The sequence below is a fragment of the Elgaria multicarinata genome, chromosome 8, assembly GCF_023053635.1.
Source record: "Elgaria multicarinata webbii isolate HBS135686 ecotype San Diego chromosome 8, rElgMul1.1.pri, whole genome shotgun sequence".
NCBI classification, from domain to species: Eukaryota; Metazoa; Chordata; class Lepidosauria; order Squamata; family Anguidae; genus Elgaria; species Elgaria multicarinata.
The window spans coordinates 109,557,313-110,710,745 of NC_086178.1; the positions used below are offsets into that span (position 1 = coordinate 109,557,313).

Below are 1,153,433 nucleotides of genomic sequence, written 5' to 3' on the forward strand. Positions count from 1 at the left end.
AAGGACAAGCAAGTCCTAGGTTGCAAACTGAGACTACAACTCTCAAATGCAAGAACAAGATGCATTTCTGCCTCTAGGGGGCACTGCCATGGAAGCAGAGACTGAAACTAGTAGCGATAGCTATAGGTCAGAAAGTGAGTCTGATTAAATTTCATGCCTATTCATTGACTCTTGGTGTGTCCCCCCCCCCCATTTTTCTCAGTTCTTTTTATGGGAATGGGGGCTTTATGTTTTGACACTGGAGGACAAGCGGAGACATAAATAATTTTCTTTGTTACTAATGTTGGTGGTTTCTTCAGTTGTTGTTGTTTTAAATTGGTTTTTTTGCCTGCTCCTCATAAACTGGCAGAACCAAAGAGGTTCTTTACAGTTCAGGAGCTTGTAGCTCAATTTGTTACCAAAAAAGAGTTTAAAAAGTAAACTAAATTTGTAATAATTATTTGAATACACTACTTTTAATATCAGAAATGTCATAGTTTTATGCCAAACGAACTTGGACATAATTACATTTTATGTTCCTAAAGTAACAAAGTGACTTTCAATCTGTAAAAAGTGCTAATATAGAATTATTTCAATTTTTCTGAAAATTTCTGTTTTCCCCCGAAAAAAGCAGGAAAAAAACTGTTTTTTTTCCATGGCTTCAAAATTTCCGGAAATTTGACATCTCTACTTCTAGCCCTTGTGGTTGTGAAGGTATGCTTGGGAAATGTGTAATGAACTCTCAGAAGCTAAGGAAGTTGCTATGTGAGATTAATTTTCTTTCTTTCCCCCCCTTTTATTTAAAATATTTTATTAAACTTGCAAACAAAAACAAAACAAAAAATGAAAGGAAGACAGAAATACATATGCCAAAATACATGCATTACAAATATAAAGTGACAATATAATCTGAATTAATAAGGATACATGCCTAATATCTAATGTACTAGTATATTAAGAAAAAGCACACATACAAAAACAATTTCTGGAAATATATTCTCAGAAAGCAAACAACTCAATGAAACTACACCAAATGGCTGAGTGCTTGTCACTCACGGATGGCAAAGGGAAGGGCTATAGCTCTGTGGTAGAGCCCCTGCCTTGAATGCAGAAAGGTCCCTGGTTCGATTCTTGCCTGAAACCCTGCAGAGCCATTGCTGCCAGTGAGAAATTCCTGGAGCTAAGAAGCCACCACACATTTCAGCACCTTGCCCAGGAATGGAATAGTGGAGACCAGTCAGAAATTATCCAATACAGGGGGTCCAGGCTGGATTTTGGGTTTTGCTTTACCATCACCTCTTTTAGGCAAGACAAAATCACACCTTGCTATAAACAGCCATTTGCCACTACTGTTAACCATTCAGCCAGTCCTTCCGTGACTGTTTGTTTTTAAGGGACCCCAGAACTGTTGTTGTTTAAATGGATACTGTTGTTTTTATATTTTTGATAGTTTTATATTTTGTATACTTTTTAAATGTTCACTGTTTTTAACTTTTGTAAACTGCCCAGAGAGCTTCAGCTATGGGGTGGTATATAAATTTAATAAATAAATAAATAAATATTTTATATGCCAAGAAGGGCAACAGTGCAACACACAAGTAGTAGGCCTCATCTATCCAAGGATCCTATCCACATCCTTAGGCTGTACAAATTGAAAAGTATCAATTATAACCATACAAGCAGGTCCAACTTTACATCCCTCTGCACAATATCACCCAAATGGGTCACAACAGGCTATTGAGTGGTCACCTCTTCCCATTTCTCTATTCCGGAGGTCAACACAGGGCTCCTCTTCATAAGCAGCAGAAACACAATAACTTATTCAAGACGACAGAAGCCATTCAAGTTTGCTTAATTTAATCAACTCATAACAGACACAGAATTCAGATTCTTTGAGGGGTGTGTGTGTACATATTTGTCATTATTCTTTATTTTTGTGCAGACAACACATCTCTGATTTAAGGTGAATCATTATGTACAAAACATTGAATGCTGCACCCAATCTAGGATAAGAAAAACCTCCTGAGAATATCAGTGTAAATCCTCTCCCCGCCCCATTGAAGGGATCCTCTCCAACAGATATTAGAACTGGCTTGTGTTGATATCATATTGAGGGTATGATTTCAGTACTGCCAGAATAATTTACAAAATGCATATAAGCCTGTGATTTTTAACAGCAACAAAATGCCAGTGTCTTGAAGCTGAGTTCTATAGATACAGTGTTATTATGCCTGTAAGCCATACATACTGCACAATAGTTCAACCAGTGACCTTTGTTTTTGTTGTGGAAGATCACCATGTTTTCAGAAATCTAGTTGCATTCCCCTCAAAAAAAGTGTTTGACATAAGAATGACCCCTTTTCTGTGCAGATTTGTTATATCTGTGCTCTTTATTGTTCAGTCTTTATAAACTTTCTGCAGTTCAAGCACACGCTGGATTGGCAATGATAAATCAAGATTGAGACAGTAATAACCAAAAGTTCTGTAGTTAAAACTTTCATGCATCAAGACATGGATGAGTTCTTCAGAGGGCAAGTTCGACGGTCATCACAAAATTGTCATCCATAACGTCTCGTAAACCCATATCTGCGCTATACCAGTTCAGACTGCAGGTCTGGGCCCACATGATAGAATGGTCCCCCCCCCCACAGGTGGTGGTGGTGGAATCCCTACACATAGAAAATTAGAGTGTCCCAAAGAAAACAGGGATAAAACGCATAAAGGCTCAAATTGGGGACAGGGGGGTTGCCCCACAAGTCCCAGTGTATGTCAGCCCTGCCCTGTCAGATCCTGACCTGCCATGTAGAGCCAAGGGAGTTCTATTATTATTATTATTATTATTATTATTATTATTATTATTATTATTATTATTTATTTATTTATATAGCACCATCAATGTACATGGTGCTGTACAGAGTAAAACAGTAAATAGCAAGACTCTGCCGCATAGGCTTACATTCTAATAAAATCATAATGAAACAATAAGGAGGGGAAGAGAATGCCAACAGGCACAGGGTAGGGTAAGCAGGCACAGGGTAGGGTAAAACTAACAGTATAAAGTCTGCACAACATCAAGTTTTAAAAGCTTTAGGAAAAAGAAAAGTTTTTAGTTGAGCTTTAAAAGCTGCGATTGAACTTGTAGTTCTCAAATGTTCTGGAAGAGCGTTCCAGGCGTAAGGGGCAGCAGAAGAAAATGGACGGAGCCGAGCAAGGGAGTTACTTGCCTTCAAGTCAACAGGAGTAGAATATGCCTTCAGACCTCCCTGTTCAACCCACGGCAGTTAGGGACTGAGGGGTCAGCCAGCAACTAATGCACACGTGGACACTGGGGGGGGGGGCAGTCAGTGTGTGCTGCCCATACCTGCCCACATAGGCTCATTTCATTCCATTTATTTCATTTCACATGTTGTGGAGAACGGGTGAAGAGAGTCATGGCTTGCCGGTTTTCTACATGCAGATTTTTTTTTGTAGGGAGCCCCCCATTGGAGCCTGTCCATAGGCAGCAATATGTCTCAGGCTAGTTTTGTTGAGAGCTTTTACTATTCACTCTGCCCAACTGCACTCATTCCATGACAGGCCAGACAGTGTACTCTGTCCCTACCAGGCATAACTAGTTTCCCCTCAACAACAACAACAACAACAACAACAATAATAATAATTTTATTTGTTACCTGACTCTCCCTCTGGATCGAGGCGGGTTACTACACAAATGCAAACAACATAAAATAGATATAACTAATTCAAACATTTAAAACTAATACATTATTAAAAGCAGCACATTATTAAAAAGGCATCTTAAAATTCAACTGGGGCCGTAGCTAGACCTAAGGTTTATCCCAGGATCATCCCAGGTTCATCCCTGCCTGAGCGCTGGATGCCCTGTGTGGCACTTAAATGAACAGGTTTGACCCCAGGACAATCCTGGGATAAACCTTAGGTCTAGCTACGGCCTGAGTAGGCCTGCCGGAAGAGATCAATCTTTATGGCTTTCTTAAATTCCAAAAGACTGTTAAGTTGACGAATCTCTTCCAGCAAGCCATTCCACAAATCGGGAGCAGCAGAAGAAAAGGTCCTCTGGGTAATAGTTGTCAGCCTTGTTCTGTTGACTGGAGTGAATTCTTCCCAGAGGACCTGAGTGTGCAGGGCGGATTGTATGGGAGAAGGCAATCCCGCAGGTAGCCTGGACCCAAACCATGTAGGGCTTAAAGGTGATATAACCAACACTTTATACTTCGCCTGGAAACTAATTGGCAGCCAGTGAAGAGATTTTAAAACTGGTGTAATGTGGTCAACCCTAGGTGTACCGGTGATCAGCTTGGCTGCCATATTTTGAACTAGTTGAAGTTTTCAGACTAGGCACAAAGGTAGCCCTATGTAGAGCGCATTGCAGAAGTCGAGCCTCGAAGTTACCAGCGCATGCACTTCCGTCTTTAGGTCTTCTGACTCCCTTTAGGTCTTCTGACTTATTACACCAAGATTTATTCCTGATCTGCCAGATAGCTCTTCTAAGCTCCCATGCTCTGATTTCCCCCTCCCGTCCCAATCTCAGGGTTTGGTCTTCAAGTGACTAGGCAACCAGAGTACTGGCTAGGTAGATCAATGGGCTAACTCTGCATAAGGCAGCTTTGTAAGGTCATATGCATCTTATGTTGTCCATCTTGAGCACCAATTTCTCATTGGAGAGACAAGGTACAAATACAATAACTGCTGTTCAACATGCATTTTGATAATTTTACAACATCCACAGCCATCAGGGGCAGGAGGGGCCTAAGTCTGAAATATCTGAAACACAGCAAGGACCATTTTCTTTCTTTCTCTACATCTCTAGCCAAATGAAAATCTGCTGTAACAATATGTGACCATTTACTTCAGAATTTATTACAGAATGCTTCTTTTCCTTAACCACCGGAGGCTCTTCTGGCAAATTAAAAATCTTGTAGCAGATTTTTTATTGCCCTCTCTTGGGATAGCAAAATTGTCATTTCCACCCTCTACTAAGTATGTGCAATATACTGCTATCACAATTTGTGCCTGTGTGGGGTTCGTGGGAGGGGTGGTGGTTTGAGAGATGCCATCCTCCTTGTGTGTAAAGACACAAAGGCCTTGACTGGAGTAGTCAATGCTCCAAACCACTGGTATTGTTGTTAGCTCATATACTGCTTTGCTTCTCTGGTTTCTCTGGTTCTCATAATGCTAAATATTGTATCTTCGGAAAAGTATGGTATCAGTTGCCAATGGGCCTGTTCAGACAACACGCTAAGCGATGGTTAGGCTACTAACCCTTTTGCAGCAAATTGTTACTGAGCGTCTTTAAACTGTGGTTATGTAGCCACCATGGTTAGGAATGCTTCATACACCACACTAAGCCAGAAATGGATAGTAGGGCAGGGACATCGGCAGGAGAACGTCTCCCTGTCCCAACTCCCTATCCATTTCTGATATCGAGACCGTGTGGTCTCGATATCAGACCGTGTGGAGGAAAATGCTCGCTGTCTTCCTCTGCCACGCCACGTTATTCATTTCTGGGTATCAGCCAGGGCTGTGGAGTCGGCACATAAAACCTCCGACTCTCTCCTTTATTCATGGCACCTCCAACTCCGACTCCGACTCCTTTAATTATATATTGATATAGGAAATAAATTTCCTATATATTTCCTACATCGACTGAAAGCACGCAACTTTTTAGAACCCTAACCTGTTAAAGCCCGGGTCTAAAGGCCATAGCTAAGACGTTCTGGTTTTTTAATTTTATTTATTAAAGAAGCCCAAAAATGAAAACAATGAGGTTATATTTTGATTGATTGATTTAATTGCATTTATGTCGCCCCATAGCCGAAGTTCTCTGGGCAGTTTATCAAAAGACTATAGAGTATAAAGTAATAGGATATGGAACTATAAAAGAAAATCAGGAACAACTTTCTCTACTAGTTCAAAAATCTAAAGTATATACTTTGATGTCAAAGTCAAAACTACAAAAAAGTAAAAAACAATTGAACACCTAAAACAACTTAACAAATGACTATTTTAAAAGAAATGAACTCAGTTAGGTACATAAGTAACATAAACCTTTTTCGAGATTAAAGTATCATTTGAATATAAAATTCAAGTGAATATACATATCACAACTCTATATACATTTATATAAATTTATTAGGAGTCGGAGTTGGTACATTTTTATCGACTCCGACTCCAGTAACCCAAGAATTGCTTCCGACTCCATGACTCTGACTCCACAGCCCTGATCAGAACAGTGTGGAGGAAGACAATGAGCTTCTTCCTCTGTGCCGTCCCAATATCCAGAAATGGATAGCAGGACATAACAGAAGAAGACACTTGCCTGCCACAGAGGTTTCAGCTGCTCTTGACTATTTCATATGCCTACAGAGTCACGAGGCAACAGAGCCTGCCACATGACACAATAATCAATGATGATGCCGATAGTCAAGTCTCCACACCCATTGACTATTTGCATTGGTTAGTTCTGGGAAATAAATAACCGTTTTGTGGAAAATGCTCAGCAGAAGAGACAATAGTCAATAATGGACTATTTAATCAACCGTGGACTAGCTGAACCCTGTCACAGTCTTCCTCGGTGGTCTAGTATAAGGACATGGTCTAGTGTGAAAGACCATATTCTCTAGGGATGTGCTCCGCTCCGATTAGGAGCGTAGAAGCAGTAGCGGATTGGCCTGCTCCGCCTTACCCAGAGGCGGAGTAGGAGCGGACCGCGGACCCCCTAGAAGCAAGGCGAAGAGAAGCGCCCATTTTTCGGAGCTCCGAGTTCAGGCGGAGCGCTCCGGTCGCCATCTTGAAAACATTTCGCCATAGGATTGCATTGCGGCAAATAATCGCGCATAACTACGTTGTTTTTGAAGCTATCGTTCTGGAAATTCTTGTGCACAGAGAGTCGTGGATGGGGGTCATTTTGAGACCACTCTCAACTTTCTGCGTTGTCTGGGTCGCGGGCTATATTTTTGTGAAAATCGGGTCAACCGCGCGGCTCAAACTGCGTTTTCGGCTTTTCGCCCATAGGATTGCATTGAGGGAAAGAATCGGGGATAACTGGGGGGGGGGGGGTTAAGCTATCGTTCTGGAAATTCTTGTGCACAGAGAGTCGTGGATGGGGGTCATTTTGAGACCACTCTCAACTTTCTGCATCGTACGGGTCGCGGGCTATATTTTTGTGAAAATCGGGTCAACCGCGCGGCTCAAACTGCGTTTTCGGCTTTTCGCCCATAGGATTGCATTGAGGGAAAGAATCGGGGATAACTGGGGGGGGGGTTAAGCTATCGTTCTGAAAATTCTTGTGCACAGAGAGTCGTGGATGGGGGTCATTTTGAGACCACTCTCAACTTTCTGCATCGTACGGGTCGCGGGCTAGACGTTTTTAAAAAATCGGTGGGAAAAATACCTTTTTCAAAGGGCTGAGGGGCAGAGTCAGCTACCGGTCATGATGATCCCAAAGTTGGAGGAGGGCATAGGCAAAACAGGTAACTTGGGATTCTGGGAAACTTCTCTTTCTTCATCTGAACGGGCTTTTCCCCGTGTTTTTTAACACAGTAGCCCCACCAAATGCACAAACACAACCTGAAATCATATACTAAGCCAAGAATAAGAGATAGAAACACAGCACTGCTCCCCACCCTAACCTTGGGGAACAACTGAATCGATGTGGTGCAAGGGGATGAGCTCCCCTAGGGCATCTCATCGTGGACGTGCCCCCACTCTCTCCTGCACTGGAAGGCCATTAGAGCCTTCCAAAGAGAGTAAAACGGTGGAGCAATGCCTATCATGAGTTGAAGTGAATGGTCACTTTTCAGTGGTGGAGCAATGCCTGTTCTGAGTCGAAGTGAGCGTTTTACTTCTTCTCAGAGCTGTGGCTGTCAGTGTCTTGAACTGGCAGCTACTTCCCCCTCCCCCGGGCACGTCCCCCTATTGCTGGTAAAAGACAGATATAGCCTTTTTAAAAAAGTTCTTCTTGTTGTTTATTGAGCAACACTGCTGCTTTTAATTCCACCCCTCCTTTGTTTATTGATTGATTTATTCCATTTTATATGCATTACTGGCTTATCCTTGGCTCACTTCCTTATGCCCCCAGAAATGCCAGCTGCATGCCTGCCTGCCTTCCCTCCCTCCTCCCCTGCCCACCTCGCAGGGATGGTGTGTGTGGGGTGCCCGATTTTCAAAAATTCGCCAAAAATCAGGGGATGATGGGATTGCTTTGAAACTTGGCATGCGTGTGTATATCCCCATGAGGTGTCATGGTGCCAAACATGAGGTTTCTAACTTGAACAGAAAAAAAGTTGTATAATTTTTTAGCTTTCAATGCAAGCCTATGGGGGGGGGGAAACGGAGCTCCGGATCCGGATCCGGAGCTCCGGGCGGAGCGGAGCGGAAGTGGGCGGAGCGGGGGCGGGGCGGAGCGGCCCGATCCGGAAAATGGCGGATCTGCAAGTGAAGCGGAGCGGGGGGTCTGTGCACACCCCTAATATTCTCCCTTATGAGCCTGCCTGTGCTTTGAGATCTTCTGGAGAAGCCCTTCTTTCAGTCCTGCCATCTTCACAGGCAAACTTGGTGGGAACATGGGAGAGGGCCTTCTCGGTGGCTGCTCCAGTGCTCTGGAACTCTCTTCCGGGGGAAGCTAGGCTGGCTCCCTCCTTGATGGGCTTTAGGAAGCAGGTTAAAACATTTTTGTTCCAGCAGGCCTTTGGAGAATAATCTGTCCCTCCATCTATGTTAATGTCTTATAATTTTGTTGTGTATTTTAAACTATGTTCCCCACCGCCCCGACAATGTATGTTTTAAACTTTGTAAGGCCACCTTGAGGCCCATCATTGGGCAAAAGGCGGGATACAAATAAATATAATAATAATATAATAATAGTGTATAAAAGGTATGCCCCAAAGTAAACAAACATATGTATAGAGCATATTCTGCGCAATTACCAGTTATAGCACACTGCAGTATTTAGACCGATTTATAAATCTTGCCAAACCTTCTTGTAGTACACGTACCAGGAAAGGAGTGTACATGTTATGATAATGAATGAACTGTAAGGGGTCAAAGGCTCCACTATAAACAACTATTTTTTGAGGATGGCAAGGAATTGCTGTGGTCAAACAAACAGTAGACCAATAGGATAACAATATAGCTCTGAACATGGCCCAAACAGGAGCCTTCAAGCGATCTCTTCCTGTTTGGGAATCATTACCACCAGTTAGCAGCAGCCTTCCTCAACCTGGGGTGCTCCAGATGTGTTGGACTGCATCTCCCAGAAGTAGTCCAACACATCTGGAGCGCCCCAGGTTGAGGAAGGCTGGGTTAGCCTATCTGAGTTGTTTTGTTGCTGTATTCCTAAGGGTTGGGGGATATTTCATGTTTTGATTTGGTCTCCAGCTGCTTTGGCCTACAACTTCCCTCTTCATTGACTAGGCTGGCTATGGCTGATGGGAGCTGTAGGCCAAAACATCTGGAGGGCCACCAGTTGCCCACCTTTTCTTAGCCAATCAAATCAGGCCTAAAACCTAGACATGCCTGCCAGGACCACAAATTCCTTTACTTTCTTTAAAAAACAACCCAAACTGTTTGATTTGTGTTGATGGGGCTGCCTTGTTCAATTATTTTACACACACACACACACACACACATTGCAAAAAAGGCAGAAAGGACCCAGCCTTCCTCACCTTAATTAGGAATTACCTCTGCCATGTAACCTTCAGCCATTGGCTGGAAAAGTTGTCTATTATGTGTCCCTTGACAAAGATTTTTCTTTAATGGCTGCAATTACAGGTTAAGCTAGTAAAAATTGTTCTCACTTGATAAGCCCTTAAAATATTTATACACCATTTATCTGAACAGCGATGGTACTTCATATTCTCCCTTACAGACACAGCAGCAATGTTCTGCAGTTCAAAAATGTTCTGAGGGTTAGTCTTGTGTTTTTGCATGCACTGTATTCGCATGCAGCATCCTTCTGCTTTGGGTTTAGGGAATTCTGTTAGAATCCTAATCCAGTGCATTCAGAGGAGGGCAACGAGGATGATCAGGGGTCTGGAAACAAAGCCCTATGAGGAGAGACTGAAAGAACTGGGCATGTTTAGCCTGGAGAAGAGAAGAGTGAGGGGAGACATGATAGCACTCTTCAAATACTTGAAAGGTCGTCACACAGAGGAGGGCCAGGATCTCTTCTCGATCCTCCCAGAGTGCAGGACACGGAATAACGGGCTCAAGTTACAAGAAGTCAAATTCTGGCTGGACATCAGAAAAAACTTCCTGACTGTTAAAGCAGTACGACAATGGAACCAGTTACCTAGGGAGGTTGTGGGCTCTCCCACACTGGAGGCCTTCAAGAGGCAGCTGGACAACCATCTGTCAGTTATGCTTTAGGGTGGATTCCTGCATTGAGCAGGGGGTTGGACTTGATGGCCTTATACCCTCCTTCCAACTCTGCTATTCTATGATTCTATGATTCAGTTCCCCTTCTTGATCTGCTCTCAGTTTCCCACAGAGATCCCCCAGTTGTGTCCCCTCCATATGTTAGCCCTAGTGAATATGGATTAGGTTCCTTCTTGTGCCTGGCCAATCTCTTGGAGAAGGAAGGGGAATTCCACAGTCCTCTGCAGGTAAAAAAGTTAATTCCTTTCTCAGAGGTTTTGTCTACTTAAACAGGGTGAACACACACCCTGTTTTAAATGAGGAAAACAAAGGATAAATGCAAAAAACACCAATGCAAAATACTACTTGAGACAAATGATGAAGAGTCCACTCCATTAAAACAGATGAATGGTGTGTGTGTGTGCACGCACATAGGCTTATTCAAGGTTAAGTTGGCTGGGTTCAGTGTGGGTTGTTGTTGTACCGTGGGTTATCGTGTTGTCTGAACTCAGAAAGGGTGGCTTGTTAACCTTGCAGTGTGGCTTATTCTTCTCTGACAAGCCTCGAGAACTCATGGAACCAGTTACCTAGGGAGGTTGTGGGCTCTCCCACACTAGAGGCCTTCAAGAAGCAGCTGGACAACCATCTGTCAGGGATGCTTTAGGGTGGATTCCTGCACTGAGCCGGGGGTTGGACTCGATGGCCTTGCAGGCCCTTCCAACTCTACCATTCTATGATTCTAAGATGGAGTGGCATGGCCACATTCCATTAGTTTTGGAATGATGAGCAAGTCCTCCTCGGATGATCTTAAGAGGCGATGATGAGTTAAATGCTTCACTGACAAACATGTAAGAAAAAGTGTTGTGTTGAAAACTAATACCGTGTTCCAGCAAAGCAAACAAATACCACAGCCAACAAGAAGTGAGAATCCAGAAGCTGATTGTACCGGTGAAGTCTCTGCACAGGAGGTACTTTGAAAGGGAATGGATTCTCCCAGTAAGAACACCAGTGAAATTGGAATAGAGCAAATTCACAGAAAGAAACCTTCCTGAGGCACGTCTCATTCCGCTACAAATGGCAGCACTCCTTGGGCCGTGATGCACTGAGTGATTAAACCATTATTAGACACACAAGAAGTTATGAAAAACAAAGATGTTTACGCGCACGTCGGGAGGGGGACACCCCAAGGTTTACAAAGCAACCTCCAGTTGAAAGGAAGTGGCAGTGGCTGCCGTATGTTGTGGTGCAGTAAGCTTTTCTAATGATAGCAATTAGGTACAGAGGCTGTGAAGCATTGGTAAATGCATTCAGGAAGTGAACACATCACATTTGGGTGGAAAATTAATGAGCTGTGATTCATGTGCAAGGGGAAAGGCATTAGGGAGCTGAATTAAAAGATAAAGCTGCGAGCAGCTTCAGCTGGGTTCTGGTTGTGCTCACATCTCCTTTAATTAGAAGCAGGCAGCCATACAAGAAATGCAGCAGCACCTTATAAGACTGAACTATAATAACTGGAGTGTAGCTGAAAAGACGTCGAATGGGATGTGGTTGCAGGCAGCCAGGCTCCAAATTACAGCCACTTACCATTTCATAGCCTTCGGATATCACCACGTTCTGCTTCAGCATTATGGATATCCTTGCAGCGAAGCTCGTAATGATTTCAAAAAAAATTAATAAGAACTTTTAAAAAGTATAACAATTTGGTCATGACGTTTGAGAGGGGCACGAAGGGCCACAACATGGAAGAAGTGGAATAAACAGGATACCAGCATCAAGTTGGCTTCCTTATATGTAGAGAGTGGGCCCTGTGGTTGCTGAAACCTCATCTTCCCCTATTGAACAGCACTGGCAGTTACCACCCTCAGGGGTTGGGAGGCCCCAAGCTGAAATTGAATGAAGCTCCGTCAACTTAGGGCTGGGGGGATCCAATATGGTGCCATGGCCCCTGCAGACGCCTCTCTTGGTGCCCAGAAGGCATCCTGCCCCTCCTCGAAGCTATTTTAATCCTCAGGCATTTTTATAAAACTGTGATGACCTGCTGCAAAGCGAAGTGCTGTCCTCCTCAGTACCATCTTTATTTGGGTTCAAAAGACTGGTGTTGCGTTTCGGAGCTCAGAAAACACCCCCCCCCCCACCTCTGATTTGTTCTTAGGTTCTGGGGCAGGTTCCTTTTCTTAGCAGTTTGACTTCTGAGAAATGAGTGTTTTGTGACTGGCCATGCCTATAACTGCAGCCACTCACAGCAGCCATTTTGTGATAGTGCCCATGACACTCAAAATTCCAAATGTGCCCACCAACCCAAATTGTCTTAGGGTTTTCGAAGTCCAATAGTGCTGCAATGTGGAAAGGAGATCAGCAGAAATCATTGCTCCTCCCCATTTAGTTCTGTGGAGTGTTGGTTGAAAGCAGCCACAGCAGGATTGAGCCAGGGATAAATATGGTGCTAAACAAAGTGCTCAACCCATCTGTTTCTGCTTATTTAATTACTTCACATGTAATTACTTGACAAGCCTAGCTAGCTATTGTGGCTATTTTCAAATCTCCTGGGAAATCTAGAAGGTCTGTGCAACACCAGCAGTCTGAGCTCTTTCTGGAGCAGGAAGGTACCATAACTCAATCGTCCGGCACATCTGCAGGGACGGGAGGCCACCACCACCTCCAATTCAACATTACCCACCATCAAGCTAAACAGCAAGAGAATTTGCACTTACATGAATTCCCTCTTCCCACTTCTGTAACTATTTAACAGCTGCCCTGTCTTGCGTTACATCTCACAATTGTTTTGGAGGAGAAACAAACTATTGTGTGGAATATAAAAAGCTTTTAATGGAGAATTATAATTTGTAAAAATGATAGATAAATGGAACCTCCATGTTCAGGCCTCTGAATAACAGCTACTAGAGACAAAGAACTGGGGAGGAAGTTGTTGCCTTCATGCCCTGTTAGTGAACTTTCTGGTTGGCCAGTTGGAAACAAAATGATGGATTAGAATTCAGCCATCAGATGGATGTGTCATCCAGTTGGGTTCATCTTGTGTCATTTATCCTTCACCACCCCATTTTCTGCTCCCTCTTGGCCAGCCAGGAGTAGTATGGAATTGGAACCCACAAGCTCCATGAAAGATACCTAGCACAAATACCAGGCTTAAATAATTGAGCCAAGCTGCTGCTACCTGGTTCTTTGTACTGGTATTAATTTCCCATAAATTAATAGCTGGGGAAATAAAATACATGGACAGGATTTGCTGTTGTCCAAAATTCAGGCAACAGCAGGCTAGTCCTCATAACACTAACAGACCTCCATGATAGAACTCTTCCCTGGTGCATTTGTGATGGAAAACAAATCTCATTGGACTCACAGGAGAGTAGACTTTGTCATCAAATTCTTTCCTTTTACAGTCATACCTTTATGAGGATAAAGTTGATACCCAGCCAGCTTGTGTTGCAATCTTATGAACTTTCTCCGTACTTTAATAATGGCATATGTTGACTTCGCTGATCTCTGCTGCGGCCTTTTTCCATATAAGGATTTACATATCTTAGCTCTCGCCTTCTCTCTCTCTTTTTCCTCTTTAGCATCCTCAGCTTCAAAACAGCCCATATCTGGCCTTGTGCTGACCTGCGGCACTTGAAATAATGGACATTCACATAAACAGTGCACTGGGGTTTATGTGCGCATCAACAGCTTGTTTGAATTTTCTTCAACCTCAAACTTTTAACCTCACTCCTATTTTATTTTAATTATTTTTAAACAGGGAATTCAACAATCCCCAGTCCCTCCCACTTGGACATTTGGTTCTCTAATCTTCTCAGCCGGAATTTTACTAGGAGGGCAATTATCTGAGATTTGTTTGCTGACAATTCCGCCTCAGGTTCCCAGCTCCTGACCTTAAAGGGACATTTGTGCACCATCATCAACAACTGTGTGGCAAATGCAGTTTTTCTTGGGGAGGAGAGAGAGAGTTGCTTTCGCTGAAGAAGAAACCATCCCTGATGAACGTTCAAACTGGAGTTGGCTTAGTTTTAAGAAGGGGGCTGGAAAGTACCCAGCTTACAAATCTAATTATGATTAAGCAGCCAATGCTCAGCTGCGTACTTGCGTTTACTGCAAGTGTGAAGATACATATCCACAATGAGCAGCAGCAGAATATTTCAGGATGAGGGACAAAAAGGGGGTAGCAGTTTGTGAACGAGCATAGATCAGGATTTATAGTTATATTTTACGTTCTATAAAAATATACAATATTTTCAGTTGTCCTGTATATTTATATTTACACATTGTGGTTTTAAACTTGCATACTGCATGGTTATGCTTTTCATGTCAAATGGTAGGAAAATATTCTAAAAATAAAATACAAATAAATATATATCGTTTTGCTGTATCTTCACATCCCATCAATTATATTAAAAGCATGACATCAGTCTCTGAGCTGAAGAAACAGTAAGTAAGCATAACTTGCTAAATACAGCGGTTTTGGGCATGTTCTAAGTAAAAACAATAGTATTTGTCATCCAGCATTTGTTTACGGAAGGATTCCTTCCGCTCTCAAGTCAAAGTTGTGAATTTCCAGGGCAGGATCTACACTACTGCTTTAAAACAGTTTATAACAGTAGGGACAACTGTTGGCATCCAGGACACATTCCACATACAGTCTTCAAATTGTTTTCAAAGTGTCATATCATGCTTCGTATAGACCTGGCCTAGCTCTTGTGAAAAAAGATTGTTACCTGACTACTCTGTTTCCCTAAACTTGAGAAGGAAGAGCCTGCTAAAGGATGTTGTAAGGTTACCTCACTTTTAGGCATCCAAACACTGGTATAGAGCCATGCTTTGTACATTAAGTAATGATTTGTATTCTGCTTTGAGGGAGTTTGGTGTCAGCTACTCTTGAATCTGACTGAGTCTGCGAATAGGATTTCCAGTTTGGACGAAAATGCACATGTAATTCGTAATATGCAACTTAAGTGCTGACTCCTGTATTCCAAACCACAACGTACATTCATGCCAGAAAGAGGTGAAAGTGTGCAATGTCTTTCCCTGCAATGTAACCCCTTGAATAAAGCTGGCTATGCTTTATAACAGGGGTACCCAACATTTTGGGGTTGTTGAGCACATTTGGAATTTTGAGACACTGTCATGGGTGTCCTCACAAAATGGTTGCCATGAGAGGGGGGGCAGGTGGCCCATTTATAGAGTAGCTACCACAGTGGGTACAGATGATCGCAAACAATGAATTCTCAGAAGTCAAACTGCTAAGACTAAAAGAAAAGTAACCTGCCCAAGAACCTACGTACAAGGCTGAGGTTGAGACTGAACTCCAAAACACAAAATCACTCTTTTGAACCCAAATAAAGATGGCGCTGGACAGTAGTGCTTTGTTTTACAGCATACATGCCACCCAGTTTTCTCTCTCTCTCTCTCACACACACACACACAGAGTTGTTGTTGTTTTAAAGGAGGGTCAAGGAGCTTCACAGATGCTGAGAGGTGTCTGTGGCTCCCATTAGCACTAGGCATGTGCTCTGCTCCGATTAGGAGCGGAGAAGCAGTAGCGGATGGGCCTGCTCCGAATTACCCAGAGGCGGAGTAGAAGCGGACCGCGGACCCCTGGAAGCAAGGCGAAGAGAAGCGTCAATTTTTCGGAGCTCCTAGTTCAGGCGGAGCACTCTGATCGCCATCTTGAAACATTTCGCCCATAGGATTGCATTGCGGAAAACAATCAGGGATAACTGGGTTGATTTTTAAGCTATCGTTCTGAAAATTCTTGTGCACAGAGAGTCGTGGATGGGGGTCATTTTGAGACTACTCTCACCTCTCTGTGTCGTGCGGGTCGCGTGCTATAATTTTTTAAAAATCGGGTAAACAAACGGACAGCGCACGGTTTTCGCCCATAGGATTGCATTGAGGAAAAGAATTGGGCATAACTGGGTTGATTTTTAAGCTATCGTTCTGAAAATTCTTGTGCACAGAGAGTCGTGGATGGGGGTCATTTTGAGACTACTCTCACCTCTCTGTCGTGCGGGTCGCATGCTATAATTTTTTAAAAATCGGGTAAACAAACGGACAGCGCGCGGTTTTCGCCCATAGGATTGCATTGAGGAAAAGAATTGGGGATAACTGGGTTGATTTTTAAGTTATCATTCTGAAAATTATTGTGCACAGAGAGTCGGGGATGGGGGTCATTTTGAGACTACTCTCACCTCTCTGCGTGGTGCGGGTCGCGCGCTAGAATTTTTTAAAAAATCGGCGGGAAAAATACCTTTTTCAAAGGGCTGAGGGGCAGAGTCAGCTCCCGGTCATGATCACATGATCCCAAAGTTAGAGGAGGGCATAGGCAAAACGGGTAACTTGGGATTCTGGGGAACTTCTCTTTCTTAATCTGAATGGACTTTTCCCGGTGTTTTTTAACACAGTAGCCCCACCAAATGCACAAACACAACCTGAAATCATATACTAAGCCAATAATAAGAGCTAGAAACACAGCACTGCTACCCACCCTAACTTTGGGGAACAACTGAAAAGATGTGGTGCAACGGGATGAGCTCCCCTAGGGCATCTCATTGTGGACGTGCCCCCACTCTCTCCTGTACTTGGAAGGCCATCAGAGCCTTCCAAAGAGAGTAACCCGATGGAGCAATGCCTATCATGAGTTGAAGTGAGCGGTCTACTTCTCTTAGTGGTGCATCATGGTGCCAAACGTGAGGTTTCTAACTTGAACAGAAAAAAAGTTGTATACTTTTTTAGCTTTCAATGCAACCCTATGGGGGGGAAAAAACGGAGCTCCGATCCCGAGCCGGAGCTCCGAGCGGAGCGGAGCGGAAGTGGGCGGAGCGGGGGGTCCGTGCACACCCCTAATTAGCACTACGTTGGAGACTTCAGATCTACAGTATAGATTCTATACCAACAGAAGTCAGCTGTAGGCCTGTCTGTGTATCTGCCTTCCAGAGGATGGAATCTTCTGCTGTTAGTTGAGTAGCCTATACCGTAAGTCGTAAGAGAAGTGTCCCCCTCTATTTCTGATAGTTTGCACCTCCTCCTCCCTCCTGCCAGAAATGATTGCACACATCTTCAAGACTAGGCTCTTTTCAAGTTCCAAAAAATAATAATAATGTGCATCCAAGGTCATTACACCCTTTTGTAAATCCCAAGTTCTTCTCAAAGTATTTAGTTAATTTAGATTGGAACTAAAAGGAGAAGCTGACACATGAGAAATGTTAGATAAACAAAATGCAGCCTCGGAAGAGTCCCGATTGCAACGTTTTGCTATTTTTAAACTTCAGAAAGTGCAACTTAATTTATATATGCAATCTTTCCTTATTTCCAGGGGGCAGGGGGGGAGGGGAGTTCTGCTAGATCTATTACAAATGTCACAGCACAGTCAGCCAAGGTTGTCTTTTCGAAATTCCGCCATTATGGTATTTTTAGCAGTGGTTACATTAAGCAGCTCACCTTGCAGCTTCTCATGTTGCATATAATTATCACTGCAGTTATTAAGAGTGTGTGTTGTGTGGAAGAAACTAGAAACTTCTATTTTGAGAAGGGTTTTTAATCCTATGGATACTTCTGAGGGACTCCTTATAACTTCCCCAGCAATCACGTTTTCTTCTCAGGCAGAGGAGGACTTTCTTGTGTCCCTGCTACCTGACTTCCTTTCAACTGGAGACACCAGCAATTGATGTATTTTACCACTGAACTGGGGCCTCTCCAATATAGCATTAGGCATCCATTCAGCGTTTTGAGCGTGAAGATTTTCATCCACAGCTTGGGGCCAGTCTAGATGTAATACTTATTGTGTGAATTCTATTAGGAACATATGAAGAGCCATGCTGAACCAGACCAAGGGTCCATCTAGCACAACATTCTGTTCACACACTGGCCAACCAGCTGCCTGTGGGAAGCCCACAAGTAGAACACAAGTATTCTCTAGCAACTGTTGTACATATGCATGGAATTTTGCAGGAAGTCCAGACAAAGTCACTCTGTAGACCTCCTATGTTTTCCCATCACTTCTTCCAGCTTTTCTCTAACAGAAAAGAATACTTTAAAGAAGAGACAGAATAGCTGCACAATGCCTCTTGATCTTTAGCACTAGGGACCCTCTATCCGGAAGCATGCTTTCATGCCCTTTGCCTGAGAAATTCACCTTAAAAACTTGAATTCCAGGATGACAACTGAGTTTTTGTATTGCTACTACTGCTAGTTAATGGCTTTGCCCCTGGTTAATGTTGGTATCTGACATATTAGTGACTTCAAGCATAGTACTTAAAAAAAGTTAATAATCCCTACCCCCACCTTGCCTATGCTTCATGGAAGTGAAAAAGAATTCCAAATACATTTTGCAAACAAGGAGACCAAAGTTTTCGATGACTGAACTACAGAAAATTGACTAATTAAATAAACCTAATGTGTTTAGTGAGAATTTTCTAGCACTCAAAACAATTACTTAACCATCTCTCTCTCTCTCTCTCTCTCTCTACTTGTAAAAAGATTTTTTTTTTGATGGCATAAAAAATGCTGATACATTTCCCCTCCCTTCTAATCAAATAAATAGCTATTTCTTGCCAGGAAAAATGGTTAATTAGGAATAAAAGACTAATGCAGCCCACCTTATGCTGCAATCACTTCAGATTCAATAAATTAAGCACCACTTGGACAGATTAATATTTGCATGTGAGCCTCTGCAGAAGAGGCTGCACTAAGCTTTTTAATCAGAATGTGATCCTCCTTTCAAGAGAGGATTGGTGTCTTGAGTGGCAGCCCTGTGTTTAGAGGGTGAAGGGGTTCACCTCTTGGCAGCATTGGGACTTTTTGAGTGTCGGGAAACCATGTAGGTGCATGCAGATCTGTACGCACCAGCCAGGGTGCCTGCATTTGGCTGAAAAAGCAAACAAAGTTGATTTTTCTCCCTGAAGTTCAGAGGTAATGTATCACTGGAATTCTCAAGAGCAAAGACAGGTGTGCTATGAAAAGAGAGCTTGCAGCAGGCCCTTCAACTGGGTGAGGCTGGTTTTACAACCAAAATGACAGACACGCACATCAGTGAATTGATTTCCGGTGCAGGTGTCAGCCTTGCCCTTCTCCCATGTTCCAGGTGAACTGCCTGCTTTTAAAAAACAAACCAACTATCTTTTTATGTAATCTAGAAATGTAAAAAAACCACCCTGCTTTGATACCTGCTCATTGCTTTAATAATACAAAATGCTGTTCAAAAGTGCAAAATTCTTTGAGGAATGGAGGTGGAAGTTCCTCAATGACTTTGGGCTTTGCTAGACCTACCGGGTGTTCCGTCGTTGAGGAGCAGTGAAAGCGGATTTCCCCGTTCAGCCGTGACGCCTCATGATCCACACCTTCCTTCAATTTGTGGCGGAAGTTTGCTCCGGTTGTGCTGCTGCCACCTCGAGCACGGTTGCGCAGCCACACCGGCCTGATTTCCGCGGTGTGTTTTTTTTGCTCGCCGCACGGTTTGCGCAAGTCCGAAAGATCGCAAACAGCGCAGATCGCTTGCGCAGCCGTCAGCGATGCCGCCGCGGCACCGGTGGCGGCACCGGCAGTGGCAGTGCCAGCTGAAGTGCTGCTGCTGCTGCTGCTGCTGCTGCTGCGTACCAGCCCCCTCAGGCACCAGCGAGTGCCGGTGTTGAGGGTCAACATTGATGTGGTCACTTCCTGTTGGGGGTCGTGGCAGGTGTAATATGACCCGAGGTCAGTTGTCTGCATGGGCAATCTGTGCCTACATCTCCCATCATGCCTCTGAATTGTCGGTGGCGATGACCGCCTCTGTGCCCTCCCCCCATCCCATGGACCCAACCCACATCTGGGCGTAGGCATGGCAGCAGCCCAGAAACAGCTATGCCCTCTTCCAGCCGCGTACCCACACCAACAGGCACACAGCCCTCCATGCCTGGACCGTCCCCCTCAGTCCCCGCTAGCCTTTACATCTTCAGCGCAGCGTACAGCACCACCATTATGCGGCCGCTGTGGCTGCCCACCACGAGGAGTCACCAACTTCCCATTACTGTGGGATGCCCGCCTTTCCGAAAAGTGACCCACGCAGAGGTTGAACTAGAAAAAACAGGCGCACATCCCCCACCCATCCCCAGCAGCACACCAGCCACTTTTCTGGTCCTCCGGTCCTGCACAAACTGTCACTGTGGGAATAATAAAAAAAGGCACTCAGCTGTGCTGCCCCAGCTGCGGGCTGGGCGCAAATGGCAGAGGCGGCTTGACCAAAGCCGCTGGCCACTCCCCTTAGCACGCCTTTTCCTGACCAGTGCAGACCGCAGTGACCTCACATCCTCCCACACCTACTCCAAATTAGCACGGGCCGGCAGGAAAAGGTGCACCAGAACTCACTTTTTTAAAGACGGGATAAAGAGGCTTCACCGCAGGATAACGACGGATCCTGGTGAACGTCATCTGGAAGCCTCGACACGACTGCGGAAGGTAACGCGCGCTACAGCCTCGTCTAGTAACGCCCTTTGTGAATGCTAGTCAATCAATGCTATGCCCAACTAGCTTCTATTGCAAACATGCAGGACTTTGCAAAGAAAAGGGGAATTTGGACTGAAAACATCTCTCTTTAACCCAACTTTACTTTAGCAGCAAAAGTTCTGTTCTGTGATGCCGAGAGATCTTGGCATAAGTGAGGATCACCCTGTATGAACCTTGAAAATAGCTGGCACTGTCACCTTTAACAATGTAGGGAAGGCAAAGGAAGGAAGAAGGGTATGGATTCATTCCCACCACCACCTAACAGCTACTTGGTGCCAGAAGTGACTGTGCCAAGCACCTGTTAGGAGGTATGTGCACGGATCCACTCCTATCAAGCTTTACTCTACACACAACTGAAGGCCTTACTGGGTTAGCAAGGGTGTTGGCCTGGCAGAAGAGAAGCCAATGCCCCTGAAAACCTGTGTGAACTATCATGCAGTTCATATCAAAATGGCACAGGTAATGAGGTACTGTGGGTCAATGTATGGCAACTAAGAGGTGCTGCCCTGCTTCGGATTGGATGCCAACCGACTGAAATTAGCTTGGACTTAAAGGGCCATGAAAGGATCTGTAAGAAAAGAAAGTGTGCATTTATTTATATTTATTTATTTATTTATTTATTTATTACATTTATATACCATCCCACAGCCGAAGCTCTCTGGGCGGTTTACAACAGTTAAAAATGGTAAACATTAAATAGTATACAAAATTTAAAAACCATCAAAAACATAAAAACAACAGTATAAAAACAACAATGCATGTGGGAGTGGTCTGAAGGGGGAATGCAGGGAACAGTTGCCCGAGTTGGCTTGGGATTCCACTAAACTAGTAGTTTTACAATAAACAGTAATCAAAATTAATACAAGGAGCTTTGTTCCATATTATAGGGTGGGCTCCACTTTTCACAGTGACACTGACAAAGACACTTGTGTATGTCTCTACTGTACCATGTAACTCATCCAGTATATGCGCAACATGTAGCACAAAGTTGTAATGATGTCATTAGTTGTTTTCATTCCTCCCCACCCCGGTTGTTTTGTAACAGAAGGAGAACAACATAGTTCCACAAAGAATGGGGGAGGGGGGTGTAAAAGCCAGAAGAGCCAAAGGGGAAGTTAAACAAGAACAATTACAATAAGTTCCAGTTGTGTTGATTTAAGGTCAGATATCCCTCAGCTTCAAAACGTATTGGTCAGTGGCTTCCAGGATCAATCATATTCCATCATTGCAAGCTTGCCCCTGTCTGACCAGAGAAGACCTGGGTCTCACTTTCACTTGAAGATTGGGGTGGGGAATTGGCCATTCCCTTTATTGAAGGTGTGAATTAGATTGCCATTCAGCACTTGCAGTTCAGTAATTATCCCCTGTTGTGGGTTGAAATAAGATGGAGTGATTGTATTAAGTTGTGTCTTTCCCCTTCTGTGGCCTGGATTCCGTTCCCAAGTGCACAGTTCAGTTAACCCTTACACCGACATGTGTCAGTGCTTATGCAACCCTCGTCACCGGAAGTGAGATCTTGCTTTGTGACACACCTACTTGCATGCATGCCTTGCAACCAGCAGACGACTCCTGTCCTGCAATACACCACAACCCTTCCTGGACTGGAGGAACAACCTGCTTCCCCTCAGCTCAATGTGGGTAACAGGACTTTAAAAATGAATGCATATAGCTGTATCTACAATAGAAAACTTATTAAAATTTTGGGTCAGGTGTGGTTATGCCCTCACCCCCAAATCCAGACTGAATAATAAAAAAAGATGTGTTGGGACACAGCCAGATTTCTTAATTCATACATCTCTCCTATTCCCAAGAGTTGGCATGGAGTTTTGGCATGGAGTTTGGGTGAGGATAATTTTAACATCAACTGTGGCATGTGGTTGAAGGCACTTGAACCCTCCCCCCTTCCTTGCCTTACCTTCCTGCATTCCACCACTACAGCTAATTTTCTCTCAGCCTGGTCCTATAAGTGGGCATCTCTTCTGATGTAAGCATTGGATGCACACACACATTACTATGAGCTTCATCCCACGTACCTGTTTCCCTTGAATTATCCCCTACAGTGCTAAGCTGTTGCCATTGTTGTTGTTGTTAGCCGGGCGGCAGCGCTCCTAAGATCCTTTGCATACCAGGAAATGGGTTTAAGGGGCGAAATGTAAAAAAAATCATTAAAAAATCAACAGATGACCCAGGCAGGATCTACACTACTGCTTATAATGGTTAATAATGGTTATGACAACTGTTCAGGCCCAGGACACATTACATATACCATTTTCATAACATTTTAAAAGTGTTATATCCTGCTTGGTGTAGATTGGCCCCCAATCCGATTCAAATTTGGTATGCTTAAAGCTCTCCTTAATATCTATTACTGTGCCAATTTTGATGTCTTTATCTTTAAAGCTTACGCAGATGTAAGCATTTGTTTAATTTTTCTTTAAACCTATCAAATCCTGCTCCTGCACCCCCAGTGGCCGCTCAGAAAACAACAAATGATTCGCTAGAAAAGTAGTATCAAAATAGGTTGGGTCTTTTGCCTTTGAAGTGCAATTAAAGCAGGATGCATGGGAGTACTTCACAGTCAAAGCAAATTATAAACTGGAAAACTTCAGAATACTTCACAATAAGAGCAGATTATAAGCTGAAAAACTTCGGAGCCCTTTGCACGCAATTTGCAGTGATTGCACAGTATAACGCTGGTGTGATAAAGCTTTATATGTGAACAGGACAGACCAGTGGTGGCTGGTGGCCATTGTGGCTCGCAGGGCCAAAGGGTATGAGAGGCGGAGCCAAGGGATTACAAGTGGCAAAGGACAGGGTGGTGTCTCTGACCCAGGGCTGTGGAGTAGGAAGCAATTCTTAGGTTACTGGAGTCGGAGTTGGAGTCGGTAAAATGTACCGTCTCCGACTCCTAATAAATTTAAATTGTATATAGAGTTGCGATATGTCTCTGAAAACCAAGATTGTCCTGGATTCCAGCCAATTCCAAAATATTCTGGCTGGTTGGACAAAAAGTATGACCGCTCATCAAAACTGACTATAGAAGAAGCCATCCTAGTTTATCCAGCGGTTATTAGTGATGCAGCTAGAACCGTAACAGCAATGCCACCCACCCAAGTCAGTGTTGAAAGACTGTTTTCGGCACTGAAAATAGTCAAGTGAGATTTAAGGGCTTCTATGAGGGAGGATTGGCAGAAGCATTTCTGTTTCTAAGAGCAATATGTTAGTCTTCAATCTTCTACAATATAATGTTTATTTCATTAAATGTATATTTATTTATTTATTTATTTATTACATTTTTATACCGCCCAATAGCCGAAGCTCTCTGGGCGGTTCACAAAAATTAAAACCATCATAAAACAACCAACAAGTTAAAAAACACAAATACAAAATACAATATAAAAAGCACAACCAGGATAAAACCACGCAGCAAAAATGATATAAGGTTAAAATACAGAGTTAAAACAGTATAATTTAAGTTAAAAATTAAGTGTTAAAATAGTGAATAAAAAGGTCTTCAGCTGGCGACAGACGAAAGGAGTACAGTGTAGGCGCCAGGCGGACCTCTCTGGGGAGCTCATTCCACAACCGGGGTGCCACAGCAGAGAAAGCCCTCCTCCTAGTAGCCACCTTGATATTCACTTGAATTTTATATTCAAACGATACTGTAATCTTGAAAAAATTGTCACTTATGTACCTGAGTTTATTTCTTTTAAAATGGTCATTTGTTAAGTTATTTTAGGTGTTCAATTGTTTTTTTTTTACTTTTTTGTAGTTTTTTTTATTAAATTTTTATTATTAAACAATATACAACAAACACAAAAACAACAAATAAAATCACTTAATACATAAACATAAAATTGCCTTAATATCGAATATTCAAATTTAACCTATTAAACATATTCGTACTCAACATAACAGTGCTCCCCCCACCTCGGGATCTCATTCCTGTTTCCAAAAACTCATAGTTTCTGTTGGTGGTTTCCCACTTCCTTTAAAGAACACAAACTCTAGGAACTTTTTCCATATACCCTCAAAATGGTTCGTTTTTACTATGCCTCTTTTCATTTTAATATTACATGTCAATTTATCATTTATAGCAATGTCCCACACTTCTTTATACCATTCTTCAATACAATAGTCTCCTTGAATCTTCCAGTTCCTAGCTACAATCAACCTCGCAGCCGTCAGCAGGTTAGTTATCAGTTCTTTCGCTTCTTTATTACATTTAAGTTCTTCTTGCAGTGAGAGTAATGCAATCCTTGGTGTAACCTCTACTTTAAATCCCACAATCTGCTCAATCTCAAAGAACACCATCTTCCACAACTTTTGCACATGTTTACAATCCCACCACATATGTAAATACGTTCCTTTTTCACCACAACCCCTCCAACAGTCTGCTGAAAGCTGCTTATTAATCTTATTTAATCTGACCGGAGTTAAGTACCACCTCCATACAAGTTTATAGTAATTCTCCTTTATTCTTACTGACATATTTCTCAACACTCTCTGTCTCCATAGTCCTTCCCATCTCTGCTGTCCTATTTGTATCTTCAAATCTGTCTCCCAAACCACTTTCCCGACACTATCCAACACTCCTTTCTCAGTTAATATATTGTATAGTTGACTCATTAACCCTTTTGTCCCTATATTTTGTCCCTTGTCCATCTCTATTTTTTCGATTAATTCCTCAAATTTCATCCTCTCTCCACACTCTCCATTTTCTCTTACCCAATTTTTAGTCCATTGTTCCAATTGCCCATAGTTTAACCACGTTAGTTTCAAATCTTTTAAAACTTCTTCCAACCTCTCTCTTGTATTCATCCCCCTTAACCATTCTCTTAATTTCATTTTATTTTTTTATTTTAAAACTTTACTTAGTCTATTCTTTAAATTTTCAGGAAAATTCTTTAGCATTATCACCGGTGTTAAGGAGGAATTACTTGAAAGCAGTTCCTTTTTATATTTATTCCAAAGTTCCCAATGGAACTTCAAAAAGTGATTATCTAAATCATTAAGCCATTTACCCTTCCCTTTTTCCTTAAAAAATACATTCTGCAATTTTAACTCAATATTACCTAATGTATTTTCCTCCATCCATTCTAAGTCCCCTACCCCTAAAATTGCTTCGACAATATGTCTTAACCTGTTTGCTATATAATAGTACTCAAGGTTTGGGAGACCCAATCCACCCTTCTTTTGGGTTAAATACCATTTACTTTTATTAATCCTTGATTTCTTCTCAGCATTACAGTAATTATTTATAAGATTCTGCCAACTTTTTAACTCTAAATCTGAAAATCTTATTGGTAACATCCTAAAGAAAAAAATAATCTTAGGTAAAATTTTCATCTTTATTAAAGCTATTCTTCCAAACCAAGAAAGATTCAGTTTCTTATACTTCTTTAACTTTTCTACTATCTCTTTTTTCAATCCAATTAAATTCTCACTTTCCAAATCTTCTAAATTTTTAGTAACCTTAATACCCAAATATTTAATTTTTTCTTTACTTCAGAACTGAAGCCTTCCCTTCCCATTCCTTTTCTTCCTTTTTGGTATAATTAAATAACATCAATTCCGATTTTGCCCAATTTATTCTTAACCCCATAACTTCTTCAAATTCTTTCAACTGCTGTTTAATTCTTTCCATTTTACCTATAGGATCTCTAATAGTCATCAATGTGTCATCTGCAAACATATTTAACTTTATTTTATTACTGCTACCTATCCCCTCTATCTCCCCATCTTCTCTTATTGCATTTGCCAACAATTCCATCACCAATACAAACAGGACTGGCGAGAGTGGGCATCCTTGTCTTGTCCCTCTGGCTAGTCGTATCTTATCCATTATTCCATCGTTTACTACCACTACGGCTGTGTTTTTGGAATATAACTGCTCTATTATTGCTCTAAATTTAATACCAAATCCCATTTTATTTAACACCAACTTTAAAGTTTGCCAACTCACACAATCAAAAGCCTTAAAAATATCTAACGCTAAAATACCCGCCTTCTTCTTTGACTTTTTTATCCCCTGTATTACATTCAAAACTCTACCTATTAATGTCTACCTGCTATGAAACCACATTGGTCTTCCCCTACATATTTAGCTATAAATTTATTTAACCTTTTAGCCAAAATAGTTGAGAACATTTTAGGATCTTGATTTATTAACGAAATTGGTCTATATGAATCAGGGAGAGTCAAGTCCTTATCCGGTTTCGGAATTAAAATTATTATAGAATGCTCCCATGACTCTGGAATCTTCTCCCCTTCCATTATTGCGTTATATAATTTCAACAACTTTGGCACTATTAATATTTTAATTTTTTTATAAAACTCTGGTCCTAGACCATCTACCCCCGGTGATTTCCCTGCTTTAAGCCGGTCTATGACCTCCTCTATTTCACTTTGCAGTATCTTATTGTCCATTATTTCCTTATGCTCTTTTTCTAATCCTTTCTTCAAAAATTTACCCACATACTCTTCCATCTTCTTCGTTTGAGTATCTCTTCCCTTATATAAATCTTCAAAAAATTCCTGAATTTTTTTTATTTTATCCTTCATCATGTGACAATAATTACCCTGCTTATTTTTTACTAGCCCTATCCCATTTTTAGCTTTTTCCTTTTGTGTGAGCTTGGCAAGCATCTTCGAATTCCTGTTACTATTTTGAAAGAATTCCCTTTTCATATAAATTAAATTCCTCTGGACCTCTTCTAAATTAATATTTTCTAATTCCCTTTTTTTTGCCTGTAATTCTATTAATTTATATTTTTTCTTAGTTTGCCAATATTCTTTTTCCAACTTTATTATCTCTTTCTCTAAAGTAACCTGCCTTGCCTCCTGTTGTCTTTTTAGATTACACATTTCCCTAATACAATTCCCCCTAAACACAGCCTTCATGGTATCCCAGACCACTGCAATTCTTGTTCGCCCCTTTTCATTTATTTCCCATGTTTCTGACAATTCCTTCTGCATTTTCTCAATAACTTTATCGTGTTTAAATATCTTAGTATTCAATCTCCACCTTAATGCATCTTTGTAATCCTTACTAACTGCAAAATCCAAACTTACCAATGCATGATCCGTTACCTTGATTACCCCTAGTTCCATTCTGCATGTCTTAGTTACAAAATCTCTAGACACAAAAATATGATAAATCCTAGAATATGTATGATGGACTGGAGAGTAAAACGTAAATCCTGGATCTGCCCCTCTAAGAATTCTCCAACAATCAACAAAATCCTTTTCTTTAATTAATTTAATTAAAATAGTAATGTTATTTCTCTTTTCTACCTCAGAGGGATTTGACCTGTCTACTCTATTATCCATAACCATATTAAAGTCTCCAGCCAAAATGACATACCCCTCCTTGAATTCTTCTATCTCTCTTAATACCTCTTCATAAAAAAATTTTTGTTTGTTATTTGGTGCATACATATTGATCAGAGTATACGTTTTCCCTTCCATTTGACCCTTAATCATGAGATATCTCCCATTCTCATCTTTTTTAATATTCTCCAACATAAACCCACTTCTTTTTGAAATCAAAATGGCCACTCCATTTTTTTTGACGTCCCCAAGGACACTTCATAATAAACTGGCCATCTCAAGCGAATAACATTGTTCTTTTCATTAAATTGATGAGTTTCTTGCAGAAATATTATGTCAAAACCATCCCTATTTAACAATTGTTCGATCCTTCTCCTTTTCACGACTGCCCCCAGACCTTTAACATTGAGCGTTGAGAGTCTTATCTTCTTATCCATATCCAGTTCTTTAATCTTCTTTTCGATCCCGTACGTGTTGAAAACCTAACTTACATACATAAAAATATAACAACCCAAACATACCCTTCCCTCCCACCCCACTTCCCCTTTCCCTCCCAAATCTTTTCCCCCCATTATATCCCCGGGAGTCTAACACTCCAGCCATTAATTTAACCCTTGGGGGGGAAAGGCAGCCAGGAACCCAGAGCCAGCAGGATCCAATATGATTATACTTCTTATCATCATTATATTATCCACTTTACACCCCTCCCCCTGCTGCACCTCTTTCTTCTTCTTCATCACTCTTTGCGTCACCACCAGCTTCTCCTTGTGGACCCAAACCTATGCTCTCAAGAAGCTCCATGCCTTGCTGAAAGGAGAAAAACTTATGATTTTCCTCCTTATATGAGAAACGCAGAAAAATCGGGTATCCCCAAGAATAGGGGATTCTCCTCTTCTTCAATTCCCCTGTTATAGGCTTGACACTGCGTCTCCATTCCAAAGTTTGTTGGCACAGATCATTAACGACCTGCACTGTTGCTCCTTGGAACTTCAACTCCCCCAATGCTCTTAACTCCCTCATCAATTGCTCTTTCTTGTAATAGCTTGAAAATTTCACCAAAACATCTCTGGGAGTTGAGCCGCTTCTGAAGCCACCAACCCTGTGAACGCGCTCCACATCTTCTTCACTTAGTTGCAGGGTTGGGACTAATTCTTTAAACCAGCTTAGGATGTTCTTCCTGAGGACCTCCCCTTTCTTTTCCGCCATATTACGAACATGAAGGTTTGCTCTTATCAAATTATCTTCCAAGGAGATCAGCCTCTTATCATGATCATTAAATTTCACCTCTTGCTCATTTTGGGTCTTTTTAATTTCTTTAACTTGATTTTTCATCTGGTCAACCTCTGTCTTCAAAAAGCCTAATTGCTTGTCTCTTATAGCCATTTCTGCAGACAAGTCATCAATTCTCTTATTAATTTTGCCAACTTCCATTTCAATTTTCATAAATATCTCATCTTTGAGTCCCTTCAACAGGGCTGAAATTTGTTCCATCATTTGCCCTGCTGGCTCTGGGCCAACTTTGGCAGCCATCTTAAGCTCTTCCGTTGCTTTTGCAGAATCCTCTTGTTTTTCTTTTTGATTGTCCTCTCCTTCTAAGTCTGCTTCGGCTACTCTTTGTAATCTCCTGATCGTATTATTTGAAGCGTGTGAGACCCACCTCGGTTTCACCGGAGGCTGCTTCTTGGGTGGCATATAGTCTCACAAATACGGCTGGTGCAAGTTAGTTTCGCTTTTAACTCAGACCGTCAGTGAGCTCCGTAGGGGTTTATTGCCGTGTTTAACAATATTTACTGCTTGGTAAAGAAGGGGCTATCAATCAGTCTCTCCCGACGCTGGCTTTCAATTAAAGTTCCCTTTGAGATAAGCACTCCGTCGTGGAGATTTCTTATGAAACCACTCTTTGAAGTTCTTAGAGGAACTTCCTCCGCTTGCCCCCTTACTTTGCCTTTGAAAAAACGTTCATTACACAGCAAAATGCTTTATTCTTTAAATCCCCATCTGCAGCTCAAAGCTTCCTACACATTCTTCACCATTTCCAGTCCAGATACTTTAGATGATAAGGTTGTTTTAAAACCTACCGACGGCAGGAAGAATTCCTCCTACTGCTCCATTGGCACGCTGGCTCCGCCCCCCCTTTTTTGTAGTTTTGACTTTGATATCAAAGTATATACTTTAGATTTTTGAACCAGTAGAGAAAGTTGTTCCTCATTTTCTTTTATAGTTTCATATCTTATTACTTTATACTCCATAGTCTTTTGATAAACCGCCCAGAGAACTTCAGCTATGGGGCAACATAAATGCAATTAAATAAATAAATCAAAATATAACCTCATTGTTTTCATTTTTGGGCTTCTTTAATAAATAAAATAAAAAAAAACCAGAATGTCTTAGCTATAGCCTTTAGACCCGGGCTTTAACAGGTTAGGGTTCTAAGAAGTTGCGTGCTTGCAGTCGATGTAGGAAATATATAGGAAATTTATTTCCTATATCGATATATAATTAAAGGAGTTGGAGGTGCCATGAATAAAGGAGTTGGAGTCAGAGGTTTTATGTGCTGACTCCACAGCCCTGCTCTGACCCATAGAACTCCACCAAAAAACATTCTCTAGACCCTATATTCTCCAGCAAAGGAGATCGTTACCTTGTCGTGGTGCTGGAGCTTCAGCACCTCAAGGATGCCATGAGCTAAACCGTGAAGGGACACCCAAGACGGGAAGGTCATGGCAGAGAGGTCAGACTAAATACGATCCCTGGGGAAGGTAATGGCAACCCACCCCAGTACTCTTGCCATGAAAACTAAATGGATCAGTACAACCAGAGATATGTCGGGATACCATCGGAAGATAGGACCCCCAGGTCGGAAGATGGTCAAAATGCTACTGGGGAGGAACAGAGGATAAGTTCAACTAGCCCCAGACGTGATGACGCAGCTAGCTCAAAGCCAAAAGGACGGCTAGCGGCCGACGGTGCTGGTGGTGAACGACGAATCCGATGTTCTAAAGGTCAACACACCACAGGAACCTGGAATGTAAGATCTATGAGCCAGGGCAAATTGGACGTGGTTATTGGCGAGATGTCAAGATTAAATATAGATATATTGGGTGTCAGTGAACTGAAATGGACTGGAATGGGCCACTTCACATCAGATCAGCACCAGATCTACTACTGTGGACAAGAGGATCACAGAAGAAACGGAGTAGCCTTCATAATTAATAATAAATTGGCTAAAGCAGTGCTTGGATACAATCAAAAAACCGATAGAATGATTTCAATTCGAATTCAGGGTAAGCCATTTAACATCACAGTGATCCAAATATATGCCCCAACCACAGATGCTGAAGAAGCAGAAGTAGATCAGTTCTATAAGGATCTGCAGCACCTACTGGATAATACACCAAAAAGAGATGTTATTTTCGTTACAGGAGACTGGAACGCTAAGGTGGGTGGTCAAATGACATCTGGAATTACAGGTAAGCATGGTCTAGGCGAACAAAATGAAGCGGGACATAGGCTGATAGAATTCTGCCAGGACAACTCACTGTGCATAACAAACACTCTCTTCCAACAACCTAAAAGACAGCTTTATACATGGACTTCACCAGATGGCCGACACCGAAATCAGATTGACTACATCCTTTGCAGCCAAAGGTGGCGGACATCTATACAGACGGTAAAAACAAGACCTAGAGCTGACTATAGTTCAGATCATGAACTTCTTATTGCACAATTTAGAATCAAACTAAAGAGAATAGGGAAGACCCACAGATCAGTTAGATATGAGCTCACTAATATCCCTAATGAATATGCAGTGGAAGTGAAAAATAGATTTAAGGGACTAGATTTAGTAGATAGGGTCCCGGAAGAACTATGGACAGAAGTTTGCAACATTGTCCAAGAGGTGGCAACAAAAAACATCCTAAAGAAAAAGAAAACCAAGAAGGCAAGATGGCTGTCTGCTGAGACACTGGAAGTAGCCCAAGAAAGAAGGAAAGCAAAAGGAAAATGATAGGGGGAGATATGCTCAATTAAATGCAAAATTCCAGAGGTTAGCCAGAAGAGATAAGGAATTATTTTTAAACAAACAATGTGCGGAAGTGGAAGAAGACAATAGAATAGGAAGGACAAGAGACCTCTTCCAGAAAATTAGAAACATCGGAGGTAAATTCCAGGCAAAAATGGGTATGATCAAAAACAAAGATGGCAAGGACCTAACAGAAACAGAAGAGATCAAGAAAAGGTGGCAAGAATATACGGAAGATCTGTATAGGAAGGATAATAATATCGGGGATAGCTCAGACGGTGTGGTCAGTGAGTTAGAGCCAGACATCCTGAAGAGTGAGGTCGAATGGGTCTTAAGAAGCATTGCTAATAACAAGGCAGCAGGAGACGACGGTATCTCAGCTGAACTGTTTAAAATATTGCAAGATGATGCTGTCAAGGTGATGCATGCCATATGCCAGCAAATCTGGAAAACACAAGAATGGCCATCAGACTGGAAAAAATCAACTTATATCCCCATACCAAAAAAGGGAAACACTAAAGAATGTTCCAACTATCGTACAGTGGCACTTATTTCACATGCCAGCAAGGTAATGCTCAAGATCCTGCAAGGTAGACTCCAGCAATTCATGGAGCGAGAATTGCCAGATGTACAAGCTGGGTTTAGAAAAGGCAGAGGAACTAGAGACCAAATTGCCAATATCCGCTGGATAATGAAGAAAGCCAGGGAGTTCCAGAAAAACATCTATTTCTGTTTTATTGACTATTCTAAAGCCTTTGACTGTGTGGATCATAACAAACTGTGGCAAGTTCTTGGTGGTATGGGGATACCAAGTCATCTTGTCTGCCTCCTGAGGAATCTGTATAACGAACAAGTAGCAACGGTAAGAACAGACCACGGAACAACGGACTGGTTTTAGATTGGGAAAGGAGTACGGCAGGGATGTATACTCTCACCTTACCTATTCAACTTGTATGCAGAACACATCATGCGACGTGCTGGGCTTGACGAATCCAAGGCTGGAGTTAAAATTGCAGGAAGAAACATTAACAACCTCAGATATGCAGATGACACCACTTTGATGGCTGAAAGCGAGGAGGAGCTGAGGAGCCTTATGACAAAGGTGAAAGAAGAAAGTGCAAAAGCTGGGTTGCAGTTAAACCTCAAAAAAACCAAGATTATGGCAATCAGCTTGATTGGTAACTGGCAAATAGAGGGAGAAAACGTGGAGGCAGTGACAGACTTTGTATTTCTGGGCGCAAAGATTACTGCAGTTGCTGACTGCAGCCAGGAAATCAGAAGACGTTTACTTCTTGGGAGGAGAGCAATGACAAATCTTGATAAAATCGTTAAGAGCAGAGACACCACACTGACAACAAAGGTCCGCATAGTTAAAGCAATGGTATTCCCCGTAGTAACCTATGGCTGCGAGAGCTGAACCATAAGGAAAGCTGAGTGAAGGAAAATAGATGCTTTTGAACTGGGGTGTTGGAGGAAAATTCTGAAAGTGCCTTGGACTGCAAGAAGATCAAACCAGTCCATACTCCAGGAAATAAAGCCAGACTGCTCACTTGAGGGAATGGTATTAAAGGCAAAACTGAAGTACTTTGGCCACATAATGAGAAGACAGGATACCCTGGAGAAGAGGCTGATGCTAGGGAAAGTGGAAGGCAAAAGAAAGAGGGGCCGACCAAGGGCAAGATGGATGGATGATATTCTGGAGGTGACAGACTTGACCTTGGGGAAGCTGGGGGTGGCGACAGCCGACAGAAAGCTCTGGCGTGGGCTGGTCCATGAAGTTACGAAGAGTCGGAAATGACTGAATGAATAAACAACAACAAGACCCTATATTATTGTGCTCCTCCAGCAGCCAGGTATGGCACAGCACCCAAAATCCACCTCATACGAGCTCATGCCCACTACTTTAAAGAACATGAATGCAAAGAGGGGTGGGATTCACACAGCCACACAAAAGCACTTATTTGGATCTACATTCTCCTGGCTCAGCAACAACACCCATGTCACAGAAAATCAAGTGCCTTTTAGATCATGAGTGCAAAGCAGTGTGGGAGATTTACACAGCCACACAAGCTGATGATGATGGTGATGTCATCAGAGCCACATGGAAAAGCACACTTTGGAAGCCAGGAGCAACCAATGGCAAAACGGAACACATTATATTATTAATTATTATTATGATAGAATGCAACAACATTATTATTATTATAATTCCAGAGCATGCAGAGAAGCATGTAAAATGCTGGTAAGCATAGCAAGCAGGTTAGGAGCATCCAAGCATACATCTCATGCACTCCCTAAAGCAGGGTGACCCTATGAAAAGGAGGACAGGGCTCCTGTATCTTTAACAGTTGTATTAAAATGGGAATTTCAGCAGGTGTCATTTATATATATGGGGAACCTGGTGAAATTCACTCTTCATCACAACAGTTAAAGCTGCAGGTGCCCTGCCCTCTTTTGAATCTGGTCACTCTAGTATAGCTCCTGCACCTTTTTAACTGTTGTGATGAAGAGGGAATTTCACCAGGCTCTCCACATATACAAATGACACCTGCTGAAATTCCCTTTTCTATGCAACTGTTAAAGATACAGGAGCCTTGTCCTCCTTTTCATATGGTCACCCTACCTAAAGCAACAGCAGAAAGCCACACACACAGTATATCTATCTTCTATATAAATAAAAATGTCAATGTTTGTTTGTTCCTAATCTAAAATCTCCGAAAGTTCTTCACCAATTGCTTTGAAATTTTGACACAACGTTGCATTCGAATACGCACGTGTTTTTATGTAACTATATTATAGATGGGGACAAAAGTGTGTCTTAGAATCGAAGAAATAGGGTATATAAAAGCCCAGAGGCCTCCTCCAAGCCACTTATGCAAATAGGAGAGAAGTCATTGTGACATCACCAACCAGTAGGCCAATCTGCTGCCTCTGTCTTCTCTCCTATTTCCATGTTCTCTCCTATTTGGCGCCATCTAGCGATGTTTCTCAGAACTGCGGCCTTCTATGGAAGTTCCAAGTTCTGAAGAAAGGTAACTGCCAGGAGAGGGGCCAAAACCCACTAACCTCCTCACCACACCTGTGACAGGTAAAAACATTCTTTTTAATCTAAAATCTCCGAAAGTTCTTCACCGATTGCTTTGAAATTTTGACACAACGTTGCATTCGAATACGTGGACGAAATAAATGCTTCCCTGAAATACTCTACTTTGTGGCGACACGTAAAGACGTTAAAATTAACTACAAATATGCGTGTCCAGCTGCAAAACGATCGATCAGTTGAGATATTCTCACGTCAATTGCTGGAAATTGGGAACGGAAAGGTGCCGGTTGATCTGACCTCAGGACGAATTTCATTGCCTCATAACTTCTGCAATTTAGTGACATCAAAAGAAGAATTGGTTCAAAAACTATTTCCCAATATTCAAACCAATTATAAGAATCACAATTGGCTGAGTGAACGAGCTATTCTTGCGGCCAACAACAAAAACGTCTACGAACTTAACAATATTATTCAGTCTAACATTCAAAGCGAGGCAGTCACATACAAGTCCGTCGACACTGTTGTGGAAGCATATGAAGCGGTTAATTATCCAACAGAATTTTTGAATTCACTCGATCTGCCAGGGATGCCTCCGCACGTACTGCAATTGAAAATCGGCGTGCCAATTATCATGTTGCGAAATATCAACCAGCCAAAGCTTTGCAACGGCACGAGGCTTGCAGTAAAAAAATTACTAAGCAACGTCGTAGAAGCAACAATCTTGACAGGACCTTTCAAAGGTGAAGATGTCCTCATTCCTCGCATTCCTATGATTCCAACGGATATGCCATTTCAATTTAAGAGATTGCAATTCCCAATTCAATTGGCGTTTGCAATCACCATCAACAAAGCTCAGGGCCAATCTTTAGAATTGTGCGGTTTAGATCTAGACACGGATTGGTTCTCACATGAACAATTATATGTTGCGTTACCTAGATTCGGCAAACCAGACAATCTCTATATCTGCACAGACAATGGAACAACAAAAATTTTTGTATACCCACAAGCATTGTGAAATTAAACATATTAGAAACGTGCGCTTTCTCTTTTTTTTCTTTTCCATTTAACCAGACTGAGCCACAGCAATGCACAGTGCTTCACTCCACAGTGAAGTAGGAGGAAAGAAATGAAAAGAAAAAGAGTACAAAGGGCTGGATTACTCAGAAGCAAGCAACACCAGCAAGCTCTAAGCATCTGAAACAGGCCAGGGAGATTTGCCCCAAGCCCTGTTCTCCCTATATTGAATCATGGACACAGATGGATTAAAAGGAAATTAATTTCCCACCACCACCACCAATTGTTTTCTTAAAAAAAAACAGTTTTAAAAAAGTAAGCAAAGCCACAGCAATCATCTGCTGGAGAAAAATCCATCTTTACAAAAATAGCAAGTGCATCACAATAAAACCCACTCAGCCTTTCAAGCAAGCAAATGTGTGTGTTTTTTTAAATAATAATAATATAAGGCGGCAATCTTATACACACTTACCTGGGAGTAAAACCCATTGCACATAATGAATTTTACTTCTGAGTAGGCATGCAGAGAATTGCACTGTAAGTCAAGCAGCAGCAATAAACAGAGAAATAATGTTTTTAATTTCAAAATCCATATTTAAATAAATAGTAAGAGAGCCACATGGATCTCCTCCGCTATCCCTGCAAAGCAACAAAGACCTGTGGTAGAAGCCTGCAAGGACTCAAGTGGGCTGTGCGGGTCTGGGTTACACCAGGCTCCAATTGCCCCAGCTCACGCTGGGAAGTAGGAGGGGGAATGTATGATCCTCCATTTTTTTAAAATGGATTCAATGCTCCCACCCACAAGATATGGGTTAAAAAAAATAGCAATTCCACCAGCCTCAGGAAATTAGTTATTTTTAATGCCCCCAGCTCCAGGATATTAGCAATTCCCCAGGACCAGGTTTTTTGTGTGTGTGTTTTCTTAAATGCCCCTACCCAAGCTCCAGAAGTGGGCTTTGGGTGATAATTGCTTTTTAAAAGAGGAAATACGGGCACTAACAGCCATCCACCCCGAATAAAAACGTGGAGGAAAAAGGTTGCATCCAGTTTATCGCTTAGCCTCTGGCTTCTCAGGGAAAGGTTGGACAGGAACTTCACCTTGAAGAAATGTATTCACACATGCATGCGCCCCTCCTTCACTCCCCGCTTTGATTTTCCAATCTAAAAATTAATTTTAAATATCTATTTTTTGTCTCTCTCCACTGCTCAAGCAGTCTCATTTGTGCTCTGCTCTTGGGAGTCAGCCAAGGAGGCCTACAAAATGGCGGCGTCACTTAGGTTTTTTGGGGGGTGACCCTATGAAAAGGAGGACAGGGTCCTGTATCTTTAACAGTTGCATTGAAAAGGAAATCTCAGCAGGTGTCATTTGTATATATGGGAAACCTGTTGAAATTTCCTCTTCATCTCAACAGTTAAAGCTGCAGGTACCCTGCCCTTTAAAATCTGGTCACAGTTTAGCTGCAGTATAGCTCCTGGAGCTTTAACTGTGGTGATGAAGAGGGAATTTCCCCAGATTCCCCATATATACAAATGACACCTGCAGAAATTTCCTTTTCAATACAACTGTTAAAGATACAGGAGCCCTGTCCTCCTTTTCATAGGGTCACCCTAAGTTTGGTCCAACGTAATGCTCACATGGGTGAATATCCAAGGTAAGTGAACAAAGATCTGACTATCCCTAGTCAGACTATGGCCTAATCTATACCAAGTTGGATACTGCACTATGAAAGCGGTATATAAAAGGCAGGAGCCACACGAGGCAGGATATAGTGGTATGAAAGCAGTACGTGTCAATGGGCCCCAACAGTTGCCAGTGCACTTCAATACTACTATAAAGCAGTAGTGTGGCTCCTGCCTTTTACATACCGCTTTCATACCACTTTTATAGCGCAATATCCTGCTTGGTGTAGATGAGGCCTGTAGCAGAGAAACAGAGCACTATCTCAGGACTGATCCACATATGCATGTTTTTCAGTGGATAACTCAACATTATTGTAGCATTGTTGTGGCATAATGGCAATGCACTATCAATAAAAAGCACATGGTGTAGCTATTCTATCTTTCCACCCTTAAGGGATTAACTACAGTAAGGAAAATGACAGAAGAATCACAAAGGAAACGTGTGTGTGTGTGTGTGTGTGTGTGTGTGTGTGTGTGTTTACAAATGGCAAAAGACGGCTGGACCTCTGTAAAATTCCATGATTGAGGCAGGACAATTGCACAACGGAATCGCCCATTGTCCATATCATAATGCTTGGATGTGTAATGAATTACTCATAAAAGTTCTTCTCTAATTCGGAAGATTCTGCAGGTCTGTGGTCTAGGTTCAGGCTGACCATGCAGTTCTGTAGGCACGGGTGCAAAAGTTCTTTCACATATTAGCTGGACCAGGCAAGGCTGCAAACCTCTGAAAATCAAACTCCCCCTTCCATCAAAACAAACCTAACCTGTTATTTGGGGGGGGGGAGAGTTACTCTGAAACTCTCACTGACCATTGTTGGCTCCACAACAAGAATGCCCTTAGGGTGACCATATGACCGGGTTTTTGATGGCAAATCCGGGAGGGGGGAAATCCAGATTTTTTCCCCAAAGAGCAGCTCTAATGGGAATTAACAAAAATGCTTATAACTCCGTCATTTTTTAAGATAAAGACATGAAACTTGGCACAATGGTAGCTCTTAGGAAGGGCTTTAGTCATACTAAATTTGAAATAGATCCGTTCATCCATTGATTTTTTAGGAATTTTTTAAAAATTGAGGTTTTAAAATTATTATTTTTAAAAATAGTCATTTTTAAAGTTAAAGAGATGAAACTTTGTACCATGATAGGATTTAGGTAGAGCTTTAGCCACACCAAATTTGAAACAGATCCGTTAATCCATTGATTTTTTAGGATTTTTTTTAAAAATGAGGTTTTAAAATTATTTTTTAAACTGTCGTTTTTAAAGATAAAGAGCTGAAAGTTGGTACCATGATAGCTTTTAGGTAGAACTTTAGCCATACCAAATTTGAAACAGATCTGGGGCCAGTAGCAAACCCTGTTAACAACAACAGCAGCTTGCAATGAGTGAAGATACAGTCAGAAAAGATATTTGAGGGAAGGGGAGAATGTAACACAGAGAGTATAGCAAAAGCTTCAAAGTACAGCAAAACCTACAAAAGCAGGAGTGAGTGAAGTTAATTTCAGATACATTGAATCTCTCACTTGTTCTTTATTTCAGTGATTTTAACATTAAGATGTTATGTAGAACAGATTTGTCTTAAATGTGTGCTGTAAAATCAGACATGTGACCAAGGCCATGTTCGGGTGGGCACGCCCCCTTGGTACTGGACACGCCCCCTTGGGGGCGACCATGTTGTCCTCCTTTTTGGTTTCCAAAATATGGTCACCCTACCCAACCAAGCAGCCTTGTTTGCTGAGTAGTTCCTTTATTTGGGTCAATTTTCTCAGTTGTTTCTTGCAAAGTGTGTGTGTGTGTGTGTGTGTGTGTGGTTGTGGTTGCTCCCCCCCCCCTCATAACAGGTTATGTTTGTTTTGATGGAAGGGGGGAGTTTGATTTTCAGAGGTTTGCAGCCTTGCCTGGTGCATGGATCTCCAATTCCCAGGGTACAATATGATGAGGATTATGCATGCAGCATCAATGCACGTGCATCAGTGTTATGAGCTGAGAGAAAACTTTCAGAAGCAGATTGAACTTTTTTTTCAAATGCTTGCTGAGAAACCTCGCAAATACCGAGCCAATTTTGAACGGAGCCAAAAAGAGGATCATCCATCACTAGTTTTAAATTGTGTCACCAGACTTCAGCTATAGTTTCGTTGATTTGTGTTGGGTTGTCTAAACATAAAATGATTGTGTACAGCTTCCCTTGCCTCTGCACTCTGTCCCTGCCACAACACCCTGTCCAGCTAATAAATATCGCTGAATGTGTTTGAGATGTAGCTGTTCTATGCTAAGTTATATTGTGGATTTAAACATTCTGTTAAACATTCTTAACTTTTGTTTTAAGAAAACTGTTCTTTCTTAACACACCATCTTTTACTATAATGAGTGTAAGGCAGACTACTTCAGAGTAAATGAATACAGTATTTGTCAGGTGAAGAAAAACATTAAGCAAAGTGCAATAGTGGCGGAAGGCAGGCGCTGAAAATGGAGTCGTCATAACGTAAGAATGCCCCTATTTTCACCTGCAAAATGTTCAAGGGAATGATGGCTACATTTTAGTGGATCCTCATGTGAGGGTTATTCCTGGTAATGCTGCATCCCCCCCATCTCCAAATATGTGCATCTTCAAGCCAAAACAAGTTCACTAGTGTTAACCCACCACAGTTCTAGTCAAGAGTGTTGGTATACTAAGGAAAATAATATCTTACACACCAATCCAGCTTTTTTGCAAGTGAAAACAGGCTTTCCGTGCATATATTCACAATATATCCGTGCATATATTCACAGTTCTAGTCAAGAGTGTTGGTATACTAAGGAAAATAATATCTTGCACACTAATCCAGCTTTTTTGCAAGTGAAAACAGGCTTTCCGTGCATATATTCACAATATTTTTGTAATTGTGGACCTGTTTGTTCAAAAAGACCAGATATCATTTTTTTTAAAGAAATAAATAAATTATGTTAACTGATTGGAGGAGCTGAGCTTGTATCCAATGATGTCATTCTGCTAGTGCAGGGGTCCACAGTCCATTCCCCTATGGGCCACACGTGACTCCCAAGACTTGTGCTAGTGCAGGGGAGTGTACAATCCCTGCTAATTGTGTCAGGGAAGCAGCACTCCTAAATGGTGTCACTGGAGGGAGAGTAGGCCTTAACCTCTCCCTCTGCCTCACTGATCTTGATACAGCCTAGGGAGGTTGTGGGCTCTCCCACACTAGAGGCCTTCAAGAGGCAGCTGGACAACCATCTGTCAGGGATGCTTTAGGCTGGATTCCTGCATTGAGCAGGGGGGTGGACTCGATGGCCTTGTAGGCCCCTTCCAACTCCACTATTCTAGGATTCTACCCTGAAGCTATCTTGCGTAGGATTGTAGGAATGGGGCAGGGGTTAAAGCCTCCCCCTTCCCTATGTGTGTGTGTGTGTGCTTCTTGATCACTAGATGCAGCCCCTCAGTGCTGAAACATCTGTGCACTCCCAGCGCAAAACTTTGGCCACTTGCAGGAACCCTGTTTTCATCCTTGTGCAAATGTCAAATCCAGTATTTTGATTCCGCTTCTGCAAGCCATTGCACAAGCCCTTACACTAGCGGTCGCACAGTATGTTGCTGCATTATATACATTTTGCTTCTTATTTCTTTGGTTGCCATGGTGCCTTTTTGTATGCATTGTGTAAGAAACCTAAACTTTCTGCTAACAGAACCTGTGGAGCTGGCTAAGGAAGAAGCATATCTATGTACCTTGCAGCTATTTTATCAATGGATGTCCTGCGGCTGAGCTCCACAATTGTAGTGCACGTGCATGGGTTATGCTGTTCAAGCATGCACACTAAATGTGAATGATGGTGCCTGTTTCTGCTCAAAAATGCTAACATTTAGCCTCAAATGTTCTATTAATAATTCTGGCTATCAGACAGCCGGCGACAAAAGAAGAAAGCAACAAATGGCCGGACATCGTTTGGCAATGCTATCTGCCTCCTTAAACGATGCTTTTGCCCCCCTCTTTGGTTAAATGTTTTCAAATCAGTGTGCTACAGTACCACTCTTAGGAAATAAAGATGTAAAGAAGAGCTGGTTTGGTCCATCATTTGACAGATTACGCAAGTGAAAGGGATTTTTTATTTAGACAGCAACAATAGAATGCAAACGCCTCCCAGAGGTGAATTTGAATTTCATTAGTGATCATTATGTATGCTTATGAGACCTCTTGAAATAAGTATCTGCGCAATTAATAGGGGGAAATGGCTCTTAGAGCAATATATTAAAACTTGATAACCCGGTGCTTTGAAGCAAATTCAGTATTATCTCTGTGGATCATACCAATGTAATGTGATTAAGGTGACATTTGGAGTTTCACTATTAATTCTGCTTTGAGTTATTCTCTTTTCCTTAGGTATGAGGAGCAGTTAAATGAAAGGACATTTTAAATTCAATTTTCCCTCTCAGGAGAAAAGCACAGCCAGAAAGATAAGATTTAAAATAACACTACCTAGCATTTAGATCAGAGTGGGCAACTTGCGGCCCACCAGATGTTTGAATTACAAAACCCAACAGTCCTAGCCAACGCAGCAAATGGTGAGGGATGCTCAGAGATGTGGGCCAAGATATCTGGAAGGCCACAAGTTGGCCACTCCTGGTTTAGATTGTGCTTTCTAAGAGTGTTCAAAGTGCTTCACATATATCATCTTTATGTGTACTTTTTTTTTTACAATTTCATTATTTTCTACAGAAAGCAAAGCACAAAGGGAAAAGGAGAAAAAAAATTACAAAACATCACATACTTAACTAATAATATAATACACTACATCTAATAAAAACACATATATGAAACATATAAGGCCATATTCCATTTGAGGCAATTACTACCCTTTAGCCAGCCCAGTGTTATGTAAAAAACACAGATTATATATAAAATCCACAAACAAATAGACCATTCTTTTGCAACTCTTGTATATACTCTATCAGAGGTTTCCAGTCCAGTACAAATGAGGTTGTTGATTTTTCTCTTACTAATGCCGTAAGTTTCGCCATCTCCGCCAACTCCAAAAACTTGAGCAGCCATTCCTCCGTTGATGGTACTTGAGTTTTTTCCAGTATTGCACATATAGTAGTCTGGCAGCTGTTGTCATATACAGAAATAACGTTCCTCCTTTTTCTTTAAGTTGATCGTCTATAAGTCCCAGCAAAAATGCTTCTGGTTTCATTTGTATATTTATCTTTTTAAAAAATTGCATTAATAAGTGAATCCTACTCCAGAAAGATTTTCCTTTTTTACATGACCACCACATGTGGTAAAAGGTTCCTTCTTGTTCTTCATAGAATCATATAATAGCAGAGTTGGAAGGGGCCTGCAAGGCCATCGAGTCCAACCCCCTGCTCAATGCAGGAATCCACCCTAAAGCATCCCTGACAGATGGTTGTCCAGCTGCCTCTTGAAGGCCTCTAGTGTGGGAGAGCCCACAACCTGACTAGATTCCATTGTCGTACTGCTCTAACAGGAATCTGGCTTCCTGTAACTTCAGCCCGTTATTCCGTGTCCTGCACTCTGGGAGGATCGAGAAGAGATCCTGGCCCTCCTCTGTGTGACAACCTGTCAAGTATTTGAAGAGTGCTATCATGTCTCCCCTCAATCTTCTCTTCTCCAGGCTAAACATGCCCAATTCTTTCAGACTCATTTCACATTTCCAACAGTCTCCCAAACAACCCCTGTACATTTTTGCTAATTTTGAGGGAGACATATACTATCTATACATCATCTTATAAAAATTCTCCTTAAGTCTGGTACTTAACGTATATTTTAAACCTTTTACCCACATATTTTTCCATAATTCCATTGGTACCTTATACCCAAAGTTTTGGTCCCATTTTATCATACAATCCTTTGTTTGTTCATTCTCTGACTCAAGCTTTAACAATAGCTTATATACCTTAGAGATAACATGTCCGTCATTAGTACATAGTGCTTCTTCAAACATTGACTTTGTTTCCTCAAATCCACATACTTTTTAAAATTATATTGTAAGAGGAGGGATGAGAAAATAATGACTTGCCTGAGGCCACTCACCTGAGTAGTGAGTTCATGGCACGCTAGGAACATCCTCATTTATAGCTCAGAGCTCCATCCTATGTCATGGGAGCAGATGTCCGCTTATGCAACTTCCTCACTCAAACCACATTTTTGGTCTCCACCTTAAACTCTCTGTGCCCCCCTTCCAACCTATTACCAATCTTCTCTACTCCAATCCTAAATGAGGGGGCAGAGGGTGGATATTAGGAATGTTGTAAATTTTTAAAGCCTTTTCTCCTATGCAGTGCACATTACAGCAATTTTGTAGTCTTCTGACTCTTTCTCAGCTTTTGTAACTGTAAGGTATACTTGTAGTGGCTGTTCTTATTTCCTCCAATTTCCTCTTAAGTTTTTAATAAAGCTTAGCTCAGAAGAAGGTTTAAAATGCTCCATTTTTTCTTCTAATATGGCGGTGGGCATTAAAAAACCCTCTTCAAGTGGTTTTCTGAAGGGGAAACCACCTGCTGACACCATGTAGCATGTCTCAAGCATAGGGGCCATAGGGGTGAGCTTACCTGCTCAGCCTGATGCTTGCCCCTAGACTACCAAGCAATAACTTCCGAGAGGGGATTTGTATGTGGAAGGAGACTGCAGTCAAAGAGAGACAATCCTGCCAGTGGTGTCCTTTGTGCAGGTGGACAGAAATCATTGGACAAAATGCTTTGGGTGCAATGCTATGCACATTTAGGGCCTACATCTCCCAGCATGCCCCCACCAGCAACATGGGACCTTGGTAGACCTACCTGATAATCCGGTGGGGAGTTGGGGTGAGGCCGCGCTACAGCTAGCGTGGGCCGTCGCCCTTTTCTACACGTAACACACGATGGGGAAAGGGAAAGCCCCGTCACATCCTCCTTTTTTTTAATTAAAGGGCCATGTGCACAGGAACACACCAACGGAAAGATAAGGGTTTTTTATAAAAAAATAAAGGGTTCCCCACTCCCCCTGCCCCTGATTTTACCCCCACAATGTCTGATGCCCCGCCCGCCCGCTCGCTTGCCCGTCCTCCCCCGCTCACCCATCCCCGCTCGCTTGCCCATCCCCGCTCGCTCGCCAGTCCCTGCTCGCCATGTCCGCTCCCCGCTCACTAGCCCGTCCCCGGTCTCCTTGCCCTGGCCCCATTCTTCCCCCCACCATCCGCCATGTCTGATGACCCCCCTGCCCGCTCGCCAGCCCACTTGCCGTGCCCACCTGATCACCCTCCTGCCATGTCCGATGCCCCCTCCGCGCCTCCCCGTCCGTGATATCCCCACCCTGGCTCCGCTCTTCCCCCCCATCTCTCCTGCCGGGTCCGCTCTTTCCCCCGGCCTCCATCTCCCCCTCCATGATTCCCCCCCCCCGCCCGATGGACACAGCGCTCCTATGAAGTGCTGTGCCCAGTGTGCGGCTTCTCCCGGCTGCTCGTGTGTAAGCAAGCAGCCGGGAAAAGCTACGGAAATAGCTAGACCTTCCGCAGCCCCGGGCTCAGCCTGGGGCTGCGGAAAAGCCGGGCCATAAGTGGATCCGGTTATCCCGGGTCAAGGGAGGATTTAGCCCGGCCTGACCCCGGGATCCCCTGTGCATCATCTGCATGCACAGGAGGGAGCCCGGGCCTCACACCGGGCTAAGTTCTCGTCTAGCAACAGCCATAGATTATCATAAAATAGTAGAGTTGGAAGGGGCCTATAAGGCCATCAAGTCCAGGAGACAATCACAGGAGACAACCTTTTTGCTAGAAGAAATTTTGCAGGCACTTCCTTCTAACAACCCCCCGAGGAAGGCCTTAGAATAAAGGACAGGCCAAAACACATCAGGCTTCCCAAAAATAAAAAGTATCCTGAGAATGTTTCTCTTCTTTCTGACCTGCATTAGATGCTTACCTCCTGCTGTTTTTGGTTTTTCGTATTTGAAAACATAACATTTTCTATTCGCAATGGCAAATATAGATGATGTTGGAAAAGGTTATATGCATTTCTTGTTTTTGCACAAGAGGGAAGAAAAAGACATAGAGGGTGCAATCCTATGCATATTTAGGTAACAAAAAAAGGGCCCTTTTCTATCTAAACATGGATAGGATTGTGTCTTGAGAGATGGTGCCATGGGAAGAAAGGCAGGCTCAAATGAGCATCTAGTCCCTGCGCCTTATAAACTACCTGCCAGGGCAAATTGGAAGTGGTTATTGGCGAGATGTCAAGATTAAATATAGATATATTGGGTGTCAGTGAACTGAAATGGACTGGAATGGGCCACTTCACATCAGATCAGCACCAGATCTACTACTGTGGACAAGAGGATCACAGAAGAAATGGAGTAGCCTTCATAATTAATAATAAAGTGGCTAAAGCAGTGCTTGGATACAATAAAAAAAAACGATAGAATGATCTCAATTTGAATTCAGGGTAAGCCATTTAACATCACAGTGATCCAAATATATGCCCCAACCACAGATGCTGAAGAAGCAGAAGTAGGTCAGTTCTATAAGGATCTGCAGCACCTACTGGATAATACACCAAAAAGAGATGTTATTTTTGTTACAGGAGACTGGAAGGCTAAGGTGGGCAGTCAAATGACATCTGGAATTACAGGTAAGCATGATCTAGGAGAACAAAATGAAGCGGGACATAGGCTGATAGAATTCTGCCAGGACAACTCACTGTGCATAACAAACACTCTCTTCCAACAACCAAAAAGACGGCTTTAGACATGGACTTCACCAGATGGCCGACACCGAAATCAGATTGACTACATCCTTTGCAGCCAAAGGTGGCGGACATCTATACAGACGGTAAAAACAAGACCTGGAGCTGACTGTAGTTCAGATCACGAACTTCTTATTGCACAATTTAGAATCAAACTAAAGAGAATAGGGAAGACCCACAGATCAGTTAGATATGAGCTCACTAATATTCCTAATGAATATGCAGTGGTAGTGAAGAACAGATTTAAGGGACTAGATTTAGTAGATAGGGTCCCGGAAGAACTATGGACAGAAGTTCGCAACATTATCCAAGAGGTGGCAACAAAAAACATCCTAAAGAAAAAGAAAACCAAGAAGGCAAGATGGCTGTCTGCTGAGACACTGGAAGTAGCCCAAGAAAGAAGGAAAGCAAAAGGCAACAGTGATAGGGGGAGATATGCTCAATTAAATGCAAAATTCCAGAGGTTAGCCAGAAGAGATAAGGAATTATTTTTAAACAAGCAATGTGCGGAAGTGGAAGAAGACAATAGAATAGGAAGGACAAGAGACCTCTTCCAGAAAATTAAAAACATCGGAGGTAAATTCCAGGCAAAAATGGGTATGATCAAAAACAAAGATGGCAAGGACCTAACAGAAACAGAAGAGATCAAGAAAAAGTGGCAAGAATATACGGAAGATCTGTATAGGAAGGATAATAATATCGGGGATAGCTCAGACGGTGTGGTCAGTGAGTTAGAGCCAGACATCCTGAAGAGTGAGGTTGAATGGGCCTTAAGAAGCATTGCTAATAACAAGGCAGCAGGAGACGACGGTATCCCAGCTGAACTGTTTAAAATATTGCAAGATGATGCTGTCAAGGTGATGCACGCCATATGCCAGCAAATTTGGAAAACACAAGAATGGCCATCAGACTGGAAAAAATCAACTTATATCCCCATACCAAAAAAAGGAAACACTAAAGAATGTTCCAACTATCGTACAGTGGCACTTATTTCACATGCCAGCAAGGTAATGCTCAAGATCCTGCAAGGTAGACTCCAGCAATTCATGGAGCGAGAATTGCCAGATGTACAAGCTGGGTTTAGAAAAGGCAGAGGAACTAGAGACCAAATTGCCAATATCCGCTGGATAATGGAGAAAGCCAGGGAGTTCCAGAAAAACATCTATTTCTGTTTTATTGACTATTCTAAAGCCTTTGACTGTGTGGACCATAACAAACTGTGTCATGTTCTTGGTGGTATGGGGATACCAAGTCATCCTGTCTGCCTCCTGAGGAATCTGTATAACGAACAAGTAGCAACGGTAAGAACAGACCACGGAACAACGGACTGGTTTAAGATTGGGAAAGGAGTACGGCAGGGCTGTATACTCTCACCTTACCTATTCAACTTGTATGCAGAACACATCATGCGACGTGCTGGGCTTGACGAATCCAAGGCTGGAGTTAAAATCGCAGGAAGAAACATTAACAATCTCAGATATGCAGATGACACCACTTTGATGGCTGAAAGCGAGGAGGAGCTGAGGAGCCTTATGACAAAGGTGAAAGAAGAAAGTACAAAAGCTGGGTTGCAGTTAAACCTCAAAAAAACCAAGATTATGGCAACTAGCTTGATTGATAACTGGCAAATAGAGGGAGAAAACGTGGAGGCAGTGACAGACTTTGTATTTCTGGGTGCAAAGATTACTGCAGACGCTGACTGCAGCCAGGAAATCAGAAGACGTTTACTTCTTGGGAGGAGAGCAATGACAAATCTTGATAAAATCGTTAAGAGCAGAGACACCACACTGACAACAAAGGTCCGCATAGTTAAAGCAATGGTATTCCCCGTAGTAACCTATGGCTGCGAGAGCTGGACCATAAGGAAAGCTGAGCGAAGGAAGATAGATGCTTTTGAACTGTGGTGTTGGAGGAAAATTCTGAGAGTGCCTTGGACTGCAAGAAGATCAAACCAGTCCATACTCCAGGAAATCAAGCCAGACTGCTCACTTGAGGGAATGGTATTAAAGGCAAAACTGAAGTACTTTGGCCACATAATGAGAAGACAGGATACCCTGGAGAAGAGGCTGCTGCTAGGGAAAGTGGAAGGCAAAAGGAAGAGGGGCCGACCAAGGGCAAGATGGATGGATGATATTCTGGAGGTGACAGACTTGACCTTGGGGGAGCTGGGGGTGGTGACAGCTGACAGAAAGCTCTGGCGTGGGCTGGTCCATGAAGTCATGAAGAGTCGGAAACGACTGAACGAATAAACAACAAAAAAACATGCACGCACAAAGAGGGAGAGATGTATTCCTAAATGCTGCAGACATTCTAGATCTTTCCACGTTTACTGTCTTGATGCTCTAAGGTAGAAATGAGATGCTGGTTCAGTGCCAAGAGCCACATCAAAAATATATTGTGAAATAACTAATAAGCATATTAGTCCAGAATATAAATATTGTTGAATGAAGGCAAAATGACTACTAACTGTAGCTGTAATTAATTAAGATTTGCATGTTTTCATTAACCTGGCAGGTGCCAAACTACAGCTGATAGGCATTTTGCCTTCATTCTCCAACAATATCTTTATTCTGTTTGCATTAAATGGACTTTATAATGAGAGTTGATCACAAGGAATTTTGATTCCTTTAACTGCAACAGCTGGTGTACCATTTTCTTCATTAGGCAGATTTCGGGCCTAATGTGGTTGATGTGTCCTCAGTGGTAGGGTGACCATATGAAAAGGAGGACAGGGCTCCTGTATCTTTAACAGTAAAGTGGAAAAGGGAATTTTAGCAGGTGTCAATTGAAGAGGTTGAAATTCCTTCTTCATCACAACAGTTAAAGCTACACTAGCTATAGTAGAGTGGCCAGATACAAAAGAGGGCAGGGCTTCTGCAGCTTTAACTGTTGTGATGAAGAGGGAATTTCACCCTCTTCAATTGACACCTGCTGAAATTCCCTTTTCTACATTACAGTTAAAGATACAAGAGCCCTGTCCTCTTTTTCATATGGTCACCCTACTCAGTGGCCTGGTTCAAACAACACGCTAAACCATGCTGCTTAACCACAAAATGGTTAACAGAATGCATTAAGGATAATAATAATAATAATAATAATAATAATAATAATAATAATAATAATAATAATAATATTTGTTACCCGCCTCTCCCTCTGGATCGAGGCGGGGTACAACACAAATAAAAACATCATAAAGTACATAAAACTAATTCAAACATTTAAAACCAGTGCATCATTAAAAGCAGCACACCATGTATTCCCTTAACCATTTTGTGGTTAAGCAGCATAGTTTAGCATGTTGTCTGAACCAGGCCAGTGGGAGCTAAAGAAAAGTAAATGGATGGGAATTTCTCCATTACTAGGTTCAGATGACATGTTAACTCACAATGGGTTAAATAAACATGATGGTTTATTTAAGCTATGATGGCTTAGTGTGTCATCGGTGAGTTCTTTTCCACCCATGGTAGCTTATTTCCTCAAAATAAGCCACCCTGATAACCCACAGTCTGTAGTAAGAGTTATTTAACCCATCATGGATTAGGATGTTATCTGTCATGCAGAGTCACCTGGCAAGAGGTCAAAAACACTGCTGCCTCTCTGCTCCTTTTGGGCAATCTGTTTCTGAGATCCGCCCAGCAACAGAATGCACGGCATAGCCATGCCGGGTTTTCACTGTGCATTAGGTGTCTCCATGATGGGAACCTGCGTATGAAATTTCCTACCAATCCTTCAAAGGTTCAAGCTGTTGTACTGGCATCATTTTCAGATTGATCTCTTCAGATAAGAGGACTAGAAACATTTTAAAAAGCAAAAACTAGGACTCTTAGGACAGTCACAGGAACTTATGAGATGCACAGAAATGCAAACTAAGGGATGTCTGTTCCACAAACTAATAAGCAGATCAATGAAAAATTGACATTCTCGCCTCCTCCCGTAATCATTCCTGTAAAGCTTGTCAGGTTCCCCACCCCCTACCCAGGGCCGGTGCTACCACAGAGTCCACTCAGGCAACTGCCTAGAGCACCAAGGTAAGGAGGGCGCCGAACACCGCACCCGGAAGCTGCTCTCCCACAGCGGCTCTGAGAGGGTGGCTTCCGGGCACGCCATTCTGAAGCCGCCCGCCCACCCACCCCAACGTCCTGGCTTCCCTTTGGCTGGGTGCCCACCCAGCTGAAGTGAAGCCACGCCTGCCCCCCCCCCCAGCATCCTGGCTTTGCTTCCCAGCCAAAGTGAAGCCAGAACGCTGGGGTGGGGGGACGGGCGGGTGGCTTTGGAATGGTGCGCCTGGAAGTTGCTCTCCCAGAGTGGCTTCCGACTGGGCGCGCCATTCCAAAGCCGCCCACCCCCACCCCAGTGCCCTGGCTTCGCTTCGGCTGGGTGGGCGAGATGGTGCCCCGCGCCCAGGTACGCTGGGGTGGGTGTGGGTGGGTGAAAGCAGCTCACCTGCCTAGGGCGCAAAATAGTCTGACACCGGCCTTGCCCCCACCCCCACTGTAATCATTGCCATCAAAATAGAATATTCTGTCCCTCCTTATTTACAGGGAAATAGATAGGAAGTCTAAAGTTATGCTGGTTTTGCTACAGCCACCAGTAGCTTGGACACCGGAACCATTTTCATTAGCAGTTCAAGGTTTCCACCTCGCTTCCTCATCATCCAGGTTTGCCTACCTGGCAACAGTTTCCTTTTCCCCTTCTTTAAATGCGAAGTTTTAAAAACAAATATCCCCTGCCTGAGCTCTAAATTACAGCTCCAACACAGCCCTTGTTGCTAAGGCAACTTGGCCAATGCTCCCTCTCAGAACCATATCCACCAAAAGCATAAACAGCTTTCCCCGAATATTGAATTCCTTCACACTTTCCCATATGTTGTCCGTTCAGTTGATTAGGAAGAATTACTTCCCTGGCCCAAATCCCTGCAGCTCCGTAACGGCCCCCCTTTTGCTCTGATCTTCATTGTTATTTGCATAATACCTGAGGGAAGACTGAGAATAGCAAAGCACCATGTATTTTTGCAAATTGACTGTGTATGAAGTTCACTCATCTCATCAGAGGCTCGGAGCAATGTGAGAAGTATTCTGAGGAAGGGGTAGGTAGAAGGCAGAGCTCCAGATATTTTGGACTTCAACTCCCAGAAGGCCCTACCAGTATGGCCAATAATAGGAATGCAGGGAAATGAAACCCCAAACATCCAGATATAGACTTTCTGCCCACCCTTGTTCTAAGGTCCATCCTCTGTTCAAGCATGGCCCAATACATCTGATGTAGCCCTGCATCAGATGTATTGGGTTGCAACTCTCATCATTCCAGGATTGACATGCTGGCTGGAATGATGGGAATTTATTTATTTACCACTTTTTTACACCGCCCAATAGCCGAAGCTCTCTGGGTGGTTCACAAAAATTAAAACCATGAAGAGCATAAAACCATCCAACAAATTTGAAACACAAATACAAAATACAATATAAAAAGCACAACCAGAATAAAAACACACAGCAAAAATTAATATAGGTTAAAATATTAGATTAAAACAGCAAAGTTTAAATTTGTTAAATTAGGTGTTAAAATACTGAGAAAATAAAAAGGTCTTCAGCTGGCGACAGAAAGAAAACTATGTAAGTGCCAAGCGAACCTCTCTGGGGAGCTCGTTCCACAATCGGGGTGCCACAGCAGAGAAGGCCCTCCTCCTAGTAGCCACCTGCCTCACTTCCTCACTTCCGGCCAGCTTCTTCCGCCGAGCTCTCCGACCCGGGTGGGCCCGGGTGGCTCTTTCGCCGGCAAAAGGAGGCCGGCGGGTAGGTGGGTGGCAGCTGATTCCCCGGCGAAGCCGCCGGGTGCGGCAACTCTTCATCCCATCCCCGTGAGGGGCGATGCGGGGCCACCTCCTCCTCCTCCTCCTCCGCCTCTTCTTGGAATGATTAAGGTAGGGTCTACATCATCGATTTCGGGGCACCCTAAAGCGCCTTCAGCGCGTCCCGAAGCCTGTGTGTGGATCTGGCCATGCAGTGGTTTGCTGATGGACTACCAGGTTGAACTGCTGGGCAAGGGTCTGTACTCTAGAGAATCAGTAGGCGACCACGGAAACACCAAGGCTATTTAGCAACAAGCAAGTGCAAGACTGCTGAGTAGATAGGAATGCCTGGTGCAAGTCTATTGCCGCTTCCTCACTTCCCCCTAGTCAGTATGCAAGACACCCCTCTCTGATTCAGTAGAGCTCAGTGGCAGAAGGAAGTAATCCAACATTGAACAGCTGCACAACATGCCAGTAGCTGCACGTCCACATGAAAGAGAATAATGCAGTGATCACTAAGCTTTTTCTGGGGATGTTTGGATACCGTTTCTGATCTTCTCACTGACAATCCTCTGATGTCCCCCCAAATCCTTGCAGTAAAGCTATCAGAGGGATGACTCAGTGGGTATCATAGAATCATAGAAGCACACACACATAGGGAAGGGGGAGGCTTTAACCCCTGCCCCATTCCTACAATCCTATGCAAGATAGCTTCAGGGTAGAATCCTAGAATAGCAGAGTTGGAAGGGGCCTACAAGGCCATCGAGTCCAACCCCTGCTCAACGCAGGAATCCACCCTAAAGCATCCCTGACAGATGGTTGTCCAGCTGCCTCTTGAAGGCCTCTAGTGTGGGAGAGCCCACGACCTCCCTAGGTCATTGGTTCCATTGTCGTACTGCTCTAACTGGAAGTCATGCATTGCGTAATTCACATAGCCTGTGGAAAGGTGTATTCATGTTGGCCTTGACTGCCAATTCTCACAGCATAGTGAAAATGTGGGTTGTGCATACTTGAAAAGTGGGGTCCCTTGTTTGAGGGGAGGAGTTGCTTTGTTCTCATAAATCCAAGTATTGACACAGATTTTGTTTTCTTTATCTAATTTTCCAACCATTTATTTATTTAGTACCTTCACATTCCACCCCCAACTTTCTTCCCTCATGGACCTCAAGGCAGGGCACTGGGCATGGGGATCCTGACGCTCTCCCATTGAGGCACTGAGTAGACCCAGACCCAAGGGGGTCTATCATGTGCACCCAGAACATGCCCGGGGTCACTGTTTCTCAGCTGAATCCACTCATTGCCCTAGCCAATTGTGTACAGGCAGGGGAACCAAACACATTTTGATAACCACTATTTGGATGAGCTGGGAAGCATAAAAGGATTCCTGAAATGATAAATAACTGATGGTTGTGCTTTCCATGGTCTCCCATGAACACAGCTGAATGCTAATCACAGATGGCACTGACATTTTTATTCACAGAGAGCAAGCTCCATTTAAGAAAGATAATACAATGCTCTTGGCAACAGAGAGCTCTCGAGTGTTTCAAGAATATGCTGCTTTTTGTGGAGTCCCGTCACGCTGTTCACATTCCTTCCCAGAATAAAGTCTTCAGAATTAGCACCTAGTATTTATAACTCATTCCCAGAGATAGCGGGCCCTACTCTGTAGCATACAGCTCTACACAATATTTGATGTGTGACCTTCTTAAGCCTTTCTCCTAGGTGGGAGAACTAATGGTACACATTGGCACAGTTCTCCAAAGTGCTGCATCAGTGAGATGTAAGGAGGGGAGGGGCCTTGACAGCGATTGACCTGAGAGTCTGCCATTAACTCCTCTTGTATGGCTGATAATGTATGGTGGAAAGTGTTCCAACGGAAACTTTTTGGCTAATATATTTTGCCACATATCTTTTCCAATCTTTAGAAATGTGTTGTTTCATGAAATTAATGAACACAAGTCAGATTGGACCATTGGAATGTATATTAGTCAAGTTAAAATCAAAGTGGCAATTAACTTTTTTTCAGTTGACTATCCCTAGGAAGACTATATATGTATCTGCACAACTCTTTCTTTTCCAGTTCATTTTTTTAATTATTTCATGAGCGTACATAAAAGCATTACATACATTACATACATTATTTTAAAAAGCAAAGAAGAGAAAGAGAAAGAGAGAGAGAGAGAGAGAGAGAGAGAGAGAGAGAGAGAGAGAGAGAGATCAAAAAAAGAAGATGAGGGAAGAAAGTTGAAGAACAAAGAAAAGAAAGAAAAAGAAAAAATGCACACATCAAGGTTAAAGTATATTTTCGGTTCTCTACACATCAAAAATGTGAATTATGTTCTCTCCTTGTTTAATACATTTAACACAATCTTTCTTCTGGGGCCATAGCTAGACCTAAGGTTTATCCCTGGATCATCCAGGAGTCAAACCTGTTTATCTAGGTGACACACAGGGGATCCAGTGCTCAGGCAGGGGCGAACCCTGGATGATCCCAGGATAAACCTTAGGTCTAGCTGTGGCCTAAGTTAACTATATCTCATATATTGAATCCACAGACAAATCCATCATTTTTCTCTGTTTTCCTGCAAAAATTCTATTAGAGGTTTCCATTCAGATGTAAATATGGCTATTGATTTATCTCTCCTTATGGCTGTAAGTTTTGCCATTTCTGCCAACTCCAATATCTTAAATATGTATTCTTGCATTGTTGGCATTGTTTCATCTTTCCACTTCTGTCCATACAATAATCTTGCTGCCATTGTCATGTACAAAAACAAAGTTCCCCCCCTTCTCTTTCAATTGATTGTCCATAAACCCCAAGAGAAAGGCTTCTGGTTTGATTTGTATATTAGTCTTTAATATTTTCTGAATCATAGAGTGTATTTGCTTATCTGCACAACTCTTTTGAGGCATGCTAACATGATGTTAACAGCTTCCGCGCATTCATTTTCTCCATTAAAATCTAAATAGTGTAAGGGAAGTGTATGTTCTTGAGTTACCATGTCTTGAAATATTTACAAGTATTCCAGTAAAAATAATTCCCAAATAAAGCTTTTAATTTGTTTGAATACAACTACACTAAGTGCATTTTATTCAGTTTCTTCCATATTCATCCTCACCCACCCCAATCAAATATTTTAGTTCAGCTTTTTTTTTGCTATTGGAAAAACTTTTCAGATATTTAGCAAGTAAAATTAATGACATAGATTTTGTTGTTGTTGTTGTTGTTTTAAAAAAGTTTAATAAATGGAAGACAAGTAAATATGCCAAATCAAATCTTCAGCGATTTAGGGTAGCAGGAAATTTTCTGCTTCCATTTTTTTCCAGAATGGACTGCAAAACCTACCTTTTTCATTTGATTTTGAAGGCTATTTGGTGGTGATAGCAGTGGTATTCCCTGACTTATGTATTCTCTGCTGAATGTGCTGCCTTTGCTGTTTTGCTGTAGTATTTTTTAATGCTGGAGAACCTGTTTCATTCTGGAATCCCGCATGCCAACAGTGGACAGGTCCAAAGCCATATACATAGTTTTCACACATATCCACCACATACTCCCCCAGTTCATTCACACATGCACACACACATCCCCCGCCACATGCAGCAATTAGGCTTGGGGGTAAAACCACCTCCCATTGGAACAAGGCTGAAATGTTCTCCCTGTCAATGACACTTTGTCATTGCAGAGCAAAGAAACATCAAAGGGAGATTAGAGTGAGAGACGGCTGAGTTAAAATTCATCAACAGGTTTAATTCTATTGCCAGGGGCTTGAATCAGGATAAAGGGTTTTTATCACACTACATGTGTTAATTGGCTTATCTAGTCCCAGGATGTTTGTATTATCAGTAGCTACTTCACTGTGAATGACCACTTGCTCTTTCTTTATTGACAGGGTGCTCTTCTTCTTCCACGCATAACCACAATTTTGCCAATATAATTCCCTCTATCTCTGTCTTGCAAATAGTGTGGAATATTCTAGTCTGTCTACATAATTTTTTATCTCAACGTCCACATAAAACATTAACAATATGACATAATTCAGAACTCAGAAATGCTGCTCACACATTTTTGTAGAATACATGGCAGATAGTCAGGGTTTCAATTTGGTGAGCAAGAAAAGTTGTTGTCTCCCTCCTGACTTTTTTTTTAAACCTACAATAAATATATGAACTGCCTGATACCACCCAGGGACAATGCAACTAAACATGTCTTAGTTTCTAAATTTGGTCCTGTTGCTCTCAGTGCATCTGAACTGGCCCTCATATTAGAATCATAGAATAGCAGAGTTGCAAGGGGCCTACAAGGCCATCGAGTCCAACCCCCTGCTCAATGCAGGAATCCACCCTAAAGCATCCTTGACAGATGGTTGTCCAGCTGCCTCTTGAAGGCCTCTAGTGTGGGAGAGCCCACAACCTCCCTAGGTAACTGATTCCATTGTCATACTGCTCTAACAGTCAGGAAGTTTTCCTGATATCCAGCTGGAATCTGGCTTCCTTTAACTTGAGCCCATTATTCTGTGTCCTGCACTCTGGGAGGATCGAGGAGATCCTGGCCCTCCTCTGTGTGACAACCTTTTAAGTATTTGAAGAGTGCTATCATGTCTCCCCTCAATCTTCTCTTCTCCAGGCTAAACATGCCCAGTTCTTTCAGTAGATTCAGAAGATCTACTTTTGTTTACCCAAGCCAATTATTTTTTTTCTTGGCAGGTCTAGAACAAAATTTGATATAACACCTGTGTGTGCAGAATGAAACAAGGAACTGGAGGATCAGATCGTCTGACCCCAATGGGAAGCTTTGTTCTCTTCAATTAAAACCTCGGGGTTAGATTTGAGACTGTACCTCATATAGCAGTAATAGTTATATCTGACATATTGGTCCCCTTTATGATTGTTTAAAGAAAAATATGCTACCCTTCTCCAATTGCTGGTGGTGCAAGGATAACAAAACTCCTTAACATACATGACATGGTACTACCCTGTTTCTGAATTCTGGGCAGAATTATCCCATTGTTTCTCAATTCTGGGTAGAAGTTGCCCATATCAGCTTGGTTCTGGAAACAATTCTAGAATTCACAGCCAAAATAGCATTGATAGGATACCTCCCAATTGTATGGAACCTTAGCTCAGGAGAGAAGAAACAGAGTAATCTGTTGGTCACCAAACACATCATTTATAGGATTGGGAAATGTAAACACAGGCCACCATTCCATCAATGAACAGATGACCCATCCTTGGTTGTCATGCTTGAACTAGCTACATATAATAGATTACAGAAAGTAGATGCTTATGAAGCTATATGGCAAGCTATACAATGCTTATTAAGCTATACTAGACTCTGTGCCTAGCTGGATGTAAAAGTATTTGGTTTATACCCTGGGGAATGAGCACCCATTCCCCTCCCTCCTACTTCCTCCACCAGCCGTTTTGTTCTACCTTAGTTTGTGCCTTTCTTAAGGCTGTGTTTCTTGTGTTGCTATAAATTTAAAACAAAACTCAATAAAGTTATTTTTTAAAAGAGATGAAGATACTTTTAGCCTAACCCTCCACCTGTTTTAAAGTCTTTCTGTTTCAAACGATCAGTTGTGTAGTTCATTACAATCGTTGGTTGTGATGGAGAATATGGCAAAGGAGATTTAAATCAAAATGTATGCCTTCCTTTTCAACTGTCCAGAGAGCTCCGGCTATTGGGCGGTATAGAAATGCAATAAATAAATAAATAATAAGAAAATAGTTTTAAAATTTTATAAAGACTATTTACAGTGCAATCCTATGCATGTCTACTCCAAAGCCCCATTGAGTTCAATGGGTCTGAATCCCAGGTAAGTGGGTATAGGGTTGCAGCTTAGACTGCAATCCTATACCCACTTTCCTGGGAGGAAATCTCATTGAACCCAATGAGGCTTACTTCTGAATAGATGTCTATAGGTTTTCACTGTTAGATAATATAAAATACAGTGTTTTATATATTTTAATGTATTGTTTATAATGAAAAAGAGAATAATTACTCGGTTTCAATTATTTTTGTACTGTACCCTTGAAAAAAAAAGTGGGTGCTATATGTTTTTGGCAATTTCCTAAAATTAAATTAATCCTCCATGGCAACTTTGGATATTCTTCTCTTGTTTCTCATTTCTGGCAACGTTCTTCAGTATTCCTTTTTTAAAGGCAGTTTTCCCTTTCTGCTGGGTGCTTTAATTTATAGCTAATTACAAGAAAGTAAAAGCCAGAGGCTGTAGCATTGGCACTCAGAACACCATCTACATTAAATCATAAAACTGATAATGCAAGTATTCGATTTGGACGTTATTAAAATTTTGCAGTTGGGACTAATGAAAAATGTACACCTGAAAGCGCTTCTTTTCATATAGCAGTGTACACAGGCTAATTCTCGGATTTCTGTTTCTGTAAAAATACTACAGTAGAATTTTGGAGTGGAAAATTTCCACTGTATTTCTAGCAAGTATTCATATTCATTGCAATCTAGCACATGTCTACTCAGAAGTAGTTCCCACTGAAATCTATGGGGCTTACATCTAGGTAATTGAGTATAGTATTGCAATCATGGTGACCTTAAAGTTTCTGATGTTGTAGTCAGCATCATTATCATCATGGACTTTATTGTACAATATTGTATGGAATATTGTTGTATATTCGTTCAGTCATTTCCGACTCTTCGTGACTTCATGGACCAGCCCACGCCAGAGCTTTCTGTCGGCTGCTGCCACCCCCAGCTTCCCCAAGGTCAAGTCTGTCACCTTCAGAATATCATCCATCCATCTTGCCCTTGGTCGGCCCCTCTTCCTTTTGCCTTCCACTTTCCCTAGCATCAGCCTCTTCTCCAGGGTATCCTGTCTTCTCATTATGTGGCCAAAGTACTTCAGTTTTGCCTTTAATACCATTCCCTCAAGTGAGCAGTCTGGCTTTATTTCCTGGAGTATGGACTGATTTGATCTTCTTGCAGTCCACGGCACTCTCAGAATTTTCTTCCAACACCACAGTTCAAAAGCATCTATCTTTCTTCGCTCAGCCTTCCTTATGGTCCAGCTCTCACAGCCATAGGTTACTACGGGGAATACCATTGCTTTATCACTGTGATGTTAAATGGCTTACCCTGAATTCGAATTGAGATCATTCTATCGTTTTTTGGATTGTATCCAAGCACTGCTTTAGCCACTTTATTATTAATTATGAAGGCTACTCCGTTTCTTCTGTGATCCTCTTGTCCACAGTAGTAGATCTGGTGCTGATCTGATGTGATGTGGCCCATTCCGGTCCATTTCAGTTCACTGACACCCAATACATCTATATTTAATCTTGACATCTCGCCAATAACCACGTCCAATTTGCCCTGGCTCATAGATCTTACATTCCAGGTTCCTATGGTGTGTTGACCTTTAGAACATCGGATTCGTCGTTCACCACCAGCACCGTCGGCCGCTAGCCATCCTTTCGGCTTTGAGCTATCTGCGTCATCACGTCTGGGGCTAGTTGAACTTATCCTCTGTTCCTCCCCAGTAGCATTTTGACCATCTTCCGACCTGGGGGTCCTATCTTCCGATGGTATCCTGACATATCTCTGGTTGTACTGATCTATTTAGTTTTCATGGCAAGAGTACTGGGGTGGATTGCCATTACCTTCCCCAGGGATCGTATTTAGTCTGACCTCTCTGCCATGACCTTCCCGTCTTGGGTGTCCCTTCATGGTTTAGCTCATGGCATCCTTGAAGTGCTCAAGCTCCAGCACCACGACAAGGTAACGATCTCCTTTGCTGGAGATGGAATATTGTACGGATATGGAAATATGCTTTTCTTTCTTTTTAGTTATGGAGCAGCCAACTGGCAAATAGAGGGAGAAAACGTGGAGGCAGTGACAGACTTTGTATTTCTGGGCGCAAAGATTACTGCAGACGCTGACTGCAGCCAGGAAATATGAAGACGTTTACTTCTTGGGAGGAGAGCAATGAAAAATCTCGATAAAATAGTTAAGAGCAGAGACACCACACTGACAACAAAGGTCCGCATAGTTAAAGCAATGGTATTCCCCGTAGTAACCTATGGCTGCGAGAGCTGGACCATAAGGAAAGCTGAGCGAAGGAAGATAGATGCTTTTGAACTGGGGTGTTGGAGGAAAATTCTGAGAGTGCCTTGGATTGCAAGAAGATCAAACCAGTCCATACTCCAGGAAATAAAGCCAGACTGCTCACTTGAGGGAATGGTATTAAAGGCAAAACTGAAGTACTTTGGCCACATAATGACAAGACAGGATACCCTGGAGAAGATGCTGCTGCTAGGGAAAGTGGAAGGCAAAAGGAAGAGGGGCCGACCAAGGGCAAGATGGAGGGATGATATTCTGGAGGTGACAGACTTGACCTTGGGGGAGCTGGGGGTGGCGACAGCCGACAGAAAGCTCTGGCGTGGGCTGGTCCATGAAGTCACGAAGAGTCGGAAACGACTGAACGAATAAACAACAACAAAAAAGTACCAAAAAAAAAAGGTAAAGCAGAACATAGAATCATAGAATAGTAGAGTTGGAAGGGGTCTACAAGGCCATCGAGGCCAAACCTCCGTTCAATGTAGGAATCCACCCTAAAGCATCCCTGACAGATGGTTGTCCAGCTGCCTCTTGAAGGCCTCTAGTGTGGGAGAGCCACCCACAACCTCCCTAGGTAACTGGTTCCATTGCCATATTGCTCTAACAGTCAGGAATTTCTTCCTGATGTCCAGCCAGAATCTGGCCTCCTGCAACTTGAGCCCATTATTCCATGTCCTGCACTCTGGGAGGATAGAGAAGAGATCCTGGCCCTCCTCTGTGTGACAACTTCGGCTATTGGGCGGTATAAAAATGTAATAAATAAATAAATAAATAAATAAATCCTTTCAAGTATTTGAAGAGTGCTATCATGTCTCCCCTCAATCTTTTCTTCTCCAGGCTAAACATGCCCAGTTCTTTCAGTCTCTCCTCATAGGGCTTTGTTTCCAGACATCTGATCTGGAAACAAAGTAATTGGTTGTTTTTATCATGAATGATGCTACAGTTTATTTATCGTTATATTTATTCATGCTAAGACAAATGCCTCCAAACATGCAAAGCAGGCAGAACCTAGCAGGTCTTGGGAGTGACCTCAGACTTTAACAATAAAGAATTCTTCAAAGCAGGGAGCCAGCTAGGGATGCAATTGGACCATTGGATGGCAATGGTGTTAAAGGAGGACAAGGAGATTGCAAAGAACTGAATGAATTCTTATCAGTCTTCACTGCAGAAGATATAGGACAGATAACTCTGCCTGAACTGGTGTTTTCAGCTAGGGAGTCTGAGGCCACAGCTAGACCTAAGGTTTATCCTGGGATCATCCGGGGTTCACCCCTGCTTGAGCACTGGATCCCCTGTGTGTCACCTAGATGAACAGGTTTGACCCCTGGACGATCCAGGGATAAACCTTAGGTCTAGCTATGGCCCCAAGCACTGAGGCAAATAGTGGTGAAAACATATCAAGTTCTCAACCTTATTGACAAATTAAAAGTAAATAAATCACTGGGCCCAGACTGTATCCATCGTAGAGTTATTTTTTTAAAAAAAAAACCCTCAAATATTAAGTATTTGAGCTAGCAGTGCCTGACCATGAACGAGATCTTGGGGTTGTAGTGGACAGCTCAATGAAAATGTCAATCCAATGTACAGCTGCTGTAAAAAAAAGAAAGAAGCCAACTCTGTGTTAGGCATAATTAGGAAGAGGATTGAGAATAAAACTGCCCTCATATAAATCTATGGTGCAACCACACTTAGAATACCCACACCTAAAAAAAAAAGAGCTGTAAAAGTGTAGAAAAGGGGCAACTAAATGATCAAGGGACTGGAGCAACTCCCCTACAAGGGAAGGTTACATCAACTGGGATTGTTTAGCTTGGGAAAAAGAATGCTAAGGGGAGGCATGTTAGAGGTGTACAAAAGAATGCATCATGTGGAAAATGTGGACAGGGAGACATTTTTCTCCCTCTCTCATAATACTAGAACCTGGAGTCATCCCATGAAGCTGATTGGTGGGACGTTCAGGACAGATAAAAGGAAGGATTTCTGCACACAGCGCATACATAGTTCAGCTATGGAATTCACTACCACAAGATGTTGTGGTGGCCACCAATTTGGATGGTTTTTAAAAGGGGATTAGACAAATTCAAGGAGAATAAGGCTTTCGATGGCTACTAGTCCTGATGGCTATCTGCTACCTCTAGTATCATAGGCAGTTGCTGGGGAACATAGGTGGGAGGGTGCTATTGCATTTGTGTCCTGCTTGTGGGTTCCTAGTTGACAACTGTGTGAACAAAATTCTGGAGTAGATGGACCCTTGGTCTGATCCAGCAGGACTCTTCTTATATTTTTATGTTCTTACTTCCTGTTGGGCTCCTGGCTCTGTTAGGCGGCAGTGATGCCACTAGCCGAGACTTTTCTGTCATAAAAGCAATGCTTCATTTGTTTTGTTTAGCAAAAAAAAAAAAAAATGTTGGGGTTCCAGTCTTCTGGAAGTCAATTCATCCAATCCCTGATATATAGGATCTCTGTCATTACTCAACAGTGAGGAAAATGTACCCTGCATATGCTCAGGGACACTTTGATGCATTCTTACTATGTATGACCCAGGATTGAGTCCTAGCACTGAAAACAATGCCAGGACTTAGCTTTGGTGATGGCTTTGGCATGAATTAAGCCATGGCCAGAGGTCCTGGAGCATGTGCTGAGAGCCCTAGCTATCTCTGTATACAGGCTTGTTGAGATTCATTCCAAATTCCACAATCACCCTTGGAGCTGAAGGACTTCACTCCTAGATTCCAGCTAGACATCAGGAAAAGCTTCCTGACTGTTAGAGCAGTACGACAATGGAACCAGTTACCTAGGGAGGTTGTGGGCTCTCCCACACTAGAGGCCTTCAAGAGGCAGCTGGACAACCCTCTGTCAGGAATGCTTTAGGGTGGATTCCTGCATTGAGCAGGGGGTTGGACTCGATGGCCTTGTAGGCCCCTTCCAACTCTGCTATTCTATGATTCTATGATCTCCCTGAACTTTCTATGGAGGAGGCAAGGGGGTCAATTCATCCCTACATATAAGCTAAATACAAATTATTACTTTATTACTAAGTGAATATTTCAGCTGGGTGGATTGGAACAAAATAGCCTGCTTATTCTTTGGTGAATGCTGCACTTGTCAGCTCATGCTTGTGACTTGCTTACAAGAAAATGAGCTAATAGCTTAGTAGATATGACCAGCAAACTAATGGGCTGGATATTTTATTAGTTTTTGCCATTGATTGGTCTCCTGTGTGATAACTGAAATTGGTAATGGATATTAGTAATGGGTAACGAAAAATACATTGGGTAATAAGTTGAATTTATAGGCGTGAACAAATGAAGTCAGGGCCATAAGAGAAAATGGCCATGAGGGAAGAGGCACATTATAATGGCCAAACTTATTACCAATTTGACAGTCTTTACTTGACAGTTTTTTTAAAAAATAATTTAACGCAGCTGCAGGGCCCCCAAAATTTTATTGCTCTCCCCAAGCTACTTTTTGCCACTGCAGGGGGAGAAGATACGTGATCTTGGCAACTCCAAATGCTGACCTTCAAAACAAGACAAGCATTATGGCTCCCAAATTCTTCTATGGCTCAGTTTTTAATCCAGCTCAGAGAAGAACGCCTTGAACCCACCACCCACCCACTTACCTGGCAGCAGCAGGAAAAGAGGCTTCTCTCTCTCTCTTTCTCTCTCTCTCTCTCTCTCTCTCCCACTCCCCCAGGACATGTTACATGTCAGGGTAGCTGATGCTTGTATGGACATCAGGAGAAACATACATTTACCATGATCCCCGGAACCTGAGATATTACCAGTGGAGGCTGGAGGCTCCGATTTCAGTGCGACTGCATGAATCCATTCTGGGTTTCAATCAGAACTAGCCAGAACTCCAAAGGAGCTGTCCAAGGTGCTGAACCCACTTTTGGGACTATGGTTCAGCAGCTTGGATAGCTCCTTTGGAGTTCTGGTTAGTTCTGACTGAAACCCAGAATGGATTCACACAGCCCCACCAAATTCGGAGCCACCAGCCTCCACCGGATGCTGCTATAGGAGCAATAGTTTGGGAGGAAAGAATAGGGTTAGAGATAGGCAGGCCTCCTTCCCTCCCATCCGCCTGCCATTGCCACAGCTGCTGCCCAGTAGGACAGAGACCTCATGGGTGCATGGCTCTTAGAAGCAAAATTAGAACTCGCCAGGGGGCGGGGTGTTCTCTAGCTTCTTCCAATGTCTTTCCTTCAAGTGAGAGATTTAAGCTACGCCATGCTGGATATATAGATAGAGAGAGATATTTGGCCTACCCTAGGGTGACCGTATTTTGGAAACCAAAAAGGAGGACAACATGGTCGCCCCCAAGGGGGCGTGTCCAGTACCAAGGGGGCGTGCCCCCCCGAACATAGCCTTGGTCACATGTCAAAATCACTGAAATAAAGAACAAGTGAGAGATTCAATGTATCCGATATTAACTTCACTCACTCCTACTTTTGTAGGTTTTGCTGTACTTTGAAGCTTTTGCTATACTCTGTGTGTTACATTCTCCCCTTCCCTCAAATATCTTTTCTGACTGTATCTTCACTCATTGCAAGCTGCTGTTGTTGTTAACAGGGTTTGCTACTGGCTGGCCGGATGGCTGGCTTTTTTTAATTTCAGTTTTTTAAAAAAGCTTGTGTATAATTGTCACAAGTTTCTCTACTCTAACATTAGGGTGGGTGTTGTGGCGGTGAACACTACTTTGCCCATTCACACTTCTCACTTATAGACATGAGCTTCTCAAGGCTTGTGTGTTGGCACCACTTCGCACATCCAAACTTTGAACTCCTGTCTACTTCCGGCACAAACACGTGACTCTGAGACCCCCTTCCTAATGCCCTGCGTTTCATGCCAGCACCACGGGGCTAAGTTCCAATAGATGTCTCTGGGTTGTCTTTGAAGCCTCTGTTGTCTCTCACTCTGTCATTGCAGACAAACCAAAGCCTCCAGCCTCAAACAATCTCTCTCTCTCTCTCTCTCTCCCCTAATGTCTCCCAATGGTCCAGCTAGGCTGCACACTTGTGGCTTGGGATATTGCTTATTGCAGGTTATTGCTTGGTCATGTCTGGTGACTCTTTTATTATTATTATTATTATTATTATTATTATTATTATTATTATTTCCCGCCTTTTGCCCAATACTTTAAAAACCTCTGCCACCAGCCACCTCCACCTCCTCTCTTCCTGGACAACTTTGATGCACTCTTAAAACACTCTGCGTGGCAAGCCAGCCTCAGGGCCAAGCTACAGGTGCATCTGGGTTGCCTTCAGCCTCTCTCTGCCTTATGCCAGCCTGCCAACATTTCCAGCCTCAAATAATCCCCCACCCCCTCTCTCTCTGCCAAAATCTCCCAATGGTCCAGCCAGGCTGTGCACTTGTACCCTGTGGCTGGGGGTAGGGCAACAGCTTATAGCTTGGTTGCATCCGGTGACTCTTGTTTTTTTAAAAAACTCCACTGCCAGCCGCCTCTGCCTGCACCAAAACTGGACTCTGAGACACTATTAAAAAGGCTCTGTGTGGTACAGCACCCTCTCAGGGCTCAGCTACAGCCATCTCTGAGTTGTGTGTTCAGTCTAACCCTGTCTCTAAGAGATATACCAGCCAGCTAAAGCCACAAATCTATCTATTTTTCTCTGATATGCATTTCAAATGTTCTGCATTGCATCCCAGCAGTGCAGTCAGAGCCTAGCTCACAAGTGTACAAAGTGAAGTGGAAGGGAAGTGGTAGCGAAGCAAAGCAATGATATGCCAGGTTCCAACATTCGCAGCAACAGGGCATCTGCAAAGAAGAGAGCCTTTCTCTCGACTGGCACCTTACTGTTGGTCGTGAGAGTTTTTCTCTAAAGATGACCCTTCATTACCCATGATGTGGAAATTTGAGAAAAAGTTCTCTGGCCCATTCTGTTTTGCCCTGTGGGCAGCTTTGACTGATCTCTCCTTTCCCACATTTTGCTTTGTGGATGCCTTGCCTCTGCTGAGCTCCAGGTACCTGACTGCACACCAAATCTGCAACGGGAAAGGTGCCCTGCTTGCCCAGGACTTCTTACCTAAAGATTGGAGATCCCCTTAATGCCAAGGGCTGAAACTGATCAATATGCAACACCCCAAAGAGGAGGTTTGACAACCTGAGTTTGAAGGATATGGCTCCAGCACTTTTAAAACACAATAATTTTAAAACTTTGAACTTTTAAAAAAGTCCTAATATATATATATATATATATATATATGGATGAATAGATCTGATTCAAACTTGGCATGGCTAAATTTCTCCTTAAGAGATATCATGGTGCCAACTTTCAGCCCTTTATCTTTAAAATGTCATTTTTAAAAAATAATTTTAAAACCTCAAACTTTTTAAAAAATCCTAAAACTCAATGGATGAACAGATCTGTTTCAAACTTGGCATAGCTAAAGTCCTTGTTAAGAGCAATCATGGTGCCAAGTTTCATCTCTTTATCTTTAAAAATGACAGTTTAAAAAATAATAATTTTAAAACCTCATTTTTAAAAAAATTCTAAAAAATCAATGGATGAACAGATCTGTTTCAAATTTGGTGTGGCTAAAGTTCTACCTAAATCCTTTTATGGTGCCAAGTTTCATCTCTTTATCTTTAAAAATGACAGTTTAAAAATTAATAATTTTAAAACCTCATTTTTAAAAAAATTCTAAAAAATCAATGGATGAACAGATCTGTTTCAAATTTGGTGTGGCTAAAGTTCTACCTAAATCCTTTTATGGTGCAAAGTTTCATCTCTTTATCTTTAAAAATGATGATTTAAAAAATAATAATTTTAAAACCTCAATTTTTAAAAAAATCATAAAAAATCAATGGATGAACGGATCTGTTTCAAAATGCACTCTGGCTAAACCCAACACTTTGGTTTAATCATTATCGAGAGGTCAATACGGTGACTTACCTCCCCCATTTTCCACCTGCAAAAGAACAGGCATGGGTCCCAGGGAGGAAAAACAGCTTGGAGAGGGGCAGACAAATAGCTGGCCAGGAAAGGCTTAAGCAGCTCAGACCTCCATCTGCCCTCGATTAACCCTGAAGCCAGTTCATGGCTGCTTTGTTTTCCCCAACAGGTGTTTTTTTTGTGGGTGTTGTGCATTTAATGCAATCACAGGACTACATGCAACATGCAGTTTTGGAGCAAATCTCAACAGATTCTGCTTGTGCAGCCTTTGGTAATGATATGCAAAACAAAAGGTCGCAGTCATTCAGTGTCGAATATCAGATTGCAAGTGACTTCTGAAAATCATTGCCCTGTTCATGGAAAGCAGTAAAGGTCTTGTTCAGCTACATCCAGCAATAGCAGTTCTGCAATAACTCACAGCATGCGCTGGCTTCCTGTGTTAAGGCTTCCAAATAATAACGGTGAGCTGAGATAACTAACAGCAAGCCATATGTTAAGCTTTGAGGAAAGCAGACTTTTTGATTTACTACTGCCTTGTGGGGATCTATAGCCTGGCAAGCCTGAATTCCTGCCCTTCTGCAGGGCAGAAGTCATAATTCATTTATTGGCAAAGTTGCTGAGGATGTGAATTACAATAACACAGATTCTTAATCTTGCAACTCCAGGCAAAGGAATTAATCCTTATTCTCGAGAGGCAGGGAGACCCATTAGGATGTTCCGGCACCCTTACAAGCGTGTTACTGTAAAAATAGTTTATCCCTATTGGATAAACCCGGAAGATCTAACAAGACTGAGAGATAACAAAGGGAGAGAAAATTAGCCTATAGCTAACCCTATAATGACTTTGCACAACACTGTCCTTAAAACAGCAGCAGGGGTAGAAATAAGCAATGGCTTTATCCACATAAAGTCTCCGCTGTTTACAAGTCAAGGAAAGATTTCTTTATCAGTCCCTGCAGGCTTAGCCACAGGTTGCCGTGACAAAGAGGCCAGGGAACCTGCTAGAAGTGGCAAACAGCAAGGGCTGGGCTAAATGCATGTATCTTTCCAATGCAAATTGGTGCAGTGTGTACACATAGGGTGCCCATATCACAGCAATTCAGAAAAGAAAACATAACAAGGTCTTACTCTGGATTAATTAATCTAAAATAAATACACCATTGTCCTGGTGTTTCCTTCATTGAAACCCAGCCTTTTAAAGCAACAGTTCCTATGCTGCCAATATTGGGGTGTGTGTGTGTGTGTGTGTGTGTGTGTGTGTGTGTGTGTGTGTGTCCCAAAGTTAGCCAACCCAGTGCAATTTAGGGATGGGAGAATCTGTCAATTTCGGTTTCACTCAGTTCCTCATTTCCCCAACTGTATGTCCATTTTGGCCAATGACCACATCAGTTTTTGAACTCAGTAAGAAAAAACCCTCAGTGTGAACATTTGTGTACCTTTTCTTGCACATTTCATTTATACACACTTTTCCTCGTGTGCACACTTTCTACAAGCAACTTCTCCCTAATAAAATGCACCTTTGTGCATACCTTTCCCCAGTATGTACATTTTTGTGCACATTTTTCCTTAATATACACATTTTGTATGCAATTTTTCAGTTACAAACCTCATAGCAAAATTCTGTAACATGTGAATTTCAGCACATAAATGCAGTCCAGCTTACGTATGAGTTTAGGAGGTATGAATTGGGTACATTTGTATAAAAATCTAGGCAAAGCATACTTCTCCATTCTTAGTGCAGTTGCACTGCAAAGGACACCAAAGCAAACAATTCCTTTTGAATTTTGCCATGTGGCCAAGGTAAGTATACAGTATATTCCAGTTGTGGCCTTATTTCACATAAGGGGGTCACAGGGACCCAGAGGTGCTATGAGCAAACTAGAGGAGATAACCAATGCCTTCTTAAATCTCTTTTGAGCTTCCAGACGTATGACAGTAGCCATTGTTGGAGACAGAACACTAAACAAGATGGTCCCTTGGTTGACTCCAAGAAGGCAACTCTTATTCTCCCTTGTGCCATAGTTTTAAGATGGTGGAATTGCATTGGTTATAAGCTGTTGGTGCTACATTAACACTGTTTTTTGACTCAGCATATCTGAACTGCTGGCTACTTCACTTCCATGTCATCCAGTGCTGGCTTCAATTGTTTAGAGTCCATTTGCATCTGGTTGCCTGCTCTTTCCAGTGCTTCCTTATTAGAAGCCTGCTCACTCCATATATCTCCAAGATCAATGACCTTGGCATAGGAGCACTGGCAGATTTATGGGATTTAAGTAAGAAATATATTGCCAGATTTAATTTTCTTAAAGTTCTGCCTATGGGGGTGAGTGATTCATACTTTCAGAATTTTTCAGGGAACTTTTGTAGGGTTCTCCATCTGAGAATAGTCTGAAATTTGAACTAAAATATCATATCCTGCCAGGCAACTCATTCTTGACAATATATCCACAGGCACTTTTGAGCTTTGCCTGCTGAAGAAATGGAGCAGAACAGATGACATGGAGGATGTAGGCTTGGTCTAAGCATTTTGGTCCATGGTAACCTCATTCTAGGTCCTGATAGGTCATCCGGAGCTTTGGAGTGTGCTGTCATCAGTATGCTGATGACACACAGCTCTATTTCTCCTTTTCATCTTCAGCAGGAGAGGCTGTGGATATGTTGAACCGGTGCCTGGCTGCGACAATGGACTGGATGAGGGCTAATAAACTGAGACTCAATCCAGACAAGACTGAGATGCTGTTAGTAGGTGATTCCGCTGACAGGATGGGGGGTGTTCTACCGGTTCTGGATGGGATTGCACTCACCCTGAAGTAGCAGGTTTGTAGCTTGGGGGTTCTTTTAGACCCATCATTATCACTTGAGGCTCAGGTGACCTCAGTGGCATGGAGTGCCTTCTACAAACTCTGGTTGGTGGCTCAGCTATGTCCCTATCTAGACAGGGATAACCTGGCTTCAGTTGTCTATGCTCTGGTAACCTCCAAGTTAGATTACTGCAATGCGCTCTACGTAGAGCTGCCTTTGAAGACGGTTCGGAAGCTGCAGCTCGTGCAAAATGCAGTGGCCAGATTGATTTCGGGAACCAGAAGGTTTGACCATATAACACCTGCTCTGGTCCGCTTGCATTGGCTGCCTGTATGTTTCCGAGCCCAATTCAAGGTGCTGGTTTTGACCTATAAAGCCTTACACGGCTTGGGACCACAATACCTGACGGAACGCCTCTCCCGACGTGAATATACCCGGTCACTATGTTCAACATCTAAGGTCATCCTCTGGGTGCCTATTCCGAGAGAGGCTCGGAGTGTGGCAATGAGGGATAGGGCCTTTTCGGTGGTGGCCCCCAGACTATGGAATGGTCTCCCTGACGAGGCTCGCCTGGCACCAACGCTGCTATCTTTCTGGCGCCAGGTTAAGACTTTCCTCTTTGCCCAGGCAGATGGCGGCACATCTTAATCACCCACATGTTTAGTTTTTTAATGGTTTTTAATGCTTTATGTGTGTATGTTCTGTGTTTTAGAGTTTTACATTTTGTATACTTGTTTTTATCTCAATTTTAGAATTTCTGTAAACCGCCCAGAGAGCCCTAGCTATGGGAGTGAAATAAATAAATAAATAGCTGTTCCTCTAACAACAATATGATCGTATTCAGCTCCTTGCAATGAAAAGCTTCAGCAGCTCTTCCCTGGCTATTTAAACATGCAGAATCAGGCCCTGTTCAAGATGCAGAATTGGACCAAGCCAGGATATATGTGTTTTCCTGATCTGTTAGCATCCCAACATCCTTTATTTGCTGCTGAGACACATACAGTAATTTCATAGCTATTGCTCTTTTGGATAACTGTTGTTCTAAGAGTCAAACAAAGAGAAATTCGTGATATATATTTCCATCTAAACCAGCCAGATCTTTGAGTTTTGCTTTGAAGGCCCTGCTCTGGTTGCCCCTGCCTTCAGAGGCTAGACAGGTGGTGATTGGGGCTAGGGCTGTTCCCTCCCCAGAAGCATAAAATTAGTATCTAGTCTTTTAGGGGTTGTGAAGGCATTTTGTATTCTCCTAGGCATTTTGATGGATGATCTGGGTTTCTGTTTTTGTTTTACTTTTTCTCTCTGTTTTTAAGCTGTTTAATATTAGATGTTACTTTTTTGGGAGCTGCCTATTAGGCTTTGGAACAGCAAGGTAGACATGTCTAAATTACATAAAAATATAAATTAAGAGGCATACACACATTTTTATTGGCAGGACTGTCTCACAACTAGGGCTGTGCACGGACAACCCGTTTCATTTGGAGCCCATTTCGGACCTTCCGAAACAGGCCCGTTTCGTTTCGGGACCCCCTGTTTCATTTCGGATCTGAATCCGAAGAAAAATTCAGACCTCCGAAACGCTATTCAGACACCATTTTTTCCATTGACATGCATTGTCTGAAAGAAATGCCTGTAACTACTTCATTTTTAGTGATAGAACAATAACATTTGGTGAGCTTACAGATACCTTGGAGATGCTTATGTGTGTCCAATTTTAGACAGATCTTTCCATCGGTTTTCTTGCAATGGTTTAAAAAAAATGTGAATTCCAGTCATTTCAAAGTGCTATAACTTCCTCATTTTTCCAGAAACACACATGTAGCTTTGCATCATCATAGAATGTAAGCAGGGCTTGATGCATGGCAATTTTGAAGCACATCTGCACATCCACTGATTTTTAGGATTATTTTAAAGATTTTACCCTCAAACCATCCCCCCATTTACAAAAATGCATTTATCTCCGTCACAAGCCCAAGTCTCCTGGAGCAGAACAATATCAAAGGATTGGATGTAATTAATAAATGATCTGTCCCTAATCTTCCCCTTCTGGCCTGCTATGTTCCAAGAAAGACATTTGAGCGTGTGTGGAAGGTAAACGTTATAGGCGTTTCTTCAGGCCAATGCAATCCTATGGCAAAACAAAATGGAGTTTGAACTAAAATGGCGTCCCAAGCTCCGAATACTTCCAAAACGTTTCGGATCGGTCCAAACAATTTTGGATCGTTTTGGACCTCAGCTGAACCATTTCGGATCTGTTTCGGAGTGATCCAAAACATTCCAAAACATTCTTTTCAGATTCAGGGTTCAGATCCGAAATGGTGCACAGCCCTACTCACAACAGTATTATACAGGAATGACATGGGGAACTCCCCGAGCCAAAATTGCTCCTGGCAGGAGGCAGACACTGGCACTATGATTATATCCATCATCTGTACTCTGGGTCAATTGTGCATTAAAATGTGTTCTACTGGCCCTGCAGATATGGGCATGGAGTGAATGGCTCCCCTTTAAAAATATTTGCGAATGGAAATAGTGTAACTCGCAAAGAAGCGTAGCTCAAGGCAAAGCCACGATGGGTTGTGTGAACTTCATCTTCTAAAAAATTCTGCACCAAGGAAAGCTAAACTCTGCAACCATCTAAATCATGCACATTGGATGTAGCTAACATAATTTATCTTAGTTTGCATAATTCTGCATTCCATCATGTTGCACTATGTATTCTGATTTGGCTAGTCAGGGAGAGGAGCAAGGAGGACACAGAAACCCCACCTCAAGCCACTGTCATAGTCATAATACTTTGATTGTCCTCTGAAGGAATATTCAGAGTTAAGGAACAAATTTAGATTCCATTTCCTAGCCACCAGCGCAAATGAGGAGACATGCTAATTTGATCATTTTCAATAACAAAACATATACATCCTCTAGGTGTAACAAAATTCTTCCAAAGCCTAAACTCAATTATATATTTTCACATCAATACTGGGTAACATAATGAACAATATCCTTTGAGAGAGTTTGAGAAACATACAAGAACACTGTTCCAATGGTAATTTCGTATAATGGCCTTTGAAGAAAGCAGGGGGCATCACATTAAATCCTAATTCTGTAAAAGCATTCCTTTGCAGAGCTAATGTAATAAGATCCGAATAGCTGGCTTTCTGATTATCCAACCTGATACATGGGATACAATCTAGAAAAATCCATATCAGTCAGAAAGTCTTTTCCAAAATATGAAAAACTGTAACTGAGATTTGGACATTGATTGGGTCTTAGCTGACAATCAGGCTCTCTAGCAAGTGTCTGTATGTAATGCAATGATTTGAGGATTTATGGGGTGGGACATAAACTTTACAGGAAAAAATGGCAAAATTAAGATTCTATTATGAAAATGTAGAAACCGGACTTGTATTCTGGCTCTAACAGAAAGCCAACCCACATCTGCATGGAAATGAGTGGAAGAAGTGACATCAAACCCCAGGAATTAGGCTCAACAGGATACACAATTCGAAGCATTTCTTTGCTTCTATAAGGGCTAGAAACTTGCTTTCAAAAAATGAAAGCTCAGATTCTCAGGAAGCTGCATTCTGTGCCCCAGTATCAGTTTCTATACTTTTCCCCGTGCTTCTGCAGAATCGTAACATAAACACAGCCCATGGTCAAGGGCAATAAACCAGTACAAGAGTCTGTAGCTATTTGCCTGAAGGAAGCATTGCAAGAGGTTTCAGAAATACCCCTCTTGCTCTACAGAGAAGACCAGAACAGTATCACAGGTGCTTGGGGAAAACAGAAGCAACCATCACTGTGCACTCTCCTGCCCGCTTCCAACCATACATCCAGCATTCCCTCTGCACCCCAGGAGGGATGTAAAGAACAAACCCTAGTGTCTGTGGAGCTTTTCGACAATTCTGAAGAAATTTCAGCATGCGACCCATACTGAAAGTAAGAGAGATTTCTTCCTCTGATTAATTTCTTTAAAATCCCTGAGTGGTGCTGGAGGAGGCACAGCTGGGAAAATGGCAGCAGTAAACTGTGGCACAATTTCACCTCTGAGGGTATCACAGCATTTGACACAGCAGGAGAGAGCTCAGCAGAGTCTTGAAGGTGATTTGCAGAGTGTTCCAATATTAATTATTGCACATCTATTCCTTGCGTGCGGTTAGAAACTCAACAGCAGTGACAATTTGTTTTCTGAAGTTAATACATCTAAATAAACCTTCCCCTCTTTTCGGAGTTAAAACAAACATTCATTTATTAAGCCAATCAAACAATGACAAACAACCATTATTACCTGCTAGCTTTTAGTTCTGCTGCAGTAGACATGTTGGCGAATTGTTTCCTTCTCTCTAATCGCTTTTTAATTCCTTCAAAAGAGAATGAGGATTTGATAGCGTATACATCCTCTCAGTGTTGTCTTTTGGGGGCTAGCTGAAAAATACCCAGTGCACCAGAGTAGAGTGGAGAAAAAGTGGTAGGCCATGCAAATTCTTTAGCGTACCTGATAGAATATTCTAAATTAATTGGAAACCAAGGCCGTTAAGAACAGCTCAAGAACATGCATCTAACCAATGGAGATCTTGAACCAGTTCACACACTTCAATCAGACAGTGATATAATTCATGTGGGGGACAATTAAGTGTGAGATTGCTTCCCCTCCCCTCCACCTAACGTAGCACAGAATAGCAGACTAGAATTTTAGAGTTTGAAGGGACTCTGTAGCTTCTATTTCAGCCCACTCTCTATGCAAAATCTACAATGCAGGCTGCAACTATTGCATTTTTTTGCTTAAAGACTTCCAGCAATGGAGATCCCACCACTTCCTGAGGTGGTCTTTTCCACTGTCAAACAGCTTTTTCCATTAGGACATTTCTCCTAAGGGTTGGCCAAATTCTGCTTCCTTGCAATGCCTGCCCAGTGACTTTCAGTCTGCCCTCTGAAGCAACAGAGAACAACTTGGCTCCATCTTCTCTGTAATGCAGGCATTTAACAAGGTGGCCTGTATGTAACATGGCCTAATTCAAACTATGTTTTGCCCTGAAAAGGAGGCATCATGTATATAGGACACTGGCTATGCCTCTGCATCACACTTACTATTGGATGTCTGGCACAAGGTGGTTATCTAGAGCTGCTCATCCATCCATGAGAGTTGTATCATTTGGGGTTTTCTCATCCTTCAGTTTATTAATTTGATCCCCCTTTTATTTCTAGCACTCTGTTGCCAAAATAAGTTTACAAACCCATTGGGCAAGGCCAAATCAGATGAATTGCCCATCTAGCCCAATATTGTCAATTCTGATTGGCAGAAGCTTTCCAGTGTTTCCAGCAGAGGAAGGTCTCCCATTAACTGCTACCTGGTCCTTTTTAACCTGAGGTGAAAGGGGATGAAATCTGTGGCCTTCTGCATGCAAAGCATAGGTCTGCTGCTGAATGATGCCTCCTTCCACTACAGACCCAAACTTTTTAGGTGTGTTCATCCTTATCCAATTAGAGAGTTGTATCATTTTGGGGTTACATATAGTCAAAAAAGAAGACAGAAGAGGAGACAGATTTGCATATGCTACTGTAGATGTACAGAGGCAAATCTGGAAATAATAACTATTATATAAATAGAAATACATTTTACTACAGTAGGAAAGAAGACTGTGAATAGGTGATCTGTGAGCCTGTTTATACTACAGTCTAGGTGCTGTTGACAGGCAACTTCAAGGCCCCTCCCAGCTCTTCCTTATCCTTAAACCGGGCTTTGACTAATAAGCTCTTCAAACAGAGGACATCTTCAAACAGAGGACTGTCCTTTGATAGCCCTTCAAATAGAGGACTGTTCTCTATAAAGTAGGACACATGGCCACCCTATTTACCGTCATTAGTGCTTTAACACATCATCCTATGTCAAGGAATATTTATTTTTGGATACAGGAAGACATCTCTCTTTTTTTAGGAATCTATAAAATAACTACACAATTTTCAAATTCTGCATGATACAGTAAGAACCAAATAAATCCTGCATGATACAGTAAGAACCAAATTAACTTTTTCATTGCAATTCCATCTTTGCAGTTTTAATAGAAAGGGTGATACTAAACAACATGTCTAAGTTTTATACTTGTGGTAGTACTGATATTATTACTGTTCCTTTGGCCTTTATGATGGGAGATAATAGAAGAAAGATATATTATTGTGAAATGTTTGGGGACAACCAAGGCTTTTAAAGCTCTCCCTGCAGGCTGGGATGCTTTCATTGCATATTTTTGGTTTATTTGATGTAGTCTTTTTCTGGCAGGTATTCCAAGGCTGAGATTTCACTTTTTAAGGCTTTGTGAGCAGTGTCTGGAGAATCAAAATTACTTTGGCTCCTTCCACTGAAAGGAAACCTACAGAGGCAATGGCTCTTTTGAAGGCTCACAGTGTACTAGGAGAGAGGTTAGAGCCTAAAGGACAGGAGATACAAACCTAAGATCTCCCTAGATTTAGGTATGCAACTTTCACAGAATGCTTCACCAGGCAGAATAGAAAGGGCATGGAATCAGATATATGGCTGAGATCCAACAACCTACTTCAGTTGAGCATTGTAAGATTCAGTTATTTTAAATGTTAAAATAAATTTGGATGATAAACCCCTAGAAATGTTGCCATTCAGTTTGAACAATGCACTTTCCTGTTCTATGAGTAACAACAATCCTAAAAATGCATAGGGAAGATGCTCCAGTGAGTGGCTGCAGAAGATTCTGCAGTGTAGAACTCCAGACACTCGTGGATGACTGCAATTACCTGGATTCATTTCAATTTGGTTTCCAGCCTGTTTAGGCACCAGAGTAGCTTTGATGCAGCTGCTAGAAGATCTATGTGGAGAGAAGGACAAGGGGAATGCAACCATGCTAATTCTCCTGAACCTCTCCCTGGCTTTCGAAACCATCAACCTGGAGCAGCTCTCTGAGGTGGAGATTGGGGGCACAGTGCTTCAGTGGTTCCGTTCCTACATGGGTGGCTGTTTCCACAAGGTAGTGTTGTGGGTCTATTTTGCCCCATTGGAGTTGTGCTATGATGCACCGTAGGGCTCTATCTTGTCCCCCATGCTGTTAAACACCTGCCTGAAACTGCTGAGTGAAATCGCATGCTGTGGACACCCATCTGTATTTCTCCTTTCTGTTGAATTCAGATGCAGTGCTAAACTGCTGTCTGAGATAGAGAATGCACTAGACAAGAGCCAGTATGCTGAAACTCCATCCTAATAAGAGGAAGATGCTGTTGGTAGGTTGTTCGGCTGCTTGAAGGATCAGGTTCATAATCTAGGGATGCTATAGCCCAGTCTTCAGAGGAAATTTCACCAGGTTCCCCATATATACAAATGACACCTGCTGAAATTTCCTTTTCAATACAACTGTTAAAGATACAGGAGCCCTGTCCTCCTTTTCATAGGGTCACCCTACCAAAGGGAGATAGAAGAGAGGGCTCCTGCCAAAGTGTGAGCAGGCAAGGACCCAGTACAAGCCAAATATGTAACACCAGTCAAGATCATTTTGAAACCTGGAGCTTCAGTTATCCAAGTAAAACAATATCCTCTTTCTTGAGCCACGAGGAAGGGACTGAAGCCATTAATAGAAAAATTCAAGAAATATGGGTGGCTGGTAGAGGGAACCTCACCATATAACACCCAATTATTGGAGTTAAAAAGTCTACCCCAGAGGGGGAGGCACCTCAATTTCACATAGTCCAAGACTTGATGGCCATCAGTGGCATAATTCTGGCGGGGGTGGGGCGAAGGGAGAGATTGTAAACAGTGAGATTAGAGAGGAAATGAAATACACATAGTTCAGACTATGAGAATTACGTAAGGCTTAAATGTATATAAAATCATTCTCATGACCACTCACAAAGGAGTGTCGATGATAAGCCGAACATTCTGGCATCGGTAATGCCCCTGGGCGGTCAACTTCACAGATGCCTGGAATCCTGGCTGCTTCTAGCAAGGCTTTGCTCCCCTGAAATTTCACAGAAATCCTTTCTGCAAATTTAAGAATAGGGTGTAGATTGCAAGCAATTTTAGGGGCAGTTTTGGTTATCCTTAGAGAGAAGGCTTAGAATGTATGGGAAAGCACAAGGATGTGGATAATAAGTTTTATTTTCAGGAAGGCATCTTCTGGGAGCCATGAAGAACAGTCAATAGCTATGTTAATTGGCAGTCCCATCCTTGCGTATGTGGAAGGTTTTCTTTTCTTTTCTTTGCAATACTCTTTTAGGGATGTCTCCACACCCATGAGAGCTAGAAAGTTTAAAAATGAAAGCTGAGATTTTCCAGATTGTTTACACTACACAATATTGTATGTACTGCACCATCATGATAGTTATGTAGATTTTCACAGTTCCCATATAGAAGTAGCCTGTACATCAGGGGAACCAATTCCATTTATAGCAGTCTTCCCCAATCTGGTGCCCTTGAGATGTTTTGGACTACAACTCCTATCAGCTCCAATCAGCATGGCCAATGGTCAGTAATGATGGGAGTTATAGTCTAAACATCTCAGGGCACCAGATGATTGGACCCAAACCACGTCCAATCACAATCAACTACTTATAGTCCTAAATGAAGACGTGCAGATCGATCTGACCAGTTAAATGAAGCTGGAATGTTTATTTTGTATTTGTGTTTTTAAATTGTTGGCTGTTTTTATGCTCTTCATGGTTTTAATTTTTGTGAACCGCCCAGAGAGCTTTGGCTATTGGGTGGTAAAAATGTAATAAATAAATAAATAAATAAATAAATTATTATTATTATTATTATTAATAAATTTATTTATTACCAGCATCTACATTTTGATGTGGGTGCAGATACACATCCAGGTGTTCATCCATAGCAGCAGTAGCCTGCTTTATGCATGTGGCTCTTGATGGATTTTTTTAGCAAATAAGGCAATATAAAATATTAGTAATAAATAAATAAATCTGGAATGGATTGGGTGTTTGTTTTCAGTATCCCTCTCTCTCTTTCCTTTTCAAAATGCTTCCTCTTTTCAAAGCAAGACAATCCTCCCTATTTTCTCTGCTTGGCAATGCAAGTCCCGCACCATCAGCCCTGTGGCTTCGACCCAGATATTGACTTTTTCGCCTTCAAGATATGACAGTCTCAGAAAATTTATGTACCAGTTTTAGTCTTGGTTTCCAACACACACCATAAATTATAGCAACTGCAGGATAACGTGTGCCTCAAGTTGGTGACAAGAGACACCAGCCACTCCAAAAGTTTGGAGCAAAGATACCCTCTTACTTGCTAGTTCTGACATTTTATTGAAGTCACTGACAAAGAAGAACAGTCTCTCTTAAAGAAGCTATGTAAAAGTGTTTCCTCAGTATTTTAAGGCTGAAATCCTAAAAACAAACTTGCTAGGGAGTAAGGCCGGGTGAGCACCATGGGATTTCATTTTGAATAAACATGCATAGGATTACATTGCATAGGAATATATGAACGAATGCATTTTTAAAAACTATATTTCTCCTGTAATCAAAACCAGGAGAAACTTCATTTCTCCTGTAATCATGTCAGCAAGGTGAAGAAAACACAGAATCAACATACAAGATGCAGTAAGTGGTTAGGCAGGAAAGAGAAAGGTGTCATTTTTACAAAGTACCATTTTGAGGAATGTTATTTTCTTTGGGGCTTTTGTAAGAGTCTGCAATGTGGAAGAGGTGACTTTATTCTTGACATGTCTTTTTTCCAGTAGCCTAGGCCAGCCTTCGCCAACCTGTATTGAACTTCAATCCCCATCATCCCAAGCCAGTATGGGCATTGGTAAAGCTAATTGGGGATTATAGGATGGGCATTGGTAAAGCTAATTGGGGATTATAGGAGTTGTAGTCCAATACGCCTGGAGAGTGCCAGGTTGGGGAAACCAGGCATGTGATTAATTTATGGAGCTGCCCTGCTGGAAAAGCTGATTCCCTCAAATATTTTTGGTACCACCAAACTGAATGTCTAGAAAACACACACATGGAATACAAGATATCCCTGTCTATTATATTCCTTTAGACCTAACGGTAACAGTTTTAGGAAACATAAAAGACTGAATTGAACTAATGAATCTGGAATATATGCATGCTGACACTCAACTATGTATTGTTTCTCTCTGTGCTTAATGTCTTTGACAGGTTTTCAAGAATTTTAGATATATAACAGCAATCATGACACCTACCACATATGTAAGGATGCAGGAAAGGAAAAACAACAACAACCCAGAAAACATTTGTAGAGAAATAGGATTTGTTTTTAGTCTATCGGAATGAACAGCACAGCAGATCCAAATTCTTTTTTAAAAAGAATTGTTTTGAGTGTGTGTAATTCTTTTACAATATTTATAAAAATTAAGGTCAGGAACAAAATTCCTGCTGTTATGACAGATGGATGCATGCGGAGGGACGGTCTTTATCAGGGGGTGTAGAAGCTCTTTCAGCCTGAGGGCCAAGTTTGGAAATGCTCTTGGGGGCCCAGATTCCAGTGATGGGCAGGGCTAAAGGCAAAAGGGGTGAGCCCCAAATACTAGCATATAATGGGCCTGTTCAGATGACATTCAAGAAAGCTATCAAGACTGATCTCTTCCTGCAGGCCTGTCCAGGCAGATTTTAGGATGTTTTTAGAATGTATATTATGTTCTTAATTCAGTTTTATGTATTTTATATTTGCTGTTGTTCCCTGCCTCGATCAAAATGGAATTAAGCTAGGGAATGTTTGAGGGCTGGATTTTGCCCACGGCCCTCAGGTTCAACACCCCTGGTCTATATATACTCTCTCCCCATGAGATCTCTATTAATAACATTTGGCACTTATGTATTACTTCACAGTGGTCAATATACTTTTCATCTATTATCCTTTTATCCTTATAAAGCTGTGCAAGGTAGGTCAGATGGGAAGGTTGAGGCCTGAGAAAAGAGTAGTTTGCTAAAAGCCACCTAAGATGGGCCATCTCCTGTTGGCCCATTAATTAATACTCCTTTCCCCAACCTGGTACCCTCCCCCAATGTGTTGGAGTACATCTCCCATGATCTCCAGCCACATGGTATGCCTTCTCCCATCTGGACCTTTCCTGATAATAACATAAGCTAATGAGTCCTTGGTCTATATGTCCTCTCTTTTTCTGTTGTGAGATCTTTGGGTAGGGAGGCAGAAGAGCAAGGCCTTTTCTGTAGGGGTGAAAACACTGTCTCAATTTCTTTGTAGATATCTCTTGTAAAAGAGGTGTGTGTGTGTGTGTGTGAGAGAGAGAGAGAGAGAGAGAGAGAGAGAGAGAGAGAGAGAGATTTAGAATTTCTCCAAGTCCCTTGTCTTCCATGATTATCCAGCCCTTTAGGAAACGTTTGCTTTGATTCTAGATGTTTTAAATCTTCCATTTCTCCTTGCCTTCTCTTACTGCTCACGACCTTCTCCCTTGTCTACAGCTACATTGTGAGCTTTTCTGTGGGCATGGGTACAGTTTACTTAGGCTTTAAGAGGAAATGGCCACCGGTTCACTCATGAGCTGGAATGGGTGGGAGGAATGGTGACTCCTGACAGCATGGTACATTTGAGCGTGGCTTACCACGGTTCTTGGAAGAGACAGGAAGCTCCTCCATCTCAAACATTTGGCTTGGTTCATTTTCCCCAAGAGGAGATGGCAGCAGTGAAGGGTGTAGGTGAAAAAGAGCAAGACTGACAGCTCAACTTGAACCAGTGCTCACTTTGATGGGAAGCCTATCTGTCAGCTCAGCTGTGAAAATGGACAGGGTATCTGAAGAATGCACTTTTGAGCTTCCTTTTCATATTACAACTGCCTGTGCCTCACGCTCCAGTGCACAGGCTGTGCTACTGGGTACCCTTGACCTCGAAATTGTGGTCTAGTTGAAGAACTTGGACATCATCCACAGGAACTCTCTCTCCCTCTCTCTGTCACTGGGAAGCAATGCAAGAGTTCTCTGGCATTTCAGAAAGGGAACAGTTGCACATATCACAGTCAATGTTGGTCCCGCAGTTTTGCCACCCACTTTAGTCATCTGGGAGAGTTAACAGCTGTTTCTTGGGTGGCATGGAAAAGGATTGGGAGGGAAAACCTTTAGTATCCCGAATTCTCCTATAAGGGGAAAAAATGTTGCTCTTGAGGCAATTAACAGCTCATATGTTCTGAGTAAGGCAAACCAGGAATTTCACAGCTTTGTGGGGAAGCCAACGAAGCTTTAACAGAGGGAGCTGACTTGTTCGAGCACTCTCCAGAAGCAAAACCCCAATCACTTGTACCGCAAGTTGGGGAAAGTGCAGAATTGACTGGCAGGAAGGTATTAAATTGGGGTGGGTGGATGGGGAGACCAGGGATAATACAAGGCAACTAGGCTAGTGATTTACACATCGCCACAAAAGAGGACACAGATTTGCATATAGTTTGCATACGTCAATGTAGATGTATAGATACAAATTTGGAAATAATTGCTGTACTTTAAATAGAAATACCACACTTCTTTACACACTAAGGAAAATTGACCAGGTGGTCTGCGAACCTGATCATTCAGCGGTTCAGATACTGCTGAATGGCAGCTTCAAGGTCCCTACCTGCCCTCTCTTACAGTTTTGATCATAAAACCCTTCAAACAGAGCAGCCTTCAAATAGAGGGCTATCCTCTGTCACCCCTTCAAATGGAGGACTGACCTCTGTAAAACAGGGGACATGGCCACCCTTAAGGCAATGCTGTAATTCAATACAGTGTTGGTTTGTGTATGTGGGAACCTCCCCACCCAGTGGGGGCTGGTGGCTCCTATTTCAGTGGGGCAATGGAACCGCTCTGGGTTTCAGTCAGAACACTGGAGCTATCCAAGTTGCTAAACCCTGTCGCCAAAATGGGTTCAGCCACTTGGATAGCTTCTTTAGAGTTCTTACTGGTTCTGACTGAAACCCAGAGCAGATTCACTGCCCCAGTGAAATAGGAGCCACCAGCTTCCACACAGTAAGTAATGTTAACTAATTCCAGAGGCTGCCGCTACAGAGTGTTTCCTTATGAAGGGAGAGAATTAGATCCCTGCAGCATTTTTTGTGAAAACTGTTTATCTACAACTGTATAAACTGAGCACAGGGGAGCAGGGAGGCACCAAGCCAAGAGTGATAGGGAAGCATGTTCAGTTCCACCAAAAGCAAAGAGCAGTCCCTTGACATTCAAGCATTTATGTAACCAGGCGTTTAAAGTGTTGCTGCTGATGTTTTGTCGGCTGTTTTAACGTGTTGTTTATTGCTTATTGTTTTTATGTCATTGTAAACGGCCCTGGAATCTAGGACAATGAAGGGTGGCATATAAATATTTAAAATAAATAAATGGCGCAGCTCCTTCTCTCTGCCAGCTTGCAAATTTCTCTCTCCTTACCTGGCTGCATTTTTCACCTTCCATCTGCTTCTCCACACACCACCCCCTGCAAGCATATGGGGCATTCTAGCCACCAGCCCTCAATGCTCATTGAAGAACACTCTCCTATACACCTGAAGCCATTAAGCAAGCCTAGGATGACCATATATAGGGTGACTATATGAAAAAGAGGACAGGGCTCTTGTATCTTTAACTGTAATGTAGAAAAGGGAATTTCAGTAGGTGTCAATTGAAGAGGGTGAAATTCAATCTTCATCACAACAGTTAAAGCTGCAGAAGCCCTGCCCTCTTTTGTATCTGGCCACTCTACTATAGCTAGTGTAGCTTTAACTGTTGCGATGAAGAAGGAATTTCAACCTTGACACCTGCTGAAATTCCCTTTTCCACTTTACTGTTAAAGATACAGGAGCCCTGTCCTCCTTCTCATATGGTCACCCTACCATATAGAAAGGAGGACCGGGCTCCTGTATCTTTAACAGTTGCATAGAAAAGGGAATTTCAGCAGGTGTCATTTGTATATATGGAGAACCTGGTGAAATTCCCCCTTCATCACTATACTGTTAGCTTCACCCTACCCGGTGCCTGTTTACACTTCCCTGTGCCTGTTTGCATTCTCCTTCCCTCTTTATTGTTTACTACAACTTATTAGATTGTAAGCCTATGCGGCAGGGTCTTGCTATTTACTGTGTTATCTGTACAGCACCATGTACACTGATGGTGCTATATAAATAAATAATAATAATAATAATAATAATAATAATAATAATAATAATAATAATAATACAATTAAAGCTGCAGGAGCTATACTAGAGTGACCAGCTTTAAAAGAGGGCAGGGCACCTGCAGCGTTAACTGTTGTGATGAAGAGGAAATTTCAACAGGTTTCCCATATATACAAATGACACCTGCTGAAATTCCCTTTTCAGTACAACTGTTAAAGATACAGGAGCCCTGTCCTCCTTTCCACATGGACACCCTAAGCAAGCCTCTTCAGTCAGTTCTAGAGACATCAAATGACCATGAATGTTCATTAGTAAGCACTGAGGTTTAAGCAAAAAGATAGCAACTACAACACAAATGCTGTTGTTTACTCTGTTTCTTGCTCTGTGTTGCAGCTCCCCAAATCAGAATAACCTTTGCAAGAACCTCAAGGGTCATGAAATTTTAAACATAACCTCTACACACAAGCAGAGGTAGTAAGAGTGCCTTGGCTTAAATTGCCCTCATACTTCTTAAGCATAAGTAGGGTGACCATATGGAAAGGAGGACAGGGCTCCTGTATCTTTAACAGTTGTATAGAATTTCAGCAGGTGTCATTTGTATGCATGCAGCACCTGGTGAAATTCCCTCTTCATCACAACTGTTGTGATGAAGAGGGAATTTCACCAGGTGCTGCATGCATACAAATGACACCTGCTGAAATTCTATACAACTGTTAAAGATACAGGAGCCCTGTCCTCCTTTCCATATGGTCACCCTAAGTTTAAGGGGCTTGTTCCAGCATGTGCCTATAGCAGGAGGAGGCAATCTGGTGCTCAGTCTCCACATGTTTTGGACTACATCTCCCATAGCCCTTAACCTTTGGCCAAGTTAGTTGAGACTTACAGCAATTGTAGTCAAAAACATCTATTGAGTACCAGGTTGCCTACACTAGCTGTATAGTACAGGTTGTAAAAATGAATGTGTTCACTTCTAGTGACCATTTTGGTCCCTAGGTATAGTAACAAATGTTCAGTGTTGGTCATTATCAATGTTTGAGAAAAGTGGCCTCAGTTGTAGTGATCTAACAACTATCTTATGTGAAAAAAATAATGATTAAGAGAGTAAACTTCAAAGGTGCACAAGAAAGAGGTTTTATTTAGTCCAGTGCTAAATAAACTCTTTTTCAGGGAAAGTCTTAAAGAATGCTTTGCTTAACTGGTGACCACAACATTGCGTCATTGGCTCTGGGCCAAGTAAGATTCTGAATTTACACACACCCCTCCCACCTCCCTTAACTTTCAGCATTGCGCTCTTCCTTCTACTGTGTGTTGCTGCCCTCACAGTTGGCCAGGGCTTCTGCTGTTCTAGAAAAGGAAGGGACATGTTCTAGTTGCTTAGCAACTGCTAACACTCCTACAATGTCTGCTTGATTCTAGAAGTCTGTTGCATGTGCTATGTTAGGAGGGGGAGGGAAAAGATCTTTCTGCATGTGCCCTGTTCCCTCATCTACTCATCGTGGGATTGGTCCATACAGAGATTTGCTGTGGGTTCAATGGCTGCTAGCTTGGGCTTGGCAGGGTTTCACCTTCAGCTGGAGGCCACTGACTCCAAATTCCAGACGACACTTCCAGAGTATAAATTCTACAGAAGCAGGCTCAAGCTACCAGAGAAGGCAGATGTTGCTGTAATAAAGTCCAGGAGGATTTATCTGAGCCCTTTTATTCCCAAGAAGGGCCTGAGGACTGTCCCTCTAGGAACATTACAGGGAATTTAAAGGGCTGATGTCTCCCAACTGAAGTGGCACTCTTGAATGGTCTCAAGTTGTGCTCCTCTACATTCTTGGCTTGGGGAGCCTGAAAGAGGCAAGTGGCTTGGCTGGTGGGTGGTCCAATTCAGAAACCATGAAGTCCAACATACCATTCCTGGTAACTCATCCTCCACTTCTGGGAATTCCACTTTAGATTCCTGGTCCCAAAGATTTGGGGCTATGAGACCTATCGGGCAGATGGTCCTAGCTTAAAGCTCCATCCAACGAGCATTTTACTGCACGCTCGTTACAGATTGCTCACATGACGTTGTCTGCCTCTCGCGCGTCTTCCGCCCCTTCTGGCCTTTGTTGTGCCACAACCCACCCACCCACCCCAGAAAAAGTCTGGCTGCTGCTCTCTCCTACCGGACTGAATGGGCCTAATTACTTCCTGTTTTCAGGAAGCGATGTCAGAGCGATGACAGAGAAGCGACGGGAGCTGCGCATTTCGACCGAGATGTGATGGGGCTCCCAGTCTGATGAAGTGCTATCAGGGTCAAAATGTTTTCAGCATTCTAAACCTATTGAGTAGATTCTCTTTGTTTTCAAAAAGAATAATTTTAATATGGTGTTCTACTCTTTTTTATCTTTTTATTATTTTGTCTGTTATTGTACACCTCTAGAAAATCTGTTGGGATGTGAAGCGGTATCTAAATGTTATAAATAAATTAAAAAAAACACATTTTCTTGCAGCAGATTTGAAATCTGTTGATTTTTCTTTCTTAATTATATTTATATTTTATAGTCATTTATCTATACATTATTTATTGTATAAATTATTATTATTATTATTATTATTTATACAATAAATAAATAATGTATAATGTATAGATAAATGACTATAACATATAAATGTAATAATAATAATAATAAATGTTATTTTGTTGTGTTGGCAATAATTGTAATTCATGTTTCCACTAGGTGGTGCATGATGTGTTCTCTATGAAGCTTACATGATGCAGAACGTTGGGTTTGTGAACCGCCCAGAGAGCTCCAGCTATTGGACAGTATAGAAATGTAATAAATAAATAAACCAGTGAAGGATTCTTGGCATGCTTATTGTCATCTGGTAGCAGAAGGCTGAGCTGTCCCTGGGAAGGACGCAGCTAGGGAGCTGGGGTCAAAGCTCTCCACTTGGATTCACCTTTTCTGTTTTCAGGTTGTAGGGCTTGAAAAGAAAGGGTTGGAGCCAGAAGACGTCTGCAACCACTGGGCCAAAGACCAGATCCATCTATCTAAGTATAGAAAACAAAATAAAGTAAATGGCAGAGTCTAGAGACTGTCAAATCTATTGCTGCTGCCTGCTGGCTTTTTGGGCCAGTTCTTTGTTTAAAAACATTCTCTGCACTGGTGTCTGTGTATGCACACAGTATATCTTGATATAATCTGTCCAATGATAAGGACTATAAACTTCTAATGAAGTCAGCTTTAGTCTAGTTTATGCCACGAAGAATCTGTTCAGCTTTAAGGTGCCACAAGACTGTTGTCTGAGCTCAAAGATTTGTTGCTGAGAAGCTCTGTGGAATTTCCCAGTACTGATCAATTTATTCGGTTGGGTGCTTGGAAGAAGTTGCCCTATTTGCTCACGATTATTTTTATGCAGGGCTTAATTAAATCCTGAAGCAAGGGAGAGCAAAATAAACATTATCCCTATTCACAGTACAGGGCGTTGCCTCTTGTTTTGGCAATGTCAGTTGCTGTCACATAAGCAGATAATCCCGTTATCCACTTGACTGCCCATAGCATGGCGATGCCAATACGAGTATAGGTTGGCTTCTGATGGTTTTGATGTTTGGGCTAGATCACATTTTGGCCTCTCTGATTCCACCCCTTTCAGGAATGTGACCTACCTGTATTAATTCAAGCCTGTTGAATATGTGTTATGCTAGCAGCTGCTTTCCCTTATCAGATTCAAGTAAAATTGGTTGCAATATTGTTTTCCAGCCATATTATGGAATCACAAGTAATGTCAAGAGCAGCAGTGGCAAGAAAGCTGAGTTTCTACACCAAGGGGTGGCAACCATTTTGGGCCACGGGCACAACTGGCAATTTGAGAAACTGTCCTGAGCACCACTACAAAATGGCAGGCATAGGAGGCATGGCAAATGACAAGTAACCTGCCCAAAGGGTTGAGAACAAAGCAGAGGTGGAGCTGAGCCCCAACACACTTAAAATTTTCAGCACCAACAGCAATACCAGCTGCCAGTAAGAAAAGGTTTTGTTTTAAGCAGGAATGGTAGAGCACTTTGACATGTGCCAAGAAAGATATCTGTGGATGCTCTGATGCTCTCAGGCACCACGGTACCTACCCCTATTTTACACAGCCTGTGTATGCTTGTCAAGTACGTTCTGCACGAAAGAACAATATTGCAACCTTACTCTAGGTATGCAATGGAAAATAAACTCAGACTTTGTTGTTGAACATTGAAATATAGATCTGAATCTATGATTGATTGATTGATTGATTGATTGATTGAGTGAAACCTTTATTAACTACACTTTAGCATTGGCTCTCAAAGCATAAGACAAAATATAATACATCATTGGAGGCTGAACACGTGTTGTTGTTTTTAACAAAACAGTTATCAGACTGCTGACGAGGTCCAGTTGGCAACATTTAATAGTTGTGGTGGCTGCATGCAGGGCTGACCCAATATGTCGCCCCCTCCCACTCCATGTACAAAAGCCAACTTGACTGACAGCTGAGTCAACACTGGAACAGCATCCTCCACTGCAAATAAGGCAGCAAGCTAGCTTAGGGGCACAAGGCAGCACACTGCTCCAATACCTTGCAAAACCTCCCAGCATCTGCTGCCTAAGGTAACTGCTTCACTTTGCCTAGTGGTAGGGCCAGCCCTGGCTGCATGTAACCCAAAAGACCCAAATGCTAGGCATAACTGCAGAGTGAAAGAACAATAACAAGTCAAACAACATGCATTTCTTCATATCCACCCCTGAATTCAATTCCTGTTGCTTATCTTCTTTTTGATTTTAATATTATTTACAATTCATCCCCCAGCTAGTTTACTACTAATTATTAGCAGTAGTGGGGTGAAACCAGCCTTTAACATGGGGGCCAAGAACCCTTACAGGGAAAGCTCTCCCTGAAAGTTGGCTTCATAGTTAACAAGTGATGAATAAATGAAGCCAAATCATATTTGACACAACACCATCTTTTGAGGCTAGCAGTTGAGGAACATGATTTAGCTCACACTTTTCTCTCTCTCCCATTTTCAGTTAATTTATGTCTGAAGTAGAACAAGTAGTTCAAAGATTAGATGCTGTTCTTGGGTATTTTTTTCCCCTTTAGACAGATTTACTGGAGTATGTGCTGAAAAACTTGTTTTCCAACCATTTCCTGCTAACTTAAAAATCCTATAGATTAAGATACTGTCAGACAGGAAGAGAAAAACCATCCAAATATATTTAAATCTATACAGAAAGAAGCACCATTGGATTTCAACAACATAAGCTGTATTATATTTCTCACTGTGCTGTAAATATCCTATGCACCTTTGGGGCAAACTTTTTAACGTTTGACACGCTATAGCAAAAAAGGTAAACATTTCACAAAGATCAGAGTATTATTATTATTATTATTACCAAGTAGATCCCCAACATGCAAATCAGCAATTGATCCTTTTGATTTGGAAAGCCAAAAGTTATTGGCTTTGATAGATTTGTAGTTGCAGTCACCCCAAATAGTAGAAAATTTTGAAAACAGAACATTTATACATCTCTCCTTCAAAATGTGGGACTGAATATATAACCCCAAATGGTTAAGCTACCCCCTTACTATTCAGGATGATGAAATTTGCTACTATACATGCCCCAGACTCCCCAATTATGACAAAAGTCTGAAATTGAGGCCATAGCTAGACCAGGCCTATATCCTGGGATCGTCCTGGGATCATCCCTGTGCATCCAAATGACACACAGGGGATCCTGGTAGCAGGCAGGGATGACCCCTCCATTTGCCTGGGATAATCCTTAGGTCTAGCTAGGCCCCAGTCTCTCCTTGAGGTGAAGGACAATGTGTACCCCAAATGGATTAACGAACATCCAAGCTTTCTAGAAATTTGAAATTTGGCACACATACAAACCAAGACCCAAATCACTAGGAAACCCTGAACAACGGACATTTTAACACCAAAAGGTGAACATTTGGGCCATGATATTTGTCTTTCAATGAACACCAGTGTTTCAGTATAGAGTGAAACAAAATGCATGTGGGAAAGAGAGTGGAAGTGCAAGTGCCTCTTCAGACTTGGATTTAAGTGAGTGATCGGTTTCTAGTGGCTGCCAGAAATTTACATCTTTGCTTGCACAAGGGAAGCTACATTTATGAGCAAAGTATACAAATACACTTTAATGTACAATTTGATTATTCTATTAAAACCCTGATTTTATTCCATCATGGATCTCAAGGTTTGCTGAGTTTGGCCTGATCCTGGATTATAATCCTGGTTTGTTAATTGGTATTAAATCAGAGTTTTCTAATTTGAATGTAGTGAGAAACGCTGTGGGTGGTTTACTTCATTCTCCAAGTTCCCCGGGGCGGCAGGGCAACCAGAAGGTAAGATAGGTGTTAAATATCTATCTCTCCTTCCCCTGTTAATGGCACTTCACCCTGCCATCACTATATTTTTATATTTATTTATTTATTTATTTATTTATTTATTACATTTATATACCGCCCCTAAACCGAAGCTCTCTGGGCGGTTTACAAAAGTTAAAAACAGTGAACATTAAAAAATATACAAAAATTCAAAACCATCAAAAGCAGAAAACCAATAATATCCATTTAAAACAACTATTCTGGGGTCAGATACCCTTCAGATATCTCCCTCTGCCCTGCACAATGCTTTTCCTTTATACATTATGCTCTACAATACCCCAACAAAAGTAATATCCACAATAGCAAATTAATAAAATAAAAGAATACACAATTAACAGTGAAATGTAACAATTAATTAGCTCAATTTGACATTCACCAAACAGTGAAGATTTTTGGTTCCCAATTTGTACATACCCCAGCTAGCATGGCCAATGGTAGGGGATGCTGGGTGTTTTAGTTCAAAACATCTGGAAGGCACCAGGATGGGGAGGCTGAGGATGAAAAAGTGATGCCACTGTGTCTCTCCAGAAGAGGAAATAAGAGAAAAGAGCTGACGTTGGTGAATATAGTTATCTCCAAAGGTGCAGAAAATCACACTTCAGAGGTGATTTTATATGTGACCCAGGGATTGGCTGTTTCTGATGAGGCTGGTTTTAGTGATCTCTGAATGTCTCGTGAGCTGCATTAGCGTGAAGAAAATCACCTCCGACCTGTTCCTGTGAATTCATTGGGGGATAGTTAGCAGCCCACACTTCCAAATAGTTTGAAGAATTAAAGCCCTCTCTCTTGCCTGGTTGTGTATTCTTTGCTGCATATTTCTTAGCCTAGGAGCTGACATGTTGTATTTCATTGTGTGCCATAAAATATAAGCCCTGTTGCAATCGAGGCCAATTAATCATCATTTCAGAAATCCCAATTCTATACAAAGGTATAACTGGAATGGTACCTACCTAGGCTGCTTACAGAGACTGAAAAAGGGACACTCTTTTCCAACAGGTTTATGACCCAAGGTTCAAGACATAACAGAGATTCAAAGTATAGTTGAAGTGATGAATACCCTTTGGCTGCCCTGGAAAAAAAATCATGGAATGCAGCAAATGGAAAGTTGGATTTAATGTGAAGTTCCATTCTAGTATATAGGCAGGAAAGGATAAACTTATCCTCCAGTTGAAGGCAGGCCGAAGTTTGAAATCCCTCCCATATTAAGGACGTGACTTCAGCCATACAAAAAAAGAAAGAAAGAGCAAAAAGAACTCATAGGTCATCTTAGAGCATAACATGCAACAGTTTGGTCATTGACCAAAAAGGACTAGACAAAGAAGAGAAATTATGGACAGAGAAGGCTTCCTAAGGAGTCCCTAACCACCCAGCACCAGGGGAGAACCATGCAAAATACACTTTTTGCCCCCAACCTGAATTCCATCACAGAATAGAAGAGTTTTAAGGTGCCTATAAGGCCATCAAGTCCAACCCCCTGCTCAATGCAGAAATCTACCTTAAAGCATTCCTGACAGATGGCTGCCCAGCTGCCTCTTGAATGCCTCTAGTGTGGGAAAGCCCATGACCTCCCTAGGTAATTAGTTCCATTGTTGTACTGCACTAACAGGAAGGTTTTCCTGATGTCCAGTCAGAATCTTGCTTCCTGTAACTTGAACCATTACTCCGTGTCCTGCACTCTGGGATTATTGCGAAAAGATCCTAAACTTCCTGGTCATCCCAAAATTGCCATTGAGTTTAGACCTATTAAAATGGTCCACCCATGGAAATATGGAAATAAGCATGACCAAGGACACCACCTCCAACTAAACGCTAAAGGAGGATGATTCAGAAGAAAGGCCCACGAGAACTTTCAGGATGAAGTGTGGTACCTGTGGACAGGCAGAGGACAGGTATGCTGCTTAAATCTCGTTGAAGTTTGCCATGCACAGGACTGTAGCCATAGCGTAAAGAACACACTGATTAAGTTTTTCCAGATAAGTAAATATTTGATTCCTTTAATAAATATTCAGATTTTAATCATTATGTTCGTATTCATCAGATAGTACAGGTTTATTTAATTGGTTCATTTTTATTTGAACTAATAAAAGAAACATTTTGACCAGTCAACTTAATTTAGATTGCAATAGATGATTTGTGAACAGCTGGTGAAATCCTACAGTGACTGTATGTGTATTGTTAAAACCAAATCTCACTTTTAAGTTGGATGTATAATTTATAGAAAACCAAAACCAGTTTGGCATGTGCAGCCTGTCAGAAACATTGCAGTCCTAAGCACAATTATCTTGAAGTTCCCATAACATCAACTATATTTGCTTACAAGTCAACTGACGAATGACAGGGGCGTTAGAGTGCCGTTGTTACAGAAGTACTCCCCTATATTGGCACTCTGGTACATGCAGTGTACATTATGGTTCTAACTGGCATTACCCTGACACCTTGGCTCAGGAATCCATTTTGTTCTGGAAGGCATAGTTGCCAGGAGTTACAATATTAAGATCACAGAATAAAAGGAGCCCCGGAATATACAGTAGATGCTTCCTCCTTGACTAAATGAAAGAATGGTTGTTCCCTACACCCAGGAAAGAGATGCAAATGTTCCCTATGCCAGGCAAAGACATGCAAATGATTGCCATGCCACCATCCAGACGACTATACCAGGAGGTACCTTTAAACTAGCCAATCAAACGCTAGGTTATGAAAAATGGTCCAGTCCTGAAGTATCCCCACCTCCCATCCAGGTCAGCCAAGTCAAGTGCTACCTGAGTAGCATTACCTTAATGACAAAATGGGTTAACTCTAGACTTAGTCCTACTTAGGCCCTTTCTACACCTAAGGATTATCCCAGGAAAATGGAGGGATCGGCCCTGCCTGCTCCCGGGATCCCCTGTGTGTCATTTGCATGCACAGGGATGACCCCGGGATGACCCCAGGATAAATGGCTGGTGTAGACATGCCCGTAAAACAGACCCATTGAAAACAATGGGACTTATGCTAGTCATTACACACAGCAATGGTTGTGTGTCCTTTTACTTTCTCCTGTGGCTTGCAATTATACCTATGAGAAAACGTGAAGCAAAACACTTGGAGACAAACTGGGGTCACAACTACAACGACAGCTGAGCTTGCCTTTCACTCCTATCAGGGATCTGAGAGGGGCTGCATGGAGTCTGTGTGGAGAGCATATAAATATGCACTGTGTTGCCCCACAGGGGTCTTTGCTTTATACAAGCTTTCTGTCCACCACACACACACACCCTTACCCCATGATGTCAGGTGTTTTACCAGTAGATAATAAGGTTGATAGATGAGAAGAATCAAGAACAGGATGACTCACAGGTCGTGTTCCTTGATGTTTCTGTGCCCTTTAGAGGTTGTTTTGCAGTGTTTTTGTTTTCCAGTAATATCATGGATTTGAAAATCACTAGTTCCATCGTAAAAAGAAGCGGGTTCGATAAGACTTCTAGTGGGAGATGTTAAACGAAATAACCAGGTCAGGAAAATGGTTCAGAACACTTTGTACAAACACGCACACACACACACACACACACAGAGAGGGAGAGAGAGAGAGAGAGCCAATGTCACCAAGACCTTGAGTGCATCTGTCAGTCAAGTGACTGGGAGACCTGTTAGGCTTCTCCGGAAAGTTCTCTAAACGTTTGCCTTTGTGAGTTGCCCTTGGTTGTTGCTGTTTTTTATTATTATTATTATCTATGCACAGGCAAGACTTTCTGAAATCATGATTGCTAACTTTGTGTTATAAAAATATTGCCTGTACCCCCAACAGATAGGGCCAATGAGCAGGCAGAGCTTGGATGAGTCAGATTAGATGTGGAACCTGAAGAATCTGGTGGATCAGAGGTGGAGCCAAAGAGCACTACATGCCTACATCACACAGCTGACAGTGGGGTGGGCCTGGTTGGTGCATGCATCAAGGAACTGGCAGGTATGACCCTGCTCCCCCCTCAACACCAGAGTGGTGTTTCTTTGAACACCCCAAGTAGGAGATCTTCTGATGAATCCATGGGGAGAATCTAAAGTTGTGTTTACTTCAAAGCCCTCTGTATTTGGTTTATTATCTATAAACCAATCTATGTGAACAAACAATTGGGACTGCTGGACAAGCCATTAACACATCTGCATGGGTTTTTAATGGATTTGTCCCCCAGGGATTGTTTGTGAAATGTAGTTGGGGTTTTATTCTCACATTTTAATTTAACCAATGTTTATGACTGTGTGGTTATATTGAACTTTAAGGGCTTATCTGCAATTCTAATATTCCTTTAAGGTGAAGGTAGAAGAGCTTGTTTACAGAATAACATAAAATTGGGATATTTGGAAGGAAATAAATTGAGGAGATAAATAAAGGTAGGGACTGGAACACTACTACAATTCAGGGCCCAATGGAACACCTGTTTGTCTTTCATTGGGTTCTACTTAAAAACCTAGAATTAGGGCATTTTCCCCTTCCCCATATTACGGAAATTGTCTTAAGTGAGAGCTCAACACCAAGAAGGTTGTCACAGAATGACAACCTCCTGGAAGCAGTTTTGGAAAGAAAATGACTGCAAGAATCACTGGCCATGTCTTCACCGGGGGGGGGGGAGGGAGGATGGAGTCAGGAGCCAAATGGACTCCTACCCAGACTTGCTCCCAGCTTTCCTGGATGCCGGCTGTGTGGCCGGCACCCAGGAACCCACAAGGCTGAGTCACCTCGGGGGTTCTGAATCTTGTGCTTTGGTGCTGAGGCAAACCCCTGAAGCACCCCATGGTGAATCGGGGGCTCCGAAACAGCCTCCGAAGTGAATCGGGGGGCCACGTACAGCCCTATTTTCAAGTATTTGAAAAGTACTAACCCATCTCCTCTCAGCCTTCTCTTCTCAAGACTAAACATGCCCAGTTCTTTCAGTGTCTCCTTATAAGGCTTTGTTTCCAGACCCCTGGTCATCCTGGTTGCCCTCCTCTGAACTCACTCCAGATTGTCTGCATCCTTCTTGAAGCATGGTGCCCAGAACTGGACACAATACTCAAGACGATGCCTAACCAGTGCCGAATAGAGGGGAACTAGTACCTGATGTGATTTGGAAGCTATACTTCTATTAATGCAGCCCAAAATCGCATTTGCTTTTTTTGCAGTCACATCACACTTTTGGCTCATATTCAGGTTTCAAAAGCAGTTCACAACAATTAAAATCCAATAGGTTGGATCCAGGATCTGCCTTCCAGACAGAAAAGAAGTAATATGCCTCTGTCCAACTTGGGGGTCTCCTCCCTCCCCCATGCACCACAGTCTTGCTAACTATATCCCCTTTCTATCACATCTTAAAATGAAACCAATAAATTTATTCCTCCACTTCATCACCTCCCTAGACAGTGACACTTTTTTTTCAACCTTTGGAAAGATTTGCACAATTGTAATGTTGTTGTTTTAACGTCAGGGAGACTTGCACAAATTAAAAAAACCCCACCTTCAGGGACATTTGAGCATAGTTAACTCTTTCTTCCCACCTTCAGGGAAATTTGCACAAACTTAGCTCTATTTATTTTAACTTTTGGGGTCATGTGTACACATGCACTACAGCCCAGTAACTACTCCCCAAAGGTAACCACTTGGAAGTCCTTCTAGGCCCAGGACAGTTTTCAGTCAAGCATTCCCCCCTACCCCATCCCTACCATCTAATCACACCCAAAGTCTAGCTATAGGATTTGTCTGAAGGATACTCTAGAGGCTAACTACTCACCTGACTATGGCAGAAGGAAACTGAGGCCTTAGCTAGACCTAAGGTTTATCCCAGGGTCATCCCTGCCTGCTCCTGGGATATTGTGTGCGTCATTTACATGAACAGGGATGACCTCGAGACGATCCTGGGATAAACCTTAGGTCTAGGTAAGGCCTGACTGTGCCCCAGGGACACCTTCCCTTTCAGAAAAGTGAAATCTGCCAGGATTCCTCTTCAGACTTCAAAAGGCCTCTAGAGATCGAGTTCAAATGTACACCTCCTTCCTGCAACTAACTGAAAAAGCATCTGCCACATCCTAATATATTCATAGAATCATAGAAAAGCAGAGTTGGAAGGGGCCTACAAGGCCATAGAGTCCAACCCCCTGCTCAATGCAGGAATCCACCCTAAAGCATCCCTGACAGATGGTTGTCCAGTTGCCTCTTGAATGCCTCTAATGTGGGAGAGCCCACAACCTCCCTAGGTAACTGATTCCATTGTCGTACTGCTCTAACAGTCAGGAAGTTTTTCCTGATGTCCAGCTGGAATCTGGCTTCCTTTAACTTGAGCCCGTTATTCCGTGTCCTGCACTCTGGGAGGATCGAGAAGAGATCCTGGCCCTCCTCCGTGTGACAACCTTTTAAGTATTTTAAGAGTGCTATCCTGTCTCCCCTCAATTTTCTCTTCTCCAGGCTAAACATGCCCAGTTCTTTCAGTCTCTCTTCATAGGGCTTTGTTTCCAGACCCCTGATCATCCTGGTTGCCCTCCTCTGAACATGCTCCAGCTTGTCTGCATCCTTCCTGAAGTGTGGTGCCCAGAACTGGATGCAATACTCTAGATGAGCCTAACCAGGGCCGAATAGAGAGGAACCAGTACCTCCTGTGATTGCATGTGTGTACTGTAATGTGTATGTTTATTTTCCTTATTAAATAAATCTACCTTAACTTCATAGTATAGAAAGAGCTCTTTTGTTCACAAAAGGCAAAATCTGGATCCAAGCCGTTGTTGATATTGTGGATGTGGTTGTTGTTGTTTTTAAGGTATCAATTGCAAGCATCGATAGGAAAGCTTCTATTTGAAAGGTGATATATAAATCCTTAAATGTTAAATTTAGAACAAGATATTAACATAGATTAATGGGTCATTGATGCTTCCTATGCACTCAATTAGTTTGAAAGTCTTAATGACAAACCTTCTCCAATCTGGTACCTCCCAGTTTTGTTGGAGTACAATTCCTATCACCCCCAGCCAACATGCCCATTTATTTATTTATTTATTTATTTATAACATTTTTATACCGCCCAATAGCTGAAGCTCTCTGGGTGGGTCACAAAAATTAAAACCATAATAAAACAACCAACAGGTTGAAAACACAAATACAAAATACAGTATAAAAAGCACAACCAGGATAAAACCTCACAGCAAAATTGATATAAGATTAAAATACAGAGAGTAAAATAAAATTTAAATTTAAGTTAAAATTAAGTGTTAAAATATTGAGAGAATAAAAAGGTCTTCAGCTGGTGACAAAAAGAATACAGTGTAGGCGCCAGGCAGACCTCTCTGGGGAGCTCATTCCACAACCGGGGTGCCACAGCAGAGAAAGCTGGGGGTGATGGCAGTTGTAAAGCAGGTTGTGGAAGGGCGCTTCAGTCTATAAAAAATTGTACCATAAAATAGAGTAATTTCCCACTCAAACCACATTTTTGTTCAAAACTGAAGCTAGCTCTTCTTCCTTCCCTCTTCTTTGTGATTCTGTCCCCTAAGACTCGTATTTCGATTGGCATTCCTGTCTGTTATCTGTCAGTTAAAAACTTTATCTTCTCTTGTAAATGTTTCTCTTCTTGCTTGTTTCAACCTTAACACCTCATTGAACAATCTCACTTCTTGATACCGATTTTATGTAAATGCCCATTAGAGCCTCCAGGTTCTTAACCTGTGTATTAGGATCTTGAAGATAAAAGGCAAACTGCAAAAATAGATAGCACTCTTTAGAAGTGTCTGTGAGTTTCTACTAACGTTTGGCACACAAAAATCATGCCATACTCCTAAATAATTCTGAGCTGGTGGTGCTTTCCTTGACCATCCCAGACAAATGGAAATTGAAATTCTATACGCGCTTACTTAGAATAGGCTCCACTGAACACAATGATACTTACTTCTAAACATCCATAGAATTGGTCTGCCAATAAATATTTGTGTTTCCACAACTGTATATAAGGGCATATTTACACTATAAAAACATTTCCAATTTTGTACCATTTTAACTGTCATGGTTCCCCCCACCCCACTCTGCCCTTTGGCCAAATTCTCACCTTGGTGAGGATGCTAAGATTACTGTGTTAGAGAGATCCCTAGCTCTCCTCACAAAGCTACAGTTCCCAGATTTCCCTGTGGGGAGGGAATTACCATGAAACCAGTTTGGGCCTGTGGCATAGATGTGCCCTAATTGTAACCAATACTACCAATCTTGGGAAAGTCTATAGCAAGGGTCCCCTGTGTGGCACCCACAAAATTTTATTTTTCATTTCCCTCCATTTTTTAAATATACATACATGGATTTCTATATCTCCATAGCAATTAATACATATCAAATGCATTCAACTTTCTAGGAATTGTATATAGGCTTCAACAAAAGCAGACCAATAACTAAATATGTATCGATTTGAAGGCAAGGCCTCTATGCCACCTGTTCAAACATTAAAAGTGTTGTAAGTTTCTCAATTCATTGCATTATAGAAGGTGAGTGTTTATCTTTCCAATGTCGTAATATCAATATGTTATTTGTCCAAAAGGTGCAGAGAATCCATTTACACTGGCCATTTGTTAATTTCCATGAAGCAAGTAAACAATTTAAGAGTGGTCGAATCTACATTACTATAGCCGTAACATTATAGATAGCTCTGGATGACATCAGTGATCACGTGATGTGTTCCTTATAACGTTATACAGAAAGGTTTTGTACCATTTTACCTTTCGTTGTAACACTTCTGCGTCATTAGACTTCTTTCAATGTGCTCCGTTGTTACGATGTCTTCTGTGATGCATTGCGAAACTAATGTCATATGATCCCTCACCGGGCTTCCTATCTGATGTAACTTCCTCTACGCGCCTTCAGTAACCATTTCTTTGTTAGAACTATACTATGCGCATATGCGCATATGTGCATCAATTTAATTTTTTTAAAAAATAAATTAAATTAGAAATTGGCTACACGCATATGCGCATCCTTTAATAATATTTTTTTTTTAAAAAAACATTTTTTAACTGAGGTAGGTTGCATGTAATGCCACGGAAATAATTTTAAAAAATGAGAAAGATTTAACACATTCCATTCACCAGGCATCCCTACACTTTCCTCAAGAGACAGACAACTCCAACAATCAACAAACCACTCTCTCTGAAGAACTCCCGCCACAAAGATTTGAAATTAAGAGCATGCGCATAAAGGAATGTTAGCTGGAGAGGCACGGAAAATACAAAAACAAGGAAGTGGGAGGTGCAGAGAAAGGACAGTCTGGGAATTGCAAGGATCAGAGAAATGAGAAGAAGAAACAACACAGCCAATGGGGCAACAAACAGTGTGCTCCGCAACAACATTACAAGAAAAGGTAAGTAAGGCTACTGAGAAATGGTATACAAGGTAGCGATACAAGTTGTAAAGGAAGCACGCCCCAGCAAAGCTGGCCTTTCCACTGGATTTTGCACAGATCCCCAGAACAAACGCACACAGCTCCCAGTTTGGAGGGCTAAGCCCAATTTTATTCAGGATAAGGGTAGGATATACAGGATTAGCATTTCAAAACTGATAAAACATGCAGATATATATAAGAATCCAGACCAAGCAAACTAAAAACTAAGTTGCAAATCGTACATCACCCAGCCATGATGTCAGCCAGCTCAGGACAAACCCCCCTTTTTAAAGCATACTCTTTATATATACTTTTCTCGCTCCTTCCCCCCTCCCTTCGAAGATCTTTCACACCTTCCCCAGAGATGTTAATTTTCACTCAAGGCTGGTCGGCCTTGCCCCAAGCGGTTCCAGGATGTACCAGAACGCCCCCATGCAGCTGGCCGCTTATCTGTTCCACTCCTAAAACCATAACAATAAAATAATTTAACATAGTAAAAAACAGCCATTCCCAGTATGATTTTACCCTTTTCTTACACAAGTTACATTACAAAGGCTCAAAAAATCGATATAAGTGTAGAAGTGTAGATCCACACAGTGTATACATCAGTGAATACTACAGACTATTCCAGTACAAAATTTATCTGTACAATAGCTTCTTCCCCAAAAGAAGCAACTACTGGACATTGCCAAAACATATGGTTAAAAGAAGTATTAGCTGCATTGTACTGCCAGCAATTAGCTGAATTAGACAATCCTTTATTAAAGAGACATTGTGGTGTCCAATAGGTACAAAACAAAATTTATTTTCTGAATAAGACACAACCTACAATACAATAGCATTCCACTGATTTGGCATCATGTGATGGTGCCTGCAGCAGTTTCTCAAATTCCCAAATGTGCCCATGGGTCCAAAACGCTTAGGGACCCCTGGTCTAAAAATTGGGTACAGAATCCATCTTGCACAAGTCTTCCTGAAACAAAGAGGACCTGAGCAAGAGAACTACCAATCTCCTGTGTGGCCCATTTATTTCAGTGGGGCTCACCCAGGAAAACTTCCTGCTGTCCCCTTGCTATATTTTCCCCTCCATTGTGGTGTATTGAGTTCATATGTAAACCTCTGTGGCTTTTATGAACTTTTCCGCCTTCTTCTAAAGAAGTCGTTAAGTTACATCACAAGTTGAAGGATTCTCTCTTAATATGGGACACTGCAACTCTGGCTGATTGTCTCTTTCCATTATCAAAGTGGAAAATCTTCAAGAGTTATTTTCCATGGGATCAACTCTATCGGCTGTTTGTAGCTTATTAAAATGCAATCCAATCTCTTGATGAATGTCACTTAGCTTATGGTTTCAGTGTAACATAATATAGTTGCTTCTACCATTTCTTAATCTTATGTTGGTATTCAGGCTATACTGGAAAGGTGACCTAATATCAGCCTTGCAAACATTTAGATGCTCCAGGAGCAAAAGGACTCTCACTGAAGCAGCTGTTTTAGCTTGAGTGATGGGAGAATTTCAGTGTTCCACAAATGGATTTGATGTTTGTATTTGGTGGGTGACAGCACGGTTTTGAAACAAACATAGCATATGCAACTGCTGGCTTTTTACACACACCACCTGTATCACCATGGCCACTAAATGCCAAATCTTCCAATCATCCCTGGTCAGCACACCCTGATTAAGTGAGCAGATTGTGTGTGTGTGTGTGTGTGTGTGTGTGTGTGTGTGTGTGTGTGTTTGTGTAGCACTAATATACGTATTGCAAGTGCTAATAAAAATAGCAGCTCGCAAGTACCATCTTAAAAAGGCATCCCTCTTTTCTCTCATGTAAGGGATGCTTTTATAAGACGATGCCTGCTATGACACACACATGTACATAATCTAAAAACAAAGGATGCGTTTTGCTTCAAAACTGTTTTACTATATGCTCGTATATGTGAATCCAGTTGATTAATTAATTTACTTACAGAGCAATCCTGTGACACCTAGACCAGTGGTTCCCAATTAGATAAGTACTGAGGACCCCTTGTTTTTCAAACGCCAAGCCATGGACCCCCTCTTTTTGAAAAATATTTATCTCTATAGTAGTTACCTGTGCAAAGAATTTTTTTGGAGAAAATAAGGGGTAGCCCCTAATAAGCAAAGGATTTTAGGTATACTAAAAAAAACAGACCATAAAATTTGTGATATTTGTGATATTACCATGCAAAAATGACAATGATTTAGTTAGGAATATAAAGAAAAAATTAATTTTACTGATGTCTAGTTTACAATTTAAAAAATTATGACATGTCTAGCAGCTACTAAACCTAAATATGATGGGAGAAATCATGCCTCTTTTTGTCCCGAACAATCCCTTCCACATCCGGTTCAAGATTTCCTACTTTTAATCTCAAATCTGGATCAACATAGAGCTGATTTCTATGCTTGTTCTTCATATAACAAAATGTCGAAAATGTTTGTTCACAAAGATATGTGGAACAAAAGGGAACTAGATGTTTCAAAGCTTTTTCACCTCAATTCTTATAATCAGGAAAAACCGTCACTGAATTGGTCCAGTCTATATTCTTTGAAAAATGATTTCAGTGAACCATCACAAGTCACGTCAACAAGTGCATCTTGCTCTTCCGCAGATAGAGTTGTTAGTTGTACATCACCACATTCAAAAGGATTCCTTCTCCATGAGTTTTCAGGATTGGGTGCAGGGAAGTAATCTCTGAAGCTAGTCGCTAAATCACGCAGGTGCTCAGTGATGTTATATTTTACTTCTGGTAGGAATTCATCTTCAGTGGACTCCAGAAATGAATGGTGAATATGTGAATGGTGCCACAGACCCCCTGGGTGGGTTACGTGAACCCCCTGTGGTCCACAGACCCCCAATTGGGAACCACTGACCTAACAGCTTCTGAAGTACCACAGGGTGTTGCAGTTTTCCTCCAATGTAACTGTAGACAGAGCTATGAGCACAAAGGACAAGATCCAGGGCCATGAAGCAGGGTGAGGTGCCTGCATCAGATGGCAGAGTGGGAGGAGTGGCGAATGGTGCCACTCCCCCGCCAGGAGGGCCAGCCACCCCTTCCTCCTGTCTCTAGCAGATGCTCTGGAGAGCCTCACCAGCCACTCTCCAGCCATGGCATTTGCTGCCACTGTCACCCTCTCCCTCAAAACTGATTTTGGGTGCCAAGCAGCAGTGAATACTTAAAAAAACACCACCTAGATGGATGCATCTAATGCTTCTTTAACTCATATGTTTTGGCAATGCCCCATAGTTGCCACTTTTGGGGAGGAGGTAATAATAAGGATGAACTTTGTACTGAAACAATCTATAATATGGAATAATGTGCATCTCCTCCGAAATTACCTACCGGCTTCTTGGAAGTTAACACACGGTCAGTGCAGATGGATCTTCAGAGCCCTTATGACAGCCAAAAGACTTATGCTATCACATTGGAAGGACAAATTCACACCTCCCATAATGCAATGGATCAAGGACCTAATAACATTATCAACTTTTGAACAGGTGTTATATAGACACAACTAGCAAGTGGATGCAGGGAATGCTTATCAAATTTGCAGATGACACCAAATTGGGTGGGATAGCTAATACCCTGGAAGACAGAAACAAACTTCAAAGTGATCTTGATAGGCTGGAGTGCTGGGCTGAAAACAACAGGGTGAAATTTAATAGGGATAAATGCCAAGTTCTACATTTAGGAAATAGAAACCAAATGCACAGTTACAAGATGGGGGACACTTGGCTCAGCAATATTACAAACGAGAAAGATCTTGGAATTGTTGTAGATCGCAAGCTGAATATGAGCCAACAGTGCGATATGGCTGCAAGAAAGGCAAATGCTATTTTGGGCTGCATTAATAGAAGTATAGCTTCCAAATCGCGTGAGGTACTGGTTCCTCTCTATGGCCCTGGTTAGGCCTCACCTTGAGTATTGCGTCCACTTCTGGGCTCCACAATTCAAGAAGGACGCAGACAAGCTGGAGCATGTTCAGAGGAGGGAAACCAGGATAATCAGGGGTCTGGAAACAAAGCCCTATGAAGAGAGACTGAAACAATTGGGCATGTTTAGCCTGGAGAAGAGAAGATTGAGGGGAGACATGATAGCACTCTTCAAATACTTGCAAGGTTGTCACACAGAGCAGGGTCAGGATCTCTTCTCGATCCTCTCAGAGTGCAGGACACGGAATAACGGTCTCAAATTAAAGGAAGCCAGATTCCAGCTGGACATCAGGAAAAACTTCCTGACTGTTAGAGCAGTACGACAATGGAATCAGTTACCTAGGGAGGTTGTGGGCTCTCCCACACTAGAGGCCTTCAAGAGGCAGCTGGACAACCATTTGTCAGGGATACTTTAGGGTGGATTCCTGCATTGAGCAGAGGGTTGGACTCAATGGCCTTGTAGGACCCTTCCAACTCTGCTATTCTATGAAATATATGGATATCTGGTCCATTTTTCTTGAAACCTTTGTATAACTCTTTTTTTTTAACGGTACATATGATAGAAAATGATAATTTTATATACATAATGTATGGGTCCCCCCCACATTTTCACGATGTTTTTGTTCGTTTGTTAATATTCACAATTAAAAAAATATTTTTTTTTAAAAACCCTCTCTTGTGGAGCATATTATTACATTAAGCCCGTTCTTTGATATAGCTTTATATAGATAATGAAGTGCCACAAGGGTGAGAGTCTATGTAATTACACTCTGCCCCTTTGTAGAAGCACCATTTATAAGCACCATTTTATGGGTGGTTTGGCAGAACAGAGAGTTCGTGATGGCAAGCTCTCATGGTACCTGGCTGCCTGAGCTCTCGTGAGAGCCTCGCACCCAGGGCCAGCGCTACCATAGAAGCCACTCAGACAGCTGCCTAGAGCGCCAAGCTAAGAGGGGCGCTGGGCGCTGCACAGCGCAGCACCCATGCGCGTTGTTGGCTGTGAGCTGGGCCTGGGTGGGCGAGATGGCGCCCTGCGCCCACCCAGCTGAAGCAAAGACAGGGACGCTGGGGTGGGAGGGCGGCTCCACGTTCGGACTTCCACCCGGAAGCCGCCCTCCCAGAGCATGTGGCAAGCTCGACCCTGGCCCAAGGCAGCCTCTCCCTTACTCCCGAGGAAAAGGCATTGGATTGCCTCGCCTCTCTCCTCAAACAGGCCGCAATGTCCAGTCAGGCGGGCAAGCAGGACTCCCTCTCCCTTCCCCCAGGAAAGCTAGGGACTTGTGGACTCCTTGCAAGGCAAACTCTCCTGCTTCCCAATCCTGCGTGTGTGGATCAATGGGACTTGCATCCGAGAAAGCGTTGCACCAGGAGGCACCAGTGCGGCCCAATCCGCCTATGCCTCCTTACTCGGAAGCCTTATTCTCCTGAGTAAACATAGACTTCCCCAAGGGAGGTCTAGCAAAGGCCCAAGTTCAGAAGTGTAATGACCACCCAAGTTAGAAATGGCCCAGTGAAGTTTTCAGAGTTCAGTTAGAAGGGGATCCTCTGACAATGGAGCAGAACGCATAGCACAAAGGCTGTGTCTTTCCATGCATAAAGTCCTAGGCTCATTTCCCAGCATCTCCAGTTAAAGGACCTCAGGATGCAGACCTGAGGTGTTGTCTTTATTTAAGGAGCAAGGGAGCAAGCACGCTTCGGGATATGTACTTGTGACCTTGGTGAGCTACCGCCAATCAGGCCAAACAATATACTGGGTTGTTAAACAGACCAATGGTTGGAGAGTTCCAGCTATAGAAATATAATAAATAAATATGTTCACAGTTAACTCAATTGCAGTGGAGTCCTATAAATGTCTGCTCAGAAGTAAGCCCCCTTGAGTTTAATGGGGTTTACGCGTAGGCACGTTGGTGAAGGATTGCAGCCCTGATCAGAAAGTCAAAATCGGAATACTTCCCCAGAAGTCAATAAATAGGCACAATTAAAATACACCAAACATAAACATATTATGCCAAACTAAAGTGAACAATTCAGGGATTATAATATACCATCAAAAGGGGAGCTCAAATCAGCCCAGTTTAATCAGAAATCAACTTGAGCATTCAAACTATTTGAGGTGGAACAAACCCTTGGGATAAAATTTAATCTTGCTGCCACCCCCGCACCCTCTCCCTCAAAACTGATTTTTGGTGCCAAGCAGCCATGAATACTTCAAAAACACCTAGATGGAGAAATTAATCTCTCTTGCAGAGCATATTATTACATTAAGCCCATTCTTTGATATAGCTTTATATAGATAATGAAGCGCCGTAAGGTTAAGATTCTATATAATTACGCTCTGCCCTTTTGTTGAAGCGTTCCAGTGCCATGGTTTATAAGCACTGTTTTATGGATGGTTTGGCAGAACAGAGAGTTCGCGATATACATTTTTCACTTTTCATCCTGCAACCAACATGACTCTTAGAAGTAGAGCTGTACTGGAAAAGATCAGAAGGCAGCTCATCAGAAAAGCTTAAAGAAATAGCAACTTCGATATCTTGCATTTTGCTTAGAGCAAGGATAAGCAACTTTTAGGGCCTGTGGGCACATTTGGAAATTTGCAAAACTGTCCTGGGTACAACCATAACATGGCTGCCATAGGTGGGCATGGCTAGTCACAAAGGACAAATAAGAGGCGTTCATGGGAAATAAAGGCCTTAGCTAGACCTAAGGTTTATCCCGGGGTCGTCCCGGGGTCGTCCCTGCCTGCTCCCGGGATCCCCTGCGTGTCATTTACATGAACAGGGACGATCCCGGGTGGTGGTGGGGGATATAGTGGGAGAGATAAGGTAACAGCGAATACACTAGAATTTTCATGACACACCCCTATGCAAATGAGAATGCTTGGTTTGCTCTGGGAAGCATATCTTTCTTTTGTAATGCAGATTAATCTGATTTCTTGCCATGATTCTGGACTATAAAATACAACCACAAGATATCTGCATCGAGTCTAAAATATTCTAAAGTACTAGTAATACATCATAATAATACACCATGGAGAAGCATTAACATTAGAGAATCCAGTGCTACTTTCAGAACCAATAATATTAATATTAATAATAATAATAATACAGACTTTCATAAGCAAAAAAGGGCAGGTACCAACCCAAGACAATTGTGTCTTGGGTTAATACCTGCCCTTTACTGTTGTTTTTATATTTTTGATGATTTTAAATTTTACATACTTTTTAATGTTCACTGTTTTTAACTTTTGTAAAATGCCCAGAGAGCTTCGGCTATGGGGCGGTATATAAATTTAATAAATAAGTATTTGTTTCAATGCTTCCACCTTCTTGCATGCTGATACTATAGAATTAGGGTGACCAGATGACCCGGAAAACCCCGGAGACCTCTGGAAAAACGGGGATCTCCGGGGGAACCGGGACTGGCACCCAATTTACCGGGGAAAAGCCTGTCCTGCAGCCCTGCCCATTGCTTCGAGTCACTGCTGACTCGGCACTTCTGGTTTCAGGTCTTCCTAGTCCTGCCCATTGGTACATCCGGGCTATTACTGGGTCGTTACCATGACCCAGAAGTAGCCCGGATATAGCCTGGGCAAGGCTTTGAAGGCCCGAAACTGGAAGTGACGAATCGGGCCTTCACAGCCTCTCCCAGGGTCCACCTTGGCTTCTGCTGGCTTGCTGCCATAGCATTGACCCAACAGAAGCCCAGGTCGCTGCCCGGGAGAGGCTGTGAGGGCCCCTTCCCAGTTCCTCCCATCCCAGCCTTCTGTTGGAGTACAAGCCTCTCCTGGCTGGAAGACAAGCGCTCTGCTCTCACTGGCAATGTGCTGGAAGACACTGAAGGTAGGATACTTAAAAGATTTTATTACTATTATTGGTAAAAGCTGTTGTTAATATATATATGTACTGGGGGGGAGAGGGGATGGAGAGACAGTCAGATACAGCACCATGTCCTTGCCATTTATTTATTTCAGTAGGGCTTCTCTTATCCAGATAGCAGTTTCCACCCAAATTGTGTATTCATACCCCACAAACCACATTTTTTTTGTAATTTGCTCCTAATAAATAACACTTATGTATTCTCTTACCATGAATTCCCAGAGGGAAGATAAGGCCATAGAAGTAAATTTAGTTACTCTAATTTGAACCTACCCTGTCTCTTCTTTCATCCCCCCCCCCCCCCAAGGATGGAAAAGACACTAGTTTTTTTCTTGTTTTCTTTTTTGCAGATCAGGCCAAAGTCAGACTGGTTTGTTAAGTGTGGTCTGAAGTTTCATGTTTCCACTTTAGATGGTGTATTTCACAAGGATTTTGTTTGATTCTAAATATCTTGATCTTCTTAGACCTTTGGGAGGAACCATCATTTCTAATGAAACACGCTTCAGTAAAAAAAAAAAAATCTGTCACAACTATTGTACATATAGAGGGTTTTTTGTGTTTTCTGCTCCTTCGCTTCCATGACTGTTTGGAATTCTAAAATAAAGAACTAGTTTAGAAGTTAATATTGCAAAATAAGAAACTCCTAAAAAAGCTTAATATTTGGATATGTTGAGGTACTGATGTGCTTCTAAAGTATTGAAGTCAGCACATTGATAATGGTTTCTTTTTTTTTTTTTTTTACCAAAAATCTAATAGCCATCTAGAAAATTGTAGAAATAAACTGGTGTCTTAGCTGCTATGAAGACTATTTCCAAGATGAATGTAAAAATCTCCATCATTTGTCTAGAGAAATGGAGAGGGGGCGGGGGAGACAGCAGAAGCAAGCATAGGAGCATCCCTGGGTAGGAGAGGTGTGTGTGATGGGTGAATAGGGGGCATGGTTGTCTATGAATGGATGTGTGTGTGTGTGTTTTGGGGTGGATGATCTTGAGAGAGTGTGTGTGTGTTTGAGTGTATGGATGTGATGGGTGAATGGGGTGCATGTGAATGTGCTTAAAAACATGGCTGATACATACACAGACTCTTGTGTTGGTTTTAAAAAGCAATGAGACAAATTCAAGGAGAAATCTTATCATGATGGCTTAATAGTACCTCCATGCTCAACTGCAGTCTACCTCTGAGTTTCATTTACTGGGAAGCAAAACAAACAAAACAAAACAAGCAGGGAACGGTTAATAGGAGAATCCTATCAATGGCTACTAGCCCTGATAGTTATGTGCTACCTCCAGTATCCGAGGCAGTAAGCCTGTGTGCACCAGTTGCTGGGGAACATGGGTGTGAGGGTATTGTTGCACCACATACTATTTTGTCCCAGGTGAACAGCTGGTTGGCCACTGTGTGAACGGAGTGCTGGACTAGATGGACGCTCAGTTTGATGCAGCGTCAGAGCACTTCTTATGTTCTTATGCTTAATTCTATTTGGGCCATTTCTCCCCCACCCTATCCTAGGTGCGCATGAAATTAATTGCTCAAGAATTCCAAAGTGTTCTTTACTTAAAAGCAGCCTAAAAATAATTTAAAATAAAAATAAATTTTAAAAAGGAGAGGAAGGGCAGATGGATGTGGGGGAGCCTAGCACTAAATTAACTTGTCAGGGATGGAAAACCTACAGAAGGATGCCAGTAACTCTGGAATCCTCTTTTGGGGGTCTGAGAGTGCACCCATTGAGCTCACCATAGTGCCTTGGGGCCTTGAAGCTATTGTGCTTACCAGTCCACATAATTGGGGCTGCTTGGAGAAGCTCACAGCCTTTGCCACCTGTAATTATGTGCCAGGCATGGGACATGGGGAGGTTGCCAGCTGCCTGGTGATCAAAAGAGTTTAATGGGGTGAGGGATCAATCTCCTGTTTTAGCCCTTTTTTCTTTGTTACTTTGCATGGTAAATTGATACAGTGCATGCATAGCTACTAAGGCCAGAATTACACCAAGCAGGATATAGCACTATGAAAGCAGTATATGGTATGTGTCGATGGGCTCCAACAGTTGTCAGTGCACTTCAATAGCACGATAAAACAGTAGCGTGGCTCCTGCCTCTTCTATGCTGCTTTCATAATGCTATATCCTGCTTGGTGTAAATCTGGCCTATGGCTAAATTCCTATATACACATTCCTGGGAGTATGTCTCACTGAATTCACTGGGTTTTACTTGAAAGTAGACATGTATAGGATTGTAAGTTGCTATAAAGCTCTCTCCCTCACTATATGATTGTGCTTTTAACCTGTTGGTTGTTTTATTGTGGTTTTAATTTTTGTGAACCGCCCAGAGAGCTTCGGCTATTGGGCGGTATAAAAATGTAATAAATAAAGAAATAAATAATAAATATGGCTGCCTCCATATGTACATGGGAGGGGAGATGGCTTATCCCTCCACAATACAAACCTAAAAAACAACAATGCATTATGATATCCTACAGTTGCTGCCTCTTTCTGGGAATGAGAATTATCTTGTACAGCAGGTCCCACACTTTCTAGTTTCTGCAACTATGAATGCTTCGAATTCTCCTAAAGTTTTCCAGTGATTTCACTGATCTTTTGGATCTAACTATTAGCTCTTGCGCCGATGGGCATAGTGTGGGGGTGGAGAAGGGTTTTTCACTTCTCCTGTAATTGCTAGTTGAGAACTGGGCAAGTTGGTGGACACACCCCGTGGGGGCTGGACAAGTTGGTGGGTACAACCCCTTGGGGGCTGGTCATGTTGGTGGACATGCCCCCTTGGGGCGGCCATTTTGTCCTCCTTTTTGGTTTCCAAAATATGGTCACCCTAATAGAATGTCAGACCCAGTATTTCATTTATCAGACTTCCCCCACCTTTATTTTGCATTTTAGTGCCTAGCGTAGCAGTGCAATCTTATGCCTGTCTACTTAGAAATAAGTCCCACTGAGTTCAGTTGTACTTACTCCCAGGTAACTGTTTATAGGATTGCAGCCTTCGATTTCAATACTATACCCATTACCTGGATGTAGGCCCAATTGAACCCAGTGAGACTTACTTCTAAGTATACATCCATAAGATTGCACTGTTTGGTGACCTTCATAGGATATTGGTAATATTTCTCTCTTAGGTCATAGCTAGACCTAAGGTTTATCCCTGGATCATCCAGAGGTCAAACCTGTCCATCTAGGTGACACATAGGGGATCCAGTGCTCAGGCAGGGGCGAACCCTGGATGATCCCAGGATAAACCTTAGGTCTAGCTGTGGCCTTAGTGTCTTGGTGTGCTCAAAATTGCTCCTGGTGTCAGTACTGAAAGTTCATGGCTGCAATTTCAGAAGATATTTAGGCTTTAAACCACAGCTACTTTGGGTTTTCTGATCATCACTAACTGCTGTTTCTTTCAGGTTCTCAATGATTTATCTTTTTCTGTCTGCTTTTATCTGCTACACTTTTGTTAGCTAATGGAAATGCCTGGACAATTAAATCTGCATAAGCTTTTGTTTCCGTTTCTAAGGCCTTTTCTGATTTCAAATGGCAAATTAGCACTCTAGACTATGGTAATGCCATTGCGGTATACATACATTTACTTAGTGTATGTTACAACCAAATCCTACATTTGCAGAATTTATATCTACATCTACCGTATTTCTTCGATTCTAAGACGCACTTTCCCCCTAAATTAACAGCTCTAACAATGGACTGCGTCTTAGAATCGATGGTGTCTTAGAATCGAAGAAATACGGTATAAGTTGCAGTTAATCATTGTCTAGATAAACAATGGTTTGTGGTCTCTTTCCACAACTACCATGTATCTTTATAGATGAAATACAGAATATATATTTACAATTACTATGTTACGGCACTAGTCTTCATTGCAGTGACATATGCATTACAACTTTTATGGTCCCACTGGAGGCATAAAATTTTTATGCTGACTCCTACATTACTTGCCATTTTTGGTGCATTCCTGACTCCTTGAGCTCTGTGTTCAAGTTCCATTCATTTTCTTTTTCATGAGGTTTCCTGAGCAGTACTATCTTATCATTCATATAATTCAAAGTTGGGAGTTAGTTGGTCATTCCTTTGTGACCTTATCTCATGAAACATACTTCATAGGAAAGCTCTTGCCATGCAGATTCCATGAATAACTACGGTTTTCACTATAATTTAGAGTTGGGAGTTTATTTATGTCCATAAAGCTTTTTCTTTCTTTCTTTTTTTAAGAATTAAGCTGTCTTCTATAACAACATACTATAACGTTTTATTTTTAATATAAAATGTAAAGTATAATTAAAAAAGCATAATTAATTGCAAAATGAAGCAAAATGAAATATGAACACAAAAAAGTCTCTGTGCATGTTTATAATCACAGGTGCAAGCCAAAGTACAATGATATGCCAATAACATACAGCCTGTAAATAAATCATGAAGGAATTAAGAGACACCTACAGTTAAAAGTAACTCAGTCAAAATTTAGTTTTTGCTCAGAAAGGGCGTTTCTATCTGTTAATCTTATAAAATATCATTGAAAAGTCTCTGTACACCTTTATAAAGACAGGTGCAGCCAAATTACGAATGGGCATGTTTAGTCTGGAGAAGAGAAGATTGAGGGGAGACATGATAGCACACTTCAAATACTTATTTATTTATTACATTTTTATACCGCCCAATAGCCGAAGCTCTCTGGGCTTAGTCATGCTTAGAGTTAAACCATTGAAATCAATCATCATCATCATCAATTTATTTCTCCCTCTGGATTGAGGTGGGGAACAGCATTAAATACAAAAATACCATAAAATGTATAAAACTGATTAAAAACCAAATATAAAGCTGATACAATATTAAAATAACATCTGTGTAGGCCTGCTGGAAGAGATCAGTCTTTATGGCTTTCTTAAACTCGAAAAGACTGTTAAATTGGCTAATCTTTCCCGGCAGGCCATTACACAGTCTGGGAGAGGCAGAAGTGAAGGTCCTCTGGGTAATGGTTGTCAGCCTAGTTTTGGCTGACTGGAGTAAATTCAGTCAGTAATTGGCAGCCAGTGAAGTGATTTTAAAGTTGGTGTAATATGGTCACCGCTAGGTGTGTCGGTGACCAACCTGGCTGCCATATTTTGAACTATTTGAAGTTTCTGGGCTAGGTACAAAGGTAGCCCTATGTACAGTGCATTGCAGAAATTGAGCGTCAAAGTTACCAGTGCATGCACTACGGTCTTTAGGTCTTCTAACTCTAGAAAGGGGCATCAACCGAAGCAGAGCAACAGATCCAGAAGCACCCCCAACCTGCGAATGCAGTCTTTCAGGGGTAGTACAACCCCATCCAGAACTGGCTGTGGTGAGTTAATCATGACTAACTTAAATTCCAGTGATTTCAATGGGTCTGCTCTAAGCATGACTAAATCTGCATCCAACACTATGCCTATTTTTATTTTTTTTAAAATTGATGGGAGAATGCATTTTGAAACAAACATTCATAGTTGAATGGGCTGGGCTGGCTTGTTACTCCCCCGGCCCACCTGCTCAATCTTTCTTATTCCAAGTAGCAGTCTTAGCATCTTTAAGCTTGACTAGGGTGACCCTATAAAAAGGAGGACAGGGCTCCTGTATCTTTAGCTGTTGCATAGGAAAGGGAATTTCAGCAGGTGTCGTTTGTATATATGGAGAACCTGGTGAAATTCCCTCTTCATCACAACAGTTAAAGGTTCAGGAGCTATACTAGAGTAACCAGATTTAAAAGAGGGCAGGGCTCCTGCAGCTTTAACTGGTGTGATGAAGAGGGAATTTCACTAGATTCCCCATATATACAAATGACACCGGCTGAAATCCCCCTTTTCCATACAACTGTTAAAGATACAGGAGCCCTGTCCTCCTTCCCATATGGTCACCCTAGCTTGCCAGCATATAAGACTATGTTTTGAGGAATATTTTTAAATCCACTGTGGTACTTTCCTGTACACAGAATAACCACAAGAGGGAACCCTAAAGATGACTTCTTTGCTTACCCTTAAAATGCTGCTTATCAACATGTTTACCAACATGACTACAGATCTGGCAGAATAAAAATGCAAAACGCATTACAATTTTGTAACCACAAAGAGAAACAATATATATGAAACCATCCAGATCGTTCCTACCCTAACATTAAATGAGAGAACTAAGGCACATACATTTCCAAAGACCTAAGACACCAATTTACTTGCTCTTATTACAGAAAATTAAGATTGTAGGCAGTATTGCTCAGTATTTGGCAGGGTTTTCCTCCTCATTGGGTTGGTCAGGATTACAACACACTGAATTGCCTTGCCCCCAGGCACATCAGTGCTGCTCTGCTACCTTGTGAAAAAAGGAGCAGCCCTAAATAGCTGAGTTTTTGAAGGAGGTGAGAGAACGGCATGAAGAAAGCCAGAACAACAACAACACATGCCTCACATTAGGAAACTCCAGGCTAATTACACCAGCCTTCCACAACCTGGTGCCCTCCAGATATGTGGGTCCACAACTCTTCCCAGGCAACACATCTGTAGGGCACCAGGGGTAGTATCCAATGTCAGTCCTACTTAGACTAGACCCATTGAAATAAAATGGACTTCTCATGACTAACTTAAGTCCCATTAATTTCAATGGTTCTATTCTAAGTAGGGCTGACATTGGATACTACCCCAAGTTGGGGAAGGCTGAATTATACCACAGCAGAACCCCTACCAATTTGACATATTGCACTTAGCACAAGGGATCTGTTTCCCACCCCACCCCATCTGGCCAAATTCTTCAATGAAGGTGTTGCCACTTAAGAGCAAGGGCTTCACAGTTGCAGATCAACCAGGTTGGGACTTTGCATACGAAATCCAAAAAGAGCTGTAGGGTTGGATCAAGGATCTCTCTTCTACAAAAGGAAAGGAGCTGCTTGTGGAAGGTCCTAATTTTGGGGGAACCCCTCCCCCTCACCACACACCATTCAGGAAGGTCTCCTGACTCACTATGCAGCATTTTCAGGGAGCTGGAGGGGATGCCGTGGAAAGGAGAGGAAAGTCCACTTCTACCAGTGCAATTGTCCCAACATAAATCTGGATCCAATCCATGATATTTAAGTATGGGATCTCTTTCTCTGTTTCACAATATTTGAATGGAATGCCCTTTTCTTCCCAGTGAAGCTGTAGGCAAACTTTCTATCACATCTTGACTAAAATTTGGCAGGAATGCCAGGAGCCAGATAACATAGCTTTGGGAGCGGGAGCTGGTGTGTGGACTGCAAGTTGGTCACTCCTGATTTTGTAGAATGTATGATTCAGCCACCGAATAAACATTCTGCTGGATCAGACCAAAGGTCCACTTTGTCTAATCTTCTGTTCCCAACATTGGCCAACCAAATGTCCCTGGGAAGCCTACAAGCAAAGTGTGATGGTTGTGGCCCTTCTGGTATTCAGAGGGACTCAGCCTCAGATCATGGTGTTCCATTTAGTTATCTTGATAATAGCCAGTGATCACCGTTCAAAGCCATCTAAGTCACATATTGTGATAGGGAATTAAATTAATTAATTAGGCAGTATGTGAAGAAGTACTTCACATACTGATGACCACTCAGTCTCATTGGGACTAAATACTTGGATCACTCGATGTGCCTGTCACAGCATCCCTGCGACATTTCCATAACATCATGAGTTATGAGTTACCACAGGCATTGCAGTCTGGATACTGTACCGAAATTCATTTAATTGCCAGAACAGCAATTATTCAATTACATTCAGAGCTTATTCTAAGTGGAAACTTAGCGGTTTCCAGTAGTTTTATAGGTTCCTCAGTCTACTTTATTTGACTGCTTTTGCACCTAGTTAACATTACTACTACACAAAAAACAGCCATGTACCATATTTTTTGAACACCTTTAAATAGGCAATTTGAATATAATCACATTGGGGTATAAAGTGATATGTTTTTTTTTTCTATACTAGCTGTACCCGGCCACGCGTTGCTGTGGCTCAGTCTGGTTAAATTGAAAAGAAAGAAAAGAGAAAGCGCACGTTTCTAATATGTTTAATTTCACAATGCTTGTGGGTATACAAAATTTTTGTTGTTCCATTGTCTGTGCAGATATAGAGATTGTCTGGTTTGCCGACTCTAGAACAAGCAACATATAATTGTCCATGTGAGAACCAATCCGTGTCTAGATCTAAACCGCACAATTCCAAAGATTGGCCCTGAGCTTTATTGATGGTGAATGCAAACGCCAATCGGATTGGAAATTGCAATCTCTTAAATTGAAATGGCATATCCGTTGGAATCATAGGAATGCGAGGAATGAGGACATCTTCACCTTTGAAAGGTCCTGTCAAGATTGTTGCTTCTATGACGTTGCTCAGTAATTTTTTTACTGCAAGCTGCGTGCTGTTGCAAAACTTTGGCTGGTTGATATTTTGCAACATGATAATTGGCACGCCGATTTTCAATTGCAGTACGTGTGGTGGCATCCCTGGCAGATTGAGTGAATTCAAAAATTCTGTTGGATAATTAACCGCTTCTGCTTCCACAACAGTGTCGATGGACTTGTATGTGACTGCCTCGCTTTGAATGTAAGATTGAATAATATTGTTAAGTTCGTAGACGTTTTTGTTCTTGGCCGCAAGAATAGCTCGTTCACTCAGCCAATCGTGATTCTTATAATTGGTTTGAATATTGGGAAATACTTTTTGAACCAATTCTTCTTTTGACGTCACTAAATTGCAGAAGTTATGAGGCAATGAAATTCGTCCTGAGGTCAGATCAACCAGCACCTTTCCGTTCCCAATTTCCAGCAATTGACGTGAGAATATCTCAGCTGATCGATCGTTTTGCAGCTGGACACACATATTTGTAGTTAATTTTAACGTCTTTACGTGTCGCCACAAAGTAGAGTATATTAGGCAAGCATTTATTTCGTCCGCTGGTGTCGATTGAGGAATTACAGGTAATGTTTGCCTGAAATCTCCTGCAAGCAATATTATTGCGTTCCCAAATGGTCTGATGTTTCCACGCAAATCTTGCAATCGATCAAGAGCCTCGAGGGATTTTTTGTGTGCCATTGTGCATTCATCCCAAACAATAAGTTTGCATTTTTGCAATACTTTCCCCATGCCGGATGCTTTGGAAATGTTGCACGTGGGAGTTTCAATGAATTGCATATTCAATGGCAATTTCAAAGCGGAATGAGCAGTTCTTCTACCTTGTAGCAATGTCGCAGCTATTCCGGACGATGCAAGAGCTAAGGCTATGTCATTTTGGGATCGAATTGCTGCCAGAATCAATCTAATTAGGAATGTTTTACCAGTTCCTCCTGGCACATCTAAGAAGAAGATTTTTCCAACCCCGTTATTTACAGTTTGCATTATTTGATCGTAAATGTGATTTTGCTCAAGCGTTAGCTTAGGAATATTTGATTGCACATACGACAAAAGATCACCCGTGTTGTAATTTTGTTCACGACGCAATTCCACATCGAACAAAGCAGGAGCAGATCGATTCGGTGATGGCATTCCCAATTGATTGAGAACTTTGTTCGCGATTTCTAAGCACAAATCTTCAATCATTATCAACGCTTCGTTGTAGATTTCTGCTGTGAAATCCATGTTCATATTTGAATTTTCGTTGCGTATTCGATGGAAAATATCTTCAGCCATGTCCGATTTATATTTCTCCCATAACTCTGTTGGAGATGAAGGAGAGCAGGCGGTCAATATGATTGCAAACAATGCACAAATTTGATTTGGATGTGACGTGTTGCACCCGTCATTAATGCATACATCTCAGTGTCGGTCATTCTCCAATAAATTCAGAGCTTGACATGCACTGCGGAAAGTGGCTTGTGTAACGCCGTTGACAATTCTCAATTGCTGGAAAGACATTGGACCGGCCACATTTACCAACAGCATGTGAAGAAAGAAGCATTCATCTTGATTGGGATGCACGGTGTACAGTCTTCCTATCGTAGTTTCTTTGAATATGCCAGGTTGTCTGTCGACTCATTCTCCTCGTTTGCGTCGTTCAAATGTTTTTCTACTTGCATTCCATGTGTAATACATAGGCACTTCCGAATACAGCAGTGTTTTTGCAAACACGTTATTTTGACATAAGGTGAAGAAAGCAGTTAATGTTGTAGCCAGTGGATTCAGGGCTATTTGTTGCACATTTGCAGCTGTGAAATAAACGCGTTGTCTATTTTCTAGATGTCCTGCTAAGTGAATAACAGCTAGACTTCGTTCATGTATGGGAAATGAAAGAATTCGCCACACAGCTTCATTGCTGCTTATGTATCTTCCAGCCTGATACTGTGTGATTTCATCGATATGTATGAAATCGATGATAGTACATTCCTATCACTTCTTTCTGGTTGCACGCCCAAAACTGCCATGTCGCTGCCTTTATTCAAGTACTTACAAATGTATTTGATCAATTTAACGTAGTTACAGTATTCCACGTTTATGTGCGCTTTGTATGTTTTTGATAGCAAAGGCGAATATGGAACAACCCACCGGTTATCTACTTCGATGTAACCGTTTCGCATTTGTATGGTTGCTAATTTACCACCATCTTCTGCTGATCTTCTTCTGTATAAAGGATATCCATCGTTTCCTGTAACTGTGTTGGATACTAATGCTCGAGGATATCGCTTAGAGCATTTTCCGTCTATCATGCATGGTGAATGTGGATTCAGTGTACCGCAAGGTCCATGTATCATATTTTTCGTTACAACTTCATGCAAATCCTTATCGACGTCGGCATCGGGTATTTCAGCGCATATTACATTGTCGATTTCGTTTGAAGTGATTTTGTTATACAGCCAGATTAGTATATGTGCGTGTGGCAATCCTCTCTTTTGCCATTCCACTGAGTACATCCAGCAGCACACAGACCCAAACACTTCATGTTTTACCATGAAATGCATTAGCGATTTCAGCTTCTGTCTAAAAACACGTGCTGTGATGTCATGCGTATCCACCGGCGATTGGCCAGGAAGTAAGAGCTGTTGTATATCGTCCCAAGCTGGATTGCATGTGAATGTAATGAATAGGTCTGGACGCCCGTAGTGTCGAACATACGCAATTGCATCTTGAGCGTACTCATGCATATGACGTGGACTGCCTGTATATGAAGATGGAAAAATCGTTAGTCTTCCAACGTTAGTTGTATTACCGTCATTTACAACTGCATCTCGCAAATGAACGTATTCTTCAGAGCGAAGCTTGGTCTGATTCAAACGGATGAATATCAAACGTTCTGTTTAGATTTTTGCATACATATGTACGATGTATTGGTGAAACAATTGACGGCATTTCAAAATGTGATTGTTTTCATTCTCTCGAATCATTAATTGGTATGAATAATAGTTCATTGTGCTGCATTTCATATTTGTTTCTTCGCCACTGACTGGATTTATCATCTTAACTTTGAAGTGAAATCCATCGGCACCATCCCAAAAAATGATTGGATATTGCAGGGCATCGTAGCATCGATGAGTTTCTGCAACTTTTGTCAATTGATCGTTTCTCCGATGAAGAACAATATCTCTAGGTTGGAATTGATCTCCGACTATAACAACTGCCACTTCGTCTATAGTTGGAGCATTGAATCTTCGCACATTTTCTCCAGCAGGCGTTTTGTCAGCATGAATAACAATCTTGTGTGTATCAGATGGCATCATGACAATTGCTGTTTTGAACAAACGTACTAAATTGTTTTTTTCGTGAAGTAGCTGTTGCTTTTCTTCAGAACTTGGAACTTCCATAGAAGGCCGCAGTTCCGAGAAACATCGCTAGATGGTGCCAAATAGGAGAGAACATGGAAATAGGAGAGAAGGCAGAGGCAGTGGATTGGCCTACTGGTTGGTGATGTCACAATGACTTCTCTCCTATTTGCATAAGTGGCTTGGAGGAGGCCTCTGGGCTTTTATATACCCTATTTCTTTGATTCTAAGACACACTTTTGTCCCCATCTATAATATAGTTACATAAAAACACTTGTATTCGAATGCAACGTTGTGTCAAAATTTCAAAGCAATCGGTGAAGAACTTTTGGAGATTTTAGATTAAAAAGAATGTTTTTACCTGTCACAGGTGTGGTGAGGAGGTTAGTGGGTTTTGGCCCTTCTGCTAGGCCAGAATCTCCTGGCAGTTACCTTTCTTCAGAACTTGGAACTTCCATAGAAGGCCGCAGTTCCGAGAAACATCGCTAGATGGTGCCAAATAGGAGAGAACATGGAAATAGGAGAGAAGGCAGAGGCAGTGGATTGGCCTACTGGTTGGTGATGTCACAATGACTTCGCTCCTATTTGTATAAGTGGCTTGGAGGAGGCCTCTGGGCTTTTATATACCCTATTTCTTCGATTCTAAGACACACTTTTGTCCCCATCTATAATATAGTTACATAAAAACACACGCGTATTCGAATGCAACATTGTGTCAAAATTTCAAAGCAATCGGTGAACGTTCGGAGATTTTAGATTAGGAACAAACGAACATTTACAATTTTATTTATATAGATTAATTAATTAATTAATTAATGCTGAGGCTCACACGAGAATAGTTATATTCTTCGATGGCTGGGAGAAAGGTGTGAAACATTTAGGCAAATCTCCATGGGAATGTGAAAGAATGATTGAAAAATAGTTTTACACTGTTCATTGGGCTCTCAGCTGAGCCAGTTCTCAGTACTTCATGGTTTGAGATTTTACGTTTGTGGAAACTTCATGTGGGAAAACTGTTTTACCAGTTATCAACAATATATGCCTCTTGTGCATTTTCATGACAGATTTAATAGGATCTTTCATCTATAATATCTGAAGCACTCAGATGGTACTTTAATTATCCATGAATAATTGCTTGGGTAGGATGCAATCCTGCCAAATTTAAGCACAATCTTATGCACTCTTTCCTGGGAGTAAACCCCCACTGGTCATTGGAGGATGTACTTCTGAGTGAACAACATGTGCCATTGATTTTGATAGGAGAGATTTAAGTGCGTGCTAACCTCTCCCACTGAAATTAAAAAGTCATAGGCCTCAGCTAGACCTACTGGTCCAGCGTGATGGAGGGGTAAAGATCTCGCGATATTTTTATTGCGAGATCCCCCCCTCTGTTTACATGCGGCGCGCAATGACCTCAGAGAAAGAGGATGTCTCGGCCGCCATTTTGTTTTTTAAAGAGGAAGGAGCGCACAAGTGCTCGTGCGCAAAAGGTAAGTACATGGTGCTGTACAGAGTAAAACAATAAATAGCAAGACCCTGCCACATAGGCTTACATTCTAATAAAATCATAATAAAACAATAAGGAGGGGAAGAGAATGCACCAAACAGGCAGTATAAAAGTCAGAACAAAATCAAGTTTTAAAAGCTTTAGGAAAAAGAAAAGTTTTTAGCTGAGCTTTAAAAGCTGCGATTGAACTTCTCAAATGTTCTCAAATGTTCTGGAAGAGCGTTCCAGGCATAAGGGGCAGCCGAAGAAAATGGACGAAGCCGAGCAAGGGAAGGGGAGACCCTTGGGCAGGTGAGAAACATGGCATCAGAGGAGCGAAGAGCACAAGCGGGGGAATAGTGTGAGATGAGAGAGGAAAGATAGGAAGGAGCTAGACTGTGAAAAGCTTTGTAGGTCAACAGGAGGAGTTTATATTGGATTCTGTGGTGAATTGGAAGCCAATGAAGAGATTTCAGAAGTGGAGTAACATGGTCAGAGCGGCGAGCCAAGAAGATGATCTTAGCAGCAGAGTGGTGAACAGAAACCCATGGACTGATGTGAGAAGAAGGAAGGCCAGTGAGAAGAAGGTTGCAGTAGTCCAACCGAGAAATAACCAATGCATGAACAAGAGTCTTGGCAGAAGAGACAGACAAAAATGATCGAATCCTGGCAATATTATACAGGAAAAAACGACAGGATTTAGCTACTGCCTCAATATGAGGAATAAAGGAGAGCGAGGAATCAAATCTCATTGCTTCTTCTGGAGGTGTTTTCCCTCTCCCCTTTAATAGTACGAATTCTAAAAACAGTTTCCATATTCCTTCAAAATCATTCATTTTTATCATTCCTCTTCTAACTTTTATATTACATGTTAATTTATCATTAATAGCGATGTCCCATATTTCTTTATACCAGACCACCAAGGGTGAGGTATTCCAACTGCTCCCCTCACCTGGAGAATTTAAAAGCAAGGCTGGAGCTTAAGTTTGGGAGGTGCTGCTTCAGTGGGAAAAACATTCCAACCAAGTTATTTTTTTCCTTATCTGCTCTGTTTTGCTGTAAACTATTTAGTATAATTTTGAATATTATTGTGATATTGTTGAATAGTATGGCTGAGATGTTCCGTAGGCACCTGGCGAGAGCTTGATGGCGTCGTGTTAAGACGTGCAGTTGTGAGCTCCGTGGAACAGCCTTCTATTTTTCCCTTTGTGGTCCGGTACTATCTCTGCAGCTATTATTATTATTATTTTAAGTCTGTACGGGTAATGAGCAAGTGGGAGCCTTACAAGTTCTTCAGGATAAAGCAGGCGAGCTGGAAAAACGCCAACAAACTGAGGCTGAGCAGAGCCCGACGCGAAGCAGTTTCTACAGCTTCAACTCATTAGCTGCAACAATCAGTTTTATTACCACACTCCCCACGAATTGTTGACCGACGGACAGGTGTTAAACAATTAAACAATAAAACAATACACCATATAGCTGCGAAATAGAGGCCCAACTAGGAAACAGACAAGATCAACAAGATCAACTAAGAAACAACAAGTATAAAATTGTCGGAAGATCGGAGATTAAAGGGAAGAAGGTGAGCAACGGGAAGGGAGCAAGGGACAGTAGTCCAGTCAATTCTAGTCCACTCCAGCAGCCTGAGGAGGGCAGTATTGTCACCAGGGCTGAGTCTGCTCTACTGTCAATCACAACACACAACCCTCTTGGCCTATTCTCCTTGCTTTATACCACCACCTTATACCACCTTATACCTTCACTCCCAAGTGGGCTCTTATTATAATTAACTACCCTTGCTGCCCTGTTCTCTAAGGCAGGGTGCTTGATGAGCTGCCAAAAGGGGTTGCTTTTCTCTGACTGTTGTAACAACCCTAGATTCACCTTGCTGGTGAAACATTAAAATCTTAGTTGACTGGTGAAACATTGCGGTGCGCAATGGTTCTTACTAGGAAATGCTATAAGCAACAGGGCCTAGTGCTTGCAACCGAGGGCGTGTTGCCCCTGTCAATCATAGCGAAAAATCTGAACCAATGTAACAGTAAGATTGAATGTCACATACCCGCAAATGTGTGGGAAACCTATTTATATTCCGTTTTTCAAGACTGTTCTAGACCAGATCTCATTCCCTCTCTTCCTTCAGACACTCCGGTTTGGCCAGATGTAGATGTCAATACAATAGCAGACCTAATCCTTCAATTAAAACCGGGCAAGGCTCCTGGCCCAGACGCCATTCCCCCAGAGATGCTAAAAAATAACATAAGATGGTGGACCTCAATCCTTACCCCTCTCTTTTCTCTAATCAATAAGTCCGGCCGGATCCCAGAGGCATGGCTGAGAGCGTTTGTCATCCCAATCCATAAGAAGGGCCCGAGAGATGACCCTTCTAATTATCGACTTATCAGCCTACTATCCATAGTTGGGAAGCTCTATGCGAGTTTCCTAAATGGTAGGCTGAAGGACTGGATAGAGACTAATGATATTCTTGGGAGAGAACAGATAGGATTCAAGCCCGGATGCTCCACCTTGGACTAGTGCTGCTACATCTGGTCCACAAATACATGACACCAAGGGGAGGCAAACTCTTCACTGCATTTATTGATCTAAGATCTGCCTTTGACTCAATCTCCCGTGATCTTCTTTGGAACAAACTGAGGTCATTTGAGATTGAGCTGAGACTCCTTTTCCTGATTCAATCACTCTATTCTAGAACAACAGCCCAGGTCCGCTATAGCAATCTTGGCCATTTTACTAAAGAGATTGGCTCCTTGTGTGGGGTCAGACAGGGATGCGTACTAGGTCCCACTCTTTTTAATTTATATTTAGCCGATCTTCCATCTTCTCTTGTACCAATACAATCCCATCCACCAAAGATAGGCTTAACAAAGGTTTCAATTCTACTCTACGCAGACGATGCGGTACTTATATCGCAAACCCGCCTGGGTTTAAAGCGTCTAATGAACAGCTTTGCGGCCTTTTGCCAAAACAACAGCCTTTCAATTAATTACCAGAAGTCTAATGTTCTGGTTTTTTCTAGGAGGAGGGTTACCTTTCCCTGGTCAATGGGGGGGGGGGTAAAAATCAACCAGGCCAACTCATACAAATATCTAGGCCTATGGTTCAATGAAACACTAAAATGGAACACTCATAATAAATATGCTAAAGCTAGGGCAGAGAACTTAATCGGGGCACTTTCTCATTTTTTTTTTCTCCAGGGGTGGGCAATACATTCCAGCCGCCACTCAGGTCTATAAAGCAAAAGTGGTGTCCCAATTTCTATTTGGTGCCCTGATATGGCTTCCTCTTTATAAGTACTCACTGGAAGGAGTCCAATCTTCCTTTCTAAGGCTAATATTTGGAGTCCCAAGATGTGTTGCTAGTGCAGTCTTAAATCTGGAAGTTGGGTTGAGTACCCTAAAATGTATAGGGTGGATACATACACTCTATTTCTGGCTGCGTTGCAATTTAAGCCCTGTCCCTAATTCGCTCACCTCCATGGTCTGGACGGACTCTTATAAATCTCCATGGGTGAAAGCAGTTCAGTTAAAACTCACCACCATAGGGCTCTCCCAAGACCATCTGTTATCCCTGGACCTGGATACGGGATCACGACCAAAATAGTGTACCTCTGTATTTAAGCTGGTTATCTATACCCAAATATAGAAGGGCATTTTCCCTAGCAAGGCTTAATGCTATGCCTTCTAGGGTAATGGAGGGCAGATTTGGGAAAGTCCCACTATCAGATAGATGCTGCCCCTGTAACAACGAGGAGGTGGAATCTATCTCCCACGTATTATTCAACTGCAGCTTCTATCAGGAGGCAAGAAAAGCCCTTATCCACCCTTTCACGCAACGATTACCTGGACGATCGTCCGTGACCCTTATGTCGGTCCTTTTACAGGGTCAAGATAAGCATACCACCGAACAAGTTGCTAAATTTCTTAATCATGCAATCCTTACTAGACCTGTTATGGTGGCAGGACTTTCCTTTGCTTCTAGCACAGAACTTTAAGGAGGCTCATGTAATCATACTTTGTTTTAATTTCATGTATTTAAAATATTTATTATGTATTTTATATGTTTTATTGGTCTGTTGACTGTAATAAAAGGAATTGAATTATTACATGTTAATTTATCATTAATAGCAATGTCCCATATTTCTTTATACCAGTCTTCTATATGATAATCCCCTTGAACCTTCCAGTTCCTAGATATCATTAATCTTGCTGCTGTTAACAAATTCGTTATCAATTCTTTTTTCACTTTATTACAATTCAATTCTCCATATAGTGATAACAATGCCACTATAGGTGTCTCTTCAATCTCCATTCCTAAATTTTTTTTTATCTCTTTAAACACCATTTTCTATAAGGGTGTGTTTAAAGAGATAAAAGAAATTTAAGAATGGAGATTGAAGAGACACCTATAGTGGCATTGTTATCACTATATGGAGAATTGAATTGTGATAAAGAGACAAAAGAATTGATAATGAATTTGAACGAATTGATAACGAATCTCCAATTTAGGAATGGAGATTCCTCAGGAGCTCTGCACCCCTTCTGTGGGTCCCAGCTCCTCACGAGTAACCCCGAGGAGCTGGGACAAACCGTGACGGTGGGCCACACTTTCTGTGGTCTCGGGATCATCCCGAGACCGTGGAAAAAGCAGGCCTAAACTGTAGGGTCATATCACGGGGCATGGGAGGGATCATCCCTCCCTGATCCCAGGATCCCCTATGCATCATGTGAATGCACAGGGATGATCCCGGGGATTGTCCCTGGGAAAAAGCCCCATCTAGCTATGGCCTTAGACAGCAACACTGGAGATAAACTCCATTAGAGGGACTTACTAATGGGTAGAAGTGTGTAGGATTGTGCTGTGAAAATGGATCATGCCAATGATTTGTTTTACATGTTGATTATTACAAAATGCTTAAAATATTAACAAGCATTATGAGTTCTGAAGTTGCCTTTGCCTGGAAATAAAATATCACATTAATTATGTTGAAATATGCCTGTGGGATTCCTTTTATCATATTTTGTATAACACTGTTGGTTGAAGGGACTCGAGAGGGGTTATATGTAGGGGAAATAATCTAACCCAACAACAGTCAGAATTGTTATAAAGCCATTTCCTAGGTTTTTCCTACATGTAGGACTTAAAATATCCATAGACACACCCTATTGGTTCTGTGCTCTACCATTGGAATAATTCCCCCCAATAAAAGCAAACAACTCCCAATCAAAGGTCAAGTGAGTTAGAGCCAGTTTTTTATTAGTTTTCCCAGTTATGGAATTATACCTTTAAGGAAGTTGGGGGGCTAGATCCCTGGGAATATGTGATGCGTGCATCCTAGATGTGTAATAGACCCAACTGATTCTTTTGAGCCAAACAAGTTCTTATTTTATTAATGATTACAAATAAATTCACACACACAAAACACCCAGCTACAGTTCATGCATTTTGGGTGCTTCCCAGGCAGTTAAGAAAGAACCTGGAAGTATTGGTGGGAAGAGACAGGGTTGGGTGGGGCTTACAAGTGACAGATGCCATAGTCTATACTCTAGGATGACCATATGAAAAGGAGGAGAGGGCTCCTGTATCTTTAACAGTTGCATAGAAGAGGGAATTTCAGCAGGTGTCATTTGTATATATGGAGAACCTGGTGAAATTCCCTCTTCATCACAACAGTTAAAGCTGCAGGAGCTATGCTACAGTGACCAGATACAAGAGTGAGCAGGGCTCCTACAGCTTCAATTGTTATGATGAAGAGGGAATGTCACCAGGTGCTGCATGCCTACAAATGAGACCTGCTGAAATTCCCTTTTCTATGCAACTGTTAAATATACAGGAGCCCTGTCCTCCTTTCCATGTGGTCACCCTACCTCTAAGGAGAAGTGTTCGGAATGAAAGAAGGATCCTATTTTAGAATGGAACCGTTTTCCAGAGAAGCAAGCAATCCTCCCCCCCTCTTCTCCTCAAGTCATGAATCGTGAGCAGTTCCTTTTGACTCCCTGAGAAGCATTTACCATAACAACATGAAACTCTGCCCATTCTTCTACTGGAAATAAGCTCTTAGAACCTTCCTTAATTTAGAAAAGTTTGAGGTGTGACTTCCTTCCATATAGCTTCTCAACCTCATCTGCCGGGCAGCTGTTTTAAATACTACCTCCTTCACTTTGATCTTTGAATAACCTCGTTGAAGTCCCTGCTCCAAGCTAAGCCACTGGACCAGAAGAATCCAGCCCTTCCTTCTTATTCATACCCCATCCACATTTCCCAATCCTTTAAAACTCTCTCCTAAGCATGGGCTCACCAAGTAGGTCTTCTTTATCAGTGGCTGTTGTTGCTGCACCTTTCTTTTGAGTTTTGTGTTTAGTTATCCAAGATGGACCCTGATTTTCTCTAGGCCTACAACCCTTTCACTGTCAGAGGGCTCAGCAGTGCCACTTAACTCTGGCACTTTCCTTTCCAAAGATTCCAAAATAATCACACAAATGCAAGCATGCTCTGCTCTGGAGCTGACACAGCCATCTCTCTAATTCCATACAGAGATTCCCCATCCACTGGTGTGTGTCATTCCCCGTGGTCACTGTTTATGACCTGAAGAACTCAAATCCAGCATACCTTGGCAGGGCTCTCTAACTGCCCGCTTGAGCCCTTTCAGAGAGGCTGCTTAGGTTCCCTTTGCATTGGCGCTTAGCAACATTCAACTCTCCTCTGCCCAACAAAAAATGTAACAGACCAGACCTGATCACTCCTTCAGAATACCTTTCTTCTATTGATGCAGAGAGAGAAATTTACAACAAAAACCGTCCAGCCATTTCCAACTTGTCATGTTACAGCTCTGCCCCGACCGATGTGCAAAAATCACTTCCCTATCAATCCAGGAGATCTCAGAAGTTGAATCATAAAACATTCACACGCTTCAAACCTGAATAATTCAGTTTAACAAGACTTCAGCTGATTCTAATCAAATCTAATAAAATTGACCCAAATGGAGGTGCTCCCACACTGGGGCCAGATCTACACCATGCAGGATATAACACTTTGGAAGTGGTTTGAAAATGGTACATGGAATGTGTCATGTGCTCCAATAGTGGTCAGTGCACTTCAATGCCATTATAAAGCAGTAGTGCAGATTCTGCCTAGTTCTTTTTTTCTGGTATTGACACCAATTGCACACTGTTTAGAATCTAGATTATGTTCATCCAAAATGATTGCATTCCCATTTTGTTCTTCTTTTCAAGTGTTCATTTATTGTTATTAAAACACACACACCTTCCACTGCAATTGCAGCAGAATCCTTTCAGATGTGAACTGCCTGTAGTACTATTGTCTCAACTGAGAAAGACAGACGGTAATATACTTGGTGACTGGGCCTATTTGCACATCACACTAAGTTACAGTGACCTGATTTTTTTAAAAATTATTATTATTATTATTATTATTATTATTATTATTAGGGTGGATTACATAATATTAAGACACTTAAAAACAATATACAAAAATTAAAAACCTCCGAAATATACAATATACACATACATTTAAAACCACAATAACAGCTATAACAATTTTAAAAACTATGAGCCTGAAAAAGCAGACCCAGGCTCATTTCATATTGCTAAATGCCTGGGAGAAGAGAAAAGTCTTGACCTGGCACCTAAAAGATAATGTCAGTGCCAGGCTACGAACCTGCTCCTTCAGGGGGAGTGCAACCCAATCCAGAACAGGTTGAACACTCTCCATCCAGTCAGCAGAACCACCCACTGACAGCATCTCAGTCTTGTCTGGTTTGAGTTAACCCCCGGGACTTAGTAGCGCATACAGTTCACCATTTTGCATGTTGGAACTATGACTCCAGAGTTAACAAACCACCCACAACCCTAAAACAGTCCATGGTTTGTTAACCATGCCAATAACCCACCCTCACTGGGTTCACACAACACAAGAAGCCACAGTTGCAACTTGAATATGAAAAAAATCACCTGGCACCCACCAGCACATGCCACAGCTCACCGTGGCTTAAATAATAAGTGGCTTAAATAAGTCAAGGGGGGCTGTGATGATCATATGAACCAGGTCTGTGCGTACTCCCATGAAATGAGCTCCAGCCATGCCAACCTGTTATCTGCTAAAAAGGATTTGTGAAACTGACAGTCTCCCCAACCTCAGCAACCTGAGCTTTTCTCTGAAATCAATGCAGAGGTGGGCTTGTCAATTTCACCACATGTATCATCACAAGGTTGGTTGGTTATTTATTAAGAGTACAAAAGCCTCAACAATATTGCCAAATCTTTCCTCTCACCTCTGCAGCCAGCTTACAGAAGCCTAATGAAAATGACCAAAGTTACCTGGTTTACCAGTATTTTGAGACCAGCTGTTGAAGTGTTTATTGCCATTTTCACAGATGCTTCCAGCCCTTTTAAATAATGGTGGCCGAAGCTGAAAAAGGCTGCCTTTCTCTTTGCATGGAGTCAAGATAATGCATATTTGCATGAGGACTAGATAGTGTGCAGTCAAAATATAATTGGAGTGGCGGTGGGGAAATAAGCTATAAAATCATGTTCTCTAGTTCAGTTACTAATATGCCTCTAAATTAGAGCTGAAGTAGCAGAAGTACGGGGACCTAGTTTCACCAATGAGTTATTAATTCAGAGTTTATTTCCTTGCATTCCTCTCTTATTGATTCTCAATTGTAATCTGGCACAAAGAATGGAGAACACCCCACAAGTCTTATACAGTTTGGCTGACTTTCTAGTTAAAATTTGAGTATTACTGGGATTTGGGTGTTTTAAAAATCTTTACACACTTATAACTTCATTTTCAATCTTGGACTGCAATCATATATACACTTACCTGGGAGTAAGCCTGATTAAAAACCATAGAAATTACTTCTAAGTATACTGCCTTCTGTATGTTTACTCAAAAGTAAGTTGTACTGCGTTTAATCAGGCTTACTTCCAGGTAGGTGTGTAGGATTGTAGCCTTAGAGTTTAAAAATGATGTAACACGGAGCAGCTAACTTACTGTGCCCCAGATGTTTTAGACTACAATGCCCATTATCCCTTTCCATTGGCCATGCTGACTGCAGCTTGTGGGAAATGTAGTCCAAAACATCTGGAGGGCATGAGGTTGCCTACCTCCAGGAGGACATTAACATCTAATTTTTATTTATTTATTTATTTATTCATTACATTTCTAAACTGCCCAATAGCCGGAGCTCTCTGGGCGGTTCACAAAAATTAAAAACATTCAAAGTATAAAACCACAGTATAAAACCATGCTATAAAATACAATATAAAACTCAACCAGATAGGTTGCAATCCTATGCCGGTTTAGACAGAGAAAAGTCTAAACTTTTTTCTGTCTAAACTTGCATAGGATTCTGCTCTTAAACATTAATTCATTTTTGGAAAGGCTTTTCTAATAGTTCTCTTTATTACTTTACATTTAAGGGGATACATGGAGGAGTTGTTTTATTTTTGTTTGTTTGGGGTGCAGTCACAGTGCTTCTCCATGCCAGCTACTACAGCAATGTGGGTATGTTAGACTGTCCAAGTTACAGGTGAATAAATGTTTGCCAAAATTTAACATTTGGCAAAGTTTCATTTCAAATGTGAGTCTTGAATTTTGCATTTTAAACTCTCATTTCAAACTGTGGCTGTCAAGTGCTTTAGACTTGTGGATATTATTTTGATTTTGGCAGCTGTCAGATACTGAATGCTATTGCATGCCAACTTTCAATTATTGTCAAACACTTAATGCCAAGGGTATTATCCACCCTCCCTGCACACTTCCAGCTGTGCTATTCTCTGTGAGGCTGCTGCTGACCCCCTTTCCTCATCAGCAGTCCTTCTGAAAGTGATGAGCTGCGTATGCTTGTGGGACACATAAGGGGATGACTGGATCAGGTCCAAAATACCATTGTGTGTCATATATCAAATATTGTCAGGCATAAATGGTCTAAGCAACCCTCAAGGTCAAATATCAAATTCTGAGATGGTGATGATTAATGAAACACTTTTCTATTCAAACTATACAATGGGTTGTATATTTTTTAAAAAATACCAAGGCAAATAATAATAATAATAATAATAATAATAATAATAATAATAATAATACCAACAAGTTCAATGCAACAGAAGAAAAGTCATTAAAATATACAATGGCTGTACATAAAAAAAATACAATGCAAATAATGATAATAATAATCAGGGGAAAAGTAATTAAAATATACAATGGGTAGTACATTAAAAACAATACAAGGCTAATAATAATAATAATAATAATATCAACAAGTTCAATACAACAGGAGAAAAGTATTTTAAAAATAAACAAAAGCAGCTAATTAACTCCAGGAAGCACTCCCTCAAACAGCGAAGTTTAATTATGTCATGACAAGAATATGAAGACTCTTTAGAACTTTTCTGTGAGCAAAGAGTTGTAAAGTCTTGGTGCAGCTACCACAAAGCCCCATGCATCTCACCTCAAAAATAAAGGGGATCAAGAGCAAAACTTCCTCCTCCAACTTCAAAATATAAAATGGAGTACGTGAGAGAGAAAATGTCCTTCAAGAATGCAAAAAGGGTCCAAGACATTCAAGGAACAAAAGTTGTAGGGCTAATAAAGTAACATCTTGAAATGGACCCAGAACATAACTAGCAGTCAGTGCAGATGAACAAGAATAGGTGTAATGTGTTCCCTGTTGCCTGCTATAGCTAAAAGGCAGACTGCAGAGTCCTGCACTGCCTGGAATGCCTTCAAAGGCAGCCCCATGGTGGATGCACTGTATATATTTAAAAGGAAGATACAATGTGATGTGTCGGTGCTAAGTCTTCTTTTTAAATATTGTCAAATACCATCAACTGTCTGATACCAAGAATAAGTACTCAAAGAACATCCACTGAATAATTATGAAGAGCCTAGTTACTCAGTGGTACTTTGGATGCTACTGTCTGCTTTTCTTTAAGAAGAACTACTGATTTGTCATTTAAGTGGCTAAGAAACGACTCTAAATCAGGAATACTGATAGGAGGAGCAATGTAATGGGAGGTTGTCCTGTGCAAACTCCCTGCCCGTGCAGGGGGACCTTCCATATCTGCATTAGGGATTAAGAAATATTCTTTCTGTTGCTGTCCTTCGCCACAAGACTCTGAAAGCACACATTTAAAGAATCTTAAATAGATGTGGCTTAGATTAAAAATAATAAATGGCATGCCAAAATGGGCACCACTCGTGTCGTAGGTTAAGGAATGATTATTTTATAGCCCTGGCTTTATGCAAGGGCAATAAACAGATATGGTGAACAGGAGGGGATGTCCATCACTGCACAGCCAGGCTGCGCGGTTTTTACTGCTGGCGAAGGGTGGAAGCGAGGATGGAGCGGCATAGAATTCTGGGGCGGGTACCCACGCACACACACACGCACACGCACACGCGTACGTATTTTGTGCACTGGGAATTCCATACAAGGAGAAACTCGGTCTGAACCAGATCCGTGTCGCGTCGACGCGAGGCGTTCATTTCTCCCCTCCCCCTCCCCGCCTGTCGCTTTCATTCCCAGGCTGCTTCTGGTGCATTTGGGATTAAGGCTTTTCCCTTTCTGTGCCAACGTTAAACCACGAGAAACACTCACGTTAATGGTTTCCTGTTGGGTTGTTCAGCTTTAAAAGGGAAAACACACACACCCAAAAAACAAAAACAAAACACCCGCCCCCTCCCGCGCCCTTCTCGTATCACGAAGCACCTGTTTCTGCAACTCAGCCCTGCCAAGATCCGGCTGGTTGCTTCCGTCGCTTCCCCCCAGAACCCCGGGATCTCCCTCACCCAATGCTGCTTTCAGAATCAGCTCTGGATGGCAACAACCCTACTCCCCAGCCCGATGCTGTATTAATGCCAGCCGTTAATCGGCGGGTAATATTTCTCCCCCGGTTTTTGTTAATAGAGCAACCTCCAATGGAGTAAGCGGGGGAGGGAGGGGAGGGCAAACAACCGAGGCGCGCGGCCGCGATCTGCGCTCGTCTTCTTTCCCGTCTGGGTGTTTTTTGGTCCCTTCTCCCCGGCCCTACCATTAAGTATGCAAGTCACTGAGATCTGCCGAGAAACGCGGGACTGGAAAACAACCCTCGGCATATCAAGGCTCAAATCGTATTAAGTAGCCGGGGAGGGGAGTGCGCGGAGACTGACAGCCGGCGCGTCACGCCGTCCGCCAACCGCCGGGACCGCGCCGGGCTTTGAGCCCTCCTCCCTTGCCCGCGCGCCCCTGCGTGTGCCCGCGCGCGCCCCGATCCGCCCGCCTCGCTCCAGTCCTCGCAGGGCTCCGCGTGCAGCAGCAGCAGCAGCAGAGGCGCAGCCGACGGCGCCCAGGGCCCGTCTCTCGGGGCGAGGAGGACTTGTTGGAGCGGCAGGTCACGCGGGCGGCGCCTTGGCTCCTCCCGCCGCCGCTACCTGTGAAGCGCGTTTGCCTCTCGCTCGCTCGCCGCCTCCATCTGTTCTGGGCGGCAGCTCCAAGGCCGCTTGGAGCGAGGCTTGACGGCGCCGGCGGAGAGGCGGACGCGGCAGCCCCGTGGCCGAGAAGCCCCCCGCGCTCGGCCGCCTCTGGCACCAAGGGAGACCCCTCGCCCAGCAGAAGCTGCTGCCGCCGCCCGCTCCTGTGAGGCGGCCAACGCGGAGGAGCCGGCGCAGCTGTCCCCGGGAAGCCTGGGCGCCGAGACGCGCGGCGGTGGCGGCGGCGGCGGCCGCAAAGGATGGGCTGCGAGGCGGCGGCGTCGACAGCGGCAGCAGCGACGACACCAGCCCTGCTGGGCGAGCTGAGGCGGAGGCTGACTTAGGCGAGGCGAGGCGAGGCGGGCTGCGCAGGCTCCCTGTGGGGGCTTAGCTGGGCGGGCAGGACGTCGAGGCTTCGCCTTAGTATCACGAGCGTTATTTATTTGAAAGCATCCTCCTCCTCCTCCTCCTCCTCCTCCTGCTGCACGAGTGACTAATCTGACTCGCCTCAGCTCTTCGCCCGGCTCTGCCCGCGCCGGCCCGCTTTTCTGGCGGGCTCGCTGGATTTGAGGGAGGCGGTGGGTGGGATGGGGCCCCGTTGACTTGGCTCCTGGCTCTGCCTTCCCGCGGGGTCTCTTGGGCGCTCGGCAGCGTCTTGGGAGGCGGGCGGGCGGGCAGGGAAGGACGGCGAGGGCGCCCGAGCGGCCGCCTGCCTGGACGTGCGCTGAGGCTCGGCTCGCGCGTCTCCCCGCCTCCGAAGAGCAGCAGCCGCCAGCGCGCGATGGCTGGGCATGGGCTTGGCGGAGGGCGCGGGCGGCGGCAGCAGCAGCAGCAGCAACAGCAGCAGCGGGAGCTCTCCGGGGCCCCGGCGGCGCGCCCTGCCCGGTGTTAGCCATGGCCAATGGCAGTGGCGGCGGCGGCGGCGGCGGTGGCGGCGGCGGCGGCTCCAGCAGCAGCAGCTACTACTGGGGAGGCGGCGGCGGCGGCAGCAGCAGCAGCAGCAGCAGCAGCAGCGGCAACATTAGAATGAGCCATCCCATCAGCAGCAGCCTGAACACGGATTCGTCCTCGGCGCCGGCCAGGGCGTCCAACGCGCTCATCATCCCCATCACCATGGAAGTGCCCTGCGACAGCGGGCAGCGCATGTGGTGGGCCTTCCTGGCCTCATCCATGGTCACCTTTTTCGGGGGACTCTTTATTATCCTGCTCTGGAGGACCCTCAAGTACCTGTGGACCGTCTGCTGTCATTGCGGGGGCAAGGAGAAGGTAATGTGCCTCGAATCCCCCACCACTTCGCGCTGGGCTCGCTCCTTAGGAGCGCTTCGCGCCCACAGTGGTTGCCCGCTACAGAAAAGCATACTGGCAATGTATGAATCCTGCAAACGTCTGTGTGTGTATAGATATCCGTAGAGGTGTGTTTGGCCTCGTTTCCAATACTGGGTGGCAGGTTCAAAACCACAGCATGTGTGGGGAACAGCCCCTTTCATCCCAAGTGTTACCGAGAACCAAGAATTCAGTGAAACGCACAAAGAAAACATGTGTACAAGGGCAGCAGTGCAGCTGATCCCATGTATGTTTACTCAGAAATGGAAGTCCCATGGAGTTCAGAGGCTCCAGTCATACGGACATTTACTTAGCAAGAAGTCCTTTTGAACGTCACAGCACAATGCTTAAGCATGTTGACACAGAAGCCCTCTTGAGTTCAATGGGACTTAAGAGGAACTGTGTTTAGGATTGCATCCTATGTCCCAAGTAAACATATATGGGACCAGGGTGAGAGACTCTTCTCCTTTCCTTCTCTTATTTGGTGCCTTTCAGAGCCACTGTTGCCTTGCTCTCCATTTCTTTCCATCTTCCTAGCTTCCTCCCCTTCCTCATCCTTTCCCCTCTCTTCTCTTCCCTCCTCTTCCTTCTGTTATTGATCATATATTGAAAGAATTCCAGCATTAATAGGGGCTAGGCTAATGCTGAAGGTTCATTGTTCTTAACACAGTCGACTGTGGGTCGGCCTCCTAGGCTGGTTGTGCCTCCAAACCATCCTATTCAACAAGACGTTCAGCAACTGCTGCCTCAAGTTGCCTTGGGCTTCCTTGGTACTAGGATATGAGAGCAGCGGGGCTTGTTTGTTGATGCCCGTATAAACCTTAAAGAAAGCAGGGTCCTCTGCAAAGTTGAAAGATGTGGTGGAACATGGATGGGATGGGGTTCAAAGGTTGAGACTTTTACCAGGAGAACTGTCTGAAGCAAAGAGGAAGATGGTTAGGCTTCATTTTTACCTTGTTGAGTGACTGCTTCTCTCAACACCACACAGACACAGGCTGAGAAGGAAATGCAGCCTGGTAATAACAAACTCCCTAAATCAACCTTCTCATGCTTCCTGCTGCCACGTCTCCCTTGTATATTATTGGTGCATTAAACTCCTTTACAGAATGTCTCATCAGTTTTGCCCCAATTCATATTTGATTTGATTTATCTATAGGCTGTAACAATGAAACAGATAAACTAGAAATTAATAAACAAAATGGATGAATTCAGCAGCCAAAAAAGACCAAATGGTAAGAGACCCAAAATACATATCTTCTAATTCAGGCACATTAGTGCCCAAGTATTTTGGAATTAATAAACCTAATTGTATTTTGGTGAGAAAAGGGGAGGGCAAATTTTGCCATTTGCAACAGACTCCGTAGGTCATGGAGGGTCCTTCCAGACAGAACGCTCTTACTGCTAACAGTTAAAAGGCATTGTGCTGCTATTCTGTCTTTTCTTCCTTAATGGTTCTCCCCCTTTATTTATATATTTATTTATTTATTTTTGGTCATCTGAAGGGCCCCATTGCAGGAGGATTCCATGGCCACTGCAGACGAACAAATTTTAGCTTGCCAAAAGTATTGTGGTTGATGAGACCTGAACACTTTATTTATTTATTTATTTATTAAATTTATGCACTGCCCCATAACCGAAGCTCTCTGAGCAGTTTACAAAAGTTAAAAACAATGAACAGTAAAAACAGATATACAAAATTTAAAACTACCAAAAGTATAAAAACCAACAATATCCATTTAAAACATTGACCCCTCTGAGATGCCCATCAGATGACTGCTGAAGAATGAGAAGTAAAATAGATGGGCAACAGGGTGGAGGGGCAAATAGGTTTTCTAGACCCACTAACGGACATTCACGGAAGCCAACACTGAAGCCAGCAATGATTCACAAATCACCGAATAGGATTGCTCATTTGCATTCAAGTCTCCTAAGGCCTTTATCTAGCCTTCTAAAAACACATCTTAGGCACCATCCAGTAAGAAGTTACTCCAGTGTAAGCTCTGTTGAAACAAACAGGAGCTATAATTTCATTGGGACTTCCATATCCTACTGGAGTGTGCCCATTTTCTTCAATGAATCAGAGTTTCTGAAATCTTAAATTTCACTTAGTTTGAATGTAAGTCCCCCACTAATTGCAGTGGAATGTACTTCCGTATTAATAGAGACTTGGGCTGGAGTCCACCTAGTAGCTGGTCTTGGCAACTTTATGCCTGATCCAAAGAAAGTTTGTCATTCTTGAGGGCCATTGGGAGGGCCATTCTTGAGGGCCAGTCTCAGCTACTGTTTTCCATTAATTTTGGTGGGACTGAAGCATGGCTAAGGCTGCAATCCTGAACACATTTACTAGGAACTACGCCCCATTGAATTCAGTGGGACATATTCAGTGAACCGGCCAGACAGCTTTGGCTATTGGGCAGTGTAGAAATGTAATAAATAAATAAATAAAATATTTCTGAGTAGATATGCATAGGATTGCTTTGTAAGTTTATTTGGATTGGGGACTTTGGCTGCAAACCTGTGCACCACCAAACTGCTTAAATCCCATAGACTTTGATAAGATTTAAGCAGCCTTACTGTGTGCAGGTTTGTACTCTTTGCCTCCTGATGCATGGACAGAGTCCTAGAGCTCTCCACCTTCTGTTTGAGCAAAGCAAGCCGCATACCACTCTTGTCCACTGCATCCTTGAATGGTAGTGTGCCAGTCAGCCAGTGACTGCATTTTGCCACCCGACCCCATGTCCCAGTCACTAGTTAAGAACGTAACAGAAGGACATCAGAAGAGCCTTCCTGGATCAGACCAAGAGTCCATCTAGTCCAGCATTCTGTTTACACAGTGGCCAACCTGATGCCCGTGGGAAGCCCACAAGAAGGACATAACTGCTTCCCAATTATGTTCCCTCTCTAGTTAGCATGAAAGCAAAAGGCTAGCAGCTGCATAAAGCTGCATAAAATCAATAATCTTACAAATATTTCATGTATATCAAATCTGTTTTATTATGGAAAATTATAAAAACCAGACTCTTTATTCATGCTTCTTGTTTTGAGAGGATAGGGAAGTCCACCACTGAGAAGAGAGGACATTATAACAAAGTTGGCTCTTGAAATTTTATTATATATATATATATATATATATATATATATATATGAATGAATGCATCGATCTGTTGGCTTTGCTGATTATTTTCCTAGTAGGTTGGTGGCACCTGCTTGATTGTTCCTGGGCCTGTGGATTCATGTGCGCACATCACTTGAAGATGTGTGATTGAACATGTCAACAGACTCTCTTGCTTTTGGGGGCTGATATGTAACTCCTGTCTATGATGGCTCATTTATCATCAAGTGATGATAAAGATGTGTGAACCAACTCAGTGAGTGTGAGCACTGCTATGGATGAGCCAGGTTTGAGAAGCTCCAGCCTTTATTGGTGCGCCGAAATCTGGAAGAGGTTGGCTTAAACAGAATACAAAATAGATTGAAAGGGGCATGTTGATGGAATCAAAATGTTGCTTCTTGGTTGAGTACTAACTTCAAAGGAAGTGACAACTCATCTCTTGCTAAGGACATTGTGGCTTTAACATTATGGCAGCTTTTCCTCCTTACCCCCTTTCTGCTTAACATCTAGCCCAGCCTTCAGATGCTTTGGATTCCAACTCCCATGAAGCCTAGCTAGCATAGTCAATAGTAGCCTGATGAAGAGCTCTGGAGAACTCAAATCCTTGCTTGCTATTTTGTGACATTTTGGTTGATACTAATAGATGGATTTTGGATTCTTGATACAGCTGCCACTGAGGCCACCAACCATTTCCTGTAGCATAAATGCCACTTGACTACTCAATGGGATTACTCCAAAGTATGTGGTCTGTTGCTTACAGCTGCCGTGTCCCTTCTGATTTTACATATAGCTAGTCAGAAGGTAGACGAATATGCTAAAAATGCCATTGCGATTTTGCAAGCTAGGAAACCAAGTACCACAGGGATGTTTTTTTCTTTGCAAGAATGCTTTTTGGCTAAAAAAGTGTTAATGCTCTATATTTGCTAACGCTGCATCTGAGAGGCAATTTGGACCCTCCAAAATAGTCCAGCAGCTGGAGTACTCCCTTTCCCTTTTCACATTTTTTGGATTACGAATGGAAGAATAGATCTGCTTAAGCTATTCCTGGCACACAGATACACATAAAACACACAAACCTTTTAAATATATATGGTTGCTAGGTTGCTGTCATGATTTGACATTCAGCTATCGGCTTCCCCCAAGATATGGCATAACCTGGCTGTACAATGTAGATTAATTTCAATTTGTAAGCGGAGAGGGGAAAGAAGGTGACGATAGAAATAACACTGCGAAGAAACATTATGCTTAGAATTATGAATGCAACCTTGAAAAAGTTAAGGCACACCTAAGTCTCATTGAAATAGGTGAGCACCCATTGTTTTTAAAGCATGCTTAAACTCTGTGGGTTGCTCCCTATGCAGCTACTTATTCATTTTCGTCTTTGAATATTTTTGAAAGGTCACGGTATAGTCACAGATTCTTAAAAGGGGGGCCTGTTCTTCCAGTAGATGGATTGCCATCTTTTAAAACTAGACTGTTGTTGTTGTTTTCTGGAAAGGATGACCGGTATAAACTGCGGGGCAAATGGATGTGCTAAAATCCAGTTTGACTTATTTACTTAGCAAGGAACAGGAACAGTCTTTTCCCTCTGAAGAGGTACATTTTGTGGGGGGTGGAGGTGGGAATGGAAATGTGAGTTTGTGAAAAGCAAGATGTGTTGGGGCTATAACACTCAGTTCTATTTTTATAATGACAAATATATATATATTTGAGGAGAACTTGTTCCCTCAGAAATGAAAGCTGAAAAACTGGAATGGTCTGGAGGACTTTCATCTCTGTGCATGTACCGTATCTCTCTCTCTCTCTCTCTCTCTCTCTCTCTCTCTCTCTCTCTCTTCCATGTTCTCCTGTGCTGGTAATAAGAAATACATTTGGCAAGGCCCCAGTTGCCTGGCTTCCCTGCCCCTGAGGAGTTGCCCCTGGATCAACCCTCTGAGGAGTCCTTGATAAATGGGGAGATTCTCGCATCTCCATTCCCCCCCCTTGCTTTTTTTCCACTAGCAATAATACAGAGCACCTGAATTGTGTTTTACCGTTGGGCTAACATTGCAAGAGACACTCCAACGGTAGCACTATTCCTACTACCCTGCTGCCCTCACTAAGCTCCTGAGCGAGCTAATATCTAGCTTTTCATAAACTACTTTCAAAACAAGCCTGCCTATTCCAAACTGAAATCACACATTGCACAATTGAACATGCTTTTTTTTTTTTAGTATAGTAGGATATTGATGCGCTTGATGCTTCCCGTCCAGGCTATACATTTATTAAGTATTGCTGTTGCCCCTCTTTGGTTAACATCACTGATGTTGGGGTGGGTGGGTCATACCCAAATTGTACGTGCTTTTGTTTGTGTGGTTTACATATGTAATTCGTAAAATTAAAATGTGTCACTTGGTTGAGTAATTCTGTATGTTTTAAGGAAATATATAGCCATTGGACTGTCTTTGGCTTGTGGAGCCTTATCTGTTCTGTTTTGTTTTAACTGACCTTCCCATGGTCCAGCCATGTTAGCGTCATTATTTGGAGTTTGCCCGGCATGATTTCATGCACCTCTCTTTTGTGAGCTCTTCTCCATAATGTCCTGAATACTCTATCTACTCGTGCTTGGAAGCCCCAACACTTTTTGATGCTGTGATGTCATGGGGGGAAGAAAGAATAAACCAAGGATTATTATTTTCAAGAGTAGATGGCACAAAGCAAAGTTTACAGTGTATTTATAAACACCCCCTGCAAGGTGTGAAAGGAAATAGAAAGTAGATGAAATGGAAGAAGAGGTCATTCAATCCTGGCTGATACCTGTTGCTTTTAATCCCATACATATATTTAAGGGCTGGTTTCTGTGTGAATAAATTATTTTGTGCCTCAAAGCTCTGTAAATGTCAGCCTAGCAGAGGAGAGGGCAAACAAGTACAGAATATTTGGGGAGACCTGCATTTTTATAAATATAGTCCTTTTGGGGGTTTATGGGGAAAAGTATATTCACACCAGAAACCGTTGTCAGTTTTATATTAGTTTGATTGTCATGATTTCCCCTCAATGAAACATGGGAATTTTATCTCGTGTGTGTGTGTGTGTGTTCTTTGTGAGGGATCCCAAAGGTGCCATCCTCTTCACAGAGCTACAGTTTCCACATCTCTCTGGGAAGAGGGAGTGACTGCTGGGGAAGTGTGGCTGTGGTGAGGATGTCAGTCTTTGGATGCCTAGTTTACCTACTGATCCAGTGGATTATGGCCAGAAAGATTGCAAGAGTGCCCTGATTTCAGACTGCTGAAAAACTGGAGAGGAGGAGTGGGGTGCTTGTGAGGCAGAATCCTGCCCCAAAATGGCAGGGTTAGGTTAAGAAGCCCAGCATCAGAACCTGGCAACCTAGTGCTGCTGCCAGGGACCCAGGAGGGTTCACCAAAGCCAACACCTTTTTCCAGGTCCTCCACCTCAAGCTGCTGGATCTCCGAGACCCCATTTTAATTTCCCTAATGCCCTGGAATGACACTACTTTTGGCACTCTGGGCCACTGTGGGGAACTACAAAGACCCTGTTCAGAGGACACGCTAAGCCATGGTGGTTAAGCATTTCAAGCTAAACATTATGGCTTAGTATTCCATGTGAACCATGACTTAGCGTGTCATGTGAACCATTCCTAACCATGTTGGCTACATAACCACAATTTAAACACACTCCTTAACCATTTGCTGCAAAAGGGTTAACGGGCTAGCCATGTCTTAGCGTGTTGTCTGAACAGGCTCAATGGCACCTCCCAGCACTTGAAGTACTGCTGCAAAACATGAAAATTTCAAAAAGTGTCCACCATTTTGGCCACCACTGTACATAGGATCACATCTCAAGTGTGTTTGGCTGATAAGGCAGGATTCCCAATCACACGGTATTAGACTTTAAGTGCCAGGTGCCTGACTGCAGATTTAGGCCCTAGGACAGGCAACCTGGTGCCCTCCAGACGTTTTGGACCGCAAGTCCCATAATTTTTGGCCACAGGCCATGCTGGCTAGGGCTTATGGGATTGGTGGTTCAAAGCATGTGGAAGCCACCAGATTGCCTATCCCTGCCCTAGGGGTGAGACAGGGCACTCAGTTTTCTCTGCCTGTTCCTTCTTCCAAACCCCACTGCCTGCTGCCCACGTCTGCTTCTACCTGTCTACCAACAGACATACAAGACACTGATATTAATTTAGCTCTGAACTTTCTTGCCTGCTACTCTCATTTTGTTGCAGTTGACATGGTGGGGGTGGGGGCAGGGAAGAGAAGCAAACAAGAAAAAGGGGAAAGAGCAGTTTTACTTAAACAAGGGAGAAAAGGTTACGAAAGGGGTACCTGAACATGAGCTCAGTCATAGAAGGGTGAATTGATTCAGCTGCAGTGCAGTTATTTGCAGCTTCCCTTCTCCGCCCCCCCCCCTCCCCAATCATTTGAGGGACTTTTGAGTATGTGCACATTTTCTATTATGTTACTGGAAGCAAAAATGCTAGCGATTCATTTTCATTAAAAAGAAAAGGAAAGACAGCTAGAAATTCAGAGAGAGGGCCTAGTTAGTATATCCCAAAGGGAGCTAGCTGGGATATCCAATGGGCCTGTGGTGCCCCCTAAGTGCATGTAACACAGAACCTTACCAAGTGTCAGTTGGCATCCTGCACCTTTGCCAAAACCCAGCTCTTAACCACACTGCATCTGTTTCTGTGAAAACAGATGTTTTGGGGAGTTGACTTGACCCGCCTATGATTCAAATTACAGGCTGCAATACCCAGACCCAGAAACCTATTCCCATCTCATTTTGGTAAAATGAACTAACCCACTAATTTCAGTGGTAGCTTGTAATAAAGCACCAGGGTATTTTAAAAACACAGTCTCCGCATTTCTCCAGAGTTGTGGCTCAGTGGCAGAGCTGAGAGAGAGGATCCCAGGTTCAACCCTTGGCATCCCCTTTTCAAGGATCTTGGGTGATGGGGCTGGGACGGACCTCTGTCAGAGATTTTTGATAGCTGCTGCACAGACAAATATGCAAGGGTGAGCTAGAATGTATATATGGCTGTGTGAAAGGCAGCTTCATGTGTAATTTGTGTAGGGCTTCCCTCCTCCCACCCGTAATGTGGATAGATGTCCTAGTTGTGGGGGGTATTTTGCATTAGATGAGGAGAATTCAGAATGCAACATCTCTGTGATGGTGGTAGTGGGATTAGGAGGTTATTTTCTCTCTATTGGTTGCTTGGGCAATTACTCCTGAGTAATCTGGACCATCTTACTTGTTAGTAGAGCTAAACTGGATTTTTATACTGTACTGCTTTTTGCTGGTACTTCTGAGAAGTTTTGGAGAGGGGTGGCTATGAGGATGCTCAGTGGGAAAAAATGGACTTTGGATACTTTTCTGTGTGGCTCTGAGGATATCATCATTATTATCATAAACTCTCAGTATCTTCTTTTGTAATGGGTTGCTACTGTGCAATTGCTCTGAAATCTTCATTTCCACCACCACCACTACTATATCAAAGGGGTGGATTTTGGATGCACTCAGAACTGCTTCTGGGTACCAAAGAGTGCTTTTCTATCATCATCATCCATCATCATCATCATCATCATCCATCATCATCATCTTGTGTAGCTGTGTGGATTCCCCCCTCCCAGTGTTTTGCACTCATGCTCTTAAAGTCACTTGATTCTCTGTGCAATGGGAGTTGTGAGAATATGAGTAGAATAAGTGTTTTGTGCAGCTGTGTGGATTTCCCCCCTCCCCCCATATAAACAAAAAATGAAAATGTGAAAGTGGGTCCCACGTTGCAGGCTGGGAATCAGAGGTGGTCTCGGCTATGGAGAGGTTGAAGTCCTCTGCTCTTAGAAATGGTCACACTTTACAAAAAGTATGACTAGATTATGGAAAACGGATTGAAAAAAAAGATGCCTGGGAGTATGCAGGCTAAGCCAACCTTTCTAACAAAAATGACCAGACAGCACTTCTTTGGCTAGAATATAGATCTCCATCTCAGGCAGCGATTTCTGTCCCCAGCCTAGATGGCAAGGATGGGGAAAGAGATCTAGTAATTCATTTTCCTAGTACTGGAAATGTAGCAAGGTAGTGACTGCCTGCAACAGGTGAGTGACAACAGGCAGGTATCTTGATCTGACCTTAGGTGAAGAGACATCAGAAGGTGGGATAAATGTGTGTGTTTGGGAGACTGGTGGAGCAGAATAATCGGTTTATGGTCAATTGAGTATGAGGCAGAGCATGTGAGGGCCTAGACCTTCAACAAGTTCTACATACATAGACACACACACCACTCTGGATTATTCTACATTTGTGACTGGCAACTGAACATGAGGAATGACTCCACTGGGGTGGGGTGGGGGAGGAGAAATGCACATGAAATCATTAGGGTTGATAGAAAATTCCTTACTGTGGTGTTAGACTTGCGATGATGCATGATGCATTCACACATCACGCGATATTACAGTCAACAACTGACGGACTTTCATGAATGAACCAACCCATTGAATGAAGAAGAATGTCTGAGGGGGCAGTCTGGGTAACCTAAGCGACGCAGCCAGAGTGGCAAGTGGGCAGGCTTTGGAGGTGCTTGGTGAGGGCCGGTGGGTGATGTGTTGGCATTTGAGCTAGCAAGACATTTCGTATGCTTCCCAAAGCTGGGCTGCCCCCTCGGGTCAAGCACTGAATGTGCTCTGGTGCGATGCAACCCAATAATTGGGAGCGATACATAAATACCATTGAAAAGTTCTGTGATCTTTCCGTGAGTCAGGTACCAGTGCCTCAGGCAAGCTGCCTACAAGAGATGAACCAACTGTATTTACGCCTCTCACTCCTATCTGTTGCATTTTACAACCAGCTGCTTCACTGTTCATTTTTCCTTCCTCCTGCCTCATCAGGAATGTTGCTTCCCTGATTGCATAGCCATTTGATTGTATCAAGGACTGGATACCTGAGTTACGCTTGTGAAGCATGATGAACAAAACAATTCCATTTTGTTCTTCAGTGCAAACCATAATCTGCGCTGGAGGATCACAAAATGTGAGCCCAATAGCCAGGTGTAGCCACCTGAGATGCAACACACATCGGTGGCTTTTGATTCTTCCTGAATCAAAAGACACCGAATCAAAAGTCAACTTCCTGACTGTTAGAGCAGTACGACAATGGAATCAGTTACCTAGGGAGGTCGTGGGCTCTCCCACACTAGAGGCCTTCAAGAGGCAGCTGAACAACCATCTGTCAGGGATGCTTTAGGGTGGATTCCTGCATTGAGCAGGGGTTTGGACTCGATGGCCTTGTAGGCCCCTTCCAACTCTGCTATTCTATGATTCTATGATTCCAGAAGCAAAAATAGCATAGTTGCAGGTGGAAATGTCCTGAGTAAAGCAACAGGTTTCTGAAACAGAGTTGCTATTTCTTTAAAAGAAAGAAAGAGAGAGAGAGGGCATGTTTACATCTCCCTGCGATCTGGGAGGGAGGGGGGAGGATCTCACGAGATGCTGATTGCGAGATCCTCCCCCTGTGTTCACATGTGGCGTGCGACATCCAGGGAGGAAGGAGGATGTCACGCCCGCCATTTTTTTTAAAGTGCAAAAATAATTTTAAAAATAATAAACCCCGACCCCACCCCACCCCACCCCCAATGGCCCTGGACTCTTCCCGTCCTGGCTCCTTCCCTCAGATGCTACTCGCGGGGAAGAGGGAAGAAGCCGAGACAGCCGGCCACACCACCCGTGGTCATCGGGATCGTCCCAGGACTGCGGGAAAAAATGAGATAAAAGGGTATGGCGATATCCCAGGGAAATGGGGGCATCATCCCTCCCTGCTCCTGGGATCCCTTGTGGGTCATGTGGACGCACAGGGACGATCCCTGGGATATCGCCCAGTTTAGGCAGGCCCAGAGAGAGAGAAACAAAAGTATTGTTCAGTTAGGCCAATTTCACAGAATGCGGAAGGCTAGTCAAGGCTTTTGTGTTGCACAACAGTCTTTGAAAGGGGGACAACGTGTACTTATGCTAGGATACGAAAGCAAATGTGAATTAAGCATTAGGAAAACACCACCCCAATCAAAGATGCATAGCTGGGTTGTGTGTGTTTTTTTTTTTACAGATGTCTCAAAGCATGCCATATCACTTTTTTTTTGGCAAGGAGAAAATATCCATGGAATTTAAAGGGAACGTTTTACACATTCCTAATCAGCACAGTCTTGTAGGCCAGAGCCTCAATAATAGTTCCCACCCCCCACCCCATTCAGGACTGTATATGAGTGCACTGTCATTCCACAAACATTTCAGAAACTGACAGGATATGGCCAGAAACTCATGGAATTCAGGCTTCTTTTGACTATCAACTTTAACTTAAAAAAAGAGAAAGTTTCTAGTGTTTATGGATGCAAAGATTTTAGTTTAAGGTATTTATATACCAGCTTTCATAATATTTATTCCATACATAATTTAAACAACGTAATTTAAAACAAACAGTAAGACATACAATGAACCGCCCTCCCCCGATCTGGTTCGTTCCAGATGTGTTGGACTATAATTCCTAGCACCCCCCAGCCAGCATAGCACTTTTTAAGATTTAAGTACTGACTTTGCTGTTTTAATTGCTGTTTCACAGCACAGTCTTCTGTATGCCTACTCAGAAGTAATTCCCATTGAAATTAGTGGGGCTTACTCCCAGGTAGGAGGGTCTAGGAAGGCAGCATTAATTATACAGTTATATTGTGTTAACAGTGTTAATGAACCACAGAGGGAGCTTCAGTGATTGGGCAGTATAAAAATGCAATAAATAAATGAATTTATTGCTTTTAGCTGGTTTAGCTGGTTGAGGGATGCTTGGATTTGTAGTCCAACACATTGGTAGGGCCCTGGTTGTGGAAGGCTGCAATAAACCAATTAAAAGTAATCAATAATATAATTAATGCAATTACTCAATTAAAGCTGCAGTTCCAGACCCTCTTACCTGGGAGTAAGCCCCACTGAACTCAGTGGGCTTTACTTCTGAGTAGACATGTGTAGGACTGTGTTGTGAAACAGCAATTGAAATGGAAAGTCAGTTCTTAAATGCTTTAAAATATAGCATCCTCCCACTACTTATTTCAAAGTGCAAACCATTAAAATGCCTAAGAAAATAAGCATGTATTATCCTGACACCTAGAAGATAATAAAGTGGGAACCAGGAAGGCCTATTTGGGGAGAGAGTTTTACAACTGGGGTGCCAACACCTGTTTAATCACTAATGTTGGTGCTCTGAGAAGGCTTTCAGTGGACAATCCAGGAAGGAGGCTGATATGCCTGGAGGTGTGTGTGTGTGCAAGACCTGCTGAGATCTCAGAAGCTCCAGGGGTTGCAGAATCAGGTCTTAAGTAGCTGGCAATGGCCCCGTTCAGACAACACGCTAAACCATGCTGCTTAACCACAAAATGGTTAAGGGAATACATTTGCATTCCCTTAACCATTTTGTGGTTAAGCAGCATGGTTTAGCGTGTTGTCTGAACCAGGCCAGTGTGGCTTCAGTGCTGCTCTGTGTAGCTCTTTGCCGCTTTGCCATCACCAGCAAAACACATTATGCAAAACCATAAATTATGTAGATATCCTTAGCTTGCATAACATTAAAAGCACAACATTTGAATTGCCGCAGTACAGAATTTTTTTTAACTTTTTCAAAATCTGAGTGACAGAAGTCCATGCAGTCCTGCCACGATGACTGCGACTCTGAACAGGTAAACAGGAATTGAGCAGCAGAAGTTCCAGGCTCTGCCTTCCGTGTTGATCCTGGTAGGTTGTTTGGAGTAGCAACCATCAGCAGGAGAATTGGCCCTGTCCCTCGGTGGTTTGCAGGGATCAGCTGCAGCAATGCAAAGTTTAGCAGGAAACCATAACCGCATCAGAGCAACAGAGGCGATGGATGGCTGATTTAGTAGGAGACAGTAGAACTGCCCAGTTTCCCTGCTTTGTATCTGCCTGCTGCCTGGTATCAAATAAATAGAGCATTAGCATCAGTTACTGTAGGCTGACCTGAAGCAGTAATATTGGTATTACTATTTTTCTATCACTGTTCGTAAAATTTCATAGCAGTTTACATAATAAAACAATACAAACAGTGCTCAATAAAATCGACTCATCTAACCAATAAAAAAAGTTCAATAAACGGCAGCAAGAAGGCAGGCAGTGAAAAAAAACTCAAAGGCCCTCTGGAAAGACTGCAGGGAGGAAGCTAAATGCGCCTCTCTTAGGAGAGCGTTCCAGAGCGTAGGGACTGCCACAGAGTAGGCCCCCTCGCAGTAGAGGCCAATCTATCCTCCATATGATTCAGAACCTGGAGTAGGGCCTCAGGGGAAAAGAGTCTCTCCACTACTTTCATTTATTACATTTTTATACTGCCCAATAGCCACGAAGAAGAACCGTAAATATACAGCAATTTAGAACAGTTCAAACAATATTTAAAAGCAAACAAACAGGACTAACTTTAAAAAGCCCCATCATATGCCATCAAATGCCTGGGGGTAGGGGAAAGGCTTAACCTGGTGCCAAAAAGGTGACAACATTGGTGCCAGGCAGATCTCCCTGGGGAGAGCATTCCACAATGCGAGGGGGCACCACCAAGAAAGGCTTCTCCCTTGTTGCCATCCTTCAGACCTCCCTCAGAAAAAGCACCCAGATGAAGGCCTCTGATGTTGATTGTAATGTGTGGGTTGATTCCTACTAGAAGAGGTGCTCTGTCAAGTTTTATGATCTCAAGCCAAGTAAAGTTTTACTAGCTGTACCCAGCGTAACATATGCCATTGTAGCATATCTTAAAGTTTATTAATAAAATATCATCGTGGGGGTGCGGGCTGCTTGGAGGCCGCCTATACAGCACTGTCTGACAGATCTGGGGGCGGGGCAGGGAGGACGGGGGGAGGGATAGCAGGTGTTCCCCTCTCCCCGGGGTTACTGTCAGCCTTGGGCCACCCGCCCAGCTTGCATGAGATTAGGCCGGGGCCTGGGCTCGCAGCAGGCGAGCGGTCTCCCACCCGGCCACCAAGGGCCCCGGCTGTGCCTTGCTCATGCTCCAGACCATGGCGCTGCCCCCTTCATGTGGGGTGGGAGTGAAGAGGCAGAAAGGGGGTAGGATTACCTTGGAAAGCCCGGAGGAGTTGGGCGAGGGGCTTAGCAACCTGTATCAGCTGACGTTGCACGTTGTTACTGTTGCTTAGCAACCTGTATCAACTGAAGCCTTTACGGAAACATACCTAAGCGTTTTATATATAGATACATAGGTCAAGACTAGCACCTTGAAATATACAGTCAGCCAATGCAAGCAGGTCAGAATCAGTGTTATATGCTCAGACCTTCTGGTCCCTACTATCAACCTGGCAGCTACTTTTTGCATAAGCAGCTGCATCTAAAGGTCTTACTACTGGAGAATAATTCCCTCAACTGTTTAGGGCTTTAAATATCAAACTCAGCACTTTGAACTGGGTCTGTAAGCAAATTGTCAACCAGTGCAGCTGCCTCCTTTTCAAGAGCAGCCCCTCACAGGAGCTGTTCATACCACACAACAGTCCACGATAGGTTACTTAACACACGTTGAGACTGCAGTTCATGCGGGGTGTATGTGGTAAACATTTTGAAAATGCAAGCATCACTCAGAGGTTGTTGTGTCATGTAAACCCATGAGTGTGTATTCTTCAAGGGTTAAACAACCCTTGCATAACCCATAGTCTGTTTTAGTGTGCAAGTTGTTTAAACCTTGTATAACCCATGCTTCCTGGTTTCATGCAACACAACAACCCCAGAGTGGGAGGCATATGCAGTGTAGTGCCTGTGAGTGCCACGGCTCGTCGTGGGATAAATAACCTGCAACAAGCCATGGCATATTGTCCGAGCCTGGTCACAGAGTGCATTGCAGCAAGTCACCAAAGCTTGCATGACAGTGACCAGGTTGCTTATCTTCTAGCAGCAAGTGTAGCTGGCATATAAGATGAATCTGATTAAAGATTCTTGGGAGCAACAGCCAACACCTGGGAATGCGTAATGGCATAAACCTGGAATTTCCAAGGGAATGGAGCACCACCCTGACCATCCTAGCATGGATGTTGCACCTAGAGATGTTGCATACCTCCTCAAGTCACCTGTGGGTGCTGGGTGGAGGACTAATCTTTGGCGTATCTATCTATTGGCTTGTTGGTTTGCTGTCTTTAAATTATTTATTTTTCTTCAGGCTGAAATACCTTGGAGTAGTGTACATCAAACCATCAAATCAAAAGTACAATCAAAAAAAGAGAAGACCAAGCAGATGATAGAATAATATCCAGATTAAAATAATATCAAAACCTAAAATGCCAGGGTGAATAAAATGTCTTCAGCCTGTACCAGAAAGATAACAATCTCAGCACCAGGCAAGCCTCCCTGAAGAAAGCATTGCAGAGTCAGGGTGCTACAGTAGAGAAGGCCCTACTCCAGGCTATCCCCCCCTCCTTGTCTCACGCAAAACAATGGGGGTTCTAAGGAAGGGTCTCTGAGATCTCAATAAGCAAGGACCTTTTCTTCTGCCACTCCCAGTTTGTGGAATGGCTTGCTGGGAGAGATTCATCAACTTAACAGTCTTCCAGGATTTAAGAAAGCCATAAAGACTGATCTCTTCCGGCAGGCCTACCCAGTTGAATTTTAAGATGCCTTTTTTAATGGTGTGCTGCTTTTAATGATGCACTGGTTTTAAATGTTTGAATTAGTTGTATTTATTTTATTTGTGTTGTACCCCACCTCGATCCAGAGGGAGAGGCGGGTAACAAATAAATGGATGATGATGATGATGATGATGATGATGATGATGATGATGATGATGTAGGTTCATGTGGGAAGAGGACATTCTTGAGGTACCCAGCTCCCTAGGCTTTTAGGGCTTTAAAAGTTCAAACCAGCACCTTGAATTACTATGACAACTTCAAGTTCTGAGGACCAAATGCTAGGGGAAATGGACGGGAATAAAGCACTGAACTGGAGAGCTTCTAATGTTCCATCTGTGGAAAAACCTGAAGCACGTGCCGTATGTTATAGTTAGTTTCTGTTACTCTGGGTAAGAAGTGACTTGTAGGACAGGTCGATTGTACTATTTTGCTGCCTCTTTCCTGAATCTTTTGGGAATGGACTGAGCAGCTCTCTGCCTCCCAAACCAATAGGAAGCTCCAGGGACAACTGCTTACAGGGTCTTTTAGGAGAGAGCATTGGCAATTTACAAAACTGTTGTGGTATCTGATTATTTCTAAATGTACACGTTGGGAATAGAGGGGTAGGAAAGTGACCAGACACAGCACTATTCTGTAAAACAGCGCCAGTCTTCCAAGCATTGATTTGGAGCTCCCCAACTCCAAGGCTCTTTCTTCCATCCAGCTCAAAGGCACTCTGATTTCTGTCCTCCTACATTAGCCCATTGCAACTCCCAACTGCTTGTCAGCTGCCACCTGAGTGGTGTATCATAAGCTCAGTAGTCACAACTACTGTATTTGCCCCAAAGGCACAGAGTAAGCATCTTTAGCTAGCTTTGGAAACATCAGCCATCAGTGCTCATTAGCAAACAAATAAGTAAAGATATATAAAACCGTTAAAAAACTAAACATGTGGGTGATTAAGATGTGCTGCCATATGCCTGGGCAAAAAGGAAAGTCTTAACCTGGCGCCAGAAAGATAGCAGCGTTGGTGCCAGGCGAGCCTCATCAGGGAGATCGTTCCATAGTCTGGGGGCCACCACCTAAAATGGCAATCACCGAAAATGGCAATCTCTTTATGTGATAACCCACAATAGTATTTGCATGAAATGGCGATTGTAGGGGGCAAAGAGAAATGTTAGCTGTATGCTTCACAATGGACGTAATGCATACGGTCGTCCAAAGCCCCCATAAAACCATTAAGTCGAACGTCTAAAATTAGCTGCACTCCTGAAACTAAGGACACGGTTCTATGCATGTTTAGATAGAACAAAAAGTCCTACAACTCCCAGCATCCCCCAGGCAGCATAGCTAGCTGGGAATTGTATGATTTCTTTTTGTCTAAACATGTGCAGGATTACTCCTGAAATGTCTGAAGCAGTTCTAGGAGTCAGGCAACATGCAGTGTGCATACAGTTTAGAACAGATGGTGTCAGTGAAATATGATGGAATGCTTACAAGAATGGACTGTGGAATACATCAGCAAGGGAGGTGGTTGATGTGTGTAATCTTACCATTCAAATAGCACATATCAAGTGCCAGTTTGGTGTAGTGGCTGGGCTGTTTGATTTGGAGACCCCAGAGCAGCTATGAAGTTCATTGAGTGATGTGACCAGTGACTGACCCAATTCACATGATTTCAGGGTGGCTTATAAGAGACTCGTGTGGCGCAGAGTGGTAAGCGGCAGTTACTGCAGCCGAAACTCTCCCCATGGCCTGAGTTCGATCCCGGCGGAAGCTGGTTCTCAGGCAGCCGGCTCAGGTTGACTCAGCCTTCCATCCTTCCGAGGTCGGTAAAATGAGTACCCAGCTAGCTGGGGGAAAAGTAACCGCGACTGGGGAAGGCAATGGCAAACCACCCTGCTACAAAGTCTGCCAAGAAAAACATCAGCGAAAGCAGGCATCCCTCTAGGAGTCAGCAATGACTCAAGTGCTTGCACGAGAGGTTCCTTTCCTTTCCTTTAAGCCACCATGGCTTAACGACCCTGCCCATGCCAATCAGATGCTAAGGGAGGATTAGCATAATTAACCTTGGCAGTGTGGCTTTGTGTGTCATGTGAACTTGGCCAGGGTGGCTTGTTGCCTTGGTTAGCAAGCCACCCAGAACCCATGTAGGGTTAATCCCCCTGGCAAGTGACCGGCACATGACTGGCACGCAACTGGGATGCAATCAGCATGCACAGCAAGGGAAATAAGCCACCGTGACTTATTTCCCCTGCCGCAAGGCCACCGTCTTTCTACTTCAGAGGGTAGTTGTGAGGATAAAATGGGAGGACCCCCCTCCCATAAAGCCTCAAGCACATTTGTGGATGGGCAGCATACAAATGAAGACAGCTAACATTTCTCTTTGCCCCCTACAATCGCCATTCCATGCTTCTACATACCTGATATGTTGGAACAACAACAAAACTGTTTCTGAGCATGTGGAGTTTTTCTTTTCAAGTCACTTAAATCATAGCACCAGTGTTTATCCCCATAGAGTGTCAGAGGCTGAGAGAGTAGTGGATTGCCTAATGCCATCACGTGAGATCATTGCTGACATGGGATCTGAACCAGAGATTTCCCAGCTGACAGTTCACACTCTTAGCCACTACACGACCATCAATTCCAGAGTTTTAAAAATAGATGCATTAGACTAATTCTGCTTCTGTAACCTCTCAGAATTCCCCAAAACCTGCAGTTCCATTACCCACATCCACATGACTGTCCTCCTCCTCCTCCTCCTCCTCCTCCTCCTCCTCCTCCTCCTCCTCCTCCTCCTCCATTTTTAATAAAGAAATATTCCCGGAACCCTTAGTCTATCTTTTATTTGGAATGCCCCTCAGCAGTGATGAATGCCTTCTGCATACGAAGGGGTGTGTGTGTCAAGCTTCTAAAATGTTTAAATTTTAAATTGCACGAAAGAAAGCCAAACAATAAAATAAGCTGGCTTTTAGATTCAGGAAGGTTTCAATTTAAACACAGATCTTGTTGTCTGGGCTATTCTTAGCTCCTTGAAGCAACACATGCTCTCTCCAGCCTTCATTTGTGAATGTACTGCTCTGTTCTTAAAAGGAAAATCTCTTTGAGTTTCAACTAGGCTCTCTTGTTATAACCAAGAAAGGAAAGCAGCAGGAGAGCTGTCCGTGGGAGACTGGACTTGAGTCAATAGCAATTAATCAGAATGAATAATTTGTAAAATGTATCTTTTCCTTGGGTTTTGATGCCTAGTGAGGCTTCAGGAGAGGATGGGTGAGAGAGAACAGGTGATGTGTTGCGAGCCAAAATAAACATTAAATCCGTTTGTTTTCCTTAAATGTCCTTGTGTGACAGATGGCAGACTGATTTTGTTTAACACGTCAAGGCAGCATCTACAAAACCAAACGAGGTTTCTTTAATAGTCTGTCTGAAGGCACTTGACATGGCTTCTACTGGTGTTTTCTTAAAGCTTGGGCTTATAAATGAAATAGGGGTCTGGCTTAGTTGATACTTTCTCCATAGATGTGATGGGCGAGTAAGAGCAGGCATTCTCACCCTACCCACTGGACATGCATAGTCATGCTATTTGAGTAGGGCAGGGATGAGCAACCGGGTGTCCTCCAGATGTTTTTGGACTACAACTCCCATAAACCCTGACCATTGGCCATACTGACTGGGGCTGATGGGAGTTCTATTCAATCATTGTGCCCATGTCTAGTTGCTTGGTGGGATAGGAAGCCATGTTTTCACTTTCTCACCATATATAGGAAGCAACTGTATGGAAAAGCTTCATACATTTGAGGCCATTATCATTTGTTGAGCAGATGAATATATCCGTATTTTTTAATGCTGCCTAATTCCTTCTCTTCCTGGAGTCACACACTAGCATCTCACTAAGAGATAGAACCCTGGGGGCGGCTATATAATGAAGGGCTGGTCAGCCTCCAAACGTTCAGGACAGCCTCCAACTGTTAGCCCAAGTGGGCCAGAAGCAAATACATGGTCGAAAACAGGCCATGTTCCATAGTTCCGTGGGGCCAGAGGCAAGTGTATCGTTAAAATCGAGCGGGGGTCAGGATCCAAGGCAGCAAAGGAGCACAAGAGAGCACAGAATCCGCCGATATGCCGGTGAGGCAATGTGCATGATACAGCACTCTCAAAACAAACAAATGACCACATCCAGTTTATAATTTTTTATAGATTTTTTTTTTTAAAAAAAATAAAAAATATAGCTTTAATTTTTTAAAACCTATACATATATAAACAGATTTTAAAATGCAAAACATTTTATATAAAACACCAGGTTCAGTCACCCATCCCATCTCCCATCAGCCCCAGTCAGTATGGCCAATGGTCAGGGATTATGGGAGTTGTAGTCCAAAACATCCAGAGGGCACACAGTTGCTTATGCCTGCTCTACTCAGATAGGATGTCCATGCGTGTCCAGACAGCACAGTCAAAAGGAGTTTAGGCAATACCCTCAAACAAGCAGCACCTTGCTTGAATTGCAGAGCTAGTCCTAAGTCCAGGGCGGCATAGATTGACCCTCAGGGTCTGGTGACTAGAGGCTCAGACAGGCTGCTCCCGCAGCCTAGATGGCACCCGTGAAGCCCAGAGCTTCGTTTGCCAGGCTTTTGGTAGGAGCAGAGGTAAAGCATCGCAGCCTGACTGCTGGAAGCCCCAGTGCACGTCCCTCCTTTTCCCGGCAGTGCTCCACAGGAGCGATGCAGATGGGGCAAGCTCAGATCTCAGTGGTGTCTTGTCTTGAGCTTGACAAGAAGCCCATGTGATGCAATGCAATAAGAAAGACCAGTAGTTGCAGCACCATGGAAAGCTCCAAGGAAGCAGCTTTCTCCAGCAAACTATGGATTAACCGTTGGGTTGTTTAGCCCCTGAACAACCCAATGGTATGGGTTCGAACAACATGCCAAGCAACGTATAAAGGAGCCAATCGTATCCACTCTGTCCTGCTCATCCCTGGCAGCCCATGCATTGTTTAACCCATGGGCTGTTATGTCGTGCGAACCTGGTCAGAGACTGGTCTAAGGTCTCCCAGTGAGCTTTGTGGCTGAGTGCAGGATTTGAACCTGGGTCTCCCAAGTCCTAGTCAGACACACTAACTAATTGTCTTGTACAATTGTAACTTCCATATTAATTCTAATGAACCTTTTCTTATAACTCCACCAGCTCACCGTTCCCCCCTCTTAGGAATTGTCTATGGTTTATGTGCTGAAGTAGCTGTTACAGCATATGCATATGCACAAATTGTAACATAATTGTTATACTTACTGAATTAGGAGCCCTAGGGACATTCTCTGCTGCTTTCCAGCATTGAAATGCAAGCAAGATAACAGCAAGACGAGAGCAATGTAGAGCAGAGAATTAGCTGGTATGCAAGGCAAGAAAGCTGATGTTGAATCTAATGTAATCAGACCTGGATTAGGAATTGAATATCTCAAGTAGTGATGCTTTTCTAGGTCATTCTTTATGTACCTACCTAACACAACCCTCTCTTGCATCTGCTGATCTGCAAGTGCTGGTTGGCTTTGGATTTAGCCCTTTGATTCCTTTCTCCTCCATCCACCTTTAGCTTCCTGACTTGCTGTCAACATAGGCAGCTTCTGCTTTAAGCTGAAAATTCCTGTTCTGCAAATCTGTGGCATGAATTAGAGACAAAAAGATCAAGTATTCTTTCTAGGGCCATGAAAGCCCAGCTTCAGTTGAAAAGAAATAAGAAATTATTTTTATCGCTGGGATCAATGGAAACTGCAACAAAATATTGCAGTGTATGCCCATCTCCGAGCAGGAGTGGTCCTGTTCACAGTTCCTTGCCACCACCCCTCCCCACCAATTTTATGTTTTTTGGATTGGGACCATGGCGCTCTGGGAGGGGACTGTTAACACCCCCCACCCCATTTTCATTCCAGAGTTCTTCCATCTGCCACCCATTCTTCAGTTGCCTGACCACTGTGTGTCTTGATCACCAGGATTGTGCTTTGGGATCCTCCCCTCACCTATTTAAAATATGTATACGCATAAAATATTACAACCGTTATTGATACAAACCATAAACTAAATCCAAAAGCTCACAGCAACAGACATATTGTTAATGGTCATTTAAAAAAATTCAATAATGTTTCTCTAGCTTCTATTACAAGTATTGATATTCCCATATCTTTCTCTGGTCTCTCTAATACAAGTTTTTTCCCCCAGCTTCAATTTACAAAATTATGTACATATGTTCTTTTCGAGCTTCTGAGCTCCCTCCCCTTTCCCCTCCCCTCTCCCTCCTCCTCTCTCATGTGGGCATTCCCACTGCCCTTTCCATTTCAGAGCTATGCTGAATATTGTGCCTGCACCAGCCTTTTAGGTAATCATCCTTAACCCAAACCACAGTTTACAAACCTACTTCATTCACAGTAGCCAACTGTGGCTTGCCATTAACTGTGCAATTCTGTGCATGCTTATTCAGAAGTAAGGCCTACTGTGTTCAATAAGGCTTATTCCCAGCATAGGATTGCAGCCTAAATGTGGTTATCCAAAGCACTGGTACAGATCTATGCAAGCCATAGTTGGCCCTGAAACCCATAGGGAGGGCATAAAGCTTGTGCGAGAGGTGTTGTAGATCGCAAGCTGAATATGAGCCAACAGTGCGATATGGCTGCAAGAAAGGCAAATGCTATTTTGGGCTGCATTAATAGAAGTATAGCTTCCAAATCACATGAGGTACTGGTTCTTCTCTATTCAGCCCTGGTTAGGCCTCATCTAGAGTATTGCATCCAGTTCTGGGCTCCACAATTCAAGAAGGAGGCAGACAAGCTGGAGCGTGTTCAGAGGAGGGCAACCAGGATGATCAGGGGTCTGGAAACAAAGCCCTATGAAGAGAGACTGAAAGAACTGGGCATGTTTAGCCTGGAGAAGAGAAGATTGAGGGGAGACAGGATAGCACTCTTCAAATACTTAAAAGGTTGTCACACAGAGGAGCGCCAGGATCTCTTCTTGATCCTCCCAGAGTGCAGGACACGGAATCTCTTCTCTTCTCTCAGGAATTCTAACAGCATTTAACAACATTAAGTTTGTTTTTAATGGACCCCAGAATTGTTGTTTTTAACCCTAACCATAGTTGGGCAATTGGGTAGCATTACACGTCTGCACCAGGCCATTGGTTTGTGAGAACAGGAGGAAGAGGGGTGGGAATTTAGAATGTGAAGGAGATGTTGAATGATATGGAGTTTGTGCTGGATGCAGAGAGTGGGGAAAGCACATGTCATATGGAGAGGTACATGATTTGGTAGCAGAGATACAAACCAAAGAGAGTCACAGAGAAAAAACGTGCAGTCCAAGCAGGAGATTGATGTGATTCCTTCCTCTCCTTTGCTCCCATATTCCATATGGTGATGATATGTTGCTCTTCCCTGTACGGTATTCTGGTTGAGGAGCTTGTTAGGAAGGGATAGATCTTCTTGGTACTATACAGGGGAAAGTGATGTAGCATGGTGACATGGAATAGGAATAACAAAGACGTGGAAGGAATCAAATGTAAAGCTAAGGCTGAGTGTAGATGGGAATGTTATCAATGGATACAGGGAATAATCATGGTAAGAGGACACCTTGAGAGGAAAGATGATAATTTCTAGGAGGTGAAACCACATAAATTTTAGGTGCTATTTCTCCTTCCAGAAGGTTACCCACTCTAATATAGAAGTCCTGCTGTACAAGATAGCTGGTTGCCCAAAGGTGAAGAAGGTGTGTAGGGGAGCCTGCACATATTTAAGCTTGCCCACCTAAGCTCTGTGAATATGGAATGGAGTTTGGGTATATAGTCAGCAGATGCAACCTTGATTTTACCCTTCCACAAGTTAATTTCTATCTATATAACTGCCTTAACAAATCATGTTAAGCCATGATTTGTTGCCCTACCCCAATTTTATCTGGCAGATGGTTGAACTAAGTGTGGGGTTTTTCTCAATCCCCGGGTTGTTTGTTTCCCTCCTCCTTCACCTGCTCCCTCCTTCACCTGCTCCCAAATAGATTTGCAGTGCTGTAGAGCGACTGTATGTAGAGTGGCTTGTTGTTGTTGTTTTTTATCAACTTCCATGCCGCCTCTGAATCCTAGTGAAACAACCCATGGTTCTGGGTTCACACATAATGGTAATCCATGGTTTAAACATCCCAGAGTTCACAACCCAACAATAAACCATGGGTTCTCTCTCTGGGTTATTTGTGGTTAACAAACCATGGCTCGTTAGCATGGCTGGATTTGCACATCATGACAACCCAGAATTCAACAACCCATGGGTTAAATAAACCATGGGTTACCATTATGTGTGAACCATGTCAATGTCTAACAGCTTAAAGAATCTAATTAGTGCTGCAGCATAAGCCTTTTTGCATAACACTTTGCCACAAAATGCATATAGTGGTAGATCTGTGACTCAGAACATATATACCTAATTCTCTTCATTTGATGACGTAGGCCTTGGTCCATGAAAGTTCATGGCACAATAAATTGTTTTGCCTTTAAGGTGCCACAGGACTCTTGACTGTTTGCAGGGGGGAGGGCAGGTTATGGCAGGCAGGACATCAATTCTACCATATTGTACCCTTCTGAAAGAGTGTCATGCTGTTAACCTTACTGCTTACAGGTGCAAGGTGGCATGAGGCACAGGCCTTGAGAGTCAGTCAAACAGATGTTGGGATGACGCTCCTAAATACAGGGCTCCTGTCCTGCCAGTACGCATTCCTTTATATGGCACTTACATGTCACTGGTGGAGAGGCTGGAACTGGATCTTGGTGTTGGCAACAGGGTGCAGGCTTTTGCCCTCTGCTGTTCCTGCAGTTGTTATGCCCAATACAATGGACTGTTGTGTCAGTGCAGTGGTTTGCAGGATTGTGATGTTAGATGACTTACAATAGGAAAATCCCATTGTAGAATAAATGCATTTAATTGTTTTTGATACTATCTGACTTTTTAAAAATGGGGTTGGCCTTTCTGTGTAGCAATTTTGCACAATGGCGGTCTGCAGAGGTCAGTCAATTTTTCCCCTTTTAATATTTAATTGTTAGAAATGGGCTTAGGAAATGAACAACATAGAAGGTTTATTGATTTTATTTTTTTAAAAAAGCAATTGGATCAGTCTAAAATATTTCTAAATATGGGACTCGCTAAGGTGGCATTTTTGTATTGCTCGTGAAACCATTCCCCACCCCCCAGCCCAGAATGCAATGTCAAAGACAGATAATCAAAGACAGTTGAGGGGCATATAGCTTACAGTGCAATCCTATCCATGTTTACTCAGAAGTAAACCATATTTAATTATGTGGAACTTACATGTAGATGTGTATAGGATTACAGCCTAAGATATTAATGCAAGTAATAAGCTGTAGTGCCAGACCAACAATTAAGTAGAATGAAGTATCTGCTTGGGTAGCTGATTTTGACAGCACTGGAAGGTGGCAAATTGTCTGTTATTTAAGGGTGCAATCCCATGTTGGCTAGGGCATGCGGGGAGCCGTATGACTTTTTTTGTGTCTAAACGTGCATAGCATTGCACCCTAAGTTATTATTACTGCTACAAGAGTTGCGTTCTCCTTGCCCTCACCAAGGCTTCTCTGTTTATCAACTCTGCTTGGCCCATAGAACCCTATGGGAGGGGGTTTCCATTTAGATTTTTCTGTCTCAGGTGCCCACATGTTTTGTGCTGGCTCTAATAAGCAGCACTGGCTTAACTGTGTGCATTAGAACTAGGCAGACTGCAGGAGCTAGATTAATTCAGAAGCATTCTTTGATATATGGCTCAATAGAGTAATGTGATATACCCCATCTAAGTTGCCTTATTAAAAAAAAAACCCAAGCATATTATCTCTGCATATCACTTAACTAACTGCTTTAACTTTCCCCATCTTAATGGCACAACAATTATTTTTTAAAAAAAGATTGATTCTGTTTGCAATGAAATATCGAGGTTGTCAGAGCCTTAAAAGCCCTGTAATTTGTGTAGCCAAATGGCAATTAAGTTACACATCCATTTCCTCTCCCTTTCTCTTGCCTAGAAGTGCCATCCTCTTGATTTCATAAGGGCCCCATGGCTGAATGGCTTACAACTAAATTATGCTCAGATGCCAGGCCACTGCACTGCTGTGGTGCATTAGCAGTGCAGTCTGCTCATTGTACCTAAAAGGTGACATTCTCTCTGAGGCTCCACTAATGGTGTTAAGCCCCTGTGCACCACTCCAGTTGTGTGTACATCTGAGGATACACAAGCAGTGCTCAGACATTCATTCAGGCAGAAATGAAAACATAGAATATGGAAGGATCAGCATTTGACCTGTTGCCCGCACACTTCAATCTTCATGCATTCAGGGATTTCATGTGTGCAGAAACTACGCATCACATGATCCATGCTTTGAAAAAATTAAGAGTACAGATTGTACACACCATAGCCTAATGTGATGAGGCTGGGCATACAGGATCCTTGCATACCTGGAGATAAGAAGCAAGGCTACCAGGCAAGACCCTGATTCCCACTTCCAGGTGTTGATTTCTATCTAAATGAAAACCTGAACAGGGCTACTGAACATTCTATTTCAGTGTAAAATGTAATTCCTCCTTTGCATCTATTTGCAAATACAGACCAGCTCGCTTTACAGAAATGTACACCCCTACTTTTGCTGTCAATGGAGCTCTGCGTGTGCACTGGAACCTCCATGTTTACAGCAGAATCAAGGCACTGGGAGCTGAGCATCAAGCATCAGTAACACAAAGCATCTTCTCTTTTCGTGAGATGACGGAAAATAAAAGGTGCTTATCTATCTTGTTCAGCAGCCAGAAAAGGCTCAAGGTGAATTTCTACTTCTTCCAACCAGAACGTTCTTAGGGCAGTGCAGCCAGTACATTTGCAGTGAGTCACCCGCAGCCCCCAGGCAGCAGCACTAACTCATAAGCTGCTTGATGTTGAATAGGAAGACCCGGCATCCTTCCAGCTCCAGTGCCTGCCTTCTAGCTGTTCCCATTCTTCTCTCTAGCTAACTGCCCATGCCAGATATAAGAGATTTCTGCTTAGGAAGCTTCATTATTCCAGGTCAGATCTATCACTTGTCCATCTAGCCCAGTGCCATCTACTTTGAGTGGCACGATCTCTCCTAGGTTTCAGGCAGAGGTATTTCCCAGCCCTGCCTCATTACATTCTTTCCTAAGCAGGAATGCCAGGGATTGATTCTGGGACTACTTATGTGCAAAACATGTGGTCTGCCATTGAGCTGAGCCTTCTCCTTTTTTTCAGCATGCATGCCGTCCCTCATGAACACACTTCAGTCTTTCCAGCTGTTTGAGCATGGATGGTGAGCCCTATATAAAAACCAGTTGCTAAGAATGTAAGAAGAGCGCTCCTGAATCAGAACAAAAGTCCATCTAGTTCAGCATCCATCTAGTTCTTTCTAGGCCAGGGGTGGGGAATGTGTGGCCCTCCAGATGCTGGTGGACTGCAACTCCCATTGTCCCAGCCAGCACGACCAAAGTTGAAGGATGATGAGAGTTCCAGTCCAATAACCCCTGGAGGGTTACACGTTCCCATCCTGCTCTAGACCAACCAGATGTCTTGCATATAGGCAGGGCCTCAAATACTAACATCTTTATCGTCTAACACCACTTCTGCTTTCATTCTGGCAAAAACATTTGGAGTGAAACAAACAAACAAACGAACTATACTTAACACTTTGATTGTATGATAACAACCACCTTGACTTAAATCACCACTTGGCCATGATTTATAGTGTTGTCCAAACCCAGGCAGCATGGCTTGTTGGAGGATTAAACAACCCCCAAATAGCCCTACAACAGCCCATGGGTTGTTTGTTTGAGGTTTGTTTAGCCCCCCAACAAACCATGCCACCTGGGTTCAGATGACAGGATAAGATGTGGATGGGTAGTGATTATGCTTGGCACATGCCAGCATATGCTGCAGTTCACAACAAGCCACCATGGCTTATTTATGCCACGGTGGCTTGTTCTGAATGTGTGAACCGGGTCTATATAACTCTTACTACAACAAAGTTCAAAATGGCTGCCTTCCTAGGTTTAATATCTTCATCTGCATTATGGTGCTCATTTGTGCCCCACTGAACTGGCAAGACAAACCTTTGATGTACTTTGTGTGACAAGAGCTGGAACCTTGTGTTTAAGCAGCAAATGGATTCATAACCAATTCTCCCTGCTTGCTTCATCAAGGTCAATACAAAATGTTTGTCAGCCAAATCTTCTGTCTTTTCTGTGAGGCAAAATGGTTTTGTAGTGTGTGAGGCAGAAAGAGAAATAAAGAGTGAAATTAAGCATCTTGGGAGCAAGTATAGGAATTCCTGTTCCTCCCTGATTAAACCACTTCCCATTTTAATAGATAACTGTGCTCTAGTCTATATAAACAGCACAATGAGGTGGAAATATCCCGCGGTAATAAGAGAGGACTTGTAATTTTAGACTTCAAGTAGAGGATGCCGTCTTTTAATATGTTTGTGTGTAAAAAAAAAATCTACATGAAGAAAAGCAGCACATTGGGAAGAAACGTTCTATCCCAGGATGAGTCTGCTGTGCTAATTTACTAATTGCAGAGAATAGTTTTTTTATGCAAGGGAAGATTTTAAAATGTGATACACTTCCCACAGTTTGAAGTGGTACAGTCATTTGATCTCCTCATTCTGTTATACGCGTAGACCATGGCTGTTTCTACATCTGCCTTTTTTCCATGGATCGTCCCGGGGTCATCCCTGTGCATGCAAATGACACACAGGGGATCCAGGAGCAGGCAGGGACGATCCCTCCATTTTCCTGGGATAATCCTTAGGTGTAGAAAGGGCCCAAGTCTGTCCAGTCCCAGTATTTCTGCTTTTCAACTAGATACCTTATTTGGGTAGTTCGCTAGCTAGGCTCTTTCCAAAGTTTCTGTCAGGAAAAAGAGGATGTAAACAATTTTTTCCCAGAGAAATCATAATTTATACTATGACAGGACTGGTTCTGTTTTGTTTGGGGCCTTCTTGCAACTCCAGAGTTCTAAAAAGAGGGACCATTGAAGAGTAAGGGAAGGCCTATGGGGGGGAAAAGGGAACCCCCATGGAAAAATCCAGAAAAAAACCCATCACTTTTTCAAAAAACAAAAATGTCCCTGGAAATTCCCCTCCTTTTCCCAAGGTCAATATTCCCAATGTCTCATCATATACTTCTTGCAGAATTCAGCATTTTCTGTTGTGGAAATTGAGTTACCTTGGCCCAGAAGACTCATTGTGTTATATTTAGTACACACATCTCTGGCTTTGGTAAAGCAAAATATCCAGCCTGTCTTATTCTGTGCTTTTCTCGCTGTGCAACATAACTCCTTTGGTTGCTGTGCTTCATTGTGAAAAGAGCTGCCATTTCTATTGCTCAGGGTGCTCCCATTTGAATGTGAGTCCTCCCTGCCTCGCTTTCTTTTAAAGTAAAGTGCTGCCATTAGGAAGCATATGGCAGTCAGTGTGTCCTAGGGCACTCTGAGTTCTTATGAGCAGGGGATATGCCATTTTAGGTTCACATGGGATTCTAAGCTGTATGACTCCCATTAAAAAGCAGTGGGAGTCTGGCAGATAAAAACTCAACTCCATTTTCAGAGGTCAGGAGGTATTTCAGCCAGGGTTGCACATGCAATTTAAGGGAGTGGTTTGCTTGCTAAGACTGCAATCCTAAGTATTCTGACTTGGAAGTAAGTCCCACTGAAATGGATGCAGTTTACACCTGAGTAAATGTTGTTGGGGCTGGGCTCTTAAGGGTAGCTCTAGGTTTTTTGGTCTACCTTAGCACTGGTTCTTCCATTGCAGTAATTTTCAAGCTTTCTATCTTTTAGGAAACCTTGCCATATCAACTTCATCATTGAGGAATATCTGCCGTGGGACCCCAGTGTATTGGCTGATAATTCTGGGCCATGTTCTGAGTCATACGCAAGTTCACATTGGCTATGAGCTTTATCACACCAGCGTTATACTGTGCAATCACTGCGAATTACTTGCAAAGGACTCCGAAGTTTTCCAGTTTATAATCTGCTTTTATTGTGAAGTACTCCCATGCATCTTGCTTTAATTGTGCTATAAAGGCAAAAGACTCGCCGTATTTTGATACTAGTTTTCGAGCGTATCATCCGAGCGGCCACTGGGGTGCAGGAGTAGGATTTGAAGAAAAATTAAACAAATGCTTACATCTGCGTAAGCTTTAAAGATAAAGACATCAAAATTGGCACAGTAATAGATATTAAGGAGAGCTTTAAGCATAACAAATTTGAATCAGATTGGGTCATCCATTGATTTTTTTATGATGTTTTTACATTTCCCCTCTTAAACCCATTTCCTGGTATGCAAAGGATCTAGCCACCCAGTAGCAGCAACAACAACAACAGCGATAGCTTAGTGCTGTAGGGGATAATTCGAGGGAAACAGGTACATGGGATGAAGCTCTATGTCTATTGGACCTGTGAAGTGAGAATGGGTCCTAGAATACACCAAAAGCTTTTTTACAGCTATGCATTGCAGAGGAAGAACAGCAGTGGTGGGCAAACTCTCTTTCAAGAAAATTTGTCCATTCCTGCTGAGCTTCTCTTTGAAGAACACCTACTAAGCTTCTAAGAAACCCAGGCCGGATCTACACTACTGCTTTAAAGCGCTTTATAATAGTTATAAAGCGTTTTAACTGCTTTAACGCGCTATAAAACTGTTATAAAGCGCTTTAAAGCAATAGTGTAGATCCTGCCCCAGTGGTTCTCCAGAACTTACTTTGAGAGCTGCTGTTTATAAGCACTATTCTCTAGCCTACTGAGACTCTTCCCGAACATTTTCCTAGGATGATTCAATAGAATAATAGAATAGAATTTCATTATTATTGGAGACTGGGGTTTATGGAGATGGATCTGACACAGGATCTGACACCGTTGGCTGAAATCCATGGAAGTGTATAGCAATACAAAACTGTCAAGTCCACAACTGTTAAGGTGCCACAAGCTGTATGAAATTGCCGTGCATATGTATGTTTACTTCAGCATCCATTCATGTGGTTGTGCCTTTCAACTTAAATGCCAATTTGAAATGGCAACCATCTTACATTTTAATTTGTACTTCAAGGAGCAGTGTGCATGCACAAGATGGTTGCACAAAGATAATGCCAGTTGAACAAAGATGGGTGGGGTGGGATGGGGTGTAGGGATGAAGTTGCATGCATTATTCAGAGGAAGATAACCACTCTTTCACAATGACTTAGCGGTCTAGTGGGGTGGAGGGGTGAAGAGCCCATAATATTTTTATTGCAAGATCTCCCCCCTCAGTACACATGCGGTCCGCCATTTTAAAAAATGTTCTTAATTACTTTCCCCGCTCACCCCACCCCACCCCACCCCACCCCCAATGGGTGCAGTGCTCCTGAGGAGTGCTGCGCCAGCCAGGACAAACTGCGGCGCCCGGCCACTGAGCCTGAGACTGCAGAAAAAGCGGGTCTAAAGGGGAGGGCAAGATCCCAGGTCAAGGGAGGGATCATCCCTCCCTAATCCCAGGATTCCCTGGGATAAAGCCCCATCTAGCTAAAGCCAATGTCTCTAACTTGCTTTGGCAACTTGTGACCTTGAATATTTAAGTCATCCCTAAGTCACCTGCTAGCCTTCTTTGATCTAGGAGTCATTTTGCTTAAGCTCCCCTTTCCATATTCATTCTTAAAACCATCACTCTTCAGCCTGGCAACTGAAAACAACAACAACCCAATTTTGATGGCTATGGCCATCCATTTGTGAAGCACTGGTCTATGGGGCTGGCAAAAATCGGTCAGAGATACTGTGCCAGCTATAAATGTCCTCAGATTTGGATCAAGATCAGGAACATACTTTGCATCTAAGGCCCACCTCTTGTTATTGGTATAGACTACAAAACATCCTGATGCATTCTGGCATGCAGACATTATTCCAGGGCCAAATTTCCCCCCTTTCTCCTCCATTGTAAGTCTTGTGTTACAGTGAGTTTCCAGCACTGGATATCATCTTTTATTTCATTGAGTACTCCATGCCTCGTAACAGCTGGGTAAAGAGGTTTAAAATGAAGAAAGGGTGTTTTTATTATTCATTACCCTTTCTGACCATAGATATAGATTAAAAAAAATTTACTGGTACAAAGGAAAATTGATGGCTCTTGAAAGGGCTAGCATGATCCACAGCACTACAAATATTGCAACATTTTTTAAAAGCCACGTAAGAAGTCTGGAGGGCAGCAAGGGGATTATATTATGTTAGGATCCTATTTTTAGCCCCAGCCATTCAAAGTTAACCTTTTTATTCTTTTCCCATGAAGCATACCTGTTGCTGAAACAATAAACTATTTCTCCTATGGTCTAAAAAGAGGTACAGTAAAGCTCTTTTGACCAAAAGGATTGTGGGGAATGTGTTGAAATTAACCGGCAGCATAATTTTTGCTTTCCAGATACAGGGACTTATTTGAATGTGTGAGTAACCTTCTTGGGCTTTAACACCAAAGGAAGGTCATTGAATTTATATCAATTATTGTGTAGATGGTGTTGTAGAGTTGATTGGAACAGTTAAGTCTCTTCTTAGGCCATAGCTAGACTTAAGGTTTATCCCTGGATCGTCCAGGGGTCAAACCTGTTCATCTAGGTGACACACAGGGGATCCAGTGCTCAGGCAGGGGCAAACCTTGGATGATCCCAGGATAAACCTTCGGTCTAGCTGTGGCCTTAGTTGCACCTAATTTAAAGGCATAAATAGAATCCTACATTCTGCACTCTGTAATACAGTAACTAAATCAATCACACTAGCTTAATAGTTAAGTGCTTGCTCTTTTTAATTCCATCAGTTCAATGAAGTTACAATTTAGTAAATAATGAATCAAACATTATATATTGAATTAATATAAATGTGCCAATTCCATAGATGATCTGGGAACATCAAAATTTCGGCTCTATATCGACCTGCACATTTATAATTCTTAATCTTTACTCTGTGTTACTTTCTGAGATTAAGAGTTTAGAACTGCCTAAGTCCACAGAAGATGCTAGCCCCCCCAGCTGAGTAGACCCATTAGTGCGTGTGTGTGGGGGAGGATGGGTGCTACACATGGTTGTATTCGGGAAGAGTGTTGTGTTTCACAAGTGGGGCATCTGTAGGGCATTGCAAGGATTGCTGCCTTGAAGATTATTTTGACAAAGAATGGTGAGATCATTTGGCTCCTCCAGTGTACCAAATGTTCATTGCAGGAAAATTCCACAGAACTGGCCGCCTACAATGAGCAGGACTGTGAGAAGAAATGTTTTAGTTGAATGCTGCTGTGCTTTGAACTTGAGTACATTCCAGCGATGATGACAGTATTTTGTCCAGAAAACCAGCACTGCCGTTCAGTGTCATGTATCTAGCAGCGTCAGTTGTACACCTCCCATAGGGATCCCTTCCCTGAGACTATGGGTACGTTTGTGATGTATAAGAGGGGGTTTATCCTTTCACTTCAAACCTTGCCCCTTATACACTTTCAAGCCCCAATCAAGGAAATACTGCTTTTCCTAGCAGACTTTGACCACTCTCAATACTGCTGCCACCATATATTCCCAATAATATACGTATTGTCTCACATTGACTAACTTTGAATGACAGATACCACACTGAACGTTGATGAACAAAATAAATGATTATTTATTAATAACACTTTAAAACAGTAGACAAGATGTATTTGTGTATGTTTAATAAGGCACTGGAGTTGTTGTTTTTATTTTTATTATAATAATAATTATTAATAATATTTATTTATATAGCACCATCAATTTTCATGGTGTTGTACAGAACAAAATAAAACAAAATACAAAACACCCTGCCTTATGGTTTACATTCTAAAATCACAGTAACAAACAAACAGGGAGGGGAAACGCCAACCAGCACGGGAGACAATAACTATCCAATTCTCAACTCCTCCCTCAACCTCTAACCCCAAAATAAGAAACTATTTGCCCCTCCACTCTCTAACTAACTCACTACAGACACTCCTATTTAAAACATGGTCACCTCGTGCTCTCCACCAGTTACCAACACACCAACATTTCATTCACTCTGTTTTCTTCCACCTTAACTCTCTTACCGTTTTCACTCCATATACCCTATTTCTTTGATTCCAAGATGCACTTTTTTTTCCATATAAATATCTCTAAAAATGGGGTGCGTCTTAGAATCGCGGGTATGTCTTAGGTTTTTTTTTCCTGTTGGTGGTACTGAAATTAGTGTGCGTCTTACAATCGATGGCATCTTACAATCAAAGAAATATGGTAATTGACATGGACAACATTACCTACACCAACCTGTAAAATACATTACGAGGTTCATCAGATGAGTGTTTTGTCTCACGCTCGCTTCTGCCCACTTACAAATATGCACGCGTCCTTTAGATTACATCTTTCGCCTCCCTCGCACCTCCCACTCCTTCTGCTCATTTTTTCCTTTTAATCCGATTTCCTTTTTAAAACGGAACATGCCACGATCTCCTGCTGTGTGCAGGAAAAGTGGCACCGTAAAAACAGCCTCTGAATGGGCCACGCGGTCTTTGTTTACTTCTTCTTTCCCCTCTGGGAAGAATGAGGAAATGCAGAGAAGCAACGGTAAGGAAACGCGATTCCCACCCCCCAATGTGATGACGCTCTATACCACATAATCAGGCATCACAGTGGCCATAGCTTTCCCCATTGGATAAATGGGACTTTTTTCTTGGATGCCTAGAATAGACAAATCCACCTTTTTGTCTTTTTAAGTCTGCTGGCCAAATTTAAAATCACCTTTTAAAATCCCCAGTCCCCATTTCCCATTTTGCCCATTAGAGTGTGCTGAATTTGGGTCAGAACTGGAACTTGAAAAAGGGGGAAAAGGAAATAGAGGTGGCATATTTCTTGGGAGTGAGAAGTGTGGGGAGATCCCATTCAGCCAATTTTAAGGATGCAGGAAAACCCAGGGGCAAGATGGACAGCTGGTACTCAGCTATTCCTACCCAGGGCAGCCCTGCAGTAGGGCATAACTCACCTTGTAAAATTATTATTATTATTATTATTATTATTATTATTATTATTATTATTATTATTTCTTATTCGTGTCTCCCTTTGGATCGAGGCGGGGAACAACATTAGTCCAAGAATCAACACATGTTAAAAATTCTTCATTTCACATTCATTTCGACACATGCACTTTGATTCTGAAAGCATGCCCGAATAATTATTTTTCTCTCACACTGAAACTAGAAGTTAAGAAATGAACAATTCCCTCTCTTATTTATATATTCATAGGAAAATGTCACATTGAAATAGCGCAGCGCTGAATGGATTATCATAAGCATAATTTGTAATATAGCTGTCTTGATTATTAGTGGATGAAAATAACATGGATTTTATCTTCCTTTAGTAGCTAGCCCTGTGCCAATAATCTTATTTTGTTAATCATCTTTCTTTTCTTCTTTCCACAATCTTTAAGAAGTATGTGTCCGTTGCTTACCAGCTCAAATTTCAGCAAATTAAGCAAATGGGAGAAAGACATTTTTAATTAGGGTAGCTCCTTACGCATCTTCAAAAAAAAGGTAAAAAGAGGACACCGATCTCTATAAAATTTGCATATGCTAATGTATATCTTTCGTTGTACATTTATAAATAATTACTGTAGTTCAAATAGAAATACAGTCTATCTCAGCACAACAGGGGAGACTGTGAGCAGGTGACCTGTCTGGCTTGCTCAGGCTGCTTATCCAGGTGATAAGTGTTAATGCCTCCACTTCTTTTGGTTCTTTGTCTTTATAAACTAGAGAACCCATCAAACAGAGGACACCTTCAAATACAGAACTGTCCTCTGAGAGCCTTTCAGATAGAGGACTGTTCTCTTTAAAGTAGGATGCATTCTGCCCCTACTTTAGGGACCATTTTACAGGAACCGCAGAGCTTTTTTTAAAAAAGTAATTTTATTTACATAGAATCGTAGAATAGCAGAGTTGGAAGGGGCCTACAAGGCCATCAAGTCCAACCCCCCGCTCAATGCAGGAATCCACCTCAAAGCATCCCTGACAGATGGCTGTCCAGTTGCCTCTTGAAGGCCTCTAGTGTGGGAGAGACCACAACCTCCCTAGGTAACTGGTTCCATTGTCATACTGCTCTAACAGTCAGGAAGTTTTTCCTGATGTCCGTCCAGAATCTGGCTTCCTGTAACTTGAGCCCATTATTCCATGTCCTGCACTCTGGGAAGATTGAGAAGAGATCCTGGTGAACATGTAGAAGCCGGAAGGCTTCTCTCTATACAGGGATTCTAAAGTATAAAGTCACTGATAAAGTGGATCTTCCAGATCGCAGAGAGCGTCTTTCTGCCAATACTAGAGAGGGACATGCAGTACTGGTGTAATATCTATACCAAACCTAAAACTCCTGTAATAAAAGTCCTGAGGTCACTTTTTCTGCATATTTTCCTGTGCCTCTGGAATGTGTGACAACTGATCAGGTGGCAAACCCCTTTCTAAAGGAACGTAAGAAGCTGCCTTATACTACTGGCCCATCAGCATAGCATTGTCTTCACTCACCGGAAGTGACTGTCCTTGGTATGAGATGCCAAGGATTGACCCTTGGACATTCTGCATGCAAAACAAGTGCTCTGTCACTAAACTGTGATCCTCCCCCCGCCCCAATCTACACTTAGTCCTGTAGAAAGCCAGCTCAAATTCATGAGCTCGCTCTCACAGTTTGGTGTGTGTCGCCAGTATAACAGTCGGACAGTGTTCCCTGCTTTCTAGATAAACAAGCCCAGTGGTCAGTATAATTCCATCATTATAATGCAGGAGTTTGATACGGAAGTATAATTTATCCTAATGGAAAAAGCCAGTCACTTGGCAACCTGATGAAGTTAAAAATGAGTGGGCATTCACTGGTGAGTCACCAAGGGATCCACCAGCAGACTGCGTATTGTCATGGAAGCCTTAGAGAGCACACGACTCAGATAACTGCACACAAACTTTATTGTCTCTCTCTAGCAAGAAGAGACAGACACAGGGAACTCCTGACTCCACCCAGATACAGTGCTATCTAGGGCTCATCTACACCAAGCAGGATATTCCACTATGAAAGCAGTATGAAAGCTTTATAGCGGTACTGAAGTGCACTGCAGGATCTACACTACTACTTTGTAGTGGTACTGAAGTGCACTGACAACTGTTGGGGCCCATGACGCATCTACACCAAGCAGGACATAACACTATGAAAGTGGTATGAAAGCGGTATATGGTAGGTGTCAATGAGTCCCAACAGTTGTCAGTGCACTTCAGTAGTGCTATAAAGCAGTAGTGTGGCTCCTGCCTTTTATATACCGCTTTCATAGTGGAATATCCTGCTTGGTGTAGATGAGTCCCTAGTGACTAAACCATATAATGACTGGGTTAAATCCAACATTGCACTACCGGACATCTGCCGGTGCAGGGTAATTTTCTCCCTTTCTCTTCCCCTTTTCAGACCTCCATGCCGCTCTGGATGGTTTCCCAGCTCTCCAAAAAGATTTTGAGAGTAGGGGAGAGGAAGGGAGGGGGGGAATCACTTCCCTCCCAGTTCTGCAGGTGGAAGCAGTTTTGTCAGTGGAATGACACTATTGGATATAACCCACTATCCATATAGCATTATTCTGTTTTTACCTTTTCATACTAATGAGAGTTGGCTAATGAGAACCATGGCTAATGATAACTGGGATGTATAATTGGCTTTCAGAATGCCTATTTACGTCAATCCATGACGTCATATGTATTAGGCTGAAACATTCCCCCGCCATGCCTTTTCCACCCACAGAGAAAATACATCTTGTATCTTTTCTCCAGTAGGGAGAAAAGGAATTGGGGGTGAAACAGCCAGAAAAAAATGCTGTTTTCATTGCTTTTTTTTTTTAAGGTAGGGAAACATACATGTCCTTTCCTGAGTGGTTTAAAGCACCATGTTTATTTTCCCCCATAAATATCTTTGGAGCTTCAGACATTTGACACTGGCACCTTTGTGAGGCTAGAGTAACACCTTTGTGTTATTACAGAGTTCTCCATGAAAACGTTTCCATTCTGTTTTCAAAATTCCTCTAAAACAGTGTTTCTGAGACTTTGGATATATTTTTCTTGTCCATCCTTGCAACTTTGAGGTGCCAAAGTGAATATTGCCTTCTGCCCTCTTCTTTACTGAATCAGGATGGGATAGGCTCTGGCTTGAGATTGTGCTTTCTGTGTTTTGGGGATTCCCCCCACCCCGAACATACTTGTCAGCTGTAACATAGGCCTTAGCTAGACCTAAGGTTTATACCGGGATCGTCCCGGGGTCATCCCTGTTCATGTAAATGACACACAGGATATCCCGGGAGCAGGCAGGGACGACCCCGGGACAATCTCGGGATAAACCTTAGGTCTAGCTAAGGCCATAGACTGCATCAAGGACTCTTATGCACTCCCTTGAGAAGTTGTCATCTCTACACATTTATTGGCAGAAAAGGGGCAGATCAGTGCTGGGCTGAACCTCCCTGCTCTGACAGGAATAGAGTGATGGACGCTTGCCACATGTTGATTTAATTTTTCAAGAAACAAAAAGAGAGGCAACATCAAAGGTTCATTGAAGATATGTTTCATCTAACCCAATGTGTTTAGCTATAGTGGCTCTTCTTTAGGGACACTGCTCATGTTGGATTTAGGATAATTTTATTTGATTAAACAATGAAAGCTTCTATACCATCTCTAAATCACACTTAGGCCATAGCTAGACCTAAGGTTTATCCCAGGATTGTCCTGGGGTCAAACCTGTGCATCTAAGGCTGTAGCTAGACCTAAGGTTTATCCCAGGATCATCCCAGGTTCGTCCCTGCCTGAGTGCTGGATGCCCTGTGTGGCACTTAGATGAACAGGTTTGACCCCAGGACAGTTCTGGGATAAACCTTAGGTCTAGCTACGGCCTTGCTTAATCTTTCAGGGCACATTTCAATATCTCTATACCACTGTACTTTGTCACACCGTTTAGGAATCATGGTTACATAGTAGCTTGTAAACTTCACTTGATCATGATTTCTGAAATGTTGATACTATAAGGCTTCCAGGTTTACTTCCAGACTGGCAGATCCTGGATCTACACAATCATTGTTCTTCTGCTGAAAACTACATGTGACATTTCCACCATTTAGGGAAAGTGGGGGGATAGAGCTCTGTTTCTGTGTGTCTGCATACTGCCACTAGCGAATGTGACATAGTCATGTGGGTTGTGAAGGGGCAATTCTGAGCATACCGTGTGTGTGTGTGTGTGTGTGTGTGTGTGTATATATATATATATATATATTTCCTACTGAATCATTTCTTTAATTTATGGTAAATCACCTTTTAATTTAGGTGCTGTTCCTTGATTCCTTTTAACAACTTTTTTCAAAGGTAGGCTAAAAAGTGTTTCGGTGCCAATAAAGACTGGCAAAAAATATAAAATTAACATGGTGTGAAGACAATCCGAACTATAAACGCAGTGTGGTTTTTAAATAATGCTTAAATGTGTGAATTTTCACTAATATATTTTTAATCTAAGTGCTATTACATAAATACCTCAAATTTAAAAATAATATAGGCATAAAAATGTGTATTAGCAAGAGTGAAAAGATTGATTTAAATTGCACTCCTTTAAAATGGTGCCTATGGAAAAGGTAATAGTGAAAGTATCCATTTCCTTGCAATCTATAAGCTTTCAATAGACACCTGAGCATCCCAGATTTTAGTAAGTTATTAACCCATGTCATACAAACACGTTTGAAAAAAGAATGGGAAAGATTCCTTACTAAAGGATTAAAAGCAAGGAAGCAACTAAATCACACACATAAAAGGCCAGGCTCACTATTTTTCTACCTCCTGTGATTTTAAAATCCGTATAATTCCCCCCCACACACACACTTTTGAGGGTAAAAAAATGAAAATGAGATCCCATAAAATATGACCTGCTGTTATTTGGTATTTGCCATGCTCATTAAAATTATATGAACATAGGATTAATTGCATGCAGTCAAATTTATACATTTGGTGTGATTGTTAAGAAATAGTTCTGATATGGAATGGAGTGCTGATTGATTGGGGCATCTTTATAGGAAAGACTTCAGGGAAGTAGAAAGGCAGAAAAACCAACTGGTTCCATTTTGGCTCCACTTTGGCCGGCATATCAAATGGGACACAGCCAATTCATCTCCAATGATATTTTCCTGTATTACAGGAAAAGTGAAGTGATGGAAGGATACCATGTATGTGTGTGCGTGCGTGTGTGTATGTGTGCAGGGCAAAGCCAGGCATGGAGGCAGGGCACAGCCTTTCAGATAAGTAGCAAGACATCCTCTTCATAGCAATCTCCCACTGCAAAATGCAGCTCCAGGAGAATACTGAGTGTGTTCTAAGGCCTTTGCTAGACAACGAGTTAACCTGGGGTGAACCCCAGATGACGCACAGGGGATCTCAGGCTCAGGCAGGGGTCAACCCTCCCTTGCCCTGGGCAACAGGCTCCAGTTGTAGTCTAGTATTTCCCATGTCCTCGGGCTGAGCCCGAGACCGCGAGCATGTAGACCATTCCTCCGCTTTTCCCAGCTACCGCAATTACTCGCGAGTAGCTGGGAAAAGCGTTGGACGGGGCGCAGGGGGAGAGATCGCGGCCAGGGGGGGAGATCGGGGCAGGGGGAGAGATCGTGGCCGGGGGGGAGAGGCGATATATATATATATATATATATATAAAAAAAAAATACTTACCATTGCTGCTCGAGTGTTCCTACGCAGCGGCCCCTTTAAACAAACAAACAAAAAATGGCGGACGCGACGGGGCTTTCCTGCAGCCCGTCACGTCTGAAGTCTGGATTGGAGCGACAGCCCGCGCTACTTGTACCGTGGGGTCGCCCCTCCTCCCGCATGGATTCCCAGGTAGGTCTAGCAAAGGCCTAAGACAGTTTACAGAGGGCAGTGGTGAGGCCTAACAAGTCTTGTCAGCATGTGCCATATGAGCTTGGTGAAGGGTTACCACGTCTCCTAGGTGGTGGAGGCTGGGAACCAAGGGGTGGTGCTTCACATTTCAGGGGTTGGAACAGAAGCTCTCAAACCAAGCCGAAAATACCCTATTCCAGCATCACAGTTCATATTACCACATTCTCCATTCGTGTGATTAGCATCCTGCGAGAGGAGAAGCAGGGCTGGGCTTTCTTGTCTTGCCTCCGTCATAGTGCTCCCATGGCTTTGCTGTGCCACCTTCCATGTGTTGTGGGGGAGATTGGAAGTGGGTAGTCTGGTCTACATGTGTAGCCCTGTATGATTTAGAACCATGATTGCTCATGACAAAGCCAGCAAGGTGTAGAGGCAAGGGCCAGCGAACTTTGACTGAAGCTGTGATTGTGTGATTTTAGAACAGGTGTAGCCCCTATGATATTAGAAGTAAAAGAAATGTAGAGATGACAGAATTAGTAGTCCTTACCCCCAAAACAGGTTTGTAACTGGTACTTCCTTTCCTCTTTGTTGGTAATCTCAGCAAGTAGACCCAATCTTTATATTAGAGCAAGATCTGTCTTCTTGAAGAAGCTATCTATTCCAGAACAGTGTGTACAACTGGACATATGAGATTGTTGCAGTGGCTGGACTTTTCCTGACAAGTGTTAAATTCGGTATGGACAGTGGTGTTTGCTTGCCACATATTTTAAGGCTTTGCTGTGTGTTTTGAAAATAAAAAAGGGACTGTTACTAACAGGGACTGGCCGACAAGAACACATCACGCCAGTCCTTTTCCAGCTTCATTGGCTGCCAGTCCAGGTCCAGGCTCGATTCAAAGTGCTGGTATTAACATTTAAAGCCCTAAACGGCTTGGGGCCAGGCTATCTGAAGGAACGCCTCCTCCCGTATGTACCTGCCCGGACCCTAAGGTCATCCTCAGGGGTCCTTCTCCGTGAGCCCCTGCCAGAGGAAGTGAGGCAAATGGCTACCAGGAGGAGGGCCTTCTCTGCTGTGGCACCCCGGCTGTGGAATGAGCTCCCTAAGGAGGTTCGCTTGGCACCTACATTATATGCTTTTAGATGCCAGGTGAAGACCTTTTTATTCTCCCAGCATTTTAACAGTCTATAAATAAATTTTAACTTTGTGTTTTAAATCTGTAATTTTGCATTGCTGCTGTTTTTATCTGGTTGAGCTTTTATATTGTATTTTATATTATGGTTTTATACTGTTGTTTTATACTTTGAATGTTTTCAATTTTTGTGACCCGCCCAGAGAGCTCCGGCTACTGGGCGGCATAGAAATGCAATATAAATAAATAAATAAATAAATCTCATAACATTGCAATCTCTAAATTGTGTTGTGTTTCAAAACTAAAATGGATATTGTAAGTAGCGTTTCAAGGCAATTATCTAGTGAAGACAGACTGTACAGCCAAAATCTGGTGGTAAGTAAATACATTTAAAAAGTGTGCTCTGAAAATATAAGCAACCAGTCTTCCAATAAGCATGTTCATCACTTTGCTCCTGAAAACAGGATAAGCAGCAGCAGTTGAAATGCCCTGTAGATTGTTCCTTTGTTTGTTTGTTTGATCTGAACCTATGCGAATCTAGGGGGATATTTAAAGAAATATAAGTCAGGGCCCTTGGTAATCTGTGAAGGGAAGAAGGAGTAGGCAGCAAGACACCATCACCCTCCCAACTTAAAATAGTTTCTGCACTCCGCAAGAGATATTGCAGGACAGCTTTGCTGAGTACTGGTTAACTGTTTTGAGCCCCTAAATGGGTCACAGATGGAATGTGGGGATGGGAGAGAGTGATGTTCATTTTCTCTCCTTTGTCCTAGTCCTGACTCTGGGTATGTTTAGCCTGGAGAAGAGAAGATTGAGGGGAGACATGATAGCACTCTTCAAATACTTAAAAGGTGGTCACACAGAGGAGGGCCAGGATCTCTTCTCGATCCTCTCAGAGTGCAGGACACGGAATAACGGGCTCAAGGAAGCCAGATTCCAGCTGGACATCAGGAAAAACTTCCTGACTGTTAGAGCAGTACGACAATGGAACCAGTTACCTAGGGAGGTTGTGGGCTCTCCCACACTAGAGGCCTTCAAGAGGCAGCTGGACCACCATCTGTCAGGGATGCTTTAGGGTGGATTCCTGCATTGAGCAGGGAGTTGGACTCGATGGCCTTGTAGGCCCCTTACAACTCTGCTATTCTATGATTCTATGATTCTCCAAATTGTCCTACTATATGCTGCTGGGAGAGACACAGTGACTGTGCTGTTGGTGCTGATGTGGTACGTAGCCTGCTACTTTCCCACTGTGCTTAAGTACCAATAGAGGGTGGCCTCTCCGCTATCCCCTTCGCTAATCTGTGCAAATTGTGTTGTATTCAGGTATAGGGAATTAACAGCGCTGTCCCTTTAAATCAGGAGTGGGCAACATGTGTGTTACATGCAGCCCCCTCTGTGTCCCCCTGCTGTTGTGGCCACTGAAACCACACTGCTGGCCAAAATCACAGGGATTTTACCAGAAAAATCCTCCCAGAGGTATGATTCTGTTTAGAAATTTGCTGCACGCTACCCACACACCTTGGGGGTTGGAGGGGGATGATCTCGCGATATGATGATTGTGAGATTGTCCCCCTCGTCTACACATGGTGCTCATTAAGGTAAATTTATATATTTTTTAAAAAATATTTCTTGTAAGAGCTTATTTTATGTAACATATTTATAGAAAGAGCATGTTCGATTACAAGCAGTAGACTATAATTTTGTAACGTTTGGTGCGCGATACATATCAGGTGTTTTCAAAGAAGAATAAGGCTATGCTTTATAACAACAAATCTGTTTGCTTCAGATTTTAATACAAACCAGCTTAATTTGCACTTTATGAACTAATACATGACCTGGAATGCAATTATCCTTCAGCTTTCACACTTCTCTGAATTTCGTGATGCAGTTTTCAGAACTAAATGTGTACAAAAACGTGTTCATTAAGGAAATTGTATGCAAAAATGTGTACAGTAGGGGAAATAGAATATAAAAAACATAGAGTGGGAGAAGGTGTTTGCAGAAAATGCATATATTGGGGAAAATGGCATACAAATGTGCATATGATTTTTTGTATACATTAAAATGCACCAGGTCGTATTTTCTGGAGCAAAGAAAACTAAGTTGCAAACAGTTGGCAGCTCCAGGGACATGAACCCGCACTGTGAACGCAACAGAGTAGTTTTGAAATACTCCGAGACAGTTGCAGGCCAGCTGTTGTTTTTTCGTTGTCTTTCCAAAGCAACCCCCATATAGGCTAATCTCCATGTAACTAAGGTATGAATGGCTGAGGTCCGATCTGGTTTTATGTGAATATGCGGGTTTTTAACAGACAGGCCAGTATTTTAAAGATATGGCTATATTTATAATTGTGTTTATATGATATATTAAGTAATTATGCATTTGTGTTCCAGCTGCCCCTGAAGAAGTATATTTGCCATGAAATGCACAAAGTGTTGTGCACTTTTGAGGCTTCCTGACTTCATTTCCGGCCTCTCCCACCCCCCCATTTTGTACCCTAGAATAGGGATAGGCGATCTGGTGCCCTCCAGATATTTTAAACTACAACTCCCATAATCCCTGATCATTGCCCATGCTGGCTGGATTTTATGGGAACTATAATCCAAATCACCTGGAGGGCACCAGGCTGCTATCTCTGCCCTCTAGGGTAAGTGAGAGGACTTAACGCTGGAAATACCAGCCCACTGCCACCACTTGAAGTATTTGTCTTCTGTTATGCACTACCTTCAAGAATACCAAGGTAACCATGTTGCTGCTTTATAAAATGCAAGCTCCAATTCACATGGGTATTGACCACCACTATTTATTTATTTATTTATTATGTTTCTATGTAATAAATAAATAAGTAACAAAGTACCAGTACCACTTTATTTATTTATTACACTTATATACCGCCCCCATAGCCAGGGGTCTATAAAGTTCATGTTCTTTCAAAACCAAGTAAAATAATAAAGTCAGGACACACAAAGGTATCAGTCTCTTTTTCTCCTCAGCTTTCAACTGGTCCCCTCTGTTCTTGAAACCCCAACCATCCTAACTCCCTCCCCTTCAATTCGATTCAAATCCCTCACAATCCCATGGACCAATCCCACACCAGGAATAAAGCTCGATTACCATAGAGTTCCACCATCAGTACAGCTAACCCCAGCAATAAATAATATTTGCTGAACTCCAAGAAAACAACAGATCCCCATTTCTCCACAGTATTAACTTTGATTTCACTCTTTTGCTCCGACTTTCTTATTTGCTCTACTGTGCCTCCAAATTCCTTCTCTCTCTTTGGATACCCTTGTACCTAGATTGCATCCTTCGTCCTACAATGATGTCATACTTTCTAGTTGCTACCATTAGAACTCCTATCCTCCTGGTTCCTTCCATTCAAGTGTTAGTTTGAATGGCTCTTAAAAGTTGATCTCCACTGTAGCATTCTCATCCTAATTTCCATTCTCTACTGCTCTCCCCTTTCCTTTGACTCTCTACTCTCTTAGAATAGGAGTCGGCAGAAAGTAGATTCTATAAGTGTCATCAAACGAGCATCTTATAGCACACTCGTTACTGGCCACTCACGGTTTTTTGCGTGTCCTTTTGACAATGGCTTCCACCCTCCGTACGTCTCCTTCTTCTGGTCTTTTTTCTGTCATAAAACAAGACAGAGAAAAACTGGTTTTGGGGGGCTATAGTGAAACTTGCTGCCATTTCCTGCTGCGTGCAGGAGCAGCAGTGTGATAAAAATGCCCACTGAATGAGCTACTTGGGCCATAGCTAGACCTAAGGTTTATCCCTGGATTGTCCAGGGGTCAAACCTGTTCATCTAGGTGACACAGAGGGGATCCAGTGCTCAGGCAGGGGCGAACCCTGGATGATCCCAGGATAAACCTTAGGTCTAGCTGTGGTCATTGCCTGCTTCCTCTTCCCTGTATGAAGGAAGAGAAAGCTGTTCAACCTTATTGTGGGACAGCAGCGGAAGCGAAGCAGCGGTAGGGAAACATGATTTCCCCCTGTCTGATGATGCTCTATATGCCAGAGTGGGTGTCCTCCAAGCAATCAAGCATTCTGGAAAGTGTGTGAAGTTTAAGTTATTTACAGATGCTGCTTAATTTGTAAGAACGGTTTTTCATGTCATTGGGTGTGTGTGTGTGTGTGTGTGTGTGTGTGTGTTTTAAAAGAATGTTTTGTTTCCTCTGTTTAACTCCTGTAGTTTAATATAGCACTATTCAGATTGTGGCCTAACTAATTATATCCCTACTATGTGTGGATATAAATAGGTTGACTGGCGCTAGAGCAGTTGCCATCCTTGTTCTTTTCCACTCCACTAATTTGGTTCATAGGAAGAATTCACAATGCTACAATTTTAACCAGGAAAACCAAAGCACTTTTATTATCCTCAATCTATTTTGGGTTTCCACCAAACAGGTTCCAAGTTTTGTGGGAAGGCCTCTTTGTAATGAACGAGATTCAGGATGGAACTAGATGTGATGCTTGACATGTTGCCAAAAATGTCACCCTTTTTGAGCTTTCCTCTTAGCACAGAGGTGGAGAACCTCCCCCCCTAAAGAGGGCCATAATCCCTTCTGAGGTAATCTGTTGGGGGACCACATGCTTGTGGATGGGGCCAGAGAGAAAAGTAGGTGGGGTTTTCTTTTTCTGTAGGGCGAGATTGTTCTTGCCAAAGGTCTGAACTGATGGCTTGCAGAGGGCTTTTGAAATTAGGCCAAGGGCAGCACTGATTAGGATAATGCCTGCAGGTTGTACAATCCTGCCTTAGCATTGAGTCAGCCTTACCTGTTCATCTCCCTGCATTTTTCTGTCCCTCCTCAACGTCATTGATCATCCCTTGTGGGTAAACATAGGTCAAACTGGCTAAATGTGACGAGGTGGTGGTGAGTGAGATTTGACTGAGAGTGTTTTATCGCATGCTGCCCACTCACAGTTTTTCATGGGTCCTTTTGGCAGTGTCATCCACCTCTTGCATGTCTCCCGCCCCTTTTGCTCATTTTCCCATCGCAAAAAATGTCCTGGAAAATCCAATTTTGTTCAGCTGTAGCGAAACGTGCTGCCGTTTCCTGCTGTGTGCAGGAGAAGCAGCGGGATAAAAATGCCCACTGAATGGGCCACGTGGTGATTGTTTACTTCCTCTTTCTTCCCCATGTAAAGAAAGAGGAACTATTGTGCCACAGAAGCAGGGGCGCGTGGAAGTGATGGTAAGGAAATGCAACCCTCCCTCACTTATGATGCTGATAGTGCTGCTATTTTCAGGGGCAGCTGTGTGACTAAAGTCACATTATTTATTTATTTATTTATATAGCACCATCAGTGTACATGGTGCTGTACAGAGTAAAACAATAAAATAGCAAAATCCTGCCGCATAGGCTTACATTCTAATAGAATCATAATAAAACAATGCGAAGGGGAAGAGAATGCACCAAACAGGCACAGGGTAGAGTAAAACTAACAGTATAAAAGTAAGATCAAAATCAAGTTCTAAAAGATTTTTGCTGAGCTTTAAAGACTGCGATTGAACTTGTAGTTCGCAAATGTTCTGGAAGAGCGTTCCAGGCGTAAGGGGCAATGGAAGAAAATGGACGAAGCCGAGCAAGGGAAGTAGAGACCCTTGGGCAGGCGAGAAACATGGCACCAGAGGAGCGAAGAGCACGAGCGGGGCAATAGTGTGAGATGAGAGAGGAAAGATAGGAAGGAGCTAGACTGTGCAAAGCTTTATAGGTCAATAGGAGAAGCTTATATTGGACTCTGAGGTGAATTGGAAGCCAATGAAGAGATTTCAGAAGTGGAGTTACATGGTCAGAGTGGCGAGCCAAGAAGATGATCTTAGCAGCAGAGTGGTGAACAGAAACCAATGGACTGATGTGAGAAGAAGGAAGGCCAGTGAGAAGAAGGTTACAGTAGTCCAACCGAGAAATAACCAATGCATGAACAAGAGTCTTGGCAGAAGAGACAGACAAAAATGATCGAATCCTGGCAATATTATACAGGAAAAAATGACAGGATTTAGGTACTGCGTCAATATGAGGAATAAAGGAAAGCGAGGAGTCAAATATAAAGCCAAGACTACGAGCTTCCTCGACTGGAGTGAGTGTAACATCATTGATAGTAAGAGAGAATGAAAGATGGGGAGAAGGTTTAGGAGGAAAAACAAGCAATTCTGTCTTTGCCATATTAAGTTGTATCCCAATATGCTACGGGATCATGACACCAACACATGAATATCTTTCCTTGGGCCAGTGGGAGAGGATTCCCACCCCCACCCCCGTTAAGTGTATGCTCTTGCCTTTCATAAAGATGGACTATGTTCTTCTTTGTGTTTGTATGTGTCATCACACATCTTCCTGTGACAATTTCATTACTCCTTGAATGTCTTAATGTAACTTTGTCTGAACGTAGTGGTGAGCGCATCTTTTATGCTAAAAACAGGGATCCAAGATACCTCACATATCCTAAAATACAACCTTTGAATTTGCATCAGTCTCTAATTTGTTTGAATCTTCAAGAAGTAAAAGTCAGACTAAACTGAGCTGAAAGTGTGGAAACACATCCCTTGAATGATTAGAGGCTCTTGATTCTCCTCTGTTTGTGTCAGAATGAGCACGGTTCTTATGAGTTCAAAGAATACTGGTTTCTTCAGAATATATCTGAGTAAGATTTGGAGCAGGTTAGGAAATTACAATGGACACAAGCTCTGTGCAAATTCTGTGTGATCTCATACAACTCCCAGTCTTTGGACTAGGATTTATACAGAAGATATTCCTAGTGATTTGTGCCCAGTGTGTACATGCAGTCATTAACACACCCTCTTTTTTCTCTCTCCTTCCTGGGACAATTTGCATGGCTGTGGTGCTGAAATCAGCATGTGCTGCTTATCTGCTTGAGCAATGCAGTCCCAAGACGTCTTCCTTTAACTTGCTCTTAAATAATAATACTTGAAACTCTGCAGAGCTTTTTGGAGACTATAGGAATTGAAGGATGATCAGACAGAGTTGGAACTGCCTTCAGATAGGTTCCTACATTCTCCCCGCCACCCCCAAATATCAGAAACATGCATATAAAAGCATCTCTGCCCAAACAGCAGGACATGTGTAGTTAAGAGACATTTAAACTGCTTTACTAATAGGTACAGTGCAGTGTTGAAGAAGCAGAACTAGTTCCCACGAGCAGTGTGGATGTTCTAAAACTGGAAATTCCTACCTGCAGAAGATGACGTGCATCTTCTCTAGCCATTGAGACGAATGCTGGAAATAATTAAAACATGCCAGATTTAAACATGCTGAACTAAAGTTTCAATCCCATTCAATTCCATAGCTTCCTTCTGGCAGGGTCTGAAACCAGACTGCTTAGTGGTTAAAACAAAAGCCAACAATTGGAAGGAATGATTCCACTAAGGAAATGACTGACTGCAAGAGGAGCCAGGCGGCTATTTTATTTTCAGCATACATCTATCTGAGGCAGGAGGGGGGGGAGAGAGACGCTACTGAGCATGTGTCACGCTATGGGTGAAGTAGACCTCTGTATTCACTCTAATGGGGCGAAGAAATATTTATTAAAAATCAACCAAAGGGATTTTTTTAAAAAAGAAAGCCATTCCTCCAACTAGAAGGAGGGAGGAAGAAGACCCCACGACTGGATTGATGGGTAAGGGTCTCAATTCCCCGAATTTCATGAGCACATATTCTCGCCAGCCTATGCCAGTGTCATTTTGATTCACAGAGAGTTTTATTTCTTTTGTACTTTAAACTGCCCTCCTTCCCTCAATCTTTCACCAAACTTCTTGAAATTTTCAGGGTGTGTAAAACCAACGTTTTTTTTCTGGCACATGTAAATTTCAGCAAGATTGGTGAAATATTTTCGATTTTATGAATGTTAGAATGACCCCCCCCCCAAATTACTGCTTTATAATGACGGAATGCAGAATCTAAGCAATATCAAGATTCAGAAGCTCTGAACTATAAAAATAAAGAGAAAAAAGTGTTTTACATTATAATAGGAAAGGTAATGAACATCCACAATGGGTCTCCCTAAACTGGAAGAGGTAAAGCATATAAACAAACTGAGAATTCTCTCATGCTGCCCTGGCCTTTAAGCTGCTCGGTGATGGTGATGGTGTTGTTATTGGAGCGGGTGGGGGAGGGACCATTTGCAAGTTTTGGGGTTATGGCAAATGCCCAACCATGCTGCCTTGTGTGTCACAAGCTGGCTTTGTGCGTCAGAAGGGTTTTTCTGAATCAGGCTTTAAGGCGGAAGTAAAGTTCCCATGGTTAGAATCCAAAGAACCACTTTGGGTGTGTCTAGTGAGATGGTTGACTTTTTCTTCTTCTTAATTCTTTTTTTTAAAAGTCATATCCCACACTGTTTTTGAACTTCCCCCTTCTGTTTCAAAAGTGGCTTATTGTGTGTCATAGGAGGAGGCCCCACTGTTTGAGAAACAGAAGAGCAACGCCTCCTTGGACATGTGAGACTAGTTGCACAGTTCTTTGGGCCTTGTACTGCACATTCTGAATATCACACCGTGTTCGTGAATCAGCCTTGTTTAGACAGGGAGATCTTTTTGATTGGCGGGCAGCTATGCCATTTGGGGCTCTCACGGAAAACAGTGATTGCCACATTGGCATGTTTAACATTCAAAATGCAACAGAACAGGATGGACCTGACAGTTCATTAAAAGACAAGCAGTTCTGATCAGCTTGAGTGTGAAAGACCCGCCTATGCCACAGAAATGTCAGCATTTACCATGACGCAAGGTGAAAGGCCAGAGTTAATCTCAAGGTTTGGGTGCCATTAAGGGTGGCAAAGTGAGAGAGTGACCCAGCAATTCACTGGGGAAACTCTCCTGTGCAAAGCCCTAGAAGAGAAATGAATAGGAGCTGAGCCAAGAGCTCTATTTCTATGTGGCATGCGGATAAAAACTTTACTCATTCACACGGTCCAATGTTTCTTTCTGTCTCAACCACCAAAATACCTTGGGTGAAAGGCAAGTTCATGCACAGCTGCCATAAATTCTTCTTGAGGAGTGTCATTAAGCACTATATATTCATGCACGTTGAAAAAATAGGATGTGACCTCACTTTGCTTCTTTTAGCTTAGAGGTTTTAGACGTATTTTAGGGAATGCCCACTCCCTGTGGACCTTTCTGGAGGTCCTGCTTAGTTTTCTGCACCTCTGGGAATTTCACTCTGTGGGTGTGCATAACCCCTGTTGTGGCACCACCAATGTGGAATTTATTTCCCAGAGGCTCACCACGCTGCATTTCTCTCTAGTTTTAAACAGATGGTTGAACTCGTTCTGCCAGACCTTTGGAAATCTATCTGACCGATTTTGTTGTTGTTTATTCGTTCAGTCGCTTCTGACTCTTCGTGACTTCATGGACCAGCCCACGCCAGAGCTTTCTGTCGGCTGTCGCCACCCCCAGCTCCTCCAAGGTCAAGTCTGTCACCTCCAGAATATCATCCATCCATCTTGCCCTTGGTCGGCTCCTCTTCCTTTTGCCTTCCACTTTCCCTAGCATCAGCCTCTTCTCCAGGGTATCCTGTCTTCTCATTATGTGGCCAAAGTACTTCAGTTTTGCCTTTAATACCATTCCCTCAAGTGAGCAGTCTGGCTTTATTTCCTGGAGTATGGACTGGTTTGATCTTCTTGCGATCCAAGGCACTCTCAGAATTTTCCTCCAACACCACAGTTCAAAAGCATCTATCTTCCTTCGCTCAGCTTTCCTTATGGTCCAGCTCTCGCAGCCATAGGTTACTACGGGGAATACCATTGCTTTAACTAATATCTGGCCTATGGTGGTTTTGTTAAACTGCGGATGTGTTCTGTTGTTGTTTGTGTAGAGGCATGTTCATTTAACTTCCATCCTGTAAGGTGGAGCATTGACACCTGGCACCCAGCGCCTGGCCCAGGGCAGACAACACTTAGAGCATAGAATCATAGAGTTGGAAGGGGCCTACAAGGCCATCGAGTCCAACCCCCTGCTCAATGCAGGAATCAATGGACATGAGGTTCCCAGGTAGTCACCCTTCCAGAAACTGACCAGACCTAGACCTGCTTAGCTTCCTCATGGTTAGTGGTGTCCAGAGATTTTGTCACTTAGGTGTGCTGCCTGGCCATGGGATGACCTGGAGAAGGACATAGGGGTGGACCAAGAGTAGAGTCAGCTGTGCTCTCTCAAAGGGAAGCACTATCCAGGATGGGATGGGGAGAGCAAAGTCGAGAAATAGCCAGGGAGACTCAGCAGGAAGACAGCTTTCCCTTCCCTGAAAAAGACCTGTGGGAGTTCCCAGCCAGCAAGGCTACACGTTTGTGTGTGGGAGGGGGGAAGACACAACCCAGAGTCAAAGGGGGAAGTGGCTGCCCTGGCTGGAGCAGCAACAGGACTGGTCTGCAAGAGAACAAGTTCTTTTCCACAATGTAATGAAGAGGAGGCGGGAAGCTGAAGGATAAGAGTAGGAATCTTTTTCTGAAAAAATGTAACCTATCTGAACAATAATTACATTGAGGGTTCAGCATAGGGTTGTACAACATGGAGGTTCCCCCAATCCTCCTGGAGGCCATACCTGCCACTCTCTAAAGGAGTAATCTCTAAAATACGACAACATTTTATCCAAATTAAAACAGTTTCAATATTGTAATATTGTACAATATTGTGGCACCCTGGCTGTGGAATGAGCTCCCTAAGGAGGTTTGCTTGGCACCTACATTATATGCTTTTAGACGCCAGGTGATGTGGGCAGTCAAATGACAGCTGGAATTACAGGTAAGCATGGTCTAGGAGAACAAAATGAAGCGGGACATAGGCTGATAGAATTCTGCCAGGACAACTCACTGTGCATAACAAACACTCTCTTCCAACAACCTAAAAGACGGCTTTAGACATGGACTTCACCAGATGGCCGACACCGAAATCAGATTGACTACATCCTTTGCAGCCAAAGGTGGCGGATATCTATACAGACAGTAAAAACAAGACCTGGAGCTGACTGTAGTTCAGATCACGAACTTCTTATTGCACAATTTAGAATCAAACTAAAGAGAATAGGGAAGACCCACAGATCAGTTAGATATGAGCTCACTAATATTCCTAATGAATATGCAGTGGAAGTGAAGAATAGATTTAAGGGACTAGATTTAGTAGATAGGGTCCCGGAAGAACTATGGACAGAAGTTCGCAACATTGTCCAAGAGGCGGCAACAAAAAATGTCCCAAAGAAAAAGAAAACCAAGAAGGCAAGATGGCTGTCTGCTGAGAGACTGGAAGTAGCCCAAGAAAGAAGGAAAGCAAAAGGCAACAGTGATAGGGGGAGATATGCCCAATTAAATGCAAAATTCCAGAGGTTAGCCAGAAGAGATAAGGAATTATTTTTAAACAAGCAATGCGCGGAAGTGGAAGAAGACAATAGAATAGGAAGGACAAGAGACCTCTTCCAGAAAATTAGAAACCTCGGAGGTAAATTCCAGGCAAAAATGGGTATGATCAAAAACAAAGATGGCAAGGACCTAACAGAAACAGAAGAGATCAAGAAAAGGTGGCAAGAATATACGGAAGATGTGTATAGGAAGGATAATAATATCGGGGATAGCTCAGACGGTGTGGTCAGTGAGTTAGAGCCAGACATCCTGAAGAGTGAGGTTGAATGGGCCTTAAGAAGCATTGCTAATAACAAGACAGCAGGAGACGACGGTATCCCAGCTGAACTGTTTAAAATATTGCAAGATGATGCTGTCAAGGTGATGCATGCCATATGCCAGCAAATTTGGAAAACATAAGAATGGCCATCAGACTGGAAAAAATCAACTTATATCCCCATACCAAAAAAGGGAAACACTAAAGAATATTCCAACTATCGGATAGTGGCACTTATTTCACATGCCAGCAAGGTAATGCTCAAGATCCTGCAAGGTAGACTCCAGCAATTCATGGAGCGAGAATTGCCAGATGTACAAGCTGGGTTTAGAAAAGGCAGAGGAACGAGAGACCAAATTGCCAATATCCGCTGGATAATGGAGAAAGCCAGGGAGTTCCAGAAAAACATCTATTTCTGTTTTATTGACTATTCTAAAGCCTTTGACTGTGTGGATCATAACAAACTGTGGCAAGTTCTTGGTGGTATGGGGATACCAAGTCATCTTGTCTGCCTCCTGAGGAATCTGTATAACGAACAAGTAGCAACGGTAAGAACAGACCACGGAACAACGGACTGGTTTTAGATTGGGAAAGGAGTACGGCAGGGATGTATACTCTCACCTTATCTATTCAACTTGTATGCAGAACACATCATGCGACGTGCTGGGCTTGAGGAATCCAAGGCTGGAGTTAAAATCACAGGAAGAAACATTAACAATCTCAGATATGCAGATGACACCACTTTGATGGCTGAAAGCGAGGAGGAGCTGAGGAGCCTTATGACAAAGGTGAAAGAAGAAAGTGCAAAAGCTGGGTTGCAGTTAAACCTCAAAAAAACCAAGATTATGGCAACCAGCTTGATTGATAATTGGCAAATAGAGGGAGAAAACGTGGAGGCAGTGACAGACTTTGTATTTCTGGGCGCAAAGATTACTGCAGACGCTGACTGCAGCCAGGAAATCAGAAGACGTTTACTTCTTGGGAGGAGAGCAATGACAAATCTTGATAAAATCGTTAAGAGCAGAGACACCACACTGACAACAAAGGTCCGCATAGTTAAAGCAATGGTATTCCCCGTAGTAACCTATGGCTGCGAGAGCTGGACCATAAGGAAAGCTGAGCGAAGGAAGATAGATGCTTTTGAACTGTGGTGTTGGAGGAAAATTCTGAGAGTGCCTTGGACTGCAAGAAGATCAAACCAGTCCATACTTCAGGAAATAAAGCCAGACTGCTCACTTGAGGGAATGGTATTAAAGGCAAAACTGAAGTACTTTGGCCACATAATGAGAAGACAGGATACCCTGGAGAAGAGGCTAATGCTAGGGAAAGTGGAAGGCAAAAGGAAGAGGGGTCGACCAAGGGCAAAATGGATGGATGATATTCTGGAGGTGACAGACTTGACCTTGGGGGAGCTAGGGGTGGCGACAGCTGACAGAAAGCTCTGGCGTGGGCTGGTCCTTGAAGTCACAAAGAGTCGGAAGCGACTGAACGAATAAACAATAAATAAATAAATTTTAACTTCATGTTTTAAATTTGTAATTTTGCATTGCTGCTGTTTTTATCTGGTTGAGCTTTTATATTGTATTTTATATTATGGTTTTATACTGTTGTTTTATACTTTGAATGTTTTTAATTTTTGTGAACCGCCCAGAGAGCCTCGGCTATTGGGCGGTATAGAAATGTAATAAATAAATAAATAAATAAATAAATATTCTAACCACAGTTTAAAATCAATACCATGCCATAGCCACAATACGACCAGCAATAGAATCAGAGAACCTGCACTCAGTCACTGGCCACATTTCCAAAACTGCCAACTTTTTTCTTGCCATCTTCCACCTGGGCAAGTATATGTGAGTTGCATTCCAGGTTCTAGGAACATCAGGAACAACAACACTGCTCCTTAAGCAAGCACCATTAGCCGTTGTGTTGTCCAGAAGCATAAATAACTGGTTCTCTTTTCAATTGACACAGCTCAATTGTTGTCATTATTGCTACATTTTAAGAACTCTAAAATGGTTTTGATTGCCTAGTGCCTTGTGTGTCTTGATTGAAAAGCAGTCCAACATTTTATAAATGAAAAAAGAGTCTGCTTCCTTTTATTATTTAATTATTTAAACATTTTTGTCCTGCTTTTCGCCAAAAAGGCTCCCAAAGTGACCGAAAGATCAATAAAAACAACACAGTCCCTGCTCTCAGGTTTACAGTCTAGTGCTATTATTATTATTATTATTATTATTATTATTATTATTATTATTATTATTATTATTTTATATAGCACCATCAATGTACATGGTGCTGTACAGAGTAAAACAGTAAATAGCAAGACCCTGCCGCATAGGCTTACATTCTAATAAAACCATAATAAAACAATAAGGAGGGGAAGAGAAAGCAAACAGGCACAGGGTAGGGTAAACAGGCACTGGGTAGGGTAAAACTAACAGTATAAAGTCAGAACAAAATAAAGTTTTAAAAGCTTTAGGAAAAAGAAAAGTTTTTAGTTGAGCTTTAAAAGCTGCGGTTGAACTTGTATGAGAATGAGAATGGAAAATGTTCCTCTTCCTGCAGCAGTTTTAGTAATAAGTATTAGATAAGCCAAGAAGGTCTGGTCCTACCTGGAGTGTTTCCGCTTATCAAAAGCCAGATTTATAGCACAGTGGACAGAAAATGCATGGCTTGAGTGTTCTTTGGTTTCTCCTTTTCGTCTCTTATTTCTCCATGCTTTTTCCAATATTCCTACTAGTGGCTTTGCTGCACCAACAGGCTTGTAAATAGCTACTTGCCTGGTAAGCTAAGATTTGTGAAAGATAGCCCTTGGAGACACAGCAGGGAATATTTTGTAAATTGGAAGAGGTTGCTTCTTTCTTCTGCTCCCCACCCCCCAATCAGTCTTAAGTGTGTCACAAACGACTAACATAGGCCTAATCTACACCTGAAGGCCTTCTGAGACTGGGGTGGGGGGGAGGACCTCAGGTTTTCCAACTTCTGGGACCATCCCCCAGGGTCCAAATGTCAGTGTGTCGTCCTGAAACTGAAGAGGGAATGTTCTGGCACAGCGTTGTTGTTGTTGTTGTTGTTGTTGTTGTTGTTGTTGTTGTTGTTGTTTTTAGAGAGCCATCCCAAGGATAGCAAAAATTCTCACCCCCTCACCCCCAGTGGGCATGGAGCCCCCCCCCCCGCTTCGTGCCAGCTTGCTCAGCGCCACTGCTCCAGGGAGAGGGAGGACCCGGGAGCGAGTAGCTCACCGCCCGTGGATCTCGAGGTTGTCCCAGGACCATGGGGAAAATCGGGATATGTGCAGTGGCGTTTATCCCATGACAACTGAGAGGTCATCCCTGGGTGACCCCTGGATCAGCTGTGCATCATTTGGATGCACAGGGACAACTTCAAGCTGACCCCAGGATAAATGGCTGGTGTAGACACAGCCGTAGATAGATGTGAGGTGGGCAGGTTACCATTGTGTTGTCTCATGATCCGTGTTTCCCTGTCCGCTACAAGTGGAGTGGGGTCAGGAAATCCAGAGTCTGATGATGTCATGTCACTTCTTCAAAACTTCTTTTTAATTTTTAACAACGTTACCAGGAAGAGTGGGGAGGAGGGAGCAGATGTGGGGCTGCTGCTTTTCAGTCACCACAAGAAATGAGCCAGAACTTATTTAGGGAGTCAGCTATGTAATATTGTGGTGCCTCTAGGTGCTCGTGTGAAAAGATATGTGAGTGAGCTGCCATCTTAGAAGCGCTTATAATCAGGCCACTTTAGAAAGAGCCAGTGGGCTGTGTGTGTGGTGGTGGAGCCATTCCGAAGTTGGAACTGAATAGTATTCTTCCCCTTCTCCCTTTGCTCTGTGGTGCAGAGTGGCTCACTATTGAAGGGGGACAAGCCAGGCACACCAGGTGGCTGCTGGTTCAAGTCTGGCTGATTCTAAGAGCTTCATCCCACGTACCTGCTTCCCTCATTGTGAAAGAGTGGTTATCTTCCTCTGAATAATGCATGCAACTTCATCCCTACACCCCATCCCACCCCACCCATCTTTGTTCAACTGGCATTATCTTTGTGCAACATTCTTGTGCATGCACACTGCTCCTTGAAGTACAAATTAAAATGTAAGATGGTTGCCATTTCAAATTGGCATTTAAGTTGAAAGGCACAACCACATGAATGGATGCTGAAGTATGTATGCACGGCAATTTCATACATCTTGTGGCACCTTGACAGTTGTGGACTTGACAGTTTTGTATTGCTATACACTTCCATGGATTTCAGCCAACGGTGTCAGATCCAGTGTCAGATCCATCTCCATAAACCCCAGTCTCCAATAATAATGAAATTATATTCTATTATTCTATTGAATCTTCCTAGGAAAATGTTCGGGAAGAGTCTCAGTAGGCTAGAGAATAGCGCTTATAAATAGCAGCTCTCAAAGTAAGTTCTGGAGAACCACTGGGGCCACAGCTAGACCTAAGGTTTATCCTGGGATCATCCAGGGTTCGCCCCTGCCTGAGCACTGGATCCCCTGTGTGTCACCTAGATGAACAGGTTTGACCCTTGGACGATCCAGAGATAAACCTTAGGTCTAGCTATGGCCTGGGTTTCTTAGAAGCTTAGTAGGGGTTCTTCAAAGAGAAGCTCAGCAGGAATGGCCAAATTTCCTTGAAAGACAGTTTGCCCACCACTGCTGTTCTTCTTCTGCAATGCATAGCTGCAGAAAAGCTTTGGATGTATTCTAGGACCCATTCTCACTTCACTGTGAGGTCCAATAGACATAGAGCTTCATCCCACGTACCTATTTCCCTCTAATTATCCCCTACAGTGCTAAGCTATCGCCGTTGTTGTTGCTGTTGTTGCTACCGGGCGGCTAGATCCTTTGCATACCAGGAAATGGGTTTAAGCGGGGAAATGTAAAAAAAACATTAAAAAATCAACGGATGACCCAATCCGATTCAAATTTGGTATGCTTAAAGCTCTCCTTAATATCTATTACTGTGCCATTTTGATGTCTTTATCTTTAAAGCTTACGCAGATGTAAGCATTTATTTAATTTTTCTTCAAATCCTGCTCCTGCGCCCCAGTGGCCACTCGGAAAACAACAAATGATACGCTCGAAAACTAGTAAGAAAATATTGCACTTCTTTTGGTTAAGAAGCGCAATTAAAGAAGGGTGCATGGGAGTACTTCACAATAAAAGCAGATTATAAGCTGGAAAACTACGGAGTCCTTTGCACGCAATTCGCAGTGATTGCACAGTATAACGCTGGTGTGATAAAGCTCTAACAGACACAGCAGAGCCAAACTACAAGAAGCCAAATCAACCCAGGCCAGTAAACAGAATCAGTCTTGACATCCTCCCTGTTCATCGGTACCTGTTACTTTTCAGTACATATTTGTTATCCATAAATTGCTAAGGGACTCTGCAGTCTTTAACGTGTCTCTCACAGAAAGCAGACAAAAGCGACACAAAGCTTTTAAGCTACTTCTAAGGGTTGCCTTTCTATAGCAGTGTCCATAGGGACCAGAAATGTTGTTTTCGGTTTCTTCCCCATTTGGGAAATTGAGCCTCCCATTATTCATTTAATTAAATTAGTTTCTATAAATTAATCAGTGTTAATTGTGTTTATATATGCCAATAATTCCTTTAGGGGCCATTATGTGATGAACAGTTAAATATATATTTATTTAGAAATCAATGGCAGAAATTACAAGTTGTACACAAAGAAGGATGTTGATGGCCATAGTGCAGCAGTTTATGTCAAATTAATTGCAGAGAATTACAATAAACCAATGGTTATTTGTATTGAATGGTGGGGAACACACAGGTGGCTAATAAACAGCAATTTTATTGATGCGTTTGGATGCTCCAATTCTAATATAATCCAGCAAAGGCTTTAGAGTTATATGGCATCTCCCAAGCAAGTGGGGAACAGGAAATGTCCTAAATGTGGTGAAAATCTTTTGATAGGACATTGTGTGTTGTGATATAGAAAAAAAAAACCTCTCCCTCAAATGTCATTACCTATAGAGGACACAATCAGTGGACATTACTGCTGCAGAACCTCCATTGAAATAAATGGTCACAGTAAGGTCAAGGGGTTGGCAAGCATTTGAGTATATTGGTAAGTTTATTTCTTACTACTGATCATCTGGGTAGGGCAGTGCCTGCAGATTTTTACTGGAAAGGTGCTGGAACTTTACTCTAGGGAGGGGTGGGGGAAACAAGAAAGGAAGCTCAAGAGCCAGCAAAAGAGCATGTAAATGGAACATCCTAACGGTGGAACACTCCTTCTCCATTTCTAAATAGCTATAGTCCAGACTTTTATACCAACAAAAGGTGATCCATTGAGAGACATCAGCCTTCCAGTGTTCTGCCTTAAGTTTGTCTTAATGATAACATTCCACACTCCCAGTGAGGTATGATAGTTCTAAACTGGGGGTTTGAGATGTTCCCACGCGAGGATATTTTTTATCCTTATTGTAGGGAGTTTCATTGTGTGCTAGAATCACCTATGCTGACACCCCTATTTCCATATTAAGAGTGTCTCTCCTTCCCACCCCTTGAGGTAATCAGGAAGGACTTTGCTATGAATTCCAGCTGTCAGAGGTTAAATTTCCACTGATAGAAGCAGAGCCTTTTCAGTTGTAGCCCCATTGCTTGGAACAACTAGCTTCTCCCTCACTTGCTTACCTGCTTTCACCGGCCTTTGGCAACTGAAGTAGGAGTTAGATTTGGTGTTTGGTTGCCAGTGGCTAATTATTTTGCCAGCTTTTAGTATATGTGGATTTATTAATGCTTGAAATAGCTTTAGTTATGTTGCTTTGTTTTTATAAGACTCCTTATAAGATAGGGAAGGTGGGATTAAATAGATGAAATAAAACAATACTGCATGGCTTGTAGTCATCCTGTTATGGTCCCTGGTTTTGGTGCAGACAATTGGGGTAAACTTAGTCTTGAGTATGCCTTGTGAGGATTACATATAAATTAAAAACAGTTTCTGAGCCTGCTAAGAGGACTCCACAGATGCATCTTTAATTTCATGGTAGCAAATACTACAAGAATAGCCTAATGTGTTGTTTCTTTAGGCAACAAAATTGCTAATCATCACAGTATCATTATTTGATCAGTTGCCTTTTATCTCTTTCTCATCCTGCTGCATTTGATAACAGAAGCAAAATTCTACATGTATAACTGACTAATTTCTACTGCTTGCAGCTTTTCAAATTTTAGCAAGGTGTCAGAAATTAAAACATGGAAATCTGGATTATGGACTTGATTGCAGTGGGTTAGCTGTGGTGACTCCAGTAAAGACAACTTTTAATTTATTTCATTGTAACTGATACTTGACTTAGGCACCTTGTATTGGAAAATTCTGCCTTCAGTTGCCTGCTTGTATTATTGATGTCCTCTTTTAGAAATACAAAAGAAAGGACCAAAGTTAGCCCTGCTTCTAAAAACAGCTCCTAATCATTTCATTATTGCCGTTACGTTAGGCATTAAAAACATAAAGGCAAATTGCATCTCAGGGGTAAGTGCATAAGGAGCACATCGAGTTTATTAGCAGCAGTCACGTGCATGTACCTGAAGACTGAACTTGGCTCTCTGCCCAAGATTTCAGTAGATCATCGTGTAGCCAGGGCTGTGAGCTAATAGATCCATTCTTTATTTACCGCAGGCAGACACAATGAGAGTAATGTTTCATTGAAGCTTTGTTACGTAAAGCCTTTTCAACAGTGGTGTACAAAGATAACTGTATGGTTGGCTCGAAAGCAACCATGTCCGAGAGATGAAGTTAAGGACCATTTTATAATGGACTAGCAGCACACATTTCCAAGTGTCAGATTCATTCCTTGCCCTCCTGCCACCCCGACCCATTCTGGAACTAAAACTTGTAAAGCAGAATGAGATGTATGGATATTTTCATCCACTGAGATTATATTCCTAAATCTATGTAAAAGCCATAGTGCACACTCTAGTAAGAACTTTTCATTTCAATTGAGGTAGCACAGGAGAACTCCATGTTAGATTTGGTCCACAAAAACTTTATGCTTTATTTTGCTGCTGGTTGAGCAGTTAACGTAGTACAGTCACATCCAGTTCTTTATGAGAAATTTAATCTTATATGATTTTATAAATTTTCAAGACAATATTGATTCAATTGTTAAACAAACATTATGGGTTAAAATCAAAAAAGGTGTGAAAATATAAATTTGCCAGCGCCCCATCAGCACAACTGTATCAAGAGTTGCAAAAAGTTAGATGTGAGTTAAAATAAAATTGGGTCCTGCCGCATTTATTTATTTACATTTATATACCGCCCCACAGCCAAAGCTCTCTGGGCGGTTCACAAAAGCTAAAAACAGTAAACATTAAAAATATACAAAATTTAAAAACCATCAGAGACATAAAAACAACAGTATAAAAGCAGCAGCATCCATTTAAAACAACAATTCTGGGGTCTGTTAAAAAACAAATTTAGCGTTCAGTGCCTTTAAATGCGTGGGAGAAGAGGAAAGTCTTGACCTGGCGCCTGAAAGGTAACAATGTTTGCACCAGGCGAGCCTCATTGGGGAGATCATTCCACAGTCGGGGGGCCACCACCGAAAAGGCCCTCTCCCTTGTTGCCATCCTCCGAGCTTCCCTCGGAGTAGGCACTCAGAGGAGGACCTTAGATGTTGAGCGCAGTGTACCGGTAGGTTCATGTCGGGAGAGGCATTCCATCAAGTATTGCGGTCCCAAGCCATGTAGGGCTTTATAGGTTAAAACCAGCACCTTGAATTGGGCTCGGAAACGTATAGGCAGCCAATGCAAGCGGGCCAGAATCGGTGATATATGTTCAGACCTCCCTGCACCAGCTATCAATCTGGCCGCCGCATTTTGCACGAGCTTCAGCTTCCGAACCGTCCTCAAAGGCTGCCCCATGTAGAGGGTATTGCAGTAATCTAATTTGGAGGTTACCAGAGTATGGATAACTGAAGCTAGGTTATCCCTATTTAATGGGAATCTATTATTATTATTATTATTATTATTATTATTATTATTATTATTAATTTATTTATATAGCGCCATCAATGTACATATTGTTTCAGGAATATCACCTGTAAGCATGGAGCTGTTCAGATTATTTTTTCCTCCCAGCCCTGGGATTGTCCCTGGAGATGGATTATGAATGAGATATTCCCAGAATATAGGTTTGGAGTGGTCTTTGGGATCATGTGCTTCTCCTTGCTCCTTTTCTGCTCCCACCTGCTCCTTTTACCAGTGAAGATGTAAACAACTAAATGCGAGATCCCATGGTTACTTCTCTTACCCTTGGAAAGCCAATGCATTTAAATGAATTTAATTTCCCAGGATTAGGAGAGATCTTTTCAAGGAATATCCTATTCAGTTGTTCACCTCCTCATGCAGTATACAAAGCATGCATAAGGAAACAATGTATAGAGACAGCCTGTTAATAAATTTGGTGTAACCCCATTCCCAAGTCACCTACCGGTTATTTACCTGACATCAGCCAATCTTGAAAGAGCAAATGTAACAGAAAAGCAAACTTGTGTTAACATTACCGTCCAGGTACCTCAATTGTTTCTCATTTTGAGGGACGTCACTCATTTTATTCCCACTTGTCAGGCCAAGTAAATTCAAGATCCCATCACTCTTGTTGCTGACAGTAGTTTGCTTCAGAAATAAAGCAGCCTGAAGTCAAGGTAATGGAAAGAGCTGTTTACACCAAGTGGAAGAGTCCCATGAGATTGAACACTACCTGTAGAAAGAAATATATCTCTGAAGTACATAGAATACTACGTTAGTAGAGTTGGAAGGGGTCTATAAGGCCATCGAGTCCAACCCCCTGCTCAGTGCAGGAATCCACCCTAAAGCATCCCTGACAGATGGCTGTCCAGCTGCCTCCTGAAGGCCTCTAGTGTGGGAGAGCCCACAACCTCCCTAGGTCACTGGTTCCATTGTCATACTGCTCTAACAGTCAGCCACAGCTTATACAATATATGTATATCCGGCAGCAGTTGGGGATGTATTATGTGCTGCACAGAATTGGGTGTGTGAACACGCATGCACAGACATTTGTGTGTGTTAGGTACATGCATATATAACTATATATATATATATATATATATATATATATATATATATATATATTAGCTGTACCCTGCCACGCGTTGCTGTGGCATTATTTGGATGAAGTAAAGCATTTTGTTTGGTTTTTAAAAAAGGATGTTTTTACGGTGAGGAGGTTAGTGGAAACTCCTGGCAGTTACCTTTCTTCAGAACGTGTAACTGTCACAGGTGTGACATCTATATTCACTCAGCCAGTTGTGAGAGAACATGCAAATAGGAGAGGAGGCAGAGGCAGTGGATTGGCCTACTGGTTGGCGATGTCACAATGACCTATAAGAGCAAATAAGAGAGAACATGCAAATAGGAGAGGAGCCGCGTTGCTGTGGCTCAGTCTGGTTAAATTGAAAAGAAAGAAAAGACAAAGCGGATGTTTCTAATATGTTTAATTTCACAATGCTTGTGGATATACAATATTTTTAGTTGTTCCATTGTCTGTGTAGATATAGAGATTGTCTGGTTTGCCGACTCTAGAACACGCAACATATAATTGTCCATGTGAGAAGCAATCTGTGTCTAGATCTAAACCGCACAATTCTAAAGATTGGCCCTGAGCTTTGTTGATGGTGATTGCAAACGCCAATCGAATTGGGAATTGCAATCTCTTAAATTGAAATGGCATATCTGTTGGAATCATAGGAATGCGAGGAATGAGGACATCTTCACCTTTGAACGGTCCTGTCAAGATTGATCTCCGACTATAACAATTGCCACTTCGTCTATAGTTGGAGCATTGAATCTTCGCACATGTTCTCCAGCAGGCGTTTTGTCAGCATGAATAACAATCTTGTGTGTATCAGATGGCATCATGTCAATTGCTGTTTTGAACAAATGTACTAAATTGTTTTTTTTCGTGAAGTAGCTGTTGCAGTTTTGAAACGACGGACCTTTTTATGCCGGTATAAATTCCGCATCATGCATTCAATTCATCATTGCCATCACCAATGAAATACATTTGTAGGAATTTATGTTCACTAGCTTGAAACGGAAGGAAGGAGCCGGCTTTATGATAAATTTGTCCTTTGACTTTGAAAGTTGGCATAAATGGAGCTGTGATGATTTCTGCGCGGAACGACGTCATTTGGAAGCAAGAGTTGTATTTCCTGATGTTAGATAGGAAATGCTTTGATTCTGCGGTATATCCGGCAAGCAAAGTTTGTAATGGCTCTGGTGGTTCTCCAAGTTGAGGCAGTTTAATTTTTCCAGCAGCGCAACACATTCCTTTTGTTTCTCCATTAAATTTAAGAGCCCTGCAATAAGGACACACTTCAGTCATAGTGCCGATGAGAACATGCCACCTCAAACTATAATCATCAGCTGGGTTGTACCGGAATGCAAGGCGATTGTAATCGTGTGATTGTTTACCACGGAGTCGTGTTTGACGTTGATGTGCTGTTTCTCGTTGACGTCTTTCAGCCACTTTCAGCCTGTCGCGTTCATTCTGTTGAGAACAAAGCAGATCTGAAGCTGTAGAACGCGATTGCCGTGCTTGCAATCGTGCATCCTCAAGTCTGGCTGAACGTTGCTTGGCTGGTTCCTTGGCACGTATTTGAGGCATTCTTTTTCTTTTTTTCTCGTTTGCTGATGCCCGTTCTTCCTGAGTCTGATTTGCAATTTCTCGTCGCAGTGCTTCCGCTCTGCGAGTACGACGACCTAAGTGTGATCTTCTGTGAGGCATTATTTGGATGAAGTAAAGCAAATTGTTTGGTTTTTAAAAAAGGATGTTTTTACGGTGAGGAGGTTAGCGGAAACTCCTGGCAGTTACCTTTCTTCAGAACGTGTAACTGTCACAGGTGTGACATCTATATTCACTCAGCCAATTGTGAGAGAACATGCAAATAAGAGAGAAGGCAGACGCAGTGGATTGGCCTACTGGTTGTCGATGTCACAATGACTTATAAGAGCAAATAGGAGAGAACATGCAAATAGGAGAGAAGGCAGAGGCAGTGGATTGGTCTACTGGTTAGCGATGTCACAATGACCTATAAGAGCAAATAGGAGAGAACATGCAAATAGGAGAGGAGGCAGAGGCAGTGGATTGGCCTACTGGTTGGTGATGTCACAATGATCAGCAGGACTGTTTTTGAGGAGGCCTATTTCTTCGATTTTAAGACAAACCTTTGACCCCATAGAGAACATAGTTACATAACAACGCTCGCGTATTCGAACGCAACGCTGTGTCAAAATTTCAAAGCAATCGGTGAAGAACTTTCGGAGATATAAAAGCATGTTTTTACGGTGAGGAGGTTACTGGAAACTCCTGGCAGTTACCTTTCTTCAGAACGTGTAACTGTCACAGGTGTGACATCTATATTCACTCAGCCAATTGCGAGAGTACATGCAAATAGGAGAGGAGGCAGAGGCAGCGGATTGGCCTACTGGTTGGTGATGTCACAATGATCAGCAGGACTGGTTTTGAGGAGGCCTATTTCTTCGATTTTAAGACAAACCTTTGACCCCATAGAGAACATAGTTACATAACAACACTCGCGTATTCGAACGCAACGCTGTGTCAAAATTTCAAAGCAATCGGTGAAGAACTTTCGGAGATATAACGACAGTAACGAACGGTCTTTTTCATTTATATATATATATGTATATATATATATATACACACATACACATCAATCATATATCTCAAATGCAAAATTTGGATCTGTGGTACAAAATACTCAGAACCAGCTTGTCTTCTCATCATTTGCTCTCCCCACCACTCTCTGCGTCCTGCTCCTTCCCAGAGCTTTATAGCAGCATCTTCATGAGGCCCACCTGTTGCTGCTGAGGCTTCTCTCTCCCCAAGCAGGGCTTGGATATCCTTATCAGTTTGAGCCACTCCCAGATGGTGCTCCCTTCTGGCTGCATTCGGACTAGACTTTAGTCAACAGAGAGGAAATAGTCCACTTGACAGAGGGCAAAACCACTGACCGCCTTTGGGCGACATGGAAGTGCCACTCCATGGAGAGGACTGCCCCCTCTCCATTGACTTGTCCTCTCTCCCTCCCCCACATGCAGCCCCTCCCCACCGAATGGTGGTGCTGATGAGGCCTTACCTTACCAAGGGACGGTTTGATGGGGGCTCCTGAAGTGCTCGCCCACACGGGATTATTTTCCCTTTCCCATGGGGCTAGAGCAGCCAGGTTTCTGCCCCTCTTCCCTCGCAATTCTGTAGACAACGGCGCCCCCCAGACGACACAGTAACTAATGGTTGCCTGGATAGTCAACAGAGCAGCTTGTTGCATTTCTCTGTTGATTATTCTGGCAAATTAGTCAACTGTCCATTGCGTGTCCATTATGTGTTGTCCGCCAGACAACACAATAAGCAACGTAACGGACAATTGACTCCCCCCGCCCCCGTTGCTTATCGTGTCGTCTGAACCAGGCCTTTAACTTTATACCAAGGCCCATCTGCCTGCTGCCTCTCTGCCTAGGAGTTTTCAGCAAGAGAAGGAAGATGACTTGGTCCGGTGAGTTCTGGAGGACTGTTACAGGATCCCACCGAGAGGAAAGTCTTGGTGCTTTTTATGTCAGCGACAGGAACACTGCCCCCAATGAAATTTTCTCTATATCCAGAAGGGGATGCCTGGACTGGAGTCTCAGTCCCTTTCTCAGAGGGAAAATGGTGCTGGGTGTGCCTGTTCTTGCCGCCCTTTTTCCCTGTCTCAAGTAAGTGTGGTGGTACGCTTTTGGGAATGGGGAAGGAGAGTCAGAAATACTGGTTTTTCATTTTCATTTCATTTATTGCATTTTTCTACCGCCCAATAGCTGAAGCTCTCTGGGCGGTTTACAAAAATTAGAACTACAACAATATTTAACAATATATTAATCAACAACATCACAATAATATTCAAAAATATACTAAATACAAGTTTACAGCAAAACAAACCAGATAAGAAGATAAAAAGAAAAGAAAAGAAAAGAAAGCTTGATTGGAACAGCCAAGTGCAGGTCCAGATCCTCACCGTTCATCGCCACTTGACCCATGCTCCCTTGTGAGGAAAAACAGGGCCATTGCTTTTATGAGATTCAATTCCTCATCATATGCGATATCAGTGGCGTATGCCTCACAATTCTCCGCAATGTGCTGAGGTGCCTCAGTTGATGAGTCAATGTGAAAAGGTAGAAAGTTTGAAAATGCCGTTTAATACAATTATTGCCTTTATATAATTGTATAAGCCATATGTTTTCAAGCTACTGTGGATTTGCCCAGCAATGGCAGACATTCATGGCAAGAAATGGTACATCAATAATTCCAAATTGACAGTGATTCAATTATCCTTACAGATAGTTGCCCCTGTCCAGAGACAGACTATTTTTCTTCTCTTTTGCTGATTCATTTGGCATCTCCCTCTATATTACTTGCTTAAATAAAAATGCTCTGCACTAATTTTAAATTTAATATAGGCACAGGGCTGGGATCTTGCCTTGAAGAAATGCAGTTGGCTACAGCTGGTTGGCAGCATGCCTGAAGCTTAGTGCCAATTTTATGGGTTATTGATTGGCTTTGACATGCAGTGCTCCTGTTCTCAAAGTAGACTGGCAGTCAGACGTGCAGCCAGGCTTACACCTTGTTCTTAATTAACACTGACAACCTCATGTGTGTGTGTGTATGTGTTGGTGTGGAAGGTGTCTTCTTAGGTTATGGAAGTTTGAGACTGTTCTTTGCATCATCTGCTTGAATGAGGTTATGAGACCATAGTATACTGGCATTGTTTTCTTAGTTTTCCTAAGACACAATCCGATGTATGTTTAGACCAGTGGTTCCCAAACTTTTTCAGGTCACCACCCCCTTGGTTCCACAAACTCATGCCCAGCGCCCCCCTACCCTACACTATAAAAATCATTATTCAGAATAGCGGTTTTCAATGACCCACTAAGGAAGATAATAACAATAAAATTCAAAACAGTAACAATTAATTGAATATTTATTCAAAATATTCATTTTGAATAATTACATTTTTTTTAGTTTATTCAATTACACATAATTGATGATCTTGATCCAGTGATATCATCTTTTCAAAGTCTGATAGTCATTTAGCAAGAATATTAGATATCACATTTCGTAACTAGGGTAGAGTACCTCACTGTTCTGTAAATTCTTAATGTGATGAAGTGATACCAGTTTCCCAATGTAAGGTTTAAAGTCACTTAACATGAATCTTAAATCACCACGTTTAGTAATCTGGAGTCGATTTCTTTGCTTGGAGAGAAGTAGGCAGACCACACTAAAACCACATTCCACCAAATATGATTTTGGAAATTATTTATTTATTTATTTATTTATTACATTTTTATACCGCCCAATAGCCGAAGCTCTCTGGGCGGTTCACAAAAATTAAAACCACAATAAAACACCCAACAGGTTAAAAACACAATTACGAAATACAGTATAAAAAGCGCAACCAGGATAAAACCACACAGCAAAGTTGATATAAGATTAAAATACAGAGTTAAAACAGTAAAATTTAAATTTAAGTTAAAATTAAGTGTTAAAATACTGAGTGAATAAAAAGGTCTTCAGCTGGCGACGAAAGCAGTACAGTGTAGGCGCCAGGCGGACCTCTCTGGGGAGCTCGTTCCACAACCGGGGTGCCACAGCGGAGAAAGCCCTCCTCCTAGTAGCCACCTGCCTCACTTCCTTTGGCAGGGGCTCACGGAGAAGGGCCCCTGTAGATGATCTTAAGGTCTGGGTAGGTACATATGGGAGGAGGCGTTCCTTCAGATAACCTGGCCCCAAACCGTTTAGGGCTTTAAATGTCAATACCAGCACTTTGAATTGGGCCCGGACCTGGACTGGCAGCCAATGAAGCTGGAAAAGGACTGGCATAATGTGATCTCGCCGGCCAGTCCCTGTTAGTGGACACACAGGAACAATCCCAGGGATCGCCCCGGGATAAAGCTCCATCTAGCTAAGGCCTAAGTCATTGTGTAAGAGGAGCTGTAGAGGAATGGAAAGGGAGGTGGATTGAAGGAAAGTTGCTGAAAGGCTGTTTCCTGTGGGTTGTTTCCTAAGTGGAGCCATAACAGGAGGAATCTGATCTCAGAAGACAAGATTCTTTCCATAGCAATAACTTTTCATCACCCTCACAGTAATCTGTCAGCACATGACCTTTGAGTTCTGTAAATTTGATTGCATAGCAAATATTGACTTTTTATGCTGTCCAGTTGGCACACGTGGTGTATCTATGATACTGGGGCAGTATGGTGTGATGCTAGTACTGACTGTGATGCTAGTACTGGCAAAAAAAATCCCCGCTTAGCTGTGAAGCCATTGGGTTTCCTTGAACAGGTCACTATCTGTAGCCTAAATCATCTGAAGATTACTGTGAGACTAAAAAGAATAATGGAGGAACGATGGAGTGCAAAAATGACACATAGAGCTTCTTCAGATGAGCATTTTATAGCATGCTTGTGACTGGCCAATCACAGTTGTTTGTGGGTCATTTTGTCAACACAGTGATCCCCCAAACGCATTTCCTGCCTATCTCCTGTGCCTTCCACCATGTTTTCATTATAAAATAATCCTCAGAAAACACAACTCTTCTGAGACTAAGTGTTCCATCACACCAGTGTTCTATCACACTCTCATCATGCCTGGTTTGCCGTTTTGCAGCGCGGTACTCACATGACACCGTGCCTGTCCTGCAGTCACCCATCCGCTTTCCCTCCATTTTCTGTGTTTTCCTAGAGCAGTGAAAGTCCAGTTTATTTCTGTGAGGGATTAAAGCATCCTTCTACCCCTGTGTATTGCTGTCCTCGCGCTATGTCCTTTGTTGGGGGTGTGGGTGCTTTGAAAGGAGGTCTTGCTGACAAAAGAGGAGGGTGGGGTGCCGGGGCAGTTCTCCTCCTCCAGCATGCCTCTTGAACAAACGGGCTTGTGCTGACTCTGTTGAACGGACTTTTGCTGCTCCAACCCCCCTCTCATTGCCTGCAGAAATGGCACCAGCCGATGAAATGTTCAATCGGTAAAACACTAGACAACAAAGCCAGAGCGAGTTGGGGGGTGGGGGAAGGCTTCCGTCCATCACAAAGTCCTTCAACGACAAGAACCAATGAACTAGAGCGTGGAGAATGAAAGCAAGAGGCTATGGGTACATTCCAGAAGTAAAACTGGCAGGTGAAGTGGGGATAGGGACTTTTCACCAGTAACATGCATATATGTTATATGATGCATTATATTAAGGCTCATGTATTAAGATCATCTACTGTGGCAGGTTTCCCTTTTATCAGTGGTAAGTTGTCCAATCCCAAGGGAGAGGGCTCTTTCAACAAAGGCACTCCCCGCCCCCTAATTATAGAATACCCTCCCTGAAGAGGCTCATCTGGCACCTATGTTGCAGGATTTTTGGCACTAGGCAAAAGCATTTTCATTTACTCAGGCATTTTAAATTGTCATTTTTAACTCTGCTTTTGATCACGTATTTGCTGCTATATTATTGTATTTTATATTGTGTTATACATTTTGATGGCACACGACCATGAATTCCAGATAGGATGAAGGGTGTTATATAAATGTTTTAAATACTTTAAATTTTTTATTGAGTGAGTGCTTTTCAGAAGCAGCATGCTTCTTTTTCTCTGTCTCCAGCTAAATTTAATTCATAGTGCAAAAGTTGGTTCATTACTACTACTTGTACTTGTGGTTGCACAACATGCATGTATTTGAAGACAGTGCAAAAGTAGACATCATAGGATTTTACTCATCATTTTGCAACTGATGTGCTTTTGGCTGATGTAGGACTTTAGAAATTGGAATTGTGACTATTTGGAATTGTAAATATTTGGTAACATGACCTCCTGCATCACCTGGAATGAGTTGTGTTGATTTTGCTTTTGTAGTCTTAACTCAAGCAGCAACTGTGATGCTATTCCATGCTTACAAGGTAAACTGAATTCCTCAACCATTTCTATCACGGGGTGAACATCAGTATGAACACCCCATAGGCAGACTATTCATTTTTAACATGTGTCAAGTTACTTAGGTTATCTACAACAAAGAACAGTAAAAACAAATTGCTGCTATGGGAATCCCCAACCTTGTATAATCTGATATAATGTCACGAACCATAGTTAATTATGAAATTAACGTTTTTTAAATGTTCCAGGAACTGCTCTCTCAATCCTGATCCACTAAGTGTGTGATCATTGGGGAGGGGGCTGGGGGGTAGACTATAGCAACAAACCTAAAACATCTGCCTAATTTATTTATAAAATAGGTTTTTAATTTATTAAATATTAAAATAAATACTTCCATACAATTAAATATATGCCACATACTTGTCAATATCAGTTCTTCATTCAGTGCATTTGATGGCTTATTATTATTATTATTATTATTATTTATTTATTTATTTATTTATTTATTTTTATTTTATTACATTTATATACCGCCCCCCAGCCGAAGCTCTCTTTAATTTAACAACAATTAAAAATAGTAAACATTAAAAGTACACAAAAATTTTAAAAAACATAAAAACAGTATAAAAACAACAACAGCATCCATTTAAAACAACAATTCTGGGGTCCATTAAAAACGAACTTAACGTTATTAAATGCTGCTTAAAATGCCTGGGAGAAGAGAAAGGTCTTGACCTGGCGTCGAAAAGATAACAACGTTAATAATAATAATAATTTATTATTATTGTTATTATTATTATTTCTTACCTGCCTCTCCCTCTGGATTGAGGCAGGGAACAACATTGGATACAAATACCATAAAATACATAAAACTAATTACAACATATAAAACTAATACAATATTAACAGTCAAATATCTTAAAATTCAACTGAGTAGGCCTGCTGGAAGACACCAGTCTTTAAAGCCTTCTTGAATTCAAAAAGACTAAAACTCTGGAAGCTGAGAGCAGGTTAAAGGCACAATCCTATGCAAGTTTAGACAGAAAAAAGTCCTACAATCTCAGCATGGCTGGCTGGGAATGTTGGTAGCTGTAGGATTTGTTTCTGTCTAAACATGCATAGGATAGTTCTCTTAGTGATTTTATTAAAATTGGGTAGATTTTACAGCCTGCATATTTTAATTTATTTATCTGTAAGTAAAAGAGCTATGCTAGAGTGCAATTTTAGGCGTGTTTAGACAGAAAAAGGTGTACAACATTTTGGCTGGTGAATGCTAAGAGTTGTAGGACTTTTTTTCTGGCTAAACCAGTCATAGGATTGCGCCCTTACTTTCTTTTAATGAAAACTGAGCACTCCAGGAAGAAGCCTTGAATATCCGTGATCGCACCTGGCCCATGCAGGTCCCCCATGTTATGGCCATAAACTAACAGATTAACACCACAATCCTATAATGTCTATTCAAGAGTAAATTCTGGGAAAGTGGGTAAAGGATTATGGCATTATTGTGTCGCAACCTTTCAGGATTTAGAGTCCACTTCATCAGATACTTAGAGCTGTATTTCCTCAGTTGCCAGGTATATGTAGACATAAGCACCGAGAAAGAAAAGATTCAATCGTAGAGCTTTACATAAAATTGTCATGACATTTGTTGTACATTTTAGAAGAGATGGACATTCTTTAGAAATAGAAGAATTTTAAGCAACTATTTTTAGTAAACTTTGCAACAAGTGTAAACATGCTACATTAGCAGATAACGCTGGAAAGTGAAGTACAGGCCATGACTGAATAGGATTCACATTTCTGTATTTCTGTACCATTTGGCTGCAATTCTGTGGTCACTGGGATTGCATCAGGGGCCATAAGACATTTTGTATTTCCCATTCCAAAAACATAGAGAGAGATCCAGAGGTTGTCTATACATTCCGAAAGACCTGAGGTAGGTCTGTGGTGGTGCTGCATCGATTATATGATCCAGCAGCCACTTCGAAGCAACTGCAGGGCTTTCCGGAGAAGCTCAGTATTTTCAAAGTCGGGGACTTACCCCAACTTTTCGGGATGGAGCGAGGCAAATACTGCCCTTCCACTGTCTAACCTTGCTCCATCCTCGATGTGGAGGTGTGGCCAGGCAGATGGCGCCCCCTGATTGTTCACCATCTGCCTGGGCAGAGGGCAGGGGTGGAGAGGCCCCACACTTTCACTGTGCTTTGGGATTAGCCACTACTACCCCGATGCAACAAAAGCGTGGGGTGGCAACCTGTTGTCATATAGGTAGCCCTCCAATCTCGGAGAGGAAGATCTGATATCAGCTGCCTCCTCCCAACCTCTGTAGCCCTTACTTCGCCAATATCAGTAGTGGGGAATGACAGGGGCGAGACGGTTGGACTGTTGGGAGAGGGCCGTGGTTATGCAGGAATCACAGCTCTTCTTGTCCCCAGACTAGGGTGACCATATGAAAAGGAGGACAGGGCTCCTTTATCTTTAACAGTTGCATTGAAAAGGGAATTTCTGCAGGTGTCATTTGTATATATGGAGAACCTGGGTAAACTTCCTCTTCCTCACAACAGTTAAAGCTGCAGGTGCCCTGCCCTCTTTTAAATCTGGTCACTCTAGTATAGCTCCTGCACCTTTAACTGAGGTGATGAAGAGGGAATTTCACCAGGTTCTCCATATATACAAATGACACCTGCTGAAATTCCCTTTTCTATGCAACTGTTAAAGATACAGGAGCCCTGTCCTCCTTTTCATATAGTCACCCTACCCCAGACCAGCTCCTGATAGGGATGTATCTGGCCCATTTTAAGCTCAGCGGATTTCCGCAGCACCCCTGACTTGGCTTGCATTTGCTAGCCAAGCTGCAGGTTTCTTCCCAAAATCCGGGAAGTTTTTTTTCCAAAAAAAAATCTCAATAGAAATTTGCACAAATTGCTATTTACATTAAAAACACACAAATGAAAAACCACAAACTGGCCCGACTCAATGCAGATCAAGTCAGGTCAGCTCGTGGGAAAACGAGCCAAAGTCCGGGGGAGCTGAGCTGATGAAAGCTCAGCCCCTGGATGGATTCCTTCCATATTCCTAGCTCTTGATCTGCACCAGCCCTGGAGCTGCTATGGATCAATTCCCTCCCAGTGAGAGGGAATCTGGTTGCTTTTTTAATGGTCTGGGGAGGCGGATGGAAAAGTGGCATTACTGTTGCTCTGTCTCTTCCACCTACTTTGAATTACTCAGAAGCTCTGACATCAGAGCTCTTCACAGTACAAGGTAAGATTACTCTGTAAGCAATTTAGAAGATGAGACTTACTCATTTTCCTGTTTATTTTTTCCCCCTGTCTTTGAAGGGAGATGCAAGAATGCTAGGCCTAGCCCATGTAAGTGAAAGACCAATTGATGTGTTGCTTTTGATTCTCTCCCCACCCCCAAATAGACTGTTACAGAGTCCGTCCCTCACACCACATGTGGTTGTCTGGTAATTGTGGAGTGTGTTAGTCATGCCATCATCACTGCTGCTTGTCCACACCCAGCAATTTCTTTCCCCATGCATTATAGATGTGGCTATCGGTTTTGGCTTTGTATTTGGTGAGGGTGAGGTGGAGAGAGCTATTCATTCTGCTTAAGTCAACTGCCTGGCAGCCAAGCCCTTGATATTTAGTTCACGTTGCATGTGGAATGGATGCTGCAGCATTTGAACATGATATATGGGTGTGCCTGTCCTGTTCACATCATTATTTGTGCATAGGGCCAAGTTGTTAATTGCAGCAATATTCTTAGTTTGGTGGTACATTCTTTTTTCTTGTCTGTGGGGCTTGTATTGTATTCATGCTGCAACTTCTTCTTTTCTTTTTCAAAACCATTTTATCATAGAATCATAGAATAGCAGAGTTGGAAGGGGCCTATAAGGCCATCAAGCCCAACCCCCTGCTCAATGCAGGAATCCACCCTAAAACATCCCTGACAGATGGTTGTCCAGCTGCCTCTTGAAGGCCTCCACAACCTCCCTAGGTAACTGGTTCCATTGTACTATGTGTAAATAGTTTCTTTTATTCACATTCAGGAATAAATGCAAGGCATGTTTATTTAGGCAAATTTTATTATGTGATTTTTAGCTATAAAGTAGCTGTTTTAATTGTTGCTGGTGCTCTTAAACCCCCAGTTATTGTAATAGGGCAACTTGATGGAGAAAAAAAGGACATTTGTTGCTATTTATTTATTTATTGCTCACATTAATATAGCACCATCAATAAATGCAGCACTTTAACAGAGTAACACAGTTGCAAAATGGGGACCACTTCTTGATCCCGTGGAAACTAGAAACATCTGCTTCCATTTTGTGTCAGATCCTGCTGAAGATTGCAAAAATGAAGTCATTTGTTGGTAAGGCTGAATGCATGCAAACATTGAGTTGGCAGACCACAGAAGTGCAAAACAGACATCTGTGCCACCAGCTATTGAGTGATTACAGGGGCCCTTTTTCTTCCTAGGTCAGAGAATTACAGCTCTTGGCACAAGGGTACTAATCCTTCCTAGCCCAGGGTTGTAAAACCCAAGTGATCTGGAGGGTCAGCTTTGACACTGAGTAGGGTGACCATATGAAAAGGAGGACAGGGCTCCTGTATCTTTAAAGTTGTACAGAAAAGGGAATTTCAGCAAGTGTCATTTGAATGCATGTAGCACCTGGTGTTATTTAGTTATCATAACAGTTAACGCTGCAGGAAGCCTGCCTTCTTGACCAGATACGAAAGAGAGAAGGGCACCTGCAGCTTTAACTATTGCGATGAAGAGGGAATTTCACCAGATGCTGTATGCATACAAATGACATCTGCTGAAATTTCCTTTTCTCTACAACTGTTAAAGATACAGGAGCCCTGCCCTCCTTTTCATATGATCACCCTAACGCTGAACACATGCTTGGGGGGCTGCATCCACAATTCCCCCTGACCCCACATTAATTCCCCCTCAATTTGGCAAACCACAATCCCCCCAAACTCTTCTTTCTGCTGCCTATCTCCTAGTCCAAGTATTTCACTTCTTAAAGTATATTTCAACCGAGATAGGAGGGAAAGTAGGCTTTAAAAAATGATCCACTGTCAGCCTACTATCTGGTAAATGTCTGCTCAGCCGCCCAGAATGCAAGGAAGATCTATTTTCTGAAGGTTTGCGTTAAGCCCATAAAGTGATTTAAATGGAAAGCTGAAGCAGATGGTCTACTTGTGAGTAAACATACAAGCCTGCCAGTTGTGGGCTTTGAATCCTGAAAATAGCTGAATGGTGTGGAGTGTGATAGGAGTGCTACGGTCCCTAAAGAGACTGATAAGGTACCAGAGCGTTATGTTTGACTTCCCTGTCACCCCAGGCCTTCGGGTGATTTCATGTCCTATACTGGCTCGGGGAGAGACCCTGTAGTGCAGGGCAGTCACTACACTAAGCTATTGGCCTGTGACTGGGAGACCTGGGGTCATATTCCCTTCCTCCCAGGGCTGGCGTTAGGAGTGGGTGAGCTGGGTGATCGTCAGGAGCACCAAAATGTGTGTGTGTGTGTTGTGTGTGCCTGGGAGAGCTGAAGGGGGCACCAAGATTAACTCAGTGGCTGTGTTTTTTTAATATGCTGTCTGCTACGAAACTGGAAGGCCACCAATTCAAATCTTCCCTCCATTCTGGGCTGACTAGATAGCCTTAGGCAAGCTATTTGCTGTCATTCTCAACTGATTACCACCCCCACCACCCCCAAAGAGGGCCTAATAATATTGACACACTTTATAGGGTTGCTGTGAAGATTACAGAGATGATGTGTATGACAAGATTTGTGCTACAGAAATTCCAAGTGTATTGCTTTTAATTTCTTTGATAGCTGCAGGGAACCCTATTCAGCTTCCTTCTTTCCTCTCATTTTCCTGAGGATTTTCCAGACATTGCTCACAGTCCTGCCCAACTGGGGCTGTTGTGACTCATCACAGAAAGCACAGTTAACAGACTATGAATTATGACTGGCCAGGTGCTTCCCAACTTTACCTCCCCCAATGCAATTCCAGGACAGCAGGAACACTGGGATGTTTATTGAAGCCTCGGTGGGCCTTCCACGGCTCACAGGATGTGTTTGGCATGGTGAGACACAAGTTATGCAGGTCTGGCATGCATACTTTTAAGACTAACTTCACAGCCATCAGGGCCAAAACCTGGAACATGTAGTTTGGATTGTGTGTGGATCAGTGTGGGGTGGAGGGGCGAAATGTGGAGGGCTACAGTGGGATATTGGATTTGGTGGATTGGGTTTCTAGGTCCATCCAACTCAGATTCAGTCTCATTGAAATCAAGCTTTGGCTTAACCTTCCTGTCTGACATAGTATTGGGAAGACAATGTTCATAAATTAAAGGCAACATTTCTGTTTGCTACTCTAATGCCTCTTCACGACATCCATTTGAGTGCTAGATTCATTGCAATAACAGGTCACCAAGGAAAGCCAAATGGAGCTCACCAGCCTACGAATGGTTATTAGGTGCAATTGTAGCTGCTGCTTTCAAGCTAAGGTTATTGTATGCATAATTAGGCTTTATGCACGAGGGGCTGTGGAGGAGTCCAGCAAAAGATCTCTTTCTTCTGTTTGGCATTTCAGGGCAGGTAGAGATGCTCTGATTTTCCTCTGTTATAGTTTCAGGATACACTTTTGGAAACAAAGTAGGGACTTTACCTGATTTAATCATTCCCTTTATACAAGGAATGCTGGCAACCAGTTATTTGAGGGTGATTAAGGATCTTTAAAAAAGAATACTCAGCACTCACAATGAACAAAAATTCACAGAGCTCTTTGGGGGAAGCCATGACAGATAAACTGGTATATAACCAATTCTCAGCTGAAAATGTAGATCTGTTGAGTGAACCGACTATTGACACTGGGCATGTCTACACCTCCCGGCAGAGGGGGGAGGATCTCACAAGAGCTTCAGCTATTGGGCGGTATAAAAATGTAATAAATAAATCAATATGGTGATCGCGAGATCCTCCCCTTGCGTTCACACACAGCTCGTGACGTCCAGGGAAGAAGGAAAACGGTGCGCCCGCCTTTTTTTTTTTATAAAGAAAAGGAAGTTAAAAAGTAATTTTTTTAAAAAAGCCCCAACCCTGCTCCCCTCCCCACCCCGATGGGCACAGTGCCTGGTTCCTGGCTCCTCCTGTTTACTCGTGAGGAGCCGGGATGAAACTGGGATGGCCGCCCACACCTCCTGTGGTCTTGGGACGATCCTGAGACTGCGGGGAAAAATCAGGCTAAAAGTCATCCTGGTTATCCCAGGGAAATGGAGGGATCTTCCCTCCCTGCCCCTGGGTTCCCCTGTGCATCATGTGGACACACAGGGATGATCCTGGGGCAATCCCCGGGATAAGGCATGGTTTAGACCTGCCCACTGAGATGCAACAGTCTGTTGCCTCTCAAGGAGACATAACATGCAGTCTAGAACAGGGTTATCGGGTTATCTGCTCCTATTGCTCCTACAGGTGCAATAGGAGCAGTTGCTGCCTCTCTTTTTGTCCCTTTCTGGATTCCATTGCTCACCTTCCTCCCTGAGCTGTTATTGGGGAGGGGGAAACGAAATTCCTGCTTGCTTCAGCAGATGGGGGAGGAGGGTCAACATTACTGTTCAGGAATGGGAGAGGCAGCAGATGAAGCCTTTCCTGCTGTACAGCAAAAACAGCCTTGCAATAGTAAGTCCACAAAAGACACGAGCCCACAAAATATTTTCTCCCCTCCACAGCCTGCTTTCGCACACATGCCTATGTAAGTAATTTGTGGCAGATCGATGGCTTGATTCAAGCGAAAGAATCAAATATAAAAGTGGTTAGCTCTTTACAAGCCCATGACAAAGGTGAAGGAGATCCTCTTGAGTTTTGCAAACTGTAGTCCATATCTATTATCTTACTGGGAGTTTCAGCTTGATGTCAATTCCAAGTGAATTGTTAGAGATGGGGAACAAAAAGATGAGTACAGCACACAAGGAATTATAACGTTAATAATGTATAATCATCTATTTCAGTATTTTTTAAAATACAGGATAGTAAATCTTGGGTAGTATCCAGTGTTAGCCTCACTTAGAGTAGACCTATTGAAATGAATCAGAATTAAGATAGTCACGAGTAACTTAAGTGTCATTCATCTCAATGGGTCTACTCTACGTAAGACTAATATTGGACACTATTCCCTCTCTCTCAGTGTCATTGCAGTAGCTGGACACATTAGAACAGGGGTGCAGAACCTTAGACCCAGCAGCCAGATCTGGCCCTCCAAAGATCCCAACTTGGCCCTCCAGGCTTCCTCAGAAGGCCATGCCCCCTGGATGGGGGTCTGTACCCCACCGGATTAGAAGAAAACTTTCAGAGGGGTGATCATGTTATTCTGTTGCATCAAAATCTGCACCTTAAAGACTAACCAATGCAGGGTGGCATAAGCTTTTGTGGATAGGGCTGAAGCATTTTTTATTTTTATTTTTTTACTTTTGGCATATGTAAATTAGAGGTTTGGGCTCCTTGATCCAGATCGGCACCACAGCAGGGGGCAGATGTTTAAAGCTCCCTACCCCCATCACATTATGGTTTCAAGGTGGACTGGGTCCATTGTATTGACTTTTGAGTAAAAAAGAAAAAAGACATCAACAGAAGCACCCGACCCAACTGGGGAGGCTGCCTTCCCAACCTGGTGCCCTCCTGATGTTATGGATTACAACTCCCATCATCAATGACTATTGGAGAAGATGGGAGTTTCAGTCCAAAACATCAAGAGGGCATCAGGTGGGGAAAGGCTGCTTTAGTTTTTCGCTTAACCCTTTCTTGGTTCAAGAAAATGGCCTGAACCAACAGTTCACTGATCACAATGTTGCTTGCGCTGTTCTCTAACACTGCTACTGATTCATTTCAGCAAATCTTACAAAATCTGTACAGTTAGAATATAGATACCGTGAAATAAGTATCTATAAGTGTCCTCAAGTATTATCTACAATTTAGTCTCAATTATTTTCCATATCGTAGCGGGGTTGCAGCCTAGGTTGGACCTCCCTGAGTTACTGGGCCCCAGGAAAATGTACATGCCCCCTTATGTTTGTGCCCCATTCGTGGAAAGCTTATGGCAGCCTGACGCTCTCCAGATGTGTTGTTCTACAATGGCCATTCTGGTTGAGGATGATGAGGATTGTAGTCCAATGCATCTGGAGAGCCTCAAGTTGGTGAAGGCTTGCTTATGCCATACTAAATGTGTTAGTCTTTAGGGTGCTTTTTGTTGTTTTATTAGAAGAAAAAAATAATGTGGTTTAGGATTGTCTACATATCATTCTAGAAATAGGGGTCTGTTGAGTTCTCATGACAAATGGCAATGTATTTGTTTGGACTTGCACCCATGTAAGTATGTGAAGATTGCGGAGTTATTTTCTCTGTGATATGCACCTGCCTTTTGTTTTCTGCTTAAGAATGAGGAGTTGAAGGCCAGTATGCAGTCAGTAGCTCTCAAACTCAGCAAAGGTTAGCAAGCAGGTCAGTCCTGGTAATACAGGACTCTTAACAGGAAGCAAAATGTTAAAACAGAGGAATTCCAAAGGGATTATATGACATGCCCGTTGCATATAAATGCACTTTCATGTGGAGAATTAATTCCTCTGCTCTGAAGGCTTTATTATAATCTTCAGGAAAAGCAATTTGGAGTTAGATATGGATAATGGGGAAGAAGAAACATCTCATTCTAAAAAGATTGATGCAGTCTGACTATAAGACGGAGGGAACAGGGCTTTTTCCTTTCCTTTTGGTGTAGCTCAAAAGTGTGTTCCCATCTTCACCAATTTAGGGGTATTTCTCCTAGGATGCTTCCAAATAAATTGGTCCTATAGCACTAACTATTAAAAGGCATTGTGTAGCTATTCCAATTTTTTCTTCTTTCCGTGGTAAGAAAAAAGATGGAAGGGGTGGAGAAACATGGGAAGGCCATGAGCCTTGAAAGTTTGGGGCAGACCAATGGTGTGATAAAAGCCTGATCTTGAAGAAGCTCCAATCAGTCTCTTAGGAGTCCATCAGCTGATATTCAAGAACATCAGCTTGTGTACTTATCATTTCGTGTTTGGCTATCATGGTTAGAGCTGCCTTCCATACATTTGCCCAATGCTTCATTAATGCCATCTTAGCCATCATCCCTTAGCCCCATTGAAATCTGTGGGAAAGGGCTGGCCTCGTCTGACCAACTATGTCATTCTGTGTGATTAAGTTTTAAAAGGTGCTTTTGCCTTCCTTTGTGCAGTGAATTAAACTGCTGAATTTGGCACCTGGGTGTTTCCAAAGAAATGCTCTGGAAAGAAATTTTATGTGCTTCCTAATATTTCTGAAATACTGTTCTGTACAGATCAATCGATATGTATTATTCAGAGAGGTTTGATTTTGAAATATAATGGCATTTTAAATTTAACTGAATGCTTCAAGTGGAGAAAAGTGTAAAATAATTACGTTACAGAGCATATTGAGCATCCCAGCACCTTTCTGCCATTCCCAAAAGACAAACCTGGGTGATGTAATGGTTATAGTGTTGGACTCCAAGCAAGTAGCAGCAGTAATCGCTTGCCATTTTTCTAAACAAGTAGAAAAAAGTAGACAGGTGGACTTTCCATTTGAGAGCATATGTACTACTACTGAGGAGGCTTTATGATATGATTTAGCCAGTCTTAGGGCCAAACTAAATGTTCGTCCAACTGGATTATTTGCTTTAACATAAGCATGTGTGGCCCCAATTCAGATCAGGACCATGGTATTAGGGAGGGGTGGAATTAAGCTTCCCCCTCCCATTTTCATCCTGAAATTCCAGAGAGAGAAAAGTCCCCATTCAAGTCATTTGGAACCAGTGAGGATTCTTTTTTCTTTTTTTAATCCCTCCCCCCGGGCTGCCTGGAATTTCGGGATGAAAATGGGAGGGGAAACTTACCCCCCCTTTCTGAATCACTATGGTACCAATCCAAATCAGGGCCATGCACACTCCCTCAATTAAGCCAATCAGAACATCCAGTTTAGCAGGATATTTAATTTAATTTAGCCCTCATTTGGATAGAAGATGGAATATGCAAACCGTAAAGCATTGATGTGACATGATTGTATTGGCTAGTCACCATTCACAATCTCACTGCCCTGTGTGGTTTTATGTCTTGTTTGGTGAACCATCCAGAAAACGTCTACAATTGGGCAGTAGTGAAATATAATAAGTACATTCATAGAGATGAATTTTCAGATGATTCCTATGCTGGTCTCTCAGAGCGGAAAGAACAGAGAACTGTTATGCCTTAAAGACATATGCTACAAAAGACTAAAGCTGTACCTAGACCTAAGATTTATCCCAGGATCATAGAGAGCATAGATTCATAGAGTTGGAAGGGGCCTACAACGCCATCGAGTCCAACCCCCTGCTCAATGCAGGAATCAACGTACATGGGGTTCCCAGGTAGTCACCCTTCCAGAAACTGATCAGGCCTAGACCTGCTTAGCTTTCTCAAGGTTGCAGCCTCCCATGCCATCACACCAGATAGGGCTTCATCCCTGCCTGAGCGCTGGATGCCCTGTGTGGCACTTAGATGAACAGGTTTGACTCCAGGACAATCCTGGGATAAACCTCAAGTCTAGCTACGGCCCAAGCATGGTTACCTTTTTGGAATTAATCCCTACAGAAGAAACCAATGTTATCTTTATGAAGTGGGAATCTATTAGTGTCCTAAAGAAACATGCCAGGGTACAGGTTTTATGGTGCAATAAATAAATATTAGTCTTCAAGGTGCCACAGAATTCTTTTGTTGTTTTTATTCCAAGAGGGTAAAAGCATTTAGAATTTGGATAAATAGTTGTTTGAAGCTTCTCTGTCCTTAGCCATCAACACAGGCAAGTGCACTGGTGATAAACTGCATGACTAAGTCATTTGAGGCAGGTAGGTGTGACGGGACAATCTCAGAAAGGGGAGGACAGAGAGGATTAAAATGTCCATCCCATTCCAGCTACATAAACTGTCTGCATCACTTAACATGCCTCTTTGTTAAATTGCAGCATTGGCATAGGGATAACTGCATTATGCCAACTTGATTTCTCCTTTCAGAATTCCCTGAATGATAATACATTATCTTAAAATAACTTCTGAGAGACACGTAGAAGATTTAAAAATGGGATGTATCTGTGTGTGGTGAAATAGAAGAGATGCAATTCCAATAATTTGAATTTATAGTGTCCAGCTGAAGTAGAAGGCCATAAATAATCTTAAATTCATCTTCTGCAAGACTTATGTAGCTACCTTAACAAATAAAATACATCTATTTCATTTGGTACACAAACAAGTCATAAATACTAGCTGTCAAGGAGGCTTTAAATTCCATTCCACCTTTTTCATGCCTTGTTTTATTTTATGTAGTTAGAAGAGTCATGCACTGAAGATAAACAATTAAAAGATAAATGCTTCATCTAACTAATGGGAACATTAGCAAACATTTATTGGAAATGACATACAATGTGTAGAACAAAGTATAAAAGATAATTTAAAAAAACAGATTTATGAAAAAATAAAGGAGGTGGATATTATTCTTAGGGTTATTCGTACAGTAATTGTAATTGTAATTTCTTCCAAGAACATATTATTTCTAAACCTTTAACATTTTAGAAGAACTGATGTGGATGACCCCTGAGTCTTCTAGTAAAAACTACTGCAGCAGGCCTAGTCTCAAATGTGTTGTGAACCTGCCAGAACTACACAGGCCCACCCAGAATTTCACCATTCTTGGCAGTCTCTTAGAAATGGAGAGGGCAAAGCCTTTCCAAATTAAAAGTTCTAGCTGAGTAATTGTTGTTGGGAATACACATGCCTGAGCTATCACACTTTAATTTATTGCATTTCTATACCGCCCAATAGCCAAAGCTCTCTGGGCGGTTCACAAAAATTAAAACCATGGAAACAAACAACAGTATAAAAGTACAATATAAAAACACAACCAGGATAAAACTGAGCAGCAATGCAGAGATTAATACAGATTTAAAACAGCAAAGTAAAAAACTAAGATGACAAACTGTTAAAAGGCTATCTCTGTCCAGATAAGGGCACAGTTGTTACAGTATATCAGCCTAAGCTGATAAAAGGTGCTCCTTGCCATGGAATCCTCCTGCACCTCCAGTGACAGTTCTGGATTCAAGAGCACCCCAAAACTATGAGCCCGATCCTTTAGGGGGAGTACAACCCCTTCTAGAACAGGGTGAACACCTAGCTGGACAGACGAACCACCTGCTAACAATACACCCGTCTTGTTTGGATTGAGTCTCAGTTTGTTGGCCCTCCTCCAGTCCATAACTGTGCCCAGGCACTGATTCAGAACAGCCACTGCCTCACCTGGGTTTGATGAAAAGGAGAGGTAGAGCTGAGTGTCATCAGCATGTTGATGAGACCTCAGCCCACATCTCCGGATAACCTCTTCCAGCGGCTTCATGTAAATGTTGAACAGCATAGGGGATAAAATAGAGCCTTGTGGAACCCCATGGCCTAGGTTATTGCACAGAGCAATAATCCCCCAGCACTATCTTCTGGAATCAGCCATCCAAGTAGGAATGGAACCACTGCAACAGAGTGCCTCCAACTCCCAATCCAAACGGATTCCATGTTCAATGGTATCGAAAGCTGCTAAGAGGTCCAAGAGAATCAACAGGATCCACTCCCCCTCTCCCTCTCCCGGCAAAGGTCATCCCACAGGGCGACCAAGGCAGTTTCCATTCCAAAACCAGGCCTGAAGCGCGATTGAAATGGATCTAGGCAATCCGTTTCATTCATGAGTAGTTGGAGTTGTCCTGCAACCACCTGCTCAAGCACCTTGCCCAGGAAAGGGATGATAGCTATAATAAATGTGTAGCTATAATAAATGTGTTAGTCTGTAGGGTGCTTTGTCTAGGTTCTCTAAACACCTCAATTTCCCCATTTTGGCTCAGAAACTTCTAGCATTTCCATAGAAATACCTATAGGGTGTTGTAGCATATGCAGCCAATCAGCTTCATGATTACATCATTGTCATCACTATCACTGGTAGGTGAGAGCAATTTAAATTAAGTGAATAATCACACAGCTCTATTCATGTGTATTCAGAAGTATGTCCCACTGAGTTCAATGGATCCTATGTTCAGAAAAATTGTTATTGGATTGTAGCCAAAGCGAACATTTTCTGCATGAAGTGTCAACATACTACCAAAGAAACAAGCCATTTTGAGCTCTGCTGACAATGTTTGCAAATGAGTATTTTAAGCTTGGCCCAACTCGCACCACTTGTTTCCCTCCTAAGTTGGTGGCATTTCACTTACTTTTACCTGACAGCTTTTAAGAGCAGTGTATTTTCACTCCTCTCATTCCTACACATGAACATTTGTTGGTTGCATGAAGATTCCTTGAACTTGGCAAGACATCATGCCACTTACTTTAGAGCAGTAACGAATTGTATTAACCTTGTTTCACCAGTGTTACCAATTGGGTATGTTGGGCCAGAGGAAGGCTCTTTTGGCAGGAATACATTGCAACATTGCTGATTTAGTTTCTAGGAGTACTGAGGGTTTTGTAATGAACATACATCGGACAAAATCAGACGATATTACTCATGTTATGTTGATTCCTTCTTGTCCTGCCTACCTTCTGACTAATCTTGTAATTTTCCACATCTTCTGTTTTCTCTATGGGTAGTGATTATATGCTGCAAAAAGGAAAGGGCCTGTTAACCATATAAGCTTTTCGCTTTGGATAAATATACATCTGTTTATAGCGTTTGTCACCATTTTGGTGGGTGATGAATTATTTTATTTTGGGCAAGTTCAATATTTATACGTAACTAGCCCATCTGCATGAGATAGATTGACTTTATATTTATTCACTGTTCCATCCTTTTCCTTGAGAAGTGCCTTTTATATAGCATTAGCAGATGTTATATACCTGACTCTCCAATCTTTTGAGCATGCAAAGGTGCTAAGGGCAGTTCACATGGTCATTATCTGCTGTTTGTTTTCTCCATATGAAGTGTCCTCTGGCATTTGTAATCACATGGAGAAACACCATACGGGCAGTTTGTATGCAAATATGTTTGCATTCATTTAAGTCATTATGGAAATCATTGCAAATAGATATCCAGTACTGCAGTGGACCAGGGCTCACAGGGCTGAAGTGCTGTGACTTTGATTAGCAGGGGACGGTGATGTCATCTGCTCATCCCTTCAGCTTTCCCTGTTCCTACTAAGTTTAGCTGCAACCCTCACAGTAGCTGCAGGCTGGGGATGGAATTTTACGGTAACAGCAAATTATCGTGAGCTATTCTCTGTTGTAATGCCAGGTATTTGGGGATGCTTGGTCTTGAATGGGCAATTAAGACTCTAGCTTTACAAAAAGACCTGCTCCTTGTGGAGAAGAAGGCTGCTAGAACTGGTTTGTTGCAATGGATCAACACGGCTGCCTACATTTTGTGACACTCCGCAGAGCGGTAAAGCTGCAGTTTCTGCAGCTGAAACTCTCCCCACGGCCTGAGTTCGATCCCAGCGGAAGCTGGTTTCAGGCAGCCGGCTCAAGTCGACTCAGCCTTCCATCCTCCTGAGGTCGGTAAAATGAGTACCCAATTAGCTGGGGGAAAGGTAATAACGGCCAGGGAAGGCAATGGCAAACCACCCCGCTATAAGGCCTGCCAAGAAAACGTCAACGAAAGCTGGCGTCCCTCCAAGAGTCAATAATGACTCAGTGCTTGCACGAGAGGTTCCTTTCCTTTTCCCTTAGGGTGTGGCTATGCGGACTGTCACGATGAGTGCCTGCACTTCAAAATTTGCCATTGCACCACTGCTTATATCTGTGGACATTGGTTAACACAGTACTTTCTGCATGTGATCATGGGTGATTTGTAGAAAAGAGGCAGTAGAAATCACCAACAATGGGCACATAGGGTAGTTATCATTTCTTAATTTTGAACTGGTGATTTTGAGTCTCCCCCGCAAACCATTAACATTTAGATTGTACATTCCTTGGGGCAGGGACCAATCTTTTTCATGTCATTCTGTGTAACAGCATGAGCACTGATAACTCTATATGTAAATAAGTATAATATTCTAGTTTTGAATTTCTGCTGCAGAATCACCGCTTTGTGGTTCATTGATCCCCCCTCCCCGCTACCCATGTGGGTAGCAAGGAGGGGGAAATGGGCTGGCAAAAACAGAGATGTAGTGGTTCACTTTTGACGCTGGCCCCTCCCACTGCAGGCAGGCAGGCACCCACCAACCTCCCTCCACACACAGATGACATCCAAGGAAGTGAGGCTTCGATAAGAAAAAGGTTCCATCCCGACATACAGCAGGCCACTGTCTCCAGGTTGAATTGAACCAATTTCTCAAAACAGTTCCTGAAAGGTTAACTGAAATATAAATGAAATTATTATGAAGTTTGCTGAGCCACTGAACTTCTCAGAGTTGGTCAGGCTGTATAATACATGTGGGTTGTTGTAGCATTAAAAGCTTCAGCTAGGGCATGGCCAGGGCATATTGTCCCAAGGGGAGATGTAGCGTTAAAATGTGGGGTATTTCCATGTTTTTGCAAATTTTGAAAATTATTGGCTTGGATTCAGCAGAGCTTCTGCAAACAGAAGCAGATGTGAAGGAGGTGATTTTGCTGACTCTCTCTGCAGCCCCCAGGCCACCTCCTACACCATCATAGAGAGTGCTCTTGCCCTCTGGAGTAGAAGTTTTGGAGACACAGTGGACTGCAAGGGGAAGAGGTGAGAGGAGGAACTGCTGCTCGCGCCATCCAACTAGCTTTCCCCCCTCAAACTTGAACGGGTGTATCTGAGATTCATCAGATCCAGAGAGAATACAATTGCTTTAGGGGACAGATCCCACTCAGTGATGGATTTGCAAATCTTTACCAGGTGTTTTGGGCTTCAAGAATTAAAGTAACATGGTAGTCCAGTGGTCCCTGAAACTTCCCTCAAGCCATACAAATATCATAGAATAGCAGAGTTGGAAGGGGCCTACAAGGCCATCGAGTCCAACCCCCTGCTCAATGCAGGAATCCACCCTAAAGCATCCCTGACAGATGGTATCAAAGAATATATTTTTATTGCTCAAAACGTCAGAGGGCCTTGCTAGATGATGGGTTAGCTCGGTGCGAGCCCTGGGCCCACCCCTGTGCATCCAGATGACACACAGGGGATCCCGGGCTCAGGCAGGGGTAACCATCCCTTGGCCCGGGATAACTGGCACCGCTTGTGGCTTGGTATTCCCTGCGGTCTTGGGCTGAGCCCGACACCACGGGCATGTAGGCCAGTCCGCCGCTTTTCCTGGCTGCTGCAATTACTCATGAGTAGCCGGGAAAAGCAGCGGATGGGGTGCAGCGCTCTGCAGGAGCGCTGGGCCCATCAGAGCAGGGAAAGAGATCGGGGGGTGGGGAGATTGCGGGGGGGGGGGAAAGCAGGGATCGCGCAGGGGAATCGCGGCCAGGGTGGGAAAATCAGGGGCGGGGGGAGGGGAATCGGGGAACCCTTTAAGAAACAAACAAAAAACACTTACCGTTGCTGGTGGTGCGCTCCTGCACACCCGGACCTTTAAGTCTAAAAATGGTGGATGCAACAGGGCTTTCCTGTAGCCCGTCGCATCTGATGTGTGGATAGGAGCGACAGCCCACACTACTTGTAGTGGGGGCTGGCCCCTCCACACGCCTGGATTTTTGGGTAGGTCTAGCAAGGGCCCTAATAAGCTTTAGCTAAGATGAGGCAGATCACAAACATTCCTAAATACACACAAGAATGTAAGCCTATGTGGCAGGGTTTTGCTATTTTATTGTTTTACTCTGTACATTGATGGTGCTATATAAATAAATTAATAATAATAATAATAATAATAATAATAATAATAATAATAATAATGTTATAATCACTAGAAGTACAATGAAGATAATAGCAAGCATATTGATAACATTGCAAAACCTAAGTTCTTCTCAATCTAACAGTCAATATTAAAGGTTCATATTTACTTAAATGGAAGGCATGGCGGGTGAAGCCAGCCAAAGGACATATGGCGGGATTCTCGTTCTCCTAGGATCTCTCTCTCAAACGGATGAAACCCTGGTCTTTTATAACCCTCATGATGCCAATGACCTCATCTTTAGTGTTGGACTACCATTCTCATTTTTCTCAATGTAACCAGGTCTGCCACTGGTACCAGTAACACTCAGATGGAGGTATCCCTGCTAAGTTAAGCTATGTGCTGCTACCAGCACTTGACCAACACATTAATGGCAGCTTCCCTCCATTTCCAAGAATATGTTTTATTACTAATAGTTATCTCACAACTCATATATACGGAACTCGTTATACCTACAAGATACAATACTTATCCATTCAACACACTACAATGCATATTCCACTACAGAGGGAGCGGACACTTGAGAGTTCTCCATTCTGTGAATGAAACTCTGCTCACAGAAATTTGGATTTAATCTCCCCCCACCCACCTTACCATTGAAACAGTTGATTTTTTTTTTTTTTTGCCACACCTTGATTAGAATTGAATAAGGTCGTTGAGGGTTGCCCATTGGGCATTCTCTGGAATGGTGAACCTCTTGCCTCCCAGGAAGAACATTGGAAAGGGGAGACGGCCCAGTGACAGCCCCATCATTGGCCAGAGAAGGAACTCCTGTGCCATTGCTTCCTTTCCTCTTCCCTTCCCATTCCTTTTTCCTTTTATATCATGTCTTTTAGATTGTGAACCTGCAGTCAGGGACTATCTTAACTTCCCATATCTCTACAGCACTGCACTTAGAAGTTTTAAGGTGCTTTACAATTATGTATATCATCATCAACAGCAACAACAACAGAAGTAGTAATAATAATAATTTAGCGGTCCACCTTGTAGTGGACTAATAATCCGCCATCTAGTAATCAAGCTATAGATATTTCCTCCTAAACATCTACTTTCTTTGTTCTTATTACTGGCTTTTCATAAACTCTTGATCTTGGGTATATGTTGTAACAATGAATCCATAAAGGAAAACCTGTATGGAATGGGAAAACAAGTATTTGTTTAGTTTCCCAAGGACTTCTTGTATAAAGAAGGCTTTTCTGCATGAGTAATTCAGCAAGATCAAGATTTATCCAGTAGGGGAGGATGAGTCATTCCTTTTAGGCTTGGGCTAAAGTACTTTTATCTTCTTCCTTTCTCTACAGCTTTGTCTTGCCCGTCACATTGCACCTAGGTTAGGTTTGCCACCTTTGTGACAACCTCAGCCATTCTTAAGGCCCTAAATGTGCTTGAGTCAAGGGCAGGTGTCAAACCTGGTACAAGTTTCTCAGCAGCTTTGTATTAAGGACTACGATTGTGCATCTTCCTAGTTCTTAAGGTTTGTTATATATACACACACAGTGTTTTACTTAAAAAATTGTTTGCCATTTCTTGTAGTTTACATTTTATCCTTCATTTTAGTGTTGGACATATTCGTCAGCAGCTTTATCAATCTTTTCCCCACCAACAGAAAACTATGAATTAGAATTAAAATAGCAAAATGCTTTATAACTCAAATAGTCATGCGCTAAAATGTTTTTCATCGGTTATCATATGAGAGTAGCTATCATTCAGCATTTGCCTGGGGGATGAGGAGAACCAACCCAGGAAATAATCTGTCTGTCCCACAGTATCTACTAGCTAGGTTTGCCAAGTCTCACAATTTGACTGAAGGTTCAGGGTTTTAGTCTTTTTGGGCACTGCAGGGAAAGGAACAAGATCTGAAGGTGAAGGGCTGAAACCGGTGGTACAATGGAACCAGTGCTTGGCTAGCACTTATTAGCAAGAACGCTGATACTACTTGCCACCCCTTCCGACTGAGCTTATCTGCAGTAGCAAGGAGGAGGAATAACAGACCCCAAGGCTTGTAACAGGTTGAGACGTCTTCCCCCCAAACCAATGAGTGAACAACAGCCAGGTTGGATACGTGAAAAGAATATCATTGAGAAAGAGACAATGTGATGGATTTGTTGCCAGGTTGTGCCATTTCAGACTCCAGAGTGAGGGATTAATGTTCATTTATTTATTTATTTATATTTATTACATTTTTATACCAACCAATAGCCGAAGCTCTCTGGGCGCTTCAAATATTCTCCTTCATAAAACATTGCCCAGTATTCCCACAAGTACAAATTTAGCATGTTGAGAAGAAGGATCTTGGCTAGGCTTTCTCCTTATATGCTGGTGCTATAGGTGTAAAGAGTTTCTTATGTGGGAGAGCATTCAGACATTCAACCCTGCCTGTCATCTGAAATGGTACAGCTCTGCAACAGATGCATTATTCTGCTTACCCTTGTGGACCTTGAATGACTAACAGATTTATTGTGGCATAAGATTTTAAAGAATTAGAGCTCACTTCAACAGATGCATCAGATTTGTAGGAACCACAAGCCTCCATTTTGTGATTGCGGCAAGATATTAACAAGGCAACCAGTTTGGAATTTCTCATCCTTCTCTTTGCCTGTTTTAGCTCCAACTGTCTGTGTAATCCTGTCTTGGTGTGTGGTTACTGCCCTCTTTGTTGTTTCTCTCTAAAATTCAGCCTTACCACTCCATGTGCCTTATAGACCCTGTAATAAAAGGGATGAAGAAGGGCATCTGCTCCTGATACCCTTTAGAGCGCCCTTCTCCAACTTGGCACCTTCCAGATGTGTTGGATTACAACTCTTAGTATCCCCCAGTCACCATGGCTGCAATTCATCTGGAGGTTCAATACATCAATACAATAGTTCAATACATCTGGAGGGCTGCAGATAGGGGATGAAGAAGAGCATCTATTCCTGGATCAGGTCAATAGAGATCCTTCTTGTTGTGTCATGTTTGGACTGGATGACACAGTTTCTTTGGCAGATTTGTTCTGGTACATCTTATCTACAATAAATCCTAAAATGTATGTTTCACGTCAACAGAGATGCTATTCTTAATAAATTATAATCCACCATTACAATGAGCAGGATTTTCCTTCAGTTTATCTAGTATATTCAGGTACTTGGGTAGCTAACTTTCATGGCCAACCATTCTCCCTATCCTACCAAAAGAAGCTAACCTCTCTCAGACAGCCTTTGGCAAGGGGGGAGGGTTATCCTGTTTATTGCTGTTGGATCATATATGCTCTGGTAATCTCTCTACCATGGGCACTCCCAATTTTCTGACCTTGTTCTCTCCTCTCTTCTTTTGCTTTTCAGGGGGATTTCTTTTGGCTAGGCATCTGTTGATGTGGGTTGCCATAGAATTGCCATTGTTTAGTCTTTTTCTTTGGGTGGAGATACATGTTTGAAGGTTGGGGGCAGGGGAGAGGTGGATGTGCCATGCCTATTCTAATCGAACAGTGAAATACTGCGTGGTGCATGGAATGCCATTTCACACACATTGCAGCAAGGAGGCACTGTTGATCATATATTATGTGAAATGTTTTGTATCTCTCCCCCCCACCCCAAAAAATGAACCCTGCATCCCCTTTACTTTTAAATCCATGCAAGAAAGACTGACTATTGCAGGGTAAATGAACGTAGTACAACACAAGTCAGCATCCTCTAATAAGAATGGGGAATCCTGATGCAGTGACCTACTTGTGAGAATGGAGGCCTGACAAATAGAAAAGTGTGAAATGCTGGTGGATGGGTGATTGTGGGGTTGCTGCTATTGGAGAGACAGAATGTATTGCAGGTCCGGCTGCTCCTGCAGAGGGTATTATCATTGCAGTATGAATACTTGTGCAGCTCTAAATACTATCAAGAATATTATGATCCTGCAATGATGACGAAACCCCAAGGATAAGCTGGATGATTCTGAATGCCTTCAAAAGCAGCCATGTGTCTGGCAGCAGCAAGGGTGTTAGCCGTTCTGAAGGGGCTACTTAACCTAGATAGTAATCCAGACAGCTATTTCTGTTACACCCAGCCTGATGGCAGTAGTTTTCAATGAAACCCATGCGATTCAGGGAGACCAGTCTGGTTGGAAGAAAATTTGTCTGTCGATCGATCAGAATCTGATCAAGGAAAGTGAGATGAGTGTGGAGGAGACGATGGTTGGAAAACTGGAAGCAGTATGTGCTGAAACAATAATTCAGTATAGCCTTCATTATTTGGATCCTTAAAATATGTTCCTCCGTTATTTTAAAAATGTCTTCCATGTTCTGGCACATTCAACACTGCATTGCATACATGTTAACTGAGATCTCAGAATGAAATTTGGTGTGTACCTTCAGGACAGAATTCTTCGTGAACACTCCTTTCTCCCCCGCCCCCTCCAAATGGAGAGAAAAGATGGGGAATATATTGTAATGTGACCTGTGTCTTGGAAGACTGAGATGTCTGGATGAAATTTGATTTTCTATTAGGGCTGAACGAAAACAATCTCACTCGCATAAAAAGAAGAAATACCATTAAAAGCCACAGCCTTCATACTTATTTCAGAACTAGTGTGATGTGAGCTATATGGCTTTTTAACAAAGCCTTTAATGGTTAAATTCAACAGGCTTGCACATTGTTTTAACTGTTTTAATTGTTTTTACTGCTTTTAAATTATATACTGGTTTCGGTAAAGCAGCAGTTTCTGCAGCTGAAACTCTCCCCACGGCCTGAGTTCGATCCCAGCAGAAGCTGGTTTCAGGCAGCCGGCTCAGGTCGACTCAACCTTCCATCCTCCCGAGGTCGGTAAAATGAGTACCCAGTTAGTTGGGGGAAAGGTAATAACGGCTGGGGAAGGCAACGGCAAACCACCCCGCTATGAGGCCTGCCAAGAAAACGTCAGCGAAAGCTGGTATCCCTCCAAGAGTCAGTAATGACTCAGTGCTTACACGAGAGGTTCCTTTCCTTTCCTTTAACTTGATTAATGGTTTAATTTGTTTTTAGCTATGTATATTTATTGTTTATATTGTATAATTTTATCTGTATGCTGCCCTGAGATCCTAGTGATATAGGGTGGGGTAGAAATGTTTTAAATAAATAAATAAATAAATAAAAATAAATAATATGACCAGTAGCAGTTAGTAAGCTAGATGCTGCATTTTGTTCTAACTGAAGTGTCTGACTAGTTGTAAAGGTCAGCCCCCTTTTCAACTCATTACAGGAGTTGAAAGTGGGTTTGTTTGTTTTTCAAAATGGCAGTCATGTATCCTGCTTCACAATAGTTATTGAAGCCACCACATATTTGTATAGACAGAATTACCTGGAATCTTCTGCTGCTGTAAGGAAATGCACCAAGTTAAAGCACATTAATCTCCCTAAAGTTATGCTAAGCCTTATTTATAACCTAATGTTGCTCCCTGAACACACATCACATTGCACACATTAATCTATATACATACCCACACTAAGTATTTCCTACTTTGGTGTTATACCCTGAGAGATTAATGTCTTCTCAAGATACAGCGTCTCTTGCTACCAGTGGAATGGAGAATGACATAATGTGGGTATTAAGGCACCACTCAAAGGAATCTTATCTCTTTAAAATGCATGCTAGATTTGTTGAAAAGAAATCAGTGTTTGATTTATACATTGGAATGATGACCACAACTTTTCCAGATCGATAGGAAGGATTTTCTCATGGGTCTTTAACATAATGCAAAGTATGTTAGACGTTTCAAGTTAAAATAAATATTTCCTTGACATATTTTGCCTCCTGCGTGTTAATGACAAGCCCACCTGTTATGCAACCACATTGAAATGTTAAGGAATAAAAAATGTGTGCAGAGAAAGAAAGATATACAAACCTTTAGAAAAATGAAGCTCTTGTGAATGTAGCATACATTATATTCTCTACATTTCATTCTCACAACAACCCTATGATGTGAGTTGCGCAGGGATGTGAATGTGGGGCCATAGCTAGATGGGGCGATATCCTGGGGTGATCCCCGGGATCGTCCCTGTGCCTCCACATGACGCACAGGGGATCCAGGGATCAGGGAGAGATGATCCCTCCCTTTCCCCGGGATCTTGCCCTACCCTTTGAGCTCGTTTTTTCCGCAGTCCTGGGCTGATCTTGAGACCTTGGAATGTGTGGCCGGGCGTCGTGGTTTGTCCCAGCTCCTTGTCGTTACTTGTGAGGAGTCAGGACCCACACATGGGCTGCTTAGGAGCTCTGCATCCATTGGGAGTGGGGTGGGGTGGGAGAGCAGGGAAATTATTATTTTTAAAAAAACACTTACCTTTGAGCGCTTGTGCGCATCTTCTGTTTTCTTCAAAAAAAGAAAATGGTGGGCGCGACGTCCTCTCTCTCTGAGGTCGTTGTGCACCACGTGTAAACAGAGGGGGAAAACTTGCGATAAAAATATCGTGAGATCTTCACCCCTCCGTCGCTCTAGACCCATAGGTCTAGCTGAGGCCTGGGTCTTCTCCAATGAGCCTCCTGTTTGAGTATGAATCTGAACCTGAGTCTTCCCAGTTGAATTCCAGCACTACCCACCATACCAACTTTCAGTTACTGGGCATGTGGAAACTTGCATTGAATTCCACAGTGAAGCAATTGATTTGACAGTGCCATTTGGGCACTCGGTGACATAGCCAGAAGAGTGTCAATGCACGTTGGGACAAACCCCCACTCCCCAACTTCAAGTATAACCTGATGGGATCTGAGCTGGCGGTGACGGAACAAGAAAGAGATCTTGGGGTTGTGGTGAACAGCTTGATGGAAATGTCAACCCAATGTGCAGCCGCTGTAAAGAAGGCAAACTCCATGTTAGTCATTATTAGAAAAGGAATTGAGGATAAAACTGCCAGTATCATATACTGCCTTTATATAAATCTATGGTGTGACCACATTTAGAATACTGGGTACAGTTTTGGTCACCACACTTAAAAATGAGGCTGTAGAGCTGGGAAAAGTGCAGAAAGGGGCAACTAAAATGATCAAAGTACTGGAGCATCTCCCCTATGAGGGAAGGTTACAACAGCTGGGATTGTTCAACTTGGAAAAAAGGAGGCTGAGGGGAGACATGATAGAGGTGTACAAAATTATGCATGGTGTGGAGAATGTGATAGGGAGACATTTTTCTCCCTTTCTCAAAATACAAGAACCCAGGTTCATCCCATCAACTGATTGGTGGGAGATTCAGGACCACTAAAATGAAGTACTTCTTCACACAGCACATAGTTAAACTCTGGAATTCACTAACACAAGATGTGTTGATGGCCACCAGTTTGGAAGGCTTTAAAAGTGGGTTGGATAAATTCCTAGAGGAGAAGGCTATCAATGGCTACTAGTCCTGCTGGCTAAGTGCAACCTCCAGTATCAGAGGCAGTAAGCCTGTTGCTGGGGAACATGGGTGGGAGGGTGCTGTTGACCATGTCCTGTTTGGGGTAAAAGACACAAGCATATAGAACTACCCAAGTGCAAAGACTGTCGTGTGTTGCATCCAGTCTCTCTAATGAAGAGTTAAATAGATGCTTTCAGACGGTTACAATTAGGGGTGTGCACGGACCCCCCGCTCCGCTTCTCTTCCAGATCCGCGATTTGCAGATTAGGCCGCTCCGCACCGCCCCCGCTCCGCCTATGTCCGCTCCGCTCCACTGCGGAGCTTCGGATCCGGATCGGAGCTCCGTTTCCCCCCCCATAGGCTTGCATTGAAAGCTAAAAAAGTATACAACTTTTTTTCTGTGAAAGTTAGAAATCTCAAGTTTGGCACCATGACACCTCATGGACGTATACACACGCACGCCAAGTTTCAAGCCATAACCCCAATTCACACCCCTTTTGATAGCTCCGTCAATTTTTACGTTAGAAGCCTCAAAATCGCTACCATGATAGCTTATCCATGTGTCCACATGGACGCCAAGTTTCAAGCCAATCCCATCATCCCCTGATTTTTGGGGAATTTTTGAAAATCGGGCACCCCATTCACACCCCTTTCGATAGCTCTGTCAATTTGCATGTTAGAAACCTCAAACTCGGCACCATGATAGCTTATCCAGGGAAGCTATGCACATGCACGCCAAGACTCAAGGCAATCCCATCATCCCTTGATTTTTGGCGGGGCTCTAACCTTTTAACTCACCCCAAATCAAGTCCCATTTTACAACTACGTCAATTTGCATGTCAGAAACCTCACCTTCAGTCCTATGACAGCTTACCCATGTGTCCACATGGGCGCCAAGTTTCAAGCCAATCACATCATCCCCGGATTTTTGGGGAATTTATGAAAGTCGGAAACCCCAGTACCTGCAGACAGCTCAATGGGCCCATTTCAAAGGAAATCCCAACATGCCATGAATTGGGGAGTAGAGATAAACCTAAATATGAATCTTCTTCCAGACTTGAAAAATTGATTTGGAACTTGAGCACAGGAAGGACTTCTCCCCTGAGTCAAAGCAAGACACACAAAAACCATCCCTGCGAGGTGGGCAGGGGAGGAGGGAGGGAAGGCAGGCAGGCAGCAGACATTTCTGGGGGCACAAGGAAGTGAGCCAAGGATAGTTTCAAAGCCAGTAATGCATATAAAATGGAATAAATAAATAAATAAACAAAGAAACAAAGAAGGGGTGGAATTAAAAGCAGCAGTGTTGCTGAATAAACAACAAGAAGATTTTTTTTAAAAAAAAGGCTATATCTGTCTTTTACCAGTAAGAGGGGAGTGGACGTGCCCAAGAGGAGGGGGAATCATCTGCCAATTTGACTGGTCCTGTCTAGGTACCAGTCTTTAAGAAGCAAACGATCACTTCAACTCATGATAGGCATTCACTCCAGTGATTTACCTTTGGAGGGCTCTGATGGCCCTCCAAGGACAGGAGAGTGCACAGGGCACATCCTTGCCCTAGGGGAGCTCATCCCCTTGCACCACATCTATTCAGTTGTTCCCCAAAGTTAGGGTGGGTAGCAGTGCTGTTCTTTTTCTATCTCTTATTATTGGCTTAGTATATGATTTCAGGTTGTGTTTGTGCATTTGGTGGGGCTACTGTTTTAAAAAACACTGGGAAAAGTCCGTTCAGACTAAGAAAGAGAAGTTCCCAGAATCCCAAGTTACCTGTTTTGCCTATCCCCTCCTCCAACTTTGGGATCATGTGATCATGACCGGGAGTTGACTCTGCCCCTCAGCCCTTCGAAAAAGTTATTTCCCCGCTGTTTTACCCGATTTTTCCAAAAATTCTAGCAAGCGAACTGCAGCACACAGAGAGCTGAGAGTAGGCTCAAAATGACCCCCAGCCATGACTCTCTAAGCACAAGAAGTTTCAGAAAGATAGCTTAAAAAACAACACAGTTATCCCCCATTCTTTTCCGCAATGCAATCCTATGGGCAAAATGTTTCAAAATGGCGATCGGATCACGCCGCAAAAAGAGAAGCGCTCCGCGTATGGCCGCTTCCCTTCGCCGTACTTCTACGGGTCCCCGGTCCGCTTCTACTCCGCCTCTTGGCAAGGCGGAGCAGGCCAGTTCGCTTCTGATTCTACGCTTCTAATCGGAGCGGAGCACATACCTAGTTACAATCTCAGACATTTTGCACGATAATACCTGTGGGTTTTTTCTTTTCTTTTCCCTCCCCTTTTTCTTGGCTCCTTGTCAGGACCAAGCTGGGACTGTGGGTAAGCAGACCCAAATCTAAACCTGGTTTCAAGCTCAGGGTCCCTGAGGTTAGTGGCTTGAACTATAAAATGGAGGGTGAAATGAAGGAAGCAAAAGTATCCTTCATTAACCAGGAAAAGGCAGAAGGCCATGCTTTCAATATTTGTTCCAGTTTGACCAAACCAGAAGATTCTTGTTGCTTGTCAATTGTGGGGACAGATGTTACAGACCCCTATTTCCTTCGGGGCCTTAATAGGGCTTTGCAATCCACACACAGTCCCAGTCACCTTAGTTGGCAAGGCCGAAGCTTCCAAGTCCTGGGATTTCCCATTCAGATCCTGGAGTTCCAGAAAAACAGCATGACAGCTGTCTATATCAAACCTGCCATTAGTTTTGCTTCTTTGGAGATGGCTTCTCTTCAGATACACAGAAACATTTCATTGCAATGTGAGTGTTTCGTTCTCTCACTTTATATTACTTTATATGCATAAGTGGGCTGCTTGAAGTGCGACTGATGTTGCATTTCCTATCTTGCTCGTGATCAACCGTTGCTAAGAGATGTTCACACATATTTGTTGTGAGAGTGGAGTGCATCTCAGTTCCTGTGCAGATTTTTATAGCACAGTCTTCTGTGAATACATTGGCAATGAGAGGGAATGCAGGGCCAAGGAATCTTTGGCCCTTTCTACACCATATGGGTGTAGAGGGAGGGGGGTGATCCCGGACTTACCTTCTTCCAGGATCATCCCCCGTGTCCAAACGGCCAGCACAACATCCGGGATGGGAGGAGGGACATCATGCGAGTGGAGGCGGCATTTTTTTTAAAGCTGCACTCACGCTCCAGTGCACTCACGCTCCAGCGAAACTTAAGGTAAAATAATAATAATAAAAAAGTCACTTGTAATAGACTCCCCGTCCCCCCGTCCCTCTGATGACTCCCACTACTTGCAGGGAAGAAGGAAGAAGCCAGGAGAGGTGCCCACAACTCCCGTGGTCCTCAGGATTGGCCTGGGACCATGGGTAAAACCGGGATAACAGGTCTCAGTTATCCCAGAGAAATGGAGGGATCACCCCTCGCTGATCCTGCAATGCCCTGTGCATCATTTGGACGCTCCCTGGAAAAATCCTGGGTGTAGAAAGGGCCTAGATATCATTTTCTCCCTGACCCCACTGTCAGTACCAATGGTAGGAAGTCTAATTGTGAGTAGAAGTCTGGTTTTGTTTAATCCAATCTTGTAAATAAGTCCATATAAGTTTTATATCTATAGCCCACCTGCTGATATACAGTCATTTGTAATAGGTTCCAGAGGGGTATAGCGTTAACCTGTTTCAGCAAAAACAGTATTGTGTCACCTTAAAGACTAACACATTCCGAGGAAGTGGACTCTGGTCTATGAAATCTTACGCTATATCAGATTTGTTTGTTGTGAATCTGTGGGATTCCACAAGACTCTTTGTTGTTTTTACAGTCAGTTGTGACACATTGACAGCCTGAAAGAAACACAGCATCAATTATCTCCCAAGTCTGGAGTTATTTCCTAAACGTTCCAAGAAAGTGTCTGTTTCCAAATAAACCTTTGGAATTAATTGCGTATACAGAGAGGGTGTGTCAAATGTGGCGATAATACGTTCTATATAGTTCGTTTGCCACGAAGATCAGTACCTGAACTTCCTTTACAATGACGGGTAACAAAGGTAATATTGAATATAGTTTATCTAGGCATTACAGTCTGGTTATAATAACCTGCTCACTGCAACTTTTAGTATGCTGTTTCTTTTGCTAGTCTGATCATTGCCTCAAAAATAATTTCTTTTGCGATTATTTCAAAGTTTGCATTTTCCCCAATCTTTACCGGACTGTTATGTTGTCCAAATAATTTATAAAAGGCTCCTGAGTTCCCAAGAACAAAACGGGACAATGCCATATATGTTTCCCAAAGCTTCTTGGAGCAAGGAGAGGATACCATTTGATGAATAAAGAATGAAACTTATTAAAGAATGAAACTGTAAAATGAAACTGTAAAAATATGTCAAAGGGTCAAGCCTCACCTCGCATTTACTTCCTGTCTTATCTCTTGTTCTGGGGAGCCAACTTTGTCACAATTTTACCTAAATAAAAAGGTGAAACTGGAGATTTCAGCTTAGGCAAACCATCATGGAATTTCAAGGGAAGAATCGTTATTGGAAAAAAACTAATGGACTTTCTCAGCAGGGAATCCCACACTTTTCTCAGCTGCCCCCAAGTTTGGCCCAAAGCAAAATTTTGATGCAAGTGTGGAGGTTCCTGCTTTCAGTAAGACCTCTGAGGGAAACAAAAACATTTTCAATAAGAGTAATGACATTTCTCTGGATGGTTCAACACTTCCAAGATTTGGAGCTGGTGAAATGACCAGCTGAGCATAGTTAGATGACGCAAATGGGGTGGTGGGCAGGGGGCAGAGGTCTTTACATCAACTTAGGCCTCGCCGCTCTGACCATGTTACTCCACTTCTGAAATCTCTTCATTGGCTTCCAGTTCACCTCAGAATCCAATATAAACTTCTCCTGTTGACCTACAAAGCTTTTCACAGTCTAGCTCCTTCCTCTCTTTCCTCTCTCATCTCACACTATTGCCCCGCTCGTGCTCTTCGCTCCTCTGATGCCATGTTTCTCACCTGCCCAAGTGTCTCTTCTTCCCTTGTTCGGCTTCATCCATTTTCTTCTGCTGCCCCTTACGCCTGGAACGCTCTTCCAGAACATCTGAGAACTACAAGTTCAATCGCAGTTTTTAAAGCTCAGCTAAAAACTTTTCTTTTCCCTAAAGCTTTTAAAACTTGATTTTGATCTGACTTTTATACTGTTAGTTTTACTCTACCCTGTGCCTGTTTGGTGCATTCTCTTCCCCTTCGCATTGTTTTATTATGATTCTATTAGAATGTAAGCCTATGCGGCAGGGTTTTGCTATTTTATTGTTTTACTCTGTACAGCACCATGTATACTGATAGTGCTATATAAATAAATAAATAAATAAATAAATAAATAAATAAAATAATAAGAAGACAGGAAAATGGAACTGCTGAATATACATTGAGGTGTGAAAAGGCTCTCAGTGCACGGTTCTGCAGAGTGTGGAAAAGGGAGGCCATGGCTAGACCAGGTCTATATCCCGGGTTCGTCCCGGGATCATCCCTGTGCATCCAAATGACACACAGGATACTGGGAGCAGGCGGGGACGACCCCTCCATTTGCCTGGGATAATCCTTAGGTCTAGCTAAGGCTGGAGAATTGGATATAGATCTGGCATATGTAAAAGCAAATCTGAATACCAATCATACTACATATCTATAAACCAGCATTTCCCCTTTTTCTTCCCTTTTCATATTTGGTTTCTTACCAGTCTTTTTAAAGGTCATACTAAGTCAAAGGGATGAGGGGGCACTGCACTATTGTTATTCCTGTATGTCAGCAAAATACAGAGAAATCAGTTTAATTCCCATCTATTTTAAGATGCATGCTTCTCACTGAGTGCACCAAAGGGAGTCGTGTTGAAAAATGCTTGTTCACCTCTGATCTTGTAACCTTGTCAGTATGATCTCTAGAAGCTTATTAAAGTTGGGGGGAGAGTAAAAAGTAATATTGTGGATAAAAAAATTAATAATCCTGGGGAGCCCCGGCATCTACTATAATGTGTAAGACATTAAAAAAAAAAAACTTGTGTAAGACATTTAAAAAGCTGTTGTAGCTAATAACGTCATGAAAATGTGTCTATTAGAAAGCTTTGGTTTTTGATATTGGTAGAGAAAGCTGAATAAATTGGTGAGGGTAGAGAGAGGGTGACATTGAGGCTTGTCAACAATCAGAAATCAAACTTAAATGTGGTCCAGATGGCTGATGGCTATTGTATGTGCTGTGAAGTCTGCTGACAGATCCCTTTGCTATGCCTTATCATTTGCAAGGGATTCAAACACCAAGCCTTTTGTCCGAAAGAGGTCTCCAAGTGGACATTGTCAACACTTCCAGGTGATAATGTGATCCCTTCCCTGTGTAACTCCTCTAAGGCATTTCCTGTCAGACAGCCGAACCACTTTGATTAATGAGATGATGAAGCTCCTATTGATTGATGGTGTCCATTACTTGATAAGCGGCAAGTCAGCCCTGTCTACCAAAGCCTTTCATGTAGTACTTATGTCTAGAAAATTAAACACTGTAATGTCATCAAATGCCACCCGCAGCAGTTGGGTCATTGCTTTCTGCTTAGAAACTGTGGTGAAACAACATCCTGGGTCAGCTTGCAGTGTCACCACCAACCCTACAAGTTGTGATATTCAGCCAGCATTGTTTTCCGTGTACACCATTTTGCAATGATTTGCTGACAAGTCTCTTCATAAAAGCAAGCTGGCAGGCTTAGAAGGCCCAGGTGTTGAATACACGTGTGATCTGAATGGGATTAAGAGACAAAATACACAACTGGATTGCAGGTGTGGCGATGGGAAAGTTTGAACACATCCTCATCAGAAATATTTACCACAAATGCACAACTTACGTTGTCAAGGGGAATATTTAATCTTAGTTTGCTCACTTTAGATTTGTATTTTGAGGATGCAGGATATTCAAGCATGCAATCTCCCACCTGCAATAATTTGAAGTGGTACAAGCCCAATAAATAGGGGCTAATGAAGAGCTCTCCTAACATATGTTGCCTTCATAGAATCATAGAATAGCAGAGTTGGAAGGGGCCTACAAGGCCATCGAGTCCAACCCCCTGCTCAATGCAGGAATCCACCCTAAAGCATCCCTGACAGAGGGTTGTCCAGCTGCCTCTTGAAGGCCTCTAGTGTGGGAGAGCCCACAACCTCCCTAGGTAACTGATTCCATTGTCGTACTGCTCTAACAGTCAGGAAGTTTTTCCTGATGTCCAGCTGGAATCTGGCTTCCTTTAATTTGAGCCCATTATTCCGTGTCCTGCACTCTGAGAGGATCAAGAAGAGATCCTGGCCTTCCTCTGTGTGACCACCTTTTAAATATTTGAATAGTGCTATCATGTCTCCCCTCAATCTTCTCTTCTCCAGGCTAAACATGCCCAGTTGTCTCAGTCTCTGTTCATAGGGCTTTGTTTCCAGACCCCTGATCATCCTGGTTGCCCTCCTCTGAACACGCTCCAGCTTGTCTGTGTCCTTCTTGAATTGTGGAGCCCAGAACTGGATGTAATACTCTAGATGAGGCCTAACCAGGGCCGAATAGAGAGGAACCAATACCTCACGTGATTTGGAAACTATACTTCTATTAATGCAGCCCAAAATAGCATTTGCCTTTCTTGCAGCCATATCGCACTGTTGGCTCATATTCTGTATGTAATGTGGGGGAATGCACACTCCGATTCCACCATCATCTAACTAGGGATTGAGTTTGTAAATATGTATGTAAATAGCATGTAAACAGTGATTGATAGTCAAGAGAGTGTATGAATAAGCCTTATGAACTGTTGAACCTGCAGATAGTTGTGCAAGATGGGGTGCAAGGACTACTTGTTGTGACTGACAAATACAAAGGTCAATGCTGACGCAGAAATGTTGTTGGGCAGCAGCAACAGAGCACAAAACCTATATATATCTATATCTATACCTATATCAATTATATGCATATTTAGAAATGAATAGAGAGTTCAAAGATGGGGAAAGATTGAAGATGTTGTTTTAGGCCCCCTCATTACATGAGCCATGATATACAAACCATGATTGATATAAAACAGATTCCCTCATAATCATGATATACAACAAACCTACTTCAAATCATGGTTTCAGTCTCCACTTTACAAGTTTTATAATGGCACAACTAGAAGTACATATATGAGACTGATTCTGTAAATAATATTCAAGGCTTTGTTAAACTAAATCTGTAACAAAGTCGTTGTATTCTAACTGAGAAAAAGGGAAAACTTGTAGTGATAACATTCAGGGCATGTCTACACCAGCCGTTTATCCCGGGAGTAGCCCTGGATCATCTCTGTGCATCCAAATGACACACAAGGGATCCCAGGAGCAGGCAGGGATGACCCCTCCATTTTCCTGGGATAATCCTTAGGTGTAGAAAGGGCCTAAGATCTTCATCAAGGTTGCCTTGAAGTTTCTGTATCTTGCTGTGAACATCCAAGATAGAAATTCAAGTGTTTTTTATTTCTTTAGTGATGTTTACTACCAGTTGGGATGAAAGCTACTTCAAACCATGTATAATACAGACTTTGCAATTGTTTTATCCAGACCATATAAGGCATTTGTGAACATATACCCATAAGTATCTAACTAACAAATAAACCAAACATAACTCAAAGCCTAAGTAACTTATGCCACAGAGGGCTCTTTTGGTTTAAATATTTGATTTTTCAGTAGAGGTTTTTTAAAAAAATCATTAACAAATTAGTTCTCAGGAGAACATTAAAAATTAGACCAAAGCAGCACATATGATGAGGTTCTTTCTGCCACTTTTTCAATGCCTATTTATAGAGGGCCCAAAGTTCTTCTAAAGTAATAATTCTTTCACAATATATGCACAATATTTATTGAAATAATATGTACGGGGTGGCAGATGATAAACTACTATGAAATACAGAAAGATACTAATTTGAAAATGTATCAGTTGTACACAGCAAAAACTCCTGTACCTTATATTCCTTGTCTGAGGGCCTTGCTAGACCTACCTGATAATCCATCTGGGAGGCGGGGTGACGGTGCGCTACAGCTAGCGTGCGCTATCGCCCTTTTCCAGACATCAGCACGCGATGGGGCAAGGGAAAGCCCCGTTGCACGCTCCGTGTTTTCCCCCCTTAAAGGGCCATGTGCGCAGGAGCGCACTGCCAAAAAGGTAAGTACTTTTTTAAAAAAATTAAGGGTCCCAGCTCCCCCTGCCCCTGATTCCCCCCCACAATGCCTGATGCCCCCCTGCCCACTCGCTCGCTCGCCTGTCCTCCCCCTCCCCAATACCCTGTCCCCCATCCTTCTTCCCCCCTCCCCAATGCCCACTCGCTCGCCCGTCCTTCTTTCCCCCATCCCCGATGCCCTGTCCCCCATCCTTCTTCCCCCCCTCCCTGATGCCCATGCCCGTCCTTCTCCACCCCCTGCTGGGTCTGGCCTTTCCCCCAGCCCCTATCTCTCCCCCCCATGATTCCCCCCCCCCAGCCTGATGGGAACAGCGCTCGTATGAACGCTGTGCCCAGTCCGTGGCTTCTCCCAGCTACTCACGAGTAAGCGAGCATCCAGGAAAAGCCACGGACCCTGCTAGACTTTCTGCAGCCCTGGCCTCAGGCTGGGGCTGCGGAAAAACGGGGCCATAAGCGAATCCGCTTATGCCGGTTCAAGCGAGGTCTTAGCCCGGCCTGACCCCGGAACCCCCTGTGCGTCATCGTCTAGCAATGGCCTGAGACTCAATTGACAAAACCAGAAACAAAGGAAAGGCACCTAATCGTGCTTGCTCATAAAGAAAGGAATAACAAGTGACCTTTTTTTTTTTATCACTTTGATATCAATTACAAATGGAAGCCTTTCCTTAAAACCCCAGAGGAACTAATTTTAGAAGATGAATTATTTCTTCAGTGATTGGAGAGATTAGCATCTGGGGAACATGCAGGGTACTGGTGACTGCACACTTCTCCTAAACACTAAGGCTTCAGGGAGCTGTTAGATAATAGACTGCAGGTGGGGTGGGGTGGGGTGCGGGTTGGATAAAGCCATTTCCTTTTCATGATGTTTTTGGTGGGTGAGAATCCCTTGCTACCATCCACAGCAATTATATTATCAAGGACACTTTAACGGACGTGTTTGAAGACTGGATAGAGAATGATGTTATGTTACAAATATTCCTCGATCACCAGTTTCAGAGCAAGTAGACACTCTCAGGGCATGCTATCTCCCACCTTTGGCATCCTGACAACATTTGGCATGCAATAAACACTTCATGGGATGCAAAGCCATGAAAACATGCACGTAAATTCTAATAGCGAATCCAGGAGAAGCATGGGGCTGTCAAGAGCGGATTGCATTGGCATAGCTCTAGGGGGGCTGGGTATCCTTATGCATGGAAATTAGCCCCCTTCGTTATATGGCCTCATCGATGGTGATCTATGTTCGATAGGTAACACTACAAAGGAAGGGAGAAATTGTCCTGGAGAGGGCATAAGGGTGAGGGAATGTGTGTATATTCTTGACATTAGTTCAGGAGTAGGCAAACATTTTGGATCCGCAGGCACATTTCACATTCTGAAATGTGTCTTCAGGCACCACCAAAAATTGCTGTTGGGGTGCTTGGATTCATCTTCTTTTCCCTCCCCCTCCTCTTCCCCTCCCTATTTCCTTCCTCCTCTTCCCCTCCCCCTGCTCATTCCCCTCTTTTATCCCCCTTGCCATGCACCCAGGAAAGGTCTGAAGTCCAGCGGCCACACTTGGGGGTCTTGGATAGCACAGGTGTGTCTGTGGATGCTGCATTGCTAACCCCTGCATGAGTGAGACTTAGGCCGTTGCTAGATGAGGGTTTAGCCTGGGCTGATACCCGGGCTCACCCCTGTGCATCCAGATGACGCACAGGGTATCCCAGGGTCAGCCCAGGCTAAACCCTCCCTTGGCCCGGGATAACTGGCACTGGTTGTGGCCCGGTATTTCTGCAGCCCCGGGCTGAGCCTGGGGATGCGGAAGGTCTAGCCCGTTCCATGGCTTTTCCCGGCTACGCAGCTTACTCACAAGTAGCCGGGAGAAGCCACGCACTGGGCACATTGGGCCGGGGGTGGGAAAATCATGGGGGGAAGAGATGGGAGCCAGGGGGGAAGAGTGGACCCGGTGGGAGAGGTGGGGGAGGAGAGCAGAGCCAGGGGACATTGGGGGGGAATTGCAGCCCTGGGGCAATGGGGGGGATCGGAGACCACAAGTGGGGGGGCATCGGACATGGTGGGTGGGCGGGGGCATCGGACATGGCGGGCGGGGGGGCATCGGACATTGCGGGGGGAAATTGGGGGCAGGGGGAGCGGGGAACCCCCTTTTTTTAAAGCCTACCTTATTGTTGGTGCACTCCTGCGCACATGGCCCCTTTAAGCTGGAAAAAAATGGCCGACACGACGGGGCTTTCCTTTACCCTGTCACGTGTCACGTGTGGACAGGAGCAACAGCCCGTGCTACTTCTAGCGTGGGCTGGCCCCTCCACACGCTGGGATTTAAAGGTAGGTCTAGCAAGGCCCTTAAATGTGCTTATGCCTATTTTCAGTTGGATTCTGAAAGTGATGAAAAACCATGCATTGGCTTATTTTGTATCCTGTCCTATCCCAGTGCTATTGCCAGCATTCAAGTGCCTAACTAGTTGTTGAATACTGCATGGTAGTTAGCTTGAGATACCTCATGAACTATGATATCTTTCACACAAAATGTACCAGTTAATGACAATGGGAGGAAGCAATAAAAGTTGATCCATAGAGGTGTGGCCTGCTGCTTATGTTTTTCACCCTTGCCCATTGTAATTTATTGTATCCAGCTGGGCAGCGGTGATTTATTGGGTCTGGAAGACAATTCATGCTGGGTTGAAAGAGGGAGATGGTCATGAGATTACTACTGAACAAACCATCTCTGGACCCAGTAGACCTTGGCAATTATTGGTGGGAATGAGACCTTGTTAATTTTCTTTCACCTTTCAGTGATCATCCTTCTGGACAAACTGCCTAGGCTGGAAATGGGGAAAAAATCACTCTTTGTCTTGATTCTTACCTGAATGATTGGTACAAGAAGGTGTTTCCGGGAGACAGTTGCTGTGCACTATGGCATTTTTGCTGTGCAAATCCATAAATTTCCATATTGTGTCTTGTGCTGTTTAGCTTTTATACTGGGGCGGGTTGTTTGATGAGTTAGAGTGAAGTGATCCAGTACTATTTCTTCTGTACATCAAACTCAGGTGAGGCACTGAACAGCTGTCAGTAATGGACTGGGTGAGGTCCAATAAACAGAAGTATAATCTAGACAAGACTGAAGTACTGTTGGTAGTAAAACTGAGCAGAAAATGGGCTTTGTTTTGTTTTGCAGGGGGTTGAATTCTCCCTAATGGATCAGATCAGGGGTACAGTTCTTCAAAGCTCTTCTCAGATTAACTCAGGAAAACACAGGGCTCATCTAAACCAAGCAGATATTCTACTATGAAAGAGGTATGAAAACGGTATATAAAAGGCAGGAGCCACACTACTGCTTTATAGTGGTACTGAAGTGCACTGACAACTGTTGGGACCCATGACACATACCATATACCGCTTTCATACCACTTTCATAGTGTTATATCCTGCTTGGTGTAGATGTGTCATGGGCCCCAACAGTTGTCAGTGCACTTCAGTATCACTATAAAGCAGCACTGTGGCTCCTGCCTTTTATATACCGCTTTCATACCGCTTTCATAGTGGAATATCCTGCTTGGGGTAGATGAGCCCACAGATCCAAGTTAATCTGGAGGCTTGGAGCAATGTCCCTGGTTGTGACATCCTTTAATCTTTCCCCGCTAGCTTCCTAGCCACTCAGACACAGGTTCTCCTGTCTCTTCACTTATCTGGCAAGTGGCATTAGGAGCAACCAAAGCAGATATATGGGGAGGGGATGGATATCAGTCTCTTTCTTCTCTCCCTCGCCAACTGTGCCAGGGTGTAACGCCCAGGGGACAATGGAACATACAGTTCTTCTGAGCACTGCTGCTCCTACTGCTGCTACCACTGTATAAATAGGCAAAGGGAGGAGGCAAATACGTTTGGTGGCTGGTGGGGAGGACTTCTGGGGACAGTCAGAGTTGGTGGTGATGAGATGGAGAGAAGGCGTGAATCTGTAAGGACAAGAATTCAGGGACTTTAACAGCTCACCTCTCATTTGAGGTGAGCGTTTGCAAATCCCCAAATTTCATATCTCGGCTTGACTTGGGGAAAAAAAGCTAGGATCTTCAACTTCATGTAGCTCTGCAGATGGAGACAAAGATGTCAACAAAAGCTTGTAGTACCTTTAACCAGCTATGTGTGGTATGCTAGCCATGCCTGTTCTTGGAAAAGAGTGACATTGTGATAGTTATCCATGTTGTGGTTAGCTTACTGCCATTGGTCCTGTATTCGGAGCAGCCGAATAAGTTGTCAATTGGAACATCTAGATATGCTCATATCTTACCACTTCTTAAAGATTTTCACTCACCACCAGTTTTTTTCGAGGTACAATTTAAAGTGGTGCTTCTAACCTTTTAGATCACTAAAACCAAGGTCTTTGAAGGACTAATTGCCCCCATACAAACCTGGCCTACTGCTAAGGTCAGCATTGGTGGCTTAGTTCTGGGTGCCTCCACCTTGTGAGTTGAGGTGTGTAGCTATCACAGAGAGGGCCTTCATAATAGTGGCACCTCCATTATGCTATTGCCTCCCTTTATCGCTTGGCCTGGGTGAACTTGATTACCTCCAAGTAAAAACTGTTGTTTCCCCAGGCTTTTAATAGCTCTCGATAGCTCTTATATGCTGCTTTTTATTGTTGTTGCTTAAATTGGTGTGTGTGTTTGTCTGTGTGTATGATGGTTTTTTAAATTATGTTTGCAGCAGGTAGGTTAGAATATTTTACATAAATTAATTGCTTTGGGGGTGTTTTTAGAGGTGCCCTTTAAAATCAGGACAGCTAATTCAATTAACTTGCCATTCTGAATCATGACCCAGTTTGAGAATCTGCTAGGCTGAGAATGCAGGAACAAGATCTAAAATAAATTTGGATATAGTGTGTGTGTGTGTGTGTGTGAGAGAGAGAGAGAGAGAGAGAGAGACAGACAGACAGACAGAGGCGATCCCAAGTTAGTTATTTCTATCTGTATTTCAGAAAGTATTTACCTAGTACTCTCTCTGTACATTTTGATTCATGCTTACTTCTATTACATAATGCTTTATGCCCCAGCATTTATTATTTTCACATATGTATCACTCGTCCCTTCCTCCAATTTATTTAGGGTTAGAGGCCTAATCTACACCAAGCAGGATACTGCATTACGAAAGTGGTAAGAAAGCAGTATATAAAAGGCAGGAGCCACACTACTGCTTCATAGTGATATTGAAGTGCACTGACAACTGTTGAGGCCCATTGACACGTACCATATACTGCTTTCATTCTGCTTTCATAGTACTATATTCTGCTTGGTGTGGCTCCTGCCTTTTATATACTGCTTTCATACTGCAAAATCCAGCTTGGTGGGCTCAAGATGGTCCCATTTTATCCTCTTTTCAAGCCTGTGAGATAGGTTAGGCTAAGAGTGGGTGACTGGTAGAAGGTCATGCCATATGCTGAATGGTGGGAGATTCAGGATAGATAAAAGAAAGTGCTTCTTCTCACAGCGCATAGTTTAACTATGGAATTCGATACCACAAAATGTTGTGATAGAGACCAACTTGGATGGCTTGAAAAGAATTTTTTTTACACATTCATGGAGAATAAGGCTATCAATGGCTACTAGTCACAATGTATTACTCCTGTATCCGCGGGAACACAAGTGGACGGTTCTGTTGCATTCACATCGTGTTGTGGGCTTCACATAGGCATCTGGGAATAATTAGACTATTGAATGGATTGAATTGAATTATTTATCATGGTCACAGACCCATACATTTTTTTATACAAAAGAAAGATACTACTGATTAAGACTGGTTAGATGAAAATAATAAATTGTAAAATGGGGCTAGCATACTTCATCCAATTTGCACTGAAATAAGAAAGAAACCTGCCAACTTTTGTAGTGATATAGAATAAATCATTCTTCAAACAGAATATCACATGCTTTTTAGAAGGTTATCCCAGGAATAACTAGACTGGTTAGGCCTTCGGTCTGATCCAGCATGGCTTTAATTCATTTCATTTCTATACCACTCTCTGGGCAGTTCAAAAAAATACACTCCACAATACAAGATTGTAAATACAACTCTAACATAATACATTTAAAATAATTTCAACAGCCAAAACAATTACAATAAAACACTGGATCTGTTAAAAACAACTGATTTAAATACCCCATCATATGCCATCACTCTTAACCCGGTACTGAAAAGATGACAGTGTTGGCACTAGGCAGACTTCAGTGGGGTAAGCAATCCATTACCAGTGGGCAACCACTAAGAAATTCCTCTCCCTTCTTGCCACCCTTCGAGCCTCTCTCAGGGGAGGCACTCAGAGGAAGTCCTGTGATGTTGATCATAGTGTCAGGAGAGGTTCCGGTCAGGAGAGGCACTCCATCAGGTACTGCAGTCCTGATCTGTATAAAGCTTTATAAGTTAAAACCAGGACCTTTAATCAGGCTCAGAAATATATAGGGAACCAGTGCAAGTGGGCCAGAATTAGTGTTTCATGCTCAGACCTTTTGATCTGTGTTATTAATTTGGTTGTCACTTTTGGCACAAGCTGCAGTTTCTTAAGTCTTCAAGGGGAGCTCCACATAGAATGCATGTCAGTAATCTAACTCAAAGGTTATCACAGCACAGACTACTGAAGCCAAGTTATCCTTGTCCAGATAGGGGCATAGCTGGGCTATTGTCTGAAGCTGGTGAAAGGAACTCAAGTGACAGACCAGCTCCAGACACTCTTGGACCAAGGCTTTTTCTGGGCCAAAATCCAGCCTGAATGGACTCAGATAATCATTCTCATCCAAGAGTGTCTGGAGTTGGCTGACCACCATCCACTCAAAGGCCTTGCCCAGGAAAGGAACATTTGCCACTGTCCTAAATTTGTTTAAGATCTTCTAGGTCCAGGGAGGATTTCTTCAAGAGTGGTCTCCTTAGTGCCTCTTTCAGGTGGCTCAAGTCTACACCCTCTCCCAAGGAGGCTTAATCACCTCCCTGGATCAGCTGGTTGTTCCCTTCCTGCCATTTTTTATAAGCCAAGAGGGCAAGGATCCAATATGGAAGTGGTTGCTTGAACCTGTCCAAGCACCTTCTGGACAGGTCTCTGCTCTGGATACTTCACCAGATTCACCTGTTATAACACTGAGTCTAAGTTCTGGTGAATGAAAGAAATTTTATTTTGGGAGTGCCTGGCAAACATATCACAATGGGCCTTTGATTTATTTATTTATTTATTTATTTATTTATTACATTTCTATACCACCCAATAGCCGAAGCTCTCTGGGTGGTTCACAAAAATTAAAACCATAGTAAGACAACCAACAGGTTAAAATTTAAATACAGAGTTAAAACGGTAAAATTTAAATTTAAGTTAAAATTAAGTGTTAAAATAATGAGTGAATAAAAAGGTCTTCAGCTGGCGACGAAAGGAGTACAGTGTAGGCGCCAGGCGGACCTCTCTGGGGAGCTCATTCCACAACCGGGGTGCCACAGCGGAGAAAGCCCTCCTCCTAGTAGCCACCTGCCTCACTTCCTTTGGCAGGGGCTCATGGGTGCACAGTGTCCTTAGGGTCACTGTGGACCTAATTATGTTCTTATTGGGGTCATGGCTAAGCAGTCCACGTGCTGCAGTGTAGCCAGTATACCATTCGTACTCTCAATTGTCTGAAATGTAATGGAGACACACTAGGTTGTTCCATGCACATTTAGGAAAAGGCATGGTTCTGAGGTGAAGCTGACCTGAGCCATAGCTAGACAAATTAAACAGTAAAAGAATATTTTATAAAACACTTTCTGAGGATTGCACATTCCCTGCGTTATTAGATTCCGGTAATAAACATTGTTTTCTAAGTCCCTCAAACTCATTTTTGGGCATGTCTATTTTGCATGCTGGTGCTAGTTTTTGGCAAATTAAAGTATGTACACTGACTGAAAGGTATATTTGTAATTGCTAGCATTATCCAACTCAGTAGAAATATGATGGCTTTGAAGGCACAAATTCAAATTAATGTGTAGGCAGCGTGAGCTCCTTAATTGGCACATGTACGTATAGGCACTTGTTCATTTTAAGCACAAATAGGTGCGCACACAGTTTTTCGGTCTTTTTTTTGCTGTTTCACAAAGGACGTTCTTGGTTTCGTTGAGCAAGATTCAATTACATGTTCCTCCTGACAAATTACTTGTGGCTTCTGAATAGTGATCCTGGCATTTTGAAGAGGCATGTTGTTTGCATAACCCAACATTTGCAATAGATTTGAGTATGTTCGTACAAAACGTTATATATATTCAAATGGAGTTCCATTAATTTTGTAGAGGGGAATAAACTACGGTACGAATCAAGTAAAATAGGAACGTTTCCTCCATTCATTTCCTTTTGAATGAGGAACATTTCAACTTTACACTTCTAGTTTCACTGGAAACTAAAAGAGAAGCCAAAGGAAGGGACTGGCAGGACCTTGCTCTTTTAAGCTGCCATCTGTCACTGTATGCCACAGTCCAATGGAGTTTTGCTTTTGTAATGAACCCACAAGTTTATGCAGTAGGTCCATTATAGTGAGAAGTTGCATTTTAAACTGGGGAATGCTGAGAATTGTAGGACATATGTTTCTGTCTAAACAAGAATAAGATTCTGCGCTTAGGGCACCATTAAAGGTGGGCAACATGATTTTAAAGGCATCAACGTAGCATCATCAGTACGCCAAATCAAAGAGAAATTAAAATGTAAACCTCTGTTTTGTTGTTGTTGAAAAAGTTCCCTTCTTTGGGCTTCTGTAAGACCTTGAGCAAATTAATTAGATATTAACCCTCTGCTGTTATTTTATGTATACTTTAGTACATCAGCACTGTAAAGTGCATCTATCGTGATGTTTTTTTAGAGGGATGAACACCACGGTAGTATCTGTCCTTATACCCTACAGCAAGGCTATATCCCCAACCAGTCTATTGCCTGTGGACTGGATACTGCAGCAGTGTCTTTGAATGGAGACTGACATATAAAGACTATGGGCTCATCTACACCAAGCAGGATATTCCACTATGAAAGCGGTATATAAAAGGCAGGAGCCACACTATTGCTTTATAGCGGTATTGAAGTGCACTGACAACCGTTGGGGCCCATGACACAGACCATGTACCGCTTTCATACCACTTTCATAGTGTTAAATCCTGCTTGGTGTAGATGTGTCAATGGGCCCCAACAGTTGTCAGTGCACTTCAGTACCACTATAAAGCAGTAGTGTAGATCCTGCAGTATACTTCAATACTGCTATAAAGCAATAGTGTGGCTGCTGCCCTTTATATACCGCTTTCATAGTGGAATATCCTGCTTGGTGAGATGTATTTCAGGTGGGACAAGCCTTTATTAGTGACTGACTGGTCAACCGTTTGTTTTAACCCATCCAAAGTAACAAGTAAATTTAACAAATGATTCCCCCAGATTGTTTTAGAGTACTGCACTGTGCTGAATGAATCTCTGGCTTCTTAATACATTACTGTGTAGTGAAAAGGAAAGTGCATTTCTTCAATGAATCCCCTTAGCTAGCCAAGACGAAATGGAAAGGGGAGAACAGAGAGGAAGCATTAGTAACCACTGAAAGTCTTAAAAGAAAAAGCTCTCATACAGGATTTAGTGATCAGAGTGGTCAGAGATGTGGTCAGAGATGCAGAAATGTCAACAGTTGAGTTTAAAAAATATCTGGGGAACATTATTGCTTCAGAATGTGTCATTTTTACTCTCAAAATAGATACACCCAATGGGCGATACTTGTGACTAGATCCCTTGAAATCAGTGGCCCTGTTCAGATGACACGGTAAGCCACAGTGGTTAAACATTTTGAGCTCAATTTTATGGTTTAGCATGTCGTGTGAACCATGGCTTAGCGTGTCATGTGAACCATGGTGGCTACATAACCACAGTTGAAACACACTCGCCATTTGCTGCAAAAGGTTAACGGCCTAACCTGGGCTTAGTATGTTGTCTGAACAGGCCCAGTGAGACTTTAGTTCGGACTATAGATTCCATTCCATTGCTTTCAAAAGTGTTGAGTAACTTTGCGTGGATCGCGCCCCATTTGAACGTGCAACTCATCGCTATGTGAACAGTTTTCAAAACAATTTAGTCAGACAGAAAGATATAGGTCAGTAGAGCCTTATTTAAATGTCCTGCGTAGCTTAAGAGTCCTTAGCTCTCCCCTTGCTTGCTGTTTTTCTCCTGCAGTCCCATTCAGCCCAGCCTATTCTGGTCCATGGAGTCCCATTTATGCCCGTTGGCCACAGATTGTGGGTTTTTAATATCGTGTGCATTGCCCTGGTCACTTTCAGGTAGAAAGTAATGGAGCCAGTGTGGTGTAGTGGCAAAAGTGTTGGACTGGGAGTCGGGAGATCCAGGTTCTAGTCCCCCCTCAGCCATGGAAACCCACTGGGTGACTTTGGGCCAGTCTTAGGCTGTAGGGATAAACCTTAGGATCATCCAGGGGTCAAACCTGTTCATCTAGGTGACACACAGGGATCCAGTGCTCAGGCAGGGGCAAACCCTGGATGATCCCAGGATAAACCTTAGGTCTAGCTGTGGCCACAGACTCTCAGCCCAACCTACCTCACAGGGTTGTTGTTGTTATTGTGAGGATAAAATGGAGAGGAGGAGGATTATGTATGCCGCCTTGAGTTCCTTGGTGGAAAAAAAGGCGGGATATAAATGCAATCATAAAATAAATAAATAAATAAATAAATTGATTAAAATAAAATGTTGGTGAGGGAAGAGTTGCTGCTTTTACTATTTGGAGAATCCTGAGTTTGCTGGGCTTATATTCTTACTGAAAAAGAATCATAAAGGGAATAAAATGTCCTGTGATGTGAAGCCTGTTATCATGCAAGGAGACAAGCCGTTGATTTTTTATGGTTCACGATTTCATTCATAGATCCTGATCTATATTGGATGCTTAATAACCTGTCACGCTTTCTATAAATCTCTCCTCTCTTTCCAATGGCCAGTAAACATAATTATGCTAATGGGGGAAGAGCTTTTAAGTATAATCACAGTCTATCACTTTATTAATTGCTCATAGCTGATACAATGTGCTTTGGTTGTTCTAAATTTCAGGCAAGCCCCCACTCAACCCCCGTCACTGCCTCGATAATAGTAGGGCATTGCACCATCATGCTGTGCCATTCTTTCAGCCATGGGGAAGCTGAGTGATTGATGCAGAGAGACAAGCTCTGGTGCTGATAAAAACAATATTTTCTTTACTAAATTCCTCTTTAATTAGCTCAATAAAATCCTTCAGGAAAACACGAGTTGTTAAAATACATAACAAGTCCTTAGATTTTTCTTTTGGGTGTCCCTGCTGAGAATTGCACTCTCAAAATCAATCCTGCTCCATTGCTCTCCAAAGCAGGCTTGAATACACCTCCCATTTGGGATCCACAGAAGATATGGGCAGGGGATGCATTGTTTCAGGCTGCTGGGTTTTATTCACTGGTTTATTCCATTCTGTCATTTATCTTTTATGCTGATTTCCTGTAGGGAAAAAAAAGCTTTATTATGCTCCTCCCACTTTTGGCAGAGTTTTGATCTTTAACTGCAGTCCAGTGCCTAATGGAAACTGGAGAGGCTGACAAAAAGCAGGCAGACGAGTAATCAAGCATGTAGAAGGTCCAGGCATGCATCCCCAATGAAAGGCTCTCAGGAATCATAGCTGGGAAATACATTCATTCATTCATTCCTATTACTTTGCCCCCCCCCCCAGTCTTTGAAGAGCTTCTACCAGTTAAAGTAGCAGAAGGTAGTCATAGAATCATAGAATAGCAGAGTTGGAAGGGGCCTACAAGGCCATTGAGTCCAACCCCCTGCTCAATGCAGGAATCCACCCTAAAGCATCCCTGACAGATGGTTGTCCAGCTGCCTAATGTAGGCCTCTAGCGTGGGAGAGCCCACAACCTCCCTAGGTAACTGGTTCCATATAGTAGAGTATCTGGAATAATGGTCCAATTCAGTATAAGGCAGCTTTATCTGTTTAAACATATTACTACTGCATATGCAAAAACCAAAACCTCTGCATATGTCAGAATAATAGAACAGTATTACTTGGTATTTGTAGGGTGCAGCGCCTAAAGTTCAGGGGCATGAGGGAAGATGTTGTTTAATGTAAATGTATGTCCTTTGAATGGCTCTGAGGCACAGCTGAAAATCAAACGGGGAGGCCGTATACCAAGACTTCTAATAAATAAAGAACTGCTACTGAAATAGTTGCTGCACGTTCATCCCACCCAAAATATGTAGTGAAATGTACCCATGGCCTGACATCATCACACTGGGCTCTATATCATTGGCTGTTGCTACCAAGGCCAAGGCCAAGGCCAGCATTGTTATTACAGCATAAGAGTCATTCCCCCCCACACCTTCTATTGTGACTTTAACAGAACAGAATGGAAAAGAAATCGTGGGCCGGGGGGTGGGGAACGGGACGACGACAAAAATTCCATTCATAGGAATGTTAATTCCCCCCATCAAATACACCATTAATAAAAAAACGGAGAGAGTTATGCATAGGTTTCAAGAAAAACAGACCAAATATCCATGTATTTATCTACCTGCAAGTGGCGTCTATATACCACTCATTCAAATGTTAATAACATTGCCACATCTTAGGCCATAGCTAGACCTAAGGTTTGTCCCTGGATCGTCCAGGGGTCAAACCTGTTCATCTAGGTGACACACAGGGGATCCAGTGCTCAGGCAGGGGCGAACCCTGGATGATCCCAGGATAAACCTTAGGTCTAGCTGTGGCCTTTGTTTCACCTTAGTGATAATAGGTATTAATCTCTTCGTAAGTTACACTAGATGCCGTTCTGGAATGTAGTTGAGGTTAAAAATATTATTTACAAATGTATTATGATCACTTGTGATTATTTCCTGCTTTGTGTATCTCATAATGCTACCCAGTAGTCATGCAATTGGTAAAAATCATCTTCGCTAAGAAATGTATTGATTTTATACAAGTTTAACTTTCATGGCTTCCCCAAAGGATGCTAGGAATTGTAGTTTGGTGCTGGTGCGGAGTATTCTCTCTTAGAGATCGCTGGTCCACTCACCTTCTCATATAACCACAGGTCCCAGAAGTTATTTTAATGACAGTTAAACCGGTTTAAATTTGTAGTGTTGATATATCCTAAATGTGCCTTGCCTCAATGACCCATGATCAGTAACAATGTGATGGACTGTCACAGTGTAATCTGCTTTGGGTTAGGAATTCATGAGTAATGCCATTAATTTGCATCTAGGATAACAAATCATGGTTGTGGAAAGGTCAAGATTTGAAGCTGCTTATTTGTTGAAATTTACGCTCTGTGCCATTTTAAGAAATGGCGTCAGTTTGGCTTAATAGTGGAGAATACTATATTTAAAACAACGCTCTCTTGAACTGAAATACACACATGCATTCTCTCATTATTTCCCAGCGGTGTTCGGCGTGGTACTGAGCTGTTTCACTTTCTAGATCTGATCGGATCTAAAAGTATTTTAAATGGAGGAAAATCTCCTCTATTATTAAAAAGAGAGGGATGCCAGCATGGCCTAGTTCTTTCATGGGGAGAATTTGAAAGTGGCTAAATAGCTTTGGCAGAAGGTGGGTAGACCAAGGAGAGGGAGTCTTATCATGTATTCCTTGGAGGCTTTTGAAAAATTATCCAAAGGTTTACAGTGGCTGAACTTCTTCAGCTTAAGACTTGGATGCCAATACAACCATACGGGTAAGAATAATTGACTTCTCTCTCCAGTAGGGTTGTCATATTCTGAATCCACAAAACTGGGACAATTTTTTGGGGGGGGGGGCTAGGATTTTTTTTTTTAAAAAAACAGCACTATATAAAGGTCTAGGGAAAGCCCAATTTTTGCAAAGCCCAATTTTTCAATTAAAACATCAACAACTGTAAAACCAGACATCTTAAATCCAAGTAACAGATTTGAGGCTTGCAACCCAAATCCATGGAGGTGGATTTTTGAAGGGCATTTTTGGGGGGAGTGACTTTCCCTTCCTTTCTCCCCTCTCTCCTTTCCTCTCCTTCACCCCCTCGTCCCCCACTCACTCACTCCCATCCCCCACAAAACTCTCTTTCTTCCCCCACAAATAACCCAGCAGCTCCGCCCTGCGCTTACCCTAAAGGTCTGACCACAACCAGCCAAGCTCACCAAACTCCTTTGCATTGCATGGAACTCAGGTAGCCTGAGGAGAGCATGTGTGCCTTTCCTCGCTGATGTTCCTCTTCTACGCATCCGCAGGCACAATAAGGTGAGTCACAGTGAGTGACTCAGATGAGCCTGTGGTGATGCTCTGGAAAAGGCGCCAGATTGATGCATCTTTTTCTCTGCTGCTGCTGCTCCACTGAGCAGGCTCAAGGCACCATTTTGGAGGTCAGAATTTCTCCAGCCAGCTGGGACCAGGAATCCGGGATTCTTGCCCAGCCGGTCAGGACATTTCAGAATCTCCTGGAAATTGGGACATTCCCAGTTTTCCGGGTCATATGGCAACCCTACTCTCCAGCAGGTCCTACAGCTATGCTTTGTTCCAACCCCAAATCCCCATGACTCCGGGCAAGTTTCCTCTATTACTGGGAAACCCCCAAAGTTGATTCAAATGTGCATATAGACAATGGAACTAAATAGTTCAACATTCCATCCCATTTTACTTGCTCTGTGCTCGAGCATTGTCCACAATTATGAGATAAAAACCACATCTTGAACACTGATTGTTTAAGTAAATATAAGTGCACTGTTTTCGGATTCTTTGAGTATTCTGAGCATCTTAGCCGATTGCCGGATTATCCTGTTTTATTGTGAATAAGCTATGTGCTAGTGCATATAGCCCATTTGCTCCTCGCTAATGCAAATACTAAGCAAACCAGGAATGTTTGGTTTAATATGTCATCTGAACTGGTAATGCCAGCTTGTGACTCCTAAACAAGCCAGGATTTGTAAACCAAGAACAAACTCTGGTTTGAGATCTTGACTTGTCAAGGGAAGAACAAGCCAGGATCTGTAGTTACAATGACACACTGAATAATCTATTCCTGGTTTGCTTAGTGTTTGTGGTTGCAGTTATGGGGAGGAACGAATGGTCTGTGTGTAATAGTGTGTAGCCAGGATAAGCCAGGATACTCCAAGATAAGCCTGGATGATAAACCAGGATACTCCAGTATCCTGGTTTATTATTCCATGTGAATATAGCCAATATGTATATGAAATGAATTGATTCCATCTATGAATTGCCCTACAACTGTGATATGTCTAGTTAGTGCCTTAAAGATTTTGGAGTATAATTATTAATTAAACTGTGGGAACCATTGTTCCTATGGCTCTTTCCCACTGTAGAGATAATATGTGGTTTCAGGTCAGGCTTGCAAGTTTTCTGGATACATTCCCCAAAAATACTCAGAATAAGGCTGCTTCAAACTAGCCCTGTTATTGTTAAATTAATTGCCTGCCCCTTGAAAAGTTTTCTCATTTGGATATTATCTGTAATGTGCATTATGACTATTGATAAACATGTTTTTTTTTCTGAGACCAGAGATGTATGCATTGAGTTAATTCCAGAAAGAGTTGTTCGTAACGGAGTGAACGAATGTTTATTAATGATACGCTTCCAAGAGATCTTCTTGTCTAGTTGCATTAACATGCTGATCAAAACGTTGTGCATTTTGTTTCACACTTCGGCATGTCTATGCACTTTTGATTGTGAAGATTAAAAACTGGGAAATGCGTTAGAAACAGAATTCCTGTTGTAATATTGTAAGGTGTTTTAGGGTGAAACTAGATATTACACTCTGTGGGTTTTAATCCTTTTACCATCAGCAGCGATTTTTATTCTCGAAATCATCACCCCCCCCCCATTTCTCTCTCTCTGGAGTAAAAGATACTCTTTTCTACCCCCACCCACCCTTGCTGCTCTTTTTCTTTTATTTGCAGCCTCTCAAGTCTGCTTTAAAAAAAAATCATAGGAATGTTAAATGCAACTGCATGTAATGTCTGATTTGATTTTTGGAAGCAGTAAAGTACAATAAGAGGGTAAAATTCTAATCTTGAAATGTGGAAACAGTCGAGCAACATAGACTGATCCCAATTTACTGGTACGTGACAAGATCTGGTGAGTGGGTCATTTTAATATACATGAGAGCCAGAATGAAAGTTCAAATAATCCACATCAAATTCTCACATCAGGTTTTCATTTGTAACATTTCTCCCCCCCAAGAAAACCCTGCAGAGAGATGTTAATTTTTGAAAGATGTCTGGGGAGGCGTTTCCCTCATTCACTTACTCATTTTAAAAAAGAATTATCTGGATTTTTACCAAGTGGATCTGTCCTCCCCCACCCCAATCTCTTTCACCTGACAGGCTATTAAAGATAAGATTGATAGGGAAGATAAACTTTGTACTGAAGGTTCAATCAGTGTGATTGTTAGGACTGTCAGAAACCAGATTGGAACAAGAATTGCCATGTTTTGCTGAATTTGCCCAATAAGTAGAGATAATGGTTGAAAGGGCTTTTCTAATTAATTAGTTAGTGACGCACTGTGAGAAATGTATCGATTGGGCTAATTTACTCACCCTGTGAATTTGAATTTAGGTGTAAGCGGCTTTATGAAGTATATTGGCTGGATCTTCAAAAACAGACAGGTTTTCAAAGGTCAGATTGTTGCCAGAAGCAAGGCTTTGGACACCCTGCCATGATCTGTTATGCCAGTCTCAATCAGTGTTACCCTGTCAGAGAAATACAGTTCCATGGAGAGAAGAAATGGGCAGTAAATGACCTTAAGTCTAATACATGCTTCTTTAGCTGGCTAGAACTTGACTGTTTTATAAAGTCCTTTTCTAGCAAATGATGGCATTGCAGCTCCAGAGCGTCATTCCACAGCAACAACAAAAGCTGCTGTTTCGGCATGTAATATAGGTGGGACCAGTTCAGATAGCAATGATGGTATTGTCAGTAGCTGTTGGGGAACCTGCCAAGAGGAATTGCTTATTCAGAGCTTTCCAGCTGCCATTTAAAATAACCTGTACCCAGAAAGGCTTCCTCGGGGCGTCTCCCAAGAGCGTTGATTCCTGTGTCTGTTCACCACAGATGGATAGCGGGTGTCCCCTGTTCCATTTTCTAATTTTGTTACGTGGATTGGATCTGCCTCATGTTCTGATGACCTTTCGGTTTAATTGCTAAAATTAATTTCAGAATTGGTTCATGTGCAGTTCAGCTGCAGTTTTTAGTCCACATCTGTGTTTTTCTTACTGGTTATCAATGCAAACAAGCACAGATGCGTGTTGATTAAAATGCTGCACAAAGAGGAATGTTGACTATGATTGGACATGTCAAAATTCCTTTTTGTGCATAGTTCAATCTGTGTGAATCAGAAACCTGTAAATGGACGAGGGAAAGATGTGAACCAAAAGCTTCAGCAAACTTCCGAAATTTTCAATGGGGAGCGGTATATAAATATTCTAAATAAATAAATAAATAAACTGAGCAGTCAGAATCAAATCAGGAAATTATTATTTTTTTAAAAAAAAAAGAATGGCAGATTGCTAACTCATTGCTGAGGCTCCACAGACCAGACAGGTGATTCAGAATCCTAAAATCCAGATAGAAGTTCAGGCGGGGAGAATTTTGTGTGCCTCTCTACTGTTCAATGTGTTTCATCATCTAGAGTGGCTGCAGGAAGTCATTATAACAGCCAATATGGTCTATTTGGCCATTGGGCCATCTTCTCAGAGAACTTTTCCACAGAGATCTGTCTGCTAAAGAACCCTGACTATGGACTACGAATCCATGTGCATTGCAGAAAATTATAGGTAGCATTCCAGCATTTGAGTTCACTTGGGGTGCTGGCCAGACTTGTTGGACCCATGAACTTAAACAGGGCTCTGGAAGGCATCCAACTTCCCTCCTACAACTGTATATTTTGGAAGAAGATTAGTAACAATGAACAAGCTGCCTTTTAATTACATGTCTAAGAATCTACAGGTTTCTTATAAACACAATTTGAAAAGCACTGTTTTTAGGTTATTTAAACTTGAAAATGCCTCTTTATCCATGTCTCAGGGGTGGATTATGTAAGTTATTTTCTAGAAAGACTCAGCAGTTCCTACATCAAAACAGTAGGAGAAAAGCGGGATATATTTTTGATCCTCTTCAAAGTGTTTTTGGGAAAAGTGTTAGAACCTTGTGAGACCATGGCTGTAGCTAGACCTAAGGTTTATCCCAGGATTGTCCTGGGGTCAAACCTGTTCATCTAAGTGCTACACAGGGCATCCAGCACTCAGGCAGGGATGAACCCGGGATGATCCTGGGATAAACCTTAGGTCTAGCTATGGCCCATCTTTTGTCCAGTTTTGTAAACTCATTTTGTAAATTGAAAAGTGTGCTGGTCCCTTATGAAGAGTAGGCTTTTGCCCATCCAACACCAAGTCTTCCTCTTGCTGAGGACCCTTGGACTTTCCTGAGGGTCAAGGAAGGGTCAAATTTGACAGAAAATGGATGTTTTTCTGAGCCTCAGGTTGGCTTGGAAAGTGACCTGAATTCTTCTCAACTTTTCTTTTCTAAAGTGAATGGGAGAGAGTGCACCCATCACTATTTCTTTCTGGTTTAAAATAAGAACATAACAAGAGCTCTGCTGGTTTCAACCAAAGTCCAGCATTCTGTTTGCACGGTGGCCAACCAGATACCTGTGGGAAACCCACAGCAGGACAAGAATGCAATCGTACCCTCCGACTTGCGTTCCCTAGTAACTTGCAAACAGAAGCATACTGTCTGTGACACTAGCAGTAATATATAACCATCATAACTGGTAGCCATTGATAGCTTTATTCTCCATAAATTTGTCTAATCTTTTAAAGCCATCCAAATTATTGGCCATCATAACATCTTGTGTTAGTGAATTCCATTAGACATAGTGACCGTCACCAAGTTGGACTGATCAGGATTTGTGTACAGATTCAATAAGATGCCCAAAGGATCCCAAATCTATGTAGTTGCTGGACAATTGTTCTGCAGATTGACAGAGTGTGTGTGATGCAGCCAGTGATTGTTTTTATATTTAATTATGAGGAAGTTTGTGAGATACCTGAAAATGGAAAGAGTTTTGATCTTGCCTCCCTTCAAATATTTATGTGAAAGGAAGAACCTTTTTAATTTTGAAGTTGTGAATCATAGAATCCAAGGGCTTCGCAGTTTGCCAATTAAACCTCTCCTGAGTGGCTTTCCTGTCTGCCATTTGGCCTTGTTTATCTGGGCAAGGAAGACACACATGCTACCTGGTGAATAAGCTCTCTTATTTTATTTATGACTCCGCAGTCAAGAATAAGCTGTTCTGTGCATTAAACGCTGTTGTGGGGAAGAGAGAACTAGCAAATGGAACAATTTATTATGATTTGGACACATTGATTATTTTGGAACTGTGTTGCTGCTAATTCTGATGGTAATGTATTATGGAGGACAGTGAGGTAATCTATATTTCTGTGATTTTAAATTTTTTATTTAAAACATGTGCACCCAGCCTCTCCAATGCATGAGACACAGCTTCCAAAAGAGAATAAACAGTAAAACAGCAAATTACAATAAAAGGAAATTAAAAACATTACTACAACACAATCAATGACAGCAGCAACATAAATGTGTGTCTATATTTATTAGTAGTATTTTTTTATCCCACTCCTTACCCAAAAAAAGCTTTCTTGAGTGCCTTACATGCAGTCAGTTCCTGACCACAGGGTTACAATCTAAAACTGCACAACACAAACAAGGAAAAAGCGACCAGAAGAGAAGAGAAGAGGCAGAAATGAAGTCGACTTTTCAGCAGGGCTGGTGAAAGGGCCCCACTTCTCATGTCCCTCGGTACACCCTGCTGGAAGGGATGCTGGACGTTGAGCCCCAGAACAGAGTGGCTACGTATTGCATTGGGAGGCTGTTCCACAGACTTTGAGCAGTAAAGGTCCTGTGTCTTTTCACAGCTGTGATTAGCTGTACATGATGCAAGCACACAGAACAGAACAAATCAAGCAGCTGGATTCATTATGGGGAGAGACAGTCTCTGGTTGATGTGTCCCAGGCTATGAAGGGCTTCAGAGATAAGAATCAGCACCTTGACTTGGTCCAGGAGATAATTGGTTATCCATGCACTTGCCACAGAATTGGTTGCCTATTGGTTGGACTCAGACTAAGGCCTTAGCTAGACCAGGCTATATCCCGGGGCGAACCCCGGGATTGTCCCTATGCGTCCAGATGACGCACAGGGGATCCCGGGATCAGGGAGGGATCATCCCTCCCTTGCCCCGGGATATAGCCCTCCCCTTTGGGCCTGCTTTTTCCACGGTCTTGGGCTGAGCCCGAGACTGGGGAACATCTGTCCTGTTTCCACAGCTTGACTCCACTCCGTGTGATTACCCGCGCGGAGCCGGGAGCCGCGCATGGGGCGCAGCGCTCCTCAGGAGCACTGCGCCCATTGGGATTAGGGTGGGGGAGCGGGGAAATAAAGTTATCTTTTAAAAAAGACTTACCTCTTTTTTAAAAAATGGTGGGCACGACACCTCTTTTCCTGAGGTTGTCGCGCCTTACGTGTAAATGGGGCAGAGATCTCGCGTTAATCCCAACGCGAGATCTCCCCTCCTCTGCCCTGGACTTTCAGGTAGATCTAGCTAAAGCCTTAGTCATACAGTGAAATTAATGAGACAAGCTAATCATGAGTAACAAGCCCCATTGATTTCAATGGGTTTACTTGTAAGTATGACTTAAATCTGGATCCAACCCTATATATCCACTATCCAAGATGTACCAAGAAGTGGGCTGTAAAGTTCTGGACTGGTTGAAGTTTCTAAGTCATATTCAAGACTGGGCTCACTTAGAGCACATTACAGATAACTAGAGGATCAGTGTGGCATGATTCCTCTTTACCAGAAAGAGACATAGCTAAAATAACAGCTGAAGCTGGTAAAAGGTGCTCCTCCTGGCTGCTACCCAACAATTGCATAGTGAGCAAGTGGATTTTAAATAGGCAAGTGCTCCGCTCCGATTAGAAGCGTAGAAGCAGGAGCGAATTGGCCTGCTCCGCCTTGCCCAGAGGCGGAGTAGAAGCGGACCGCGGACCCCTAGAAGCAAGGCGAAGAGAAGCGCCCATTTTCGGAGTGCTTCTCTTTACGCGGACCGATCCGATCGCCATTTTGAAACATTTCGCCCATAGGATTGCATTGCGGAAAAGAAAAGGGGATAACTGTGTTGTTTTTGAAGCTATCTTTCTGAAACTTCTTGTGCTTAGAGAGTCATGGCTGGGGGTCATTTTGAGCCTACTCTCAGCTCTCTGCGTGGTGCGGTTCGCTTGCTAGAATTTTTTAAAAAACCGGCGGGAAAAATACCTTTTCCGAAGGGCTGAGGGGCAGAGTCAACTCCCGGTCATGATCACATGATCCCAAAGTTGGAGGAGGGGATAGGCAAAACGGGTAACTTGGGATTCTGGGAACCTCTCTTTCTTATTCTGAACGGACTTTTCCCAGTGTTTTTTAAAACAGTAGCCCCACTGAATGCACAAACACAACCTGAAATCATCTACTAAGCCAATAATAAGAGAGCACTGCTACCCACCCTAACTTTGGGGAACAACTGAAAAGATGTGGTGCAAGGGGATGAGCTCCCCTAGGGCATGCCATGTGGACGTGCCCTCACTCTCTCCTGTACTTGGAGGGCCATCAGAGCCCTCCAAAGAGAGTAACCCGGTGGAGCAATGCCTATCATGAGTTGAAGTGAGAGCATTGCTTCTTAAGACTGGGTCAGAGCCCTCCAAAGTAGCGTGGTGAAGCAATGCCTTTCATGAGTTGAAGTGAGAGCTTTGCTTCTTAAAAGACTGGTTCTTAGACAGGACCAGTTAAATTTGCAGATGATTCCCCCTCTTACTGGTAAAAGACAGATATAGCCTTTTTAAAAAAGTTCTTCTTGTTGTTTATTCAGCAACACTGCTGCTTTTAATTCCACCCCTCCTTCGTTTATTTATTTATTTATTTATTTATTCCATTTTATCTTTGGCTCACTTCCTTATGCCCCCAGAAATGTCTGCTGCCTGCCTGCCTTCCCTCCCTCCTCCCTTGCCCGCCTCACAGGGATGGTTTGTGTCTGGCTTTGACTCAGGGGAGAAGTCCTTCCTGCGCTCACTTGGAGTTTTGGAAGTTCCAAATCCATTTTTCAAGTGTAGAAGAAGATTCATATTAGGTTGATGATCTCTACTCCCCAATTCATGGCATCTTGGGATTTCCTTTGAAATGGCCCCATTGAGCTGTCTGCAGGTTTAAGCCCCGCCAAAAATCAGGGGATGATGGGATTGCCTTGTACCTTGGCATGATTGTGGGTCTAGATGGCATCTGTGAGTGTGCCCACTTCCCTTTTTTTTATCTGTCCAAATGTCAGAGAACAGTCCACGTCTGCAAATGGGGTGCCCGATTTTCATAAATTTCATAAATTTTCATAAATAGGGTTAGAGGTTAGAGCCCCACCAAAAATCAGGGAATGATGGGACTGCCTTGAGTCTTGGCGTGCGTGTGTATCCCTGGATAAGCTGTCATGGTGGCGAGTTTGAGGTTTCTAACGTACAAATTGACGGAGCTATCGAAAGGGGTGTGAATGGGGTGTTGGATTTTCATAAATCCCCCCAAAATCAGGGGATGATGGGACTGCCTTGAGTCTTGGCGTGCATGTGTATCCCTGGATAAGCTGTCATGGTGGCAAATTTGAGGTTTCTAACGTGCAAATTGACGGAGCTATCAAAAGGGGTGTGAATGGGGTGTTGGATTTTCATAAATTCCCCAATAATCAGGGGATGATGGGACTGCCTTGAGTCTTGGCGTGCATGTGTATCCCTGGATAAGCTGTCGTGGTGGCGAGTTTGAGGTTTCTAAAGTGCAAATTGATGGAGCTATCGAAAGGGGTGTGAATGGGGTGCCCGATTTTCATAAATTCCCCAAAAATCAGGGGATGATGGGATTGCCTTGAGCGGAGCGGAGCGGACATAGGCGGAGCGGGGGCGGACCAAAGCGGCCTGATCTGCAAATCGCGGATCTGGAAGAGAAGCGGAGCGGGGGGTCCGTGCACACCCCTAATTTTAAATCACTGGTTTCAAATACTGAAAAGGATTGATATATATGAAAGTTTCAAATCAAGTTTTTAACTTTCTAATCCACATTTTCCCTGAACAAGCTTGCATACTGATTGGTTGCTTTAATAGCAATTAAAACATATGAATATGAATCTGAATAAATCCTATACATGAGCATAATCCAAATGTCTTAATTACGAAGTCAACATACATACTTGCTCTAAGCAGAATTTATATTTGCTTAGGGCGAACCGTTGTGAAATGAATTATTCCATGGCTGTCTCTTTACATAAGGAAGGACACAAAGCCAGTTCGCTTACTTCAACACCAAAAGCATGGATTGTTAGTAGATAGGCAGAATGGTCTTTCTCCATGGACATTTGCACAATAATAAATAGAATTCGTGGCACATTTATAATGCTTGTCCACAAAAGAGACATATTTTTGATCCTAGCCCCTTCTTTTACATAAAAAAGCGAACTGTAACTCAATTTGACAGTGTCTAAATGTGTATCATTTGCACCTTCCCACTTGCTTGAGGAGGGGACTGTGTTTTCTGGACAATGGAGGTGCTTTGGGCACTCTTCAACTACTTCAAAGGTTGTCACACAGAGGAGGGCCAGGATCTCTTCTCGATCCTTCCAGAGTGCAGGACACGGAATAATGGGCTCAAGTTAAAGGAAGCCAGATTCCAGCTGGACATCAGGAAAAACTTCCTGACTGTTAGAGCAGTACGACAATGGAATCAATTACCTAGGGAGGTTGTGGGCTCTCCCACACTAGAGGAATTCGAGAGGCAGCTGGACAACCATTTGTCAGGGATGCTTTAAGGTGGGTTCCTCCATTGAGCAGGGGGTTGGACTCGATGGCCTTATAGGCCCCTTCCAACTCTGCTATTCTATGATTCTGTGATTTTCCTATGCTTGCCAACTCTGCTAGGAGCTATCTTGGGGAAATCTCAGGCATCTTTACTTCCACCTCAGAGCTGAAGTTTCTGCCCTTATACAGGCACAGAGGGGGCCATTCTAAGGGCCATAGATAATGGATGCAATCAGTATGGTGTCTCAGTTTTTTAAGGCACACTTGCACCCGTCTTGCAGCACACTAGTTTTTTTATTTATTAGCTTTACATTTTCATCCTTCTCTATCCCATGGACTCCAAGTGGGTTACAGCAGTGCATTGGCAAAGTTTCAGAATCATTGAGCTAAAGATTGCAAATTCTGGCTGCTAAGCTTTACTGTTTGCTTCTTTAAATGCAGTTCTTCAGCTGAAGACTCTCAATGAATTGAAAACGCAGCAGTTTTATAACTCTTTTGCTGCAGTACGTGTGATGGGGGGGTTGGTGGCTCCCCCCCCCAGATTATTGATCTTGTAGCTTGACTTGGTACTACTAAGGGAGTTGTGATATTGCCTCATTTCATCATATAGACTGTAACATCTCAAACTGCACCTTTCTAATTTATTTTTCTGAAGCAAAATGTCACTAAAGGCTGAGTGAATGGATAAAGAAAAATCAAGAGGGATGAATGGAATTGACCTAGTTTTCATAGATGGAGTAGGACTGAATGGCAGAAGTGAATGTCTTTGTACACTGGAAAATGGAAAGAACCACTAACGTAGGTAGAGATATCATATGAGAAGTTGCTGCCCATCCTGCTCAGTATTGCCTAGTCTGGTGGGCCACAAGTGTCCATGGTCTCAGGCAGAGGTCTTCTTCCCTAGCATCTACTGCCGCTTGAGACCCTTCTCACTAGGGATGCCAAGGGTCTGTGAAGGCTGGTGGCTCTGATTTTCACTGGGGCTGTGAATCCATTCTGGGTGTCAGTCAGAACCATCCAGAACTCTAAAGAAACTATCCAAGGTGCTGAACCCTAGCCCCAAAATAGGTACAGCACCTTGTCTCCAACTCCTTTAGAGTCCTGACTGAAACCCAGAATGGCTTCACAGCCCCCACCGAAGTTGGAGCCACCAGCCTACATTGCCAGGATTTGGAGCTGGAACCTTGTGTATGTGAATCAGGTGCTCCACCAATGTATTATAGCCTTTCCTCAGTGTACCTTGCTCTGTAATCATCAGAATTTGTTGTTGTTTATTCGTTCAGTCGCTTCCGACTCTTCGTGACTTCATGGACCAGCCCACGCCAGAGCTTTCTGTCGGCCGTTGCCACCCCCAGCTCCCCCAAGGTCAAGTCTGTCACCTCCAGAATATCATCCCTCCATCTTGCCCTTGGTCGGCCCCTCTTCCTTTTGCCTTCCACTTTCCCTAGCATCAGCCTCTTCTCCAGGGTATCTTGTCTTCTCATTATGTGGCCAAAGTACTTCAGTTTTGCCTTTAATACCATTCTCTCAAGTGAGCAGTCTGGCTTTATTTCATTAAGTTTCCAAAATATGTATTTTATGTGATGAGAAGGTGTTTTCATTGGAAGTTGAATATGTAATCTTATTAAACTGCATGTGCCTCTTTAAAAACTGACTTTGAAAAGGTATCCTCAATCCATATAAAAGTTGGAGAGTATACCCAATACCCAATATTTACATTTTTGAAAGAAAAGTACTTCCTCCAGATTCATAGATGACAGCTGCTTTTCCCCTCTGTAAGTGTGGGAGACCTATTAAGATGATCTGCCTCTGGAGACCAATGGATCCAGATGGTTTCCAAAGGGCTCTGGGAGATTTCTGACTGATAGGACTGGAGCCTGTTGAAACCCTGGTTGATCTGTGGAATGCAGAAATGACTCGGACGGTTGACACAATTGCTCCTGAGTACCCTCTTCTGAGTAGAACTCGTACATCTCCATGGTATACTGAGAGCGATGGGAAAAAAAATAGGAGACAGTTTGAGTGCAGATAGAGAAGAACTCCTAGTGGATGCAGTCAAACTCTGCCTATGGTAAGGTATAGTCAGAGGCAGTGGGGGTGGCAAAAAACAATACCTTGCTGCCGCTATCAAATCATCTATCTGTTGTCCAGCGGAGCTTTTCAGAGTCGTCTGGGTGCTACTACATGCTGGCCCCAAGGACATTGTAGAACCATCTGAGGCCCACTGTAATACATTTGCTAGGCACTTCCAGAATAAAATCTTTGGCATCCACCAGGACTTAGACTCCAGTGTTATAGCAAGTGAATCTAGTGAGGTATCCAGAGTACTGCCTTGTCCTGTTTTCTTGGATGAGTTTCAGTTGGTACAGCTTGAGGACATTGACAAGGTGCTTGGATAGGTTCATGCAACCACCTCCATATTGGATCCTTGCCCCTCTTGACTAATAAAAGCTAGCAGGAATGTAACAGCCGGCTGGGGCAGGGAAGTGATTAATGCCTCTCTGTGAGAGGGAGTGGCCGCAGGCCACTTAAAAGACGCAGTAGTGAGACCACTCCTGAAGAAATCTTCCATGGACCCAGAAAATCTTAATAACTATAGACCAGTGGTTGCGGGCCACCTCCAGACACTCTTAGATGAGACCGATTATCTGGATCCATTTCAGTTTGGTTTCAGGCCTGGTTTTGGCATGGAAACAGCCTTGGTCACCCGGTATGATGTTGGGAGAAAGACAGGTGGGTGCATGACTCTGTTGGTTCTCCTTGATCTCTCAGAGGCTTTCGATACCATCGACCATGGTATCCCTCTGGGACGACTGGCTGAGTTGGGAGTTGGAGGCACTGCATTGCAGTGGTCCTGCTCCTACTTGGCGGGTTGGCTCCAGAAGGTGGTGCTTAGGTAACATTGCTTGGCCCTGTGGATTCTCCAGTATGGGGTTCCGCAGGGGTCAGTTTTGTCCCTAATGCTGTTCAACATCTACATGAAACCGTTGAGTGTGGTCATCCGGCATTTTGGAGTGTGTTGCCATCAGTATGCTGATGACAACCACCTCCTTTTCAACCTACTTCTCCTTTTCATTTTCACCAGATGAGGCTGTGGATGTGCTGAACCAGTGCCTGGCTGCTACAATGGACTGGCTAATAAACTGAAACTCAATCCAGACAAAACTGAGATGCTGTTACTGGATGGTTCTGCTAACTGGATGGAGGGTGTTCAACCTGTTCTGGATGGGGTTACACTCCCCCTGAAGGAGCAAGTTCGTAGCTTGGGGGTTCTCCTTGAACCATCTCTGTCATTTGAGGCTCAGGTGGCCTCGATGGCACATAGTCCCTTCTACCAACTTTGGTTGGTGGCCCGGCTAAGCCCCTATCTGGACAGGGATAACCTGGCTTCAGTTGTCTATGCTCTAGTAACTTCCAAGTTAGATTACTGCAATGCACTCTACGTGGGGCTGCCTTTGAAAACGGTTCAGAAGCTGCAGCTTGTGCAAAATGCAGCAGCCAGACTAATAATGAGGACCAAGAGGTTCAAACATATAAGACCAACTCTGGCCTGCTTGCGTTGGCTGCCTGTACGTATCTGAGCCCGATTCAAAGTGTTGGTTTTAACCTATAAGGCCTTACACAGCTCGGGACCACAATACCTGGTGGGATGCCTCTCCTGACATGAACCTTCCTGTACACTATGCTCAACATCTAAGGTCCTCCTCTGGGTGCCTCGGAGGATGGCAACAAGGGAGAGGGCCTTCTCAGTGGTGCCCCCCCAATTATGGAACAATCTCTGATGACACACTAAGCCATAGTGGTTAAGCATTTTGAGCCAAACATTACAGCTTAGCGTATCATGTGAACCATGACTTAGCATGTTGTTTGAATCATTCCTAACCATAGTGGCTACATAACCACAGTTTAAACACGCTCACTAACCATTGGCTGCAAAAGGGTTAGCGACATAACCATGGCTTAGTGTGTTGTCTGAACAGGCCCTGTCTATTATCCTTGACTGCAGTACTGGGCTAGACGGACAAATAGCCTGATTCAATATATAAGGCAAGTTCATACATTCTATATTTAAACATTTCTTCTGAAAAACAGGGATAAGATGTTTCCTAGGGCTGCTGGTTTCAAGACTTTCCCAGTGAAGTATAGTTCAGACAGATTGCTTTGAAGTCCCCAGATGAAAGTGTTATTAGAAACTTGCAAAGGTATTAAAGTCATATTGTAAGAACTGCCTCTTTTTTGTACTGCTTTTTTCTTCCATCATTTGTGAATTAGAAAGATGAAGAGTTACCATAATTCTTCACTATGGCTTGATTTCAACTGTGACATGAGGTGGAATCTATTATTATTATTTATTACATTTATATACCTTCCCATAGCCAAAGCTCTCTGGGCAGTTTACAAAGATTAAAAAATTGAACATTAAAAATCAGATATAAACAAAATGGGCAATACTTTACAATACTTAACATAACAAAGTATTGTAATGACATATCCTATATTTGACATTAGGGCTGTGCACGTTCTCCCTGAACCTCTTCGGATTCCAATCCGGACCTTCCAGATCAGGCCTGAACCTGTTCAGGTCGATCTGGACCTACCCTGATCCGTTCCGGAACTGGATCCGGAGCGAGATCCGGAGGTCCGGATTGATATTTGGCCCCCACATACTTGGGGAAGGGGGGACAAAATGGGGGCTGAATAAGCTCCTCTCCCCCACTTACATGGCTCCGTCGTCCACCAGCCACAGTTAATGAAGTGGACTGTAGTCCACAAAACCTTATGTCATAATAAATTTGTTAGTCTTTAACATGCCATGAAGATCCTTGATGTTTTTAAGGAACTAAAGATAGTAGTCTCTGATTATAATCTTTAGTATATCATGGGTATGCTTGTGCAACAACTAGTGTAAAACAGCTATCTAAGGAATTATAAATTATATAGCATAAATAGTGTGTGTGTGTGTGTGTGTATGTGCATGCGTGTGTATCATGGTCAGAAAAAAGTACAGGCAACGGTACTTGATTGGAGTTTGATCAGAAATTTGAAGGGCTTTTATATAGGAAATCAATTAAAACCATGGTACCATGCTGACTCTTTTGAAATTAGGATTCCTTGCTTGCTGCACTTGCTGAGTATGTTTGCACATCATCATAATCTCCCAAATTTTTATCAATCCACTGCCTTATCTTTAAATAACTTCAGAGACTTTGAGGGATTAAGCCTTCTTTACTTTTCCTTTCAATTTCCTATTTACTAATTCCTAGGTCCTCAGATATATATTTTTATATGAATTCCTTCTCGTGAAATTAAATGTGTTCGTCTTTCAATTTCTCTCTCACATATATATGCCAAATCTGATAGTATTGTGGTCACCCTTCCCAAATGGTTGGATAACAATTACATCTCTAACCTGATCTTAGCACTGCTAAATATTAAACCAAGGGTTGTCTCCACTCTTCTCAGCTGCATGGCTATTATAAGGCAGTCATTTATCGTATCTAGAAATTTTGTCTGTTTGACATGGCCTGAATGTACCTTTACTCAGTCAATGTGAGGGTAATTGAAGCCATCTATTATCACTACATTTTCTCTTCTGGCTGTCTCCTGGATTTCGTTCTCTAGCTCACCATCAGAACTTTTGTCTAGGGGATAATATTTTATTCCCAGCTCTTTATTACTGTTTCAGCCAGGTATTTCTACCACAGTGATAGTGTGACTGAATTTGTTCTTCCTAAGGTTTCTGATTTATGGCATTTCATGTCCTTAATGAGCTCAACCTGTACCACATCTTATGTTATGACTAATTAAACCGTTCTCACTCTAGGACTCTTTATCCCACCCCAACAAAGGCAAAGCAGGGGTTTTCTGTTCCAGTTGTTGTAGTTCACATGTATAGGTACATGACCTGATATCTCATGAATATTGATCATGTGAGTCGCAGCTAAATCTGTTGAACTGATCCCCATGAAAAGCTTGTGTTTGAAGTGATGCGAGATGATGTGAAAGTTCTATCTGTAATGTTCAATCTGTGATAGCTCAGTCACGTAAGCTGCAGGTCTATAGGGGCTGGTCTACATACGTAGCAGACTGAGGTAGTTGACTGAATTGCACTATATCAGACTGCCTGTGAGGACCAATCACATTTTTCCATAGTTATATTCTTTATTTATGAGAAAACCCCCAACCAAACTTATTTGATATCAGTATAGATTAGTACTGAAATTAGCACAGCAACAGAGCCAAATAACAAAGAGCTTGTTTATACGGCTTCTTTACCCTGATATAAATGTGCAGATTCACATTTTAGGACACATGACGCAGCCGTCCATTCGCCGCAGCACCGTGTTTTTAATGTTATAATGCGCACATTCGCATTTGCGATTTACGGCGACTTTTGGATCAACGTCTGAGTTTGCATCACATTAGAGTTATGTGTCCTTGGTGGAGTTAAATCACATTTTGACATGTGGGTGTAACTTTGAGGGCAGGACAAAGTGATTGGCCGATTTTCCACCTTCCCATCTATCATGTCCTCTGGCTGCCTTGTTCCTTCCCGCCGTTTTCATGTTGAACTATATGAATCTGCGGAGGTCCGCAGATGGAGCTTTTAAAATTAAAACAAAGAGGGGGGGATGGGCAGCAAGAGGGAAGAGACATGTTCAGTCCCCCGTTTGCATCCTCTGCTGCCTCATTCCTTTAAGACCTCGGTTTTCCTTTTCTATGAATCTCCAGAGCTCCGCAGATAAAATTTATAGCATCACTCATCTATACATAACATTGTATATGCGATAATGCACATGTGTGCATTAATAACTGCACTACAATAAAATCAGGAGATAAATCACTGTTGCTGCTGCAGTGTGACGCTCTTTACCTAGATTTGAATCTACAAAAATTTGGGTTTATATTCAATGAGGAGCAATCCTGTTGTCGTATAGACGGGAGCAAGGAGAAAGAAAAAAAATCACAAAAATGTAAGCACTTTTAAGTGAAAACAAAGAAAACTGATTTATATTATTTTGATAACTGTTGGCCCAATAACTGATAGAATCAATTTTCTGACAAATGTATATGTCATGGTTCCTTCTCTTATTTTCAAAATTATATGTATATCCATTTTCCTACAATTGTATCGATGGAGGGTTTTTTCTCTCGTTGTTTGTTTTTAATTATCATATGTTAATTTACAGAGGCAGGTCATAGATAATATTTTATTAATCCATTCAAGCACAGATGATGTATCCTTATTTTTGCATTTAGACATTGTCAGGGATAGACAAATATGTCAATTTTAGATTTTGACAGTTTCTCATTGTTTCAGTCTTATAGGTCATATGAAAACTCATATGTATTTTGTATGCAATTTTGCCTAATATACACATTTTTGAAAGCAAATTTCCCAAAATATTGAATTTTGGAGCATTGTTTTCACTAATATACACATTCCTTTGAGTGCGTTTTTTAGTTGGAGAATTCCACTGCAAGTATAACTGCATTTCAGTTTGTGTATTGGTTCAAAATTGTAAAATTAAAATGTGAACCATATAGGTTTCTCTCCCATCCCTAGACTCTATACATACCCTAGCAGCTATTTGATGTGACTATTTATACATATTCTGTATGTTATCTCACATCCTGTAATATTCTTTTAGAAGAATTTCCTTCCAAAAACATATAATCCTCAGTCATTTCCCTACCAAGCGTGATAAATATCAGGTGCCCCCTGCCTGATACTTTCAGCATGAATCACCCTGAAGGTTATACATTTCTTTCAGTTGTCTTGGCCATAGATACTATCTGAAGTCTCATTTATATAACCATTTTCCCAGGGGGGCAATAATATTTTTGAATGCTCCTTTACGTTAAAAATTGATCACAAATCGAAAACCAGCATAGGAGGCAAATGATTGGCCTAGGATATTTCTCTCTGATGGGCTAGCTTTCTGTTTGCAGTAAAGCCCCCCCCCTTAAACAAAAATCTGAAGCATTCAGGAATGGTATCCCCCAATTTCAGTCTGAAGTGATGCTGTCAGTCTAGCACAGGGGCGGCCATCTTGTGGCCTTCCAGATGTTTTGACCTACTACTCCCATCAGCACTAACCAAGATAGCTAATAGCGAACGATGATGGAAGTTGCAGGCCAAAACAATTGAAGGGCCACACGTTGCCCACCCTAGTCTAGCCCTTCAGCAGTTCAACAGCTCAGCCCCACTTCATCTTGCTGCTTGTGTGGACCTATCTATAGGCTGTGTGCATCAAACGATGAACATGTACATAGAAAGGAGATACTAGAATCAGAGTGATGACAGCTAAAGTGTGAGACTTATTAGAATGTCCCCTTTTCCAGCAAGATAGCCGTTCCCTCAGGGGATATAAGAAGCTATTTTGCTAGGTGTAGATTGCCTCTGACCTTTTCACAACATTAAGTTCAGATTTCAAGACCTCAGATCTTTCTCTTGGGTTCTGACTGACACTATCTTTGAACTAGCTCCCTGATCGTGGGGCAGAAATGAATGCTCAGAATTGTCCTCTGTCAGGAATAACTCCAAAGCTACTAAATGTACACTTTGGATTTGTCCTGTCCTTTTGTCCATTGAACACATGAAAAGGTCTGTTTAAAAGGGAAGAACTTTAACATTTGTGCCTTCAGAAATTCCATTGCATTTCCTCTTAAGGGACTTGAAAGTGGTTAAGATTACAGAAGCATGTTCCAAATGTTTACATAGTTATATAAATAAACCATCCTGTATTAAATTACCTCATAGGAGCCTGAAATAAATGTGATTGTCACCCAGAGCTTTTCTACCCAGGTGAAAGAGGCATGCCCCTTTGTTTAGCTCCCTCATCCAAGGAGAAAGTTGTTATTCTGAGAAGTTCGTAAGCATGAGATTTCTCCATCTAAAATCTTTTTAATGGTAGACATGGCCTGCAGAAGAAAAATCATTTCCCCAGTGATTAGGATCATTTGAGAAATGGTTCTATCCCAGAGATACTGAATTGTAGGTTAGTAGAAGTATCTCTGGCATCTCAGACTTTTAAAGCTGTCATTTTAAATGTTTAATGTTTTAATATTGGAATATATTTAATATATTTTTTAACTTTGTATATTTCTATTTATAGGTTTTAAATGTATAGATTTTAAAGTTTGTAATGTTGCCTTGAGGCCCAGCATTGGACAAAAGGCGAGACATAAATAAATATAATAATAATAATAATAATAATAATAATAATAATAATAATAATATACATGATGTAGTATTATGAAGTCAGATCACAACTTAGTGTCTTATGTCTCAGTTTCATGTGATTTGTATTCAAGAGATTTGATTACGAACGTAAGAAGAGCAATGTTGGATTAGACCAACAGCCAATCTAGTCTAGCTTTCTGTTTGCACAGTGGCCAACCGGACGCCCATGGAAAACCAACAAGCAAGACATGAGTACAATACAACTTTCAGCTTCTGTTCCCAGCAACTGGCATACGGAGGCAGACTACCTCTGACACAGACTTGTTTTTATTTCCTGGTTTTTTAAAAAGTTGAAAACGCTTGAGTTTCTCTCACACATTTTCTTGCCCAGTTTATCTTTGCCTGTCTTTGCTGCATCATTCATATGGATATTGCACCTTAGTACAGATGAAGAATTAGTGGTTTACAAGGACTACACAACAAAGCGGGATGTCTTTGTTCCATCTTAACCATGCTCGCTGAGTTTCTCTGTCTCTTAAACCTAGGGAGGATTACTGCGACATTGGCTATGGCTAGACCAGGCCTACATCCCGTGATTGTCCTGGGATCATCCCTGTACATCCAAATGACACACACGGGATACCGGGAGCAGGCAGGGATGACCCCTCCATTTGCCTGGGATAATCCTTAGGTTTAGCTAAGGCCACAGATAGAGCTGAGACAAAGTGATGTGGGTTTCAGTTTTTTCCATTGAAAATGGCCTTTTCAGCAAAGTAGAAAAAGTACTCAGATGAGCAGAAGAAAATCAGAGTTTTTGAGCTAGTTGTACAATCCCTGAGCTAGCCCCAAGGTGCCAAGCTCAAGGAAGTTTTAATTTTAAATGCATTCAGTTTTAATACAGTCCAGCTTTGTGAAACCCTCCCCTTTTTGGATTCTTCCCCACCTGCCTTCTGTTGGTCCCATCCACCATGAAAGTGCTAAGAAGGAAGTGAGAAAGTATAAGGATAGGCTAATGAACTGTGGACTCCCGCCCTCAATAGTTGTCACCAGACCCTTTGATTCAACATTCCGAGTAGAAACTTTCTGTTTACTGTTACTTATCTTCTTTTCTTCTTGAAAATTCTGCCATGGATTCAAAGACTGACCTTGGGGCTCGTCACTTATTGCAATGCCTCAATGATCCTCATCTATAAAATGGGATCACTGCTCTTTAAATAGTATAAATGCTATATAATCTATTTATTTATTTACAATGTTTATATACCACTCCCTACCTGAAGATTTCAGAGCAGTGAACAAATAGAATAAAAATGTAAAAACAAAATAAAAACATCATTAAAAATTACATTTTAAAAAACAAGTCTCAGATAAAACCACAGCTGGTTATTTAGGGAAAGTTTCTTGGAACAATAATGTTTACAGGAGGCACCAAAAGCAATACAATGTTGGCACCTGCTTGACTTCTAAAGGCAGGGAATTGCATAGGAAGGTGGGCATCACACTAAAGGTTCTTCTCCTCATGGATTCCAGTCGGACTATAGATCCATGTGGAACCACATATGTTTGATTTGATTTGTGGCTGGCCTCACTGCTTTTGTCTTCTGGAGCCATCTACCTGTAAATACTTTTAAATTCTGTTTGTGGCACATTTGAGTCTGGATTGTATTAGCCCTGTCATTGTTTGCCAGAACAGGCTACTGACCAGTCAGACTCTCCCCCCAGGCCCATGACATTCATGAACAGGAGTGCCATTTTTTTCTTCATTGAAATGTTGGAAGACAGGCAAGCCAAAAACATCACCCACCCACTGTTTACTGTGGTCTACCAGGTGCTTCGCAGGCCTCTGATTTTGCAGTCCTAGACAGGCAACAAAACAGGAAGCTTACTGAGGTCTTGTGGGGGCTGCATTCAGCTCCCCCCCTCCGTTAAACTTGTTCCATCCCGTTTCCACATCATTTATTTATATATTTCATTTCTATACCACCCAATAGCTTGAAGCATCAGTTTGCAAATTTGGTTTTTAAAGTCCGCACAAAGTTTTGTATTTTGTGTGTATTTATCTAAATGTACATATTTTTGCAAGCACTTCCCCCAAAATATACATATTTGTATGCCCTTTGTTAAATATATGCATTTCTGCAAGGAATTCTATTTAATATACTTAATGCACTTTACTCTATTTATGCATTTTTGTGCAGATCTTCAATCGTATGCATTTTTGTGTGCATTTTTAAATTTTGCAAACTGCATCACAAAATTTGGGAGTTTCCAAATATCGTCGTATCGCGGCATTTTGGTTCGTGCAAAGGTTTGGGAAGTGTGAATTTTGTAAGTTTGCCTAGTCACAAGTATAGCAGACCTAATTTTCACTGCTGTCAAACTTGGGTACATTTTCTACAACATAGGAGTTCAGACTATAGATCTGGAGAGTTTAAACAATGCAGTTTTATGTTGATAGTATCTGGTAAATTCTACATGCTATCAATTTTTTCCCTCCCATCCCAAATGAGACCCCAGACTCTCTAGAGCAGCCTTCCTCAACCTGGGGCGCTCCAGATGTGTTGGACTGCATCTCCCAGAATGCCCCAGCCAGCTGGCTGGGGCATTCTGGGAGTTGTAGTCCAACACATCTGGAGCGCCCCAGGTTGAGGAAGGCTGCTCTAGAGGCTGTTGCAGATTTATCCTTTACAGCAGGCCTGCACAATTTGTGGCCTAGCAAACCAAATGTAGCCAGCTCAGTGGAGCTTTTGTTCTTTTCTCTTCCCTAGGACTGCAAAAGGTGGGAAGGAAGGGTCAGTCCCCATCGGGCTGCCATGTATGGCTGAGGGATTTGTTAACTTGGGCCGTAGCTAGACCTAAGGTTTATCCCAGGATCATCCCGGGTTCGTCCCTGCCTGAGCGCTGGATGCCCTGTGTGGCACTTAGATGAACAGGTTTGACCCCAGGACAATCCTGGGATAAACTTTAGGTCTAGCTATGGTCTTGGTGTGTCCACAAATTGTGTGGGGGCTGGCTTCTCTAGAGGTGGAAACACTTTGCCAGTGGTATAAACTGAACCGGAAACTTTCATTTCGACATCTTCCTTAGTAAATAAACCAGTTCTCCAAGGCAGCGTTAGGGCAGAGGAGGAAATCGTTTCCTCTCTCTCCCCTTTGTGTTTGGTTATGAATGAGTGACATTTTCCATTTTATTTATCTAGTGTTGGTTTGCTTGGCCTGTAAGGCTCAAACTACATTTCAGCAGAGTTGCACATTCTTTTTGTTTGTTTTTATTTAGTCCAAGGAAGCCTGGGTAGGAGAGAAGGAAGGGCACAGAGAGAAGCCGTTTTACCCTTTACTCTCTGGTCTCTTTTCTGCTATCATTTCTCAAGCATTGAGTTGACAGAAGACCGGATGAAAAAAGAAGAATTTAGCAAAATCTCTAGAGCCCTTGTTTCCCCACTAAGGGCCAAAGCAGAGGATACCCAGTTTGGGCCTCTGGCATGGCAGGAGAGGGGTTAACCTGTTTCCTCACCATGTAATTTTCCAGATCGAAATCACCCTGAAACATTATTTGCTCCAGGAGATAAACTGCTGCAAGTTTAAATAACAGTTTTCTGTTTGGGGCAAAAAACAAATTAATCTGCCCCACCCCTGCCCCATGGTTATGGTCTCAATTGGAAAACTCCACAACTGTGGGTTTTTTTTTAAGGGGGGGACCTTTATATCAATTGATTTATCTATTTATTTCAAGTAGGGCGACGCTATGAAAAGGAGGACGGGGCTTCTGTATCTTTAACAGTTGTATAGAAAAGGGAATTTCAGCAGGTGTTATTTGTATGCATGCAGCTCCTGGTGAAATTCCCTCTTCTTCACAACAGCTAAAGCTGCAGGAGCCCTGCCCTCTTCTATATCTGGTCAAGAGTATTTGGTCAATCTGGTGTGGTGGCATGGGAGGCTGCAACCTTGATGAAGCTAAGCGGGTCTAGGCCTGGTCAGTTTCTGGAAGGGTGACTACCTGGGAACCCCATGTACATTGATTCCTGCATTGAGCAGGGGGTTGGACTCGATGGCCTTGTAGGCCCCTTCCAATTCTATGATTCTATGAAGAGGATAGGGCTCCTGCTGTGATGAAGAGGGAAATTCACCAGGTGTTGCCTGCATACAAATGACACCTGCTAAAAAATCCCTTTTCTACACAACCGTTAAAGATACAGGAGCCTTGTCCTCCTTTCCACATGGTCACCCTATTTCAAGCATTTTATGCCACCTTCCCACATGCAGGCCTCTCAAGGTACCATACAACATGATATAAACTGCAAAACTGAAACAATGTGTAATTATTGAAATGTTTTAAATTACAAAATGCAGAAATGTGATCATGTTTTTAATCAGGGGTGAGCAGCTTTGGGTGGTTCAAAGGCAAATTTCCATCTCTGGATCACACACTTGCTGCTGCACTGTGTGTGTGTGTGTGTGTGTGTGTGTGTGTGTGTGTGTGTGGAAGGCCACCTTTAGCTTCGAAACGAGCTAAACTCGGTACTTTTGAGTCTCCATAGAAGTTCGCCACCAAATTTCTATGGCAAATGGCCGGATTTTTTGCTGTTATTATTATTATTTATATAGCACCATCAATAGTGGTGCTTTATAGTGGGGGGCGGCAGCAGGGACAGCAGTAGAAGTGGCAGAAGCCACATTCAAGACTATAAGAGGATATATACATGATTACCCACCCCTACTTTTAATATATAATCTACTTTGGCCTTCATATGCATTCTCCATGTGACTGCTTTGCGTTTAAAAAAAACAGTGCAGAGGAAAGAATCACAGAACTGTGCGTATCCAGTAGTTTGACCCCTGTATCAGTGTCCTTAAGCAATGTAAATAACTGATAGACATTAATAATGTCAGGAGTAGGCACCTTGAACATTTTGCATGAGGGCAACTACAGTTCCCAGTCAATCCACCCCAATCTAAACTCTGGCCAAATTCTTTTATTTCCTTCCACTGCTGTTTGGATGTAGCTACTCCTAACAGGTAAGCAAGAGGTGCTAGTTTTATTATTGTTCATTATTTCAGTACATAGCCCCCATATCATTAAATTAGGGCACAATCCTATGTATGTTTAGACAAAAAAAGACTTCTACAACTCACAACATCCTTTCAGCTAGCCATGCTGGGAATTGTAGGACTTCTTTTCTGGGAAAAGATGCATAGTATTGCGTCCTTAATATAGCAAACATTCAGAGCCTGTCTCTTGTTCCTTCCTTAAATGTTATGGGAATGTTACACATTCCATACAGGGAGTGCACTTTTTATGGATAGGAGGAGCTAACGTAACTTTCCATCGCAGAGTAGTTGATTTATTTCATAGTTCATCTTTCTCGCTCTTACCTTTTTGGGAAGCAACTGATTAGGGGAAAATTCTAATAATTTTAAGGCGCAGGCTAGAACTGGCTAATTATGAAAATAACTTTTGGTGACCGAAAGGAAGGTTCATGTATCATAGAAATAGTGAGATTAGCTTGTTCCAGACAATTGAAAACGTGTTCAATGAAAGCTGTGGGGAAGAAGAGGGGGAGGCTTGTCCCTATTAATTGTATTTATTATTACATCCACACAGTCTCCACAAATATATCTCCACAAATATAACTTTTGCAGATGTTCTAGTGAATGTGCAGAAGTTGGGGGCAGAGCTCCTGCCCTCTAGTGTGCACTCATTGAACATGCTTTTAAACAAATAGCTACACATTTCTGGCTGCTACTGGGCTGCTTCAAGAGTGTGAAGGAGCAACAGAATTTCCGCAGTACGACAGTCCCTCCTGTGTGCCATCTGATATGCTCCTGGGCCTGAAACATGGTATCCATAGGCACCAAGGTGCTCCTGAACACCTCCTGTCACTCTCCAAGGTCCTGTGCCCCTCCTGACTTTGGTTCTTTTTTTAAAAAATCATCATCATCTGCTGCTAGCACACTGGAAAGCAAAACTCCACTCTCTAGTGACCTGACTCTTCCTTTCCTTTCCTTTCCTTTCTCCAGAATGTCTCTGGGTCTCATGTGGGCCCAGAGATATTTATAGAAAAGGAAAGGAAGAAGACAAGGGCACTGGGACCTGGACTTTGTGCTCTAGTGTGTCCAGACAAAAAAGGCCTTTTTTAAATAAAGAAAAAGAGTCCCTCAAGATAAAGTTGGGTGTTGGAGAGCAGGCACTAGGGAGCATCCTGGGTGGGTGGGAAGGGCAGCAGGAAGTGGCATGGGGGGACAGTAGGGAGTTAGAAGTGGATTGGGGAAACAACAGGAAGCATCATGGGGGAGGGGAATGACGGGGAATGATAGGGAATGTTCTGTTTGTATGGTTTATTTGTTTGTATTTTGCCTGTCTTGGATTGTGTGGTGCAGTCTGGTGTGGTGTGTGTGTGTGTGTTTGGGTGTGTATTTTGCCTCTGTGTGTGTGTGTTTGGGTGTGTGTGTGTGCTATTTTTCTCCTACTGTAAAATGGATGTTTTTTGTGCTTTGTAGAGGCAAAAGAGTGGTTTTACATTTAGGGGTCAGACCCAACTCTTTGCCTTATATTCATTTTCTTGAGCACGTTATTTGTCCTTTGAGACCACCCAGCCCCCTATGCAGGTCCAGCGTCAAGGGTGGGCATGGTCGGGCACCTGCTGAGGACCACCACCTTAGCATGGGCCCACTGATAAGAACACCCTGGATATGCCTCTGTTCCTGTCAAGCAAGTAAATCGTAGCAGTGATGAAAGAGGAGCAATAGCAGCTAGTGACAATGGCGGTGAGAAGGTAGACTCACTGAGGGAGAAAGTGTCTTGCGCAAGGGCCCTCAAAAGCCTAGAGACAGCACTTCCCCAAGGGAACCATTTTGTGACTAATCATGACACCTGATGGCAACCATTTTGTGGTTGTGCCCATGATGGATTCCCAAATTTCAAATTGTGTTTATGGGCCCAAAAAGGATTGGAGTCACATTGTGCTACCGATTGTTCTGAGGTAAACATCATGTCCTGAAGTGTTACTGTTCAATGAACAAGTGTTTTCTTTCAGCTTTCACTAGTATTGGGCTACATTTATATCAAATTTAATCTTCCTAAATTATGTAGTACTATCATAACAATTTTGACTTCCCCATAAGTGAGTGAGTGGATGAATGAGGCAGTCAGTCAGTGAGGCACAAATGTAGTTTTGAATAACTATATATACAAAATTGTATTACTGATAAAAAATATGTGTTTTTTTGTACTAGCTATAGATTTCACAGGTGACTATATGTTTGAGTATATGTTCTCTTCCTTAAAGTATATCTACAAATTTTTTGCAGGGTAAATCTGCCTTTAACTTTTTTATGATGGATGATTGTAAAGCAATCAGAAAGCCTTTCTATTTATAGATATTTTAGCTCTTTAGAAACTTATATATAATATTGAGGTGTCTTCTTTGTGAATGGTATCTTCAGACGTCCCTTATTTTGGCACCACAGATTTATCGAGTCATTATGTTTAATGGAATGAGGCAGGGGTAGTTGCTGCTTCCTTGGTATTATCATGCATAGTTGAGACACATATTGAATTTGATGATGGTAAACTCTCAAAATTGAACCACCGACCCTGTTCCAGCCTTGCAGAAATGGCCACTTAAGGTGTAATCCTGCTTTTATTGAAGCAAATTGAAAAACTCTTATAGATTATGGCTTTATTTTGTGAACTTTCCACTTTGTTGTGTAGAAAAAGTTTCAACAGATTCTATATATGATGAAGCATTAATCATTTGGAAGCAAGTTCTCACTGGGGCATGAACATAAAAATCGTTTCATATTACTGAATTTTACTATATCATTATATAGATAATGATACATCATTTGGTTCATTGGACATTATACACCTCTGCACCGCTTGTGATCAAGCACAGTCCACCATTTTTTCTTTGTTATGTAGGCCTAGTTTTACTGAGCACATCTTATTTTCAATATTTCATGTGGATTGTTGATGCACAAAATATTTTAGACACTCATCTCCTTTGTTCTCACAATAACAGTGTTGAAAAAGGTTGTGTTAAGTTTAGTTTTATATTTCGGAAACTAACGTGTTGTCCTCCAGTTGTGGTTGGCTGCCAGCATAGCCAATGGTGAGGGATGATGAGAGTCGTAGTCCAACAACATTCCTTATCCCTGGTCTAATGTGAAAGGGCAATAGTGCAATCATAGGGTAATTTCATTTCATCTTTTATGAACTAATCTGTGAATTAGAATGTAGTTATCCTTCGGAGAGCACATTTCTCTGAATTTTGCAGTGCTGTTGTTGGTTCAAAAACTGTGCAAAGAGGGAAAATGCATACAATTTAAATGCACGTTTTTGTGCAACTTTCTAAAAAAGTAACCGAAAATGGGACAGAATGCATTTAGAATTGAACATGTGTGAAACTGGCACTGTAAAACTGAAATAGATTGAACACATGCAAAACTAAAATAGATCTGACCATCTCTATGTAATCACTACACTACATAGCATATTTAGATACTGTAGCGTTTGAACTAAGGACGGGGGCCTAATTTGTTTGGTTTACATTTTAATACAAACTTACCTAGTTCACACTTCTTGAACTAATATGCAAACTGGAATGCAATTATCCTTTGATTTTTGCACTTCTCTGAATTTTGTGATGCAGTTCTCAAAAACAAAAGCATACAACAAACATAAATTAGGGGGAACTGAGTACAAAAAAGCCCGGATTAGGGGAAAGTGCCTGCCTGCAAAAAAAAAAAAAAAAAAAAGCAGGGGAAAGTGCATAAAAAATGTGTACGAATTTTTATGGACATAAAAATGGATATGATTTTCATGCTGACTTAAAAAATTGCAAGCTGATGAGGAAACAGGACAGAACGAACTTATACTTGAAAAAATGTGAATGTTATTAAAAGTGAAAACAGGCAGATTTCCCCATCCTTAATTTGAAGTGCTTGGGAAAACTGGTGTGGTATAGTGGTTAAAAATAGGGGTGTGCACGGACCCCCTGCTCCGCTTCTCTTCCAAATCCACAATTTGTGGATCAGGCCGCTTCGCTCCGCCCCCACTCCGCCTATGTCCGCTCCGCTCCGCTGCGGAGCTCCGGATCCGGATCGGAGCTCCGTTTCCCCCCCCCCATAGGCTTGCATTAAGCTAAAAAAGTATACAACTTTTTTTCTGTGAAAGTTAGAAACCTCAAGTTTGGCACCATGACACCTCATGGAGGTATACACACGCACACCAAGACTCAAGGCAATCATCCCCTGATTTTTGGGGAATTTATGAAAATCCAACACCCCATTCACACCCCTTTCGATAGCTCCGTCAATTTGCACGTTAGAAACCTCAAACTCGCCACCATGACAGCTTATCCAGGGATACACATGCAACGCCAAGACTCAAGGCAGTCCCATCATCCCCTGATTTTTGGGGAATTTATGAAAATCCAACACCCCATTCACACCCCTTTCGATAGCTCCGTCAATTTGCATGTTAGAAACCTCAAACTCGCCACCATGACAGCTTATCCAGGGATACACACGCACACCAAGAGTCAAGGCAGTCCCATCATCCCCTGATTTTTGGCGGGGCTCTAACCTCTAACCCTATTTATGAAAATTTATGAAATTTATGAAAATCGGGCACCCCATTTGCAGACGTGGACTGTTCTCTGACATTTGGACAGATAAAAAAAAGGGAAGTGGGCACACTCACAGATGCCATCTAGACCCACAATCATGCCAAGGTACAAGGCAATCCCATCATCCCCTGATTTTTGGCGGGGCTTAAACCTGCAGACAGCTCAATGGGGCCATTTCAAAGGAAATCCCAAGATGCCATGAATTGGGGAGTAGAGATCATCAACCTAATATGAATCTTCTTCCACACTTGAAAAATGGATTTGGAACTTCCAAAACTCCAAGTGAGCGCAGGAAGGACTTCTCCCCTGAGTCAAAGCCAGACACAAACCATCCCTGCGAGGGGGCAGGGGAGGAGGGAGGGAAGGCAGGCAGGCAGCAGACATTTCTGGGGGCATAAGGAAGTGAGCCAAGGATAAGCCAGTAATGCATATAAAATGGAATAAATAAATAAATAAATAAATAAATAAATAAACGAAGGAGGGGTGGAATTAAAAGCAGCAGTGCTGCTGAATAAACAACAAGAAGAACTTTTTAAAAAAAGGCTATATCTGTCTTTTACCAGTAAGAGGGGGATGTGCCCAGGGGAGGGGGAATCATCTGCAAATTTAACTGGTCCTATCTAAGAACCAGTCTTTTAAGAAGCAAAGCTCTCACTTCAACTCATGAAAGGCATTGCTTCACCACGCTACTTTGGAGGGCTCTGACCCAGTCTTAAGAAGCAACGCTCTCACTTCAACTCATGATAGGCATTGCTCCACCGGGTTACTCTCTTTGGAGGGCTCTGATGGCCCTCCAAGTACAGGAGAGAGTGAGGGTACGTCCACATGGCATGCCCTAGGGGAGCTCATCCCCTTGCACCACATCTTTTCAGTTGTTCCTCAAAGTTAGGGTGGGTAGCAGTGCTCTCTTATTATTGGCTTAGTATATGATTTCAGGTTGTGTTTGTGCATTTGGTGGGGCTACTGTTTTAAAAAACACTGGGAAAAGTCCGTTCAGAATAAGAAAGAGAGGTTCCCAGAATCCCAAGTTACCCGTTTTGCCTATCCCCTCCTCCAACTTTGGGATCATGTGATCATGACCGGGAGTTGACTCTGCCCCTCAGCCCTTCGGAAAAGGTATTTTTCCCGCCGGTTTTTTTAAAAATTCTAGCAAGCGAACCGCACCACGCAGAGAGCTGAGAGTAGGCTCAAAATGACCCCCAGCCATGACTCTCTAAGCACAAGAAGTTTCAGAAAGATAGCTTCAAAAACAACACAGTTATCCCCTTTTCTTTTCCGCAATGCAATCCTATGGGCGAAATGTTTCAAAATGGTGATCGGTTCGGTCCGTGTAAAGAGAAGCGCTCCGAAAATGGGCGCTTCTCTTCGCCTTGCTTCTAGGGGGCCGCGGTCCGCTTCTACTCCGCCTCTGGGCAAGGCGGAGCAGGCCAATTCGCTCCTGCTTCTACGCTTCTAATCGGAGCGGAGCACATGCCTAGTTAAAAATGTATGACTAGGACCAGGGAAAAGGAAAGGAACCTCTCGTGCAAGCACTGAGTCATTACTGACTCTTGGAGGGACACCAGCTTTCGCTGATGTTTTCTTGACAGGCCTTTTCTTGGCAGGTTTGCCGTTGCCTTCCCCGGCTGTTATTACCTTTCCCCCAGCTAACTGGGTACTCATTTTACCAACCTAGGGAGGATGGAAGGCTAAGTCGACCTGAGCCGGTTGCCTGAAACCAGCTTCCGCTGGGATCGAACTCAGGCCGTGGGGAGAGTTTCGACTGCAGAAACTGCTGCTTTACCACTCTGCGCCACACGAGGCTGCTAGGACCAGGGAAACCCAGGTTCAAATCACAACTCAACCATGAAGCTCATTACCTGCTTCACGGGGTTGTTTTGAGGGTAGAATGGGGATCAGGAAAGACCATGCAAGCTTCTTTGAGGAATGGAGGGATCAAAACAAAATTCTAAAAACTAGTTCCCAGATCTTCAACTCTTGGGGCCACTGCAGACATGACACAGGACATCCGTGAACAGGATCTCTGGCAGATATTTTTAAAAGAACCTGGGTACCCTCAAACTGAATTTATCTGTGGTGCTGGGGAAGGCAGGGCTTAACCCTTCCATCCAGCATACACACTGATTTCCTAATTGAAGCTATCCCCCCCCCCCCGAAGCAGCTATTTATCCTGCTGGAGTTGAAGTTGCTTAGCATTAAGTGAAAGGCACTCTGTGTACACTCAGACATCTCTTTACTTCTGTGGGGAGGGGGGAACTGCAGTTGCTCAGTTGTAAAGGGAGGTGCTTGCATATGATTAGAGGTACTCTCTTTTTTTGTTATGCAGAACAGATAGTAGCTTGGGGCATTATTTAAACTGAGGAATAGATGTGTGTCTAAAAATACTCAAAAGTGGATAACAAATTGCATTGAATAAAAATATAAAACATAGGACTGTTAAATTCATCAAAATAGTCATTACATTAAGGGCATGTCTACACTAGCCATTTATCCTGGGATCATCCCTGTGCATCCAAGGCCTTAGCTAGACCTAAGGCTTATCCCGGGATCGTCCCAGGGTTGTCCCTGCCTGCTCCTGGGATATCTTGTGTGTCATTTACATGAACACGGATGACCCTGGGATGATCCCGGGATAAACCTTGGGTCTAGCTATGGCCCAAATGACACAGGCAGGGATGATCCCTCCATTTTCCTGGGATAACCCTTAGGTGTAGAGAAGGACTAAAATAACATGCAAAACAAATATTATCAACAGCTAAAAATATATGTAACAAAAGAATAAATAAATTGTAACTGTTCTTCAGAAGGCAAGCTAAAACTTAGCCATGCTCAATTCCTTGGCAGGACTTTCCATAATCAATTTAGTACTTTAAAGGGTTCAAAATACTTGACATACATTATCCCAGTAGTCCCTATAAGAACCCAGTCAGGTAGGCCCATGCTATTATTACCATATTGTAGTGTGGGGGGGGGGGGACTGAGGCTTGCCTAAGGTCACCCAGTTAATCCATTGCAAAGGCAAGATTAGAACCAGCTGCTTCCTAGTTCATGGCTTGCTTACAACACTAGCCTGTGTATGTTTTCTCAGAAGTAAGTACCACTGAATTAAACGGGGTTACTCCCAAGAAAGCATACATAGGGCTGCAACCTTTGCTGCTATGCAAAACTAGCTTAGTTCCATCAAATCCATGTCAAGTGGTATGATTCCATTTGAATAGGCCTGTGCAACATTTAGGGCACAATCATATGGGATGCGCCCTGGGAACTCAAAAGCTCTGAACTCAGAGGCCTTATGTGTAACCTCTGCACAGCAAGAGCACCTTGCATCTCCTGCACCTCCATTTTAACTAGACGGGTAATTTTGCCCATTTAGCAGAGGCTTCAGGGAAGGGGGGAAGGAGGCTGAGGATTGCTGGGGATACCTCGTAGCCTCAAATCTTTAGTCTCCCACCTTCCTGCCCCCGGGAACACCTCCTTTCCCCCATCTCAGCACTCCATTTTGTCTGCGTGGAGAGGTAGCTGGCGCAGTTCTCTCCATGGCGTCTATAAGGGGGTGCGGCAAGGTTTCCTGGTTCTGAATAGGAAACTGTCCTACGTCTCCCCAAATGCTATCTAGGGGACACAGGATTTCTCCCTTATGCTGATAAAAGGAAGAAAACTTCCTCCTTGTTCTTTGGGAGGGAAATGGAATTATCCAAAAATGGAATTGCTTCAAGAAATGCAAATCAACACTGGGTATTATTTTGACATACAGTTAAGAAGCTAGAAATCTGAATCAGTGCTTTTACATTAACTTACATTAAGTGGCATTTCTACAGCTGTATGGAAAAAGAGGCTGGATAATGTAATTTTTGTAAGTATCAGTTGTTTTACTCAAAAGGGAGAAAAGGTGCCTTTGTATTTCAAGCTGTAGTGGCCAATTAGCTATCTGTCTGTCGTCCAGCTAATCTTACTGGCTTTTCAATAAGCTTAAATACATATATACAGAATGATAACAAAAGGAACAGCCCTCCTAGGGGCAATGTATGGCTGTGCTAAACCCTCCAAACCTACTGTATGTCCTACATATCTGTCTTCATATTATTAATGTTCTTAGTTCGGAGTGCTTGTGGCAGGGAGAAATAATTACTTTTTTTAAAAAAGGAAATGCATGATTAATTAAAAAAGGAAATGTTGGTAGCAGCTGACCAAGAAAAGGCTGTTGAACAGCTGCCACCACCTTGATCCTAAACATTTTAATGTTGGGGTAACTGTATGGTTACATTTCTGTAGTATGGGCCCCTGCTCTACCTCAGCCTGGGAGACAGCAGGATTTTATTGCACAAACTCATCACAGACCTTGCAAGGCCACAAAGCCTAAACACATTTTCTTAAAGGTACAGGGCCCTGGCATAGAAGACTAAAGAATCTGACCATCCTGCAACTAAACTATTCAGACTACAGTACTGTGACATATTGTACTTCCTGCCCCCCTTGGCCAGGTTTGTCTGGGATTTTGAAAAATGTTGGTTGGAACATTCTGGTATAAGCACTACTTTGATGGTGTAGCTGGAGGTGCATAGAGCTTTTTCTAGGGTGACCCTATGAAAAGGAGGACAGAGCTCCTGTGTCTTTAACAGTTGTATTGAAAAGGAAATTTCTGCAGGTGTCATTTGTATATATGGGGAACCTGGTGAAATTTCCTCTTCATCACAACAGTTAAAGCTGCAGGTGTGCTGCCCTCTTTTAAATCTGGTCTCTGGTATAGCTCCTGCACCTTTAACTGTTGTGATGAAGAGGGAATTTCACCAGGTTCTCCATGTATACAAATGACACCTGCAGAAATTCCCTTTTCTATGCAACTGTTAAAGATACAGGAGCCCTGTCCTCCTTTTCATAGGGTCACCCTACTTTTTCTCGTAATCACATGTTTAGTTCCATTCTTGTTCATGAAGCCACAGAATCATCTTAAAGCATGATATTTGTTCACATTATAATGTTACTTTTTTTTCTTACTATCCTGCTAGATTTACTCATGCCAGCATGTCAGCAGCTATCTACACAGGATTCATCTCTTCCTCATTCACTCGGATCGTTCCCACTCTCCCTGAGTTATCCTACTTGCTCGTTTATGAATTGATGAAGATTAAAATATCATAGGGTGAAAGATGGTATAAAACATAAAGCAGTAGAGAATCATGAAATACTGCAAATTCACATTGCCATAGAAGCATCGCACTGCTAACATATGGTCTGATTCATTCCGAGCAGTGTTGACAGTACCTTGAAGAAGTGACATTAAAATTGTAGAAATCTTTGTTGGGAAGCTGCATTTACATGTTTAAAAAGGTCATATGTTCTCCAGCCGTGAAGATGTGATTGCAACAAACATCGCTGAAGATTGGGTTGTGTCGTGCTTTAGACCCTATCAACAGGCTTATACATAAAAGAGTCCTACCAAAATCCAGCACCTCATTCACCTAAAGTTCCACTGAGGGTGAAACATGCCCCCCCCCCAATATTGAATAGAGCTGCATGTATTCATAACAACATTGTTTTAGTAGCCAAAAGGAACATCTTCAAGTGTTTCATGATGTCTCTTTTGACCACTAGAGCAGATCAGTGGATCTGAAGCACCTGATATTTAGTGAGTACCCAAAGAATAATCCCAGAATTAAATTATTAAAATTAAATTTTGCTGAAAAAGAGAAAAAATAATAATCTTAGCTCCTATATTCTGCCAAACTTCCACAATTTTAGGACACCCCCAAAACATTTGAGCCAAATTGGTATTATGTTCATGGCAATGGCAACAGACACCATTACCAGTTAAGTCCATGATCAAATTGCTGTTGCAAGTACACAACTGTACATCCATGTACTTGCAACAGTTTTTTGGGTGGATAAGCTGCACATGTAAATCTAAGGTAGTTAATTGCCTAGAATGAAGAACGTTTTGCCATTAGGTCATGTACTGGAACAGTTCATTCCAAATTTGAATAACAACTAGGAGGGATTTAACGTTGATTTTTGAGACATTTGTAAGCTAATATTGTGGGTATGGGGAGCTTTTTGAAGCTTCAGGACCAAAAGTAGAGGCAAGTGCTTCAGCCATGAATGTGTTATTTATCAGCCCTGGCTGGAATGTTGAATTCATTCCAGCTTGAAATTAGCAGCCTGACCCATTACTTGGGATAAAGTCATAAGATTATTAACTCCCCAATCCTACAAAACAAAACAAAACAAAATACCTGCCCCTTATTTTAATTTCAGTGTCCAGTCCACTGATGTATAAGGATTTAAACCTAGATAGAAGATACTTGGATCAAACACTCTGAATATCCACTGAAGAGACAGGCTACTTTCCGGTGTAAATTTTAAAACTTAACCTGAAAAGGACCTTGCCTCTCCAGCAATGCAGTTTGATGCAGTAGAAACTTAAAAAAAAAATGGAAAGATGCTAAATGAAATGAAGTAGAGAACCAAATGCGTGGAAGAAGAGCCATTCTCTAGCTTAATGAGGAACTGACAGTAAATCTGCACCTTGATGGGATATATCTGTGTGCAAGGATGTCCCTTTCAAAACTGAAAGTGAAAAGTGAAAACAAGAATGCAGCATCAAGTAGGTTGCAGAGGGTTTAGTATTTATTTGGTTCTTTCTACCAGTCAGTTGCACACTAAAATTAGTATATGGAAATAAGGGAAGCCATCACTGAGTTTTAAAATGAATTGTGTGTGTATGCGATGGGTGTGGAAATGGTGTGGTAGTATTGAACACAGCCTGTGAACGAAGAATAATTTTGACTAAATTTGAACATTGAATTATTTAAGAATTCCACTGAGGACCAACTCAGGTTGCTATTTAATAAGGTCACTTTTCTTGTTAGTACTCTAGTACTGAATTCATGTCCTTAGAGAAGGATGTTCTGATTTCTAGAGGTTCATTTCAGGCACAGGTAGTCATACCTCATCACACATCTCTTTCTGAGACTTGCCTAGTGAAATAACTTCATTGGGATGTCAACCTGGAAGGGCTGTTCATTCATTTGCCTTTCTGCAGATTATTCATATCAAAGATATCATGTAGTGGAGTGATTAGGGTATATATTTTAACCCAATTTCATAAACATTTTGTAACGTTCTATAGCAGAGAGTTCCAGAGGTCGAAGAGCAACTTGTGGAAAATCCAATTCGTTTTGCTGTTCTTAGACTTGTTGCAAGTCTTGGGGCTCAATGCTTTGCATGTTTAGACAGAGAAAAGGCCTACGACTCCCAGCATGCTCCAGCCAAAAGAAAAGGCCTACAACTCCCAGCATGCTCATGCTGGTCAGAGCATGCTGGGAGTCGTAGGCCTTTTTCTATCTAAACATCATAGGATTGCACCTTCACTTTTGTTTCATAAGGTGCCTTTGTATTAAATCATAAGAGCAAGAGAAATGTCACACATTTTTGGTGTCTGAGGAATGGAATGCAAATGGCACTTTCCCATGAATTAACATAGGACACAATTCACAGGACAAACCTCAGTGAAATGAATGGGAATGCTAACGCTCTTGTGAAGGTCCCATTCAATTAATAGGGACTTTTGCATGGGGAATATCCCATTGTGCCCCATAACTTACACTGGTCCATCTACTTTTATGCCTTTAATAGCACCCAAAATTTCCTGCCTAAAGCAAGCTGTCTGACTTAGCTTCTTGATAGGCTGCTTCACACTTTCCTTCCTACCCAATAATTTTTATTTTCGTAATGGGTTTCCTCCCAGCCACCTCATAATTGTTCTTGCTAAATGGGGCTGGCCTTCAAGTGGGGCTGATACTTGTGATGTAACTGATGTGGAGAAATTGCTGTGTTTGGACTCCAACAGAAGCTGCTGGTTTCAGTAAAGCACAATGGAAAATTGTACACTGAGTAACTGACAGTGCTTCTGACTATAAACCTGTGATGGTTCTGAACCAGAAAGCTTTCTCTACTGAACGAGCTTATCATTCGCAAAAGAGAGCCAAAGGTGTAGAACTCACGCTACTTAATTTGGAAAATGCTGCTTGAAAACAGTGCCCTTGTTGCTCGTGTTGCATTAAGGACATGCCCGGGGTGGGGTGGGGTGGCTCTGTTAAGTCAGACTCCTGAGGTTCACTTACAAGTGATGCATAACCAGCTTTCACATAAAAAAAGTGGATGCAGTGCGCTTGGTTACATGTGCACAAACCTCCCTGTCGCAATCTACTCAATGGATTGTCAGTGTTTATACTCAGCTGACTCCGAATTTAGCAGATGAAGCTTTTCTTGACACAGAAATTTAGGTTTTGAGAAAGCGTCACCTATGAACTATCTGTATATTAGTTTGCTGCTAAGGCACAAGACCAGGGCCAGTAAGAGCTTGGTAAGCTTCCTGCCCTTGTCCTTCCCTCTGCATTCTGCTCAGAATTTTGCTCCTCTTCTTGGCTAGTCTATAAATGTAATAGATCTTCCTCCCAGAAGGTGTATGTCCACAGAGCAAATGGGCATATTCTCGGTGGTGAGATCCTCATATATTTACTCCTTAGCTGTGGCCCTTGTTAGAGTGTGGCCCTATTACTTAGCATAATAGCTTATCTAATTCTGCTTGCAGTGAGGAGTGAGTGAAACCTTGGAACCATCAATAGTCTGCTTCCAGAAAATTGGCACTTAATTTTATTTGGGAATTAATTGAGTTGGCCTGGGTACAAGCTGTTTCAGGAGAGGAATCTTGAGTTCTGATTCTGCTTTTCATACAGGACACTTTGTGCTGTCTTAATGTTTGTCTCTCAGCATTTTCATCTCAAAACACGAGGCTAATGATGCTGTACAGTTGTGTTGCATAGTTTAATCAGCTCCTGTTCTCCAGGTCCTTATATGGTTTCCATTTTGTACAGTCTGAATGTTTGCAAACTGCTTTGGGTTGATGGTTTGTGATGCAGCACAGAAAAAGCAAACTGCTTTGGTAGTTAAAATATAATTTCAAAGGCAATGCCGCCACAATGTGAGAATTCAAAATGTCCATTCAGTTTAGTAATAAAATATTTAACTAATAAAATCTTCTATCCAATTTATGTCTGTAGTATAGAGCCTGTAGTATATTATAATCCCTTGAGATTATTTCTTTTGTTATACTTACAATATAGCTGCAAGTTCATTTTATTGTAAAATGGTTGCATCAGATGTAGAGCCTGAAAAGCTAGCCAGTCAAAATCTAGTTACCCATATCTTCAGTCTGAAATTATTTTAGTATCAATTTCTAGCATGGTAGCATGCCAGGAATGTTATTGCAACTAGCAGCTCTCCAGATGTTTTGGCCCACATCTGCCATCAACCCTAGCCAGCATAACCGATGGTGAGGGATCATGGGAACCATAGGTCAAAACATCTGGAGGGCTTCAAGTTGCCCACCCATCCTTTAGGCAATATTGAATTTTGCCCAGAGTTAACTTCAGGCAAAGCTGAGCAGATTGTATTTTCAATTGTAATATTGCTTACAATCCTAATGAAAATGGATTGCAGATGCATCAAAGGCAGAAAAACCACAGGCCATTCTAATGCCTAGAACAGTCCACTGAAACTGTATAGAATGTGTGGATTGTCAAATCAGAAGACTGAATGTATCTTAACTATAGTAGCTTGTATTTTAAAATGTTGCAATATTTTATTGTTTCATCTTAACTGGAGGTGTGGTTTTTGAAAGATGATATTTTAGCTTCTATCCTGTTAAAAACAACACATTTCCCTGTTCAGGACTGCCAAATTTACCTACTTCTGAGAGACTTTGAGACCAACTTCCTTCCCTGTTAATAAAGAGAAATGTGTGTGTGTGTGTGTAAGTGACTCATTAGCTAGGTATCGGTTCTAAATAGAGCTGAAATTGTTGTGCATGTGAACAGGGAGGGACCCCCAGTCACATTTCAGATTTACATATGGAAATAGGGATTTCAAAACTGGATATCCCCCCCTATATGGTCATTTGTTTCTGTACAGTCAGATCCTTAGCTTCCTTGCTGCAACTGCACTAGCCTCCTCCCAAACTGGTGTCTTCCATATGTGTTGGTTGACAACTTCCGTCATCCCACAACTAACATGGCTATTGGGCATGACGGCTTGATTGTAGTCCAACACATTTGGAGAGCAACAGGTTGGGAAAGATTGTTATACGCAAATGAGGCAAGCATATAAACAACCATGCCTATTCTGGCTCTCAGTAAACTACTATGAGAGAAATACTCTTATTTTTTTCTCTCACTTACAGGACTAGTACTTGAATTTATTGGTTGGGCATTCATCTGTTTGTAGTAAAAACCTGTCAATTACTAATAATGTAGGATTTTAAAGGCCAGACACATAACTTTTCTATCTTGCAAACATGCATGCCAGACAGGCTTGTAGTGCATATCATTGTTTCTCAGTAATTAATCTCTTCTTTGTTACTTAATGGCTCCAGCTTTTTAGTCTCATTTTTTAAGTTCACAAATAAATTTGCTCTATGCTGAGTAATTTGTAGTGACAGGAAGATATTTTGCTTGTTTTTCAGACAAATGTTAAATCCCTTCACAACAGATTTGTTCTCTTTCTTATTCCTTCCAAATTGTTTAGCAGGGGTAGCTACATTTCTTTTTGGACTTTATAGCCTCCGTTTAGACTGGCAAATGGCTGTTTTAACACTGACAAGATTTAAATTAATGTATAGGCCTGGTATATTAGAAATGATATGAAGATTCAATATTTTACCAGTGGAAGGGGTGGGGAAGGCAATTTTTTGCTTATTCTCTCATGAGGCTTATGGGAAAAGGTGGAAACAGTAACATTTGTTCGTGTGTCCCATCCCTTCTCCTTCTGCTGGCCGGACCATTCTGTGAGTGGAACTCTGCTCAGGGAATGTTCCAAACAGCAGAAGCAAAGTCAGGATCCTTTCCAATGACTGCAATTTATTTATTTATTTATTTATTATATTTTTATACCGCCCAATAGCCGAAGCTCTCTGGGCGGTTCACGAAAAATTAAAACCATAATAAAACAACCAACAGGTTAAAAGCCCAAATACAAAATACAGTATAAAAAGCACAACCAGGATAAAAACACGCAGCAAAATTGATATAAGATTAAAATACAGAGTTAGAACAGTAAAATTTAAATTTAAGTTAAAATTAAGTGTTAAAATACTGAGAGAATAAAAAGGTCTTCAGCTGGCGACGAAAAGAGTACAGTGTAGGCGCCAGGCGGACCTCTCTGGGGAGCTCATTCCACAGCCAGGGTGCCACAGCAGAGAAAGCCCTCCTCCTAGTAGCCACCTGCCTCACTTCCTTTGGCAGGGGCTCATGGAGAAGGGTCTCTGTAGATGATCTTAAGGTCCAGGCAGGTACATATGGGAGGAGGCGTTCCTTCAAATAACCCGGCCCCAAGCCATTTAGGGCTTTGAATGTTAGTACCAGCACTTTGAATCGCGCCCGGACCTGGACTGGCAGCCAATGAAGTTGTAAAAGGACTGGCGTAATGTGATCTCGCCAGTCAGTCCCTGTTAGTAAACGGGCTGTCCTGTTTTGTACCAGCTGAAGCTTCCGGACCGTTTTCAAAGGCAGCCCCACGTATAATGCATTGCAGTAATCCAAACGAGAGGTTATCAGAGCATGGATAACTGTAGCTAGGCTATCTCTGCAAGGCATAGCTGGGATGATATGGGGTGCCTTTTGGATTATCAGTTCTTCAACAGGGCAGTTCACACCAGATGAAAAGCTCAGGACAGGTATGAAACCCTCGACAAATGCTTGATTGTTACATAAACATATGTTACATAAAAAAAAGACTTTCTAAACCATGTCCTGACATGTACTATGAATGTATTCTGCAAGCCTGCAACTGTTTATTTGAGTGTATTATCACAGTAATTAGCATGACAAGTAGTGCAAACATGAGACTTTTTATAATCCACCTTTTGTAATCATTTTCTAATGATTTTGGAGCAGACTTTGCGAGCAAGCCGCTAATGTGGAGTCTAATAATTGGATCCCGAAATCTCTAGTTGAAAGGACCTCATGTAGCAGGGCTGGGAAAGACCTTGGTGGACCAGAGCTAGATGACTCAGCATACAGCAGCTTTTTGTATATTATTATTATTACTATTATTATTATTATTATTATTATTATTATTATTATTATTATTATTATGATGATATGCAATCTATCAAATGAAAAATAAGAAAATCACTTTATGAACAACTTCATGTTGGGGATGTTACTCTATAGGGTTCCTCTGTATGAACAAGGAAAAGTACGTATTATTAATTGTGAATACACACAATACAGCTCTAATGTTACTGGAAACTCTTTGTGAACAGAAAACCTTTGTTTTATGTAATATATTTCCAGTCAGTCTAATTCTGCTCATACCCATAGTAACTAAGTCCCAAAAATAATGATGGTGCCACGTTTGATTTCAGTGGTGTCCAGACCTTGATGAAAAAGAAATGCCTGTTATGTCCTTTCTTTCAAGTGCAACTTTGTAATTGAATGGGGGCTTTGGGGGACTATTTTAAGTAATAAGTTTTCTGACTCTCCTAATAAACTGGGTTAGAAAGTAATGTTCTGATTTACAACACAGAGGAGATGAGTATATAACTGGATCCTACTTCAGAAGGACATTATGTGATTTGAAATTTTTGGCCCCACGGTAACGTCCTTTTTCTTGGAGACAATAAGCCCTCATCCACCAGAGCACGCCTGGTACCTTGCAAATGGTGTTATGTGAGAGCTAGAAGTGTGCATTCTCAACACCCAGTAGTCTCCACTGTGCAAAGGACACTGTGACCCAAGCTTTAGAGATAGTCCATCTCATCAATTCAGAAGAATAAATACTATTTGACTTCAGTTAAATTTAATTTACAGTTAACTTGAGAGAATGGAAAATAGTTGCAGTTGAATGCTTTTTCATATATCAAAGGACTGACAGCAAAGCACACAGTAACAATCTCCAAGGACCTGTTTAGATACACATGTATATTGTTTGATTTCTTATTGTTTGATAGCTCACCGATCAAATGTATGAACTAACTTTCTGTTGAAAAACATAGTGGTTCAGGAGAGGATATGGATGGATCACACAGATGCACAAGTCACCACTTAATACTGCAGCCATCCAAGAATCAACATGTAAATTCCATGCTATGTTTCGTTAGGAAAGGGATTGTAAATAAAACTCACAATATGATAGAGCCCGTATACAAATCTATGGTGCAACCACACTGTGTACAGTACTGTGTACAGTTTTGGTCACCACCACAAAAAGGATATTGTAGAACTGCAGAAATTGCAGAAAAGGGCAAACAAAATGCTCAGTGGAATAGAGCATCCTTTTTGAGGTATGGGGACCAGAACTACACACAGCATTCCACGTGTGGTTGCATCAAAGTATTATGACATCGGCAGATTTATTTTCAATACCTTTCCTAATGATCTGAACATGCTGAATATGAGCCAACAGTGAGACGTGGCTGCAAAAAAAGCAAATGCTATTTTGGGCTGCATTAATAAAAGTATAGCTTCCAAATCGTGCAAGGTACTGGTTCCCCTCTTTTCGGCCCTGGTTAGGCCTCATCTAGAGTATTGTGTCCAGTTTTGGGCACCACACTTCAAGAATGATGCAGACAAGCTGGTGCGTGTTCAGAGGAGGACAATGAGGATGATCAAGGGTCTGGAAACAAAGCCCTATGAGGAGAGACTGAAAGAACTGGGCATGTTTAGCCTGGAGAAGAGAAGATTGAGGAGAGACATGATAGCACTCTTCAACTACTTAAAAGGTTGTCACACAGAGGAGGGCCAGGATCTCTTCTCGATCCTCCCAGAGTGCAGGACACGGAATAATGGACTCAAATTACAGGAAGCCAGATTCCAGCTGGACATCAGGAAAAATGTCCTGACTGTTAGAGCAGTACGACAATGGAACCAGTTACCAAGGGAGGTTGTGGGCTCTCCCACACTAGAGGCCTTCAAGAGGCAGCTGGACAACCATCTGTCAGGGATGCTTTAAGGTGGATTCCTGGATTGAGCAGGGGGTTGGACTCGATGGCTTTATAGGCCCCTTCCAACTCTACTATTCTATGATTCTATGATCTCCAATATAGAATCTGTCTTTTTCATAGTAGCTACATACAGGGTCAGTAATTTCATTGAGCTAACCACCACAATGCTGAGATCCCTTTCCTGGTCAGTCACTGCCAAACCAGTTTCCATGAGCATATATACGAAGTTGGGTTTGCCAATAAATGTGCATAAGTGCAGGTTATATGAATTAAAATCCCTTTTGGATGCAAGATTTCTCAAACTGCCAAATTTGCAACTAGTGCATTTCATTGGTTATGAATATTTTATAGGCAGAAAACGTTTAGTTGTTTCATCAGATACGTTTTCCACTTGACTCGCTGTTTCCCTTTCGTCACTGAAAAGAAGAATGTTTTCTTCTTCTTCTGGGTATCAATAATTAATCCTTTAAAACCAGGGGTACAGTATGATATCTGACGTCAATGCAACCTAATAAGAGCTCAACACATTCAAAGCGAGAATGGTGGTAACCCAGTTTGTCAGCCAGTAGTCAAAGCTGTTAAGTGACATTCAATCACTTTTAGCTTCACTGCCTTTTATCTTCATGCAAAGATGTTTTGCAAATTCCTCCTTCTCCTGCCCTGTTGTACTCTCTATGATACCTTTGGCTGTGAATATTTCATCATCAGACACACATAGATTTTGTTTTTATCAAGTGAACTCAGCAGACGTCCAACCTGGTCTGATCTCATGCAGTACCTGTTTTTTCTTTCTTTCTATACATTTTTTTCTTTAGTGGCAGCTCAGGTTTATGCATACATACTTGGTACTTTCAGTGGCACTTTGAAAACAAATGGTTGTGGTGCTTTTCAACTCCGAGACCTTATTTCCTGGCTTTAGTTTAACTGGAGCTTGCAGTTACAGGATGAAGTCATACCTTTGCCAAAAGATGCAATCGCAGTTGGACATTGAATTATTTAGAGTTCCGTTTAACTGTTTGCATGTGCTCAAGCAAGAGTAAACATAGCCTCTTACCCTGTAGGCAACTGCAGCTGTTAATCAAAAAGAAAAAGCTCTCTCAACTCAAAGCCTGAGACATTTTGAAAAGGAGGAATGAAGTTCTGAACCAGTTGTGGAGAGGCATTCCTTAGGCTCAAAACTGCTCATTTTTAAAATGTGGAGAAACTGTTTCTTAGGCAGTGTAGTCAGGGCAGTATAATGGCTGATACGAACTACAAGGGGTCCCAGTTGAAATTTTATCCCAGCTAGAGATTGACTAGGGGGCCTTAGGTAGGGTGACCATATGTAAAGGAGGACAGGGCTCCTGGATCTTTAACAGTTGTAGTGAAAAGGGAATTTCAGCAGGTGTCATTTGTATACATGGGGAACCTGGTGAAATTCCCTCTTCAACACAACAGTTAAAGCTGCAGGAGCTATACTAGAGTCAGCAGATTTAAAAGAGGGCAGGGCACCTGCAGCTTTAACTGTTGTGATGAAGAGGGAATTTCCCCAGGTTCTCCATATCTACAAATGACACCTGCTGAAATTCCCTTTTCAATACAACTATTAAAGATACAGGAGACCTGACCTCCTTTTCATATGGTCACCCTAGCTTTAGGCAAGCAGTCATAATTTCAGCTGGAGCTGCCCATCTGGATAATAGCTGTCTTCTCGATCCTCCCAGAGTGCAGGACACAGAATAATGTGCTCAAGTTTCAGGAAGCCAGATTCCAGCTGGATATCAGGAAAAACAATGGAATCAGTTACCTAGGGAGGTTGTGGGCTCTCCCACACTGGAGGCATTCAAAAGACGGCTGGACAGCCATCTGTCAGATATGCTTTGAGATGGATTCCTGCATTAAGCAGGGGGTTGGACTCGATGGCCTTATAGGCACCTTCCAACTCTACTATTCTATGATTCTATGAAAAGGATGGTTGTAAGGATTCCTGAAATATTGTATATAAAATTCTTTGAGATCTCGAAAATATATTACAAATGCTTTATTATTATTATTTTGCAGTTACATAACCAGCCAGAATCAGACACTGATTAAGAATGTACTCTGTGTTATGGGAGAAGTGGAGGGGAAAACGATTGACTTTCTCCACACCATGACACAGCAGATCTGCCTTTTAAAAGTGCCATGGTATCAGTTTAAAGGGCCATCTTGTCAATTCATAAATTCTACAAGCCCCAAATGGAATCAGTCCTACATAGTGGCCTCCTTTGTTGGAATTAATTGTTAAGACTGTTAAGACCTCCACCTTGACCGCACTATCTGTGTGACATAAAGGTACATAATTTCACTTGGCAAAATCCTTCCAGCTACGGAACCACCCAGAATGCTCCTTTTATTTGTACAGTTATTAACAATGATAACGAAAACAGCATTGCACCAGCACTGTAGATGGTGCTTGACAGAGTACAAGAGGATTTATAAGCCCAGAGCACTATCACTTATACTTTTTAAAACGTATTAACAATTTGGCATCTAAAGTACATGTCAAAAAAAAAAAAAAATGCAAGGAACACTACAGTTCAAAATAAGCCACAGCTCTCTCCCTCAACTACATTTCACCACAAAATCCCCCCTTTTATCCCTTTCATATAAGGCTGTCCATCCTATTCTCTGCCAAAGGAGACATCATATTTGATATAGAGGACACAACAGAGGAAAGGGAACAGAAGGGACTCAAGGTCAACAGGGAAAGGATATACCATTCTGGAGAAAGGGGAAGGTAGAGATTTCATAAATAAATGTGTTGGTGTTGGTCAGTGAATTAGAATTTCAATTCCTTTGCATTGGTGTGTGTGTGTGTGTGTGTGTGTGTGTGTGTGTTAAATATATTGTATACTAGTTTCTATTATCTTGTAAATAACTTTGAGCCTTGGTGACAGAATGAGAATAGAAAACCAGGTTCATAAAGAAAGATACATACTCTAAGCATCTTAAACCTATTAACAGTAACTCCTGGGGTCTGGCACAGCCTCAAAATGGATTTCAAGCCACATAACTCTTAAGTCAGTGGTTCCCAAAGTGGGCGGTACTGCCCCCTTGGGGGCGGTGGGATTGCATAGGGGGGAATTAAGAGGCAAAGGGACAGCAGGGGGCACTAACAGGCAAAGGGGTGGCAGGGGGGCGCTCGAGGTGGTCTCTCCAGAAGGTCCTAAAACCCAGGGACTGATCAGGGCAGGATCTGCACTACTGCTTATAACAGTTTATAATGGTTATGACAACTGTTCAGGCCCAGGACACATTACATATACCATTTTCATACCATTTAAAAAGTGTTATATCCTTCTTGGTGTAGATTGGCCCCTGAAAGAGCGGCAAATTCAGCGGCTCTCCCCACACCGCTCCTGCTCAGGAAGGACTTTCTCACTCATGTAGCCACTTTCTTCTCCTATCTCAAGCCCACAGCGGCCCCACCAGAAGTAGGGGGTGGGGGAAGCGCCCACAGGAGGCAGCAGAGCAGGAAACAGCGGCGAATTCAGCTGCTCTGCCCACTCTTCTCCTGCCTAGGAGGGCCCAGGGCTTCTTTCCTGCTGGAGCCACCGCCACCCGCTCGCTCCTGCTCGCTCCCTCCCTCCCTCGGCCAGAGCTGCTCCCTCTTACAAGCTGCCCCGGCAGACTTCTCGTGATAGTTGCGGGAGCAGCAGCCCTGTGGCGGAGAGGAAGGAGCATGTGGAGGACAATGGGCAGCAGAGCACCTGCTAAGAACAGCGGCCATGCTGGCTGGCTGGGGAGCAGGACTGCTTGTGCTGCTGCAAGGTATCACCAGGCTCCCTTCTCCCCATCAGGAGTTGCAGATTGGGGCCATCTCCCCTCTGAGCTGCTGCCCTCCTGTCCTAATCAGCCCGGCAGCTTTTGTGAGGCTTGGGGGGAGTGGGGGTTGGAGGGAGAGAGAGAGAGAGAGAGAGAGAGAGAGAGAGAGAGAGAGAGAGAGAGATGCTGTGTGTGTCTCTGTGTGTGCTCCCACCCCCCTAAAAATCTGGACTACAACAGGATTGGGAGAGAAAAGAAAAGGGGGAGGGAGAGAGAATGGCAATTCCCCAGGTCCTTCCTGGCTAAAGAAGATTCATCAGCACCTTTTTCCAGAATGCTTGCTGAAACCATTCCTATCTGCCCTTGCTTATTTCAGGGTGTCCAGCCCCCTTTTTTCAAGCGTTCTTTTGGTAAACATGGTATGTGTGTATCTTGTATCACCATAAAAACAGAGCTGCAGCACAATCCTAAGTATGTCTACTCAGAAGTAAGCCCCACTGAGATCAATAGAACTTACTCTGAGGTAAATGTGCATAGGATTCAGCCTGAAAATGAAGAGAGGGTGAAGAAAAGGCAGGAGAAAATGAATTGTAGAAATAGAATAGCAAGGTAACTGTGGGATAGTTAACCATATTTAAAGACAATAAGTACAGTAAAATTAGTGCCCCTCTACTTCAGTCCCAGCCAGGTTTTCCATAGGAAAACTCTGTACTAGGTGGCAGATAATTATTTTAAAATTTTAATTAAAATACATTATCCTTTCTTATAACAAAATGGTGCTTACTCCTAAGTAAGTGTGTTCCACTGAAGAAGGAAATCCTATTTGATTCCTGTATTCATGCTAGTGTGACATGATAAGTTAAAGGCACAATTTTATGCATGTTTAGATGGAAAAATGTCCTTCAACTCCTAGAATCCCCTCTAAATGGGAAGCACCCGCTCCAGGCTTGCCAAAAGAGAGCGAACGCCTCTGTTTGCAGCCAGCATGGCAGGGCACACCAATTGGATTTTGAATAAAGTATTCAATTAATTGTTACTGTTTTGAATTTTATTGTTATTATCTTCCTTTGTGGGTCGTTGAAAACCGCTATTCTGAATAATGATTTTTATAGTGTAGGGTAGGGGGGCGCTGGGCATGAGTTTGTGGAACCAACGGGGCGGTGACCTGAAAAAGTTTGGGAACCACTGTCTTAAGTCTTCTCTCCTGATAAATATGCAGTCTCTCTCCACCATTTACAAATGTAAGAGAGTCAACATTACACCAAGCAATAGATACACCCTCCCACTTCACTCTATTTATATGTTCTTGTCATCAAGCAATTAAAATAATGAATACTTTACAAAACAACAGGTAAGCAGCCTGCCTGCATAAAGATAGTATTAGTTTAAAATGTACCTGCCGTGCCTCTAAATAAGGCACCAATTAAAACTAGAAACATTCTAGGTTTCTTGAAATATTCATTTTTCTGGCTCACGGATGGCTGAAATATTATTTAGTTAATTCTCTGGGGTGACGAGAAATAGCAGGGCAGACCTGCACCGTTGATAAGGATGGAATTCAATTTCTCATGAAGGTTTAGAGCACATTCACAGGCAGGCTACAGGGAAGGAGCCCAGATATTTCTAATATACGAGTGTAAACCCCATGTTGCCACGGAGGATAGTAGTGTGAGAATGATAGGATAAAAATGTGCTTCCATTCCAAGTGGAAGAACTGCAAACTTTTTTTAAAAAACCCTCTACTACAAATAAGATGCCAAAGGTGAAAACAAAGGAAAGATTTCTTTTTTAAAATGTGCATTTAACATTTCTTTAAGTTGAAAGGCTAAACCTCCAGAGCCACAATTCCCAGAGTCCTTTGCACGCTCCTTGGCAGAGAATTACTCCCCACTACCAACAATGCCAGTGGGTTTTTTTGTTTGGTGGTGGTGGGGGTTTGAAGCTTGCTCTTTGCTTTCATAAGCCTTCGCCCATCCTTCAACTTCCTGACTGTTAGAGCAGTACGACAATGGAACCAGTGACCTAAGGGAGGTTCTGGGCTCTCCCACACTAGAGGCCTTCAAGGGGCAGCTGGACAACCATCTGTCAGGGATGCTTTAGGGTGGATTCCTGTATTGAGCAGGGGGGTGGACTTGATGGCCTTTTAGGCCCCTTCCAACTCTGCTATTCTATGATTCTATGATTCCATGACTACCCACTGAAAACTACAACTCCCAGAGCTCTTTGCGCTTGCTCACTTAGATGACTTTACCTCAGTCTCTTGTGGCTGGGCTGGACCCAATCATGGCACAGCTCCTCCTCCAGCTGCAGTTTGTCTGTGGCGGCCACTTTCTTGGGGGCCTTCTTCTCCGAGCTGGCCTGGGCTAAGTGCTTCAGGGTAGGCGCCGGATGGGGCTGAGGAGGCCATGCCGTTTCTGCTGCACCTGGGCAAGCAAGGGCAGCACATGGGTGGGGCTCCTCAGTGGGTGCACCTCTCTCCAACCAAGCGCTACATTACCCCAGGCCAGTCTCAGCAGCAGGAGGGAAGCCTGGGCCTTCCTCACCAGGGTCTCCATGTTGGCTATGGGCAGCAGCAGCTACAGAAATGGAAATATGAAGGGTATCGTGAGATTTCCATTGCCAGAGGAATAGAAGACTCTTTGGTGTGTAGCCAAGAAACATAGTGTTTTGATACTGAAGCTTGAGCTTTGAACTTTTTTGCAGTTTCAAATATTTTTGCACGTCTACTCTGCTCGAGATTCAAATAAAAGATTATTAAAAGCAGTCTGACAGATCTCAAATAAACTTTACACTTTTAAAATAAATGTACTACAAATAAACTGGCAAAGGTTTCTTTCTTGACGTTTCAGATCGAAAGAAAATGATGTGAGATGTTTCTCTCTCTTCCCCCTCTGATGTCCTTTCAACTCTTTCTCCTTAGCTTCTCTTCCTCCTACTCTAACTATCACCAACCGACTTTCCTTCGGCTCCTTTCCCAGCATTCTGTGCTTGTCATTTCATTGGCCTATTAGGCTATACTTGAAGTTGGGGTTGTTGTTTTTGCCCCAACTTGCATCACCTTACACTTGCTTACATTGAATCGAACCTGCCATTTGGACACCCACTCTCCCAGCTTGGAGAGATCCCTTTGGAGCTCTTCACAATCCCTTTGTGTTTTAACAACCTTAAATAATTTGGTGTCATCAGCAAACTTGGCCACTTCACTGCTCACTCCTAATTCCAGATCCTTTATGAACAAGTTGAAAAGAATTGGTCCCAATGCCGATCCCTGTGGGACCCCACTATTTACTTCCCTCCATCGGGAGAATTGACCATTTATTTGCTAAGGTTCCCCAGAAGACAGTTTGAAAACTACTGTTCTGGAGCCATCTGTGAATAGCAAGCCTAATGGGACTATGTTGGTTTCAGAGAACTTGTGTTTCAACAACATTTTCTTAGGGTATTTATTATTTTGGCTACATGTTCAGAACATTGGCCAGCCTTCCCCAACCTGGTACCCTCCAGATATTTCGGACCAACTCCCATCAGCCCTAGCCAGCATGCCCAATGGGAAGGAATACTGGGAGTTGTAATCAAAACATGTTGACTCCACCAGTTTGGGAAATGCTGACATAGGTGGTTGTTTGAGGTCAGGTACAAATTTATGCCTTGCAAGAGGTTGGCTATTGACCTGGTGGGGTGTTCTCTCCTGACTTGTAGCATCTTGGTTGGCCACTGTGTGACCAGAGTGCTGGACTAGATGGACCCTTGGTCTGATCCAGCAGGGCTCTTCTTGTGTTCTTATCTTTAGCTCAGTCATTTGCATGCGGAAGGTTCTAGGTTCAGTCCTTGGTATGTTACGATAGGGCTTGGAAATCTCTGCCTGAAGTCTTGGAGCAAGGTAGACTCATTGCCTGACTCAGTATAAGATGATTTTCTGTGTTCCTACTCTCTTCCTGCTCCTGCACTCTGCTTCTGGTGTCCAATACTCATGGGTTGTGGTGTGAATGCTTTCTGAAGACTAGTATTTTAAGAAATTTGCTCTGCTGCACAATCCTGTGTATCCTGACTTAGAGGTAAATGTGTGTTGTGCAGGGCAATCTATATGTGCTTATTTATTTATTTATTTATTTATTTATTACATTTTTATACCGCCCAATAGCCGAAGCTCTCTGGGCGGTTCACAAAAATTAAAACCACAGTAAAACACCCAACAGTTTAAAACACAATTACGAAATACAGTATAAAAAGCGCAACCAGGATAAAACCACACAGCAAAGTTGATATAGGATTAAAATACAGAGTTAAAACAGTAAAATTTAAATTTAAGTTAAAATTAAGTGTTAAAATACTGAGTGAATAAAAAGGTCTTCAGCTGGCGACGAAAGCAGTACAGTGTAGGCGCCAAGCGGACCTCTCTGGGGAGCTCGTTCCACAACCAGGGTGCCACAGCGGAGAAAGCCCTCCTCCTAGTAGCCACCTATTCATTGAGCTCAATGGGTCTTACTCCAAATTAAGGAAATGTGCATAGGACTGTGGGCTTGAAAGAGGATACTGGACTAGATTAGTAATTCTATCCATCTGGTCCAACACTACCACTCCCTACTCTTTCTCCCTTCTCCCCACCCAGGCATTTTCCTTTGATGGAGAGCTTGGGAGGAAATGTATCAGTTTTTGGAGACACACTTGTCTCCCTTTTTATGTCCCTCTGAGTTTCCAAATCACTTAAAAATCTATAGGAAGATACAGATTCATTTTGGAATGATTTAGAGGATTTCTGCTTTGGTTCAGACAAATCTAAAACCTCTCTGAAACTGCCCAGCTCAGCTCAGAGGTAGTCAGAATCCAATGCGTATCCCTAATTGAAACTGATCTAGATTCAGGGGCAGGCAAAATAAAACTTAACACAGTTTGTAATGATAGAATCTGCTGCTGCGAGTTGTGATAATTTCTGCTGCTGTAGATAGTTTTTAAAAGAGGAATTATAAATTGTTTTGGAAAACAGATCTACCAGTGGCTATTCATCATTGAATGGAACCTCCAAGCTCAAAGATAATGTAATTTGAATCCCTGGGCAAAGAGTAGGGGGAGGTTGTTGCCCCCATATGCTCTACTTCTAGGCTTCCTGAAAGCAAATGGTCAGCTATTGTAGAAAACCTGATATTGGACCAGATGGATATTTGGTCTGATCCAGATGGGATCTTCTTATGTTCTTACATTCACAGCCGTTTTTCCAGGCAGAAGTTAATCTCTAGGGAATTACTTTTGTTTCAAAACCAGCATTTGTCCAAAATCAGTGGGCTAATTTTTGTGGGATGTGTCATTCATGAATGTTGAATGCAGAATGTCTGATTCATCTTTTCTATAGTTATCAAGTAATGAAGGCTATACATAATTGAAGAGGGGAAATTACTTTTATCCCTGCAACAAATGTTAGTTCGGGGGCAGGAGTTACAGAGTTGTGATCTGAATTGTAATACTTTTATACTGTAGGGTTTAAATCTTTCATAGCAATATTGTAGGTGATGATACATTTCAATTTGTTTTGAGATAGAGCATGAACATGAACAAAAATTCTGAAGTGTGGTGGAAGGCTGTTTGTATACTTTTTTTTTTTTTTGCATTCTGGGCCATTGTTTTCAAGACAGAGAATGTGTGATCAAATTACTTCCATCCCTGCAAAGGAGAGGGGAGAATTTCTGTGACTTTAGGGACAGCTCTGAAATGTTTGAGTGGTAGTCACTATCAGATGAGGTAGCCCCTGGCAATGATAGTATGTGATCATTGTACAGGGGAGGAAATTGCTGCCTCCCTGGTGTGATGGGATAAACTATTCATAAACATTCAATCTCCTCAGAGAAAAAAAAAATTGCAGTCCAGCTTCTGTAAGGGAATGGAAATTTGTCAATTAGGCTGAGACAAAAACCTTGCACAGCCTCTAGAGTCATGAGTAGCTTTTTGTGGGACAGGGTAAGGACTGGTTGAGGAACCTTAAGAGAAGAAAATTAATTGGTTAGGTGTCCAGAGGCAAGAACGGTAAAGAAGGTGTGCAGAATAGGTAATAGGCAGAAAAACAGGACCCTGGTGAAGAGGAGAAGGAAGTTTGATGTAAAGGGCAGAGGAGAGGAGATACTGAACTGCCCGCTGAGTGAGACTGGCTAGTTTCCTTCCTGTTGACCTTCCACCAGCAGGCAAAGATGTTTTTATTCAGGCAGGTCTTTTGGCGTATAAGCTGATCTGTTGCTGAAAAGGTTTTTAATTGGTTGATGCTGTTTATTTCTTTAATTGTTGTGTTTTTTTTAATTTTGTTTTTAATTTATTTGGCCAAGACACTGGGTAAATAAAGGAGGTTTGATGAAGTGAACCGCCCAGAGAGCTTCGGCTATTGGGCGGTATAAAAATGTAATAAATAAATAAATAAATAAAGTATGCAGTAGGCCAGGGGTCCCCAACCCCCAGGCCATGGACCAGTTAGGAACGCCCTGGGTACAGGGCGCCATCTTGCCTGCCCAGCTGAAGTGAAGCCAGGACGCTGGGGTGAGGTGGGCAGCATCGGAACGGCGTGCCTGGCCGGAAGCCACTCTGGGAGAGCGACTTCCAGGTGTGCCGTTTTGAAGCCTCCCGCCTGCCCCAGCATCCTGGCTTCGCTTCGGCTGGGTGCCCACCCAGCTGAAGCAAAGCCAGGATGCTGGAGTGGGGGGGGGGCGGGCATGGCTTCCCAAAACCATCCCTTCACACACCCCGGGACTGTCGAAAAATTGTCTTCCATGAAACTGGTCCCTGGTGCCAAAAAGGTTGGGGACCGCTGCAGTAGGCTGAAAAGCATGGACCTGAGGAAACTCTGGGTGGGGAGTCATGGACTGGAAGAAAAGATGCGTCAAAGAAGAAGTAGGACAAAAAATGTCAAGAAAAGGAGGGAACAAGCAAGGGATGGTTGCAGGGCTGGTAACTCTTTTTGTCACTTGTGGCTTCTACTGCAGCATTGTGTTCTGGTAACCTTACGGATGCAATGAGGAATGAAAAGGGAATGGGAGGAATTGGGAGCTGAATTTCACTTATTGATCTGAATTAACCACCCACATCTTTGGCTTGAGCATTCTGGTATTTCTCCAAATTTTCTGTGCTATCCATGAGTAAAGCCACATTGGATTTGGTTATAGAAACACAGCTTTTTTGTACTAGCAGTACCCGCAAGTGCTGAATGGGAATGGCTGTGGTGACTCACCCAATAGTGACTCACCCAGCGTAGCTCTGCTAAAATGCTCTTCTTTGATTTTCTGCTTCCTCTCTCCCTCTGGTGACTCAGTAAGGGCTGGTGCTCGCAGACAGAGAGGGGTTCCTCAGATGAATCACACAACTCTCTTTGCAACAGTGGGTCTTTGACAACCCAGCAGCTTGCTGGAAGATTGGCAGCTCTGCATTTCATTTTTGTTTGGTGTTTTAGACTTCACACACCTCCCCAGTGTGAGCTTCCTTGGAAAACTAATTCTAGAAACCATAATTTAAAATGATACATGACTAATATTCACATTCACCGTGTGTTACTTTTAGGTTAATTTTGTCTGCGTACATATTTTGCGTTGAGGTTTGCATACAAGACCATACAAATATGTGGCTGCATTCATTGCAAACATTCCAGGTGCCAGTTATGTGGCACATGTGAATTGAGAAAGGAACCTGTCATCCATGTTGTTAAAAATACTTACAGGGTCTCTCTAGCAACCTTGGAAAAATATAACTCACTGTATGTGCATTGGGCATAGAACTTGAAAAGAAAAATGTCAGGCTATTCTGAAAGGTATTCAACCTTGGGAGTTTCTTTGCTGTAGATCACCGTATTTTGCCCATTAACTCCATCCTTATTTTCCTCAAGCTCCCTCCATGGGTGCGCCATTACACTGCTCATTATGAGTGGAACTTATTGACAGTCCAGGACATTTTAATGCCTGAATGGTGCCTCCTGCCCTACTAGGGCCAACACTTCATAGCTGGGATGGAGAACCATTTTTAGACCCAGGGACATCATAGTCCATATGCCAGCAGTGGGAGGGGCTACTGGCAAATGTGGGTGGAACCACTTCTGGCACACATGTTTAGCCTGGAGAAGAGAAGATTGAGGGGAGACATGATAGCACTCTTCAAATACTTGAAAGGTTGTCACACAGAGGAGGGCCAGGATCTCTTCTCGATCCTCCCAGAGTGCAGGACACGGAATAATGGACTCAAGTTAAAGGAAGCCAGATTCCTGCCTTCATCTCCTCCCCATAATGGTGCTGCCTGAAGCAGATCGCTTCACCCTGCTCTATGGGGTGGGGATGGGGTCAGCCCCGGTTGAAAGTGTACTGTACCGATTTTCATGTGGTGACTTGGTTTGGGAGGGTGGGTGTTTTTTTTCTTTTTCTTTTTGCAAAGTAAATAGAGTTATGGCTAAACACAAAGCTTTCCAGTTTGAGGGAGCATAAGTGGCTTATTGCAGAATTTCTTGAGGCTCGCTGCCTGACAATTGTTATTAACAGAAAGATTCTTCTTTATCTGCTAGAAGGCGGGGCTTTCCCCTGATTTTGGCACTGTACGTTCTGACAATAAGTCTTGCATTTATCTGGTGCTCTGGTGATGATAACTGATGACATTCTAACTGTTTCTTCCTTTCCACTTTACAGGAGGTCCAGAAGATAAATGGCAATGCGGAGATCCAGGCAGACGGGGAATTGAAACCCACAGACGAGAAAGAGGAAACCGTGGCAGCAGCAGAAGTGGGCTGGATGACCTCTGTTAAAGACTGGGCAGGGGTGATGATTTCAGCCCAGACCTTAACTGGCAGAGTCCTTGTGAGTTTACCTATGTTTGCTTCAGTTTTTCGTCATCCCCCCCAAGGGTGGATTCAAATGGCTAGCTAATACCCACCTCACCCCCTTTAAAAGTGTGGTAACCTCCACATAGGCAATCATTTCCCTCATTGATAGTAATTTGCTACCACATGCAGAAAATGGCTTCATGGGGACAAGGACAAGCAATAAAAGATAGAACCTTCAGACAACCAGGTTCTTGGTTGATACTGACAGTCATCAGGTGAGAAAAGGCAGCCATATGGATCCATTCTAACTCTGTAGTCCTAAGTATACATATCTGGGAGTAAGTTCAAATAAAAGAATGGGCCGTTTCTTCCGGATAAACATAGGGCATGTCTACACCAGCCCTATATCCCGGGATCATGCCAGGACCGCTCCTGTGCACCCAAATGCCACACAGGGGATCCCGGGAGCAGCATGGATGATCCCCCCATTTTCCTGGGATAACCCTTAGGTGTAGAAAGGGCCACAGTGAGGATTATGGTGCTATAATACCTGACTCTAACAAACACTGAACTTGCCACTTTACACTGGACTCTGCTAAACTAATTTAAGCCCTGCAAATTAAAAGAGGGCAGGTTTATTCCCACTGCAGGGAAATTAATTGGTTCTGAGCACCTAAGGTATGAAAATTAACCTATTTCAGGGAGAATCTAATTTAGATAGGTCATCATTTTTGTAGTTGTAACTTCCCAACCACCTCCAGACACAGCAATTCTTACCCCATCATTTTGCATGTATGCCTCATAGTTATATTACAAAGGTTTGGGGTTCTTATAAAACAGTGATGATTTATAAATCAACAGCAACCACTTGTGGCTCAGAAAAATGCATTGTTTTAGATAGTTTGATTTCTTGAAACTATGGATTGAAAGGTGGGTTGTTTTGTAGTTTAATAAGAAAATCAGAAATATGGAACATTTTGTTTCAGTAAAATTTGTGGCATGAAGTTACTGTACACTGATGTCTGAGCCTTTTGCTTCAAAGCCTTCTGAGCCTTCATTTGGGCATAACAATTTTGGATGCAGGCGCTGTGGCAACAATGTTGTATTGTAATGCATAAAGCAGTTAGGTAGGATAGGTGAAAAGTGTCCTTCTGCTAGGACATACTGTAGCCGACAGGCTAATTAGAGTTAATCATTGAGATGTAGAGCTTTCATTGTTAGTTTTGGATCCAAATCTTTGAATCATGAAGAACATATTAGAATGGGTTTTAAATCGTTTTACCATTAACCCCTCCTCACTCCTGTAAAAATCATTGGGTTAGACCCAGACTTAGGAAACAATCCTGTGCCCTCCAGACAGCGTAGGTTTGTTCAGTTTATGGGCTCTGAGGTCAGAAACAGGACTCCAGCCTCGGAGCCCAGAAACCACACTACCTGCCCTCTCCCCTTCGGACCCAGGGCCGGCTCTTGGAAGTAGAATGCAGAGACAGGAAAAGGGGGGGTGGGTTCCTGGGGGCAGGGACAAGACTGGAGCTTTGGTATGGCGGCGGATGGTGGAGCCAGGTAAGCCCCCCCATTTTGTCCCCCCTTCCCCACTTACCTGACTCCACCATCTGCCACAGAGGCAAGTAAATGGGGTGGGGGTGGGGGCAAAATGGCATCTGAATATTGATCTGGACCTCTGGATCTCGCTCCAGATCTGGTTCCGGAGCGGATTGGGGGAGGTCCGGATCAACCTGAACCAGTTTGGAGGGTCCGGATTGGGATCCGAAGTGGTTTGGGGAGGGTGTGCACAGCCCTAATTGAAACTAATGGGACTTAAGTTAGTAACGGCTAATCTTTCCCATTGATTTCAGTGAGTTGATTCTGAGTACGATAAAGACAAGATGCAACCCATAGTTTTTGTTTTCATTGTTTGCAGCCACCATGGAGCCATTTGCAACATATGTAAGAAAGGCACTATGATAACTTGCAAAGAATAAGGTTGGGCTAACATCAATATAAACTTAATCACTATGCACATGGCATGGTTATATTAAATATATACTATTTCAATAATATATATTTAATAAAACCATGCTATCTGCATAGTGATTAATCTCTCTCTCTCTCTCTCTCTCTCTCTCTCTCACACACACACACACACACACACACACACACACACACAGTTCAAAATATATAACAGGGATTTTTGAAGAATATAATACATTTGTATAGTGCATTGCCTGGATATAAAGTTGGTTTGAGTAAACTAGAGGTAATGGGGAGGAGCAGAATAAACTTTGGATACAATTAGCAATTTTTTAATGAACAACTTAGTAGGGTGTGTTGGTATCTTTGTCACAAACGGCATCAACAATCTATTTAAAAACATTTTTGCTCTACAAATAATAAAAAAGGACTGGGTACCTAGTTTCAGTCTTTACTATCTCATTCCATTCTTTCCTTTATTGGTAGAATTATTGCAGCCAAAATGAATATTCTACCTTTTAGTTTATAGGATTTTTTTTTGTGTTGTGATATATCACTAGTACTGGCTATATCACCATATGTCAGTTGCAAATCAGCTTGTCAAGGTTCTGCAAATTCCATCTCAAATCTCATTCTTACTCATATCTGTACCAGGCTGCAAGCTTTGGTTTTTCCTCTTTGCATGAAAATGTGTGCATTTTTGTGCACATTTCCCAAACATTTTTGAAATTACACATTTTTCTCCTATTTTTCAAACTTTTTTTTTTAAATTATTCTTACAATTACATTGCAAACTCAAAAATGTATGGACTCAACTGCAGATTGTGTTCAGGTTTGCATTCAGTTTTGGGAGCTCTGAACTGGGTAGATTCTGGTTGAAAATAATCTAATCAGTAGTTAAGGAACCATCTTTTGATCTAGATTAGCTTCTGGGTTGCTTTGCTTTATGTAGAAAGTACAAATTAGACCATTGTATGCATTTTTGTGTTTTGTTACAATGCAAGAGAATCAAACAGGTAGGAAGAATATACTTTTCTACTTTTAGTGTTTTTAATTTGGAATCTTTTTAAATACAATACTTTAGGGGGAAATATATTAATTGGTAGCCCTGATTAAAATTATATTTTCTCTTTCAGGACATATTAGAACTTCAAAAAAGATAAATCCTCAAAACAAAATGAAACTCCTTCAGTCTACTATTTAAGCCAGACTTCCCCAACCCAGTGCCCTCCAGATTATTGGACTGCAATTCCCATCACCACAGCCAGCATGGCCATTGGCTGAGAATGATGGGAGTTGTGATCCAACATATCTGGAGGGCACCAGGTTGAGGAATGCTGCTTTTATCTCAACTTAAAATAGTTCAAAATGTCCTTAACAACATAATGTGATTGTCTATATGTTTGGAAATGGAGCTTACCTTTAGGTAGTATTTTGCATTCAATTCAATGTGTTTGCAGGCATTTCTGCCAGTGATTTTATCTGCTGTGGATCTTCTAAGACTGCGGTGAAAGTTAGGGGGAGTGCTACCATGTTGATCTTCTTGGATCTCTCAGCGGCTTTTGATACCATTGATCATGGTATCTTACTGGATTGCCTCTGCAAGATGGGAGTAGGAGGCACTGTGTTGCAGTGGTCCCACTCCTACTTGCAGGGCTAATTACAGAGAGTGGTATTGTGGGATTCCTGTTCCACCCCATGGCAATTAAGCTGTGAGGTGCCACAGGGTTCTGTTCTATCCCCCATGCTGTTCAACATCTATATGAAGCCACTGGGTGAGGTCATTAGGAGTTTTGGGGTTGGGTGCCATCAATATGCAGATGATACTCAGCTCTACTTCTCCTTGTCCTCGGAGTCAGCTGGTGCTGTGAAGGTGCTGGACCAGTGCCTGGAGGCTGTAATGGGCTGGATGAGTGCTAATAAACTGAAGCTAAAGCCTGATAAGATGGAAGCTCTGTGGATTGGTGGTTCCTGAGTCCAGGAAGTGGGTAAGCTACCTGTTCTGGATGTGGTTGCACTCCCTCTGAAGGAGCAGGTGCATATCTTGGGAGTACTCCTAGTTCCATCCTTGTCGCTGGAGGCCCAGGTGGACTTCGTGGCCTGGAGTACTTGGGGCCAGCTACAGCTGATCCACCAGCTACGGCCTTTCCTGGACAGGGATAACCTAGCCACAGTAGTGCACGCACGGGTAACTTCCAGATTAGACTATTGCACTGCACTCTATGTGGGGCTGCCCTTGAAGACGACACGGAAGTTGCAACTAGTGCAAGGTTTAGCAGCTAGGCTGCTGACCGGTATAGCACTGCTCTTAAATGAATTGCACTGGCTACCTGTTCGCTTCCGGTAAGAATTCAAGGTGTTGGAAATGACGTTTAAAGCCCTAAACGGCTTGGGACCTCGATACTTGAGGGAGCGCCTCCCCCAATATATGCCTGCCTGGGACTTGAGATCTGTTGGAGGAGCCCTTCTCCGCATCCCACCAATGTGAGACATACATTATGGTGGGATGTGGGAGAGGGCATTCTCTGTTGTGGCACCCCAGCTATGGAATGCCCTCCCTTAGAGGCCTGACTGGTGCCAGCACTTGTTTCGTTTTGGAGCCAAGTTAAGACAAAGCCTTTGATGGCTAAATTCACCAAGCCTGTACATAGTTTTAATTGTTTTAATTGGTTTTACTGTTTTTAAATTCTATACTGGTTTTAGCTTATTAATGGTTTAATTTGTTTTTAGCTGTGTATATTTATTTTTTTAGATTGTTTGTATGCGTTTATCTGTACACCGCCCTGAATTCCTTGTGATATAGGATGGGATACAAATGTTTTAATAAATAAATAAATAAATAAAGTAAAATCCCAGCTGAAACCAAGGTCATAGCTATTGAAGATCCTTAAAAAATATTTAGCCTCTGTTTCTTAAAGATTTAGCACAGTGCATTTCTGAAAAATCTGATTGTTCTCTTCACCCACCCCCTTGCAAACCAACTGCAAAAATTTATGTTTTATTGAGTAAAAGATTATGGCGTTTTGTAGGTCAGTTGCAGATCAAAATTAGATCAGCTAGAGTGGCAGATGAAGAAATTATAGTACCTTTTCATACTGCAGGCCACAGTTTAAATCAAAATCAATCTTCCACATTCACTATTAAATAACCTTTAGGAAGTGGTTCACTGAACACTTGTGTTGAGGGGGAAGGAAAAGTAGCCATTGATTTTTGGTTTGGCGTGCTTACACAAAGAAAGCTGTTGTATAACTACTGCCTAGATTTATCTGCTAAGTAAAGAAGAAAAAGTTAACAAAGATGTGGTGTGAACACTGATCTAGAACAGGTCTTCATGAATGTTTCTTTCTCCTCCCCCAAATCTTCCTTTTCCCAATCTTATATGATCACTCATTTCCTTGGAAGAGGCTCCAATAAGAGAACACCAAGCTCTGCATGTGTGAGTCCAGGGTTCTATCCCTGGAAGCTGCCTTCACTAAGTCCACTGTCTGAGATGTTGTAGACAGTACTTGGCAGCATGGACCAGTGCCCTGACCCATGTAAGGTAGTGCCATATGTTCATATGACTCATGACAGAAGAGCAAGTCCTGATAAGTCGAATAATATCAGGATTTTACATCATGTTGTGAGATCCTGTCCTCTGCTCCACAATCCTAGAGGCCACACATGAGGAAGTATGGAGGTCCATAGCATGATGGCTGAACCACATAGTAAGGTTGTCTTTATCGCATGAGCGGAGCAGGGACTAGCCCCCAAGACATCCTCTTGTCACTTCTAACATGTGGTCTGTCCCTGTCACACATCCTGGAAATGCATAATAGTAGCACACTCTTCTTTTCCCAGAGTAATTTGCAGGCATGCTTAAATTATGTTCATGGTTGCAAATGTGATTATATAATACAGAATTGTCCCAATGGACTAAGATCTTCTAGTATAAGGCACTGTGGAAATGCAAGCAGTCATAAAAGAGACACTTACTAATACTACTAAGAGTTGGAATTGTAAACATAAGATAGGAGCCAAATGTGAGATGACAGAAAGGGGAGCATAAAAAAATTAGAACAAGCTTGATAGATTGATTTGTCCTACTGGCTGCTTAACTCCTGACACAGTTGCCAGATTGACTTAACTTCATATTTCTAAGACACTGAAGAGTTAAACATCCTTAATGAGTAAGAAGCTAATCTCTATTCCAACAAGCATGCTGTAACTCCTCATAGATTTACATGACTATTTCATGATATTGTAAATTATATCCCCAAAATTGACACCATTCACAGATAGGATCTTCTTTAGGAATGCTTATGAACATTCTCCACATCTGATTTTCTCCTGGATTTTGAGTGTCTAAATTACCTAGCTTTCATAGAATCATAGGCCTTATATACACCAAACAGGATATTGCACTATGAAAGCGGTATGGAAGCAATATATAAGAGGCAGGAGCCACACTACTGCTTTATAGCACTATTTAAGTGCACTGACAACTGTTGGGGCCTATTGACGCATACCATATACCACTTCCATAGTGCAATATCCTGCTTGGTGTAGATTAGGCCACTAAATAGTAGAGTTGATGCATCTTGAATGCCTCTAGTGTGGGAGAACCCACAAACTCCGTAGGTAATTGATTCCATAGTCGTACTCCTCTAACAGTCAGGATGTTTCTCCTGATGCCAAGCTGGAATCTGGCTTCCTGTAACTTGAGCCCATTATTCTGTGTCCTGCATTCTGGGGTGAAGTGTGACAATCTTTCAAGTGCTTGAAGAGTGCGATCATGGCCTTCGCTAGACCTAAGGTTTATCCTGGGATCGTCCCGGGGTCATCCCTGTTCATGTAAATAACACACAGGATATCCCAGGAGCAGGCAGGGACGACCCCAGGATGATCCCGGGATAAAGCTTAGGTCTAGCTAAGGCCCATGTCTCCCCTCAGTCTTCTCTTCTCGAGACTAAATATAGCCAGTTCTTTCAGTCTCTTCTCATACGGATTTGTTTCCAGACCCCTGATCATCCTCGTTACCCAACTCTGAACATGCTCCAGCTTGTCTGCATCTTTCTTGAAGTGTGGTGTCCAGAAATGGATGCAGTACTCAAGATGAGGCCTAACCAGGGCCAAATAGAGGGGAACCAGTACCTCACATAATTTGGAACCTACACTTCTATTAATGCAGCCCAAAATAGCATTTGCTTTTTCTGCAGCCACATCACACTGTTGGCTCATATACAGTTTGTGATCTACAATGATTCCAAGATCCTTCTCACATGTAGTATTTCTGAGCCTAGTATCCCCCATGTTGTAACTATGCATTTGGTTTCTTTTTCCTAGATATAGAACTTGGCATTTATCCCTATTAAATTTCATTCTGTTGTTTTCAGCCCAGTGCTCCAGCCTATCAGGATCACTTTGAAGTTTGTTTCTGTCTTCCAAGGTAGTAGCTATCCCACCCAATTTTGTGTCATCTGCAAATTTGATAAGTGTTACCTGCACCTCCTCGTCCAAATCATTAATAAAAATGTTGAAGAGCACTGGGCCCAGGACTGACCTTGCAGTACCCCACTTGTTACCTCCCCCAGTACCATAGATAAGCACACTTTGGGTCTGATTCTGTAGCCCACTGTGAATCCACCTAATAGTTGTTCCATCTAGCCCACTTTTAGCTAGTTTGCTGATCAGAATATCATGGGGCACTTTGTCAAAAGCTTTGCTGAAGTTAAGATATATTATGTCCACAGCGTTCCCACAGTCCACAAGGGAGGTAACCTGATCAAAAAATGAGATCAGATTAGTCTGACAGGATTTGTTCTTGACAAATCCATGTTGGCTTCTAGTAGTCACTGCAAGTTTTCAAGATGCTTACAGATTGACTTCTTTATAATCTGCTTGAAAAATTTCCCAGGGATGGATGTCAGACTGTTGTTCCCAGGTTCCTCCGTTTTGTCCTTTTTAAAGATAGGGACAACATTAGCCCTCCTCCAGTCCTCCTGCACTTCACCCGTGCTACATGATTTTGCAAAGATCATGTTCTTCTGCAAGTTCCCTTATTTCTCTAGGATGCAGTTCATCGGGCCCTGAGTTGAACTTGTTCAAGGAAATTAGGTGTTCCTTGCCCTTTTGTTTATCAATCTCAACTGCAATCCTGTCACTTCAGCTTGAACTTCATGTTTACCAGGAGAGTCATAGACCCTCTTTCAGGAAAAGACTGAGCCAAATTAGGAATTGAGCACTTCTGCCTTTTCTTTGTCATCTATTATCATTTTGCCATCCTCATTGAGTAGCTGAACCACCATTTCTTTCCTCTGTCTTTTACTATGCACATACCTGAAGAAAGCTTTTTTGTTGGTTTTAGCATTCCTTGCTAACCTCAGCTCATTTTTAGCTCTAGCCCTCCTGACACCATTCCTGCATTTTTATGCTACCTGTCTGTACTTTTCCTTTGCAGCCTGGACCATATGTGTCCTTTTTTTCATGTCATCTCTAAGCTTTTTGTGTAGCTACATTGGCTTCTTCTGCTATCTTCTACCTTTTTTCCTTGTTGGAATTGTTTGTAATTGTGCCTTTAAAATTGCCTTTTTAAGAATTTGCAACCCATCTTGGACTCTGTTTCTCATTAGGGTCACTTGCCATGGGGCCCTACTTATCATTGTTCTGAGTTTATTAAAATCGACTTTGTAAAATCGAGAGTACGCGTATGACTACACTCAGTTTTTGCTTCCTTTAAAATCAAAAACTCCAGTACGACATGGTCACTTTCCCCCAGAGTTCCCGTAACTGCCACTTTATCCACTAAATCATCTCATGGAAATGTTCTAATACATTACTGAGCCACCATTCTTCAGTTTTGATTTCCAGATTTAGATCAGACTGCTGCATATGCACAATTCACCATAAAGTTCACTTTACATTTTCTTTCTTTCTTTACTGGTTACTAGAGCATATGAAGACTTGAGCACATTCATTAAAACACTGTGCAAGAAGGAATCTTGATGTGATTGCAGTTTTTGTGTGTGCAATGTTTTAATCAATGCGCTTTTGTGCTTGTAGGTGTCAATAACTTGTGAGGAGAAAAAAAAACAGAAACAGAAAACTGTGGCAAACTGAAGACATTCCAATTCAAAAAAAAGTTTCTATGTTCAGCCAGAAGGCAGAAGAGTAGGGCATGAGGCAGAAGCAACTCATGGAACAATAAAGAAACAAAATGAGGGATATCCGTTCATCCCTAATCTCTTTTATTTTCACATTACAAAAATTAGAAAACTTGTTAAATGTGTGAAAATTATTTAAGGTATGACATTCTTTGCCTGGGCATCTGTCAAAACTAGGAACAGTTTGTGAAAGCTAAATTAATCCCGAGCATTTCCCAAATAAAGCTGTTGAAAGAAAACAACATTCAAGATGCTTTTTATAATTTGATGGCTAGAAGAGAGACATTTGGGTATTTTGTGCATAGATTTTATGCAGAATTATTGGCATTGGCTTATATTTTATGGCCCTTGTGATGGATATGCAACAGCCATTGTTTAAAGCAAAGTATGAAATCTTGCTTTACTGAAACTGCAGAACAAGAAGAAACTTTAAAATGTATTTAAGTAGGATTGTTGCTCTATTGACTGATTAGGAGGACTGTCTGGGTGGATGGCATTTGGGGGGATACTGAAGGGATTTGATATCCTGTCTGCTGATCCATGTATGCAGGGCCACAAAACGGTACACGTGTCAGGACATGAAGTATTCAAGTTGCTTTGTATACAAGACAAATGCCTAAGGAGAAACTTAAATACTCATTGTGGCCTGGTCGGAGTGTCACTTTCTGTCACTTTCAGTATCATTGGCACTATCTCTGAAGTAGGACCCCCCCCCAAAAAATTGTCTGTAAACATTTCCCCAATGTAATAGGAACAGCAGGAGAGATAGCAAGAGAAAGAGGAGGGCAGTGGAAGAATTCAAGTTGCTTCCTAGAACAGGGTACCCAACATTTTTGGAGCGGTGGGCATATTTGGGAATTTGATAAACAGCTGTGGGCACCACCACAAAATGGCTCTCATGGAGGATACTGCAAATCCCATAATGGCTGCCTAAAAGAGGGCGGTGGGGAAATACGGAGGCTAGAAGTGAGAGGAAACGCTGAGGTAAAGGGTTGGGGGAGAAATAGCAAGGCCAGAGGCAGGAAATGGAGACAAGCCGTAAGATCAAGGGGTGGGTGGCAGAGAAAGAGCAATGGTAGGGGCTAGGAAGGGAGAGAAGAAGCACTTGGCATCCTAAGATTTTTTGCTCACTGAACAGCTGATCACCAGCAGGTTCAGGAATAGGAAGAAGCACCTGGCATCCTACCATTTTTTCAAGTTTTTTAAATTAAAAAAAATGTACTTCCAAATACTCAATTTAAGATATTTAAAGAGCTGGGCGTTCCTTTAACAAACAAGCACTTTAGCTATCTGGGTGTGTATCTGACTAAGAATCCAGGTACGGCACTGGGACATAATTATGGAGTCATTTGGAAGAAATTCTTACAGATCTTAAAGCATGGTCTAAGCTAACACTCTCTTTAGCTAGTCGCATAACATCTGTTAAAATGTCAATATTACCTAATTTGTCATACTTATTCTAAGGGCTCTCCACTGAGGTCCCTAATTCAGTTCATGGCAAAGGAAGGTGGAATTTTTCATATTTAAGAATAAACATCCTAGAACTATTAAGGTACATCAGTACAGGCCTATGTCAGAGGGGGGATGGAGCATCCCACTATTTAAAACATATTATGAAGCATACCAGCTCCAACGTCCGATCTCTTTTCTTCTACAAGGTTGCCACCTGCATTGGGTGCAGATAGATACAACTCTTTTAGATGTAGAGCCTCCTGAAAGCATCCCATTTATAAAACAATTATCACAACAAGTGGCTGGGAGCCCGGTATCCACTTTTATAGGGCCATTTAATGTTTGTATACGATGGTTGGATAAGTTAATGCCAAATCTCTCTCCGCTACTCCCATTATATTATCACCCAGTATTTATTAGTAATGCAAGGCAAATCAGAGTAGAAGCATTTAAGAGAGCAGGGCTGTATAGAATGTGGGATTTCTATCACGATAACATCCCTCTCTCTAGAAAACCCATTTGAAGGACTTCAATATTACATGGATGGAGTGGTGCCAGGTAGACACATTTATACATCAGCTACATGTTAAGGAATGAGCCACACGTCCCCTTACACAGTTTGAATTCTTAATCAAGTCCTCTCCAGGTACTAACTCAGGTCTCGTGTCATGACTATATTCCATTTTTCTTAATGCCAGGATGGGCAGCTCTGAAGGTCTATAGAAAATATGGTAGTCAAACTGGTCAATCAAAGTAGAGGACACAGATGGTTCAAAATTGTTGAGCAAATTCCCATTCAGATCTGTCTCAATGACTACAAATGAAACAGTGTTAAAGATCTTGCAAAAATGGTATCTAATCCCCAGTAAGGGTGGCACAATTCAAGCAAACAAGTTTGCAATATTGTTGGAGGGGTTGTGGGAGAGGTAGGCACTTTTCTGCATATGTGGTGGCATAGTGCTAAAATAAAATAAAAAATTGGGACTTAATTATTAAAGAAATTGAAAAGATAAATGGGCAAAATTTTATTAAATCCCCAGTATTAGCATTGTAAGGATTATTTCAGGAGGACAATAAAAAAGTTGGATCTAAGCCATTAATAGGATCTCTGTTGGTTGCTGTCAGATTGGTTATAGTTAGATATTGGAAGGATTTGGCTGGCGCCACGCTAATAAATTGGTATAGTAAGGTTTGGCACGTAGCCTTAATGGAGAAACTGAGCAATAAACTGAGATTGATAAGAGGAACAAGATCTAAAGACACATTTAATATGGATTGGCATTGCTTCATGGTATATACAAACTCGTAGGAATGGGAGAATAAAATCCCCAAAGTATTTAAATCCTTTTGGTTGGCATAATGAAAGATATATCTCCTGTGGTTGGTTAATTTATGATATTTTTTTCTAACTTAGAAAGACAGGAAATATTTAAGATCTGAAGAATGATATATATTTTGATATATATAATAGCTATAATAGCATCACTGATTTCCTGGGGTAGGGGAAGAGGAATATTTATGTTAAAGTTTTTTTGTTCTTTGTTCTTTTTTCAGTATGAAATTTAAAATAAAAAAGTTGGGGGGGAAACAAAAAAGGGGGGAAATTAAAAATAATTATTTGAAGGGTCAATGAGTGGAGAGCTTCATGGGTGCTATTGGATGACCCCATGGATGCCATGGTGCCCACAGGCTCCACATTGGGGACCCCTGCCTTATAAGGTCCCCTAGTATGAGATGTACCACATTGAATGCATATCCAAGGCCTCAGCTAGACCAGGGGATTGTACCGCGATGACCTCATGATTTTATGATTTCGAGATCGCCATACTAGACTACACATGGCGCGCGACATCGCGGCCGCCATTTTTGTTTGTTTTAAAGAAGAAGGAGTGCTCGTGCGCAGAAGGTAAGGGTTTTTTTTTTTAAAAAAAATCCCCCACTCCTCCCACCCCCGATGGGCACAGAGCTCCTGAGGAGCTCTGCGCCCCATGTACGGGTCCTGGCTCCTCGCAAGGAACTGTGAGGAACCGGGACAAACCCCAACGCCTGCACACACATTCCACGGTCTCGGGATCATCCCAAGACTGTGGAAAAAGCAGGCTCGAAGGGGAGGGCGAGATCCCGGGGCAAGGGAGGGATGATCCCTTCCTGCCCCCGGGATCTGCTGTGCTGCATGTGAATGGACATTGATGATCCCCAGGATTGCCCTGGGATTTCACCCTGTCTAGCTATGGCCCAAAAGTCACCTGGACAGACTCTTGTGGAGAATTCCTGCAGGAGGCTTTCCACATCCCTAAGGGCACAGCTCACTTTTCCAGTCCTGGCTACATGGGACAATAACCAAGTGAGAGTCAGGCTCTGTCTGCTGGAAATTCTTAAGGCTACCCTGGAGAAAGGCAGAGAAATTGGGAAGTATGGTAGAACTACCAACATGGCAGCTTTACTCCGCCTTTGCTTATCCAATCTCCTTTTTAGTGGCTAATTTGCCTCCGGGGTTGGTAAGAGGAGGATGTACAATCATTGGCGTGCGCACAGCAGGTTCAGGGGGTTCAACTGAACCCCCTAATGCGCTGCCGCCGCCATGTTTGCCCCGCCTGCACTTGAGGGAGAGAGGACAAGCGAGGCGCCGCTGCTCTGGCCCAAGCGCAGCTAAGCGCAGCTCAGCCCCGCAGCTGCTCTGCAGCCTTGTTTCCCGGCTGCCCAGCCACAGGAAGTAGGAAGTCTTGCAAGAGTTCCTGCGAGCCTTCCCAGCCAGCAGCTGAGATCTCGCGCGATTCAAGAGCGCGCCGAAGACCCCGGCTGCTGGCTGAGCTGCACGGCAAGGCTGCTCTGCGAGCGGAAGCACGAGGCGCGGCGGCGGGAGAACGAGTATCAGGCGGCGCGAGGGCCAGAGCTGTGGGCAGCGCGAGGAGGGAGGATGAGAAGCAGCAGCACCAGCACCTTACGAGGCAGAGGGAGGAGCAGCGGGAGGCCAGCAGCGCTGCCAGGGAAGGTACGTGTCTATTCCCCATCCTCAGCTACTTGGTTTTCCCCCGCCTCCCCCTCAGCAACCCCTAATGATGCCAAACCCAGATTGCTTCTCCTGCACAAGCCCCCTAGAACAAACGAAGCTCTACTCCAAGGGAGGCTTTGTGTAGGAAACGTGGGCTTTGGATTGTGCTTGTGCCCTATTGCTATCCTGGGGATGAGCACACGTCAGGAGGTTCCCACCGTCTGTATCCCGCTCTTTCTCTTTAATGTAAAATGTCTTGTCTTCTGTGAGCTCAGCTTAAAAACTTTCCAGAGAATAAAATCTTTGCCTATTCTTCTGTTAAAGGATCATGCTTTGGTAGAAAAATACGTCTGTTATATTTTTTTTCAAAAGGTTGCCGGTGGCTTTCTTTAATATGCTTTGGTAATCTTCATATGTGGTAATTAGGTTCCCAATTCTGACAAATTTGGGAGAGATAAAAAGCTGTGTTTTATTTTTGTTTTTAATTTGACAAGTATTTTGGTAACTTTTCAGCATGATACTGTTTTTAATAACCACTACCACCACTAAAATGGGAGTAACTGCTGCAGCAGCTGCTGTGGTTGTGTTAATTGTGTAGGCCAGGGAATGTCTGTGAAAGGCACTTCAAGGAGTAGGGAAGCTCAAACAGCACAATGGGCCAAAGTTTTTATTAAAAGTGTATATAATTGCATTTTTTTTAAAAAAAAGAAACAAAAGCAATGTTATAATACGCTTAACTGCTATGCAGAAAGCGGAAGAGGGCATTATTCAAGCTTGTGAGACCCTGCTTCTGATTTTCCAAAAGCACCAAGCTAATTAGGAAACAAATGACTATATAATATTTCTGGCTTTGCTTAGGAATCAAATTTTATTAAGGGTTTGGCCACAATGGTTTGTTTTTCATTTATTCCCCCCCCCCTAAGAGCATGATGTGACACAAGCCAGCAAGGCCAAAATTGTTAAAGGAATAACATGGGATCTCTTCCTTGTAAAACTTGTACAGTATGTGGTGACTCTTTTGTACATGGTTTAGAGACAAATATTGAACATGAAATCACCAGACTAATAGATTATAAATAATTCTGTAGGAACTTAACTTGTAAGAAATCACTGTAGTTGCTTTTAAACAATTTCAAAATACGTTTTGGGGTTCTGTTTTTGTTTTTTTCTTCTTCAGACTGTGCAAAGACTGAAAGCTAAGTTTGCATTTCTAAAATGTTGACTTATTCTGCAAGAGTTCTTAGTAACTTCTTGAGTGTGGTAGATCTTGGAAGATGTCAATTCTTTGCTTGTAATGTTATCCTGTAGCTAGGGTGTTTGGCAAACATGTTCAGAAATGAAAATATTTTAGAACATGGTTTAGTTAGAGAAATCATTTTCTTACTTCAAGAATCCTGCTGATTTAACTGTACAGCAATCAGGATGATCAGGGGTCTGGAAACAAAGCCCTATGAGGAGAGACTGAAAGAACTGTTTAGGCTTGAGAAGAGAAGGCTGAAGGGAGATATGATAACATTCTTCAAGGACTTGAAAGGTTGTCACACAGAAGAGGGCCAGGATCTCTTCTCGATCCTCCCAGACTGCAGAACACGGAATAACGGGCTCAAGTTATAGGAAGCCAGATTCCGGCTGGACATTAGGAAAAACTTCCTGACTATTAGAGCAGTACGACAATGGAACCAGTTACTTAGGGAGGTCATAGGCTCTCCCACACTAGAGACCTTCAAGAGGCAGCTGGACAACCATCTGTCAGGTATGCTATAAGATAGATTCCTGCATTGAACAAGGGGTTGGACTAGAGGCCCCATCCAACTCTTACTATTCTATGATTCTAATTTTAGTACTTTTTGAACCACTTACTTTCTCTTGATTTCAGAATAGCAGGGCATCTGTCATTCTTTTCAGCCAATTTTCTTTAATCAATTATCATTTTTTCAAAGGATGTGATCTCTGCATTAAACTGGATGTGCAGTATCTGGCAAAAGTCATGCTCTCCTCTGCTGTTCTGGTGTGCCCTGACACAGAGCCCTCAGCTATTCTAGCCTGTACTACTGCAGACTCCTCAAACTATTTCGACTACTCTTGCAGATTCCCCAACTGTTCTGGCCTGCCCTATCACAGACCCTGTGACTATTCTTGCCTGCCCTAAGACAAGTGTTGGATTCAATGTGTTGTTTATATTTTGAATTTTTCAAGTATTTAAAAATGCAAGCTGTATATATCTACTATCAAGGTGCTCTCCATATGCCAAATGTGGACTTGCTTGGTGTTGAAATCTGCACCCAATGAGTTAAAATACACTTGATCTTTGAACCACAGCAAGCCTGATCAAGAAACCTGAATCTGTTTTAGTAAGTTTGGATTAGGTCATTATCTGATTAAATTTAAAGATGGTGAAAATTGACTATCTTTATAGTTATCTTTATGGTTATCACTACAGCAAAAAAATATTATTCAGAGTCTCTGTTTTAAAATGTGTATTTTTAAAGTACAAATTACTTGTTAATTAAAAAAAATCCAGTTTACTTCAGTTTTCGTTTGTTCGATGAATGAAAAAAAGTCCTTTATTACTGTATGTTCAATCAATGTTTACCTTAAAAAAAGTATCCCTGGCTGAACCCCCTAATGAAATGTGCTCCGCACGCCTATGTGTACAATTAGTTGCCTAGGTGAGATATGATCAGCAGACAGAGAAAGGCAGCAAATGGCTCTACAATCTTCACCAGTTTCTCTGCTTGTCTCTGGGAGGGATTTTAGAATTCTTAACAGCCAGAGCCTCACTTACATATCACATGTCTGAAAGCCGCGCAGAACTTCCCATTTTTGGCATAGTGGGTGTGATGTATGTATATCCAAACTCTTATCTTTGGAGCTGGTAATGAAACTGCCACTGTGTGCAGTGCATCACTATAGGAACCCTTTTCGTTCTTTGGGGACAAAGCTGTGTAAAACGTTATAATTTCTCCTTTAGAGAATACATCAAAGTTTTAAGGATTATTATGTAGCGAACAAAAAACAACAACTGTGCACCTGACTCCCTTAGAAAAATCCAAGCCTTATTTTGCCAACCTGCAGAAATATGCAGATGTTGTGAAGTGTAGCAGAATAGATAGCCCTCCTGCTGAAGCAAGCAAGCAGACTAGTTCTGTTTGCTGTCCTGAGCCAAGACGTTGCATCACTCACAAATGCGAGGCAGTTTAAAATAATACCTAGTGAAATTCACCCAGGAGATATCCAGGGTATACGAGAAAAATCATGCAATGTACATTTGTGGTAATGGGTCTTACTCTAACTCAGCTAAGAATCTGTTGGATGCTGGCAAAGTTACAGACCTGGAACAGAAGCCAATAAGCAATAAGACTCAGAGGGCAGCAGCAAGGAGCAGATCTCTTTAAAATAGCAGCTTACCGACTTCTGGCTAGAGTGAGCATTGCAGGACTTAAGAAAATTCCCATGGATAGTCATAGAAATTAAAAGATCAGAGCAGCCTGGTTGCCCCCCCTCCCCCCCGTTTTGGAACCATGACTATTATAGGATAATAGCAGTTATCTGGAGACCACTATGTTGTGGGGAGGCTGGATCAGAGTAATGCATTTCCTCTGCCTTCCAGTTTGATGTGAGGTCTCCATCATTCTCTTTTATGATGAAGTCCTCTGCATGTTTAAGTAGGAAAAAGTCCTACTACTCCCAGCATGCCCCAGCTGCCTAGGACATGCTAAAAGTTGCTTATCTAAACATGCATAGGATTGTGCCTTTAGAATGGTAAGAGCACAACATGTTTGTATACAAATGGTTGGAACACATAACCTTGGAAGCATTTCTGTCTCTCTCAGCCTCAACTCCACCCTCAGCTTGGTTCACACATAATGATAGGGTGACCATATGAAAAGGAGGACAGAGCTCCTGTATCTTTAACAAGTTGTAGTGAAATGGGAATTTCAGCAGGCGTCATTTGTATATATGGAGAACCGGGGTGAAATTTCCTCTTCATCACACCAGTTAAAGCTGCAGGTGCCCTGCCCTCTTTTAAATCTGGTCACTCTAGTATAGCTCCTGCACCTTTAACTGAGGTGATGAAGAGGGAATTTCACCAGGTGCGACATGCATACCAATGACACCTGCTGAAATTCCCCTTTCTATGCAACTGTTAAAGATACAGGAGCCCTGTCCTCCTTTTCATATGGTCACCCTACATAATGACAACCCAGAAAATGAATTGAATAAGGGTTGTTGTTGAATAGTTGGGCTATTGTTATGTGCTAAACATGGACTGTGTTTTAACTATGGGTTATTAACCACAGACAATCCCAGGTTGTTGTTGGATTGTGAACTCTAGATTGTTTGTAGTTAACAGTCCATAGTTAAATCATAGTGCCCAGTTTGCATGTAACAACAACCCATGGTTCAACCACCGACAATTCAACCCATTTTTCACCTGTACTCTGGGATGTCATTATGTGCTACCAGGTCAATATGGGAATATTTGTATTTCAACCCACCCCCAGCTCAAAACCTTCCAGCATCAGTAGGCAGAATTCCAAGCTCTATCAGCAATGCTAGCCTTACTTTTAAAACTTTGAATTAATAGACACGCACATTGTAATTCCTGGAATGATAGCTTTATTCATCATGTAGAAGGACTGGCATTATATGTTGCATGGGAGTAAGTAGTGGATATAGATCAGCCTCTGAGCTGTAGCAGTTCATTGGACTAGTGCTTATGGCTAACACTTACTTTAGAAGTTTTTCTTCCACTCCATAACTGTAACTCTTGAAGCAATTCAGGACTCATTCATTTTCAGCTTCCCCCATATCTGTTCCTGCCCCTCACACTATGCGGCAGGGTCTTGCTATTTACTGTTTTACTCTGTACAGCACCATGTACACTGATGGTGCTATATAAATAAATAAATAAATAAATAATAATAATAATAATAATAATAATAATGCTGTATCCTTGCAGGGGAAAAGTATTCAGGAGGGCATAGTCTGTGTTGGGCATACTAGCACTGAGTCTCTAAGAACTGGTATAATAATCAGCTGTAGAGCTCCTATTTACAAGGTAAAATAACCCAGGGGGGGAAATGACTTTTGAGATCCTTAACAAATGGTAATAGTGTGTATTAATGAAATGAATTTGATGGAACAGTTATTTTGAGCGTGTTAAACCTTGTAGTGTGTTGCCATGGGGATTAGGCACAATCACTTCCTAGGAGATGTTTGCATGTGTTAATCGGCTTGCAAACACTTCCTCTTTCTTTTCATTTAATTCATAGGCTGAGCACCTTTGCTGGCCCTTGGGGCTGCTATTGATGCCTAAGGTGTATGTCCTTTTCTCTGTATGCGTAAATCTCTGGTAGCTCTCAATATGAAAGATGGCTCATTGCTGAATTGAAGATGTGTGCTCCAGTTTGCTTTAATCTCCTGTGACTACAGTGTGGGCTATTTCCTAGGTTTCCATAGGGACAGGAACAATGCTTCCAGTTGGGTTTCATCAGCCACAGAATGATGATGGGAAGAAGTACACAGTGTTGAGTTGGTCTCATTGGTTTCTATGGTAACTGCAGCTTCCTTTTATCTACCCTCTTGCTATATGTGTGTTTTTTCTTATTTTTCATCTGCACTAATATTATTGCTAAACCTATAGTGCATTTGTGGAAATTCCTTTTTTGATTGTATGCGGTTTGTGCAAGCATAATTCTGGGGATGGTACATCAGCAATGTATTTTTAGCACATTTTCATTCATGGGGGGAGGGGTACCTTGTTCCTTCATTTTAGAAATCATAACTAAACTACTATTTGACTTTTAGTGTTGCCATCTGTCCCACATTTTAATGGGGCCATCAGAATATTTCTGTGCCAGGATTTGAACATCTCCAAACTGTGTCGTCATTTTTTTTTAAAAGCCCAACAACATGAAGAAAGAGAAAATACGTAAATAAATAAAACAGGATGAATCATAACATGATTCACTGTTGTCATTTCATGGTGTTACGTTGTGAAATGGAGATATGAAACTAGAAGGATGCAATGACAGACTGTTCTGTCAGTCCCCTCTGTGACCTACCTATATGTGTGTACATCTGCATGATGTCATTTCTAGATATCATCACAGGTGATTCATAACAAAGGTAGACAACTCGGGGGTCCTCCAGATGTTGTTGGACTGCAATTCCCATCAGTCCTAGCCAGCATGGCCAAGGTTGATGGATGATGGGAGTTGCAGTCCAACAACATCTGGGAAGGGCACATGTCCCCCATCCCTGGGTTAAGCTAAGTTAAGCGGGTTTTTGCTCCCAGAAGTTCTACAGGTAAATTCTATTTAGTTGCTCACCCCTCATTTATACAAATGCTCCTATCAGGGTTCATTCACTTTGGCTGGCCTTGGTAGTCAGGGCAAATTTGTCACTGATCCTGAAGGATGGTGAAACAGGTTTCTGTCTGTGACATCCTATTTGGGCTTTGGAGGTGCTTCAAGCTCAAGAGAGTCCCAACAAGATTCTCCTCCACAGAGTAGAAGCGCAGGAAGATTGTAAGAGAACTGGTACTGATCTTCTGGTTCCAGAGATGTGGGACGGGGCTCTCGCTACAAAAGTGGGCTCTCATGCAGTCATCTCTTTTTGGTAAGGATCTGGCCTTGTGATAGGGCATGCCTTACATTCAGCGAGCAAGTTACCAACCTTTGATACATTGATATAAAAAAATTGGGAAGGATTATATTTCTTTTTGCCTCTCCCCCAAACACAAAATTATTTTGGTGGTAATTTTGTGGTATTATTTAACCCTTAAGATTGTTTTATACAAACAGACCAACCCAAAAAATATTTAGATGACGCATAATTGACTTATGGGATTTACTCCCATGATGACCAATAGCTGCCTGAGATGGTTTTAAAAGCGGATTAGTCAAATTCCTGGAGGGCAGGTCTACCAACAGTGATTAGCTATGACAGCTGACTGGCACCTTTAGATTTAGAGGCAGTTTAACTCTGAATATCATCATACCCTGCTGGTAGGTTTCCTGGAAGAATCTGACTGGCCACCGTTGGGAACAGGATGCTAGGCCAGATGGACATTTGATCTGATCCAGCTAGGCCATTTTTATGTTCTTACATTTTGCTAGGAAGCTGTAGGATGCAATATTCCAGCCTCCTACAACTCCCAGCATTCCTGACCATTGACCGTGCTGGTCATGACTGATGGGAAATGAAGATCAAAACATCTGGAGGACATCAGGTTGGGGAACGCTGCAGTATGCAATAATAATCTTGAATTGATTTCAGTGTCCTGTCCTTTCCAAAAATGTGTTTTAAAGCAGAGACACAGTGTGTTGGATCCTGCATTAATTTCACTTTGCCCTTACTAGTTGATAAGTGTTGTCATGTAGAAGAAGATTAGCTGTAAATACAATAACTGTACTTACCTAAATCAAGCAAGAAAATCATGGATGTAATAAGGCCAAAGTATATCTCAAACGTTAAGAATGCTACCTAAGAAAGAAGCAGCAGCAGGAATAGTTGAAAGTTGGGCGACAACAGAAGCAAAGCTTTAGCTAAAACACACACACACACACACACACACGAGAGAGAGAGAGAGAGAGAGAGAGAGAGAGAGAGAGAGAGAGAGAGAGAGAGAGAGATGCAATTAAAAAAAGGAGAAGGCAAAATAAAACACCTTTACTAGCAAGTCTCTATTACCAGTGTAATATCTATAGCAAATGACTCCCTCTAGAGTCCAAAGTGCAAAAGAAAACCATTCATTAAAAATAGTTTTGTTTCAATGTCGGTTTTCTTGCCAGTGAAGTGTTAAGCCTTGTATTCCAAGATGATCTGTGTTCTCCTTTGGAGACTATGGTTGTGTCACAGATATGATCATTCCTATTGTCTGAAGACTTTCTTGTTCTGTCTGAAGGCTTCCCAAAAAGCACCTGGTTTGCCAGTGCTGGAAGCAGGATTCCGTGCTGCTTCTCCAACTTGCTGCCCTCCAGGTGTGTCGGCTGCCAACTCCCATAATTCAGAGCCAGCCTGGCCAAAGGGCAGTGTGGTTCAACAGTTTTGTGGTACAAGTTTGGGAAGGCCGAGGTAGACCTTTGGCCTGATCCAGCAGGGCTCTTCTTATGTCAGCCAACTTCTGCCTTTCAGCCATCCACTGTTACAGTTCCACCAGTACGAGCACGAGAGCAAAAAGAAATGACTACAGGAATGTCCATATCGCTACAACGTCCTAATTACAGAACAGTTTAACAATGGAATGAGCTGCCTAGCCAGGCTGTGAAATCCCCTTTCTTGAAGATGTTCAATAGGGATGTGCCAGCGAAAAGAAGAAAAGCCTTACAATCTGCTTTGCTTCAGCTTGGCGGCTCTGACTGACATCACACTTTGCCTCACCTCATTTTTGGATGTCATTCCCTTTTTACCTCTTGGCAAAACGTAATGAAATTTGTAGGCATAATATTCCTTTCCAAAGGAATGCAGCCCCCCTCATTCTAGGCAGGCAGGTGCAGAGTTTTGTACTAAACACCATTCACATGGGAGTTTTTTTTTTTAAAAGGGCTGCCCCCACTCTCTGTGGTTTCATGGGCAATTTGTATGAAGAGGATACAGAAAGTAGAGGTGCCTGTAAATTCCCTGCAAAAGAGCAGAAGGAGAGAGGCAGGATTTTGTGCAAGGGGAGCCTTTAGAGTTTGGGCAAGGTGTTTTTTTTCCCTTAAAGGATGCCTTTCCCTCCATTGGTTTTATGTGAATCAAAAAAAGAGTAAAACATTCCCTCCTTCCTGCGGTTTTTTGGTGGTGGTTTGTCCCCCCCCCCTTAAATTTGGAGCCCAGTCTGGTGTGCTACATGACTTCCATTTGGCTCAGTGTGCTTTTTTTTTATATAAGAGGATGAAACAGTAAAGAGGAAGGAAGAACCTGTCGCTTCCCACATGAATTAATGCAAGTCATTTTAAAATGGAAAAAGACCAATAAATACAAAAAGAAGAATGACTGATGATGCAGAGTCATAAACTGCTCTAAAACGGTAAACGCTGGACCACACATTTTAAAAGGGAAGGGTTGGTTCATGTAAATTTAGCCTGTATGCACTTTAATGGACCACCTGTAGGAAAATATTTTTTAAGGATAGTTCTCAATGCATTGGGTAAATAACTTGAAAGTAATATTCAAGCAAGGATTTCTATGATGTTTTCTAACAAATCCCCAGTGGGGATTTAATTGACTTTGAATGGCTCCCCCCTCAACTCTCTGCTTGAATCTTAGGCTCAGTTCTCACAGAAGTCTGGACTGTACCACTTCTGATAGCAAATAGAGGCTTGCATAATAAAGAAGAAATAAGACCTTGCAGGTAGGAAACTAGCAGGTCAGGGAATGGCAAGGGTAGGGTCTTTCAACCTGACATACCAGTTTCCTATGTGAAGGATTATCTTATTTTTTGTAACAGAGGGACTTTCAGTCTTAATAACCTCCACCCACAGCCTGAAGTGGTACAGCTGGGAATCACATTTACTACTTCACTGAGATCTAGGACTAAGAAATGTGACAAAAATTTCTTTTATTTAAAGCATTTTTGTCTCACCTTACCATCCATTCAGAGTAGCACACAAAATGTAACATAATAAATGCAACACTGTAACATTACTATACAGACAACATTACCATTGTTTATGTTTGGTTGTTGTTGTTTTTGAATTCTTTGGTTAATATTGTCTGGGATTGTATTTTGATTTGAGTTTTTTTAATATAAAATATCTTTGAATAAAAACATATTTATAGTAGTTTCCCGTATTTTAGGCTTCAGTGGGAAAGTAAGTATCAGGAGTAGCCTTTGACTCTGGCATCTGAGTTCCCCTGGAAATATCAACTGGTATTGTAGGGTATACATTTTAGAAAACAAACAATACAACTAGTCTCTAGATAAATTTTGATTTGCATCTGGATTTGCAGTATTGAGTAGGGTGACCATATGAAAAGGAGGACAGGGCTCCTGTATCTTTAACAGTTGTATTGAAAAGGAAATTTCAGCAGCTGTCATTTGTATATATGGGGAACCTGGTGAAAATTTCTCTTCATCACAACAGTTAAAGCTGCAGGTACCCTGCCCTCTTTTAAATCTGGTCACTCTAGTATAGCTCCTGCAGTTATAACTGTAGTGATGAAGAGGGAATTTCACCAGGTTCTCCATATATACAAATGACACCTGCTGAAATTCCCTTTTCTATGCAACTATTACAGGAGCCCTGTCCTCCTTTTCATATGGTCACCCTAGTTTTGAGCTTAACATTGTTTTGTCTGTATTGATCTATTTCATCTCTTTATTAATGGTAACCATTTTCTCTATATGTGAAGAGTCCCATGCAAGAAAGTGGGATGCCGTCCCGTGCATGTTCCACATTGCGCCATGAAACTGTTTCATTCACAGGCCCCATTCAGAAGACATCTTAAACCATGGCTTTAATCACAGTGGTTAAGCCAGAAAGCCAGGCTGTGTTCAGAAGACACCTTAAACCACAGCTTTAACCACAATGAATAAAGCAAAAAGTCTTAATAACCATGGTTAAAGTCATGGTTTAAGGTGTCTTCTGAACACGGCCTGGCTTTCTGTCTTAACCACTGTGGGCAAAGCCAAGGTTTAAGGTGTCTTCTGAACACGGCCTGGCTTTCTGTCTTAACCACCATGGGTAAAGCCAAGGTTTAAGGTGTCTTCTGAACACGGCCTGGCTTTCTGTCTTAACCACTGTGGGTAAAGCCAAGGTGTCTTCTGAACACAGCCTGGCTTTCTGTCTTAAACCACCGTGGGTAAAGCCAAGGTGTCTTCTGAACACGGCCTGGCTTTCTGTCTTAACCACCGTGGGTAAAGACATGGTTTAAGGTGTCTTCTGAACACGGCCTGGCTTTCTGTCTTAACCACCGTGAGTAAAGCCAAGGTTTAAGGTGTCTTCTGAACACAGCCTGGCTTTCTGTCTTAACCACCGTGGGTAAAGCCATGGTTTAAGGTGTCTTCTGAACACGGCCTGGCTTTCTGTCTTAACCACCGTGGGTAAAGCCATGGTTTAAGGTGTCTTCTGAACACGGCCTGGCTTTCTGTCTTAACTACCGTGGGTAAAGCCATGGTTTAAGGTGTCTTCTGAACACAGCCTGGCTTTCTGTCTTAACCACCGTGGGTAAAGCCATGGTTTAAGGTGTCTTCTGAACACGGCCTGGCTTTCTGTCTTAACCACCGTGGGTAAAGCCATGGTTTAAGGTGTCTTCTGAACACGGCCTGGCTTTCTGTCTTAACTACCGTGGGTAAAGCCATGGTTTAAGGTGTCTTCTGAACATGGCCTGGCTTTCTGTCTTAACCACCGTGAGTAAAGCCATGGTTTAAGGTGTCTTCTGAACACGGCCTGGCTTTCTGTTTTAATCACTGTGGGCAAAGCCATGGTTTAAGGTGACTTCTGAACAGACCCATAGTGTAGTTGGCTGAGTGGGTGGAGTAGGAGCAGAACTGCTTTTAGTACTCTACACTCTCTCTTGTGTATTTGAGAAGATAACTTGCACTGCATGAAGCAGGAGTTGAAGGTATGATTGAGAAGGGGGGCGACCCTGAATAATGTGGGGCAGGGCATGGGACGATCCTCTCCTGCCCAGCAGCTCCCTCCATGTCCCTTCTCATACTGTTCTGGAGGACCCTTCAAGGGAGGCTTTGGGGAGGGGCTGGTGCACGTAGCTTCAGGGAGGAAAATTTCCTTACCAGCATCAGTGGAAGAAAGTACTTTCAATTTTTTTTAAAAAATGTTCATCTTGATGGTAAACTGTGACAGTGAAGAAAACCAGTGAAGGCTGGTGGCTCTAGTTTAGGTAGGACTGTAAACCCATTCTGGGTTTTAGCCAGAACCAGCCAGAACTCTAAAGAAGCTATCCAAAGTGCTGAACCCTATCCCTAAAATAGCCCCACCACCTTGGATCACTCCTTTAGTAGTCTGACTGGTTCTGGCTAAAACCCAGAATGGGTTCACAGCCCCACTGGAATCAAGAGTCATTAGATTCCAGTGGGAAAACACTGCCTTTAGACAGACTCTTTCTGCCTTTCACCCCCTCTCCTTCATACTTTTGTTGCAGCTCCTAGCAGTACAAGCATTTATTTGCATTTGGCACCAAGGCTTTTAGGAGGGGAATTCAAAGGGAAACGAGCAAAAATGGCTTTAAAAGAAAATATTTTGCTAGTTTGTGTTCACAAGGCAACTGTTATCGTTTCTGACATCACCGTAACTAATGAGTATCCAAAATACAGACTGTGTATACACTGTCTTGGTAGGCACTTGCTTTGTGATACCTACTGCTGGAGGGAAGAACAGGCTGCGTAATGCTTCCAGAAAAGCAAGGTGTTTGGTGGATGTGCTTTTTCCTGGGAGAGGTCTCTAAAAAAAATGTTATGGACTTGGCTGAAGGAAATGTGGCCATTATGACGGGAGCAGTGATTATCCAATCCCCACATTTGTCTCAGTTATTGTTGCACATTTCTTTCGGTGTTGTCACGCTCCCACTGGATGTCATGCTCCCACTGGAGGAGTCCTCAGAGGAAGGGCAGAATGCCTCAGAAGTCCAAGAAGTGCCACCAGACCCACAGGAGCCTGAGCCCTCAGGGGAGATGGTTGCAGGACCATCCCTGTCAGGGGAAAGGGATTGTGCCTCAGGGGCTGAGCAACCCCCCGGCCCCCGGAGGCAGGCTAGTAGGGCTCCCGTGTGAATGAGTACTTGCCTCCAGAAAAGGTCTCCTCAGGAGAAAGTGACTCCTCAAGAGTAAGGCTCTGGAAAGAGAATCTTGATTACTGCAGCTGAACTCTGGGTGGGTCCACCAGGCTCATTTTTAGCTCTAGCCTTCCTGACACCATTCCTGCATTTTTATGCTACCTGTCTGTACTTTTCCTTTGCAGCCTGGACCATATGTGTCCTTTTTTTCATGTCATCTCTAAGCTTTTTGTGTAGCTACATTGGCTTCTTCTGCTATCTTCTACCTTTTTTCCTTGTTGGAATTGTTTGTAATTGTGCCTTTAAAATTGCCTTTGTAAGAATTTGCAACCCATCTTGGACTCTGTTTCTCATTAGGGTCACTTGCCATGGGGCCCTACTTATCATTGTTCTGAGTTTATTAAAATCGACTTTGTAAAATCGAGAGCACGCGTATGACTACACTCAGTTTTTGCTTCCTTTAAAATCAAGAACTCCAGTACGACATGGTCACTTTCCCCCAGAGTTCCCGTAACTGCCACTTTATCCACTAAATCATCTCATGGAAATGTTCTAATACATTACTGAGCCACCATTCTTCAGTCTGGGTGGGTCCACCAGGCTTTGGATTTAAAAGCCTTCACTGAAAACTCAACCAGCATTGGACCTTTGCCCAGCTCACCCTTACTGTGTATCTTGTCTCCTGAACTGTGCCCTGTGAGTGATGGTCTGTATTCTGACCTTTTGGACTGCCTAATAACCCTGCTTTGGGACTGTGTAAGGTACTTGACTCATTCACAGTGTTTGTTGCTTGTTATTGTGACCAGTCCTGCTGTTGCCTGATCCTCATTGTCTGCCTGCCTGCCTGTCTTCTGACTTCTGCCTGGATTTAGGTCATCTCTGTTATAGCCTGAACCCCACCGAATAACCAACAGTAGGCTTGAAAGTTTGTGGGCTTCACTGCAGCTAGAGTCTGCTATAGCCCAAGCAGGGCAGGTGTGTTGGTTGCTAGGCATGCTTATTTATTCAAGGACTGGGATTGGAGAAAGGGCTGCTGATGTCACAAAGCCACTGGCTTGAAAAAAAGAAGAAAGAAAGTAGCGCAAGAAACCATTACAACAGTGCAATCCTATAATAATGTCTTCTCAGAACTAAGTCCCATCGAGTTAAATAGAATGTACTCCCAGGTAAGGGTGCATAGGATTATAGCCTTTTCCTATATGGTTCGTACAAGAGAAGGGGCGATATCTGGAGTTGGCTCCCAGATAAGAGGCTACTGTAGGCCCCCTGTTTCTTAGCTTTTAGTAGGCATTTTCCATGCATCCCAGCAGGAGACGGACAAACAGACTTAAAGAGGTGTGGAGTGTTATTGTAGAGGACAGCCTGCAATGAGTCTAATTGCCCTGTTGATTGTGGCACTGCCCTTTGGCAAGTGAGATGAACAGCCAGCCTTCCTCCCAACATGCAAGCTGCGGAGTTGGGCAAAGATCCTCCTGCTGGTTGCGTGTGGCAGATTCCTCCATATTTGGGAGGAAGGCTGAGGGTTGTTTGAGAGCTGTGCAACCAAGCTGACTGCAGAGCTTTGGCCTCCTGGAGTTGGGGAACCTTCACCCAGCATCACCCAGCCTGGTACACTTCATCACACCTGCTTCTCTCAGATAGGGTTCCAATGTTCTGGAGCCTTGGAAAAGGCTGACAGGTGGCTTTCTGGAAGGTTGTATGTGGCCTTGAGCTGCAACTTTTGGCTTGGCCAACGAGGCCAGCCAAACTCTGTAAGCCCTTGGTAGAGGATGTTGTCCAGATTCTTGCGGAGAGGAACATACTGAAGTTGGGGGACTCTAGAACCTTGCGTATTATAGAGCTTATGAAGTTATATCACTATCTAACCTCTAATGCCGTGTGTGTGTGTGTGTGATTTTAAAGGTCTCGGATGCTGACTGGTATTGTTTTGACTGCTGCAGTTACTTTTTATAATGTTGCTTTTTTGTGTTTATTGATACTCTTGGCATTTGTCTTGCTATTGCTGTAGACCATCCTGAACAATCACATACAGAACAGGTTCCCAACCATACTTGGCGGACATGATAAAACTATTTTGAAAATATGGTTGCTTGCATAAATTTGAGTCAGCCCTTGAAAAGTTTTGATATGTAAGTATGTAGAAAGGTTTGGGGCTTTTTACTATTACTGTTTCCAGGTTTCAGGAGCCTCAGTTCCCCGGAAGCAGGAAGAGATTGGAAAATAAAGGGGAGCCCACTGACAAATTGTGGGGAAAGGTGCCTACTTGGGATAGGCTTGGAGCTTAGTAGCACTTGCTGGGTCACAGAGCACAACTCGTATTTGCCTGGTGAGTCAGGATAGGAGGCTGATAGACGTGCGAATAGAGCTAATAGCAAAGTTTCACAAGCCATACCAAAATTAACCTGTCCCCTTGGCATGGTCCCCTCATCCTATGTTCTTCTGGAGGGGCCCTGTGGAGACAAAACCCTGACACGTCAGTTCAGACCCCATTGTTTATGCTTACCCATATATGTGTGTGTGTGTGTATGTATGTGTGTGTGTGTGTGTATATATATATATATATATATATATATATATATATATGTATTCATTACCTTGATATTTGCAGACATGGTTTATGCAATTTTTAAAAAAGCTTAAAGGTTATATTTGTAGCTGAAATTAGACCTTCAGCATTCCCACAGAAACCTGCAAGTTGCACAAATGTTGTCTTGTTATGAACATGTGGGTAGCCTGTGAGCTGTGTGTTCCTTCTCATGGTATAAATAGCTGGAGGAAAAAAGTGGTTCTGGCCGGGGATGGGGGAGGGAGATCCTCCTCTCCCGATAAATATGCGAAGATATTTAATATATAGTTAATTGTTTCATTGTTGTTTTACAAAGTTAGACATATTCATTTGAATCAGATCCATACTGGAAGGCTATACTAACGAGTCTTACCTTCAAACCGGCTGTAATAATTAGGCTTTGCACGGAGCACATGGAAATGCCCTAAACTGTTGCTTCCCATTGTACAAACAAGCATGTTTGCAGAGCCTCACAGATGGCTCCCCTCGAGGCACCATGGCCTCTTCATGCAGAGAAAGCAAAGCTCTGACCTTGCAGTTAGCAACACTTTGTTTAATTGTTACATACTATATTTACTCCTGTTGAGCAGCAGCGTGCCTGCATTTTCCAACACAAAAGTGATATCTTAGGATAACGAACAATCTCAGGTGTGGTTCTCATGGTCGTTCTGTTATGCTTTTGTAACAATAGTTGTTGGGGGAAGATGTGAATCCAGGTATTTAGTAGAATGAAGTGGGGAAACTCTGGCCTTTCTGTAATGGTAAGTTCCTTATGGAGCAGATCAGGGATGAACAGTTTAAGTTCATGGAAATTGTATTTATTTCCTTCTATAGTTGTGGACGGTAAAGCTGGACTGATCCCAAGCAACAGGGTGTACAGAATCTAGAGTTTTTTTGGTTTTGAATATAAACCCTGCTTTACAACCTTAAACCCTCAAAGTGCTTAGACTTCCAACAGGATCCAAGGAATGTATTTAGGGGTGGGGAGAGAGATCACTGTAGTTTGGGAGCCAAAAGTGTTACTTTCCAGAACAAATTAATCCCTCTTGTAGTCAATCTACACCAGTGGTAGGCGCCTTGGTAACCAGCAGGTGTTTTGAACTACAATGACCATAATCTCTAACTATTGACCATGGTAGCTGGGGCTGATAGGAGCTGTAGTCCAAAAGATATAGTGGGGTCCAAATTACCTACCTCTGATCTATACAATAAGCTCCTAGTAGCTTTCAGTTCCATAGGAAGTATCAAAGTGGGGTGTAACATTAAGATGATGGCATTTGTGCATATCCTTCCCTGGTTACTCTTGTCTCTGCCTTCTTTCCCTGCTCCCCCGTTCTCCCCCCTTCTGTTGAAGGGCCACACAAAAGTGTTTCATGGGCCAGACCTTCCCTCACAGACTGGCCGTTGGCTATCCCTGAATTAAGCGAGGCAGACCTAGGAAGAGTTCTGCCTTGCTTAATTAGCTAAAAAGCTCACCCAAGATAACATCTCCAGGGGGTGGCATAGATAAAGTTGGTTGAGAAAGCAGCAGACTGCAGGGCAAGCCTAGATTTGGGAATCGGGGAGCCAGATACCAATTGGCAGACAAGTAGTCAGCACGATGCTTAATTCTGAAAAGCAGAGGAGTCAGCATTCAAGAGTGTTGGGAAGCATTCTGTCTGTTCCAGAAAACCTTACCCCAAATCCCAGAGGTATGTGTGGTGGCCGTGGATATTCAGTGGTGTGGTGGAAACCGCGTTCTACATGTTTTCAGAGGCTCTCTCGTCTTCCATTATTACATCAGGTATTCTGAAGTCCTCTGTGGCCTGCCACTGGAGACAGGCTTGGAACGCTTAAGGTGACCCGAGCAAGGAAAACATATTCTGAAAGGTCTGCCCTCCTTCCCTGCAGAAGGCCCAGTAAACTGCTAGAGGCTTTCTGAATTCTGCAGCGTGCCAAGAGTGTTGAGTTGGTGCAAGTAAGAGCCAGGTCTAAAGTACCTTCCCATAGTAGCGAAGATCTTGAGCAGAACCTGAATCCTGAGAGTCTGTGCACACCTCCATTTGTCCAAGTCTTCTTTCCCCTAATGACAGTTAGTTGTAGGGCTGAGGCACATGTTCTACCAGATAACCTTTCCTTGAAAGGGAGGCTGCCGGGGGTGGGGAGGAGGGCAAAATAAATGCCCCCTTGCTTACCCCCCCACCCCTTTCTTTGCTGCCAGTTCATGGTGCTGGTGGGAGCTATATCCTTAGTATGATTTGGCTGTGGATGCCATTAGGGGAAGGGTGGGAGAATTTATGCTGAGCAGCTGCAGGGAAAGTAATTTCTGCCAATGGCAAGTTAGGCAAGCGTTTTGTCACTGTTTGCAGACCCCCTGAAAAATTACTGAAAGTTGGCCCTTATTCACAGTCTGCCTTATGGCTCACTTCTAGGTTCTTGTACTGAGTCAGAGGTTCTTCCAAGAATTGGGAACAGACTGTCAAGTAGACAGGAGCCTCAGGAGCCCTGTGTGGCTGTTTGGATTCTGGTCATGAAAACTTGTTGACTGGCCCATAACACTCCAGAAATCCGTATTGCATGTAGCAATGGTATAGAATTGCTATCCTTTCTTTTCTTTTTACCCAAGCCTGACACACACCCAAATTAGCTTTCTTCATGAATTGATTTCTATGTTAGCAAAAGCATCTTCTGCTGTGTTTTGGTGTGTGTAGCAGCTGTAAAAGCCATAGAAGGAGGGTCAGTAACCCCCATCCACCCACCCCAAAAAACTGGCAGCATTACTATAAAATGTTTCATGGCATTTTTTTCCAGGTAGAGGTGAATGGGACGTAGTCCTTGTCTGGAATATCTATTTTCCCCCATTATGATTTGCTTTACTGCAGAGGAATGTTTGCTTCAGTATGTAATTGGCCATGTAAAGATATTTTTGGAGTGTCTGTGAGAGATGCGAGTGCTTCAGAAAACAGAATAATTCAGCCTAATGAATAAGTCCGTAGTCAGCACACTACATGTAATATGGCATTAAGCTTACAGAACAGTTAATTCTATTCCCACGTCAGCTGTTGCATGAGGAATCTTGTTTGAGATAATGGATGAAAGTGACACATCCATAGCAGAGGTGGTAATATATTCAGGTATGACCTAGGATTTTCCATTGTGATTGCTGCTTCCGCACCAGGGATTTACTGTGGAATAGCCACACTTTATTCACTTAGTTTTTTTACAGGGCATCTACATGATGTCATCAATAAATCATTGTCTTCCCCGTTTTCCGTTTTTCAGGCTGCAGAAAATACATCTTTAAAAAAAAAAAAAACAGAAGGGAAAAATAGCATGATCCACAGATGTGATAGATCACTGTTAGTGCCACTCTGCCGTCTTCTTTAAGAGGCATGTTTTTGTCTTATTAGGCAGGTGAGCCTGTCACCATACATCTATGCCTTGGGAAATCCTCACTGTTGCCTGTGCAGTTGACACCATTCTAGTCACATATTTTTAATCAGTCTTCAACTATTTATTTACTTGTATATTTTTAAAACAATTGTACAATGGCACTTTAAAAAGCATTTTAATGCATATTTTAAAATTGATTTAAACCCCCCCCCCAAACCACAGCTATTCTGGCCTTTATGGTAAGCACCATTTTATCATTGTGTTTATTTCATTCTTATACTCTTTAACATCGAGGTAATTTTGCAATTGTGCTGAACTTTAAGAAGTGCTTTGACACAAATTTTTTAAATGAATTGTCCCTTCCCGAATGGCTAAGTCTTGCCCATTAATGTGGATGGCAGACAGGAGGATGTATGCATAGTACAAGGTGTTATATCCCCTAAGTTTGGAAAGTCAATTGCAATTCCACATGCAGCTTACAGCAAAAGATCAATGACTGGAAGCAACCTACATGAGTGAAGAATCATTGGGAGGGAACTACATGTAAACACCACACTACACAGAGATGTTGTTGCATGGAAAGGCACATACACCGTGGCCCACAACATAAGCTTGGCTTGTTATCACTCGCTAGATGTCCTTGCTGCTATCCACCCTGAGTCCTCTGGTATGAACAGAGGCAGGGATTTCTCTCATTCGTGCTGTGCCATGAGAAAGAGAATAAACAGCAGGAGTCTCATTTGCTGTATTTTCCCTTCTTCAAACTGCTGCACATGTTAGAGGAGCCTCCACCTTTTCCCCCAAACCCTCCAGCAAACATGGAGGGCTTAAAAGAGAGATGGAGTCCTGTCTTACTTACATGTAGGCTTGGATAAGAAACAGCAAAAGAGACTGTTTCCAGATCTCTGTTTCTTCCATAGTATATTCTCTCCATTATAGATCACAATAGCAGCAATTCATTCCCTGACATGCCTCAGCACTCACAGACTTCTAAAATATGAGAATTTTGTTAACTTATCATCTGAAGAGAACGGAATGGTCAAAGTTAGAATCAAGAACAACCAGGCGCCCCTGAGAAGCTCACAAACAGCAGCACGGTGCATATGGGCATGCTGTTCTCTCAAGGTCCATGCCCAGTCCCTGATCTACACACACCCTTCCCACAGATTTATAACCGATTGAGTATTACCTATCCTACATTGCATCATTAATGTACATGATATTTTACAGAGAGGAAAATGAGCAAGGGTCCCTGCCCCAAGGAGCTGACACTTGAAATTTTGACAGGGTGGGGAAACAAAACAGAGGCAAAGAAGGGAAAAGTGAAGAAAATGTGACAAGACAGAAAAAGGGGAGTAACAAGAGATGACCGTGAGCAAATTCAGCTACACTTTATTTAGGTGTTGTTTCAATTGAGGAATGGAATAAAGCTTCGTTGTTATCTGGGCTGGTAAAACAGGTGACTGAGATGGCCCTGAAAGTTTTCATTGGTTGGGGAGGGGGCTCAGTTTTCTCTATTGGGCTTTCATCCTGAATAAATATCCCGTTTTCTCATTGAACTAGTCATCCCTATATGCATATATGAAGCCACATGAACTACAAAACATTTTAGTCTGAATTTTCTGAAATACTGTGTGTGTGTTTCTCATTTTGTTTTAACAAAGCAGGATTTCTCCCACAAGTCATTGTGGTGTCCTGCATAATTGTGTGAAACTGTTAACATTTTGTCTGACATTGACACCAATTACAATGTTGTTCTGTAAGTAAGCCTATAAAAAGATCCCCATTTTTAATAAGCAAAAAAGGCTTCTTTTTCCTGGTCACCTTTAAATGTTCTATGTATCCTTCAGTTTACCAAGATAATATAATTTCTGGCCTTCTAAATGTAGGTTGGCATGCTCCCGTTTGCCTTTCAAGGCGATGTTTTAAAAGTTCATGCTATAAATTGTGTGCTCAAGGGAAGAAGTGATTCTCTCCCCATGAAATTTCTCAACTGAGTCACGAATCCCATCAAGAGTTCTGAACATCTCTTTCTCTGTCTTTATTTTCCTTGGTCTTTGTTTTTGATGGAAAAATACACGAGAGAAAGCATTTCATGATTCAGGATAGCTTTTTTTTTAGTTAGTATCTAAGGAATTAAGTAGGTGGGTTTAGGATGGCCACTATCCTTCAGCCTTAGCCCCCCATCTGGAGTACAATTGATTTAGTTTACAACGTTTTGCCAAAAAGCCAAGGGCATAGAAAAAGGGTTATTTAATGTAAAAGAGCTCTGATGCATTTCAGACCTTCAGGTCCATCTTAAGGGTATTATTTACTCCACAGTTATGTTCAGTCTCCTTTGTTATACTTACTTTACCAGCTTGCAAGGATTGCTGGGATAATTATGCGAAACTTTCTGATTTCTTTGGATTGCATCCTTACCTTAAAATTATACCCACCTCAAGATGGTTTACAACATTGTATAATAATTAAATACATTTTTTTAAAAAATGTATTTAATCAACTCCAGTGATTATCCCCTGCATGGAGAGGTGTGTGTGTGTGTGTGTGTGTGTGTGTGTGTGTGTGTGTGTGTGGAGGGGGGGGAGATTTGTATTTTGGGCTGAAGGATTAGTTCGTGGCCCTATGGTGCCACACCTCTTTTGAATCCCCAAATAGTTTTAGGATTGAAGAACAATATGTGCCTTATTTAAATCTACTTCTTGCTAAACACCCTGCCTTTAAAAAGTAGCTTGCATGATTTCTAGAGGATGTTCAGGTACCAGGATGAGGCGGACAGCAGAAGAGACAGAACTTAGCTCTGAGGGGCAATCACTGAAGATGTGTCTCAGCCTACCACTGCCTTTTGTTACCTGACACTACCAAGAGGCCGTTCTGGAAATTCTGAAAGGGGAATAAATTTTATCTTGGTTTCTGCAGAAAGGAATAATTCCATCCCATTTTCATTGGCTGCATTCTGAAATCTTTTGCAGACCGAGTGCTCAATATGCCAAATACATTGAAACACAGCAATACTTTGCAAAACACACCCATACTCATATGTGTGACCTTAATCTTCAGAGAAAGAGGCTGGGAATACCTTTTAAGATCCTCCTTCTTCAGTAAACTATTGCAAAGCTTTTATCTTACTAACCATGCTTGGTTTTTCTGCAGCATGTTTGTTTCAGAAATTGCAACAGCCCCAAAACATGGGCCAACATTGTCAGCCCCATATAGGAGAGAGGCCGGGGTATCCTGATTCACAGCTTAGTTCATGGGTAGACAGCCTGTTGCCCTCCAAATGTTGTGGACTACAGTTGCCATAATGCCTGACCATTGATCATATTGGCTTGGGCTGGTGGGAACTGTAGTCCAAAACAGCACCATGTTGCCTACCACTGGCCTAGTTACTACATTTCAAGAGCTTTCATATGGTCTTAGTTAATATAGTTTTTTTTTTACAAGGCCATATGCTAAATCCTTGAGAAATGTTTGCCATCTCTTCTCACCAGGACAAGAAATTTATGAGGGCCAGAAAAGCCTGTCTCATCCACTGGCAGAAATTAAGGATACTACCTGGCCAGATGCAAAGGAAAGGGCTCCTTTATCTTTTGTATAGTTGTATAGAAGGAAGAGTTTTGCCATGTGCAGCTTGTCAGGCAGGGGGAAATTCCCTTTTCTGAACAACTGATAAAGAGACAATGCCTGCTTTGTATCTCTCGCCACTCTGTATATATCTAACCCAGCTTTTTGTTTCAGTTTCAAAGGGGCAACAGCAATAATCATAAGTTAAGTAGGTTGAAGGAAACAATACTTTAGCTGAGATAAAGCAATAACTTGCAACTGATAAAGTAATAACTTGCCTTTCGCGCGATTAATCAATTAAACTTAAATCTGGTCTGAAATCAGTGACTCTAGCAACAGGACCAGGCAACTTACTCCTTGAAATCACGGTGATAGCTTGCTAGCCATCTCTCCGTATGCCATATTACCACTACTCCAAATGGACAAAGGGAATATTGTAGGCAGTTACAACGGCAGGGATCAGGGTTCACAAGAAGTTAGTAGGGTTCCTCCTTCTCCTATATGGCTAACTCAGGCATTGACTGAGCTGTTCTTAGATGCCCAATTCCTGTTTGTGCCCTCTTGACCACCTACGTGCCTCTAGCTCACGAGCCTCAACAATAGACATATTACCAAAATAAGGTGTCACTCCTGGTGTCACTCCCGTCACTACGTTCAACATCTAAGGTCCTCCTCTGGGTGCCTACTCCAAGAGAGGCTCGGAGTGTGGCAAAGAGGGATAGGGCCTCTTCGGTGGTGGCCCCCAGACTATGAAACAATCTCCCTGACAAGGCTCACCTGGCACCAACGCTGCTATCTTTCCGGTGCCAGGTTAAGACTTTCCTCTTTGCCCAGGCATATGGCGGCACAACTTAATCACCCACATGTTTAATTTTTTAACAGTTTTTATGTGTGTATGTTCTGTGTTTTAGAATTTTAAATTTTGCATACTCATTTTTATCTTAATTTTAGAATTTCTGTAAACTGCCCAGAGCGCTCTGGCTATGGGGGCGGTATATAAGTGTAATAAATAAAATAAATAAATAAAGGGGAAGCCACCTGTTCTTTTCTTATTCATTCTGTATTACAATTGCACACCAGAACCAGAATAGCCCAAATAACTAAAAAAGGGCAACTTTTAACTCACAGCCTCGATTATTAAAATTTTCTTTTGGCAGCTAATCAATGAAATCTTTAATCGATAGATCTACTGATTTAAACCTATTCAAGTTTGCTGCCCTAATAAAAACGTTACAGTTTGATAAAACTGAAACATTTTCTTGGGGTGTCTGAGCAGGTGTCGCCCATCTCTATTTTCCCTTTGAAATACGATGAAATGATTTTCAAAATGTCTTTGAAAGAAATCCCCCCCCCCCCGAAAGTTGGGGAAAAATCTCTTAAGGTTCTGGAATTATTGGATTCCATGTTTTGTTTTGTTTCATTTCCCAGTTTTCTAGAGAGCAGAATGATTAAGCAGAAAAGAAAAGGGAAGCTTTTGACTGCCTTGTGTGAATAACTTTCCCCTACACATTTCCTTCATTCTGTGTTTACTTGTTCTCAAAATGCAATTGTGGCTTCTGCGAAATATCCTCATTGATATCAAGCTGAATTGCTTTTGGGTGCTGCTGGTGCTTGCAATATTGATGAAGGGCAATGGCTTGAACTGTGTGGAAAGGATATAAAAATGTCACAATCTTGTTGCTTAATGGACTTTCCTGCAGGGGAAATAAGTCTTTTAAAAACAATTTCAGAAAAAGAAAAGGAAGCATGAAGTATCTTGTTGATAGTATTATAAAATCTTAAGATGCATTCTGTGAATACGGCTGTAGCAGTTGTTCATGCGTGGGGTTGGGGATTACTTACTTAATGTACTTTTCACACATTTTAAGAACAAGAGAGTACATAACATATTCAGGGCCAAACTAGGCATGATGTTAAACTTGGCGTTGTCTCTGTTTTTCTTTTCTTTCTTAAATAGCAGCTTTGCTTGGGGAGGTGTGGGGTGAATCCAGATTCGCCGACCTGGTTTGCACGTCACACTAAGCCACCATGGGTTAATTTGCCTGTGGGGCGCCGAGACATGTGCTGGCCGCCATTTTGAATATGCAGGGGTGCATCTCAGCTTGTTGTGCAAACCCAGTGTCATTGGTTATTTGAGGTTTAAACAATGGATAACCCTAGGATAATCCGTGTGTGTGTGTGTGTGTGAGAGAGAGAGAGAGAGAGAGAGAGAGAGAGAGAGCCAGCCAAGTGGAAACAGAACAAACCAGCATTTTCCAGGAAAGATGCACATGCTCCAAGTCTGGAATTAATTTTAATGGTTCTTCTTCGTGGTCTCTGTGCATCACACATATGGGCTCTGCGCCTGCGCAGGGCCAGCTTCGGAAACTTATTTATTTATTTATTTATTACATTTTTAGACCGCCCAATAGCCGAAGCTCTCTGGGCGGTTCACAAAAATTAAAACCACAATAAAACACCCAACAGGTTATATAGCTGAAATCTTTTTAGGCTGGAACCCCTCCCCCACCGTCCACTGAGCATGCTCAGGGGTTCCCGCCTAATCCCCTCAGTTCTCTTCAACCGCCTGTAGGGTCAACAGCGTTTGGAGACTTCTCTTGTATTGTGGTATTTTACCTCAGCTGAATCTACTATTTTCATCCTTTATCTTCTCTCCAGTTTTTCCAACTTTTTCTATATAGTTATAATAATAATAAAAAAGAGAAAGAGAGATTTGTTTGTTCGTTAGTTTAGCCTTGGTGCCTATGGCACACCAAGGCCTCTTCAAAAAGTGCTCCGGTTGCGGGCAGAAGATATCACAGACCGACGGACATTCCCTTTGTTTGCTTTGTTGGGGAGACGCATGTCGTTGACTCCCTTGTTGGGGAAATGCATGTCGTTGAATCCTGTTGCTTTTGCCTAAGATTCTCTAGGCAAGCCAGGAAAAACTGCTCAGACTGCTTTCGAGCGTTACTCTGAGAAAAGGCGTTGGAGGCAGTGGAGAAACCGAGAACATCTCGACGCTCCAAATCTCCTAATACAATGGAGTCTATGCCCCAACCTCCTCCCGCGTGGAGTGATGCCTTATCGGTTCCCCCCCCTCCTCCTCTCAATCTGCATCTTCAAAGGATAAGAAGATTGCTAAGAGAGTCAGAGAGCATCCTGGGGCAGAAGAACCCCAGAAGAAGATAAGCAAACTCAAGACAAAGATGGGAAGAAAAAAACATCGAAACCGATTTTGTCGGTACCGAGAAGACCGGTACCGAGCACTTCGCTACCGTGGCATGCGGCAGGGCACAAAAGCCGATACCGAGCCTTTCATTGCAAAGGTCTCCGCCGCTACCGATAAGCTCGATACCGAGGCTATCGCTACTGAGACCATACTCGATACCGAGATGTGTGACACAATCCTCACCGCCGGTATCGAACCCGCCGCTCCAGGCAGAGCACGTTACCAGCTCACTGGTACCATCCCCGCTGCAGATCATCACGGTACCGACAGATGATCCCAGCGTGAGAGCATCGGTTTTCTGAGGGCAAAATTAGAGGTTCCTCACTGGATAATTCTGTACCGGATCGGGGGCCCATTTCCCCTCGGTACCGAGAGGAACCACAGCCCATCGATACCGACGGACGTCGGTACCGACAAGTGCCCCAGCAACCGTCGATTGATACCGAAGGCTATCGGTACCTCGTTCAGGTCGCCAGTATGCCACCCATGGCGAACGACCTATGTCCCCTCCAAGAATGCGGGACTGTTACGCTGATTGGCAACCTCCCCAGTATCCTCCATATTATTATGAGGATTGGGGACACAGAAGGCACCTAGATTACTATAATCAGTACCCACAACCACCCTCCGACGATGTCATGGCCATGCCACTGCTGCCTCTACCATCGGTACTGAGGCGTGCTCCGCAACGGACGCAAACCGCAGTACCAACCGCGTGGTACCGTCGCAAACATTGCAGACGTGTTGCCTACATCAGACGTGGGATTGGATGTTTCATCGGAGGAGGATTACCAATCGGACTCCTCACAAGATACATCACCGCCAGATGACCTCGTGGTCACTGCAGACGTGGTGTCCCCTTCAGAGGACTTAGCAAACTTTACTGATCAGGTACAAAGAATGGCAACGTCCCTAGGGACTCACCCAACCTGCAGAGAAATTTAATGACCCAGTTTACGATGATGTATACTGTGGGTCATCAACCCCAGTGGCTATTCCATATTTGCCTGTGCTGCTGCGCACAGCGCAACAATCATGGAAGCTGCCCTCCTCTATGCCACAACGTCGAGGAGGCTAGACAACATATATTTTATAAGATGCAGGACTAAATTGTCCCGTTCCTATTTACATACAAATAATGCACCAGTGGACAAAGAAGGCCGTAGGTTGCACAGCCTGGGGAGAAGAGTATACTCTTCTACAGCTTTATCCCTTCATGTGCATAATTACCAAGCCACAATGGCAAAACGTAAGCTCTTTTTATGGGGGAAGATTACATCTCTCTCTGGATTCTTGCCAGATGACCAAAGGGAACTGGCAGATGTTTTTGTACTGAGGCTATGAGACTTTCTCGACAATAGCTTAATACAGCACGCCATGCTACGGACTGCGCCTCAAAGCCATGGTAGTTTCCATTGCGCTACGAAGGCATGCGTAGCTGAGGTCCGCAGGGCTGTCCCAGTAGGCACGCACCCGCATAGAGGACCTTCCGTTCGATGGAAGCCAGATCTAACCACTACTGTTAGAGTCCCCATGGCTAGTCTCCTCAGTAGCAATAATAACTAGGTTCTTCAGTACACTGAAGCCTCTCGGTACCGAGACTTGCAACAATATAACTAGCTTCTTCAGTGCCTAGCCTGTGACCTCTCGGTACCTAGATTGAAGCCTCTCGGTACCGAGACTTGCAACAATATAACTAGCTTCTTCAGTGCCTAGCCTGTGACCTCTCGGTACCTAGACTGCTCTCAATACCGAGAAACAATATAACTAGCATCTTCAGTGCCGAGCCTGAAGCCTCTCGGTACCGAGTCTGGCAACAATATAACTAGTTTCTTTGGTACCAAGAATGAATCCCACAATGCCGAGACTGGCAACAATGTAGCTTCTTCGGTACAGACTGGAGCCCTCGATACCAACAGTGGCAATTACATAACTAGCATCTTCAATGCAGACGCTGGAGTTCTCTATGCTGACACTGGCAATGAACATAACTGGCTTTTTTGGTACCAAGGTTGAAATTTTTGGTACTGAAAATGACAATAACATAACTGGTTTCTTCGGTACCAAAGCTGGAACCCTTGATACCGAGATTGGCAATAACATTAATAGCTCTTTGGTACAAACGCTGAGACTCTTGATACCAAGAGGGCATCTCGCATGCAGCTTCAATGTCAGAGGATGAGATGTAATATCTCTCCCCTCCAAAGCCAATGGACATCTGTCCACCACATCAGGCAGTGTATACCTTGCAAGCTAACCACCTATTTCAAGGTCCCCATTCCAGAGTCTCTACGCTCTGAGTGCTTTGCTTTCAATGGAGAGCGTTTTATTACCATGATGTCTGATGTCATCATTCTTGGGGCTCCCCCCCCTTGGAAGAGGAGGGCATACAATGTTAAATGGGCCACGTCTCCTGAGAATACCATACAAGCATGGATACTGGCTTTAGTACCGTGATGGGGATACGTACAACCGTGATCACTGTCATTGCGACCGATACACAGGGCTCAGTTGTTACAGCCACAATGCGTCAGCACAATTACTTAGCTCTTCCCCATTCCACCCCCATTCCATGGGACATTAGGAGATCAACTTGGGGAAGATGAGTTAGAGCATAAGAATAGACCTGATTCCCTTCAATCCTTTGAGGACTATCAGTCGGTCTCAACATTGCTCTCTTCTGCATCACCTACACAGGGCAGAACCTCCTTTGGAGGACTTATACCACTTCCTGGTCATTGAGGATGACCAGGCTTGGTATTGAGACACATAACTAGGTAAATAAAGTGCAGGTTTTTGTATCTCATGCTGTATGTACTGAGAAGCCAACTCCAGTGTCAATATTTTTCCTCCCAGCACTGCTTCTGACAGTTAAAAATTCCTGGAAGGGCCCTTCTTTGATGGCTCTGACATTGGAAAGTGCAGAATCTTTACATAAGGTCCAGTAATGGACATGGGTTTTTTTCTTTATGCACCCGTGTTCCAATTCTATATTAGTTCAGTTAGCCCCAAGGGGAGTTTTCAGAACATATTCATCTACTTTGGGCCCCACAGTCATACACTATCTAGTTATGATGTCCAGATACAACTTTTCCTTTTGTCAGCAACTTTACATGACCCGTCACTTCACTGTGAGTTGAGAGCGATGGTGCGCGCTCTGGCGCTTCGCATGCATACCTATGATTAGCAGGTCTTACTCTGTGAACTAGATTGAGGACCTACCATCCGATGGTGAAGAATTGTTCATTCTCATTGCTCATCTCGTTTCCTGCATCAGAATCAGCAAATTACAGATGACACACTGTCTTTCTTAATGCTGCTCCTCAAGAAGGGAGTAGGTTTTGCCCCATACACATAAAGTATGCATACTTCCATATAGCCATTCAGAACACTCGCCAGAGGTACCTTGGGTTTATCATAGGTACCGATATGTCCCTGTTTGGGTGCGTCTATGGACCTAAGCACAGCCCACCGAATGTTTGCAAAATATATGGCAGTTCATTTGCCTACACAGGGAGAAAGTCTACCTATATTTAGACAACTGGCTTCTAGTGGCATCTTAGAAGAGGATGCTATCGAAGGCAGTGGGAGTAATCCTCAATTTATTGAGCTCTCTGGACCTCATAGTAGAAACCACAATGTTAGACTGTCAATCCTTACCCCCTGATATATGGGACATAATTCTAGCAGCTAAGAAACTAGCGACTAGAAAGTCATATGCTACCAAATGGGAAGCTCACTCCTCCTTTGCACTAAGCAGGAATGAGAAACCCCTTTCAGAGCCTATTTCCACCATCCTCATTTTCCCTTTTTCCTTGTTAAAAGAGGCCTTAAGTTTCCTCACTTAGAGTTTATCTGGCAGCGATTCTGCCTCACATTTATGGATTCAGGGCTGTTCGGTCTTCACTCATCCACTGGTTAAGCGCTTTATGAAAGGGATGAAAGATACAGTTCCACCCCTTCGTTCCTTTGTTCCGCAATGGAGCTTTTCCGTGGTGCTCAAAGCACTGTCTGCCAAGCCTTTCGAACCGTTGGCAAAGACAGATTTGCGTTTAGCGACATTAAGGTGGTATTCCTTGTTGCCATAACGTCTGCTAGATGTGCATCAGAGTTAGCGGCACTCCGTATGGACTCACCTTATACGAGTTTTCATGCCGACAAAGTGGTCCTTAGACCGGACCCAGCTTTTTTCCAAAGGTTGTTTCTCCTTTCACCTTGGGCAGGATTTTACTCTGCCAAGCTTTTTCCTTGCGCCGACAACTCTTCTTGAGTCAACACTACATACGCTGGACAGAACAGTGACTCTCCGGAGATCCCTAAGATTTTTTGTTTGTTATGGGTCAAACAAAAGGGACTCCAAGCATCTCCGCAGAGAATATCTGCTTGGGTTTTTTCAGACTATTAAATTAACCTATGAACTTGCTGGCCCCCCACTGAAGGGGAAAGTGCGCTCCCACTCCACCAGAGGAGGGGCCACTGCTACAGCTTTTGAAAGAGGTATTGCCATACCGGACCTCTGCAAAGCGGATACCTGGTCGACACCTCTGACTTTTGCCAGTCACTACCGTCTGGACATCAGAGCGTGTAGAAACTGTGCCTTTGGGAGTGCCGTCTTATCGGCAATCCGTTGAATTTTCATCCATCACCTGACACCACCCACCTCCGGATAGTCAGCTTGTTATTCGCCCATATGTGTGATGCACAGAGACCACGAAGAAGAAAGACAGGTTGCTTACCTGTAACTGTAGTTCTTCGAGTGGTCATCTGTGCAGTCACACAACCCTCCCACCGTCCCCACTATGGTGTCATTATTTTTTGATTACCTGGTGGTTCACCTCAGTGAGACTGTTTAGGCGGTTTCAGGAACTGAGGGGATTAGGCGGGAACCCCTGAGCATGCTCAGTGGACGGTGGGGGAGGGGTTCCCGCCTAAAAGACTTTCAGCTAGAGAAGTTTCCGGAGCTGGCCCTGCGCAGGCACAGAGCCCATATGTGTGACTGCACAGATGACCACTCGAAGAACTACAGTTACAGGTAAGCAACCTGTCTTTCTCGTTTAACAAGAATTCAGGAGGAGTGGAATGTAGGGTACAAGGAATCCATGGATCAGCAAAGGAATAAAAAGGGAAAAGCCACTTACAATACAAAGGAAGGTTTCACTTGTTCAAAGTGCAAGATTTTGTCAGGATAGGATTTTTACCTAGTCAATTCAAAATTGGCTTAGTTAATCCCTTTGCTTCCTAGCCAGGGTCTCCCCCACTCCAGTAAAGCTATGAGCAATGTTTGGGCTATTTTCACTGGCTCTACACCTGTATAAGGCACTGCTGACTTCAAACTGGAACTCTGACCAATAGAGCCTGAGTGCCTGCCACCACCATGGCAGCTGGTTAGTCTGATTTCTGCTTCACTGTCACTGTCACCAGAGATGGCTGGAAGGTGGTCTCCATCCTCTAATTTGCCAGAGATCGGGTGATACAAAGGGGATGATAATGGTCCTATCATGTTTGGGTCTAAAAACCTGCTGATTCTGGCTTTTCATTGCTCAAATGGACTCTCTACTTGACTGCTTGCCTGTCTCCAAGCCACCAGCCCTGACAATCTACCTGGGATCAGTTTGTCCTGAGAGTTCTGATTGTCATGGCAAATTGCCATGTAATTCAAGCGAATGCTTTTTTGTTGGATGTCAAAGTTGATAGAATAGGGTAGCAAGCCTAGTTTTGAGGAACATTAATTGTTGCAGTTGGTGGCGATGATTTATTTCACAACCTTACTTCAATACTTCATTTAGAGTGCAGTTCTGTGTGCTTTTAGACAGGAAAGAGCCTTACAGCTCCCAAGATTGAATGGCTGGCCTGGGAATGCTGGAATTGTAGGACTTTTTACTGTCTACATCTGCATAGGATTGCGCCTTTACGGTGCAATTATTATTTTTTCTATCTGGACATGCATAGGATTGCTCCCTTGTTTTTTCCAACTACAGTAAGGAAAAAAGAAGCCCCCCCCCCCGAAATGAATGTCCAATTTATTAAGTACTTTATTAAGTACGTTTAAGTACTTTAAATAATATTGCTGATTGTGAAATCCTACTTTAACCTTTAAATTCTCTGTGAAAGGTGTGCATGGTTGAGACACACTCTGGAGCCAGCTGACCTTTCTGCTGCTCTGTTTCCCTTGCGCTTTGAAGAACTTCATCAGTTTCCATTTTCATGCTGTGCTCACAGACTGGACAGCTTGAAGAGGCATTAGGACTGCATGTAAATAACATAGCTATGTGTTGGGGATTTTAAACACTTCTCATAATAACCTTCAAGGAGAGAGATTGCAAGGTTATTTTGAAGCGGCTCTGAGCAACCCATCTCAGAATTAAATATTTAGCACAACTGCACAAAATTCCAATTACATAACATTCAGGAGTGTTATACACTGATTTTGAATTCACTGAGTATGTAGAACAGCAGTGATTGAAGGATATTGCACATTGGTTGCAGAACAGTCATCTTTCTGTCTGTCTCTTGAGCTTTCCTTGCGCAGAGGAGAAAGTGGTGGAGCGGGGCAGAGTAGTTACACCTTTAGATTCATGCTGACATTCTGACATTGTTTAGAATTACGCTGGCTTCTTATGGAATGATCTAATTAGTGGGTTAAACATCATTGCACTATCCAGGGTTGCTTGTCCTTTGCAGACTTCCAAATTCCCTTATCTTACAGCCACCATATGGGAGGTTGTTTAATAGGCTGCTTTCCTGCTGCTTTTCAGTGTGCAATTTAACATTGGTATTGATAAGTGGGTGCTTCATTACCATCCGCTGGGAAACTCCAAAATAAATAATAACAAATCAGGCTCTTCAAACACATTATTGTTTTCTTTGTGGCCTTGGAGATAATTTGAAAGTGCCTGTGGTGGTCCTAAGATCAAGAATGACTGATCTAAACAAATGCAAAATCCCCTGAGTAACAAAATATTTGCCACTGTCATGCAAAACTAGCATGAGTAGCAGACACTTAAAAGTAAACACTGCTAAATCTGATTTAAAGTATCATTGAAGTGGCAGTGCAAGGGCTGATCCACACATTATGGTTTTATACCTAAAATGGTTTGTGTACACCTGAAAATATAATGTGTGAATCATGCAAGTATACAGTCGTCTGAGAGCCAGGATTGGCTGCACATTTCTTTCAGCTGCATAGTTGCTCACAAGCCCAGGTTTTCTGCTATATGTTATACGGAAAGGCCTCCAATGTGGTTGAAGCTGGTAGGGTGCAAAAACTTAAGAAAGGCACAATGGAGGATTTGCTGCTTGGGGCATTTGGAGCACATTAGAAACATGCTCTAAAATGTAGGAGAATACTGATATAAACTAGTAATAATATGAACAACCTTTGGTGTTAAGCCCAGATTGCTGTACTTCCTTGTTGTTTCTTGAATGCCACTGTGTCCTGGGGCCCCTCAGCAACTCCTTAAGAGGCCCACCTTCCTTCTTTTGCCTTCCCCTTCCCAGTAATGTGGGGTGAGTGACACTCTGGATGCTTGTGGCTTAACACAACTGTTTATTAGTGAATTAAAACAAGCAAATTACAGTTAAAGGTATTTAGTCAATAGAGCTGAGCGATACAAAAGGCAGTAAAAGGGAATACAAGTTGCAAAACCCCTAAGCTGCACCTAGACTTCTTCCGGCTGCTTCTTTCTGCTCCTTCCTCATACTCTGCCTTCCCACCTTTCTTGGCCTGGATTTCTCCTCTCTGTTTATACCCTCTTTCCCCAAAACGGAAAGTACTGTTTGAACCTTGAAGAAATGAAACTTAACTGGAGAAATTAAACTTAACCAGAGAAATAAAACTACTCTCAGGGATATCCCCTCCCAATAGAAAAGCCCCAGGCCTCTAAGACTGACTTTATTACCTTGCCTCTGTAGGCCTCAAACCTTCACAGTCACTCTCATACTTCCAATATACAATATAATCTAAATTTGTTAATCGTTCACATTTAAAAATATGTTCACATATAATAAAGGGCTTTTAAAAAATACACTTATTATTTGCAAAAGAAAAAATGAGTATGTTTTTACAAGATCATTATAGTTGCTAAACTGCTTTCTTTATGTCTTTGACAAAACAAAGAATCAAGAACAGCCTCATGTTTCAGAGAAGTGTGAATGTGTTATGAAAACACACACAATGTCTTAATCATTTGTCCTGGAAGCAGACCTTAGACGGTATTCTACTGACAATGAAGTGATCTGGTTAGTAAATGCCTTCAATTAACATTGTCTTGCTATAGAGGGAAGCTTTTTGTCCTCCTTTCATTGTTACATTGAAGCATTCTTATTCTGAAGTTTTTATTGCAGCAGGACTGCTTAATTAGAATCTTGCCACTTGAACCCATTTAGGCTGCCAGTGCCTTGGTGCCTAGTGGTTATCACAGATGCTCACTGTATATTGTCTTCATGCAGGGAAAATATAATTGCGGTCCTGGATTATGAAGCCACTGTTGTCAGGCGTAAAATGCCTGTATCGTTTACTCTGCCAGGGAAATTTTAGTTCTACAGAACATATATTAAAGACATTGTTTCGGATATAGTGAAGCACAAATTAACCCTAAAACTGCAGGTGATAGATATGACCCCCAAAAGCTTCTGAGATCAGTGGTTCTTAAAGAGAGAAGCAACATGCGCCTCCATGATTCAGATGGCTTCTCTGTTTCTGTCAGAATGCCCATGCATTCCCTCTCAGGGCACAGGAAGATGATAAGAAATATGAGACTGCTACCCCAAATGGTAGGCCTATGTTTTGTTCCAGCCTGTGTACTGCAATGCAATGTGTCCTTGCAGCCTTTTGCTGGGTATTTCCCAGACTGCCTCTAGCATGGACTGGGAAATGCTCAGCATAATGGTATGTGGAGGACTCGAGGCAGGTTAGAATCTGAAAGATAAAAGGTTATCAAGAGATCTGGGGTGATTACAGCAGGTTGTACTGCTAGTTCAAACTATCAGCTGTATTTGAAAAAAAAATGTTTAAGTGGAATAGTTGCAAACTTGCATTTCTTTTGGAAGTATTGAGAAGCCCCATTCTATGTCCCCCCACCCCCAAGTCTTAAGAAGAGCTCTGCTCTGGGGCCACCAGCATTTTCTATAGCCCTGGTGAGGAACGTGGTGTTCTTGGTGCTGCTGCCAGTTCAGCAGTGATTGTCAAACCATGGTTTGATGCTTGGGCGTGCCCCAACAGGCTCATACACTCCCTCCTTGTGATGATGTCTGCTTTCTCCTGTCTTTTCTGCGACATGTCCCTAACCAACAGACATGCCCAAGCTTGTCCAGATGTGTCCCAGTCACTGTAGGCACCTAAATCTACACAAATAGCCACTGCAGGCACCAAAACCTACTATACATCTAAACTTTGACTCTTCCTCTTCCTGCTCCCCCACAAAAAAACTCAGCCATATATTAGTTAAGGTACAAGCAAGAATCACCTGGAGGATGCACCATCCCCTCAGGCTATTGATTGCTCAGTTTGAATTTCCAACCCTTCTCTGGAAGTTGCCCACCCCCAGAAATGCTTTAGAAGGGGGTTGGAGAAAATCCTGGAGAAGAAGGCTATCAATGCCTACTAGGCCTGCTGTCTATGTGCTACCTCCAGTATCAGAGGCAGTAAGCCTATGTGCACCAGTTGCTGGGGAATATGGGCAGGAAGGTGCTGTTGCAGTCATGTCCTGCTTGTGGTTCTTGGTTCACAGCTGGTTGGCCACTGCATGAACGGAAAGCTGGATCGATGGATCCTCAGTCTGATCCAGCATGGTTCTTAGGTTCTTAAGGGTTGCACGCTGCAGTGCCTTGCCTCCCCCATGAATAGCAGAAGCCGTATAAATCATGCCGAGTAAGAAAAATTATGCAAAATGCATAATATATGATCACAGAACCCACCATTTCTTGAAGTAGGAACTGATCTCCCTTAGCGCAGTTGCAAATAGTGACTTTTTTCCAGAGGTCTACTATGGAATAATTTCCCCAAATGGAGAATGAATCTTGTAAATAAAATGTCAGAGTTAATTCATACAAATATTATATAATGATGAATGCAAACGTTGTGGCTAATACATGTTCTTTTGTTGTTGTTGTTCTCTTCTCCTTTTCTTTTGGATAAGCAAGGGTTTAACAAGTTTGTCAGCTTTAAACAAGTCAGAAGAGCCCTTAAAACCAGCCAAGCTGTCATATATATTTTTTCTTGCTCCTGACTTCTTGACAAGTCTAATGTGATCTCAAAGGGAAGCCTGACAGGCCCAGTCAGAGTATCTGAAGAATGCAGTTAGAAGGAACATTGTTTGGTTGGAAACCACAAAACACTCTAAGGATTTTCACTCATCCTATGAAACCCCTCTTGATTTTTCAGATATTTCACCTGAGGAACTTCCAGATTGTTTCAGGCAAAATCTGGTGACAATTGGAAGGACATTGTATTCTGTTAGGTTCAATTTCTGATGCAGACGTGGTTGTCTGTCTGGTATGGACAATTATCCCAATCTCCCTTATCTAGTTCAGTCTGATTTATTTTCCAGTTGAGAAAAAGTATTAGGACTGGATGTGCAAACACTTGAGCAAGCCAGGTAAAGTAAGTGTGTGTGTGTGTGTGTGTGTGTGTGTGTGTGTGTGTGTGAAACTAGGCTGAACACACATCTGCATATGGGGGCCTGTCAGGATTGCAATTTCTTTAATCCACTGAGCATATTCAATGCTTAACTGCACATTCCCATCCACAACAAATGCAACTAGTCAAAACACACATGTTGCTGACTAGTGTAAAGTGCATCAGTTACTGCAACTGCCTTTTCAGGGAAGGGAATTTCATGAATCCCTTATGCACATAATTTGTAAAGAAAAGCAAGAATATCTGAGATTTTCCACAGACATTCCATGAATACCCAAGATCACGTGGAGGTAAAGCAAAAAGGGCTGTGATTATAAACACAGGTTTGGCACATTGATAAATGACAACCCAAGGGATATGTGGGGCTTTCTCCCCGCTTGAAGACATGCTGGTGGTCTTGTGAAAAATTCTTTTGGCTCCCCTTGAAATACTTCAGATGCTTTGCTTGCAAAGAAGATTCCAGAGTTGATTTTAAATTTACTTTAGGTGAAATTTGGGTGGCAGCTCGACTCTTTAGCATAAGGACAGGAAATAAATTGCTGTCCATCTTTTCCATTGTAAGAGCAACTCTAGCCCTATTTGGGAGTTCAGAAATGACCTGTCTCTATATGCCAGTTGGGAGCGGGGCCGGGCAGCTCTACCCCAGGTGCTGCTCTTTGTGAGCTTGCCTCACTTCTGCAGACATTTGCACTATATGTGCAAATGGCTGGAGGTGGGTGGGTGGGGCTGCATAATGGGTGTGGCCTCACTCTCTGCTTGTGTGTAGAGGTAAGACCCTTTCTAAATGACTGGGCATGTTTAGCCTGGAGAAGAGAAGATTGAGGGGGGACATGATAGCACTCTTCAAATACTTAAAAGGTTGTCACACAGAGGAGGGCCAGGATCTCTTCTTGATCCTCCCAGAGTGCAGGACACAGATTAATTGGCTCAAGTTACAGGAAGTCAGTTTCTGGCTGGACATCAGGAAAAACTTCCTGACTGTTAGAGCAGTATGGCAATAGAACCAGTTACCTAGGGAGGTTGTGGGCTCTCCCACACTAGAGGCTTTCAAGAGACAGCTGGACAACCATCTGTCAGGGATGCTGTAGGGTGGATTCCTGCATTTTGCAGGGGGTGGACTTGATGGCCTTTTAGGCCCCTTCCAACTCTACTGTTCTATGACTGGCTACGGCTTCTGGAGCTCAAGATACCAGCCAATACTGAATCAGAATTGATCCAGAAGTGAAATAATTGCCCAGATCCTTTTTGACCTGTGGGATCATGGTTAACATGCCCTAGTTTTTATTGCCTATGGGCTGAATAATATCTGGTATTTAACACTATTTGGGTTTTTTCCAACCCAACAATACTTAAGCTCAGCTGAGGGTGTTAATGATACTATTTTTGTGCCCATTTTGGAAAGCAAGAGCATGAAGAGAGGCAGTATCAGTAGCTGCCTTTTATTGTTGTGACTGTAACGTCCTTTGTGCCATAGACAAATAAAATGTATTTTCAAAGCACATTTCAGTAACTTGACCTCCCCCACCCAACTGTGGGAGTCCTTGCTCCTTCTAATCAGCCAATGTTAGTACATTTTTTTAAAATGATGGCACAGGTTCGGAGTTCACTGGTGTATTAGGTCCGCAAGAACTAATAACACTCTTACTCCCATATCCCAGCCAAAAACATGACTGAGATGCGTCCAGATAATCAGTATTGTCCAGATACATCTGGAGATAGTGCCACCATTTTCATGATCACCCAACCTAGAATGGTACATTTGAGACTAGCCTATAGTTAGGCATATCCCCTGGGTCAAGGAAAGGTTTCTTTAGTAAAATCCTATTACAGCCTCTTACCCCTCCTGTAAAGATGCATTAATCACTTCCCCTGAGCCAGGTCATCAATCCTGCATTTGCTGATTTAACCAACCAAGAAGACAAGTGCAGACGCACATTATTTCCAATGCTGTGCCCACATCCTTGAGCTCTACAAGCTGAAAAGGATCCAACACCATTGGACAAATGGCTGCTGAGGTTCTGTCAGTATGATCTGGCCTAATATTGGCATCCAGGCTGAGGAGAATCCAAGTGACTTTACCTGCAAACAACAAACCAAATAGTTTGTAGTGGTCTTGCTCCCCTTTTCCAGCATCCTGGCAAAGGAGGCCTCGCACAATGTGGAGATGCATAGCCGATCTTTTCCATGGAGACGCAATGGTCTTTCACCTGTGTTTGGTCAAGTTTGTCTTGAGTGTTTCCCCAGTGATGCTTTAGCCAATCAAGTGATCTGATAGTTTTATGTATTGGTCATAGAATAGCCGAGTTGGAAGGGGCCTATGAGGCCATCGAGTCCAACCCCCTGCTCAGTGCAGGAATCCACCCTAAAGCATCCCTGACAGATGGTTGTCCAGCTGCCTCTTAAATGACTCTAGTGTGGGAGAGCTCACAACCTCCCTAGGTAACTGATTCCATTGTCGTACTGCTCTAACAGTCAGGAAGTTTTTCCTGATGTCCAGCTGGAATCTGGCTTCCTTTAACTTGAGCCTGTTATTCCGTGTCCTGCACTCTAGGAGGATCGAGAAGAGATCCTGGCCCTCCTTTGTGACAACCTTTTAAGTATTTGAAGAGTGCTATCATGTCTCTCCTCAGTCTTCTCTTCTCCAGGCTAAACACGCCCAGTTGTTTCAGTCTCTCCTCATAGGGCTTTGTTTCCAGACCCCTGATTATCCTGGTTGCCCTCCTCTGAACACGCTCCAGCTTGTCTGCATCCTTCTTGAATTATGGAGCCCAGAACTGGACGCAATACTCTAGATGAGGCCTAACCAGGGCCGAATAGAGAGGGACCAGTACCTCATGCAATTTGGAAGCTATACTATTAATGCAGCCCAAATAGAATTTGCCTTTCTTGCAGCCATATCGCACTGTTGGCTCATCTTCAGCTTGTGATCGACAACAATTCCAAGATCCTTCTTGTTTGTAGGTTGTTTCTGTATTTCATATAAAGCTTTTTATTATATATGGGAAACCCAAATGGGTGAAAATGTCTCTGACTGCAGTTTGAACATTCTCTGGCCTGAAGCTTTTCCATCACTTTCTTTATTTCTGCAATGCTTGTTTAGACTTATTGTGCTTATCAGGCTGTTTTCCTTAGAATATTTTCAAAGGAGTTGCTATTGGGGAGAATCACATCTGACAGTCTTCTAAGATGCACTCCTATTCATGTCAGACAGAAAAAAACACCTACATTGTCGGCCCTTTTTCTGTCTAAACATGTATAGTCCTAGGAGCCCTAGTAATCGGTTTTGTCACTAGATGTCACAGTTTACAGTTGTTTCTTATTTTAGGAGGACAATATGGTTTTCTGTCACTAGGTGATGCTGTTTGAGTCTTTTGCCTGTAAGGACTGATGGTGTGTCTGAAAAGATAAAACAACAAAACAATACATAAATTCCACTTATATTTTTCAATGCAGAGACTGAATTGTTGCTTCTGCTTAGCAATGTCACACATTTTCTTTTTTTCTTTTTGCATTTACCTAGAGTTTACATGCTAATAAGAAAATATTTTGTCCTCTAAAACATATTTTCAAATTTCTGTATGTGAGAACAATGCTGACTAAAAATACAAATTGTGTGCAAAATACAAATTTTCTCTGTAGTCATGGAGCATAAAGTGTGAAAAATCTGTTCCATTGCAAAGTTAGTTCTAAGTGTATAGAGATGGTGTCATTTGGTTCATAGTTGAAGAATATCGATGGTGCAATGCTCTCATGTGTGACACAGAGCTGCGACTGTATAATCAAAATGGCTGCCATAATAAAAAGAAAAATGTCACTATCTTGGTAGCTATTCCACAAATATTAACGTGTAAGCTGTTGTTAGAAAGGTATCTACGTAAGCTAAACAAGGGCTTCTTATAATTTGTAATGAATATCTTTTGTTTTCTAGAGAAAAAACTGGTGGAAAATGGTTGAATAACATTTTTGGAGATATTGTGAATAATGCAAGAAAAATACTTCGTTTAGTTATTGCATTCATTTTAGTTATTAAGCTTTTACTTATTTACTCATTTGTTATAATTTACTTTAGGTACACATTTTCATTTGTGTAACTCGTATTTTTGTTTGCCATTGATTTCTATAGGAGACTCAGCCAGTCTTCTGCTGCCAGTTATCTGAGGTATACAGATAATTGATGGGAAGACCTGGGTCGCTATTTGCATCTGGTTTTGGAGGCATTCAGTAACAGTAAGAGTGAATGTCTAAAGCTCAGTGTGATGTGAGATTGACCCCTCCCATGACTTCCTTGTGAATTCCAGAGAACTCGGGAGAGGGGCGTCTGCTCAACCTGGCATAAAGTGAGACTCCCTATTCCCCCAAGTTCTTTAATGCAGGGAGGGAGCATGTATCCGTGCTGGGCTTTCAGGGGCAGGTGGCCAACAGAGAGAGATTAATTGCAGGCTGCCTGATTATCTGTTTGCCACATCACCACAATGTTCACCACATTGCAGATGTGATCATGGTGGCTTTGAAAACTTCCTTGATTAATTTCAGGTGCATATATAGAGATTGTGTGGTTGTGCTGAAGTGTGGTTGCCTAGGACAGAGCTTTGTGGTCTTCCAAAACATTACGCTCTTCCCCCTGTGCTTGAAGAATCAGACAAAGTCACCCAGTACACTTCCTCGTGGCACCCCATTCCTTTCAACGCCCTTAAAACCTGGGGTGGGGTTAAGGCCTTTGGAAGTGGTTGCAAGCTTTCCAGTTTGTGTTTAGCCTGAGAATAATACACATTTCCATGGTAAGCAGTCTTCTTCATTGCACTGTTATAGACTTTTAGATCTCCCTCTGCCCCAATAATACACACATCGTGTGAGGATTAGATCCTTTAAGAAGGATGCTGGAAATCAGTTTGGGAGGTCAAGTCAAAGATACTGCATCAGCTAACTCTAAATGCTGATTGCCCTCTGCACGCCTGAGAGATAAGAATAGACGAAATGAACAGAACACAATGCTATTTCTGGCTCTGTCTGAACTCATAATTATCCTTCAGGGTTACCATTGATATTTTGATTAGATTCCATTACAGCTCAATATATAATGAGAAAAGGTATTGAGCAGACATTATCAGTGAGCAAAGTAACAGCGGTACGAAACTGTATTCTCAATAATCCACAGAGAATAAAGCACTCCAAAGCTGCAAAATACATCAGTTTAGCTCACTTTGCAAGATTGTGCTTGATGCTAATAGAGCACATGGATTCAAATTGTGGTCTCTTATTCATCTCTTATTGATTCTGACATAAGCCTTGCAAGATTGCCTCTTAAATTTCCACTCTGATTTCATTTATTGTAACGTTATTGGGGGCGTGGGGATCTATAGCACCCCATTATGCATTTATGTATGTAATTCAGCATTGCCCTCCTGCTAATCTCCTTTTTAATTTCTGGGCAATTTCTAGCAGGCTGTTCTAGTGTAGTGGCTAGAATGATGATGGACTGAAGGGAGTTCAAATCCTAAGTGTCACTATCTCTCAGCCTAACTTAGCTATGGAATTCAAGTGAAGGGGGAAAGGTTATAATTCTCTGTCTGGCATCCTGAGTTCCTTGGAGGAAGGGTGGAATACAAATAAATGCAAATATTGATAAAAGAATAAAATGGAACAAAGCTACAATCAGCTTATTTCAAAGGACCAAGAGAAAACTCAAATCAAAACAGTTTGGAAGGTTTCTAAACAATGCTTGGGTGCCAGACAAAGAAAGATTCACTATAATGGGGCAACTTTGTGAATTCTTTCATTGATGCAGATAGAAAAAATATATGCAGAAGAATTGCAAGCTGGTATGTCAGCTCTTGCGAGCATCTGTTTGTGGGCAGAAGGACCCAAGATTGATTCCTGGCATCTCCAGTTTAAAAATAGGATGAGGAAGCAGGGGATGGGGGGAGAACCTTTTCCTCCTGAGACCCTGGAGAGCCACTACCACTCATAGTAGATAATACTGGGCAGAGTAGGCAAATAGCCTGCAGTGTGGGTTGGTAGTTGCAATTTTGGTGGGGCTTTTAATTCATTCTGGGTTTCAGTCAGAACCAGCCAGAAGTTTAAAGGAGCTATCCAAGGTGCTGAACCCTATCCTCAAACTAGGTTCAGCACCTTAGATAGCCCTTTTTAGTGTTCTGCATAGTTCTGACTGAAACCCAGAATGAATTCAAAGCCCCACCAAAATTGGAAGAAGGACGCAGACAAGCTGGAGCGTGTTCAGAGGAGGGCATCCAGGATGATCAGGGGTCTGGAAACAATCCTATGAGGAGAGATTGAAAGAACTGGGCATGTTTAGCCTGGAGAAGAGAAGATTGAGGGGAGACATGAGAGCACTCTTCAAATACTTAAAAGGTTGTCACACAGAGGAGGGCCAGGATCTCTTCTCAATCCTCCCAGAGTGCAGGACACGGAATAACGGGCTCATGTTAAAGGAAGCCAGATTCCAGCTGGACATCAGGAAAAACTTCCTGACTGTTAGAGCAGTACGACAATGAAATCAGTTACCTAGGGAGGTTGTGGGCTCTCCCAGGCTAGAGGCATTCAAGAGGCAGCTGGACAACCCTCTGTCAGGGATGCTTTAGGGTGGGTTCCTGCATTGAGCAGGGGGTTGGACTCGATGGCCTTGTAGGCCCCTTCCAACTCTGCTATTCTATGATTCTATGGAACTATGAACCTGCACTGCAGTCCATTTTTCTGCTACTCCTTTTTTCATGAGCTCCAAGATATTCCTGCCTTGAGCAGGGGGTTGGACTCGATGGCTTTATAGGCCCCTTCCAACTCTACTATTCTATGATCCTATTCTATGATTCTACATTGGTCCTGCTGAAATTAAGTTCTGGATATAAAGCTTACCATACCACGTTGACTGTCCAAGCCCCTCTATGTTTGTCTTCTGGTCTCCATCTTTCCGAAATACATATGGGCCTTCTGATTTTCCTGGCCAAGTTTTGTTCTGTTCTGTGAGGGAAAGAGACACTTGTTCTTGCATGAACAGCCATTAATCAATTTCTTCAGTTGGTGGTTGCTGAAAGATGACTGCCCAGCCCATGGTTTCATTTTTTAGGCCATCCCTGGGGATGACATTTCATGCTGATTGCAGGTGATGATGCTACATGTGCAGGCAGAGGCAGAGATGCTTGGGGCTGAGAGGAAAGAGAGATGTTTTTGAAAGCTAAGGGGCCTAACTGAGAAATACTAAGGTGTTACACACTTTTCATGTTTTAATCAACATTTTGCTGCAAGAGGCTAGGTAGAATGGAACGTTAGTGAAATATTGATCTCTGTGTGCAAGATAATTGGAAAGCTTTTGTTCCTAGGACAGACAAACATTACTAGTTTTGCATGACTGCACCTAAAAGATTGTTCAAAACTGTAGAAGCTCCATTGAGCTTTTTAACTGAGAAGTCTTTTATGTAAGAAAGAACAAGTATCTGTGATCTCAAAATCTGTTAGTTCACAGTAAACAGCAGTGATTGTTTCTCTTCCCATTTTACTGCAGAACTATCTATTGCTTGACTATGGGAGGAAATAAATGTTCATAGATAGATGAAAATAAAGGTGATTAACATTGTTCAGTACATTTGTGGGTTGGCTGTGGGGCTGTGCCTGTTGCTATGCCACTTCTGAAGTGCAGCTCTGCCATCTCCATCCACAAGTTGGGAGGGTTCCAGGACGCGAGGAAGCCCTATTTGCATCGATTATTATGGCTTTTCCCTTTTGCATGAACCCCGTGGCTAAAATAGGTTGAGAGGTAGTGACAGTGTAAGGATTTGAACCCACCTCTCTCTACAGTCTGTCCACCCATAACTCTAGCTGCTACATCACATCAGCAGCTAGAAATTAAAAAAGGAAAATAGTAGGAGGATAATTTTGTATGTATTTGGAGAATGGTATGAGAAAGCAGTCAACAAACCAGCAAAGCAATATAAATGGTTTTGGAATGGCATAAGCATGGTTTTGAAATGTCATAAATTGAAAAGCAATTTAACCAATCTGAATATTAATTTTAGGCCCACATCTCCAGAAGTTTCCTGGCTCTTTTAAACTATTCCACCATGACAGTGCAGTGGGTTACTTATCCTTCCAAAGTAATCCTGAAGCCTTTTTAATATTGATCAGAGATGGAATCATATCATATTCCAAGATGTCAATTTGATAATGAAGCATGTCGGCAGACATGTAAATTCAGCAAAAATTTCCAAGTCGTTTGCACAGAACTAAATCTTTCCATAGTTGTCATTCATCTCAGTATCATGGCTGCTCTAGAGTTCGCAGAATCTAGTGGCTCTTTGGGCCTACCAGGGGCAGACAAACACCCTGGACTGTGGTTAGGAGGGGGTATCATGGACCAGTACCCTCAGAACTTGATCTGAGTAGAAGAGGCTCTGGAGTCAATGGTTTAGGGAAAGGAGGTGGTCAAATAAGGCACCATGAGGTTTCAACTTCTCAAGAGCCCTGCTCCCCAGAAAGATTCCAGGGGCCGGCTCTCCGACATACAGAGGAGGTTGCTTCGTTGCCTTTAGACTCTGGCCACGAGGACACTAGCATGCCACCACCACTCCCATGTTGTCACAGGCCTCTTTAAGAGACAAAGCCTCAGTCAGTGTGGAGGTGAAGCTAACAAGTCTTATGGAAGCCAAACTCTTATTTAAAGCTCCCTCTTGATCTGTTTCTTGTTGAAACATCATATACACAACTCTGGCTGGCTTCCAGCCTCAACAGTAATGGGAGCTTTGTTCTGGTGCTTCCTTGTGAAACCTAATCTACTCAGACTCCTGCTAAAGATCTCACCCCATCCAAGCTATAGCAACACACAGCATTATGAAACTTATCACCCCAACTGAAACAGCATAAGGCATCGACAGCCTGAAATGGTACAGTGATATAGCAGGTTGCAGAGTAGAGTGTCACACTGTGAGGGACATTGGTACAGGGTTCGTTATCCCTCATTTTGAGGGAGATGTGAGAATTTGTTTAGGGTTGCTGGCCCGAAGAGTAACATGGCAAGGGATCCAAAACCAGGAGACAGGTGCAGTCAGCATAGTGGAAGCAGGCAAATCTCAGGTTCCTGATGTTCTGGCTACTGAGCACATTGCTGGCCAGAGGCAAGCAGTATTGGCTGTGTAGTGGGGAAAAGGTAAGAGTTCCAGAGCCAGAGTGTCTGGGAGGCACATAGGCTGCCAGGATCTTCTCACTAGGTGCCAAATTGCTCAGATTGATGAGCAGAGCCCAAAGTGTTATGGAGTCAAGCAGTGCTGCATTCATTGGACTGGACTGGATGCTGAATTGGCTGGTATGGCTTCTGATGTTTTGAAGTAGCCCCTCTCAGTGGCACAACCTGGTCTGCATCTCCTTCAGCAGACATGCTTTCTTTCTGATGCAGGAGGTTAAAGTGCTGGAATCCGGCTGCTAGCACTCCTGGCTCCTTGCAAGAAACGTGTCCCATGCTTTTGCATTAATGTTGACATGCTGAACTTGGAATCGAGGCATGTCCTTGTATAGTTCCCTGTGGAAATGGAAGAATCTAATAGAAGCAAAATAAATATAATTAATTAGATTGAGAAAGAATATGCGGAAATTACAATTTCACTGTTCAACATAAATATAATAGATGTTATTTTTATTCTACATGTTCACGTTGTTGTTTTTATTTATTTATTTAGCTTTATTTTCTCCTGACACAGGCACACTTGATATTTGCCAATGAGTAAGATGAAACGGTGTGATTGCATGGATGATGGTTTTGATCTGGTTTATATTTCTGATACACCAAGAAAAGCTATTATGGTATTTGTGTTAAAAGTTGATAGCATAGTTAAAGTATATATATATTTAATGCCAGGGAAGTTCTAACTTATGCGGGAACTGACTAGTGAATGTATGGAGTCAAAAATATCTGAGTTGAAAATAATGGTCCTTTTGAGTAGAGAAGGTCATTTTATATTAACAGGAAGCTAATAGGGCGTTCTAAATGAATGGGTCTTATATTCAATTTGATAAAAGGTGAGGATGCAGTTGAAGCAGTAGAGATTGAAAAGAGGCTTAATCAGTGTATCAAGAGTCTTTGTCCTGGCAAACACCATGAATAGATTAATTCATCTGCAAGCTGCAGTGAGGAATAATAGCTTGAAACTTTGGTCTTTGGCAATAGTATCTCTCAATTTAAGAATCAAAGTCCTTTTCACACCATTACTCCAAAACCAAAGTGTTTTTTAATTTGACACGTCAAATTGGAGGCTCAGTTTTACCATCAGGAGTATAACAATTGCCACAGATCTAGTGGCAAACAGCCTTCTTGAAATTGAACATGTGTATGAAATTATTCCCCATAAACTATAAATGTGGGGAACAATTTGAACGCTCTTGAAAACTTCACCTATTCAGTGAATGCCAGTATAGATTGCTTGCCACTAGGGTCTGCAACTGTGGTGTAGTGGACAGTGTTGGCTTTGCATAAGGGCGATCTACAAATTTCCTCTCAGACATTAGATTCACTGAGTAGTCTTAGATCAATCATTCTTTCTTAGCCTATTCTACTTTGCAAGATTGTTGTGAGGAGAAAATAGAATAATCCCAGTCCTGTGTAGAGATGTGAAGGCCCCAAAAAACCCCGGAAAAATTCGGGGGAAAACCACCCCCCATTTTTCCTTGGACTTCCCCACCACCACCCAAAAAAAATTGAAACAAAATGAAGAAAAATGGATGATGGGATGTTTCATTTTAGCATGATGGATAAAATGTTTAAGACAAGGTGTTCAGATCTTTACTTCTCCAAATGATTTCTAAAAGCTATGTACAGTATCAGATTATTACAATTTCTGTGTACCAAGGATGAGCAAAGTCCTAGGTTCCAAACTGAGACTACAAGTCAAAGGCAAGAGCAAGATGCATTTTTGCCTTTAGGGGGCAGCACTACCATTGAAGCAGGGACTGAAACTGATAGTGATAGCTATGGCTCAGAAAATGAATCTGATTAAATTTCATGCATATTCACTGAATTGTGGTCCCCCCTTTTTCTCAGTTCTTTTTATGGGAATGGGGGCTTTATGTCTGCTTGACACTGTGGAGGACTAGTGGAGACATAAATGTATTTTTTTGTTACTAATGTTGATGGTTTCCTCTGTTGTTGTTGTTTTTAATTATATTTTGCCTGCTCCTAAACTTGCAAAACCAAAGAGGTTCCTTACAGTTCAGGTGTGTATTGTAGCTCCATTTGTTACAAAAATAAAAATAAAAAAGTAAATTCAGTTTGTAATAATTGTTTGAATAAACTGTACTTTTAATATACCAAATATAATAATTTTATGCCAAACATTTTATATTCCTAAAGTAACAAAGTGACTTTCAATCTGTCAAAAGTACTAATATTGGATTTTTCAATTTTTTCAAAAATTTCCATCCCCCCCCCCCCCGAAAAAAACATTTTTTTCCCCATGGCTTCAAAATTTCCAGAAATTTTATATCTCTAGTCCTGAGTTCATTGTTATATAGTTCAAATGTTATGTAGCAGTGCTTGGTGTGTATTTTCTTCCACCCCTTGTAGCATTTTTTTCATTCATCATTTGCAAGTAAACTTCAGAGTGGTGTCCATTTTTTTTAATCTAAAGCAACATTTGAGACAAACCTGAGGCCTCTTCATACATTACTCACGTGAAGTATGTTCAAAGGTGGGTGTGGCCACATCATTAGCCATGGCTCTGACATTTGTGTGGATGTAAGAGGAGGAGAAGCCGCTGTGTGAGACTTCTACATGGGAGAAGTTTCCCCAGATTCTGGAAATCTGATTGCACAGGCAACACTCTTATGGAAATGTTAGAAAAGTAAAAAAAAGAAAAGAAAAAAAGAAGTTTTTTGTAAGTTGAATGCAATTTCTCAAATGTGTGTGTGCGCGCTTCCACTTTTCTCTAAAGATCATAGAATCATAGAATAGCAGAGTTGGAAGGGGCCTACAAGGCCATCGAGTCCAACCCCCTGCTCAATGCAAGAATCCACCCTAAAGCATCCCGGACAGATGGTTGTCCAGCTGCCTCTTGAAGGCCTCGAGTGTGGGAGAGCCCACAACCTCCCTAGGTTGTACTGTACTCCATTGTTGTACTGCTCTAACAGTCAGGAAGTTTTTCCTGATGTCCAGCTGGAATCTGGCTTCCTTTAACTTGAGCCCGTTATTCCGTGTCCTGCACTCTGCATTGCCTCTGCATTGTCTCCAAAGTGAAACCTGAAGCAAATATGACCTATTCAAATTTAACACTGAAGGAATTTTGAGGGAGGCTAAAGGAATTGAGATCGGTGAGACTTCTGTGTAATTTCATGTATGCCCAGTGATCAAATAGTCATGAAGTCATTGTGGATAACTCAAATAATATATGGGTAAAGTGAGGCTCGTAGATAGTGACTCGATCAGCATCACTCAGTGCGACAGGTGGCTGAGCAGCGATTTCAGCTCAGAAGGCCATGGGATGCCCAGGGGTGTGTGTGTATGAGAAAGAGAAGATCTGTTGGTGTGCATGTTGATGTGTGTGAAAGTATGCATGCGAATAAAACTTGGAGGGTGATGCTGAAGGGGGGGGGATTTCCTACTCTTGCTGCCCTACTGCTCCCAGTTGCAAATTCCTTACATGTCCCAGCTTCTCTCATTAAATCTGCAAATAAGGTGTGGTAACAGTGTGCCTGTTTGCTTTGAGAGTTCTGTTGAGAGAGGACTTGGTTCAACTAGCCTCCACTGAAAGTAATAGAGCGAAGGTGCATACGCTGCAGAACTGCTCCACAGTCTGTACTTGTGATGTCTGAATTGTTCCTCAAGAGCAGAAACCTCAGGTTTTATTGGCTTCACTTAATTAGCACCTTGATTCTGGCAGCAGAATGTAAGATGGCAGACCATTGTTGCCACCGCTCTTGGGCCAAGGTGGTGGGGAGGGGGCATTTCACTTTACACAGATTTTCCATATTTAGTTTTATCACATTTACACAAATAAGAAGAGCACTCCACTCCAAGCTTAGTGTCCTCTGTTTCAAAGCTGCTATAAAATTCATCTGCTGCATCCATCTTGTTTGAAACATGTACATTGAAATCCCACTGATGTGTTTGCTGAATGTACATTTCAGAACCAACATTCATATTTGAATACCGAAGTTGCCTTCTTACTAGGAGAATAGCAAAATGCAGCTTGTTTAAACATTGAGCGCAGTCTCTTCCTGGATAAACCATACTTAAAATATTGGAATGGCAACGTTTTAGAGATGTCAAAATAAAACCTGGAGTTGCCTTAACATCTGCAAAGCATGTTGGAAAGGTGACTAGTAAGTTTATCGTCATATGTGACATGCCAGTTCGTTACAAATAGCAGTATGGTCCTCGAAGGCTTGTTTGGCATCTTAGGAATATTGTGCTGGTATTTTTTTTTGGGGGGGGGGGCGGGCGATGTGTGTTCTTGTTTTTAAAGAAGACAATCCCCTTAAAGTATCTGGCATTCTCTTTGCATACTCCTTTCTGTGTTTCTTTTCTACACAGATCAACATTGAGGCAATAAAAGTGGTATTTGTTCTCAAAAATCCTTTAACTTTTGGTTGAGGTAGTTATGCATATCTGTTTACAGCACATGCATGGTTATAACTTGATTACTGACACATCAAGTATGGAGTTATTTGTTGTTGCCAGATTCTCCCTACTACATTTATCTACAGTTAAAGTTCTCAGTTCAGAAACAGACTGGAGTTCAGACTGTTCTGGATCATTATAGGCTTGCTCTCCTTATGATCACAGTGGCCATGATCAGTTGGAAAAAATCCATGTGTGCATTCAGGGCTTTCTCAGCAGCAGCTTCCAGTTGGCTGCCTGATCATGTGATCTACAAATAGCCACATCTTCAGTAAGTCATCTGAAAGCTGCTACTAGAGAAGTCTCTAGAGGAAGACCACTCTCCAGTGATGAGAAGCCAATAGGGATGGGGTGCAATACAGTCAGCTGCACTTGTATGTTTTCATTCTGCACGATAATTACATTTGAGTTCGCTGCTGCAATTCTTCCTATGACTTCTGTTTTGCTTTGCCTTTAATTCTGTGCTGTAGCTATTCTGAGTATAATTACTCTCCATTTGCACTGGCCATTGTGGTTCATACTCTGAATGGCTACCCCACACTTCAGTGAATTCTGAAAATAGAGAAGGCTGTGGTTGATTTTGCCAAGTTTCATCAGAATGCCAAGTTTCATTACAACCAATTAATCCATTATTTCACGCCAAGAAGGCGAAAGCATTTATTCTGAATAAATAATCTGTCCATATTTTAATACCCAGCAGGCATGACTTCATTAGTTTACGTAACAACAACAATAACAATACTACCATCTGGGGAACTGCAAACACTACAGCATTAAAGGTGTTTCTGTTGGTAGTTGCAAGGGTATAGTGCTAAAGTGAACATATGTATCTTGCAACAAGTTGCAATTGCTTCCCTTTTCTGTTAGAAGGCCTGGTTTCAAAAAGCAGCATTGTTAGCATAGTTTTGGGAGGACAGCTTATGACTGGATGTAGATTGTCCCTCTGGTTATCAGAAAGCCCCTTTCAGATCTCCCTAGAAGGACAGAGGAACCAAAGATATGCCCCCGTACACTGAAATCTCACCATATCTGGCCACCCAAAGCAAGCCTTTCTAGCTGCGGTCCCTCCTAAGGTGATATGTGGAAGAACCACGTCTTTCACAAAGCCAGTTAAAAATGGAAACAGGAACCAACTACATATAAGAGAAGATTTCCCCAAAATAATGCTGTGAAATAACAGTAGCAAGACATGGAATCTCTTGTTAGTCTTAAGCTGTGGTTTTTCTCTTCCCTGACCCCATATAGGTAGTTTCTGTTGTGAGGTGGCACCTCTTGTCTCGCGCTGCTTCAGCAGAAGATGCTATAAATATATGTGTTAAAGAGACTTGATATCCTAATGGAAGAAAATAATTTAACTCTAGGCTAGAAAGAGCAGCTCAGCAACAGCTTCATATTTTATTTTATTTTATTTTTTGGAGGAAAAAATGTCAGTCTGATTAAGAGAGCAGGTCCACAGAGAAAACTAAAATAGAATTAAACGAGACCAACCAATAACACTGACTTTCTGATCAAATTATGCCTGAAAAATGGGAAATTATATTCTTGAAGCAAGCCCAGAGGCCACTAACTTGACTTTTTGAGTGTTATCAGATGACACGCTGTAGAGCCTTGAGGGTTTCTTCTACTTATATAGCAACCTTAACCGGGAGAGGAATATATCAGTGTTCTGTCTTTATATAAACAAATAAATGTTATAAATATTAGTGTGTTGTTTCCTGTCACTATGGCTGGTTTTTGAAAGAAACATTGGTAGCATGTGTTGAATTGCCCTTTGGAACATTATACAGCTGTGCTGAATGGATCAGTGTAATATAAAGATTGCTGAATTTCATTAAAGACAGTTATTTCGTATGTAATCACTGATTGTGTTCAAATCTAATAAGCCAGGAATCCTGACTTAACAACCACAATATAAACCACAATGCCTATTTTGAAACAATGCCAATTTGCTCTTCTTTTCATTCAGGGTGGTAAATGAACCAGGAATAGGTTAGCATCACATGGCATTTGGACCCAGAATATGGTTATGTGCACCCAAAAGAGCTAGCATAAACCCTCTTTAAACCAGGGTTCATAGTTGATTGTCTTGTTTTAGTGCATTTAGCTATAATCCCAGCTCTGGCTGTCACACAAAGCTATCCCTTTCTTGATTTGTTTACCCACTCGCATGAAAGGAGGAGTGAACAGATTGTGTGCACCAGCCAGCTTGTGAACGTTCCCATTGACTTGAGCTGCTGTGGTATGTTTCTTGGGTTTATTTTTATCAAATACCAGAATATCCATTGTCGAAGGTCTACAGGTCTTGTAGAATTCTCAAGAAGTTTAGGTATATTCCAATGGTGCAGCCTTACCTGGTGCCCTCCAGGTGTGTTGGACTACAACTGCCATCATCCCCAGTTAGCATGGAAAATTATCAGGAATGCTTGGAATTTCAGTTCAAGACCTCAGGCGTGTGGCAGCAGGTTGGGGAAGGCTGTAGTAGAGGGAGTTTCCTTTTCCCATTGTTGGGAGGTTATCTTTGCACAGAGAGAGAGTTGGGGGGAGTGCAATGCTGTGGTTCTCCTTGTACTCACAGTGGCTTTCGATACCATCAGCCATGGTATCCTTCTGGATTGGTATCTGGCTTGAGAGCTGGAGGTGTAGTTTTACAATGGTTCCATTCCTGCTTATTGCTGAAGATGATGCTAGGCGGGTTTGTTTGAATGCTTTGTTTCCTAGCAATGTACCGCAGGACTCAGTTTTAGCCCCTGTGCTATTCAACATCAATAAGAAATTGCTGGGGTTATAGATAACCTCCCCCAGCAGTTTCATTTTGATGTGGAAAAGCATGTCTAGCTTCCTTCAGTGGGGGCACCTGGAGAAGGGTTGCCAAAGATGACCTAATGTTCCAAGTTGGTACGTACTGGAGATGTTCCTTTAGATGCTGTTGTCTCAAACTGTATAGAACTTTAAACGTCAACATACACAATTTGAGTTGAATTCGGAAAAGGTCTGGCAGCCAGACAAAGCACTGGCTTCGCATGATCCTATCAGCCAGTCCCTATTTGTTTCCGAATGGTCTTCAAAGGTAGTCCAACATACAACACATTGCAGTAATCCAACCAGGAAGTTTCTAGAGCATGGATAACTGTTGCCAGGCTAATTCTGTCCAGACAGTGTTACAGGTGGTATATCAAGCTAAGCTGATACAAAGTGGTTCTAGCCACTGAGGCCACCTGGGCTTCAAGTGACAAAGATGAATCCAGGAGCATCCCCAATCTGCACGCCTGATTTTTCAGGGGGAGAGTAACCGTCTTTAGAACAGTTTCACCTATTAAAAGTACCTTCATCTTATCTAAAATGAGGTTCAGTTTATTAGCCCTCATCCAGTCCACTATCTTACTCAGGCCCCAATTCAGGGTATCTGCTGCCTCACCTGGACTGGAGGAAAAGTTGAGGTTATGCTGGGTGTCATCTGCATATTGATGGGTGAAACTGTTCTGGAGAGAATTGCTCTCCCTCTGAAAGATTAGGTGTGCAGCTTGGAGATGCTCCTGGATTCATCTTTGTCACTTGAAGCCCAGGTGGCCTTGGTGGCTAGGAGCACCTTGTATCAGCTTAACTTGATTTCCCACCCCCTATCTCTTTATTGCCAATCCAATGAAAATACATAATTTGATTCTTTGTGGTATGCTGAACAAATTCAAAGTAGAACTACCAGGTCCAGTTCCTTCTACAATCTGCCAAAGGTTGCTTTTATTCAGTTTTACTCCTCAACCCATGCTCATTCTTATTGTGCAGGCCAATCATGATAGATTATCATGTCAGAAGAATCCATTAGTCTGTTATTGCTTCATTGTTCTAAAAGCTTCAAGTCCAGAGTATATTCGAGACTGTCATTCCTTCTGGAATTGCACACAATGCCAACATTTTAAAGAAGTTTCGAATTAATTTCATTGACACTCTTTGATTTACGTCTTGCAATAACTTCCAAAGGCTAGCTGGTGTCCCTTCAAGCCCTTGTACCCTTGTGAGAGTAATTCTGTTTGTTTGTTTACAATTCCTATCCCATTCTTCCAGTGTTTAGGCATAGATGGTTAATAACACATTCCACAGAGAAGGGCTATTGTAGCCTATGGTAGTTTGCAATGCCCTTTCCCCAAGGCTTCATCCATGGACTTCCCTGTAAGGAATCATCAGCTGGGCAGACAAGAGTTCACTGTGGGCCAATGTCTTTTGGTTGCTGGAAACCCTGACAACATTAATACTGTTTGGTTCTATAAATTCTCTGGCCAAGTTCTCATTGAGGTGGCAAACCTGCTCCTAGACTCTGTCACTCCAGACTGCTGTTGAGAGGACTCTGGAACTGAATGCTCTTCCATATTGTGTAGATAATGGATGTTCTCCAGGCTCCTGTATATCACCTCTTGGGGAGCTTGCCAGTTGGAGACAGTTGATGCTGGTAATTATTTAAAGTCATCTTGGTGTGCACTGAAGCTGAGAGCTAGTTCACAGATGATGGTGATTCTTAGCCCCTTCCCCATGCAATTGTCTTAGGAACTTATAGGCCCCCAGCTAAGAAATGCTCATGCAGAAGTTTAATTTACAGTTGTGTGAAAAAGAAAGTACACCCTCTTGGAATTGTATGATTTTACATATCAGGACATAATAACAATCATCTGTTCCTTAGCAGGTCTAAAAATTAGGTAAATACAACTTCAGATGAACAACAACACATGACATATTACACTGTGTCATGATTTATTTAGCAGAAATAAAGCCAAAATGGAGAAGCCATATGTGAAAAAGTAAGTACACCCTTACTGCTTCCATAGGAATTAAGATGCTAAGTAGCAGACAGGTGCTGCTAATCAAATGCCCGTGATTAATTGATCATCAGCAAGTATGACCACCTCTATAAAAGCCAAAGTTTTTTCAGTTTGCTGGTCTGGACCATTCAGGTGTGTGTTAACACAATGCAAAGGAGGAAAGACATCAGCAATGATCTTAGAGAAGCAATTACTGCTGCCCATCAATCCTGGAAGGGTTATAAGGCCATTTCCAAACCATTTAAAGTCCATCATTCTACAGTGAGAAAGATAATTCAAAAGTGGAAAACATTCAAGACAGTTGCCAATCTTCCCAGGAGAGGATGTCCCAGCAAAATCACCCCAAGGTCAGACCGTGCAATGCTCAGAGAAATTGCAAAAACCCCAAGAGTTACATCTCAGACTCTACAGGCCTCAGTGAGCATGTTAAATGTTGAAGTTCATGACAGTACAATTAGAAAAAGACTGAACAAGTATGGTTTGTTTGGAAGGGTTTCCAGGAGAAAGCCTCTTCTCCCTAATAAGAACATGGCAGCACGGCTTAGGTTTGCAAAGTTGCATCTGAACAAACCACAAGACTTCTGGAACGATGTCCTTTGGACAGATGAGACCAAAGTGGAGAAGTTTGGCCATAATGCACAGCGCCACATTTGGTGAAAACCAAACACAGCATATCAGCACAAACACCTCATACCAACTGTCAAGCACGGTGGTGGAGGGATGATGATTTGGGCTTGTTTTGCAGCCACAGGACCTGGGAACCTTGCAGTCATTGAGTTGACCATGAACTCCTCTGTATACCAAAGTATTCTAGAGTCAAATGTGAGGCCATCTGTCCGACAGCTAAAGCTTGGACGAAATTGGGTCATGCAACAGGACAATGATCCCAAGCACACCAGCAAATCTACAACAGAATGGCTGAAAAAGAAAAGAATCAAGATCTTGCAATGGCCCAGTCAAAGTCTAGACCTCAACCCGATTGAAATGCTGTGGCGGGACCTTAAGGGAGCTGTGCATAAACAAACGCCCTCAAACCTCAATGAACTGAAGCAACGTTGTAAAGAAGAGTGGGCCCAAATTCCCCCACAACGATGTGAGAGACTGATAAAGTCATACAGAAAATGATTACTTGAAGTTATTGCTGCTAAAGGTGGTTCTACAAGCTATTGAATCATAAGGTGTACTTACTTTTTCACACATGGTTGTTCCATTTTGGCTTTATTTTTGTTAAATAAATCATGACATGGTGTAATATGTCATGTGTTGTTGTTCATCTGAGGTTACTGCAAGCCGCGTGCCGTTGCAAAGCTTTGGCTGGTTGATATTTCGCAACATGATAATTGGCACGCCGATTTTCAATTGCAGTACATGCGGTGGCATCCCTGGCAGATCGAGTGAATTCAAAAATTCTGTTGGATAATTAACCGTTACAACAGAACAGTTAATTCCACAACAGTGTCGACGGACTTGTATGTGACTGCCTCGCTTTGAATGTTAGACTGAATAATATTGTTAAGTTCATAGACGTCTTTGTTGTTGGCCGCAAGAATAGCTCGTTCACTCAGCCAATCGTGATTCTTATAATTGGTTTGAATATTGGGAAATAGTTTTTGAACCAATTCTTCTTTTGACGTCACTAAATTGCAGAAGTTATGAGGAAATGAAATTCGTCCTGAGGTCAGATCAACCGGCACTTTTCTGTTCCCAATTTCCAGCAATTGACGTGAGAATATCTCAACTGATCGATCGTTTTGCAGCTGGACACGCATATTTGTTTTTAAATGGATACTGTTGTTTTTATACTGTTTTTTTTGTGTGTGTGTGTGTGTGTGTGTGTGTGTGTTTTAAATTGTATACTTTTAATGTTTACTATTTTTAAATGTTGTAAACCGCCCAGAGAGCTTCGGCTGTGGGGCGGTATATAAATGTAATTAAATAAAATAAATAAATAAATTTGTAGTTAATTTTAACGTCTTTACGTGTCGCCACAAAGTAGAGTATTTCAGGCAAGCATTTATTTCGTCCACTGGTGTCGATCGAGGAATTACAGGTAATGTTTGCCAGAAATGTCCTGCAAGCAATATTAATGCGTTCCCAAATGGTCTGATGTTTCCATGTAAATCCTGCAATGATCGATCAAGAGCCTCGAGCGTTTTTTTGTGCGCCATTGTGCATTCATCCCAAACAATAAGTTTGCATTTCTGCAATACTTTTCCCATGCCGGATGCTTTGGAAATGTTGCACGTGGGAGTTTCAATGAATTGCATGTTCAATGGCAATTTCAAAGCGGAATGAGCAGTTCTTCCACCTGGTAGCAATGTCGCAGCTATTCCGGACGACGCAAGAGCTAAGGCTATGTCATTTTGGGATCGAATTGTTGCCAGAAGCAATCTAATTAGGAACGTTTTACCAGTTCCTCCTGGCGCATCTAAGAAGATTTCTGCAACCCCGTTATTTACAGTTTGCATTATTTGATCGTAAATGCCATTTTGCTCAAGCGTTAGCTTAGGAATATTTGATTGCACATACGACAAAAGATCACCCGTGTTGTAATGTTGTTCACGACACAATTCTACATCGAACGAAGCAGGAGCAGATCGATTTGGTGATGGCATTCCCAATTGATTGAGAACTTTGTTCGCGGTTTCTAAGCACAAATCTTCAATCATTATCAACGGTTTGTTGTAGACTTCTGGTGTGAAATCCATGTTCATATTTGAATTTTCCTTGCGTATTCGACGGAAAATATCTTCAACCATGTGCGATTTATATTTCTCCCATAACTCTGTTGGAGATGAAGGAGAGCAGGCGGTCAATATGATTGCAAACAATGCACGAATTTGATTTGGATGTGACGTGTTGTACTCGTCATTAATGCATACATCCCAGTGTCGGTCGTTCTCCAATAAATTCAGAGCTTGACATGCACTGCGGAAAGTGGCATGTGTAACACCATTGACAATTCTCAATTGCTGGAAAGACGTTGGACCGGGCACATTTACCAACAGCATGCGAAGAAAGAAGCATTCATCTTGATTGGGATGCACGGTGTACAGTCTGCCTATCGTAGTTTCTTTGAATATGCCAGGTTGTCCGTCGACTCGTTCTCCTCGTTTGCGTCGTTCAAATGATTTTCTACTCGCATTCCATGTGTAATACGTAGGCACTTCCGAATACAGCAGTGTTTTGGCAAACACATCATTTTGACATAATGTGAAGAAAGCAGTTAACGTTGTAGCCAGTGGATTCAGGGCTATTTGTTGCACATTTGCAGCTGTGAAATAAACGCGTTGTCCATTTTCTAGATGTACTGCTAAGTGAACAACAACTGGACTTCGTTCATGTATGGGAAATGAAAGAATTCGCCATACAGCTTCATTGCTGCTTATGTATCTTCCAGCCTGACCAGCATGTGTTGCTTTTACATCCAACAGATGGTGCTGTTTTTCAAAAAAAGCATGTTTTTACCTGTCACAGGTGTGGTGAGGAGGTTAGCGGGTTTTGGCCCCTCTGCTAGGCCGGAATCTCCTGGCAGTTACCTTTCTTCAGAACTTGGAATTTCCATAGAAGGCCGCAGTTCCGAGAAACATCGCTAGATGGTGCCAAATAGGAGAGAACATGGAAATAGGAGAGAAGGCAGAGGCAGTGGATTGGCCTACTGGTTGGTGATGTCACAATGACTTCTGTCCTATTCGCATAAGTGGCTTGGAGGAGGCCTCTGGGCTTTTATATACCCTATTTCTTCGATTCTAAGACATACTTTTGTCCCCATCTATAATATAGTTACATAAAAACACGCGCGTATTCAAATGCAACGTTGTGTCAAAATTTCAAAGCAATCGGTGAAGGACTTTCGGAGATTTTAGATTAGGAACAAACGAACATTTACATTTTTATTTATATAGAAGATTTACTTCACATGAAACCACCATAACTAATGAATGCTGTTCATTAGAAGAATTTGTGTTTGTTTCTGTTAGGGCCAGTGCAACATACCGTATTTCTTCGATTCTAAGACACACTTCCCCCCCATATAAACATCTCTAAAAGCTGGGTGTGTCTTAGAATCGCGGGTGCGATTATTATTCTTAGAATAAAAGGTTTTTTTCTGATGGTGGTACTGAAATTAATGTGCGTCTTACAAGCGATGGCGTCTTACAATCAAAGAAATACGGTACTTTGTTGCCTGAGGTAGAGCAGCAAATGCTTCCCCCATCTCCCCCAGGCAAAGTGTGCAGTGCCCCGCCCCCCAGAACAGTCAAGTTTTTGCCTTTAGACAATGCACACCAGACCAAATGCTTTTTCAACCCCAAAACTTGCAGTGCTGAAAAGCTTTTAGATCTGAGCTTTCAAACACACTGGTGTGAAAGGGAGAGCTGTAGGTTGAGAACCTGCTAAGCATCCCAGCGCCCTGCTTCCTTTTCCTCTCCCTCTCCGGTTCAGCTGCTTTAAGAGGAGAGAGGTGCAATGCTGATAGAGAGTGGCTGCTGCTCAACTCCAGTTAGGGTGCACATTAGAATATTTTCCTAATCCAAATGACTTTCAATACAGTTTAGAGTTAATGCTACCCATCACCATTGCTATGCAGTCCTCTGCCTGGAGCTGTACCTTGGAGGGAAATCTGGGTGGCAGAAGGTGCTCCCCGTAGCTGGAAGGCACCTGGCTTTCTCTTTGGAGGGTGGCAGTTGCACATGCAAAGCCAGCCAGTGGGCATTTCACTTCCTGGTCAAGAAGAGTACTGCTTTCTTGTGGGGTGACAGTAACAGGCAGGCAGAGAGTGCACCCAACAGAATTGGTGAATAGGTGGCTGGTCCAGCAGCAACAGATTGTAGGGAAGCTGGCGGCAGTGCCAGGCAGATGAGAAGGTGACCACCATGGCAGGGCGGGGCTGTGGTCCCCAGGCTGACACTTTTCCTGAGACAAAGCTCTCACCGTGGCTCATGGGAGAGCTGCCCCTGGTTTTTGTGTGACTTATTTGTTTTCTTTATGTTCCAATTAATCTCCACCTTGCACAATATCTTTCTTTTGTCAGAACTAAAAAGAAGTGAAATTATAGTTGCAATTACTCTGAATCCTATATATTTATCTGTCAGATGCTTTAAAAATGGTTGAGCATAGAAATGACAGCTCTGTGAATATGTAGTAGAATTGTGTATTATTAAAACAGCATTCTAAATTTTAATCTTGGCCGTAGACTTTTTAATAGCTTCAACTTTCACTGCAAATTGTGGATAGTGCTCACAGATTTAATTCAAATAGTGTCAGGCAAGACTGATTTCCAGTATTGCTTGTGAGCTTTCCTCACCAATACAGAGATAAGTTTTTATTTCAATAACTTGGATTTTAAAATTATTCTACCAGTGGAGACAGAGACAAATGCCTTTCCAAGTTCTTGTTCGTGGGTTAGGTTCCCCCCCATTTACAAATAGGTGGAAGTTCTATTGATGATTATTATTGGATTAGTCTCTAAAAGTATTGTTTTTGTTCTAGTTTGTCAGTGGCTGCCTCTAAGGGCAGTTTCACAGGTGAAACATAAAGTGGTTCTTGCTTCAATTGATTTGTAAGGTGAATGTAAAACTTACTTTGGCCAGAATGCCCATTGATTTCCAAGTCCCGCTCTTCAACATTTGAGATGATCAAACATTCACATAAATATTGTGAGAGGCTCAGAGGCATTTTCACACAAGAGGGTTTAAAAGAAGCTCTAGCTTCAGTCCCTTTGTAATGCAAATATAAAACTGCATTAGATAGAATGTTCATTCACTTTACAAATGCCTCTCTGCTGCTTTCTCTTCCACATCAGCAATAATCATAAGTTCTCATAAACAATGTGAGAGAGGCTCAAAGGCAATTTAAGCCTTGCACATGAAAATGTTCTCAGATGTATGTATTCCATCCAGACTTGCTCTTTCAAAATCATGCTCAGCATAGACAATTAAGATATTTGAATTAACAATAACGAGCTGGCTAATCACCTTTGAATTTAATATCTTGGTTGTTAAGTACAATAATCAAAGTGGATCGCTTTACTGGGCAGATAGTAACTATTTCCTAATATTTCTTTATTGCCTGTCGACAATGAGTGTACTGGATCCCGTAGGATGTTAAACCAGGTAGGGAACATAAGGACTGTGGACTACATCCGGCTTCCCAACGAGTTTCTTGGCTATGCTGCCACCCTGTGGCAACTCACCTGTAGGAGGAGCTTATAGGGGAACATAAGAGAGCCCTGCAGTATCAGACCGAAGGCATACCTGATCTAGCATTTCATTGACCAGCCAGATGCCTATTGGAAGGCCCCAAGCAGGACCAAGCACAACAGGATCCTCGTGATTTGTGTTCCCTAGTGATGACATTCAGAAGCATGCAGCCTCTGATACTGGTAGTAATATGTAGACGTCATGATTAGTAGCCATTGAAGACTTTGGATGTCTGGATAAGGTCCTTTGGTTGCATGCATGTCCAGCATTAGGGGTTGGCAGAGGCAGATTTCTGCCGAGGGCCGAGAGAATCAAAAGGGCCCTGCCCCGGCCCAGGTCAGGCTGTTCTTCCTCCTCCTCCTCCTCCTCCTCCTCGCCCAGTCGACCCTGCTGACAAAAGGAAATAGTGCAGCAACTGCCTGTGCAAGCCTGCAGGGCCCACACCACTCCTTTTCTCCTCCTTACTTCTTGAGTAGCAGCAGTCTGAACCAATCAGAGGGTACAAGGGGGCCAGTGAGGTCACAAGAGCAGTGAAGAGGAGGAAAGGAAGGAGAGCCAGCGACAACTCGCAGTGTGTGTGAGTGCGTTGGGTGGTATATAAGTGGGGCCATTGGCAACACTATGCTTGAAGGCTCATTCGAGGTTGGTGCTGGCCTTGGTTGCATGTGCCCAACCCCTGATCTAAGCAGCACAGAAATGGCAAAAGCCCTAGCTCTCTCTGAGGTGTTAGCCCATGAATAATCCATACCATGTCAGACTACAAGAGTTTTGTGGAGGGGGAACCTCGTTTGATTGATTGCTTCTTCTTAGAACAAAAAAACCCATACTGCATATAAAAGTCTAGAAAGCTTTTCCAAGGCAAAATCTCACATCTTTCCAAATGTAGCACACACATACATCATCATCCCCAGCTAGGATGGGCATCAACCACACTGGCTGGGAAGCTGGGAGTTGTAATCCAACACATCTGGAGGGCACCAGGTTGACTTAGTAGCATTGTCACCACTACACCTCTTCACTGTGTTTAGATTCCATGCTGTTCCAGTAAGCTTTAAACACTTCCAGTGGTTTGGCAGTATTGTGTATCATACTCATGCTAGCCGTGCATGGATCTCCAATTGATGTAACCCCATAATATTGCAGATTTACATTGGGTTTGCACATTATTGGACTGGTGTAGAAACTGACCATAGTGAATAGATATGGTTACACCACTAAGGAAATGGCACTTAGTCTCATTGCTTTCACTGGTACTTAAGTTAGTCGACGCTGAGTTCTATTCCATACCTTTCAATGGGATATTGTCATACAATGAAGGTTTGCTTGGATGGTGCCCAAAGGCTGCAGCATGGCTCCAACTGCATTAATGAGCAATTTGATTAAAGTGCCATCTGGTTAATGTGCCATTTAGCGCAGTACTAGATATGGGAATCTGGGCCAAGAGTGAAGCATTGCAAATGCAGCCTGGCTCTGCCAACATCCACAGTGCTAATATTTATCATCAGTGACACTTCTTCATCCTTTGGTTACCCTCTGTGTAGCTCAGTCTCGGCCACATTCTTTCTTTCTCTTCCTTTCGCATGTGTGCGGGCACAACATTCTCTCTCCTTTAAATAAAGTTTCTAGTAAATTCAGCACCTTTCAATGCAAGCTTTAAAAGAAAAACAGAATAGTTAGAAAAAGCAGGGCAAGACTGTCAGATGATATTTTTCTAAGCAAAGCATTTCTAAGCAATTCATCAGTTATTACATAACCACTGAAGGGAATTCCAAGGATCTGACCCCAAGGGAATATTTTGAAAAGACAGAAATTGCTGTAGTCTACTGTGGTTGTAATCATATTTACTCTTTAAGAGCTAAAGTGGAGAGACATATAGACTTTAATTTGGATTTTGTACTAATTTCAGTTTTTATCAACTGAGTTATTTAACTTCTCTTTAGTGTGATGGTTTCATTTCTACCTATAAAGCTGAAAGTATGTGCCTGGGATGTATGCCTGGAAATGTTTATCCACTTCCAGATGAATTAGAAACTTGAAATTTGGCACACTGCTAGGTCTGGCTATATAATGTACCAGAAAAATCTAAAAACATGAAATTTAGGTTTTTAAGTATTTTTAAATAATTTAATAAAAAAACATAGGCTTATGCCTCTAACTCCCTGCATATTTGGGCGGAACTCCCAACATGCCATGGGCAGGAGGCCAGACTTACTGGCCTTTGTGAGTATGTGGGCAGGTGGCTGCTGCGTGCCTTTTACAATCCAGACTCCTAAGCTCAGTCTTGACCAATTCCACATAAAAAGAATCAACCCACATAAATGGGCTGCGTCCATTTGCAATGCCTCCTCCCACCCGCTGTGCATGGTTTTAAGATCATAACTAGATACAACTGTGTGACATTGAGAGGCCAAACTCTGAACATGCTCAAAGGTACCCTGTCCTGATATCGCTGTTTTCTTAGAATCTGGGTGAAGCAAGCATGTAGCCTTTGTCCTTAAGAGAGAGGGAGGGGAGGCACTCTGTGCATGACCAGAAACAGGCCCAATGAAGGGAGGAAGGGCCGGGTATGGCCTTTCAGTACACGCTTCTGATGGAGCACTTGGTGCACGAGAAGTGTGGGAGTTCCAGCAGGACCTGGCCAGAGCTGGGCGTGTCCACTGTCAGCCACTTACCTCCCCTCCTCAGCGATGCTACTCCTAGATGCTCTATCAAGGAGCAGCATCAGCAACAAGAGGAGGGAAGTATGATTTCATCAGAGCAACTTTGAAAGTATAAAAGTATGCTGTGTGTAGATGATGGGCAGAGAGGTCAGCCATCGGCTTGTTGAGAGCGGCCTTTGTCCTACACGTGTAGTCTGAATAAAAGCCTTTGTATCTGAACCTGCCTGGACACTGTTCCCTTCCTCCCGGATCGGGGAATTTCCCTGACACTTGGTTTATATATTCAAGAATGCATGAAGCAGTTTTTGTTCACTTCTATCTCTCCCCCTGCCCATTTTCTTTTAAACTTTCCAGAAATTTACACAAATTTATTCACAGGAAAATACACAAGTTTCTGCTGAGACATATGCCATGCTGGAAAATATATGCGGGGAAAAGTCAGATGGAATGCAGGACAATACGCTAAACGTTACTAACATAAATTATGTAAATTGCTGCAAACTTTCTCATGGAATTATTTGAATATTTTTCCACATAACAGGGGGGGGGAAATCAAATCCATCTGAGAACAGACGCCAGAACGACAACACAAAAGACATATGGGATGGATTTCACAAAATCCGGACATCCCTATCTACCTAATATTTCCGCTTGAGTGCTTTGTCATAATCTCAAACTCAATATATCCAAGACTGAGCTTCTCAGACTTCCTCACCGACCATCTCCTTCCCATACATTCTCCATATCTGTTAACATCATCATCATCATCCATTCCATTGAACAGGCACATCTTTCACTCTCTCCTTTGCTTCCCATATTCAGTCCATCACTAATTCATGTCATTTTTCCCTTTGCAACTTTGAAAAAAATACAGCCCGCCCTCTTTATCACCTTGGCAGAAACTCTGGTCATATCCTGGTAATCTCTCAACTTGACTACTGCAATATTCTCTCCTTTGTTCTTCTGCTGTATTACCATTCACATCCGTCTTGAACTCTGCTGCTAATACCATTCATCTCTTTCATTGCTCTATGGCCTAATCTACACCAAGTAGGATATTGCACTATGAAAGCTGTATATAAAAGGCAGGAGCCACACCAAGCAGGATATAGCAGTATGAAAGTGGTATATGGTATGTGCCAACGGGCTCCAACAGTTGCCAATGCACTTCAATATTGCTACAAAGCAGTAGTGTGGCTCCTGCTTTTTATATACTGCTTTCTTACCACTTTCATAGTGCAATATTCTGCTTGGTGTAGATTAGGCCTATATGACTCCCCTCCTTAAATCCCTATCATGACCTCCTGGACAAGTCTGAATCCTTCTGAAACTCCTTGTCCTTATCTTACCGCTGCCACGATTTGTTGTTTTCTACTCAGACACCTCCACAAACCACACCAGTTGTTTGTAAATATAATTGGAATTTATTAACTCAAGTAAATGCGTGTATAAGCTTAATCGTTTCCTCAGTCCAAATGCATATGGTTACAAGGTTCAAAGTGTATTGGATTCAGTCACTTCTTTATGACTAGGTTCCACTACAGAATACGAAAATCATCCCCTTCTCTCATATAATCATCATTCACTTCTCTCTACCCTACTTCTACCTTCATTTCACAGAATTCGAACCCACACTCCCCTCTCACTCCCTTAACTATATAAAGATACATTTCTCCAGCTCCTCCCACTCTTTCACAGCCAATCAAAGCACTCCCCCCTCCACCATCCAATCAGCACTCAGGCATTCAACACCCCGCCCCCTTACGAACCCAACCTGTGGATACAAATCATAAGTACTTTGAGGCCCAATTACTACCTAGAACTTTATACATAATAAAAACCATTAACCTTGCAGATATTTACATTTACAGCATATAAGGCAGCTGAACATCACAGCCCCCCTATACTTCTACATCTCCACCACCCTCTAAAGGCTGCCTAAAGGTCACCTGTCCCTCAAATGACCCCACCTTTCTCTCTTGCTGCCTCTTATGTCTTTAACTGTCTTCCAGAACACTTTGCTGATTACATGAAGGCTGGATAAAAATGAAATGTTAAATTTAACAAGAGAACAAACAAAATTGGATAAAGACATTAAATCAGCTTTTAAAAAAACATTTAATATTTAAAAACTAGATTTCTAAAAATAACATCATTGCAATTAAATCTCATAACCCCATGACAAACAAGCTATACCTTCACTGACAGTCTCTCATATATACGAATCAAACATGCATATCCATTTCAGTTTTTCATGCATCTCCTGAAAATGGCTCTGTCCAGCCCAGCTACTAGCTCTTGCTTCTTGAAAGTTCTGGGCTTTCAGTTTCTGTTTCTCTGACTGAAGTCACATGTGCAAAGACACAGGCTGGATAGCATTGCTGTGCTTTTGTGTGCCTTTTAGTTCTTACCTTTTCTAACGTACTGCTGCTTACCGTTGTAAAATGTTGTATTGAATTCTAAATTAACATGTTTTCAGGTGATCAGGTTATCTCTTGGTGATTGAAATCAGTGATTCAAATCACCTTTAGTTAAAGCAATCGACCCTGCTTCCATGTAACCGAAATATTATTTTTCTGTTGCTTGCATTTCCCTCCCTTTTCTTCATCCCCCCAGTCTTATATTTTTGATTGTAACCCCCTTGGGGCATGGACCTGGCCTCTAATACTTTGTAAATAATACCTGTTGTGTTTTATTCCCTAGCTCCAGTTCTGGTAATGAGCAACAAAGATCCTGGGTTGAGAAAAAGTCAGTTCCTGGCCTCATTTCAGCTTTCCAGGTCCCTTATGATGTTTTATGGCAAGCCTTGATAGGTCTGAAATAGCTCAAAACTGCAAACCCTGTCTGTGTGGGGACTAGAAGCCTATTTGTTGTTCTGAGGCCCTTCTTCCAATGGTTCTGTGCCCTTACTATTTCATGCGACTCTTTTCCTTATAAACAGCTCAGCCTGTGGTCTGTTGTTGCCTGGCTCCCTGCAATTTGATTCTACATCTGCCAGCCAAACATCAGCATTTGATTGTGGGTAGAGGAAGTTAGAGGATGTGAGCAATGGAGCAGTAAATTGTCTGCTGCTGTTCTGTGCAGTTTAATAAGTACCTAGAACAGACATTGCTTTATGGAAGCAACATCTGTTATAAGCCATGTCTGCTTTTAAAGAGTGCAGGATGGCAACTGTTGTGCACTTGCAGGGAAATGAATTCTAATAAAAAAAACAGTGCGTTTGTGTGTGTCTGTAGGGTTGGAGATAACTGCTTTATTGGCTTTCCAATGTCTTGAATTAAACAACCGCATCATGTATGAATTTGGTATAAATACCACTGGAAGTTCTCTTTCCATATGTCACAATAAGGGCAACATGCTCAATGTATGATAGTACTCTTCTCTTTAAGCAACGGTCCTTTTGTATTGTAATTGCCTAACCAGGTGAAATATGTTAACAGTACTGTTAACAAATTTCACCTGGTTAGGAAATTACATTACAAATGGACTCATTGAAATGGGTCATGCCTTTGGTCCATCTAATCCAGCATCTTATCTCCAGCAATAACTGGTGTCTGGTAGAGCTACCCTCTACTTTCTCAAGCGATATCTTGGTGCATGCGTTAATTAATCACCAATAAAGAACTTCTGCATTTCTTTTAATAATGAATTAATCACCGTTTTGAGTTTGCTGAGTCATCCCACTTTGTTGGGTAACTCAATAACCTCTTTTCGAGAATGTACATTCCATTTGTCAAACAAGAACATAGATGGATTAGTTTCAGTGTTCATTGACTACTTCACTTAAACTCTAATTGATCTCTGTATCAACCAATTAAATACACATTTTTGTTGGAACCTGATTGGCTCTTTCTCTTAAATAAACCATGTTCTTATAGTCCAAGACAAAAAAGCTGGTCTAGCTGAAATGCAGAGCAAGAGGAGCATGGAGGCAAAGATTTCTGCCACCGGTTGGCCATAATCCTCCGAATTCGAAGGCTTACGGCCATTCCCATAGAATCGCAACTTTACTGTCTCATAAAACTGAAGTTGCTTCCCAATCAAACGTGGACATTCATTTCTGTTGAGCCTAACTACCAGCTCTTGAAAGTTCTGGGCTTTTAGTTTCTCTGTCTGAAATCACATGTGCAAAGACACGGATTAGTTAGCATTGTTGTTCTCATCTGGTGGTGGAATTGGACCACACAAGGCATACTTAAAAACAGAAATACATTATGGTAGGGTGGATAAAAGCTAATACTTAAAAAAAAGATAGTTCTGCCCAGTAACTATCAAACCTTGCTTTGACCTACCAGTCATGGGATATTTGATTATTGTTCACTATTTTTTTGTGAGGGCAAGGAAGAAAAGGAGCAACCGGAAAAGCGTGCAGCAGAAAGGAGCAACACTAGAAAGACAAAGCTTGTCTAATTGTCTAATGTGCATCGTCCCACATTCCCATACTAAGGCTGCAATCCTATATTCACTTACCTGGGAGTAAGCCCCTTTGAACTCATTTTATTTCTGAGTAGATATATAGGATTGTGCTCTGAACCTCAAACTGTCATGACTGCTGGTAATAAGAAAGACCTTATATGGGAATATTTTAAAGATATTCCCTCTATAGGTAAAAGGAAAAAAGGAAAGCATGCAAAATATATACAGTGAGATAAAGAAATGCAAATCCTGGTTGTAAGAAGGAAGCAGTTTGCAGTTAATACTCTATTTAGTTGTAGATTAACATGACATTGGTCAGATTTCCACAAACGTTTCAGTGGGAAAAATTATTTTAAATCATTGATTTAAATCAACCTTCTTTCTTGCTGATTTAAATCATTCACCCTGATTAACCATATCCTTCATGGAAAGGGAGCCAGGGAAAGAATTGAAGGTTTCAGTTTTAGGTGGAAAGACATCTGGATACAAGGTCTACTACCTACTGAGAAACAACAGAGAGGTAGATCTGGAATACACATTTCTAAGAGGTTAGGTCTACGTATCTTGGTTGACCTGGTGCCCAGACCTTGTTACTGCTCGATCACTAGTTCTCCCAAAAAGGGCAGACCTGTTCTTCAATGCTGTTGGTCCCCTCTTTCCTTTTTTGAATATGCAACAATATACAATATCCAAAAGCCACATTTGGGCAATACCTTTGTTTAGGACCAACCAGTTTTCCGCAAAATTGTGCAAACTTTTGAGTTCTCCAGGCAGAAAGTAGATCTGGATCTTCTGGCAGATCTTTGGGCAATTTGCAGTAGATCAGCAAGGATTTCTGACAACCAGTTGTTTAGCAGTTGTAGCACTACACTGAATTCTTATGTGAATTTGTCAATGTTACGATAAAGACAATGATGCCATAAAATATCTGATATGATGTTCTGCTGCTCTTTGTTTGTGCATCTGCTTCCCCCCTCATGTTCTTAGTGGGTTTTTTAAAAAATATCCCTCACTCCAAAGAAAGTTTAATTGGAGTTCACGATATTTCTTGGGGTGAAACATGACTAGAATACTCTTCTGCACAAGTGCTGTCAAAATCTCCATATTTTCTGCCACTCTATGGAGGCTTCTAAATGTCATGGAATATGACTCTAAGCAAAAAAGGATGAGCAGATAAAACCTAGACTTGTGTGGGTCTTATGGGACTTAATCAGAATAAAAGTTGCAAAAATATAACTGAACCCACATGCCTTTAGTAAGAATTAAATTATACAAAGACATACAAATATTTCCCATTACGAATAAATGCACAGTGAGTCCCTCTGAGTCCAAGCAAAAATATGGATTTCTTGCTTGCAACTTCGCAGTAGACCAGCCCCAAATGTCTTTGGTTTTCTCAAGATACTGGATGCTTTTTGCCCCTTTCAGATTCTTTAACACAATTAGTAACTCAGACATTGTAATTCAAGGTATTAGCCCTGCAATAATAATATAATTATAACAAATATCAAAGATACAAAAATGATTTCCCAACCCCTTGCAATTCTGCTATACATGAATAAAGTTCAGTTTACCTTATACAAGGTGATAAGAGCCCCATAAATGATTTCTCTATCATTCGGCTTCCCCACAGAACAAACTGACTCTTTTTATTATTTCTTCCCTTAGAGTGTGGACTCTGCCCAAGGGACTAAATCATCTAGTTTATAGGGGTTACACAGACACACAAGGAAATTGCACATCTGTGTTTGGCTGTTGCAGAGAAATCTGGCCCTTTGGGGCTTGCGTGATGTCCCTGAATTTAGGGGCTTTTTCCTGAAATCCAGGAACTTTTGCATTTGCCCCCCACCTTAAAATTGGCACTTACGCAAATTGCGGGCATAAATATGCCTAACTTGCACAAATTAATATGCACACGTGATGATCGCAACTTGCGCAAATGGCGCAAATGCAGATTTTGAAAAACGCACACACCAACCCACATGAAAATCCAGCTCATGGATAAGTGAGCCGAAATCCAGGAGCCTGAACCACTGAAAGGTCGGCATGCTACATGTACAAATTCCAGTCAGCTTGGAGCTTTGACCCCCTCCCCTCAAAAAATTCCAGTGCATGATCACAGTTGCAGGTCTCATGTTCTTTCTCTTTCCGCCCCACCACAGAATTCCTTTGCACAGACTCCTGGAAAGACGGTGCTAGCATAATTTCCTCTTGCTCTGCCCTTGCCCACATTCCTAGCAACGCAGCATATGGTGGGAACTCCCATCCTCCGCGGACTCGTCTATGTCTTGCTGAGGGTTTGGTGGGACAGGGAGTCCAGGAGGGACGGAAGCAGCAGGAGTTACTCACTCTCTTGCTGTTCCAGTCTTCCAGGAAGCCCTATGCAAAGTAAGATTTTCTGCTGCCTCTTTCCATTTGTCTGCTATGCATATACATTAATTTTTACTGAAAAGTTGGAGTAGTGTGTGAGAGGCTTACATTGCTATAGTCCTCCATGGTAAGCCTGCCTAAAGTGCAGATGTCCCTACCAGAAGCTTTCTGTGATTCAGAGGCTGGAGTTTACACCTGGAAGCTGGGAAGCCTCTTAACAGAGGCTTGCACTGGGGACCCATGTTGTTTGCCAAACGTAATTGATCTCTGCTGCTCGCCTTGTAGGGTCCCATTGCTTGCTGTCTAGAGCACTTGGTAGGTAATAGTATATATTTAACACTTGGCCCAGTGTTTGACTTGGTGATTCATGGATTTTGCAGGACTGGATTAGATTAAGTTGAACTCTTCTGTTTCTTTGGTCAGTTTGAACAGTGATTCATTTCATCCTCTGGTTGTGTCTTCTCTCTTTCTCTCTCTCTCCACACACACACATACAAATCTCCTTGCTTGGAGCTATATTGATATATGCCAGTGAGGATCTGACCCAATGTTCTTGCCCTAAAACATATATAATCACACTCCATTATGTAAGGATGAAAATGTTCACAATTTTTAACAACCCACTCATTTGCCTACCTCTAAAGTAAGGGGTCATTAATGTGTTTCTTCCTGGTACTTATTTGAATAAACAGAGTTGCTTTGTAGATTACTTTGGCTTCAGTCTGGATTCCTAGAAGTAATGAAGTACTACAATGGCCTCTTGATTTCTTATCTTACTCAATTTGATTGAAATACTCTACTCAGTAGCGAAGAAGCATCTGTGAATTTTCTTGTATATAAAAGTGAATAAAAAAACCCACCCACCCCCTGCAAGAATTTATGTACTTGTAGTGGCAGTGATCAAGTGTTCAAAATAAGCCATAGCAATTGGGCTATGGAAACTTTTAGGGCACAGTCCTATGCATGAGTAGACATAAAAAGCCCTACAACTCCCAGCACCCCCCAGGTACAGACATAAAGGCATCTAAGGAAAAATAACAAAGTAGCAGAAGGCTGACAAGTCATTGGCTAGAGGACACACTCAGGGCAGCAGTGCTAAAACTTTTGCATTTTAAAAGGGTGTTTATTTATTGTAGTTTGGTAAGGTTCTGGGAATTTTGTCATAGTGATCCCTATCTTGCAGTTTTCTGAGGAGAGGGAGTGGTAGACACATTAAGTCTGTATGCCTGCTTAAATGTAGAATTTCACCTCAAACCATACTGTTCGTTTATGTTGTTCCTTGTTGATTTATTGTAGTTTGCTCTCAGTGGAATTTAGGATTGAGACTGTAACTCTGGGCCTAAAGTTGGTGAATGGGACAGTGTCCTAGAATAAGAATTCTGGTTATGTAATTGAAAGCTGCATGAACGCTCTCTCTTTCTGTATGTCAGTGTATTTTCAGTTTATTATATTCCAATTGCTTGTGTTTGAAGGTTTCCCTTGAAACATCCTTTACTGTTCCCAGGATATTCTTGCTCAGCAAGAAAATGGGGTGAAACTCTGGCTGGTTTTGTTTCCTAGGATTTGAGAGCAACAGCCAGAAATGGGAAGGAAAAGAAGAAGCAAGCAAGCAAACAGAAAAAGCAAACCCCTACTTTTGCATTTTTGTTGAATGGTGTCTTTTAAAAAACTGCAGAGCACCATAACGTGAAACTCAGCCTTACTTTGGTTAACAAGTCCAAGTTTTTAAGATAATTTCAGATTGGGATATACATTCATTTTTAATTTTTAATTTTTTGGGGAAATTCTGCTGTGAAACATTTTCAGCTTCATAGAAGCCTCTTCAGCCCCATGCCCAATTACTTTATTTCTCTTTTGGCATGGCCAATACCTGGACATTCTTTCTTAGTTGAGTCAGGACTTATTTCTCTCTTCTCTCCCTCCCCCCACCCCCGGCCCCCTTGGTTGTTTACGCTGAAAAGTAAAGTTAAATAGCTGGTAGGCGACAAACACTGCATTAACATTTTGCTGAATATTATATAAATAACGATTTAAATATTTATTGCATCGAATTACATTTGACAACACCTTCTTGTTTTTTATGCAGATATATTTTGCCAGGGCATTTAACTAGCTGTGTAATTAGAGTAAGAGTGTGAGCTTGTTTGGAAAATACAACTTTGAGGAGCTCCTGTGCGTGCCAGCCTCCATGACGAATATTCAACCCCATACCTGTTGTTGTGTTGTGCGATCACAGCTAGAAGGCCCAAACAACTCTTGCATAATCTATAGTCTGTTGTAGGTTTATGCAAGAGCACTTTGTGGCTTAATTAACCATTGAGGAACTGTGGTGCTTTCCGGCTGCCATTATGAATATGCAGCCCCTGACTAGGGGGTTGTTGGGGATTTTCATGTGTGAACCTGGCTGGCAGGTGAAAGCTGGGAGCTAAATAACCCCAGGGGTTATTAGGCCTCAAATACCCCTGCTGGCAGGGGCAGGATCCACACTACTGCTTTAAAACAGTTTATAACAGTAGTGACAACTGTTAGGGTCCAGGACACACTCCAGATACAGTTTTCAAACCTTTTTCAAAGTGTCATAGCCTGCTTGGTATAGATCTGGCCTTAGTTCTTACAACACAGCAACCGGTTGGGGGATGCATATTCATAAGGGCGATTGGCATGCATGACAGCTCCTCAAAGGTGTCGTGCAAATTAACCTACAATGGGCTGCCATGTCATCCCAAGCTGGGCAGTGTTGAGCATTGCTTTTGTTTTTTCAGTCTGGAGTATTTTAAATTGGTGACAATAATGGTACAGAAGTAGGCAATTGCCTCTTCCACAACACAGTATGAACTTCACTAATAATTAATGTCCTCAACATGTATTTTACGAAGAATCGTTATGGGTAGCAGGCTGTGGAAGAGAGAGAGAGAGGGGACCTTTTTTTCATGGCTAAGACATCTCAAAAGATATTATCCTGGTACAAATGATCTGCTCATTAAATCTTTACTTTACCTATAACAAGAGTTAACCTGGATTGCTAAACAGTTGCTGGTCAGTTTTTGGTGGCTATCTAGTTGTTGTAATGAATGCAGGATTAGGTGAGCCTTGCTTTGATCCAGTAAGACTCTTTTTAATCAAGAGTGCATTCTCAGGATCGCTCATCTGTTATCGTGCCTTTATTGTCATCCTAAGTATGCACTCATGCTTTCTTATTGTAAAATGTATTGGTAGACTCCAGGGGATCTAGAGCTTGTTTTTTAGTAGGCCATGCAGGATTGCTGTGCAGGAGTCCTAATAGGCCCCAACTAATCTGTGGAGCATGTTAGGAGCGCTTCTAGGTCTCCAACTGAACTGTTTCAATTTGAATTTAGCTACAGGATGAACATGTCTCTCTTGATTTGTCAACTTGATCGCTCGGTACAAGTTTGGCATCAACATTTCTGACAACGGACTCAGTTTATTTTCATTCTGAGGCAGCGACTGCTAAGCTAGGAAACAATGTCGGGTGTCAAAGCTTCATTCAGGTTTCTTGTTGAGTCATGTCTTGTTGAACAGAGATGCACTGGGATTCCACCATTTGCCACCATTTGGATATTCAGTAGGGGTTCATATTGGAAAGTTTGTACCCATTAATCTGGAGCCCATCCTTTCATTACACTGGCAAAGTGGTTGCCATGGAGAACTTAAAACCACATCAAGTCCTAACCCTTTGGGAAACAGTAAAAAAGCAAAAGCAAAAAGTGCATATAATCTAAATGTTCATAGAGGTAGATGCAAGATAGAGACAAGTCTTATGGGAAGAATATGCACAAATGCTGTTACATGTCCTTAGGTTTAGTTTCAGTTGGGGGTTGTATCTAGGGAATTGACTTTAAGGCTTCACAGAAGAGGTGGGTTTTGAAGAGGGATTTGAAGAAAGAGGGAGAGGCAATATCGTTGCAGTTTGGGAGGAAAATTGAGGTGTAGGGGCAGGATGGTCTGAAGGACAAGACTGAGTGCAGAGACATAACTGGGAGAAGGTCATAGAGTGTTTTAGAGGTAAGGGCATATGTAGTTTGTGTTCAGAAGCAACTATGACACCCATAATAATGTACAAACGTGTTCCCCTAGTTATGCCCATCCTGAAATTAGGTTTCCACCTTCCTTTATACACACCAGCTTTGATCCATAGGCTACAATCTCTTGTACACAAACCAGAAGTTCAAATACAGATCTCTCTCTCTCTCTCTCTCTCTCTCTGTGTGTGTTTAAAAAATCAGTTCAGGACCAGTGTTTATAGATTCAGGAATTTGTTCTTTCTAAGTCTATAAACATTTGTCATGCACAATGCTGCACCGTTGTCCCTGATACCTTATTTCTTAATTAAGAGATGAAAATGTGTCTTAGATTAATGACATCATGCTGCCTAGGAGCTTGATCCAACAAGGAGGAAGAAGAGCCCAAGAAAAGGAAAGTTTCCCATTGCAGAAATGAAAGAGGTTGACAGAGTTCACTTTGCAGGACATTCCTGGCTTCTTGGTTTGACAGCTGTATCCCCAGGCTCCCAGTGAGACAGCAAAAACTCCCAATATAGTAACCCTTGTCAATTTAAATCCAGCACCAGAATGTTTTTTATTCCTCCTCAGCATCCGGACACAGCAGCTGACACCATGCATTTGGCTGTATAGATCTGATGTTCTATGCCTTGCAAATACAGGGCATTTAATGAGAAGCTGGATATTCAACACTCATGAATAAATCTGGGCTCTTTTTCTCTTTCCTGGATTTGCACACATGGTGAATGAGCATTTGATTATAATGAGAGCAGTTTTTCTTTTTCTTTTTTCAGGGGCTCACTTTTAACTAAATTAACATGGGTGCTTATAAATACGTGGCTAGATATATACCATATTTCTTCGATTCTAAGATGCCATCGATTGTAAGATGCACACTAATTTCAGTACCACCAACAGAAAAAAAAAGCTTTGATTCTAAGAAATAATAAATGCACCCACGATTCTAAGACGCACCCCATTTTTAGAGATGTTTATATGGGAAAAAAAAGGTGCGTCTTAGAATTGAAGAAATACGGAAATCACAACACGGAGCTTTCAGTCAGGACTGGAAGTCTGCAAGCAGTGAGTGGGCAACTAGGCAATTTAGCGTGCAATCCTATGTGTGTTTAGACAAAAAAGGCCTACAACTCCCAGCATGCTCCAGCCAGTCATGCTGGCAGGGGCATGCATGGAGTTTTTAGCCCTTTTTTCAACAAAACATGTACAGGATTGCACCATTTTCATATCCCATGGCTGGCCTGAGAGCAGCTGACTGGTGTTTTATCCTTTAACAGGTTGCTGAGACTGTGGAAGCAGGCCAGAATCAGCTAGGGATGGGTGAGAATTTTATTGGGTTCATTTTTTGAACCAGATTTCCTTCATAAACAGGCAGGAAGAACTTAATGTTTTTAAAATGAATATGGGAGAAACCAAAAACACATTTTTCTCCATCCAGGCCCAACACGTAGAATGCTTAGCTCTTAGAAGTCTGGGTTTCTAAGAGCTTAGCTAAGTTTGTACTGCTAAGTTAGAGTTGCCACTCACACCTCTTTTTAATTTATTTTTACAGGGTCCTCAACTTTAGCAGGCAGGTACAACATGATCCTCTCCATGCTGGGAATAGTTGTACCTACTGAATTTGGCTCATGTTGATGGGTGATTTGTTTTGTTTTGTTTTTTTATAAGAATTTCTCAGTTCGCAAATTTTTCCTTTGACAGGATGGAAATAACTTGAGATTTTAAATATCTGTGTGTGGGAGAAAGCAAAAGTGGTAGATTCGCCCATCCCTAGTCAGTCAGCAGATTATGGGGCCAAGTGGAACCCTGTTGGCTCTTAGGTTTCACTTGATCCTTGCTGAGCTGGTAGGTGTTTCTGTGGTCATAGCGTGAAGTGGAGCAGAGGGTAGGGATGATGTTCCCTCTTCCGATAAACTGTCATGGTGGCATAGAGGGTCAGATGTCTGTTCTATTGCTAGACTCCATGGTGCAAGATTCCTGATGCCTTATACAAACCTTTATTCCTCAATAGAATATGATGGGGGTAATGGTGGTAGTGCAACAGTTGAAGGTGTCCCCCTCCCTATTACTGGAGAATTTCACATGGCGACATTTGTATTTTCATTTATGTAGTCATTCCTTTAACCTTGAATTGTTATCAGGTCTAGCCGTTACTTTATGGGCTGGTGAGAAGAGTTCTCAGGTTTTGTTTCGTTTTTCTTAAAGGGGTCCAGCATTATGGGTCCAAACTCCTGAGGGTGAGGAGATGAGTTCAAATGCAATTTATGGCTACAGGGGAGAGGGGGTGGCACTGGAATACGTAGATTTTTAATTTCACCCTTGTTATTTGTAATTCATAGCAAATATCCATCCCAGCAAATAGAGATAAGCCTTTTCTTTTCTGGCAACAAAACAATCTTCCCTTTGACAAATTAGGGGGAAAAGTTAGGTCCAACTATACTGTAATTGATTCCCATGGGGAAATATATCATTAAGCTGTATTCCTGCTCGAAACATTTCATCTACTGCTAAATGTTTAATTCTAGGAGAAAGCAGTAGACCGCATGAAAACACACTAGGAACTCTTAGATGCTTCTAAATCACAGTTAATGGCAACATCTTAAAAACAGTTTACACTTTAAAACATGAGAAAGCAGCTCAGTGGGTATGGGAGATTTGAATAAATCAGGAGCAATTAAAATGGAGTTTGAGGAAGCCTGTGGAGTACTCTTCACTTCAGGGTACCATGAAAGCTCAGCTTTGGTCCTTCATGCCCATCACTGTGCTCTGAAAATAAAAAAGTCCAAACAAAACTAAAATAGACTAGATAGGATGTAAAGTGTAATGGTATAGGAAGCGTGATGCCATGAGGAAAAGAATCATAATCCAGGGAGGAGTTGCCATAATTAGAGTTAAGAAGGCTTGACCTTCTCAAAACCCTGGCTCAGTTCAGACGTCATGCTAAGTCATGGTTTATACTAGGGGTGCGAAATGCATGGTCTTCCAAAAATTGTTACACTTCAACACTCACCAGCCCTAGCCAGCGATGGGGAATGATAGGAGTTGAGGTACAATAACATCTGTAGGGCTAGAGTTTCCCCATCCTTGGTTTAGGCTCACCACAGTTTAGAAACAAAACCACAGTTTGAGCTCCCAGAGCTTCTACAGACAACCCTGGTTTAGAATTCCTTTCCTTTCCTTTCTCTGAGCACATGGATTCATAAATTCATTCCCATCTCTTTAATGCAGCAACACCTAGGGGCTGAGAAATAATTGAAATTATGATTTGTCAGTTAAGGGATCAAATCAAATCGTAATTAGCACAAACCAAGGATGTAAATCCTCTTTCAACCATAGTTTTTGATTCTGGTTTATTGGCATATTGCAAGTCATAGTTTGTCAATTCTGACATTATACCAGGCTCCAGTACAAATCATGGTTTGCAACCCCATTTCAAACCATGCTTTGTTTTTTATACAATCACAAACAGTGGTTTGTCAGTTCAGACAACACTCTAATTAAGCAGACAGCACTTCCCTAACCATAGTTTGACATGATGTCTGAATTGAGCCACAGTTTGGTTAAATCACCATACCTTTATGTATGCTTTAGCAGGGCTGTCATAAAAATGGGCCCTTCTGTTCATTGTTCAAACACATATCCCAATATTCAGACTCAATAACAGAACAAAATCCTCCAGCTTGCCATAAACTTCAGACTGACAGATTGTTCTCAGACTGGTAAAGTTACTGAAAGGGGGAAAAGTCATGCCATTATTATTGGTATATTTAGCTTCCTGTTTGTAAGAAAGTAATTTCAATACACTTTCTGAGAGTGAAGGTGGAAGCCCACCAAATTGGGATGCGAATCTTGTATTCAGAATCAATTTACAGCAAACAGTGCTGCTGAGCAATCTCTAGTCACTTTAATGGCACCAATATTTAATGGAGTATGCCCATAGATTGCAATGTCAAAGTCAAAGCTAAGGAGTGTTGTCCTTACTTGGCCTGAGGAACACCAAGCAGGGGCAACTGTAGGAATGTAAGCTGGTGCTGTGAGGACGCTTTTTGAAAAATGACTGAAAATACTTTAATCCCAGTAACGGGATTTTGCAGTTAAGTGAATTTTGATTTCTACAAATGTAATATGATGCTTATCCCCCCTACCCACCCCCACGCAGTATTTTCTATCTAGACCAGAAGTTCCCAAACTTTTTCAGGTAACCGCCACCTTGGTTCCACAAACTCATGCCCAGTTGTAATAGTCCAGGACATGGGCGGCTGGGAGCACAGACTGAGTGCTGGGACCCGGGAGAGCGAAGGTGTACAAAGACAAACACACACACAAGCTGTTTAGAATAGAGTGGTTTACTGGTATAACCACAACGTGGCAGGAGCAATAGGCAGGGGCGAGGTTCTGTAGGCAGCCCAGTGGCAGAGACCAGAGTCCAACAGGGCCCGTGGTAGTAGCAAGTCCAGGGCCAATCAAAGGTTCAAGGGTAAGGTCAAACCTGGGTCCAGACAGGGCCAGAAGCAAGGGTGCAGTCCAGGGCACAGTCCAAGGTCCAAATAGTCAAGGCATGGCAGAGGCAAGACCGTAGTCCAGAGAGCAGTCCAAGATCAGGAACAAACAAGGTGTCAGGAAACCAGGAACAGGAGCCAATCACCACAGGAACAATGTTGCTATGGCAAATGTTGGAGTCACAATGTGGTTCTTAAATAGCCCTGACTCTAGCTGCTCCCAGCTGCACCGAATTACCCTATCATGAACTGCTGCTGGCCAGGGCCTGAGTTCTGCCAGCACTCTGCAGCAGAGCAGCCCTTTGAGCTCGGACCTGGATCCTGAAAGCACTCATCACTAGTACCTGATCCTGACTCCAGTGCCCCCTACCCTACCCTATAAAAATCATTATTCAGAATAGAGGTTTTCAACGACCCACTAAGGAAGATAATAACAATAACATTCAAAACAGTAACAATTAGTTGAATATTTATTCAAAATCCAATTACATTTTTTTAGTTTATTCAATTAAACATAATTGAAGGGGCCGCGCTCCCCTGGATCCTGCTGGTCTGGCACCTGGGCTGAGCAGCTGCGGCTGCAGCTGGGTGGAGGAGCTGAGAATGAAAAAGGGGCTGTACTGTGCATGGCCCCTTTAAATGGGAAGCACCCACTGCAGGCTTGCTGAGGGAGGGAAAACAGCTCTGTTTTGCAGCCGGCGTGGCGGGGCACACCAAGCAGGGTATGTCTCTTCATTAACATTTTCGTGCTTTTGAAATATTTCAATTCACCGTTAAAAGGACTCTTCTTAAATGGTATTAATACATGTGTGGATTCTTCCCCTATATGGCTTGGGACCAAACTACCTTCCTCCATAAAAAATGTTTGTGGGTTTTAAGACCTTCTGGAGAGGCACTTCTTAGAAAACACCACCTCGAGCACCCTCCTGCTGCCCCTTTGCCTCTTAGCGCCCCCCTATGCAATCCCACTGCCCCCAAGGGGGCAGTACTGCCCACTTTGGGAACCACTGATCTAGACAGAGAGTGATCTCTAGAATATTAGCTGAAGTTCGATGGTTATAAGATTACTACTATTTAATCTGTAGAATGATGGATAAATGATCTGTGCTCTTGCTGTCATCAATTCAGTTGCAAGGCTCAAAGTTCTCCCTTCTACTGTTCTCAGTTGCATCTCCTGCTACCTGCCTCAGTTCAGACTAATTTGTAGGCTCCAAATAAAGGGCAGAAAGCAATTGGTTCCTTGCAACCTCAGGTCCTGCCCAAATGCTGACTAAGTTAGAACCCTTAAGAAGTCTGGAATTACCTCTGTTGAGTGCCAATGTTAGTGTGAAAATGAATCTATCCTAGCCGATCCTCATTCAGACATGTTGCTTTGATCAGGGAAAGAAGTGCTGAGTTGGAACTGCCTTGAAAATGAGAGGTCAGAGAGCAGACATATGCAGAGGCAAAGGGGAGGAAAGGCCTGGACCTGAGTCCCTTTTCAGAATGTCCAGGAAGACCAGATCCTACCTGATAACAAGAAATGGACTAGTCAAACCAAATAATTCTGTGCCCTTTGTGTGTTAATGATCACACTGAATGTAAACACGGGACATTAGACAAAGCAATATGCTTGTATATACAAAGTATTTTTAAACAATTGAATTTAGAGGGCTTTTCAAGAGGAAGCAGAGGGCTTCTAGTATTATTAATGAAGAATCAGATTCTGGTAAATAATAATGGGCAAGGAAGCTGGTAGTCTTGTAGGGTTATTTGAGGATTATTTAAACCTTAAACAACCCCCACTGCCTGGTTTTGGATGTCACAATGAACCATGGCAACTCCCTGCTGGAGGTAATGTGAACTGGCCCTAAGGTGTTAGTATTAAATAATCATTGTGGATGTGCTTATAAATCAACCTGGTCAGCCTGAATACTGGTTGCAAATGTGCAAAATCTCAGTTTACATTTGGAGACAGGTGAACGTCTTGGGGAAACAATGCTTAGTAAGTAAGTCACTACAAGTTCATCAAATTTGTATTCTGAACCAGGTAATGATTACCAGCGTTGGCAACATCTCTAGTTTTCATATAATGTATTGTTAGCAGATAGCAATACTAAGGGCAAAGGGACATTTGTATATGACTAGGCTACTATTTGGCCCAGTGACCTGATGAAAAGTGTATTTAAATGCTAAAATTAGCAAATGCAACCAATATATATTAAATTGATGCTAACTAGCTTTGCTGTGGCTGTCCAGCATTGATAGCTTTAAATCCTAATCCTATGCATGTTTCTCAGAAATAATTCTCAGTGTATTCAGTGGGATTTATCTTCATGGAAGTAGGCATAGGATTGCAGTCTTAGATTTATAGCTCTTGGTGAGGTCATTGAAAACTGGCTTTGGACATTAGACCTCTAAGTTTGTTAGCAGGGACAGTGTGGGGTTGGACTCTTCAAAGTTCCCAATATTGGTAACTTTGAAGCCATTACTAACATTCTTAAGATTTTGTATCATGAGGGTATCCTCTAGCCCCAGTGCCTTCTGTATGGCCTCTGGCTGCACGGCATAGATGTGGAGAACAGCTGGCTGTCCTGGTTTTTATCCCCTGGGGTTTCTATTTTTCTTTTTTAATCTTGTGAATTTTTATACAAAGTAATTAACCTGTGTCTCCTGGACTAATGTGCTGATCAGAATTTAATTATCCACCAGATTTTGCATGCCCTGAATGTTCTAACACAAATCTCAACTCAAAAAAATAAAAATAAAATACCAATATATGTTTTTAAAATGCTTTTTTTTAAAAAAAAAAAAAAAAGGGGGGGGGAAGAGAATACATGTATGTATTTAAAGGCGAATTTTTGTGTGGATTAAAAAAATGCAGCTAAATGCGAGAAACACATTGGAACAGATTTAGCAGTGAATGAAGTCCTACAAATATGATGAATTTGATTGGGTGGCTGAGACCTATTGAAACCAATGGACAACCGGGAAGTGAGGAAACAAAAGGCAGGCTGATGGCGGATCAATGAAAAGATCCCCCCTCTCTTCATTGTTACTGATTTTGTTATTGAAGAATCCCTGATCAGCTTCCAAGGAACCTCAATATTCCCTGGAACAGTTTGAAAACTACAGTGCTAATCAAATCACTATAATTACACCTCTTGCAGCATGTTTGCACTCCACAGTTATTTTCTGGGATGATGAAGAGGAGTAAGTTATCAAACTAACCTATTAGAGGTGTGTACAGATGTACACTTCAGCAAAGGAGATCGTTACCTTGTCGTGGTGCTGGAGCTTGAGCAACTCAAGGATGCCATGAGCTAAACCGTGAAGGGACACCCAAGACCCTTCATGGTAGAGAGGTCAGACTAAATACGATCCCTGGGGAAGGTAATGGCAACCCACCCCAGTATTCTTGCCAGGAAAACTAAATGGATCAGTACAACCAGAGATATGTCGGTATACCATCGGAAGATGGGACCCCCAGGTCAGAAGATGGTCAAAATGCTACTGGGGAGGAACAGAGGATAAGTTCAACTAGCCCCAGATGTGATGACGCAGCTAGTTCAAAGCCGAAAGGATGGCTAGCGGCCGATGGTGCTGGTGGTGAACGACGAATCCGATGTTCTAAAGATAAACACACCATAGGAACCTGGAATGTAAGATCTATGAGCCAGGGCAAATTGGATGTGGTTATTGGTGAGATGTCAAGATTAAATATATATATATTGGGTGTCAGTGAACTGAAATGGACTGGAATGGGCCACTTCACAACAGATCACCACCAGATCTACTACTGTGGACAAGAGGATCACAGAAGAAATGGAGTAGCCTTCATAATTAATAATAAAGTGGCTAAAGCAGTGCTTGGATACAATCCAAAAAACGATAGAATGATCTCAATTCGAATTCAGGGTAAGCCATTTAACATCACAGTGATCCAAATATATGCCCCAACCACAGATGCTGAAGAAGCAGAAGTAGATCAGTTCTATGAGGATCTGCAGCACCTACTGGATAATACACCAAAAAGAGATGTTATTTTCGTTACAGGAGACTGGAACGCTAAGGTGGGCAGTCAAATGACATCCGGAATTACAGGTAAGCATGGTCTAGGAGAACAAAATGAAGCGGGACATAGGCTGATAGAATTCTGCCAGGACAACTCACTGTGCATAACAAACACTCACTTCGAACAACCAAAAAGATGGTTTTATACATGGACTTCACCAGATGGCCGACACCGAAATCAGATTGACTACATCCTTTGCAGCCAAAGGTGGCGGACATCTATACAGACAGTAAAAACAAGACCTGGAGCTAACTGTAGTTCAGATCACGAACTTCTTATTGCACAATTTAGAATCAAACTAAAGAGAATAGGGAAGACCCACAGATCAGTTAGATATGAGCTCACTAATATTCCTAATGAATATGCAGTGGAGGTGAAGAATAGATTTAAGGGACTAGATTTAGTAGATAGGGTCCCGGAAGAACTATGGACAGAAGTTCGCAACATTGTCCAAGAGGCGGCAACAAAAAACGTCCCGAAGAAAAAGAAAACCAAGAAGGCAAGATGGCTGTCTGCTGAGACACTGGAATTAGCCCAAGAAAGAAGGAAAGCAAAAGGCAACAGTGATAGGGGGAGATATGCCCAATTAAATGCAAAATTCCAGAGGTTAGCCAGAAGAGATAAGGAATTATTTTTAAACAAGCAATGCGCGGAAGTGGAAGAAGACAATAGAATAGGAAGGACAAGAGACCTCTTCCAGAAAATTAGAAACCTCGGAGGTTAATTCCAGGCAAAAATGGGTATGATCAAAAACAAAGATGGCAAGGACCTAACAGAAACAGAAGAGATCAAGAAAAGGTGGCAAGAATATACGGAAGATGTGTATAGGAAGGATAATAATATCGGGGATAGCTCAGACGGTGTGGTCAGTGAGTTAGAGCCAGACATCCTGAAGAGTGAGGTCGAATGGGCCTTAAGAAGCATTGCGAATAACAAGGCAGCAGGAGACGACGGTATCCCAGCTGAACTGTTTAAAATATTGCAAGATGATGCTGTCAAGGTGATGCATGCCATATGCCAGCAAATTTGGAAAACACAAGAATGGCCATCAGACTGGAAAAAATCAACTTATATCCCCATACCAAAAAAGGGAAACACTAAAGAATGTTCCAACTATCGGACAGTGGCACTTATTTCACATGCCAGCAAGGTAATGCTCAAGATCCTGCAAGGTAGACTCCAGCAATTCATGGAGCGAGAATTGCCAGATGTACAAGCTGGGTTTAGAAAAGGCAGAGGAACGAGAGACCAAATTGCCAATATCCGCTGGATAATGGAGAAAGCCAGGGAGTTCCAGAAAAACATCTATTTCTGTTTTATTGACTATTCTAAAGCCTTTGACTGTGTGGATCATAACAAACTGTGGCAAGTTCTTGGTGGTATGGGGATACCAAGTCATCTTGTCTGCCTCCTGAGGAATCTGTATAACGAACAAGTAGCAACGGTAAGAACAGACCATGGAACAACGGACTGGTTTTAGATTGGGAAAGGAGTACGGCAGGGATGTATACTCTCACCTTATCTATTCAACTTGTATGCAGAACACATCATGCGACATGCTGGGCTTGACGAATCCAAGGCTGGAGTTAAAATCGCAGGAAGAAACATTAACAATCTCAGATATGCAGATGACACCACTTTGATGGCTGAAAGCGAGGAGGAGCTGAGGAGCCTTATGACAAAGGTGAAAGAAGAAAGTGCAAAAGCTGGGTTGCAGTTAAACCTCAAAAAAAACCAAGATTATGGCAACCAGCTTGATTGATAACTGGCAAATAGAGGGAGAAAACGTGGAGGCAGTGACAGACTTTGTATTTTTGGGCACAAAGATTACTGCAGACGCTGACTGCAGCCAGGAAATCAGAAGACGTTTACTTCTTGGGAGGAGAGCAATGACAAATCTTGATAAAATCGTTAAGAGCAGAGACACCACACTGACAACAAAGGTCCGCATAGTTAAAGCAATGGTATTCCCTGTAGTAACCTATGGCTGCGAGAGCTGGACCATAAGGAAAGCTGAGTGAAGGAAGATAGATGCTTTTGAACTGGGGTGTTGGAGGAAAATTCTGAGAGTGCCTTGGACTGCAAGAAGATCAAACCAGTCCATACTCCAGGAAATAAAGCCAGACGGCTCACTTGAGGGAATGGCATTAAAGGCAAAACTGAAGTACTTTGGCCACATAATGAGAAGACAGGATACCCTGGAGAAGAGGCTGATGCTAGGGAAAGTGGAAGGCAAAAGGAAGAGGGGCCGACCAAGGTCAAGATGGAGGGATGATATTTTGGAGGTGACAGACTTGACCTTGGGGGAGCTAGGGGTGGCGACAGCCGACAGAAAGCTCTGGCGTGGGCTGGTCCATGAAGTCACAAAGAGTCGGAAACGATTGAACGAATAAACAACAAAACAGATGTACAAAGAGGAGTTGGAGCTTCCTCCCCACTACACACACATGCGCGCGCACACACATGCATCTTCAGTCTTCAGGTAACATATGTTCTCACTTACCCTTCCCACTATGCTTCAGATCGGCTTTCCACCTTAAAAGTCAAACAAACCCAGAGCGTCTTGCAAATTTATCTAACTTAAAGTTTGCTTAGTGTCTTTTAAAAATCCGTTAAGATCTGTCAAACTTCAATAATGGCCCTGGTGTGTGTGAGTGTGCGTGTGTGTGCGTGCGTGCGCGCATGTAGCTTTGTGATGTCACAAAGACTAGCCAATTGGAGATATACACGATGAGCTTCTGTTTTGAACCGTTTGAACCTCCCTAAGGAGGTTCGCTTGGCACGTACATTATATGCTTTTAGACGCCAGGTGAAGACCTTTATATTCTCCCAGCATTTTAACAGTCTATAAATAAATTTTAACTTGGTGTTTTAAATTTGTAATTTTGCATTGCTGCTGTTTTTATCTGGTTGTACAATATAAATATTGTATTTTATATTATGGTTTTATACTGTTGTTTTATACTTTGAATGTTTTTAATTTTTGTGAACCGCCCAGAGAGCTCCGGCTATTGGGCAGTATAGAAATGTAATAAATAAATAAATAAATAAATAAATAAATCTAGCAGGAGCAGTTTCTCTTGAACTTGATCCTGCAGGGAAAATTGAATATCTGATCAGTGCGTTTCCACAATATGTTGACCCCACTTAAATATGCCTGTATAACTCTCTCTCTCAGAATGTTCTATTACTGTGTCTCTAATAAATGAATAATTTTATTTACTTCAAGTATTTATATATATTGCCATTAAGTAGGCAGTGTGTGTAAATATATATCACATGTTCTCTTCCATCTCAGGCGGTGAGAGAGCTTGCGCTGGGGCTAAGGACCAGAGCCTCTATAACAGTAGTCCCACCACAACCAGGGGTGGATTTAGAAATGAACAGGGATCTACCAAGCTTCCCTAGAATCAACTTGATGATAATCTGATTTCTTCTCCCCTGCACCAAAAGAGGAAGAACTTGGATCATTTTCATGAGCCAATGTGAGGCTTGGAAAAATGACCCTCCTCCGCCTGCAACATCTGAAGAGGAAGATATAAAGAGGTTGCAGGGACAGCTGCTGGGGAGGGATCCACTCCCTACATAGGATCTTTAGGGTAAGATGATTCTCTGTAGTGGGTGGGCTGTCCTCCTTTACTTTTTGCCCATAAAGTGCTGCCACACCAGCTAGTCCAATCCCTGCAGGGAGTTTTGAAATGGGTGGACTTGCTGCTTGGCAGCCAGAGAGCTGACAAAGCTTTCCACATGCCTCACCATCTTCTGCCAAAGCCCCCACGATCCCTGGCTAACAAAGACTTTGCTCAGCCAGGAAAAAAGCTTTCTCTGGCCATGCAAAGCATTTGTCAGCCAGGGAAGTCAGCAATTAGTGGCTTTTAAAGTTTGCCTTTCCTTTGAAATGGGCTTTCCCCAGCTTACAAGGTTGGCCTTCCAAGCCTAGCACAGGGCCGGATCTACACTATTGCTTTAAAGCGCTTTATAACAGTTTTATAGTGCTTTAAAGCAGTTAAAGCGCTTTATAACTGTTATAAAGCGCTTTAAAGCAGTAGTGTAGATCTGGCCCAGGAGATTTGGCTAATGTGAATGAGAATCTCAGCCCACTTCTTCACAGGCAGAAAGCCTATATACTCCAGTTCCCGGGGAACATGGGTGGGAGGGTGCTGTTGCACCCATGTCCTGCTTATAGGTTCCTGGTCAACAGCTGGTTGGCCACTGTGTGAACAGAGTGCTTGACTAGATGGACCCTTGGTCTGATCCAGCATGGCTCTTTTTATGTCCTTATGTTCTTAAGAAGGCAAGTTGGGGTGCTTTTCCATCAAAAGATTAAATGTTCCACACAGTCTCTGTTCAGACGTCACATGGAATGGTCTGGGGCAGTAAATTCCTCTTTAACACGAAACTCATTTCCCATTAAAATCGCTCTCAGCTGCTTTCCCACCACTGGAGAAAATGTTAGGGTTCCAGAATCCACCCTATTATGTTAAATTATGTAGGCTTATAATGACAACATTTCAGATCCCCTGAAATTAAGCCCTTCCGTGCTCCAAGATAAAGAAAGCAGGGTGACATTTGATGTTATTAATCCTTTTGTTCTGAACCAAGTGTGCATGGCAATATCCAAGAATTTGGCTGTCCTATCTCTTCATAATTAATGTTTCCTTTCCTTGCTCATGTTTCTCTATAAGAATGGCGCACGTTTGATGCTATCTTGGTTCTGGAATGTGATGTCTGTAAGAAGTGAAAAGCAAAATATTTATATTATTCTTTGCTGGTAACAACAAGTAACACTTTGTAAGGTATCTTACTCTGGCTTCAATAACCCAGAGACTTGTCTGAGGTTTTGAAAATAATATGCACAATTATTTAAATTTAGCTGATTAATCATTAATCATTTATCTTTTAACCAAAGGCAATTGAAATCTATTTATTTATTATTATTTATTTATTTAGAATATTTATATACCGCTCCCCATTGAAAAATTTCTGAGCGGTGTACAAGGTAAAATGAAAATAAAAACAGAATAAAAACAGTTAAAACAAAATTTAAAAGAAGCAATAACAGAAATCCAAGGCTGCATGTTAAAGAAAGGCTTCTTGGAATAAAGATGTTTTCAGGAGGCGCCAAAAGGAGTACAAGGTTGGAGGCTGCCTGACCTCCAGAGGCAGGGAATTCCACAGGAGGGGCGCCACCACGCTGAAGGCTCTTCCCCTGGTGGATTCCAATCAGAGGATGGATCTAGGTGGAACCACCAGGAGCAGGCCCTCGGATGACCTCAGTGACGGGGCAGGTTGGTAAGGGAGAAGGCGCTCTCTCGGGTATCCTGGTCCCAAGTTGTTTAGGGCTTTGTACACAAGTAAAAGAACCTTAAAACTGGCCAAGTAGTGAATAGGCCTGTGCAGTTCCCTCAGCAGAGGAGTTCCATGCTGGAAAGGGGCAGCTCCAGACAACAGCCGAGCTGCAGCATTCTGCACTAGCTCCAGCTTCTGGAGCAGCTTCAAGGGCAGTCCCACATAGAGCGCGTTTCAGTAATCCAATCTTGAGGATTATTTAACTGGTTGATGGCCTTAGTAGTAGTATTGGAAGGTCTGAGTGAAATTACATGCTGGATTTTTGTTCCAAAATGTAGATAAACCTTATTGGCAAGTGACTAGAGCTGCAAGCTTTTCCATCCACCTTCCTGAGTGCTGAAGAGGTGTGATGTAAATATGGCTTTAGTGGAAGGAGGTTCCTGAATCTGCTGAGCTTTGTATTTTAGATCAAATGTGTTGGACCAGCACTGTTTATCTTGTTCAGATACTTTCCTAAGTGAAGGTGGCATTTGCATTAGATGAAGGTCATTGTTGGGTATAAAACGTGATTACTTGTCTGCTCTAATCCACTGGCAGGTAATGCTTTTAACGCTGGCTCTTTAAGGGGCTTTCCTGCTCTCAAGATATCTAGGTCAAGATCTATTTATAAATGCTGCCACAAAGACGTTGGGGATTTCCAACTGAAAAGGGTACTTGTGACAGGCTGGCTCTTTGTTTATTTGCCATGCCATGAATTTGATTTTAAGGGAACACCGCTGATGACGTTCCTTGCAAAACCGTTGCCTTTTAAAGGAAAAAACCCTTAGAGTTTCTTGTTTTGATTTTCTAAAACTAAACAGGAGAGACAAGCTCTAAAACATGCACAATGTGTAACATACTCCCCCTCCCCTTTACCGTACACCGGCACTGCTATGCAGGGCTATAATAACAGTAGGTTTTTTGTTTGTTTCTTTTATTACTGGGGAAAGGCCCATTAAATTTCCTGGGATGGTGATTCCCGGGGAGGGGAAACTCCAGCCTATCTCACCCTCCTACTCATCATCATGTTGCTGACAGGGCCAGTGCTACCATAGAGGCCACTCAGGTGGCTGCCTAGAGTGCCAAGCTAAGAGGGGCGCCGGGCACAGCGCAGCACTCATGCGCGTGGGCTGTGAGCCGGCCCAAGGATCGCTGGAGTGGGGCGGCTCCACGTTTGGACTTCCGGAACGCGCCCGGAAGAGAGGGAGAGAGAATGTATGGGTGAATGGGGTGCATGGGGTCTTAGAACACACATGTGCTCATGTGTGTGTTTGTTTGGAGTGAGTGCTGCTGAGTGTGTGTGTGCGTGCGCATGTGAGTTGGGGGGATGATTTGGAGGTGATATTCTTATTAAATAATGCATTTTAGACACATAGACATTCCTTTCCAATTTGTTTGTTATAATTGGCATGACGTATTTCTTGCACTTTACAATAAATTTGGCAGTTTCAAGTTTTGTGCTTCTTATTTTTTTCCAGGAAACATATGTTCTTAAAAATTAAAGTTGGCATTTTTGGGGGGTGGGTGGGTGAAAGTAGCTCACCTTGCCTAGGGCGCAAAATAGTCTGGCACCGGCCCTGGTTGCTGAAAGATTCAAGAGAGAGCCCCTAGCTCAGCTTATAGTTTTCAGAATTCTCATTCGATGCGATGGCGGTTTGCAGCTTGACAGCCCTGCGCAGGACAATCTGCTATTATATATACAAACTGTCTTCTTATACTTTTTTTTTTTTTTTTTTTGGCACTAGATCAACACGATGCAGGTCCTTGTGTAAAAATGTGCTGACAAATATATGTTTGTTCTTCTGGGACTCCTCATCCTGATTCCATTGCAAGCTCAGCCCTTAAAATTGTCCAGAAGGAGCTGCATGGAAAGGAGGCATTATGATCACAACTGCCAGGTTGTATAAGCAGAGCCTTTAAATAAACCAGAATAGAAGGCAGCAGTGAGAGTAACAACATAAAAGCTTCATTGTTGTAGGTGCCAGTTTTTGTTTTGTTGTTGTTTAGAATTTTGTGTTCTAGGAGTGACATTTAAAAACCAATTAAGTACCTGCACCCCCTAGCATTCAGAATGCTCTTTTAGCCATATGTGGCCATGATTTTTTAATCAAGTCAGCAGAATGTTCCTATAATTAACTAGCTTGATTGGTACAACATTGGTAGGGTTTTTGATGTGTAGGTAATACCCCAGTTCCTTTCCAGTCCAATTTGTAGATGGAAACATAGGATGTTTCATTGAAGCCTACACTTATCTGTATGATAAGGAATCTAGCCAAAAGCTTTTCGGCTCATGGCTCATTCTGATTTTTTTTTTAAAAAATGTGTGTAATATTTGCTGCTGTAGACTTTGTAAACAATGCCACGGGAGACTGAAGTGTGGAACTAACAAACTTTACTTACCAGTGTGCAACTTCGCTTTTTTCTTTCCTTTTTTACAACTAATCTCTAAATCAAAGTAATGTAATTATGGAACAGAAAGAACCTTGGCCTTAATCTGTTCCAAACCTCTATCTTGAGTTATGATCCTCTGTATATGATGGTTTCCCAACTGAGAGCCCGGTTGCCATGCCAGAGTTCCAACAAACGAGGAATTATATGTACTAACAGTGAACTCAGTTCTCTGACTGCCAGTCCTTATGTAGAGGCAAAATGATACCACCCATGCATAAGAGGGAAGTATCAGTAGGCTTGGGAGAGCCCAAAGATTTGCAGAAGTACAAAAAATATCATTAGGGGTAAAAGCCCTTATGGGTGGAAAAAATCAAAGTAGTCCTGTGTGGACTAGGCTGTTGCACCCTTGTCCTGCCTGTGGCTTCCTATAATGCTGGACTAGATAGAAAGGGTATGCTGGCAGACTGTTGAGGGGATAATGGAAAATCACAGGGGAGGGAGGAATAGAATGGAGTGTCCTGGAACAGGGCACTGGTGGTTGGCTATAACCCTGTGCAGAAGTACTGCGCACTGCAACATTTTGTTACAGGTCTCTTTTGTAATGTAAATCCAGATGGCTCAAGCAATTTAGTCAAGACATACAATATATGGAAAGATGAAAACACTCCAGGATTGTTGGCCAGTCTGACCACAGAGCAAATTCTTGATACTGAATAAAGAGAACAGTTAATCTGATTCTGTTAAAAGGCATTATATTTGATGGGATATAGAACCATGGTCTGTGGTGTTACATTTGTGATGGGCCATTTAAGTACCATCCATATAATATTACAGTTACCAAGGGATCAACATGCATGTGTGAGCCTGCTCTAATTTTCCTGGGAGCAGTGAGGGATGGAGCCATGGGGGAATTTTACCATGTAAAAGTTGGATCTAGTCCTATTGGATCTTAGCCTGAGCTTTAAGTAAACTTAACCTATCAATCTTTTGCATAGCAGAAGGCAGCACTCTTTGAGGCTGCAGAATGTGGGGAAACAGTGCTTCTTAAGAACTTGTGCAGGAGACTTCTTTGAACCGCCATGGGCTAAAATGGATGTGTCACATTAAAAAGCCATAAAATATTGTTGAGAAATTCCACAATCCAGTGGCTAGTAATTCAGCCTCATAACAATGTTCTGTTTCCCACAGTTATTACTGCCAACTCTGCCTGTTTTGAACCATGCCATCAAATATATAGTGCCTCTTTCTCCCATTCGCTAGTGTCGTAATTCTTTTCTTTCTTCCAAGTTTAGTAAGGAGGCTGCCATGTAGCAGATGTATGTGTAGAGTCAAGCCATCTGAAGGACGATGTGTGTCTATTTAAACTGGCAGGAGATGCCTGGTTTCACATCTGCCTTGGAGTCATTTTAGTTTCCTAATAAAATCAGCTAATAAACTATTTTGGCAATAAAAGCTTTTGAGACCAACTGTACAAAATAAGCATTGGTGGAATATTCAAAATATTAGGCAGGCATCTTTCATGAGTCAGCCTATTTTTTTTTTACAGCAAAAGTTCATAGTCCTGTTTTTAAAATGACAACAGTTCTCTGGTTATTCCTGTAGGAACCAAATATCAGGAATGCCAACAGGCACACAATTGCGTAACAATTTTAACAATACAGTCAGACAATGTTGGTAGACTTCTATTTTATATAGTCATACCAAATAGAACATTTCACATACGAAATTATAAAGATGACCAAACATAAGGCAAATAGTTGCTTCTTATGATACCTTGACAATAAAATATAACAACAGACTAACTATTATTGATATACTGTATTATTAATTATAACAGGATTCCAGTTATCTTTTCCCATTTTGTCATTTCATTTCAGACTTCCTCAGATGTATACTCTTCCAAGTCGCCACGTGCCTGTTATAATTAATAACACAGTATATCAATAATAGTCTGTTGGCATTCCTGATATTTGGTTATTATCAACTGCAGCCTTTGTGTGTTTTTATTCCTGTAGGAAAACATTGTTTTTAGAAGAACATTTAGTTAGAAAATTAATTCATTATGGATTGATTCAAGAACTGGCTGCCATGTATTGGAACTTGTCTGCCTAAATCCTTGTTTCTGTTTTCTTTTGCACTAGTCCAGTTTGCTTGATAGCTTGACAGTTTTTCATCTTTGAATAAACCCAGTTATTTTGTTGGTGTTTTTCACCTTTGGATTATTTGGTCAATTAAATAATTGTAGTTACTGTGAAACAGGATTTTGTTCTCATTCTCATCTATTACTAGTATTACTATTTAACATTCTGCCATTGTGGCAGATGCTGATCTTGTAAAATTGGGATTGAGAACAAATTTGCAATATTACAGATCACTCCATTCAAAGTCTATGGAAGCTAACAGAATAACTTCTATTTGAGTTTGTGGCTTCCTAGAATGCTGGACTAGATAGAAAGCACTTATCTCCAGTAAAGCTGCTAATTAGGAATAAGAGCTTTATCCTCCTCTGTGGCAGAGGGGGAGGGGCCATGATTCAGTCCTCAGCCTTGTCCTGCTTACTACTGAGTAGTCGGGCAGAGGCTTGCCTTGCTTACTTCTGAGTAGACGATGCTCATGCTTACTTCTGAGTAGGCATGCTTCATAACAATAGAATTTGTTTCACATGCACAAGTTTCACTTGATGGAGAAACAGTCATGGAATTAGCATGTATGGCTACACCAGTCCTGAGAAAATATTTCTAGTGTAGATACATGTTTTTTTTTTAAAAAAACCCTCTTTTTAGAGCAAGCCTTCACAATAGTATTAATCACATGTAATAAAAACGGCATCAGGTACAATTTATATGGGGGAGAAACAATAAAATTAATTAAAAGTTTGGTGAAATAAAAAAGTATTTAGGGCCTATTAAGCAATATTTTTGTAAGCCGCCTTAAGAGACTTTTTGGCTAAAGGGTGGGATAAAACTTATACAAAAAGGTTTAAAAGACAGTTTGAGTGTGAGTGTGAAGAGCTTTTAAATTAACCAGGATATGTTATGTATGCAGGCCTGTAGGTCATGGTCTTTACAGTGGTGGCCGAAATTGTGGACACTTTTTTGAATTTTTCATGTTTTACAAATTTGCATGCTTATAGAAAATGTTCTGTTTCACAAAATTCAAATGTTTATATAGCAATTGGAAGAGAATTTAATGCTGAATTTAATACAAAAACAGAATGCAAATATCTGCAGTACAAAAAAAGTTATGCTTACTTTAGTCTAAAAACGAACACAGGTGTGATTGAGTGAAGAAGCGGATTGGAATTGCAAACCCTACTGGCCAATCACAATCCTTGTTCTGGGGACCAATCACGTGGCAGTAGCTGCGATACATCATGTTTCAAGTTGGGGAAAGTCAGTTTTGCTGTTTGTTCTGTAACTGAAGCGCAATTGGAGATGGTGTGACTATTTGAAGTATTTCTCAAATTAAAAGTGTACGTACGTACATCATAAATAGAGCAGTGGCACCAAAGAAAAGAGTTGATTGGACACCCAGGAAAAGAAGCAGGATTGTTGTATTACGTGAATCAGGTCTTTCAATTGATATATAAACATTTGAATTTCGTGAAACAGAACATTTTCTATAAGCATGCAAAGTTGCAAAACATGAGAATTTCAAGAAGTGTCCACAATTTTGGCCACTACTGTGTATGCATGGTGATACATCAGTCACTATATTGAAAACTTTATGTTCACCTGAAGTTTGACTGCATCGTCTTGCAGCAACATGCAATTGTCTTGATGCTGTGCATTATTCATCAACTTCCTCACTGTGCTTTAACACTGCATTGCACCTTGGGACAAGAAGTACAACTTGCTAATGTGTTCCCCGTTGAGTTACCTTCCTGACACAACACACCAAGCAAACATTCCCTGTTTCCTTTTTCCTTCTCTCTGTATGTACCTCTTCCAGATTATGTCCTTTCTGTGTTTTGGAACAATGAACCCAACATTTCAGAAAGCAAATTATAATGAGTTCCTTTGCAAAATGGAAACTCACACAGGAAGGAGAAGTTGTAATTTTATTTTTATTTTTTGCTAGTTAATCAGCTTGCCTGCCCTTTGGGAGAAAGATACTTCTGGGTGGCTTAATGAAGTCGTTTATATAAGCAGATGCATTTTGAAATGGTCTAGCATCAGTAACGGAGAGTGGCAGCAAGAGAGATCTTTCTTTTTTTCCTGTATGACATCTGATGTCAGTAAGGCTTGGAAGCTAAAATGCCAGTGTCAGACTCAGAGCTGCAGAATGCAATCTTTATAAGGGCTTATGAACCCCATTATATTTCATTCTTTGATCGCTGTGCCCAAAAGGTAAAAATGCTTACCTAGAGGCATCGAATGGCTATTTCTAAGCATTAGGTGGAGGCAATTAGTGAATGCACATAGAAGAGAATAAAAAATGCTGTGCTGGATCAGACCAAAGTCCATCTAGTCCAGGAACTTCTAGGAGGTGCCATGTGGTTGCCTCTGGAAGTCCACAAGCCAAGTATCAATGGGATAATCTTCTTTAGACCCAAGCATCTGGTATTCAGAGGAATAACTGGAATCTTTAGTATGTTAAGGCTCCAGTTAGTTAACACAACTAAAAGTTTTTGATAAATCTACTCTGTGGTTGGGGAACTCAAGTCCCTCCAGATGTTGGACTAAAACTTCCATCATCCCTGACCATTGGCCATGTTGGCTGGGACTGAAGGGAATTGCAGTCCAGCAACACCTGGAGGGTAACTGTGAAGAAACTGGAATCAACAAGTGAGCATGCTGTCACCTGCCTGCCCACCTGCTTCTGCTGAGTTAACTGTGACATATGAATGCAGATTTGTGGGTTGTTGGTGGAGGAACAACCCAGACTTGTAACCAATGGTTTGTTCTTGGGTTACAAGTCTCAGTTGTTCTTCTTCAACAACAACCCACAATTCTTGCATTTGAATATTATGGACAACAACTTAGTGGGCAAGTGGCCTGGAGTCAACACACTTGCTCGTTTCTGCTCATTCATGTCTACCCAGAGTTTTTTTAAATCCGGGGTAGCCACGTGCAAACAAGGTCTGTCTATTATAGTAGTGACTTCCAGATAAATTCCATTTTAATTATTCTTGCTAGCTCTGTGTTTACTTCCAATAAGTTTCATTTGTTCAACCCTGTTTCCTAGTATTATGTGAGAGGAAAAAAAGTTTTATAGATTCTCATACTGTCATGTCCCCTGTAGCCTTTTATTTTCTTCTACCCTGAATTAAAAAGCCCCAAATCTTTAGTCTTCCTTCCTTGGAAAGGTGCTCTAACTCTTTGATCATTTTGGTTGACCTTTTTATGCATTTTTGATGATATCTGTTTTGAAATAGACAAGTATTCCAAATGTAGCCACACTATTGTTTGTATTTAGACATTAGCTACATGCCATAAGAAACGGCTTATTGTTAGTTTTTAGACTTCAAGGCAGTATGATACAGCCATAATTGCTGGAAGGCATTCTCCGCTCCCCCCCCCCAACCCCTGTCCCATGATGGTTCTCTGCTTGGTGTCTACAGGATTTTGTAGTTCCATGCAAAATCTGCAAAACCTTTCCACTTTACTGAGATGGAAAGAATGAATTACCCTACCACACTACTGTTTTCAAATATCTAAAAAAAGAAGAAATACAGACTTCTGGAGGGAGCGTAGGGTTTTCTGGCAGCCGTCTGGGTACTGGAGCCCACTCCCCCACCCCCCTCGGCTTCCGGCAACCAATCAGCTATGGCTATCTGCCCAGACCATTCCCTGGCTCAACACTGGAGTGAGGTCATATGACGGAAGGGCCATGGTGACCTTGCTCTGAAGAAAAATGTCAGAGTAAGCCCCTACTTTTCTAAACTGAAGCGTCGTCTCTTTGCCCCACAATGGCTGCGAATCTGCAGCTGCGACATATAGCCGACGCAGCACCAATTCGCAGCTGCCGCAGGGCAAAGACAATGTCTAGACAGCCCCTGGAACAGGAAACACACTTCTTCTTGTCCAGGAGTATCTATTGGCCAGCCTAAGCGAGCAGAGTCAGCCCAGAGCCTGAAGCATCTTCACTGAGAATCTGCTACCCACAATTCAATTGCTGATCACGCTGGCCAGCTGCACACAAATCCTTATCCATATAGTAAACGTTGTTGAATGGGATTATGTGACTGAGGTGTGGCTATTCTATAACAACTAAAGGTCAATCTATTGTGAGATTAAACATTCTATAAAAGATTCATCAGTATTTTAAACAGGGAAGTGTTATGTGCATATGTGTAATTTTGTGTGTATGTGAGGAAGGACTTAGATGAATTAGCTACATGAGGAAAGCCATAATCAAAGGCCAGAAAGCAGGTGAAGGATTCCACTTAGAGTGGCCATTTATGAACGGCCTAAAAAGCAAAAATACAACAATACAAAAGATGACATGCATCTGCAAAAAAAAAAAAAAGTGGGGTGGGGAAGAAATTTTTTTTGCATATATATCTCAATGCATATTTAAAAACAATTATGTGAATAGAAATACAATAAATCACATTGCAGTGTGGAAAACTGTCATCAGGTGAAGTCTGAAGCTGCCTTTTCAGTCTGCCGTCCAGGTGTTAGCTGTTGATGAGCATCAGTTCTTACAGTTCTTTACCTTTAAACTGGAATTGGACATGGCAGCCCTTTGAATAGAGCACGCATTCAAAGAGAGGACTGATTCCTGTAAAAGAGGACACTTAGCCATCCTAATTCCATTGGCCAAGTGGGAAAGTGGCATAGGAATGGCATGATAGGACTGCACAAATACCCCAGAAAATTAGAGCCTGAGATATCTGCCCAAGTCAGACAAGCAGTAAGGCTGAAACATGACCTGATCCACAGATTTCCTGCTTCTTGATAAAAGTGTTTCCCTCTGAACAGAAAGTGTCAGCCATTAAAATCCTTAAGAAAGTAGACTACCAAAACAAAGCTTCAAGCTGCTTTCTCAGTTCCGTGTAACATGTCCTGATGGCATATTGCCTTAGGTTAATGACAAGTCATTGCCTGTTTCAGTTTTCAAGTCTACAAGACTCTTTCAAGGTAAATGTGTTTCTCGGCAAGGAAAAGAATACTGTTTGTATCAAATTCTGCAGAGGAGGCATTCTTCTTTTTATAGCATTTTTGTTTTATGAAGGAGGAGAAAATCCACAATTCATGAAAAGCATCTTTTACAGAATGTCTATACTGGATTGGCTTTCTTGGCCCTGTATGTATAGGTTTCAACTCCATTCCTTAAATATCTATATGCTTAGTTTGTAGATGTGTAATAGAATCAAATGCAGTGGAGGACAAGTTTCAGTTGTAGATTTACATTTGCTTCTGCAAAAGTGGGACATGTCTATTGAAAGGCAGGAAAAGAACCCGTTGTTATTATTAAAACTGCTTTTCCTTTTCTTTTTTTTCAAAATAAGATGAAACAATCAAACTCTAGAGGAAGGCAGCACAGTCTTTTCTTTTGTACTAGTAGCCGAAGGACAGGATAACAGCATCAAACCCAGAGTTAGAAGTGGGCATCTCTAGCTAGAGGTCAATGCAAATACTCTTGTTTGTTCTCCAATTGTGGATGCTTTGGAAACATAGAATCATAGAATAGCAGAGTTGGAAGGGACCTACAAGGCCATCAAGTCCAACCCCCTGCTCAATGCAAGAATCCATCCTACAGCATCCCTGACAGATGGTTGTCCAGCTGCCTCTTGAATTCCTCTAGTGTGGGAGAGCCCACAACCTCCCTAGGTAAATGACACTAGAATCTGCCAGGCGTAATGCATGCTCAGTAGGCACTCATGCTAGTGCTATTCCTGAATTAAACGTATAAGCAAATCTTTGTGCTACTGGGGTTCTGTGTCAGTCAATTATCCTCTTAATTCTCGAGGCAGATCATGGCAAAAACGAGCTTCAAAGCAATTCACCATGGGCCACAATCTTCTGCACACACACATCCCCTTTGAAGCAAACACATCTACAAGAGCAGCTCCAGCTTTTGCAGTGCTCCCATTTATTATAATGCGGTTTACATCAGTGAACAGGAGCTGTTGGACCTAGTTGAGGCTTGCCAAACTGAACATGTGAATGGAATTATTTACTTATATCTAAGAAATGTCTGCCCCACTCAGAGCAGCTTACCTAATAAGAGCTAAAGCAACAAAACATACATAAAAACATCCTAAAGCAGTAGTAGCAAGTAAAAAAAGGAGCCAGAATAAAACATGACATTAAATCAACAGCAGCAACTAAGGGATCATCTACACCAAGGAGGATATTCCACTATGAAAGTGGTATATAAAACGCAGGAGCCACATGGCTGCTTTATAGTGGTAATGAAGTGCACTGACAACTGTTGGGGCAAATTGACACATCTACACCAAGCAGGATATAACACTATGAAAGCGGTATGAAAGCGGTATATGGTAGGTGTCAATGAGTCCCAACCGTTGTCAGTGCACTTCAATAGTGCTATAAAGCAGTAGTGTGGCTCCTGCCTTTTATATACCGCTTTCACAGTGCAATATCCTGCTTGGTGTAGATGAGCCCTAAAAGTCCTTGACAAATAAAAAAGCTCTTCACTTGGAAGCAAAAGGACATTGGACTTGGCACCAGGCAATTCTCCCCATGGAGACCATTCCAGACTAGTATGATTATATGAAAATAAGTTCCATTGATTTCAATGGAAGTAATTTACTTGGAAGTATACTACTACTATCTTAGCTAGAGGTCAGCCCTATTGAAATCATTGGAACTTCATCTGTATAAACGACGTTAGGAGCATTTTGATGCTAACAGATAATGAATGATATGTCAAATTACTGATTTTCCTTTAAAAACCCATCTGTTTTTGTAAATGCTTCAATGATTGTGCCTGCTCAGTTCAGATTCAATGCTACTTTAATTCTTATTCTGTATTCTGAACTGTTCTTCTTGAATCCAAGTGTTACGCTCCGAGGTGAGCAGCCGCATTCTGCCAAAAGATTTTGGGGCTGATGCGTATTTATTATATGTGCCACTAGGACATATAATCAATTTCTGACCAGGTGTGGCTTAGTCTTCTGGTGGAATTCTGTTTCCGTTAACGGAAAAAGAAATAGGATTTCTTGTGGGGGTTTCAACCACCTTATACAAGACAAATGGTTATTTCAACTTGCTCAGTATTTTCTACACTGTTTGGCAGTGGCTCTCAAGCAGGGGTATTGTGGGGTGCTTAAAATACTTGGGCCAGAAGGCCACAGGACAGAAAATCCTATATGCAACTATAGAAATAATGACTAGCATTTATCTTCTTATCAAGGGCAGTATCCAAAGCAACATTACTGTAAATGTAAATTGTGTTGCACGGACTTAAATTGCCTCTAATGCACGTGCTGGCATCATGAGTTTTCTGGGGAAACCCATGACAAAAGTAAGTGCTATTGGTATTGCCATAGAATTAAAGATAAAATGTACTGACACCCTGATCCTCAGTGTATTGGCTGTGACTCAGAGCTCTGTGTAAGTATGGATTTCCCCCTTGGAGAGCTTTGTACTGGACAAAAACTCTTGCAGTGCTTTTCTCCTCCCCTAGCCAACAATGGGAGAACCTGGATTTTGCACAGACACAGACATTTGCTTGGGAATCAGTTCATTGGTCTCAGCAAAACTTGCCTACTGCATTTATAATCTGCCTTTCTACCAATGGGTGCTCGAAACACGATGTAATCTGATTAGAACCAATGAAAGTGTAATCTTTTTGTGAACTGGTACAGCATAGTGTCTAAGGCCTTAGCTAGACCAGGCTATATCCCGGGGTGAACCCTGGGATCATCCCTGTGCGTCCACATGACACACAGGGGATCCCAGGACCAGGGAGGGATCATCCTTCCCTTGCGCTGGGATACAACCCTTGACTTTGGGCCCGCTTTTTCCACGGTCCCGTTGCTGTGGCTTGACCCGCTCTGCGGGATTACTCGTGTGGAGCTGGGAGCTGCGCCCATCGGGGTTAGGATGGGGGGAGCGGGGAAACCAAATTTTTTTTTTAAAGACTTACCTTCAGCGCACGAGCGTTCGTGCGCTGCCGTTGCTTTTTTTAAAAAAGGCAGACGCAACACCTCTCTTTCTGAGATTGTTGCGCCTTACGTGTAAACGGGGGAGAGATCTTGCATTGATCCCAACACGCGATTTCCCCTCCTCTCTCCTGGAACAAAAGGTAGGTCTAGCTAAGGCCTTAGAGAAAGAGTTGAGAACTAAGAAGTCCAAGGGCCTTGCTAGACTTTGAGGCCCGGTTTCCCTGCTGTGCGTCCAGATGACGCACAGGGTAATCCGGGGTCAGGCCACGCTGAAGCCTCCCCTAACGCGCCATAAGCGAAGTCGCTTATGGCACGCCTTTTCCGCAGCCCCGGCCTGAGGCCGGGGCTGCGGAATGTCTAGCAAGGTCCGTGGCTTTTTGCGGCTACTTGCTTACTCGCAAGTAGGAGACCGGCAGGAGAGGGGGGGAAGCCGGACATCGGGGATGGGATGGGCCGAGGGACAGACAACCGGGGTTGGGGCCGAGGGACAGACAATCGGGGATGGGATGGGGTGAGGGACAGACAACCGGGGATGGGATGGGGGGGAGGGATGGACAACCAGGGATGGGATGGGGGCGAGGGACAGACAACCAAGGATGGGATGGGGGAGGGACGGACAACCAGGGATGGGATGGGGGGAGGAATGGACAACCGGGGATGGGATGGGGGCAAGGGACAGATAATTTTAGAAAAAAAAATCACTTTCCTTCTCCGGAGTCTTCGGGGCGCACGTGGCCCCTTTAACAAAAACAAAACAAAACAAAAGGCCGACGCTGCAGGGCTTCCGTAGTCCCTGTGCATCGGCCATCTAGGAGGCGGGGTGGCGCACGCTAAAGTTGGCGCGCCATCGCCCCGCCTCAGTGCCGGCTTATCCGGCTGGGTCTAGCAAGGCCCCAAGTTTCAAAGCCTGCCTCTGTCGTGAACTCAAGCTATTATCTCTCATCCTCAAATGCCCCCTCCCCAAAACTACGATATGAAAGATAATAATACTGTTTTATCTTTTCAGGGTTGTTTTAAGGATAATAGACATAATGAGATGTAGGAGGAGGAATATACTTCATTACTTTTAATTAGATTTCCCTTGGTTCAGTGCTTGGTAACTGTTAGATATGAAAGCCGTGGAAGAAGCCCAGGGAAAAAATGGAGTAAAATTCATAACAAAACATTTCACACACACGCCCAGACCATTTTTGTCCTTGAAGAGAAAAAAGGGTGTGTGTTTTTCCAAATTTGTCTGTTCCCCCCTCCCCCAAGATCTTTATATCGTTAGTAAATGTTCAAACTATTCAAATGACCTAGTCATTGACAAGCAATAGCAAATACTATTAGTTTTTATTTGGCACAACCTTGTCCAGGACATGCTATAAAAGTGATAGCCCAAGTGTGCCATAGGTCACATCCATAAGTTTTCAAGTGGAGACCATGACTTTGATCTTAGGTTTTGTCCTTTAATATCAATTTTGCTACTTTTTTTTTTTTTTTACTTAGCTGACATAAATAAGAAATGTAGCCATTACCAAAAGATGACTTATTTATGATTCTGCAAAGGAATTTGTTTAGATCTTCTTTAGCTGTTGACTATATTATATAATTGCAAGGGCAAATCATACTGAAGCTGATTTTTTTCTAAACCACAGATCACATTTACGAACTGGAATATATCTGCCATATTTGATCTGTATTTTCTACATGAGAGTTATACGTTAACTATAATGACGATGCAGTCCAAGAAGGAGGATTTCCCCTTAACTGTCACTTGCTATTAATTAATTGTCTTCCAGGAATTCAGAATTAGGGTTGTCCTGCACAATAAAATTCTTTATTCAGGAACAAAATGCTTTTGGTGTTGTTTAGAAAAACTGCCCACATGTAAGAAATTATATAAAATATTTGTGAATAAGGGTCTGATCCTTTCCCAGTTATTGCTTAAGTGTGTATTTTGTGGGCAAAATACACATATGGAGGACATTCATAAATTATGTGATGTACAAACATTTTGTGCTTCAGAAAAGCACTCCTACAGCAGTCAGATATTTTCATATTTCCTGTCATGAAGGTAATATTGATGCCGGTATGCACAAACTGTTTGGCAAGCCAGGTACTTAGTTTAGAACGCACATCCCACTGAAAGCAATGCAAAGTAGGGGTGTGCACAGACCCCCCGATCCTCTTCGCGCCTGATCCGCAAATTGCAGATCGGGCCTGCTCCGCCCCGCCTCGATCCGCCTAGGGGCCACTCTGCTCTGCTGCGGAGCTCCGGCTCCGAATCGGAGCTCCGCAGTGGCGGGGAGTGGCGCCAGGTAAGGCCCCCTCCCTCCTCCCCCTTACCTGTGTCCGTCCCGGCCCATGCCAGCTTCACTAGAGCCCGCGGCTCAACCAGGAACTGTAGGCCCCAATTGCGGCCTACACTTCCTGGTTGAGCCGCGGGCTCTAGTGAAGCTGGCATGGGCCGGGACGGACACAGGTAAGACCCCCCTCCCCCTTGCCCCCTTACCTGGTTCTGCCGCCATCACCGCATGGGCGGCGGCAGCAGGGCCAGGTTAACCCCCCCCCTCTCCCTGACCTGCAACTGTCCACGGTCCCGTGGCTGCTTCAACTGAGCCCAAAGACTCAACCAGGAAGACTAGGCCGCAGTTTGTTTATTTATTTATTTATTTATTACATTTCTATACCACCCAATAGCCGAAGCTCTCTGGGCGGTTCACAAAAATTAAAACCCATAGTAAGACAACCAACAGGTTAATAGCACAAATACAAAATACAATATAAAAAGCACAACCAGAATAAAAACCACGCAGCAAAATTGATATAAAATTAAAATACAGAGTTAAAACAGTAAAATTTAAATTTAAGTTAAAATTAAGTGTTGAAATACTGAGAAAATAAAAAGGTCTTCAACTGGTGACGAAAGGAGTACAGTGTAGGCGCCAGGTGGACCTCTCTGGGGAGCTCATTCCACAGCCGGGGTGCCACAGAGGAGAAAGCCCTCCTCCTAGTAGCCACCTGCCTCACTTCCTTTGGCAGGGGCTCACGGAGAAGGGCCCCTGTAGATGATCTTAGGGTCCGGGCAGGTACATACAGTTGCGGCCTAGTCTTCTTGTTTGAGTCCTCGGGCTCAGTTGAAGCAGCTGCGGGACCGTGGACGGATGCAGGTAAGACCCCCCTCCCCCTTGCCTCCTTACCTGGATCTGCCAGCGTCGCCGCATGGGTGGCAGCGACAGCAGCAGGGCCAAGTAAACCCCACTTACATTTTTGCGGAGCTCCGGATTGATGCGAAGGATCCGCCTTCACCTCGATACGCTCCACAACGCTCCACGGCTCCCCCAATCCTCTTTGCCTCCGCCTTAATGGGAGGCGAAGCCCCCCGATCCTCTCCTGCTTCTCCGGTCCGAGGAGAAGCGGAGCACATCCCTAATGCAAAGTATCTGCACTTGCATGTGCATTCCAGTTTATGTGATCTGTGGCACTCCATGGAATTGGAGTGATTATTTGAGAACATGGGCTGTGGAAGTGAAAAACAATACAGAAAGAAAGGGACAGCTTTTCTTCATTGACAATGGCAACCTTAATATTCTTATTTAATTTGTAGAACTTCACATTTGCAGTTCTTACATTTCCCTCCCCCACATTGTTTAGAGTGGATAGCATTTCATGCTGCAACCAAAATCTCCCCTTTTTTTTAAAAAAAAAGTGAGAACTATAATTTGTATTATAATAGTTTTGTTTTATTTATTAATTATTATAAATAATATGTAAGGAAGATTGACAAGGTTCAAGACAGTTCATTGCAGGTGTGAGCAGGTCCTGAAGAGTTACTCATGAACTCCACTGTGTCGTGCTCCATCACGGATGCCACTGCCACGGGGCGGTGACGGCAATGCTGTGTGTTGGAACCAAGATGAAGCAGGGGCATGGTCAAGACAACAGATAGGAAGGAGGGTGCTGATCCTCGTGGCTAGGTTTCATAACCATAGCTAGCAATCCTATACCTATAACAAGTAGACAAATTATCTCAGTGCTAGCCTGGAACACATGCCAGGTTTTATGGTCTGGCCAAGAGACATAATCTGAAAACTCTGACTCCAGAATACTGTATCTGTCCAGCTTTTTATGCTGTTGCTGGCTTCTTCCAAGGAGTAAGGATTAGAGTGGTGCAACTTGGGTAGGGTTTGCTCCTGAGTCTTCCTACTCTTTGGAGGAGTTTGAGGTCCACACTTTGATTCCATTTCTGAAAGTTGTTGGTCCAGTGGCAGGGACACATTGCAGTCTAATTAATTACACATTAGCAAGCATTTCTGTGATGTTCAGGCTTCCATGTTTGGTTGAACAGTCACACTACACGTTAACATTTGGATCACATTGGTTATGCAAGGTTGGTAGTTGTGCAATTATTAGGCTTGCCAGGTTGCAACTTAGAGAATTTGTTCTGACCCTTTGGAATTCCAAATTAAGTAACTACCATTCCTTTCCCTGATGTTTTTGTCCATGTCTTCCCCCACTTGCTGTATGGTGTACCTGACGCCCTGCTTGCTGTACAACAGATTGAGGATGAATGGCCTGGGGAAGGAAGAGGAAAGAAACACTGAAGCTGCTTTGATTATTTTTTGGGTAGTCGTAAAACTACAGTAGACACTCAGTTGTATCGTGGTAACCCTCCACTTTCTGAGAAATAATTTTAAGGGCATAATTGTCAGGATAAATGTTGGAAAAGTTTTGTGTTGCTTTTGTAAGCAGCAAAATATGAGTAAAGTAACAGATCTACTGTGTAATAAATAAATGTAATAAAATTTGTGGACAGAGCAGTTCTGATAAGGATGAGCAAACCCTGCAGTCCCATTGGGCTCCACAGCCTTGGAAATCTTGCAACCAAGAAATGAGGACATTGGCAGAGGAGGGTGAGAATTTCTGCAGGACCGGAGATTTCTACCATGAGAAAAATGTCAGAGGAGAAGGCTCTGGACATTATTTAGCTTAGGTGTGCTTTACCATTCCTAGGTGCTCACAGTCAAAACTTCATGATTACAAGATCGAAGGATGACTTGCGCGTGTGAACAGCCCATCATAGATGTAATGCCACAAATGGAACTGCAATGTTTTTCAGTGCAGTGGGCTCACATCTTTCGGGCAAGATCTTGATTTTGTTTTTATTTTAATAGTTGCTTTGCCTAATTGAGGTAGCTGCTTAATAATTAATATAATTATTTTATTGTAATATTCAGCTGCAAGTTGTCAAGTGCAATATGTCACAAAACCAACTGATATACGTGGTATGTGAATTGGGCTTAGGGTCTTACTTCTGCAAGCAAAGAGTCATCTCTACATCTTATCTCGGTTACATTGTTGTTCACAAACTATAAAAGGTGATAACTCAGCAGAATAATGGTTTTGCAAAGGTTTTACTTTCTGCTGGGAAAATACTGAAAAGCAGTAAATACTAGCCACTAAGTCCGGGAAATCTATGGGCTCTTTATGAATTCTGCTGACCTGTAGAAAGAACCCTGTCCTGAGGAGGAGTACAAATTGGCTGAAGGGACAGCAGAGCTGCAGTAGCTGCCAGATATTCTGAGCATGCTGCTTACTTTCCGTCATACCAGCAACAAAGTACAGTCAAAGATGAGCTGGCTCAGCAATTGTGCCCTGGACAAGAAAACATTCTGCATCATTGCAAGGCTGTCCTAGGGATTCCTCTACTAGGGGAACTGCTCTGCCTTCTGCATGCTAGTAGTTGATTTACTCATACAAAAAGCTTGTAGTTCCCAGCATTATTACCTACACTGAAATGTTTCCAGCAGCACATCTGGCCCACCATCTCTTCCCATTTATGCTGTTACTTTTGTGTGTGTGTGTGTGTGTGTGCGTGCGTGCGTGCGTGCGTGCGTGTGGAAGGATGGAAATGAAACTGCAGAGAGATGTGTGAAACAGGCCCGATAACTTTTACGGAAACTCTTTTGGCTTCCCCCAGAATTCTTCAGATGATTTATAAGAATAACCCTCACATTTGCTTCTAATTTTGCATTATATTATTATTATTATTATTATTATTATTATTATTATTATTATTATTTCATTTTGTTCCTGTACCACCCAAAAGCCAAAGCTTTGGGCAAAACGTATTGACAAACTAGTAATTGACAGCCTCCTCCCGCTCCTCATTATTATTATTATAATTATTATTTCATTTCTGTACCACTCAATAGCCAAAGCTTTAGGGGAAATGTATCAGCAATTAGGGATAGACAGCCTCCCCCTTCCTCACTTTTAAGATATTTCACTATTTTATCTGTCTTCAGATCTTCTATTTACATTTCTCATCTAGAATTTGCTTCAGATTTTGTTTTAGGTACAATTTTGGTGGGAGCCATAAGTAAATATATTCACCCACACATCCATATATACAAATGAAGTTCTGTTTAACTAGTTGGGCAGCTACATATCTAATTTTTTTGTTGCAGTCAGCCTCCCAAAGTCAAGAAGCAAATATTATGTGCCTTACCCAATATAACTACAAGTGAACAAATACTCTGTACCTCCATGGACTGGGCGCCTTTGAACTAGTTTGCCATTTTCTTTTCTGAAGGACACCTGGGAGTGTAACTTTCAGCTCACCAAACTGTAGTTCCTATGATTCTTTGGGAAAAGCCATGTCTGTTAAAGTGCTGCAATAATTTATGATTCAGATAGGGTATCTCTCATCATGGGGAACAGGAAGATGAATGGGGAAATTGTGGAAATAAATCACAGTCATGCAGATCTGTGCTGTGCTTTAATTTCACTAGTTGAGATATTCTAATAAGGCAATAACATGCAGCCTTCCTGCAACCCCAAATAATTTGCAGGGGAGGAAATAAGAATGACTTCACTCATCCTAGCAAGCACGTTAGATACTTTAGAAATTAACACTGAATAGCTTTGGCTAACGGGTGGTATAAAAATGTAATAAATTAAATATGAAGGCAAGCAGTGTGGAAAGGTTTGTACACCTGGCTTAATCAGGCAACAATTTTGGCCTGTTGAGAATGATTGTTACTTCTGGCTTGTACTTAGGTTTATTTATTTATTTATTTATTTTATTTATAACATTTCTATACCGCCCAATAGCCGAAGCTCTCTGGGCGGTTCACAAAAATTTAAATCATAGTAAAACAATCAACAGGTTAAAAGCACAAATACACAATACAATATAAAAATCCAGGAGTGATTATAGAGATTATAGTGATTATAGAGATCCAGGAGTGCCGTGTTAAAAAATAAGCAAATATTCTGTAAGAACTAATGAAAGTATAAGAATGAGTGAAACCGTGGACGATTTTATAGCAGCCTTCTGCAAATGGATACCCTCCAAATGTTTTGACCACATTGACCAGGCTGGATTTCGATGATGGGAGTTGCAGACCAACAGATGTAGAGGTCACCAGATTGGAAAGGCTGCTTTATAACATGAGGGAGTACCACCTAACCTACTCTGGAGACCTCTGTGGCTAATCTCCTGAAGTTCCCTGCTTTGACGAGAATTGGAGGTGGTGGTGGTGCACAGACTGAATCCCTCAGTGCCATCCATCCATTCACCAGTTCAATTCCCAGTGCAGGCCTGATTCTCGAGAGCGCTCACACATGAGTCAAAGGATATTCAGGGAGCCAATGAGGCGCAACAAAGGAACAACCAAAAGCACACAAACAGAAGGATACTTCACTAACAGAACTGAATCACTCATTGGCATTTCCGAAAGGGAAGAAAGCCTTCTCATCTCAGAAAAGCATTTTGATAGTAAAGTAGCCCTTTGAAAATAAACACTAGAGAATATACATTTACTATGCCTGGTTAAATTAGTTGTGAATAATTAAAATATACTGGTGATCACATAACTGAAATAGCAAACATTGAATTGCTACATTGCTAAATTAATCAAGGAGGAATGGGCTAATTAGAAATAGGAAATCTGCTGGTAAGGCAGTTAAAGAAAATGTGCCTGAAGGTCAAATTTAGAAGGTCTAAGCAGCTTTCTTTTTCAGTGTTGTATCCATTATATTAAAAAAAAACCCCGTTTTCCTAATAGAATAATAATGCCATACGTTCTGTAAGGCCTATTAACAAAATTGGCATAACTGGAAATGGATTGTGCAGTCATATGTGCACCCACCCTACCCTTAAAGGAGGGGGATACATTTTCCTTATGAAGGTCTGATGACCCACAGGACAGTTCAGTTGGGGGCACACAGTGTGGGTGGACCCAGAGCCAAAACCAAAAATGGGTGATGTTTGGAGCACCACAGAATTGCATAGTTGTGTGTGTGTGTGTTGTGTGCCTGTGCCACCCTATCCGTCCCTTCTTTTTGTCATGCGATCCCATCTCAGTGCCACCACACATGAAATCTGGCCAAGGGCTGAATGAGGCCCATGAACCACCCCAGCCCTAGAGGGCAAAGCATACTTTTCTCCCTCATAGTTGGTCAAGACTGATCCATCCAGTGTTTCCCGACATTTAACAGTAAGTTGGGAGTAGGATCTCCTGCATGACCCTGAGACTACATATGGGAGGGATGTTCTTTAATCATTCTTCCTGCTGAAGGCCATAGTAATGTGAACTAGTCGATGAGTGGGTAATGTTCTGGTAAGCTCCTGTGAGTTCCACTGATCTTAATGGGCGAATGTTATGCATATACCATATTTCTTCGATTCTAAGACACACTTTTTCCCTCATATAAACATCTCTAAAAACGGGGTGTGTCTTAGAATCACGGGTGCGTTTATTATTTCTTAGAATCAAAGCTTTTTTTCTGTTGGTGGTACTGAAATTAGTGTCTTACAATCGATGGCGTCTTAGAATCGAAGAAATACGGTACTTTATTCTCACATTGATGTCATTGGGTCTGAGAAGTGTTGAAGTTTAGTTGAATTCCCAATGGCTCCCACAGTGCTGACCATATAATATAACAATCAAGTCACTGTCATGACTTGATATTCAGTACTGTAGATAGGTATCGTAAGCAGGAAGCTTAGCAGGAGCATGGGGGAAAGTCTCACCTCCAGCTTACATGTGCTCACTCAACTGTACGTCTGGCCTCTGTGCATGTTGGCTTTGTATGCGTGATTGTGGGTCGCGGGAAAAGTTCAGTCCCTGACCTCACGTACTTGCCTAGGTGCCAAGGGGCCCTACAGATTGTTGAGTGGACAGTCATAAGTGTGTCTTGCCACTCTGCTCCTTCTCTATGCTCTGTTGAGTCATTCTATGAACAGGCCCTTTGTGTAAGCTAGAGTAGCCTTCCCCAACCTGGCACCCTCCAGATGTGTTTGCCGACAACTCCCATAATCTCCCAACCAGCTGGTGTAGTCCAATCCATTTGGTCAGGTTGGGGAAGCCTGAGTGAGAGATTCTTTCATTGGGGAACGTACCAGCATTTCACCAGTCAAGCTCAGGATTGCACAGTTCCTTTTCCCTTCACAGTTCCAAAGTGTCCCTGCATTTGCCCACCATTCCTTAGATCTTTAAAAATCCTTCTACAGAGTGTTTGCTTAGTACTTGTCTGAGCTGTGATTTACGTCTAATTCTTGGACAAAAAGTAGGCTTAAACCAAAAGCACATTCTGCATTCTGTATGTCGCTTTACTTTCTGAGCTGTAAAAGTTCTGAGGGAAATGACATTTGATTCATAATACATGTGAGCATTGCAAGCTAGGCAAATCTGTATTTTGAACTAGGAAATTATGGAGTTCTCCAACGTCTCTAATGCTAGTATGTGGGAACATCTATACCCATAAAGAGGTATGTTTTACATATCCTTATGTTGTTATGATCTTGAATTTTGTCTGCTTCTCAGTAATTCTGTTCATGTTGAATATCGGGGAAATCAAAGTTTTGGGAGGTTGCGTTTGCAACTCTTTTGTTCTGGTCATTTTCTCTCCCTCTCTCTCTTGTATCTTTTTGTTTTTTAGTCTTTTACCCAAATTGTTTTCTTTACTTGATAGTTGCAGAGGGCCATCTTTCCTTTTTGGCGATTTTGCTCTTTGAAATCTTAAAACGTGTCACTTTGATGGTTCGAAATAAATCCAAATATGCTTAATCACTCAGAATTACAAAGGAGCCCAAAACAGCTATACTCAGCAATCAGCTTTCCTGCAGTTAAATTTCTCCAGCTTTCATTCCTATAAAATGTGCCCTTCACATATCACTTAGCTAACAAATGATAATAATTGGGTGGGGAGGGGAGAACAGCTGTTAGGGAGTTGGGGGAAATGAATATGAGAGCAGAAAGATGTTAATCAGCTTTTGTAGGGTCTTTACGAAGAAGCAGAGACATAAATTCCCTTTAAAAATATAACAATAGCTGCCAGTATATATATACGGATTGTAGTCAGTTTATTCCACATGTGTTACCCCCTCCCTCAGCCATTTCTAACTTCAAATTGAGGTTCACGTCCTCTCTGCTGCAGCACCCTATCTTCCCCCAAATCTTCTCCAGAGTAGATTTGGGGGGCTCCATGGGGCAAGGTGAAAATGTGTTTTGCCAGAGGTTTCCTAGTATTGATTATTAACTTTTTTTCTAAAAGGTCTTTCTGTTTTACTTGTCTCAATACAACCACCACACACACACACACACACCAATTGCTTGAAACGTTCTTGTGTGACTTGCGGGGGAGGTGGGCACCATTTTCTCTATAGCAGAAACAACATGTATATTACACCAATATATTCCCATGATCTGGTAATTGAAATAGAGCCAAGTAGCTTGATGTTTGGGATGATTCTGTGCAAAATTTAAACGAAATCTTTCTCAAGATTAGAGAATTCTTTGCTGAGTTCATTATATTATCACATTGGAATCTCACTGTTCAGGTCAGATCTCCCAATATTGGGAGCAATAGCAAATGTGAAAAAGAATACCTATATTTTGATGTTCATACTAATATTTGTCTCTGTTACCCAGCAAAGCCTGACTTCAGCTTCTGGAGTGAGGATTTCAATTTAGAAAAGGTACAGGGGGAAAGTTCTTCAACTCTCTGCACCAGGAGATCTGATTAAGGATCTCTCCATATCGTGCTCGTTTCCCCCCAAATAGGAATTTGAACCCAGGTCCCTTTGCTCAAGTCCAACACTCTGTCCTATGCTCTGTGCTGACTCTCAAGCATGTAATTAAAATTTCACTTGCCTGTCCATATGCTTCCCAGTTTTATTAATTTTCAGAACTGTGGCTGTGATAGCCTTAACTTTGGGAAACCCATAGAGGTAGACATTGTGTTAGATGCAATACAGACAATGGAACCCAGTGACCTAGGGAGGTTGTGGCTCTCCCACACTAGAGTCATTCAAGAGGCAGCTGGACAACCATCTGTCAGGGATGCTTTAGGGTGGATTCCTGCATTGAGCAGGGGGTTGGACTCGATGGCCTTGTAGGCCCCTTCCAACTCTGCTATTCTATGATTCTATGATTCTATGCTGGAAAAAAGACAGTCATAGATGCTAATTCCAGGTAATTAATCTATTCCAGTAAAATATTCCAAGTGAATATTCATTTCTAGAACTGTTTAAGGATATGAAAATTCTTTAGTTCTATCTCATTTAACCTTACTACAAACCTTCGAGGGTATGTCCTTTTTTTTGCAGATGAGAAACGGAGACTGAGACATTTATTTATTTAGTTTAATTTTTTTGACTGCTGTTTAGAAATAAACAATAAAAGATCAAGCATAAGGAATACTTTTGAATTCTAAATCGGCATGCACACTGAGACTGAGACATAATGGCGGTCTGAAGGGCACCCACTGAATCTTGTTCTGAGCTGCTATGAGATCCCAGTCTTCCTGGTCCATATCTAAGACCCAATTTAAATGGCACTAGCAATGGGGTAAACATCAGCCTGGGCCTGTGAGGGCAGCAGATGCCCCTGTGGCCAGCCCTCCTGGGCGTTAACAGATGTGTCATGTCTAACCCTACTGCCCTTGTTTTGGGAGAAGATGTTTCAGGTAATCAATCAGAATCAGATTCAGAACTAGAAGACGCAGCGCCAGACACCAGCCAGCCTCTACCAGTGGGGGAGGAAGCTCTCACTGGGGCGATTACCCAGCTGGGAGTCAGCTCTCTCTAGAGCTTTTCTCCTCAAGGCCAAATCCTACACACTCAGTGGGAAGTGAGGTTTCTTCTGGAGGTGAGCATCCTGACAAGCTAGCTGATGCTAGGGTCTGCTGGAAGCTGAAACGCACGTACGGAAGGATGGCGTGGGAAAGTCGGTTAGATTATGCCAGAACGTGCCTCCGCACCAGGCGCTCTAAAGTTACGGGCATTTGAGAAGTGGCTTCCTGTTCTTCTTGAACGGACAATTGTCTTGCTTAGTTTGCAAGGTTTTGCCTAGGGGGACATTTCCAAGAGGTTAGACTCTATTCAGGTAGAAGAGACGTTTGTTGCTTAATGAAAGCTTTGCGGATTACTTAGCAAGCTTCGTAATTTGCCTGCCATCGGAAACAGGAGTGTTCTGAGAAACATGACAGCATGCATGTTAAACGTATTAACATTTAAAGCCCTAAACGGCTTGGGGCCAGGCTATCTGAAGGAACACCTCCTCCCATATGTACCTACCTGGACCCTAAGGTCATCCTCAGGGGTCCTTTTCCGCGAGCCCCTGCCAAAGGAAGTGAGGCAGGTGGCTACCAGGAGGAGGGCCTTCTCTGCTGTGGAACCCCAGCTGTGGAATGAGCTCCCTAAGGAGGTTCGCTTGGCACCTACATTATATGCTTTTAGACGCCAGGTGAAGACCTTTTTGTTCTCCCAGCTTTTTAACAGTCTATAAATAAATTTTAACTTGGTGTTTTAAATTTGTAATTTTGCATTGCTGCTGTTTTTATCTGGTTGAGCTTTTATATTGTATTTTATATTATGGTTTTATACTGTTGTTTTATACTTTGAATGTTTTTAATTTTTGTGAACCGCCCAGAGAGCTCCGGCTATTGGGCAGTATAGAAACGTAATAAATAAATAAATGCACCCGGCAGTTTTTTGGCGCATCGCTGGGCCAAAGCACAGGTCTGGGCTTTCCCTCCCCTCCCATGTCAGTTGTGGCCTTAAAGGCCCTCTTAATCCAAGAGGGCCCTTAAGGCCATGATAGGCACCGGAGGTGGTGGATGGGGAGGGAAACATGATTTCCTCAAGGCTGGGGAAATTGCATATTTTCCCCCTCCACTCTAATGGTGGCTGCTGCCATTAACACAACACTGGAAAATGGTGTTTCCCCACTACTGGTGATGAGGGCCTTAAAGCCCCTATTAACAGGACCTTTAAGGCCCCCATTGGCAGCAGGGGGGCGGGGAGAAACATGACTTCCCCAAAGCTTGGGAAATCAAGTATTTTCCCACGCCATTCTAATGGCGGTGGTGTGCTTGGGGGGGGGGTGTTATGCACTTTCCGGAGGCCCCAGAAAGCATGTTTGCCCTCCCCCTGGCACTAATTGTGGCCTTAAAATCCCTCTTGGATTAATGATGTGCCAGGGGAATTGTGCATTTTCCTGCAAGTTCTTAATTCCCTATGGGGGTAGGCAACCTTGTGCCCTCCAGATGTTTTAGACTACAACTCCCATAATCCTTGACCATTGGCTATGCACCTCACACCCTTTCCACACTACTATAGTTTATAAACATCCACTAATATGGTTTTGTTAAGTATATGAAAAGAAATACTTGCTTAGTCATTAAAATTGTGTGTGTATGGCTATCTCAGGGTTAAACAGAGAAAGTATATCTGTGGGCAATTACCTTGAGATAGAGGCTGTTCTGGGAACCTTGCCAAGATTCTAAGTTAGCCTCATCACAGCTGTATGTAATGTAGATAAGAATTGTGTAGATCTGTATATAGTTTATCACTTGTGTAAAATGGAACTGATCACTGCTCTCTGATCATTGCTTACTGATCACTGCTCTCAGATCACTGCTCTCTGTGTATGCCTCAGTGTGCTGATCTGAACTGATCTGAATTGAACTGCACAGAAGCCTGAAGGAAATAAACCAGCTCTGCTGTGTAAGACCTGCGTGATGTGTGTTTGTTTCTGAGCACAAACAGAGTTCCAGAGAGAGAAAAGTTCTGGCACAATAACCCAACAAAGGTTATGGGCCCAGTCTAGCCTAGACCAGCCTACGCCAGCCTAATCCAGGCAGAAGAACCAGAACTTGATGGGAACGGTGCAGTATCAGAATCAGAACCAGGAGTCTGCTAAAACAGAAAACTGTTGATGAAGGAAGACATCAAGCTAAAGCCAGTGCTGCAAAGTGAGGAAAAATCTCAGTCGGCTGACTCTGAGGAGGACTCTGAGCAGGAAGACGGTGAGATACAAATTCCTAAAGCAGAGGGAATGGCAGGAGCTAATATGTCTGGTTTGCATCAATTGTTGGAAAAGCTGAATGACTCTAACTATGCATTATGGTCTTACAAAATGCAAATGTATCTGATTCAGGCTGAACTGTGGTATGTAGTCACAGAGGATCCACCAGATAGAGCAGATCCACAGAATGCTAAATGGTTTAAGGACGATGCAAAAGCAATGGCAGTTATTGCATTAGCTGTGGAAGACTCTCAAATTTCCTTCATTCAGTTTTTGAATACATCAAAAGAGTGCTGGAATGCGCTACAAGCTGTATATCAAAGAGAAACAGCGGGTAGTAAAGTAATTCTAACCCGGAAACTGTATGGAATGAAGCTGAAACTAGGGGAGTCTATGTCAAACCATTTGAAAAGCATGAGAGAAATCTTCAATCAACTCAGGGCACGAGGGATGGAGTTTACAACTATACACCAAGTCTATGTGATTTTGTCAAGTCTTGATTCATCGTACGACGCGGTTGTCACCATGATGGAAAGTCAAGAGGAGAAAAATTTAACCCTCGAGTATGTAGCTGGAAAACTACTGGAAACCTATGAAAGAAGACAAGCTTCAAAACAACAGAGCTTTAAACATCCTGTGGCTGAATTTCAACAAAGCCATAAATCTTCTGACGTGGTGGCTGCATTAAAGGCAAGGAAATGCTTTAATTGTGGTTCCACAGAACATTTACGGCGGGATTGCAACAACAACAAGAAGAAAAAGCTGTTGACAGCAAAGTGGAGAGAAGAAAACAACATGAATGAAGCTGAATCAACAAAGAAGTGTCTTCTAGCAAGAGTCAAAGAGACAATGAATCCTTGGTTTTTGGACTCTGGGGCTTCAATAAGTATGGCAAAAGACAAACTTTCATTTGTAACCTTGGAAACTTCTACTTCAAAGCAAAAGTGTGTTACCCTTGCAAATGGAACAAAAATCCAGATTTGTGGTGTGGGTAATGTATATTTTGATTGTCTGGGAGTTGAACTACAAAGTGTTTTATATGTACCAGAATTAGAAACAAACCTTCTAAGTGTGTTTCAGTTAACAGAAATGGGGTATGAGGTTTGTTTTACTGAAGAAAATTGTACTATAAAACAGGGAAACAAGGTGTGTGTGCAGGGAATAATGAAAGATTCTTTGTATGTGATTAATACTTGTACAAAAAATGAAGTTGTAGCCAGCAAAGTCACAACAAAAACAATAGCCAATTGCAAACCACACCAAGAGTGCATCCATTTAACTCATAAAAGGTTTGGTCACGCTAACTATAAAACAATTTCTAAGATTCCAGAATTGTGTGAAGGGGTGAAAATCAAGCCATGTTCTAACTATGTAGAATGTAATGTATGCAGTGAAACCAAGTGTCATAAGTCAAACATTCCAAAACATAGTGAGAGAACAACAAAAAGAATTTTTGAATTAATACATGCAGATCTTGCAGGTCCTTTTGAGACAAGTCAAGGAGGAAACAGATTTTTCTTGTCTATTGTTGATGATTACAGTAGATTTGGATTTGTGTATGTGTTAAAACAGAAGAGTGAAACTTTTGGAAAGTTTAAAGCCTTTGTTAAGTGGAGTAAAAATAGATTTAAAGAACCTATAGCTAATCTAAGAACGGACCGGGGAGGTGAATTTCTTAGCAACCAATTTAAAAAATTCCTCAGTGATGAGGGTATACAACATGACCTTACTGCTCCATATTCACCATTTCAAAATGGAGTTGCAGAAAGGAAAAACAGAACCTTGCAGAACATGTTAAGAGCTCTATTGAAAGAGTCAGGATTGTCTAACCTGTTCTGGGCAGAAGCTTTGTCCACCTCAAATTATTTGTTAAACAGGCTTTACCACTCTGTACATGAAAAAACTCCATATGAAATGTTTTACAAAAGAAAACCTAGAGTGTCACATATAAGGGTTTTTGGAAGTAAATGTTTTGCTCATGTTCAGAAAGAAAACAGACCAGGAAAGCTAGCTCAAAGAGGTTTGGAATGTAAACTGTTGGGATATGATACACAAACAAAAGGCTACCGTTTGTGGTCTCCATATCACAAAAGTGTAATTGTAAGCAGAGATGTAGTTTTTCATGAACAAATGCAGGAAACAAAACAGTATGTAAGTTTGCCTGTAGAACAGAAAGCTGTAGAAACAGAAGAAATTCCTGAACAATCTCAGCAAGAGAGGGAGGGGGAAGAAACTGTAGAGGAGGAAACTATGCCTGTAACTATGCCAAGACGATCAGAAAGGGAACGCAAAGCTCCAATTCGTTACTCAGATGAATACCAAAGCAAACAGGTTCTTCTTCGTGGTCTCTATGCATCACACATATGGGCTTTGCGCCTGCGCAGAGACCAGACCGGAACCTACTATAGCTGAGTGGAACGTTTTTGGCGGGAACCCCTCCCCCATGCTACCGCGCATGTCCATGGGGTTCCCGCCCTTACCTCAGTTCTTCGTCGTCCGCCATCGTGCATAGACCATAGAACCAACCTCTTAGCGTTTGTGTCTTAAAAATCTCTCTTTTACTCTAATTCTTTCTCTTCTTTTCTCGCTTCGGCGTTTTTTCTTCTCCTTTATCTATTATATATAAAAAAAAAAAAAAAAAAATAGTTTTTGTAGTTTAGATTTTCCTCAGCGACTTCGTCACTTGAGGCCTGTATGGCACTAAAAGCACCGTTTAGAAAGTGCGTAAAGTGCGGGGCTAAGCTCCCTCCATCGGACGGACACTCCCTTTGCATATTGTGCTTAGGTGAAGGGCACGTTGTCGAGACCTGCCATCATTGTATGGCCTTTACAAAACAGACCAGGAAACATCGAGCAGACCGACTCCGCTCGGTTCTTTGGGAGAAGGCTCTCAAGGCCGCTGAGGCCCCGACAATGGAGAAGACTGCGGCTCATAAGTCCGTGACTCATAAGACGGCACTTACTAAGACCGCACCGGTCAAATCATCAGACCAAAGCACTGAAGTGCAGACCAGAGCTCATAGGGCTGAGATACCCCTCACGCCTGGTCGGTCATTCTTGAGTTCAAAGGCTAAAAAGGACTCTAAAAAAGCCAGAACTCCAATTCCTTCTTCTGAGACTGAGAAGAAGAAGAAAAAGAAGAGAAAGAGGGATGCGGAGAGAACCTCCTTAGCATCGCCTCCTCCAGTAGAGCCGATCAGGACTCAATCTACTCCTCCCGCTGCTCCCACTGCCTCGGTATCGAAACCGCCCTCGGTATCTGCCGCCTCGATGTCGAGACCACCCTCGGTATCGAGACCACATTCGTTACCAGCGGTACCGACTCGTCCGCCTAGCCTCTCAGAAGGCGAACTGAGGGATTCGATGTCGGCAGCGTCTTCTCACCAGCCCCCTCGACCGCGAGAACTTCCATTGTTGCCATCTCCAAGGCTAACACCACGCCGTGATTGGGAGGCAACCTCTCGCTACTCTGAACCTCAGGCGAGGGGTGACGAATACCAATGGGAGGGATACCGCCCCCAAAGGTATTTTCAGGAACAACAGTATCCGCGGGAGGATTACTATGCTCTTCCCCCGCCTACAACTAGGGTGTGTCGCTTTCCTTTGCCTCCATCACCAGCGCCTCAAAGATCATCGGTATCGACGCCTCGACAACAACCGTCGGCGTCGACTGTGGCGATTCCTGCGGTATCGACGGATGATTTACATTTAGTCACCGTATCATCACCCGAGGAACATTATCCTTCGGACTCGGAATCGGGTGTGTCGGCCGCTCCTTCTTTTCCGTCACCGGAGGATGAGGTCCAAGATAGAGACCCTTCCTCCCCATCAGACGACATGGTTAGGTTCTCGGACCATATTTTGCGAATGTCTAGAGCATTGGGGATAGAGACCCAGGAAGCTAATGAGGCTGTGGTAGATCGTATCTACGATGTGTTCCAGACTACCACGAACCAGAGGATAGCGATCCCTCTCCCTCACGCGCTAAAGCAGGCAGCGCAGTTGACTTGGAAGACACCGACGTCGACGCAGGCAACATCAAAACGCCTAGAGACTCTGTATAAAGTGCAGGAAGAGGGTGCACAATTTTTAGTTCAGCACCCTAAACCGAACTCAATAGTGGTTGAGTCAGCACAGGGCCAGTCCCAGAAAGCACATTCTGCTCCAGTGGATAGAGAGGGGAGAAAGCTAGACATGACGGGCAGAAGAGTCTATTCGTCATCCTCCTTGGGCATCAGGGCATCAGCCTATGAAGCAACTATGGCCCGTTATCAACTTTTTCTTTGGGAGAAGATTGGTAATCTGTGTGATCACCTCCCAGAGGATAAAAGAGAGGTGGCAAGAGTTCTTCAAAATGAAGCAACGGGTATAGCACGGCAGCAGTTGTCCACCGCTCGACACCAGGTGGACTGCCACTCAAAATCGATGATGGGGGCCATATCGTTAAGAAGGCATGCCTGGCTTAGATCCTCAAATCTAACCAACGAGACTAAGGCCAGGATAGAAAATATGCCGTTTGATGGAGAAGGTCTATTTAACAGCAAGACCGATGACACGCTGGACTCCATCTATAAAGCTCGGACGACTGCTAAAAAGATGGGGTTTACTTTTCCCTCGCAACCTCAATACCGTTCTAGAAAATGGAGACCTCCGATGCAGCAGCAACAGCATCGGCCCCAATACCAGCCGCAACCTCGGCAGCAACAACAACAGCTGCAGAGGAAGAGGCCTTACCAGGGCAGATACCAACATGACAAGAGGCAACCCGACTTCAGCAAGAAACAGCGGGTTTGACTCCTTAGATCCAGATCCACTCCCTTTTGCGAACCGCTTAGCACCCCGGTACCATCAATGGGAGTCAATTACAACAGACTCCTGGGTGCTCACTATCATCAACTCGGGCTATGCCATCGAGCTCGATGCCCTCCCTCCTTTTTCCGGCGTGAAAGTAACGACTCCATCCCCTCCTCTGCTGCTCGAGGTACAGACCTTACTATCGAAGGGAGCCATCTCTCCCGTACCTGCAGAGGAACTCAATCAGGGATTTTTCTCTCGTTACTTCACAGTCCCGAAGAAAGATGGAGGTCTTCGACCGATCATGGACTTAAGACAACTGAACAAGTTCATCACCCCGAGGAAGTTCCGTATGACAACGGTTACTTCAATTCTGCAGCTTCTACAGAAAGGAGTGTGGTTTGCAGTGGTGGATCTGAAGGATGCGTACTTCCACATTTCCATCAGGAAGTCGCATCAAGCTTACCTTCGGTTTTCGATCGGAGCGTCCCAGTACCAGTTCACCGTTCTTCCGTTCGGATTGGCCACGGCGCCGAGGGTCTTCACGAAGGTTATGGCGGTGGTATGCGCCCACCTAAGGCAGAAAGGCATTTACGTGTATCCGTACCTGGACGATTGGCTTCTCGTAGCGGACAGCAGCGAGGCGCTCCAGTCGGATATACTAACCACCCTCAACCTGTTGGACTCGTTGGGGCTGTGGGTCAACCACGAAAAGTCCATTTTGACTCCACAGCAGAGATTGGACTTCATAGGGGTAACTCTATCCTCTCGAGACGGGAGGGCATACTTACCGTCAACCAGGGCGAACACCTTACAGCAGTTAGCCATCGATACCGAGAGCCGCCGAAAGGTTTCGGCATGGACAATTCAGAGACTGTTAGGATTGATGGCAGCTACTACGGCAGTCATAAGATTTGCAAGACTCAGAATGAGGATATTGCAGGCCTGGTTTTTGAGGACTTTCGATCTCAGGCACAGTGCTCGACGAACTTACCTTTCGTTACCGAAGCAAGTCAGGGCATCGCTGAAATGGTGGTTCTCGATGTCGACTCTTCTCGAAGGCGTTCCATTCCAACAAGACGCGCCTTCGGTAACGATCACGACGGATGCATCTTTAGAAGGATGGGGAGCCCATTGCAGCTCTTTAACCTCTCAGGGTCGTTGGCCTCGATCACAGAGAGAACAGCACATCAATCACCTCGAACTAATGGCTGTAGAAAATGCAATAAGAGCATTTGCACAGTTGATCGAGGGCAAGAATGTCTTGATCGCGACGGACAATACTACCGTGGTGGCATACATCAACAGGCAGGGTGGAACAAGATCACACCCTCTGAACCGGTCTGCACTCAGGATATGGAACTGGTGCATAAAGAGAAGGACTTACCTGACGGCGATCCATGTAGCCGGCAAGGACAACGTTATTGCGGACTCCCTCAGCAGGTCCTTCCATGTCGACCACGAGTGGGAACTCGACGCCGAGGTGCGGGAAAGCCTTTTTCGGTACTGGGGCCACCCTGCTGTCGATGTCTTCGCTACCGAAGACAACACAGTTTGCGCCAAGTATTGCAGCAGGGCAGGAAGAGGAGAGCATTCTTTAGGAGACGCTTTCACCAGGACTTGGAGAGGAAATCTCCTGTACATGTTTCCTCCCTTCCCACTATTGACAAGGGTGATAGCCAAGATCCAGATGGACAACTCCAATTGCATCCTCATCACTCCGTGGTGGCCTCGTCAGACGTGGTTCGCTCACGCCCTTCGGCTATCAAGAGGGGATTACATCAGGCTCCCGTCGACACCGAAGCTACTGTCTCGACACCGGGGCAAGGTTCGACACGCAGATCTGTCGACCCTCAAGATGACTGCATGGAGGATAACAACCACTCCTCCTCTGGAACTAGAACTTTGACTGTGGACCACATTATATTGGCAGCACTAAAGCCTTCCACAAGGAAAACTTATGCGGCAAAGTGGCAAAGATTTCAGAACTTTGCTTCAAAAGATGGTCAAATACCAGAATCTTGCCATTTGTCTTTCATCCTCAATTATTTATTGACACTCTTCCAGCAAGGACTTAAGCTCGCATCCATCAGGGTTCACCTTGCTGCGATTACATCTTTTCACCGGGGTATAGATGGTTTTACACCTTTTACCCATCCAACAACCAAGAAATTTTTGAAAGGTCTGAAGAACACGATACCGACTGTGAAGAGTATCGTGCCGCCATGGAGCCTGTCAGTTGTGCTGCAAGCTCTGACACGCAAACCCTTCGAGCCTATGGTGTCGACAGACCTTAGGCTACTTACTTTAAAGACTGTCTTTCTAGTAGCCATTACATCGGCAAGACGGGCAAGTGAGCTTAAAGCTCTTAGGATAGATGTTCCATACACTATCTTTCATAAGGACAAGGTTGTGCTACGCACAGATCCAGCCTTCCTACCTAAGGTAGTGTCTACTTTTCATCTGTCCCAGCATATTACTTTGCCTGCTTTCTTCCCTAATCCAACTACACCTCTTGAGTCTTCCTTGCACACTCTTGATGTAAGAAGGGCTCTTGCTTTTTACAAAGACAGAACAGAGACTTTAAGGAAAACAAAGCAATTGTTTATTTGTTATGGTGAGCCTTCTAAGGGACTCCCTGTCTCTTGCCAGCGGTTGTCACGCTGGATAGTGGAGACAATAGAATTGGCCTACTCTATTTCTAAATTAGAGTTAGTGAAACCTGTGACGGCTCATTCCACCAGAGCTGTTTCAACATCGGTGGCCTTCACCAGAGGTGTTCCCTTGGCAGACGTCTGTAGAGCCGCAACGTGGTCCACTCCATCCACGTTTGTCAAGCACTACAGTTTGGACACCCGTGCGAGGCAGGACTGCTCGTTTGGGAGGACAGTGCTTTCAGAGATCTTCAGATGATGCACCAACCCACCTCCAAAGGTATGTCAGCTTGCTACTCGCCCATATGTGTGATGCATAGAGACCACGAAGAAGAAATGCAGGTTGCTTACCTGTAACTGTAGTTCTTCGAGTGGTCATCTATGCATTCACACAACCCACCCACCATCCCCACTTGGTGGTGTGAGACTTATAATGACACAGTGTTTTTGTGGAATGTACTTTACTTTATTTACACTCATGTTTATGGGGGCACAATGTCGGACTCCTGTAAACTGAGGTAAGGGCGGGAACCCCATGGACATGCGCGGTAGCATGGGGGAGGGGTTCCCGCCAAAAACGTTCCACTCAGCTATAGTAGGTTCCGGTCTGGTCTCTGCGCAGGCGCAAAGCCCATATGTGTGAATGCATAGATGACCACTCGAAGAACTACAGTTACAGGTAAGCAACCTGCATTTTCTCATAGAGCTTTACTAATAGCCTATGAACCTACTTCATTTGAGGAAATTCAGGAAATGGAACCTACAGAAGCTCAGGGCTGGCATGAAGCAATGTCAGAGGAAATCAGAGCAATGGAAAAAAATGAAACGTGGGAGCTAGTACCTTTACCTGAAGGTCGTAAAGCCATTACCTGTAAATGGGTATTCAAAGTAAAACAAAATGAGAAAGGACAGGTGGAACGTTACAGAGCAAGATTGGTAGCAAGAGGATTTGCTCAAAAATATCTAATAGATTTTGAAGAAGTTTATGCACCTACAACAAAATACTCAAGTGTAAAACTTTTGTTAAAAATTGCAGCAGAAAAACAATTGAATGTATTTCATTTTGACATCAAAACAGCTTTCTTATATGGAGATTTAACTGAGGAAATTTACATGACTCAACCAAAAGGTTTTGTTAAAAATCCAGGGTTAGTTTGTAAATTGAAAAAATCCATATATGGTTTGAGGCAAGCAGCAAGGTGTTGGAATAAGAAACTGGACAATGTATTGATCAAAATGGGTTTTAAACAAAGCAAAGCTGATCATTGTTTGTACACAAAACAGGATGGTTCAAATGTAGTGTATTTGCTGATTTATGTAGATGATTTGTTACTGGTTTTTAATGAAGAAGAACAGAAAAACACATTTGTAAACCAGCTGCAAAGACATTTTGAGTTAAAAGACCTTGGTTCAGTGAAAAGTTATTTGGGAATGCAAATTTCAAAAGATTCTAACACAGGGTCATTTCTGATTGAACAAAGTGGCAAAATTAAAAAATTGCTGGAAGAACACAGCATGGAGAATTGTAAAATTGTTGCCACTCCTATGGTCACTGATTTTCAAAATCAGACAGACAGTACTGAAATGGAAGACATACAGAAATATCAGAGTGTGATTGGAAGTTTACTTTATCTAGCAAACCTAAGTAGACCAGATATTACATTTGCTGTAAATCTTTTAAGCAGAAAAATGACAAAACCTTCTGTAACTGATTGGACAGCTGTAAAACGTGTATTGAGATATCTAAAAGGTACAATCAATTACAAATTGGAAATATCTACACACAAAGATGGAAATTTCTGTGTTTATGCAGATGCTGACTGGGCTAACGCAATTGATAGAAAGTCTACCAGTGGAGCAGCATTCTTTTACAATCAATCCTTGATTGATTGGTATACAAGAAAACAAAATTGTGTAGCAACCTCTAGTGCAGAAGCAGAATATATCAGCTTATCTCTGGCTTGTAATGAGATTGAGTGGTATAAACAATTATTTGCTGATCTAAGGTTGGAAATTGAGACACCAGTAACCATATTTGAGGATAATCAGGCATGTATTAGTATGGCTACATCTGAAAAGTGTAAACCAAGAACTAAACATGTGGATGTTCGTTATTCTCATGTGAAAGATATAATTCAGAAGGGCTGGATTAAGCTTGAATATTGTCCATCTGAAATGATGTTGGCTGATTTATTCACAAAACCAGTATCAATGGTAAAACACAAAGAGATGCTTTTAAAGCTGGGTCTCAGCTTGTAACACAATTTAAACAACATGCGCAAGAGGAGGACTGTTAAGTATATGAAAAGAAATACTTGCTTAGTCATTAAAATTGTGTGTGTATGGCTATCTCAGGGTTAAACAGAGAAAGTATATCTGTGGGCAATTACCTTGAGATAGAGGCTGTTCTGGGAACCTTGCCAAGATTCTAAGTTAGCCTCATCACAGCTGTATGTAATGTAGATAAGAATTGTGTAGATCTGTATATAGTTTATCACTTGTGTAAAATGGAACTGATCACTGCTCTCTGATCACTGCTTACTGATCACTGCTCTCAGATCATTGCTCTCTGTGTATGCCTCAGTGTGCTGATCTGAACTGATCTGAATTGAACTGCACAGAAGCCTGAAGGAAATAAACCAGCTCTGCTGTGTAAGACCTGCGTGATGTGTGTTTGTTTCTGAGCACAAACAGAGTTCCAGAGAGAGAAAAGTTCTGGCACAATAACCCAACAGGTTTGCCCAGCTTACGTGGTCCTGAATCATAGAATCCATCTTGTTCGTGCTGGCAGATGTTTTTTATGGGACTTTAGTGCCCCTCCCGTGGTCTTTTGTGCATTCCCCAGTGCCTCCGCCCCCACCAAATTTGCTGCTGTGATGAGAGTTATAGCAAAAAAGCTCCTATTTTGTCATTGCTGCTGGTGTGCCATCGGATTTTGGTGGTAGGAGTGGGGGACAGTGGTGTGGCTTTGAGGGTAGTCTGAGCAATGTGGTCCCTCAGCCCCCCAAAGATTGCCCACCCCTGTACTTTGGTATCAGTTAAATCAGACCAACACTCTGCCTACTGTGGTGTACTATGATTGGCCAATGCGAGCACTGTTTCAACCAGATGGACTGTTTATTTTTCTGTTCTATTTAACTGTTTATTTTGGATGGAATGCCTGTATCAAATTCTGCAAGAATGGCCTGTCCTATCAAAATGATTAATAAAACATTATTCAAATAGGGGCATAGAATTAGAATGAAAAGGCACTAATGAGGATACAATTCTGGATATGAAGATGGTTGAATCTGTTGGTGATTTGGATTTTATGAGCATCTTCGTAAATCATTTCAATCCAGCTGACGTGCATAGTGCAGAAAAGTTGCACACCAAAGAATTAACATTTTTCTTTCGTTAGACAAAAACAAAATAATGCAAGGCCCAGTTAGCTTTTCTGTGCCTCCACAGAGCTGCAGTGTACCATATATAAAAACTGTTATTGCCACTTCAGAAAGTGTTATTACGCAGCTGAATGATAGTTTGAAGAACAGAGAATCTGTATTTTTTTTTGTTTTCCCCCCATCTGTTTCTGGATTTAACTTTTAATTATTCCCAATTTTACCTTGCAGTAGACTGCCCTATTATTTATTTATTTATTTATTTATTTATATAGCACCATCAATGTACATGGTGCTGTACAGAGTAAAACAGTAAATAGCAAGACCCTGCCGCGTAGGCTTACATTCTAATAAAATCATAATAAAACAATAAGGAGGGGAAGAGAATGCAAACAGGCACAGGGTAGGGTAAACAGGCACTGGGTAGGGTAAAACTAACAGTATAAATGTTAGTTATGTCAAAATATTTATTATTATTATTATTATTATTATTATTATTATTATTATTATTATTATTTATTACATTTATATCCCGCCTTTTCCCCCCAAGGAACTCAAGGCGGCGTACATAATCCTCCTCCTCTCAATGTTATCCTCACAACAACAACCCTGTGAGGTAGGTTGGGCTGAGAGTCTGTGACTGGCGCAAAGTCACCCAGTGGGTTTCCATGGCTGAGTGGGAACTAGAACCCAGATCTCCCAACTCCCAGTCCAACACCTTAGCCTCTATACCTCACTGGCTCTCATAATCCCTAAACACACATCTATGAAGTAAGCCCCACTAAAATCAAGATTTCAAGGATTTTGATGGCAATTTTGTGAAGTTTTAGGTTGATATCCACTCCTGAAGATTATGAAAGCTAAAGAAACTTTGCAGGCAGAGACTCATGAGGACAGTAAGAATGGGAGGAGCGAAAGAAAGAGCACACATCGGGATTAAAAACCCTATGTTTTAGCAGTGGGTTTCCTCAACCTACTTTATTATGTTCCCTGGACTCATCAGCAGCAAACCAAAACAGAACTCAGCACTATATAAAATCCTCCCCATCTCCCAGAGCATTGAAAGGATTATCCATAAATATGTCACTCATACCTCTTAAAGGCCTTCGTTATTTTAACGCATACTAATTTCCTCTTATATTGTGTCCTAACTTTGCTATGCCTTCTCCACTGCAATGCAGACTTTATAGATGGTTCCAGATTCCATCTCACAATCCTTTGTGGGCTGTTGAACCCAGGGCTACCTCAGAAGGAGGTTAGTCTGGGTGTCACATGGGAGAAGCAACCCTCTCCTCTCTCTACTTTGGCTCTCCTAGTGTAGACTGGTATTACCAGCGAATTATTATTATTATTATTATTATTATTATTATTATTATTTTATTTATATTTATTTATTACACTTATATACCGCTCCCATAGCCAGGGCTCTCTGGGCGGTTTACAGAAATTCTAAAATTGAGATAAAAACAAGTATACAAAATGTAAAATTCTAAAACACAGAACATACACACATAAAGCATTAAAAACCGTTAAAAAACTAATCATGTGGGTGATTAAGATGTGCCGCCATATGCCTGGGCAAAGAGGAAAGTCTTAACCTGGTGCCAGGCGAGCCTCGTCAGGGAAATCATTCCATAGTCTGGGGGCCACCACCGAAAAGGCCCTGTCCCTCATTGCCACACTCCGAGCCTCTCTCGGTGTAGGCACCCGGAGGAGAACCTTAGATGTTGAACGTAGTGACCGGGTATATTCACGTCGGGAGAGGCGTTCCGTCAGGTATTGTGGTCCCAAGCCATGTAAGGCTTTATAGGTCAAAACCAGCACCTTGAATTGGGCTCGGAAACATACAGGCAGCCATTATTATTATTATTATTATTATTATTATTATTATTATTACATTTATATACCACCCCATAGCTGAAGCTCTCTGGGCGGTTTACATAGGAAATGGCTTTGTTTGTGTAAAACATGGCAAATTCCAGGCTCTTCCAACAATGGAATCACTTTTCTTACACATACTGTTTCCTTGACCTCAAATTTTTAGAACTGTATTTTTGTAAGGGGAAACAAAATGGAAAAATCACCGACTGTTCCCTTTACATGGAATGCAAAGGAAAAATGACTGAAACGGCCCTGTTCATTTCCTCACTGCCAGATGATAGGTTCAGGGTCACCAGTCCTCAAGAAACTGAAACTGCTCTGTGCTATCTAAAGCCCTTTCAGATTTATTTGCAAATTTGAGATTTTTTAACTTTTGGAGGGAGGCATTTTCTTTGTTCGGTCAGTTAAGCAAAAGAAAACGCCCATCTGACTTTCCTAAGTGGTTTACTAGGCTAAACAATTATCTAAATCCAAATAATGCATTTAGTGAATGGAGTGGAAACTGTTCATATAGGATGCTTTAAATTTTATGGAATCTCACTACTGCAAGCACTATCTTAGGGTATTCCATGTTAGAAGGCATTGTCAAAATCAGGGTGCTTGCCATTTCAGATCACCCTAAACAGTATTTCCTTTTAGGTTTGATTTCCATTGTTTCTTTCTGCACATGCAGTATTGATTTTCATCAGCTGTATGAGCTTCTCAGCCTCAGCAAGCTAGCAGGAAACAAATGGCAGAGACATTTACAGCTGTCAGATTTTGTTCAGATGCCTGTGAGATGTATAAGCTATAAGGAGCTGCCTTAAAACATGCTTCGTTAAGTCTAGTACTAGCTACTTTGACTGGCAGTCCTGCTTCACGATTTCAATCAGGAATCTTTCCCAGCCCTGCTTCTTCCTGAAATATTTTATCTGTAGTAGCAGGTTATTGAAGCTGGGGCCTTCAGCATGTTAAGCTTTTACTCTCCCACTGAGCTTTGAGCCCTTTCCAAAGAGCAGATTTTAGGAACAGAGGGATGTGCCATTGGCTTGCGATGTTGGCAATCGAGTACAGTAATTCCTACATGCCATTGGTACAGCTGGAAAATTTAAAGGGGCAGGGCAAGACCAGTGTTAGGTCCAGGTTTTGGAGGGCCTTTATGCAAGACACTCTCAGGCCTTAGCTAGACCTAAGGTTTATCCCGGGATCGTCCCGGGGTCATCCCTGTTCATGTAAATGACACACAGGGGATCCCTGGAGCAGGCAGGGATGACCCTGGGACGATCCCAGGATAAACCTTAGGTCTAGCTAAGGCCTCGGTGAGTCTTGCTTCCCATCCCCATTGTACCAAGTGCTACCACTTCTTCTTTCTCATCACTGCTTGCAGATAGTCAGTAAACAAGCAGAGTGTGGTATCTACTGCTTCTCCTTCTCACTGCTACCACTGTCTGGGCCAGAGCAACAGACACGTGAACAACCAGGTTGTGATGGTGAAGAGGAGGACCATCCCCAGAAGGCTCTTGTCTTGTTGGGCCCTCAGCAAGTGCCCAACCATGCATTTGACCATGGCTACCTTTGATGCCAGCCCTGGGCAGATAACAGCCTTCCTTCTGCAAAAAGGCAGTAAGTGGCGATCTTTTGCAAAATAGTTATCCATGAACCAGGTCAGTGGGCACTTGTACCTCTGTGTATGTGATTAGGCAAGGAATATGGGCTAGTGAGGGCATCACTTACTGATTTATAGCAGATTGGATCTAGATATAGGGATGCGTAACTGGGTTGACAGACGTAGCCTTCCTCTTCCTTATGGGAGCCTCCACAGTCCTCGGAAAATTCTACAGAGAGTGTTGGGTGGAGGACTCTGTTGAATGGGGTGACCTGTGGTGCAAGAGGTAAAGGGGAGATCCCAGAAAATTGGTTGGAGATACCTTCCATGAATTTATCCCTTCTTTCTATTGAAGGAGATCCTGTATCCAAACCATACTTCTTTTTGAACCATGCAATTGTGCTTATGCTGTTGTAAATCAAATACTACATGTTACCACATTGAAATTGATGCCATCTGTACAGGTGTATTTTCACAGGGGTTATTTTATTATTATTATTATTATTATTATTATTATTATTATTTATTTATTTATTTATTTATTTATTTATATAGCACCATCAATGTACATGGTGCTGTATTTGATTCTGATATTCTGTATTTCCACCCCCCCCAATCATTTACAATGTTAATCATAACTCTTCTCATTACCAAGCTGTGTCTTAATAATAGCTACTAGTTTGCTCATTATCATCACATTCCACACTGATCTATGCCATTTGTCAATAGATAGTGTTTATTCCCTATTCTACGTTTGTCTAATAATACCTTAGAAGTCAATTCTATACATATTTACCTGGGCATAATTCCAATGGGGCTTACTTCTGAGCAGCCATGTAAGGATTGTGCTGTTAGTTATTTTTGTATTATTTATTTATTTCATTTCTATACTGCTCTATAACTGAAGCACTTTGGGCAATTTACAACAGTTTAGAGAAAATGCAACAGTTATAATTATCATGTATCCTCCATGAAATTAAAGGTCAATCATCTATTTGTTTCTTTAACTCAATTGTGCAAATAATTTAGCAGCTCTGTCTGTGGTGTATTAATTAATGCAAATATATAGTCAGTGGTTTGTAAAATATATTTCCTTATGTAGCTTTACAACAGCAGCAGATATTTATAAAATCAACATTCTTAGCTTTACATCAACTTTTTCTAGAACTAGGAAAAAAATAAGTACAGTGCCTTCTTAAACATATTCGGTTAAAAGTATCAAACCCACAGATGATCGTGCATCTGTTTCACCCTTAGTAAAATCTGTCAGCAATAGCAATTTTGCAATTGCCTTTTATGTTGTAGTATTGCAAAGACCAAAACATCTTACCACCCCACCTACCTGGCAACCAGCTACTCCAGGAAGGACCCTATTGGATTAGAAACAGTATACTCCTGCCCATATTGTGTTCAGGGTGAAACATTGACTACATGCTTCAAAACTTTACGGTACTAGATGACATTTAATAAAAAAAATCCTACAGATTTATGATGGGTCACTGAGAAGATTACCTGGCTCAAAAGTTGCTTTGTTGTTTGCTATTGACCCCACTAGCTTGGCCCACAATCTGCCAGATCCTGCTGTGCTTTTTCAGTGATCCAGTAGGTAATAAAATTGCACATTTCTGACAATAGCTGGGTATACAAGAATCTATCACAATATTTCAAAGTTCTCTTGTCAACAAAAAGGTTTTCACAAGCCTAAAGCTGAGCGGTGGGGTGCTTTGGCAGGCCTTTCATAAAGCATGTTTCACCGGTGGTTGTATACTGAGAAGGACCTACTCTAGGTACCACAGAAAGGGCTCATCTACACCAAGCAGGATATTCCACTATGAAAGCGGTATGAAAGTGGTATATAAAAGGCAGGAGCCACACTGCTGCTTTATAGCGGTATTGAAGTGCACTGCAGGATTTACGCTACTGCTTTATAGTGCTTTATAAGCCTCGTGTGGCGCAGAGTGGTAAAGCAGCAGTTTCTGCAGCTGAAACTCTCCCCACGGCCTGAGTTTGATCCCAGCGGAAGCTGGTTTCAGGCAGCCGGCTCAGGTCGACTCAGCCTTCCATCCTCCCTAGGTCGGTAAAATGACTACCCAGTTAGCTGGGGGAAAGGTAATAACGGCCGGGGAAGGCAACAGCAAACCACCCCGCTATAAGGCCTGCCAAGAAAACATCAGCAAAAGCTGGCGTCCCTCCAAGAGTCAGTAATGACTCAGTGCTTGCACGAGAGGTTCCTTTCCTTTCCTTTATAGTGGTACTAAAGTGCACTGACAACTGTTGGGGCCTATGACACATACCATATACCACTTTCACCGTGTTATCTCCTGCTTGGTGTAGATGTGTCATGGGCCTCAACAGTTGTCAGTGCACTTCAGAACCACTATGAAGCAGTAGAGTAGATCCTGCAGTGCACTTCAATACCGCTATAAAGCAGCAGTGTGGCTCCTGCCTTTTATATACCACTTTCATACCACTTTCATAGTGGAATATCCTGCTTGGGGTAGATGAGCCCAAAGTCTAAATTCCTGACAGGATGTGGCCTGGAGAAGAGGCTCTGCTGAAGACCTCAGTGCCTATGGACATTTGTATGGGAGATAACTATACAGTGTAAATTGGGCCAAACAGGAGGAGGCATTCTGCCTTGGATAACAGATTAAAATGTAGCAAATGGTCAATTACCTTGTCTATTATTATATTACCACCATTGGACACCATCTGGATTTTCTGACACAAGCACCATAATGGATTTGGCTATCTCTAGTTGCATATATTTCCAACAGGACCTTTAGTTTTGTCAAAGCCTCCAAGCATGATTCTTGTTTTGGGTAAAGCAGAAATAATTAAAACAGAACTAAAAAATGCACGTACTTTTCCCACATTCCTTTTTTGGGAGGGGGGGGGATTGTTTGCTTGTTTGTATAATAAATGCTTCAGTTGTACCCTGTAAAGTGATTGCCTTTTTTCTTTTCACTTTTGCAGGTCGTTTTAGTCTTCGCTCTTAGTATTGGTGCTCTTGTAATATACTTCATAGATTCGTCAAAGTGAGTATTCTAAGACACTTCCTTTTCCTTTCCACCCCCTCTAAAGCAATTATGAGACTTTAAATTGCTCCATTCATCTACTTCAGCTGAAAGCTTTGTACTCATCACCTGCGTACAATAAGAGAAGGGGGGGGCAGGAATCAAAATACTGCAGTCTCTCAGACTTACTTGCAAAGGTATTGGGAAAGTTATTTTGCATTTTTTTGTAGTACTTCATGTTTTGAGATGGGAGAAGAATAATTGCTGTTTTCAAAATATGCACAGTGTAGACAAATTATGTTCTTGATGTCAGTATGTTAAATATCAGTTCATATAAAAAACAGCATTATAATGGCATAACACAGGAAAGCTGATCCATGAAAATTCAGATCTGTAAGAATCATAATATATGCCTAACTACGGAGGACCCAATTAGACGTTGTAGGTGATGCCTGGCTACCACTGAATAAAGCCAACATGCATCTAGTCCTTCCCTCTTCCGTAGAAGTACCATCATGTTGTGATGTCATCAGGGAGCATAGAACATCATGACATCACAATACAAGTTCAGCTAGGAAGCAGCCATTTGCAATGGCAGCTGTACACTGCTGGCATTATTAGAGCCAGACTAGATACTATATGCATTGTCAGGCCATTCTAGATATCATACAGGGGTGGGCAACTTGTGGGCCTCCAGATGTTGTAGGACTGCTACTCCCATCAGCCCCAGCCAGGATAGCCAATGGTTAGGGATGATGGCAGTTGCAGTCCAACAACTGAAAGGACATATATTGCCCAACCCTGCCGTAATACCTAGTTTGACCCTGATAATACCAGGAATGTCTTTAAAAATTTAGCCAGATTTTTTTCCATGGTAGCATTCAGTCTATTGGAGAATTTAGGGTCCTGAAAATAATCCAATGTTTTATTTTGTAGTTATCAATGGCTGCTGATGTATGGTAGGATAACATTGTTTTATGTCCAAAACATGCCACAATTTCATCATAATGTATTTCTGTAGTTCAGCAATATAAGGATCGTCATGGTGGGTTTTTTTCAGTTATATGATTATAATGTATCTTTAGTTAATAAACACATCTATAATTCTGTCTATAGGACAATCAAAATAGCTATAGTTTTTATATAGGAAAGGACTGTTGCTTTGGCAGCCCAAATGATTGCATGTACGAAATATTGCTTGTTTGGCTAGTTTCACGCATTGGGGAGGATTGAATACATAACATAAAGCTGATTCAAGTTCTGTTCATTTCATTGGAGAGATTTAAGCAAGTGTCTATGGGATGAGTAAAGTATTCTCACTCCATCTGACTAGCTTGATTCTCTTACTTGAACAGGTGTGTGCAACTCACCTGACCAAGAAAACTACAACTATATGGATAGACCACACTTAGTAACAGATTTATAAATTCCACTGTGTGTTTTGGGCTTCAAGAATTACTTTCTGGGTTGTGTTCCAGGCCACTGTCAAGCCAAATTACACAACATGGTTCCACCAAATATATATTATTACTCAAAGTGTATTAGAGAATAGGAAAACTTTGCAATGATAAAACAAGCAAGGTTCATTACTACTTACAGTATAATTAGGACAATTAGAATTATATTAGAAACTAGCATTTTCTTATTAACATTAAATTTCTATTCCTCTCTCAACCAACAAAACAATCTTTATAGAAATCTTATATTTACCTTACTGGTAGGCATACTTGGCAGAGCTTAAGTAATTATATTTGGTAGGTTTCTTGTTTTCCCAGGACCTCTCTGCTCAACCAAGTTAAAATACTCACTCATACCTAGCATTATCTTCAGTCCTTATCGTAACATACATCTGTATAGGTGACTCAAAAAGGAGCTTCAGACCTAGTCATAGTTCTTGCACATATTTTTCACATCTAACCCAGAGGGCTTCTTCCTAACACAGCCAGACTTGCAGCTAACTTTAGAAGCATCCTTGTGAAGGTCCTTTTTCTCCTTAATCAAGAATCTTTTTTACTTCCAACTATTTTTTACCAACCCACCTACGGCATGTTTTTTGCCCTAGTTCCAAAACACGTTTTAGTTCAAACTAGTTTACAGAATCTATTGAACTAATCACTCTATACTTAGCTAGACCGAAGGTTTATCCAGGGATCATCCCGGGGTCATCCCTGTTAATGTAAATGACACACAGGATATCCCGGGAGCAGGCAGGGACGACCCCGGGATGATCTAGCTAAGGCCACAGTTAGTATGCGGGGATTACAATGTTTTGTTTTGTTTCATCAACAAGGCATTTTACATTCATACTTTGTGACAGTTAGCTCTTCCACTAAAATGAATGGGACTTATAAGTGCCTGCTTATCCTGGGTTTACAGCTGAGATACAATTGTAAAAAATGTTGCAAACATTTGTGTCATCTAAGTATTTGTCAGGGCGTCAGGGTTAGCTGCTACATAATGTGTGAAAGACCCTATGTGGTTTGTGTGTGGCTGGGCAAGCAGTGTTGCTGGATTTCGTTTAAGTGATATCCTATAGTTTGTTGTGCAAGACTACAGGTGGAATCAGGTGCAAAGGTGGTGGTACTGCTGCAGTGTTATGCCTCCTAGTGTTGTACCAGTGCATCAAAAAATCTGGTGCTAGGATTGCACCAAATCTTTTCAAATTTGATACTGACTTTGAAAGTAGCATTTTGTACAAATTTTATTCATGGCTACCCTGAATGGGTTTTAGCCGAACACATATTATCACACATTATTACATAAAAAATTAAAATTAGCTGAACTCTGTACAGCAATTACTCCTATCAGCACACATCTTCTACAGTAAACATATCCTAATTTCTCATTGTACTCTGTATATCTATGGTATATCTATTGTTTACAATCATCCACCTGAACGTGTTCCTTCCTAATTTTTGCAGCTCTTACCGCAAAATAGGCCAAATTCAGTAGGGTCCATTTCTCTGCCGTTAGTAGGTAGCCTGATTTCGCTTGGTCTATTAAATGCACCATAGGGGCCAAATACCTAGCTAAATATTTATTCCTAGGGCTATTGTATAATCTGCAGTATAATATATAGTGAATAGAGTCCTCCACCTCTTGTTCTCCATATTACCAGAAAAATACTCACTTCATTGAAAATGCATGGATGCCGGTCAGTGAGTGTCCTTGTATCACTCTGGCTGCTGCTATTTCTTTGTACGGTCTTTCTTTTCTTTCTTTGCCCTCTCTGAGGTCTAGAAAGAAAAAGCAAGGAGGCACCAATTGCTGGGAAAGAAAGGAAGGGGACATCCAGGTGCACAAGGACATGTTGTTGTTGTTGTTGTTGTTGTTGTACGCAGAATGTGTGTTTTTTTTTTAACAGAGTTCTCCCTCAGGGCTATTTGTACACTGTTGCAATTTATGTTACAACAGTGTGCAGATGCCAGGTTGAAACTGGTTGTTCAAGAGTGACCTAAGGAAGAACTCTGTTATAAAGAGCTTGTGCATTTGGAAATCATCTTTTTTACTCACCCTCACTGTGCTCAGCCTCATTGGTTCTCACTGCAATTTTATCCTATTGGCTGTGGCAACCCACCTGACTGTGTCTGAATATCTGGCCATTATGACATCATTTCAGATTTATAGTGACATAATCAGCAAAATCATAAGAGTCACCACAACCAATAGTATGAAAGAGCAGTGTGGACAAATGAAACCAAGGGCAGTGAGGAAAGAGAAAGAAGATTGTGCCAAGGGAAAACCCCATCAAAACAATGTAAACTTATCTTCTACATGTGCAACCTCACCCCACAAAAGACAAAACAAAAACGAAAAGGAGGCACATGTTAACATTTACGAAAATAAACTTGAAGCTAAGTAAGTAGTTTTGGCTCAGCTTTATATGACACAACTGTAGAACAGAAGGCCAACTATTGGTGCAGCTGTGTCATGAAAGTTCTTGTTCTATGGCTGTGGTTCCCAATTAGCTAAGTACAATGATTTAGTTAGGAATATAAAGACGAATTTAATTTTACTAACGTCTAGTTTACAATTGAACAAATTATGACTTGTCTAGCAGCTACTAAACCTAAATGTGATGGGAGAAATCATGCCTCTTTTTGTCCTAAACAATCCCTTCCACATCCGGTTCAATATTTCCTACTTTTAATCTCAAATCTGGATCAACATCAAGCCAATTTCTATGCTTGTTCTTCATATAACAAAATGTCGAAAATGTTTGTTTATAAAGATATGTAGAACAAAAGGGAACTAGATGTTTCAAAGCTTTTTCACCTAACTTCTTATAATCAGGAGAAACCTTCACCCAGATTTGGTCCATTCTATATTCTTTGAAAAATGATTTCAATGAACCATCACAGGTCATGTCAACAAGTGCATCTTGCTCTTCTGCAAATAGAGTTGTTAGTTGTACATCACCACATTCAAAAGGATTCCTTCTCCATGAGTTTTCAGGACTAGGTGCAGGGAAGTAATCTCTGAAGCTAGTCGCTAAATCACGCAGATGCTCAATGATGTTATATTTTACTTCTGGTAGGAATTTGTCAGCAGTGGACTCCAGAAATGAATGGTGAATATGTGAATGGTGCCACGGACCCCCTGGGTGGGTTGCGTGGACCCCCTGGGGTCCGCGGACCCCCAATTGGGAACCACTGCTCTAGGGGAAGAAAAGGTTGTGATGCAGGTGCTATGTACAGCCCTATCCTTGTTGGCAAGACAAGGAATCTCACTTATACTACTGTAATGCTAACTATACAAAATGCAGATCAACCCAGAAACAAGTATTCGGGTATGAAGGTGTAAGAATACTAAATATCTCTTACTGATTATGGACAGATGTAGAGGTGCCACACAATGATGAGCAATGTCAAGTACTCCATCCCACTGATGTATGTGGGAATGGGACAAAAGCAAGGAGTGAGACAGAGTGAGAACAATAACAAGGTAGAAACCTGCTGAATGCAGGGCGTGTGCAGGAAAGTGGTGATGTTTTAGTAGATAACTGGGTTTAGTTGTTCTCATTTTGTATGTTTTCATTTTGTTGAAGGACGCCTTGAGTCTTTAATGAGAAAGGAATATAAAAAACCTATAAATAAACAAAGAAAGAAAGACCGTCAAAAACTAACTTATATCTTGAGCTAGAGTTACCATTTAAAGTTCATGACCCTTGGGCTTCCTTGGAATTTAGTTCATGAATAATTCAATAAGTTGCTAGTGATGCCACTAAATATCATAAAATCAGCCCTTGATCCCAGCATCTCTTGGAAGAGTTGAATGGATTTACATCTGTGTCATAAGTGGTTGATAATTAAATGTTCTACCAACCCGAAATCTAGAAGAATACAAGCAAAACTCTTGCAACTGGATATTGAAGGGCAAGTTTAATAGAGGTGTTGGGCAAGCTGTCTTTCAGAGAAACTAGAAATCCCTTCATCTATTGTTGGTGGTCTTGTAGTAGCACAGTCAACCTCCTGTTCCTACAGCCTCTTTGGGATTGCTAAAATGGGAGACGGTACCATACATAGCCATTTGGGTGTTTGGCTTGATGGGGGATATGGACAGGCCTGGTTTCCAAAGGGTGTGATGCTCCTGTGCAGGCAGCATGCCTCACTCAATTTTCAACAATACACTTCTGTAAATTATTTGTCTCAGCTCTTGTTTTGACTCTGGCCAAATCTAATGTTAATTGCATTAGAACCAGCAACTTCCCCCTGATGTTTCTTTGTAGTAAAGCTGAGCCATTACTAATAACTGAACTATTTGAGGAACCTGCCTGCTTTGGCAATCCTATCAATGGGCTTCCAGAAACCATTTGATGAAAGTAGGAGTGGGCAACTAAAATTGGGTGGGGCCAGATGATTTCCCGCTCAGCCTTACACAGAATAAATGACAAAGGGCATGACCATGAACTTTGTCATCATGGGACATGGTCCCCAATGGCCACGTCAAGAGGATGATTCTCCTGGTGTGTCCACCAGGAACCAGCTTTGCTGCACATGGGCCTTCTCCCAGTGGACTTATTTGGTGATGCCCTGGACTGCTAATGGACAGTTCTCACAGTAGAAGGGTTCCCCAAGGATCTGTATTGTAGCCAGTGCATTTAAAATTATTCATAAATGATCTGGAGTTATCGTTGAGCAGTGAGATGGCTCACATTTGCTGATGACATCAAATTATTTAGGGTGGTTAAAACAAAAAGAGTTAAGAGCTCCAAAAGAACATCTCCAAATTAGGAGAAAGGGTGTTAAAATGACACATGTGGTTCAGTTTAAGCAAACTGATGCACAGTGGGACAGAAATTCTAACTTCATATGTATGCTGAAGGGTTCTGAGCAGGTGATGACTAACCAGGAAAGCGATCTTAGGGTTGTGGGGAATTACTAAATGAAAATGAAAATCCAGTGTGCATCTGCTGTGAAAAAGGCATATTCCATGTTGTAGATCATGGAGAGTAAGGCTATTAATGAATAGCAGTCATGATGGCTATATATTATCTCTGGTATTAGAGCCAAGGCTAGATGCCTCTGAACACCAGTTGCTGGGGACCATGACTGGGAAAGTGCTACTGCACAGATGTGCTTGTAGGTTTCCTGTTGGCATCTAGTTGGCCACTGTTGGAACAGAATGCTGGACTACATAGGCCTTTGGTCTGAATCAGCATGGCTGTTCTTATGTTCTTTGTGTTTGCTTGAACTTTATATAGGTCACTTAATTAGGGCTTTACTCCATCTTCTAGGCTTACTTTCCACCTTCTGAAAACTGAACAGTGAATGAAAGCTCATTCTAAGAAAAATTGCCAACTCGAAGAACGTCAAACCAAACTGTTATTAGCACACCTCCCTTCTTTGTTTGGGGGAAATTGCCATTGCTTGTCTGGTGGTTACAAAGAAATGCTGCACTCAGCTCTCTAGAGTAAGATATTCTGACTCAATTCCTCACATTAAAGGCTGAACAGAGCTCTAATAAGCCCGTGTACAATCAAATGGAGTGAAATATTAGCCTGTTAAAATTTCCAGACAAGTCTTATGTTTAGTAGACGTCATGTCATAATTGTTTTACATTTGTGATGACTGAAAAACAAAGAATGAAAAAAAAACCCAAAGGGGAAGTGAGGAATATTCCCACAGTGGCAGAAAAAGCCAAAAGGAAGGAACACTCCCTGATGGACCATAAGTGCAATAATGAACAATAACATTTTGTGTGAAAGAAAGATGTGACAATAATAAATATATTATAAATGCAATATTAGGTTCAATAAACATGAGCAAATGTAGAAATATATGGTACACAAGTCTTGTCTGGTTGATATGAAGGGTATCACTGAATGCTACAAAGTATCCACTCATAGCAGTCCAGTTGTCTAACTACTGTAAAGATCACTGTCAGTGGGAGGCAGGTCAGCTTGCCCATTTCGTACGGTTGTAATCATGAGTATGGAAAACAATTGTTAGAGGGACCTTGAATATGTTCCTATGTGTTGGTCTCTGCGACCAATATTTAGTACTGAAATAAAATAAAATGCCTCTGGCTGGACATTTTACAGCTAGTCAAGTCAAGAGGTATTTGAGACATTTTCAAATCCCAACAAACCTGGTGACTATTTTTCAAAGTGTCACATTGCATCAGTCATTTCTGGATTTGCTTCTCATATTGAAAACAGTTTTCAGCAGAGAAAACAGAAGTCTTGTTACAAAATAACTATCAATTGTGGGCACAGAACAGTGCCCAGAAACAAGATGGGGGATACTTGGCTCAGCAATACTACAAACGAGAAGGATCTTGGAATTGTTGTAGATCACAAGCTGAATATGAGCCAATAGTGTGATATGGATGCAAGAATTGAAGTATAGCTTCCAAATCACGTGAGGTACTGGTTCCTCTCTATTCGGCCCTGGTTAGGCCTCATCTAGAGTATTGCGTCCAGTTCTGGGCTCCACAATTCAAGAAGGATGCAGACAAGCTGGAGCGTGTCCAGAGGAGGGCAACCAGGATGATCAGGGGTCTGGAAACAAAGCCCTATGAAGATAGACTGAAAGAACTGGGCATGTTTAGCCTGGAGAAGAGAAGATTGAGGGGAGGCATGATAGCACTCTTCAAATACTTGAAAGGATGTCACACAGAGGAGGGCCAGGATCTCTTCTCAATCCTCCCAGAGTGCATGACACGGAATAATGGGCTCAAGTTAAAGGAAGCCAGATTCCAGCTGGACATCAGGAAAAACTTCCTGACTGTTAGAGCAGTACAACAATGGAACCAGTTACCTAGGGAGGTTGTGGGCTCTCCCACACTAGAGGCGTTCAAGAGGCAGCTGGACAGCCATCTGTCAGGGATGCTTTAGAGTGGATTCCTGCATTGAGCAGGGGGTTGGACTCGATGGCCTTGTAGGCCCCTTCCAACTCTGCTATTCTATGATTCTAAGAGAGAGGAACCTCAGGCTTGCAGACCAAATCTGGGCCACAAGTACTTCCAATCTAGCCTTCTGGGATCAACCTGATGTCTACACTCCCTTTCCCCTCACCCACCAATTGTTTTCTGGATTCTTGGCTTTCATGCAACGTTTTTCTCGTTCTAAAAATGTTGTAATGTTTCTCCTAAGGCTTTAAGCTAAAATATACTGGCATTTTAAGCATCCTCTCTTTTGCGTTCAGCCCTACCCACCTCTGAAAAGCTTTTCCAAAATTGAATTTGGCTTCTGGGCTTAAAGCGGTTCAACACCCTAAAAAGGATATTCAGAATGGAGCAAGGTTATTACTTTGCAATTCATTGGCACCACTGCAGAGCAGAAGTAAACATACTGCTGTCTTCGCTTAGTAGCTGTTTGTTCATTTAAACAAATGTCCAAGTGAACTGAAGTGAAACCTGACCTTTTGCACTGCTATGCTTGTGCCTTCTAAAATAACATCGGGTTCAACACAGCAACAAGTTCTCTTTTTCTCAGATTCTATTTTTCTCAGATTCTATGAAAATGAATGGAAACTTCCCAAGAGCCTTTGATTAGGCTCATCCTGAATTTCAAAAAGGGCTGTATCAATTTTAATTTATACTCTCAATCAACGAGAATAAGCTTTCCGAATTACAAGGTGTACATTCTAAATATTGGATGGTCGATGCTGGATTGTTTTCAATTGTATACTCACTGGGAAAAGAGAATGGCTATAGCTTAAACCTGCTGTGAGGCAAAACACTTTGATAAAATTGCTCACATCTGTTTCAACACAGATGTCACAATTATCTCCTACAGAGGTGTCCAATGCCTCTTCAGTGTCAATTATTGTCACCGAATGATATGGACACCACTTGCCTGATTGATCCTTGAGTTTGTGGTTGGTAAAAGCTAGTCAGGAGGGCTATCTCTGCTGATAATTATAAATAATGTCCTGTGTCAGGGATAGATGCTAGCTTCCTTGAAGCAGGCTGCGAGTGCGATACACCCTATTATTAAAAGGCAATCATTTGGTCTATTTATTTCAAAACGTCCATATTTGGGTAATGTGATCAAGTGGGCAGTGGCAAGCCAAGCAGGCCCAGGGTTCAAGACCCATATCAATTGGGGTTCAGGCTATGGCATGGAACAGATTTCTTTGACAGCTCTGATGGGCAAACTTTTTCTGGAGATCAACAGTGGGAGTGAGTCTCTGTTAGTACTTTGAGAACTCCCGGTGGCTTCGATACAAAGTAAGCCTAGCTTAAGTGAATAGTGGGCGGAGGCACCATCCTTTAATGTTTTTAGTTCTACTTGGCTGTCTGGTGCCAGATGGTGGTAATCCATTCCTCGAATTAATGCCTGAATGCTGTTATGATTGGATGAGAACCAAGACGACAAGATAGAAGTCCAATAAACAATAGTAAATACAGAAATATTTAAACCAGCTGAGCCTCTTGGATCTTGCTTATATTCTTCGTGTGTTAAATCCTGCTTGGATTATTGCAATGCACTTTATATGGGGCTGAAGGCTCAGTTGGCATAGAATGTGGCTGCTCATTTATGGGCTACTACTTCTCTTCTGTTGCCATGATTGCATTGGCTGCCTAGGAGCTTCTAAGCCTGATGCATTGTGCAGGTATTGCATTGTTCATTTTACTTTTATTTATTTACTTTGTTTTTATCCTCTAGGTTGCCCTGAGAACCTCTTAATAGGGAGCCTAAAACCATTAATGCTTAACTAAATGAACAAACAAGCCAGAACAACAAGAGCAGATTAAAAGTCAAGTAGCAGGTAGTGTAGGAAGCAAGGTTCAGGGAGCAAGTAGCAAAGTCAGTGCAGCCAGAAACAAGACCTGCAGGACTATCAGCAGCTTACAGACAGCAGACATATGCATTGATGGCCAGACTGATAACTGCGGAAACCCTGCCTTTGACATGAAGTCCCAAGTGGCGTCACTCAGGTCTGAAGGCCTCAAATTGGTTCTGACTTTTCATCTGAGAGGTCTGGACTAAAAGTTGCATGCTCAAAGTCACAGTTGTGTCCTCTCCCTCCTCAGGGAAGTCCTGAGGGAGTTTCCCTGAGGAAGTCCTCAGGGAACTCCTTGGGGAGTTTCCCTCTTGAGACTCTGTCTGACTTAGGATTTAGGAGTGGTGAGATTTAGGAGTGGTGAGACCTTTTGGGACAGGTGATTCTGGGTCATGACAGGACACAGGATTGTGAAATAGAGGGGGGGAGGAGCCAGCGAAAAGATGGATCAGTAGGGCATTTCTTTGCTCTGGGATGGTGAGTCCAAATAATCTTATCACCTAAAGCTAACGGGCTGAGAGTGGCGAAGAATTGTATGTGAAGCTTTGAGCTAAAGGCGGCGGGAAAGAATAAACTATTTTAATACGCGAAATGGACAATTAGGCTGTAGAAAAGCGGGGGCCTGGAGAAGTGGATTTCTCTGAGCACTGTCCCTGACGGAGCAAAGGAAAACTTTGTTGGAAGATAGCCAGCGTCAGGAGAGTGATTGATGGTGATTGCCCCATTTCAGTAATTACTGTTTAACTACGGTAATAAATCCCCCGCCTGTGTGCTCAGATGCGTCACGGCAATTGTGAAAGCGAAACTAAAAGAGCAGCCCGTAAACAAAGTAAAGTCAAAACCAATTTATGCCACCAAAAAAGAAGAAACAATTTGAGAAGCCTAAGTGGCAAAGGAAACATCCGTCTAATAACACAGCCTCGCATCTCCAAAAATTAACTGATTTGAATGGAAATAGCGAGCAGAGCGAGCAGAGCCAAGGAGAAGTGGAAATGGCCGCCAAAGCTGGCATGGAGCCAGACTCACAGCCTGCAACGATTGCGGAAATGACAGTTTTATTAAAAGGCATGAAAGAAGCGATCTTTGGGGAAATTGAGAATGAAGCTGGAAAAATAAATAAGCGTGTGGATAAATTAGCTGCAGAGATTGCTAAGAATGATAAGCAATTAAAGTTTCTCAAAACAGAAGTGGACCAGGTGGGAAAGCAAGTGCAGCAGATGCAGGAAGAGCATGAGTTAAAATTTGATGACCATGAGAAGAGATTGATTTATTTGGAAGTTCAAAGCAGAAGATCGTCACTCCGCCTTCGTAATTTTGTGGAGAAGAAAGGGGGGGACCTCAGAAAGATCTTGCCACGCTGGTTTAAAGAACTGGTCCCAACCCTGGAAATTGGAGAAGATGAAGTGGAGCATGTTCACAGGGTTGGAGGCTACAGACGCGGTTCAACTCCAAGAAATGTCTTGCTGAAATTTTCAAATTATTTCAAAAAAGAGTAGCTGATGGGTGAGCTGAGATCATTGGGAGAGCTGAAGTTTCAAGGAGTTCCAGTGCAAATTTATAATAATCTATGTCAACAAACTTTAGAATGGAGGCGCAGCATCAAGCCTATAACAGCGGAGTTGAAGAAAAGATCGATAACCTATGCTTGGGGGTACCCAGTCTTTTTGCGGTTTACATATAAGGAGAAATATTATAAAGTTTTTTCTTTACAGCAAGGTTTGGAGTTACTTGAAAGTTTAGATTTGGGTCCCCGAGATGACGTTGGCGATGGTTCAAAGGAGGAGGATGGTGAAGAAAGAGGAGCTGCAGGGGGTGGGATGTAAATTGGATAACATTGAGATGATAAGTAGTATTGAATTAATTAGAAGCCTTGCTGGTTCTGTATCCTGGCTCACTTCCCCCCAAGGGTTAATAATTAATGGCCGGAGTGTTAGACTCCCGGGGAATTAATGGGGGGAAAAGATATGGGATGGAGGGGGGGAGAAGATTGGTTGGGTGGGAGGGAGGGATTTGAAAGGGGGTTTATGTTTTTATGTATGTAAATTTGAATCTCAACACACAAGGGATCAGAAAGAATATCAAAGAATTAAGTACGGATAAGAAGATAAAAATCTCAACGCTCAATGTCAAGGGTCTGGGGGCAGTCGTGAAAAGGAGGAGAATTGAACAATTATTAAATAGAGAAGGTTCTGATATTATATTCTTGCAGGAAACGCATCAATGTAACGATCAGACAAATGAAATCCATCTGAAATGGTCAGTCTATTATGAAAAGTCGTTGGGGACCTCAAAAAAATGGAGTGGCCATTTTGATTTCAAAAAGAAGTGGATTTACCTTGGAGAATATTAAAAAGGATGGGAATGGTAGATATCTTTTGATTAAAGGCCAAATTGAAGGGAAAATGTATACTTTGATTAATGTTTATGCACCAAATGATAAACAAAGAGAATTTTATGAAGAGTTATTTAGAGAAATAGAAGAATTTAAGGAAGGATATGTTATTTTGGCTGGAGATTTTAACATGGTTATGGACAATAGAGGAGACAGGTCAAACCCCACTAATGCAGAAAAGAGAAATAATATTACTATTTTAAATAAATTAATTAAAGATAAGGATTTTGTTAATGGGTGGAGAGTTCTTAGGGGGGCGGATCCTGGTTTTACTTTTTATTCTCCAGTCCACCATACATATTCTAGGATAGATCATATCTTTGTCTCTAGAGAGTTTGTAACTAAGCTATGCAGAATGGAACTAGGGGTAATCAGAGTAACAGATCATGCATTGGTAAGTTTAGATTTTAAAGTTAGTAAGGATTACAGAGAAGCGTTAAGGTGGAGACTGAATACTAAGATACTTAAGCATACCAAAGTGGTTGAAAAAATGCAAGAGGAATTGTCAGAAACCTGGGAAATAAATGAAAAGGGAGGAACAATGACGGCAGTTGTTTGGGATACCATGAAGGCTGTAACAAGGGGGATTTGTATTAGGGAAACGTGTAACTTAAAAAGACAACAGGATGCATTGCAGGTTAGGTTAGAGAAAGAGATAAAAAATTGGGAAAAAAATATTGGCAAACTAAAAATAAACATAATTTAATAGAATTACAAGCAAAGAAAAAAGAATTAGAGAATATAAATTTAGAAGAAGTTCAGAAAAAATTAATTTATATGAAAAGAGAATATTTCCAAAATAGTAATAAGAATTCTAAAATGCTTGCTAAACTCACACAAAAGGAAAAAGCTAAGAATGGGATAGGATCAGTTAAAAATAAGCAAGGGAATTATTGTCACATAATGAAGGATAAAATAAAAAAAAAATCAGGAATTTTATGAAGAATTATATAAGGAAAAAGATACTCAAAAGAAGAGGATAGAAGTGTGTGTGGATAAATATTTGAAGAAGGGATTGGAAAAAGAGCATAAAGAATTAATGGAAAAAACTATATCTCAAAGTGAAATAGAAGAGGCTATAGAGAAGTTGAAAGTGGGTAAATCACCTGGGGCAGATGGTCTAGGATCAGAGTATTACAAAGTTTTTAAATCATTATTAGTGCCAAAATTATTGAAATTATATAATGCTATATTGGAAGGTGAGAGGATTCCAGAATCATGGGAGCACTCGTTAATAATTTTAATTCTGAAGCTGGATAAGGATTTGACTCTCCCTGATTCGTTAAGATCAATTTAGTTAATAAATCAAGATGCAAATTTTTTCCCAACTATTTTGGCAAAACGATTAAATAAATTCATAGCTAAATATGTAGGGGAAGACCAATGTGGATTTATAGCAGGTAGACAAATGCATAGTTTAGTGGGAAGAGTTTTAAATGCAATACAGGGGATAAAAAAGTTAAAGATTAAAGCGGGAATTTTAGCGCTGGATATTTTTAAGGCTTTTGATTGTGTGAGTTGGCAAGCATTAAAGATGGTTTTAAATAAAATGGGATTTGGAAAAAAATTTAAAGCTCCAATAGAGCAGTTATACTCCCAAAATACAGCTGTAGTGGTAGTAAATGATGGAGTTACGGATAAGATACGACTAGCCAGAGGGACAAGACAAGGATGTCCACTCTCGCCTGTCCTGTTTGTATTGGTTATGGAATTATTGGCAAATGTAATAAGAGATGATGGGGAGATAGAAGGGATAGGTAGTATTAATAAAATAAAATTGAACATGTTTGCGGATGATACATTGTTAACTATTAAAGATCCAGTAGCAAAGATGGAAAGAATTAAACAGCAGTTGAAAGAATTTGAAGAAATTACTGGGTTAAGAATAAACTGGGCAAAATCAGAGTTGATGTTATTTAATTATACTAAAAAGGAGGAAAAGGAATGGGAAGGGAAAGCAATGGAAATAAGAATTAAAGAACAGATTAGATATTTGGGAATTAGGATTACTAAAAATTTAGAAAATTTAGAAAAGAGAATTTAAGTGGTTTGAAAAAAGAGATATTAGAAAAATTAAAAAATATAAAAGACTGAACCTTTCATGGTTTGGAAGAATAGCATTAATAAAGATGAAGATTTTACCAAAGATTAATTTTGTTTTTAGGATGCTACCAATAAAAATCTCAGATATAGAGTTAAAAAGTTGACAGAATATTATAAATAATTATTGTAATGTGGAGAAGAAAGCCAGGATAAATAAAAGTAAATGGTATTTAAGCCAAAAAAAGGGAGGATTGGGACTCCCAAACATTAACTTATACTATGTAGCAAATAGGTTAAGACATATTGTAGAAGCAATTTTAGGGGTAGGTGATTTAGAGTGGATGGAGGACAAAACTATAAGCAATATAGAATTAAATCTGGACAATGTATTTTTTAAGGAAGGAGGTAAAAAATGGGTTGAAGATATAGGTAATCAGCTCTTGAAGTTCCATTGGGAACTTTGGAGCAAATATAAAAAGGAGTTGCTTCCAAGCAGCTCCCCTTTAACACCGGTAATAATGTTAAAGAATTTTCCTGAAGATTTAAAGAATAGATTAAGTAAAGTTTTAATAGAGAAAAACAAAATGAAATTAAGAGAATGGTTAAGAGGGATGAATACAAGAGAAAAGATGGAAGAGGTTCTAAAAGATAGAAAATTAACTTGGTTAAATTATTGGCAATTGGAACAATGGACCAAAAATTGGGTAAGAGAAAATGGAAAGTGTAGAGAGATGTCGAAGTTCGAGAAATTAATTGATAAAAAAGAAATTGATAAGGGAGAGAATACAGTGACAAAAGGTTTAATGAGTCAAATACATAATATACTACTTGAGAAAGGTTCGATGGATAGTGTAGGAAAATCGGTTTGGGAGACAGATTTGAAGATACAGATAGGACAGCAGAGTTGGGAAGGACTATGGAGACAGAGAGTGTTGAAAAATATGTCAGTGAGAATAAAGGAGAATTATTATAAAAATTTATGAAGGTGGTACCTAACCCCGGTGAGATTAAACAAGATTAATAATCAGCATTCAGCAGATTGTTGGAGAGGCAGTGGTGAAAAAGGAACGTATCTACATATGTGGTGGGAATGTAAATATGTGCAAAAGTTGTGGAAGATGGTGTTTTCAGAGATTGAAGAAATTGTTGGAATGAAAATAGAAGAAACACCAAGAGTCGCATTACTCTCACTGCAAGAAGATTTTAAATGTAGTAAAGAAATTAAGGAATTGATAACGAATTTGTTGACAGCAGCAAGGTTAATCTTAGCTAGGAACTGGAAGATTCAAGGTGATTATTGTATTGAAGAATGGTATAAAGAAGTGTGGGATATTGCTATAAATGATAAACTGACATGTAATATTAAAGTGAGAAGAGGTATAGTAAATGTAAGGAAGGGGTTAAGTGTACAAAGAATTGCTGTTTTTAAGAATCTGTATTCATTGTCTATTGTCCGTTATAGAATTGCAGAAGTATCGCTTATCTCTCCACCTGGCCGTGGGCGTGAGGCCATCTCCTGGCTCCGTCAAGGCGAGAGAAGTGGCCTTGGGGCAATTTGCATCTGTGAAGGGAAAAAATGGCCCATCCGGAGGGAGGGGGGAGTAGAATAGTTGAGTGGCCATAAAAAGTCTACCAAACGTGGGGCCTGGCACCTGAGCTGAAGGACACCTGGCTGGGGAAGTATATTCTGTAACAATGTATTAGTATTGCTGGTATTGGGGTTCAGGGTGTTATTTCTGTATCAATTTTAGTAGCTAATCTGTTGTGTTGCTTGCCTCTTACCCTTCCAATTTCAATAAAGGATTGGGCCTAACCCTTTCAATTTGAGAGCTGTGTGCTTTATTCCAAGATCTGTGCAAAATCCAGTGGACAGCCGGTTTGGCTGAGTGTGGTTTCCTTTACAGTAAAAATGAATGATTTTGAGGGAATTTGGAAAAAGTTCCTAATATTTGTGTTTTCTAAGGGAAGCAGAAGAACCACCAGCAGAAGAAACTATGAGATTCTGGAAACAGGAATGAGATCCCGAGGTGGGGGGTGCACTTTTATGTTGAGTATGATTATGTTAATTCAGAGTGTATGTATTATGTTCTTTTTCTTTTAATTGTATTGCTGTAGGTAAAAATTCAATAAAAATTTATATATATAAAAAAGGATTGTGAAATAGAGGCATGCATTTGAAAAAATATGGATTTAGGTGGGTTAGATGAAGCAATCCAATGTTTTCTTGGCTCTACACCAAGATATATATATATATATATATATATATTCTATTCAGATAGCTCAGAGAGCATAGCTTTGTGTTATTCTGAGCAAAAATGTGTTTTATTGTCTCCTATTATGTTTCTGTTTGCTGAATGGCATATGAACTAAACATTGTTTTGGACACTGAAGTTATTTTAAAAAGAGGGGGAGAAACACACAATTAGCATGTGTTTCTAACATGTTGCTAGTGTGTCAACAAATGAAACATTTTTGTATATGTTACTTGCCTGGGTTTTAACATTAGTTGATCAAAAGAACAGTTAAACTTAGGCATGTTTACCTTTTGCAAATTCTCAATGAAGGTTCCTTTCCCAGGCTCTCAACTCCATGCCATTGTTATGCCAGAGAAAGGCAACCTTGCATCCGAGAGCTTCCCCATTGTCTTTGTTGAGAAGCGGTTTGCTAAGGCAATAGCTGCTATTGACTGTTAAAAGTGGGGGGTCAAGCTTTCTGAAAGGAATGGGTGAAACAAGAAGCATCTGTAATGAAACAGAGTCTGCACCATTTGTGACTGGCCCACTCAGTCTGGCTACTTAGCAGACTTGCAGTGTTTGTGTGTGCATTCCTAGGACGTTCCATGCTGTTCACTACCTGGAATCATGGCAGTCTCCTTCAATTGCTCACCTTAGCTCACAGTAGCCATTTTTTGCTCGTTCAGTAGCTCCTGCAGTAGGTATTGGCAATTTATTTAATTTCATTTCTATACTGCCCAATAGCCAAAGCTCTGCCGATAATGTAACTGTAACCTCCCGTTGTGCCCTACCTTGTGGAGCCCACTCATCTGGAATATTCCCTAACAAAATTCCAACCAACAATCTAATTCGCAACCGCAGTCCATATTCATTTCCATGCCTTTGTCACTATCAGTTTAAAGAAGTTTGAGATGAATCAAAGTATTCGTTGATCAACTTGTCAATAACCCCCAAGTCAAGTGCATTTACCACATGTAGAGAAGGTGCTCCAACCTCTTCAGCATTTTCCTTCTCCGCTTCCAGCTCTACAATATCATTTTTTGAGGGGAGGGGACAGGACTGTACACAAAACTGCAAATGATGATATTTCAGTGAGCTTAACCAGCATGAACCTAAGCTCTTTTCTGAGTAGTCATAGCCAGTTCACGCTGCATCACTGCATTTGTGAATTTGAGATATTTGCCCCAACGTGCATCACATTCTCCTTGCATACAGCTCATCTTATTTGCTATTGCTCATTCTCCCAGTTTGGAAAGATTCTTCTGAAGCTCTTCACAGTACAGTTTGCTTTCATCATTCTGAATGATTTGGAGTCATGTGAAATAGCCTGGCTTACTGCTCACTCCAGATGTTGCAAAAATTGTGGATTATAACCCAATTAAATCAAATAAAAAGGCATCCGGATGCAGTTTCAAAAAGAAGGTTTATTCTCCACCTCAGGTACCAAAAATCTCTTTGTGCAAAGGTCCCCTTCCCTTGCCAATGTAGAAGAAAAAAGGGCCAGGAACAGAAGTTTTCTTTTCATTTTATACAGAGGGAAACATTGTACACATACAATTGGTTGCTAGCTCAAATAGTCACAACTGATCCTCCTCCCTGATTTCCTGACATGCCCAGATGGGGAGAGACCCCGTTGACCTTGCAAAACTCCATTATCACATGATTCCCTTAGCAATGAATCCTGTGATGTTCCTGTGACGTATTCCATTGTCTTTAACTAATCCCCGTTCACCACTCCCTGCCTGGTTTCCCCCCTTGCAATGTCCCCTGGGACATTCCTGTCCCACCTTGCCTACGTGGCAGAAACTTCCCCGCCTCACCTTCCTTCCATCCAATCAGTATTCACTGTCCCTTCCCAAATTCCCACCGGAGTGTGTGGAAAGGAGGGTGAAGAAGAAGCCCCCAGTCCCCCAAAATGGCATCTGACATTCCTTTTGATGGGCGAGCTTTCCACCTCTTATTTCTCTCCCTAGTTTCCCGCCGAGCTGTGGGGAAAGGAAAAGAGGTATGTGTGTGTATGCCAGTTGCGCAAGCGCGCGCCTGGCGATTTAACCAGCAGCCAGGGCTTGTCCTTTACACCTGAATAAGCGACTTTACCCAAATAGGTAAATGGGGCTTTTTCTTCCCTACCTGGGTTTATTCTGCATGGTATTTTGGGGTGGGGAAGGAGGGTTTTAGAGAGAAGAAGAGAAGGGGAGAGATAGACAAAGGGAGAAGTGGGAAATCAGGTATTTCCCCCTAACACAGACATTGGTAAATAAGTTAAGTAGCACCACCCCAAATTCCAAGACATATCTTTCAGGTGAACCCACTGCTTACTTCCCTCCGTTAGGAAAACTGTCAGTTGACTCCTTTGTTTTCTATTCTTACCCAGTTTTACCAATTCATAAGATCTCAGAGACGAGCAGTTTGCACCATTTCTGAGATAGATGGCTTTCTGAAGTATTCCAAGAGCTTTTTTTTTACCCTGAATTGAGGCATTGGCCAGAACACCTGGACTGTTTATATCCCACCATAAGGTTTCCATCTGTTCCAGCAACGTTTTGAGCCTTTGCCTTTGCAGGTGAGTGCATCAAATGCACTCACCTGCATTTGATAAGAGTACTGTTTTTTTGCTGCGTTAACATTTAAACCTTAAGAACCATCTCTTCCCTCGTTACCCCAAATTCCAACCGAGGTGGGATCAGCAGGCCTTACTTCTTTGTGCCAGCTTCGGATTCTAATGGCCAGGAATCAGACTTTTACTGTAATTTCACAAAGGTGGAACCTCTTTAAAGGGCTGAGCAAGATTTCTATGACTTTTGGGAAGGGTTGTGAGGTGCACCTGCCCCACCAGGCATTTGGCTGAGTGTATTGTTTTCTGCTGCTGTTCATACCGTATTTCTTCGATTGTAAGACGCCATCGATTGTAAGACGCACGCTAATTTCAGTACCACCAACAGAAAAAAAAAACACCTAAGACACACCCGCGATTCTAAGACGCACCCCATTTTTGAGATGTTTATATGGGGAAAAAAGTGTGTCTTAGAATCGAAGAAATAGGGTAGGTTGCTTGATGATGTATGATTGTATGAATTCCTTTGTTTGCATCAGCCACAGGCCTTAGCATTTCATAGAATCATAGATCATAGAATAGCAGAGTTGGAAGGGGCCTACAAGGCCATCGAGTCCAACCCCCTGCTCAATGCAGGAATCCACCCTAAAGCATCCCTGACAGATGGTTGTCCAGCTGCCTCTTGAATGCCTCTAGTGTGGGAGAGCCCACAACCTCCCTAGGTAGCTGATTCCACTGTTGCACTGCTCTAACAGTCAGGAAGTTTTTCCTGATGTCCAGCCGGAATCTGGCTTCCTTTAACTTGAGCCCGTTATTCCGTGTCCTGCACTCTGGGAGAATCGAGAAGAGATCCTGGCCCTCCTCTGTGTGACAACCTTTTAAGTATTTGAAGAGTGCTATCATGTCTCCCCTCAATCTTCTCTTCTCCAGGCTAAACATGCCCAGTTCTTTCAGTCTCTCTTCATAGGGCTTTGTTTCCAGACCCCTGATCATCCTGGTTGCCCTCTTCTGAACACGCTCCAGCTTGTCTGCGTCCTTCTTGAATTGTGAAGCCCAGAACTGGACGCAATACTTTAGATGAGGCCTAACTAGGGCCGAATAGAGAGGAACCAGTACCTCACGTGATTTGGAAGCTATACTTCTATTAATGCAGCCCAAAATAGCATTTGCCTTTCTTGCAGCCATATCGCACTGTTGGCTCATATTCAGCTTGTGATCTACAACAATTCCAAGATCTTTCTCGTTTGTAGTATGCATTTGTAGTATGCATTTGAAATGAAATGCACAAAAGAATAAAAGCAAGATTGTACTTGACCAAAATTACCCAAGTGGCATTCTAAAAAAATACATTAAATACAAATTCCAGAATTAATACAAGTCTTTACACATAAAATAAGAATAAGTAAATAAAACAAACTTCTGTTCAGTCAAAGGAGCTGTGAGAAATTAAGACTCTGATAAAATGGTAGATCTTATTTTGATAGCACCTGCCAAAACTTTTGCAGTCTTTGCTGTCACCTGCTTATTTTGGTCTGCAAGAAGGAAAGACGCAGAAGCAATAACTGACCGCCCTGGAATAGATAACAGTAGTGGAGTGATCACCTCTTTCCGCAAGTCTCTGTAAAAAGCACAAAATAATAATATGTGAGCCACTGTTTCGATCCTGCCATCTCCACATGGGCATATGCAGTTTTCCAATGGGATTCTTTTAAATTGGCCCTTAAGTACAGCTGATGGCAGTATATTCAGTCTTGCATAAGTAAAAGCTCATTTGTATTTTAAAACAGTTAAAATGTTGATGTTTTTAATCTTGTGGTGGTTGGTTTTAAACCAAGTCCAAGTCAAGTTTATTGTATTTAGCAACCAGCAATTATACCATTTCACATAGATGTATTACATTCATTCATTCATTCATTCCCTTGGCCTTTGTGCGCAAGAACAGGGCCAGCACAAGAAATTTAGCAGTTCTAAAAGTTTTGTTGTTTATTCATTCAGTCGCTTCCGACTCTTCGTGACTTCATGGACGAGCCCACGCCAGAGCTTTCTGTCGGCCGTTGCCTGTAAAACCATTCAATAAAAAACAGTTTTTCGAGGGATGATCTTCCCTTCATCCAAACTAGCAAAGGAAGGATATAAATTTTCCTAATGTCTGAATAGACTTTGCATTCTAAAATAAAATGAGTGAAGTCTTCTAAAATAAAAAGGTTGCAAGGACACCCTCTGGCTTCCTTGGGGATACCTTGGAGGCACCCCCATACAGTCTGCCAAGGGGAGTACATTTAACCTTGGCCAGGAAAGGTGAAACAATATTTAACCATATTTGGTTTTAAAACAATATTTTTTTCCATTTTGTGATGTAAATCTCTTTGAAACCTTTGAAAAAGTATTATGCAGTTTCCCTGCCAGCATCTACCTTCCCCACCCTGATGTTTCCTCCACCAGAAGCCAGGCCAACAAGGCATCATTACTGATGTGTGCTTGGAGACGGATACATTCTGCCTCCTCCCCAAAGAGCACCTTTTGATTTCATTTCTCTGATGGGAGGGGGAGGGAGTGTGGTTGAGTGACTGACAGGTCCATCCTCTAATCCTAGGGCACATTTTGCTGGAGGCTCAAATCGCTGTGCTTTGGGGGAGGGCAAGGATGAGTCCCTCCTTCCAATGCCACCATGCGACAAAAAAGCCTTAAACTGAGTTTCAAATACTACAAAGCCTTTAAACCTGTCCTTCTGAAACTCTGTGTGTGTGTGTGTGTGTGTGTGTGTGTGTGTGTGTGTGCGCGCGTGTGTGCTTGTGTGCGTGTGTGCTTGTGCTTGTGGTGGTGGTTGTTGTGGGTTGCCTGGGGAAACCTCTATGATGTGTGCCATGTCTATAAAAATTGTCCAAAAAGCTGGGATGATGAGTGAAGGAGAACCAAATCACTTCCTCTTCAAAAAAGATTTAAGGACTCCCTTCCACATGGACCACTGCACCTATCCCAGATCTTTACAGTCTAAGCTGTCTGTCATTTTCAGAATAATGGTCCACAAGAAACATCGGGGGATAAGTGCATCCCCCTCCCCCAAATATCCAGGCTGCTCTTGCATGAAAACCCCTGAGACTATTCATCTGAAACTTGGCAGGCTCAGTCCAATCAAAAGAGGCAGTTATCCCTGCAAGTTTCATCCATTCTGTCTAGAAATAAAAAAAGAAGTTATCAGCAGCATCTTTAAAAATAATAGTTCAAAATTTATAGCTGTGTAGCACAACAATTCCTGCACCTATATTTGTGACATTTGGCAGGCATAATTGCCTCCTAAGGGGCTTCTATGCCTGTAAATGTCACCTAGTTCTGACAAAGATAAAAAAAATATGTTATAGCCATTCTTTGGTTTCCCAAAATAGTTAATAAGGGTGGGAATGAAGCCTTGGATTTGGGTATGTGAGTTCATTCAGGCAATCTCTGAATCAGTCCAAGCAGTTCTGAAATGCCGAATCAGAGTTCGGGTTGGATTGGGGGGTCGGTGCACACCTCTAGTTAAAACTTGGTTTAGTAAACAAAGCAACTTAGCAGGAAAAAAGCCTGCCTGAATAAAAATATCCTGTCTGCTGGCAGAAAGTTCCTAAAGATGGAGCCAGCCTTTCCTCACTTGACCAGGAAGTTCCAAAGCCACCAAAAATGTCCTGTTTTGCATTTCCACATGATTGGTAATGGGACAAAGAGAAAATTCTCTCTTAAAGTACTTAAAACTTGGGCAGGCCCATAAAAGGGAATGCAGTCTTTTAAATAGGAACCTTGGTCTTCCAATGTGGAGCCATTCTGATCAAAGGGGCCATTCCAGGCTGCTGTAGGTAATGCCTTCCTATAATTCAGTTTTCCTATCCAGCGCCCACTTTTGCCATGCACACTATAACCTCTGACAATTTGGAAGTTACTGGAGCCAACATTCCAATCCTGAGGCATTCCAGAGCCTAGACCATTGCATTCTCCCAAGATACAGGGCCCAAAAAGGGGGCTGGTGCTTATGGCCGCAAAGAAACTTGGAAAGTGTGAAAGAAGTTATCTTTTATCAGAATAAAAACATGAAGTACAAATTGGTAAGCTAGCAGTACGGACCTGTCTAACACGGCTCTTAGCCAGCATTCCACCAGTTTCTGGGAGAGACAGTTTAGTTGTAGTGTCCTTTATCTCATAGCGAATAAAACAGCTTTTCTTTCTTCAACTTTTTAAGTGCTACCCCATCAAGGTGGAAAGAACGAGCTATTTACCTAAGCAGGAAGTGAAACCTAAGCACTTCTTGTACAGAGGTATAAGATAAGAATATAATTGTAGAGAGGTATAAGATACCTCTGTAGAATTTCATTTTATTAGGAAAAAAAATCTTAAAAGAAATGGCTCTTGACTAAAATTAACATGGAAGACCCTTTCTTTTGATCTCTCTCCCTCTCTCACATGTTAAAAGATCCTTTTTATCAGTGGTTGCCCCATGGACCCTTTTGAGCCTTTTAAAAATTAATTCAGATATAATTATCCTTTCTTTTCAGTGTCTTTTGTTGAATCCTTTTCAATATTCCCTCTTTCTTTTGTTTGCATTCTTATGCTCAGGTCAAAGTCAGGTTAGCCAGAGTTCAGAATCTGATCTCATACAGTGTAGTGGATTGGAAGTATTGTATGTCTTTAACCCAGAGGATATGCTTCAGTAGATTTTTGTAGGTTATTGTAAAAAGTTACAGCCCAAAACCTGTAAGCCACTTGTAGGAATAGAGTCTGCTATTGCTACATACTGATAACACTAAATTCAGATTCATGCATGACCCACTTGCCCAGCCATTAAGAATCAATCCTATTTCCCATTTTTATCATTTTTTAATTGTAAATTTATTTTTAAAATTATTACATCATTATATTATATTAAACCAACATGAAACATTTGGTTTCAACTGAATCAATAAATGAGCCCCAATGTTTTGAAAATAAGTATTTTATTACCCAGAGGACCTTCCTTTTTGCTGCTCCCAGTCTGGAATGGCCTGCCGGGAGAGATGTGTCAACTTTACAGTCTTCCAGAATTTAGGAAAAGAAAGGAACCTCTTGTGCAAGCACTGAGTCATTACTGACTATTGGAGGGACGCCAGCTTTCGCTGACGTTTTCTTGGCAGGCCTTATAGCGGGGTGGTTTGCTGTTGCCTTCCCTGGCCATTATTACCTTTCCCCCAGCTAATTGGGTACTCATTTTACTGACCTCGGGAGGATGGAAGGCTGAGTCGACCCAAGCTGGCTGCCTGAAACCAGCTTCCACTGGGATCGAATTCAGGCCGTGGAGAGAGTTTCAGCTGCAGAAACTGCTGCTTTACTGCTCTGTGCCTTCCGGCAGGCCTACCCAGATGAATTTTAAGATGTCCGAATGATACTTTTAATATTGTATCAGTTTTATATATTTTTATTCAGTTTTATGCCAATCCAAGTCAATTAGCAACCAGCTACCATAAAACTTCTCCTCTTCTTCTTCTTCTTCTTATTATTTACATTTATATACCGCCCCATACCCGAAGCTCTCTGGGCGGTTTACAAAAGTTAAAAACAGTGAACATTAAAAAGAAATATACAGAATTTTAAACCATAAAAAGCACAAAATACGAACAAAACCAGACAATATCCATTTGATATGTTACATTCATTCATTCATTCCCTTGGCCTTTGTGCGCAAGAGCAGGGCCAGCACAAGAAATTTGGCAGTTCTAAAAGTTATATATTTGTTAAAATCATTCAATAAAACAGTTTTTCGAGGGATGATCTTCCCTTCATCCGAACTAGCAAAGGAAGGATATAAATTTCCCTAATGTCTGAATACACTTTGCATTCTAAAATAAAATGGGTGACATCTTCTAAAATAAAATGTTGCAAGGACAATCAGTTTTATGCATTTTATGTTGTTCCCTGCCTCGATCCAGAGGTGGGTAAGAAATATATTATTATTATTATTATTATTATTATTATTATTATTATTATCATCATCATCATCATCATCAATAATAATAACAGGGATAATCTAGCTTCAGTTGTCTATACTCTGGTAACCTCCAAATTAGATTACTGCAATGCCCTCTACATGGGGCAGCCTTTGAATATGGTTCGGAAGCTGCAGTTTGTGCAAAATGCAGCGGCCAGATTGATAACTGGAACAAGGAGGTTCGAACATATAACATTGATTCTGGCCCGCTTGCATTGGCTGCCTATACGTTTCCGAGCCCAATTCAAGGTGCTGGTTTTAACCTATAAAGCTCTACATGGCTTGGGACTACAATACCTGATGGAACGCCTCTCCCGACATGAACCTACCCGTACACTGCGCTCAACATCTAAGGTACTCCTCCGAGTGCCTCCTCCGAGGGAAGCTTGGATGATGGCAACAAAGGAGAGGGCCTTTTCGGTGGTGGCCCCCCGACTGTGGAATGATCTCCCCAATGAGGCTCGCCTGGCACCAACACTGTTATCTTTTAGGTGCCAGGTCAAGACTTTTCTCTTCTCCCAGGCATTTAACACCATTTAACAACGCTAAGTTTGTTTTTTAACGGACCCCCAGAACGGTTGTTTTTAAATGGATGCTGTTGTTTTTATGTTTTTAAATTTTGTATAGTTTTTAATGTTTACGGTTTTAAACTTTTGTAAACTGCCCAGAGAGCTTCAGCTATGGGGCGATATATATATATATATATATATATATATATATATCAAATAAATAAATACATTATTGCATTCAATGAAACTTACTTCTGAGTAGACTGTTAGCACTGTTAAGGGAATCCATGAGACAGGCAGTCTCTCCCCCTGGCTTCTCAGTGTTCCAGTTCAGCTGGAGAGTGGGGGAGGGAGGGAGGGAGGGAGAGACGCTACTGCAACTGCTTGGAATTACCAGTGAGCTCCATTCATTTCTATGGGAGCCTCATGGCTTAAGATAAATATTTTTTTTAAAAAAAAACCTTAAAGGGATTTTTTTTAAAAAAAGAACAGCTATTCTATCAAATATAAGATAAAATGAAGAGGAAATAATCAGAATTTTAATTAGGTAACCTGACATTTCATCAGGAGATGTGAACACAAATTATTGCCAATATTTTCTCAGCAATCATGGTGAGCGATTTTTTAAAAAATATTATTTCTACTTTAAATTGCCCCCCCTCTTCCCTCAATCTTTCACCAATCTTGAAAGAACCAACACTTCTTTCTGGCACATGTACATTTCAGGAAGATTGGTGATTTTTTACTATGTATGTTAGAATGACCCTACCCTCCAATGTTGCCCTTGGGTAAGCTTATTCAGTCTCATGGCCTCCAATATCATCTGTATGCCGATGATACACAATTATATCTCTCATCTCCGGAACTTTCTCCTGATGTTCACGATCGTATCTCAGCATGTCTTTCAGATATCTCAGCCTGGCTGCTTCATCGTCGTTTGAAACTTAATATGGCTAAGACTGAATTGCTTGTTTTCCCTCCTAAACCTTCTCCTCACCTCTCATTCTCTCTTACTGTCAATGATGTTACGCTTACTCCGGTCAAGGAAGCTCGTAGTCTTGGCTTTATATTTGATTGCTCGCTCTCAATATTGCCAGGATTCGACCATTTCTGTCTGTCTCTTCTGCCAAGACGCTTGTTCATGCATTGGTTATTTCTCAGTTGGACTACTGCAACCTTCTTCTCTCTGGCCTTCCTTCTTCTCACATCAGTCCGTTGGTTTCTGTCCACCACGCTGCCGCTAAGATCATCTTCTTGGCTCGCCGCTCTGACCATGTTACTCCACTTCTGAAATCTCTCCATTGGCTTCCAATTCACTTCAGAATCCAATATAAACTTCTCTTGTTGACCTTCAAAGCTTTTCACGGTCTAGCTCCGCCCTATCTCTCCTCTCTCATCTCAAACTATTGCCCCGCTCGTGCTCTTCGCTCCTCTGATGCCATGTTTCTTGCCTGCCCAAGGGCCTCTACTTCTCTTGCTCGGCTTCGTCCATTTTCTTCTGCTGCCCCTTACGCCTGGAACGCTCTCCCAGAACATCTGAGATCTACAAGTTCAATCTCAGCTTTTAAAGCTCAGCTAAAAACTTTTCTTTTCCCTAAAGCTTTTAAAACTTGATGTTACTCGGACTTTAGACTGTTAGTTATACTCTTAGTTTTTCCCTACCCTGTGCCTGTTTACCCTACCCAGTGCCTGTTTGCATTCTCTCCCCCTCCTTATTGCTTTACTATGACTTTATTAGAATGTAAGCCTATGCGGCAGGGTCTTGCTATTTACTGTTTTACTCTGTACAGCACCATGTACATTGATGGTGCTATATAAATAAATAATAATAATAATAATAAATACCCCTTTAACATGGTAGAATGCTTATTTTTCAGTTGAACCTTAACTAAACATGCAAGGCTGTGCAAGTTAAATTTTATTTATTTATTTATTTGTTACATTTATATACCGCCCCATAGCCAAAGCTCTCTGGGCGGTTTACAAAAGTTTAAAACAGTAAACATTAAAAGTATACAAAATTAAAAAACAATTTTAGAATTTCTGTAAACCGCCCAGAGAGCTCTGGCTATGGGGGCGGTATATAAGTGTAATAAATAAATAAATAAATACAACAGTATCCATTTAAAAACAACAGTTCTGGGGGTCGGTTAGAATGATACCCCCTTGGACATCTTGGTTCTGAAGTATCTGAGAGTGCTTTCTCAAGCCTTCCTCCTTCATTTGCCTTGTGGCCTGATTATATGCCCATGGAATTAATTGCATTCTTCTTTACCACCAGACAAGATCATATACAATCGCTGCAATGCAAACTGTAAAATAAGCTGAGCTGGTTTTGGAAGGCTGGGGTGGTGCTTTCAAAGGAAATTTTCTATGACAAACCATTTGTCAAACAGGAGGATTTGCAGGGATCACTGCTTTTCAATGTGATGTAGCAAAAATAATCACATCCCTATTATCAGCTTTCATCAAACGTGACCTTGCTTCCCCCACCCCCCCTTGACAGCTTGACAAATGCTTTTGGGAGACCCCAGTAGTTAATGAGTCATCCAGAGTTAAAAATAGACTTCCCCACAGCAAGGACACCCATTCCATTTTTGATGCATATGCCACACTGACAGAGTCATAGGGCCAAGTATGCCGTATTATTTTAGCTAATGGGTGTGGGGAGGGGGGGGAAGCCTTTGTGTTCAAGGATTGAGGCAGTTCTGTAACAAAGAACATTTTTGGAATTGAGGCAGAAACTATATAAATATATATGCTAGCATCTACAGCTAGAAACAGATAGTGAGCATGATACAGCCAAATATAAGCTATAATCCTAAATACATTTACCTGGGAGTAAGCCCCATTAACTCATTGGGGCTTACTTTTGAGTAGATATGCATAGGATTGCAATGTTGAGCACTTAAGCATGCAATCCTATGAATGTTTAGATGGAAATGTCCCAGCATTCACTAGCCAGCATGGCTGACTAGGGCATGTTGGGAGTTGTAGGACTTATCTCTGTCTAAACATGTATAGGATTGCAGCCTTCAAGTCCCATTTAATTCAACAAGGGAGTTAAGCACATGCATTGTGTAAATTTTGAGGGCCTAACTAGTAAAATGAGGGCAAGGATCTGGCCTGCTGGTTGCCAGTTGGCTGTCTCGGCTCTGAGCATTTGAGCACACAGCCTTTGACAATTTATTTATTTGTTACATTTATATACCGCCCCATAGCCGAAGCTCTCTGGGTGGTTTACAAAAGTTAAAAACAGTAAACATTTAAAAAGTATACAAAATTTAAAAACATAAAAACAACAGTATAAAAACAACAGCATCCATTTAAAAACAACAGTTCTGGGGGTCCGTTAAAGAACAAACTTAGCGTTGTTAAATGATGTTAAATGCCTGGGAGAAGAGAAAAGTCTTGACCTGGCGCCTAAAAGATAACAGTGTTGGTGCCTGGCGAGCCTCATCGGGGAGATCATTCCACAGTCGGGGGGCCACCACCGAAAAGGCCCTCTCCCTTGTTGCCATCTTCCGAGCTTCCCTCGGAGTAGGCACTCGGAGGAGGACCTTAGATGTTGAGCTCCGTGGCATCCTCTTGGGGTGGGAGGCTTCCAGTGAGGGCAGGTGAGCCCAGATATCTGGATCAGGAGGGCAGGTGGAGAGTTATGAGGTCAACATGGCATTCCTACCCTTGTGTAACATAAAAGCATTTGCAGAGGAGGATATGTGAGCAGGAGGGGGGAGTGTAACCCTTGTGGGGGTTTTATCTGAATTTTAGAATTTCTGTAAACCGCCCAGAAAGCCCTGGCTATGGGAGCGGTATATAAGTGTAATTAATTAATTAATTGTAACCCTTTTCCAGCTCACTGAGTCTCCCCTGCAACCTCTTAACCTGCCCGTAGTCCCCTGTTCCCCCCACAAGCCAATTTTGAGACTGGAAATAATTCCATTTGGTGGGAGGAGGGGCTACTAACCTGCAGATTCTTCCCCTCGAATGCTCAGTGAGCCCCCATTACTGTTAAGAGGCAAGTGCACGTGATTTCACCCTCTAGCAGCATCACAACTGCCCCCCAAAAGCCATGAAGTGAGGCATTTGTGATCTTTCAATACAGGGTAACTCCTAGCGGGGACCTTCAGACTACCTTTAATCTGAACATGGGGACAGATGGCAACGACCCGGGGTGAAGAGCTATAAAAAATACGATGTGTGCACAAGCCTTTAGGTGCGCCATATGTTAGAACTGCTTTGTAATAGCATAGTGAAAGCTGTTACTTTTCCTTGTGTGTTCAGCAAGGAAAATGAATGTGGTTGCTATTATATACCAGCTACATTTTCTTGTAGAATTCAATAATATAAGCAAATGATAGAGTTTCCAATAGATTTGGGGAATTGGACAGCAAGGATCTGTACTGGAAGTCATTAAAATAATGTTAAATTCTGTAATGTTTTCAGTATGGAATGATCAAACCTGTTTTCAAGATGGTAATTGAAAAGCTTGGTCATAGGCTTATTAAGGGCAACAGGCCAGGCAGAGGGGCACTGTTATACCTTCTGTTCCCCTATGTTTGTGGCTGAAAGAGTACAGCGTGCTCATTCATTTAATTCTGCTGTTTGAGGAAGAGAAAATCAGGGACACATCCCGTTGGAGAGTAGCAGCTAGCAGGTATTTTTGCATAACTGCTTCTGCTAAGGAAGAGTCTTATCTGTGTAGTATCAAAGGCCTACAACTGTTCTTAAATTGTTTTAGTGCCTGTAGGGAGGAGCAGGGTGGAATGTGGAGCATACTCTGAGTATAGGTATAACATGCAACACGCAGCATGGCTTCCATTTAAACCAATCACCTTCAGTATGTGTAGGTTTGGCTGGACTCTCCCCATTGTTTTGCTATGTAAATATCCTAGCCACAGTATATTCTACAGCTAAAAATTAAGTTATGTAACTTTTGATAAGTTAACATAACTCTTTTACTTGTCACCAGACCATATGGGAAGCATGGACTAATGGATATAACCAGTTTAGTCAAAGTGTTTAAATACTATTGCTAAACTGCAGATCAGCTGTTTCCAGGACATGAATTGTAATGCATCTCTGTCCCAATGAACCTTGTTCAAATCTTTAATGAGAAAGTAAATTCGTGTAGCATCATATGTTAATCCTAGGCCTTAGCTAGACCTAAGGTTTATCCTGGGATTGTCCCGGGGTCATCCCTGTTCATGTAAATGACACACAGGATATCAGGAAAGGACGACCCCAGGGTGATCCTGGGGTAAACCTTAGGTCTAGGAAAAGGAAAGGAAAGGAACCTCTCGTGCAAGCACTGAGTCATTACTGACTCTTGGAGGGACGCCAGCTTTCGTTGACGTTTTCTTGGCAGGCCTTATAGCGGGGTGGTTTGCCGTTGCCTTCCCCGGCCGTGATTACCTTTCCCCCAGCTAACTGGGTACTCATTTTACCGACCTCGGGAGGATGGAAGGCTGAGTCGACCCGAGCTGGCTGCCTGAAACCAGCTTCCGCTGGGATCGAACTCAGGCCATGGGGAGAGTTTCAGCTGCAGAAACTGCTGCTTTACCGCTCTGCGACACACAGGGAGTGCTGTTTTCTTTACAGTGTGATGCTAATTTGTGCAAATGCTGCTATTTGTGCATTGTACAATACAACTGAGGCAGTTCCTGATGAACTTCCTGTGTTTTCTATTCAGGTGCATCATTAAACCTGGGCAAACAGAAAGCTTGAATAGTGGCTCTAGGAGTGAATCTCCAATTGCTTCTATTTAAAATTGGTCTCCTTTTCTAACATGCTGTGGCCCCTGGTTTAGAGAGTCACATGAATGCCTACTTAATTAGATGCCTATATTATTATTATTATTATTATTATTATTATTATTATTATTATTATTATTTATATAGCACCATCAATGTACATGGTGCTGTACAGATTACACAGTAAATAGCAAGACCCTGCCGCATAGGCTTACAATCTAATAAAGTTGTAGTAAACAATAAGGAGGGAAAGAGAATGCAAACAGGCACAGGGAAGTGTAAACAGGCACTGGGTAGGGTGAAGCTAAACAGTATAGAGTCAGAACAAACTCAATATTTAAAAGCTATAGGGAACAGAAAAGTTTTTAGCTGAGATTTAAAAGCTGTGATTGAGTTTGTAGTTCTCAAGTGTTCTGCAAGAGCGTTCCAGGCGTAAGGGGCAGCAGAAGAAAAAGGACGAAGCCGAGTAAGGGAAGTAGAGGTCCTTGGGTAGGCGAGAAGCATGGCATCAGAGGAGCGGAGAGCACGAGCAGGGCAATAGTGTGAGATGAGAGAGGAGAGATAGGCAGGAGCTAGACCGTGAAAAGCTTTGAAGGTCAACAGGAGAAGTTTATATTGGATTCTGGAGTGAATTGGGAGCCAATGAAGAGATTTCAGAAGTGGAGTGACATGGTCAGAGCGGCGGGCCAAGAAGATGATCTTAGCGGCAGCGTGGTGGACAGAGACCAGCGGACTGATGTGAGACGAAGGAAGGCCAGAGAGAAGAAGGTTGCATTAGTCCAACCGAGAGATAACCAGTGCGTGAACGAGAGTCTTGGCAGAAGAGACAGACAAAAATGGTCGAATCCTGGCAATATTATACAGGAAGAAACGACAGGATTTAGCTACTGCCTCGAATCTTAATTTCTTAATCTCAATTTCTTGATAAAATATACCTCTGTCAACAGAAGGGAAAGGGATAATGAGGGGTAATAATATTTCTAAATATAAGAAATGCAGAATAAAGCAATAATATCAGTGAATAGCTGACTTTGCTTGTTAACTTCATATGTATGCTGGTGAGACACATGATGAGAAAACTATCACATTCAAACTTTGATCCAGGGGATGCTGTTCTTTTCATAATTCATGATCTCCCATTTCTAGCTTTTCTATTCTGTCATTGTGGACCATTTTATGTTGAACTAGTTTCTACTTATCACATGGGAAAAGCTTCAGCATGATCTTCACTTTCTTTCATGCAATACCTCCAAGAGACAAGCTCTATCAGCCCACACAGTGTGGCCTGGTGTAACGATGGTAATTTACATCCTAAAAGCAAGAATGAAACTTGTGAAGGCCTAATCACTTTCATTTCAAGATTACAAGGCCAAGGGGAGAAGCTGAACACATGCACGGCCTTTTTGCAAGCAGCCCTGTGACCAGCATAATGTATAGTTCCATCCTAAAGTCAAACCTGTTCATCTAGGTGACACACAGGGGATCCAGTGCTCAGGCAGGGGCGAACCCTGGATGATCCCAGGATAAACCTTAGGTCTAGCTGTGGCCTCAGTTTGTTAATAAAAGGAAAGTAAGATGCCATTAGGATGAATAAGAAAGGAATTTGGGATTGTGAGAATTAGGGATGCTGCAGTAATTTAGCAGATTTCATTTTTTATTCAAATATTGTACTTCTGGGTACCAACAATTATTCTGAATCCATTTTCTGTCTGATTCTATTCTCGTGTGGTGCAGAGCGGTAAAGCAGCAGTTTCTGCAGCTGAAACTCTCCCCACGGCCTGAGTTCGATCCCAGCAGAAGCTGGTTCAGGCAGCCGGCTCGGGTCGACTCAGCCTTCCATCCTCCCGAGACTGGTTTCACACATCCCTAATGGGGATGACTATCATGTTTGTGTATCACAACATTTATTTATGAATCTCCCAAAGAAACGTAGTCTGTAATTGTTCATACAGACTGCACCCTGGATAAAAAGGAAACTACCAAGTAAATTGATAGTAGGGAAAAAGAACACTTCCACAGGAAGAGCTATTAATATTCAATGCTTGGGTAAGCATTCCTCCACTTCCTGCTCATTTGGCCAAAAACAACAACAACAACACCCACCCACCCAAAAAAACCCAGACTGCTTTGCCAAGTCCAACAAGCTCTCTGAGTAGTGGCTACTGCCAAATATCTCCCAAATACTACTGTCTTGTAAAAAGGCAATTTAGGGCATGTGGGGATAAAAGCTGGGTGGAGGCTAAGCTATAAAGCTGTGGCTGTTTTGCAGCTTTTAAAATATATTGCATGGTGTGAACATAGTTCAGTCAGTGGGATTTTATTAGGCATGCTTTACAGTTTATTTAACTTAAAGGACTATAAATCTGATAGTAGAACCCACAAGTCTGGTTACACTGTAAATGTAAGAAATAATAATATTGCTCTTATTATTCACTTCATACTGAACATTTATTTATTTATTTATTTATTTATTATGTTTTTATACCGCCCAATAGCCGAAGCTCTCTGGGAGGTTCACAAAAATTAATTTAATGCTAATGGTTCTTTTGCATCTGCAGTAATGGGAGGTGTGTGTATGTGTGTTCAGTAGTAAGAAAAGAAGAAACGTTATTGGAGGAAATCTGATCTTCACTTTCTAGAGTAAACTATTTTGGTTTCTCCTCTTTTCCAACCGTTAATTAATTACTTAATTAATTGTTTAATTAATTATCATTAATTTGTGACACTGGTATATCGCTGAATATAATAAAATCCCTCAGTAGTTTACAGTAAATATTAAAATACATATAAATACAATATTAAAAACACAACATTAAAACACAACAAAATGCAAGATAGTTAAGATGCTGTTTTGGACTTGATAGTTATGAATGCATTCATTGGCGATATAGGAGACCCGTGAGACTTTCAGGACAAAGATGGGCACCTGTGCTCAAGTCTGATGTGTTCTTGAGTGTATAGGGTGACTGAGCTCAGAATTGGATATTGCAGGGGGCCAATGTGTCACAGTAATGTTCCCTTCATTGCCCCTCAGCCCTCATGTGGACAAAGGGCATGTCTACACCTAATAGGGTGACCATATTTTGGAAACCAAAAAGGAGGACAACATGGTCGCCCCCCAAGGGAGCGTGTCCAGTACCAAGGGGGCGTGCCCACCCAAACATAGCCTTGGTCACATGTCTGATTTTACAGCACACATTTAAGACAAATCTGTTCTACATAACATCTTAATGTTAAAATCACTGAAATAAAGAACAAGTGAGAGATTCAATGTATCTGAAATTAACTTCACTCACTCCTACTTTTGTAGGTTTTGCTGTACTTTGAAGCTTTTGCTATACTCTGTGTGTTACATTCTCCCCTTCCCTCAAATATCTTTTCTGACTATCTTCACTCATTGCAAACTGCTTTTGTTGTTAACAGGGTTTGCTACTGCCCCCAGATCTGTTTCAAATTTGGTGTGGCTAAAGCTCTACTTAAAAGCTATCATGGTGCAAACTTTCAGCTCTTTATCTTTAAAAATGACAGCTTAAAAATAATAATTTTAAAACATCATTTTTAAAAAAATTCCTAAAAAATCAATGGATGAATGGATCTGTTTCAAATTTGGTGTGGCTAAAGCTCTACCTAAATTCTTTCATGGTGCAAAGTTTCATCTCTTTATCTTTAAAAATGACAATTTAAAAAATAATAATTTAAAACCTCAATTTTTAAAAAATTCCTAAAAAATCAATGGACGAATGGATCTGTTTCAAATTTGTATGACTAAAGCCCTTCCTAAGAGCTACCATTGTGCCAAGTTTCATGTCTTTATCTTAAAAAATGACGGAGTTATAAGCATTTTTGTTAATTCCCATTAGAGCTTCTCTTTGAAAACAATCCGGATTTCCCCTCCCCCTCCCGGATTTGCCATCAAAAACCTGGACAAATCCAGTCAAATCCAGTCATATGGTCACCCTAACACCTAAGGGTGTAGCAGGAAGGAGAGGGGGAGGATCATGGACTTAGCTGCTTCCGCCATCCTCCCCGAGTGTCTAGATTGCCACGCAATGTTCCAGAATGGAAGAAGGACGTTGCGGCTGCCCCCTTTTTTTTTTTTTTTTTTAATAAAAGAGCTGGTTGTGCGGGAAAAGGTAAAAAAAAAAAAACATCCTGTGCCCAACCCCTCCGCCATCCCAGGGATGGTGAAATGGCTCCCCCACCATGAGCACGGAGCCTCACCGTGCAGCTCCATGCCCAATCCCACTACTCGCAAGGAAGAAGGGACGTCCCAGGAGTGGCGACCACGGGGGGGGCGGAGCTTGGCAGCCATGAAGCTGGTAAGAGTTTCTTAGAGTTCTCACCGGCTATGCCAGAAAAGTCAATTATCTCTTTTAAAAGGGCATAAATCTAAAATGAGTATGTTGGAAAAAGACTATAAATATTATCTGTTGGTGTTGTTGACATTTGCGAAGTGGAAATGAGATAAGAAGTGTGAAAATTGATGCGGTCTTGGCTGTGGGACAGCGTCTCAAGGACTGGAAAGTGAAAGTAAGCTGTCTGTGTGCCGGGACTGTGAAAACTGCTTTTTATAGTAATGAGATTTCACAGCGAATGTTGACTTGATTATGGTGAATCTCATTCTTTATTTGAGAAGAATAAGTTGTTAATCACCGGAATTACAATAAGATAAAAGCACCCGGGCAGGATTGATAGACTGTGTTGACTACGAAGAGATAAAAATAGCCTGGACAAGGAGGAGAGCCATGACGTTAAGAAACAGATTTATGCCCTATGTCAAGTACAAAGAAAAAAAATTAAAACCGAATGTGCAAAAGTATTTTGGTCAAGGAAAAAACCCAGTAACCACAACCTCCCACGCCTGAAGAACTTGGCTTCGGAAGAAGTGCAAGGAGAGACAGAGAAAGCAGCGGCAGATTTTAAAATGGCGGAAGGTGGTAAGGCACCAGTTGGCAGGGAGCCAGCCACCATGGCTGAAATTAAAAGCTTTATATTAGAAAACAATGAAAGTATCTTCAAGAAAATACATCAACAGGCAGAGAGATCAGATAAGCGATTAGCAGTGCTTGCAGAGAAAATTGCCCAGAACGTTAAAAGTATAAAAGAATTGGAAGCAGGAGCAAATTTGATGGAGAAGAGACAGGATCTTTTGGAAAAAACCTCTAATGTGCAATTCCAGGACCATGAATTAAGGCTGATCCAATTAGAAGACCAGAATCGTCATTCATCGATACGCGTTAAACATTTTATTCAAGCACCAGGAGAAAACTTAAGAGATATAATCCTGCAATGGTTCAAAGATATGATGCCTGATTTGGAAATAGAGGACTGCGATTTCGACAGAATTCATAGAGTGGGGGGGGGAATTATAAAGGAGCTAGTATTATTATTATTATTATTATTATTATTATTATTATTATTTATTTATATAGCACCATCAATGTACATGGTGCTGTACAGAGTAGAGACATTCTGGTGAAATTTGGCAATTATTATAAGAAAGAGCAAGTTATGAAGAAATTGAGATCCATGGCCCTGCTACAATATAAGGGTAAACCAGTGCAAATTTACAACGATCTTTCTCAGCACACACTTAGTTGGAGACGCAGTGTCAAGCAGATAACGGAAATACTAGTGAAAAAAACAATTAAATATGCCTGGGGATATCCTGTATTCTTAAGATTTACATATGGTGGGGGGGAGCACGGAGTAACCTCTTTGGATCAGGGTAAAGAGCTGCTGAAGAGCTTGGGTCTGTATGATGATGCAACTTTGGCTGGAACAGGCGGGGGGAAGTGAGGCTGGGGCATCTGGGATATAATAGAACTGATAAATGCATTATGAGATAATTGTTGATGGAATTGTTAAAGTATAGAGACCTTGCCGGCCAGGTGAAGTGCTGCCTCCCCCCCTCCCCCCTAAGTAGATGGCCGGAGTGATAGACTTGCGGGGATATGGGGGGGGGGGAAGAGGTGGGGGAGGGGTGGGGGGGAAGGGGGGTGGAGCGGGTTGGAGTAAGGGAATTGAGGGTTTTTTATTATGGTGTTTGTGTTTTTATGTATGTGAATTTGAGTTACAGAGCACAAGGGATCGGAAGAGGCATCAAAAGGGTGATTATGGATAAAAAAATAAAAGTATCAACACTCAATGTTAAAGGTTTGGGGGCAGTCGTGAAAAGGAGGAGAATAGAACAAATGTTAAATAAAGAAGGATCTGACATAATTATGTTGCAAGAAACACATCAGGGCTTCGATAATGTAAATCAGATAAAAACAAAGTGGTCAGTTTATTATGAAAAGTCATTGGGGACTTCAAAAAAAATGGTGTGGCTACTTTGATCTAAAAAAAAAAGTGGATTTACATTAGAAACTATAAAAAAGGATGACAATGGTAGATTCCTTATGATAAAAGGAAAAATGGAAGGTAAAGTATATACACTAATTAATGTTTACGCCCCAAATGAGAGACATAGAGAGTTTTTTATTAAATTATTTAAAGAAATAGAAGAATTCAAGGAGGGGTATGTTATCTTAGCTGGGGATTTAATAGAAATACAAGCTAAGAAAAAACAATTAGAAAATTTAAATTTAGAGGAAGTTCAGAAAAATTTAATATATATGAAAAGGGAGTATTTTGAAAGCAGCAATATAAATTCTAGATTGCTTGCCAGACTCACACAAAAGGAAAAAGCGAGAAATGGGATAGGAGCATTGAAGGATAATCAAGGGAATTATTGTCATTCAATGAAGGATAAAATAAAAAAAATTCAAAAATTTTATCAGGAATTATATAAGGGTAAAGATATTCAAAAAAAGAAGGTGGAGGATTATATAGGAAGGTATATAAAGAAGGGAATAAAAATAGAGCATAAAGAGCTAATGGAGAAGGTAATAACTCAAAGAGAAGTTGAAGATGTAATCGATAATCTGAAAGTGGGTAAATCACCGGGAGCAGATGGCTTAGGATCAGAATATTATAAGGTCTTTAAAGGGTTTTTAGTTCCGAAATTACTGAAACTTTATAACGCTATATCACAAGGAGAGAAGATACCAGAATCATGGGAACATTCATTGATAATATTAATTCCAAAACCAGATAAAGACTTGACTATCCCTGACTCATATAGACCCATCTCATTAATAAATCAAGATGCTAAAAAAAATTCTTCTATTTTGGCGAAACGGTTAAATATATATAGAAGAAGACCAATGTGGATTTGTGGCGGGGAGGCAGATGCATAGTTTCGTGTGAAGAGATTTAAATGTAATACACGCGATAAAAAAATCTAAGATCAAGGCAGGAATTTTGGCATTGTATATTTTCAAGGCTTTTGATTGTGTGAGCTGGCAGGCATTAAAGATTATTCTAGATAAAATGGGATTTGGAAATAAATTTAATATCATAATAGAACAGTTATATTCCCAAAATACAGCTGTAGTGGTGGTAAACGACGGACTCACCGATAAGATATGACTAGCCAGAGGTACAAGACAAGGATGTCCGCTCTCGCCGGTCCTGTTTATAATGGTTATGGAAGTATTGGCGAACGCAATAAGAGATGATGGAGAGATAGAAGGAATTGGTGATGTAAGAAAAATAAAATTGAATATGTTTGCGGATGACACCCTATTGACTATTAAGAATCCAATAAGAAAAATAGATAGAATTAAACAACAATTGAGAGAATTTGAAGAGGCTACTGGATTAAGAATAAATTGGTCCAAATCAGAGATGATTTTGTTTAATTATACTAAGAAGGAAGAAAAGGAATGGGAATGAAAGGGAATAGAAATGAGAGTTAAGGAACAGATTAGATATTTGGGAATTAAAATTACAAAAAACTTAGATAATTTAGAAAAGGAGAATTTAACGAGGTTAAAAAAAGAGGTTTTAGCAAAATTGGAAAAATATAAAAGATTAAATTTATCCTGGTTTGGAAGGATAGCATTAATAAAAATGAAGATTTTAGCAAAGATTAATTTTGTGTTTAGGATGTTACCAATAAAAATTTCAGAATCAGAGATAAAAAGTTGGCAAAATATTTTAAACAAATATTGTAACGGAGATAAGAAAGCGAGGGTAAATAAGAGTAAATGGTATTTAAGCCAAAAAAAGGGAGGAATGGGTCTCCCAAATATAAAATTATATTATGTAGCAAATAGGTTAAGACACATCGTAGAAGCAATTATAGGAATAGGAGATTTAGATTGGATGGAGGATAAAACTACAAGTAATGTAGAGATGAGTTTGGAAAATGTTTTTTTTAAGGAAGGAGGGAGAAAATGGGTGGAAAGTATAGATAATCCACTCCTGAGGTCTCAATGGGAAATTTGGAGTAAATGTAAAGGGGAGCTGCTTCCGAGCAACTCTCCTTTGTCACTGGTAATAATGTTAAAGAATTTCCCGGAGGAACTGAAGGGTAGATTAAGTAAAATATTAAAAGAGAAAAATAAAATGAAATTAAAGGATTGGTTAAGAGAAATAAATACAAGAGAAGATATGGAAGAGCTTTTAAAGGAGAAAAAATTAACTTGGTTAGAGTATAGGCAATTAGAACAGTGGAATAAAAAGTGGATTAGAGAAAATAGAGTTTGTAGAGAAATGACGAAGTTTGAGGAATTAAAAGTTAAAAGGGAAAAATGTAAAGGAGGAAGTTTAGCATTAAAAGGGTTAATGAGTGAAATATATAAAATATTGCTAGAGGAAGGGCTAATGGATAGTGCAGGAAAATTGGTACGGGAGACAGACTTGAAGGTACAAATAGGACGACAGAGCTGGGAGGGACTTTGGAAACAAAGAGTGTTGAGAAGTATATCAGTGAGAATAAAAGAGAATTATTTTAAAGTTTTGTACCTAACCCCGATTAGATTGAATAAGATAAATAATCAGCATTCAGCAAACTGTTGGAGAGGATGTGGGGAAAAAGGAACGTATTTACATATGTGGTGGGAATGCAAATATGTACAAAGATTATGGAAGATGGTATTTTTGGAAATTGAAGAAATAGTGGGAATGAAAATAGAACAAACACCAAAAATTGCATTACTGTCACTATATGAAGATTTAAAATGTGGAAAAGAAATTAAAGAATTAATATCGAGTTTGCTGACTGCAGCACGATTGATGGTAGCTAGGAACTGAAAGATTCAGGGGGAATATTCTATTGAAGAATGGTATAGAGAAGCATGGGATATAGCTATTAATGATAAATTGACTTGTAATATTAAGTGGAGGAAAGGTATAACTAAAATAAACGAGTTTGAAGGAATTTGGAAACAGTTCCTAATATTTGTGTTTTCTAAGGGAAGTGGGAAACCACCAGCAGAAGACAGTATGAGATTTTGGAAGCAGGAATAGATCCCGAGGTGGGGGGTGCACTTATATGTTAAGAATGATTATGATTATGTTATGATATGTTATGTTATAGTTAATATCTAATCAATATATATCTATTCAACATTTACTCAACATGTATGTAGTATGTTGTTGTTGTTGTTGTTTCTTTATTGTAATGGTGTATGTTTAATTATGTGGAAAAGCAATAATATATATATATATATATATATATATATATATATATATATAGGAGTGGCGGCCACACTGCCCACGCTCATTGGGATGGTCCCGGGACTGCAGAAATAGCAGGAAATTTGTGGTCCCAGATATCCTGGGGAAAGTCCCTGGTTGTTTTGTGTTGCCTCCAGGATCCCCCTGTGCATCATATGGATGCACAGGGACGATCTAGAGACGACCCTGGGATATCTGGCAAGTGTAGACTTGCCCAAAGAGGCTGCCACTTCAAAGTCTGGAGCCCCAAAGATATTTTTTGCAGCCTGCAATGTGATGAATACTTAACTTTTCTAAAGTAGTATGTTCTCCACCATCACCAGCAACACTTTTCTTAAACATTCAACAACAATTCCTAATCGTACCTTGTAGGCAGCAAATGTTTTCTTTCTGTCCTTTGAAAGTCTCTGTCCCTTGAAACCATGTAGCCAATTCACACCCAGGAGATGTTATTTGAGATCCTGTGGCATATAGGTAGTAGTTAAGTGGTTTAATTTTACAGAGGTTGCTTGCTTCTGCACTTTAAGGTCAGCTATCAGGCCCAATGATTAAAAGTCCCTTTATGTTATCAGTTGAGATAGTGGCCTTCAGTTATTTAACATACTTCTACCCTACTCTTACATGGGGTCATAGGCTACTAGGCACTGACCAGGTTGAGAGCTGCATTGGTTTAATAATGTAACTGTTTGTGCCCTCAGGCAAATTCTCTTGTCTGACATCACAGGGACAGCTGAGCCAACCAGAAGGGCTGGACTGCTTCTGTTTTGCATGCTCACTGTGACATCACAGCAGATTAGCCACTCAGGGAGAGCTCAAACAGCCAGGAGTTTAGAGAAGAGAGTCAGTGACATTCAGGGACCATCTTACAGACAGACCTGTAGTAATCTGAAACAACTGGAAATATATACATTCTCTTTATTTTATTTATATAAATGTAAAATCCTAATTTTAAACTAATTCTGATTCAAATTTAATTCTAATCTGATTAACTCTAGTTAATACATAGTTTCCTCATATATCAGAATTCCTAATAAATGTATTAAGGTTCTTACATTAATTTAGTGTATCTTATTAACCCCACATCACACACACACACACACACACACACACACACACATGTAGATTTATTTATTTATTTATTACATTTTTATACAGCCCAATAGCCGAAGCTCTCTGGGCGGTTCACAAAAATTAAAACCATAATAAAACAACCAACAGGTTAAAAGCACAAATACAAAATACAGTATAAAAAGCACAACCAGGATAAAACCACACAGCAAAATTGATACAAGATTAAAATACAGAGTAAGAACATTAAAATTAAAATTAAAATTAAGTGTTAAAATACTGAGAGAATAAAAAGGTCTTCAGTTGGTGACGAAAAGAGTATAGTGTAGGCGCCAGGCAGACCTCTCTGGGGAGCTCATTCCACAACCGGGGTGCCACAGCGGAGAAAGCCCTCCTCCTAGCAGCCACCTGCCTCACTTCCTTTGGCAGGGGCTCATGGGGAAGGGCCCCTGTAGGTGATCTTAAGGTCCGGGCAGGTACATATGGGAGGATATAGATAGATATATACCACAATAATAGTATTATTCACTTTCAAAGGTCATCCTCATTGATGCACTGTTTTAAAAAGTGATTTTTATGAATACTGATCTTTTTCCAGTTTTGGGATATGAGAATATTTTCATGATCTAATAGTAAAACAGAGAATTTAATTTTACTTCTAAACCAAGAAGGGGCTGTCAGTAAGGATAATTTGTTCATTCAGGTTTACCATACCACAGCTGCCTGAAGGGTGGGGGGACACCCTGATGGGGTATTACTTTTCCTCAGTGTAAGTGATGCTTTTATTGCTGGGACTACAGGCCTGCTGACATCACGTGAAGGATTTTTGCTCAAGTATACTAGGGTAAACTCCGTTGTTACAGGGCATAATGACTAGGGGTGTGCACGGACCCCCCGCTCCGCTTCTCTTCCAGATCCGCGATTTGCAGATCGGGCCACTTCGCTCCGCCCCCGCTCCGCCTATGTCCGCTCTGCTCCGCTCTGCGGAGCTCCGTTTCCCCCTCCCATAGGCTTGCATTATGCTAAAAAAATATACAACTTTTTTTCTGTTAACGTTAGAAACCTCAAGTTTGGCACCATGACACCTCATGGATGTATACACACGCACACTAAGGCTCAAGGCAATCCCATCATCCCCTGATTTTTGGGGAATTTATGAAAATCGGGCACCCCATTCATACCCCTTTTGATAGCTCCGTCAATTTGCATGTTAGAAACCTCAAACTTGGCACCATGATAGCTTATCCAGGGATACACACGCACGCCAAGACTCAAGGCAGTCCCATCATCCCCTGATTTTTGGGTAATTTATGAAAATCGGGCACCCCATTCACACCCCTTTCGGTAGCTCCGTCAATTTGCACATTAAAAACCTTAAACTCGCCACCATGATAGCTTATCCAGGGATACACATGCATGCCAAGACTCAAGGCAGTCCCATCATCCCCTGATTTTTGGGGAATTTATGAAAATCGGGCACCCCATTTGCAGACGTAGACTGTTCTCTGACATTTGGACAGATAAAAAAAAGGGAAGTGGGCACACTCACAGATGCCATCTAGACCCACAATCATGCCAAGGTACAAGGCAATCCCATCATCCCCTGATTTTTGGCGGAGCTTAAACCTGCAGACAGCTCAATGGGGCCATTTCAAAGGAAATCCCAAGATTCCATGAATTGGGGAGTAGAGATCATCAACCTAATATGAATCTTCTTCCACACTTGAAAAATGGATTTGGAACTTCCAAAAGTCTAATTGAGCACAGGAAGGACTTCTCCTCTGAGTCAAAGCCAGACACAAACCATCCCTGCGAGGCGGGCAGGGGAGGAGGGAGGGAAGGCAGGCAGGCAGCAGACATTTCTGGGGGCATAATGAAGTGAGCCAAGGATAAGCCAGTAATGCATATAAAATGGAATAAATAAATAAATAAATAAACAAAGGAGGGGTGGAATTAAAAGCAGCAGTGTTGCTGAATAAACAACAAGAATAACTTTTTTAAAAAGGCTATATCTGTCTTTTACCAGTAAGACGGGGATGGGTGGAGGTGCCCAAAGGTGGAAGCATCTGCCAATTTGACTGGTCCTGTCTAGGTACAAGTCTTTAAGAAGCAAACGCTCACTTCAACTCATGATAGGCATTGCTTCACTGGGTTACTCTTTGGAGGGCTCTGATGGCCCTCCAAGTACAGGAGAGTGAGGGCACGTCCACATGCCCTAGGGGAGCTCATCCCCTTGCACCACATCTATTCAGTTGTTCCCCAAAGTTAGGGTGGGTAGCAGTGCTGTGTTTTTTCTATCTCTTATTATTGGCTTAGTATATGAATTCAGGTTGTGTTTGTGCATTTGGTGGGGCTACTGTTTTAAAAAACACTGGGAAAAGTCCGTTCAGACTAAGAAAGAGAAGTTCCCAGAATCCGAAGTTACCCGTTTTGCCTATCCCCTCCTCCAACTTTGGGATCATGTGATCATGACCGGGAGTTGACTCTGCCCCTTAGCAATCGAAAAGGTAATCTTTTTCCCGCCTTTACCCTACTTTTTAAAAAATTCTAGCAAGCGAACCGCAACACACAGAGAGCTGAGAGTAGGCTCAAAATGACCCCCAGCCATGACTCTCTAAGCACAAGAAGTTTCAGAAAGATAGCTTCAAAAACAACACAGTTATCCCCTTTTCTTTTCCGCAATGCAATCCTATGGGCGAAATGTTTCAAAATGGCGATCGGATCGGTCCGCGGAAAGAGGATCGCTCCGAAAATGGGTGCTTCTCTTCGCCTTGCTTCTAGGGGTCTGTGGTCCACTTCTACTCCGCCTCTGGGCAAGCCGGAGCAGGCCAATTCACTTCTGATTCTCCGGTTCTAATCAGAGCGGAGCACATGCCTAATAATGGCGTAGGAACTGAATTCATCTAAGCAACACTGTATAATCAACAGTGTATTTAATACTTTATATAACAGTAACAATTTTGCACAAAGTCAACTACTCCAAGTAGGTAATCAGAACAAAGAGACAAAATGCTGCCCTCCTTTGCAAGACAGAGACTGAACCTACCCTACCTCCAATCATACTGATGTTTTATAATCTTCCTAGCAATTAGAAACAATGTTTAAATTCCTTCTTTCCCCCAATAAGCTACATAGCATTTGTCCTATTTCCAAGGTTCAGCAGTGAGTGCTGATGTTTATGTAGTCAAACTGGCACCATCTGCACACAAGGTGGAGGTATCAGCAGGCTTGTGGATACCTCAAAGTTTGCAGAAATACATTTTTTTAAATAAATAAATAAATAAATCTTAAAGCAACCTTCCTTAAGACAGGGTTCCTCCACATTAACCCACATCTACATTGTACATTTGCCACTTAACATGGTTCCAGGCTACTTCCATGGTGAACTGCCTCCTTGAACAGCAAGACACCACTTTATGTTGGGTTTGATTTTCTTTCTCATGGATTTGTGATAACAAATCAGGACCTCCAATTAAATTCAGGATACTTAACTGCTGTTGAAAATATACAGTCTCATTTCTGGAAATTATAAAAAAAAACATGGACATTAATTAAATCCTAAATTGCCTTGTGTCCCAACCAATAATTGATTGGTGTCCCAGGAGTTACAAATACAAGTGCAGCCTTGGACCAGGTGGGAGCTGCACCATTGAGGCTTTTCTGTTTTAGCAGCACACACAGCTAGGATTTCCCGTTATGCTCCACTTCCGCCTCTGTTGCTGTTTAGCGCTAGTTGAGGCTTGTTCTGCAAGAGCTGCAGCCAAACGTGCCACTTCTTTGTCTGAAAAATGTCAGTATTTTGAGGCAAACTGGATGTTGATGTTCGTTCATGTGCCTGCCCCATTCATACATTTAATGGGGTTGTGCACATATTGAATATCAAGAGGGATGCATCGGTGAGGAAAACCGAACACTCCACAGTCTTATCTCCCTGTGTTCCATCACCCACCACTTCTTGGATGAGATCCAGAGTTGGAGGGGGTGGGGAGTTCTGGGAGACCATCCTCTCCTGTTACGCCAGCGTCCCTTTTGATGTTAAAAGTAGGATCACATGCCCTGCGTTATATGTGAATGGGGAAGACATATGTACAAGACACGTGACTGCCACCAGTATGTCTAATTTAGCTTGGAGACACCTAGAACGCTGGAAAACATTCTGCTCTCCTCCACCATAATCCTCACTCATGTTTCATTTACAGCTGCAAACCAATGAGTGGCACACATTGGTTAATAAAAACTGGAGCAGGAAAAGGCTTCAAGCTGTGGTGCTTCATTCTTTTCTCTGCTTAAATGAGAAACTGCACTTGTTTAAAATGCTCACCATGTTTGAAAGGGATGACTTCCATTAGGGAAAAAATCATGATTTATTGTTTCTCCCATCACAATGTGTAAGATGAATGACCCCCAGTGGTCACGTTGTGGTTTTCCTCCCAGCAGGTGTCACCTTTTCTGCCATTAGAGCGATAGAAATGGGATTATTTGAGACAGGCTGCCTTCGTAAATGATTTTTATAGTAAGGAATTGCTTTTCAGTCTCAATCGCAACAGATCTGACCTGACAGGTAGCTTTCACTGGCTAAGGTGTTCTCATCTCTGTTACATATTGAAGGCAGAGAGAAGTCTTTGGAAAATAGCTTATGAGCAGAATTGCTGAAGTTGTTATTCACATGGATCGTGCCAAGACTTGAAATTGGTTTTGTTCTTGGGTTTCATTGATGGACCTCTTTTTTCTTTCATGAAAAGCAAGGATGTCTGAATTCACCCCTCCTCTGAGAAATTTCACTAGTCTTCCAGAAATTTCTTACATTTCACCTGAGGTGAAACTACCAAATTCTCATTGAATTTCATTTTAGCCATATCTGGCCACAATGAAGGAATGTATGGACCTCCTGCAAGGCATATTGCTAGTCTTATGAAGAATCTCTCCCCCCCCCCCTTCTCTCTCTCTCTCTCTCACACACACACACACACCTGTTTCATCTCTCAGAGTTGTTCGAAATTCACTTTAGGCAAAGTTTCGGTGGCAGCTCTAACAAGAAGCTACATCAGGAGAAATTTCTAATAAGAGGTTTCCCTGTATGGGACAAAAAAGAAAGCAGGCATTTCTTCTTCCCAAATTATGCCCTTTATCTTTTTATACATGTTTTCCTATACCCTAATGTGATAGCTGTATAATGGAAAAAAAAAAACCTCTTGGAAGCAAGGTGTACTCTCTTTCACAGGGCAAAGCATGCTTCTTCAAAGCTCAAAAGGAGGGAGGGGAGACACAGAAGAAGAAACTCCCATTGACAACTGTCTGTTACAAGCAAATGTTTCCCACTTTGTATTAAAAAATGTTAGCCCATTATTTTGAATGATAGATATTGATTCACATGCACAAAAACGACTCAGTATCAAATGCTCCAGAGAAATGCTACCTCTGATGAACTATACAGGCGGGTTTAGTATATTTGGATCCTACTGAAGCTGGAATGTCTATTGATCTTGTAGTATCCCACCACAGCAGGCCCTGCTAAGCTTTTTTTTAAATAACTGTCATCTTTTAATATGTAGATTTGCATTCCATACATATAATTAAAATACACTGCATGGGCTGATAGTGATTTATAGATTACAAAAGCTGTTATGTTAAAAAAAATGGCTAGTAGGTTTAGGGTAGAATGGTTTCTGCTCCCACCCACCCCAAGCATACAAAGTACTTTACTATTTTATATCATTATAACTAGTTATCAAGCCTGATAACTAGTTACCCTGTGAGGTTCCTGGATAGGTATTTGAAACCGGGTCTCCATCAGGACATGACCCCACAGTAGATCCTGAACCAGAATTGCTAAAGGTGCCAGTAAGGAATCGTAGAATAGCAGAGTTGGAAGGGGCCTACAAGGCCATCGTGTCCAACCCCCTGCTCAATGCAGGAATCCACCCTAAAGAATCCCTGACAGATGGTTGTCCAGCTGCCTCTTGAAGGCCTCTAGTGTGGAAGAGCCCACAACCTCCCTAGGTAACTGATTCCATTGTCGTACTGCTCTAACAGTCAGGAAGTTTTTCCTGATGTCCAGCCGGAATCTGGCTTCCTTTAACTTGAGCCCGTTATTCCATGTCCTGCACTCTGGGAGGACCGAGAAGAGATCCTGGCCCTCCTCTGTGTGACAACCTTTTAAGTATTTGAAGAGTGCTATCATGTCTCCCCTCAATCTTCTCTTCTCCAGGCTAAACATGCCCAGTTCTTTCAGTATCTCTTCATAGGGCTTTGTTTCCAGACCCCTGATCATCCTGGTTGAGTTAGTCTGTGTGCTACTATGGACCTTTGGCCAGAGGAGAGAATTGCAAGGAGATCATCAGCCAGACCTGAAAGAGCTACCTGAATGCTCGATTGGTCATAGTAAGGCCTTATCCGTATCAAAGCTTCCTTCTTTGATCTGAGTGGATTGCTTTTCTGCTGCTCCCTGCCATACAGTGCTATCAGTCTCCCTTTCCTAGTGCCTTGGTTGACTTTCCTTGTTTTCCAGTGCAACTTGTCATTGCTTCCAGTTTTCCCTCACTCCTTAGACTTTAGGAAAGGAACCTCTCATGCAAGCACTGAGTCATTACTGACTCTTGGAGGGATGCCAGCTTTCGCTGATGTTTTCTTGGCAGGCCTTAATAGCGGGGTGGTTTGCCGTTGCCTTCCCTGGCCGTTATTACCTTTCCCCCAGCTAACTGGGTACTCATTTTACCGACCTCGGGAGGATGGAAGGCTGAGTCGACCTGAGCTGGCTGCCTGAAACCAGCTTCCGCTGGGATCGAACCCCGGCCGTGGGGAGAGTTTGAGCTGCAGAAACTGCTGCTTTACCGCTCTGCGCCACACAAAGCCTTAGACTTTACCAACCCTCATAATCCCCATTAACTGTACAGGAATCATACCTCACAGACTCATATATCCAGACCTACCCATTGGTCTTCCAATGGGTCTCGGATTGTAGCAAAGGGGATGTCTCACTGTGATGAATAAATTAGTCTAATGGCTTTGTCTTTGCTCCAGAAGAATCGTGGGAACTGTAATAGTGTGGAGGCTTGGGACAAATTTGCACACACACCCCTAGGGGAAGATTTGTCAGGTATATTTTTGTAACGTCTAGGTCTCCAAAGAGTGTCCGTGCATAGAAACTAATTACAGGATCTGCCTTCTCGTTGGATATGTTGATCTTACTGTGGAGCAGCTGCTATATACTCCCCTACATTATGCTAAAGGCAGGTTGTAGTAGATTCGCATTTGCTTCTAGCAATTGCTTAGAAATAAGCTTACAGCCACCTACAAAAATTACTGTGTGCACACAAGTCTCAAAAATTTAATCCTTATGCTAGGGACTTACTGGCTGATAATGCTCATTCCCGGCCACTATACTAACTGTAAAATCAAAATCTAAGTTTTAAAATTGTAGAGATAGAAACGCATATCCAGTTATTCTTCATGATTTTTAAAGTCTCAGTTTGTTTGAGTGGGTATAGGAAAACATGAAGTAACAATTTACTTCAGTTAACGGAAAGGGAGAACTATCCCCAAAATATACAGGTCAGAAAACCTAGTGTTATGGCAGCAAAACAAGTCCTGCAGCCATAGCTTCGCCAGGCTTAGCTTCTGATAAAAATGGACGTGTCATTCATTGCTGCATTTTGCACACTGTCCTTAAGGCTGCTTACTCCCACTCACGCCAGCTGCCAGAGCCTCCTTCCTCTGCTTCCACCCCATCTGATGTCAGTGTTTACATGCAGCGCTGAGAGAACTGAAAATGGCCTGATGCAAAGGGAAACTGTGTAGCTTCTTCCTATAATACACAAGGAGACTTTAGTGCCATAGGCTTTGGAGGTTACACTAGCACAAATTCCATTGGATGTGTAAGGGGAGAGGTGAGGCCAGCTCAAACTGACGTAAAGACTTTGCTGGGGGGAAAGTGATCTAGCAAATCTCTCTTATAAACAGTTGCAAGTTCCCCCTTTAAATTCTGTAGCGTGGGGATGGGCAACTGAAGGCCCAAAGGTCAAATCTAGGTTGCAAAGGTGTCCAAGCGCCTTTCAGCGTGGCTCCTGATGCAACGTCTTCCCCACACACATTATGCATCTCAGCTGCTTTCTTCCTAGCTGAGATACGGGTTTAAGCACCCACCCACCCCGCAGTGTAAATTGCAATGGAAGATCTGGAAGGACGTATCTTCTTCCGTACACACCTGAGCTGCTCACTCCCATATGCAAGCCAAGGCACAACTAACTGAGCAGTTGAGGTGCCCAAAGGAAGAGCAATGCCAGAGCCTCTGCTGCTGTCCACACTTGAAGGCTGAGAATGGAAGAGCACTTCACCTCTGATTCTGTGATTCAGGGCATGTCTAGATGAGGGGGGTTGAGAGGGATGGTCTCGCGATTTTAGGATCGTGAGATTGTCCCCCTCATCTACACGCAGCACGCGACGTCCCAGGAGAAAGAGGACGTCGCGGCTGCCATTTTGGATTTTTTTGTTTTTATCAGGAAAGAGCGCAAGAGCTCTCCTATGAAAAAGTAAGGCTTTTTTTAAAAAAGCCCCCCTCCTCCTTGGAATTAAACAGTAGGGCGATATTCTGGGGCAAGGAAGGGATTGTCCCTCCCTGCTCCCGGGATGCCCTCTGTGTCATGTGGACGCACAGGGACGATCCAGGGACGATCCCCGGGATATCACCACATCTAGATATGCCCTCAGTGAGCAAAAGGAATGTTGCACTTTCTTGTTAAAAGTTGCCAATGAGAGCTCTACAGTTAAGGTGAAGGGGTGTGCGATGCACAAAGACGGGGCTGTTTCTTTAGCAACAAACATGCAATTGATTTCTCCCCAAACACAGTATTTTCCCTCAACGATCCCAGTGATGGACTTAATTCTAAGTAAACATATTTGAGATAGGACTATATACAGGCTCAATGCATCCCCCCCTTGCTTTATTCTCTTTAAAGTCTTTATGAAAAGAAAGTAATGGCAGGAATGAAAAGCTATCCAGAATAATACTGCTGTTAGCAAAAGCAGCAGAAGATAAACAACCCATTCTCCTGGGATTCTGCCACTTCCTTAAGTACTGATGGGCCTTGTTACAGAAGTTTTCCTCTACATTTTTTAAATAGCTACTACCTTTTAAGAGTTTTGTCCCTTTAGATCAAATCACATATCACTATATAGCATTGTTCACAGGTCAAAAATATCGGAGGTGGAAGGAACACATGAAAAATTGCAGAATTGCCTCAAGCTCAAAGTTCATATTTGAATCGCTATCCAACCTAAGCTAGATTTTGATGGAATGCAAACAAAACCTCATCTGTTCTTACATTGGACAGTATCCAATGCTGCTGTTGCATTTCTGCTGTTTGTATTGCACCAGTGGGACCCTGCAGTAATGCAACAGGAAGCTAGCACTTCCTAAAGCAATCTTGGAAATGAACCCAAACACTTGTTCTTAGAATGGGGCAGCACTCCCTTCTGCTAGCTCTGTTGTGGAAATGAGTATTTTAGTTCTGGTTGCTTTAGAAAGCGCTTGCTTCCAATTTTGCTAATGGTGGGTCCCCCGTTGCATTTGATACTGCCCATTCCATTGCCAGAACCAGGATTAATTCTACACCAAAGCTCCAAGTTCTCATAATAATAGCATTGAGGATATTCAAAGACAGACATAAATTGCATGTGCTGTAGCACACAGTGAGTATTTGTGGAATAGAATCACAGAATAGCAGAGTTGGAAGGGGCCTACAAGGCCATCGAGTCCAACCCCCTGCTCAATGCAGGAATCCACCCTAAAGCATCCCGGACAGATGGTTGTCCAGCTGCCTCTTGAAGGCCTCTAGTGTGGGAGAGCCCAAAACCTCCCTCGGTAACTGGTTCCCTTGTCGTACTGCTCTAACAGTCAGGAAGTTGGTGGTAGCAATGGGAAGAATCTGGGGGTTAGATAATGGGTTTCTAAAGTTAACTCTCCTGGTCCATCTCACATTGGACTGCAGCACCTCCAGTGAATGAGCCAATTAGAAATGGAACCCATTTGAACCCAGTGGGTTTATTCTCCCCCCCCCCCATTGCAACTATGGGGCTTACTGTGGAGGGTTCTCAGTGGGCCATTGGCAGGGCCTCCTTTAGTTTCTCAATTATGCTGGATCAGCACGTTGAGGTCCTCAGAGAAGGTCTAATGCAGCACCCTGCTGAGAGCCATCTTCACCATTCCCGTTGTGTTATACAAAATGGTGTGTGCGCGCGCATGTGATGAGGAGGGTCTCCGCAGGATACAGTGATGCTCACTGTTAAATGCCAGGGCCTAACATACCCCAGACCCAATCTAGAGTCTAAATGATTACCAGAGCAGAAATCAGGCAGCTCCACCTATCTCTAATTGGTAGCAATAACCTTCCTTGCCCAATAAATACCATTAATGAGTTATTGACACTTTTATACTTTTTGATGGCTCTGGGGATAGTAATAGAGGGATATGGTTTGTGTGGCTTCTATAGGCTGGGCCCAAGTAGGCATTATATGTGGATAACATTGCTGAGTGACTCTTTTTATACCAGAAGAGGTGATTCCGGAAGGGTCATCAAGATAAGAGAATTGATGGGACAAGGGTGCCTAATCCTTTCCTCATCTAACATTTCCTTGCTCCAAATCACTGCCTGAGGGACCAGTCCTTCCACAAAGTTCTAAATATGAGCAAACGCAATTAAATTAATTTACTTTCTCCACTACCATAACCTCCACCCCACCCCCAAGATTTACAATATCTGTTCCTTGAGGTTTGTTTCCAGTGCTCCCTGTATTTGGACCAGTACCAATCTTTAAAGACTCATCTTACTCTCCCAGCTCTTCTCTGTGCCAAAAATAGGTTGGTATGCCATAATACCAAAATTATCAGTGGCTATTATAATTTATTTAGGGCCTTAATTATGCTTTAAAGTGTATCAGTGGGCATTTCTTTCCCCCCATCTCAGCAAATTGCATTATGAAACTTGTCAGGTCCACTGATCACCCAAATTGGATATTAGAACACCTGCCTATCAGGAAAGCTGACCTTGCATTTGTGCCTTCTCATACAAACTTTCTTGGCCCCTCCCATCTCCTCCGCTGCAGCTTGTTTGTTTCATGAATGAGCTGTTGTTACACAAGTGCACAATTATTCAGAGAAATTATTTCCTGGTTGAACTACGCAGCAGACATAAGGAATACCCACACATTCTGAGTGACAGTCCATGGCATGTAACCACATGCATGTGAAAGGAACGGATTACTGAAAGTCAACGTAAGAGCAATGTGCCCCCAAACTGCATAAAATATAACAGGAATATTGTGCGATGCAAATCGCTGAGCTGGAGTAAATGGAGTTCTGTTAAGTTACACCTTTCTGACTTGCTGCATAAACTATTAATTCCTTGGTTTGTTTCATGGTGGAATGCTTAGAGTTGGTTGCTGGCATAAACAAGAGTCCTTTGAGCCATACATTAATGCCTGTGAATCATTGGTGAATATAGTTACCATCCCCATCTGTTCTATTATTTGTGTATAAATTCCATGCATAGAAATAGCACCACTCCACAAAGTTAATAATGTTAACAATAATACACTGAATCAGCAATATGGGAGGAACTGTGCCAAAAAACCCTGGTGTTGTTTTGCCCTTTTCCAAGTGTGCAGCATGATTCAATTTTCTCTGAAGCAAATGTAAATCTTCGGCTCATGCATAATCTAAACAAATTTCATCCTATGCTGTGGTTTGTGGATTATTTTATTTTTTATGAGGTGTCGTTAATTATCTCTACATGATATAGATTTCCTTCCTCTGATTTGCCCCCTACCTGTTACATACGACTCCTCCCTGCTATAGCAGGGGTGTTTGGGCCTACACTTCCCATCATTGCTCACCATTGATTAAGCTGGCTAGGGCTGATGGAATTGTAAGCCATAACATCATGGGGGCCACAAGCTGCCCATCGCTGTGCAGGAGCGTTGCTAGGTTCTCCTTCATGAGAGACCGAAAAGATGCAGCTTTTCACCGTCTTGCTTGATGGTGGGTTTCACTTTCAGTTGGAGTCATTATCATTGCTGCAGATCTTCTGCTTTGGTCATAGAATCATAGAGTAGTAGAGTTGGAAGGGGCCTACAAGGCCATCGAGTCCAACCCCCTGCTCAATGCAGGAATCCACCCTACATCATCCCTGACAGATGGTTGTCCAGGTGCCTCTTGAAGGCCTCTAGTGTGGGAGAGCCCACAACCTCCCTAGGTAACTGATTCCATTGTCGTACTGCTCTAACAGTCAGGAAGTTTTTCCTGATGTCCAACCGGAATCTGGCTTCCTGTAACTTCAGCGTGTTGTTCCGTGTCCTACGCTCATAATCATCTCTAAGATTAGCTGGGGTGCTTAAAGCCTCTGAAACAATACCTCACATGGTTACTGCTTGATACAGGGTCAGCATCAGGAGTAAGCATGGTTGGGCACCTCCCCAGGGCTCACACCTCAGCAGAGGCCCACTGACGAGAATCCCCTGGAGTTGCTCCTCTGCTTCTCCACTGCAACCTGCTTGTTCACCTGCTCTCGCTCTGATACAGGCAGAGGTGGTGATGAGCAGGAGCAGGAGATGCCTCTGTCTATTTGTTCAGTGGCTCTCAGCCTGTCAAACATGCAAGGATGAGGAGAAATAGCAGCTGGTGATGATGATGGCATCAAGAATATAGACTCGCTGAGGAAGGACGTTTTGCCCACAGGTCCCCCAAAACCTGGAGCCAAAACGTATTCCACATGAAAGCTGTTTGCGTACCCATGCAATGGTGGCATGGTTGCAGTGTCTTTAAGCACCCCAGCTAATTCTAGTAAGGAGATCTACCACATTCCTAAAATAATACATGAACTGAACTTCAGCTAACATGAAGAGCAGAAAACAGATGTGCTCCATAGAAAGTGCCTCCATGGGGGAAAGAAATAGGAAGGGGCCGCAGCTCAGGGATTTGGGTCTGACGATTTTTGCAAAAATGCTCACCAAATGGTATGAATATGACCAAGCAGGGTTTTGAACGCAATTTCATGGCCAAGCAGGTTGTGAACAAAATGGCTTATCTCTGGTCCGAGTCCAATGCTGTATCCACTACATAGCAAACTAGCTTGCCTTACAGAACATAAAAAGAACACTGCTGGATCATATCATCTTGGTTTGCAATCTGCTTCCAACAGTGGTCAACGAGATGACTCTGGAAAGCCCACAAGCTTGTATTGGGAGGTATACTTCCTTTAAACATAGAGGTTCTGCTTAGCTATTGTGGCTATCAGCTGCAGATAGATGGATCTTCCACAAATTTGTCTACTTCCCTTTTAAAGACATCTAAGCCAGTGATATTGCCACTGGCCTAGATGGCTTTATGTTGTGATGAAGTACTTTCTTTTGTCTGTCCTGTATCTGTTGCCCACTAATTTAATTAGCTGACCATGCATTCTAGAGTTACAGAGAGGGGGGAAGTGATCACTATCCACTTTTTCTACACCATGCATAATTTGTAAGCCTATACTGTGATTCCTCTTAGTTATCTCTTTACTAAACTAAAATAAACCTGAAGCACTTTAGCCTTTCCTCATTGGTAGGTAAGGTGCTCTAATACACTGATAATTTTGGTTGCCCTTTTCTGCCTCTACTCCAACTCTACAAAATGCTTTTTGGATAACAACTGAACACATTACTCCAAATATGCTCTCACCAGTGATTTATATTAACGCATTATGATTTATTTATTTATTTATTTATTTATTACATTTTTATACCGCCTAATAGCTGAAGCTCTCTGGGCGGTTCACAAAAATTAAAACCATTAAGAACATAATAAAACATCCAACAATCTAAAAACCCAAATACAAAATACAATATAAAAAGCACAACCAGGAAAGCCCAGCAGAAATTGATATAGGATTAAAATACAGAATTAAAACAGCAAAGTTTAAATTTAGGTGTTAAAATACTGAGAAAATAAAAAGGTCTTCAGCTGGTGACGAAAAGAATACAGTGTAGGCGCAAGGCGGACCTCTCCGGGGAGCTCGTGCCACAACAGAGAAAGTCCTCCTCCTAATAGGATACTGCCCATTTTATTTTCAGTCCTTTTCCTAGTGATCACTGGTATGGAATTCAAGTTTTTTCACTGCTCTTGCACGCAGAGTTAACGTTTTCATTGAACAATCCAACTCTTTCTTATCTGGTTAGTTACCATCAGTTCAGGTCCTTTCAGTGCATAGTTGGGATTCTTTACCCAAACATCAGAGATTTCTGTCAGATTTCAGATAGGTAGCACTATACATAGTACTATGTTTATTTCTGCCAAAAAATTCTGCCTTACAGGTAGTATTAAAAGGTGCAATGTTTCCTTATGGGGATGCAGTGATGGAGAAATGAGTACCTTTTTAATTTGTGGTTAACTTTCAGGGTAGAACTTGATGATACAATAAACATGGGCTTCCTGTCACAAAAAGCAGCCTTGTGATGGAGTCATGCTTTCCTCTTTGCAACATGAGGTGAAATTTACCCATGCCTCCGTTCCCTGCCCCCCGCCCAGCTACGTGAAAGCCTTTTCCACTGAATGTAACTTTATGCTGATCACTTCCCTACTCTGACAGCTTTAGGCAACAATGTAGAGCAGGGGTGGGGTAATACGCACAAGCTGATGACCCTAGGACAGTGGTTCCCAAACTTTTCCAGGTAACTGCCCCCTTGGTTCCACAAACTCATGCCCAGTGTCCCCTACCCTACCCTATAAAAATCATTATTCAGAATAGCAGTTTTCAATGACCCACTAAGGAAGATAATAATTGAATATTTATTCAGAATCCAATTACATTTTTTTAGTTTATTCAATTAAACATAATTGATGAACTTGATCCAGTGATATCATCTTTTCAAAGTCTGATAGTCATTTAGCAAGAATATTAGGTATCACATTTAGTAACTAGGGTAGAAGTACCTCACTGTTCTGTAAATGCTTAGTGTGATGGATGGGCTTGATGAAGTGATACCAGTTTCCCAATGTCTGGTTTAAAGTCACTTAACATGAGTCTTAAATCACCAGATTTAGTAATCTGGAGTTGATTTCTTTGCCTGGAGAGAAGTAGGCAGACCACACTAAAACCACATTCTACCAAATATGACGTTGGAAATGCAACCAGGAGCTTCTGAACTACTCTCCATAGTGCAGGATAGCGATCATAAATTTCCTCCTGTAACCAAAACTCCTGGTACGGAAAAGACCACCTTGAGCGCCCCCCTGTCTTCGGCGGCAGCTCCAGTTTTATTGTAAGTTCCATGCTCTGTGAACTCTGTGCTTTTTCTTTCCAGGGAAGAAGTGGCAATCTTAAAGCCATTTTGATGCAATCTTAACGAAGGAGGGAATGGGCAGACATGAAGACTGTGTCACACATGCACATACCTAGGCTTGAGTCATGAGTAGGCACAGTCCTTCCTCATTCTGGTTTTGTGTCTTCATTCCTCCTACACCCCAGATCATTCCATTCCATTCCATTCTCCCCTCTAATGCAGAGTTTAGGACTAGTCTGTTACCAGTTAGTTAGTAAAAAAAAAACCAAAACCATCCAAAACTAAGGTAGTGTAAGTATGTGTGTGCGCCCGCCTGTGTGTGCCTGTGTGCTCGCATATATTTAGTATATATAACTATGGATTTTTATCGAAGGAAAGAAACCAAAGGAAAGGTGGGGGAGGAATAATTGGACTGCTTAAGGCCATGCAGCTTATAGTATAATGGAGAGGAAAAAGGAAGCATTTACCACTCTCTAGAAACACCTCCCTTCCCACTATGTAGCAGTAAATTGCTCAGGTTCAGGGCTTGCAGCTAGCCCTGAGCCTGAACCCTTTTGTGCTATATACAATGGAGGAAGATTTCAAGAAGGTGAAAAAGGGCGGGGGAAAGAGGTCCCATTTTGATCATGAGTCAACAGTATAGTGTGGCTGGGGAAAGGGGGGGGAATGCTATTTTATGATGCATTAATAGCATCATAGTTTCCATGTTATGAGAAGTAATAGTTCCATTTATTTGCATTAGTCCAACCACATCTGTAGCACTGTGTCCCTTTCTTATCACTGCACCTTTAAAAGGATGTGTAGACAAACTGGTGCGCATTTACAGGAGGGCAAGAAAGATTGTCAAGTGCATGGAAAACAAATCCTACAAGGGAAGTTTGAAGGAACTTTGTATGTTTAGACTGCGTAAGGGAAGACTGAGAGGGGACATGATAGCACTCTTCTAATATCTGAAGACCTGTCACATAGAAGAGGGCAAAGACTGGTTCTCTGTACTCCCCCAGAGGACAGGACTAGATCTAATGAGTTTAAGTAACAGTAGAGTGGATTTTTGCTCAACACTAGGAGAAACATCTTAATATTAAGAGCAGTTTGACAGTTGAACCAATGACCTACAGGTCATAGAATAGTTGAGCTGGAAGGGGCCTATAAGGCCTTCGAGTCCAGCCCTGTGCTCAGTGCAGGAATCCACATTAACACATACCTGGCAGGTAGCTGCCTCTTGAATGCCTCTAGTGTGGGAGAGCCCACAACCTCCCTAGGTAACTGATTCCATTGTCGTACTGCTCTAACAGTCAGGAAGTTTTTCCTGATGTCCAGCTGGAATCTGGCTTCCTGTAACTTCAGCGCGTTGTTCCGTGTCCTGCACTCTGGGAGGACTGAGAAGAGATCCTGGCCCTCCTCTGTGTGACAACCTTTGAAGTATTTGAAGAGTGCTATCTTGTCTCCCCTCAATCATCTCTTCTCCAGGCTAAACATGCCCAGTTCTCTCAGTGTCTCCTCATAGGGCTTTGTTTCCAGACCCCTGATCATCCTCGTTCCCTCCTCTGAACCCCTTCCAGCTTATCTGCATACTTCTTCAGGTGTGGAGCCCAGAACTGGATGCAGTACTCAAGATGAGGCCATACCAGTGCTGAATAGAGTGGAACCAGTACTTCACACGATTTGGAAGCTATACTTCTATTAATGCAAACCAAAATAGCATTTGCTTTTTTTGCAGCCACATCAGACTGTTGGCTCATATTCAGCTTGTAATCTACAAGAATTCAAAGTTCCTTTTCGTTTGTAGTATTGCCGAGCCTGAGACAAGTATCCCCATCTTGCAACTGTGCATTTGGTTTCTTTTTCCTAGATATAGAACTTGGCATTTATCTCTATTAAATTTCATTCTCTTGTTTTTAGCCCAGCGCTCCAGCCTATCAGGATCACTTTGAAGTTTTTTGCAGTCTTCCAGGGTATTAGCTATCCCACCCAATTTGGTGTCATCTGCAAATTTGGCAAGCATTCCCTGAAACTCCTCATCCAAGTCATTAATAAAAATGTTGAAGAGCACTGGGCCCAAGATTTAGCCCTGCGGTACCCTGCTTGTTACCTCCCCCCAGTTTGAGAAGGTACCATTGCTGAGCACACTTTGAGTCCGATTCTGTAGCCAAATATAGATCCATGTAATAGTTGTTCTATCAAGCCCACTTTTAGCTAGTTTGCGGATCAGAATATCATGGGGCACTTTGTCAAATTTCAAAGAAATTAGGTGTTCCTCGACTATTTGTTTATCAATCTCAAGCTTCGATCCTGCCCCTTCAGCTTGTACTTCACATTTGCTGGGGGTGGGGGTGGGGTCATAGACCCTCTTTTGCAAGAAGACTGAGCCAAAGTAGAAATTGAGCACTTCTGCCTTTTCTTTGTCATCTGTTATCATTTTGTCAGCCTTATTGAGTAGTTGAACCACCTTTTCTTTCCTTGGTCTTTTACTATGCACATACCTGAAGAAAGCTTTTTTGTATCTTTTAGCATCCCTCGCTAACCTCAGCTCATTCTTAGCTTCAGCCTTCCTGACGCCATTCCTGCACTTCTGTGCTACCTGTCTGTATTCTTCCTATATGTGTCTTCAAGGAGAAGCTGGACATTTGTTGGGGATGTTCTAACTCTGAGTTTCTTGCACTGAGGAAGAGATTTGACTAGATGTCCCACAGTGCTTTATGATTCTATTATTTCCTCTCCCCTACCTTGAAACCTCCCCTGCTGTAAGTCCCAAGCTGTACAACTCCTGTCAGGAACACCACTGCTGTTCTGTTAGTGCCTGAGGCTACACTTCAACATTTTGTTGCAAGTTCCCCCTCAAGATTCTCCCCTAGAGTTGGACCATAGGATTCAGGGCAGTGAAGTAATTGTTGTCATAGCTGTTTTAGGGTTTGGCCATGAAATATTTTGGGAGGAGTGGAGAGCGGTTGGAATGGAAACTTAACAACAGAACAGAACTGAGCAACAATTTTGCTCTCAGACATGCAAAAAACCGCCTCCACAGAACATAAAATTGGTAGTGTGTGCAATTTTTACACACACTACCAGGTTATTTAAAGAAAATTACAAACTGAACTTCGCAAAATGCATTCAAACTCGTAAACATTATACCTGCCTTGTAACCGCAGTAAAACCACTACGGACAACAATACAAGGGTAATTTTTTTGTCAGTTTATTTAGCCTGGTTTGTTTTTAAACCCCAACCCCCCACAAAATGGTTACATTAAAGAATAAGTGAAGAGGTTGGAGCTGAATTGCTAGATACAAAAGTACATAGACACTTTTAATAAGGGTGTTTTAAATCTGTTTTGTTTTTATTGTTATTCTCTACTAGCAAATGAAGCTTGCATTGTGCAAGCACACACACACACACACACACACACACACACACACACACACACACACATATATGTGTGTGTGTCTTTTTGCAACTGGAAATGCCTAAAATCAGAGTCTGAAGAGGAAATGGGATTCCTCCATGTGCAGCTGTTAAGCTGGAATGCTAGCCAGGAAAACCTCATGCCACTGGTCTTGGCAGGTGTTTTGTAGACCTATCTATTATATCTGGGCTTTCTTGGTAACCTGGAAGTACCTTAACAATTTGAGGGTGTGCCCGAATTACAGATATCCCCTTTTTAGTCTTCTTCTCTATTAATCTTAGGTTATTTGTGTGCCCTAGATCATCTTTTTCATTATTCTGGAATTATTTTAATGCTTTTGGGGTGTATTTTGAATCCCCTGTTTTAAAGGACAGCCATAACAGTATCCCATTTTCATTCCACCCCCCACCCCCAGTAATCAAGATGTTTTGTACTAATTGCATACCAAATTTCAGATCTCTAGCTCATTCAAAAGTACTCTATTGTTTTGTATACCCCCATAAGTGAGTGGATGAGCTTATGGGATGTTGGAGAAATCTGTAATGGATTCAAATGAATTCAGGTTTACCTGAATCCGGCCTGCAGCTTCTGCAACAGATTGATTCTCTGTAGGTTTACCCTTGAAGAGTGTTCAGAAACTCCAGTTGGTGCAAAATGCAGCAGCCAAAGTCCTTTCTGGGTTTTATTTCTCAGAACGTATTACTTCTCGGAACCAGTTTCTTTATGTAATCCATCCAAAGAACTTTTCTTCTTGGGCAGATTAAATGCATAATAAAATGATAAAATAAATATATTAAATTTCTTTGACATTGAGCTCAAATTCATTTTTAGGAACAATTCAACGTGTGGGTATTAGCTAAAAGCCCTAAAGTCTTTGGACCAGGTTATTTGAAGGACCAGCTCCTTCCACATGAATTTGCTCACACAGGGTCTGAGCCTATGCTCCATTTTCTGCCGTCTTTGGAGGTGTGTTTGGTAAGGATATGTTAGCAGGCCTTCTTGAAAGTGGTTCAGTTCAGCAAAGACTTTTCTGTTCTGCTGTACACTTTCCCTCTATTTCAGGGATGGAGAATGTGTGACCCTCCAGATGTTGTTGGACTGGAACTCCTATCATCCCTCTCTATTGGCCATGCTGGGTGGGGCTGATGGGAGTTGCAGTCCAACAACATCTGGAGAGCCACACGTTTCCCCACTTCTGCTCCATTTTATCCTCCTGTTATGATAACATGTTTAAAATGACTTATTTTCTGCCCCTCTCATTGCTCTAATGATTGAATTAAAGCATTGTTTTTGTTTTATCATTTTTTTAAATTGTATTTTTGCATTTTTGATCTGGAAGCTGCTTTAGGACCCTTTTGAGTGTAGATATTTTCTAAAAAGCAAGGATCTAGCTAGGCATGCATATTTAGGGAAAAGTCCTATTTAACTCAGTTTGCTTTACTTCCTAGCAAGCACACATAAGGTTAGTCAGTAAGGTTTCAATTGTAAATATAGCTAGAATGTCAGCCTATGCGGCAGGGTCTTGCTATTTACTGTTTTACTCTGTACAGCACCATGTACATTGATGGTGCTATATAAATAAATAAATAATAATAATGAAATAATAATAATACTAAAGTGTAATTTAGTGGGATTTAATTATGAACAAGCATGCTGAGAATTACTGTACACAAATGCCAACTCGATGCAATTGTCTGCATGCTGACTTGGAGGCATGCCCCATTAAAATGAATGGGTATTACTCCTAAGCACATAGACTCAAGATATTCCTTTCAAATCAGTGTATAAAACACGTATTTTGAGACATTATTTCAGTAGGTTAAAAAGAAAGACCTTCTGGGGGATCATCTCTAATATCTTTAATGTAAATCAATAGTCTAGTAATTTACTTTTGAGGGACAATTGTACTTAAAATATTAGTTGGTTATGGCTGCTAGTGCTCAGAATGAGGGCAGAATTGTGTTTTAGTTATATTACTGAGCTTTTGCAGTGCACAAATCAGCAGTCGGGTTTATCAATGTGCCAGTCTATTCCAAACCCCTGAAAGATCCAGATGAACATAAAAATATTGCCATCTTGTGGTCTTGTGTGTTAAGTATTGTCTAAGGACTTTGGCTATGCCAAACGTTCAGTGTTTTTGTTTTTCAAACAAATGATGCGTCCATTTGCCCTTCTTTGTCATAAACAGGATTCGTTTCAATAATTTGATTTTTTTTAAAATGCTGCAATCCTATATACATACAACCGGGAGTAACCCTCATTGAACTCTCCATGGCACAAACCTCTGAGTAGACATACATGGGATTGTGCTATTTTTCCACCAACACTTGATTTAGCCAGTGATTATTTGTTGTGAAATAAATCTGTGATGGCACCGTGACAGAACTTTATCCATTATTTTAGACGAAGACAGTTTATCATGTCTAGGGATACTGCCCATAAACTATATTGATCACAACTGACATTTAAGACATGGGATGTTTGTTTTCTTGTCAACATTCTGTAAACTGAGCTTCAGTGTTGTTGTTTGCTTTGGGCTGTGAGAACATGGCAGGACGACTGCAAAATCAAAACTTCAAAAGCCCCTCCCAGTTCATTTGCAATGATAGCATAATATAGCACTTGGAAGAGGGAAAAACAAAAACTTTGCTTTCCTTCTTTGACCTCCTGACATTGTGCCTTCAGAGAGACATTATTAGGGGCAGGTGATGGAACAAGCATGGGCCCTGGAGGTAAATTCCCCTCAATTGTAAAGCGCCACAATGCCAGAAATGGCGAGGTGGTGCTATAAAAAAATATTTTTAAATAAATCAGATAAAATAAATTTATGGACTTTCTGCAGGAGAAAGTCCCCAGTCGCAGAGATAGCAATAGGTATCTCAGACAGATAATCTGATGGAGGAACGCACAGCTTAAAAACAGAGCACTTGCACTTTAACTAGGAGCTCATCTCCATGAAAGCAGAGCCAAAAATACATAGTTCCTGCACCCTTATATAACAGTAGGCTTCTGACCAATGCTAGAACAACATTCTAGATGACTTTCCCTCCAGCCTAGCTTTCGCCTATTAGCACCAGTCCCGGTTTTCTGTCCATGGTCCTGATACTTTGTGTGCTCTTTCATCATACCTGACTTGCACAGTGCTCACCATCTCTACCTGCCTGCTTGCTGGCCATGGTTCTGTACAACCATTGAAGGACTAGTGCTTTTTAATGAAACTTTTCACATTTTAAAATCTCTCTCTCTCTCTCTCTCTCTCTCTCTCTCTCTCTCTCTCATATTATAAAATGTTAACTTTTATAATTTAATTTTTAAAAAATCTATAAAAATGTGCTAAAGAATGTGCTACTTGTGGTTGTTTGTTTCATTCTTGGAGTGCTGTGTCATGCACATATCATCTGCATATTGGTTGATTCACTTGAAGGGCTTCCCCCAAATGTGGGGGCCTTATGAGCTTCCTGAAATGATAATCACTGAAGGGTAGTAATGCATATATGGGGCAGACATAATTTGTAGGGGTGGGCAAATTCCCCAAAGCTTGCTTCAGATTGAACTGGATGTGAAGCAAGTTACTTCAGGTGAAAAATAAATAAATCAGGAAACCTTGTCAACATATTTTCAAAGTCATTCCAACTTGAATTCCAAGTTGCTGTCGTTTGGCATGGATGTGTTTTTGCACCACATAATGGGATTTGTAATATGGGAAAGCTGAAATAGGTGCCATTTTGTGCATATATATCTTCACAGTGCATTTCAAGAATTGTAATATGCACTGGGGGTCCTTCTCCGTGAGCCCCTGCCAAAGGAAGTGAGGCAGGTGGCTACCAGGAGGAGGGCCTTCTCTGCTGTGGCACCCCAGCTGTGGAATGAGCTCCCTAAGGAGGTTCGCTTGACATCTACATTATATGCTTTTAGACGCCAGGTGAAGACTTTTTTATTCTCCCAGCATTTTAACAGTCTATAAATAAATTTTAACTTGGTGTTTTAAATTTGTAATTTTGCATTGCTGCTGTTTTTATCTGGTTGAGCTTTTATATTGTATTTTATATTATGGTTTTATACTGTTGTTTTATACTTTGAATGGTTTTAATTTTTGTGAACCACCCAGAGAGCTCCGGCTATTGGGTGGCATAGAAATGCAATAAATAAATAAAATGTGAGATGCTAAATCTCAAATTTTAAACTCTCTTTTAAGCAACATTCTTAAACTCTACATCAGACTGGGGTGTCTGGAGAACATTGATTGGTGGTCAATTCACTAGACTTTTCCCCCCTCCCTCCTTACAATGGCTGGGATTTGATGGTGTTTTTTTTTTTTCATTTTGTGGGTATGTTATGTTTTTATCTTGTCCTCTGCCATGCCCCCAGGACACATTACTAGTTCAGGCCAAGCCAAGCAGCATGTGCTCCAGAAAAGGATGATACATATTTTGCATGTGCGAGATTGGAACACATGTATAAATGCAGAAAGCTGGAGAGTGCATTGTGTGGGACCAAGCTCATAATGGCCCAATTTGGATTTCCTGGCAGGTGAGCTTTTCCCAGGCAAGAGTTCTGCTGGATCAGACCATAAAGTCAATTTCTGAGTATGGTTTGGGAATATTCTCAAGTCATACCATATAATTTAGGCATATTTTCTGCATACATCCTTTTACAAACTATACGTGTAAAGTGTAAGTTGTAAAGACAAGAATATATAGCAGCTCCCCAAAGTTCTATTCACAAGTGCAGTCCTGCCTTCTTCACATTGGTGGTTTTTAATCCATCAAGCACATATCATGACATTATGGAGAATTTTCTTATTTAGTGAGCTAGACTGACAGTGTATATATCTGAGATGTTTCCTAAAGAGAAAGAATAGTGTGTTTATCATAAATCACATTATATATAGATAACATCTAACGTAACGTTTTATTGAAATCTCACCAAAGATTCTATTGCAGAACCCAGTAATGGAAGTATCTTTTATTAGTCACTAGCTGTACCCTGCCACGCGTTGCTGTGGCTCAGTCTGGTTAAATTGAAAAGAAAGAAAAGACAAAGCGGATGTTTCTAATATGTTTAATTTCACAATGCTTGTGGATATACAATATTTTTAGTTGTTCCATTGTCTGTGTAGATATAGAGATTGTCTGGTTTGCCGACTCTAGAACACGCAACATGTAATTGTCCATGTGAGAAGCAATCTGTGTCTAGATCTAAACCGCACAATTCTAAAGATTGGCCCTGAGCTTTGTTGATGGTGATTGCAAACGCCAATCGAATTGGGAATTGCAATCTCTTAAATTGAAATGGCATATCTGTTGGAATCATAGGAATGTGAGGAATGAGGACATCTTCACCTTTGAAAGGTCCTGTCAAGATCGATCTCCGACTATAACAATTGCCACTTAGTCTATAGTTGGAGCATTGAATCTTCGCACATGTTCTCCAGCAGGCGTTTTGTCAGCATGAATAACAATCTTGTGTGTATCAGATGGCATCATGTCAATTGCTGTTTTGAACAAATGTACTAAATTGTTTTTTTCGTGAAGTAGCTTTTGCAGTTTTGAAACAATGGACCTTTTTATGCCGGTATAAATTCCGCAGCGTGCATTCAATTCATCATTGCCATCACCAATGAAATACATTTGTAGGAATTTATGTTGACTATCTTGAAACGGAAGGAAGGAGCCGGCTTTATGATAAATTTGTCCTTTGACTTTGAAATTTGGCATAAATGGAGCTGTGATGATTTCTGCGCCGAACGACGTCATTTGGAAGCATGAGTCGTATTTCCTGATGTTAGATAGGAAATGCTTTGATTCTGCAGTATATCCGGCAAGCAAAGTTTGTAATGGCTCTGGTGGTTCTCCAAGTTGAGGCAGTTTAATTTTTCCAGCAGCGCAACACATTCCTTTTGTTTCTCCATTAAATTTAAGAGCCTTGCAATAAGGACACACTTCAGTCATAGTGCCAATGAGAACATGCCTCCTCAAACTATAATCATTAGCTGGGTTGTACCGGAATGCAAGGCGATTGTAATCGTGTGATTGTTTACCACGGAGTCGTGCTTGATGCTGATGTGCTGTTTCTCGTTGACGTCTTTCAGCCCCTCTCAGCCTTTCGAGTTCATTATGTTGAGAACAAAGCAGATCTGTAGCTGTAGTACGCGATTGCCGTGCTCGCAACCGTGCATCCTCAAGTCTGGCTGAACGTTGCTTGGTTGATTCCTTGGCACGTATTTGAGCCATTTTTTCCCTTTTTTTCTCATTTGCTGAAGCCCGTTCTTCCTGAGTCTGATTTGCAATTTCTCGTCGCAGTGCTTCCGCTCCGCGAGTACGACGACCTAAGTGTGATCTTCTGCGAGGCATTATTTGGATGAAGTAAAGCAGTTTGTTTGGTTTTTAAAAAAGGTTTTTTTTTACGTTGAGGAGGTTAGTGGAAACTCCTGGCAGTTACCTTTCTTCTGAACGTGTAACTGTCACAGGTGTGACATCTATATTCACTCAGCCAATTGCGAGAGTACATGCAAATAGGAGAGGAGGCAGAGGCAGCGGATTGGCCTACTGGTTGGTGATGTCACAATGATCAGCAGGACTGGTTTTGAGGAGGCCTATTTCTTCGATTTTAAAACAAACCTTTGACCCCATAGAGAACATAGTTACATAACAACGCTCGCGTATTCGAACGCAACGCTGTGTCAAAATTTCAAAGCAATTGGTGAAGAACTTTCGGAGATATAACGACAGTAACGAACAGTCTTTTTCATTTTTATTTATATAGATTTTTGTAAACTGAATTTATTACTATATTATAGTGCAGAACAAAAGTAAATTGCAGCTATCAAATTAATAGGGTCTATCTTCCTTAATCACCCTTATGTTTGCTGGATTTTTATTAGTTAGTTTCAACAGTTAGTGCTTTATCACTCATATAATGGGAGGTAAGCCTCTCATAATGTAATAATTGGAATGGATTATTTCCTACAGTTTGTGAACTTTGTAAATAGTTTTGGCTTAAATATTTTCAGCAGTAAGGGGAGGCGGGGCGATGCTGTAAAGATGACTTCCTTCTGATTACCTGAAAGCTTGTTTGGCATAGTCAAATCTCCATGAAGGCGATGGTCTCCTTGGAAAAGGAACCCTACTAAACTAAGGGCCTTCCTAGACGAGGGTTTAGCCTGGTGCGAGGCCCGGGCTCCCTGCTGTGCGTGCAGATGATGCAGAGGAGATCCCGGGGTCAGGCCAGGCTAAACCCTCCTTTGACCCGGGATAACTGGATCCACTTTTGGGCCGGTATTTCCCGCGGTCCTGGCCTTAGGTGCGAGTAGCTGGGAGAAGTAGCGGACGGGCCACAGCGCTCCTGCCCCCCTGTCCCCCAATTCCCCCCTCCCCTGGCCTTTGATCCCCCCTCTCCCCCCCCGTGTCCCCACCTGCTATTTGCCGCTGCCGCTGATGTCCCCAGCCACTGTGTGCTGCCGCCGCTGAGGACGATGTCCCCAGCCGGCGTTTCCTGCTGTCGTCATGTCCCCCGGCCTGTAGGCATCACCGGGGGGGGGGCATAATCAAAGGCCAGGGGAGGTGGGGGGCTTTTTTTTAAAAAAAATATATATATACTTACTTGGCCGTTGGTGCACTCTTGCACATGCGGCCGCTCTAAGGCAGGGGGAAAATGGAGGACGCGACAGGGCTTCCCTCAGCCCTGTCACGCCTCAGGTGTAGACGGGGCCAACAGGCCACGCTACTTCTAGCGCGGCCTGGCCCCTCCTCACCACTGGATTCGGCGGTAGGTCTAGCAAGGCCCCAAGGTAATTATAGGTAACCTCTGTTCATGCACTCTATTTACTTCTAAATATCTGATAATAAGGGTATTGTTGATATGGTCACTTACTATGAGTTGACAAAGTATCAGTCAAGAGTCTATGTTTTATCAGGGTGTACTGATCTCTAATTCAGCTTATGCCTGATTCTGATTAACCTTGTGATTATGAATGAACTGAGTGCTGCCTTGTGGAAAGGGCAGGAAGGAGGTTGAAAGTGGTGTCAACTCATAATTTCATTCCCTCTCCACACCGCTTAATCTCGCTTTGTAAATCTTCATGTCTGGTGTCCCACTGGGGTGTGTTTTACATGTAATAATAATAATAATAATAATAATAATAATTCATACCTGCCTCTCCTTTTGGATCAAGGCAGGAAACAACAATAAGAATCAAATACATTAAACTGAATTAAAAACATAGTATACATTATTAAAACATCCTACAATTTCCACTGGATAGGCCTGCCGGAATAGTTTTTATAACTTTCTTAAATGCTAAAAGACTATTAAGTTGACGTGCCTCCTCCGGCAGGCCATTCCACAGTCTGGGAGCAGCTACCCTGCCTCTTTCATAGGGATCAAGCTAACATTCAAACATGAAACATGGTGTTGTGTCCCTACTTTCATTCAAACATACCCAAAAGTATTTATTTATTTATTACATTTTTATACTGCCCAATAGCCGAAGCTCTCTGGGCAGTTCACAAAAAGTATGATATATTTTGTATTTTCCTCCCCAATTTGAGAATAGATGTGTGGGTTGAGCTTGACTTCTAGCATAGAATTGTGTACTGATTGTGTATACCAAATTCCATTCCAAATTCCATTCCAACAGGAGTTAGGTTACAAACAAACATATAAACTAACAATGGAAAGCCAAACAGGTGAGTGAAATCAAAGGCCTCACTTAGCTCAACCAGTAAATCTGATTTTTAGACTGGAGGATTATATAAACTGCTGAATTTCACCTGTCTGCCAATCCTTGGTCAGAACATAAAAATAATCAGTTCCCATCTATAACTTCTAGAGAGGAAAAAAGTCTGTTTTAATGCTGATCTCTCAAAAAGCAATGTAAAAAAACTTTACCTATAGACATACATACACGCAAACCTTTCTCAGTGTACAGATGAGAATGAATTTAAAGGTTAATGATTTGATCAAGGCTGCATTGTGAAATGAGGATTTAAATTCATGCTTGCCCTTGGCTATTATGAGACCAAACTGTTCCAGTTGCATTTCTTGGTTCCAATCCTTTAAAATTTTAATTAAAAAAGAAAAGAAAAAGAAAAACACTTCCTTTTGTCTGGACTCCAGAAGGCCGAGAAAACAAAAGCAATGATCTATTTTTGATTGAGTACATCATTACTGGATTCATTCAACATAATTCATCATTACCTGCCACTTACTTAAATGGCAACGGAACAGATGTGAAAAATGCAAGGACAATTTTTATATCCTTTCTGTGCACCATGTACTATGATAGATTATTCACAACCCACTGAGAACAGCTTCAGCAGTCTTTTGCAGCTTGTCAAATGTACTGACATTCCATTCTTACAAGCAAAATAAGCTTCTTCATTTTAAAGCGATACTCTGAGGCTCTTATTCCTTGTGGCAGACTCTGTATAGTCCCATGACACCTCTGCAGTTAGTGCAGGCCTTGAAATCCCAAAAGGGGAACCTCAGGCACGAGATTTTTCGTGTCTTCACCTGCCACTGAAATATCTCGACTGTCTGGATGCTGGTCTAACTTCAACATGGATCCAGACCGTCAGGCCAAGGACGGGGAATTCCCTAGCATTCCTTCTTTGTGTGACATTCTGGAACTCAGTCAAGGCAGTTTCACAAGCCCTCTACACTCCCCTGCATGTGTAAGTATCCTGATAAGTAATGCCTCTGACATCAGTTGGATGAATTGGGCCGATAGCATGGAATGCGCATGATTCATAAACCTTCTAGCTGCTCTCGGAGTAAACGCATATCAGAATCACAGTAATTTATGCCTCACACCACATTTCTACACACATCTACTCAGAAGTAAGTATCACTGAGTATAATGGGACTTATTCCCAAGCAAGTGAGTACAGGATAGCAGCCTCAGCTATATTGTGTAACACATCCTTTATGAAGCTGCCTTTAAAACGTGATTGGAAACGACAACTGGTACAGAATGCAGTTGTTTGGAGCATATTATGCCAATTTTGCCAGAGCTATGGATATTCAACTGAGTTAATATGACACACATCTGGTTTTCTAGGCCCAATTGGTTCCTGTTTCTTACTTTTAAAACATTTAAAGGCACAATCCCATGCATGTTTAGACAGAAAAAAAGTCTTACAGTTGTGATGACTGGGAGATGCTAGGGGGTTTAGGAGTTTTCTGTTTAAACATGTATAGGATTGCACCCTAAATTGTCTTATGACAATTTGAGCCTATTATATGAGCCTATGAATGCATTGAGAGCTCCCTTGAGGCCCCTCTTTTATGTGCCCTTAAACATATTGTTCTAATTAGCTTAGAGTGGGACTGTGATGACTGCCTTATATTTGGTGATATGAATGTTGTTTAATTTATTTGTTTTCATTTCTATACCACCCAATAGCCGAAGCTCTCTGGGCAGTTCACAACAATTAAAACCACAAGGTACAGCATAAAATATAAAATATGGAAGCTTAAAACCACAGTCTAAAAGAACAACCAGAATAAAAACAGGAGCAATGCAGAGACTTAAAATACAGATTTAAAACAACAGAGCTAAAAGACTAGGATGGTAAATTGCTAAAATGCTGGGAAAATTAAAAGGTCTTCACTTGGTACTGGAAAAAGAACAACTTAGGTGCTCGGTGAAGCTCTCTAGGGAGCTCATTCCACAGCTGTTAGCCACCTGCCTCATTTCCTTTGGCAGGGCTCACGGAGAAGGACCTCTGAGGATGACCTTAGGGTCTGGGCAGGTACATAAGGTAGGAAGCGATCCTTCACATAGCCTGGCCCCAAGCCGCTTAGGGTTTTGAATGTTAATACCAGCACTTTGAATCAAGCCCGGACATGGACTGGCAGTGATGTAGACTTGTTGGACAGTCCCCGTTAACAACCTTCCTGCTCGATTTTGGACCAGCTGAAGTTTTCAAAGGCAGCTAGGCTACGTCTGTCCAGATAAGGCTGTAGTTCATATATCAGTCTATGCATTGTTTGTTTGCTACACTTTATTTTGTCTGTTATTGTTTTTATATTTGTATTGAATTTTAGTAACGTTGAGTTACATCAGTGGTTCCCAAACTTTTCCAGGTAACCGCCCCCTTGGTTCCACAAACTCATGCCCAGTGTCCCCTACCCTACACTATAAAAATCATTATTTAAGTAGCGGTTTTCAACGACCCACTAAGGAAGATAATAACAATAAAATTCAAAACAGTAACAATTAATTGAATATTTATTCAAAATCCAATTACTTTTTTTTAGTTTATTCAATTTAACATAATTGATGAACTTGATCCAGTGATATCATCTTTTCAAAGTCTGATAGTCATTTAGCAAGAATGTTAGATATCACATTTTGTAACTAGGGTAGAGTACCTCACTATTCTGTAAATTCTTAATGTGATGGATGGGCTTGATGAAGTGATATCAGTTTCCCAAAGTCTCTTAACATGTCTTAAATCACCACGTTTAGTAATCTGGAGTCGATTTCTTTGCTTGGAGAGAAGTAGGCAGACCACACTAAAATCACATTCCGCCAAATATGATGTAGGAAATGCAACCATGAGCTTCTGAACCGTTCTCCTTAGTGCAGGATAGCGATCATAAATTTCCTTCTTTAACCAAAACTCCTGGTACGGAAAAGACCACCTCGAGCGCCCCACAGCTTCTCTGTGGGCAAATAAAGTCAATTTGGTTGTAAAGTTATCATTTTCAAGTGTATAGAGATAGAGAAACAGGAATCCAAGGAAAGCGTAATCCAAGGAAGAGACAAGGAAAGAAGGGCTGAATAAGTTGGATCCATACTTAGGCATACTTAAGAGTACACCCACTGAAATCAATGGGAAAGCACAACTAACATAAGTCCCATTGTTTTCGAAGATCTACTCTGACTAAGTCTGGAACCAGCCCAACATCACTATCTGTACAGCCGGTTAAGTACCGTCAACATAATGTGAATTTGAAACAAAGGAAAATGCTTTCTTCTCAGATACAAGTAACTGTCTGAAGCAAAACTTGAAATGCTGTATGATTGATTGTGGTTGCACAGTCTATTGATCATTGAAATGAGTTAATATTTTCATTTCTAAAACAATTGACCTCTCAATTTTTCATCTTAGATTTTTTGTTGTTGCTTCCTCTCCCCAAAGTATTAATCTGCACCTTGTTCAGTGCAGCTATCAAAGTGCAAAAGGGAAAGTGGAGAGTGAGAGGCTTGTGGGGGAGGCATGAATTGGATCCTCCGAAATCTACAGAGTGGAATTCTACAGATGTTGTATTGTATTTTTTTATGCTGATAGCCCAGGGTTGGAGATAACGAGTGACTACATGTTTAACTTATCTTCTACCTTGGTCATGTTTAAGACAGCTTAGCTATGTCCCAACATCATGGTGTTTTATTTTATTTATTTATTGTATTTCTATACCACCCAATAATTGAAGCTCTCTGGGTGGTTCTGCATTCTTCCTGCTTTCCACAACAAATGGTGTACATATATCCCTTTCCTACAACACTCAGATGTCAGGATACATGCACGTTGTCTTGCATGTTATGGAAAGGGAGGGGTAACTAAAAGCTCTTCAAGTCCATTGAGGGGATTAACAACCTGCCTGTAATTTTATGATGGTTAGAATGTCGTGGGTATTATTTGCCTGCCAGCATTCAGCACTAAACTAAAAATATAAACTAAACTAATCATAGTTAGAAGCCATGGGGCTGAGTAACAAAGGAAAGCTTACTGGATTCTGCCACTGGAATGTCAAATTCTAATAGAGAATATTTGTATATTTCCAGAAGTAGTAGGTGGAGGAATGTGCCTGCTCTATAGGATAATTGAACTATATTATGTTCAGGTTTTTATCTGTACATTCTTATAGAGAGAGGAAAAAATGGTTTACCAAGATACTGGTGGGCACTTCAACATAGATAGTTTGCAGGATTGGGATTGTTGGAAAAGCAGTCACAGTAGGATCAGGCACTTTCTAGGTGCTCCTCAGGACCCAGACCTTATAAAAACCTAGAGAGATGCTTTGGAGGAGAGCAGCACTATAGCACTATGAAGGACAAAGAGAGAGAAAAAACATTGTTTCCTGGACTTTTGATACTTGGGACACAGTTTCTCTTTCCCTCCCCCCTGCCCATCTTAAAATTAGAGACAGATTTCAATCTTACACTCAAGAAATAAATATGTGAATACTTCTTTTGATCAACTCCTGGAACAGTGGGGAGATATCTTCTTTGCAGCTGAAGGACACCCCGGTTGATATTGCTTCCAAGTGTTCTTTCTTTTCCTCTGTCCAGTCAGTCCTAGGCATGGCTGAGAATTTCATTTCAGCTTAGCTTTGATAAGAATTTGCCAAAATTTGCAAAGTTTTCCATATTCTTCACACAGGACAAAAAGAGCTTGAGAAAAAGAACTTGAGAAAAAAAAATCAAATGTGGGAGAAACTGCAACTCACAGATTTGTCCAAACACAGACAGAGCTTTGAGTGTTTTTCTCCTAAAACTCTGGGTTTGATGTGACTGGTGAATCAGGGTTGCCACCACTTTTTTCTGACAGACATCTCCTCTTTAACAGTTATGTGGCAGGCAGGTACATCATGGATCCTTTCTGTATTGGAAATAGCAGTAACTATTGAATTTATTTCTGGGCGCAAAGATTATTGCAGACGCTGGCTGCAGCCAGGAAATCAGAAGACGTTTACTTCTTGGGAGGAGAGCAATGACAAATCTTGATAAAATAGTTAAGAGCAGAGACACCACACTGACAACAAAGGTCCGCATAGTTAAAGCAATGGTATTCCCCGTAGTAATCTATGGCTGCGAGAGCTGGACCATAAGGAAAGCTGAGCGAAGGAAGATAGATGCTTTTGAACTGTGGTGTTGGAGGAAAATTCTGAGAGTGCCTTGGACTGCAAAAAGATCAAACCAGTCCATACTCCAGGAAATAAAGCCAGACCGCTCACTTGAGGGAATGGTATTAAAGGCAAAACTGAAGTACCTTGGCCACATAATGAGAAGACAGGACACCCTGGAGAAGAGGCTGATGCTAGGGAAAGTGGAAGGCAAAAGGAAGAGGGGCTGACCAAGGGCAAGATGGATTGATGATATTCTGGAGGTGACAGACTTCACCTTGTGGGAGCTAGGGGTGGCAACGGCTGACAGAAAGCTCTGGCGTGGGCTGGTCCATGAAGTCACAAAGAGTCAGAAATGACTGAACGAATAAACAACAAAAAAGAGCAGTGAGAATTTCATTTTAGTTCATTTTTTATAAGAATATTGAAAAGTTAATATTGGGGAGAAAAAGAATGTGACATCTGAAACATGGGCATGCAGGAGAAAATCCCAATTGCTCAAGATGGGACTGTGTTTTCTGGTGATACCTCTGGAATTCCACAACACCTGACACTTGCAGACTAATCTCTCCTCATATATTAGGAGAGTCGGGGGGGGGGGGGCTTGGTGCATGGCCTGTCTGGGGCTTCCCTGCTCTGATGAGCATCAGATAATAGATGCATTTGTGTTGCTTTAATTTTTCAAGGCACATTTCAACCCCCCTTTTGCTTCACAAAATTTGGGGGTGATGTTACAATTTAGTCAGAGAAGGACTGGAAATTCTGATAGGTTCCTCTCTAGTTTGAGAAAGCAATGATGGTCCTACTGGTTCACGGACACGTTTTAATATATCTGTTTAAATCTCCATCACCATCTCCAGTGGACTCAAAAGTGTGTGCCATATAATGCTGGGCTCCCTTGGAAACCCATCAAGGATTCCTTAATGAGAAGACAAGTAATGGTGGACAATGTTTCCTAAAAGTTAGCTTGCCACCCTCTTTTATCAACTGCCCGCTGAAGCTCACTGACACAGGGGAATGTTGGGTGTGTTCCAGGTGATGAGGCCCAGTAGGCTGGGTCAGTGCGCCACATGAACTGACTATGCACCCTAGAACATTCACCAGACTCTTTGAGAGAGCTCATAAAGGGACACACCAGCGCTTCGCCTGATTTGAGTACCGTGTTAATACTTTACAGATAACATAACTTTGCTTGCTTGGAATTAGAACCCTAGAATAAGTGTTTTCTTCCAGGACCTTTGCAAGAAGGAGATTTGGACTTATGTCAGTTTACTGCAGACCTCCTGAAGTGTTAATAGAATATTAAAGCCTTCTTTCCCACTTTTAATAAATGAGTGGAAATTCTTTAATGTCATCATCAACAAAGAGGACATCTTTCAATTTGCTTGTGTTTCCTGAGGCCATAATTTTCCATCAGACTGTCTATGTATCTTTGCATATGTGTATGTCTTGTAGAAAACCATGGCTGTGGGTGAATCTGCAATAATTTATAACCTTCAATTTGTTACTGCTGTTGTGAGAGATAAATGCATCCAATCTCAAAGCCTTGGGGAAATCTGCAGGTCTGCCAGAAGACACTGCATGAATAACAGAAAATTGCCCATTGCATATGTATTTCATCTAAACAAGATGCAATATGGAAAGATATTTATAATCTGTCTCCATCCCTCTCTGTGGAACTGACAGCCATTTTTCATGATATTGCTATTGTATGAAGGCTGCTGGAAACCATCTCCATAATAGTTGCTTCATATGGTAAAATGTTCAAGTGTCCAGGCTTGATGTAAGGGTTGTTCCTGCTACATGAATGTCTTTATCCTGTCACAACTTGGTATCAGTAATTTTTGGTGGGAAAGCATGTGGTAGGGGCCGACTGAATGGAGCAGCTTCCATACGTAGGCCATTTAATTGCTCCACCCCAGTGGAGTGGTTGTATCCTAAGAAGCAACTATTAATTTGCATAAATCAACACATGTTAGGTTAAAGGTAGTTTGGTCTTCTCAAACCGCTTGTTCTGGGGTAGCCCCTCTGAAGTCCTTTGGACTTACTCAGAAGTAACAGATTTGTGGACCACTGTTGTAGTGCCTTTCTCATTGTACATATATAAAAATGCACCAAAAGAGTGTTAAGTAGAGGTCTCTTGGTTTAAGTTTTCCATTGTTGGATTGTCCCCACTCAAAAAGAATATCATAGAGTTGCAGAAGGCACAGAAAAGACGAACTAAAGTCATCAAAGTGGTGGGATATCATGATGAAAGGCTAAATAGGTTGGGACTTTTTAGTATAGACATGTAAAAACACACATAGAAGATTAGGGATTCAGATTGTCTAATAAAACTGATTGGCAATGGGTAGGGGCCATAACTCAGTAGTAGAGCATCTGCTTTTTATGCAGAAGATCCCAGTATCAATCCCTGGCTTCTCCAGGTAGGGCTAGGAAAGAATCCTGTCAGAAACCCTGGAGAGTCATTGCTAGGGATGGCACAGGAGTCCAAGAGGGACATGCAGTCTGGTGGACTCCCCCACCCCCTGCTCGGGGTCCCAGACCCCGTTTGCTGAGCTGCTGTGCACTTACAGAACCCCTTCGCTGAGCGCCGTGGATTCTGTAATACTGTGTAAATGGCTTCTTTATGGATGCAATTTACACAATTTTACATTTCCAGGAAACCCTGAGCTGCCATTTTTATGCAAAATAGCAGCTTGCTAAGGGACAGGCAGCCCCACAGAACTCGTTGGGTACTTGCTGGGCCGTCCAGCGGCTCGTGCAGTGCAGCTAGTGAAGGGCGAGCAGAGGTTCAGTGAGCATCCGCAAGCATAGGCAGAGGTGAGTCTGACCATCCCTAGCCTTTGCTACCAGTCAGTGTTGACAAAAATAGGGCTAAATGGGCCACTGATCTGGCTCAGTATATGGCAGCTTTGTTATGAACCTCTCTGTAGGGTACTGACAAGAAAAAGTGCTTCTTCACACAGTGCACAATTAACTTATGGAACTCACCGTCACAAGATTTGTTGATGCCTATTAGCTTTAAGGACCATGGAAGATCGATCGATCAGCACTGAACAGTTATTAGCTAATCATAGACGTGACTGAATTGCCAAGTCCAGTTGCTGTTTAAGTGTGAATACCAGATGCTACTAGGGGCAAATAACAAGTGGATGGCCATTGCCTTCATGTCCTACCTGTGAGCTTCCCAGAGACCAAGGCCATAGCTAGACCTAAGGTTTATCCCAGGATTGTCCTGGGGTCAAACCTGTTCATCTAAGTGCCACACAGGGCATCCAGCGCTCAGGCAGGGGCGAACCCTGGATGATCCCAGGATAAGCCTTAGGTCTAGCTACGGCCCTAATGTTGGAATAGAAGATGAAACACTAGTCTAATCCTGCAAGGCACTTATTAGGTTCTTACATTCATATTAGGTTCATATATTCATCTAGAAGTAGACCTTCCAGCTGTTGATATAGCCAAGGTGGAAACCTTCCTCGATTCAATGTCTGTTGGAATTCTGTAGAAGTCCTCTTCTGCAATAATAGCAGTAAACCCCTAAGGGTGCAATCCTATCCATGTTTAAACAGAAAAAAAGGTCTGTAGATCCCAGCATGCTCCAGCCAGCCATACATAGGTTTGAGACTTCATTGTTGCAAGTCCCTTTGTTATTTTAACCCAGCTCTTGGATCCCAGAGGCTCAGGCCTTAGCTAGACCTAAGGTTTATCCTGGCGTCATCCCTGACTGCTCCCAGGATCCCCTGTGTATCATTTACATGAACAGGGATGACTCCAGGAGGATCCGGGGATAAACCTTAGGTCTAGCTAAGGCCTCAGAATCCTGCCCAGCAGCAAGCAACACAGACTCAGAGTAGAAAAAGAAAGGATGGGTGAAACTGTCGGTTTTAGTTTCTCCTCTATTTGAATATATAAAATCTCAAATGCTTTCTCGCCCAGACATGTAGCATTTTTGTGAATTCTCACCCATCTACACCAGCTAAATTCAATAGATGTAGCTAGTCCCAGCGTGGAGAGGACCATGGCGTACCTGCCTGCCACATAGCTGATAAAGACAAAGAGCCTGTCATAAAAAAAGAGGAGGTATTCCTAATTCAGTACTAACATGGTTGATCCAAACCCAGACATTTAAGAACTCAATACCCAAAGCCCTGGGCCTGGATGGATGAATGTGTCAGTTTTAGTTTTGCCCACATTCATATTTTTACAAATGCTTTAAATTCTTTTTGTTCCAAATATGGAGAATTTTGGGAATTTTTGGGAATTTTTTACCAAAACCAAACTGAAATGAAACTATCACTCAACCCTAAGAGAAAACAGCAGAAAAGGTTAACTGTACTCCTGTAACACAATGTTGCAAGTAGGGGCATTTTTACAGAGGAAAAACATAGGATCCCAGTTCTCCTAGGATTCAGAGTTCTCCAAGGGTTAACAGAAGATCGTCTGTAGAACTGGCCACGTGGCTAACCAATCACAACATAGATGGATAACACCTTTCATACATCATCCAAGACCTTATATTGTATTCTGCTTGCTTTGTTGACAAAAGTATGGGATATTGTTTTGTATTCAGCTTTCATTCTGAACTGGAGCTTCTTGATAAGGCTAGAGCTAGCAAGCAACAAATATTCCACATTAAAAACATTTACGTTAAAGGTGGTTTTTACATGGCTTTAGAAGTTACATCATCATCATCATCATCATCATCATCATCATTATTCCTACATTATTCATTGTATGTATATATTTTCATAGAGCCTACTTCAGACCCAAATGCAATTTGCAGTTGGAAATCCATACATTTCTGCACTTGTGATATGGTTTGCAAAACAAAACAAAATTGTCCATTACCATGTTCACATTTGAAAAATACTCAAAGATAACTGCACACATTTATAAAATGCACATAAACATGTTTTAATCAATGGGTGCATGTGTACAAAAATGGTCCCAAAACACCTACACCCACATCCACACACTTTTGAAAAATGTAGACAAATTACAGAACTGGGATGGAACAAGTGTGGAAGTGGAAAAAACAAGAACATTGATTAGGGTGACCCTATGAAAAGGAGGACAGGGCTCCTGTATCTTTAACAGTTGTATTGAAACGGGAATTTCAGCAGGTGTCATTTGTATATATGGGGAACCTGGTGAAATGTCACAACGGTTAAAGCTGCAGGTGCCCTGCCCTCTTTTAAATCCTGCAGTATAGCTCCTGCAGCTTTAACCGTTGTGATGAAGAGGGAATATCACTAGGTTCTCCATATATACCAATGACACCTGCTGACATTCCCTTTTCTATGCAACTGTTAAAGATACAGGAGCCCTTGTCCTCCTTTCCATATGGTCACCCTAACATTGATAGGATTGAGCTTGGTAGTTCTGCCTATCCCTGTCCTTCAAGAAGAATAAAGTGTGGCAAAATAAATAAAACAGAAATTGTCATGTTTTCCTATAATCTTCTCATGCACTGATGTCAAACCTGAAGCCACTTGTGTTTAAAAAAACACAATAACTACGAGTAATCCTCCACCAGGACTTCAGTGTAACAGATAGAGAAGAACCATGTAATTAGTCCTGTGCACTTAGGACGACTTGTTTTCCTTCTTGAAAACAGTAGCCCCTCTTGCCACAGGGCGGCAAGCCCCTGTTAAATTGAGGTGAATTTTGCCAAATAGTTAGTGGTATGGCATCGGATGTATGTGGATCTGTTCTTAAAAGGTTAAAAAAAAGTCCAACATTCCAGGGGGCATGTTCAAGTTCTTGCTTGCATGCACATGGATTCTGTCCCGGCCTTATCCTTGAACACTGGTTTGATTGGCAGAATCCAGCAGGTGAAGCTTTTTGGAATGGTGATAAGCACATCCTGCAGGTCAGATTGCTGTTAAAGGGACAGCTACAGGGGACAGTCCAAAAGATAGCAACCTAGATTCCAGTTATGTCTTTTATTATGCTGTGTTGGTGTGCAATCGGTGGGCTTGAATACGACACAGCTCTGATGGATTGTGCCCACTGGGTTACCATTAGTTTAAGAGAAATGCAATGTGCGTTCAACAATTATTATGACAAATGGATGTTTTGTACTTCAGAGTGAAGATTTCTCATTTAGCATCATGGCAAAGCTTCATTTTTACTGTCAGGCTGGTGCATTTTAACCAGGGAGAGAAGTTATTAATAAGCTTGTGTTAGTATCATTTATCAGTATAAGCAACATGAAAGGAAATCCATTTCTCCTCACCCCATGCATTTAAATCTCTGTTAATGGCTTAACACATTTGAATCTCTGTTAATGACTTTGTTAATAAAAGGGATAGTTTTTTCTGTTGTTAGATCACCTAAGCTTATCAGTATGGCATCCACATTTCAATAAACAGAGACTATTTGTCTCCCAAAGACTATCAGTAAGTGCATTTAATTGCAGTTCCACCATCTCCTTTATGCTCCTCAATGTGACTTACAGTGCATCCTATGTTTGTCTGTTCACAAGTAATCAATGGGACTTACTCCCAGGTATAGGGTTGCAGCCAGATTGACTTTGTAATACCGAAATCATTTTGAAAACTCCTCAAGTTTTCTTCTGTGTGGCAACATTTTGGGAGCATATTTCATTCAAAAAGCAGACCTTGAGTTGTTATTGTACAATTAGAGAGTTTCTGCTATTGGGCGGTATAAAAATGTAATAAATAAATAAATAAATAAGGGCTAATTTGTATAACATCCACAGTATTATACATAGGGAAGTTTGATTGTGATCTATCTTTGTGTCTGTTATATTTTCATATAGAATAAGGGTGCATTTCAAAGGTAAGACAGACATTACATTTTAAGCGTGGTAGAAGAGGTTTGAACATTCATCCTGACATGTTTACAATCTCTCGTATGTGTTTTCAGGGCAGTGAATATGTGCTCAAACCCTTTTCAAAAATATAGATTTGCTTCTTTCTTGATCTTTTTTCTCCCCTTCCTCCATTCATCAGATTTTCAGCTGGCCCCATTACATGGCCATAAAAATAAATAAATCACAATTTAGAATAAGTTTTATGGCATATCTAGCAGATACTCTGACCTGGCCTTTTTTTTTTTTTTTTTACAAATTTCCAGTGAAAGGGCTTTCTTCAGTTTATGAGCAACTACTGAGACTAACCGCTTCAAGCCTTTTACAGGTCTAGGCTGCAGTACTGCTCTATTAAAATCAAAATGACCTTTGATAGTGCTTTGTAGAGGAACAGGATTGCACACATCCATTAGTGAAAAGAGAGCAAACCGAATGCTCACACCATCGAGTAAAAAAAAAGGGGGCTACAGTGGCTGGATCTACACTACTGCTTTAAAGCGCTTTATAACAGTTTTGTCAACTGTATATGGAGTGTGTCTTGGGCCCCAACAGTTGCCAAAACTGTTATAAAGCACTTTAAAGCAGTAGTGTAGATCTTGCCAGTGACTTAGGTACAGGTATTACAGAATCTGAATTTTTGGCAAAAATTGGTAGCTGCCATTGGCCATGCATCTCTGTGAGAATAGAGTAGCATTGCTTTATCCCATGACTACTTTGTGGTGAAAACCTTGTAAATTTTAAGTATGAGTGGAAAACCAATTTTAGATAGGAAGGGCCAATTAGTGCTGATAGGGTGTGTAGATCTAGTGTTTCTTTGGGCCTTGCTTGACGAGGCCTTAGCACGCTTTGAGGCCCGTTTTCCCTGCTGTGCGACCACATGACGCACAGGGGAATCCGGGCCCAGCCGCACTAAAGCCTCCCCTAACGCGCCATAAGCGAATTCGCTTATGGTGCGCCTTTTCTGCAGCCCCGGCCTGAGGCCGGGGCTGCGGAACGTCTAGCAGGGGCCGTGGCTTTTTGCAGCTACTCGCTTACTCACGAGTAGCCGGGAAAAGCCACGGACTGGGCACAGCGCTCATATGAGCGCTGTGCCCATCGGGCCGGGGGGGGATCCCGGAGGGGGAAGGCCGGACCCAGCAGGAGAGATTGGGATGGCGCAGGGTGACATGGGACAGGGAGGGATGGTGCAGGGCGACACACTGGACAGGGAGGGATGGCGCAGGGCGACACGGGACAGGGAGGGATGGCGCAGGGCGACAGATGGGACAGGGAGGGAGGGCGCAGGGCGACACACGGGACAGGGAGGAATGGCACAGGGAGACACACGGGACAGGGAGGGAGGGCGCAGGGAGACACACGGGACAGGGAGGGAGGGCGCAGGGCAACACACGGGACGGGAAGGGAGGGCGCAGGGCGACACACAGGATGGGGAGGGAGGGCGCAGGGCGACACATGGGGCGGGAAGGGAGGGACGGGAAAGAGGGGGCAGGGGGCAGGGGGCTTAATTAAAAAAAGGGTGGGGAGCTTAAGTAAAAAAAAAAACCTTCTCCAAAGTCTTCGGGGCGCACGTGGCCCCTTTCACAACAACAACAAAAAATGGCCAAAGCTGCAGGGCTTCCGTAGTCCCTGCGCGTCGGCCGTCTAGGAGGCAGGGCGGCGCGCGCTAAAGTTAGCGCACCGTCGCCCCGCCTCCCTGCCGGCTTATCCGGCAGGGTCTAGCAAGGCCCTTAATCTCTATAGCTATCCTAAGCATGTTTCCTGTTAAAAAAAGAGGTGGCGGGAGGCAAATTCCATGTTGAGGATCATTAGGAAAGGGATTGAAAATAAAACTCTGAACACTCTTATACAAATGTATGGTGCAACTACACCTGGAATACTGTATATAATTCTGATCACCACATCTTAAAAAGATTTGTCAGGGATGCTTTAGGGTGGATTCCTGCATTGAGCAGGAGGTTGGACTCGATGGCCTTATAGGCCCCTTCCAACTCTGCGATTCTATGATTCTATGATTCTAATATTACAGTGCTGGGAAAAGTGTAGAAAAGGGTAACCAAAATCAACACTGGTCTGGAGCAATTCCCTTACAAGGAAAAGTAACAATGTTTGGGGCATTTTAGTGTAGAAAAAAGCTGGTTAAAGAGAACATGATAAAGGTTTATCAAATAATGCAGGGTGTGGAGAAAGAAAGTTTTTTCTCCCTCTGATACCATACTAGCAACAGGGGTAAAATGAAGGTAAATGGAATGAAACTGAAGACAGAAAAAAGGAAGTACTTCACCCAATATATAGCTTAAAAAAGGAAGTACTTCACCCAATATATAGCTTAACTATGGAATTCTCTTCCATAAGATTTTGTGATGACCACCAACTTAGACAAATTTAAAAGGGATCATACAGATTCATGGAGGATAAGGCTGCAAAATAGCAAAACCACTTCCTTGCTATATGCTATCAATTAGTTCTATATTAGGGGCGTGCACGGACCCCCCAATCTGCTTTGTGGCCCGATCCGGAAAATCCAGATCGGGCCCGTTCTTCTTCGCGCCGCTCCGCCCGTCTCCTGCTCCGCTCCGCGGAGTGAGATCCGGCTTCGCCACTGTCACTATATGGACGGTGGCGGCGGCGCAAGAGAAACCACCCACCCACCCCGCCCCCTTACCTTCCTCCGTCGCGGGATTCAATTGAGGCCCCGGTTGAAGCCGGAAGAGGCCTCGGCCTTTACTTCCAGCTTCAACCGGGGCCTCAATTGAAGCCGGCGACGGAGGAAGGTAAGCATCCCTCCTCCCTGCTCCCTTACCTGGTGCCACCGCCGGCGGCACTGCTTGGATGGCGGCGCTGGCGGCGCCAGGTAGGCCAGACCCCCGCCCCGGCCCCCGGCCCAGCCCCCGCCCCCTTACCTTCCTCCGTCGCGGGATTCAATTGAGGCCCCAGTTGAAGCCGGAAGAGGCCTCGGCCTTCACTTCCAGCTTCAACCGGGGCCTCAATTGAAGCCGGCAATGGAGGAAGGTAAGTGTCCCTCCTCCCTGTTCCTTTACCTGGTGCTGCTGCCGCATGGATGGCGGCGCCAGCAGTGCCAGATTAGTCCCCCTCCCCCCCACTTACCTTCAGGCGAAGCTCCGGATTGAGGCGATCCTCTTCGCCTCGATCTGCAGCCCCCCTGACTCTCTTTGCCTCCGCCTTAAGGGTAGGCGAAGCCCCCCGCTCCGCTCCTGCTTCTCCGGTTTGAGGAGAAGCGGAGCACATCCCTATTCTATATTATATATCTAAAACCTTAATTAACAATTCTATGAGTGCTAGTATTGTCAGTTTCCTAATAGCATGCTCTTAGTACTGCAACCAAAAATTTTAGCAATAGTAATTTTATTTTTGTTTCACATAAATCTCCATGAGCACCAACTTGTGAGAAACTTCTATATGAGTAAAATTATTGATGATTTTACCAATACTATACGTTTAGATCCAATATTTGTTTGGATCCATTTCAGAAACTTCTATAGATTCTTGTGTTGTGTAAATCTTCAGTATTTCTCAGAATGAGGATAATTACACTTACATTTTATTTTTATATTTTCTTAATGAAACTGCAGACCTGGGTCAAAACCCAGTGGAACATTCTCCTGAACAAGTACCATTGAAATTAATTCAACCAACATGGGTACGCCAGGCTATTTTGCGCCCTAGGCAAGGTGAGCTACTTTCACACACACACACACACACACACACACACACACAAATGCCAACTTTGATTTTTAAGAACATATGTTTCTGGAAAAAAATAAGAAGCACAAGTTGAAACTGCTAAATTTATTTTAAAGTACAAGAAATACGTCATGGCAATTAGAGCAAACAAATTGGAAAGGAATGTCTATGGGTCCAAAATGCATTATTTTTTAGGAATATCACCTCCAAATCATCCCCCCAACTCACATGTGCGCACACACACACACACTCAGCATCACTCACTCCAAACAAATACACGCATGAACACATGCATTCACTCAAAGACCCCATGCACCCCATTCACCCATACATTCTCTCTCTCTCTCTCTCTCTTCCGGGCTTGTTCCGGAAGTCCGAACGTGGAGCCGCCCCATCCCCACCCCAGCGTCCCTGGCTTCGCTTCAGCTGGGCAGGCGCGGGGCACCATCTCGCCCGCCCAGGTCCAGCTGAATCCTCGGGCCGGGCCGGGCCAGGCTGGCTCACAGCCCACGCACATGAGTGCTGCGCTGTGCTCGGCGCCCCTCTTAGCTTGGCGCTCTAGGCGGCTGCCTGAGTGGCCTCTATGGTAGCACCAGCCCTGTGGGTACGAACTATTTAAATGAATGGGATCTTTCATCCATGTCATTAATTTCAATAGGTTTCCACAAGTGAGTTCCCTGCTAAATGGAGCCCCATGATAATACAAGGAATCTCTGTGTCCAGTCCAAGGTGTGTGCAGTGTATGTGTGAACCTGTGTGAGGTTGAGCTCACCCTTCAGGAGGCCAGGCTACAAGTATGTCTGTAAGCACAACCCACTCATTGAGCAGTAAGATGTTATTATTATTATTATTATTATTATTATTATTATTATTATTTATTTATTTATATAGCACCATCAATGTACATGGTGCTGTACAGAGTAAAACAGTAAATAGCAAGGCCCTGCCGCATAGGCTTACAATCTAATAAAATCATAGTAAAACAATAAGGAGGGGAAGAGAATGCCAACAGGCACAGGGTAGGGTAAGCAGGCACAGGGTAGGGTAAAACTAACAGTATAAAGTTCGCACAACATCAAGTTTTAAAAGCTTTAGGAAAAAGAAAAGTTTTTAGTTGAGCTTTAAAAGCTGCAATTGAACTTGTAGTTCTCAGATGTTCTGGAAGAGCGTTCCAGGCGTAAGGGGCAGCAGAAGAAAATGGACGAAGCCGAGCAAGGGAAGTAGAGGCCCTTGGGCAGGCGAGAAACATGGCATCAGAGGAGCGAAGAGCACGAGCGGGGCAATAGTGTGAGATGAGAGAGGAGAGATAGGAAGGAGCTAGACCGTGAAAAGCTTTGAAGGTTAACAGGAGAAGTTTATATTGGATTCTGAAGTGAATTGGAAGCCAATGAAGAGATTTCAGAAGCGGAGTAACATGGTCAGAGCGGCGAGCCAAGAAGATGATCTTTGTGGCAGAGTGGTGAACAGAAACCAACGGACTGATGTGAGAAGAAGGAAGGCCAGAGAGAAGAAGGTTGCAGTAGTCCTATGTTCTATGTTCTATGAGAGGCCTGGCACCAAGTAAGATTGGGACACAGGAACAGACAGCTTCAGGGTCAGAGGCAGGATTCGCAGAACCAAGTACAGCTCCCAGGAAACAAATACCTTGCTCCAACATATTCCAAATCCAGATGAAGCCCTTATAGTTCCATGTCAGCCCTATTGCCTGGCCCAGCCTCTGCATCCCTTCTGAGGAGAAATGGACATAAGGAGGTAGCACCCTAATCTTACACCGTGTTGTGCTGGGAGTGTTGTCATCTCTGGTGAAACAGAATAGGAGATCATGACTGCTTGCGTATACAGCACGGCCGTTCCTGAAGAGTTAAGGCTCAGGGGGATTTGGCAGCCTACCCATGGTGTCTTGGCTACTGTATCTTTGTTGAGTGTTGGTCAAATGGGTGTCTTCAATATTGGGGTTAGTAGCCAGCTCCTCTGCAAATGTTATTGAATGGCCATAGGACCTTCACAAGCTCTCTGGTACCCTCTCCCCTCTGTTAGTTCCAAGTCACTGCTTGAGGACAGATTCATGACAACCTGTGTGACAAGGGGGTGGAATCTTTCTACAATAGCAAGCCCAAAAAGTTACTTGCTTTTTTTAATGTGTATGTCCCCCATCCCCAGTACACAAAACCTGTTCACGTTCTGAGCTTGATCCATGTTTATCAGAAAGTAGAAAGTCCTAGGACTGTCCCCCTATATATAAAATAACATTATAAGTAATGTGTTGATGCATACATAATGCATACACATAGTTTATATTATATATGTGTAACTCATATCATGTATATACTGAATGTACTTCACCTATTTGGCTTGCAAAACTTAGAAGTTCATAAGCATGACTTCTAAGTTACTTTGCCCCATAGCTCCTTGCCTTGCTTCAACCAGATTTGCTGGTTGTTGTTTTTTTCAGTAGAGCTTACCATTTTTTGAACCAACTAGCGATCACTTGACTATGTATGCGTGTATAGGACCTCTCTATGTATTTGTTCATGTTTGAAGAAGAGGGAGAGAATTGATACATAAAATTACAGAAGTTGTTTTCTGGTTACATGGAAATCCCTCAAAAGACTAAGGGCCTGCCTAGAGGATGGCTTATCCTGGGGATCACCCCGGGATCATCCCTGTGCATCCACATGACGCACAGTGGATCCCGGGGGCAGGGAGGGATGATCCCTCCATTTCCCTGGGATTACTGGGATGGTTTTTAGTCTGATTTTCCCCACGGTCCCAGGATCGTCCCGGGACCACAAGACAAGTGGGCGGCTGTCCCGGTTTCGTCCCGGCTCCATGCAAGTAAATGTGAGGAGCCGGGAACCAGGCACAGGGCACGGAGCTCTTCAAGTGCTCCGTGCCCATCGGGTGGGGAGGGGATTGGGGTTGGGCCTTTTTTTTAAAAACCCACTTACCTTTGTGCTGGAGCGCAGGTGTGCTCCAGGTCCTTTACTTTTAAAAAAATGGCGGGTGCAATGTCCTCCTTCCTCCCGGGACATCGCGTGCCGCGTGTGGACTGAGGGGGAAGATCTCGCGATCAGCATATCGTGAGATCCTCCCCCTCCCCTCTCTTGGTGTAGACAAGCCCTAAGTGGAATCCCAAGTTCTCATTGCAGATTGTCTGAGTTATACAGGAAGTATTTCAAGCTATAGAAGCCCACTGCAATGGCTCTGTCTAAAAACGTAGTCAGCTTTGTCTAAAAAAATTAGCTTTCCTATTGGGCAAATGCAGAACCACAGGCAGTTGTCTAGGAATTGCTGAATGATATAAAGTGCAGCATTCAGCATTGCCTGTTTGCAGTTTGCAGTATTTATTTGTTACAATTGTCTACTGGCCTTCCTCTAAGTTTTTTAGTTTTACAATAAATTTGTGTGCTAAAAGGCTGAGAGATAGGGACTTATCCAAAACCACCTAATGAACCTGAGTGGGATCTAAGCCTGATTTCTCTAACATGATAGCCCTGGCTTACACAGCTTTTGACACATGCAGACATAGCTAAGCCAAATACAGCCAGCCAGCCAAGGACTGTAGCATCCCAGGTGCTTACACCCCTTGTTTTTGAAGTCCTAGACAGGCAGCAAAAACAGGAAATTGATTGTGTCCCCAGGGAGCCTCCGGATGTGACTGGTGCACTGCTTAGTGGGTCACATGTTGTGCAGGTCTGTAGCAACTCTATCCAATTCTCAGCATCTAGCTCTGGTCCTGTCAACATGTGGACAGAGCATTGTGAACAAAGAAGCAAAGGTGAGTTTCTGCTGGGAAGTGAGAATAACAAAAACAAATGATAAAATGAATAAAGGAATGTCGGAAGAGGCTAGAAACCGTCTGTCTGCGTCTGCCTCTGCCTCTGCCTCTGCCTCTGCCTCTGCCTCTCTCTCTCTCTCTCTCTCTCTCTCTCATACACACTTTTGGGTATATATTATTGACTGACTCTGAAAGCACAGGAATGTCACAAGCCTATTTAAACAAACGTAAAGTAACTTCATGTAAGGATTTCTTCTTTCAGTTAAGGAAAAAATATATTCTGTTCATGCAGCCTCAAGACAAGTTTAGGAAACCGTGTTACTCAAGATGTGTTGTCTTTGGCTTTCATTATCATGCCCTTGTAGAACCCACCCACCCCCCAAAAAAAGCTGCTCAAGAGATTTCCACAAACATTTTCAAAGCAGTTGTGAAAAAACAGGAGCTAAATAAAGAAGATTCAGAATTCAGTTCTACATTGCACATAGGGAAATTTTGATTCAGATGTATAAATGTGAAAATGAAGCATATGAAATGAGGTTATTTTGAAGGCAGTTTTTCAGTCATGTAGGTTTAACAATCCTGTTTAGCACCAGAAACCTTCTACTGAAAGTGCTGCTTTCATATCGTCTGGCTGAGTGGCCCTGGGCCGTACCAGGAACACGTACCAGGAACCATATCAGGAACATGTGGTAGATGTTTTTTCCAACCAGGGACCCTAGTGCCTGGAATACAACAAGCAGGTGGTCTTGCTCTGTTGACTAAGAAAGGCCTGGATCCTGGCACTTTATACCATGCCTGGCCAACCCAGAGTTTTCAATCTGCCTGTCAGGCATAGGGGCCAATGTTGACACTCCTGTTCCTATGAAGAAGATTCTGGAACCTGCACGCATACACACTTCCAAGTAGCACTCTAGTTTAGTACCAACCCTGCGATTATGAGGTTATTCCTGGTTCAAACTCCAGATTCTTGACCATGTTATCCTGTCTGACTCTAGAGGGATTTCCTTGCATTGCTCCTGTCTCTGACATTGGGAGAGGGAAAATCAATACCATGTTTCCTTGAAGAAAGCCACAGGTATTTCACAGATCTAGGAGAAAAAATGTTCTCTCTGTTTTTGTCTTGCTGAGGAGCATTATGGACCATATAATGTTTTCTACAGAGGCAAGTTTCTATATCATAACAATGCACCATGAGAAGTGGTTCCTCTAAATGGTGGTGCTCTTACACAATTAGATGATGAATTACACTTTTGTTCTTACAAAAGGAGTTTGCCGTGAGGTAACTTGGGAAGTAGTGACACTGCGGCTCTTTGTTCATGGATAAATTACGTGTGATTCAGGCCTCCCCTTGGCCAAGTGCCCAATTTGAATTGAAGTATAAATGCCTGCTGAGGAATGGATACTGAAATAATCTCTTGCTGTGAACAGATTCTAATGCATACAGTGTGACTATCTTTTATGAACTACACTGGTTTGTAACATTATTTGTAATAGGAAAACATTATTCAATATCTCAGTGTGCCCAGCTTCCATTATCTTCAGCCTCATGTGATATTTTTGTTGCTGGGCTGTTCCACTTCAGTTGGTGGAATTTGCCTATATAATAAAAACTAACTCAAAAGGTTGTAATCTAGCCTACTCCTTGTGATGCTAGTTTTCTGTGATCAGGTGTGTTTGCTTGTGGATTTTTGTTTTTGTTTTTAAATGACTGAACATTCAAACAGTCCCACCCTTCAGTGTGAAATGGTACAGCCTTGCCAAAGTTGCACAATACAACTGTTTGAATAATGAATTTCTGTTCAAAGTTATGGGATACTGTACGGGTACAAATGAGATCATCAAGCAGGTAATGCTATCAGTAGCTTGTTGACGGTATTGTTGATTCTTCCAGCATTCATTTGTTAAGGAGTGAGCAAGTGAACCTTGAGCACCCTCTAGTTCACCTTTCATTTTATTCAATCCATCATGCATTGATGCTTATGGATATGACATGTTTTCAGTTTTGGTAGGTCCTGCATTGGGAAGCCGCCTTGAAATGTTCATTTGTTTTAACAGTTGGAACAATTCCCCAGTCATTGATAAGGTGGCCATTTTGACAATGGGTATATGTTCTTACTTTATCTATGCCTTGTTTGTTTTTCCTGGATTTTGAAAATGCTCTAAAAATTAAGGTCTGCTTTTGTGCAGTGTACAGTGTATTGTTACATTGGTATAAACTTTACAGCCGGTGTCTTCGTTGCTGAAATAACCCCCCTCTTTCATATCAACTCTCGCCTAGGAGCCGTTCTGCAGACTCAATGATGTAGGTTCCCCTACCCCCACCCTGCATGGCAGCCAAGACTGAACTCTTGGTTTCACAGCATGATGCAACCTCACATTTTTTGGGTCTCCTGAGACCAATGTAAACTCTCTTCTCATAGTGCTTGGTGCATGCCAATGTGCTTATTCTAACAGCCAGTACACTGAATGCGGTCTAAGCATTACGTGCATGAACCGGAATTAAGATCATGGATCTGCAATACCTTGAGTAAATGACTGCAATTATGTCTAATGTCTTGCTCAGACTGAAGAGGCATTTGTACCACATTTTTCAAGTTAGAACCTTCTCTGGTCCCACTCTTGCTTGATGCCCTCTTATACCGTTGGCTACATGGTGAATGAACAAGGTCATACAACTATCCAAGCGTGGGGAGTGGGGAGTGATGGAGATAGCAGCCCTGATCACACTATAACAGCCTTATAGTGTTGCATTCCTTTATTCAATCAATCCCTATCCTAAATCCAGATTTCATTTGCCTAGTTAGAGTCCTTTCTTCCACATCCCTTTTGCACTGAAAGCACAACGTAAGATGGACAAAGGGAACAACACATGTAAGTTTTTTGGGGGTTGAGGCCTGTCTTTTCCCCTTATGTTACGTTGTAAAGGTACTGTGTACATTGATGGCACTGAATAAATAATATTAACACTAACAATCTGTAACATGACCTATGTCAGATGGGATATTTCTGCGAGGTGGCAGGCCTGCTGTAGGCACCAGGCATTCAGCTGCTGGAACGGGAAGGAGTGGTTGTATGGCATTTGGAGGGCAATGATACAGAAGGGGGGAAGGCAGCATTAGTCCTTGGATGAAGTAAGAGAGAAAGGGCTGAAGTGTGTGCAGGATCATGTCCCTTGAGAAAAATGTTGAGTCCCAGGGAAGATGACAGCTGTGGCTCATTATTTCTCATTGACTTGTCTGAACTGAACAACTTCTTCTTCTTCTTCTTCTTCTTCTTCTTCTTCTTCTTCTTCTTCTTCTTCTTCTTCTTCTTCTTCGCCTTTTACTGGCCCTGCTCCCATACTTTTAACTGCAGTTTGACATATAGAATAGAGCACTATAAATTTTCCTACCACTTTATCTCGATGCCAAGGAAAGTTTCACCTGCAATGTATATGTGTATCAGAGTGCTATTTAAAAAAGAGGAGCAAAGCCTGCAAAACATTAGCAGCTGTACCCGGCTATTTGGTGTGTTAATCAAGGGAGAAGGCGACTGTATTTCTTGTCTATGCCAGGTTTCCAGACCCTTTCAGACGGGCCTCGAAGATTTCCCTTGCCTTCTTACAGGCCTAGTCCAGATGCTCAAATGTTTCAGGATGGCCGTAAATTGATGTAATCTGGGACATGCATAGGCAATTGCTGGCAGTGACTGGCTTGAAAGATTAAGTTGAACAGTCTTCTTAGTTTGCCCATTACAAATACCCAAACAGTCCTAACAGTTTACTCAGAAGTAAGTTTTACTCATTTCAGTGGCTATTTCAAAGTAAGTGCATTTAGAACTGTAGTGTCAATTAGCATAACAGTATATGGAGATTGAAATGAAGTAATCTTATACAATTTACTTAAAGGTAAAGCCCACTATGGTCAGTGAGGCTTTCTCTTGAGTCACAGTGTTAGCATTGCAGCCATCACCTCCCAATCATTCGGAAGAAAAGTACATTAATTTTCTGTTTTGAAAAGCTTTTGTGAAAATACATCTTAAAAATCAAGACAAGATGTCAAATTTGGGAACACTTTAGCAAAATGGTTCTTGATTGACTACTGTCACTGGTTACTTTCAGCACATTTTTAACCTCTATTTGATACTAGAGATTGGTCACAGAGCTTTGTCTGCATCCCCTCTTGCAATGTAATAATTTGCCTGTTTTCATTTCAAGATTGATTGCTATTCTGTAGAAATCCATGACAAATGGGAAGGGGGGGGAGTGCATGTTTTATCTCCTGAAAAGGGCTTTGAATGATGCCAGTATTTTATTGCTATCTTGAGCATGAAAATGAAAATTATGTAGATGAACAAGATTGCAAAGGTGCAAAGGGAAACATCTTAGTCATTTTTGTCTTTCACAGAGGTTAGCAGAAATATGTATTCGTTTATTTACACATTTATACATCTCATTCTATGCCACCAAGGCAGTGTATAATCTGCTATAAAACAATCTAAAGACCATAAAATATAAACAACAACAACAACAACCCAATAAAAGAAATTCAAAAGGGCAAAGAGGAAAAGGGGGAAAAAGCAAGCAAAGAAAAATTCAAGTAAAAAGCAAACAGAACAACAGCATCTAACAGAAAAGTCAATTAGCCAGCTGGAAAACCCTTATGGAACAGCCTGATTCTGACCTGATGGTGGAATGCCAACACCAAAGAAGCCAATAAGCTTCAGGAGACCATGAATCCCCGAGAATTGGTGCCGCCATGGCAAATACATAGTCCTGGCCTCATATCGGCCAAACATGGGAGTAAAACCCTCTCCTCGCCACCACAGTGGATCTCAGGGAATGGGGAGGCACATATGAGAGAAGGCCCTTAAGGTAAATAGAGTCCATTTACGTATTTCATTTTTTAAAAAAATGTATCTTGTTTTTCTTATACAACAAGAGAGGGGTAAAGCTCCATCACAGTAGCAGTTGAAACAATGGGCATTTAGCGTTTTAACTGTGAATATATCTTTGCTCAGAAGGAAGTCTGACTGAGTTCAGTGGAACTTACACTCAAGTATAATTAGGGTGACCCTATGAAAAGGAGGACAGGCTCCTGTATCTTTAACAGTTGTATTGAAAAGGGAATTTCAGCAGGTGTCATTTGTATATATGGGGAACCTGGGGAAATTTCCAATTCATCACAACAGTTAAAGCTGCAGGAGCCCTGCCCTCTTTTAAATCTGGTCACTCTAGTATAGCTCCTGCAGCTTTAACTGTTGTGATGAAGAGGGAATTTCACCAGGTTCTCCATATCTACAAATGACACCTGCTGAAATTCCCTTTTCTATGAAACTGTTAAAGATACGGGAGCCCTGTCCTCCTTTTCATATGGTCACCCTAGTGTAATGGCTGCTTGATATAAGAGCAGCCATATGCACAGTCATATCCCATTTTGATCCATCTAATCAATCCAAATAGAAAAGTCAGACATTGGACAACAAAAAACGTCTGAACAACAGCTTAAACTGTCTGTGTTTCACCCACACCTACAGAAACTGGTAGCTCGCTTCTGTGAAAAGGGTTTGTGGTAAGGCAGAATTTCGTCTTTCACCTAGTTGCCATGGTAACAAATCAATGGCCTGGTTCAGACTACACGCTAAACTATGCTGCTTAACCACAAAGTGGTTAAGGGAGTCCTTAGCCATGGTTTAGTGTGTCGTTTGACACACGTTTTGGCTAAAATTTTGGTCTGTTAAGCACATTGTGGTTAGGCTCACTAACCACGTTCTGCAACATGATTAGCAGCACTAACCATGGCTAAAAGTGTTGTCTGACACGTGTCTGTGGTCAACAGGCCAAAATAATAGAGCCCGAAGTATAGAGCGGTCGAAATTGCTGCTGCTACTCTATACTTCAGGCTCCGTGCCCATCGGAGGGGGGGAAGGGGGAGGGTTTTTTTAAAAAAAAATTGTGCATGGGGGGTGCTTGGCTGTGGGTCGGGTGAGGTTTGTTTTTTATGAAAGTACTCACTGTTGCGCTGAAGCGCTCCTGCGCTCCGTTTCAGCCAAAACCCCATTCAAAATGGCGGCCGCGACATGCTCCGCCCTCCAGGCACATCGCACGCCATGCGTGTAGAACTTCGTTTTCTTACCTTTTTAAAAATTATTTTTAAAAAGAGCTGCTCTAGTCAGTACTCTCACACAGCTCTTTGGTTACTGCCATAGATATTCAATTCCTAAAGCACCCTCCATGTGTTTATGTTTGTGTGTGTGTGTGTGTGTGTGTGTGTGTGTGTGTGTGATTTGCAGTTGCAAAGAGATGGAGGTGAGCTGCAGATGACTGGCAGCAGTTAGCTGCCTTAGCGGTGCATGCAGGAGGGTTTGGAGGCCTGTCTATGGCCTGTGGGGTTGTGCATACATCTCTGTTTTAAACTGTCTTCAAAGGCATCCCCACATAGCTAGCATTTCAGAAGTCCACATGAGAAGTTAGCAAAACATGAATGACTGAGGTCTAGATGCCAGTTCAGTAGCCTAAGCTAGTCACTGCAGCCCCTGGGAAATTACTGAATGAACTCTCCGAATAGTTGGAAATATATGTTGAGAAGCATGGCGACAAGTTGGAACTTGGCGTTACACCGCCAAACAAGTCCCTAGGAGTAAAACAAGAGTCACACAGTGCTGCCCCCCCCACAATATCGACATGTCAGGGAAGAGTAGAACCACTGTGAAGCTGCATTTAAGCTGGGAGTTAAAAGATGGCAATTACTGTCAGCATCAATACGCTCCTTGAAAAAGCGTAATTTCTTTCTTCACCTTCCTTTCCGTCCTGAATGACATTTTGAAAGTTGAGTGTTGTGCTTATATTTTATTTAAACTTTTAGTGTTCCTTTACAATGGAGATCTCACTACAGTTACATTGCTGTGCAGAAAGTCTTGGCTACCTTCACATAGGCCTAAACTACACCAAGCAGGATATTGCTCTATGAAAGGGGTATGAAAGTGGTATATAAAAGGCAAGAGCCACACCAAGCAGGAAAAAGCAGTATGAAAGCAGTATATGTTATGTGTTCATGCGCTCCAACAGTTGTCACTCAACTGGGTGGGCAGCTGATGACCTCTAGCTTACGTTACCTGTAACTCCGCATATATAATCTGAGAGTGGATAGAAGGATGGGAGAGACGAAAGGTAACGAGGGATGAATTTGAGCAAATGTAGTTACAAATTTTTAGACTGCATGGTGTCTTGTGGAAGGGTTGCATCCCAGGATTTGCACTAAATTCAAACCTGAACTTTTGCTTAGATTAGTGTCTCCTATCTTTGAAGATTAAGAGCTTTGACAAATGTGGGTTAATTGTTTTTAGGATTGCACCATTAAGTGTCCTACACACTTTATCAGCTGGAGTAAAAATGTAGTAACAGATACAGCAAAACAGTTACATTTACATGCAAGGCTACCAACAAGAGCGCAGAGTCTATGAATCACTGTCCTCCTCCCAAGAATGACATACAGTTCTGAACCCACAGATGAGAAAGAACCCCATATTCAATTACTTGTTTGTTACAGCCCAAATTCTTACAGCCTGGTAAGAATAATAAACTGTCAAGAAGAGAAAATACAAAAGATTATTAATCTAGTTTGATAGACCCAGCCTTTGGCACTCAATCTATAACAGGTCACCGAGACATATTGTTCAGACTTGCAAGTCACTTATCTTTATGGAATTCAATATATGCTCAGTAATATAGTGCTGGAACACAGGCTGAGGTCCAAAGACACAGGTAACTTGTTCTGCGTGCCCAGGTGAGCAGCTAAGTTTCTTGAAACACAGCTCTACATAGACATTGAGATGATTTTCTATGGAATGCGACGGGATGGGGTTGGAGTCTGCTAGTCAAAGAAAAAGTCAAACTACTAGGCATACCCACATCCTTAGCTATGTCTAAAGTAGCTTATTTGATTATGGGCTGCAAGAAAGTAGCTTATTTGATTATGGGCTGCAAGCATTAATAGAAGTATAGCTTCCAAATCACGTGAGGTACTGGTTCCTCTCTATCTAGAGTATTGCGTCCAGTTCTGGGCTCCACAATTCAAGAAGGATGCAGACAAGCTGAAGTGGGTTCAGAGGAGGGCAACCAGGATGATCAGGGGTCTGGAAACAAAGCCCTATGAAGAGAGACTGAAAGAACTGGGCATGTTTAGCCTGGAGAAGAGAAGATGGAGGGGAGACATGATAGCACTCTTCAAATGCTAAAAAGGTTGTCACACAGAGGAGGGCCAGGATCTCTTCTCGATCCTCCCAGAGTGCAGGACACGGAATAACGGGCTCAAGTTACAGGAAGCCAGATTCCAGCTGGACATCAGGAAAAACTTCCTGCTTGTTAGAGCAGTACGACAATGGAATCAGTTACCTAGGGAGGTTGTGGGCTCTCTCACACTAGAGGCGTTCAAGAGGCAGCTGGACAACAATCTGTCAGGGATGCTTTAGGGTGGATTCCTACATTGAGCAGGGGGTTGGACTCGATGGCCTTGTAGACCCCTTCCAACTCTGCTATTCTATGATTCTATGATTATGCCCACAGATCAGTTTCCTTTGCCCTTAATAGCTTTATGATTGATGTTTCATGGCGCTTCAATGATAGAAAGAGCTGAACCTCCCCCTATGATGCAGTTATTTATGGCATGAGAATATGATAGAACTTCAGGCAATCAATCCTACTGTCCAGTGATTAGTCCTATTAATGTTGCACATAAATGGTTAATTTGCTAAAATGAGTTTCTCTTGGGGCATGTCTAGACCAGGGGAGGAAGGATCTTGCGATATTCTGCTTGTGAAATCCTCCCCTTTGTCCAGACATGCACGCAACATCCCGGGAGGAAGGAGGGACGTCATGCCCGCCATTTTCTTTCTTTTCTTTTTTTACAGAAGGATGAGCGCACATGTGCTCCAACTAAAAGTTTATAAACAACAACAGCCGCTTCCCCCCCCCCCCCGATGGGCACGGAGTGCCTGAAGAGCTCCGTGCCCTGTGCCTGGTTCCCGCCTCTTCGTGTTTACTCGAGAGGAGGCGGGACAAAGCCCACACCTCCCGCTGTCTCGGGACGATCCCGAGACTGTGGGAAGAATCGGGCTAAAAGGGCCTGCCGATATCCCGGGGGAATGGAGGGATCATCCCTCCCTTCTTCCAGGATCCCCTGGACACACAGGGACAATCCCAGGACGATCCCCGGGATAATGGCTGGTCTAGACATGCCCTTGGTCACCCCGTCCCACTTTATCTTTCATAAGCAATGCTTAGGGCTGGCGGATCAGATATGATACTAGCTATAACCTCGCTCTTACCTGGAGTGATTCTACAAATATCATTGGGAGCAAGATGTTTGAGAATGTTCTTTGTTATTTATTCTCTTGCCTTGTTTGAGACAGTGATAGATTTAAACATTTTATACTGAATACAAAACTAAGATACTAAATATAAACCACACAGACCTTGATTTTAATGGCAATATAGTGAATAAATATCCATGGAAACCATTTTAAGAGTTCATAATTAGCTAGAATTTTTTCATTGAAATCAATGGCACCTGCTTTTAAATTGTATTTAGAATGGAGGTCAAATGGGCTATAATTGTAATTTCTGCTCTGCCTCACCAGATGTCACTGTGAAAATGTTTTAAAATATCACCTCAATAAAAAAGATAAAGGAAATTTAGACTGTCCCCAAAAGATCATTACAGTGTACTGACATGAATTAAGAAAGGATGGCACCCACTTTCATATGACATTTTGCAAACAGAAATATGTTCAGTTATTTGTCACATCTCTAATCTTATACTGAAGAGCCAATTTAATTCCATTAATTTTAATATATTTTGAAGTGTACAAACTAATTTATCTATTCAGAATAAAGTAATAGTCAAGTTTATTGCTTTTGGCCAACGGCCTTTGCATAGGAATAAAGTAAAAAAGTTTTTGTGAACCGCCCAGACAGCTTCGACTGTTGGGCAGTATAAAAGTGCAATAAATAAATAAATAATAAAAGCCAAAGAAATAATCATGAATTTATTTTCATTCTGAATATCGTAGATCCAGTTAAAATTAAGCAAATTTCAGCTCCACTTATTTGAGGGGCAAGGTGGGGCAGGGCAGCATTGGACTGCCTTTTCTACATTGAAATCAATTGTGCAAATCAGTGCTTACATTTAACTGGATTGTGACCTAGCTAAATTTTAAAGAATTTTCTCCCACACAACATGTGTGTGCGTGTGTGTTTCAGCTTAATTATAGGATTACCAATGAGAAACTTTGACTGTACATAGTTCATACAAATTTGCATAAAACATATTCTCAATTGTTAAATAAGTTAATTTAGAGACATTCACGGTAACATGTCACATTACTATTAATTCTGCAACGGTAAAGAAATCTTCAAAATAAAATTAATTGGCCAGAATGGTCTAAATTCTAGAAACTGAAACATTTTTATGCTATGAATTTTTGTATTGTAGCTCATGAATTTTCTGAGCAACTTTAAATCTTGAATATTCCATTGTTTCAATCTGTCAGAATCTGATGAGCAAGTAATAGCCCTGTTGTCCCAAAGGCTTTTGGTTGATGGAGATGGGAAAGTGGGCAGTGTTTACAAGGAAAGATTATCGGCAATAATGCCCAAACAGACTCTGGAAAATATGAAACTTTGAAGTTTACGTCTCTGTATCTCTACATCGGAAATTAATGTTTAGTCTTTGCTCAATCTGCAAGTTGTTAATTTTTTTAAAAAAAAGTCTTAATAAGAACACACATCTATGTATTGTAGTGCAACACAACACAACACAAGCATTGCATTCTTAACTGGCTAATTGAAATTGTGTTGATTACTGCATTCGTTTTACCAGCCTGCTTATACTGAATTACCCACCATCTGTGCTTGGTGAATTATGAACAAAGGCGAGATGACCAATGCAAGCTTTCGTTCTTCTCAGTGATCACCCTCCCCCAGCTGTGGGATCTCTTCCCACTGTAGATTTGACAAAATCCAAGCTTGAGCACTGGATGATCTGTTTCTTTTGCCGGGCCTTTGAGGGCAAAACTAGACATTACATGGCAGACAACTGTGGAGAACAGCAAGTTTGCATGGAGGGATATCAAAAGGAGGGGCTGTTCAATCCCTTTCCTTCTGGCCATGTTCAGCTCAAAATCATCCCGTTGAGTTGATTTTTCTACCTGCAGGGGAAAAGATACAGGTTTTCACACCAGGCTCGTGGTTATGTTGGAGAAATTTTAATGAATTTGAAGAAATTATATTTTACTTTCCTGGGGCTGTGTATGCTTTGCAGCTTTGCCCCAAGATGGAATACGCAATAAATCTTTTTTAAATAAAGAGAATTATTCTTCACTTTAATTTTAGGATTACATGTTCAACATATTCTTTTCCCTTCTGAGAACAGCTAGCAGCTATAATGGTGGTTGCTTTCCATTGGCCAGCTGGATGGGTGGAATAATTTAGGAGACATCATAATGTTTGTGACCCGCCCAGAGAGCTTCGGCTATTGGGCGGTATAAAAATGTAATAAATAAATAAATAAAATAAATAAATAAATAAAAAACTTCATCATTATATCAAACAGGAATATATGAGAAAGGTGCTCCATTTTTTAATTATTATTTTGGGGGCCGATTTCTCCAATCTGCATCAGCTGGAAACAAATGCAGACCAGATGTACTCTGTGTTTGGAAGTCCATTTCTTTCAGGACTTGCAGTGCATTCTGTGGAACAGAAAAAAATATGTCCAATGGAACGTGCGCATTTGAGAAGGGTGTAAAGAAAAATGCATAGATTTCAAAATGCGTACAAACACACTTTAATGGATGTGTCCCCCAAAAATCACCTTTAAAAAATGGAGTTGTGCAAAGGTATGATTAATTACAATGAGGCTTGCAAATGAAAACCTCGCAGTAGATTGTGTCCCTTGAGTGTCATAGGGGTTTTCTGCCTTGGCAAAATGTATTAAGACAGACTTGGTTACATCTGAGCTGCGTTTCAAATCATTAACTAACATTGCAGGCTATGTATATGTACGTTTTGGGGTAGCTGTGTGGGCAAAATCATTTGTGACTTCAAAGGTAATTAATCCTTCCCCTTGAATATATATTAATTTGTTAACAATGTATTGACTTTAGTGGCTTCCCTTTGCTTTATCTTTACGGTTTATCAATTCCACGTTCAGCAATCGCTAGATCTTATGTTCATTTAAACTCTAATGACAACCTGCCCAGTCAACTGTTCTCTAATTGTTAAATGGAATGCTATAGAATCTCACCAATGCCCTGTTAATTACTTCCCGGCAAGTCTGTAAGATGGGAGGAATAAATTATAGATAAGCAATCTATGGGCCTTCTGTCTGTGCAATTAGGTGATATGAGGCCACTTGTCTGTGATATTGGGGTTCCCACAATGTAAAGGAATGATTTATTTTGACTTTGTTTATACTTGCAAACCATGAAGCTGGAGGGAAGGAGGGCAAAACTGAGAGAGATGTGTAGGAGGCCAGCTGCTAACTGGCCAGAAGTTTAAAAAATGCATTTTTTATCAAGCCTAGGAAGACAAAATAAGGTTCCTAGATAGGATGTTGAAGGTCAGGGTCTTCAAAGTAATATTTTCAGAAATGCTGCCTGTTCTATATGTGCAAAAGCTAGATAAACAGGCAGAGACTGTCTCAACGTTTGGGTGAGATTGTGATGTCATTAGGAAGGATTTTGGAGCACTGAGAAATGTAGCCTATAGCGATTCACAATTCATAAAATACTGCAGGCCGAACAAAGGTTTCCGAAATCAAGCCTGGGACAATGGGTGGGGTTGCAAAAGGTATTAAGTTGTTTTAGCGGGGAAATTTAGTTATTATGGTAGCAGGTGGTGGCAGCTTCCTTTCTCTACCCCCTACTGGGAAAAAACGTAGTGTTGATAGTTAAAATATGGTTTTAAATTTTGTATATCTGTTTTTTAATGTTCATTGTTTTTAACTTTTGTAAACCGCCCAGAGAGCTTCGGCTGTGGGGCAGTATATAAATGTAATAAATAAATAAAACAGTGAGCTCTCAGCAGCCACGAGCCTCTGCTGTCACCAATAACATTACAAGCTAGTTTTTTCGTTAAAAAATAGGGGGAAATGTGAACCTTCTGCCACCCATTGCCCTCTGGCAAAATCACTTGAAAACTTTCACCCTCATTAAAAACAAACAAACCGCAACCTAACAATATAATTATTAAAAAAACTAGATAAAATACAGCAGGAGTAAAATAGCATTATATCCTTTTAAATTTAATCACAGCACATCAGAAACATCCTTCAGAAACACAAAAAGCATTCATGGGAAGAATGGTTTTAAAACGGCATTTGACTTAAATTAGTGTCGGGACCTTATTTGTCTACAGAGTTTATTCCACAAATGAGGCACCTCCACTGAGAAGCCTGCCCCCTTCACCTCTGTCAGTGAAGATGAGGTTCTCTTGTATTGAGCACGAGAAGATACTTGTGCAATACAATACAATATATGGGAGAAGGTAGCCATTTGGAATACTGTTTACAATTCTGGTCACCTTATCTCAAATACATAGGCGTGCGCAGCACATTTCATTAGGTGGCTCGGCCAGGGATTTTTTTTAAAAGGGTTTCACAGCACATAATTAAGACAAACCTGTTCTACATAACATCTTAATGTTAAAATCACTGAAATAAAGAACGGGAGACATTCAATGTATCTGAAATTAACACCACTGGCTATGGAAGTTAAAGAACTATGGCAATAGGGGAAAGTTACATGTATTCCGTTAGTCACCAGCAACACATCATGTTTTTTTTTATTGTTTTACAGAAAATATTCAGAAATTAGGCCTACTAATTGGTTGCATGAAGGAAAGACTTCTTCACACAGCACATAGTTAAGTTATGGAACTCACTACCACAGGATGTGGTGATGACCACCAATCTGGATGGCTTTAAAAGGGGGTTGGATAAATTCCTGGAGGTGAAGGCTATCAATGGCTACTAGCCCTGATGGTTGTGTGCTATCTCCAGTTTTTGAGGCAATAAGCCTGCATGCACCAGTTGCTGGGGTACATGGGTGGGAGGGTGCTGTTGCACCATGTCCTGCTTGTTCATCCCTGGCCGATGGCTGGTTGGCCACTGTGTGAATAGAGTGCTGGACTAGATGGACCCTTGGTCTGATCCAGCATCAGGGCACTTCTTAGGTTCTTAAAATACATCCACACCAATATCGGGAAAGCTGCCACACTTAAAACATGTTCAATAGTCAGGAAATTTCTGAATCAGTAAAAGACAGCATGAGTTGGTAAAGTCCATCATGTTCATCTAGAAAGACCACCACTCGTAAGAAAAGAGAGATGATGATAAATAGTAATGGCAACCCTGTTAATTTTTAAAAATGATTTTTTTAAGAAGGATGAACAGTTATCAGCAATTGTTTCAAAATATACAACATCCCAATTATATCAAACAAATTGGAGAGGAAGGTCTATGGGTCAAAATGCATTATTTAAAAATGAATTACTGTTTTCTAGCACCAACTAGAGTTCCACTTCTTCCTTTGCACTACTCAAGCAAGCGAGCCAAACCACATACCACAGAGGATGACTAAAAACAACTATCTATATCTATGTTGGGAAAGAATTTCCTTCACGACTCAAAATTCCTGATCCCACCCAGCAAAGGTTTTGGGAAATCTCGCTCATATTGGCATAGGTTGAGATATTTTGCTGGTCAAATTCACCATCAGTAGAACTCCAATGGAAATACCTTAATGGAAATGTCTTTGTGACTTTTAACAATTTTACTTTGGGCTTTCAGTCTAGAGAAACTGCAGGTGAATGATATGAAATAACTAACAATTACAGGAGAAGTGAAAAACCATTCTCCATCCCACACCCCACCATTAGGCTGACCACATGAAAAGGAGGACAAGGCTCCTGTAAATTTAACAGTTGTATTGAAAAGGGAATTTCAGCAGGTGTCATTTGTATATATGGGGAACCTGGGGAAATTTCCTCTTCATCACAACAGTTAAAGCTGCAGGTGCCCTGCCCTCTTTTAAATTTTGCCACTCTAGTATAGCTCCTGCAGCTTTAACTGTTGTGATGAAGAGGGAGTTTCCCCAGGTTCTCCATATCTACAAATGACACCTGCTGAAATTCCCTTTTCTATGCAACTGTTAAAGATACAGGAACCTTGTCCTCCTTTTCATATGGTCACCCTACCCACCATGCCTATTGGCACAAGAGCTAATAGTTAAATAAAAAAAATCAGTGAATTTGTTGGAAAACCTTAGGAAAATTTAAAGCAGTTCTGTGATTTGTATCACTGCTTCAGTGTGCTGAACTATCCTTGTCATTTTATTAAAGGGGTATGAATTTATTTATTTATTTATTTATAGTTTCTTCTATTTTATTTCTATGGGGAAAATAAATGTAATGAAGTCCAGAACTCAGATACAAGGAATGGAAGGGGGGAAATCAAGTCAGGGATTTGGATTTTAAAATTGTTGAGGGGGGAATTTACAGACCTGATAGTCCCCAAAGTTTTTGGCACCAGGGACAGGTTTCGTGGAAGACAATTTTTCCACAGATGGGGGGAGGGGTTTGAGGGGATGGTTTTGGGATGATTCATGCACATTACATTTATTGTGCACTTTATTTCTATTATTATTACATTGTAATATATAATGAAATAATTATACAACTCACCATAATGCAGAATCAGTGGGAGCCCTGAGCTTGTTTTCCTGCAACTAGGTGGGTTAGGCTGAGTGTGACTGGCCCAAAGTCACCCAGTGGGTTTCAATGGCCAAGTGGGGACTAGAACTTGGATCTGGCAAGTCCCAGTCCAACACTCAAACCACTATGCCACACTGGATTAGACAATGGCAGGGCCTGTCCCCATCGAAAATGAATGGAGAACCTCCAGCCCACAGGCTGGATGCAGCCCCTGGGGGTTTCCATCCCTGTGCAAGCAAGCTTCTTTTGCTGTTAACTCTGATCACTGATTGGGGATAAGAAGATATTTAAAAGCATTTAACCTCTAAATATCCTGCAAAGAATGGGATAGTTGCAAAGATTTTGAGCAGTGCCTTTTGCAGGCAAGAGAGCTGCTGCACAGAATTAAGAGGTGCATTTTACAGACCAGAGACCTGCTTACTTGTGAGTAGACATGCAGAGACTTTGAATTTGGGATGCTCTTTAAAAGAGTTGCGGAGTAATTCATTCAGAAGTCTTGTCCTGCTTGCTTCTGAGTAGGGCTAGACACACAGAGAGACGCGCGGGCAGGCAGCGCTGCTTGCACCTGCCCGGCGCCCAGGTAGAGCGTGCTCGCCCAGAGCCCCCTTCCTCCTCCATCAGCAGCAGGAAAGGAGGCGCCGCGCCACCCACTACACTTGTGCACACGAGGAGGAGCGAGCAGGAGGAGGAGCAGAAGAAAGAAGGCAGGGGCAGCCGCGGCTCAGTTTCCCCGCAGTCGAGCTCTGCGCAGCCGCCTTTGGCCCGCGTTTTACACACACACACACACACACACACACACACTGCAATGGGAAGTTTCCCCAGGCTTGAGATTCGGCGGCGGTTACCTCGTTCCTCCTCAGTTGATGGCCCTGGAAGAGAGGCTTGCCCAAACACGTTTGAAGAGTGGGCGGGGCTTAGCAGCACATTAGGGGGTTCAGTTGAACCTGTTGAACCTGTTGTCTGCACGCCAATGCTCAAATAGGATATCATAGCACTGCGGGGAAGAAAACCCAAGATGATCAGGGGGGTGGAGAAAAGCCAGTTACTGCAGCCGAAACTCTCCCCACGGCCTGAGTTCGATCCCAGCGGAAGCTGGTTCTCAGGCAGCCGGCTCAGGTTGACTCAGCTTTCCATCCTTCCGAGGTCGGTAAAATGAGTACCCAGCTAGCTGGGGGAAAGGTAACTGTGACTGGGGAAGGCAATGGCAAACCACCCCACTACAAAGTCTGCCAAGAACACGTCAGCGAAAGCAGGTGTCCCTCTAGGAGTCAGCAATGACTCAAGTGCTTGTACGAGAGGTTCCTTTCCTTTTCCTTGGGGGCAGTTAGGTTGGGGGGGGAAGGCAATTTAGGGATATGATAGAGACTTATGGTATAGAGAAGGTGGATAGCAAGAGATTTTCTTATAATAGTATCCGTTAAGATCTGCCAGGGAGGCCCTTTTGCACATCTACACATCTATCTCTGTAGGTTATGGAATTCCTTCTTCTGGGAGATCACTGGACCCCCCTCCCTGATGTCATTTTGCTGCCTCCTGAAGACATTCTTATTCTGGCAGGCATTTATCCTAACTGGAGAACAATTAACCTCAAGGGATATTTTAACTTCCTCTGCCACTCTGTTTGTTTTACATAGTCTGTTTCCCTTAATGTTTTAAAAGTTTGCTTGGATTGTTTTCAGATTGAAGTGAGGGCTGGCTTCGTTGCTTTTTTAAATGGAAAATGGAATGAACAATATTTATGTTAAAGACTAGAACTCCGGATTACCCAGTAAAATTGGTTGGGAGACGTTCAAAACTGACACATGGAAATGTTCGATTACACAACAAATAATTAATTTGTAGACCTCACTACCACAATGTAGTTATCGACAGTGCCACTGATTTAGATTGCTTTACAAAGGTTGAGACAAAACTCACGGGGCAGTATCCAAATTTGGCAGTCCACCAGCTCTATAGATATTGCCCTTGCAGGAACAACTGCTAATATAATGGGAAACTAGTGTTGGCTAGCACAACTCAGGAAACTATCTGAAACACCCTTTTCTTCCATGAGCTCTGCTGAGTTATCCCATTCTGGAAGGGGTAGTTTCAACTAGTTTCTGGTTGCGCTGGATACTGCCCATAGAGAAGAGTTGTCATTGCTAATAGTGTTTGATGGAAATATGTGGAACTTCTTTTGCAGGCCGTATACCACTGAATACTGGTTGCTGGGGTCAAAGTCCTAGGGAGACTGCTGTTTCCATGCCCTGTTTGCACGTTTTCTGGAGTTATCTGGGTGGCCATTGCTGGAAACAGGATGCTAAACTACTTGGGATCCTTGATCTGATGTTTCTTTTCAAAAATATTCTTTTTAAAAAAAGAAGTCTGTTTTCAAAAGTTATAAGTACAATTTATTGCTATGTCTTCCTTTGAGTTGTACAGTCAGGCAATAGATATTTGGAAACTTTGTGAAAAAGTCTAACAACTGAAGACAGGATTACTTAGTACAACCACTTGTATCTTGGCCCTTGGGCCACTGGTGAATAGGCTAGCCTGTATGACTACACATAGGGATGCTAGAGGAATTCAGTCTTTGTGAATTCTGATATGAACTAACTTGTTCCACACTTCCCGGACTGATGTGTGGATCAGAACAGAGTTATCCTTCAGATTTTGCACTTCTTCAAATTTTGCAATGCAGTTCTCAGCTCAAAAACCTATCAAAAAGGATTTAAAAAGCGTATTGTGAGATGAAATACATTTGGAAATGTGTATTTTGAAAGAAAATATGTTGAAAAATTGAACCGGCATTCCCAGGAAGGTAATCTTGTACACTATACATTGCTTAGACATTTCTTTAATATAAGCAATTCATAAATACAATTGAATAAATATGTCTGTATTTAAATTCATTTTTGTGTGTAATTTAAATATATATATATGCAGGTTTGTACAGAATTGGGACAGAATAGATTTATAAATGATCACACAAATGTCCTGGACCAGAAATGGACTAGTATGTTCATCCATAACAAAATTTGGCCATCCCTGATCTATACCGTCTCTGTTTATATATGAGAGATAATATTTGGTATGTGACGGTTGCATTTGTACATCTTGTCTGTTTGTCAAATTGGAATGGTTCAAATTCAGCTCCTTCCCCACTTACTCTTGGGCTATTACCATGAGGGGATCTACACTAGTATATGAAACATTGTTTTCACAGGCATTGAATGTTTTATTCTTGAACGATTTAAAACATAGCTGGTTTTAAAACGTTTACTTAAGTTTTCTCTTTCCATGGGAATGCATTCCTATAGGCCACACTAACAAAATAATCTGTTTCTTCTACTTCCCCATCTGCAAATTTCCCCTCCCACTTCCTCTTCTCTCTGCTTCAATTGCCCCTCCTCTGTATTATGTTAGGCAACTGCACCTGCGTTTAGAATTCAAACAGTTTGGGTGGGATTGTATTACTTTCACTTTAGACCAGCCTTCCCCGACCTTGTGGCTTCCTTATCTTTTGGACCACAACTCCCAGCATTCCTCACCATTTGCTCTGCTAGGTAGGGCTGATGGGAGTTGAAGTCCAAGGCTTCACAGAAAAAAATGGCTCCAACTTTGGGCGCGAAAATTAAATAAACACGCCCCCCAGGAATGCGATTGGCTAACAAAGAAGTAAAGGAAAGCTAATTAATACGGCGAAATCAGCCACATCATAACAAATACAACAAGCTATTTCAGAAAAGTTCAAAATAAAAACCGGAGAAAAGACCTCAATGAAACGTCAAAACCTGAACGTCATGTGGCGTTATACTACGAAGGAAAGGAAAGGAAAGGAACCTCTCGTGCAAGCACTGAGTCATTACTGACTCTTGGAGGGACGCCAGCTTTCGCTGACGTTTTCTTGGCAGGCCTTATAGCGGGGTGGTTTGCTGTTGCCTTCCCCAGACGTTATACTACGAAACGCACACTTAAAACTGGTAAGACACGTTCTAACTAGACTAGTGTAGATCCCCTCCTAGTCAGGAACCCTTCTCCTTACTAGTTTTTGTATGCAAGGAATACACACACACACACACATATACCCAAGGCCCACGTTGAGCATGAGTCCACTGACAAGAGCACCCCTCTATTTTACCATTCCAACCTGCTTGTTCACCTGCCTCTTGCTCTGGCCCAGGCAATGGTGGTGGTGAGAAGAAGGAGCAGAGCAGATGCTGCTGCCTGCTTGCTCGCTGTCTCTCTGCCTGTCAAGCAAGTGGTAGTAGCAATGATGAGGAAAGGGATGAGAAGAAATGGCAGCTGACAATGATCGTGGTGAGAAGGCCAACTCACTAGGGGCAGGGGGATTGAGGATGTCTTGTCCTAAGGCCCTCAACGTACCTGGAGCCGGCATTTGAATGCAGGAGCTGTCAAAATATACGATTCACCACATCTGTGAAATAATGCAATCCAGCAATAGCTGCACCACACAAGTCTCCTGGTTGTATATTTCTGCTCTTTATTCTGCTGCTTCATACAATATGGAGAAGCTTGGAAACCAGATACATGAATGACTTCCACTTCTGCTTTCCCCACTTCTGCTATGATATCAATATGACTACTTGTACATTTCACCCATTGTCAGATCCACGACTTCTAGATAATCTTAGAGGATCTGACCACATGAGATGCACAAATCCCATTTTGCATGCTTCCTCAGAAGTCAAGGGAAACAGACAGCAGAATTCCACACTTTTCTATAAGGTATAAAATAGCCTTTGTTTTTACATTACTTTACTATCAGTACCACAATTATACTATTGGTTCCCTCACTTTTTGTTATCGTAATTCAGCCTTCTCTGATAAGAGCGGCGTGCTTTATATTTTGACACAAAATTTGCGGGTAGCGTGTTGAGCACCTTTCTTTCAAGACCCTTGAATACAGTTTTTGTACATTATCCAGTCTTCTTTGAACCCTCCTTGACCTATCCTTCAGGGAAATGTTTGCAACTATCGAGTGCCTGAGGATAAGAAAGGGCATGCTCTTGTCGGACTTGTTTGAGCTGTGATGTTTACAAGTAAATGGGAACCTGGCTGCATGTATTATACCCTCATAGCCTACTAATTTCCTTTGCTACCTTCGATTAATTACGGACATTCAGAATGCATAGAGTCTTGCTTGTTCAAGAATGTAGCCTTGTATTTGCTGAAGGGCAGCTATACTAACTGGTATGATACTCAGTGATTTATTTGTACCAATCACGTCACGGAATTTATTGTTGCTGCTGCTGTTGTTTTCCTTCTGTTGCATATTTTAAGCCCGAGGAAGCATAATTCCTGACCTCAGTATCGCTATGATGACTGAATGATAATTTGCTACAGATATCGAGGCACAGGTGCTTCACCCGGGGTCTGTAATCTGCCGTCTTCCCAACCATCTCACGGGAATATCACAAATAAATCACAATATACTTTCCCCCAATTAGCTATGAGCTGGTATATTGAAGTATACTACAGTACCAGTTTGTATAGAGAATGCTGCTGAATTGGACATAGCCCACTTCTTTAAACAGAACTACAATTTGCAATGGCTGCCTGAGAGAGAGATTGAGAGAGAGAGAGAAGACATTTTATTTAGTCTGCATGCGAAAATTAACCCTTAGAGTCTTGCTTCTGGTCCTATAATTTTTGTTATGCATTAATTATAACAGTGGGTTATACTCTTCTTTCTACTGAATTTATGGTGCTGTATTTATAAAGTAGCAAGCAAAGCTCCCCTAAGTTGTTAATGTGAAACATATCCATAACTATTTCCTTTCCTTTCATTTTATTTATTAACTAGAAGGGGGAGTGTGGAATATGATAAAATGACTTTAATTTGGCTTCTTTTTTTTTTAGAAAGATGTAATTTATTTTTAAGTTGTTGTTTTATTCAAAATCCACAACACTAAGTATAATAAAGCCAAAGTATGTGTATTAGGGTTGCCAACTGACCAGAAAAAATAATTTGACATGCTCGTGTGCCTTTCACAGCAGCTTGATCTGCAGGAATTTGCAGGCGAAGCTTTTCACAGCCTGGAGATTAGCGCTGTTGTCTGCAGATTGAGCTGCTGTTAAAAGGCATAGGACCAGGGGACACTAAAATGTTGGCAGCCCTAATTAGGTTGTTGAACTGTTACATCTTTAAGTACTCTGTAGAAAGAAGACAGTTCTTTAAGGGTTAATGTGGGATTAAGGAATCCTGTGAGATTTTCCTGCTTGTCCTTCCTTAAAAGTGCCTGCATGTTTCTGTTTCAGCTGTTAATTGAACAGGTGAACAGTAAGAATGGCTGACAATACAAACTGTTACTTTTTCATAAAAAGGAAAGAAAGATAAATGCCTGCTTGCTTTTGAGCGACTGAGAGGGCCAGAAACACGATCACAACTATTGAATTTAGTCCATTAAATGATAATAGTGGGCAGCGCTTAATTTCCTGTGTGCAAACTCTGTTCCCTGTAACTTACGCTGATCTTTTCTTTCCTCAAATAGCCCAATAGAATCTTGCCAGAATTTCTACAAAGATTTCACGTTACAGATAGACATGGCTTTCAACGTCTTCTTCCTACTCTACTTTGGCTTGCGTGTAAGTACCTGCCCCTATATTTCCTGGTTTGTGGGGTGGGTGAGCTGTTGCAGTATCTTTCCCAGAAGGACTTTTAGGGATGTCACCACAAGCTCTTCTGGATGTAAAGAGGTCTGTTGAAGCCAATCTGTTTTGAGCAAATTGCTATTCATTCATTCATTCATTCATTTTGGCTAGTCAAGATTGTCAAAGAAACTTGCCATGTTCAGAAAGATGCTTTTAATTGGTGGTTTCCCCTGATCATTCCTTTAGAACCCTCTTTTCCTAGGGCAGTAGTGAGAGGCCTCCATAGAAAACAATGGAGAAATACAGGATTTTAGTGCAGCTGTAAAGGCAGAGAAGGAAAAAAACAGGGTAGCAATAAAGATAAAAGTCCATGCTCTTTCTAACTTGGGACTTATTTTATGTGAAAAAAAAATAGGATTTCTTATTTGTAATTAATTAGTTTTTACACACAGTGTAACTGCATGCAAGTCAATGGAGCACATGACTTAACTATGTACCTGAGCACATGCACACATACACACACAAGCACAAAGATTATTCCCATACAACTCTCTCACACACCACACCACTTGTGTATTCATTCCTTCATACTGTGCTTCTACTATATACATCCTAATAGCGAAACAACCTTCCATTTAAGACAGGGGTGGGCAATTTGTGCTGCATTCCCCTGTGTGCAATATGCCAGGGGGCGGTAGCTCACTATGCCCCCTTCACGTACACACAAACTGCTCCCATTCACATCCACATCCACACTCTTTCCCCCTTAATCACTGACATTTAATCAGCCACAGCTTTAACACCCTCCTTTCCTCCTCCACCACGAAAGTAGGTGGGGGAAAGAAGGAAAAATAGTCTACTACAGGCTCTATGGTTCCGGCCATAGATTCATAGAATAGCAGAGTTGGAAGGGGCCTACAAGGCCATCGAGTCCAACCCCCTGCTCAAGGCAGGAATCCACCCTAAAGCATCCCTGACAGATGGTTGTCCAGCTGCCTCTTGAACGCCTCTAGTGTGGGAGAGCCCACAACCTCCCTAGGTCATTGATTCCATTGTCGTACTGCTCTAACAAGCAGGATGTTTTTCCTGATGTCCAGCTGGAATCTGGCTTCTTTTAACTTGAGCCCATTATTCCATGTCCTGCACTCTGGGAGGACCGAGAAGAGATCCTGGCCCTCCTCTGTGTGACCACCTTTTAAGTATTTGAAGAGTGCTATCATGTCTCCCCTCAATCTTCTCTTCTCCAGGCTAAACCTGCCCAGTTCTTTCAGTCTCTCTTCATAGGGCTTTGTTTCCAGACCCCTGATCATCCTGGTTGCCCTCCTCTTTACATACTCCAGCTTGTCTGCGTCCTTCTTGAATTGTGGAGCCCAGAACTGGACGCAATACTCTAGATGAGGCCTAACCAGGGCCGAATAGAGAGGAACCAGTACCTCACGTGATTTGGAAGCTATACTTCTTTTAATGCTTCTATTGTAGCATTTGCCTTTCTTGCAGCCATATCGCACTGCTGGCTCATATTCAGCTTGTGATCTACAACAATTCCAAGATCCTAGGAAGCAGGCAGGAGCCTTTGAGCAATGCTTCCTGGAAGCTGTAGGAAGGAGGCTTCTATGGCAGGAACCTTAGAACCTATTCCTAGAGCATTTCCGCTCCTTTTCCAGGCATCATCAGATGTTGAGCTTGGGGAGGTGGGCTGCCTACAGCCTGTACATTTTGCAATCCTGGGCAAAAGTAAACAGAATTCAGGCAGCCAATGTGGATCTATCAGTTTATGGTTGAAAGAAGTGGAAACACGGAACGTTAGTGTGTCAGAGGGTTGGGGATATGCAGCCACATTTTGTTACAGGGCTTCCACTTGTATCTTTCAGTGTATGATTTGTAGCCACAGAAGTCTAACAAAAAGTCTTGTCTTAAACCGAAAAAAAACCCTGAAAGCAAAATAGGTTTAAGAAAACTGGTAAAAACAATGTGTCAAATTTTGGCATAACTATGCCTGTTAAAAATAAAATCATGTATTCGTAGAAAATATATTTAATCTTAAAACAAATATGTACACTTAAAATTTAAACAGAATGGTCCACATACAACAAACATCAAACATAAATCCCAAATGCATTTTGACCATAAAGGTCTTCATCGGTGGGGAAAGACATACCGTATTTCTTCAATTCTAAGACGCCATCGATTGTAAGACGCACACTAATTTCAGTACCACCAACAGAAAAAAAGCTTTGATTCTTAGAAATAATAAACACACTCGCAATTCTAAGACGCACTCCATTTTTAGAGATGTTTATATGGGGGAAAAAGTGCGTCTTATAATCGAAGAAATACGGTATATGCGGATTTTTTAAAAACTTACTATACAAATTCTAAAACAGCGTTTTATGCCCCAGATACAGGGATTTCCATAAGGACCAAAAAGTTGGATCCTATAGGTCTTCAAAAATGTAGCAAAAAAGATGGGGGATTAGGCATTCCCTCCCTCCTGTCTTCAAGAGGCTTGACTCCCAAGTTATATCTGGTTCATAACTAATATCTCTTGTTCATGTAAGCTTGTGGACTGCACTACCTTCAGAGGTATATGCACCTGAAACATCAGACAGTTGCTTGGCCCCCCCAAATCCCACCCCATGAATCTGTCATGTTTGTGCAGCCACTGTGCCCCCCAGGCCTTAGCAAGACTAATCAGTGGAGTTTCCCAAACCATTCTATCTGCTGCTCCAGCCTTTGCCTGTATCATCCCAGGTGCCCGGAATAACACTGATTTATACTACAAATCTAGGTCTGTTTATATCTGTTTCAACTGCTATAGGTTCTCCCAAGGAATCCTGGGAAATGCAGCGGGTGGGGGCATGAACTGTGAGTTCTGTGATAGAAATCCCTGGTGCCCACTCTTTAACAGAACTACAGTTCGTCACAAATTATTAGGCCATGTTATAACCAATATAAATATCCCCGAGAAGCTTCTCAGCCTCTCCTCTCCTCATTCTGACTCCTACAAATGCTAATAGAAGAAAAAGGGAGAGTGGTGCTGAGTAAGGTTTAAAATATTTAATAATGATTTCTTCAATAAAAAATGATATGTAAATTCAAATAAGACAGATTGACGCGCACACTAGCTCGACGTTTTGGGCCCTTAGGTTCTTCATCAGGAGCTGCAAACAAATCATACAATCTATCAGAAAACATCTCTTTAAAAATAGACATACTTTTTACATATTATCTTCAATATACAATACAAACAAAGAACAACACTCATACAAGCAAACGCCTTTCAGCGATCAGTTTTTAATCGACCCATCTTTCTCAAAGGATTCCACTGCCGTGAACCCAGGGAGCCTATACTATAACTCCAATATTTTTAATGTGCTGTGTAAGCTTACGTATAACCATAACTCCCCAGCCCATAGGTTATCTACTTGCCAAATGAAAAAAGCTTCCCTTAATAAATAGTTCTTAGCTGCCAGTTTCTCTATTTAAGCTTTTCCTAGGCAGGAAAGCACAGTCCTCAGTTGTAGCAATCATACAGAGGACCCTCCCCCACGATGCTATCCTCACCCATTTCATTCCTGCCCTCTTTCTCTTTTACCAGTTCATAGCGGCCAACGACAAGTTGTGGTTTTGGCTGGAAGTAAACTCAGTGGTAGATTTCTTCACAGTCCCTCCAGTGTTCGTTTCAGTGTATTTAAACAGAAGTTGGCTGGGTAAGTAAATGGCATTTTTCTTCTTAATTGTGGGTGTTATAAAAAAAGGAAGAAAATGACATGAAGAAGCAAATGACTTAAACCAGGCACAGCTTGGTAGAGCAGGGCCTTTGCCTATCAGCACAGACAAAATGAAAGCTGGGGATACAGCAAAAAGATGGGTGATTTTGTCCACTGGCAAGATCTTCTTTTTTAAAAAAACGTGGGCGACTTATGGCTCTTTAGATGTTGTTGGAGTGCAACTCCCAACAGCATAACCAGCGTAACCAATGGTGAGGGATGAGAGGACTTGCACTCTAAACATCTGGAGGTCCTCAAGTTGCCCACCCCTGCCCAAAAGGAAATTTCTAGAGGCTGGGTTTTAGTGAATGCACAGTAATGGACTCAAACTGTGGTGGAAGGAGAGTGAGCATTGTGGTGTCTTTTGCAGACAGCCCCCGGGGAAGGAAAGGAAAGGAAAGGAACCTCTCGTGCAAGCACTGAGTCATTGCTGACTCTTGGAGGGATGCCAGCTTTCGCTGATGTTTTCTTGGCAGGCCTTATAGCGGGGTGGTTTGCCGTTGCCTTCCCCGGCCGTTATTACCTTTCCCCCAACTAACTGGGTACTCATTTTACCGACCTCGGGAGGATGGAAGGCTGAGTTGACCCGAGCTGGCTGCCTGAAACCAGCTTCCGCTGGGATTGAACTCAGGCCGTGGGGAGAATTTCAGCTGCAGAAACTGCTGCTTTACCGCTCTGCACCACACGAGGCTCGTAGCCCCCAGGGACTCTGTCATAAATCCCTTGTCGTCTGTAGGTAGGTCTCTTCCCTCCATTTTGAAAACTTTTCCCAAGCAATGGAGAATTGCAAATTCCCTTAGTTTAATTGGGGGGAAACTATACATTATGCATAAATACATCTAGCACAGCTCCAGATGGTCACTTTTGTAAAGAAAAGCAGCAAGGAGACGAAGTGGAAGACCCATCCACTAACTACAGAGTTGGTGGAGCAATTTGGAATGGGAAAATGATGAGCAGGGCAGGATCTACACTACTCCTTTAAAGCGCTTTATAACAGTTTTGACAACTGTTGGGGCCCAGGACACACTGCATATACCGTTTTCAAAGTGCTTTAAAGCAGTAGTGTAGATCCCCCCACAGGAGAAGTATTATGTAGCCCTCCCTTCACTGCTCTTGCACTCATATATCCCACCTCCAAAGCTGCTTTTCATAAAAAAACCAAAAAACACCAGTGGTTGCCGGGGCTTTGTTATAACCATTTAGATGCAGTTTGGACACAATAGTAGAAAAACATGCTCTGACATCCCCTTGTGTATTCACCCACTCACATTCACCCTTCCTGGCCTGTTTAGATTACAAGTCCAAGGCCTTATCCTGATCTCAATGCATTTAGCAAAGAGTGGGTTATCATCTGAACCAGGATGCCCTTCCACCCGGAGCCCTTTTACTCATACAAAACAAATGGGAACTGGGCAAGGAACTTGGGCCAAGTTTATTTTTTTCCTCTCCTATTTTTCCAAGTGCATTTGCTAACTGCTTGTTTTCCCCTGCTACTTGTGCCTTCTCCACTTTCTCCCCAATATGTTCCTCGATATGTCAGTGCATCTTGAACGAATGCCTCTGGACTGCGTCAGGATTCACTGATCATTGCTGCTATTTGCTGCAATTTTGGGTGCCTAAGATTTGTGCAGAAGGGCAGCCTGGATATTATTATTATTATTATTATTATTATTATTATTATTATTATTATTATTATTTATTTATATAGCACCATCAATGTACATGGTGCTGTACAGAGTAAAACAGTAAATAGCAAGACCCTGCCGCATAGGCTTACAATCTAACTAGCTGCACTATTACTTTTGAAATCCATGGAGTATCCTAATGATCCCTCATTCAAAAAATAGCCAGGGCCATTAGCTTCATAGATGGAACATTATAGTGTAAATGCATTTATCAATGAAGGTTTTTGATAAAGTGTTTGTCTTTATAATCTGTCAGGGATGCTGTAGGGTGGATTCCTGCATTGAGCAGGGGGTTGAACTCGATGGCCTTTTAGGCCCCTTCCAACTCTACTATTCTATGATTCTATGATCATATATAAGTAGTATATTTTATAATGACTGATTTTATGGCTTTCATTAATTTGCAGCTTTTCCATGGGTGAAATGATTTGCCTCATAATTAATTGCTGATAGAATTGCTTTTTTTAAAAAAAAAAATGCTGGTCCATTCTTTTGTTTTTATTTATTTGTTTATTTTATTTATTTATTACATTTATATACCGTCCCACAGCCGAAGCTCTCTGGGCGGTTTACAACAATTAAAAATGGTAAACATTAAAAATACAAAATTTAAAAGCCATCAAAACCATCAAAAACAGTATAAAAACAACAATATCCATTTAAAAAACAACAGTTCTGGGGTCCGTTAAAAACAAACTTAACGTTAAATGCTGTTAAATGCCTGGGAGAAGAGAAAAGTCTTGACCTGATGCCAAACAGATAACAATGTTGGCGCCAGGCGAGCCTCATCGGGGAGATCATTCCACAGTCGGGGGGCCACCACCGAAAAGGCCCTCTCCCTTGTTGCCATCCTCCGAGCTTCCCTCGGACTAGGCACTCAGAGGAGGACCTTAGATGTTGAGTGCAGTGTACGGGTAGGTTCATGTCGGGAGAGACGTTCCATCAGGTATTGCGGTCCCAAGTTGTTGAAGTTTACCAGGTGAAGCTTTTCTCCCCACTTTAACTCTGCTTCACCTACTAAATTTCTGTGTGTCCAATTGCTATTAAAGGGACCAGAGCGGGGTTAGGAATAATTGCAACTCTACTCACTGGCAAGACACACTTATATATTTAGTGGCTTAAATAACAGTTGTTACATTTTTAAACAAAGTTGAGCAGTGACAGTGACATATGATAATAATTATAAGCTTCCTAATTTTAATTCTGAAATTTGCTAGCCTGAGGATCCCTCTAATTTTGTTCTGTGTTGATTTGTAGTCTCAGATGTTAGAAATGTCACAATATTTCCTTTCCATCTTTAATGTGGTTTTAAGAATTATGTGTTTCTGCCATCTAGTGGTCAACATGAGGCTTGACTTTTCTTTTGAAACCAAGCTAGATTATTCATGCCCAAGGTGTCTTTATTAAGTTGTGCAAAGTAGTTGCATTGACATTTGACACAGCTGGTTGTGTGAGGCAGAAGGAAAAATGCTACCACTTTATAATAACAGTCAATTGCAATACCATTACGGAAAAGTAAACCTTCAGTGTACAAGGTTCATCATAGGTTGATACCAGGCCTGAAAATTTGTGACCTGACAAGCTGAACTCCGCTGTTTGCCAGGCTGCCAGGTGCTTGATAAACCTGTTTTGTGCTTTCTGCCTCGGACTGCAAAAACAGTTATTAAGAACCTGGGCCGGCAGGCCACAATACAAGGCTGGTGGGCTATTTCTGGGCTGGCGGAAAAGTTGCGAGAAAGTGCATTGCTGACCGGGTTTGCAAATTTATAAATAATTACTATCATTTAGATAGAAAATACGTGGCCATGACCTGTGGGCTCAGACCATCCAGTTTGCGGGAGCAATTTCAAGATCCCTGTTTGACCTTCTTACTATGGTTCATTACCTTTAAACTGGACTTGGACTGGGCAGCCCTTCGAATAAACATTGGTTTATTTAAAAGATTTGTAAGTTGCCTTTTTGAGAAAACCCTCCTGAGGCAGCATACAAAACTGAAAACTGCATTACACAATAAACTGCATTACACAATAAAAGCAATAATAAAACATTAAAATAAAAAATTATCAGTTAAACTAGATAACACCATATAAAATCCTGGGTCAGTCAGATGTCAGTGTAAGTAAGTAAATTAAAAAAAAAATTAGGGCCTGGCTGGCAGCCTGCAATGATAGGTCTGGTGGCCATCAATTGGAACAGAGTTCTTCAAGCAGGGGGCTATTACTGTGAAGGCCCTGTTCCTCATGCCCAAAAGCCTTACGTTCCGACAGGTGAGCACACAAGCCGTGCCTCCAGTGTTGGTCTTAGAGTACAAGCAGATTGGTATGGGTGAAGGCAGTCCTTCAAGTAACGTGGACCCAAACGGTGTAGGGCTTTAAAGGCCAATATCAGTACATCATCATCATCATCATTATTATTTGTATCCCGCCTTTTGCCCAATACCTTAAATTCGGTCTGGAAATGCACTGACAACCAGTGCATTTGGTACGATCTCAGTGTCACATGATCCAACCACCTAGCACCTGCCAGCTGCATTTTGTATCAGTTGGAAGTTTTTGAACTGTCTTTAAAGGCAGCCCCGTGTAGAATGCATTATAATAATCCAGCCTGGACAACATTAGAGCTCGGATAACTGAAGGAATGTCTACATGGCCACAGTGGGTGCACTAACCCTAAAAAGCACCCCCCAGCCACCACTGCACTTCCCCAGTTAGTGCCAAGTCCAGGAGAATGCCCACACTGTCTGTTTGGACCTTTAGAAGGACCATCTAGTGTGGACAGATCCCCTCCCCACAGTACCTTCATCTTGTCTGGATTAAGTTTCACCTTGTTTGCCCTCAAGCTGCTTTACATAGTTTTAAAAACAGGCATGCAGTTTAAATTATTATTTTTCTGATATTAGATTTAGTTACATTTTCAACCTCTTAAACTGGAAGGAATTTTGCCAAAAATAGGGTTCATACCAGCTCATGGCCGACAGTAAAATCAAGTGAAGTGTGCTTTCAAAATAGATGCACTCATGATTCAGTTATGAATCTAAAATAGACAGTCTCTGATTGAATTCTTAAATCTTTTCTATATAAGACATTTGGTGAGCCAAACTGACTGGGGTATTGAAATTGTTAGCATACTTCCTAATGAGCTAGAGCCATGACATTTGGTAAACATGGTGACCATATGACCGGATTTGCCCGGGTTTTTGATGGCAAATCCGGGAGGGGGAGGGGAAATCCGGATTTTTTCCAAAGAGCAGCTCTAATGTGAATTAACAAAAATGCTTATAACTCCATTATTTTTTAAGATAAAGACATGAAACTTGGCACAATGGTAGCTCTTAGGAAGGGCTTTAGTCTTACCAAATTTGAAACAGATCCGTTCATCCATTGATTTTTTAGGAATTTTTTAAAAATTGAGGTTTTAAAATTATTATTTTTAAAATCGTCATTTTTAAAGATAAAGAGATGAAACTTTGCAATGTGAAAGGATTTAGGTAGAGCTTTAGCCACACCAAATTTGAAACAGATCCATTCATCCATTGAATTTTTAGGATTTTTTTAAAAAATTAGGTTTTAAAATTATTATTTTTAAAACTGTCATTTTTAAAGATAAAGAGCTGAAAGTTGGCACCATGATAGCTTTTAGGTAGAGCTTTAGCCATACCAAATTTGAAACAGATCTGGGGCCAGTAGCAAACCCTGTTAACAACAACAGCAGCTTGCAATGAGTGAAGATACAGTCAGAAAAGATATTTGAGGGAAGGGGAGAATGTAACACACAGAGCTTCAAAGTACAGCAAAACCTACAAAAGTAGGAGTGAGTGAAGTTAATTTCAGATACATTGAATCTCTCACTTGTTCTTTATTTCAGTGATTTTAACATTTATATTTATTTATTTATTTATTTATTTATTTATTTATTTATTTATTACATTTCCATACAAAAAAGCATATATTTGAAGAAATACACATGAAAACATATGAATTTTCATGTGGATTTAAAAACAAAACTATTAGCAAATTGATGCGGAAATGGGATGGAAGGACTATGGCAAACTGACTGAAAATGAACTTGACAGTTCCCTAATTGACAAGCTGTTACCCCTCACCCATTTCCAGATAGTGTTTGAAATTCCCATTTCTCCTCTGGTCTTTCCCCCCTCCCCTTTTTGGAGTACACATATGTCCCCCTTCCTTACTTCTAAGCCCTTGCTGACATACCTGGACAATTCTCTGGTTACCTGTGGAATTATCCACTGTGCCCTTGCATATTAAAGCTTTAAAGGGAGTTGTATTTAGGCAGCTGACTCTCATAGGAAGGAGTTTTTGTAAACATGAATGAATCATAAAGCAGGTACAGGCCTCAGATGCAGAGATGCTGCAGTAACCAGCTGGAGAAACCTTAAAACATCTGCAATAATCTTTCTGTAGGTAAAGTAGCCATAGTCCTACCTTGCTTGAAACTCTTTTAGTTGCTTAGGAAATAGACATGGCACACATCCAAGGTGTCCCTCCAACTGGGTTCACCTGTCAGCAATGGGCCATAGGTACCCTATACACCTGCCAGACCAGGGGGCAGCATGATCCAGAGAAGGACTGACAAAAGCAAGTTATTCACTGGATGGTGGCAAAGCTGTGATATAAATCCAAAAAGAATGGTATGTGCAGAGGCAGCGGACAAGTTGTGAAAACAATTAAGCTGGAGGCCGACCAATACCTCTGCCTCACAGTGTTTTTCTTGAACGGACACACAATTGCCAGTGTGGTGCAGTGGCTAAGGTGTTGGACTGGGAGCCGGGAGATCTGGGTTCTAGTCTCCACTCGGCCATGGAAACCCACTGGGTGACTTTGGGCCAGTCACAGACTCTCAGCCCAACCTACCTCACAGGGTTGTTGTTGTGAGGATAACATGGAGGGGAGGAGAATTATGTACGCTGCCTTGGGTTCCTTGGAGGAAAAAAGGCGGGATATAAATGTAATAAATAAATGAAATAAATTTCCTACAAGCAACACCCCCAGCTGGTTAAAGTTCTCCAAATTCTGCCTTGAAGTTTGCTCCGTCTCATGTGTCTATCAGATTGTAAGCTTTGTTTTTTTTTCTATTCACGTGAAGATTTGTGCATATCTTTCCAAACCGGTGCATCCATCTGCTGCATCCTTGAAATGTACACATTCTTCTCTCATTGATTAAAGAATGTTTGTGCACATTTTTAAGAAGTATGCATTTTTTCAAGTGCATTTTTCAAATGTATGCATGCTGTCAAATGCGCTTTTTAGTTCTCTAGATCACATTGGAAGCTCAGAAACATCAGCCGCAGATTGCATTCCGGTATGGAAGGTGTGAACTGGATAAATCCTTATCTAGAATGAACTGAATCAAATTTTTCATACAATCTTCAGTAGAGTCTAGAAGCCACTGAGTGTGAATCATTGTTGGAGCATGGGGTGTGCCTTTTTTCCAATTACAAACTAATAATTACAATGCGAGAAATCCCCCAAATATGCAGAAAACATTTTTTCCATGAATGTGTGGCGAGCGAACTGGTGAACCAGAAGGGTATTAAACCAAAATGAAAGGCATAAAAGGGATGAATTTCAGTGCTGTCTTTCTAGTAATTCTTATGGGCTATTACAGTCAAGCACATATTACATAGTTCTAACCAGAGCGGAATATGCAAGCCGAGTCATATGTCAAACGGGATTGACACCTACTTATTTCAGTGCAGTGTCATTTTACTGAAGGGCCTGGATCTAGAAAGCACTTGCAAATAAGCATTGCATGTTTGCATGCACAGAAGGACATTTTTGAATTCGAAACCTTCATCATAGCTGTTCATGAACTCTGGGTACCCTTAATAGCCTCTTGCAGTTCAGGGGGAAAAAATCAGCAACAACTATGGTTCAGCATTTGTGCGGAAAATGGAACATCAGAACAGGCAAGAAATGAACGAGGGTATTTCCTATATATTGCATGCCACAAAGTGTCTGGGTAGATTATGGCAGGATCTACACTACTGCTTTATAGTGGTACTGAAGTGCACTTACAACTCTTGGGGCCCATGACACATCCACACCAAGCAGGATATAACACTATGAAAGCAGTGTGAAAGTGGTATATTCATTTATTGTTATTTATTACAGTCACAGACCAGCAAAATCAACACCAAAACATACAAAGGATAGATAAAAAGTGACATAAAAACAAAATACAGCTTGGTGAGTTGCTTCTCTCAGGCGGATTGCAGCGTTATTTTTCTAATTTGCATTGAGGACATGAGAAACTTAGAGACCCTTTCAGTAATATGGGAGGACACATCCCTTAAACAGATTAATACCAACGTTGTGGGGTTACATCCAGAAAAGGCTGTTAATAAAGGAAAGATTAACTTTTTTCTGCATTCCTCATACATGTTACAATGCAAAATGACATGTTCAACGGATTCTATTGCTCCAGAATTACAGGGACAGATCTGTTCTTTAACCGGGATCTTACTAAATCGTCCTTCTAGTAATGCTGATGGCAACACATTAAAGTGAGCAAGCGTAAATGCTCTCCTATACTTGGGAATGGTTAAAGCATACAGATATGAAGCTGCAGTGAGCCCATAGTTATTAAAATTATTGTAGAGCAGTGGAGAGCAAGATGTGTTAGCAGCAGTTCTTAAATGCTGTAGATCTAGATCTATGAAAGTGGTATATGGTATGTGACATGGGCCCCAATGGTTGTCAGTGCACTTCGATACCGCAATAAAGCAGTAGTATAGATCCTGCCTCCATATACCACTTTCATAGTGCTATATCCTGCTTGGTGTAGATCTGGCGTGGGAGAAATCAAATAAAAGTCATACATTCAACTCCCCTGTTCACATTTCTGCATTTATAGTTTCAAAGTAGTTTAAGCTTGAAAGTTACTGTGAGAACCTCCATATATCTTCTTTCCTTTCTAGCTTGCTTTGATGTCTGGTGCATGCAGGAACAATCCTTTAGAAAGAAGAACAACTGAATGTTCTTTCTGAGTGCCATTTCATAACTTTACCCCAAGGAAGCATTAGTGGGAATAAATGCAAGGCAAGATTAGAGAGCAGTTAGGTAATTTGTTTAGTTTTAACGAAAAGATTATGCAATCCTATAATCCAATGAAGTGCAGACCACGGATATACGTTGTCACCAAACAGCTGAACAACCTGCGTGAATCCTTTTGGTGATTTCAAAAATTATAGCTGAGAGAGAGAGAGAGAGAGAGAGAGAGAGAGAGAGAGAATGAGAGAGAATATGAATGAATGAATGAATGAATGAATGAATGAAATGTACTCTTGAAGCCATCATGTAAATTGTGGATCTCAGGAAAGGGCCAAAGAGAGGAAGAGACATTGAGAGGAAAAGAGACAGTTCTTCTGATAGAAAGAAGTAAGTGTATTTGCCATAAAAATGCACTGTGTTGAGATATTTTTGTCATCAATATGCAGTCAGTTTTGTCTGTACCATACCAAACAGGATTTCTGTGTAGTTGCCATTTTTTAACTCAGAAGGCTATAAATGAGAGGTCATAAAAGAATAGCAGTTGTAAACCGCCCAGAGAGCTTCGGCTGTGGGGCGGTATATAAATGTAATTAAATAAATAAATAAATAAATAAATAGCAGTTGTAGAATTGCTGAAAAATAGTAATTTTGCCAATTTGCAAAGGGAAAACAATGGACAGCTTGCAAAAAGGACAAAAACTGAGGAGACAAGAGGCTTGCTGTTTCCTGTCTTGAAGCCATCTCATGTTATTATTGTCTGAGTTGCTGTGAAGTGAACAGGACTGAATTTTTATATGCCCTGTACTACTTCAGGGGTATTTGAGTCACATTCCCACCAACATTTTATGGATGAAAATAGGGACACTTCTGTGCATGAAGTTAATCACTAGAACTGTGACCGAGATCGTTATCAACATGATTTCCTTGTTGTCATCTCAGTGGTTCCAGACACAAGGGAAGGGTCAAGCCATACAAAGGTTCCAAACCCGAACAAGGAAGGACAACAATTCCTGGCATGATCCCTCAGACAACCAAAGGGGCAAATTCTTGAAAGGCCTAAACAAAACCATACACATAGAGAGTTAGTCCAACTTTGAATCTCCCGTTGGTAACTCTTAACCACATGGTCAAGGCCTACCAAGACCAGGGAAAGGTAAACTCACAGATGCAAGGAGTCCTGTGCCACTGCTTTCACATTGGCATCTCTACACCACATGAGTCCAGGCAGAAGAAAATCCAAAAGTTGTAGATCAAGTTTGCTGGTACACTGAGCTGACAACAAACAAAGATACAAAACCCACAGCAAACAAGAGTTCAAGACTATGAAAAGTCTCACAGTAATTTCATGGCAAGTCCTTAGCAATTTAAAGTTGTGAGTAGGAGAGTCCATGTACAGAGTGCCTCCAGAGCCCAAACGGTGAGGGATCCAAACAAAGAGGGCTTTGGGCAATGCATAGAATCATAGAATAGTAGAGTTGGAAGGGGCCTATAAGGCCATCGAGTCCAACCCCCTGCTCAATGCAGGAATCCAGATGAGATGTTCCTAGCAAAGGCTCCTCACTTTTACATCAGCTTAAAAGGGAAGATGTGATTGTAAGATACCTCCTCCAGAACCCTTAACAGACAAGGTTTGGTTTTTCAGCAAGACCCCTCTCTAAACAGGGCATCGCCGTTCAGCACTCCAAGATTATGCATTAATCTGGGTGACCCTTCTGCAAATTCCTCCCTAACTCTGTCAGGTTCTTACAGAGAGCTTCTTTGTCCAAGGTCAAAGCAAGCAGGTGGCTGCAGTGAGTAGGGAAACTCCCCCCTGCTCTGCTCTGAGAACTCTGACAGAGATACACTTGCACAGATTTTGACATTCCACAAGCTGAATACGCCCAAATCTTTTCAGACTACTTCTAATTAAATGTTAGCTACAAACTACAAGGCCCACTGCAGTGCTGAACCTGTTCCCTGATATCATCCCCACTCCCATAATACTTCCCAACTCGGAAGAATACACTCTTCTCCCCCAACACTGGCTCTAGCTTCGTAAAATACAAAAGATGCATATATTCTATGCACACTCAGTGCTGATGTGCTTGACAGTGGGAGGAACAACAACATTGTTGTCAGTGGTACAACCTTTCCAGTCTCTAGCCTAGTTCCTCCCAACCAAGGAGGACATTGGTTTCCTCTTCCAGATCTGGCCTTGGTCTTTGCTGTGCAAAAGCCAGATTTTGTCTTGAACAGAATCTAGGCGCCTAGATACCTTCAAACTACTTGTGCTCTCCAGCATTCACATTCCCCAGACTCTTTGTTTGCCTACCTTACTCATCATGCCTGATTCTTCTGTGAGTTTTGAATTCTAGTCCCAATGTTTGGGACACATACTTGGGACTTTTCTGGGACTGTGTGCATGGCGAAAGCAGCCTGCTGACTGACCTCAGGTGTCATGCCATATCTATGGCACCAGGACAACAACGTTTGTGATGTCCAAAGAGTTGAGCCAATGGGAGCCCAATGAACTGTGTCACCTAGTGCTTGCATCAGGCTCTGTGATGTCACAGAGGGCTTTGCAGACCTGAAAGTAAGGAGATGCCTCATATTTAAATTTAGCATAGGCTGGCTACTGAATACCAGAACAAAGTAACTGACAGCATTGAGAAGCAGAGTAAACAGAGATATCAGAAGTCCAGGAAGAGTTAATCAGAGTAATGTAATGAACTCCTGGATGTCTGTTCTCAGTTCTGAGACAGACAGCCTCAGCAATAGTGTAGCTCCACATTTTCATGAAGTTTAATTTTTTCTCCAGTATGGACATTGCTGGAGGGTTTTTGGGGGGGAGGTGGGTGGGGGTTGGTAGTGTTGCAAAACATGAAAACCCAAACCTTCCATTCTTTTGCGTGTTTCCTTGATTTTTCCATTGTTTCCCTGATCTGTTCCTGCTTGGGGAAGGTAGACGGAAAATTTATCCTTATTGCTCAGGTAACTGGAGCAATGCTCCCTGCCACAGTGCAGTGGCAATATCATTGCCAGCACTCCTCAGCAAGACTTTCCCCAATTCAGCTCTAGTCACGTCAATTCAGCTCTAGTCACTAGCCAGTCCCATGGCTAGTTGGGACAGAATGCAAGTGGAAGCATGCATTCAGATGCACCTCTGAATGGGTATCACACTGAAATTGATGCCGTGCTGATAGACAATATCTGCATTTTCAAAAACCAAACAAGAAATCTTCCATCACTTTCTTTTTCTGATCGTTTCAGCAGCCAATTCCTTTCATTAAAAGGCTCTCTGCATTGATTATGACCAGATCTCAGGTGTCCCTCCCACCATCCTCACACACATGCACGCACACACTTTTCATTGTCATCTGTGGGAAATTTTAAGTGCTGAGGACTACCCCTAGGGCCAGGCTAGATGGGTAGCCATATATTTATTTATTTAAAAATGTTTTAGGCCACCCTTAACAGTCTATAAATTTAATTTTAACTTTGCTGTTTTAAATTTGTTTTTTTAATTTGTATTTCTGCACCACTGCTGATTTTATCCTGGTTGTGCTTTTTTATTGTATTTTATATCATGTTTCGATACTGTTTGTTTTATAGAATCATAGAATAGCAGAGTTGGAAGGGGCCTACAAGGCCATCGAGTCCAACCCCCTGCTCAATGCAGGAATCCACCCTAAAGCATCCCTGACAGATAGTTGTCCAGCTGCCTCTTGAAGGCCTCTAGTGTGGGAGAGCCCACAACCTCCCTAGGTCACTGATTCCATTGTTGTACTGCTCTAACAGTCAGGAAGTTTGAATGGTTTTAATTTTTGTGAACTGCTCAGGGAGCTTCAGCTATTGGGCGGTATAAAAATGCAATAAATAAATAAATAAATAAATAAATAAATTTAAGGATAGAAAGGTAAAAACCCTTTCACCAGTGATTTCAAAACAGTTTACAAAAGTAAAAACAAGTACAAACAGCAATAAATAAATGCAAGACAACCAGCAGTTGGAGGAGAACATTTCTCCCTTTCTTTTTTAAACTAATAGGAATCCACAGGTGAGAAGCTAAATTTTGACTCCTTACTCCATCTTACCCTGCTGTGGTTTGTTACTTGAAACATTCCCCCCTCCCCAGCCCATTTCTGATACTGCCAGTGACCTGAACTGGGTAGATAAAGTTCTGGATGCGCAGCAGTATGGTAGAGGAAGGAGGAGGGCTCAGATGCCCTCACCCACATGCCCCTTTTCATTAAAAGATACACACCCACCCACCATGTTAATTATGAATGGAGTAGACGCATGGATAAATACATCAGGCTGCTCCCATCCTGTCTAGTTGGCCCTTAAATGATTTTGACATAGAATAGTTAACTTAGCAGCCATTAATCTAAAATGATTGAGAATGACAGCTAGTGAACCTTTGAGTCATCTTGTATGATGTTATTGAGGAAACAGGAGCTGAATAACTGGCACCATTTCCACCTCTCACTGATTCTTTCCTGCGAACAATTAATTTTGACTGCTGCATTCTGTCAACTCCTGCTAATCATGGGGAAAGGGCTGCTTTTATACTGCAGGAGTGGGCAGCCTCATGGACCTACGGGGAACTATGGGTCAAGATATAGCCTTCATTTATTTATTTCTGTCCCATTAATTTTTTCTATATAGTCCCTATTTATCTGAGCTGCCTCCAGACTCAAGTCTGGTCTCATCCAGGGTAGGGGTTTCTATGAAACATAATTAGGATCAGGGATAAATGGGTTTTCCAGTAGAAAAGCACTTGGGTAGGAGATGCTTGACGTCAGGAGCTCATTAATGGTTTCCTGTGCAACTCACATCAGGTCAAACAGTTGCTGCTGTTGAATGGTGGCATCTGGAGCTCAGCGCCCCCCCCCCCCAATTTTTCTGCATGCTGGTTGTGTGTTTTTTAACACCAGTTAGGTCAGGGATGGGGAACCTTATTATTATTTATTTATTGCATTTATATCCTGCCTTATTTCCTCCAAGGGATCCAAGCTGTACACAATCCTCCTCCTTTCCACTTTATCCTCACAACAACCACACTAGGAAGTGGGCTGGGCCGAGAGTCTGTGACTGGCCCAAAGTCACCCACTGAACTTCTATGGCCAAGTGGGGACTTGAACCCAGAACTCCCAACTCCCAGTCCAGCCCTCCAGCCGTTTAACCACACTGGCTCTTGGGGCCTCCCTAGGACCTGCACCTCCATATGGACCCGCCCCTATCCAACGAAATCCTGTAGGCTGCTTCTTCATTCCATGCGCTCAATCAGGCTATCCATTGGTGGGAACCCTTGTAGTTTTCTGGTACATGAGATCACTGTACCTGATTTCTCCCTATGTTGCCTTTTGGAGAGATTTTTGAGATGCTTTTAAAAAACGTGATAATTTATTTTCACCTAGCAGAACAAAATCACACAAACATTGGAGAAGTGCACCCAAACATACTTTAGTCAATGGGCGGAAATGCATACATTTTTAAAAATGTGCATAATATGTCTGTATGGGGAAAAAAAGCTCTCAGTCTGATACAAACATGAGTTGGAATAAGCTTTGAGATGAAAATGGGGTAAACTTTGCCAAGCTTGACTTGCACATCCTTTACATGGAGTAAGATCTTTGTCTCACACTGCAAACTGACTGGGGACAGCTCTAAAAACTATAGGTGGAAAAGTCAAATGTGAGTGTTTCATGAGAAAAGAATATTTTTTAAAGCATGTGGCCTCTCAATTATACATCTGAGGAGAAGCAGACTGGGAATCACTTTAGACTAATGGACACACTATTACTTTAACATGTGCTTAAGTCAGTAAATATAGAACAACAAGGTATTTGAGCTGTCAGTGCAGGGATGGGAGTGCAGGCAGGGGAGCAGCAATAAACACGCGCTCAGACAGGACTGACTTAAAACCTGGCCCAAACTTTACTTGGTTACAGCATCTGTAGGTATTTTAGTTGGGGGCGGTGGGGGCGTAGGTCATAGATCCTTGTCATTCGCAACCTGGCTTCTGGGCCGATCACATCATCCCAGCCTGCCTGCTGAGGAGATGTAATGTGAGAGCAGGAATATTTTGGGTCCATCCTAGCATGTGCGGATGAATGAGCCGTGCTTGGGGGTGTGGCAGGTACACCAGCCCTCTGCAAGGTTGGGCCTTGGAGCCCCACCCCCAAGATCCCTTATGGGGTAGGGATGGGCAACACATGGCCTGTTTGCTGCCTATGGTGCCCTGGGACTTTTGGAAGCCACCTCACTGCCAAAATTCAGTGGCATGGCAGTGGGGGGGGGGGACTTTGAGAGGAAAATTGGTGGTTTGCTGCTGATTTTTGGTGTTGCACCTGCAGCAGCAGCAAGAAGGAGTTTGTTAAAGCAAGTGAGGTAGGGCTGGGGTCCCCGCTAGGGTTTAGGAAGCAATGTGGCCTCCTGACACCAGGAAGTTGCTCACCCCTGCCTTATGGGGATGCCCAAGTTGTGACATAACACAAGCAGTCATACAGATCTTAAGATTTCTGCCCGAAAGATGCTACACCCTTGCTATGAGGAAGACAAAAACCCTGCACCACAGTGCCAGTCATGCTCACTGCTAGTCTAGTCTGCTGTTCCTTGCTAGCCCAGTCAAGTGGCAGCTAACAACTGTCCATAGCAAACATTGCTATGGACTATTGCAAAGGTGGGTCACTCAAGCAACAGAAATGCCCCAATAAGGGGCAAGGCCTCAAATGATGGGCCTGAAGGAGAAGGTTCCCCTTCAGGTCTTCTGCGAAATCCTGTCCTCTGTAATACCTGCCCCTGCTTTCTTATCTTCCCCCAGTTTCTCATCAGCTATTTCGCTATGACCGTATCCAGCTGCCTCCTGCCTCGCTTCAACTCCCCCCTCCCCACATCCTATGTCCTTTACTAGCTATTCGAATACCGATAGTGTGTCCTTCAGGACACAAAACGGTGCCTTCACAGTCTGAAAAGCCCTTAACACCAGATTTATAGCATGGAGATTATGCAATCTGCAGATCTGGCAGGATCATTTTCTCAGTGGGAGACACAGACAGGCTTATGGGTGTGTGGGGAAATCAATGTTCCTAGAGGGCTGAACATTCTCAAAGTGCCCAGCCTGGTTTGTGGAAAGAAAAACATCAGCAAATTCACATAATAATTGGGCATAGAGCTCGTGACTGGGCTCGTTTGGGCCCAGATTAAACTGTGGTTTTGGTGATTTGCTCATTTTATATAAGCTAGAGAAATTCCCGGTTCACTATAAGCCCAGTTCTACCCAGAAAAGATTTATCTGGAGCCCACTCAAAGCAGGCCTTTAAAAATAACTGTTAAACAATCATAAATGTATCTTTCCAAGGAATGTTTTATAAAAACATGGCAGAGTTACTTGGTTCGAAGAGAGATAAGAATATGTCACTACAAATCTTTCTGTAATTGAGCGAAGTGTTGCTATACCGAATAGGGTGCCCAATAAATAATTCAGACTATTATTATTATTATTATTATATCCCTATGCAAGTGTAGACAGAAAAAAGCTGTACAATTCCCAGCATTTACCAGCTAGCCATGCTGGGAGTTGTAGGGTTTTTTTCTGTCTAAATTTGCATAGGTGTGAGTTGGTTTTTTGTTTTGTTTCTTTAAAAATAGATCTCACCTGCCTCAGTTATACACAAGAGGTAAAAAAAACACTGTCTAAGTTCTGTTTTATTCTAACGAATAGCCTCTAGGCAATGTTTAGAAGCAGGCTTTCTTCAGCTGTGTTCAAATAAAGGGTTCAAATGCAGTGCCTTGTGAAAGTGTGGTAGGTCAAACACAGACTTTGTGTTGTGAAATTAGGTATCCTGTGCATACTTAACTTGGGATGAGACTCGTTGAATTAACTTCAGAGTAAACAAGATTGAGAGGTTTGAAGATGTGGAAAATAAACAGTGATCCCTTAGACTAAAAGTAGTTTACTTTTTTAGACCCAGGACCTGCCTTTAATTCAAACCCATTATGTGGGAACCATTTTATTTTGTTTATATAATACATTAAAAAAATCTTTATTTATCCTTCTAATCTGAAAAAAATATCCTAAGCAATACTAAAAGAAAATGGCAGAGCTTCCACTAGTGACCCACGTGTGCCTTTTGACCCACACGTCTTTAATTGAAGAGCAACCTCTTTTGCCACCGAAATGAGTTCTTTGGAGAAGTAGCTTTACAAGTTATAAATCTAACACCTCATCTTCCAGACTTCATTGTTCCATTCTGATTGACACCTGGTGTGTGTGGTATTCATGTTTGCTTCTCCTTTCAAAGTATATATCCATCCTCTTCTTGGTCCTCATGACTAGTGCTCAGTGAGATATAAGAGATGCCACTGATGATTTTCATCAGAGCAGTGCCTTGAAGCGTAAGTCAGGCTTCACAGCTAACCTTTGTCCTGCCTTGCCTTTCTCCCTGTCATTACGTCCTGTCCATTGGCTAAAACCTCTCTGAAGGGTATAGCCTGTATTTAGGGCAATCTGTTCCTGGTGATAGCCAGATAAAATTAAAAAGTCATGCTGACTTACATCTTTCTGTGAAGCAATGGTTTCCCCAGCATGTTGTAAGATGCTGAGGTATATTTTTTAAAAGAGCCAGTGCATTCTTACAAGGTTAGGTCACTGAGCAGGAACTATTTCCAAGTGCCAAGCGCCAACCTTCTTGGAGCAAGCGAGAAAGGACAGAAGAACCACCAGAAAATGAATGGGGGATTTTTGTATTTCCTTCATGTCGATTAGGGATGAGCAGATTTCCTTAGTTCAGTTCTGCTGTTTCAATCCACTCTGTTGTCCTTCCGATTTAACATAGATAATGCCTAAAATTAATTCCAGAACTGGTGCGTGTGTAATTTGACACAGCTTTCACTTGCTTACAGTTGTTTTTATCATTCTTTCCCTGTACTTTCCCGATACACAGAAGAAATCCTAGATCGAATTCATTACGACCACATGGTTGACTGAGCCCAGTAGTACATTAAAGGTGCGATCTTATACATGTTTAGATAGAAAAAAGTCCTACAACTCCCAGCATGCTTTTTTCTGTCTAAACATGCATAAGATTGTGCCTTAACGGAGCCACCGTTGCAAAACAGTCAAAGGTCCTAGACCCAAATCCAACACTATAGTGTATTTTAAACACACGAGAGGCCTTAGGCTTCTGGTCCAAGTAGCCCAGAGAAAGGTGAGGTTTGGCCTAGGCTGGGCTAAAATTTCTTCTCACGTTGTTATTCCAGCCTTCCTCAACAGCAGTGACCCCTGTTCCTCGCAGAGGAGAGACATGCCACTGCTACAGATGAGGGAGGAAGGCAAAGCCAAGCCTGGAGCTGCTGTCCACCATGTTGGACTCAAACGCCACGTGAACGAGATCAGGTGTGGCCTTTTTCAGAGCAGGCCCACATCTCCCTCCTTGCATAGCAGTTCGTGCAATTCAGTTCCCCTCCCCATTGCTTGCTGTGTGTTCCCAGTGCCTGGTGTTCAAGAGAGAGGAAGGCAAATAGCCACTGATAGATCTCTCTTGTCTTTGTGAAGGGAAACAGATGTACTGAGTAAACAATCCCCTGAATTAGCCCAGCTTTTGGGGGTTGGAATGACAGTTTTTTGTTTTTTTTAACATGAACGCAGAGCTTAAGAACGAATGCTGCATTTGAATTCATAATGGTTGTATAAGTCACAGCATCTGACAGCTGTGCTGAGGCTTAATTCTTTTATTAAAGAGCAGGGTTAATTTAAACATATTTTCATGACCGTTTTCTTAACCTAACACACTAGGTTTAGCTGGAAGAAATAAATTTGGGAATGTTGACCCTCACAACCTACTGAATACTCTACACCTTGGTATTGCTTTAAAATATTTGGTACTACAGTTGTCATTAACAAAGGATTAGTCCAAGAAAGTGGGCCCCCCACCCCAATTCATAAAGACTAAATCCCGTAAGAGTTGGCTGATTATGTGAACTCTCTGCAGCACACAAGCTTTTACCAAACATTGGACATGTAATGCTGTCAAAGGAACAATTTCCGTGACAACCAAATACATTTTGTGGCATTGTGGGTCTGTGGATCAACGCATCTCCTTTCTCTAGGAAAGATAATCTGTTCTGTTTTCTCCAGCTGGGGAGGAAGCAGGTTGGAGGGGTTACAAAAGGAGCTTATATGACAATATCCGGAGAGGAGAAGCCTTTTAAGCCTTGGTACTGCAGAAATCAGAAGAGCATCTGTATAGCTAGTCTTTCTGTCTTTGCAATTTAGTCCCCCATTTTGATGGCGTTTTGTGTTTTTAGAGAGCAGGAGTGATGTTGAAGTAGAAATTTTAGGTTTTTCTTCTTCTGGTCGCTATTTCCCCCCTCTACCCCCTTATGACATCTCAAAATATTTTTTGATACAATATCAAATGCAGAATCTACCATTTTCTCAGCCTCTTCACAAGTTTTGCGCATGAGAGACTGATTCTCATCAGCCTCTCTCGTTTTATACCGATTCTCGTCGGAGCAGGGAAATGCCTTACACTCAGGCAAACTTAGTGTAGACTTCAGGAAAACACTCTTGTGTCAAAATTTGCTGTTTTTAAGCTGTGAAGTTCTGCTGTGATGATTCCCAGCAAGATTCTGGTTTATCACAACCCCACAGGGGGTACACGGACGGAGACCTATAAAACTACTCGGCGTCGTAAGAAGTCTCATGGAGATCTATTCAAAAATGGATACAGAGTCAAATCTGGGCATAGTGTCCCTGAAAAGGAAGAGCAACATACTTTTCGCCAGACCTTGGCATCTTGTTACAGGGTTGGCTCTTACTGGGGTAAGGAACATCCAAAGAGTTTTCTTCTTCCTTGCCCTGCATCACTTCATTTGAGGCTGAATACACTGTGCTAACATAATTGTTTTCCAAACTAGGTTTTGTGTGTGTGTATGTTTTTGGTAGTTGCATTTCCAATGCTGAGGAAATTTTGTATATATGGCTAGAGGTGTTACCTTAAGTAAAGTTCTTTTTTTCAGTAATGTTTGTCTTGATGGTTCTTACATATTTTTTTTTGTAAAAGGGAAGATAACATTTTATTGGGAGATTGGTTTTAATGGCAGAAGGAAATGGGGTTTGAGTAATATATTTTAACAAGTGTAGGCCTGCATTTTTTGGGGGTCAATTGGCATATTTTGCTGCTATCTACCTGTTCTTTGGTTTTCGTTTCCCCATAAAGTAAATTCTGCATCTTTTGATTTTAAATATTGCTCTTTTTAACTTTAATGTTCTTTTGGGTAACTGTTTAAAAACATAAAACCCAACATGATTGCACTCGCAAAACATTTCCATCCCTTTTAATTACCTTTTTTCCGCTTACTGTTTGTTCCTTAAGATTTTGTTGTTATTGCATGTTTTAAAATTTATTTTAGACTTGTGTTAATGTTGATGGACAGAAAGACAAGACAGAAATATTTTTAAATAACTTGTTAACTAAAAACTACTTAAAGCCTTATTATTATTATTATTATTATTATTATTATTATTATTAATTCAATTTATAGCCTTCCTGTCTACAAAATACCCTAGACTACTAAACATTTACTGATACTGTTCAGTTCTTCCAATACCACCACTTATAATATAATATAATATAATTTATATTAGCAATATAAATTTAAATCAAGGTGAGGAATTTTCAGTTTTGGTTCTCCACTCTGTCATGTATTTCTTTGTTTACATTTTTTTATTTGCGCCTTCTAAATGTGCAGCTTGTGTGACATCCTTTTTTACTGGTTTTTTTAGGGTTTTTTGGTCATTAATATATTGTTTTAATTTGGGGGAGATTTTTACCAAAAATATTTTTGAAAACTACTTTTGGAATATACTCATTTTCAATTATATATATATAATTCTGATGTGCTCCTTCTGGTTGCTCCCTCATTTTGATCTATATTAAACATTGGATATATTACTTCTCTTTTTTCATTTTATACGCAAGTCGGTATAGCCAATTTATTTACATTATCATAGTCTCTGTTCTTATCTTTCTTTTGTGGCTTGTTTTTGAAACCTTTTTTGCTTTCCTTTTTCATAATTCCAAGCCATTTTACTTTTGTTCTTTTAATATATATATATATATATATATATATATATATATATATGGTTTTATATATTATTTTAAAGGGATGAGACTAAACCTTTCCCTTTTTGTTTTATAAAAGTTCTCAATTTTTTCAAATATTTCTAAAAACTGTTGCTAAAAATTATTTGTCACCTTCTTGAAATTATTTAATTTTTGAATAGTCCTGTTCTTTCAGACTTCCCTTCTTCTTGGAGCCCTTGACAAAAAAGAATTGAGCCACAAAACCCTTTTATCTCTGGGAATTTCCCAGTCTTTTTTCTCTTTCATATTTTGATTAAGAGATTTAATGCTGTGTTGCCTCCTGTTGTGTTGACTAATCCTATCAAAAACACAGATCTAGCAGAGTGGATTGTGACAAGCTAAAATCATTACATTTGTCTCCTCCTCTTCCTCCTCCTTCTTCTTCTGGCAGAGTTCCATGAGTTTCCATGACCTAAGTTTTAGTGCTGGCTTTCCACAAAGAAAAATCCGAGAAATGTTTTTCTTTCTGATACATAAACAAATAAATAAAAATAAAAAAGTGCTGACCATGTTTGGCATCCATGCCTAGAGGTATTGCCCAATGTTCATGCCAAACCTCTCTTACAAGTTCAGGCTTATGTACAAATGTAACATTAAAACAAGTTCCGACAGGGTTTCCCCTTTGCCCATAGGGTTCCTCCTACCTTTGCTGTGTAAAGGAAAGTCATACACACCAGCAGTTACAATTAGGGCTGTGCACCAACTCAGGCCAAATCTTTGAAACTGCCTTGGGCTGCTGGATCAACTTGCCTTAGCTCGGTTCGAAGTCGGTTCTGGGGGGCCCAAGGCTGAAGCAGATTGGTACCAAAGCTTCAGGATGCCTCGGGCCACTTTCAACGGTGCTGGACTCACCTCCCTTTCCCCACTCGCCTGCTGCTGCATCACCACCACCAGTGCTGCCACATCGCTGCTGCAACCAGGAAAACACAGCTTCCTCCTGAGAGCTAGGCCACGATTTCAAGATATCACGGGGGCTCTGGGCTGCAAACTACGGTGGCTGTAAAGGGAAAATGCCCCTTTGTGGCCACCATAGTTTGCAGTCATAGACGTACTAAAACAGAGCCCCAATGATATCTTCAAATTGTGGCCTGGCTCTCAGGAGCATACCACATTTCCTGGTTGTGGGGGTGATGGGGTGATGATGGAAGCGATGGGGCGATGAAGTGGTGGCAGTGCAGTGGCATGGTGGTGGCAGGTGAGCGGATAAGTCCCAGCAGCAGCAGGTCTGGGTTGGGGGGTGAGGGAGCGAGCACGGAGTCAGGAGTCCAATGGACTCCTACCCAGACTTGCTCCCAGCTTTCCTGGGTGCCGGCTGTGTAGCTGGCACCCAGGGACCTGCAAGGCAGAGTTGTCTCAGGGCGGCGGGGGGGAATCTTGCCTTGACTTCAGTGCCATAGTGAGGCAGGTAACCCCTGAAGCACCCAGAGGTGAATCGGGACTGTTTCAGGTGCTCCGAAACGGCCTCCGAGGTGAATCGGGGGGACAGGACCATGCACAGCTGTAGTTACAATACTGATTTGGGCAGGATCTACACTACTGCTTTAAAACGGTTTTTAACAGTAGTGACAACTGTTGGGACCCAGGACACGCCCCATATACAGTTTGTAAACCATTTTCAAAGTGTCATATCATGCTTGGTGTAGATCTGGCCTTGATCTACAGTTTTGACCCTCTTTAATTCACTGGGTGGGCTCTGTCTTCTGCAATTCATTGTTTGTGAACTGGGGGTGGCTAGGTTTGGATGAATCTGTCCATTTCGCTCAATTTCTCAGTTTTCCAATCTCAGCTTCATTTCATCCCATTTCCAGCTTAGTCTGGGATTTTAAAAAAGAAGTTTGCATGAAAATTGATACATTTATTCTGTTTGTTTTGCCTCATACACAAACTTTCATACGCAATTTTGACTAATAGATACATTTCTGCAAGCTATTTCTCCCTAATATAATGCCTTTCCCAACGTTACTTTAATGAATACATGCACTTCATATGCATGTTTCCCTAATATACCCATTTTTTTATTTGAGAACTCCGTTGCAAAATTCAGAGAAGTGCAAATTTCAAAGGAGAACGTTTCAGTTTGCATATAAGATCGGAACTGTGGAAATGAGTAAGCTCACATTAAAATGTGAACCAAACAAATTTCCCTCATGTTCCTGGGGGCAGCCATTTCAGTTCTGTCTGAATCCATATTTAGAATTTTGTGAATAGTTTCAGTTGGTCCATCTGAAAAGAGAATGTTATAGAACAAGAAGATATGCAGGAAAGAGTAACTAAGAGAGTATTTCTATGGCCTCTGGACAGCATCTGGGGGACAAAGGTTGTTTCAGATTCCTGGATCAAAGGCTGGAGACAGCGCTCTGACCTCAGAGCCAGGAAACCGAGCTCTGTGCCCTCTCACAGCTAGTGTCAAGAGAATCACTCTGGCTGCTTCTACAAGCTCATAAACGCTTGTAGAAGGGAGAAACAGGGTGTGTTGGAGGGTGTGAAGAGGTTGGGGATGTGAAAATCTAAACTATACCCAGCTGTCCCCAGTCTTCATCTATCCCCTTCCCTGAAGCCTCCCCTAGATGGATGAAAATGCCCATCTAGCTAAAATGCAGAGTAGGAGGTGCAATGTTTCTCCAGCTCTACATTGGACACTTGTACCCAGGGACGATCCAATAGGATCGCACTCTAAGGGCATAATCCTATGCATGTTTAGATAGTGGGGGGAAATCCTATAACTCCCAGGATGATGGCTGGGAGATGCTTTGAGTTGTAGTCCTTTTTTATGTCTGAGGTTTTCATTTTTTATTGTTTACCTAGTATGTTAAAAATGGTAAATTCTATATTACTTTTAATACAGTGAAATTTACCTTCTCTTCCTAAGGCATGTTCACTTAGTAATTGGAACTAGTTTAAACATACACAAACAGCAATAAAGTGTATTTTTTTTAAAGTAAACAACCAATTTGAATGTTCTGAGCACTTTCAGTTTTTAATCAAAGCAATTTTCATGTAAGATTATTCCTCACCAGAATCTCTTTCATCCATATGATTAAATAGAGGCATTTATTGCAGCAAAATAAATTATTCCTGATCAAGTTAGAAGCGTTTTTCAAATATGCTTTAGGTAGGATAATGGGAATAATTTTTCTGCCTTCAAGCTTCAGGAGTTAGGTTCCTAGTAAGTATATGCAAACTTCTTGCAATTCAAACTGTATCCTTTCATATAATTGCCCGTCCCCGCATTTGTTGCAAGAAAAACCCCTTTTGATATTGAAAAGCAGCTTGTGATATAGCAAGGCAAGGGTGTCTGCTGTTCAGTTGAAAAACCACTGAACACATTCAGCAAACCATGACTATCCCTAGATCCCACCCATTATTTCATAGAATCATAGAATAGCAGAGTTGGAAGGGGCCTACAAGGCCATCGAGTCCAACCCCCTGCTCAATGCAGGAATCCACCCTAAAGCATCCCTGACAGATGGTTGTCCAGCTGCCTCTTGAAGGCCTCTAGTGTGGGAGAGCCCACAACCTCCCTAGGTAGCTGATTCCACCGTTGCACTGCTCTAACAGTCAGGAAGTTTTTCCTGATGTCCAGCCGGAATCTGGCTTCCTTTAACTTGAGCCCGTTATTCCGTGTCCTGCACTCTGGGAGGATCGAGAAGAGATCCTGGCCCTCCTCTGTGTGACAGCCTTTTAAGTATTTGAAGAGTGCTATCATGTCTCCCCTCAATCTTCTCAGTGAAGGGTTGCAGTGTTCAGGGCTCCAGCCAGCCTGGAACACAAGGCTCATTGCAAAGCCCTGTTCAGACCTCTCAGTGGGGGATGTTTGAGGATGGCGGCCGGGGTGGGTGTGGGTAATGGTACCTCTCTTTCTTAGGTCTATATCCTCCTTCTTGAAGCCTCCTGATACTGTGTTGTACAGTGTTAGAGGCCAAATATGGCAGGCTGCCAGCCTTGAACTTGAATGTTCAATTGCTATTTAGTAGGGGTGGGGAGTCTTGAAACAACCCTGTATAGTGTGCAGGGATGGGAGGTTTTTTTTAACCTCATGGCACTCATCCCCCAACCCTAATTCTCTCCCTCTGCAGGAAACTGAGGGCATGTCTAGACCGGGGGGGGAGGGGGAGGATCTCTCGATATGATGATTGCGAGATCCTCCCCCTCAGTCTACATGCAGCGTGTGATGTCTGGGAGGATGAGGACGTTGCACCCGCCATTTGGGTTTTTTTTATCCAAAAAGAGCGCACAAGCGCTCCTGTGATAAAGGTAGATTTTTTTATTTATTTTTTAAATATCCCCCTTGCCGCTCCCACCCCGATGGGCACAGAGCTCCTGAGGCGCTCCGTGCCTGGTTCCTGGCTCCTCGCGGTTACTCGCGTGGAGCCGGGATGAAACCAGGATGGCAGCCCATAAATAATTATTATTATTATTATTATTATTTATTTATTTATATAGCACCATCAGTGTACATGGTGCTGTACAGAGATCAGATCAGTGTACATGGTGCTGTATACCTCCTGCTGTCTCAGTATCATCCCGAGACCGTGGGAAAAGTCGGGATAGAAGTGGTGCCTGTTTTCCTGGGGAAAAGGAGGGATCTTCCCTCTCTGCCCCCGGGATCCCCTGTGCATCATGAGGACACACAGGGATGATCCCGGGGAGATCCCCGGGATAAACACTCATCTAGCCATGCCCTTAATATAAGCTGTTAAGAGTCCTGAGTGGGGCAATTCCTTCTTCCCCACCCTGCTCCACCCCCAATGCCACTTTTGTAACAGACACCTCAGTATTCCATATGTTCTGGAAGTTCACCGGTGCTTGTTCAGCCATTTTTTAAAAAATAACACTATTACTTGTATAAATTTCTGCATGTATTGAGTGTATGTAGTGAATCCCCAAGGGTACTGGAATGGATACTTAATTTTTGTATTTGTCGTGTTTCGTTTCGTTTCTGAACTGATACTGAACTTTTACTAGAAGAAATAATATGATACATATTAAAATAGTAACGTGTTATGAGGTTGTACCTAAAAGGTACATTGAGCACATAACGATTTAGTGTTCTATTCCTACTGCAAAAAGACAAATTTGTCCTCTAAAATTTCCGTCTTCCTTTATAAGCTATATGTTTTTAATACTCAATGTACCTTTAGTCCCATGAGAGAGATTTGCAGCAAAATTGTTTCCTATCACCATAAGTCTCCCTTAATAATTTAAGTCTTTAATCTTTTACAGTATTTCTCTGTCCTGTGCAACCAATAATAATAATAATAATAATAATAATAATAATGTAATTACTTAGAAAAATAGCACTGATTTTTATTTAAATGATATTGTTCTTGAACCTTTACTGAAATAGTTCACAGTTTATTGGTGCCCATCAGACTTAAAGAGTTTGTTGTGATAATGCAGAGAATTTCAACAAAAGATTTTACGTCAAATAGAATTATAATCTTAATCACACACATGTACTGTCTGATCCTCTTTAAAATCAGGTTATCTGATCTCTTGCACATGATCACTCATTTTTCAGGAAGCTTTGAAAAGGAGTTGTGAGCTTTTAATATCTCAGAAGTAAAACTCTCCATCCATGCATTTTATAATTAACATAATATATTAAAACTAAGTGTTTGATTACCTCTCTGGAAAGAAACTATATTTCTCTGAAAAGAGCTGGCTAAGGTTTGGGGATGATCAGTATGGAGCAACATTTCAAAGGTATTTGTTATTCACGTTTGATTTCACGGCAGCCTTTGGAAGTTATATAGGGATAAAAGTAATATAATCCCCTCTTTTCTTTTGAATTATAGGTTTAAGATTTTTACGAGCTCTTAGGCTGATACAGTTCTCAGAAATTTTGCAGTTTCTGAATATCCTTAAAACAAGGTAAGACATTAATACATGTTTTTGACCTTTTTGCATAGTGGCTAATTTCAGTTTCTCAGAATATTGAAAGGACAAGATTTAGACTTCTGTTTCATTATGTCTGATTTGCAAATGTGAGCAAAGGTTCTATTTGAATTTCTTTTGCTGCTGTTGCTATTCAGGGTGACCTTATCTACGATCAACCTCAGCTTTGTAAATTGTCCTTTCCCACTTGATAGAAAATCCAGGGATTTGTAGTACAGTCCTATGCATGTTTACTCAGAAGTGGCCTACTCTCAGTTAAGTGTCTTAATAAATGAGGCAATTAATTGCATTTGGAGAGGCCCTATTTGCTCAGCTCTGTATATTCTGTTACTTCTCACACAGCTTGACTGCTAGTTTTGCCTTGCTAAACTCAGCCCATGTATCCTGTTGATGGTAATCGTTGCTCAATATAACTTTGAAATTGGAAAGCAAATGAAAGCAAGTATAGGTTGAAAACATCACCCATATTTCCCACATTTACAAGAAACATTTTGTTCATTCAATAAATCAATACAGTATAACCACAAAGTCATAAAGGTTTGTTCAGTGTGGTGCTCTTCAGGCAATCTGCTAACCCACTCTCTGGTTGAGTGTGGGTTTGTTTATTTATTTATTTATTTATTATTTATTGCATATTTATACCGCCCAACAGCCTAAGCTCTCTGGGCAGTTTACATCTAAAACTGTAAAACCCAGTTTAAAACTTTAAAATCACATGAAACCAGAATAAATTGAAGTCCAAGGAAGGCTTATTTAAAAAGACATGTTTTTAGGAGGCATTTAAAAGTTATTACATTTTCCGCCTCCGGAACTGCACGAGAGAAGGTTTTCCAGAGGGTGGGTGCCACTACAGAGAAGGCCTGCCGTTGAGGTTCCTCATGGCAACATTCTCTTCGTGTCAGGATGACAAATACAGCCTCCTTTGAAGATAGTAAATGTCGCCTGGGTGTATATATGGGTTGTTGTTGAACTGTGAGTTATTTGTTGAACTGTGGGCTAGCATGTTTGTTTGTTTGTTTATTTATTTATTTATTTATTACATTTATATACTGCCCCACAGCCAAAGCTCTCTGGGTGTTATCTGACTCCATGCAGGGTAGCATGTTAACCATGCAATGTGTCTTGTTTTACTCAAACAAGTCACCTTGAGAACTTGTGTTTAGTTGTTGGGTTGTTCAGGGTGGTTAACATGCCACACTGCCTGGTTAACAAGCCACCCTGCCCTAGATTCAGACAGCACACTAAAATAGCGTTCAACAATAACCCACGGTTCAACAACAGTAACTAAGTATGGGTTAACATGTCATAACACGTGTGCGTTTGTTGCAATTGTTTAAAAAGTTTTGCGACTGAGTTCTCTTAAATCAGTTTTGACAAACATATTTTATTTTGCATTCTTGAGTAGATGATTTGTCCATCTGACAAATCATCAGCGTTCCAACTGAAATATATTAGCTGCCAGGCCAGGTTCAAGATTTTGGGACGAATGTAAAAAGCCCTAAAGAACTTAGGACCAGGATACCCAAGAAAGCACCTTCTCCCATACGATCTGCCCAGTCACTGAAGTCATCAGCTCCTGGTGTTTTCATATCGGCCTATGGCCCAACTGGGGTCTACTCTGTGAAGAGCCTCAGTGTGGTGGTCCCCTTTCTTTGGAACTTCCTGCCCCTGGAGCTCAGGCAGGCACAATCATTTCATTGCTTTTAGAGCCTCCTGAAAACAGCTCTATTCCTGGAAGCATTCCTTAACTGACCAGCCAGACTTTTTACTGGTATTATGATTTTTTAAAAGAATAATTTTAATATGGTGTTTTAAACTTTTTTTCTTCTTACTATTTTACTTCCTATGTTCACCACTCCGGAATCTGCTGTGGATATGGAGCGGTATACAAATGTTGCAAAATAAATAAATAAATACCTTAGTTTCTCCTATATTTGTCTTAATCATAGTTACAGTAGGTAAGGTTGCCAGGTTACAACCTGGAGCTTGTTGTTATACCTTTAAATTCTCTGATGAAGAGGGAGACTCAGAAGCGACCCATTTCCTCTGGTTCTCCAGTCTCCTCCTCCCATGCCTATCTGCAGCACACCTAGAGTCCTGCTCAAGGAGGGGAGGGGGGAGACAAAAGGACTGTGATCACAGATTACAGCTAAGAGGAGCTATAATGGTTAAGTTTACTACTTCACCAGGAATTCAAAATTATAGCAACAATTTCCGGATTGCAACCTATGGTGGAAAATGGTAAATTATACGAGTTATTCACATAGTTGAATATTTGATTTATAACACTGGTCTGACTTGATTTATTAGGCACAAACACCAATCAGAAGCTCCCCAAAGTGCTGATGGGCTTATTTGAAACGATGTCACCTACTTCTTCTCTCCAGGGATATGTGATAATGGTGCAGACAAGAACAAAGGGGAGGGAAAGGGAAAGCATTTTAATAGATCCTGACTTTTGTTTTCTAGATCATCTTTTCAAGGATGAATGCTAAGAAAGTGGTGGGGGACTAATACTGCCACCAAAAAGTTGGCGGAATAAGTTCCATCAACTTTGAATCTTACCTTGGTAGTTCTGGCAGCCCCCTTCTGAGGCTCCATAGAGTTTTCATTGTACATGTGCTGCACATCTATCCAGAACGTTTTCACATTTTTCATGCTGCAGCAATGAGCTTTCCATATAGCCTTGTAATATATGTATTCCTACAATATTTTAAAATGCGTGTTGCATGAAAACTATGGGCCTGTTCAGACAACACACTAAGCCATGATTAGGCCATGTTTAAACCATGGTTATGTAGCCACGACGGTTAAGATTATTAATACACAATGGGCCTGTTCAGGCGATACCTTAAACCCTGCTGGTTAAGGCTTTTTGGTTAAACAATAGGGTTTAAGGTGTTGTGTGCAATGTGTTTTGCTAAACCCTTGTCACTTTCTAACCCCAGTTGGACCATCTTTACTAACCCTGTTCTGCAGCAGGGTTGGCAGCTCTAACCCTAGCTTCAAGAGTTTTATGCAATCCCGCTGGGGTTAATGGGCCGAAATCATAGAGCTTAGCAACAAAAGCGGCCTAAATCACCTAGGCCACTCTAGCCAGCAAGCTAGATCTCAGCTCTTGTTTGCTGCTGTACTGAGAAGATCACGCCGGCCGCCATTCTGTGCCAAAATGGCCACCAGGGTAAAGGAAAGCAGCTGTCCCTCTCAAAATGGCGGCATGCTCAGGATGGTGCCACTGTGCTCCAAATCACTCTGATTTTTCCAGTGACTATCCTGGCTGGTGAGAGAGGGACTGGGATACATATTCCTGAGTGGGTAGTGTCCTGTCCAGGGATGAGGATGGCAATCATCTGCTTCAGTGCAATAGGCAGAAAACAAAATGGGGCGGACAGAAGAAACGATTCTAAAATGGTGGGTGCTCGGGTGCTTGTACTGCGAAGGATGCTGGGATATGGGACGGAGCAATCAGAGGACTCAGGAGCTCAGCTGAAAGGTTTGTGGTTAGGGTTTGGTTTAAGAAACCAAGAACTGGGCAGGGTTTATGGTGTTGTGTGCTACAGCATGACTTGTGGTTAGTGCTAACCCCAGAGAACCACAGTTTCACTAACCACAGTCTCTGAAATGTCATCTGAACACGCCCGCTAAGTCATGGTTCCCACAACACACTAAGCCGTAATGTTTAGCTCAAAATGCTTAACCACCGTGGCTTAGCGTGTCGCCTGAACAGGGTCTGTGTGTACCTACTTAATAGTCTGCAAAACAGCCACAAGTCCAAACAGGCTGAGAGCACAAGAATAGTCCATTTTATTGCACAGCATGTGCCTCTAATGCATGTCTGTTTAGGGGACACAAAGCTTAGGATGTAGCCATTCGAATAGCTCTGCTAACCCCTGCTTTTGACAGCAGTATGATCTGCTGTGTAGAGGTTGTTGGAACTTACACATACCCTGAGCCAGTGGCAAGCCAGCTTCATAGAGAAACAGCAGGAAAATGCCCAGTGTAATGACATCCATATACAAGGGAAAATGTACTATACATTACAGAGGGGGAAAGGGAACTCCTGGGCCCAGTGCTCTTTAACATTTTTATTAATGATTTGGATGAGGAGGTGCAAGGAACGCTTATCAATCCTCCCAGACTGCAGGACACAGAATAATGGGCTCCAGTTACTAGAAGCTAGATTCCGGCTAGACATCAGCAGTATGACAATGGAACCAGTTATGGGCTTTCACACACTAGAGGCATTCAAGAAGCAGCTGGACAACCATCTGTCAGGGATGCTTTAAGATGGATTCCTGCATTGAGCAGGGGGTTGGACTCAATGGCCTTGTAGGCCCCTTCCAACTCTACTATTTTATGATTCTATGATACATGGGACTTTTCAGCAGCAGCAGCAGCTATGTGTTTTCTCTCTCAAGCAGTTCCGCCTATCAGGAACTACTGCAAGGTGGCACATTCATAAGTACAAAGTGTGGTGACATTAAAGTGTGTGATTCCCCCACCACATTTTGATACTCTTAAACTGAGTGAATGATTGACTGTTAAATAACCATGGACTTCGTTGCACATAATCGAAAGTGTAACTGGGGGCGGGGGAAGGATTTTTTTGTCCTTCTCTTGCATCTGACTTTAGGCAATTGCCTACATGTTGCTGTTTTGCAGAATGTTAAGTCAAAGTGAGGGAGAAGCTGAGTGGATATAATGAATGAAGGGCTTGCACTGTTGGGAAACTGTATCTCATTCATGCAATCTGTGCTAGAGCCATTCATAACACCATGAAGTTAAGAAAATATTCTGCAAATTGATGCAGCATATTAACAGCTCTTAGATGGACTTTTTGTAATTATCTGACTACTGGAAGAAATGTTTTATATTTCTTTAGCAGAATCTTCAGGGATAGAAGAGGCTCAGTATAGCTATTCATGGTCAGATAATTGGCAGTACCACTGATCAGCCTTTGGAAGAGACTTTGGGAAGGCCATTGGATCAGGCTGGGAACTCCGTGTTTCTCATCCATCTAAGGATGTAGATATGGAAGCCTGCTTCAGTGCACATACGTCCCCTAGCTGGAATTGGGCGAGGAACTGTGGACAACATCTTAATGATGTACCCATTGCTAAATAATAATAATAATAATAATAAGAAGAAGAAGAAGAAGAAGAAGAAGAAGAAATGCATAAGTTGAAGTTAGTACAGCTACTTTTGACAAACACGCACAAGTTATATATACCCTATTTCTTCGATTCTAAGATGCACTTTTTTCCCATATAAACATCTCTAAAAATGGGGTGCGTCTTAGAATCGTGGGTGTGTCTTAGGGTTTTTTTTTCCTGTTGGTGGTACTGAAATTAGTGTGTGTCTTACAATCGAAGAAATACGGTAGTTACACACATCTTCAGGAGCAGTCATTTTTTCATAACTTACTAAACAATCAAATGAACCAATTTAAATTGATTATTTCCCCCTCTTTGTGATTTAAATGAGGTTTCAGTAAAATTTTAGGGCTTAGATTGGGCTAAATCAGAATTAGGGATTGCACAGATGTCTCAAAGGGCTTAAAGAGCAGGAAAATGTTGGCAACTAATCCATCTATATTTAGAACCCCGGCTAAAAAGGCAAAAGGGCAGGAAACACTTCTGGCTAAACATGCAAGATATCAACTATAGCAAAAGAGCCAAAGGAACATTTTCTAAACGCCAGTCAATAAGTTATTGCCCATTCAAAAGTTCTTTCCATGAATCAGAAATACCTCTGCAATGGGGAAGTAAAAAAATGTCTGAAATATGGGTTGGGTCTCATATTAATGTTCATAATTTTAGAAACTGCAATAAAGTTGTGATTTATGTGTTAATCAGCTATTGCAGAACTTTTCATATTGCTTTACATCACATCAGAGACAATGATTTTCAATAGGTGTCTGTGATTTACATATGTGCTTTAAACTGGCCCAAATAACGTAACATATAATAGAAGGTTATTGAGCTCAAACATACAGAGAAGATTATTGTCCAAAGTTTATATAAAATATTAATATATATATATATATATATATATATATATATGATAATAGAGCAGAGGTAAGTAAAACAAAAGTGGGAAAGAGAATTTCACACAACAGTCTTTGAAGAGCAATGGAATTGTGTCTGTTCAAAAAGCTGTAGGAATGTACTAAATGTGGCTTCCAGAGAAAACCAATAAAATAATGTATGTATGTGGTATTATACATCAGCCAGGATCCCTAGGATATTTCCAGTGTTAACAGGTGCTAAAGATGTAATTGTAGAGGAATTTTTGCCCATATATGGTGGCATTGTAATCCTGTTAAAGAATAGTGGAAGAAGATAATAAACAGCATCAGATAATTTAAAGGCTGTTAGTTGTAATTAACCCCAACACCTATAATCCTGGGTGATATTAAAGATCAGATCCCTAGAGATTTAGTGGTGATGGTAAATTATATGTTAATAGCTGTAAGAATCCTCTTATCAAAAGCTTGGCGATCAATAGCCATACTGTCTGTAAAACAATGGAAATGGACGTTTTGAACTGCTATGGTGATGAGTGAAAAAGTTTATTATAAGTTGCCATGGGATTGACAAATGAACTCTATCCAGACTTTCCAAAAACAGTTGGATACCATTTTTCAGTTATTGGAATAGGTTCCAGCCAGGTGACTTAGCAACTGTAGATATACTATATAAGTTAAGTTGAATTTTTGAATTTTATTATTAAGGCAACCCAAAATGGGTTTTAGCCAAATTATAAGTTAAGTTGAAGCAGTGTAACTGTCTAAAATGACTGTAATGGGAAACAAAATAAAGGATTTATTTAATGTAAACACACAAACACACACACAGAGAGCACCATATAGGGCTAAATCCAATGTTACATGAGAGCACTTCGGCTCTCACACTAGGAATTCCCTCCCCCCCCCCCCCCCAGCCCTTCGCACATCCCCAAATCTGCTCTGGAGGGTTCCCAAATACTCTGGAGCAGATTTAGGGGATGGATAGGGGACTGCAGGGCGAAGAGGAAATTCATTCCACCAGTGGTGTCTGTTCCACCACTGGACATCATTGGAAACAACCCATAACAACCCATTTGTGAACCGCCCAGAGAGCTCCGGCTATTGGGCGGTATAGAAATGTAATAAATAAATAAATAAGACAGAGTGCACATACCATCCAATTTAAATTTCATGCGCTGTGTCTTTGTTTAGAGTAGGGATGGGCAATTGGTAGCCACAGGGCCGCCCCTAAGCCATTTTTATCTAGCCCCTGATTTTAATCAATTTGTAGTAAAAGGTTTCCCGCAGTTTCTTTTATAAGAAATATTTTCGTTGTTAGAGATCATCCCTTGTTTGGTCTTGCTTTCGGTTTTGTATGTGTGATGAAATTTGTTCCAGAACTGTGAAGCCCTCATAGCACTAAATTTATTTTGGAACATGTCTGGCAAAACACACCTCCAGCCCTGCTGGGCTACAGCCTGGAAAAAACACATAGAGAGAGAGCAAGAGGGCTTGTGGCATGGTAGAGCCTAAAGAATTGATTGTGGTGCCAGCTTTTATGATCTGGAGCCTACTGTATGCATCTGGTGACTTGTTATCGTTTGTTGGCAGATTTATACACACCCAGGTATAGGGTAGGGATGTGGTGGGGTGTGGCAAAGCATTCATTCAAAACCAATGTAGATTTTCTCAGATGTTTGAGCTGCTTCCTGGTTGGGGCATATGGTTTGTTCAGTCACTGGCGCATTGGCCCTGTGAAATGGTCGGTATCTTTTTAGCAGCGTGATTCTTCAGCACGGAGAAGTAGACCTAGCAGTTCTAGGGTCAAGTGGTCTCCAAGAGAGAAGAGTGAGGTTCATATTGGAGTCAGGTCTTCAGAGGGCTAGACAATGTTCCGCTAAAAGGAAACTCTGAGAATGTCTTGTTTGTTTCTTCCCCCACCCTGCTTTTCTTAAACCAGTAATTCCATCAAGTTGGTGAATCTGTGCTCAATATTTATTAGCACATGGCTGACAGCAGCTGGATTTATACATTTGGTAAGTACGCTTTGAAAATGCTTCTTTGGGGGTGTTCACAGTTCAGCTGCTGCTGATACCACTTACCTTAGGCTTTTCCAGGCTAATGCAATTACACAACTATAGAATGAGGACTTTTAAAAAGCATTATTATTATTATTATTGTTGTTGTTGTTGTTGTTGTTGTTGTTGTTGCATTTATACCCCACGTTTTTTTCCTCCAATGAACCCAAGGCGGCGTACATAATTCTCCTCCTCTCCATTTTATCCTCACAACAACAACCCTGTGAGGTAGGTTGGGCTGAGACTTTGTGACTGGCCCAAAATCACCCAGTGGGTTTCCAGAGCCAAGTGGGGACTAGAACCCGGATCTCACGACTCCCAGTCCAACACCTTAGCCGCTACACCATCATGGAGCTGTTTGACCATTTCTGTGGCACCAAGGCTATGCTACTTGGCTGTCCAGCACACTGTAAAGGGGAGCCATGCTTTTCCAAACATATGTCAAGGAGTTCCAGCTATGGACAGGTTCCTAGTGCATACCCACTGCATTCCTCCAAATATTTTCAGGAATATTTGGACTCTGCTAACTTTTCCCTCTCAGGGAGAAAAGCTGCTGGGAGGGGCAATTAAGCAAACTGGTCTTCAACTTGAAGCTGCCCACAACTGCTTTGCACAAAAACAACAACAGTCCAAGCTACTTATAGTTTGGTCCTAAAGTAATGGTTAAGTAATTCCGAACTTACAGAAGTATTTTACTCAGTTTGTCAATAACAATTCATAACCACAAGGTGGTAGTGTTCCCTTAATAACATCAGGTAAAATTTGTCACCAAAGCCAAGATGTGATCTATACTACATTACAACAAGCAGCTGATATACTACTAATACTTAAGAGAAGAATTCTTCGAAGGGTACTTTAATTGTTATATAAAAATAGTGTTTTCATTTCTTCTGCAAATCACTATTCAGCATATAAATATTTTAGGCCACTGCATTAACCATTTAAGTCAAAGTACTTCAACAAATTTCATTCTTCCGTAGGGCGAAATAATCTGAAATCCCAATGCTGTTTTTAGTTATTCTGAAACTTACATATATTGAAACTCTTTCCAGAAGTTCCTGGGATTGATTCACATGACCATTTCAGTGTGATGAAATGTGGCCCTCAGTGGTGATTACTGAATCTCTCTCCACCCTCTGGCTTAGTAGTAGTGACCAATATCCTCATAAACTTTGTAGTTCAATAAGGATTTGAACCTGGGTCTCCCCAGTCTAACATTCTAAACTCTACACGTTGTATCCAATGGTATAACAATCCTGACAGAAGTTACTATTGTTTCCTAGCAAGATAGAAAAGAATTTGCCCACACATACTGAGTGAATTAATGTCTGAGCAAGAATTTGAATGTGTGTCTTTCAAGGCTATGCTATTCACCTCTACACAGTTCATTTATGACAGTGACTGTTATCCTTCTGCTTTGCAGGATCTGGAGCATTTATCCACTGTTATTCTTTCTTTGTAGGTGGAGAACTCAGGGGATCCATGGGAAAACTTCCAAAATAACCAAGCGCTCACATATTGGGAATGTGTTTATTTACTAATGGTTACTATGTCCACTGTTGGTTATGGAGATGTTTATGCAAAAACAACCCTTGGTCGCCTTTTCATGGTCTTCTTCATCCTCGGGGGATTGGTAAAATTTTTGTTACGTTCTGCTGTGTTTTTTCCCCTTGAGGGTAGTAACCTTAGTCATAGCAAATTAATGAGTAGCTTAAAATATTACCAAATATTTATATGAAATTGGAGAGCTGTTGACTTAACTTAAAATATGGATACAATGGTGTACTTAAGAAAGTAGTGCATGCAGATACAGAAAGTGCCTTAGGAATTTACAGTGTTAACTTTCACTTAGCAATTACTGGCAGTGTATTAATTTGGTGATTATGATAGCAATAATTTAAAGTTAGCTGCGGTTTCAAGAACCCTCCCTACCCTCTTGTGTTCCTTCCCAATATTCCAACAAACAGTGTGGTTTAGGATCACCTTTAAAGAGCCGCTTGCCCGTTCCAGACAATGGCAAAACCATGTTCTTTTTCAGTTCAACACATGGCAACCATGCAAGGTAACATGGTGCAAACACACGCATTCATTACAAATTCCTAAACAGGTCAGCAAGTTACAGTATGTCTCTGCTATGCTTGAAGAGCTGAGTAAGTACACTGAATATAAGAGATACATATATTGCCTCTAATTAAATTGCCTTTTTATTTTTCTGTCACTACTCAAAACACTATGGCAACTGTTGCAATTGCTTTGTCTTAAAAATCAGCAACCCTAGTGCTAAGATTTACATTCTACAAGGTAAGTAACTTATCAAATTCAACCCACAATATATATAATATACATATACTTTTAAGTATTCTCACATATTTTTGTGTATTTTGTAAACATCTCTTTTCAGGGATGTTTCATCTACTAGGTGCATTATAAATGCAGTATGTATACATGCATTTATTTCCAAAAGAGGTGCGTATTTGTACCAAAAATGAGGCCAAGTTCACTGGCAGCAGCTCTTAGAAGTATCCAGCCACAAGCAAAATGTTTGTTGGACAAAACATGGCAGATTACATTTTTCCCCCTCCTCATCACCTTTTTTCTTTTACATCCTTACATGTCCTTATCAACTTTTTAAAAGGTGAACTTTTAAAAATATATACTATTTTAGTTACACCATGTTCATTCTCACGTGGTGAAGGAAAGTCTTATTTTCTTTGATAATGTCAGGGGGAAACCCTCACCTATCTTTTGTAAATTAGTAACACTGGTAGTAATACATGATTTTCATTTGCTTTGTCTTTGGTGGGGTGTTTTGGCGGTGTATAATCTTCGGATATTTCCGCTCACCCATTTTTAGAAAGTGTTAGCTATGGCCGTGTTTTATCAATTGGGTGCCATTTTGACCTCATTTTGTTCTTGGTTTCCCCCCCCCCCCCCCCCGCCGTTTTGTTTTGTGTGCCTTTCTCCCTCTTTTGACCATTTTCTTCAGTTGATCAGGCGGGCATCTCTTGCAAGACCAACTTTTATGTCAAACTTTCTTGTTTTGATTTTATACAACCTTTTTTTTTTTTAACCTTTTTGAGAAAAAGCCTTTATAGATCTAAGTCTTTTGCATTTTCAGATCTTAAAGATGATATATATCTTCTTAAAATATTCATCATCCCCCTTTCTTTGGCCTCTCTTTTTAGTCTTTTCTTCTGTCTCCTATCTTCTTCCTTAGGCCATGTTTGCCAGCTACGTCCCTGAAATCATAGAGTTAATAGGAAACCGCAAGAAATATGGTGGTTCCTATAGTGCGGTTAGCGGAAGGAAGTAAGTATTCCAAGAGGCTCTGCTGCCTCTGGTGCAGTAGAACACTCTCTGCATGCCATTGTCTTTTTTTGCTTTTGTTTCATGCATGTAGGCAATGTTTGCGCGCTACGTGCCAGAAATTGCTGCTCTCATCCTTAATCGGAAGAAATACGGCGGGACTTTTAACTCAACCCGAGGCAGAAAGTAAGTCTTAAAAAAAAGAAAAGAAAAAAAAAAGACCAGGTGTAGTTGTGTGACATTAAAGAACCCGCCATGGTGGTGACATCTGACTCACGGACACACCCTGATGCACTCTGTGTGTGTATGTGTGTGTGTGTGTGTGTGTGTCCTGTTGACATCAAATGTCGTCCCCTCCCCAACTTGTCACACGGCATCTTAGAGACCCTGGGCCATGCTAAGGTACAAGTTACAATGATTTTTCCTCTTCTACAAGGGAATTGCCAACAGTGTTAGTACTCAGTTTGCACAATCTGGAAGACAACCCTGCAGTCAGCTTATGTCACTAAACGAGCCTCGTGTGGCGCAGAGCGGTAAAGCAGCAGTTTCTGCAGCTGAAACTCTCCCCACGGCCTGAGTTTGATCCCAGCAGAAGCTGGTTTCAGGCAGCCGGCTCAGGTCGACTCAGCCTTCCATCCTCCCGAGGTTGGTAAAATGAGTACCCAGTTAGCTGGGGGAAAGGTAATCATGGCCGGGGAAGGCAACGGCAAACCACCCCGCTATAAGGCCTGCCAAGAAAACGTCAGCGAAAGCTGGCGACCCCCCAAGAGTCAGTAATGACTCAGTGCTTGCATGAGAGGTTCCTTTCCTTCCTTTCCCTTCCTTATGTCACTAAGTTGTTTATTGTGTCCAAGTTCTTCCTAACAGTGAAGGGCTAGTTCTGTGGTTGCTTTTTACCAACACCGATCTTATAGTCCAGACCTACCCTGAAATCTGCAAGCCCCTTCTTGGGGTGGCCCCTGCACATACCCCCACAGAATGTGTATGGGGAGTACTTTGAGTGTCAACCAACCCTGTGCTGGTGTCACTAGGGATGCATGTCCATCCAGAGCATTCCACAGCTCAGCTTACTTTTTTCTGAGCCTGTGTCTCCATCACTGAAACTGAGATAATCCGTGTTAAAAGTGCTATCAAATGCAGCTCTTCACTGATATGATTTCCTCTTGACAATCATAATTTTTATTTTAACTACAGTTTAATATGAACCTTATTGACCTCATCTGGAGTTTCTGAATATTTGTCAAGAGTTAGGGCCAATATTTTTAAACTAAGCTGCATCCTGTCTCCTGCTCAAAACTGAAATTATGCAAACTATAAATAGTGAAAAATGCACATATAATGTCAGCAGTACTGCCCTTTTTTTACACTGGCAGCAATAGTTAACTTATAAAGATATGGTCTGTACCAGTTTTCAGAAATTAATTGCATTAAATTTCCGTTACTAATTACCTTGACCATACTATTGACAAGAGTAGGTTACCTGACACAAAATTGCATGGTACCCCAGTTCAGGAATTGCCTCAGAAGATCTGTACAGGACCATACCATTCCCAGTGGTACCTCTTTGTACTTTCACTCAGTCTTTGTGTCCCTTTTGTGTCCACTTCAGTAGGTATTCTAGCATTCCACAGAAAAAAAAGATAGGAAGAGCTTGACAGCTAACCCTAGATTCCATTTACTGGTCAATATTAATGTGTTAAATTACTATTTGCTATTTCATAGACTGTAGAATCACTTTTCTATGTTCTAGCCATCTCCCTTTTATTCACATTTGTTGCCTCTTCCCTCAAACCATGAACCACGTTTTCAGTTTTGTGTTTTTTAAAACCATCAGCAACATGTCACTTTTTCATATGCTGTGATATGATGATGGCATTGGATCCGTTTGTCTTTGCCTCCACATCTGACAAGTTACAAAAGACCTATAATCTTATCCTAGCTAATTCGAAATTAGTATTCATTTCCGCTGAGGTTCCAGGATTTTTAAGTGCACTTCTTCAGGCACCTAACATTTCGTTTAAATAGTGCTACTGTCATTCTTTTGTCCTACTGCTGAAATCAAAGTGATGAAACCCAAACCATTAAAATGGTCAAATCCTAATGCGATGAAGGGAGTTGTCACAAAGATTATGTTAATCAAAATTAAAAATCGAATTTGAAGGTCCAGTGCAGTTTCAGACAGTTCTAAACCTGAATTCCAGTTTTGGACTTGAAAATGTCCTTGGCAGCATTTAGAGCTAATAGGCACAATCCTGCAGGTCAAATTCAACTAAGAGCCAATCTGTACGTTGTGCAGAATTTGGTGGAAAAGAGTGAAATGACAATATCCATCTTCAGGCTGGTGATCAGAGAATGCATTTTAAATTCTCACATTAAAACAAAACAAAATGAAAACCTCCTTGTCCATGGAAAAACAAAACATGTTCTGTTACTACATAATTTACTACATGTTGGGAACTACTTTACATGGGGGATATTCCAAAATATGATATCCCTTACCTTACCTTACCTTTAAAATGCTACAGTCCAGAATTATATCGCCTTATTTTGCATAATATGAAGAATAGTTCAAGTCCCATTGCAAGCAATGACAGGAGGCTTACATTAGTTATGTCTAACTCCAAAAGGATTTTGACAAGAAATAATCACAATGAATTTTTACTAGAATATGCCTTTCAATTTTGTTTCACCTCTGTTTTTACAGGACTAAGTGTTAGATCAATTAAGTGGTTCCATGTTTTATTTAGTTTCCCTCAACATTATGGGGGACAGTTACAAATCTTCAGAGGAGGCCCAGTCATGCAACACAATTCTTTGCACGTCTACTCAGATGTAAGCCCCGCTGAGTTCAGTGGGGCTTTTTCTCAGGAAAGTATGTATAGGATTGCAGAACGGAGTCCTACATCTCCCAGCATGTCCCACTCAGCATAGGATTGCACCCTAACTTGTCTAAACATTGAATAAAGTACTTTGATGTAACTGGGTTATAGAGCTACACCATCCATAGATTTTTTGCCCCTATAAATGACATTTTCAAGAAGCTAGTCTATAATAACATATAATGTTTTGTCACTGGTACCCAGCATTGCTCTGTAGTCTCTAAACTTAAACCTGATCTTCAAATTTCCACCTCCTGGTGACTTCAACAGCCAGCTCACAGGCTTCCCTGCTAGCTTTGGGGCTTGCTTAATTTTATTTTATCTCTGGGGGCTTTTGCTTTCTTTTTAAAATGTGCTCTTTGTTTGTCTCTGTCCATCTGTCTCTATTTGCCTGTATATTTTGTTGACTGAAGCTGAACTCTGTCATCAGTGCACAGACGGTTCGATTTAACTTTATGCATTGTTTCCTGGTTCAAAAAGCTAATTTCTAAGTACTTTGGAGAAGGACTTTGCTCACGTACATCTTTCATCAGAGCACATAAGCTTGGGAACGGCACAGTAAAAAGCCATTAGCAATCCTATGTTTGATATTGGTTATGCAGTCAGTAGAACAAGATTGATGAAATGTTATGTTTGGCCAAAAATTTGAGTTTTCCTTTGGAATTCAGCATTGAGAGAATGGGCTGTCAGAACCAATAAGTTTTCCATTGCTTGGGATAGGAAGCATGTGGTAATAATTAGCAATCTATGGTTTTTAGCTGAGCAGCTCAGCACAGATTCTGGCAGCAAACATAATGAGAAACTACAGTTCTGCAATTTCTAATGTCAAAAAGTTTCCAGATAAAATTAAATGCATTTGCAGAAAGTGCAGCCGCTAAACTTTGTTGAAAGATGTTATTCAGAGACTTAAAATAGCGTATGTATTTCGTTCTCCCAGGAAGAAACATACATTAAGCTCCTTTGTTTATACATACTATTTAAATAATGTTTGGGTTTTTTTCAAAAAAATTCTCATGCAGAGTAGGGAACTCAAAACAGAGGCTTATATGGCAGCAAGCCTTTGGTCTGAAAACTGTAGAGTTTTGATCCATAGAGACATTAGAATGAAATACTGTGCACACAGAACCTTCAGTGGTCTTTTCTTCTCAATAAAGCATTCAGAGGATCATGTTGTACATTCGCATAAAGCTTTGGAGCAAGTCTGCACAACTTATTAGTAACTTGGTCAAGTGTAAAAGAGCTCCTGCACCTTTAATAATTGTGTAGAAGAGTGAATTTCGGCATGAAGTAGCTTGCACGAGTAGCTCCACCTTCTGAAACTCCCTCTTCTGTGCAACGATTAAATGTGCAGGCGTCCTGTCCTCTTTTGCATTGGGCCACTTGTTACCCATCAATCCATATGCAACTGACCAGCCTTGCCTTCTGACCTGCCCTATATTTTTCAGTCTGAGACAGACAGTAAAGCTGGAGACTTATTGAACTTCTGGTGGACCACCATACATTCACCTTGCGCAGACCTACCCCAGAGACTATTTTTGTTGCTATTTCCATCACAATCATCTGAGAGCATGCACCTAGCTAGTATAGTGGCTCCATGTCTCAGCTATGAGTGAAGAAATTCCTGGTTCAAACTTCAGCTATGAACTTGCTATTTCATCCTAGGCAAGCTGCTAGCTCTCTTACTTAGCCCAGCCTTATGGGGATAATCACACTGACCTTCCTTAGATGGATTGTGGTAAGAACTATGGAGGTGGGTGACTGTGAAGTCTTTAGACATGCTAGAAGTTCTTCATAAATAATCATAATGATTATTTTTTTAGTAAGCAAGAAGCCTACTAAATGGACTGATGCTTAAAATCTGCAACATGGCCCAGGATGCCACTTAGAATTTGGTATTTTCAAACAAGCTGAGAGGAAGACATTTGGTCCACTGGGTCATTTATATCTCAATGTTCTCTGTGTACTGAGGAGAGAAAGCATGTTTCTTATTGCTATTCCTAGAGAGACTGGTCATTTGTGAATCTCTCTCCCAGGTGAGAGGTTACAGGCTCCCAAAAGGCAATGGGCTAGTTCACATGATCAGATAAGTCACCATGGCTTGTTTAAATTGGTGATGTGTGCCAGGCGCCATTAGCCTAATTACCCATCTGGGTGTGGCTTGTTGTGTTGCCTGAACCCAGCATCATGGCTTGTTTGAGGGGCAACAGTCCTCAAATAATTTAACAATGGATCATGGGCTTTTTGTGGGTTGTTTCCCTCTCAAACAAACCATGTTGCTTGGGTTCAGATGACACAACAAGGCACACCCGGGTGGGTAATTAGGCTAATGGCATCTGGCACACATCACCAATTTAAACAAGCCACGGTGACTTGTTTTGATTGTACAAGCTGTGTCATCTATTACCTTTCTATTTCTCTTATCTTTCTGATTGTACCCACCATGTCATGGTTTATAGCAATTTAAAAGGAAGAGATGGACAGGCATGACTTACTAGTTCACAGATGACTGGATCATTATTGGAGAATATACCAACTGAGTATGAATAGAGGAGGCACATGAAGAGCCTACTCCATACTTATAGAGCTCCTACGCCTTGGGGATTGCCAAAAGTATCTTCTTGGAGCATTTGGGCTGACTTGTGCTTATTTTGATAGGGATTATTTTAGTTTATTTTACTCTACCTTTATCTATCAGTCTTTTGTTGACTGCTGAAATGTTCATAATAGGGTGCAATACAATTATATTATTCATTTGTAAAACTTGTAGGTTGCTTCTGGATTAAAAATAAAATCTCTGAAGCATAGTGCAATTGGGAGTATGGTACATTTGCTCATAAATGGTATTGCTTGAATACCAGAGGTCGATCTGGGAAACTTTTACTTTGCAGCTCCTGATAAAGTTATCTGGAAATTGTATTCCTTTCCGCCAGTATTTTCACTGACCTGTGAAGAGAGGTGGAACACCAGTTAAATTCTTGGTTTATGCAGATTCCTTCAGCTTCTAAAGGCATTACAGATTGTATAGAAATTATGAACCCACCACAGTATAACTTGAAGCCTAGAGTGCTAGCTTCTGTGGAGTCAGCTGAAGTGCAAAGGCTGATCATAGTAGGAAAAAGGTCTCAGGTCTCAGGCAGGCCCAGGGAATTGTTAACCACCTCATAGATTGCCTTCCATAGTGGACTGTGCTTGGTTTGATAGACCACAAACTTGCAGAGAGAAGAGGTTGGGTTTGGTATTGGGCAGTCCAGATTGAACTGGACTCTATTCGGCCCTGGTTAGGCCTCATCTAGAGTATTGCGTCCAGTTCTGGGCTCCACAATTCAAGAAGGATGCAGACAAGCTGGAGTGTGTTCAGAAGAGGGCAACCAGGATGATCAGAGGTCTGGAAACAAAGCACTATGAAGAGAGACTGAAAGAACTGGGCATGTTTAGCCTGGAGAAGAGAAGATGGAGGGGAGACATGATAGCACTCTTCAAATACTTAAAAGGTTGTCACACAGAGGAGGGCCAGGATCTCTTCTTGATCCTCCCAGAGTGCAGGACACGGAATAACAGGCTCAAGTTAAAGGAAGCCAGATTCCGGCTGGACATCAGGAAAAACTTCCTGACTGTTAGAGCAGTGCGACAATGGAATCAGCTACCTAGGGAGGTTGTGGGCTCTCCCACACTAGAGGCCTTCAAGAGGCAGCTGGACAACCCTCTGTCAGGGATGCTTTAGGGTGGATTCCTGCATTGAGCAGGGGGTTGGACTCGATGGCCTTGTAGGCCCCTTCCAACTCTGCTATTCTATGATTCTATGATTCGATGAACTGCTCAGTTGTGAAGCTTGGCAGATGTTCTTGGAAACAAATTACTATTTGTCAGTCTTGCCTACCTCACACGATGGTTATGACAATAAGGTAGGATAACCCAAAGCACCTGCCTCCCGAGAGATACAATGAACGACATAACAGTCCCAATCGCTGGAAAACAGCTTTTTATATCTAGGTGACCTGCTATGGCTGTTCATCTGAGGTAACATACACCACTAGTTTTGAAACCAGGCATCATATTTAGACAGGATGTGACTGCCTTTAGGGACATTTCCCAAGAGGAGCAGCCAAAGGGAGGAACAACACCTCACTTAGAAGACGTATGTTTAAGTCAAAGTCTGACCCAGGTCACCACCCATAGAAAGACAACCACATGAACTGGTAATGTAAACTCACCCTGAGGCTTGCCCTCTATCTTTGGAGTGTGAATAAAAATAGAGGAGGAATGAAATAAGGGATATAAAGCAATTTTGCACTCCAGTCAATTGCTTCACTAGTGCTACATGACAACAGTGCTTCTCCTTTCAATTCTTGCTTGAATGCAAGTGAGGTTTCTCTTGAAAAATGGAGCGTGTTCTGCACCATTTTGTATCCTCTTTCAATTGATTCCTCCAACAATAGAAATCCTGTTATGGAAGTTAAAGCTTTGATGACAAAGCAGTAAAGAAACTAGACAATGGCTTTATTGTCTGCCCCAACAAGAACGGAACAGCAACAGGAAACTTCTGATTCCAGCCAGAACCAACTCAGTCCAGCGCCACCTAGTGATTGAACAATGCATTGAAACTGTCCACACATATCCCTTGCGTGATCACTCTTGCAAGGGTAGCAGAAGGCACATACATGAGATCAGAGCTGCATCTGTGAGCCAGTTCAGTATCATTTCGTCACCACCCCACTGAGAATAGCGAGTTATTTTATCTGCTCTGCCAAAAGAAGACATATTAAGACCCCCTTTCCTCCAGAACATCATTGGTTGAAATATCTTGGGCGATATTCTCGCCATAAAATAAATTCTTCCAAGCACAAGCTTGTGTTTTTTTTGCTGGTGCCTGACTCCTGATGGTAATCGCATCAGGCACAATTAAAGTAGCACCAGGACAATACATGGAGTGATTTTAACTATAGATCATATGATCTGTGTGTTTTTGGTGAAAATCAACCAGTGAATAAAAGTGACAAAACGGATTGTCCGGAAGCGCTTTAAGAGCACTATATATTATTAATGTTTATCCTGAGACGTCTAAGTTCAGGCATATGTCTAAAAGCCTCTTATTTTAAGCAAGCCTCAGTTCTGTGCTGTTCAAAACTATAAAGACCTCTGGTTTCTCTTCTCTCATGATCTGCTCTGCTTCTTGGAGATTTCTTCAGATTTCTTTAATTTATAAGCCATAAGTTACCAAATCATCAACATATCATGAACAACAATCTGTTAGAGATTCCTTCCAGAAGGAAACATGGGACTTGATAGCTGCATTTCCCAGACATAAAAAAGAACCGTGGAGAGACAGACTGAGTAAACAGACGGACAAACAGATAATTTAAGTTGACAGGACACCTTGGATTGATTAGACATCATGATTTGATTCCGAAATATAAAATGGTTTGATTTCTTTTCTCTTCTTTTACTTTTTGGCATATTGTCTCTAGATTTCTGAGGTCGGGAGGAAGAACTCCTACAAAAGATATGTAATATCAATCCTTAATACATTGACTCGGTAGAATAGGAAAATCAATACATTTTTCATTGGGAAGAGACTACTCTCCTGTCCTGTGATCTTTTACAAATTTTCTAACAATTCCTCTGATGCTCCTCAACTGAAAATGACGTTCTGCTTGGAGATACTGGTATATTGTAGTGGTTATGAGCATGAACTGTGAGCTGAAAGTCATCTTAGCTATGAACTCACTGTGTGGCCTTAATTAAACCACTCTCAGCCTAACATGGGGACAGTAAAACTGGCCTACTTTATAGGGTTGTTAGAAGCATTTCAAGGATAATGTGTGAAAACAGCTTGGAGCAGTTAAGGAAAATGCTATATAAATACTGCTGTTGTTGTTATTATTATTACTAATTTAGCTCAGCTATTACTATTATGGATTAATTGCTTTTCTGTAATAGTATACTCAAAGCAATGTATAAAAAGTAGAATTAAAATAAAAACTGAATAACTTAAATTGAATACCAATAAAGCCAAGACTTAAAACACACACAGGGCCACATACATATAACATGCATTGAGTTAACATCCCAAAGTGTTCAGTGGAGTAACCTTGGATAGTTTTTTTAAAAAAATAATAATAGTAAAATTGATGGTATGCTAAGCTGCAGTTTAGCCATCCTAGTATAGTTCCTATAAATGTGCACACAAATGTGCACGGAGGCACAGCTTCAGAAAAGGGACTAATGTTCAGGGGAACAAATTCTAGAGGGATTTGATTGCATGAGGAGGAGGGACCGTTATTTATTTATTTATTTATTTATGACGTTTTTATACCGCCCAATAGCCGAAGCTCTCTGGGCGGTTCACAAAAATTAAAAACATAAAAAGCATAAAAACAACCAACCATCTAAAAACATGAATACAAAATACAATATAAAAAACACAACCGGGATTGAAACCACACAGCAAAAATTGATATAGGTTAAAATATAGAATTAAAACAGCAAAGTTTAAGTTAAATTAAGTGTTAAAATGCTGAGAAAATAAAAAAAGTCTTCAGCTGGCATTGAAAGGAATACAGTGGAGGCGCCAAGCAAACTTCTCTGGGGAGATCGTTCCACAGTCGGGGTGCCACAGCGGAGAAAGCCCTCCTCCTAGTAGCCACCTGCCTCACTTCCTTTGGCAGGGGCTCACGGAGAAGGGCTCCTGTGGATGATCTTAAGGTCTGGGCAGGCACATATGGGAGGAGGCGTTCCTTCAAATAACCTGTCCCCAAGCTTTGAATGTTAGTACCAGCACTTTGAATCAGGGCTGGACCTGGATTGGCAGCCAATGAAGTTGTAGAAGGACTGGCGTTATAAAAGCAATTGATAAAAACTACTAACCATAGAAAAGTTACAGAAATTTTATACCTTGTAGCAATCCTCCTCCTCTCTTAAAAATAATTTACATTCAGCCATACTTTGCATAAAGGAAAGAAGAACCATGGTGATGTGATAGATATCTTGCTATTTTAAAATGATGGAAAGCTAAATTCAGATCCCTGCTTAGCTGCAAAGCTGACTGGGTTGCCACAGGTAAATAAATTGATCTTTTTGTCTAACCACTCATTCGTAGTGAGGGTAAAATGTCTACTTCCTTGGGCTCCTGGAGAAGAGGTTAGATACCGATATATGAAAGATATTTACTCCTCCACTAGCTTATAGTGCTTGATAATGCAGCAGAATAAATACAGCCACTTATATCACCTCCTGCTGGTTTAACAGCTCACTGTAGTTTCTTTTCCTCTGAGCATTTCAAGAGAAAGGTTAAAAAAAGACGGTAAAGCTATGGTTTCCTCCACTCCATAGTTTCAACTAAAGTGCTTCAGCAATGAGCAACCCTTAATGCTCAGTTGTGAGCAGTGAAAATGTTGCTGTACTCAACTCTGGGTAAAAGGGATATGGGTTAGAAGGAAAATCAACCCTTTTAATGAAAGTCTGTGATTATTATTACCAGTTTTGCTATGTCCCTGATAAGATGATAAAAGTAAAGCAGCAATCTAATATGACATGTTAGGAAGGAATGCTTCTGGTTTAAAGAGGAAAGAATTCGGAGAGGCTAAGCCCGCAACATTTCTTCTTCTATCCCTGTACAACTCTCTCGGATCATTAATGTGTATGTTGTTAAGCCTGTAGGTAACACTCCATCACAATATCATGTTATGGTCACCCACTCTATTTTATAATTATAAGTCTTGCAAATGTGAATTTCTCCCTTCCTTTTATAATCTTTCTTCTCTCCTCTACCCCTCCACCATCACCACAACACAGAACTGCCAGGTCTCCATCAGAGATCCAGGGCTAATATAATGGACCTGTTGCATTGACTTCACCAATCACTCAAAATATCTCACATGCACAGCTATCTGACATACACAGAAATGTACTAAGAGGTGAATTTGCACGCCTGTTTTCTCACATTGTTAGGGACTATTTCACACACACACACCCAATCACTTCATCATGTAATACATCTGGAACTGGGCTTTGGGAATGATCTGGAATCTGTTGAGATAAAGTTCAGTAAGCCCGAAGGCAGCATGCCATATTTTGATGTCTGTGTGTCCATACACATGTATCTGAAGGGAGGAAGATTCTCAACAATACTCTTAGATATATTCAAGATTAAATTGCCAAAAAACATTGCGTATTTTAAGAGCATCTATAATGGTTACCCTTTATATTTCATAAAAAGCCTCGTGTGGCGCAGAGCGGTAAAGCAGCAGTTTCTGCAGCTGAAACTCTCCCCACGGCCTGAGTTTGATCCCAGCGGAAGCTGGTTTCAGGCAGCTGGCTTGGGTCGACTCAGCCTTCCATCCTCCCGAGGTCAGTAAAATGAGTACCCAGTTAGCTGGGGGAAAGGTAATCACGGCCGGGGAAGGCAACGGCAAACCACCCTGCTATAAGGCCTGTCAAGAAAACGTCAGCGAAAGCTGGCGTCCCTCCAAGAGTCAGTAATGACTCAGTGCTTGCACGAGAGGTTCCTTTCCTTTCCCCTTATATATCATAACTATAGAAGTGCTATTGCTCAGTCACAGTTCTTAAACCAAAATGAAGTGTGTCTTTGGCATGTATACCTAGTTCACTTGCCCATTTGCCCATTTATAAGAATAGACATTCAGTGGCTCTGATCCTGTAGAGTCCATACAGACAGTCCTGACCAAAGTAATGTCAATCCACACACCCCTCTTTACTCCCTCTCTCAAACAGCTAATTGGCGGAATTCTGATTTTGAAAAAGGGCTAAGCATCGCACATATAGCCTTGGCTGATGGATCAGGCGTGTGTGTGTCATGCGCACACCACCCATTTCCATGCATGTTTCCCCAACCACGTAGGGATTTGCATGTATGTAAAGGCCCTATATGGACTGGGTTGTATATGTACAACTAGTGAGATAGCCAGAAATATGGGTCTCTTGAGTAATAATTAGATAAGATACAAAACACAGTGGAAGGAATCACTACCCTGCCTTCCTTAAAATTGCCCCTGAATACCCTTGGGCTGATTTTTTGGTCTGTTGTTGTTGTTTTAAAAACACACACCTTTGATGCATGTATTAGCCTACAATTTGGGCTGGTGAGGCAAGAGGGAAGAAAAGGCTTCTACCTCAACACCCTGGGCCCATCCATATGTTCATTAGGGATGGATGAGAAATTAGTTTCAGTTCTTTTTTGAACAGAATTTATCCCGTTCTCAACCCCACGCCCAAGCTCACAATTCGATATGGATGCGAATCAGGACGAGCTTCTGGGTGGAAATCAGAGAACTTCAGTGAGCGTGAGTCTGGCTGAATTGCCACCCCTTCATGTCCATGTTCATCGTATGGCGGCTTTTATTACCATGTGAACAGACTAAGGCTGTCTACTGACTGAATTCATTGCCTGGTTTTAATTCATCTGTTATATTCAACTAACTTTGCACATAACTGAAACCTCGGTAGAAGTCTCTTTTGCGAAATTGAAGAATGTGTAAATAACTTACAGTGACATCAACAAAAGATGCTGAGTATTGCTAGAAGGAAAGGCCATGTGTAATAGTTGTTATTCATTCCCCTATTAAACAACTCACCAAAACCAAAATGCCATTAAAAAAGAAACCACGGCCCTTAGTTCTCAATCCAATTGATTAAAATTGACCCCTACCAATTAAACAATGAATGGTTTAGTTGATTAAGTTACTAGTTAAACGGATTAACTCCTGCAGCCCTAGCAAAGGGTACTCCTCATAACTTCAGACCTATATTGCAAATTGGCCCTCAGGATACCAAGCAAAAGCAAACTATACTAATATAGCTTTTAACTTACGGAATGTCTGAAATTATTATTTAAGGCTACTTGAATTGGAAAAACACTGTAAAATGAGGAGGATGAACAAAAATGTTGATTGCCTAATAATAGCAGGGTGTCTCCTGTGTGTCCTAACTATTGCTTCTAGAAGCACAAGAACTACAGGGATTTCAAAGGATTAGAGCAGTAGACAAAAGTCTGGTTGGTGCTGAATTGCTGGTGCTAAAGTGTGGTTTCCTCCTCTGGTGTTCTGTAAATTTGCTGGCTATTTCTCCCTCCTAACTGCATGTCCACAGCTGTTAACATTTTCCTTTCTGGGTTACAGTCTGAGTTCTTAATGCCTGAAGATCTGGGTTCTGTTTGTCCACACCATTAGAGTGTGTTATACAAAAGCAAGAGTGCTCACGGTAGAGACAATCTTAGTATGTCTGAGAGCAAATGCACAGGTATTTATCCCTGACAGTGTTTGAATTACATTATTAAGATGTATCCATACAGTCTTGGTTTCAGGGGCAAATCCAGAAAAACTAGTTTGGGAACACAAAGTGGTATCAATGGAATTAATCCATACCATATAGGATCTTCTGATTGAAAGCTGCGGAAGCAAAGGGTGTTAGCGGAAAATATTTGGGGGGGAGCCAAAAATGCGCGGCATAGAATTGTCAGCAGCATTATGCCTAAAGTTAAATGAATTCAGGGGATTTTTCTCAGGCAAAATATATGGAGAATTTTGAAGGGACTCTATAAGACCTTTGATAAGACTGGAAAAAGGAAGGGTATGACTTCTCAGATGGGGATTTACTTTGAGCAGAACGTGAATCTACACGTTCCTGCTCAGGCAAAACATCTGGGGATTTTTAAGGAAGAAAAAACACACACCTTGCAATTAGGCCAATGAAATTTCTCAGCAGTATTGACTTCATTGTACAGTAGCAGATGGTGTCACACTTCTTTCTTCTTCCCACTTCATTAAGGTTATTTTTATGAGTCCTGGTAAGTGGTTCCCACATTGCTTGAGATGATGAAGATCCTCAGTGAAGTAATTTGCCCAGTATTTGGTGATTCCATCATACGGCAAGGACAGGGAATTGATGGAGCCCCTGGTGGCTTGAGTACATAGCTAGTGGGCTATGTTTTTCCTAGTGGGTCATACATTCATACATTATTTTCTTAGTGGTTTACATCCATACATTATTTTATTCCACTCAGTCCGAAATCTACAGTGGATTTTTGTATACTGAATGTATTCCACAGTCCACCAGGGACATGCCCAGAAAGATGGGGTGTCCTCAGATCATGGCAACCCTCATGCTTCATCACTGTGATGAATCATGACATTGACCTCTTGCCCAACTGGCAGCTTCTGGGCATGCCAAATGAGGTCTAGCACAGCCTGAGGTCACGCTTAGATCATATTTGGCATGCTATTTCCAGGACAGACCCAGGACCCACCGTTCTTCTATTTGGGCTGCATTAATAGAAGTATAGCTTCCAAATCACGTGAGGTACTGGTTCCTCTCTATTCGGCCCCGGTTAGGCCTCATCTAGAGTATTGTGTCCAGTTCTGGGCTCCACAATTCAAGAAGGATGCAGACAAGCTGGAGCGTGTTCACAGCTCACTATTAACAGCTTTGCTAAACCACCTCCTACCTTAACAACCCCAAAGAGGGAGATGGTTGAGTTAAAATCTGAAATGTGTAGTTAAAAGTTCTTTCATAATCTGACCCTCAGAAGCTTACTCAGGTTCATAATATAGTGCAGTGCCAGAACTGCAGTATCAGAGGCAGTATGCCTGTACACATTAGTTGCTGGGGAGCACGGACAGGAGGGTAATGTTGCAACATGTCCTGCTTGTGGGTCCCTGGTTGGCCACTGTGTGAACTAGATAGACCCTTGCTTGCTCTGATCCAGCATGGCTCTTCTTTTGCTCTTATGTTTTAAATTTTTATAGGCTCAAAGTGCAGCAAAATTAAAATTTGAGACCAAAGTCTCAAATCTGGGATAAGTACAATAGCAAGAGCAGAGCTAAGATTCAGTTTTAGGGAGTATGATTATGACCAAGTAAGAGATTATGGCCATAGCTAGACCTAAGGTTTATCCTGGGATCATCCAGGGTTCGCCCCTGCCTGAGCACTGGATCCCCTGTGTGTCACCTAGATGAACAGGTTTGACCCCTGGACAATCCAGAGATAAACCTTAGGTCTAGCTATGGCCTAGGACTCATGAAGAGGACTCTTTGAGAGCCACAGTGTTCTCCATTACAGATGACTTGTAGGGAAACTAGTTCACTTCACCAATGAGCTGCCACTGTTATGTTGAGTGGGGTGCATCACATGGCATGCAGTTCTTGGATAGGTAGAAACTATTTGGTAATCCCGAATATCCCCATGGAACAAGCCTGCACAACTTGTGACCTACTACACTGAAAGTTGCCTATCAACCATGTCTCATGGCCCATGAGCTCTCAGCAAACTGTCTGGTTATCAGCCCTGGACTGCAAAACCTGGAGGTTGTTAAACCACTTTAAATGGCTGGTGGAGTGTATTCAGGTTGGTAAGTAACAAATTACATAGGTCTGCTGTAAAAGAACAGGATTAACCATGTTTGGAAGAAGTTGTAAGAACGAGTTGAGCAGTTTCCCTCCTTTAGCATGAGATCCCAACTCAACAGCATTAGCAACATCTACTCTCCTGTGTTTGAGTGATAGATCCAGGCCTAAATGAATCCCTGTATATAAAATCCCAGTGTTATCTCCTCTGGCATCTTCCTAGGCAGGTAAACCATTTACCAAATCACCGTATATATTCAGTACTGTTCTCCACTGTGTTTTCTTCTGTGACTTCTAACATGAGATGTGGGTTATTTCTCTCCCAGTTAAGCTGTGCTCTGACCTAACTTTGGTTTGGGAAAATAGGAGTGCTAAATTAATTTTTCGTTTAAGATCTTTCTTGAACCAGGTCTTGATGCCCACCCCATTAATTAAAATCTAAACCAAAAATGGTTAATGTGCCTAAAGAGTTCCCATTATAGTTTTAGTAGGGAAACATATAAGTGTGGCTCTGGATTTGCGTCAACTACATTATATCTTGAGTTTTCTTCAAGCTTGCCAGCTACTAGAGTATAGCCAGACAGAGAATGGGGATACCAGAGCGGGAGAACCAGCGATGGTGGGCGGCCAGTAGATGAGTGCATGATTAGAAAGCTAAGAATGAAGACAGGGGAAAAAGAGACTCAGACATATGTATTTGATATAAATATTATAGTTATACAGAGACATCTAGATCAATATATGTCACATTTCATTTACTTGTGTGACAAAATGAACACAATGTAGTCAGTGGATGTTGAACAGAATTTGCAATCTACTGTCTGTGATTTACTGTGATGGTATGGCAAGGGTGGCTTTTTAAGAGGTTCTTTATATTTGTTCCAATAGAATGGATGTAATTTTCTTTGAAAATAAACAGCCAAGAGAGCTTTGCATTTTATATTGTTTGCCTTTGAATGTACAGAAAAGAAAGGTCCCACCTCAAGGATTACACTGAGGTTGCCATTGTTTTAATTTGGAATATAGTTTACATGGGGCTAACTGGTCTTCCTTGTACTTCCCCGAGGGCACCCTTAGCTTTGTCACACATCTTGTTGGGGATGGAACTGATTTGGTAATTGTTTTTGGCAAAGATACTTGTATTGGAAAAAATATCCATATTTTGTTCACATGAATTCATGCTTACATAGGCTAAACCAGTAATTCCCAAACCAGGCACTGGGTTACACTGGTGTGCAAAGAAAGACGTATGAGAAGCATGAAAGGCCCCCATTAGCCAAAAATATCCACCTAGAGAAGAGGTGGCCCATTGCATCTCTGCATAATGCATTGCCTGGTCTTGCATCACTCCATATGCTGGGGTAAGTAGTTGTGCCTCATCTCTGCATCATGTGTGATTGGAGTGTTCAGTTGCTCCCATCAGAATTACCTGCCAGTCACTGCTTTGACATTGCCTCCGTCAAATCAGGAGGCATATGCAGAACAGGAAATCAAGCAAAACACAGAGAATGGACTCCTCTGACTGGTCAGGGAGATGCATGTTCAAATCCCCACTCAGCCATGGGTGACCTTGGTTTATGATGAGGATTAAAAGGACGAGTGGGGTGTAGAATAATGTATGCTGCCCTGAGCTCCTTGGGGAAAAAGCAGAATTTAAAAATAACAAATAAATAAATACTCTTACATATTCTAAGAGTAAACTTTTGGGTGATACAGAGAAGTGTGCCTCTGATTTGAGCTTGGAACAATGTATGCCTCAACTTTCAGAAGCTTGGGAAATATTTATATCTTAAAAGTTAAAACTGGAGTGGCGGTGTGTCTGTGGTGTGTTTGTTTATTTTGGAGGCTGGGAACCATACATGGTTAGTAGGCTGGATTTGGCTTGGTCGATCACATGTACAAGCCTGATGTAGAAGAAGCAATGACACCACTCCTGCAACATTAGAAGTGGCCCCCAAAGCATGCAAATAAGGAAAGAGGGAAAGAGCTTAAAGGAGTAACCAAGCAATCTCCTGTTGTCCTGGGCTAGGAGTAACTGTGGATATTCCAATATTCACTAAATTCTAACTAAATAATGGCCAGTTTCCCGCAGTACCACAGAACCGAAGTAGGAAAAGGAGCTATAGATGAATCTGACAGATCTCATTTCCATGCTGGGCTTGGGGTCTAGCAGTATGGTATTCTGGGAAAACAGTAGACATGGCAGCTTTGCCTTCCTTAACTGTAATTACCAGTGGGAAAGTGGAAGCCCTGCAATATTAGCGGTGAGTTCTGCAGGTGATCAGGTCTTTGAATAAAGTAGCAGTAGAGATGTACTGAGAATTTCGAACAAGGTTGAAAAGTAAAAAAATTCTCTGGAGTGCTCTCAGTTACCCTTCCCAGTGCTACTACTCCACATATAACAACAACACACAGAACCAAAGAAAGAAGAACATATAAAAATCGTAATAAATTGCAGCGACAGCTGACAATTAAGCAAACTCATTATTCAGTGTTAAGGAGATGTCATGTTGCAGTCCAGCATGAAACAGTGATTTTAGATCCATAGTTACACATTACTGATCGTTTAGCAAATATATTTAGGCTGTAATCATATACACACTTTCCTCAGAATGAGTCCCATTTAACTCAATAGGGCTTACGTCTGAATAGACATGTGATTGCATTGTTCATTTTTAGTTTTATTTTGCTCAAATAGCCCCTTGTATCTGTCTAGGTGGCCTCTTTCAAAAACTCCAAAATAGTAGATGTTATATTTTTGTTACTAATAACAATAACATCTATCTGATCACTCTACATGAATTGTAATCAAAGTTGCTCATAACTTAAACATAAAACAACAAAATTATAAATAGAAGCAACGTTAAATAATTTGCAATATAAATTTAATACAACTTTGGGGTCCTGTTAGAACAGGACTTCGTACGGATTAAAAATTTGAAGTAGGAAACGCTCAAATCTTTTATAGAAAAAAGGGAATATGGACCAAAATGCTTAGTGTTTTTTTAAAAAAATACCCTTCAACATACATGAAAAATTACATTTCACACCCTAAATATTATCTTATTTTTAAACATGCTTCTGTGTTTTTTGTGAACCGCCCAGAGAGCTTCGGCTATTGGGCGGTATAAAAATGTAATAAATAAATAATAAATAAATAAATAATCATCCAACCCACCTCCAACCGACAGTATTATATTATCGATATTTATTTCAAGCATTTTTGTTAGTTATGGATAACCCGCCCATGTCAGATTGGCTTGGAACAATCTAAAACAGAGCTTTCCAAACTTTTCATGTTGGTGACACACTTTTTAGACCTGCATCATTTCGCGACACAGTAATTCAGTTTTACTAGCAAACCTGAGGTTAAACTAACCCCTTATAAGAGATACGGACACATACATAAATTGTAATAACGAAATGTACGGGGACACAACATATCTCATGAAAACTTTTCATTTATATTTTTTTAAATATATGATTTGCAAGATAATAACATACATTTCCAAGACTTTTCACATTGAACCAATTTTGTCGAGCTGCGATCGAGTGGCAGTTGAGACGATGTTCTATCAAAAAACTTGGACCCATGGAATTTCTCGAATGCGTCACTTCAGGTGCAGCCGCGTCACGAGAAGTGATGCGGAATCAGCTGTTTCGACCCGATTATACATGCTGCGCATGTGCAGTACCAGTATGATTCCTCGACTGTGGTGTGCATGCACGGATACATCGGAAGGGGACTATACTAGTGCACCATAATAATCGGCACCTTTGCTACGTAAAAAATGCATGCAAGTTGGTATTGCTTATTTCACATAGACTCAGACGTGACACACCTACACACTGCAGCTGACACACTAACGTGTCACGACACACAGTTTGGAAAGCTTTGATCTAAATGTTCACCAAAAGGTCTGAAAACTATTTTCCAGGCCAATATGAAATTAGAATAACCCTTCCCAGGCTTCCCTCCCAGACCCCTGGCCCCCCAGACCCCCCCCTCCCTGCTTCTATTTAAACTGCAATTATCAGCCAGGACAGTGGCACCAGCACTCCAGCTGGAGTGAGAGGGAAAGCGGAGTTTCCCCCTCCCTTTTGCTAGCATCTGGTGGCCTTTCGGAAATGTCATTTTCCCAAGGGCTATTGACATTGCAGTAAACCAGGATATATTTTTTTCCTGGCGTGGACTGTAATCCAAACTGAGAAGAATTCATGGGCCTCATAATGGCCGCCTATTCTTTGAGATGAGTATTACGAGCCCCTGAAGCTGAAAATATAAGCCCAAGCCTGGTAGGCTTTGCCAGCAACTCTAATTTTCTGTTAGCTTCTATAACCTTTCCCCCCTCCCTTTCTTTTTTCATTTTAAGAAGCTGAAGTAAGAAATGCTTAGACATGGATTTTGGCAGAAGATAGGGGAATCTGTAAATCCAAATCTGATGATTGGAACAATATGAGTTTTCCAGGGTTTCTAAAATGGTGTACCTAATAACATTCTTTAAGCATGCAAACAATCTGGTTTTGATCTTATCTGTAGCATAAATTTCACTTATCCTAACAGGAGGAAAGTAATTCTTTTCAATCCAAGATGACAATCTAGAACTAGCCGATTTCATCTTACAATTTTACTGAGCAGCTAACGTTTAAGAAAAAAAGTGAAGATATTACACAGCAACTCTATTTTGGTTGGAAATCCAGCAATAGAGGACAGGATCTCTCCTTCCCTCTGTCCTGATGTTAAGATGCTGCAAAATTCTCTCTTGCATTACTACTTTTCTGCTTATGACAATATTGCAATATTTCAGTAAAACCTAGATAAAAAAAAACCTAGATAAAAATATAAAGTAATACAGTAAGAAAGAAGAAAACAAATCAAATAGTAAAATACAAGCAGTAAAAAACAGCAGACTAAGGGGGAATGTGTCAGAAATATTAAAAGTAAATTAAGCAACATACTGAGAAAAGCCTGGGCATTTATTTTTTAAAAGAAGGTCTTCACCTGACTCCAAAAGAACATCAGATTTATTAGTACTGGACAAGACTTTCTAGGAAGGGTTTAGATGTTGGGAGCTACAACTGAGAAGACTACTTCAGAAGTGAGGCAGGTGGCTACTAGGAGGAGGGCTTTCTCTGCTGTGGCACCCCAGCTGTGGGACGAGCTCCCCAGAGAGGTTCGCTTGGCGCCTACATTGTTTTCCTTTTGTCGCCAGCTGAAGAACTTTTTATTTTCTCAGTATTTTAACACCTAATTTAACTTAAATTTAAACTCTGCTGTTTTAATCTCATATTTTAACCTATATCAATTTTTGCTGTGTGGTTTTTATCCTGGTCGTGCTTTTTATATTGTATTTTGTATTTGTGTTTTTAAATTGTTGGTTGTTTTATTATGCTCTTCATGGTTTTAATTTTTGTGAACTGCCCAGAGAGCTTTGGCTATTGGGCAGTATAGAAAATAAATAAATAAGGTGGGGGGACTTGGGGAAGGGCTTCTGTGGTGGTGTAAAGGTTTGAGGCCTACATAGGCAAAGTAATAAAGTACCTGGAGTTTTCTGTTCGGAGGAAGTATCCCTGAGAGGAGTAGTTTCATTTCTTTGGTTAAGATTCACTTCTTCAAGATTGAAACAGCACTTTCTGTTTTGGGGAAAGAGGGTATGAAAGAGTGAGAGAGCCAGGAAAGAAGAAGAAAAGACCAAAGCATGAGGAAGGAGCAGAAAGAAGCAGCTTGAAGAAGTCTACATGCAGCTTAGGGATGAGTTTTAATTGACCTCATATCTATCTTTAGGTCTGGCTGAAAGCTCAAAGTTGTTTTTATATGGATATTATCTTTATCTATTGTCTGCTTTTATGTTTTTATGGTTTTAAATTTTGTTTATCGATTTTTAATGTTTAATGTTTTAATTTTTTGTAAACTACCCAGACAGCTTCGGCTATGGGGGTGGTATAGAAATGATAATAACAACAACAACAGCAACAACAACATAAAAGAACATTTACTTTTAATGCCTTTTGTAGGACTCAGTTCTATTTAAATACCCTTTATTATAATTTGTTCATTTTAATTAGTGCTGTGCCAAAAATTTCTCCTATGAAAACTTTGACGATTCTCATTGGATTTGATAGAAAAGAAATTGCTTTCGAAAAGAAATTCACAGGAGAAGAAATTTCGGAGAAATTCCCATGGGTTTGGTTAAGTGTTCCTGTGCTTCCCTTACTTATGAGATGGCTGAGGAGTGTGTGTGAGTGTCCTGCCTTTCATTGTACAATCATCTGTCTGACAGCCTGTAGCCTCCTTAACTTCCCACACTTCCTGCCCTGGGGGAAGACATACATTTATTCCTCCCATAGCGCCTTTTCAGATAAGGAAGAGCAGGTAGCTTGGAAGACTGTAGAGCAATGGTGAGATGTGTAATAGAAAGAAAAATATAAGCAGTACCCTCAGCCACCTCACGGTGATTAGTTGAGGTCAAAAACACCACCAACACATGTTCAAAATAAATTACAAACTGACCTGAGAAGGAGGCAGAAAAATGGAAGCCCCTTTCATGGGGAAAGAAAACTTTCAGGAAATTCATGAGTTTTTTCTTTTCTTACCTTCTAGAAACAAAAGGAACCTGGAAGCCAAATTTAGGTTGTTACGTAGGAGGTTGAAATCCGGGACCACCAAGGTGGCTTTCTCTGAAAGGTTACCAGTTCCACATGCAGGACCAGCTAGACAGGCAAAGCTGAGGAGTCTCAATGCATAGATGAGACAGTGGTGCAGGGAGGAGGGGTCCAGATTTGTTAGGCACTAGGGAACATTTTGGGACAAGCCTGGCCTGTACAAGAGGTATGGGCTCATTTAAACCAAAATGGAACCATACTGCTGGTACTAAACATAAAAAAGGTGGTAGAGCAGCTTTTAAACTAAATCTGGGGGGGGGGGGGAAGCTGACAGGAGCTGGGAAGCATCTGGTTTGGGTAAAATCATCTGAAGGAGATGAATTTGAACATATTTTTGATTGTCCCAATGTAGAAGGGGAGCAAATAGGCCATGAGTACAGAATAGAACATGATAGCCAATAAAAGAGGCTAAAGTGCAACAGGAAAAAAGGGACAAAGCAGAGACATTTGGGGAGGGGCACTGTGTACAGGTGTTTCTATGCAAATGCTAGAAGCCTGTGAGCCAAAATGGGAGAATTGAAATGCTTGGTCTTAAAGGAGAACCTAGGCATAGTGGGTATTACAGAAACTTGGTGGAATGGAGAGAACCAGTGGGATACAGTCATCTCTGGATATAAACTCCAGAGGAAGGGCAGGGACGAGAGTACTGGGGATGGTGTTGCTGTGTATGTCAAAGAGGGCATAGTGTTGAGTAGACTAGAACAACTAAATGGGGCAGACTCTTCCACAGAAACAATACAAGACCCCAAAACTAATTTAGTGCTAGGAATTTGCTATCGTCCCCCAGACCAGAATGCTCAAGGTGACCTTGAGATGGAAAACGAAATCCGGGAGGCCTCCAAATGAGGAATTGTAATAATGGGTGACTTGAACTACCCCCACATTGACTGGATAAATATACATTCCAGTCATGGCAAGGAGGTTAAATTTCTCAGCCCCTTAAACGACTGTGCCCTAAAGAAGGCAAACTCCATGTTATGCATAATAAGAAAAGGAATTGAGAATAAAACTGCCAGTTTCAAACTGCCTTTATATAAATCTATGGTGCGACCACACTTAGAATACTATGTACAGTTTTGGTCACCACACCCAAGAAATGATATTTTAGAGTTGGAAAAAGGAGGGGGGGAGGGCAACTAAAATGATCAGGGAACTGGAGCATTTCCCCTATGAGAGAAAGTTACAACAGCTGAGATTGTTCAGCCTGGAAAAAGGAGGCTAAGGTGAGACAGGATAGAGGTGGACAAAATTATGCCTGGTGTGGAGAATGTGGATAGGGAGACATTTTTCTCCCTCACCCATAATACTAGATCCCAGGAGCCTGATGCTGGGGAACATGGGTTGGCGGGTGCTGTTACACCATGTCCTGCTTGTGGGTCCCTGGCTGACAGCTGGTTGGCCATTGTGTGAGCAGAATTGGCGTGATTGTTTACAGCTTACTAATTAAATGCTGAACACTGAATTGGAAATAAATGCAATGCCTATGAGGTCATTGGGAAGTCAACAAGTAGGGATAAAATATGTGATGCCTGACATTAAGTGAGAAGGACATCTTGGATTGTTCAGAGGAAACTAGTTTTGGACTGAGACATATGATACAGGCAGGTGGGAGTGGATTGTGGGAGAAGTAAAACAAGCCAAAGATAGGATGATAACAGAAGCCATCCACCACAGACAAAGGTGGTGTTGATTATAGGTAAGAAAAGGGAGATGGCTTATATTGGAGATGGGAGGACAGCTGGGAAACGGAGGCAGGCAGGCAGGCAGGCAAACACTTTTCTTCTTAATAGCAAGATTTACCTGCTGTGTACACCTTTGAATTGTGCCAAGTGGCATATGGAGGCCAATAGATGCTTGCTTTGTAAAATGCAGCTGTCACTTAATTTTCTTTTCAGAACAGAGCAGCTCTTGGAAAACGGGTAGACTCCATGGCAAATGCAGAGGCATGTGGAAAAATTATTGTAGATCTGGTTGCATACAAAGGCCATGGCTAGACCAGGCCTATATCCTGGGATCGTCCCAGGATCATCCCTGTGCATCCAAACAACACATGGGATCCCGGGAGCAGGCAGGGACAACCCCTCCATTTGCCTGGGACAATCCTTAGGTCTAGCTAAGGCCATAGATGCTCTGTTAAGAGAAAATTGTGATGCTTCTCATGCAATAGAGAATATTGGGAGGAGGGAACAGCAGAAACTCCCCCATCTCTCTCTGGGAATGTGAGTGAATGACTGAGAGGGCATCGGGGAGAAGGACAAGTAGGAGTAGCGGTGGTGTAGTGGTGTAGCCAATTGGGCAGGTCTTAAGTTTCATGTTCCCACAGGTATTACATTTAGTTAAACTTGTGTGAATTTTGCTTTGCGGTGTGGCCATTGAAGGGAGAACAGGGGAATAAGCCTGAGAGAGAAGGGAGGAACTGTTATTATTTATTTATTTATTTATTTATTTATTTATATAGCACCAACGATGTACTTGGTGCTGTACAAAACATACAAATAAAACAGCAATACCCTGCCTAGAGGCTTACAATCTAAAATCATTGTTGGATGATGTAAACTGTTGGATGATGTAAACTGAACATTTGCATTGAGTTTACTTCTGCCATCTTTGTTATTCAACATTTGAAGGATAGACCAATAACCCTCAATTGACAGGGGGCATTTTAAATTGAGCAACAGATGAAAAGCTAAAAACTGTGACTTACTCCTGCAATGGGCAAAGAACAGGCATTTCAATACCTTCCTTGTCATGGTGAACAGCACCAGTGGCTTTGACAGGAGTCCCCCTGACATGCATTTCAGCTGCTCAGCTTGAAACTCAGGCAAATGGCTTTTTAACCCTCCCCAACACCCAGTGACAACAGCAGTATGGACTCCGTCATCGTACACCCCTTATGCACCTCAGCAACTCTTCCTGTTGGCTTGTTTCTTGGATGATGTTTTCCACATGATGAATGTAACAACTTTGCAAGCTGCTCACTTGTACTGGGAGTGAGCCATAGTTAAATGTGTTGCAGACATTGCTTGCATTGTGCGGAAAATTTAAATAGTGGCTGCATTGGAATATCTAGCCACTTGGACCCAGCATTTCTGTTAGCATCAGGATAAAAAATAAATGAAAGGGAGGCCCAGAGACCTGATGTCAGCAGACCCCTCATTGCCTATTTTTGCCCAAGTATGCTAGGTACTCGTGCCTGGCCTTTGTGTCCTATGGTGGTGGTGGGTCCAGGGCCGGTTCTACCATTAGGCCAACTAGGCAGCCACCTAGGGCACAGACCTCAGATGGGCACTGTACTGCCCTTTAAGGGTCACAGTTTTATACAAACTTCTGTTTTAAGGGGGGAAAAACATAATAAAAGGAAAATATAATAGTTCAGAAACTTCTTGAACAGCTGAATCGAAGTTGGCAATTTTGGGAGGGGAAGGTGCAAGTAGCTCACCTTGCTTAGGGTGCAAAATAGTCTAGCACCGGCCCTGGGTGGGTCACAGAGCAAGATGGGGCTCCCAGGCTGCAGATCCAGTTGTGTGGAATTGTCAAGGCAGTCAGTCTATTGAACAGGTTGGGCAAGGCTGGTGGACCTTGAATAGCTTCAAGGCTAACAACCTGCTCCAACAATGGTTTGAACCAGTCTGAGCTATTACCGCATTTCTTCGATTCTAAGACACACTTTCCCCCCGTATAAACATCTCTAAAAATGGGGTGCGTCTTAGAATCGCAGGTGCGTTTATTATTTCTTAGAATCAAAGTTTTTTTTCTGTTGGTGGTACTGAAATTAGTGCGCGTCTTACAATCGATGGCGTCTTAGAATCAAACAAATACGGTATATATGTGTGCAAGCCTTGGATTTATTATGGCTGGCCATCAGCTCTATGTATGTTTGTCTACTTTTTGTCTATATAGTAATTCATCTGGATATTGAGTTCACCCTGTGTTAGATGACTGGTCTATGTACTATAATGTGCCTTTCCGAAAGCCAGATATTAGGCAGTTGAGGAGGGACCACTTCGATTACTTTGCATGCAGACGTTTGTAGGTTCAATCTTTGGCATATCCAGTTAAAAGGCTCAGGTAGAAGATTTTGCCAAACACCTCTCCTGGAGACTTCTGAGAACCACTGCCAGATAGTACTGGGCTAGAGAGACAAATAGTCTGACCTGGTATAAAGTAGCATCCTATGTTAATATGCTTTGAATTACATCTTTGATATGGTTCTTTCGTAATACTGTTTCATTACCCGATTTTGAATTTTCTTGGAGATGTAATGATGCAGTTTCATTAATATGATCTGGCAGAGCAATTGCAATTTTCAAAATAGTCAAAATATTAAAACATGTATATTCTAAACAAACCAGATATATTATCTTACTTGCGGCAGCTGTTATTTCCCAGACCAATATGCTAACAACTATAATCAAGTTGTTTTAGGGACTATTGTGAAAAGCCTGTGTGGGAAGAGTTAGATGTGATCATACTGGGATATATCCAGGGCCACACCTATTCATTACTGGTTGGGGATGAACAAACTCTCCCAGCATCAGTGGTGGACGGGGGACCCCATGGGAGAGTAAGGGATTTCCCCCAGGAGGAAAGCAGAAGTGGCCTAAGACTAGGGTGACTGTACACACTCTGCTCCTCCTCTTGATGTCCACTGCTATGCAAAGGAGATGCTGGTTCAACCTGTGCCACATTGCTCACTACCCCTAGCATCTGCCTTTGCCTCTTATAAACCATTTGTTTCTCTCCTACCAGCCCAGCCTTCCCTTTCAGCCAAATTTCTGACACATCTCCTGCCATTTTTCAGGGTCTTAAGACCCTCCTCATTTCGCTCTGTGCCCTTTAGCATATCTTCTGTATCAGATAAAGTCGATATGCCACACACATTCTGAAAGTCAACAATTAAAACCTTGGATTTAAACATGTAGATTGAATCATTACAATGTGTTTAAAAAAAGAAAGAAGGTGATCTACATACTTAACAAGCTCTTTCTGGCCCATTGAAGAAAGCAATGTTATAGAAGATGTGCTGTATTTATATAATGGTGCGATTTCATAGTCACTAATGATACCACTGCAAATATAACCACGTTGGATGGTGATTGTAATAATGTCTTTGTGCTTGTTATTGATTTATCCATTGTTCTGCATCATTATCCTTCCACCAACAAGACCCCCATGATTATTTTTCACATTCTTAGTCAAGCACCGAATTATGAAACAAGGGCAGACACTCATAATGTCCTCAACGGTAAATTATATGGATGGTGATTGCTTGCTTCCAGCCAATGATTTCCCCACACACACATCTATTGGAATGTATTCAAAACAATTACCAAGTAGGAGTGACCTGGATGGTCTAAATGTTACCTTTGAAAGTGCTTTGCTTATTACCTGCCACCTGCTGTCATCTCAGATGCCAGCTAAAGAATGCAGCATTGCACAGCAAAGGGGTAGGCATGGTGACCCTCTATGAGATCAGAATGCTAAACAGCTTCATGCCATTGTCTTAACAGTGAACTTCAGCCTTCTGTTTCTGCCACCATGGGTGAATACAGATGCCCATTTAGGAAGTGGTAGCTTTCCACATTATGAAACTAACCATTTTGTAAGCTCTTCACTTGTACTGTTCTGCCTCAAATCATGAGGTGAATTTCTCCATACTTTGCACCTGATGAGAAATCTTGGAAAGCATGGGAGTAGCAAAATTCTCCACACCAACTGGTAAGATGATGGATTATCAATTGGTTATATGTGCACTGTAGTAGAATACCAGTAAGTGGTAGTAGAATACCCATTTTTCACCAAGGCATATCAGAATTGGCAAGCAAGCATGGGAAATAAATTGCAGAAATGGCACTGAAGTATAATACTGCATATACAGCCAACTTTTACATACTTGCAAGCAATGAAACTGTAGACTCGTAGAGTTGGAAGCAACCACAAAGATCATTTCGTCCAACCCCACCCACCCTGATGCACGACATCTAGTACCACAGTGTCCCGATATGTGGCTATCTAGCCTCTACATCAGTGTCTACCACCTTTTGAGGCAGTCTGTTCCACTGTCAAAAAACTTGTACCAAAAAAACTGGATTCCTAATTTATTTATTTTATTTATTTATTTTATTTATTACAATTTTATAACGTCCAATAGCCGAAGCTCTCTGGGCGGTTCACAAAAATTAAAACCATGATAAAACAACCAACAGGTTAAAAACACAAATACAAAATACAGTATAAAAAGCACAACCAGGATAAAACCACGCAGCAAAATTGATGTAAGATTAAAATACAGAGTTAGAACAGTAAAATTTAAATTTAAGTTAAAATTAAGTGTTAAAATACTGAGAGAATAAAAAGGCCTTCAGCTGGCGACGAAAAGAGTACAGTGTAGGCACCAGGCAAACCTCTCTGGGGAGCTCATTCCACAGCTGGGGCGCCGCAGCAGAGAAAGCCCTCCTCCTAGTAGCCACCTGACTCACTTCCTTTGGCAGGGGCTCACAGAGAAGGGCCCCTGTAGATGATTTTAAGGTCCAGGCAGGTACATATGGGAGGAGGCGTTCCTTCAAATAACCTGGCCCCAAACCGTTTAGGGATTTGAATGTCAATACCAGCACTTTGAATCGGACCTGGACCTGGACTGGCAGCCAATGAAGTTGTAAAAGGACTGTTTAGACTAATGTTTAGTCTAAATCCTTTTTCTTGTAATTTGAACCCATTGGTTCAGGTCCTATTCTCCAAAGGAACTGAGAACAAATTGGCTCCATCATCTATTTGATATTCTTGAAAAAACTATGCTCACTCTTGTGATCTCTGTATTTTCCTCCTAAATGCCCACAGACTGACTGTTTAATTATTTATCCAGAACCTTTCCAGGTATTGATATCAAACTGACTGGTCTGTAGTTGCCTAGATCCTCTCCCCCACCTCTTTTGAAGATAGGTACAACATTTACTTGCCTCCAATCTCACACCATGTTGCCTGTTCTCCAAGAATTTCCAAAAAAAACCCAGAGGCTCTTGAGGTTACTCATATGCAACATCCTTTAGTACCCTAGGATGAAATTTGTCTGTCCTTGAAGTCTCTGATTCATTTATGTATTCCCTTTGTTGTTGTTTATTCATTCAGTCGTTTCCGACTCTTCGTGACTTCATGGACCAGCCCACGCCAGAGCTTTCTGTCGGCTGTCGCCACCCCTAGCTCCCCCAAGGTCAAGTCTGTGACCTCCAGAATATCATCCATCCATCTTGCCCTTGGTCGGCCCCTCTTCCTTTTGCCTTGTTCATGATTCCTTACTCACAGTAGTTTGTGGGTGCTTTACATGACTTCAGGGCCTATCCCCTGCTTTGCAACTACAGCTAGCTGATTACCTTGTATCTTCTTCTACCTGTTGCAAGATGAAATCATCAGTAAGGCAAGTCAGGTCTTTATTAGATCTTTTATTCTTTGCAGAATTTGATTTCCAACAGGTATCAGGCTAATTGAAGTCTCCCATTACTACCATGACTGTTCACTTTGAAAATGTGGTAACTTGAATTGGGAAGGCCTCATCCAAGTCTTCTGCCTGTCTTGGTGATTTGTAGCAGACTCACACAGTGACATCACTATTATTTCCCTCTCCTTTTATTTGTACCTAAATGTTCTCAACTGACCTTCCATGCTTAGATTCATGGATTTCATCTCATGGGTATTCATCCTTTATATATAATGTGAAATCTCTACATTTCAATGTTACATTTCATCCTACCAGGTTTCAGTTATGCCTACTCCATCATATTTGCCTTCCTGCATCAAGAGTTTAAGTTTCCCATACTCTGTGCATTGGTATACAGACACAAGAAGACAAATCATGGTGGATCAGACCAAGGATCCATCTCGTCCAGCATTCTGTTCACGCAGTGGCTGACCAGCTGTTGACAGGAAACCCAGATGCAGGACATGAATGCAACAGCAACTGATGTACATAGGCTTACTGCCTCTGAAACTTGAGGTATCATAGAGGCTTACTGCTTTTGATACCAGAGGAGGCATAGAGGCATCAGGACTAGTAGCCATTTATAGCCTTTGTGTAGCCTTTTTTATTAAAAGCGATTCAAATTGGTTGCCATCCTGTGGCAGCAAATTTCATAGTTTAACTATGCACTGTGTGAAGAATGTACTATCCCAGAACATCTGCCCAGAATCTCCCACCAATCAACTTCATGGGATGACCCCAAGTTCTAGTATTATGAGAGAGGGAGAAAAATGTCTCCCTGTCCACATTCCTACACTTGCTAACATTCAACTGCATCTTTCAATTCGATGCCTAGCTTGGAGAGATCCTTTTGGAACTCCTCACAATCTCTTTTTGTTTTCAACATCCTAAATAATTTGGTGTCATTGGCAAACTTGGCCAATTCACTGCTCATTCCTAATTCCAGGTCATTTATGATAAGTTAAAAGGCCTTGGAATCGATTGCAGAGCTGGAAAGACCCGGAATGCTTCCTGATTATCCTACTCCTTTGTGAGACATTCATCTATATGTCTGCCTCTTGCATCTAGTTTTGCTCCTTTTCCTTAGAAGCTGCCCCATCCTGTGAACTCTTCATCTTCCGCACAGCGGAAGCTCTTGGACCTTCTCTTCTAGTAAGTATGTCAGCTTGCACTTTCAAGAAAACAAACAGCGCAGGCCTTGAAACTCACCACAGCAACTGAGTTGTAATAAAAAGCCTGAGCTCTCCAATTCAGTTTTTAAAGGCTAGTTTACACCCTGAATATCTAGCAAAAACAGTACCATTGTCAACTTTCCATAGAGGTCATAAGCAATTCTATTACTTGGAAATAAATTCCAGTGATGTCAGTTGGGGTTTCCAGCCGCCTGTGAGCTGCAGGACACATGCTTAGAAAGAACTTTAAGTGAAATCAAAGACACTTATTTCTGCGTAAATGTAATTAAGATTGAGATATCACTGGAGGCTGTGTCACAGAAGATTAAATAAAATGCTGTCTTATCCCCTGCTGTCAGATCTGGTCCTTTGGTTGCTCATTTGCAATGGTATGTTAAGGTCTCAATCCTAATAATAGTTACTAGGAAATTAGTCCCATTGGATACAGTGGGACTCACTCCTGTGTAAGCATGTTAAGGATTGAACCGTAAATTATGTAGTCAATGCTTCCACTGCATTTCGTACACTTTTTATTTTACTTGTTCCTTTTTCTTTTTGTTTATTTTATAGGTATTTTTAATGGAAATTTTTAATGGAAGCCCTTAGTTAGTCATTCCATTCCATACTGAGAGCTAGACTCGCTGCCTTCTTTTGGCAAAAAAATTATTTGGTTTTAACTAATAAGTAAATATAGTGTATTAGTGGCCCTGTTCAGAAGACACCTTAACCCACAGCTTTAACCATGGTGGTTCAGCCAGAAAGCCGGGCCCTGTTCAGAAGACACCTTAAACCATGGCTTTAAAGCCATATTGTAAGGAGAGTTCTGAACGCGGCCCAGCTTTCTGGTTTAACCACCATGGTTAAAGCCATGGTTTAAGGTGTCTTCTGAGTGGGGCCATTGCATTGTATTAGGATTTTGATAATTTATTATATACATTGTTAGATACCACCTTGGAATCTGATGTGATGAAGGGTAGTATCCAAATCTATATAAATAAAAATGTAAATGTTCGTTCGAAACAGACATTATATCTCTGAAAGTTCTTCACCGATTGCTTTGAAATTTTAACACAACGTTGCATTCGAATACGCGAGCATTGTTATGTAACTATGTTCTATATGGGGTCAAAGGTTTGTCTTAAAATCGAAGAAATAGGCCTCCTCAAAACCAGTCCTGCTGATCATTGTGACATCGCCAACCACTGCCTCTGCCTTCTTTCTTATTTGCATGTTCTCTCACAATTGGCTGAGTGAATATAGATGTCACACCTGTGACAGTTACACGTTCTGAAGAAAGGTAACTGCCAGGAGTTTCCGCTAACCTCCTCACCATAAAAACATCCTTTTTTAAAAACCAAACAATCTGCTTTACTTCATCCAAATAATGCCTCACAGAAGATCACACTTAGGTCGTCGTACTCGCAGAGCGGAAGCACTGCGACGAGAAATTGCAAATCAGACTGAGGAAGAACGGGCATCAGCAAATGCGAAAAAAAGAAAAAGAATGCCTCAAATACGTGCCAAGGAACCAGCCAAGCAACGATTAGCCAGACTTGAGGATGCACGATTGCGAGCATGGCAATCGCGTTCTACAGCTTCAGATCTGCTTTGTTCTCAACAGAATGAATGCGACAGGCTGAGAGTGGCTGAAAGACGTCAACGAGAAACAGCACATCAGCGTCAAACACGACTCCGTGGTAAACAGTCACATGATTACAATCGCCTTGTATTCCGGTACAACCCAGCTGATGATTATAATTTGAGGCGGCATGTTCTCATCGGCACTATGACTGAAGTGTGTCCTTATTGCAGGGCTCTTAAATTTAATGGAGAAACAAACGGAATGTGTTGCGCTGCTGGAAAAATTAAACTGCCTCAACTTGGAGAAACACCAGAGCCATTACAAACTTTGCTTGCCGGATATACCGCAGAATCAAAGCATTTCCTATCTAACATCAGGAAATACAACTCATGCTTCCAAATGACGTCGTTCCGCGCAGAAATCATCACAGCTCCATTTATGCCAACTTTCAAAGTCAAAGGACAAATTTATCATAAAGCCGGCTCCTTCCTTCCGTTTCAAGATAGTCAACATAAATTCCTACAAATGTATTTCATTGGTGATGGCAATGATGAATTGAATGCACGCTGCGGAATTTATACCGGCATAAAAAGGTCCGTCGTTTCAAAACTGCAACAGCTACTTCACGAAAAAAACAATTTAGTACATTTGTTCAAAACAGCAATTGACATGATGCCATCTGATACACACAAGATTGTTATTCATGGTGACAAAACGCCTGCTGGAGAACATGTGCGAAGATTCAATGCTCCAACTATAGACGAAGTGGCAATTGTTATAGTCGGAGATCAATCTTGACAGGACCTTTCAAAGGTGAAGATGTCCTCATTCCTCGCATTCCTATGATTCCAACAGATATGCCATTTCAATTTAAGAGATTGCAATTCCCAATTCGATTGGCGTTTGCAATCACCATCAACAAAGCTCAGGGCCAATCTTTAGAATTGTGCGGTTTAGATCTAGACACAGATTGCTTCTCACATGGACAATTATATGCTGCGTGTTCTAGAGTCGGCAAACCAGACAATCTCTATATCTACAAAGACAATGGAACAACTAAAAATATTGTATATCCACAAGCATTGTGAAATTAAACATATTAGAAACATCCGCTTTGTCTTTTCTTTCTTTTCAATTTAACCAGACTGAGCCACAGCAACGCGGCTCCTCTCCCAGTTGCATGTTCTCTCTTATTTGCTCTTATAGGTCATTGTGACATCGCCAACCAGTAGGCCAATCCACTGCCTCTGCCTTCTCTCCTATTTGCATGTTCTCTCCTATTTGCTCTTATAGGTCATTGTGACATCGCCAACCAGTAGGCCAATCCACTGCCTCTGCCTCCTCTCCTATTTGAATGTTCTCTCACAATTGGCTGAGTGAATATAGATGTCACACCTGTGACAGTTACACGTTCTGAAGAAAGGTAACTGCCAGGAGTTTCCACTAACCTCCTCACCGTAAAAACATCCTTTTTTAAAAACCAAACAAAATGCTTTACTTCATCCAAATAATGCCACAGCAACGCATGGCAGGGTACAGCTAGTGCTTTAAATAAATGAAATAAATTGTAAACCACAATCCTTTCAAAGAGACTTGTAATCTCATTACATGATAAGTGGCTGTAGCATACACGACAATCTAAATACTTTATCTGAATGTAGAGAAGGGTGTGTATGTGTGTGTGTGTGTGTGTGAGAGAGAGAGAGAGAGAGAGAGACAGAGAGACAGAGAGAGACAGGCAGACAGGCAGACAGAGAATGGGGTGAACAGTGTGTGTGTGTGTGTATCTGGGAAAACCTACTAGGGGCCACATGCCAGCAATAGGTGCGTGGCCCTGTGCACTTCGGGCTGCAGACTTGCTGACTGCTGGCTTGTGGTTCTCTGGCTGAATGTTTTTCAATATATATCTTTATGAATATTCATATGATCATAGTAAAATTATGAGTATGAATTTGCAGGGGGGAACAGTCAAATAGCAAATACTCTAAGCAATGAGGTTGAACAATGTTTTCTGCTGATAAGAAAGACTAGTTTCAGGAAAATAGGTCCGTTTCATGTTGTCTTCTCCCCTCACCCCACCCCCCTACCTTTGATCAACGCATGACTTCAGGAAAGAGTTTGGTTCCTTCACAAAACGTCTGCAGAATTCAGAATAATTTCTCTTTAGTTTCATACCCTTAACTAAAGTAACTTTTGACTATAACAGATAAAAGACCTGGTATATTCAGCTGAAACTTCCCGAATGCTCTAAGCCTTTCAGCGAGCAAGACAACTGGTTTTAGGTATGACTCAGCCCAGTGAGGTTGGGAGATCTCAGGCTTTTGATATAAAATATAACGTGATTATATGGCAGTGGGGTATAAATCCAGATCGGTACTTGCACACATCCTGTCAGGCCCACACTGCCTACATCCTTCCCTCCACTCACAAATTGGCTTTGGCACTTCACTTCTGGTTTGTTTGGAGCACAGTCTGTTCCTGATTTAAGACCATGGTTAGTGTACTGAAAATTCAGATATAATAGAGAAACTCCAGTACAGACCAGGATTGAAGGTGGTGTGCGAAAGGTGAAGGCAACGGACAGCTCTAGGGCCCAAGTCTCCTTGTTATATGCATAACCGTTTGGCCATTTGCCTGCAATAGTCCTTTGCTAAATTAACATCCAGGAGTAGTTTGATCTCTCTGGACTTTGTGGTGTTGGTATTATCATTTCTCTTTTTCAGGAATGAACTGGAGACACATCAGTAGATTAGTACTGCTTTCCTTTTCTTTCCATGTTTCTTTTTTCTGCAAGAAAGTAATGCTTCTTCTGTTTTCATGAGCTTGTTTGTGTTCCTTCCTGGTTATTTCCCCCCCGACCAATTTAACTGTGCCTCCCTTTTTTTTTCTGTCCCAGGCACATTGTTGTCTGTGGCCACATAACATTGGAAAGTGTGTCCAACTTCTTGAAGGACTTCCTGCACAAGGACAGGGATGATGTGAACGTAGAAATCGTCTTTCTGCATAAGTAAGTAAACAATCAGACCATGATGCTTTTTTTAAGAGAGAGAAACAAAGGGCAGATGAGCCAAGGTGTGTGCATGTTCTGCACATAGACCCAGAAACATTGGTAATGGAAACCTTTAGGAAATACCACATGCAATATTAGTATCAGTTTCCCTTGAATATGCTATTGTGCCAAAGCACTTTGTTGGCTTTGGAATAGTTAATATAGTAGTTGGGAGTTAGTGGGGTGCTCTTGAACAGGAAACTCTACAAATAAGTCACATGAGTGTACAGAATTTACAAATGTCCGTCTTTGAATTACAACCACAGTCTGAAAGGCACCTTGAAGAAAACGTTGTTTTGAGAATATGGCAGGGACGCACTATGGGATTGAAGCTTCAATCCCAATCATCCTTAAACAACAGTAAGGGCTCCTCTACACCAAGCAGGATATTCCACTATGAAAGCGGTACGAAAGCAGTATTTAAAAGGCAGGAGCCACACTACTGCTTTAAAGTGGTATTGAAGTGCGTTGGCAACTGTTGAGGCACATGACACCTCTACACCAAGCAGGATATTGCACTATGAAAGCAGTTTGTGGTATGTGTCAATGGGCCCCAACAGTTGTGAGATGCACTTCAATACCGCTCTAAAGCAGTAGTGTAGATCCTGCCTTTTATATACCCCTTTCATACCGCTTTCATTGTGGAATATCTTGCTTGGTGTAGATGAGCCCTAAGTCTGACTAAAATCAGAGGAGTTATTTATGAATTGACAAGAGTTTGGTAGGGTTAGTGGATCATTGCATTCTTCCCATCTGCCTTTCTGCAGCCTTGCTTCTGTGCCTCCATGTTTGGTGGGCTGCATTTGACTTCTTACATGCTGATCTCAATATTTTCTAAAGCACACCTAATTCTGTGCTCTGGGATTTGCAGTCTCTGTTCTGGGGAATCCTGGGGTTCCTTGTAGGCTTAGCGTTTCCTCAGTATGAAGATCATTAATGCTGGGCAGGGTTTCCTGAAGCAAGCTTGCCCACAACTACCAGGTTCCCGCTGCTATGCGTGCCACAGGATGTGTCCTTGGTTGCCTTCCTGGGAAATAACTCATTGTCACAACAAGCATGCTGTTTATAAAGCAGGCTTAAACTTGGCACTTCTATTTTGAAGAAAAAAGTGGGTACAGGGATCTCATTCTGGACAATCCCATCCTGAATCCAGGCCCCATGTCATTTTTGGCAGAAAATCTTCCCCTGTCTGCTATTTGTACTGTTTACTGCAGGTGACACCTTTGGGACAAATAGCTGTGGGCCAGAGGGGGGATGTAAGGCAGGAGTCTAGCGAGGACCTCTGATCCAGATTAGGGGCTTGTTCCAAATGAAGGCCCTGCCGCTGATTTTTCTTCCAAATTAAAGTGACCAAAGTAAGCACAGATTTAAAGAAATATGTTACTATAATGTGGAAAATTGCCCTCAGTTCATGCAAGGCAAGGCTGTCACGGCCATTACCTCAGGAACTGTGCCTGTACGTGCTCTCTAGAAGATGCCCAAGAATCCTCTGCAACAAACCAGAGTTTCACCTGTTGCAATAGCACAGAAGCTCTTCAGCAACAAGTAAAAGTGGAAAGGATTGTTGCAGGAAGTTTGAAAACCACTGGCCTAAATAATATACTTTTTCTTGCTACTTTAGGATTGACTATAGGCATTTTATTACTCATTAAAAGGGGGAAACTTCTAAATAATTTAACAAAACTCATTACAGATCCAAATTTTCTTTATCACCTGTCATCCTATAAATCCCAAGACTTGGAACTAAAGGTCTTCGCTTCATATACTTTCAGATACTCAGGTCAGGATTATACCTGAAGTCAAAATCAGTTATGGCCAATAACAAAGAGATGACCATGAGAAGTTTTATATATTCTGTATATACAGGAGAAATGTCAAAATGTAATTTACAGGAGTAAAACTGGCTAATTTAGAATATGAATTTTCTTAGGCAGTAATGCTTGGATGTATTATGGATAAAACATGCATATCCCTGGTAGGATATTCCATAGGTCAGAATGTAAAATGAGAGTTTGCATTTGAACAGAATGTGATTTGGCATAAATCTATTTTGACTAAAGTAGATTTTTGCCAGCCCCAAAGACTGTTTCTTTTTAAAGTCTCCAGGAAATTTTGAGAAAGCCCAGGTAATTTCTCCAGCATGGGACAGAAGAAGCTGTGAAATCTCTGTGCTTGTCTGGCCAAGCACTTGTAACCTAATAAAATGTCAGCGGTGAGGTTAAGAACCTCAGTTCTATTACCTATGGCCCAAATCAAGTTAATGTTCTTCCCCATTACATGTGTTAATTAGCTTACCCATACCAGGATGTCTGTATTAGCATTAAGACTGTTTTGAGAATGTTCTCTGTAATTATTTTACATACATTTAAGCTTTAACGTAATTATAATTGTCTGTATTTTGGCTTTTTATTTTCCTCTGTCCTCACTGCTTACATCTTTTTTTTCTACACTGCCAGCTTGGGATAACTCTAGTCCATGAAAGCTTATATTCCGTAATTATTAGTCTTGAAAATGCCACAAGACTCTTTGTTGTTTACAGCCTTGGTGTTTCTGTAATGACTCATTCGCACATGCAAGCCATCACAATGTTGCAGATATTGAATGATGAACATTATTCTATGAACTAGCCCCAGATAAGGACTTCTCATTTCTAGGATTTTAGAGCTCACAATCACACAAAATACCACAGAAAGTAGAAAAGAGGAAACAAAAAGAAACATAAGGAATTTAACTTTTGGCTATGAATGCATCCATACTTTTTTCTTTTCAATAGTTGGACCTCAGCTTCTCCAGACAAGCATTAATTCCCTGGAAATTCCCTTGCCAACAGTCATGAATGCTTAAGGTAGTTGCTGTTTGTCATGAGCATGCCATTACAATAAAACCCAACGTAAGAATTGGCATGTTTTACACAGAACAGGCAATTAAAAGAAAAATTGCTGTTTGCAAGGCAGAGATACTGTCTGTATCAGTTGAGTGCTGTGAACACAATTCTGAAATGAGTTATATCAATGCCCTTAACATCAAGTTAAAGGAAGCCAGATTCCAGCTGGACATCAGGAAAAACTTCCTGACTGTTAGAACACTACGACAATGGAACCAGTTACCTAGGGAGGTTGTGAGCTCTTCCACACTTAGAGGCCTTCAAGAGGCAGCTGGACAACCATCTGTCAGGGATGCTTTAGGGTGGATTCCTGCATTGAGCAGGGGGTTGGACTCGATGGCCTTGTAGGCCCCTTCCAACTCTACGATTCTATGATTCTATGATCAAGCAGTGTGGCTTCTTGTCCTGCCAGTCAGGAATGATTAAACAAGTTATAAATGAGTGAGAATTGTGGGATGAAGCAAAATGATAGTCTTGCTTTGTGGGTTACGAAATTATTATAGGAAAGATCACTTGCTAAGCTCCTATTATTAAGCGTTGTTCCTGTCTAGCTAGTCACGAGTGACCACATTTCTAAAGGACACTGGAATAGCAAAATAGAAGTGATAGCTGGAGGAGATTAGAATTCCTAATTGTTGTATAAAACACCTTGAACTATGGCCTCAAGATGTGTAGAGTCTCTCCTACCGCAAAACAAAGTTGTGTTTTCATGAAGGATCTACATGCAGAGTAAGTACGTCCATAGACCCTTTCTGGATTATTGAAATGAAATCAGACTTGGTCCTCCTATTAAGGATGCTGTCTTTAATGGTTCATATAAAAAGTAGGGAAGTAACCATGAAAATTAATGAACATGAAAATTTATGAATGAATGAATTACTATTTCCTGTCCCCCGTTTTTTATCTTTCTAATGTGACAATGGACTAGGAGGATAAAATTTTGGTTGGACCAATAAAATTCTGGTTTTCTAACAACCTGGAACCGAGATAGAAAGGAGAGAGAGAGAAATTAAAACACAAAGTACAAATGGTTTCTATGAACAGGTTCCATATTTATTTGCAAATGTGTTTTTTTTTAAATAAGAAAAAATGACAGCTGATGTTCACAAACTGACTTTATTCTGTTTGTTTTGTCTTTTCTTTCTCAATTTAGTATCTCCCCTAACCTTGAGTTGGAAGCTCTTTTTAAACGACACTTCACTCAGGTGGAATTTTTTCAGGGTTCAGTTCTCAATCCACATGACCTGGCTAGAGTAAAGGTAATGGTTACCTTCCATTCTCTACTCCACCATTTGGAGTCTCTGTTTAACTAAGGATATAACTATATTACAAATTTAAACTGATATTAATAGTCATTTTATCTCCCCAGTGAAAACTGGAAAGTGTAGTTCTTTGAGGAGGGCTACAGATATCTAATGGAAAACTTTCAGCATGCTCACCAAACTACAATTCCCATAGTGCTTTGAGGGAAGCCATGATAATTAAACTGGTATAAACCTAGTACTGGTTTCTGCTGGTCACTCCAATCTTAAAGTGTGTGAAAAGAAACCTTTTTGCTAATTATCAGCAGAAACAATATGATAATATCCATTGCATGGCTCTATACACGCACACACACACACACACACACACACGCACACACACTATCTTAGTTCAGGGATGACTTGGTTCCATGAAAGCTGATAAAGTTAGGAAAAGTTTGCTTAAAAAACCAGGTTCCTCTTTATGTTTGTTTTCTCCTTTGGTGTCCAGATAGAGTCAGCAGACGCGTGCCTAATCCTTGCCAACAAATACTGCGCTGACCCAGATGCTGAAGATGCCTCTAATATTATGAGGTAACTTGGAAGAGGGTGTTTGATTTAATTTTAATGTATGACCTAAGGAAACATCACTGTAAGGGTTTCACCAAACAGTAATAGAGACATATGACCTTCAACCACACATTTTACTGCAAACCTGGATAAGTGACTTCTGAGGCAGCATACTAAGAGCTTCAGTAGCTGGCAACAGGAAACAGTCCTACCACACATTGCAAAGTGTTTGGCTGTGTATATGAGGCTCACTGGATCCCAGGCTAAGTTTCCTTTTATGTTTCTAATCCTCTATGAGCCTTTAGAATATGGTGGGTTACAGGTGGTGATGCTGATAACAATATTAATACCTTCCTCTTCCCTGCTCTGCTTTTCAGGAAGAAATGCTTCCTAAGAAGAGAAATAGAAACCAGGCAAAACAGGATGTTCTCAGATTTGGGACCCAATATGCTAGGCAGAAATTGTTGAGGCGTTTTCTTCCTCTCCTTACTCACTCGTATGGGGGTTAGGTTCCCCAGGGACCAACGTTGAGGCTGTATGCTCGCAAATATAGCAGTTGCTATGGGATCAGGCTGTTAGACTCTTCCCCCACCTCCACCCAGCACTTAGCTGGTGTGGTTACAAGAACCTTCACGGTTGTTGCCACAGTTGGGATCGGTGCAAAGCTTCCACCCATGTGGTTCCTTGGAAAGACTGCTTAGCATACCACACGGATAACACCTAGCCTCTTGGTCGATGCATCAGATAGGGTTTGCAAAGCACTGCTACAAGAGCCATGTAAAGACGAGCTTTTGCACCAGCCTCATCCAACCTGAGTCCTTCCAGATGTTTTGGCCTCCAACTCCCAACAGCCCTGGTCACCATGGCCAGTGGTCACGGATTGTGGGAATTATAGTCCAAAATATCTGGAGGAAACCAAGTTGAGGAAGGCTGCTTCACCCAGATTCCTGTTGGCATGGTGGTCACAACAGAAGCAGTGTTAACCAAGATGATGGTGGCTCCTACACCAGGCCTTTTGCTCCTAGGCAGGTAGTCGCTGTCTTGTCTCTAAACTGCTGGATTTAAGCCTCACCCAACTAGGGTGACCAACTGTCAGGATTTCCCCGGATTTGTCCTGGTTTTTGTTCTTTCTATGGTGTCGGGGGATTTTCTATAATTTTCAATAATGTCCTGGAATGATACACCTTCCTCTTTAAGGCTGCCATTAGCATGGCAGGAGGGAATGACATGCTTTCTTGAGGCACATCATTCCCCCACCCCGAGCTCCAATTGAGGTCTTAAAGGGGAAAGTGGGTCATTCGTGGACATTATAGAAAAGGCCCCAATTGGAGTGGATGGTGGTGGTGCAGAATGAAATCATTTCCTGTCCTCCACTCCAATCGGGTTCTTTAAGGTGACGGGGGAATAACGTACTTTCTGCAGGACTCAGAAAGCTGCTTCCCCACACACACACACACTAGGTGTCCTCTTTTTTGGTTTCCCAAATATGGTCACCCTACACCCAACGTTCTTGGCAATCAAAAGATGCAGCTCCCAATCTGGGTGGTGTTACTTTTTGTTTTTTGTTTAAAAAGAAGAATGTTATGGTTCATCTCAATGGCAGAAAGATAGCAGAGAAATTGCAAATGTAAGGTTATAATAAGACAGGTTTTTCTATTATTTGCATTGTGCTCATGCAGATCTAATTTAATAGGACCAATCTGCCCTTTTAAAAAACTAAAATGTCAGAGATCCATTAAAAATGAGCTAACACAGTGAATTGGCCCATGTTCTGAGCAATTTTATTGGGCTGTCAAATGTGTGCATCTCACAAAATGAAGGCAGAGTTAGGTGAAGCAATTTAAACTAAAGGAACACTGCATGGGGGAAGGGGGTGGACATTATGTCCATTCTCTAATTGTATTGAGTGCCATTTTGAGGGGAAGGTCTTAAGGGAGCAGTACAATGAGTAAGCACAGCTGTTGCACTGCCTCTGTCCATTCATGTGGGGCTTGCAAAGGGCCCCTGCTTGAGCCCAATGAAAAAATATATAGTTGTTTTGTTCACTATGGCAGTGGCTTTTGGGGGGCTTCCTGGCGCAGCGTCCCTAGGGATCGTAATCAAAAGACATTGTCCAGCTATTCTGCTTTTTCTTACTTGGTGAAAAGGATGGAAGAAGCAAGGGGAAACGCATAGGCGGGCTACAAGCGGAAGTTGTCAATGTTTGGATCCCTTGTAAAGTGCCCTGGACAAGGCAGGGTGATGGTGCCAGAAAAGCCTCGTCTGGAAGCACCCTTGGGCTTGAACCAAGAATCTCATGGCCTGAAGCTGGAATTTACCCTAGTGAGCTACCCTGGGACTGTTTGCTCAGGAGTCAGAGCCCCTTTGAGGCACAAGGGACTAGAAATATTCAAATTCAGCCCCTGAGACTGACAGACAGAATGAAACTTTTGAAGTGGCTGGGCCAGGCCTCACGTAAATACTGGATACCTAGCCTTCTACCCTCCCCTGGTCAATCAAAAGTACCTTCTGCCTATGGCACTTCAAGCTCAAACCTCATGGATTCTGGATTTGGGTGTGGCCACATGCAGCCCTAGTGTGGTATGACAAATAACTTTACTCCTTGTCTACCGCCCCATCCCCAGACTCTGCCAGTAGAGAAAGCACCAAGCCATAAACTTTGACCGAAGAACTTCCAACTGTAATTCCCTATTTTGCAGATTTGATGAATTGTAGCAGCCTCCAGCTAGGGAACAGGCCACTAAAGACCCAGAGGCACCAGCAAAAACCAGTTGAAAGTATCCCTCCTAGCCACAGTAATGTTGCCAGAAAGGACAGGACAACAGGGCTATGTGGTCTCTGGACCTTGGCTATGGCTGTGTTTGGGGAGTTGGGAGAGTTCTGGAAGCCAGAGGACATCAATACAGCAACCTCTGTTGCTACATGCTGGAACAAAGTCGTGGAATATGCCCCCAAATTGTTTTATTCATTTCCCAAAGCCACATTTTAATCTGGTGGGAGACCTCTTGCTTTGATTTTAAATTACATACATAGGTTAAAGGGAAACCCAGATATAGATTAGTGAACTTTTAAATAATTTCCATGTGTTGTAGTTGTTTTAAAGGGGGACAGGGTAACCATGATTGGGTAAGCAAAATTCTCTTCTGTTTTTGCAGAACAAAGGAGTCTGATTCAATAAAATTGAATGCTTAATTAAATGCCTCAGTTAAAAAACATTAAAGTCAGATTAGAGTGGGATAAATATCTTTCCAAATGACATTTTGCTAGCCAGATCAAGCCATGCGCCCAATTTTGTCAAAATCCTGCTTGAATGTGGAGTATAACAACAATACATTACCCTCATTTGTAGTTAAGGTTTGTTTCTTCCATGGAGGATTTGGGGATATATTATGTGGGGACCAGGGAGGGAGAGACGGTAAGAGGGATCTTCTTCAGGGCACTCCTCTTGCTCTGCCATACGTCTGGGTGTCTTGTTGCTCTCTGCATTGTCACAAAAGGTCACAATGGCCCATTTTTTTAAAATTTCCTAGAAATCTGGAAATGTGTGTTTCTACTCATTTTCACTTTATGTAGTGTGTCTCTTTGCACTAGTGATCGGAATTGTGGAATGAATGAGAGCACAGCGGCAGCGCAAGATAACTGCCCAATACCCTATTTCTTCGATTCTAAGACGCACTTTTTCTCCCATATAAACATCTCTAAAAACGGGGTGCGTCTTAGAATCGCGGGTGTGTCTTAGGGTTTTTTTTTCTGTTGGTGGTACTGAAATTGGTGTGCATCTTACAATCGATGGCGTCTTACAATCGAAGAAATACGACAGTTCCCTGGTTTGGGTGACATGGGAAATTCTGTTAAAGAAACCAGGATAGCTTCACTGAAGTCAAGCACATGTGGAGTTTATTGGACTGAGATTATAACATCTGGACAAGGCCATAGCATCATATTTGTAAAATTGCTGATGAATGAAAATGATAAATGCTGGTTTATTTTCTTTCTTTTTAGAGTAATTTCCATTAAGAATTATCATCCCAAAATAAGAATAATTACCCAGATGCTGCAGTATCACAACAAGGTAATAACAAGCTTCAGCGACACTCATCTGCAAGCTTTCTGTTGCAACGCTTCTCTCATACTGTGTCTTAACTTTAACTGATACACAGGAATGTATGAATAAGAAAATATGCTTATTTTTTAAATTAAACTATAATGTTATGAGGATAGTTGCAGGTTATAACCATTTTACTGCACGTATTACCACTCTACATTTGCTCAGTGGTAAAAAAAAATCCTTACCATTTGGCGAGATGGTACAGAGGACCAAGCTACACCAGGGTGAGAAAGTTGACCCCAAGGTAGTTTGGTCATCTTATGGGCTCACTGGTTTTGGCCTACAACTCCCACCAGCCCTAGTTGTAAGGGGTTATGGGAGCTACAGGCCAAAGCATCTGGAGGCCCACAAGTTGTCCGCCGCTGGTCTGAGCAGTTAGGACTTGAATCTTATATGAGATGACCAGGTTGATCTCTCTTTTCCCAGGTTAGTTTAGTTGTCTGTCTTGATCCTGTCATGTAGTCTGGGGAGCTTTACCTCACATCAGGTGTGAATGTGTGGAGAAATGCTGACCACCTTTTTCTGCGATGAATTACTGATTTTCAAATGGAATGCAGTTGTTCCCCTGCTCTGCAAATAGGCACTGTTATCAACATACACGTTGCTCACAGTATAGATACAGTGCATACAGTTCACACTCTTTTTCTGGCAACCGGGTCACTCTGATTGACTACAGGCTGTGGCCCATCCAAGTTTCAGTGGCTGATAACCGATTTTATCAGAGACAAGTGGTTGACACACTTCATAGGGGGAGGGGGGATGTTTTGTTCTTCTCTTAATTTGAGAAATTATTTAGTTTTTGCACTATGATAATGTTTCTTCAGTCACCTCTTGGTGCAGATTTATATGGAATTCAGTATGGTAAATAAGTTTTTGAGAAAAATACCATTTTGGTTTTGGGGGGGAATTTTTTTGTGGGTGTTTCCTCTGAACTTTGGGCGGTGTCAGGGGCCACACTGGAGTGGGGGTGGGTGGGTGGGCCACATGTGGCCTACAGAACACATATTGCCCACCCTTGCTCTAGACCAGTGGCCTGTTATCATGTAGATCCCAGGTGGGCAGCATGCGCCCCTCCAGATATTTTGGCCTATATCTACCATCAACCCTAGCCAACATAGCCAATGGTGAGAGATAATGGGAGTTGTAGTCCAAATCATCTGGAGGCCCACAAGTTGCCCACCCATGGTGTAGGCTAGACTTGTACTGTTGCCTTCCTTTGGAATTGGCTACTGTAGGAATTGTTAGACGGTGAAATTGGAATGGTTCCTTCCTTCAGGTCAGGATTTCAACATTTGGCTTAGGTGTGTAATTTAGAAAGGGCCAAGGCTTAACAGGACAGCTCCAAGAGTAGGTTAATTATTTTATTTATTTATTTATTTATTACATTTCTATACCGCCCAATAGCCGGAGCTCTCTGGGCGGTTCACAATTATCCCTGAACATCTCTCTGGGGGGTTTGACTTTCTTTTTTCCTAAGCTGAACTTGTTCAAAATTCTCTAAGCTCGGAATAGGCTCAGTTAATCATTTTCTGTGGAGGCAATCTTCACATGATAGAGGAGGGCCATGCCCTTCCCATCCATCAATAGCACCTTGTAATATGTGAGACACGCACCTTTTTTAGGGGAAAGAATCTTGCGAATTGACTCTCTGTCCATAAGGGCCTCCATGTGGACATTACGTATATCGGGGAGGGATGGTGGCTTCTATATGCCACGAGAATGGAACAGTCTATTTCCACAACTGTGACAATTCATGCATCCACTCTGTGGCTCTGCTGTGGCCGGCTTCCAAAACTGCACTTGTAAAATGCAGATGTTTTGATCATGTGTTAGTCCAGATTGCCTGAGTATTTGAAGTGTAATCTGCTCCTTTATTGGGGTTGCTGTTGCATGGGAAGTACCCACATGATTCAAGCTACCGATTAATATAATGTGTGAGCCAGCCATGGAACAGCCATTTTGCAGTGGCCACTAGAGAAGTAATGTATGAACTGCATCATAAACAGCTCAGTGTGCAGAGCAAAATAGCCATGCTCTTTATATTGCAGGACACTTCAGGATGATTATGGAAAGAATCCTTGTGTGTGTGTGTGTGTGCATGTATGCATACCGGAAGCCTGTTCATGTTGGCAGAAAGGTGGAGACACACTTGAGTCCCGGAATCTAGTTTGGCTTATAGCTTCTTTAACTTTCAATTTGACACTTGATTTCCAGTTAGACATTCCATGGGGGGCTATATATAAAATTTCAACGTGTGCTTTCTTTTCACAAGAAGCCAAAGGTTAACTCTAAAGGGAAAGATTCATTTGAACGGATTGCTACATGCAGAACCCGCCCTGTTCATGGCCTGCACGTGGCTTTCTGGAATTTGGCCAGCCACTGTTGAAAACAGGATGCTGGAGAAGATGGATTCTTGGTGTGGCCCACCTGGATCCTTCCTATGTAAGGGAGGACGTGGGAGGCAGGAAGGGTTCTTGGCGTTCCGCTCTTCAGGAGGGCTCAGCTATGTGTGCATAATTGTTGTGTTCTCTTCCCTTTACTTCTATCAGCAGTTTCCTTGCTAACCTGTTTCTAAGGAAACTGAGCTGAGCCAAATAAGCCCTAAGGAGATTCAGGCCTTAGCTAGACCTAAGGATTATCCCAGGCAAATAGAGGGGTCGTCCTTGCCTGCTCCCAGGATCCCCTGTGTGTCATTTGGACGTACAGGGATGATCCTGGGATATAGGCCTGGTCTAGCCATGTCCTCAGTTTGGCAACTCAGAATTACGTATTCTCTGCCCACCTCCCACCCCCCACCTCCATTGCAGCAGGAAGGGAGGAAAAGCCGTGTGGGCCTCTTTGTGCCCCCCGACTGTACAGTGTAGAAGCCGAACTGTGTGGTTGGCATAATTAGATGAAAAGTGGTGTCAGGTGCAGCTTGTAGCATTTCGTATAATGGGAGGAACAATTTAAGAGTGGCGCATACCTCAGCCTAGAAGAAGAAAAGTCAGAGACTGGAGGGAGCTCCATAAAAGCCTGCATTGGTTTATAAAATATTAGCTCTGATCCCTGCAGGGGAGGCTTCTTAATCAATTCAGCTATTTAAAAAAGAGGGTGGAAGGGAAAGGGTTAAGATGTTAACTTGCTGGAACCCAGCTTTTCCGTTAAGGCCAGCTCGGCTTATTAACCAGCCAGAATTTCACACTTCTGGCCAGTTGCTGGGGTGGGTGGGGGGAGTGTATTGTGTGTTTTCCATTCTATTGCCCTAAAACAGCCTTCCTCAACCTGGGGCGCTCCAGATGTGTTGGACTACAGTCCATGTGTTGGACTGCTGGCTGGGGCATTCTGGGAGATGCAGTCCAACACATCTGGAATGCCCCAGGTTGAGGAAGGCTGCCCTAAAAGAAAGAAAAGAAAAAAGATAATCTTCTATCAAGTGAGCAGAGGCCAACATTTTTAAGCAGTTAAAAATGCTTAAAAATGATTTCCCAGAGGAAAGGCAATCTACACATGCTCTGAGACACAGTTTGAGGTCAGAGGTTTTTGTTTTTTTTAAAGAATGTTAAACTGGCATCTATACTGCAATTGCCTCCCCACCCCACCCCCAATCCTATATTACCAGAATGCAGATGCAAGTGTTTTGCCGGGGGAAGTTTTCTTACCTGTGTTTTTCCCTTGCAGGCCCATCTGCTAAATATCCCAAGCTGGAATTGGAAAGAAGGCGATGATGCAATATGCCTTGCAGAGCTCAAGCTGGGCTTCATCGCCCAGAGCTGCCTGGCACCCGGCCTATCGACAATGCTGGCCAACCTCTTTTCCATGAGGTCATTCATAAAGGTAATGTCTCATCTTATTAGGGAACGTTAGCATGGGATTCAATTTGTCATGGGGCTGAGTAGAGTGCACGGCCTAAACTCAAAACAGAGAGAAATACATCAACTCTGATGTTTAAAACATAAAACAACATATTCCAAAGGAAAATAAAACCCATAGCCTATTACAAATTGGGCAGTGGGCCAGGATCCTTCAAAATTATGTTTTTGTTTTTATTTGGCACATCCATGGCCATTAGAGATTGTTCAAAGTGCAATCATTTTTATTCTTTATTTCTTTCGGATAAACCACATGTTTATCAATGTAGAAAGCCTCTGCGATTGAAAATATGATCTCTATCCAATCCATATGGCAACAAAGAGCCGAGAGAAAAAGACACAATAGTTTTTTTTCTCTCTTGACTTGCCCCCACCCCCATCAAGTGGCCAGTGCAAGAATAAATGCAGAACATGTGTCTGTACAAAAGCCCAAGCCTCCAACAACAATAATTCCTTTATTTATTTCTCTTCAGTCAACGAGGCCCTCGAGGTTTACGAAATAATAATAATAATAAATAATAATAAAGCCCAGTAATTCTCAAACGTTTGGGGCAGCCATAGTCGGTTGCTAGACCAAATTCTCACTTGTTCCCTTAGTGTTAATTTGCGCTTGTTTCATTTTTGGCCACTCTCTCTCTCCAGATTGGGAATTTGGGATGATTCTTTTGGACAAAAGGAATGCAAGGAAATGGGCCACAGTCCTAGAAGCAAGGGGGGGTGGAAGACACCAGTAAATGTTTTGTACAGCAAACATGGAACAGTTGTCCTTGCTATACAACAGTAATGTATAGGAACATAATAATTATCTGTTCCCAAGACAAAGAAGCAACATATCCACTTCTGCGAACAGGAATGCTATTAAATGGAAGACTTCCCCTCTGGTTTTGTCAGAGAATTGCTTTAAATTCTATGAGGAAAGGAAATTATACAATTATGCCATCCCAGAAGACCCTTAAAGGGCAGGACGCATTTATCCCCTGCTGAAGAGCGTGCTATGTCTCATCCGCCATCTTGTTTTCTTTTAAACATTTTTTTCTTTTAACACTTTTTAAGACTTCTGCCCCTCTATTGGCCAAATCATGGGGTGGTGGATGGGGGGGGGGCATTTTCACCCATGTCAGGCACCTCCCGAAGAAAGGCAGAAATATCTCCTGAAATAAAGGGGTAGTGATGCATGCTCCTGTTGTGGAGCACCAGGCCGCAGGGTTTTCCTACTGACATTAGAACTCAGTGTCACCCAATTTGTTTATTCGTTCAGTCGCTTCCGACTCTTCGTGACTTCATGGACCAGCCCACGCCAGAGCTTTCTGTCGGCTGTCACCACCCCCAGCTCCCCCAAGGTCAAGTCTGTCACCTCCAGAATATCATCCCTCCATCTTCCTTTTGCCTTCCACTTTCCCTAGCATCAGCCTCTTCTCCAGGGTGTCCTGTCTTCTCATTATGTGGCCAAAGTACTTCAGTTTTGCCTTTAATACCATTCCTTCAAGTGAGCAGTCTGGCTTGATTTCCTGGAGTATGGACTGGTTTGATCTTCTTGCGGTCCAAGGCACTCTCAGGATTTTCCTCCAACACCACAGTTCAAAAGCATCTATCTTCCTTCGCTCAGTCTTCCTTATGGTCCAGCTCTCGCAGCCATAGGTTACTACGGGGAATACCATTGCTTTAACTATGCGGACCTTTGTTGTCAGTGTGGTGTCTCTGCTCTTAACAAGATGTGGCGTTAAATAAATCTACCAACAGACCAGCTTAATGGGATGTCCACAGTCAGAAGCAGGGCATTGCACCTTAGAAAGCATCATAGTTCTGACTGGTCCCAAATGAAACCCAGAGTGATTCTTTTCTTTTTCAGCCATTCTGTTGTAGATTTGCTGGTGTGCTTGAGATCATTGTCCTGTTGCATGACCCAATTTCATCCAAGCTTTAGCTATCGGACAGGTGGCCTCACATTTGACTCTAGAATACTTTGGTATACAGAGGAGTTCATGGTCAACTCAATGACTGCAAGGTTCCCAGGTCCTGTGGCTGCGAAACAAGCCCAAATCATCATCCCTCCACCACCATGCTTGACAGTTGGTATGAGGTGTTTGTGCTGATATGCTGTGTTTGGTTTTCACCAAATGTGGCGCTGTGCATTATGGCCAAACTTCTCCACTTTGGTCTCATCTGTCCAAAGGACATTGTTCCAGAAGTCTTGTGGTTTGTTCAGATGCAACTTTGCAAACCTAAGCCGTGCTGCCATGTTCTTTTTAGGGAGAAGAGGCTTTCTCCTGGTAACCCTTCCAAACAAACCATACTTGTTCAGTCTTTTTCTAATTGTACTGTCATGAACTTTAGCATTTAACATGCTCACTGAGGCCTGTAGAGTCTGAGATGTAACTCTTGGGGTTTTTGCAATTTCTCTGAGCATTGCACGGTCTGACCTTGGGGTGATTTTGCTGGGACGTCCTCTCCTGGGAAGATTGGCAACTGTCGTGAATGTTTTCCACTTTTGAATCATCTTTCTCACTGTAGAATGATGGACTTTAAATGGTTTGGAAATGGCCTTATAACCCTTCCAGAATTGATGGGCAGCAGTAATTGCTTCTCTAAGATCATTGCTGATGTCTTTCCTCCTTTGCATTGTGTTAACACACACCTGAATGCTCCAGACCAGCAAACTGAAAAAACTTTGGCTTTTATAGAGGTGGTCATACTTGCTGATGATCAATTAATCACGGGCATTTGATTAGCAGCACCTGTCTGCTGCTTAGCAACTTAATTCCTATGGGTGTACTTATTTTTTCACACATGGCTTCTCCATTTTGGCTTTATTTCTGTTAAATAAATCATGACACGGTGTAATATGTCATGTGTTGTTGTTCATCTGAGGTTGTATTTACCTAATTTTTAGACCTGCTAAGGAACAGATGATTGTTATTATGTCCTGATATGTAAAATCATACAATTCCAAGAGGAAATCTCTCCCTGGGGCTAACACTTTCACTCTCCACACCACTGACAATCCTAACTGACACTCCCCACTCCCAGCCAACTAAACAACCACTCTAGACTCCCCTATTTAGACTCCTCCCCCTTTCACAGCATCACCAGCCCACCCACTCAGTCCAACTTTCTGCACTCACTAGTCATACAAATTCAGACATACCTAAGAGAACAGAACTGTGGGGTAATACCGCAGCATCCCACAGAGGTTGGGAGATGTGGGAACTAGACTGTGGCCAGGAAGACATCAAGCTGGAATTACCAACCGGCCAAAATTTCATCTCGTGACCAGTTACCAGAAAAGAAGACTTAAAACTTTGCTGGTTCAGTGACATCATCACATAGCCAACTCTAATTGGCTATACGATGACAGTAGCAGAAGAAAGTGATTTTGAACAAATCTGAAACTGCAGTCTTGGGAGAGGGAAATGCAGGCGAATACTCAGGTGCATACCTGCTCTGTGAACACTTTCACCTCTTTTGCACCTTTACTTCTCAAATGGATGAAAAGGGTTGGGTATGTTGCACAGGGGAGACATTTTTCATGAAATGACCCATTTCATTTGTGAAATTTATGGTCATTCAAGAGAGGAGAAAATGTCTTGAGTAAAGTAGAAAATAGGTGTACAATCGTATAGGTGTCACATTTCCCCAAAAATAATAAAACCGTGCGGGGACAGCCCTATGCGAAAACATGACAGAACGTTTGCATACCTTTTTTAATCCACAAGCTAGTGCTGAGCCAGAATCTCCCCACACTAAGTTCATCACTCTCTTCTCTGGCTGCAAAGTCTCTTTTCAGCACTGTGCCGGTGTCTGTAGAAACGGGTAAAACATGGGACAAAGTTATTAGTGATTCCGATTGCATTCTCAACATCTGCATGGCTGCCATTTGTTAAACCCACAAAACTCTTAAAATGTGGGGAAGAAGCATTGCCTTCAGACATCGTCTCTCAAGTCAAATCAAAGTGAGCGCAATGCTTTGAGGACTTATTTGGGGGTTTTTTGTGGGCAGAAGAAAAAAAAGAAAAGAAAGAAAAATGGCACCCAGATGCAACTGGGAATGTGATCACAGTCACCAACGGATCCATAAAAACAGGCAGTGAAAAAATCCCCATTGAATTCCCGATTCTTCATGTCCTGCCTCTTCATCCTCTACAATGTCTCCCTCCCCCACCTGCCATAGTTCTGCGAGGACAGGGGGGAAATAGTTAGTCTTCTGGATTTCTCACTTGCTTCCAGTTTATACAGAAAATGTTTCAGGCAAATAATATTAGCGGAAATATACATCTTAGAAAATTGCCAGCAAAATCTTAGCACAAGTCTTGGAAAATAAATTTGGAAAATAATTTTTCTCCCCCTTATTCTTCCCCAAAAAGTAGTATAATAAATCATAAATATTTGATCATTCAAGGACAAATGTGCGTGATCAGTGGTGACATTGCACACATTTAACTGATTATAACTTAACTTTGCAGCCAAATTATTTGTGTAACCTCTCTGCCCAACATTAGCAGTAAAACGAACTTAGAAAACTCAAAACTGTATTTTGCAGCTGAGCATTTTTCTTTTGCTTTCATAATGGCATTCTTCATATGGAAACTCTTATTTTGTATCAAACCTAACTAAAGGAAAATAAATTCAAGATAACCAAAGTACATAGCATTCTGTTGTGCATGATCAGATCAATTTCTGAAAATACTTAAAAGCATTTAAAAAAAGTAATAAGGAGTTTAATAGCATAAGAAGAAGTTTTTTTGAAGCAGAGTTTCAGAGATACCATATGTATTTATTTATTGCTTTTAATATAGTTACACTACAGGTAAAATAGTAAGTGTTGATCAGTGTGTACAGACACTCAGGTAGAACTAATGATGTAACTGAATTTCATAATTAGTCAGCTTGTTGGTCAAAACCTGTCCGTTCCTAATGCTCACCTTCGTAGTGAGTTTGGATCAATGTATTACCTTTGGAATTGTTTGCAAGCTTTGGAGCATGTGCAGTGAAGTAATACACAGACCCTCCCCCCAAATTTTCAGTCATCTAGACCTCCCAAAAACGTAATTGAAGGAGTCTCCTTAACTGCTTCCGCTGTCACTGCCGCTGCTGCAGCTCTGGCTCTACAAGGAGGAGGACTCTGTGAGTCCATGTTCACACTGGCAATCAGTGAGTTAAACCTCACATGACATCATCGCAGAGGCGGGCTGCGTGAAAACAACCAATGACAAAGAAGGCATATAATGTGGGGATCTACAATGTCATGCTGCACTACGCAATTCCAAAATATGGCTCCCATGATGCAGCTTGTTATTACACATGAGCAAAAACTCATATACATGGAACGAGATTTCACATTAAAGGAGAACGCTCATCCAAGCTCGATGGACAAATTCCTCATTTTCCAAGTAAACAACGGATTCACACAGACGTTCACCCATCACTAGATTGAATTCTTGCTCTATGCAAGAATTGCTGTGTATTGATTAGCATGATAGATTAAATGGCAACTGACTGTGGCTGAAATGTTGCAGCTGGGAATTATATGTGGACCGTCTCTGCTAGTGTTGGGGCAAAACCTTTGCCTGGGCCCGCCAGGGCAGCAGATGCCTGCAAGTCCAGCCCTCCCGGCCCATGCCCGACTGCTCTTGAGCTTTCAAGAGCATTCGACACCATTCTGCCCCGACTCCACCCCTTTGTCCTTGTCCCCCATTGCGTTAATGGCAGCCGCCATTAATACAGTGATGGGAAATATGCAATTTCCCTAATTAACAGGGCCTTTAAGGCACCCAACGGCGGGGGTGGGGGAAGAAACACGATTTCCCCTCCTCTTTCATGGCGGCCACCATTAGGGTGGAGGGGGGGAAATACTCACCTTGTCCCCCCCACCTTGCATTAAGAGGGCACGTGGGGGGAGGAAGGCAAAGTGCACTTTCTGGGGCCTCTGGAAAGTGCACTTTGCCGAGCGCTCCTCAGGCCCCGCACTCGAAATAGGGCAGGCAAGCAGGGCTCGACGAACTCACGGGACAAGCCCCCCCCCCGTGAGTTCTCTGCACAGCCCGTGCCCCTCTGAGGCCCCAAATGACCATGGAACAAGAGCAGGCAGGAAGAGGGTGTGTGTGTGTGTGTGTTACCTATTGTGTGTTCATTTGTCAGATCCTGTAGCTCCTCCCTTGCCTTTTCTAGCTCCATGCAGACAGGGCCAGGGGTCAGCATCATGGCCAATTACCAAGGCCCATCCCTCAGCAGGGGGCCCACTGCCAACCTCTGGGTTCCCCTGATCTTTCTGGTGTGGCTCCACCTTGCTGCCTGTTCCTCTGCCCATTTTGAGCAAGGAAGCAATGACTGGAATGAGGAGGAAAAGGAGTTGCTCCCACGCGCCTCACCTTATCCGCCACATGGACACGGCCAAGAAAAAGAGGGCAAGCGCATGGGCAGTGGTGGCCATTGCAAGAAGGAGGTGGACTGATGCAGGAAGAGGACCCACTGAGGGCATTTTGCCTACTAAAACATGGGGCAGCCCTTGAGATTGGAAGCCACAGTGTGAGCCCAAAAGAAGATGCAGCCAATTGAGTAGCTGCGTCAGAAGGATTTGCAGCAGCAGAAACACTAGACTGCAAATTGTACCCCAGAAATACCTGCTCTTGTCTGTACATTAAGTGCCTTCTCTTTCTTTCAAAGGAAATTTACCATCAGACCTTCTTCCTGCTTAGAAAAGAGCCTGGGGGTACAAAACAGTGGACTTAATGTGACTGTGTCTTTCCTCTGTTTCTCAAGGGGGCCAGCCAAAAACATTTAATCTCACTGGTGACAATATGAAGTACATCGACCCCCTTTTTAACGTCCACTCTACCCTGCCTTTTTGTCCTTACACATCCTTTCCCTCTGATTCACTTGCTCATACTTTTTTGCCCTGGCTTGTCTTCATACTGTTTTCCTGAGGTCCTGGGTCTCTTCTATACCACCAGCCTGTCTTATACCGCCCCCCTCCCAACACATTGCAAGTAAGGATGGGTTTGCATGCCTTCTATTCCACTAAGATTAAAGTTCTTTTTGTTCTCCTGCTTCTTTTAGATTTGCTTCTTGCAGCTTGTTGTGCATAGTGAGAACGGGAGATCACAATCATTTTTTGAATGTCAGGCTCTTCCAAAATGCATGAATGTGCTTACATAATCCCTCTGGACTCCCTGTCAAAAATAAATAACAAAATAAAGCATGCAGTTTACAAATTTCCAGGCCAAATTTCCCTTCTACCTTTCAGACTAATATTTTTGGATCATTCTTTTGGCGGGGGGGAGGTGGATGGATAGAAAGACTTTTGTTTCTCTAGCAAAAACTGAATTCGTTCATCTTTTCCTCCAAGGGTAGTCAGACAATAAAATGAGCCATCTCTCTAAACTACAGTGGCATTGCTAGATGCAGGTCAGAACATTGCAAATGTGAAGCCATGCAAGGTGGGCCATGTGTTAAGAAGCAGAGGTCCGAGGATATGAGTGGTACAGAGATCACTTTGGAGAAAGGAAGAGCTAAGAAGCTGATAACCTTGGGCAAAGCGTCATAAGGGGGTGCAAGGACAGGAAGGGATTGTGCATTATTTGCAGAGAGGAAGAGGACAGGTGTGCAAGGGAGGTTCAGAGGGCTGAGGATTGTGGGGCAGGATGGAAGAGGGCATAGGGTTGTTTAGTCCAGAATCTAGACCAGGTCTTCCCAACCTTGGGTTCCCAGATGTATGTTTGTTTATTTATTTATTTAACAAATTTATAGACCACTTGAATATATCTAAAAAGACACATTGAAGTGGTTTACAACAGCAAAAAATAAAATACAAAATGTCCACAGTTAACACATTTACATACAGAAAATACGAAACATCTCAGTTAAAAACAGAGAATAAAATCCTCATTTTATAATATTTAAAATCATTGAACTAACAAGCACCAAACTGGGTAACTCAACCAGCCAGAGAAGGCCTGGATGAGAAGTTAGGCCTAACTGGTGCTTGAAACGCACACCGACAGGGAGGGGATTCTACAAAGTGGGTAACGCCATGGAGAAGCCCTGCTCCCAGGTAGCTGCCAGATGCAATCTTCAGGTTGTGGTACCACCAATACGGCCTCCTCTGATGATCTTAGCAATCAAATGGATTTATATCAGGAAAGGCTCACCTGGACCCAAGTTGTTCAGAGATTTATATGTTAGCAACAAAAGCTTGAACTGGACTTGGTAAATAGGTAAATGATGACTCCAGGAGCACCCACACAAACTTCATACTAGTTTTTTTTTCCCTGAGGTAGCGCAACCTTATCTAGAAGAGGGTACCCAGGAACCACTCACCCATAGTGTCTCCGTCTTGTTGAGATTCAGTCTCACTTTGTTGACACTTATCCAATCCATCATTGCAACCAGACACTGGTTCAGAACTTGCACAGGCTCTCCTGGTTCAGGTGCTGCTGTGCTTTTTAAAAAAGAATTAAATAGAGGTAGAATTTAGCCCATTGTGGTACTGACCTGATGACTCTAATGGGGCAATAAAGGGTAGGAAGCAGTAGCCAACCTTGGACTCATCAGCCAATTGACTTCTTTGGCTGCAGGCTTCTAGGGGCTGTCTAAACGTTTTCTTTGCCCTGTGGTGGCTGCAAATCAATTCACAGCCACCATGGGGCAAATAGATGGCAAAAAATATGGGGACTTCTCCTGACTTTTCCTGTTGAAGCGAGATCATGACCGCTCTTCCACCATCTGACCTCAGCAGGCAAGGAGTGGGCAGTGGGCCCGGAGAGCGGAATGGCCGCTGGAAAGTCCTCACTGCCTCCTGTGTCAGGACTACCTGACGCCATCCCGCAGCAGTGAAAGCACGGGTTTTCCTAAAAGCGGGGGCAACCAGGTGCCATCCAGGCAGCCTCCTAGTCACAGTGTATTTAGGACTGACTTCAACACAGAAGGCAAAATGGAAAGTAACCAAGAACCTTAACTGAGCTCAGAAATGTTCTAATCACATCATAAATGACTTCTAAAAGAGTAGCTGGAGTAACATGAGAATCAGCTCTTCTCCTTCCTTGGATGTGGACATTATCCTGTCACTGAAAACAGTACTCCAGTCCACATTACTCCAGCTCTGTGACAGCTGATTTTCTATACCTAACACTACACCTAACACTACAATATGGACTAATAAAATTGTGAACCAGCAACAATGGATTTCATTTCAGAGCAAAGGTTTTAGCTGTAAAATCCTTTGTTTGTTTTGCTGAGTAAACTCACTCAGGGATAAATCTCTCTTTATTAAGTACTGGAGAGCCAAAGAAGAGAGATGTGCTAGTTTCTTTCAGATATTGTGGGCTGGAGAACTAGGCTTTATCACCACTTCATTTTTGTTTTTGTGGATGTGCTAGCAGTTTTAGGGGTTGAGACTTGATCTATTCCTCAAAGGCTTTCATATACTTTGGAAGATGAATCTCTTCTGCTTGGGAAATGACAAAAGCTGCAGAAGCACATCAGAAAAAGATTCAACTTTAGAAAGCAAACTTTTGTGAGTATAGGGCAGTTTTTCTTAGGTGCGTGCTTCAGACCTGGCCAAATCCCCAATCCTGATCTGGATCAGACTCTTTTGCAAAGTTTTGGGGAATATCCAAAATGGAGCTTCTCCAAAGTGGACTGAATCTGAATCTTCACCCACCCAAAGCTTCATTACTTATTTGGATTTGGATTTGGAGGGACGTTGAGGCTCAGACCGTATATCTGCAAAATATTCTCCCTTAGCTCTCTCTATAAAAAAATCACTGGGGCCGGGGGAGAGGAGGGGTGTAGATTTGTGACTGACAACTATTCCCAGTGTATCATGGTTCTCCAGTCCTAGAGATGTTGAAGTTATATATCGCAGGACTGTATTAGCATTCAGTACACTTTGCTAGTTCTGTCTCGCAGGAGCAGTAGTATTAAAAGAGTTTTTATTGAACTTGTGGTGCCTGGGAAGGAGTAGCATTGGGTGCTTGCTTGGAAACCATTTGAGGTTCCTGCCCTTCTGCCTCTGCCACTGTATGTTCCACATCCATCATCTACTCCTGTGCTATTTCAATTTCTGTGACTTTGATCAGAAAAGAAAAAGAAAAGCCTTAAATTGTTTTTATTCATTATACCTCTCTAGCCTCCGCACCCATCCTTCTGAAATTTTGCAGGTTTCCTGCCTAGGGACTCATCCATGGTGTTTTCATACAAATTAACACACACACACACACACACACACACACACACACACACACACACGAACCCCACATACTCCAAATTAGAAGCTCCATACAAAAACATTTTCAAATATCTTTCTGACATTTTGCAGGAGTTTCTTAAACTAGGTACTTCTATGCTGTATGCCTTTTTCCTAACAATTGCCCACAAAGAACATAGGGGTATAAGTGCATCAATTTTTGGAAACCCCCAAGCTATAAGGGATGCTTTTGCACAAACTCCCCTGAATCTATGAATCTGGCAGGTTTAATCCCCGCAGACAACTATGCCTGCACTTGTCATCTAGTTCTGCCAAGAAATAAAGTAGTTACTGGCAATTTGCTTTTTTAAAAATAAACCCTGCACCTATTTGTCAGGAATTCTGCAAATTTCATCCCCTCAGAATAGCTACTGTGAATTGCATCCAATTCTGTCAATCAGTTTAAAGGGTATAGTTAGTTGTTGATTTGCAGTGATAGTCAGTGCGAGGCAGGAAATTTTGGATTTCCAAATTCAGATTCAGACTCAGCCTTGAGTTGAATTGGGCAGCTTCTGAATCAGTCTGAGGCAAATAGGATTGTTTTCCTGAATTGCCAGATTGAGACTGAACCAAATCTTGTGATCAGTGCACACTTGCAACTTTTATGTTTCTGTTGATAGTTTCAGTTCTGAAAGTGAATTACAGCTCTACAGAAATCCCTGTAATGTTAGCCCAGTAGCCCTGTCTCATTCGTGGCAGGACATGGCTTTGCTAGAGTCCTGGAAGCACCCGCAGCAGCCACCATGCCCCCAAAAGCACGTTCTTGGGTACCATACTGCTGTGGTTGCATTCCATACCACTCTGGCAACGTGTGAAGTGATGAAATCATGTAAAAAGTGTCTATACCCAAATCTGCCACTGGCATTACTTTTCATGTGATCCATCTCTCCCTCCCGTCCCCATGATGTCTACTTAGCATGCGTGCACTTGCTATTTCTTTTAGGAAAGGCAGGAAAGGATTGGGATCCTACTCCAGCTGCAAAGACACATGTTGTCTTGTAGTCTACACAAAACCGTATGTTCCAGGGTATCAAGATGTGAGGCTTATATTGCTTTAGTGATCTCACCGCTGTGAACAGAGACATCAGTGACAAGGCATACCAAGTGGGTGTATGGACCTGATCAGTACCTTGCTGCAAAATGTCATAAATAATAGATAAATAAATAAAATACTGCATCTCTGTGGTTTTAATTTTTGTGAACCGCCCAGAGAGCTCCGGCTATTGGGCGGTATAGAAATGTAATAAATAAATAAATAAATAAATAAGCTACACCAAGATATCTAAAGAAAGAGTGGGCTATTCATGATGCATAAGCTTAGCAGCAGCAGCAATAATGATAAAAACATCACACTGCTGAATGCTTAATGAAATATTTAGCAGTAGGGATTTAGCACAGGAAAACAATGAAACATGATCGAAGTATCATGGGCTCCTGAGAATGGGGTGGGGACGGGGGCATAGAGCCAGAAAATGGCACCAACATAAGTCCTTTTGCAGGGTGCTGCAAATGATTGGTACCACTGGCCATGCCAAAACATGGAACTTTTTTGATGGGAAAGAAATGCTTTCCATAGCAAACTGAGTTCAGTTGACAAGTGGCTAGGCGAAATGATCTGAAAGGTATATGACTGTGCAGTGAGAAGCCTTGTGTTTTGTGCAAAAGGCAGCTTTTATTTTTGCACCTTTCCCTAAGTCATTTCATTGCAGTGTTTTAATTTTTTTGCTTGGGTACCGCTAAAGAAAGGCCTTCATATATTATTGTACAGAATGTAGATATCACACACATACACAAACACACACACACTACAGACAAAACTTTTTTAAAGCCTAATATGCTGTAGAACTTTGTCTATAAATATATACATATATTACTTAGAAAGACATCCTTATGACCTTACTAGGAGTTTCTACCAAGTTGGAGTACATAGTATCATGACTTTTCTATAGGATAACCTCTTAAGCTTCTTTTCCCACTAAACACTGTTCTCTAAGTATTGTTCGTATTAACCCTAACCCCACCCTGGTTGGTGTATATAGAGAGAACATCCCCATGAAAACTTAGCAGGCATTATTAACTGGTAAAACAATTAACTGAGATACCAACTTTAATTACCTCAACATTGATTGGTATGTAATCACCTCCATTTATTTTTGTAGAAAGTGGTTTTAAATTGTTTTAAACTCTAAATTGTTTTTTTGTTTTTCTTCTTTCTAGATTGAGGAGGATACATGGCAGAAATACTATCTGGAAGGAGTTTCTAATGAAATGTATACAGAATATCTTTCTAGTGCCTTTGTTGGTCTGTCATTCCCTGCTGTTTGTGAGTAAGTAGTTATACAATGATTGACATATAACCCAACTTCTTCCTCTCAGGTGTAGCAATGGAAGCTGTTTGTTCCAAATCCCGGTATGATTCTTAGCAGAACCCCCCCAAAATTAAGTGTTGAGCCAGTAGCCTTCTAGAACAGTTCCTCAAATGCAGAGATTTTCCATGTGTTTAGAATCGCGTCCGCTGCCAGCATAAATCTACACCTCATTGTTTAATATACCTCTTTTACCTCAGACAGCTGGTCATTAGCCATGAGACAAAGAAATCAGAGATATTAGTAAACAAAGATTTGAAATATTTTATTAACATGAACAAGAAAGCTTATTAACTTACGGTTACTGGTATTTTAAAACAAAGGTTACAGTTCCTGATCCTAACCAAACCTAAACTAATACCCTTATCAGGTTCCACGCCAGTTAAATCACAGGCCTGGTACTGTAGCCTTGATACAGGTTCTCCTTCTGTAAGATGTGACTACACCTGGGACCTTTAATATGTTTTGCTAGACCTCCGTTGAATTTTTCAATCTAGTCCAGCAACTGCTTTGACTAAGGACATCCATCAGCTGAGACTGGGACCTCAGCTAGACCTAGCGGTCTAGCGGGACGGAGGAGTGAAGATCCCACGATATTTTTATCATGAGATCTCCCCCTCTGTTCACACGTGGTGCGCGATGAACTCAGAGGGAGAGGTGTTGCACCCGCCATTTTTTTTTAAAGAGACAGGAGTGCACAAATGCTCATGTGCAAAAGGTAAGCCTTTTTTAGAAAAATCCCCTCTCCCTTCACCCCACCCCTGATGGGGTCCCGGCTCCTCATGAGGAACCGGGAGGAGCCGGGACAAACCATGAAGCCCAGCCACACCTTCCACAGTCTCGGGCTCATCCCGAGACCGTGGAAAAAACAGGCTTAAAGTGGAGGGCGAGATCCCGGGGCAAGGGAGGGACCATCCCTCCCTGATCCTGGGATCCCCTGTGCATCATGTGGACACACAGGGACGATCCTGGGGATTGCCTCTGGGATAAAGCTCCGTCTAGCTAAGGCTTGAGATACAATTAGGACTCTGACATTTTACAGCCTTGAATTACATGTATTTTTGCACCAAACAATCATCTGCAAAATGAAGGTAGCCATTAGATCTCTTATGCAAATACTACCACAAGGAAAAAAATTCCAGAGCGGGTAGCCATGTTAGTCTATTGCACTGTCCATCAGATGCATGAAGTAAAATTTGAAGTTAACACTTCATGCATCTGATGAAGTGGACAGTTTCCATAAAACCTTAGGCAGAATAGATTTATTAGTCTAAGGTGCCACAAGACATTTTGTTTTTAAGTAAAAGAGTCTGTGCAATACTGTCATAAGTAACTTCCAGTAGATATATGCTTGTGCAAATAGAATACCTTCTTGGCTTTTCTTATGCAACACTCTGGCTGAGTTCAGACAACACATTTCTCTACAGTGGTTTTAGAACTCCATAGTGGAGTTTTTACACCACCGTTGAGAAACGTGTTGTCTGGAGGGAAAACTGCACCCCACAGTGGATTTTTTTAAAGAAAACACTCCATGCTGAATATCCACACTGTGCAGAGGAGAGTTCCTGCACAACTGGTGTGTTGTGTGTTGTGTGGAGGGCTCTGTGGAGTTTCCCATTGTGTTGAGTGGACTTTTCCCACTGGCTATAGAGTTCTCGGGCAAGAGCAGCAAAAGGAGGGAGTGCTGCTGAGATTGTGTTGTTATTTTTTTGCAGCAATGGCTGATCAGATACCATAAGGAGGACTGGGGGAGGAGAGAGGGTGGCTGAACTATAATTTAAAGGTCATATTGCCTTTTACTCAACTCAATGGGAACCCACAATCACACAACAGTGGAGTTAGAACATGTTGTGTGGTGAGTACCCCCTACAAACGCAACAGTTGAGTGGAGTTTTCCCACTGTGTAGAGAAAAGTGTTGTCTGAACTGTGCCTCTCTGTGTAAATGGCTTTTCTGTGAATGGAAATTATATGGACCTTTGTTTTTCAGGCAAAAACTTGCATCATTGCTGGGGAAACATTGCCTTTGGGTAGCTGTAGTCTGGGTCTGTTGCCAGTTTAGGAGGCTGAGTTATATGCATTGTAGGACACACATAGTAAAGATAAAGGGTTATGAAGGCAGAGAACCACAAATTTGATTTATAATAATTACCTTGATAGTCTTACTGCACGTGCGACAATTTATTACTATGTATCACTCACAGTGCATTTGATAAAACTGACAAATAACCCCTGTCATCTCCATTATACAACAACTCCAATGACAAATTCCAGGTTTGTCCAGTACAACAACAGAGCAATCCTGTGTTCCCTAGACAACATCCTGGAGGGCCAGGTCTAGAAAAACCCATTGGAGGTCTTATTTATTTATTTATTTATTTATTTATTTATTTTGATATCTTGCCCTTTCTCACAAGTTGTCCAAGATAGCTAACAACCCATTTAAAATCAATACAGCACACGAGCACCATTAAAATCATAACTCTAAAATTACAAATACATAATAAAATACAATAAAACCATCCCTACAGTGCCAGAAGACAGATGAATCACTTGCCGTTGCCTCAAAAGCATCTACAAATGACGTTCTTAGACAGACCTCTAACCTCAGAAGAGTTTTCCTGCAGTCAGAGCCCCTCTCCTGTCTCCTTCCACCTGGGATGGCTCCTTTGCAAGGTCGGAAATTGCAGAGCAGGAGAAATCAGAGTATCTGGAACGTGCTAGTAAGGCAGGGAAGGAATGGCTGAGAATTCAGAGAATCCTAAGGCCCTCTTAGCCCCCAACCACACCCCTGGCCCGGAGGAAGGTTAGACAGGCTCTAAAGCCTGTTTTACAGGAGCTCCCTTTCTGGGGGCCAAAAATGCCTCCACTGCTCTACCCACCCACCTGCCAGCAAGGGCCCAGTAGGGCTTAAGACAAGACAGAGCTTCTGAAATGTGGGGGCTCCATTGCTTTGGCTCCACACCCTTAGGATTGCTCTGTAAATCAGCTTGGCATGATTAGAACTGAACTTCATAAGAAGTTCCAAACTCATTTCGATCAAAGCCAATTTGGGATTGAGATTTGCTGGGGGTGGGTGGGAGATAAGGGCATAAGACTTTGAAGGAGTTGGTTGGAGGTTTGCCAAAATAAGTTTCTGTGATTATTGCTGGCAGTACCTCCAGGGACCCCAGCTCCCTCCCTCAGAGCAGAGACAGGTGTAGTGTCTGTAGAAGCCAGGGCTCAGAAGGCAGCCCTTGCGTATTAGAAGAGGGTCCTGTTTATGCCAGAAGACCGCCTCCCCAGGCTTTGATTGAGAGAACAAATGAAGAAGGGTGGCTGGGCTAATTCATGCCAAGAGTTGTTTGCTTCCAAAAACCTTCTACCAGATCTTTTTACCACATTGGGAGCCAAAAACAAATTGAGAGACTGCATATATACAGTCAGGGTTTAAATTTAATCAAAGCTTCAAACTTTTCTCAATAGTATTACCTGTTTAAAACAGATCATGAAAGAGCTCAATACCTACAAACCCTTACTTTTGCTTCTTTGAGAACCTCATTTCCAGAACAACCCTTCCAAACCATGCCCATAACATTTCTGGATGGCAGATATAGGCACGTTCCAAGAAACTTACGGTTCTGTATCTGTGCTATGGGAGAGGTAGAGGATATCTCACACTATTTACTGTATTGTCACCTATATAAAAATCCCAGGGCGAGATTCCTGGGGCAGATTTTGACATCCTTACAGGGGAAAAGTTCCTATGTGAAAATTTGCTGGTTATTGTCGGATGGTGACCCTTACGTTGCACATAAAACAGGTTTGTTTGCTAAAGCCACCAAACATTTTCGCGCAAACACTCTGAATGCTATTGCAGTGGACTGTGCAGGCAATTCACTAATTTGATTTGTTATTGCATGGTGATATTCTGTTATTGCATGGTCTTTCAAGCTGTTCTCTTTGTAATGGCTATTAGTCAAATACAATAAAATGATTTGATCTTGAGACGGATTCAGTGGAGCTCCCTTTTATGAGCTTCACTGACTTGCCCTGTTCCAGAAATGAGTATTTCGGCTCATTTCCATTTGCTTAAGGATCTGCCAGCTTCCTGTTGCACAAATGGTTGGGCCCCATTAGCATGTGGGTTAATAATAATAATAATAATAATAATAATAATAATAATAATAATTTCTTACCCAACAACAAGCATAAAATACATAAAATACTGATTAAAAACATGGTATACACTGTTTAAAAACATCCTAAAAGCATCCTAAAAACATACTAAAAATATCCTAAATTCTACTGGATAGGGTTGCATTGGATACTGCCCAATGTGCCAAAGAGCGCCAGCTATATAACACTGCAAGTCTCTATTCCATTTAGTCATTTGCATAAGAATGTAATAAGATGTGGCACATTTTGGATAATAGATATTTATTTTCATATATAACCATCCTCCACCCCACCCAAAATTAATAAGATGTCCCAAATACCCATTCATGAGTAGCAGAAATAATCTAATTTGAAGGTTTTGATAGAACGGCAGTTTTATTCCTCTGTTATTAAATATTTTGGCTTAAAATATAACATTACTTTTAGTCATATCTCTATAATAATCCAATTTATTACATTTTCTGTATCTCTGAATTCCCATCCCGTACTCAAATGTATTTCTGCAATTATTAGAGCTAGAAATGCACCCTCTATACTAAATGGAAGCGGTAAGAATTGGGTACTCCTTGAGTTGTATGTTGCTCCACCTTGCCCACTTTATTTCCACAAATCATTCTGCCTTTAAAAGGCCTGCTCCTTGCATCTCTATACGGATACAGAAAGATCTGGGGAATATAAATTCCAAAGATACTCTTCTAATCATCCAAGAGCTTGAATTCAACCCTGTCAGTGAATAAAATTTGCAGATTAAGTGCTCTCCATTAGAAGGGTATGCATTAGTTTACAAATGTTTGCGATTGGCTTATTAACAGACAGTGTCAGCATTCCCTGTGACTTCATATGAAAGTGTTATCTGCTAAGCATAAAATCTGAAATGATTCTTACGACGTTTTGCATTGTAGCTAATTGTGCCCCATTGGACGTGGGCCCTGTGAAGCAAACCTCTTGTGAACTGAAGCAATTTTCATTGTTAATACAGCTGCGCTTCCATATGTTCCTTGAAAACATCTCCTGGTGTGGTTTTGTGCAGTCCACAGCTATCATTTGTATCACATGCTGTGGTAGAATAATCAATAAAGAGGGGCCCTTTAATGAGTTTTAGGAGCCTCCCCAAAACATTGGCATAATCCTGAAGTATTTGATTATTTGGAAGCTTAATTGTATGTTTCCTGGTTTAAATTAACGAGACACTGTAACTCAAACTTATCCAACATTTTAATTAGACTGTGATTCTTTACCTCAGGTTAATTAGAGCTCAGAGGCAATTAGAATGTGATGCTTACATCACCAAGCTTAGAGCATGTATATTTTCAGTACAGTGAAGAATTTCTATTCCTTTTCATAATGGCCCAGAATACTTCAAAATGTGCTTGTATTTGTTCCATGAAAAACTCTGAAAATGAATTGGTTCTTTTACCTGTCCAATGATCAGCTCTGGTGCCACACATAAAATCTGCTGTTTTTAATACACACACACACACACACAGAGAGAGAGAGAGAGAGAGAGAGAGAGAGAGAGAGAGAGAGAGAGAGAGAATTGGAGCCTTTTAAAACAGCAAGGCCATAGGTAGACCTAAGGTTTATCCCTGGATCGTCCAGGGGTCAAACCTGTTCATCTAGGTGACACACAGGGGATCCAGTGCTCAGGCAGGGGTGGACCCTGGATGATCCCAGGATAAGCCTTAGGTCTAGCTGTGGCCCAAGTATCCTATCATGCTTTAAAACACTTTTGTAGTGACTATTTATTTATTTTATTTATTTATTGCACTTATATACTGCTCCCATAGCCAGGGCTCTCTGGGCGGTTTACAGAAATTCAAAAATTAAGATAAAAACGAGTATACAAAATTTAAAATTCTAAAACACAGAACATACACACTTAAAGCATAAAAACCCATTTTTTAAAAAAAACTAAACGTGGGTGATTAAGATGTGCCGCCATATGCCTGGGCAAAGAAGAAAGTCTTAACCTGGCACTGGAAAATTAGCAGCGTTGGTGCCAGGCCAGCCTCGTCAGGGAGATCATTCCATAGTCTGGGGGCCACCACCGAAAAGGCCCTGTCCCTCGTTGCCACACTCTGAGCCTCTCTCAGAGTAGGCACCCGGAGGAGGACCTTAGATGTTGAACGTAGTGACCGGGTATATTCACGTCGGGAGAGGCGTTCCATCAGGTATTGTGGTCCCAAGCCGTGTAAGGCTTTATAGGTCAAAACCAGCACCTTGAATTGGGCTCAGAAACATACAGGCAGCCAGTGCAAGCGGACCAGAGCAGGTGTTATATGGTCGAACGTTCTGGTTCCCGAAATCAATCTGGCCGCTGCATTTTGCATGAGCTGCAGCTTCCGAACCGTCTTCAAAGGCAATCCCCACTCCAGCTCCATTTGCTTTGCCCCCAAAGCATCAGTGTTCTGCAGCACAAAAGTCTTGGAATTTTGTTTGGGAGGCAAACAGCCCTGCTGTTTCATACCGATTGATGATCTGGTTCTAAGGTTTCCACCAAATGTTGCCTAATGAGTATACAAAGCAACAAAACAAAGTGTGTGTGTGTGTGTGTGTTTCCTGATACAAAACTATTGAGGAATATCAAGGGAAGAATTCTGAAAATGCTAACAAAATTATCTCACACCACAATTTAAGAAGCAAACAAGTTCAGAGGCCACATTTAAGTTGCTATTCAGAATAACTCAAACTGAGCACAACGAAGTGAGCAATTTGAATTGACAGAACTGATGAAAACATTGCTGGCGTTCCATTCTCTATATAAACTTCAGGGGCAGGGATGCATCAATATGTACATGTCAGATGCATCATTTAATCTGGAAACAGAGCAGATTTGGGATTTGGCACTGAAAAAGAACAGTTCCTGAGATACATTCTCTCAAACCCCTATACTTTTTTTAAAAAAATAATAATAATATCTCCCATTGGAAATGGGATGGTGGATGGGAGGTGAATAGTAACTTGCCTTCCAAACAAAATTCTAAGACTTTTGTGCTGTAGAACACTGCTGGGGGCAAAGCTTTGGGGGCAAAGCAAATGGGGCTGGGGGTGGGGATTGATGTCTTTGGAGCTGCTTATTCTATTCAAAGCTGTCTTGGGCTGAGGATACCACATTCTGTACTTTAGGGTACAATCCTATGCATCTTTAGACAGAAAAAAAGTCCTAGAATTCCTGTACAACCCATTCTAGGACTGTTTTTCTGACCAAAGATGCAGAGAATTACACCTTAAAAGGTTCAGTGGTTTCTCTTCTCCAAGTCTCCTCCCTCCTGCCCACTTCAAGCAGTAATTAATCACTAATAATCATTTGAAAACATGAAATCTTGATCTCCTCAGAACTGAGAGAGCAGTTAAAGTCCTAATTTGATACTGAATTGTGAGCACAGCCCAACTAAGGGATGTATAATCCCCCTTCTTGAGTATAAAAGGAGCTAGAATAATTCTCATTCTCCATTGAAGTAATGCATGCTGCCTGCCCCTTGTTGTTTATTCGTTCAGTCGTTTCCGACTCTTCGTGACTTCATGGACCAGCCCACGCCAGAGCTTTCTGTCGGCCGTCACCACCCCCAGCTCCCCCAAGGTCAAGTCTGTCACCTCCAGAATATCATCCATCCATCTTGCCCTTGGTCGGCCCCTCTTCCTTTTGCCTTCCCCTACTTGCATGCATAGTTTTAACAGCCCACCACGCAGGTTGGTGTTTATTATAAACGGTCTTTTCCCCTATGGGAGTTAAATTTTAAGATGGCCAAGTAAGAAGTAAGGAGGCAATCTCTTTTCAAAATATGCCGAATATTGAATGGGTTGATGTAAAATTGACCATACGAGCTTGATATATACACCTTACGTTATCATTTCCCAATGATGTTGCATAACAAGGCACTGGGAAGCAGACATTGCAAATTCTGTCTGGCTAATCTGCTTCATATAAAGCTGAGGAAAAGCATTTGAAGAGGTAAGGGACTATAAAAATATACAAGAGTTATATTTTGGGAGAGGTAAATATGTTTGCCTGATAAGTACTTCTTCTTGGCTTCCCTGTTCTGTCTGGAGATACTCACTAGCTTAAGAAGGAAAGGCAAAGTCACTTCAGAGTTTGAGTTATTTCTTTGACCCATTTAATAAAGGTGGATGACCTTCCCACCACCAGGAAGTTACAGCCGAATCCTATATGTCTGCTCAGAGGTAAGTCCCATTGAGTTCAATGGGGCTTACTCCAAGGTAAGTGGGTATAGGATTACAGTCTCTGAGGGCCACCTTAAAAGGTAAAAGAATACAGATCAAAGCTTTACTCTATACTCCTACTCTCTTGCTTATCAGCTCTGCTTCACAGAATCAGTGAGCCCTCAGTGATTTGATTATTTAGGATTTTGATTTATAAGGCTGCATGCATTGTGATTCAGTTGAGGTGAATCCATTTGGGTACTCCAGCTTTGAGGTTCAATTGGTTTCCATACAGTAATGTAATTGCTCTATTGCACAACTAGATTTCTTTCCAGGGCATGAAAATTTTGCATGACCCGGACTAATTTTCAGTCGTGCAAATTGTCTCTGTGCAGGAAAGGAAACTAGCAATTAGATTTTGTGCAGTACAGATCGAGACATGTAGGCTGTTCTGGTTTAGCTTCATTTACAAATGTACCTATTTGGGGTTAGGATTTCTTAACTACTTTCTGGAAGGTGAGGACAGAGCTAGATTAGTAAGCCTCCTCAGGAAGGGGGATTTGGGAAGAATGGGCATTGCCACAAACAGAGGTCTGCTTCTCACCCATGCGTACCTGACCAGAGAAATTAGGGGCTTGGTAAGAAGTTATTCCTGAGAGTCTTTGTGTATGCGTGAGGAAAGGGTACTTTTGGGGTGAGTAGAAAGGCGATCACCCATCCCTACAAATTGTCAGGAAGCAAAGCTGTTCAAATTTAGGGTGACCATATGAAAAGGAGGACAGGGCTCTTGTATCTTTAACAGTTACATAGAAAAGGGAATTTCAGCAGGTGTCATTTGTTTGCAGCCAGCACCTGGTGAAATCCCCTCTTCATCACAACAGTTAAAGCTACAGGAGCCCTGTCCTCTTTTGTATCTGGTCAATAGGGCAGCGTTCCCTCAGCTTTAACTGTGGTGATGAAGAGAGAATTTCAACAGGTGCTTCATTATTATTATTATTATTATTATTATTATTTATTTATTTATTTATATAGCACCATCAATGTACATGGTGCTGTACAGAGTAAAACAGTAAATAGCAAGACTCTGTGTACAAATGACACCAGCTGAAATGCCCCTTTCTACGCAATTGTTAAAGATACAGGAGCCCTGTCCTGCTTTTCATAGGGTCACCCTATGTTCATCGCCTCAAATTATTTTCAATTAATTACAATTTCTCACAGTCTTCAAAGGCAGCCACACATAGGGCAGGCTTGGACATCAAGTTAAGCCATCCTGAAAACAAGCCATTCTGGGTTGGTTAATCACTTGCTAAGCTACGCTGCTGAGAACAGGTGCTCACCAGCATGTTTTCCCCTTCATCCTCCCACCCACTTCCACGCTTAAACCATTGTTCCAGGTTCGGACAGCATGATCAGGCACTATGAAACTAATAATGGTGACAACCCAAAATGGGTTGTCTTGTTTAGGTCACATTATCCTTACATAAATCCAGCCAATGAGGTTGCCATAACTGTCTGCCTTCACAACAGAAAACACGTTTATACTGATAAAAGGCCCCTTTGGACAAAGGCACTACCTGTGAACCTAGGAGTAGTGCTTGGTCCATCAGCATGCCCAGACTGCACATTTTAGCTTTTCAAGGTGATGTCCAAATCAGGAAACTGCCAATTCGCAAGTCACTTGTGCTTCTCAACATTTTCTTCATCATGCCTGGGTTGAGTTCTAATGTATTCACCCATAACCGGTCTATATCACTATTCAAAACTTCCTTTCCTTCATCTGACACAACTGAACAGGAGGAGCAGAGCAGAGTGTTTTCAGCATATGAGGACACTTGACCCCAAATTGTGGGTTCAAAGGTGTTGTTTAGTGTGTTGGGGCTCAGATACCACTTCTGCCTTTTACTCAGTCTTTTGGGTAGGTTATTTGTCTTTTGCCACACCTCATGGCAGCAATTTTGTGGTGGTGCCCAGGATAGTTTATCAAATTGCCAGATGCACCCATGGCCCAAAAAGGGCGCCTACCCCTGATGTATATGTTAAAAAGAAAATAATAAAAAATGTGTAACATTACCACGAGGAATATTTTTTTTTATCTCTTACAATTGGCAGACATTATTTTGTTTTTGTTATTAAAAGTGAAAGTGTGGGCAAGCATTCCTTGATGAAAAATTTGGTAGAGCTACTATGGGCCAGAAGAAATTGTCACAGGGTCCAGATCTTTTTAGCTCGTGTACCATCAGTCCAAAATCCCTGTTCTAATCTATAGATTAAAATTTCAGTCTGGAGTCACGGGTCCTAGTGGCCCTGCAGTGGCCCTGCCCATGTGTTCCAGCCGGAAAGGGTTCAGTACCTTTATAGACAAGGTTCTGCCCTCAACCGAGTAAACAAACAAGGCATGTTTCTTTAATTGAGCTAATATCCTCATATTATACAGTTAATCTTTTGGGGGAAGAAAACTACACATAATTGCACTTCCTTAAACTGTGGTTTTATTTCATCACTTGTGGAATTTTTCATGTGGTGTCCAGTTAACGAGGGCTTTACGGAACTGACTAGGGGAACTTCTGTTTTCTTTACTACCTCGTGTTGCAGTGTAGATTTAACGCCACTCTGAAGACAGGAATGGTTTGGTTTTATATGTCCTTTGCCTTTTGATGATTACATCCTAACCATATGCCTTTGTTGTGCACTGCGGGTTGAATGCAGAGTGCTGACCAGCCTTTCCTTTATACACTAATGTTCCCAAAATACATCAAGCCAAGTTTGTATCTGTAGGTTCTATGATGACAAGAGATAATACTTCTCAGGATATTTTAGGGAACCCAAATATAGCAGGTTTCACATCTAATTTATGCGAGTGATGAGCTCAGCTCCTCGAAAAATACTGATTTTAATTAGGAGAAGAATTTATTTCCCTCTAGGTGAGTAGACAGTTGGTCATAGCTTCTTTAGAGCCTTTGTTCATGAACATCTGTGCTCAAACTGCTGCCATTAATAAATGGTGTTGGAAGTTAAAACAGAAGAAGCTAAGAGATTAAGGCTCCTAATAATGTCATTTCCATTTCTTGTGATTCTTAACGCAGAATTTATTTGCAGGAAAGCAATCCAGCTGTTTATTAAAGCCGTATTTTAGGATTACCTAAGCTTTCTCTTGCAGAACCCTGGTACTTCATCTCTTCTAGCTTCCCCAAAGAATCCCGGGAAGTGTAATTTGGCAGTCTGTTAAGAATTCTCTTTGAGAGATCCTTTCCCTTTTCCCTATAGAACGACAAATTCTAGGTGGTATCTGGGAAAAGGGAATAACTTTTGAACCAGTTTAAGTCTGTTTTCTTGGGACTCAGGAATTCCGACACATGGCATGGTTTGGTTAAATAAGGCCAGAAGTTTATTGAGCTGCCTTGGTTCCCTCACCAACCCTCTTTCCAATGCGGGTACTTATAATTCAGGGTATTGAACCTCTTTCAGTCTGGGGGTTATATTCAATTCCAGAGCAGCTCTTGGAGGCTCCATTCCGGAGGTGGGTGGGGCTGAAGGCAAAATGGGAGGGGCCAAAGTAAAAACAGGCCGGGCTGAAATGCCAACTTATTTTAGTTTACGGCTCTTACGGTCAGCAGTTAAGACCTAGGAGAGGCTTTTCAGCCTTTTAGAATAGGAAAAAGAAACCACCAAATGATGTGTGTAGGGGGGTAGGGATATGGAGGTGGATACAGGAAGGGGGCATGGCCCATTTTTTTTGAGGGGGAGGTAGATGATCTTATTGGAACCCCAGGCAGTCTGGATCTGGCCTGCGGCAATGAGGTTTGACGCTCCTGCTGGATGGCTATAATGTGAGCTAGTTGAAAGACGGGCTCCCACCCTAGCTCTGATCCTTGAGCAGTCATATGTGCTTCTCTTGACAAGCCACAGCCCCACACACCTCAACAGAGGGCTGTCAGCACCACTCCGTGTCTTCCCATTCAAGAAGAATGCAGACAAGCTGGAGCATGTTCAGAGGAGGGCAACCAGGACGCTCAGGGGTCTGGAAACAAAGCACTATGAAGAGAGACTGAAAGAACTGGGCATGTTTAGCCTGGAGAAGAGAAGATGGAGGGGAGACAGGATAGCACTCTTCAAATACTTGAAAGGTTGTCACACAGAGGAGGGCCAGGATCTCTTCTCGATCCTCCCAGAGTGCAGGACACGGAATAACGGGCTCAAGTTACAGGAAGCCAGATTCCGGCTGGACATCAGGAAAAACTTCCTGACTGTTAGAGCAGTACAACAATGGAACCAGTTACCTAGGGAGGTTGTGGGCTCTCCCACACTAGAGGCCTTCAAGAGGCAGCTGGACAACCCTCTGTTAGGGATGCTTTAGGGTGGATTCCTCCATTGAGCAGGGGGTTGGACTTGATGGCCTTGTAGGCCCCTTCCAACTCTGCTATTCTATGATTCTAAGTTCTGGGATGAAGAATGAGGTGACTCCCAAGAAGTTCCCTCTTCCAGTTACCCTCAGGCCAATAAACTGTGAGTGATTAGTTTCGGAAGCGGTCTTCCAACCCTCCATCGTGTTATCCTAATTTTTCTTTTCCAACCCCACACTGGGGCCACTTTTTATGACCTAAAGTTTATCATGTTCAACAAGATTTGACCGAACAGTCCCAGAAATTACCTAAGATTTCACCTTCTACGAGCAATCTCATAGGCTGTCTCAGCTTGATAGAGTGGACCAGGCAGAGAGGGGAAACAACAAACATTCAGACATGCGGAGGGGGGTGGATCCTACTCAGCCCTAAGGCAACTGGCTAACACAATACTTCTACAATCTTGGAAAGGCATGATTACTGGAGACTGGTAGTAGTAGTAGGATGGTCAGTTGCTTTCAGGCTAGCACATGTCTTGCTCAGAGTGGCTTACCCATAGCCACAATATGTGAGCCCCTTATCTCACCTTAGATGTTCCATTAGTATAAAGCCCATGTCACCATGGGCACTAGTAGCCCTGCTGAGAGATGTGAAGACCTGGGCAAACATTGAAAAAAATCGAGGGGTGGTGGTGGTGGTTCCTCTCCCCGCCCTTCCCAAGGACTGTGAATTCTTGACATTTTGGGTTTTGTTCTATAGAGTCCTGTGTAGTTCTAAAGTATTCGTACAATAATTACAAATTTACTAACTTACTTAGCTATTGGGTTTAATATATATATATATATATATATATATATATATATATATATATATATTAAAGAAACATATCTCAGGCCATGTACAGATATAAGTGACTTGACTGGTGACCCTGGTTTGCATCCAGCTTTACTCGGTCCTTTTTGGACAGATGTGCAAACTCCCAAACTGCAATTCGCTCAGGAGCAACTTATTTACCCCTATTTCTAGTTAAAGATGGCTGTGCAAAGTGCTGATTTATTGTCCCTTGGGACAATCGCAAAGCCACCTCCCTCCCTGGCTAGATGTCACAGTGATGTTTGGCTGGCTCTGCCCACAATCATGAAGACACTCCCTTTATAGTAACCTTTCAAATAAGCAAAATGGCGGGCTAAAAAAAGAAAAGAAAGATCAGTGATAAATGTTTCACTAGAGAAAGATGCTGGGTAACTGATTATTATTTTTAATGGCCAACACCTGCTTGAAATATGCGGAGGTGGGCTATATATCCACCCTGGAATTAAAGCCAGGTTTGAGTATCAATAGATGAGCAAAAGCTGGTTGAACAGAGCTCACCCTACAGCAGGGAAGCCCACACAACCATTCTTGGAGGGTGGATTCCTCTATGCAGCCTAAAGCTAGGATCCCATATACACTTTGAACTCAGCAGGACTTATTTCTGAGAGGTTTAGGATTGTACTGTAAGTTATTTTTGAAGAAGCATTCTTTGGCACTTCTTATTTTTACAGTAGAATTGATTTCATCACCTTTTCTTCCCCCCCCCCAAACTGAATTATGTCTTGATGATATTTTCAATGAAAAAGTGTTCATTTTTAACCATGATGCAGTGACTCTTTTTCTTCCTTCCTTTTGGCAGACTGGTCTTTGCGAAGCTAAAGCTCTTAATGATAGCCATAGAATATAAGTCGGAAAAACGGGAAAGCAGGTATGTAGTTGTCTCCAAAAATGATTTCATAATGCACCTTTGATAATTTGGCCTGCTGAGATAGCTTTCTTTCCTTCTTTTTTTCTGAACGGGTGTTTATACCAGTGAGAGCATTTTATACACCCATCATTGTGGCATCACTCCACCAGCTCACATAACCCAACCAAATGGCTGCATCACCCTCCTCTGAACCAGGCTCTCATTACATTGGTTAAAGGGAACCATATTCTAATTTGTACTGCTTTTAAGGTGTGGAGCTTTTTAGATTTTGGTCTTTCCCCTCCCCCTATGCACCTTGATAAGTGTCAATTAAATTAAAATTAGAACCAGGATAGCAGATGAAACATAACCACAACCTCTGTATAACTCAGTGCCATGTAACTACCATCAAATGACAGATTTACATCTGTACGTAGGAATGTTGCACCTTGAGTCATATGCAAAACTTGGCTTGAAGCACCATATCCATTGATGGAGCTCTTTAATGCTAATACTATTCTTTTACTGTTCCAAATAAACAAACAGATGAATATTAAAATGTTTTGTCACACAACTACAATGGGTTCTATACTGGCCCAACATGAGTCCACTCCAAGTCCTGTTTTGCTCTGTGGTCATAAGCTAGAGATTTCTCCACAAAACAAAAAGAAAAACAACGCCTCACTTCAAAAACAAAAGTATGAAAGAAAAGTTAGAGTTTAAAATATGTAGGAATTATAATAAGTTCACATTTAGATACTGTAAATGATGATAGTACACATATTTATTTATCAGTCCTCATTAGCTATACAATATTTGTTTCAGCCTCCCCAGTTGCTCTAATGAAGGAAAGGAAAGGAACCTCTCATGCAAGCACTGAGTCATTACTGACTCTTGGAAGGATGCCAGCTTTCGCTGACGTTTTCTTGGCAGGCCTTATAGCGGGGTGGTTTGCCGTTGCCTTCCCCGGCCGTTATTACCTTTCCCCCAGCTAACTGGGTACTCATTTTACCGACCTCGGGAGGATGGAAGGCTGAGTCGACCCGAGCCGGCTGCCTGAAACCAGCTTCCGCTGGGATCGAACTCAGGCCGTGAGGAGAGTTTCAGCTGCAGAAACTGATGCTTTACCGCTCGGCGCCACATGAGGCTAATGAACCTACATTTAAAGAAATGTAACTTTTTAGTAAATACAAATCACTGAGGAAGACCAGACAGGCAAAACACTTTATCACATCAAATGGATTTTATGGCTAATGAGGATTGATTTGATTTATAATTGTTGTCAATTAATGTTTTGTAATATTTGAATGTGAAATTATCATAATCTATAGGTCTTATACCACAATCTAGAGAAGCTATTGCATACAGAGACATAGCTTAAAAGTATGATACATGCAATCTTCCATACAAATTAATATCTAGAGTCAACTGCTGTGTTGTGATGCACCGTTCCATCTGTCAGAGGGAAAAGGCATTGTGATGCGTCATGTGACTTCTGGAACTTTGGGCTCCTTTTAACAAAAGGGACAAGTATCACAGGCAGGAGAAAGGTTCCGAGTCTCTTGGCCTGTTCAGGAGGACACAAGAGTTTCTTTAAAAGGAGCAATGGCCAAGGAAATATAAATGACCGTTGCTAATGGAATGGAATTTAAATTAGCGCTAGTCCTGAATTGCACACTTCCCATGTGAAGTACCACCTGACCTTTTTATTTTCGATGAAGTGCAGTTTCTTCTTTCCAAGACCTCGATCGGAACAGGCGCATGGGCGGGGGGAGCATTTTACCCTTTCCCCGAATCCCATTGTCCAAGTCAAAATTGTTTCTCCCAAGCTGGTATACCACCTGTGGGGGAAGGGAGAAAGATACTGGGCCCATGCACCATTTCCTCTGGGTGGAAAACCAGACTGGTGGAGATTTTATTAGGAAAACATTCTGGAGGAAAGGGTCCGTCCCCATGACTACACCACTCAGATTTGCACGTGCACACATCCGGCTACATCTCAGCAAAAAGCTTCACTTGTCTCTTGTGCCAGCCTTGCTTAAAAGCCCAGCATACCCCAAATCCAACAACAAGTCCATGGCCTAAGTCCAATGCTCTTATCTGCTTAGGTAGAACAGTATTTCCATTCCTTTATTGTTCCATTAATTAGCTCTGCCCAGTGTTTCTTTAGTTTGGAATTCTGGTTAAATTAGGCAAATTTCTAAAATTAATTCTGGAATCAAAGCACGCACAGTTTGCTGCCTCTTTCATCCCTTCATTTCACGCCCTATGTTACCAATACACATTGATAAAACACTGCAAAAAATAACAGCCCCACCTACATTTACATCAACCTTGCTTTTTTGTGATGCTTAATTAATATTGCAAAAGAGTATTTACTTTGAATTAATGTTCCAGGTGGATCAGATTAGTCCTTCTAAGGCCATAGCTAGACCTAAGGTTTATCCCTGGATCGTCCAGGGGTCAAACCTGTCCATCTAGGTGACACACAGGGGATCCAGTGCTCAGGCAGGGGCGAACTCTGGATGATCCCAGGATAAACCTTAGGTCTAGCTGTGGCCTATGTTATACAGCCACTATAGACATGTGTATTGTTATCAGTGAGAGAATCTGTTATAAACATTACATGTAGGTCTGTGCCAAATACTGTATAATTTCAATACTCACTTTGAAATTAACTCATTTGACACAGCTAAACAGAATATTGAGTAGGGAGGGGAGCAACTGTGCCAAACATTTGTGTTTTAATATTGTTTGGTGCCCTTGGCTCACCACCATTTTCTCTGTCTTCATCTTTGCAGTCCTCTGCGTTAATTACCCATACTGCCTTTTAATCTGATAGTCTGTGGTGAGTCAAGGCTCGGAATAGAACATCAGGGTCTTGTAAAAGCCTGGCTCAAAGGAGAGAGGGAGACTTTTAAGGCCCCCCCCAAAAAAAAATACAAGCAGGAGAAGCATTTCTGGCTTCATTAGCTGAGGCATGCTGTGCTGTGCATAGCCTGAGCAAAAGCAGGCTGGGATTGCACGTATGTGCATCACTTCAGCTAGGGCGAGTTTTAAGAGGTGTTGGGATGAAATTGGAATGGGTGAAAAAAGCCACCCTCTGTAGATGATATGCACCTCACCCCCGTTTCACCCCCACAGCATTTCCAACCCCCATGGAAAGTAATGGAGATATTCTTTCCTATGAAGAGGGAAACAGAAGCTACAGAATGAAAATCGGGGGTTGCAGTGGTGGAGGGGCTAAAAGCTACCCCTAAAGGTCATCCATAGAGATGTCTTTTGTGACCCACCCCTGATTTCCTCCCTCTAGCATTTTTTCCCCACCTCCATAGGGGGATGGGTGGTCTCGGGACTAGAAAAAGGCTTCCAAGATTGGTCGAGCCCTTAAAGCTACCCAAGTTTTTTTCCAGGAGAGTTCAGGTGTAGAGTTGGAAGGTTCAGAGTTGGAAGGGGCCTATAAGGCCATCAAAAGACTCGGTGGCCTTATAGGCCCCTTCCAACTCTGCTATTCTATGATTCTTGGTCATTTTTGAGATAGTCTGAGAGGAGCTTTTGGAATCTCACCCTTTCCAAGTGACAACCCATACTATTTTGTATGCAGAAGTCTGATATCATGTCATCGTGTTGTAATGGAATTGTGTGGTTTGCCACAACCAATAGCATTAAACAGCTGAGTGAGCAAATGAGGCTGAGGGCAACATAGAAGAAAGATAATAGCACCAGAAGGATAGTACTGAAACTATGAAAATGTATTGAAAATGGATGGGTGTGGGAGGTACTTTTCAACATTCATAAAAGCAAAGATGAACACAAAATGAGAGGAGGTGTGTTGGCGCAGCCCTAATTAGACCTGAATAAGACATGTTGCCATTTGAACTGAGCTTTTCTCCCAAAGCGGTTTGGGAGCTTGAGAGGCATTTATACAGCTTGAGAGGCATTTATTTATTTATTTGATTTGTGCCCCTCGTTTCTACCAAAAATGGCACCTAAGGCAGCTTACAATCACAAATAAAAGTTGATAAAAACAATAATAAGCAAATACCTTAAATGCAACTAAAATCACAACAGCAACAATAACAACAGAGTAAAAAAATAGCATCTAGCTCAACAGCTTATTTATTTTATTTTATTTTATTTAAAACATTTGTATTCTGCCCTATATTACTAGGATCTCAGGCGGCATACAATATAAAACAATAAACATACACAGCTAAAAACAAATTAAACCATTATACACCACAGCTTATACACCAAAGGCCCAATAAAGTCCCCGTTGCCACCCAGAAGGCCCTCTTCTGCATTACCACCAAATGTATTGGACTCCCTGCTACTTCACCTGTGTACATACCTTTCTTAGCAACCATTTGGTAGCGCTTAAAGGTGGCCCTCGTCTTAAACAACTAACTCAGTGAGTCCCTAGTCAAGTCATTCACTCGTATGGAATATGCCAAATCTGTCACACTTCCCCGACATTTTGAAGAGGATTTTCCCTGTTACTGAATTATTGATCTACTACGTGGTATCAATCCGCCTTCCTCCTCGGTGACAAAAAAACGTTATGAAACCACAGGTTCAGCACTCTTTGTGATGCTGGGGTTTGGAGCAAAGCCATGCATGTTTGGTGCTACATATCTCCTGTAACGCTCTGCTGACAAGTGATATGTAAAAAAGGGTATATGTGATCCTAGATGTTTGTTTTATGTTGTCAGATACTAATGTCTATTTCTTTCAAAGGCATTCCATTTTCAAAAAGTCACAAACTGAAAGTGTTTTCCCGTTTCATTCAAGGGTGCACCCAAAATAAATGTTGCCATTGAGCAGCTTCATGATGCATTCGCAAATGTAAAGCCAATACTTGATTTTGATCAATGTTGCTTATTATGAGCATAGACAATACAATAGCAACATTAAGAGCAATTGCTTTCATAAGATTCATTTGCAGTTCTGTCCAAGAATTCCTGCTCTGATTCTATGCAGTAATTTCCTTTATTGGCATTTACTAACATGCGTAACAAATGTAGTTTTCCCCCATTCTCCCTTCAGTAGTACACTGGACAATTTATCTTCTTTTTAAGTTAATGGGAGTGATTTTATGAACTTCAAAGGGAGCTGGAATAAATCCTTCATCATAAAATGACATAGGAAATATATCACTTGAAGATGCATACTAGAGCATCCTCTTAGAAATTAAGGATTTGATTCATAAAGTGACTACAAGGCGCAAGGATGCTCAGTGAGATTTTTTACTTGCTTTTGGAAGCGTTGCTGGAATTCAAACTGGGGTGCTCACATAGGGGAGCGCCCCTGTTCCAATTCTGCTGAGCAGAGCTGAAGTGGGCTCAGCCTGCTGAGACAGGCTGTGCCTCCACTTCCTTCTGTCCCAAGGGCCCCAAAACCTAACTTTAGGCCACAGAACAGTTTGACTGCTGATGGAGACAGAATGAACATGACTGCGGTCTTTTTAAAAAATATCTATAAGGTTTCAAATTTATAATGACTTTAAAAAGTAATTCATTTCATTGTACAGCTCCTGATGAAGGATCCCCCGATCCGAAACATTGAGCGTTGTACAAGTTTGCTTTTAAAAAAAATTGAACATTTTTTATATTTCGGATAAGAAAAATAAAGAAATCTCTTTTGACATTTCTTAGCACCAGAGCTAGTCGCCTCTTTTTCTCATACATTGTGTTAAGCCAATAAGTAGCAACTGAGTCACTGGTTGTCTGCCATTAACCATCTGACTGCTGTTCAGAAATGGTCACATTAGTCCCTGCTATCTTAGGTGTGTTGGCTATGGTTTTTCAGTGACAACGTCAGTAATAATGGTCAAACCATTACCCATGGTATATATTTTGAGTCCTTTTTCCAGTCTCACAGTGGTCTCTGGTCAAACAGATATTGAGCTTTCTGAAACAGGATAGTTAAAATAAATATGTGTACTATGAACAAGGATGGTGTTGATGTACCACCTCCAAGTCTCTCGCAAGCTACTGTCTGGATACAGGCTTGGAAATATATTCTGCTGAAATCAATGGAACTTGATTACAAGAGCATGTGTTGTGGGACAAGTTCGAATTTCATTGAAAAGGGGCTTCTGGATGCTATCCCCCAGTGTGTACAGTGGCATCCTGCAATTTGGGTCAGTTGGACCACCTTGCTGAGGTTGTCAAAGGGATGCATTCAATTCGCTTCTTGATGTCCTTGATCTTCAACAAAGGCATCATTTTTAGCCAAAAGCAGAACTGAAACATCCCATCCCAAGAGCGCTCCAGAAGGAAAGTGAATAAAATAACTATTCCATCAGTTGGATACAAAGGCACCTAAGAAAAGCCCCATCCCTTTTCCTCAAATACAGGTTTTACCACGAACTTCTCTTTTTTGTTGTTGTTGCCAGAGAAAGTAAAAATGGAAAGACAACCAACATTCTTCTCTCACGTACCCTATGTTTATTCCTCCGTTGAATTTTCTCCCTGTCTCTCCATTTTATTTGTCCTCATTCTCAGCAGAAAAACCTTTTTAAAAGAATGTTGCAGCCTTTGGAGGACTTGAAATAAAAGGTTTTTTTGCCTTTGTTTTAGTGTCAGTTGTTTTCTGATCAAAGTGTTTGATTTGCAATTTTTTTCTTGTCGTTTGCAGAAGCCGAAAGCGGTATGCCCTCTTCGTTACCTTTCCTTCCAACCTCAACCCTACCTTCACTCCTTCTAACTTCAGGACTAATCCCTTGCCAAGAATACAGGAAGATAACAACTTTGTCTATCTTTCTCTTGATATATATCTATATATAAATATAGATATATAGATATATAGATATATGAGCCCCCCACAGTTTCAAAGAGGAGAGAGAACTCTATAGCAACCGTTGGTTTCCTTGTTGTTTCTTGTGACTTACGCACTAACTTCTTTGCAGGAATGCACACATACATACACACACACACAGACACACACACACACATACATAAACGAAATTTGGATACAAGGGTTTTGTCTTAAGATACAATAGGTGCATAAGATTATTACAGTAGGAGAACTGCCTCTCCTGTCCAGTCCTCTTTCCCCCCTGTTTCGATGTACTCTCCTTACGTTCCAACAGTGTCTGCTCCCTGTCTATTAACCTTTGTGCCCCATTGTCTTTCTATTCACACCTTTGCTGAGATATACTTAGAGTGTCCTCTTTCAGCATACATGTTGAATACAGTATGTCATGTTCTTTAGTTTTGCCTTCCATTAAAAGTATGAATGCCTTGATTTTTGTTTTGTTTTAAGTTTTGAATAGAACAATGAATCGGATTAATTGAAATACAGTACCACACAGAAGCTACTGTATTGTTTTATCAGTGCACACTGTGTAGCTCTTTGCTCTACACATTCATATTCATTCCAACATAGGAGGCCATTGACTGGAACCTTTGAATGAGTTGGCTTCTTTCCCTCACCTTGTGCTGGCATGTTTTGCATATTATTTTAATGTGCTGATATTCAGTGCCCCGTCTCAAGCTTACACACCACCCTGCTGTTGTGGATTTGAAATAAGTAAGGCATGAATTACCAAATCCTTTTTATTTCTCTGTTATTTTACTAGCTTGAACTTTTTTGGGGTGCCCACTGGGACCTTTTCATTCTTGACCTATTTTCATTTCCTCCTGAACTATATATCCCAACCTTAGTTTTACTTCTCTCACACACATACTTCTGTTTCTGTCTTATCATTCCATGTAGTGTGTAACATTCTTTCTTTTTAGTTCTTATATCCTGTGGATTTGGAGTAGATATGCGAAAAAGAGAGGTGGCTTCCTGTCAGTTTGGCATTATTCATATGATCCAACTGCAGAGAAGTTACTGCAACACTTGGCATCTTCAAGGATCTGCAGTTGTTGCACCTCTTACTTGGCTTCTTGTTTACCAGTAATTTTAACCTCGTGGTAAAAGCATGCTTAGCTGTGTGAGAAATGTGTGTGGTTTAAAAAAAATGCACCGACTTGCTCCCAGAATAAAATGGCACTGCACGGCCTCACATTACGTTGTTCATATGACGTTGCAATTCCAGTTCATCACGGTGAGCAAAAAACCACAACAATTTGGATGCTGTACCATTTAATTGAAAAACACATTTGGGCACAGAAAAGGAACAGATAATGCAATCTGCTTGCAGTTGTCGTTGTTACTAAGGGTTCTTGGAGCAACTCTTGCGACTGTCTGCTTTGGTGATAATGCAGCTTCAGTATTCTGTAGCTTTATGGAGCTGCCTTGTTGTCTGCATTCTCTTCAGTGTCTATAATGGATATTTTTTTCTGTGTATGTAAAGATGTGGAATCTGTATTAACCTTAGTCAGAGAAGCCCAGAAGAAATAAGGGGTAGCTGGGAGACACACTCCTCCCAAAAGAGATGTGTGTGTGTGCATGCCTCCCATACGGTTTGACAATATGCTCTGCAAAGATCCGTAAGGGTAAAAATGAAATCACCGCTATAATTCATAACTGCTCTAATGACCAAAGTTCATTTTAAGGAGCCGTTTGCCACATTGCAAGAGGCATTATAATGGACCACCAGGCGCAGCCCATGGGCCAACAAATCTTTATAAAGAAAACCTGTGCTAATCAGGAATATCCCTTGTCTATTAAATTAAATACAGCTATTGCAAAATGATGGTGAAAAATATATTTTGTTGTGATCTTAGTTGCCTGGGGAATGGTACAGCACATCTACTATATCATAGAGGTTATTTGTAGAGGTTTTTTTTTATTGGTCTCTCATCCCATCAAAAGTTTGATATTTGCCCTATATATGAGCTCATAATATATGCACATAAATATTGTGTGTGTCTTGGTGTTCATTATATCTCCAGACATGCAACACATGCATTTGGTCTTAGCACAGTAATGCTAACTTTTAAAATGATACTTCGGTTCCTGCTTTTCCTCTAAAAACTCAGAATAGCTTATATGATGCTCCCACAGTCTCCTGTCCAGGCAGTGATCAGGTCCACATATCTTTAGCTTCCCTGCTATTACAGAGCAGATAGGTATCAGTGATTTTATCTTTTGGGAAAAGCTGAACCTACAGTTTCATAGTTGGATGGCTGATATAAATTTTGAACAGATATGCCCATATTTACAGTTTGCCTAAATGTGGATATATCTTTTGACATCACAGTAGTCTTGAAGAGTGCATCCTAACTATCTAGCCTATGGTACATTTAGGCTGAGATTGTATATTCTCTTATTTGGGAATAAGTTCCATTGAACTCAGAGACACCTGCTTCTAAGTTGACATGCATAGGATTGCACTGCAATTCTATACACATACTTGGCAATAAGTCTCACTGGACCAAATAGGAGTTATTCCTGAGTAAAAAGTCATAGGATTGCTTTTAGATCCATTTGTTCTTGCAGATATAGATGGCTTTCTGACACTTGATTTGCTCCCAATTTCAATTATCATATGTTGAGAGCCATATGGTATTGGCCCTTATGAAGAATTCAACACAGGTTCAGCTTTCTGGTCACCATGTATTAAGCTTGCCAGTAACCATGGATCCAAGCATATATTTCCGATCCCATTTCCAAGTAGATTTCAACATGGTGATTGAAAATCTCACCTCAGGTTGGGAGGGGAAAAAATGACGTGGAAATCTGCCCACAGTTTCATTAAATTTAACCCTGAATTCTCTCCTAATATTTCTTTTTTTTTTCCAAGTAGAAAAAAGTGGTTACCACTATTCCATTTAGAAACAAAAAGCAGGCAATAGAACTGAAACGTGGACTGCATTGTAAATTAAATTATAATTTAATTGAAAAGTAGCAGGGTACAGGAATAGATTATGGAACAGGCACCATAAAGCATAAATTGATCTGACAATTCCTTCACACAGTGCATTTTATAGCTGAACATATTTTATAGCTGCCTTCATCTCCCTGCTGTTACCCCTCACATGAACAGGCTGAACACCTACACAGGAGTACTGTGTGGCGTAGCCATAATCAATAGGTAAATTTATTTTATTTTTAAAATTTCTAAACCACCCTTCATCCAAAGGGTCCCAGGGCAGTGTAAACAGCATTAAAAACATATGATATAAAAGCCATACAATTGCAAACTACGTAGCAAATTAAACAACAGTAGTTTACTTACCATATGTTTTATGTTTAAAAGCATTTATATCCCACTTTTCTGTCTTTAAAAAGACTCCCAAGGCTGCCAAAAGCATTACAACACACCAAAAATATGTTAAGATGATAAAAGCAGCCAGAATACAAGCACTTCATTATCCTCATGCTGAATGCTCTATGGGAGAGCCACATTTTTACAATCTGGTGGAAAACCAGTGCCGATGGGGACAAACAGGCCCTTTTTTGGAAAGACATTCTGCAACGTTGGCAGTAAAAAACATTTTATTATGTCATTAGCTTTTATGGACTAAATTAGATGCTGAAAAAAGCCTTTCTCAGATAATGGAGGAATGCAGAAAAGAGGTTCTGAGGCTGACCTTTGTGTTGAACACAATTATTATTATTATTATTATTATTATTATTATTATTATTACATAATCTTTTGAATGCTTATTCAAATGTTATCTAAATTATGTCAATCTATGATATACCAGAGCATTGCCTAGTTGGGCATACAGGAGCATGCTCCCCCCCACCCCGATATTCCAGCTCCTTTCCCTGAATTTTCCACTTTCATATTTTAAAGAAGGGTCTAACCCCTTTATTTATAAGGCTATAAGGGAGAATGTGGAGTCAATATTCTTCCTAAGGGATGTACAAACTGTGCCTCCTTCCCTGAGAAAATGTGCTACTCATTGAAATTCTTTTTTGCTTCCTTGGAAATTCCTTAGCTGTTTCCCCTGAGCGGGAAGCTCCAAATTTCACCCTGAAGTTTCATTTTTAGCAAAGTGGCAGCTCTAGTTCTGAGTTTTGTTAACTTTACCCACTGAAAACTGATGCTGCCCCCCACCCACCCCCTGCCCACCACATTCCTAATTCCATGCTGGGGAGAGGCAGATGATTCTCACCACAAAGATTAAATAGCAACCCGCATTCATGTTTTCTGCAGGGATATGGAAAACCCACCTGGGAAATTTTGCTAGATTTATCCAAACTTCTTTGCTTCCTAGGGGGAAAAATGCCTAAGGAGGAACCTCCAAATCTGAAATTTGCTTCAGGTGAAATTCAGTGGCAGCCCTGATGCTTCTCAATTGTTCAGTAAGAAGTAACCCTCTTCGAACGTTCCAGGGTTCTGCCAATTAATGCAAAGTTACTGATATGAGTGACAAGTAACCGAAGCAAAACTTCATTATTCTCTATTACATGTATTGATCTTTGAAGGAGAAGGTTGGCCCGGGGGTGGGGGAGAGATTTCTGTGCTTCGCTTCCTTGCCAATTATAGTAGTCATTTTGCTCCTCTTAGGGTCTGGCAGTGCAGATACTACAATACTTCGGGTGCTGCAATACATCTGAAACCAGTCTCTGCTTCACCAGCACTGTTTCTAGCCACTTGACATGCTATGAAATCTCTTGCGTGTATTTCAAAAGAACAATTTAGCAGTAGATTTGAAAAAGGAAGATCAGGCTTTACTCTGAAAGGATATAATGCCAGGAAGCTGTACCATGTGTAATCTGCACCGTTTGTGCCATGTGTTCATTCGTACGTGCTTTAACTGTTTCATCCCTGAAAAAACATGTTTTCCGCTAAGTCCAGATCAATTCAGTTGCTGGCACTTTTCGTTCCCGACAAGTATTGCATGGAAGTTAACTCTCCTCTGACTTAACAAAGCTTGAAGCAACAGAATAACGTTTTTCTTAGAAAGTATATGGAAATTACTTTAAAATTCTGAGATTTTGCCACAGAAAGGAATAGGGTTCGACATCGTTTAGATGAACCAGTATTCTATTGGAAAATCAGAGATGATAGATTAGCATCTGTTAAGTTTCACAGAGTTCCCTAAAAGAGGAGGGCAAGTTATTGGGGGGAAACGGCTACTCTTAGCACACAAAAGTACCACCTCAGTAAATAGAAAGCATTACCTGAATTATTGGCTCCTGTTGGGGGGGTGAGGCCAGATCAGTATGGGTGTTCATGAGATGCCTATCCTCATCAGGAGATTAGCTTGCAACACCAGAGTAAGAGTGCAATCTTTTGTGTGCACAGACAGAAAAAAAAAGTCTTACAACTCTCAGTATCCCTCCAACCAGCTATGCTGGCTGGGGCGTGTTTGGAATTGTAGGAGTTTTTCTGTATAAACATGCCTAGGATTGCATCCTAAGTCACTCAGTCTTTATAATTACTAACATGCTAACACCCTCTTCTCTGGTACTCATCCTACATATGCTAGAATAATAAGCCATCAAGGTATTTCACACAAGAAATGCAGATAACTTTTTATCAAGTGGTAACTTTATCACGGCATGTGTGTATTCAATAGAGCTGGTTGTGTGTATCCTCCTGCTGTGTTCAGAAAACTTCATTCCTTCTTAATCAACTGTTGAAATGTAGATGAAATTCAAAATTAGCTGGATGAGACATACTGTATAACTGGTTTACCAAATACATTCCCATTCACCATGATAAGTTAACCACTTGGCAAACGGCTGTATATATTCACCCTACATTCCCCAAGCCTTGTGTAGTTGCAAAACTGGGTCTAACACTCTTGGTCTAGTACAGTTCAAGTTTGTGTTGATGATTGTCTGAAATCCCAAATAGCAAATGTTGATTGCTATACATCATATTCACAGAGGTCAGCTCATACAACATGATTAGTTAAAATTCCCCTTCTTCAAACATAGCTGATTTTATTTTCCCAGAAGGATGAGTTACTTATTTTTTATCTATTGGCATCGTGTTGAAAAGGGGCTGTGGGATGGAGGAATTATTAACTCATTTTTTGTTTATTTTAAGTAATAGTAACTGGTTGTCTTGTACCATTCCCCTTGAGTATATTTGTGTACTGTATTGTAAATAATGTGATATATGGAGATAGGGCGCCCATTAATAATGTCCTGTTTCAACAGAAATTGACATGAAGGGGTAAAATGCCTGAGAAGAAAGCCTTTTCCAAGCAACTCTTTTCCTTGAGAATTACTTCCCTTTACATCAATCATGGTGATTTTGCCAGCCTTTAATGCCAGGCAAAAATCAAAGCATTTGTGAGAGGCATGGTAGATTTAATTTTCTAATTTAAGTTGCGCAACCCCTAATATAAGAGTTGTACTATTAGTTAGTTGTACTGTTTTTGCCATGGTTTCTGCTTTAATTTTTAAATATAATCTTTATTTTGAAGCCATGGTCAGTTTTGATACAATCAGTAAAATTGGCTTCTTGCTTTCTTTTTTGCTTTTCCCAACTAATGGGCCCCCTATAACAGAACAAAGAGAAACAATTTGTCTGATTTCACAACTGAAAGGCAGCATGATCTCATAAGATTTTTTTGGTTTTTGTTTGTTGTTTTGTTTTATTTCACTGGACAGTATATTAATCAATCCTGGAAACCATGTGAAGATTCAAGAGGGTACTTTAGGATTCTTCATTGCAAGCGATGCCAAAGAAGTAAAAAGGTAATGCTTTGATACATTGCATTTTGTATTGTAGATATGCCTTATCTTCTGCTTCTATTTTTTTTTAAGATACGGTGCATCATGTTGCAAGCTAACGTGGTCTTAGATGATTAAAACAACTTTATTAACACATTTCCAAGGTACCATTTAGAATCTGGCCCCACAGAATCTGGCTGCACTTGCTTAAGTTAGGACACACCTTTTCATCGATCCTACCTACCTACTGCAGCCAGCCTTCCATTTCTCACTCTGTTCCAGAGGGTCTCTCAACCCAAAGAAACAGCTTGGGGGCAATGGGGGTGGGACAAGTGCACCGGGGGCGATCTCTGAAAATTGGGTGACCTGCCTTGCTCGAGCAGAAGTGCTTTCCGAAAAGCAAAGCCCCCATTTGATATAATCCTTTGTGTGTTGAGGAATGGGACAAAGCCTCAGGAGTGCACATAAAACAGAAGCGAGGCCTTGCTGGATCAATCGAAAGGCCCATCTTGTCCAGTGTTCTGTTTTCAGCAGAAGCACTAGCCAGCCTTTTGCTTTTATGAAGCCAACGAACAGAGGATGAAATGAGCAGCTTCCTTTCCCTGTGTGTGTCCCAAACATGTAGTGTTGTAGCAGTATAGCATCTGATCATGGAGATGAAATTTACCCGTCAATGCTAGTAACCCTTGATCAATTTACCCACATTAATTTGCTTACCCTGTTGAGAAAGCTACCAGTCTAGTGGCTGAATAATGTTGCAGTAAATTCCATACATTACTCCTGTGTTGTGTGACATAGTAGTACCTCCTTTTATAAAAGAGGGAGGAAAATCTCTACATACTTTCTCCATACCATTTATAATTCCATATACTTCTACCATGTGCCCCCTTAGCCAGCTCAGATGATAGTAATCTTCTAATTTAAAGGGTCCTGCATACTATGAGCGCCTTCTAGAGGTGGTGCTCTAGCCCCCTGATCACTTTAGCTGTTCCTTTCTATACTGTTGACAGACTTTATTATATCCTTTTAGAGATTGGGTGATCAGAAATGTACACAAATCCCAAATGTAACCACACCATCAGTTTATATAAAGACATTATGATACTGTTCGATTTAGTTTCCATCCATTTCTGAATTTCCAATATTAGATTTTTCATTGCCACTGTACACTGAATTGACATTTTTCGCGAGTTGTTCATCACAACTCCAAGATTTCTTTCCATGCTAGTCATAGCCAATTCGAAACCCATCAGTGTATAGATAAAAGTATTTTGGAGCAACTTTTTGCATCGCTTTGTATTTACTTACATTGAATTTTATTTCCACGTGTCTGGCATCATGCAAATGGGGCTACATGTGAGCCCAGGAATCATTTCCCAATGCATAATAATAATAATAATAATAATAATAATAATAATAATAAATAATATATTTCTTACCCACCTCTCCACTTTGATTGAGGTGGGGAACAACAGTAAATATAAAATACATAAAACTGAATTAAACATAATATACATTGTTAAAACATCCTAAAAACATCCCATATAACTCAGACCCAGCCTTTTGGGGAGGGAAGGAATGAATCAGGCCTTTAGTATCCACTGGATATTGTTTGCAAGCCAAAATGGTTCCTGCAAGATCCCCCAATTCTTCTTTCATACTCATTTAGAAATGTTCAGTATTGCATGATAGAGGAAATTCTAATTTACTCTAGTAAATAATACATACATTTGTATGCACAATCTCCATGGTTCACACAGGATGTTATTAGTATGGTATTGGGCAGTTGCAGTTCTGCAATATTCTCAGTCCGTATGCTAAATATCTGAATAGGACTTCAGATTTAGACGAGAGATTTTTTACTTGCTTGGCTATATGAGGGGCTGGCTTTTGGCACTCTAGGAGAAATTTTACATTGACAACACACCCTTGTTTTCTCTGTGAATCCTTTGGCCATGGACACACCATTTTGGTCCTTCATCCCTGGGGTTAGGGCCAAAACAGGCATTACTTTAAACCTATATCTAGCAACTACCTCTTTTTTCATTATTATTATTTTACAGTAGACTAGGGGGGATCCAGAACATAGCCCCCATGCACCTACACTAGGGACCTGAACTGCATCGGGGCTTTTTTTTCTTTTTTCTTTAAAGATGTAGGTATTTGGTACAGATTAAAAGTAATGTTTGTTTTGACTCTTAAATGATCCATGAGAATTGTACATTTACCACAATAAATTAACAATCCCCCAGCTTCACTAATCCCCATGGTCTCTGAAAAGCTGCTCTCAAGGGTCCCCTGACCTCCTAGAGACAGCTTTTTGGGAAAGGATCGTACCCATGCAAGCAGAAATACCTTTCACTCACACTGAGCACACAGAGGGATCTTTTTAAGCCAGTATTCAAGGGAATTGACTTCAGTATTTGTAAGGCCCCAGAGGTGTCTAGGCACGGTAATTGCAAGAATAATTGCTATTGTCCTGCATTTGTTTCATGACAGTATCTGAATTCCTCCAAAACATTAAGCTATGTGAAACTAAGTGGAACAAATAGCCTTATATATCTTCAGCTGTCTGTCTTAAAAAATAAAATAAAAATCAGGGGGCTTTGAGCCAGCAATTCCCCTGCCAAGAACAGTGTTTTCATCTCTTGTGTGTTTGGATAATACAGTCACTTTGGATGCTACTTTCCAAGATGAAAGCTGGTTGATCTGATCCACCATGTCATATTTATTAACGTTCCCCCAATTATTTTCAAGTTAAATTTATTAAAAGAAGCACGAACTTGAATCACCCAGCCTTGTGTTTGAAATTAATTGTCTCGTAGCAAACATTTCCTTCTTTAAATGTCTAAACCTTTCAAAAGATTAAAGGAAATTAGTGCTGGCATGTTTCATTAATTTGGCACTTGTAGCGAGGAGGAAATGTGGGACTAATTTCATTTGTATGGATTAAGAAATGTGTCAGTTTTTCCATTCTCCCTCCCTCTCTAGGGCATTTTTTTACTGCAAGGCCTGTCACGATGACATCACAGATCCCAAAAGGATAAAAAAATGTGGCTGCAAACGACGTAAGTCATATTCCCTCCCCTCCCTTCCCCTCCCTTCCCCCTTTCCTGCCCTCCTATTCTACAGGAACTGTTAAGCCTTAAGGAATCGCTCTAAATGTATTTCTACATTTTGCACAGTGGTGGAGATAGGCTAGCAAGTCTCTACATACCAACACAGTTAATAATGGTCTCTGGTAATTCCAATGCACGCATATTATTAAAATTAAAATCCACACCTTTTGCTTGTGGTTGCATCACCATTAGAACCTCTTTGGGCCCCAAGTTAACAAAGTTTAGATAATTAGCATGTTATGTATAAGTGTCAAAAATATGTATATGTGCTTAATAGGCTAAATCCATCATTGTGAGTGAAATTCCGCTCAGGCCAGGTGTCATGTCTAGCCCTGCGCCCCCTGGGTTGGAAGAAGGTGTTTCAGGTGATCAATCGGAATCAGACTCTGAAGTAGAGGAGTTGGGGCCAGAAACAGGCCAGCCTGTATCAATGGGGGAGAAAGCTCTCATGGCCTCTTCACCAGCTGGGGGTGAACTCTCTCCAGAGCTGATCTCGTCAAGGGCAAATAATACACAGTCAGTGGGAAGCCAACATTCTTCCAAAGGAGAGAGCACGGACAGGTTGGCTGATCCTAGAGTACGTCGTAGACTAAGACAGGTGGAGCGAAAAGAAGGCGAGAGAAAATCAGCCCGGCTCACATCCCGTCAGAAACTGCATCAGAACTAGTCTCCCTGAAGTTAATGCGTCTTGGAAAAGAGCTTTCCATTCTTCTTGAAAGGGCAATTGTCTGGCTTAGTTTGCATAGTTTTGCCTAGGGAGAAGTTCCCAAGAGATTAGACTCTCTTCAGGTGGGAAGAGATGTGTATTGCTTGAATAAAGCTTTGTGGATTACTCAGCAGGCATCATTATTGTCTCCCAAGAAGGCAGGAAGTTTTGAGAAACACGACACCAAGAGTGTTTCCCTTCCCCCTTTACCCCCCACCATCACCACATCCCCCACAGATCTGATCTGGAGGGTCCCGAAATCCTCTGGAACAGATTTATGGCACATGTCAGAGGAAAGGGGAATTTGATCTGCTACAGTGTCCAATGGTAGAGGGGCACCATTGGATACAACCAAATGTTTTCTCCTCCTCCCCTTCTCTTTGCCAAATCTTAAATACATTCTGGAAATCCACTTCTTTGCCTTTGATGGCTGTGCCGCAGACAAAATGTGGCTCCATCTTATAATTTTAAAGCAGCTTCCAGTCTTTAATCATGATGAAACAAAGTTCTGAGATACTGAGGTGACACCCAGGCTTAGTCCTGTTCCTTTTCTTCTACAGATACATACTTTACAGCCACATTTTGTACATTGTTTTACTATAGCAGAAATTCCTTCAAACAGATGTGCAAATGATATGAAAATCGCAAGTGTATCCCGTTTAAGTGGGCTTTAGGGTCTTCTCTCAAATTCAGCATTTTACCATATCCTATAAAGGAGTCCATATTAAGACAAGTTTATATAATAAACAGACTCAAGTGCTAAAGCTTTTCCTGGAATATGTAAACTTTGGTTACATTTCAGAGTTGAGGCTGCATGTTTGAATGCTCCTCAACAATAACAAAATTATCATAAATATAGAAAACTAACATTTCAGCTTACCCTTCTCCTTTTCATACTATTTTTCCTAGCACAGATAGAGGGGATTTGGTGGGGGTAGGTGATAAGAGGGAGAATGCAAACATGCTGCCTCTCCCACAGTCGCAAGCTCACTTAGGGGCTGCCTATATGTCTTCAAAGACATATAGTGTCTGCAAATCAGCGCTGCTTCAGTTATATGATGCAGCCGCCGATTCGCAACCACCACTGGGTTTTGCCCTGAAGCTGTGCTTTAAAAAAAGTCAGGGACTTTCCCTGACCTTTTTCTTCAAAGCAAGATCACCGTGGCCCTTCCGCCATATGGCCTCATTCCATAGTCAATCCAGGGGGTGTTATGGGCAAATGGCGACCACTGGGGGGCGTGGGGGGGACTCTAGTACCCAGATGGCTGGAAAAACCCATGCTCCCTGTTGGCATGGGTTTTCCTGCCCCTGCCCTGCAGCAGTAATACTGCGGGGTTTCAGAAGGAAGCAATGGCAAAGCGACACTGTGAAGACAGGCCCTTGTTATAATCCTTCACCACTTGATTTTGCTGCTAGTATAATGTCACAGGTGAGGTATTTGTGTTACTGTCCATTCAGAAATATTATAAGATGTGTGTGTGTGTGTGTGTGTGTGTGTGTGTGTGTACACACACACACACACACACACACAGTGCAGAAGAATAAAAGTAAGTGTTTGGGATGCCCGAGAGAGGAAATTAAAGAACTAGAAATTAATCCTCTGAAAAGCCTTCCAGCAAAAGGTAAATCTAAAACCACTGAAGAGCCTTTGGAGGACTAAACCGACAGCCCTCTGTATATTTGAAATAGTCTAGCAATTGCAAGCATCAGTAACTCCAGTGAATGAAAAAGTGTCAGACAGGTGCTCAAATAAAATGAAGGATGGCAAAAAAAAAAAAAAAGAGGAAGATGTAGGAGGCATTGTGCTAAGCATGGAATCAGCCAGTTTGGGAGGGCCAAATGGTGGAAGCGGATTGATAGCAAGAATAAATCTTTTTTCTTTGACTATTTTCTCTTGTCTCCCTTTTTTGTGAGAGCCCATGTGCATACACAGGCCAGAACAATTCTTCATGCATCCAGGTTGCTTATTTATAATGGAAATGTACGTCTGGAATCCAAAGGTGGTGGAAGGTGAGCTGCAGGGGGAAAGCAGTGCATTCGTTCTCCCATTTTCGGTGTCTGCCCTGTAAAATTCCCCCCACCAGAAACCACTTTGCAGCAGAAAAGTGGCAGCCAGGCTTCTTTGTAAAGGCAACTTGGCCATGTACTGTGTGTAATTCCAGCCATAAGCCTGGTATGCAGTTGGCACCCCAAAGCATATGTGATGAGTGATTCCCCATTAGTGAGCAACCTGTGCCTAATTATGCATGCTTAAATCCCATTGATTCCAATGGATGCAACTCAGAGCCCAGATGTAACTGGGTTGTTACCTGTAATTTGATTAAGGTACTGCCAGTGAAGCATAACGTTTTAGACTTTTGAGAGTCACTTGCGATTTTTGTGTCTGTCCAACAGTGATGCCTGATTATCACTCAGATAGTAGCTCTAGCATGAAGTTAATCAAGACCCCATCAAGGTGGACCATATGCAAGACACCAAAATAATTACATTATTTCAGCATTATTCCTTTTTTTTTTGCTACCCTTAAATCAAATGAAAAAGCAACGCAAGTACGTACAGAACATGCATGTATAAACTATACGAAGCTGTCTAACGCTCTTTTCAAACTTTTCAAACATTGTCTTCCGGGAACCCTTTCCACGTTGACGGCTCTTTCTGAGGATATCCTATAAAGCAACCTTCCACAGCCAGGTGGCCTCCAGATGTTTGGGGATACAGCTCCTATCAGCCCCAGCCAGCATGGCCAGTGGTCAGGAATGGTGGGAGATGTAGTCCAAAACATCTGGAAGGTGCCAGATTTGGGAAGGCTGCTGTAGAGGATGTGGGGGAGAATTCCAGGGGCTCTCTCATTTCATGCGTAATGGGGCCCCAAGTATAAGTGCAGCTCTGCTTAACAGAGAGTGTTCCCTACCTGGAATACACTGAAACTTTCCCTGTGGCTGTGAATCGCAAAGGAAGGTCAGTAGTGGTGAACAAAGTGTCTACCATTACTGATTCCCTGATTGAGAGCCCATAGCTACACTCCCAGAAATCCCAGTGTTTCCTGAAAACCATTGATCCGTCTCAGTCTTGCTGATAACAGCTTTTCAATCTGGCCATCCAAAACCTAGGCAGCAGTGTTTTCAGACTTGCTTAGCCCAAATCACCCTAAATCAGTGATGCTAGGATTGAACCTGGGTTCCACCTATTCCACCTTTGAGCTGTCTTCTGTCATTTGCAGGGGCACTGAGAATGCAAGCAGCATCTGCTGAAAGCTAAATACAGTAAATGCTGCATGTAAGTAGAGTCAGAAAGGAAGGGATCTGATGCATTTCAGTGGGGTTTAAGAAGTCTAAGACCCTGTTCAGACAACACGCTAAGCCATGGTGGTAAAGCATTTTGAGGTAAACAGTATGGCTTAGAGTGTTGTGTGAACCATTCCTAACCATGGTGGTTACATAACCACGGTTTAAACACGCTCACTAACCATTTGCTGCAAAAGGCTTAGAGACCTAACCATGGTTTAGCGTGTTGTCTGAACAAGCCCTAATAGTGCACAGGATCGCGGGCTATGTGCAAAGGGGGAAGCATGTCATCCTGGGACAGGAAGAACTGTGCCTACCTCTCCACCCCACTTCTTTGTGTACAGCAGAATTCAACTAATCTGCTGTAAAATGCCAAAATAGGTAAATTAATATGAACAACGAATTCTGTAAAGATGCCAGATTTGGACTTCAGCTACATTCCCTGTTCAGCTTCGTTTATGTCGGCAGTGAGAATGAGCCTTTTCTCGTGCCCCGCCCCACTTTTCCTTGTGCTAATGAGCACCGTATTAAAAATGAGAAATGCTGAATGGAGATTCTATATAAGATGAAACGAAGGCACGAGAATAAACCTGTGTGTATAGGTGAATGAAACGTGAAAGAATATCTCCTTTACATGGAAATCTTAATTATTGTGGCCTTAATTACAGGCAGTTTCCTAGGATAGTTGAAAGCTGTGTTGTTTAATAATGCATCTGAGGTTTCACGTCCCTTCAGATGCTGTCTGAACATTAGCTTCAGTATTGTCAGGGTCTAAAAGTGAGCCTGACCTACATAGCTATTTGTCCAAACCTGTTAGGCCTAGTATTAATAATTCAGCATAGAGCTCTACAGCTCCACAAAGCCAGAGATAATGAAAGTAGCTGTGCTTTCCTTTCTCAGATCTCCCCACCCCTTCCATCCCTCCTCTACACGTTCCTTGAATAATCTGTGGATTTTCTTGTCATGTTGACCAAAAAGAAATTCTGGTGTGAAAATCCTATGCTCAAGATGATTGTGGTGTATTATGCTTTAAATTGTGCGTTCTTGTTCTAATTTCATTGCAGCTTTTACAGCAACGAATCAGTATTAATATATGTGTACCTATTGCAGCCATACCTTTATTAGGGCTGCAACAGTTATTCTAATTGAGTAATCTTTTGAACAATTGAAACAGGTGTCCGAGGATTAATAATGTATCCATTTGCAATACAAGCCGTTATGAAAAATGTGGGTACTGTTTATAAGACATACTCCCGCTTCTCACAAATACAAGAAGGATGCCTCATCTGCATCTTCTAAACCAGCCTTTCCCAACATAGTGGCCTCCAGGTGTGTTGGACTGCAAGTCCCATTGAGAATGATGGGAATTGCAGTCCAAGACATCTGGAGGGCTCCAGGTTGGCTCCGGGTTTGGGAAGGCCGATTTAGACACCAAGAAAGTGTGTTTGTTTTCTTGCAAAACCATTGCTTTATTCATATGCAGATATATGCTGGTTGACTATATTAATTCATAGATTTATCAACAAGCCATGTACAGTTTTTATTGACTAAGATTTATGCAATTGGATAACAGCCCTAAATTTTATATTTGCCACAGCCTCCCTGAGATGAAAGTGCAACATTGGATGGAGTGCTGACTCTTTCCTTTTCTCCACCCACCCCTTGTATTAACCAATTTTCCCTCCAGCCATGATTCCTCCTTCCAAAAGGGGGTTGTTGAACCCACGAGGTACAGATCATGTGTACACTGATATGTTTGAAGGAAATTGCATTAACCTGTGATAATTGACAATGTTTTGATTTATTTTTCCTCTTGCTGCCTTGGAACACGGCCCCCACTATATATTAACTGCACACTGATAGTGATCTATTGTGAGTAAAAACGGGTTCTCTGTAGCCCAGAGTGCAATCCAACCTGTCTTTCTTCCAGTACAGAGTATTCATTTGTTCAGTATTCGGATTCTTTTTATGTTGCATGTAGCAGTGGCGTCTCATACCCACACCTTTCTCATTTTGTTTGCCCACATGGGTGAGGGCGACGTTGAAGAAAATACAGCAGTCTTTCACCTTGTTTTCACGTGGCCGCTCCTCTCTTTTCCTTGCTCTCTGCCCTCCCGTTGTATTTTTTCCTACTTGAAAATCAAAGATTTCATTCATCTATAAAATCTCAAACTTTTAAAGTTTCTTACATTCTGTTAGACTGAAGGAAATTACCATCCCCATTTGCTACCCAGTTGCTTTAAGCAGAATTACTTGCTGGATATGTGCTTGAAATGTCATACTTGGGAACTGCATCTCTGCAGGGCTAGGGGATTTCTAACAGAAAATTCTCCAACGTACAGTTCCCAGAATTCTGGTTTTATTGTCTGTGGGGTGGGGAGCCATGCCTGATATAAAACCAGTATATATTTTTATTGCCAGTATGCCCTTAGTTTCGTCTGTTCTTCAGCTCTAGTTCTCAACCAAAGATTCACAGAGCATTCAGCACAAAATACCCAGACTGTGAACAACTTATGCCATCACCATCTGATGTTCAAACCCAATAAATAAAAACTCAAGTTTAAGCCCCACTGATATACTGATACTATAGCGATACTTGTACCATAGACCACTTGGAAAGTCTGAACTAGAAATAGGTGGTTCTAAGGAGTGAATTACTTTCCTTTGTCTATGGATACTTCCTTTGCCGCAAAAGTGATGCTGTACGGCCCAAGTATATTTCAGTGGCATCTTTGCGTACTTTCCCCCTTCCTTATCACATAGACAGAACTCTTCTTTATACATTTCCCAAGCCATGCTGGGAGAATGTTGAAATGATCCATTCTCATGGGCAAAGGCTGATCGCATGACTCTTTCCCATGGAACCATTACTCTACTCACAGCAGTGTACCGATTCCATGGCCGGGAGGCTCACACTGGCCATGTGACTGGGTCATTTCAAAGTTCCTCTGGCTGCAAGGGACCTACTCATGGACGAATAACTCTCACACAATTGTGACAGTTTGTCAAGTACACTGCAGTATGAACTTTATGTGCATAATTATCTCCTTTCAAATGTTACAAAAGTGACTCCAGATTAGTCTAGCATCAACAGTGTTTATAATGTTTATAATGAGTAGCCCTGAGTGATGAGGAGATTCAATACAATTTTCGCTGAATGAACTTAGTCTTCTCTCTCCTGTCCATTTTCTATCTTCCATTTTTTTTAAAAATTTGGATTTTCAAGATATCTTTTTAGGTGAACACCTAAAAATATGATGTAAGAATCATCCTTCAGCATTGCTGTTTTTACACCTCTTGAATGTAAAGTTCAGTGTATCTTCTATTACAAAAGGTTTAGTTTAAAACATTCTTAGATTGGAAAGACAATAACTTAGGTCCAAACTAAAAATTACTTGAAAACCATTTCTGTGTGTATGTTTTGGGTTTTTTTAATTATCAGCCACAGCAGAGGAGGTCAATCTGAATTGAGACTGTGGAGGAGAGTTAACCCCTCTCTCTGATACTGCAGTCCTGATGAAAATCACCACCATTATGGGCTGTTGTTTGTCCCAAGAAGGGAATAGCTATCAGCACAAATAGCAACTTCAATCCTGTGGCAAATAGGAACTTGGGTGTGTGCTTCTGTTCAGGTCTGTAGAGCAAGGGCAAAAGATTAAACCCCATCTCCACCTACACCATCACCCGAATCCAGATCAGGGCCTCCCCGGGGGCCTGCAGTTAAAACACACGCATGTGCACACACATTTGCAAATGCAAAGATGCACTTAATGTAACATTAATTTGGGCCTTAGAGTCTAAAGAATTGGCATTGGATGCTCCCAGGCTAGATAAGAATGCTAACTTGAGGGGAAAGTTAAATAGCACCACAACTTTAAGAAATAACAAAGCCATCGGCCACTTTCCTGCAAAGTTGTGGGACTGAACTATAAATCCGATGGGTATAAACTCAGTTCTAGAAGTTCATGTCAGTACTGGGTGTGTGAGAGAAAAATAAGTGGCACATCTTAGTTCCAGAGTTGCGTGATGGATGACCCACCCAAGCAGTGGGTTTGTTCTACTGACCCTCCTGAAATACATGGACCCTCCAACCCATGTGTGGCCCATTGCAGGAGGCTCTATGAGGCTTCTGGAGTTTAAAATGCTACTTTAAAGTAGGGCAAAGGAGCTGCCATTTAGAAAGGTGAAACTGTGTGGGCACAAGCACCGTTGATGGGGCTCCATGCATGGTGGGCCTGTCTTCTCAACTGAGGTACATATACGGCACTTCTCAAAAGGACATAATCATGTATAGTCAATTTGCATATTCCTGTACTACAGTAGTATTTTGAGGGAGTGATTATTATCATATCCATTGGGGGCAAAGAGGAGCACATAATCTCATGGTGATCGTATTCATTGCTTGGTAGCCATGAAAAACTCAGGGATCCCACTATTCAGCCAGCTTCTTTAAGGTGATCGGTGATGGCTGGGTAGAGGTGTGATCATTGCCATGCACAGAACACACACAAAATTAGTATAGTATTGGCAAGTCTCAGTCTCTCTCTCTCTCTCTCTCTCTCTCTCTCTCCCCACACACACACACACACACCTTGAATAATCAATCAATGATTGGACAATTTGCATGCCAAATTTTTGTAAATCCAAATATTATTCTTGATAATTAAAAAAATTTCCTAAATCAGTGGAGGTCAAGTTTATGGAGTTAAAATTTGATGCCCCTCGTCAAGGCGTGGTTACAAAACCTCCCCTGCAGTTACAAAGCCTCCCCTGATGTAACTTTAAAGAATTCTTGGGTTATTTATCGTTAAGACAACAATGGTAGATGCGGCCATATGTTCATTTTCATTTTACAACTTAGCAGTAGATTTTCCTTCCCCTTGGAAGAAGAAAATATCTTCATGCTTGCTTGCTTTTCCATGAGGCATTTGCCAAACATTCATTTTCTGGACCAGTATAAATATTAAGTGTTCAATCCTTTGCATGTTTAGACAGAAAAAAGTCCTACAACTCCCAGCCTTCCCTAGTTAGCATGCTTGTAGTTGCAGGCCTTTTTTCTATCTAAACATTCATGGGATTGCACCCTAAGTTATTCAAGTACTTGAGCCACTACAATCCAGGTCTTGTTCTAGCATCATATAGTAGCAGTGAGCAGACAGGTCTACTTTCTTCATCCTTTTAGAACTCTCTTCTGTTCTTAAACACAAGGAGAGAGAAATATTTATTTTTTAGAGTCAGCATTTGAAATGCTGGGGAAAATATGAAGCTATAATCAGGAAAATTACTGCATTAAGTGATGAAATGGATGATTCATTATTTGCAATGTGACTTTGCCATCAACCTTTTCCTTGTAAATCCTGTACGGTTGCAATGCTATATATATACCTATATAGTTGGGAGTAAGTCCATTGAAATTGGACTGTTGAAGGAAGGGACAATTTTAGGCACAGCTTTCCTTTAATTATTATGCACACAGTTAATGACGCAGTCCAGAATAGCTCTGTGGTACAAAAGAAAATTCAGAACTACCTGCCCTCACCTCTTCCCTTGTGGAGCACATAGGACTTGCCTTTTGTCCCAGAAAAAGTGAGGGAGATGGGACGGAAGCAGGATGGAAGAAACTACAACTGTGCTTTCTTTCACACTGCTGCAAAGCTGTTAAAAAGTCAGAGAGGGACTCCAGGTTGTGATGCAGCATCCCTAATCAGGCCTAACTGTTTTGACTGGGTTGTGGCCATTACATTTTATCCTTTCATTCTTGTACAAAGAGGTAACTGTTGTGTCTAGATCGTTGAAAGCCTTCTTATAAAAACAGCTGGGATAGGTTACAAAGCACGAGGGATTACCATAGCCGACTTCTAAAATACGCTGGAGAAATATGGCAACTCTCACTTGGTAAAGATGAGCTTAAACTAGCAAAATTAGTTGCGTCAAAAATGCAACGCTTACGTTGATTTTTAAGTCTGATTGTTAATATATGTGTTGCTTCTTTTTGAATTGCAACAATGGCCACAATTCAGTAAAATAACTAAACACACGTTTCCATGAAAAAAATGGTAGTTCTTGAGCAAATGCCATTGATTCGGTAATTGTTTTATTTGATAATTTCGGGTTGTTTTTATTTTTAAGGTATGGTACACACAGACGCAGTTCAGGCACCTTATCCGTTGGCATGGTGGCAGAGTGGCCACAAACCCCTTCCCCTTCACTGCACACCGAAATTAACGTGTGATGTGAGCCACTGCGTGTACTGGCTTCACATGGACAGGCTCCCATATGGAGCACTGATTTTACATCTGATTTTGGTGCAAGGTGAAGGGGAGTGCCTGACTCATCACCATGAGAATGGATGGGGAGGTGAATGGTCCAGGTAGGTGTCTGAACTAGGCAAAAGTGCACACCCAACCGAATTTGGTTCAGAACTGTATAAATAAAAGCAGTCTGTGGAGGCCCAATGTGTTAAATAAGACCTAATTCATTTCTACATAGAACATTTCTGATAGTAAATGCCTATGGAATGGGCACAGGAACAAGAAGGAATATAAAAACTTCATCATGGTATTAAACACCATTAATCAAAACGTATGAAACATGAGGGTTGCTACTGCACAGTAGGATGTTCAAACAGGTTTATTTTAAGCCTCGGACAGTTAAGCAATTTTGACTGCAGAACCCCGGCAGCCTGCAAATGATCAGAAGCAACGAACGCATTTCCTTTACAGGAATTATTTAAAAGTCAGAACTTTTCGAAAATTGCAAAAGGAGCACAAAGGCTGTGGTCAGCCGTCTTAGGGTTTCGGTGGCCTACTGTGAAATAAGGCAGCAGGGCGGGGGTGCGGGAACCCTCCTCCCATTGAGTACAGAGAAAAATCAATTGTCACAACCGTTTTTAAGACGCACTGCTGTATTTTTTATTTTCTTTTTTTTAAAAAGAAGAAGCTGAAACTGTGCTGTGGGAAACCCTTTTGGTATTCTTTAGGCCGGTGATCTCTTAACCAACGTCGCCACAAGGCAAATTAAATCAATCTAGCTGTTCCTAAAACACTGCAGTTCCTTTTTGACCATAATTTCTTCGTGAAGTTTCCCTTTGTTGTCATTTACGTCTTGCTGTGGATCATAAGAGAAGTTGAATTGAAATGACATTGTATTCATTTCAATTCTTAGTGGTAGTTGAGTTCTATTGTTGTTATTGTTGTTGTTGTTGTTATTATTATTATTATTATTATTATTATTATTATTATTATTCACCTGCAATTGACTGACATTGGGTCCTGGTTTTGTTTACCCAGCTGCTGTTTGGCAGAGATCCACTAGATGTCCTCATAGATTTATTTTTTGTTACCATTGATGATGATGTACCAGTGAGACAGAGGAGTGGTAGCATTACAGAAAGAATGGTAACAAAAATGGGTAATCAGCAGAGTAGAAGGACGCTTTATTCCTGTTGGCTTTACTTGTCAAATTAACAATATTGTTTAGTGCCCAGATGACTTCTTCCAAAGGTGTGATTGAGAATGTTTGGCTTTTGTAGAAATTTTAGAGGCAATGTGAATACCATGGCACCAAAATTAATGAAGTTGTACAGAAGAGTCTCCTGTCTTTCTGCTGATTGCCACATTTAATTAACATTTATGGTGGTTTAATGGGAAACAGTATGTGTCTGGCTGCACAATCTTTAATCATTCCATCATGTCTTTAATCTGCTCAGCAACCATTATTCCTAATACTCCATCTTGTTATATGTGCGGGCGCATTTAAAAATATTTACTTTCCTCTTCTATTTGGTATGAATGCAAAATGACTGTGTAACAGGACCGAAGAGGAATAAGCATGTTGCCTTACAAACTGTGTTTCTCTGATATGTGATCGCTCATGTAATGATTGATTAAAACCTGCATAGCAAGTCCATTCGATAAGTTTGTTATCAGATTCGAGAATGTCCCCTGCATGTTAACAAAGTGAATTATAAAATGATACATGGTCTCCACAATAACTGATATTAATAATTAAAAACAGTCCCTGAAATGCATTGGGTCTTACAATGTGGTTGCAACAGTTCCATTACTGAATAGAAGAATACAAATTCTTGTTAAAGAAAATGTTTCTGAAATGTTTTCCTCTCATGTCTCCCCCCTCACCCCCGGTGTCTTATTCTATGATTGCGTTTTGACAAAATACAACCTAGATGGAAATGAAAACAGGGGACTGTTACTAACCAATACCAAAACATGCTAAAACTGGCGGTTACTTGGGTTTTGCTACAGCATTTGATTAGCAGAAGCTTCTTCAAAGCTCCTTAACTTCCATTTTTCTATAACCAAATCAGAGTCCATTTCAGACGGAAGGTATTAATTTTTCTTTGCACAAGACGTGAAAGAGCAAACTTTTTTTTAAAAAAAATCGATAATTTGAATGAAACGTTTTTGATCTCTATTCTCTATAAACATTAAATGAGTTGAGGAGAAAAAATACTAGTGGACCAATTACTGCCCTAAATAATTTTTAGTAGCCTAAATGGCTACTTGTCAAAAGCTGTAGTGCAACCCTGGTTTTATTCTAAAAATCAAGCTCTGGAGAGTGATGTATGGTGTGCGGACCAGGCCTGATGTTGCATGTTGATATATCTGAAGAGCTGCAAGATAATTCAAACAGAATGCTAAGAGCACATGCTGCAAGAAATGCAAGCAAAGTTTTAGAGGAATGGAGTCACTGTTGAAGAGATCACTCATCCATCTCCTTCAATGCCTGTTTTCCCCCAACCATGACGTTACCCCTTGCTTGACAAATATACTGTGTACGGCAAGTCATAGAGGCCTTAGAACAGGGCTTGACCCATTTTGGGGAGATTTATATCCTCCTTTCTTGGTTGAAAACAAAAAGCTAATGGAAAATGTTTTAAATTAACATAGAATTGTGACTGTTTCTCTGTAAGGCTACAAGCCAATTTTATTTATTTATTTGTTTTACTTTTTGGCCACATCTGCTCTTAAGGTTTGTGTTTTTGGCTGCCAGCAATCTGTTTCAATGTCACTAAAATTAAATTAGTTCATGCTAAGCCATTACCAATAAATATGGTCCAGTGTAACATGGGAAACAATTATAAAATGTCCTTTGGTTTCACCTTCATGTGTTATTTATGAATGAAATCATTTTAGAAGAATTGAACAAATTAGGCCTTTACAACGACAGCATATTGGAAATGCATAAACTTGAAACTATTTGAAATTGAAGAACTGTCAATTTACATTGAGCTTCATCAACCTGACTGAAAGGGGGGAAATCAATGGCTGTATGACATTTGATGGCTTTTCAAATTGATTTCTTATGGTAGTTGAAATACTGAAATCCACTGATATGTACCGAAGAGAAAATATGATGATTGGTTCATCATGTTCCAGTGGAGCCATATTTGGTGCGCTCTGGTGATGTCTTATATGTGAACTGCCCTTAACGTTTGCTGTTAGTAGCAGCATGTCCTACATGGACACAATTTGGTAGTCTATCAAATTAGTTTTCTTTCCTTATAGGTATATACTCATTAAATCGGATTTGATCTTCTCAGATTTTGAGCAGAATCTAACGAGGCAGTTACGCCCTGCTGTTCTCTTACAGCAGCCTTCCTCAACCTGGGGTGCTCCAGATGTGCTGGACGCATTCTGGGAGTTGTAGTCCAACACATCTGGAGCGCCCCAGGTTGAGGAAGGCTGTCTTACACCCTGCTAACTGCATTGCACCAGCAGCCCCACCGCTTGCGCAGCGGTGATTGAGCACTTCTGGGGCCATCCAAAACAAACGGAAAATGTCTGGAAGGAGGCAGGTCTGCGGAGCACTGCTGACTTGCCTCTTTCCAGAAGAGAGCGCTTCCGCTGATTTGGGAGCTTCCTTTAGGAAGTGCTAAATCTCCCTTGCGTAAGCAGTAAGTCCCACTTGTGCAACGGAGTTGGCAGGATCCTGTTGGATTCTGCCTGGTTTGATTCGGAGAAAAAAATTGTCAAGGCTACATGTAGCTAAAGAAGCAACCTAGACCTAAATGATTTCCTTAATTGGCACTATTCCCCCTCCACATTTTTTTTCTTTAATACTTATAGTGCCAAAAAGAAAGAAAAAATCTTTACAATTTTCTACTTTTACTTGGTTCTTCCAACTTTTCTAGAGTCAACAAAATTGAATTGTAACCGTTTGTCCTGAGTCACCCCTAGATAGAACGTAGAGGACAATTATCTTTGCCCCTACATTTGATGTACAACCAAAGTGTTATTAATAATCAGAATGATCTTCTTTCTTTTCTTTTTTTCTGGGTCAAGACTGTCATAAACTAAGGCCTGTATCTTAAATCCCTTAAACGACCTTCCAGCTGCATTTGTTATATCTTAACCTTTCCATTAACCTGCTACTCTTCCTCTCCTCCCATCCAACCCATGGTTATAGCCAAGATGTCCATCTACAAGAGAATCAAACTGGCATGTTGTTTTGATTGCGGACACTCTGAGCGTGACTGCTCTTGCATGTCAGGCAGTGTGCATAGTAACATGGACACCCTTGAGAGAGCCTTCCCACTTTCTTCTGTCTCTGTTAATGATTGCTCCACCAGTTTACGTGCCTGTAAGTTTTAACACCAGCACACGCTGTTCCATGTCTGTAGTGTCTGTGGTGTCATCCCTGTCCTGTGTTGTACATTGTGGGTATATTGTTTTGGTTTTTTGTTTTAAGAAATAAATTGGGTTGGCACTCCCTCCTCCACTTATAACTACTTTGATTTATACAGTTCTGCATCTATATATTCTGCAATGTGCTTCATTTATTTAAAAAAAATGTCTATCAGTATATTGTTTAATTCGTTGCTTCCCTTCCCCCTTGTGAGCTTTTCAGAGGGAAAAGAAATGTATCTTGGCAATGGTGCAGTTTCACGACATTTTGCTTCTACTTAATGTGCACAGTACAATGGTTGTTAAATGCTTTAAAAATGGCTGTGGTGGGGAAACCCTACATTTATGGACCAGAGATTAGAGAAAACTGTATAGATATTTCAGGCAGATTTAGAACAGTTTGAGTGGTACATAGTGTACAAGTTGTTTAGCCCTGAGGCCTACTTTTAGAGGTCTGCAGATAATCCATCTTTTATCTCAACTAAGTAAAATAATTTTACTGTTATTATTCAGTGTTGCCAGTATCAGTCTGTGGTTGGTTGCATGTAGTAAACGTTGTCTGCATTGTGTAATTTTCTCTTGAAAGGTACAAGTCTGTTGCCTTGTTGATCAACAAGCCAGGGCCACATGTGTGAACCATGACTCTGTGTGTGTGTGTGTGTGTGTGTGTGTGTGTGTGTGTGAACCATTCCTAACCATGGTAGCTACATAACCATGTTTTAAATATGCTCACTGACCATTTGCTACAAAAGGGTTAGTGGACTAACCATGACTTAGCATATCATCTGAACAGGCCCATTATATGTTTTATACTGGTTGTCCATGTCTGCATTAGAGGGTAGTGCTTAGGATAGCCAGCAAACTATTATTTCACTGGTGCAACTAGCAAAACATGGCTGTGAGTGTGACAGGTAACAAGTTCTAGAATATGAAAAGCTAGGAGATAGCAAACCAAAGAACTGCCAGACTCCAGAAGCCCACTAACTTCTACCATACTAATATAATGAAATGCTACCTTCTGCCTTAATCACACGAGCAAACATGGGACAGATCTAATCCATAGAGCCTTCTCATCTAGCCTGTGGTGTCTACTCGGCCCTTCCTCTTCTGTCCAGCCGTACCTGTGCTGTTTCTGCAATTTCTCCTTCTATTATTATTATTATTATTATTATTATTATTATTATTATTATTATTATTTTTATATAGCACCATCAATGTACATGGTGCTTTACAGAGTAAAACAGTAAATAGCAAGACCCTGCCGCATAGGCTTACATTCTAATAAAATCATAATAAAACAATAAGGAGGGGAAGAGAATGCAAACAGGCACAGGGTAGGGTAAACAGGCACTGGGTAGGGTAAAACTAACAGGATAAAGTCAGAACAAAATCAAGTTTTAAAAGCTTTAGGAAAAAGAAAAGTTTTTAGCTGAGCTTTAAAAGCTGCAGTTGAACTTGTAGTTCTCAAATGTTCTGGAAGAGCGTTCCAGGCATAAGGGGCAGCAGAAGAAAATGGACGAAGCTGAGCTATTCATGCTATTCATGCTGGGTCTGGGTCTGGTACCTGGCCCCTTCCTTCTCAGCCATGGTTCCCCTTTCTGCCATGTGCGCCACTCTACTTATCTCCTTCTTTGCCTTGCTGAGGCTTTCTTCTGTGTTCTACGTCTTGGAGGACAGGGGTTTTGCAAACCTTTTGAGCTACCCATGCCTGCCCAGTCTGACCTTCTTTCCACAGCAGTCCACCACTGAGGAAGCAGAGAAGGCTACAGTGAGTACTCGCAGGGGCCAAGGAGGTTGCTGGAAGAAAAGCATGTGGGGTGAGTCTGGCACTGCCTATGGCCAGAATATGCCCCCGGACGTATTACAACTGAGGGAATGTGGTCCCTTGCATTAAGGAGAGAACCTGAAGCAGGCTAAGGAGGTTCTTCCTTCTCTCATATAGTACTACACTAGTTCACTGTCACATTTAAATTGTTAATGGCTTTGTTTGAAAGCCCTCAAGAGGCCTTCAAATATTCAGGACAAATATTCAGTCCAAATACTTAAAATACACCCACCCACTTCAGCAGAGAAGGCCACTGACCTTGACATCAGTGGGTTGCATCCTGGCTAAGGATGCAATCCTACCCAGACATATTTGGGAGTAAGCCCCATTGAACAAAGTGGGACATACTTCTGAGAAACATCTTAGAAAAACATGGGCTGCAGTCTGCACCATGAGATGGAGGGGAGACGAACAAACCAGCTAACCTAACCCCTCCAGTGGTCCTCAACCACTGTTGTCAAATATATGTCTTTATTTCCTGGTTGCCTCCACAAAGCAGCCCTTTAGGTTCTGTAACCTACATACTATCCCAGCCAATTCGATGTAGGAAGGCAAGTAAGCCTGGGGTGAAAACCACGGCGTCAGACAAGGTTAAACTAGCAATAAATTTAGGTTTTTCTTAAGATTTTAAATAGCAGTTTAACAATTAGTGTGATATTTCCCTATTAACAGTCTTTAAAACAGTTTTAGCAGTTGGAATAATTAGGATATGAAAAAGTAACATGGGAAATATATCCATCCAAACCTAGTCTAGACTTGATAAGATCTAGCAACAAAGCAATTTCAGCCCATTGGCCATGCAGCTTCCAGTCTTCTTGCTTTCAGTTCAGCTTTGGGCTTATCTACACCAAGCAGGATATTCCACTATGAAAGCAGTATATAAAAGGCAGGAGCCACACTACTGCTTTGTAGCAGTATTGAAGTGCACTCACAACTGTTTGGGCCCACTGACACATACCATACACCGCTTTCACAGTGTTATGTCCTGCTTGGTGCAGATGTGTCACGGGCCCCAACAGTTGCCAGTGCACTTCAGTACTGCTATAAAGCAGTAGTGTAGATCCTGCAGTGCCCTTCAATACCACTATAAAGCTGTAGTGCGGCTCCGGCTTTTTATATACTGATTTCATGCTGCTTTCATAGTGGAATATCCTGCTTTGTGTAGTTGAGCCCCCGATCTCTTATTTCTCTCTTATTTTTCTACAACACTCTTTGTCTGTGCCCTGATTTGTAGCTCTTTCTTCTTTCTCCAACAGCACAATCTATCTATATCTCCTCTTTAACTCCCCTCCAATTAGAAGGGCAATAATCTTTCCCTAAGTTTCTGCTTCTCATAGTATCTAGGTTTCTTTTCCCACTTTATTCAGTTTCCTAGGCTGATCTTTTGAACCTTCTCTGATCTTTTGAGCCATTTGGCAAGAAGGGTGTCTAAACAGAAAGCAACCGTTTTACAGCCAAGAACAAAATGGATGGAGAGCTTCATTCTTTCACACAGGCATAGCTTTCACTGTAAGTTAACTGAAGTTAGGCGCTGCTAAAATATATGGGACATATTACCATGAGTTGGCCATTTGAGTGAAACTAAGTTCAACCAAGTCAGGCCTTAGCTAGACCTAAGGTTTATCCCGGGGTCATCCCGGGGTCGTCCCTGCCTGCTCCCGGGATTCCCTGTGTGTCATTTAGTTGCACAGGGATGACCCCAGGGCAATCCTAGGATAAACCTTAGGTCTAGCTAAGGCCTCTGTCTGGATCCAACCCCTGTGTATGTGCTTGTAGGATGTCTTTGTGGGACTGTCTGACTCTAGGACGAGTGCAGAATGGGAATCTAATGGTGAAGAGCCTAGGAATATTATTTAATTCAAAAATGTAAGCCCCACTTTTAATTTTTTGAATGAAGTGGCAATGAAAAACAGCATGTTTAAAATATAACATATTAAAACCAGACAAGCAGCAAGACTTGTTACAGCAGGAAACAAAATGATCAGTGCAAAGGTTCTTAGTACATACAGTCAAACCCCCTGTTCACTGAAAGCTAATGCCTGGCCCTATCAATAAAGATGGAGTCAGGTGAACTTCTTTGGCAAGAGTATTACAGACGTGGGTGCCACCACTGAAATAGCCCTTCCCCCAGTCTCCACCCACCACCTATCTATGGATCCTGAACCTAGTACTTCTTGTATTCATTGTACTTAACTGTTTTTATTCACATGTGACTACCACAACATTAGGTTGCTCATAAAAACAGACAGTTCACTAAACACATTAATTACTCGTGCAATCTTCACCCATAGCAGCATCTGCTTATTTATTTATTACATTTTTATACTGCCCAATAGCCGAAGCTCTCTGGGCGGTTCACAAAAAGCAAAGACAGACCATAACGTGAAAGCTTGGTGCAACTTTCCATTCTTACTTCTGGCTGTGGAAGACGGAAAGGAACATTTAGGTTTGGATTGCATTACCTATTCAGCCAAAAACAATCATTGCTCCCCCTTTGCCAGAGTACTGCTTTTGAAAAACACATTAGCCACACATTGCATTGAGACACAAAAGTGATATATTGATGGCTTGGGAAGGTCTTAATGTTATACACTTCCTTCTTGCCTTCCATCAGTCAACGTGCCTTCACACAAAAACACAATTGTATTCTTCTCTGGGTGAGATCACTCACCTTTGATAGTTAATAAGAAACAAATAAAACATCAGTATAAATCCATGCCCCTGGTAAACCAATGCTAGCTCTTTAATGCTGGTTGTGTCCCTAGTTGTAATATCTGCATCTCCATATTTTTTGTTTTGTTTTTGTATTTGTGCTTTTAACCTGTTGGTTGTTTTATTATGGTTTTAATTTTTGTGAACCGCCCAGAGAGCTTCGGCTATTGGGCGGTATAAAAATATAATAAATAAATAAAATAAATAAATAAATAAATATTCACACACTCTTGAAATCCCATTGGCAGGGCTTCAATAGAAATCAGTGTTTTCCTTCCAGCGAGAAGAGGTCAGACAGTGCCCATCTTGACAAGAGCTGGTTAGCTCAAAGAACAGTGGTGAGAGTTGGCTTTTCATTAAATATGAGCATATGTGAAATGTAGAGTACTTGACAATTAGAAATGGCAGCACTAAGGACCTGGAATCAAAGTGAGGTCAGATTGGTGGATCAGATTACCTCTCTTACATTCTTCAGTTGTTCTGAAAATCATTTTGAATTAGTGTCAGCAGAACCTTGATCGGTTTTGCCCTTTGTCTTTCATGCTAGGACTGTATTGTTTCCCAAGACACTCATTAAAGGTCATTATACTATTACTGGGCTGGCTTTGGTCACAGCCTCCCCCGCCCCCACCCCCACCCTGTCGAGTCAGTGTGTGTTTCTAAGATTGCTTAATGTGCTTTTCGCTTCTCTCTCTTTAATCCCCCCCTCATTTTAACAGAAAAGTGGCACAATCAAATAATAATAATAATAATAATAATAATAATAATAATAATGGAAATACTGCTGAAAGAAGTGAATTCTTGTTTTTAAATCATGAGGACTACCACATTAGTTTGTTCACAACCCTGCGGGGAATATTCCAGTGCACCCCCATTGTAATAAATGGGTGATTTAATAAATGCTCCATTTTGCCCTTTGAATACATCTATTTCACGTATTTGTTTACATTTTAAACTGACAGCCGTTGTTTGCCTACACACTTATAGGTGAAGCGTCTAGGGTTTTGTGATCTTTGTACAGGAAACAAATAGCAAAGAAATATTTCCACCCTTAAGGATGGCCCAGAAATAATTTTAGATTGAAAGATGATGATATTAAAAGTTCACATGGTGACGCATTGCACCATTCAAAGGTTGTTACTTTTTTTGTCAGGAAAGTAATAGGGTTCGAAGAAGTACTTTAGGTAGAATTTTTTGGTGTGCCTGATGGAATTTTCCCTTCCCTTCCATTTTGAACAGACGGTCCTCTTGCCAAATCACAAACTGCTTTTGGTTGTTAATATCTTGGGTGGGGTGGGTGGGGTGGATATGGCATGTACGAAGGAAGCAAGGCGCTCAGCATGGTGCTTTGAAAAGGTGGGGATGAAGAAACATTAGCACAGTATTGACAAGTCAGAAATACATAGTAGACATAGTAGTTGAAGAGGTTGATGGGGAAATGTTGTGGAGAAGAAAACTCAGATGATTTCAAACCCTTCAGGAAAATCTTATTAGCAGCTACGCAAGACACTGCAATCTGTCAGCTGTGTTTTCCCAACCTCAACTCTGTTGGAGAGTATTAGCATTATTTTGGCCTGACATTCTCTTAAAGAGACTAATATAAAAAGGCAATTAAATCAAGGGCAAAGTGACACAATAAAAATCATATTAATTCAAACCCACAGAGATGACAAATTACGCAGTGTATGTGTCACACATAAGTGACCTTTGTAAAGAAAGCCAGTGCCTTGTACAACAAGGGGAGTCTTATGGCCTCATCCTCAGACTTGCTGCAATAATAATAATAATAATAATAATAATAATAATAATAATAATAAAAACAATAATTATTTCTTACCTGCCTCTCCCTTTGGATCAAGGCAGGGAACAACATTATTACAATGCAATATAAATCAAAGTCATAAAATTAATTAGAGGAGCATATAAAACCAATACAATATCAAAAAACAATCAAGACATCTTAAAATTCTTGGTTTAAAATTCATCTGGGTAGGCCTGCTGGAAGAGGCTAGTCTTGATAGCTGTCTTAAACTCGGAGAGGGAGAGTTAAGTTGACGAATCTCCTCCGGCAGGCCATTTGAGAGAGGCATGTCGACTGTTGTTTGATGTAGCTCTACATGGGTATTGCAAGCATGTTAAACACTAAAGTAAACAGGTAAACAATGCAAAGGCTTGGATTCTTTCAAAAACATTTTTGTAAAATCCTTCCTCCACTATGACATTTCCCCTATTCTAATAGCTCTCAGTGGTATCATCGGCCTTGTAACACAGTCCTCTGCGTGTTTACCTGAAAGTAAATCCTGCTGAGCTCAGTGGACTTACTCTGAAATAAATATGCATTGTACCTAGGACAGATCTACACTAAGCAGGATATTGCACTATGAAAGTGGTATATAAAAGGCAGGAGCCACACTACTGACTTATAGTGGTATTGCACTGAAAACTGTTGGGGCCCATGACACATACCATATACTGCTTCTATAGTGCCATATCCTGCTTGGTGTGGCTCCTGCCTCATATACCGCTTTCATACCACTTTCATAGTGCTGTATCCTGCTTGGTGTAGATCTCGCCCTAGTCTTCAGGATTTTGTGTGTCTCTTTCAAGGTACTGGAAACCTCTTCCTTCTGAATTGTTTCATCAGCCTGGGCAAGGGAGAAGCAATTAGAAAGCTGAGAGAGAGGGAGGTAACAGTCTATATTTGGAGAACCTGTGATGTGTATATGGGAGATTGCTCCCTGATTGCTCAATTCTCTTAAAAACAATAAAAAATAAAAATGATTTTCAATGAATTAAAGGCTATTTCAGTGGAGAAATAAGGGCAACAGTCAGTGGGCTAACACTTCATTCTTTTTGCCCTATTGGCATATTTGATGCTAATTCTGAGCCCTAAATGACAAATTAAGATAGTTTTCAAGCACGGTGGATATCTTGCTAGTAATACTATAATGTGCGATTCTTATGTGTTTGAAAAAGGAAATGTTGAGTATCATTTACTTTAGTGTTTTGTACACAAGAAGATGCTTGGCATAAGGAAGGTGTGTGTAGCTATATAAATACATATATTTATGTACTTGTATAAATACAAGTACATCGTTGGTGCTATATAAATAAATAATAATAATAATAATAATAATAATAATAATAATATAATACAGCTTTGTAATAGTGTGATAGTTCGGACTTGGGTAGAAGCACCAAGGGGATTTTGCTTTTGTTTGAGACTCACATGTTGCTTTATTGGTTAACCCCCTGACCTGAATGTCATCTCTCCTCAAATACTTGCGCTGTTACTTTCCCGTTACAAATTGCTGGCACGTTATGGGCCACCCGCAAGGCTCCAGGAGCCCACTGGTTGATGTGGATCAACCATTTAGGCATCACTTCCTCAACTATAACATAATCATCATGCTGTACAAGCCCTGACTTCAAAATATATTATCGTCAATACTTTATTGTAAGTCAACTGTGCAGTCACCTAACTCAATTCTGCAGTATGCAAAGCCTGTTGTTGTTGTTGTTGTTGTTGTTGTTGTTTATTTGTTTTGATGCCAGCAAAGTCGGTGAAGTAACATAAGCAACAGAGAAGTCCCTGCCCCGAAGAATTTCCAATCTAACAAAGGGTAGGGCCTGTTGTTGTAAAAAGAATTTCCCCTGTAGTAGTTGTAGCAACAGTAGCGGTGTGTTTTGGGAAATAAATTTTATATTGTATTTACTTATATTAAAACCAGTCATTTATCTTTCTAAGAAAAATTCAGGGTGGCTTACGAAATATATTTCAGAAATATCATCAGAATTCAAAATGAGTTAGCCATTTTAATCTACTTCGAAAGAGTAACCATACAGGCACTCTCTTGCCACAGTTTTCGTCTAATTTATTTCTGAATTCTATTAGTTCAAAATCTATTATGAAGTGTAGTTTCCAGATGGTTTTATCTTGTGTTATTGTGTGTGTGTATGATTAGGGCGTGTGTTCTTTTGAGGGTAATAATATAGATTTGAAGGATAGCTAATTGGAGAAATGCAAGACGTGGGAGCAGGGATTTCCCCCAGCGAAACCCAGCTGCTCCTTGTTGTGTCATAGCAGAGCAAGACAGGAGTGTATGACCAATGATTACAAATTGCTAGGATGTCTGTAGGGCAAGGTGGCACTCACTCTGAGGAGTGGCGTGGAGGAATTTGTCTGATTTGTGATGTTTGCAAACGTAGGCATATTATTCTGCACCAGATGCAAGGGCTCTTAAGTTTGGTAGCGAATATTTCTGAAGAGTTAGTTGGAAGAGGCAGAGAGGAGTCTTTTTGAGAAATCCCTCCGGGGCTCTACTTTGGGTAGTGTTTCTTACCAGGGTCACAGGAAAGAGACTAGTGAGTGGATTGCCTTGATGGGGACAGGCTAGGGGGGAAAAAAAGCTGTCTGCAGCCCGTGGAGCAGATTTCAGAGAGGCCCTTATGCAAGGTGACATGGAAATTATGTTTGCATTTTTATTTCCTGAGTGTGGCTGGTTGTCATGAAACTCACCCTGACAGTTTCTTACCACCAGGCAGCAGATTCTCCCTGTTACCTCCTCGGTGTAGGACAGATGCTAGCCAGTTAGCTCTCCATCTCTCCTTCTCCTGAGCAATCTCAAGCGACAGATGCCAGGACTAGCTCGGCTTCCCCTTGAACGTTGTTGTCATAGCCCTGCCTTGAGCCCAAATTCTGACCTTTACTTATATGAAATAAAGTACTTATGAACAAGCAGAGCCTTGATCCAGAGCCGGCTTAGAGCAAATGTCAAGCCAGACTTCTGCCTCTTTCTTCCACCTGCATTAGGGAACCCAGATTAGACCTTCGAGTAGAGCGTTGGACTGCCTGAGGCTTTACAGGTCTGGAGAGACGTCGCTTATTAACAAAGAGTTCTTAAATTTTTATCCATTTTTACAACACAATATAAATGCTTCCTATTCATCGACTTTGTGTTCATTATCATTTAAAACGTTAATTAAGTCAAAGTTTCATTTCATTTAGTCCTAAATGTGCCTTTGGGAGGAAGCTTTTAGAAACAGCTGCAGGATTGAGAACAGTACATCAAGTGTTCTGGGAAGTTCCTTGCGCCAGTTTTCTGGATGGATTTCCCCCACCCAGCCCCACTCCCGAATCCTAAATTGAATGTTTGCTGTCTGAAGCTAATTAATAGCGATGTAATGGGTATTGACTTCAAATTAGCATCAGACCAATAACTCCAGGATTATGAACCGCCCTGGTATACATAAGGATGAAGGGCGGTGTATAGATTCTTTTAATAAATAAATAAGGAATATTAACTCTTCAAAGAATGGGGAAATAATAATAAACACAAAAAGAGCTAAAGTGCTTATTTGAATTTGGCAATTATTTGAAACTGTGATGCGGTCAAATACTAAAAAGGTGTCATTGAGCTGCATTGCTTTTTTATAGAAGACCTTCCAGGACGCAGTCAGTCAGTCACTATTTTCCTGGTATGCCATCCTGTCATTTACAGGTACATTGTCCTAAGGTTCTCATAGCACTACATTTCTAGATGGGCTCAATGCATGAGGAGGTTGCGTGGCCATCAGTGTTTTAGCAATATGGGTGACTTTTTCAATGCTCAAGAAACCACAGTACCCACCAGGAACTGGATTTACGGATCAGTCTTTGGAAGCTTTACATCAGAAGGAGTGTTTTTGCAGAAACACTTCTCTGGGTGTTCTTTGCCTTGTCTAAACACTTTATTCCACATCATCTTCGCTGGGGAAACAGGCAGAATTAATCTTCCGGTTGTTTTCATTCTGAAATAAAGTTTCTTCTTAGGCTATTTCTGAGAAAACCCAGTTTAAGGAAAAGAGACTACAAATCCTACGTAATTTTCAACAACTTTAAATCTCTAATTTTAATATAAAACATGAAAGAGCAGTGCAAGGGGGTGGAATAAGGGAGATGGAACTGCCACATAAAATCTGAGAAATCATACTGCATTTCTGGGCTTTGTTGTGCAATTTTCCTTGTCTGCTCTTGGATAAAAGACATTAGTGGGGACGGTGAGCTCAGACTCCTGGGTCCAAGGGCAAAGTGTGTTTGTGACCTATGATCCAGGAATCTGAAGGATCCTATGCCCCCCACCAACTCTGTCTAGGTGCCATAGGATTGGTCTCAAAGATGACTTGTAGTCACACCCACTAGCTTTGATGGCTTTTAAAAGAATTTGACCTACATAAAGAGTAGTTCTATTTACAGCTGTTAGCAGTGATAGTTGAATAGAACTTAGGGTGAACAAATCTGTCCGTTTCACTTTCTCCCAGTTTGAATTGTTTAAATCCCAAGTTCTTTCCACCCTGAATATGACAAAATTTATAAACTATGCTAAATTCTTATAACAACTGGACTGAAACAAAATTCTCACCCCTCCACAATAGAATTGTCCGTGTTTAGAGGCCTGAATACTATGTGCTAGTTGCATACAGTGGGGAAGGGCTGTTGCTTATATGCTATGTGTGTGGGCTTCCTGAAGGCATCTGGCTGGTCACTGTTGGAAACAGAACATTGGATTCCATGGTCCTTTGTTCTGATTCAGCACTGCCAATAAGGCTCACATATTTTTAAAATGCAAGTTCCTAAATATTCATGAGACACTAAGGCCACAGCTAGACCTAAGGTTTATCCTGGGATCATCCTGGGATCATCCAGGGTTTGTCCCTGCCTGAGCACTGGATCCCCTGTGTGTCACCTAGATGAACAGGTTTGACCCCTTGATGATCTAAGGATAAACCTTAGGTCTAGCTATGGACTCAGGCTCATCTACACCAAGCAGGATATACCACTATGAAAGTGGTTTGAAAGTGGTACATAAAAAGCAGGAGCCACACTACTGCTTTATAGTAGGGATGTGCTCTGCTCCGATTAGAAGCGTAGAAGCAGGAGCGAATTGGCCTGCTCCGCCTTGCCCAGAGGCAGAGTAGAAGCGGACCACGGACCCCTAGAAGCAAGGCTAAGAGAAGCGCCTATTTTCGGAGCGCTTCTCTTTCCGCGGACCGATCCGATCGCCATTTTGAAACATTTCGCCCATAGGATTGCATTGCGGAAAAGAAAAGGGGATAACTGTGTTGTTTTTGAAGCTATCTTTCTGAAACTTCTTGTGCTTAGAGAGTCATGGCTGGGGGTCATTTTGAGCCTACTCTCAGCTCTCTGCGTGGTGCGGTTCGCTTGCTAGAATGTTTTTAAAAACCAGCAGGAAAAATACCTTTTCCGAAGGGCTGAGGGGCAGAGTCAACTCCCGGTCATGATCACATGATCCCAAAGTTGGAGGAGGGGATAGGCAAAACGGGTAACTTGGGATTCTGGGAACTTCTCTTTCTTAGTCTGAACGGACTTTTCCCAGTGTTTTTTAAAACAGTAGCCCCACCGAATGCACAAACACAACCTGAAATCATCTACTAAGCCAATAATAAGAGAGCACTGCTACCCACCCTAACTTTGGGGAACAACTGAATAGATGTGGTGCAAGGGGATGAGCTCCCCTAGGGCATGCCATGTGGACATGCCTTCACTCTCTCCTGTACTTGGAGGGCCATCAGAGCCCTCCAAAGAGAGTAACCCAGTGGAGCAATGCCTATCATGAGTTGAAGTGAGAGCTTTGCTTCTTAAGACTGGGTCTCAGAGCCCTCGTGGTGGAGCAATGCCTTTCATGAGTTGAACTGAGAGCATTGCTTCTTAAAAGACTGGTGTCACTAGGACCAGTCAAATTGGCAGATGCTTCCCCCTCCCCTGGGCACGTCCCCCTCTTACTGGTAAAAGACAGATATAGCCTTTTTTTAAAAGTTCTTCTTGTTGTTTATTCAGCAACACTGCTGCTTTTAATTCCGCCCCTCCTTTGTTTATTTGTTTATTTATTTATTCCATTTTATATGCATTACTGGCTTATCCTTGGCTCACTTCATTATGCCCCCAGAAATGTCTGCTGCCTGCCTGCCTTCCCTCCCTCCTCCCCTGCCCGCTTCGCAGGGATGGTTTGTGTCTGGCTTTGACTCAGGGGAGAAGACCTTCCTGCGCTCACTTGGAGTTTTGGAAGTTCCAAATCCATTTTTCAAGTGTGGAAGAAGATTCATATTAGGTTGATGATCTCTACTCCTCTATTCATGGCATCTTGGGATTTCCTTTGAAATGGCCCCATTGAGCTGTCTGCAGATTTAAGCCCCGCCAAAAATCAGGGGATTGCCTTGTACCTTGGCATGATTGTGGGTCTAGATGGCATCTGTGAGTGTGCCCACTTCCCTTTTTTTTATCTGTCCAAATATCAGAGAACAGTCCACGTTTGCAAATGGGGTGCCCGATTTTCATAAATTCCCCAAAAATCAGGGGATGATGGGACTGCTTTGAGTCTTGGCGTGCATGTGTATCCATGGATAAGCTGTCATGGTGGTGAGTTTGAGGTTTCTAACGTGCAAATTGACAGAGCTATCAAAAGAGGTGTGAGTGGGGTGCCCGATTTTCATAAATTCCCCAAAAATCAGGGGATGATGGGACTGCCTTGAGTCTTGGTGTGCATGCGTATCCCTGGATAAGCTGTCATGGTGGCACGTTTGAGGTTTCTAACGTGCAAATTGACGGAGCTATCGAAAGGGGTGTGAATGGGGTGCCTGATTTTCATAAATTCCCCCAAAATCAGGGGATGATGGGATTGCCTTGAGTCTTGGCGTGCGTGTGTATACATCCATGAGGTGTCATGGTGCCAAACTTGAGGTTTCTAACTTTCACAGAAAATAAGTTGTATACTTCTTTAGCTTAATGCAAACCTATGGGGGGGGGGAAACGGAGCTCCGATCCAGATCCGGAGCTCTGCAGCGGAGCGGAGCGGACATGGGCGGAGCGGGGGCGGAGTGAAGTGGCCCGATCCGCAAATCGCGGATCTGGAAGAGAAGTGGAGCGGGGGGTCCGTGCACACCCCTACTTTATAGCAGTATTGAAGTGCACTGAGAACTGTTGGGGCCATTGACACATACCATATACCACTTCCATAGTGTTATATCCTGCTTGGTGTAGATGTCTTATGGGCCCCAACAGTTGTCAGTGCACTTCAGTACCACTACAAAGCAGTAGTGTAGATCCTGCAGTGCCCTTCAGTACCGCTATAAAGCAATAGTGTGGCTCCTGCCTTTTATATACTGCTTCCATACTGCTTTCATATTGGAATATCCTGCTTGGTGTAGATGAGCCTTGAATCACCCAGCAACAGAGTTGAATCGCCCAGCGCACAGACAAAGAGTGTTGTAGAAAAATAAGAAAGAAATAAGAGACCGGGGGCTCATCTACACCAAGCAGGATATTCCACTATGAAAGTGGTACATAAAAGGCAGGAGCCTCACTACTGTTTTATAGCGGTATTGAAGTGCACTGAGAACTGTTGGGGCCATTGACACATACCATATACCACTTCCATAGTGTTATATCCTGCCTGGTGTAGATGTCTCATGGGCCCCAACAGTTGTCAGTGCACTTCAGTTCCACTACAAAGCAGTAGTATAGATCCTGCAGTGCACTTCAATACCGCTATGAAGCAGTACCGTGGCTCCTGCCGTTTATATACCGCTTTCATACTGCTTTCATAGTGAAATATCCTGCTTGGTGTAGATGACCCCTAAGACACACTTTCAAGTGAGCAGAGGCATACAAGCTCGACTTTAAGAATGGAGAGGGCTGGACGGCATGAGTCCGTCTATACTGTACTGTGATAATGGCAGCATTGGGTGAACATCTCCAGCAGACATCCAAAACCCTTTGCCTGGCAATGACGCAAAGACTTCTTTCCTATGGATCTGCTGCATTTCTCTGTGCAGGCTCTGAATTTTGACTGGTTCTTTTAGAAACTGCCAGTTTTGCTTCCAAAGTTGTTGAGAGAATTCTTTTTTGAGAGAGAGAGAGAGAGAGAAAGAGAGAGAGAGAGAGAGAGAGAGAGAGAGGTCAATAAAAACATCACAAGTTTTGCAGAGCTTGAGGAAATGCCTGAGGACCCCTTCAGGCTTTTTGTCAGCCCCAAGGCATTAGGACTGCTGCGTCCCTCCAGAGAATGTCCATAGCCATAACATCTTGTCCGGGCGGAATTTGAAAGTCTCTTAGGATATGACACAGTAGCTTTGTATCTGTCTTCAGCATATGAGTCAGTTGCTTTGGCTGTCATTCCTCTCTTATTCCTCCAATTCATAGACCTAATAAATTAGCTGAAGCTAAATGGGTAGAATTCAAAAGAAGGCATATTGCAGTGTTGTCAATATCATTTCATAGTAGAATTTCATTAACTTCCCATAACTGGTTTCTAATAATGATAATAAATTTATTTCTAACCTGCCTCTCCATTCTGATCAAGGCGGGGGACAACAAGAAGTATAAAATATATAAAATATTAATCAAAACACAATATACATTGTTAAAACTTCCTAAAAACAATACTAAAAACATCCTAAAAGGGAGAGACTACAGGAGTTTTGGGAGATCTGTGGTGTACCTTCAGTATTTAATGGCAGCAGTGGTTGAGAGTGAGGGGAGTCTGTTTTTCTGATCAACATGTAATCAGAAAATGCCCCATAAGAAAATAATTCAGTACCCTCTACCGTGGCCTGCTGCTGGAATCAGTCTCTCTCTCTCTCTCTCTCTGTCTCTCTCTGTCTCTCTCTCTCTCTCTCTCTCTCTCTCTCTCTCTCTCTGTGTGTGTCTGTAAGTGTGCTTGTGTATGCATACACACGTGTACAGGCTCAAAGCATATGATTTGCCCAAGATCACCTAGTGAGTTCATGGCAGAGGCAATGTTTGAAACAGGGAGTTCTTTATTTGCAACTCACGATCTACATTACAGCAGTTTTGCTTCATAAGTGGGGAACCTGCATTCCCTTTAGCAAGAGCTATCAGGGCAGCAAGCCAGCCAGCAAATGGCAGAGCTGGAGCCAAGAGAGAGAGAGAGAGATGCCAGTGCCATCCCATGGACCCACTCATTCATTCATACATTCACATCTCACCCATTGCCCCTCTTCCATCCCACTTTTTTTTACTTCCCCCAGCTGCCACCACTCTGGCCCCTGCAGCCTCCACCACACAGAAATGAAGCTTTGAAAAGAAGCTCTTATTGCCATCAATGGAAGCATTGGGGGACAGGAGGAGAGGGCCTGGGCTCTGTGGGCAACTGGTTCATTTGCCAGCAAATAGCCAGAAGAAACACAAATCAGATTGTTCACGTGGCACAGTGAGCATCCGCAAAGATGATAGGACTCCAGTGTCTGTAATAGTTGTTTAGAAAAGGAATTTTGGGAAGTGCTGCTTTTCTCATCCCTGCACGATAAGTTCTATCCACCAGTATGCCCTGTCCCATGCAGCTCTTCAAAACACAGGAGCTCTGGCCTCCTTGGGATTGGGTTGAACCACAACAGACATTTGATGTTTTACATGCCAACGTTTAGGCAAAACTTCTGCTCTTGTTCTTCCTTCATTCTTCCTCTCAACAATAGGTTCCCTTCTGCTCCTTTCATTCCCTTTCCACATACCCCCTGCTTATTAAACAATTGTGATCTGTCATTTCTTATCCCGGTATCACACAAGTCAACATAGGAACCCATGTCAATGTAACTGGTGAATTGGCCTGTGTAGAAAACCCTTTTGCCTGAAGTAATGTAGCCATGCTGCCTGTTATGAAGACCATAGAAATAGGCAGAGACTGGGTGGAGATAGAGCAAGCAAAGTCTCACCTAATCCGCCATTTTAGCTGGCCTCAAGGGATCTGTTTGATAGCATAGATGTGTACATCTGTTGTTCGGCAGTAACCTATTGCCATAGCATTGTGGCTGACATGTAGCACTGCTGGAGAGACTTGCCCCTCTGGATGCCATGGGGGCTATTTTAAATGCAAGTCGTGTTGTGTACTGCCACAGCTGTACATAGCTTCAGAAGCAATGGCGATTAGAAGATATACAAAATGTACCGCCTGAAGCATATGCAAAAACTAAAATAACATAGATTGCCTAAAATGTGATTACATAAAATACTATATCAGAAAATAGCTTGTACACCCTTTCGGATAAATCATAGTTCGTTAACAAGCCTTTCCAACTAATCAAATGCAACAAAATCTAATCACTGCCTTGTAGTTTCTACAGCTGTAACACCCATTGCATTCAATGCATGCCCATAATAACCACACTTTGTACTTTTACTCTTTTTAAGAATGAAGTTTTGATGACCGTTCTGACACAGGGGTTTTTAAGAGGAAAAAATCATTTCCATAACTTTTAAAGCATATCATCACATTTCACAGATATATGTGAAATGACACTCCCCTTCCTTCATGTCACAATCATAAGTAGTCTGCCGCTACCCTCTGGAGCCATTTGAGCGTTATCGGTGTAATATTTTTGTTAGCGATCGAATCAGTAGAAACATATAGCAACCATTTGTTATTTTGCAGAGGCGTCTTGATCCTATTTTGTTTTTATATGAAAAAATGACCTGGGCTGCATGCATCCATCCTTTAGAGTACTTTTTCTGTTAGAGATCAAATCGCCGTTGTAAGTATCACTGTCATTAGTTATCGCTGCTAGATTTCTTAGCTTACAGTTTATTTTCCACTCATGGAATTGCCAGTCTGGGCTCCCACATAACAATCAATTTTAGCCAAAGTACTGTATACTTTGGTGGATGTTTTAGTATACATTCTTTATGGAAGAGTGCATTCTCTCTCTCTCTCTCTCTCTCTCTCTCGCAAATGTAATCAGATTTAACTATCACACACCCATTGCTCCATTTTATTGTGTTATTTTGCCTTTTCACTCTCGCTGTCATTTACCAAAAATGATAGGCCGTACTTGTTCTTCTACTACATATTGCTGAAATATGCTTCAGCTCTGTCTTCCCCTATTGCCACTTTTTCTATTATTTTACCGATTTAATCTTTTATATTTATAACTGTGGTTATTTGTTGCGTTAGTGGACTCACAAAGTGACAAATCTATTTTTGGTACAATTGTGCAACGCTGAAGCCTATAAAAAAGGTGTCTAGGGTTGGATCCAGGTTTAGACGCCTGCAACTGGGCTGGTGGAAGCAGACTTCCCTGCCTTCACCAACCCATGACAGCCCCTGAAAGTGCCACATAGAAGGGAGCAAAGCAGAAATTGCCTCTGCCCAATTTTAGGGGATCCACACTTTCCCATAAACCACAGGCTACCCAATTTAGCAAGGTCCCCCAACCCTCTGTGTAGCATCTTTGGAGTGCCGGAAAGACTGCCATGTAGGGGAGGTTGGGGAGGCCAGCTAAATTGCACGTATCTAAATCTGTATCATTACGTACAGAAGCTGGTTCCCAAGGGCCAAAATAGATTTCCTTTGCTAGCTGCTCAGTGGTTTGTTTGTTTGTTGCATTTGTAATCTAGACTAGGTACAAGGGGCCCAATTTGTATTGAGACACTAGCATGGGCAGCTTTTGAAATCCAAATTGAGCCCCAGCACCTACTCTAGAGTAAACATGGAAAAAAGACATAGATACAGATTTAAAGGCATGTCTGTTTGGGCCCACGTTTCCATTACACTATATAGTGTCATTCTAAAAAATGGAAGCCAGGGCAAGGATAAAGAGATAAAGGGGTGAGGTTATACAGATTTAGGTAGTTGCATTATCAATGGTTCCCACTGAATTCTATGAGACAAAGCAAACCCTGCATTCTGGGGCACAGCTGAATGTGCACAGGAGTTGGACCCCTTCCCCAGAGGGCCCAGGCTGACCTGGGGAAACATGCAGGCTTAATTTCCCATCCTAGATGTGTCTTGGAAAGCCCCCATTTACTTTCTCCCATATAATTAAATGATTGTCATTCTTCCATATCAGAAAAAGTATGGGTGTGCTCTTGATGAATGTGTTGTTCAGTACCAGCCCAGTGCCATTGCTAACTTGATTTTGGAGACGCAATGTGCCTGAAAAATGTAGGTGGTCCTTTACAACATCCCCTCCCCTGCCTTGCTTCATAAACATGAAAGATAATTTTTCATATTTGTACGGGTGTTTGTTTATATAGTAGAATTAGGTTTCTGAGTAATTAAGATTTTCTTTTTCTGGGGTGCGTGTGAGGAGGACATAAATGAGGTAATGGTGTATTTGTAAACCGTAGCTTGTTTGTTTGAAAGCTATTCATAAAAAATCTTATTGTTCTCAGTGGTCTAGGAATGTGGGCAACCTAAAAGTACATTTCATGAAAGATGGCGAAGGGGGAAATATAAAATTGGAGAAGTAACTTCAGACTCATTACCACCAGCAGATGGTGCTGCCAGCTTAGAAATCAGATAACTGTTGTGAGAGACTCCCGTATCTTGTTTCATTGAAAGCACTTTCAGAAATATTAGACACATGTTGATCATCACGTGTATAAATGTACATATCAGCATATACATATTTATATTGTGTTAGGTATGTATGAAATTCTAGGGCTGAGCCAAAGCAGAACGTTTTTCATGGAAGCTTATTTTCTGTGCCACTTGGTCTGTGAAGTTTTCAAGGCAGGGTTGAAGATACGTCCATTGGTTCTGAGTGAGGGCTGGAAGCCTTGTTCTCCCTTTGAATTGCCCCCACAACGGGCTTCTTTAGATCAAGGGGAAATTGTGTTGCCTTATGTTTGTTTCCTGCTTTCTTGCACAGTTGTAATGGGCTGTATTACAAAAGGGGCGACCACATCACCTATAATGGAAAACTTCCCTTCCTCTCGGTATTCATAGCCATGAATGGGAAAGCGCCCTCTAGTGGGTGCTTTGTAGCACAACTTCCCCTACACACACAGTAGGAAATCCTGAGATATTTCAGCAGAATGGTGATATCCAGGATTTCCCCCAGAACGGAATAACCGGGGGAAGGACTGGGAGCTGTGCAGGAGGCTGATGATGTTGTTAAAAGGACCCGCGAAATTCTGTGAGTGGCCAGTCACGAGCGTGCCTTATTTTGCTTGTGTGAAGAAACTCAATGCCATCATGTAGCCAAACCGGTCACATTAATTATGTTCTCTGACCGGCTGCATCACATGCATAAGGAAAAGGCTGAGAGAAGAAAGGAGCAAAAGCAGAGGGAAAGCAAGCAGCCATAAAATAGTTAGACCTATAGGGATTTGCAGTAACATTTGGAGGCCACTGAATTTCTTTTTCACCCTGAAAATGTGTGTGGATGGAAATGTTTTCTTTTCCTTAATGGAAAATATTACATTGATATAAAAACCTACCATACACCAAACAGCACATCAGGCTGTTCTGGTATGAATCAAACTTGCATGCTTTCAGTAATATCACATGTGCTCTGGAATATATATATATATATATATATATATATATATATATATATATATATATGAACAGTATAAACCAGAGATGGGGAAACACCGGCCTATGAGAGGTCTCCATCTGGCTTGTGAGCTTCTTCCTCAGGCCTGTCTCCAGACCCTATCCTTATCAGCTGCTGATCAGAGATAAGAGATTTTCCCTGCTGAAAATCCCCTGCTTCTGATCACTGATCATTTCCAAATTTCCCACACAGATGCTGCATTTAGGCCAGATGTAGGCAACCTTTTTGGGCTGTGGGCATATCTGTAAATTTGAGAAACTGTCCTTGGCATCACCACAAAATGGCTGCCATGAGATGTGTGGCAAAAGACAAGTAACCTGTCCAAGGCAGAGGTGGAGTCTGAGCCCCAACATGCTAAACAACAACTTTGACCCACAGTTTTCAGCATCAACAGAAACCTATTTCACAGCAATCTCAGCTGCTGGTAAGAAAATGTGTTCATTTTTGTTAAGTGGGAGCAGTAAGGTGTCCAGGCAGCAGCGGGAGGGGCCTTGGTACCCACAAACACCACATTGCCTATCCCTTTTAAGCTTTTGGAAAGTCACCATTGGTACCAACATAGGCTTTTTTAAAAAGCAGCACGGGCATTTTGAGGTGGGTCGCTATTAGGGAGGGAACCTCCCCACCCAATGCTGTGTCCCCACTTTAAAAATGCTCACCTAGTTGCAGTGTAAGGGAAATTTGGAGGGGGGGCATTGCTGGAGAGGGAAGGAGTATTCCCCTCCCCAATGCTGCAACTTCCCTCAGTGACACACACACACACACACCCCCGGCTGCAGTCAGGCTTTTTAAAAGCTTTCATTGTCATTAAATGGAGGTCATTAAAAGTCTAATTGCAGCATGGGGAGGAAGAGTGTGTGTGTGTGTGTGTGTGTGTGTGTGTGTGTGTGTGAATGCAGTCTGGGCAATCTGATCATGGAGCACATACCAGTAATGGCATGGCCCTGTCCACAGCAAATTTGGCTCTCAGGCCAAAAATGATTCCCACCCCTGATATAAACCATGGGTGTGCAAGGGAGGGAGGGTACCCTGGCAGTGTAGGCAGGGACAAAAGGTTGCTTGGATTGAACAACAAAACCCAGTAAGGTAGGCTGCCACCCCACCCCCCACATCCAACTTAGAATCATAGAATAGCAGAGTTGGAAGGGGCCTACAAGACCATCGAGTCCAACCCCCTGCTCAATGCAGGAATCCACCCTAAAGCCTCCCTGACAGGTGGTTGTCCAGGGGACTCTCAGACCTTACAGGACACCCCTCAGTCATATGAAACAAAGGCTCCAGCCAGCACCCTCTGTTTCAAATCCCTAGGCCTGAAACCTTAAACAGAAGCAATAACCGAGAGGAAAGCTATGAGTTTAGTACCAAGGACAATTGGAATAAAGCACACACATTCCAATATGATAGGTGATAATTTTATTTACAGAAAGGGGAAAGGGAACAACATACAAAAAAAGCCAGAGTGATTTTTGGAAACAATACATATATAGAACAAAACTGACTAAGCCTGTCTATACGTATCAGGGGTCTTCAGTAGAACAGGATGTCAGAAAGCGAACCCTCCAAAGCAAGCTAAGACCCCGGCATCTTCCCCCCACCCTGGTTTTATACTCAAAAGCCTTTAGCAAATCTGTCATCCCTATTAGCCAATCCTGAGCTAGCTGGAAACAATTGCCCAGGCTTTCTGGCAGAAGATAGTTTCCACCAATTAGGGATATCTGTCATCAGGAAATCTTGGCTTGCATTTGCCCTTTTGGGGTTCGCTGGAGTTCCCAACCTGGCTTACATTTGTGCTGTGATTTTTTCCTGAAATCCAGGAACTTTCCCCATTAGTTTTCATTTTTTAAATTTATGGAAATAGACATTTGCGCAAATTGCAGTTGCAATTCACGCAAATGTCTATTTCTGCAAATAATAATTTTTAAAACCCCACAGAAAATCTGTTAGCTGCCCTGACTCGCTGCGGACCAAGTCGGGCCAGATAGCGGAAGATGAACCAAAATCCGGGGGTGGTGGTGCGAGCCAAGGAAAGCTTGTAGAACTCCTCCCCACAAACTGGATTTCTCTGACATCCATTTTACCAAAAAACAGTTGAACTCCTTCAGTTACTGAGGGCTCTGCTTTGGCCTTGAGGCCAGGCATAGTGCAAGGTAACACACCCAGGTAGCCTAATAGATATGGATGTGTGCAGGCTCAGCTTTACTGCATGGAACAGTACCAGCTGCTAAAACACAGAAGAAAGTGGATGTCTTGATAGTGGGTGTATCTGCTCTGCAGATGCTCCTATAATTGTAATTCCTCCTCAAGGAACTCTGGGAACTGCAAGTCTGTGAGAGAGTGCTAATCTCTACCTATAAAGCGGACAGTATGTGTGTGTCATAGAATCATAGAATAGCAGAGTTGGAAGGGGCCTACAAGGCCATCGTATGTCTGGAAATGTTTACCCACATCCACATATGGTGCTGCCTTAGTGCTATTCACCCAGGCCATAGCTAGACCTAAGGTTTATCCCTGGATCATCCAGGGGTCAAACCTGTTCATCTAGGTGACACACAAGGGATCCAGTGCTCAGGCAGGGGTGAACCCTGGATGATCCCAGGATAAACCTTAGGTCTAGCTGTGGCCCCAGACAGGTCTTCATGTACATAGATCAGAAAAAACCTAAAAACATGAATTTTGGGGTTTTTAGGTATTTTGAAAGGATTTAATAAAAAAACAACTAGGTTTATGCCTACAATTCCCAGCATGCCTTGGACGGAACTCCCAGCACGACTTGGGTGGGAGGCCAGACTTACTGGCCTTTGGTGCTCAGTCTCAAGCAGTCAACCCAATTCCACATAAAAGGAAACAACCCATATAAATGGGCTGCATCAATTTGCGGTGCCTCCTGCCACGTGTGGTTTTTAAATCATAACTAGATACAACAGCAGCCTTCACCTTTAAGAGGGAAGGAGAAAAGGGAAGCACTCTGTGCATGCCCAGAAACAGGCTTGACGAAGGGGGGCAAGTGCCCAGCCCAGTCCCAGCCCTTCAGTACAGGCTCCTGATGGAGCACTTTGTGGGTGAGAAGTGTGGGCTGAGGCAGTCCCAGAAGTACTTGGCCTGAGTTGTGTGTGTCCACTGACAGCCGCTTACCTCCCCTCCTTGGCGATATTACTCCTGGATGCTCTGTCAAGGACCAGCATCAGCCATGAGAGGAGGAAAGCGCCTCTCAGAGGACATAGGCACCTGAGGGCAGCCAAAGGCATGCTGGGAGGTGTAGTACCGGCATCACTATCAGTCCTAACTTGGCCCCCACTAACTGACTTTCCCCAACTGCCGCTAACTCTGCCCACCATTCCATTCTAGCCTTAGCTGTCAGTCATTCCTCCAGTCACTCTTCTGTTTTAATAGCATTGGGTGAGAGGCAAGATTTATCAGGCTGTGGGAGCCATCATCTGGAAGTGGCTTGCCATCCTGAGCCTGAAGGGAGAGCGCCTGGGTTGGCTGCCTCAGTTAGTAGGCGCCATCAGGTGTAGAAGGGAAGGAGGTTGCAGCTCTGGGCAAAAGGCATGCTGGGAGTTGTAGTTTTTGTTTTCTGTGGGGACAAGGAAAATCATGTTGACCCTGGCCAGGCGTTGATGAGGAGAGGGGGAGAGGGAGAGAGAGAGAAGAAAACTAATTCAATTTGTTTTAAAGTTACCTCACAGGCCTAGGACAAGCCTACCTTTCAGGACTGTGATGAGGGTAAGAGAGGGGGGAAATGAATTTAATTTGTTTAAAGAAGAGCTTTCCAAACTGTGTCGCAACACGTTTGTGTGTCGGCTGCAGTGTGTAGGTGTGTCACATGAACGTATTACAATTTATGTATTTGTCCGTATCTCTTATAAGGGGTTAGTTTAACCTCTGGTTTGCAAGTAAAACTGAATTACTGTGTCGTGAAATGATGCATGTCTAAAAAATGTGTCACCAACATGAAAAGTTTGGAAAGCTCTGGTTTAAAGGTTAACTCACAGGCCTAGCACTGGCCTGCTACTTTAAGTTGGTGTATGTTGTATGTTGCCGAAAATGAAAAATCACCTTGATTGAAGTGAGAACACTAGTTGCAAAGTGTGACGAGAGTTTAATTCGACGAAATGAGATGCAATTTCCAGGACTTCTAGTTAGAGATTTGTGAGGATAATTCTGAGACAAAACCACTCAGGTGCCCTTGACAATGCATCATGCAGTGTTATTGTAGCATCTTGAACTGCATCTGCTCCATGGGCCAAGCTGTTCTTATGTAGGGGCTTGGAAGGAAAAGAAAATCTCAGTGGCAGGTTTAGGTGGGTTATAAAACTCAATCTCATGGTTTTTACCATATCCTCACAAAATCTTTCCCCCTGTTTGCTTTGCTCAGTGGAAATAAGCCAAGCCCTCCAGTTTAATCTACAAACATCAAAAACCATTCACTAAATTGAGATTATTGCTAAAATACTGTGCTGATACAGGTTAATATTATCCTCTGGGGCAGACTTTAGCCTTCATTGCCAGAATCCATTTTGTGCATAGGGGGTAGCAGAGAGGATTTTGGTAGCGTGCCTAATTTGCTTGTGTAATTCAGCCCTTAGATTGACAAACTGTAGACTTTAGTTCATTTTAATTGTTAGCCTACTCTGTATTACTGGGATAACAATATTACAAGATCAAATATTCAATCTTAGTTATTAGTTTTTAGATTTTACTCCCCCACCTTCCCACAATCCTATGTTTTTAAAACAAGGGAACATATCAAATCATGGGGTAAATGAAACTATCCCTGACCTTATCTGCTGGGTTTTGGTCTCCAGATGCCACCACATATATAATAGAGAATTGCATTGCATCTAGAAAGTGCTCAGGCAGACATCAATGCTACTTCACAGGAAGCTGCTTCAAATGAAGTTCTTTAACAACACTTTTCAGAAGATGCTCAGACTTATGTGGGAAGGAATTCCCAGAGCCACAGAGAAGACGTTATGAATACCAGTTCTTATGGCACACAGATGACATATAGTTAAGAAATTGCTCTTAAAGATCATGAAAGGATACTACATGAATGGGGCTAAATGAAAGTCAGTGGAAGTGAACAAGCATTTTAAAAGCCTACTGCCTCCATTTGGAAGATGTACTGGGCATTAATTGCAATTCACACGTCATCCAGTCAACCCAAGTTTTCAACAGTGTACTCTTGCTGGAGAGCCAGGCCTTAGCTAGACCTACCTGTTATCCTGCGATGGAGGAGGGAAGATGTTTAACGCGAGATCCCTCCTCTGTTTACATGCGACGACCTCAGAAGGAGAAGCGTTGCGCCCACCATTTTTTTATTAAAAAGGCAGCAGCGCACAAACACTCGTGCGCAAAAGATAAGTATTTTTTTAATTTAAATTACTTTACCCGTTCCCCCCACCGTACCCCTGATGGGCGCAGCGCTCCTGAGGAGCACTGCACCCTGTTCACGGCGCTGCGTGAAGCCAGGTCATCCCGCAGCACCCGGCCACACGTTCCGCAGTCTTGGGCTCAGCCTGGGACTGCAGAAAAACCGAGGCCAAAGGGGAGGGCTATATCCCATTCCTCCCTGATCCTGAGATCCCCTGTGCGTCGTGTGGACGCATAGGGACGATCCCGGAGTTTGCCCCAGGATAAAGCCCCGTCTTGCTATGGCCCCAGTCTCTGCCCTGATGAGTGTGATGCACATGTTTGCAAATACATGTTCACTGCAATCACTCTTTACAGTTTAGGTATGTATCAAATATGGTTTAGGCATACATGTAAAAAAAAAAAAGTAACATATAAAGTGTCCCTTACTTTATTCTAAGTAATAACACTATTTAAAACTTACTGAATAATTTTTTTTAAAGTTTATATAGTAAGTGCAGTCTAGCAATAAGTGCAATCCAGCCAACAAGAACTCAGTGGGAACTTTGTCATCCACTACAGTAGAATGTGGATTGTGCCAAATAGCACCAATAATATGATATATAATTGGATGGCTTCCAGCTTTTGATCATGATGAGTCGCTCAGTCGGGTTTCCCCTCCAAAATGTTCCATGTATTCTACCACTGTTTTGGAAGGAAAACTCAATTGAGTAGGAGAAGGGTTATTACTTAAAGCATTGGTCTTCAGCGGGTGCGTTGGGACCCATAAGAGGATCCCACCCCAGCTTAAGGTGGGACACGCTAGTAGCACCATCACGTTTTCTTATCTTTTTTGGTTTGTTTAGGAATTAAGAGAGATGGGGAGAGAGAAAGACAAGGGGAAAGGAAGAGAAATAACTTGGGAGGAGAAAGTAAGGAAACAGGGAAGACAGAAAGAACAATGTAGACATATGTATTAAAAATTAAATAAAAGCAGGAGTGATAGGGATTAAAGGTGGTTCCTGGTCTGAAAAGCTTGAAGGCTTCTGGATGGAAATAATACAAAAAATAATACAGCATGTGGTTGCAGTGCCTACTAGTACCTTCTCACCACAAGCTACTTGTACTTGAACCTCCACAGCAAGCCAAGTCCATTACCTGGGGTAGGATTATAGTCGCAATTGCTGGAGTCTCTAATAGTAAAAAAGAAAGTTTCAGCCGGAACCTAGATTTATAGCTAATGCCATAGAGAAGTATCCATGTGTGCATTGCCGGACCCTTCTCCTCTCCACTAAATAACTTTAGTTCCCTGTCAAATGCATTGTATACAATAAACAGAAGGCTTCTAAATCTAGGCGAACAGAACAATCACCAAAATCCAGGCAAACAGAACAGTCACCAAGGGCCCTGTTCTCATTTTTTCCCCTTTTCTTTTGCAGCATGGTGCTTGTATATGTCTTAGTTTATATTCTCCCCCATGTACTTACTGGGGCTGGGTGAGCATAAATAGTTAACTACACCACAGTACAAGTATGCATAGAGTTTTTAAATATGGGCCACCTATACTCTCTACTTTTTTCTTTTTTTTTAACCACGTTGGGAGCTTCGCTGACCTTAACAGTGATTGATAGTTGTGCAGTCTATTTGGCCACAAATGGACAACCTCCATTAGTGTCTTCGCAGATAACAACGGCAGGAAGATCACGAGTACAACTTGACAGAACTACATAATCGCAGACCATTCCTACTAATGCTTCTGACACTGCCGCTGCTTGTCTCTGTGTCTCCTGTAGCTGGTGTCAAAACCTTCTCTCGGGCAACAGGACAAAGGGCAGAGGATGTCTTTCTTAGTGATATATTCAAAAGAGGAGACTCTGTATAAGAGTGTACAAATTCAAACCTATAGATTCAAATAATCAACCTTACAGTTTAGCCCAAGACTATGGAGTTTTAAGACTATCACACAAAGAAGACTTGGAGAAAAGCCATGGTGCGTTTACACACACACACACACACACACACACACACAGAACGAACTGCTGCTGGTCTTATCAAAATGCTTTTGGCTTCCTTGGAAAGCCTTCAACTATCTTGCCTGAGAGGGAATCTCCACATTTACATTGCATTTTGATTTCTGCAAACTCTGGATACAGATGTATTTATTTATTTACTACATTTCTATACCGCCCAATAGCCGGGTGTATGTTACCCCTTAAGAGATGTTGTTAGCCCTATTGAAACTCCTCTTGCTTTTTGTGAAATTCCAGTGGCCCTGCTTTTTGGGAATTATGGGAGTTGCAATCCCAACACATCTGGAAAGCAGCAGCTTAAGGAAGACTGCATTAGATGTTTCGGCTGAAGAGGCAGACCCCCCCCCCCAATTCACTTCACATTTCACAGTAATCAAAATTTGGTTGCAATTCAAGGATATTCCCACATAATTCATATCAGGGATGTACAGGTTTTCTTAAATCCATTCCAGCTGTGTTTCACAGGCTATCAGACATCTTTCTTTCTGTCATCCACCCACAGACAGAATCAGATTTTTTAAAGGAATGTATGAGAATTTTGTTCTACATGCGCAAGTGTGCATTAACGCAAGTGTGAATTGGCAGAAAACCCCGCAAAAGGATTTTTAAAAAAATTGTCCACAAGCTCAGATTCATAGAAATCTGAACTCATTTGTGGATTTCTCCAATATTCCTAATTCATAGAGTAAAGGAAATTGTCCAGGCAATTCGTTCTTACCACAAATATTAAACCTAGAAAATTGGGCGTGATTATCAATAATCCACCAGGGGTTGGGGCAGAACAAAGGCAAGGTTGGCTCTTATCTTCCGTGCTGCTGAGCTTTTTCAGTCTGCCAAGATTCATTGCTTCATTCTGTTTGGCTCAACAGCCAAAACTCTTGGTGTGCTCCAGACAATAGAGTTTAAAACCATACAATTTAGGAACAATTTATGTTATAAACATAACATAAAATCCCTTTAAAAAAAGTTAAAACAGGTACTGAATAAAACTGAAGTAAAACTAACAACAGTAAAAAGATCTACGAAGTATGAACACATTTTTTTAAAACTGAAGCACTAAAAAGCCTGGGAGAAATCTTGACCTGGTGCTGAATAGACAACAAGGTGGGTACCAGGCAAGCCTTCCTGGGGAGGGCATCCAGCTGTTTGGGGGAGCAAGGGGCTTGATTTAGTCCTTCTCCTCCCAACTGAACAACTCAGCAGCACAATTGTCAGCTGTTGTTCCTGACCACAGTTGGATCAGGGCCTTTATATTCAGTTGGTTGTACAGCTTGGGCAGATATATTGAAAGATCACCATCTGTCTAAAAATCACCCAAACAGTATTTGATGGAATTGTTCGAATTCTTGCAGTTTGTTTTTTTAATTTATGTATTCCTTTCTATCAAGCTTCTACAGGCAGGATTGATTTTTCCCACCAGGTTTTGGTTTTTTTTAGATGTATACGTTGGGCTGACCATTTCCTAAAATCTGAAAAATTCTGATCTGAACATCACAACTTGTAGCCATCTTCAAAATAACTTTCTTTCTACTCTAATAGTACTTGTGAGGAGGGGGGGATTTGTTTCCAAATAATTTAATCATAGGTTTTTGTACCACAGCAGGATGGACATGTGTGGATTGAGAAACTGACTGAGAAGTAGGTCCACTGATAGCTTTGAAAGCATTCATTGGACAGTTTGCCAATAGCACTTTAATGACTTGAATAAACAGACAATGATCCATAAATTGGGAGGTCAGTACAGAAGAGAGGCCTGAAAAGCCAAGATGAAGGAATCAGAGGACAAAAATCCCAAAAGATGCATGTTCGTGGTTCAATATGGCCATAAGCATGCCTGAATGGAAATTGTATTTGATTCTATCACAAATTTAGCGCTTAATGTTTTGTGTGAGCTTATGTTAGGCTGAAAGCAAAATGGTGGTTGCATTATTGAGCATTTATTTTTATAGCGCTACTTTTAGGTATAAAATATTTTAGGCCAGTCCAACTGTGTGGCAAACAGGCGACATTTGCCCAGGGTGCCAACTCGTATATGGTTGGTACTTTGTCACAGGTGCCATAACTTCTGGTTGTGTTCAGTCATTTGCTTCTTGCTCTCAGTTCAGCCAGCTTGTTTTGCTCTTGTTAGGATTGCACCCGAGGAAGCCTCCTCAGATGAGGAGGAGGCAAACTTACAAGAAGGAGAGGGTGTTTCCTCCCCCACAGCCGGACCAGAGACCAGTGCGCAGTTGGTAGGGAGTCATTCCATGGAGGATAATGCAGGTCCTGTGGAGGAGCCACGGGCCAGTCAGTTGCTTCCTCTGCCTGTCGCTCCTGAGGCTGAGTCAGAGACGGAGGTGGTTCGACCACCCAGCCCCCACGAAAGGAGACGAAGGAGAAGGGCAGAACAAATGCAGGTGGTGAGGCGAAGTATGCGCCTGCAGAACAGGCAGGGAAAAGACGCTGAACTGTAGGAGGGGGTTGGGTCAAAAGGTGGAGGAATGAGGCACAGCTGGGATCTGGGTGGGGTCATGCTGGCAGGGTTTGAAAAGGGAGCATCTGACCGCTGGTCTGGTGTAGCAAACACCTTTCGTTCTTCCGGTTGCTACTGTGCCCCGACGCCTTGCCTTTTGACTGTGACTCTGGATTGCTGACCTGGACTGGCTTGATTGACTCCGCTTGAATGTGTATCCCTGGGACTCTGGACGACTGACTCAGCTATTGATTTAGGACTGGACTGGACCTTTGCTTACTCCTGGCTCCTTGACGCCCACACCCTCTGTTTTGGTGCTTCGACCCATACCGGTAGGCTTACGCTGCAGAACGTGCCTCTGGCTAAGAACTCTTGGACTGTTTAAAAGACTGGGCTGTTCTTAAAACAGCAGCAGCTCTCTCCTGCATTCTTGGCCAGAGATTTATGGCCGGGTAATTGACCATAAAACCCTAAAGCAATAAAACCATTTAGAGGAACGCTTGATGGGTCACTGAAAGAGTGTTTGCTACCCCTCCCCCAAAAAAGGAAAAAATATGGAGGAGGCAGATGAAAACCAAATGTTAAGGCAGCAAATTAATCAACTGGCTGCAGCAGTGACGGGTTTGCAAGCACAGCTATCGCAGATACAGCAACAACCCCCTCCAGCTTTGGCACCTTCTCGTAAGTGTCCTATTGCCACGCCAGAAAAGTTTGATGGCTCACCTGACAAATTTGCAGCCTTTCTGGCACAATGCGAGCTGTACATGCAGCTGCGGCCCCAAGACTTCCCTACAGCTCAAGTTCAGGTGGGGTTTGTGATAAGCCTGCTGATGGATGCTGCAGCTAAATGGGCAACTCCTCTGCTGTTGCAGAAGAGCTCACTACTCCAAGACTATAGGAAGTTTGTGAAGGAATTTCGGGCTGCATATGAGGACCCACAAAAGGCAGAAACTGCCAATAGGAAAATCTGGCGCCTACACCAGGGTCGGGATACTGTTGCCACCTATGCCAATGTGTTCAGGTTGCTAGCCCAGGATCTCACCTGGAATGAAGCAGCCTTGATGGACCAATTTCAGGAAGGGTTGCATAAGGAAGTCCTGGATGAACTGGCAAGAGTGGATCGGCCTGGGACTTTGAAGGCACTTATCCAGTTGTGTCTGCGCATTGATGGGCGCCTAGAAAGCCGTAGGGTGGCAAAACAATCCCACCCACCCCGAGTAGCCACCCCTGCAGGTCATGGGCAACCAACAGTCACCCCTGCACCAAGTTCCCAGTTTGGGGAAGAGGAGCCTATGCAGCTGGGTGGAGCCCGACCCCGCCTCTCGATGCAAGAAAAGGAGAGGCGGCGACGGAGAGGCCTGTGCCTCTACTGTGGCCAAGAGGGGCATTTTGCACAAACCTGCCCTACCAAAGGGCCATGCCCCATGATGTCGGGAAACCGGCAACCCCAGCCCTAAAGGGAGTCTTAGGACTGGGGCAGGGATGCGGCCCATCATCGGAGACTCCACCTCGCCACTCCTGTCAGCCACTGGCTCTGCCAGTGACTGTGTGTCAGCTAGACCAATGCCCAGTCCAGACCGTGGCCATGGTGGATTCAGGGGCCTCCAGCACATTCATGGACATGGGGTTTGTGCAGCAGCAGGGGTTTCAAGTGTACCCACTTGCCACGCCTCTCAATATTGAGACAATTGAGTGACGCATGAGACCGAGCCCTTGTGGGTGGAGATCCAGGGACACCGGGAGCAGATTCGGTTTCTGGTGGTAGCCATAGCTCATTTTCCAGTGGTCCTTGGAATGACATGGTTGATGTTACATGACCCCCGCATTTCATGGCCTCGGGGGGAAGTCGTCTTTGCATCAGACTACTGCAGTTGTCATTGTTGGCCGGGGACAGTGAGTGCCATTCTCGAAGGACCTCGGGAGGACCCGCTTGAGGGGCTGCCGGCCAAGTACCGGGACTTTGCAGACGTGTTCGATAAAAAGGAGGCAGATCACCTGCCACCCCATCAGCCATACGATTGCACCATTGACTTGCTTCCTGGGTCCTGGATACCGGCGGGCCGGATTTACGCCCTGTCTGAACCGGAGTTGGCCGCCTTTCGAGACTTCTTGGAGAAGGACCTGAAACGGGGGTTCATTGGGCCATCTACCGCCCCAGCAGCTGCACCTGTCCTCTTCGTGAAGAAGAAGTGTGGCGAACTGAGGCTCTGCAATGACTTTAGAGCTCTTAACCAGATTACCTGCCGGAACCGCTACCCGCTGCCGCTCATCCCAGAACTCCTGGAACGGCTGCGTCACGCCACCATCTACACCAAACTAGATCTACGGGGAGCTTATAATTTGGTGCGTGTACGAGCGGGGGATGAATGGAAGACCTCGTTTCAGACCAGGTACGGCCAATTTGAATATACCGTCATGCCCTTCGGGTTGTGTAATGCGCCTGCAATATTTCAGCACTTTATGAACGATATATTCCGAGATTATCTAGACCGTTTTGTCATTGTCTACCTTGATGACATTTTGATCTATTCAGTTAGTCCCCGGGCTCACGAGTCTCATGTGCGAGCAGTGCTGCAACGATTGCGGGAACACCATCTATATGCCAAATTGGAAAAATGTGCTTTTGATTTGGATATGGTGGACTTTCTGGGGCACCGGATATCGCCGAAAGGCGTAGAGATGGACTCTGCAAAGGTGTTGGCCATCGAGTCCTGGTAACCTCCTCGGAATGTAAAGGAGGTCCAGAGTTTTGGGGGGTTTGCCAACTATTACCGCCGTTTCATTCCTGAGTTTGCCCAGGTGGCGGCCCCAATCACGGACTTGCTATGCGGAAAAAGAAAGTTCCAGTGGGGTCCAGAAGCTCAGCAAGCATTTCAATGCCTGAAGGGCTGCTTCACCGCGAAACCCATCTTACAGCACCCGAATCAGCAGACCCCATTTGTGGTAGAGGCAGATGCATCGGATGTGGCCGTTGGGGCAGTTCTGTTGCAGACGGTGGGGGAGGGGGAGACCCTTTTACCTTGTGCGTTTCATTCCTGCAAACTGACCCCGGCAGAGCAGAAATACACAATTTGGGAAAAGGAACTGCTTGCCATCAAGGACGCGTTTGAAACCTGGCGTCATCTACTGGAGGGGGCCTGGTACCCTGTAGAAGTGCGGACAGACCACCAGAATCTGGAGCATTTACAAACATCACGGAAACTGAATCAGCATCAGATCCGGTGGGCTCTTTTTTCCTCGCGGTTCCACTTCAAGGTGACATATATCCCCAGCACTCAGAATAGGCAGGCGGATGCCCTCTCCAGGAAACCGGAGCATGCCGGTTCCCGGCAGGAGGATCCCACTTCAACTGTGTTACAACCTGAAAACTTCCTGGCGGCCCTATTGCCACCTACACTGCTTCCTCAACTGCAACAACAACAGGGACAAGATCAGTTTGCTCAAGCGTGGCTACGGGAAGTGGTCAGGGCAGGAGCAAAGCACTCATTGCCTTTTTCAGTGCGGGATGGCATCCTGATACACCGGAACCAGATGTATATACCCCCAGGACCGCTGCAGGCACAGATCCTGCACCAATGCCATGATAGTAAGCCAGCGGGGCACTTTGGGCTGTACAAAACCCTTCATCTCCTAACCCGGGAGTTTTGGTGGCCGAGGGTGCATGCAGATGTGGAGCGGTATGTACAGTCCTGTGCAATGTGCCGCAGGGCAAAGCATCAGACAGGGAGGCCCTTGGGACTGTTGCACCCCTTACCCACACCATCGGGACCCTGGAAGGTTGTGTCCCTCAATTTTATTACGGACTTGCCCTCGTCAGAGGGGCATACCACCATTCTGGTGGTGGTGGACATGTTCTCCAAAATGGCCCATTTTATCCCATGCACGGGCACCCCGACAGCCAAGGCCGCAGCAGAATTGTTCATTTGGCGCATATTCTGTTTGCATGGTTTGCCGGAAGGAATAGTGTCGGATCGAGGGTCTCAATTCACGTCCCATTTCTGGCAGAGCCTGTTTCATCTACTGGAGGTGAAGTTACACCTCTCCTTGGCTTTCCACCCACAGTCAGATGGGCAAACAGAGCGCACTAATGCCACCTTGGAGCAATATCTGCGCTGTTATGTGAATTTTCAGCAGGACGATTGGGCGGGGCTTCTACCACTGGTGGAGTTTGCATACAATAATTCGCCCCATGCATCCACACTGCAGATGCCATTTTTTGCAAATTATGGGTATCACCCCTCATTCTTTCCCTCATCAGTGGCCGCCCCCACAGTACCAGCAGCTGATAACTTCATACAGGAGCTGCAAGCTGTCCATGCCGTGTTGTGGGAACAGTTGGATCGGGCGAAGCAGGCTTATAAGCAAGGGGCGGACAATAGGCAGCAGGAAGGGCCGGTATTGAAAGTAGGGGATCAAGCAGGGCTCTCCACCCGGCACCTTCCAGTATCGTAACCCAGCCGGAAGTTGGCACCCCGGTTTATTGGTCCATACCGGATCATTGCCAGATCAATCCAGTGGCATTTCGCCTGCAACTTCCACAATCAATGCGCATCCATCCTGTGTTTCATCGTGCATTGTTGGCACCGGTGGTACCAGGACACCCACTTCGAATCCAATCAAGGCCACCACCTCCGGTGATGGTGGAAGGGGTAGAGGAATTCGAGGTGGAAGGGATCCTGGATGCTAGACGTCACAGGGGACGTCTGCAGTACCTAGTGGACTGGAAAGGGTATGGGCCAGAGGAGCGGTCCTGGGAAAATGCTACTCAGGTTCATGCCCCAGACTTAGTCTGCCAGTTTCACCGCCGGTACCCAAGGAAACCGCAGCCCCATGGTTTTTTGGGGGAGGACCTTGAGGGGGGGAATAGTGTTAGGATTGCACCCGAGGAAGCCTCCTCAGATAAGGAGGAGGCAAACTTACAAGAAGTAGAGGGTGTTTCCTCCCCCACAGCCAGACCAGAGACCAGTGCGCAGTTGGTAGGGAGTCATTCCATGGAGGATAATGCAGGTCCTGTGGAGGAGCCACGGGCCAGTCAGTTGCTTCCTCTGCCTGTCGCTCCTGAGGCTGAGTCAGAGACGGAGGTGGTTCGACCACCCAGCCCCCGTGAAAGGAGACAAAGGAGAAGGGCAGAACAAATGCAGGTGGTGAGGCGAAGTATGCGCCTGCAGAACAGGCAGGGAAAAGACGCTGAACTGTAGGAGGGGGTTGGGTCAAAAGGTGGAGGAATGAGGCACAGCTGGGATCTGGGTGGGGTCATGCTGGCAGGGTTTGAAAAGGGAGAATCTGACCGCTGGTCTGGTGTAGCAAACACCTTTCGTTCTTCCGGTTGCTACTGTGCCCCGACGCCTTGCCTTTTGACTGTGACTCTGGATTGCTGACCTGGACCAGCTTGATTGACTCCACTTGAACGTGTATCCCTGGGACTCTGGACGACTGACTCAGCTATTGATTTAGGACTGGACTGGACCTTTGCTTACTCCTGGCTCCTTGACGCCCACACCCTCTGTTTTGGTGCTTCGACCCGGACCGGTAGGCTTACGCTGCAGAACGTGCCTCTGGCTAAGAACTCTTGGACTCTGTTTAAAAGACTGGGCTGTTCTTAAAACAGCAGCAGCTCCCTCCTGCATTCTTGGCCAGAGATTTATGGCCAGGTAATTGACCATAAAACCCTAAAGCAATAAAACCATTTAGAGGAATGCTTGAAGGGTCACTGAAAGCTCTACATACAGCATTATGGCTGTCTGAGGCCTTAGCTAGACCGGGCGAAATCCCAGGGCAAACCCCGGGATCATCCCTGTGTGTCCACTTGATGCACAGGGGATCCCGGGATCAGGGAGGGATCATCCCTCCCTTGCCCTGGGATCTCACCCTCCACTTTGGACCTGCTTTTTCTGCGGTCCCGGGCTGAGCCCAAGACCGTGGAATATGTGGCCGGGTGCCGCGGGTTGACCCGGCTCCGTGCGATTCTGTGCTGATGCACTGCGCCCATCAGGGGTAGGGTGGGGGGGAACAGGTAAGATAATTTAAATTAAAAAATACTTACCTTTTGCACACAAGCGTTTGTGTGCTGCTGCCCCTTTAATTAAAAAATTGGTGGGCGCAACGCCTCTCCTTCTGAGGTCATTGCACATTGTGTGTAAACAGAGGAGGGATCTTGCGTTAACATGACGCACAGGGGATCCTGGGATCAGGAAGGGATCATCCCTCCCTTGCCCTGGGATCTCACCCTCCACTTTCGGCCTGCTTTTTCTGCAAGACCGCAGAATGTGTGGCCCGTTGCTGCGGCTTGACCCAGCTCTGCACAATTTGTGACGTGGAGCCAGGAGCCGCGCACAGGGTGCAGCGTTCCTCAGGAGCACTGCATCCATCGGGGGTAGGGTGGGGGGAGCAGGGAAATGAAATTATTTAAAAAAAAAAGCACTTGTGCACGAGCGTGCATGCGCTCCTCTTCCTTTAAAAATTTAAAAAATGGTGGGCGTGACGCCTCTCTTCCTGAGATCATCGCGCCTCGCATGTAAACGGAGGCGGGATCTCGCGTTAATCGCAACGCGAGAACTTCCCTCCTCCATCTCGGACTATCAGGTAGGTCTAGCTAAGGCCTGAGACAGACAACATTGTCATTCATGTCAAGAGTGTAATGGGACCCTAGTCATTCTATTTATTTATTTATTTATTTATTTTGGGCAACATCTAATCCTGTGTGTAAGCAGAAATGTCTTCCGACCACCCATGGTTGGCAGAGCCTTCTTCTTCTTCTTCTTCTTCTTCTTCTTCTTCTTCTTCTTCTTGGGGTGCTACTCTGGAGCATCCCTGACTTAGGAAAGAACTTTTCAGGGGCTATGGGGGCTGCTGCCTGAAGAAGGACTGAAAAGCCCCGTGTGCATGTGGAACACAGCACACAGCTGAATAGGGCCAGCTCCAGGTTTGAGGGGGCTCTAAACAAAGTGCCCCCTGCATGCCCTCTCTTATATTGGTGGGGCCCTTAGCTGCATTCTTACCTAGTGGCACTGGTAGGTGGCTATGTGCTACCATTTCCTATTTCCCATCATGCCCCAGAGGGCCTAGGCTAAGCAGCAGCGCCATTGAGGTCCTTATGTCAGCGCTCTGTGTGGATTCTGAAATCTGCTGCTTAGATGTTAATACTACATCTTCTGTATTGATTCCTGAAGAGCGTATCTCAAGTTCAAGCATCTGAGTGACAGTTTGAGATTGTAGCAGAAATAATTAAATGTGCTTTTGGGGGACATAAGGGGAGGGGTTGTGAGGCATACGACAATTGATAGGGATAACTTTCAGTAATTTTTAAAATCACATTAGAAATAACTGAAAGTTGAAAATAATGTACAGAAATTAATATTACTAAGCAACAGGGCTTTAGGTAGTTCATAATAGAAGTTTGTTCATAACAAAGAGAAGTGATCAGCTGTAAAAACACACCATAGTCTTAAAGGGGGGAAAACTGCCTATTTCAGTGGTTCCCAAACTTTTTCAGGTAACCGCCCTCTTGGTTCCACAAACTCATGCTCAGTGCCCCCTAACCTACACTATAAAAATCATTATTTAGAATAGCGGTTTTCAATAAGCCACTAAGGAAGATAATAACAACAAAATTCAAAACAGTAACAATTAATTGAATATTTATTCAAAATCCAAAGCACCCACTGCAGGCTTGCCGAGGGAGGGAGGGAAAAGAGAGTGAATGCCTCTGTTTTGCAGCCGGTGTGGCGGGGCACACCAAGCAGGGTATGTCTCTTCATTAGCATTTTGGTGCTTTTGAAACATTTCAATTCACCGTCAAAATGACTCTTCTTAAACAGTATTAATACATGTGTGGATTCTTCCCCTATATGGCTTGGGACCAAACTACCTTCTCCCATAAAAATGTCCCTGGGTTTTAAGACCTTCTGGAGAGGCGCTTCTTGGAAAAGACCACCTCGAGCGCCTCCCTGCTGCCCCTTTGCCTCTTACTACCCCCTGCCACCCCCTTGCCTCTTAACACCCCCTATGCAATCCCACCACCCTCAAGGGGGCAATACTGCCCACTTTGGGAACCACTGGCCTATTTCCTCCTGCATTCTCATGGGCATGGAGATAGGATGAAGGCAGACCAGTGCTGTGATACTATGTGACCCACCAAATTCACTGCAACTTCCTATGTTAGCCCACCAGGCGCTTCATAGACTTCTTCTCTGTTTGTTTTACATTTTTCAAGAACAGAGGGGGTTGTCAAGCAGGGTGTGCTGGTGTGTGTGTTTAGTTTAGCAAATCACACGTTGTGCAGGCCTGTACTTCGAATAGTAGCCTAAAACTGAGTTCGGAATAGTACTGGCTTTAGAAAATGCAGTTTGAGAATGCACAAACTGATGCTTGCCAACAAGTTTCGGCCTCTTTTATACTGGTAAAAATGTACATGGTACCTGTATTCAGATAGTGCTGTATGAATGAACCTCATATTCATGCACACCCTTCTCCTCTGCTGAAACCCTGAGGAGGACAACAGAGGCATTTGTTTCAATTTTCATCTTAACCACAATTTGTCATTATGTCCAGACAGTTAACTTTAACTATGGTTTATCCAAGAAAGCCCATTTCAAACCATAGTTTACGATCCTGGCTTGGTTCAGAAAAAACTAACCATAGTTTGTCCCAGTTTGGTCCTAACAACAAACTACAATTAGTTGAAAACTGAAGCAAATGCTTCTAATTTCCTCCTCACAGCCAAGTCGGAGGAGGAGGAGAGGGAAAGGGAAGCACATGAGCTCAAAGCTTGTTCACATGATGCCAAACAATAGTTTATTACTGTGTCAGATGAGAACAGCCACTATCTGTTCCCATCTGTGCAGACAAAATGAAATAATCCTCCTTGAATTTGAAAAATACAAAACAAACTTTGCATGGATTGGAATTGCCTGTAACGCATTGTGCCGGCCCCGCCTGCGTGAAGGCATGTCTGCTGGCCCCCCTAGGCACTGCCCCTGCCATAGTCCACTCCTATAGCCCCTGACAGTTGAGTCTGTCCACTCCATCCTTCTTAGATGCAGCTGCCCCACAGCAGAGTGTAAGGGGCAGGCCTTTAACTCGGCCTACTAAACTTCCCTGACTTCAGACTGTGCTTGTTCCTTTTTTCATACTTTAGCATCAGCATTTTTTCCAGTATTTGGGGCTTGATTTTAAAAAATATATATGTTTGAAAAACATGAATGTTGTATGGTTAAAATCGGCTCACTACAGAGCTAAATCATGATGCAAAGTTTGTTGCAATCAATCAAATGGCATTGAAACAGAAAACCTTTATATAAAATTGATTTGCCGCCTTTTGGTTCAAGATGGTGGTTGAAATTTTCAATATGCCTAAAATCATCCTAGATAGAGATAGAACAAATCCTACATGTTTCATAACAATTGGATGTACATTGTTTTAGTCCCATCGAGGACACACAAACCCTTTTATTTTTATAGATATATAGGAATGTTCAAAATCTGTCCCTTTATTTCCATTTTCCTACACACACGTTCAGCACGTTTGTCTTCAAAAATTTATCTGCTGGTTTTGCAATTCAGATCTGCACCATTGTTGCACATCTCATGCATTGGACCTAGCTGCACATTACAGTATTCATTTAGAAGCACTGACATCTCTGTGTCCCTCTCTCAAAATACTAGAACCAGGGGTCGTCCCATGAAGCTGATTGGTGGGAGATCCAGGACAAATAAAAGGAAATACTTCTTCATACAGTGCATAGTTAAATTATGGAACTCACTACCACAGGATGTAGTGATGGCCACCAATTTGGATGGCTTTAAAAGGGGGTTGGATAAATTCCTGGAGGCGAAGGCTGTCGATGGCTACTAGCCGTGATGGTTGTGTGCTACCTCCAGTATTTGAGGCAGTAAGCCTGTGTGCACCAGTTGCAGGGGAACATGGGTGGGAGGGTGCTGTTGCACTATGTCCTGCCTTGTTAGTCCCTGGCCGATGGCTGGTTGGCCACTGTGGGAACAGAGTGCTGGACTAGATGGACCCTTGGTCTGATCCAGCAGGGCTCTTCTGATGTTCTTAATGTGTATCTGGACCCTTGTTGCATAACTTCTCTGCACCTTGTCCATTTCCTTTCACAAATCTGATACTATTATTTTTATCTGTTCAGGACAGTTATTTGGAACAGCAAGTACTCCCAGTTTTTCTCATTGGGAAAAGAGATTCACAAATATTTGTAGCATCCCCAAACAATTCTGCAATCCTCACTTTCATTGAAATTGATTGTTTTAAAGAATGAATGCTTTACATTGTTACCTTGTAGTTCTAATCAATGATTTCACTACATGTTCTGCTAGGGAAAAGAAGGGAAAATAAAGTATTAATGACTAATGCATCAATAATTAACTGGAATAGTTTTTTTTAAGGAGCTCATGAGTATTTCTCTCTCTCTCATTCTCTCTCTAGACCAAAATGTAAATGTTTGATTTAACTCTATTTGAGTATATGATAAACTCCAACCCAAACTGACTGAGTGTGTTTTTCTTGTAACTACCTTTGATAAGAAATGCATTACAAACTCATCAGTTCAACTTCCTGTTAACAAAGAGACAGCGGCCGTCTGGATTATTCTAGATCCACAGTGAAACTGCCATACCACGTATCCTCAAAGTAAGGCTGTGTGAATTTGACAAGGGGCAGATGAATCCAGGAGTTATTGTGCAGGGGTTTAAGTCTATGCGGCAGCTGACGGTAGAAATAATCATCTATACATCGCTCTGAGCTAGCTGGGGAAAGGTTGAAGCTGTATATTTTCAACATATCTAGTCTAATGGTTAATCTGTTGTCTTGTACAGAGGGTGCTGGGTAGAATCACAGCAATAGTTGACAGTTTGGAGGAATTGTTGTGGGTATTTTCAGTTGCCTGATTCACAGTCCTAAGTAGGTAAGTCTAAACATTCATCATCACTGAAAAATGGGAAGTTATGCATTGTTTAATGACAGATGTACCGAAGAGCACTTTGGTCACCATCAGATTGATCATCTATTGGTTATTTGCATTTGATAATGTGATTTGCGCTTAATGTAATACTGCCAAATCACAGCAGAATGGTGCTCTGTTTTGTTGGTAGTAAGCTGACCGGTTAGTTACAGTGCTGTGGCAAACGTGGAAAACACAACTATAGTATCTTGCAGTCATGATTCATAATGGTTAAGGAGATCTGAGCATGAGAAAAATATGAATGTGAGGTTCCCATCATTAATACAGATCAATACTACATTACTATCCAGAGACACGGTGATTATTGGATGTTGAACAATTCCAAAGTATAGTGGCATTGGCAGTGGGGGAGTTTCTTAAAAACACACACAACACGACCATTTTTATTTTAAATGCATTCTTGGCACTGCTTCCAGGCAAATCGTATAGGAGCTTGTTTCAGCCATTTGTTTCAAAATGCTGCACTGGTATTCTGCCTTGTTATATTTAAATTAAAGCTACATAAAGCCCCCTTTTTAAGTTATGGCAAGTGCACATTCAAAGGGAATGTAGCAGAGACTGCCATGGGCATGGAAGTACCCAATTATCCAAATTGGTTGGTTTAAAAAGAATGCTTCAGGACTTGATTACCATTAAAAATTATCTTGAATGTAGCAAATAAATATCAAGGAAAAAAACATGCATGAAAGTCTGATGCTATCTTTACAAAACTGAAACTTTAAGTGTGACATTCTGTGCCAGGGTGCCCCTGGAAAGAGAGCCCTGCTGGATGTGTGTGTGTGTCTCGTAAACATAATGTTTCTCAATATACATAGGAACGGTTCCCTGGGTTGGTTACGAGGCATTTTTGTAGACACGGGGCTGTTGCCTGAAGCAGCCCCCCCCCCCGGATACTTCTCCCCCTCTTCTTGGTGCTGTCAGTGATCTGATCATGCTTTGTATTTCCTTGCCAAATGGCAGCCAGTGAAATGGAGTGGGGTGGGTGGGTGGAGAAACGCACAGGGTGATGACGACACGTCATGCGCTTTGTATCAATTGGCATCCCTGAGAGAGAAGTGGAAGATACACGGGGCTTCTGTTTTCAGCACTAGCCACTTGCCAAAATTGTTGGGGTGTGTAAGATAGTGTGAAACAGCAAAGGCCTAAGTAGAAGTAGCTTAATATACCGTATTTCTTCGATTCTAAGACGCACGTTTTTTCCCATATAAACATCTCTAAAAACGGGGTGCATCTTAGAATCGCGGGTGCGTTTATTATTTCTTAGAATCAAAGCTTTTTTTCTGTTGGTGGTACTGAAATTAGTGTGCGTCTTACAATCGATGGCATCTTAGAATCGAAGAAATACGGGTATTGTTAAACTAATATAACACACGTCTTAACTGTGTTCAGTTTTAAAAACCAAGGTGCCAGATGTTTGTCTTTTATCCCCATACCGTTGAACAAATTGGCCTGGAAGAGGACCCCAAGCCTCTCAGGGTAGGTGGTGGTGGTGAGTTTCAGGAGGAGAGAAGGGTAGAATCATAGAATCATAGAATAGTAGAGTTGGAAGGGGCCTATAAGGCCATCGAGTCCAACCCCCTGCTCAATGCAGGAATCCACCTTAGGCCTTCTCCTGCCATGTTACATAGCGCTAGAGTCTGCCATCCCTGAACTGGGGTGGGGTTGGAGGTTGGAAGATGAAACATCCCTCTATAGTGCAGGGAGGGGAGTGTTTTACACTCATGGCAAGCATTGCTTCAAACCTAATCTGACCCTCCAGGGTACTTCACCATGAATTGTTAGGGACATAGCCAGATCAATTCCGTCTCCCCACACCCATGGGGGGAAAAATCTGTTCTCAGTGTCAGTCTTAATTGATGGACTCACACAGTCTGCCTGATTTCTGGTTTCTTTAGACTCCCTTTTCCCCCTCTCCTGGGGTGGAAAGGAGTGTTGCCCCCCTGAAAACAACTGAAACATACATGCAGGGTTTTACTGAAGCTGTGGTCAGGCATGAATGTGTATCTCTGCCCACACCCCAATAAATGGCAGTGAAGTGTTCTTGCTTTTGGCATTCATTCCGAAGCAGTCTCCCCCTTGCATTCTCCTGATAACATGTATTCAAAGGTATATTGCCTCTGAATATGGAGGTGCTATATAACCAACAGATACAATAACTATTGCATTTCTTTTTTAAAACCATCTAAGCTCATGACAATTACCATAAACCCTACCTGTGGGCTTCTCAGAGACATCCAGTTTGCCAGTGTAGCAAACAGAATGCTGAATCAAATGGACTTTTGGTCTGGTACCCCAGGGCTCTTCTTACATTCCTTTGTACTTATTGAAGCTATGGAGAGACATATCCACTGGCTCCTTCTGCCCCTGCTGGTTGCTTATACAGTACCTTGACTTGGCAATCCTTTTCTTGCTTCCACAGCCCCATCAGCAATCATATAATCATAGAATGGTAGAGTTGGAAGGGACCTATAATGCCATTGAGTCCAACCCCCTACTCAGTGCAGGAATCCACATTAAAGCATCCCTGACAGATGGCTGTCCAGCTGCATCTTGAATGCCTCTAGGGTGGGAGAGCCCACTACCTCCCTTGGTAATTGGCACCATTGTCGTACTGCTCTAACAGTCAGGAGGTTTTTCCTGATGTCCAGTCAGAACCTGACTTTCCTGTAATTCTACCTCTCTTCACACCTGATTCACTTGTCCATTTGGGAGTTAGCCTTCATTTGCCTCTGTGTCCAACAATTTTGTCTCTGCTTTTATGTTGGGAGGATACAAAACCACTCCAATGCATGTCATGATAAGAAGCATCATTTTCACTTTCACCGAAATTTAGGGCTTGCACCAGTTGTAGGTGATTCGGCACCATGACACTTTTATTCCTATGGTAGTTCCTAGAGTGATGCCTGTGGGTGTGCCTATGAGAAACCAAGATGCCATCCATGTTTCTTGCTCATAAGGGTGCTCATGGCTGAAATCTGTGATATTGCCATTTGTAAGATAGCGTGCAAGAAAATCTCTTGGGTGACCTTTCAGATGAAACATTTCACATACAGACATCCTTAGAAATTACTCCTGGAGCCATGCTCTAGATGTAAAATGTTACGTTGAAGACTTCATTTTATCTCTTGTTTTGGGCACAGGATTAAATCCTTCATCTGGAATTTGTTAAAAAGGAAACCGGAACAACTCCTTCAAACTCTAATATATCTGGTGTAGATTACAAGTGATAAGCTTTCTGTGATAGAGACACGTTTCCTGTTTCTAGAAAGCAACGCGTTGACATCTGGGTTCCGTCTATACTTTCCAATTAGTAATTTACATTTGAATAAAGATGTGTTGGGATTTTCAAAAAGGTGTTCCTTGTCTATTTATTTGACGGAAGAACTTTGTATACTTTCTGAAATATAGAAAATTGTATGTTCCTCAAAACATGCATTCCACTTTTCTTAACCAATATAATACAAGCCACAATTTAAAAGTCTGGTTCAATTGTTTATTCGCATACTGTCCCAATGATGCAATTCAATGTGGAAACATGAAAAAAGATAAACATGACTTTGGTTTGGGGACAAGTGTGTGTGTATGTAACAGCAATCCTAAGCATGATTTGAATTACAGTGAAATCCCATGCTTGGAAATAAATTCCACAGAGTTCAGTGGGTAGAGTGGGGCTTTTCTGAATAAACATGCCTAGGATTGCAGTATATATCAATCATGCTGTTGTTCAGGTGTACATCTTCTAAAGGAAAAACATCTTCTCAATGTTAAACTTTTTTGTTTAAACACCTTTATTTTACTTGTTTGAGATTTCAGATACAGGAGAAGCCAAGTTTTATCAAAGGCCTCAAAATTAGTATGCCCCTTTGCATATGTAAATTGTAAATCAGCTTTTCCAGAGTAATCCAGAGAGGATAATGTTTTTAAGTAAGTAAGTGAATAAATAAATAAAAATAATTACTACAGAAAACCTAGCAGCGCTTCAAATATTTAAAATACAGTAACAGCTTTTAAGAAAAAGAAAATAAGAAAGGTCTTCCCCTGGCATCAAATAGAGCTCAACATAGGGACCAGGCGAGCCTCTCTGAGAAGCTCATTCCACAACGGGGTGCCACAACAGAAAGGCCCTCTTCTTCACTGCCACCCACCTCACTTCCTTTAAAAGGGCTGAAATGGCTTTCATGTATTATGAAGTGTCTGAAAAGGTTGCAAGTGGATCTACCTAGATCTGCCCACACACTTGAAAATACTGAAACAAAAATGTGTATATAAGCTATACTTCTCTTTCGACTTTTGGCAGACTGAGAAAATCCATCTCTTCTGCTGCGAATAAATCTTGAGATTTGATCAACATGTGGGAAATAACGATTGCTTTGGACACACTTCCTCTCGGTGGGGATTATTGCTTACAGATGATGATTGTGAAAGGATCCTTTTATATTTATTTTTACCTAAGTGTATTTTTAGAAGAAATTAAGATGACTGCACATGGAGGCCAGGGCCTGCTCTCTTAAGTTGCACACATGCATGCGCGTGCACATACACACGCCCCAATTTACCTCAAAGAAGCCACTGCTGAATACTGGGGGACCTTCCAGAGTGGCATCCAACGAAGTACGAAGGTCTGCAGCTAGGATGTAAAAAAGGCTTGCCCCCATGTGCGCTTGAAAAATGTCAGGCAAATGTTTTGCATCTGACCGTAAAATTATCCTACAGCTGTAGAAAGAGAAAGAGTTAAAGCACAGCTTTTACACCACAGCTTTCAAGGCCATGTGGATTGTGGTTTGGGAGGCAACCTCCACGAGTCCGAGACTGGCACTTAAACCTGATGCGTTGATGTAGTTTGGACAATCTTACAATGCACAAAGCATTAATTTACACTTTTTCCTTATTATTTAGAAGTAAAGAATGAAGCTAAACCAAGTTACTCAAACCACTCAGTTCAGTTCAAGAGTGCAAGTCCCCCTGCAGTGGTTGGCATCAAGTCCACTGACGGAATCCCGGAACCAGTCCCGCTTGTTAATAACCGTAAAGGAAGCCTCCTTCGACCTAACAATCCCTCACTGCTGCAGCTTAACTTGTTGGGCTCTGTTGAGCAAGGAAAAACTTCTTACTGTAGATTGCAAAGGGCACTCAGCCTACCTGCCAAATGCCACCATTACCAGAACAAAAAGCTGGGGTTGAACCAAGAGCTCCGTAGGTAGCCTGTAGCTGGATGCATCAGACGACAGAGATTATTTTGTGCATGGGTTGTGCAACCTGAGCGTTTTCAATGTGAAAATGACTTTACTAATGCTCTGTTAAGTCCTTGCAGATGTGGGTTTCTCCAGATGTAGTGATTAATACCTTAATTGAGATAGCTAGTCAACTAATGGTTTCTTGTTGGTTTTGTGTTTCATGTTTGGCTGGCTTTGAAATCTTTACCTTTTTCACAAATAGACTTGGCAAGTTTACAAGTTTGCATTAATGTTTGATTAATCTTAGCTGTTACAACTTATTTGGAGGTACGTAAAGAGTTGGCTTTTCCCTGTTAACCGTGTTGTTGGCGATATAGATGAGACAACAGAGGTGACAGATTTATTTTTATAGGCATATAAAAATATTTTAAATGGCTAAAGACCTTGACCACTGCTTCTTTGAAGACGTTTTCTTGATTGTGCTTAAAGGCAGAATTGAGGATAAAAGCCAAGAAAGATGTTGTTTCAGATGTTCGCCTTCACACAAAGGCCATTAAGAGTACCGGCACATCTTAAATCAATTCATGGAACATTGTCTGGAGGTTATGTCATTGAAATAAAGACTCTTTTATATATATATATATATATATAATTTGGGAATAAGCAAAGATTTTAAAACATACTTGTGAGTTTTAAACTAAACTGCAGTCTAAACCAGCCTCATTAGCCATTGTCTGATGCTTTTCCGACACTGACTCTTTCCCGGAGATAAAACTGTTTGATGCTGTGCCTATTAGGCAAAAGTGAGCGTTAGGTTGTTGCAAGGATTGTATATGATGCGTTACAATTAAGGCTATCCAAAAAACCAAGGAAGATCTTAGTTTTTTGAGAGTACTGACACAGGATGAGGTTCAGATATTCTGTATCAAATTCCTGAACCTCCCTGTCTTACAGAATTGATAAAGGAAGTTTGTTAATTCTATATGTTCATTGATATCAGCATAATTCTTTTCCAGCATTGTAGAGAGAGAAAAAGAATAATAATAAAAAGGAACACATCTTTATTAAAAGGCAGTTCAGCAAATACGTAGTGTTTAAACTGCCAGATATTTCAGCCCATAGTCCAATTGGCTGTAGCAAGAAACAGAAATCCAATTTTATTGAATTTTCTTGCTCTGCGTTTTTCAAAGTAAAGTGGGGCATACATTTCCCATTGAAGAACTGGTGGTGGTGGTAGTAGTAGTAGTAGCCGTAGCCATCCTCCCTCCCTCTCTCTCTCTCTCTCTCTCTTACATGTCCTTCCCATGCTTCATGATTGCATTGTATCAATCACACACAGTGGGTAAAGCAGTTATTATTACTATAAGTATTTTAAAAGTTATTATTATTTGGCTGCTAAACATGTACAAAGAATAAAATAGATAGATTTACAGAATGCCTTACAATCTAATTAACACAAGGGAAGATTGGACAAGGGAGGGAAAAGGTAAACAAGTGATTTTTGGTGTTTTAAACTTAAACATTATCTGGTGAAATGACCAGTGATGGAGTCATTTCTTGGAGTGGGGTCTGAATAATAGTTGTTTCCAGCTTAAGGATGTAAGGACATTGTTAAATCCATTCTGCCTGTGTCCCATGGATTGTCACCTGTCTTTTGTTCTATTGTCCACTCATTGACAGAATCTGATTTTCTTTCACCACAATTTCATTCAATGTGCGCTAATCCACATCAGTGCTAATGTGCAAATTTGCTAATTTGTGCAAATCTCCCCTCCCCAAAGTGGTAAATGCACAAATCCCCCCCCCCAAAATCACAATTCTTATGATTTAGCATATTGGGGTGGGGTGTACATTGTTGATTGGTGTTTATTTGTTTTTCATAGTTTTGTTCAATTATATTTGCATATAATTCCCAGAAGTAAAAAAAAAAAATTTCCACAGAATCTGTGCAACTAAAAAGTGGTCAGTCTACAGTGGAATCTATGGGTCGGTTTCATAGAAATTCAAACTCATTTGAATCCTTTGCAGTTTTCTCCAACATTCCTAGTCCCAGCCAGCAAATGGAGAGTCCCTCACAGTGCACATTCTCTCTCTTCTACATGAGGCATTTATTGTGCGCTCATCATTCACTACTTAGTTGTTTACGGGTTATTTAGACAATGTCATGACCCTCCATTTTTGCTTCTGTTTTCTAAGAGCACTTTCCCAGGACATGTTAGAAGTGGAAAAAATAAGTATTATTTCTGAAAGTGAAAGAAAATGTATTTTTCTACTTGTGTAAATGTGTTATTCCACTATAGCACAGTGCCACCTAGAGATTATGTAGCTGAAAAGCAGGAAAGGATAAGCTCTTTGTGTCAAGCTCAGTTCTCAGTTCTGTGACAAAACCAAAAGTATATACAGATTAACAACATTGTGTAGAAAAGCTCTAGGGTATGGTGCAAGATGGCCTGTCTCCAGCTGTTGTGCCATGACAGTCATTATATCCACCAACTGATTTACATACCTGTCTCTGTCTGTCTCTCTAATTGATATTAACTGATGGAGTTAATATAGCAAACCCATGTGGTCACACTTCTCCCTCACACATTCACTGAACGTGTGAGGCAGTTTTGTGAACAGGGTTATTGTGTGGCATAATGACACAATTCCATTAGAGAACTCTGAGGCACATTCTTCAAAAGAGGGGTTTCCTGTTGAGTTAAGGGAAGTAACACTTTCTGTTCTCAAATTAGTTTAATGCAAACTTCTGGGGAGTGGAAAATACGAAGGATAATAATGATCAAATGAGGATTTATATTTTGCCTCTTTACAACTAGTGTGAATTGTTATGGCAAAATGTTTGGAATAAGCTATAGCGAATAGTTCCCATTTGTACGTACATATGATTCAGAAGTGAACAATGTTTGTTTTAAACTTGTTATGGAAGAAACCGATTTTTGAGTGACTCAGAAAGAATAAACTCCTTTTGCATAAATTCTGTTTAAGAATCTGCTTTTGAATGTGATGTGACTAGGGTGATTTCTCATCATTTTCATTGAGTACAAGCTTCTCTCTTCTTGCATAGAAATACGTTTTATCAAAGCAAAGGAGACTCAGCAGATTTTTTGATGCATAAACTATTAGGAACACTTGTTTAGAACCAGATAGGATTAATTCCACCATTATTTCTGAGATCTGCTCTGAAACATGGCCTAGAAATATTTTACATAAAAAAGTTAATGTTGGGCCTCGCTTATCTAGACCTTGATCTGTATGGTTAGGAGGGTACAGTCATGCTCTTGAATGTTTTGTGCTAGGGTTGAATTAAATTTTTACCTTCAAACACTTTTGTGGCAAAAGGGTGCTTTCAGGGGCGCATAATGGCTGTCCTTCAACAGTCCTTTTTCTTACTACTGTTTGTAGCAATTCACAATTCTTGTTTTCTTGTTTGCTCCATTTCTGGATATATTCTAATTACTGCACACATGCTTCCTGAGTTTATCATTAATTGTGGGATTGGATAGATAGATCATCAAAATAGGGTTAAAGCCAGGGGCCCTATCCCCAAAATACCCATGCCTCAATCTTAAAATAATTTAGATTTATGGTGCTTGTAACTAACGTTTACCATACTGAGTATTGTTTAATTCATTCTCAGCTAAATCTTGGCAAATCTTTCCTTTAAGAATTTTTATCCTGCGTTACCCAAAGTGGTTGACAACATCCATCTCTTGTTTGTTTATTAATGTAGGTGCTGTGCTTCTTGCTACTTTTATTTCCTTTTAACTTGGAGGTAACTTCTACCTAAGGCACAGCCACTTTGATTGCATTTAGTCTGATTTTCTGTTAATAATAGGATGGAAATCAGACTGTTTTATTTGATTGTAGCGTTAATTTGCTAGGCCAGACGTTGACAGAGCGCAGCTTTTTATAACAAGCAAAGCACTGATCTGCTAATAATCACAAATGGTACAGCCTTAAACATTAATCATGGAGGCAAAATATTGACTCATTGCTTGTTAGAAAAACTGTTGTAACTGTGCTTAAGGTAAAGACCCTGTGTGGTAGTCAAAGGCGGTACTATTTATAACAATCTTAAGGTGTTTTCTTTGCTTTTGTTATTAAGATGATAGTATTCTACTCAATGTGTACTTCATCCCTTTTACAAGAGTCTCTCCCACAATTCCCATCCTTTGTTATACAGGACGATCTCCTGTCATTTGTTTTCATTCCATTTGCTCCTGTGAGTTCTGAGTTGTGGTGGAGATCTGTGCACAATCACCTAGTTTTTTATTTATTGCAGCGTTGAATATCAAGGCACTGAATGTCTTACATTTCTTCATGAAGACTCTGTGTTCTGACATTTAAGGCATAAGAACTGATGGGCATCAGGGCTCATTAGCAAAGTGCAGGCTGGCAGCTTTCATTGTTCGAATTCCTAATATACCTAATCTTTTGGTGTATGCCGCAGGACACTAATTTTTGTTTTCCAAAACCACAGCTTAACTAAAAACGATCTTTTACAAAAGTGTGATACCATGTCCAGAATGTCTTCAGTCAATACCTTGCTTTCCTCTTCCTCTTCCTCCTTCTCATCTTTCAAATTGATCTCTTTTGACTAACATCAATTTGGTCTTTATTGAACCTAAATAAGATAGCAATGAAGTATCAGTGCGTGAATGGAATTGAGTGTGTGTTCTTGGCTATTTTACCTGTGTTTCATGTGGCAATTTGAGCTGATCATAACCTCATAAGTTGCCTGTATTTCCAGTTGAAGACGAGCAGCCAACAACGCTGTCGCCCAAAAAAAAGCAGCGGAATGGAGGCATGAGAAATTCACCCAACTCCTCACCCAAGATGATGAGGTAAGACTCTGAGTGACTCATATCTTTATCTCCTCTTACAAACCAACCTCCTCCCCCAATAAAAAATAAATAAAAAGGGGGGTCATGGCAGGGTGGTGGGGAAAGTAGAAGATTGTTAGATGGTTTCTGAAAGGCTGAAGTATTTATTCTGTCAGCTTGTCAGCAGTTAATGATAGAGCTGGAAAAAAATCTGTCATGAAAAACAGTTTGAAAAGCTGTTTGAAAAATACATAGGCTTTAAAGTCTTAGCTGTCACCCTGTCCTGTCCATGTGTAGTTCTTAAACAGCAGTGGCACTAATGATAGCACTAACCAATCAGAAGAACTCATGTGGTTAGTTTGCCTTGGGCAATTCTCTTTTTGTTGGAATCCCTCTGAGTACTGTTTTCTGTACTTAAGGCCATATGTGAGATGTATCATCACAATCAAAAATGAACCTGAATATTACCTTCCTTTTATCCTGTCGATTGAAATCAAATTTCCCCTAATTGATTTTGAATGTTTTTTTTAAAAGCCTAATAATCTATGTACTTCCCAAAGCAAAGTTCAGAACTAATGCAGTTGTACTGAGGCTAAAAGCAATATTAATTATGAAATGTGGGGATATATTTTTAAAGGACTCTAGATAGTATGAAGGAAGGTGATGAAAACAGATGCTGGGTGTTGAATGTTTTCCCCCATATATTATCAGATGTGCAGTTTTTGTTTCTAATAGAGCTTCCTGTAATGATTTCCATAGGACAATTCCTAAGCAAAGGTTTTCTGAGGCTAATACTGCAAACAAGATTTTATAGTTTATACTAAAATTATATAGGACTATGGATGAGCTGTGAAACCTCCTTTCACACATTGCATCAAAACTCTTAATACCTCAGATATTTATCCTAAAGACAAACTCCATATTTGCTTTGAATTTTGTTTTATTATTTAGGCAAATCCAGTGACAATAGAGAGACGTCTGGAAAACTCACCATCAATAAATTTTGGCAGCTTTATTGAAATTCTTTTGGCGGCCTTGAGAATTTTGCCCTAGGAGGAAGTTGCAAATTCACTTTAAATTTCATTTTGGCCAAATTTTGGTGGTGGAAAATTAATGGTTTGTCTTTAGGATAAATATCTGAGGGATGAAAGAGTTTTGTCATGACATATGTGAGGAGGGTTTCACAGCTCGCTGGTATTCCTATACAATAGGACATTCCACTGAAGTTGTAAAATATGCTGCTTTAGCGATCACCTGACAATGAACTGATTTTACACCCCATCTCAAGAATTACTGTGCTAACACATGCATAGGATGCAGAATACACCACTACAACACTAGAAAATAGTGTCATACTGACATTGCAATGATGATCTGGCTGTACCATAGGCACTGGTTGGGCAAAAAATTGGGTCAGGATATCAATTGCTTTTTCTCTTTGTATAATAGCGAAACTCTAGATCCAAATCGGCAGAGGAGCAGAAGGGTGTATTCTTCTAAACATATAATTATGATTTTGGCTTAGTTGTCTCATTTCAGTAGCAGTGATTAATATTCCTGAATAAATCCATATGGTGCCCCGAAACTCCTTCTCTCTCTCTCTCTCTCTCTCTCTCTCTCTCACACACACACACACACACACACACACATTTTCCAATCACTTGAATCAAAGTTTCATGTGATGCTTGGAGAAATAGCCATTCCTTTTTATTGCTCCTGCAGTCTAAGTCACATTTGAGGATATCATCAAATCTCCAATCTATTTGCATTGGAATTTAGACCCGCAGGGACAAAAAAGTAAGACTTAGTCACAGAGAGGAAACGCTGCCATCTTTTTGGCCCCTGTTGACCATTTGTTATTGTTAAATGTGTTGTTCAAGAAGTTCCTGAGCTCCTGTTAGCTAACGTTTGCCTATGCAATGCTGATTTACATGCGTGTTGAGGGGTGGGGGGAAAAGAATAAAATGAGCACACGACCAACTCCCTCATTTATATGATGCTTGTTGTCATCCACTGTCATTTTCAATTCACTTATCTTCATGTCATCTCATCTCCATTAATTGTATCATCTTGAAATTTGAAGCCGGGGGTGGGGGTGGAGAATGCGGGGCCTCCCCATCTTTCTATCATCCGCTAAATGTAGGGGTATAAAAGTGAAATGAAAGAAGAGCGAAAGAGAGACAGTCAGAGGGAAGGGAGCACAGCACCATTTGGAGCGAAGTACACTGTCCCTGTTTGCTATGTAAAGTATGCCTCATTTCTTTGATCTTGAGTCATAATAATTCTGGGGAGTTATACTGTTTTCATATGCTTCAAAGCTGTGTCAAAGTTTTGCTGCTTTAGGGTACTTCTTTATTCTACTGGCTCTTGGGTACTGAGATGACAGGTCCTCGGCACAAGGTGCAGGCTTTTTCAAGTCATAGCCTTCAGCAAAACATCAAATTACCAAATACAGGCTAACACACTTCTACACAAATGCCTTTCCTGTAGATATATTATACCATATATATTAAATACTTTAGTGTTACACGGTACATTTTATGTGCAATAGAAAGTGATGGTTTGAGGTAGCCTTAGGGGGACTTTTTCCCCCCTTCCACAAGCCGAAAAAGCTAGTGTATACCGTATCAAGTATGGTTTTTACAGGACTTTCTGCCCGAAGGCCTTTGTAAATAAGTAATGATCAACAGATTGGCTGTGGGTTTTTGAAAAGCATGCCTGTGTCAGTTTGCATGATGGGGGAAGGATTTTCAAAGTGGAGCCTGCTTTCATTGCCTGCTGAAGAGGGACCAAGGGAGATTACTCATCCCAAGTTTGAGCTGTCTGCTCAGTAACACATCAGAATTGCTAAACATAGGTCGGGCAACGAGTGGGGAGCTTGCCCAAACCAGACTTGTTTTGTTTTCTCCTTGGTCTGTCTGCTGGACTCAAGTCACCCATCCTTGGTGGCTGACCCCGAGCCTTGACCCAAGCAGGTATTGTTTGGGACTCCATGCTTATGAAGCTCAGTCCAACCCAAGGGAAGATAAAACCATTCAGGATACAAAATGAAGGGGGAGGAATCAGCTGTTCTGGTGTCATTTTTTGTGAACTTTTTTTAATCTCAAAAGGTTATAAAGAAATATAGTAACACCGACTGTGCTCCCCTGTCCAATTAATTGAGTTGATGGGCAAAAGTGCCTTGACAAATTTCTCTAGTCTTATTGAAACTCCCTTTGGAAATTCTCATATTTTTGGCCTGAATAGGAATCTCCAAATGTAGCTTGAACTTAACTTTAGGGTGGCAACTTTTTGTGGCATCAGGAAACTGCCAGCTCAAATTTTGCTATAGGTGGCAACTCTACACAGTGAGTATGTAAACAGGTTCAGTAGAGGCTTGTTTTTCTTCCCATGAGTACCACTGACTGAACTGGAGAATAAAAGCTATTGCTGTAATATAGAACATATACATTAATTTAAGCATTAATTTTAACATAAAAAGAAACACATTCAATTAATTGCTACTTGGTGATCTCATTTTGCTCAGGGTCTGGCAACATATTCTCTGGGCTGCCATATGCATCTCTCAATAGATGCTTCTGGAGCCACTCCAGTTTCCATGGGATCCTGGGCAACCAAACTATTATACTTTTAAAAACGTTTCTGGTCTAAGTTTTTGGTACTCCTGAGTGAAGGGATAAATCTCATAATGTGATGGCAAATACACTAAACATTTTGAAAGAAAGGAGTTTAATATCATAACTTCTGAAGTATCATTTTTTAAAGTCTACTTATCAAGTTTTTTCAAGAATTAATTTGTCATACTAAAGACAAAAAAAATCATAATATATTGTGCAGTGGTGACTTCCTAGTTTGGACACTGCCATTTTTATGGAAATGTGCACAGAGTGGTAAGCGGCAGTTACTGCAGCCGAAACTCTTCCCACGGCCTGAGTTCGATCCCAGCGGAAGCTGGTTCTCAGGCAGCTGGCTCAGGTCGACTCAGCCTTCCATCCTTCCAAGGTCAGTAAAATGAGTACCCAGCTAGCTCGGGGAAAGGCAACCGCGACTGGGGAAGGCAATGGCAAACCACCCCGCTAGAAAGTCTGCCAAGAAAATGTCAGCGAAAGCAGGCATCCCTCTAGGAATCAACAATGACTCAAGTGCTTGCATGAGAGGTTCCTTTCCTTTTTCCCCTATGCTCATTCAGCAAGTTTGTTGTAAGATTTGTGGAGCATCCCATATGGCAAGGTGTGGTGAATTTCCCAGCACCATCTTCTTGTTCCACCCCTACCAGGAAGGACTGGCTATTATAATAATGTGCTTCCAGTCCCATCGTGGAGAGTTGGTACAGAAGAATGCGATGGTCAGTGACATGATAGCAGAAGCTATTGAAAGTTCCAGGACAATTAATTAGATCACACTCACTGTATCCATACCCTGGTGTAAATTAACTCCCTAGGCAAACAATCCAGGCTGGAAGATAAAGGTGTCCAAGGCACTGTGCATGTTCAAAGGGATTTCCAACTTTTTTCTTAGAATAGCAGACATCCATCCATAACACAAACAATATTTTAACATCTTGCCAGCTTCAAAAACAATTTGACGTGAGAAATTTGGGGTGGAATGGGGCAGTTGTTTGAGAAAAACCTGTGGGTACTATGGAACTCATTTGATGATTTTTTGAATCCTAGCCCATCTAGAATAAAGAAAATCCTAGCCCATCTAGAGTAAAGAAAACTTGTTCAGTGATGAGGGCTACATTTAAATTATTGTCTTTACAGGAAGGCATTAATGGTGTTATTATTTTCTGCCTTTTCCCTCATGCTTTTCAACATCTACATGAAGCTGCTAGGAAGTCATCTAGAGTTGTAGCCTTGAGGTATCATCACTATGCAGATGACACACAGTTTTACACCTCTTTTCCACGAACTAATACCAGAGAGGCAGCTGAAACCTAACAAGTTGAAGCTTAATCTAGATAAAACAGAATTCCTGGGACATGGAAAATCTGCTAATCTGGATGGAGGTTTAGATCTGACTAGGGATGGGATCACTCTCCCCTAAAGCCCAGGAACACAGCCTGGGAGCACTCCTGGACTTAGCACTATCCATGGACTTGTGAGTAGCATTGGTTGCCAGGAGTGCTTTTTGCCAGTTTAGAATAGTCTGGCAGCTGTAGCTCTTATCTAAAGGAAGATGATCTAGCAACGATGAAACATGTCTTGGTTAGGTGCAAGCTAGATAACTGTTCTGCATTCTATCTGTGACTGCCCTTGAAGATGGTCCAGAAATTTCAACTGGTACAGAATGCAGCAGTCAGATGCTTGTGGGAGTGAGGGACTCAGATCAAATTCCACCTATTCTGTATTGATTACATTGACCACCTATTTGTTTCTGGGCACAATTCAAGGTGTTGGTTTTGGCATTTAAAGCCCTAACTCATTTGGGGCCATGTTATCTGAAGGACCATCTATACCTGTATGAGCCTGCCCAAGTATTAATATCATCTGAGGCCCTCCTCTTTGGCCTGCCATCGAGAGCCATTAGGCTGGCAAGTAATGGGGACAGGGGCTTTCTTAGTAGTGGCCCCATAACTTTGAAGTTACTCCCAAGGAAGGTACATATGGTATCATCAGTGCTGGTCTAAGAACTAAAGATACAGTTATTCCAGGCTTCATGTGCGTGAATTGTGCTGTACTTGAGAAAAAAATAGTTTCTGCTCTGTGTGTGTGTGTGTGTGTGTGTTTTGTGTGTGTTTATATTGTAATAGTATGTTCATCAGTTTTATAGTCTTATAAGCTGCCTTATGAGGGCAGTGCATCCTGGGTTTAAAAATACTTTAAATAAATAAATAAATGCATCAAAGTGTCTTTTGGCACCTTAAAGAGTGACACATTTATTCTGGGCAGGATCTACACTACCTCTTTAAAACGGTTTATAACAGTAGTGACAACTGTTGAGGCCCAGGACTCACTCTATATACAATTTTCAAAACATTTTCAAAGTGCCATATCCTGCTAGGTGTAGATCTGGCCCCGACAAAAACGACTCTTTGTCGTTTTTGCTGCAATAGATGAATAACCTTTTGACAGGTTGCTGATAGAATCCATATTTGTATGCCTATAAGCAACTGTATAAACAGTACTTCACTCTATAATTAATTTTTATTTTTATTTTTAAAAATCATCAGATGCAAATGTACACATGTGAATGTTACTGGCTATTTGTATTGCATTCTTCATCATCATTCTTCCATTCTCTAATTTAAAACATTCATAAGATATAGAAACTTATCCTGTCTGTTAACTGCCTGTTGGTGGCTTCTGAGATGAGCCACACTACAAAAATAGTTTTTATGAAAGGGAAAGAACCCCCAAAACACCAGGTCCACCATGCCACTGCTCTGCAACCCCGAACGTTTTAAAGAATTTTCTGTTGAAATCAGCCCCATTTTCAGGAAGAGAGTACCCCCTAATTTTGAACAGAAATGTCTTGTTTGAAAATCTTTCGTTCAGGACTAGTTTGTATATTTATATAGCAGCTTATAAATCTTTTAAATAAATAAACCAAGCTACTTGGTGATACAGGGAAGAAAGGAGAGAGAGAGGAGGAGAGAGATGTCTCCAATAGTATTTAGTTTATTTATTTATTTATTTATTTATTACATTTTTATACCGCCCAATAGCCGAAGCTCTCTGGGCGGTTCACAAAAATTAAAATCATCATAAAACAACCAACAAGTTAAAAATACAAATACAAAATACAATATAAAAAAATTTAGTTCCGGCATGAGACAACAAGTAACCAGTTATTAGCATGCAACACATTTAGTTGATAACTGAAGTTTTAAAAATGATTAATGAGTATGAAGAGCGTCAGAACATAAACTAAATTACAATGCATCTTCAGTGTTGATTTGTAGTTATTCAACGTCACCATTTGAAGGGGTCAAGCTTCACCTTCAAGTAACTAGCAATGGCAGAAAATAGCTGAGGATGAACTTAAGGAAGATAATGGATAATGTAGTTTGTACGGTGGGAATATTAATGTTTTCTTGGATCCCAATGGAGAACTGAAAATAAAGGTTATATGCCATTACTGACGTCAATTAATGCATGTATTAAGGAAAGAAATGCATTGATTCATGGGGTGTTTTGTCATTGTTGCAATGTACAGTGGCAATTAATGTGAGTAGGATTTTTTATTCCTATATTGCATGTGATAAAAAAATAGGGATGGGCAGATCTTATTGGTGTTCTAGTTTTTCCACCACCAACCTCATTTTTTCCCCATGCACATAAATTCATATGCATCGTTGTGCACATTTTTCAAACATATGCATTTTTGTATGCTTGAACCCATTCTCTAAAAGTGATGGTTTTTTGGGGGGCATATTTTAAAAATGCATACAGTTTTCTTTGCACATGTTTCAAACTTGCACATGTTAACATAAGTGGTTTTTATTATTATTATTGTTTCATGTAACGCATTGCAAGGTCAGATTTCCAGTTGAAAATTTGGTTCAGGTGCATGTTTGCTTCCAGGAGGTACAAAATGGGTAAATCCATGAATAAACCTCAACTGAGTGAATTTCTCACCCATCCCTAATCAAAAATGAGTTGCTCTCAATCCAATCTGACAACTTAATTGTGGGATCTACCAGATCCAGACAAACAATGTGTGTAAACAAGTACAGAAATGTGAAGAGCACAATCCAGCAGAAACCTCTCATGCATAAAGCCTATTAAAATGAATGGGAGTTTTAATGGGAGTTTCATTTCAGTGAGATTTGTACAGGGGGAAAAATCCTGGTGGGTTGTGCCTCTAGTCCTCAGTACTCCAACAAGCAGCAGTTGCATGAGTCCAGCGCACAGAGTAGGAGGAAATGTCAGTCCTGCTGAGACAAAGCCTCTTAATGTAGAAACAAATAGCATGTGACAGGGCCGAGGGGCCCTGAAAAGAAAACAAATTGTTTGTCCCTGTCCACTCCAAACTGAATGGTATACTTGACATTGGCCTCTAGACAAGCAGCATTCTCAGGAAAGGGTCGTTATCATTAGTGTCCCTGATCACACACCAAAACCATGGAAGCCTTGGGTCTGCTGAATTTCCAGTTGGTTGCCAAGGGGAATTTCATAACCGTGAGGATTTTCTTTGATTTCAAACCCCACCCCACCTCTGCCTTCACAGCCTGCCAACCAAAACAGGACATACTAAAGTTGCTCAGCGACTGTTTGCCAAGGTTCCGCAAAGTGGCAGGGAAAAAGACAACGCTTCTTCGAGGTTTGTGAAAACGTAATGAGACTTGCATACAAATAAGTACAGAAATGCAGCCCTAAAGTGTATATTTAAATTAGGTTTGGCGGGGATGGCTTTCTTCCTGCCCCACAAACACATGCTGTATTCAGTTTTGTTTTAATTGAATTGTATATTGTATTATGCACACCTCCTTAATGCCAACTTATGGGATAGGGGAGGATATATATTCAAATAAATAAGTATGTTTTTTACTATTTCATTTAATTCAATTGATAGCCCATGCTATCCCAAGGGCTATGGGCAGGTAAAATATATGAACTGTTCTTCCAAATCCTTCCCGGTTCATAAAGAATTTGGACAAAAAACTTCAGGAGGACACATGAGTTTGTGCTTTGGCACTTTCCAAGGAAAGAGAAATCCAAAGTGGAGAGAGAACCACCAAGAATCCCGTGGGACACAGAAAACAAATGAATTGCTACATGATGATATTGCATTGATGAGAACATCCCCAGTTACTTCTTTCATACACATGTCAATGATCCCTGATGTATGCCAATTACTTAAAAGGAGTTTTACATTTCAGTGATGTAAAAAATGAAGAGAAACTGTCATGGACCTCTTAACTCCTATTCACACATTTTAAAGCATGTAGTCTCCACATGCAGGGGTGGTGGTGAGTGTGCTAGTTCTCTTCCCTCCATCATCTTGTTGCCCTCTACATGTGAAGGATGACTGTGTGCAGGAGAGCAATTTAAAGCTCTCATTTCCCAAGTTCTAAATCACACGCAGGTACAGGAGGCCGCAGACAGACAGCCTCTATGAGTGGAGAAGGGCGATGGAGCTCACATGCTCATCCCCACGCCTCGATTTGAAATGTATCCATTTGGCTTTAGCCTCAAGTTCAAGGACTCTCATGATTGCAGAGCAAATGGGTCTGCATGCAAATACAACATCCAGTTTTAAATTTCCAGGAGCACAATGAGATTTTAAAAAATACCCTAATAAAAATCTGAGCTACATTTTTCTTTGCAAGCAGAGCAGTCACTGAAACTCCAGAGTCTTCAGACATAGATAATCCAGATAAGGGGTCAGGCATGTATAGTTGTCTCCCCCATGGCTTGGATCATTTCATGCTGGTTGGGGGCTTAGCAGCAGTGGATGAAGGCTGTGCAGAATCAGGCTGACCTCATAAGCCACTGCTAAGTAGAACTGTTAATACTAGAGGATGGGCTGTCCACAGACATTTTGCTGCCTGGGGCAAAGTGGCAAATGGTGCCACTAACCCAAGTCAAGGTGCACAGTATACGTGGCCAGCCAAATTATTTTGGCACATGAGGCAGAAAATCCCACAAGTGCTTCTCCCCATCTCTGGCAGATAAAAATAAAATAATAAATTAAATAGCTAATGATTTCCTGCCCATTCATGACACACAAAGTCTGCTGCCTGAGCTGGCTGCTTCACCCTGCCTAATGGTAGGGCCAGCCCTGGATAAAGGCCTAAGTGATTTCAAGAAGAGATGAGTATAACCAGCACCTTCCCCTTTGACTTTGATTGAACGTTCCATCATCACAAAGTTTGGTGGCAAATTTCCACAGGATAGGACAACTTCATAACAACATAAGATCATCTTTGGGTTCTAGGTGAGGCATTGCTGACAAATTGGCTTCATATGGATGTAACACTAAATTGTAGTTTAGCATTATATGAATGAACCTTGGGCTCCTGTTCCACTCTCATCAGGCACAGCTGCAAGGAGATCAGAACCTTTCAATTCTGTTTTTAACTACCTGTTTAACAATATGTCTGAACCTGGATAACCTATGGTTAGCCTTAACTATGGCTTACAGAAAAAAGCGAGCTTCAAACCATGTTTTATGAATCTGGCTGGTTTCACTAAACCGTCATTAAAATAACCCACAGTTTAGGGATTGGCTGTAACAAGTTGTGCTTAATTGAAAACAATCAAAAGTAAGCATGCATATGATTGCAGCTTTGACAGGATTAGGCCATGTCTCTTACTAACTAGTTGCCAACAGAATGTACAAACACACATTGCTATAATTCTTGTCGTTTATATAGTACTTTAAAAATGCAAAGTATTCTTAAATTATTACTTTGCTGATCTTCTAAACAATTCCTGTCAAATTGGAATATTTTAAAGATTGGTAATCAATGCTAAAAGACAATGGGGTGGTTCAGAATTAACGTGAAAAAATAGTTTGTAGTCAAGACATACACATAAACATACTCACAAGACATACTCCTCTTCCCCCATCTTCACTAAGTATCTTTAAATGCTATACCCTTAGTAGATTCCAAGGGAAGACCAACATCCCAAACTAGGGTTTGTCGGTTTGGATGTAATGCTGGATGACTTTTCCCCAAGGTTAACACATGCTGGATGATCCTGTAAATGGGCTTTCAATTTATAGATAATACACATTTTATTGTCAGGTAGAATGTCAAGTAATTGGTCAATTGGAAGACATTTTCATTCAATGACAGTTCTCAGTCAATTCCGTAGTGTTGTTGTTCGTTTCATTATTTGTTTTGGTTAGGCATTCCCCCCCAGCACTGCCAAATAACTTATATCCTAAACAGAACAGCTGGTAGAAGAAGAGGCTAAAGGTTAAGTACACCCACACCACTTTCATATAAAATGTTCCAATTGGGAGCAATGAGACCAAATTTGAACTATATGAAAACCGTGGCAACAAAATCTAAGGTGCACTTAAGACACCACAATGCTTCAGATGCAATATGAATTGGGTTGGGGGGAGGATTTTGTTTGGTCCTCATTGTACAGGGAATTGACCTAATTTGCACTTCCCTAATGAATATGTGAAATGGAATGTGGCTATCCTTTGGTTTTCTCACTTCTCCAAATTTTGTGATGCAGGTTTTGGATAAAAAAATGTGTTAAAAATCCATATAGTAGGCGAAATCTGAAACTGACATGGGAGGAAATGAACGGATTTGAGCATCCCTGGGTTGAACAGAAATCTCTGTTGTGCAGTGGGTAACTGTTCAACTAGGACTCTAGGGTATCTGAATCTTTCCCTCGCATATGAAAGTCTACGGGGACATAAATGAACAACCCTTGTTTGGTGGCCAGTACAAGGTTGATATTGGTAGCTAAACTATGAATTAGGGATGCAAGAGCAGTTTAATTCCTTAGCACTGTGCACTTTTTACCTGACAAAGCTGCTTTCACATGTGCTCTGAAACCTTGGAAATTTCATTGCTGATTAAGGTTGTGAAAGTAAAGGTCAGCCAGAATGTGTCATTAGAGCAACACACATGCACAGGCTACAAATTCTCATTACAACGTAATGCCATTGGTAGGGACTAGAGAGGGTCATGGGGAACGGCTAATGTTAGCTGACAAATGCTGGGTGTATTAGTCACAAAACCTTTGCTGAGTTCCATCAGAGCAGCGTGACAACCTTAGCAGCCAGTCCCAGCGAGCCACGGCAGGAGTCAGCAGACTCTGCCTGTGACAAGCCATCACTCTTGGCTTGGTGGAGCTTTGGAGCGCCAGTCAAAGCATTCAGGGAAGATTGAAGTGACAGAGACCCACTGAGCAAATAGCGAAACATGCAGCACATTATGAAATATTCAGCTGGGGTGTAAAAGCTCTAAATGCTTTTTCAATTATTAGCACCTGCATTCGCTGCCTACATCTAACACTAACAGCATGTTAATTGCCACAATTTGTTAGGCCGTTTGTAAGAGAAAATGTGAAAGGCAGGAGACGTCACCCACTTCAACTAGACACGGTACATTTGCAAGGTGCTTCTCCCTCCCCCTGCTGCCCCCCCCCCCCGTACATTTGGAAAAACCCAAACCAGCCATATTACTACCATCAGTACGTGAAAACCAGAAACCGAACATTTTTAGAGTCAATGTGCCCACCCCAGCCCTGGACACAAATTACTCTCTCTGAGGGCAACTAAAATATTTCTCAGCAAGAACTGATAAATGGGCCTCGTTCATAGATGAGAAAACCATAGTAACCCAACCACATATGTAAAGTTGCATCCAACAGGAGGACTCTATACATAGGCTAAATTAGAACAATTTCCCCCTATATTTAAAGGAAGAAGCATACACTTTTGTGGATCCCTCACATCAGTTTTTTCCTTCCTGAATTAGCAGGTGGGCACTCCTTGAAAGGTATATCTCTTGCACACAGATGTTTGTAACACAAGACCAAAGCAGCTTCAGAAGGTGGGGGGGAACTGTGGTCAGGGGCAAGGAGTGCGTTATCCTTTCTCCACTTCTCCCCACCAAATTGTTCCTGTGTCCTAGATAACATGACCTGGGTAGTATGTAGTCATCTAATTAATGTAATACGTTGTCCTCAGAAATAAGGGCAGGAAATCCTGCCAATTGGATACATGACATATACAGTGTTACCTCAGACAAATAGGGCCCTTTGCCCATTCCCACACAGTATATAAAGAATTCCTGGCTATTGAGATACATGAGCCCACTCTGACAGACATCTAATGTGGTTGTCATATTAATGTTTTGCCATATTAAAATTACGGCCTGGTGGGTATAATGTTGGGTATATTTCAAATAAGTCCTCAGCCATTATCTCTTAGCCTCAATTGTCCATCTGTGAAATGGGATATTCTTGGTTTGGTGATTATGGTTATCAGTAACCATGATTTAAATAATGACAATATAGGAATGTTCTTCAAAAGAGAACCAGAAATTAAGCACTAAAATATTATACTTGCTACCCTGCCTGCAAATATATTGTATTCATTTATAGTCTGCCTTTTCCCATGATGGAATTCAAGCCGGCATGCACGGAATTCCTGGCCAGTGCCTGGTCTTCCATCCAGAAGACCCAAACCTCCTTAGCTTCAGCAATGTGGCTGTATCATGTCCTTTTCAATTGTACCTTGCAACTGGATATGTGAAGATTAATGTGTGCATATAAAGCCATAGGCTCTTTAGGATCTGATGGAACTTCAGTCCAGAAGAAAGGTAGCAGCATAAAGCTTTAAGCTAGGGATGGCCACAGAATTTCATTAATTGGGAAAATGCCTAGGTGGAGAATAGGAATAAGCCCAAGAGCTGGAACAACCCAAATCCGCTCACAGGTAGTCAGACTCTATAATAAAGTCAATGTCTAACAAAAAGGGGTTCACAGATACGTAACACACACAGTTAGATTGTGTGAATGTACTGACTGAGGAGGTTGAGGAATGAAAGATCTCTTCTAGAGGCAGATTAGCAGTGCCCTGTAATGCTCGTGAGATAGCAGTAAAATAAAGTTTAAAATAAATAAAGCTTATACCACAGACCCAAGAGGTGTGCAGTGGCTTAGATGAGAGGGCTTAATAGCAGTGGACGAAGACTGTGCAGAATCATGATATCCTGAGAGTCTTTGCTAACTCCCAAGCAATTGTTTTAGTACAGACCTCAAAGCAAAAGATAAGCAAAACCAGAAATACCTCCTCTCTTGCCTTCCATGGGGTGATTCATCATCCCAAATACTGAGGAGAAAGTCCCAGAGTGCAGGACACAGAATAATGGGCTCAAGTTAAAGGAAGCCAGATTTTAGAGCAGTACGACAATGGAACCAGTGACCTAGGGAGGTTGTGGGCTCTCCCACACTAGAGGCCTTCAAGAGGCAGCTGGACAACCATCTGTCAGGAATGCTTTAGGGTGGATTCCTGCATTGAGCGGGGGTTGGACTCGATGGCCTTTTAGGCCCCTTCGAACTCTGCTATTCTATGATTCTATGATCCTTTGGTTCCAGACTGGACACTGCTAATATATTTTGTGCATCTGTTTCATTGAGTTGTATGAGGCCTACATCGAAGTAGGCCTATGTAGAACTGAAGCCGTAGCAAGATTAGGCTACAACTAGTTTCCAACAGAATTTACAAAGCATACTGTTGGCTATTTGCATAATACTTTGGCTCCCTTTTCCTTGCAAGTGAAATAGTGATCGAAAACATTTCACACATCCTGATTAAAATGTCATAGTACCAATGGAGGCCCATATCGCCATCTTTGTTTTAAATAACAGAAACCCCAGAATACAGAGAAGGCTAAAACTGTGAGGAAAGTGAACGGAAATAAAATGGCAGTATTAAAAAAGGAGCAAGTTGTTTTTATTCTCCTGATTTTTTCCCTCCATTTCCAGGTCAGTCAGAAGAAGTTCCAAAGTTGAAAACGCCAATTGAATCTGTTTAGAGTACTTGTAAATGGCTGCAAGGGGCACAGTGCTCTTTAAAATATAATGCCGGCTATCTCACAGCAGGTTTGCTGGAAAAGGGATTTGTGGTTTTGCTTTAGGCTGTTGTCTTCCAGGCAGGCTTTTTGGGTTTGCAGCTGTAGCATGGCATTTAGTGTCGCTCTTGAGTTTAATTGATGATAAGTGGCATTATATGCTCCGCAAAACCCTGCAAAGATTGTACTTTCCTCTACGCTTTAACTCAGGCGCACATAATTTTTGCCATAAGAACAGAGGAGCTATTTATATGGTTAGAGATATAGATGTGAGAAAAGTGGCTTGGTAGATTTTCTGAAGCATGCACAATTGGTTTCTGTTTATTTCCTTGCACAAAAGTGTGGATATTGCTGTGCATTGAAAACCTACCGCCTCTGGCCATCAAGGTTAAAATAATGATCTTAATTTTAAACAAGTGGCGTTTCCTTCCTTTTGTTAAAGATTTTCAGAAACTCTCACTTTGCACCTTTGCAGTAATGCAAGTTTCCTCAAGCTGCGTTCAAGTTCATGGGGACAGCTTGACTAACAATGAACATGTTCATTAAATTGGGTCAGAATCCTGTGCAGGCATGCTTGAGAGGTGGAGAAGTGGGGAAAGGCCACTTCCCAAATGGCAGGGCTTCAAATTCTGTAGCTGCAGAAACACTTTTCACATCAGTATGTTCTGCTAAGAAACACTGGACTGTGTGCCACAGAACCTGTGCACATTGTATAGCATTCTGTGGCTTGTTCTTGTGTATACACTCAGTTTGCATGGGGCACTGGCCAGACCTCTTGGGTCTCAATGTTGCCTCACATGAACTGAGAGGGCACACCCCTTCAGCACTCTCCTGTGGTTGTGCGTTGCATGGGGAAATTGGTAATGGTAGGCAATGTAGATTATGGGTTGCCACCATTACTGATTTTATTGAAGAAGCCTTAATTATTTAATTTTATTCATTAAAATAGTAATAAAACCTTTATGAATACCAGGGAGGGTGTACAAAGAGAGCCAGCATGGTGTAGTGGTTAGAGTGCTGAACTGAGGGTCGGGAGTTCCGGGTTTCAGTCCCCACTTGGCCATGGAAACCCACTGGGTGACTCTGGGCCAGTCACAGACTCTCAGACTCTCACAGAGTTGCTGTTGTGAGGATAAAGTGGAGAAAAGGAGGATTGCATATGCCATCTTGGGTTCCTTTAAGGGGAAAAAAGGTGTGATATAAATGCAATAAAAAAATTAAAGACATGATCAATTGGCCATACAAAATAAAACAAACAATAATGACCAAATTAGTCACACAAAATAAGATAAATATCAAAGCAATCAATATCATCATCATCATCATCATCGAAGAGGAGCAAAGCTAGAAGACAATAGCAGGCATGCCTAAATTAAAGCTGAAAAGATTGCAGCCTTGGTACCAGTTATGGAGATGTGCTGCACATTCGGAGCACTGCCACAGAAAAGGCTCACTCCCTCGAAATGGCAAAGCACACCTCTTCTAAAATGGGCCCATGGAGTAGAGACTCCCCTGAAGATCTCAACGCACCCTTGATAAGCTTCCAAGGAATTTCTGGATTCTGGAACAGTTTGAAAAGTAGCGTGCTAGCCCATCAAGCTTCAACTCCAGGGAAGTGAATCCACTTGTGAATATAGAATTAGCAGACACCCCCTGTTACCCTTTTACTTTCATTCTGAGCTTGTCTTGGGCTTGGGGAAGGGGGGTGGGAAATGGGAATGTCAGAGTGGTAGAAGACTGGAAATCTGTACTAACTCACTAAAGTTGGAAGCTCAGGAAGACATGATCGATGCAGCATGCTGGGAGGGGTGTGGGTGGGTGTGGAAGGCAGAGCCTGATTTTACAGTCTTTTTGCTTCCTGGTTCACCTTCAATATATAAGGGTTATTATTATTATTATTATTATTATTATTATTATTATTATTATTATTATTCAAGTTGCTTGCTGCAGATACTACAGCTGTCATAGAAAATGGGCATTGTTCTTTAGTATTAAAATCATGTGTTCCGGATGTGGGCATTTGTTAGTCAGTTTGCTGTAAAATGACACACTGCTGAATCTTTAAAGGGCTTCAGTTTGGGAAAGCAAAATATGATTGGGCAAATTGCTAAAATATTTAAAGTGCATCCTGTTAAAGCTTTTACTTCGAAGAGCGTCATGTCAGAAGTTGTATATACTAAAAGCAAGCAATTGGCTTTCTGTCCTCATGCTAGTCAGTCAGTATGGGGGTTTTATACCTTATCCTTTCAACTTCATTGCAGATGCTAAGAGAGACTCTTGTGGGGTTTATTTGGTGGGAGCAACGGGGGGGGGGATTTGTGTGCCTTAAGGGGATGGAAACACTAATTTAGTAAAAAAAAAATTAGTGTTGTTGAGTTATTGTGAGACTGTTTCTACACACGCGCACACATAGACACCTCAGTTCCCCAAATGTAAAGTTAATATTTGTAAGCTTCTTGAAAGCAGGTGTGTCAAAGCTTATTACATGCACTGCTCCTTGTTATGACGTCCACTGTTACTAACCTTGACATATTTTCTTTCTCAGACATGACCCCTTATTAATACCCAGCAATGAACAAGTTGACAACATGGATTGCAATGTGAAAAAATATGACTCCACGGGAATGTTTCATTGGTGTCCACCGAAGGAGATTGACAAGGTTATTTTGGTGGGTATCTCAAAGGAAGGAACGCCTCCTGACTCATGCAATCTTATTGAATTATGCTGATTTTTTTTTTAGTATTTTCTTTATTTTTGCAATTACTTGCCAATTCAGTAATTAATTAAATCCTACAATGAGAATTCTACAGACTGCAGACCATATGTGACTAGCCTAGCCCATTTTCTTGACTTGGTAGGTCCACAGATTTTGGAGTGTGTAGCTCATGGAAGTTTTCTATTCTGTCTGTATATTCTAGAGCTGTGATTCCCACTTTGCTGTTGAGGTCTACCTCTCATGGTGCCTGATGTCATTATTTACCATAGAGTAGGCAGAGCTTAGCTTCAGGTGAAATAGCTTCATGGCTTAGGGCCAAAGACTGGAGAGCTCTAAGGGCCTTGCTAGACCTACCTGATAATCCAGTGGGGAGTAGGGGCGAGGCCGCGCTGCAGCTAGCGTGGGCCATCGCCCGTAGCTAGACGTAACACGCAACGGGGTAAGGGAAAGCCCCGTCGCGTCGGCCATTTTTTAAAAAATTAAAGGGGCCATGTGTGCAGGGGCACACCAATGAAAAGGTAAGTCTTTTTTTAAAAAAATAAAGGATTCCCCACTCCCCCTTGCCCCTGATTTCCCCCCCCACAATGTCTGATGCCCCCCACTCACTCGCCCGTCGCCCCCCGCTCGCCATGTCCAATGCCCCAGCCTCCCCCCCAGCCACGATCTCCCCACCCTGGCCCCGTTCTTCTCCCCCCCATCCCCAATCTCCTTGCCCTGCCCCATTCTTCTTCCCCCATCCGCCATGTCTGATCCCCCCCTGCCCGATTGCCTGCCCGCTCGCCATGCCCACCTGATCACCCGCCCGCCCGAACACCCGCCCACCATGTCCAATGCCCCCTCCGCCCCCCTCCCTATCTATGATCTCCCCACCTCTTCCCCCCATCTCTCCCGCCGGGTCTGCTCCTTCCCCCCTGGCCCCCATCTCCCCCCCCATGATTTTACCCCCCCCCCGGCCCGATGGGCACGGCTTCTCCCAGCTACTCACAAGTAAGCGAGCAGCCGGGAAGAGCTACGGAACCAGTTAGACTTTCCGCAGCCTCGGGCTCAGCCCGGGGCTGCGGAAAAACCAGGCCACAAGTGGATCCGGTTATCCCGGGTCAAAGGAGGGTTTAGCCTGACCCCAGGATCCCCTGTGCGTCATCTGCACGCACAGCAGGGAGCCCGGGCCTCACACCAGGCTAAACCCTCATCTAGCAACGGCCTAAGTATCTATAGGGAATTAAATAGCTATATCCATACTGATTTGACCCAGGAGTTACACATTGACCATGTAATAATTAGAGAGCATTCAATGAAGACATTAGATTTCTTGATTAAATACATAAAAACAATTAATTTGTTATATGGAAAAGCCATAGGATCAAGAGATTCTGTATGTATCCAGTTTGGACCAGATACTTTACAACTATGCAAATAACATTATTAAACAGCTTTCACAATGCTAAAGTCTAATTCAAAATAAGTATTGTAAATACGGTTTATGAGTTAGGTGATTCATCTACAATTAATCAGATCAATGCTGCAGCCTTGATTACCAGAAAAAAGACTATTATGCTATACTCAGAAATATCTATGGGTATTTTGAGCTATTCGTCTGCTATTGCTTGTTGAAGTTTAAAGGAAGTTTCCGTAATATATAGCACTGAAATTCCCATTTCAATCCAGTCAAATGGCAAAGTTTAAGTTTAGATGTACCAGCTGATCTTTCAGAATCAGGTGACAACTTAGAAGAAAATGTTTATAACTTACATCTCACAACAGCCAGGGTGTCTATCCATTTTTTGCTGAGTGTTATCCTTGGTTTCACACATTTCCAAGGCAAATCTAGACACTGCAAGAGAAAGGAGGTAGCTTATGAAAACAGCATTTTCATGTTGACTTCTCCCTCTCCCACTCTGTATCATGTAGTAAGATATTATGTCATGATGCTTTTCTGCTTCTATTCCCACATCATTGGCTGGTGAATTGGGTTAAATGTTATTACACATTAACATGGGGTGCCATTTTTGGCAGCAGTCCTGTGTGCCCTGAAAAATCAAGTTCTGTCCTCAGACGAGCAGCTGAAATGTGGAACTATTTCTCTATGTATTAGAGTCCTTATTCAGTTCTCTCTCTCCATCTTCCTTTCATTCCTTGTGGGGGCAGCCATCAAACTGACTCAACTAATTAAATATAATTAGATGGCCTCTCGTAGTTTGTTATGTTTAGAGAAAGTTTGTGCCATTTATGTTCGTGCACTAGCATCAAAGAGGAGCAACTCCACATCTCATAGACAAAAGTGATGATATGTGAAATGAACTCCCTGGTGGCTCCTCACTTTCTTGTAGTTGATGCAGCTTTTTTCAGCATTTGCTTTCTAAAGCAAACCGAATAGTTCAACCAATAATAGTAAGAGCTCTGGTTTACTCTGATGGTTGTGAGACCAAACCTTGTTCCTCAGGTTCCTCTGGGACTTGGTATAATAACCATGAGATTGTCTGTAATGGCAATAGTGGCGTTTAAGCAATTGATAAACTAGTCAATTCCACTAAGTAAATTGTTACGTATCCAATTCAAAACTGTTTAAAATGATATTGCATCCCACAGTGTTCATTAGACCACCAGAGTCAACTTCCCCATACGTTGAATAACTAAGGGCGACAGATGTCAGCTAGAATATTTTAAATATATTTCAAACGGATATGACACTAATGACCTTAATATTCCACTTGAAAAAGTTTGCATGTTAAAAAAAATAACATTGCAATGCCCTCCTTGTCTGGTTGTGACTTAATGTTCATTAACTTTATTTGCATGTATGTAAGGCCCTTACATACCAATCAAACAAATTACGATTTTATTTATTTATTTATTTATTTATTACGTTTTTATACCACCCAATAGCCGAAGCTCTCTGGGCGGTTCACAAAATTAAAACCATAATAAAACAATCAACAGGTTAAAAGCACAAATACAAAATACAGTATAAAAAGCACAACCAGGACAAAACCACGCAGCAAAATTGATATAAGATTAAAATACAGAGTTAGAACAGTAAAATTTAAATTTAAGTTAAAATTTAGGTGTTAAAATACTGAGAAAATAAAAAGGTCTTCAGCTAGCGACGAAAAGAGTACAGTGTAGGTGCCAGGCGGACCTCTCTGGGGAGCTCATTCAACAGCCGCGGTGCTACAGTGGAGAAAGCCCTCCTCCTAGTAGCCACCTGACTCACTTCCTTTGGCAGGGGCTCACGGAGAAGGGCCCCTGTAGATGATCTTAAGGTCCAGGCAGGTACATATGGGAGGAGGCGTTCCTTCAAATAACCTGGCCCCAAACCGTTTAGGGCTTTAAATGTCAATACCAGATTATTTTGTATAGTCAACATGCACGTTGTTTAGACCTAAGAACAAAATGCCAGGTTAGGATAGAGACAGACAACTCTGACCTGATGGCTGTGCACACCACAGTTAACCACAGGCTCTGCCATACCACCTTCAACCCTTAAAAAATTATCTGCTATCTCCAGGCATAAGTATAGACATTTAATTCTATGGTCTGCTCACCTCTTTTTTCCTGCAATTGGATCTCCTTGGCTGTATTATTTTTCCTTTTAGCATTAGAAGTGGTGTTACACCAGATCTACACTATTGCTTTATAGCGGTATGATTAAAGTGTCGTCCAAACGCACCCATAGAAATGTGAGTATGTGCATTGTGCATGCGCACACACACATACACACACACACACACACACCAGCTCATTGCTCATTATACAGACAGAAGATTTGGGCCAAGCCTTCTGTTTGCTGTCCCTGTTCCCTACCTCCTATGCCACTCGTGCAAGGAACAGGATAAGCGAGATCAATGTGCTATGTTAGTACAGCAATGGCCCATCAATTCCCATAGAATATCAGACTGCCAGCAATAAATCATGCATTAAGCCCAAAGTAATTCCACTGAATTCATAAGATTTATATTCAGACATTTCCTTTTCTGTCAAGGGATCACTCCTATGAATGATTCCCATGTCTGGCTATCCTGGAAAACCACATATTGCATGGCATCCCTACCTCAGCCTCTGCCCCCACGGAATTCTGATGAATTGTGCTAGCGTGACACTAAGTATGTAACACCTAGATCAGTTTCCAAGACCAGCCCTCGGTTTCCAAGAGCAGGCTGGTATCTCATATGCCAACAGTGTAGGGTACTGCTTGACACACTGTTCCCCTTGCCCTACGCACTACTTTTCCTAAAGTGCTGAGCACCCTGCTAATACCCTGTATTGCTAAAATATAAATACAGTAATAAGTTACTGTTGCTATCATGTGTCTCTGTGCACAGAGATGTTTTGTTCAGGGTTTACATGACATCATTTTTTAAAAAAATCCTCTTTTCTTCTCTGTATTCCCTCATCCCTGAATTTGTTTTGCTTTTCCAGACTCGAAGTGAAGCAGCCATGACGGTGTTAAGCGGCCATGTGGTCGTTTGCATATTTGGAGATGTGACATCAGCGCTCATAGGACTAAGAAATTTTGTGATGCCATTAAGAGCCAGTAACTTCCACTACCACGAGCTCAAGCACATTGTGTTTGTGGGTTCTCTTGAATACCTGAGGAGGGAATGGGAGACGATGCATAACTTCCCCAAAGTCTCCATCTTGCCTGTAAGTGCAAAGCTGCCGATTTCTTTCTTGCTTTCTTTTTCTTCCTTTCTTTCCAAAGGAACAGAACCGCTCTGGCTTTGATCTTGGGTTTCCTTGTTTGGCTCTTGTCTGGTTATAGGCCTCAGGACTTGGCCTTTTCCCTGTTTGTTGTATCTATGAAAACTAAACCCTGGGAGACCTTATTAGAAGAAATTTGCCGACGTGCTCAGTCCCTCGTCAAGGATGAATTTCAGCTGCTATCAAATATGTTAGCTATGTTATCTATTGAACACTTGCTTGAGTGCCCTGCATGCAGCCAATTTTGATGTTATGATTTTTCCTGACAGCATGACAGTCATTACTTATGGCATTATTTATGCCTATGAAACCTTAGAAAACATTTTGTATTATTTGTCTATCTACCTCATCTATCTGCATCCATAAAGGCCTTCAAAAGGCTGCCCTGCTGGCTTTGCTTTATTTAACAGCCTGACAGTGGCATTTCATCTTTTTAAGGGGGTCTACAATCAGATGATATGAATTTCTTTATAACACAATGAGTCCAGAATTGAAGGGGCCCCAATTCTTCACTACTTGCTGTCGCCATTTATGCCTCACTGCTAAATATGGTGCAAATTTCTATTAGGTTGCTGTTTACACCCAGCAACCAAGGTGCAATGCAGCAAGATAATCGCAATGATTTCCACATCAAATGGTTTCCATTAATATTCTATTTTTTCCCTTTTCTTTTTCCTCCTAAAAGCAACAAGGCTTTAAACCTAGCCTGGAGTGTCAAATACACATGTCCAGGCTGCTTCATATTACCTTTTAAAGCTGCAGCTCTGTTATGAATCACCTACCCCCTTATCACAAAACACAAGAAAATTAACAAGAACTATCCATGCATCTCTCTGTGATGCTCAGTCTCACCAAGTGTTGGGTAAACACCGTTGAACCTACCTATGTTGCATCACATGTGATTCTGTATCATATTTAAAGGGCTCTAATGTCGAGCCTCGACCCACGCCCATTCAACATTTGCACACCAGCTATGACTTTGAAAGCAGTCCTTCAAGCATGTAAATGTTACACATGTAGGGGTCAGCCCACATGCTGATTTAAACATTGTGCCTTGATGGATGGAAGGCCCCCCAAAACTGTGGGCATGTTCCAAGTCACAACCATAATGAATCATAGAACAGCAGAGTTGGAAGGGGCCTACAAGGCCATCGAGTCCAACCCCCTGCTCAATGCAGGAATCCACCCTAAAGCATCCCTGACAAATGGTTGTCCAGCTGCCTCTTGAAGGCCTCTAGTGTGGGAGAGCCCACAACCTCCCTAGGTAACTGATTCCACTGTCACACTGCTCTAACAGTCAGGAAGTTTTTCCTGATGTCCAGCTGGAATCTGGCTTCCTTTAACTTGAGCCCGTTATTCCGTGTCCTGCACTCTGGGAGGATCGAGAAGAGATCCTGGCCCTCCTCTGTGTGACAGCCTTTGTGGGCATGTTCCAAGTCACAACCATAATGTTTAAAACATCTTTATGTTCTGGCACATACGCTTTGCAGTGGCCCATATATGCATGCCTCTGCCATTTTATTGGATAAGGGGCTTTTTTAAAAAGTGATGCTTGCCACACGGAGCACACACATTCGGTGACTTTCACATAGGGGCCATCATGTTTAAAACTTCCCTTAATTCCAAGTAAATCTAAGTTGCACCTCACCCCCTAAAGAGCATTATAACGTGTTGGTACGTGTCTGATAGGTAATTTTGCTCCTGGAGAATGGCTCTCAGTTTCCCTTTCAAAGGTCTTAACCACACAGCTTTAAATATCAATTTGTTTAAGCACAAGCAGGAGGGGAAATAACCAGAAAAAGATTAACCTTTCCTTTATATTGCTTCAGGTAGTATGTGTTTGTTTTGTTTTGTTGGGGTATGTGTGTTGTTTTATTTAAGATTCAATCTGGGCATATAAAGCAACTTTGCTTAAATTTTGCCCCTAACCTACATGGCCCAATAGTTTGGGTGGCAGATATCTGAATGGACCCCTTCTTATGTTCAGAAAGCCAGGACTTGCCACATGAGGGTGGCTGAAATCAAGAGGATTCTGAGTTGCAGACTGCTGGCATCGTTCCTGTTCCTTGTTTGTTAGTAATAGCTTGACTGAGTATTGAGACTTAACGCTAAAATGCTGCCATCAGCACCAACTACCCTTTAGATTAGCACGTTTCTCCTATTCCCTGGCACATAGTTAGACCAGCTTAATGTCAGAGCATAAAAAGGATACTTGTTAAATAATTTCCCAAAGCTCCTTCTCAGTATTTAATTTGTTTTTTCCGTCCCTCCACCCTTTATTCCCTCTCTCTCTCTCTCTCTCTCTCTCTCTCTCTCTCTCTCTCGGTCTCTCCCTGCCGAAGGGTACACCATTAAGTCGAGCTGATTTAAGGGCTGTCAACATCAACCTTTGCGACATGTGTGTAATCCTGTCAGCCAATCAGAATAATATTGATGATACTTCGCTGCAGGACAAGGAATGCATCTTGGCGTCACTCAACATCAAGTCTATGCAGTTTGATGACAGCATTGGGGTCTTGCAGGCTAATTCCCAAGGTAAGAACTGCCCTATAATACTTCTCTATAGTGCCTACAGGGGACAGGACCTGGCAGGAAGAATATCCCTCACTCAGTAATTCAAAGGGACCTTACATCAGCTTGCTTGACAGTTAAACCTGCTGATTGGTATGAGGGGTTTTTAAGGGACGGTCGCAACACCGCATTGCACTGCATGCACACACGAAGGGAAATTTGGGTGATCCCAGCAGGAGAACGACAATTGACTGAGTGGAGAATTTTATTTCTTTTCACTCTCTGATGGGTGACTGCTAAATCTGTTGAATTCTGCAGCCTGCAAGTTCGTAGCAATGAAGTCACATTGTTACACATCACATAGCTAGAGGAGGCTTGTCCTCACGCTGGATGCAGAATATGGGATAATTGCAAATGCTGCCTGACAAGGGTGTTTGCTTGGTCCGCAAGTTAGCAGCCAAATGCCACACAGCGCAATAATAACACATATTATAATAGGAATGCCTTTTAAAGGGAAAGGAAGAAGGAAGAATGGAACTAGTTTATGATGGAGGTTGGTATGAAATCTGCACAAACAGTCCCTACCGTTTCTTGAGAAAATTCCCTGTGATTTTCTAGATCAGAAAACATGAAGGAATAATACAAAGCTTGTTTCTCGCCTCACATTATTTTTTTTTCTTTTTTACCAATGCTATATCCCAAGGTCATAGAGTAGATTAAAACACACACAAAAGCAAAACAAATGCTCTGTAAAACTATCCGCGGAAGAACTGGGTGTTTCCTGAGCACTTCCCATCAGAGGTTTGGAAAACCAAACAAATAAGAACTATGCAAAAATAAATACAGAAACTTTGCATTGTGTAGCAAACAATATTTGATTTATTTGTTTGGGGGTTTTGCTTTCTTTCTTTCTTTCTTTCTTTCTTTCTGACGCATCTTTTTTCAGGAATTTGCCATGGTGTGTTTAAAATCCACCAACACTGTATAGGGATATGCACACAGATATGGCTTATTTTGTGGAGTAGTTCTTGCCCATGAAGTTGTGTTATAAGCAGCCACCCACATGAGACATTGTGGCCCAGGAGGCAATACGAACATTGAAATTTTCACCTGCAACAATATTGCCATCCATAGGGGATGCTCTTACACTTGAGGAGGCTGGGAAATTTTGATATGGGGAAACCCGTTCAAGTTGGTGAGCTGTTTGCGTCCCAATATGATGCAGGAGTCTGGCATGTCAACGAATACGTGTGAATTGCATGCAACTTTCTAGCAACTATACATAAGGCTTCAACAAAAGTGGGCCAAATAGCCAAATAAGTATCCATCTCCATATGCCACCCATTCAAATACTGAAAGTGTTGTAAGGTCCTCAATCCATTGCATTATAGGATGTGAGTGTTTATCCTTCCAATGTTGTAATATCAGTCTTTTAGCTGTCAAAAGGGAGTGAAGAATCCATTTGCATTGACCATTTCTTAATTTCCATGAAGCAGGTAAATAATTTAAAAGTGTGTTCATCGGTGTATAATAAAGACTGTTCCAGTACACAGATAAATTAACATTTTCCCCAAAAGAAGCAACTACTGGACATCAAAACATATGTTTAAAAGAAACACTGGCTGTATTGCACCGTCAGCAATTAGCAGAATGAGTCAATCTCTTATTAAAAGAGCCATTGTGGTGTCCAATAGACCCGAAACAAAAGTTTTTGCTGAGTAAGATGCAGCCAACGAAGCTTTCCTCTGATTAGGCATTTTGTGGTGGTGCCCACAGCATGGTCTAAAATTCCAAAATATGCCCCCAGGTCCAAAAAGTTTGGGAACAGTTTTTAGATGTTTTTTAGCCTGGATTACGTGGTGCTTCTTACATGTGGCCATAAACACTTGGGGTCAGTGAAGTCTGCATATTAATGCTCCCAGCTACTGTTTGATTTCACTAAAGCCACTTCAAAAAGCCAAGCTCTACTGTCAATAACTAGCATTCCAGGATAAGTTGGAGAAAACAGGGCCTGGTCAACACCATAAACTCCAGATACGAGCAGGTATACGAGCAGTAAACCACATAACTCTGAACGGGAATAGTGCTGAGAGTGTACAAAAATTCAAAGTTCTCAGTAAGAAAGCACTTATCTTCATGGAGGTTTGTGCCACTTACGTGTGCACCACTTCTGATCTTGTTATTGTGCTTTCACAACAGAACAGTAGATTTTCTTGAAGGATCTTAAATACCACGGTTCACATTGTCAGAAGCAATTAGATCAAAGGGGTGGCATAAACTTTGCTGGAAACTGTATTCAGAATGACAGTTTTGTCCATGAGATGCAGTTTTAGTGTACAATCCAGCACAAAGCTCTCCTGCGCAAGCCCCTGTTGAATATTCATGTCAATGGGGGCTTGTGCTGAAGAGCTGCCCCCTCCCCCGCCGTAGATTCTGTCCTTAATATACAGGAGGCACAATGGCGTGTATATATATATATATATGGTGCAATCCTGTTTCTGCTGATCAGCAAAGAGTGCTTCCACTTTGCAGCTCCTTACTAGCGACTAAGTGCTTTTATTTACAGAGCAGACTGTCACTTTCCTTTTGCTTAAAGGTTTGTGCATTATTTATCCTGGGAAAACATTTCAATTCACATCATTTGGTACAAACCCTGACCCATCAGTAGGCATTGCTTTCAGCTTTGAAATGTATGGCAGCCGGATTTGCACCAAAAGCCAGTGCTCTCTCTCTCAGCAAAAGCCACATAGTTTTGCTACCGTTTTTCTGACTCTGCTTCTGTGCCTTACACCTAGAACTGTTCTGAGGCAGGGGCTGGGAAAACTTCAAAGGCACAGGAGCAAATCCAGAATAATGGTGACATCCCTAGGACCACATGAACCTGAGGGCATCTGTAGGTATCTGCTGTACACACGTTCTTCCTTTGCCTGCCAGTATGGGCAAATAATGAATAGTTCTCTTAAACTCTCTACACGTCTTGTGCTGCTTAATTTTAAGCCCTTCTCCAGTTGGCCAGCACTTCACCCGTCTTCCATGATTTTGCAAAGATAATAGACAGTGGTTCTGAGAGTTCTTCTGCCAGTTCCTTTATTACTCTAGGATGCAATTTGAACTTGTTCAAAGAAATTAGGTGTTCCTTGATCATTTGTTTATCAAACTCAAACTGCAATCCTGCCCCTTAAGCTTGTACTTCACTTTTGCCAGGAGGGTCATAGACCGACTTCTGGGAGAAGACTGAGCCAAAGTACGAATTGAGCACTTTGACCTTTTCTTTGCCATCTGTTATCAATTTGCCAATCTCATTAAGCAGTTGAACCACCATTTCTTTCCTCTGTCTTTTACTATGCACATACCTGAAGAAAGCTTTTTTGTTGCTTTTAGCATCCTTCGCTAGCCTCAGTTCATTCTCAGCTTTAGCCTTCCTGATGCCATTCCTGCACTTCTGGGCTACCTGTCTACACTCTTCTTTTGTAGCCTGGCCTTCCTTCCACTTCCTATATGTGTCCTTTTTTTTGTTTTCAGGCCATCTCTAAGCTTTTTGTGGAGCCAGATTGGTTTCTTCTGTTGTCTTCTATCTTTTTTCCTTGTTGGAATTGTTTGTAATTGTGCCTTTAAGATTTCCTTTTTTAAAAACTCCCACCCAGCTTGGACTCCTTTTCTCATTAGGGCTACTTGCCATGGGATCTTACTTATCATAGTTCTGAGTTTATTAAAATCAGCTTTCCTAAAATCCAGAGTACGTGTATGGCTATACTCCGCTTTTGCTTCCTTCAAGTATGACATGGTCACTTTCCCTGTCACTTTATTCACTGTCATCCCTACTGGTCAATGTTGAGTCAAGAATAGCCGATCCTGTAGTTCCTTCCACCACTTTCTGTAGGAGAAAATTATCAGTCACACATGTCAGGAATTCCTTGGAATGCCCACTTTTGGCAGAATTCGTCTCCCAAGATATCGGGGTAATTGAAGTCCCCAATCACTACAACATCGCACTTCCTTGAAATACTGGCAATTTGTTTTTCAAAAGTTTCATCCTCATCTTCTCCTTAATTGGGTGGTCCATAGTAGACTCCAACTGTCATGCTTCTTTTATTCCTTGCCCCATTTTTTTTAATCCAGATGCTCTCGATGGGGCTACCAGGCTCATCCTCGTGTATTTCTGCACAGGGATAAGTATTTTTAACATATAGTGTGACTTCGCCTCCCTTTCTATTTCTTCTGTTCTTTTTGAACAAGTTATATTTCTCATTTGCTATATTCCAGTCATGGGAGTCATCCCACCAAGTTTCAGTTATACCTATCAAGTCGTATTTGCCTTCATGTATTAAGAGTACAAATTTGTTTTGTTTTGTTCCCATTTTCTGGGCATTAGTATATAGACATCAAAGACCATGTGCTTTATAGTCTGGCTTCTACACTGTTGTGGACACTATTTGGGGGCACTATTGGAGCTGTTCTCTCTGTTCTGGTGCATAAGCCTTCATCCATTGTTGCCTCCAAGTTTACATCTTCCTCCCCCGTATGATTCAATTTAAAGCCCTCCTGATGAAGTTCTTCATGCTGTGGCCAAACACATGTTCCACAATCCTTCCCTCTCTGGAAGCTTCCTTCCTTATGTAACTTCTAGTCCAGCTGGGGCAGTTTCCTCTTCTCTGCTCTGCTCAGCTAGGAAACAGGATGAGACTCCCCGCCCACTCAGCTGCTGTGAGCAATCAGGCCACACACCTTCAGGCCCAGCAGCAGCTCTCAGGACATGCCCCTTGACTCAGCACTCAGGAGCACATGGTGAGCACAAAGCGACTTTGAAAAGGCAGCCTCTCTCCTCTTTGCCTTGGTCTCCTCTTCCACTACACTCCCCCTGATAAACACCTGTTAGCTCTCCCTGTTAGCTCACTCTGATTGCTCTCTCTCTAGGAGCTTGCTTCCAGGTGAAGCTTTGATCATGCAGTCAACTTGCCTGATTCACAGGATTTTATGGGGTGGGGGGCTAGGCTCTATTGTCTTCCATTTGTAACCCTCCCATGTTTTCTCGCCACTTCTTCCATCTTTTTTTGTTTTCACAAAAATTCTGTAAAGGAAGAAAAATTGGAACAGCCTTACAGTGCCATTTGATTGATCATGCTAGGAGCCCCTCTGTCTGGAGGCACTCCATGATTCTAAAAGCACTGTATAAACTGAACTGGGATACTGTGGCTTTATTTATTGTTTATTAAATGTATATCCTGCGTTTCTGCTAAAAACAGTGCTCAAGGTGGCTAACAGTGATAAAATACAGAATAATTAAAACCTAAAAAACAATATGTTAAGAACACTTTTGGGGGGATTTTAACATTTTTATTGTTTTCTACAAAGTAATAGGAAAAAAGACAAGCAAAGAAAGAAAACAGAACAGAACATCACACACTTAACTAACAATACAATACAATACATCTAATAAAAACACATATGCAAAACCTATAAGGCCATATTCCATTTGAGGCGAACTTCATGTCAGACATATAGGCTATCGGTAACTTCACTTTAGCCAGCCCAGTGTTATGTATTAAGGCCACAGATTATATGTAAAAACCACAGACAAATAAATCATTATTTTGCAACTCTTGTATATACTCTATCAGAGGTTTCCAGTCCAATACGAATAAGGTTGTTGATTTTTCTCTTACTAGTGCCGTAAGTTTGGCCATTTCTGCCATCTCCAAAACCTTAAGCAGCCATTCCTCCGTTGATGGTACTTGTGTATTTTTCCAGTATTGCGCATAGAGTAGTCTGGCAGCTGTTGTCATGTACAAAAACGACGTTCCTCCTTTTTCTTTAAGTTGATCATCCATAAGTCCCAGCAAAAATGTTTCTGGTTTCATTTAAGAACACATTGATAAAAAAGAAAGAACACCCACCAGATACAAATCTGCTTCAACAAACAAGTTAGCTTAAAAGTCAAAAGTCTGAATAATAATTAAAAAAAAACTTCCTATGGCTATCTGTATAACATGTGTGTGTGTGTGTGGGGGGGCAAACTGGGCAGTGGTGAGTGGAGGCACTTATGCCCCGGCCCCCATAAATGCATCCCAACAAGGACAGGTTGTTTAATATGGATTATTCTGAACATTACATTCTCCTCTGATACTGAGGGAATGCGTCCCAAACACATTTGTCAGTTTCACCTCTTTGCTAAACCAGCACAAAGCTAAATTGGGTTGCCATCAATTGTTTCAACAGCTGTTTGTAATCCTAACAGTTTATTCTGAGGCCATAAATCATTGTTGGAACCAAATAGTCATTTCAAAAACATTTTTTTTTTTAGAACCCAATGCTTTTAACAGGCATTTCAAATGAGCATTAAGGAACACCTTTGAAACTGACAAGATCAAATAAGCAAAACTTAACATGTGCTGCCCCATCTCTTATTTTTAAAAATGTGTGTGCCCTACAAAAAGAGGGATTCCACTTTTCCTCCTAGGAAAAAGACTTTAAAACGGCTTGCTTTCTTTTCTTTTTTTAAAAATTGGCTAATTAGTTAAATGCTTTGTAATTAATGCACAATATTTGATAGAATAGCAAAGTCTTTACAAATTGGGACAGATTGCAAAGCATGTCCTTGTTGAATTTAAAGGGAGAGCATAGCTTTGGGAACTGTGAGGTTTGCTTGTGGCTTTTGTTATTTGCCCAACATAGTTAATTGTCTGCTCTAGCTGTGGATGTTGTTAAATAGATTGTTAAATAGATTGGAAACGTAGGAAATTGGCCACTGGGCCATCCAGCCCAGTAGTGTCAACACTGACTGGTAGTGGCTCTCCAGAGTTTAGGACAGGATGCATTTCCAGCCCTGTCTGGAGATACTGGGATTGAACCTTCGACCTTGCACATGCAAAGCATGTGCTCTACCACTGAACTACAGTCCCTTACTGTCAGCTCTGCTCTAAGGGTCCTTAGAGGACCCTTAGAGGTCTAGGCCTGATTCAGTCAAGGATGTACATTAATTGACGACAGTACACTAGGTCACTGACAGCGGGATGTGTTGAAAAGAACTGAGTTTGAGATAACATGCACATTCCATCTTTATTGTCCATATGTGTCTTTGATGGTCATCACTTGATGAACATACATGTATAAGCATGATAAACAATTTCTAGGAGAAAGGGCTAACAGTATGAGAATTTGCTTGTTATCAGACGATGTGGCCTTGGTCAATTGAAAGGTGTGGTGGTAGATCCATTCACTTGGGTGTTGCTGCCACAAATACAACCTATTATTATTATTATTATTATTATTATTATTATTCCCGCTTTAAAGTTTTTATTTGTCTTTGCTTTTACCCAAACCTGCTAATTCTTGCAAAAAATGACCAAATATGAAATATTTTCTCCACTGCAATGGAAATTCTATGGTAGCTTCCTTCCCATACATGTAAAGAAAATTATGCTTAACTATTTGTAGATTTATACACACTGTGGTGGATTTGCCTCTGAGTATTAATTTGGATATCCAATCCAATAATTTTATTTTATCTTCTAATGATTTAAGCTGTTATTTTGAATTCTATATGCATTTCATTAAAAAAAAAAGACTTCCTAAACAATACCTCCAGTATCCGCAACAGTAAGCCTGTGTGTACTAGTTGCTGGGGAACGTGGGTGGGAGGGTGCTGTTGGTCCCTGGCCGACAGTTGGTTGGCCACTGTGTGAACAGAGTGCTGGACTAGATGGACCCTTGGTCTGATCCAGCAGGGCACTACTTCTGTGCTTAATAACAATAAAAAACCTATGTTATGGCTTAAATAAGATGGGGAAAGAAAAGCGGATTGCAGAGTTACATATTTTTTTCCAAAGGAAGGCGTAACAAGACATATCACAGTGTAACAGTTCAGATGTAGTTCAGTACCACAACCAGAGAACAGTTTTCTGAATGACTTTAACTTATGAGAGTTTTCCTTGGAAACTGTATTTCAAATACATAAGTAATCCTGTTGCAAGCTCCATTTACAATTCTTGTAATAGATCCTCTGACAAGGAGGTGTAAAGGGAAATAAATAGAGGAAAATAGATGACTTGAGGGAAATGAGTTTTGGGCTAGGCAATGCTATGGTTTCCCTACACCAGCAGCCTCTGCCAATGTAGTGGCGGCATAACGTAGTTGAGATCCTGTGGACTCCCAGCAGCAAAGTCAATAGTGATGGAGCCTCCCCACAGCATCTATGGCAACACCATGTCACCCATCAAAGATGGTGTTGCACCAAACACAAGTCAGACGGCCTCTGTCCTGAGGACGTCCACTCTAAATCAGACTCTACACAAGGCAAGGCTTTGTAAATAGTAGCAAAAATGGGGCAGGGTTAACTAGAGCAGAAGTTGCGGGAAAGCTGTGGTCGCTCAAGGCAGGCGTGGGCTTCGAAAGGGCAGAAGATTGTTTGATAGAGAGGGGAATTGATCTCAACATGGTTGTAGTGCAGATTTAAGGCTAGCTCCAAAATCGAGACTCAGCCACAGACTCCCTTCCAGTAGCCCCTCCTCTCCCTGGAAGAAATTCCACCTTCCCCATTTAGGCATGGGCTAGGAAGTAGTTGGCACTAATGTTAATCAGTTTCTCTTGAGCCACGTCCTGACAGTGGTATATGAAATGAGTTTCAGATCCTGTGTTAAGGGAAACTCAGATGTCTGGGGGAAGGGCATGTGTGTTCCCGAGGCTGGCTCCCAATTTGTTAACCACAGTTAACAGGGGGGCAGCATTAAATCTGCGCTGGCCCACATGTTTGGGGGAGAAGGGAAGCAAAGGACCTGAAAGCAGATGGGCTTGTTTGAAAATAGCTAGTTTAGTTAGTGACACCTTTCACATCTGTGATCACAGCCTTTCTGTTCCTAATTAGAGGCAAGCCAGCTCTGGCCAAATGAACAAACGGAAAAGCTGAAAATGGACAGAGGAGGGAAATAATGTACTACCAAGCATATGGTGTTGCACATTAACTATAAACGTATTTAATAATCCCAGAAATATAAATTGTGTCTCCTTTGTATTATTATTTGTTGTTTCGCATCTTAAAAGAAAAAGAAAGCCTTTTAATATGCAGGTGCATATTTTTTTAAGAAAAATTGATACTGAGAAATAAAATATAAACACACACATGCACAGAGAGGGAACCTCTCTTTATGAGCATTAATTATACACCAAGCAAGGAAGCAATTGCCTCTGTGTTATGAAATATTAAATCAAAATGCTTCCTGTTTCCCAGATGTCCCAGAGATAAATACAGCCGTATTTTGAAGCCCCTCTTGGAGCTGTTTTGCCTGCAAATTTATAGTTTTGTCTCCGTTTTCCGAAAACCCTGTTTTATGTGAAGTATAGCACTCTTGGTAGTTTTTAAGGAGCAAACTCCTCTGGCATGCCCTGCGCAGGCAACAACTCTCATGCAGATGGCACACAAGGGAACCGAAGTCGAAAGGCTCCTTTAAGATGACAAATGGGTTGAAAGTGTTATTGTCTTTGATTGCACGCCTTACATCATCTGTATGTCGGAATAAGAGGGCCATGCTTTATCTTTAGCCGTTTTATAAATATTTAAGCCCTTATAGTTGCCTAAAGATATTAAAGCATATTTTTACAGGATTTGGAATATAAATATTATATGTAGTACCAAATATACCAAAGTGGTTTAATGAATTCATAATTTTCTGTTCACTTTTTATTGGAATGTGGTTTATGTTCCAAAAGATCCATTTAAAGAACAGGACACTGCTCGGTTCCCAGACAACATATTAACTGATGGTAAATGTTATTGGAGCTGTTTTAAAATGATGGTAGGAAACTTATATTAAAAGGAGGACCGGGAATTTCAAGAAGCAGTCTCTCAATCTCCTTGTTTTAACAAATGCAAATAAACCACAATGAGGCCTTGAATCTCTTAATCTCATACTAGTAAGCACCTTTTCTTGGAAGTAAGTCTATTGAAACCCATGGAATTTATTTCCAGGGTCTTAGGTTGTGGCTTTGTGCACTTGCTGAGTTCCTGTTTGTTTCAGTGGGTCTACAATATGCCATTGTTCAGGCAGAGTAATTTTTAGACTCCATTCATCAAAATTAAAACTAAAATTCTCATGGATTTCCAATTACCTATGTTGTTCATTATCCCTGAGCTTTCTCACACTATCCTTTTCTCAGGCATCTAACTGCACAATCCCCTGCACGTCTATGCAAAAGTAAGTCCCACTGAGTTCAATAGGATTGCAGTTATTTTCAATAAAATGTAAAGGGTTTCCTCTTTAATATTTCACAAAGTTTCACTGGTTCCCAGTGGGAGCCTATTCTGGATAATGCTTGCTAATTATCAACAACAAAATTAGACATACAAAGCTGGTAAATTACCTGACCCTTTACATTTTAATGAGACAACAAGGGTTTTGCGAAGTGATGTTGTTTCAGTGGTTAATGGTGTCAGCAATGTTGCAATTGTAGGTTGAGGCACATTAGCCAAACAACCTCTGAGTAGGAAGGGGTTCTCTCGACAGGCCCTTTAGAGAATAGAACTAGGTATTATCATTAAGCCAGTATCGTTTGCATGCCGCTAATCACTTACTTTATTATCGTGTGTATCCATTGTCTTTCTTTAATTGCTCTTTAAATTAAAATTAAAAATAGTTCCAATGCCCATAGCGGCTGTGATAGTATCTTGATTATGAAGATAGCTTTAACAAAATGGAACATATCGATAATATATTACAAGATTATGGGTGAGGTTTAAAGTTATGGCTGACAGCGAACATCTCCCAAGCATCATTACAGGATATTTCCTTGGTTTGGCACATATTGTTTGTTTAATAAATGGTTATTTATTTGCATTTAGGCAATTGTTTTAGGGAAGTGCATGCATTTCAAAATAATTTTACAGTATTTTCTCTTTTGCTCAGAAGGCTGGAGCTCAGCATTGTTAACTTCAGTTCACTTCCAAAATACAATTGGAAGAACGAAGAACTTTGTGTGCCCATGTTACTAAATTGACTAAAGCATAAATGACCAAAGCATGCTGTTATATAACATCCATTCTTCTTGCTTTCGTTTAGCAAGGTGTTGGGCAGATAGTGTTGATCTATTTTGAATTATTTTACAGTAAGCATGGATCTAGCCCTTTAGGAGTGATAGCCCTATTTCTAAACAGTTACACAGAGCTCGTTGAAGATGCTAGTTCAATCATTTTTGATGGCCAGAAGATACTGCTTTCGTAAGCATATATGGTTTGTGGCTATTCAGTTAGGACACACCCCTCATCTTTGTGTGGGGTCTAGAGAAGGGAACATAAGACCATAAGAAGGGCCCTGATGCTGGATCAGACCAAGGGTCCATCTAGTCCGGCACTCTGTTCACACAGTGGCCAACCAGCTGTTAACCAGGGACAAACAAGGCAGAACATGGTGCAACAGCACCCTCCCGCCCATGTTCCCAAGCAACTGGTGAAGGTGCTTGTGGATTGCAGTGTGGCTAGTAAAGGAAACACAAGGCTAAGCTTTGGAACCAGCTAACAAAGAAACTGGTGCCCGGGGTCAGGGTCACAATGGATACGTTTTCTTTGGCTGGGGTACTCATACTACTCCTGAGGCAACTGCTTGCTGAATCCACACAAACCACTGCATTCTTAGGGACAAGAAAACAAATGGCCTTATATGCACAGTCTATGGACATTGCAGCTCAATAGTAAAAGACATTCCGGATTTAAAGCAAAGCTCACAACTTTTGTGCTTCTATCGTGTGTCTATAGACCTCTTTATTTCCCTGAGTGGCTCAGGATACATTTACAGTGGTCATAGGAATGCGTAGAACCTACTGAGAAATTGTACTACTCCTATTGAAACTCTTCTGTCGTATCTTGAAAATTTCTCCTGAGGAAGACCCTCCAAATTCACTCCAAACTTTGCTTTAGGTGAAAATGAAAGCTAATGTTGACAACCGAAGGATCTATAGAACCCATCCTCCTGCACCAGAAATTTCATGAGTCCAGGTTAAACTCTTTTAGCTTCTTTTGAAATTCTTTAGATGGCCTCCTTTATTAGCTTTGACTTTCATTTTAGGTGGAATTTCAGTGCAACTTTAGTTGGCTGATTTCATTGACTTTCCCCCCCATGGTTCATTCCATTTGATTCACTGGAAGATAACTCTGTTGCTTGTACCTTTTGCTTATGCCTCACGGGCCATAACTTTCTCCAGAACTAAGTGCGAGTGAATCTGTCAAGCTTGTTTTCAGGCAGTTTGGCGGATGTCGGCAGCCCAAGTCATTCTATCCCATTTCTGCATCTATTTGCTGGTTGTTTTTTTAATCCAGACAAAAATTGTACATATGTTTGTGCTCATTTGTGCTCATTATTAATTGGCTGAACATGAGGTCAACGTTCAGGAAAGTGAAGTTTTCTGTGTTCTTGTTCATGCTTTGGTTCAAGGAGTGCAAAATCAAAACGTTCACATCAAAACGTGAACTGAACTTTAGGCAACTTTAGTATGACAATGGAAGTTATCTAGGGAGGTTGTGGGCTCTCCCACACTAAAAGCCTTCAAGAGGCAGCTGGACAACCATCTGTCAGGGATGCTTTAGGGTGGATTCCTGCATTGAGCAGGGGGTTGGACTCGATGGCCTTGTAGGCCCCTTCCAACTCTGCTATTCTGTGATTCTATGATTCTGTGAGACACTGGGCACCAAAACTCGCCCTTCTCTGCAGCAGGCCAAAGGAGATTTCACATCTCTCTGGTGACCAATATGCCAGCCATCACTGCCATATATGTTGAGAGCCAGAGTGGTGTACTGGCTCGACCTTTCTGCCTTCCCAGAGAAAGTCTACATATGGAATATTGGGTAGAATGTTGTAAAGCAGCCGTATTTAAGAAGTCAAAATGTTTGCCCTTGTAGCCCACAATTGTCTACTCTGAGTGACACTGGCAGCCAAACTCAGGCAGAGATCTGTCCCAGCCCTTTAACTGATCTCCTTGAACTGGCGGTGCTAGTAACTGAGCATGGCTCAGACATACAAAGCATTACAACATTCCTCATGCACACTTTCTTCAACAAAGAGGGGAAATTGGGAAGAGGTGCTGAACCAAAATTCTAGTGATGTTTGATTGGGGTACCTGGAAACTATTTCTAAATTTTACAATATCCGTCATCAAAAAAAGTTCTCCATTCAATCCCATTCCCACCAATTTGCATTTTTTTTAAAAAAAAACTATACACAAAATATATTTTAAATATACAAATACATGTCTTAAATATATTTTCTCTGAAAATACACATTTCTAAATGCATTTTGAAACTTTGTTGAGCTGAGAACTGTATTGCAACATCCAGAGAAGTGTGAAAATCCAGTAGGAAATCCATGTTCTAATCCACACATTAGCCTGGAAGTTTGGATCCGGCCAGTTCACCTCCCTATCACGCATCACCAGATCACACTAGTAGTATATTTGCAGGAGTATGGCGGCATTTTTGCAATATCACAGATCAACATCCATGGCGCAAGGGGCCCTCAATTTCAGAGCAAACTGCTCTCACAAGTTGATCTGTAGTATTTAACGTTGCTACTAAATCCCACCTAATATTGATAGGACTAGCAAAATTTCTCATGGTGGTGAGACATACATCTCTCCCTGGATCCTCAGAAAGCACTAATACCGGGGTTTTTTGTGAACCGCCCAAAGAGCTTCGGCTATTGGGCGGTATAAAAATGTAATAAATAAATAAATAAATAGTTCATCTAAATGGTTGTGGAAACCATCTGCCTAACACCAGCACTGGATTTCTTTTTAGAATTCTGGGGCTGATGAAGAAACCATCAGCCCTAGAATTCTATGTAGAAGTATAGCTTCCAAATTCTATGTAGAGGTATAGCTTCCAAATCGCGTGAGGTACTGGTTCCTCTCTATTCGGCCCTGGTTAGGCCTCATCTAGAGTATTGCGTCTAGTTCTGGGCTCCACAATTCAAGAAGGACGCAGACAAGCTGGAGCGTGTTCAGAGGAGGGCAAGCAGGATGATCAGGGGTCTGGAAACAAAGCCCTATGAAGAGAGACTGAAAGAACTGGGCAGGTTTAGCCTGGAGAAGAGAAGATTGAGGGCAGACATGATAGCACTCTTCAAATACTTAACAGGTTGTCACACAGAGGAGGGCCAGGATCTCTTCTCGATCCTCCCAGAGTGCAGGACACGGAATAGCGGGCTCAAGTTAAAGGAAGCCAGATTCCAGCTGGATATCAGAAAAAACTTCCTGACTGTTAGAGCAGTACGACAATGGAATCAATTACCTAGGGAGGTTGTGAGCTCTCCCACACTAGAGGCCTTTAAGAAGCAGCTGGACAGCCCTCTGTCAGGGATGCTTTAGGGTGGATTCCTGCACTGAGCAGGGGGTTGTACTCGATGGCCTTGTAGGCCCCTTCCAACTCTGCTATTCTATGATTCTATGTGTTCTTCCCACCACCACACGTAGATCTAAGGTAAGAATGAGACAAGGGCACAAACACAAGGCCCACCCCCAAATGTCCCAGCATGTGGTTAGTGCAAGGATTTGAAGAGGGATTTGTACAGTGGTGGCCATAATTGTGGACACATTGAAATTTTCATGTTTTGCAACTTTGCATGCTTATAGAAAATGTTCTGTTTCACAAAATTTCAAATGTTTATATATCACTTGAAAGATGCTGAATTCAATACAAAAAACAGAATGCAAATATCTGCAGTACAAAAAAAGTTATGCTTACTTTAGTCTAAAAACGAACACAGGTGTGATTGAGTGAAGAAGCGGATTGGAATTGCAAACCCTACTGGCCAATTACAGTCCTTGTTCTGGGGACCAATCACATGGCAGTAGCTGTGATACATCATGTTTCAAGTTGGGGAAAGTCAGTTTTGCTGTTCTGTAACTGAAATGCAATTGGAGATTGTGTGAATATTTGAAGTATTTCTCAAATTAAAAGTGTACGTACGTGCATCATAAATAGAGCAATGGCACCAAAGAAAAGAGTTGGTTGGACACCCAGGAAAAGAAGCAGGATTTTTGTATTACGTGAATCAGGTCTTTCACTTGATATATAAACATTTGAATTTCGTGAAACAGAACATTTTCTATAAGCATGCAAAGTTGCAAAACATGAAAATTTCAAAAAGTGTCCACAATTTTGGCCACTAGTGTAAGTGCATTTGGTTGAATGTACTTATAACATTTCTGTAGTCAGAAACCCTGATTTCAGGAGCAAGGTCTCAGTAGCAGCTGGGCATGTGGGGGGCAAGGCCTACATGCAGAACATTGCCCCTCTCCCCACTTTAGCCCTACCCATGTGCAGACAAACTCTCTACACAGTAGACAAAGTTATTGAGACCTGGGACCAACACGCCTGCCAAATTTTACCTAAAGTAAAATGTTGAAGTGTCTCAGGAATTTTGTGTTCGGGAGAAATATCAGAGGAATTTCAAGAGAAGCAGAAAGATTTTTTGTAATATCAGTGAAAATTCTCAGAGACATTTCTCAATTCATCAGCAGTACTGGATAGCTTCCTCATATATCACTGAGAAAGAGCCATCCGTGGATTGGGGGAGAGGAAATGGGGTTCCATTGAAACCTATTCTGATTTTTCTCCACCCTGAGCTACCATGCCCACAGGGTGGGAGAAAGTATGGGTTTGTTTGGTATCTTTTCCTTGCAGTTCAATCCTGATTGTATCCAACACTTGCTGTGTTGAAACATGCTGTGGATCTCTTCTGCCTCAATTAAAGTGTCGTTGCCTCCTCCCCTGGAGCCTGAAATGGCACCTTGGCCTAGGGGATTGGGCCCCTGCTCATTAAATTGGCTGCAAAAATGGTAGCCTACCTGGTAAATATACTGGTGGCCTTCCTCATCTTAATGCATAACTGAGAAAAAATATTGTGAACGACAGGCATATAGTGATAATGTATGTATGGCAAAGAGAGGCTTCAGCTTTCTGATGCTTGTGGAACAATGTAATTCTTACACATAGTGGTTGATGATTAGCTATCATATATAGTATAAAACTCTTGTTCAATAATAACAGTCATTATTATCCATAAAGCTGTATTTATTACGAGCCTCGTGTGGCGCAGAGCGGTAAAGCAGCAGTTTCTGCAGCTGAAACTCTCCCCATGGCCTGAGTTCGATGCCAGCGGAAGCTGGTTTCAGGCAGCCGGCTCAGGTCGACTCAGCCTTCCATCCTTCTGAGGTCGGTAAAGTGAGTACCCAGCTAGCTGGAGGAAAGGTAATAACGGCTGGGGAAGGCAACGGCAAACCACCCCGCTATAAGGCCTGCGAAGAAAATGTCAATGAAAGCTGGCGTCCCTCCAAGAGTCAGTAATGACTCAGTGCTTGCACGAGAGGTTCCTTTCCTTTCCTTCCTTCATAAATGCTCCCTAAAATATGTTCATGTAAAAGGTATTTATTTTAATGGAAGGTATTTGGATGGAAGGTATAATAGGTATTTCAGTGAGGGACAGCGTAGCATACTGCTTCTTAAGTGTTTTGTATCTTTCTGTAAAGAAGACGTAAAAATGGTTTCACTTCTATGCAATTTGTTCTTTTAATTTAAATGATGAGGATGTTTCTGTATTTCGGTCCTCACCCCCAAAGTAACCAGGCAATATGTTTAGCGCCATTATGAAGGCAGTCAAATTCTGGAGTATAACTGAAGCTACTCGTATTGACTGAAAGAAAAATGGGTCCGCTGAACATGAGGTTCAGCCTCAGCACCTCCCCCTCCCCACATTTTAAAGCTGTGAGGGTTCCCTGTCTTTCTCACATGCAGACTCTCTGCCTCACCATCCTTCCCCTCAGGGCTGAGCCAAAGTCTGTTTATTCCCATAAAATCAAAAGCAAAGCATCTGTCATATTCTGGTTATTTAAAATCTTTTTCTCATTCTCACTCTGTACACGCTCTCTCGGTGTTTTCTTCTTCTTTCTTCATCTTTGTCTTCTGGGCAGCTACAAAAACCTCTTGCTCTTCATCCTAATATTTTACACAGAGACACAAAACAGGCAGGACAGTAGATGCATGAATGGATTTAGTCTGCCTGTTTTTCCCTTTAGGAAAGCAGGTTCAGGACCGCACGGAAGCGGTTAATCCCTATCCCTGCCGCCTCTGCTCTGCTTTCCCACCACAATTCACTCACTCACCCAATCTGCTATTAGCCTCGGGACTCCCAGGGCTAATCGCAGCATGTGTGGGTGGGTGGGGGACAGCTTCATAGCGCTGAAATCCATTTCCCCTTTCTTATAAACTCTCTGCATTTCCAATGAGGAAGGGATAGTGGAGGGTTTATGGGCAAACAAACTCTCCTACCCACCCACCTTCCACTGTCACTTAACAGAATCACGCATCTCTTTCTCTCTTACTAAATGCTTAGCAATGGCTATTTGATGGCATTCAGAGTGGGGGTGCCATATTTCAGAGAACCAAATGTGGGCAAGCCTTAATTTACATACGGTGCAAATGGTTTGCTAACGATGAACATTTTACTCTGATTTTGTGTGAGTCTTTAAATAAAGTAAAATGCAGCAAGCCTGCCTCAAGGAACTACAAGTCTTCTGCTTTCAATTGAGCTAAATTTGGGTGGCGGCGGGGGGGGGGGCATAATTGAGCTGAACTGGCTATTACTGTCACCTGTCCTGAGGTGTGTTTTGTTTGTGTGGGGGTGGTTGGCTGGCTGGAATGATCAACTAGCCAGAGTCAGAATGTGGACAAACTGGAAGGTGTGGACAAACTGCCTGGAGTTTTGAGGTCTAGCACTTGGTCACCCAACCCTTGCCCATCCTGGCTTATGAAATCAGACAAAAATGGGCTGGGTACTTGGACCTAGGAGGTGATTAATCCCTCTTTGAGGGAAAGGGTGGTCCCTTCTAGCTTAAAGAAAGCAGTGATGAGATCACTGTTGAAGATCCATTAGTTACTGATCATTGCCACACATTTACAATCCTTGGGCAAGGTGTTGCACTGTCGTGGCTTCTCAACTCCAGGTAGTATTGGATGATGCGGACTAGTCACTCCAGTTTGGCTTCAGGTCCAGTTCTGAGAAAGAAACAGCCTTGGGCCTAATCTACACCACCCGTTTATTTGTGAATAATATTGAGGTCGTCTCAACTGGGCCACATGACGTTCACCTACTATTTCCCTGTTGGTTCTCCTAAACCTCTCAGTGGCTTACTTACTTGTTCTTTATTTTGTCTTAGCAAATTGCCATTATACACAAACACAGACTAAAACACTATACAATTTAAAACTCCACCAACTAACCATTAAAAGTTGAATAGTTTTGCATACAGCTTTTAGACTTTGTGGCACGTATTTGTAGAGCATTAACAAGGAATTTGGAAGTTCTAAAAGATACATACTTCTCAGCATCAGACAATAGGACACAAACCTTAACAAGAGATGGCCTTTCCCTTGAACGATCTTAACAACGGATGAATGTATTTGGTTCTGAGATCATTATACAAAGAGTATTCTAGCAGTACATGAATAGCATCTTCAGTTGATACAGAATTGCAGCTGCATATTCTATCCTTCTTAGGAACCCTCTTGTGCCGACCCACCCAGTCTGCCAATGGAAATGACTAGTATCCTTTGGATTATTAATCTGGATTGGGCATAGAAGGCATAGTGATTCCCGTACTGCCTGGATGAATGATCTCAGATGGACATGGAGATTTCAGCTCTTCCCACACTCATGGCCATTGGCCTATGACGTGCTACAGGGTTCCATCTTGACCCTATGCTTTTCAACATCTTCATGAAACCACTGGGGAAAGTCATTCAGAGGCTGAAGTAACACCAATATGCAGATGACACTCAGTTTTCCATCTAATGATCCTAGAGAGGCTGTTGAACTCCTGAACTCTGGAGGCAGTTTTGAGATGAAGGCAAACAAGCTCAGACTTAATCCAGAAAAGATGGACATACTGTGGGTAGAGAAATTGACTAATCTGGATAGAGGATTACATCTAGTTTTAGATGGGGTTGCACTCCCCCTGAATGACCAAGTGCACAGTTTGGGTGTGTACCTAAACCTAGCACTATCTAGGGGAGTTCAGGTGACAGTGGTGGCCAGGAGTACTTTTTAATGAATACTGTCCGAGCCCAATTTAAAGTGCCGGTTTTAACGTTTAAAGCCTTAAATAGTTTGGGCCAAAGCTACTTAAGACTACGTTCTCCCGTACCAGCAAAGGCCCTTCTCACCTGTCTGCTACCAGGTGTGGTTAGGCTGATGACTACAAGGGAAACGGGGCCTTCTCAGCTGTGGCTCCACAGCTCTGGAATCAACTTACATTAGGGGTTTATCAGGCCCCTTCTTTGTAGGTCTTCAGGAAAGCTCTGAACCCACCCACCCCCATTTTCACAGGCCTTCCTTTATATTCAAGTCACTGCTTTTTGTTGTTAAGTTTTGTTTTTGATTTTAATTGGTAAACTCTGTTTTTATGGATTTTATTGAAATATGCTTTTATGGATTTTTTTTTAATGGCATCGACTTTGTATGGTTTCAGATAGATAGATAGATATATAGATAGATAGATGGGAACTCCGTAAAAGTGCAATTGAAGCACATTTTCAGGCTCCATTTGCCTTACTCTGTACACCTGACATTTTCATACTAGTTAAGAAGTAATTGTACTCAGAGACCTGGAATTTTCGTTATCTTCATCTGCTAAAAAAATGTTGGAGTACATATTGCAAAAGGAAAAAAAAAAGACTGCTGTGGTTATTACAGCTGCTGCTCAGGGGAGCTATTCAGATGCCTCATTTATTGGAGTTTAATAGATTAAAAGTCCAAATTGAGTCCCATGAAATAAGCCTAATCAAATTCTAATCTGCATAATTTCCCCATAAGCGGCAATGGGAAATTTTTATAATTTATGTTTCATCAGTTGCCAATCATGTGTTAAACAGCATTGTTACATTTACTTAACACAATATTTTTTTTGTTTGAACTGGCTTTTTAATCTTTATTTTGCTTTTTTCCTCCCCTTCTCCCTTTCATTAAAAAGAAACAAGGTGCATATAGAATGTGCTTCCCTAAGTTGTGTTTATAGATCTCCCCTCCTTTTAACAGTGAACTTTCCATTTTACAGTTTATTGACAGTCTGTCTCAGCAAACATCATGACACAGTTTAATCAATTTGTATAGGTTAGTGCAGACCACCGTTCCGTGACACCAAAACTAATTTCAGGGCATGGTCTGAAGGCACATAATGCAGCAAACTTGCTGAAGCCAAGCATTTCTGGATCTGCCCGTTGTTTGGATGTGAGACCACTTGGGAACACCTTGAGTTACATGATCGCAGAAAGGCAGGATACAAACGTGCTAAATAAAGTAAGCCCAATTAGCTTTGGGGAGGAGCCCAGCTCAACGGTTGAGCACATACTTGCATGCAGAAAGTCCCAGGTTCAACCCCGAGTGTCTCCTGGTAGGGCTGGAGATATTTTTGCCTGAAACCCTGGAGAACCACTGCCAGTCAGTGTTGACAATACTGGGCTAGGTGGACCAGTGCTCCAACTCAACAGCTTCATAGGTCCCTATGACTTATTTCTGAATATAGGCTTGCAACATAAAACTAACGATGACTTATACCAAGAAGCAGGGTGAGTTGGGATAACATTATTTGCAACTCTCTGGGCAGAATCCAACGGGCGTTTACACCTCCGTTGATTATCTTGCGCCCTGCTGATGCTGCTGGAAAAGCGGTGAGTCTCGCAGATTCCACTGTGTTCAGGACCCACTGCTTGCGCAACAGCGATTTAGTGCTTCCTAGAGGAAGCCCTGAAATGAGCGGAAACGGTTGTTTTTCAATCGGAGCAGGTCGGCAGTGGAACTCCTTTATGCAAGCTCTGCTAACCTGTCCCGTTCCAGAAATAAGCATTTTCACTCGTTTCTGGTTGCCCCAGAAACACGAAACCTTTCTTCCCCAAGTAGTGGGACCCGCTTGTGGACAGGAAATGGCAAGGTGTAAGGCAATCAGTGGAGGCTAAGTGCTCTGTTGGATTCCACACCCTGTGTCTAGTGCAATGTTTCACAATCAATAGTTATTTGTATTTATTTATTTATAATATTTATATACTGCTTGATATCTAAAATGGGTTCCGGAGCAGTGAACATAAGAAATAAAGTAGAAAAAGATAAAAAGATTAAAACAGTATTTTAAAATTGTTCAATTTAAGACAGAATTCCAATAAAAATGTTGACTGGTCAGTTGAGGAATACTTCCTGGAAAAGAGCTGTTTTCAGGAGGTGCCAGATGCACCACAGTGTTGGTGCCTGCCTGACCTCCAGTTACTTAAAATTGATTACCAAACAAATCGTCATCATATCAAAAAAGATGTACAAAAACTCTGCAATGATTTAAGTAGAATCACAGAAGCCATTGGCACAAAATGATCGCTAGCTTAGTTTTCACTATTGCATGTCGAAGGTGGGCAAAATCCAGTCTTTGAAGGCCTTTCTCCCGACCCGTTCAGTCCTGTGAGTTAGTTGTTGGGCAATCAGATGCAGTCTGCAGTCTATGTTTCCTAACACTGTTCCATTTATCCAGGGATTCTATCAGGAGTGAAAATGTTTATTGTTAAGGGATGTGTTCAACTCCCCTGAGACAATGTCCTAATCTTGTTCAAACCTTTCTAGTTCCCCTTTACATTTCTAAAAGAAATGCAGTGAAGAATGAAACTGTTCTGCCATTTTGTGTTTTGTACTTCGTTGTAAAATGAACGCTTTCTGTTTAGAAGTTGTTCTTGTCAGGAGGTTCAAAAAGTCAAAGAAGAGTCCGCACAGGAATCTAAAAGTTGGGGTCGGGGAAGAAACCTAGTTTTAATGGGAAGTAGAACATTAGAAAAACTCTTCTGACCTTCTGAGTAGCTAAGAGGTTGGAAGGGGGAGTTAAAATGAGTTAAAGAGCCAGTGTGGTGTAGTGGCTAAGGTGTCGGACTGGGAGTCGTGAGATCTGGGTTCTAGTCCCCACTCGGCCATGGAAACCCACTGGGTGACTTTGGGCCAGTCACAGAGTCTCGGCCCAACCTACCTCGCAGGGTTGTTGTTGTGAGGAGGAGGGTTATGTACACTGCCTGGAGTTCCTTGGAGGAAAAAAGTCAGGATATAAATGTAATAAATAAAAATGGTGTGTATACATGGAGCTGGCAAGCAGGCATATCACATGAAGGGTAGACATGGTAGAGCCCCTAGGAGCACCCCAATTAAACTTGTTGTTCCTCTTCACGATTGCAACCTGCTTCACCTGTCTTTCACTCTGGCCCACACAACAGTGGCGGTGAGAAGGTGGAGCAAGAGATGCCGCTATCTACTGTACTCACTGGCTCTCTGCTTGCCAAGTAAGCAAGTGGTTGCAATGAGAAGAAAGAGGAAGAGGAGCAATAACTGCTGGTGACAATGGTGGTGAGAAGTTGGGGGGGGGGGTCATTGAAGCAGGTTGTAATGTTGGAGAAAGAAGAAAGACAGAGTTCAGAACACTGAGATGGAGAGTGTTGCAGGGGAAAGAGACTTGAGAGACAACAGAAACTGGGCCAAAAGTGGGCTAGGATGAGCGGACATTGCTTTATTGCCATCTAAAGTGGGGAAACAGTCTAGACTAGGGACATGTCTACGCTGGGCGATATCCTGGGGATCGTCCCTGGATCATCCCTGTGCATCCACATGATGCACAGGGGATCCCAGGAGCAGGGATACCCTTTCTTTGCGGCTTTCCCCCCGGGTCTTGGGATGATCCCAAGAACTGCGAGTGGTGTGGCTGGCTGTCCCAGTTTCTTCCCTCCTTCCTGCGAGTGGGGGGGGGTGTCATCTGAGGGAAGGAGCCGGGATGGGAAGAGTCCAGGGCTATCAGGGGTGGAGTGGGGTCGGGCCTTTTTTTAAATTTACTTTTTAACTGGAGCGCAGCTGCGCTCCAGCTCCTGTATTCTTTTTTTAAAAAATGGCGGGCGTGACTTCTTCCTTCCTCCGTGGACGTCGCACGCTGCGTGTGAATGCAGGGGGAGGATCTCGCGATCAGCATATTGCGAGATCCTCCCCCTCCCTCCCGAATCGCCGGGAGGTGTAGACATCCCCTAGGTTTACATGCATGCCTCCCCCCCAATACTATTTTCATATTCTAATTGTTCTTACCGTTAACTGTTAAAACTGTTTTAAAATCTGGGGTTTCACCCCAAGAAAATAATTGTTACAATAACAATTAAAGCACATCTTTCCTAATCCTTTAGTAAAATATAAATTTGCTGTTGATTTAACTTTACTTGAATGCCTCAATTTTCACCCCACACAACACTACTTTGTAGAGTGAGTTGGTTGGGCCAGTAGCTACGTTACTGAGGTTAAAAGATTGTTTTAGTGGAGACAGCCAGGAAAGCTGTATGTCCACTTGATGGCAGCAGAGAGGACCACAGGAAGGGCTACGTAGCTGGTGTGCTCACCGCCCCTTGAGCTCATGGTGCAGGCTACAGGTCCAGCTGTCACAAAGACAATTAAGTTGAGCTGTTGAGAGAGTTCTGATAGCACCTTCCACTGTTTTTTTAGAAGTTTAATACAAGTCATGGGGCCACCTTGAATCTAATTAGGATCACAGGCTTTCGGCAGTGAATCCCCACAGGAGGAAAGGAAAGGAAAGGAACCTCTCGTGCAAGGACTTGAGTCATTGCTGACTCCTAGAGGGACGCCTGCTTTTGTTGACGTTTTCTTGGCAGACTTTGTAGCGGGGTGGTTTGCCGTTGCCTTCCCCAGTCGCGGTTACCTTTCCCCCAGCTAGCCGGGTACTCATTTTACCAACCTCCAGAGGATGGAAGGCGGAGTCGAAGAGCCAGCTGCCTGATAACCAGCTTCCGCTGGGATTGAACTCGGGCCATGGGAAGAGTTTCGGCTGCAGTAACTGCCGCTTACCACTTTGCGCCACACGAGGCTCTTCCCACAGGAGATAGGGGGGGTACCTTTTCTCCCTGTGCCTTTCCCCTCATGAAAATACCTTGCAGAACTGCTCTTTCTCCTGTGAAAAATATACAGGTGCCATATAGTACCCCGTAATGTTTTCCTCAAAGGATAATTAGTAGTTGGGGGGGGATTTTAATCAGGAAAATTTTAACCAGGGAGGGGAGGATTGAACCCCTGCTCCTCAAGCACTGTGGTCTCATTGGTTTTGCAACAGCTATTACTGTTTTTAAATGCAGCAATGTTAAAATTTCGTCATCACAATTGCACTGTAACATCTGAAACACTCTGAGAAAACGCATTTTGTCGGACAGGTATTTGAAAAGCTGGGTCAGATCTTGAGATTCTTAGTCCTTTTAAAATATTGACCATGTGTAGTACCTATAACGAGATACAGGAAAAGTTAAAAATATTATATTTGCATATTTCATAGAACTGTATCCGAATCTTCTGTTTCCCCTTTCTTCTTTAATCTGAAAGTGTCCAGTGACTCATTTGGTGGTGGTGTTTTTAATGTGCTTTATACCTTAGGTGTACATTTTAGGGTGGTACTTTAAAAAAAAACACTAGCTAAAATATAGCTCTTAACTTAACTGTCTGGTTAAATTTCATTTGGGAAGCAGTAATTTACACACCAGCTAAATACATGACTCACTTTGGTCTCTCCTCAGAAATACAGTTCTCTACTGTGCAGAGTTAAAGACTTGAAGAGCACTCTGCCCTAGAGTTCATGGCATATTGCTGGTGGGTCAAGCAATTCCCTCTGTGTAGTCTATGAAATCCACTGGGGAAACTTTGTTTTTCTACTCACTTGATGATAGGTGTGTGTTGTACAAATTAGGACTGAGCCCTTCCTAACCATAGTGAAGTTAGCTGTTAGTGAGTCCCTTGAGGCAAATTTCCATTCAAGTAGGGTGACCCTATGAAAAGGAGGACAGGACTCCTGTGTCTTTAACAGTTGCTCCTCCTATGCAGGAGCTATACTAGAGTGACCAGATTTAAAAGAGGGCAGGGCACCGGCAGCTTTAACTGTTGTGATGAAGAGGGAATTTCACCAGGTTCTCCATATATACAAATGACACCTGCTGAAATTTCCTTTTCAATTCAACTGTTAAAGATACAGGAGCCCTGTCCTCCTTTTCATAGGGTCACCCTACTTCCAGCATATATGCCTCTTCAATGTAACAGAAATGAGGCTATAAGACATAATTGTTTTTAATCAATAATCAACTTGGACAGCGGTGGGCAACTTATTGCACTACAGATACGTTGGCCTACAATTCCCATCAGCCCTAGCCAACATAGCCAGTGGTGAGGGATGGTGTAAGTTGTATCCAAAATAGGTGGAGGGCCGCAAGTTGCTCACCCCTGAACTAAAGCTTTGGTGGTGGGGTGGGGGAGTTATAATAGAGTTGAGAGTTAAGAGTACACCTTTATTTTTAAGGTGCTTAAGTTTAGCATGCTGCTGAAATTGGGATTGAATTGCTCTTTCTTATTAATGGTTTGGCTCCAAAGAGTCTTTACATGATTGGAATGCACTTCTGCTTGAGCCCTGGGAGTGACGGGTATAATCCCTTGTTCCTCTTCATGCTCTGTTCCGGAGCTTCAGGAGTGGGTTTTTAGAGGATACAAGGAGAAGCTGCTGGAATGGTGCAGGAAAGCCCACAGTACAAGCTGAACAGTGCCCATAACTTATGGTGTCCAAGCCAGTCTCTTTGATGCTATTTCCTAGATGGTTTTTCTACTTCAGGCAGGGATGGAGTGGATGAGGATAGGGGTACTGGGGGTGGGCCCAATGTGCACAGCCCCAGGCCCGTTACATGTATGTGTTGGAATTCCCTAACCAGGCATTACCATGTCTCCTCATTAAAAATGGGGTTACTTTGTGAAAGAAAGGAAAACTAAAAATAGCAGCCACCCCTCTTCTGTTTGATGGGTGCTAATCTTTAAGCCTGGACGAGTGGAAATACGAGAAGGAAAATGAAAATGAGTCTTTGGATAACACGAATCATTTCTGAATGAAGGCAGGCTCTGTGCAATAAGAGAGAATCTTTTCACACACCCCAAACATCCCTTACATCTCATGACTTAGCCTGTTCCTGGTGCGGTAATGAAATACTGCTTTCCTAATACCCTGTGACCTGAATTTCTTCCTGCTTTATGGGTGCTATTCCTTGACGTACAAATCAGTATTTTCTCAAGTCAGCATTTGATGATGGATGTCAAAATACAGGCCATGTATTATGCATATATAGCATTACCGATTTAAGGTGTTTACTTGTCAAGTTGAAGAAAGTCAGAAACTTCACATTCACTGAATTCGCACAGCTGTCACTTGCATTTTTTTCATAATTTCAAATGAAAGTTGTGATAAAACAGTTTAGGTTTCCTTCATTTTTTTCTGAAGGAAGAAAATAGACAGCATCTAAAATTCATGCTATGGGCTGGAAAGCAGACTGTAAAGAGGATGTTGCTGGAGGCTGGAATACGGACCGGTTTGACTGGCTCTCTTTGTCCTGCCATCTTTCCAAGATAATGGAAATAATAATTAGCATTTCAGTACCCTTTTAGAATGTTTAAAGTGTTTCACAATGAATGACCTCGATCCTAATTTTCCTTCTGTGAATGGAATAGTTCACATTAATGAGCCAGAGTTTACATTCATGAAATCTACTCCTGTAGGGTAGGAGACCATTGGGATTGGAACTATAGATGGAAAGGGCAGTTGAAAGGGAAATTTGTGTCCCCCTCCCACACACACTACATGATAGACATGATAGCACTCTTCAAATACTTGAAAGGTTGTCACACAGAGGAGGGCCAGGATCTCTTTTCGATCCTCCCAGAGTTCAGGACACGGAATAATGGGCTCAAGTTAAAGGAAGCCAGATTCCGGCTGGACATCAGGAAAAACTTCCTGACCGTTAGAGCAGTACGACAATGGAACCAGTTACCTAGGGAGGCTGTGGGCTCTCCCACATTAGAGGCCTTCAGGAGGCAGTTGGACAACCATCTGTCAGGGATGCTTTAGGGTGGATTCCTGCACTGAGCAGGGGGTTGGACTCAATGGCCTTGTAGGTCCCTTCCAACTCTGCTATTCTATGATTCTATTAATGAAGAGCAACTTCTTGCAGTCCTTCCAAAAAACCCGTGAGGTGGGTCAGCCTTATTATCCCCATATTGTAGATGGGAGGGGCTGAGAGAGCATGACTTACCCATAGAAGAATGTTCATGGCAGAGGGACTTCATGGCGAATTCAAAATGGAGGCTTCCTGATTTGTAGCACAGTCTCTTAGCCATTATGCAAAGAGAAACATTTTTTAAAGAACTATGTACAAGCCCCACATCTTTATAAAAGAAATATCAGGATAACTTAGAAAAAATAGTACTGACAAAATGCACAAAACCAAAGAAAAAATAAACATGCATATCTTGACTACGTATTTGTAAATATATGACTCCCTCTGTTTTTGCCATCTAGAAGAACAATAGTACATTATGCTAGTATCTGCAAACAGTATAGCATGTTCCAGTTACAGTTGCGCGGAACCCAAGGGTTTACCTGATAGAGACCATGATCTTAAAGCAGTGCCAGTCTGTAAAGAAAAGAAAAATGGCGGTGGCTGAATGGACTAGCTGGAAGAAATGCTGCTTAAGCCCATAGTGATTATTATACATTTTTGCCTCAAGAAGCACACCCTTAAAGAAGTGGTTGTGAAGACCTAGACTGCCTGACATGATTACTGCCATTTTTCAGTTCCCCAAACCAGAGTAATCAATCCTAACTAGTATATTTCTTTAACTGTCACCACTGCTACAAAAGCCTAGCAATCCCGTCTGTTGCCCAATCTCCATTTATTATTATTATTATTATTATTATTATTATTATTATTATTTATCATACTTATACCCTGCTCCTCAGTCAAAAAAGGCTCTTGGAGCGGCTTACAATTAGTTAGCAAAAAAGACAGTCCCTGCCCTCAGGCTTACAGCCTAAGAAAGCCATGACACACAAGGAAAAGGAGTTCAGGAGGGAAGACGGAAAAGAGAAAGAGAGAGAGAGAGATTAAGTGGACTGGCAACAGGGCTAAGTACATTAAGTACTTATAAATACTCGGAGGCACAGGTCAACAGTACATGGGCCCCATGGAAGCCTTCAGTGAGGCCTGCAGTGGGTGTTCAAGGCCCCCACCAAATTTTCCACCCCACCTCCACACATAAACACATCATACCACCAAATTTTGCTTCCTCCATAGTGCTGTTCTTTCCCTCTTAGGCTGGAAGAAAGAGAAACCTCTTCTTCCTGACCTAGCATGGAAGGAAAGTGAGCCACAGGTAGAGAGCAATCATTCTGCTTCCCTGAAAAGCTCGGAGAAGGAGAAAACTCTTCTTCCAGACCCAGCTGGAAGGAAAACTTAATGGAAGGCAAATGTGTGAATCTGAGAACCTGTGAAATTGGAGAAAGAAAATATGTAGGGTGACCGTATGAAAAGGAGGACAGGGCTCCTGTATCTTTAACAGTTGTATTGAAAAGGGAATTTCAGCAGGTGTCATTTGTATATATGGAGAACCTGGGGAAATTCCCTCTTCATCACACCAGTTAAAGCTGCAGGTGCCCTGCCCTCTTTTAAATCTGGTCACTCTAGTATAGCTCCTGCAGCTTTAACTGCTGCGATGAAGAGGGAATTTCACCAGGTTCTCCATATATACAAATGACCCCTGCTGAAATTCCCTTCTCTATGCAACCATTAAAGATACAGGAGCCCTGTCCTCCTCTTCATATGGTCACCCTAAAATATGTGTATGGGAAAAAGTGTGGGAAGGGAGATAGGGGTGTGTGTGTGTGTAAAAAAGAGAGAGAATGGGAAGAAGAGAAAGGAAAGACTATGTTTGAGGCTGTGTTACTGCACCTACTTGAGATGGTGTATATGCCTGAGTGTGTGTGAGAGGGAGAGAGGGAGAATAAATAGATGAACATAAAGTTTGCTGACCTGTTCCCTAGTGGAATTTCTTGATTCTTTGTCAGACTAGTTCAGAGAACTGATAATCAGACCTTCTTCCTGCAACTGTTAATTTGAATGAGCATGGGCAACTGAAAAGTTCTCTTACACTGAGGCCTTAGCTAGACTTAAGGTTTATCCCGGGATCGTCCCTGTTCATGTCAATGACACACAGGGGATCCCGGCAGCAGGCAGGGACGACCCCGGGATAAACCTTAGGTCTAGCTAAGGCCAGTGTTTCCCTCTTGTCATCTATTGTAAGATAATGAGTAACTGCTGTCAAAAGGGTTGTAGAGTCACCTTTTCTCCAATGCTGAAAGGTTTGGGACTCCCAGGAGATGCAGTTACAACATTGGTTTGGAGCTTTCACTTGGATAATACGTGTGTTTGGGGTAAATGCCTGTTACGGTTTCTTTATTCTCATAGGGCCAAAAGGGAAAAAAAGACAGTACTCTAAATTATTATTATTATTATTTATTTATTTATTTATATAGCACCATCAATGTACATGGTGCTGAACAGAGTAAAACAATAAATAGCAAGACCCTGCCGCATAGGCTTACATTCTAATCTGTATCTTGCAGCAACGTCGTCCCCCCCCCCCATTTTTATTCTAGAGCAGATCCTGACCCTCTGTACCTCCCTATATGATCTAATGATTAACAGGTATTTTGAATTTGTAAGAGAAATGTCCAAATTTGGCATATCCAAATTTCTTCAGCACTGAAAGAAAAGCATTATAAAATAGTAATTATTAACTGCCCTCTAGGATTGGTGGGAGCTGATGACTGATTATTACTTTTTCATGATATATATATATATAGGGAATCCTGCGATGGCACAAGGCTAAGAAATTGACAAGGAAGCACTGCTTGCCCTGGATTTCCCACAGTGGCCAAGTGTCCACTGCAGCTGCTTTTCGTAGTCCTTCCCTCAACTCCAGTATCATCAATCTTGGAAACTGACCTTTTCATATGGATGGACCCACACAGATCAGCCCTAGCTGTGTGGCCTAGCAAACCTGAGAACTAGACACAGACAAAGATGAACTATTTTGCTCACAGAGGATACTGTATGTCACCTCTGGAAAGAGCAGGGCAGCATCTACTCTGTCATGTATAACTGACATACAAGATCATAGAACAGTGCAGCCAACTTGCCCCTTCTTGGAATTCTTGGCAGGATGAGATACCCTAAAAGATCGTACAATTCATCCCAATATTAAATGGGTGTGATTGGCATCATTGCACACTTGTCATCCATCAGTATGAGGGTAAAATAATCTCATCACGTATATACACAATCCAAGGAATCTGGGCAGGAATCCATTTTTCATTGACTTTAATTCTCTCATAGCACAGCTGGTTTTTAACCCATTTCTATAGCCATTTAGGAAGCTGGACCTGTACTTTGCCTTGAATGCTCAGTTTCTGTGTGAAAAGGTGACTCATACATGTTTTTAATAAATACATGCATTTGTATACAGTTGTGCGGGACCAGCTTTTATTTGGGGAGAAACCTCAGCCATTTAACTTTTTCCCCCCACTTCAGGCATTTGCTGTGTGTGCAATTTGAAATTATAAAGCTGTTGACAGTCTGTCTCACAGAAATGCCATATGTGTTTCAAACAAACAGTAGAGATTGGATTGAGCGGGGTAAGGCTAAAAGCTGTCTTTCTTCAATCAGTAGGACGAGTCTACAGGTTTATACTGTAGCCTTATTCTACTTAAGATTACAAAGGACTACTTAGCAACAGCCGACAGAAAGCTCTGGCGTGGGCTGGTTCATGAAGTCACGAAGAGTCGGAAGCGACTGAACGAATAAACGAATAAACAACAAACTTAGTTCTACCTTGGAATGGCTCTGAATCACAGCCATCTACATGAAGCCTGATTTTCTCCTGTTCACAAAGACTTTCTGCTTCAAACCTTGTGGGTAGGACATAGACAGGACACATACTTATGGGCAATAATATAGCATGAAAGGTTGAGAGCTTCACTTTTGGGTCAAGGGCTGAAGTATAATCAGCAGAAACACTACCAGGGCAGGATCAACACTACTGCTTTAAAACAGTTTATAACAGTAGTGACAACTGTTGGGGCCCAGGACACACACCACATACATTTTTCAAAAAATGTCATATCCTGCTTGATGTAGAGCTGGCTGAAGAGGCCCTAAAATAACAATATGCATTAGCCCCCAATGGCATGAAGGGGCACCACACGATGACCTAACCCCTAGGCATCCACATATTGGCATAGTTACTTGTTGAGGAAATTATTTCATTTGACAGGTTTTAACTTCAGCCTTCCAATAATTTTTTTCCAGGGCAGCTTATACAAAAGCCGTGTCCGTAAAACAACCAGTATCATAACATTCAATATAGTTCAATGTAAGGAAGAACAATATTAAAAATACCGTAGCATAAGAGCTGCATAAAATCAATCACTTCAGGGTTAAATGTTATTTAAAAGGCATGAAAACAAAGGCACTGAACAGATAAAAACATGGGTGCCAGCCAGCTGAACCTTTCTGGGGAGAGCATTTCACAGAAGGCATGGCACCGCTGAGAAGACACTCTGCTTCAGTTCTCACGGGCACGTGGAGAAGGGCCTCTGAAAATGTCATTCATTCATTCATCCTAAACTTTTATATCCCAGCCTATAAGAAAAATTCCAGGATAGCTGACATGCCAACATAAAAGCAATTCTATATAAATGATAAAACAGATCAACAAATGCACAAATATAGCAATATGACAGAAATTAAAATCAATTTAATATCCAATACTGAATTAAACAGATTAAAAGGAATTCAGTGCATGTTTAGACCGAAAAAAGTACTACAACTCCCAGCATTCCCCAGCCAAATAGGATTTTGCCTGGCACAGAAATCAAGCAAACCTCTCTGAGGAAGGCATTTCATAATTGGAGCTCCACCACTGAAAATATGCTGTCTCCAGTAGCTACTTTCCACATTTCAGCTGGGAGGGACACCCGGAAAGGGGCCTGCAGAGAAGTTTACAACCTGGGCAGGCATATGTGTATACCGGTGAACCTTCAGTTAACCTAGTCCCAAATCATACAGGGCTTTAAAGGTCAAAAGCTTAGCCTAGTGTTTTCTATACCAAGAGGGCTCAGAAAGACTACCACCTTTACCCATTTATGGAATAATGCCTAAATCTATACTTCTCATATGATGCATTTTTGAAAGCCAACTTTTATGAAGAGTAATTATTGATAAGTGTAATGTCATGTGATCTCAGTGTAGATCCTGTTTGAAACAACACATTCTATTAAAAATTGAACTATAAAGATTGTGAATAATTATTGTGAACATTTTCAAAATGAAAACACAGATAGAGAGATAGAAAGACAGATAGATATAAGCATAGAAAGAGCCATGCAGGATCAGAGCAAAGGCCTATCTAATCCAATATTATATTCCCACAGTGGCCAACCAGATGCCCCACAAAAACAGCATTTTGAATTGGGCTTAGAAATGGACCAGAACAACCTAGCAGCTATGTTTGGAACTATCTTTTCCAGACCGAGTCCAAAAGTAGACCTACATACAAAAATATGGCTGTAGTCTATCTTGAAGCTTACTGCAGCATGGATAATGGACAAGGGTTTCTCTATCCAGAATGTGTTACAGTTGGTGCAGCAGGTGAAAGGCACTCTGAGCCATGGGGTGGGGAGAGGGGCGGTCTCTAGAGACAAAGCTTTGAAGATTTGAGATTTGCATGTAGAAGGTGGGTAGGAACTGGCAAAAGGCCTGAGAGCAAAGAGCCAAGAGAAACACTGCCCCATGTTTTAAATGGATATTGGGTTTTTTATATACTTTTTGGTTGTTTTTAAATTTTGTATATCTGTTTTTAATGTTCATTGTTTTTAACTTTTGTAAACCATCTAGAGAGCTTCAGCTATGGGGCGGTATATAAATGTAATAGATAAATAAAAATATAAAAATAACAGCTTGATCAATAAGCCCCACACTGCTAACATCGACTTTCAAGAGGAGGGCTGGAAACAGTCCAATCTATAAGAGGTTGAATAGGGCAGAAGAACCACCCACCAATAGCACCTTGCTCTTGTCTCAGTTCAATTAAGTGCTGGAAATTCACATAAAGATGAGTCCTATGAGTTAGTTCCCAGAGCCTAATGTTTTTTCTTGGGATGTCATGGATGAGGAACATGTGAACTTCCAGGTGTTGGTGGACTGCAATTCCCATCAACCCTAGCTAGCATAGCCAATGTGAGAGATGATGGGAGTCCGACAACATCTGGTGGGCCACTCATCCCCCATTATTGATGTTTGTTCCATGAGGTAGGCTGTAGTGTAAAGTCCATTAGACTTTTCCTGATTTTTAAATGTGTATGTGTATTGTGTATCTGCCACCTAAATGATTGCTAAGCATTCATTCGGCTGGTTTGGTTTCTAACACATGACATTGAAAGTCAGGAAGTATTTTTTACTGTCTTGGTGCTCCAAATAATTCTCACAGCCAAACTAGATGAGACACTATTAATGTAGTTAGCAACTATGTGAACAGCGTTGTGGCTGCTACTGTCTTTTTAAGTAATTAGCAGGGACAAGATTAGGGGACTTTCAACCTTCGCCCCTGCTGCAATCCTGATGCAGATCTCCACCCTATGCCTGCACCTGGAAAGTTTCCACGGCTGCGAATGGGATATTTTCTTCTTCTGCAAATAGCAGGTGTACAGTGGAAACCAGATTAGGACCGCAGTGAGGGGCAAAGGTTTAAAGGCCCCTAGCCAAATATATGCCAGGTCCTGATCTGGATCTGGATCTGGATCTGGATCTGGATCTCTCTCTCTCTCTCTCTCTCTCTCTCTCACACACACACACACACACACACACACACACACACACACACACACACACACACACACACACACCCCTGCCCACCAGCCTGCTATTTGCTTTTTTAAAGCCATTCATGCAATTGCTAATAGGACCAGTTGTCTCATCTAATTTAGCCCTCAATTATAAAATCAATGAGCTATGTTTGAACTGTATGCATTTCCCTCTAAGTAACAAACCTCCACATGACCTGGTTTCTTTTTGCTTTGTAACTTAAGAGTCCTAACATAAAATCAAAGATTTTGGGTGATTTTTTTTTCTCCACAGGGTTTTCACCACCAGGAATGGATAGGTCATCACCAGACAACAGCCCAGTGCATGGCCTCCTACGTCAGCCCTCCATTACAACAGGAATTGATATCCCTATTATAACAGAGTTAGGTAAGAGAAATGCCCTCTAATGTTCATTTCCCTACCTATTTTCTTTTTTCTTTTTGCCAGCCTAGGGAAATGAAACTATTTCATAACAACCTTCATTTAACTTGCTGGTGTGTGAAGGGAAAATATAATAGTTAAGCAGGGTCCCTCTTTAAAGCATTTACATAACTTCTTCCCTTACTTGGTGACAATGTACACTACACCAGAGTTTGATAGATAGGACAAAGAATTGTTGCATGGGGGCGCGGGGGGCAGGGAATCAGTGTGTAGCATGGGGCACACTGACGACAGTATTACCGTATTTCTTCAATTCTGAGAGGCACTTTTCCCCCCATATAAACATCTCTAAAAACGGGGCGCGTCTTAGAGTCGCGGGTGCGTTATTTCTTCGAATCAAAGCTTTTTTTTCTGTTGGTGGTACTGAAATTAGTGTGTGTCTTACAATCGATGGCGTCTTAGAATTGAAGAAATACAGTAACGCAAAGTTGTCGAGTGCAGTATTCTGCTGGCATTAGAAGATACCACAGGTCCACAGACAGTGGGGTTGGTAGCATGCCTGGAGAAAAGCAGGTGGTCCCACAGGCTTCTTTGTCCCCTCCTTTCCTAGGAGGGGCTGTATGGTTACAGGGGACATGCAGACCCTGCTGCCTGCATCTTAACTGGCACTAAAGATAGACTTGTCAGGCCTTTCTCTCTTATGCTAACGGATTAATGACTAATTTGTGCTATAACAGTGCAGGGAGTGCTATCATGGTGAATGCAGTGACTGTTTGCTTGTTTTCATTTCTGCTGTGGCATTAGACAGTGGCTGTTCTCCAGTTGTGTGACGCGTGAAAGCCATTCTGTCTCTCATGGTAAAGACAAGCTTGATTGGTAGTCCTTTGGTCCTTTTACTTTCTTTCCATTTAGTTTTGGACCTGACCTGTCTTACTCCTTTACTGTATTCTCTTTCTGTGCCTTCTCCTCTCCCTCCGCCCCAATCCCCTCTTAAACACTTTACTTATTAGCTAAGCCTGGCAAACTTCTGCCTTTGGTTTCAATCAGTCAGGAAAAAAACAGTGGAACTCACATTCTAATGATAACTGAACTGGGTAAGAAGTGCCTTTTTCCTTCACATCAACTGTCTTTTGTTTTATAGTTGTTTCTACCGTCATTGGCTTTCTCTTTTATTTATCTGGCTGTATCAGAAGGCGCTTCCCCCATAGCACCGCTTTGAATGTGTTTTATTTGTGATTCCAGTTGAAATCGACTGTCTTGTCCTGGCTTTTCTTAATGATTTTTTTCCTACATGCAGCATCAGTAAATCTTTGATCACACTCGTCTGACCTGCTGGCTGTTTCCATAGCATCTTCACACCAATTCATTTTTCTTTGGTCTAGACCTACTCACTCCCTGCTTTGCTTTGCTTTCTTTCTATTTTAAAAAAAATTCTAGCCACCTGTCAATTTGACTGACATGTCTTAACAGCTCTCAGAGGAGTCAAAAGAAGAAATAAAAAATATTTGGGGGTGGGGCCAGGATGGGGAGAAAGAAATACCAGTATCACACCTTCCCTTAAGCTGTTTGTTTGCTGTTGGCTGGCTGGTTTTGTGGCCAGGTTTTCACTCAGAAGCTGAGGGTTCTGAAGTCCTGAAACCAGCTAAGCTTCTAAGCAGGGTTCTTCAGCAAAGTGAGATTTTGATTTGCACGTCCTGTGATGAAACTCTGAACTCTTACACCCCTAGCTGAGAGACCTTTCATACAAATCCCAGCAGGAGGGCGTAGGCCATGAAGATAAAGCTATGGAGGTTTGAGTCTGAGGCTTACCCTTTCAACGTTCATATGAGATTTTGCTGTGGCTCTGAAACTGTCACCGCGTAACAGGTGGAAAAGCTTTTGTGTCAGGTATTAGCCTTGTGTGAGTTATTAGTCTTACAGATCTGCCTGTAGTAAGTGGAATATACAATGTTATTGAAGATTTGTGCCTTGGTTTAATTTACAGTTTGAGAAAAGGCCCTGTCTTTCCCAGAGGTACCTTTTTGAAGTGGAATGCCTTCTTTTGAACAGTAGCTGCTTTCACAAAAAGGAGAAAATAAATGAAAGCCTATTAAACAAAACAGTTTTATTGCTAGAGGAGTTATTGAAAGGACTCTCCTTATATTCATTGACTCACAAGGCTGGTATAACAACAAAAAAAGAAAGGTATTGTTGGAGAGTTGTGAGACCGTTCAGGCCCCTTTTTTCTTTACACAACCCCTCTTGACCTATCTCCAGTATGGAATATTATAGAGCCATTAGGGTGCATGTGGGTATAACCAGCAATGCCACCTGTGATCATGGCGGGGGGGGGGGGAGTTACCAGCCCCCACTTGTAATGCCTGTGTACAGTATGATTTACACTAACATTTTCCACCAGGAAAAAGACAACTGGGATCAGAAGGAGAAACAGATGGTCAGTTTGCATGTGTAAATAGGCCCCATGTCATAACTCAGTGGCATTTCAGTGCTGCTCTCAATAAAAAGAAGGGTCATAAATTCCTCTTCAAAAAGATGCCTTTTTGAGAAAACTATAACCTTATCAGGGTCAAAAGAATTATGAAACCAAGAGCACATTAACTTTTCTGCATAGTTCTGGCCTTCAGGGCAGGTGGGTGTTTTGTTGTTGTTGTTTTTGGTTTTTTTACAACTCGCCTTCACAGAGCCCCTGATCATAGCCAAAAAAGGGTTTGTTGAAACTAAATTTGCAACACTGCAAATTTCAGGCTCTGGTTCTGATCTGGATTGGAGCCTCACACTAATACCGTATTTCTTCGATTCTAAGATGCACTTTTTCCCCCCATATAAACATCTCTAAAAACGGGGTGCGTCTTAGAATCGCGGGTGTGTTTATTATTTCTTAGAATCAAAGCTTTTTTTCTGCTGGTGGTACTGAAATTAGTGTGCGTCTTACAGTCGGTAGCGTCTTAGAATCGAAGAAATACGGTAATTTGTGAAAACAAAACCAACCAACCAACCACAATGGAACCTTCCACTTGAAGCAAGAACTATGCAGAAAATGAAATGTGGACTTCGGCCCAAAGGTCCCTCTGCTCCCCTAGTCCAAGGAGGCGTGTTCTGAAGTTGTTTTATTATGCTCTTCATGGTTTTAATTTTTGTGAACCGCCCAGAGAGCTTTGGCTCTTGGGCAGTATAGAAATGAAATGAAATTAGTTAATTAATTAATTAAATAGCCCCTCCTTTCACTTCCAGTGAGGCCTGGCATAGCAAATGCTTTTGAAACCGAGGAGAGTTTCAAAAACCATTTGCAATATGGCACAGTGCGGTCTTCTGTTTGAAGAGGGCATGTTGTGTCGTTGTGGTTTTAAACCATAAAACATTTGACTGGATAGAAACAAACTGCTTGCAGAAACCTAAGCATCTCTTTGGATTCTGGGCCATGATTTTACATTGGCAGCAATTGCTAAAGTGTAGCCAAATACCTGACGTCATCTAACCCAATAGCAATGCTTACGATTTTACCAGTGAGACTATTAGGTTATTTGGCTACAACAAAGCCACCAGGTCAATAAAACAAAATACACTTATTGCCAATATGGGCCAGATCTGATTCTAGATTATTTAATACCACAAAGTGAATAATGTATAAAGTATAGCACACCTCTTTCAAAACAGCAAACTGTCAGGTACAAAGTTGTTTTAGTAAAAATAAGAGCTATACTCATGGTAACCTTCATGTGTGTGCTAAGGGCCAAACTAGACGTGACTTCGATTATGTGTTGCTGCAGGCCCTATTTGGAATCCCCCTTGCGCCTGCAAAGGAAGGATTGGGAAGCAATGAAAGGGATGTATGGAAATGTTCAGTACTGACCCCCTCCCCGATGAGGGCTATTAGTTAAACAAACAAAAAATCCTATGCAATGCTGATCTACATGAAAAACACCTAGTTTGTCTAGGTTGGCCCTAAATTTATTGCGGAAGAAATAAGACTACACCAGTTGGTCCATGTATACAGCTGTATGAGTGTAGGTGTTCCATGTGATTTTGAATCCTGCCATACCAATGTGAGCAAGAAGTTGGAGCACATACAAACAGAGAGCTTTAAGCAAAGTTGTCGGAAGCAATGTCAGGAGCAAGACCCACAGGCACGGTCCCGATCCCCCTTCTTCACCTTTCCCCTATATGTAAGGCAAAAGCAAGGATAGTGTACAAGTGCCTGGGCTGTACCACTTCAGCCTGCAGGTGGAAGCTCACATAGTGGATTGCTCCTCTATAAAAACAGATTCCTATACACAGAAAACTAGCATTCCAGTGAGAAGGCTGGACTAGAACTCTATAGAACTCTATAGAGAAACAGGCAATTATGTTTGTTCTCATCAGCAGATTGTAGTGGTACAAGCCGACCCACAAGTTCACCACAACAGACTGGACTTAACTCTGTGGCAGAAGGCTGCCAGAATTTTCCCAATGTAAACAGGTGGTCATAAGTTATTGATATGTTTATGTTTTGTATTTATTTATTTATTGCATTTCTATACTGCCTAATAGTGAAAAAAGGGGAGAAAGTACCATGAAAAGGCTATAGGAAAAAGAGGCAACTAGCTCTGGTGCTATGAAATGCCAACAGTTTGACTGCTGACGGAGACAGAATGAACACGACTGTGATCTTGTAAAAAAAAAATCTATAAGGTTTTGAATTTATAATTACTTAGAAAAGTAATTCATTTCGTTGTACAGATCCTGACGAAGGATCCACAAGATCCAAAACGTTGAGCATTGTACAAGTTTGGTTTAACATTTTTAGAACATTTTTTTGTATTTCATATTGAAAAATGAAACCTTTTTGGCATTTCATAGCACCAGAACTAGTTGTCTCTTTTTCCTATAGCCTATACTGCCCAATAGCCAAAGCTGTTTGGGCATTTCACAAAAATCAAAACCATAAGAGTAATTTAAAGTATAAAAATTAAACCACAATGTAAAAACACAGTATAAAAGTACAACCGGAATAAAACTGAGCAGCAATACAAAGATTTAAAATACAGATTTAAAACAAGAATGTTAAAAGACTAAGATGCTAAAATGCTAAAATACTGGGGCAATAAAAAGGTAACCTGTAACCTTTATTTGTAAATGAATATTGACTGTTCTTTATGTTGCAGAGCAGAAATCCACCCAAACAGGAACTCACTGCTATTAGGGCCACACAATATGTTTCAGGACAATATCTTCCACTTCTTTAATGACCCTTCTTGCCACCTTCATTTCACTGCTCCTATTTTTACAGGTGCTCTTTAATTTCATGCAGATTCCTCAAATGTACTATATAAGGTGCCAGGGGGCACACAACTACTCCAAACACCAATAAAAAGTGATAATTATCAAATAAACCATTTATTTACAATTTGTAAAGATATGTAAAACAAACTGATGTGTCTCAAGGTGGTTAACAATCAAGATGTTGGGTACTATAATAACCAATAATATATACCATACATGAAAGAGTAGAATTATAATACAGTCCAACATTCCTCAAATGTGCCACATCAGAACAATTACAGGAAGACAGACCTTTACTTGCCTTTGAGCCTAGAGTATTTTGTGGGATCTCTACTGCACAAGGCAGCCCCTACTGTGGTTAGGGCCCACATACCCCAGATGGTGCCAAGAAATGACCATTGTGAGAAGGTCACATTTGCTGTTCCATAATATTCATCGTTCATAAAGATCAACTGTTCCCCCCCCAAACGGATATTTTGCATCCATGTTAATTTCATTCTCAATAACATTCAAGCGTTCAAAACATGCCTACGTTTCTGGACACACAAACTTTTCTTCTTCTTCTTCTTCTTCTTCTTCTTCTTCTTCTTCTTCTTCTTCTTCTTCTTCTCATATATCATGTAAAAGTGTATGGAAACAACTTTTTTTTAAATTGTTATCTTTTTAGTGAATGATTCAAATGTTCAATTTCTGGACCAAGATGATGATGATGACCCTGATACAGAACTGTATCTCACACAGCCTTTTGCATGTGGAACTGCATTTGCTGTCAGCGTACTGGATTCCCTCATGAGTGCGGTAAGTATCCAGTGTTTTCTGTTTCCTGATTACAGAGAAAGTGGAACCTGCCATTTCAATCACAGCCCCACATTCATCCTATGACCAGCTTGGTAGGAGACCATTCCTCTTAACTTTCCCATATTTGTATTTCTCACTCTGCATATCTGTCTGCATGCCCATTTCCTCCCAAAATGCTTTATTAGCACAGGTAGGAGAGGTACATTCAGAAACCTGTGGGAGGATGAGGTAATAGGCAACATTTAGGAACAATGCAACTTTTCACTTAGGAGAAAGTTTCCAAAATTGCCGTAGGAACTGCAGTGAGGACAAACGAAGAAGGCAGTCTGAGAATGGTGGCTCAAGTGCCTTTATGACAAGCCCTTGCCCCTCAGTCCACAACTATTTGCATGATTACAAACACCTAAGTCTAACTGTGGGAAGGTGTTGTTCGTTCCAGATTGGAAATTCAATGTGGCCTGGTAGAAGCTCTCATTTCACATGAACAAACATTGCCATGCATAACAACTTATAGGCCTTTACTCTCTGCCCCTCTTGTCCTTGTCCTGGTCATCATTCTGATCATGTGATTCTGTAAATACCTTTCTGTTCACTTTTAGATCTGGCACAATCTTTTTGTCCTTCCCTTCAGTGCTCTCCATGGTCTTGCCTCTCCTTATGTCTCTGTTTATGTCAAGACACATCTATTCCTGTAATCTTCACTCATCCACCTCCACCACCCTCTGCCATCCAATGGTTTCCTGCTCTCTGAAACAACTTTCCCCTTAAACCTGTAACTGCCTCCTAGAACACCTGCATGTAACCACCACCTTTATTCCCTTCAAGTCTCCCCTCACAACTCACCTTTTCCACACCTTATTGTAACTAATCCTCATGTGAGGCTCTTTCCTCCAGGGAGGCGCGACTGGCACCAACATTGAAATTATTTCTGTGCTGTCTTTAAACATTGTCTAAGGTGAATATGGGAAAGAGGCAGAAAATGAAATAAAGAGGCAGGGCAGGTAGTGGAGAATTGCTAGAGGCTGGAGGAAAAGAGGGTGTGGCAGAAGTAAAGCAGCCTAGTAAAGCAGATGTGGAGGCATGTGGCCAAGTGCTGACATCGCAAGGAATACTTCTGGGGAACTAAGCATTTCTCCAATGAGATAAATTCTCACATGTAAGAGAAATTATCTCTTCATTGAAGAAGTGTCTTCATTTAGATTTTGCAATATGCAGAATTATTTAAATTGAGTCAATCAGTCAAAAGAAAGGCAATTAATCTATGAAAATTCTTCTTTTTTTATTTTACATGTTGGTTGACAACCACAATGAAATTATAAGTCTTACACCATAATTCCCTCCCTGCTGTTGAGAAAGAGGATCAGGCAATAAACCACTCCCTGGTTTATTTTATGATATTTTCATAGAATACCATATGAATCTGTGTGGTAGATCCACAGTATAATACATTAGAAAGTATAACTCTTTCCCCCCCCCCTTTTTTTTTTTTGCTTTGTTCAGGGCTTAATTCCTGTGATGCCACGGGCTTTAAGATAGTGATTTTAGTTCAGGGCTGTCAACGTTTGGCAATCACTTATTTTTAAACTAACACAATACCAAGAAAAATGTATTCATATATCATGATTTGCCTGAAATACTGATGGGGGAAAAATACTCCAAAACCTAAAAGGCACTCGCTTTAAGTTACTGTATGCAAACCGCAAATATTTTAAACGTGGCAACTATGAGACAGAAAATGACAAAATGCTACTGGACTGTATTAAAGAGATCTATTTTCAGTTAAGTTTTCTGTAAAAGACAAATTAGTTTAAGAAGCATGACAGCTTTAATAGTGAACCATAAGAACGTGGGATGATTATTATTATTATTATTATTATTATTATTATTATTATTATTATTATTATTATTTAGTAGTGGGGGAGAAACTCAGAAAGAAGGCCCCACATGCTTGTATTCCAAAAGAGCTGTGAGAGAATGCAAAGGAATGGGCTAGGTGGCACTGCAAGCTTAAATATAGAGATCAAAAATAGCTGTCCTTTACCCAGGTTACAGCAAGCCAGGGTTATGCATTTCCTTTGTCCTTCATTCACTGCACATTTTCATACTGGAATGGTTGCAGCAGGCTCACAGGATTCTCTAGTTAGTACTTGCAGCTGCAAATTAAAGGCTCTTCCCTTAAAAAGAATTGTACTAAATTTTATCACCGTCTAAATTAATTTGGAGTGTTTGCTTTTAGTGATTGGCAGATTCAGGAACTTCACCTTTAGACTGATCAGGAAATAGTTTTCAAATTAGTTTTAGCATATGGCCTTACTATTGCATTTACAGGTCAAAGACTTTAGGCAACAGTAAACGTTCTGTAAAAGGTTTCAAATTTAGTTCTAGGGCAACTACAAGATTTTACATTTGAGGACATCTTCTCAATTTTCTCTCTCCCTCTGTTTCTCTCTGTATGTGTGTGTAATATAAGAACTAAATATTAGTTCCCTTCCTTCAAATAAATTGAATTGAGGACAGCTAAATGCAGAGGAAGGCAAAGTTACGGAATGTATATTTAATGGTAGCATAGAAGGAATTTCAGCAACTATAGCTTTTCTTACCTGGTTTAACAAGCTGCTTTTGCCCAAATCTCTTCTACCTACTATGAAAGGTACAGGAGCCCTGCCCACCATAAAAAACATGACAAGTATAACTCTGGGGATTAGACATACTCATACTAGCTCTGGAAACAGCATCTTTTTAGCACTGTATGAAGTCTCTGTAATACCAACTCAAATCCGTTCCTGTTGAAACTCAAGCCAGCAATAAACTTCTTAACCTTTGCTGACCATAGTGTGGCCAGAGGCAAAAAGATAGGGCTCCTGCACCTTTAACAGTTGGATAAAGTGAATGTGTTTGGGAGGGGGATACGTGTGCCCAAATTCCCTCTTATACCCAGCCGTTAAGGGTAGATGAGCCCTGTGCCTCCCTTTGCATTTGGTTTCCTGAGTAACCGACATGAATCAATATTCCTCAGTCTTTCTAAATTCAGGATCTACCTTTAATCCCAACTTACAACATGGGATACCTTTTAATTTTAATAATTCCTTTTCTCTTTGCATAGAAGAGGAAATGTGGGCAAGAAATGCAGCTTGTCATGAAGAGCTGAAAAAAGCAATACCTGCTGAAATGTAGAGATGTACAACAATTTTGTATCAGTTTTCAAATCACTCACAAATGCTCTCTTTACAAATACATTTGCAAATTCTTGAATTTGCTTTTCCAAAACATGCACATTAAAAATGTGTACTTTTAAAAATGCACATTTTAAAACTGCACAATTTCAGGTGTGCATACTTAAAGGTTTTTGTTCTAAAAAATCATATTTTCACACTTTAGTCAATGGGGGGAGGATGCATTATTCTGAAAAATGCAGATTTTTCCCCTTTGAAAAATCCTGAAAAACATCACAAACAAGAACCAGAGAGAACTGAACCATAAAGCTTGGAGCCAACTACTCCATTCAATCAGTCTCTCCTGTTCTCCATCTTCAGCCTGGCCTACACCTGCAGCACAAAGGGAATCATGTTATGAGATAGTAGAGTGGAATGTTCCATTTCAGATGTTGATGGGGAAGATCATAATTTTGAATATTTCCCAGTGATAAAATACCATCCACCCCCTTCAAATGGAACAGCACATAGGAAATTCTCTTTGGTATACTATTTTTCACTTGTAGGAAGCTTATTATGTAGAGAAGCATTCAAAATAGCATCCCTCGCTTGTGGTATGTAGTAGTATGGTCCACTCTACCACCTCAAGATTCTATCACTGCATTCTCCTGGAGAGTTAGACCAGGTGTTTTACTGGCTTTCTCCTCCTATTTAAAATTCCTAACAAAAAGAAAAGCAAATAGCGGCAAAACCATTGGTGTGACCCACCTTAAGTCAGGGTGTGTCCTATTTGCGCATCTTGATCCATCAGTTGGAGATGAATAGATTTGATTAAAAAAATGGTGCTGGGTGGTAATTATGTGAGTTGCAGTCCAGCACATCTTGAGGGCACAAGGTTGAGGAAGGTAATGTAAGACTTTAACTACAAGCCAATACAAATTTCTATCGAGGCATATTGATCATTACGTCATCACTTCAATGCAAACTTTGATATGCCAGTAGCATGCAATGCTTCAAATATTTTGGATCAGGTTGCCAGTCACTGACAGGTTTTGTCTGATGCTGCTTTTCCCAAAGACAGTGGATTAGATTTTCCAACAAAATTTTGTTTATAAGCAAAATTTTACCTGCTAAACGGATTTGGTTTTTTTCCCCCCGCATCAGAGAAATTTGAGGAAAGGCAAAATTGTTTCCAGTATTAACAAAATTTTGCAGGAAAGGAGGCTTCTACACATCCTTGGATAGTCATCTAATTTTGCCTAAAGCAAAATGTGAAGCGAATTTTTCGTGTGCGTGTGTGCACATCAATACAATGGCCATCACTAGGATTAGAGATAATAGCATTTTTTAAAATTATTCCACTCAACCAGTCATAAATTGTGGCTACTTAATGGAACATCTTTCAACCAGGCCACTGTACTTTGAAATGAACTTCCTTCCGTTGGCATCCAATTAATATTTAAAATGCCCATTGTTTGCCTGACAGATCAGTGCAGCTACTGATGCTGGCAAAATGTCACTGTAGAGTAAGTCTTTCCTAATAAACTACACTTACCCTATACCCTAGAGTTTTTTAAAAGGACCAGCCGGACCCTAAACTCATCATACATTTATCTGGAATGAACTCAAAATGTTTAATTGATACATGCTTGTGTCTGAACACTGTCAAGTCTCGTAATAAGATGTTTAGTACAATACATCGGGAAGTCTGCTCGAGTCCAGCCACAGTAATAAGTAATGACATCCGAAGCACGGAGGCGGCTCCCCGATGGATTGGTGACAAGTATAAAAAGGCAATCTAGCCTGTGTAAGCTTTAAATGTGGTCTGGATTTTACAATTACATGTCCTAAAGGCTGTTATTAGACATGAAGGCAATGAGAAGGAAGGCAGTCATTGCTTCTCTACTAACACCAATTATAGGAAACATGAATGATTTACATTTTTATTCTTTAATAAAAATCAGCCCCGAGTTGAGGTTTGGGGAAAGAAAAAAAAAAAAGGTGGGGGAGAAAGATCGAGTAGAAGCCTAATGGGACAGAAGAAAATAGAGTAATTGGGGGCTGCTGTCTTTTCACTTCTGATGGGAAATTATTTGAAGAGACAGCCAAGAACTTTAAACAGCAGAAACCCAGAAAAGTTGTAATTTGGATGTCTTCAGTTGTGACTTTAATGGTGTTTGCTTAAAGAGCTTTCTTTTATCTCTGCAGACATACTTCAATGACAATATTCTCACATTGATACGTACATTGGTTACGGGAGGAGCCACACCGGAGCTGGAATCGCTGATTGCTGAGGAAAATGCACTGAGGGGGGGCTACAGCACACCCCAGACACTTGCAAACAGGGACAGGTGTCGGGTGGCTCAGCTGGCATTGCTAGATGGGCCTTTTGCAGACCTTGGGGTAAGACCATGACAGGAAAAGGAAACTCAGGGAGCCACTCTGTAACTGCTTTTGTCTCCTCCTTGATATATTATACAGAAGATGTCTATCAAGGCAACCGTGCCTAGGGATGGGTGAGAAATTTGTTCTGACAAGCTTTTTATGTGAATTTAGCAAATCTGCACTTCCCAAGCCAATAGACAAGGCGAGACAGACATCCAAAGCACAAAATCGGATACACTGTCCTGAACTTGGTGATGCAGCTTATTGGGGGGAAATCCACAGAATATGGGCACATTATTGAAAAGTGAGCACAAAATGCAAAGGTGTGCACAAAGCCGCAGTCCATCCATGGAAATGACTCAGAAACGTATACATTAGAAATACGAGCACAACATGTGCATACGTATGTACAGAAAACGGCACCCGGAAAAAGCATGAATTTCTTTGTAGCTGTAAAAAAAACCAGCTTACAAATTTACGCGGAAACAGGGTGGAATGAAATTAATCCCCCCAAATCCATAAAATTGCTATGAGGCTGAGATGGTCAGATACCACCCGGAGAGCTTTAGCTATGGGGTGGCATATAAATGTAAAAGTTGTTCGATTTATCACCGTTGTTTTGTGATTCTCCTAAATTTGTAGAATTAGAATATGACCATTTTGGGGCCATGTGCCTTAACTATCCCAGGGATCGACGAATGGTGGTGACTGAGGAACTTAATCCATTCCCCCAGAGATTTTCAGCAGAACCATAAGACCCCAACCAAACCCATTATGCTCCACAGCAGTTTTCACCTACTTAAGCTAGCAGCCAGGCAAAGGTCTCTTTAAGCACCCCTCCCACTTTTAACAGCAATAAAGGCTTCAAAGGCAGAGTTCTTCACTTATGCGCCTCAGCCACTGACTTTGCAGTGCAATTCAAGGTGTGAGGATGTGAGTGAGTAATTGAGGGGCATAAAAGTAGGGAGGGAGGATGTTAACAGCCCCTTTTCCTGGCTCATGCAGGTTTCATTGGATGAAGCCAAAGTTGCTGTTCCTTGAGCCCTTTCAAAATATGGCCCCTGATAAAAAAAAATAGTTGCTGACCAAAACCCTACTTTGATTGAGAAGCGATAGAAAACCCAGCAGAAGCAGAGAATGCCTTCTAATAGGAAGTCCTCCTACCGCCAGCATTTTCTTTCTTTTGCCACTTTGTTGATATGAGGCTTTTGAGGGAGGTTGCTGTCTCCTTCCCATCTGCTCTGAGCGGGGGGGATCAGCAGTGTCCCTTCTGCTGCTGCTGGTTGATGTTTTCTACGGTTATTGGGCTTTTGATAGACTGATTAATTGTTTCTTAGTTATTGCTGCTGTTTTAATCGTGATAATATTATTTATATTTTGTGGTTTTATTGTAAACCACTTTGGAGGATTTAAAAAACAACGAGGGAAAGGTTCTTTAAATAATTTTATGAAAACACCCATCTGGGAGTTGGGCTTAGGAGAGGTGGTGAAACTGGCCATGTGGACTCACATGACTCAATGGTCCTCCATACAAAAACCAAAACAACACCCCACCTCCTACATAGAGAATGATGCCAGGGAGAAGCTGTTTTCGACATGGGAATATCCAGTCATATGACACACACACACACACAAACCATCTACACTCTGAAACGGCGCAATTCAAAACAGATTTACCGCCTCACCTCTGTAAGGATTAGGCTTTTGACTCATGACCATCTGCTTTAAAAAAGTTATTAATATAAATAAATACTGCCTCATATAATCTCAAATACAATGCTTTTCATTGGTGCCAGTTCACCTGTCTAGAAAAGTAATTAGAAATGCCCTGCTGGATCAGACCAAGGGTCCATCTCGTCCAGCACTCTGTTCACACAGTGGCCAACCAGCCATCGGCCAGGGATGAAAAAGCAGGACATGGTGCAACAGCACCCTCCCACCCACGTTCCCCAGCACTGGTGCACACAGGCTTCCTGCCTCGAATACTGGAGATAGCAACACAACACAACCATCAGGGCTAGTAGCCATGGATAGCCTTTGCCTCCAGGAATTTATCCAACCCCCTTTTAAAGCCATCCAAATTGGTGGCCATCACTACATCTTGTGTAGTGAGTTCCATAATTTAACAATGCGCTGTGTGAAGAAGAACTTCCTTTTATTTGAGTGACATACATTTGGGTGTATGTCTGAAGAACCAAATAAGAAAAAAAAGCCGAAACAGAAAACTCATCATAGGTGCATAGCGAGATCCACATGATCCTCCTTCTCTGCTCACCTGATATGTAGAATGAATGCACATTTTCTTCCTGAATCATGTAGTTACATGCTCAATCCGGATGCCCCTTCATGCAAATAGGACTCCCAATTCATAAACGTGTGACCCTCTATGGTACCTTCAGCATGTGAATCCACTATCACTGATCATTTTCATCACCTCAGGCAATTACCAAATACTATAATGCAAACAGAAAAGTAGCAAGCCCATCACAAGTTCACTGTTACTTTTATTCATGCTGGTGAAGCTGAGAATTTGATTCATTGTTCCTGTATCTGCCATACTGAATACCAATTGAGTCCCATAATCAAAACCAAAACAAATGCTTTGCTTGGGGACAAATGAGAAGCTTGATGGGTGGCAACTTCAGCTGGAGACGAACATGGTTTATCTGTCTCTTCTCTAATTTCCTTTTTTTAGCCCCCAGGGGCAAAGTGGGGGGATTCTTGCCTACTAAGTGTTATTCTCCCCAGTGAAATCCAAACTATCTTGGTGAAAATTGACAACATAGTTAAATAAACCGAGCCATATGACACAGTAATTTCCAAGACTGGAGCAAAAAAGAAAAAGTCACACCTTCTTAATCAACCAGTAGTTCAGACTACATTGCTCTTAATTTGTGGAATAGCTGTTCTCTGGCCCCAAAGCTTACATGTTCAATTAAAATAAGAGTCAGTCACTGTTCCCAGTTCAGGTTGTTGTTGTTTTGCAGTACAATCACTGGGATTGCACACATTCCCATGCACACATTTATTAGCTAGTTTCAAGATTAAACATTTAAATTAGACAGCTCCTTGACTAATTGTTTCTCACTTGTGACAAGTAAACAACAGACTGCCTCACACCTTGTCCCTTTGGCACAGAACTGCTGACTTAAAATATCTCTCTTCCCTTCAATCTCATTGTGGTAACTGAGGTGGAAAAAAAACCCCTCTTAATTCAATTTTATTTTTTGTCTCCTAGGATGGTGGTTGTTACGGAGATCTGTTTTGTAAAGCTTTGAAAACATACAATATGCTTTGCTTTGGAATATATCGATTGAGAGATTTCAATCAAAGCACACCCAGCCAATGCACCAAACGGTATGTGCAAAACTTTAGTCTTTTGACCAGTCCTTATTATTTATGTGTTTTTAACCACCCTTATAGACGTTGCCACTGACTGCTGTGCAGCAAGAGTCTGTTAAATCTTCTTGTCCCTCTTGGCAACAGATACTTATTCACATGCTGAAACAATCCAGGGTTTGTTAATCATGGGCTTTTCAGCAGTGAGAACAAACCATGAGGTTGTTTCTTCCTCAACAACCCAGACTTCTTTGTTTGAACATCATGGGGAGCAACCCATGGAACATCCCTGGGTTGTTCAGTGTGTTGGAAATGGGCAAGTAGTAGGAAGCCAGGTTGCTCACTCCCAAACAAAGATGGTTTCATTGTGTGTGATGGCCCATCCTCTTGCCAGCATGGAAGTAAATAGAAAACAGAAGTCACTAGAAACAGTATTGTTTCTGTCAGGACAAACAAGTGTTCAATCCTGCAAATGCAAACTTTCACATTTCCCAGAACTTTTTCTTGGGTTGCACGTTAAAGAAAAAGAAAAGTAGGTGTTTGTAAGCAACGGCACAATGTTAAGGGTTACTTCTCCTTATCCCTGAGTTTTGCTTTGCTTTGCCTTAAGATGGAAGTGGTAGAAGTATTAGTTACATATGCAGCCCGATCCTATACAAATTTCATTGGAAGTAAGTTTCATTGAGTTCAGAGGACTTATTCCTGAGAAAGTGTACAGAGGATTGCACACCATTGCTCAGGGAACCTTTACACTTAGACTGATCCTGTATAAAAGTACTCTTTCAACCAAATTAAGAGTGAAAAATCAGTGGACAACAGCAAATAACGCATAATATCACGCCCTATACTTTTCTCCCCTCACTTGCCCTTGATCCTGTCCCCACCCCACCGCAAGCATCAAAACTGAGGAAGCATTCTGAATAACCTGAAAGCACAAAAGGTATTCTGTTAGTGGCTTGGATGGATTTTTGTAATGGACCAGCAGGGCCATGTGACTTTGATCTACATGTAAATGAACAAAAGCCTGTCATAGATCACCAAAGCTCACCACTATTGAGTAACCATGAATCAGCCACTGTAATTTTTAAGAGATTTAGATAGTATACTGTCCTCAATCCCTGCCACAAAAACCATAATAACCAGTTCCCATTAAAGCTGCAAAGGTGACAGGGGTATCTAAATTACTTTTTCTCATATAAACCTGCCTGTGTGCTGAGATGCTCATCAAAGGCCCACCTCTGGGTGCTTCCATGATCAAAAATGAGATACATGGTAACCAGAGACAGGTTTTTTCTTTGGTGGTGTTCAGGCTGTGGAGTTTCCTCCCTAGAGACGTCCATTCGCCTGCCTCCCTTCTCCTTTTCCAGCAGCAGGTAAAATCTATTTTATTTGGATGGGGTTTTGGAAAGGGAGGGGCCTATTTCTGTAGCTGTTAAATTCCTGACATGGTTTTATCTAAGATTCTCAATTTTAAATGTTGTATTTCTATTGTCTTAAGTGCCTTGTGTGCAGTTGGGTCAGAGGATACAATACAAATAGTTTAAATAAATAAAATAAATGGCCAAATACCACCAGTTAGTAATCATGAACAGGATCACCTATTTCTGTTTTGCTTTTAAACATTTTGTTCCCCCGAAGCAAGCACAGGCGTTAAACCTTGTCTCCAAAAGCCTCTGCAGTTCTCAGGTTAGCAAATGGGACAAGACAAGAGGTTGAAAGAGAATGGAGTAGAGGTCAGGAGGAGAGTAGGGGTGGGGAAAGGAAATCAGGGAGAAGGAAAGACTGAAGGTAAGACGAACAAGGGGAAAGGGTTAAGATGCAAACAACAACAACAGAATACAAATAGGAGGCTGTGATCTTCACTGATCAAAAGATCCCCCTCCTGCAGGACAAGCTCTTTCCCTCTTATCCCATGTGACAGAGCAGCAGCCAGTAACCCAGCGTGGGGATCCATCTTTTCTTATTTCAAAGCAGTCCTGTCACCTGATTGAAGTAGAAAACCTGTTCGCTGCAGCTATGGCTGCAGTGTCAGTAAGGCATTTTTAATGGAAGTGACGCAAAGTTTCAAAACCATTCAGTCAGGGGGACAAAGGCACAAAGACGGGGAAAAGGGGAATAGAAATTTTATTTTCCCAGTTCCCCCTCCCGTATCATTAAGCAATTAAATACATCTCATGGGAGAGATAACCTATATTTAGCAGTTACAGGAGGCAATACTAAAGATGATCAGCGAGAGCAATCAAGGCAGCCTAATCAATAGCCCTGCCAGCTGAATTCATAATTATTTTATCACACTGTGATCAAAGGAACATCCCAAAAGGCTAGCAACATGTGATTTTACATCTGACATGTATGAATTGCTTTTGAGAAACACTGAAACCTCCTACTTCATGTGAGCAAGCAGCAGCCATGAAGCTACCTGAAATCTTACCTGCATGGCAGCTGTGCCAGGTGGATCTGGTGATCTCACCACGCCATGGCAAAGTTTTGACACAAATCTTTTGTGACAGTGTAAACAGCAAAAGTGCATGGCAGACATCCAATCAGTGCAAGGAGTAGCTATAAATATAGATTTAAGCCACTTCAATGTTGCTCGCAATATCAACTGAAATGGGCCTCAGCAACTGTTTCCTGTTGCTCGTGCGAATACCAGCACCTTGACCCATTATTCTAGTCTTTAGAGATGTGCAGAAACCTCCTGAGAAATTTTGTTAGGCTTACTGACCGACGTTGAGCATTTCTCAAAATTTGCTAGATTTTGTCTTTGAAATTGCTTCAGCTATGGCAAAACCGAGACATTAGCAGAAACCACTTGAAAAAATTATGCTGGTTTTATTGAAATCCTTTTTACTTGAAATTTTTCAGATGTTTCACCTGTGGTGGATTTCAAGGGCAGGAACCTGTTGATTGGCCCTCTGATGTCATTGCAAACCTTTACAATGGTGCTGTGGTATGAACTCGTGCTCCCGCAACACTACTGTAACCATTGACTGGCACCACCGACTGTAAAATACAACTTAAAAGCTCATTCCAATCCTTACACATGAATCGATCAAACTGATATGTTAGTGTACAGCATGGAACATGGGAGCCTGGTGGAAGTGAAGTAAGACCACTGTTCTTTTTCTTTTTCAGTTTTGTTATAGCCAACCCACATTATGAATTTGAGCTTGTGCCGACAGATTGGATCTTCTGTTTGATGCAGTACGACCACAATGCTGGCCAGTCCCGGGCTAGTCTCTCCCATTCTCCTCATTCTTCCTATACGTCTAGCAAGAAAAGCTCATCGGTTCATTCTATCCCAGCAACTGCAAACCGACAGAACCGCACTAAGACCAGGGACTCCCGGGAAAAGCAGAAGTACGTGCAGGAAGACAGACTTTGATACATGTACCCACTCCCACCGTGTGTGAAGCTGTATCCACCACCCATACCCTCCCAATTGGTGTGTCCAATAATAGCTTCCCCTGTTCTCCCCAGCCTCTCCCATGGAGTTCCCATTTTTATACACATATTTTGCATATGTATAACAGTGTGCATGTGATTGTCATTTTTATTTCAATACCATAAAACCCTTAAGCACAACAGCAACAAAGCAGACGGACCAAACATTATTTATGACACAGAGCAGGTGGAAAAGAGTTAACAGTAGATGTGAATAACTCCCTACCATAACTGCTCTGTGCATCAGAGTTTAGAGTAAGTATAGTGCGAACACTGACTTGTGATGTCGGTTACAGAAAGGTAGTTATTTAATGCAAGGGTGGTGTTGAAAAAGGGGTACTTACATAAGAAATAAATTCACACACATGAAATTAGGGGTTCCACCAATGCGTTAGTTTTCTAAGAATCAGTGAATGTATTACAGGAAGGCTTGAAATAGCACGTGCCTTGCACCGTTTTTTATATAGTTTTTACTGCACCTGCTTTTATACCAAAGCAATATTAGGGTCTCTCAGGACTCCTTAGTAGAGTGAGTGCCTTCTTCCCTAAATACCAAAAATGGCCAGATATGTAGTTCTTCAACTCTAATAATTTAACCTTTTTTTAAGGTTCTAATTGCATATTAAATTCTGTGTATACTGTCACATGAATAACTATATTTTCTCTCACTTTTGACATTTGGGATGAAAAGCCACATGTATCATAAATATTGAAATACAACTCATTAGATTCTTCCTTCGTGAGACGTTTACATCTATTAAAAGGTGAATTAGTCACCTTATGTACAGAATAAATGGGTAAAGTCCTTCCCTACATGGTGAAGTATCATACTGATAATATTCAGAAAAGAGCAAGTAGTTTTCCTTGTTTAAGTATCAACCCTCAGGGGCCTCTTTCTTCCAACTCTGATAGTTTAATTCTGTATTATTAATACATCCAGAAAGAACTTGCATATATATGTTCCAGAAAATCTAGGGTCATTTTAGCCAGTACATTTAACAATGGTACATGGCAGTATAGCTGTTTTGCATAATATCTGCTGAATTTAAAGGCAATGTACCAGTCTTGAGAGGACTTAAAGAACCCACAGAACAGATTGCATGGCATAAGTGTGCATTCCTAACTTCTTCAAAGGGGTTGTCAGAGTCTACTGCCTTAGAACTATTGTCAGTGTTTCCCAAACTGCTGATACCTGGAGCACAGTTTGTTTGTGGGTTAAAATCTGAGGCATACATCACACTCTCACTCAAAAGGATAGATAAATATTTCTCACCAGGTCGCAGAACAACAGGCATGCTTCTGACTTTGAGACAGCTCTGTTAACATGGGTCCTTATTGATGCCAGAGATGGTACTATGGTTTTCTTGGCACTGATGATGCAACATGGATTCCTCCATGCTTGCCAGCTGTAGGATAGGGCTGTGTCAGAGAACTGTGGCATGCAGTTTCTTCATCCCACCTCTTGGGAGGATGTCACTACTCAGTTATTGGCATGGGGGTGGGGGGACAGTGCTCCACATAGATTCCTTGCTCCAACAGGCATAGAGTGGTGGTGCAACCAGCATGGTGGCTTCATTGTCTAAGGCAGGCTTCAGTCCCACTCTCAGCATATTGGTTTGCTCAACAAAACCATTTGGGAGACATTGTGCTAATGGCATAGACTTGAAGATCTCTGGATTGACATCTTGCAACCTTCTGCACAAATCAGTAACTCATATCTAGCTCTGATAAGTTAGTAAATCCTTTAATTAGTTTCAAGTAAAGATGGTTAGTAATGTAGTACAGCAAGATGCTGGCCAACCTGACATAGTTGCAGAGCATTAAATGTGGTTCATAGATATGGAATCAGGTTTGAATACCCACAGAAGATGACAGGTTTCTAAACTACCAGGATCGCACCTTGGATTCCTGCACATGTTCCTTCATCTGTTGCAGAACGCGAGTTCCTTGCAACTGCACCACTCCTTGCTCCCTCCCATCCCCTAACCTATCCCTTCCCTTTATATAAATAGCTAGCTGGTTTCCTGGCATGGTGCTCATTGTTTGAGAAAGTATATTTGGGATGCGGGGAGTTGCTAGATATACATTTCCCTCCCACTCCCCCCTTAAAAAGCATGATGATGATAGAAGCTTGCTGTGTGAATTGAAAATGAAGCCAAGCACTTTTACTGACAACCTCTGGTTTGGGACAATGTGGGCTCTGCACAAAGCAGAGCACTTTCCGCTCACCGACAATGGCGATTGGAAGTTCCCCCATCATATCTACTGAAGGGTGACTGTATGTTGGCATCACTGGAAAACATTTCAGGTTAATTTTGCCCCCTCCCCCATAACAGCCACCCATCCTCAGCCCCAAGTCCGAAGCGATACTGCTCTCCTCTGTCTCTAGATAAATTTATGCACCTTTTCAAAAGAAGGTCCTGATGTTTGCCATCAGGCATTTTCTAACACACACCAAGGATGTGCCAGTTAAAGTGCTCAATAGGACGTGTGACAGTTTAAAAGCCTTGTAAAACTTACATAGCTTACTTCTCTTCCTAAAGTGCGACAAGGATGAATAGAATGGGCCAAGGTATGACAATTGATGGTTCTGCATGAGCTAGAAAACTGCTGTGGGGTTTTCCTTCTATAACTTTGTCCTTGTGAAAAACTTGTGACACATTAAAAACCACGTTACCAAACTCGATTCAGTTATTCAGTTTGTTTGTTTTTAATTTTAATTTTGGATTTGTTGTACTTTTGTTATTTTTGCTTTATTTCTAAACCCAGAGTAAGCTGGCTGTTGCTGCTGCTGTTGCTCAACTCTTATTTGTGGTTTGGTTTGGTTTTGAAACCCTTTCATGTGCTTGCATTTCCAACTGCACGTCACGTGTCCTTCTTCATCTAGGTACTCAACTTTAGTGAAACTGTTTTCCTGTGGTGCCATCTTGTCTTGTCCACCTTATCCTCCTACTCTCACCCAGTATATGTTCACCGCCATCCATCTTCCTCTTTCTAATGGTGATATTGTCAATATTATGCTACCAATTTATTTAAACTCACATGGGGGGAGGAATACCACATGCTACTTTGCCACCAGACCTGCTTTTTTGTTTATGCTACATCCTGTTTCCTCCAACTAAGGAAGGGATGTTCATGTGAAAGCAGTTACCATATTCCTTTTATAGGAAAGAACGATATCTAAGGAACAATGCATAATTGTATGTTCAAAATGAAGACAATCATTGATCATTTGTTGACATTAGAAAATGGCCAGAAATTGTCCTACATGAAGCAAAATTCCCAATGACAGCCTTGCCTAAATTGGGCTCTAAGGGCTCAATCCAGCAAATACTGTTGCTGTAGGACTTTTCTGGACTTTTCCTTTCAATGAGACCTGGTACAGAATGTGATACAGACACTCAAGAAATGGCATGCAGCCCACAGTGCTTGCTGGATTGTGCCAAATACCATCACCCTGTTTTTACACTGCTTTCAATATCTAATAGGCTTATTTAGTAGAGATGGTGTGCATGGACTTATTTGCTTACTCATTTGGAGATCCTTGTCTTTGAATAAAGGTCCAAGTGTTTATAAGATGTTTAAACATATAAAGCTCTGTTGCATAAAACAAAACAACTGTGAACATCAATGATGGGAGAGGGACACACACACACACTTATCATCTCATATCTCACCTATCTTGCATTTGAAACATTATTGTAATTCTAGGTGATCTGCCTAATAGGCTTGTAGATCACAGTCTGTAAGTATCATGTTAAGAATCTTCAATGATACTTATCAATTATATGTAATACAGAGAACAGCCCTGTAAGGTCAGTCAACATGATTATCCTTACGTAGCAGAAACTGAGCTGAAGACAACACTATTGTCTACTGTATTGATTAGATTATCAGGACAGAACCAAGGAGATGTGGGTTCAAATCCCTACTCAGCCATGGTGCTCATGGGGTGACGTTGGGCCAGTCACTGTCTCTCAGTGTAACCTACTTCACAGGTAGGTTAGGCTTCCTTCATGGATCCCAATTCACACTCTTAACTGTGTTGGTCTCCCCCTGCTCTCAGACTGAGCCACCAAAAAGAACTGAATTGGTGAAACAGGAAGGGACTCATAACCAGCATTTCTCCCCTGTTTGTTTAGCACAGGCCCTGGTATCCTCCACACGTACATATAATCTTTCTATAGGTCCTAGGGCAGAGTGGGGGTAAAAAGGGTAAAAAACCCAACACACATTCAGGCTTCCCTCTCTGGACTTCAGAGTCTTCACGGGCCTCAATGCAGCTGCAACTTCAGGAACAAGCAAGTCAGGAAGCATTGCCCTCATTCTGAACTATCTTCATTTGCCCTCAATAGCAGTGTCAAACTACCAAATCTGACTAGCTCTATAGTGACCTGCTTGCTTCAAGGGGATAAAAACACTGGTTTTAAAAAATCAATGGCACTGTAGCAGCTGCCAGTCAACACCGTAAAGATGCTCAAATCCAGTGAAAAAGAAGTATACATTCAGGGGACTTTCGAGGAACATTTATTTCCTGCTGAAAATGTTCTGCTGTGAATGTTTAGCCCTAGACCTAACTTCCAATACTGGAATTTTACAAAACACTGCGCTCTGTTCACACAACCAGGCACCTACAAGTTGTGGCTTTGCCTGGAGATGTATATTCCCTATCCACATTACAAGATGCATCCAGCAATGTTTAATGGGGCCCACATGAGCAGTGTAAACTCTGCAATGTGGATGCAGATGCACATCCAGATCTGCACATGCACATGGATCTCCCTTGCTGGGATGTGGTATTTATATGTTGAGATCAGAATTGGGCAATGCGTTCGCATCTGAAGGCAAAATTCGTAATGAGCCAGAGGGGCACAGCTGGTTTGCATATTTTAGTACCATGAATGTAACATCTTTTGCACATAATTATTATCAACGTAAATGATAGCTAAACTGCAGCTGTTAGATGCATCACTACACTATATTTTACTCTGAAACTGTAATGGCAAAAAAAAGGCTAAGGCATCAAACATCACTGAACGAAAACGATGAGGGCTAGAGGCACACCTGGTTTTAAAAATGAAAGCTGGGGGTCTTCAAGATTTTTCTGGGCCCTTATGGGCCTATGTTGTCCACCTCTGAACTGAGGCTTTCATGCATAAATTGGCTTTAATCCACCATAAATGTATGAGAATTCCTTTCACATTGTTAAGTGTCAATTGACATGTCAACAAATATTATATGTCATAAAGAACAAACTCAGTATATATTCTGTTTGGAAATATTGCTTATCTAAAAAGACTCGGTTAGCCCCAGAAATACAGACAGACAGAGAATTCTGACCTCAGGGAGACTTTTTCAAGCTCAGACTGTGATGGTGGCAACCACATTTTGTTTTATCATGCATCTATCCTATTCATATATCAAAGCAGGAGGTTGGAGGTGCAACTAACATTGAAATAGACGTACTGTTGAGGGGAGCTGAATAGTAACCAATGGTAGGAAACCCCTTGAGTGGGAAATTGTATTTTTTAAATTCATTTATAACATTTTTATCCTGCCATTTAGCCAAAAAGGCACCCAAGGTGGCTTACAAATATAAGAAATAAGACTGTCGCTGCCCACAGGGTATATAGGGTGGCATGAATCTGTTTAAAGACCCAATCCAAAAGATTAATTTTGTAGTACAAATCTAGAATGCAGAGCCTTCCAAAAGAAAATAAACATAATTTCTGCTCTTCGCTTAGTAACTTGACCCAAAGTTCATAAAGGGGCTACCAAGAATGGTCAAACTTGAGCAGTCCTGACCACCATTTCTTTGGTGGAAAAATGGAGTATAATCCATATAAGTATGTATGTATAAACGAATTAATAAATCTTCAGGTTAGAAAAGGTTTGTGGCTACTTCTAAACACTAGGAAATTATTTCATCATAGGTAGCACTGGAATTACAATACCATCGAATGGAAAAATGAGTGTAGTAAGAATTCAGGGCATAAAGCACTTTAGATTTCTACTTTGGGTGCTCCAAAAGAAGTAATGGCAGTATTCTTGAGCTATTCTATGAATGGGGCTTGTACAGGAGAACTTCTCAGTGGATTTGCACATCAAAAGAATTATTATCTTATTTTGCTAAAAAGCATGCACAATGATGGAAACACATTGCCTTGCTAGTAGTTGGTACCAGCATAACAATACAATAACCACTGCCCTTTTGCTAATTGTTGCAAATATTTTGGAAATTTAGTAGCGACGCTACCAAATTTTGCTTAAAGCAAAATCCGATGTCAGGTTCCAGCAAAACATCTGAGGAATTTTAAAGGAAGTGAAAAGAAAGTTGGCAAGATCAGCAAAATGTCTTTGGAAGGTTTTGCACATCCCTTAAATTTTGGCCAGGGAAATCACCATTTGTCCATTTGAAGACAGCCCGTGTTACTCCCACAAGATCTATATCAATAGAACAGCCTGATCCAACAGGAGAAAATGCATGCCTAAATGCATGCTTCTACAGGCTGAAACTTAGGGCTTGGCAAGCCTCAGGCCTCAGATTCGGAAATCCAAGTCATGGAGGCTATTTTATGGCGGATCTGCCATTTCCTTGCATAGCCCTAGGCTCCCATACAACCTACAACTCCCAGAATGCAGTGCCTGGGAGGGCTGTACTTAACAGGGCCCAGGAACAGAGGGCATACATGTACTCGCTGCCGCCATCGCCTCCTCGTCCTTGCCAGCTTCTCTGCGCGATTGGCCGCTGCTGCCGCAATCCAAAATACTCCATTGACCCTGGAGGGGTCATTGCATGTTCTGCAGGTGCCCTGCAGCCGCCTGCTTTCCCCAAGAGTCGCCCACTTCCTTTACCAAAGTGGGTGGCTCCTGGGGGAAGCAGCTGGCTGCAGGGCACCTGCGAGGACCCCTCCAGGGTCAATGGTTCATTCCAGGTTGCAGCAGCCAATCATGCGGAGAAGATGGCGATGGCATCAGCGAGTACACGTATGCCCTCTGTTTCTGAGCCCCAGTAAGTGCAGCCCTCCCAGGCACTGCATGCTTGGACTTTTAGGCTGTATGGGGGCCTAGGGCTGTGCAAGGAAATGGCGGATCTGCCATAAAATGGCCTCCGTGATTTGGATTTCAGCCCTACTGAAAATCCCCATCCAGGATCTGATTGTCTGCTTGTAAGGAGGGTGCTGATGTACTCATAACCTGCTTCCGGGTTCCCGGTCAGCAGCTGTTTGGCCACTGTGTGAACAAAATGCTGGACTAGATGGACCCTTGGTCTGATCCAGAACCCTTGGCTCTTGTGTTCTAGGAAGAGTGTGGGGAGCAGATTGAGGTGATCAACATAATTGTCCCATGAGGCATTTCAGCACAGGGAAATGTGCATACAGCATTTATTGCCATATGCATATTTCCTCCTGTTGGATTAAGAATAGGGTGACCATATGGAAAGGAGGACAGGGCTCCTGTATCTTTAACAGTTGTACAGCAGGTGTCGTTTGTATGCATACAGCATCTGGTGAAATTCCCTCTTCATCACAACAGTTAAAGCTGCAGAAGCCCTGCCTCCTTGACCAGATACAAAAGAGGCCAGGGCTCTTGCAGCTTTAAATGACAAAGAGGAATTCCACCAGGTGCTGCATGCATACAAAAGACACCTGCTGGAATCCTTTTTTCTATGCAACTGTTAAAGATGCAGGAGCCCTGTCCTCTTTTTCATTTGGTCACCCTAATTAAGAAGCAACATCCTTTCTTTCTCTAGACACTCCCAAACTTCAAATATCTTGCCCCAAGTGCTCCCTTGTGTAAAGCAAAGTTTGTAAAGCAGCATGTCTGACAAGCATTAATGATAAAAGTGATAAAGGTAGAAAGTATACATATTTAATTTCTCTCAAAATAATTTAAATACAAAGCATTCGAAAACAGTCAGTTTGGAATTGTTTGTGTCACCTTGCAAGGCTTTTAAAACATGAGAACTATCACATTTTAACACCTCTCAGAAAGGTTAGTTTAACTGTAGATCATACAAAATTGGTTTCCACAAATGCATAGTGGTTCATGTGTCACACTTAAACTAAATGGTTTTTAAATGGAGCTAAAATTATTTTGATGTGTACACATTTCCCAGAATTGTTTTTCCCTACAACCTCTCTGAAATCAGTCCATCAGAAGCCTTTCCCTTAGAGCCTCATTAACAATTCAGATGTTCTGATGACTTTAAAAGATCTATGGCTATATATGTGGAAAACCCAGCTTGACAAAAAAGATAAATGAATATAGAAAGAAGCTGTTGGAGTCTGGCAAGCTGTAGATCATCTTAGAACAGATTGTAACTTTATCATTTTGTCAGGAAGAATAATTTAAGGCACTTAATCAGTTAGCTTCGCTGTGCAGGATTTAACATTATGAATTCCTATCGGCCGATCTGTTCAAATCAGAGGAAACTTAATTAGAGTGTGAAGAACCTGGTTCAGAATCAAACAAGCTTCCTTAAGGAGGGAAGCAGGGCCCTTTTGAACAGGTATACTTGAAATGGAAATAAAAATCGATTCGCTTTGTTTTTCTTTGATTTGCAGGATACTTTCAGTCTAATATTAGTTAAATAAAAAGTTTCCACAAACAACATAAAATGGTACATAATAAGCTGCTAGGGGAATAAAACCTCTATGTATCAGCTTATTATTAATACACCAATTTTAGTTGGACGCCTAACAAAAATGATACACGTACCGGAAACTGGGCCCAGTTTCAAAGAAATAACAGTATGTAGCCACTGCAAAGTTTAAGAAAGATTCCTTTGGGCATTGTGTACATAAATCAATATATTGTTATGGATGCCACCGCAGCAACTTATTCAGACACAATTCTTTGTGTAAAACCTCCAAAGGCCGAGTTCTTCTCCAAGCACTGGGAAATGGTTGGAAATGTTGGGAAATGGCTCCATATGGGACAAATTCTATGTCCCAGTGCGCTGGCCAGGGCCATTGTTGCAATGTTAGGTTCATATTGGAAGGAAAGGGAACCAGCCTGGCCCTTCCTCTCCTCCAATAGAGTTCACATTATTTCACAGCTTTGAGCCTGCAGGGATTATTTCTCAGCCACACTGGCCAGGTCTATAAACAGTCACACCAATCTTGCCTGCCCATTTCTCTGCTTCTAGAATTGGACAAATCAGTCTATTTCTGGTCTTTGTCACTTTTGCACATGTTCACCCATTACTGAATTTGACCCCATTCGTGCAATAATGTGCACTTTTTAAATCAGTATAAAAACTTGCATTAAGAAGTATATGCTCTCCAAACAGACATTTTTGAAATACATTTTGATCATTTTATTGAGCTGAGAATGCGTTAGAACATTCGGGAAGTGCAAAAATCAAGTGGTTAAATAAGTCTCAATCTGCATATTCATCCAGAAAGCGTAGATCAAGTTTATTTGTATTGGCATATGCAAAGATCAAGTTCCTTAAGCTTCACTCTTCTGAAGTTTCATGAGATCATCAAAGTTCATCATGTATAACTGTCTGTTTCCCAGTTGTGTTTCACAACTGCAGTTTAGGACGGGGATGATGTAGGAGCAGACAGCAACTATTCTGCGATCAACACCAGGAAATATAATAGTCCAGTTCCAGAGGGGGGATTAGTGAAGACTGAGTGCAAATTCAGCTCTAGTTGAAGTGGCACATTTTTCAGTTTTGCCATTCAGATTCTGAATTTCACATTTGAAATATAAATTCACGTTGATTTCATTTTGGCAGGCATAAAATACACATCTCATGAATGGTCATCTGTCATCTGTTAAATTCTACTGTATGTCATCTACCAAATGTTGTCAAATAATGCATGTCAGCTATCAATTATAACCATTTCATGTCAACTCTCAAATGACATTGCATGTTATTTTACTAATCCCATCTAATAATAAATACTACCGGTCAGTTCTAATCCTGTCAATGATAGAATATTAGTTTTCATAAATGAAACACCAGATACTGAAAACAAGTATCACCACATATGTAAAACAGATAACCAAATATTCAGAAAATATTTGACATTGAAATTCACAGTGTCATAGAATCATAGGCTAGCAGAGTTGGAAGGGGCCTACAAGGCCATCGAGTCCAACCCCCTGCTCAATGCAGGAATCCACCCTAAAGCATCCCTGACAAATGGTTGTCCGGCTGCCTCTTGCTTGAAAAGTGGAGACTTTTCAAGCAAATTTATCACAGTAAATTCATTTCAGTTCTAATCTAAACCATGTAGACATGCTTTCCTCAAAGTCGATCACAAGTCACTTCACTAATCACATTAAAGTAGAAAGCAGCACTTCCGACACTCCACATTAAAGGGTCTGATCACCTTCCATAAATAAGTCGGTCACCTGCCAGTTCTTTTTAACCCTTTGCCTTCGAACCTGCAAATTTCCATCCTTTCTCTAATCAGTATGTTTTCAGGTTTATAAAGACTACAGCACTTCACTGCTAGCCATTATTCAAAGTCACTTTCTATTGATTGCTTCTTCTTTTTTTTTTTAACAAAAAACAAAACCTAAATGCACTTTTCTCAACTGCTTTTGGCATGGCACTAATTAAACTTTTCATTTTCCTCCTCCCTTGTTCTGTCTCTCTACCCATTTTGCTCTTTAGCAGAAAAGAAATGGTTTACAGATGAACTGGACAATACCTATCCCAGAAACATTCAAATCAAGCCCATGAGCACACACATGGCCAATCAAATCAATCAATATAAGTCTACAAGCAGCTTGATACCACCAATCAGAGAAGTTGAAGATGAATGTTGACTCACAGAAGGCCAGAACAATTTTTTTTTAAAAAAAAAAAGAGAGAGAGAGAAAACCTGACAGACTTCATGAATGGTGATGTGACATTTATTCCTTTTTCATGCCGAACCACTGGTGGAAAAAGTTAAAGAAAGGCAAGAGTTTGCCAGAAAGCAAAGTAGACAGATCTTTCTTTGTCTGCCTTTAATATTTGCTTCCATGTATTTTGGAAACTATTTCATTTATAAAAAAAAAACATAATCAAAGCAGTCATGTATAGCCTCTAGTGTTTTAAATTATTTTTATTTATTAGAAAGAAAATATATTTTTTCTTTATTTCATTGTCAAGTATTTTCCCTTAACAAAACAGCTGCAAATGTGGCCAGACTCCAGAAAAAAAATTAAAAACTATATATTCCTGCTCCTTTCTGAGTCTTTAAGGAGAATGATGGCCACAACTCAAAGCAAAAATGTAATTAAGAGAGACAAATAATGTATTTTAAAAAAAGGAAGGTCCACTTGTATTTTAGTAAATCAAAGAAGAAGAAACAAAGAAGAGTTTACTAGAACGTTTCTTTCCTGGAAGAAGTGTATTTTGTTTAGCATTGACACCAGCTCTTAATAAACTGAAGCATATTTATTTTGAAAACGTGGAAACGTCATATTTTTGTAAAATTAACATTATTTTGGAATTATCTATCTGTTTACCACCATAGTTAATATAGATGTTCATACAGAGCATCTTCCTCACAGGTAAATATAGTGTCCAATCTAACAAAAATGGGCAAAAGTCAGTGGCAATAAGGTAGTGAACATTAGCATAAAACAAAACTGCGCCACGTAGGTGAGATACTAGTAATGTCCCTTTCAAGAAAGGTGTAGTCATGAGGCTGCTTTCCTTCTATGCTTCATGTTGATAATTGTCAGCACAGTGTAAAAGTGTCAATCTAGATCTGAACAAAACAAAACTGATTAGTCGGATCATGGTATTTTACACCATGATCTGTGTTTAACTAAAGGAAAGAAGCAAGGCTATCGCACCCCGAAAGGTGACAGAACTGATTTCCATATCACACCTTGCCATTGTCCTCTTGTTCCGGTAAAGGCTGAATGCATCCTCTCAATCATAATACATGCAGATATTAGATGAGCTTTAACTACAATACAGACAGACACTGTGGTTCAGGCACGACTCATGCTATGCTACACCCGCCTAATTTTTGTGTTACTTTTTTATACGTTAAAAATCAACGTTTAATTTCCAAGCTTTGGGGACTCTGCCCATAAAGGTTACACGAAAATAAGCATAAACGTAGTAACAAAGAATAATGAATGTATTTAATATAACATACAAAAAGGCCTTTAGGCAAGGTCTACAGCTCAGTCACAGTTTTTTTCCACAAAATGGCTGACAAGCTTTCTAGCCATCAGACAAAATTGTGCTGTTTCATGTCTGTCCTGCAGTATATAGTCACCCCAGCATTTGAGCCTCTAAATAATTCAGCAACTCTCTCCAGTTTAAAATGCCATCTGCTGATCTAGATAAAACTGGGGCAGGTGATCTCCTAAAGAGAAGGGGAACAAAATGGCTGAGGCAAAAGATGACACTGGGTCCCACTACACAAGCTAATTTTAGGCTTTGTAATTGTGCAAAGTTGTAAAAATGCAGAGATTAAACATTCTGTGATATTGTTATCATTAGAGTAATATCAGTGAATCAAACAACTGAGCAGATAAAGGTGTCCACTATATAACCCAATATTTTAAGCTAAAACTATCTCAGCTTTAATGTTTGTCTACTGGCTGCAGTACAAATATATTCATACTTACACCTAATACGCTTAATTCCAGAGTGACTTCTTGGACTGTGACTTCTTTGTCATTATGTTTTGTAGAATTAGCTATTCAAAAGAGAGAGAGAGAAAATAAGAACTGTGAATACAATGTATGGAAAATTGGGTTGTTTATCAAAGTACTTATTTCACCGCTTTCCTAAAAATGAGCAAATGAACAAAAGCTTTATTTACCCATATCACAATACCCCAAAACCAATGTGGGATCTAGCTTTGAGGTGTTGCCACTGTAAATCTATGGGCAGGCTGCAATTTGCATTCTGGATTTTGCATCAGGTCTTTTAAAACTATTCCTTCAAACAAAGGGCACAATCCACCAAGAATGTCTGTGATGGCCCCACCACAACCTATGGAGGTTGCGTTCAAGTCTGTACTCCTTTTTCATTCATGAACTACAAGACACAAAATTACAATATGCTTTAATGCCAAGAAAATTAATTCAATATCAGTCAAAATATATTTGAATTTTAGGCTACTGTCTCTGATAGCAAAACAGAACAAATTAGTACAATCAGGTTAAGAACCATGTTTTTTTTTTAAAAAAAAAAACACGGATCATTGTTATGTTTCTTAGAAACACCACATTAAAGCAGAAACTTTAGTAATAGTAAAGTAGGGATATGGCACTTAAATAGCAGATAATGACACCTGCAACTCAGCAATGCAAGTGTGTACATCTCTACTCTACAAAATTGTGGTCCAGGTATATAAATAAAACTAACAGCAACACCTTGTGCAAAAGAAGATTGCGGATTGGAATTATAGTGGAAGCTTTCTTGCTATTTCCTTCATGCACTTGCTAATAGTTTTGAAGAAATGAATACGGTTAAGGCAAGGCTGTGCATATGCTCCAATTCTGTGGGGGGGGGGGAGAGCAAAATATAGTACTGGGTACAGAATACAATTTCCTGAGAATATCTGTTCACTTTAGTTGATGATGATATTATTATTATTATTATTATTATTATTATTATTATTATTATTATTATTATCATCAAGATTTTAGCTCTTATTGCTGTGGAATTATGCTTGAAAGGCTTTGCGTATGGGCAATGTCTACTGAAATTGTGCCAGAGAGATAGGCTGAAACAGGTTTGCCGAGACAGGGGAAGAGGTGCCATTGTGGAGCACTGTTCTGTGCTCTTCCCCACAACTAGCAAGACCAGGAAAAAAATTCAATGGCAAGTACTGCAGAATCAAATATACAAAATAAGAGACACTGCAAAACACTACCTTAGTCTACATAATTTATACAGCTTACAGAATAAATATACAGCTTTTTTTGGTACAGACAATGGATTGCCTGGGCACAGAATTTTAATACTTTTAGCATAGAGCACACACAGCCCTGAGAAAGAGCTAGTTTGGACTTACAACAAGTTGGAATCCCCCATGGTCCCACTGCTTTTTTTTCCAGTTCCATGGTCATAGGAATTGCTGTCTACCATGATTGTCCTGTTCACATATTACATTATCCACATGAATATGTATCCTGGGAGAGTTGGGAATTTGCATAGGAGAAGGACAATTACATGTGTAAACTGGTCAGTTCTGTGAATGATATTTTATTTACTTATTTCATTTATATGATCGAATTCAAGGCAGCGCAAAGGAAGGTCCACGGGCAGCCTCCCATCCAGGCATTAACAAGACCTGCTTAGCTTCAGCAAGAATGCTGCATCGAGTGCCTTCATGCCATGCCCCTATTTCTGCAAAATTATTAGGGCAAGGAGATGTCTGTGTAATTACAGAAGACAACAGAGAAATTAAACAAAGTTAGAGGAGATGTGTCTGGCTAAGGATGTAGTCACAAATCTGCAGTATCCACCAGAAGGTGATTTTTCTGCAGTTACCTCATAGAAGAGATTTATATAGCACTCATCGTTGTGAATAGATTGTGCTTTCGGCTGACCATAGTTAGCAAGCCTCTGGCTTTTTACTCACGCCTGGCAGGTGATACAGCTAAATGCAGTGTGAGCCTGCGATGGCACTGACCTCACACAGAAGGCCTTGCCTAGCACACCCTTCTCAAGCCAAGCACCACCTCTTGAAAAGCCTGGGGAAAGGGTAAAAAACACACAACCTCTCCCCTATATGTGAGGGAACAAGGTAAAGGGTTTTGGAAAATAGGTTCTATTACTGAGATACTGAACTGCAGCTGTATTGTTAGATGTTTTTACACTGTGTAATATAGCAGGTAATAAATCCAAGCTGACACGTGGTTTGTGGTAACAGAACACAAAGTAAAGTTTATTGAAATTTAACAGAACTTTAGTATTTCAATTTAGCTCAAACCTGCATATTTTTATATTTAAAACAACAATCCCAAGTCCCCTAAAATTCTATCTCTTCTCACTCCTCACACCAAGCACTCTCCTGAAGCACAAGCCAGACTAAAACTCCCAGACTAATACCAAACCTCAAAATTAAAACTCACAATCCCCTCAGCCAACCTATTTATACTCCTCCCTCCCCCTCAGCCCCACCCACTCAGTCAAACATTCCGCACTCACTAGACATACAAATCCAGACATACCTAAGGGAAAGAAAAGTGGGTATCACCACAGGGCTCCTTCATGGGTTCTCCATGAACCAAACGTGTGCATTTCCTTGCAATACATTTGATGGGAGAGGAAAAGGAAAGGCCACCAAAACATGCATTTAAAGTAGCTGAAATGCCAGACATTGATAGCCTGCTTTTTTGAAGAATTAGAAGAAAAGTGTCAAATGCTGAACATCAGAATTCCCCTAATATGGAAGCATGAATTAAGGGGAGCCCACCTTCCAGACTACAACGAAGTGAATGGAATGCTAAAAAAAATTGGCACGTATGCCTAGAAAACATTAAATGCCCCCCTTAAAATTACTTATTTTTAATCCAGCAGGAGAACAAATTGCATGGCTAGAATGGGGCACATTGTAATGTTAGTTGACAACCAAAAAATATGACTGCGGTGAAATATATCCCAAAGTCAAGTACAGCCTTATGGAAGTGAGATCTTGCCTTTATTTACTGCATCATGGGCTTGTCTGAAAAATAAGAATGTAAGAACAGATCCATCTAGGATCCATTATGGTCAACCTAGGGAGCCCACAAGTAGAGTGTTAAGGCAACAGCCCTTCTCAGTTGCTTTCTCTCCAGCAGCTGGTACTGTGAATTAGGTCTGTGAATTAGGAGGTTCTGTGGAGCTATCATGGCTAGTAGCCATCGACTGAACCCACCTTCCTCCACAAGGTGCCCTTGAGATGTGCTAGACTGCAACTCTCATCATCTCCACCCAGCATGGTCCAGCACTGTCTGGGGATGACGGGAATTGCAGTTCAGCACATCTAGAGGGAACCCAGATGGGGAAAGTTGGATTATCTGACCCTCCATTAATCCCCCTTTAAAGACAACCAGGGCAGTGGTCATTCTCACATCTTGTGGTAGCAAAAACGATGTGTTATGTGGAGAATGACTTTATTTGGCCTGTCCTGAATTTATTACCAAGCAAATTCAGTGGATGACCCCAAAGGCTAGTATCACGAGGAAGAAAAATTTCTATCTATTTTCTGCTGCAATCTCCCCACTGCCCTTCAATGTTTTCCTTCTTAACTGCAAAAGCCCCCAAACCTTTAGGCTTTCTTTGTAAGGAAAGTGCTACAAGCCCTTGAATATGTTGATTTCCCTATTCTGCATGTTTTCCAGTGCTACAAAGAAGCAGTATCAGGACCAAGGGTCCTCTAATCCCCAAAACTGCAGGACTCTCTCACACACTCTCACTCTCTTTTACACACACACACACACACACACACACACACACACACACACACACACACACACACTATTCAAGAACCAGTGTTCTCTGCCATATAACTCATTACAGAGAGCTTCTGCCCTTGTGGGCAGAAAGGGAGGAATCAAGCACAAACACACAGAGACACAAAGAATGACCTAGGTAACAGCTACTCAAATGTCAGGTCTCACTACAGCATTTCTTGTGGTAAGAAGAATCTTTTGATTTGCCACGATCCTTTGTAAAGCTTCTGGTTGGAACTCCCTGGACTCTTCTAGAAGACAGTAGTTTTTCTCATCTGCACAATTCTGTTCTTTGCTACTGCTTTAATCAATTCATGGTTTAAAAATACTTGAGTATGATTTGACTGTTCAAATGCCAACCCTAAGTATCTTAAAGTAATGTCTCATTGTCCTGTCTCTCCTTTAAAGAAGTTCAGGCAGCGAGGCAGCTAGTTGAAACATGACCCACTTCAGTGCCAACATATTGTCTTAGCAAAAGCCCTGTGCAGACATCTGAAACACGGACAAATGAATGCACATAGGTGGAAGGGGGGGGGGCTGAGATTGTGCCACCTGCCCTTACCTGTGATTTCAACACATGCATCTATCTTCAAGTGTGAAGGCTCTGGTTGCATGATAGGTATGCATCAGCTGCTGCACAGAGAAGATCCCAAACAATTGGACACCCTACAGACATAATTTCAGTTTCTTATCCCCACATCTCCAGCTGTACACATTCAGTGGTGCTGAAAGGTGTGAGGAGACCCTGGACATGTGTCCAGCCAAGTCTGGCCCTAGCAATGCCATTGCACACGCTGGGCTAAAGAGCTAAAATCCAGTCGGTGGACTGGCTAGTGGTAAGCCTTAGGGACAGATAAAACAAATCTAAAGTTTTTTTGAGCTTTGAGTGATTATTATTATTATTATTATTATTATTATTTATTTATATAGCACCATCAGTGTACATGGTGCTGTACAGAGTAAAACAGTAAATAGCAAGACCCTGCCGCATAGATGACATTTTGAAATGTCACATATTCAAATATTACACTTGAATTTGAACATAGGTAAGTGGTCTCTAGTCAGTCAAACCACCAGTTCTGAGAGCAAAAACTGAGGCTTTTACAACTGAAAGTAGGACTGTCTGAGAATCTTGATGGATTCAATTTTGACCCAAATTTGTCCCGTTCACATGCCCTGAACTCAAGCCTAACTGCATTTTTTTCAGGAAAGGCTTGCATGTTTCCAAATTTGCAATGTGCTTGTAAGTTTCCCAAATGTATTGGGCATGGCCACTTCTGGAAAGAGAAGACCTATTCAGGTGTCCAGGAAATGACGTGTGAGGAGGGGGGAGCACACAAACCCCGCCCCACTCCTCGGTCATTCCTGACCCCTTCTACACATGGAAGGTGGCTTTCTGAAAGGGAGAGCCTCCTGCCTCCATGGGGGCTGTCCACGTGATCAAAAACAGGAGGCTCTCATCTTCAGAAAGGTGACCTCTACATGTACAGGGCGATAGAAATGACAATGGTACACGCTTCATCAACACAGTTCCTGAACACCTGAACAGGGCCAGAATTTTGGATTCAATGCACAGCAAACAGATTATTATGTTAAGTGCACGTTGTATAATTAAGCTTTTGGGGGGATTTGTTTTTGTTTATTTATTTGCACTGCGACATTCACAGTTGTGAGTTTGAATTAAAACTGAGTTCTTTAATCATATATTTCAGCTGCAGAGCTAAGCACTTCTGTCAATAAGTGTCACTGGGAAAGAAACTTGTAGGAGATATCCCTCCATCCAGGGTACATCAAGGTGTTAGCCATACTAGATCTAGGGGACATGGCTACAGTGATGAGGATCAAAGTAGCCAGAACAATTTGCCTTGCTGAACGAGGGGGAGCAGCCATGAATAAGGGGAGGATTATGTAATTACCTCCTAGGTCCCTGCCTGCTTTGCCAAATCTAGACCTGTTACTAATGCCTTTTTTAGTTCCTTAAGATTTGGCTAAGGGAGAAAGCAGCAAAATGGCAGGGTGAAAGTTATTCCCTCAAGCATAGCAGTGATGCAGAAGGCAATTACAGAAAGCTTTCACTATATCTTTAAGGAAATTCTGAAAACAGTATTAGCTTCTAACTATTAATCTGGTGTGGATGCCCTCAAGAGGCAAACAAAATGGATAAACTTGAAGGCTTTATTTGCAGAAACACATGCTTAAATACTTTGCAATAATACGCTGCATAAATTGCCACGACAAGAGCAATAACTTACCCATGGGTTAATGATCTGTGTTTTCACAACTCAGCATTCATGACACTGTCCATAGCTGTGTCAGCCACATTCTCCTTATTTAAGGCTTATATGATCAGAAATAAGAACATCACAGCGTAGCATCTGTTCAAGGGCTCCATTTTGTGGCATGCTGCAGCCAGGGTCACCAGCTGCCATATATTTTAAAAGATCTCCCGTTTCAGGATATCACAGTTCCCAAGAATATAACATAGATGTACATCCACATAAGAAAAAGAACATACACATTTGGTCAACAATGCATCTCTGCCTGCGGTAGCCCGCTTCCGTGCACGTATCTCCTTTGCTGGGCTAAGGCAATAGGGTTTCCCTTGCTTCCATGTCACATAGGCCCCGTTCAGACAACACGCTTAAACCATGCTGCTTAACCACAAAATGGTTAACAGAATGCATTGACCTTAATGCATTCCATTAACCATTTTTTTCTTAAGCAGCGTGGTTTAGTGTGTTGTCTGAACCAGGCCATAGATTCCACAATCATCTATACTTATTCCAGATACCAGAGGTCCAAAGTATCCCTATGTTTCCTTGAAATTTGAGCTGACAACTCAGACATGCAAACGACACTCCAGCACTAACCAGTGAAGCACACTTAAGCCTGCTTAGCTGCATTAACTTTGGCTGGTTTCCTCACTCATTGACTGAGATGCCCACACTGAACTGCCTCCCCAGAGCAGGCATAAGTATCACACCCTGGCAGCAATGCACCCTCTATGCACTGATCACCCAAGTATGCTTCCAGTGGATTTCTGAGGCAAGCAAATTTGCACATGGTTTTGTGACAGCTATTGATGCATGTCCCATTTCCCCAAGGTTCATTTCCATTCACAATTAATTTCTGATCTAGAGGCTTTCTAGCGACAAAAGAAAAATGCACATATACATCTAATTAAAATTTAAGAAAAATACTATATTGGGGGGTGAAAGCATCAGATAAACGCCCTTGGAAGTTCCAAAGGTGAAGCTTAGTATCAATTTTATTACAGTCACCAACCAGACTTTACACATACAAAAGAGTAGGGAGAAATTTGCTTTTGGGATACCACCCAAGGCATACACGTCTAGAAACTGCAAATTTTAAACTGCCTGCCATGAAAACCTAGCAACTAAGATTTAGAAACCTTGTGAACCATCAAAGGTGGCCTACCTAACTCTCCTGACACCACCAACAGTGAAGCAAATATAGGGCTATAAGTTACAGAGACATTTGTCTTGCCAGCTGTTTCTCCCAAAGGTACAATAGAAAATGCCTGGGGCATTAACTCAAAGTTCATCAAGAAAAAGGAGTGTGGTTTCATCATTTTTGGTTTCTTTTGTGTGACGAAGGTTTGGAGGGACAGAGAGAGAGAGAGAGAGAGAGAGAGAGAGAGAGAGAGAGAGAGAGAGCAAATGCTGGTGCTCAGAAATGATCTACCTGACTTTGTCATATGTAATATCAAGTGTTAAATATATTGTCTTGTAAAAAGGGTTTGTACATAACTTGTACATGGTTTCATTTTGTATTTTTCTCAGATTAAAAATTTATGTATTTGTGTTCTAAAAACCAAGCAGCTATATCTGTGTGGCTTTTCTTTCCTTTCCCTATAATGTGGTCTTGCATAAAAGAGTACTGATTCCAATGTCGTAAAGGTTGTGGCCCATATGGATACAGAAACTTTTCCACACACAAATCCCTAACATCCCTAGGGCCTCACTAAATGGGGTCCCGCACATGCGATCCCTAGCACCGTCGATCAATGGGGTGGAGTGTAGACAGCTAAGTGCAATTGCAGCTTATTTTATTGGGCTATGGGAATATCGCCCTGACTGCTCTGCACATGTGAAATGTTGGCCACAGCCCTAATCCACTGCCATTTAACTGGATGATTAATGACAGCTCAGGCAATTACAATTCTCTAATAATATTATTATTAGCACTTAGAGAGTTCAATGTACTTCACATACATTATCACGGCAATTCTTTCAACAATCTTGGAAGCTAAGGCAGTAGTTCTGCCATTTCTATGTCACGGGGTGGGGACAATCCTTTTTCTCCCCCCCTCCAAAAGGGAAATGAATTAGGACAAGGGAGTGTAGATTTTAACTTACCACAATACCTTCACCTGATATCCCCTAAACTATGAAATGCATCATCTGATACAAGCCAGTGTGGTGTAATGGCTAAAGTGTTGGACTGGGAATTGGGAGATCTGGGTTCTAGTCCCCACTTGGCCATGGAAACCCACTGGGTGACTTTGGGTCTGTCACAGACTCTCAGCCCAACCTACCTCACAGGGTTGTTGTTGTGAGGATAAAATGGAGAGGATGATGATTATGTAATAATAATAATAATAATAATAATAATAATAATAATAATAATAATAAATTCTAACCCACCTCTCCATCCTGATTGAGGCAGGGAACAACAAGAAGTATAAAATACATAAAATATTAATCAAAACGCAATATTTTAAACTTCCTAAAAACATACTAAACATACTAAAAGCATCCTAAAATTCCACTGGATAGGCCTGCTGGAAGAGATCAGTCTTTATAGCTTTCTTAAATGCTAAAAGACTGTTAAGTTAATGAATCTCCTCCAGCCGGCCATTCCCCAACCTGGTGCCCTCCAGAAGTTTTTGACGTCAACTTCCATCAGCTCCAAATAGCATGGCCAACAGTCAGGAATTCTGGGGGTTGTAGTCCAAATCATCTGGAAGGAATCAGGTTGGGAAAGGCTGTTCTGGAGTCTTCTGACTCTGCCTTGTGCCTGGCATTTGCTTGGGACAGAATCTTTCAACTTTGTGTAGTCATCAGGACTTCCTAGAATCACGTTTATCAACGTCCACTCAAAAGCCAGGCAGGGAGCATTTCACCCCAGAAATCTGCAGGGTCTGTGGCATAATTCCCTTTTATATTACTAATTCTTGTAGCGATATGAAAATTTGCAGAATCCTAGATTAAAGGGGACTATCTGTCCACTCTAATTTGAATTCCCTTTCTGTGCTCCAGCAGCTGCCTTTCTTTTTAAGGACCGAATATTTACCAACCCATGAAAATAGAGGATCATTCATTTCTTCAATTCAAAAGAAGCTCAACGCTGGTCATAGGCATGCAGAAAGAATTTAACATTCGACCGAAGAACCGGTAGAGATCCCATAAGGCATATTTGAAAGCTTAACAATGGCATTCCATCTGTTGAACATGGCTGACACAAGGCACAGACAATCTGTGTGATCTCAGACAAGAGCTCCCTGAACTAAGCACTCGTGGGGATTTACCAAAGTACAAAACTACCAAACAGCCAGACGAAATGATAACACAAAACATACCAAAATACAACTGCTGCTTCCCCCACCCCCTCCTGGAATGCCTTGCTTATGATGTATCATTCTGTGAAAGCTTTTACGGTGGCCAAATATTGGTCAAATGTGCTCCCAAACTAAAGTAATAAAAAATAAAACCTGAACAATTCCATCATGTTAGTAATAAATAACATGAGATTCTAGGTGGCAGATGAATACAACCCATTACACTGAAATCACGCAATACCAGAGGCCTGTGGCCAAAGATTTAGCTGGTAAATAACAACAATAACACATTTATGTTGCACTTTCAAGTCTTAAGAGTGGTCAGTAATTACCTTACTAAGCCTTACAACAACCTTATAAGGTAGGTTATTACTATTATCACGATCATTGTCGTCATCATCGCTATTCTGCAAATGAGTGGCTGCAATTCTGCAAATGAGGCAATAACAGTTTGCCAAGGGCCATCAAGTACATTTGTGGGGGAGGTGAGATTTGAACCGTAATAAGAATAATATATTTCTTTCTTACCCACCTCTCCCTCTGGATGGAGATGAGAACAACATTGAATATTTATTTATTTATTTATTATTTACTAGCTGTACCCGGCCACGCGTTGCTGTGGCTCAGTCTGGTTAAATGGAAAAGAAAGAAAAGAGAAAGCGCACGTTTCTAATATGTTTAATTTCACAATGCTTGTGGGCATTCAAAATTTTTTGTTGTTCCATTGTCTGTGCAGATATAGAGATTGTCTGGTTTGCCGACTCTAGAACACGCAACATATAATTGTCCATGTGAGAACCAATCCGTGTCTAGATCTAAACCGCACAATTCCAAAGATTGGCCCTGAGCTTTGTTGATGGTGATTGCAAACGCCAATCGAATTGGGAATTGCAATCTCTTAAATTGAAATGGCATATCCGTTGGAATCATAGGAATGCGAGGAATGAGGACATCTTCACCTTTGAAAGGTCCTGTCAAGATTGTTGCTTCTACGACGTTGCTTAGTAATTTTTTTACTGCAAGCCGCGTGCCGTTGCAAAGCTTTGCCTGGTTGATATTTCACAACATGATAATTGGCACGCCGATTTTCGATTGCAGTACGTGCGGTGGCATCCCTGGCAGATCGAGTGAATTCAAAAATTCTGTTGGATAATTAACCGCTTCATCTGCTTCCACAACAGTGTCGACGGACTTGTATGTGACTGCCTCGCTTTGAATGTTAGACTGAATAATATTGTTAAGTTCTTGTTCTTGGCCGCAAGAATAGCTCGTTCACTCAGCCAATCCTGATTCTTATAATTGGTTTGAATATTGGGAAATAGTTTTTCAACCAATTCTTCTTTTGACGTCACTAAATTGCAGAAGTTATGAGGCAATGAAATTCGTCCTGAGGTCAGATCAACCGGCACCTTTCCGTTCCCAATTTCCAGCAATTGACGTGAGAATATCTCAGCTGATCGATCGTTTTGCAGCTGGACACGCATATTTGTAGTTAATTTTAACGTCTTTACGTGTCGCCACAAAGTAGAGTATTTCAGGGAAGCATTTATTTCGTCCGCTGGTGTCGATCGAGGAATTACAGGTAATGTTTGCCTGAAATCTCCTGCAAGCAATATTAATGCATTCCGAAATGGTCTGATGTTTCCACGCAAATCTTGCAATGATCGATCAAGAGCCTCGAGCGATTTTTTTTTGCGCCATTGTGGATTCATCCTAAACAATAAGTTTGCATTTTTGCAATACTTTTCCCATGCCGGATGCTTTGGAAATGTTGCACGTGGAAGTTTCAATGAACTGCATGTTCAATGGCAATTTCAAAGTGGAATGAGCAGTTCTTCCACCTGGTAGCAATGTCGCAGCTATTCCGGATGACGCAAGAGCTAAGGCTATGTCATTTGGGGATCGAATTGCTGCCAGAATCAATGTAATTAGGGACGTTTTCCCAGTTCCTCCTGGCGCATCTAAGAAGAAGATTTCTCCAACCCCGTTATTGACAGTTTGCATTATTTGATCGTAAATGGCATTTTGCTCAAGCGTTAGCTTAGGAATATTTGATTGCACATATGACAAAAGATCACCCGTGTTGTAATTTTGTTCACGATGCAATTCTACATGGAATGAAGCACACGGCATTTTCACATAACTTGAAGAAAGCAGTTAACGTTGTAGCCAGTGGATTCAGGGCTATTTGTTGCACATTTGCAGCTGTGAAATGAATGCGTTGTCCATTTTCTAGATGTACTGCTAAGTGAACAACAGCTGAACTTCGTTCATGTATGGGAAATGAAAGAATTCGCCATACAGCTTCATTGCTGCTTATGTATCTTCCAGCCTGACCAGCATGTGTTCCTTTTACATCCAACAGATGGCGCTGTTTTTTTAAAAAAGCATGTTTTTACCTGTCACAGGTGTGACATCTATATAATATAGGTATATAAAAACGTGCGTATTCGAATGCAACGTTGTGTCAAAATTTCAAAGCAATCGGTGAAGAACTCTCAGAGATTTTAGATTAAAAAGAATGTTTTTACCTGTCACAGGTGTGGTGAGGAGGTTAGTGGGTTTTGGCTCCTCTGCTAGGCCGGAATCTCCTGGCAGTTACCTTTCTTCAGAATTTGGAACTTCCATAGAAGGCCGCAGTTCCAAGAAACATCGCTAGATGGCGCCAAATAGGAGAGAACATGGAAATAGGAGAGAAGACAGAGGCAGCAGATTGGCCTACTGGTTGGTGATGTCACAATGACTTCTCTCCTATTTGCATAAGTGGCTTGGAGGAGGCCTCTGGGCTTTTATATACCCTATTTCTTCGATTCTAAGACACACTTTTGTTCCCATCTATAATATAGTTACATAAAAACACGCGCATATTCGAATGCAACGTTGTGTCAAAATTTCAAAGCAATCGGTGAAGAACTTTCGGAGATTTTAGATTAGGAACAAATGAACATTTACATTTTTATTTATATAGATTTATTATATTTTTATACCACCCAATAGCCGAAGCTCTCTGGGCGGTTCACAAAAATTAAAACCATAATAAAACAACCAACAGGTTAAAAGCACAAATACAAAATACAGTATAAAAAGCACAACCAGGATAAAAACCACGCAGCAAAATTGATATAAATTAAAATACAGAGTTAAAACAGTAAAATTTAAATTTAAGTTAGAATTAAGTGTTAAAATACTGAGAAAATAAAAAAGTCTTCAGCTGGCAACGAAATGAGTACAGTGTAGGCGCCAGGCGGACCTCTCTGGGGAGCTCATTCCACAACCGGGTTGCCACAGCGGAGAAAGCCCTCCTCCTAGTAGCCACCTGCCTCACTTCCTTTGGCAGGGGCTCACAGAGAAGGGCCCCTGTAGATTATCTTAAGGTCCAGGCAGGTACATATGGGAGGAGGCGTTCCTTCAAATAACCTGGCCCCAAACCGTTTAGGGCTTTAAATGTCAATACCAGCACTTTGAATCGGGCCCGGACCTGGACTGGCAGCCAATGAAGTTGTAAAAGGACTGGCGTAATGTGATCTCGCCAGCCAGTCCCTGTTAGGAAATACAACAATACAATACATAAATTGGCTAAAAGAGCATATAAAACCAATACAATATTAAAAGAATAATCACAACATCTTAAAATTCTTAGGTTTAAAATTAATCTGGGTAGGCCTGCCGGAAGAGATTAGTCTTTATGGCTGTCTTAAACTCAGGCCTTAGCTAGACCAGGCTGTATCCCGGGGTGAACCCTGGGATCGTCCCTGTGCGTCAAGATGATGCACAGGGGATCCCGGGATCAGGGAGGAAAAATCCCTCCCTTGCCCCAGGATATAGCCCTCCCCTTTGGGCCCGCTTTTTCCGCAGTTTCAGGCTGAGCCGGAGACTGCAGAATGTCTGGCCCATTTTCGCAGCTTGACCCTGCTCCGTGCAATTACTCTCGCAGAGCCGGGTGCCGCGCATGGGGCTCAGCACTCCTCAGGAACACTGCGCCCATCGAGGTTTGGGTGGGGGGAGCGGGGAAACCAAATTAAATTAGAAAAAGACTTACTTTTAGCGCACGAGTGTTCGTGCGCTACATCCTTTTTTTAAAAAATGGTGGGCGCGACACCTCTCTTCCTGAGGTCGTCGCGCCTTATGTGTAAATGGGGCAGAGATCTTGCATCAATCCCAACATGAGATCTCCCCTCCTCTGCCCCAGAACAAAAGGTAGGTCTAGCTAAGGCCTCAGAGAGAGTATTAAGGTGATGAATCTCTCCTGGCAGGCCATTCCACAGTCTGGGGACGGCAGAAGAGAAGGTCCGCTGGGTAACAGTTGTCAGCCTAGTTTTGGCTGACTGGAGTAAATTCTCCCCAGAGGACCTGAGTGTGCAGGGTGGATTGTATGGGGGAAGGCGATCCTGCCGGTAACCTGGACCCAAACCACGTAGGGCTTTAAAGGTAATAACCAACACTTTGTACTTCGCCTGGAAACTACAGCAAGTGGCAGCCAGTGGACTGATTTTTTTATGTGATCCTGCCTCACAACTTGTGTTTTAAGCCATTACCTTACACCAGCACAATCCATATGTGAAAGGCAGCATCTTTCCCTACATGGTTCACCTTATTATTCCAATTGACTGGTCTTGTCAACACCAGTTTGTCATCCACATCTTTTACACTTTCCCAAAGGTAGTTTATAGATTTATGGAATCTTAACCCCATGGTCACCCACTGGTTAGGCTGAGAGTTGCAACTGGCACAAGGTCACCCAGGAGGCTTCAAGGATTTTGGTCTAAGTCCAGCATTCTATGTCACTCTGTCTCTCTTGCCAACAGTTTACTCATCTCTAGACCCTGTATGTTCTGTGCATCCATTGGCATTTCCTCGGCCTGTAGGCCCTCCAAAGGGCTGGAAGGGCAGGGTAAAATAGACAGTGTACACAGCTCCTGGCTGCTCTAATTGAGCCCGTTTCTCTGCTTCCTAAGTCTTCCTTGAGCCCTGCCTACCTGTTTCAAATATTTTCTCTATGAACACAAGGGCTCAAAATTGGTAGAATGTGGAAGACACTCCCCCCTCCCCACCCAATTTTGATACACGGCAATACCTGCATATATTGATCTCACCCACAACCAGATACACTGATCTCACCCAAAGACACGTTGGAGCAGTTGAACTGAGCCCCACATCCAAATGGGCTTTCTGTGCCGATGTTGTTAATATAGGCTGAAATGTCACAAAGGCTGAAACATCACTTCAACAGCTGATAGCTGCAGCAACAGGGTTTACTTGGAGCCAGAGTTCAGCCTTTAATAATGAACGAGAGACTATTATTTCATGTGCACTGAGCGCAGTTTCCTCTTCAGAAGTGATCACAAACACTAGTCAAGGAGCTTAGAATTTGAACCAGGAATCTCCTCAGCCACAGCATGCTTAGGCCACAGAGCCCTCTTCAGACACAGAAGCGAGGAGGAGTATGCAAAATCGGCCACTTTGATTGGCAGACCGCCTGAAGCTTTTAGATTGGTCAGGTTTGTTATAAATACTAGGAGCTTGGCCATCTGTCCTGAAATAAGGGATGTGTCATGTCTAACCCTAATGCCCCTGTATTGAGAGAAGGTGTTTCAGGTAATCAATCAGAATCAGATTCTGAACTAGAAGATGCAGTGCCAGACACCAGCCAGCCTGTACCACCGGGAGAGGAAGCTCTCACGGGAGAGGCCTCAGCTGGAAGTTGCCCCCCTCCAGAGCTTATCTCTTCAAGGCCAAATCCTACAAGCTCAGTAGAAAGGGAGGGAGCTTCCGGGGGCAAGCATTCTGACGCGCTAACTGATGCTATGGTCCGCTGGAAGCTGAAATGCTCAGCGCAGACAGAGGCCGTGAGAAAGTCAGAGAGATTATGCCAGAAACTACCACTGCACCAGCCACTTTGAAGTTATGGACATTTGAGACGCTATTTCTTTTCTTTTTGAACGGACAATTGTCTTACTTCGTTTGCATAGTTTTGCCTAGGGGGTCGTGTCACAGCGGTGGCCTCTATAAAGGTTAAAGAAACGTTTGTTGCTTAAAATAAAGCTTCATAGATCACTTAGCAAGTTTCCTCATTTCTCCTCCAATTGAAAGCATGAGCAACTGAGAGACAAGACAGGATGTGTGAGGAATCAGCCCCACCGAGTTTTTCTGAAGTCATTCCTTTGCCTTTGGAAATCTGTACATTTCCATATTTGTGATGCATTCCATGAAATAGGAACATGTGCACATTTGAAAAGTGCACACAGAAAAAGGCATGCATTTAAAAAATATGTGCAAACACACTTTAGTCGATTAGTGGATGCATAAATAATACATACTCTTTAAAAATGTGCACAAGGAAGCACTTAAAAAAAAACATTCTAAAATATCCATACTGGTTTTTTTCTGTAAAAAAACCACATCCACCCAGAATCAGCATGGAACGGAGTGGAGGTGAGAACAACTGTTGAATCAGACTTGATAGAACTGGCCGTCCTTAGCTCATGGGAAGTGACCTCAGGATCTCAACACTGGAAAACACATTCTACATACCGTATTTCTTCGATTGTAAGACGCACACTAATTTCAGTACCACCAACAGAAAAAAAACCCTAAGACACACCCGCGATTCTAAGACGCACCCCGTTTTTAGAGATGTTTATATGGGAAAAAAGTGTGTCTTAGAATCGAAGAAATAGGGTATCTAGATTTAAGAACAGCTGCCCATGCCCATGATTCCAGCTTGGCCTTCAAATATATGAGATTATACACTGTACAGGCGAGTAGCAAATGTGCTTAATATTACAGTGAAGTTTTCCTTCATCACAGTGTGGATAGCAGAATTCGTATTGCATGACAAAATTTCTACATGCACAACAACTCTGTTTTGAGAGGTACACGATAGGGTACAAAAACAATAACATGTCTCTTTTAAAGACTGAATGAAACAACCAGACTTAATTTTAAAGTGAAAGATGATAATTAGTCAAATCAGTAAGGAGAATGGCTCTGAAGCTATCTTGTCATTTATATACAATGATTGGAAAATATTGTATGGAAATATTTTACTACGAGAAAAGGGATACAAAGGTTTCTATACTTTTCTAGTATCTCCATCCCATAAGCAGAGTTTAGAGACAATATTTGTACTGAACTATTTTGAATTCCCAATATAAGAGCAGTTGAGCCAATGGAGGCTCAATTTGGGGAACGGACGGGTGATTGTTTAGGAATCAGATTGCTAGCACCAGGCCTCTCTTTTTTCATTGTAACTTAGGGTAACCATATGAAAAGGAGGACAGGGCTCCTGTATCTTTAACAGTTGCATAGAAACGGGAATTTCAGCAGGTGTCATTTGTATATATGGAGAACCTGGTGGAATTCCCTCTTCATCACAACAGTTAAAGGTGCAGGAGCTATACTAGAATGACCAGATACTAAAGAGGGCAGGGCACCTGCACCTTTAACTGTGGTGATGAAGAGGAAATTTCCCCAGGTTCCCCATATATATAAATGACACCTGCTGAAATTCCCTTTTCAATACAACTGTTAAAGATACAGGAGCCCTGTCCTCATTTTCATATGGTCACCCTATTGTAACTTTTTCCTACGATGTTTGCCAATCGTTGTATGTTAAAATCCGACCTTCATTTGTGGACTAAAGGAGAATAGAACTTCAATGATGGCTAAAACTACCATGCTATACACCAGGGGTGGGCACCTTGTAGCCCTCCAGATGTTGTTGGACTGCAATTCCCATCAGTCCTAACCAGCATAGTCAATGGTGAGGGATATATACCTATAGCCACTCTAGGACACTACCTTTGTCATGTCACTTATTCAGAGCTCATTTCCGCAAGAAGTTGGGGCTTGCAGCTCCACCCAATTGGAAGAGCATGCCCTAGTGTGGGTGCTGTAGAGCAGCCTTCCCCTGCCTGGTGCCTTTCAGATGCGTTGCTCTACAATTCCCATCATCCCCAGCCAGCAGTCCAACAAATCTGGACGGAACCAGGTTGGGGAAGGCTGTTAGAGAGAAAGGTAGATTGGGCAGGCTGGCTGCTGTGCTGGCATAGTCCATGTTGGCTGAGACACCCACACCATCATTTGTTTTCCTCTGCAAACTTTTAAGTGGACTCCTAAGTACAAACTAAAATCGAACAATATGTGTTTGACCATCTGTAAACATGCCTAGGTAAGCAAACAAGCAAAATTGTATATAACAACACCTATAACTGCTTGCAAGAAAAGTTAAGGTCGATGGCCAAATCTGAGAGCTCCATCAGACGAGCATTTTATTGGACGCTCATCGCTGGGCACTCATGGATTTTCACGGGTCCCTCTCACGATGTCATCCACCTCCCATGCGCCTCCTGCCACTTCTAGCCTTCTTTGTGCAACTAAAAAACACCCCTTATTTAAAAATAAGTCTGACTTATTTTTAAAGATGGAAGTTGCCACTGTCTCCTGCTGTGTGCAAGAGAAGCAGCACAATAAAAATGGCCCACTGAATGGGCCACATTCAAGTTGTTTACTTCCTCTTTCAAAAGAGGAAGTAATGGGGGACAAACACGCAATCAGAGAAGCGACGGTAAGCGAACACGATTCCCCCCTGTGTGATGAGACTCTGACTGGTCATCCAGTGAGAAAGGAAACCCTATCATAGACCTTAGCTAGACCTAAGGTTTATCCCGGGACCGTCCCAGGGTCATCCCTGCCTGCTCCCAGGATATCCTGTGTGTCATTTACATGAACAGGGATGAGCCCGGGATGTTCCCGGGATAAAACTTAGGTCTAGCTAAGACCTTAAATGGGTCTTAGAAAGACCAGTGCAGAATAGCACAAGAAAGAACTGATGCAGAACCACATCCCTGGTCAAAACTAATGAGCTTTTGTCAGCCTGTTAAAAAAAAAAAATAACAAAAAATCAACAGATCTACCAACATTTCTGCAATGAAGTGAGGTAGGGCTTTCCTCCCCCTCCCTTCCTAACTTTTTTTTTTTTTTTTTGCAGCAAGCTAGATGACTTATCAGATGTGTCACTTGGTGAAATAATTGCCAGCAATAATGGTTGCAATAGCAGTATACTCTGAGCACAATTTATCCATGTCTGTTCTATCTTTCAACTTCAAAGCTTCGGCTGCCTCACAGATCACATCAAAATGACACCCCTATCGTTAATGACAGTGGTCTAATGCAATACAGAGAAGTCAAATCACTCCTCCAGATAGGAGAGAAATGCTCATACAAAAAACTAAGCCTGTGTAGGGTCCTGACACTCATATTCAGATCGGTATTTGAAGCAGTAAAGGAAGCTTGGTTTGACATTCAGATTTATTCAGATTTGGAAACAGCCTGCTCTTAGGGGAACACAGAGCGAGAGAGAAAGGGAAGATGAGAGGACAGCGTGGAACTTTAATTAATGTGAGGCTAACTTGTGGACACAAAGGAAGGCCAGAGTCCACTAGTTGCATCAATGTTCAGTTTGTGCCACAAAGATGAGAAGTCTCACAAAGATCAACAGGAGCATCTGAGCAGCACATAAATGCCCAGGTTTTCCAAAGCTGATGCATAAAGCTTGAATTGTCCAAATTCTTGTCAGCTATTCAAGAAAGATCTCTACTTATCATGTTTTGTACTGTGTGAGTGTGTGTGTGTGTGTGTGTGCGGGCGCGCAAAGCTTTTTGTTCCAAGATGCTACCATGAACCTGTTCAAACACTTACAGGCATATTGGATCTGTTTGGTTGACACAATGCAATCTGTCAGGTGGGAAGTGGATCTGGCACATTTGCTAGGGTGAACTGAAAGCAGAAATTACCACAAGAAGCAGAAGGAAAACTTGGAGAGAGATTGAAATAGAGTCAACCTTATTGAGGAGCAGGACAGAAGTCGGTACACAAGGAAACTCTCTAAATTATCACCCCATTGTTTTGTCGCCCTATAGAAGGCTGGTGTAGACAATCCGGCTGACATATCCTCCTTGGGCAGGTGACCCATGTCTAGTATCCAGATCCTTCCTACAACATAGCACCTCGGCCTTCACAGAGAGGGGAAGATGTGAGGCAGTGTCCTTGTGCTTAGGGCCCTGCTGGTTATTCCCTTTACTCACACTTAAGGGCTTGGGCAAAGGCTGGGCAAAATGCCACTCCCTCCCCACACTTCACAGCCTTATTTGCTTTCCGGTGGTTAGGGGTGGACTCACAAGGGTGGGTGAAAATAATGGTAGCCCTGACTTCTATGGCAGTTGCCATTTTCCCCTCCCAAAAGGCCTTCAAAAAAGAGTATTCTGGTGACTGCCAACCTGGCAGGCCTTTCAAGAGCTCCTGCAAGTTTCATCCCCTCCAAATATTTCACCTCAAGCCCCAAAAATATGAAGAGAGGAAGATTCACCTTCTCTTCATCACCGCCGGCTCCCAATTCTGATAAAATTGTTGGCTTTTGAATAGTCAAGCCCAGCCCCATTACTGTATACTCCCGACCACAGGAGGGGACTCACACGATTAAATGCTCCTTCTTAAAAATAAAATAAGATAAGTATGCACATAGAAAGCCAGGAAGGACTAGGCTAGAACCATACTCCCTGATATCCAGTTTCCTGTGGGTTGTCAGCTGCACTGCTAGAAAAAGCTAACTGGGTACTCATTTTACCGACCTCGGGAGGATGGAAGGCTTTCCCCACCCCCTCCTTCCCAGAGAAGCCCCTGCTCCATGAAGAGTCAGGAGACCTCGCTGCATGGGTGTGAGCTGTGATGTGTGGGTGGGAGATCCCCAAAAACCAGGCGGAGGTACCTTCCACAAATGGAGCCCTTCTTCTCACGAAAGGCAGGTTCTGGATCCAACCCTATTTAACCGGGGGCAGTTACAGCTATGGAGGGGGTTAACCTTTGCCTCTCCAGCTACGACCTCCCCAAATGATGCCACAAGCTCCAATTGGGCTTCCATTGGCTTCAATGGAAAGCTTTTTTCACACTGGCCTGTAGCAACACAGTTACAGGAAGTGTTCTTTTGCAGATTGCTTGTCAAAACTGTATTATGTGGAGTGTGATAGACAGTTGGCTGAAACCATTTCTAGGGGTAAGCAGGAAGGGTACCCGAGACCCAGGCTTCCCGCCTCCTTTCAGTTATCCAGCACATGCACTGGGTGGAGATCAGGCAGCAGGCAGGCTGCTGAAGAACTGGATACAGCCCTATGCTGTGCACAACTCTGTAAGCTGTTAACAATAAAATGGTGGTCATTTACACGGGTGGCCAAAATTGTGGACACTTCTTGAAATTTTCATGTTTTGCAACTTTGCATGCTTATAGAAAATGTTCTGTTTCACGAAATTCAAATGTTTATATATCAATTGAAAGACCTGATTCACGTAATACAACAATCCTGTTTCTTTTCCTGGGAGTCCATTCAACTCTCTTCTTTGGTGCCATTGCTCTATTTACGATGCATGGACGTACACTTTTAATTTGAGAAATACTTCAAATATTCACACAATCTCTAATTGCGCTTCAGTTACAGAACAAACAGCAAAACTGACTTTCCCCAACTTGAAAAATGATGTATTGCAGCTACTGCCATGTGATTGGTCCCCAGAACAAGGACTGTGATTGGCCAGTAGTGTTTGCAATTCCAATCCGCTTCTTCACTCAATCACACCTGTGTTTGTTTTTAGACTAAAGTAAGCATAAGTTTTTTTGTACTGCAGATATTTGCATTCTGTTTTTTTATATATTAATTTTTATTTTATTTATTACACTTATATACCGCCCCCATAGCCAGAGCTCTCTGGGCGGTTTACAGAAATTCTAAAATTGAGATAAAAACAAGTATACAAAATTTACACAGAAAGGAACCTCTCGTGCAAGCACTGAGTCATTACTGACTCTCAGAGGGATGCCAGCTTTCGCTGACGTTTTCTTGGCAGGCCTTATAGCAGGGTGGTTTGCCGTTGCCTTCCCTGGCCATTATTACCTTTCCCCCAGCTAACTGGGTACTCATTTTACCGACCTCGGGAGGATGGAAGGCTGAGTCAACCCGAGCTGGCTGCCTGAAACCAGCTTCCGCTGGGATCAAACTCAGGCCATAGGGAGAGTTTCAGCTGCAGAAATGTCTGCTTTACCGCTCTGCGCCACACGAGGCTCTAAAACAGAACATACACACAAAGCATTAAAAACCGTTAAAAAACTAAACATGTGGGTGATTAAGATGTGCTGCCATATGCCTGGGCAAAGAGGAAAGTCTTAACCTGGCACCGGAAAGATAGCAGCATTGGTGCCAGGTGAGCCTCGTCAGGGAGATCATTCCATAGTCTGGGGGCCACCACCGAAAAGGCCCTGTCCCTCGTTGCCACACTCCGAGCCTCTCTCGGAGTAGGCACCTGGAGGACGACCTTAGATGTTGAACGTAGTGACCGGGTATATTCACATCAGGAGAGGTGTTCCGTCAGGTATTGTGATCCCAAGCTATGTAAGGCTTTATAGGTCAAAACCAGCACCTTGAATTGGGCTTGGAAACATACAGGCAGCCAGTGCAAGCGGACCAGAGCAGGTGTTATATGGTCGAACCTTCTGGTTCCCGAAATCAATCTGGCCGCTGCATTTTGCATGAGCTGCAGCTTCCGAACCGTCTTCAAAGGCAGCCCTACGTGGAGTGCATTGCAGTAATCTAACTTGGAGGTTATCAGAGCATGGACAACTGAAGCCAGGTTATTCCTGTCCAGATATCCCTGTATTGAATTCGACATTAAATTCTTTCAATTGATATATACACATTTGAATTTCATGGAACAGAACATTTTCTATAAGCATGCAAAGTTGCAAAACATGAAAATTTCAAAAAGTGTCCAAAATTTTGGCCTCCACTGTATAATCCAACCTTGACTATGTGTGACTATTTCCTTCCTATCCTGTTCTGCCACCCAATAAGTGCTACAGATGCAAACCTGCTGGACTACTGCAACTATCTTAATTGATCATTATAATTACTGAGCACTATCAATGATTGATACAAGTTTCCCTAACCCTCTCATAAAAGATCCTTTGTTTAAACATGGGGAAGCATAGTAAGAAAAAGAAAAGAAAGAAAGAGGCATCATATCAAGACTGGGAGATGGTAACCTTACATCACAGCTTTCTCTAGTGTCTTCAACCAAGCTTCAATCTGCTTTAGTTTACAGAAAGAAAGAAACTTAAGTACATTATAAATTATGAAAGTGAGTAGGATAACAACATGCAAAAATGTTGATGTATTATAACTAGAGCTGTCATCAATTTGGAACATCTGAGGTGAATTTTAAGATTTATTCTCAGACAAAACTTTATAAAATTTGAAGTGGTATGGGATATCTCTAACTGTGACATACCCATATCTGGTAAATATTGATAGTCAAATTGATAGTCAATATGCCATCTTTTTCCCAAGTACTATCTATCTTTGTTGGAAGTTCAGAAATGGGGAAAACCAACTCTTGATAACATCTGAGACTAAAGTTGCCACCAGCTTTCACTTGAAGTGAAATCTCAAGGCAAATTTGCTAGTTCCTGTTACAGAGAAAATATCCTGTTATGGAGAGCTTTGGCTATTGGCCGGTATAAAAATGTAATAAATAAATAAATAAATAAATAAATAAATTTAATTTGCTAGGCCTAGTAAAATTCCTCAAAGAGTTTTTGCACTTTCCTAGGTTTACCTCATAAAGCTTTGTGTCAGCAAGACCCCACCAAGACCACTCACTTCTCTTCTTTTTGCATAGTGATTTTCTCCTCAGTAAAATTCTGGAGTTCTCTTCTTAAATCTTTGTCTAAATATTCTTCTGGGGTGCTAAACTATTAAATAATCTAGATATTCCAAAAATAACAGCCTCTGAATAAGTCTTTCCCTGTAATTCCATATGAGCCATACGGGAACTTATCACTGAAGCCATATTAGTCTTGATTTAAGGTCTTTTGACACATTATTACAGCACTTCACACCTGCCATCCTGTCAATCAGATTGGGAGGGGGGGGTGAGAAAACCAATTTTGATGTCAATCAAGAAATCCTGAGGGAAGTGTAGCCTGTTAGGAAGTATTACCCTTTGCCCACTACGATGCTCTAACTTTGAATTTAAAGGACATATGCCAGAAATAATTAAATACCATTCTTTGGTATCGTCATATATGAATGACGGCATTTTGCACCAGCGCATTTATATTGTCTGGGCCGAGGATGGAGGCTGAGGAGCTTGTTCATATAATCATACTTTTTCTGCTGCAGTTAGTAGAATACACTTGCCCTGTGTTATGTTGCAGCAATTTGCCCCCAAGGTCACTCTCGGGACTATCCTGGCAATTTACTGATGACCAAGGAGTCTTAGTTTCATAATATAAAGAAGCCGTTTTGCCACCCTTAATGAACTTAATACACACACAAGCCTGGTTTACGTCCTTCCTGGCTGGGACATAGTATTTCCCCCTAGAATTACAAGTTATCACACCCTGCCTTGAATTTCTTGCATTTTGTCAGTAAATTCTACTCTAACCACCTCATAGAACTTGTGACACTCCAGTCAAAATGTGTTTCTCTAGCTGCATGCTGTAGTCTGCCAAAGGTTTATAATCCCCCAACCTCAATCCCACTTTTGCAGTCACAAAGAGGCAGCCAAAACAAGAGGGAATTTTAGCTGGTATATATAACTAGGATATTCAACTTGCTTTATTAATTCAAAGTTATATTCCTTAGCAGAAGCAAACACACTTTAAATATGGTTAATGTGTTTCAATTATTATTATTATTATTATTATTATTATTATTATTATTATTATTATTTTAAGATATTACTCCATTTGAAGGTTTATGAGTGACTTCAATTGAGCATTGCTTATTTGGAGACCTGGAATGGGACTGAGAAAATTCTGCTTGGCTATCACTTAATGAACCATGAAATAACCACACCCAGCTGCTGTGCTGTACTCCAACTGTCAGCAGTAAAAAGCCTTTGATTATATTATTAATAGTGGGAGGACACAAAATGGTGGGAATGCATATTGAAATGTGGGTGTAGTTGTGGCTGCATGCCTTCCCATCTGGCTTTGTTCTTGCCTTTCTTTCACTAAGGGCCTTGCTAGACCTACCTTAAAATCCTGGCATGTGGAGGGGCCAGCCCACGCTAGACGTAGCGTGGGCTGTCGCTCCTATCCACACATCAACGCGATTGGGTAAAGGAAAGCCCCGTCGCGTCAGCCATTTTGTTTGGGAACTTAAAGGGTCCATGTGCGCAGGAGTGCACCAATGATAAAGGTAGGTGTTGTTGTTTTTTTAAAAAAGGGTTCCCCACTCCCCCCCTGCCCCCGATTTCCCCCCCTGGCCGCGATCCCGCCCTCTCGCCCACGATCTCCAATTCCCCCCATCCCCCTGGTTCCATTCCCCCCATCTCCCCACCCTGCCCTGATGGCCGCAGCGCTCCTGCACGGTACTTTTCCCAACTACTCACGAGTAAATGCGGTAGCCGGGAAAAGCGGCAGAACGGCCTACATGCCCACGGTCTCAGGCTCAGCCCAAGACCACGGGAAATACCGGGCCACAACCGGTGCTGGTTACCCCGGGCCAAGGGAGGGTTACCCCTGCCTGAGCCCGGGATCTGGACGCACAGGGGCCGGGCTGGGGCTCGCACCAGGCTACCCCATCATCTAGCAAGGCCCTCTGTCTGCTATCTTAACTCCTCAGGATCAAGCCTTCTTTCTCTTTTCCTTTCTCCTTTCTTGCATGCAGAAGTCTAGTCTGGGGGCAGGGTGGCTGAAGAAAGTGCAAACAATTGCAAGATTGGGCTGGAATACAAGACGCAGCAAGAAGCGCAACATTTCACCAGTCCCCTCACCATCTCTTCTTATACACAGGGCTGCTAAAAGGTTGGGGCTGATTCTGATTGTCATAAGACCTATCAGATATATTGGCAGTAATTCTTCTTTCCTTAAGGTGTATTGGTTACTAGGTTACTATAGCATGGGGGCGGGGAGAGGATCAGGGCCTTTGTGACACCAGCAGCCATTACACCAATATCAGAACTTATCTCAGACCTCTTGCAAGTCAGTCTAATAGTTCTGTGCTGAGCATAGAGATTGGTGTAATGGCGGCTGAAGTAACAAAGGAATAAAAAAAGCCCAGTGGTACATTCCTTTCTGCTATTCCGAGTGGGGGCAGGCCGTTCATTCCCTTTGCGGAACAGAGTCACACCTGATTTTACTTTTTAACCATTTCAGTGAAGATTCAGAGATGGGAGAAAGAACCTGCATTCATATTCATTCTTTTAAAGAAGGTACTTTGATTTCTACCTGAAACAAGCACAGTCAAATATTGGGTTGGACTAGACATGGTGCAATCTTATACACACCTACCTGGAAGTAAGCCTCACTAAAGATAATATGATTTACTTCTGAGTAGACATGCACAGAATTGTGTTGTTAGTGATGCTTAGAAGAGACCCACTGAACTCAATGACTGGGTTCCGATGACATGACAGTCAACGGTTGATCAAATAGTCAACTGTTGCTTAAATAGCCAACCATTGACTATTGTGTCGTCTGGTGAGTATTTTCTCCAAAATAACTAACGCAAATAATCAACGGTATGCAGAGTTGACTATCTGCACAGCCGTTGATTATTGTGTCATGTGGTGGGCTCCATTGACTATATCACATGCCTACAGAGTCGCGAGGCAAGAGCGGCAGAAACCCCCTGCTGCTCTTGCCCACCAGGGCTCCATAGACATGTGTCAGCTTCCCGGAATGAGCATGTCCCATCCCTGGATAGGGCACCGTGATCAGCAGCTCCCCACATGCTTCCTGGGAAATGCACGTGCCATCCTTGTATGGGGCGCCATAATTGGCGGCTCCCCACGTGTTCCCACAGACATGCATGGCCTGTCCCTGGGTGCGGCGCCATGATGCTTTCTGCTGCAAAGCAGGGTGGCTGCAAGCATCAAGGATTTGAGGGGATGGAACGAGGATTTGGGGGATGGAATGCATCCCCTTGCACCACCCACCCCTGAAATCCTTGGGCATTTTTATATAAAAATCCCGGGCTTTTTTATATAAAAAAATTCTTTTAAACAACAAAAAAACTTTTTTAAAACAAGAAAAATAAAGAAACCTTTCATCAGCACCAGAGCTAGTCTCTCCCTCTTTTCGTGTACATTTTTGGTGCTCTTCCCTCCAACCTTCTTCTTTAATTTTTGTGAACCACCCAGAGAGCTTCGGCTATTGGGTGGTATAAAAATATAATAAAATAAATAAATAAATAAATAAATAAATAAATATTAAAAGGCATCTTAAAATTTATCAAAAATCTTTTGGCTTTATTTGAAATTCCTCAGATTTTTCTCCTGAGGAGGAACTCCACAATTCACTTCAGGTTTCACTTCATTCAAAATTCTAGTGGCAGTTATACTGTTAGGAGAGTTCAGAATCAGGTTCTTGTTGTGCAGACAAAATGAAATATATCCTGTCACAGTCCAGAGCAGATGGCCCAATGCACTGTGACATTTAATCAACTGTTTGACTGGGGCCTCACCTCCTGCATCTCTTGCTGAAGAGAACATGATTCTCTGCACATCACTTTTCCAGTGCCCAGTCTTTCATAGCTTGGTTATAAGCCTTTAAAAAAGAAAGAGAGAGGAGCCCAGTAACAAGGGTCAGCTACAGTCATGAATTTTATGGAAGGTTTGCTGGAAAACCACATTAAATGGCAACATCCGTGCACATCAGTTCTGCTGGGCTCCTGCAGCCAAAATGATTTGTGATATGCTTGCACTTCAGAGGCATCGTTGCAAAGCTGTGTCATTTGCCTCAGTATCAGGATGCTCTTTCAAATGCTTCACAATATACCAGGCTTTTCCTATGATAAAGTGCATGTCAGGGACATAGAATCATAGAATAGTAGCGTTGGAAAGGGCCTATAAGGCCATCGAGTCCAACCCCCTGCTCAGTGCAGGAATCTGATATGAGCCAGAGAAAGTTAAGGATTGGAGTTACCTTTAAAGCTAAACAGTCGTGCCATGAACCTCTGGTATAAGAAATTTTGGGTGGTTGACACCCTATGGATGCTTCTGATAAACAACTTATTAACTGTACTGCAGCTAGATTAATAATTGCCAGGAATTGGAAGGAACAAAGGGATTATCAAATAGAAGAATACCACTTCCAGAGTGCAGGACATGGAATAATGGGCTCAAGTAAAATTATTATTATTATTATTATTATTATTATTATTATTATTATTAATTTATATAGCACCATCAGTGTACATGGTGCTGTACAGAGTAAAACAGTAAATAGCAAGACCCTGCCGCGTTAGAGCAGTACGACAATGGAACCAGTTACCTAGGGAGGTTGTGGGCTCTCCCACACTAGAGGCCTTCAAGAGGCAGCTGGACAACCCTCTGTCAGGGCTGCTTTAGGGTGGATTCCTGCATTGAGCAGGGGGTTGCACCTTGTAGGCCCCTTCCAACTCTGCTATTCTATGATTCTATAAGTCTGGGATATAGCTATTAATGACAGACTCACGAGTAGTATTAAAGTTAAGAGAGGATTACTGAAGCGAAATGAATTTGATGAGGTTTGGAGTCTATTAGTTAAAAATGTATTAGAAAAAGGGAAAGGGAGTAAACTGTCGCAGGATACATTACAATTTTGGAAAGGAGAATAAGGGTCCTGGGGGTGGGGTGCTCGAGACAGTGTTATATTATTTCAATAAGTTCTTTTTTAATTTCATTATTGTGGTATATTAAGTTGATGTAGCGTGATTATTGAAGAAAAGAAAAGAAAAAGAAATTATTGGGGGGAAAGAAAAAGGAAAAAAAAGAAAAAAAAAGGATGCTTCTGAAATGCTTCCTATCCAAATCTGCAATTCTACATAAGCCCCATTGAACTCAGTGGGGCTATCAACTAAGTAGAACCGCACCGGTTTGTGCTGTGCATTATCTGAAACTGGTACATTAGGAATCCTCAGCTTGACATTTTTGTTTGCACTTTCCCCTAAACTATGCATTTTTGTACATATTTTTTAACGGAGAATTCAGTTGCAAAATTCAGAAAAGCATGGATTTTGAAGAATAATTCATTTTGGTTTCAGATATTGGCTTGAATATGCAAAATTGGGTAAGTTCGCATTAATATGAAAACCAAATACATTTTCCCCCATCCCCTGTCCCTGATGATGTATCTCTGATAGCCCATTCAAACTTGCAAATCATCACTTGATGTTACAGTGATCAAGCGTTGAACCTGCATATGTGAACCATCCTGAGGTGATGAAAATCCTTTCCTCCTTTTCTGCTACTTATCTAAGCCTATAAGCTCAATCATTGTTTCCTACATCTTTCTCATCTTTTAGCATGGCCAGGTATACTTTCTGTCACATTGCAGTGCCAAAACCCAAATACAATGTGCCTGCAATCATAGCAGGCCACAAAAATACAGACCATGCACGAGGCAAGAAATAGTAGATTATGTGCAGACAGATGATTCATCCTTGAAGTGTCATCAATGCATATGCATGGTTCGGTCATTAACAACAACAAGGCATTTGTGAGAACGTTTACAAAACCTTTGCATTCAGGCAATTTAAGGAGTGGCATAAGAAAGAATGCTCGTTCCACCTAGAATGGCTGTGTTTTAAAGAACAAAATATGGCCAGCGATAGCATAGGGCATTTCTGTTTACATAAAATAAAATACAGTCCTGCGTGTTTTTTTCCATTTTGGTTGCTTGATGTATGGCTGGACCCTGCCTCATCATTCTAGTGTGATTCAAACAAACATTAGAGAGATTTTTTCTACTTAAATTCCTCACTGCAACAGAAGTAAATATCTTACTTTTATAAAACACCATTTCTTAAAGATAAAATAGAATTCTACAACACTCTCTCAGATAGAATTGCCATAAGTCAGATACCCTTGCTCAAATAATGAACTACGGACATCATCCATCTTGTGCCTTCAAGTAGTCGTGAACTGGCTTTTATTAAGGTGCTCCTTTAGGAGGCTCTGTGACTGATAACAATGAATGGATTTTTTACACCACATCATGGTCGCTACTATACGTCTTTGGCTCGAATGGAAAGGCAATTAAGAAGAAAACTATTGAGCAAGGAAAGACCAACGACAGGATACTGTTTTTTAAAGACTAAGCATGATTATAAAGCTACAACAAAAGTGACACACTTAAGTGACTGATTCAAACTTTTTGTAACTACAACACTTTCATTATTTGCATCCCTTTCGCTTCAACTGGAAGACATCTTTAATGTAAAGGCATCGATTTTCCACCCTCACCACCAAACTAGAATGAGAAGGAGTGTTCAGCAACAGCAAAGCTACTCGCCTGGTGCTTGGGAAAACCAGTATAAGTTCCATCCTCTGCTACAAGCGCTCTGTGATATTTTGAGCAAGCCACTTGTAACCCCACCCTAAGCACATTTATACAAACGGAAGTCTCACTGATTATGCACACTTTCTTGTGTGCATCAGTTTGCAGCCATGCAGCCTGATCCTATGCATGTTTGTTAGAAGAGTTAAGTGGAGTTTACTTCCGGGAAAATGTGCAGAGAAATACAATCTTAGTTTTCCGCAACACAGTAACATAAATGTAGAAAACGAAATTACAGTGATATTTCCATGCATTAGAAACACTAAGACATTTAAATATACTAATGTTGTGCTCCTGTAGAATGCTATTATGTGAGATAAAAGCAAATTGGTTCTTCTCTAGGTGGGCAACAGTTGCATTTTTTATGGAAATTATCTATATAGATCTTACCAAAACTTGTAGTTTAAGACCATATTCAGTATTGTTCAGAGAGAAGCAACAATGTCATCACTAGGTGATATTTCTAATACACAGTCCCTTTCTTCATAGAATCATAGAATAGCAGAATTGGAAGGGGCCTACAAGGCCATCAAGTCCAACCCCCTGCTCAATGCAGGAATCCACCCTAAAGCATCCCTGACAGATGGTTGTCCAGCTGCCTCTTAAACGCCTCTAGTGTGGGAGAGCCCACAACCTCCCTCAGTAACTGATTCCATTGTCGTACTGCTCTAACAGTCAGGAAGTTTTTCCTGATGTCCAGCCGGAATCTGGCTTCCTGTCACTTCAGCCCGTTATTCCGTGTCCTGCACTCTGGGATGATGGAGAAGAGATCCTGGCCCTCCTTTCAAGTATTTGAAGAGTGCTATCATGTCTCCCCTCAATCTTCTCTTCTCCAGGCTAAACATGCCCACTGTCTTGCCCACAGTGAATTGTCGCACTTGTTCCCCCCCCCCCACAAAGACATGTGTGGCTATACATTTATGCAATAAGGAACAGCAACCATGCGTTGTGGAGAGCAAAACTGGCACATTCTCTACAAAAACAATTTTCTAGTAATTATACTAATATCGACGGGCCACTATCCTATAGCATGTTTAACATAATGGTTAACGGGGTCCTGAATGTGACATCAGCCAAGTCCTTGCGCAGCTGACAAAATCATACCATTTACATGAGGGATTGTTTGGCCCTTGATTATATAACTGATTGATTACTATATATCCAATATGTGATAATCATTTAAAAGCTTTTAAGGACATGTGATAGCTCCCACCCATGTGTAAAAAGAAAAAACCCTTTACAGCAAATATTGTTTGTATTAAATGAGTAGTATTCGCATAAACTGGTGTTTTTTATGTGCCATTATTAACAAAAGGACTTTGTTATGAGCTTAATTATTTAAGGAGATAACACGTTGCTATGATTTTATAAAGCTTAAACTGTTACATGGCAGAAGGCAAAATGCAACCCAGAGTTTTCAGAGTAATCCCAGTGCTTGCAGAATTCATAAACCAAGTAAACCTTCTGACATAACTATAAAATGTGGCATAAACCCTTGGAAAAATAGCCATCTTGAAAAGGGTAACAGCACTTTTATGAGAATTTCAACTGCACCATGGCAACATCAACCCGTCAAAGCAAATGAAGGGCAGTAAAACTAAAATTAAAAATGATGAAGGGGACCCCAGTTTCCTAACAGCTTTCCAAGCTGTAAAGCTTTCAAATGTTATCTCTTCATTGGTTTGTTCAATCACACATGTCTTTGCTACCAAGCTTATCATATTATGTATCTTTCCCATCACTGCAGGCTGCTGAATTTGATCGACTTATGCATGAAAAATATCCTGGGTTCCCCCCCCCCCCAACAAGCTCATCTTGCTAAATTTCTTTTCCTGTCCTTATTGGTTCATTTTTATTGGTGTACATATTAACACCTGCAGGCTACAAGAATAGCAGTGACAGACTGGAAATCAGGCCCGGTTCTAGGATTTATGAGGCCGTGGGCAACAAAGTCACTGGTGAGCATCCTGTACGTTCACTAATTTCACCCTGGTGGTTATTATTATTATTATTATTATTATTATTATTATTATTATTATTATTATTTTATTTATATAGCACCATCATAGCCTCCCCGCCTCCTACAGTGAACCATCAGAGGCTCAGTAAATCTCCAGAGGGTTTTGAGGTTTGTTTGTTGTTTGCATCTGCCTGGGATCACAAGAAGTGGACAACTGGTGTGCTTGGAAGGGAGGGGCTTGGTTTGGGAGGTCAGAAGTTGTGCTAGGGTGACCATATGAAAAGGAGGACAGGGTTCCTGTATCTTTAACAGTTGTATTGAAAAGGGAATTTCAGCAGATGTCATTTGTATATATGGGGAACCTGGTGAAATTTCCTCTTCATCACACCAGTTAAAGCTACAGGTGCCCTGCCCTCTTGTAAATCTAGTTACTCTAGTGTAGCTCCTGCAGCTTTAACTGGTGATGAAGAGGGAATTTCACCAAGTTCTCCATATATGCAAATGACACCTGCTGAAATTCCCTTTTCTATGCAACTGTTAAAGATACAGCAGCCCTGTCCTCCTTTTCATATGGTCACCCTAAGTTGTGCAGAGCGGACACAGGACAAGCTAGTGTCAGGTCTTACCAGCATCAGAGGCAAATGGGGTAATCCAGGGATGGGAGCAGGGCCAGTGCTACCATAGAGGCCACTCAGGCGGCCGCCTAGAGCGCCAAGCTAAGAGGGGCACCGGGCACAGCGCAGCACTCATGCGCATTGGCTGTGAGCCGGCCCGGGCCAAGGATTCAGCTAGGCCTGGGTGGGAAAGATGGCGCCCCGCGCCCGCCCAGCCGAAGCGAAGCCAGGGACGCTGGGGTGTGGGTGGGACTTCCGGAAAGCGCCCGGAAGAGAGAGAGAGAGAGAGAGAGAGAGAATGTGTGGGTGAATGGGGTGCATGGGGTCTTTGAGTGAATGCATGTGTTCATGCGTGTGTTTGTTTGGAGTGAGTGATGCTGAGTGTGTGTGTGCGTGTGCGTGTGAGTTGGGGGGATGATTTGGAGGTGATATTCCTATTAAATAATGCATTTTAGACCCATAGACGTTCCTTTCCAATTTGTTTGCTATAATTGGCATGATGTATTTCTTGCACTTTAAAATAAATTTAGCAGTTTCAAGTTTTGTGCTTCTTATTTTTTCCAGGAAACATATGTTCTTAAAAATCAAAGTTGGCAATTTTTTTGGCGGGGTGTGTGTGTATGTGAAAGTAGCTCACCTTGCCTAGGGCGCAAAATAGTCTGGCACCGGCCCTGGATGGAGAATCAAGTCCGAAAGCAGCAACTGAAAGTCCACAGTGCAAGAGGCAAGGCAAAGTGAGCTGGTCTGTGAGGCTACAAGTTATTAATATCACAACGTAACATTCAAGTTAGGGCAGGGCCTTTTGTTTTTTCAGGCCCCTCAGCAAAAGGCTCATATAACAAATGCACTTACAGGGTAGGGATGTATAAGAAATTTGTTTCAGTTTGTTTTTTAATCAGGATTGGTCCAGTTTGCACTTTTTGGACCTAACATAGACACAGATGCAATCTGTAATGAAGTCTATACATTTCTGAACTTGCAATGTATTTAAAGACCCCCAAAAAAGTATTTGACAGCATGCATACATTTGAAAATACACATGAAAAAAATGCATCATTTTGAAAAATGCACACAAATAAGCTTTAATCAATCGAAGAAGAATGCATACATTTCAAAGACGCATACAACTGATGCTTACATGTGGAGAAATACGCACAAAAATACTCACAGATTTTCATGGGGGGGAAAACCCAAAACCAAAGCTTACAATGTGATACGGACTCAAGTCAGAATGAACTTTGAGATGGAATTTGGGGAACTTTGGGGAGCTCTAGGTTTGCTGATTCACACAACCCTATCACAGGGACACACATATTGACTGACGTTCACAATTGTTTCCCCAACCTCTTTTTAAAACCCAAATCAGCTAGGGGCAGACATCATCTGAGTGGAACTGTGTGTATGCGTGCGCATGTGTGAGCATGATGTTTAACTCCTTCCCTTTGCTCCCCTGTAGCTCAACATCACCACCACCAAGGTGCTTGTTAACCCATGAGATAGCTTAGCTACAGTTATCCATGCTCTGATAACCTCTCGTTTGGATTACTGCAATGCGTTATACGTGGGGCTGCCTTTGAAAACGGTCCGGAAACTTCAACTGGTACAAAACAGGGCAGCGCGGTTACCAACAGGGACTGGCCGATGAGACCACATCACGCCAGTCCTTTTCCAGCTTCATTGGCTGCCAGTCCAGGTCCGGGCCCGATTCAAAGTGCTGGTATTAACATTTAAAGCCCTAAACGGCTTGGGGCCAGGCTATCTGAAGGACGCCTCCTCCCGTCATCCTCAGGGGTCCTTCTCCGCGAGCCCCTGCCGAAGGAAGTGAGGCAGGTGGCTGCCAGGAGGAGGGCCTTCTCTTCTGTGGCACCCTGGCTGTGGAATGAGCTCCCTAAGGAGGTTCGCTTGGCACCTACATTATATGCTTTTAGACGCCAGGTGAAGACCTTTTTATTCTCCCAGCATTTTAACAGTCTATAAATAAATTTTAACTTGATGTTTTAAATTTGTAATTTTGCATTGCTGCTGTTTTTATCTAGTTGAGCTTTTATATTGTATTTTATATTATGGTTTTATACTGTTGTTTTATACTTTGAATGGTTATAATTTTTGTGAACCGCCCAAACAGCTCTGGCTATTGGGCGGTATAGAAATGTAATAAATAAATAAATGAGAAAGGAGATACAGACAACAAATCCAATGTTAGTCCTACTTAGCGTAGACTCATTGAAATGAATGGGACTTCAGTAAGTCTTCTACCATTTAGGGCTAAGGGTAACAAATCAATAGATATGCAGAAGCCGGGTAGTCAGTAGGGCCTCTGCACATTTTGGAGGTCCTTCTTGATCTACTGAATTTGGGATGTACGAATCAGCAAAACAAGGGTCCCCACAAAGGTCATCCCACAGGCCTAAACCCTGATTAAAATGGATCTAGAAAATCAGTTCAACCCAAGCGTTTCTGGATCTGATTGGCCACCACCCACTTGAGCACCTTGCCCAAGAAAGGAATATTAGCCACTAGCCTATAATTATTCAGATCATCCAGGTCCAAGAATGTTTCTTTTCTCAGAAGTGTTCTCACTAATGCCTTCTTTGAAGAGGCAGGGCCCACTCCTTCCTGTAATTTATGACCTCTCACACCCAGCTAATCATCCCCTCTCCATGCCATTTCTTGCACCAATTATACTAAGCTCAAGCCAAGCCTTTGATATACACACTGCATATTTAGTATATATCTAAGGACATGAACTGGCAAGCTAATATATAATCACATCCCAATATACTACTTTGGGAAACCACATGCCTAACCCTTCCACCATTCCATGATCCAATCCTCAGGGCTTCATATTAACACCAGTTCCTTTCAACATCTCTATTTCACTGTTTTCAGACTTTGTCGGAGCATGTCATCTGCGCTCTCACTGTGTCACAGATAATAACTGGGTCTATTTGTCCTTAATGTCAATATATGGCAAGGCAGTCTCCATGCTGTCTAGATGCATGAATAAAAGCCAGTCTGGTGTCCAGAAATTGGCTTTAATTTCCTCAGCACTGAAGGGTGGCTGCTAGATGTTAGACACCCCTGCCAATGCCTACGGCTAGCTAAGCTATGAAGGACACATTCACTGCAAGTTATGATGGGAATTTTAGGGTATAGGGCGAAGATAAGACTGGACACATAGACTTTTAAATATTTTCTCAATCAAGCAAAAATACTCTAAAGGCCAAAAATGTTGCTGTTATAGAAAATATGGCCAAGGAAGTATTAATTTTATGGCAATTTTAAAACTAAAGGAAAGGAACCACTCATGCAAGCACTGAGTCATTACTGACTCTTGGACAGACGCCAGCTTTCACTGACGTTTTCTTGGCAGGCCTTATAGCGGGGTGGTTTGCCGTTGCCTTCCTTGGCCATTATTACCTTTCCCCCACTTGCTGGGTACTCATTTTACCGACCTCGGGAGGATGGAAGGCTGAGTCAACCCTAGCCAGCTGCCTGAAACCAGCTTCTGCTGGGATCGAACTCAGGCCGTAGGGAAAGTTTTAGCTGCAGAAACTGCAGCTTTACCGCTCTGCGCCACAAGAGGTTTTAAACTAAACTCCATGATAAATGTACAGAAAGAAAGAAAACACATCTCACAGAAAAATAATCAAACATGAGCATTGTTAAGGAGAAAAGATGGCTGCCTCCATTGGCAAATGGAAGCAGTCACATCTTTTTCCCCAATGAGGCCCAATGAAACCCCTGGTATTGACACTATGGGCTCATCTACACCAAGCAGGATATTCCACTATGAAAGTGGTATATAAGAGGCAGGAGCCACACTACTGCTTTAAAGCAGTATTGAAGTGCACTGACATCTGTTGGGGCCCATTGACATGTACCATACACCACTTTCATAGTGTTATATCCTGCTTGGTGTAGATGTGTCATGGGCCCCAACAGTTGTCAGTGCACTTCAGTACCACTATAAAGCAGTAGCGAAGATCCTGCAGTGCACTTCAATACCGCTATAAAGCAGTAGTGAGGCTCCTGCCTTTTATATACCGCTTTCATAGTGGAATATCCTGCTTGGTGTAGATGAGCCCTATGTCATGACACAGTGTTCCCATTGGGCCATTCTATGGCAAACCAGGAAGGCTGCTGAGATATGCAATGAAAGCTTTTATTGCTCTTAAAGATGTTAGACATAGAGGAGAGCTACACTAGTACATGAAACGTTGTTTTTACAGTCACTGAACGTTTTGTTTTTGAACGATTTAAAATGTAGCAGTTTTTAAAACGTTTACTTACTTTTCTCTTTCCGTGGGAATGCATTCCTTTTGGCCACACTATGAAAACAAATCCGTTTGTTCTTTTTCCCCCATCTGCCAATTTCCCCTCCCACTTCCTCTTCTCTCCACTGGCAAACAAACCAGGAAACAGCTTCTCAAAACTGAAACTAAAAAAAGGCTGCAAAAAAGAGGCTTGGGAAAAAAAGCACGGCTCCAACTTTGGGCCGGAAATTACATAAACATGCCCCCAGGAATGCGATTGGCTAATTAAGAATTACAGGAAACCCATTTAATACGATGAAATCAGCCACATCATATCAAACAGAATGACTTATTTCAGAGAAGTTCAAAATAAAACACGGAGAACGGACAATAAAACGTTTCAAACTGAATGTCATGTGGCGAAATACTACCAAATCCACACTTAAAAATGGTAAGACATGTTCTAACTTGACTAGTGTAGATCCCTTCATAGTGGATAACAAGGAGGTTTCTGCTCAATATCAACTGTGCTCATACCAGTTTACGGGTTTAAAGCTGCAACCCTTTACCCACTTTCTCAGGAGTAAGACCTAATGAACTAAGTGAGACTTTCTTTAGAATAAATATCCATAGGAACATGTTCTGAACAAGCCGGGCAGACATGTTCAAACTACATTTCTGTAAATGGAAAAAAATAATTTTACACTTAAATCTTGGTTTACCACAAGAAAAACTAGCAAAATTAGCCATCACGTTTATAGCCCTCTGCTCTACAGTGTGAGTTGTAGGTTGAAACTAAGTGTTAGTCATCCAGAATTCAGTGCAAAAGTCTAGCCTCAGTTATATGTAAGTTGTCATTATTGAATAATATCTGAAATAAAACAGAAATTCTTTACTGCAGAAAAAGAGCAGCAGTGTGTCTGCACACACAACTCTCTCTCTCTCTGTGTGTGTGTGTGTGTGTTGGGGTGAGGAGGAGAAACTGCTCTGATATCACAATGGAAGTTGACATCTGAAGATTTTGTCAAGGACCATCTGGCAGCAGAAGCAACCCTAGAGTATTTATTCTAACACTAGCAGCTGGTGGGGGACATGTAGATCTTTTCGGTTGGGAATGTAGCAGCTTGAAGTTGGATAATGGGATGCTTTTCAAGTTTTTCAGGATAGGCAGATTTTGCATGTGAAGAATTATGGCTCGATGATAGTCCTAAGGTCTTCTGAGAAGAAAGCATGAATTTCAGTCCTTGAGTCATTATATCCTCATGTTCCAGAATGTGCATCTTGGTATAAGACTTAGCATTTGTATAGTGCCATTCAAGCATATAGGCCTGTTTTATTATCCTCCTTTTGAAGCAGTTGCAGAAGAACAGAATCTGGGAGAACAGTGGAAGCTAATAAGTTTGTGGCTGACATAATATTTGAACTGGGGCTTCTCAGTTTGCTTCCAGATGGAAGGCTCTTCGTGCTAACAATGCAGCTACTGAGTCCTTTATTTCTTAAGGATTTTCTGCAGTAAGAAAAAAAGATGGAAGAAGCAGTGGAAAAGCACAAGTTGAAGACGATGGGGTCTGGACACGCCCCACCCTAAATTCCATTAATGTGGTGAGGGAATGACACCATAAAAGCCTCATCTGGAAGCATCCTTAGCATCCGTACATCAGCTTCTGTAAGGCCTACTGTGGTTATCTCTTGTTGCAGCACTTCTTTTAGGGTTGCTGTCTTTTCTTCTAGAAGGATTCCTACACTTTTAAAAAATGCATGACTGACAGAAATCAAATGCCTGGAACTGGTAGCCCCCCTACTTTAAGTTGTTATAAAGGCATTCGCCTTTAGCAGGAAGAGGTGACCTACCCTCAGCTGCATCAGACAGACACAGAAAGTGATGGGGGAGCACAACTCAGGTTGTGGGAACTCAACGGAATGCCACGTACCTGAATGCCTATGGGAGTTGGTGTCAGGCACCCACTGAGCAAGCAAAAGCAGTACAACATAAGGCAGGTATCTCCCAGTTACTAGTGCTTTCCAATCCATTTTTGGAACCCCTGAACAATACTGCTGCATCAGACGAAAAATACACAGAAAATACAGGAGCAACCACTGGTAAGCTACTTCGACATCCCTCTCCAAAGAACTGTGACTGTGCTGAAGTTATTCCCTGGTTGGAAGCTACAGCTTAAATAAAGTAGATAGAAGGCTGTGGTTGAATTTAACAAATAATATTCTGATTCTTTGTATTGTTTTTTGTATTGGATGTAGTATATGACAACTCATGTGACTGGTTACCAATGTTGAGAGAGGTATGTTTGTATCGTTTACAGCGTCCAAATGACGAAGATACTTCGAAACAGGACATGTACCGGACAACTGTTTTATTAGATGCCTTATGAATTTATTAGATGCTTTATTATGTTTAATAGATGCTTTATTTATTAGACACTTCATTATGAATGTAGACACCTTATGAATGTCATCTAGACACCTGACATTGTGCATGTGTGGAGTTCTGAACTATTATTATCTAAAGGTTTTCCTCTTGGGCAGTTTTGTAAAAACGTAAAATGCTACTGTGAACTTCAGTGCTGGTGACATTGGACATTTGTTTGTTTCTGTTTTTCTTCATTAATTGTTATTGTGGAGGTTTTTCACTGTTGGATTTGTTTAAAGGGATTTAAGAACATGTACTAGCTAGGAGAAGTTGTTCTGTAGATTGATTACAAACTGTATATATGTTGTATATATCACTTATATCGCTAATATATTGCATCTATTTTACATCTCTAAGTGAATTTTTGTGGTTGAGTGTTATCACCCTTATTGTGCTTTGGAAGCTACAGCTGCCAGTCATAAAACTACACTCTCCACTGACCCTCCCTAACATTTTCCTTATACGGAGAGCTTGGGAGAAAACACATCTGTGAATAACTGATACATTGTCAGTCTATACAAATAATCATAGAATCATAGAAAAGCAAAGTTGGAAGGGGCCTACAAGGCCATCGAGTCCAACCCCCTGCTCAATGCAGGAATCCATCCTAAAACATCCCTGACAGATGGTTGTCCAGCTGCCTCTTGAAGGCCTCTAGTGTGGGAGAGCCCACAACCTCCCTAGGTAACTGATTCCATTGTCGTACTGCTCTAACAGTCAGGAAGTTTTTCATGATGTCCAGCTGGAATCTGGCTTCCTTTAACTTGAGCCCGTTATTCTGGGTCCTGCACTCTGGGAGGATCGAGAAGAGATCCCGGCCCTCCTCTGTGTGACAACCTTTTAAGTATTTGAAGAGTGCTCTCATGTCTCCCCTCAATCTTCTCTTCTCCAGGCTAAACATGCCCAGTTCTTTCAGTCTCTCTTCATAGGGCTTTGTTTCCAGACCCCTCTGAACACGCTCCAGCTTGTCTGCGTCCTTCTTGAATTGTGGAGCCAATGAATTCAGTGTCTTGGCAATCCCCATTAGCAATCCTTTGCTAATTTAACTGCTTCTCTGGCTAGTTCCTGCTTCTGATGTATTTAAACATTTTTAAAAATTCTTATTCATATTGACATTTTTAGCAACATGTTCCTCAAATCCTTTATTCATTTGCCATTTTTAAAATTAACAATTTATTGAAGTTTATTATTTATCGCTTTGCCCACCCCACAACAAACTAGCACAGATCTGTCCTTTGCAATGTTATAGTCAATTGACATTTGTTTCCCCAGAACTTATGTGCCTTTTTGTTCTCCTTGTTTAGGTAAGACATCCATTTCTCCAAAAACAAAACAGAAAGTCATCTTGGCTTTTATAGATTTCTTAACTCTGCTCATTTACCATGTTGGCATCCTCTCGTTACTTTGCTAATCTGTGGAGCCTTCAAGGGAAAGATCAGGGAGTATGTGAGGTTGAGGCAAGGTCCCATAGGTATGGGTATAAAGAACTGCAGGAGATAAAAGAGAACTCGGCTCGTATTTAAGGTCATAGCTAGATGGGGCTTTATCCCACAGGATGCACAGGGGATTCTGGGATCAGGGAGGGATGATTCCTCCCTTGCCCTGGGATATAGCCCTCCCCTTAGGCCCCAGTTTTTCCGCGGTCCTGGGCTGAGCCCGAAACCTTGGAACGTGTGGCCGGGTGCTGCGGGTTGACCTGGCTACGCGCGATTCCTCACGAGGAGCCATGAGCCATGCTGCGCCTATTGGGGGTAGGGTGGGGGCAGCGGGAAAAGTAATTTAAAATTTAAAAAGTACTTACCTTTTGCGCACGAGCGTTTGTGCGCTGCTGGCTCTTTAATAAAAAATGGTGGGCACAACGCTTCTCCTTTTAAGGTCATCGCGTGTCATGTGTAAACAGAGGAGGGATCTTGCATTAAACACAACACGAGATCTTCCTTCCTCCGTCGCGGGATAACAGGTAGGTCTAGCTAAGGCCTAAGACTCCAACCAAAATCTTAAAAAAAAGAAAGAGCTAAGCCACATCTTCACTCTCTGATTCACTTATGACTTTTATTAAAGGGACCGAACCATTCAGCTCCGGTATCACCTTGGCAGTGGAAATGAAAGGATGAGGGGAATTAAAGATGTCAAACAACTTAAAACAAAGAGGAACCTCCATTGTACCTCTAAAAAAATAACTTTGCGATACAATTCAAGTTTTTAGTGCTGGGTTCCTCTCACAGCAGTTTGAAACGGCTATCCTATCTTTAAAAGTGCATTATCTCATGCCTTGTTTCTCTCCCTCCCCAATATTTGTAGGACAGGGGCATTATTGATGCGCGTGCATGTGTGCGCGTGCCCAAAATGGTATGAAAAGGATGAAAAAAGAACTCAGGCAATACTAGCATGCTATGCGTTGGCTATATCATTAGCTGACTTTTCCTTAAAACGTTGAGTGAATTTCAGACTTAATGGCTAGCGTGGAGCAACCTTCATGCTCTGGTCATGCCACAATAAGTCTGTTAGTCTCTAAGAGCTCAAGTGTTTTTGCATCTCACCCTTGCAGATGTGTTCAGTAGGGTAAGGAAGAGGATTTTTAGGCACACGGACTTCCTCCCAGTCTTGGAAATACTTCCCTGTCCTATCCAGACAATTGTCTATCTTTATTTACTTGCAAACGGTGACGATGAAAGTCATCGAGACAGGAAATACAAAGCAGCTGGTGTCACTTCTCAGCAGTGAGCCTTAACCTAGAACATATGTGAGTTATAGCAAGAGGTGTTCCAAGGATCAGTTGGCAGGACAAGTATAGGCTGAAAATCAATCTATTCTTTCTACCACACTTCTAACATTTCTGAAGAATGGGCTGACTGCAGTACTAATAAAGTAGTATCAAGAGATGAGACATGAGTAGCCCTGGCAATTTCCGGCCTCAGCCTGAGTGTATGGACTGGATGTTTTCTTTTTCAGCCTTTGAGCAGTAGCCATTTTGAATTATGTTATGCTGAAAGGTGAAGCAGACATTCTTATTTTATTATGTAACAGTTGTCTTTGGTTAATTTATCCACTTACAAATTTACTCATTTGGTAAATGAGTAAATTTACCAATGCTTATATGGCACACAAGCTTAGCTTCTGTGCCATATAAGCATAAACAGGTTCTAGAAGGGCCTTCTCCGGTGTGGCACCCCGGCTGTGGAATGAGCTCCCCAGAGAGGTCCGCCTGGCGCCTACACTGTACTCCTTTCGTCGCCAGCTGAAGACCTTTTTATTCACTCAGTATTTTAACACTTAATTTTAACTTATATTTAAATTATACTGTTTTAACTCTGTATTTTAACCTTATATCAATTTTGCTGCGTGGTTTTATCCTGGTTGTGCTTTTTATATTGTATTTTGTATTTGTGTTTTTAACTTGTTGGTTGTTCTATGATGGTTTTAATTTTGTGAACCGCCCAGAGAGCTTCGGGTATTGGGCGGTATAAAAATGTAATAAATAAATAAATAAATAAATAGAAACTTACATATTTTCTCGTTAAATCTTGATCACTGCTTTAGTACTACAGGAGGTACACTGCAAGGGTGGGTGTTAGTTGCATTCATGTACATGAAATATATATGCGAACAGGTTCAAAGTGGCTGAGCCATTTATAAGCAATTGTTCAAAATTATCATTTGCACCAGAGAGTTATCACATATTGATTAACCCAAACTAGAACTGAAATTCAAATTTAAATGGTTCAGTTCGTTCATCAGGCTTTGCCTCTTCCCTTGAACTGTTTGCAGCCAACTGCTCGGGATAAGAAGACCAACAGCTGGTCATTCTAAGTACCTTTTAACATTAAGAACAGATGCCTGAGTTTTCTCATTTTCCTTTTCTTTATGTGTTATCTTATTAGATTGTAAGAGCATTTCTACGTGAGGCTTTTATTGCACGTGCATCAACCTCCAGGGCACCTCCCACACTTTTTGAGCTTTATTCCCGCTTTTAAAAAGATTGGAGATAAGGTGATAACAAATGATGATGATGATGATTTATTTATTTATTTATATAGCACCATCAGTGTACATGGTACTGTACAGAGTAAAACAATAAAATAGCAAAACCCTGCCGCATAGGCTTACATTCTAATAATTCTAATGCGAGATATCGGCAGCGTGTAATGACAGCATTGAGCTATAATACAGCCACTAGATGGTGCTGTATAAAGAAACTAAATAGAACATTGCAGAGAAAGAAAGTTTTCAATTCAAAACAATTGTCCATGTGTAAAGAGGCTCATCATAACCCCATAAAGACACCAGAACCAGAAAGTCCCAGTAAGGCAACAGGATTTCAGCCTGGTGTGGTGAAGCCATAAGCCTGAGGGTAGGGACTATTCTGTTTCTAGTGATCTGTAATCCACTCTGTAATCCTACCCAGGTGTCTTCCCCTCCTCAACCACTTGAATGGTCCTCTTTTCCCATCTCTGTGCTGTTTTCTGAGTGCAGAGAGCTAGCCGGCGTGGTTCTCTCCGTGCTGGCTACAAGGGGAAGGGGGAGGGGGGGTGTTTCCTGGCTCCAAGGTCAGAGCCCTGTTTCCAAACTTGAAGCCAGAAAACCAAAGAATCTTATTCCCCCCCCAGACGCTGTCTAGGGAGGCATAGGATTACTATCCCTGGGGCTGAGAGAGGGGTTTTTTCCTGGCCTTAATTTTTTAAAGATATATTCCGTGGGATACAACATCAGCCAACAATAGCCAATCAACCTTTCTCCAAAAGCAAAGCTTGACCATACAGTGAGGGCAGTACCCAACTGCTTTATTTAATATAGCACACCCAGATGGGCACCAAAGGTAACAGCAATATGTATCTTCTCCCCTATACCCCTATACCCTACCGCCCAGTCCAGCTTCATCTCTTTGGAAGAGAACAAGTCTCATGAGATGCAGTGTGTGACTTGACTAAATATAACAGACTGTTTCCAAACAGTATCCTCACACTTTTTGTGTTGACATAAATGAAAATGCCCAGACAGGGCAATTTTAAAAAGAAAGGGAGGAAACTAGAATATTAGGGGAGTGCACGGACCCCCTGATCCGCTTCTCTTCCAGATCCGCAATTTGCGGATTGGACCACTTTGCTCCGCCCCGCCTATAGTCCGCTCCACTCTGCTGCGGAGCTCCGGATCCGGATCGGAGCTCCGCTTTTTTCCCCCATAGGCTTGCATTGAAATACAAAAAAGTATACAACTTTTTTTCTGTTAAGGTTAGAAACATCACGTTTGGCACCATGACACCTCATGGATGTATACACATGCATGCCAAGACTCAAGCCAATCCCATCATCCCCTGATTTTTGGGGAATTTATGAAAATCGGACACCCCATTTGCAGACATGGTCTTTTCTCCGACATTTTGACAGATAAAAAAAAATGAAGTGGGCACCCCCACAGATGCCATCTAGAGCCACATTAATGGCAAGACTCAAGCAAATCCCATCATCCCCTGATTTTTGGCGTGGCTCTAACCTCTAACACACCACCCATAACCCCAATTCACACCCCTTTCAATATCTCCATCAATTTTCACGTTAGAAACCTCAAACTCACCACCATGATAGATTATCCAGGGATACACATGCATGCTAAGACTCAAGCCAATCCCATCATCCCCTGATTTTTGGGGAATTTATGAAAATCAGACACCCCATTTGCAGACATGGACTGTTCTCCGACATTTTGACAGATAAAAAAAATTGAAGCAGGCACCCCCACAGATGCCATCTAGAGCCATATTGATGGCAAGTTTCAAGCAAATCCCATCATCCCCTGATTTTTGGCGGGGCTCTAACCTTTTAACTCACCCCAAATCAAGTCCCATGCTACAACTACATCAATTTGCACGTCAGAAACCTCATATTCAGTCCCATGACAGCTTTTCCATGTGTCCACATGGACACCAAGTTTCAAGCCAATCTCATCATCCCCTGATTTTTGGGGAATTTATGAAAATTGGACACCCCATTTGCAGACATGGACTGTTCTCTGACGTTTTGACAAATAAAAAAAATTGAAGCAGGCAGCCCCACAGATGCCATCTAGAGCCACATTCATGGCAAGACTCAAGCAAATCCCATCAGCCCCTGATTTTTGGGGAATTTATGAAAATCGGACACCCCAGTATCTCAGGGATTTAAAGCTGCAGACAGCTCAATGGGCCCATTTCAAAGGAAATCCCAACATGCCATGAATTGGGGAGTAGAGATAAACCTAAATATGAATCTTCTTCCACACTTGAAAAATTGATTTGGAATTTCCAAAACTCTAAGTGAGCGCAGGAAGGACTTCTCCCCTGAGTCAAAGCAAGACACACACAAACCATCCCTGCGAGGCGGGCAGGGGAGGAGGGAGGGAAGGCAAGCAGGCAGCAGACATTTCTGGGGGCACAAGGAAGTGAGCCAAGGATAGTTTCAAAGCCAGTAATGCATATAAAATGGAATAAATAAATAAACAAAGGAGGGGTGGAATTAAAAGCAGCAGTGTTGCTGAATAAACAACAAGAAGAATTTTTTTAAAAAGGCTATATCTGTCTTTTACCAGTAAGAGGGGAGTGGACGTGCCCAGGGGGAGGGGGAATCATTGCGCCAATTTTGACTGTCCCTGTCTAGGGACCAGTCTTTAAGAAGCAAACTTTCACTTCAACTCATGACAGGCATTCTCTCCACGGGTTAACCTTTGGAGGGCTCTGATGGCCCTCCAAGGACAGGAGAGTGCACTGGGCACGTCCACATGCCCTAGGGGACCTCATCCCCTTGCACCACATCTATTCAGTTGTTCCCCAAGGTTAGGGTGGGTAGCAGTGCTGTGTTTCCTATCTGTTTATTTGCTTAGTATATGATTTCAGGTTGTGTTTGTGCATTTGGTGGAGCTACTGTTTTAAAAAACACTGGGAAAACTCCATTCAGAGTAGAAAGAGAAGTTTCCCAGAAGTTTCCCTGTTTTGCATATCCCCTCCTCCAACTTTGGGATCATGTGATCATGACCGGGAGTTGACTCTGCCCCTCAGCCCTTCGAAAGGGTACCTTTTCCCACTGTTTTTTACCTGATTTTTCAAAAACTTCTAGCAAGCGAACCGCATCATGCAGAGAGCTGAGAGTAGGCTCAAAATGACCCGCAGCCATGACTCTCTAAGCACAAGAAATTTCAGAAAGATAGCTTTAAAAACAACACAGTTATCCCCTATTCTTTTCTGCAATGCAATCCTATGTGCGAAATTTTTCAAAATGGCGATCGTATCGCACCGCGAAAAGAGAAGCGCTCCGCGTATGGGCGCTTCTCTTCGCCTTGCTTCTAGGGGTCCGCGGTCCACTTCTACTCTGCCTCTGGGCAAGGCGGAGCAGGCCAATTCACTTCTGATTCTCCGATTCCAATCGGAGCGGAGCACATCCCTATAGAATATATCTTTTTCATTCCCCCTTTATGCAGGGCAGTTTGAAATGTCTTAAAGGAGAAGTTGGAAGACCAAACCATATATCTGCACATCTCTCCTGAGGCAGCTTCTCCAACCACTGCCAGTTGGAAGAGCCACTATCCACAAGCCCAAAATTTAGCAATTCATCATGTCAGCGAATGAGAACTCTGCTGACTTCCAGGATTGATCGGAACACCCTAGGGGCACAAGGGCAGGGGACACGAAGCTTCTGAGTTCCTTTTAACATTGGCTTTTAGTAATAAAGGCTATCTGTCCCATCTCTGTTAAAATTCTGGACATGTTTTCTTTCTCACACACATACACAAACCCCTTTTTATATTGTGATATCTGGAAACTGCCTCCTTACCCAATGAAAGTTTTAAAATGAAAACAGGATATGGCAAAATATACAGTTACAGGTGATTTTTTAAGAAGAGGAGAAATAAGCTGTGTAAACTTGCCCATAATTTTTGAATAAATGTTTGTTGCACTCTTAATTGGCAGAGTGCTCTAGACAGACAGGTTAAATTGATGTCTTGTTAGTGAGGACTGGCCCCTTTGTGAGTTGTTTTCAGAATGATTGATTTACAATAAAGTAGCTCCTGGTGGGAGCATGCAGGTGGAACTGATTCAGATCGATTCCACAGAAGCTGACTAATCAGCTGTTTAAACTGGCAGAGTGCTCAATGACGGAAACAGTCGAGCCATCATTTTCTATCCGAGATTACAAATTAGCCTGTTCTATTTATCCTGTTCCCCATCAATGTGGATTCAAGCAGCTGAAGGAAAAGTGGGACCCTGGAATAATGGGATAAAAAAGGACCCTCCCTTGCTATGGATCTGCTCTGGGATGGTGACAATGGACTCACAAGGAGGGAGCCAAGAAAATGGTTTTGTGCGTGTATGAAACTTCATTAACAGTGCAATCCTGTGTATGTTTACTCGGAATTAAGTCCTATTGAGTTCAAGGGGATTTATTCCCAAGTAAGAATGTACAGGATTGTAGCCTAAACCACTCTTCTGAAGATGTAATCTTAAAAATAGAGAGTGAGTCATAGAATCATAGAATAGCAGAGTTGGAAGGGGCCTACAACGCCATCGAGTCCAACCCCCTGCTCAATGGAGGAACCCACCTTAAAGCATCCCTGACAGATGGTTGTCCAGCTGCCTCTTGAAGGCCTCAAGTGTGGGAGAGCCCACAACCTCTATAGGTAACTGGTTCCATTGTCATACTGCTCTAACAGTCAGGAAGTTTTTCCTGATATCCAGGGATCTGGCTTCCTTTAACTTGAGTCCGTTATTCCGTGTCCTGCACTCTGGGAAGATCGAGAAGAGATCCTGGCCCTCCTCTGAGTCCCGTTGAACTAAAAGGGACTTACTTCTCAGTCAATAGGTATAGGATAAAGATGTATATTTACTGATTTTAAGGGATGTCAACAATGTGTGACTGATTCAAACAAGATAAACCAATAGCCACAGAAGCCAGAAAGAGGCAGCTGGTGCCCACTGGAGCTGGTACAGCAGAGGAGTGTGTCACTAGAGGCAGAACAGTGTTTTGAATCCCGAGTAACTGGAAACCCGTATCACAGAAAGGGGGACTGAGGCACATGTACTTTAAAATCATGAATGCAAAGTACTAAGAAACACACCTTTGGGTACATGTTCCCCTGTTCCAGCAGGATCTCCCATTGCACAGAGACTCAAGCAACTTTAAGATCTTGTGTGCAAAACAATGGGGAAGTACAGAACAGTGCAAAACAGCGGCTGAGTTTGAACAACATGCTAATTAACAAAATGGTCTTTGGAAACCAGCAGAAAGTTCTGAGAAAATTCCAAATTCACCCATTTGGGCTGTTGTAGTGGATTATTTATTTATGCATTTATATCCCACGTTTTTTCCTCCAAGGAACCCAAGGTGGTGTACATAATCCTCATCCTCCTCTCCATTTTATCTTCACAACAACAACCCTGTGAGGTAGAGGTTGGACTGAGAGTCTGTGACTGGCCCATAGTCACCGAGAAGGTTTCCATGGCCAAGAGGGGACTAGAACCTGGATCTCCCAACTCCCAGTCCAACACTTTAGCCCAGCCTTCCTCAACCTGGGGCGCTCCAGATGTGTTGGACTGCACCTCCCAGAATGCCCCAGCCAGGCTGGGGCATTTTGGGAGGTGCAGTCCAACACATCTGGAGCGCCCCAGGTTGAGGAAGGCTGCTTTAGCCACTACACCACGCTGGCTTTACAACACTAGTGGTTGTTGTAATAATAACAGTAACAATGTCCTTAGAACAGTAACACAGAAAAGCATCAGCAATCCATTACAAAGGGGACACGGAGATATAACAGCAATTTCAGCACCACACAAAAAAGCCTCCAAATTCTACCTCTTTCACTGAGCCACCCCTCCTTCATAACCACTCAGATGTAACAGTAAGAAGCAGCACAGTACAAAAAAAATCTGTTTTATGAATTTCTACTGGCATGTAAGAAGGATTGGATTACTGGATTACATGGCCACCCAAAATGCACCCATTTCCACATCCAGAGGATCCCAGAAAGGCAAAACACGCTTAAAAGTCTAGGAATTAGTTATCGTTAGGGCAAAGCTGAGAACTAGGGAGCTGACCCAAACAGCAGCATTAAAGTAGTCATTCTGACCCACTTCTGGTCTGCACAGACCTCATTTTCTACTGAATCCTGAGGGGTTTGCAAGGTGTGTGTGTGTGTGTGTGTGTGTGCGCGTGCATATACATATATCCTGAAAAACAGAACATAAATGCCATATCATTCTAAAAAAGAATCTAAACTGCAAAGATGAGAGGTTGTTGTTTTTTTAAAAAAATTAAGTAAAAAAAAATTAAAAGGAGATTAAACCCCCCCTCCCAAATAACTTAAAAAAAACCCCACCTGCCTTTTAGCCAATGGTGATGATAGTCTGGATTCGACGAGGCGTGCACACACACACTTCATGTACAGAGGTTTGTGCCACCCTTACCAGGGAGTAAAATAATTTTTAAAAAGAGAGATTTACTTCTGAGTAGACACATATAGCTTGTACTGTTACTCTTACACACAAACACAGGGCTGAAAATCCTCACAATTTTCCTTACCTTCAGGTAAGTGTGGAGGGCCCCGACTGGGATTGAGACTACCATGGGGACGGTGTAAAAGCCGGAATGGAACGGAACAGGCCGGAACGACCCCATTATATTAAAAAACCATACCAAAAATAGTGGCATGTGTTAGTAACACTTGGGAACAATATTTTAGGACTAAAACCATTCCAATATTATATCACTATTAACCCCAGAACTCCCAAAACAACATCCGGAACAGAATGGGATGGCCGGAACGGCCACTTCTGAACGAGTGATATCAACCAAACTCGCCAGTCATGCATAACTCCATGGCAGAGATGCAACAAGCCACAAAACGTGCAAAGAAACTGCGTTCCGACAACCGTTCCGCAAACAGTGCATATTGCACAAAACGGGCAGGGACAGCAGCTTCCAAGTGAAGTATGTTAACCAAACTCACCAGACACACATTACTAGGTGAGCCTGATATAATAAGCTCCAAAAATTGCCCCCAAACCACGTTCAGATACCCATTCCGGGCAAAAACACGTATTGCGCAAAACAGGCTGTAACGGCAGCTTCCCAATGAGGTGAGTCAAACCAAACTCACCAGACGCACATAACTAGGTGGGACAGATGTAAAAAGCTCCAAAAGTTGCCCCAAAACCACGTTCAGATACCCGTTCCGGGCAAAAACGCGTATTGTGCAAAACAGGCCGTAACGGCAGCTTCCCAAAGAGGTAAGTCAACCAAACTCATCAGACGCACATAACTAGGTGGGACAAATATAGAAAGCTCCAAAAGTTGCCCCGAAACCAGGTTCAGATACCCGTTCCGGGCAAAAATGCATATTGTGCAAAATGGGCCGTAATGGCAGCTTCCCAATGAGGAAAGTCAACCAAACTCACCAGATGCACATGACAAGGTGGGACAAATATAGAAAGCTCCAAAAGTTGCCCCGAAACCACGTTCAGATACCCGTTCCGGGCAAAAGTCTTTATTGCGCAACACAGGCTGTAACGGCAGCTTCCCAATGAGGTAAGTTAACCAAACTCACCAGATGCACATAACTAGGTGGGACAAATATAGAAAGCTCCAAAAGTTACCCCGAAACCACGTTCAGATACCCGTTCCGGGCAAAAACGCATATTGCGCAAAATGGGCCATAACGGCAGCTTCCCAATGAGGTAAGTTAACCAAACTCACCAGATTCATATAACTAGGTGAGACAAATATAGAAAGCTCCAAAAGTTGCCCCGGAACCACGTTCAGATACCCGTTTATTATGCAGTCTCTGGAATTAAATGGGTCTGCAACTAGTATATATAACTTTGGAATATCGGACGTTATGGCGAAGGACATCTGGCTCATTCCCACTAACATACACAGATCTCATTGGATATAAATAATTGTTTTGTTCAAGAGGAGAATTATTTTGCATCTTGATTCCACACATACTATTGCCACAAAGTACACTGACATGCTTCAAACTAGGGGTGTGCACAGACCCCCCAATCTGCTTCATGGCCCGATCCGGAAAATCCGGATTGGGCCCGATCCTCTTCGCGCCGCTCCGCCCGTCTCCCGCTCCGCTCTGCGGAGCGAGATCCGGTTTCGCCGCCATCACTATATGGACAGCGGCGGCGGCGCAAGAGAAACCACCCACCCACCCCGCCCCCTTACCTTCCTCTGTCACGGGATTCAATTGAGGCCCCGGTTGAAGGTGGAAGAGGCCTCGGCCTTCACTTCCAGCTTCAACCGGGGCCTCAATTGAAGCCGGCGACGGAGGAAAGTAAGCGTCCCTCCTCCCTGCTCCTTTACCTGGTGCTGCCGCTGCCGCCGCTGCATGGATGGCGGCGCCGGCAGCGCCAGATTAGTCCCCCTCCCCCCCACTTACCTTCAGGTGAAGCTCCGGATTGAGGTGATCCTCTTCGCCTCGATCTGCAGCCCCCCTGACTCTCTTCGCCTCCGCCTTAAGGGTAGGCGAAGCCCCCCGCTCCGCTCCTGCTTCTCCGGTTCGAGGAGAAGTGGAGCACATCCCTACTTCAAACATTTACAGAGGTACAGTCCACTACTCCCATCGATTGGTCAGAATGGGCCGTTCATGCACCACTTCATATACCAGTTCCGAAGGACTCTTACAACTGTGGAGTTTTTGTATGTCTCTTTGCACATGTACTACGCAGTGGCTCACCTGTCCCTTTCCCAGCAGACATGGTGCCTGTACGGCAATGGATTGCAAATGAACTTCTCAAGCACAAATCACTTCTTCCACGGCCAAGTTTAATGCAGAGACAGCAGCAGAGAATAAAGAAGCAAATAAATCAGAGAGAAATTAAGTAATTCAATAGTCCTGTTTCTAGAAAATCACCCAAAGGAACATTCTCTACAGTTCTTGTCTTCAGCAATACAACAGTATTACACTTCATCTTGGTCTTTGTGCTTAATGGGTGATCAGTGCAAGAGACCCAAGGAGGACACCATGGTTCTGTGCGAGGGAGCATGTCAGGACTGGTACCATCTCTCTTGCCTGGAGATAAATCAAGCTTCTCGTGGTATATTCAAATGTCCAAAGTGTTGTGAGAAATGAATAATCTACACTGTAGGCAAAATATTATGTTTGCTGCTATCCCCATTCCCCTCTCTTTCTTTCTCCATTCCTCCCTGCCCTGCAAGGTGCCAAGGCAGGGAGAGAGATCTCTGTCCCCATTTCCCCCTTGAGGGCTGGGCATGTTGGTGGGGGCCGGACATGTTGATAGGCACGCCCCTTGGGGGGCAAACATGTTGGTAGGTATGCCCCCTTGGGGGCCGGACATGTTGATAGGCACGCCCCTTGGGGTGGCCATGTTGTCCTCCTTTTTGATTGCCAAAATATGATCAGCCTAGGTGTGATCTCAATCTGTATTGGGGGCCCTGAAACTGCAATTCGCATTGAAAAAAGAAGCTATTAACTCCAAAGAGATCATTTCTCATTATGCAAATAGAAGTTCTGGGGATTAAAGCCTGACTGGCCCTCATGATAGAGTCACAATATGGACCACCACCACCACCATTTCTCTCCATTAGTTTGTAAGCTACACACATGTAACTGGGCACCAGGATAGCTTATAAATAGATCCTTAGGCATGGCCACTTTGAAAGAAATCTGATCATGCCCTGATTTTGGGGGGAAATTTAAAGTTACACCTAAATCAGAATCTTCCTCTCAGGTTAACCACTTCAAAAATGAACACAGGGAACTTCACGATAGAAATATTAAACTGAGTGAGCATACAGCACATAGATGGTCATGTGAGAAACAACTCAGACTTTGCATTGCCACGCTTGGGTCGCAATACTTTCTAAAAACTTAATTTCTTTCATGCCATCCACTCATTTCAAATTGCTATAACGTATTGGTTTTTCAAGATGCCCACACCTCAAACAGAGATGCTGTTGAATAGACGATCCTTTTAGGGACCGTCACAGTTCACACACTCCAGGGTATGCCCAGCCAATAACTGTAATAACAATACTAATACTAATACTAATAATGAGCCTACATTGTCACAGAGGATTCAGTGATCATGGCAGAAACACATACAAAATGCAGCTACCTTTTCATGACAAGGAAGGACTAATGCCCTGAGTCAAAGCAAGACATGCACAAACCGGCCCTCTGAGGCGGGCACAGAGGAGGAGAGGCAGTAGCAGACAGCTCTGCAGGCACAAGTAAGTGAGCCAAGGATTGTTTCCAGGCCATTCAAAGGCAGGAACAGCACAGAGAGATGCCTGCATCCCATAAATAATAGGAGGCTAGCAGGACAACAATAAAGCTTTGTGTTTCTTGCTTCAGAGTTGATTGACTACACAGCCATTATTAAATCATCATTATTATCATCATCATCATCATCATCATCATCATCACAACAACAACAAGAAGCATTAGAACAAAAAGGCTGACTGACTTTATTACCAGTATGGGAAAGCGGATGTGCCCAGTGCCATGGAGGAAACAGTGGACTGTGCCACTACCTCTGGGTGGTCCTGTCTAGGTTCCTGCCTTTGAGAAGCCACGTCACACATCAACTCATTGGTTTCCACTGTTTCCCCTTTAGAGGGTTCTGATTTCCCTCAAGGGCAGTGGGCACTGGGCACGTCCACATGCCGTACAGGACATCATCCACTTGCAGCACTGTGTTCCAGTTGCCCACCAAGGTTATTGTGGGTACCTTGCAGTGCTGCGTTGCCTATCTTTTATTTTACTATGTATATTATTTAAGGCTGTGTGTGAGTTTGCTTGGGCTACTGCTTCGCCAATGCACTCCTCAGTGACTGAAGTCCGACCCAAAGAAAAAGAAAGAAAAGTTTCCTCTGTAGGTCTTTTGCTTAATCCCCCTGCCCCCCCCCCCCCAACATTGGGATTGGTCTTTCCCAATTTTGTAACAACCCTGTGGGATAGCTTAGGTTGAAAGAAGTGAACAGCCACAGGTCATTGTAAGCTTCATGATGGAATGGGACAGCCCAACCACACATCATAGTCTGATGTTTTAAGCATACTACCAAACCACACGACAACTATGGGCTTCTGTAGGAATCTGTCTTTGCAGAACTTCACTCAGGATTCTGAGAAAGTTTATTAAATGTTCCAGTTAGTACAATGAAAGTTCTTTATTTGATTACATTCACACACAGAGAAGTTGCCTTTCGAGGCAATTTCCCAACAATAGATTGTGCCTCATTTTGCTCACCCATAATTTTCTTTGCCATACTAATTCTGGGAATATGAACTATGGCCCGGAACGGGTATCTGAAGGCGGTTTTGGGGCAACATTTGGAGCTTTTTATATTTGTCCCACCTAGTCATGTGCATCTGGTGAGTTTGCTGCTGTTAACAACTAAGATTGTAGTGCCTGAATTTGCTTTCCTTTTCCCCCTCCTCCTCCTCCTCCCTCCCAATCCCCTTTCCTTTTGTGTCATGTCTTTTAGATTGTAAGCCTGTGGGCAGGGACTGTCAAGAAATACAGCCGTGTAAGCCGCCGTGAGAGCCTTTTTTGGCTGAATGGAGGCATAAAAATTCTTAAATAAATAAATAAATAAATAAATCTGGTGAGTTTGGTTGACTTACCTCATTGGGAAGCTGCCATTACGGCCCATTTTGCACAATACACGTTTTTGCCCGGAATGGGTATCTGAACCTGGTTTCGGGGCAACTTTTGGAGCTTTTTACATCTGTCCCACCTAGTTATGTGCATCTGGTAAGTTTGGTTGACTTACCTCACTTGGAAGCTGCCGTTATGGCCCATTTTGCGCAATACACATTTTTGCCCGGAACGGGTATCTGAATGTGGTTTCGTGGCAAATTTTGGAGCTTTCTATATTTGTCCCATCTTGTCATGTGCATCTGGTGAGTTTGGTTGACTTTCCTCATTGGGAAGCTGCCATTACGGCCCATTTTGCGCAATACACGTTTTTGCCCGGAACAGGTATCTGAACTAGGCATGTGCTCCACTCCGATTAGAAGTGTAGAAGCAGGAGCGAATTGGCCTGCTCCGCCTTGCCCAGAGGCGGAGTAGAAGCGAACTGCGGACCCCTAGAAGCAAGGCGAAGAGAAGCGGCCAATTTTGGAGCACTCCAGTTTCCGCGGTCCACTCCGATCGCCATCTTGAAACATTTCGCCCATAGGATTACATTGCAGAAAAGAAAGGGGGATAACTGTGTTGTTTTTGATGCTATCTTTCTGAAAATCCTTGTGCTTAGAGAGTCGTGGATTGGGGTCATTTTGAGCCTACTCTCAGCTCTCTGCGTGCTGCGGTTCGCGTGCTATATTTTTTAAAAAATCGGGTAAACAAATAGGGACAGCGAGCAAAACGGCGTGTTTTTTTTTTGAAGCGATGACAGGCACATTCAACTCCCAATCCTGATGAGAATTGATCACCTCATGAAGCATCCTCCAATCCCAGCGTTCGAGGGGGGGATTAAGGCAGAGGCACCCTCAGAGCTTTGAGCTCGTAGCGTCTTGTGGGTTTTGGCGTTCGTGGAGAGAGGAGCTACTTTAGTTAGTTGCTGCTGCTGTGTTTGGAGATAGATTAGGATTTAGCTTGGTGTGTGTGTGTGTGTTTGTTTGCTTCTTTCTGACTTTTAGCTTAGTTTGCTCTGTGTTTTTCCCTTACTTTGATTTAATATAAACTTTATTTTTAAATTTTGGAGTGTGTGTTTGGTTGTTTGTCCCCCCTCCCCTCTCTTAAAGCCTGACTGTGTTTCATCTTCCTTCTTCCTTCTATATACAAAAACAAAACAAAACAAAACAAATATTCTCTATTTCTTCTCTCTGTTACTTGGACTGTGTGTGTGACTGTGTGATTGTGTGAGTGTACTGTGTGTGCAGTGCACTGTTTGTGAAGTGCAACAGCCACAGATTGAGCATTTCAAATCCTGTTTGGGCAAAGCATACACACACACCTTGTCCTATTTCCCTACATATAATATATTCTTATACATATTATTATTAATATTAATATTATATTCTTATACATATTATTAGTAGTATTAGTATATTCTTATACATATTATTAGTAGTATTAGTATAATATCATCATGAGAAGAGGGAGCAGGCGCATGTCTATGGCGGGGCATGCTGAAAGCAGCAAGGCTCAGGCTGGCACCAGTAAGCAGGCTGCCTCTCCTGCTGTGAAGATCAAACGGGCAACTCCTTGGCTGGCTGCTCCGCAACAGAAGCAGGAGAAGGAGCAGGCAGAGGCACTCTCTTCTGCAACTTGTGCCCGGCGTTCTCTTTTTGAGGGTGGGAATGGGAAAAGTGCCCCTTTGCAAGAGGCACGTGGCAGCAGTGCCATTAGAGGAGGAGGAGGAGTATCCCCAATTCCTCCATTATCATTTGAGCCCACAAGCCCACTGATGGACCTGTCTCCAGACCTCCTAGACGAGGTTCTTCTCAGCACAGTGGAGGGGCAGGAGGAGGAGGAGGCGGTGGGTGCTGAGGAGGAGGAGCAGCAGGCCGAGGCTCTCTCCCCAGTCTCATCCCACACCTCTTCCGCTGCAACCCCTGTTTCTGTGGCAACACCAGAGAGCTCAGGCTGGCAATTGGTGGTGTCACCACGGAAGCGAAAAACAAGTATAGTGTGGGACCACTTTGAGGTGGGAGCGGATCCCCGCTTTGCTGTCTGTCGCCACTGCAAACTCACCCTAAGCAGGGGTTCATCTTCAGGGCATTATGGAACCAGCAGCATGAAGATGCATCTTCAGAGGCAGCACCAGTCGATCTTGATGGGGAAAGAGGCGGGCAAGGCGACTGGTTCCAGGGGAAAGCCAAAGGCTGCTGCTGGCACTGCCACTCTAAGCTCTCCATCTCCCATCCCCACGAGGGTTAGGCAGGCAACCCTGCAGGACATGGGGTGGGGGAAGTATGGACCCACAAGATGGCGTTTTCCAACGCCCACCCAGGGTGCTACTGTGGTGGGGCATCGGCCGGGACTGACTCCTCCCCAATACTAGAGCTATGACATGTCTCTCTGCCTGCCCCTCTGCTAGCCTGTCCTCCTCCTCGGTGACCGACTCGCTGGGATGGTTTGCGTTTGCAATGCGTGACTAACTGCAGTGCTGGCTTAGAAACCAGCCATCCTGGCATCACCTCCTTGTGCCCCCAGAAATGCCCGCTGCCTGCCTGCCTGCCTGTCTGTCTGCCCGCCTCCCCCGGGGTGCTGCTGTGGTGGGGCATCTGCCAGGACTGACTCCTCGCCTGCTCTGCCTGCCTCTCTGCCCGCCTGGTGCCTGGGAGATGGGCTTTGCTGTTCGTGCCCAGCACCCTCCGGCACGCTTGCTCCCAGTCATCCTCCTCTGTGCCCCTCAATGCGTAACTGCTGGCTTAGAAGGAAACAACCAGCCATCTTTGCCTCACTTGCTCCTTGCACCTGCTTACGGGTTGGTTTGCTATGCGTTAGTGCTCAAGCCATCCTTGTGGCACTACAATGCATGCTGCCTGCCTGCCTGCCTTCCCTCCCTTCTCCCCTTCCTGCCTCGCAGGGATGGTGTCTTGCTTTGACTCAGGGGAGAAGTCCTTCCTGCGCTCACTTAGACTTTATCAAGTTCAAAAATCCATTTTTCAAGTGTGGAAGAAGATTTAGGGATATCTCATGGCATGTTGGGATTTCCTTTCATCTGGCCCCATTGAGCTATCTGTATTGCAACTTTAAATCCCTGACATACTGGAGTGTCCGATTTCAAAACTTCCCCTAACATCAGGGGATGATGGGATTGGCTTGAAACTTGGCGTCCATGTGGACACATGGGTAAGCTGTCATGGGACCAAAGGATAGGTTTCTGATGTGCAAATTGACGTAGTTCTAAAATGGGACTTGATTCGGGGTGAGTTAAAAGGTTTAAGCCCTGCCAAAAATCAGGGGATGATGGGATTGCCCTGAGTCTGGGCGTCCACGTGGACACATGGATTAGATTTCATGGTGCCGAGTTTGAGGTTTCTAAAATGCAAATTGACGGAGCTATCAAAAGGGGTGTGAATGGGGTGCCCGATTTTCATAAATTCCCCAACAATCAGGGGATGATGGGATTGCCTTGAAACTTGGCGTCCATGTGGACAAATGGATAAGCTATCATGGCGCCAAGTTTGAGGTTTCTAACGTGCAAATTGACAGAGCTATCAAAAGGGGTGTGAATTAGGGTTATGGGTGGTGCGTTAGAGGTTAGAGCCCCGCCAAAAATCAGGGGATGATGGGACTGCCTTGAGTCATGGCATGCATGTGTATCCCTGGATAAGCTATCATGGTGGCGAGTTTGAGGTTTTTAACGTGAAAATTGACGGAGCTATCGAAAGGGGTGTGAATGGGGTGCCCGATTTTCAAAAATTCCCCCAAAATCAGGGGATGATGGGATTGCCTTGAAACTTGGCGTGCATGTGTATACGTCCATGAGGTGTCATGGTGCCAAACTTGAGGTTTCTAACTTTAATAGAAAAAAAGTTGTATACTTTTTTTGCTTTCAATGCAACCCTATGAGGGGAAAAAACAGAGCTCCGATCCGGATCCGGATCTCCGCAGCGGAGCGGAGCGGACATAGGCGGAGCGGGGGCAGAGCAAAGCAGCCCGATCCGCAAAATGCGGATCTGGAAGAGAAGCAGAGCGGGGGGGTCTGTGCACACCCCTAATCTGAACATGGTTTCGGGGCAACTTTTGGAGCGTTCTATATTTGTCCAACCAAGTTATATGCGTCTGGTAAGTTTGGTTGACTTTCCTCATTGGGAAGCTGCCATTACGGCCTGTTTTGCGCAATATGCATTTTTGCCCGGAACGGGTATCTGAATGTGATTTCGGGGCAACTTTTGGAGCTTTCTATATTTGTCCCACCTGGTCATGTGCATCTGGTGAGTTTGGTTGACTTACCTCACTTGGAAGCTGCGGTTATGGCCCGTTTTGCGCAATACACGTTTTTGCCCAGAACGGGTATCTGAACGTGGTTTTGGGGCAACTTTTGGAGCTTTTTACATCTGTCCCACTTAGTTATGTGCGTCTGGTAAGTTTGGCTGACTTACCTCACTTGGAAGCTGCGATTACGGCCCGTTTTGTGCAATACGCGTTTTTGCCCGGAACGGGTATCTGAACGTTGTTTCTTTGCATGTTTTGTGGCTTGTTACATCCCTGCCATGGAGTTATGCATGACTGGTGAGTTTGGTTGATATCGCTCGTTCAGAAGTGGCCGTTCCGGCCGTCCCATTCTGTTCCGGATGTTGTTTTGGGAGTTCTGGGGTTAATAATGATATAATATTGGAATGGTTTTAGTCCTAAAATATTGTTCCCAAGTGTTGCTAACACATGCCACTGTTCTTGGTATGGTTTTTTAATATAATGGGGTCGTTCCGGCCTGTTCCGTTCTGTTCCGGCTTTTACACCGTCCCACTATCATGTGCAGGCAGGGGAAGTTTAAACTTTTCCACCCAGCCCCGTTTTCCTCCAAAATTTTCACTACATACACACGTCAGCTAAAAAAAAAGGTGGCAAATTCCATTGGTGCCAACGGAGCTCCTCCACTTTTTTTTTAAAAAAAACCCTCAATGTTTTTGAGAGATTTGGGGAAACAAAGGTTTAAACCTCCCCTTCCCTTGTAGAGTGGTCCCGATCCAGATCGGGCCCCTGTGCACTTACACAAAGGTAAAGAAAATGGCACAAACTGGGATTTGGGGAAAACAAATGGGCAGGTTGGGATGGTTTAAATCCCCCTTACCTTGAATGGGCCCCTGCACGCTTACATTTGTTGTTGTTTATTCATTCAGTCGCTTCCGACTCTTCGTGACTTCATGGACCAGCCCACGCCAGAGCTTTCTGTCAGCTGTCGCCAGGTGGAGGGTATCCCCCCTTTATTTTCACTCCTGTGGGGAGGGGAGATTGGGGAAACAAAGGGGCTGGATGGGAAGGTTTAAACTGTTGAGGGTCCAGTGCATTTGAGATAGAATTGTTTTCACTCGCTAAAAGTTGCGTTGGTGGGACGCTTGTTTGGCATCCATGATCCATTCTGTAATGTCTGCCTGCTCGGGAAAGTTGGCTTGTCCCATGGCAAAGCCCCATCCAATTCTGTTGATGATTGGCTGGGGGCAGATGGGCCCAATCCCCATTCCTGACAGGAAGCTTTATCACACCAGCATTATACTGTGCAATCACTGCGAATTGCATGCAAAGTAGGGTGACCCTATGGAAAGGAGGACAGGGCTCCTGTATCTTTAACAGTTGCATAGAAAAGTAAATTTCAGCAGGTGTCATCTGTATATATGGGGAACCTGGTGAAATTTCCTTTTCATCACCACAGTTAAGGCTGCAGGAGCTATGCTAGAGTGACCAGATTTAAAAGAGGGCAGGGCACCTGCAGCTTAACTGCTGTGATGAAGAGGAAATTTCCCCAGATTCCCCCATATATATAAATGACACCTGCTGAAATTCCCTTTTCAATACAACTGTTAAAGCTACAGGAGCCCTGTCCTCCTTTTCATAGGGTCACCCTATGCAAAGGACTCAGAAGTTTTCCACTTTGTAATCTGCTTTGATTGTGAACTACTCCCATGCATCCTGCCTCAATTGTGCAATAAAGCAAAAAGATTTGCCCTATTTAGCCTCTACATTTAGCTTCATCCCACCTATCTGCTTTCCTCGGATTATCCCCGTAGCGCTAAGCTTTTGCGGTTTTTGTTGTTTTTGCTCCTGGGCAACAGCAATCCTTTGCATACCAGGAAGTGAGTTTAACGGGGGGGGGGGAATCAACGGATGACCCAATTCAATTCAAATGTGGTATGCTTAAAGCTCTCCCTAATATCTATTACTGTGCCAATTTTGGTGTCTTTATCTTTAAAGCTTACGCAGATGTCAGCATTTCTTTAAAATCCTGCTCCTGTGCCCCAGTGGCGGCTTGGAAGATACGCTCAAAAAGTAGGGGCTAAATACGGTGAATCTTTGGGCTTTATTGCACAATTAAGGCAGGATGCATGAGAGTACTTCACAATCAAAGGAGATAATAAAGTGGAGAACTTCTGAATCCTTTTCATGCAATTCGCAGTGATTGCACAGTATAACGCTGGTGTGATAAAGCTCCTTTTGAGAGTATCTTTCAAGCTGCCACTGGGGCGCAGGAGCAGGATTTTAAAGAAATGCTTACTTCTGTGTAAGCTTTAAAGATAAAGACACCAAAATTGGCACAGTAATAGATATTAGGGAGAGTTTTAAGCATACCAAATTTGAATTGAATTAGGTCATCTGTTGATTTTTTTTATGACTTTTTACATTTCCCCCCTTAAACTCACTTCCTGGTATGCAAAGGATCGCTGTCGCCCAGTAGCAAAAACAACCACCACCATGAAAGCTTAGCGCTATGAGGATAATCCGAGGGAAGCAGGTACATGGGATGAAGCTTAGTATTTCTTGCAGTTTCTTGCTTGCTGGTGCCTGGAAAAAACTGAGAAGCAAGGCGCACACACCCTCCATGGCACTGCTCCTTTACCATGCGTAAAGGAGAGCATGCAAGGAGCAGACAGGAGCGTGGAGCACGAATGTCTGGTGCCAGCCATGGTTTTAAAAAACCCAGCTGCGCAGAGGTGGGGTAAAACTGGGTCAAGTGTTGTTCCCTCTGAGATTGGGCTGGGCAGCTAGTAGTTTGCATGTGGGAGATTGGGGAAAATACATACACACCAGGAATCTACAGGTTTTATTCTCATGTCCTTCGGTTAAGCCAGTACTACCCATTAACAGATTACTGCCTTCAAACAACAGAATCTTTTGAAAAACTGTGCCTCTTCTAATCTGCATGGCTTTTGCTAAACAAGTCTTTCTTCCCCCATTGAACTTAAAAAGAAGGTACAAGATGCCTTGCGGTGAAACAATTTCATTATATCCATCTCAGAACCTACATAACAGCTGAGCTATAGCTGTTGGCGGTGACCCTTGCTGGACTTCACTTGGACCGACTATTGGTATAAGGTTATTTTTGCAGAGTTGCCAATTGTCCCTTGCTTAAGAGATATCCTGGAACGCCAGATCTAATTCTCAAACAGAAGAAACACTTGCTTGAGTATGAAAGGAGGAATATTCTTTGTGAACACAGTATTCTAGAATAAGAAATATTCTCTTTAAAATAAAGAGAAATGTGACGTTTCCTGAAAGTGGCAAATCCCTATCTCTGAACATAAAAGATCCAACCCTCTCTAGTGTCCTCATAGATCTTTGATGAAAGTCAATATCAGGGATGACATGGCAACCTTAATGAAGTCCCCAGATTTCTCCTCAGAGAGAACAAGGTGCTATTGTGCTGTCTTTCAGAATTGCTCCTCTATTGCTCGGGTTGCCAGCTTGCTACTTGGAGAACACATGTTTCTCTTCAAATGTGCAGATAAAGCAGTGGTGAGGTAGTTCTGGCAAAGAATAAAAACATATTCTGTGCTTCTGCCAGGGGGTTGGCTGGTTTTTAAAAACCTTTTGACTGAATAACCTAGTTCTAAGGAATAGGGAGAATTGCAACACCACCCCATCACTCAAATTTCAGGCACGCTCACAAAATAATGTTCAAAATGGGGAGGGATAACATATGTTCAAGATAAGGGTCAAAGCACTATGCAGTATGCCAAAACCCCATGGGACATTTATATTAGCCATCCCACTGGATTGACCAGCAGGCATTGACAACACACTTTCAAGCACGTCCTCACAACCTTATGCACTAGAAACTTGCTATTTACTTTAAAGAAATGTTAAAATTCTACGGACATGTAATTTTGTGCTCAGCTCTGTGCTTTTTCTGGTGCCTACACTGTATTCCTTCCGTCGCCAGCTGAAGACCTTTTCATTTTCTCAGTATTTTAACACCTAATTTATCTCAAATTTAAACTTGCTGTTTTAATTCCGTGTCTTAATCTATATCAATTTCTGCTGCGTGGTTTTATCCTGGTTGTGCTTTTTATACTGTATTTTGTATTTGTGTTTTTAGACTGTTGTTTGTTTTATTATGCTTTTCATGGTTTTAATTTTTGTGAACCGCCCGGAGAGCTTCGGCTATTGGGCGGTATAAAAATGTAGTAAATAAATAAATAAATAAAATCAGGACAACTCTGGGGGCCTGTTCAGATGTCACGCTAAACCATAATAGTTATGGGGTTTGACCCAACTATGGTGGCTTAGCGTGTTGCGGTGGGGGAGGGGGGAGCGCTACCATGACGTTTAAGAAACCTCCTCAGTTAACTATTCCACTGCAAAAGGGTTAAGGGCCCCTGCGATAGTTTACTGTGCCATGTGACCTACTCCTAATTCGCTGATTTCGCTGGTTTGGCGTGATTCATATATTTCCCCCTGGTCCAAACTAATCCAGCAAAAATTACTCAGTATAGGCCTCTTTCCTCCCTATTTACTTTCTTTGAACCCAGGGTGAGCGAAATTAGTAATTAAGCAGCGATGCATGAACATCGACTTCCAGGAGCTACAACAAGCAGCATGTGGACCCTGCTCCACTCAGTCCACACACCTCCTAGAGGTGGGATGGCACCCTACCTGTCCTGGCTGACTATTCCCAAATATAGGAAAGCCTTTACCCTGGCAAGAGTTAACGCCCTTCCTTCTAGGGTAATGGAGGGTAGATTTAATAAAACTCCACTTACAAAAAGATGTTGTCCCTGTAACAATATGAAAGTGGATACTACCCTCCATGTATTATTTTATTGTAGATTCTATCAAGAAGCCAGAAATGATCTTTTATTCCCTGTTACTCAGCGCTACCCGGGCCGTTCTATAAAGGACCTGAATTCTATCCTGCTTCAAGGCTATAACAAAACAATTACCGAGCAGTTGGCGAAATTCCTTAATCTGGTTATCCTGGTAAGATCAACAATGGGACCTTTTTTCTTTTTAACCTTACTCTATGTGGTTTTAATTAAATATATATTTATGGTTTTACTGTAAACTGCCTGTAACAATAAAGATTTGATTTGACTGTGCCATGTGGAGGGCTCCCTGTGGTTAGAAAGGACTTCAGGAGATTTCTAGGCTGTGACCATAGAGTCTGCCAGCAAGCCAGCTGCCACTTCTGGCAAAGCTGTTGCTGCCATGGACTTTCACTATGGTTGTGCAGCCATTTTTTGGAGGGGAGGGTATTTTTTAACTGGAGAGGCCCTGGAGAACCCATTCATGCTTCAGTAGAGGCCAGGATCTGCGGTAAACCACATGGAGGGTATGTGCTCTAACTATGGAGGGTGGATGGGTAGTGAAACCATGCAGTACCACGTGGTTCTGCAGTTGTGTGGTGAGCACCCTTGCAGCGTTTTCGCTAACCTTCCCCTCTTTAGTTTCCCTAACCGCCACCTCTCCTTGCGCATGTGAATGGGGCCTAGGTGTCGGTAATGTTATATGCAGTGGTTCTTAGGGCTGAAAGAGAACTATAAATGGCCAGTCAGCTTCAGCTACGAAGGATTTTTGAGAGGTTTCTTAATCATGTTTTAGGAATAAACGTTAAGAATCTTCCCCCATCCCTCCCCAAAGTGTATTTTGAAACACATTGAGGAATAATGGACAAACTCTATAGCTGTTTCTTTCTGTGGTAAAAGTATAATAAATAAATAAATAATTTAATTGTTTCTGGGAAAATCTGCGGAAGGTTAACCTCAACTGCCATTACAGTTTCAGCTGTGTTGAGTGTCCACATTTCAAAATATTAGCTGCTACAAATACAAGCTTAAGCTTCCTTTAGTGTCCTCAAATCCTGACCTGCAGGGCTCAGATTCTGTCTCAAGTTGATATAATTCAGTGTCCCTGGCAGTATGATTCTAGCCTTCCTTTTAACAATCTGCCAAAGCCAACTGAATTATGTGTTGGTATCGAGATGTGGGCTGCTCGCTGCAAATTGAGCCGATAGCTGGCGAAGTCATTTCGCTTCACACCCTCACGCTGATGGGCAGTCTCTGGATGTGAGATAAGCAACCTGGTTCGGATTCAGAACAAGATGTGTTTCTTCAAGATAAGATGGGTGATTTAAAAGAAGCAACGGCTCAGGCAAGCAGGGTGTGAGGGTTGGGAGCCATTCATCACACAGAATGCAGGCTTGCACATACACAGTTTTCTGTGGCTGTCTGAGATGCATTGGGAAAGGTTATAACAAATGCAGAGGTCACATCTTTGGCAACTGCTACTCTTGTGCAGTTGGCACTGGAAAGATGTTTCTTGGACACAGCTGCCTTGGACAGAGAGTTGGACATAGACCTCATAGGCACTAGGTCAAGTTCCACTTCTGCTATGGCCTTATTGCTTGACCTTAAGTTCATTAGAAATTATATAAACGCCAAATTATTGTTCTTTGGTTGGAAAATTTGTTCCTGTAGTTGGGTTCCACAAGCCCCATTATATAGAAATGGGACTGTGTGATGGGAAAGCCCTTTTCCTCCTATGCAAACTTGCTGTATATGATACACTATTATGAACTTTCACTGGATATACACATTTATTGCCATACATTATATTTGTCCAGTATTCCCTTACTCCCTAGTCCCCCTTTGGACCTTGTGTGTCCAAGAAGATCCTTGGATCTTCTTCAGACTTCATCTTTGAGAAAACGCCCAAGCCTGAATTGATACCATCACCAGCTCCTAGCTCTACAGCCTTGATACACCATGTCATTACACAGCCTGAAACATTCAGTTAGCACCAAAGACTGAGTGTGGTTCTGCTTGAAGCAGGACACAGCTAATATAACTTTTCTGTGCTTACTACAATGTTTATGGCTTCAGTTTTCATTATTATTATTATTATTATTATTATTATTATTATTATTATTATTATTATATTTATTTGTATCCCGCCTTTTGCCCAATACTGGGCCTCAAGGCGGCCTTACAAAATTTAAAACATATACATTGTAAACTTAGGAAAAGAAATGTACAAAAATTAAAATTAAATGTTCATTTTATCTCCCCCACCCTACTTTCCCAACTGGCAAAAAGTAAGATATACTTACTAGGCACCTCATGGTGCAACAGCTTGCAGCTCCTTCTGTAACACTGGGTATATTTGTAATTATTATTTGAATTAAACTGTTTGTCTAGAAAGCCTTGTAATGGATGGAAGCAGTTCCCTAACATAAAAGTAGAACATAGAAGCAGTCCCACCATAACTATATGCTTGGTGTTCGTGGCATCTCTGTTCTATTAATATTTCTGGCCTGTGAAGCTATGTTTGCACAAGGGAAGTCAAGTTAATGTGTTATATGGATGTCAGGGCTTATCTGTCATCAATATTTTGAAAGCTCCTTTGAGGAATTAATCACATAAAACAACGGAGGCAATTTGATCTCTGCCCATCTAAGATGGAAAGCATTTGAGTGAATACTATGAAAATATTTTAACAGGATAAAAAGGTCATGATAAAGTCACTACAATTCATTTGCTCTGTGCATGGGAGAAGCAAGCAGAGCAAGAACCAATGTTTGGGTGAAAAGCCGGATAGGAAGGGGGACATTGGCCAGCCCAGCTTATTGCCCCTCTTCCTGGCACCCTATTTTCTATCTCTCTCCTTCCTCTGCTAAGCTCTTGGTGAGAAGGAGAAGCAGGAATAAGTTAGGCTGGCCAATCATCTTTCTCCCTTGGGCCTTCGCTAGACCTACCTCAAAATCCGCGACGAAGGAGGGGAGAGCCTGTGATGCAACTATTGTGGTCTGTTGCCCTTGTCTAGACATCAGACGTGACGGTCTAAAGGAAAGACCCGTTGCGTCCGCCATTTTTTAAAAAAAATATTAAAGGGTCAGCTGCGCAGGAGCACATGAATGACTAAAGGTAAGTTTTTAAAAAAATTAATTTGATTTCCCTGCTCCCCCCCACCCTGCGCCCTGTGCGCGGCTTCTCTCGGCTACGCGTGAGTAATTGTGTGGAGCCAGGGAAAGCGGCGGAACAGGCTACACACTCGGGCTCAGTCCGAGACTGCGGGAAAAATTGGGCAAGAAGGGGTAGGCTATATCCCGGGGCCAGGGAGGGTTGATCCCCTCCTGAGCCCAGGATCCTCTGTGAGTCATCCGGACGCACAGGGTTGATCCCGGGTATCAGCCTGGAATATAGCCTGGTGTAGCAATGGCCTGGGTCCCCAACATTACCTTGGCTCTCACACAGCACTGATGAAAGGTCTCCTGCTGACTGAGGTGGGAGAGTGTGCTACTGCCACCACAGGCCTCTCCCTCAACCCTGCCCCCTTACCGTCGCATGGCCTCCCCCACTCACTCATTGTTTCTGCTGTTGTCTGCCCTCTGGAGAGCTGTGTTGGCTGGAGAAAGTGGCTGGCGTGGCTCTTCGGAGAGCCAGCCAGAAACAAATGCCTGGCTTTGAGGGGCTTCTTTCCCCATAATACCTGGCCCTGAGGAAGGATTCTCAGTATGAGCCTGAGGGCATGTGGCTGAAAACAGCTGCCCACCCTCCCTCCCCTCGAAGCGAAGCAGAGGATGGATGGCTGCTCCAGAGAGCCCCACAGCAGGACCAGCCACTAGTGTCACCAAGCAGGTGGCTGCTCCAGAGAGTCCCACCAGCCCTCTCATTCCACCATGGGAGAGTGGCAGGCAGGGCTCTCTGGTGCACTTGCGGTGGTGCTCCTGGGCCCGCTGGCCCGCTGTGGCAAATGGCATGGTGGGAGAACCGCTGAGGAGGCTCTCTGGAGCTGCAGAGCTGAAGTTGGAGAAAGCAGTGGCAGGCCCTTCTGGAGAGGGGAGCACGCCATTCATCACCCCTCAAGCTCTCCTGCTTGAGGCTGGGGGTTCACCCTGTCTCATAGGAGGGGTGGCCCTGCTCTCACATCTTGTAATATCAGCAACACATGGATTAAAACCTATTTACAGAGCAAAATATAACAAATCGTTACATCAGAGGTATGCAGATGTCCAGGCAAAGACTCATTCTCTTTTCAGCTTGATTAAAAATAAACACGATATATAGTTTAATCTACAACTGTTAGACGTAGCAACAAGGCAGAGGGCCTTTTCAGTGGTGCCCCCCCCCCAATTATGGAATGATCTCCCCGATGAGGCTCGCCTGGCGCCAACACTGTTATCTTTTCGGCGCCAGGTCAAGACCTTTCTCTTCTCCCAGGCATTTAACAACGCTAAGTTTGTTTGTTTTTTAACGGACCTCAGAACTGTTGTTTTTAAATGGAAACCGTTGTTTTTATACTGTTGTTTTTATGTTTCTGATGGTTTTAAATTTTGCATACTTTTTAATGTTCACTGTTTTAAAATTTTGTAAACCGCCCAGAGCGCTTCCGCTATGGGGCAGTATGTAAATGCAATAAATAAATAAATAAGTCATGTTGAATTTCAGCTTCAAGAGCCCTCTTTTTAGAACCAGCTGTTCCCTAGGCAAAGGCTAGGCTTCCCTGGAAACCTTTATAGACCCTTCCAGATCAGCATGAATTAATAGCCTGGGTCACAAGGCTGGTCCAAGATACATTGCTGGCTGAGGTGAAGGACAAACAATGGACAGAATCCCGCCAGCTTGGAGCAGCTGAAAGTTTCTTCAACAACCCTGAGGAATGGCAAAGGATCTGCTGCCACCGAACAGCATCTACTGCTCAAGGTGGCTGTCTCACTCTGCCTAATGGTATCCCTGGCCCTGGGTGGGAGGAACCTTCTGACTTGCCGTGACAGTGATTGACTACACAGGGCCACAGCACACAGATCCAAAGTTTGCTGGTTCTAGTTGGTTGTTGTTGTTGTTATTATTATTATTATTATTGATATAACAGGGGGAAACAGTCCCCTAAAAACTGTGGCTTAACAGGCTGTTACAAAATACTTGCTTAATATAATTTTAGAGAAAATGGAGGGGGCAAAAGAGGGAAAATAAATAAATAAATGAAAATTGATCCAGGGTCTGACCTGGGTTTTGCTTTAATTCAATGTTGCTTTTTGTGTCTGCCAGAATGTGTACATTAATGTGGTTCTTCGCTGTCCCAGGCTCGGGTGGGAGGGAAGGAGCTGGGCGCGCCTGCCAAGGTCATCTTTGCCTGGCACTTCCAACTCCCCCTGTAGCACCTGGGGATTATCAGAAGTGCTTAAAAGTCAACTCGTTTCAGCTGTGGGAAAGAATGTGGGTCTCACTCCTGTTGGGAGGGGTCGCCAGAGGCCCGGGAAGGGCAGTGGTTGGTTGGGATGGATCATGGGGCCAGGTGGCCGAAAAGGGATAAAGTGCCTAGTGTGGAAGCGTCCCCATCTTCTTTGCTGTAGGACACGCGTGTCAAGGGAGGATCAGGTCCGGGCAGTCAGGGGGGACAGCTTGCAGTTAGTTAGGCTTTTCTTATGTTTTAAGTGTTGGGGTGTTGTGCTGCGGCTGGGTGGTGGAATGACTGATGGTTTTATTGAGGTAATTGCTAGCTCCCTTCCCTCAGCTTTGTCTCTCACTCCTTTCCCCCCACTCCCTTCCCCAATCTTCCCTCTTTCCCTTTGCTTAGCTTTTACTGACCAAGGCCTTACTTGGGCCGTTGCTAGACAAGGCGTTAGCCCGGTGTGAGGCCCGGTCTCCCTCCTGTGCATCCAGATGATGCACAGGGGATCCCGGGGTCAGGCCGGGCTAAGTCCTCCCTTGACCTGGAATAACCGGATGCGGTTATGGCCCGGTCTAGCAGGGTCCGTGGCTTTTCTCAGCTGCTCGCTTACTTGCGAGTAGCCAGGAGAAGCTGTGGACTGGGCACAGCATTCCATAGGAGCGCTGTGCCCATCGGGCCGGGGGGGATCACAGGGGGGAGATGGGGGCCGGGGGAAAGAGCGGACCCAGCAGGAGAGATGGGGGGGGGAGAAGAACAGGGACAGGCATGGTGGACAGGGGACAGGGCATGGTGAGCGGGGACAGGGCATGGCAGATGGGGACGGGGGACAGGCATGGCGGACGGGGGACAGGCATGGCGGATGGGGAAGAAGAAGAACGGGGACAGGGGACAGGCATGGCAGATGGGGGAAAGAAGAAGAACAGGGACAGGGGACAGGCATGGCGGACGGGGGAAGAAGAATGGGGACGAGCATGGTGAGCGGGGGGAGGACGGGCGAGCGAGCGGGCAGGGGGGCATCAGACATTGGGGGGAATCAGGGCAGGGGGAGTGGGGAACCCTTTATTTTTTAAAAAAAATCAATTACCTTTTCCATTGGTGCGCTCCTGCGTACATGGCCCTTTAAGTCTTAAAAAAACTGGAGTACGCGACGGTGCTTTCCCTTACCCCATCGCGTGTTATGTCTAGAAAAGGGCGACGGGGCGCGCTAGTTGCAGCGCGCCGTCGCTCCTACTCCCCACCGGATTATCTGGTAGGTCTAGCAAGGCCCATGTTAGTCTTAGTGGTGTTAATAAACTTGCTTTGGTCCCTAATGTGTGTTTGTACTTTATTCTTGCAACATCTGGCTCATCCCGGTTGTGGACAGGGCTAGGGAGGCGGGTTGCCTGGGAGTTTAGGACGTTTGGTCCAGGAGCCTACCTTGCAGGGACGTCAGGTGGACCCTGACATCCGTTACAAAAATTAATAAGTGTGCTGTATAAACTTTTGGTTCTAGTTCTAGTGTCTCTTGACATGCACCAAGTGATAATTAATCACATTTGGTACCACAGACACAAATGCCACGCAAAGCCTCTCCATGCAAGTATTGCAGTGATGTTAGGAATGCCCAGAGGCATTTTTCAATCCTAAAATGCATCTCAAACATACCGTGAAGAACCCTAAAAGGATTTCTCTAAGTGGAGTAAATAGGCAACAACATGGCAAATGAGATTCATAGTAAGTGTAAAGTGATGGGCACTGCTGAAAAAGCCTAAGTTCAATTATAAGCAGACAGAGTGCATGTTGAGAATCAGTAAAAATTGTTGTGAAACACCCAGAGAGCTTTGGCTATTGGGCGGTATAGAAAATGTAATAAATAAATAAAATCACAAAGTAAATGTTTTACAGAGGATTATGTGAATGTATAAATACAAGTGTTTTCTGAGAGATTAGGCCATATGGTATACAAATCGTCTGAGATAAAATGTTTGCTCTTTTGCCTCTAGCCTATGTTAAAGAAAATACTGTATGTGCGGCTTACACCTGGCAGCCTGCCAAGAGACAGCAGAACTGATATACTTGAAGTACCTATGGCCTTGAGGCAGTTTACAGTCAAGTCACTTTGGCAGTACAAATCCATTGTTTTTATACTGGGCAGTGGCATCAAAAAGGGGGTCAAATCTCAGACCCTGTTAGGTCCCCAAGGGAACATTCAATCTCCACTCATTGACTCTTAAGAATAGGCCAATGGACTGTCAGTTTGCCAGAAGGTAAGATGTGATTGAATGGAAAGTTCTGATTGGAAAGAATAAAAGGCCAGATACATCCCTATTAGATTCAGTTGAAGTTGAGAGAGTTGGGGGCCAAAGGCATAGGCTGAGAAGGGGCCTTCCTAGATGAGGGTTTAGCCCGGTGCAAGGCCCGGTCTCCCTGCTGTGTGTGCAAATGATGGACAGGGGATCCCAGGGTCAGGCCGGGCTAAACCCTCCCTTGACCCAGGATAACCAGATTCACTTGTGGCCCGGTTTTTCAGCAGCCCCGGGCTCAGCGGAAAGTCTAGCTGGTTCTGCGGCTTTTCCCGGCTGCTCGCTTACTCGCGAGTAGCTGGGATAAGCCGCGCACTGGGCACAGCGCTCCATAGGAGTGCTGTGCCCTTCAGGCTGGGGGTGAGGGAATCGTGGGAGGGGGAGTGATGGGGGCCAGGGGGGAAAGAACGGACCTGGCAGGAGAGATGGCGGGGGAAGAGCGGAGCCAGGGTGAGGAGATCGCGGCCAGGGTGGTGGTGGTGGTGGGCATCGGACATGGCGAGTGGGGGCGGTGAGAGGACGGGTGAGCGGATGGGCGAGTGGAGGGGCGAGCGAGCAGGGGGCGAGCGAGAGGGTGAGCAGGCGGGCAAGTGGGGGCGAGCAAGCGGACGAGTGGGGGGCAAGCGGGGGGCATCAGACATTGGGGGAAATTGGGGGCAGGGGAGAGCGGGGAACATTTTTTTTTAAAGACCTACCTTCTCATTGGTGCGCTCCTGCGCACATGGCCTCTTTAACTTTTTGGAAAAAATGGAGGACACAATGGGGCTTTCCTTTCCCCGTCGCGTCTGATGTCTGGATAAGCGCGACGGCCCATGCTAATTGTAGCACGGGCTCGCCGCACCTGAAGGCCGGATTCAAAGGTAGGTCTAGCAAGGCCTAAGGTCTGCAGAGAAGAAGAAAATGCCAGTTAGGGATGCATGAGAATTTCATTTTTGCCTACAAAACATGCAGCCGTGCCCCATTCGAAGAAATTACCTGTGAGCTAATGTTATTTAACAATCACTATCAAACATATTTAAGGAATTTGTAAATATGCATGTGCTACTTAATTTTCAGGTAAACTGGGTTAATTAAAGATCACTGCTCCTTCCATTGATAGTTCTTTAATTACAACAAATATCTCATTATTCTCACCATATGAAAAGCCGCCAGACCCTGACTCTTCAGAATTCTGAAGGGTCCCTCTTGAGGAAAGCTGGAGGGGCTTGCCTTGAAGTCAAAAGGGGTGGGTCGAAGGCGATGCCACAGGCCAATTCCATTCTCTTGCTCTGCTAATCTCCTCTAGCAGTTGGAAAGAAAGAACTACTACCTGAACAAGTGGGCAGAAAATAAAAGAGCGGGAGGACCCAGTGGTGGGCCAGTGACTTCTGCTTTCCTCTCTGTATGATGCCAAATGACTCCAGGTTTCTTCTCCTCTTGGGAGGGAGCCTTCAGAATCTCAAATAGTATCAGTCAGGTCATAGTCAGACAGGGCTTTATCCTGGGGTGATCCCCAGGATCATCCCTGTGCATTCACATGACGCACAGGGGATCCCAGGATCAGGGAGGGATCATCCCTCCCTTGCCCCAGGATATAGCCCTCCCCTTTGGCCCCGGTTTTTCCACGGTCCCTGGCTGAGGCTGAGACCGCAGAACATGTGGACAGGTGCTGTGTAAGGGGGGGGGGGGAGCCGGGAAAGTAATTTAAATTTTAAAAAGTACTTACCTTTTGCACATGAGCATTCGTGCACTGCTGGCCCTTAAATAATTTTTTTTTAAAAAAAAGGCAGGCGTGACGCCTCTCCTTCTGAGATCATCGTGCATCGCGTGTAAACAGAGGAGGGATCTTGTGTTAAACACAATGCAAGATCTTCCCTCTTCTGTCGCGGACTATCAGGTAGGTCTAGCTAAGCCCTCAGACTGCTTTTCACATGGTGAGTATAACATGTAGTCAGGCTCTTCTGAATTAGAGGAGCCTAAAATTATATTATCACCCTGTGTAACATGTGGACCATATCTAAGACCCATTGAACTCAGGACTTACTTTTAAGTAAACATAGGATCAAGCTATATGAGTTGGTCACTGTTCCTTCTAATAGCAAATTGAGATGTTTGAGTGCAAATCAGTTTGGAAGCAAAACTGGTCAACCCCCAAAAATGAAGTAATTGTTTCTACTACATATTCAGGTGTCTCCCTAGGTACATAGAGGTATATTTGCTTCTCTGTCTCCATCTCAATTTAAATTGCAATTCTAGCTCCAAACTATTTCCTCCGTTTGCTTCTAAGGGGTGTCACCTTCTGAAGGTTGAATTCCTGCCCATCAGAAAAAGTATTCTCTAGTCATTAAAGGCCATTAAGGTTCTTTTCATAGTACTCATTCACAACTACCAAGAAAGCCAAACCCCCAACAGTATTTTTAGGGATGATTGAAAATTTTGTTCAGTTCATTTGTTAATAAGAACTTACCAAAATTCACACATTTCTTCATAAACTGAATGGAAAAAAAACCTGGAAATTTGAAAAGGTCAAATGTGGGCATATGTAAAACTGATTCAAATCCCTGTGTATTCAACTATATATGTGGTGCTGAATTAGCGCCACCACCTTTTCTTTTCCTTTCTTGACAGACTCTTTATCTTTTATATAGCAGGCAAGTACAATTTGGTTCTCTTCATGGAATTTGACCTGTGTGGTTTGGTCACAAGTGTGTTTGGTTCATTTTAGATAAGGACTTACAAAAATTTGCAAATTTCCGCATAAATAGGATGGAAAGAATTTGAGAATTACAAACATTAAAATATGTGGAAAATGTGGAACTGACAGATTTGTCAATCCCTAAGTATTTGAAAGAACTTCCACCATTTGAATGTCCCCCCACTGCCATTCCATCTGTTTTGACATTCAGAAATTTCCCCTCTTGCATTCATGTAAAGAAATTGATGCAGTTAGATTCACATTTTTTAAGTTAAATATTAGTTAATGTATTGGGAACAGGGGGTGGAATCACATTTAAGATGAAGGTTGTTAAGCAGGAGCAGTTTTAATTTATAGAATTCCAACTATGTTAAGTGTTTACAGGTTGCCAGTTTGTCTGTCAAAAAATAGTGCCATTGACTACCGTGTAGCTGTTGGCATCAAATACCCCTTGCGATAAATAAAGCAGCAGTCACATTTAATTGGCCCACAATACATTATTCATGAAGTATTGTTTCATGATGATTTTGGCATTCATTAAGGGAGAAGGAGAAGAAGAAGAAGAAGAAGAAGAAGAAGAAGAAGAAGAAGAAGAAGAAGAAGAAGAAGGGCAGTAAACTTTCTTGGTCGAAGGCAACTGAGTTTGCAACTTAAGGCTCAACCTAAAAGTGAGCAATTATTTGTTGTACTAGTAAAAGTGGAGGAATTACACAGCCATCATGAGGAGGGAAAGAAATTATCCTTGGCCAGTTAAAGGAATAAACACATTGGAAGAGGACAGCAGTGTCTGTTGCTCAGAAATAACCCCTATGTGGACAAAATACAAGGCAAAGGGAATATCTAAGGTCAGTACCTCACATTCAATGGCAGCAAAACTCGACATGAGCCATGGGGCCAGATTACATGCTAGAAACTCCAGCTTGCTACTGAGGATATATTCAGCAAAGAGCTGCAGACAATCTTTGGGCTTTGCTAGACCTACTTGCAAATCCAGTGGTGAGGAGGGGCCAGCCCGTGCTAGAAGTAGCACAGGCTGTTGCTCCTTTCCACACGTCAGACGCGACAGGGTAAAGGAAAGCCCAATCGCGTCGGCCATTTTATCTTCGTCTTAAAGGGGACGGATGCACACGAGCGCTTGTGCACTTAGGTAAGTATTTTTTTAAAAAAAACCCTTCTCCCTGCTCCCCCCCCAATCTTCCCCCTGGCTCCAATTCCCCCCATCTCCCCATGGCTCCATTTCCCCCCCATCCCCCATGGCTCCATTTCCCCCCCATGGCTCCGATTCCCCCCGATCTCCCCACCCTGCCCTGATGACCGCAGCGCTCTGCAGGAGCACTGCACCCCATCTGCCACTTTCTCCAGCTACTCACGAGTAATTGCAGTAGCCGGGGAAAATGGCAGACCGGTCTACATACCCACGGTCTCGGGCTCAGCGGGAAATACCGGGCCAAAAGTGGTGCCAGTTATCCCGGGCCAAGGGAGGGTTACCCTTGCTTGGGCCCGGGATCCACTGTGCATCAACTGGATGCACAGGGGCTCGCCTGGGGCTTGCACCGGGCTAACCCATGGTCTAGCAAAGGCCTCTGTTCCTTGACAAGGGTAATTGTATGATACAGATATTTTTCAACCCCTTCTTGTTGCATGCACACATTATATCTTGAAGTGTACACCTAAAATGTTTTAAAATATCTGTTAAAAAGGAAGAAGCTAAAATTGCCAAATTAGAGTGGCCGAGGAAACCAAAGCTAATGCAGCTCTTTGTCAAGTGTACCTGTGTCATATACATGTTTACAAATGTGTGCTTGTCTCTTCATTTGCACTTTTCATTTCAGATGTACACTTCAGGTATTTGGGGGATACATCTAAAGAAATGTCATGTGTAAACCAGCTCTGATACTGAATATCTCTAATTTCACTTGTTTATATTAGCAATAATAACACTCTAGGGCTTTTGTGAAATAAACTTTGAAACCTCAATCCTGCAAGTCAAATATTTTTTTCCTCTTTCTATTTGATCCCTTCCTGCTGCACCTTAGTGCCTATATATTTAGTTCAAGGATGGAAAAAAAGCTCTACACTTTAGCAGAGCTTACTCCTATTCATACTAGCTTTTTTTCTTTTTCGGGGGGCATGGCTAAAGGATAGCATATTCTTTGATTGGGCAAAGACTCAAATTAAATGTGATCAAACAGCCACATTTGCTGTTTACATGTCTGCCCTATTGATGAATAAAGCAGGAGTGCAGTCTAATTTTGCCAAAGCAAGTGTTAGCTGAAGTCTCTCCATTTTTAACAGGAAACTGTGAAATCAAAATGTCATGATGTCCTGTATTCAAGAATGTCTCCTTGAGTGCATCCTTCTTATCTAACATAAACAAGAGTTCTGGCTCCAGCTGGCTCCAGTATTCCTGTGTCAAAGTTAACTTTTGTAACTTACTGTCAGGCCAAAGGCATTGTTTACAGAACTGTTTAGCATAATTAGCTATGCCCCAGTGTTATGTTCTGATTGGTTAATGCTGCTACTGGACCCTGCCCCTCACAAGCTCAAATACTGTACTGTATTCCCTATGTCTTTTGTCTGATTGCTCCCTTTGAAGAGACCAGGCCTTAATTACTAATCAATAAAGCGCTTTTGAACCCTCTGTCGCTGGAATGGTGGAGTCGTGCTTAAGGGCTGTTTGGATTTCGTCCTTGGGTGAAAAGAACATTGATCTAACAAATGGTGCCGTGACTCGGATCTACCCCATGTCGGATTCATGCCTGCCAGTGGAACGGAGGGCCTAGATTGAGGAAGCGATCACCAAGAGATTTCTCTTGCCTCTAGTAGGTTGAATCGTGCACTGTGCAGACATGGAGACCGAATTGACGGGACCATTCGAGCCAAGGTTACAAAATCGACTCCACCCGACAGATGGAAGGGAACAGGCAACAACAATTTGCAATCAGACGTGATAAGAAAGGGCAAAGACGGGAGACGGCTATTTGGTGAGTGAAACCTTTAATCCCTAGGACCCTGACGGGAAAAGGAGGGAGTTGGGTGTTCACAATTGACCTCAGAAATGGGAAGCTTATAGTCTGTATTGGAAAAGAGTCCCCGAGCCCATTGGTTGTTGTCTTTGGGAAAGCTTTCATTGAAATTAAAATTGAGATTTTTAAACTATGTATGAATGAGTTAAAAATGTTTGTGACTGTGAACGGATGTCTTTTTTATGTTAGATTGCCCCCTTGTGGATTTTTTTGAACTTGATCTAAAGTTAATTTCAGCTGTGTCATTGGAATCAATTTGCAAACATAGAAATGTAATTAAGTAAATGTACCTCTCAAAGGATCGCCCTTGAGTGTTGAAATGTGAATTACAGAAAAGTTAATGTTTGTGTTAAAAGTAGAAGGAAAGAATTGTTAGTTTGTGTTTTCCACCCGGCCCAAGTGAAAGAAATTTGAAGTTTTTGTTTTCCTTCTGCAGCTAAACTCCCCTTGGTGTTACATCCCCCTTGCAGCATCCTCCTCCCTAGTATTTGCTGCTTCTCCTGTGCTTAGCAGCTAGAGATAAGGGATTAACCCCTTGCGTCTAAGCAGAAAGAATGTTTTGTTTTCAGTGAAAGTAGTCCAAAGATTTTGAAGACTTTGTGTATTTTGTCTTTCACAAACCTCAGATAATTAGAAAATGTAGAACCCCACTTTCACGGAAGAAATGTCTTCCATAGCTTTGAAGATTTACTGCCTGAGTTAAAGCTCAAGTCCTTGTAAGCACAGATAGCACAGACGTTTTGTCAACCGTTTTGCCAAGATGAGAGAAAGAAAAAGTATGTTGCTGAATGTCAGAGAAATGTATAAAGTGGAGAGGAGAGAAAAAGAGAGAGAGAGAAGGCTGTGCAGAAGAGATAGTTTGAAAGACTTTTAAAAAGGTTGTTTTGGTTGTTTTGAAAAGATGTTGATTTGAAGTGAAGTTGATTTGAAGAAAAGTAAAGTGAAGTTGAAAGAGTAAAGTATGTGAATAGAAGAAGTGAAGAAGATAAGAAGTTGAAACATAGTGAAAAAGGAAAGTGTTTGAAGGTTAGTGTACGTGGCATGGTTTTTGACCAGAAGGAAAAGGGGGGTGAAAAAAGCCCTGCCTTGAAAAAAGTTAAAGTGAATGGACAATCTTGCGTCCTCTGCTGACGAAAATTGGAAATACTGAATTGCTATATTTTTGTGTGTGTTTTGAATGTTGTGTTCTGAAAATTGCCCAGTGGCTCTTTTTTGGGCAGAGATATTCTAACTAAGTTTTAGGCCCAAATTTCCTTTGGTCTAATAGAACATTTGAAATGCTTTTGCCAATGAGACAATGCTGAGCCCTAAATGCAACTACAATTGAAACCTGGAAGTACCCCCTGTGTCCTTGCGTCAGTATCATTTGAAATTAGAAGCCAGAAGAAGAATACAGCTATTGCTTTTTAAAAATGGACTTGTGAAAGGATTAAAGCAATTAAAAACTCCAGCTTGCATTACTGTGTTTGCACTACCAGCCTCAGGTGTGCTGTGCCAACATTAAAGGGGGGGCACTAAAGTTAAATTTGATAAGTAAAACTAATAAGCTTACATGTGTGTGAAGATTGTGTAGCTGTAATGTTGATAGTTCTTATCCTGTTCATAAGTTTCTTTAATTGCCATAGCAAATGTTCTTAAGAAAAGATTTTGCTTATATTTGTGCCTTTTACCACTCATAAGTAACTTAACTTCATTCCACAATTGCCAAACGTTCTTTGCAAACCCTTATCTTCCTGCCTTACAAAAGCTTGTGACCAAAAACTGTTGGATTTGTGAACAGCTAAAGAGGAAAGATGTAAGTAATAAATTACTTCCAGTCATTGTGCCCCTAACCTATTAGAACTCAAAAGTAAACACAAGATAGGCAGCTGACTGAGTTTTAAAAATGAATTACACACATGCCAGAAGTTTGTGGGTGCAAGATCCACATTCCAAAGGACTTGTAGCCTACCAAGTAATACCTAATGGAGTAGTTAAAAGAAAGATTTCTTGCATTGTATTTTGTTCCATTGTAATGGTTTTGTTTAACCTTGCTTTTTGTCTTCCCTGTATTTTGTCTCTTATGAAAAATCTTGCAAAATCTGTAATCCACCAGCAAATGTATTTGCATTATGAAGCCTTAGCCACAGATGATCTAAAAGAAGCTAGCAAGCTCAAGTTTTTTATTGCTTTAAAAGGAGGGAAATGTTAGCTGAAGTCTCTCCATTTTTAACAGGAAACTGTGAAATCAAAATGTCATGATGTCCTGTATTCAAGAATGTCTCCTTGAGTGCATCCTTCTTATCTAACATAAACAAGAGTTCTGGCTCCAGCTGGCTCCAGTATTCCTGTGTCAAAGTTAACTTTTATAACTTACTGTCAGGCCAAAGGTATTGTTTACAGAACTGTTTAGCATAATTAGCTATGCCCCAGTGTTATGTTCTGATTGGTTAATGCTGCTACTGGGCCCTGCCCCTTGCAAGCTCAAATACTGTACTGTATTCCCTATGTCTTTTGTCTGATTGCTCCCTTTGAAGAGACCAGGCCTTGATTACTAATCAATAAAGCGCTTTTGAACCCTCTGTCGCTGGAATGGTGGAGTCGTGCTTAAGGGCTGTTTGGATTCCGTCCTTGGGTGAAAAGAACATTGATCTAACACAAGGGGCCTGTAGATGAGGAGAACTGAATTGTCCCCCTTCCCTGTTGCTCAGGTACAATACTAGAAGTGAGTTGGGCTAAGGAGGAAAAGTGCCTGAGAAGATGGAACATGAGGAGGTACGTGGAAAAAGGAAAGGAACCTCTCGTGCAAGCACTGAGTCATTACTGACTCTTGGAGGGATGCCAGCTTTCGTTGACGTTTTCTTGGCAGGCCTTATAGCGGGGTGGTTTGCCATTGCCTTCTCCGGCCGTTATTACCTTTCCCCCAGCTAACTGGGTACTCATTTTACCGACCTCAGGAGGATGGAAGGCTGAGTCGAACCAAGCCGGCTGCCTGAAACCAGCTTCCGCTGGGATCGAACTCAGGCCGTGGGGAGAGTTTCAGCTGCAGAAACTGCTGCTTTACCACTCTGCGCCGCTCACCTGAATATCAATTTTGATGTCAAAAATATCCCCCTTCTGAAATGTCATGTAATATGTGAATGGAGCAGACACATGATCAAGCTAACATGGTTGCCCTGAGCCTTAAATCCCAAATACAAACCTATCTGGGTCCTACAAGAAGTAGTGGTGGAATGTCTGTGGGGGTGACTCTACAAACGCTCATTACTACACAGAATCACACCTGACTGCACTAAAGCTCAATAATATGATGCATTTTAACACTAGTAGAAATGAACTGGAACATATTTCAATTTAACCAAACCAAAGTTAACTCTGAACCAGTTCCAGGGTTTGATGTAAAGAATATGAACTGGATGTGTTGTTGACCCCACACATTGGGCCTGATTCAGTTAAAGTTGCTAGGGATGTTGGAGAAATCCTCAACGGATTCAAATGAGTTCGGGCTCCACAGGGAACTGTCCCCCGTCCCTGAGTTATACATTTTGCAAAACAGTTTTTCACTGGGGGGGGAGGAGGAATTTTCATGAATGTGCATTAGTGCTAATGTGCAAATGAGCTAATCATCATTCGTGCTAATGCAAATTATCTAATGTACAAATGCACATTATTATTATTATTATTTGCATTTTTATACCGCTCAATAGCTGAAGCTCCCTGGGCGGTTCACAAAAACTAAAACAATTCAAACTGTAAAACGAACAGTATAAAGACATGATATAAAATACACATTAAAACGAATTAAAACATACCATACATGATTAAAACATCCTGAAAACATCCTGAAAACATCTAAAATTTCACTGGATAGGCCTGCCGGAATAGTGAATGTGTATTAGAGCAAGTACAATGAAATTCTGGTAATAAAAAACCCTGATTCCATCAATGAGCAGATTACAGACAATCTGCGAAACACTGGTGGAATAGATTTAACAAAATCCATTCATCCCTAGTCATTAATTCATTGATTTCAATGGGACAGAAGTATAATTCACCTGAGCTGGATTGAAGCCAGTATTTCTCCTCCTCCCATATATCCAGTGCTCGTACAATATTTAGCTCCCCCCTTTTTTTCATTTACATGTTTATGAATTATGCTTCTAGTCCAATATTCCTCCAGGGAGTTCAGAGCAGTTTAGCTATTGTCCTCAGGCAGTTTCACATCCAGGCAGATTACGTAGCTGGACCTATTTAGCTGCTTCAATAGAAGAACTGCATCATGTGTCTTTAGACATTATCTGGCACAAACATTTAGTTATCTGCATGTGAAGTACTGATGACTAATGATCTTTGGTTCACATCAAACTATATATGCAGAATAAAGTCTGATGACATTTCCATAATAGTGCAATTCATTGTTTAAATAGCAATTTTTCTTTACAAAAGGTTGCATTGCCATTAGCAGTTATCTTTTTTCCTCCACTAAACAACCAAAGATGACATTTGTGTCCAAAAGCAATTAAATAAAAAATTACTTTTCATATATCCTCAGGCTGTCATTTTTTTTATTCTTGCTCTTACAAAAAGAAACTACTGAAAGTGTGTGTGTGTGTGTGTGTGTGTGTGTGTGTGTGTGAGTGTGTGAGAGAGAGAGAGAGAGAGAGAGAGAGAGAGAGGCTTTTTCTGCTGTAGAAGTTTTTGTCAGAAATGTAAACAACATTTTCAGTAGATCTTAAATTAATCCGGATTACAAAATCCAGTTTCCAATTCTCATAGGTTTGGCTATAAAATGCCTTAATTAAAGTCTGCCTGAATTCTGAAATTATAACTACAGCAGTTTTCGGTAGAAATTTTATTTCCTGGAAGGGTGTGAAACAAGCCTTTTAAATAATGTTTCTTATGGGGAGCACAAAGACACTCAGGATGGAAGAAATAATAAGTCCAAATGAAGCGTCATTGTGTTTAAATTTACTTAGAATACAATCCCATGATCCTTGCGGGGGCATCTCGGGGACCATGGGATCTTGCAGATGCCAGATCTCCCTCACTGTGGATGGAAATGGAGGTCAGGTTTCATTTCCTAAGAAGCTGTGATGCTACTGAAAAAGCCCTGGCCCCGGCACATTCCAATTTGTAGCAGGGGACCATCGAGAGCGAGTCTGCCAATGGTGAGACACAGGAGAAAGGCGAGTGCTCAGGTATCCAGGAACCAAGCAATGCAGGGCTTTATACATGGTCAACAAGACCTTGTAGCGCACCCTAGCAGCGACCGGCAGCCAACGGAGCTCTTGAAGCACCAAAGTAATAGAATACCACTTTGGGAGCCCCTTGACCAACCTGGCTGCTGTATTTTGTACAGCCTGTAGGCGTTGGATTTGCTTCAAGGGAAGCCCTGTATACAACAGGTTGCAATAGTTCATTCTGGAAAGAACCAGGGCCTGGACTGCGGTGGTAAGATCAGCCTCTGACAGAAAGGGGCGAACTTGGCGGAGCACATGTAGTTGATAAAAGCAACTCTGAACCACAGCCCCCACCTGTGATGACATAGTTAGGGACTGGTCAAGAATAACACCCAGGTCCCGTGCAAGTATACATTCATTTACTTGCTTTCTCGTTCCTTCCCCATCGTCCCCACCTTTTGTATCATGTCCAATTTATTTATTACATTTCTAATCCACCCAATAATTATCGTCCCCACCTTTTGTATCATGTCCAATTTATTTATTACATTTCTAATCCACCCAATAATTAATGTTTTCTGGACAGTTTATAACCAGTTAAAAAACTAAAATGCCATTTTAAAACACAACTACAAATATAAAATACCATACAAATATTGAACAGAATATATTATAATATAAAGCAAAACAATAAACAACACAGGGATCAATAAAACAGCCATAATAACCTAGAGTATAACCCTGTGGACAGAGACATTTTTTTTTAATACTTGGAAATCTTTAGGTATTTATAAATAAGTAAACGATAAGTCTAAAGCATCTCAATTCCATTGAACTCGTCGGTGGAACACTCAATGATGGGAACAGTTTTGTTTCATAGTATTAGGGCTGGAGTGCTGGGCTGAAAACAACAGAATTAAATTTAATAAGAATAAATGCAAAGTTCTACATTTAGGAAAAAGAAACCAAATGCACAGTTACAAGATGGGGGATATTTGGCTCAGCAATACAACAAACAAGAAGGATCTTGGAATTGTTGTAGATCACAAGCTGAATATGAGCCAACAGTGTGATGTGGCTGCAAAAAAAGCAAATGCTATTTTGGGCTGCATTAATAGAAGTATACTGTAGCTTCCAAATTGTGTGAGGTACTGGTTCCCCTCTATTCAGCCATGGTTAGGTCTCATCTTGAGTACTGCGTCCAGTTCTGGGCATCACACTTCAAGAAGGACACAGACAAGCTGGAACATGTTCAGAGGAGGGCAACCAGGATGATCAGGGGTCTGGAAACAAAGCCCTATGAAGAGAGACTGAAAGAACTGGGCATGTTTAGCCTGGAGAAGAGGCGATTGAGGGGAGACATGATAGCACTTCAAATACCTGAAGGGTTGTTACACAGAGGAGGGCCAGGATCTCTTCTCGATCCTCCCAGAGTGCAGGACACGGTCTGAAGTTACAGGAAGCCAGATTCCGGCTGGACATCAGGAAAAACTTCCTGACTGTTAGAGCAGTACAACAGTGGAACCATTTACCTAGGGAGATCATGGACTCTCCCACACTGGAGGCCTTCAAGAGGCAGCTGGACAACCATCTGTCAGGGATGCTTTAAGGTGGATTCCTGCATTGAGCAGGGGGTTGGAGATTCCAACTCTACTATTCTATGATTCTATGAAATACCTCCCGCATTTTGTTGTTTATTCGTTCAGTTGTTTCCGACTCTTTATGACTTCATGGACCAGCCCACGCCAGAGCTTTCTGTCGGCCGTTGCCACCCCTAGCTCCCCCAAGGTCAAGTCTGTCACCTCCAGAATCTCTGCTAAGTAGAGCCTAGAAATGTACTTTTTCAAAAACAACAACAACATTGAAACCAAGAGAGAGGACCTCAGAAGATACCTGAGGGATCCAGGTACCCACAATCCTCTTTCAGTGGATAAGGCAATGCATCCATAGAGGAAAGCAGTCTCACATAATTGAATATTCCCCCATGCCAATATAAATAAATGAACACAGAAAACTAGCACACTTGGGAGAAACATGCTGAACCTCTATCTTGACATCTAATTTTGTATGTAAATGATTTTTGTTTGTTTGTTATGGGCATTCAGTAATGTGCATCCCCTCTTGCAGTCTGAAGTTGTGCAGCTCAGATACAGATTTACCATCTCTGCGAGATCTAGGCTTATGTAAACACTGCTTAGGTAAACAAAAGTCCTAAGTGTCTATCTGACATATTCAGCTAAATATTCCAAATAATAAATTGCCAGCATGTCTCTGTCTTTTGAGGACCTTAAATATGCTTTAAAGATGACTGCATGGTGGCCATGAAATCCTGAGCCACTCCAGATAAGATGTCCTCAGTGTGTATGTTAAAGCCCCCCACGTCATGGCCAAAGCCTTGGGATCCTCCACACTACCCTGAGACCATCTCCACTAGCTCTGGCAGGAAGACTGTTGTGCAACAGAGTGGAGAATCCCAATCCTGTCTCAGGTTCTCAGGCTGGGTATAATTTTTGTGTGTTGGGGATTGTTATTTCTGGGAAATGAAAATGACGGCCACCAGCCAGCCAGTGTTTCAAAGAGCTCTGGTAAAGTCCACCCCTCTCCTGAAAATTGACACATCCATGAAAATCGTTGCAATACCTCCCCAAATTCCTGTAAATTTTGAATTGCCCTTAGGTGGGGTACTTCTAAGGTGGCGCCTGGTGCCTACCATGTATGGTTTTTAAAATTTCTTGCAATAAAAAGAATTTCTAAAAGAATTAATCAGGAATATCTTTTTATTGGCCAACCAAAGTGAGCATTCTGCTCAGAATCTAACGAAGCAAGCGCCAATTGAAGACTGCTGAATGTAACATTTGGTCTGAAGAATGTAGCTAACACTGAATAGGGAACTTTTTTTGGTCTGAGAACCAGACTGTCACCTGAGAAATGGGCCTGGCCAAAGCGAGACCCGCCGCACCGCCTCCACACAGCCCTGTGGCCTCCCCCTCCCGGCTTCCTCCTCCTCACCCCTCCTCCTCCTTCCCCCCACCGAAGAACCGGCCACTCACTGGCCCTCTGCCTTGTTGCATCTCGCCTCCTGGCCCTGCCGGCCAGCCAGCTAACTTTCTCTAGTGCAGGTCTGTACACTGCCTGTAAGTTCTTTCTGCCTTCAGGAGCTGCACAGTACTTACGCATCTGGCAAAGTACCATGAGAGATCTCAAAACTTCTAGGATTTCTTGCAATTCCCCAACCTCGCACAGTTGCAGCGCAGCTCCTGAAAGTAGAAAGACCTTACTGAGACTGAATCCTGGCAAGACGGAAGCCCTGTGGGTGAGTGGTTCCCAAGTCCGGGAGACAGGCTCATTGCCTGTTCTGGATGGGGTTGCTCTGCCTCTGAAAGAACAGGTTCGTAGTTTGGGGGTACACTTAGACCCATTTCTGTCGTTGGACACTCAAGTAGCCGCCATGGCTCAGAGTGCCTTTTACCATCTTCGGTTGGTTCGCCAACTACGGCCTCTCCTGGACAGGGATAGCTTGACCACAGTGGTACAGGCATTGGTAGCCTCAAGATTGGATTACTGCAATGCGCTCTATGTGGGGCTGCCCTTGAAGCTGCTCCAGAAGCTGGAGCTAGTGCAGAATGCTGCAGCTCGGCTGTTGTCTGGAGCTGCCCCTTTCCAGCATGTAACTCCTCTGCTGAGGGAACTGCACTGGCTGCCTATTCGCTACCGGGCCAGGTTTAAGGTTCTCGTACTTGTGTACAAAGCCCTAAACAACTTGGGACCAGGATACCTGAGAGAGCGCCTTCTCCCTTACCAACCTGCCTGGTCACTAAGGTCATCCGAGGGCCTGCTCCTGGTGGTTCCACCTAGATCCATCCTCCGATTGGAATCCACCAGGGGAAGAGCCTTCAGCGTGGTGGCGCCCCTCCTGTGGAATTCCCTGCCTCTAGAGGTCAGGCAGGTGCCAACCTTGTACTCCTTTCGGCGCCTCCTGAAAACATCTTTATTCCAAGAAGCCTTTCTCTAACATGCAGCCTTGGATTACTGTTATTTAGGGATGTGCTCCGCTTCTAATCGGACTGGCGAATTAGAAGCGGAGCGGGGTGCTTCGCCTCCCCTTAAGGCGGAGGTGAAGAGGATTGGGGAGCTGGCGGAGCGTGGCGAAGAGGATCGAGGTGAAGGCGGATCCTTTGCCTTGATCCGGAGCTCCGCCGGAAAGGTAAGTGGGGTTTACCGGGCCCTGCCGCTGTTGCAAGTGCGGTCTAGACTTCCTGGTTGAACCGCGGGCTCAGTTGAAGAAGCCAAGGGACCGCGGACGGAGGCAGGTAAGGCCCCCTTCCCCCTTGGTCCCTTACCGGGCTCTGTCGCCATCGCCGCATGGGCGGCGATGGCAGAAGGGCCTGGTAACCACCCCGCCCTCCTCTCCCGGCCTTACCTGGCACCACTCCCCTCCACTGCGGAGCTCCGATTCGGAGCCGGAGCTCCGCAGCGAAGAGGAGCGGAATATGGGTGGAGCGGCGCGGAGCGTAGCGTACCGATCCGAAATTTTCGGATCGGCCCGCGGGGCGGAGCGGGGGGTCTGTGCACACCCCTATTGTTATTGCTTCTTTTAAATTTTGTTTTAACTGTTTTTATTCTGTTTTTATTTTCATTTTACCTTGTACACCGCTCCGAAATTTTTCAATGGGGAGCGGTATATAAATATTCTAAATAAATAAATAAATAATAATAGTAATTAATTAATAAATAAATACTGGCAGCACGCAGGCCTACAGTAGGGAAAGTAAGCCAGCTGGCCAGCAGGGCCGGGAGATGGGGCGAGGCGAAGCGAAGCGAGGTGAGGCGGGCAGTAGTGAGCAGGTGAGCTGCTTTTTGTTCTAGCCACATGCCTGTATAGCCGGCCATGCAGGCAGGCAGCAGGACCAAGCAGCAGCTGACTCTTTGGAGGGAGAGCCACCACTCTTCCCATGCTGCCCCACCTGCTGCGCCCGCTTCTTACCACTTCATGGTAGGGCCAACCCTGCCCAAAGGCAATTCCTATGCTGCATGAATTGTGAAAGCCTTATCTTTTAACCACTTTTTCATTTAACCCAAAATACTGGATCCAAATCAACAGCATCTTGAATGCAAAACAGATATGGAACAGGATTTCCATACAAAAGTAAAGAGAATGCTGGGTTTCTTTAGGATTGTAAAATGTTGTGAGAAGTTACAAATAACCGCTATGCCAAAACGTTAAAAAAGAAAAGGAAAAAAAAGGATGGGATTGTTTCATATATGCATACTTCTTACTTTATGTAAAGGTTTTAAATTATCCATTATACGCACATGCACAAAAGGGAAAATACACAAACTGCAAAGAAATTGCCATTATTTTTGTCTCTTGCTATTGTTGTTGTTCTTAATCCTCATAGACCAGGGGTTGGCAACCTTTTTGGGGTCCATTTGGCAAATTGAGAAACTGTCCTGGGCACCACCACAAAATGGATGTGCTGCAGATGAAAGCATTGGCCTGCAGCCACCTGCCATCTTAAGAATGTTTTTGAGCTCCACATGTCAGAAGAGGCAGGCATTCATGGGAAAAGAAGGCCATTGGGTCCAATCCCCTGCTCAGTGCAGAAATCCTTTTCTTCTTCTTTTTGGCAATGAGTAAGTGGCCACCCTAAGAGAACTTGAAGCCCTTGAATTTGACCAATCCTTCCTACCCAGCACTTATATCTTGACACTCCCAGGGATGCTGAAGGCCAAAAGGAACCTTCTACATCCACCCACACTCCTTTAGCTTCTGATAACACAGGGTAGTTCTCCTGTGTTCTTACAATAACAATTGCAAACTTCTGAAATACCCTCGGGTCTATGGTTGCGTAAGCAAGCCTTGAATAGATTCCATTTTAACTAGACACGGCGGCGTTGCTGTTGAGCAGAACCAGGCAAAGTTCCATTTAAATAGAAAGCAAGTACCAAACAGAAAAGGACAGAACAAGGCAAGAAAAGACTGCAGCTCGCATATTCCATGCTAGCCCTCAGGGCTTTTAATTCAAGGAGCTAGTCAGGCTCATTCACATCCTAATTTAGATGTCATTTATTACTGTTTTCCTCTGCATGCTGTATTTCTCTTGGCTAAATATATTATAACAATAACATGCTGATGCCAGATAGGTAATCTTCAATTATGCCCATGTATATTGGCAAAATACATTGGAATTCAAACTGACGCACCGTAACTCTGCACTGCTCCTTAATTTGAATCACTGGTAATGCACTATAGAGACAACAGACAACATACTGTCTATTAGCAGATTTAGTGTGTATCGCAGTTGGAGTCTTGTCATCTTAATATATATTTAACTAAGCCCCAATATGATCTATTTGAACATAGCACATATTCTTGTCATTTCCTTTCTAGCATCATGTGTATCAACACACATCTCGGGTTGTACATGAAATATGCACACAAACATATAGTTAAATGCATGAGGTTAACCCCAGAAGAATTGAATGAATACAGCACACTATTAATTATACTTACATATGCATCTTAATTTTTTCCTAGGCAACCAAGGGGCTGTATTTTTAATAAGCTTTTAAGAACATAATGACACAAGAGGAACAGAGAATGATGATAGCACAGGTTTGGGCAGAAGGGCTGTTTCCAAGAGGAAACCACTAAAAAGAAAGCAAGATCTATTTTGTCAAATATTCATTGTTCCCCTGGTAGTGGAGTCCAAACAAGCTTGTGTGAGCAGTAGCTTGACTCACACAACCTAGTTAAACAAAGGCACATGGATTGTAGGATTTAATGGATTTTAGTCTTCATTTAGTCTAAACTGGCTTTATCTTACACAGTCTGATCTGCATTCTTGGTAAGTGTGTGTGTGAGAGGGGTGGAGAATGGGAAAGAGAGATAGGCCGTAGCTAGACCAAAGGTTTATCCCAGGATTGTCTTGGAGTCAAACCTGTTCATCTAAGTGCCACACAGGGCATCCAGCGCTCAGGCAGGGACGAACCCAGGATGATCCTGGGATAAACCTTAGGTCTAGCTACGGCCATACTTTCATACCATTGCTTTAAGTGTAAATTTATTCTTGAAGAGCAGAATATAACTAGTTTAATCTGTTCCATTATTCAAATAATATATTCCTTCTCTTGTTTATAAAAAAAAATTTTTAGATGAATTTACGCAGTTTGACCACCTGAGTATATACATAAACTGAAAAACACTTGTGCACTGAAATACACCTTTTCCAGAATTTTGTAATGCAGTTCACAACTCAAAAAAAAAAAAAAGGAAATACAAAAACTACATATATTAAGGAAACGTGCAAAAATATGTATATTAAGGGAGATGCATTATATTAGAAAAAACCACTTGCAAAAATTGCACACACTAGAAAAAAGTGTATACAAACGCATTCTAATTTTGTGCTGAGCATTTGTTTGCTTGTTTTGCCAAATTTGTAGGCTGATGCAGAAACTGGCCAAAATGAGTTTACAGTTGGGAAAATGAGAAACTGGATGAAACCAAAATTGACACATTTGACCATCCTGCTCAATGAATCATGAGGCATAAACACCCAAAAGCCTCTGTTGTGGGGGGGGACTGAGGAAGAGAACAGTAGGTGTGTGGATGGATGAAACTGTCAGTTTTGATTTCCATCAGTCTTGCAATTTTCCAGTCTTAAATTCATTCCCACCACTTTGTGCATCAGCCTGCTGTTTTTTTTTAAAGTCTGCATCAATTTGTACACATTTTCATATGCATTTCTCCTAATATATGCATTTTTGTACGTAATTTTGCCTACTATATGCATCCTTGCAAGGACATTTTGGAGATATATATATATATATATGCTATTTTTGTATGGTATTTTCACAAAGATTAATTTTTGTGCACTGTTTCTATACCGCCCAATAGCCGGAGCTCTCTGGGCAGTTCACAAAAATTAAAAACATTCAAAGTATAAAACAACAGTATAAAACCATAATATAAAATGCAATATAAAAGCTCAACCAGATAAAAACAGCAGCAATGCAAACTTACAAATTTAAAACACCAAGTTAAAATTTATTTGTAGACTGTTAAAATGCTGGGAGAATAAAAAGGTCTTCACCTGGCATCTAAAAGCATATAATGTAGGTGCCAAGCGAACCTCCTTAGGGAGCTCATTCCACAGCTGGGGTGCCACAGAAGAGAAGGCCCTCCTCCTGGTAGCCACCTGCTTCACTTCCTTTGGCAGGGGCTCATGGAGGATGACCCCTGAGGATGACCTTAGGGTCCAGGCAGGTACATATGGGAGGAGGCGTTCCTTCAGATAGCCTGGTCCCAAGCCGTTTAGGGCTTTAAATGTTAATACCAGCACTTTGAATTGGGCCCAGACCTGGATTGGCAGCCAATGAAGCTGGAAAAGGACTGGCGTGATGTGGTCTCGTCGGCCAGTCCCTGTTAGTAACCGTGCTGCCCTGTTTTGTACCAGTTGAAGTTTCCGGACCGTTTTCACAGGCAGACCCACGTATAACGCATTGCGGTAATCCAAACGAGAGGTTATCAGAGCATGGATCACTATAGCTAGGCTATCTCCGTCCAGATAAGGGCGCAGTTGGTATATCAGCCTAAGCTGATAAAAGGTGCTCTTTGCCACTGAGTTCACCTGTGCCTCAAGTGACAGTTCTGGATCCAAGAGCACCCCCAAACTATGGACCCGATCCTTTAGGGAGAGTGCAATCCCATCCAGGACAGGGCAAACATCACCTCGACGGACAGATTGGTTCAGGAATTGGTTCAGGAATTGGAACCAACGTATTGGTTCAGGAAATGTAGATTAGGTGGGTTTGCAATAAAATGTGAACGGAATGAATTCCACCCCATCCCTAACAACCAGAACAGTGCAGATGGAAGCCAACGTACCAGAGCTTGGAGAAAGTTTGGGTCTTACTACCAGGACTCTGTTATCCATTATGGCAAAATGCTGGTGGAGTTATCTTTCAGGCTAATCCTGTGCTCTGCAGAGACAGTGCTGAACTGGGCTGTTCATTTCATTCATCACAGTTGGCACAATCCTAAGGGAAGTCCTACTTTGCAAGCCTCATTGTAATGGCCATGCTCTTATGCAGGACCCATTCATTTCAGTGGGGTATTACGTACTGTGAGATTTCCCCACTGCATTTTGCCCATTGAATTGTGTTTAGGAATTCTCAGTGAAGAAGGGAAGGGAACACATGGGCCTGAACTACACCAACCAAGCATGATATAACATTTTGAGAGCGGTTTGAAAATGGTATCAATGAACAAAAAACCTACGGTTTATAAAACAACGTTAAGGCCGTACACTTTTCCACCAAGCAGAAAAAAGCGGGGAAATTGGGAGTTAAGGCTCGCTAGCCTTAACGCCACATCCTCCCTAAGGAGGCAGAAAGTACCAGTGAAATTCTCATTTTGCCAAAGCAGATAAACCATGAGGACAGGATGGAGAATAGGATATGCAGAGGTGACTGTGGGGTTGTGGGAAACTGATGACAAACAACTTAGAGCCACCTACTTCTTTTTTTGTTTAGAGCAGCCCTTCCCCAACCTGGTGCCCTCCAAAGGTGTTGGACTGCGATGATCCATCATTGCAAGTCAGTATGTCCCATGGTCAGGAATGCTGGGACAGCAGGATGGGGAACGTAGGGTGGCGGCTCCAGGCAAGCCCCCCTACCCCACCCCACTTACCTGCTCTGTCGTCGTTGGGCCCGGGCTTGAACTGAGCGCCCTGGTGCACCTGGAAGCAAGGCCACACTTGCAGCCTTGCTTCTGGGTGGACCCAGGGGCTCTATTCAAGCCTGAGCCAGGCGACGATGGAAGAGGTAAGACCCCCCCCCCCCGCCTGGCCCCTTACCTGGACCTGCCACTGCTGCAGCACAAAGTGTGGCAGCTCCAGGCAACCCCCCTCCTGCCTGGCCCCTTACCTGGAGCCGCCACTGCACAAACTGTTGCGGTGGCACCTCCAGGCAAGCCCCCACCCCCGCACCCCACCACTTGCCTTCTCCGTCATGGCCTGGCCCGTGCTTGAATCGAGCCCCTGAGTCCACCCAGAAGCAAGGCTGCAGGTGCGGACTTGCTTCCGGGTGGACCAGGGCACTCGATTCAAGCCGGGGCCCAGCGACAACGGAGCAGGTAAGTGGGGTGGGCTGGGGTGGGGGCTTGCCTGGAGCCGTTGCTGCAGTTTGGACAGCAATGGCAGTGGGTCTAGGTAAGGGCCCAGGCAGGAGGGGATTGCTTACCTGCTCCGTCGTCCCCGGGCCCAGGCTTGAATTGAGCTTCCGGATAGACCAGGGTGCTCAGTTCAAGCCCGGGCCCAGTGACGATGGAACACGTAAGTGGGTTGGGGCTTACCTGGCAGCAGGGCCAGGCAGGAGGGGGTGGGGTTTCTTACCTGCTCCGTCGTCGCAGTCCAACACCTTTGGAGGGCACCAGGTTGGGGAAGGGCTGCTCTAAACAAAAATAGAAGTAGGTGGCTCTAAGTTGTTCGTCATCAGTTTTCCACAACCCCACAGTCACCTTTGCATATCCTATTCTCCATCCTGTCCTCATGGTTTATCTGCTTTGGCAGAATGAGAATTTGACTGGTACTTTCTGCCTCCTTAGGGAGGATGTGGTGTTAAGGCTGGTGAGCCTTCACTCTCAATTTCCCCGCTTTTTGGTGCTTGGTGGAAAAGTGTACGGCCTTAACGTTGTTTTATAAACCGTAGGTTTTTTGTTCATTGAATTTCATGGCTTTTTGTAAAGGATGACGAAAGCCCTGCCCTCTTTTAAATGCGGTCACTGTAGTATGGCTCCTGCAGCTTTCACTGGTGTGATGAAGAGGAGATTTCACCAGGTTCTCCATATATACAAATGACACCTGGTGAAATTCCCTTTTCATCACAACAGTGCAAGCTGCAAGAGCTATACTAGAGTAATCAGATACAAAAGAGGTCAGGGCTTCTGCAGCTTGCACTCCCTCGCCCGCCGCGCGCTCACTTATCTCCCTTCACTCACTGCCCGCTCCAGGTTTCGAAGCCAGGACGCTGGGGTTGGAGGCGGAGGCTTTAGAGTAACCCACCCGCGAAAAGACACTGACAATATTTGCTAGGGGAGGCAGCCATTTTCTCTCAATGTTCCAATATAGCTGATATAGTAAGAATGATGGAGACAAGCTGGAGAGGTTCAGAGGAGGGCACCCAGGATGATCAGCGGTTTGGAAACGAAACTCCATGAAGAGACTGAAACAACTGGGCATGTTTAGCCTGGAGAAGAGAAGATTGATGGAACCAGTTACTTAGGGAGGTTGTGGCCTCTCCCACACTAGAGGCCTTCAACAGGCAGCTGGAGAACCATCTGTAACGTATGCTTTAGGGTGGATTCCTGCATTGAGCAGGGGTTGGACTTGATGGCCTTATAGGCCCCTTCCAACTCTACTATTCTATGATTAAAAATGAATTGCTGTGATTCAGGGGGCTATGACAGTTTTGTTCGTTTATTTGTAAGGGTGGAAACGGTACAGTAACTTTCAGAATTGTATCAAACTTATTCTCAGCAGCTATTCAGTGCCCCAATGTATAGCTGAACACCTAGAAACTTATTCCATTGACAATGTGATCCAGACATCCCATGATAAAAAGTTGGCATGAAATATTTTTTGCAAAACTAGCAATAAATCATTATTTATTATTACATTTATATACCTCCCCATAGACAAAGCTCTCTGGGTGGTTTACAATACATTTACCTCATTACTTGAATATAAGGTTTAAATAATATCTGAACCTGGCCCAATGGTGCAATCCTATGCATTTTTAGACAGAAAAGTAAAAATCCTACAACTCCCAGCATTCCTCAGCCAGTCTTGCGGGTTGGGGCATGCTGGCAGTTGTAGGCCTCACCCCCTCTCAACATGCATAAGATTACACCCTTATGGATTTAAGATTATTTCTTCATCTACCCCAGTGATGCTTCCAGTAACAGGATGCAAAAAGAGAAAATATTTTCAATGTATTATTTTAATTATTATTATGCCCAACATGTTTCAGAATGAAGAGCTCATTAACTTTTGTAAACTGCCCAGAGAGCTTTGGCCATGGGGCAGTATGTAAATGCAATAAATAAACAAATAAATTAATCAGGGGGTAATCTTTACAATCCCAAATTCTAGGAAGCGGATAAGCCAGCTTCTAGAGATGTGATCCAGACCTCTTCAGAAGGGGGAATAGTGTTAATCCAGACCTCTTCAGAAGGGGGAATAGGGTTTTGGTCAGTCTAAATTGTCTCCAGGGTTACCTTACTCAGTTCCTCAGATCACAAAGAGCGCTTTGCCATGGATTCCTATGGACAAGTATGGTTCCTCTATAGAGCTCAAACATGTCTAAAGTGTCCTATTTTTAAAGAAAGACTGTATTTTAAAGAAAGCCTTCTCAAACCTTAGAGAAACAGCCTTTTTTTAATCTTTAAAATAAAAAAGGCTGCAAAGGGAGTCTAGAAGGATCACGGTGGTCTATGAAGTAATGTTTCCTGAAGGAAGAATATTGCCACAGTTAAAATTGAAGTTCTTAAATAAATAAATAAATAAATTATTTTAACTTAATTGCTTTTCCTTCACCTAAGCAAAGATGAGGTTCTAATACAATCTCCAGTGGAAAAGAAAGAAACTGCCACTTTATTCCTGCATTGAGCAGGGGGTTGGACTCGATGGCCTTGTAGGCCCCTTCCAACTCTGCTATTCTATGATTCTAAATACTGACATTTCTGCTGCAAACTAATGCCTGCTTTTGTTTGTTTTTAAAAGAAAGTCTGAATCATTTTACTTATAATAGAAAAGGATGGAACTGCAAATAGCCTAAAACTGTTTAAAATTAATATCTAGACACACAGAACCATAGAATAGCAGAGTTGGAAGGGGCGTACAAGGCCATTGAGTCCACCCCCACCCCACCCCCCGCTCAATGCAGGAATCCACCCTAAAGCATCCCTGACAGACATCCCTGACAATGTCTTAAGAGAAATATTTTTACAGAGTTTTATCCATACACACACCCAAACTCCCCCAGTAAGACTTCGAGATTAACACTGCAAAGGCTGGAATCTGTACAATTTTCAAGCATGCAAGCTAAATACAGTTCACACCAGCACCCATGTACCTGCTTTTGCAGTTGTCTTGCTACTGCTGATGCAGCACAGAACTACCAGCTTTAGACATTGTTGTTTTGCAGCAATCCTTTGCAAACCACCATGTGAGTTTAAGGGGGAAATTGCAATTTTTTTTGCAAATTAAGCACAATTAAAGCAGGATGCATGAGAGTACTTCACAATAAAAGCTGATTTTTAAGGTGGAAAACTTCTGAGTCCTTTGCATGCAATTTGCAGTGATTGCAAGGTATAGTGCTGGTGCAATAAAGCTCTTAAGCAGCCAGCCCCCTACATTCACCTAGCCACCATCCCCCCCACCGACCCCCCTCAGTCTTACCTTCTAATTGCTTCTTCTCCTACTTGCTTGCAGCTTTCTTCTTCTTCTTCTTCTTCCCCTCGGCCTAGGCAGGGAGTGGGGGGGGGAACCCTTCCAGGAAGTCCCAGAATGCATCCCACAGCCCCCTCCCTCAGCGTCGATGGGGCCTTGTACTTGCTCTGTACGATCTTGCAGGCAAAGTACAAGGTTTCATTGAGGCAGGGAGGGGGCGGAGACACTGGGAGGAAGTCCCAGAATGTGTCCCACAGCCCCCTCCCTCAGCGTCGATGGGGCCTTGTACTTGCTCTGCACGATCTTGCAGGCAAAGTACAAGGTTTCATTGAGGCAGGGAGGGGGCGGAGACGCTGGGAGGAAGTCCCAGAATGTGTCCCACAGCCCCCTCCCTCAGCGTCGATGGGGCCTTGTACTTGCTCTGCACGATCTTGCAGGCAAAGTACAAGGTTTCATTGAGGCAGGGAGGGGGCGGAGACGCTGGGAGGAAGTCCCAGAATGTGTCCCACAGCCCCCTCCCTCAGCGTCGATGGGGCCTTGTACTTGCTCTGCACGATCTTGCAGGCAAAGTACAAGGTTTCATTGAGGCAGGGAGGGGGCGGAGACGCTGGGAGGAAGTCCCAGAATGTGTCCCACAGCCCCCTCCCTCAGCGTCGATGGGGCCTTGTACTTGCTCTGCACGATCTTGCAGGCAAAGTACAAGGCCCCATCGAGGCAGGGAGGGGGCGGAGACGCTGGGAGGAAGCCTGGGCCCAGCTGAGGTGAACTCCTTGCGTGGCTGCAGGCCCGGGTGCTAGAAGGAGGCCCTGCCCCCCCAGAGGATGGCCTTGCTTGCTCCCAGACTCTCTCCCACTCACTCCCTTCTCCCCCTCCCTCCTTAGAACCTGAGGCGCATACGTGAGCTTATCGGAGTCCCATAGGCTAACACTGGACGCAAATAAATTAATAAAAAATCAACGGAAGCAGGTATTTTAAAAAGAAAGGCCATTCCATCAATGAGGAGGACAGGGGAACACAATCCCATCAATGGATTGGAAGGTAAGGGTCCCAATTTGGTGCTATAAGTGAGCAAAAAAAGGTTGCCAACCAGGAAGTAAAACAAAGCAGATCTGGACAGACATACTGCCCCCCATTTTCTGCTTTAAACTCCCACCCAGCCCTCAATATTGCAGGAATCTCCCTGAAACGCGCAGGGAATGTAAAGCCAGCATTTCTTTCTGGCAGTACCGCGTTTCAGAAAGATTCCTGAAATATTTTTTATTTTAGGCTGCTAGGTTGACCCACCCCCCAGCAATTCCATTTAACATGGCGGAATGCTCGTTTTACTGACGGCCCTTAACTACAGGAATCACGACTGTAATTCCTGTAATATGGAATGTGTTGATGGGCCCAAACAGTTGTCAGTGCACTTTACTACTGTTATAAAGCAGTAGTATAGATCCTGCCATGAAGCAATATTTGAGGCAAATTTGGAGGGGCCTGCTCAAGCTAACAACCTGTAGGAATTTTGAGGGAAATGAAAAGAATTTTGATAAGAACAGCAAAATTTCACAAGGTTCATCAGTTTTAGATTAACAGTGTAACTCTATATAGGCTTATGTGTTCAGTGCACTTACTCCCAGGTGTAGGAATGGAGGAATCAGTCTATTTCCAGTCTGTATCCATTTTGCACGTATTCAGCCATAAATCTATTCCATTCAATATCTATATCAGTCTGCAATGTTTATATTTTTAAAAGTATACATTTGCATTTGTTTTTCTAAGCAATTTCCCCTATGTATTTTTTAAAATGTAATTCCCCCTAATGTACATATTTTAGGCAAGTTTCCATAATGTATGCATTTTTGTACTAAGGAAAGGAAAGGAACCTCTCGTGCAAGCACTTGAGTCATTGCTGACTCCTAGAGGGACGCCTGCTTTCGCTGACGTTTTCTTGGCAGACTTTGTAGCGGGGTGGGTTGCCATTGCCTTCCCCAGTCGCAGTTCCCTTTCCCCCAGCTAGCTGGGTACTCATTTTACCGACCTCGGAAGGATGGAAGGCTGAGTCGACCTGAGCCGGCTGCCTGAGAACCAGCTTCTGCTGGGATCGAACTCAGGCCGTGGGGAGAGTTTCGGCTGCACACGAGGCTTCTGCACCACACGAGACTTGTACTAAGTTTTCCCTAATATACTCATTTGTGTATCCACCTGTGTACTTGTATCACAGCATTCAGAAAAGTGTGCAATCCTTTGGATAACTGGGTTCCAATCCTCATATTAGTCTGGGAAGTGCAAATTATGTTGGTTACATACATTAACAGCACAACCCTATACATGTCCACTCTGAAGTATGCCCCATTGAATTCAGTGGGGCTTGCTCCCGCACAGTTGTGTTTAGGATTGCTGCTTAAATCAGTATAATGTCGAGTGCAGTGTAGTTTTGGCACAATTGGCTATGAATTTGGAGGGTTTTTTGAAGATTATGGCCAGTTTGGCAAGGCATGTTGATAAGTATGGCATTTAGGCCTCAGCTAGATGAGGTGGTCGGAGGGAGGTGATCTTGCGATTTTATGATCATGAGATCATTGCCCTGGTTTACACATGGCACGGACATCGTGGCTGCCATTTTTTTTCTTTTGAAGGAGACGGAGCGCACGAGCGCATGTGCACAAATCATAAGTGTTTTTTTAAAAAATTAATTTTCCCACTCCCCCCACCCCACCCCCACCCCTGACTGCTCGCAGCTACTCACGAGTAGCCGGGACAAACCGCAACGCCCGGCCACACATTCCGCGTTCTTGGGATCAGCCCGGCACTGTGGGAAAACCGGGCTAGAAGGGTAGGGCAAAATCTCGGGGAAATGGAGGGATCATGCTTCCCTGCCCCTGGGATCTCCTGTGCATCATCTGGACACACAGGGGGGTAAGCCCTCATCTAGCCATGGCCTTAGTCTGGAATGCATCACATATTTCATTTTATTTATTTTTACCTCATAATGGTCAGACAGCACAAGACTCCCACAGTGGATTACATTAAAAACCACATACAAATAATTAATTAATAAATAAAACAACCATTAAAACAGTGTGTTACGAAAGGTTATTACTCTCAAATGTAGAAAGTGAATGCACATTCTTTCCAATGACACCCTTTAATTCAGTTTACAGATGCAGGAAATATTTTTTTTTAAAAAAAGAATGTAACCATCACTTGTGATAAGAGCCACCAAATAAGCACTTATATACCTCCTCTTGATTCACCCACAGGGAAAACTCCTTGTGGATGGTGTAAAGCCTGATTAATGGGGAGAGATTAGTGTTACTGAAGTGGCCTGCACTCCATTGAAATATTCAGTGTCTCATATCAATGTCACACGCCACAGCGTTAATGGGATTGAGATGCAACAATAATAGTTTCCATGACAATGCGATGCATTTAGTCCCAGGCACCTCCCTGGGTAAACAGTAATCCTTCAGAAAGGGGAAGGGGGGGACGGGAACCCCAAGAAGGTCATTACAGCAACTTGTCAAATCAATGCACAGAGTGTCTGAGGCGATTAAGGCATCTTCTCTCAGTCCTGACATGGTGTCAATAGCACTGGACCGCCAGAGCTCAGTCAGATGATTGAAATGAAATGCCCATCAGTCAGGGAGTCGAGGTGAACTAATGATTCCCTGTGCTGCCTATTAGGACTACATGACAACTCAATCCTGTTTGCTAAAAAGGGGTGGGGGGGGGGGGAAAGTGACCTTGTTGCTTTGTTTGAAGCTGAATTAAATTGACAACAGCAGCTAATCTTTACCTAGGGCGATTAACAGAATTAAAGCGCAACAACAAAGACACACAAGGCTCTCTGTTTTATCTTTTGGGCTTGATAGATGCTTCGGCCCTGGTTAGGCCTCATCTAGAGTATTGCGTCCAGTTCTGGGCTCCACAATTCAAGAAGGACGCAGACAAGCTGGAGTGTGTTCAGAGGAGGGCAACCAGGATGATCAGGGGTCTGGAAACAAAGCCCTATAAGAGAGACTGAAAGAACTGGGCATGTTTAGCCTGGAGAAGAGAAGATGGAGGGGAGACATGATAGCACTCTTCAAATACTTAAAAGGTGGTCACACAGAAGAGGGCCAGGATCTCTTCTCGATCCTCCCAGAGTGCAGGACACGGAATAATGGGCTCAAGTTAAAGGAAGCCAGATTCCGGCTGGACATCAGGAAACACTTCCTGACTGTTAGAGCAGTACGACAATGGAATCAGTTTCCTAGGGAGGTTGTGGGCTCTCCCACACTAGAGGCCTTCAAGAGGCAGCTGGACAAGCATCTGTCAGGGATGCTTTAGGGTGGATTCCTGCATTGAGCAGGGGGTTGGACTCGATGGCTTGTAGGGCCCTTCCAACTCTGCTATTCTATGATTCTATGATTCACAACCTAGGTAGGGTGTATTTCTTTCTAATCAGGAGTTAGCTCCCTCTCTCTCTCTCTCTCTCTCTCTCTCTCTGTGTGTGTGTGTATGTGTATACACACACATACATTTGTTTCCTTGTTCAGTGGAGTTTCCAAAGGAATCTATGTTAATATGATGACTCTGGAAGCAAGCTATACAAAAATGAATTAATTGTGAGTTAAGAGGAAAAAGCAATACCAAGAGAACTAGAAATTCTTTCAGAACCATTCCACAGATTCATGTATCTGTGTGGTAGGGCTGGGAGGATTCAAAAGAATCCCCAAGAAAATATTAAATATTTTAGTGAAATCTGCAGTTGGTTCTTCAGTAATTACTCAGGGCTTTGTTGCATAGCTGCTCAACTAGATTCATACAAAATTCTGCCCTGGGTATGCACAACTACCCAATGCTGCTGTGTTAATATCTATGTTATATCAATATCTTTCAACTCAATATAAGCATCCTGGGCCTCCGTTAGGTATTTTGCTGGGACCCCAGAGCAAACTGGGGTAAACCTGGTTCTGAGTTGTACTATTTAAGGCTGTGCAATTTTATACACATTTCACAGGGAGTAAGTTCCATTTGACTCAGTGAAGCGGACTTCTCAGTAAAGTTGCATCATTATAGTGTTACAATGGGTGTGTGTGTCATATGATCAAATGTTCCTCCATGCATGTATCTATACCTTATCCACACACAGAGAAAACTAGCACGTCAGACAGAAGACTAGGCTAGGAACTTTCTCCCCTTATTATTATTATTATTATTATTATTATTATTATTATTTATTTATTTATTTATATAGCACCATCAATGTACATGGTGCTGTACAGAGTAAAACAGTAAATAGCAAGACCCTGCATGTAGTTTACTATGTGCAGGATTATAGGACAGTATCCAGGCACACAAGTCCCCAATTGTGATCTGAAATGGTACAGTCCTGCCAGCCAAAATGATCCAGGAGCTTCTGAAGCCTGGCATTCCTTCTGTGTCCATCACATTTAATCTCCTCACATGCAGGTGCAGAAGAAAGGAAGAATCAGGAATGTCTGTTTCTGGTGGATGCTCACCACACCTACACACTGAAATATCATTGTTATTAACAATTAGGGCTGCAGCCCTACACACACTTACCTGGGAGTATGTCCTACTGAACTCAGTGGGACTTACTCCTGAGTAGACATGCATAAGTTTGCACTGTAAGTGAAGTTATGTACAAGGTAATGTAAGTGAGAGGGAAAGATCTTGTTGCTTAAAAAAACAACCCACAACTATTTTGCCTGTCTGAATACATTTGTTCTAATTATGAGCTTTTAAAAAAATAAAATAGCCACAACAAATGCTCTTTGAATGAACTTCTTCTTTTAGACTTTCATCTTCAATATATGCAAAAGGAGGCATTTCAACTGTGACATGAATCTTTTCATTCTGTAAAAACTTCCTTGCCCACCATGCCTGAAGGGTCCCTCTAGTAGCATGTAGTGTCTTAGCAGGGCATCCTTTTTAGGTATGTGCTCCGCTCTGATTAGAAGCGTAGAAGCAGGAGCAAATTGGCCTGCTCCGCCTTGCCCAGAGGCGGAGTAGAAGCGGACAGCGGACCCCTAGAAGCAAGGCGAAGAGAAGCGCCCATTTTCGGAGCGCTTCTCTTTCCGCGGACTGATCTGATCGCCATTTTGAAACATTTCGCCCATAGGATTGCATTGTGGAAAAGAAAAGGGGATAACTGTGTTGTTTTTGAAGCTATCTTTCTGAAACTTCTTGTGCTTAGAGAGTCATGGCTGGGGGTCATTTTGAGCCTACTCTCAGCTCTCTGCATGGTGCGGTTCGCTTGCTAGAATTTTTTAAAAATCCGGCGGGAAAAATACCTTTTCCGAAGGGCTGAGGGGCAGAGTCAACTCCCGGTCATGATCACATGATCCCAAAGTTGGAGGAGGGGATAGGCAAAATGGGTAACTTGGGATTCTGGGAACTTCTCTTTCTTAGTCTGAACGGACTTTTCCCAGTATTTTTTTAAAACAGTAGCCCCACCAAATGCACAAACACAACTTGAAATCATATACTAAGCCAATAATAAGAGAGCACTGCTACCCACCCTAACTTTGGGGAACAACTGAATAGATGTGGTGCAAGGGGATGAGCTCCCCTAGGGCATGCCATGTGGACGTGCCCTCACTCTCTCCTGTACTTGGAGGGCCATCAGAGCCCTCCAAAGAGAGTAACCCGGTGTAGCAATGCCTATCATGAGTTGAAGTGAGAGCTTTACTCCTTAGAGCTCTTGTGGTGGAGCAATGGCTTTCATGAGTTGAACTGACAGCATTGCTTCTTAAAAGACTGGTCACTAGGACCAGTCAAATTGGCAGCTGCTTCCCCCTCCCCTGGGCACGTCCCCCTATTACTGGTAAAAGACAGATATAGCCTTTTTTTTAAAGTTCTTCTTGTTGTTTATTCAGCAACATTGCTGCTTTTAATTCCACCCCTCCTTCGTTTATTTATTTATTTATTTATTTATTCCATTTTATATGCATTACTGGCTTATCCTTGGCTCACTATCTTATGCCCCCAGAAATGTCTGCTGCCTGCCTGCCTTCCCTCCCTCCTCCCCTGCCCACCTCGCAGGGATGTTGTGTGTGTCTGGCTTTGACTCAGGGGAGAAGTCCTTCCTGCGCTCAATTAGACTTTTGGAAGTTCCAGATCCATTTTTCAAGTGTGGAAGAAGATTCATAGGTTTATCTCTACTCCCCAATTCATGGCATGTTGGGATTTCCTTTGAAATGGCCCCATTGAGATGTCTGCAGGTTTAAGCCCCGCCAAAAAACAGGGGATGATGGGATTGCCTTGTACCTTGGCATGATTGTGGGTCTAGATGGCATCTGTGAGTGTGCTCACTTCCCTTTTTTTAATCTGTCCAAATGTCGGAGAACAGTCCACGAATGCAAATGGGGTGCCCGATTTTCATAAATTCCCCAAAGATCAGGGGATGATGGGACTGCCTTGAGTCTGGGTGTGCGTCTGTATCCCTGGATAAGCTATCATGGTGGTGAGTTTGAGGTTTCTAACGTGCAAATTGATGGAGCTATCGAAAGGGGTGTGAATGGGGTGTTGGATTTTCATAAATTCCCCCCAAATCAGGGGATGATGGGACTGCCTTGAGTCTGGACATGCATGTGTATCCCTGGATAAGCTATCATGCTGGTGAGTTTGAGGTTTCTAACGTGCAAATTGACGGAGCTATCGAAAGGGGTGTGAATGGGGTGTTGGATTTTCATAAATTCCCCAAAAATCAGGGGATGATGGGACTGCCTTGAGTCTTGGCGTGCGTGTGTATCCCTGGATAAGCTATCATGGTGGCGAGTTTGAGGTTTCTAACGTGCAAATTGACGGAGCTATCGAAAGGGGTGTGAATGGGGTGCCCAATTTTCATAAATTCCCCCCAAATCAGGGGATGATGGGATTACCTTGAGTCTTGGCGTGCATGTGTATACCTCCATGAGGTGTCATGGTGCCAAACTTGAGGTTTCTAACTTTCACGGGAAAAAAGTTGTATACTTTTTTAGCTTAATGCAAGCCTATGGGGGGGGAAACGGAGCTCCGATCCGGATCCGGAGCTCCGCAGTGGAGCAGAGCTGACATGGGCGGAGTGGGGGCGGAGCAAAGCGGCCCGATCCACAAATCACGGATCTGGAAGAGAAGCGGAGCGGGGGGTCCGTGCACACCCCTAATCCTTTTATCAATGTCATAGGGATGCCTATGACGTTGGCATCCCATCCTCATCTATTCTAAGGATATCAGAAAACCTGATTTGGGCAGCACAACAGCCCTGTGAGGGAGGCTGGACTGACATATATGGTGATACTGACTGAGTTTCACAGCTGAATAGAGATTTGAAAGCCTGGTTTCCTACGACGAAGCACTTTTCTAAGAATTCAAGTTGCACTCAAGTTCACCTAAAGCCAAACTTGCAGTGAATGAGAATGTTTGCATTCTAGAAAAACATCTGTAAGAGTTTTAGTGGAAGTTAAAACAATTTTGAGAAGATTAGGTGGAAATTCTCAAGAGGTTTGCATGCCCTTGAGCACTAATGCTGTATAAAATGCAACTTCTATACCAATATCTAGACTAAAGCAGGCATATAAGTTGAGACTTCTATGAATAACTCTCCTAACGTCAATCTCCGCCCTTTTTTATATATATAACTTGAGGGCTACTCTAAAATGATGTGCTTGATTAAAGTCTTCATGTCCAGATCATGTTTCCCTACTGTTTATCAGTTTACATTACTGACCTACTCAATCAAAAAAGAAGAGAGAAGATAGAAGAGGAAAAATAAAAAGGAATCATAAGCCAAATGTTTTTCATCTTTATGATAGCTAATAAGAAATGTCTGAGATGCTGAAAAAATAAATATCCTGCCCCCTTGCCCCATCCCAATCATGAATATATTACTTTAAGATGTGCTTTCATCTCCAAAATTGTCAGGAGATCATTCTTGCATCCTTACATATACAGCCCAAAGTAACATATCACTCTGAGTCGTTCAGTTACAAAGAGATGAAAAACTAAGGAAGAATGTAGGGATAAGTAAATGTGTGGCATCCTACATTCTAATCCCACGAGGAGAATAACATCTCATATCCTTTCTAGCAATTGGGGAACATTAGACATACCATACTATGGTTTGACTAAGCCTTGACTGGTACAGTTCTACTTTAATAGGTGTAATACAGGTGTGTACGTAATAGGACGGTAGAAGACACAATTATATCCTTTGTATGGAAAAGTTGGCCTATAATGCAAGTTTATGAAACAGTCTATTGAGAAGCATGAGTGAAAAGCATCACTCACAAACAAAGGCTATTTATAAATTATTATTATTATTATTATTATTATTATTATTATTATTATTATTATTATTATTAATGTTTTTCTTCATGCCATGCTATGGACACCTCAGGAACATCTGGCTGGCCACTGCTGAAAACAGAATGAATCCTTGGACTGACTAGCAGAGCACTTCTGTTCTTATTTAGGGCAGAACTAGCCATTATAAAGGTTATTAACTTAGGGTTTATTTATTTATTTACTTATTTATTACATTTCTACACTGCCCAATAGCCAGAGCTCTCTGGGCGGTTCATTTAAAAAGGCAGCTATATGTCACATTTCTCCTCTTCCTTATCCCCTTTCCTGATGGCTCAACACTGTGTGCTTCCTTATCCCACTTCTAAGTTATTGGCTGTTGCAGGAGGGGCTAGGTAAATCCACAGTGTCATCAGGACGCTGATGGGCAAAGCACGGTGGGGGGGGGGGGGAGAGGAAGGGAAGGACATAAAAAAGAGTAGACATTTTTGGAAGAAGACCCATGTCCTTTGTTGAGTTTGTTCTGACCTCTCAGTAAGGAGGTGAGAACTTAGCCAGTCATAGTTCCTGCTTGGGCAAAACTGAAGCTGCCAACTAAGAGGGGAGCAAAACTGGACAAAAGCATCCTCTTTCCCCACTAAGCAGCTATCTCAGAATGCACACACACACTTAGAATTATTATTATTATTATTATTTATTTATATAGCACCATCAATGTACATCATAGAATCATAGAATAGTAGAGTTGGAAGGGGCCTATAAGGCCACCGAGTCCAACCCCGCTGCTCAATGCAGGAATCCACCCTAAAGCATCCCTGACAGAGGGTTGTCCAGCTGCCTCTTGAATGCCTCTAGTGTGGGAGAGCCCACAACCTCCCTAGGTAATTGGTTCCACTGTCATACTGCTCTAACAGTCAGGAAGTTTTTCCTGATGTCCAGCCGGAATCTGGCTTCCTGTAACTTGAGCCCGTTCTTCCGTGTCCTGCACTCTGGGATGATCGAGAAGAGATTCTTACCCTCCTCTGTGTGACAACCTGTCAAGTATTTGAACTCGACAACAGATTGTACCCCTGATATAACATTCACTTTATTGTTCATTTTGGACACTGACTGTTTATTATTTATTCTTCCTTTTTAGATTCTCTGGTTTTATTTGTTTTCTCCAACTTCCACTTAATTTTATATTGTATTTTGATCACCATTATTTAGCAATTAAAATTAGACTGTAGTTTACTGACTAAAGCTACAATTGCCTTGCATATTGACCTGGGGGTAAGGAAATGTTGCAGCGTTGTAGTAGCATTGGAAGGGGCCGATAAGGCCATCAAGTCCAACCCCTTGCACAATGCAGGAATCTACCTTAAAGCATCCCTGACAGATGGCTATCCAGCTGCCTCTTGAATGCCTCTAGTGTGGGAGAGCCCATGACCTCTCTAGGTAATTGGTTTCATTGCCATACTGTTCTAACAGTCAGAAAGCTTTTCCTGATGTCCAGCCTGAATCTGGCTTCCTGTAACTTGAGCCCATTACATCTGTGGAGGCAGAAACAACCAATCCAAATAGCAAAATATTATTGTTGAGCATCCTTAATCAAGCTCCCACTCAGTGAATTCCTTAAAGATGGCATGAAACTCTCTGCTGAGTGTGGCTCCTTCTTCCCAAATAATAGCCAAGTACAACATTGCTATGGAGGAGTTAATCAGCTGGGTGACTTGAGGGATAAATGCCAAGTTCTACACCTAGGAAAAATAAACCATAAGCGTAGTTACAAGATGGGGGATACTTGGCTCAGCAATATTACAAGCGAGAAGGATCTTGGAATTGTTGTAGATCACAAGCTGAATAAGAGCCAACAGTGTGATGTGGCTGCAGAAAAAGCAAATGCTATTTTGGGCTGCATTAATAGAAGTGTAGCTTCCAAATCGTGTGAGGTACTGGTTCCTCTCTACTCGGCACTGGCTAGGCCTCATCTAGAGTACTGCATCCAGTTCTGGGCACCACACTTCAAGAAGGACGCAGACAAGCTGGAGCGTGTTCAGAGGAGGGCAACCAGGATGATCACAGGTCTGGAGGCAAAGCTCTATGAGGAGAGACTGAAAGAACTGGGTATGTTTAGCCTTGAAAAGAGAAGACTGAGGGGAGTCATGATAGCACTCTTCAAATACTTGAAAGGTTTTCACACAGAAGAGGGCCAGAATCTCTTCTCGATCATCCCAGAGTGCAGGACATGGAATAATGGGGTCAAGTCACAAGAAGCCAGATTCAGGCTGGACATCAGGAAAAACTTCTTGACTGTTAGAGCAGTATGGCAACGGAACCAATTACCTAGGGAAGTCATGGGCTCTCCCACACTAGAGGCATTCAAGATGCAGCTGGACAGCCATATGTCAGGTATGCTTTAAGGTAGATTCCTGTGTTGAGCAGGGGGTTGGACTGGATAGCCTTATAGCCCCCCCTCCAACGCTACTATTCTATGATTCTATGAGGCTGATTTGGCCTTTGTTTAGGCTGCCACTGGGAGGAATGAGGAGACTGACACCAGGACCTGAATTTGACACAGCAAGGGGCAATATTTTGTGGCAGGTCCCATATGTACCATTTTCTATCAACACCTCAGCGGTAGCACTGAATAACTGTACACGGTGCTGGCTTAAGCATACTTCTTTTATTGTTAGAGAGATTTTGCAGTCCCTATTTTTCAACAGCATGTGACAACTGTGCTGTTACCTTGGCTAGTTTACATTGTACAGGAGGTTCACATCCTCATGTCCGTGACTTTTACATAATTGTGCAGAATAGACACACATGAGTAAATGTGCATGCTTTGCTTACAAGCCAACTTCAGAATTTACATTTCCTCTGTGAGATTGCCATTGTAGCATGAAATTCCCATTAATATAAGTAATCACATGTTATTATTTTTGATACACACAGCTTAACTGGTTTCTTATAAATTTCTTAAAGGTTGTGTAGACAGATGCACACTTAAACACACACACACACACACACACACCTCAGCTAACAATATACCTGTGGATAATATGTGTGTGCCAGGAAGTTGACAAAATACAAGCAGCATCCATAGGCGAGCGCAGCACATTTCATTAGGTGGTTCGGCCAGGGATTTCTTTTAAGGTAAACATTGATTGAATATACAGTAATAAAGGAGGTTTTTTTCATTCATCAAACAAACGAAATAAACAAAAACTGAAGTAAACTTATTTTTTTAATTAACAAATAATCTGTACTGTACTGTTGTAATTATTTGATTGGGAGTGAAGTAGAGGAGCACTAATTTTACTGTACTTATTGTCTTTAAATATGGTTAAATATCCCAGTCACCTTACTATTATATTCCTACAATTCTTTTTCTCCTGTCTTTTTTTCATCCTCCCTTCATTTCAGGCTGCATCCTATGCACATTTACCTCAGAGTAAATTTGATTGATCTCAGTGGGGCTTACTTCTGAGTAGACATACATAGGATTGTGCTGCAGCTCTGTTTTAAAGTGACACAAGATACACACATACCATGTTTACCAAAAGAACGGCTTGAAAAAAGGGGGTTGGACACCCTAAAATAAGCAAGGGCAGATAGGAAGGGTTTTAGCAAGCATTCTGAAAAAGCTGCTGCTGAATGAACCCTCCTTAGTCAGGAGGTCCTGGGGGGCACTGCAGTTCTCCCCCCTTTCTTTTCTCTTGCTGGAGTCCAGACTGGGGTGGGTGGTGGGGCAGTGATGAGGAGAGAAGGTACGTAAACATACAGCTTCTTTCTCTCTCTCTTTCTCTCAAACAGTACAGTACCTGCAGGGCTGATGACAAGAGGAGGGCAGCAGCTCCAAAGGCGGGAGGGCCCCAATCCACAGCTCCGGGCAATCTTGCTACTGACAGAAACAGTCCCCTCCTTGGCTCCACCATGTGCTGCTTCCTGGCCCCAGCATGGCTGCTGCTCCCACCTTGTTCAGCAACTCTTGCGAGAGGTCAGGCAGAGCAGCTGGGAGCAGGGAGCGGCTGAGTGAGTGAGTGAGTGAGTGAGCGAGGAGGAGGAAAAAAGCCTTCCAGAGGAGGAGCGGGGTGGGGAGCAGCTGAATTTGTTGCTCTTTCCTACAGCTAGCACCGACCCTGTTACTACAACATGGCTGTGGTGGTGGATTAGGGTGTTCAACTGAACCCTTTGAACCTGTTGTCCGCACGCCAATGGCAGCATCATTCTGGTCCCTGTTGGCAGACTTTGTAATAAGCATAGAGATCTGTGGTGTCCAATAGAAAGAATTTTTTAAAAGTGATAAGTTCCTTCGTTTAGGGCATAACTTAATTGGGGGCTGTTAATTAATCTGACCAACTTCCACCACCTTTACTTTCCATTCCAACATGGAAAATAGGGTGGGAGTAACAAACATACATATTCATATTAATTCTCAGGTATGTCTAAGAAAATCCACATTTGGTTTTTGGCTATTTGGTGATAGCCAAAACTACAAACAAACAATGAAGCCATCTTGCGATTTCAGAGATGGGGTAATATAATTCTGGAGGCCAGCAAATTATGGGGGTGGGGGAATAAGCAGAAACTCATCCAACCACTTATTCACTGCTTTGTTGTGCACTATTTCTTGAATGGTGCTTATAAAGCTCCTGTTTCCAGGCTCCGAAATGTTTCGAGGCCTCATAATGCTTTGCCTCAAATACAAGGTGAGTATTATGACCACCCCAAAATTCTTCTCTGGTTCAGGAAGAGAGTGTTGAATCTGGATGTGTAGTGGGTTAGAGATTGGCTCAGAAAAAGATTCCAGGTTGGGGAAGGCTGATCTAGCTGGTCCCCATATAATCCCGCCGTTACTGACTCAGGGCCTTGCTAGACCTATCTTTGAATCCGGTTGGGAGGAGGGGCCAGCCCACGCTAGAAGTAGTGTGGGCTGTCACGGCAGTCTAAACATCAGATGCGATGGGCTGCAGGAAAGCCCTGTCACGTCTGCCATTTTTTTATTTTTAAAGGGCCGGGTGCGCAGGAGCGCACCATCGATTAAAGTAGGCTTTAAAAAAAAAAGTGTTCCCCGTTCCCCCCGTCCAGATTTCCCCCCCCCCCGCCCATGATCTCCAATCTCCCCACCCGTAATTTCCGATCCCCCCTCCCACGATCTTTGATCTCCCCCATCTCCCCACCCTGCCCTGATGACCACAGCGCTCCTGTGGACCCTCAGGATGCCATCCGGTGCTTTTCCCGGCTACTTGCGAGTAAATGGGGTAGGCGGGAAAAGTGGCAGACCGGTCTACACACCCGTGGTCTCGGGCCCGGCCCAAGACCACGAGAAATACCAGGCCACAAGCGGTGCTCATTATTCCGGGCCAAGGAGGGTTATCCCTGCCTGAGCCCAGGATCCCCTGTGCATCATCTGGATGCACAGGGGCCGGGCCGGGGCTCTCACCGGGCTACCCCATGGTCTAGCAAGGCCCTCAGACAATACTTCAATGTTCTAAGGCTTCTGCAAGTGCCAGTAGAGTCTGGAAGTATTTTGTCTGAGAGGGCAAGTCTGAGTGTCAAAGGGAGGGTTGGGTTACTCCTATCAATTCACCCAAACTCAGAAGGGTTCCAGCCATGACCAGTGGGCTGAGACCCAAGGTGGTTGTTGAGACTTTGCTACAGGGTTGTTTGCTGCTATGTGCTGGGACACTTCTTGATGGGGCCCATGCTATGGCATCTAGCCCAGTCATAATGAGGACTGCCTATCATAATACCTGCAGGTATGGTGGCATTGGCAACCAAGCAAAGCCCAGCATGGCTATCATGACCTTGTGCTTGTACAACAGCTGTCTGATCTCTAGGTAGTAAACCCTTTGGCGCAGGGATCTCTTCTCATGAACTCTGTATAGCACCAGGTTCTCTTACGATGCCATATAAAACAACAACAACAGCAACAACAACAGATGTCTACTACTGTCTTGTGCTTCCATTAACCAAGCATCCATCTTGGGGGAGGGGAGGGTGATGGGCAGCCTGTTACAAAGTTTGGACCCTATCCATTACAACGCTTCACCTTCTTTCAGCAGGGTGCAGTGTCCACCCCGGGGGATGAGGATGGCATTCACAATAGGGATGTGCTCCGCTCCGATTAGAATCAGAGAATCAAAAGTGAATTGGCCTGCTCCGCCTTGCCCAGAGGCGGAGTAGAAGTGGACCGTGGACCCTTAGAAGCAAGGCGAAGAGAAGTGCCCATAGGCAGAGCGCTTCTCTTTCCGCGGAGTGCTCCGATCGCCATTTTGAAAAATTTCGCCCATAGGATTGCATTGCAGAAAAGAATAGGGGATAACTGTGTTGTTTTTGAAGCTATCTTTCTGAAACTTCTTGTGCTTAGAGAGTCATGGCTGCGGGTCATTTTGAGCCTACTCTCAGCTCTCTGCGTGGTGCGGTTCACTTGCTAGAATTTTTTGAAAAAATATGTTAAAAAAATGGGAAAAGGTACCTTTTCGAAGTGCTGAGGGGCAGAGTCAACTCCCGGTCATGATCACATGATCCCAAAGTTGGAGGAGGGGATAGGCAAAACGGGTAACTTGGGATTCTGGGAAACTTCTCTTTCTACTCTGAGCGGACTTTTCCCAGTGTTTTTTAAAACAGTAGCCCCACCAAATGCACAAACACAACCTGAAATCATATACTAAGCAAATAAATAACAGATAGGAAACACAGCACTGCTACCCACCCTAACCTTGGGGAACAACTGAATAGATGTGGTACAAGGGGATGAGGTCCCCTAGGGCATTTGGACGTGCCCAGTGCACACACTCTCCCACCCTTGGAGGGTCATCAGAGCCCTCCAAAGAGTAACCAGTGGAGAAGCAAGCTATTGCCAATGCCTATCATGAGTTGAAGTGAAAGTTTGCTTCTTAAAGAGTGGTCCCTAGACAGGGACAGTCAAAATTGGCACAATTCCCCCTCCACCTGGGCACATCCACTTCCCTCTTACCGGTAAAAGACAGATATAGCCTTTAAAAAAATTTTTCTTGTTGTTTATTCAGCAACACTGCTGCTTTTATTTCTACCCCTCCTTTGTTTATTTATTTATTTATTAATTTATTTATTTATTCCATTTTATACTTACACCCCATAGCCCAAGCTCTCCTGGCTTTTCCTCTTCAGTGAAGTCAGGCAGGCTTTCATTGTGGTTCAACTCCTTGTTGTTGTTGTTGTTGTTATTATTGCTATTAATATTAATTAGTACTGCTATTATTAACATTATTATTTTGTTGTTTAGTAATGGCTGTGATCACAGTGCAGTCAATCAACTCTGAAGCAAGGATCACAAAGCTTTACTCTTATCCTCCTAGCCTCCTAGTAGTTATGGGATGCAAAAGAAAAGGCATCTCTCTGTGCTGCTCCCACCTCACAGGGATGGTTTGCATTACTGGCTTTGAAACTATCCTTGGCTCACTTCCTTATGCCCCCAGAAATGTCTGCTGCCTGCCTGCCTTCCCTCCCTCCTCCCCTGCCTGCCTCGCAGGGATGGTTTGTGTGTGTCTTGCTTTGACTCAGGGGAGAAGTCCTTCCTGCGCTCACTTAGAGTTTTGGAAGTTCCAAATCAATTTTTCAAGTGTGGAAGAAGATTCATAGGTTTATCTCTACTCCCCAATTCATGGCATGTTGGGATTTCCTTTGAAATTGCCCCATTGAGCTTTCTGCAGCTTTAAATCCCTGAGATACTGGGGTGTCCGATTTTCATAAATTCCCCAAAAATCAGGGGATGATGGGATTGGCTTGAGTCTTGGCAGGCATGTGTATCCATGGATAATCTATCATGGTGCCAAGTTTGAGGTTTCTAACGTGAAAATTGACGGAGATATCGAAAGGGGTGTGAATTGGGGTTATGGGTGGTGCATTAGAGGTTTAAGCCCCGCCAAAAATCAGGGGATGATGGGATTTGCTTGAAACTTGGCATGAATGTGGATCTAGATGGCATCTGTGAGGGTGCCTGCTTCCAATTTTTTTATCTGTCAAAATGTCGGAGAACAGTCCATGCCTGAAAATGGGGTGTCCGATTTTCATAAATTCCCCCAAAAACAGGGTATGATGGGATTGGCTTGAGTCTTGGCAACTTGCAAGCATGTATGGATATGGTGCCGAGTTTGAGGTTTTACTTTCTAACGTGAAAATTGACGGGGATATAGAAAAGGGGTGTTTGTTTGAATTGCAGTTAGGGGTGCTGCGTTGGAGGTTAAAGCCCCCCCCAAATCAGGGGATGATGGAATCTGCTTGAAACTTGCCATGAATGCGGATGTGCCTGCTTCCAAGTTTTTTTATCTGTCAAAATGTCGGAGAACAGTCCATGTCTGAAAATGGGGTGTCTGATTTTCATAAATTCCCCTAACGTCAGGGGATGATGGGATTGGATTGAAACTTGGCGTCCATGTGGACACATGGATAAGCTGTCATGGCACCAAACATGAGGTTTCTGACATGAAAATTGACGTAGTTCTAGCATGGGACTTGATTTGGGGTGAGTTAAAAGGTTTAAGCCCCGCCAAAAATCAGGGGATGATGGGATTTGCTTGAAACTTAGCATGAATGTGGATCTAGATGGCATCTGTGGGGGTGCCCACTTCAATTTTTTTATCTGTCAAAATGTCGGAGAACAGTCTATGTCTGAAAATGGGGTGTCCGATTTTCATAAATTCCTCAAAAATGAGGGGATGATGGGATTGGCTTGAGTCTTGGCATGCATTTATATCCCTGGATAAGCTATCATGGTGCTGAGTTTGAGGTTTCTAATGTGAAAATTGACAGAGATATCGAAAGGGGTGTGAATTGGGGTTATGGGTGGTGCATTAGAGGTTAAAGCCCCGCCAAAAATCAGGGGATGATGGGATTTGCTTGAAACTTGGCATGATTGTGGATCTAGATGGCATCTGTGAGGGTGCCCACTTCAAAAAAAATTATCTGTCAAAATCTCGGAGAAAAGCCCATGTCTGAAAATGCGGTGTCCGATTTTCAAAAATTCCCCAAAAATCAGGGGAGGCTTGGATTGGCTTGAGTCTTGGCATGCATATGTATACGCGCATGAGATGTCATGGTGCCTAACTTGAGGTTTCTAACTTTAACAGAAAAAAATTTGTAGACTTTTTTGGATTTCAATGCAAGCCTATGGGGGGGAAAAGCGGAGCTCCGATCCTGATCCGGAGCTCCACAGCGGAGCGGAGCAGACTATAGGCGGAGCGGGGTGGAGCGAAGCGGCCCGATCCACAAATTGCAGATCTGGAAGAGAAGCAGATCGGGGGGTCCGTGCACACCCCTAATTCACAACTGTATTTGCCCCTCCTCTCCCCCTCCCACACAAAGTGGTTCAATTCTGGACATACCTTGTGCAGTTCCTACACTGTCCAATGCATTGGCTCATCCCCCTGTTCTCCCTGGCATCAGCAGAAGTCTCTTCTCTGGCTTTGTCTCTCAAATTCCACTTCTAAAAGAAAATGAACACATTATAGAGAGCCAAAATAAGAGGTTAAGACTATGAGAACATAAACTGCACTGTTCCAAATGAACCAGCACTGCTCCAAGTGAAGTAAATAGAGTAATGAGGGACAATTTAGAATATAATCAAAGAGTAATCTTTTAATGGGGGAAAAGCAAAACCCCACAGATCCTGCAGAAAGGGGAATAGTTTGCCTAAAGGGATGTAGTCTACAGTAGCAGAGCTTTGGAGCCATTGAAACCTCTGGAGAAATTTGGGTAATGGCAGTATACAAATATAATTTATTTACAATTTGAGGAAACTTGCCATCCACTCCCTTGTGACAACCTACTGCTTACATTAAAAGTGGAGCTGTTTCTCATAAAGACATGAAGTCAATAGCAACGAACCAAGCAAATGTAAGCCTGCAAATAAATTAAAAATGGTTGCCATTTGCAACACTGCAGGAAGAAAGCTAAGCAGTTATGTGGAACTCCTATTATATTTAATTCAACAATTGCTTGCAAGCATTCAAATACACAAGCTACTTCTGCTGCTCAAGCACCAGGTTTACACAGTTCCCAAATCATGTGGATAACTTTGGCCTTAGCTAGACCTAAGGTTTATCCTGGGATTGTCCCGGGGTCAACCCTGTTCATGTAAATGACACACAGGGGATCCCGGGAGCAGACAGAGACGACCCAAGGATAATCCTGGGATAAACCTTAGGTCTAGCTAAGGCCTTAGTTTGAGTTTTGAAAAGTTTGCCTTCTTAGAGGCTCAGTAGGAAAGAGAAGAGGAGAAGCATGGAGGGATGAGAAGTTAATTGCAGTTATAGCTGGGAATGGTGGTGGAAATAATCATCTGTTCTTTGGGAAATACTGAGCGTTGCTGTGGCTCAGTCTGGTTAAATGGAAAAGAAAGAAAAGAGAAAGTGCATGTTTCTAATAAGTTTAATTTCACAATGCTTGTGGGTATACAAATTTTTTTTGTTGTTCCATTGTCTGTGCAGATATAGAGATTGTCTGGTTTGCTGACTCTAGAACATGCAACATGTAATTGTCCATGTGAGAACCAATCCGTGTCTAGATCTAAACCGCACAATTCTAAAGATTGGCCCTGAGCTTTGTTGATGGTGATTGCAAACGCCAATCGAATTGGGAATTGCAATCTCTCAAATTGTAATGGCATATCCGTTGGAATCATAGGAATGTGAGGAATGAGGACATCTTCACCTTTGAAAGGTCCTGTCAAGATTGTTGCTTCTACAACGTTGCTTAGTAATTTTTTTACTGCAAGCCGCGTGCCGTTGCAAAGCTTTGGCTTGTTGATATTTCACAACATGATAATTGGCACGCCGATTTTCAATTGCAGTACGTGCGGTGGCATCCCTGGCAGATCGAGTGAATTCAAAAATTCTGTTCGATAATTAACCGCTTCATCTGCTTCCTCAACACTGTCGACGGACTTGTATGTGACTGCCTCGCTTTGAATGTTAGACTGAATAATATTGTTAAGTTCGTAGATGTCTTTGTTCTTGGCCGCAAGAATAGCTCGTTCACTCAGCCAATCGTGATTCTTATAATTGGTTTGAATATTGGGAAATAGTTTTTCAACCAATTCTTCTTTTGACGTCACTAAATTGCAGAAGTTATGAGGCAATGAAATTCGTCCTGAGGTCAGATCAACCGGCACCTTTCCGTTCCCAATTTCCAGCAATTGACGTGAGAATATCTCAGCTGATCGATTGTTTTGCAGCTGGACACGCATATTTGTAGTTAATTTTAACGTCTTTACGTGTTGCCACAAAGTAGAGTATTTCAGGGAAGCATTTATTTCGTCCGCTGGTGTCGATCGAGGAATTACAGGTAATGTTTGCCTGAAATCTCCTGCAAGCAATATTAATGCGTTCCAAAATGGTCTGATGTTTCCACGCAAATCTTGCAATGATCGATCAAGAGCCTCGAGCGATATTTTGTGCGCCATTGTGCATTCATCCCAAACAATAAGTTTGCATTTTTGCAATACTTTTCCCATGCCGGATGTTTTGGAAATGTTGCACGTGGGAGTTTCAATGAATTGCATGTTCAATGGCAATTTCAAAGCGGAATGAGCAGTTTTTCCACCTGGTAGCAATGTCGCAGCTATTCCGGACGACACAAGAGCTAAGGCTATGTCATTTGGGGATCGAATTGCTGCCAGAATCAATGTAATTAGGGACGTGCTACCAGTTCCTCCTGGCACATCTAAGAAGAAGATTTCTCCAACCCCGTTATTGACAGTTTGCATTATTTGATCGTAAATGGCATTTTGCTCAAGCGTTAGCTTAGGAATATTTGATTGCACATACGACAAAAGATCACCCGTGTTGTAATTTTGTTCACGACGCAATTCTACATCGAACGAAGCACACGTCATTTTGACATAACGTGAAGAAAGCAGTTAACGTAGCCAGTGGATTCAGGGCTATTTGTTGCACATTTGCAGCTGTGAAATAAACGCGTTGTCCATTTTCTAGATGTACTGCTAAGTGAACAACAGCTGGACTTCGTTCATGTATGGGAAATGAAAGAATTCGCCATACAGCTTCATTGCTGCTTATGTATCTTCCAGCCTGACCAGCATGTGTTCCTTTTACGTCCAACAGATGGCGCTGTTTTTCAAAAAAAGCATGTTTTTACCTGTCACAAGTGTGACATCTATATAATATAGGTATATAAAAACACGTGCGTATTCGAATGCAACGTTGTGTCAAAATTTCAAAGCAATCGGTGAAGAACTTTCGGAGATTTTAGATTAAAAAGAATGTTTTTACCTGTCACAGGTGTGGTGAGGAGGTTAGTGGGTTTTGGCCCCTCTCCTGGTAGTTACCTTTCTTCAGAACTTGGAACTTCCATAGAAGGCCGCAGTTCCGAGAAACATCGCTAGATGGCGCCAAATAGGAGAGAACATAGAAATCGGAGAGAAGGCAGAGGCAGTGGATTGGCCTACTGGTTATTATTATTATTATTATTATTATTATTATTATTATTATTATTATTATTTATTTATATAGCACCATCAATGTACATGGTGCTGTACAGAGTAAAACAGTAAATAGCAAGACTCTGCCGCATAGGCTTACAATCTCATAAAATCATAGTAAAACAATTGGTGATGTCACAATGACTTCTCTCTCCTATTTGCATAAATGGCTTGGAGGAGGCCTCTGGGCTTTTATATACCCTATTTATTCGATTCTAAGACACACTTTTGTCCCCATCTATAATATAGTTACATAAAAACATGCGTGTATTCGAATGCAACGTTGTGTCAAAATTTCAAAGCAATCGGTGAAGAACTTTCGGAGATTTTATATTAGTATAAATATTATATTAGTATTTATATTAATATGGCAAAAACTGAACTGCTTGTTTTTCCTCCTAAACCTTCTCCTCACCTCTCATTCTCTCTTACTGTCGACGATGTCACGCTTACTCCGGTCAAGGAAGCTCGTAGTCTTGGCTTTATATTTGATTCCTCGCTCTCCTTTATTCCTCATATCGAGGCAGTAGCTAAATCCTGTCGTTTCTTCCTGTATAATATTGCCAGGATTCGACCATTTTTGTCTGTCTCTTCTGCCAAGACTCTCGTTCACGCACTGGTTATCTCTCAGTTGGACTACTGCAACCTTCTTCTCTCTGGCCTTCCTTCATCTCACATCAGTCCGCTGGTCTCTGTCCACCACTCTGCCGCTAAGATCATCTTCTTGGCCCGCCGCTCTGACCATGTCACTCCACTTCTGAAATCTCTTCATTGGCTTCCAATTCACTCCAGAATCCAATATAAACTTCTCCTGTTGACCTTCAAAGCTTTTCACGGTCTAGCTCCTGCCTATCTCTCCTCTCTCCTCTCACACTATTGCCCCGCTCGTGCTCTCCGCTCCTCTGATGCCATGCTTCTCGCCTGCCCAAGGACCTCCACTTCCCTTACTCAGCTTCGTCCTTTTTCTTCTGCTGACCCTTACGCCTGGAACGCTCTTCCACAACACTTGAGAACTACAAACTCAATCACAGCTTTTAAAACTCAGCTAAAAACTTTTCTTTTTCCTATAGCTTTTAAATATTGAGTTTGTTCTGACTCTATACTGTTAGTTTTACCCTACCCTGTGCCTGCTTACCCTACCCTGTGCCTGTTGGCATTCTCTTCCCCTCCTTATTGTTTACTACAACTTTATTAGATTGTAAGCCTATGCGGCAGGGTCTTGCTATTTACTGTGTAATCTGTACAGCACCATGTACATTGATGGTGCTATATAAATAAATTAATAATAATAATAATAATAATAATAGGAACAAACAAACATTTACATTTTTATTTATATAGAAGATTGCATTTACATACTGCCCCATAGCGGAAGCTCTCTGGGCGGTTTGCAAAAGTTAAAAACAGTAAACATTAAAAACAAAAATATGAAGTTTAAAATCATAAAAAGCCTAAAAACAACAGTATCCTTATGAAATCAGCTATTCTGGGGGTCTGTTAAAAACAAACAAACTCAGCTCATGTTGTTAAATGCTGTTAAATGCCTAGGAGAAGAGAACGGTCTTAACCTGGCACCGAAAAGATAACAATGTTGGCGCCAGGTGTGCCTCGTTGGGAAGATCATTCCATAATTTGGGGGGGGGGGGGACAACTGAGAAGGCCCTCTCCCTTGTTGCCATCCTCCGAGCTTCCCTTGGAGTAGGCACTCGGAGGACAACCTTAGATATAGAGCGCAATGAGCGAGTAGGTTCATGTTGGGAGAGGCATTCCGTCAGGTATTGTGGTCCCAAGCCATGTAAGCCTTTATAGGTCAAAACCAGCACCTTGAATTTGGCTCAGAAATGTATAGGCAACCAATGCAAGCGGGCCAGAATCAATCTTATATGTCCAAACCTTCTGGTTCCTGTTATCAATCTGGCCGCTGCATTTTGCACCAGCTGCAGCTTCCGAACCATCTACAAAGGCAGCCCCACGTAGAGCACATTGCAGTAATCTAATTTGGAGGTTACCAGAGCATGGACAACTGAAGCCAGGTTATCCCTGTCCAGATAGCTGGGCCACCAACCGAAGTTGGTAGAAGGCACCTCATGCCACTGTGGCCACCTGAGCCTCAAGGGACAGAGATGGTTCTAGGAGAACCCCCAATCTACAGACCTGCTCCTTCAGGGGGAGTGCAACCCCATCCACAACAGGTTGGTCAGAGGAACCACACACTAACAGCATCTCAGGCCATAGCTATACCTAAGGTTTATCCCTGGATCGTCCAGGAGTCAAACCTGTTCATCTAGGTGACACACAGGGGATCCAGTACTCAGCAGGGGCAAACCCTGGATGATCCCAGGATAAACCTTAGATCTAGCTGTGGCCTCAGTCTTGTCTGGATTGCGTTTCAGTTTATTAGCTCTTATCCAGTCCATTGTCATGGCCAGGAAGGAGGAAAGGAAAGACACAAATCAATTGTGTGGTACCAGTACCCCCTTTTCTCAGCACATCAGCAGTTTCCAAAATACTAAGGCAGGGTTCCCAGTACTAAGAGAAGGTATGGAACAGAAAGAGAAGTAAGAATGAGGAATCATAGAATAGCAGAGTTGGAAGGAGCCTACAAGGCCATCGAGTCCAACCCCCTGCTCAATGTAGGAATCCACCCTAAAGCATCCCTGACAGATGTCTGTCCAGCTGCCTCTCGAATGAATGCCTCTAGTGTGAGGCCCACAACCTCCCTAGGTAACTGGTTCCATTGTCATACTGCTCTAACAGTCAGGATTTTTTTTCCTGGAAGGAGTTGGTGTTTGCTCTACTGTTTCCTCTAGAAATGTTCTGCCAAAGTCTCTAGCTATCTGCAGGCCATCACACTGGTAGAAAACTTGGTTGGTTGGTTCAAAATGAGCCCTCTTTCTCTTTGCTTCTGTTTTACCAGAAATACTTACATTCACCTATGTAATCTGTAGCTGAAGCAAAATCTTCCAGCCCACACAGAACATTGTGTCTGGAATCACCAGTTCTCCAAATGTTAGAGCTGCTAGAAACAAGTTCCCCAATGATATGTATAGTACTTTTGATAATCAACAGTTTATTTAGCAGATCAGATACAGGCATGAATGCCAGCAGTACTAGTCCTAAAAAGTATCAGTTTCCAAAAGGCAACAGCAGCTCCTACCAAGGCTATTTCTTGCCAGTCAGCTGCAAAAACAAAACAAAAAACATTTTACCTCTGGCCAAATTCAAAATGGCCTCTTTTACCCCCTTGGCACATATAAATGGCAGCTCACAAGTTTCAGTACCCATTCTAGGTTGTACTAGGGTGGCCAGTTGCACATCACCAGAGCAGAGGACAATGGTTTGCATGAAATATGCAACTTTAGAAATATTTACTACAATTTAAATACAAACACATCTCACTATAGCGGGGCAGACTGTGACCAAATGACCTGAGTGCTTCTCAGTCTGCTAAGTGTTAAACGTTGATGGTAACCTTCAAGGCCCTGCTCAACCTTATCGGGGTTCTTTATCTTTAATCCAAACTTGGCGTGAAAGCTCTTCAAATCAAGTATCCAGTCAAATAGGGAACTGTCCTCTAAGGAAGGACACATGGCCACCCTAACCTGGACTGGTATGTAAAATATGCATTTCCAGCTGACTTTGGTTGCCCAGTAATCAATCAACATTCTTTCATGGTAGCCAAGCCATTAAGCTGGATGGCATAGAATTCATAATAGTACCTAGATACTGTCTTCTGTTATGATAAGTGCTAAAGAAAAGTAATTCTATTTTACTTCTTTGTTCTAAATTTGCCCTCCACCAACTAATATCCATGTAACTTAGACAAAACTTGTCATAATGTATCAGATAAATTTTTCACAGTCTTGCCATCTCTGTGATCACTATGATGTTTGTATCATTTATTTGATGCTCTTTGGGTTAGGTGAAGATAATACATTTTCCGTTTTGGATTTCTTACTTCTTCCTCTTGGCTGCTATCAAAGGTGATGATTCCTCAGGCTTTTATCCTTCCATCTATTATATGCATTACTCTGTACATAAAAGCAACGATGGATGTACATTCTCCACTACAACCCTGTGGGAATTCTGTACCAAGGGTTATGGCAGACAGCAGAGGTGTGAAAAAAATAATTCACACTGTTCGAAAGAAACAGACAAAAATAACAATAGACAAAGGATGAAAAAGTAGGTTTCTTTTAGCTTTGCAAAATATGTTTTGGTTAAGTTCTGAACGTGCTGAACAGAGAGACCCTCAAAATATAAAGGGTACAAATTATTATTTTTTCCTTTTTCTGCCAAATATCCAAATATTTTCTCTGAACATTTGGTGGGACAAAAATGTAGCTCAAGCTTGTGAAGTCTCTGAAGGACTGGGATCATGTAGCATTTAATACATGAAGCATGATCTATCGAAAGTTAACCCCTTTAAGTCCCATTAATTTCAACAAGAAGGGCTTACTGCAAAAGCCTATAAAGAATTAGGCACATCTAAGCCCATTCATCTAGTGGGTTTAGGCATTCATATCTCTGCATATAACTAGGCTGCTATAATAATGTGCAAAACATGTCCCATTGAAATCAGTTGGACTTAAAGGCTTAGAAAGATCTCCTGCTATAATGTTGTTAGTATAGTATGTGTGTAACAACTAACAAAACTATGGGAGTTGGTGTGGAATATGGACCAAGCTCGCGCCTTTTAAAAATCTACACAGACCAGGGCCAGATCTACACTACTGCTCTAAAGTGTTTTATAACAGTTTTCAAAACTGTATCTGGAGTGTGTCCTGGGCCCCAACAGTTCTCAAGACTGTTATAAAGCGCTTTAAAGCAGTAGTGTAGATCCAGAACACACTGACCATTCCCTTTATCACATGACTGCACAAGCAGCAGCCATGTCCTAATGTGACTGCGTGAAAATGTAAAATATTGGTATTCTGACGCAGCATGAAGAAAATAACTACAGTATATGCCATATTGTGTGAGAACAGCAATGTTTGCTTTGGTATGTCTAGGTTCCTCTGTATGACTACAAGAGCGATGTAGCATTGATCCCTAGAATATATTTCTTTCAGACAGAGGCCAGATCTAATGACACCTCTACATAGGGTGACCCTATGAAAAGGAGGACAGAGCTCCTGTATCTTTAACAGTTGCATAGAAAGGGGAATTTCAGCAGGTGTCATTTGTATATATGGCGAACCTGGTGAAATTCCCTCTTCATCACAACAGTTAAAGCTGCAGGAGCTATACTGGAGTGACCAGATTTAAAAGAGGGCAAGGGCGCCTGCGGCTTTAACTGTTGTGATGAAGAGGAAATTTCACCAGGTTCTCCATATATACAAATGACACCTGCTGAAATTCCCTTTTCTATGCAACTGTTAAAGATACAGGAGCCCTGTCCTCCTTTTCATATGGTCATCCTACCTCTACACCAAGCAGGATATAACACTATGAAAGTGGTATGAAAGCGGTATCTAAAAGGCAGGATCTACATTACTGCTTTACAGTGGTACTGAAGTGCACTGACAACTGTTGGGGCCCATTGACACAGCAACACAAAGCAGGATATAGCACTATGAAAATGGTATGAAAGCGGTATACGGTCTGTGTCAATGGGCCCCAACAGTTGTCAGTGCACTTCAATACTGCTGTAAAAGGCTCCTGCCTTTTATATACTGCCTTCATATTGCTTTCATAATGCAATATCCTGCTTGGTGTAGATTAGGGTGACCCTATGAAAAGGAGGACAGGGCTCCTGTATCTTTAACAGTTGTATTGAAAAGGGAATTTCAGCAGGTGTCATTTGTATATATGGGGAATCTGGGGAAATTTCCTCTTCATTACAACAGTTAAAGCTGCAGGTGCCCTGCCCTCTTTAGTATCTGGTCATTCTAGTATAGCTCCTGCAGCTTTAACTGTCGTGTTGAAGAGGGAATTTCAGCAGGTTCTCCATATATACAAATCACACCTGGTGGGAATCTACACTGATGTTATTCTAATGTTTTGAATGGGTTATTGTGACGCACAGCGTCACGTGACCCTGTATCTCTAACGTTGTAAATGAGTTGTACTTACTGGTTCTATTTTGTTGTCCCCTTTCTTGTTGTTTAGTTGTAGCGCAGCTACTGATCCATGTGCCTCGTTCTACCAGTAATTTTCCTCTTCCTCTTCTCTGAGAGTAAAAAGCTGCTGGGTTTGCTCCTCCCACTTCCTGTTCTCCTTCCTTCACCCCGTTTGCTATCTTATCTGCTACAGCAGTTGGAGCTTTATCACACCAGCGTTATACTGTGCAATCACTGATAATTGCATGCAAAGGACTCAGAAGTTTTCCACCTTAAAATCTGCTTTTATTGTGAAATACTCCCATGCATCCTGCCTTAATTGTGCTCCTTTTGCAAAAGATACACCCTAATTCTGAGCCGCTGCTGTGGGCGCAGGAGCAGGATTTTAAACAAAGGCTTACATCTGCGTAAGCTTTAAAAATAAAGACACCAAAGTCGGCATGGTAATAGATATTAGGGAGAGCTTTAAGCATACCAAATTTGAATCAAATTGGGTCATCTGTTGATTTTTTATGATTTTTTTTAACATTCCCCCTCTTTGCAAAGGAGCTGAGAAGCGCTCAAATCACTTCCTGGTAAGCAAAGGATTGCTATAGCTCTGTACAGGAAAATTAACTAGAGTCTCTGCTACCAGTCCAAAACTCTAACCAGTGGGGGCGGAGCCCAGCAGTCCGATGATCCGGTAGGCCTTTTGTCAGCTCCTGAATAAGGAAGCCTTTAAACCTTATTATCTCTAATCAATGGGCAAGATTTTGGGATAAAGTTATTTCTGAATGTCTCTGCCATCGGCAAGTTAAAAAAAACTGTGGCGTTTAAGGTTGCGTAGGACTATTTCTACACTGTTTATTAGCGCGGCCTAATTAGCATCCAGTAAAGCTGTCTGTCGGAAAGCAGAGAGATAAAAAGTGATCGAGTGTTATTTGGAAGAACTGTAAAGTTATTTTAACCCCAGACAAAGGAAGAGCGATAAAGAATAACATTTATCTAGTTAGCTGACTTCCGTCTGGGAATGAATAACAGTCGACTTTGATGTCGAGCGCGAAAAGTGCGAGAGGGGAAAAGATAAAAAAACCTACGTGGTGCAGATTGCGAGCCCATCCTTCTAAACATACTTCTGCCCGATTAACAAAAATATCTTCAACGGATTCTGAAGAAGAAACGGATCCTAGCGATAAAATGGCATCAAAAGCTGGAAAGAAGTCAAGTGATGACGTGGCTGAGATTAAAGAATTTATTCTTAGTAACAACGCTGCTCTGTTTGAAAGGATAGACAAAGTAAGAGAAGACGTAAATAAAAGATTGGATGACCTTGCCACAAAGGTAGCTCAAAATGACAAAGATATTAAATTAACTCAATTAGAAGTAAGTCGTCTGTCAAAGCAAATGGATCAGCTTGAAGAGAAGCATAATATGGAGTTTGATTTACATGAAAAAAGACTGATTCAGCTTGAAGAACAAAATCGACATTCTTCGATTCAAATTAAAAAATTCCCTGAGGTCCAAGGAGAAGATCTGAGGAAGTTAATCCTGCATTGGTTTAAAGAGATGATGCCAGATCTATTGATTAACGATGAAGATGTGGACAGGGTGCACAGAGTGGGTGGACAAAGATCTAAAACCACTCCAAGGGATATCCTGATGAAATTTGGCAACTATTTTAAAAAGGAGCAGCTGATGAAGAAATTAAGGCCAATTGTTTTGATGAAGTTTCAAAATACGTCTGTCCAAATCTACAATGATCTTTGTCAGCAAACTATTAATTGGAGATGAAGTGTTAAGCCGATTACAGAGAAGCTAAAGAGAAAAGGAGTGTTTTATTCATGGGGTTGCCAGGTTTTTTTGAGATTTACGTATGTGGGGAAACAACAGAGAGTAACCTCACTGGAGCAGGGTCAGGAGCTCTTAAAAAAATTGGGACTCTACGATGATGCCATATCTAAACAAGCGGAAGGAGGAAAGGATTGAGCTGGAGCAACTGGAATGTGACATTTACACTATGGAGATAATAAAAAAGTAACAAATTTAAAGTAAAAGGCTTACTGTTTTGGGAATGTGGGCTTCATCTCCCCCCCCCTTAGGGTAATTAGTATGGCCGGAGTATTAGACTCCCAGGGATTTAGAGGGGGGAAAAGAGGTAGAGGGGGGGAAGGAAAGGGGACAAGGGGATGGGGAGGGGCAAGAATAGATAAAAAAATTGTTGAAGGGTTATTCTTTGTTGGGTGGGAGGTTTAAAAAGGTGTTTTTGTGTTATTATGTGTTTGAATTTGTGTTATTGTTAAGGGTGGACACAAGGGATCTAAAAGAACATGAACAAAGCGAATATGGATAAGAAATTAAGGATAACAACACTCAGTGTCAAAGGTCTCGGGGCAGTGGTGAAAAGGAGAAGAATAGAGCAATTGTTAAATAAAGAAGGATCTGACTTTATCTTTTTGCAGAAAACGCATCAAGTAAAGAATGGTGTAAATGAAATTCATCTGAAATGGTCAGTGTATTATGAAAAGTCCTTGGGGACTTCAAAAAAAATGGAGTGGCCATTTTGATTTCTAAAAGAAGTGGATTTAATGTGGAAAATATAAAAAAAGATGGGAAAGGTAGGTATCTTATGATTAAAGGGCAAATTGAAGGTAAACTTTACACGTTGGTTAATGTATATGCCCCAAATGAGAGACATAAAGAATTTTATAGAGTTGTTTAAAGAAATAGAAGAATTTAAAGAAGGATATGTTATTTTAGCTGGAGATTTTAATGTGGTTATGGATAACAGATTGGACAGGTCTAACCCCACTAGTGCGGAAAAAAGGAACAATATTACAATTTTAAATAAGTTGATAAAAGAGAAAAATTATGTTGATGGTTGGCGTTTAATTAGAGGGGGGGAGCCCGGTTTTACATATTACTCTCCAGTTTATAATACTTATTCTAGAATAGATTATGTTTTTGTTTCAAAGGAGTTTGCAACTAAGGTATGTAAAATGGATGTGGGTGTAATTAAAGTAACAGATCATGCATTAGTAAGTTTAGATTTTACAGTTAAGAAGGATTATAGAGAAGCATTTAGGTGGAAGCTGAATACTAGGATTTTAAAATATAATAAAGTTGTGGAGAAAATGCAAAAAGAACTGTCAGAAATTTGGGAAATTAATGAAAAGGGGTGAAACTCAATGTCAACTGTTTGGGATACCATGAAGGCTGTAGCGAGAGGGATTTCTATTAGAAAAACATGTAATTTAAAGAGGCAACAGGTTGTAATACAGCAAAAGTTAGAGGAAGAGATCAAGAAGTTGGAGAAAGAGTATGGGTATACAAAAAATAAACAAAAACTAAAAAAATTACAAGCAAAGAAAAAAGAGTTAGAGAATAAAAACTTAGAGGAAGTTCAGAAGAATTTAATTTATATGAAAAGAGTATTTTGAAAATAATAATAAAAACTCTAAGATGCTTGCTAGGCTCACACTAAAGGAAAAGGCTAAGAATTCGTTAGGAATAGTGAAAGATAAGTTAGGGAATAATTGTTGTACAATGAAAGGTAAAATAAAAAAAATTCAGGAATTTTATCAAGAATTATATAAAGAAAACCATTGTGGGAAGAAGAAGATGGAAGTTTACGTTGAAAAGTATACAAAGAAAGGATTGATAAAAGAACATAAAGAATTAATGGAAATGAGTATATCTCAAAGAGAAATTGAGGAAGTTATAGAGAATCTGAAGGGGGGTAAATCCCCCGGGGTAGATGGATTGCGAACTGAATATTACAAAACTTTTAAAACACTATTAATACCAAAATTATTAAATTTGTATAATGGAATAATAGAAGGGGAGAAGATTCCAGAATCATGGGAACAATCATTAATTATATTAATTCCAAAACCAGATAAGGATTTGACTGTCCCTGATTCGTACAGACCGATTTCATTAATAAATCAAGACGAAAAAAAAATTCAACTATTTTAGCAAAACGAATGAATAAATTTATAGCTAATTACATAGGAAAAGATCGATGTGGTTTTGTAGTAGGTAGACAAACGCATAATTTAGTTGGAAGAGTTTTAAATATAATTCAGGAGGTAAAAAAGACTAAGATTAAGGCGGGAATATTAGTGTTGGATATATTTAAGGCCTTTGATTGTGTGAGTTGGCAAGCATTAAAGTTGATAATAAAAAGATTGGGATTTGGAGATAAATTTAAAGGTATAATAGAACAATTATATTCTCAAAATAAAGCTTTAGTGGTGGTAAATGATGGACTTACAGATAAAATACGTCTGGCCAGAGGAACAAGACAAGGATGCCCACTCTCACCTGTCCTATTTGTATTGGTTATGGAACTATTGGCAAACATAATAAGAGATGATGGGGAGCTTGAAGGGATAGGAAGTATTAAAAAATTAAAATTGAATATGTTTGCAGATGATACATTGGTAATGGTAAAAAATCCAGATGAAAAAATAGGAAGAATTAAACAACATTTGAAAAAATTTGAAGAAGTCACTGGATTAAGAATAAATTGGTTAAAATCAGAGTTGATGTTATTTAATTTTACTAAAAAGGAAGAGAAGGATTGGGAAGAAAAGGAAAAGGAAATGAGAGTTAAGGAACAGATTAAATATCTGGGAATTAGAATTACAAAAATGCTAGATAACTTAGAGAAGGAAAACTTAAATAGACTAAAAAAGGAGGTTATAGATAATTTGATAAAATATAAAAAGTTGAATTTATCATGGTTTGGTAGAATAGCGTTAATAAAAATGAAAATTTTAGCAAAGATTAATTTTATTTTTAGAATGCTGCCAACAAAAATATCAGAAATAGAATTAAAAAGTTGGAATAATATTATAAACAATTTTTGTAACGGGGATAGGAAGGCAAGGATAAATAAAAATAAATGGTATGTAAGCCAAAAAAACGGAGGATTGGGACTCCCCAATATTAAACTATATTATGTAGCCAATAGGTTAAGGCACATTGCAGAAGCAATGTTAGGAGTAAGAGATTTAGAATGGTTGGAAGATAATACTAGAATGGAAATAGATTGGAATTTGGAAAATATATTTTTTAGAGAAGGAAGTAAAAATTGGGTTGAAAGTATAAGTAATCCCTTTTTAAAGTTCCATTGGGAAATTTGGAGAAAATATAAAAAGGAGTTACTATCGAGTATTTCTCCTTTAACACCGGCGGTAATATTAAGGAATTTCCCTGGGAATTTAAAAAACAGATTGAGTAAAATTTTAATAGAGGAAAACAAAATGAAGTTAAGAGATTGGTTAAGAGGGATGGATACACGTGAGAAAATAGAAGAGGTGTTAAAAGAAAAGAAATTAATTTGGTTAAATTATTGGCAATTGGAACAATGGACGAAGAATTGGGTAAGAGTAAATGGAGATTGTAAAGTGTTGACGAAATATGAGGAATTAATTATTAAAAAAGAAACTGATAAGAGAGAAAATAGAGTGATAAAAGGGTTAACGAGTGAGATATATAGAATATTGCTTGGGAAAGGGGTGATGGAAGACTCAGGAAAGATGGTGTGGGAGACAGATTTGAAGGTACAAATAGGGCAGCAGAGTTGGGAAGGATTATGGAGACAAAGAGTGTTAAAGAATATGTCAGTGAGAATAAAAGAGAATTATTATAAAATTATATGGAGGTGGTACCTAACTCCTGTGAGATTAAATATCATAAATAAGCAGTATTCAGCAAATTGTTGGAGAGGTTGTGGGGGAAAAGGAACGTATTTACATATGTGGTGGGAATGCAAATTTGTTCAAAAATTGTGGAAGATGGTGTTTATTGAGATTAAAGATATTTTAGGAATAAAGATTGAAGAGACACCAAGAGTGGCATTACTATCACTTTATGAAGATGTAAAGTGTACCAAAGAAATTAAAGAATTGATAACTAATTTGCTGACTGCTGCAAGATTAATTGTATCAAGGAACTGGAAGACTCAAGGAGATTATAGTACTGAAGAATGGTATAAAGAAGTTTGGGATATTGCTATTAACGATAAACTAACATGTAATCTTAAAGTAAGAAGAGGTATAGCAAAAACAAATGAATTTGAGGGGATTTGGAGACAGTTCCTGGAATATGTGTTTTTTAAGGGAAGTGGGGAACCGCCTCCAGAAGAGGTCTTAAGGTTTTGGAATCAGGAATGATCCCGAAGGGAAGGGGGAGCACTTTTTTTTCTTTTCTGATTATGTTTATGGATAAAATTATATATATTAACACTTAAATAATCAAGTAATTTGTCATGTATTATGATTTGTTTATGTGTGTGATGTTTATGTTGATGTATTTTTTATTTAGTGTTTAATAAAAATTATATATATAACAAAACTCTAACCAGTGGGGCTTAAATGGTGTGTTTGAAATAATCTCTACAGGTGGGGCTGCCAAAAACAGGCCTCCCCTTCTGCGCTGCTAAAACTTTTCAATTTGGTCATCCATCCAAACCCAGACCTTCTTAGCTTCAGCAAAGTGGCTGGCTCCTATGCATTCAGGCTATTCCCTGGGCCTTGTGTTAAAATGTTTTGGGAGGGAGTTTGTGTGTGCTTATGACTATTGCCCTGCACTGCTGGCTAGAAACGAGGCAGGCAGTGGGCGGAGCAAACCGAGCAGCTCTGCTTACTCTCAGAGAAGAGGAAGAACAGAAAGGATTGAACAGTGTGCCCTGAAGTACCGTTACAGCTAAACGTAAGTCACGCTAGTGTGCCCCGTGATACAGAGAACCGATACAGAGAACCACGTTAGAAAGGGACACTAGCAATGTTATAAGACTAGTGTAGATCCGGCCCTGCTGAAATTCCCTTTTCTATGCAACTGTTAAAGATACAGGAGCCTTGTCCTCCTTTTCATAGGGTCACCCTAGTGTAGATCTGGCCTTACAAATAAGTCCACAGACATTGTTGCCTCACAAAAACCTTCGCTCATCTACACGTATCTAGGATTAATAATTTGCGATGTTTGAAAAAGAGAAACAACGACTTTCAGCATTGTTCTTCCTGTCTACCTGAAAGCAGTTCTGATTTCTTCCTTCCCAAAGGCAACCAGAAAAGGTGTTATTTACAACTCTGCCTTCATTATAGGACTTCTGTTCTTTATTCTTCCTCATATCTGACAGATAGATGGAGGGCTAAACACAGGTATGTGAAAGCATCCGTGTGTGAAAGCTGAAGGCACAGAAGTAGAGGCACCAGTGGTAGCAGCAAGGAGTGCTAGACCCAATGGGGCACACAGTAGGCTCTTCCTTTGGCATGCTTTCTCCATCTTTTGAAAGGGCACTATTTCCCCATTGACTGTGACAACAACAGAGCAAGTGAGGCAGGGAGGCAGTCCATCAGGTGCGAGTTGGGCTGCAGGACACAGTGCAACCTGTTTTCATTTTTAACCAAAGAGCACCCATGGCTTGCTTGGCTTATAGGGCTTTGCTAGACCTACCGCCTAATCTGGGCAGGAGGAGCGGCGAGCCCGTGCTACAAGTAGCACAGGCTGTCGTGCCTTGCTAGATGTGGATGCGATGGGGGGGGGAGCAAAGCCCCGTCATGTCCGCCATTTTTTTATTTTTTAAAGGGGCCGGACGCAGGAATGCTCCTGCGCTTAGGTAAGGCCCTTTAAAAAAAAAAAGCCTTCTCCCCGCTCTCCCTTCCCTGGCCATGAGTCCCCCCCTCTCCCGCTGGCTTTGTTCCCCCCCCATCCCCGCCAGCTCCATCACCCGCCCACCAGCCCCCTTCCCCCTGCCTTCAATCTTCCTCCCCCACCTCCCCTGGGCTCTGATCTCCCTCCCGGGCTCCGCCGCTTGTCCTGGCTACTCATGAGTAAGCACGGTAGCCAGGAAAAGCAGTGGAACGAGCTAGACTCCTGCAGTCTGGGGCTCAGCCCTAGGCTGCAGGTAATACCGGGCCAAAAAAGGTTCCGGTTAGCCTGGGCCAAAGGAGGTTTCAGCCCTGCCTGAGCCCAGGATCCCCTGTGTGTCTTCTGGATGCACAGGGGCTGGCTCAGGGCTCGTACCGGGCTACCCCGTCATCTAGCAAGGCCCATAGAGTGTGGTGGTGGTACTGAGTTTTAAGGTGGCTACTCTGCTTCAGTATTTCTCAGCTTCAACAGATCAACTCTTGATGGGGGGGGGGACTACCTCTGGCTCCTCAGCCCTGCTGGTGCCCTGGAGCCAGCAAGCAAGAGGACTCTAAGTTAGGCTGACCATATGAAAAGGAGGACCAGGCTCCTGTATCTTAACAGTTGTATAGAAAAAGGAATTTCAGCAGGTGCCACTTGTATGCATGTAGCACCTGGTGAAATTCCCTCTTCATCACAACAGATACAGCTGCAGAAGCCCTGCCTAGTGTAACCATATACAAAAGAGGGCAGGGCTCCTGCAGTTTTAACCATTGTGATGAAGAGAGAATTTCACCAGAAATGACACCTGCTGAAATTCCCTTTTCTATACAACTGTTAAAGGGGATCACCAGACAAGCGTTTTATAGTACACTTGTTACTGGGCAGTCATGGATTTTCACGGGTCCTATTCACGATGCCGTCCATCTCCTGTGTGTCTCCCGCTCTTTCTGGACTTCTTCCTGTGATAAAAGAAGAAGACCCATATAAGTCTGATTTATTTTTAGAAATGGAACTCTCCATAATCTCCTGCTGTGTGCAGGAGAAGCGGTGCAATAAAAACAGCCACTTGGTCATTGTTTACTACTTCTTTCTTCTCAAGTTGAGAAAGAGGAAGTATTGTGTGACAGAAGAAAAGAAAAAAGCGCACTCGTACAGCATAAAATAAGACCTAAGCTGCAAATAACCACCACAACAACAGTTTATTGCTTATTAGCCAGTCAGGCCATGCGCATACAGAAACATAATAAAATACTCCTCACACCAGAGGTAATAGCAAAATACAAAGTGTTAATAAAATGGCGAACAAGAGCAAGTTAAAACATCTTGTAATCCTGGACAAAATTAGCTGACATTATATTATATTAATAAATGACTTTTGTTTCTCCAGAGCCCGTTTGACAATCTTGGCAGTCCTATGTGACGTGTAATAGTCTGTACCAGCCAGTAGTGTTGGAATTATGCTTGCAGAGAACATATAATTGAACTCAACAATTAAGGGCTCAAGATATTGTTTCCTCAGCTCTGTGTACAATGGGCACTCTACTAGGAAGTGTACCATGTCCTCTGCCTTAAGACAGCCAGCTGGGCAATCTGATTGTACACTGTGGTGGGACCTATAGCGTGCCTTCACCTCCACCGCAAATAAGACAAGAAGACAAGAATGGGATAGGGAAAGAAGCATGTATGAGTAAATATGTGTGTGAAAAAGAATGTATGTTTGAAAGGATGTACTCAGAGGGCAGAGAAAGGGCAAGTTTCTCTCCTTCTGCCTCATCCCCACCATGTGTGCATCTGTCTGTCTGTACAGTGTGTAAGTACAAGTGCACATCTGTATGTCATGTGTACATGAGTATGTATGTGCATAGCTGCAATGAGTGGAGAGGGTGGTTGCAGGGTTCATCCCTCTGCTCCTCCTCTCCCCCCATGTATCATCTCAGCTCGCTATTTGCCATCTCCGGAAGCCATTATTTAGAATTTGTGGTAAGGATGCCATTGTGCTAAGACCAATCTGTGAAGGACACCAACTGGCCCACTCAGCAAGTGATCTCCTCCTCCTTCCACTGCTGCATCTGCTTGGGGTCCAGTCACTGTCATTCCAGTTTCAGGGCTAACTCCATACAGGCAAGAGATTCACTCCAGGAACTAGGAGCAGGGAGCTACCTGATTGCTCACCAGGCAATGATCCATGTCTCCCATCCAGAACCCTGGAGTACTTGGAGACATGTGGACAATTGTCAAGCAATCCCCCCACATGGTTCCTCAATTCTTCTGCAAGGAGGCATCTTACCCCAAAGTGGAAAATAAAAAAAGGGCTAGGTTTCTGAAAGGTTGCTCAAAATTCTTGGAGTACAAAAGCCCCCTAAAGCCCAACAGTTCTTGGGGTACTAGGGGACTCGTCAAACTAGTAGTGTGTTGCACCAGTTCTTGACCCTACATTGGCCCATTACACAATTTAGATTCCAAACACTGAGGGGCTTGCTAGATGACGGGTTAGCCCGGTGCGAGGCCAGGGCTCCCCGCTGTGCATCCAGACGACCCACAGGGGATCTCTGGCCCAGGCAGGGCTCAAACCGCCCTGGCCCCGGGCTAACAGCACCACTTGTGGCCCAGTTTTTCCCGCGGTCCCGGGCTGAGCCCGCTTTTCCCGACTACCACTCTACCTTTCCTTTTCATCAAACCCAGGTGAGGCAGTGACTGTTCTGAACCAGTGCCTGGGCACGGTAATGGACTGGATGAGGGCTAACAAACTGAGACTCAATCCAGACAAGACGGAGGTACTGTTAGCGGGTGGTTCTTCTGTCCGGCGAGGTGATGTTTGCCCTGTCCTGGACGGGGTTGCACTCTCCCTAAAGGATCGGGTCCGTAGTTTGGGGGTGCTCTTGGATCCAGAACTGTCACTTGAGGCACAGGTGAACTCAGGGGCAAAGAGCACCTTTTATCAGCTTAGGTTGATATACCAACTACGCCCTTATCTGGACAGAGATAGCCTAGCTACAGTTATCCATGCTCTGATAACCTCTCGCTTGGATTACTGCAATGCATTATACGTGGGGCTGCCTTTGAAAACGGTCTGGAAGCTTCAGGGCAGCCCGTTTACTAACAGGGACTGGCCGGCAAGATCACATTACGCCAGTCCTTTCCCAGCTTCATTGACTGCCAGTCCAGGTCCGGGCCCGATTCAAAGTGCTGGTATTGACATTTAAAGCCCTAAACGGTTTGGGGCCAGGTTATTTGAAGGAACGCATCCTCCCATATGTACCTGCCCAGAACTTAAGATCATCTACAGGAGCCCTTCTCCGTGAGCCCCTGCCAAAGGAAGTGAGGCAGGTGGCTACTAGGAGGAGGGCTTTCTCCGCTGTGGCACCCCGGTTGTGGAATGAGCTCCCCAGAGAGGTCCGCCTGGCGCCTGCACTGTACTGCTTTCGTCGCCTGCTGAAGACCTTTTTATTCTCTCAATATTTTAACACTTAATTTTAACTTAAATTTAAATCTTACTGTTTTAACTCTGTAATATAATCTTATATCAATTTTGCTGTGTGGTTTTATCCTGGTTGTGCTTTTTATACTGTATTTTGTAATTGTGCTTTTAACCTGTTGGTTGTTTTATTGTGGTTTTAATTTTTGTGAACCACCCAGAGAGCTTCAGCTATTGGGTCGGTATAAAAATGTAATAAATAAATAAATAAATACTCGCGAGTAGCCGGGACAAGCAGCGGATGGCGCGCAGCGCTCCCCAGGAGTGCTGCAGCCATTGGAGCTGGGGGGGGGAGATCGGGGGGAACGGAGCCCAGGAGAGATGGGGGGAAAATGGAGATTGCAGTGCCGGGGGAACACGGAGATCATGGGGAGGGGAAATCAGGGAGCGTGGGGGCAGGCGTTCAGAGCCAGGGGAAGGATCGGCCAGGGGCAGGGGGAAGCTTGGAGCTGGGGGGGGAGATAGGAGCAGGGGGGAGTGGGGGAATGGTTATTTTAAAAAACAACACACTTACCTGAACGCATGAGCTTCCGTGCGCATCCTTCCCCTTTAAAACTAGCACTAAAATGGCGGATGCGACGGGACTTTCCTTTCCCTGTCACCTCCAACGTGTGGAAAGGAGCGACAGCCCATGCTACTTTTAGAGCAGCGTCGCCCCTCCTCCTGCACAGATTCCATGGTAGGTTTAGCAAAGCCCTGGCTGAAACCAGAAGCTCACAATCACCTTTGATAGGGTAAGTGCTTAATGAAATGGTTTTCCATTGGTATTTTCATATGGTGGTGAATATGTCTTATGAGTACCCTCTCCCCAACCCCCAGAACTTGGTAACAGCTAGTATCTAACACATCCAAGGGGAAATGTGAGAACTAACATGCTCCCTAACATAATAAGTTCCAGTATAGATGTTCCTAATTTGAATGCATGGTATAATGCTGTTTACTGTATATCTCCACCTGGTTATGCTATCAAACTGGTAAAGGTTGTAATGAACCCTTTGAGCAAGAATATATAGATTTTGATCTATCCTTTGGGCAACAAAAATAGATCATCCATTTTAATAATTTTATTCTTTCACATAGACCTATATTTGTCCCATGTTCTATCCATGACAGCTAAAGCTCCCATTCCATCTGAAGTAGATAATATGGAATTTAATCCTATGAGGAGGCTAGGTAACATTGATGAATGGAGGAAAAACCCCAATCGAATTGATATGGGGATCTCATTAGAAATTCTGAAGTTCTATCATATGATATGATTAAAAATAAAATGTTTGATGAGATTCCCCTTTGGTTTGAACATCTTCAAGAGTGAGCATATTTACAAAGCTGGTTAGCAACAGGGAATGGATTAGCAGCGAGGAATGGATTTTGAAAAATCGATCTGTAGTACTACTAGACAGAAATTATCAAAAGTAGACAATATCTTATTGAAATTAAATGAGAGCTGGGTGGGGTGGGGGAGATTGTAGACAGAGAATTTGAATACTTTCATACCTACTACAACCTAGGAATATTTACTGTTATTTACTGCCATTACTTTTCTATGAATATCAAATTAGAGAAATTGTTTTAAGTTAATGACAAACTGGTGTATACAAATAAACTTTACAGAATGAAAAAGAAAATCTGGAAATATTCTTGTACTGGTACATCAATTCAGTTATGCTAGATGTACCCTAAAATAAAACAATACTGGAAATTTATTGTGAAATTAGTGAAAGAAATAATAGGTTATGTAATTCAACTGGCCATCTTTTGTTTTTGCTAATTTGTATGAGAAATAATATTCTAATTCATAACGAAAGTGTTACGTAAGTGTATATGCAATACTGAATATGCTAAATACTGGAAAGAAAAGGTACCATCAGTTAACATTTTGGGAATATACAATAATGTTAAAAAATAACAAAGAAGGCAGACAACAACTGGACACCTTTCCCTCCAAGCTGGCTAGCTTTTATTTTTATTGTAAAAGAAAAGTGGATGTAGATTTGTTTAAAAGTAAAGTTAACGGACATTCCTGTCATTCCAATAAGTTCACAAAAAATGGCCAGCCTGCTATTGCATTTTAGTACCCTGCTTTCCAATATAGAGGTGAATTGAATAACCATTTTTAAAAAGAGTTTATAACTCTTAAAAGTATACATTATAAATATACATTATAAAATTTAGTCTTAGATTCATGAGTGTATTGCTGAAAATCCCTCTTCATCACAACAGTTAAAGCTGCAGGAGCTATACTAGAGTGACCAGATTTAAAAGAGGGCAGGGCACTACACGGACATTAACTACACTAACTAATACATTAGTATTCTCTCTAACTTACCACGAATACACTCATGAATCTAAGACTAAATTTTATAATTTTTACTTAATTAACATTAAAGAATGCACTTAAACCAAGTGCAGTTCAAGGATCTGTATTAAGACCGGTGCTTTCCAACCTGTTCATAAATTATTTGAAATTAGGGGTAAGCAATGACTTGAGCATGTTTGCTTTAATGGTGACTTTAATTGTTGTTTTGAAGAGGGGATTCCACCAGGTTCTCCATAGATACAAATGACACCTGCTGAAATTCCCTGTTCTATGCAACTGTTAAAGATACAGGAGCCCTGTACTCCTTTGCATATGGTCACAAGGGGGGCTGGTGACTCCGATGTCAGTGGGTCTATGAATCCATGGGTATATGCATAAGATTGTAGGATTTTATGTCTAACCTTGCATAGGATTGTAGGATTTATGTACCCACGGATTCATAGCCCCACTGACATCGAAGTCACCAGCCCCCTGCGACCATATGAAAAGAAGCACAGGGCTCCTGTATCTTTAACAGTTGCATAGAAAAGGGAATTTCAGCAGGTGTCATTTGTATATATGGACAACCTGCTGAAGTTCCCTCTTCATCACAACAGTGAAAGCTGCAGGAGCTATACTAAAGTGACCGCATTTAAAAGAGGGAAGGGCTCTCGTTATTATCCTTTACAAAAAGCCATGAAATTCAATGAACAAAAAACCTACGGTTTATAAAACAACGTTAGGGCCGTACACTTTTCCACCAAGCACCAAAAAGCGGGGAAATTGGGAGTTAAGGCTCGCCAGCCTTAACGCCACATCCTCCCTAAGGAGGCAGAAAGTACCAGTGAAATTCTCATTCTGCCAAAGCAGATAAACCATGAGGACAGGATGGAGAATAGGATATGCAGAGGTGACTGTGGGGTTGTGGAAAACTGATGACGAACAACTTAGAGCCACCTACTTCTATTTTTGTTTAGAGCAGCCCTTCCCCAACCTAGTGCCCTCCAAAGGTATTGGACTGCGACGATGGAGCAGGTAGGAAACCCCACCCCCTCCTGCCTGGCCCTGCTGCCAGGTAAGCCCCAACCCACTTACGTGTTCCATCGTCACTGGGCCCGGGCTTGAACTGAGCACCCTGGTCCATCCGGAAGCTCAATTCAAGCCTGGGCCCGGGGACGACGGAGCAGGTAAGCAACCCCCTCCTGCCTGGGCCCTTACCTAGACCCACTGCCACTGCTGTCCAAACTGCAGCAACGGCTCCAGGCAAGCCCCCACCCCAGCCCACCCCACTTACCTGCTCCGTTGTCGCTGGGCCCCGGCTTGAATCGAGCGCCCTGGTCCACCCGGAAGCAAGTCCGCACCTGCAGCCTTGCTTCTGGGTGGACTCAGGGGCTCGATTCAAGCACGGGTCAGGCCATGAAGGAGAAGGCAAGTGGATTAGATTGTAAGCCTATGCGGCAGGGTCTTGCTATTTACTGTGTTATCTGTACAGCACCATGTACATTGATGGTGCTATATAAATAAATAATAATAATAATAATAATAATAATAATAATAATAATAATAATAATAGTGGGGTGCAGGGGGGCTTGCCTGGAGCTGCCACCGCAACAGTTTGTGCAGTGGCGGCTCCAGGTAAGGGGCCAGGCAGGAGGGGGGTTGCCTGGAGCTGCTGCATTTTGTGCAGCGGTGGCAGCAGGTCCAGGTAAGGGGCCAGGTGTGTGTGTGGGGTGTTCTTACCTGCTCCGTCGTCGCCTTGCCCAGGCTTGAATAGAGCCCCTGGGTCCACCCAGAAGCAAGGCTGCAGGTGTGGCCTTGCTTTCGGGTGCACCAGGGCGCTCAGTTCAAGCCTGGGCCCAGCGACAACAGAGCAGGTAAGTGGGGGGGGGGGGCTTGCCTGGAGCCGCCGCCCTACGTTCCCCATCCTGCTGTCCCAGCATTCCTGACCATGGGACATACTGACTTGCCATGATGGATCGTCGCAGTCCAACACCTTTGGAGGGCACCAGGTTGGGGAAGGGCTGCTCTAAAGAAAAAAAGAAGTAGGTGGCTCTAAGTTGTTCGTCATCAGTTTTCCACAACCCCACAGTCACCTCTGCATATCCTATTCTCCATCCTGTCCTCATGGTTTATCTGCTTTGGCAAAATGAGAATTTCACTGGTACTTTCTGCCTCCTTAGGGAGGATGTGGCGTTAAGGCTGGCGAGCCTTAACTCCCAATTTCCCCGCTTTTTGGTGCTTGGTGGAAAAGTGTACGGCCTTAACGTTGTTTTATAAACCGTAGGTTTTTTGTTCATTGAATATATATATCATAGAAAATAGAATAGCAGAGTTGGAAGGGGCCTATAAGGCCATTGAGTCCAACCCCCTGCTCAATGCAGGAATCCACCCTAAAGCATCCCTGACAGATGGTTGTCCGGCTGCCTCTTGAAGGCCTCTAGTGTGGGAGAGCCCACAACCTCCCTAGGTAACTGGTTCCATTGTCATACTGCTCTAACTGTCAGGAAGTTTTTCCTGATGACCAACCAGAATATATATATATGTGTGTGTGTGTGTGTGTGTGTGTGTGTGTGTGGCCACAGCTAGACCTAAGTTTTATCCTGGGATCATCCAGGGTTCGCCCCTGCCTGAGCACTGGATCCCCTGTGTGTCACCTAGATGAACAGGTTTGACCCCTGGACGATCCAGGAATAAACCTTAGGTCTAGCTATGGCCTATGTGTCTGAAAAAATGAAACAGGCAAACATTAAGTGCAGCCCTAGTTCTGAACCCACATCTTCATCCACAGAACAAAAATGGCCTTCCAAGCAAAATTTCAAGAAGGTCTGTGACAATTCACAAAAGGGTTCTTGGCTGAATGGATGCCACCTTTTCAGGAGCAGCAAGTCAACAAGAAACAAAGGGGGAGATTTTGTTTGAAGCTATAAAAAGTGAAAATAAGAAATACTGTAATCTTGCCCATCCATCAGAAAATAATTGTTGTTTTTCCGTTTAGTGGCACAGTATGACTTTCTAAGGGTCACTGGAAGAGCTGCAGTTTCCCAAGGACAGCTCTGATTATGAAGGATGGTCCCAATGTCCCAGTAAGATGCTTTAATATCTTTTTCTTCCACTTCGCTCTTTGCTTTCCCATGCCATGCTGGCAGTTATATAAAAGCTTGCAATAATCCCCAGAGCCCCTAAAGAAAGTGAATTAGACAGGGAGAGGGCTAGGCAGACATTGACATTGGCAGTTGATATGGACGGAAGCAAAGGCACAAGACCTCTTTGGGGCAATTGCAAAAGTCTCCTCTTTCTCACAGAACCTACAGGGCTGATTTTTAAAGGTGCAAATTGGTCAGAGGCAAGTGCTTGCTCCCCCACAGCAGGGCTCAACCTGGATTAAGGACACCTCAAGGTTACAAATTAGACATAGGAAAGAAAAGTGGACACCCGGATGTGTCATCCAAATGAAATGGAATCCTGTTTAATTAAAACAAAAAATCAGTGGCAAAAGGTCTGCCTGCCAGAGGAAAGGCCCTCCTCACTCTCCTTTCTAGTTAGACATCCACGAACTCAACTTGCGTTAAAATACTTTTAAACCACGGCTGCCATCACTCCACCTTGTTCTAATAAAAGAAAAAGAAGACCTACTGGGATTTATCTATCATTAGGTTCAAAAACATGAAGCAGCATTGCTTTAGGAGCTACCAATGGTTTAATGTGAAGAAATTCCTTACAGTAATCAGCAACCATGTTCCAAACCCCTGCACTGTAGAACATTCCCACCAAAGATGAAAGCATGAGCCAATGTGACCACACCCCTTTCGACAATATTGACTGCAATTTGGATGTGTTAGGCGAACCCTAGCAGGAATAATGTACCACCTACTCAGGGTTGGACTCGATGGCCTCATAGGTCCCTTCCAACTCTGCTATTCTATGATTCTATGAACTTTGTCTTAGTATTGATTGATAAAGATGCAAAAGAAGTCCAGATACACAGCCAATCATCTTCTTCCAAAGTCTTGTAAATCAGTCTCCATCCCCACACCACCAAGGCTTTTAATGGTTGGTTTTGATCTGCTGTTGTTGAAAACATTAAAATAATATTGGCTGCTCTATAGTTTTAACAGGGCTTTCTCTACCTTTTTATTGTTTTTTTCCTGATTATATAAATATGTTCTATGATTTTGTGATTTATTATTTTGTGCATTTTATTGTAGTGGATGGCTTTGTAGGCTGTTAAATGGGAATGCAGTATATAAATGTTCAAATAAATGAATTGGGCACACAGCTGGACAGTGGGCTAGAGATGATATTTGAATGGGGAACTTCCCAGTTCTAACTCTTAGCTGTTACACTATACTATCTCTCTTTACATGCGTGAAAGGAAATGGTCAACAAAGGCCATAGCTAGACCTAAGGTTTATCCTGGGATCCTCCAGGGTTCGCCCCTGCCTAAGCACTGGATCCCCTGTGTGTCACCTAGATGAACAGGTTTGACCCCTGGACGATCCAGGGATAAACCTTAGGTCTAGCTATGGCCTAACAAACTTCTCTCTACAGGGGTTGAAACCCTTCTTATGCTTCCACCCAGAGCAGGCATTTTCCCATTGATTTCCCCCTTTCACATGTGGCCAAAGAGCATCCATCAAGCAGGCACAACTGAAAACGGTGAATGGGATAGTGAAAGACTGTAATCCATCAGCAGACACTTCTAAGAAGTTTTTCAAATGTGGGAGGCCAGAAATCAAAGTGCTACAGAGCCATAGTGTTCATTGGGTGTATTAGAATGGTTACCATATGCAATGTTATAAAGTCAACATCAATCCACGAGCGGAACAAAAGTGCAGACTATTCTTAGGAAGTGATTTATTACATGTGAAATATCTTTTATCTTCAATACAGTTCTGGAGTTGTTATGTGTAAAATTATCAACCCTTCTTCTAGTGACAATTATTATGCTGGCAGTGAAACCAAAATGGCTATATATTCACAAATGGCCAAATTTGGTAGCCCATTAATCCTGTCAGTATAGTATTGTGGTATTGTGATTTAGTGGGGATGTTAGTGTATCAGAACATGCTCTCACTCTTCTTCTTCTTCTTCTTCTTCTTCTTCTTCTTTTCCTAAAGAGATATTAATCCTGATAGAAAAGTCCAAAGCATTTTATGGATTAGTCAATGTAAATTCATTAACTTCATGTCATGCCTACAATATAGTCTGCCCTAACCCTGCCAACCAGATCCTATAGCTTTAATTAAATGTACGCCGGACTGAATGCACATAAAACAAGTCTATTCTTGTCCTCAAGTTGACCGAATGAAAACTATTTAGCCCCAATGGGAATGTTGTAATGCATTAGGTGACCATATGAAAAGGAGGACAGGGCTCCTGTATCTTTAACAGTTGCATTGAAAAGGGAATTTCAGCAGGTGTCATTTGTATATATGGGGAACCTGGTGAAATTTCCTCTTCATCACAGCAGTTAAAGCTGCAGGTGCCCTGCCCTCTTTTAAATCTGGTCACAATATAGCTGCAGTATAGCTCCTGCACCTTTAACTGTTGTGATGAAGAGGAAATTTCACCAGGTGCAACTTGCATACAAATGACACCTGCTGACATTCCCTTTTCTATGTAACTGTTAAAGGTACAGGAGCCCTGTCCTCCTTTTCATATGGTCACCATACATTCTCTAAGAGATGGTTACTTCAGCCGGCTAACCACTTACTTGTCCCAGGTGAGTGGTTCTTTACAGGACTGCTCTACACCGGGCAACTAGTGATTATTGCATTCACCAGAGTTTGGCAAAAGAAAAAATTCAGGTCAATTTGGAGATTACTTCCAAAGCATCCAAGGAATTTTGAGGACTATAAACTTTTCTCAGGAAGCATTCTACACATCCCTAACTAGCCACTGAATTTCACCCAAAATTATTTATTTATTTATTACATTTCTATACCGCCCAACAGCCGGAGCTCTCTGGGCAGTTCACAAAAATTAAAAACATTCAAAGTATAAAACAACAGTATAAAACCATAATATAAAATACAATATAAAAGCTCAACCAGATAAAAACAGCAGCAATGCAAAATTACAAATTTAAAACATCAAGTTAATTTTTTTTATAGACTTAAATGCTGGGAGAATAAAAAGGTCTTTACCTGAATTAAATTAAATTTCAGGGAGAATTCTGAGATTTCTACTCAGGCTAAATATCTACACAAAGAGTTTAGTTAAGAACAGCAAAAATTCTCAGAGCAGTTCCATTTATCCTTAGGCCTACAAGCTTTAATCTGTTTAACTGGGAGATTAATTAAGAAAAGCTTTAAAATGTATTGGAATGGTTACCATATGCAAAGTCCAGAGGCAGAACAAAGTGCAATCTATTATTGGGAAATGATTTATGACATGTGAAATAACTTTTATCTCCAGTGCTGATCTGAAATAGTTGAGGGTAAAATTATCAACTCTTCTTCTATTGACAGCTATTATCCCAGATGTATAACCTAAATTGCTATATGTTTTCTTGATTCCTTGGTGAGAGCCATTTTAATCGGTGTGCAATGTCCAGGCAACCCATCCACAGTCCATCTGAATAAAGAGCATAAAGAGCCATTTGAGCTTCAGGATACCAAAGAAGAGCCCTTAATGGGTATAATGCAGGGCTGAGTAGGAGGGACCCCCTGAACCGCCTCGGATCCGGTTTGGAAGGGTCCGAACCACCTCGATCTGGATTCGGGGTTTGGATCCGAGGCGGTGCACAGCCCTAGTATAATTCACATCCAGAGGTTCCTGCAAAAGGCAGACCCTCCCTCCGCACAAACACTGTTCATCATAATGATATTTCATTACTAATGAATAATTATGTGGGGAACCTTTGCTAGCAAAATATGTGGCAAGGTTATGTTCTTGGTTATCACACTTTAGTCTAACTCATAATTTCAGAAAATCATGTTTAGCTTTGCCCTTTTAGCACTTCTGGGAAACTCCTGGGATTATTCTCCCTCCCTCCTTGACACACATGTACTAACCTTACCCCCATATTCCTTCCATCTTGCTCAGTTCACTTTCTTTGTTTCTATCTTCTTTTGAGAAGTTTTAAAGCAGCCACATGCTGTTTATATGGGTGTTTATAGATTATCTTCCTAGCTGACGGCTCTCCTTCTAATGTAATTCCTATAACTTTCCACTTGTTTAGAGGTTTCCCTTTCAGATGAACGTCTTAATCCCCCAAGTGCATTGTTTTCCACAAATATTTTGTGGTTTATATTGGCATTCTATGCACAGTTCTGTTTTAAACTGTGATTCATGTGGAGTTTTGCCTGGGAGGGTTGAAAAATTACCTGTCTTGGAACTTTCATCTTATTTCATAGTTTGCTCTGCCTACAGAAAAGGGGAACATGGAAATCCAAGAAAATGGAATTCTACAACATCCATTAACTTGGTTGTTTTGTTCTATGTGCATCCTTACAGCTGTAATAATGATGATTAGTTATATTAACCACTGCATATGTTTTAGTTTTAAACAGCAGCACATTCGTCCAAACGCTAGCTGTGAAGCAAGTTTCCTAATAAACATTAAAGGCATCCAACCCAACAAATATGGCATATGAGTGTTGTTTGGAAGTTGGACACATTCACAAAAAGGTCAGCTGGTTAGGTAGGAATCATAGAAGTTAGCAATACCAAACAAGTCTTGGACAGATGATTTAAATAAATCTTATCAACTGCATCCTAGGTTGCAGACATAGTAGAATCATATAGAACAATCATGGACCCCACCCACTCCAGTGACCCTGCTTTTATGTGTGCGTGTTACATTTTTGTGTGGGATCTAGAGGAAGAAATCATAAAAGGGGAAGACATACAAAGCAAAGGGGAAGAATTTGTCTTTTCTTTTTTATGCTCCTTCTTCATCCCATCTCCTCAAGCCAATAAGGCCCCAATGTTTAGGAGGAATAAAGAGGAGGCAGTGGACAAAAATGGGAGAATGTCAGTGATATCTGAGATCCCCAACATGCCACCTGCAGTCAACAATACACCTGTGGAGATGTCCCCTAACCCTCAGTTCCCCTCCCCCCGCTCGGCTCCCTTAATTGAGTCACTCAGGCTCCACCCCACCGCTGCCATAGCAACAACACAGCAAATTGGAAGCGCACACCGTATCCTCTGACCAACAAGAACAAAGAGGGGACTGGGCACATCTCGGCTATCCAATGGTAATGTTGTGGAAGCTACCGGGAAGACACTTGTGCTGGTCTTCCAAAATGGTAGTTTCACTGTGAGGAATGCTTTCACTTGCTGTTTCCTCCTCCACCCCATCCATTGCTGAGCTTTTCCTTTTCCTTCCCCCAGAACCAGCCTTTTCCTTGCTGTATCTCTGCCCCTAGTACTTTCCCTGGCATTTGTTGCCACCACCTTCTTTTAATTGCTATTTCTTTGCCCTTTGGGGTCCTTTCCTTTGCTAGTTCTCTGCCCCTCATAGAATCATAGAATAGCTGAGTTGGAAGGGGCCTACAAGGCATTGAGTCCAACCCCCTGCTCAGTGCAGGAATCCACCCTAAAGCATCCCTGACAGAGGGCTGTCCAGCTGCTTCTTGAAGGCCTCGAGTGTGGGAGAGCCCACAGCCTCCCTAGGTATCTGATTCCATTGTTGTACTGCTCTAACAGTCAAGAAGTTTTTCCTGATGTCCAGCCGGAATCTGGCTTCCTTTAACTTGAGCCCGTTATTCTGTGTCCTGCACTCTGGGAGGATCGAGAAGAGATCCTGGCCCTCCTCTGTGTGACAACCAGAGACCTCACAGACCCCATCCCTCAATCTTTTTGCCCTCAAGTATCATTACCATTTCTCTGCCCCTCCCAGGGGAGGGACACTGATGTACTTATGTAGGTCTGCTCAGAAATAAGTTACACCTGGGGCTTATTTCCATGTGAGCACTGATACAATTGCAGCTTTAGAAAGGAAGGATGGAGTGGGAGACAGATATGGGGAGGAATTGTTTTCTTTCTGTCCAGAAAGAGAGAGAAGAGAGAGAGGGGGAGAGGTGGGCTGGATGGTTCTCTAACAAGAGGTGGATTGTCTCTTAACTTCACCAGATTCAAACTTCATCTTGGGGTGCTTCCAGAGTTAGGGCCCCTAGCACTTTCAGTCAAAAGGCATTGTGCAGGTATTTCAACTTTCCCCCCCTATTTATTTATTTATTAATAAGAAAAAAGACTGAAGAAGTGTTAGGAAAACATCCTCATACTGTCCAAGCAGGAGAGAACTCCATCCAGCAGGATCTTTAGAGCTATCCACTGCCCACTTTTCATCTGCCATCTGCTTAAGAGGGCTTCTGCCCTGATGTTGCCTGGCATGTCTTAATATCTTTGACTGGACAATATCTGCTTAGTCTGACTTTGACTGCATTGGATCTCCTTGGCAATTTCCTACTTAGATATAAATTTAATTTGATAGCACTATGGCCACTGTTTCTAATTGGTTCAGCAACACACACACCTCTTGCAGTAGGCCCTGGGTGGCACCATTTAGAACTAAGTCCAGAGTTGCCGCCTCCTCTTCTTGGCTCCATGACCTACTGTTTTAGGGCATACTTATTTGTGGCTTTGTTTTGGGGTGTTGTGAAAGGGCAGCAAATGGTTAGTTGTTTGATTTATTATTTATTTATTACATTTGTATACCACCCCGTAGCTGAGGCTCTCTGGGTGGTTCACATAGGATAAAAACACTTAAAAACAATATACAAAAATTTAAAATCACAAAAACATACAATTTAAAACCACAGAAGCATACAAAAACAAACCCAGGCTAATTACATATTGCTAAATGCCTGGGAGAAGAGAAAAGTCTTGATCTGGTGCCGAAAAGATAACAATGTTAGTGCCAGGTAGGCCTCATCAGGGAGATGGTTCCACAATTGGGGGGCCACCACAGAAAAAGCCCTCTCTCTTGTTGCCATCCTACGAGCTTCCCTCGGAGTAGGCATCCAGAGGAGGACCTAGAATATTGAGCGCAGTGTATGTGTAGGTTCATGTTGGGAGAGGCGTTCCATCAGGTATTGTGGTCCCAAGCCATATAAGGCTTTATAAGTTAAAACCAGCTCCTTGAATCAGGCTCAGAAACATACAGACTAGGGGTGTGATCCGCTCCGATTAGGAGCGTAGAAGCAGTAGCGGATTGGCCTGCTCCGCCTTACCCAGAGGCGGAGTAGGAGCGGACCGCGGACCCCCTAGAAGCAAGGCGAAGAGAAGCGCCCATTTTTCGGAGCTCCTAGTTCAGGCGGAGCGCTCCGGTCGCCATCTTGAAAACATTTCGCCATAGGATTGCATTGCGGCAAATAATCGCGCATAACTAGGTTGTTTTTGAAGCTATCGTTCTAGAAATTCTTGTGCTCAGAGAGTCGTGGATGGGGGTCATTTTGAGACCACTCTCACCTCTCTGCGTTGTCTGGGTCGCGTGCTATATTTTTGTGAAAATCGGGTCAACCGCGCGGCTCAAACGGCGTTTTCGGCTTTTCGCCCATAGGATTGCATTGAGGGAAAGAATCGGGGATAACTGGGGGGGGGTTTAAGCTATCGTTCTGAAAATTCTTGTGCACAGAGAGTCATGGATGGGGGTCATTTTGAGACTACTCTCAACTTTCTGTGTCGTACGGGTCGCGCGCTAGAAGTTTTTAAAAAATCGGCGGGAAAAATACCTTTTTCAAAGGGCTGAGGGGCAGAGTCAGCTCCCGGTCATGATGATCCCAAAGTTGGAGGAGGGCATAGGCAAAACAGGTAACTTGGGATTCTGGGAAACTTCTCTTTCTTCATCTGAATGGGCTTTTCCCCGTGTTTTTTAACACAGTAGCCCCACCAAATGCACAAACACAACCTGAAATCATATACTAAGCCAAGAATAAGAGATAGAAACACAGCACTGCTCCCCACCCTAACCTTGGTGAACAACTGAATAGATGTGGTGCAAGGGGATGAGCTCCCCTAGGGCATCTCATCGTGGACGTGCCCCCACTCTCTCCTGCACTGGAAGGCCATTAGAGCCTTCCAAAGAGAGTAAAACGGTGGAGCAATGCCTATCATGAGTTGAAGTGAATGGTCACTTTTCAGTGGTAGAGCAATGCCTGTTATGAGTTGAAGTGAGCGTTTTACTTCTTCTCAGAGCTGTTGGTGGCTGTCTTGAACTGGCAGCTACTTCCCCCTCCCCCGGGCACGTCCCCCTATTGCTGGTAAAAGACAGATATAGCCTTTTTAAAAAAATTCTTCTTGCTGTTTATTGAGCAACACTGCTGCTTTTAATTCCACCCCTCCTTTGTTTATTTATTGATTTATTCCATTTTATATGCATTACTGGCTTATCCTTGGCTCACTTCCTTATGCCCCCAGAAATGCCAGCTGCATGCCTTCCTGCCTTCCCTCCCTCCTCCCCTGCCCACCTCGCAGGGATGTTGTGTGTGGGGTGCCCGATTTTCAAAAATTCGCCAAAAATCAGGGGATGATGGGATTGCTTTGAAACTTGGCGTGCGTGTGTATATCCCCATGAGGTGTCATGGTGCCAAACATGAGGTTTCTAACTTGAACAGAAAAAAAGTTGTATAATTTTTTAGCTTTCAATGCAAGCCTATGGGGGGGGAAACGGAGCTCCGATCCGGATCCGGAGCTCCGAGCGGAGCGGAGCGGAAGTGGGCGGAGCGGGGCGGAGCGGCCCGATCCGGAAAATGGCGGATCTGCAAGTGAAGCGGAGCGGGGGGTCCGTGCACACCCCTAATACAGACAGCCAATGCAAGTGGGCCAGAATGGGTCTTGTATGTTTGAACCTTCTGGTTCCAGTTATCACTCTGGCCGCTGCATTTTCACAAGCTGCAGCTTCCGAACCATCTTCAAAGGCAGCCCCACATAGAGTGCATTGCAGTAATCTAACTTGGAAGTTGCCAGGGCGTAGACAACTGAAGCCAGGTTGGGGCGTAGCTGGGCCACCAACCGAAACTGGTAGAAGGCACTCCATGCCAGAAATTGGAAGGTTCAAGGAGATTATGATATTGAAGACTGGTATAAAGAAATATGGGATGTTGCTATAAATGATAAATTAACATGTAATATTAGAGTTAGAAGGGGAATAAGAAAAAAAAACAATGATTTTGAAGAGATATGGAAATTGTTCCTAGAATATGTATTGTCAAAAGGGAGAGGAAGAACACCTCCAGAAGATTCAATGCAATTTTGGAAACTAGAATAAGATCCCAAGGGTGGGTGGGGGGACTTATTAATGTGAGTTAGCTCAAGAAGTAGAATGTATAGCTAAGAAATGAAGAGTAATGTTATAGTTATGTATGTATATGATTTATTATGTGTTGTTAAATAATAAAAAGAAAAGAAAAAAAGAAGGCACTCCATGCCACCGAGGCCACCTGAGCTTCAAGTGACAAAGATGGTTCTAGAACCCCAAAGCTACAAACCTGCTCCTTCAAGGGGAGTGCAACTCCATCCAGAACAGGTTGAACACCCTCCATCCAGTCAGCAGAACCACCGACTTTATTATTGAATTTTATCTCCAAGAAAGGAGACAGGTCCTTTTGCCGCAGGTGCCAAATAACTTGATTGAGTTTGGGTGCTGTGCACCTTCACTTGGATGGGGTGGGAATGCCATTTTCTAGTCCATCTCAGGCAGTAAATGTCCTGGGCCAGCCCTGAGGTGCTGTGGGTTCATATCCCAATCTAGCAACCAAGACTATATGTATGTTGTTCTAGTTAGAAAGCTAATGGTAGTGCTAATCAATGGTTTGGAGAGGCTTTCTACTCTTTCTACCCTTAGTCCTTCCACACACAGTTGATTCATGGTATTTCTGGTTATCTGTTTAGAGTTAACCAGTAGCTTGTGGTAGTTAAAGTGGGTTTTGTTGTGGCTATTATGGCAGATAATACTTCAAGAAAGAGGCTCACATCTGAAAGCTTTGCATAGAATCTAAGAAATATTTAAATTTTGGAACATTTACATACACGAACATTTGATTTATGAAGAAATTAAATCTCTGTGCTCTCACCATGCTGTACATATTTAATAAACAAAAGTAAACTCATTTTGAGTTTTGTGATGCTCTTCTACCTCTATCAATTTAGGAATTTGGAGTCCTTATGTTCGGGAGACACAAGAGAATGTTGAAATATCAAAATTCTTCTCTGCTTATGTAGAATGTGTCAGCTCACTTATTAATATTTACACACACATAGGTCTGGCATCTGTCAGCACTGAACATTATTTTGCTTTTAACGAGATAATTGATAGATTTATCATTGTGTCCCCAAAACAGTAGGGACAAATTCTTGGGAGGGATTAAACAAACAAACAAACAAGGCCTGTGAAGAATTGAGGCAGATTTTCAACTGGCAGGATTCTTCTTATCTCTACAATGCTTTATTAGTTGCTTGCAATATTCTACAGCATCACATTCTTAACCGACTTAAGGTCGATTCCATAGTCCTGTTCAGCGGTAAAAAAGTATGAAGGCTCTACACATGAGGAGCAGAGATGAGTAGACTAGCTCCTCCCTCTCCATCTTCCCATCCCTTAACATGTAGAGGGGGACAGTCTGCAGCAGAGGGGGCTCCGCACAACATAGAACCCTGATCTTCATAGAATCATAGAATAGTAGAGTTGGAAGGGGTCTATAAGGCCATCGAGTCCAACCACCCTGCTCAATGCAGGAATCCACCCTAAAGCATCCCTGACAGATGGTTGTCCAGCCGCCTCTTGAATGCCTCTAGTGTGGGAGAGCCCACAACCTCTCTGGGTAACTGGTTCCATTGTTGTACTGCTCTAACAGTCAGGAAGTTTTTCCTGGTGTCCAGCCGGAATCTGGCTTCCTTTAACTTGATCCCGTTATTCCTTGTCCTGCACTTAACAAACTTACAACAATCTTGTAACCTCAACAAACATACCGATATAGATTGGCTGAGGCACATCCAACCCTAGCAAGCTGGTGGTCAATTTGCATAATACACAGAGCATTGGCCTCCATGCATATACTAAATGTGTGGAGGAGGGAATGGGTCCATGTGTACCAGCTCTGGCACCTGATATCCATGCATTCAGGCTTCTGTTTCATAAAAACCTACATATATACAACGATACACTCCTGTTTTCAGATATCATGCCAAACATGCAATGTTAGGGGCAGGGATAGAGGAACATGTGACATCTGGGGCTGGGCCAGCAGGGGAAGTCACATCCCCTCAAAGCATTGAGTATAGACATAAAGGCAACAGACTGTATGGGGCTCACATCATTACAACCTATGCCTGTGTTCAAGCCAAAATAAACTATCATTTTCTACCTTTCCCACCCTTTGATGCCTCCGTTTCTGGAGGCATGATCTTCCCCATCCATCTTCCAGGGTTGCACTGATCTCTGTAAAAACACCAGCAGCTGTGTGTCCAAACAGTTACACAGGGAGAAATGTCCCATCTGTCCAAATGTCCCATCTGTCTTTAAGGGGAGGCGAAGCACCCCGCTCCGCTTCTAATTCGCCAGTCCGATTAGAAGCGGAGCACATCCCTAAATAAGCAATAACAGTAGGGGTGTGTACGGACCCCCCGCTCCGCCCCGCGGGCCGATCCGAAAATTTCGATCGGCCCGCTCCGCTCCACTCCGCTCCGCCCATACTCCGCTCCTCTTTGCCGCGGAGCTCCGCAGTGGAGGGGAGTGTTGCCAGGTAAGGCCGGGAGAGGAGGGCGGGGGGGGGGGACTCAGATAGATATTCAGCTAATGAAGTTATCAAAGCTGAATATCTATCTGAGTCCCCAAGACAGATGAAGCCCATTCCTAGACCCACAAAAGTTCTTCAAGCTGGTAGTGCACACATTGCTCCTTGGAACAAGACCAAAGCACAAAGCCTGTGGATTGGATTTTATAGTCATCTCCTTCTATGCTCAGGAGGTGACAGGTAATGCCTCTTCCCCCTCTCAAAAGAAGCAGGGGGGGGGGGGTCCCTCTCAAAGGTTTTCAAAGCATCCCAGACTGAGAAACTAGGAGAGGGAGTCTTCTAGCTCTGGGGTGAGATAAGATACTATCCCCTATCTCAAAAGGGTGAGGTAACCAGGCATATCTACATACAGAACTGCACTTACTTGGTACCAATTAAAATGATCTAAGAGGCCCACAATAAAAACTGTCCACAATAAAAAGCTGCCCATAATGGGCCCTATTTTTATTAGCTAAAACCTGATAAAATCTACTAACTATGTTGAGCCACCCAGATCTCTGGGTGGCTACCCATCATCACAGCAATGCTGTGAAGTCCACCTTTTGCTCACCAGTCAGTTCACCATGCTGCCTTGAATAGTATGTCCATGCCCTATTGGCTGTGCTGTATAAAGCAGCATGTCCCATACCCTCATCCTCCTAAGGCACTCTCCATCTGTCCTGTTTTACAGAGGACAGTCCTCCATTTAAACGGCTGCCAGAGGACTGTCCCCTATTCCGAAGATCTGTTTTGTTTGAAGGACTGTCCAGTCCAAGCCCTGGTGAAGGATGAAGAAGTGTCAGAAGAAAGAGCTGGGATTATTTCTAGATTTGCATTTATACATATAAATCAGCATACACAAACTTTATGTGAATCCTTGCCCTCTTTTGTTCTCATTTTTGGTGATGCATTTCCTCCTTTGGGGTGATTCATATGTGGCCACCCTACAGGCTTCCCCAACCTGGTGCCCTCTAGATGTTTTGGACCAACTCTCAGCAATTGTGGCCACTGTCATGCTGGCCTGGGGTTGATGGGAGTTGAACTCCAAAACATCTGGAGGGCACCAGGGTGGGGAAGACTGCCCTAAGGGGTGCAGGCAAAGCTGCCCTGCTCCCACACATAGTAGGCTGGAGGTACACTAGCTGCTGGAAACTCACAAACAAGACAAGAAGACAATGGCCATCTCCTGTTGGTGTCCAACATCTGGTTCTCAAAGCTATAATATTCTGTAGATGGAGGATCCAGTTGACTATCATTACTAATAGTTGCTGACAGATATTCTGCCCCCGCCCCCCCACCCCTAATTCCTTGTTACTGCCTTTCTTCCCCCCAACTGCTTTAGCCTTTCCTTATGGAAAATGTGCACTAAATTCTTGGTCATTTCATTTCCCCTTTTCTGAACCTTTTTTCAACTTCATGATAACCTTTGTGAGATGGAGCAACCAGAACTGAACATACAGTATTCTAACTGTAAGTAATCCTATTTACTTCAATGAAACTTACTCCCAGTTAAGCATGTATCAGATTGCACCCTAAAAGAGGCTGCCACATACGTTCATACAGAATGCCATTGTTACATCTGCCATTTTATTTTCAATCCCTCCCCTAATAATCTCTAACATTGAATGTGCCTACTTTGCTTCTTCAAACACACGTTTGCTTCTTCAAAGATTACCGGTGGCTTTTTTCTGTTCGTCCCTTTCTCTCATCAGTATTTCACATCTGTTCACAATCGTAGCTTAGAGGTAGAGGGCATGTTTTACATGCAGATGGTCCTAGTTTCAATTCCTGCCTTCTCCAGGTAGTAAGGCTAGAGAAAACTATTGCCTCAGGACCTGGAGAGCCACTAGTGGTTAGAGTCGACAATATTGCACTAGACAGACCAATGGTCTGTTTATAGTTTCTTATTTTGACTCCCTCGTGTTCTTTTAAAGAGAACACGTCAACATTCATATTCTTCAACTATGATGGCTTTCTAGGAATGAATGGCAGACTCCTTAAAAAACCTTTTTTTTAATTAAGACAAACTCTCATTTTTCTTCGATTCATGTTGGATAAAACATAAAGGTTAAATCAGTACTAATAATAATATAGATGTATCTTGAAAAGAAATGTTAATTAAAACCATATTGATTATGACTACTTTGCAGAGTGAAAGCTGTTAAGAGCAATGCGGAAGGATAGGAATTGCACACACCAAGTTGAGAATACTTATCTGTGGCACACAAAATATGATCTAATAACAAATTTTGTTGCATGTGAACTATATTGTAACAGCTAGATTTGGGGCAGGTAGGATTTATATCCCCTCCTTCACTATCAAACCAGCACTGAAGGTGGCGTACATAATATAAAAACAAAATAACATTCACTAAAACGATTTAACAACTCTAAAAACCAGAACAACTGTATCAGTTTGTGTCTGTATGTAGTGAAATATTTAGTACATGTATGCCAAGGGTGATTTCACATGCAGGACTCCTAGTGCTACAAATCAAAAGACATTGTGTACCTCTCTTGCCTTTTCTTCTGTAGTAAGAAAAAAATGGAAGAAGTGGTGGGAAAATACAGAAGGTGAAATTATATATTTGTGTCAGTGTCGTGGTAAGATTTTTTTTTTAAACACACGCACACACACACACCCCTCATTTGGAAGCACAAAAGGTGTACTGATAATTATGTGTTTCAGTTGCTTTCATAGTCCTCTACATAGAAAGGTTCCAAATGAGCACACAGTTACATGACTGCTCCTATTATACTTCCATTCAGATATCCTGACATGACCTTTCAAGGCAACAGTTTATTTCATCAGATACATTAAGAAGGAAGTGAAGAAGATGGATGGACAGACAGACGGACAAATGATCTGAAAACCAGCTAACCAACGCAGCATTCAGGTAATCTCTGGATCATAAAAACATAAGAAGAGCCATGCTGGATCAGACCAAGGGTCCATCTAGTCCAGCACTCTGTTCACACAGTGGCCAACCAGCCATCGGCCAGGGATGAACAAGCAGGACATGGTGCAACAGCACCCTCCCACCCATGTTCCCCAGCAAGTGGTGCACACAGGCTTGGGAAAGGAAAGGAACCTCTCATGCAAGCACTGAGTCATTACTGACACTTGGAGGGACGTCAGCTTTCGCTGAAGTTTTCTTGGCAGGCCTTATAGCGGGGTGGTTTGCCGTTGCCTTCCCCGGCTGTTATTACCTTTCCCCCAGCTAACTGGGTACCAACCTCGGGAGGTTTTACCAACCTCAGGAGGATGGAAGGCTGAGTCAACCCGAGCCGGCTGCCTGAAACCAGCTTCCGCTGGGATTGAATTCAAGCCGTGGGGAGAGTTTCAGCTGCAGAAACTGCTGCTTTACTGCTCTGCGCCACACAAGGCTCATGGTAGCTTACTGCCTCAAATACTGGAGATAGCACACAGCCATCAGGTCTAGTAGCCATTGATAGCTTTTGCCTCCTGGAATTTATCCAACCCCCTTTCGAAGCCTTCCAGGTTGGTGTCCATCTCTACATCTTGTGGTAGTGAGTTCCTTATTTTAACTATGCGCTGTGTGAAGAAGTGCTTCCTTTTATTTGTCCTGGATCTCCCACCAATCAGCTTCATGGGATGACCCCACTGGGTTCTAGTATTTTGAGAGAGAGCGAAAAATGTCTCCCTATCCACATTCTCCATACCATGCATAATTTTGTACACCTCTAAACAAGAACACAGCTAAACAATCCCAGCTGTTGTAATGGAGACACCACTGGCAGGGAGGCTGAAAGAGAATTGGTAAGTTTCATTCCTCCCAAATGGTCCCTCCATATATTTTGGTGGTGATGGTTTGGCTGCTTCACCTGATAAAGCTGCTAAGGTGCAACAACCAGCCACTAAGTCGGTTCTTGGACATCTGGAAAAACTTCCTGACAGTTAGAGCAGTACCACAATGGAACCAGTTACCTAGGGAGGTTGTGGGCTCTCCCACCCTAGAGGCATTCAAGAGGCAGCTGGACAACCCTCTGTCAGGGATGCTTTAGGGTGGATTCCTGCATTGAGCAGGGGGTTGGACTTGATGGCCTTATAGGCCCCTTCCAATTCTACTATTCTATGATTCTATGGCCTCATCTACAACAAGCAGGATATTTCACTATGAAAGTGGTATATAAAAGGCAGGAACTACACCAAGCAAGTAATATTGCTATGAAAGTGGTATATAATATGTGTCAATGGGCCCCAACAGTTGTCAGTGCACTTCAATACCACTATAAAGCAGTAGTGTGGCTCCTGCCTTTTATATACCGTTTTCATAGTGCAATATTCTGCTTGGTGTAGATGAGGCCTATGATTTCCTCATTCTGGGAAACCAGGATGATCAGGGGTCTGGAAACAAAGCCCTATGAAGAGAGACTGAAAGAACTGGGCATGTTTAGCCTGGAGAAGAGAAGATTGAGGGGAGACATGATAGCACTCTTCAAATACTTGAAAGGTTGTCACACAGAGGAGGGCCAGGATCTCTTCTTGATCCTCCCAGAGTGCAGGACATGGAATAACGGGCTCAAGTAAAAGGAAGCCAGATTCTAGCTGGACATCAGGAAAAACTTCCTGACTGTTAGAGCAGTACGACAATGGAACCAGTTACCTAGGGAGGTTGTGGGCTCTCCCACACTGGAGGTCTTCAAGAGGCAGCTGGACAACCCTCTGTCAGAGATGCTTTGAGATGGATTCCTGCATTGAGCAGGGGGTTGGACTCGATGGCCTTGTAGGCCCCTTCCAACTACTATTTTATGATTCTATGACTCTAAGCAAAGAAGCAATTCACTTACTTCAGTGGGCAATGGGCAGGCGCCATCCAATCAATGAGGTCTTAGGTCATCTTTATTTCACCACGCAGCAAGCAGCAATAGCCATGTTGCCTCATTTGCACCTGATTCTGGCAGGGAAGCATCAGCTAAGCAGTGGGAAAGAAAGAGATCAGTGATGACCAGTGTGAGGGAGGGGGAGCCCCCCTGTGCTGTGCTGCTTAGCTCCTTTCACTTTGAGCCAGTCACCTATCATTACCATTGTTAGTTTGCCCAGCCTCTGCCCTGCTGAGCCCAAGGACAAATTTATCCTATCTATCCAATAACTCCTGGCACATATCAGCCTTCTGAGAAGCTCTGTTCTCTTAGGGTGAATACAGAAGGTAGTCAATGAGGGTGGACAGTCACTCACTGGAGACGAGATAATCAGAATGAAGAACCAGGCCAAACTCAAGCGAATTTATAGAGCAAGGCGAACCATTATTGGTTCCTTCTGTCATCTAATAATGGGCTACATCATGTCCATCAGAGGCACCCAAGAGCAGTAGATACCAGGCTTAATGCTAGAGAGGCATCAGCATCTGGCAAGCTTCCTTGGTTGTGCAAGGAGTCAGATGCCGAAGCTGACAGCTTCCTTTGTTTGAGAGCCATGGTGCCCAACATTAGGGACAGACGGCAAATAGCATGGCCCAAACTAAGATGCCGTCACAAGAAGTGCTGCAAAAATACAACTTGAGTACAAGTCCTGGGCTTGTGGACTGTAGTGCTCATTTAGGACCAGCATTGCTAACAGGAAAGTTCTTCTACTCAGTCATGATGTCTAGATTTTTGTTTGTGTGTAAAACTGCACTTGATCCCACAACCTTTACTCATAGAATGCCATCTCCATTGAAGTAATATATCTCTAGTGCAGTTCACTCCAGTGATGTATTATGGCAACGTGTCATTAGTGCAACAGCAGTACAAGGTGCTTTGATGATATATTAACAGAATACATCTTCAAAATGAGTCGCTCCGTTGATGTATAACTCAAAAGATGGTACTATCTAGGGTAATGTGCACAGTTAATATATTGGGGAAAACATTAGGATCTAAGATGTAAGGCGCCCCTTCAAGGGGAAACGATGGTTTGGAAAAACTTGGAATTACTATGAAGCAAGACTACTTTTTGGGAGTTACTTAAAAGGAATGGGGCTTGGAGCAAATTTGATTAACAGCAATTAATCAAGCAATGACCATAGCCAGATGAGCCTCAAGGCATCTATCCTTCATCCTTGAACTTTAGTAGCCAGATCAGAACTCATCATCCTCCACTAGTATGGTAATTTACAATGTTGTTGTATTTGGAAATCTACCTTATCCCCGATGTCTCAGGGCAGGTAACCATTATAAAGCGCAATATACATAGGACTGGGGTTCATGGCTGCCGTCTATGTACACTTACCTGGGAGCAACAAGTCTGATTTAACTCAAATAGTGACTCAGTAGAACTGATGTATGAAGAAGCATCTTTACATCATGGTTAATACCTTGCTAGGCTGCACCTATTACAGATTTTTTTTAAAAAAACAACAACAACTAGGGGAGGGGTTAAGGAAGGGTATAGTACCCTGTTGTATTTTAAACTAGATTTTGTGAAACAAAATATGAGATTGTGTTAATAGGAACCAATCCTTGTGTTTCCTTGGCCTTTTCTTAATGAATTCTTATTCACTTCTTTCTCATTTTGGTTTTAACTGTTCAATGCTTCCATTGTATTTTAATCTAATGTACTTTGATAAATGTGAGGGAAATATCATAGAATCATAGAATCATAGAATAGCAGAGTTGGAAGGGGCCTACAAGGCCATCGAGTCCAACCCCCCTGCTCAATGCAGGAATCCACCCTAAAGCATCCCTATAGAAATAGCTAAAACACCCACTGGCACATGCTCACCCACATACAGAATGTATCTCAAATGCGAGTTTAAGTAGAAAGTTTTCATAGTGTATCCCAAAATGTGAAGAGAGGGCTCTTCCGAATCTCTCCTGGAAAGATCTTCCACACCTCTGAGTCGACACCATCAGCGATGACTCAGCGGCCTTATCTCTGATGCCCACCAGCTATATTTCCAACAGTCATGGGCCAATGGCTAAAAGCTAGAACCCTTGATTTTTTGCACTGCTGCATTATGTGGTAAAGCCATGAGAGTTGCCAATGAGAGTATTCCCTTTAATGTGAGGTGTTTTAGCTAGACCTAAGGTTTATCCCTGGATCGTCCAGGGGTCAAATCTGTTCATCTAGATGACACACAGGGGATCCAGTGCTCAGGCGGGCGAACCCTGGATGATCCCAGGATAAACCTTAGGTTTTAGACTCTTGGGAGACTTTGGGCCTTGCTAGACTATGCCGGATAAGCCGGTAGGGAGGCGGGGTGACGGCATGCTAACTTTAGTGCGTGCCGCCCCGCCTCCTAGATGCACGACGTGCAGGGACTCTGGAAGCCCTGCAGCGTCGGCCATTTTTTTGTTGTTAAAGGGGCCACGTGCACCCCGAAGACTCCGGACAAGGTAAGTGGATTTTTTTTAATTAAGCCCACCCACCCACTCCTGATACCCCCTGCCCACTCTTTCCCCGCCCCGATGTCTGTGCCACCCTCCGCCATCCCTCCCCGCCCTCGATGTGTGCCACCCTCCACCTTCCCTCCCTGTCCCCGATGTGTGCCACCCTCCGCCCTCCCCCTCTCCTGCCAGTCCGGCCTTCCCCCCTATCTCCCCCCCCCCGGGATCCCCCCGGCCCAATGGGCACAGCGCTCATATGAGCGCTGTGCCCAGTCCGTGGCTTTTCCCAGCTACTCGGGAGTAAGCGAGTAGCCGCAAAAAGCCACGGACCCTGCTAGACGTTCCGCAGCCCCGGCCTCAGCGCTTCAAATGAGGTTTCAGCGCGGCCTGACCCCGGATTCCCCTGTGCATCATCTGAACACACAGCAGGGAAACCGGGCCTCACAGCGCGCTAAGACCTCATCTAGCAAGGCCCTAAGTCTATCTGGACAGTCCATTAGCTCACTTTGACTTGGAAGGGCTACCAAGTTTTCCAGGTTAGCTTGGGACTTGTCCAGGACAACAATAGTCTCCATTGTGGCTGTCTGGATCTCAGATCCTCACCCAGTGGCTATCCAAGATCCAGCACAGACAATATCATTATTTATACTACAAGTAATTCTATCAAACACATACAATGGTAAGAACAGTAGTCATTAGGGTGGCCACGTATGAATCACCAAAGAAGAGGACATCCATTCCCACACAAAAAGAGGGCAAAAGAGAACACTGGTTTTCATTTAAAAAATATGCATATGCTAATTTATATAGAGAGATGCAAATTTAGAAATAATTATTATAATTTAAACAGAAATACAGTACATCTCACCATAGTGACCAGCTGACATGTCTGCCTTGCTCAGTTTGCTGTCCAGGTGCAGCTGATGGGCCCCAGCTCTTCCATCTTTTTCTTCAAATTGGACTTGGACTGGACAGCTTTTCAACTTGAGGATGCCTTCAAAATAGAGGACAGGTCCTCTGGCAGCCCTTCAAGTAGAAGACTGCCATCTTTAAAAGAGGACACATGGTCACACCAAACTGCTTTGCTATGGTAATGTCCCTGTAGTGATAAATACTTCCACTTTCAAAGTCTAGCAACTGTATTAATCCAACTTGAAAGCAGAAATGTACAATCTCACCAACTAGGGTTGTGCACGGACCTCCCAATCTTCTCTGGATCCCGATCTGCAACTTCCAGATTGGGTCCACCCCGCCCCGCATTGATCCGCCTGTGCTCTGCTCTGCTCTGCTGCGGGGATACGGATCGGAGCTTCGTGTTCTCCCCCCCCCCATAGACGTGCATTGAAAATCAAATGCCTATAACACCCCCTTCACCACTTACCTGCCACCGTCGTGGTCCAGCAGCAGCTTCAACTGAGGCCCAGGCCTCAAACAGGAAGATGAGGTGGCTGCTGCCGCCACGCCAGGTAAGCCCCCCTCCTGCCACACTTACATTTTTACCAGACTGCGGCAGCACCAGGTAACCCCCCCTCCTGCCATACTTACCTTTTTTTGGAGCTCCAGATCAATGTGAAGGATCCACTTGGTCTTGATCCGCTTGGTCTTGATCCGCAGCTCCCCCGACCTGATCCGCCTCTACCTTTGTTGGAGGCGAATCAGGCCGCTCTGCTATTGGTTCTAAGAACTGAAGTGAAGCGGAGCACAGCCCTATCACCAACAATTGGGAACTATTTATAGGCCTCTATAAATGAGAGATGGATCTTTGGCATGTGTGGTTTAGGCCCTTTCAATGAAATAAAAGATATCTGGGTGGGCATCTGAAAACACTCAGATGTCTGGATCACAGCACAAACCAGAGCTGCACAAGAGTAGGTCCTGGATTGGGTCCATGGTTTGCAGATGATTCCAGCACTTCCTGATATTTTCCTCCTCATTCTGTTTGTGTAGAACAGAATAATTGAGATTGGTACGTTGTATTTAGTATGTAGATAAATATGAATTATCTTGAGATGTAAGCAAATGCTGATTAGATGTACACACACATTATATAAGCATGCATGATTGTACATGAATAATGGCTGGCACATGATGTGTGTGTCATTGTACTTGCATTTTATTATGGGTGGCTGTAATAATCAGATGCATGATTAGATGTATACCTTTATAAAATTACTAGCTGTTATGCCTGGTGTTGCTTGAGTCTGTGAATAATGTTTATAACATTTATTTGATATATAATAAATTTCTATGTAACTTATTCATCTTTAGGTTGTTGTTTTTAGTTTGGTTGAGTTAGTAAATGGTTTTGTTAGAATAAATGGGAAATTGTGTTAATAAGAACTGTATTTTAAATTAGAGCTTTGTGATAAACCACATTTTTTGTTTTACCTGAAAAGCCTACACTTCCCATCATGCCCTGGCTGGAGCAGCCATCTAAACTTCAAAAATAATCAGGACACACAACACCCTTTCTACCAGCTAAAAAAGATGCAAACCTAAAACTATGTTTTCAAAATATACCCAGCGTTGCCCAGATATCTGAATAACATATAGTAGGGAAGTGGATCCACCATCTTAAAGTAGCAGGCCAGTGCTTGGCCTGTGAGTTAACCTTTAAACAAATTAAATTCATTTCTCCCCTCTCTTACCCTCACGACAACCCTGAAAGGTAGGCTTGTCCTAGGCCTGTGAGGTAACTTTAAAACAAATTGAATTAGTTTTCTTCTCTCCCCCCCTCTCCCTCCCCTCTCTCCCCATCAACACCCGGCCAGGGTCATCTTGAAATTGTCAACATGATTTCCCTTGTCCCCACAGAAAACAAAAACTACAACTCCCAGCATGCCTTTTGCCCAGAGCTGCAACCTTCTACACCCGATAGGGCCTAGTAACTGAGGCAGCCAACCCAGGTGCTCTCCTTTCAGGCCCAGGATGGCAAGCCACTTCCAGATGATGGCTCCCAAAGCCTGATAAATCTTGCCTCTCACCCAAGGCTATTGAAACAGAAGAGTGACTGGAGGAATGACTGACAGCTGAGGCTAGAATGGAATAGTGGGTGGAGTTAATGGCAGTTGGGGAAAGTCAGTTAATGGGGGCAGAGTTAGGACTGAGAGATAGCAATGCCAGTACTACACCTCCCAGCATGCCTTTGGTGGCCCTCAGGTGCCCATGTCCTCTGAGAGGCGCTTTCCTCCTCTTGTGGCTGATGCTGGTCCTTGACAGAACATCCAGGAGTAGCATCGTCAAGGAGGGGAGGTAAGCGGCTGTCAGTGGACACGTACAACTCAGGCCAAGTACTTCTGGGACTGCCTCAGCCCACACTTCTCACCCACAAAGTGCTCCGTCAGGAGCCTGTACTGAAGGGCCGGGACTGGGCTGGGCACTTGCCCCCCTTCATCAAGCCTGTTTCTGAGCATGCACAAAGTGCTTCCCTTTTCTCCTTCTCTTCTTCCCTCTTAAAGGTGAAGGTTGTGCGTGTGCTTCCTTCAGTTTCTGAGAAAGCCAATATCAGGATGGGGTGCTCTTGAGCATATCCTGAGTTTGGTCTCTCAAAGACACGCTGTTGTATCTAGTTATGATTTTAAGATCACACATGGCAGGTGGGAGGAGGCATCGCAAATGGACGCAGCCCATTTATGTGGGTTGTTTCCTTTTATGTGGAATTGGGTTGACTGCTTGAGTCTGAGCTTAGGAATCACAATGGCTGCCAAAGGTCAGTAAGTCTGGCCTCCCACCCAAGGCATGCTGGGAGTTCCACCCAAGACATGCTGAGAATTGTAGGTTTTTTAAATTAAATTCTTTAAAAATACTTAACCCCCCCAAATTCATGTTTTTAGATTTTTTCTGATCCATGTACATGAAGACCTGTCTGGGTGAACAGCATTAAGACAGCAGCATATGTGAAAGTGGGTAAACATTTCCGGACATACGTGACACACACAGACTTCCCGCTTTATAGGTAGAGATGAGTGATGTTATCCTTAAGAACGGATGCATTTCACTCTTTTGGGAGATGACGTTGTTCATCATTCATCATCCCAGTATAACAAAGTCCAGTTGGTTAAGTCACTGGGGTGTTGCTATTATTGTTATTTTTTGAAGTGCATCAAAGAAGGAGCTGCTGCAAAAAAAAATGGGGGGAAAACAAGGAAATTTCCCCTCACAGTTTCTACATTCGCATGTTCCAAAAAGAAACCCACTATTTTATTGACTTGGCAGAAGATCAGAGCTGTGATGAAAGCAATGAAGCTCATTCTCTGGCATATCCCATCCTCCCCCACAAAATGTGCCTGACACCTGACTCAGGCTCCAACCCAGATAACATGCAGAATGTCCTGAATTCTCCCAAAGTAATCACTAAGGGTTGTGTGGTAATCCAGCGTGGGTGCATATTCAGGAAGAACTCATTGTAATTTCGTTGGTATGGATAACTGTACTGAACTCAGTTTCTCCTGATTCTATCCTATTTTACTTTCCCCCGGGGGAAGGGGGGAATATCAGTGGATGGAGGTGCAAAGTGTTACACAATCAAGCTGAGGGTTTAAGTATGGGAATTCACTTTCAAATGTCCATTCCCCTGAAAACAACAGACAACATATACATTTGGACATGTGACCAATTTAGGCCTGTAGTTTCTGTTGCTCAGAGCTTCTGTAAATATCTGAGATCATAAGGCAGAAAAGTAGGAAACTCCTATGAAATAAAGAGACAGGTTCTGCACATCCCTGTTATTCTTGGGAATCAATTCCCTTCCCCAATAGTCTGAGACAGGATAAATTTATTTGCCGGAAAAGACCATGTGTTTGGTGGGTTGTGTTTTATGTTTCAATTCGCTCCCACCTTGGTTTGCCTGCTTTCAGTTGCAGAATATGCATAAGTTTGTAAGCGTTCCTGATAAAAATGTCGGATGATGTAGGACATCACTTCGAAACAGATGGTCTTTTTGTTGACATTGGCCTATATTTGTAAAACTTGAAGAGCTGTGAAATTTCTGTAACATGAACTGTGGTATCCGGAATCATTTGGAATTACAGCATGTAGGCTATTACACAGCATGAAACATTTCAAAGTCTTTCAGTTTGCTGTCTTAAGTCATTTACAAGCAGCAATTGTGACATTGTTCCATTTTTGTGGGCTGAATTTCTTGACAGTTTCAGGTGAGGACTGATTATCAGTGTAGAGAATAGACTCCATTTTGAAACTCCATTTTAACAGCTTCTTCAGTTACCCAAGACAAAGTATCTGAAAAGGGTACATTTGGGTGGGTGGGAACTGGTATAATTTGATTAACGTCACAAAGGGCACTTAAGATGTATTCCTCATAACGTTCCAGAGAGTGTTCTTTCAATCCATAAACACAGAGTATGTTATTAATCTGAGTGTTATGAATTAACAGTAAATATATTAAGAATTGCATTTTAAAACAATATTTGTATCTTAGGGCTTTGCTAGACCTACCGGGTGTTCCGTGTTTGAGGAGCGGTGAAACCGGATTTTCCCGTTCAGGTGTGACGCCTCATGATCCACACCTTCTTTGGATTAGCACAGTATTGGAGAGGGCTGGTTGCCGAAGTTTGCTCCGGTTGTGCTGCTGGCGCCTCGAGCACGGGTTGCGCAGCCACACCGGCCTGATTTCCGTGGGTTTTTTTTCCCACTCGCCGCACGGTTTGCGCAAGTCCGAAAGACCGCAATCGGCGTAGATCGCTAGCGCAGCCGTCAGCGCTGCCGCCGCTACCGGCAGCGGCGGTGGCAGTGGCAGCTGAAGTGCTGCTGCTGCTGCTACATACCACCCCCCTCAGGCTGGGCAGAGGGGAGCCAGTTGGCATTGGTGGATGGCTCACAGGAGGCGCAGCCAGCGAGTGCCGCTGTTGAGGGTCAACATTGATGCTGTCACTTCCTGATGGGGGTCGTGGCAGGTGTAATGTGACCCGAGGTCAGTTGTCTACATGGGCACTCTGTGCCTACATCTCCCATCATGCCTCTGAGTGTCGGTGGCGATGACCGCCTCTGTGCTAAGCAGAGAGAACGGGGCTCGTCACTTTCCGCACCACCAGAGGTCCGAAACTTCCATCAACAGCCTACCCCCGGCGCTGCCCCCCCTAGCAAATGCAGTCGGAAGGACAGGGGAGTGTATTGAGACATTTTTAAGGGCCTCCAGGGCAGGTGCCCCCCCCCGGGCTGATGGTACCTTCACCTGCTGCTGTGTGGCCACTGGAAGATGGCCGGTCACCCTCGCTTGTTGCCCTCTTCCAGGCGCGTACCCACACCAACAGGCACACAGCCCTTCATGCCTGTACCGTCCCCCTCAGTCCCCGCTGGCCTTTACATCTTCCGTGCAGCGTAAAGCACCGCCATTATTCGGCCGCTGTGCCTGCCCACCGCGAGGAGTCACCAACTTCCCATTACTGTTGGATGCCCGCCTTTCCGAAAAGTGACCCACGCAGAGGTTGAAGTAGAAAAAACAGGTGCACATACCCAACCCATCCCCCACACACCCCCAGCAGCTCACCAGCCACTTTTCCGGTCCTCCGTTCGTGCGTAAACCGTAACTGTTGGAATAATAAAAAAAAGCCGCTCCGCTGCCCCAGCTGCGGACTGGGCGCAAATGGCGGAGGTGGCTTGACCGAAGCCGCTGGCCACTCCCCTTAGCACGCCTTTTCCTGACCAGTGCTGACCATGGCGGAAAGCGCAGTGACCTCACATCCTCCCACACCTCCACCTCCCGACTCCAAATTAGCACGCCCCGGCAGGAAAAGGCGCGCTTAAACTCACTTTTAAAAAGTCGGGATAAGGAGGCTTCACCACAGGATGATGACGGATCCTGGTGAACGTCATCTGGATCTGTCGACACGACTACGGTAGGTAACGCGCACTACAGCCCCGTCTAGTAACGCCCTTTGTGTTCCACTACCAAAGGTATTTAAAAAACTCATTTTCAAATCCCCAGGGATGATGTTTCAAATTTTTGCTACCAGATAAACCGGTGATTTCCACCTCTCTTAGATGCAAGGGTTTGCAATTGAAGTGATTCTATGGGAAAGATTGAAACAGGGATCTATGAGAAATTTGTTTCAGTCAGGGTTTTTTTTAAAATCAAGATTTACCCAATTCTCCCGTTACGGACTGAACATAGACTCGGATGCAATCTGCGGTCGAAGTCTGTGCATTTGTGAACTTGCAATGTGATTTGCACACACACATACACACCCAGAAGTGGCATGCACACATTGGAAACATGCACATGAAAAAATGTGTACTTCTGAAAAATGTGTACAAATACACTTTCATCAATGGGAGAAGAATGTGTACACTTAAAGGACGTGCACAACTGATGCACTCAGTTGGAAAAATGCATGGATTTTCATACAACCCCCCCCCCCAAAAAAAAACAGTGCTTGCAATCTGATACAGACTCAAGTTGGAACAAATTTCGAAATGGATTTCGGAGTACTTGTGTGAGGTCTTGCGCAGCCCTACATTAAAAATAATTAGTCCCACCATCCTGGTCTTAGCTGGCAATATGTGCCTATGATTCTTGTCCTAGCTTGTTTGCACTCTTTCTACAGGTCTGTCTATATGTGGGGAAAGCCCTGTGGGGGCTGTGGATCTGTGCTGCATCGCTTAGACGATACAAGCTCAGGTTCGCAGTCCCTGCGGTGCTTCCCTGCATTTTGAAAAAGTCAGGGATTTACCCCAACAAACGGAGTGATGTCAACCTGGGGTTTCCGCTGTGTACTGTTGCTCTGAGTCCAATCTGGGGTCAACCCCAGGGGTGGAGACTGGTGGAAGGCAGACAATGATTGGTTGTTTTCCACTAGGAAGAGGGTAGGGTGGCTCTGGAACCCGGATGGTCACCCTGAACCTCTGCTCTCCTTCCTCGGTGTCAGGATTACCTGCCACTGCCCTGGGAGAGGGAAAGCGTGGGGTTGAAGAGGGACGCAGTGCCAACCCAGCACCATGAAGACAGCCCCCAGAAGGAGAAGTTGCTTTATTTTAAAGGGGTGGCTTGGGTCAATGAGCCCTTCAGCTGGTTCCAGCTTTGAGATAATTTTTACTGGGCAATCCTACCAATTTTTAATCAAGAAAGTGTTTGAGCTCAGTTTCACTAAGGAAAAGAAACAGTTGTAAGAATCAGAAATTGCACACTGTTACGCTCTCCCACACTAGAGGCCTTCAAGAGGCAGCTGGACAACCATCTGACAGGGATGCTTTAGGGTGGATTCCTGCATTGAGCAGGGGGTTGGACTTGATGGCCTCATAGGCCCCTTCTAACTCTGCCATTCTATGATTCTATGATCTCTGTTTATTTGTTTGAAATATGGAAAATTACATAATAAGTAAATGTATATATTTTTATATAATGATCTCTGTGGGTAGAAGCCTTGGAAGGTGCGAATGAGGGATGCATCTGTGAACCTACACCATATCCTAAGTAGCAGCTTTTGCTGGGGTGACTGGTTGAACCAAGGCAGACCACAGCCGATGATAGCAGGCAGCTATGATGTACAGTTTATCATGGGGGCACAATTCATAGCTATAGCAGTACTGGATGTCTTGCAAGTCGTTTAGGGGCTTCTATGCCCCCCCCCTTTTTAAAGGTAGGAGTGAGACAACTGAGGAGGAAGTGGTGCCCCTTTTAGCCATTCCTGCCCTGTGTGGTGAATGACATAACTGCAGCTTCTCAGTAAAGAGCTTTCCAGCTCTGGGTCGGCTGTGTCTGCCCAGGTTGGCTGTTGTCTCCTACTGAGCATGGGGAAGTGTGGGGAAACTTCCTGTCTCAGTGGTGTTTGGGTTGAGCAACAAAATCTATCTGAGCTCTGGTGTGTCTCCAGCTGTTTTACCTGATAGGTCTTTAGTCCCAACTCTGGGTTTCTGGCCCTTGGCTCATTCCAGACTGCTGCCAATGGCCCAGACCTGTGCTACCTCCAGTATCCAAGGCAGCGAACCTGTGTGCACCAGTTGCTGGGAACATGGGTGGGAGGGTGCTGGTTGACAACTGCTTGGCCACTGTGTGAACAGAGTGCTGGACTAGATCAACCCTCAGTCTGATCCAGCGTGGCACTTGTTATGTTCTTATCTGGAGATGATGGAGGACTCCAGATGATGCAAACACTCTTCCCTCCAAATCTGAGGGCATTAGGAATCCAGAAGATACTTCCTCCTACCCTTCTCTTTCCTGACAAATGCTCTATGTTTCTTAACTGTTGCTGCAGGGGATGGAAACCTTGTCTGGTGCAGGTGATGGGTTCCTTCCTAACCAATCTGGCAGTGCAAATGATGTCAAGGGGACACCATCCCCTTTCCCTTGACACCATCCACTCCCACCCTGCCATTTTCCCTTCTTTTGCGCAGCGAGAGCACAGAGGTCCTTTCCTCTCTTGCACCTAGAAAGGGACTCTGCTGGTGCTTGGAGGAGTGTTTCCTCCAAGCACTGGCCAAGCTGGGCACCTCCTTCATGTGGTATTTGCATCCTGATTGGGGGTGACACACAAAAGGAAGGGACTGTGCCAGCAATTGTGCAGCACTTAGTGTGTTGCTCCACCAAGGGAATCCCCTTGTAATCTCCAATCGCAAGGGGATTCTTCTCCCCACCTTCTCCGCAAGCCCCCAGTAGTCTCCAGGCCAGGAGGTGGGGCTTGTGCAAGTTGCCCAAGGCTCCACGATTCAGATGCGGAACCTCTGCAGGCTGGATTAGGCCCACAGGCCAGAGTTTCCCCATCCTTGCCTTCCTGCTGGATGGCAACAACTTCATTAAGGAGCCTGACAGGTCATGAAGGGGTCCATCAGTAGAGACAGATATATTTCCAGCATCTGGACCATTGTCTGGAAAGTAGGATAACCCTAGAAAAATACAGAAGTTGGCCACGCCTGGTCTAGCTCTTACTATCAGGTGCATTACCAATCTCATTACATCAGCCATTAACTGAGAGGAATCATGCAACCTTCAAGTCATCCCAGCCAGTCTGCATAAGTGTATCATTCTGCTTGATGCCTTTTAATTAATTTCAAGCCACGGTGAGGAAAATGCTTTAAAATATAGATTTAAAGGGTCAGGGACTTCTGAAAGAGAGAGGAAGAGGGGGTGAGGAGGCTATTGGGAAGAGATGGACCACACACAGTGTCTTTCGTTTAAACTGAACGTTGCCACTTGCTGTTTAATGCAGCTCACAACTGCCAATTCATGGCCATGCGTCCAAACGCTCCTTCCCCCCACCCACCCAATCAAAGCTGTAGGTTCTTTTCGACTGGCAAATATCACAGAACAGCTCCAGCCAGATGAGTCCTATTATAGAACCCACATCTACCTCCAGGGGGCCTCTTCCCTCTCCTTCCACAGTTAAAAGCGAACGCTCTTTCTCTCTCGGTGACCCCTCTCTGTCTGGTGATGATAATATGAATAAATGTCATTGTTTTCAGTGAGCTTTAGTTTTGCTGCTTGTGTTTAAAGTCAAAGCAGATAGGTTCAGAGCTCCAGGCCACTTTTGCATTAAGTACAGAGCAGTCAGCAGCGGGGTTAGAGAAGAGTGGGCTCCATTAGCAAAACACAATAACGGGTGAGGTGGAGAATTGAAAAAGACTAGGGGGATTTCAGCTGTCTCAAGGAGAGCTGGGAGAGGAAGTTCTGTTTATTATTCTGAAACATCCATGCCTTCCTGTGCCCTGCTGAGGCTTAAAAGTGAAATTAAAACAGAACCAGCTACTAATTTGTTTATGCTGTTCTCTTCCCTTTTAAGTCTGGTTAACCTTAGAAAGAAGTGCAGTTTTGTTTGCTTGTTTAATGCATCTTAACACCGAAGCAACTACTTAGATTGTAGGGATGTGCTCCGCTCCGATTAGAAGCGGAGAATCAGAAGCGAATTGGCCTGCTCCGCCTTGCCCAGAGGCGGAGTAGAAGCGGACCGGGGACCCGTAGAAGCATGGCGAAGAGAAACGCCCATACGCAGAGCGCTTCTCTTTTCGCGACCGATCCGATTGCCATTTTGAAAAATTTCGCACATAGGATTGCATTGCGGAAAAGAATAGGGGATAACTGTGTTGTTTTTTAAGCTATCTTTCTGAAACTTCTTGTGCTTAGAGAGTCGTGGCTGGGGGTCATTTTGAGCCTACTCTCAGCTCTCGGCATGCTGCAGTTCGCTTGCTAGAAGTTTTGGAAAAATCGGGTAAAACAGCGGGAAAATGTACCTTTTCCGAAGGGCTGAGGGGCAGAGTCAACTCCTGGTCAAGATCACATGATCCCAAAGTTGGAGGAGAGGATAGGCAAAATGGGTAACTTGGGATTCTGGGAACTTCTCTTTCTTAGTCTGAACGGACTTTTCCCAGTGTTTTTTAAAACAGTAGCCCCACCAAATGCACAAACACAACCTGAAATCATATACTAAGCCAATAATAAGAGATAGAAAACACAGCACTGCTATACACCCTAACTGAATAGTTAGGGGAACAACTGAATAGATGTGTTGCAAGGGGATGAGCTCCCCTAGGGCATGTGGATGTGCCCTGTGCACTCTCCTGTCCTTGGAGGGCCATCAGAGCCCTCCAAAGGTAAATCACTGGAGAGAATGCCTATCATGAGTTGAAGTGAGCGTTTGCTTCTTAAAGACTGGTACCTAGACAGGACCAGTCAAATTGGCAGATGATTCCCTCTCCCCTTGGGCACGTCCACTCCCCTCTTACTGGTAAAAGACAGATATAGCCTTTTTAAAAAATTCTTCTTGTTGTTTATTCAGCAACACTGCTGCTTTTAATTCCACCCCTCCTTTGTTTATTTATTTATTCCATTTTATATGCATTACTGGCTTTGAAACTATCCTTGGCTCACTTCCTTGTGCTCCCAGAAATGTCTGCTGCCTGCCTGCCTTCCCTCCCTTCTCCCCTGCCCACCTCACAGGGATGGTTTTTGTGTGTCTTGCTTTGACTCAGGGGAGAAGTCCTTCCTGTGCTCAAGTTCCAAATCAATTTTTCAAGTCTGGAAGAAGATTCATATTTAGGTTTATCTCTACTCCCCAATTCATGGCATGTTGGGATTTCCTTTGAAATGGGCCCATTGAGCTGTCTGCAGATACTGGGGTGTCCGACTTTCATAAATTCCCCAAAAATCTGGGATGATGGGATTGGCTTGAAACTTGGCATCCATTTGGACACATGGGTAAGCTGTCATGGGACCGAGGTGAGGTTTCTGACATGCAAATTGACGTAGTTGTAAAATGAGTTAAAAGGTCTAAGCCCCGCCAAAAATCAGGGGATGATGGGATTGCCTTGAGTCTTGGCGTGCATGTATATCCCTAGATAAGCTATTATGGTGCTGAGTTTGAGGTTTCTAACGTGCAAACTGACAGAGCTATCGAAAGGGGTGTGAATGGGGTGCCCGATTTTCAAAAATTCTCCAAAAATCAGGGGATGATGGGATTGGCTTGAAACTTGGCGTCCATGTGTGGACACATGGATAAGCTATCATGGTAGCAATTTTGAGGTTTCTAACGTGAAAATTGCCAGAGCTATCGAAAGGGGTATGAATTGGGGTTATGGGTGGTGCGTTAGAGGTTAGAGCCCCGCCAAAAATCAGGGGATGATGGGATTGCCTTGAGTCTTGGCATGCATGTGTATACCTGGATAAGCTATCATGGTGCCGAGTTTGAGGTTTCTAACGTCCAAATTGACTGAGCTATCAAAAGGGGTGTGAATGGGGTGCCTGATTTTCAAAAATTCCTCAAAAATCAGGGGATGATGGGATTGGCTTGAAACTTGGCATGCGTGTGTATACCTCCATGAGATGTCATGGTGCCAAACTTGAGGTTTCTAACTTTAACAGAAAAAAGTTGTATACTTTTTTAGCTTTCAATGCAAGCCTATGGGGGGGAAAACGGAGCTCCGATCCGGATCCTGAGCTCCGCAGCGGAGCAGAGCGGACATAGGCAGAGCGGGGGCGGAGCGAAGCAGCCCAATCTGCAAATTGTGGATCTGGAAGAGAAGCGGAGCGGGGGGGGGTCCATTCACACCCCTATTAGATTGTGACCCGCAGTGCCTATCATGTAACATTTTATATTTTGTGGGGTACACCACTGCAAACACACTAGCAAGCTATTTCTTTTTTTTTAATGCATTTGTATAAGTTCTCCTCCAGTGCAAGGCTTCCCGGATATTTCCTCCTTTTCCTCTCCTCACCTGAGTTGTGAAAATACACTGGGACGACACGGATTGCATCTCCATGGTGGCCCATCCTGGTTCGCCCACCTTCTCCAGATGATGAAGGGAAATTACTGTAGATACTGACACTACTAACAGCAAAGGCAGGGTTCACCACCCAGAACTCCACACCATATGCCTTACAGCATAGAGAATATCGACCACAGACAGTTAGACTTACCGTCACGAGTCAGGACGATTATTAAAGCAACCCAGAAACCAGCTACTCGGTCATGATATGCAAGCAGGGCTCAGTCCTGGGCCTAGTGCTCTTCAACATATTTATTAATGATTTGGACGAGGAGGTGCAGGAACGATCTTCTCGATCCTCCCAGAGTGCAGGACACGGAATAACGAGCTCAAGTTAAAGGAAGCCAGATTCCAGCTGGACATCAGGAAAAACTTCCTGACTGTTAGAGCAGTGCGACAATGGAATCAGTTACCTAGGGAGGTTGTGGGCTCTCCCACACTAGAGGCCTTCAAGAGGCAGCTGGACAACCATCTGTCGGGGATGCTTTAGGGTGGATTCCTGCATTGAGCAGGGGGTTGGACTCGATGGCCTTGTAGGCCACTTCCAACTTTGCTATTCTACGATTCTATGGTGCACATTATAGTAGTAATACAGACAAACAATAAAGCACCATCTGAAACTGGGTACTCTTTAGGTGGAGTAGGCAACATTTGCTTTGGCCATGAGAGAATGTTTTCAGTCCCTTCACAATGTTCCACAAAGGTCCTGATCTTTTAAATAGTCAAGCACTGTTTTGTTTGCAAGCCAATATTAGTTATAGAAAAAGACTGATCACTAAAGTAAAGAGATCCTAAATGCTGAGAAATTTCTAATTTACTTTATAGTCATTTTGGCTGGATCATATTGATATGCTTGGCGTTGCTCGGGTCCATGAATAATGTTTATAACATTTATTTGATATATAATAAATTTCTATGCAACTTATTCATAGAATCATAGAAAAGCAGAGTTGGAAGGGGCCTACAAGGCCATCGAGTCCAACCCCCTGCTCAATGCAGGAATCCACCCTAAAGCATCTTTAGGTTGGTTTGTTTTTGTAGTTTGGTTGAGTTAGTAAATTGTAAATTCACCGACATAAATTGACACACACACATACTTTCCACTTTATAGGCAGATATATACAGATGCTTGATGAATTCAATCTCCATGAATCCCAATATGTACTGACAGATCTACACCTTGTGTCAAATCATTACAATCCCACCCTCATAACTTTATATCCCTCTTGCGCACTTATACCTCATCGGCCATGCAATGACATTTGTTGCGGTATTTTGGATGATATGGAATAAAAAACAGGAAATGAGACTATGAAAGTGGTTTATAGAATGTGTTATGTGCCCCAGCAGTTATCACTGCACTTCAATACTGCTATAAAGCAGTAGTGTAGATCTAGCCCTGCTCTGTACCTCACAGGATAATGTGTGGTTGAGGATATAGCTGTTCACTGAAATTCACAATTCTCAAACTTTATTATTATTATTGCATTTATATCCTGCCTTTTTTCCCCTCCAATGAACCCAAGGTGGCGTACATCCTCCTCCTCCTCCTCTTCCATTTTATCCTCACAACAACAACTCTGTGAGGTGGGTTGGGCTAAGAGTCTGTGACTGGCCCAAAGTCACCCAGTGGGTTTCCATGGCCGAGTGGGGACTAGAACCTGGATCTCCCAACTCCCAGTCCAACAGCCACTACACCACACTAGCTCTCTATAGAATCATAGAATCATAGAATAGCAGAGTTGGAAGGGGCCTACAAGGCCATCGAGGCCATCGAGATGTTGGTGGAGCTGAGGAGGGGGTCATATTTATGATGCAGTTCTCCACTGCAAAAGGTTGAACAATGCATTTTTTAGAAAAAATATGCACATTTCTACTCAGAAGTAAGTCTCACTGCATTCAGCAGGGCTTATGCCCAGATAAGCGGATATAGGACTACAACCTTAGAAATACATATTTTGAGAGAAAATGCATTAAGTGAACAATCCTATGACCCCTAGACAGCATCTGGGAGGACATAGGATTGTTCGGTTTCTTGATTCAGAGCTCATAAAGAGGGCTTTGAGCTCGGAGCCAGAAAACTATGCTCTCCGCACCCCCACCTTCACAGCTGCTGTGGAGAGAACAGTGCTGGCTACGTCTCTGCACTCAGAAAATGGAGCGTGATGACAGGGAAATGGGGATGTTTCCAGGGGTGAGGAGGGGAGGAGACTTGGGGCACACCTGCATTACATTGGCCTGGTTCAGACAACACGCTAAACCATGCTGCTCCCTTAACCATTTTGTGGTTAAGCAGCATGGTTTAGCGTGTTGTCTGAATCAGGCCAATGTGTCCTATGGCCGCCTCAGCCTCCTTCCCTCCCTCTTCGAGGCACCGCTGCTGATGGGAAAAATTGACCGTCTAGCAAAAATGTAGGGGTACAGAGGCAAAGATTGCTTCTGTGCTGCTCCCACTTCGCATAAGATTCCCATCAGCCTCCAAGTTTGGAGGCTGATGGGAATTGTAATAGGATTGTGCCATAAATGCATTTTATTTAAATGCAATCTTTTTTAGCACAAACAAAAAGCAGATACATGCAGAACCTGAACAGACTTGTGAGAGAACACATCTGAAAGTGACATATACTAGCAATAGACTAATTCACCCTTCCTGCTTATGTATATCTAGCTAATCAGAACAGACAGGTTGTAGACCCCAAGGTGATATTTACATCTCAGGGTGTATCAATATAGTGTCAAAAGGCCATTCAATCATATATATTTTTAAGTGAAGATTGTGCCATTCTCATGACAAACAAAATGGTTTTTGACTTCAGTCACCTTGGAATAGTAACGGTACTCTCCCTTACTCAGAATCTCCAAAGCATTTAGTCCTTCTACCATTGCTTGCCTGCTCTCTGTTGTCCTCCATTGGCTGAGAGTAGCTGATCATGACAGGAAATTCCCAAGAAAAAACATACTCCATGCAGTTTCTCTAGCATTGATTCCAACTCCGACATAAATAAAGACCTCCCTATTTTTCCCCAGAAGAGCAGTGTACTTTTAGAAGATGGAAGTGCAAGAACTAATAAAATATATGGTTTAATTAACTAAACTTATGCTGCAGTATACACTAGAAGTAGGTGATTTACTGAGCGTTATCCTCTTCAGGACAGAATAATGTAAACAGCATAATTAAAAGTTGATGAGAAGTATATTTATTGAGCGCAAAGGATGAACAGACACTTAGATTTATGGTACACAAAGTGTACCTTTAGTTTACAATATTATTAACGTTTTAAAGTCCAAAGCTTGCACATAATGAATTCAAAGTGCTCTGTTCCATGTAGAGATTATTTCACTGGTGCTAATACCTCACACTTTGGATAGTAAATTACATCGCCAGACATATCCTAATGCAATATGATCTATTATGATCAAGTGATTACATTCATTGAGACATCTATGGCTACAATATATCAAGTTGTCTGTATAGTCACATGGAATAGATGAAGGACCATTTATTTAACTGTGACATGGGTTTTGGCGCTATTCATCATCAACTCCATAGCACAAAATGAATATCCAGTCTTTCATATTAATTAATCTCTAGATTCATCCTAGTTAACACTAAAGTCTTTCCTTTTAACCCAACTGTGTGAATTGCACTTTTGTGTGGAGGTCCTGGATCCCACATGATCTTACACCATACACCAGCCATCCCTAACCTGGTGCTCTCCAAATGTGTTGGACTACAATTCCTAGCATGCTAGAGGAGAAGTGCTGAGAGTTGGATTCCAAGATATCTGGAGGGCACCAGGTTGGGGAAGGCTGGGTTACAAACAAGGTGGGGAGGGCCTATCCTTCCACCACACAAATATGATAATTGGAAGGGGGGTAATGCGTCAATCAGCCTTTTCCTTTCCTTTTCTTTTTACCACTAAAAGAAAGTTCACTCTGTTTACTTATTGCTTCCATGGATGATGAGGTTGATTTCTTCTCCCATATGAGGCATCTATTGCCACTCTAAGCAAAATTAGGGAGGTGTCGTTTGTTTGTTTTTAACGGTTTGGAAGCTGCAGCTCGTGCAAAATGCAGCGGCCAGATTGATTTCGGGAACCAGAAGGTTTGACCATATAACACCTGCTCTGGTCCGCTTGCACTGGGTGCCTGTATGTTTCCGAGCCCAATTCAAGGTGCTGGTTTTGACCTATAAAGCCTTACACGGCTTGGGACCACAATACCAGACGGAACGCCTCTCCCGACGTGAAAATACCCGGTCACTACGTTCAGCATCTAAGGTCCTCCTCCGGGTGCCTACTCCGAGAGAGGCTCGGAGTGTGGCAACGAGGGACAGGGCCTTTTCGGTGGTGGCCCCCAGACTATGGAAGTCCCTGACGAGGCTGGCCTGGCACCAACGCTGCTATCTTTCCAGCACCAGGTTAAGACTTTCCTCTTTGCCCAGGCATATGGTGGCACATCTTAATCACCCACGTTTAGTTTTTTAACAGTTTTTAATGCTTTATGTGTGTATGTTCTGTGTTATAGAATTTTAAATTTTGTATACTTGTTTTTATCTCAATTTTAGAATTTCTGTAAACTGCCCAGAGAGCCCTGGCTATGGGAGCGGTATATGAGTGTAATAAATAAATAAATAAATAAATAAAAATCCCCCCCTCATTCAGCAATTTTTCAGAGATCATTATGGAAGAGCTGAGAAATGGGTCAATTCTTAGGATCGACCCTAATCAGCCAGGATCCCCAAAGAGACCACTACAGAAAGCATTGCTGTACCCTACTACAACAGGAAGCCATACACTTAGCCAAATGGACTTTATTTGCCCCCAGTAATGCCAGCACATGGCTATATCTGATTGGCACTCTGATGTCATCGTGTTCAGTATGTGATGCTAATAATCTGAGATCACTCAAGGAGAAATGAAAGCGAAGAAAAAAATGGCCAGCAAAACAGTGGTGCGATAGCGTGGGGGGAAAGAATGGCATTGTACTGTAACAGACATCAAAAAGGTACAATCAGGCTCTGCAAATAGAGTGGTGAAGTTTACTTATTTATTTATCATATTTATACCCCACTCCTCAGCCAAAAAAGGCTCTCGGAGCGGCTTACAATCAGTTAGCAAAAAAGACAGTCCCTGCCCTCAGGCTTACAGTCTAATAAAGAGATGACACACAAGGAAAAGGAGTTCAGGAGGGAAGAGGGGAAAGGCGGTTTTTGTGAACCACCCAGAGAGCTCCGGCTATTGGACGGTATAGAAATGTAATAAATAAATAAATAAATAAAATAAAATAATGAGAGAGAAAGAGAGAGCGAAAGAAATTAAGTAGACCGGCAACAGAGCTGATGGGATTGTGCTCCTCCCGAAGGAGGGGAGTCCAATTGGAGCAGGCCACAATGTTTCCTCCGCTTGCTCCTGTCTTCTTGCTCTTTCTTCTTCCTCACAGGGCCAAGATGACAGTTTGCCCTGTGGGGGCGGGGGGGGGGGGAATTTTGTGGGGCTAGAAAAACTTCCAGAAAAAACTTCTTGACTGTTAGAACAGTGCAACAATGGAACCAGTTACCTAGGGAGGTTGTGGGCTCTCCCACACTAGAGGCCTTCAAAGGGCAGCTGGACAACCCTCTGTCAGGGATGCTTTGGGGTGGATTCCTGCATTGAACAGGGGGTTGGACTCAATGGCCTTGTAGGCCGCTTCCAACTCTATTCTATGAGTCTAAGTTTTTGCCTTGCTTACTGATGGCAATTACGTTCCCCGTGTCTGTGCACCAGTTTTACCATTTTGTTTTCTCTCAACTGAAGGCACAGTGAGGACATGATGCACTGCTCTCACTTTAAATTGGCTTCAGGCATCACCATGTGCCAATTCACACTGGTTATATGACATCATCATGAAGCGAAGGCAGTGCTTTTGTGCAATTTTCCTCCCCCAAGCCCACATTTTGAGCTGAATGGCTATTCTTCCACGCCTGGCATCGCCTGGGCATGGGGAGGCGTTTGTGGGCGTGGCGAGAGAAGACGCACCCAGCCATGAGTGGCTGGAGGCTGGTATGGTGCCACACGAGGGGAGGGGGCAAAGAGCCCATAAATAAGGGGTTCCCCCCTTCCCCCTCTTTGCTGCGTGGCTCTGTCCCTCCCTCCCTGTAGGCAGTGTGGGCTTGCTAGTTGCTGTTAGGAGCTGAGTAGGAATTTTTTACTCCTGTACTGAATTGTGCAGGAGTTTTTTTTGCCTACTCCACACTGTGAGACAGCTTGGGTGTATTAATAGGTTAATTTGTTCTGATTTGGTCACATTTAGCTATTTGGCACTAGGTACGGGCATCCAGAGTGGTGGAGGAATGGTGAGCATTCACTTGGCGCTGTTCACAGTGACTGGTAAGTCCGAGGCTCCCAGCTTCGAGCCCCACGGCCTACCTGGGAGATACGACTTACCTCTGGGGCCAACTCTACTCACCCACTCAGAGCTGGATGGCGTGAGTTAAGGCGTGACAAAAGAAGGTTCCCCAACCCCACAAGGGGCAGACCCGGGGGAAGGCGAAAGATGCAGCGCCTACCCTTGGGCCACGAATGGCTCACCCAACTTCAGGGGCCTGGCAACAGGTCATACTGGATGCTCGTTAGGATTCATTCCCTCATGCAGATCATATAATAAATGTGACCCTGTTTAAATCCAGCTGTAAAGTTGTTTAGTCTCTTATTTATTGTCATGTCTTCTTATTTTCGACCTTCGCCCCCACAAATGGTCCTACTGAAAACTTTAACTTACTGTAATGTGATATAGACAGAAATATTAGATTGAAGGTTATTGTGCACATTCATATCTCAGTTCTACATTTCAAATCTGGACACTATCTCAATCCATATACTGATTTTCAATGGGGACAGGAAACACACTACAATGCAGTATCTGTCCTGATGACTGAGAGATCACACTAAAACCTAGAATGCATATTCAGAACACCACTTCCTAATTCAAAATGTAGCTCTACTACAACAACACCTGGTTTCCAAGGGAGGCTGAAAATATGTAAAGTATACCACAGTGTAATAACTTCCTTTGAAAACTGAAATAACAGAAAGAATGAAAGTTGGTGAACAAATTCCTGGCCCTATTCTATGTTTCAGGTTCAAACCGCAGCTTGATCCTCACACCCAGTTACAAAGGAAAATGCCAGGCACACTGTGATGCAAAACGTCTTTGAACATTGAGATAATGAAATGAAATTTGGTGTGTGTGTTCAGAACGCCATTCGACATACCAGCTCAACTGTCACACTGATTTTAAAGCAGGGAAGGAAAGATTTATTTAATTATTTTATTTTTAAAGATTTTTTAGGCCACCTTTAAGGGTAGAACCCTCTCAAGCTAAAACAATACAAATGCATGCAAAAACAAATAGAAAGCAATAAATATTCAATAAAATACTATAAAATCGGGGGGGGGGGGCACCAATAAAATCTGCATCCCACAGACAGAAAGGCCAGCAAAAATAAGTGGGAGATTACCTGAAGACCTACAATGAAGGGGCCTGATGAATCTCTAATAGGAGTTGATTCCAGAGGTGTGGGGCCAGCACTAAAAAGGCCCTTTCCCTTGTACTTATCAGCTTAACTGACCTTGGTGCCAAGTATGTGAGAAGGGTGTCTGCTACAGAGTGACGGTAGGCTGGTATGGGAGAAGATGGTCCTTCAAGTAACTTGGGTCTAGACTATTTAATGCTTTGAAGCTTAAAACCAACACTTTAAATTGGGCCCGGAAATATACTTGCAAAATAGTTTGTCATGTGTCATTTGAAGTTAGGCCTCTTAAATGTTGTGTTTTATTAGTAGGTTCGATATCCACACAATTTTCTCCTGAGGCAAAATATCAGTCCGAATGATTGTTCATCTATTATTATGAATATTTTTTGTGGGCTATACGAATTAGGAATATGCAACCTAAAGAAGAAAAGGGACATTCTCCTGTGGAAGACCCAATGGAATGAATGAGAACTGCACAAGATCACAGTAGTTTGTGCACAAAGTGGTAACATAAAATACGAGCTCCTATTCATTACCCGGTTCATTACACTTTTTAGTGCTTATTAAATCATTGTTAAATGATTTAATTTGTATTTGAAAAAGTCGAGGGTGGAGATTAAAGGGATAAAATGCTGAGCTCTCTGTTTAGGAACTGGCTATGGACTAAATGCTTAAGTCTTGAAAATTAATTTGTCTGTCTCGTGTAAGCGTTAGTCTCCATCAGATACCCCATTACACAATTTGGCTTATTTTTGCTTAATTGGAAAGGCCTTCTCTGGGGAGAACTAGGACTAAGCAATAGAGAATATAAATCAGCTTTTGCACCAATCCCTTCAGGTCAAGATTCATTTTTTTTCAAACAGAGGACTCATAATGTAGATGTTAATACAGCAACTAATTGCAATTTATCTAAATACTAAAATGGATAGATACGATAGATACAGACACACACATGAGACGGAGCTTTCAAACTGAATTCAGGAAAACATGGAAAGCTTATCAGAGGGTTCCTAAGTGATAATGTCAGCAGTAGCAAACAAGTTTTCCTTCCCTTTCTCCCATAGGATTGATTGATTGATTGATTACATTTCTAATCCACCCAGTAACCAATGTTCTCTGGGCAGATTACGAACTATCTGCTGTTCTCACCTATGAAGAAAGCAAAGTTCTGGGCCTGGGGATACTATTACAATATGAGGAAGCCTACTCTCTATCCATAGCACTCAGTAGCCTGACATACTATAAAATAGAACCTGGTGTTTTTATAATATTTCAGCCTTCCTTTACCAACCTCCAGAATAATGGGCATTTTGTTAGTAGCATATTCTGGAAGATAAAATCTGTGTTAACACATAAGCATTAAACAAAATGAGGCCAACAGATTCCCTAAAGACATCACAAAGATAGCTCTCATCAAGACATGAATGCCTTGCAACTTGAATTTTGCCTGACAGTTGCTTAATGTCAGTTTTTTCATTACCACAATATTAGTTAATTCCAATAGCCATTATGTATGTATTTGTCAGGTGCAATGGGGCTTGAATCAAGAGCCTTGAAAGGCAGGAACTGATTCCCCACTCTTCACACCACTGGAGAAGTAAGAGAAGATAATTGCAGGAAGTTGAAACCAGGATGCTAACAATGCAGTCCAGAATTCTCTTGGTGCTAAGCAATATTCCCAGAGAACCAATCCCAAATAAATCTTCACGGTCGGAGACACTTCGTTAGTTTGGGCAACTTGTCATTGGCGGAAGCACCCTCTCTGCACTGTTTCCTTGCTGGTACGTCCTTCTGCTCTACTGTTTACTATTTCTCCAGTCAAGGAAGGGGGATTGCTGGTGAGACTTGCCCCAGAGCACAATAGGGGGAAAGGAGAATACTTCTGTTTTCACAATGGACAACTTCTTGCTAACCGGAGAGTAGCATTTTTGTTTTTCTCTGTACAAGATCCATAGAAACCTTTTCCAATCCCAAAGATGGAGTCCTTAAACAATGGCACACTTACTTGGAAATAAGTTGCATTGATTTAAACAAATGGGAGTTACTTCCATGTAAACAATTTTGGAATTGGGCTGTAAGATGCCACGAATCAGTGCTAACAATGGCCTGGTTCAGAGGACACTCTAGGCTTTGTGGTTAGCTTAACCATGTTCAGCTGTGGTTAATGCTAATCACATGCAGAATGCTTACAGACAACACTTTTAACCCTTTTGTGGATAAGTTTTCCTTAACCACACGCTAACCACAAAATGGTTGGTGAAGCACCTGATTCCTCCAACTGATCCACCCTGTATCCCAGCAGCCCCAGCGCTAGGAGCCCTGGCTGTCATTTTAGAGCAGGCACCAACGAAACCAGCAATTACATGCATGCATCACCCTGTTTCATGAGCGGTTCCTTTGCTTTCTGCATCGCCGTGCCTGCTATACCTCTACAGTCATCACAGGGGAGGCAGAAGCCTTCCAGGATGGCTGCGCTAGGTGGGTCATCAGGCAGCGCCACCACAGTAATTAGAACCTGAGGGGTGTAATGGCGCTTCAACAAGGAAGGCGAAACATGCTTTGTATGGGGAAATTGCAAGCAGGGATTTAAAAAGCTCTACTGTAAGCACGCTCTGCTAAAAAGAGCAAAAATTGCTCCAAAAAAACTAATGCAAAACACGAAATGGCAGCCGCAGCGAATGTATCAATCAGCAGTCCAGAGCAGCCATAGAGCCCATTAGCTAGAGTGGCCCCACCTAGTTAGGCAAATCTGTACTGGAAGCTCTATGCCTTAACCCCTTAACCACAGACACATGTCAGACGACACTTTTAGCCATGGATAGTGCCACTAACCACGCTGCATAACGTGGTTAGTAAGCCTAACCACAATGCGGCTAACGGGGCAGATGGTTAGGGGAAAAGTGTGTCAGACGACACTGTAAACCATGGTTAAGCATTCCGTTAACCACTTTGTGATTAAGCAGCATGGTTTAGCGAGTCGTCTGAATGGGGCCAATATGTCTATACTTACTCCTTTTGTTTAAGAAACATCTATATACTTATTAGAAGGATACAAACAGATACTGGGCAAAGGGAAGCAATAGGCACACTCCCCTGTGTGAAGAAAGTGAGATAGATAGATGATAGATATAGATAGAATCACTGTGAGTCTTGCAACTGAAGATTCTATAGTAGATAACAATTAGAGAAAGAAAGAGACATGATCAGGGAAGTGCGATGCAACTTACTGTCAATTTAGATCATGGGCATCCAGTCAGAAATGAACACAAATGAACGAGAGTGGAATGGACAGTAAACAATCCACATTATTCCCAAATCGGAGGATGCAATGGTTCACCGATTATCCAGATTAGATTCAGTTAGTTTGGCATTTCCACTGATAGAGATAAGAGGTATACTAGCTCACTACATTTTCATGTGGGCTGCAACAACTGCAGTTTGCCACTCAGCATCAACATTCTCTTACAGTATTACAACTAAGGGGGCAACCTATGAATTGAACCATACCTAACAATTCCAGCAAAGAGCACTTCTCCGCTAGCTCACTTAAGCTGACTTATGCTGGTCATCACCTAACATGAGGTAAATGCAGTCTGCATCCATTTGTAGTTTAAGGAGCTAGTTTGCCTTTTTAGGAAATATTCAATAATCTGCAGAATTAAGTTGTAGCTTTCATTATAGACCTTGGACATGTGTTCTGTAGGATAAAATGAAGTAATATACTTATATCACACAGCTGTTTAAAAATCCAGCAGAATTGTCCTTTACAAAGACAGCGTGGTAACACAGTTTTAATATTTAGTAAACCCAAGCTAGAACCAATTTAAATCAACTTACTTTATTAGTGCTTTTATGCACATAATTGAAGAAGGCTATCTAGCACTGTTCCGCTACCAGTACCCTCTAAAGCTGGATGCATGAGTGTAAGTAAGCAAAGGCATAATACATAGTTACTTGCTTCCCTCAGGGAGAGAGAGCCCATGTTGCTTGTGTAGCTGGTTGCAGAGGTGAAGAGGAAGGGGAGGGAGTAGAAGGAAGGAACCAATCAAATTATAGGACAACAGCAAGGATGAACAAGACAAATGGCTGTTGATAGAACACGTTTTCTAGCACCACTTAGTGTCTGGAAGCATGCAGAGTTGTTCCTATTATCCAACAATTTCGACCCCAGGTCTGTTTTCTCTATACATGCTGCCCTTGGGTAAACTTATTCAATCTCATGGCCTCCAATATCACCTGTATGCCGATGACACACAACTATACCTCTCATCTCCGGAACTTTCTCCTGATGTCCACGATCGTATCTCAGCATGTCTTTCAGATATCTCAGCCTGGCTGCTTCATCGCCGTTTGAAACTCAATATGGCAAAAACTGAACTGCTTGTTTTTCCTCCTAAACCTTCTCCTCACCTCTCATTCTCTTTTACTGTCAACGATGTCACGCTTACTCCGGTCAAGGAAACTCGTAGCCTTGGCTTTATATTTGATTCCTCGCTCTCCTTTATTCCTCATATCGAGGCAGTAGCTAAATCTTGTCGTTTCTTCCTGTATAATATTGCCAGGATTCGACCATTTTTGTCTGTCTCTTCTGCCAAGACTCTCGTTCACGCACTGGTTATCTCTCGGTTGGACTACTGCAACCTCCTCCTCTCTGGCCTCCCCTCATCTCACATCAGTCCGCTGGTCTCTGTCCACCACTCTGCCGCTAAGATCATCTTCCTGGCCCGCCGCTCTGACCATGTCACTCCGCTTCTGAAATCTCTTCATTGGCTCCCAATTCATTCCAGAATCCAATATAAACTTCTCCTGTTGACCTTCAAAGCTTTTCACGGTCTAGCTCCTGCCTATCTCTCCTCTCTCATCTCACATTATTGCCCCGCTCGTGCTCTTCGCTCCTCTGATGCCATGCTTCTCGCCTGCCCAAGGGTCTCTACTTCCCTTGCTCGGCTTCGTCCATTTTCCTCTGCTGCCCCTCATGCCTGGAATGCTCTTCCAGAACACCTGAGAACTACCAACTCAATCACAGCTTTTAAAACACAGCTAAAAACTTTTCTTTTCCCTATAGCTTTTAAACTTTGAGTTTGTTCTGACTCTATACTGTTAGCTTCACCCTTCCCGGTGCCTGTTTACACTTCCCTGTGCCTGTTTGCATTCTCTTTCCCTTCTTATTGTTTACTACAACTTTATTAGATTGTAAGCCTATGCGGCAGGGTCTTGCTATTTACTGTGTTATCTGTACAGCACCATGTACATCGATGGTGCTATATAAATAAATAATAATAATAATAATAATAATAATAATAATAATAATGAATCAGTCCAAAGTGAATCAGCATGATCCGAATCGATTTGGATTGATTTGGACCTTTTTTTCAAGAACATATAGACATGAAAATTGGCACCATGATAGGGCTTCAGTAAGGCTTTACACATCCCAAATTCATCCCCTGATTTTTAGGAATTTTTAAAGTTTGAGATTTTAAAATTATTATCAGGGAGGGATCATCCCTCTCTCATCCCGAGATCCCCTGTGTGTCATGTGGACACACAGGGTGATTCCGGGGGTCGCCCCGGGATTTTGCCCCGTCTAGCTAAGGCCAAGGTCACCCTGAAAAATACAGGGTGAAGTGAGAAAACATAAACAGAGCTACCAATGATAGAGGTAGGCCACTGGAGATCCTCCAAAATCTTTGTATTTTCCCCTCAGCATAACCTGTGATCCCAAGGGCCATACATACCTCAGTGCAATTCAGCCCCCTTCCCCCAAGCTAAGACACAGGAAAAGGGCTCCTACCCCACTTTTCCTCAGTCTTAACAATCAGAAAGGCAGTGACAGAACCCTTTCTTTATTATGTACCTCACCTGCTTGTTCCCATGCACAGCCCAATTAAGGCAGGGGATGGTAGTGAAGCAGGAGGAAGCTATAAGCGGGAAGGGAAGGGCTCTGGCAAAGCCCTTTATTCACGCTGGGGGGCATTAAGGAGCCCTTTGCCTCTGTCAGAGTCCATTTGGGTGGGGCCAACATTGCTGACACTTCAGCTCTGGCTTTGTCTCAAATATGGCCACTGCTAAAACATAAATTGTGCACTGAGGACTTATTGGTATTGAAAATAAGCTCAGCACCTCACATAACGGTTTCCCACATGACATGCCTCCATTTTGTTTGGGAAACTTATATTTTCAAATCAATGTTTCCTTTCACTCTGCTTTTAAGGACACCTTGGGAAGCCTTTGGGGGAAAAGGCCCTGTGTGCTCCCCTTTGTTTTCCGTAAGCAGGCTCTACCAGCTTTACTCTTAACAGATGGTAGTCTACCACATTTTCCCCCTTCCTGCCTGTGATGTTAAGTATGATTTACAGGCCTGAGTTATTATTTATCATTATTCATTTCCTGTCACCAGTGCATTGAAGGTTAATAGAAATGCCAGCATGCTCACTGATTTACTTAGTAAAATATTTGTTCCAAGGTTTTAGGTCAGATGATTGGTGTCTGTGAGAGCTTTAGGTTTATGCATTATGAAAAGCAAGCTGACTTGACCTTGAGCCACCAATCCTGGCACTATATATTACTTTAGCAGAGTGACCTTCAAAGACCCAAGACACTCAAGATGTATTCAACACATGCTGTTTCCATCCATATTGCTGCCAACGTTGTATACATAAGCAACTGAACTTATGCCATGTAAGCCAATACCGACTTCCCCACCTAACAAATTTGAGCAGGGTGATATTTTGTTTCTTAAAAGCAGCAATCTTGCTTCTGAGGCTACAGAACATCTCAGAATTCTAGAACACCCTCCCCACCACGCACTGAGATTCAGCAAATGCTTTAGACTAATTGAGGGTCATTTATCAAATACGAACGATCTATGTAGCAGATTGGGAGGGGGGGTTACTTGAAAATTCACTTTACCTAGCTGTATATCATGTCTAATGCCAATGGGGCAGAGGAGGAGACTACTGAGGTGAATCTTGATCTTTGGAGAGAGCTTCTCACCACATCGGGATGTTGACAGCTAAAATTAAGTTTGATTTTACTATTGTATATCTTGCTAGCTACTCTTTGGGGGACAGAGAGAGAGAGAGAGCCCACCTAACGAACTGCAATAACTGACTATAGCTGTTGCAATACGCTCGATGTGGGCTTACTCCTGAATAGTGTTTGGAAGCTTCAATCGGTGCAAAATGCAGCAGCTAGGTATGGTATTGGGTCGGGAACATATTACACCTGTCCTGAAAGACATGCAGTGGTTGCCAATTCAGGGTGCTGCTTTTAATCTTTAAGGCCCTAAATGGCTTAGGACCTGGCTATTTAAGAGACCACATGTCTCAGTATGAACCTGCCTAGCTCTAAAGATCCACAGAAGAGGGTTTTTTGAGGGTGCAGTTACCTCTCTTCACACAATGAGGCCAGGACAATGCCATTTTGAACAGAGGCTATGTCCCTAGAACATGCCCTTAGAATTTCATGCAATGCTTAGGGATTCTGTGGCAGACAAATGGACAACTATATGAAAGAAAGAATTGCTTGTTTTTCCTCCTAAACCTTCTCCTCATCTCTCATTCTCTCTTACTGTCAATGATGTTACGCTTACTCCAGTCATGGAAGCTCGTAGTCTTGGCTTTATATTTGATTCCTCGCTCTCCTTTATTCCTCATATTGAGGCAGTAGCTAAATCCTGTCGTTTTTTCCTGTATAATATTGCCAGGATTCGATCATTTTTGTCTGTCTCTTCTGCCAAGACTCTTGTTCATGCATTGGTTATTTCTCAGTTGGACTACTGCAACCTTCTTCTCACTGGCCTTCCTTCTTCTCACATCAGTCCGTTGGTTTCTGTTCACCACTCTGCTGCTAAGATCATCTTCTTGGCTCGCCGCTCTGACCATGTAACTCCACTTCTGAAATCTCTTCATTGGCTTCCAATTCACTTCAGAATCCAATATAAACTTCTCCTGTTGACCTACAAAGCTTTTCACTATCTAGCTCCTTCCTATCTCTCCTCTCTCATCTCACACTATTGCCCCACTCGTGCTCTTCGCTCCTCTGATGCCATGTTTCTCACCTGCCCAAGGGTCTCTACTTCCCTTGCTCGGCTTCGTCCATTTTCTTCTGCTGCCCCTTATGCCTGGAACGCTCTTCCAGAACATTTGAGAACTACAAGTTCAACCGCAGCTTTTAAAGCTCAGCTAAAAACTTTTTTTTCCTAAAGCTTTTAAAACTTGATTTTGTTCTGACTTTATACTGTTAGTTTTACCCTACCCAGTGCCTGTTTACCCTGCCCTGTGCCTGTTTGCTTTCTCTTCCCCTCCTTATTGTTTTATTATGGTTTTATTAGAATGTAAGCCTATGCGGCAGGGTCTTGCTATTTACTGTTTTACTCTGTACAGCACCATGTACATTGATGGTGCTATATAAATAAATAATAATAATAATAATGGGCTTACATCTGTGGTGTGTGTGTATATTAGAGAGAGAGAGAGAGAGAGAGAGAGGCTGCCTTGACGGTGCCGGGTTGTCTCCACTTTTAGGGAACATCCACACTTTCGGGGTGGCATCAGGTAATTCTGACACAGGAGACAGGATGGGCTTTCTGGTGTCATTTCCCTCTGCCCCTTGCCAAGCTTCTGGAGACCAGTCAGAGGTAGCTTTCTGCACAGGAACACCCCTGCTTGGATGTTGGAGTGAGGTCAAATGGTGGAAGAGCCATCGTGCCCTCACTTCAACAGGAAAAGTCAGGCTAAGTCCCTGACTTTTTGCCACACAGCATTGTCTATTTCCTCCACAGTGGCTGCGAATCAACAGCTGTATTATATAACCAACACAACACCGATTCACAGCCACAGTGGGGCAAAAATAACATTTAGACAGCCCCAAAGAGAGAATGAGAATGCATGTGCATATATGGGAGATTGTGCGAGCCTGCATGAGAAAGTTTGCCTGAGTTCTCTTAAATGCAGGTTCCTGCCTGATTTAAATTCATTACAACAATGTGGTCTCAGACAAATAAGGCTCCCCGTTCTGTGCTTAAGAGCGTTAAGGCACAGGGAAGTTTCACACATGGGATTTCTCCCATCGCAGTGCTGCAATGAAATGGTAAGCTGCATTTGCAAAACTTCTCCCTCTCATTCAAAACTTAGTTTACACACACAATGGCCTGTTCAGTTTGCAGTCTGGCAACCTGAATTGTTTGCTTTAAAAAGTTGGTGGTGGGGTATCAGACAGAGATGCAAAATTGGACAAATTCAAGGGCCATAAAAACACTTGTATATTGTATAAGCACAAAGAATACAAGAATTGATGTCAATTGGTAATGATTGGTAGATAATTGAGCACCTATGCATCAGGCGTGAGTATTCAATATACAAGCAACCACATTAATAGTACATACCATATGCACAATATACCACATATGCAACACAGCCATGTTGTGTATATGATGTGTACTATACATTCTTGACTATGTTGTTGTTTGTATATTGAACACTCATACCTGATGGTGCTCAATTATCAACTGATCATTACCAGTCAACATTAAGTCTACTACTCTTCGTGATTATACAATATGTGTTTTTATGGTCTTTAATTTGTCCAGTTTTGAACCTGAATAGATTGCCAGCTTACCTTCAGGACTGTGGCTATGGGATCCACCAGTAAATATAAGGAGCCAATCCCCTCTTCACAGTGGTGTGGTGTTGAGCATACAGGGATATTGACACCAGCCAGATCCAGCTGGCATAACACACAACCACTCATGGCTCTAAATAGTGATAGCATCCCACCTGCTTCAAAAGTTCAATGGACGTTGCATGAGCACTGCAAGGTGGATGGACCTCCAGGTGTGCATCCAGATGTATTTGTCATGCAAGTGGGAGTCTGCTCCTCTACATGGACCTTCCATACTGGAGTAAGGCACAAATACACAAATGTACATGTTGCTTATAAAATTAGATTATTCATTTGGCTATGCAAATTCTAATTCACCTTTCACGAAACAGTAAAATCAATCAAATTGAACTCGAACAGCAATTGCAAACTTAGAATGACGAGCAGTGAGCTGATGTTAGGAGAATCTTGGCAAGTTCAAACATTGCTCGTTCTCCCATCTCTATGGAGCTTCACTCCAAGAACTTCCCATCCAAAATATTCCAGCTTCTCAAGGTTTCCATTAGGGCAAACGAGATCAGAATCTACTTGAAAATATGGTTTGAGGAGCCATTTAATTCTCCAGAATTTCTCATGCAGCTTGAGGATTTACTCCCTCAAAAGGGTTAAGTTTTTCCCTCTCTCTATCCAATTAGGGTAAAAGCACCTGCTCAGTTATTCTCCTCCCCTTCATCCTAATACACAAGCCTTACAGGAGAGATGAGATTTATGCACCCAGATTTGACAGCCTTTTCTTATTTATTTATACTAAGAGATAAATCAAACCTAGGCCACTCTGTCCAAGAATAAGTTATTCATTATCTGCCTAGTAAGTATGTTTGTGGATCAGATGTGGAAAAGGTATTTCGGTTAGAAAGTGCATTGTTCAGGCATGATTTACAACCACAGAAGTTATGACTTTTCATTGGTGATTACTCAGTACATTCTTATTGGGTTTTTTTATGTATTTGATCACAACTGACTTTGGGGGTTTGTTAAATGGAGAAGGAGAGAAAGAATACAAGATGGTAATTGTTTTATGATTAAATGAAGAAGAAAACTCATGTTTTCTATGCAGGAGGAGCGAACACATTCATTTGAAGTCTGCAAAGGAAAAAGCATATCTCCACAAACATCCACAAGAAATTGCTTATAGGTAGGTGTATAGAATTTTAATTTACTACTGAAAATAATTTGGAATAAAATATCAAAAGGGTTCTTTTTCAAAAGAGGCCTAAGGTGAATTTTTCTAATTGGAATGCATCTTGGGGAGGTCCTGTTTCAAAGATAGGTTTGTTGCAAATGAGGAATGCAGTATTATATAAAAATAAAACTTTTATTGCCTCAAACAAACATAGCTTCTAACTAACTTCTCTCCAGCCCTGACTGACTCCTGAGAGTGCTGAGTCACTGACTGCTGTGTCACCTCCTGATTGGGCGAGTATTCCTTCAATCAAAGTCTGTGTCCCTGACTTCCTCTTCCATCTAACTTCCTGTGTGTCTCACTTAGTTCTACCTATTGATACAGGTCCCTAACAGTGAACGCAAGGAACTCAACCCTTTCAAATAGCATGCCACATAACTCTGAATCATAAAACTATCAAATACAAATATGTTCAAGCCCCATAAGCCTCAGCTGCCCAGCCAAGCCCTGAAAATTGGGACCACCCATCAAAATGCCTCTCCTGAGAGCAGACGTGCTTTTTGAACATCTAGGTGAATGAGCATCTTTGAGTGGTGGAAGGTAGGTGTGGCATTACCCCACAGTTCCGTTCCCTTAAGTATGTCTGCCTTTGTATGTCTAGTGAGTGCAGAATGTTGGACTGAGTGGGTGGGGCTCATGATGCTGTGAAAGGGGGGAGGAGTCTAAATAGAGGAGTCTAGAGCGGTTGGTTAGTTGGTTGGGAGTGGGGAGTGTCAGTTAGGATTGTCAGTGATGTGGAGAGTGAAAGGAGATAAGTTTTTAAGAGACTTAAGATTACTGTTTTTATTAAAACTAGTAGATTAAGCAGGTTAACTTGAATTTGAAGTAACTAAGATCTGTTAAACAAAAATAAACATTTTGTTTTGTTACCTCAAACCACGGCTGGATCTACACTAGTCTTATAACGTTGCTAGTGTCCCTTTCTAATGTGGTTCTCTGTATCGGTTCTCTGAATCACGGGGCATACTAGCGTGACTTACGTTTAGCTGTAACGTTACTGCAGGGCACTTTGTTAAATCCTTTCCGTTGTTCTGGGTTGCTCTGAGCTGCTGGGTTTGCTCCGCCCACTGCCTGCCTCATTCCTAGTCAGCAGTGCAGGGCAATAGTCATAAACACTCACACAACCCCCCTCCCAAAACTTCTTAATGCAGGTCCCAGGGAATAGCCTGAGTGCATAGGAGCCAGCCACTTTGCTGAAGCTAAGCAGGGTTGGGTCTGGTCAGGGTTGGGATGGGAGATCAAATTGAAACGTTTTAGCAGCAGCCCTATTTAAGCCCCGCTGGTCATGAGTTTTGGACTGGGACCAAGAGACCCTTGTTAATTTTCCTGCACGGAGCTACAGCAATCCTTTGAGCACTCCTCAGCTCCTTTGCAAAGAGGGGTGAAATGTTAAAAAAAAAATCATAAAAAATCAACCGATGACCCAATTTGATTCAAATTTTAAGGCAGGATGCATGGGAGTACTTCACAATAAAAGCAGATTCTAAGGTGGAAAACTTCTGAGTCATTTGCATGCAATTGTCAGTGATTGCACAGTATAATGCTGGTGTGATTTATCTGCTGTAGCAGATAAGATAGCAAACGGGGTGAAGGAAGGAGAACAGGAAGTGGGCGGAGCAAACCCAGCAGCTTTGAGAAAGGGAGAGGAGAATTACCGGTAGGACGAGGCACATGAATCTGTAGCCACGCTGGAACTAAGAAATAGACCCGGTAAGTAGAACTCATTTACAACGTTGGAGACCCAGGGTCACGTGATGCTGTGCGTCACATTAACCCATTCAAAACGTTAGAATAACACCAGTGTAGATTCCCACCACGTGTCTGCTTGGCTTTATCACCTGCTCTACAGTTACTATAGTAAACATATATAACCTTCAGTTTATTACATACACAGTAAAACCTTTTCAGATTCTAGCCTTTACCCTCTCATTTGTGTTTTACCCTACCCTCAGGTTGCTCAAGTGATGGTGCTTGGCTTGAGGAGGGTTTGTGGGCAACAAGGCCTGGTGTGTGAGACCTGTGTTGTGACAGTAGGCTTTGACTCCTCCCCTGCACAATGCAAATTATGTCATACAAGATACAGGAGCTCCACATGGACAGCTCTGTACACCCCCCTATTTTTTGAGGCATCACCTGCATGGAATTCCCATGTCACTTTATGAAGTTATTGGCACAATAAAGGGGAGAGGAAATGCCCACTAGCCCATTATCTGAAGACTGACATTTTCCTGGTAGGTTACTCAACTTGGGAAAAGATGCAGTTTCTTGTTTTTTAAAAAAACTTTCTCATTTTTATTTTCCTTTAAGGGATGAGTACTCCCTCTCTCCAGTACTAAAGTGGTATCTCTCTTTTATAAAAAGGCAAGTTTATTCTTCACTGCAAGACTATCCCACTGAAGTATTTCTTACCCCTCACATTTCTTACCCCTCCTCCATTAGTAAAATCCCTTTGCCCTCCCCACCTCAAGTTGGTTCCTCACTTAATCTGCCTGACATGACAATCTCTTCACTTCCCTCGTCTGTTCTCAGAATGATATCCCAGAACTACTACTTCTCCTAATTCTCACTTGGTCCGTGCCACCATTTGTCAGGAGCTCAGTGTGATGCAAAGCAAAGCTGAGCAGAGCAGCAATGAATATTCAGGAGAGTAGAAACAGGCAGCTGACAGGCACCTCTAAGGAGCAACTAAATGACCTCCCTCCATGACTTTTTCATTCGATTGAAAGGCAGCCCACTATCCTTAAGTTTTATACAGAAGGAAATGGAAAGTGATTGGTTATGCCTAACCACCTGAGTCTTAATTTGATGAGTGCTGTCCATTGGCTTAAATGGCCTTCAACTTTCCCATCTGACCAACTGCCCTGGTAGCAGAGTGTATAAGTATCTGGGTCCTGTGAGGTCAGTGGCTCTCTTTAAATACCTCAGTATCCCATACTGGGTAGGGTGACCATATGAAAAGGAGGACAGGGCTCCTGTATCTTTAACAGTTGTATTGAAAAGGGAATTTCAGCAGGTGTCATTTGTATATATGGGGAAACTGCTGAAATTCCCTCTTCATCACCACAGTTCAATCTGCCTTCTTTTAAATCTGGTCTCTCTAGTATAGCTCCTGCAGCTATAACTGTTCTGATGAAGAGGGAATTTCACCAGGTTCTCCATTATAGGAAACACAGTCGTGTTTCCTGTAGTTAAGGACCGTCAGTAAAACGAACATTCCGCCATGTTAAATGGAGTTACTGGGGGAAGGGTCAACCTAGCACCCTAAAATGAAAAATATTCCAGCAATCTTTCTGAAATGCAGTACTGCCAGAAAAAAATGCTGGCTTTACACTCCCTGCGCGTTTCAGGGAGATTGCTGGAATATTGAGGGCTGGATGGGAGGTTAAAGCTGAAAAAGGGGGGAAGTATGTCTGTCACGATCTGATTTTTTTTACTTCCTGGTTGGCGACTTTTTTTGTGTGCACTTATAGCGCAAAAGGTGAAGCCTCCCTATGCAATCCATTAGTTGGATTGCATTCCCCTATCCATCCCATTGATGGAATGGCCTTTCATTTTTCGAAAGACCGTTCCATCAATTTTAAATTAATTTTTTAAAAACAAGGCCCTATGGGGAATCTGATAAGCTCACGCATACGTGTGAGCATCAGAATCCCCAGAGGGAGGGGGGAGAAGCAGGGAGAGCGCGGCCGGCACTCATCCCCGACGGGTCAGGTAAGTAGGGTGAGGGGGCTTGCCTGGAGTCGCCGCTGCATTCGTGCAATGGCGGACCCAGGTGTAGCGGGGGGAAACCGGGGGGGTGGAAGTCGCCCCCCCCAGTTTCACAATGACGACGTTGTGGGGGGGTTGGGCTTGGGCAGGGGGGAGTAGGGGGGTTGTCAGGGGCCACCGCTGCGGCAGTCCGAGGCCCGGGGGGGGGGAAGCGGAGACTTACCTTCCTCCTCCACCGTCTGTCGCAAGATTAAATTTAGGCCATGGCTTTAAGCGGAAGTAAAGGCCAAGGTGGAGGAGGAAGGTAAGTGATGTTGTGCGGGGTGGGGGTGGGTGATTCCGTGGCGGGATTCCATGGCGGCAGCAGCGGGAGGCCAGGACTGGGTGTTGGGGGGAATTCCCTGGGCCGCGCCGCCGCTGCCGTAGGTCCTGCGGGACCGGACCGGACTGGGCCGCGATGGGGGGGCACGATGGGGGGGCTGGGAGGGCATCCGCACGGTCACTTACCTTCCTATGTTCACCTCCTGCTCCAGGCTTCGAAGGCAGGACGCTGGGGTTGGAGACTGACACTTTAGAGCGCTGCTCCAGGTGTCCGCCTCCAACCCCCCCCCCCGTCCTGACTTCGAAGCCTGGAGTGGGAGGTGAACATAGGAAAGTAAGTGACCGCGCAGCGGGGGGTGGGGGGACGTTGGGGAGTGGGAGGTGGGGGGCCCTAGCCGGGGGGTGGGGGAAGAGAGGAGGTATTTACCTCCTTCCTCGTTGCAGGGCCGGTGGGAAATGGAGTCCCTAGCGTAACTGGAAGTTACGTAATAGGCCTTTGCGTCACTTCCTGTTATGCTCGGGACACCATTTCTCACCTGGCCTGCGACGAGGAAGGAGGTGAGTGTGTGTGTGTGTGTGTGTAAGGATTCCCTGGCCTTCGCCGCTGCCGCCGTTTGAGCGGCGGTGGCTGTAGGCCAGGGTAGGCTGCGCTGCGCCGGTGGGGTGTGGGGGCTTCCCTTGCCCCACCGCCGCCGTAGAGTCTGTGGCGGCGGCTGTGGGCCGCGCCGGTGGTGTGTGGGGGTGGGCTTCCGCACGGCCACTTACCCCCAGTGGTGGGCCCAGGCCGGGGGTGGGGGGCAGGAGTGAAGGGACGGGAGCGAGTGAGCGGCAGTGGGATTGTGGGGGGGGGGGGCGGTAGTGAGCATAGTAAAAATAGTTGTAATTTTTATTCAAACTGCATTCATTATCCAAACAGCCCTGCTGTGTTGAGACATCTGCTTTAAATGATCAGCAAGTAAATGTGACTGCTTTAGTCTGCTCTAAAGACTGGAAAAACTTTTTCATGCACCTCCATCCCATCTTCCAAAACATTTGATCAAGACAACGACTGTCCCCCGTCAACTGGAATGTTACTGACAAAGAGAACTGAGTTGTTCAACAGGAAGTGAACAGGGACTCCCTTTTCATCTTTAACACAAGGCACATGGCCTGCTTTGATGGCCTCTAGTACAGGAGGTGTCCGTCCATCTGCAAAGGTGATCAGGATCTGAATGTTGTGTCTGATGTCCCTTCCAAAAATTGAGAGCATTGAATTAAAAATATATTCCTGGGTTTTTGTCAAACAGGCTTGGGAGGCTTGCACCACAATACAAACTGCATCAATGTGATCAACGCCATCCGGAGCCAAGAAAAGCTCCCTGATCTGCTCCAGTAGCTTTTTTTCACGGCTTTTGCCCCTTGTGTTTCCAAAGCCTGGGGTGTCGATTATGGTCAGGGAATAGGGGACTTGCAAGCCTTGCTTCAGATGGATTTCATAGGCAGCCAATTTGTCTGTCTGACTCTGAGCTTCGCTTCTCTTTTAGACTTCTTGGGTTACAGTGAAGCGAAAATCATCTTCCCATTGCACACCTAGGATGTAGTTGATCATCCCATTGAGAAGCATGCGTTTTCCTGCCCCCTTTTCTCCCAGCAACAGAATGACTTTGTGATTGAATTGAGGGCCCTCTTCTTTCCCAAATCTGTACTTTAGACAAGTTGAATTTGGATCATAGTCTGACTTCTCCGACTTGGGGGCATATACGGAAGGCGGCCCTTTTCTTATTAAATGGCTTGCTGGGCAGAGAGTAGGCCATGTCTTCTGAGTTTCCTTTGGGGCTTGGGACAGATGTTGCCACATCATCTGAGAAGGAGTGAGGTGTCAATGTCTGAGTGCCCCCAACATTCTCCATTTCCCCTGTTAGGCTTTGCTGGTATAAAGCAGTAGAGAAATGAGTACACGCCACCCGGTGGGGGGGGGGAGCAGGGAAAACATGCCCTAACATGAAGGAGCTCATTTGCATACAGTGTTGTGCATGCAACAGTCTCTGGCTGCAGAAGGAGGAGCTGAACTTTGACATGGTTAGTGTTGGAGGTGGTTCCTGGTTTGGGCCTGCTGAATCAGCTCTCTTTTGCAGTGCACCCCAGTTCCGGATGCTGCCACCTACCATCCACCTTATTGCATGCCTGGAGGATCCCTATTCATTCACTGTCTCCTGGGCTTGTGAATAAGGCTAAAGGACACAGGCCTCCATCGGCCTACCTAGACCTTGGGAGGGAAATGTGTTAATCAAAAGGTTGTCTCCCATGTTCTATTTTTGTTGCTTGTTGTCAAACTGAATAAATACCAGTACTTATACCTCAGGTGTGTGGGTGAGGTTGCTACTCAGACATCTCTAAATTGGTGTCCCAGGTTTCCTGGGTGGGGGCTTGAGCCTGAGCTAACCTTAAGGGAAAAACAAACAACCCCTAGACATAGAACCTGGCCCTGGGTACCGACCCAAGGGTTACACTGGCATACATAGCTTTCTCTTTGGAACCACTGAGGTGTTGATTTTTTTGTAATGTCTGTAGTTTTTTCCTCTGTGCTGGTATCTTGATTCCCTGAACTGCCCCCTGGTGCTCCTGCATTAGCTTCTTTGGGGGTCCTGGGGGGGGGGCTAACAGGAAGGGTCCTCACAGCATGACCAATGTCACTGTTCTCGCTAAGCCCTGGTTTGCTCACGGCAGCATAGCAGAAAAGGTATTCGGAGTCTGGGCATAACCCTTTTACTGTGGAAGTTTCTTCTCTCCTTTCCATAGGGTCATCCTAGGTTAGCTGGAGCAATAAGGCAGCTTCCTATGCTCCTTCGTACTACAATCTAGTATCAGTATTCTGAACCAAATTGAAATTTCTAAGTAGCCTTCGAAGTCAGACTGTAATTCAGTTTGGAGACTAAATTACAGCAGAAGGCTCAATCTAAACAACACATCTTGCCTCACCAAAAAAAAGAGAGGAAAAAACACACACCAAAGTATGGTTCCATTTGCTGAGTTCTAACTAGTTCTGAGAATGTATGAAATCTCAAGGTAAAATGGTAGATAGTTCAATATTTCTTTGGAATTTCCCTTTCTTTCCTTCCATTTCCATGGTTTGCTTGTATCATATCAAACCTAAGCATCAGTTCCAAGATTTTTGTTTTGCTTTGTTTCACAAGCTGCGAATGACTAATACAAGTTCATAGAATCATAGAAAAGCAGAGCTGGAAGGGGCCTATAAGTCCAACCTCCTACTCAATGCAGGAATCCCTGTCCAGCTGCCCCTTGAAGGCCTCTAGTGTGGGAGAGCCCACAACCTCCCTAGGTAACTGATTCTATTGTCGTACTGCTCTAACAGTCAGGAAGTTTTTCCTGATGTCCAGCTGGAATCTGGCTTCCTTTAACTCGAGCCCATTATTCCGTGTCCTGCACTCTGGGAGGTTCGAGAAGAGATCCTGCCCCTCCTCTGAGAAAACCTTTCAAGTATTTGAAGAGTGCTCTCATGTCTCCCCTCAATCTTCTTTTCTCCAGAATAAACAAGCCCCATTCTTTCAGTCTCTCCTCATAGGGCCTTGTTTCCAGACCCCTGATCATCCTTGTGCTATAAGAGGGGTGTCTTGATGGCGTCACTTTGGCATTAGTTCCTTCAAAACCCTGAAGCATCACAGCTATAGGGTGGAAGCAACAAATCCCCATGGCAGGCGGCAGCACAGGAGTTCTGGGCAGCACCAGCAGCTATTCAGCTCACCGAGCTTACACCCAGCCGTCCCGCGCATCCCCTGACCTACTGTGGGCCTCAATAAGGGTGACCATATACAAAGGAGGATAGGGCTCCTTCCTGTACATTTAACACTTGGATAGAAAAGGGAATTTCAGCAGGTGTCATTTGCATGCATGCAGCACCTGGTGATAGTCCCTCTTCATCACAGCAGTTAAAGTTGCAGGTGCCCTGCCTTCTTTCGTATCTGGTCAAGTGGGGAGGGCTCCTGCAGATTTTACTGTTGTGATGAAGAGGGAATTTCACTACTTGCTGTGTGCATACTGTTGGAATCCTGGATTAGGATTCTGGTTATGTTTCCATGGATTTACTAATTGCTGAGGAGCTGGAGGAAGCAGAAGACTCAGCAGAAAACTTAAAGGTCAACGTTGCACCTGGACATTGATGTCATAATTGAATAATTGGTAAATTGATTGTTTCAATTAAGGGATTGCAAGCAGTTGCATCACTGTACAGTTAGCCTATAAAAGCAAATGTATTCCCATGTACATGTATCAATCAGAAATGATCAGAACCACTCAGAGATGTATCAGAGCTGTATTGACTGACCGTATGTAAGTATTGGTATTTGTGATTGCCATAACTAAATTATATTTTTATATGCCAGTAAAGGTTTGTTTAAACCAATTGAAAATCTCAGTTTTAATCTGTGTCTTTGCTGACTTTGCTGGAAACCGTTGCAAATACTCTGCTATAAGGTTATTGGCCAGAAGCCCAGTCTGGCAATAACTAAATAAGGTTGTTTATAACCACCATAACTCAATACATACCTATGACAACTTCTGAAATTCCCATTTCTATCCAACTGTTAAAGATACAGGAGCCCTGTGCTCCTTTTCATAGGGTCACTCTACAGGAGCGAGACATGCTAAATCCAGCAGCGGCTTGTGACTCCAAAGTCAGTGGGGTGGTGAATCCGCTCTGGGTTTCAGCCAGAACTCTAAAAAAGCTTTTCAAAGTGCTGCACCTATTTTGGGGATGGGATTCCACGCCTTGGAGAGCTCCTTTAGATTTCTGGTTGGCTATAACTGAAACCCAGAGCGGATTCACCACCCCACTGACATCGGAGTCACAAGCCACTGCTGGATGTAGCATGACTCGCTCCTGTAGAGTGACCATATGAAACGGAGTACAGGGCTCCTGTATCTTTAACAGTTTTATAGAAAAGGGAATTTCAGCAGGTGTCATAGGTATGCACACAGCACCTACTGAAATTCCCCCACCCCCACTCCACAGGACTTTCGTATCAGAGGCTGGTACGTGGTTTACATAGGTGGCTTACATAGTTCTCCTCTTGTCCATTTAATAGCCACAAAAACCCTGTGAGGTAGGTGAGGCTGAGAGTCAGTGATTGGCCCAAAGTTACCCAGTGAGCTTCATGATCAAGTGGGGACTAGAACCTGCCTGATACTCTAACCATTGCACTACACTGGCACATATTTGGGTTTGAGTGTGTGTGTGTGAGTGTGTGTGTGTGTGTGTGAGTGAGAGAGAGAGCAAAACCTACCCCAATCCTAGAATCCTAGAATAGCAGAGTTGGAAAGGGGTCTTGAGAGGCCATCTAGTCCAACCCCCTTCTTAATGCAGGAATCGAGCTGGCAGCAGGGTTGGCAAAACTTCCGCCCTCCAGATATCGTTGGTTGTTTGACTCACATCAGCCACAGGCAATGCACTCTGCCCATGTTCAGAGAATCATAGAATAGCAGAGTTGGAAAGGGGTCCTGAGAGGCCATCTAGTCCAACCCCCTTCTTAATGCAGGAATCCACCTGGGATTCATCACAACATTTAAAGTCACAGGAGCCTTGCCTCTTTTGAATCTGGTCAAGATGGCAGGGCTCCTGCAGCTTTAAATGTTGTGATGAAGAGAGAATTTCACCAGGTTCTCCATATATACAAATGACACCTGCTGAAACAGTTTTCTATACAACTGTTAAAGATACAGGAGCCATGTACTCCTTTGCATATGGTCACAGGGGGGGCTGGTAACTCCAATGTCAGTGGGGCTATGAAACCGTGTCAAGTTTCAGTTATAACCAACCAGAAATCTAAAGGAGCTCTCCAAGGCGTGGAACCCCATCCCCAAAATAGGTGCAGCACTTTGAAAAGCTCCTTTAGAGTTCTGGCTGAAACCCAGAGCGGATTCACCACCCCACTGACTTTAGAGTCACAAGCCGCTGCTGGATTTAGCATGTCTCACTCCTGTAGAGTGACCCTATGAAAAGGAGCACAGGGCTCCTGTATTTTTAACAGTTGCATAGAAAAGGGAATTTCAGCAGGTGTTATTTGTACGCATGCAGCACCTGGTGAAATTCCCTCTTCATCACAACAGTGAAAGCTGCAGGAGCGCTGCCCTCTTTTAAATGTGTTCACTCTAGTGTAGCTTTTGCACCTTTAACTGATGGAATTTTACCAGGTTCTGCATGCATACAAATGACACCTGCTGCAATTCCCTTTTCTATGCAACTGTTAAAGATACAGGAGCCCTGTCCTTCTTTTATATGGTCACCCTAGCCATATGGAAAGGAGGACAGCGCTCCACTATCTTTAACAGTTGCATAGAAAAGGGAATTTCACCAGGTGTCATTTGTATATATGGAGAACCTGGTGAAATCTCCTCTTCATCACAACAGTTAAAGCTGCAGGAGCTATACTAGAGTGACCGCATTTAAAAGAGGGCAGGGCTCTCGTCATCCTTTACAAAAAGCCATGAAATTCAATGAACAAAAAACCTACGTTTTATAAAACAACGTTAAGGCCGTACACTTTTCCACCAAGCACCAAAAAGCGGGGAAATTGAGAGTGAAGGCTCACCAGCCTTAACACCACATCCTCCCTAAGGAGGCAGAAAGTACCAGTCAAATTCTCATTCTGCCAAAGCAGATAAACCATGAGGACAGGATGGAGAATAGGCTATGCAGAGGTGACTGTGGGGGTGTGGGAAACTGATGACAAACAACTTAGAGCCACCTACTCTTTTTTTGTTTAGAGCAGCCCTTCCCCAACCTGGTGCCCTCCAAAGGTGTTGGACTACGACGATCCATCATTGCAAGTCAGTATGTCCCATGGTCAGGAATGCTGGGACAGCAGGATGGGGAACGTAGGGCGGCGGCTCCAGACAAGCCCCCCCCCCCACTTACCTGCTTTGTTGTCGCTGGGCCCAGGCTTGAACTGAGCGCCCTGGTGCACCCGAAAGCAAGGCCACACCTGCAGCCTTGCTTCTGGTTGGACCCAGGGGCTCTATTCAAGCCTGGGCAAGGCGACGACGGAGCAGGTAAGAACACTCCCCCACCTGGCCCCTTACCTGGACCTGCTGCCACCGCTGCACAAAATGCAGCAGCTCCAGGCAACCCCCCTCCTGCCTGGCCCCTTACCTGGAGCCGCCACTGCACAAACTGTTGCGGTGGCAGCTCCAGGCAAGCCCCCCTGCACCCCACTATTATTATTATTATTATTATTATTATTATTATTATTATTATTATTATTATTTATTTATATAGCACCATCAATGTACATGGTGCTGTACAGATAACACAGTAAATAGCAAGACCCTGCCGCATAGGCTTACAATCTAATCCACTTGCCTTCTCCGTCATGGCCTGACCCGTGCTTGAATCGAGCCCCTGAGTCCACCCAGAAGCAAGGCTGCAGGTGCGGACTTTCTTCCGGGTGGACCAGGGCGCTCGATTCAAGCCGGGGCCCAGCGACAACGGAGCAGGTAAGTGGGGTGGGCTGGGGTGGGGGCTTGCCTGGAGCCGTTGCTGCAGTTTGCACAGCAGTGGCAGTGGGTCTAGGTAAGGGCCCAGGCAGGAGGGGGTTGCTTACCTGCTCCGTCGTCCCCGGGCCCAGGCTTGAATTGAGCTTCCGGATGGACCAGGGTGCTCAGTTCAAGCCCGGGCCCAGTGACGATGGAACACGTAAGTGGGTTGGGGCTTACCTGGCAGCAGGGCCAGGCAAGAGGGGGTGGGGTTTCTTACCTGCTCCGTTGTCGCAGTCCAACACCTTTGGAGGGCACCAGGTTGGGGAAGGGCTGCTCCAAACAAAAAAAGAAGTAGGTGGCTCTAAGTTGTTTGTCATCAGTTTTCCACAACCCCACAGTCAGCTCTGCATATCCTATTCTCCATCCTGTCCTCATGGTTTATCTGCTTTGGCAGAATGAGAATTTCACTGGTACTTTCTGCCTCCTTAGGGAGGATGTGGCGTTAAGGCTGGCGAGCCTTAACTCCCAATTTCCCCGCTTTTTGGTGCTTGGTGGAAAAGTGTACGGCCTTAATGTTGTTTTATAAACCGTAGGTTTTTTGTTCATTGAATTTCATGGCTTTTTGTAAAGGATAACGAGCCCTTCCCTCTTTTAAATGCAGTTACTGTAGTATAGCTCCTGTTGTGATGAAAAGGAGATTTCACCAGGTTCTCCATATATACAAATGACATCTGGTGAAATTCCCTTTTCATCACAACAGTGCAAGCTGCAAGAGCTATACTAGAGTAATCAGACACAAAAGAGGTCAGGGCACCTGCAGCTTTAACTGTTGTAATGAAGAGGAAATTTCCCCAGATTCCCCATATATACAAATGACACCTGCTGAAATTCCCTTTTCAATGCAACTGTTAAAGATACAGGAAGCCTGTCCTCCTTTTCATATGGTCACCCTATGTATAGATTGTTCCAAAAGTGCCGACAACTATTTTATACATCTGTGTTTCTGCCTAAAGATGCATAGGATTGTAGGGTTTTCTGTCTAAACATGCATAGGATTGTAGGGTTTTCTATCTAAAGATGCATAGGATTGTAGGGTTTTCTGTCTGAATATGTATAGGGTTGTTGGATTTTCTGTCTAAAGATGCATAGGATTGTAGGGTTTTCTGTCTAAACATGCATAGGATGTTTAGTCCCCTGAGAGTATTTCTAGGGTGACCATATGCAAAGGAGTACAGGGCTCCTGCATCTTTTACAGTTGCATAGAAAAGGGAATTTTAGCAGGTGTCACTTGTATTCATGCAGCACCTGGTGAAATTCCCTCTTCATCACAGCAGTGAAAGCTGCAGGAGCTATACTAGAGTGACTCCATTTAAAAGAGGGCAGGGCTCCTGCAGCTTTCACTGTTGTGATTTCACCAGCTTCTCCATATATACAAATGACACCTGCTGAAATTTATATTTATAAATATAACATGTAAAAAATATATATTTTTACTTAATTAACATTAAAGAATGCACCGTTGTGCATTCTTTAATGTTAATTAAGTAAAAAATATATTTTTCTCCTGCAGCTTTAACTGGTGTGATGAAGAGGGAACTTCACCAGGTTCCCCATATATACAAACAACACCTGCTGAAATTCCCTTTTCTATGCAACTGTTAAAGATACAGGAGCCCTGTGCTCCTTTTCATGTGGTCACAGGGGCAGGGGGCTGGTGACTCTGATGTCAGTGGGGCTATGAATCCATGGGTACATAAATCCTACAATCCTATGCAAGGTTAGACATAAAATCCTACAATTCTATGCATATACCCACGGATTCATAGACCCACTGACATCGGAGTCACCAGCCCCCCCTTGTGACCATATGCAAAGGAGTACAGGGCTCCTGCATCTTTTACAGTTGCATAGAAAAGGGAATTTCAGCAGGTGTCACTTGCATTCATGCAGCACCTGGTGAAATTCCCTCTTCATCACAGCAGTGAAAGCTGCAGGAGCTATACTAGAGTGACTCCATTTAAAAGAGGGCAGGGCTCCTGCAGCTTTCACTGTTGTGATGAAGAGGAAATTTCACCAGGTTCTCCATATATACAAATGACACCTGCTGAAATTTATATTTATAAATATAACTGTAAAAAAAATATATTTGTTACTTAATTAACATTAAAGAATGCACCGTTGTGCATTCTTTAATGTTAATTAAGTAAAATATATATTTTTCTCCTGCAGCTTTAACTGGTGTGATGAAGAGGGAACTTCACCAGGTTCCCCATATATACAAATGACACCTGCTGAAATTCCCTTTTCTATGCAACTGTTAAAGATACAGGAGCCCTGTGCTCCTTTTCATATGGTCACAGGGGCAGGGGGCTGGTGACTCCGATGTCAGTGGGGCTATAAATCCATGGGTACATAAATCCTACAATCCTATGCAAGGTTAGACATAAAATCCTACAATTCTATGCATATACCCACGGATTCATAGACCCACTGACGTCGGAGTCACCAGCCCCCCCTTGTGACCATATGCAAAGGAGTACAGGGCTCCTGCATCTTTTACAGTTGCATAGAAAAGGGAATTTCAGCAGGTGTCACTTGTATGTATGCAGCACCTGGTGAAATTCCCTCTTTGTCACAACAGTTAAAGCTGCAGGTGCCCTGCCCTATTTTAAATCTGGTCACTCTAGTATAGCTCCTGCAGCTTTAACTGTGGTGATGAAGAGGGAATTTAACCAGGTTCTCCATATATACAAATGTAAACCACCCAGAGAGCTTCGGCTGTGGGGCGGTTTATAAATGTAATAAATAAATAAATAAAATGACACCTGCTGAAATTCCCTTTTCTATGCAACTGTTAAAGATACAGGAGCCCTGTGCTCCTTTTCATATGGTCACGCTAATGATACTAGAACCCAGTGGGTTTATCTCATGAAGCTGATTGGTGGGACATTCAGGACAGATAAAAGGAAAGATGTTAAGCTGTAGAATTCATGACCACAAAATGTAGTGATTAGGGTGACCCTATGAAAAGGAGGAAAGGGCTCCTGTATCTTTAACAGTTGTATAGAAAAGGGAATTTCAGCAGGTGTCATTTGTATGCATATCACACCTGGTGAAATTTCCTCTTCATCAATACAGTTAAAGCTATACTGTGACCAGATTTAAAAGAGGGCAGGGCACCTGCAGCTTTAACTGTTGTGATGAAGAGGGAATTTCACCAGGTTCTCCATATATACAAATAACACCTGCTGAAATTCCCTTTTCAATGCAACTGTTAAAGATACAGGAAGCCTGTCCTCCTTTTCATATGGTCACCCTATGTATAGATTGTTCCAAAAGAGCCTACAACTATTTTATACATCTGTGTTTCTGTCTAAACATGCATAGGATTGTAGGGTTTTCTGTCTAAACATGCATAGGGTTGTAGGGTTTTCTGTCAAAATATGCATTGGGTTGTTGGATTTTCTGTCTAAACGTGCATAGGGTTGTTGGATTTTCTGTCTAAACATGCATAGGATTGTAGGATTTTCTGTCTAAACATGCATAGGATTGTAGGGTTTTCTGTCTAAACATGCATAGGGTTGTAGTGTTTTCTGTCTAAATATGCATAGGGTTAGTTGGATTTTCTGTCTAAAGGTGCATAGGATTGTAGGGTTTTCTGTCTAAAGATGCATAGGATTGTAGGGTTTTCTGTCTAAACAAGCATAGGGTTGTAGGGTTTTCTGTCTAAACAAGCATAGGGTTGTTGGATTTTCTGTGTAAACATGCATAGGATTGGAGGATTTTCTGTATAAACATGCATAGGATTGTAGGGTTTTCTGTCTAAACATGCATAGGATTGTAGGGTTTTCTGTCTAAATATGCATAGGGTTGTTGGATTTTCTGTCTAAATATGCATAGGGTTGTTGGATTTTCTGTCTAAACATGCATAGGATTGTAGGGTTTTCTGTCTAAATATGCATAGGGTTGTTGGATTTTCTGTCTAAATATGCATAGGGTTGTTGGATTTTCTGTCGAAACATGCATAGGATTGTAGGTTTTTCTGTCTAAAGATGCATAGGATTGTAGGGTTTTCTGTCTAAAGATGCATAGGGTTAGTTGGATTTTCTGTCTAAAGATGCATAGGGTTGTAGTGTTTTCTGTCTAAGTATGCATAGGGTTGTTGGATTTTCTGTCTAAATATGCATAGGGTTGTTGGATTTTCTGTCGAAACATGCATAGGATTGTAGGTTTTTCTGTCTAAAGCTGCATAGGATTGTAGGGTTTTCTGTCTAAAGATGCATAGGATTGTAGGGTTTTCTGTCTAAACATGCATAGGGTTGTTGGATTTTCTGTGTAAACATGCATAGGGTTGTTGGATTTTCTGTCGAAACATGCATAGGATTGTAGGTTTTTCTGTCTAAAGATGCATAGGATTGTAGGGTTTTCTGTCTAAATATGCATAGGGTTAGTTGGATTTTCTGTCTAAAGATGCATAGGATTGTAGGGTTTTCTGTCTAAACATGCATAGGTTGTTGGATTTTCTGTCTAAACATACATAGGATTGTTGGGTTTTCTGTCTAAACATGCATAGGGTTGTTGGATTTTCTGTGTAAACATGCATAGGATTGTAGTGTTTTCTGTCTAAACATGCATAGGAGTGTAGGGTTTTCTGTCTAAACATGCATAGGGTTGTAGGGTTTTCTGTCTAAACATGCATAGGATTGTAGGTTTTTTTCTGTCTAAAGATGCATAGGATTGTAGGGTTTTCTGCCTAAACAAGCACACACACACGCATGCCGGGGAGGGGGGAGAGGAGGGATTTACCTCCTTCTTTGTTGCAGGCCCGTCGGGAAATGGGCTATTGCGACACTTCCTCTTATGGTGAAAACTCCATTTCCCACCAGACCTGCAATGAGGAACAAGGTAAGTCCCTCCTCTCCCCCCCCCCACGTCTAGGGCCCCCCTCACTCCCCCCCCTCACATCCCGGCCTGGTCCCTGGGCCCCGGCCTGATGCTGCCGTAGTTCCAAGGCGGCGGCGGCGGGGGGGGGCAGAGATTTCTCCGCACCAGTGTGGTTTGGGGCCTTCCCTGACCCAGCCGCCGCTACCGCCGGCGGCTTAGATCCGGCGGTGGCGGCTGTAGGCCAGGGTAGGCCAGGCCGGGCCGCGCCGGTGGGATTTGGGGCCTTCCCTGACCCAGCCGTCGCTGCTGCCGCCAGCTTAGATCTGGCGGCGGCGGCTGTAGGCCAGGGTAGGCCGCGCCGCGCCGCGCCGGTGGGGTTTGGGGCCTTCCCTGGCCCCGCCGCCACTGCCACTGCCGCGGCGGCGGCAGCTGGGTCAGGGAAGGCCCCAAATCCCCTGGCGCAGCGCGGTCTACCCTGGCCTACAGCCGCCGCCGCAGCCGCCGCCAGGGTAGCCCCCCACTCCCCACCCACACCCACACGCCGGGGGAGAGGAGGGACTTACCTTACCTCCTTCCTCGTTGCAGGTCTGGCGGGAAATGTACTTCCCTGCCGGAAACGGAAGTGACTGCACTTCCGTTTCCTGCAGGGAAGTACATTTCCCGCCAGACCTGCAACGAGGAAGGAGGTAAGGTAAGTCCCTCCTCTCCTCTCCTTCCCCCTCCCCTCTCCTTCCCCCCCCCCCGCCCAAGTCGGTTGCAAGCCCAGGTTTCAACTGAGCGCCGAGCTTGCTTTCGGAGCTGGGCGCTCACTTAAAACCCGGGCCTGCAGCCGGGAAGCGCCGCGCCGCTGGTGTGTGTGTGTGTGTGTGATTGATTGATTCCCTACCCTCCCGCCGCTGCCGCGGTTGTCAGCAGCGGAGACCAGGGAATCAATCACACACACACACCAGCGGTGCGGCGCTTCCCTGGCCTCGCCACCGCCGCAGTTCGAGCGGCGGCGAGGCTAGGGAAGCTCCCCCCGCACCCCCACCCCAGCGAAGCGGGGCCCCCTCTCCTCTCCTTCCCCCCCTCCGCCCAAGTCGGCTGCAGGCCCGGGTTTCAACTGAGCGCCCGGCTTGCTTTCGGGTGGAGCCGGGCGCTCAATTGAAACTCGGGCCTGCAGCCTATGGAGAAAGTGAAACCGGGGGGTGGGGGGGACTTCCCCCCCGATTTCCCCCCCCCCCCACTACGCCTGGGCCCGCCGCTACACGAATACAGCAGCGGCTCCAGGCAAGTTCCCTCACCCCACTTACCTGACTCGTCGGGGATGAGCGCCGGCCGCGCTCTCCCTGCTCTCCGCTTCCCTCTGGGGATTCTGAAGCTCACGCGCATGCGTGAGCTTATCAGATTCCCCATAGAGAAACATGGGGATTTTTAAAAAATAATTAAAAATTGATGGAACGGTCTTTCGAAAAAAGAAAGGCCATTACATCAATGGGATGGATAGGGGAATGCAATCCTGCTTATGGATTGCACCGGGAGGCTTCCCCTTTTGCGCTACAAGTGCGCAAAAAAAAAGTCGCCAACCCCGGAAGTAAAACAAAGCAGATTGTGACAGACAGACTTTCTCTCCCTTTTTCTCCTTTAAACTCCCACCCAGACCTCAATATTTCAGGAATCTCCCTGAAACGCGCAGGGAATGTAAAGCCAGCATTTCTTTCTGGCAGTACCCGCGTTTCAGAAAGATTCCTGAAATATTTTTCATTTTAGGGTGCTAGGTTCCTCCCCCCACCCCGCAAAATAAATTAACATGGCGGAATGTTCAGATTACTGACGGGCCTTAACTACAGGAATTACGACTGTGATTCCTGTAATAACAGCAGAACATCTCATACCTGTTAACCCTTCCTTATGTGGATAGATACCCTGTTAAATAACCGTTAGAAATTACTGAAGGAATACAAATGTTTTGCATCAGCAGAAGGAGTGAATGATCTGAATAGATTTTTTTTTCTGCAAAGATTGCATCTAGTGCTTTTTTTTCCCAACTGAGAAAAAAATATGACATCGATAATGAAGGAGTCCCTCAAATGAAGGTTTGAGGCTTGTCAGAGTCTTAAAATGGGGCTGACTGTTGGCCTGTGTGATCCCCACACAGTCCAAAATAATACAGTCTCAGAAGGACCATCATGTGATTTTGCTGAGCATGTGGGCCAGGCCTATAAATTCTTCTTTTTATCAGCTCGACATGCCCAGCAGAAATCACGTTTCTTTTTATTCTTCTCAGCAGCAATCCTGTTTCTCATCTTCTTTCTCTTCAGTCAATAGAAGAGAACTTTCATCCTTTCTTGAAACAAAGAGCTTTTATTGTTACCGCTTTGTAGAGACAGATGCAAACTTGACTAACAGAGGTTGAATTTGTAAGCCGCTTTGCAGTCCCCTCTAAGCTGGCTGGCTGGCTTGCCGGTCAAGTATTCACCGCAATTTCAATAACAGAGGTGTTAGAATGTTCAGGGTTTGCAAGAAGAAAAACAAGTAAATTGGACGTATATATGGAAAGTGAAAAGGAATTTTTAAGCACACCTATTTACTAAATCCATAATATGTGACAGCTGCTGTGAAAATAAATGCATGTCAGACTGATTGCAGGAGACACTCCTTGGCAGATAAAACAATATTCTCATCTCTAATAAAGGCAGGGAGAAAAACGGCCCTGATTGGAGCAGGACTATTGTTGCTGCTGCGATTTATTTTCCCTTTTGTTAACTTACTATATCCATGGAAATGGAACTCATAAGTCCAATCATCAAGCGCTGCCCAAATACTCAAAAGAAGTTGGCTCTGGGGATGCCACAATCAATCTGTTGGTCTTCAAGGTGCCACAGTGCTTTTTCAAAACTTTCCTGCAACTGCATGGAGAGTTTTTCCAATCGTCCTGTGTTCCCAACAGAATATCTCTAGCGCTAGTGAGAGGTATGTGACACCCACAGAACTAGCCACATGCATACATGATTTTGACTCCTCTGCAGGGATGTCTGAGAAATCCACTCCATTTGTTTGTTTGTTTTTTAATGGATTTCTCCAATCCGCATCACCTGGAAGCAAATGCAGACCAGATGCATATTGTGTTTAGAAATTTGTACATTCCTGGACTTTGTACATTTCTTCGGAAGAGGGAAAATGTGTCCAACAAAAAAGGCACACATTTCAAAAGTGCACAAAGAAAAAAACATATCTTTCAAAAGTGAATACAAACACTCTTTAGTCAATGGTAGGGTGACTATATTTTGGAAACCAAAAAGGAGGACAACATGGTCGCCCCCAAGGGGGCGTGTCCAGTACCAAGGGGGCGTGCCCCCCCCGAACATAGCCTTGGTCACATGTCAAAATCACTGAAATAAAGAACAAGTGAGAGATTCAATGTATCCGATATTAACTTCACTCACTCCTACTTTTGTAGGTTTTGCTGTACTTTGAAGCTTTTGCTATACTCTGTGTGTTACATTCTCCCCTTCCCTCAAATATCTTTTCTGACTGTATCTTCACTCATTGCAAGCTGCTGTTGTTGTTAACAGGGTTTGCTACTGGCTGGCCGGATGGCTGGCTTTTTTTAATTTCAGTTTTTTAAAAAAGCTTGTGTATAATTGTCACAAGTTTCTCTACTCTAACATTAGGGTGGGTGTTGTGGCGGTGAACACTACTTTGCCCATTCACACTTCTCACTTATATACATGAGCTTCTCAAGGCTTGTGTGTTGGCACCACTTCGCACATCCAAACTTTGAACTCCTGTCTACTTCCGGCACAAACATGTGACTCTGAGACCCCCTTCCTAATGCCCTGCGTTTCATGCCAGCACCACGGGGCTAAGTTCCAATAGATGTCTCTGGGTTGTCTTTGAAGCCTCTGTTGTCTCTCACTCTGTCATTGCAGACAAACCAAAGCCTCCAGCCTCAAACAATCTCTCTCTCTCTCTCTCTCTCCCCCCTAATGTCTCCCAATGGTCCAGCTAGGCTGCACACTTGTGGCTTGGGATATTGCTTATTGCAGGTTATTGCTTGGTCATGTCTGGTGACTCTTACATCATCATCATCATCATCATTATTATTATTATTATTTCCCGCCTTTTGCCCAATACTTTAGAAACCTCTGCCACCAGCCACCTCCACCTCCTCTCTTCCTGGACAACTTTGATGCACTCTTAAAACACTCTGTGTGGCAAGCCAGCCTCAGGGCCAAGCTACAGGTGTATCTGGGTTGCCTTCAGCCTCTCTCTGCCTTATGCCGGCCTGCCAACATTTCCAGCCTCAAATAATCCCCCACCCCCTCTCTCTCTGCCAAAGTCTCCCAATGGTCCAGCCAGGCTGTGCACTTGTACCCTGTGGCTGGGGGTAGGGCAACAGCTTATAGCTTGGTTGCATCCGGTGACTCTTGTTTTTTTAAAAAACTCCACTGCCAGCCGCCTCTGCCTGCACCAAAACTGGACTCTGAGACACTCTTTAAAAGGTTCTGTGTGGTACAGCAGCCTCTCAGGGCTCAGCTACAGCCATCTCTGAGTTGTGTGTTCAGTCTAATCCTGTCTCTAAGAGATATGCCAGCCAGCTAAAGCCACAAATCTATCTATTTTTCTCTGGAATGCATTTCAAATGTTCTGCATTGCATCCCAGCAGTGCAGTCAGAGCCTAGCTCACAAGTGTACAAAGGGAAGTGGAAGGGAAGTGGTAGCAAAGCAAAGCAATGATATGCCAGGTTCCAACATTCGCAGCAACAGGGCATCTGCAAAGAAGAGAGCCTTTCTCTCGACTGGCACCTTACTGTTAGTCATGAGAGTTTTTCTCTAAAGATGACCCTTCATCACCCATGATGTGGAAATTTGAGAAAAAGTTCTCTGGCCCATTCTGTTTTGCCCTGTGGGCAGCTTTGACTGACCTCTCCTTTCCCACATTTTGCTTTGTGGATGCCTTGCCTCTGCTGAGCTCCAGGTACCCGACTGCACACCAAATCTGCAACAGGAAAGGTTGCCCAGGACTTCTTACCTAAAGACTGGAGATCCCCTAAATGCCAAAGGCTGAAACTGAAACTTTGCAAAATCATGGAAGACGGGTGAGGTGCCGGACGACTGGAGGAGGGCTAACATTGTCCCTATCTTTAAAAAGGGCAAAAAGGAAGAACCTGGGAACTACAGACCGGTCAGTCTGACATCCATCCCTGGGAAAATTCTGGAGCAGATTAGAAAGAAGTCAGTCTGTAAACACCTTGAAATCAATGCGGTGATCACTAGAAGCCAACATGGATTTGTCAAGAACAAGTCCTGTCAGATAAATTTGATCTCATTTTTTGATAAGGTAACCTCCCTTGTGGACTGTGGGAACGCTGTGGACATCATATATCTTGACTTCAGCAAAGCTTTTGACAAAGTGCCCCATGATATTCTGATTAACAAACTAGCTAAAAGTGGGCTAGATGGAACAACTATTAGGTGGATTCACAGTTGGCTACAGAATCGGACTCAAAGAGTACTTATCAATGGAACCTTCTCAAACTGGGGAGAGGCAACGAGTGGGGTACCGCAGGGCTCAGTCCTGGGCCCAGTGCTCTTCAACATTTTTATTAATGATTTGGACGAGGAGGTGCAGGGAACGCTTATCAAATTTGCAGATGACACAAAATTGGGTGGGATAGCTAATACCCTGGAAGACAGAAACAAACTTCAAAGTGATCTTGATAGGCTGGAGTGCTGGGCTGAAAACAACAGAATGAAATTTAATCGGGATAAATGCCAAGTTCTTCATTTAGGAAATAGAAACCAAAGGCACAGTTACAAGATGGGGGACACTTGGCTCAGCAATACTACAAACGAGAAGGATCTTGGAATTGTTTTAGATTGCAAACTGAATATGAGCCAACAGTGCGAAATGGCTGCAAGAAAGGCAAATGCTATTTTGGGCTGCATTAATAGAAGTATAGCTTCCAAATCACGTGAGGTACTGGTTCCTCTCTATTTGGCCCTGGTTAGGCCTCATCTAGAGTATTGTGTCCAGTTCTGGGCTCCACAATTCAAGAAGGATGCAGACAAGCTGGAGCGTGTTCAGAGGAGGGCAACCAGGATGATCAGGGGTCTGGAAACAAAGCCCTAGGAAGAGAGACTGAAAGAACTGGGTATGTTCAGCCTGGAGAAGAGAAGATTGAGGGGAGACATGATAGCACTCTTCAAATACTTAAAAGGTTGTCACACAGAGGAGGGCCAGGATCTCTTCTCGATCCTCCCAGAGTGCAGGACACGGAATAATGGACTCAAGTTAAAGGAAGCCAAATTCCAGCTGGACATCAGGAAAAACTTCCTGACTGTTAGAGCAGTGCGACAATGGAATCAGATACCTAGCAAGGTTGTGGGCTCTCCCACACTAGAGGCTTTCAAGAGGCAGCTGGACAAGCATCCGTCGGGGATGCTTTAGGGTGGATTCCTGCATTGAGCAGGGGGTTGGACTCGATGGCCTTGTAGGCCCCTTGCAACTCTGCTATTCTATGATTCTATGATTCTATGCAACACCCCAAAGAGGAGGTTTGACAACCCGAGTTTGAAGGATATGGCTCCAGCAGTTTTAAAACACAATAATTTTTAAACTTTGAACTTTTAAAAAAGTTGTAAAAAAATATATGGATGAACAGATCTGATTCAAACTTGGCATGGCTAAATTTCTCCTTAAGAGATATCATGGTGCCAACTTTCAGCCCTTTATCTTTAAAACGTCATTTTTAAAAAATGTTAAAACCTCAAACTTAAAAAAAAATCCTAAAACTCAATGGATGAACAGATCTGTTTCAAACTTGGCATAGCTAAAGTCCTTGTTAAGAGCAATCATGGTGCCAAGTTTCATCTCTTTATCTTTAAAAATAACATTTTTTAAAAAATTAAATCCTCATTTTTTTAAAAAAAATCCTAAAAATCAATGGATGAACAGATCTGTTTCAAATTTGGTGTGGCTAAAGCTCTACCTAAATCCTTTCATGGTGCAAAGTTTCATCTCTTTATCTTTAAAAATGACAATTTAAAAAATAATAATTTTAAAACCTCCATTTTTAAAAAAATCATAAAAAAATTAATGGATGAATGGATCTGTTTCAGATTTGGTATGATTAAAGCCCTTCCTAAGAGCTACCATTGTGCCAAGTTTCATGTCTTTATCTTTAAAAAATGATGGAGTTATAAGCATTTTTGTTAATTCCCATTAGAGCTGCTCTTTGGAAAAAAAATCCAGATTTCCCCTCCCCCTCCTGGATTTGCCATCAAAAATCCGGACAAATCCGGGCAAACCCGGTCATATGGTCACCCAATGGGTGCATGCATACAAAAAATGCATACAATTTGAAAAATGCATAGAAAATGTGCATTTTTAAAGAAAATACACAAAAACTGGTACAAAAACAATATCTGCACAGAACCAGCGTGGAAGGACTTTGAGGTAGAAAACTGAGGACAGCAATGGAAATGGACCTAGCAAATCCACCCATCTCATGTCCTATGGAGGTAATGTGTGGAAATTTCAGAACTCTTATGAAAACTCATTTTGCTTCTCTTGACATCCCATCAATCCAATTTGCCATGTAATTTTGCTTTTGAAATTTTAGAGGCAATCAAACATGAACTCAGGAAGTTCCTCAGTAGAGGAGAAAGGACCTGAGGAAGCCACAGGACTAGAGATTTATGAGGACTCCATCTCATAGTCAGTCTGGAAAACAATAACTGGAGAACATTCTTCCATGGATTACTCCACCAGAACAGCTGGAATTGTCACCAGAGTCTCTCTTGCTCACCCTCATCAACACCTAGGAGTACTGCTTTCTAGTGTCCAAACCTTAAATACCAGTAACTGCCATCTCCAGAAATCCTCATGGCCCCTGGTGTTCCTCCTTCATCAGCATACCATATATGGAAGTCTTCTACCCCGGAGGTGGGGACTAAGTCTTCAATGTACTAGTGCCATGCCATACCCATGGAAAGTTGCTTTATTTTTCAAGCAACTTGAAATATATATTCTTCAGCACATCCATGAAACTGGTAGATCCAAAAACTTTCAGCCATCAGATCCTGCTTTATTTGCAATAGAATGTTTCTTTCCCCCTTCAACCCAGTGACAGAGCAATGATCTGTACTATAAAAAATGATAAAATAAAAACAATCTGGAAGTACTTTGTTGCTTTGCAAGCTTGATTAAGCCAGTTGTGCCTCTGTTGCTGCAGCCAGAGACAACGTGCAGAAATGTTTCTGGTTTTAAAACATGGTAAATGTCAGTGTTTATGCATTTGCTGGCTTGGCCAAATTATCCTGCATCCTCTGCAATGATCTACTGTAATTATCACCCATGGCAGTGACACCTACCACTTAGGAGTGTGGCTGATCAAATTGCAAGATGCTTTTTGCTTCAGAACCCAGTGGGCAAAACAGCATGCAACGCCAGCAGATGTTTCTAGTTTGAAACAGTGGGAACTCCATGAACTGCTTTCTCCAACCTCCCAGGAGTAAATGCCACCATGGTTGAGAAACTGGAAACATTTGTCAGAGTCGAGGAAGCAAATGGCTGTGAAAGAATGCTACAGTAATGTGCTCCTTCCACGATGCATTTTTTATTTAAACCAACAACAGCACCCAATCTAGCCATACAAAAACAGCTTGAGGATGAGGCATAGCACAAAGGCCTCTGGCAGAGACAGGCTTACCATTAAAAGCTTTGTATTCATCTATCTGTCTACATATGGTAGCATGTGGAGCTATAATAAAGGAGGATAATCTTGCAGAAATGGCTGGGGACCAATACTGATGTTACAATTTATGTGCAAGAACATATGATTGTCAGAGAGTAGGAACGTCGGGTCACAAGACTGGAACAGTATGCACTCAGGCCTAGTATAGTAAGCATAGTAATAAATTGGGGGTTGGAACATTGGCCTCTGTCATTGGCAGGCAATACGAAGAGACTGGATTGGCCAATCTTCATATAAATCACCTGGTCAACACAGCAGGATGTTGTGCCTGCTGCATTTAAGGCTCATGTCCTTAACCCAGGGCCATCCGTCAGCTGAAGCTGCAAAACTCCAGAAATGGGAGTGAAGTACAGCTGCCCATGGCATGGCACTGGCATGGCTCTGACAATATACTTGTAATTCCAGATTTGGTAGTGTATTCACTGGGGCCACCCATGAACACACTTCCAAATCTGGGACATCAACTCTCCAGGAAGACAGCTACACTAGTATATGAAACTTTTTTTTTACAGTATATAAATGTTGCGTTTAAAAACGTTTTTAAACGTAAATATTTTTAAAACGTTTACTTACTTTTTCTCTTTCAGTTGGAAAGCATTATTTTTTGGCACACTTAGGAAAGTAGTCTTCTTCTTCTATTTCCCTGTGTTGCCATTTCCCCTCCCACTTCCTCTTCTCTTGCCTTTAGATTAGAAGACACCTGCCACCTACAAACAACACACCAAGCCGAGCCTCGCAAAAGTGAAACTGGAAGTGGCTGCAGCCACTTCCAGTTTCACTTTTGCGAGGCTAGAAAAAATTAACGGCTGGAGTTTTAGACGCGGAAATTAAATAAACACGCCCCCAGTGGTACTGGAAACATATTTAATATGAAGAATTCAGGCACAACATACAAAAAACCGCAACTTTTTCCTGAGTAGTTTGAAAAATAAAACGAAGAGGGAAGAAAAATACGTCAAAAAGTATACGTCATGTGGCGAAATACCATGAAAAGCACACTTCAAACCGGTAAGAAACATTCTAAAATGATAAGTGTTGATTCCCTCCTTGTCTATCTATCTTAAAACAATGACAACAACACCCTTAGCCATCAAAACTGGGGATAACATAGTTTTCCAACCCTCCAGACTCTTTTTTTTTTTTTGCAGCTCTCACTTTTGCCTCTGCTGCACCACTGAATGTACTGCTGAAATTCGGTGCCATGGCAACAGGGAGAGGTAAGGTGGGTTCTGAGGATGATTGGCCCCCAGACCCCAAGCTGTTGTCCATCTCTGCTGTAACCCTCTGCACACTGTCCAGGAGTAAGCTCCATTGAATACATTGGGACTTACTCCTAAGTAGATATACATAGTGTTGTGCACAAACCTTGGTTAAACATTTTTTTTCCAAATCGTAGTGGGTTCTGCAAACTGTAATACTAATCTTAGACCAACAATTTGAACCTTTTCTGATGTTAAGAAGTAAAAACATAGATTGTTATTAAAATGGCTAAAAAACTGAAACGTGTTGCACCAGGAGGCCCTCATTTTCAAATCTTGTCTGTGGTATGAATTGTGTCGGTACCCTGAGGCAGACTCTGCCTGTCTGCCAATTTTCACTCTGCTTGGAATATTACGTGTGCAGCGCTTTCACCGTTCTAAAGTGCTATATAAATGCCACAAGTTGACGCTGCTGCTGTCATTCCAAAGCATGCAATATGAAGCTGACCCCAGCCTCGATTTCTCAACATGCACACCAGGGGCACGTCAACACCTCCCGGCTGATCGAGAGATCCTCCCCCTGCATTCACACGCAGCGCACGACATCTCGGAAGGAAGGAGGACATCGCGCCCGCTATTTTTTTTTAAAGCAAAGGACCTGGAGTGCACCTGTGCTCCAGAGCAAAAGTAAGTTTTAAAAAAGAAGCCCCAGCCCTGCTCCCCTCCCCACCGCTGATGGGCCCGGAGCACTTGAAGAGCTCCGTGCCCTGTGCCTGGTTCCCAGCTCCTCGCATTTACTTGCGAGGAGCCAGGATGAAATCAGGACAGCCACTCACCTGTCCTGAGGACGATCACAAGACCCTGGGAAAAACTGGGCTAAAAGCCGTCTCGGTTATCCCGGGGAAATGTAGGGATCATCCTTCCCTGCCCCCAGGATCCCCTGTGCGTCATGTGGATGCACAGGGATGACCCTGGTGCGATCCCCGGGATAAGGCATGGTGTAGACGTGCCCCAGGACAGAAATACACATGGCTACAGCTATTCCCACCAACATCACTTTGAAGGCATCCATTTACTTTAAAATTGCCACGAGACCTATTGTTTCTCTCTCATAGACAGTAGGCACTAGAAAGGGTTACAGAACCGCTGTTAAACTTGTAGTAAATTGTGTTTGTGGCATGGAGGGAATAGCTTGGTTCATGTTCTCTGGTTGCAACTGCAGTGGAAAAGGAGGAGGCCAACAAAAATCGATAGGTTCAGTGTAAGCAAAGTCAGAACAACCTTTAAAATAATAAGACAAATCAATTTATTTCACAAATGTCTTCATTTCCAAATGCCATTGTTTTGGTGTGCTCTGCTGTCATTGCTCATGACATTTGAGAAAACTGGGCTCTTAATCATTTCGGTGCAGAGGGAGTTATCATGTAAACAGCCAGGCTAAAAGATTACGCGCTCACCCAAAGATATCCTGTAACAACCAAGTCCTGGGGGGGAAGGGGGTGAAAAGGGGCACAGGGTGGGGGAGATTGGGATTGAAGGGGGTTTAAAAATGTGGACAGAAGAAAAAGACCCTACTTTATGGCTATATACAATGAAAAGTAATTACAGAGAAAAATGAAAGCTGGGGCTTGCTGTTAGCGGGGAAGAAGAAGAAGGGAATTCTGATCTTTTTTAAAGCTCAGAGTCCATTTTGATATAATTGGTTCCAGAATTATTTATGACATTAATTGCTGCATTATCGACTACCTGTCAGCAGCTCTGGCAGTTAGTCCATCTTTCTTAGCACAGAAAGCCAGCTCAGCCCAAACGAGACTGACAAGCTAATTATACCCATCTCCCCTTCAATGACAAATGCTGCTCATCGGAAGCCTTTTCTAGAAATAAGCTTTCATTCTTTCCCCCTTTTCCCTGAGCCAGACACAGCCGATATCTCAAGGTACAGATCACAGCTAAAACTCCGCTCACCAGGGCTATTAGCTCTGAACATCTCACTTGAGCCAAAAAAACCCTAAGCATCTTATGTTATCAAACTGTATGTCATTCCCTGATACTAGTTTTCAGTGAATGTGCACTGGGCCATGCACGTCACTCAAAGCTGTGGCAGAAAGAGCAGACCTGACTGAATTAGCCAGCCCCTTCTTGAGCAGCACGGCCAGGATGCTGACAGCAATTCCAGGACTCCGCACCGAGGCTTTCGCATTTGATGCAGTTAAACTTCCAGAATCAATATTGTTGTGGCTTTGTGTTTTCTTCCACTGGACAAATACATGGAAGTGGAGAGAATACTTTTTAGATACATGCCTTCTAGATGGTATGGGAACAGACAAAGGACCCAGCTGTGGTACCTGGCAAGTGAAGGATTGTTGTGCTAAAGCTGGGTTTCATGAGGTAGAATGCCTACAGACAGCCCTATGAATGTTGGCATTTCCCAGTGAAATATTAACTTGTCTACTTTCTGCTCATGGTCTCTAGTCAGAGAGGAACCTCCTGAATATTTCTAAGTCCCATCTGGCCATGTGGTTTGTCATGCTTCAGAGAGACCTTTTCACACATCCACACAGACATATCCATCCCATTCACTTGCTGCCCTAGCCCTTCCTCACCCTCACTTCTCAGGATGGCCCTGATCCCTCAGGATGGCTGTTGCTCATCTACCTAGTCACCCACAGGTTTCAGTGTTCTTCTTCTCATTGGACTTCATTGCTATACTCAATAGGAGGAACTAAAGTGTTCCTTGAGTAGTTGTATGGAGGGAAGCTGTTGTGGGGTGTACCAGCAGAGAATGGAAAGGTAGGATAGCAACCATTCTGAATTCAGCTGCAGGAAGCGTTGAACAGTGTTACAATTGCATTGCCTGTTGGTTGTACATCTCCCTTTACAGTTGAATGAGGGCTGGTTGATCTCACATGAGCTTCACCACTGCATGTTTAGGTAGTTACATTTTGCAAGGGGCACCCTTTTTACTTGCAGCAGTTTCTGTCACTCAAAAATTGCAGAGATCTTTCCATCTGATGCTTTGGCAAAAAGGCTGTTTCGTACACATTCCTGCCATGAAAGAGTTCTAATGGGAATGCCATTAGGGAACACCTAATACACATATGGAAGGACTGAGAGTGCAAAGTTTGATGACAGGTTGGTAGGAATGGCCATGCATCGGACTATCTTGAAATAACATAATTATAGAAGCCAAAATAAAGGCCTGAATGAACATATTGATAAAGTGTCCTTGATAGCTTGAGGAAAATACTGCCAGGTCAGGTCAGGTCATGACTAAAGAGTAGTACAAATTGTCCTCCAGTGCTTATAGTTAAAATTGGACAGCTCTCAACACAAGGAATACTGATACCTAAAAGTATACCTTGGATTGGAATGAAGAACTGCTTGCTCACTTTATTTATACTGCCCACAGATATGCAGATTGCTCTAGTAAGATCATACATGCTACTGAATAATATCTGGAAAAGTTACATGGATCCTCATAAATAGCAAGCCTAAGTAGATTTATGATCAAGCAAAAACGTTTCACATGATTTGTGCAGTATTCCAGTAGTGTAAAAAAGCACTTCACGGTGGGATTTTTTTAATAGTCTTTGCAAAAATGTTTTCCTCTATTAAAATACATTGCCCGTTCTTGTCTTCAGCTTGCTTGCCCTCACTGAGATCACATAGCCAAATCTGATTGGCTATGTTGCATAATAATCTCCCTTTGTTAATTGGGCAATCCCTGACTGTGTGCAATCACACAAGTGAGTAATCCAGGAAGTGTTGCCCTCCCTCAAATCTGATTTGTTATAGAGTGTGACAACATCCAGTTCACAACCTGTTCCATGATTGGCTGGGGTTACTGTGGCGTTACACCCCACAAGTCAGTTCCCTAATGTATGTCTAGGATTTGTAAGTCTATTGTGTTTAGAATGTTGACCTGAGTGGGTGGAGATTGAATATCTTAGGAGGAGGATATATACTGTATTTCTTCGATTCCAAGACACACTTTTTTCCCCATATAAACATCTCTAAAAATGGGGTGTGTCTTAGATTCGCGGGTGCGTTTATTATTTCTTAGAATCAAAGTTTTTTTTCTGTTGGTGGTAGTGAAATTAGTGTGTGTCTTACAATTGATGGTGTCTTAGAATTGAAGAAATACGGTATAAGGGAATGACTGAAGTGATGGGGGGTGTTTTTAGAGTACTTTGGTTCAGGGGAGAATTAGAGGATCAGGGTAAAGAGGGTTGTCTTTTGAGTGTAGTGTGCAAATAGTCAGTTGGTGTATATTAAACAATCCTGATAATAAAGAAAGTTCAAGAGTGAAGGTGTGAGAGAAAGGAAAGCGTGTATGAGAAGAGAGGAAGGATTGGATGAGAGGTTTTAACAAGGATCTGAAAAGTTTTATTATGAAACAAAGTTTGTGAACATTGAAATAATTTTTTATTCAGGTTGTTTTACTATCACAAAAATCCCACGTGTCTCCTTGGCATTTATCATCTGTAGTTATATACATATAACACCCGTTCTGACATTAATTCACCATCAGCACATATAATTCACAGCGCATTATTTTATTCTTGAAATTATTCCTGTTTAACCTCTTTCTCCACATAGTTTGTAGAAAGGTGGTGTTTGTCCCTCACCTCAGGCTCATAAAATGGTGGCGCTTAGCTTGAGCAGGGAGTGTCCGCGGACAGGCCTGTTGTAAGAGCCTGTGTCCTGGCAGTTACCACTGTGACTGATTCAGAAATGGGAGAAAGAGCAGCCAGGGGGGAAATGGTGCTGAAGCAGGAGCAGCCAGGAGTAGCAATGATGCTAAACAAGATTCCTTTAAAAGGGAATATTCCCATAAGTGTTTTCTAGAAAATGTTTCTATCTCCATTGTAATTGCTACTTTTTATCCAACTATCATAACTGGAGAATATTTGACATAGCTCTAAATAAAATTAAATGCATTTTATGAATATTTATGTGACAAAAACTGACTTGAAACTGTGGTGAGAAGGGCTCTCTCTTTTTTTGGTAAGCTGATGAGGTACAAGAGGAGTAAACAGAATCGAAGCTTGGCACATTTTACACTTTTATCAAAGTAAACGCCATGGGGGGAAATCCGAGCACGTAAATTGAGTCTGAAGCTTTTACAAATTGGCTATTTAAACCACTCCACACCTATAAATTGCACAATGCCGGAGGCCATCTTTCTATGGCCATTGTTCTTTCATGAAGCAAGACAACAAACCCTGGCAGGAGAGAACTAAACCTCTATTATATTTGAAAACGTATTAACTGCATATTAAAATATTGCAAAGAGACAGGGGAGCTGGAGGATGAAGTGAGAAAACCGAAGAGATTGCAAGTTACAAACAAAATCTTGCTCTGAATGCAAGCTCGCCTATCAGATACGATACATTTCTGGAAACGCTGCAACCCAGGGTAGAAAAACACACATGATACCTCAATGGTATTTTCCTCTATTAAAATCAGACCAGGTGAGGAACAGAAAAGAACAGGTAAGACTTCAATTACCCCTAAAAAGCAGAGCCAGACAAGGTTAAAAACAAAAACAAAGATTGAAATCCTGGCAGCAGTAGCCTACGTATCTACCTAGACCTGCAGGTCTTGGGAGTGCCTCTTGGCATTACTAAGACCCCTAAGATTATCAGTAAGGGATCGTGCGTGCACATGAAATAACAGTAATTGGCCACTTGCATGTACTGACAATCAGCCACCCAAGGACTAGGTAGACTGAAAGCTTAGACTGAATATTTCTCACAAAGGTCAAAAGGTGCCATTTGAAGGCCTCGTGCAGCTTGGCAAACTCATGCCCTAATAATAGCCCCAAAGTCTGTGTACGTTGAACACCAGCAAACGACACAATACTACAAACTTTTCCAAAGTACTCCGCAGTTTTCTAACTTTATAGACAAATTATATATACCTCAATATTTTATTGGTCCTAAGCCTCAGAGATTTGTTAAAATGAGTCTGTTCCATCATCCAATGTTGCAGTGTCCTGAGAATAAAACACATTTGGCTGTTAGTTACCGATACAGCCTAAGTATAATTTAGTATTTGTCTAACCTATTCAGAAGGAAAATATTGTTCTCATTAATTTACATTAACAACTGAAGAGTGGGAAGGGGTTAGCATCCCCTAGTGCTATGGAATGTTCCAGTGAAAAGGATTTGCATGTTAGAGCTAAGCTGAAACTAATCACCGTTGTTCACAAACTTATTTCTCTCTGCTGACAAACTCTTTTTTTTTCTTTTCTGATTTTGGCACTGATTGAGGAAATGCTAAATTATTTACATTGTCTTTACTCTAAATTGCCCCCCACTTGCCAACAGTGACATCATCATGAAGTTGATTGGCTATGTACTATTGCGATATCACATTTACTGGATAACCCCCAATTAACTATGAGACTAGCAGTGCAATCCTATGCGTGTCTACTCAAAAGTAAATTCCATTAAATCCTATTGGACTTACTCTCAGGTAAGTGTGTATAGGATTGCACTGTAATTCAGGCTGGAAAGAAAGAGTAGCAACACCAGCCAGGTAAAAATAATCCTGTAGCCAAGGAAAACAATGGTTCAAAATAAATAAATAAATAAATAAAGACTGTCCAAAGGTGAATATAAGTAGTTTTCAGAAAAAAATGTGTTTTAATCTAAATGTAGATATTAACACAATTTAGGTGTTGGGGGGGGGGGAGTTCCTATCTTGCTTCAGCTACTAGTTTACTTCTAAATAAAATGAAATAAAACCGGAGAAGATTTGGCAATGGCTCTATTAGTTTCTGTTGAAACTAGTATTTGTAGCTGCGTTTATCACATCCTCCACAATTAAACAGGCATTTTTTGTCCTCCTTTTCTCCTACTGCAAAATGGTTGGCCAATACGGTGCCCACAAATACAACCATTCATGGAAGAGGAAGAAGAGGAGGTAGCAATATCAGTGCAATGACCAACGCACTGCCAAAGCTGAACAAGAGAGACACTGCTGACAATGGTGGCCAGAGGCCCAAGGGCAGTGGTGGTCTGTGAGCATGGGAAATGGTACAAAGGCAGTTTGTGCACATCAGCATGTATCAGCATCATAATTGTACTCTGGATTTCTGCAGCAAGGTCTTTGCTTCCAAGCATATGCAAGAGGAAAAAATGCACCAAATAGTGTAGATGCAAAAGAGACAAGCTCAGGTGCTCAGGAAATTGTATAATTAAAAAAAATATTATCCAGAAGTGCTCAACGTTTTGGACTAGATGTCCTTTGTCAGGAGCTGGAAAGGGATAGTGGGCTGCCAATGGGCTGTTATAGTTCAAAGTTTGTAGTTTTGTTCTTGCAATCTTTAGGGTTCTGTGCTGGAGCTGTATTCGTAAATTTTGAACAGCCAACACGGCTATTCAAAATTTACGAATGCAGCTCCAGCACAGAACCCTAAAGATTGCAAGAACAAAACTACAAACCACAATTCGTTATCCCTTTCCAGCTCCTGATGAAGGACGTCTAGTCTGAAATGTTGAGCACTTCTGGATATTTTTTTTTTAAATTATACAATTTCCTGAGCAACTGAGCTTGTCTCTTTTGCGTCTACACTTTGCTTCCAAGGAGGTAAAGTGGAATATTGAACAAGTTTCAGCATGTTCATAAAATGTCCATAAAAACTGTCAGTGGTTTCAGCTCAGTCTTATCAAAGTTTTTGACTACTTTAGAAATGTCTGCATGGGCTTCACCTCATCTCAAATGTCACTGTAGTCTAAATACAGTAGTTACAAGGCAGAATCGGTTGTAGGAGAGATGTGATTTTTGTTCACATTTATAAAAAAAAGAAAGAAAGAAAAACCATCCAAGAAAATACAGAGAGGAAGGCAAACGTTTTACAGCAAGGCAACGTTATCATGGTGCTTGGTACATCTCCTTGTCGAAACTGATCCTTATTTGAAATATAATAAAGGATGAAATGGTTAAATACATCACTATTTTGCCAATAATAGATGTCCGTATATAAGTCTAAATGGCAGTCAAGCTGCCCAGCCTATTGATTTTACTGTCTAATGGCTGAAAGAGATGTTATCTTGATTAATTAGAAGCCAAAAACAAATGCATCTTAGTTCTGTTAAATCTTCTGGCACTTTCTTGCCCCCCACACCCATACCCACAGCAGTGGTGTTATAAGCAGACCTGAAAAATTCCTAAATTAAAATAGGAATTAATCTAGCCATGGTAGGAGTTAGCTTCAGTGACTTCATTTCAGCTGTCGGTGAATTTCTGAACATCCACCCTGATTATTGTGGTGGTACAATCCTAGGTAAGTGAAGTTTAACACACACACAAAAAGAAACTCTTTCCAACTACATTATTAAAAACTCTATAATTTTGCAGCCTTAAAATCCCTAATTTTGCAACTGAGTTGGATTGCGTACATTTGCCCTAAATTAGTTCCATTGCTAATTTCCATTGAGACCTTTTACTTCATCAGAATAGGGCTTCCATGGAAGGGTTAGGAGGGGGCAGAGGCTACCCCTCGAAAAGGAAACTATGGCCACAGCTAGACCTAAGGTTTCTCCCGGGATCATCCAGGGTTCGCCCCTGCCTGAGCACTGGATCCCCTGTGTGTCACCTAGATGAACAGGTTTGACCCCTGGACGATCCAGGGATAAACCTTACGTCTAGCTATGGCCTATAAAGCTGTGAAAAGGACAGAAAAGGTCATCCCAAATGACCAGGTGTTTGGAGTAACTCCCCTACGAAGAAAGTCTGGAAAGTTTAGACCTATTTAGTTTAGAATATGATTTGGGATTTGAGAAGATATGATAAAGATGAAAAAAATACACATGGTGTGGCGGTAGTAGTTTTTCTCCCTCTCTCATAGTACTAGAAACTGGAGTTATCCAATGAAGTTGAACGGTGAGAGATTCAGGACAGACAAAAGGAAGTACTTCTTTACACAGCGTATAGCTAAATTATGGAATTCACTGCCATTTCGGCAACGTAGGTGGCTTGAAAAGGGGACTAGGCAAATTCATGGATGATAAGGCAATCAATAGCTACTAGTCATATGATGGCTATATGACCATGCTTTGGAGGAATAACAACAAACAATGGGGAACCAATACCAGTCACTTGGAACAACAGCAGGAGAGGGCTGTTGCCCTCTTGTCCTGCTTCTGGGCTTCTCATACATGGTTGGTGATTGTGGGAAACAGGATTGTGGGAAACACAGAGTTGGAAGGTACCTCAAAGGGCATCGGGTCCAACCTACTGTCAACGCAGCTTATCCACTATTGCAGCATCCCTAACAGGTGACCATCCAACCTGTGCTTGAAACCTGTAATGAAGGAGAGGCTACTACCGTCTAAGGCACTCTATTTCACTGTCATACAACTCAGACCATCAGGAAGTTCTTCCTAATGTTTAGTCAAAATCTTTTTTCTTCTCATGTGAATCCACTGGTTTGGGTCCTACCCTCGGGAGCAACAGAAAACAAATTTGCTCCATCATCTATGTGACAGTCCTTCATATATTTGAAGATGGCTATCCTAGACCCTTTTAATTATCTCTTCACCAGACTAAACATACCTGACCCCTTTAATATGACCACGTAAGACTTGGGGCCTTGCTAGACCTACCTTTAAATCCTGGTGTGTGGAGGGGCCAGCCCACACTAGAAGTAGCGTGAGCTGTCGCTCCTATCCACACGTGACACACGACGGGGTAAAGGAAAGCCCCGTCGCGTCGGCCATTTTTTTTAGCTTAAAGGGGCCATGTGCGCAGGAGCGCACCAATGACAAGGTAGGGTTTTATTTTTTTATAAAAAAAGGGTTCCCCGCTCCCCCCTGGCCCTGATCTCTCTCCCCCCTGCGATTCCCCCCCCCAGCCTGATGGGCACAGCGCTCAGCTTCTCCCAGCTACTCGCAAGTAAGCCGCGTAGCCGGGAAAAGCCGCGGAACTGGCTAAAACTTCCGCAGCCCCGGGCTCAGCCAGTTACCAGATTTTAGCTGATACCAGTGCCAGTTATCAGGTTTTAGCTCGGGCTGACGCCGGGATGCACAGAGGTGACCCCGGGTATCAGCCCAGGCTAAACCCTCGTCTAGCAACGGCCTTGGTCTTGTGGCTCCTCCACAACTGGGCATGTTCCAGTTGGTTGGTATCCTTCTTAAACTGCACTACCTAGAATTGGACACAGAACTTTAGGTGAGGTCTGCCCAAAGCAGAATAGTGTGATACTTGCAGTCTAGATATTAGATTTTATACTTCTGTTGATGCAACTAGATATTATACTTCTGTTGGTACAGCACATTGTTGACTTATGTTCTGCTTGTGCACTGCTAAACCACAATATACTGCTTTCACATGCACTGCTGTCAAGCCAGGTGTAACCCATCCTATATTTGTGCAACCAATTCTTTCTACCTAAATACGTAACTTTACATGCATTTCTGTTGTAATCAATTTTGTTAGTTCTGGCCTAGTTTCCCATCTTGTCAAATATTTTTTCTGTCTTCTAAGGCACAGTTGGCTGGGGGATTATGGGAGTTGTAGTCCAATACAATTGGAGGGTGCCAGGTGGGAAAAGGCTGTTCTAAGGTATTGTGAGGAGTTGTTGGGTTGGTCTGTAGCTCCCTGAGATGGTGAACCATTGAATTGCAGACAGCAGTTTCTCAGTGACCAAACTTTCAGACTGACCTTGGCCACCCAGGGTGATGAGAACGATTACTAGTGCTACTACAATTGCATTTATATCCCACTCTTTTTCCTTTTGTAAAGAACCCAAGGGCTCCGTTGTCAAGTGGGGAGTAGAACACAGATGTCCCAGGTCCCTCTAACCACCACACCACACTGGCTTAAAAGGGCCTTCCAGTTACAGTTGAGTCTTACTCAAGCAACCAGGTTCATTCATTTATTTATAAATTACCCTCATGACCCTCCTCCTCTCCATTTTATCCTCACAACAGCCCTGTGAGGTAGGTTGGGCTGAGAGTCTGTGACTGGCCCAAAGTTACCCAGTGGGTTTCCATGGCCAAGTGGGGACTAGAACCCAGATCTCCTGACTCCCAGTCCAATACTCTAACCACTACACCACACTGGCTCTGGCATGCTCTTGCATGCTCTTTTTCAGTCGTGACTTCTTGTTTCCTAGTTCATGGCTCATCCCAGACTGCTGCCTACAGCCTAATCATGACAGTTTGCTTGAGCCAGCAAATGGATCCTGGGTGGGAACAATATGGATGTCATATCAGGTAGATCCACAGACCCAATCCTCATGCAGTTTCTCCGAACCCTACAACCCCAATGCATTTCTAGCCTTCAGCTAACTCGATGAGCATCATCACACGGGGGAAATTGTGTTTCCTTACCTGGAGGGGAAAGAGGAAGTAAACAAAGACCACATGGCCCATTCACAGGCTGTTTTTACTGCGCTGCTTTTCCTGAACACAGCAGGAGATTGCAACACATTCCAGTTTTTTTTTTTAAAAAAAGTCAGAATAAAAGCGGTCTATTTTGCTACAGAAAAATGAGCGGAAGGAGCGGATGTTGTCTAAAGTACGCGTGCAGATCTGTAAATGGGCATTAGCGAGCGTGAGATAAAATGCTTGTCTGATGTACCTCTCTGTCTCTGGGATGTAGGGGAGCTGTTTCTTCACACACATAATGTAAATCAGCCTGTCCACTCAGCTGGAGCACGTTTGCTTAGCTCTGAAGGCTCTCTCATTCAGACGTTCAAGAGAGATCTCCAGTTATCACAAGATCAACTCCTTAACAATTAGCTCCCATTATGTGAACAAACACCAATCAACCAGTCTGGGCTATTAATAAACTGTCTCCCTAACAAAGGACTGGTAACTCAGCAGCCAATAAGACCAACTAAATGGGTGCTCAGGGATCAAGCAGCAGACCAATTGCAGGGGACCAAACAACTGGGGAGGGCCAAAACCTTCATGTCCTCGAAGCCCCTGACTGGTCACTGTTGTGAAGAGGATGCTGGGCCTGACAGATATTTGATCTGATCCAGCTGGGCTCTTCTTATGTCCACGGGCAGGGGTAGGAGGGTGGGCAGGGTGAAAGGAAGCCTAGAGCAAAGCTAGCAATTGCCTCTCCTTTTCAAATACTTCCTAAATGAACGAGACTTGCAATAAAAGTCACCCCTGAGAACCCAGTATTGTATATATACAGCGCTTCTTCTACTGCTGCTTTTTCTTCTCTTGAAGTTTACCCTGAAACAAAATATTTTGCCTAAAATATTAATTCTTCCAACCCTTGGCAACAGACGGATGGAGATTCCCCAATACCAAGTAATTCCACTTTAGTGGAATTCCAGAAATGTGAAGGAATTCATGTGTAGCTGAGTTCTGCACATCAGTTTTGAATGCAGCACGTAACAAAGGTCAGAGATAGCCTGGCGCTGTGTTTTGTGTGGTGCATCTGTTCTATGAGAAAATGTGCCCAAGTTTCTTCTTTTAAAAAAAACATTGTTGTAAAAGCCTGGTTACTACTGAATATATTTCTAAATGACAAGGTTTATTTGCCTGCATTTTGATATGTTTAGGAGAAACTCGGGCTGACAGTTAGAGGAGGCAGGAAGAGTGGACCACAGCAACTTCCACCCAAACAGAAAATGTCAGTTCTTCCCTCGCTAGGATGCAGAAGCATCCTGATGAAAAAAAGAGCAGACGTTTAAAAGTTTCTGACATGTGTCATGGACGCAGCCATTGAGCCAGTGCTCTTGATGTGGCTCAAAATGACAGCATCTGAGCCACTGGAGCTGGCTGCGGGACATTCAAAGTTTGGTGTGTGTCACATCGAATCCTTGTCATGTCACACTGGTAAAAGAGGGCGGGGGGGGGGGGAGAGACAAATGGACACAGGCAACAGCAATAGTCCAGAAACTTAAAACAACGTTTCCACACACACCCCTCCGCCCCCGGACTAATTGATATTATGAAGCAGCCGTAATGTTGGGCCAGCCACCAAACATCTGGGTTCATAGAAGGTCAGATGGGTTTTTCTTTGGGGTTTAATTCCTCCAAGTCATAGACAGTAATTTGTCAAGTTCTTGACCCAAACGCGTCTCCTTTGCATTCCAGAAATAACATCTTCATGCAAGAGATGGTCCTTAATGCTAATCACTAAGCCAGTGCCCCAGCTGCTCCCAAGGTATTGCCAATCAAACCACATTTGTTTACTCCAGATGGTCACCAGACCTATTGTGACCTAGGCTAGACATCTGTCTTAGCAAAGATTTGGAGATTCCATTGAATATTTTCCTTCCCCCACCCCGAGTCGTAGCTCTGTATAGTGTGTTTTGTTGCATTCAGGGTGTGATTACGACCAGCCTAGCCACTTAGCAATCCTAGGTGACCACCAAGGACAGCACTTGAGCTGCAGTAGGTGGCTGTGGGGACTTACTCTTCCCAGAGCTGACATGGAAGTCTTGGGTTTATAAGATGGGCAAAAATGGCATCAGCAATAAATAACCAGTGTCTGTGGGGGACCAGTGATCTAGGAGCCATGGTGTGAATGGGTAAACGGCAGCTCATCAATCAGGGATTATTCCAGAGAAGCACAGATGGGAGGGTGAGTGCCAGTCAGAGACTCCCAAAGGGATGTCATTGCTGTGGAAAGGGAGAAGGGAGATAGAGATCCCAGTCATAATGCCACAGAGCTAGGAGGGAAGGGAAAGAGGGAATCCTAGGCCCCAAAACATCGGGATAGATTGAGGATGGGGAGACTTAGGCCACAGCTAGACCTAAGGTTTATCCCTGGATCGTCCAGGGGTCAAACCTGTTCATCTAGGTGACACACAGGGGATCCAGAGCTCAGGCAGGGGCGGACCCTGGATGATCCCAGGATAAACCTTAGGTCTAGCTGTGGCCTTGGAGGGAACAGGTCATCAATCAGATGTTAGTTATAATGATAAAATGCCTGAGCCTGAACATAGAACTGTAACAATATGTACTTCGTGTAAACATTGGCATGCTGTGCACTTTAGCTTCTGGCTTTGATGAAATGTGTCCAGTTCCCAACAGGCTTGGCCACGTGCATCTGAAATCCATGCCTTCGACAACAGTGTCAGCTAAGGATAGTGTGTCTCCTCTGAATGAATGCTTAGAGGCAGTAATGGGCTGGATGGGGAAAAAACAAACTGAAGCTGAATCCAGACAAGATGAAGGTGCTTACTGTCAAAGGCCGCAACCTGGGTTTGGAGGTGTGTCAACCAGTTCTGGATGGGGTTACACTCCCCCTGAAAGACTGCGTTCGCAGCTTGGGGGTGCTTCTGGATCCGTTGCTCCAAATGACAGCCCAGATAGATGCAACGGCCAGGAGTGCCTACTGCCAGCTTCGGCTGAAATGCCAGCTGCGTCCCTTCCTAGAGTCTGAAGACCTAAAGACGGTCATGCACACGCTGGTAACTTTGAGGCTTGACTTCTGCAATGCGCTCTACATAGGGCTACCTTTGTGCCTAGTCCGGAAACTTCAACTAGTTCAAAATATGGCAGCGAGGTTGGTCACCAGTACACCTAGGGGTGACCATATTACACCAACTCTAAAATCACTTCACTGGGTGCCAATTAGTTTCCAGGCAAAGTATAAAGTGTTGGTTATTACCTTTAAAGCCCTACTTGGTTTGGGTCAAGGTTTCCTGAGGGATCACCTTCTCCCATACAATCTGCCCCACACACTCAGGTCCTCTGGGAAGGGTTTACTCCAATCACCCACAACTAGGCTGGCAACTATTACCCACAGGACCTTTTCTTCTGCCGCCACCTGTCTGTGGAATGGCCTGCCAGTGGGGATTTGTCAGCTTAATGCTCTCTCTGAGTTTAAGACAGCCATAAAGACTAGTCTCTTCTGGCAGGTCTACCCAGATGAATTTTAAACCTAAGAATTTTAAGATGCTATGATTGTTATTTTAATATTGTATTGGTTTTATATGCTCTTTTAACTAATTGTATGGAATGTTGTGTTTGGTGTTATTGCCCATCTCGATCCAGAGGGAGAGGTGGTATAATAATAATAATAATAATAATAATAATAATAATAATAATAATAATAATAATGAAGGGAAAACAGCTAAGGATGGGGGCTACAAGGGAAAATGTTTGCTAGGAGGATTGTGAACCTCTTTCTTCCCTTCTGCTTTTATATTTCAAAACTCACCTTCCCTATTAGTTTCCAGCTGTTCAGTGGACACCTAGGTTCCCAGAAAAGGGTCTCCACCAAACACCTACTCCTGCTTCAATTCATAGTTCGTGATGTGTTCATATGAAATAAAGTTTGCATGTCTGCTACCATGGTGTTGTTCTCCATAAACACATGCTGAGCAACAGTACTTATTGTCCCCACCAATGTGATGATAGTACTTCCTTGAAAACAGTCCTGTATATGTAACCATAACCATATCTAAATGGCTCCCCCACCATGAACGGTTTTCATGGCACATATTACTGAAGAGCCCCATCACCTTTCTTAATGATCGTTTATCCAAAGAATGGTGCTTCGTAGCTATTATTAACTTGCCATTGGTTTCTGTGAATGTGGGTGTGATCCTTGCCTAACTTCAGTTTAATATTGGCAGCACATTTTTTTATCTAATGGCCTTGGAGGTGAAATTCTGTGGATTTAATTTTAGCATTTTCCAAATACAATCAGACTATGATAATGTGGCTCCTCTGGCAAACGGCATTTTTACGAAAATCCCTCTTATTAAAAAGTCAGTGGTACCTACAGGCTATGAGTCTGGTTTCCACTTAAATCATTTGGCTACCTAGACAGAGTGATAAATCAAGCACAAGGCGGGGGCTTACAGATTTGCCTTGTATATGTTAAGCCCAGCTTTTAGAGAGGAACCCATCCCCAGAACAGCATGATGGCACAAACTGGGGGATGGGGGTAGCATGTGTCTATAAAACTACAATCCTCCCTTCCAACTCTCATGGAGATTTTAGAAGAAGAAAGAGGGGACCCTATTCTGAGGGTACATGTGTGTTTCTTTTCTTCTTAAATTTGCTTTGGACATTGTGACCAGCAGAACTAGAACTATGAACTCCCCCCCCCCCTTAAATGTGCTGCCATTTAACAGAGGAGACCCTGAAGGAAAAATTATTTTCAGATCCAAGAGGTCTGGAATTGTTAATGAGAAAAGCTTTGGGGATTAATATTTCAACAATGGAATACAGGCATTTTTCTAACTGAATGCAGTCTTTGTTTCATTTGAGTTACATACCCTGTCACTAATGCTGCGTTACATGCAGGTCTAGTCACAGAGGATGGGTCAGAGCCCTTAGATCTGTAGCTAACGAAGTCAACTTCATTCTATTTTAGAATCCAACTGCTCCTGAACTGTGAGCTTGGGATGATACCAAATGTACAGTCGGTTCTGCTAAATTGATTTCATATCAAAAACAGGATTCACCGATTGCTGGTAAGTTATGTGGCCCACTTGAAAATAAATAGGTGAGGCCTAGAGCAGCTTGGTGATGTCCCCATATGATGCTAGGCCCTCTCCAGATATGCACATAAGCCTTTAATGTTGTGCAGGATCAACACCATCATCAACTCTGTGCCTTGGTAAGTATGCATAGACAGCCGAGTATAGCCTGGGAATGTTCCCCGGCTGCTCTAGGCCATGCTGCACATGCCCAAATGCCTCCAGTAATGCTCAGGGTGATATTATAGCTTCTGCGACATTCATGGAGAGGATTACCATGGCTTACGAATGTCCCTCTGCCATGTTAGACCTTTTTTTGCATCCCCAACAATCTGCAGAATCAGTGATGATTTCCAGATCCAGTTCAATTTATTCTGGGGTCCAGCAAAAGAAACCGTAGTGAATTTTTTGAGGTGTGGCGTTAGCCATCTCCAGTGTGAAACAGAGCAGGCTTGACCATCACCCTAAGGCAGGCAGTTTATTAAAATTCAAGATGTACTTACCTTCTATTGTCCGGGGGGGGAATAAAAATTTGGGGGGCATCACATTACTTGTTTTAGCAAATAAGCTTCCACTACTGAAAAGTAGCTGAGAAATTTCACTGGGAGCCACAGAAAACTTTGGGCGTTCAGGAGCAGAACACAGTGATGATGATATAACTCTATCCCCAAGTACGTATTTTCCTTCTAAATCAGCTGAACTGTCATTTGGGTCATGAAGGCTACACAGCTATTTTACCTTCCCACAAGGGACAAGTGTTTGAGCTACAGACAGTTGAGCCAACAGATTCTCTATGCAATGCTAAGAAGATGTAATGAGATTCTGGTCCTATATGCCAATGGATGGAGCCATAGACAGGTGACAAGTATGCCTGGCTGGCAATTAACATAAGAACATACGAAGCTCCATACTGCATCAGACTAAGGGCCCAGCTAGTCCAGCACTCTGTTTACACAGTGGCCAACCAGCTGACCAGGGAACCACAAGCAGGACATGACTGCAATAGCACCTTACTGCCCATGTTCCCCAGCAACTGGTACACATAGGCTTACTGCCTCTGATACTGGAGGTAGCACATAGCCATCAGGACTAGTAGCCATTGATAGCCTTCTCCTCCAGGAATTTATCCAACCCTCCTTTTAAAGCCATCCAAATTGGTGGCCATCACCACATCCTGTGGTAGCGAATTCCAGAGTTTAGCCATGTGCTGTTTGAAGAAGTCCTTCCTTTTATCTGTCCTGAATCTCCAATCAATCAGCTTCATGGGAGGACCCCGGGAAGAGAGAGGGAGAAAAATGTCTCCCTATCCACATTCTCCACACCATGCATATTTTTGTACATTTCTAGGAAAAGAGGAGTCCCCAGTGCAAAATCTCTGCAGTGCTTCCTATTTTCTTATTAGGAATTTAACTACCACCAGAATTTAAGCTATGCCATCCCTTTTGCCCAGGTAACCAGGGCCAGATCTACACTGCTTTAGAGTGCTTTATAACAGCACTTTAAAGCAATAGTGTATATCCAGCCCAGGATGGTGCCAAGATCTGAGCAAATCTGTATGCTTGCTGGCCAAAGCTGGTCCTCAGGAAGGAGGAAGGACATGATGCAAATCAAGTGTGTGTTTATGTGACTAGCTGCCTAGCAACTACCATGATCATACCATAAAGCTTCCCGTGCCAGCTTCACTTGCATGACAGAACATTCTGGAAGGGGTTATGATTCTATTGGCTGACAATGAGGCTGCCAGTTCCATGAAAATATAAAGTGGCCTTAAAATTGTCCTCATCACCTCAAGGCCAATAGCATTCTCGTCCCAAAGAGAAGGGCCTGCTTCAAAATTCAAAGGTCAAGAACTCAAGAGGATATCACATATTACTTCAGAACACAGGTCCCCCATTTTTACACTCATATAAATGCAAGAAAAGTACTGGCTGGCAAAAGAAGAGCACCACAATTGAAAGAAATACTGCTCCACACAAGGCAGACCCAGAATTCACTGCAGCAGGGGGTCAGAGGGCTAAATAAAGCAGCTAGGTTATTAAAGAAGGCTAGGATAAATTTATGATCCCTCACTAGCATGTGCAGCTCTGGGCAATAGGATAAGGACAACCGGATCACCAAAGCTTCAAGGGTTCTACCTCCCTCTTCTCATGAATCAGAGTGAGCAGCCTGGAGGCAGGAGATGAGAAATGGCAAGAGCAATAATCGCAGGGAATGGAAGAAAATCCTTGAGTTTGTCATTCTTGATGTGCGTTACATCACACCAGCAAACTGCTTATTTCTTATGGGCATGGGGTCATTTCCTGATCTCTCATCTGCCTTGATGACAGGAAAAGAGATAAGCCTTTGCACAGACTGTGTTTGGTTGAGGAATATATGAATATAAACACAAGCACAAATTGTATATCTACACGCACACATACATCAGACATATACATGTACACGAAACACTCATAAAATGCTTTGACCTCCATGCCTTTCCCCAAAACCACATACATTTTAAAACAAAAAATACAGGGAGAAAGGCAAACGATACTGCAAACATCGAACAGCACACACAAAAAAAATACATGCAAAAGCACAATCTATTTATTTTGTTTTGTGTATAATTCATGCCTCACTTTTCTAAATTAACATTTACTCGAAGTAGCTTACAAGATTTATTGAAGAACTAGTGAACAATAAACAACACACTGCAAGAACACACACACACACTCACACACATACACACTCACACACGGCATCAGAAATTACTATTTAAAACAATGGCAAAAGCAGCTATGAGTGGGGTTGGATGAGCAGCAAGCTGTAAAACCCAAAAAGGAAATGGCCCCTCGCAAGCAACCTCAAACTTTGAAAACCCAAAGGGCCCCAATTCTATTTATGGTGGCTGGCCAGAGAGGCACTTTTCTTCCTGGCCAGCCATGTTTTACTCTGTACAGCACCATGTACATTGATGGTGCTATATAAATAAATAAATAAATAAATAAATAAATAAATAAATAAATAATAATAACAACAACAAGCAGAGAATCATAGAATCATGATATCATAGAATAGCAGAGTTGGAAGGGGCCTACAAGGCCATGGAGTCCAACCCCCTGCTCAATGCAGGAATCCACCCTAAAGCATCCCTGACAGATGGTTGTCCAGCTGCCTCTTGAATGCCTCTAGTGTGGGAGAGCCCACAACCTCCCTAGGTAACTGATTCCGTTGTCGTACTGCTCTAACAGTCAGGAAGTTTTTCCTGATGTCCAGCTGGAATCTGGCTTCCTTTAACGAGCCCATTATTCCGTGTCCTGCACTGGGGTAGAGGACACGGAATAATGGAATAAGGGGGGGAATAAGAGGGGTACCGCTTACACTTTCCTTTCCCTGTCAGCCTGTTGCAAACCCTAAATAGGATGGTGGGAACCAAAACACACCCCTGTGGATGGTCCATGTGGGATGACCTTCAATCCCCACCCTCTGAATTTGTGACACCCCCACCCCCACACACATACACACCAAGGACGGATCTACACTACTGCTTATTCCATTTTTTCCTACCACTGGTACTGTTGTATGTTGTTATGTTTTAATACGTAACGGGGCACATCCTTGCAATGTTTCGCTGCTAACCTTTCTGTCTTAATTCATTACTGCAGGGCACACTGTTTCTTGTATCGTTGTTGCTTGCTTTTTGTCGTCGCTGCTGTAGTCTGTGCCCCCCCCCCCACTTCCTGATGTCCTGGCCTTGGCTTTATCCCCATTTCCAGAAGCAGTTGCTTTAGGCGCCAAAAGGAAGTATCCACGCCCCCTGGAAAGTGATTGGCTGACAAACGCCAATTTTAACTCAGCGGGTTACAACTATTATGACGAAAGGGGGCACATAACAAAAATTGCAACTCTATTTAAATGTCATAACGGAAGACATACAACGATTGAAGGAAGGGAAATATGACGACGATAAAACATAAGAACCATAGCGTCATGTGACCCAATAAGTTATCGCAACACTTCCCTAACGTTTTAAACTATAAGAGTAGATCTCACCCAAGTGCTTCCCCTGCACTTATAGTACCAGTGGCTCCATTTGTACCCATAGGGGCAGGAAATCAGTAGGTGGGAGCAGAAGTTTAGCTTCCAAATCACATGAGGTACTGGTTCCTCTCTATTCGGCCCTGGTTAGGCCTCATCTAGAGTATTGCATCCAGTTCCGGGCTCCACAAGGCAAGAAGGACACAGACAAGCTGGAGCGTGTTCAGAGGAGGGCAACCAGGATGATCAGGGGTCTGGAAACAAAGCCCTAGGAAGAGAGACTGAAAGAACTGGGCATGTTTAGCCTGGAGAAGAGAAGATTGAGGGGAGACATGATAGCACTCTTCAAATACTTAAAAGGTTGTCACACAGAGGAGGGCCAGGATCTCTTCTCGATCCTCCCAGAGTGCAGGACACGGAATAACAGGCTCAAGTTAAAGGAAGCCAGATTCCAGCTGGACATCGGGGGAAACTTCCTGACTGTTAGAGCAGTACGACAATGGTTACCTAGGGAGGTTGTGGGTTGTGGGAGGTTGTGGGTTACCTAGGGAGGTTGTGGGCTCTCCCACACTAGAGGCCTTCAAGAGGCAGCTGGACAACCATCTGTCAGGGATGCTTTCGGGTGGATTCCTGCATTGAGCAGGGGGTTGGACTCGATGGCCTTGTAGGCCCCTTCCGGCTCTGCTATTCTATGGTTCTATGACAAAGTCACCCCCACATAAATGACCCATGGAGGTGGCTTTCATCCTCTGATTTTGCCTCCGCAGGGGACTTTTCCCCACAAGGAACTCATGGCTCCATTCGTTCCTATGGGGGTGGGAGGTATTTTGATAGTGAATTCCACTGATATGGATGCACAACTGTATATACTAGGCATGTGCTCCACTCCGATTAGAAGCGCAGAAGCAGGAGCGAATTGGCCTGCTCCGCCTTGCCCAGAGGTGGAGTAGAAGCGGACCGCGGACCCCTAGAAGCAAGGCAAAGAGAAGCGCCCATTTTCGGAGCGCTCCGGTTTCCGCGGTCCAGTCCGATCGCCATCTTGAAACATTTCGCCCATGGGATTGCATTGCGGAAAAGAAAGGGGGATAACTGTGTTGTTTTCAAAGCTATCGTTCTGAAAATTCTTGTGCTCAGAGAGTCGTGGATGGGGGTCATTTTGAGACTACTCTCAGCTCTCTGTGTGGTGTGGGTCGCATGCTAGAATTTTTTTAAGAACCGGCAAATACCTTTTTCGAAGGGCTGAGGGGCAGAGTCAACTCCCGGTCATGATCACATGATCCCAAAGTTGGAGGAGGGGATAGGCAAAACGGGTAACTTGGGATTCTGGGAAACTTCTCTTTCTTAGTCTGAACAGACTTTTCGCAGTGTTTTTTAAAACAGTAGCCCCACCAAATGCACAAACACAACCTGAAATCATATACTAAGCCAATAATAAGAGAGCACTGCTACCCACCCTAACTTTGGGGAGCAACTGAAAAGATGTGGTGCAAGGGGATGAGCTCCCCTAGGGCATGCCATGTGGACGTGCCCCCACTCTCTCCTGTACTTGGGGGGCTATCACAGCCCTCCAAAGAGAGTAACCCGGTGGAGCAATGCCTATCATGAGTTGAAGTGAGTGTTCTACTTCTCTTAGTGGTGGAGCAATGTCTTTCATGAGCTGAACTGACAGCGTTGCTTCTTAAAAGACTGGTCACTAGGACCAGTCAAATTGGCAGCTGCTTCCCCCTCCCCCGGGCACGTCCCTCTATTACTGGTAAAAGACAGATATAGCCTTTTTTAAAAAGTTCTTCTTGTTGTTCAGCAACACTGCTGCTTTTAATTCCACCCCTCATTTGTTTATTTATTTATTTATTTATTTATTCCGTTTTATATGCATTACTGGCTTATCCTTGGCTCACTTCCTTATGCCCCCAGAAATGTCTGCTGCCTGCCTGCCTTCCCTCCCTCCTCCCCTGCCCACCTCGCAGGGATGTTGTGTGTGTCTGGCTTTGACTCAGGGGAGAAGTCCTTCCTGCGCTCAAGTTAGACTTTCGGAAGTTCCAAATCCGTTTTTCAAGTGTGGAAGAAGATTTCATAGGTTTATCTCTACTCCCCAATTCATGGCATGTTGGGATTTCCTTTGAAATGTCCCCATTGAGATGTCTGCAGGTTTAAGCCCCACCAAAAATCAGGGGATGATGAGACTGCCTTGAGTCTTGGCGTGCATGTATCCCTGGATAAGCTTTCATGGTGGTGAGTTTGAGATTTTTAACGTGCAAATTGACAGAGCTATGGAAAGGGGTGTGAATGGGGTGTTGGATTTTCATAAATTCCCCAAAAATCAGGAGATGATGGGATTGCCTTGAGTCTTGGTGTGCGTATGTATCCCTGGACAAGCTATCATGGTGGTGAGTTTGAGATTTTTAACGTGCAAATTGACGGAGCTATGGAAAGGGGTGTGAATGGGGTGCCCGATTTTCATAAATTCCCCAAAAATCAGGGGATGATGGGATTGCCTTGAGTCTTGGCGTGCATGTGTATACCCCCATAAGGTGTCATGGTGCCAAACTTGAGGTTTCTAACTTCCACAGAAAAAAAGTTGTATACTTTTTTAGCTTAATGCAAGCCTATGGGGGGGGGGAACGGAGCTCCGATCCGGATCCGGAGCTCCGAGCGGAGCGGACATGGGTGGAGCGGGGGCGGGGCGGAGCGGGCCGATCCACAATCACGGATCTGGAAGAGAAGCGGAGCGGGGGGTCCGTGCACACCCCTAGTATATACAACAGATGCACCCATGTATGCGTTGCCCTATTAATCTGGGGGGCCCTTTAATTGGCTGGGTGGGCCTTTTGATATGTAGCCCTGCACAAGCCTCTCTGGGCCATGAGGCATTCTGCACGAGTGCTTCGTTGCCCGCTGTCACTAGAGCTCAGCTATCAGTGGTTCCATTGCCTCTGTGTCCAACTCCACTTCCACAGGGAAAAGGCTGTTCTTCACGCTTTAACTGTGAGCTACCTTGTGAATGAGGCAGGGAGAAGTGCTAATTCTATAAATGGCTGACTCAGGTTTAGAGTTTCCAATTGCTCCTTAAAGTCATCACAATGGTAAAGGGGTTTATTTTGTGTGGGCAAATAGCTTGCCGCTTTGTGATGTGGAGACCAGCAGACTACACATGCCTGCATCGTAAAGGGAGGTGTTGTTCCAAGCGATGCCCTTACATCTCGGCTATTTCCCTGAGGTATTGTAAAAATAATTGTGTTAGAGGGTGGAGAAGGAAGGGGGGGGGACACTCTGGAGCTAATGAAAACAGATATTTTCAAAGGTGTCTGTGGCTTATTTCTCTCCCCCACTTTCCCCTGCCCTAGGCTGACCAGCCATCACCATGTTTCATCAGAAAAGAACAGCACCTTCTCTGAAGTATTCAAGCTCTGCCCCAGTTAGGAGTACAGCAGAGAGGTTTAAAGAATAACAAGCCAGGTGGAGAAGAAGATCTCTCTCTCTCTCTCTCTCTCTCTCTCTCTCTCTCTCTCTCTCTCTCTCTCTTCAGTAGGGGTGAGCTAAAAGTATCCAATGAGTTAGGCATGGGGAACCCTGAATTGCAGAAGAATAAAGAACAAAACCTTTCCTTTAAGCAACTTTCCTTTGGTCACATTCTGTTGAATCATAGAATCATAGAACAGTAGAGTTGGAAGGGGCCTACAAGGCCATCGAGTCCAACCCCCTGGAGGGGAAATGGTTAGCGGGGCTGGGGAGCCTGAAGAGGTATCCCAAAGGCTTTTGTGATTGTGCATCCAAAGGTGAGGCTCATGGCAAAATTCTTTGAAATGCATCTTTGTATGTAGCCAGACAACCCATTTAAAGCAAGATCTCATCACATGATGAGGACTTATATGTTGGGGTAGCTAAGAGCATGCAGGCCCAGCACTGGCAAACAGCAACCTTGGGGAACTGACCAAATGCCTTGGCTGGGTCCACCAGTGACCTGATTTTTGCCCTCATTTAACCAGCACTCTGATCTGATGAGTGTTGAGTAGCTGGGTCTGGGAACCGCCATTTCCACAATGTGCTGTTGTGGCATCACTTCAGAGCATTATGGGAAATTAAAATGGTGGCTCCATCAGAATGCTATTGCTACCAACACTGGCAGGAAAGCCTGCAGCGCCATATAGGGCCACTGTTGGACTCAATGGTCTCTTCCAACTCTACTATCCTACGATTCTTAAAAGCCCACCCCCAGCCCAGATGGAAACCCCTGAACCTACTCGAGAATAAAAAAAAATGAAAAAAGATGTAGTTGCAAAAGATCAATTTAAAGTAATGTCTGTTTTGGCCCTGAGATAATGTTTATGAAGTGCTTTGAACAGTATAAGGAGCTATAGAAATGTCAAGTACTCGTACTATGCCAAGCTGTGCTCTCCCACCCCCCACCCCTGCCATTGTTAAAGACTGCACACTCTGGCATGTGAAAGGGTGGGCAATGCATGCCACCTGCAGAACGAGGGCATATGCAGGAGATGAAACTAAACAAGGAGCTACAAGGCAAAGCATAGAGAAGTACTTGAACAGTTTCATTGTGGCAGTGTAGTGAGTACACCAAGACATCAAGTCAAATCAAATTGTTGGGGACGTTTCCATTATAAGGGGTGAAGGGGAAAAGTGACAGCTCAGTGCTACTGGAAAGCAATACTGAGGTTTACAAATAAAGTCCTGCTTCCTGTTTTACAGCTGGAGTTGCCTGATTGGCAGCGGGCTACTGTCATGTCTAGCCCTGCTCCCCCTGGGTTGGAAGAAGGTGTTTCAGGTGATCAATCAGAATCAGACTCTGAAGTAGCGGAGTCGGTGCCAGAAACAGGCCAGCCTGTACCAGTGGGGGAGAAAGCTCTCACGAGCTCTACACCAGCTGGGAGTGAACTCTCTCCAGAGCTTATCTCATCAAGGGCAAATAATACACAGTCAGTGGGAAGCCACTCTTCCGAAAGAGAGAGCACCGACAGCCGATCCTAGAGTACGCCGCAGGCTAAAACGGGCGGAGCGAAAGGAAGGCGAGAGAAAGTCAGCCCAGCTGGCATCTCGTCAGAAGCTGCCTCAGAACTAGTCTCTCTGAAGTTAATGTGTCTTGGGAAAAGGCTTTCCATTCTTCTTGAAAGGAAATTGTCTTGCTTAGTTTGCATAGTTTTGCCTAGGGGGAAGTTCCTAGAGATTAGACTCTCTTCAGGTGGGAAGAGATGTTTATTGCTTGAATAAAGCTTTGTGGATTACTTAGCAGGCCTCATTATTGTCTCCCAAGAAAGCAGGAGGTTTTGAGAAACAAGACAGCTACTTTTCCAAGAATAATTGAGACATAGGGAAGAGCCTGGTGTGTAGAGCCTCCTCCTCCTCCTCTACCTCAATGTGAGGCAAGTAATTAAGCGTCACCTGGAAACCTCTTCTTCCCTTGTCCCTTGTGTTGTCTGTTGGTGGAAGGGAAGGGAATCTATTCCATCTATTATGCCCAAAGAAGCAGTCCTTTACAGGGAGTTCCTTGTTAGGAGAGTAATGTGTGAAACGTCCTATGTTTTAAAATACGTGAACACAGGGGAGAGGCAGGGAAGTTATGTAGGCATAACGTGGGAATTGAACTTTATTCCAGTTAGATCCAGTTTCTCCGCTGTGGCACCCCGGCTGTGGAACGAGCTCCCCAGAGAGGTCCGCCTGGCGCCTACACTGTACTGCTTTTGTCGCCAGCTGAAGACCTTTTTATTCACTCAGTATTTTAACACTTAATTTTAATTTAAATTTAAATTTTACTGTTTTAACTCTGTATTTTAATCTCATATCAACTTTGCTGTGTGGTTTTATCCTGGTTGCGCTTTTTATATTGTATTTCGTAATTGTGTTTTAACCTGTTGGGTGTTTTACTGTGGTTTTAATTTTTGTGAACCGCCCAGAGAGCTTCGGCTATTGGGCGGTATAAAAATGTAATAAATAAATAAATAAATAAATAAATAAATTAGATCTGTGTTAAAGAGAGGACACATCAGCACGGAACAGACTGATGATGTCAAACCAGTCCCAGCCAAAGACATTTTGCTGCCTGACACTGAGCCCAAGTGGTCCGCCTCTCCATCCTACTAGGGCCAACACTTTAAAATGTCTTGCTGCACCCATTCCTGCCTTCATCTACTCCCCACACCTCATGGTGCCACCTGAAGCTCATGGTGCTACCTGCACCCATTCTGGCCTTCATCGATCTCCGTCCCCTCATGGTGCTACCTGAAGCTATATGTGTTGTCCTCCTGCAAAGAAGGTCCAATCCTGCTTCAAACAACATACTTTGCAATGCTGGACATTCTAGAGCAGCATTCCCCAACCTGGTGCCCTTCAGATGTTTTGGACTTCAACTCTTGCTGTAAGGAGTACACGCCAACGTCAATTTTGGTTTCTCTCCATTACTCATTTTTCCAGTGTTAAGTTTGGTTCATCCCAAACTTTGGGAATTTTTTTTTAATCCACTAGAATTTTTTTGCATGCATTTCTCCTAATACATACATTCTTGTATGTAACTGTGCTTAATACACACAACTTTTGCAATTTCTCTAAGTTAATGCATTTTGCTAATATACATGTTTTTGTGTACACTTTTTCTTAAAGTATGCATTTGTATATTATGCATTTTGTTATACTCTTTTCAACACCATGTGAAGACCTTTTTATTTTCCCAGTATTTTAACATTTTACCATCTTAGCCTTTAACTTTGCTGTTTCAAATCTGTATTTTAAATCTCTGCATTGCTGCTTGGTTTTATTCTGTTTGTACTTTTATATTGTGTTTTAAGTTTTATTGTGGTTTAACTTTGTGGTTTTAATTTTTGTGAATCACCCGGAGAGCTTCGGCTATTGGGCGGTATAGGAATGCAACAAATAAAACATAAATAAATAAATAAACATTGGGAATTGTTAAGGAATTCCATATAACAAAATTCTTCACTTCAGGAAGATGAGAGTGTCTTCAAGCAAAGTTAAGAGGGATCAGCTTGAGGGCTTTCATGGCCTGTTTTTGTCAGAAGCATGTTTTATTAGGTGTGTGGAGGTGGGTGAGCTACTTGCCTCAGCATCTTGGAGTTTAATTTCGGTTCTTAAAGCATGCCAAAAGTTAATAACCCTAAAAGTCACAATGTATAGCTGGTCATCCTTTTATAAAATTGCTACGATTGCTGCAGCAGTCAAAATGACTTCCCAGTAATACAATAGGTGCCTTCATGGTGATCTGAATCCCTGTGCTTTATACTTCACAACCACTCAGGCTCTTATTCCTTGGCAATCTCTCTAAGCCAAATAAGACCGTGTCCTGCCAAGGAGCTGACGCATGGTGTAGCTGAGACATCCAGCACTTTCAGGATAAAGGCTCTGATACAAGATCAAAGCCAGAACCAGCCACCTTCACAGGCTAGACAAAGGAAAATATTTACAGGGAAAATAAAAAGATGGGTTCCTCAATTTTCTTTGGGTGGTGGTTGTTATGATGATGTGCCAATTGCCCCAGGGCTGCAATCAAAGCACTGGAAACACTGAAGAAAAAGGCAACTAAAATGATCAAGGGGTTGGACCACTGAGGCCAGGGGAAAGCACTTGGGGCATTTTAGTATAGAAAGATGATTTTATTTATTTATTTATTTATTTATTTATTTCATTTATGTACCGCCCCAAAGCCAAAGCTCTCTGGGCAGTTCACAAAAGTTTAAACAGTAAACATTAAAAAGTATACAAAATTTTAAAAACCATCAGAAACATAAAAGCAACAGTATAAAAAACAAGAGTATCCATTTAAAAAACAACAGTTCTGACTAAGGGAGTACATGATAAAGATTTATAAAAATACCATAGAGTTTCTCTCTCACTCTCTCCCTCCCTCCCACGCACGCATGCACGCACACACACAGATTGAGAGAGATAGACATCCACCCCCACCCCCACACCCCCCACACACACACCCCTAGACATTGGGGCCATCCAAAGAAACTGATCAGCCCCTGGTGCAACAGCACAGTCAAAAGGAAGTGCTTCTTCACATAATGTAGGGTGACCATATTCTGGAAACCAAAAAGGAGGACAACATGGTCGCCCCCAAGGGGCGTGTCCAGTACCAAGGGGGCATGCCCACTCGAACATAGCCTTGGTCACATGTCTAATTTTACAGCACACATTTAAGACAAATCTGTTCTACATAGTATCTTAATGTTAAAATGGTCTTTGTGGCTCTGTCTATAACTGGTTTGCCTCCTATTTAGCGAGTCGTTCCTTCAGCGTGTTGGCTAACGGCAACTCGTCTTCCTCTTTTCCCCTTTCAGTAGGGGTTCCGCAAGGCTCGGTGCTTGGCCCGTTGTTGTTTTCTTTATACATGTTGCCCTTGGGTAATCTTATTCAATCTCATGGCCTCCAATATCATCTGTATGCCGATGATACACAATTATATCTTTCATCTCCGGAACTTTCTCCTGATGTTCACGATAGTATCTCGGCATGTCTTTCAGATATCTCAGCCTGGCTGCTTCATCGTCGTTTGAAACTTAATATGGCAAAGACTGAATTGCTTGTTTTTCCTCCTAAACCTTCTCCTCATCTCTCATTCTCTCTTACTGTCAATGATGTTACGCTTACTCCGGTCAATGAAGCTCGTAGTCTTGGCTTTATATTTGATTCCTCGCTCTCCTTTATTCCTCATATTGAGGCAGTAGCCAAATCCTGTCGCTTTTTCCTGTATAATATTGCCAGGACTCGATCATTTCTGTCTGTCTCTTCTGCCAAGACGCTTGTTCATGCACTGGTTATTTCTCGGTTGGACTACTGCAACCTTCTTCTCTCTGGCCTTCCTTCTTCTCACATCAGTCCGTTGGTTTCTGTCCACCACGCTGCCGCTAAGATCATCTTCTTGGCTCGCCGCTCTGACCATGTTACTCCACTTCTGAAATCTCTTCATTGGCTTCCAATTCACTTCAGAATCCACTATAAACTTCTCCTGTTGACCTTCAAAGCTTTCCACGGTCTAGCTCCGCCCTATCTCTCCTCTCTCATCTCAAACTATTGCCCCGCTCGTGCTCTTCGCTCCTCTGATGCCATGTTTCTTGCCTGCCCAAGGGTCTCTACTTCCCTTGCTCGGCTTCGTCCATTCTCTTCTGCTGCCCCTTACGCCTGGAATGCTCTCCCAGAACATTTGAGATCTACAACTTCAATCACAGCTTTTAAAGCTCAGCTAAAAACTTTTCTTTTTCCTAAAGCTTTTAAAACTTGATGTTGCTCAGACTTTAGACTGTTAGTTATACTGTTATACTGTTAGCTTTACCCTACCCTGTGCCTGTTTACCCTACCCAGTGCCTGTTTCCATTCTCTTCCCCTCCTTATTGCTTTACTATGATTTTATTAGAATGTAAGCCTATGCGGCAGGGTCTTGCTATTTACTGTTTTACTCTGTACAGCACCATGTGCATTGATGGTGCTATATAAATAAATTATAATAATAAAATAATAATAATAAAATCACTGAAATAAAGAACAAGTGAGAGATTCAATGTATCTGAAATTAACTTCACTCGCTCCTACTTTTGTAGGTTTTGCTGTACTTTGAAGCTTTTGCTCTACTCTGTGTGTTACATTCTCCCCTTCCCTCAGATATCTTTTCTGACTGCATCTTCACTCATTGCAAGCTGCTGTTGTTAACAGGGCTTGCTACTGGCTGGCCGGATGGCTGGCTTTTTTTAATTTCAATTTTTGAAAAAAGCTTGTGTATAATTGTCACAAGTTTCTCTACTCTAACATTAGGGTGGGTGTTGTGGCAGTTTACCTAAAGACTGGAGATCCCCTTAATGCCAAAGGCTGAAACTGCTAAATATGTAAAACCCCAAAGAGGAGGTTTGACAACCTGAGTTTGAAGGATATGGCTCCAGCAGTTTTAAAACACAATAATTTTAAAACTTTGAACTTTTAAAAAAATCCTTTAAAAAAATGGATGAACAGATCTGATTCAAACCTGGCATGGCTAAATCTCTCCTTAAGAGCTATCATGGTGCCAACTTTCAGCCCTTTATCTTTCAAAAATGTCATTTAAAAATAATAATTTTAAAACCTCAAACTTTTTTAAAAAATCCTAAAACTCAATGGATAGACAGATCTGTTTCAAACTTGGCATAGCTAAAGTTCTTGTTAAGAGCAATCACGGTGCCAAGTTTCATCTCTTTATCTTTAAAAATATTTTTTTTTTAAAAAAAATTAAATCCTCAAATTTCAAAAAATTCCTAAAAATCAACGGATGAACAGATCTGTTTCAAATTTGGTATGGCTAAAGCTCTACCTAAAAGCTATCATAGTGCCAACTTTCAGCTCTTTATCTTTAAAAATGACAGTTTAAAAATAATAATTTAAAAACCTCAATTAAAAAAAATCCTAAAAAATCAATGGATGAACAGAACTGTTTCAAATTTGGTGTGGCTAAAGCTCTACCTAAATCCTATAATGGTGCGAAGTTTAATCTCTTTATCTTTAAAAATGATGATTTTAAAAATAATAATTTTAAAACCTCAATTTTTTTTAAAAAAAAATAAAAAATCAATGGATGAACGGATCTGTTTCAAATTTGGTATGACTAAAGCCCTTCCCAGGAGCTACCATTGTGGCAAGTTTCATATCTTTATCTTAAAAATGACTGAGTTATAAGCATTTTTGTTAATTCCCATTAGAGCTGTTCTTCGGGAAAATCCAGATTTCCCCTCCCCTCCCGGATTTGTGATCAAAACCCGGACAAATCCGGGCAAATCCGGTCATATAGTCACCCTACTGATAGTGCATTATTAACTTTTAGAAATCACTGTCAAAGAATGTGGTGAAAGTCACTACTTTAGATGGCTTTGGAAGTAGGAGTTTTAGACAGTGTCGTGTAGGAAACAGCTGTCACACCTATATAGAAGCTCCATGCTGAGGGGCCTACTTCTAAATATCAGAAGCTGGGAGGAAACAACAGAGGAAGGCCATTGCCTTGGAAGCTTCCCAATGGCATCTCGTTGGCCACTGTTCGAGAAGGAAGGTAGATTAGAGGGACCTGCATCTTGATCTAGCAGGGCTCTTCTTACACTCTTGGGGTGAAGCTGTTCGGCTACTATGGACATCAACAGGTGGTGCACAGTGGAATGTCCTCTGGTAGGGGCTTGCTGTAAACTAAGTGGGGAGCACATCTGTTGCCCACCTGTGCCAGTTCCAGAAGGGTGTGGTGAAGTAAGGTCAGGCACTTTTAGATAAGTCTATAGCTAACATACCAGCCTACACTGGTAAAAAGAATGCCAGGCACAGCCACTACCTGAGCTTCCCCAGGTAGTGCTAAGTCCAGGAGAAGTCCCAAACAGCACATTTAGTCCTTCACAAGGAATGGAACCTTCAGGCACTAGTTCAAGAATTCCACAATCTCATTTGGGCTTGTTTATTTTTTTAGAAGCGCTAAAGCCCATTGCATGAGTGGTGGGTCCTGAGAGTGTACGAACACAATAGGATATCACCCATTGTGTAGTTTTTAACTACTTCTAACATTTCACTCCTTATAGTCCCCTAATTATTCTTTTGTCTCCAGTACTGAACAAATTTAGCTCATTGTTCTAAGGCTGTTTTTTGTAACCCACCCAAATTTTCTTATAATTCGAAAACTTGTGCATTAGTCCTCTATGCTATATATTCTTTTTTCATTCTCTTATAGAAGGCAATTCTTGTCCCCACACCCACCCAATGTTTTGCTATTAATAGCCAAGATGAAACTAACTTATCAATCAATAGCTTAAAATTACTTTTGGCAATTTCTTCAGGAGTTTGTGCCATTAAGATACCTAAACATTGCTTTCCGTTTTACTTGTAACATTTGTTTACTGTATTTTCAATTCTTATCTATGTTAATTCCCAAAACTTCAGATTTCCTTTGACGTATTTTGCGTCATGAAAGCATATTAAAGTCATATAGTATATCCATCAACTTAAGAACTGACTGTCTCACATTATTAATTATATTAAATATTTATTGGATGGTTCTTTTAATTGTCTAGTTTACTCTTCTGGTCTTCTTCAGTGTGGAAGCCAGCTATCTCACAAAGGCTGCAATCCTATATTCAGTTACCTGAGAGTAGGTTTAATTGAACTCAATGGTACTTCCTTCTGATTAGACAAGCTTAGGATTGTGATTTAAGTCTGTTAGCCAGAGTTTATTTATTTATTTATTACATTTTTATACTGCCCAACAGCCACAGCTCTCTGGGCGGTTCACAAAAATTAAAACCATAATAAAACAACCAACAGGTTAAAAGCACAAATACAAAATACAGTATAAAAAGCACAATCAGGATGAAACCACGCAGCAGAAATTGATATAAGATTAAAATACAGAGTTAGAACAGTAAAATTTAAATTTAAGTTAAAATTAAGTGTTAAAATACTGAGAGAATAAAAAGGTCTTCAGTTGGTGATGAAAAGAGTACAGTGTAGGCACCAGACGGACCTCTCTGGGGAGCTCATTCCACAACCGGGGTGCCACAGCGGAGAAAGCCCTCCTCCTAGTAGCCACCTGCCTCACTTCCTTTGGCAGGGGCTCACGGAGAAAGGCCCCAGTAGATGATCTTAAGTTCCGGGCAGGTACATATGGGAGGAGGCGTTCCTTCAAATAACCTGGCCCCAAGCTGTTTAGGGCTTTAAATGTCAATACCAGCACTTTGAATTGGGCCTGGACCTGGACTGGCAGCCAATGAAGCTGGAAAAGGACTGGCATGATGTGGTCTCGTTGGCCAGTCCCTGTTAGTAGGCGGACTGCCCTGTTTTGTACCAGCTGAAGTTTCCAGACCATTTTCAAAGGCAGCCCCACGTATAATGCATTGCAGTAATCCAAACGAGAGGTTATCAGAGCATGGATAACTGTAGCTAGGCTATCTCTGTCCAGATAAGGGCGTGGTTGGTAAATCAGCCTGAGCTGATAAAAGGTGCTCTTTGCCCCTGAGTTCACCTGTGCCTCAAGTGACAGTTCTGGATCCAAGCGCACCCCCAAACTACGGACCTGATCCTTTAGGGAGAGTGCAACCCTGTCCAGGACAGGGCAAACATCACCTCGCCGGTCAGATGAACCACCCGCTAACAGTACCTCCGTCTTGTCTGGATTGAGTCTCAGTTTGTTAGCCCTCATCCAGTCCATTAACGTGCCCAGGCACTGGTTCAGAAGCTAGAATTCTGTAATTCATATTCAAAAGACATATTGGTTCATCAGACTCTCTACATCTTTCTGAGGTTTAGGAACTAAAATCATATGTGCCTCATTTTCTTATTATGAATTATATCTTCAAACAAATTAATTATATCTTCAAACAAACTCTTTGGCATTGTACTTGCTCTTTGTTTTGTAAAATTCTGCTGTCAAACCATCTGATACTGGAGCTTTACTTATTTTTAAGTTATTAATGAAAATTATTTCCTGTACAGTGAATTCCATCCTTATTTTAATCTTTGTTTTGCTGACATAGGCGGGGAATATTAATTGCTTATCATATATAAATCTGGTTAATCAGATTCATAGAACTTTTCAATTTTTTTTTAGTAAATTCCTCTATTATCTGCTCATTTAAGTATAGCATTTGTTCATTTTTAATAAGTCTTGTTATATTCACATCTTTATTTGTACTGGCCATAGGGTTCCCCACCCCTCGCCCCAACATTCACCTTAAGTCTAATTTTCTAGTTTTATACTTGCAGGGAGTAAAAAAACAAAACAAAACAAAAATGTATAGGAGCTTTAAAAATATGTCACGTTGCCCCATTCTGCTGCATGTGATAGGCCAGGCCTTAGTCCTTAACCCAAGGGAAGGCTGCAAACCATTGTCATATGGGCCACCTCCATGCCACACAAGCTAGAGATGTATACAGCGCTCATTCTTCCTCCTGGGGAGCACGACTCCATTAGATCCTTCCCTTGTACCAACTAGCTATGAGCTATCACTGGGCGCCTACAAACTGCAAGACGTCTATCATAACTGTCAGTTCTCTGCCATCAGTTTAAAGGCCATGAGTGTCAGGGATTCATAGCTGGTAACTAATCTGGTGAGCTACCATGGGTGGTGTGTGCTTAGACCTCAAGAGCCCTGTCCAGGCATAGAAGGGGACACTAGTGAGTAGGGCTCCGCTCCGCTCCGCTTCAGTTCATAGACGTGATAGCGGAGAGGCCTGATTCGCCTCTGACAAAGGCGGAGACAGATCGGGTCGGGGGGCTGTGGATCGAGGTGAAGTGGTTTGCCTCAATCTGGAGCTCCGGATGCAGGTAAGTGGGGGGGAGGGGGACTCATCTGCCACAGGCACTGCCGGTGATGGAGCCAGGTAAGGGGGCAGGTGTGTGGGGGGGCTTACCTGTGTCCTTTGTGGGCTTCAATTGAGGCCCCGGCTTCAAGACGGAAGAGGCCATGGCCTCCTCTTCTGGCTTCAAGCCAGGCCTCAATTGAAGCCCAAGACAGACTGCGACAGACACAGGTAAGGGGGCGGGGGGAGTTTGGCTTACCTGGCTCTGCTGCTGCCGCCACCATCCATGCGACGACAGTGATGGAGCCAGATAAGGGGGTGGGGGGAGGGGGCTTACCTGACTCCATTGCGTTCCATTGTGGGCTTCAACTGAGGGCCAGACATCAAAGCGGAAGCAGGCTGTGGCCTGCTTCTGCTTTGAGGCCTGGCCCTCAGTTGAAGCCTGCACCGGACCATGTAAGGGGGTGGGGGGGAGTTTCACTTACCTGGCTCCACCGCCGCCACAGTCCATGCAGTGATGGTGGCAGAGCCAGGTAAGGGGGCAGGGGAGCTTACCTGTGTCCATCACGGTCCATCGTGGGCTTCAATTGAGGCCCCAGCTTCAAGCCAGAAGCCTTTTCTTCTGGCTTCAATTGAAGCCCGTAACAGACTGCGACGGACACAGGTAAGGGGTGGGGGGGGGAGTTTGGCTTATCAGCCCCCATTTTGTCCCCCCTTCCCCACTTACTTGTCTTCACCATCCGCCACAGAGGCAAGTAAGTAGGGAAGGGGGGCAAAATCTCAATCCGCCCCTCCGGATCTCACTCCACGGAGTGGAGCGGGGAATGGGCAGATCGACCCAAAGTGGTTCGGGGGGGCTGTGCACAGCCCTAATTGTGAGTGACATCAACTCTTTTGACTGGCAGGCAACATTAGGCCTCTGTATTGGCCAGACCTGATAAACCAGGATATCTGCCTTCTGTTTTGCCCTTGAAAGATCTGCCTACAGCATTCCAGCTTGGCTCCATCGACAGCCCCGGGGACGCTGGGTTGAAGAAGCAGCTCTCCAGGTCTAGATTTTCTGGCTGCAACACTCTATTACTTGGTTCTTTTGTACATTTTAAAACAGTATCTGTAGTAGCAGTTCAGAATATGGAGTGGAATGTAGATGTAATTTTTTAAAAAAATCCTTAGAGCTAATTTTGTATAATTAACCAATTTCATGTTGTTAATGACTCCATAGTCCCAAAGCATGGTTTTGAATGGGACAAACTGCCTGCTATATTTATACTACTGGCCGTCCCTGAGAGACCCGGAGTAATTGGTTATGCAGAGGTCCTGGGAACACAATCTAAGAATAATTCTCTTTGGGCCTGCTGGATCTAGACGAACTGAGCTAGCGACAGTTTCACAGGGAAGCGAAGGCTGTAAACACTGCCACTCTTTCGCAAACCATATAAGTGTCAGAAATATTCCCCTCACCCTTATTCACAGGAATGTGCTAAGTACTCAAAAGAGAAGCAAAGGGAAAAGGAAATCATCTCTCCAAGGGAAAATTCATAGACTTTTGTGCAATATGCTGGGATTCAAAACTTTCCTTTGTTTTCTCCAGTTTAATCACCCGCCAATCTGACAACATTGCCCACCAAAGCAGCTTGCCATAAAACAACAATAAACAACCATACATTCTCTCTCTCTCAAAGATAATACATACCCTGAAAAAACTGAAATTGAGTCTTACTACTGCATCAAGCAGAGGTTAAAATGTATGGCAGAAGTGATGGGGGTGGGCTTCACAAAGTAGTAATTGGTCTATTAAAAATGTATTAAGTGGATGTCCAAGGTTAATTCTTTTCAAACAGATCAACTGTGGCGCAGCAAGGCCTAGAGGCTCCCGTGTAGGGCTGTGTGAGAATTTCATTTCAGCTGGCTTTTCATAAGAATTTACCAAAATTCACAAAGATCCCTGCATTTGGGACAAAAAGAGGTTGACATTTAAAAAATCCAAATGTGGGAGAAACGGAAACAGATTCATCCATCCAGTCCCAGGGCTTTGAGTACTCAGCGCTTCAGAGTCTGGTTTTGAATCCCTGTATATTCAATCATATTTGTTGTGCTACCTCTTTTTTCTGACAGTCTCCTTTTCTTTAACAGCTATAGGGCACACAGGTATATCATGGACATGGTCCTCTCCATGCTTGGAAGAACTGTACCTATTTAATCTGTCTAGGGCAGATGGGTGAGAATTTCATTTCAGCATGCTTCTGATAAGAATTTGCCAAAATTCTCAGTTCTTCAGATTCAGAAGAGAAAGAACTTGGTATTTTAGAAATTTGAATGTGGGAGAAAGAGAAACTGGCAGATCGATCCCTCCCTTCTCCAGCCTGGATGAGACCCTCACAACCTTCCCCAGTAAGTAACAGAAAGTGGGGAAGGAGTGAAGGTCATACTCACATTGGGAGGGAAACAGGTTGAAGGGAAGGCTCTCAACTTTGCTGTGCTCCTGAGGTTGTTGGGATTGTGATAAAGCTTTGAAGCCTCCAAGTTTGTTGTGCACATTCAGGTGCTCTTGGACCCTCTGTACAGCTCCTACTGCCCCCATGACGTCAGTCATCTGAGGCTGTGGCAGGCGTGCCCGATTCTGGCCGAGAGGATTGCGGAAAGCTCAAAAGTGTCTAGGTCCTGCTATACTCTTTGTGATGTCACAATGGGCCTAGCGGCCATTTGTACTTTACTAGCCCCATTTTGGAGTTGTTTGCTTCATGTGGATTCCAAATTGGGGCTGCCAGAAACACATTGCTCAAAACTGGTGTATAGATCTGAACCAGGTATAGTGACACCCAAAATATTTAAAACTTAAGTTATTGGACTATAATCCACAACACACTGGTACCAGAAAATTCGTACAGAAGCCAGCAGGAGAAAACCAGATTAACTGATTGGTGCATATTGACCTTATTTTCCTTTAGCTCGAGAGGTCCCCACCCCATCCCTGCAGACATATATAACAGATGGCAGGCAGGCAGAAATTTGCTCATAGGTAAGTATTTATTTGGGGGGAATTACAAAAATCCTAAGGGAAACCACCTTACTCTGTTCCCCAGTTTAATTTCCTTCAAAGGTGGAGTACTGCAAGTCAGATCAACCCCCCCCCCCATTTTGTTCTTTTCCCTCTTCCATGTTTTGCCTGATCTGCGGCTATTCTCTGCCTGCTTGTGAGATTTTATGAGATGCTGCCTGTGAGCATGGTCGTTGGTGAGGAGCAGGATGGTATGTCTTTGGGTATACAATTTGTAGTTGTATCTTTCCCGACAGATGAAAATAAAATATTTGCACAGTAACCCCCTGCACACATGTTCTATTGTTTTAAAGAATGACATTTCTCTTTTCAGAGGATGCTTTACACTTTGAAAAACAGCCCCTCCCCTCAATTTTTTTAAAATCAAAAGGACTAGAAGCATAGCAATAGTTTTGTTTTATATTTAAATCCAGGTTCTTAAGGACTTGCAGTCCAATCCAACTTTCATTTTAGGATTTCAGTGGGAAAAGAAATCATGTGGTGGTGGTGGAGAGGAAATCACCTGGAGTACTTTGTTAGCTACAACCTGAATAACTTCACAAGTCAACAACAAGGACAACAACACCCTTGCATGTTATTTTATTATGTTGCCCTGTCACTAGATAGATATTCTTAAATTGCAAGAGCCAAAAAAATAAAAATAAAAAATACATATGCCAGACTGTCTAGCTGAAGAGTTGGATAATTATGCTGATTTTAATTAAAGTTGTTGTATGTGACATTGCAAGAAACAAACCTCAAAACAAATTAGAATAATACCAATCATGTGCACAATTCATTCCCAAAATACTTTTACCTCCAAAGGGGGGGGGGGAAGCCTTTCTTGAGAATGATACATACAGTTTTGACATTAAAAAAAAATCCATTGGGAAAAGAAGGGAGGGGGGGGGAAATGCAGAAGTCATGTGGTCAGTTTGCAAGTACATTCTGATTGTTTGAGGCAGGGTTAAAAAGCCCTTGATGTAGACAAGAAGAGATCTCCAACCAGACTAAAGAAGAGATATTCAACCCGACTGAATGTGACACAAGGTTATTCCAAACACCCCTGCTTCGAACTCCACTGCCATGGTCAAAATATGTACTTATGCTTCAAAACATCCAGTCAAATGTGAATAAGCATGGCTTGCAGCTTGCAGTTGTTTGGGGGAAATGGGTTAACTTTCCCTCAAAACTTTTGTGTAAGCTATAGCAGTGCCTCCATCCTTTTCTTCCTTTTCAACAAACTTATGAAGTAGAGCTCTTTCCCATAAATATTCTTTTCTCTTGACCAGATGCCATGTGGACCATTTTAAATGGAAATGGTGCCAAATGCATATTTTGTGTGTAGATGTAGATACACACACACACACGGATAAATTGAGTTAGTTAGTTTTCCCCAACACAATATCCTCCAGATGTGTTGGACTACAGCTCCCATCATCCCTAGCCATGGATGATGGGAGTTATAGACCAACAGTTCTGATGGGCACCAGGTATAGGAAGATTACTCTTGTGAGGTACTAAAAATACAGAAATCCCTTAGGGAACTGGTCTAGTCTATGAAAAAAGGTTTTGCTTTGTTTCTAATACAAACATTAAGATACAGGTAAATAAAGCTGAGAAAAGTCCATCCCTCACATGACCATATCATCATCTGCTTTTCCTCATTATCAGCACGTCCTCAACCTAGGATGTGAAGTGAGCCCAGAACTATGCACTACAGCAGATGCAAGACCGCCATTGAAAATAGAGACCTAACATATTTTCTCACAGCATACAGCAAATTCAGAGTGCAATCATGTGATGCTGCATTTTGTATTACTAAATGTTACAGGGGAATAAGGAGTATGAGATCCGGGATTGCTGTTTGGGGTGGCAGCCATGTAGCTGCTATAATAGCTACTTCTGGCCAGAGACCACTGACTCATTTCACAGAGTACTTCATGTGCCCTCACCCATTTAAACATGCTCTGGTTTTATATTTCAACATGTAACCAGTTCTCTGCAAATTTACAACAACAGCAACAAAACATTTCTGAAAAGCTTTCAAAAATAGGCTAATTTTAGTTAACAATAGGCAAGAGGTTGGGTTTGCTTCACTTGGAGACTGATTAGTAGTAAGTGATAGAAGGAGTACCAGTACTGCTTAAGGAAGCCTTCTCCAACCTGGAGTCCTCCAGATATGTTGGACTACAAATCCCAGAATGTAGTCTAACACAACTGGGGGGCACCAAGCTGGGGAAGGCTCACTTAAGGACATGCAACCAAATTTATATGGCTCTGATTTCCAAGGGTTAGGGTGCAATCCTCTGCATGTTTAGACTGAAAAAAGCGCTACAACTCTCAGAATTCCCCATTCAGTATGGTTGGCTGGAGAATTCTGGAAGTTGCAGGGCTTTTTCCCCAGTCGAAACATGCAGAGGATTGCACCCTTAATCTTAAGAAGACTGGCCTGAGTCTTTTGTCTCTACTCCTTTCTCAAAATTAGTCTGGCTGAGAGCAGCAATTTCATTGTTCATACATTCTTTCCATGTTCTTGCACTTGTATTTCTAAACCTAATCTCTGCAAAAACAACTTTCAACCCTTCCTGAGAAGCCAATAATAAATATAAACACTCCTGAATTTTATTGAGTAATCCCCCATTCCAGCACTTAAAAGTTACATCACATCTCTGACAGTTCTTGTTATTCCCCCCTCCAGGAAAAAAAAACACACCAAAGCCATGATGTTCTACATGTGCTATGCGGACTTTGTGTGTCCACATTAAGCACTTAATTCCTGAGGAAAATAAAGACAGATAAGGAAGTGAGGCTTTTTGAAAATCCTAAACTGCAGCCATTATTTTTTTTGATGAACATATAGCTTTGTCACTCAACAGGCAAACCGAAGATAGAAAAGGGTTGCTTTTGTTAAAAGCAGCTGAGCATGCTCAGTAAGGCCCCAGGTGTGACCTTTGCTCTTCTGCGAGCAGCAATTGGGCCAGGCAATCCATCATGGTGTTCTTCCTGTCAGGCCTGGTGCGTCGCTGCAGCTGTCTGTCACACTGGTGGATGGGACCTGCTTAGAGGCAATCATGTCAATCTCTATGTGACTACTCAGGCAAAAGCAGAAGGATGATTTTGACAGTTCTGGCAAAGTCAGCAGAAGGTACTGGAGGACTTTGGTTTACACATGCTTTCCTTTCCTTTTAGAGACGTGGATGCAATTTGTGCTTTTCTCTGTGTGTGCGGTGTAGATGGTTTTGCAGGCGCACAGTTTGCCTCACAGCTGATCATCACGTATGAATCGGTTGCCTTCAGAATGCTTCCCATAATAGACATAGCGGCATTTCCCTAAAACACCTGCAGCAAAAGGGGAACAAAAAGGTTTAGCATTTAGTATGACGTGTGTAATGATAGCGGGCTGCAGGGAGACGGGAGGAGGAGACGGTTAGGGCTGGGAATTCAGTTCCATAAAACTCCAAAGAGCTTTGGCTATTGGGCGGTATAGAAATACAATAAATAAATAAATAAAATCTGGTTTCTGTATATTTAGCAATTATTTGAGAAAAATACGGTATCGGGCCAGATTGGACTACACTCTCTGTGTGGTTGGGGAGCAAGATTTATGCCTACCTGTCCTGCCCAGGCACTGTGTGTGCTCATCCTCTTGGATATCCAAGTGGGGATATCCAAGAGGATATGTATTCACCCCAAGAGTGGGGTGAATACATAAAAAAATGAGTTGCAAATTTCCAGGTTGTATGAATGCTTTTCAGGCCTACACCCACATATTGAACTTTATGCAAGTCTGCCCTATTCATACATTGCGCTAATATGTAGATGTCTCTCACAACAGGCATCCCCAATGGGTGTGGCAGGAAGGCGTGGTCTCTCTCTTCCTGCATGTGTAGGAAAATGTGAACCGCCCAGAGAGCCCAGGCTATTTCATAGAAATGAAATAAATAAATAAATAATAAATAAAATGATTGGGGAGAAAATTTCATCCAAAGAGGACTATAAATTTGAAATAAAGTTGCCACTGTTGCTTTTGGTTAAACAAAAACGAAATCAACAGGTCTGCCCTTAAGTCGATCTCAGTTCAAAACAGTTAAAGGAATTCTGTTATATGGCATGTCAGCAATGTATGGAATTCACTACCACAAAATGGGATGATAGCCACTAGCAAAGAAGGCTTTTTTTTTTTTTAAAAAAAGGATAATATTAATTCAGAGAGGACAGATCTTTCAGTGGCTATTGACATTGATAAATTAGACAGTATGTCAGAATACTACTTTTATTTATTTATTTACTGAAAAAGGTTATGTACCAACTTCCAAACATGTTTTCAAATGCTGAAGTGAAAATTCAGTATTCATTTTCCAATTTCTCTGCTCTATTTTTGAAAAGGAAGTTCACATCAGAATTTAGGTACTTCAGACATTTATTCGGGCACCTCTTGATTATGTTGGCTTGCATCAAATACGGAATTGCATAAACTGCCTGCTGTCAAATATCATTGCATGTCATCCATCAAGTGCTGTCATATGCTAAATACCAATGCATGTCAAAAACAAAGTTCAATCAGCACTAAATACGGCTATATGCCAACCAATAGTCAGATATTCAGTATCAATGCATATTAAACTCATGCTGTACCAAAAACGTTTCCCACATTTTTTTGACCATCCTCATCCAATTTGATAGAAAAGAAATTGCTTTCATAAAGAAACTCAACAGTGAAGAACATTTTGGAGAAATTCTCATGGGTTGAGTTCCATTTCATGTGTTTACCTTACTTAGGAGGCGCCAAGGATTATGTGCAAGTGTTCTGTGTTTAATTTTTGTTATTGTACATCCATCTTGCTAACAGTCTGTAGTCTTCTTAGTGTCCCACATTTCAATTATAGCCCAGGGGAAGATATCATGAGGTAATTCCTCCCGTACGGCTTTTTCAGATCAGGAAGTTTAGGCTGCACAGCGATGGAGAGATATGTATAACAGAAGGAAAACATACAGACCACCCTCAGCCACCTCACAGTGATTGGGTAAGTTCAAAAACAGCATCAAAATAAATAATAAAAAAGCTCTGAGAAGAATGAGGCAGAAAAATGGACACCTCTTTCATGGGGAAAGAAAATATTCAGGAAATTGAAGGACATATTTTGGCTCAGCATTAGCTCCACCTCTTCCCTGGAGTTGGACGCAACACTCCCACCCTCACACCTACATTGTAGTGGATGCAAAATGGGTGCCAGCTTGTCAACACAGTTGATGTTGTTGCCACTTGCAGTGGCAGCACAAAAAACCAAAACCCTTACAAAAAAGAAAGAAAGAATCTGAGCTATAAGCCCTGCCAATGGTGAACCCTACTTCTGGGAAACTGTTGAGAATTTCTTCTCCCCCTAGAGAAATTTAGTGTAATTCTCCTCCCCGTTTCTCTGCCACAAATAGGGTGGAGAATTTTGAGAGGCCATTTGCGCACAGCTCTATATTAAACCAAGGACTCTAACAATGTGACCATAGTCTTTGCCTCATCTTATCTCAGTTTAGACAAATCTAGATGGTCATTTTGGGATATATAGAACTCCATCTCACATCCCCCTGTAAGGAATTTAACAATTCTCATCGAAACTCTTTTTACTTTCCTTGAATATTCCTTGAACATTCCCTTGATGCACCTTGGAATTCGCATGAAACTTAATACGAATGCAAGCCAAAAACTACATATTCGAGATGCACCTATAATTGGGATGTATAGATCAGTCTATTTCTGGGCCATATTAATTTCATTGTGTTCATTCATAAGTCTGTTCTGGAATTAATTTGAGATTTTTTTAAAAATAATCTGCATGAAAATTCATATTTAAATATTATTTAAGTATGCATTTTAATACTATTTCTCACAAAATAGGCATCCCTAAATGTATTTTCACTTTAAATATGTATTTTTCAATGGATCTTATCCTAATATATATATATATATATATATATATATATATATATATATTCATCCATATTTTTGGTACATGTTCTGAGCCAAGATCTTCATTGCAAAATTCAGGGAAGCGTGAATTCTGAAGAATAACGGTGTTCTGATATGCACATTAATCTAGGATCCATTCAGTTCCCTTTGAAATGTAGACTGCAAAAAATCCTCAGGCATCCTTCATCTAGTGACATATAGAAAAAATAGCAGAAAATGGCACCAATCTAGCAAATGTGTCCAGGAAATGCAACTAAGGACTTCCTATTGTCAGCTGTAGAATATCTGGCCTTTCGGTGTTTTGCCTTCTATAGCCAGCAGGCGTCAAAGGTGGCTGGCTCATGTTGTTTTCAAAGTTGTAGCTATTTTAGGGATACTTGAGGAATTCCCAAATGCTCCGATGCTGTTCTCAGCTCAACAACCATATCAAAGGCTGCAATCCCATACACACATACGTGGGGATAAGCCCCACCGAACTCAATGGGGCTTACTTTCAAGTAAACATGTACAGGTTTGCACTAAAAATACATTTTAGAATGTGCATTTTTAAAGAATGTGCATTTAGACATATGTATTACATTTCAAAATATGTGTTTTTAGAGAAAATATGCTTAAATGCATATTTTATTATTTTTTCCTGCAGCCCTGTTTTAATTCGCAACGTAATACAGAACTGGGATAGGACTTATGGGTGAACAGATGTAAAAGTGATGCAGACCAGAAATAGACTGGTTTGCCTACCCCCATGCCATTTTTGAGAAACCAGCATGCATGGAAAACTGGGCTTTTATCTTCTTGGATATATTTTTCCTATGATCACTGTGGATATCATTACCCTTTTTTTTCATTAGGCTGGATGGGCTTTTCGATTTAAAATCACTCCGAAAATCACTCACAGGTGTTATATCACCCCTGTTAGACTGCACCATATTAGTGGTAATATTTCCCTGCTCTGTTGGCGTGGTTGCTCAGTTCCTGGCACTTATATTCATCTTTGGTGAGAATGTCAGCAGGTCAAAACTTTTTGGTCAAGGGTTTTCTAAACCATTACAAACATTATTCATGTTGAAGTAGAAACTGATCCAGCACTGTCTCTACTTTCTATTTTTAGGAATGCCAATAGAAACATTATTCCCAAAGCCTTGGTCACCCATTTGCTGGTTGCAGCCAGGTGGGAAATTGCCCAATTCTGGAAAAGTGACAGACTTTTTGACCATCAACGCTGGTTTGATAAGATTTGGAAACTAGCTTTAAATGATAAGTTGACACAACATAGCAGGTTAGCAAGAGGAGAAATAACATCAGACACATTTGTGGAAAACTGGTTGGACTTTTTCACATTTATTAATATGAATCCTGGCGAACCTAGACCCCCCCCAATGACTCAGGAATCCTTTTGGTCAGAGGTTCTAACTTAACCTGCATCTTTTTCTGTACCAAGTGCTTATTGAAGGAATGAACACCCATACTTTTTATAGTGGTGCTGTGGGAACATTTATATTGTTGTTGAGTGTTTTCTTTTACTCTCTGTGCTTATTGTATTTGTCCTTACTTGAAAATCAATAAAAATAGTATTAAAAAATAATAATTAAAGACCATGAAGTATATTTTTATTAGCATCAGTTTATTATTATTATTATTATTAACAACGTTCCTCGGGTTTCTTTGGCAGACAGCACTGATAAAAGTCCTATGTGAGGGCTGCCATGTTTCTCAGCGACTGGGGCTGAGGCTGTTTATGGAAATCCTGGTGAGCGAGTGCTCTTTGATGAATCCTGGAGACTGCAGCTAGGTGTCAACGCTTAGAAAATGAGGCAAGGACATGAGGTATTAATATTGTCAATGATCTCTTGACAGGAAAACAGATACTGCATTCACCATCAGATTTTAAATAGACATCAAGTGCGTTAATGACAAAAGGGCAGGCTTCAAACAAAGGCGGCTATCTGGCGGTGCACTGAGCGAGTCTTTGGGCTGGCAATAACCTGATCTGAAAAGACACTGTCAGGGCTACAGACAGGCCTGGAATTGTGTGCGGTGACAGAAAACAGAGATGCTGACAGAGATACCGGTGCCATATTATGCCACGTATATTCTAACACTGTCTCCAACCCTAACAAAACCTGACATCCTTTCCTATCACTTATAGTATTCGCCGTAGTTCCTGGAGAAGATTTCTCCCCAGACATCATTACAAACTCCACTGTAGTTTTAAAGTTCCTGGCAGGCCTGTTCTGTCATGGAGGTTGGGTCCTAGAGGCCTAAGGATAACCTCAGTCAATCTAAATTTGGAGTTTGCCGCGGAAGTGCTCTCATTTTCACTGAGATCTCAGCTACTTGAGGTGATCTGAACGTTAAAGTGTGAGGAGCTGTCACCTTGAATAAAATCCTTAAAGTAAAGGCGCTCAGTTCCTGGGATGTTCAGCAAAGATGTCGGACAGTCTGGCAGCAAGAAATGAAATCCAGCTGCTGCTGCTCGCCTGGGGATAAAGGTGCTTGGGCTAGTGACAGTTAAAGTCAGCGGAATATTTTTTTTTGAACTCCTGCAGCCTACAATTGTTTAAATTAACAAAGTGTTGTCTCCACTGAGAGTCCCTACCAAGGCGCACAGCTGTGATTCGATTGCCGGGTGGATTGTATACACATTTCTCCTCACAGGGCCCTGATAAAAGCACAGTTGAAAATGGTGCCATGAGACTTTTTATATATATATGAAGGTTATTTGTAAAACAATAGGCTTCCTTATAATTTAAATGAGGTGACAGCAATTTATCTCTTACACACACACACCCTTTCCCCCCCTACTTAGCAGCTAAAGAAAACTGTGAAAATTATAGGGGGGTTGTATGCTAGAGTAAGAGTATTTGATGATCCGATATACCATGTGTAGGTTTAGGAAACCAACTGCTTCTATCTCTGTAGGGGACAAAGCTTCCAAACCCCCCTCCCAACCTTGCTGTGCGTGTCCACAATTCGTTCTTTTGCTTGCATCTTCAGAAAATAATTCCACAAACGTGTGTGGGAAAAATGAGACCCCCACATTTAATGACATATGTGGCATTTTTAATTAAAATATCCGGCATTGGCCATAACAAGCTCAGTATCCTTCCAATGAGTCAAGAGCGGTGAGCTCTATTCAGAATAAACTCCCTGTTCTGGCTCTTGAAAAATGGCACACTGAGGTCTCTTGAGGGATCATCTTCCCCCAAATGAGGCTCCTAATTTTTCTTAAGTAGCCGCTTCCACCATCACCATAAGCTGTTAAAACTATAATTATGAAAAAATTGCATTGGGAAGATTCATTTTTAAATACACTCTTTATCTTTTAAATGTTTTCCCTCGGTGGAATGGATGTTCTAATTATATCGGGTAAGTAACAATCTTGCAATCGCTTGCATGCATTGTGAAATCTGTCTCACTTGAACACTACATTGTAATGTCAGTGTGATAGACCTTCCAGAGCTGGGGTGCAGGGAGGCAGGCCCAATTATCCCCATAAATAAATACATGAACACAGGGGAAAGCAAGGTTTTTTTTAATGTCTTTTTAAAAATTGGGTGTGCCTAGCTCAGAAGTCTTGGACAGTTAGGCTACAATATATACATCCTAGTGAAGACAAAAAAAAAAAAAACAGTTGGCGTTTCTCAGGATGTGAAATCATGCCTCTGGGTCAAATTTCATTCCAATCAGTATTTAAAGCTATAGCACTCTCCTCTGGTACCATTTCCCATTTTTGCATCTTCAAAATCCTTCCAAACAAAGAAGACTTTATGTCTCTTGACAAATGAGATGCCCCATCAAGAGAAACATGGTCAAGAACAGCTAACCCCTTTTCTAAAAGGGCATACTCCTAGATGTTGAAGTGGTCACTGTGGGTGGGAGTGCCTTTTACGAACTTCACTTGCTTTGTCAGCTATGTCCATTGCTGGAAGACAGAGAGAAGTGCCACACTAATGGTCAAAATACTTTATAGACATAGCATGCAGCTCCTTACATGGGGGGATCTGAGCCATGCAGGAGGAAAGGGCTAGTCCTTCTCTCCACAACCACGATCCCTCTAGAATTGCCCCTTGTGCAGCTGTTAAGACTTTAGGGTGACCATATGGAAAGGAGGACAGGGCATCTGTATCTTTAACAGTTGTATAGAAAAGGGAATTTCAGCAGGGGTCATTTGTAGCTTCGGCTATTGGGCAGTATAAAAATGTAATAAATAAAATAATAAAAATAAATAAAATAAAATAAACGCCTGGCGAAATTCCCTCTTCATCACAACAGTTAAAGCTACAGGAGCCCTGCCCTCTTTTGTCTCTAGTCAAGAGGGCAGGGCTCCTGTGGCTTTAACTGTTGTGATAAAGAGGCATATGGCATGCATACAAGTGATATCTGCTGAAATTCCCTTTTCAGTACAAGTGTTAAAGATACTGGAGCCCTGCCCTTCTTTTCATATGGTCACCCTAGAGATAATAGTTTCCTCCCTTGCTATCTCCGACTGTAGGGTGACCATATGAAAAGGAGGACAGGGCTCCTGTATCTTTAACAGTTGTATTGAAAAGGGAATTTCAGCAGATGTCATTTGTACATATGGGGAAACTGCTGAAATTCCCTCTTCATCACAACAGTTAAAGCTGCAGGTGCCCTGCCCTCTTTTAAATCTGGTCACTCTAGTATAGCTCCTCCAGCTTTAACTGTTGTGACGAAGAGGGAATTTCACCTGGTGCTGCATGAATACAAGTGACACCTGCTGAAATTCCCTTTTCTATGCAACTGTAAAAGATGCAGGAGCGCTGTACTCCTTTGCATATGGTCACCCTAGAAATACTCTCAGGGGACTAAACATCCTATGCATGTTTAGACAGAAAACCCTACAATCCTATGCATCTTTAGGCAGAAAATCCAACAACCCTATGCATTTTTAGACAGAAAACCCTACAATCCTATGCATCTGGTCACTCAGATTGCATCTTGTCAATCTGGTCACTCTAGTATAGCTCCTCCAGCTTTAACTGTTGTGATGAAGAGGGAATTTCACCAGGTGCTGCATGAATACAAGTGACACCTGCTGAAATTCCCTTTTCTATGCAACTGTTAAAGATACAGGAAGCCTGTCCTCCTTTTCATATGGTCACCTTATCCAACCGCAACAACCGGAGAGGGGTGGGTGGGAATGTTGTGGTGGTGGGTTGGCTGGGGATGGATCGATTGAACTTCCACTCCTGCATGCTGTGGTGCTGATCCAGATTAGACCTCCTGCGCTTACTTTTGAGGAAACAAAAAACAACAGGGAGCTGTAGACTGCAACTTTACTGTGATGTGTAGTTTCATCCTAAATTCCAGAAGAGTTTACTGTAATGTACTGTATTGTAACTATCTTTGAAGAACGTTTGGAAACCAGCTGGGGCAAAATTAGGCTACACTATTATTATCAGAAAGAAGCTCCCAGGAACATATTCTGTCAGTTTTAAAACAATTCATGGTGCAATACTATGCTTGTTTAGACAGAAAAAGGCCCTCAGGGACCCATGGAGTTGTGGTTTTTCGTGTTTAAATATGCACAGGATCGCACTCTTAGTGAGTTACCAAGTTTAGTTTAAGGTATTGGTTTTAACTTTGAAAGCTCTAAGTGGTCTATATCCTGATTATTTTAGGGAACAACTTAACTACATACAATCCATCCTCCCCAAATTTTGGAATCAATCATTGAGGACTTGCTCAGAATTCTTTTCCTTATGGATGTCTAGTTGTCATTTAGAAGGACCAGGGACATTGCTGTGGTGGCACTATAGGTGGCACCTCAACTTCAGAGGGGTGTGTGTGTGTGTGTGTGTGTTTATTCCCTTTTGGAAGCAAGTGCACATATTCCTACTCCAATGACATTTCAATATCTGAATTTACCTTCTTTTTTGCCAGTAGTACTTTTTTCTGTTTTTTAAATGGGTTTAAAGTTTTTTGTTTTTTGTTTTACTCTTGTTTTACTTTGTAAATTGACTTGGAAATTGTGTTGAAATAGGATGAATGAAATAATGTTTACAAGGGCTGTGAATGAAGGTAGATAGCATGCTCTGGCTAGTCGAAAGATAAAACATACCTAGTTCTCTAGCTATGGGACTCCCCCAAACAAGGAAAATACTAGGGTGACCATATGAAAAGAACAGGGCTCCTATATCTTTAACAGTTGTGTAGAAAAGGGGATTTCAGCAGGTGTCATTTGTATGCATGCAGCACCTGGTGGAATTCCTTCTTCATCACAACAGTTAAAGCTGCCCTCTTTTGTATCTGGTCATGTTAGGCAGGGCTCCTGCAGCTTTAACTGTTGTGAAGAAGAGGGAATTTCACCAGGTGCTGCATGCATACAAATGACACCTGCTGAAATTCCATTTCCTATACAACAAAGATACAGGAGCCCTGTCCCTCTTTCCATATAGTCACCCTAAAATAAAGTATTTGAGCCTTCTTAAGAATAAATGAATACAATCTTAGAACCAAAGCCACAGTTTTCCTCTATTGTTCTTCAAACGCCAATCTGCTAACATGTGTGTCTTGGGAGTATAGTGGAGGAGCCAATGACATGGCTACTTCTTATCCAAACATCGCTTGGCCAGGCAGATGGCTTTCAGATGGAAAAGACCTAAGGCAGTGTATGGATTGAAGCCAAAGGATTCTCATGCCGCTAAGTAAATTAGCCCCCAAATTGGGGACTTCAAACTTTTAAAAAAATCCACCATGAATGTAAAATTTCTTACATTTCTTTTTTTAAAAAATCACACATGGCACGAATTGGGCTCAAAAGTACTCCATGTAAAGACCTGTCTACTCTGGAAGTGTGAACCACATTTAAACCAGTTTAGTCATAGCTTTCTCTAAGGAACTCTAGCAATTATTGCTTTATGATGGTCCTGAGCATTTTCTTGGAAAGAGGTAGGCATATGTTCCTGGGTGCTGCTGTTGTGTTTAAAAGAAATTTAATTTCTTTGAGGTTTTCCCAATTCGTTTTTAAAATGTAAATTTAAAAAAATATTTGTGTAAGCTGCGCAGAGCCTTAAGAAGAGACCAGGCTAACAAGTAAATACTGCATTATATTATAGGAGTGTTCACAAAACAAGAGGTGAAGGAAGAAGACAAAATGTTCCCAATTTGCAAGGGCTTGAGGAGGACACCTTTCACCTGATGGAATGTCATCAAAAGCAACTCCTCCACAAAGTAAAGAGCATTAATACTCCTATCAATACTTCAAAACGCATCTCAGACCTCCAACTCTCTCTCAACTCCACCACCCCTCTCTTCTAATCAGACAATGAGGATAGCCTGTGGTGATAACACTTCCTAAAGAAAGGGTGGGAAAATTTCAGAGAAATTTATTAAACTTTATTCTGGTGTGCTCGGGTGGGTGGGTGCGTTTATTTTCTTCTTTCTTTCCTTTCCCCTTTTTTACCCACTCTGTTCTTTATAGGTCTAAATAAATATAATCTTAAAATATCCAGAAGGCAAGAGTGTGGAAAAATTGATGCAAGGTTTTAAGAGTGTCAGAGGCAGTTCCATAGCGTCTTTGCTGCTCTGTAAACAAACACAGATTGTATCTGCTTTGCGAGGCTTTTGAAAAAAAATGGATTCTACAGGTTTTTAGACTGGTTTAATGTGAACCAGAAGAATCTAGAAGTGGAGGACGTCTATTGGCTCGTGGGCACACATTAGACAACTCTCATTCTCCACAGGGGGAGGAGTTTTGCAACTGTTCTTAAAATGTTCATGGGTTGTACCCCTGCGCCCGCTAAGGTGAATGTATCCATGAATAAAGGTATATTTAATATGTTTAAAAAATTAAAAAGATTGACCACATGCATGAAGCCAGACTGAGTATTTCTCCAACTCATGGTTGAAGAAGTTCTTCTCTTCCATCAAAGACATCAAGGCCCTTTCTACACCTAAGGATTATCCCAGGAAAATGGAGGGATTGTCCCTGCCTGCTCCCGGGATCCCCTGTGTATCATTTGCATGCATAAGGTTGATCCTGGGATGATCCCGGGGGAAAAGACAGGTGTAGAAATGGCCCAAGTCAAATAGCACATTTCAGACCATGGCAACACCGTCATCTCCTGTACAAGTAAGAGCATGAACCTCAATCCAAGTAGCTGGTACAGACAAGAATAACAGCATATCAATTCTCACCAACATGGCTGTAAGAAAGGTGGGGCAGCAGCATGTGTGTGTGTGTGTGTGTGTGTGTGTGTGTGTGCGCGCATGTGTGTTGGGGGGTAGAGAAGCTGAGTTTGGAGTCAATAGGGAATGCATGCTGGGAAATTCTACAATGAAGGTGATAAAGGCGAAATGTGAAGTTTCCAATCCAGGCCAGGAGAAGCTGCAATGATGTTCAGTGTAAACTAGCCGTCAAGCTGATGTGTGATTAAAGGCAGACTGGTGTAAAAGTGCTTCAGAGTTCCCACTGCAGCTGAGGATGAAATATGTGTTCTTTTTCTAAAGAGAGGAAATGGGGGAGCAGGAGGGGCGAAGATGCACTGCAAGCTTATTTTTAAATAACTTAAATCACCACGTAATGTGTAACTGGAAAAAAAATGGAGGCCTTTGTCCAAATCCTTGGGAATAAACAGACAAGTTGATATTTAATAATAAGCTATATTGTGCAAGGGTTGTATTATGTCACCATGATCTAGTTAGGCCACAACTATGGGTTGCTTTATACGACCCAGGCTGAGATACAGTTTAAAGTCCTCTAACACATTAAGGAGCAGAGCCATTAAGTTGACAGATTAAAAAAAGATCTCAGAGCTAATGTTTCCATTATGCATATCCTGGCAGTGGAACAAACAACACGCTGTTCCTTAGATGTCATACTTCATTTGTAATGAGAGAGGGAGAGAGAGAAAGAAAGAGAGAGAGAGAGAGAATCTCTTCCTCATTGAATGACAGTGACATGATGACCTTTGATCTAGGCATATGCTCTCTACAGATCCACTCCCTCTGGTGAAAATGGGTCCATTTAGGGAATATTACTTTCAATCATTTAAGTAGCTGTGACCCTTGGGTGTGAATAGGTTGGTGACTCTGCAGAAAGACATCTGTACATGAGTGATATAGATGGATGGATGGATAGATAGATAGAATGTTTGTAAATTATGACAATTGCAATGTCGGAGGCTTTATTTTTTTTCTTATTAAGAAGAGAGCCCAGCCAGCATGAGCCCAAAGCAAGTATTAGCTTGGAAGGTTTAATTTTATAGATTGAAAGAGTCACAAAGTGTGAATGCAGAAGTCTGTTTACAAAGTGTACAGTTGTTGATTGGTAAATAGTCTTCTGTATTCACTCAGAGTTACATGTGATCACGTAGTGGGCTGGTTTGGATGCAATGCTAAACCATAGTTTAGGGTGATTAGAATGAGCCTAACCTCCTTGCAAGCTCATGTGCTCACCCATCCTCGATCTTCTTCTGGTGCAACTGCAAATTCAGAAGCTTTTGCTTTCATTTTTAATTAACAATGTATTGTTGTGTCGTCCATATGTGATAAACTGTGGTTAATTGTAACAACAGTTTGTTTGAAACAATTCAACTTCAAAGTGTTATGAAGCTGTCTTGTTTCAACACACCATCCTTAACATTGGACTCGATGGCCTTGTAGGCCCCTTCCAACTCTGCTATTCTATGATTCTATGATTAACCACAGTTTAGGGAGCAGACTACACAATAAACTGTAATTAATCTCCTCTTCAAGATTGTGCTGAAGGAGGAGAGTTGAGGAAGAGTGTGTGACCCCAAGGCTCACTTTAGCTCATTGCCATGATGCTAAAGCATGGATTTGTGTTAGGTCTTGTGTAACAGATCCTCCCAAGCAATATGAATTTTACCACTTCATCCTTTCCCCAGATTTCTAATTGATGGGGATGTGTGGTAAAATTCTCTCCACCTGGCAGTACAATACAGATGACCAGCTTACCTGACCGGTCAGCTTGATGTAGTTAGGAAAGTGTCCCCCCACCCCGTGTTAAAATACCTTCAGTAATTTAAATCCCATTGCTTCTTGTTTACTTTCAGTAACCACAGTACTCCACTGTTCTTTAGTGGATGGATTGCGACCCATAGCTGGATCACACCATAAGATAAGTCATACCAAAGATGCCACCACCTGTTTTTTTTTTAGAAAGATAAAGACATGAGGAGAACCCTGATGGTCCAGTCCACCATTGTGCTCACACAGTGGCCAACCAGATGCCCTGGGACACCCACAACAGGGCTTGAGTTCCGTAACACCCTCCTAATTGTGTTCCCCAGCAACTGGTATACAGAAGCATACTGCCTCTGAACCTAGGGTAATAGATACTTTATTTATTTATTGCATTTCTATACTGCCCAATAGCTGAAGCTCTTTAGGCGGTTCACAAAACCGCAATCATGACTAATCCCTTTTGATAGCTTTAAGCTCCATGAATTTGTCTAATACCTTTTTAAACCCATCCAAGTTGGTGGCCATCACTACATTCTGTGGTAACGAATTCCATAGTTTAACTGTCCAAATTCTGCCACCATTCAAGAGGCAGCTGGACAACCATCTGTCAGGGGCCAGATCTACACCAAGCAGAATATGACACTTTGAAAACATTTTGAAAACTGTATAAAGAGTGTGTCCTGGACCTCAATAGTTGTCACTACTGTTATAATCCATTTTAAAGCAGTAGTGTAGATCCTGCCAGGGATGCTTTAGAGTGGATTCCTGCATTGAGCAGGGGGTTGGACTTGATGGCCTGTAGACCCCTTCCAACTCTGCTATTCTATGATTCTATGATTTATTGGATGACCCCGGATTCTAATATTATGAGCGAAGGAGGAATACTTCCCTCTCTATCCACTTTCTCCACACTATGCATAATTTTATACACCTCTATTATGTTTCTCCTTACTCACCTTTCTTCTAAGTTAAAAAGCCCCAATCATTGTAAGCTTTCCTCATAATGGAGGTCCCCTGGTCCCCTGATCATTTTGGTTGCCATTTTCTGCACCTTTTCCCAACTCTATAATATTCTTTTGAGGTGCTGTGATCAGAACTGGGCACAGTATTTCAAATTTGTTGCACCATGGATTTGTATTAGAGCACTATGATCTTGGCAAAAAATCCCTCTCTCTGCATGCAGCCATTTGGACCCCCAATAAGGCTACAGGAAAACTGGCATATAACATTGATAGATGATATAATATGTGAATGTAAGACAGTGGTATATGAAAAATTATACCCGTATATCATAACTCGTGGACAGTCCAAATAGATTTCACTGGGCAGAAACAGGCCAGATTCAAAACATTGATAAACCAGTGACTGGACAAAATTATATTCACATTTGATTGATGTTGATGTTATTTTGTATGTTTAAGCTTAGCATTAATAATGTACATCAATAATCCTAAACACACATGACATGGAAAGAAATCCCATTGCTTTTTTATGGAATGGAGAGCAACTTCCCAAAGGTCTAATTTCAAAGAACTCTATTCTCAGCACACTTACCTAAGCCTCTGAAGTAAAGGCCTTGACCACTAGAGGGCAGCATTAATTTGTTAAATGAAGAGACCAAAACCGCTAAATATTCTTAGACAATTAAAGCAATCCTGTTTACTTCCTTCACAGCCCACTTTATGTTCTGTAAGGATCAGTGGTTTGAATTTATACATCCAAAGTTTTCTGTCTGCTGCCTAGAAACCTGACTTCTGGTAGGCTGAAAAATCCCAGTCACCATCTATCTGTGTGCAAAACTGACAGAATTTTGCAGTCCAAGGAGAAATGTCAAAGGTTTGGTTTTACACAACGGCTTGATGGAAACAACGGAGGGATTTGAAGAAATGCACACATGCAATCTCAATTATTGAGTTCAGTGGAACTTACTCCCAGGTAAGTATGTATAGGATTGCAGCCTAAGACTGGTGAAAAACATTCTCTGGGCAAGGGATGAAACCCACAGAAAACTTTCCTCCGGTTGTTAGTCAAGTTGTACTGTGGGTGCAGTTTGTCTCATACCTGCACTGTTGGGACTCCAAAGCTCATTTAGAAATTAATATGCAGTGGGCAAAGTTGATAAGATTTGTGTCTGTAGTTGCCACTAAATTTAACCTAAACCAAAAGTTTGACACTTCTATTAGGAAGAAATCCTTGAGCATCTTGAGAGAAACAAAACAAATATTCTGAGGAGATTAGCAAAATTGCACAAGTAGTTCTGCAAATCCCCATTTAACAATACCTTTTAAAAGAAGTATATCAGAAAGAAAAGTAATGGCTTTGAACTTTATATTTATTTCATTTCTGCCCTGAGATGATGATGATGATGATGATGGTTTATTTATTTATTTATATAGCACCATCAATGTACATGGTGCTGTACAGAGTAAAACAGTAAATAGCAAGACCCTGCCGCACAGGCTTACAATCTAATAAAATCATAGTAAAACAATAAGGAGGGGAAGAGAATGCAAACAGGCACAGGGTAGGGTAAACAGGCACTGGGTAGGGTAAAACTAACAGTATAAAGTCAGAACAAAATCAAGTTTTAAAAGCTTTAGGAAAAAGAAAAGTTTTTAGCAGAGCTTTAAAAGCTGCGATTGAACTTGTCGTTCTCAAATGTTCTGGAAGAGCATTCCAGGCGTAAGGGGCAGCAGACGAAAATGGAGAAGCCGAGCAAGGGAAGTAGAGACCCTTGGGCAGGCGAGAAACATGGCATCAGAGGAGCGAAGAGCACGAGCGGGGCAATAGTGTGAGATGAGAGAGGAGAGATAGGAAGGAGCTAGACAGTGAATGATGGAAAATGATGGAATGATGGAATAATGAATGATGGAAAATAATATTTGACTATTATGTTAATCCCTTGTAGCAAAAACGACGAAGACTTCTTGTAGCACATTAAAAACTAACAAATGTGTGGCATGACGTATTGTAGGAACACCCCAGCTGATTTCATGGTGACATGCCTATGCAAGCTCATGCCAAAATAAATTTGTAAGTTTTAAAGGTAAGGTGCCATGAAACACTTGGACAAAATTTTAACCAATCTGTGTTCTTCCCCCTCTTTATTGCTGTAGTGAACTTTTAGGGCCACAGCTAGACCTAAGGTTTATCCTGGGATCATCCAGGGTCCGCCCCTGCCTGAGCACTGGATCCCCTGTGTGTCACCTAGATGAACAGGTTTGACCCCTGGACGATCCAGGGATAAACCTTAGATCTAGCTATGGCCTAAGTCAAACAGTAAATAAACCTGGCACTGTTAATGCTATAATATTGATGGTGCTATATAAATAAATAATAATAATAATAATAATAATACTAACCGTGCAATCCTATGCTCATGTATTCAGAACTAAGTCTACTGTGTTTAATGGGGTTTGCTTCTTAGAAATGTGTTAATGATTGCAGGGTAATAATATTTTAATTCTAAGTACTGGATTCAGAACTGGTTGTGAGCAGCAGCATCGAAAACATTCCTAGAAGCATGGTGTGCAGCTCAATGAAAAAACAACTCAATGTGCAACCATGGTGAAAAAAAGATCAAGTCTATAGCCCCCTTCACACCAAGGGTGCTCAGGCGTTGAAAAGGAGTGGGGGGGGGTGTACCACTGGTCCTTCTGATGCCATATGCTTTGCCTGGGCCTGCCCCACAACTCTGTGCATTAGGCATGAATTTCTGAGCTGGGGAAGCCTATATATGTAGGCTTTTGTGGGAGCTGGAATCTTGTGTGACTGAGGTCTGTGCTCTTAGGTTTCCCCTGCTCAAACACTCACACACAGCACTTGGCAGGGCTGAGAAGGTGCACAAAACCAGGACATGCAATCCTGCTGCCCCTTTTAATGCATAGATTTTCCCTGACTCAAAATATGTATGCTAGATCTGAATATTGTACGGAAAGGGGCAAATGCATGAAAGGAAGGGGACTAGAACAAGTCTTCCACCGTTGACACACACACAAACAGAGGTTCGGAACAAAAAAGTCCACCCACCCACCCCAACGCACAATTAACTTATGGATTCATTGCCACAAGCTTTGAGGTTTACTAGCTTAGAGATGACTTTTAAAAGGACTGGACAAGTTCACAGAGGCAAGGTCTGTCAGTGACTGTTGGCATATAAGCAGAGGCAGTAAACTTCTGATTAATGGATTCTAGGGACAAACTGCAAGGGATAGGCTCTCTCCATCACTCCCTGCTTGTAAGCTTCCAGGGTCATCTGGCTAGCTACTGCTGGAGAAAGAATACAGAACTAGATGGACACCACTATTGAGACTCAGCAAGAAAACCCTGATGCTCCTTATGGATCTGTGACACATTTCATAGTGTGGATTGTGTTGTGTTGTGTTGCTTTATATTCCTTGGGATTTGTATAATGAAGAATCTGCATCTACTCTCACGTTACTGAGTTTGGCACTATTTGAGACAGTGTAGATTACATACAAAAGTAGAAGGCTGATTAAGTTTCCTTGGGTAACTTTTAAGTCCCAAACTTGGATCTGTATTTTATTCACACATTAGGAGTGTCTAATACCTGTAAATACCTGTATTTATTTTTGCAGCAAATAGTTACTGAATGTGTTTAAACCATGGTTTGTAGCCACCATGGTTAGGAATTGTTCACATGACACGCTAAGTCTTGGTTCGCATGACATGTGAATCCAGAATGTTTAGCTAAAAATCAGATCAGTAGACGTGGCCTCTTAATAATGGTGTAATAAAGCCAGACAAACTGCATTCATCTGGGATGGCCAGACTCAATATGGGACAGGACATCTTGTCCGGTACTAGCTGTAGGAAGTGAAGATGTCAGCAGTTCTATTGCTGTAGTATTAAGGCAGGCACCTGTCAACTTTATCTTCTAATAAACTATTAGAAGCATGGAAGCTCTATCCCATATTGATACTGACAGCCCTCGGTCTGCCTGGAGCCACATGGCTTCAGGCAGATTGAAAAGTGCAACCCAATAGTCCTGTAACCAGCTAGATCATTGTGAAGATTTATTGTGGCTCAATATACTCCCCAGACTGAATGTCCTATCTGGCTTCCTGAGGAATCCCCTATTATCGAATGCAGTGACGATAGCCAACCTTTCAACTGGATTCTGAAAAGTTCTGGACAAGCCATGGACTACTGAGAGCTAGGTAGGAAGCTCAGGATACCCATGCTTAGGGTGACCATATGACAGGACTTGCCTGGGTTTGTCCGGGTTTTTGGTGACAAATCCGGGAGGGGGAGGGGAAATCCAGATTTTTCCAAAGAGCAGCTCTAATGGGAATTAACAAAAATGCTTATAACTCAGTCATTTTTTTAAGATAAAGACATGAAACTTGGCATGATGGTAGCTCTTAGAAAGGGCTTTGGTCATACCAAATTTGAAACAGATCCGTTCATCCATTGAGTTTTAGGAATTTTTTAAAATTTTAGGATTTAATTGTTTTTTTTTTAAAAAAATATTTTTAAAGATAAAGAGATGAAACTTGGCACCATGATTGCTCTTAACAAGGACTTTAGCTATGCCAAGTTTGAAACAGATCTGTACATCCATTGAGTTTTAGGATTTTTTTTTAAAGTTTGAGGTTTTAAAATTATTTTTTTAAAATAATTTTAACATGGTGACCATGTTGTCCTCCTTTTTGGTTTCCAAAATATGGTCACCCTACCCATGCTAATGTATCCCAACAGACCTTGAAACTGCAGAAAAGGGGGCAGATATATGGCAGTGCAGATGGACATTTGACAATGGGGAGAACTTGCTGGATACCCCTGAAATGTTTCCAATTGGCTGAGGTTGTTATCAATATCTCTCTTTAAAAAAGGAGGGGGATGTTTCCCTATGTGAAGGAGAAATAATTTCTAGAGATAGCTGGTTGATGGGAAATATTCAGGGATATATCTTCCCTGATGAGAATGGATGGGAACTGTTAAAACTGCAGGAAGTTCCCATCCATTGTTGCATCCTTTTCAATGGGATTATTTTTGATGGGATTGTTTAACTTTAGTGCCTAGAGTCTTCTGCTATTCGTTTTTCTAAGGATTCTCTGACCTCACACCTGACCACTTTAGCTCTACCCCCTGAGCCTCTGGAGACCTGGCTAGGCTTAGCTTACTCCAGGTCACTATGCAGAAAATATGGTCATTATTTTTCTGTTATCTCTTTCCCACTCTGGCCGATCTTTAAAATCATTCTAATGTGGACTGATAAATGTTAGAAACCAAAAGACAGCAGACTCAGTGGACTCTTTAGCAGGAGGTAAAAGATAAGACTCATTAAAGTTTAGTCAAAGCGCCCAAGACTTGCTAACAAAAATGGTGCTTAGCATACACTTTTCAGTACAACATAGAGAACACTGAGAGTTTTGGAGTGTATCAGTTAATCAGTATTCACCCACTTGACAACCTGAAATACCATTCACTTCCACAGCGAGTTCAACATTTGTCAAAACTATTATGCTATACGCAAACATGTTCCTATATTTAACAGGAGCCAACTGGAATTTCTGCATGCTGGCCACATCTGGCCACACAAGGATGGTTCTAGCACTGTTCACAAACACAGATCATCAGTGACAAGGATATTCCTCCAAACAGGAAAGAAGAGCAAAGAGAGATACAATTAAATAAAACACATTAAAGGAGAGAGGGTTTCAGCTCAAAGACAGCGCACATAAATAAGATACCAGTAACAGGACTGGGAAGCTCTTTACCCAAAGGCCCTGGAAATCTGCTGCCATTTTAGGGGAAATTTTATTGGGCCAGCTGGACCAATGGCCTGACTTGGTATAAGGCAGCGTCATGTGTTTGTGTTTCACAAGTGAACAAAGAGACAAAGTCTTAGGATGTTGAAAATATATTTGTAGTTTTATTCTTTAGAGTAGCTAATGCATTGTAGACCAATACCATACAAGTGGGCCTTCTTTGGAAGCTCTAAAAATTCCTGCAGAGATCTCTGAAAAGCTTGTCTCCAAGATGAACCCTTGGGGTCTTTTTTCAACACCTTGAGACTTAGGGCCTTGCTAGACCAGGCGTTAGCGCGGTGTGAGGCCCGGTTTCCCTCCTGTGCATCCAGATGACGCACAGGGGAATCCGGGGTCAGGCCGCGCTGAAACCTGCCTTAAGCCGGCATAAGCGGATTCGCTTATGGGCCGGCTTTTCCACAGCCCCAGCCTGAGGCCGGGGCTGCAAAACGTCTAGCAAGGTCTGTGGCTTTTTGCGGCTGCTCGCTTACTCGTGAGTAGCCGGGAAAAGCCACGGACTGGGCACAGTGCTCATACGAGCACTGTGCCCATCGGGCCGGGGGGGGATCCCAGGGGGGGAGAGAGGGGCGGGGGGGAAGGCCAGACCCGGCAGGAGAGAGGGGAGCGAGGGAAGGACAGCCGGGGACAGGGGATGGGGGCGAGGGAAGGACAGCCGGGGATGGCGGATGGGGGTGAGGGAAGGACAGCCGGGGACAGGGGATGGGGGTGAGGGAAGGACAGCCGGGGACAGGGGATGGGGGCGAGGGAAGGACAGCCGGGGACAGGGCATGGGGGATGGGGGGAGGACGGCCGAGCGGGCGGGGGGCGCGTCAGGAATTGTGGGGGGGATCAGGGGCAGGGGGAGCGGGGGGGCTTAATTTTTTTAAAAAAAACCCCACTTACCTTGTCCGGCGGCTCTCCGGCGCACATGGCCCCTTTAAAAAAAAAAAAAATGGCCGACGCTATGGGGCTTCCCGTTGCATTGTGTGTGTAGAAGCCGGCGACGGCGCGCGCTAGCTCTAGTGCACCGTCGCCCCTCCTCCCTGCAGGCTTATCTGACAGGTCTAGCAAGGCCCTTAGTCTCTCCATTCCCTTCAATTATTTTGGATGTTCTCCGGTTTTGTTTGACCCTGTGTTTCACAAGGGTTGAGGCCTATGCAGACCAAAACCATCTTCCACAAAATTGAGAATGGGGAGGCTTCCATCGATGGATTGAAACATAAGAAGTGGCACATCTGCTCTGTCCACACCTGTCCCTTTAAATCAAGATAAATATGCCCTAATCTTCTCTATATTAAATCTACACACCATCACATCTATGGATGGACAAATCAGTCTATTTCCAGGCTTCATCAGTTTCACATGTGTCCATTCGGTCTGGTTTCCTCAACAATCCAACACCGCCCCGCCCCCCGACACACCACATTTTCATTTAAATACGAAAGTATTTCCCCCCACAAAATATGCATGCTTGTACAACTTTTATTCTAAAATATGCATGTTTGTATGCATTTTAGTACATTTTTGACCACCAACCCCCACCTACCCAACACAACTCTATACAGTAGTGGCAGAGAGAATTATGATATCCTACATTCTTTGAATGTGGTGATCCCAGATTCCTTATGAAAGAAAACCATGAAATCACTAAGTCACTTTGACTGAGCTAATATTTCTCACCAGGTAGGTAAAAATAATTACATCCTGGCATGAAAAAAATACCAAAGGTCTTTTGCATTGGTATAAAATAAGCTATAATTTAGAATCAAAAGAAAACGCTACTGCAGTGGCATCAAATATTTTTTGTTCGTATTTGCTATAACCAATTCAGCCATTCAGCTTGAAATTATGCAAATCACATTCACTTGGGCAGATGCTGAGGTAACCCAGGTTACTTTAAGTCAAAGTCAACAATCTGGTTGCCACCTATTAATTTTATGGAGTGTTCATATGTCAGGGTCCTTGTCCACCACAAATAGAAACATGATAAAACTTAGTCCATTTTATTTGTTCTAAGAAATGAAATCCCATTGGAAAGTAGATTTCACAAAGAGCACAGATGGCATTTGCCACTTTTTATTAATCAATGTGTCCACCATCGATAATAGTACCACATTATCGGGGCATGATCTAAAGAACTATAAAACTAGCTCCCTGAGTCAACGAGGGCATTAGGCTGGTCTTTCTCAAACCAAACGCTCAATGATGGCTCTTCACATATGGAGGAGAAAGTAAGAAAAAAGGAAGAAGACGAGGAAACCATTGTGTTGTTGTTGTTGTTGTTAGAATCCTAGTTGGAGATAGAATACAATATTTGGAAGGTTTTCCTGATCTAAATGAAAGGGGACTTCTGACTTGATATTTTAGACACTAGCAGAGAAACTGTGGGTGAGGGCTAATGCCAGAATACATGAAGTACACACAAATCTCCATGAGAGAGGCACCATGGACAGCATGATTCTGGGGGCAGTACAGATGTATGGGTCTCCTCATGGAAGAGGCTTGTTTGAATGACTAGTCTCACAGTAACCTTTCATGCATCTTCCTGCACTCCTTCTGCATCACAAACTTAAAAATCGATACAAGATGGAGAAAGGCCTTCCATGAGGCAAGCTGAGCATGGTCACCTCAAGTAGCAGATTTATGGCACCAATAAGGGTGACAGAGCAGGAGACAGACAGAACATGACCGTACTCTTGAGCAGGCCCTCCAACCCATTTCAACAAGATATGCACAAGGGAGGTTCCCAGGAGATAGTGTCCCTGCTATTTAGGTGCTGGGGGGGGGGGGGGTCTGGGGGATGCCATTTGGATACACAGCAGCCAAAATATTTTGGCCAGTCCCTGCCATGAGAAATCATGGCTAAAACAGCATCCTATTTTCTCTCTGTACTATGAGAGGGTTAAAGAATACTCTGACGGCTGGGAAACGGCTGCTGTTGATACTAGTGAGGCCTTCTCTTTAACTAGATCCTTCAGGAAAAAAAACAAATTAATCAAGAGCTAGCTGAAGTGGGTTTAATGATTGCATTCTGCATACAATCAGCTTTTCCCTTTTCAAGGGCCATCAATATGTCAAGGGAAGACATATCTGAAGGATATAGCTCTTAACATCAAGGTTATCTATTCTCCACAAGGCTCCCGCTCCTTACCGGGGCTGATACTTTACGCTGCCTGTGTCTAACATTTTCATCAACTCGGCAATCAATCAAGGTAATAATGTTGTGCAAAAAATCAATTAACAACGCAATTAAACTTTCCTTATTATCTCAAAGGGCTGAAATAATACCTGAAGGGGAGATAGACTCACTGAATGCAGACATCCATAACCCAATGTGAAAGTGAATTATGAGGTTAGACAGATGTAGGCATGTACCGGCGCAGTTATTTTCAATGGGGTATAGCTCATCCAGGCAGCCTATCAGTCACTGCAAATCCTATATCCTAAAATTCCAAATTACTTTTAAGAAATATATGATGTGCAATATCCAATTCATATTCCCTTTTAAAGATAACACACATATATACAGCAGCGCACGCACACACACCTTACCTACACACCCCTAGAAATCAGAACAGGAATATTATTCAAAGACAAAATGATATTTCAGAGAGAACATAAAATATAAAAGCTATAATAACATTTACATCTGTGTACCACCCATGTCAGTAAATGCAGGCCATCAATTATACATAATCTGGAGTGTATATAACAGAGCAAAAAATGATGTGGTACAGCATTTTAAAACCTAGAGGTTTAAATTTGCAAACACCTACATTTGTGGTGCCATCAAACACCATGAAGGAATAGCCCCAGCTTAGACATATACAGTAGCATCACTTACAACTCAAGTATTACTCATTTAAAATAAGACAGAGCGACTGTGTTATTCAGCAATTACACTCAACTCTCAGTGATATACGGTTCCCCCGAGCCAGGATTTTAAAAGTGCATCAAAATAAGAACTATTAACCCATTGTAAATGGAAAGGTATTTTGAGATTCTATTCAATCAAAGATTGAGGAAATCTTTACACGGAGTATGCTGAATGTAGGCAGGGGAGAAAAGAGACAACAATCAAATACACCGAGTCGTGCACGAACATCTGAATGCTTCTTCAACCTTCAAAGGAAACATTACAAACGAAAGCAGGCAACACTAACAGAACAAGGCTGCTTTGTTTGAAAGTGGTTCTTGTACAAATGCAAATAGCCACCATGGCTATATGCCATTTTAACTAAGAGGTTAAAAATAAAAGAGGAACCTAGAAAAGTATTTAAGGAAGAATAAATCAGTTTGGAAATGCCCAGTTAAGAACTTTCCCTGTAATCATCTGGGTATCAACTGAGAAACAGCACAAAATCTGCCCTCTGACATTGCGCTCGGGATCCTCTGTATTAAGTATCTCTTGATGTCTTCAATAGCAGAAGAGCACTACAAAGCAATTCTCCCAGCTGTGGTTCCTTAAGTACATAACAGCTGCATTTTCAAAATGGTCTATTTTTACAATTAGCTCATGTAGGGCAACAATACTTTACTGTGAACCAAAAATCTCTCTGTTTCCCTTCATTTCTCTCCACTTCTTGGTTTGTAATTCTCTCTGCTTTCGTCCTCTGCTACCACCACATGCTGTTGACTCAGCCAGGAAGCAGGTTACAAATGCAGGATTACTCCAAGACAATCCTCAGCAATTTCCACCATTTTTGAAACATCATACATTTTCCCCCCACATGATTTTTTGAAGCATCAGCGTTACAGGACAATTAGGGACTCTCAGCCATTCCTATCTTAATCTTAAAGGAACATAATTAATATGGTTTTGTCTGCAGTTACTTTATTGTATGTCTATCAACTGGAACCATTCCTGCTGTGTACTTGATTCCGCAGACGGTGGGGGTGGGGGTGTTGGATTTTAAATGATGTGCTAGTGCGTCTGCTCTTTATATGCTGTAGTTTATGTGTTATTCATGGGTTGCATTTAGAGGCATGGACGATACACAGATGTAAATGTTATTAAAGCTTTTTGCGACTTAGACCGTTGTGAAATACATCTTTGTTTTCAAATAATTCTTTTAACTATCACAAATAACCAGCAGTACATGACAGTGTCTTGAGAAGGGGGGGGGGCTTTTTTTTTATTGCCTTGCTAAGCCTTTGTGATGAAAAGTGAGTTTTTCCCCACTTGCTCTCTAATGCTCTCTCTTTGTCAAAATAAAATGCAGTATGACTTGGCAGACAACAGAGTTATGTCTGCAGGGTAATGTTAAAGAAGACCCCATTCTTGTAACATGCTTGTTATAGAGTATGAGAAGCAAAAGTTACTGACTTAGTTGTCAAGGATATGGGTCCAAACACCAGAGGCCTGAGACTGACATGGGTCTCAGCTTGATTTCTCATCATACTTCATTAATATTTTTTCAGACATTCAAGATGGATATGGCAGAAGGACAGTGCCCTGCCAGAACACAGCACATCAGTTTGCCATCATTCACTTCAATGTATTTGCAGAAATTGTCGTATTAACTCAACAACTTTTCCACTGGCGGCATTCACCTCTGAATTTGGCTAATGAAAGGCACACAGGAAATAATATTCACTGGTCCTCTGTAAGAAAACTAACACAGAAATAGAAGCACTGTCCTCTGTAGGTTAATACAACACAACTGTTTAGGTCAGTCTTTCTAATAGTTAGGGTGGCCAGGTGTCCTATTTTACAGAGGAAAGTCCTCCATTGGAAGGGCTGCTAAGAGTCCTCTGTTTGAAGGGTTGTCCAGTGCAAGTCCAGTTTAAAGATAAAGAACCATAAGGAGGGAGAACTGGGCCTTGAAGTTGTCCACCAGCCTGCACGGCAGACCTGGACACAGTCTTCTCCGCTATAATGATATGCTATATTTGTACTTCTATTTAAATTATAGTCATTATTTCTAAATGTGCATCTATACTTACAAATTAGCATGTGCAAATGTTATGCAAATTGGTGTCCTCTTTTTTTGGTGACCCATTTCTTCTTTTTGGGTGATGCATAAGTGGCCAACCTATCATAGGTTCACAAAAGTTATTCCTAAGCCACCTCCCAGAAAGCTCTATTTTAGTCTCTTTCAGCAGATCAGTTATTTGAAAGTGGGGTTGGAGAAAAGAACTAGCTTCGCTATCATGAGGCTCCTGCCTGATTACCTGGAAGTGATTCTTTCTAGGCTCGAGTGGATTCCACACATACCCTCTGCCATTGTGCAACCGATTGTCCCCTGTAGGGGAAGAATATTGTTGACTTTGGGGGTAATAGGCAAAAGTTGTAACGCTGCACTTCCGTTTTGATGAGTTGGCCAAGGGCTGCCAGCCCTTGGCCAACTCATCAAAACAGAAGTGCGGCGCTTCAACTTTTGCCTATTCACCCCAAAGTCAACAACACCTCTCCCCCCAAGAACACCAATGGAAATGATGCTACGTAATTTATTGATTTACTTATTTACAAGATTTATATAGCACTCTATATTGAATAACATATCTTAGTGCTGAATAATAATAAGAGGAGAAATCATCATCATCACGATCCAGAATTAAAACCAATAAAGTGAGATGGTGCCAGTCACCTAGCACAGCTCCCATAAGCAGTCTGGTTCAAATTTTCAAAGTGATTGGCAGCTGGGCTGATGAGGGCAGCCAAGCCATGCTTGGAGTTGTGGCATAGCTTTTCACATATTTTTTTAAGAAGGAAAAACCCAACAACAACCACCAACCCACCAAAAAGCTCACCTAACCCCAAAGTGATACAGGTCCCAGTCCTGAAAAAGAATGCTTCGGGGCAGCTGTGATTCTTATCACAGAATGTTGTCTTGGTTTAGAGATGAGCAGTCTAAAAAGGTTTATTTTTGTCATCAACATCCTGGATATATAAATAAAGTAAAATAAGGGTGTGCGTACACACACACACACACACACACACACACACACACACAGATAGATAGACAGATTGATTGATTGATTGGGGGAGCCCCACCCCCAAGTAATTTAAAACTTGCTTTTCAAGTGCAGCCCCATCTGCTGGCCCTGGCTGGCAACTGCTACTGATCTGCTGTAGGTTGTTGGTGGAAAGTTTCCGGATTATCACAGGGCAAATGTGGAGGTGGATTGTAGATGCTGCTGGGAGCAATAATTTTGGGGAGTATCCCCTCCCACTCCCTGCTCCAGAAGTATAGTCCAACTGCAGGTGCATCTCATTTCTTGATGGGGTCTTTGACTTAACTGCAAAGGAGCCTACACAGATCTGGCTTCTTCAATGTTTTGTGCCAGTATGGAGTGTCAAGCACCCTATGGAAGGTGGGAAGAAGCCACGCTCACTGTTCGTAAGGATGATAACTGCATGAACCATGTGCATGTTTACATGGAAGTAAGTCCCATGCCGTTTAGTGAGGCTCACTTCTGGGTAAGCGCAGACAGGGTTGCAACTTGAGTGTTTTGCTTAGCTTGTTTCACACATTACATGGCAGCAAATCTGGATCCTTGCCAAAAGACAGCAGGGGGGGTCCAAGGGGGTCCTCCATAAAGTGGATTGGGCCAAGAAAATCCTGTTGGCACCCCCCAGGGGTAGCTATACTGCTATCATGTCATGCTGAAAAGTTGTGAAGAAAAATGAGCAAAAATATATCCCCTTAAACCCAAAATGTTAGTAAATCTAAGGATAGCCACTTTAAATTGGTTCCAAACCTGGGTACCAGTCTCTGTTAAAGAAGTGGAGCAACTAGCATCTCATCTGAAAAATGCAAAGGCCCCAGGAAATGATTTTATCCTTCCAAAATTACTGAAGACCAACATTGGGTGGTGGTCAAAATTATTAGCTGCCTTATTTACAGCAATAGATGAAACCAGACAACTATCCAAAGGGTGGAATGAAGGGATTGTGGTGCCATTATTTAAAAGGGGGGATAAGGTGGTTCCTATCAATTATAGCCCAATCTCACTACTGTCAGAAGTGAGTGAACTTTATGCTCAGTATTTCCTGCAGATGTTGAAGACCTGGGTCGAGGAGGAAAATATACTAGCCCAAGGATTGTGTGAAGGAAGTTCAACAGTTGATCATTGGTTTGTAATTTCCCACTTGATCTGTAAGTATGCCTAGGAGGAAAACTACTTCGTATTTTGATTTTGTTGATCAAAAGACAGCATTTGATTTCACCAGTAGAGAACACCTGTGGACAAAGCTATAACAAACAAATATAGATTTTTTTTTGTTATAGGACACGGAATAACAGGCTCAAGTTAAAGGTGCTATATAAATAAATAATAATAAGAAGAAGAAGCCAGATTCCAGCTGGACATCAAGAAAAACTTCCTGACTATTAGAGCAGTACGGCAATGGAATCAGTTACCTAGGGAGGTTGTGGGCTCTCCCACACTAGAGGCCTTCAAGAGGCAGCTGGACAAGCATCTGTCAGGGATGCTTTAGGGTGGATTCCTGCATTGAGCAGGGGGTTGGACTTGATGGCCTTGTAGGCCCCTTCCAACTCTGCTATTCTATGATTCTATGATTCTATGTTACTTTGCTTTATTTATCCTGTGTCAGATCTAATCATCAGTGAAGGTTCAAGTAGGTTACTCTGGGGAATTATCTAAGAACATCCCAACCTTTTGGGGAGTGTGCCAAGGCTACTTGTTGGTGCCTTTATTGTTTAATCTCTATGTAAATAATATCACTACTATCTTATCAAATGCTTCATTCACCCAGTATAATTAGCGGTTAGGCCAGTCTGAGTTTTGTGAGCTCCTTGCAGCTGGAATTTAAAAGGTTAATTAGGGATTGTGAATCTGAATTTTTAACCAGTAATTATGATGGGGGGAAAATTATGGCTGTTGGGAAAAAGAGAAGAAATATCACAGGTTGACTATGAATGGAAACCAGGTTTCTCAAGTTAACAAATTTAAATATTTGGGGATCATTTTTACTAGGGTGACCATATGAAAAAGAGGACAGGGCTCCTGTATCTTTAACAGTTGTATTGAAAAGGGAATTTCAGCATGTGTAAAAGCTCTGGGACAGCTATTCCATAAAGCCCAATTATAGAATCATAGAATAGTAGAGTTGGAAGGGGCCTATAAGGCCATTGAGTCCAACCCCCTGCTCAATGCAGGAATCCACCCTAAAGCATTATGGGAATTTATGGACTTGCAAATGTTTGAGACCATCCAAAATATTCCAGGTTCTATATGGTATGCCTTCTTCCTTGCTACAAACTGAAACAACTTGATATCTTTGGTAAATCTTAGAATGATACCATCAGACATGCTTAGTGTGTCATGTGAACCATTCCTAACCACAGCAGCTACGTAACCACGGTTTAAACATGCTCACTAACCATTTGCTTCAAAAGGGTAGTGGCATAACCATGGCTGTTGTTTGAACAGGCCCCATATTGGATCAAGCTATCCTTTTGAAGTAGTTTGAAACTTTCCAAGGTAGCAATGACTTGTATTTTGCAGTGATGGGATTAAATCTGTTACCAGGCAGATAGCAATGTTAAGATTCTCTGCTGCCTTTCTGTGACGAAAGGACCAGAGAAAACCTTTAGATCAGGTCAGGCAACATATACTGGACTTGGACTTTCAAGAATTGCTGGCTGTGATAATTATGCAACGAACATGTCCTCTGTACCCAAGACTGATATCAGTTATGCCCTCACTATGTATATAACTGCAAGATGGATGGATGATATTCTGAAGGTGACAGACATGACCTTGGGGGAGCTAGGGGTGGTGACAGCCGACAGAAAGCTCTGGCGTGGGCTGGTCCATGAAGTCACGAAGAGTTGGAAGCGACTGAACGAATAAACAACAACAACATGTATATAACTAAGCTTACACACCCAAAACTCTGAAGAGCAATCACTCTAGCAAGAATCAGTTCTGCCTTAACCAAGAATATGGACAAACTCCATCAATAGTACATTTTCTACTTATTATAGACAAGGAAGGAAGGAAAGGAACCTCTCGTGCAAGCACTATTACTGATTCCTGGAGGGACGCCAGCTTTCGCTGACGTTTTCTTGGCAGGCCTTAGAGCGGGGTGGTTTGCCATTGCCTTCTCCGGCCGTTATTACCTTCCCCCAGCTAACTGGGTACTCATTTTACCGACCTCGGGAGGAAGGAAGGCTGAGTCGACCCGAGCCGGCTGCCTGAAACCAGCTTCCGCTGGGATCGAACTCAGGCTGTGGGGAGAGTTTTGGCTGCAGAAACTGCTGCTTTACCGCTCTGCGCCACACGAGGCTATTATAGACAAGGCTCCCTACAAAATGAAGACATTCTGAAAACTATGAATGATGACTAGAAACTCTGAACCTGGACAAAAGGAGAGCGTTACTGATGATCAGCTTCAGTAAAGTAGCCCCTTAAACTGCAATAGACCAGAACAAGTTATGAAGTAAGTTCTGATTTCTAGAGTTTCTAGGTGCAAGGTAAACCTGTGGTCTACCCAAGAGAGGAGATGATTGTGGCTGCTTGCCCTCCAAGCCTTTACCCTTCTGACTTGGGTCAAGTCTTATAGCTGATTTCATGTTCTGCCAAAACGGAGCACATCAGTGGAGGAGTAGAGTTTATATCCCCTCTCAGTCCAACTATATACTAAACTGGTAAGCCCACGCACACCCACTTCTGTTTATAGAAGAGTTGAATGAGATGATGGCTCTCAAATGTATGGATTTGAAATGCAATTAAAACCGGTGTGTTTAGAAAACATACATGCAGCTATTACTCTACTCCAAAGGAAAGGTCTGTGGACATGCGGGCTTTAAGAGTCATTTCCTTGTTTCTTCTTGTCTCGCCAAGTGCTGTGAGGGGAGAGAGGCTAATTATAAATCTTCGAAAAGTGAAACTTGCGAAAAGGTACTGGAAATAATATGCTCACAGGCTGGGATGGGGGAGGTGGAAGTCTATCTGGCGGTTGTTGGCGCTTGTTTTCCCTAATACCCATTAAAAGCCTCCCCCCGTAAACTGGTTTATAGCAATGCTAGAAATGGAGTTAACATTTTTATTTAATGAATGGCTTGTGGAGTGTTAAAAACAGCATGATGTGCTTGCAAATGTAGCTCCTTATCCTTGGCTTTGTCTCTATTGGCATTTCCCCCCTTCTCATTTTCAATGACATGTCAGCCGTCTCTCACCAACCACAAAGGAAAGTTGAATGCAGGGCTTACAAAGTTAGGCTGACATTTGCTCTCTTCCAATAAAAAATATTTAGTCCATTAAACATAAATACCTGTCATTATGATACATGGACTGGGTACAAGCCTCCCGTTTCCCTCTGATGTTTATTACATCCAAACAACTGCAGTGCCTGCATGTTTTCAACTTTAGTGTATTGATTAAACTTTTAAATGGCTGCCATATAACCCAGGGACATCAGGAAGATTAATTTGCGTCAATGTTCATCTGTAATTCATTAGCCATTTATTCTTTACAACCACATGGGCTATCAAGAAAATGCAGGCCATTTTTCACTCTGCACAGGCTTGGGAACAGATCCTGAAATTGGTGCTGCATACCAATCAGTTCCCCAGGCCCGGCCTCTTAAACTGCTTGGCTTTTCGAAAGTTAAAAGTTGGGAACCAAGGCAGCAGGAGGAGAGGGAGGAAAAGGGACATAAAGAACCAGAAAAATGGACAAAATATATGTCCTCGGGGTACTCGAGATTTAACTGAGTTTGTCCACTGTCTTTTCATCCATGGATTATGGTTTCTTATTTCAGTCAGATTAAAATAACTGAAACTTGTTTCAGAGCAAAGGCCGTAAATAAAACGAGTCACACTCATTTCCACCCCACCCACTCCAGTAATTTTTCCTGGTTGCAGTTACTGGGGGAAAGCTGTAGAGAGTGGCAGTGACAGCTTTTTGAAAACCATGCTAGTGCCTTAAGGAATTTACAGCTGCAAATACGAGGAAACACACACATTTTAAACCAGCTCTAACATTTATTCTGGATTCTGGTCCATTCAGTTCAATGCCCAGCTAAGTAGCACTATGTTTCCTTAGGGTAGAGGTAAACCATTTGGCTCCTGGATTCACCCTGCTGACCCTTTGGCATGACAGGAACTGCCTATTAACACAGAAAGGGGAAAAGGAACGCAGCTGTAACGCAAACACTGTACGCATGTACTTGCATACAGCTTGAAAAGATAAACGGCACGCAACTTGCATTTCCCCCCTTTTTCCTAAATGTTTATCAATCAATTAATATAACTGTTTACCCTGCACTTAAATTGTCAATGTATGGGTAGATTTTACTATTGAAAACTCAAGAGGGCATACACCTTTGTAACCTCACATCAACTGAAGTATTATATGAGCCCAACACTGCCATTAGTAGTTAATTCAATAGTTTGGGGTTCATTTTTCCCCCCGTTTACGACCTTGTGATGATGATTCAGCAGTGTCACTGACCATCTGCAGAATTCTCCTCCGCTCCCAGAGGAGACTTTCAAAAAAGTATGTAAGGGCAAGGTGTCACTCTGCATGTACAGAGTGCCTTTTCTTTGTGAAGGGAATACTTCCTTGCCTGACTAGAGACTGAAAATGCTGTACATTTAGTGTTTTACACCTCATGCTCACCACGCTTGGTGATGGTGACAGTAAACACACTGATATTGTGCTGTCTGAATAGTCGTCTAGGATGACAGTAGGCTGCCTTGAATTGAGGGAGAGGAACCTGGGATCAGCTCTGGGCTGGCTAGTTGCCTGCAACATGAAGAACCTCTCCAAATATGCCCTGCAAAATGGCACCAGCCATTGCAATGATCCTCTTATCTGGGGCTGAGCTCCATACACACTGCACCACAGTTCCCCCTCCCTCCAATGTATTTGTTTATTGAAAGAAATGTGAACAAGATGCGAAGATTAGGGGTGTGCACGGACCCCCTGATCCTCTTCGCGCCCAATCCACAAATTGCAGATCGGGCCCACTCCGCCCCGCTTCGATCCGCCTAGGGGCCACTCCGCTCAGCTGCGGAGCTCCGGCTCCGAATCGGAGCTCCGCAGTGGCAGGGAGTGGCGCCAGGTAAGGCCCCCTCCCTCCTCCCCCTTACCTGTGTCCGTCCCGGCCCATCCCAGCTTCACTAGAGCCTGCAGCTCAACCAGAAATTGTAGGCCCCAATTGCGGCCTACACTTCCTGGTTGAGCCGCGAGCTCTATTGAAGCTGGGATGGGCCAGGATGGACACAGGTAAGACCCCCCTCCCCCTTGCCCCCTTACCTGGCTCTGCCGCCGTCGCCGCACGGGCGGTGGCAGCGGCAGGGCCAGGTAAACCCCCTCCCTCCTCTCCCTTACCTGCATCTGTCCACGGTCCCACGGCTGCTTCAACTGAGCCCGAGGACTCAACCAGGAAGTCTAGGCCGCAGTTGCGGCCTAGTCTTCCTGTTTGAGTCCTCGGGCTCAGTTGAAGCAGCCGCGGGACTGTGGACGGATGCAGGTAAGATCCCCTCCCCCTTGCCCCCTTACCTGGCTCTGCCACCACCACCGCATGGGCGGCAGCGACAGCGGCAGTGCCAAGTAAACCCCCCTTACCTTTTTTGCAGAGCTCCGGATCAAGGCGAAGGATCCGCCTTCACCTCGATCCGCTCCGCAATGCTCCACGGCTCCCCCAATCCTCTTCGCCTCCACCTTAACGGGAGGTGAAGCCCTCTGATCCACTCTTGCTTCTCCAGTCCGAGGAGAAGCGGAGCACATCCCTAACAAAGATATAGCAGCCATATCAGACAAACTTACAGATTACTTTAAGAAACCTGCTCTGACACTCATGCAATAAATCTGTGATCTCAGATAAAGGCAGCAGTGAAGAGGAAGGTTTCACGGCCTGCCTAAATGCCTGGACTGAAGGGGCAAGGGAGCAAGTCAACAGGAAGGGAGTTTCAGAGTGTACCAAGAATGCCCTGCCTCTTGTTCATGCCAGTGTAACTGATTTTAATGGTGGGCACTTGAAAAGGACCCTGACACATCTATTAGTGTACAGGCAGCTATAAATGTATGACAAATAAGTTTCAGGACATGGTCCTATGCATTTTAGAGAGAGAAAAGTTTAGACAGATTGCTTTTCCTGTCTAAACATGATTGCACCCTAAGTTTGTTTTTAATCAGGATTTACCCAGTTTGCACCTTTTGGACTGAATACAGACATAAGTGCAATCTGTGGTCAAAGTTGTACATTTCTGAGCTTGCAATGTGATTCCCAAACCCCCAGAAATGCAGTTGACAGAGTGCGTACATTTTAAAAATGCATGTGAAAAAAATGTACTTTTTAAAAATGGGCACATACGCGGTTTTATCAATGACAGAAGAATGTGTACATTTCAAAGATCCATGCAAATAATGCATATACTTGGAAAACAGGCACCAAAATATGCACACATTTTCACGCAAAAACAACCAACCAACCAAAAATCACAATCTGATACAGATTCAAGATGGAACAAACTTTGAGGTGGAATTAGAACTTCAGTGAACTTGAGTTTTGCTTGTACTTACATCGCTATTTATGACCAGTACTCTAAATTGAGTCTGGAAGTTTGCAGGCAATGTAGCTGGATCAAACTTGGAGTTCTGTGTTCAGACTTTCTGCCCCCGACCCCATATTCAGTTGCAGTATCTGGACTGCCTTCAGAGGCAGCCCCATATGAAGTGCATTGCAGTAGTCCAACTTGGAAGTAACCAGTGCATGTTTAACTAAGGCCAAGTCTGACCATTCCAGATAGAGCCAAGGATGTACAAGCTGTAAAAAGCACTCCTGGCTACTGCCTTTATCTGTGCCTCTAGAGACAGCTATGAGTCAGGCATGTCTGCAGGCAGCACACCTGGTTCTTCAAGGAGAGTGCAACCCCATCCAGTACGGATTTCGCAACACTCTCCAGATAATCCAACTTTCCAGCCTACAGGCCACTATCTTTACTAATCATTATGGCTATATTTCCTCTCCAGTATCTATGCCTTTGTATACCAGTTGCTGGGAAACACGAAAAGGAGGTTGCTATTTCACTCATGCCCTTCTTGTGGGTCTGCCAGAACACTGGATACCTTTAGTAGGATCCAATAGGACTCTTTTCATGTCCTTAATTGTCTGTTTCCCCTTATCTGTCCCTGCACTGCATCCAGAAACCTGTTTGAGAGTTCTACTGCCTTGCTTGGATTCTCAGATGGTAAAAAGAGGCAGAGGTGCATGCTATCTACAAATTGGTGACATCAGATCACAACCCTCTGGATGACTTAAACCAGTGGCTTCATATAGATGTTGAGGAGTTCGGGGGGGGGGGGAATTGGAGAACTATGGTACCCCACAAGCCAAAAGTCATTCTGCTACCAACCACTGGAGACACTGTAATACTATGCCTCCTAAGCCCAGGCCATATAGTTTAGATTGAAGAATATCATGGCCGATGGAAACAAATGCAGTTGAGAGGTCCAGTAGAACCGAACACAGACACAGTCACAGTCTTCCTTGCTCCTATCTTAAAAATTCCCCACCATTGTCCCCATCTAAACTACTCTTATGCACTGAAAGGATATATTTTATCATTTGAACATAAGTATATTTACATAACAAGAACCTTTATACATTGTCACCCTCCTCCCCCGCTGCCCCCAAATCAAAGTAGTGAGGATCAGTGTCCTGGGTTCTTGGTGTGATGGAAACTATGAGGACTCTAAAGTAACAGAGCCCCTTTTCTCGCAGAGAAGTACAGTATGCATTCATTCATGCATGCACAGAACACTGAGCGAGTGGCTTCTCTGTGGGGCAGTCCCATAAGAATACAGGAGCCCCGCTGGATCACAACACCACCTATCTAGTCTGGCATCCTGTTTCCCACAATGGACAAACAGATGCCTCTGGCAAGACCGCAAGCAAGACAAGAGGGCAATAGCCCTCTCCCACTGTTGTTCCCTACTGACAGGTAGTCAGAGGCAGGTGGCATCTGATTCTTGAGGTGCCATATAGTCATCAGGGCAAGGAGACATTGAAGCCTTACTCTTCACAAATTTGTTTGAAGCCCCTTTAAGGCCCTCTAAATTGGTGGCCATCACTACATTTTGTGGTAGCGAATTTCATAGTTTTAATTATGAGCTGAGTGAAGAAGCACTTCCATCTGAATGTTCAGTCTCCCACCACTGAGCTTCATGGGATGTCTCTGGGTTCTACTCTTATAAGAGAGGAAGAAAAACCTCTCTCCATCAACTTACTCAATGCTATACACAATGTTGTACATCATAAAGCATTTAGAAACTGAAACCTTTGCTAGACCAGGCTATATCCTGGGCTGATACCCAGGATTGTCCCTGTGTGTCCACATGACGCACAGGGGATCCCGGGATCAGGAAGGGATCATCCCTCCCTTGCTCCGGGATACAGGCCTACCCTTTGGCCTCGGTTTTTCCCGCAGTCTCGGGCTGAGCACGAGACCGTGAGCATGTGGCCCGTTTCCATGGCTTTACCCAGCTCCACACAATTACTCGTACAGAGCCGGGAGCCGCACCCATCGAGGTTAGGGTGGGGGGAGTGGGGAAATCATTTTTTTTAAAAAAGACTCACTGTTTGTGGCTGGAGTGCTCCTGCACTCCTGTCTCTTTAAAAATAAAAAAATGGCAGGCGCAACGCCTCTCTTCTTGAGGTCGTCGCACCTTGCGTGTAAACAAGGGCGAGATCTTGCGTCATTCACAATGCAAGGTCTCCCCTCCTCTCCCCCGGAACAACAGGTAGTTCTAGCTAAGGTCTGAGTTCAATATTGAATAAACTTGATTCATTTTAAATGAAAGATGGTCACTCTTATCAATTTCTTATGAAGTAGGTACTCTGTGTTATTTCCATTGCCTTACAGATTTTCTAACAAAAGTTCTAATTTCTGTGGAGTGTCTGTTTGCTTGTTTTTTTCTATGTAAAACAATCTTTCTCAGCCTGTGCTACAATTAAGATAGTCATGATTAATTCTGGACCCTCACTTTGTACAATATCTTTCAGATAAGCAACATGTATCCAGTCATCTTTGCAATTACTCTCTTTCAACAATCCTTCACTTTTCCCAAAAAGCCAACTAGCTCCAAAACAGCCTGCTTCTGATAAACTGCATTCCTAACAGTTGATATTAATATTATACATATTAACGATATCATTAGTGTTGTCTTTTTCCCCCATCTCACACCTTGAGAATGACACTGCGGTTTGGAATTTCCTTCTAGTGAAGCTATTTCCTTTGTCTTTTGCCATGCCTGCGATCCTGCTCCAATCAATGGCTTTGGAGAAGGCGCCTTTCCCTTTCGTCTCTCCTTAGGCGGTTCAGAGTAGTTCTATATCTGATGGTGTCATTTATGTCAATCTTTAGTAAGTACTACCCGCCCCATAATCACTATTGATCAGCATTTTATTCCAGCACTTTGTGTTTTATTCTAACAATTCTGGACGTTTTTTCCTGTCTGACTGTTTACCTTGGTTTGTTTTGAGTTTTTGCATAGTGTTATGAGCAGGAAGATATCATTTTCCGTTAACTTTACAAGTCCTGCCTTTTGCCAGTTTAAATCAGACCCTTAAAACGACTTAAAAATAATTTTTGTTTGCACTGAATTATTTATGTACTATGACAGCAGGCCTACCTCCGGGCTTCAAGAGCAATAATGGTCTGCTAAGAAATGGTCTGGAAATGTTACATAATTTACCTTACATGAATTTTTTTAAAATGTAAGGACATTAAATAAAGGCGGGAGTGGAGGAAAAATGCAGCCATGCTGTGACTATGCCTCTGAATTTCTATTATGACATCTCTGAACAAAATATAGGCAAGTATCCCACCACGCAACCATTATATTGTCACATCTTTCAATACATCCAGTCCAAGCCAATGCAAAAACATAAGCAAAATGTTTCCATGGAATATGGAAAAAATCCCACATTTTGATAATTTCCCCCAATGGCAATCAAGGAATGCAGGGCTTGAACCAAGAACCTCATGGACTGAAGCTGGGACCTATCCCTGTATGTCACCTGTTATTGTCCTAATTAAGAGCGATGACCAAAACTATGACATAGGAGAGAGGCCAGCCAGGCCATGAGGCCCACAGGCACAAGCTGCAGATATGCTGGACGCAGATTCTAGCACTAAGCCCAAACCCAGTATCCAGGAGACCCCTGAGCTGAGCCCCCAAGAGGTAGCAACCCCTGAGCCACATTCTTCTGAGGAATCAGCACCTCAACACTAAATGCCTGGCACTTATCAGTGCTCTCCCTTCTATGCACCAGGCAGAAACTCACAGAGAGGTGATGAAGTGCTGGGTTCAAACCACAAGATACCCCCTTTAAGACTGTCCATGCAAAGGGGTGAAGTGTGTGAGGAGTAGTCAGGCTCAGGAGTGATATAAGGACTGATGGACCCATCAGAACAAGTTATCTATTCGTGGGATCTATCTGGGGTACTGAAGGACCAGTCTGATTATTTCTTCCCTGGACAGGGGTTCCTGGTTTGGGATTGGATATGTAGCCCTTGCCTTATCAGTTGCTCTTTCCATCAGCTTAGAGCTTTCTAGATCTGCATCTTCAGTTGGTTTGGCCTTGCCAGGAATGGACACTCCCTGGGATAGTATATGAACCCTCAGAGTCTTCTTTAAACACACAACGGAATAGGAAGGTGTAACTGTGGCTCCTGCAATTAGCATGTAATAAGACATCCCTGGACTGTCCAAGCCTGGTATAAATATTTGGAATCTGGATATTTGCCCTTCCCTGGTTAACAACACAGCACTATCTTTTTCTTGCAGGACTTCAAGGCTCCAGCTCTAGCCTTCTCTCATGCTAGGATGAGAGCAAGATCAGGGGTATGGAAACAAAGCCCTATGAAGAGAGACTGAAAGAACTGGGCAGGTTTAGCCTGGAGAAGAGAAGATTGAGGGGAGACATGAGAGCACTCTTCAAATACTTAAAAGGTTGTCACACAGAGGAGAGCCAGGATCTTGTCTCGATCCTCCCAGAGTGCAGGACATGGAATAACGGGCTCAAGTTAAAGGAAGCCAGATTCTAGCTGGACATCAGGAAAAACTTCCTGACTGTTAGAGCAGTACGACAATGGAATCAGTTACCTAGGGAGGTTGTGGGCTCTCCCACACTAGAGGCCTTCAAGGGGCAGCTGGACAACCATCTGTCAGGGATGCTTTAGGGTGGATTCCTGCATTGAGCAGGGGGTTGGACTCGATGGCCTTGTAGGCCCCTTCCAACTCTGCTATTCTATGATTCTATGATTCAGTTGCAGCCACAACTTGGCCCTAGTAGTGGTGAGTACTGAGGGCAGAAAATACAATGTATAAATGCAATTGTCTTCTTTATAACTTTCATTCATAACTGTCTGGAAGAATCCTCTTTGGAGGATGACTTAGACCTCCCTGAGCCAAATGTCTCGGAAGAGCAGGCCTGTTTCAAGGTACCTTGAGATAGATCAGGGGGATTCTGGGCATTCAAGAGACAGCATCCAAATATTTCTCTCAAGTTGTGAAGAGACCCTTCTCTGATTTGGAGGCAGAAGCTGAACAACTCTTTACACCAAGCAGGCACCTAAATGTGCAGGTTCATTTGGCTGCCAGGTGAAGAAGTGTCCATCTCAAGAATAAAGTCTTCTCATCAGTAAAGGGCTACTCATGAGTAAGACTCTTCTCATGAGTAGACCTTTCCTTGAGGAATTCAGAAGGCCTGCAGCTGTGCCCTGGTGGGGTTCTGAAAGCTCAGGCTTAAAAGCTTTTAGTTCTAGGAAGAGAGTTGCTGGAAGAATGTTTGTTCTGGAGTACCTAGACCCTGGCTATCTTGTTCTCTGCAGGACCCTGGATATTTAGACCTTTGGATTGCCTTCCGACCTTGCTTCCAGTACTGACACTTGTGGTCATACTGCTTGTAGCAGGACAAAAACAACTTTATGAAATAGGCCTCTATTAATCACATATATATATATATATATATATATATATATATATATATATATATATATATATTTCTAAGTCTTTTTAGGTTCTTAGCAGGTACTGAGCTGAACTTTGCCTCAGGAAAATTTCACAAAAGCGTGATGCTACTCCACCAGTGTGGGCACACAGAGTATCTCAAATGTTTAGGACTGGACATGTTGCTTAGTTCAATTTTCTACACATAGGCACCTAAAGCAACATACCACAATTAAAATCATGGACAGTAAATCCTAATATGATACATTTTAACAAAACAAAGACTCAATGCCATAAAACAAGTCAATATTAAAGCAGGAATTTGAATACAGGTCTAAGTCCATCAATCCATCCTTTGGACTCAAGGTAGTTGCCAGGTCTCCCAAGGCTCAGACCCTGAAAGTTAAATGGTGGTGCCTGGCAGATCAAGGGGTGGAGACTGTTGGGGTAGAGGTAGAGGACTGGATTTAGTGGGTCAGAGGAAGAGCTTGGTGGTATCTGGTGAAGTGAATCATAAAGAGCAGGTGCTACTCAGAGGATGCAAAACCAACAAAAGCAATGTCCATAAACAAAGCTTATTGAGAACAGGCCATGCTACAGTCTGTTGCAAGCAAGGCTAAATGGGGAAACTGAAAGCAGGGTGCATGAGAGAGGACTTAGGCAATTCCTGTTATGCCAAGCCAGAAGGGCTGATAGATCTCATGCCTCAGG

The 1,153,433-nt window shown here is 42.4% G+C and overlaps 2 protein-coding genes across 10 annotated transcripts in view; one reads left to right on the plus strand and one right to left on the minus strand.

The window, feature by feature from the left end:
• The first annotated feature begins 134,436 nt into the window (after nt 1–134,436).
• Nucleotides 134,437–854,500, plus strand: KCNMA1 (potassium calcium-activated channel subfamily M alpha 1). 9 transcript variants are annotated; one of them, XM_063133180.1, is made up of 30 exons: nt 134,485–134,871; nt 309,878–310,045; nt 455,670–455,731; nt 567,180–567,273; nt 570,878–570,989; nt 597,677–597,752; nt 605,744–605,819; nt 607,324–607,494; nt 609,079–609,170; nt 644,187–644,297; nt 648,377–648,482; nt 648,976–649,058; nt 653,037–653,106; nt 656,803–656,958; nt 669,451–669,560; nt 683,932–684,000; nt 697,453–697,539; nt 700,507–700,583; nt 715,053–715,226; nt 765,896–765,989; nt 783,011–783,134; nt 787,599–787,823; nt 790,223–790,415; nt 824,482–824,595; nt 830,516–830,646; nt 836,007–836,201; nt 839,422–839,540; nt 842,658–842,882; nt 845,510–845,538; nt 853,606–854,500. In XM_063133180.1, exons 1-30 carry the CDS (start codon nt 134,500–134,502, stop codon nt 853,755–853,757), a joined length of 3,867 nt encoding a protein of 1,288 aa, XP_062989250.1. In that variant the 5' UTR covers nt 134,485–134,499; the 3' UTR covers nt 853,758–854,500. The 9 variants fall into 9 exon arrangements, with proteins under 9 accessions (XP_062989252.1, XP_062989250.1, XP_062989244.1 ...); XM_063133174.1 differs by lacking the exon at nt 715,053–715,226 and adding an exon at nt 774,141–774,233 and having other exon boundaries at nt 853,603–854,499; XM_063133175.1 differs by lacking the exon at nt 715,053–715,226 and adding an exon at nt 774,141–774,233 and having other exon boundaries at nt 853,606–854,499.
• A 258,498-nt stretch (nt 854,501–1,112,998) lies between these two features.
• LRMDA (leucine rich melanocyte differentiation associated) overlaps nt 1,112,999–1,153,433 on the minus strand; it is a 1,143,906-nt gene continuing 1,103,471 nt past the window's right edge. The window contains exon 7 of the mRNA XM_063133299.1: nt 1,112,999–1,113,437. Coding sequence (XP_062989369.1) covers nt 1,113,358–1,113,437 — 80 coding nt within the window. The 3' untranslated portion in view covers nt 1,112,999–1,113,357. The remainder of the gene's footprint in view (nt 1,113,438–1,153,433) is intronic.

Excerpts from the sequence above, each read along its gene's own strand:
- KCNMA1 (XM_063133180.1), top strand. The coding sequence starts at position 134,500 with ATGGCCAATGGCAGTGGCGGCGGCGGCGGCGGCGGTGGCGGCGGCGGC. Across the intron at positions 567,274-570,877 it reads TACTCTACTTTGGCTTGCGT|TTCATAGCGGCCAACGACAA; the intron begins GTAAGTACCTGC and ends CTCTTTTACCAG. Across the intron at positions 644,298-648,376 it reads GAAATCGTCTTTCTGCATAA|TATCTCCCCTAACCTTGAGT; the intron begins GTAAGTAAACAA and ends TTCTCAATTTAG.